The 1,097,532-nt window shown below is 38.3% G+C and overlaps 6 protein-coding genes and 1 non-coding gene across 15 annotated transcripts; 5 read left to right on the top strand and 2 right to left on the bottom strand.

Moving 5' to 3' along the window:
* The first annotated feature begins 130,167 nt into the window (after positions 1 to 130,167).
* SGPP1 (sphingosine-1-phosphate phosphatase 1) lies at positions 130,168 to 166,311 on the top strand. Of its 2 annotated transcripts, XM_030855180.2 has the most exons (3): positions 130,168 to 131,022; positions 157,055 to 157,144; positions 163,858 to 166,311. In XM_030855180.2, exons 1-3 carry the CDS (start codon positions 130,327 to 130,329, stop codon positions 164,407 to 164,409), a joined length of 1,338 nt encoding a protein of 445 aa, XP_030711040.1. In that variant the 5' UTR covers positions 130,168 to 130,326; the 3' UTR covers positions 164,410 to 166,311. The 2 variants fall into 2 exon arrangements, with proteins under 2 accessions (XP_030711040.1, XP_060150869.1); XM_060294886.1 differs by lacking the exon at positions 157,055 to 157,144.
* LOC115852500 (small nucleolar RNA SNORA61) lies at positions 152,454 to 152,579 on the bottom strand. The gene has a single exon (XR_004039177.1). It is a non-coding gene; the product is annotated as a small nucleolar RNA SNORA61 (small nucleolar RNA).
* Positions 166,312 to 209,024: 42,713 nt separating the features above from the next.
* WDR89 (WD repeat domain 89) lies at positions 209,025 to 232,317 on the top strand. 2 transcript variants are annotated; one of them, XM_060294887.2, is made up of 3 exons: positions 209,091 to 209,153; positions 227,632 to 227,706; positions 230,323 to 232,317. In XM_060294887.2, the coding sequence occupies exon 3, from the start codon at positions 230,353 to 230,355 to the stop codon at positions 231,511 to 231,513; it is 1,161 nt and encodes a 386-aa protein (XP_060150870.1). In that variant the 5' UTR covers positions 209,091 to 209,153; positions 227,632 to 227,706; positions 230,323 to 230,352; the 3' UTR covers positions 231,514 to 232,317. The 2 variants fall into 2 exon arrangements, with proteins under 2 accessions (XP_030711041.1, XP_060150870.1); XM_030855181.3 differs by lacking the exon at positions 227,632 to 227,706 and having other exon boundaries at positions 209,025 to 209,153.
* PPP2R5E (protein phosphatase 2 regulatory subunit B'epsilon) lies at positions 209,044 to 408,578 on the top strand. 3 transcript variants are annotated; one of them, XM_060294884.1, is made up of 14 exons: positions 209,044 to 209,153; positions 261,798 to 261,961; positions 335,676 to 335,872; positions 368,111 to 368,212; positions 374,538 to 374,630; positions 389,783 to 389,913; positions 390,081 to 390,140; positions 391,122 to 391,230; positions 392,679 to 392,732; positions 392,835 to 392,885; positions 394,615 to 394,734; positions 399,234 to 399,361; positions 401,474 to 401,575; positions 406,490 to 408,578. In XM_060294884.1, exons 2-14 carry the CDS (start codon positions 261,805 to 261,807, stop codon positions 406,587 to 406,589), a joined length of 1,404 nt encoding a protein of 467 aa, XP_060150867.1. In that variant the 5' UTR covers positions 209,044 to 209,153; positions 261,798 to 261,804; the 3' UTR covers positions 406,590 to 408,578. The 3 variants fall into 3 exon arrangements, with proteins under 3 accessions (XP_060150867.1, XP_030711036.1, XP_030711035.1); XM_030855176.3 differs by lacking the exon at positions 209,044 to 209,153 and adding an exon at positions 258,767 to 259,382 and having other exon boundaries at positions 261,801 to 261,961; XM_030855175.3 differs by lacking the exon at positions 209,044 to 209,153 and adding an exon at positions 258,768 to 259,382.
* A 59,763-nt stretch (positions 408,579 to 468,341) lies between these two features.
* Positions 468,342 to 473,125, top strand: GPHB5 (glycoprotein hormone subunit beta 5). Its single transcript, XM_030854462.2, has 2 exons — positions 468,342 to 468,545; positions 472,937 to 473,125. Exons 1-2 carry the CDS (start codon positions 468,342 to 468,344, stop codon positions 473,123 to 473,125), a joined length of 393 nt encoding a protein of 130 aa, XP_030710322.2.
* Positions 473,126 to 492,039: 18,914 nt separating this feature from the next.
* On the bottom strand, positions 492,040 to 574,786 carry RHOJ (ras homolog family member J). The gene is made up of 5 exons (XM_030855174.3): positions 574,132 to 574,786; positions 513,854 to 513,912; positions 503,934 to 504,098; positions 501,917 to 502,012; positions 492,040 to 494,330 (listed from the first exon to the last, which is right to left on the bottom strand). The coding sequence occupies exons 1-5, from the start codon at positions 574,373 to 574,375 to the stop codon at positions 494,184 to 494,186; spliced, it is 711 nt and encodes a 236-aa protein (XP_030711034.1). The 5' UTR covers positions 574,376 to 574,786; the 3' UTR covers positions 492,040 to 494,183.
* KCNH5 (potassium voltage-gated channel subfamily H member 5) lies at positions 568,587 to 1,051,115 on the top strand. Of its 5 annotated transcripts, none has more exons than XM_060294881.1 (12): positions 568,587 to 568,684; positions 621,309 to 621,363; positions 747,360 to 747,483; positions 758,237 to 758,343; positions 762,799 to 762,927; positions 780,123 to 780,238; positions 785,515 to 785,907; positions 806,133 to 806,559; positions 938,217 to 938,416; positions 975,426 to 975,678; positions 991,156 to 991,352; positions 1,041,235 to 1,051,115. In XM_060294881.1, exons 3-12 carry the CDS (start codon positions 747,461 to 747,463, stop codon positions 1,042,180 to 1,042,182), a joined length of 2,793 nt encoding a protein of 930 aa, XP_060150864.1. In that variant the 5' UTR covers positions 568,587 to 568,684; positions 621,309 to 621,363; positions 747,360 to 747,460; the 3' UTR covers positions 1,042,183 to 1,051,115. The 5 variants fall into 5 exon arrangements, with proteins under 5 accessions (XP_060150864.1, XP_060150863.1, XP_060150866.1 ...); XM_060294880.1 differs by lacking the exon at positions 568,587 to 568,684 and adding an exon at positions 576,905 to 576,977; XM_060294883.1 differs by lacking the exons at positions 568,587 to 568,684; positions 758,237 to 758,343 and adding an exon at positions 576,905 to 576,977.
* Positions 1,051,116 to 1,097,532: the final 46,417 nt, after the last annotated feature.

Genomic DNA, 1,097,532 nt, shown 5'->3' with positions numbered 1-1,097,532 from the left:
ATTTGGTTATACATAGATTATTATTATAAAATACAATAAAATCTCCACAAAAAGCAAACCTCATTCCAAATATCAAAGGCCAAAAACTGCTCACAAATATCAAAGGCCAAAAACTGCTCACAAAGATTCACGTACAAATGAAACTCATGGAATGCAGCTAATTCCTGAGGCTTGACTCATAAGACTAAACATGGTTGAAAGGACAAGATCACAAGGAATATCTGCCCACAGTCAGTACAAAGCGTGCCTGTCCAAAACCACATTTACTCACTGCATTCGATTCAGTTTAAAAAAAAATAGAAGGCTATATAAAAGAAATTATAATGAAATTATAATGAATGGGGATTGTGTTAAAAAATAACAACTGTTTCTTCTTTCTAACCTTTCTGCTGTAATAATAGAGTGAAGAAGCACATGCTTGATCTTAAATTTTAAAATATAAAAGAATAAAACAGAACTGAAGCATATTTAACCAATAAATGATACCTAGTTCATGATAAAATAGAGTGCTTACTATGCATTAAGCATTTTACATAATACACTAAGTATTTATACATATTTCATTTATACATATTTCATTTAAGCACAGGGACACTAGAAATATTACCAATATTGGGGGAGTGAGGTGCCTTATCCAAGTGGCTCAGCCAATGAACCGAGTCTCAGAGTCACATCTGTCTCACTCTTGAGTCCACATGCGCAACCCCTGTTTCATATAATCCCAAATTATGACAGTCAGGAGAAGAAAACTTTTCAAGTAATTATATAATGCACTCCTTTAATAACATCAACATTTGTTTTTAATCAACAGTGATGGAAATTCCTTGACCCACTAAATATAATATCTGGAGTACGATTTAAGTTTTCTTTGGTGACTTAGAATCACCATTATTAATTACTGTACTTGGCTCTAACTACAACCATGTATGGCACTTTACCTAGCTCCTCACGAAATTCATCCTAAGGAGTACATCATTCAAGGTGACATTTTTCAGGATGCAAAAAGAACTACCTCTTCTCACGCTGGCTCTGCCGCGTACCCTTGCCATGACCACAAGCAGTCACCTGATGCTCTCTGAGCTTCCAATTCTTCTGCTGTAACATAGGGGCCCAGGGCCCTGCCTACCTCACAGTTTGTTAGAAGGCTCTAATGAAATAATTAATATAAACATGATCAAGAAACTATAAACTGCAGCAGGACTGTAGGCTTTATTATCTCCCTTCAGTGAAATGCTTGGATTTTAAACTCTTCCTCTCAGATACTACTTTAAAAAGCAATGAAATTCATATATGGCTAACAGTTTCCACAGTTCGACAGTAGTTTGTCTGGCTAGCCACTCAGAAGTACATTACAGCTTCCAATGAGGAACATCAGCAATTGTGCTTTTGTTCTAATGGCTTCTGCAAGCCCATAGCACTAAGGCTTGAGAAGCTTGTGTTTCCTCGAGTGGTGTGAATACGTAGTATCTTAACCACTGGACATGTGCACAAAATGCAACAACAGGCTCCCTGATGTGGCAGATTAATTCAGACTTTGAGAGAGTAATTAATTCCGACTTTTTGCATTTCTTTAAGGAAATTAATCTGTGTTATATCTCCGATGCAAAGAATCAAATTATTCGTCTATAGCAACATCCCACAAAGTAACTGAAGACCAGAAACAACCATGTGAACAGTTTCATAGGTAATTAGAAGATGTAAAAGGTTTCCTCTAAAAAAAAACCAAGTTCTGACACATATGAACAGATAGTTCACCTAAGAGGAAAATACTAAACAAACATATGTAAAAATGTTCACCTTCCCTGGTAGCCAAAGAAAATATATGCTACACTATATACACAGTAACCATTTGGGAAATTAATATGGTGGTATGTAGCTTGAAACATAAAAATGCTCAACAGTCCCACTCCTGGGAATTTATCCCAAGAAGCAATTAATTAGACATATACAGATAAGTAGACATATACATTCTCAATTAACATTGGAATGCTTTGCAAAATCTGATACATCAACCTGGAAAAAAAAAAGTTTTTAATCAAAACAAAACCAATCATTTAAAAGTCTATGGAAAATACTAAACAAGAATATACTAAGTAAGATAAACAGAATATAATGTTTATGTTCGATAGGAATGTCAATATATAAATACATATTCATGTGGGCAAAGACTGAAAAGGTAAAGTGCAAAAATGAAAATTGTTGTTAGTGATGTAACTTATGGAATTCTCATTCAAAACATTTAAGCATTATTGCTACCTCATCTTCTAAATGAAAAATATGTAACTCATGCCATTTCTTGAAAAACCACGTAAAATCAACTTCTGCCAAAACACTTCCACCAACTGAAATAAAATACCTAAAATTTAGGTTATTATCTATAAAATAAGAAATAAGCAGAAAAGAAAATATTCCCTTAAGAATGTGATTTGTGGTTAATAAGAATAATAATAGTAAACCTACGTCTTCCCAGTGCCCCTACGATGTTTATCACTGGTTGGTACTACAAACCTAAGAATCCCCACGATAACCTTTACCAGTTTGTTGAATTCCGCTGCAGTGCTTTTCCAGACTAACTGAAGAACTTAATCTTGTGCTATTTGTAAAATATGTTATCTGTGGCGTACTGAAGGGAAAACACAAGTATTTTTGTCTACTCTTGCCTATTTATCTGAACACATTTAAATCTCCTCCTTTGTCTCAGTCCTTGTTAGATGAACTTTGGAAGCCCCTTGATTTCTCTGGGGAGTTACATATTATCACTCTCTCTTTTCTCTCTGCACACAATTAACAGCCTATGTCAAATTGGCTTCTCCACCGTCCCAGCTTCCTTTCTAGGATACACTAACCCCCTGGGGAGGCTTTCTTGGAAGAAATGAAAGACAACAGACTATTTATGGCAACTGTCAGAATTCAGGGGATGAAGACCCTCTGTGGGCTCTGCCAGATCTCCCCACAGATTTGTGGCCTGGATCTCTGGGGTCTGCCTGTCTCCTTCCTCTGCCCACAGTCAGCATTCCCTGGGGCTGACTCCAGCAGGTGGCCTCTCAACTAGAGGAGTTCATTTTTAGACATGTTGGGTCTCCTTTCTCTGCCTGGTGGGGAAGACATATTTGCAACAAGAAAACGATTTTAAAATTAACCTTCTGATAAACCTTGCATGAAGGGAGGCTTCCTAGTATCTTTTATTATTGAGACAAGTTAACCTTACCGCAGTTTTTCCCATTATCGTCTTCTTAGTTCATGAGGCAATATGACTCTTTAAATTCCTTAGCATCTTTCAGGTACAGAACAGACTTCTCCTATGTACATTCCTTCCCTTGATAGACGGTAAGATCATTTTTTTCCCAATTTTATTATTCCTATATAAGCAAAGACCCAAAGGTTGTCTTGGAAGGCTCTCAAACACTCCAGCCTGAAGGGACTTCCTTTCTTCCTGGATGTAACAGAATCCTCCATGCCCTGTGACCCTTAGCTATAGAGAAAAGGCGTGCTTTTTTCCCCCCTTAGGTTTATTACACCAAAATGCAAGGGTTCAGTTACAATCTGCATATTATCATCTTCACATCCATGAATTCCTTCTGTCCCTAATGTAAAAGAAGAAGATTCCTCAAGGATCTGGGTTCTTTCATATGGTTAAAAGAACCAACTACATGTACTGAGAGCAGGAAGCAAACCGCATTATTTAATGGATTGGGTCAGATATTCAGGGTTATGCCTAAAATTTGATTGCTGCTTTTAAAAAAAAAGCTTCAGCAGCAGAAAATGAAATGCCTGAAATCTAGGAAGAATGGATGTCAGCAAATCATTATCTTGATTCCTGTGTGGCCCCAAATATAAGCTATATATTAACCAACTTGTCTAGACAACCAACCAATCCCCACAACCTCACCGCCCTCCACCCCAAGGTAAGGGTGTATACTGTCCCCACAGCAGGCCTGTTACTGGGGTTTTAGGCCCAATCCGGTGATGTGGATGTATCAGGCTCAGACCAACGAGATCTAGACATGCCGGCCTGGCGGAGCACAGAGTCACATTCAAGCTCCCACATGTGCCATTTCACGTTCACCCACCCACTCACCACCTATGTGGTACCAATTCAAATGGTCCAGCCTGTAAAATACAGAAAGCCACACCTTGAGACAGACAGCCACAAGTGTCATGGTCAAGGAAACACAGGAAAAGAGAGGTAAACTCAGAATAATAAAGCAAATGAATACATACACAGAAAAACATAGACACATTCATTCTGAAATATAAAATGTGCCTCTTTGATCCCAAACACTTAGTGGCTTTTAAAAACACCATGATCAGCTAGAAAATGAGAGCCGTGACACTTTACACCAGTGTAGGTCTTCCAAAGCATTCTGCAACTCTATTTCAATCGCAATATTAAAACATGGAGATGGTTCTTCTTTCTATTTCCATGGTTTCCTTAACCTCTATTAAGGCAAAATATGAATGTAGGTAACCAAGTCAACTGCCATGCAGCAGGAAAAATGGAAACTCTCAGAAACCTCCTGTTTGTACAAATCGTTCCCCAAAACCTTCCTGCCAAACTTTTGACCTATTGTTTCTAAACGTACCAGTCCTTGGCAATGAGTGGTAATAAACTTAAAAAGTGAAGTTTTGGTCATGAATCATAGTTCCTATTTTGACTAACATTCTAAGTTATATACTTCCCACTTTTTTCTTCAAGTTGCATGGGCCTGCTATTTTTATATACGAAAACAGCCATAAAGTGCCTTTTTTCTCTCCCTGAGGGCTTCCCATAATGTATTTATAGGACTGGAAGTTTTCCAAACCTAAACATAATTTACTGTGCCATTTTCAATGACTGACAATTTTGGTTTTGTTTTTCTCTTATCCTAAGGGAGAATCAATTGTCCAACAAACTGATGTATCCTTCATCCTTTTATCCTTAGAGACCAATGGTTAAAATTGACTTTGGTCTCAATTGGTCTATTTCTGGCTCTGAGTGGATGTTAATCCTCAAAAACAGGTTTGTTGGACTAAGTAACAAACTGGGCATCCAAGGGCAGTGGTTCTGACTCCTTCTGTCTTTTCACTTACTCACTGGGAGTCCTTGAACAAGTCTCTGTATTATCTTAGTTTCTCTGAACATAAGACGATTACCAAAGCAGTCAAAAGGAACAACTAGAGAGAAGCCCACACACTGCAACAAAAGATCCCGCATGCCGCAACTACGACCCAATGCAGCCAAAAATAAATAAATGAATAAATAAAATTGTTTTAAAGCGGGGGTGGGGGTGGGGTGGCTGCTGGAACCACCCCAGAGATTTGAATGCGGTCAGGCCTTGATCTATTTCAAGTCCTTAGGAGCTCAGGGTCTACCCAAGAGGTATCCACACTGGGAGAATTTGGAGGTAGAGGCCCCTATGTGTGAATCACCTTATGAAGTCCCACCGGGAGAGAAGGAAGAAAGAGTACTCAAAAACTGAGACACTTTAGCTTTCTAAGGTCAATCTATAGCAAATTCCTGTGATCAGCTCAGGAAAAAGGTAGGACCCTCAGGTCCATCACAGTTTTAACCAGAATCACTGGGACGACCCCAGTCCACAGACCTCCCTAGAGCACAACAAAGTTAAACAGAGGGATCTTCTAAGATACACCCCTTGCAACAGGCACTTTGGCCAGAGATCCTCTTCCATCCTGAAGTTTCTGGCATGGTCTGGGGGCTTCGGGACCCTGGAGAGGGCATCGGCCAGCTCTTCCACCTCAGCAGCCAAGCATCACCATGGTGACACACTGTTAGCCCTAGTCCCTCAAATACATCGGCCTAAAGAGTCATGCCAAAAAACAGAAAAAAAAAAATGTACTGTAAATATTTACATTTTGAAAGTTTTATTTGTTATTTTTTAAGATGTGAAGTTCAGACACAGAAAACAAACTTATGGTTACCAAAGGGGAAGGGGGGAGGGATAAATTAGGAGGTTGGGATTAACATCTACACACTACTATACGTAAAATAGATAACCAACAAGGACTTACAGGGAACTATAGCACAGGGAACTATATTCAACATTTTATAATAACCTATAAGGGAAAGAATATATATCTGAATCACTGTGCTGTACACCTGAAACTAATACGACACTGTAAATCAACTATACTTCAATTTAAAAAAAAAAAAAAAGTGAGGTTTTTTTTTTCCCTCCACATTCCGGGCACCATTAATGAGTATTTCTTAACTCACCCAATGCTTTTTTCTATTCTGTTAGTCTAAATCAATCAAAGGACTTTCACTTCACCAGTCCCATTGTGCAACGTCCCATCAAGGTCTGTGATTCCAAAAAAGCAGGCGACAGCTTGAGTGAACCGGTCCAGTAACACCAGTGCACCTCCTCCACCCCAAGCTCGACTTCCCCTTAGAAGAAGGAAGTGATAGGGTTGGAAGACAGCCCTAAAATGCTGTCATTGTTATTGTGAACCTTTAAATAGACCTTTGAATCTGTGAAGGATTTGGGGTTCTGCTCACAAAGATCCTGTGGGAAAGTCAGTGCTGCAGCCCCATCTTCCACTTTTATCTACATCCCATGCTACATTATTACTAGAAACTAGGACTCATAAAGTAAAAACTACCCCCCCAAAATGAAATCAGGATTATTTAAAAATCAAAGACTGAAAGGGTTCTCTTTACTCATGTGATGATGAAGTTAAAATCAATTTGGATGACACCATCTCTGAGAACTCTGCTTGTCTGCTAGTTTTAACTGCATGTCCTCTGCACAACAAAATTTCTTTAAACACTTTTCCCCTTTGACGTTTTTTAATCTTCTACATCATTAAATGAATTTTATATGGCAAAACATGCAAAGAAAAGGAGAATTTCAGAACACCTGTGGTAATATTAATTTCGACTAAAAATACAGAAAGCTGAAAGAAAAATGCAACTTGTTTTCAAAATGTTTAATATATTGCTAATTTTTCAGCAAGATTTTTGGTTTTGCTTTGGAATTGTACACTTAAAGTCCATAGTTTTGTCTCTTTATGCCTCTAAAAATAAAAATGTTTCTTTTGAACAACACTCTTAAAGTTCTGGCTGTTCCCAGGACAGAAGAGACTAGTTAATCAGCAATTTTTAAGAGAAGGGAGCTCAGGCAGGTTACAGAAATTCTTCCCGGGAGCCCTTGGCCTATCCTCCATCCACAATATCCAGCAAATTACAGTACTTTGTTAGCTCCCAACAACAAAAGAGACCTACAGAGCCAGGAGGGTGGGAGTGAGGCAGTGGAGAGGGGGAGGGCAGAGGCGGGGTTGCTGGGGGATTGGGGGGGGGAGGGGAGGCGGAAGCGATGCTCCAGGAAAAGGCAACCTCCAGTACTAAAAGTATTTTTAAATGTTTTTGTACAACAAAAAGAAGGTTAAAAAAATTTAAATGAACAAAACATTGGATGCTCTGAAGGATGGCTATCTAACAAATGCAGTAATTTGTAAGTAGAAAGAAACAAGGAAGAGAGGGACGGAAGTAAAGAAGCCAGGAAAACAAAACCAATAGGAAGATTACACTTCAAGCCTGTGAAAGGTTTAACTGTCCTAATCCTGGTGTTTAAGATCCTTGAAAACAATAACCTTCTAGAAAGCAGATACAAGTAGCCAACAAAAGAACAAACAGCCTAACATGTACCTCTGTCAAGTTCCTGCGCACTGGGGATAAAAAAGGGGAGGGAACCAAAATCATGAACCACCCAGATAGTTGTTTTTTATTATTATTTTTATTTTATATTGGAGTGGAGTTGAGTAACAATGTTGTGTTAGTTTCAGGTGTACAGCAAAGTGATTCAGTTATACATATACATGTATCTATTCTTTTTCAAATTATTTTCCCATTTAAGTTACTACAGAGTATCAAGCAGAGTTCCCTGTGCTATACAGTAGGTCCTTGTTGGTTATCTAACAACCCAGAGAGTTTAAATAGTGAAAGTTCCTGGAAGAACTTCCTGAGCAATGGCCTCAGTCCTTCCATTCACTTTATAGTTTCCTTTATATGCTGTGGCCCATTTGGGGTTCACTAAGGAGGCAAGGGCACCACCCATTTTCCTGCTTTTGATTTAATAAAGAAAAAAAGAACTTTATAATTTCCCATAAAGGCTTTCCTCCCACACTTTAGAGTTACAATGAGGTCAACCCTTTCACCTACAGGACCATGTAAATATAGGGAAATTAAGTCCATCCTCACAATCAAGAATGTTAAGACTATGTCAAACCCATTTTAAATAATGGAACATGTCCATGTCTACAGTCACAGGTGATGTCACTGGTGTACTTGACGTGAACCTGATTCGGGGATACTGAAAGACCCTTTCCAAATGTGAACACCTATGGAAAGACAAAGCGATGATAGGTTTTATGTGGCTTATATAAGTACAGATGTTAATGAGTATTAAATACTAGTTTCCAAAAAAAATACAAAAATAATATACTCACAAATCAATAAGGAAAAGACAAACAACCTAACAAGAAAATAAGCAAAACACCAGAACAGGTGAGAGGGCATTAAAAAAAAAACCCTAATTATCCAAAAATAAGTGAACAGATAAGTAAGCTGTGACATATTCATACATTAGAATATTAAACACTGAAAATGAATAATGAGAGTTATACATGTCAGTATGAATGCATGTCACAAATATAAAGTTGAAGGAAAAAAGCAATTTGTAGAAGAATGCATACAGGATGGTACTAACTATGTACACTCTTAAAAATACTGCTTAGGGGGGGTCCACGATGGGTCTGATATTCAGCTAATATACTTTGGCATGGCTGGATCTGTTGCCAGCATCCATTATGAGTGGCAGTGCCTACACACTACGAGGTTGCTAAATACTTTGAAAATTAACATTCATATGCAACAAAACTGTAAAGAAATGCATTTGAATGATAAACACCAAATTCAGGACAGCTGCTACCTCTGTGGAAGAAGGGGTCACGACCATGTTAGGAACAATTTGTTTCTTAAGTATCATGCCAAAGCATGTAAGGACTTAAGGGCATGCCGATTTATGCCTCTTCATAGGTTTTAAATAATGCATAATACTTTAACACACACACACACACACACACACACACACACACACACACATCTATGACAGCAGGAGCTTTGAGCCAGGAATCTGGAGGTAGCATTTTTACTCCTTGTTCTGCCAATTACCAACTGTACCTTGCCATCCCTGAATCTTGGTTTGTCATCTGTGAAATAAGAGGATTCAGGTATCATTCAGGTCTAAAATTCTGAATTAAATTCGATATGGTGGGTGTTGAACTCTCTGGACTCTAATAACGACCCATCACTTCTCACTGTACAAGTGTACAAATCATACGTGAGACAAGACTTATTGACTCACTATGGATAGCACATGCACATTTTAAAGTCATCCCAGGAATGGCCTTTAATTCCACCACACTCTCTCCTTCGTCATCCTTTGTGATGATGGCAGACCTTTGAGAGCTGGCTGGCTGTGTTTAGGAGAGCAGACCAAAGAATATCGGTAAAGGGGCGGGGACAGTTTAAATGACCCAAGACAAAACATACTTTGCATTTAGTTGTGCTTATAGGCTGTTTTATATAATCATGATACTCCTGAGGTGGAGAAACTGAGATCGTTATCATTAGTGATTTATTCAAGGACATAAAACTGTCTGGGACAAACCCAGGATTTGAATTCATCATTGGTATCTTAGATAAGTTGAGTAAGATACTGCTCTTACTCAACTTACGATCTCTCCATTATTTCTCTCACACCCTCAAGACTCGTTTTAGAGAAGAGTTCCCCTCTATTCCCTACAATCCAACTTTGACTAGTTTACCAAGATTTGTACGGCACACAAAGCAAACTAGCAAATCCTTAGGTCACTCAGTAAATCACTGTAGATTTTAATATGTAGCTCACAGACGGTGGTACATAGAAGTTGGTTTAGAAAGTGCTATGACTTAAAAAGTAAATGACATTTCTTCTCATTACTTTAGATTAGGGTTTTCATACCATAATTTTAAGGAAATTGTTCTAGAGAAATTTTTTCTAATTCAAATCTTCCCCAAATTAGAGCTCCTTTCAGTCCTTTTTGAGTTTCTGTTTCTCTTTAACTCTTTACTTCCAAGGAACCATCCATTACTGCATTGGTAAGTGGGGAGTTCTAACTAAATACTAGACACCCAGTCTTACCTCACCTTGAAATCTTAGCATTCTGACTGGTTAGTGGGAAAGTAGATGAGAAAAAACAGCTGAAAAATTAACTGTTGTGTGATTTGGAAGCTGTTTTTTCTAGGGTGCCAGCCAGCAGTGCCACTCTTCAACAGGTATTCATTTGTTTTAAAGATGTTGAATCAAGCAACTATGGAAATACAGGGTATCTGAAAAAGGGATTTGAGCTCTGAAGTAGTAGAACCTCAAACTGTGAAATCATCCCTTCTCCCAGGCTTCCCTTGTGACTTGCTACAGAGTTTGCAAGCTAGTTTCCATTTCATTTCTAAACATGGCAGAAGTTTCTCACCTGAAGAGAAACAACCAGAATTATTTGTTTCTTAGTTTATCCTAAAGATACAGTTCCCAGTTCTGTGGGCACAATTTACGATCTGATAAGAGGTCACATCATCTCAGGGAAAGAACAGAATGTACTTCTGTGTATACAAAATTATCTTTGTTGTTACTTGTAACATGCACAGCGACTCCATTAGAAACTTGTCTGGCTTTAAAAAAAAAAGCCTGTATCTGCCCACTTCTAAAGTTACTTTTTCTTCAGTATATATACTAGGTCATTGAAATATTTAGAAGTTATATACCTCCCTGTGAAGAAAAACTTCCTAAAACATAAATAATCCTTCTGACCCCTTAACTCCAGTAACTCAGATTACAAAACTCTTAAGTTTTCTTTCCATGGAATTTCAGATTACAGTTTTGAGATTTCTAAGAAATATTTTTTCCTTCTCTCAAAGCCTTCCCCATGGAAAGATCTCTGACCCATCCCCAGCCCCCAAAACTCATATAATATAAAACATCCTCAAAAAGGAATACACCTAAGTAGTTCTCTCCCCATTGGTGAACAATTTGAACACTCTCAAGAAAATGTCTTATGCATTTTACAATATTTTCCTGAGTAGAACCAAAACTAGAACCCATGAAGAATCTTGAGAAGTAGGACCACAAAGACAAAAGAAAATCTCTGTGTGGTCCTTTGGTTGAAGCTCCTCCAACTTATTTAGTTAAGAAGCTGACTAAGAGGGGTACTGAGATCTGTATCTGCTTAAAAAGCATACCTCAATATTTGCACATTCCTTCTGACATCTACAGTGCAATAAAAGTGAAATATAGTGATGTCTCCTTTGTTGTAGCTTGAGGGTAAGAAGCAGGTAAATTCTGCTTACCTGGATGAACAAAACTGTAGGTCCTCTATTTGATAATAATGATAAAACAGTAATAAGTATAGTTAATATTTATTTAGTTTGTAATTTGTGCCGAACATTTTACATGCACCATCCCTTTAATCCTCACAAGACAGACACTATCTACCCCATTTAGGGAAACAGGGAAGTTGAGTAACTTCCCTGAGACCACACAGCAAGTTACTGGCAACTCCTGCTTGAACACAATGTGCAGGCTCTGAACTCCATGTCCTTAAAGTTCCTAACAGGCAAGATATATTGAATTGACTAACTTGTTGCACGATTCTATAGAGAAATTTACCAGAACACATATAGTCTGAACACTTCAACATATGAAGTAATTAACAGATTAATATAGTTACTAAAATGGGCCTATGTTAGTTTAAATTCACATTCTGCCCTTTCTTCTCTTTAAAATAAATAAATAATAAGATGAAACCTGTTTTTTGTCCACTGTTGCAGTTAACTGGCAAGTTTGTGTAATAAATTAACTAACAGAACTGGTTTAGCAACAAATGAGAAGCTCAAGGTCTCTAAATTCTAATCCTAGGTATGTCACTGATTTGAAAGGTGATCCAACAGCATTTAACATTAAGTTACATTTGATGTTTACAGGGCTCTCAGAACACAGTCTAAAAAGAAGAACCTGTATTTATGAAACTTCCATAATAAACCCTAAAACCAAATATCTGGGTGAAAAGGAAAAAGCTTAAAATCTAGCTATTTTGCCCAATTACTGCCAAGGTTCCAAATGTTCGTAAACATTCAAATGGGATAAACATAGAATTGTCCACAGTGATTATCTCTAGGGACAGAGACAACAGAAGTGGAAAGCGGAAATAATATGAGGACAGGCTTTTGCTTTTTAATATCTGTGTGTTGTAGGTGTGTAGTTGGATTTTTGTAATTAAAAAAAAACAGATTTTAAGACATGCTCAAAGTCTTCCCAGACTTAATTTTCATCTGCATTCATGAGCTTGACCTCAGGACTACACATTTTGAAGGGGATAACATTAAGGAGAAGAGCACCATTCTCTCTGCCCTGCTCGTCCTCTCCAATCCAACTACAACAAGGCTCATTTTATAAAGTTAAAACCCACTCGTAGCCAAACTTTTCCATTTCATCAGAAGCAAGAGAAAAAAAAAAAATCTTGGAGTACTTCAACCTTCAAGTAGTTCTAAAAGGAAAGGAATACCAGAACTTGAGAAATAAGGTTCATTATGAAACTCCCTCAACATTCTTCAGGTAACAAATACTAACCGCCCAATTACAAGGAGATTCTCTCCTTGTGGTAAAGAAGATGTAATGACAGCCTGAATGAAGAAATGATGAAGAGTGCCACAGAGGGCAGCTCACTGCCTTCCGTACACACTCACTCATTCTTCCTAGCCCCAGCTCTCCACTTGCTCCCACGAGCTTGAAGAGAACAATAAAAGTGAGAAATGCTTTGAAATTAGGGTAGATATTTAAATAATATCAGGCCTCTTCTCAGGTTCTATTTCTTCATCAATAAAAATACTATTTGTTTCCAATAATGATTTGTGAAGTTGCTTAGCATAAAACCTGAGACATAGTAGGTGCATAATAAATGTTAGCTTCCTTCTTTCAGAACTAAATTTCCAACTGCCAGCTAGATGTCCACTAATCTTTGAGCTCAAAAGACCCATCAGCAGACTTTAAAATAAAGACTGTTAGAAGGACAGAATGGATAAAGAAGATGTGGTATATATACATATAGTATATAATATATATATTATATATAATGGAATATTACTCATAAAAAGAATGAAATAATGCCATTTGCAGCAACATGGATGGACCTAGAGATTATCATAGTAAGTGAAGTAAGCCAGACAGAGAAAGACAAATATCATATGATATCACTTATATGTGGAATCTAGAAAATAAATAAATAAATACAAATGAACTTATTTACAAAACAGAAAGAGACTCACAGACATAGAAAACAAACTTATGGTTACAAAAGGGGAAGGCGGGGGGTGGGGGACGGATATACTAGGATGTTGAGATTAACATATACACACTACTATATATAAAATAGATAACCAACAAGGACCTACTGTATAGCACAGGAAACTATACTCAATATTTTGTAATAACTTACAAGGGAAAAGAATCTGGAAAGGAATATATACATGTATGTGTGTATATGTATGTTATGTGCATGTGTATGTGTGTGTGTATTTGAAAAACTGAATCACTGTGCTGTACCCCTGAAACTAACATGACACTGTAAATCAACTATAGTTCGATTAAAAAAAAAAAGACCCATTAGCCCACCCCATCACCAGACCATCGGTTTTCTCCCACACTTTCTCCCTGTGGTATCTCTCTCGCAAGTAATGGCACCAATATTCTTTTCAGCACCTAATTTAGAATTCTCTCTCTTCCATCTCATTTTAATTCCCTCTGACTCTGTTCTCTGAATTTCTTCATCACTCACCTGGATTTCTGAAAACATCCTTGTAATTGGACTCCCTGCCTCTCCACTACATCTTTCAGAAAGTTATTATGAAATAGAGCTCACACCAAGCACACGCTGCGTGTTCCCACTGACAAGAAGAATATGGTCCAAACACTTCCATGAAAAAAACATCCCAAGATCTAACCACAAAGCATCTATCCAGACCTCTCCCACTACAACCTGCCATGAGCCCTGTGCTTCAGTGTTATTCTTCAGCCCTCAATCTACTCTCCTCCATTCTCCACCCATGAAAGCCCTATTCTACACTCTAGACCCAGCTATACGCCCAGCTAAAACGTCACATGTTCTCTACAAAACTAGCCCTAACTTCCCCAAAGGTGGCATTAATTACCACAGCACTCTGCTAGCACCTCAGGTGGCACTTCTTTCATTCTGGATCATAGTAGAGTGATTTGTTTACAAGGTTATCTTCCCCCAGTTCCTGCAGAAGGGGAGCCATGTCTGATTCATTGCTGATTGCCCTCTAACACCTGTCACTTAGCCCCTTGTTCACTGCACCCTTGAATTGAATGTAATAACTAGCACTTATTACTATGTGTTCTACAATGTTCGATTACAGGTACTGTACTACCCGTTACATGTATTGTCTCAGTAATATTCATAACACTCCTATAAGTCATATTTTGGCATTTGTTTTACAGTTGAAGAAGCTCTACCCAGAGAGGTTTGTAATTTGCCCAAAGTGACACAGCTAGTATATGGCCAAGCCAGGATTTGAATCAGGGTCCATCTGACTTCAGAAGTTACAATCCTAACCATTACACTATACCACAGACATTTCTAAAATCCACTTGTCCTTTAGTACTTATGCACCTGAGAGTATAACTCAAGATCAAGACTCCAGTAAATTATATTTTATCCTATTAGCACATGGAGGCCATTTTTGGTTCTGCTCTAGTCCAGAGTCATAAATGAGCATGTCCACAGTCTTCCAGGTTCCTTTATTTTTCTCTTTTCTTACACCCACCCTCAACCCCCTTAAAAAGAAAAAAAAAGAGAGAAGAAAAATGATTTGGAAGGCAGGGACAGGAAGAGAATAAAATCATTCCTTCATGGTGGAACATACGACATTAACAGTAAGCTTATAAGGTTTAACAGGCATATATAACCTGAAAGAATATGTTGGATCATTTCAAAACATACTTTCCTAGCTCAAACCTGAAATCAGCAGCTGTTGCTAAGAAAACACATAGCCAACTGCGAGACAACATGATGATTCATGAAAGAAGCCAGCTTACCTTCCGAGTCTCAGAAACCATCACCAACAGAGTCTTGGAACCAAATCATCAACCTGTGATTATAAACATTTGGGAGTTCCTTTTCATCTGGCTCAGAAGGAAATATAATCAGTTCTGGACTAAACACTGTTTATAAAATTAATTATTACACAACTGAGTTGGAGCTTCCTAAAATGAAAAAAGTGCCGAGGCTACAAAGGTAACATACTTTCTTTTAAACAAAGTCCCATTAACAGAGGAAAAATTTTTACCCAGTGTCATCAAATGAGTAACTACAAAAGACAGTCAAACAAGAGACTGCTAGTCACCTATTTTCTTTGTAAACATACTAGCACGATAGTAAGACACACCTTTAACTGCTTTATAAACAGAACTTATAGTTAATTCTTTATTTTTTTCTTTCTGAATCACTACTCAAAATTTTGAACTAAAAGCTCTAGCATGCATTATTCTATCAAACAATCCCATCAAACATTGACTATGTTTGTACCTTAGTACTAAGGTAGGTTAGGTACTAACCTACCTTAGTACTAATAGCTCAGGTGCATTTGAGTTGTAGGGTTTTTTTAAATTTATTTGGGGGGCATGGGGAACAATCTTGAACAGCTTTATTTATTTTGTTGCAACTCACACTTCAGATAAAAATTACTTCTGAGTAATTAGCATTTTTTAAATGAAGATTAGCTAACTCCTACGGTACGACCCATTAATTAATATATCATTCAAAAGCAGCCAAACACGAAGAGCTCAGTCGTATTACTATCAGCTTTTCCTCAGGATATCACAACTTGTACTCCAAAGCCACAGTAGGAGAAAACAGGTAGTTTTCTACCTGTTTGTGAAAAGTCTGTGAAAGTTAATTCTGTCCTCTTTCTCCAAACATGAACTGTCTTATAGCCTGAGCTCTAACCTTGTTAAGACTGTGTGTAGCATATAGATTAAGATAAGTGGATTTATTTTTTAAGATGTATTGTTCATCCCTAAATGTTGACTACCTTTATCTTTCCAAATGAGGCAACATAACTGCCGAAATGAGTAATGAGAATTTTTAATTTAAATATATTAAAAATTTGCCTAGAAATCTGCAAAACCTTTTTATAATACCATCCTTCCTAAAAATTTGTCTTTCAAATTAAAGTTTCCCCTTCAAGCACAGTATTTCAATTTTGGCAGCATATGGATATATTTTTTCTTACTATTCTGGAATACTATTTAAAAATATAATGTATATATTGCTATAATGATGATGAGGGTACATAAAATATTTTCACTGTTGTAACCAGTATATTTATTTTTAATGGATTTTATACTAATAGGAATATATATACACCTGCCCACACTACTGTTTTGTTTTACTCATGTTTTGTGTAAATGAACTCCAGACAAACTTTATCTATAATTTAACATGGAAACATGAAATGGTTATATGTGAATCGGTTTCAAATTCATTTCTAGCAACTTAATAGCTCAAATAATTTAAAATCTAATTATTTATGGATGAAATGATATGATGTGTGGAATTTACTTTAAAATAACCCAGCACAGGGGGATAGGTGAGGGTATAGGTAAAACCAAATTGGCAGGACTTGATAGCTATTGATACTGGGTAATGTTTACATAGGAGTTCATTTCACTATTATCTCTGCTTTTGAATATGTACTTAAAATTTTTCATAATAAAGTTTTTTTAAATCCAATTTACTTTTGTCCCAGTGTCAGGCATATCTTTACCATTTTGAATTCCTGTTTTACCCCCATAGCATTAACGTTTTACATACCAATTCATTCGTGCTAAAACAGTTCTTAAAGTACAATACAACAGGGTAAATATCACATTTCTAAACCATATTTGTAGAAATTAGGACCTGGGGAAAAAATCTCAGAGATCGTCTAATCCTCTATGCCACTGGTTCACAATCTTGAGCGTGCATCAGAATCACTTGGAAGCCTTGTTAAACACAGATTGCTGGGCCCCACCCTCTAGGTTTCTGAACCAGTAGGTTTGATGCTACTGGTTCCTGGACCACACTTTGAGAACCGCTGCTCGAGGCTTACTCCCATTGCCCAGTTCATATATCCATTCCACCAATTACCACATTGGAACACATGCTTCTCTACTTGTGGGCCTTCTCTTATGTGACAGTTAGCTTTCGAAGGGCAAGGGACATAAATTTTCATCAATGCGCCAGATCCCAGATAGAATAAATATTTACAAAGTAAATTAATTTGTTGGATGAGTTAAGTTTTCTCACTCATTTATAGCTGAGTGTTTGTCAATGTATTGACATTCAGAATAGGAGCACATTTACATAACCCAGATGGAAAGGAGCTACTCACTGATAAAGGAAAACTAAAAGTCAGCTGGAACCAAAGCAACAAGTAGATAGCAAATTTTGACCAGTTCTAGAACTGCATCTCAGATTGGAGTTTTCAGTCAAATATGGACACTGACAAGCAGAAGCTTGAGGCTCACTTTGTCAAATGTGTTACTCTGACCTGAGGAGCTATAACCAAGTGCTCTTCATCTCATACACCACTGAAAGAAAGAAGTGCTTTCACACTCATCTATCAAAGTTTCTCAGGGTCTGGAAAATGTCAGCATGGGAGGACAGACTCTTTCTGCCTATCCATTTCCCTTTTCCTAATGCTGCCCAAAGGAAAGAAAAGAGGTACAGCACACTCATCAGTGCCTGTCTGGAGAGTTCTCCAAGTCCAGGTGTTCTGAATCTTGTAATACACCACAGTATCCTGAAGTATCCTTCTATTACAGCAATGATCAGCTCAATGACAATTCAGTGGGTTTAGTTTAAAAAAATGAACTATGCTCTGATTTCCAAATTTCACTGCCACTTTAATGTTTATTCTAAAATTACAAGTTAGGGCTTCCCTGATGGCGTAGTGGTTTAGAATCCACCTGCCAGTGCAGAGGACATGGGTTCGAGCCCTTGTCCAGGGAGATCCCACATGCCGCGGAGCAACTAAGCCCGTGTGTCACAACTACTGAGCCCGCGAGCCTCAACTACTGAAGCCCGCGCACGCCTAGAGCCCGTGCTTCACAACAAGAGAAGCCACCACAATGAGAAGCCCACGCACCACAACAAAGAGTAGCCCCAGCTCGCCACAGCTATAGAAAGCCCGCGTGCAGCAACGAAGACCCAACGCAGTCAAAAATAAAATAAATAAATTTTAAAAATAAATAAATAAAATTACAAGTTAGAATATATTCATAAATATGAATCCAATAACCTCAATATGTATGATTTCTTTATTTTCATTTAATAGTAGTAAAACAAAGAATATAACCTGTGTAACCATGGGTCAATATATGATTTTTTTCTTGTTATTTAGATCCCTTAAAAAAATAATTGACTGCTCAAACAAAAAATAATAATGTAGTGTAGGGTCTATAACAGACAAAAAGTAAAATGTATGACAATAGCACAAAGCAGAGAGACATGGGAAATATATTATTACAAGGCTTTCATTGAAGTGGTATAATATAACACTTGAAGTTAAACTGTGATAAGTTAAAGATGTATACTATAAACCCTAAAGCAAACACTGAAATAACAAAATAAAGAATGACAGGTAGGGAATTCCCTGGCAGTCCAGTGGTTTCACTGCCGAGGGCATGGATTCAAACCCTGGTCAGGGAACTAAGATCCCAGAAGCCAAGGGGTGCAGCCAAATTTTAAAAAAAAAAAAAAAGAGAGAGAGAGAGTGGCATGGACTTATATACACTACCAAATGTAAAATAGCTAGTGGGAAGCAGCTGCATAGCACAGGGAGATCAGCTCTGTGCTTTCTGACTACCTAGAGGGGTGGGATAGGGAGGGTGGGAGGGAGACACAAGAGGGAGGAGATATGGGGATATATGTATACGTATAGCTGATTCACTTTGTTATACAGCAGAAACTAACACACCATTGTTAAGCAATTATACTCCAATAAAGATGTTAAAAAAATAAAAATTAAAAAAAGAATGAGTGCTAATAAGCAAAAAAAAGGATATAAACTATAATGACCAAAATTCAATTAATCCAATCGAAGAGAGAAAAAGAGAAAAAAGGAAACAAAGAACAGATGAGAAAAACAGAAAACAAATAGCAAGATTATACATTTAAAGTGAACCATAATCAATAATCATTTTAAATATAAATGGCCGCAATACCAGAATTAAAATTCAGAGATAGTCACGTGGGGTAAAAAAAAGCAATACCCTTCAAGGAGAAGAAGGATAACTCTCTACTCTTTAAATGTGGGCTATGCATAGTGACTTCCATCTCAAAAAGCAAAGGACAGAACAGGGAGAAAAGAGTAACTTTACAGGAGGGAAACCTGACAAACACTACCTCAACCAGGTAATCAAGGTTAACATGAACAGTGATGTCATGTTGATGGTATGTTCCCTTGACATTTTATAATTAGAACACACAGTCTTTTCAAGCACACACAAAACATTTACCAAAATTAATGATATTCTGGGCTCTAAAATAACTCTCAGTAAATATAAAAGAATTTGAGCCATATAAGTTATGCTCTTTGACAATAAGAAAACTAAATTTAGAAATTAATAACAGAAAGATGCCTGGAAAATCCACAAATGTCTGGAAACTAAGTAATAAACTCCTAAGTAGGGCTTCCCTGGTGGCGCAGTGGTTGAGAGTCCCCCTGCCGATGCAGGGGACACGGGTTCGTGCCCGGGTCCAGGAAGATCCCACATGCCGCGGAGCGGTGGGCCCGTGAGCCACGGCCGCTGAGCCTGCGCGTCCAGAGCCTCTGCCCCGCAGTGGGAGAGGCCACAACGGTGAGAGGCCCACGTACCGCAAAAAAAAAAACAACTCCTAAGTAACTCAAGGTCAAACAATAAATCCAAAGAAAATTTTTTAAGCATTTTGAACTGAATAAAAATGAAATCACACCCTATTTAAATTTGTGAGAATTCCCTAAAGCAGTACTGTACTTAGGAAATTTACAGAACTAAACACCTATATCAGAAAAGAAAAAAGGTCGCAGTGACTTGAATAAGAAGGGTAAAATTAAACTCAAAGTAAGTAGAAGAAAGGAAATAATAAGGATCAGAGTAAAACTCAATTAAACAGAAGACAGAAAATATAAATGAAACCAAGAGCTGATTCATCGAGGTCAATAAAATTGATAAACCTCTAGCCTAGGGTTTCTCAACCTTGACACTACTGACATTTCGGCTGAATGTTTCTTTGTTGAGAGGATCTCTCCTGTTCATTGTAGGATCTTTAGCAGCATCCCTGGCCTTGACCCACTAGATGCCAATAGCAAATGCCCACCCACCCCACCTCACCACATTGTCTCCAGACATTATCTCATCTCCAAAACATGTTAAGTGTTCCTGGTGGCAGTAGGGTAAAGTTCAACCCATATTCCGGCTCCATAAACAAAAATTAACTCAAAGTAGATGGACCTAAATGTAAAACGAAAGACTTCATGGTTTTACATTCTTTTATAGAGTTTTCCTATGAGTTTTATAACTCTAAGGAAAAAAATCTTTGTGACCTTGAGTTGGGCAAAGATTTATTAGGTATAACACCAAAAGTATAATCCATAAAAGAATAAATTGATATATTGGACTTTAGTAAGATTTAAAACTTCTTCAAAGATCTGTTAAGAGAATGTAAGACGAGCAATAGACTGAACGTAAATATTTGCAATCATGTATCTGATAAAGGACTTGTATCCAGAATATATAAAAAAAACTCTCAAAACAGTTACTGAATAAGGAAGTAACTAACCCAATTAAAAATGAGCAAAAAATGCAAAGAAACTTCAACAACAAAAAAAGATATTATATGGATGGTAAATAAGCACATCATTGGTCATCAGGGCAATGCAAATTAAAACCACAATGAGATACCACTACACATCTAACAGAATGGCTATGAAAGCTTAACCATACCAAGTGTTGACAAGGATGCAGAGCAACTGGAACCCTCACACACTAATTTGGGAATGTAAAATGATACAACCACTTTGGGAAAGTACGGGAGTTTCTTTTTTTTTTTTTTTTTTTTTTTTTTTGCGGTACACGGGCCTCTCACTGTTGTGGCCTCTCCCGTTGCAGAGCACAGGCTCCAGACGCGCAGGCTCAGCGGCCACGGCTCACAGGCCCAGCCGCTCCGCGGCATGTGGGATCCTCCCGGACCGGGGCACGAACCCGTGCCCCCTGCATCGGCAGGCGGACTTCCAACCACTGCGCCACCAGAGAAGCCCGGGAATTTCTTTAAAAGTTAAACATACGGGATTTACCTGGTGGTCCAGTGGCTAAGACTTCGCGCCCCCAATGCAGGGGACGCAGGTTCGATCCCTGGTCAGGGAACTAGATCCCACATGCCGCAACTAAGAGTTCACAAGCCGCAACTAAAAGATCCCACACGTGGCGACGAAGATCCTGCATGCCGCAACTAAGACCCGGTGCAACCAAATAAATAAATAAATATTAAAAAAAAAAAAAAGTTAAACATACACCTACCATATGATCTAGCCATTCGGCTCCTAGAAAGTAGGTGTCCATACAAAGACTGAACATAATGTTCACAGCAGCTTTATTTTTAATAGCCCAAAACTGGAAAAAACCAAATGTCTATCAATGGGTGAATGGATAAATGAACTTGGGTATACCCATACAATAGAACACCACTTAGCAATAAAAAGGAATCAACTACTGATACACACAACAACATAGATGAATCTCAAAATAATTATGTTGAGTGAAAGAAGCCAGACAAAAAAGAGAACATACTATGTGATACCAGTCATATAAAATTCTGAAAATACGAAATAATCTATAGGGTCAGAGCTACCACTGGTTGCTTGGGAAAGAAGGATGCAGGGTGTAGGGAGGGACCAGAGGGAAAGATGGATTCACAGATCTATACACAAGTCAAAAACTCATCAAATTTAACACTCTAAAATATGCGGCTTACTGTATGTCAATTACATTCAATGAAGCTGTTTATAAAATTATCACACAAAATGAGAAAGGCTAGACAGTTTAAGATAAAAACAGTCAAAAAAGAACTTAACCTGCAATTTCACAAAGAATTACAGGCTTTAAATATAAGTGATTTTACAGTATTCCAGACACAATCCTTTATTTTGTAAAAGTAGGAAAGGGGACACATGACTCAGGTAATTGGTAAATACGAAAGTAAGAAAAAAAAAAAGAGATCTCAAGAACACACAGTGAAGCCCTGAAGAATGGGCTATTGCATTTAACATTAAGATTATTTCTGAATTATAGCTAATCTGAAACATTTCATAATTCTGAAAAAAAGGAAAAATGTTTTCATTTTTCCCAATTTGGCCTGCCCCATTCCTAGGCAGAATTAGGTGCTTTCCTCCTCCCACAGCCCCTAGAACACATCTTTTCTCGCACCACCATGTGTGTATTGCAATGGCTTGTCTTCACTAGACAAACAGGTCCATCAGGATATGGACTGTCTTTTGATGCTGGCATAGTGGTTAAATATAAGTGGAGACTGAGAGCCTGGCTTCCTATCCTAGGCTGTGCCCATTCACCTACTGTGCAGACTCAGAAAGTTACTTCAGTTTTATAAACTATAAAATAGGGCCAATAGGGTATATACGAGGATTCAATGTGAAGATATCCAAACTTTGGCCTAGAGGCCCTGCATGATCTGTCACCTGATTACCACTCTCATCATTTAGTTCTCTCCCTCCAGCTGACAGTGCTCAGCCACAAGACCTACTCTCAGATCCAATCAATCCACACACTATCAAGCTCTTTCCTGACTCAATGCTATCTCCTCTGCTGATCTTCCACGCCTCCCTCCTTTCCTCACCTCCTACCCTACAACACACTGCACTGCAGGACGAGTGGTGTGATCTGATTTACATTTTAAAAACTACGATTAGTTTAGTAATGTCTTTTATGTTCTGCCTATCTTCCTGACTTGCTAAGACAGCTAACAGCTGTCCTGTGCCTTATTATAACTCCAGCACCTAGCACAATACATTGTAAGCATTCAACAAATTTTTATTAGATGAATGAGGTAACCTATGTGAAGCATTTACTGGTACAAAATAAGTATTCCATAAATAGTTATTATTATTATTTGTAACTCCAGAGTCCAGCACAGTGGCTGGCATATGGTAAGAGCTCATCTGAGTAAATGAAAAAATAATTTTGTGAAATTATTGAAAATCTATATTTAAAACATACGAGTAATGACAAATGAATCAATTGCCTTTCACACTTTCCCTTACTTATCAAGACGTGACTGATTCCAGTTTTGAGCTTTACATTAAACTCTCAGTTATGCTATTGAGGGCACAACCTAGAAAAATCCCATTGTGACTCAGTTCTCTAAACATACTGCAATATCGTGCAAACACAATTAGCACTAATGCACTGAAATGCTTGTAAATTTCTAAATGGGTAAATTTATAAGATTTTTTTAAGAAACAACCTTAATGTACAAGGTTGAGCTGACCCAACTGACTTGACTTTGATTTTTGTTGGCTTCAAATAAAGCTCATTAACGCAAACATATGGACAAAGAACTAAGAATTTTCACTTTTTACTCACTTTGACATCTCCAGAGTTTTCACCGCGAAAAAACTTAATGAGGATTGCACCTGTTCTCTTCTCCCTCGGGTGCTTGCGGGGGTGGGGGGCGTGATGGCGCAGCTAAGGCCACTCAGTAATTATCTCAGGAAGAGCCCGAGAGAGTCTCAAGAGTTTTGCAGAAAGGGAAGGTAACTAAAGAAGGAGTGGTGCATTAAAGTATAAAAACACACCAAATGTTCCATCTCCTAAAAGGTGAACACTCAACCCGATGATGTTTACAATGACTTAAGGGCGGGCACCCGAGTGGTGAGGGGGCCAGGTATGGTTCGGGGGCTTAACTGTAACCCCAACCCTAAAAGTGGTCGGACTTATCCTAGCACAACCACGTAATATCTGCAAGGAGTTCTTCGGAGCTCTGGAAACTTTTAGGAAAGCAGATGAAAGTTGTTTGAAATCAAACAAACTTTAAAAAAAAAAAAACGATGCAAAAGTGTTGAGCGGCGAGAAGGAACCTCCTGGGTTTGACTCTGACTTGCTGGTGCACGTACACAATCGTGCTTGCTAGCATCTGGCTCAGACTCTCCCTTCCACTAGGGGAGGATAAAATAATAACTTTCGGAAATAACAGGCGTCCACAAAGGCAAAGGTTACACAGGACCGCTCAACCTCCATCAAATAAGGTGGCTAATGTTGTTTGGAGCAGCAGATTCCACATAAGTCTCCCCTCGCTCTTTTTTAACAGAAGAAAAACAACCCAAAAAGGAGAAGGTGCTACCGTCAGACCCTCAAGGCAATTTCAGACAACAAAGACCCCAAGCAATCGAAATGGAATTATAATCCTAGCCGTCCAAGCGGCCCCCGCCGAGGAGGCGCTCGGCCGCCGCGGTTCCTACCGTGCCGGGGCCCCCGGGGCCGCTCGCACTCTCCAGCCCGGTGAGCCCCGCCCGCCGGTCCTCTGAGACCCGGGGCTAGCCTCGCGCCGCCCACGGTCTGGCAATCTCCGCGCCGCGGCTCTCCGCGTTCTAGCTCACGCGGCGTTCAAAATCTTTCCCGCCCAGGCGTGACGCGAGGAGCGAAAACAATCAGCGGACCGCGAGCGCCGGGGCCTGGGCCCGACGCTGGCGACGGGTGGATGGGGGCCGCGCCACCGGCGCAGCCCCTTTCCCAGGCGGGCGGACCGGCGGGCTAGGGAGGTGACACAAAGAAACCGGAGAGACAAACGCCACTCGCTGGCGCTCGCTCCAATCTCCGAAACGCCCCGCCCGCTGACAAGTTTGCGGCGCCCTCCACGCACCCCGCTCTTGCCACCCGGGCAAAGTTTCCCGTGGCCGGGCTCGGACCCCCGCAGTGGGCCGGGTCCAGTCTCCCGCCGCCCTCGCCCCCGGCTCGGGGACCTTGCCCTCCTTCGCCCCCGCCCCTTCCCCTCCCTCCCGCTCTCCTTCCCTTGCCACAGACCGCTCTCTCCGGGGCGCACCGGGGTGCAGGGGCCCCGCCGCCGCGCTCCCTTGCTGCCGGCCCGGCGAGGGGCGCGGGCGTGGGCTAGAGCCTGCCCGGGTCGGCGCCCCACTCGCCTTGCTCCTTCGATCGCGCCTCTTGCTCGGTCTCCCACTCGCCTTTTAGGTCCAGCGGAAGGCTCGGGGCGCAGCAGAGCGCGCTCCGCTCCTTGGCGCTCGGAAAGCTGCAAACCACGCCCCGCGCCTTCCCCGCCCGCCGCCAGCCGCCGAGTCCCGCGCTCGCCGCTCGGCGGCCTGTGTCGAGCCCGCCCGCGAGTGCTGGAGGCGGAGCAGCTGCCTCCCCCCGCAGGCCCTGCCGCAGCCCAGGGCCGGCAACTTTCTTTCCTGTTCTGTAACATCAGAGATGGTCTGAGGGAGATGCTAACTCAGAATGCAGGTTAACCACCGGGAGTGGGGGGGCATGTCACAAACTCCCTCAAATAAGCTATTCGGGTCGATTTCAGCGAGAAACTCCTCTAACATTCTTGGACTCCGAGATCTTGGAAGTGGGGGTAAGAGAGGAGATCTGCGAATTAGCTACCAGACCTTGATCGAGTCAGTAAACGTTTGTGAACCCTTTGTAAAATGAGAAATTGGAATTAGATGGCCTTTAAGATCTGGATCAGTATTTCCTATCGCATGGTCCAGACCTCAGTGTCACCTGGAGGGAAGGGGAGGCGCTTGTTAATAATGAAGAATGCAGGGTCCCTCCTGCCCCCTGGACTCTGTGAAGTGGGGAACAGCCTCAATCTTACAACACAACATACAACTTCTTGGTCTGAAACTCAGTGGAAACTAGATCCTCGGGAATCCAAACTGCAAGTGTCAGTTTGATTTTCCAGCAAATTACTCAGTGCCTTTGGGCTCAGGATGCTGTCAACTGACTCCCGCTTACCTCCTGTGCTGCTATTACAATATTACGGAGGCACTCGAGGTCCTAAATGAAAGGTATTGTGTCAACTCACTATAATCACATGAAGAAGCAGTGACTTTAAAGTATTTCTCTATTGAGTTTGTATCACAATCAAATTTAATTTTTTATAAGTCCAAGTTCATATGTGTTGTATGGCTCAAGAATCTTGCCTGGATTACTTAAATTTGGTGCTTATGACCCAAACTAAATGGTAAGGAGAAGAGATTAAGAGGTTTGATAATGTGGCTAAAAATTGTAGCCACAATTTGAGACAATTATTTCAAAAAGCTACACCTCCGTAGCAGGATGATTCCAGTAAGTTGTTTAAAAAGCACATTAGGGACTTCCCTGGTGGCGCAGTGGTTAAGAATCTGCCTGCTAACGCAGGGGACAAGGTTCAATCCCAGGAAGATCCCACACGTTGCGGAGCAGCAACTACTGAGCCTGTGCTCTAGAGCCCGTGAGCCACAACTACTGAGCCCTCGTGCCGCAACTACTGAAGCCTGCGTGCCTAGAGCCTGTGCTCTGCAACAAGAGAAGCCATCTCAATGAGAAGCCTGCGCACCGCAACAAAGAGTAGCCCCTGCTCACCACAACTGGAGAAAGCCCACGTGCAGCAATGAAGACCCAACGCAGCCAAAAAAATAGGTAAAATAAATAAACTTTTTTTTAAAAGCACATTATCTTGATGGTCAATAGCTTCCTAATCTACTGTTCTTCCTTGTATTCCAAGATAATCCTTCTGATAGTATCACTTCTCTTCTTGGACTACCTAGGTTTACATTATAATTAATGGCTTGGGTCACAACAAAGGTCTATAAAGCAAGGAGATCCTTCTGGTCAACTTTGGAGAGGAGTTGGTCTCCAGGATTCGTGAAGCTGTCTACAAAGCATTGTGTGCTATTTTCCTTCTCTGTTCTATTCATTCTATTTGTTTCTATTTTATGTGGGTTGCTTCTTTTATAGTAAATGCCCAAATCATCATGGCAACAGTCTCTGGAGAAGATGTTATGGATAATTTCTTAATTATTGTTCCATTCCAGGCATCTATGCTACAAGTCCTCAAAGTGAAAGGACTGTTGTTCCATATCGTATCTAGTGCACTTAAAAGAGTCCAGAATAAAGTGTCTCAAATGTTTTCAGATGTCCCCAATTAGAGCCTCTTAATTACCTGTGGTGTCTCCTAGCCATGCCAATTTGGATATTAAATTAATACCTACTTTTAAATTCACAAATTAGACTAAAGGCAGGAGCACTGAAACAGATCCTCCACATTTTGAAATGAAAATAAAATGTAATGCTAAGCCAAACAGAGACACACCTGGTTCTTTGGAAATACTACACTAGGCATGTGAAGGGACGGCTCATACACTTACATCTCTGACTGGCAGAGTAAGGGCTGCCATGAACCCAGCTGTGCCCACATTCTCCCATGCACCAAAACACAGACATAGTACAGTAACATAGTATGATGTCATGTTATGTCTCTTAGTTATTATTTACATCAGGCCTCTGTATTTATAGCAAAAGATCCATCCAGCTCAACAGCCCACCTGAGAGACTTTACCAGCTCCAATTGTGCGAAGCATACGTTTTGCAAATTGATCACACTGAAAGCACATCTGTGACTGGGTACACAAGCATGCTGTGGCACATGTTGAGAACTACTGAAGCAGACATTCAATATATGCTGGCACATTGTACTGAACAAGGCGGAAAACATGGCCTGAGGCATTCAAGTGAGTTGGACATCCTCATGCCACTAAAGGAATTAGAGTCAACACTCTTTAAGTTAGGCAGCAACTCCTCTCTGAACTACACCGCTGTTTACATCCCTGCATCCCACATTGGACTGTGAGTTCCTTGTCTTTTGCATCCAGAGTGCCTGAATAAGAAAGGCAATGGATTTTATACTGGGAGCAAATTCTAGTCTGGTATTTGGGTGCCATGTTGAGAAGGATTATGGGGCTGCATCTAGGTTTTGCAAGAAAGAATACAAGTTGATTAGAAACTGAGTCTCTGCCATGGGCACAGAAGGAGAGAGTATTGACAATAGTATCATGTATTTATCAACATAATGGTAATAGAAGAAAATGTTAAATGATTGACCCAATGGGTAAGTGAATTTAAGAACAACACAGAGTATCTTTAGCTGAAGAGGCAGGTATAATATTAATTAATTCGAGGCAGTGTAAGACCATGTTACTACTTGTTTCTGTTTTATTAACAATGTTACCACTAAAGATATAAGGAGATTGGTTTACAACTAAATACTCCTTGTTAGGCTGTTAACAACATTTTGCTACAATATTTTTTACCACACTGGGAGCACATGTGTAAGCCTGGGATGAAAATAGCTGGCCAGGAAAACAGCTCTGTTCCTCTTTGTCCAAGAGTCCAGTCACACCCTGTAAGGACCTGAGCTCCTTATCTCATTCTGGTCTTGTTTCCTGCCAAACCAAGAAACTAACAAATAAATGTTGGCTAATTGCTCCCTGGACCAATGTGATCTTTCTGACCATTGTCCTGATTCAAGTAGAAAGGTGTGTCCAACAACATGCAAGTGTGCCCTGCCAGTTTATGCAGTAGACGGTCTCCTAAAATACTGAGCCAATCAATTGAGTTTCTGCCTATTGAATCAGAGTCCAACATTACAGAGTTTGAAGAAAAATTAAAACAAATATGCTATGATTCAGTGAAATCGTATATGTAAAATGCTAAGCATGGAGCCTGGCATGCAGTAGGCACTCAACAAATGATAGCTATTATTAAAATAATTTTAATTAGTAACAGTGGGGCTTAGAAAGGTATTATTTCAAAAGCACTTTTATTGAATTGGTAAATCAAATTATTGGGTTAAAAAAATATTCCATAGCTCACCTCATTTTACACGAAAGAAGACTGAGGCCCCTAATGGCATAAAACTAATAGTGGCAGTCCCTAGATTAGAACCTAGAGAAGTTTTTAGCAGAAATAAATGTATCATTTAGAGGAATTCAGTTGTACATCTTGTTATTTGTTTTACTCCCAAATGCTAAGCACTGAATTAATCACACTGCTCAGCTCACAGTAAAAAAATAGTAAAAATAAGAGACATCAATATATCTCTCTCAAGGAAAGACATGTTTAATGGATCAAATTAAAAATTGATGACAAAATCTCAAAAACAAATAGTCCTTTCCACCTGAAAATTTTAAAGTGTACTATTAAAGAAGTATTGGATGAAATGGAAAATACAATATAAATTAAACTCAAATCATTTCCAAAAAAAATAATGCTAATGGAAAAAATACATATCAGAATCTATAAAAAACAAATCAGTGATTACAGAAAAATTTACAGCTTTCAAATATTTATACAATGAGAATAAAAGAATGACTATAAATGAATTCTTTTTCTAACATGAAAAGCTAAAGCAAAGAAAAGCAGAGGAAGAAAATAACGACAAAAGCAATGAGGTTGAATATAGAGACCCAGGAGGACTGATAATCAATATGCTGATTATTTGAAAATAAAAAAAATTTTAATGACAGACGACTAATGAAGCTATTCCAGAAAAAAAGGAAGAATGCAAAAACATTCAAAATAAGAAATGCCAAGGGGTTATAGAAACAGAAACGTACATAGTATAACATAATTATTTTCATAGTATTACAAAAATACATTGGAAAACCTAGATTTAATGGAAATCACAATATGCCAAAATTAATCCCAGTAAAGACTGAAAGCCGAGACAAACCAATTTTACTATAAGAAATAAAGAAACATATCAAAGAACTACCTACACAAAAAAGTGCCAGGCCCAGATGGTTTCACAAGGTAATTCTAAATCCCCAAAGATCTGATACTTAGATGCTACATACACTGATTCAGAGCATTTTAAAAGAAGAAAATGTTCCCAAAAAAAGGAGAAAATATTCCAAATTGTTTTTACAAAGCCAGCATGACATCAATTCCAAAATATGACAAATACTGCACCATTCTCAGTTATGCATTAAATGTAAAAATTTTTAAGTCAACATCAGCAGCAGAATACAAAAGCACATTAAAAATAAAAATACTTGAGCCTACCTGGGGTCTTTTGTGCAGCTAATGGCGGACTCTGGGAGGCTCATGCCAAGGAGTACTTCCCAGAACTTCTACTGCCAGTATCCTTGTCCCCACGGTAAGCCACATCCACCCCCCGCCTCTACAGGAGAACTTCCAACACGAGCAGGTTTGAAGTATTTTTAAAAATAAATTTGGACATTCACAGAAAGATAGATAAGATGAAAAGGCAGAGGGCTATGTACAAGATGAAGGAACAAGATAAAACCACAGATAAACAAAAGAAAATTCTGAATTCTTTTTCTGGAAGGTTGCCTGGAGATAGGCAACCTTCCAGAAAAAGAATTCAGAATAATGATAGTGAAGATGATCCAGGACCTCAGAAAAAGAATGGAGGGAAAGATGGAGAAGATGCAAGAAATATTTAACAAAGACCTAGAAGAATTAAAGAACAAACAAACAGATGAACAATACAATAACTGAAATGAAAACTACACTAGAAGGAATCAATAGCAGAATAACTGAGGCAGAAGAACGGATAAGTGACCTGGAAGACAGAAGGGTGGAATTCACTGCTGTAGAACAGAATAAAGAAAGAAGAATGAAAAGAAATGAAGACAGCCTAAGAGACCTCTGGAACAACATTAAACGCAACAACATTCGCATTATAGGGGTCCCAGAAGGAGAAGAGAGAGAGAAAGGACCCGAGAAATTATTTGAAGAGATTATAGTCGAAAACTTCCCTAACATGGGAAAGGAAATAACCACCCAAGTCCAGGAAGCACAGAGTCCCACACAGGATAAACCCAAGGAGAAAAAAGCCGAGACACATAGTAATCAAACTGGCAAAAATTAAAGACAAAGAAAAATTATTGAAAGCAGCGAGGGAAAAACGACAAATAACATACAAGGGAACTCCCATAAGGTTAACAGCTGATTTCTCAGCAGAAACTCTACAAGCCAGAAGGCAGTGTCATGATATACTTAAAGTGATGAAAGAAAGAACTTACAACCAAGATTACTCTACCCGGCAAGGACCTCATTCAGATTCAATGGAGAAATCAAAAGCTTTACAGGGTTTCCCTGGTAGTGCAGTGGTTGAGAGTCTGCCTGCCGATGCAGGGGACACAGGTTCGTGCCCCGGTCCGGGAAGATCCCACATGCTGCGGAGTGGCTGGGCGCATGAGCCATGGCCGCTAAGCCTGCACGTCCAGAGCCTGTGCTCCGCAACGGGAGAGGCCACAAGAGTGAGAGGCCCGCGTACCGCAAAAAAAAAAAAAAAAAAAAAAAAAAAGCTTTACAGAAAAGCAAAAGCTAAGAGAATTCAGCACCACCAAACCAGCTCTACAACAAATTCTAAAGGAACTTCTCTAAGTGGGAAACACGAGAGAAGAAAAGAACCTGCAAACGCAAACCCAAAACAATTAAGAAAATGGTCATAGGAACATACATACCGATAATGACCTTAAACATGAATGGATTAAACGCCCCAACCAAAAAACACAGGCTTGCTGAATGGATACAAAAACAAGACCCATATATATGCTGTCTACAAGAGACCTACTTCAGACCTAGAGACATATATACACTGAAACTGAGGGGATGGAAAAAGATATTCCATGCCAATGGAAATCAAAAGAAAACTGAAGTAGCAATACTCATATCAGATAAAATAGACTTTAAAATAAAGAATGTTACAAGAGACAAGGAAGGACACTACATAATGATCAAGGGATCAATCCAAGAAGAAGATATAACAATTATAAATATATATGCACCCAACATAGGAGCACCTCAATATATAAGGCAACTGCTAACAGCTATAAAAGAGGAAATCAACAGTAACACAGTAATAGTGGGGGATGTTAACACCTCCCTTACACTAATGGAGAGATCATCCAAAATGAAAATAAATAAGGAAACAGAAGCTTTAAATGACACAATAGATCAGATAGAGTTAACTGATATTTATAGGACATTCCATCCAAAAACAGCAGATTAGACTTTCTTCTCAACTGCGCACGGAACATTCTCCAGGATAGATCACATCTTGGGTCACAAATCAAGCCACAGTAAATTTAAGAAAATTGAAATCATATCAAGCGTCTTTTCTGAACACAACGCTATGAGATTAGAAATGAACTACAGGGAAAAAAACGTAAAAAACGCAAACACATTGAGGCTAAACAATACGTTACTAAATAACCACGAGATCACTGAAGAAATCAAAGAGGAAATCAAAAAATACCTAGAGACAAATGACAATGAAAACACAACGATCCAAAATCTATGGGATGCAGCAAAAGCAGTTCTGTAGCTATACAAGCCTACCTCAAGAAACAAGAAAAATCTCAAATACAAACTCTAACCTTACACCTAAAGGAACTAGAGAAAGAAGAACAAACAAAACCCAAAGTTAGCAGAAGGAAAGAAATCATAAAGATCAGAGCAGAAATAAATGAAATAGAAACAAAGAAAACAATAGCAAGGATCAATAAAACTAAAAGCTGGTTCTTTGAAAAGATAAGCAAAATTGATAAACCATTAGCCAGACCTATCAAGAAAAAGAGGGAGAGGGCCCAAATCAATAAAATTAGAAATGAAAAAGGAGAAGTTACAACAGACACCACAGAAATACAAAGCATCCTAAGAGACTACTGCAAGCAAATCTATGCCAATAAAATGGACAACCTGGAAGAAATGGACAAATTCTCAGAAACATATAACCTTCCAAGACTGAAGAAATAGAAAATATGAACAGACAAATCACAAGTAATGAAACTGAAACTGTGATTAAAAATCTTCCAACAAACAAAAGTCCAGGACCAGATGGCTTCACAGGTGAATTCTATCAAACATTTAGAGAAGAGCTAATACCCATTCTTCTCAAACTCTTCCAAAAAATTGCGGAGGAAGGAACACTCCCAAACTCATTCTATGAGGCCACCATCACCCCAATACCAAAACCAGACAAAGATACTACAAAAAAAGAAAATTACAGACCAATATCACTGATGACTGTAGATGCAAAAATCCTCAACAAAATACTAGCAAACAGAATCCAATAACACATTAAAAGGTTCATTCACCATGAACAAGTGGGATTTATCCCAGGGATGCAAGGATTCTTCAATATACATAAGTCAATCAATGTGATAAACCATATTAACAAATTGAAGAATAAAAACCATATGATCATCTCAATAGATGCAAAACAAGCTTTTGACAAAATTCAACACCCATTATGATAAAAACTCTCCAGAAAGTGGGCATAGAGGGAACCTACCTCAACATAATAAAGGCCATATACGACAAACCCACAGCAAACATCATTCTCAATGGTGAAACACTGAAAGTATTTCCTCTAAGATCAGGAACAAGACAAGGATGTTCACTCTCACCACTATTATTCAACATAGTTTTGGAAGTCCTAGCCACAGCAATCAGAGAAGAAAAAGAAATAAAAGGAATACAAATTGGAAAAGAAGAAGTAAAACTGTCAGTGTTTGCAGATGACATGATACTATACAGAGAGAATCCTAAAGATGCCACCAGAAAACTACTAGAGTTAATCAATGAATTTGGTAAAGTAGCAGGATACAAAATTAATGCACAGAAATCTCTTGCATTCCTACACACTACCAATGAAAAATCAGAAAGAGAAATTAAGGAAACAATCCCATTTACCATCACATCAAAAAGAATAAAATACCTAGGAATAAGCCTACCTAGGGAGACAAAAGACCTGTATGCAGAAAACTATAAGACACTGATGAAAGAAATTAAAGATGATACCAACAGTTGGAGAGATATACCATGTTCTTGGATTGGGCGAATCAATATTTTGAAAATGACCATACTACCCAAAGCAAGCTACAGATTCAATGCAATCCCTATCAAATTACCAATGGCATTTTTCATGGAACTAGAATAAAAAATCTTCAATTTGTTTGGAGACAAAAAAGACCCTGAATAGTCAAAGCAGGCTGGAGGGAAAACAACAGAGCTGGAGGAATCAGACTGCCTGACTTCAGACTATACTACAAAGCTACAGTAATCAAGACAATATGGTACTGGCACAAAAACAGAAACATAGATCAATGGAGAAAGATAGAAAGCCCAGAGATAAACCAACACACCTATGGTCAACTAATCTATAACAAAGGAGGCAAGGATATGCAATGGAGAAAAGACAGTCTCTTCAATAAGTGGTGCTGGGACAACTGGACAACTACATGTAAAAGAATGAAATTAGAACACTCCCTAACACCATACACAAAAATAAACTCAAAATGGATTAGAGACCTAAATGTGAGACCGGACACTATAAAACACTTAGAGGAAAACATAGGAAGAACATTCTTTGACATAAATCACAGCAAGATCTTTTTTGATCCACCTCCTAGAGTAATGGAAATAAAAACAAAAATAAACAAATGGCACCTAATGAAACTTAAAAGCCTTTGCACAGCAAAGGAAACCATAAACAAGACAAAAAGACAACCCTCAGAATGGGAGAAAATATTTGCAAACGAATAAACAAAGGATTAATCTACAAAATATATAAACAGGTCATGCAGCTCAATATTAAAGAAACAAACAACCCAATCCAAAAATGGGCAGAAGACCTAAATAGACATTTCTCCAAAGAAGACATACAGATGACCAAGAAGCACATGCAAAGCTGCTCAATATCACTAATTATTCAAGAAATGCAAGTCAAAATGACAGTGAGATATCACCTCACACCAGTCAGAATGGGCATCATCAGAAAATCTACAAAGAACAAATGCTGGAGAGGGTGTGGAGAAAAGGGAACCCTTTTGCACTGTTGGTGGGAATGTAAATTGACACAGCCACTATGGAGAACAGTATGGAGGTTCCTTATATAACTAAAAATAGAATTTCCATATGATCCAGCAATCCCACTACTGGACATATACCCAGAGAAAACCATAATTCAAAGAGACACATGCACCCCAATGTTCATTGCAGCACTATTTACAATAGCCAGGTCATGGAAGCAACCTAAATGTCCATCGACAGATGAATGGATAAAGAAGAAGTGGTACATGTATACAATGGACTATTACTCAGCCATAAAAAGGAGCGAAATTGGATCATTTGCAGAGACGTGGATGGATCTAGAGACTGTCATACAGAGTGAAGTAAGTCAGAAAGAGAAAAACAAATATCGTATGTTAGCGCATATATGTGGAACCTAAAAAAATGGTACAGATGAACCGGTTTGCAGGGCAGAAATTGTGACACAGAAGTAGAGAACAAACATATGGACACCAAGGGGGGAAAGCAGGGGGTGTGGGGGTAGTGGTGTGATGAATTGGGTGATTGGGATTGACATGTATACAGTAATGTGTATAAAATTGATGACTAATAAGAACCTGCTGTATAAAAAAATAAATAAAATAAAATTCAAAAATTAAAATAAATAAATAAATTTGAAGGAAAGAATATAAATAAAAATACTTTATGCAACCCCCTCCTTGGTATTCACCCAAATGAGCTGAAAACTTATACCATGCAAAAACCTTCACATGGTTGTTTACAGCAGCTTTATTCATAATTGTCAAAACTTGGAAGCAATAAAGATGTCCTTCAGTAGGTGAATGGATAAATAAACTGTGATACATCCAAACAATGGAATATTATTCAGTTCTAAAAATGAAAGGGACTATCAAGTCATGAAAAGACACAGACGAATCTTAAATGTTTATTATTAACTGAAAGAAGTTAATCTGAAAAGGTTACATACTGTATGACTCCAATTATATGACCTTTTGGGAAAGGCAAAACAATGAAGACAATAAAAAGATCAGTGGTTTCCAAGGATTGGAGGAGAGAGGGGTAAATAGGTGAAGCACAAAATTTTAGGGCAGTGAAACTATTCTATATGATACTATTGTATAATGTTGGGTATATATCATTACACATTTGTCCAAACCCATAGAATGTACAATGCCCAGAGTGAACCCACATGTAAACTATGGACTCTGGGTGATAATGATGCATCAATGTAGGTTCATTGATTGTAACAAATGTTCCACTCAGCTGGAGGCTGTTGATAGTGGAGGAGTGTTTGTGTGTAGCAGGTAGGGAGTATATAGGAAACGTCCGTACCTTCCTTTCAATTTTGGTGTGAACCTAAAACTGCTCTAAAAAATAAAGTCTGTTAAAAACATTTTGTTAAACCCGAATTTTATGACCAAGATAGATTTATTCTAAGAACATAAGGATGGTTCAATATTAAGAAGACCATTAATATAATTTAACATATTAATGGACATAAGGAGGATAATGCTAAGATTATTTCCACAAGTGCTGAAAAGGCTTTTAATACAATTTAATATCTTTTTCTGCTAAAAAAAAAAAAGAAAACTCAATAAAATAGAAATTGATGGATACTTCCTCACATAATAAAATTATAAAATATATTTCAGCATCTTACTGGGGAAATATTAGAGGCATTCCTACTAAGGTCAAGGACAAAGCAAGGATGCTCACTATCTCCACTATAACTTACTATTTTAATGGAGATTAGCCAGTGTAATAAGACAAACCAATTCAATTAAAGGCATACAATCTGGAAATGAAGAAGTGAAATTACATTTGCCGATGTTCTCAGAAGACACATAGAAGATCCAAGGAATCAATGCTAAAACTAACACGAACATTAAAGAATTCAGTAATGGTTGGTAGCTTTAAAGTTAACATACAAAAACAATTACCCTTCATACATATCAAACAGTAAGAAGGCTTAATGTAAAAGTAAACCTTGTTTACAAAAGCAATGAAAATGTAAAATACTAAAGAGTAAACTTAACCAAAACTATACAAACTTATATGTGAAAAATCTTAAAACACTCTTGAAAAACGCAATAGCAGGGCTTCCCTGGTGGCACAGTGGTTGAGAGTCCGCCTGCCGATGCAGGGGAAACGGGTTCGTGCCCCAGTCCAGGAAGATCCCACATGCCGCGGAGCGGCTGGGCGCGTGAGCCATGGCCGCTGAGCCTGCGCGTCCGGAGCCTGTGCTCCGCAACGGGAGAGGCCACAACAGTGAGAGGCCCGCGTACCGCAGAAAAACAACAACAACAACAAAAAAAACAATAGCAATCTTGAACAAATGGAAAGGATCCTGTGTTCTTGAATAAGGCAAATAAAATTAAGATGTCAATTTTCCTCAAAAGTGATACATAAATATGCCAGTTTCATAATGGTACTAACATGATTTTATTTCTGGAGTTAAGTAAGTTTATAAGCAAAGTCAAATGACAAACTGGGAGGAAATATTACTACTCACATAAAGAGTAAAGGGCTATTGCCCTAATGTATGTGAGTAAAATCATCGAAATCCAATATAAATATTGGCAAAAGACATGAACAGATAATTCACAAAAAGGATATATAAATGGATCTCAAGCATATGAGAAAATGTTCAACTTCATAAAAGAAATCCGAATTAAAACTCCACTGAAATATCATATTTAGAATCTATTACTTTGGCAGAAATTCAGAAGTCTGATGTTGTACTCTGTTCCTGTGGCTCTGTGCAAGAATGCTCTCATATGTTGTTACTGACAGTACAAAATGGGTCAACCCCATATGAAGAAAAATCTGGCAATATCTAGTAAAGCTACATATAATCCCTCTAAGAATTTACCCTGAGGAGATATCTCCACAAAGAGAAAACAACATATGTACAAGGTCTTCCACAAAGAGCAGCACTATTTGTTCCACCGCCAGATGATTTCTTTTAGGTTTCGCCAGTGAGCAACAGAGATGATAGGAAGGCAGGAGAAGGGAGGAGGGGCTTGCCTCCCATTTCCAGTCCCAGTCAGATCCCCTCAGCAGCACGAGGACAGCTGTACCTCCAGCCTTCTGCTTCTTTTGGCGCTCACAGCTTCAAAAGCATGCCACCTTCCTCCCAGAAGTTCCAACACCAGTCTCAGAACCTCCCCCCACCCCCAGCTGTCTGAGCACCAGCTGTGGAGCACTTGAGGACCAGCCCCATGGTGCCCCCAAGAGGTCGCAGCTGTGGACTATCTCCTCTGGAGGACTGGGCACAGCCTGTGGGAGCCCCTCCTCCAAGTCCCCAGGTTCTATTCATGCTACCTCTTCCATTTTGTTCCCTAGCCCTAGGAGCAATGTCTCCTTTCTATAGCTATTAATTAAAGGAGACCTAAATAAGTGAAGCGATATATCTTGTCATGTAATGGCAATGAGCAAAACACCATTGGCAGAGACACCGTCAAAATTGGAGTCCCTGAATGGCCCCACAAAACGAAACCAGTCTCCAGACTAAAATGCCCACTTTGGAGCTATTACTTGAAGGAGAAAAAAGTCTACATTCTTTAAGTCCTCTATTTTGAGCTCTCTTTTCTGTAGCAAGCTTAGCTTAACCCATACTAAGATATTGGATTAGGACTTCCATGGTGGCGCAGTGGTTAAGAATCCACCTGCCAATGCAGGGGACTCGGGTTCGATCCCTGGTCCGGGAAGATCCCACATGCCACGGAGCAACTAAGTCCGTGTGCCACAACTATTGAGCCTGCGCTCTAGAGCCAGTGAGCCACAACTACTGAAGCCCACGCGCTCTAGGGACCACGTGCCGCAACTACTGAGCCCACATGCTGCAACTGCTGAAGGCTGTGCACCTAGAGCCCGTGCTCCACAACAAAAGAAGCCACCGCAATGAGAAACCCGCACACCGCAACAAAGAGTAGCCCCCGCTCGCCACAACTAGAGAAAGCCCGCGCACAGTAACGAAGACCCAACACAACCAAAAAAAAAAAAAAATTGGATTAAAGATTTAGATGTGAAAAACAAAAATAATAAAACTTTCAGAAGAAAATAGAAATTATCTTTATAACTTTACAGTATGGAGTGATTTCTTAAAGAAGAAAAAGTGCTTTTCATAAAAAGCACTAACCATAAAGGAAAAAAACCCACATTAAAACTAAGAATTGTTCATCAAAAGACAACGTTAAAGGAGTGAAAAGACAAGTCACAGAAACAAGGTATTTTCAGCACAGAAGTTCTACAAAATCAATGAGAAAAAGGGAACAAATTAATAGACTAATTGAACTGCAGCTTTAGAGAGGAGAAAATACAGATGATCAATATGGAAAAAAATGTTCGACCTTATTACTAATGAGAAAAAAATTTAATAAGACTATGGTGAGGTAATATTTTTACTCATTGAGAAAATTTTTAAATCAGAAAATACCAAATGCTAAGGAGGATGTAAATCAACAGGAACACTTACCAGTGCAAGTGTAAGCTGGTAAAAGCATTTTGAAGACCAATCTCACATTATCTTGTAAAACAGGAAATTTGCAAACTTTAAGAGGATTTCCACTTCTAGGCATACACCATGTATACCTAGGACATGTAAAAAATGTACATGTATGTGACAGGTGCAAACATGACTCATACACACATTTCTAGTAGCATAATTTTTAAATAAACTTTAGTGGAATAATATTAATATTATTAATATTATTAATAATATTTAATGATATTAAACTTAGATTAAAATACAGACTTTAAGTGTAGTTCAATGTGTTTTAATGAATGTATATGTTTGAGCTACCACTTCCACAGTCAAAATATAGAACATTTACATAACCCTGGAAAATTCTATTCCCAATCCCTTTCTCCAGGCAACTATTGATCTGACTTCTATCAGCATAGATTACTTTCATCTGTTCTAGAATTCATATAAGTGAAATCATACAGTGTGCATTCTTTTGTGTTGGCTTCTTTCCCATGATATAATGTTTTTGAGATTCATCTGTTTTTGCATGTATTAGTAGTTCATTCATTTTTACTGCTATGTCATTTTCCATTGTATGAATATATCATACAGTGATGGTCATCAGTTGTTTCATTTAGGGTTATTTTAGACCAGTCTACTGTAAGTATTCTGCAAAAATCCTTTTGTGGACATATGTTTTCATACCTAGGAATGCAATTGCTAGGAAATGGAATAGATATGTGCTTATTATTATTAAAAAATTGTGAAATTGATTTTCAAAGTGATTGTACCATTCTACACTTCCATGAGCAATATACAAGATTTCCAATTACCTCAGTTGGTGTCATCAGGTTTTTTTTTTTTTTGCGTACACGGACCTCTCACTGTTGTGGCCTCTCCCATTGCGGAGCACAGGTTCCGGACGCGCAGGCTCAGCGGCCATCGCTCACGGGCCCAGCCGCTCCGCGGCATGTGGGATCTTCCCGGACCAGGGCACGAACCCACATCCCCTGCATCAGCAGGCGGACTCTCAACCACTGCGCCACCAGGGAAGCCCCATCAGGTTTTTTTTAATGTTAATCATTCTAATTGGTGTGAAGAGGTATGTCAATATTATTTTAATATGCATTTCCTTGATGATTAGTAATGTTGAGCATCTTTTCATTTGCTGATTGGACTTTAACATACGTATGTGTATGCACCTACACATGTGTGTGTATCTTCTTTTGTGAAGTGTCTGTTCAAATCTTTTGTCTGTTTTATTTATTTATTTGCGGTACGCGGGCCTCTCACTGTTGTGGCCTCTCCCATTGCGGAGCACAGGCTCCGGACGCGCAGGCTCAGCGGCCATGGCTCACGGGCCTAGCCTCTCCGCAGCATGTGGGATCTTCCCGGACCGGGGCACGAACCCGTGTTCCCTGCATCAGCAGGCGGACTCCCAACCACTGCGCCACCAGGGAAGCCCTTGTCTGTTTGAAATTGGATTGTTTGTCTTTGTATTGTTGTCAGAGTTCTTTATAAAGCCCATTTACTAGATTTATGGGCTATTTGCAAATTTTCTCCCAGTCTGTGACTTGATTTTTCATTTTCTTACAGGTATCTTTGGAAAGCCAAATATTTGCTTTTTGTTGTTATTGTTTGAATTTGAAGAAATAAATTATCAACAAACAGGTACCATGCTTACTTTATTTTTTATTTTAAAAAATATTTATTTATTGGCTGCATTGGATCTTAGTTGTAGCACACGGGATCTTTTGTTGTGGTGTGCGGGCTCTCTTGTTGTGGCGCGTGGGCTTAGTTGCCCCGCAGGATGTGGGATCTTAGCTCCCGGACCAGGGATCGAACCAGTGTCCCCTGCATTGCAAGATGGATTCTCAACCACTGGACCACCAGGGAAGTCCCCATACTTATTTTATAAATGAGGAAAATAATATTCATAATAGGTCATTTGCCAAGGCCTCTCATTAGAGTAAGTCTTGAAATGTGGGTTACACAGTAACTCTATGTTTAAAAAGTTGTGAGGAACTGCCAAATTGTTTTCCAAAGTGACTGCACCATTTTATCAATACAATCCCTCCAGCAATGTATGAGGGTTCCAATTTCTCCATATTCTCACCAACACTTATTATTGTCTGTCTTTTTCATTTTAGCTATTGTAGTGTGTGAAGTGATGTTTCACTGTGGTTTTGATTTGCATGTTGAGCATCTTTTATGTGCTTTTTGGTCATTTGCATGTCTTTTTTGGAGAAATATCTGTTCGGATACTTTGCTCATTTTAAAACTTGGGTTGTGGGACTTCCCTGGTGGCACAGTGGTTTAAAATCTGTCTGCCAATGCAGGGGACATGGGTTCGATCCCTGTTCTGGGAAGATCTCACATGCCGCAGAGCAACAAAACCCGTCCACCACAATTACTGAGCCTGCACTCTAGAGCCCGTGAGCCACAACTACTGAAACCCATGAGCCTAGGAGCCCATGCTCTGCAGCAGAAAAGCCATGGCAATGAGAAGCCCACGCACCACAACAAAGAGTAGCCCCTGCTCGCCTCAACTAGAGAAAAGCCCGCGTGCAGCAACAAAGACCCAATGCAGCCAAAAATTAAAAAAAAAAATTGGGTTGTTTGTGCTTTTATTGTTGAGTTGTAAGAATATTTTAATCATTCTGAATACAAGTCCCTTGTCTGACATATGGTTTGCAAATATTTTCTCTCTTATTTTGTGTGTTATCTCTTCATTTTCTTGATGATTTCCTTTAAAACACAAAGGATTTAAATTTTGATAAAGTCTGATATATCTATTTTTTATTTTGTTGCTGTGCTTTTGGGGTCATATTAAGAAACCAGTGCCTAACTTGAAGCCAGGAAGATATACACCTACGTTTTCTTCTGTGAGTGATGTTACAGTTTAGCACATACATTTAGGTTAATGACACATTTTGAGCTAATTTTTGTATATTGTGTGATGTAGGGGTCCAGCTTCATTCTTTAGTATGTGAATATCTGAATGTCCCAACATCATTCATTGAAAAAAACATGTTTTCCCCATCATATTTTCTTGGCATCCATGTCGCAAATCAGTGGACTGTAAATGTAATTTATTCACTCTTTCCTGTACTTCTGAATTTACATCTAATATCATTTCCTACATCCTTAAGAATTTCCCTTAGGGGCTTCCCTGGTGGAGCAGTGGTTGGGAGTCCGCCTGCCGATGCAGGGGACACGGGTTCGTGCCCCGGTCCGGGAAGATCCCACATGCCGCGGAGCGGCTGGGCCCATGAGCCATGGCCGCTGAGCCTGCGCGTCCGGAGCCTGTGCTCCACATCGGGAGAGGCCACAACAGTGAGAGGCCCGCGTACTGCAAAAAAAAAAAAAAAAAAAAAAAAAAAGAAGAATTTCCCTTAGCATTTCTTGTTCTGGCAGCATTATTTATAGTTGCAAAACAATTGAAAGGTCCCCAAATGTCCATAGATGAAAGAATGGATTAATGAAATGAGCTATTTTCTTACAATAGAACATCATCTAACAGTGAAGATGAATCTACTATAACTACATACAAAAATATAGACAACTCAGAATATTAAGAACCCTGCAAGCAACCTGATTTAAAAATGGGCAGAAGAATTGTATGGACGTTTTTCCAAAGAGGACATGCAGATAGCCAATAGGCACATGAAAAGATGCTCAACATCGCTAATTGTCAGGTAAATGCAAGTCAAAACCATAGTGAGATATCACCTCACACCTGTCAGAATGGCTATCATCAAAAAGACCACAAATAACAAGTGTTGGCAAGGATGTGGAGAAAAGGTAACCCTCATACACCGTTGGTGGAAATGTAAATTGGTGCAGCCACTGTGGAAAACAGTATGGAGGTTTCTCAAAAAACTAAAAATAGAACTATCATATGCCCCAGTAATTCCACTCCTGGGTATATATATGAAAAAAAAAACAAAACACTAATTTGAAAAGATATGCACACCGCAATGTTCATAGCAGCACTATTTATAATAGCCAAGACATGGAAAACAACCTAAGTGCCCATTAACAGATGAATGGATAAAGAAGATGCGATATATATGTATGTATGTATGTATGTGTATATATATATATATATATATAAAATGGAATACTATTCAGCCATAAAAAGGAATGAAATTTTGCCATTTGCAGCAACATAGATGGAGGGTATTGTGCTACGTGAAATAAGTCAGAGAAAGACAAATACTGTATGATACCACTTATATGTGGAATCTAAAAAAAATACAACAAACCAGTGAATATAAAAAAAAAAGAAACAGCCTTACAGATATGGAGAACAAACTAGTGATTTCCATTGGTGAGAGGGAAGGGGGATAGCAATATAGGGGTAGGGGAGTAAGAGGTACAAACTATTATGTATAAATAAGCTACAAGGATATATTGTACAACACAGGGAATATAGTCAATATTTTATAATAATTATAAATGGAGTATAACCTTTAAAATTGTAAATCACTATATTGTACACCTGTAACTTATATAATATTGTACATCAACTATGTTTCAGTTAAAAAAAAAAAAAAGAACTCCCTTTTCTCCACACCCTCTCCAGCATTTATTGTTTCTAGATTTTTTGATAATGGCCATTCTGACTGGTGTGAGATGATATCTCGTTGTAGTTTTGATTTGCATTTCTCTAATGATTAATGATGTTGAGCATTCTTTCATGTGTTTGTTGGCAGTCTGTATATCTTCTTTGGAGAAATGTCTATTTAGGTCTTCTGCCCATTTTTGGATTGGGTTGTTTGTTTTTTTGTTATTGAGCTGCATGAGCTGCTTATAAATCTTGAAGATTAATCCTTTGTCAGTTGCTTCATTTGCAAATATTTTCTCCCATTCTGAGGGTTGTCTTTTGGTCTTGTTTATGGTTTCCTTTGCTGTGCAAAAGCTTTGAAGTTTCATTAGGTCCCATTTGTTTATTTTTGTTTTTATTTCCATTTCTCTAGGAGGTGGGTCAAAAAGGATCTTACTGTGATTTATGTCATAGAGTGTTCTGCCTATGTTTTCCTCTAAGAGTTTGATAGTTTCTGGCCTTACATTTAGGGCTTTAATCCATTTTGAGCTTATTTTTGTGTATGGTGTTAGGGAGTGATCTAATCTCATACTTTTACATGTACCTGTCCAGTTTTCCCAGCACCACTTATTGAAGAGGCTATCCTTTCTCCACTGTACATTCCTGCCTCCTTTATCAAAGATAAGGTGACCATATGTGCGTGGGTTTATCTCTGGGCTTTCTATCCTGTTCCATTGCTCTATCTTTCTGGTTTTGTGCCAGTACCATATTGTCTTGATTACTGTAGCTTTGTAGTATAGTATATGACTCACATTTTAACAGGATTCTCCTGGGTGCTGTGTTGAGGTAGACTGCAGAGGGTGGGGTGGAAAGGGACAAGGGCAGAAGCTGGCAGATCCACTGTGAGGCTATTGCAATAATTTAGGCAACAGATGATGATATCTTGCACTAAAACTGTGGTAATGGGAATGATGAGAAGTGGTAGAACTCTGGATATATTTTGAAGGTACAAGGGACAAAATTTGAGGGGTATCGGTGAAGGAGAGGAATCAAGTAGGAAAATGAGTTAACTTAAAAATATTTTTTAAAATAAAAGCACGGTTTGTATGATGATATTGCAAAAATTGTGAGGCACAGCAAGTTAAAGGAATCAGTGACCCCAATGTTTTTAGTCTGAACAAATGGAAGAATAAAATCTTATGTTATTGTCTGAACTTTTCTATATGTTTCAAATATTTTATAATATGTAAATGCTGAGAATAAATAACTTAAGAAAAATTATAAAGATGAATTAAAATATTAATTAGAATATTTGGAGATTTTCAAAAGTAGAATTTAAGGAATAAGCTACTAGAAAACACTGGTAGGAGTATCTCAAAGGTAAATATGTACTTTAAAACTTTTTTATAAAATTTTGTATTACAATAATTATCATGTATGCATGATAACAGTAGTTTTATCTATTAAAATTATTTTTAATTTTTTTATTTATTTATTTTTGGCTGTGTTGGGTCTTCGTTGCTTTCTCTAGTTGTGGCGAGTGGGGGCTTCTCATTGCGGTGGTTTCTCTTGCTGCGGAGCACGGGCTCTAGGTGTGTGGGCTTCAGTGGTTGCAGCATGCAGGCTCAGTAGTTGTGGCGCATGGGCTTTTTTGCTCCACGGCATGTGGGATCTTCGGAACTAGGGCTCGAACACTTGTCCCCTGCATTGGCAGGCAGATTCCTACCCACTGCACCACCAGGGAAGCACTATTAAATTTTTTTTATCAATGCATCTTCAGCACCTAGAAAAAGGGCAGGCACATAATATGCACTCAAAGAGTCATTTGTTGAATTAAGGAACAAAGAGCCTTATTTTTTCTCAAGGTCCAGTTCTTTCCTTTACCTATTATTTAAACTCTACAAATGCTGTTTGACTTACACCATTCTGTATGACAAGAATTAAGAGACAATGACTTATGTGTCATTATTACCAGAGTAAACTTCAGTTTAAAGAACTTTAAACAGATGATTTTTTTTAGAGATATTTTAATCTGTGAAACAACTTAGCAAGTTAAACTAAAATTCAGAAGAGTTCCTTAAATATACTTTGTTATGCACTTCTTGGAATGTGTCTATTTATGAGAAATAACAAAAAAATAAGACTACCTTTTGAGATAGAAGATAAAGCAACTTATGTTCTGCAGGGCAGGATTCTATGTTGGTACATTTATCTTTCTTATTAGGTGATAGCAAAGCTGACTTGAGGAACGCTATGTTTATTCAAGTGTGATTAGCTTGCCACTGAGGGTTCACATGATTATTTTAGTTGATGATACACAAACACACCATCTTTAAAAATCGGCAATTCCATGGATATTAATGCTTCGGGCTAGGTTAAAGTAGGTATTACAGTGAAAGGAATATGAGTCAACTTAAAATTATTTTTAAAATAATAGCACAGTTGGTATGATGATATTGCAAAAATTGTGACGATCATAAGTGAGACTGAAATTTTAGAAACACTGGGGTAAAGGAATAAGGAAGAGTACAAAGCACATTATATACCATTAATAAGGAGTTATTAATTTGATGAGGTTAGGAAAGGGAATTGGAAATCTGGACTGATACTGTTTCTAAATGATCCATGGACAATGATTCAAGGACAAAGGATAAACAGATGCCATTAAAGAAAGTGCTGGCACTTAGCTGTGACTTTATCATAAACAAAGATAGGTGGTACTGGTGTCAATCAGTGGTCAGCTCATTGAGTGTCTGTTGGTCTGTTATATGTCTGTCTTCACATATGTTATCTATTTGAGAAAGAAAACTACAAGAAGACTGGGATGATATCTGTGTATTCTACCTCCTTTTGTATTGGTAGAGCAAAACATATATGTGGATGTTTAATAAATATTTTAATACTAATGAAAGAGCAGTTTATGATATATGATTTGATTCAGACAACTTTTTCTTAAAGAATAATATGCGTACAGAAAAAAGCATACCATAACTACATAGTTCAGTGAATTTTCACACACTGAACAAACCCATAAAACATCATTTACCCTTTGTTTTTAAACTAACTGCATTGCCTAAACTTATTTGTTCACTTTTACCTAAGTGAAATAAAACCCTTGACTACTCATTAGGATTTTGTACCATGCCAGGTCTTAGAACATCATAATCGTTAGTGCTTTTAGTTTTTAGTCTACATGTGAAATAGCTAAGCTTATTTTTCATATTATTTTTTCTTCTGCCTGAATATGTGTTGGGGGGGATGGAGGGGAGGATTGCCATTAGAGCATTATCTCTGGACTGCCATATAGAATTATTTTATTTTATTTTATTTTATTTCATTTCACTTCACCTCACCTCACTTTCATTTTATTTTATTTTTTGGCAGCGTTGCGTGGCTTGCAGAATCTTAGTTCCCCAACCAGGGATTGAACCCAGCCCCAGCAGTGAAAGCTCCGAGTCCTAACCACTGGACCACCAGGGAATTCAAATTCTATTTATTTGAAACACCTTAAATTCCAACAGCAATAGGCCTATTACCTTTATTTTCTCTCCTTTTGTTCAATTAAAATTTCAAATAGAAATAACATATGCATTATTATTAACCAATGAAATTATCTTGCTTTGGTATACTTTAAGTAAGTTGCTAAATTCTAACTTATTAACAATTATGGCTTTCTTCTGGCCACTTCTCTTCTGTGATCATAGTTAAACACTGTAAAACAGAGATGGAGAATCCACCAAATCTAACCCTCTTCCTGTGATAATTGTGTTCTGGGCTTCTTAGCTGCACCTAAAATAATTTTTCCTTGGTGGATTATTATGATTTTCAAATTCACAAGAGAAATTCTCAAACTTCAAGGATTAGAGGAATTTAAAAGTTAGAAATATTTGGTAGCATTTTAATTAAAATTTCAAGTTGATTTGATAATGAGCAATTACCTATTTTGAATTTCACTGCACAGTACAGTGAAAACAGAATACATTTTTGCACGAATCCTTTAAAAATTACTATTAATCTTTCTCTGAACTTTTTTTTTCTTGTTTCCTTACTTTTTGTTGTTGTTGTTCTTCCTCCTTGTAAATCTACCTCCATTGCATTTTTCTCCTACATTGAGTCCTTTATAACTCAAAATCTTTCTCCTCTTCCTTGGTGTGTGTGTGTGTCTCCTTTGCTCTGAATCTTTGGTCTGTTTTGTTCATCTGGTAATTGTTATGTTCTCTCTGTCTATCTCTCTTTCTCTCTGGCTTCTTCCTTTCCATCTTCCCTCCCTCCATGCTATTTCTGCTCCTCTTTCTTTTGGGTGAAAACTGAGAGAATTTATCTTGAGAGCTCAGGGCAAAGAATACCTGATTAATTTGAAAATCATAATTTTGTAGATTTGTTTTCTTTTTAATCTATTATGTTTATTTTGAACATTTAACCACGTCTCTTTGCCATTGACAGGCTATTATAAATAAAAATAACAGTAATCTTTGTGAAGTACAAGAATAAAATAATAATAAATATGAACATGTTTCCCATAAAAATGTGGTTTCTTAAATATTAAAATTTTCCAAAAAATCTATTTTCTAGTTAGTTTTAAAAATAATGAATGTTGGGACTTCCCTGGTGGTGCAGTGGTTAAGAATCCACCAATGCAGGGGACATGGGTTTGAGCCCTGGTCTGGGACGATCCCACATGCCGCAGAGCAACTAAGCCCATGCGCCACAACTACTGAGCCTGCGCTCTAGAGCCCGCGAGCCACAACTACTGAGCCTGCGTGCCTAGAGCCCATGCTCTGCAACGAGAAACCACCGCAATAAGAAGCCCACACACTGCAACGAGGAGTTGCCCCCGCTCACCACCACTAGAGAAAGCCCACGTGCAGCAACGAAGACCCAACGCAGCCAAAAATATAAATAAATAAATAAAATAAAATATATATTATTTCAATGACTTCAATAGTCACTAAGATTCTTAGGAAAATGAGTATTATATTCTAACATCCTCTACTTGCATAAGTCAAAGGGCAGTATGTGTTTTAAGAAAAAAGCTAAGGAAAATAGACCAATATTTAGACATATGCTAGAGAAAATCTTGAACTTCAATAGAAAAAAATAATCATATAAGCATAAAAGTTAAATCAAAAACCAAGAGCAAATGCCAGCAACAAAAAGAATCAAACTATGCTCAGGTTTTTCTTCTATGATACTACATACTAGAAAGCAATGAAATAATGTCTTTGTACTTAAAAGAGATGGAGTCCCAAGACTTTTATACTTAGTCAAGTTGTCACTTCATACGTGAAGGTGAAAGACAGAGATGCAAGGGATCTGAAAATACATACTACCCATAACCCTTCCTGAAAAAAATACTCAGATTCTGGTCAACCAAGAGAGTAGTCAAAATAGAGATCAAAGGGTGGAGAGATCACTGTATTGAAGGATGGAAGGTTAGAATTAAAAACCCATTTAATCGTAAAATTGTACTGTAATAATTATTATGAACAATTACAAAACAAAATATTATTAGCAAGTATTAAAAGATACATAATGTAAAGGTAAAAATAACTTGAATATAAGAAATGAGTTAAATTCCCCAGACAGATGGGGAAAAATAATGGGATATGGGAAAAGTTAAAATGTTCTGATAACTTTTTTTATGTGTGCAATTCAAAGACTTTAGTATATTCACAGAGTTGTGTATCCATCACCACAATCCATCTTAGAATATTTTCATTACCTCAGAAAGAAACTTTACACCCCTTAGCCATCAACCCACAACCTCACAAGTACCACCAAACTCAGGCCTAGGCAACCACTAATCTACTTTCTGTCTCCATAGATTTCCCTAATCTGGACATTTCATATAAATGAAATCATACAACATGTGATCCTTTGTGACTGGCTTCCTTCTCTTAGCATGTTTTTAAGATTCTTCTGTTTTGTACCATGTATCAGGACTTCATTCCTTTTTATAGCCAAATAGTCTATAGATATACTGTACTCGTTTGTTGATTGTCATTTGGGTTTTTTCCTACCTTTTGGTTATTACAAATAATGCTGCTATGAAATTTTGTGTGTAAGTGTTTGTGTGAACATATATTTCATTTCTCTTGGGTGTATGCCTAGGACTATTGAATCGTGTGGTAACTCTGTGTTTAACCATTTGAGGAACTGCCAGACTGTTTTTCAAAGTGGCTGCACCATTTAACATTCCCACCAGCAATGTATGAGTGTTCTAATTTGTACATATCCTAGCCAATGCTTATTATCTACCTTATTGATTGTAGCTGTCCTTGTGTGAAGTGGTATCTCATTGTGGTTTTGATTTGCATTTCTCTAAGGATTAATGATACTGAGCATCTTTCCATGTGCTTATTAGTTATTTGTATATTTTTTTGGTGTCACGAATATTCAGATCTTTTGCCAGTTTCTTAATTGGGTTGTCTCTTTTGTCGTTGTTAAGTTGTAATTGTTCTTCATATATTCTGCATACTAGACGCATATCAAATATATAACTTGCAAATATTTTCTCCCATTCAATGGATTGTCTTTTCACTTTCTTGAAGAAGCTCAAAAGTTTTAAATTTTGATGAGGTTCAGTTATCTATTTTTTTCTTGTATAGTTTGCGCTTTTGGGTATCATAGCTAAGAAAACATTGCCTAACTCAAAGTCACAAAGATATTCATCTAGGTTTTCTTCTAAGAGTTTCTTTATAGTTTTAACTCCTACATTTAAGTCGATGATCCTTTTTTTTTTTTTTAACATCTTTATTGGGGTATAATTGCTTTACAATGGTGTGTTAGTTTCTGCTTTATAACAAAGTGAATCAGCTATACATATACATATATCCCCATATCTCCTCCCTCTCGTGTCTCCTTCCTACCCTCCCTATCCCACCCCTCTAGGTGGTCACAAAGCACCAAGTTGATCTCCCTGTACTATGCAGCTGCTTCCCACAGCTATCTATTTTACATTTTGTAGTGTATATATGTGATGATCCTTTTTTGATTAATTTTTATAAATGGTGTGATATTCAACTTTATTTTTGTGGATGGTAGAAGTTCAACTTCTTTCTTTTATATGTGGATATTCCATTATCCCAGCACCATTCATTGAAAAGACTATTTTCCTACTGAATTTTCTTGGCATCCTTGTCAAAAATCAATTGAACATAAATGTGAGAATTTATTTCTGGATTCTCAATGCTATTCCATTGGTCTATATGTCTATCCTTATGCCAGCACCACACTATTTTGATTACTATAGCTGTTAGTAAGTTTTGAGATTGGGGAGTATGAGTCCTCCAACTTTGTTATTCTTTGTTTTGGCTATTCTGGGCTTCTTGCACTTCCATTTGAATTTTAGAATCAGCTTGTCCAATTCTGCAAAAAATGGCAGCTGAAGTTTTGATTGAGATTGCATTGAATCTATAGATCAATTTGAGGAGTATTGCTATCTTAACAATATGAAGAACTCCGTGAATCCAAGATGCCTTTCCATTTATTTAGGTCTTTAACTTCTCTCAATGACTTTTTGTAGTTTCCATTGTATGTCTTGTCCTTTTTTCGTTATATTTATTCCCAAGTATTTTATTCTTTTTGATGCCATTGAGAATGGTATTTTCAACTTGTAATGTCTGATTTTTATTGGTAGTATATAGAAATGAATTTGATTTTTGTATATTAATTTTGTATGCTGCAACCTTGCTAAACACATTTATTAGTTCTAGTACTTTTTGTGAGTATAATGGAATTCTCTACATAAAAAATCATGTCATCTACATTCAAAATAGTTTAATTTCTTCCTTTCCAATCTTGAAGCTTTTTTTTTTTTTTTTTTTAACCTTACTGCACTGGATAGAAACTCCAAGGCAACGTTGGATAGAAGATGTAATGAGAGTAGGTATCCATGTCTTGTTCCTGATCTTAGAGGGAAATCATTTAGTTTTTCACCATTAAGTATGTTGTTAGCAGTAGTTTTCTTCATCAGTGTCCTTTATCAGGTTGCGAAAGTTTCCTCTTTTTCCTAATTTGCTGAGAGCTTTTATCAGGAATGGATGTTGGATTTTGTCAAATTATCTTGTGTCTATTGAGATGGTTATGTGGTTTTTATCCTTTATTCTGTTTTATTACATTGATGATTTTTGTATGTTAGACCTTGCCTTCCTGGGATAAATTCCATGTGGTTGTGGTGCATAACCCTTTTTATATGTAGCTGAATTTGATATGTTAGTGTCTTCTTGAGAATTTTTGCATCTGTTTTCCTACAGATGCAAAAATACTTATAAAATATTTTTAAATATTCATGAAATATTGGTTTGTAGTTTTCTTTCCTTGTGGTGTCTTTGGTCTTGATGTCAGAGTCATACTGGCTTCATAGAATGAGTTAGAAAGTATTCCCTCCTCTGTTATCTTTTTGGAAGAGTTTGTGAAGGATAGGTGTTAATTTTTCTTTAGAAGTTTGGTAGAATTCAGCAGTGAAGACGTCAGGGCATGTACCTTCATTTCTGGGAAGATTTTTGGTTACTAATTCAATCTCTCCAATTGTTGTAAGTCTATTCAAATTTTCTATTTATTCTAGAGTCCATTTTGTCCTTCTAGGAATTTGCCTATTTCATGTAAGTTATCTAATTTGTTAGCATACTACTCTTCATAGAATCCCCATAGCCCTTTTATTTGTAAGGTCAGTAGTGATGTCCCCTTTTCATTTCTGATTTTAGTAATTTGAGTCTTCTCTCTTTTTATTGCTTCATCAAGCTACTTAAAAGTTTGTCAATTTTGTTCATCTTTTCAAGAAACCAGCTCTTGGTTTTGTTGGGTTTTTTATATATATTTTTATTCTCTATTTCATTTATTTCCACTCTGATCTTTTTGTTTCCTTCCTTTTGTTTGCTTTAGTTTTAGCTTGCTCTTCTTTTGTGGTTTCCTATAGTGGAAGGTTAACTTATTGATTTAAACTCTTCCTTCTACTTTAATATAGATGTTTAAAGTTATAAATTTCAGTCTAAACATTGCTCTGTGCATATGTTGGGGTATCTTTTCCATGCTGTAAGGAGGTGGTTTACACTGTGCCTTTGCCTTCATTTTCTACTTGTGCAGAGCCTCAAGGTCAGTAAGAGGTGAGAAATTATGGCCTTCTCAGGTCTTTCTTGAGCATGAGCAGAGCACTGCACCTGCACATGGCTTTCTAGGTTCCCAGGAATATGTTGGAGCTTTGCAACATGGACATCTCATTCTATATTTTTTCCTTTTAATTTTTTTGGTCAGGCTCTTAGTATCTCCAACTCGTATAATTGCCTCATGCACCTGCAATGTTAAACAATTGACACTATTTGTTTTTGGCAAATGTCCTATAAGGATAAGGCTATTCACACAGAGTGAGCTCTGATTCAGGTAAAATAAGGACTAACCTTGATAAAGGAGTTTTTCAAGGAGTTAAAAGTTCAAATAGTGACAATGCTCTATTTGATGGAATAGAAAGGTTGGGATGGGATGGAAAGGTTGGGAGTTTCTAGTCCATTCTGCCCCTCCCCACCAGTGGCTGCCCAAGCTTCTGGTTTTCACAACTATCATAGTTGTGAGGCCATTGGTTTTTAAGTCTACCTTGAACTGAGGGGAGTGGCATGGGAATAGGGCACATTAAAAGCCACCAAGCTCACTGTTCTTATTGATATTCAGCTGTTTTTCTTGAGTAAATGATCCTAGAATATTGCAAGCCTTTGGTTAATTTCCAGAGTTCTGAATAAGTTGATTTTGACAATTTTTGTCATTGTTCTCTTGCTTTTATGGATGAGCAGATTGTCATAGGTCCTTACTACACCATTCTGGAAATGTTTCTACACAAGTGCATTTTTAGATTTCCACATTTATACAGAGTGTTTGGGGGTGCTATATTTTATTGTTTATTTTCAATTAATTGCATTTTGATCATGTGCCAAACATTAAATTATAGAAGCCAGATTAAAAAGTTAAAGGGAAACAGATAAAATTCATTTTAATAATATGTCTTATTTAGCACACTAGATCCAGAATGTTATAATTTCAACCTGTAATCAATATAAAAATTATTAATGAGATTTTTTTATCATACTAAGTCTTTGAAATGCTGTATGTGTTCATGTTTTTATGTTTTATTTAGTATAGTTGGCAAACAATAAACTGTATATGTGTAAAGAATACAGTGTAGTGGGTTTTGTATTGTATATACCCATGAAAGCATCAATACAGTCAAACTAATAAAAATATCCTTCATTTCAAAAGTTTTCTCATGATTCCTTGCAATTACTTCCCTGGCTCACCTATCTCAAAGCAAGCACTGATACGCTCTCTGACACTAGAGATTAGTTTGCTTTTTCTAGACTTTTATATAAATGAAATCATATAGTATGTATTGTTTTATCTGGTTTTTTTCTCTCAGCACAATTATTTTAGCATTCATCCATGTTGTTGAGTATATCTATAGTTCACCCATTTTTGTTACTATTCTATTGTATGGATATGCCCCAAATTGTTTATCCATTGGCTTATTGGTGAATGCTATGGTCTGAATATGTGTCTCCCACCCAAATTCATGTGTTGAAATTCTAATCCCTAATGTGACAGTATTAGGAGGAAGAGCCTTTAGGGAGTGATTAGGTCAGGAGAGCGGAGCCCTCATGAATGAGAGTAATGATCTTATAAAAGAGATCTAGAGAGCTCCCTTACTTCTACTGCCATGTGGAGATACAAAGAAAAGTCTGTAGCCCAGAGAGGGTCCTCACCCAACCATGCTGGCACTCTGATCTTGGACTTCCAGGTTCCAGAACCAAGAGAACCCAATATCTGTTGTTTATAAGCCACCCAGTTTATGGCATTTTGTTATAACAGCCCAAACAGACTAAAACAGTAGATATTTTGGTTGTTTTTAGTTTGGGCTATTACAAGTGAAACTATTAGAAACATTCATGTAGATAATTTTGTGTGGATATACGTTTTCATTCCTCTTGGGTAAATACATAGTAGTGAAATGGCTGAATCATATAGTATATGTTTGTTTAAGAAATAGCCAAACTGTGGTTGTATTATTTTACAATCCCACCAGAAGTATATGAGAGTTCCAGTTGCTACATATTCTCACCAATATATGGTCACTCTTTAATTAGAGACATTCTGATAGGTGTGCAGTTGCTATATCATTTGGGTTTGACTTGTATTTCCTGAATGACAAATGATTTTGAGCATTTTTTTTCATGTGTTTATTTGCCATTCAAATATATGCTTTGGTAAAATGCTTGTCCAAATCTTCACCCATTTTTTATCGGGTTGTTTATTTTCTTATTATTGAGTTTTGAGAATTCTTTGTATAGTCTAGATGAAAGTCCTTTATCAGATAGGTGATTGGCAAATATGTTCTCCCAGTCTATGACTAGTCTTTTCATTTCTTAACAGCGTTTGTTTTGTTTTATTTTGTTTTGTTTAATTTATTTTTGGCTGTGTTGGGTCTTCGTTGATGTGTGGGGGCTCTCTCTAGTTGTGGAGAGCAGAGGCTACTCTTAGTTGCGGTGCGCAGGCTTCTCACTGCGGTGGCCTGTCTTGTGGTGGAGCACAAGCTCCAGGCACGTGGGCCTCAGCAGTTGCAGCAGGTGGGCTCAGTAGTTGTGGCTCGGGGGCTCTAGAGCACAGACTCAGTAGCTGTGGCACACAGGCCCAGCCCCTCTGCAGCATGTGGGATCCTCCCGGACCAGGGCTCGAACCCATGTCCCCTACACTGGCAGGCGAATTCTTAACCACTGTGCCACCAGGGAAGTCCCTCTTAACAGTGTTTTTTGAAGATAAGAAGTTTTTTAAAATTTGATGAAATCTAATTTACCTTTTTAAAAAGTGTATTGTGTACTTGTTATGTCATAGAGGAACCCTTTGCCTAACAACATAAGGTTAGAAGATTTTCTCCTATGTTTTCTTCTAGATTTTTTTAGGTTTAAATTTAGGTCTATGATCCATTTTAAGTTAATTTTTATATATGGCACAAAGTACAGATTGAAGCTATCTTTTTTTTTTGCATATGTATAGTCAATTCTTTTAGTGCTGTTTTGTTGAAAAACTATCCGTTCTCTGCTGAATTTTATTTTTCCCTTTGTTGACAATCAAATGACGGTATATATGTGGGTTTATTTCTTCATTTCATTGATCTATTTGCCTTATTGACACTAATATCACACTATCTTGGTTTCTGTAGCTTTATAATAAGTCTTCAAGTCAGGTAGTGTAAGTTATCTAACTTCGCTCTTTTTAAAAGTCGTTTTGGCTGATCTAAGTCATTTGCATTTCCATATGAGTTTTAGAATCACTTTGTCAATTACAACAAAAAGGCCTACTTGGATTTTGATTGTGATTACACTGTAACTATAGGTCAATTAGAGGAAAATTGACATTCTAACAATATTGTGTCTTCTGACGCATGGATATGGTATATCTCTCTATTTAGACATTCTCTAATTTCTCTTAGCTGTGTTTCACAGCTTTTCCAGTAGACAAGTTTTGCATATCTTTTTTCAACTATCCTTAAGTATTTTATATTTATGATGCTATTATATTTGGGTTTTTAATTTCACTTTTTTTTCTTTTATAAAGAAATGCCATTGATTTTTGTATAGTAAGTGTATCCTGGTAACTTGCTAAACTTACTTTTTAATTTTGGTAGTTTTTTTTTTTTTTTTAATACCAAAGGATTTTCTATTTGGACAATCATGTTTGCATATAAATTAGTTTTACCACTTCTTTTGCAATTTGAATGTTTTTAGTTTCCTTTTCTTGCCTTATTGCACTAGCTAAATCCCCCAGTATAATGTTGAAAAAATTGATGAGAGTGAATGTCCTTGCCTCATTCCTACTTGGGGGAAAAACGTTCAATATTTTACCAGTAAGTATGATACTAGCTGTATGTTTTATGTAGATTCTCTCTAGCAGAGAAAGTTCTCTTTCAATCCTAATTTGCTAAGAGTTTATTTTTACTCTGAAGTGGATGTTGGATTTTATTAAGTAGGTTTGTTTCCATGTATTGTGAGATTATCAGAGATTATAATGCAGTTTTTTAAATAATTCTATTAATATGGTAAATTACATTGGTTTATTTCCTCAATTGCCATTTAAAGGATATCTCAATTTGTACTTTAGTTGTATCAATTATAGCTTCATTTTAAGTGTTCAATATCCCCATGTGAGTATTGGCTACTGTATTAGGCAGTGCTGCTCTCTATGTTCTTAGCCACTCTGCTTACTACTTTCTACAATTACCCAGAAAGCAAATCAGCCAGACTCCTTCCACCCAAAGAGCAGAAAACACACAATTTGAAACTTAACAGCTGTGTGAATTAGCTATTATTCTTTCTAAGTGACAGATTATAAAACTGAGATCCAAAAAGCTTGATGTCACACACATGCTTGTGAAAGAAAAAGAGAGAAAGAGAACCTAAGGGACAAGAGTTCTTTTCATTACAGACTCTGCTTTCAATAGCTTTAGGAGGAAAACAAACAAAAAAAAAGTTCATTGTAGACCAACACCTGAGAAAACAATAAATAACCTAGCAAGATGAAGAAAATCTTAAAAAGGCAGAGCCAAGCAGAATCAAAATGCTCAAAATCCCTTCTTGGTCAAAAAATAGGCCTGGCACCTGGGTTAGAGTCTTGTGAGGTGAGGTTGAAAAGAGAAGTGGGGTTGGGAGCGATGGCCTCTCTCTTATGGGCAGGGAAGCAATCAGGAACCAAAGTCTAAATTTTGGCCAAAGAAACAAGAGTAGTCTGGAAATGTCAAATTCAGGGCAGAAAGAAAGAACAGGATATGAAATAAATGATTATCAAAAGTAGTTAGACCGGGCTTCCCTGGTGGCACAGTGGTTGAGAGTCCGCCTGCCGATGCAGGGGACGCAGGTTCGTGCCCCGGTCCGGGAAGATCCCACATGCCGCGGAGCGGCTGGGCCCGTGAGCCATGGCCGCTGAGCCTGCGCCTCTGGAGCCTGTGCTCCGCAACGGGAGAGGCCACAACAGTGAGAGGCCCGTGTACTGCAAAAAAAAAAAAAAGTAGTTAAACCACTTAAGCAAAATGGCTTATGATGTGGAAACAAGATTGCTGCCCCAAAGCAAGAGTAAACAAGAGGTAAAAGAGACTTTCACAAGGATCCTGCTGATGTGAGGGAGACATACAAGGGTACACTCACTGAGATGCATGAAGCTTCTAGACTTCATTGCATGTCTGCTGGAATTATTAATGCAGCTATAACAATTCCATAATAATTACATATAACAACTCCAAGTATAATATATAATAATATATACCATGGCATATAATTCCTAATAATTAATATTAATTATTAATAATTATTACAAACAGAAAAAGTTCTTTGTAGATCTGGAAACTCCCTAAACACACAATAAAGATAAGTGTGGATTCTTCCCACTTGATTTTTTAAAAAAATATTTATTTATTTGTCTGCACCAGGTCTGAGTTGCAGCATGTGGGATCTTCATTGATGCATGCAGAATCTTTAGTTGTGGCATGCGGGATCTAGTTCCCTGACCAGGGATCAAACCCAGGCCCCTTGCATTGGGAGAGCAGAGCCTTAACCACTGGACCACTGGGGAAGTCCCAGACTTCATCTTAACTTCATCAGGTGGCTAGAGGTATTTCACTCCCACTGGAAAACCTAGTCCCACACCAGGACCAGGAACCAATCTTGTCCTTTATTATGAGGAATTTAAGGAACTCTAATGCAATAGCTCAGGTGACACCTTAGCTGCTAGCCCAGCTTTGCTCTTCTTCCAGGACTTGGGTTATTCTGCTTTATTCTTACTATTAATGATAACCCCAGAGTTCAAAAGATCTAAATCTCATGCCCTGTGGTCAGACCTCTCTTTGACAGCCTCCCTGTCTAAAAAGCTGTCTCAGCAGTGCCTTCACTCATAGTTCTTGTCTCTACATATGACGGGAAGGCATTAAAATTTGAATTTTGGCTTTTGTTGTATAGTTAAGATTATTCATCTTTCAAATTTCTTATTGTGTACATTTTAGTAAGTTTTTAAAAAACAAATAATTTGTCCTCTTGATCCAAATGGTCACATTTTATTGACATGCAGTTATTTATAATATTTTATTAGCCTTTTAATGTCTATGGTAGCTATAGCAATGTCTACTTTTTATTTCAGTTATTGATAATTTTTCCTTTTCTCAGTTTTGTTATTGGTCTTACTAGGTGTTTATCAATTTTATTAATCTTTCCAAAGAACCAACTTTTGGTTTTGTTAATTTTCTCAGTTGCATGTTCATTTTCCAATTCACTGATTTCTGCTCTTAACTTTCTTTTCTTCTACCTTTTTGGATTTAATTTGTTATCTTTAAAATAGGTTATTGGCATGGAGACTTAAATAATTGACTTTCAATCTTTTTTATTTTAATATTGAGCTTAAAGCTAAATTTTTGAAGCACTGTTTTAGTTGTATCCCACAAATTTTGTTATATTTTTGTTCTACTCAATTCAAAATATTTTACAATTTCCACTATGTTTTCTTCTTTCATCTGATTTTTGGAACTATTTTACTCAATTTCCCAAACTTTTGGGATTTAAAAATCATCTTTCTGTTATTGATTTTTAGTTTAATTTCATTGTGGTCAGAAAAAAATTTTGGATTACAAATTTGGTCCTTCATAATTTGTGAAGAATTGCTTTATAGCCCTGCATATAGTCTAATTTGGTAAATGTTCTATGTGTACTTGAGAAGAATATGTATTCTGCAGTAGTTGGGGGATGGAGTTCTGTATATGTTGAATAGGTCATACTGATCAACTATGTTGTACAGATCTTCTACATGCTAATTTTTTGTCAGTTTTATCTGTTACTCAGAGATGTGAATTGGAATCTCCAACTATCTTTATCTGTATCTCTTTATAGTTCTCTCAGTTTTTGCTTTGTATATTTTTGTTTGTTTGTTTGTTTTTGTTTTTGTTTTGCGGTACGCGGGCCTCTCACTGTTGTGGCCTCTCCCGTTGCGGAGCACAGGCTCCGGACACGCAGGCTCAGCGGCCATGGCTCATGGGCCCAGCCGCTCCGCGGCATGTGGGATCTTCCCGGACCGGGGCACGAACCCGTGTCCCCTGCATCGGCAGGCGGACTCTCAACCACTGCGCCACCAGGGAAGCCCCTTTGTATATTTTTTGAAGCTACGTTTTAAAATGTGCCTAAGGGACTTCCCTGGCGGTCCAGTGGTTAGGGTTCTGGGATTCCTCTGCTGGGGGCTCGGTTCGATCCCTGGTCCAGAAACTAAGACCCCACAAGCCGCACAACCAAAATAAATAAATAAATAAATAAATGAAAATAAATAAAAATGTCCTAAGATAACACAGCTAGTACGTGAAAAAGCTGAGACAAACTCAGGTCTGACTGGAAAGTATTCAATACAGTACTTTATAGTACTCATCTCAGAATACTGACTGTAAATCATATCATTTAATTAAAATGATGTAAAAATTATAGAACTTTTTGAAACAAAAAATGATTTCAAAAAATCAAAAAATGTTAATCTAACTCATTAATTTGAATCATTCTTGGGGTAGGCAGAAATTGGCAAAGGAAAGACCAGTCACAGAGAATGTCTTTCTAAAATTCTACCTCTTCAATCTTCTGCTACTGGAAAATAATTTTGATTGAAGTTCTCAAGTTGCTTTCCCATTTCTCTTCATTTACACTGAAATCTCACAATAGGAAGTAGAGGAGTTCTTAAACTAAAAGACTGTGAAACTGACATTCATATAGAAGAATGGCTCCTTTCCAGGAGATTAACTTTCTTCTCAAAACATTTTAATGAGCCACATGGTATAAGACAGCACATATCAAGAATCGTCACTATTCTCTCTTTCTTTCCTTAGTTCTTCCTTTCTTTCTTTTCGAAAGCATTAATAGCCTTTGACTCTCTTCTCCCTGTGTAGTATATGTCATATCCTACTGTGCATCCATCTGTTCTATTTCAATATAACTTCAGGGATAAAGAAACATTCAAGGGTCCAAAAACCATATGCTAGTGGGATTTTTGTTTCTATTTTGTTAATAAATACAATAGGGAAAGAAAAATGAAGAAAAATTCTAACTCATCTTTGTAAATACTTAACTAGAGAAATGTTTAGTGTTATAATTTTAAAATTGAAATATGACTGTACATTAGGTTTTGAGGACTTAGATCACAAAAAGGGCTGGGATGTGAAAGAAGGAAATAATATTGGAGAGATGTTCTGACTACCTTCCATCCTCAGAAGAAAGCTAGTCCTGGGTTGGAAACAGGACACAGGTGATGAAAAATTAAAGGATTAGCCAAAAGAACCTCTTGCCCCCAAATGAACAGGCTAACAGGAAAATTAAAAGCTCTTTACTAGATGGGGCTTTGAAAATTGTCATTCAAAAGCAGGCTTTGGGGGGCTTCCCTGGTGGCGCGGTGGTTGAGAGTCCGCCTGCCGATGCAGGGGACACGGGCTCGTGCACCGGTCCGGGAAGATCCCACATGCCGCGGAGTGGCTGGGCCCGTGAGCCATGGCCGCTGAGCCTGCGCGTCCGGAGCCTCTGCTCCGCAACGGGAGAGGCCACAACAGTGAGAGGCCCGCGTACCGCAAAAAAAAAAAAGCAGGCTTTGGATGCTCCAGATCTTCTGGCCAAATCCTAAATTCTGTACAAGAAATTCCTTCCTGATTTCCCTTTGAAAGAAATTATCCTGAGATAAGATTAGTCTGGGTCATCTGGAGGTATCTTCTTCTGTTTAGAAAAAAGAAAGAAATATGCCATTCCAAGACCAAAAAATTTAACTTTTGTATTATAAAAAAGACCATGTTTATTTTTCCAAGTGAAACAGTGACCCCTAGTGGCCAAACACTTCGGTAAATAGAGCTAAATATTCTCTTTCTGTCATTAAGAAAAAAATGATTTAAAAAATTTGTATCTTAAAAAAAAAAATTTGTATCTTAATAAATGTTTTCTCCCCCTAGATGCAGGTCAGTGGCAACTGATGGAAAAAATTTCTCACATTTATACTAAAAAGGCTCTCAGTGATTTGTGTGACCAGGGCCTTGGGCCCCATAGAGAGCTGTTCAGCAGGATATTAGGTAATCTCCAGCACCCGCAGAACTCATCTGGGCAAGAGAACAAGACCTGTTCCTAGCCACCTTTCTTCCCTCCATTAGAACTCTGATGGTGTGTTCTGATAATAGCCATAATTTGGAGGAGGCTCTGATCATACCCCTTCAGGGTATTTGGAGATCACAATGAAGTAATATTTCTTAGAGGCCAGGGATGGAGTCTAGTTAGAGTCCAGAATGGGAGAAGAGGATTAAAGTTAGAGTTCTAAGTAAGATGTGTGCACGAGGAAGAGGTGTTTCTTAATTCTATAGTTTAATAGACTAACGTAGAGCAAGTATAAGGCAAGCAAGCAAGCAAGCAAGCCATTGATAAGTTCTAAATTGCTCTTTGTTCTCTTTCAATTTTAATCTTGTTAAGAAGTCCTAGAGAATTGCCCTGACCTTCTCTAGAACAGGACTGGTTCTAATGTATAAATAGACACCTGGTCCTGATGACTAAAGAAAGCTCCCACTTGTTCAGTATCTACTCCAAGCAAGGCATTGTGCTAAGATTTTATGCACATTAAATCAGACCGTATTTAATACACACAATCCTGATGTGTTGGCATTTAAATCTCTTTTTACATATAAGAAAAATGAAGCTCAAAACAAGTTCCATAACTTAAGTAGCAGAATCAGAGATCAAATCTCAGTTATTTCCATTCTAAGTCCCGTTACCTTTTCAGTTGTATATTGCCTCCTGCCACACGGATAGAAGAAAAAGAAAATGGACACTGTTTTTCATTTCTTCTCTAGAAAACTGATGGAGCACTTTTACTGTGATCTTGAATTGAAAAATAACATATTTCCTCCCCTGCCTTGCACTACCAAATTTGGTATATTGTATATTTTTCAGCTTCAGGGGAGATTCACAATGATGCTGCTTCATTAGAACTTTAAAAACATCATCAGACTTTGATTTACCTTAGCAGAGAGATGAGAGTATGGCTACTGGAATCAGTTGCTTAGATTTGAATCCTGGCTCACCTATTTATTTGCTGCATGACCTTGGCAAGTTACTTAACTTATCTGGGCCTCAGTTTCCTCATTTACAAATGGGATAATAATATCTAATTCATAGGTTGTTGTGAGGATTGAGTAAAGTGCTTAGAACAGTGCCTGGCACATAGCAAGAGCTCAATATCATCATTATTGTCAACATTATTTCTAATAATATATTAAAAGGTAACAAGTTATTGCATTTATTTATTTAATAACTATTGAGGTATAATGTACATAATATAAATTCACCCATTTTTAACAGTACAATTCAATGATTTTTAGTAAGTGCACTAAATATTGCAACAATCACCACAATTCCATTTTAGAACATTTCCATCACCCCAAAAATGTCACTTGTCCCTTTTTATAGTTAATACCCACTCCCATCCTCAGCGCCAAACAACCACGGATCTGCTTTGTCTCTATAAATTTGCCTTTCCTAAACAGTTCGTATAAATGGAATCATACAATCTGTAGTCTTTGTGTTTGGCTTCTTTCACACAGCATGATGTTTCTGAGGCTCATCCATGCAGTAGCAGGTATTAGTAATCTATTAATGCTGAGTAATATTCCATCGTATGAATATATACATCATATTTACCCATTCACCAGCTGATGAATGTTCAGGTTGTTTCCACTCTTGGGCTCTTCTGAATAATGCTGCTGTGAACATTCACATGCTAGTCTTTGTGTGGACAGATGCTTTCAGTTCTCTTGGGTAATATCTACGAGTGGAATTATTGGATTATATGGGAAATTTTTTAACATTTTTTTTTTTTGTCTGTACCCTGGGGCTTGCAGGATCTTAGTTCCCTGACCAAGGATTGAACCTGGGCCCTTGGCAGTGAGAGCGCGGAGTCCTAACCAGTGGACCACCAGGGAATTCCCTTAACTTTTTAAAAAAATAAATTTATTTATTTTTATTTTTGACTGCGTTGGGTCTTCGTTGCTGTACACAGGCTTTCTCCAGTTGTGATGAGAGGGGGCTACTGTTTGTTGTGGTGCGTGGACTTCTCATTGTGGTGGCTCCTCTTGTTGCCGAGCATGGGCTCTAGGCACGTGGGCTTCAGTAGTTGTAGAACGCAGGCTCTAGAGCACAGGCTCAGTAGTTGTGGCTCATGGGCTTAGTTTCTCCATGGCATGTGGGATCTTCCCGGATGAGGGATCGAACCCGTGTCCCCTGCATTGGCAGGCAGATTCTTGTCCACTGCGCCACAAGGGAAGTCCCCTCTTAACTCTTTAAGTAACTGCCAAATATACCTGTTCTTCCACTCAGTTTTAAATTGGGCTGCTTGGCCTCTTTTTAACGAGTTGCACAAAATGTCTCAATAAATTTTTAAGGATTATTTTACTCCAGTTTGATGGAAATCCATAGACTTCCCTTAGGTCAAGTTTGTTGATAATGTTTAAGATGATTATAACCTTGCCGATTTTCTGTCTAATTATTATTTTAGTTTTTGATAGTAGGATATTAAAGTCCCTAGTTATGATTGTTGAATTGTATTCCTTCCTTCAATTCTCTCAGTTTTTGCTTCATATATTTGGAGATCTATTGTTAAATACATAAACGTTTATAATTATCTTCCTGATGGATTGATCATTTTATCATTACAGTATATCCCTTTTCTCCTATAGAAACTTTTTTTTTGGTTTTAAAATCTGTTTTGTCTGATATTATAGCCACTCCAGCTTTCTTATGGATATTTTTTGCATCATTTTACTTTCAACCTATTAAATCTATGAATCCAAACTGTATCTCTTACAGACAGCATGTAGTTGGATCCCATTTATTTATCTTATATCTCTGCCTTCTAACTGAAGTGCTTAATCCATTCACATTTAATGTAATTACTTGCTTGGTTAGATTTATGCCCCCTATTTTTCTATTTGTTTCTTTATGTCTCATGTCATTATTGTTCCTCTGTTCGAACTTTATTGCCTTCTTTTGCATTAAACCAATATTCCTCAGCGTGCAATTTTAATTCCTTTGTTCACTTTTAAGCTTTTTGAGTTCTTTTCTTAATGGTTGCTCTAGGGAATATGGTATGTATCTTTATCACAATCTGCTTCAGGTTTATACTGACCAATTCCAGTAAAATATGCAAACTTGCTCTGATATACCTTCATTTGTCCCCTCCTCCTACACTGAGGGATGGATTGAGATAGACGGTCTCAAAGGTCCCAGATATTTTAAAGAGATAGAAAGTAAAAAGGGAAAATAAATGCTGTCTTTCAGGAAAAGAATACACAGAGAAAAGGCATGAATCAAGAAACAGCCTGTTTATTGGCATATAATGCAATAGAGACATGAGAAAAGAGATGACACAGGCCAGATCAATGAGGGACCTTGCTAAATCAACGGAGGAAGGGTTGGTAGGGCACAAATTATTTTATTTTATTTTATTATAAATTAATTAATTAATTAATTTACTTATGTCTGCGTTGCATCTTCATTGCTGCATGCAGGCTTTCTCTAGTTGCGGGAAGCAGGGGCTACTCTTCATTGCGGTGCATGGGCTTCTCATTGCGGTGGCTTGTCTGTGTTGCAGGGCATAGGCTCTAGGCGTGCGGGCTTCAGTAGTTGTGGCACGTGGGCTCAGTAGTTGTGGCTCGCAGGCTCCAGAACGCAGGCTCGGTAGTTGTGGGACACGGGCTTAGTTGCTCCGCGGCATGTGGAATATTCCCGGACCAGGGATCAAACCCGTGTCCCCTGCATTGGCAGGCGGATGCCTAACCAATGCGCCACCAGGGAAGTCCCACAAATTATTTTAAAATACAGTAAGTCCACTACATACAAACCTTCAAGTTGAGAACTTTCAAAGGCGTGAACGTGCTTTCCCATGCCCCATCATGTAAGTTAGTTCACATTTCTGGCGTACATTGTCACATGCGTGCATCCTCTCCAAGTGGTTGTGCTTCTGTGTACTTTACAGTACAGCACTGTATAGAGTACTGTAGCACAGTATCTTTATTTCAAGTCCAGGATGTCCGGAAGCAAGTGTAAGAGCAGGGGTGATGTAGCAATCCAGTGCTACTGTGTCATCTATAATGAAAAAAAAGACCTACTACCCAGACACCACTGGATTGTGTTTTCAAGAGGGTGGATAGAACTGAATCCAGCAAGGAACCAGAACCTGTGCCATCAACGTCAGGCGTGAGTGAAATTGCAGCTTGTCCTCCATCTCCTGTTGCTGACGATCCTTCAGCTCTACCATCTCCTACCTCCTCTCCCTCCTCCAGTCAGTAACTCTTCTTGCCTGTTCACTTGATGCCAGCCCCTGTATGCCAGCTGTTGTACCGTACTACTGTACTTTTCAAGGTACTGTACCGTAAGACTAAAAATGTTTTCTTATTTTTTGTGTTTGTTTTTTATGCATTATCTGTGTGAAAAGTATTATAAACCTATTATAGACAGTACTATATAGCTGATTGTGTTAGCTGGGCACCTAGGCTAACTTTGTTGGACTTATGAACAAATTGGACTTACGGACGCACTCTCGGAAGGGAACTCGTTCGTATGTAGGGGACTTACTGTATTGAGAGACATGGTCACATTTGCATCCAGTCAGAGCACGCTAACAGCAATATAGAGGATCAGTTTCAGGAAGGCACGATTGGACCAGAGTTCTCTCAGTAATCCTCCTGAGTTTTTCTTGATTTCCCAACAGAGTTTCTGTGAATCCTCAGGTGGGGTCGAGCCCTTACACATTTTGTCTTTAGCTTGTAACCCTCTGAGGTGATTAACTCCAACTATTAGGGACTCATTGTGTGCAAAGTCATGCAAGTCAATGCTGGCTTATTCAGAGGTCACCTACTGAGTTTGCATAGAATCACACCTATGGTATCTCTGTTTCATCCCTTCTCCCTGCTGTACTCTCACTTACTGGCTGAACCTAGAAGGGAAGCTAATATACTGGGTGGCAGTCTAGGGATCCAAACAGACTAAGAAGTCCAAACGAGTGAGGAAAATAAGCAGTATGAACATTGTGCCAGTTAGGAATGAGTTTGGCTACATATAATAGAAAGCCTAAATTTATAATAGTTTAACCAAATATGAGTATTCATAAGAAGGAAGTGTGACAGTACTTCAAGCTCATCAGACAATGCCTGGAGGATGGTGTTGCTACTGTAGGACTCACAAACTGAGTCATGCTGTTCAAATGCCGCGAGGATGGTGAGGGGACTCCAAACCATGTCTATGAAAAATACTTGAAGAAAGTGGGGTGCTTATTCTGGAAAAAAGAAAAGATGCTTAAAGTACCATCTTGGGAAAGGAGAATCAGATTTTCTCTGTGCTACTCCAGAGGGCAAAAAAAAAGACCAACTGGTAGATTGGCAAATTTCAGCTCAAATCTAGAAATTTTTAATGTTAGAACACTCCAGAAATAAAATAAGTTCGAGGTGATAACAAATTTCCCATAATAATAAAAATAATGGTGATGACTTACTGAGGATTAACAATGTATTAGGCACTATTCTAAGGGCTTTTCATGAATTAACTCATTTTATCCTCAAAATTACCCTAGAAGAAACTGCTATTATCCTCGTTTCACAGATAAAGAACTGAATATATTTGCCCAAGGCCAGACAGAGAATTTTGACTGCTCTGTGTTCAAGCAGAGTCTTGTTGACTAATGGTAGGGGTGGAGTGGGGTGGAGGGTGTCACAGGCAGATCAAAGCCTGTCTAGGATGAGGTAACTTACGTGAGACTAATAGCTACATTTATTGAACATTTGCCATGTGTCAGGCAGTGGACTAAAAAGTTCACATACATTAAAAGAGATAATCCAGCAAAGCACCTGGCAGAGCACTGATTACATCATAAAGACTCAATTACTATTAATTGTTAGGATCACTTTTAATCCTCTCAGCAGTTATAGTAGATGAGTATTACTGTATTCACTTTGCTAATGGAGAAACTGAAGGCTTGAGAGACAAGTAAATTGTCCAAGGTCAGGTAGCAGTAAGTGCTAAAGCCAGCAAGTGAACTCAGATCTGCCTGAATGCTACAGCCCTATCCTTTCTACCACACCATGCTTTCACGAGGGCACCTACCCTTCCACCGGAAATTTTATGGTTCTGTGAAACCAGAAAGAAGGTAAGTTCAACTTAAAAAAAAATAGTCTAGGGAATTCCCTGGCAGTCCAGTGGTTAGGGCTTCACACTTCCACTGCAGGGGGCACGGGTTCGATCCCTAGTCGGGGAACTAAGATCTCACATGCCACATAGCCAAAAAAAAAAAAAAAAGTCTATGCAAACTTAAATATCAATAAATCTTACAAATCAGTAGACTATTAGCTATTTGAAGTTAAATCTGATATAATAAGTACATATCAGAAGTGCGACGTAATGAGATTGGTTTTATTTTTAAAGTTTCACACCCATTTTTCTCCCAGCTAAAGACAATTTTCCTGGCTCTTCTCTTTACAAGTTCCACCCAGAAATTTCTAGGTGCCAATAAATGAAGAGAAACTCCAAGCTGGAATAGTGATGATCATGAATTAAAGCCAAACGTCCCTCAAGGATCAGAACGGGATATTGGCTTAAGGGGCCAGGGTCTAAAAGCCCATGAGGAAAGAGGGCTTGAGACCACCACCACGGATACAGACTCCTGTTCAGGGCAGAACAGGAGATGAGCTCTCTGCAGAAAGCTAGCACCAGGAAAAGCCGTTCTGTCTGTGAAACAAGGAGAAGAAAAACTCCACCCACTGGTGTGTGTGTAGAGACATGCATAGAAACAGGCTAACAGGCTGGGCCATGGGTGGAAAAGGAGTCACCAAGAGAAATCTGAACCCAAAGCCTCTGCAGGCAGTGGCTGTGGGTACATATTTCTACTGTCTTCAAGGGGACAACATCCAAAGCCCCCCAAACAAAAACATCATAAAGAACCAGTGACATCTGTAGGGTCCTAGCAGAACCAAATAAAAAATAATTCAGTAAGGATCTCAATAATCCAGAGCACATAGAATTCACACAATAAATAACTCTGAGGATGAACTCACTGTCAAAAATTATAAAGAAAACATCTATGCGAGAAAATCAGCAGATCCAACAAATAACACATATAACAAACAGCCAGACACTGAGGTGACCGAGCTGTATGAAAGTCTAGTTATGTTCCTCTCAGAAAACAAGTGAAACTCTAAGGAGGAAAAAAAAAAGAAAAAAAGACATGTCAATGAAAATTCAATTAAATATCAAGAAGAGATAAAGGGAATTTTATTCAAGCCAAATGCAGGATTATAACCCGGGAAGCAGATTCTCAGAAAGCTCTGAGAACTGTTCCACCTGTTTGAAGTCGAAAGTATAGTCATGTACATTTTTGAAACAAAAGATTGTACATCAAAATGACATAGTGATATTTTACATAAAGTTCACTAAGGGTACATAGTCCAGGGAAGCACATAAAGCGAGCAGCAAGTCACCATGACACCCCACGGAGCTGGGAAAGGACACTATTCTTCTAGGAAGTTACATCGTTAGCACTCCCATCTTTGAGGAGCTCTGGTTAATGTGTAATGCAGATACACACTGCACATTAGGGAGGGAGGAGGCCCAAACAAACACACACAGAGAATTTTATGTTTAAGTTTTTCTTGTCCTGCCATAAAATATCAATTTTATTTCACCAGACATCATGAAAAAAGAGAGGAAACAAAAGATGTGAAAAAAAATCATCCAGAAGGTGGTGCAGAGAAAAAAAAAACAGTATACAAAAGAGAATCTAAGAAATATGAAAAACAGAATGAGAAGCTCCAACATGAACCTAGTAAAAACTTCAGGAGGAGGGGCTTCCCTGGTGGCGCAGTGGTTAAGAGTCCGCCTGCCAATGCAGGGGACACGGGTTCGAGCCCTGGTCCAGGAAGATCCCACAAGCCGCGGAGCAACTAGGCCCGTGAGCCACAACTACTGAGCCTGCGCTCTAGAGCCCGTGAACCACAACTGCTGAGCCCGTGTGCCACAACTACTGAAGCCCAAGCGCCTAGAGCCCGTGCTCCACAACAAGACAAGCCACCGCAATGAGAAGTCCGCACACCACAATGAAGAGTGGCCCCTGCTCGCCACAGCTAAAGCATCAACGAAGACACAACACAGCAAAAAAAAAAAAAAGAAAAAAAAAAGATGATGGCAGAGAACTCTCCTAAAACATGAATCCTAAGATTGAAAAACACCAAAGAATCTTAATCAGAATAAATAGGAGCAAATCAACAGGAAGGCACACTGAAGTTAAACTGTAGGAATCAACGGTAATGAGGGAACTCCCCGATGGCCCAGTGGTTAGGACTCCTCGCTCTCACTGCCAAGGGCCCGGGTTTAATTCCTGGTTGGGGAACAGATTACTAAAAAAAGAAGAAGAATCAGATTGACATGAACTTCTCATCAGTAGGCTTTTTATTAGCAATTATAAGATCCAGAAACAAATGGAATGTTAAGAGAAACAAAGCTCACTGAAGTTAGATATCAACAGCTACAACCCTCAGACACCAGAATGGGGGATAGCTATTAAATAGCTCCTGCTCTTTATCGTGTCTCTCTGGACAGCAGAGTTTGAAGAGGGCCAGTGAGAATAAAGTTTCCGTTAAGAAGAAAACAAGTAGCAAAATAAAGTTATTATATCCTTGTGTTGCTCTTTGAAAAATTGTGGCAAATCTTTCTGCACAGGGCCAGACACCTCTGCAAACTATCAAACCATGTTCTATAGAACTGTATGATACCCTTAGGGACCTTTCATTTATCAGACAGCTTCTCCCTTATTTAACACCCTTCTTTCTCTCTCATCACCTGTCGATTAGGAACTTTCTTATACACCTTAGAAATGCTCCTCTACAATATTGCCTTTTGTTTTCCAAAAAAACTTTGCCTCAAAATGGAAACACCTGTATTTGTTTTTCCGATTATAAAAGCAAAAGACACTCATTGTGGGGGGGGGGGGGAAGGAAAAGAAATGAGAAATGTACATGGAGTGGTCAACTTTGAACACATCACAAAATCAGATATACAAAAATACAGCATTCCTCATTTTCTGCGACTGACTCACTGTTCCTCTACAGTTCTCATTCCACAGATGGAGGGTGAACGTGGAGTAGGAATGTAAACCTGCTAATTAAAGGTATCTCAGTTTCTTCCTCGAAGGCCTTACATTCCAGGTAAGTGTTTTGGGGCAATCCTCTGAATCTACCCCTAAACTCTCAGAATTTAACTCTCCTACAGGATTTTAACTTTTGTATCTATTTATTCCATTCCCAGTCTTAGTGTCAGTGGTGAGGGTCCTAATCCTAGGTCAAGGACATTGGGGGATATTTTCAGAAATGCAAAGCTCAGAAAACAAACAAAGCTATAGAACAAAACTCCTTTGCATCTTTCTTATGAAGGAACTGGAGAATGTGCTCCCCTAAAACAAAGTATAACCAAAAATGAAAATGAAACAGGAGATCTATGGTAATTGAGAGGTGAAGGATGACAGTGAAGGGAAATTCCAGGATGACAGTTGTCACCAGGCACATGGGCAAACCAAATCAGACAGGCGTAGATCACAGGCACCATTTCTTGGAAGAGGAAACCAATAGAATATTTGCTGCATCAGAACCTCTTGAAAGGAGGTTCACACAGCTGTCAAAGAACTTGGGGCTGAATTAGTGATAAGTACATGGAAAACTAAGCCAATTAAAAAGCAGGGCAATTATTAACTCCAGGGAAAAGAAATCCGTGTTCAAGATAAGAAGATAATCATAGTATACTACTTGTCTCAGTTGTAAATTCTATTTACATGATCATAATTATGCAAACCCTTAATATTGATCTAAGCAAAATTTTGATAGAACAAAATTTGGAGGTGGTGGGACAGGCGAGGATGGAAGGAAGGGAAGGGTGAGTACCGGTGTGGTGGGTAAAGGTAGAGCAAGGAGAGTTGGGTCCCCATCTTCCACAGTAAGTTTACAAATAAATAGTAGTTTATAAAACTGAAAAATCAAAGAAATAACAATTAAGCTTGTTATTTAGAGACATGGCAGTAAACATAAAAATAATCAGGTACGAAAGATGAAAGTGGTTGCCTCTGAAGAGTGGGTAATGGGAAGAAGCAGGGCAGGGTATTGATGTTCCTCTTAACAAAACTTGCTGAATTACTTGACTCTTTAAACAAAGTGCATACATAATGCTGACAATGATTTTTAAAAAAAGCTTCATTAAAGCTTCATATTTATCTGGTTTTATAAAACGTCTCCATCTACTGAATCTTGTAGATTTTTGTGGACACATTTTTCACACTAGACACACATTGTCCTGTTTTGGATTACACTAATGCTTTCAAGTAATCCATACCTAGAAGTAAAGTAAACAGAGACGTAATTTCTTCATGAACAGATTTGAAGTCATGATTGTAAATATTCACATTGCCAGGCAGAGTAAATCCTGAGTAGATCTTGGATAAGAGGTGTTCTAGTTTTGATTAGGGGTGGAAATAAAGTAGGGTATCTTTTCTTGATTTCTCAGTACAGTGTATTTCCAAAACAACGAAACAAAAAAGCATTTGAGGTATAGAGAATGGTGGGACTTATCAGTATAGAGGTTTGTTCTCCTCAAGAATAAGAATCACCATTTCAAACTGAACACTAAGAGTTCATATTTTTCCTATACTTACAAATATAATAGCAAGCCATTGTATTTACCTGATACACACACACACACACACACACACACACACACGTAGGTTCACTTAAACATACATATGCTGGTAGTGTGAATAACTTTTTAAATTTTTAATTTTGATACAATTACACATTTACTAAAAAGTTGCAAGAACAGTATAAGGAACTCCATATACCCACCAGACTCACAAATTGTTTATATTTTGCACCATTTATCATTCTTTCTCTCTCTCTCTCACTCTGATACATATTTATTTTTTTGTTTGTGTGTATGCTTGCCCGCATATTATATATATATATATATATATATATATATATATATTCTTTCTGAACCATTTAAAATTAAGTTGGGGAATTCCATGGCAGTCCAGTGGTTAGGACTCCAGGCTCTCACTGCTGAGGGCCCAGGTTCAATCCCTGTTCAGGGAAGTAAACTCCCATAAGCTGTGTGGTGTGGAAATGAAATGAAATAAAATAAAATAACTTCTTAAAAAATTAAGTTGTTACCAGGTAGAGAGGGCAACTGTGCCTTTACCCCTAAACACTTTTGTATTTTCTAAGAACAAGAACATTCTCTTATATAACCAGTACCATGACCTAAATCAGAAAGTTTAATATTGGTACTATACTATTTTCTAATCTGAATTTCATCTTTAAATTTCATCAATTGTCCAAATAATATGCTTTATAACGATTTCTTTTTCCTTGTCCAGGATTCAACCCAGGATTCCATATTGTTTTTAGATGTGATGACTTGCTGGTTTCTTTTAATCTGGAACACTTCCTCAATGTTGAGAGTATAAGCCAGATATTTTGTAGAAAGTCATTCAAGTTGAATTTGTCTGATGTTTCATCATAATTAGATTCAGGTTATGCATTTTTGGCAAGAATAACACAGAAGCGACGCTATATTTTTCTTAGAGCATCATATCAGGAGACACGTGATGTCAGATTGTCCCAACACTGCTAATTAGCTATAATCACTAGGTAGTGGCCATGAGATGTTTCCACTGTAAAGTTAATATTTTCCCCTATGTAAATAGTAATTTCTGTGGAAGTACTGATACTATGTAAATATTCTGTGTCATATTTTTACTGATTAGTTTTAACATCCACTAATGATATCTAACTCTATAATTTCTTCTATATTTTTTAGTTAGCATTCTATTGTAAGTAAAATCTTTCCCCTTTCTTACTCATTTATTCATATCAATAAGGATTTATGGAATCTTATTTTATTCAATGGATTATACTCCATTTCTATCATGTATCATAATGCTCAAATTGTCCTAAATTTAGGTAGTGAGAGAACCTTCAAGCTAGATCCTTTATGCTTTTAGACACATTCTAATCATTCTTTAAGCACTTGTCTAATTTCTGGCACAAAGATATGCTATGCTCATCTTGTACATTCCCTACTTCAAGAGGAAAATACAGGAATAAAATCTGGGTGCTAGGTGTGCTCACTGCTATTGGTGTGTCATTGTTTCTCAGGCCCTCTCAGCAGACAAGACTAAAAAAAAATGTATATACCCATACATTAATAGACATATTTGACAACTGCATATACCCATTTAACACACTCCTAAAAACATTTCCATTATCCGAGAAATTTCTCTCATGTTCCTTCCCAGTCAATCCCAATCAATTCCCATCCCAATACCATCCAGGGGCAACCTCTGTCCTGATTTTTTCCATTATATATTAGTTTTGCCTGTTCTAGAACCACATGTAAATGAATCATATTTTATGTACTATTTTTGGTCTAGCTTCTTTCATTCAGTGTAATATTTTTGAGATTCGGGCAAGTTGATTCATGTATCAGTAGTTTGTTTCATTTTATTACTGAATAATATTCCATTGTCTAAATATACCAGTATTTGTTTTGTAGTGTTTGGGTTAGAGGTCATGCACAGCTTTTGTTAAATTTATTCTTAAGTATTTTATGCTATTGTAAATAGAATTGTTTTCACTTCATTTTCGAGTTGTATTTCCAATACCATTGATTTGTAAATTTTGACTCTGTATTCTACGATCTTGGGAGTATCAGATCTGGGAGTTGTATTGCAGATTCTCAGATTTCCAACTTTTTCATTAACTGTGAAGAGTAACAATTTTACTTCTTCCTTTCCTGTCTGTATTCCTTTTCTTTTTCTTGCATTGGTTAAGATCTCCAACACAATGGTGAATTAAAATATTGAGAAAGGACATCCTTGCCTTGTTGCTGAACTTAGAAAAAAATAATTTAATACTTTACTGTTCATATAAGGTTAGCTCTAAGTTTTTTGTAGCTGATCCTATTTTTCCAGCTTGTTAAAGTAGAAATTTAGATCACTGATTTTATTTAAGATTTTATTTTAAAACTTTCCAGAAGTACAGAAAAGTTGAAAGAATAATACAATGATTATCCAAATGCCCACCATCTGGAATCTACATGAACATTTTACTCTACTTACTTTATCACATGTCTATCCAAATATTCATCCCTTTAGCCATTAATCCATTTTATTTTGATGATACATTTCAAAGTAAGTCACAGACATCATTTCATTTGCCCAAAGTACTTCTGCATGAATATCATTAACTAGATTCAATATTTGTTTATGGTTCCTTTTTAAATTTTTAAGATAAAGTTTACACACAATGAAATATACATATCTTAATTGTGCCATTTGTTGAGTATGAACAAGCACAAACCTCTTATAAGATAGGAAACCCTAGTACCTCCCCAGGAGGTTCCCTTGTGTTACTTCTTAGTAAATCCCTGCTCCTACCTGTAAAGAAATATTAAAAAATTTTTATTCCACATTTGATTAGTTTTTTCTAATCTATAACTTTATATAAATAGAATCACGCTACATTCTGTTTTGTGTATGGTTTCTTACAGTCAGCACAATGGTTTTGATTTTCATGAATTTAAAACTTTTTTTCTTGCCTTATGGCAATAGCTAGTTTTCCTTAATAGAAGTAGTGAGAGTGGGCATCAGTACCTTGTTCCCACTCTTAGGGAGAAATTATTCAATAATTCACCAATAAGTATGATGATAGCTGTAAAATTTTCACAGATGCTTAGATTGCTGAAAAATTTTAATCATGAATGGATGCTGAATCTGTGTAATGCTTTCTGTTTCTCTTGGAATGATGAGGTGGTTTTTATCTTTTATTCTGTTCATGTGGTGAATTACATTGAGTAACTTTTGAATGTCAACTCAACCTTACATTCGGGAGATACAGACTATTTAATCATGTTGTATTGACCTTTTATATACTGCTGAATTTGATTTGCTAACATTTTGTTAAGGATTTTTTTTTGCCTATGTTTATGAACAGTATTGGTCTACATTTTTTCCTCCCTTCCTCTCTTCCTTGCTACTTGTTCTATAAATTACCAAAAAAGACATGCTGAACTTCCGACTGTAATTGTAGGTTTGCCTGTTTCTTCTTTCTGTTGTTAGTTTTTCCTTCAGGTATTTTGAAGTTTTGCTATTACCTGTGTACACATTTAGTACTTTTTATGCCTTCTTGATGAATTGACTCATCTATCATTATGAGATATCCTCTTTATCTCTGCTAATATTCCTCATCTTGAAGTCTTCTTTAGCTTATATTAATTGATAATCCAGCTTTTTGACAATTCACAAGTTCATGGTATAATTTTTTCCATTAAAAATTTTAACCTATGTCTTTTATTTTTAAATTAATTTTTATAGGAGTATAGTTGCTTTACAATATTGTGTTAGTTTCTGCTGTACAGCAAAGTGAGTCAGTTATACATATATAACTGATATACGTATATCGGCTCTTTTTTAGATTCCCTTCCCAATTAGGTCACCACAGAGCATTGAGTAGAGTTCCCTGTGCTATACAGTAGGTTCTCATTAGTTACCCATTTTATATAAGGTAATGTATATATGTCAATCTCAATCTCCCAATTCATCCCACCCCCCATCCCCCCTTGGTAAACAAGTTTGTTTTCTACATCTGTGACTCTATTTCTGCTTTGCAAATAAGTTCTGTACGATTTTTCTAGATTCCACATATAAGCAATATTATACAATATTTCTCTTTGTCTTTCTGACTTACTTCACTCTGTATGACAATCTCTAGGTCCATCCATGTCACTGCAAATGGCGTTATTTCATTCCTTTTCATGGCTGGGTAATATTCCATTGTATGTATGTACCACATATTCTTTATCCATTCATCTGTTGATGGACATTTAGGTTGCTTCTATGTCCTGGCTATTGAAAATAGTGCTGCAATGAACATCAGGGTGCATGCATCCTCTCAAATTATGGTTTTCTCTGGATATATGCCCAGTAGTCGGATTGCTGGGTCATATAGTAGTTCTATTTGTAGTTTTTTAAGGAACCTCCATACTGTTCTCCACAGTGGCTGTATCAATTTACATTCCCACAAACAGTGTAGGAGGGTTCCCTATTCTCCACACCCTCTCCAGCATTTATTGTTTGTAGACTTTTTGATCATGGCCATTCTGACTGGTGTGAGATGAAACCTCATTGTAGTTTTGATTTGCATTTCTCTAATAATTCGTGATGCTGAACATCTTTCCAGGTGTTTTTTGGCTATCTGTATGTCTTCTTTGGAGAAATGTCTATTTAGATCTTCTGCCCATTTTTAGATTGGGTTGTTTTTCTGTTTTGTTTGGCAGCACCACACAGCATGCAGGATCTTAGTTCCCTGAGCAGGGATCAAACCTGTGCCCTCTGCAGTGGAAGTGCAGATTCTTAACCACTGGACTGCCAGGGAAGTCCCAGGGTTGTTTGTTTTTTTTGACATAGAGCTGCATGAGCTGTTTGTATATTTTGGAAATAAATCCCTTGTCAGTTGCTTTGTTTGCAAATATTTTCTCCCATTTTGAGGGTTGTCTTTTCGTTTTGTTTATGGTTTTCTTTGCTGTGCAAAAGCTTTTAAGTTAATTAGGTCTCATTTGTTTATTTTTTGCTTTTATTTTCATTACTCTAGGCAGTGGATCAGAAAAGATCTTGCAGGGCTTCCCTGGTGGCGCAGTGGGTGAGAGTCCGCCTGCCGATGCAGGGGACGCGGGTTCGTGCCCTGGTCTGGGAAGATCCCACATGCCGTGGAGCAGCTGGGCCCGTGAGCCATGGCCGCTGAGCCTGCGCATCCGGAGCCTGTGCTCTGCAACGGGAGAGGCCACAACAGTGAGAGGCCTGCATACTGCAAAAAAAAAAAAAAAAAAAAAAAAAAAAAAGAAAAGAAAAGATCTTGCTGTGATTTATGTCAAAGAGTGTTCTGCCTATGTTTTCCTTTAAGAGTTTTATAGTATCCAGCCTTACATCTAGGTCTTTTACCCATTTTGGGTTTATTTTTGTGTATGATGTTAGAGAATGTTCTAATTTCATTCTTTTACCTGTAGCTGTCCAGTTTTCCCAGCACCTCTTATTGAAGAGACTGTCATTTCTCCATTGTATATTCTTGCCTCCTTTGTCATAGATTAATTGACCATAGGTGCGTCACTTTACCTCTGGACTTTCTATCCTGTTCCATTGCTCTATATTTCTGTTTTTGTGCCAGTACCATACTGTCTTGATTACTGTAGCTTTGTAATATAATCTGAAGTTAGGGAGCCTGATTCCTCCAGCTCTGTTCTTCTTTCTCAAGATTGCTTTGGCTATTTGGGGTCTTTTTTGTTTCCATACAAATTGTAAAATTTTTTGTTCTAGTTCCGTGAAAAATGCCATTGATAATTTTTTTTTTTTTTTTTTGCGGTACGCAGGCCTTTCACTGTTGTGGCCTCTCCCATTGTGGAGCACAGGCTCTGGAAGCACAGGCTCAGCGGCCATGGCTCACGGGCCCAGCCGCTCCACAACATGTGGGATCTTCCCGGACCGGGGCACGAATCCGTGTCCCCTGCATTGGCAGGCAGACTCTCAACCACTGCGCCACCAGGGAAGCCCGCCATTGATAATTTGATAGGGATTGCATTGAATCTGCAGCTTGCTTTGGGTAGTGTAGTCATTTTCACAATATTGATTCTTCCAATCCAAAAGCAGGGTGTATCTCTCCATCTGTTTGTGTCATCTTTGATTTCTTTCATCAGTGTCTTATAGTTTTTTGAGTACAGGTCTTTTGCCTCCTTAGGTAGGTTTATTCCTAGGTATTTTATTCTTTTTGATGTGATGGTAAATGGGATTGTTTCCTTAATTTCTCTTTCTGATCTTTCATAGGAATGCAAGAGATTTCTCTGTCTTAATTTTGTATCCTGTAACTTTACCAAATTCATTGATGAGCTCTAGTAGTTTTCTGGTAGCATCTTTAGGATTTTCTATGTATAGTATCATGTCATCTGCAAATGGTGACAAGTTTACTTCTTCTTTTCTAATTTGGATTCATTTTATTTCTTTTTCTTCTCTGATAGCCATGGCTAGGACTTCCAAAACTATGTTGAATAAAAGTGGCAAGAGTGGACATCCTTGTTTTGTTCCTGATCTTTGAGGAAATGCTTTCAGCTTTTCACCATTGAGTATGATGTTAGCTGTAGGTTTTTCGTATATGGCCTTTATTATGTTGAGGTAGGTTCCTTCTAAGTCCACTTCCTGGACAGTTTGTATCATAAATGGGTGTTGACTTTTGTCAAAAGCTTTTTCTGCATCTTTTGAGATGATCATATGGTTTTTATTCTTCAGTTTGATAATGTGGTATATCACATTGATTGATTTGTGTATATTGAAGAATCCTTGCATCCCTGGGATAGATCCCACTTGATCAGGGTGTATGCTCCTTTTAATGTGTTGTTGGATTCTGTTTGCTAGTATTTCATTGAGGATTTTTGCATCTATGTCATCAGTGATATTATGTCTTTTATTTTATTTTTTTTAAGTTTTTTTTTGATATGGACAATTTTTAAAGTCTTTATTGAATTTGTTACAATATTACTTCTGTTTTATGTTTTGGTTTATTGGCCCCAAGGTATGTGGAATCTTAGCTCCCTGACCAGCGATTGAATCTGCACCCTCTGCATTGGAAGGTTAAGTCTTGACCACTGGACTGCCAGGGAAGTCCCTATGTCTATTTTTTTTTTTTTTTGCAGTACGTGGGCCGCTCACTGTTGTGGCCTCTCCCATCGCAGAGCACAGGCTCCGGACGCGCAGGCCATGGCTCATAGGCCTAGCCGCTCTGTGGCATGTGGGATCTTCCCGGACCGGGGCACGAACCCGTGTCCCCTGCATCGGCAGGCGGGCTCTCAACCACTGCGCCACTAGGGAAGCCCTGTTTTTTTTTTTTAACATCTTTATTGGAGTATAATTGCTTTACAATGGTGTGTTAGTTTCTGTTTATAACAAAGTGAATCAGTTATACATATACATATATCCCCATATCTATTCCCTCTTGCGTCTCCCTCCCTCCTCTATGTCTTTTATTTTAAATGAGTTTCTAATAGATGCATACATTTTGGTCTAAGCAATCTTTGCCCTTTAATTGGAGTGTTTAGTCCATTTACATTTAATAGAATAATTGATATGATTGGGTTTAAGTCTATTATTTTGATATTTCTTTTCTATTTGTCTCATCTGTTCTTTGGCCTTTTGTTTCCTCTTTTCTTATCTTCTTTTGTTTTGAATATTTTTAATATTCTATTTTATCCTTTATATTGGATTATTAACTATACTTCTGTTCTGAGTTTGGTATTTTTAACTTACCCCAGTCTACCTTCAAATAATATTATACCACTTCACATATAATGTAATAACCTTACAAAGGCATGCTTCCACTCTCCCTTTCCTGTCTTTGTGCATCATCATACTTTTTACTTCCACATATATTATAGGCCTACAATACTTTATTATTTTTGTCTTATATTTAAATAATCAATACTTTAAAAAAATTAAATAAAAGAAGAAAAAATCTCTCATATATAGGTACATATTTACCTTTTATGGCACTCTTCATGCTTTTGTGAAATCCAAATTTCTACACTATATTATATTTCTTTAAGTCTGCTCATGATGTATTTTCTTGGCCTTTGTTTGTCTTAAAATGTCTTTATTATGCCTTTGAAGTTTGAATAATATTTTTGCCAAATATGGATGCTACATGGTAGAGACTCTGGAGGGTGCTGAATGTTGTTCCATCAGGCAGCTACCACAGCTAGACTCAAATTCCAAACTCTGTCCCCACTGTGGTTGACAGCAACAGTAATCATTGCTTAGATCTTTTAACCTGTTCTTTTTTTTTTTTTTTAAGCTTGCTTTTACCTGTGCCACTTGGAGTCTCCCTCATGAATGTACAGAATGGAAGTGAAAGATTTTGGCAGAATTTATATGCAGAATTCACTACTCTCCCTTTGTGGTTTTCTGCTTTCTAGGATTTTCCCTTTTACTTTTTTTTGGCTGCATTGGGACTTCATTGCTGTGCATGGGCTTTCTCCAGTTGCGGCAAGCGGGGCTACTCTTCATTGTGGTGCACGGGCTTCTCATTGTGGTGGCTTCTCTTGTTGCAGAGCACGGGCTCTAGGCGTGCGGGCTTCAGTAGTTGCAGCATGTGGGCTCAGTAGGTGTGGCACACGGGCCCTAGGGAGTGTGGGCTTCAGTAATTGCAGCGCATGGGCGCAGTAGTTGTGGTGCACGGGCTTAGTTGCTCCACAGCATGTGGGATCTTCCCAGACCAGGGATCAAACCTGTGTCCCCTGCATTGCCAGGCAGATTCTTAACCACCATGCCACCAGGGAAGTCCCTCCCCTTTACTTTTCAGCCATTCTGAGAGTGCCAAACACGAGCTTTTTTGCTTGAGTTCTAGTTACTCCATTCAGCCTGGACTAGAGAGGCCCACAGAAGAAAAGCCATTAAAATTGCAGATATATTTCAGTGACTTTCCCTTCTTTTCAGGATTGACTTCTCTCTAGTTTCTAGAAGCTTTTGGTCACTCTCCAGGGCTTCCAAATAAGTATTAATTATATTTTATCTAGGGTTGAAAATTGTTACCCATGGGAGGGTTGGCCTAACTTGAACTACTCTACCATTACCAGAACAGTAATATGGATAACCAAAAATTATAATTAGTTTCTTTGAATCTTTCAAATTTGAGGTCCTGAGACTAAATATACCAATTTGTATGACTATTATGAGTAGAAGATATTAACCATACTTTGACATGCTTCCATTACTAATGATTTATCTTCTGGGAATTCATAGGAAGTACAGTTTCTCATGATTTTTGTTCTGAATTTTAAGACTGTCCTCTGTTCTGACAAAGTGCTCTGTTAAAGCAGTCAAGCACAAATTCCTTCAGCTGTGAATCATTCTTCTCATCATAAGTGTCATGATGTAGCTTACCTATTTTCTCCCTTTGTTAGATAAAGGAGAATTTCTTACTCCCTTCCAGAACAACTCTATTTTTGTTAGTTTTATATGATGGGCCACTGTACACAATTTTGTTTAAAGGAAGTGTGCTGGGAACTAGAACAAAAAATTTCACAATTTGTATGGAAACACAAAAGACCCCGAAGAGCCAAAGCAATCTTGAGGACAAAAAACGGAGCTCGAGGAATCAGGCTCCCTGACTTCAGACTATACTACAAAGCTACAGTAATCAAGACAGTATGGTACTGGCACAAAAACAGAAAGATAGATCAATGGAACAGGATAGAAAGCCCAGAGATAAACCCACACGCATATGGTCACTTTATCTTTGATAAAGGAGGCAGGAATGTACAGAGGAGAAAGGACAGCCTCTTCAATAAGTGGTGCTGGGAAAACTGGACAGGTATATGTAAAAGTATGAGATTAGATCACTCCCTAACACCATACACAAAAATAAGCTCAAAATGGATTAAAGACCTAAATGTAAGGCCAAAAACTATCAAACTCTTAGAGGAAAACATAGGCAGTAGACTCTATGACATAAATTACAGCAAGATCCTTTTTGACCCACCTCCTAGAGAAATGGAAATAAAAACAAAAATAAAAAAATGGGACCTAATGAAACTTCAGAGCTTTTGCACAGCAAAGGAAACCACAAACAAGACCAAAAGACAACTCTCAGAATGGGAGAAAATATTTGCAAATGAAGCAACTGACAAAGGATTAATCTCCAAAATTTATAAGCAGCTCATGCAGCTCAATAACAAAAAAACAAACAACCCAATCCAAAAATGGGCAGAAGACCTAAATAGACATTTCTCCAAAGAAGACATACAGACTGCCAACAAACACATGAAAGAATGCTCAACATCATTAATCATTAGAGAAATGCAAATCAAAGCTACAAGATATCATCCTGTAGTAAGATATCATCTCACACCAGTCAGAATGGCCATCATCAAAAAATCTAGAAACAATAAATGCTGGAGAGGGTGTGGAGAAAAGGGAACCCTCTTGCACTGTTGGTGGGAATGTAAATTGATACAGCCACTATGGAGAACAGTATGGAGGTTCCTTCAAAAACTACAAATAGAACTACCATATGACCCAGCAATCCCACTACTGGGCATATACCCTGAGAAAACCATAATTCAAAAAGAGTCATGTACCAAAATGTTCATTGCAGCTCTATTTACAATAGCCCGGAGATGGAAACAACCTAAGTTTCCATCATCAGATGAATGGATAAAGAAGATGTGGCACATATATACAATGGAATATTACTCAGCCATAAGAAGAAATGAAATTGAGTTATTTGTAGTGAGGTGGATGGACCTAGAGTCTGTCATACAGAGTGAAGTAAGTCAGAAAGAGAAAAACAAATACCATATGCTGACACATATATACGGAATCTTAAAAAAAAATTGGGAATAAAGACACAGACCTACTAGAGAATGGACTTGAGGACATGGGGAGGGGGAAGGGGAAACTGGGACAAAGCGAGAGAGAGGCACGGACATATATACACTACCAAACGTAAGGTAGATAGCTAGTGGGAAGCAGCCGCATCGCACAGGGAGATCAGCTTGGTGCTTTGTGACCGCCTGGAGGGGTGGGATAGGGAGTGTGTGAGGGAGGGAGACGTAACAGGGAGGAGATATGGGAACATATGTATATGTATAACTGATTCACTTTGTTATAAAGCAGAAACTAACACACCATTGTTAAATTAATTAATTAATTAATAAAGGAAGTGTGCCGGGCTTCCCTGGTGGTGCAGTGGTTGAGAGTCTGCCTGCCGATGCAGGGAACACGGGTTCGTGCCCCGGTCCAGGAAGATCCCACATGCCGCGGAGCGGCTGGGCCCGTGAGCCATGGCCGCTGAGCCTGCACGTCCAGAGCCTGTGCTCCGCAACGGGAGAGGCCACAACAGCGAGAGGCCCACGTACCAAAAAAAAAAAAGGAAATGTGCCACTGATAGTCTCTAAAATTCAATAACAATATATTTTAGTTTGCTTGACTATGGACAAGGGGTATATGTATATGAAAATAATCGTTGACATAAGAAATTCCTACTCCTACGTGATCTCCTTCAAAGTGCTGCCTACTTGATAGCAAGTAGAATCACTTATCAACAAAATAGTCCTTTGATTTCTCTCTATTTGAACTCATCCAAAGATCCATAATGCAAAATTCTCTTTATTACTAATTATTTTGCCATCAATATTACTAGTCTGTATTATTTGGCATTTTCATAATAGTAATCAAACTAAAAGACAAAGAGAAGACTTGTGCTGAGAAATGTTTATTGTTCATAGCAAAAGTTACTTAAGTTCAAAGGAATGTCTACAGCTGTACTAATTGAAATATGACCTTCATAATAGTTCAGAGCTATAACTGTGCTAACCTTCTAGCATCAGACACATTTACAAAAGATTGTCATCACCTTAGGGTTATGTAGTAATTTCTCTGATTTAAGTTTCAGAGTTGTTATCATCTGGATATTCCTGTTTATCAGGAAGGTGGAAATTTTCATTTTAATTGTGATACGGAACCCATTAATCGTCTGCTATCATCTTAATTAAGAGGAATAAATATTGTGATAAACATTCACGTAAAGCCTCCAGTGAACTAAGACGCTGTTTAAATGAAAAACAATACACTGATAGAGGTCAGAGGGCTCCCTCCTCCTTGGTGTGCTTACTAATTTACTGAATGTACTCTGAAGGCTTTTAATGTTAAAGGAAAAGTACTAGGTTCTCTTTTTAGTGTGTTACCTGAGAACACAATGTCTAGTCTGTGGCACACATACAAAAGCTATTATATTACCTGATCTAAAATACTGGTAGGTTCCTCCTCCTACCTGAAGCTTCTTGGAGATACTATGACATATCATTAATCTTTGTAATTCTATCAGTGCGTAACACGTTGCCTTGCATTTTGGCAGGTGGTCAGCAAATGTTTGTTCAATAAATTCATCTTTATTTAGTAAATTTTGCTGTAAGTAGAGTTGTTCAGGTAACAGGAAAAACTCAGGATCTGATGGACTTTCATATTCAGGATATTATTATTGTTGCCATTTTTATTTCTACTACTAATGCAATCATTTAAACCTACCAGATTTCATTGATTAAAATGTTCTGTCTTGTCTTCAGTTTCCTAAACTGTAAGATGAGGGAGAAATCTGATGTTACTTGATAATCAACTGAATGACTGTGTTACTCACAGCCTGTCATACAAATACAAAGCATTAAAAATTTTATTATAGTTGTAAGAGTCTATGAGTGGTCAGAATTGCTAATTCTATAATCATGTTGCAAAAACAAGATGTGCTCAGCTCAAACAAAAATTTCTTCTGTCAGAAAGATAGTCACAAACAAGCACAGGCAAACGCATTGGTATCTGCACTTTCCATTTAAAACTGAAGTCTGTTGCTTTAAACCCCACAATCCTGCTCTTTACAACATTTTGAAACTAGATAGCTTATTTTGAAAATGCAAAATAGTAACTGCTGGTAGGTAGCTTGATGGTGATAAAGAGGACAGTTTTTAGAATTAAAACTAGTAAGTAGTAAAAATGGCAGAAACAAAGACCAAGAAGTGAAAACACTCACAGTGTGTTTCAGTATTAGTGAGTGGATCCATGTGTTGCTACAGCACATGCTATGGTGGAAAACAAGACAAGAAAGGTCAACTGGGGTCAAACTAGGGAGGGCCTTGAATCCTCTATTACCCAGAGTGATTGTACTTCACACTATGGTGAATAGGAAGCCTTGATGCGGTCTGAGTAGGGATCTGGTTGATGTAAAACATATTTGGAAGGCTAGTCTCATAATGATGTCAAGCAGAGATCAGGAGCAAGTGGGTAATACTTACTCTCACAGAATACAGAATTAAATGAATACTTTCTATTTTACTTTATTACTGTGAAATATATCATAAATGTAGGAGTAAAATACAATAAGTATGTACAGTTTAAAGAATAATAAACACCAACTTTTAAAATACTTTTTGCTTTCTAATTATGTATTTTTGAATTGTATGTTTTTAGTTTTGCCTGTCCTTGACCTTTATATAATAGAATCATACTCTAAGTAGTTTTCTGTGCTAACTTTATTTCCTCACTCAGCATTTTTGAGATTCTCATCCGTATTCATCCCTATAGCTGTAGTCCATCCTTTTTTTCTGCTGTATAGTATTCCATTGTTTCACTACACCACAGTTTTACCCTTTGATGGTGTTTCCAGCTTTTTGCTCTTATGAATAGTACAGCTAAGAAACTCCTGCACATTCCTACTGCTGAGTGTAAAAATTGTTCTTTAGGGTAAATATCTAGGATCGTTAGAAATGGTATTTTCAACTTATAAGGCAATACAAAATTGTTACCCAAAGTCATGATCAAATGTACAGTCCCATAAAGAGTCTATGAGGCTTTCTGTGGCTCCATTTCCTCACCAACATCAAAAATTGACCAATTTTCAAGGTTTTTTTTGCAAGTCTGGTAGGTATGAAATGGTATCTCACTGGTTTTAGCTTGTATTTCTCTGATCACTAATGAGGTTAAGAATCTTTCCACATGTTTTTTGGCCATAAATGCTCCCCCTTCTAAGATATGATATGATTATTTCATATAGCTAAGATTAGATGTGAGATATCTAGTTATATCACTTGCCCATTTTCCAGTTGGTTTATACTTCTTTGTTGATCTGTCAGGCCACCTCTGTCTTATTTCAATTTCCAGTTATCCATGGTCTGTTTCTTGCATCTGTTTTCTGGTGAATTCATTTTTCACTTATCTGAATATTTAACACTGGTCAACTAAAAAATGACTTTTAATGAAAGCCTCGATGAAGGAATTTACAAGAGATTTTTCTTTGAAATTCACAAGACATTTTTGAAAATACTGAGTAATCACTGAGGATTAGTGTGCCACCAGAGAGAATCCAAAGGGGTCCGTGAATGTATAGCACAGCATCCAAGCATGCACAGGGTAGTGGAGTCTAGCTTTACTGAGCACTGAGCGTTTTTCACTGTTATTTACATCAAGACCTTGGGGTTTTAAAGCATTTTTGCAGTATATCTCATTTTTCCTTCTGGTATTTTACTATTTTTATTTCATTTTCCCATGTCACTATGGCATAACAAGACACGTTATGAGATGAAACAACTAGATGGGTATTAACCCTAGGATTTTGAATGGCCTGCCTGATTCTCTGTTCTTGGTATTCCCAGCCATTGATGTTGTAACCACTCCCTAGACTCTGGGACCAATCCTGAAAGTGGGAAGTTTAGTGCATTAGCTCCAGTCACTTCCTACTAATTAAGCTTGTCCTGCTCTAATCCTGTTGGACAGGACTAATAATGGGATTCTTCAACCTCCTAAACCCTCATTGCAAGTAACCAGGTTTGCATTGTGTTCTTTATCAACTAGGTTCCCATCTGAAAGCCAGTTCCTCTATGACTGACTGTGTCCTTTCAAGAGACCAAAATCCTGCCCTGAAACCTAGGCCAGTGATATGGACCCTGTACTCTGCTCCTCAAGGCACTAACAAGTAGGAATCCACAGTGACTTTCTTAGCTAGAGTATTTGTTTTTTCCACACTGCTTTCTGAGACAGAGGCTAATCCCTGGCTTGTTAGGCCACAAGCTAAGGCCCTTGGCGGCTTCTCTCTTTGTTCTGGTTGCTAGGAATCTGAAAAATAATGCCGTTTAGTTGCTATAGCTTTGCTTGAGCAACAAATGGGCAAAAAGTTTCTTGATATATTTTCATCTATTTATTGAACCAGTGAACTTCTGTGATATGTACTTTAGAATATGGCAGTATAAAAGATTAACAGAATTCTTGCCATTAGGAGCTTATGGTCTAGCAGGAGTGCAAATCAGCAAACAAGTTGTAATGGGGTAAGCGTTACAAAAGGGAAAGCCTCAAAGGAAGCTTACATGAAGGCTTAACCTCAGGTAGTTGACATTTATCACTGGACATTTGCCTTTTATTCCAGTTTTGCTTTTTTTTGTTCGTTTGTTTGTTTTTTTGAAGTTTTTGGCCACGCCACAGCTTGCGGGATCTTAGTTCCCCGACCAGGGATTGAACCCAGAGCCCTGGCAGTGAAAGCGCCAAGTCCTAACCACTGGACCGCCAGGGGCTTCCCTATTCTAGATTTTTTTAAACTGTTTTGGTTTTGTAATCTATTTATTTCAAGTCAAAGCAAATTCTTTTAGTTATAGGCAAAGATGTGTTTGTGCACGTAATCACACAATCACTTTCAGATATTCGTCCTTTCACAAGGAATTTGAAACGGGAGTACTTACTAGAATTTCTGGGCTGAGGTTTCACTGATTCAACAACTACTGACTTACCAAGTACTAGACCCTAAGCATTATAGAAACTGATTCAATATGAGAGGACAGTATATGAGGGTGATAGCTAGTACAAATCCTTAGCCAGTCTAGAATGAAGAGAAGAAAAGAGGATTATTTGCTGACAGAGGCCAGGCATCCATGCCTGAACCAGGTAAAGCTGGGATGTGCAGTACTGGAAAGGACCTGCTCCAGCAAATGTTTACCATGCCGGATGAGGGCCCAGTGCGGCCAGAGCATCCCAATCATAAGAGAAGCTAGAATTTACATTTTTAATGAAATTATCAATTTGTAATGTTAAATAAATTAAAATTCTAAAAACAATTGTGCAAGCTGAATAAAACATCTCTGCCTTTTTGTCATCTTTAATTTAGACTCTGCATTTTGCGTTCACTTTCTAAGCATGACCTCATCCACAAGGGCCAACAGATCTTGTCCTCTCCCCCATTTTACTCATCGCTCCCTCCATTCTACCACCAAATCTTCAATCCCATCCCCATGTGCTTGCTTTTAGTATGATAAAGTGATCTAGCTGAGACAGAAGTAGGTCACAGGACATTTTTGTCCTCTCTCCCACAGAAGTTTTCTTTACAGAGGGAAGTGGAAGCAGGTAGGATAGGTGAAATGCAAGGTTTTTATTTCCCCTTTCTTCCCCTGATGTGGTCTACAGACTGAAAAGATGTTGAATGTTGTCCCAGAATTTCTTCCCTATCTAGAGTATGGTCTACCTAGAAGAGAATAATTAATGGAGCTTTTCATCACTGATAAATCTGTGCTTCTGTGCCGTTGCACAACTCCCTGCCAGTGGGTAACTGAATATATTATATACTTAGCCACATAGAAACTGCTCCCTTATTTGCGCCAGCTGTCCCAACAGTTGTTCAATATCCCAGGGATGATGCTCTACCTTCAGGCAACCAGGTATTCAACATTTAAGATTGTAAATTCTCCTGGAAAACGAATTTCACTCTCCAGAGATTTTTGTTCACATATTAGTTAGGTAATACCAACGGCAGATATAATTATACAAATATTTGACTATTAACTGAAGGTGCAAAATGAATTCAATATCTTGTAACAATCCTGTAGAAGTCCAGATATACTTTGAACACATTGTTGTTCAAATCCTATTTTCTCATTAGTCTTTTTTTTTTTTTTGTGGTACGCGGGCCTCTCACTGTTGTGGCCTCTTCCGTTGCGGAGCACAGGTTCCGGACGCACAGGCTCAGCGGCTACGGCTCACGGGCCCAACTGCTCCGCGGCATGTGGGATCTTCCCGGTCCGGGGCACGAACCTGTGTGCCCTGCATCGGCAGGCGGACTCTCAACCACTGCACCACCAGGGAAGCCCTCTCATTAGTCTTAAATCAACTCATCAACCATTATTACCAGAATTTCGTATCTCCTATTGTTCCTGAAAAGCCTATCACGGTTGTGAATTTGAGAAATTTTAGCAAAACAGCAAAAAAGTATAATAGTATGTGTGCCTCTTCTCTAGCTACTGGCTCTCAGATCCATCCCTTGCCCTCTCCCTACTCTGTTCTTGTTTTTTTTTTAATTAATTTATTTTTTATTTTATTTATTTTTGGCTGCGTTGGGTCTTTGTTGCTGCGCCCAGGCTTTCTCTAGTTGCGGCGAGCGGGTGCTACTCTTCGTTGCAGTGTGCGGGCTTCTCATTGTGGTGGCTTCTCTTGTTGCAGAGCATGGGCTCTAGAAGCACAGGCTTCAGCAGTTGTGGCATGCAGGCTCAGTAGTTGTGGCTCGCGGGCTCTAGAGCACAGGCTCAGTAGTTGTGGCGCACGGGCTTAGTTGCTCCGCGGCGTGTGGGATCTTCCTGGACCGGGACTTGAACCTGTGTCCCCTGCATTGGCAGGCGGACTCTTAACCACTGTGCCACCAGGGAAGTCCTCCCTACTCTGTTCTTTATTACAAGAAATTACTTTTCACAAACTCCCTTGCCCAGTGGCTTCCCCAAAGGTTCAGCTATGGAGAAGCACTAGTGAAAGGTTAGAGTGGGGAGGAAGGGGCAAGACAGGGATTTCTCCCCGTCTCTCTGGCAGTGACTGTCTCCTTGGTAGCTCCAGATCCCATGGAAAAGCCCCTCCCTTCGGGGGTCCTGCTCCTACCTGGCAGCCACCCCACCACCCCACAGTGCCCTGGCTCTAGCTCCCAAGACAGCCCCAGCTTCCAGGCTCTGATGACGCCATCTCCTCCCACCGTCCCCTCAGCTCTAGAGGTGGTAGAGTCTCCTTGCTCTGCTAACTCTTGCTTCACTGTCCCCTTTGGCTTCTCAGCCTCAGCGCTTCAGTCAATTGTGTAACCAACTCCCTGCATTAAACTCTCCTTTCAAAAAGTGGTTTCTATTTTTCTGACTAGAGCCTCACTGATACAAACACTGTGGAGCTCCTTGCAGTATATTATGCTAAGCTTTCAGGTATGTATCATTAGTCCAATCTGTAGACTAACATGTCAGTTTTATCTATGACCAGACATAGTCATATTTTCTACCTACAGCAGCTATCCCCCCCAATGTTTATTATCCTGATCTGATGCCAAAGAATCCCATCTTGCAAACTTGTGAGTTACCTATACTGCCTTCCTTTTAAAATTTCTTGCGAAGACAAAAGCTTAGTATTTGGTCATAAACCAGTATTTCAGCTAAATTAGAATACGATTCAGGAATTAAAATAGGTTTTTTGGCCTCACCCTGTGGTTTTCAGGATCTTAGTTCCCCGATCCCTTGGCAGTGAAAGAAAGCGCAGAGTCCTAACCACTGGACTGCCAGGGAATTCCCTAAAATAGGTTTTATTTAGCCTGTAAAAGCCATGGGGGAACTTCCCTGGTGGTCCAGTGGGTAAGAATCCACACTCCCAATGCAGGGGGCCCAGGTTCAATTCCTGTTCAGGGAACTAGATCCCATATGCATGCCGCAACTATGAGACCACATGCTGCAACTAAGAGCCTGCATGCTGCAACTAAACATGTTGCAACGAAGATCCCGTGTGCTGCAACTAAGACTTGGCGCAGCCTAAATAAATTAAAAAAATAAATAAATATTTTTAAAAAAAGCCATGGGTATTGCTTCTTTACAAAAGGCTTCAAAGGGAAAAACCCTTTAATATGCCTCAAAAACTTTTTTGTTTACAACATTTTCCTCCAATTTTTTATTTCAAATCTGCAGAAAAAAAGGAAACAATAGTATAATAAATCTACATATATTCTTTGCCTGGATTCACCACTTGTTAGCATTTTACCAATTTGGTTTTTTCTCTCTCTCACTTTCTGAACCATTTGAAAATAAGTTGCAGGCACCGTGACATTTCACTACTAAATAGTTCAGCATGTATTCTCCTACATGACCACAATGCCATATTTATACCCAAGAAATTTAACAATATAGTCCATTCTAGTTTCCTGAATTGTCCAAAACATGTTGTTGATAGCATTTTTCCCCCAATAAATCTTTTAAAAAGGAAGTATTATGCTAATATAGCCAACCAACTGGATGACATAAAAAATGATGAACAAATGTGGGTGTTAGTCAGTTCTTGCTTATTTCATTACTTATTTGTATATCCAATGAGCAGACAGAAAAAAATTAAATCTGCTAATTTTGCTTCTCTTAAGTAATTTTGACAAGTCTAAAAGTGAAGATGTAGTTGATTATTAATTTAACATAGATTTGGAGATAATCTACTCATATGTACATACTACAAATCTGATCTAAACACTTTCAAAATAAAAACAAAAAAATGATTGTTTTTCTTTCAGTTTATTACCTCCCTGATCCCTTCTATTTAGAATATTGAGCTAACATTGATTGGTTTATTAAATATAAATTTATTAATAATTTTTTTGCATCAGTGAACAAGGTTTCTTTTCTTCAGGGACATTAGATTTTTTTCTCCCTTGTACATGACTCAGTATTAATTTCCCATCCCCTTATCTGTATGCCTGCTAAAAAATGGAGACTACAGAGATTGGAAATATTTTTTGAGCTCCTGCTTGAATTCCTTGAACTATTTGCTTATTCCTGAGGAACAGTGTCCTAGAAGGCTAAAAGAAGCAGCCAAACACTCGTCTAATTCAAACCAGTGGTGCTCGTCTTTGCCCAAGGACAGCTCTCTAGATTATGTGTTAGAGTGTATCTTAGACACAGCCTAACCTTGCTCTGCCCACATTTTCTAGTTCATGGGCTGTGCCTGACAATTTCATTTATACTTCCAGCCTTTCCTATAAAATTCTATGAAACATAATTCTAAGCAGTGAATGCCAAATTTTGAACTTAAATAGTAAACACAATCTTCAAAAAAATGAATGCAAAATCTAGCAACAAAGACGTGCAAATTTTAGTTCTCATTTTCTTTCTACTATTTACTCTCACATCTTTTTTTTTTTTAATAATGGAAAGGAACACAGCATGTAAATAAATGTAAAACCCTAAGTTATTTGACTTTTTAGTTTTCTAAGGCAATGGTCTCCAAAGTCTCGTGTGTGTCCTTCAGGGCTACACAAGACAATCCACTAGGTGTGGGAAGAAACAATTAAATAAATGTCGATTTATATTTTAATTTCACCCTTAAAAATGTCTATATATTGCATAATGTACATTATATATTAGTACAGTAATACGCATATTTAATGTAGAAATAAAAAATATGCAAAAAAGTTTGGAGACCACTTTTTTAAAGTTATTACACTTCGATTTAATACATTTTGTTCATTTTTTTTTTTTTTTTTTTTTTGCGGTACGCGGCCCTCTCACTGTTGTGGCCTCTCCCGTTGCGGAGCACAGGCTCTGGACGCGCAGGCTCAGCGGCCATGGCTCACGGGCCCAGCCGCTCTGCGGCATGTGGGATCCTCCCAGACCGGGGCACGAACCCGTGTCCCCTGCATCGGCAGGCGGACTCTCAACCACTGCGCCACCAGGGAAGCCCTTACTCATATTTTGAGAAAGCTCTGGAATAAACTTTCAAAAGAAATAAACGGAAATGCACAGCTACGTATAGAATGTTAAATTATTGCATTTGGACTGCTAACCTTTACAACAGTCATTACATAGAAGTCACCATACAGTTATATGAATAAGTTAAAACAATGTCTTATTTAATTTCTGCAAATTGTAAAGATAATTATTGAGAATTTGAAAATGACATGAAAATAAAATGAAGGAAAAATACAAGGGACAATCGTTATCATTTTATGTATTTTCTTCTAATCTTTTTTGTATACGTTACATAGATGAAATCATATGTATAGATAAATCTCCTGCATTTTTCATTTGTTGTAAAATACATAAATTCATAAGTATGTAAAAATATCTGAATATACAAGATGCATAAATTTGTAAGTATAAATTTAATGATTGTGTAAGAGCCCAGGTTGACATATATGGCCTCATAAACATTGAAATGAAACTGATGTGCAGAAAGAATTGTGGTGCTGATGACATTTCTAATAAATCCACCCCAGATGGTTTTATGAGACAAGACTTTCTTTAACATACTACTTAGATAGACAGGATATTCTGTTGTGGGCTGGCACTAATTTGATTTGTGTGCTTTGTTGTGTGAAGATCTTATCTCACATCTATATTTCTGTTTTTATGATATACATATATATATTTGTATGTGGTATATACATGTAGACATATGTAGAGAGGTAATACATACACACACACACACACACACACACACACACACATACACACACACACGTCAAAGAGAGATTCTTTAGTTCTTTAGGTTCTATTAGACCAGAGGCATTTACCAAAGGAACCTCTTTCCAGGAGGTCTGAAGGCACAATTATTGTAACCATGGAGTCATTGCAACTATATTTCTTCCACCAGTGCCCTCAAGCTGTTAGCTAGACTTTCTATTAAAAAAAAAAAAGTTAGCTTTCCTGTGTGAGCAACAGAAAAAAGGATACATCAAAAGCCAGGTGGAGGTTAAAGGTAAGGAAAAGTTGGAATTATAAAAGAAATTAAGCCAACAAAGTCTGAAAGAAAATAAAAGCAGACATCCAAAACAAAGAGGTGCTATCAACAGCAGTCGCTGAAAACACATGTCAAACAAAATAAGCAGCTTAAGTTGTAAAGAATAAAAGGGATTGAAAACACTCTTTGAAACATGAAACAACCATTTCTACCACCCTAATCCTTCTTTAAGCCATGTATTCCTTTCTTTGGTCATCTGCCCTACATTACTGAAAACAAATACTTGACAAGAGGTAGCTGAAGTGAATTAATCTTTTAGCTTTTGTCTAAACTGAGAGGAGGCTAGCAAGTTTATCAGCATTTAATTGATAAATCTTTGAATGGGTATGAGATTCAGCCCAACTATTTTTAATATGCATAGTGACAGTCTTCCTCCAATAAACATTAGGTTCATTGAACAAGCATAACTTTAATAAATGATTCTTTTCAATCCACTAGAAGCAATATTCACTGGTCAGAGACACAACTAATATTTTCATCCTTTATAATTTCCAACATTTTCAATATCTGGATATTCCAATAATAACCAAAATTTTCCAATTTATAATGTTCAACAAATGTGAAATACTAATGGAAAACCTTTAAAGTTATGACTAAGTTTCAACTAGAATGTGACTGTATGTAACTAAAGGGGTAAAAGTAAAAGGAACACTTCACTTGTCAAGGTTCTTTTGTTAATGGCATCAGGAATGTTTCTAAAACTTATTTTATAGTAGATTCAGAATCATAAGAATATTGCAGTAAAATCTGGCACCTTTAGCAGCATATCTGTTTAAATTTACAGACAAAAAAGCATAAACATGGTATAATATAGACTTGGGGCAGTATTTCTCAACTTAAAAGCACTTATCAATTCAATACAGAAAGTTTATCACACAGGTACCATATTCATGCACAACTCCAATTAAAAATATTCTTTAGTGTGGCAATAAAATATATACAATTTTTATGTTTCCTTTCTTTTCATAATATCCCTTTCTTCACCTTTTTTCTTTTTCATAAAAATGTCATGAAACACACTGCAACAATGATAAGGAAATCCAACCTAGGGTTCCTGTAAGTTTCTAAAATTTCACAGTTATGGTGGTCTATGTATTTTATAGTCAGATTGTCTCTTCCTGTATCGTATACTTAATAACTGCCAATTTTAAATACCAGCTCTAAACAAAACTGACTCGACAAATTCATTTTACTCTCTAAATCAGTTTTTCTTCAAGTGAGGTACTGCGTTATTTCAGGATCTTTCATTGTAGAAAGAAATTTTGTTTCAGGGACCAAAAGGTAGGAAACTAGAATAAAGGATGGGAGGAAATAGAAAACTTCAAATACAATGAATACTTCAAAGGAAAAAAAAAATAGCAATTTTAGCTCCTTATAAAGAGAAGAGGATCAACAATAAGAACTACAATTTATTAAATGTTTCCTATATGCCGGGGAATGTGTTAAACTTTTTTCATTAATAACCTCATTTATTCTTTGCAAAATTCCTACGAGGTAAAGCATTGTGATCTATTCCAAGACTACACAGCCAGCAAGTAACAGAGTTAGGAATTGAGCTTACTTTTACTTGTCTCTTAAGTTGATCTCCTAAGCACCACACATACTGCCTTCAACACAACACACGTTGGACATCAAATTCTACAAACATCATGAAATGGCTCTGATGACGTGGGAGGTAGAGAATAAGAGTTTAATAGCTAACGAAGCAAAATGGAAAACGGGAAGAAAACTGGGGAGGCAATGGACAAAACTGTCTCTAAATGAGTTCCAAAATCTAGTCAGAAATTCTTAGCACTTGTCTGGTATCTTGGGCAACAATACCTGCTTTAGACAAAGTAAAATAATTAGTCCACGAGCAAACAATTAAGCCAAGAGAAAAGCTATTGGCATTGACGGTGTGGGGCCATAGGTTAAGATAATTTGTGAATCATTTTGCATAAATCATAAAATGTCACATTATGTATTGCTGTAATACATGACTTTCTTGAGAAATTCTAGAACTATAGAATTTTAATTTTAGAATAGAGCTAATCCTTGAACTATAATGTTGTTGGATACTTGCCAGATCCATGTACTGAAATGGTTCATATACCATAAGAAGGATGAAAATTTCTTGGAGTTGATTCCAAAGTTTAAGAATTTGAAACAGGAGTGCCTATCGAGGATCTGAAATTATTCTTATGAACAACAAACACATGATGCTGGACATGACAGGCCACTTTAGTATTGCCAGAGAATTATGATAGTTAGTCTTTTCTACCCAGTAGACATTTCCTCCCTGCTTTCTTTTGGGGACTCCATTTCTTGTGGGGCTGATTTCCTACCACTCTCCATCAGGGGTACACTTCTGCATATACGACCACCACCATCACCTTAGGAAATAAACAGATGGTTCAAGCCTAGCTAGATACTGGACATCTGTAGCAGCAGAGATTGATCTTGGGGAGGGACCAAGCAGGGGTAATCACAGCCCTCTTTGGGACATTTGTGCTGAAGAAAAGGCACTCTTCTGCTGCTGTGAGGAAAATAAGTCTATAGTGGCAGATGGCCATCATTGCCACCATTTGGAGAAAGCTTGTAAGAGCATAAAGCCAAAATCAGAGAGAAGAAAATGCTGAGAATTGTGGGTTTGTGACATTATTCCAATGACATCATCTGAGACTCTGAATCTAGCTGTAGTTGAAGCTGGAAGCAATCTTGCATTTCCCGGTTACACAGCTGACAGATACCCTTTTGTGTTTAAATTAATTTGAGTTTAGTTTCTGCCACTTGCAAATAAAAGTGAACCTTGACCAAAGGTACACTATAAATGTATCCTATAAGTACAGTAATACCCAGATATTGCTATAATCTCAGGTGCCTGTGGATCAGGAGTCCATAAACTCTGGCAAACGTGCCACAGGCTTTGCTGTGGTATGATGAAACACAAACTCTACCACGATGGCCGTAATTAAAAAAATTTTGTTTTCATTCCTTTTTTTGAAAGGTACCTGCGCAGTTTAGAGAATCCTAATAAAAGCATCATCCACCCCAATTCAGAAATAGAAAGTCACTGGTACCTTAGAAGCTACTTCATGCCCTTTCCCCATTGCCCAAGAGGTAACTACTATATATTATCTGGGTCTGTGTTTCTTTGGTCTCTGTATAAATGAAATCATACTGTGTTTTTCCTCTGTGACTTGAATTTTTCTTTCAACAATTTGTTCTTGAGAATCATCTATATTGATATATAGTGATGAAATAAAATTTATATTTTAAGGCAGGACAAGAAAAAATTAAACACAAAATTCTCTGTGTGTGTTTGTTTGGGCCTCCTCCCTCCCTAATGTGCACTGTGCATCTGCATTACACATTAACCAGAGCTCCTCAAAGATGCGAGTGCCTGCCTAACCGTAAAAACCAATTTTTTTTCTCTTTCTTCTATCTCTAGCATGTAACTTCTTAAAAGAATATGTTCCTTTCAACATTCATTTATGATAAAAATTCTCCAGAAAGTGGACATAGAGGGAACTTACCTCAACATAATAAATAAAGGCCATATATGACAAACCCACAGGTAACATGTTTCTCAATGGTGAAAAGCTGAAAATATTCCCTCTAAGACCAGGAACAAGACAAGGATGTGCACTGTCACCACTTTTATTCAAAATTGTTTTGGAAGTCCTAGCCACGGCAATGAGAGAAGAAAAAGAAATAAAAGGAATCCAAATTGAAAAAGAAGAAGTAAAACTGTCACTGTTTGCAGATGACATGATACTATACATAGAGAATCCTAAAGATGCCACCAGAAAACTACTAGAGCTCATCAATGAATTCGGTAAAGTTGCAGGATACAAAATCAATACACAGAAATCTCTTGCATTCCTATACACTACCAATGAAAGATCCGAAAGAGAAATTAAGGAAATGATCCCATTTACCATTGCATCAAAAACAGTAAAATACCTAGGAATAAACCTACCTCAGGAGGCAAAAGACCTGTATTCTGAAAACTATAAGACACTGATGAAGGAAATTGAGGATGGAAAGATATACCATGTACTTGGACTGGTAGAATCAATATTGTCAAAATGACTATACTACCTAAGGCAATCTACAGATTCAATGTAATCCTTCTCAAATTAACCATGGCATTTTTACAGAACTAGAACAAAAATTTTTTTAATTTGTATGAAAATACTAAAGACCCCAAATCCAAAGCAATCCTGAGAAAGAAAAACAGAGCTGGAGGAATCAGGCTCCCTGAGTTTAGACTACACTACAAAGCTACAGTAGTCAGAACAGTATGGTACTGGTACAAAAACAGAAATATAGATCAATGGAACAGGATAGAAAGTCCAGAAATAAACCCATGCACCTATGGTCAATTAATCTATGATAAAGGAGGCAAGAATACACAATGGAGAAAAGACAGTCTCTTCAATAACCGGTGTTGGGAAAACTGGACAGCTACATGTAAAACAATGAAATTACAACATTCTCTGATATCATACACAAAAATAAACTCAAAATGGATTAAAGACCTAAATGTAGGGACTTCACTGGTGGCGCAGTGGTTAAGAATCCACCTGCCAATGCAGGGACACGGGTTCGATCCCTGGACCAGGAAGATCCCACATGCCACAGAGCAACTAAGCCTGTGCGCCACAACTACTGAGCCTGCACTCTAGACCCCATGAGCCACAACTACTGAGCCTAACTTCCACAACTACTGAAGCCTGCGTACCTAAAGCTTGAGCTCCACAACAAGAGAAGCCACCGCAGTGAGAAGCCGATGCACTGCAATGAAGAATAGCCCCGTCTCGATGCAACTAGAGAAAGCCCACATGCAGCAATGAAGACCTAATGCAACCAAAAATAAATAAATAAAAATAAAATAAAATTTAAAAAGACCAAAATGTAAGGCTGGACACTATAAACTCTTAGAGAAGAACATAGGCAGAACACTCTCTGACATAAATTGTAGCAATATCTTTTTGGATCCACCTCCTAGAGTAATGAAAATAAAAACAAAAATAAACAAATGGGACTTAATGAACCTTAAACACTTTTGCACAGCAAAGGAAACCATAAATAATATGAAAAGACAACCCTCAGAATGGGAGAAAGTATTTTCAAATGAAGCAACCGACAGTGGATTAATCTCCAAGATATACAAACAGCTCATGCAGCTCTATGTCAGAAAAACAAAAAAGCCAATCAAAAAATGGGCAGAAGAGCTAAATAGACATTTCTCCAAAGAAGACATACAGATGGGCATAAAGCACATGAAAAGATGCTCAATATCACTAATTATTAGAGAAATGCTAATCAAAACTATAATGAGGTATCACCTCACACCAGTCAGAATGGCCATCATCAAAAAATCTACAAACAATAAATGCTGGAAAGGGTGTGGAGAAAAGGGAACCCTCCTACACTATTGGTGGGAATATAAATTGGTATAGCCACTATAGAGAACAGTATGGAGGTTCCTTAAAAACCTAAAATAGAGCTACCATATGATCTAGCAATCCCACTCCTGGGCATATATCTGAAGAAAACCATAATTTGAAAAGATACATGCACCCCAATGTTCACTGCAGCATTATTTACAATAGCCAGGACATGGAAGCAACCTAAATGTCCATCAACAGATGAATGGATAAAGCATATGTGGTACATACATACAGTGGAATATTACTCAGCCATAAAAAAGAACTAAATATGCCATTTGCAGCAACATGGATGGATCAAGAGATTGTCATACTGACTGAAGTAAGTCAGACAGAGAAGACAAATGTCATATGATATTGCTTATATGTGGAACCTAAAAAAAGGTACAAATAAACTTATCTGCAAAACAGAAATAGGGTTACAGATGTAGAAAACAAACTTATGGTTACCAGGGTGTAAGGGTGGAGGAAGAGATATTGGGAGATTGGGATTGACATATCCACACTACTATATATAAAATAGGTAACTAATTAGGACCTACTGTATAGCACAGGGAACGCTACTCAATACTCTGTAATGACCTATATGGGGAAAGAATATAAAAAAAGAGTTGATACATGTATATGTATAACTGATTCACTTTACTGTACATCAGAAACTAACACAACATTGTAAATCAACTATACTCCAAAAAGTAGAAATAAAAAAATTTTTTTTGGAGGAGACCTTCAAGATGGCAGAGGAGTAAGACATGGAGATCACCTTCCTCCCCACAAATACATCAAAAATACATCTACATGTGGAATAACTCCTACAGAACACCTTCTGAACACTGGCAGAAGACCTCAGACTTCCCAAAAGGCAAGAAAATCCCCACGTACCTGGGTAGGGCAAAAGAAAAAAGAAAAAACAGAGACAAAAGAGTAGGGATGGGACCTGCACTTCTGGGAGGGAGCTGTGAAGGAGGAAAACTTTCCACACACTAGGAAGCCCCTTCACGGGTGGGGACAGGTGGTGGGCAGGGGGAAGCTTCAGAGCCACGGAGGAGAGCACAGCAACAGGGGTGCAGAAGGCAAAGCAGAGAGATCCCTGAACAGAGGATCGGTGCCGACCAGCACTCATCAGCCTGAGACGCTTGTCTGCTCACCCGCTAGGGCGGGTGGTGGCTGGGAGCTGAGGCTCAGGCTTCAGAGGTCAGACCCCAGGGAGAGGACTGGGGTTGGCTACATGAAGACATCCGCAGGGGTGTAGTGCACAACAGCTAGCCAGTAGGGAGTCTGGGAAAAAGTCTGGACCTGTTGGAGAGGCAGGAGACCACTGTTTCGGGGTGTGTGAGGAGAGGGGATTCCTGCTCCATGTGCCCACAGAAGGCAGAGCACTGCCTAAGCGAGCTCCAGAGATGGGCGCAAGCTGTGGCTATCAGCTCAGACCCCAGAGATGGGCATGACCTGCTAACACTGCTGCCACTGCCACCAAGAATCCCGTGTGCAAGAGCAGGTCACTACCCCCACCCCCACCCCGGGGCCTGTGCAGCCCACCACTGCCAGGGTCCCATGATCCAGGGACAACTTCCCCAGGAGAACACACAGCACGCCTCAGGCTGTAGTAATGTCATGCTAGACTCTGACCTCGTAGGGTTGCCCTGCATTCCAATTATGACTGCCATACCCCTTCTCCTCCCTGGTCTGAGTGGGCAAGAGAGCCCTAATCAGCTGCTGCTTTAACCCCCTCCTGTCTGGGTGGGGAACAGAAGCCTGAGGGTGGTCTACATGCAAAGGTGGGGCTAAAACAAAAGCTGAACCCCAGGAGCTGTGTGAACAAAGAAGAGAAAGGGAAATCTCTCCCAGCAGCCTCAGGAGCAGTGGATTATATCCCCACAATCAACTTGATAAACCCTGCATCTGTAGAATACCAGAATAGACAACAAATGTTCCCAAATTTGAGGAGGTGGACTTTGGGAGAAACTATAGATTTGGGGTTTGCTTTCAGTGTCTGACTTGTTTTTGGTTTTATGTTTATCTTACTTTAGTTTTTAGTGCTTGTTATCATTGGTGGATTTGTTTATTGATTTGGTTGCTCTCTTCCTTCTTATTTTTTTAAATTTTATATTTAACATTTTTTTTCCTTTTTTCTCTTTTTGTGAGTGTGTATGTGTATGTTTCTTTGTGTGATTTTACCTGTTTAGTTTTGCTTTTACCATTTGGATTGGGGTTCTATCAGTTTTTTTGGGTTTTTTCTTCCTTTTCTTCCAAGCTGTGTGGCTAGCAGGGTCTTGGTGCACAGCGGGTGTCGGGCCGGAGGCTCTGAGGTGGGAGAGCGGAGTACAGGCCATTGGACAGCCAGAGACTTCCCGGCGCCATGTAATATCAGCCGGCAAGAGCTCTCCCAGAGATCTCCATCTCAACACTAAGACCCAGATCCACCCAACGGCCAGCAAGCTCCAGTGCTGGACTCCCCATGCCAAACAACTAGCAAGACAGGAACACAACCCCACGCATTAGCAGAGAGGCTGCCTAAAGTCATACTAAGTTCAAAGATACCCCAAAACACACCACCGGATGCGGCCCTGCCCACCAGAAGGACAAGATCCAGCCCCACCCACCAGAGCACAGGCATCAGTCCCCTCCACCAGGAAGCCTACACAAGCCACTGAACCAACCTTAGCCACTAGGGACAGACACCAAAAATAACAGGAATTACAAACCTGCAGCCTGCGAAAAGGAGACCCCAAACACAGTAAGTTAAACAAATGAGAAGACAGAGAAATATGCAGCAGATGAAGAAGCAAGGTAAAAACCCACCAGACAAAACAAATGAAGAGGAAATAGGCAGCCTACCTGAGAAAGAATTCAGAGTAATGGTAGTAAAGATGATCCAAAATCTCGGAAATAGAATGGAGAAAATACAAGAAACGTTTAACAAGGACCTAGAAGAAAGAGCAAACAAACAATGATGAACAACACAATAAATGAAATTAAAAATACTCTAGAAGGAATCAATAGCAGAATAACTGAGGCAGAAGAATGGATAAGTTACCTGGAAGATAAAATAGTAGAAATAAATGCCACAGAGCAGAATAAAGGAAAAAGAATGAAAAGAATTGAGGACAGTCTCAGAGACCTCTGGGACAAGGTTAAACATACCAACATTCAAATTATAGGGGTCCCAGAGGGAGAAGAGAAAAAGAAAGGGTCTGAGAAAATATTTGAAGAGATTATAGTCAAAAACTTCCCTAACACGGGAAAGGAAATAGTCAGCCAAGTCCAGGAAGTGCAGAGAGTTCTATACAGGATAAATCCAAGGAGAAACATGACAAGACACATATTAATCAAACTATCAAAAATTAAATGCAAAGAAAAAATATTAAAAGCAGCAAGGGAAAAGCAACAAATAACATACAAGGGAATCCCCATAAGTTTAACAGCTGATCTTTCAGCAGAAACTCTGCAAGCCAGAAGGGAGTGGCAGGACATATTTAAAGTGATGAAAGGGATAAACCTACAACCAAGATTACTCTACCCAGCAAGGATCTCATTCAGATTTCATGGAGAAATGAAAACCTTTACAGACAAGCAAAAGTTAACAGAATTCAGCATCACCAAACTGCCTTTACAACAAATGCTAAAGGAACTTCTCTAGGCAGGAAACACAAGAGAAGGAAAAGACCTACAAAAACAAAGCCAAGACAATAAAGAAAATGGGAATACAAACATACATATCAATAATTACCTTAAATGTGAATGGATTAAATGCTCCCACCAAAAGACACAGACTGGCTGAATGGATACAAAAACAAGACCTGTATATGTGCTGTCTATAAGAGACCCACTTCAGACCTAAGGACACATACAGACTGAAAGGATGGGATGAAAACAGATATTCCATGCAAATGGAAATCAAAAGAAAGCTGGAGTACCAATACTCATATCAGACAAAATAGACTTTAAAATAAAAACAAGAGACAAAGAAGGACACTACATAATGATCAAGGGATCAATTCAAGAAGATATAACAATTGTAAATATTTATGCACCCAACAAAGGAGCACCTTAATACATAAGGCTAATGCTAACAGCCATAAAAGGGGAAATCAACAGTAACAATTATAGTAGGAGACTTTAACACCCCACTTTCACCAATGGACAGATCATCCAAAATGAAAATAAATAAGGAAACAAAAGCTTTAAATGACACATTAGACCAGATGGACTTAACTGATATTTATAGGACATTCCATTAAAAAACAACAGAATACACTTTCTTTTCAAGTGCTCTTGGAACATTCTCCAGGATAGATCATATCTTGGGTCACAAATCAAGACTTGGTAAATTTAAGGAAATTGAAATTGTGTCAAGTATCTTTTCTGACCACAACACTATGAGACTAGATACCAATTACAGGAAAAAAAACTGTAAAAAATACAAACAAATGAGGTTAAACAATATGCTACTAAATAACAAAGAGATCACTGAAGAAATCAAAGAGGAAATCAAAAAATTCCTAGAAACAAGTGACAATGAAAACACAATGCCCCAAAACCTATGGGATGCAGAAAAAGCAGTTCTAAGAGGGAAGTTTATAGCAATACAATCCTACCTCAAGAAACAAGAAACATCTCAAATAAACAACCTAATCTTATACCTAAAGTAATTAGAGAAAGAAGAAGAAAAAAAACCCCAAAGTTAGCAGAAGGAAAGAAATCATAAAGATCAGATCAGAAATAAATGAAATGAAGAAAACAATAGCAAAGATCAATAAAACTAAAAGATGGTTCTCTGAGAAGATAAACAAAACTGATAAACCACTAGCCAGACTCAACAAGAAAAAAAGGGAGAAGACTGAAATCAATAGAATTAGAAAGAAAAAGGAGAAGTAACAACTGACACTGTAGAAATACAAAGGATCATGAGAGATTACTACAAGCAACTATAGGCCAATAAAATGGACAACCTGGAAGAAATGGACAAATTCTTAGAAAAGTACAATCTTCCAAGACTGAACCAGGAAGAAATAGAAAAAATGAACAGACCAGTCACAAGCATTGAAATTGAAACTGTGATTAAAAAACCTTCCAGCAGGGACTTCCCTGGTGGTACAGTGGTTAAGATTCTGCCTGCCAATGCAGGGGACAAGGATTTGAGCCCTGGTCTGGGAAGATCCCACATGCCACAGAGCAACTAAGCCTGTGTGTCACAGCTACTGAGCCTGCACTCTAGAGCCCGTGAGCCACAACTACTGAGCCCATTTGCTGCAACTAGTGAAGCCCACACACCACAGTCCATGCTCCGCAACAAGAGAAGTCACTGCAATGAGAAGCCCGCACACTGCATTGAAGAGTAGCTCCTGCTTGCCGCAACTAGAGAAAGCCAACACGCAGCAATGAAGACCCAATGCAGCCAAAAATAAATAAATAAAATAAAAATTTTTAAAAAAACTCTCAGTTAAAAAAAAAAAAATCTTCTAACAAATAAAAGCCCAGGACCAGATGGCTTTACAGGTGAATTCTATCAAACATTTAGAGATGAGCTAACACCTATCCTTCTCAAACTATTCCAAAATATAGCAGAGGGAGGAGCACTTCCAAACTCATTCTACGAGGTCACCATCACATTGATACCAAAACCACACAAAGATGTCACAAAGAAAGAAAACTACAGGCCAATATCACTGATGAACATAGATGCAAAAATCCTCAACGAGATACTAGCAAACAGAATCCAACAACATATTAAAAGGATCGTACACCATGATCAAGTGGGGTTTATCCCAGGAATGCAAGGATTCTTCAATATACACAAATAAATCAATGTGATACACCATAGTAACAAACTGAAGGATAAAAACTATGATAAGTTCAAGAGATGCAGAAAAATCTTTTGACAAAATTCAACACCGATTTATGATAAAAACTGTCCAGAAAGTGGGCATAGAGGGAACCTACCTCAACATAATAAAGGCCATATATGACAAACCCAGAGCCAACATCATCCTCAATGGTGAAAAACTGAAACCATTTCTTCTAAGATCAGGAACATGACAAGGTTGCCCACTCTCACCACTATTATTCAATCAAGGTTTGGAAGTTTTAGCCATGGCAATCAGAGAAGAAAAAGAAATAAAAGGAATCCAAATCGGAAAAGAAGTAAAACTGTCACTGTTTGTAGATGACATGATACTATACATAGAGAATCCTAAAGATGCTACCAGAAAACTACTAGAGTTCATCAGTGAATTTGGTAAGTAGCAGGATACAAAATTAATGCACAGAAATCTCTGGCATTCCTATACACTAATGATGAAAAATCTGAAAGTGAAATTAAGGAAACAATCCCATTTACCAATGCAACAAAAAGAATAAAATACCTAGGAGTAGAACTACCTAAGGAGAGAAAAGACCTGTATGCAGAAAATTATAAGACACTGATGAAAGAAATTAAAGATGATACCAACAGATGGAGAGATATACCATGTTCTTGGATTGGAAGAATCAACATGGTGAAAATGACTATACTATCCAAAGCAATCTACAGATTCAATGAAATCCCAGCAAACTACCAATGGCATTTTTCACAGAACTAGAACATAAAATTTCACAATTTGTACGGAAACACAAAAGACCCCAAATAGCCAAAGCAATGTTGAGAAATAAAAATGGAGCTGGAGGAATCAGGCTCCCTGGCTTCCTACTATACTACAAAGCTACAGTAATCAAGACAGTATGGTACTGGCACAAAACCAGAAATACAGACCGATGGAACAGGATAGAAAGCCCAGAGATAAACCCACACACATATGGTCACCTTATCTTTGATAAGGGAGCCAAGAATACACAATGGAGAAAAGACAGCCTCTTCAATAAGTGGTGCTGGGAAAACTGGACAGCTACATGTAAAAGAATGAGATTAGAACACTTCCTAACACCATACACAAAAATAAATTCAAAATGGATTAAAGCCCTAAATGTAAGGCCAGACACTATCAAACTCTTAGAGGAAAACATAGGCAGAACACTCAATGACATAAATCACAGCAAGATCCTTTTGACTCACCTCCTAGAGAAATGGAAATAAAAACAAAAATAAACAATTGGACCTAATGAAACTTAAAAGCTTTTGCACAAAAAAAAAAAAAAAAAAAAAAAGCTTTTGCACAGCAAAGGAAACCATAATCAAGGTGAAAAGACAACCCTCAGAATGGGAGAAAATATTTGCAAACGAAGCAACTGACAAAGGATTAATCTCCAAAATATACAAGCAGCTCATGCAGCTCAATATCAAAAAAACAAACAACCCAATCCAAAAATGGGCTGAAGACCTAAACAGACATTTCTCCAAAGAAGATATACAGATTTTCAAGAAACACATGAAAGGATGCTCAACATCACTAATCATTAGAGATATGCAAATGAAAACCACCATGAGGTATCACCTCACACCAGTCAGAATGGCTATCATCAAAAAATCTACAAACAATTAATGCTGGAGAGGGTCTGGAGTAAAGGGAACCTTCTTGCACTATTGGTGGGAATGTAAATTGATACAGCCACTATGGAGAACAGTATGTAGGTTCCTTAAAAAGCTAAAAATAGAACTACCATATGACCCAACAATCCCACTCCTGGGCACACATCCAGAGAAAACCGTGGTTCGAAAGGATACATGCACCTCAATGTTCATTGCTGTGCTGTTTACAGTAACCAAGGTATGGAAGCAACCTAAGTGTCCATCAATAGATGAATGGATAAAGAAGATGTGGCACATTTATACAATGGAATATTACTCAGCCATAAAAATAAACGAATTTGAATTATTTGCAGTGAGGTGGATGGACATCAAGTCTGTCATACAGAGTGAAGTAAGTTAGAAAGAGAAAAACAAATATTGTATGCTAACACATATATATATGGAATAAAAAAAAATGGTTCTGATGAACCTAGGGGCAGGACAGGAATAATGACACAGACGTAGAGAATGGACTTGAGGACAAGGGGTGGGGAAGGGTAAGCTGGGACGAAGTGAGAGAGTAGCATTGACATATATACTCTACCAAATGTAAAATAGCTAGTGGGAAGCAGCTGCATAGCACAGGGAGATCAGCTTGGTGCTTTGTGACCACCTAGAGGAGTGGGATAGGGAGGGTGGGAGGGAGACGCAAGAGGGAGGGGATATGGGGATATATGTATACATATAGCTGATTCACTTTGTCTTACAGCAAAAAGTAACACAACATTGTAAAGCAATTATAGTCCAATAAAGATGTTTAAAAAATATTTTTTAAATGCCTGAAAAGATTTGCAAAAAAAAGAAATGTGGTACATATATACAGTGGAATATTATTCAGCGATAAAAATGAATGAAATAATGCCATTTGCAGCAAGATGGATGGACCTAGAGATTATCATACGAAGTGAAGTAAGTCAGAGAAAGACAAATATCATATGCTATCACTCATATTTGGAATCTAATTTTGAAAAAATGATACAAATGAATTTATTTACAAAACAGAAACAGACTCACAGATTTTAAAAACAAACTTATGGTTACCAAAGGGGAAACTTGTGGTGGGAGGGATAGATTAGGAGTTTGGGATTAACATACACACAGTACTATATATAAAATAGATAACCAACAAGACTTACTATACAGCACAGGGAACTCTATTCAGTATTCTGTAATAACCTATATGGGAAAAGAATCTGAAAGAGAATGAATATGTATATGTAAAACTGAATAACTTTGCTGTACACCTGAAACCAATACAACATTGCAAATCAACTATATTCCAATAAAATTAAAAAATAAAATAAAATAAAACTCTTCAACTATTAAAAAAAATATAGTGTTCTTAGGACTTCCCTGCTGGTTCAGTGGTTTAGAATCCTCCTTCCAATGCAGGGGATGCAGGTTTCATCCCCAGTCTGGGAACTAAGACCCCCTGTGCTGCAACTACTGAGCACGCATGCTCTGGAGCCCACGAGCCACAACTAGAGAGAAGCCCACACGCTGCAATGAAAGATCCCTCATGCCTCAACGAAGATCCCATGTGCTGTAACTAAGACCCCATGCAGCCAAATAATTAATTAATCAATTAAAAAATAAATAAGTAAAAAAAATAAAATTAGTGCAATCCAAATAAGATCTGTACCTGAGTTTATTAAAAAAAAAAAATAGTGTTCTTTCCCATCTCTGTAGGGGGTCATGGTCACTGTATGTATCGCTGGACTATGTATCCTTGGCATTTGTATATCATTTTGATGTGTAATCCTTTGTTTCAAAAATGTATATGACTATTCCTTCAACTTATAACAGGTGGAACAGATCTCAGAGCTTTCTGAGAATCTACTTCCAGGGTTATAATCCTCAGTTTGGCTCAAATAAAATTCCCTTTTTTCTTCTTAACTTGATAGTTAATTGAATTTTCATTGACAGTAGAAAAAAAGTTAATTTATTTTTACTGCTGTGTAGAGTATTCCATTGTGGGAACCTACAACAACTTATTTGTCTATTCTTCTGTTGGAGGACATTTGGGTTTCCCATTTTTTGCTACCACAAATATTGCTTCTATGAACATTCTTATATGCTCCTAAGGCACATGTGCCAGAGATGCCTTAAAGTGTACCTAGGAGTGGAAACAGTGGGATGTTGGGTATGCTTGTGTTCTTTTTTTCCAGGAAATGCCAAATTATTTTCCAAAGCAGTTGTAGCAATTTCAGCTTCTACCAGCAATGTATCAGAGTTCTGATTATTCCACATATTCTTACCAATATCTGGTATTATTGCTCTGTTTGGTTTAAATTTTCATTTTCCTGATTACTAACGAGGTTGAGCATATTTTTATATGGTTATGAACCATTTGATTTCTTCTTTGGTGAAATGCCTGCGTCTTGCATCTATTTTTTGTATTAGTTTGTCTTATTCTTATTAACCAACAGTCTTACAATTATTCTGGATGCTAATCTTTTGTTAGTTTTATGTGTCACAGTATCTTCTCAGTTTATTACTCTTTTTGGTGTCTTGGTAAATAGAAGTTCTTAATTTAAATGTATTGAATTCATCCATATTTTCTTTTTGGTTTTTGTGCTCAATTTAAGAAACCCTTCTCTACTCCTAATATAATAAAGATACCTTCCTACATATCATTTAAGAGGTTTGAAGTTTTGCCTTCCACATTTACATCTCAATCCACCTGGAATTTTCTTTTGTATATTGTATGAGGAATGATCTGTTGCTTTCCCATAGGGATTCATAATGGCCTCGGCATTGTTTATTGAATGCCCAGTCTTTCCTCCATGATCTGAAATGGCCATATGCTGGTAGGTTGTTCTGCTTGTTTGTTTAGTCTTTGTTATGCTCTGTTGGTCTTTGCATACAAGTCCATGCCAATTACACTTTGCTTTCCTTACTATAGTTCTTTAATGCCTTGTTATCTGGTAGATCAAGTCCCCTCACCCTGTTCTCCTTCTTTAGGAGTTCTTCTTGGTTAACCTTAGTCCTTTTTCTCGGATATGAATTTTAGAATTAGCTATCAGGTTCCACTAAAAATTTAAAAATCTGTCTAATTTTAAATTTTAACTTAATTGAATCTGTAGTTAAATTTAGGGAGAACTAAAACTATCAAATAGAGTCTTATCTAATAACCTGACATATTTATTTACTTAGGATTTTAACGTATTGTATTGTATTTTCTTAACATTTTATCATTTCCATCAAAAAGGGATTATATCTATTTTATTAAATTTATTCCTGAGTACTTTTGGTTTTTCTGTTGCCATTGAAAATAGCATCTTTGGGGGCTTCCCTGGTGGTGCAGTGGTTGAGAGTCTGCCTGCCGATGCAGGGGACACGGGTTCGTGCCCTGGTCTGGGAAGATCCCACATGCCGTGGAGCGGCTAGGCCCGTGAGCCGTGGCTGCTGGGCCTGCGGGTCCAGAGCCTGTGCTCCACAATGGGAGAGACCACAACAGTGAAAGGCCCACGTACCACACACACACACACAAAAAGAAAATAGCATCTTTGGGGCTTCCCTGGTGGCACAGTGGTTAAGAATCCGCCTGCCAATGCAGGGGACATGGGTTTGAGCCCTGGGCCGGGAAGATCCCACATGCCTTGGAACAACTAAGCCCATGCACCACAACTACTGAGCTTGTGCTCTAGAGCGTGCGAGCCACAACTACTGAAGCCTGTGTGCCACAACTACTGAAGTCCACGTGCCTAAAGCCTGTGCTCCGCAACAAGAGGAGCCACCACAATGAGAAGCCTGCACACTGCAATGAAGAGTAGTACCCACTCGCCACAACTAGAGAAAGCCCATGTGCAGCAACGAAGACCCAATGCAGCCAAAAAATAAATAAATAAATAAATTTATAAAAAAAGAAAAGAAAAGAAAATAGCATCTTTTTAAAAAATTACGTCTTCTGGACTTCCCTGGTGGCACAGTGGTTAAGAATCCGCCTATCAATGCAGGGAACATGGGTTCAAGCCCTGGTCTGGGAAGATCCCACATGCCTTGGAACAACTAAGCCCATGCACCACAACTACTGAGCTTGTGCTCTAGAGCCTGCGAGCCACAACTACTGAGCCCACGCGCTGCAACTACTGTAGCCGACATGCCTAGAGCCCATGCTCCACAACAAGAGAAGCCACCGCAATGAGAAGCCTGGGCACTGCAACAAAGAGTAGCTTCCAGTCGTTGCAACAGAGAAAGCCTGCATGCAGCAACAAAGACTGAACACAGCCAAAAATAAATTAATTAATTAGGGCTTCCCTGGTGGTGCAGTGATTGAGAGTCCGCCTGCCGATGCAGGGGACACGGGTTCGTGCCCCGGTCTGGGAAGATCCCACATGCCGTGGAGCAGCTGGGCCCGTGAGCCATGGCCACTGAGCCTGCACGTCCAGAGCCTGTGCTCCGCAACGGGAGAGGCCACAACAGTGAGAGGCCCGCGTACTGCAAAAATAAATAAATAAATAAATTTAATTAATTAATTTTTAAAAATCATAAAAAAATAAAAATTACATATTCGAATTGGCATTTGTTGTTGATGGTTTACTGTTGAATTGCAGTTGACTTTTGCATATTGATTTTTAAAAAATATTTATTTATTTATTTGTCTGGGCCAGGTCTTAGTTGCGGCACATGGGATCTTTGTTGCAGTATGCAGGATCTTTAGTTGTGGCATGTAGGATCTAGTTCCCTGACCAGGGATTGAACCTGGGCCCCCTGCATTTGGAGCACCAAGTCTTAGCCACTGGACCACCAGGGAAGTCCCTGTATATTGGTTTTTATACATTCTTGCCAATTTCTCTTATCGATTTTAATAATTAATTTCTAGATTTTTAAATTTTATCATCTACAAATAATGATAGTTTTGTTTCTTCCATCCTTATCTTTGTCTTATTGAAGCATCTAAGATTTCCAATACAAGAAGTGGTAATAATGGATATCTTTTACTTGCTCCTGATCTTAAAGACATGTTTAGTATTTTACTATTAAATAAAATATTTGGTATAGGTTTTTTGCAGATAACTTTTATCAAGTTAAGTAAGTTCCATTATAGTCCTAATTTAAAAAAATGGTTTTGTTGTGAATGGATGTTGAATTTTATTTAATATTTTTCCTTCATCTACTGAGAAGATCATATGTTTTTCTTCTTAGATCTATTAATGTGGTAAATTACATTAATCAGTTGTCTACTATTAAACCAACCTTGTGTTCCCAGGATAAATCCGATATGCTAGCATTTTTAATGCATTGTTTGATTTGATTTGCTAATGTTTTGTTTAGAATATCCATATCTTATTTCAGGAGTGCAAGTAGCCAGCAATTTTCCTTTCTTGTTTTGTCCTTTTCTGATTTTGGTTATCAAGGCCATGTTAGTCTGATTAAATATTACCCTATGCAATGGTACATCTAGAAACTATATCAGCTCTGGAATCCCCCAAATAATATATATATTTAATAAATTAAGTTATAGCATATAACCCCAAACATTCATTCAATCATTTCCATTAATATACTTAAAAACTGTTCAGGAGTACCATTTATCCATAGAAGAGAAATATATACATCTATAGATACAAATATTATTCCTCTGTAAATGGCGATTTCTGAATTATGTTGAAGATGAACCAGTTAAAGAAAGCAGGTAAGACAGATATATTCAAACTAAATGCTTTCATCTACACTATCATTCCTTTTAATTTAATCTTCTTTCACTCCTACATAGAATATTTCTCTGACTATGTATTGTATAGGGCAGTGTAGTAAAAAGAAGACAGTACTCCACCAATACCCAGCAGACTTAATTCTCATTCCAGCTCTGCCACATTCTAAGATGTCTCCACTATAGACTGGTGATAATAATTTATTATAGTATCACTGTTAGGATCAAATGAAATAGTGAATCATCATTATTCTTTTGATATTCTGGTATTCTTGATAACTCAATGTGTAAGAGTATTCCATTTAAATTCTTTTTCAGTTGAGTATATTTTTGGATGAAAATACCTATTTTTGAAAATCTAAAGCAGCTAAATTTAGTTGCAGAATTAATATAAAAAGATTTTAAAAACGGAAATTATGAAGTTGAAAGATTGCTTTGTTCTTCTCAGACAGTAAGTGGGAGTGATATGGATTTATATACTCATAATTTATACATGAAACTAAATAATTTTGTGCACCAGACAATCAAAACAATATGAAAAAGAAGAATAAAGTAATAGGGACCTGCTTCTGAAGTGATAGCCTACTTCTGGATGTATATGCGAACTTGGCGTTGTTAAAAAAATAATGTTCATGACATTTTTAAAGAGAGTAAGGAAGATTTCATTCAAGACAAACTCCTGCAACGAGGATTTTGCAGTAGGGCAGGTTGTGTGGGCTCAACTCTGAATACCGTAAGGACAAGTGGGGATTTACAGCCAAGGAGCAGGGTAGAGGTCAGTGAATAGAACATTACTAAGAGGAAACATCAGGGGTAAGGGAGATTCTTGCTGAAGGCTGGCCCACGGTAATAAGATATCAAGAGTGCAGTATGAGGAATTTGATCTGATATGGAAGGTGATCAGATACCAAAGGTGGGGGATTTTCACTAAACCCACTCAGCAGGATTCTTGCTAAAACTAGACTAAGGGGACAAGGACTGAGCCCAAGGTTGATCTAGGCTTGGTCAAGGAGAGTCTTTGTCAGTGGCTGTGGTGTCTGCCTCTTGACTGGATGGTTGAAATGTCAGCTTTTTCTAGCCTCACACTGAGATAATCTAAGGTTGCTTCATGTCAACTCGCCTTGTTATCCTGAACTAGCAACAATTAAAACTACAGTGTTCAAATTACAGGTTTGAAGCCTAGGATCCAACGTTTGGACTTTACCTTTCAGCAATAATTTTAGTATCTGGCAACCATTTCTGTTCTTAGTGACTAGCACTAAACTGTAATAAGAACAACTTTGAAAACAGTGGAATGATTAAGCTCCAGATAAACTTTATAATACTGGAGTCTTTGTCCTTTTACTAGATGTGGGTGTATTAGAATGAATGAGTATGCCTAGGTGTTGAAATGAAACTCAAACAGGTTTGCACTTGACATCCAAATACTAACACTTTTGCTCCTCAACAGGAATCTGAGTATAAAGTAATGTCTTCTTATTTTATTTGACAACGTTGACCTTTATCTGAAGGTTAGGCAGTCCCCTCACCCTTCTTCCCCATAGGACTTAGATAAGATGCTTGCCTTGTTTGTCTGTGACAGTGCCACACACAGACCCTCTAAATCTCCATTCTTTGACTCATAAATGACTAGCTGAACTGTTTTGTCCCCACTGATCAACAGGAACAAAATGATATTAACCAAACTTTGGTTAAGCTTCTTTCCTTCCCCCAGGACCCTGAACTCCGACCCACCCTGAGCCTGAGGCAGCATACAGCCCCTCCTTAAGGGCCGCTCTCTGAGAAGAGGCTAGCCTCGGGGTAAAACATGCCTGATTTACTCTCCCATCACACCACCCTTGCGTCCTACATCCCCTCACCTGGTCCTTTCTAGCCTTGTTCACTCCTCTCTATAAACGAGAACCCCTTTTTGCACAACTGCTGAGATACTTGCAGGTCTTCTGGTCACAGGTTCCCCCTTATTGCAAGTCCCCCCACTTCCCCTGAACAATGCTTTCAGATTTGACATAGTCTGTCCTTGAATATGACATTTATTGAACTGATTTCACACTATTTCATCCTAAGTAGACATATTTTCAGAATATCTTACATCTGCCATCTTCTTGCCACAGCTACTGCTCTCATTCAGGCCCTTATTAACTTCATCCTTGCCCATTATTAACTGGTATCCTTAGCCTCCAATTTAATTTGATTTCTCACATGGCTAGCAAATTAATCTCCCTCAAGATCACTACTCCAGCCTCAGCATTCTTTGTACTCTTTTTGTTCTTTTTTGGCTCTCTGTTGCCTAAGAATAAAGTCCAAATTCCTTAGTGAAGCTTTTACGTCTTTCCAAGAGGTCTAACCTCATCTCTTCTTCCTCCCGTTGAAAGCTTTCAGCTGTTTCTAAAACCTTCCTTGATATTTCCAGTCTTGTTGTGTTTGCCCATTTTATTTTCCGCGCCTTGAATCTTTTCCCTCCAAAATTCCCCCCTCTGAATTTCTATCCAACACACATGCTATTCTTTCCCTGTTTGGGAATTAATCTCTTCCACTATTATTCCTCTGACACTGTGTCTGTACCTCCATTAAAATATTTAACACAGTCATCTTTTATTACAGTAACTTTACATTTTTTCTCTCTCCTTCCAGATTATAAACTTCTTGAGGGGATGACTGTGCCCATTCCTCTGTGTATCTTCTCTGGCCCTTAGTCTAATGCCTTGCATTTGGTAAACACTCAATATTTGCTCTTGTAATGAAAATGAATGGAGATAAAATATGAGAGTTCAGGACTCAGAAGTCAATTGAATGTTGTTTACAGTAAGGCAGGAGATGGAATTTCCTGACTAATAATGGTAATAAGAGAAGAGCAAAGATTGAACTGGTTGTTTTACGACCTCCTGGGAGGCAATATAGATAATGTGTCAAGACTGTGGGCTCTGGTTTCAGGTGTCCAAAGCAGGCTCTACTACTTACCAACTCTGTGACCTCAGGCATATTCTTTAATGTTTCTATGCCTCAATTTTTCATGTGTAGAATGAAGATAGAAAGATTTACCTTACAGGGTTGTTGTGAAGATTAAATTAGTTACTATTTGTAAAGCATATCAAATAGTACACATCACATAACAAGATCCAATAAATATTAACTTTAATATCAAAATTGGGTATCCAAAAAGGAAAAGCTTCACTTTATTGTTCCCTCTAGTGATCATTTAAGTCAAATAATTCCAAGGAATTTGTTACCAAATAGTTACTGGACACACTGGTTTGAATTGATCTGTGTCATCTCTAAGGATCATCAGGTCTCTCAAAGATTTGTATAGGAACAGACAAGGGAATGACCTCTTACAACGTACAGCTGTGCTGGGAATGAGCCAAAGCCAAATAATCAAGTTCATATACGTTTTAACAATCTCTTTAGGCTTCAGGGTCTTTCTAGGAGAGTTCTGTAGGAATGGATTTCTAAAGTTCACTCACTCATATGTATTCATTCAGTTATTCAGTAAACACTGTGGGAGGAAAGTCAAAATAGAGTTGGTATTGCTAGGAGAGCTCTTTAAAATGGAGCCAGGAGACCACTGAGGAAATGTGACTTATGCATGTCTCTGCCTGGAGGGAATCTGACCTTTTGACCACTTATTGTCCTGACAAAGGCATCTAGAAAATCTGCCCAGGAGCTCAAAGTAATTGTTGGACCCTAAAAAAAGTTGGGAGAGCCTACCCCTTGAGGACAAATATTTCCTTTCTTATGTCAGAGTACAGCCTTGTGGCTTTTGCCTTTATAAGCTCCTGACTCCTTCTCTTCCCCGAAACACTCTTTTGGTTTTACCTGAATCTGTATCTTCTGAATTGCAATTCTTAAGACCCCCAATACACCTTTTTCTTATTTGCAGCCTTCTATATTTTATTACACACACACACACACACACACACACACACACACACACACACACATATTTTGGTTGACAACATTTAGGTGCTAGGTATATAGAAATCAAGGATATTATTCCTGTCTTCAACTAATTCATGTTCTCGTATAGGAAACAGTATTTTTTTTTTTTTTTTTTTCCGGTACGTGGGCCTCTCACCGCTGTGGCCCCTCCCGCTGCGGAGCACAGGCTCCGGACGTGCGGGCTTAGGGGCCATGGCTCACGGGCCCAGCCGCTCCGCGGCATGTGGGATCTTCCCGGACCGGGGCACAAACCCGCGTCCCCTGCATCACCAGGCAGATACTCAACCACTGAGCCACCAGGGAAGCCCAGGAAACAGTCTTGAAGGACTCAGCCAGATGAGAGATGGAAGGAAGTGAGTTCAAGACAGAAATAACATAAACTGACACAGAGAACGGACACAGAGCACTGACACAGAGGCACAAGGGAGAATGAAATATTCAGAGCAATTCATTTCAGAATAACTAAATATAGAGTGAGGGTATCAGGGCAGTGGTAGGAGCGAGAGGCAGGAGCAGGATGATGACGACCTTGTATATGAGGCCTGAATAGCACCTGGCTTCCCTCACTCTGCCTGTCAACAGTCTCCTTAGCTTGCATACCTCATGGGGGGAGGGGAGAAGACAACAAAAAGTCTGGTAGTAGCCAAACAGCCTTTGTAAAACCAAAGCTCTGGATAGAATAGACCTCAATCACCTGTTTTTCCTCTTGCATCCTGAGATATCTAACATTAGCCCTTCGGGAATGCCAAAGTAAAATTTGAATTTTATCCTGAAGGCCACAGGGAAAAAAGGAAGGATTTTAAGCAGGATAGAACTGTGATCCAGTTTGCCTTTCAAAAAGCAGTTTTTAAAGCAGGGAAGAGATTTGAGGGGGTGGTGAATGGAGCCAGAGGTATGAAGAAGACAATGATTCTAACTGAATATGCTGAGTTTGAGATAATGACGGATATTTGTACGGTGATGTTAAAATGATAATATACCAGATTCAGTTCTTTAAATAAAATTTCCAAGGTATATTCTGTGATTAACTCACTTAAGAGTTAAAAAATTTCTTACCTATATAATGTCGTTTTAGCCTTTCCATAATCCTATAAGGCTCTTGTTCTCTCCACTTTGCAATGAGGATTTGTACCTCTGAAGTTGTAAGTGATTTATTGGCCTAGGATCTTAGAATCTTAGAGGAAGTCAGTGGCAGATCCAAGCCCCAAATCTAGCTCTTCTGAATCGAGATAGTGTTCTTTCCATAACTGCATACGTTTATAGTAACTCATTAACTCTTTATTCAGTGTCAATTTTGCTCCCAGCATTTTGTTACTGGAAATAAAAAGGAATTAGAAGCTCAGCACAGGGCCTTGCCTCTGGGGGACAGCAAGAGGTTTTGCAGCAACAAAAAATTGTCAGCAAAGCTGTAGATTAGCAATCAGATCTGACTTCTAGTTCTAACTCTGCCTCTAACTACCTGCCTGATTATATTTGATTTGAAAATTGGAAAACCTACCTCAAACAAATTTAAATAGAAAGGGGAATTTATTGGCTCATGAAATCCAAGGAAGAACTGAACAGTCAAGCATGAAGAAAGACAGGGCAGCAAAGGTGGCCTGAGGAACAACTGGGAGGAGGGGCTCAAACCTTGGCAGGAGTCTTTGAGACCTTTTGTTTCTGCTGCTATCTGTGGCAGTTTCACTTTCTCTCACATGAACCTTGAATATGGGGCATGATATTGGTAGGTAGAAGGAAAGAAAGCCAGTGTTCCAGGTAGGCAAAGGAGGCTCTGAGTTAGTGATGTAAGTGGTCTATGAATGAAAGACAAGCCTGACTGGAATGGAGGCTTCATCCTTGTTCCTTGGAAATAACATTGGATTGCTAAGGTAGAAACTGATTATGTTGAACCTAAAAGATAAACACAGAATTTGTTATGGTTGAAGCAACCATTATAAATTTCCTGTATAGAGTCAACTGTGACTCTGAAACCCCACTTTACAATGTAAATCTTCAACCACTTCCTAGAATGCTCCTTCCTTCCTTGTCAACTAAACTTGATTTAAGAATAAAGAATGGGGGGCTTCCCTGGTGGTGCAGTGGTTGAGAGTCCGCCTGCCGATGCAGGGCACACGGGTTTGTGCCCCGGTCTGGGAAGATCCCACATGCTGCGGAGCGGCTGGGCCCGTGAGCCATGGCTGAGCCTGCGTGTCCGGAGCCTGTGCTCCGCAACGGGAGAGGCCACAACAGTGAGAGGCCCGCGTACTGCAAAAAACAACAACAACAAAAAAGTACAGCTGCAAAGAGAGATGTTAACAAACAAAGTAAAATATTAGGGAGAAAAAAATGATTTAAAAAAAGTACTACAGAATTGGGGTAAAATAAACCTGAGTGCAAATGGTCTGCACGGTAAGGAAAAAAATTCCATGGTGATCTCAGCCTGTGTGCACCAGAAACAAAGTGGGTGAGAGGCCATTTAATTTGTTGACTGAGATACACTCAGACCATTTTTCTATAAGGTATTTTTCCCATAGAATCTTTCTTTGGGAGAAAGTGATTGAAAGGCTGGGGCATAGAAAATGTAGAGGATAAAAAATTTAACTGTTACTTATAAAATTTTATCTATATTTGTCATACATTTTCTTTACCTTTGTGGTATGATAGGTATCTTTTTGAGAATTCAAAAGAAATCCTATTTTTGAGAAATATAAAACTAATCAAAGATGCAGGATAAAACCATTAGGTTATATGAAGTTAATAAACATGGGTTTAATCTTTCAAAAATATTCATAATGACCACTTATTGATGCCATAAGTGCTATGTAATGACATCTACATGTCAAAAATATTCCAGTAATAGCAATAATTTATGGTAAATAGTTTGCAACATATAAATTCTGTAGTTTAACAAATACAAAATTAAGTTGAAACAGAAATAGGCTCACAGACATAGAAAACAAACTTATGGTTACCAAAGGGGTAAGGGCAGGGGGAGGGATAAATTAGGAGTTTGGGATTAACATATACACACTACTATATATGAAATAAACAACAAGGACCTACTGTATAGCACAGGGAACTAGACTATCTTGTAATAACCTATAATGGAAAAGAATCTGAAAAAGAACATATATATAGACACACACACACATATATGTATAAATTATATATATATATGAATTCAGTTTTATATATATATATATATATATAAACTGAATCACTTAGCTGTACACCTGAAACTAACACAACATTGTAAATCAACTATACTTCAATAAAAATTTTTTTTAAAATTCTAAACAAAAAAAAAAAGAATGAAATTAACTTGGGTTCCTGGTAGACAAAAGAAAATAAATTAATTATAATGAATATTCAGTTTAAAATGAATATCATCATTTTCTTATTAAGTAACACAGTTTCCCCCACCCTAGGGGGTTTTATGGAGATATAATTCACATTGCACATTGTATTAGTTTAAGGTGTACAACATAATGATTTGATATACGTATATATTGCAAAATCATTACCACAATTTTAGTTAACTTCCATCACTTCACATAGTTACAATTTTTTTTCTTGTGATGAGAACTTTTAAGATCTACTCTTTTAGCAACTTTCAAGTATACAATACAGTATAACATAGTTTTGAACATAAATTACTTAGAAGGTGCATTTCTAATGATAAAGTTCTTTGAACTCATTGTAAAAGTAGCTGAATCAATGATTTATCACAACTCAATATGATAAATTACCTGTTGAAGGTAAAATGGCTAAGACTGTATATTGTGTTTTCCCACTACTTTTAGGAAAGTTCCATTAGAAATGACAGCAACATTTACCTTTATAGAACACAAGTCTTAAGAATGTTTCAGAGGAGGAACCAAGATGGCAGCGTAGAAGGACATGCTCTCACTCCCTTAGGCGAGAACATCAGAATCACAACTAGCTGCTGGACAATCATCAACAGGAAGACACTGGAACTCACCAAAAAAGATACCCCGCATCCAAAGACAAAGGAGAAGCCACAATGAGACCATAGGAGGGGCGCAATCACAGTAAAATCAAATCCCATAACTACTGGGTGGGTGACTCACAGACTGGAGAACACTTATACCACAGAAGTCCACCCATTGGAGTGAAGGTTCTGAGCCCCACGTGAGGTTCCCAACCTGGGGGTCTGGCAATGGGAGGAGGAATTCCTAGAGAATCAGACTTTGAAGGCTAGTGGGATTTGATTGCAGGACTTCAACAGGACTGGGGGAAACAGAGACTCCACCCTTGGAGGGCACACACAAAGTAGTGTGCACATCGGGACCCAGGGGAAGGAGCAGTGACCCCAGGGGAGACTGAACCAGACCTACCTGCTAGTGTTGGAGGGTCTCCTGCAGAGGCGGGGGGTGGCTGTGGCTCACCGTGTGGACAAGGACACTGGCAGCAGAAGTTCTGGGAAGTACTCCTAGGCATGAGCCCTCCCTGAGTCCACACCAACCCCACCAAAGAGCCCAGGTAAGCTCCAGTGCTGGGTCCCCTCAGGCCAAACAACCAACAGGGAGGGAACCCAGCCCCACCCATCAGCAGTCAAGCAGATTAAAGTTTAACTGAGCTCTGCCCACCAAAGCATCAGCCAGCTCTACCCACCACCAGTCCCTCCCATCAGGGAACTTGCACAAGCCTCTTAGATAGCCTCATCCGCCAGAGGGCAGACAGCAGAAGCAAGAAGAACTACAGTCCTGCAGCCTGTGGAACAAAAACCACATTCACAGAAAGATAGACAAGATGAAAAGGCAGAGGTCTATGTACCAGATGAAGGAACAAGATAAAACCCCAGATAAACAACTAAATGAAGTGGAGATAGGCAACCTTCCAGAAAAATAATTCAGAATAATGATAGTGAAGATGATCCAGGACCTCAGAAAAAGAATGGAGGCAAAGATCCAGAAGATGCAAGAAAGGTTTAACAAAGACCTAGAAGAATTAAAGAACAAACAAATAGAGATGAACAATACAATAACTGAAATGAAAACCACACTAGAAGGAATCAATAGCAGAATAACTGAGGTAGAAGAACGGATAAGTGACCTGGAAGACAGAATGGTGGAATTCACTGCTGCAGAACAGAATAAAGAAAAAAGAATGAAAAGAAATGAAGACAGCCTAAGAGACCTCTGGGACAACATTAAATGCAACAACATTCACATTATAGGGGTCCCAAAATGAGAAGAGAGAGAGAAAAAGGACCAGAGAAAATATTTGAAGAGATTATAGTCAAAAACTTCCCTAACATGGGAAAGGAAATAGCCACCCAAGTCCAGGAAGAGCAGAGAGTCCCATACACGGTAAACCCAAGGAGAAACACGCTGAGACACATAGTAATCAAACTGGCAAAAATTAAAGACAAAGAAAAATTATTGAAAGCAGCAAGGGAAAAATGACAAATAACATACAAGGGAACTCCCATAAGGTTAACAGCTGATTTCTCAGCAGAAACTCTATAGCCAGAAGGGAGTCCCATGATATACTTAAAGTGATGAAAGGGAAGAACCTACGACCAAGATTACTCTACCCGGCAAGGACCTCATTCAGATTCGATGGAGAAATCAAAAGCTTTACAGACGAGCAAAAGCTAAGAGAATTCAGCACCACCAAACCAGCTCTACAAGAAATGCTAAAGGAACTTCTCTAAGTGGGAAACACAAGAGAAGAAAGGAACCTACAAACACAAACCCAAAACAATTAAGAAAATGGTCATAGGAACATACATATTGATAATTACCTTAAATGTGAATGGATTAAATGCTACAACCAAAAGACACAGGTTTGCTGAATGGATACAAAAACAAGACCCATATATATGCTGTCTACAAGAGACCCACTTCAGACCTAGGGACACATAGAGACAAAGTGAGAGGATGGAAAAAGATATTCCATGAAAATGGAAATCAAAAGAAAGGTGGAGTACCAATACTCATATCAGATAAAATAGACTTTAAAATAAAGAATGTTACAAGAGACAAGGAAGGACACTATATAATGATCAAGGGATCAATCCAAGAAGAAGATATAGCAATTGTAAATGTATATGCAACTAACATAGGAGCACCTCAATACATAAGGCAACTGCTAACAGCTCTAAAAGAGGAAATTGAAAGTAACACAATAATAGTGGGGGACTTCAACACCTGACTAACACCAATGGACAGATCATCCAAAATGAAAATAAAAAAGAAAACAGAAGCTTTAAATGACACAATAGACCAGATAGATTTCATTGATATTTATAGTACATTCCATCCAGAAACAGCAGATTACACTTTCTTCTCAACTATGCATGGAACATTCTCCAGGATAGATCACATCTTGGGTCACAAATCAAGCCACAGTATATTTAAGAAAACTGGAATCATATCAAGCATCTTTTCTGACCACAACGCTATGAGATTAGAAATGAATTACAGGGGAAAAAATGTAAATAACACAAACACATGGAGGCTAAACAATACATTACTAAATAACCAAAAGATCACTGAAGAAATCCAAGAGGAAATCAAAAAATACCTAGAGACAAATGACAATGAAAACACGATGATCCAAAACCCATGGGATACAGCAAAAGCAGTTCTAAGAGGGAAGTTTATAGCTATACAAGCCTACCTCAAGAAACAAGAAAAATCTCAAATAAACAATCTAACCTTACACCTAAAGGAACTAGAGAAAGCAGAACAAACAAAACCCAAAGTTAGCAGAAGGAAAGAAATCATAAAGATCAGAGCAGAAATAAATGAAATAGAAACAAAGAAAACAATAGCAAGGATCAATAAAACTAAAAGCGGGTTCTTTGAGAAGATAAACAAAATTGATAAACCATTAGCCAGACTCATCAAGAAAAAAAGGGAGAGGACTCAAATCAATAAAATTAGAAATGAAAAAGGAGAAGTTACAACAGACAACGCAGAAATACAAAGCATCCTAAGAGACTACTACAAGCAACTCTATGCCAATAAAATGGACAACCTGGAAGAAATGGACAAATTCTTAGAAACATATAACCTTCCAAGACTGAATGAGGAAGAAATAGAAAATATGAACAGACAAATCACAAGTAATGAAATTGAAACTGTGATTAAAAATCTTCCCACAAACAAAAGTCCAGGACCAGATGGCTTCACAGGTGAATTCCATCAAACATTTAGAGAAGAGCTAACACCCATCCTTCTCAAACTCCTCCAAAAAATTGCGGAGGAAGGAACACTCCCCAACTCATTCTATGAGGCCACCATCACCCTGATACTAAACAAGACAAAGATACTACAAAAAAAAGAAAATTACAGACCAATATCACTGATGACTGTAGATGCAAAAATCCTCAACAAAATACTAGCAAACAGAATCCAGCAACACATTAAAAGGATCATACACCACGATCAAGTGGGATTTATCCCAGGGATGCAAGGATTCTTCAATATACGTTAGTCAATCAATGTGATAAACCATATTAACAAATTGAAGAATAAAAACCATATGATCATCTCAATAGATGCAGAAAAAGCTTTTGACAAAATTCAACACCCATTTATGATAAAAACTCTCCAGAAAGTGGGCATAGAGGGAACCTATCACGACATAATAAAGGCCATATACAACAAAATCACAGCAAACATCATTCTCAATAGTGAAAAACTGAAAGCATTTCCTCTAAGATCAGGCACAAGAGAAGGATGTTCACTCTCACCACTATTATTCAACATAGTTTTGGAAGTCCTAGCCATGAGAATCAGAGAAGAAAAAGAAATAAAAGGAATACAAATTGGAAAAGAAGTAAAACTGTCAGTGTTTGCAGATGACATGATAGTATACAGAGAAAATCCTAAAGATGCCACCAGAAAACTACTAGAGCTAATCAATGAATTTGGTAAAGTAGCAGGATACAAAATTAATGCACAGAAATCTCTTGCATTCCTATACACTAATGATGACAAATCTGAAAGAGAAATTATGGAAACACTCCCATTTACCATTGCAACAAAAATAAAATACCTAGGAATAAACCTACCTAGGGAGACAAAAGACCTGTATGCAGAAAACTATAAGACACTGATGAAAGAAATTAAAGATGACACCAACAGATGGAGAGATATATCATGTTCTTGGATTGGAAGAATCAGTATTGTGAAAATGACTCTACTACCCAAAGCAATCTACAGATTCAATGCAATCTCTATCAAATTACCAATGGCATTTTTTACAGAACTAGAACAAAAAATCTTAAAATTTGTATGGAGACACAAAAGACCCCAAATAGCCAAAGCAGTCTTGAGGGGAAAAAATGGAGCTGGAGGAATCACACTCCCTGACTTCAGACTATACTACAAAGCTACAGTAATCAAGACAATATGGTACTGGAACAAAAACAGAAACATAGATCAATGGAGTAAGATAGAAAGCCCAGAGATAAACTCACACACCTATGGTCAACTAATCCATGACAAAGGAGGCAAGGATATACAGTGGAGAAATGACAGTCTCTTCAATAAGTGGTGCTGGGACAACTGGACAGCTACATGTAAAAGAATGAAATTAGAACACTCCCTAACACCATACACAAAAATAAACTCAAACTGGATTAGAGACCTAAATGTAAGACCTGACACTATAAAACTCTTAGAGGAAAACATAGGAAGAACACTCTTTGACATAAATCACAGCAAGATCTTTTTTGATCCACTTCTTAGAGTAATGGAAATAAAAACCAAAATAAACAAATGGGACCTAATGAAACTTAAAAGCTTTTGCACATCAAAGGAAACCATAAACAAGACAAAAAGACAACCCTTAGAATAGGAGAAAATATTTGCAAATGAATCAACAAAGGATTAATCTCCAAAATATATAAACAGCTCATGCAGCTCAATATTAAAGAAACAAACAACCCAATTCAAAAATGGGCAGAAGACCTAAATAGACATTTCTCCGAAGAAGATATACGGATGGCCAAGAAGCACATGAAAAGCTGCTCAACATCACTAATTATTACAGAAATGCAAATCAAAACGACAATGTGGTATCACCTCACACCACTTAGAATGGGCATCATTAGAAAATCTACAAATAATAAATGCTGGAGAGGGTGTGGAGAAAAGGGAACCCTCCTGCACTGTTGGTGGGAATGTAAATTGATACAGTCACTATGGAGAACACTATGGAGGTTCTTTAAAAAACTAAAAATAGAATTACCATATGATCCAGCAATCCCACAACTGGGCATATGCCCAGAGAAACCAATAATTCAAAGAGACACATGCACCCCAATGTTCATTGCAGCACTATTTACAATAGCCAGGTCATGGAAGCAACCTAAATGCCCATCGACAGACGAATGGATAAAGAGGATGTGTTACATATATACAATGGAATATTACTCAGCCATTAAAAGGAACGAAATTGGGTCGTTTGTAGAGATGTGGATGGATCTAGAGACTGTCATACAGAGTGAAGTAAGTCAGAAAGAGAAAAACAAATATCGTATATTAATGCATATATGTGGAACCTAGAAAAATGGTACAGATGAACCGGTTTGCAGGGCAGAAATTGAGACACAGATGTAGAGAACAAACGAATGGACACCAAGGGGGGAAAGCAGGGCGTGTGGGGGTGGTGGTGTGATGAATTGGGTGATTGGGATTGACATGTATACATTACTGTGTATAAAATTGATGACTAATAAGGACCTGCTGTATAAAAAAATAAATAAAATAAAATTCAAAACAAAAATTATGTTTCAATATTGCATAAAGTTAAACTGAAGTACAGAGGGAGAGGGATATAACAAAATTTGTTTAACATGTTGATTGTGGGACATGGATTAAGACATTTTTGGCCTTGCAGGCAAGACACTGAATCACACCCATATAGTCATATCCTTACTTGGGAGCAATATTTTTTTCTTTTAAAAAATGTTTATGCTTTATTATAAAAATGCTTGCCACAGAATGTTTAAGTTTGAATCTTTTGATATAGTTAAATTTCTGTTAAGTTTTAAGATATTCTATTATAAAAAGTTCAGACTGAATGTGAATAGCATCCACCAAAACTACTATTCTTTCCAGTGTGGTGTTTTGGTTTCCAGCTTAGACTTTGTCCTTATCATTAACAGATTTATTGCACCAGCAGGACAGTGTTAGCCTCTTAACAACTTGCATTCTTTTTCCTCTTTAGTGCAGTCATAGGCCAAATTCCCATTTCCCCATCATTTTTGTCTCCATTGCCTTTAAAGGGAATATTGCATTCTGATAAAATCTGCCAGTGCTGAAGGAGTCATAATTTGGCCATGGAATACACAGACAGTCCCCAGTATGTGATGGTTCAATTTAAGATTTTTTGACTTTATGATGGTGCAAAATATTACACATTCAGTAGACACCATACCTCAAATTTGAATTTGATCTTTTCCAGGGCTAGGGATATGCAGTACAAAAGGCTGGGCAGGGCAGGGAGCTGCAGCTCCCAGTCAGCTACTAGATCATAAGGGTAAACAGCTGAGACACTTACAACCATTCTGTATCCAGCCATTCTGATTTTCACTTTCACTACAGTATACAGTAAATTACATGAGATATTCAACACTTTATTATAAGATAGGCTTTGTGTTAGGTGATTTGGGCCAACTGTAGGCTAAAGTAAGTGTTCTGAGCACGTTTAAAGGTAGGCTAGGCTAAGCTAAGATGATGGGTAGGTTAGGTGTATTAAATGCATTTTTGACTTACGATATTTTCAATTTATGATGGCTTTATCAGGACCCCCACCTCAAATAGAGTAAAATCTGTAAAGATCACCTTCTACTTTGTTTTATATATTTTCCTCTTTTTCTGCTATCTTTAGACTAATGCCCAGAATAAAAATTTCTTGGATAAATCTGAATAATTCCCCTACAAACAAATTATTTTCACAGAAAAGCACGTGTAAAGTGCCTCACTGAGACTGTTCAACATTTCTTTCTACGAACACAGTTGCTCCTTGACTATGTCTGTTTCACAGAACCAGTCACAGCTAACCCAATGCCGCCTCTCTGCCTCTCACTCCACATAGTGATTGCTTGTATCTCACTTCCTAGAACTGTTTATTATGCCTGGCTTTACATCTTTGAATATACTTGCATGTTTTCTCATGTTTTGTCTTCCTCACTAGATTAGAAATGTCTCAATATTAGACACAATAATTTCCAATCAGGGATGGACTATTATTTGCCTGCAGATCTCTGAATTCAAATGAAATCCTTTCAAATCCCTTCCTTCCAATTCCCAGAACCCGATTCTAGTTCAGGCACTCATTCTCTCGCCTGATTACTGTAATCATCTTCTAATGATTTACCTGGCCTTTGGTCTCTAACCTCTGGCAATTCATTGCTGATTTCCTTCCTAGTCATCTTTCTAAAGCACAGTTCTGCTGGTGTCACTGCCTAGCTTAAAGGCCTTTGATGGCTCCCCACTGCTTACAAAATAAAATCCCCAGCCTTTACAATCTGGTCCTATCTTCCGTTTCTAACCCCATTCCAGCCACTTACCCTTCCTACTCTGTATTCTATGAGCTATTAATTGTTTACCAAATACATCTTTGCACATTTCCATCCCCTGTCTTTATTCATTTTCTCTCTTCCTCAGATGGACTTCTCCACTTATTCATATCTTGCTCTTCAATTATGATCCAGCTCAATTGGATCACCTCTTAACACCTTTCTTGCTGTCCCTAGTCAACTTGTTTCTTCTTTCCAGAGCATGTTGTTTATGACTCAGTTGTAGCACTTACCATCTGCTCTGTACTCCAGAGGTGGATCTATCTCTGTCTCCCATTTATACTGTGAGCAACTTGAGCGCACGGTTGATGATTTATTCATCTTTCCATGGCCACGGCCTGGCAAGTGGAGTGGGAGAAGGAGAATAATTCTCCCTGGGAAAGAAGAAAATATTTCTAATGACATAAGGGAGGGGAAGTTTCCAGCCTGTTTCTTGGAAGAAGTTCAAATTTTAAAATTATAGACATTCACCGTACCTGAAATAACTTCCTGGAATTAGAGTTCAGAGCCCTTCTGATAAAAAACCATTCTTTCTAGAAGTCAAGTTTGTAACTTGTGAAACATGAAAGTTAAGTCTCTCAACCAGCCTTATCAAACTCAAAAATCTACACCCTGTGTTCAGCCACCAATTATGTATCTTCTGTGCAACCCTGCTAGCTATTAGAATTTACTAAAAGGAAATTCTATATGTAAATCAATAATAACTGTGATCTCTTAAAACCAAACAAAGGCCAGTCTTGAAAATTCCCTGGGCAGACAAAACCAATTTAGTCATTTCTTGCTTATGCCTTTGGAAATTATAAACAAAACTTGAACTGTTTCTCACGGTTGATATGAGGTAACCACTGAAAATTCTACTATTTTAACCAATCACTATGAAGAAGAAACAGTCACGGCCTTTTCACTATATAAGCTGCTTTATAACAATATATCCCTGAGCCTCACTCCATGTTTTGGTTTGAGTGATTCTAGTTTGCAAACTGTTTTTTGGTGTGTGCACAATACCCTTTCACTAATTACTACTTCAGTGATTTATTGGTTTTACTTCAGCTGTTTGTGAACTTTTGACAATCAATGACACGCTATTGTCCTGGGATCTATATCTACTCTTGTCACCACTAGTCAACTGGCACGTGGCTTTCAGGACACCAACCGTCAGGGACAGCTCCGTAATTACTTGTTATTCCTTGAGTCGAACGATTCCGGGCGCATGGTGGTTACTTAGCCTTCATTCACCATTTGATTCTGTGCCAACAGGTCGTCCGGGTGCTTGGCCACTGGCACCGCCGAACCTGGCACCAGGATCGTGGCCTCTCCCAGTCAACGCTGGACCGAGAGAAGCCAGCAACCCCAGCTGGCGGGGAACGAAGGCTGAAGTTGGAGAAGGAGGACGCGCAAAGTCCCGCCCGCCGAGCGCCGCGACGCCTGGTGGGTATTAATAAGGAGAACCTCAAGGCCGCGGCCCCGCCGAGCCTCAGGCGCCCTGACGCCGCCCGTGCGAGCTCGGGGCGGACCCAAGCGGCCGGGCCCCCTTCCATAGTGGCCATGGGGGCGGGGCGGGGCGCGGCGCGCGCCGGCGCGTGGAGGCCGCGGGCAGTGGCGGAGCGCGCGGCAAAGGAGGGGCGCGCGGGGCGGGGACGCGCGGGGCGGGGGCGCGCGGCCGCTGAGGCCTGTGGCGCCGTCACCCGGCAGACTCGAGCGGGTGGAGGGAGGCGCCGCCGGCGAGGCGCGCAGAGACAGATCGGGGCTGCACCGGCGGCCGGTCCACCCTCCCGCCGCCGTCCTCCGGCCCGCGGACCGCGCGGTCCCGTTATCATGTCGTTGAGGCAGCGGCTGGTCCAGCTGGTCGGCAGTTTGCAGGACCCTCAGAAAGTGGCTCGTTTCCAACGGCTGTGCGGGGTGGAAGCGCCGGTGAGCCGCACCGCCACAGCTGCCGCCGACCCGAGGGAGGATGAGAAGGCGGAGGCGCCCCTCGCCGGAGAATCCAGGCGCCGAGAGCGGCAGCTGGGGGCGTCCGGAGGCCCCCCGCCGCCCGGGAGCGACCGCAATCAGTGCCCAGCCAAGCCAGACGGCGGCGGCGCCCCCAACGGCGTGCGGAACGGGCGGGCGACCGAGCTGGGCCCGGCCTCGCAGCGCCGCGCGGGGGTCCTGCGCCGCAACTCGCTGACGGGCGAGGAGGGCCAGCTGGCCCACGTGAGCAACATGCCTCTCTACTACCTGTTCTGCTTCGGCACGGAGCTGGGCAATGAACTCTTTTACATCCTGTTCTTCCCCTTCTGGATCTGGAACCTGGACGCCCTAGTGGGCCGGAGGCTCGTGGTCATCTGGGTGCTGGCCATGTACCTGGGCCAGTGCACCAAGGACATCATCCGCTGGCCGCGGCCCGCCTCGCCGCCCGTGGTCAAGTTGGAGGTTTTCTACAACTCAGAGTACAGCATGCCCTCCACCCATGCCATGTCCGGCACCGCCATACCCATCTCCATGATCCTCCTCACCTATGGCCGCTGGCAGGTAAGGGTCCCTGTTCTCGCCCGGCTCAGCCTAGGGGAGTTAAAGGACTCCGAGCCGTTGTTGCTGTCTGCAGTTATTTGAATTTGGCCGTTCCCCTCCCAAACCTCTCTTCCCACAGGTTTTCACAGTACCCGCAAACAGGCCCTTTTTAGCTTTTAAAAAAATAATGAAACAATGGGGGAAACCTTCAGACTTAGTCGTCAAACTCTATTTTAATAGTAATACCTTTCTTGGAACCTAAAGTAAACACTATTCGTGGAGTAATACATTATCATCGGGCTTTGGTTGAGTTTCTAAGCGATTTTAATGTGATGCACAGAATATAATTATGATTACTTAATGTAATGTCCTTATAATTAATAGTTGGGTGACTAAGATTCACCCGTTTTATATGGTGCCTTTCGCCAGACTGATTTCTGTTTCAGGCGTAGGTAAAGTCATTGGCTTTATCCCGAGACAATGTTTATGAAACAAACATGGTCGTTCAAGCAGTGAAGTAATGAATTTTAAATGAAAGCCACCCTTTGTGGAAGTTAATGGAGCACCGCCTGACTGCTCTTTTAAAGGGGTGTGGTTGCTAATTTGCTGATAGACACAGTTTAATTAGCTTTTGGATCACTGATCTGAACTATCACTTTGAGCTACAGTATTATTGTTGAATTAGCTTTACAAATGGTTTTAAAGTTATTCTTAAAATTAGGGTTCTTGGTCAGACTAGTGGGTTTGTAAAAATGGTAAATATGACAGCAAGATCAGCCTGACAGCTGGGGATGAGTTTTTAACAGTAAACTTTTATATTTTGCCTACTTCTTCTGGCCTCCCATTTTTCAGTTTTTCATGGTCTGTAAATGTTACTTAGATTTAAAAGCTAATTCTTTTTTTATATAGAAGCAAAATTTATTCTTAGACTGATTTTTTATCTGTCTTTCTAAAATTCTTATTTTAAAAAGTATAGTTGGTTTACAATGTTGTGTTAGTTATCTGCCTTTTAAATTGTAAGGAGGTTTGTTCATTCTGCAGACCAGTCCCTTAATTTAAGAATAAAGTTAATAACTATGAAGAATCTAAAGAATCAGACTTCCTTGATTTTTTTTCCATTACAGCACAAAATCATCTCACACTGAGAAATACACATTCTGTATAAAACTCCATTATGGTAAGCTTACTTATCTCAGGCTTAATTTCAGTATAGATAAACCCTTGTCCTCATGGACATTTCTGTGCAGTGCATCTCTCTTACAGGAACATGGAAAGTATGTAATGTATATAGTAAGAATGGCAGAATTATGAGGGAAGAGTACCATGAACAGTTTTTTTTTCCTGTTTAACCTAAGGAGATACACAGTAATATTCAGATTGTAAATTAGTGCTGCCTGTTTTGCATAATAGATAAATATCTCAAGTTTATTTAATCTAAATGCTTCAGAATTTAAGACTGTCATTGACTTATCATATTAACTGGTTAGCTAATGATGTTTCTCTTATTTTTATGGATTTTCCAGATTCCATAATGATAGAGCCTTTTGTAACTCCTCGTTGAGTAGCTATGTTGCAAGCTATTAATATTAGCAGTCCAAGAAAGAGAAAGTAGTTGTCGCTCATCATTCATTCAGAACACATGCTAACCGGAAGTCTGAAAACAGTACTGCTGGATTGTTTATGGGATGCAGCTATCAATATTTTAACACTTCAGGGTTATTTGAATTATCAGAATATGCTTACATTACAGTTTTTGAACAACCTAGTATATTTAATTCAAAGTTTGAGGAATTTATATATCTTACAGTTTTAGAATTTGAGCTAGACAGGACTTTAAAAATCACCTAGTCTCAAACTGTCATTTTACAGATGTGGAAACTGACCAGTTACATTAGAATTAATCTTGGAAAATTGTTTCTTCTTTTACGTGTCCACTCTAAGTTTGAATAAACTTCCAAAATTTGAATGATTGTCTTTGGTTAGTTGTTTTTTTTTTGCGGTACGCGGGCCTCCCACCGCTGCGGCCTCTCCCGTCGCGGAGCACAGGCTCCGGACGCGCAGGCTCAGCGGCCATGGCTCACGGGCCCAGCCGCTCCGCGGCATGTGGGATCCCCCCGGACCGGGGCACGAACCCGTGTCCCCTGCATCGGGACACTGCACCACCAGGGAAGCCCTGGTTAGTTGTTTTGAAAGAAAGACTCCTGTACATGAAAGTTCTGTGTTTATAAATGTTTGGTTGTAATAATGCAGTACAAAAAACCAAAATGACTTTTTAAATTTTTTACTTTTTAAAAAAATCCTTGTTTTGATTGAAAACAAAAGTACCTTCCTTTGCTTAAGGTGTTTTGGTCCTCTTCTCTGCCAATTAGTATTATAGTACTTAGAAGGCTTATATTTCCAGAGTGGGTAATGAAAAAAATATATATTGGAAAGTGGGATAAGAATTAAACAATGCAAGCCTAGTGTTTTTCTAATTAATAGCAGTTTTGGTTGACAGTTGTTTCCATCTGCTTGTGCTCCTACTGCTTATTCAGGACAGGTGTGTTTATTTCTAGTGCCTAGGATGCTGAAACGTCTCTGGAAACTGAGTTATCTCATATGCCATCCCTTTGGCTTGAGACAACTACTTCACTCACTCCTCACTTCATGTTCTTAACTTGAAATCTGGACAAGGTTCACTCACATGGAGCCTTTTAAATGAACCTTTTCTGTTTCATTATTCATTTGTTCTTAAAATGACAGTAAGCCAGAAAAATCACTTGGGGCTTCTGTAATGTGCAGTTTCTGCACCTTACCCCCAGAGATTCTGATCCATTAGATAAGTGAGGGGTATTGCATTTTACTGAAATTCCCCAAATATTTTTGAGGAAAAAATGTACTTTCTTCAGTCCCTTCAAAAATATCAAGGAAGTCTGATTCCTTAGATTCTTTTTTTTTTTTAATTTTATTTATTTATTTATTTTTGGCTGCATTGGGTCTTCAGTGCTATGCGTGGGCTTTCTCTAGTTGGAGCGAGCAGGGGCTACTCCTCGTGTGGTACGCGGGCTTCTCATTGCGGTGGCTTTTCTTGTTGCAGAGCACAGGCTCTAGGCGCCCGGGTTCAGTAGTTGTGGCACGTGGGTTCAGTAGTTGTGGCTCACGGGCTCTAGAGCACAGGCTCAGTAGTTGTGCCACATGGACCTAGTTGCTCTGCGGCATGTGGGATCTTCCTGGATCAGGGATCGAACCTGTATCCCCTGAACTGGCAGGCGGATTCCTAACCACTGCGCCACCAGGGAAGTCCCCTTAGATTCTTCATAGTTATTAACTTTTTTCTTAAATTAAGGGACTGGTCTGCAGAACGAACAAACCAACCTCCAGCCAGTAAAATCAACTCTTGATCCTTAGAATATATTTTATATTTCTACAACATTGCTGTCTCAGTTCTTTTGCAGTTCGATTCTTTGAATCTTGTAAAGATATGTTAATAATACAAAAAGGGAGATTGAAACAGTATGGCTCCAAACAATTATTTGATATGCTGGAAGAATTTTTTCCAGTAATGCAAGATAGAAAGTGTTATGGCATTTCTCCAGGTATTAAATAGCTTGATCCATTGGCCAAGATAATGATTATTGCTCTCATATTATTTGTTGGAATTTTTTGTAGTCTGAATTGGGAAAAAAATAAGAAGTAAGGGACATCAGATATTAAGAACATAGTCTTTTGAAGAATAATCTAAAATAAAAAATAAAGCACTCCTTTTGTATTTATGTCTGCATGTTCTTTCCAGAAATAAAAAGTCTTAATTTTTAAATAATATGGCATATAATGAGTTCTAATTATATATTTAATTTAATAACATTAAGCAAGTTTTAGATGAATTTCATTTTTAAAAAATTAGTGACATCTCACATTTTATAGGGTTACCTATAGGTAACCTATAGGTGTTACCTATAGGGTTACCATTCCCAACTAGGGCATATGCTTTCACTACTTTTAATAATAATAATAGTTATATTATTATCTTTATTAACATTTATTAAGGTCTTACTATGGGTCAGACATTGTTTGAAATGTTTATTACCTCATTTAGTTTGCTCTTAAAACATCCCAATGTTTGGTCCTACTATTAATACAAGTTTACAGATTAGGAAACTGACATAGAGGAAGGATAAATGACTTAGAGTAACATAGCTAGTGAGTCACAGGCTGTCTTTTTTTTTTTTTTAATTTATTTATTCATTTATTTTTTGCTGCATTGGGTCTTCATTGCTGCACGCGGGCTTCCTTTAGTTGCAGCGAGCGGGAGCTACTCTTCATTGCGGTGCGCGGGCTTCTCATTGCAGTGACTTCTCTTGTTGTGGAGCATGGGCTCTAGGCGTGCGGGCAGTAGTTGTGGTGCGAGGGCTCAGTAGTTGTGGCTCCCGGTCTCTAGAGCGCAGACTCAGTAGTTGTGGCACTCGGGCTTAGTTGTTCCGCAGCATGTGAGATCTTCCCGGACCAGGGTTCGAAGCCCTGTCCCCTGCATTGGCAGGCGGATTCTTAACCACTGCTCCACCAGGGAAGTCCCACAAGCTGTCTTTAAACTTACAGACAAACTCCAGAGCTTACAGAGAAAACTCTTTTCATATCATACTTTGTGATTTTTAAATAATCTTTGCAATAATAAAATTTTTGAAATAGATATGTGTGTTCTTAAAATACAAAAACAGCTTTTATATACCTTGAGAAAATAATGTGTACATACATGTGCAATAGTGACAAATATTTCTTTTAAACATTAAGTTGTTGACTGAAATCAAATGCCGATTTGATCACCTTTCCTTTCCTCTATCTTCCTAATATAAATAAAAAATTAAGCATAATGAAGTCTTTGGGGAAAAAAAGAACATAAGATATTCCATCATAATGTAGTTTATTGTAGATTAAAAAGGAAGATATCTGTGAGATCATGAAACAATAAAAGAAAGGCAAGACATAACAGTTAGAAAAGTAGGTCACAAATGAGAGAGACCAGAAAAGGCTTCAAGAGCCAAGGAAACTGATCATTATAGTAATTCTTGGAAGAAACACAGTTTATTAAAAAATCAAATTGGTTCGCTACTTTATTTATTTTTACCTAGTATGATACTTGTGTTTGAAATGCACATTTTCCTGATTTTGTAAGTACTTATTATTAAATCTTCATTTTAAATTAATTTATTTGAACAGGTAATAGATTGTAGAAAATTCAATATTTACATAAAAATATGAAGAGGAGAGTACAGTTTCTCTTCTTTTTCTGTTCCACAGCTATGAGAATCTCATTTCCAGAGGGATTCATTGTTAGAAGTTTCTTATTTAGTCTTATAGAGATAGTCTTTACTTTTGTAGGCATATATTTATATAGTTTATTTTTCATACAAATGGCAACATACCGTTCTGGACCTTGCTTTTTTAATGTAGAAATATATTGGGAAGATTTTCCTTTTCTTTTACCCAAAAATTAATGAATACTAATTTTGTGCTTGCGATTGTCTAAATGCCTTACATGACTTTTAATCTCCATAAAATCCCATGAGTATTGTCACTGGTTTGCAGAAGAAACTGAGGCAGAGGGAAGATAAGTAACTAGCCCAAAATGACTCTGCAAGTACCTAACAGAGCCTGGATTCAGACCCAGGCAGTTCTGCTATGAAGTGACACTATACTACTGTTATATTGCCTCTCCGTATTAGCATTTTCCATGTTTTATACAGAGAGCTATCTGATTTTTTTCACATGTGCATGATGTTCCAGTATATTAACAGCGTAATTTATTTAAAAGTTGACTATTCCAGTACTGCCAGTTCAAAGACTTTCTCTATTTTTTTTCCTATCAGATTGTTGGTATTTTACTAATTTTTAAAAACTATACCTCTTTGGTTTTCTTTTTTTTTCTTTAAGTCCTTGCTCTACCTTCAAATAATGTTACACCATTTCAAGTATAGCAACAGTATACTTCATTTTTCCCTTTTCCCAACTTTTTTTTTTTTTTTTTTTTTTTTTGCGGTACGCGGGCCTCTCACTGTTGTGGCCCCTCCCGTTGCGGACGCGCAGGCTCAGCGGCCATGGCTCACGGGCCCAGCCGCTCTGCAGCATGTGGGATCCTCCCGGACCAGGGCACGAACCCGCGTCCCCTGCATTGGCAGGCGGACTCTCAACCACTGCGCCACCAGGGAAGCCCTCCCTCCTTTGTATTATTGTTGTCGTACATTTTACATCTACATATGTTATAATACTCAGAATACATTATTATTTTTGTAGAGTGTTCCAGCATTATTTCTAGAAATATTTTTTTCTCCCTTCTTCTCTCACATCATCCCCTTCTGGAACTTCAATCTCATGTATGTTAGATTTGTTTAACACTGGTCACTTGTAAATCACTAATGCTATGATGATGATGATGACGATGATGAAGAAGATGATGATGATGATTGCAGTGTTTCTGCTCTCTGTGCTTCATTTTGGATAGTTTCTATTGCTACAACTTCAAATTCACTGGTCTTCTGCAATGCCTAGTTTTCTGGTAAACTCATCAAGTAGAATGAGATATGATTTTAGATACTATATATTTTATATCTGGAAGTTCCTATTGGGTCTTTGGTCTAGTGTACAATTAAATTACTTGTCAGTTTAATCTTTTTAGGCTTGCTAGAGTGGGTCTAGAATAACCATAGTCTAGAGCTAATTTAGCCTCACTTCTAAGGTGATAACCTTCCAAAGACTACCCAATTCCCTCAGCACTCTGCCTGGTGGGAAAGCAATTACAGGCCTGTGTAAGCTTTGGGAATTATTTGGCCTACTGCTTTCCAATAGAAAAGCCTGATGGATTTTCATCCCGTGTGTGCACAGGTTAGTACTCAGCCAGTGATTTGCAGAGACCCCTTCACCCCCACGGGGCTCTTTCTCTGTGCAGAGTCCTCTCTCCAGTACTCTCTTGAAAATTATTGCTGCTTTGACCTCTGGGAACTCCTGTTTCTCTCCCCTCAACTCAGTGAGACTGTTGGACTTTGTTTTGCTTCCTCCTCCTGTGCTACAGCCTGGAGACTGCCTCTAGCAGCAAGCCAGGGCAGTCATAGGGCTCATCTCATTTGTTTTCCCTTTTCTCATGAATCACAGTCCTGTGCTATTTGTTTTCCAGTATCTGAAAACAGTTCTTTCATATAATTTGTCTAGTTTTCTTGTTGTTTACAGTGGAATAGCTTTGTTTTCTTTTACAACAGTTAATCATTTATGGGCAGAAACAGAAATTCTCTTACCTCTACTGTTTTTTTTTTTTTTTAAACATATAATAGCTTACTGAGATGTAATTCATATACCATACAATTCATCCATTTAAAATATACAATTCACTGGCTTTCAGTGTATTCATAGTATTGTACAACCATCGCCACAATCAACTTTGGAACATTTTCATCATCCCCCAAAGGAACCCCATACCCATAGCAGTTGTTCTCTATTTTCCCCCAATCCCTAGGTACCCCTAGGCAACCACTAATCCACTCTAGAGATTTGCCTACTATTGTCATCTCATGCAAATGGAAGCATACATATGTAGTCTATTGTGAATAGCTTCTTTCACTTAGCATAATGTGTTAAGATTCATCCATATTATAGCATGTATCAGTAATTCATTCCTTTTTATTGCAGAGTAATATTCCATTGGATGGATATACCACATTTTATTTATGCTTTCATCTGTTGTTGGACATTTGAGTTCACTTTTTAGTTATTCTGAATAGTGTTGCCATGGATATTTTTGCGTAAGTTTTTGTGTGGACGTATTTTTTTTTCCTCTTGGGTTACTTACTAGTTTTTTTTTTCTTTTTTTGCGGTACGTGGGCCTCTCACTGCTGTGGCCTCTTCCGTTGCGGAGCACAGGCTCAGGACATGCAGGCTTAGCGGCCATGGCTCACAGGTCCAGCTGCTCCGCGGCATGTGGGATCCTCCCGGACCGGGGCACGAACCAGTGTCCCCTGCATCGGCAGGCGGACCCTCAACCACTGCGCCACCAGGGAAGCCCACTTACTAGTTTTTGAAGCCTTTTATGTAGTGGTGAAATTTGCCTTTTGACTGTGGTGTGATTTGGAAGTATGTTTCCCTAATCATTACTTCTCTTCTGACTTTTTTTCCAAGGAGAAATTTTTCTTTTTATGTATCAATCTTTTTTTTTTTTTTTTTTTTATGGTACGCGGGCCTCTCCCGTTGCGGAGCACAGGCTCCGGACGCACAGGCTCAGCGGCCATGGCTCGCGGGCCCAGCCGCTCCGCGGCATGTGGGATCTTCCCGGACCGGGGCACGAACCCACGTCCCCTGCATCGGCAGGCGGACTCTCAACCACTGCGCCACCAGGGAAGCCCTATGTATCAATCTTTTATTTCATAGTTTCGCAATTTTGTGTAATATTAGGATGGCTTTCTACCATGGTTTCTTTTTTTTAAATTTAATTAATTAATTTATTTTTGGCTGTGTTGGGGCTTCGTTTCTGTGTGAGGGCTTTCTCTAGTTGCGGTGAGCGGGGGCCACTCTTCATCGCGGTGCGCGGGCCTCTCACTGTCGCGGCCTCTCTTGTTGCGGAGCACAGACTCCGGAGCGCAGGCTCAGTAGTTGTGGCGCATGGGCTTAGCTGCTCCACGGCATGTGGGATCTTCCCAGACCAGGGCTCGAACCCGTGTCCCCTGCATTGGCAGGCAGATTCTCAACCGTGCCACCAGGGAAGCCCCCTCTACCATGGTTTCTTATAGTACTTTTATGGTTTCATTTTTTATGCTTAAATTTTTGAATCATCTCTTGTTTTGAGAAAGGAATCCAACTTGATATTTCCCAATGGCACCATTTATTGAATAATCCATTTTTCCCTACTGACTTGAACTGTCACTTTTATCATATATTAAGTATAGGTATATATTTGGGTCTATGTCCATAATTTGATTTAGAATTGATATATCTAATATTTTGTGCAAGTACTATACTATTACATTTATTGTAGTTTTATAAATAGTTTTTCAGAATTCTTGCTGTTTTTATTTATCTGTCTTCGTGTACTTTCGATTCTGTCTAGTTCTAAAAGAAAAATCCTTTTGTGTTTTTTTTATTAATTGGAAAGATAAAGTTGTCCTTTCACATTTAAGTTTTTGATCCACCTTCAGTTGCCTTGTACGTGCTGTGAGGTATGGATCTGATGTAATGTTTTATATAAATAATTAACTGACCTTGTGCCATTTTTGAATAGTTTATCCTTTCTCCACTTATCTATAATGCCACTTATGTTACATATCAAGTTCCCATATATGTATGGGTCTAATTCTGGGTTCTCTGTTTTGTTTCACTGGCCTGTTTGTCTCTCTCCTTAGCAATATTATCACCTTTCTTAATTGATATAGTTGCTTTAGAATAAGTCTTGGTATCTGTTTATGAAAGTTCTCTATCATATTCTTCAAGACTGTGTTGGCTATTTTTGAATATTTGTTTTCAATATACAGTTTAGAACCAGCCCTTTAATTTCCATGTAAAAACCTGTCTGGACTTTTACTGAAATTGCAATGAATTTATAAATTAATATGGAGTGAATTGATAGCCTGACAATTTTGAATTTTCTTATGTTTGAATATGGTAAATCTTATTTATGTTTTCTTAAATGCATTTCATGAAGTTTTGTAATTTTCTCCATATGGATCAAGCATATCTTTTGTTGGATTTATTTCTAGTTACTTTATTTATTTTTGTTACTGTTGTAAATGATATCTTGTTAAAATTCAAATATTCTAACTTTTTGTAGCTGGAATATAGAAATGCCCTTGGTTTTTATACATTGATCACATATAAACTTTGTTCAACTCGCCATTAGTTTAATAATCTCTAGGATAGTCTCATCTGTTCTCTATAGGGAAAATCATCTCAGCTGAGAATAATGACAAGTATATTAGTTCTGTTGTAGTTGTACACTTTTTTCCTTCTCATTGACTGAAAAGCTTTAATCAAGGTAATGACATTCAATTCCACAAATATGATCTCTTCACATTTCTAATAAGTACTAGGCAATAACATAAGCCCTCCAGATATCAGAGTGACTAAAACAAATATGGTCTGTTTGCTCAAGGAGATTAGATTGGTGTTTTAGAAATACTCTTGTGTCTGTAGGATGGAAAATGGACTGGAGAGAAGCAAGACTGGAGGCAGGTAAGCCAGGCCTAGTAAGAGGTTACTCTGCCAGTGTAAGGGAGAGATGATGGGGACCTAGATCAGGAGACTGCAGACAGGCCTGCTGCCTGATTTTATATGACTTGTGAACTGTGAATGGTTTTCACATTTTTAAATAGTTGAATAAAGTCGAAAGAAGAATGATATTTTGTGACACGTGTACATTATATTATTCAAAATTTTAGGGGCTATACAGTAAAGCTTTATTGGAACACAGCCGTGTTCATTCATTACATAATTGTCTGTGGTGCTTTTGTGCTACAACAGCAGAGTTGAGTAATTGTGACCTTGATTGTATAGTCCACAAAGCCCAAGATAGTTACTTTCTGGCTCTTTACAGAAAAAGACTTTGCTGGCCCCTGACCTTTAGGTGGCAGTAGAGAGAAATGGTGAATTTGAGAGTTATTAGGAGGTAGACTGACAAGGCATGGTGATTAACTGGGTGTGGCTGTAAAGAGGAAAAAGTGGAATAAAGGATTATTCCCAAATTTCCAGATATTTGGAAAGGTGAGAAATATTAGTTTGATTTATAGAGATAGAAGATATTGAAATCAGGTCAGATTTGTGGAAAGGGGCAGGAGCGTGGAGGAGATGAGTTCTGTTTTAGATACGTTGAATTTGACATGTCTGTAAGACAGCCATTTGCAACTATCTAGGAGGCAGCTGTATACATGAAAGAGACCTGGACAGGTTTGGTGTCAACAACATAGACATGCAGAACAAAGTGATTAGAGTGGATGATATTGCCCTCAGTGAGGATACAGAGTAAGAAGAACAGAGGGTCTATAGGAAAAAAAAATTTAAAGACATCAATATTTAAGGAATGGATAGAGTAAAAAGAACCTGGAACAGAATCTGACAAGTAGCAGTTCGAGAGGTTAAGAGGATATCTTAGGGATTGTCTAACTAAGGCAGCGTGTGTGTGAATGTGTGTGTGTGAGTGTGTGTGTGTGTGTGTGTGTTGTGGGGGTGCAGTGTTCTAGTAACCCATTTGAACTAGCTTAAGCAAGCAAACAAACAAACAAAAAAACCAAAAAACGTTATTTGAAGGCTAGAGGGGGGCTGTCTCGTGGAAGTCAAGGATAAGAAAGTGCTACCAGGTCTCATGAGGGATTGGAGCTAGGCTCTGGAATGCTATCAGAACTAAAGGCATGCCATCCATCTTTGTTTCTTGAGGTTGCATGGTCTCTCATTTCTGCTTCTTTCTTTTCTGTCTGTACTTTGGCATGTGTATGTCAGCCTCACCCCTAGTTCTATGTCATTTCCAAATTCAAGCACGTAACAGAGACTGACTGACTTTCTGACTTTATTACTATTAGGAAAAAGAATCTGATCGGCTCAGCCCAGCCAATGGATTTGCTTCCCTAGAGCCAAGTGTCTGATTCAGGGGCTGTGGTCAAGAGAGCAGGATCACACAGTATGAGCATGTCTCCAGGGCCACACTGCTGGGTCTAAGTGGGGATGTTTGCAGAAGAGAGGCATATAGATTGGACAGTATCATAAAAAGAATATACTATAAACTACAAGTGAAAGAAAGAGAGGGTATTCTGGAAAAGGAAAGTAGTTAATATTGTTAAATGCTACTAAAGATAAACGGGATAAGTACTGAACCTTATAGAAGGCTTGGAAAATAGAAGAATAGGAAAAAGCTAGTGTTAACTTTATTTCCTTACAATTTTGAAATAATTGGGACCATATTGTATGCGGACTTTATTCTTTTTTTATTTAATATAATGTGATGGTAAATTTTGAGTCAACTTGGTTAGGCCACAGTACGCAGATTTTTGGTCAAACACTATTCTAGATGTTTCTGTGAGGATATTTTTAAAAGACACTAACATTTAAATCAGTAGATTTTGGATAAAGTAGATTACCTTCCATAATGTGGGTGGAGCTTTATCCAATCAGTTGAAGGCCTTAAGAGAAAAAAGACTGTCCTCCCCCAAGGAGGAAGGGATTCTGCTAGCAGACTGCCTTTGGACTTGAGCTACGTCAAGTCTTCCCTGGGTCTCCAGGCTGCTTTCATACCCTGAAGATTTTGGATTTGCCAACCTCCATAATCCTTAAAATAAATCCAATATAAAGCCAATTCTTTATAATAAATCTCTCAATATATATGTATACATATACATCCTATTGGTTCTTTTTCTCTAAAGAATTCTGAGTAATACATTATGTCATAAATTTTCTATCAGTAAAAATTCCTAGAAAACTATTAATGAATGAAATCTTTTCATATTCCTGCAAAATACTTTTTATACTATAGGGTTGTCCTTACTGTTGATATTATTATCTTTATAATCAAGGAAACTGCATTGCAAAGAGACTATAAAACTAGCCCATGGTCCCACACCTGAAGAAGTAGGCACCTTTCGGAGAGTCTGCCGAGTTCCCAGCCCTCTGAAGGTTCCCTCACCTATAGGGCTGCCATATTTTCTCTACGTGTTCTTGCCCATCAGGAACTGAGAAGAGTACTGTTTGGGCAGGTTCCTCAATGAAGAAGTAGTGAATTCAGAAAGCTTTATCTACCATGTGGACTGAAGAACAGAGAAACTAGTCTGCAGAAAAAGAAGAATGAAGTGGATATGTAAAGAGAAGAGATGGTCCTGTGACCGTCCAGTTTATAATTCCAGTTTCTTCTTGAAGCTTAGCCTCATTCTGCCATAGGGTCCTGTGAGATGCTCTGTATCTTTACAGATACATCTCTTTTTTTCCCTTCAAGATAATTTAATATCTGTTATTTACATTTTTAGAGTCCCAATAAATGCATGTAGTAAGTGGCTAGATCCAGGTCTGTGTAGCTCCCAAAACTGATATTTTATTTTATTTTTTTGGCTTCGCTGCGTGGCTTATGGGGTCTTAGTTCCCCGACCAGGGATTGAACCAGGCCCTCGGAAGTGAAAGCACCGAGTCCTAACCACTGGACTGCCAGGGAATTCCCAAAAACTGATATTTTAAACACTACTTTATTATCAATAAATGTTGATTTATTCATTGTTGTATGGTATATATAATTTTATTATAAACATATTTATATATAATCCTTGCCCTCATTTCTATTTCTTTAGTGAAGAATTCTAGGAGAGAGGTTACTGATTCAATGTATATGAACATTTATAGCTCATTGTGTATTGACAAAATGCTTTCCAGAAAGGTTGCCTCAATTTTTACTCCACTAGCAGTGTATGAGAACAATGCAGGATATATCATTAATGTGTTCTTCCTGTCCTTTGTTGTTCATCTAAACACTGTCCATTCCTCAAATGGAAAATATAATATTTTTTCTTGGTGCTTGCCTTTGTCCCATGTTTAAGTTACTTTAAAATTTTTTGACTTCTACTAAGAACAGTCTTTGTAACTGCTTTTTTTTTAATTTAATTTTTTTTTTTTTTTTGGCTGCTTTGGGTCTTTGTTGCTGCGCGCGGGCTCCCCCTAGCTGCGGCGAGTGGGGGCTACTCTTTGTTGCGGTGCGCGGGCTTCTCATTGCGGTGGCTTCTCTTGTTGTGGAGCACGGGCTCTAGGCGCGTGGGCCTCAGCAGTTGTGGCTCGCAGGCTCAGTAGTTGTGGCTCGCAGGCTCTAGAGCGCAGGCTGAGTAGTTGTGGCGCACAGGCTTAGTTGCTCCGCGGCATGTGGGAATCTTCCCAGACCAGGGTTTGAACCTGTGTCCCCTGCATTGGCAGGCGGATTCTTTTTTTTTTTGCGGTACGCGGGCCTCTCACTGTTGTGGCCTCTCCCGTTGCGGAGCACAGGCTCCGGACGCGCAGGCTCAGCGGCCATGGCTCACGGGCCCAGCCGCTCCGCGGCATGTGGGATCCTCCCGGACCGGGGCACGAACCCATGTCCCCTGCATCGGCAGGCAGACTCTCAACCACTGCGCCACCAGGGAAGCCCGGCAGGCGGATTCTTAACCAGTGTGCCAGCAGGGCAGCCCTATAACTGCTTTAATTGTAAGTAATTTTATTAACTTACTGACATCAGTGAGTGTGAATGGAAAATGTCCTAATATAAAACATAATTCCAATTATGAGTGATAAATATTTAAGGAAAGCATATCAGTAAAAGTAAAAACATTTGGTAGAATAACTGAAGGAAATGTTTAGATAAGTGTTCTGTGATAGGATTTGCAATGAAAAGATTAGATAGTGGCATGAAATTAAAAACATCTAGGAGGTCATGTAATCTGTTTTGGGTTTGGTAATTTTTTATTGATTTGAAAATAGGAAGGATTTGTACATTTTTCTTTCATCTTTTTGCTGTTGTTGTTGTCATTTTGCTTTTTTCTTTGGCCGCCCAGCTTGCAGGATCCCCAACCAGGGATCGAACCCGCAGTCTCAGCAGTGAAAGTGAGGAGTCGTAACCACTAGACTGCCAGGGAATTCCCTCTTTCATCCTTTTTGATAAGATCTAAAGACTTAAGTAAAAACATTCTTTTTAGAGGAAATAACATAAATTCAGCAGATAAAGCTCAACATTCTCTAAGAAAAAGAAAATAGAAGCTAGGAACCCTTACCAAACTCAAAATTATAACTTATTTGTGTAGTGATAAAAGTGTAAAGTAATAAGCATGGTAAATTGGAAAAATCATCAGAATAGGCCACTAGAATATAATACTAAATGTTATTTAGCATTGCTGGGTCTGTTTCTTATTTTGTAAAGAGAGGGGAGAGGAATTAGTGTACAATCCTTTGTACTTGCAATTAAGTGAAGTTTGTACCTAGCCTCCATTCTAAGAAAAGCTAAGTAAAATGTATCTGTGGTATTTTTGATCCTAGGGATACAAGGAATTAAACAAATAATACACTTTATACAGCTTAGTATAGTGGTTAAGAGCTCAGACTTGGGAATCAGACTTCCAGTGTTTGAATCTCATCTCTGTAACTTAATACCTGTTTGATTTTGGGCCTCTCTCTGCCTGTGTCATTCAAATTAGAACACCTACCCCTTAGGGTTGTTCTGATGATTAAATGAGCTAATATTTGTAAAGCTCTTAGAATAGTGCCTGTACATGGTAAATTGTACGTTAAATTATTTAATCTATTAACATCTCAGTAGAAAACAAACTCACACACATTTCTTCTAACATCTGCCTAGAATTGAATTTGGGGTATAAAAAAATCCAGTTTGAGTTTTCTATTGCAATGCCTTTTGCATTTTGAAAATTACTGTACTTAATTGCCTTTATTCCACTTACTCTCCCAAGTGCTGAGGCAGCTCCAGAAGAGCTGTTGTCATCCCAGACTAGATTTGCTCCCAACCCTAGAGATTTGAATTAGGAATTTAAAAAAAAAAAAAAGTCTCTACAGAATCTGTACTAGACACTGGAGAGATTTTCTGGGACCTTGTGAGCAAATAGGCTATATTATCCAAGAGACAATTAGATTAAAAATGATTTGACAGGTTACAATCATAATGAATTAATGAATTGGATACTGCCTGGAAGACGGGATTTACTAAATTTCTTTTGTTTCTACTCTGGTTTCTGCAGAGGGAATTAAGAATTTGTTGTTCACCTTAACTATCTGGAAAGCTGTGGGCTTTAGAGCTTCCTTTAGCAGCTCTAAAATGATGCAATCTATGTAATATTACATGTAGCCCTTATCTTTTTTCCTCACAAATCCCTTCCCTATAATAGGAATTGGGAAATGGACTTATGTTGTTAACATAAGGTCACATCAACTAGTTTGCTAATAAATAGTATGTCCTTATTGTGGTTTGTAATATAAAAGACATTTAAAATTATAATTAAGTTCTATTGATGAGTTCTTTTGCTAAATTGTGATATAAAAGTTTGACAGTGAAACAGTAACTAAGATGACAACAAATGTGTATAGGTCAAAACAGTAGATTGAGTTGAAAATGTTTTAGTACACATTTTTATTAATATGTACATTAAATGACCGTATATGGGTCAGATTTTGTTTTACCTATTTGAACCGACATATTACTCTACATTAGTCTACTGGTGTGGAAAGTACCATGAAGGAAAACATGCTATTTTGATTAAATTTTTTTGATTATTTATTTTTGCTTTTAGTGTAGAAAATATAGTTCATATTGTGTTGTTGAATGAAGTGGCTTTTATATTTCTATGCAACTTGAGTTACTTTGTTTTAGAAAGTGTATATTACTTTTAAAAGCTTAAGCTACAGAATCCTACCTAATAATGTTTGTTCTAAAACAAGTATTGGAAGTTCCCTTTCCTAGTTTACTCAACAGGATTTTCAGATTGCAGTTTATCATGGTGAATTCCAGAGATGCTCTTAGAACTAAAGTTTAACGTAGCCCAGGTTTGAGGCCAGGAGTTGAATGATACCATGGCTTTTGACCCCAAGTTATCTTGAATGAGTTACTGTAAGACTGATGTTCTTAGTGGCTAAAGGCTTACATTTACTTCATTCAACAAGTATTTATTGACTGCCTACTATATGCAGACACTAGACAATAATTAAAATAAATACTATTATTTTACGTACATATAAGTATTTGTAATATATATGTACATATAGAATATACATAAAATATATCCTAATGCATAAATATATCCTGTCAAAGGTAAGGGTGTTTAATTTCTTTTATTAATGTTTTGTAATTTTCAGTTTAATTTCTTTTATTAATGTTTTGTAGTTTTCAGTATACCATTCTTTTATTTATCTGGCTAAATTTGTTCCTAGGTATTTTATTCTTTTGGGTGCTATTGTAAATTGAATTGTTTTTTTAATTTCCTTTTCAGATTACTCATCACTGGTGTATAGAAACAAAACTTATTTTTGTGCATTGATCCTGTACCCTGCAACTTGCTGAATTCATTTCTTAACTCTAGTAGTTTTTTGTGGATTCTTTGGGATTTTCTGCTTTTAACATCATGTCATCTGTGAATAGAGATAGTTTTACTTCCTAATTTAGATGTTTTTTATTTCTTTTCCTTGCCTAATTGCTCTGGCTAGAACTTACAATACAGTGTTAGATAGCAATGGTGAGAGGTAGACATCCTTGTCTTGTTCCTAATCTTGGAAAGCAGGGTGGGAGGAACCTTTCAGTCTTTCAACCATTGAACATAATAGTGTCTGTAGATATTTCATAAATGCCCTTTATCACGTTAAGGAAGTTCCCTTCTATTCCAAGGTTTTGAGAGCTTTTATTAGGAAGGAGTGCTGGATTTTGTCAAATGCTTTTTCTGCACCAATTGAGATGATCATGTGATTTTTTTGTTTTGCTTTGTTTTGTTTTTTGCGGTAAGCGGGCCTCTTACTGTTGTGGCCTCTCCCTTTGCGGAGCTCAGGCTCCGGACACGCAGGCTCAGCGGTCATGGCTCACGGGCCCAGCCGCTCCGTGGCATGTGGGATCCTCACGGACTGGGGCACGAACCCGTGTCCCCTGCATCGGTAGGCGGACTCCCAACCACTGCGCCACCAGGGAAGCCCGTGTGTTTTGTTTTGTTTTGTTTTTACTTCATTCTATTCATGTGGTGTATTACATTGATTGATTTTTCTTTGTTGAACCACCCTTGTATTTCTGGGATAAATACCACTTGATCGTGGTGTATAATACTTTTAATGTGCTGTTGGATTTTGTTTGCTAATACTTTGTAGAAGATTTTTGCATCAGTATTCACAAGGGATATTGGCCTGTAGTTTTCTTGTGATGACTTTGTCTGGTTTTGATATCAGGGTAATAACGGCCTCACAGAATGAGTTAGGAAGTGTTCCCTCTGCTTCTGTTTTTTGGAAGAGCTTGGGAAATACTGACATTAAATCTTCCTTAAATGTTTGGTGGAATTCACCAGTGAAGCTGTCTGGACTCAGGTTTTTCTTTGGAGGTTTTTTTTTTTTTTTACATCTTTATTGGAGTATAATTGCTTTACAATGGTGTGTTAGTTTCTGCTTCATAACAAAGTGAATCAGTTATACATATACATATGTTCCCATATCTCTTCCCTCTTGCGTCTCCCTCCCTCCCACCCTCCCTATCCCACCCCTCTAGGTGGTCACAAAGCACCGAGCTGATCGCCCTGTGCCATGCAGCTGCTTCCCACTAGCTATCTACTTCACATTTCATAGTGTATATATGGCCATGCCACTCTCTTACTTTGTCACAGCTTACCCTTCCTCCTCTCCATATCCTCAAGTCCATTCTCTAGTACTTAGGAGGTTTTTGATTACTTACTCACTTTCTTTACTTGTAAGTCTGTTTAAACTATATTTCTTCTTGAGTCAGTTTTGGTAATTTGTGTTTTTCCAGGAATTTGTGTATTTCATCTAGGTTATCTAATTTGTTAGCATATAATTGTTCATAGTTTTCTCTTATAATCCTTTTTTAAAAAAATAAATTTATTTATTTATTTTTGGCTGTGTTGGGTCTTCGTTGCTGTGTGCAGGCTTTCTGTAGTTACGGCGAGCGGGAGCAACTCTTCATTGCGGTGCGCGGCCTTCTCATTGCGGTGGCTTCTCTTGTTGTGGAGCACAGGCTCTAGGTGTGAGGGCTTCAGTAGTTGTGGCACGTGGGTTCAGTAGTTGTGGCTTGCGGGCTCTAGAGCGCAAGCTCAGTAGTTGTGGCAAACAGGCTTAGTTGCTCCTCGGCGTGTGGGATCTTCCTGGACCAGGGCTTGAACCTGTGTCCCCTGCACTGGCAGGCAGATTCTTAACCACTGCGCCACCAGGGAAGTCCGTCTTGTAATCCCTTTTATTTCTGTAAGATCAATAGTAATGTTTCCACTTTCGTTTCTGATTTTAGTTATTTGCATCCTCTTCTTTTTTTTTTTTTTTTTTTGTCAGCCAGGCTGTAGATTTATTAGTCTTGTTGTTGTTCTTTTTTTTTTTTTTTTCTGCGGTATGCGGGCCTCTCACTGTTGTGGCCTCTCCCGTTGCGGAGCACAGGCTCCGGACACGCAGGCTCAGCGGCCATGGCTCACGGGCCCAGCCGCTCCGTGGCATGTGGGATCTTCCCGGACCGGGGCACGAACCCATGTCCCCTGCATCGCCAGGTGGACTCTCAACCACTGTGCCACCAGGGAAGCCCTTGTTGTTCTTTTTAAAGAAATAACTTTTAGTTGTGTTGCTTCTCTTGTTTTTCTATTCTGTATTTCATTTTTCTCCACTCTTATCATTTTGTTATTTCCCTCAGTTGCTAGCTTTGCATTTAGTTTGCTCTTCTTTTTCTAGTCTTCAGGGTACAGAGTTGTGACTGATTTCTTTCTTTTTAACGTAGGGCTCCACTGTTATACACTTCCCTCTGAGTGCTGCTTTTATTGTATTACATGATTTTTATTATGTTGTGTTTTGTTTTTACTTGTCTCTATTTTATAACTTCCCTGTGATTTTATCTTTGGCCTATGGTTATTTAAGCGTAGTGTAATTTCGGGACCTCCCTGGTGGTCCAGTGGTTAAGAATCGGTCTTCTGGGCTTCCCTGGTAGTGCAGTGGTTGAGAGTCCATCTGCCGATGCAGGGGACACGGGTTTGTGCCCTGGTCTCATGCCCTGGTCCGGGAAGATCCCACATGCCACGGAGCGGCTAGGGCCGTGAGCCATGGCTGCTAAGCCTGCGTGTCCGGAGCCTGTTCTCCGCAACGGAAGAGGCCACAACAGTGAGAGGCCCGCGTACCGCAAAAAAAAAAAAAAGAATCTGTCTTCTGATGCAGGGTACACGAGTTGGATCCCTGGTCAGGGAAATAAGATCCCACATGCCACGGGGCAGCTAAGCCTGCACCACAACTACTGAGCCCTTCCGCTCTAGAGCCTGCGGGCCACAACTAGAGAGAAGCCCGTGGGCTGCAACTGGAGAAGCCCCCACACCGCAAGGAAGAGCCCTCGAGTTGCAATGCGTGCTGCAACTAAGACCCAACACAGCCAAACAACAATTTAAAAAAAAGAGTAGTTTAATTTCTACATAGAGTTGATCCTCATTTTTCATGCATTGCTTGTTTGTAAGTTTACCTACTCAGTAGAATTTGTCACTCGAGAATCAGTACATTCAGACCTGGTGCAGAGTGGTGAAAAATTTGAGTCATCTGGTATACATGTTCCCAGCCAAGGCTGAGCAAGGCAATAAAGTGCTTTCTTGTTTCAGCTGTTATACTGTAAACAAGAGTCCTTTTTGCAGTCTGTTCAGTACCACATTTGTCATGTCTTTGTGCTTTTTTTTTGATGGCTTTGCTGTTTAAAAGGGTCCCCAAGCTGCAGTGCTGTTTTGTGTTCCTACATACAAGAAGGCTGTGATATGCTTTACAAAGGAAATATACATGTGTGAAGTAAGATTCATTCAGGCACCAGTTATAGTTCTTTTGGCCATGAGTTCAATATTAATGCATCAACAATATAGTACATCCAGAAAATGAAAGAGGAAATTCACTGATGTGTATGTAAGGCCACTCTGGAAATGCTGAAGTAGTATCTGTAGTGTCTGATGAAGCTATGGAAAAGATGGAAAAGTGTCTGACTTTGTGGATTCATGAGATGATAACCAATTAAAAAAAAGAAAGCATAGTGGACAGCATCATTATGAAGCTGAAAGCCAATGAAATCATGTTACCCAGAGTAAGGAAAATATTAAATTCTTCTCTTGTAGTACTGACTGGCCTGCACATTTCAAAAGACTATACAGCATGAAAAATGTTAAACTTGCAATAATCCTGAGTCAAGATCAAGAGGCTGTGGGAGAATCTTTAGGTTGTCTGCTAAGTGTTATTTAGGAAAAAGGCTATGTGGAAAAGCAGGTTTTCAATGCTGATGAGACTGGCTTATAGAACTATTTCTCCAGTTCTGTCAATGTTTGCTTCAGTTATTTTTGGGCTTTGTTTGGTGCAAATGTGTTTATAATCATTATATCTTCTTAAAGAATTGATCCTTTTATCAATACATATTGTCCTTTGTCTTTGGTAACAATTTTTGACCTGAAGTCTGTCTTGTCTGATTTTAGTAGTGCCACATAGTACTCTCTGTTGGTTACTATTTGCATGAAATATGTTTTTCCATTTGTTCACATTCAACCTATTTGTGTCTTTGGACCCAAAGTGAGTCTCTTTAGGCAGCATATAGTTGGATTGTGCTTTCTTATCCATTCTACCAATCTCTGCCTTTCATTGGAGAGTTTAAACCATTTCCATCTAAAGTAATTACTGATAAGGAATGACTTTTGACATTTTGCTATTTGTTTTCTGTGTGTCTTATGCGTTTTTTACTTCTAATTTCCTACATTGCTGTTTTCTTTTGTGTTTGAGTTTTTTATAGTGTACCTTTTTTTTTTTTTTTTTTACCTTGTTTTAAACTAGCCCACATGCTATATAACAGACACTATGAACACAGCTTCAGAATTACTATTCCTCCTTTTATGACCACTGAGACCAGGGTTCAGATCCAATGGGAAAGGGAACTGGAGGGTTATAGCATACCATTTTGATTCCCTTCTTATTTCCTTTTGTGTATATTTTTTAGATACTTTCTTTGTGGTTACCATGGGGATTACAATTAATAACTAGATATATTTTGAAGGTATAACTGACACTTTTAATGGATTGGATGATGGGTATGAATGAGGAAGTCAAGGTTAACAACAAGGTATTTGGCCTGAGGAATGGAACAGTGGAGAAGTCATTTATTAGGAAGGAGATAACCATAGGAATTTAAGTTGGTCAGATGTGGAGACGGCAGAGAAATCAGGAGTTCAGATTTAGTCATGTTACATTTGAGATGCCTGTTAGACATTGATCACGTAGGCAGTTGGATAATAAAAGTCTGAGATTCAGGAGACGTGTCCTGGCTAGAGATGGAAGTTTGAGTCATGAACAAATGGATTGTATATAAATCCTTGGGACTGGATGAGATCACTAAGGGAGTGAGTGTAGATTGGGAAATGGGCACACTAATACTAAAGAGCTGTGAATAAAGGGGGGAACTAACAAAAATGACTGAAAAGGAGTGGTCTATGTATATTTTATATATTTGTAATAGATTCTGTCATTTCTTAGGAAAGGATAATTCCACATAAATCTGTTTTCTTTCCAGCGATGTCTAAATGAGGACAGTGGTCCTAAATATTAGTGGTCCTAAATTTTAGAGACAGTTTAACATAAAATAAAAAGGTAGTTATAATTTGGATATTCTTAAATATAAAATAAGTGTGCCAGATGAATTGGTTATTATGCATAATCTTCCTCCCCCAACATGATCCCACTTTAGGAATATTACTTTATCTAGTTTTTCTAGGTGGTTTTACTTTTTTTTTTTTTTTTTTTTTTGGCGGTACGCGGGCCTCTCACAGTTGTGGCCTCTCCCGTTGCGGAGCACAGGCTCTGGACGTGCAGGCTTAGTGGCCGCGGCTCACGGGCCTAGCCACTTCGCGGTATGTGGGATCTCCCCGGACCGGGGCGTGAACCCGTGTCCCCTGCATCGGCAGGCAGACTCTCAACCACTGCGCCACCAGGGAAGCCCGGTTTTACTTTTTATAGTCATTAAAATCTGTGATCTTTTTTATCTGCTTAAAAGATTGCTTGATAAAATACTTCTTTGCTTTGATACTGTAATTATACTGAATTCTGTTCTGCGGGGAGCGAATGTGAAAGTTATGTAGTCAGAACTGAATCAGGTCTTCCCCCAAATGTGTTTCTTTCCACAAAAAAAATCTAGGGAAAATATTGTGAAGGTAGAGACTAATTGCTTAAAAAAATCAAACATCAATGAAAAAAAAATGACTTGTTCTTTTCCCAAGTAGTCATCTTACCCCAGTGAGATCTAAAGGTGCTCTGGAATAGGGGAAAAGCTTCCACATCTAGCTTGTTTGCATTCCTAACTCTCCCATTTAAACACCTTGGAGTTAGTAAACCTGAATAAAGGTGGATTAAGTTAAGTTAAATTCAGTTAACTTAAAATGCTTCTTTTTGCCTACCTTCAGTCCTAGCTTTTGAGACTTAATAAATGAATTTTTCTTCTATCTATTGTGTAAGAGAATTCCCACCAATAACTTTGTACTTTTTTACTTCCTTATGGGGTCTAAGTGAAAAAAGAGAAAGAAGAAAGACGCATAGGAGACTTTTTTGGTGGTGGTGGTAGTTTTTACTTCTTTGCCTCTCCCTTGCTATTAACAGTTTAAAAAAAAATGAACAGAAAAATTGAAAATACCTGAGTGCCTGCTACAGAGACAAAAGCCACTGTTATCATCTCTCACCTAGATTGTAACAGCAGCCTCCTAACTGGTCTTCCTGCTTCCACCCTTGCTCCCTTATTGTCTAATCCCATGACACTGCTCTGCTCAAAACCCTGCAATGGCTCCCCATTTGATTCCCCACAAAATCAGATTTCTTACGGAGGGCTCTCAGGCTCTGGTTGCCATGACCTCTCTCACCTCTCCTCCTACCTGCTCTCTCTGTTCCAGCCACACTAGCTTCCTTGCCAGTCACATTTCCTCATTAAAGACTTTGCTCTACCTGATCCCACTCCCTCATATAGGTTCTTTCCTCAGATACCTGGTTGGCTAATTCTCTCACTTCCATCCAGTCTTGCCTTAAATCTCAGCTTGTCAATATAAAGCCTCCACTGACTATCTTTTAATACTTTAACCTGCCCCACTCACACTCCCATACTCCTAATCCTATTTCTGTTACAGTTTTAATTATGATAGGTGTGGTTATGCTCTGGTAATGACTTAACCCTGAAAACAGCTTAACAACGAAAGCTTATTTCTCATTTGTGTTTCATATCCATTATGGGTTAGCAAACGACTCTGTTCCACTTAGAACCTCAGGGACCCAGGCTGATGGAAGTTTGCCCATCTTGTGATGCATCTCAACATGCAGCTTCCAGCGTCCCATCTGTAGGGAAGAGAGAGTTCATAGAATGATTGAAAGGGGCAGAAGTCACCTTTTTCCCAGTTCATTGTCAGAAGCAGTCACATGGCCCCAATCTAACTGCAAAAGGAGCACAAGGAATATTTGGTGAACATTACTGTTTCAACACCTGTTCTCTTTTTATTTTTCCATAGTACTTATCGTGTTTTATTGTATAATTTGTATATTTTATATAAAATGTCATTTATATATTTACATATTGTATAATTTGCATATTTTGTTTTTATTATTTAGTGCCTTTCCTCAGCAAGAATTTAAAACTTATTCTCCTAGAAAACCTCACTACTTACAGCTTCTTGGACACAAGCATTTCTTCATTTGCTCCTGCTGTTTGTAATGTCCTCTATCTTTTTTGCCCTGTGCTCCTTTTTCCTCTAAAGAGTAAATCCGACTTATCTTTTGGGACAATTTGAATCTTAATCTGGGAGACTCAACTAACATCCTTAAACTAAGTTAAAGGCCCATCCCTTAGACTCCCTCTGAATTTTTATTATACTCCTATCATAGCCCTTAACCTCCTTATAGGGTTACATGTCTGTCTGCCCCATTAACCAAGTTCCTCATGCATATGGAAGAATGTCTGGAGAAATACATGGGGCCTAGAAAAGAAACTATGAGGATCCGAATAAGGACAGTATAAGTAGGGTGAAGAGATGACAGAATCAAGAAATATTTAGAAAGTAAAATCAGCAAGACTTGCTTATTGGTTGAATATGAGGGATAAGGGAGAAATCAAGGATAATTCATACTTCTCATTTAGATTATGATACTTCCAAGTGACATAGGGAATATGAGAGGAGGAACAAGTCTAGGTGGTAGGATGATGAGTTGGGTTTGAGGTATAGTATGTTTAACTCCATAAGGATCTCAAGATGGAGATATGTGCAGGGGTTGGCTAAATGGTTCTTAATCCAAGGACATGGATAGGTGTTCAGCATGCTAAGTAGTAGTTAAAAGATAAGAAAAGGTGAGACTGCCAATAACTACTAAGGGCAGAACCCTTAGTTAAACTAACGTTTAAGGAACAATTAGAGGAATACATGCTCTTGTGCAGAAAACACAGAAAAAAATAGGTGGTGAAAGGGGAACCACGAGAGTGTGATGCTGTAGAAATCAAGGTATTTAGACTTTCAGGAAGAAATATGTGGGCCATGTTAAAAGCAGTAGAGAAGTCAAATCAAAACAACTGTGTACTAAATCTTGACCACTCTTCTTGCAACGTTACTTAACTCTTTCAACTCCACTTCTTATTGAACCACCTTGAATTCTTATTGAATTGAACTATCTCGGCTTCAATTTCATTGAGAAATTTGAAGTTATCAGGCACATGCCCATCCATCAATCATTTCCTCCTTCCGTTTAATATCAGGAGCTTCAAAGCCAAGTCTAATACCAGTGCCATTAATACTAAGAGTTGTCTACATTTTAAGTTTTTTCCCAATTTATGGCTTTCTGCTCCCAGTATCCCACCAAAATTTTTTGCAATAAGGTTGCCATTTGAAATTTTAGTGGACGGGCAAAAATGGACAACAAATTACGTGATGCTGAATATCAAAAGGAAGATGTGGAAATGGCAAATAGCAGTCAGTCACTGATGGAAGTGAGAGGGAGATAATGCCTCCTCCCCAAGGGAGCAATGATATTCACCTGGACCAGATTCAGGTGTTATTCCAGAGGCACTTTCATTTTGGAGCTACAGTAAAAGTATGTCTCTTACCTGTTTTTCTTCTGTAGCATACCAGTGATTGAATCTTTACTGTAGAAGCAAAAATGAGCCAATTCCCACAACGAAGATTGTAGAAGCATTCCGTTTGATTCATTTGTTCATTCATGTAAAAGTATTTCCTGAATGTCTGCTATGTGCCATGCTTATGGTTAGGTGCTGGGAATACAACGGAGAGTAAAAATCACATAGTTCTTGTTCTCCTGGAGTTTGGTAGTATAGTGATTTTTTATTTGCTTGTTTATATTTAACCTAATTTATTTAACTAATTTTACTTTTTTTTCCCTTTAGTATCCTCTTATATATGGACTGATTCTTATTCCCTGCTGGTGTTCTCTAGTTTGCCTAAGTAGAATTTACATGGGCATGCACTCCATTCTGGTAAGGAAAACATTGTGTTCATAGAGCTTTATTTTTTTCTAAAATCGACAGGCAATTGTATAATTTTTACTCATTTTCAAACTTACTGGAAACCTAAATGAGAAAATATAGTTACTGTAAATCATCTTTGTTTTGCAAAAATAGAAACAGGATGCTTTGTAAAGTTTTAATGTAGTTATCACGTATTTCATACAAACAGTTCCCACAATAACCAAATATTATACTCAGGATAACATTTCTCCCTCCTTCCATTTTCACTTTTCTTTTCTTTCTCATTCTCTTCTATGCCTTTCCTACCACTGAGTCAAAACCAACAATGTAAATACAGACACCAAGGAGCTCTACTTATAAGTGAGGACCCAGTGACTAGAAGCTAAATGAACTTAAAACTGTCCTGGTGCCACTTGTATTTGAATATTAAACTCTAGTTTTCTTCTCTTTCCCGACAGTATTTTAGGGCTTACATCAGATATTTTATTTTGAGAATGCAATTCAGTTTCAAAAGCAGCAGCACAGAGACCCTGTGCTCTTTCAGCCAGCCACGCCTACTCACTTCCCTTCCCCTCCATCCCATTGACATTTCCTAGTTCTGGCCTGTACCATCTCTTAACCAGATTACTGCAGCAACTTCTTAATTAGCAGCCCCACTTCCAATAAGACACTGCTCCGTACAGTGTTTAGCCTCCTGTTGTAGTTTACTGTCCAAAACACAAGTATGATGCCATACTGAATGACTTATGTTTCCTCAAATGCAAAGGGTGTTTCATATCCCAATACCATTAGGAATGCCTTAACCGCCACATGGAATGCCCTTTCCCTTTTCTTTGCCTAACGGACTATCCTCTCCTGTTCTTCACGACACACAAAAAAACATTATCTCCTAAAGCCTCATTACCTTCCCCATCTTTCCTTTCTCAAGACTGGTTAGGTAGCCTTTCTCCCAGAGCATATTGAACATAATTCTGGCATAGCACTTATGCTAAATTGCTATTGCTTTTTTCTTTATCTTTCATCCCCACTAGATAATAAGCAACATGAGAAAAGTAACCCTCTATCCCTTGCATTTAGTGTGGTGTCTCTTATGACACTCTGTGAATGTATTATGTATTATCTTGTAGATAAAGGATCAGAAGAAAGATGGAGAGATAGAAATGAATTCATGGAATCCAAAAGTTTATAATAGGTTATATAAAATTTTTCTTGTCCTTAACAAGTTCACATTTTTAGACTTTTCTACTCATAAAAGTGTCTCATTAGCTTATTTCGCAGCTGTAGAAGTATTGGGTTTCTACTTCTTCCTCAGATTGCTTGCTTCCAGCAGCTGCCCCTTCACTAGTAAATTACCAGAAGTGCCAAATGCTATGTTAAGAAGCAAGCTATTTGTGTTTTATTTTTTATAATTATTTATATTAATGCAAATTATGAATTGGCATATAATTCTGTCTTTCTGACTAATCTCTACTAGTTTTATAATAGACTAAGTATCACATTTTTATATCAAATCTAATATTAGTCACAAGAAAATGTTTTCCATCTCTGTGCCATGTTACAATTATTCCCTTCCACTACCAATTAGCAATATTGCACCTAAAAAACTAACAAAAGGTTATGCATCTATGAATGATAATATTATCCCTAGATTCATTATCATCATAAAAGAGGAATAAGAATCTTAATATATTGAATAGGTAATCTCAACCATGCTCTTCTTAAAAAAAAGGAAATGTATAGTGAATTAATTAAATATTTAAGCTGAGTTCAGTTCATGTTTAGATACTGGATAACATCTGTTCTTGAATCAGCTGAAGTAAAAACAATATTGAGGCATTATTTTTCAAATCATGAGTCTGACAACCAAATCATGAGTCTGATAACCCTCGGTCTTTTTTTTTGGCCGCACTGTGAGGCTTGTGGGATCTTAGTTCCCAGACCAGAGATTGAACCCGGGCCCCAGCAATGAGAACACCAAGTCCTAACCACTGGACCACCAGGGAATTCCCCAGCCCATCTTTTAATTATTCAAAAACGATCTTGTCCCATAAAATGTCTTTATCAGTTTTATTCTGACTAGCTACTGAATTTTACTATGTATAGCATTGCAAGTTGTTTTCCTTTTAAAAGTAAAATCACAGATGACTTGCAAGCATCGTAAATTATGTTTCTGTATTATAAGCACAATTATTCCTAATCAATAATATATTGGTTTTATCATTTGATAATTGATATATGAAATTATAGTCATAATGAACCCCCCCTTTTTACATTATGGATCTAATATATTCCCACAATTTTCACATTTTCCTATATTTTAATGCTTCAGTAGTTACCTGCATTTTGAACTATTTTCTTAATCATAATTTGTATCTTCATTGTTTATTGTGAAATTACTATGGAACTATAGGCAGAGTATGCCCTAGAAGTTGCTAATAGGTGCTTAGCTGCCATATTATCTAAGCAGATGTCTTTATTAACATTAAGAAGAAAGTTCTAATAATGTAGTCTAAATAATTTATATTAACGAGCACTTTGTTGAGTATTTTCCATATGCTTTGTTTTTATTGTTATAACACAAAGAGCAATACTTGTTTATTTTTAACATTTGCCTACCTTCCTAGATTTTCTTAATCCCCAGAAAAGTAGAGGAGTTACCACATCCATTTTTCCTCTATTTATTTATGTATGTATTTGTTTATTTGTTTATTTATTTGGCCGTGCCATGCGGCATGTGGGTCCTTTATTCATCATCAAACCTAGCTCTAAAAATTTCTTGAAACACAAGCCATTTTTAAATTACTAGATTAAGTACTTGACAAATTACTGTTTTGTTTCTACATTAGTAAAATTATGAATATGTTATAATTACATTTACCCAAAATTGTACTAAAAGTTTATTTTTCTATATGTGGAAAGTCTTTTTAGAAAGGTATTATGAGATCATAAAGTAGAATGTACCTCTCAAACCCATTTTTATAACAAGACATAAAAATCAAACTAACCAAACAACAGGAAAAATCCTGAAATCATGTTATAGAGAAAGATCCAGAACAGTAAACACTAAGAGTTTTAATAGTGGTTATTTCTGGGTAATAATTACTTGTTATTGTTTATCCATATTTTCTAGTTTTTCTGTACTGAACATGTATTAAATTCGAATTTTAATTAAAGATAAAAATTTCAAAATCCATCCCTAATAATGCCTTTATAATCAAGAATTGCATTCCAATAATACATTTTGTTAGAAACACTGTTGGCATCACTGACATGTTGAATTAGAAGCAGAACACCTGAAATATGTTACAATTAAAAAGAAAAAACCCTAGGAGCCAGCAGAAGTCTTGAATTCTAGCCTCAGCGAATCACTAGCCTCTCTAGTTTTATTTACTGATTAGAAGAAATGAAAAGGAGACAATTTCAGATTTAAAACATAAGAAATCTTTATTGAATTTATGGTATTTGATATCTTCTACCATAAATTTGATAACCATGAACATTCCATTCAAATGTGTAATTATTAACTTTTATGGCATATATGTTATCTATAATTAATAAGTATCTAAAATTATTTCCTGTTTCTTTTTGGAAAATTTCCTACTTTGAGTTCTTTATGCTACCTTTAACATCAGCTTTTCTTTATTGCATACTTTGTGCTGTAATGCTTAAAACCACTTACACATTTTAATATTGTACATTAAATTGATATTACAGTGATAGCCACCATGTTTATGTCCTGAATTCAATCATTCTTCCTTCTGGTTCTGTAGCATGGAAATTAAATGTGCCTTTTTATCCAGGATAATATTATAAATAATTAATAATTCAATCAGAAAAGGAGGCAGATTTGTATAGAGACTTGTAGTAATCTAAGTTTATTATTCATAGAGCTATAAAAGAAAAGCAGAGGACAACAAATATTGGATGTTTTCTGTCATACTGAAATATACATCTAAAAATATAATTGATGTGTTATCATATATATATATATATATATAACCATGTGAATCAGTAAGAAGAAGAAAATCCAAAGGAATAGTTGCCTTAAAGACACAAATATACATTGTATAGAAAAGGAATAGTCCATAAACATATGAAATAATGCTTAATTAATTATCAGGGAAATGCAAATAAAACATCAAGAAATACCAACAACTGATGGGATATAAATTTCTGTAAACATTTTGGAAATTTTTTATTGTCTTGTAAAATTGAACGTGCACATATACTATGATTCTGCCATTACATTCCTAGGCATATGTCCTGGAGAAACTTTCATAGACCCATATGGGAACATAAAAAGAAAGAACATAGGGGCATTGTTTATAATGCTGCTTGGTTTAAGAATATATACCAATTAAGAAAGCTCAACCATAACCAATGAACTAATCCAAAAGCTGAAAACATCCTAAGTGACCATCAGTGGGAAAATAGATAAATTGTATAACCACACAATAACATATTACATGGTTGTGACAGTGAATGACCTATAACTAACTACATATGATGAATGAATCTTAAAAACTTAATGTTAAGTGTAAAAAGCAAATCAAAAGAGACTGCATACTGCCTAACATTATTATAAAGCTCAGGAAGAAGCAAAACTAGGTAATGTTTTGTTTGGAGATATGTGATAAAACAGTTTTTAAAAGCAGGTATTTATTCAGCTAATACTCAGGCTTATGCAGAGTGATAGAACTAGGAAACAACATACCAATAGATTCAAAGTACTGGTAATATTATAGTTCTTTTTGGGGGCAGTGATTTCATAGATATTCTTTTTGTAATTTCACATATACTTTACGTATCTTATTCTATGTACTAACTATTACATAATAAAAATCTTAGGACAGAAAAACATTAAGCACCTACTCTGCTTCTTAACTGTACTGAATGCTGTTGAGAAGTTACCATTGTTTTGGGCAGCATAAAGGTCACTAGTATCCATGAAAAGAGTGGTTTCAATGCAGTGATGAGTTTAGGAAAAAATAAGAAGTGAGAAGGTGGAGGCAGTGAATATAAGCAACTCTTCCGATAAATTTTTCAGTGATACTAGATCCCAGGGTTTCGTTTGGTTTGTTTTAAGGTGGAAATTCTGAAACAGTTTTGTTCATGTCAGGAATGATTCAGAAAGGAAAGTTCTTTTAATAATAGTGTTATTTCCTCCAATAAACCATCTTCTATTTTCTACCCAGTTGTTTGTACCTAAAAGTAGGAGTAGGAGTCATTTTTGATCCCTTTTTCTTTTGCTTCTCTCTTACATTCAGATCATCACCAAGTTGAAGTTCGTCAACTCTAATTTTAAAATATTTTACTAAATCCATCTATGTACGTCTCTTTATATGGACCATATCTAGAGTGAACCACTACAGTAGCCTCCCACTAGTGTCTCCTGTCTTCCATACTTTACCCCTATAATATACTCTCTACACAGCAGATGGAATGTTCTTCTATAAATATCCATCAGATTTTATTACACTCCTACTTGGGAATCTTTCAGGCTCCCTATCACTTTTGAAATAAAATCTGAACTTCTTACCTAGCCCACAGGGGCCCTATCTACATGATTTGACATCTGCCTGTCTCTTGGATCTCATATCACATCACTCTTCTCACTATTTGAGCCACACGGAATTTCTCTCAGTTCCTTGAACTCACTAGGTTCTTTTCTGCCTCAAGGCCTTGGCACTTGGTATTCCCTCTACCTGGGACACTTCTTAGATCTAAAGATAGGGCTGACTCTTTTTTGGAATCAAATTTCTGCTCAAGGGTCACCTCCTCAGACAGGTTTCCCTAATCACTCTAATAGGGTCTTTCATCATTCTATCCCATTGTCTTGTTTTAATTTCTTTATAACAATCTGAAATTGTAATATTTATCTATTTTTTACTCACATGGTTATTGTCAGTCATCCCCACTAAAATGTAAGCTCTATGGCGTAGGAATCTTTTCATTTATTAAGCAGTGTATCCTCAGCCCCTAAAATAGCGTCAGGCACATGTAGGTACTCAATAAGTATTTGTTCAGTGAATAAATGAATGAATGGGAAAAGGAAAAATAGGCTTTGTATCCTCTTTAGTCATGGAAATAATTATGTATTTAAATGTGTGATTATTATATTAAATGCATGAAGATGAAGTCTTTGAAAAATAAGTACAGTTGATCCTTGGACAACGCAGAGGTCAGCACAATCAAAAATCCACCTATCATTACAGAGTGCCCTTCATAAACTTGGTTCCTCTGTATCTGCAGTTCCTTTGTATCAGGGGTTCTGCATCCTCAGATTCAACCAACGGGGATCATGTAGGACTGTACTACTGTTTACTATTGAAAAAAATCAGCAGTTAAGTGGATCCACACAATTCAAACTCATGTTGTTTAAGGGTCAGCTGTATATTGTTTTCCCCAGAAATCACTACATACGTTAAGCATAGTTTATTGTTCATTTGAATATACATTTGTGTATAGCATATATGTATTAATTTGTAAAAGGGCAGAGCTATAAAAGCATAATCATTTTATTATCATCAGTGAATCTTTTTAGTATTATTAAAACAGCTTTTAGTACCTATTATATAAAGTTTACTTTAAGAATGTGACATATTTAAAAATGTACATTTATTAACATTGAAATGTGAAATATATATATATATATATATATATATTTCCTTAAATGCCAAAAAAGTATTATACTAAACAACTCTACCTTCTTCTTTTCTCAGGATGTTATTGCTGGATTCATATATACCATTTTAATCTTAGCTATCTTCTATCCATTTGTGGACCTGATTGACAACTTCAACCAAACTCACAAATATGCTCCATTAATCATCATCGGGCTTCATCTAGCCTTGGGGATCTTTTCTTTCACTCTAGACACTTGGAGTACATCCCGGGGAGACACAGCTGAGATTCTAGGAAGTGGTGCTGGGATTGCATGTGGATCTCATTTTACCTATAAAATGGGTCTAATATTAGATCCTCCTCTGGATATATTACCTTTACCTAGGCCCCCCATTTCAGTGACTCTGTTTGGAAAAGCCATATTGCGGATTCTCGTAGGGATGTTGTTTGTACTAGTAGTCAGAGATATAATGAAAAGGATCACTATTCCTTTAGCCTGTAAAATCTTCAATATACCATGTGATGATGTTCGAAAAGCAAGACAGCACATGGAAGTTGAACTTCCTTATCGGTATATTACCTATGGAATGGTTGGTTTCTCGATCACATTTTTTGTTCCTTACATATTTTTCTTTATTGGTATCTCTTGATGGAGAAATACTGTTTACGATAAGAAAGGAGGGTATCAGTTACTGATATCTAAAACCATATTCTAGTTAAAAGCCAAATCAGAGTTAGGCTTTTGCAGGAATTTAACTTAAATAATTATTTAAGTAAATTCATAGGAGTCAGTGCATTTTATCATTGCACATCCAGTTATTGTTTTAGGTGAGCTGAGCTATTTCAACATTGAGAAAATGATAAGTATCCATTTGGAATGTTCATGTAATATTTGGAGAGTTTTATGCTGTTATGGATTCAAGTTATATATAACATATATTAAGGAACATAATATATAATTATGTATCTAATATATGTTATATATAAAATAATATACCTAAGTTTTTTTTAAAACCATGGGGGTGTATTATAAAATCAATAATAATATGCAAACAGTTGTGCCTGTGTATTTGGACTTAATACAGGTATGTTGTTATTAACAGATATATTTAATGTTTATTTACTATGGGAGCCATTTCCTAATCAAATTGCATAATTACTAGACCAGAATTCGTATGCTACCACATATTGGTTTCCTGCCTCTTTATACTGCCATCACCTTTCATGTTACTCATGATGTTGAACATAGGAGGCATTTTTAATGGACCAAATTTTCAGAAAAATTAGTTTTTGAATTCCTTTTTTTTGTTTCCCAGTTCTGTACACTGTGTTGAATGTACTTTATTTGCACTTGTTCTGGACATTAGTTTAATAATTCAGGTACTGAATTTTATTGCTTGCTAATTGTGCCTTTCTGTTGCTGAATTAAGAAATGCCATGTATACTGTGATATAAAAATAAGACTAACTTTATCTTAAGTTACATATAATCAGACAAATATTTTAAAAAATATCTGTCAAGCTAACAGGGCTAGCAGTAAACCACCTTCAGTTCTTCAGCCTTTGTTTAGAAAGAAATGTGGAATGGACTAAACTTTCTCACTAATTTATTGGGAACCTAAATGGATAAATATTTCCATTTTTGTAGGTATTTTTCTGTGCATTGTAAGTTATAGGAACAAGATATATTTTTTGTACATTGTCTTGATCGTTTATACTACAGGTAGATATTTCCAGTGAATGGAACTGTAATTGAACTTTATAGGTGGGACAATGCACATTTCATATGTAAACAAACCATTTTTCTAAATTATTTGGAAACGATTGGGTTTAGCAGTGTTAACTTTTAATACCATTTATTAGCTACTGTGGTAAATTATAAAATTTTAAAGTATCAGTATTTTAGGTCCTATTATTTTTTTCAACCTTTTGTTATTTTCATGGTGGAATATTTGAGTATAAATATTAAACTATTCTTTATGCTGTTCGTGCCTTTATATTTTGAAGTGTAATTGTAATTAGGTTAACATTAAGTTTATTTGTAGTAAGTTTTTCATAAAGAAGAGAATTAACTTTCCATGTAAATGAGCATCAGGTATGGAGTTACTGACTTAGTGCAATATCTGTCTGATTATCCAGAGGTATCAACTTAAGATGTTTCTATTTTGGGCAGCATAACTATTTGAGCTCATATTTTTATAATTATGATTGAGAATTTAGGGACATGGTAATTTTCGCCAATAGTGAATCTGATAATTGTAAGTAAAACAACTAAATTTTCGACATTTACCTATTAGTTAACAGAAAACCAAGGCACTTAGGAACATATCGGTACGTTGGAAAATGTGCAAAGAACTTTTCTTTCAAAATGTGTTCACTTAATCAAATTTTAGGGACTATTTCCCATAATTTGAGTATACGCTATCTTATTAATTTTTATATCTAGCTTAAAAGGTATTCAAAAATATTCCATTTCTTTGTGATTTATTATTTTCTGTCCTATGATAGTTCTATGCTAAATGTATTTTAAAATAAAAGCCAAATTCAAGATTGGAGGGTGTTTTGTTTGCCTTCTATGCATTTGTTTCTGTATTGTCTGGTAGAGATTTATAAAATATATCTAGTATTTTCATTCTAGCAGTCTTTTCCTGTGAAGCGTTTTATTCAATATAAATACTGTTTTTAGAAATAGAAGACATTGAAGAAATTCTTTAAGGTTCAAACTGCTTTGGACTCTATATATGATCATTCTGACACTGTACTTTTAGTGAAAAGTTTCATGACTTTATTTTTAAAACTTATGCATAAAACATGTTTCAGTAAAATCCACGACTGAGTATTGTAGGTAGTTGGCTGTTAATCCATTAATCCAGGAATTAATCATAATACAAAGAACAGGTACTTTTACAAGCAAAATAAACATATGGACATTTCATTTTGTAATTATAAAGTACCATGACATGTGAACTGCAAACACCAGGGCTTCCTGAAAGTCATTATAAGACCTAATATAAAGCAATGCTACTATAGTAGATTTATGTAATTTAATTTTATCTACTAGCTTTCTTTACAAGTAATGTTTATTAAATGTGTCTTTCAAAGACAACATAAAAATTAATTCAGTGATATGAGTATAATTTAAAGGCAGATTTTCATAAAATGTTTGATAAAGATGAGTAAATGTTAAAATGTTTTTATTTTGAGTAAAATTGTGTATAATCACACAATTTTATATGCAAAGATTTTTTTATTGCCAAAGCAATTTCATTCTTGTTAATGAAGAATGTTTACTCTAGATTTAAAACCAAACTGTTTAATCTGGACATCAATAAGGCCCAGTTTTTAAAATGCAACTTTATAGCTGAATTAGTTTTTCTGAAGGGAGTTTTTGTTGTTTACTGTGGAGATTATTTTGAGAAAGGGAAGAGGCAATAGTTTGAGAAAGTAATTTGATGTAGTGGATGTTACTACGCTATTATTTTGTCAAGTTTTGGTCATGTTCTTCCAGTTTTTGCTGTTATATACATAAGTTAAAAAGAAAACTTTTAGGGCTTCCCTGGTGGCGCGGTGGTTGGGAGTCCGCCTGCCGGTGCAGGGGATTCAGGTTCGTGCCCCGGTCAGGGGGGATCCCGCGTGCCGCGGAGCGGCTGGGCTCGTGGGCCATGGCCGCTGAGCCTGCGCGTCCGGAGCCTGTGCTCCGCAGCGGGAGAGGCCACAGCAGTGAGAGGCCCGCGTACGGCAAAAAAAAAAAAAAACTTTAAAACTTGAATTTTAAATAACTTTTACACTTGGATTTTAATGGTGGTTACATAGACTATAAATAGCACAATAAAAATAAGTTTTAACATGCTAATTACAAAGGACATTTTAGAAAGTTCTTCATTTTTAAGCACACCAGACCACTACAAATCTTTATAAACAAAGCATGCCATGCCTTCCTTGTGAGACACACAGGAGGGAAAATTCAAAGAAAAATAAAAGAAATATATTTTTTAAATAAAAATGTTTACAGAAATAAACACTAACTTTTTAACCTCAACTATCTGGTATCTGCTAATTTGTCCTTTTTTCCTTTCATCATGTTTAGTCTTGGTGCACTTTCCATGGATGTCTAAAAAGCCTAGCTCCTAGTACTGTAAGTGACAGGATATGACAGAAATCTAAAGTGTGTTTTTAAAGGGTATTTTCCTGTCATTTTCTAAAAGCCAAGTGAATTTTAAAATAGCTTTATGATGTATACTATATCATGATGTCTACAACATCATTGGGTTTATTTCAACCTTAAATGTCATAAAGTCCATTATCTCAGGTTTTAAAAGTTCATACACTTACCTATTATGCTGTTTGCAAAATATTTGATTTAATACATATTTTTAAAGTTTCCTTTGTTACATAATGACATTTTCTTATGGGATGTAAAATGGATTCTCTTTTTTAAAAATAGTTACTACGGTAATATTACCTCTTCAGATTTGAGGTTTGTCCCTTGTCCTAAATTAGGGGTTCTCATAACTGAAATCCATTGTAGCACATATCACAACCTGTGATTATTTATGTGTTATTTTCTTAGATTTTCTGTCTTCATCTCCATGATGTAAGCTCTATGAGGAAAAGTGGCTTGTGCCTCTATTTACTTCTGGATCCCTGGGACAGAGCATGCATAATAATATATATTGAATGAATACCCAGTCCCTAGACAGGCTTCAGTATGTGTATTTATCTGGGTGAAAAATTCTACAATTTTCATCAGCTTCTCAGAGAGATCGGTGATCTAAAAAAGTTTAAAATTCTGTAATAGTCTACATTTTACTTCTTGTTCTAGCTGTTTTAAAGGTTTAGATTGTAAATAAACGCATCCAATTCATCTAGTAAAAATTTTGTCACTTTTCATGCAAATATTTAAAGGATAATCGTTTAGATTCTTGAAATGTTTTACATGTAATTACTATAATACCCCATTGTATAGAATGATTTGTATCCAAATAAGTTTTAAGATGTTATTTTCTTTGGAATTAAAATAAAATCTGAGAAGAAAATATTCTGCATATATGGGGATATAACTTTAGTTTCTAGTAATAAGCTATATAAATATGTTCTTGAGAATATTACTTTGTACAGTTTGATCTTCAATCTTTCACATAACCAGCTACTTCACAATCTGTGATTTTTATAATTAAAGTGATATTTATAATTAAAATGTAGATGAGATATAGTCAGGGCTTAAATATCCATTTTTTTACTTAAGCACAAAGACTCCCCTGGATTCCAAATGTCTCCAGGCCCAGACTTGTGGGACTCAACTGGGGTTGGTGACAATAAAGTGGATTCTAATTCCCCTAATATTTAAAGTTCCCCCAGTGTCCCCCTCCCTGCTTTTATCTGGGCTGACTTAAGGGACAAAATTCACCAAACTCATTTTAATGGTGGTGTTACTTTTGCTAATTTCTGATTGAAATGCTGTGATGACAAACTTGAAAAAGTAAAAGAAAAAAAAGAAGTTATAGTCCCTCAACATTTCCACTCTGCAAAATGTTTCAAGTAGCTTTACAAAATAAATATTTTAAAAATATTTCTTTCTCTTGGCAGTATATTCCCAAAATCTTATTTAAATTATTCATGGATACAAGCTGTAAATTTTTTTAATTAACATATAACTTAATTTATAAATATCATTAATTAATTATAACCCAAACATGACATTTATATCTGAAATATTTTTCTTCCTTTTCTAAAAATAAGTTGTCTACATTTTCCAACTATGTTATATATGTTAAGGCTAATCGTAGATTTACAAAATACGTTATTTTTTTAATCTATTTTTTATTGAAGTATAGTTGAATTACAATGTTGTGTTAATTGCTGTACAGAAAAGTGACTCCGTTTTTTATATATATATATATGTGTGTGTGTGTATATACATACACATTCTTTTTCATATTCTTTTCCATTATGGTTTATCACAGGATACTGAATATAGTTCCCTGTGCTATACAGTAGGACCTTGTTGTTTATCCATTCTCTATATAACAATTTGCACTGCTAATCCCAAACTCCCACTCCTACCCTCTCCCACCCCCCTCCCCCTTGGCAACCACCAGTCTATTCAGAGGTCCCTGATTTTGTTTCTGTTTCATAGATATGTTCATTTGTGTCATATTTTAGACTCCACATATAAGTGATATATGGTATTTGTCTTTGTCTTTCTGACTTCACTTAGTATGATAATCTCTAGTTGCATCCATGTTGCTGCAAATGGCATTATTTTGTTCTCTTTTTTATGTCTGAATAGTATTCTACTGTATATATGTACCACATCGTCTTTATCCATTCATCTGTCAGTGGACATTTAGGTGGTTTCCATGTCTTGGCTATTGTGAATAGTACTGCTATGAACATAGGGGTGCATGTATCTCTTTGAATCATAGTTTTGTCTGGATAATATGCCCAGGAGTGGGATTGCTGGGTCATATGGTAAGAATTACAAAATACTTTAGATGTATCTGGCATCTTAGAGCTCATATATGGCAATTTCTTACCAAGTGCATAAATCTATAATATTATTAGCAGATAATCATGTGCAGGCTTCTTAAATACTTAGGCAGATTGTAACTTTATGATGCATTGTTGAAATAAATGAACGAATGAAATAAGTGAAATAAAATTTCAATGGGCTAAGAGCAGTGTGGTGGGACAGAGGATACATTTTAGGTAGAAGCAACCGGATGAACCAAAACATGGAAATGGGATGTATTAGACCTGTTTGGCAAACAAATGGATTGCAGTTTGTCTGGAGCATCAAGGTACCTGGAAGGGAGTGGTAGAATGTAAAGCTGAGAAGTTTGTTAAATTATTCAGTAAACAATGGTAATAGTGGATGTTGCCTTTCTTTACCAGTAGAAGAGCTGCACTATTTATTGCTTGTGGATGAAATTACACCCAACTTGAAGGTAATCAAAACTATTGTTTGTTCAATAAATAAGAATATATTTTTAATCTGTGATAAAGGAAGAGAGTTGTGTGTTTAGCTTTAAGTCTTATTTACTTATTGAGAAGAGAAGTAAGGCAATTTTTTATTATTAATCCTGGATTTTATATGAAGAAGCCCAAGGCCTTGAAGTTTGGTGACATGAGATCATGACTGCTACAGTTGCAGTTATTTAAAGGAGCCCCAAGTGACTTAGGAGAACTTTGAATGTGAAGTTACACGCCCCCAACCTTCCACCCTCACTAGAGGGTTGTAAAGCAAATAATGGCACACCAAGAACCCCGCGAATGACCCTAAGGAATGCAGCATGAGGACTGCAGAGTTTGCAGGCCTTTCATGTGTTCCACGACAAGGACTACCTCCCAGGGGATGCACTGGGATTTCTAGACATGCTCTGGGAGTAATGTTGGTGTTCTTCAATTTATCTCCTATCCCACCATACTTGAGACTGAACTTTCTTCTTTGGTTTGAAGTCAGAACCTATCACACATCTGATCAATCCCAACTGCTTGAGACATGGATTGTGGGGTGAGTGTAGGAAGGATGTTTGCTAGTAGAATCACAGAGACACCATAAATATGTTCTATATATGTCAGATAATCCACAGTACACCCATGAGCACCTGATTTTTCTGATTCAACATTATTGTTCAGGAGGGCTCTTAGCTTCCTCATTAGAGGTGTGTATGTGTGTCTATTACCTATTTTAAAAGGACATAATAACTATATTGTCTTATATTTACCTTCCAGTTAGCCCTCAAACATGTTACTAGACAGTGCAGATCTGCAAGTTTAGCCATTCCATATCATTCACTTGAAACTCTCATTCAAAGGACCATTTGGTGACTTTTCCATGAGATGGTTTTGTAAGTAGAACAGAAAGATCATAGAATTTTGTTTTGGGGGACTTTAAGGTGTTCCGTGTCATAATATGTTACATTCTTATTCTTGCCCTTGCAAGTCTATCATAAAGCTGACTTCAGATTCCCAGCTCGCAAGCAGTGGTTTCTCTCAAATCCTGACCCTGATAAAGAACTCTTCATTTTTTACAGAACTTTTGTGAAAATTTTTGTGTATGAATTGCATTCTGCATGAAGATGCTGGTGCCAAACTGGTATTGACTTTTATGTTCCCATTCTGTGTCTGTTTTCTCCAGTAAATACAACAAAACAAGTATGTTGAATAAAAGAAACAGACTCAAGCCAGTATGTTACAGATGACGTCAGAAGAGCAGAATTTTTGTTTTGACTTTGTTTTGTCTTTGACTATAATTTGCTGTATACCTTTAGGCACTAGCTCCGTCTTCGTGAAACACCATGTCCTCACATATAAAATGAAGACGTTGGACTTGATGTTCTCTAAGATCCCTTTCAACACTAAAATTTAATAAACTGTACTAGACGAAGCATGCAAAAGCAAAAGGAATATTTCTATTGGTTTTATGAGGATACTGAAATTTAACGGAAAAAATTTTACTCCCTTTTCACTGAGGGAATAGAGTCGAAGGAGCCTATCTTGTCCTGTCCATAAAAGGTTTGTAGGCACCCGTTTAAGAAAGTTTCAAGTTTCTCCAAAGAGAAACAATGAGTTAATAGCTTTAGAAGGGTCATAATAAGAGGTTATAAGTCTCCGTTATAATTCTTGTTTGAATCACAAGGTTTAAAGTGACCACTAGGCATTACCTAATCCAGCCTACTATCCAAATAGCTGTGAACTGTAATCACCCTAAACAGATGGTTCTTTAAAAAATAAAGGGAGGGGGGCAAGGACAGGGTAGACGCCAAAGACCTCAGTAATTCTATAATTCATTCAACAAATCTTGCTAGCTATGGAGATGAACAGTGAATGAAAAAGAGAGAGAAAGAGAAAGAAGAAAATTCCCTTTGGGAATCTCAATCAGAACTAAAAGAAAAAACAGAAGAGAATGCTTGATAAAGAATGTAAAACTATCTCATTACAAGCATAAATCTCGTATGAACATCGAAGATTCATGTTGTATTTTAGAAAATAAGACCCTTGTAATAAATTCAAGACATTTAAAAATTGCAGAGCACATTATCAAGTTATATTTTGTAAAAATAAAATAAGCAGAACATAAAATCACTACCTTTGTTCATGAGAACATTTCTAAAATTTCAACAGTGCTCATTGCAGTAAGGCATTTAAAAAATGTTTCAAAAGTTCTGTTAGAAAACATGAGGTTATTGAATGTCAGTCAGCTGTTTTCTTACAGTGAAATTTTTTCACAGAAATGGGAAGTTAACTTGCCACAAAAAATTACATGAGATATATATGGATACATTGGTGGTGTAAAAAAATTCAAATACAAGAAAAGCAGAAGTCCTATTTGACCATTATAACAATTGCATTCTCCTCCCAGAAGTAACCAGTGTTGCCATTTGGAGGGTTTTTTTTTTCTTTTGTATGTATATATTCACACGTGTTGAAATACATAATTGTGTTTTATAAAAGTTGGGTTTTCTAAACAAAAGCAGGATGTTGTACATATTGTTCTGCAAATTGCTCCCCTCTTTTTTTTTTTTTTTTTTTTGCGGTACGCGGGCCTCTCACTGCTGTGGCCTCTCCCGTTGTGGAGCACAGGCTCCGGACGTGCAGGCCCAGCGGCCATGGCTCACGGGCCCAGCCTCTCTGCGGCATGTGGGATCCTCCCGGACCGGGGCACGAACCCGCGTCCCCTGCATCGGCAGGCGGACTCTCAACCACTGCGCCACCAGGGAAGCCCTCCCCTCTTTTTTGTCCAGTTAATGATATATATTGGAGTTCATAGAGAATTTCTCTCCTGGAGTTATCTTTTTTATCCTGAAACATGGACTTTTCCCTATCTACTCAACTGCTGCCAGGAGCACAGAAACACGGTCTGCCTCATGGCTCTGTTCTCAGCTTCTTGCGAATTGTCTGTATATTGTCTTCACTTCCTCACCACCCATTCCGTGTTTTATTTGAGAATTTATAACAATTACAGAAAAGTTAAAAGAATATAATAAATATCTATATTCCCATTACCTAGAATGAACTACCCTTGGTATTTTGTCATATTTGCTTCCAGTCTATTGTATTTTACTTTTTAAAATTGAGATATAAAATAAATAAAATTGAGATATAATTGACAAATAACATTATATTAGTTTTGAGTGTACACATGATTTGATATATGTATATATTATGAAATTATCACCATAATAAGCCTAGTTAACATCCATTACTACACAGTTACAATTCTTTTCTTATGATAATATCTTTTAAGATTTACTGTTTTTGCAACTTTCAAGTATATAATACAGTGTTATTAACCATAGTCACCATACTGTATGTTACATCCCCATGACTTATTTATTTTATAACTGGAAGTTTGTACCTTTTGGCCACCTTCACCCATTTTGACCACTCTTCTCCCACCACCTCTGGCAACCACCAATCTATTCTCTGTATCCATGGGTTTGTATTTTTGTTTTTTAGATTCCACATATAAATGAGATCATATGGTGTTCATCTTTCTCTGTCTGACTTATTTCACTTAGCATAATGCCTTTAAGCTCCATCCATGTTGTCGCAAATGCAAGATTTCATTCTTTTATATGGCTAAATAATATTTCATTGTGTGTGTACATACGTGTATTTATTTTCTTTATCCACTCATCCATTGATGGGCTTTTAGGTTGCTTCATGTCTTAACTATTATCAGTAATGCTACAATGAACATGGGGGTGCAGATACCTTTTCAAGTTAGTGTTTTTGCCTTCTTCGGGTAAATACCCAGAAGTAAAGTTGCTGGATCATACAGTAGTCCTTTTTAAAATTCTTGAGCAACTAACATACTGCTTTCTATAGTGGCTACACCAATTTACATTGCCACCAACAGTGTACAGGATTCCCTTTTCTGCATATCTTTATTTGTCTTTTTGATAATAGCCATTCTAACAGGTGTGAGGTGATATCTCATTGTGATTTTGATTTGCATTTCCCTGATGATTAGTGATTTAGTTTATTTTTAAAAAGAAGTAAAACATTACAGATGAACCTAAGCTTCTTTTAATCATTGGCATATTCCCATCTCTCATGATTTGCAGAGGCAATTGTTCCAGTCCATTGTTTACTTTTATGCACATATTTGTATATCCATAACCAGTGTACAATATTTTATGTGTTCTTTTAAATATACATCAATGGTATCATTCAACAATTGCTTTTCTTTGATTCAGCATTATGTTTTTGAGATATATCCCTGTTTATAATTTATAGATCTAATTCATTTGTTATCTAATGTATAGTATTTCATTATATAATTATACCACAATTTACTCCTCTAGAAGGGACAATTAAATTATCAATATGTTTCATTAAAAAATATAATAGACTTTATTTTTTAGAGCTGTTTTAGTTTCACAGTAAAATTGAGGAAAAGGATAGAGGGTTCTCACATTCCCCCACCTCTCCTCTCCCCAAACCTTACATAGCCTCTACCACCATCAACATCCTGCACCTGTGCAGTACATTTGTTACAATAGCTGAACCAACACTGACGCATCATTATTAATCAAAACCCATAGTTTACATTAGAGTTCACTCTTTGTGTTGTATACTCTATGGGCTTGACAAATATATAATGACGTGTATCCACAATTATAGCATCATACAAAATAATTTCAATGCCCTAAAAATCCCCTTGCTCTGCCTATGCCTCCCTCTTTCCCCCTAAGGCCCTGGCAACCACTGATCTTTTCACTGTCTCTATAGTTTTGCCTTTTCCAGAATGTCATATCGTTGGAATCATACAGTAATAGCCTTTTCAGATTGGCTTCTTTCACATATTAATATGCAATTTTATATTAAAATAATATTAATATTAAATAAATTAATTAAATAATAATATTAAAATAACATGCTTTGATGTACAACACAAAGAGTGAGCCCTAATGTAAACTATGGACTTTAGTTAATAATAATGTATCAATGTTGGCTCCTCAATTGTAACAAATATCACACTAATGCAAAAATTAATAGGGGGAGTTGGGGAGGGGATTAGGGGGCATATCTGTATTTTGCCCCCAGTTTTTCTGTAAACCTAAACTTGCTCAAAAAAAAAAATCTCAAGGTAAAAAAAAAAAATAAACTTACAAAACTTAACTCAAAATGGATAAACTAAGAGCTAAAACTATAAAATTCTTAGAAGGAAACATAGGAATAAATCTTTGTGACTTTGGATTAGGCAATAATTTCTTATATATGACACCAAAAGCACAAACAATAAAAGAAAAAATAGATAAAATGGACCATCAAAATCAAAAACTTTTGTGCCTCAAAGGATACCATCAAAAAAGGAAACAGACAATCCACAGAATGGGAGGAAAATATCTGATAAGGGTCTAGTATCTAGAATATATAGAGATCTCTTACAACTTAATAACAGAAGATTAATAACCCAATTTTTAAAATAGGCAAAGGATTTGAATGACATTTCTCCAAAAAAGATATACAAGTGACCAACAAGCACATGAAAAGATGCTCAACCTCATTTGTCAATTAGAGAACTGCAAATCAAAACCACAATGAGATATCACTTCACATACTAGGATGACTGGTGGCACAGTGGTTGAGAGTCCGCCTGCCGATACAGGGGACAAGGGTTTGTGCCCCGGTCTGGGAGGATCCCACATGCCGCGGAGTGGCTGGGCCCGTGAGCCATGGCCGCTGAGCCTGCGCGTCCGGAGCCTGTGCTCCGCAACGGGAGAGGCCACAACAGTGAGAGGCCCGCGTACCGCCAAAAAAAAAAAAAAAAGACGGACAATAACAAGTGTTGGTGAGGCTATGGAGAAATTGGAATTCTCAAACATGCTAATGGGAATGTAAAATAGTGCAGTGTCTTTGGAAAACAGTTTGGCACTTCCTCAAAATATAAGCAGAGTAATTATATGACCCCGCAATTTCACTCTTAGGTATTTACCCAAGAGAATTAAAAACATATGTCCATGTCTGTGAGTTTGTTTCAGTACAGAAAACAAACTTATGGTTACCAAATGGGATAGGGAGGAAGGGAGGGACAAATTAGGAATGTGGGGTTAACAAACTACTATTACATAAAATAGATAAGCAACAAGGATCTACTGTATAGCACAGGGTTAAATTATATTCAATATCTTGTAATAACCTATATGGTATATAATTTGCAAAAAAAAATTACTATGCTGTACATCTGAAACACAGTATTGTAAATCAACTATACTTCAATTAAAAAAAAACTTACATCCACACGAAAACTTAAACACAAATACTCATAGTAGCATTATTCATAATAGCCAAAAAGTGGAATCAATCCAAACGCCCATCAGTTGATGAATGGATAAACAAAATGTGGGATGTCCATGCAATGGAGTATTATTTGACCATAAAAAGTATTGATATATGCTACAAAATGGATGAAACTTTGAAATTGCGTTAAATGAAAGAAGCCAGATATAAAAGACTACATATTTGGTGAATCTGTTGCATGGAATGTTCAGAATAGGCAAATATGGACGGACAGAAAGTAGATGCCAGGGACAGGGGGAGGTGGGGGAGGAGTGATTGGGGAATAACTGCTAATGGATATGGGGTTTCTTTCTGAAATGATGAAAATCTTCTAATTAGTTATTGGTGATCATTGCACAATTTTGAGAGTATACTAAAAATCACTGAATTGTACACTTTTTTAAAACTAAAATAAAAAGTTCTATAAAAACCTTTGTGACAATTTCCTTGTGGAATTATGCAAGAGTTTCTCTTGGGTACATATCCGAAGTGGAAGTATTGGGTTGTGAATTATGCACATTCATAATTTTAGTAGCTACAAATTGCTCTCCAAAGCAATAGTACCAATTACAATCCCAATAACAGTACTTTTTTGCTTCACATCATTGCCAACATATCCTATTTTTATGCTTTTTAGTTTTTGCTAATATATGAGTATGAAATGATATCTTGTTGCTTTTATTTGCATCTCTACTCCTCAGTGCAATTGAATGCCTTTCCCTCTATGACCATTCGAGTTTCCTTTTGTGATTTGCCTACTCCAGTGTTTTACCCATTTTTCTACTGGATTGTCTTTAAAAAATTGATTTGTAGGAATTCTTTTTTTTTTTTTTTGCGGTACGCGGACCTCTCACTGTTGTGGCCTCTCCCGTTGCGGAGCACAGGCTCCGGACGCGCAGGCTCAGCGGCCATGGCTCACAGGCCCAGCCGCACCGCGGCATGTGGGATCTTCCCGGACCGGGGCACGAACCCGTGTCCCCTGCATCGGCAGGCGGACTCTCAACCACTGCGCCACCAGGGAAGCCCCTGTAGGAATTCTTTAATCTTTATCTACGTCACTTATTGAGCCTTGTTTGTTATATCTTTTGCAGTATGGAGTTTTTTTCTAGTTTAAGATAGTAAACTTATTAACCTTTTGCTTTATGGCTTATGCTTTTTCTTTTTTTTTTTTTTTGGCTACGCTGAGTGGCTTCTGGGATCTTAGTTCCCCAACCAGGGATTGAACCCGGGCGCTCGGCAGTGAAAGTGCCGAGTCCTAACCATTGGACCGCCAGGGAATTCCTGGCTTATGCTTTTTAAGTTTTATTTATGAAAGCTTTCCCTACCTTGTAGCCAGAGGATATTTCCCCATGTGTTCTTCTAGTACTTATAGAATTTGTGTCCCCCATTCCCATCTGTATATAGTTATTCCATCTGGATTTTACTACCTACTTCTTTGACTTAAACTTCATCCCAGTCACAATGGCCTTTTTCACATTATCCTGTTGTATTTTTTTCATAGCACTGAAATTATGTTGTTTAATTGTTTGCTTGTTATATTCTTTCCCCACTAGCCTGGAAGCTCCATGAGGGCAGGAACCATATCTATCATGTTCTCTGCATTATTCCCAGCACCATCTCAATAAATGACTGAATAGATCCTATGAATGACTGAATAGATCTACCTTATTATTTTACAGTGCTGCATGGTATAATTACATAAATCTACCAGAGTTTACTTAATGCTTACTATATTCATGGACTTTCAGATTGCTGCTAATTTTTTGCTATAACAATGCTACTCTAAAGATTCTTCTATGTGTCTTTATTTATTATTATTATTATTTTGTAATTGCATGTGACTGCAAATAGGCAGGGAGCCAACAGAGGTGAATAAATAAGACTATATCCTGTCCTCTTTCCTAACAGCATTTCTATTTCCTTTTCCCACAGAGATTTAAAGAGCCCTCGTACCCAAAGTAATTTTGAAACATAAAGCAAGTTTGTTTCTTTTGATAGCTAGATCCAAAGAGAAAGTTTTTGCTTTATCATCAAGAATGTATTCTCTGTCCCAGTCTAGTTAGATCTGAAATTCTCTTATGTCTCAGAAATCACCATGGATTGTAAGAAGATAGAAGACCCTTAAAATTACCTCTACAAATAATTTTAACTTTGATCTTTCATCATCGTCATCTTATTCATCCCTGTTGGCTCCCTGCCTGTACATGTCTTCAGCAAGTTATACTAGAATGTTTAAAAGTCCAGTACCGGACATTTCGTAACTATCATTTTTAATGGATATTTATTGCTATTTGTATTCCCTTTATATTTAATAGCTGTTGGTAGACTGAAGTATATCAAAAATGTATAATTTATTTTAAGAAAATTAGTACTTAAAATCTGCTTCTGGAGGGAGTCTTTACAACACATGTTTCATCTCAAGGACAAAAACCGATCAACTAAGAGTGTTAAAGGGCTGTGTTGTGAAGAATTATTCAAATTCTGTTGATAGTGATATCTGCCAAGGGCAAGAGAAAGGGGGTGGAAGATAAGAAGTCAATGAAAAGGTCTCTAAAATCCAGACTGAAAGGGAGGAAAGGGTTCCCAGAAGAACAAAGAGATCAATAGTGTCAAATGCTAGTGGAAGGATTCAGGATAAGGGTAGAGAAAAGCCATGGGTTTCTTGTTTAACTTTAAAGAGAGCAAATTCAATAATATATGTGGTAGGATTAGTAGTCAGATTATAATGAGTTAGAGGGGGAACAAAATAACTGGGGAATGAGGCAGTAAGTATATTTCTGAAGTTTATAAATTTGTGAAATTGGTAGGTACTACACGCTAGAACTAATTTTATTATATACAGTTTTTTAAATCTACATTAAATCTAAGATTAGACTGCCTATGAATCGGAAAGAATGTAAAACCTAAGGCTAAGACTATCCATCCAATGACTTTGTAGCACCTGATCTTAAGCAATAAATTTCAGTACCATTAATCCAGCTTTTATCTCACACTTGTCAAACAAAGAGAAAACATCAGGGAACCACGTCTAGGGGATTAGCTAAACTACCTGGAGCAGTGATTCTCAGTGTGCATTTCCCTGACCGGCAGCATCAGCATCACCTGGGAACTTGTTAGAAATGCATATTCCCAGGCCCCATCTAGGACTTACTGAATCAAAAAAGATTTGGAGGCTGGAACCAGCAATTTTTTTAACAAGCCCAACAGGTAATTTGGGTGTACACTTGAGTTATTATATTGTAACATATTATAATGGTACTTTCTTATTAAATAAGCCACATAGTTATTAAGTTACTGATCTACTTGGTGGACTTGGCCTAGATGCTATACTGCCAAACCCTTTCAAGGCCTCAGAGCCAACTGAAAGTCTTTTAAGGGTATTGTGGTCTATTGGCCAATTGTGATATATTAAGAAACCTCAGAGCTGGAGGAAAAATGATTACTCACATTGGGCACCAGTGATCCCACAAGTGAGAGAAGTTCCTCTCCTTAAGTCCCTGGGGCTTGAACTCAGAAGTCTCAGGTACCCAGAGCCAATTCCTGACACATCAAAACTACGTACAGTCATTTTTGACATATTTGTCTGTGAAGAACAGAACTATTTGTTGAATTTTTGCCTCACTACCCATTTGTAACATATGCCTTGCAAAAATTCTCCCCCCCCCTTTTTTTACAAGTTTATTTGTACATCTATTACATTGCTGTATTACATATAATATTACATAATAATATATTATACTGCATTTCAAAATGATCAGATCCTTTAAAAAGATCCCTTCACGGGCTTACCTGGTGGCGCAGTGATTGAGAGTCCGCCTGCCGATGCAGGGGACACGGTTCCTGCCCCGGTCCGGGAAGATCCCACATGCCGCGGAGCGGCTGGGCCCGTGAGCCATGGCCGCTGAGCCTGCACGTCCGGAGCCTGTGCTCCGCAACGGGAGAGGTCACAACAGTGAGAGGCCCGCGTACCGCAAGAAAAAAAAAAAAAAAGATCCCTTCATCTAGAAAGTGTGCTTCTCCTACTGAGTTCTCCTTTCAGCCTCGCAATTATTGAAGGTCTTTACATAAAGAAATTAAAAGCTCGCTTCTTTGTATAATATCAACCCAGTGTCAGAAAATAGATGATCTAGTCAGTATTTACAGGCATAGTGTTGACTCTGCTGAACCTGTGCTCACTACCCAAGGCCCTCTCTTACTTTCTCTGACTCTGGTTTGGTCCTAGTTACCTCCGTTGGTCAATCTGTGCTATGGGCACGAGGCTTGAAGTGGCATCCTCACATTTGCCAGTGCTGTGTATGCCAGGGAAGGTCTAAGACAGAACCCCACCATTGAGATCAATAATTGTGTGATTCATATTTGTAAAACTGAGAACATTTATTTTCAGTGTTTTTTTTAAATAAAAATTGAAAATGCTCTTTACTAATCAACATTTTATTTATAGTGAAAGTTATAGCATGGGTTTAATGGATATCTACATCATCAGATTCAAAGCATTTTTTAACAATAACCTTAAGAGTGACATCTTTGTTTCTCCTTCTGAACTTTGTCCTTAATTTATCTTGTAACTATAAGAATGTCTAGACAATCTGTGCTTCAGAATTATCATGTAACCTTGAAATGATTGATAGTGATTATGATTGTTTTAAATTCATGTATTCAACATATTTACAATTCATTAAAAAATTGTTTTGAATTCATTGCTACCAATCAAATGCAGGTGCATTATTTTCCTGTCTTTATTAAATCCACATTTCAATTAGTGCAATGGAAAATCATATATCACTAATGTTTATTAATAATCATGCAATAGCATAAACTACCATGTTTCAAATACCATCTAAACATTTATCAACATTTAAATTGACAGTATTTTGATGAAAAACTGTCAATATAAAAATAATTTCTCCTGCCTCAAAAATAATAATCCTTATAAATCATGGTTTGGTTTGAAAGAAAAGAGGAAGAACGTTTATGAAAGTTCCTATAAAAATACATCTAGTATATTCAATAATGTCTATTTAATGAACTCGGTTTCTTCTAGAGTAAGTTGAACTGAAATTTCTGACTATTGCCCTAAATTTATCCAGATTATCAAATCAGCATTTTATTTTCTGCTATGCAAACTTTCCTTAAAATCCCAAATTTGAAATACTGCACTTAAAGACATTTCTATTGCAAGGGGGAAAAAAAAACCATAAGTTAGTACCATAATAATTATAAAAGTGTAGAACAACTGCAAGAAACCCATACCTCTCATGCTATTGGAGTCCTTAACAGATGACAAAGAATGAAGACCTCCTAACTGTTAATAATTTAACTACCAGTTCAAACTATAAAAGGCGAATATGTATTATTACCAGATTGGAAATTAGTCTTTGTTGCCAGACTTACACAGCTCTTCCTCTCCACTATGTTCAAAGGAGAGCAAGATGGTGATTTCCAATATTATATACCTACTAATGTATCATTAATAATATTGGTGGGACCTTAACCTACATATGCTACATTTTTCAAGGTTCTCAATATATAAATGTTTCAAATAAGTGTTCAATACAAATTCTGGTGATATAGGTTGGCATTTCTTAAAAAGGTTCTATTTCTGTAAGTGGTATTTCAAGAATAGTATTCACAATACTTTTATCTTATGAAGAGAGTGCTCCCTCGAGAATCAACATTTATATTTCAAAATTTAGTGATATGTATAACCACAGAAGAGTGGAACAGTAGTTGTGTTTTCAAGAGAAAGAACTCTATTTCTTGTAGCCATTCAAAGCATATATCAGAGTTTTGCAAAATCAGGAAGTAACATTAACAACTTACTTTCACTGTCTTTGATAGAGAAAAAGTGATAAAGTGTATTGTTTTATAGCTAAACATCAGTTAAAAAGAAATTGACCTGAATGCTTTGAGATGAACTATTTAATTTTTAAAAAATTAGTTGTGTTTAAATGAAAGCCCTTTTTAATGAAAGGCTTTGAAAATTTACAAATAAATTACTTCCATAACTTTGTAACTACAATTTAATTCTCCTTTAACAATGGAGAGTCTAATTTTCTCCTACAGTCAATATCTGGAAGAACAAATTTTCATGTGCTATTCCAGTCTGTATAGAGACCCTGTTCTTGGAGCTTAGAGGCTGCTTTTTTCTAGAAGGGGGATTGCAGCAAAGATTTCTGAATGGGTACATGACATTTTATTTTATTTTTTATAAATTTATTTATTTATTGGCTGCATTGGGTCTTCGTTGCTATGCGTGGTCTTTCTCTAGTTGCGGCGAGCGGGGGCTACTCTTCGTTGCCGTGTGCGGGCTTCTCATTGCATGGCTTCTCTCGTTGCGGAGCATGGGCTCTAGGCGCATAGGCTTCAGTAGTTGTGGCTCACGGGCTCTAGAGTGCAGGCTCAGTAGCTGTGGCACACAGGCTTAGCTGCCCCGCGGCATGTGGGATCTTCCCGGACCAGGGCTCGAACCCATGTCCCCTGCATTTGCAGGCAGATTCTTAACCACTGCGCCACCAGGGAAACCCGGTACATGACATTTTAATGTAGCTATTTTATGTGGCCATTTTGGTGCACTGATATTTTTTAAAGTTTATCACAAGTTAATAAAACTTGCTCATAGTTACATAAAAAATTAAAATATAACTGAGATACAAAGGGGAGAATAAAAGTCTTCCTTTTACTCCTCAGAAGTAACCACTGTTGACCCTGTAGACTTTTAAAAAATGTATACACTAGCATAAAAATCCCTTTGAAAGTTAAATAAAAATGAGCTATATATATGGTTCTGTACAGTTTCTTCATTTAAAAATTGTATGAAGGATCTACCTAATTTTAATGGCTGCATATTATTGTATTCTTGTAGCATAGTTTAACCAGTATTCTATTTATAAATTTAAGATATTGCTAGGTTTTTAAAAATTACAGTGATACAGAGTCTATCCTTGTATATACATTTTAATGCATTTATGCAAAGTAACTGACAAGTCAAAGTTTTTGTGGATTTCATTGTTGATAGATGTCAAATTGCCCTCCAGATAGGTTATATCAATTTAGAGCACCACTAATAGTATATGAAAGTACCTGCTTCCCTATTCACTTCTTAGTGTATACACTTTTGTGCTGTTTCAATGTTTTTTGTTTTATCAAGAATGCAAATCACCTTTTCAAAGTTCATAATTTTTCTAAAGTGGTGAGATAATTTAAAGTCAGTCTTTTTCTTTTATGGCTATCCTATTTTTCCAAAACTATTGTTGAATCAGCCATCTTTTACTCATTATTCTGAAATATCATCTTTATCATATACTAAATTCCCATATAAATATTAGTCTTTTTCTGGATTCTTTATTCAGCTTCGTTGATTTGTTTATCTGGTTGCAAAGAGTTTCAAGTACTGTAGCTATATAAGTTTAAAATTCTTATAAGACTAATTAATCCTCCATAAATGCTCTTTTTTTTTTTTTTTTTTTTTTTGCGGTACGCGGGCCTCTCACTGTTGTGGCCCCTCCCGTTGCGGAGCACAGGCTCCGGACGCGCAGGCTCAGCGGCCATGGCTCACGGGCCCAGCCGCTCCGCGGTATGTGGGATCTTCCTGGACGGGGGGGGGGGGGGGGGGGGGGGGGGGGGGCACGAAGCCGTGTCCCCTGCATCGGCAGGTGGACTCTCAACCACTGCGCCACCAGGGAAGCCCCATAAATGCTCTTTTTTAAAAAAGTTTTTTTTCCATCTATTCTTATAATTCTAGAAGAATTTTTTTGGCCAGTCAGATTGTTTTATTGTGGTAAAATACACATAAAATTCAGCATTTTAACCATTTTTGAGTGTACAGTTGTGCACATTCACACTGTTGTGCGACTGTCACCACCATTCATCCCCAGAATCTAGATGAATTCTAGTAACACTTTGTCAAGTTCCAAAACATAATGCTGTTGATATTCTGATTATTATATTCAGTGTAGAGATTTACATAGCAATAACACTTTTACATTATTGTTTCTAACCAAGCACAATATATGTCTTTCCATCTCATTCATTCATCACTAACTTAAGAAACATCTGTTGAGTGCCTATTATACCGAGAACTCTGCTAGGCACTGGAGATATAAGTGTAACTAAAGTAGTGTATCTGTTATCATAGATTTTATGAAATCCAGTAGGGGAAATAGAGATTAAGCAAACAATTGTACATATAAACATAAAATTGTGAAGGGAGAGATACATGCTGGGCCTATATTAAGTGATTTGATCTAACCTTGGGGGTCTGGGCAGTCTTCCCTGAAGAAGTGACAACCAAGCTCACTCAAATTATACTCAAATATACTCAAATCATCTTCAGTATCCTCCAATTGGCTTCATACAGGCGCAGAACATTTCTTAGGTTTTTCCCTGAGTATATAATCTTTGAAATAGTATACGGGATCTTTTATTCATTTTATTTTCTAACTGGGTCTTTTCTCTTTATCACTTTATACAAAGTGATTGAACTTGGTATTAAATTTTTAAACAGCTACCTTTAGGATTTTTAAACTGTTTTTGAGGGAACTCATTCTCTTATTCTTGTACATTTTCCCTCAGCCATTAAGACAGGAATGTCTGCCAAAACTTGCATTCTTTGGGAAGTTTTAGGGAGATGCTGCTTTCTCCGCCTCTGTGAATGCAAGAGGGATTTATCTATTTGGTGAAATGGTGAGACAATGACATCTGTGTTGAGTAGAATTAATGTGTGAAAGGTGGCCCATCTCTCTTAGCTCTTGATAGTCAACAAGTAAGGCAGACCCCAATCCACTCTGCAGCAGGCTGGTTCACATGTTTGCTCTCTTGACATAGCTCTCCTGTTATAGAAGGATGCTTGAGTTCCACACACTACGTTACTTCATGTAAAATTGTTTGGCCAAGAAAAAATTGGAGATTATATTTTTATTCTTATATCTTGGATTTTTACCTATTTCAGAATGAAATTAAAATATTTAATTGTGGGGCTTCCCTGGTGGCACAGCGGTTGAGAGTCTGCCTGCCGATGCAGGGGACACGGGATCGTGCCCCGGTCCGGGAGGATCCCACGTGCCGCGGAGCGGCTGGGCCCGTGAGCCATGGCCGATGAGCCTGCGCGTCCGGAGCCTGTGCTCCGCAACGGGAGAGGCCACAACAGTGAGACGCCTGCGTACCGCAAAAAAAAAAAAAAAAAAAAAAAAAAAAAATTTAATTGTATCAGCTTGGAGAGTTTGATTAAAGAGCATTCTGTCAATGAAGTACTTACTATTCACTAGACCAGTGGTCACCAAACTTTGTTGATTGCACATTCATCATAAAAAATTTTTAATCATCTATCCCTAAACTTTACTTAATAAATTACCCACATGTACTATAATAATGTTCTTTGTATTATAATATATACATGGAATCAAAATTGTTAAAGGATGAGATTTTTAAATAATTTTTACTTATTAATCATTCTCAAATGTTTTGCTCTCAGCAATAATAATAATTACTATAATTTCATTATGTTTTAAAATCTTGGTTTAACAATTTGGATATAAAGCTTCTTGAAAGTCTGATTCTACATTCAATTTATTTCACTTCTTGGTTTTAATGTCTATAATGTATGAAAAACATACTTCAAAAAGGTACTAAGTTTCAAAGGGAAGTGGTGCAAAATCAGGATACTCATTTTTTATTATCTATATCCTAATTATGGAAATTTCTGTTGAAAATTCCACTAGAAAAGTAGAAGTTTTTGTTGAAATTCCACTAGAAATCTTCCCTAATGTCAATCAGATGGTGTATATCTAACATATGGATTAAATATCTACTGTAAGTCTTCATTGGAAAACTTTCAAACAAGTTTGACAATTCTGTTTCCCAATTTCAGCAGACTTGATTTTTTATAGATGACAAAACATCATTTTCAGCAATAAAATCACAGAATGATAGAAACATTTCCAAACGTGTTTTCAAATTGTACTTGCTTTTTTTTAAAAAATGTGATGGCTACTCAGTGAATCACCTTTTTTTAAATAAAAATTTTATTTATTTAGTTTATTTATTTGGCTGCGTTGCGTCTTAGTTGCAGCACGTGGGCTCTTACATGTGGCGTGTGGGCTTCTCTCTAGTTGTGGTGTGCGGGTTTTCTCTCTCTAGTTGTGGTGTGCAGGCTCCAGGGTGTGTGGGCTCTGTATTTTTTGGCACACAGACTCTCTCTCTTTAAGTTACCCGAACTCAGTAGTTGTGGCGTGCGGGCTTAGTTGCCCCGTGTCATGTGGGATCTTAGTTCCCCGACTAGGGATCAAACCCAAGTCTCCTGCATTGGAAGGCAGATTCTTTCCCACTGGACCAACAGGGAAGTCCCTGTACTTGCTTTTGATAAGCAATTACTTTTCCATTCATTGTGAAAAGGTCGCTATTACCTTGAAGGAACAGATAAAGTGTTCCTTTTTTCTGTTCCCCAAAATATCTGCCAACATTGCATTTGCAGAGAGCCCCTTGTCAGCACAGGAAATTTGAAACACTTTCTCTTTTGTAAAGGGAAAATGTGAAACTCATCTTCATTTTGGCAGCTCTTTTAAGTACTCTGCCACAAAATATCAGTAAACCTCTCTCTGTTGTATAAAAAAATTTCATGCCCATTCTACGGCTAATTAAAAAGTATTGTAAAGAGTCTACACTAAAATTTTAAAGTCTTGTTTCCATTAAAATAGATGATATTCTGTAGAATTTCATACAGTCTGGCTCCAACTTTCCTGTCATTGTAACTTACCAATGAAGAATCCAGTGATTTGATTTCACGTGTTATTAGCACTGTAACCATGTTCCAGAGAATTCATTTATTCAAGTGAAACCAGTTGCTCCACTAAAAAAAAATCAGTTTTGCTTTCCCATGCAAAATTGTTTTTATTAGCAAAGTCATTTATTACTGAAAACATAACCTCTCTGGGATATCTTTCTTTTAATGGCTCAAGAAAAATAGTTCTTCCTGTACTTCATTCTTAACTCAGAATTTAACAAATACCATAAGCTGAAACAGATGAGAAACACTTACACGTTCATCCAAATGAATAGGATGAGAACAGAGCTAATTACCTGCCTTTTCATTAACATTTACTTTTTTTTTTTTTCGCGGTACGCGGGCCTCTAACTGTTGTGGCCTCTCCGGTTGCGGAGCACAGGCTCCGGACGCGCAGGCTCAGCGGCCATGGCTCACGGGCCCAGCCGCTCCGCGGCAGGTGGGATCCTGCCGGACCGGGGCATGAACCCGTGTCCCCTGCATCGGCAGGCAGACCCTCAACCACTGCGCCACCAGGCAAGCCCAAGATTTACATATTTTGTTCCTTAAATGGTTACTTCTTCCACCCTGCTAAATCAATTACCACCTTCTACTCAATTTCCATCTTCTAAAAATCCATTAAAATCTCTTTTCTTCCCTCTTGTTTGCTTGGTCCTTCTGGATTATTAACTTTTTTTCATTCCTTTATGATAATTTTAGAAAATAGGAGGAAGTAGAGAGAAACTGTTATGTTACTCTACCTTTTAAAACCAAAAATCCACGGAAGGTTTAAGCAGGAGAGTCAAGGATTTGCTCTCTCTACAAGGTAAAGCACTGGTGACTATGGAGAAGAGGCTGAAGGAGGGAGAAAGTAGAGGCAAAGCTGGTTTAAAGCTATTGCAAAGTCCAAGTAAACAGTAAAGAGGGTCTGAGTTAGGAAGGTAGCAGTGGGGAAAGCAGGGGTACAGGAGAATGTTTTTTTCTTCCTCCAGATGCTATCAATGTGTGACTGAATGCAAAGGGTTAAGTTGAGGGTCAAAAATTATGTAAAGGGCTTTCGTGTATGTGGTTGGCTAGGATAAGGAAGCCACTGAGAGGGGCAACACTGAAGGTGCAGACAGTTTTTTGTGGGACTTTGGGGACATTACATTTAGGAGGAGACAGAGGGACTGAAAGAGGATTAGGATGAAGGGAAATCAGGAGCCAATGGTATTTCACAAGATGCAGGGGTCAACGTTTTCAAATGTAGGTAGGTCCTGTCAGACAAAGTAGAGAAAACCCTTGGATTTGGCAATTAAGAGTTGATTTGTGACCTCTGAGAGAAGTTTTCATGGAAGCCTAGAGATGAACGCTATATTCTACCTGATCAAAGAATGAGGGTGAGACGATGAAATAGAGGCAGCATATAAGATATAGAAAATGGAATAAATCAATGGGTTCTCAGGGTCACAGGAAAGGTTTTTATAGAATGGGACAGACTTACATATGTGTAGGAAGAAGGAAAAGGTAGAATTGAGGAAAAGGTTGAAAATAAAGTGAGGACACAATTGATGATTCAAGCCCTCAGAGGACATGTGATTAAGTGCCTCAGAAAGAAGGGCACCCCTGAGGTTCCTAGTATTTCCTTCTTGCAACCTCTGCTCCCCTTAAAACACACACAGAATACACCCACCTACAAAATTGTCTTGTACTCGGATGTCTCTATCATACCAGTTCAGTCTATAGGAAACAATTTGTCATTGTAATATATATCCCCAAATATGAATTATTCAGTCCAGGACAACACAAAGGAGGCACTATCAGAAGAGTCTAAGGTTGTCTTTGGCACTCCTAGTTTTGTTCCCACTGAAGTCTCCCCATCAGTGTGTGGTAAACAGATCTCCCATGCTCTCTGGTCATCCAGCAGATAACTGTTGTATAAAATATCCCCCCACACACACCTCCCAAAGACTCTATACTTCTCAGGAAGAATACAGAGTTAATACACAGCTATTTTATAACTCTCCACCCTCTTAGCTTGCTTTATTTTTCTTCAGAGGAGCAGGGCTGATTTTCACCTGATTTACTTTAGCAGGGCTACATCAATTGTTATAATATTGAGATACTCTACTTCTATGCTGGCAAGAAGATAGCTGCTGCCCCACATCCTGAGTGCATCCCCAGTTCTTGCTATCCTAGCATCTCCCAGACTTTCCCATGATCTGGCAACTAAAGGGATAACACCAGTCACAACTAGTCTAAGGCCTGCCCATGTTCTGAGGGGTTAGGGTGGGAGTAGGAAGGGGTATGTGGGAACATAGTTACAAGCGAAAGCTGATATACTAACACATTATTGGGAAGTTCAATGTCAAGGAAGTTGGAGTGAGCAGGAAAGGGAAGTGAGGCAGGGAAGGAAGGGAGCAAACACAGAGGAGTACAAGGGAATATGAACCCATACCAAGTATCACAAAGCTGGCCATACCAATGTTAAATATTTGACTATTCCACCCTGCATAGTACTTGTCATTAGCTGAAATTATATTATATACTTTAAAAATATACATTATATTTATATTTCTAGTGTCTTCCCACTAGAAAGTAAGCTGCATGAAGGCAGGAATTTTGTTTTGTTTAACATTGTAATTCCAGGATGTAAAATATACTGAGTACATAACAGGTGATAGATAATACTTGTTGAATGAATGAATCAACTCATATTAAGGAGAAACATTTTCCAAATAAAGCACATTTTATGTAAATTCCTGGCCATAATACATGTAGTACTTTATATTATTTTTGCAGAGTGGTTTCCATTTCTCATTTTTTATTCTCCAGCTTCCTAATCATGCCCAGAGGCCTTCTTGTACATAAGAAATGACCATATGGTAACCATTTCATGTTACAGTCATCTACCTCTGGTTCCACCATCTATCTACTCAAAGACCTGGCAAAACTCTGAAGTCCTTGATTTCCCTTATCTTAGCCCACCAAATAGGTAGTCAAGGCATCTAAAAGGGAGAAGAGGGAGATTTGTTTTCTCCTGCCCAGAGCATTCTCTCAAGGGTGGGGGACAAAGGTTACAATTTAGCTCACTTAGACTTGGTATTTATGACTTTGCTCTTTGAGACAGTTCTCTTTCCTTCACTGCTCATGCTGCTCTAACTAGTACTCAAATATGTTTTTTTTTTTGAAATATACATTTTCTTAATGTGGAAGTTTTATAGGAAAAATTATTACATGCTACAAGTTTAAGTGGGAAATGATTATCAAAAGTAGTCAGTTTTATAGTACAACCAACAACTACCATGTTTAGATTTTCAATTTGGGAATTTAAGGGTGAGAAAATGCTAATTAATTAGATTAATATATTCATGACTGAGACAATCTACTTAACGTTCCTTTCCTCTTCTAACCTTTCACTTCATCAGCCTAAGAGCAATCATCTGTAATCATTTATAATCATCTGATTGCAAACTTATTCAAGCTGCTGACTCTCACTGTGACCCTATATTTTATCTCCATCATCACAACATATTTTTTAAAATTTTCTTTTATTTATATATTTTTCTATACACAACATATTTCTCTAAATGAAAGAAAACACGGTTTTGTTGCGATGTGATATTATTATTGCTCAGATATCAAGATGCTGGCCATCATGATCAGATTCATCTTTATAATGCTCGGCACAACTTAGGATATTGTGCCATCTGGCAAGGAAATGTATTTAATATAATGCTTAGAAAATCAAAGCCAACCTCCTACTAAATATTTTTCTAGAATAGAGGTGAGAGAGAATCACACAATATGTAAATCCAAAAAGACGTAGACAATAAGTGGGGATACCAGTGGTATTTGAGTCTGGGGGCTAAAAGTTCCAGAAATCCTACAAAAGAAAACAGAAAGGTTTCATATTTCTTTTACAGCTCAGATGAATAGTTTTGTATTATACCATCATATGGATCAACTGGAGATCACATGAAAAAAAGAAAAACCCTAAGGATATGAGATTAGTCAAGGAGTATATTTCACATAAGTTCATATCAATTATCTTATTACTGGGCTCTACTCTACTTTGCCTATAACTTTGATCTACTTCATTTAAACTTCTTAGATTCCACTTCCTGGCTGTTGTACACTCCTAGTGCTATCATTAAAGTTTTTTTCTTTTTTCAAGGATAATTTTCAACAACTAAAGGGCTCAGCAAACATCTTGGTTTTGGTCATCCTTCCTATAATCTCTCAGAGCAAGTGGTGAAAGTAGACCAAATGTTGGAATTTGAACCAACAGTTCCTGAACGTCTGCACTGTGGCATGCACTGTGCTGGGCACTTTATTTCCACTGTGTTAATCTTCATAACCCCATTGAAAGGAATATATGGTCACCTGATGAGTAATTTGAGGTTTAGAGAGATTAAACAACTTGCTCAAAATCACACACCTAGTTTTGAGTAATAGATATTATTAAAATATCTGCCTATTGTAGTTACATTTGGGGGGGGAAGTCATTACATAGAGTTACAAAGAGTACTATTTACAAGTGAAATGATGCTGGGATTTTCTTATAAATAATCAGATAGGAGATGTGGTGGGAATGTGGGTGAGAGCATAGATATAAGTAAGTTGAGCCATCAGTTAAAGTTGGGTTCATGATATTTTTTTCTACTTTTGTATACAATTGAACTTTTCCACACTGAACAGATTTTAAAAGTAAACTGGAAAGTAGAATCACGATAAAAAAGAAAGTGTAAATTGTGGTAGCGTTCATCTGAGCAATTCAATAACTCTTTCAGCTACATCCTTTTAGAGCTGATCTTGAGGAAGGACCCTGGATCAATTTCACATGCATGGGTAAATGGGCACTTTCATAACTTATCTAATAAAAAAGTGATGGGAATTCCCTGGTGGTCCAGTGGTTAGGACTGGGCGCTTTCACTGCCGGGGCCCGGGTTCAATCCCTGGTCGGGCAACTAAGATCCCACAAGCCACGCAGCACGGCCGAAAAAGAAAAACAGAAAAAAAATGAATATTCATAGCAATTATTAAGATCCTAAGCTGTTCCTATTGATCCTAACCACACCTTTCTCTTTAAATAAACTATGGTCCTAATTCTTAATTAAACAGAAGACCCAAAGACCAGTTTGTCAGATAGCCTGGTCTGCCTTCTGCTCTTGACTCCATTTAGTGTGCTACTTTACTGTCTGTTCATTCTTTTTAACTGCAAAGTGGCAGGAAGAGAACAAACAGCTTAAAGCAGTTGATTCACCGCTTTTGAGCAGCCCTATGGAGAGGTTTTCTGGCGGTAGGTAGTGTTTTCGATCAACACAATTATTAGTTTCAGTACTAGCTCTGCCTCTTCCTCAACTTTCAGCTGTCTAAATTAAAAGGGGTAATAGGAAAGTCCATCTTAAAACTGAAGTAGTTAAAATACCACCACTATCTTGAAAAAATTTGGGCATGGTGACTGGTATAAACCAGCTGGCACCTGTTACAGGATGTTTTAGCCACCACTCCACCTTCTGGCTTCAAGGGCAGTGTTGCTGACATTTTCAAAAGCTTTAGAGCTGGTAGCTTACCAGGAAGTACTCCTCATATAGTAGAGGCCGGCTTGCCTACGAGTGGGCCTTATTTACTGAGAAACCTCTGTGATTGAAGAGTTGGGCAAAGTATTCCTGGTGCTAAAGAATGGAGCCAAAGACTTCAAATGTAGGCTGTGAGGCCAAGATCTCAAGGACTAGCCGGCCAAAAGAGGTAGGGAATTAGAGAGGTAGGCTGGAATGGAGTTTGAAGGTAGAGCTGTTCCTTTTAGATGTATTTTACCAGAGAGTGGAAAATGGAATTGGTTTGTACATCCTATATGCTTATACTAACCCACTTCCCCAAATACAAGACACAGTGGCAAACACGGTTCTTTGGAATGAGTTCCAAGCCTGAAACCGGACTCTCAAACGAATGATCTGAAATTCTTCATCTATGTGTTGCTGTGAAGGTATTTTGTAGATGTAATTAACATTCATAATCAGTAGACTTTAAATAAAGATTATCCTGGGCTTCCCTCGTGGCGCGGTGGTTGAGAATTCGCCTGCCGATGCAGGGGACACGGGTTCGTGCCCCGGTTCGGGAGGATCCCACGTGCCGCGGAGCGGCTGGACCCGTGAGCCGTGGTTGCTGAGCCTGTGCGTCCGGAGCCTGTGCTCCGCAACGGGAGAGGCCACAACAGTGAGAGGCCCGCGTACCGCAAAAAAAAAAACAAAACAAAAAATAAATAAATAAATAAATAAAGATTATCCTGGATAACCTGGGTAGGCCTGATTCAATCAGTGGAAGGGCCTTAAGAGCAGAACTGAGGTACTCAGAAGAAATTCTGCCTGTGGATTGCAACTTCAGCTCATGCCTGAGAGTTCCCGCCTGCCTCTCCTGACACCCTGCTCTACAGATTTCAGACTTATCCCCTAGCCAGCCCCTACAACTGTGTAAGTCAATTCCTCGCAAAAAATTCCTTAATATGTGTCTCCTACTGATTCTGTTTCTCTGGTTGAGCCCTGGTATAGTGATTGTGCCTGAGTATTTTCAAGCAGTTATTATGTGTAATTCAGACTTCATATTTTAACAATAGCAAATACAAATATTTTTATGTATATATAGGAGTAAGAGTATGTGTGGGCTGTATATACATGTGTGCTCTTTTGACTAGGCTTGACCTTCAGCTCCCATGTCCTTCCTTGTAGCGTTTAAGAATCCTGTAGCAAGAATTCTGCTAAGGCAGCTTAACCAGAATCACCCTCCCTCAATATCTGATTGAGTGTCTCATCCTTCATTATCCCCCAGTTGATGTGTGATTACACCCACCTACTTCTGGTAAGAATACTGTTGAGTGATGTAGCAATAATCCCCCTTATGCCTGATGTTTCTTCATAGTAATTTTCCATCCACTGACCCCCTATCCCCTATTCCTTGGCTCTAAATTCCCACTTTTCCTGTTGTATTCAGAGTTGAGTCCAATCTGTCTCCCCTATTACAAAACCCTACCACAGTAGCCCCTGTTGAATAAAGTCTGCCTTACCATCTTAAAAAGTGTCATGAATAATCTTTTCTTTAACACCTCCACACCTTTCTTGATCACATATTTCTCAATAATTTTTTTAACCATTCATATATATATAAACATATATACATATATATGGTTAGATTTCAAAGTTTATACTGTTATATCATGTTCACTATTTTTAAAAATACAGATATAAAAAGAAAAAGAAAAATGTTGATATTAAAAAGTAAATATTACAAATGGGGATTGTACTATTCTCTTCCTGTATCTCAAAAGTCATCTTGCATTTATCTCACCTTGAGGTCATTCTTTAAACTATTTCCCAGCAGATGGTGTACCAAGGTGATTCCTGGGTTCACATCTTAAAAAGCAGTAATGGTGCCTGTTGCAATTTCTACTTTTAAATTCTCAGTTAAACAAAAAATAACTACTGAAGTTTTTTCTCTTTAAAATGGAACACTTTGAGAGCGTACAAAAGACTGCGAAAGAGTGAGCACTTAGGACAGTTGATACAGATCAGCCAAATGTGTCTAGGAGTCAGTCACTCAGTTGATTTATCACTCTGCTGAACCCTGCTAACGACAGTAGCAGTCTTGATACCTGCAGTTTTTAATGGTTTTTATTCTTAGTCAAACGAATTTAATTAACATCTCAAATGGACCACTGATTTAAAATAGGGGTCAAAAGGAAAATTCTTTCAACATGTTAGTTAATGGAAAGCATTAAAACTAATAAATCTGCATTTTTGTCTCAGGGTGATTTTCGTATCCATATATGTCACTTAGTACATCATATCAAATATTTAAAGGAGAAATACAGTGGTGATTACACCCAATTTGGCTATTTATTGAAAATTATAAAAAAGTTATGTTTCTCATGTTTCATTTGCAAATAAAACCTGAAACCTTCTCTCATCATCTACAAACAAGACACAAAAAATTATTAAAATAATTTGATTTTTTTAAAACATAAAAGTAATTATTCCAACCATCAGTCAAAAAAGCAGTTTCTGCTTGGCTTAAATCCTCTAAAAGTGTACTTAAATTTTAGTCCAACAACAAGCCCTTTTCTTACATATATGAAAATTTGTATTACATATTAAATAGAAAAAAATTTGTTGGAAGGAAAAATTCCACTCAAAAAGTTTTGGTATTTATACATTGATTTTTACTTTTGCTGAACACAAAGTGACGAAACATTACTAAATGTGCTCACAGAAGTGAAAGGAGTTCATGATTCAATAAAGGCAGGGAAATTCTGCCTTAAACTAACATGTTTCCAATAAGACTGAAAATAGACGTGATAATACAGTCTCGAATAACATACAATGTGCGTGCCTCCTGAAACTGGTCACGTTTGACATTTTAATTACAGCATTATTTTTCTGTCAAGACAGCAGCCAGTTCTGCTTCATGTCGTATCAACACTTGATTTATGTAAGCAGCGACAAAACAGTATAGATAGCTGTTAAATTTAGGGCGCTTTTCAAATATCCTCGAATGGACACTAATATGCAAATCAAAGACCATTTTGTTGTGAAGGCAAAAGCTAAGACTTTGTATCCGCTTAGTACGTTAGTTACGAACATCTAGCAGAGAGCCAGGCACAGTAGTGGAATGTTTGAAACACTAGTATTTATCTTTACAAACATACATGAAGTCTTTCCAGTTTTCCTAAGTGTCCTCTGGCCTTAATGGTGCTGATAAGTGAAAGGATTAAAAAAGCACAACGGAACACATGAAAACCACAATAAACGTCAGCGGTTGTTAGCAACGAAGAGCTCAGAGACAACCACATTTAAAGCCATAGGATCTTTGCGCCCGATACTTGAAATCCCAAGGTTCCCTGGGGTGGAGGCGGAGTTACATTCAAATTGACAGCTTTTTCAGCCAATGACACAGCCAAGCAAAGGACCGCGAGAAGCCCTAATTCTTTCACATTACAACGCTGAAATCATACGAGTTCTGAGCGTATGTGGGTGTTTCAGGGCCCGATTCGAACTACTAAGTATTTCTCACCCGCAGTTACTGTCTAGTCAACATAGCAATTCTCTACCCGAGTGTGGCTCTGTGGGAGTTCTAGTGTCTAAACGCTGAAAGAAAGTCACATCGCCCTATGTCAACGGAAGGACCCATTCGTCCGAGGAAGAGGCGGAACTCGTTTTATTCTTGCTCTTTATTGGCCACGCAGCAATGAGACCTAAGCTTTCAGCACAAACGATAAGTCGTTAAAACTTCCGCTAACGTAACGTAAAGGGCAGTGCTGTGCAGCGCTATACGGAAGCTGGGTCTACGCTGGCGCAGATATCTTGCATTCGTCCAATCCGGAGAGAGGCCACTCCCTGGAGCTTCTTCGCTCCCCCCGCCCAACCTCTTTCCCTTCCCCTGGGCTATGGCCCGCCTCTCTGCTGCTGACCAATCCTCTGCATCCTCCTTTGTGCGTTTATCCAATCAGAGAGGTGGAGGGTGGAGTTCCGGTCGACGGGTCCGCGCAGAGGCTGTGCTCCGAGTTCTCTCCTGCAGCAGGTGTGGGCTCTCTGATGAGGTATATTTCCCAGACTTGCGTTGTGCAGGTTCCTGGGATGGGCAGCTCTCTAGACGGGCAGCGACAGTGCCGGTTGACTGTAGAAAGCCGAAGCCGCTGAGCCTGCAGCACGAGGAGCAGAGGGAAATGGGGAGGAGCTGGGAGGAGAGAACCACGTGTTGGGGCTTCTGGTGCAGTTGTCGGAGCCCCTGGGTCATGCCCGTGCTGTCCCTGCCCCGCGGGCCTTCCAAGGGTTAGGTTGGTGTCGCCGAAGCCGCCCCCAGCACTCCTCTGGGTTATTTTTGAGTAAAAACAAAGCGCCTATTCGTCAAGTGTTCAAGGAGACGTAGCCAGGACCTATTTTTCCCCTACCCTCATTCCCTTCCCTCGCATTCTTATATTACCCACCTCCTGGGTTGGTTAATTTTCGGGGTCAGAAAGCAGATTTTCCTTTGGGAAGAGACGTGCTGGAGTATATAGTACGAACTCTGAGACTAGCTTTCATGATAGGCACTTTACGTGTATTATCTCATTTAATCCACACAGCAACATTTAAAGGGTTAGGTACTGTTACGGTTCTCATTTTCATGCGAAGAAACAGATATGTTAAGTTACTCGTCCACGTTTTCTCTTCAGCTTTTCTCTGACCACTTAATTGAGTGTGACATTCGGCTTCCACGCACGTAAAATTTAAATATGGTATTGCTTGTAAAATGTTGGTCTTGTTTTCTTTCCTAACTTGAAGTTATTTTAGAAGTTAATAAAACATACCTAGAAGTAAATCGATTGATGTTATCGAGGTAAAATGATCTAGTAGAAAGACATAAGAGTAGGAGCCATTTACTAACCTTTGGGCAAGTCACCTTCTCAGCCGCCGCTTCCTCCACTGCAGAATTGAAATCAATTCCAGACTTGTCTACTTCCTGGAGTCGTGAGGATTAAATGATATAATATGTATAAATTACTGATGTTAACTACATATGACAGTTTTATGCTTTTCAAATTCTTTCCTGTGGAAGCTAGACTATCATTAATATGCAATATATATTATAATTAAAGTATTCTGTATATGCACACATACAGTGGATAACATGCAGCCTAGTACCACTAGAGTGTGAAATACCTTTTAAGCGTATGTGGCCCACTTATCTGCTTATCCAGGGTTCAGGATAGTATTCCCTGTGAATGCAGAAGTGGTACTTGTCTGGTTTGTATTCTTTCCTCAGACTGCTGTAGATAGCATAAAGCAAAAGTAGATCAGCTCATTTAACTGCTTTTCTGAGTTCTGATTACTTTTGGAGACTCTGAAGGGAGGTCCCATTTCCTTGCCTTTTTCAGCTTCTGGTAGCCTTTTATATTCCTTGGCTTGTGGCTCCTTCATTTTAAAAGCACATCACTTCAATCTCTGCTTCCGTAATCATATCACCTTCTCTGCTGTAGTCAAATCCGTCTACTTTCGTGTTAGTGGGGGCACTTGTGTTTATATTTAGGTCCCATCTAGATAATCCGGAATAATCTCTCCATCTCAAGATCCTTAGCTTAATTATAAAATCCTTTTTGATGTATAAGGAAACATTCATAGGTTCCAGGAATTAGAGCTTGGATGTTTTGGGGGTGCATTATTTTTAGCTTGCCACCAAGGGTATAAAGAAGCGTAAAATATATCCTATCCTAGTGCAGCTTAAAGTCTAGTAGGATATGCTGTAAGAGAAAAAAAAAATGACTTCTGGATTGCTGTGAAAAGACCCTTCTAAATTACCATAGGTTGGTACTTCAGCTTTTCCCCTGGAAAACAGAAGAGGTAAATGAATATTCCTGTGATAATGTGGATACAAATTATTAGCCACATTAGCCTGAATTAACCCCTTAGAAGAGTGAAATTTCTTTATATTCTAATCTTCTGCCTTAAAAATTCATGTGAGTATTGCATTTAATTTCATATTTGTATTTGATACTATTTTGAACTATTGCCACATCATAACATTGCTGTTCTATGGAGATAGTTTATTTTGTGGCTTCTTATAATAGCCAGTTTACTATAGTCATAGGTGTATCCCCTAGTTTAAGAAGCATGACCTCAGATGATGGGGATTTATTATAAGGAAGCCATCTATGCAACTAAATACGCTGAGTCTCATTGCTCCTAAGGCTAGAATATGCACTAGGCTTCTTGGAGAACTGGACTGATAGTCCCTCATGATTGATATCCTCTAGTCCCCCCAGCAAGGAGATAGTAGCTCTGATGACTTCAGTGTTTTGTTGTATCTTCAGAAGGAGGTAATATTCTGTTCCTCTCATGTCTGGCTGGAATTAATAATTCTCAGGAGACAGAATCTGATGAGTTGGGTTTGTTACCATCCCACCCAGTGTGGATATGTTGGAATAAGATAAAATACGAAAGAACCCAGCTTCAAGTAGGCATTCAGTATATAAGAACTACTCTGTAACAGTCTCTGTGCTTTTTGCGTGGAGATGGAAGGGTAAAGGGCAAGGAGAAGCACATGCGGGACATTTCTGTGGGCCAGCCCTAGAAGTGACATACATTGCTTTTTCTCAGGTTCTTTTGGCTAAGACTCTGTCACATAGCCACATCTAACCAGTCTAGTTGTGCGCCTACCCTAGTGATCTGCTGATGAGTTAGCAGTCTGCTACAATGGGCAGTACCTGTAGCCAACTTCTTAAGACTTGTCCTCAGCCCTTAGTTTCCAGCCTTTAGTTTCTTCACCCTGTGAACTCTGTTGACGTCCAAATGCCTCTAGACAAACCTATTACACAAAGTTCTTTTTTTTGCTGGCTCCATACCTTTGCCATCATCAGGTCCACAAGAAAAAGTCTGACATCCTTTGCTCTATAAATAACAATGCAGTGCGATGCACCCATTTGTCCTTGTTCTGTTTGAGCAGGTATCCAGCCACAGTCTCTTGGACTTTTCCAGGCATGGCTCTTGTATCAGCAGTCTACAGGGTACCAGATCAAGGTCTGAGTTTGACTGTAATGGTCTATATGGGAAAAGAATCTAAAAAAGAGTGGATATATGTATATGTATAACAGATTCACTTTGCTGTACAGCATAAAGTAAATCAACTCTACTCCAATAAAAAATAATAATTTTTAAAAAGAAATTTTAAAAAAACGTCTGAGTTTGAACCACTCTCATGCATGGTAAAGTGGGCCCGAGGAAAAACTTCTGTAATATTTTTCCACAAATAACTTATTCCAAAAAAATTCTTTATCAGCTTCTTTAGTGCTTTTATTCCCTCAAATTGGTGTCAAGCTAATGATTACAAGACTAGTTTTAGGCCGTCTTCTTTGCAAGTCCAATGTGGGTGGTCCACCACCTAACTTAGGGCTGTGAGGGTATAGTACACAGTTTATAGCTACAACATTTTTATTTTTGTGCACTTAAGGTACAGTTTATTGGGTGTTTTCTCAATAATTATATAACTGATAATCCAAACCTAAGCTATTTCACTTATTTGTTAAATGTTCCTATTTGGTTCACCAGCCTTCTCTGTTCCTTGGCCGGGTAGTAATTCAGGTGAAATAGATATAGAGGAATGAACATTAAAAATTTTTTTTTAAATAAATTTATTTATTTTTGGCTGCGTTGGGTCTTCATTGCTGCATGCAGGCTTCCTCTAGTTGCGGTGAGTGGGAGCTACTCTTCCTTGTGGTGCGCAGGCTTCTCATTGCGGTGGCTTCTCTTGTTGCGGAGCACGGGCTCTAGGCGTACGGGCTTCGGTAGCTGTGGCTCGCGGGCACTAGAGCGCAGGCTCAGTAGTTGTGGCGCATGAGCTTAGTTGCTCTGCGGCATGTGGGATCTTCCCGGACGAGGGCTGGAACCCACGTCCCCTGAATTGGCAGGCGGATTCTTAACCACTGCGCCACCAGGTATGTCCCGGAATGAACTATTTTTTTTTTTTTTGCGGTACGCGATACTCTCACTGTTGTGGGCCTCTTCCGCCGCGGAGGACAGGCTCCGGACGCGCAGGCCCAGCGGCCACGGCTCACGGGCCCAGCCGCTCAGCGGCTTGTGGGATCCTCCCGGACCGCGGCACGAACCCGCGTCCCCTGCATCGGCAGGCGGACTCCCAACCACTGCGCCACCAAGGAAGCCCCGGAATGAACATTTTTAAAAACTATCTTTGAAACGGATAATCTCTGGGAAGCTAGCATTTAAGTGATTGAGATGAATGGTAGTTAGAAGTGATTTTTTTTTACTACCTGAAAAATAGTATTATTGTAGAGTTACGTTATTTCACATTTATGCATTTAAAATTGGATTCAGTTACCGTGTGTGTGTGTGTGTGTGTGTGTGTGTGTGTAAGTAACTCCCTATCACTTAGCTTTAAATGCAGATTTTTCTTGGGTTCCAAGTTCATTTTGGCTGAATTAACTTGTTCATCATTTCAGCTAGATAACTTGTACATCATATAATAATGAGATTTTTAGCAAATCTCTTTACATTTTAACGACCATAAAACTTCATTATGTTTTCTGCTGTATATTTTCCAAATTTTCTTGGCTGTGTAACAACTTGAAAAGTATAAAGCTTAAAATTTTGGCAGCATGATGTAATAGAAGAAGCACTTGGAGTCAGAAGGTATATCTAGACCATGCAAAATATTTAAGTTTTCTGAGCTTAAGTTTCGTATTTGTAAAATAAGAATAATAGTACTTCTCCTACTTAACTCTCGGAGTTGTGAGAAACAGATGAAATAAGAAATACTGTAGTCCTTTGAAAAATGTAATTCTTTCATAAACAAAATACAAGGTTGTATTAAGTATCTGTTATACCTTAAAAGGGTTCAAATTTAGCATGAATTTTATTGTGAAATCCAGTAGTTCATGTGATTTTTTTTTTTAAGTTTTTTGCTGCTTCATAAGATGCCTGGACCAAAAAATGATAAAAATCCTGTCTATCAACTCTTTAAAATTAATATTAGTGTTAATTAATATTATTTTCCCAATTTCATTCCTTTGGTTTGCTAACAGTACAATTTCATAGGAAAATTAAAAGAAACCTCTTCTTCCAAAGACTAATAACTTTTCCTGATAGCGTAGATTAGTTTACCATATCAGTTAATATATTTCTTTTACATGTTCCTTTGCATTAGTATGTATGCTGAGGTAAGTGATGGCTCTGTTCTCTTTGTGGACATTCATCCTGATCATTAGTACTTTATATTGGCCTAAAAAAAAAAGAATTTCACCATTTCTTGAATTGCAATGGAGCTAGTGGTTAAGAGCACAGATCCTTAAACCTGACGACCTGAGTTGAATACTGGCTCCAATTATAACTGCTTTGTAGGCTGTTAGGATTAAATGAGTAAATATTTGTGAAGTGCTTAAAACAGTGCCTGACAAACACTATTAAATAAATTCCTTCCTTAATGATTTTATTCAGTATCATTCATCAAGTATTAATGTGAAATAATAGCTAAAAGAGAAAAAGCTCTAGGGGATGGCTTATATTTTAAATTATATCTTGTAGCTGATACTGTAAGTCTCTAAGGCTATAAATACTTGGAAATTTACACATCCATTCAACTAAAATTTGCACTGGATTTCACATCATTGATATTATCACTGTCTTAAAAAACTTTGTTAAGGCCTTCCACATATTCATGCTTTAAATATTTTAACTTTATGTTGCTTGGTTGTATGAAGTCATTTTGATTAGTGCAAATAAGAATTATAACAGGACTTTACATTTGAATGGCCATTTAAGAATGCTTTGTAAAATATTTCCTTTATATCATTTGAGAGGCAGTATAAGAAAGTATTTAAGAGTGTGGGCTCTGAAACCAGTTTTGAGTTCCAGTCCCTGCTATGCATTTGTGAGCAAAGTGACCTCTGGTGTATCACCTACCTTTTCTAAGCTTTACTTCCTAATTATATAAAATGGGAGAAGTAAGTGTACCTATTTTGTAGGGCTGTCTGGAAGGTTAAATGAGATACAATGCATATAAGGCATTTAGAACAGTGCCTGGATTATAACAAGAGTTCATTATGTCTTAGTTACTGTTAATGTCACTGATGCATACAAAAGTATCAGTAAACAGAACAAGTGGAAATGTGAGGCAACCAAGATTCAGATTGGATCTGTGATTTACTGAAGGTCACAGGCAAAAAAAAGAAAGTAAGCCTCCTTACTTCTAGTGCAGATCTTTTCCCATAAAAACACTGCCTTCATTTCCACCTTTAACACCTTTCAGCTCACTCATATTGACTAGGTCCATCTCAGAGGCACGTTCCTTCGTTTTCCATTGTGTTTCCAATTCTTGGCTGCTTGTTAGAGTATTTTTATCTTGGTTCTAATTCTGTCAGACTGCTTCCGTTTCTTCATGAATCCTTCAGCCCTGTATTACTCAGACCTAAAGTTGTTAGCATGCATGACAGGCATCTATTTTCAAGAAAGGAAGAAAGAATAGATACTGAAGCTAGATTTTTCATAGCGGTTAGTGTTTGTTGTTGTTGTTTTTTAATTAATTAATTATTTAAATTTTGGCTGTGTTGGGTCTTCGTTGCTGTGAGCGGGCTTTCTCTAGTTGCAGTGAGCGGGGGCTACTCTTCGTTGCGGTGCATGGGCTTCTCATTGTGGTGGCTTCTCTTGTTGCGGAGCACCGGCTCTAGGCACGCGGGCTTCGGTAGTTGTGGCACGTGGGCTCAGTAGTTGTGGCTCGCGGGCTCTAGAGCGCAGGCTCAGTAGTCATGGCGCACGGGCTTAGTTGCTCCGCGGCATGTGGGATCTTCCTGGACCAGGGCTGGAACCTGTGTCCCCTACATTGGCAGGCGGATTCTTAACCACTGCGCCACTGTGATTTCATTAGCCTATCATTAATTTGTATTTAATGTAGCACTGAATTATTTTTGCAGAGCTATTTTATTCTTTCCAAACTTTCCCTTCCCCTGCCCCCACCCCACCCTGAGGTTGTAAAGTCAAATTGAAGTTATTTCTTAGGAACTAAGAAGGGAGCCTGAAAATCACACAAACACCCTGAGCCATTATAAAAATAGGAAGAATACAATTTTATGAATCACTGGGTTATTTTTTAAAATCTTTAAAGGTTATAATGTGGATGTATCTTTTTGGCATCAAAAGCATGTTTGTATCATATAAGCAAAGCACAAAGTATTTAGTGCATTATACTGGAATTTTGAGTTAGTTTGATCCCGTAAAGTATTTTGTGAAAGAAGAGCTGCATTTTGAACATTCTGGTCTGAGATTTGGGTTTGCAGATCTAGTTATTAAATTGCATTCAAACCATCAGGTGTTTGTTGAATACTTTCTGCCTGTAGGGTACTGTGTAAGATGGTAAGATGATGTTCCCAAATCCTAGCCCTTTCCTTAGCTTCCTCAGTTATGCCTTCCTGGTGCTTTCTATGATGTTAGGAGGTTGAGTGAATTTACCTCTAAACTGTGGTTATGGATGTTTTATCAATATTGATAATATTACTACTACTTAATTTCTCCACAAAAGGGATAGCTGCTTCTAAAGCTTGGTGTGTGTGTGTGTGTGTGTGTGTGTGTGTGTGTGTGTGTGTTTCCTGTCTTTGACTGTCATTGTTTTACATCTATGTGTAGTTCCTTGTCTTTGCCTCCTGCCTGCCTCTATTGAGTGTGTTTTGTGTGTGTTTATATTTTTATACTCCTCTTATGGGAAGTAGCATTTCGTGAGGTAAGCTGTGGAGTTAGTCTCAGGCAGGTGGAGGATTGATATTAGAGAATTGGAAAATACGGTTCCTGTCCATAAGAAGTTTATACTTTACACTGAGAAAGAAGCAAATATAAATATATAAAACATAACTAGAGATAAATAACACTTTAGTATATTTGGTATATGATTGCTAAATTAATAACAGTTGATCTTTTGGCATTCAGAGGAAGTAGAAACTCACTTTAGGCTGAGTTAAGAAGGATTTTGTAGTACTGGTAGAATTTGAGCTATATCTTGAAGCATGGGTATTATCTAGATAACTCAAGAAAATGATGTAGGGTTCTTGGAGAGAGTAGCAACTCTTTTGCAGTTGTATTGTGGGTAAAATATTTTGCCTAGCCTATTAAAGTATTGATGAGTCTGGGCTTGCTATAAAATATAGTGTGTAATTCACATGTTCAAACATCTGCAGTTCATGCAGAAACAACAAAAGAATGTATGTAGTACTTTATAAAAATTAAGTGTTTAGTTTATGTACTTAAGAAATGCTTGTGAAATCTATATTTGCTTTTATTTCTGATATACTGAGTGTCAATATTTTTTACAACATGAAGTTGGCTTCTAAGAATAAAACTCTCACATGATATTTCTCGTGTGGGAAGTAAGAAATTTTCCCGTTCTTGACATCTTTGGCCAGGAATCAGATGTTAAGTCAAGTGTTTCCTGTCATGCTCTGTATCAGGCACAGAGGAGGTTATTGCAGTTGCAGGCGAGAGGTAATGGAAAACAGGAGGATAGTGGCAGGACAAACAGTGAGGAGATGGATGTAATGGGTGATTTTCAAGGTAGGCTTTATTAGCGAGGAGAATCTTGTCGTTTGCCTCCTTTTAATCAAAGGTAATTCTGAGATTTTGAGCCTTGGTGACTGAGAAGATTGTGCAGTTAACAGAGATGAGGAATATATGTTTGAGTTACATTTTGAGTATATTTAATTTGAAGTTTTGGCAGCACGTTCGAGGGTAGAGGTCTAGGCAGACATTAGAAATATGGGATTGGAATTTTGAAGAGAGATCAGGGTTGAGGATAAAATCTAGGAGTTCACATAGAGGTAGGAATTTATATTGCTAGGTGAAGAGGAAAAAACAACTTAAGAAAATCTCAGTTATCCTGGGTAACAGTGGAAATTTATTCTGTTTAGAGACTTTGTAATTAAGTCCTGAATGATGTTTTTTGTCATTCTCTAATTTTTGCACCTGTTGCTCGATGGCAGTAGTCATCAGTGCCATGAGCAAAGAAGGCAAGTATTAAAAAAGAATTTGGTAGCTTAAGTCTTCATGTTTAGGAAAGTTAAACTTGACAGTACAATATTTCCAGTCCTTTTTATCCTTCACATCAGATCTATACAGTAAGTGTGGAATTTTTTTTTCCTCTTAATATCCGGCTTTTGTAGCATGGTTCAAGAATTATGCCTTTTGTTGGTTATTTCTCAGATATCAGGATCTTTCACTGTGTTCAGAGGAAAGGAAATGAGTTTAGAACTTAACTAGATTCTGATCTTCCCGTGATATGGCACAAAGTGGTTAAGAGAACTGGTCTGTCCGATTGAATCTTTACACGAATATAAAGCTATAAATATTTATGTTTAAGGATTTTTACCACTGTTTTGATTTCTATTTCAATAGATCCCTTTTGGATACTCATCTAATTTGGAGTAGTAAATAGTGAATCTATACTTCAAAATGTAAAAGAAGATATCTTTAACTATCTATTTATAAATATTTATAAACTGTTGCCTTTTGTATGAGAGATATGTGGACATGATTATAAGCTCTCCAGTATTAGGAAGCCTCATTCTGGCTTAACCTTATTTCAGGCACTGGTTAACAGTGGAAATTAAAAGAATTATTAGTATGTTAAAGTGTTAAAGCATCTTTCTGTTTGGTGACTTTTGGGGAGAACATTTCATACTGTGAATTCACTGTAGAAGTATCTAGTCTGCTTGTCTCCCTGCCCCCACTGCCCCCAGTGTATATATTCAGTTTGATGTCAGTTATCATGGTTAACAGCATGGGGGATATGTGTATATATATATATATATATATGTAAAATCTAGTAGGTTGTTCTGCAAGTTTATCGTTTGACACTTGCATTTCTTTGAAATTCTCTGTGCTGGCACTTCCTGGTCTTTCGGGCCAGGCATCATTCTGAGCACTTAACATGTAGTAATTAGTTTATATCTTATAACAACCCTGTTAGGTTGGAACTGTTAACCTCTGTTTAAAGAATAGGAAGCTGAAACACATAACTAGTGAAGCCAGAATTTTCTTTTTTTAACATCTTTATTGGAGTATAATTGCTTTACAATGGTGTGTTAGTTTCTGCTTTATAACAAAGTGAATCAGCTATACATATACATATATCCCCATATCCCCTCCCTCTTGCGTCTCCCTCCCATCCTCCCTATCCCACCCCTCTAGGTGGTCACAAAGCTCAGAGCTGATCTCCCTGTGCTATGCAGCTGGTGAAGCCAGAATTTGAACCCTGACAGTCTGGCGGTATACCCATTCTCTTAACTACTGTGCAATACCTATTTCTCTAAGCCTCAGTTTCCTCACCTAAAAAGCAGCAATAAAAAGATTATCTTTTAGGATTATTGGTAGGGTTAAATGAAGCAATACATGTGAAGAGACTGATACAGGAACCTAGTTATTAATCAGTTAATACTAGCTGTCTATTGTTTGGACACTTTTCTGAGGTTCTTCTGGTTCTTTCTTTGTCTCCTTTATAGTTTTTATTTTTCCTCTGCCCATTCCTTTAACTGGTGTTTCAGGGTTCCATTCTTTTTTTTTTTTTTCCTAATTCATATTTATGTATGTATGTATGTATGTATGTGTGTATGTATATATGGTGGCATTGGGGCTTCGTTTCTCTGCGTGTGCTTTCTCTAGTTGTGGCGAGTGGGGACTACTCTTCGCTGCGGTGCGTGGGCTTCTCATTGCGGTGGCCTCTCTTGTTGTGGAGCATGGACTCTAGGGCGTGCAGGCTTCAGTAGTTGTGGCTCGCGGGGTCTAGAGTGCAGGCTCAGTAGTTGTGGCGCACGGGCTTAGTTAGATCCCACATGCCGCGAACTTCCCGGACCAGGGTCCGAACCCGTGTCTCCTGCATTGGCAGGCGGATTCTTAACCACTGCGCCACCAGGGAAGCCCTCAGGATTCCATTCTTGACCTGTTTTCTTTGTTTTTTTTTTGCGGTACGCGGGACTCTCACTGTTGTGGCTTCTGCCGTTGCGGAGCACAAGCTCCGGACGCGCAGGCTCAGCGGCCATGGCACTCGGGCACAGCCGCTCCGTGGCATGTGGGATCTTCCCGGACCAGGGCACGAACCTGTGTCCCCTGCATTGGCAGGCGGACTCTTAACCACTGTGCCACCAGGGAAGCCCTGACCTGTTGTTTTATATCATTCTGTATAATTCCCCTTCGGGAGTTTCATCCAAGTCCCTAGTTTTTAACTACTGCCTATTTCCTATAGTCTGATGACCCAGTTTTATACTTTCCTCCTGAGCTGTAAACTGATGTATCCAAATGTCTATTTTACATCCTCCCTTGGCTACCCCCATATGTCCCTCCAGCCTGATGTGGATAAAACTGTAAAAGGATTTTAATCTAAAATGGAATTGAAAGATATGGAATGGAGAATCTCACACTTGTGCTCTCAGAACAATGAAACTTAAAGACTGAGAGACTAATTTCCCATAAATGCCTGATTTACAAAAGAGTGAAACTTAACCTCTGACCAATGAACCTCTCCCCATCTTTGAGCCAGTGAACTCTGCATGGCCCCTGATTGGACCCTCCCCTTTTGCACTCCTTGCCCATAATTGCAACCCAGCCTAAACCTTCAGTGGACTCACCTGTAGCTTACTGCAGCATGCATGTCCTGAACTGCAATATCTCTGCTACTCCAGGATAAACTCGATTTTCGGTAACTCAGCTTACCTCTTTTCTTTTAGGTTGACATTGCATGGTGTCATAAGTGATCTGAAGGCGCCAACCACTTGAACTTCCGGGATCAAGTGAGGTTCCTGCACTTGAGTCCTTTGCACTGTTTGCTTCTGTGAGTCGCTGTAACTTTCAGTTTGGTAAGTCTCCTCTCAGATCTCAAGCTGCCTCCTTTTGGTTGAGCTGTCTTACTTTATTCAAAATCTAGATAGAGACAGATTGTCTTTCTGGTAAGTACTCTTGTTTCTGATAATTTTATCTAGTCATCTGAATGTACTAAAGGTGGCCTCCCCCTTGGGGAATCCTAGCCAGTGCGGTACGCGGGCGTCTTACTGTTGCGGCCTCTCGCGTTGCAGAGCACAGGCTCCGGACGCGCAGGCTCAGCGGCCATGGCTCACGAGCCTAGCCGCTCCGCGGCATGTGGGATCTTCCCGGACCGGGGCACGAACCCGTGTCCCCTGCATCGGCAGGCGGATTCTTAACCACTGCGCCACCAGAGAAGTCCCCACTCAGGTGGCTTTTAATTCCATCTGTATAAATTGCCTGCACAAGGACTTATCCTTGTTGGTCAAAAGAACCTGTATCGAATGGGAGACAATGTTCACCCCTGACCTTGTCAATCTGCCTAATAAATTAGTTCACACCATAGAAGGTGACTCTAGAAAAAAGACAACTAAGATTTTGAATCTACAACACCAACGGATAGAAACTCCAAAGCAAATCCGTCCTACGGGACTATGACATTATTGTAAAAAACCTGACCTTGGTAAAAGGATTGCTACAAATTGAAATCCAAGTAGTCACAACCTTCTAAGAACCCATGGTCAAACCCACCCCCAATGATGGGACTCCAAGGACACACAGGGACTGTTCCTTGTTCTGCCATTATGTAGACTGGAGGAAACTACTCTCCAGATCAGGGACAAATTCCTTACAGTATTTTTTTTAATACATTTATTTGTTTGTTTGTTTGTTTATTTATTGCTGTGTTGGGTCTTCATTGCTGCGCGCGGGCTTTCTCTAGTTGTGGCAAGCCGGGACTACTCTCTCTTGCCGTGCGTGGGCTTCTCATTGCGGTGGCTTCTCTTGTTGTGGACCATGGGCTCTAGGCACACAGGCTTCAGTAGTTGTGGCGCACAGGCTTAGATGCTCTGTGGCATGAAGAATCTTCCTGGACCAGGGCTTGAACCCATGTCCCCTGCATTGGCAGGCGGATTCTTAACCACTGCGCCACCAGGAAAGTCCCACCTTACAGTATTAATTGACACAGGAGCTACTCTTATAAGTGCTCAACCCCACTACAATTAAACAGTCCCTTTCTTGGGGTAATATGTATGTTCAAATAGTGGGAGTCTTAAAAAAACTGCAATGTGTCCATATTTCTCAGCCCATATTTTTTTGTCTGGACCTTTGCAAGATAAATCCCTGCTCCCAAACGTTTACTGGGATGAGATTTTCTGGAGAAATACAATGCTGCCTTTTTTTTTCCCTCTCAAAAGGCAGAAATATCCCTTGAGTTTGAATTCTACACTTAGGAAAATTTAACCCCTTTTGCCATTATTGGCACTCTACAAACCAAGGCAGTCCAAACTTTGTACTCATCTGTCCTATTAAACCTGGTATTCCCTAATATTTGGACAAAATTCTTAACAGAAAAAGGCACAATTCATGGTGCCCCTCCCATTATGATCCAGATTGACCACACAAAACCTCTCCTAAGAATAAACAAATATCCTGTGAATAAAGAAGGTTGACAGGGCATAAGGCCCATTATAGAGGACCATAAGGCCCAAGGGCTTATTATCCTTTGTGCTAGTCCTTGTAATACCCTTATTTTGCCTGTTAAAAAAACAGGATGGGGCTTCCCTGGTGGCGCAGTGGTTGAGAGTCCGCCTGCCGATGCAGGGGACACGGGTTCGTGCCCCGGTCTGGGAAGATCCCACGTGCCGCGGAGCAGCTGAGCCCGTGAGCCATGGCCGCTGAGCCTGTGCGTCTGGAGCCTGTGCTCTGCAGCGGGAGAGGCCACAGCAGTGAGAGTCCCGCGTACCGCCAAAAAAAAAAACAGGATGAGGATGGAGATTTGTCCAAGACCGTAGGGCAATAAATAACATTGTAATTCTCTGCCGTCCTGTCTTTTCTAATCCCCACATGCTGTTGGTATCCATCCATACTGGAAGCAACTTTTACATTCTAGTCAACTTATACAGTGGGTTTTTAGTATCCCTGTTGAAAGGGGTAGTCAGCGTCTCTTTGCCTTTACCTGAAGGACAACAGTACATCTGGACAGTCATGCCTCAAGGCTTTACTGAGGCCTTCTGACTTCTCACAAGTTTGAAAGACTGATTTAAATGACATAAAATTCTCTGGAGGCTTTCTGGGACTAGCTGGTCATTGTCATAATTGGATCCCAAATTTCTCCTTAGTGGTTCAGCCCCTATATGCCTTACTAAAGAACACCAACCTGACCCCATTGTTTGGATGATCAAGATAGCTTGGCCTTTCAGATCTTGAAGGAAAGCCTAATAAATCCACCTGCCTTTGGACACCTAAATTATCAGCTACCCTTTTTCCTTTTTGTATATGAAAAGGAAGTGAATGCCCTCGGATTACTTACCCAAAAACATGGGGACTATCACTGACCTTTAGGTTTCTACAGCCAACAGTGAGATCCAGTGGCCTGAGAATACTCCACCCCCACCCCTTAGAGTGATGCCTGCTTCCACTCTTTTAGTAAAGGCTACTGAAGAGACTGTTATAGGATCCTCCTTGATCATCTTTGTACCTTAGCCTGTTGAGCCTTTCTTAAATTTTGCACCACACTCAACACCTTTCAGCGAGATGTCTCACCACCTATGAAATCCTCTTACTAACCTCCCCTCATATGACTCTTATTCATTATAACAGTCTCAACCCTGCTATCCCTCTTCCCTCTTGCACTGATGAAGTTCCCCATGTTTGTTTGACTTTGATGGATCACCTCTTGACCCCTCATGATGACTTACAAGAAACCCCCTTGGTGAATGCTGATCTGGTTACTTGATGGTTCCTGCCTAAAAAGTGAGAATGGCAAATTCTGTGCCAGGTATGCAAGGTCATTGAGGCTGCACCCTTGCCTTCGACCACTTCAGCCCAACAAGCGGACTTACGTGCTCTCACTCAAACATGTGTTTTAGCCAAAGGCAAGACGGCAAATGTCTGTACAGATAGTTGACATGCCTTTGGGATAGCCCATGACTTTGGAATGTTATGGAAACAGTGGGGTTTCCTTACTTCTAGTGGAGTTAAAATTAAGAATGGCCCTTATGTCCAAAATTTGTTGGATGCCGTACTGCTGCCAGCAGCTCTAGCTGTCATTAAAGTCCCTGGGCATTCCAAGTCTGGTTTTCTGGAAGCCAAAGGAAACCACCTCACCAGGAATCCTGCAAAAAATGCCACCCTTCTGAGATCTATAAACCAAACCTCTGTCATAGTCCAGAAGGCTACTCCCCCTGGCAAGGACCTAAGGGAACTAGCCAGGGAAGTACAACAGTTGGCCTCTGAAAGAGAAAAACAGAATTGGAAAATCAAAGGCTGTTGGTACTGTGAAGTAAAGGGACTCTGGTTTGGAAACAGTAATAAATTGGTCCTGCCAAAAAAAATCTAAAATTTCCCTTTTTAACTACCATATATGAATTAAACCATTGGTCCAGTGAGAAAATGGTAACATTTATGAATCAATATTGGTGGAGAAACGTTGGCAAGGCCACAAAAAACACATATCTTATCCTAAATTTAACCCAGAGGAGACTGTCTACACTGCCTGGGGACATTTTGATTTACCCAATAGACCATTTGAGGTCTGGCAGATGGATTTCATACAGTTGTCCCTGTCTCATGGATATAAATATATTAAACTAGTAATGGTGTGCATGTTTGCACATGGACTGAAGCATTTCCATGTAGAAAGGCAGCTGCCTCTTCTGTAGCTAAAGTCCTTTTAGAAAAGATTACTTCCATTTGAGGAACCTCCCTGGAACTCCATGGTGACTGGAGAACCCACTTTACTGGGTAAGTACTTTCACAAATCTGTGCCATCTGGCCAGTTCTACAACATTTTCATTTTGCTTATCATCCTCACTCTTCAGGACAGGTTGAACATACAAATGGAATTATCAAGATCCATTGGCTAAATTAGTTAAAAATCTCCAGATACCTCAACCAAAAATATTTCTGCTGGTTCTTCTAAATCTTGGACCCGTTCCATTCAGGATTCATAAGCTCTCACCCTTTGAAATAATTATAGGACAGCCAACGCATTTAGTCCCTGCTTCCTTTGACCTACAAATAATAAAAGGGGATATATTTCAGTTTTGCAAAGGTCTAATTAAATCCATTGACAATAATAATGCTTTGGAGGAATAATCTTTCCACAGCATGCTCCCAGGAGACAAAGATGTCAAACACCACCCTTTGCAGCCTGGTGACTTCGTCTGCTGGAGAAGACATAGCCATAAAGTTTCCCTCCAACCTTGTTGCAAGGGCCCCTACCAGCTGTTGCTGACTAACCCCTGTGTCGCTAAGCTCCAAGGGATGGACTCCTGGATTCATGCGTCTCTTCTGTAAAAAGGCCCCCAAACTTGAGTGGATCTGCAACCTAACTGGTGATTCAAAGCTAAAATTTTCTACTGAACCAGATGACATCAGAAGTAGACAGCTTTCCCAAGATATCCAGACAGGCCTGTGTCATGCTGCTTAAAGTTCTAATTGCCCTTTCTTTGGCTTTCTTGCTGCTCTCTTTAGCTTTAGCGCATCCCTTGGCGCACCTTACCAAAACTCCCTGATTCTGCCAGCCTTACTGATTGTTTGATTTGTGCCAGAGCTAATAACATTCATGATGAACCTGAACTGGTAACCTGGCCATTAACCTTAGAAGGATGGAGAAATCTGTCTGGCAGAGATGTAGGCTTTTCCTTTGGTACCTTTGAAGAGGTGCATGTTATTCCTTGCAGCAAATTGGCACCAGACATTACAGAATTCCATTGGGTGCCCCCTGCCCATAAAGGAATACCCCTTAATCAAGTCTGGACTCTTACCCAAAATCTTTCTTTGTGTTTTGAAAACATTTATGGTACTGGCAAAATTCTGGCCTCCCTCCCACTAAACGCTTGTAACTATACAATTCTATATGACTCAGATGATCGTGAATTCACTCCCTGCTGGAATCAAGAAGACTAAATGTCTCCTCCATGAATGTAGCTCTGTGGTGGGATAATGAAAATTATAATGGTACCAGGGAATGGGAAGCGGATATGCTTCCTTTCAATGGTACTTAATAGGGAATTGATCAAAAATCTGGTGAATGGTGGGAACTTAATTCGACTCACCTTCTCCCTAGAGATTCCCCAGACCTCCATGAGAAACTCACCCGCAATAATCAAACTCATCTATTATTCCAAATGTATAGAAATTTAAAATGTTCTTATAGCCATTTCCACCATGCTGACTGTCATGTGCTATGTGTAAATGACCATGTTTTTGATCCTGAGAGCTCTTCTTTTATACCCGGAAAAAAAGGGGGCCCACTTAACACCCTGTCTTTAGAAAACACTGGTTATTTCTTTCTGTGCAGAAACACTCCTCCTTAAATGGAAGGGACGTTGTGGAGTTGTTGCCCTTCCGCTGCCTATGTACCCAGTCTGGGTTCTTTCTCCTAACAACTTAAAAGAGCACGTCAAAGCTGGGATGGATATAATTTTGGATGGATGCCCACAAATAACCCCATAGTAGATAGAAAGGGGTTTGGGCGTGCCTTTGCCTGAGTCTTTTTCCCCTTGGGTTGGAGTAGCGGACTTGAAAAAGCAATTTGAAACCTCTCCGTAGTCATGGCAACTACCTTTAATGCTTCTCTTAGAGCCTTTGAAAATCAACAAACCCAAACAGACAGCCTAGCGGAAGTAGTCTTACAAAACCACAGAGCACTACACCTCCTCACTGCACACTAGGGAGGAACCTGTGTCCTGCTTGGGGAAGAAGGCTGTTTTTATGTTAACAAATGGGGAAAAATAATGCAAGAAATAAAAATGATGGACAGTATCAATCTGTTAACTGAAATAGGCCAAGCTCCAGGACTTGGGACATTCTCAACCTATTAAGTATTAGGTAGCTGGGGAAACTGGTTGAGAAGTTTGTTCCAGTCAGTAACCATAACTGGACTTCTGACCCTGGGTGTCATCCTCCTAATGAAATTTCTGCTGTCTTATTTCAGTAGGCAAATGTCTTTCCCTCAGACGTATGTACAAAATAAAGTTCCTAAGGCTCATCATGAGGCTCAATTGACCATGGAAATCAACCTGACCACCTTAGAGGACTATGACTGAGATTCCCCATGTTGTTCAAATGAAGCCAAAAATCCACTTGCCATTTCCCTCTTCGGTGGAACAGAACATCTTAGAATGGTCCTCTGCAGCTCCAAGGGACACACAGCCCAACATCTAACAACATCTCTGACTAAACAAATACCCACGCAATAAGGTTGATCAGCGATACTGTCTGTGAAAGATCCTGCTCAAGCGAGGGAAGAGCGAAAGGATTTTAATCTAAAATGGAACCAAAAGATATGAAATGTAGACCCATTCATGTGCCCTCAGAAAGACAAAACTTAAAGACTGAGAGACTGATTTCCCATGAATACCCGATTTAGAGAATTATCAAATTTACAGATTTATCGAAACTTAACCTGTGACTAATGAGCATCCGCCAAGAATCTCTTCCTATCTTCGAACCAGTGACTTGCTGCATGGCCCCCAACTGGACTCTGCTTTTTGGCACCGCTTGCCCATAAAAGCAACCCATCCTAAACCTTCAACAGACTTGCCTGTAACTCGTTGCAGCTTGGCTGTTGCGAATTGCAATTCCTCTGCTGTTCCCAAATAAACTTGATTTCTGGTACCTTGAGCTTCACCTCTTTTTTTTTTTGCGGTATGTGGGCCTCTCACTGTTGTGGCCTCTCCCGTTGCGGAGCACAGGCTCTGGACGTGCAGGCTCAACGGCCATGGCTTACGGGCCCAGCCGCTCTGCAGGATGTGGGACCAGGGCACGAACCCGTGTCCCCTGCATCGGCAGGCGGACTCTCAACCACTGCGCCACCAGGGAAGCCCGCCTCTTTTCTTTTAGATTGACTTTTTTCTTTTTTTGGCTGCACTGCAGCGGCATGTGGGATCTTAGTTCCCCGACCAGGGATTGAACCCGTGCCCTCTGCATTGGAACCACAGAGTCTTAACCACTGTACTGCCAGGGAAGTCCCAGAGATTGACATTTTATTTTCCTAACTGATTTTCAAAAAGCAGAGAAGTTTAAATTTTTAATTAATTCAAGTTTTTCTTTGCTGGTTTGTGCTTTTGGATTCTAAGAAGTCTTCACCTAACCCAGGGTCGTAACTTCTCTGCTTCTTTCCTAGAAGTTTTGTAGTTCTTGCCCTCACATTTAGTTCTATGGTAATTTTGAGTGAATTAATAGTGCTTGTTCAGACCTCTCCTTTGTTTGATGTTAATAAGCCACTGCAGTGTTGGGCCTGGGATGCTGGAGGGCTTTCCTCATTGTTCTTCTCCACTCGCAACTTTTAGCAGGCACTGCTGGCATGTGCCAGATAGGGGATTTCTCACCATGCTGTTTCTCCTCCAGCAGTAGACTGTTGATGCTTTTTACTCAGTGTGAGAATCATGATGGAGGCAGAGGGTCATTCTCCTCCGTGATGATTTGTTTGTTTTTTCAAATGTATACATCTGTGCATAATCACGACTCACAGAGTTCTCTTGCTTTCTTCCCCAGTCCAGATTCCCCCAAAAGATAACCAGTATTCCGATTGCCACCATTGTAGATTTGTTTTACCTGTTCTTAAACTCTGTATAAGTGAAATCCTGTAGCAACCTTTTGTGTCGGGCTTCTGTCCCTAAACAGTTCTGAGATTCGTCCACCTTGTTGCATGTACCAGTGGTGTGTGGGTTTTTGTTTTGTCTTTTGCTGTGTATAATTTTATTGTATTAATATACCACGGTTTATAAAGACTGTTTAAACAATTGGATAATTGTCTAATTATCTAATTAATCATCTTGTAATTATCCTGAAAGCTTGTAATTATCCTAAAAGTAACATGCCAATGGTCTATTCACTTTGTGGCTGAGGCCAGAAACCTAAGAATCATCTTTGACAATTGTTCTCATACCCCTCTTGAAGTCTAATGAGAAAATGCTGTTTATTCCTCTTTCATAATTGTGGCCTGAATCCAGCCACTTCTCCCTACTTTCGTATCTCTTGCCCAAAATTGTGCACAAGCCTCTTTACTACTTTCATTCTTGCCCTGGGTCTGTTTTCCAGTCAGCAGCTGGAGGAATCTCTTCACAGACGTTTCTCACCTGCTGTCAACCTGCAGTGGCTTGCTTTCTCTCTTGAGAATAAAATCTGAAGTCCTTACCGTGGCCTGCAAAGCTCTTATCTGACTGCAGCTACCCCTTCAACCTTATTTCCTACACCACTTTCTTTCTCTGACTCAGTGTTAGCCGCACTGGCCCACTTGCTATTTTTCTCTGCCCAGGAGAGAAAATTATCTTCTGCCCATTTTTGGATTGGGTTGTTTGTTTTTTTTGATATTGAACTGCATGAGCCATTTATATATTTTTGAGATTAATCCCTTGTCGGTTGCTTCGTTTGCAAATATTTTCTCCCATTTCAAGGGTTGAATTTTCGTTTTGTTTATGGTTTCTTTTGCTGTGCAAAAGCTTTTAAGTTTAGTTAGGTCCCATTTGTTTATTTTTGGTTTTATTTTTGTTTCATTATTTTTCTCTTGGTTCACACGGTCCAATACTTTGCTCCCTCATTTTATTCTGGTATTGGCTCAAATCTCACCTCATGAGAGAGGCTTGCCTTTAATGACCAAATCTAAAAGGCTATTCCTGCCCCATTTCTTGCCTTACCCAATATTATTTTTTATAATACTTATCACTATTTTCATTATTATAATTAGTTGTCTATATATCTGTCTGTCTCCCCACTGCTCTTTGTTGAGAGAAGGGACTTTGCTAAATCCACTGTGTTTTAGGCCTGTCAGGTTAGCCATTTGAAAATCATTTCTGAATTATTGAATAGGGATTTAATTATTTTTTAGAAATATTTATTTATTTGGCTGCACCAGGTGTTAGTTGTGGCATGCGGGATCTTTAGTTGCTCCATGTGGGATCTAGTTCCCTGACCGGGGATCAAACCTGGGCCCCCTGCATTGGGAGCATGGAGTCTTAGCCACTGGACCACCAGGGAAGTCCTAGGGATTTAATGATATTGCTTATCAGTTTTTAACTATAACATAATACTCAAGTGGATTGTTCTTTGATAATGTTAACATCATTCTATTATAGGTCACTACTCTTTATTCCCCCTCCAGTTATTACAGAGAGCATTTGCAGTTATTACAGAGTTATCGCAGTTATTACAGAGAGCATTTGCTTAGTTTTTAAAAGCATCTATTGAGAATTAGAAAAAGTAGTAGTAAACATAGAGTACCAATTCAAGAATTGGATTATTCCACATTGCTACTATCTGTTCCAAATTAAGACATCTGGTGACTGAAGAAGTTTGGTTTATTCTCTGTTTGGTTAACCAGCTGGTTGTTTTGGAAAGGCAAAGGCAGTTCATTGTTCTTGTTGAAAGAAGCTGGGTATTCATAGACTTACTATAAAGGGTGACTTTTGGGTGAAAGATTTACTTGAGAAACTGGATATCTCAAGATGTTATTGAGGAAAATGTCTTTGTTTTTTAAAGATACTTTGAATGTTATATCTGGAACCTGAAGGATAATCTCATACTGCATGAGAAAGTGTGTGTGTGTCATTCCTTCCCACCCCCTCCCTCTTTTCCTTGGTAACAAATTCCTGCACTTTAAAAACTGTGCTCTCCCTAAGCATTTTAGTGTATTTAATGCATGAAGTGCCATATGTTGCTGCAACCAGTATCTTGAACATTCGTGTGAACAAAAATAGTATATTCAGGCTCGCTAACCAGGATTAATTTACAAAGACATTGTCTCAGTCATTAATGAATATGATATTGAAAATTACATTGAAATTGTAGCAGATGTCAGTTTAGCATACCTTCCACTAAATATGCAGCACTTCTGCCCAATTTAAAACAAATTGTTCTTTGATAGATTGTTTTAAGGCCAATTATGTGTCAGTTTAAAACATACACACAAATTTCTCTAAATTTTTTTTTTTTTTTTTTTTTTTTTTTGCTGTACGCGGGCCTTTCACTGTTGTGGCCTCTCCTGTTGCGGAGCACAGGCTCCGGACGCGCAGGCTCAGCAGCCATGGCTCACGGGCCCAGCCGCTCTGCAGCATGTGGGATCTTCCCGGACTGGGGCACGATCCCGTGTCCCCTGCATCGGCAGGCGGACTCTTAACTACTGTGCCACCAGGGAAGCCTTCTAAATTTTTGATATAAAAGTTTTCTCAGAAATGTTCTGCAGAAGTTAAACCAATGCATGCTTTTTATCCCAAGGTATTGATTTCTCTAGGGCATACTGGTAGTGCATATGAGGGACTGTTCTTTAATGTCCAGTATAGAACTTTTGTAGCTAACATTAGATTTTTCCCATTTGCCACTGACCTTGCCACTAGCACATGACATTAGACATTAGCAGCTACTGCTTCCATATGCTCTGCTAACACGACATTGAAACTTGAAGAGTACTAGCCAGGTATTTGTAGATTGTCCCTCAATTGAGTTTGTTTGACGTTTTCTCAAGATTAGGCTGGGGTTATGAATTTTTGAGACGAATGCCACAGAAGTAAGCTATCTTTCTCATCACATCACATCAGAGGGCAAGTGACATCAACATGACTTACTACCAAAGATGCTGACCTTGATCAGTTGGTTAAGGTGATGTCTTCTGATTTTCTCTAGTTGAATTTACTATCTTTTACTCTTTCAATACTCTGTTCTTTGGAAGCAAGTAATTAAGTCCAGCCTATACTCCAGAAGAGGAGAACTGAGCTCCACCTCCTAGAGGAGGTTGTATCTGCTTATATAAGTTGGAATTTTTCTGTAAGGAAGATATGTCCCTTCTCCCTCATTTATTTACTTACTCAATGATTTATTTTTATCAGTATGGATTCATGGGTATTTATTTTATTGTTTGGCTGCTTTTTTGCTCAAACTGGTCTAGAGTGACCAGTGGGAGATCTTGGCTTTTGCGTCTTTTTTTTTTTTTTTAAGCACTTCTTTACTTTCAGGCACTATTTGATGCTGTAGGCTCATCTTGTATTTTCCCTGTCCAGACCCAATTTCAGGCCATTTGTCCAAGGAGGTCAAAAGGTAGTTTTAATTTTTTGGGGGGTATAGTTGATTTACAATGTTGCGTTAGTTTCAGGTATACAGCAAAGTGAATCCGTTATACATATACATATTTTTAGATTCAAGGGTATTTTTAATAGGGTAGATCTTAAGCCTTTCTGATTGGTACCTAACTAAAAGATAAGAATTTTGGAGTTCACTGAGAACTTGTTTCACTTCAGTGAAACTATATCATCTTCTAAAACATACTGAAGTTCATTTGCTCTTTAGAAATGTATTTTTCATTAAAAAATTAAAAATGAAATCTTAAAAAGCACCCACTCGGGCTTCCCTCGTGGCGCAGTGGTTGAGAGTCCGCCTGCCGATGCAGGGGACACGTTCTTCCCGGTCCGGGAAGATCCCACATGCCGCGGAGCGGCTGGGCCCATGAGCCATGGCCGCTGAGCCTGCGCGTCCGGAGCCTGTGCTCCACAACAGGAGAGGCCACAACAGTGAGAGGCCTGCGTACCGCAAAAAAAAAAACCAAACAAAACACCCACTCAATTTGATATGTCAGTGGTTTATTCAGAATTGAGAGTTGCTGATTTGATATTCATGTTCATGAAATTTTGCATATTGTTTCATTTTTTAAAAATAGTTTTAATATAAAAGTAACAGAATGCTTTCATTTTTAAAAGCTGTAGAATGGTATTTTTTAAAATGTGAATGTGAAATGAAATAAGGCAAATCAAATGAAGTTATTAGAAAGAAAGGAAATCAATATTTGCTTATTTTCTTTATGCCAAGAATTATGCCCACTACATCCTTCTGCTTTGTGTTCCTGTGTCATCCTCTGATTATCTCTGTCCTTGTACCATCACCCTATAGTGTAATTGTTTACTGGTCTTTCTCCTAACTTCTTGAAGACAGCAAGTATGTTTCTCACCTGAATCTCCAGCATTTAGCACTGTACTTGGCTATAAAAGGTGCTCAATATCAAGTATGTCCATTTCTATCCCCATTTTAAAGATGAAGAAACTGAGGTTGGGTTAATTTGTACAATGATGACTTTGCTAGTTTGTGGTAGAACAAGGGCTTGAAATTAGTATATTTTTTTCTTAAACGTATATTGCTTTTTTATTGTACCACACTGACAGATTATTGACAAGCTGAAAATTACTTCACTGCATTATTTCCAAATTGACAATCTCTGAAAACATTCATAAGAAACTGGTAACATTTGACGACTCCTGGGAGAAGAAAGGGGCTTGAGGACAGAAATGTTCTAAGATATTAGTTTTGGAACCTTTTGAATTTTGAGCCATGGGACTATTTTAGAAATTCAAAAATATAGATAAATTTTAAAAATACACAAACTTACCAGATAGAGTTTTATATTGTTTTAAAATATTGTAGCATTTCAGAGGTTTGTTTGTTTTTTTGTTTTGTTGGTGTCTTTAGAATGAGGGATCCTACCATTATTACTGAGCATAGGTTTTTATAGTCTTCTGACAATTCCTTTGTGTATCATATTTTTTGGAATCGGTGGGAAAGGGGAGAGGATAGAATGTTCTAAAGGGAACAAAAGATCAAAGTCCCCATCTTTAATATGAATGACATTTGACTTTTTAAAGTATGTTCCCTAAATCTTTATTTGTAGGAGCCTTTTACATTAAGTCAGTACTTGGTGATAACACCCAAGACTTTATTTGATTATCTCTAATTAGTTAGGCTGGTTCTGGCTGCATTAACAAAAACTCCACTGCAAATTGACTTAAATAGTCAGAAAATGTTGAATCTTATACACATGGAATTAAAGTTCTTTCCATCAGTTGGATTGGGTACCCTTTAGAATTAGCATTCCACATGTGAACAGATTGTAGTTAGGAGGGGAATACATGCGTGGACTGGCAAAAATGTAAGGTTTCTGAACAATTACTGGTTTAAAAGGATGGCATTACTATGGTTAGGTTAATCAGGATCCATCCCTGGTGCTACAGGCAACTGAAACAATGTTGATGCCACATGGAGGGGGAAGAGGGGTGAGTTGGAGGGGTTCCATCATACTAGATGTCCTCTACAGTTTCTTAATTGCCCTTCAAATAAAATAAGATATATGTTTGACCCCTCCACTGCTAATAATAAGTTTTGAGGAATGTAATTGTTCGTGGTGGATAATGGGTTGCATAGGGGTTTCTTTTACTATTCTTTATTCCATACAAATTCCATAATAAAAAATGGGACACAAAAAAATTAAAAGTGATGGCTGCTTACTGTAACCTTTTTCTGTGTTTGTGTGTTTTTTCAATCATCCTGCTCCCTTTTTTTAAAAATAAATTTATTTATTTATTTATTTTTGGCTGCATTGGGTCTTCGTTGCTGTGTGCAGGCTTTCTCTAGTTGTGGTGAACGGGGGCTACTGTTCGTTGCGGAGCGCTGGCTTCTCATTGTGGTGGCTTCTCTTATTGTGGAGCATGAGCTCTAGGCGCGTGGGCTCTAGAGTGCAGGCTCAGTAGTTGTGGCACACGGGCTTAGTTGCTCGGCAGCATGTGGGATCTTCCTGGACCAGGGCTCGAACCTGTGTCCCCTGCATTAGCAGGTGGATTCTTAACCATTGCTCCACCAGGGAAGCCCCCATCCTGCTCCCTTTCTTTCTCCTCTGCTTATATGTAGAATTAATATGTAATTCTTCCTCTCAAAGCCTAATAGGCATATTCCTTAATTAAAGTTGACACTAATATTTTAGTACTTACATGGAAAAGGAATAGCATAGAATTGAAATGAACACAGGTTCACAGGTTTTAAAGTTACAATTTGGGTTTCAAATCAAACTCCCCCTGTTATTACCTATGAGAGCATTGGCAAGCTAGTTTCTCTGAACTTCAGTTTCCTCTGAAAAATGGTGATAATAATACCTGTCTCATAGGGTTAAATGATTAGGGTAAAAAAATTAGATTTATCAATAAGTTTCTAGCACACCGCCTAGCATTTGTTGAACTCCAATTATGATTATTTTCTTCTCTGTGAGACTCAATCATCCTAGCCCAATTTGATAGATATGTTAGCATTATTGTAGTTAAATTATAAGTGTGGATTGTGAAGTTATTAGAGCCCATTCCTGAATGACTTTTCCCATTTAGCTTCTCCCTGCACTGGGGACATTAGCCGAATCTCTGCATTGTGCAATCATCAGAGCTAGTTCCTTGCGGTCAATGGGCAGTATTAAATTTCAGCTGTGGGGAATTAGTTTTTCTGACCCAAGTCTGTTAAATTGTTTCAAAAGAAAACTAGTCCTTTATCCAATGTACAGTTCAAATACAACTCTTATTCTTTAGTTGTAAAAATGTAATAGTATTTGTTGGTTATGCTGTCAGATCTTTCAAGTATAATGAACATTTATTCATACCTGAAAGACAGAAATATATCTATTTCTAAGGATACTGCTCATTTCTGACTTCCTACAAAGTAATATGCCAAAGACTTAGTATAGTGCCTTTTGTAATCAGTAGTTTCTAAATAGGTATAAAATGTGTGTTTTCGTTTAATGCATTTTTTCGTCTTGTTTAAATGAGAAAGAAAGCTACTTCCTCTTCCATCATGGAATGACTTAAGCTACCTAGGCTGTCCTTCAGATTTCATATTCAAACTTGGCCAATTCAGGAATAAGAGCAACACCTAGTTGCGGCTAGATGTATTTAGGATGTACTTTATATATAGAAATAACATTTTATTGGGTTTATTTTAATAGGAAGTAAAATGAAAGAATATTTTGATTGATAAAGATAACTTAAATTTTACTAAGGCAAAAGCCACAAAAGAAATACTTATGTTTAGGGATTTTGTTATCAAGTAACTAACTCTTTATTACCTAAGGACATTTCTTCAGATTAGAGATTAGTCAGCATTTCCCTTCTAATGTGTTTCAAGGTGGCAGTTCACCAAGAAGTTAATATTTTCACCCCCTTGAAGCTTAGCCTAAGGTGTTTGTTTTAGGGTGTCTTTCTAAACATCTTCCAGCTACTGCATTATATTCAGACATGAGAATTCTGTATCCCAGTAAAGACCACAACCTCAGTGGTGGTGGCTCAATGCCAGGACACTGCTGGGGGTCTGCTATTTCCTGATCTGTACCAGGTGGGTCAAGATGAGATATTAGTAATTTTTTCAGAACAGTTAGGCCAATATTTAAATTGGGTTATGGTTGCTTGCTACATCTACTAACTCAAGGACAAGGAATTTTTTTTAATGAAAACTCTTTAGCCAAGTGAACCAACATAGCTTTAGACTCTACTAAACTTCCTTTACCTGGACCTCTTCTTGTCTCATGTCAGTGTTGGGAAAGTAAGAACTGTAATGTGATCCAACAGGTAGTGGCGGTAACTCCATCCATTACTTTCTCTTTGCTCAGCTGTTCTCTTTTGGCTTATCTTCATTTCTCTTCTTTTCTCCTCCCTACTCTTTGCTTTAGTACTCTTTTCCGTCCCTCTCTTTTTGTCCCCTCTTTCATTTGTGTGTGTGTGTGTGTGTGTGTGTGTATTAATATAAGAAAGGCTCACTCTACATCCTCAGCTCTTACTAGCCTGTTGAGATCTAGAATGCTAACTAAGCTTCCTTTTATGCATCTAACAGAAATAAATAGAGAAAAGATTAAAATTATGGATAATCTTATTTGTTTTCTTTATATGTTTTTGTTAGGTTGAACTATATGAAGTTGTCAATATTGTTTTGATCTACAGAAATAGATTGAACCTTATAGTTCAATATACTCTTAGTAGCCTTCAGCAGAAGTGAGATTTAGAAATGGATTGGAAGGGAGATCAGCTCGGTGCTTTGTGACCACCGAGAGGGGGGGCGATAGGGAGGGTGGGAGGGAGACGCAAGAGGGAGGAGATATGGGGATATATGTATATGTATAGCTGATTCACTTTGTTATAAAGCAGAAACTAACACACCATTGTAAAGCAGTTATACTCCAATAAAGATGTTAAAAATGAAAAAGAAAAAGAAAAAAGAAATGGATTGGAAGAGAGCCCTGAGTAAGAGAGTTGGATGTTCCCCAGAGGTTCTGGCTTAGAGAACTGGGTGGGTCAGAGTGTTGTCATGGTGCCAATACCATTGACCAACGTGGAGAACATTGAGAAGCATATTCTGATTTTGTTTTTAAGGAGAAGGTTGGTGGGGGCATAAATGATCAGTTTTACTTTGAGGTGTAGTGGGACATGTTCGAGGAGAAATGGCTAGTAGACACTTGGAAATATGGACTTGTAAATAGATGAGCCCATTGGCACTTAGGTGGCACTTGAAAACATGAACGTCAATGAGGTTGTCTTGTGAGAATGTCAAGTGATAAGAAAAGAGAGCCTATGGCTTATCTTGAGGACTGGGAAGTGGGTCATACAAAGAAAACACAGAGAAGGGCATACATAGAAGTAAAAGGGTTTATTCATCATTTTAGAATGATCCATTAGTATATTAAATTAAAATTAACTATGTAGCCTTGGAAGTTATATTTCAAATATGATTCACTTGCATATTAATGTGTTAAAGCATAAGCCAGAGGTTTTCATCTTTTCCCTAAGAGATTAAACTATTTTACTCTTTGTATCTATGGACAAATGAATATGAACTCTACAGCATGAGAGTGTTGTAGGAGCTACCTACCTTCTAACATCTATCTTTTTTTTTGAAGTACTATGCTGCATTTAAACAGTGTGTCAGGTGGACAACCATTGAGATTGTTACCATTACTACTGTCTTAAAAGTGTTTGTTGTAGCGTTCCATCTGGGCCCACTCTGCCTGCCTCATCAATCCCCAGATCCTTGCAGGGGACTGTTCCAGTGTGAAACAGACTCTCCAGGCAGCACTGTGGAGGGAAGGAGTACCGCACTACTATCCTGCTTGGGGGTAGCAGTGCATAGTCAGAGTCCTATAACTTACTATTAGCTTAAAAGTCACATTAAACTTTCTTATTGTTTAAAATCTGATATTTAATATGCAGAGATCAATATGAAGCAGCAGCAAAGAATTGTTTCTTTTGTAATCTCATTAATACTTTGACTAGTATTTCAAGAATGGGCAGTTGTTTCTATCTGGAACTAAAAAGGATTTTTCCTTGAAGTGTATAGGCAGTACACTCTTAAGTGAACACACATTTTAGGATGTATTTGAAGAGCTTGTAGTAAAAAAAAATTAAGTTAAATAAGTTTTTTTTCACAAATACAAATTCTTTTTCTATATTTCCTTTTTGTACTTTATTTAAAGTACTGCTAAAGAATGCCAGGTTTCCCTGGTGGCACAGTGGTTGAGAGTCCGCCTGCCGATGCAGGGGACGCAGGTTTGTGCCCCGGTCCGGGAAGATCCCACATGCCGCGGAGCGGCTGGGCCCGTGAGACATGGCCGCTGAGCCTGCGCGTCCGGAGCCTGTGCTCCGCAACGGGAGAGGCCACAACAGTGAGAGGCCCGCGTACAGCAAATAAAAAAGCCATTATTTTACTAATTTCCATAAGCACAGCTCCCCCTGCAAACACACAGACACATGCAATATCATTTTAGATTTATTCTGTTTCTCCTGGAAGAACTCTTCAGCTCTTAATGCATGAAAGTTGAATCAATTATTCAGTCATTTATTCAACAATCATATTGATAACAAAAAAGCAAGAAAGAGTCAGGTAATAAGTTCACCTCACCAGTAAAATCAGGTTTTTAAAAAATATTGAGTGAAAAGAGCAAATTGCAACAAAGATACATATAATTGTGATGCCACTTAAAAAATTTCTTAACCATAGGAGTTGTGTCTATAAGGTTTCATTTCTTTAAATAAAAAACTGAGGCAAATGTGGCAAAATGTTAAATCTGGGTAATATGTACAGTACTTGGGTGTCTGTTTCCTTTTTTCTACACTTCTTTGTATATTTGAAATATTTCATAATTAAGCATTTTTAATTTTTTTATTAATAAAATGGGCAGTATGATGGGGTGACAGGCTACTTTAGATTGGTTGATCAGGGAAGCTCTCTCTGGGGAGATAACATATTGAGACCTGAATAACAGGAAGGAGTTACACAAAAAAGGTACAGAAAGTATTCCAGGCAGAGAAGCAGCTATTGCTACAGTCCTGAGACAGAAGCAAGCATGACATGTTGAAGGAGAGAAGGCCATTTTAGCCTATCTGGTTGTAAAACCAACAGTTATGCTGTAGAGGTAAATGGTCATTTAGTCTCAGAATACTTGAAGCATGCTCACCATTTTCAGACTTATTCTTGTACAGAGTTGTTCCATTTAGGGCTTACATACTAATTGTGATATTGACATATCAAAAGCACACAGAAGCTGGCTGCCTGAGGAGTTTCTCAGTGGTCAAGTTGGGGACAGTTTGAGCACCAAGAAGAATTTAAGTAAGTAATCAAACTTGTTATTGTGAGTCTCTATGATGTGATGCAATAGGAAGTACCCAGGGCTTCCCTGGTGGCGCAGTGGTTAAGAATCTGCCTGCCAGTGCAGAGGCCATGGGTTCAATCCCTGGCCCAGGAAGATCCCACATGCTGCGGAGCAACTAAGCCCATGCACCACAATTTGAGCCTGCGCTCTAGAACCCATGAGCCACAACTACTGAGCTCACGTGCCACAACTACTGAAGCCCGCGTGCCACAACTACTGAGCCTGTGTGCTGCAACTACTGAAGCCCACGTGCCTAGAGCCTGTGCACTGCAACAAGAGAACCCACCGCAATGAGAAGCCTGCGCACCGCAACGAAGAGTAGCCCCCGCTTGCTGCAACTAGAGAAAGCCCGCACACAGCAACGAAGATGCAATGCAGCCAAAAAAAAAAAGTACCCAGCATCACCTAAATTTTATCCCTGATAACAATATTAAACTGGAATCTAATCATGAGGAGGAAGCAATTAGAAAAATTCAGAATATGGGACATATTATCAGACAACTGGCCTGGACTTTAAAAAAAATTCAGTGTTAAGAAAACAAAAGATTAGGGAGGTGCTCTGTGTTAAAGTATTTAGAAATGAAGTGATATTTTGTCTGCAGTTAACTTTCAAATAGTTCATCAAAAAATGTGTGTGTGTGTGTGCTTATAGAGATAGAAGAAAGCAAGTTGTTGAACCTCGGAGGTGAAAGGCTATGTGTGTGTGTGTTCGTTGTACTATTCTTTCAACTTTTTAAGTTTTTAAATAGTCAAAATTTAAAGTTGGGGAGGATGCTTATTCTTTTTTTGAAGCCCAATGCAACTTTTAAATATTTTTTGCCTTTTGGTTTAATTGTTTTGTTTGGAGCCACTCTGATAGATCCAAATTCTTCCCCACGTGGTGTTAGTGGTATTGATAATGGTAATACTGGTCATTTTTACGTAACATTTGTTGAATGTGTATCATGATATGCCAGACACGTTATTTCAGTTAATCCTTCTAACAACTCTTGAATTAGTGTTCATTTCTCCTTGTAAAGATGAAAATACAGACAGTTAAAAAGCTATCACTAAAGCAACAGAAAAAAAAGCATTTCATCTTAAGAATGAAAATGTGAATTTGTGAGGCAGGCTAGAATATTCATCGGTGAAAGCAAGATAGAAAAGTTTGTGATAAAGTCACTAGGCATGCATATTTTTCTGGCCTTGAACTTGTTCTGTATACAACCTACCATTGAGAGGCAATCTAGCGTGGTGGTTAAGAGCAGAGTCCCTGAAGCCAGAATGCCTAAGTTCAAATTGCATCTCCAACATTTACAAGCTGCTACTGCCTGAGAAGCACATCTCCAGAATTCCTACTGGGTACCTCTATTAGTTTTTTATTGCTGCTGTAACAAATTGCTGCAAACTTGGTGGCTCAAAACAACATAAATTTATTATAACTCTGGAGGTCAGAAGTCCAAAATGGGTCTCAATGGGCTAAAATCAGGGTGTTAGCAGGGCTGCACTTTCACATGGAAGCTCTAAAGGAGGCTGTTTCCTTGCCTTTTCAGCTTTCTAGAGGCCACCCAATTATTGGCCTCCTTTACCCAAACCAGCAGTGTGTCTCTCTGAACCTTTCTTCCATAGTAACATCTCCCGCTGACTCTCATATTCTGCCTGCTTCTTCTACCAGTACTTTTAAGGGCACTGGTGATTACTTTGGGCCCACCCAGATAATCTAGAATAATCTCCCTATTTTAAGGTCAACTGATTAGCAACCTTAATTCCATTTACAACCTCAATTCCTCTTTGCCATGTGACCTAACATATTCATAGGTTCCTGGGATTAAGGCATGAACATTTTTTTTTTTTATGAATTTATTTACTTCTGGCTGTGTTGGGTCTTCGTTGCTGCACGCGGGCTTTCTCTGGTTGCGGCGAGCGGGGGCTACTCTTCGTTGCAGTGCTTCTCATTGCGGTGTCTTCTCTTGTTGTGGAGCACGGGCTCTAGGTGCATGGGCTTCAGTAGTTGCGGCACGCGGGCTCAGTAATTGTGGCTCACAGGCTCTAGAGCGCAGGCTCAGTAATTGTGGTGCACGGGCTTAGTTGCTCCACGGCACGTGGGATCTTCCCAGACCAGGGATCGAACCTGTATCCCCTGCATTGGCAGGTGGATTCTCAACCACTGCGCCAGCAGGGAAGCCCCATGGCATGAACATCTTTGAGGGACCATTTTTCTGCTAACACATCTATGTTTAGATTCTATAGTTGTTAAGGCAGCTGGGGCCAGGTGAAGATGATCTCAAAGTGGAGATCCTGGCTAATGCGGAGGATTGTGCGTAGGACCAATTATTAGGTTTGAGCTGAAAGGAATTACTAAGCAAGGTATGTACATGTTTTAAAATTCTCTTACTGTCAGTAGATTCAGTATATAAAAAGTGATTTAATTAGAAGTAGGCAACTGAGTTTTAGTTACATCATGGTAGGGAAATGATTAAACTATTAGATTTTAGTTCTGTTGTTTTGTGCCAGCTCCCAGAGGGAAATGTTCTTGATTTAATCACAATGTAGAGACGCTTTGGGTTTAATTTTAATTTTTGTTTTTATTACAGATTTTTACTACCCTTGGATGCACTCCTGATATGGAGAAGATTGAGGAACAATTTGCTAATTTGAACATTGTTAAACGTTCCTCAGAAACTAAAGAGCCTACTTATCTGCTTGGCATAGACACATCAAAGACTGTACAAGCAGAAAAAGGAAGCTTGGTTGCTGTTTTATGTTCTAATGGATCAATCAGAATATATGATAAAGAAAGATTAAATGTACTGCGAGAATTTAGAGGATATCCTGGACTTAATGGAGTCAAGTTTGCAAATTCCTGTGACAGCGTGTATTCCTCATGCACTGATGGCACTGTAAAATGTTGGGATGCTCGATTAGCCAGTGAAAAACCTGTCCAGCTGTTCAAGGGTTACCCTTCCAATATTTTTATCAGTTTTGATATCAGCTGTAATGATCATGTCATTTGTGCTGGTACAGAAAAAGTTGATGATGATGCATTGTTGGTATTTTGGGATGCAAGAATTAATTCTCAGGATTTGTCTACTACTAAAGACCCACTTGGTGCATATTCAGAGACACATAGTGATGATATCACTCAGGTATGTTTCCATCCCAGCAATCCCAACATGGTAGTCTCAGGTTCAACTGACGGCCTGGTAAATGTATTTGATATTACTGTTGATAATGAAGAAGATGCACTGGTTACAACCTGTAACTCAGTTTCATCAGTAAGCTATATTGGTTGGTCTGGGAAAGATTATAAACAGATTTACTGCATGACACATGATGAAGGATTTTGCTGGTGGGATCTTAATCATCTGGATACCAATGAACCAATTACATGTTTGAACATCCCGGATGTCAGAGAAGTAATTAATGTGAAAGAAGGGATTTTGGACTATTTGATTGGCGGCCTATATCATGAAAAGACAGACAAATTGTTTGTAGTTGGAGGAACAAACACAGGAATTATTCACATAATGAGCTGTACTACATCAGGATTGGTGCATGTGACCAGGCTTCAGGGAGGGCATGCTGCTACAGTCCGTTCTTTCTGTTGGAATATGCAGGATGATTCTTTGCTAACTGGAGGAGAAGATGCACAGTTGTTACTTTGGAAACCTGGAGCAGTAGAGAAGACGCTTACAAAGAAAGACAGCATGAAAATAGCATCCTCTGTGTACCAGCGAGTTCGAGTTCATAGTAATGATTCTTATAAGAAAAGGAAAAAGCAGTGATGTTACATTGGGAGTTTACTTGACAGGTTTTATAGTTGCAAATAATTATTTCTGTGTACTACCTGTTGTAGACGTGTTTAAAGCTCATATGTAAATAAAAACAAGCCAGTTAGCAAACAGTCCTGAAAAAATGTTGAGAATGGTTTAATTCAGGTCTTTGTGTATTCCAAAATTATTTTTTTTTAAGTCGCCATTTGAGTATGTAATCAGTGAGTTGAAAGTAAAATTACATTCCTCATTTTAAAAACCCATCTGTTGAATTAGTAAATGTTGAGTTTGAAGAAATAGCTTTGATAAAGGCTTTTTAGAAGTAGATGGCTGGTGTGACTTTATAAAACAGGTGGTTTGGGCTGTGTTTTTTAAGCTCAATTTTTTACATTTTAAATCATCTTCATTATTTATAAAACCAAATCAGACTGTTTCTTCATTCGAGAAGCTCCTACTTGCTTAATACATATAGATTACATTGGCATATTTAAATATAAATATTCTAATGAATTTAAATAGAATTAAACCTTTTCAGAAATAGTGATTTGCATTTATTTGAGAAAAGTATATTTAGTAAATATTTGCGTCCACACTTTAATATTGTTGGTTAAACAGTAAACAGGTGTTTCACTGATGAAAAGGAAATTACCTTGCAGAATGCTTTTTGAGACTCAAAGTGAATATACAAAAACAAAAGTATTTATAATAGTAGAATGACTTTTTATTTCAAAATATTAGAATATTTTGTGATAAAATTTTCTTCTATAGTGTTTCATCCATCCATAATTTTAAACTTGAATTTTTGTTTACTGCTAATTTTTCCATCCTTCCTTTTAAATATTTCTCTAAAGAAGCTTAATTAAAAAGTTGATCCCTCTAAAGGTTTGGTATCTTATCTCTGAGACTGTAGCACTGGGGGAAATTTTTATTTTTCTATAGAACATTTGTAACTTATATTTAGATATGATTTAGCTAACTCAAATGAGACTGAACAACAGGTAAGTTGTTGTTATATTAAATATATTAAAAATACATGTTTCTTATTTGGAGAGATTCAGCTATTCTTGGTATTGTCCAAACCATAAACCTGAGGGTAATATAGGACTTTTCCTTTTTCCCTTAACCAGTCAATCGCCAAGTCCTGTGCCATTCCACCTCCTAAAATCTGTCAGCCTGTTCTTTTGACTTTACCCCCCCACCCCTGGCACTACTGCCTTAGATAAGACTTTCATCATTTCTCTCCTAGATTACAGACTCTAATCTGCTCCAGTTCATTCTCCCTACTACTTCTAGACTGAACATCGAAAACACAGATTTGATAATGCCTCATGCTGCTTAAAATATTTGATACATTTTGATCTTTTGATAGAGGACTGTTTAAAATGAAAAACCATGTTTTCAAGATATTTAGGATATGAGACAATGCTGACTATGTTGTAAGTGGGAAAAGTTGGTAAAAAAGACTTTCAGAGACACTGCCTTTATGCAATAACAGGAAATGCAACAGGAGTTATAAAACAGCAGAGCTCTTAAAAATATTTAAAATTCAGAAGTAATTATTAGAGCTGTAAGATGCAAGTGAGGAAATACCTCTGAAAGAGACAAAGTGAGAGAAAAGATAAAGGCCGCAGGAGGGGTCTAATATCAGGCTGATGGTGTTAGAAAGTGAAAAAAAAAAAAAACTTTTTAAGGGGTAGGAAGGGATTATTAAAATGAAATAACATAAGAGCCTATCCCAGAACTTCATTCTTTAGGTTGAAAGGCCCAACAAGGGTGTCAAGTGTAATGAATGAAAAAGACCCACACCAAGGCATAGCACTGTGAAGTTTTAGAACTCTAGGAATAAAGAGAAAAATCTTAAAAGTTTTCAAAGAGAGGGTGAAAAACAATCACTTAGGAACAAGAATAACATCTGCATTAGACTCAGCAAATCTGGATGACAAAAAATGGTAGATCAATGCCTTCAAAGTTCTGAGGACATATTCCTGCTATCTGAAATTATGCTCTCCAAATTCATGAAGATTACAGTAGATTCAAACTATTCAATCTAAACTCGGATTACAGTAAATTTTTTTGACACATCCCTTGCTAACTGAACACTTCCTTCTTGCTCTCTGAAACTCAGGAACCAAATTTATTTAGCTAACGGTATTCGTTGCTGACCAAACTCAGTGGCTGAACCTAGGAAATAAAAGAGATTTGGATTTCAGGAGATACTTGCTTTTCCATCCTATAATTCTGTGACCAAACTACCCTCATGTTCTATACTTCAAGTTTAAAACATGAAGAGAAGTTTAAAACATTTAAGACATACAACATTTTAAACTTTAGTTTCTATGCAGCATTTCTCCAAAGAAGATATACAGATTGCCAACAAACACATGAAAGAATGCTCAACATCATTAATCATTAGAGAAATGCAAATCAAAACTACAATGAGGTATCACCTCACACCAGTCAGAATGGCCATCATCAAAAAATCTACAAACAGTAAATGCTGGAGAGGGTGTGGAGAAGAGGGAATCCTCTTGCACTGTTGGTGGGAATGTAAATTGATACAGCCACTATGGAGAACAGTATGGAGGTTCCTTAAAAAACTAAAAATAGAACTACCATATGACCCAGCAATCCCACTACTGGGCATATACCCTGAGAAATCCATAATTCGAAAAGAGTCATGTACCACAATGTTTAATGCAGCTCTTTACAATAGCCAGGACATGGAAGCAACCTAAGTGTCCATCGACAGATGAATGGATAAAGAAGATGTGGCACATATATACAATGGAATATTACTCAGCCATAAGAAGAAACGAAATTGAGTTATTTGTAGTGAGGTGGATGGACCTAGAGTCTGTCCTACAGAGTGAAGTAAGTCAGAAAGAGAAAAACAAATACCATATGCTGACACATAAATATGGAATCTTAAAAAAAAATTGGGAATAAAGACGCAGACCTAGAGAATGGACTTGAGGACATGGGGAGGGGGAAGGGTAAGCTGGGACAAAGTGAGAGAGTGGCATGTAGATATATACACTACCAAATGTAAAATAGATAGCTAGTGGGAAGCAGCCGCATAGCACAGGGAGATCAGCTCTGTGCTTTGTGACCACCTAGAGGGGTGGGATAGGGAGGGTGGGAGAGAGTTGCAAGAGAGAGGAGATATGGGGATATATGTATGTGTATAGCTGATTCACTTTGTTATAAAGCAGAAACACACCATTATAAAGCAATTATAATCCAATAAAGATGTTAAAAGAAGTAGAAAAAACCAAAACTTAAATATGAACACTTGCAAAATAAATGAATTGTTAATTATGGCCAAAAAAAGGCTCATCTAGGAAAAAATAAATAAAAGTCTACTATAAAAATAAATAAAAGTCCACAAAAAATAAGGGAGTAAATCAAGGGAGGCAGCAGATACCAGAAATCAGTGCCCCAACCCAGTATAGTGGCAGGATAACATTTGCAGCAGGCCCACAATATTCAGTCCAGATTGGAGGAGGATGAGCTATGGGGAGGGAGATGTCCAGGGAGAAAAATGAACTGACAGGTTACCCAATGCATTTGACCATGGGGAAAATGGTATAAGCGGATTAAACTCACCAATTACAGGAGATCCTATATTGAAAAATTTTAAGTGAAAACCTTTAAAAAATAGAAGTTTTTAAAAGATTAAAAAATAAAAGCAATAAATAAGATTCACTTAAAGGCATAAGTTAAAACATAAAAGGATGAGGAAAGGTAGATCAACCCACAGAATGGAAGAAAATATTTGCAAATAATAGATAAGAACTTGTATCAACTTATTTTAAAAAATGAAAAAAACTTGCCACTCGGTAATAAGACCACCCAGTGACTTCCCTGGCGGTCCAGTGGTTGGGACTCCATGCTTCCACTGCGGGGTGTGCAAGTTCAGTCCCTGGTCAGGGAACTAAGATCCCACATGTGGCGCCGCCAGAAAAAAAAAAGAAAAAGAAAAACAAATCTATTAAAAATATAATAAGACACCAACTTTTTGACTGGTCAAAGGATCTGAATAGACATCTCTCCAAAGAAGATATACAAATGGTCAGTAAACACAAAAAAAGATGTTTAACGTCATTAGTCATTAGGGAAGTGCAAATGGAAACCACAGTGAGATACCATTTCACACCCACTAGGGTGGGTATAATAAAAAAATATTGGTGAGGGTGTAGAGAAATAGAAAGCTTCATATACTGCTGTTAGGAATGCAAAATGGTATAGTTGCAGTCTGGCAATTCCTCAAACGATTAAACAGAGTTGCTATTTGATACAGCAGTTCCACTCCTAAGGCATATGCTGAAGAGTGTTGAAAACAGTCCACACAGAAACTTGTACATGAATGTTCATAACATTATTCATAATAACCGAAAGGTGGAAATCCAAATGTCCCATCAACTGATGAATGGGTAAAAGTATATACGTACAATGGAATATTATTCATCCATAAAAAGGCATGAAATACTAATACAAGCTGCAGCTTAGATGAATCTTGAAAACATGCTAACTAAAACTAGCCACAAAAGACCACATGTTGTATGAGTCCATCTACATCAAATGTTCAGAATAGTCAAATCTATAAAGAGAACATATATATATATAGTGGTTGCCTAGGGCTGGGAGGTGCGGGGGGGAATGAGAGGGTGTGAATGATAGCTAAAGGGTATAGGATTTCTTTTGGGGGGGTAATGAAAATATTCCAAAATTGATTGTGGTTATGGTTGCACAACTCTGAGCATATTAAAAACCATTGAATAGTACACTTTAAATAGATGAATTGTATGGTATGTGAACCATATCTGAATAAAGCTCTTGCCAAAAAAAGTATATGCCAGACAAATATGAACCCAAAAGCCCAGATTGCAATCTTAACTATTGACAAAATAGAATTTAAGGCTAATGTTGATTTCAAAACCAGATGAAAATGAAGAAAAAAGGCCCATTTTGTTTATGAATATATATTCACAGTTAAAAATACTAGCTACCAAATCCAATGGTGTATTTTAAAATACGTGACCAAATAGGATTTATCTCAGGAATACCAGGATGACTCCACATCAGAAAATCTATCAGAATAATGGACAAAAAAGGGAAAAAAAAGTGTGATTATCTTAATTGATATAGAAAAGCATATGGTAAGGTTTCACACCTGTTTATGAAAAATACAGCATCAAGCCAGCAATGGAATAATTTTTTAACTTGGTTAAGGTTTATATATAAAAAATCTAAACTAAATGTTATTCTTAGTGGAGAAATGTTATTAGATTAAATGCATTTCCTTCAAGACCAAGGCAGTGGATAAGCCTATAATAGTATGGATTCTGTCTAATATCATAAAGAAAGATTTTTAAAAAACTATAATATATAAGGATTGTAAGAGAAGAGGGGAAAAAAACCTCTCCTTTGCAAAAGATAAATACCTGAAAAAATCCAACAATCAACAAATTATTTGAACTATAAAGAGGTTCAGCAAAGTTGCCAGAAGAAAGTCAGCCTATAAAAATCCAAACATCATTTCACAATAGCAAAAGTTAAAAACTATCAAGGAATTAACCAAGAATATAAGAGATCCATTTGCAGAAAACTCTAAAATTCCAATAAAGACATAGGAAATGATCTGAGAAACATTCCATGCTTCCAGTGAGATGACAATATTAAAAAAGTGAACATTCTAAATTTAATCTTTAATCCCAACCAAATTCTAGTTGAATTTTTTGAGGAATCCAAACTTACTTTAAAATTTGTATGGAAGAATGAGGTCCACAAATAACTAAGTAAACTTTAGAAAGGGGCATTTTCTCTATCAGATATTAAGATATTCCACAAACTCATAGCAGTAAGAACTGATATGGCCATAGAACAATGCAAACGAATAGAGCTCAGAGACAGCATGGATATATGGCAACTTAATATTTGTAAAGGTGACATAATAGAAAAGGAGAGTTTTTTATTAAGTGGTTTTGAGCATACTAGCTCACTATACAGAGAAAAATAAAACTAGATTCCTTAAATGATAGAATTAAATGATAAAAGGTTATAACTATAAATTTACAAGGAAGCATGGGAGAATATCTCTAACCTAGAGGGTGGCAACTGGCTTCTTAAACTTCAAAAGTATGAAGTATAGGGCTTCCCTGGTGGCGCAGTTGTTGAGAATCCGCCTGCCGATGCAGGGGACACGGGTTCGGGCCCCCGTCCGGGAGGATCCCACATGCCGCGGAGCGGCTGGGCCCGTGAGCCCTGGCCGCTGAGCCTGCGCGTCTGGAGCCTGTGCTCCACAACGGGAGAGGCCACAACAGTGAGAGGCCCGCGTACCGCAAAAAAAAAAAGTATGAAGTATAAGACAAAAACAAAAGGAATTTGATTATATCAAAATTAAGCATTTCTGGTCACAGAACATCTATAGATAAATGACAGAATGGGAGAAAAGATACTTGAAATCAATGAGTGATTAAATGTAGACTACAGAAGGAATTCTGAAAATCAATAAGGGAAAACCAATGGAAATATGAGCAATGACTATGAAAAGGCAATTTCAGAAGAAACCAAAGAAATCATCAAACTCTTTAGTAATTAGAAAATGAAAATAAAATAATCACCTTGTATCTTTTAGAATTACAAAAGTTAGGAAATTAAATGATACCAAGATATTGGAGACATGTGGGCATAGAGGAACCCTCATGCACTGCTGATGGGAGTGTAGACACACAGATACAACTATTCTGGAGAGCAAAAACATGTGTTCATCTACCCTCTGACCTAGGAATAACACTGCTTGGTGTGATATTCCAAAGATATTTCCATACAGGTCCATTGTCGGTCATTATTTGTGATGTCATGGAGTTGGAGACAACCTGGATATCCATCCCTGGGAGACAGGTAAAAATGTGGTGGATGTACACAGTGAAGTACTCTGCAATACGTACAAACCACAGACTAGATGTACTTTAGCCATATGGCTTGATCATAAAAATATAGTACCAAATGAAAATAGTAAGAAATTGAATACATGTGTGGGGAAAACCATTTATATACGTTTAAAATATACAAAAAGCAATTCACATTTTGCAAGAATATATAGACAATTATACATGTTAATCACGTTAGGGTGGTTGCCTGGTATGGGGAGAGAAGGGAATGGAAGTGGGTTTAGAAATAAAAGAGGAAGGGAGAATGAGAGAGGAAGGAGAGAGAGATAAGACAATAATTTTAATAGGAAAGAAAAGAAAATCTCTTTGAAGGGATAGTACAACCCCACTGGAGAGTTTGAGAACTAATCATAGGCATATGGAAAACCATGCAAATGAAGAGGCGGGGGATAATTTTTAACTCCAAGGGGGGAAAAATTGTATGAGAAAAGAAATGGAATTGTAGTATACTGCTTGACCCCGTGGCGAATAATATTTATGTAGTCATAGTGTAAGGACAATATTGATTTCATCAAAAGTTGTAAAACTATATTGAGAGCAAGGAAGGAAAGTGAAAGGGGTGTGCAAATGCTTAGCTTTCCTTTTCCATAGTAAAAAGTCAGCATTCTTTCTATGGAAAAGTCAAGAAAATAGCCATATAAGCGTATTTTTTAGAAGTATGTAAGTAAATCACCTGCCAAAACAGAAGAGTTGAAAGTGGTTCCCTCTGGAGAAGAAAGGCAGAAAAGAAAGGATAGGAGACTGCTGTTTTTGTTGTTCTTTGATTTTTGTTATATGCATACCTTCTGGTAGAATATCAGGATACTTTTGGCTGCAAATACAGCTCAATTCAAATTAACCAAAAAAGGAACATATTACTTTGCATAAGTTCAGAAGTGAAGCATTCCCAGGGCTGGTTGTTAGCAAGAATGCAAATTCTTTCCATTTTTCTGCTCTGCCAGTTTTCATCTTGTCAGGTTCAAGTTCACAAGATGACTACAATCAGCCAATGAGCACATCCATACTCAACAAAGGTTTTTTTAAATATATAAATTTATTTATTTATTTTTGGCTGCGTTGGATCTTCGTTGCTGCGCGTGGGCTTTCTCTAGTTGCGGTGAGCGGGGGCTACTCTTTGTTGCAGTATGCGGGCTTCTCATTGCAGTGGCTTCTCTTGTAGCTGAGCACGGGCTCTAGACGTGCAGGCTTCAGTAGTTGTGGCTCATGGGCTCTAGAGCGCAGGTTCAGTAGTTGTGGTTCATGGGCTTAGTTGCTCCACGGCATGTGGGATCTTCCGGGACCAGGGCTCGAACCCGTGTCCTCTGCATTGGCAGGTGGATTCTTAACCAGTGTGCCACCAGGGAAGTCCCCTCAATAATGTTTAATGGAGACATTTGCTTGTGATTCTTTTTATTAACGATTACACACACTTTCTGAGAAGCTGTGCAGCAAGTGTCATTGGTGGAAATTTCATTATGTGCCCAAGCCAAAAATAGTCACTAGCCAGAGAAATACAGTCACCACCAACTGGCCCAATCATGATTCACTGCCTATGGTTTTGGAGATAACATATCTGAAGCACATGGGTTCAGAGAAGGGTATGGAAAAGTAGGTTGGGGTTGATGAATAGTTTTTCTACAGGTACTAACTACTTCAGTTATGTGTATGTGTTACTTCAAAATACTTTTCACTTTATCATTGAATCAAATAAATAAATGTAAGATATTTGTGAGGGGGAAAAATGGTTCTGAAGAACCTAGGGGCAGGACAGGAATAAAGACACAGATGTAGAGAATGGACTTGAGGACACGGGGAGGAGGAAGGGTAAGCTGGGACGAAGTGAGAGAGTGGCAAGGACATATATACACTACCAAATGTAAAATAGATAGCTAGTGGGAAGCAGCCGCATAGCACGGGGAAATCAGCTCCGTGCTTTGTGACCACCTAGAGGGGTGGGATAGGGAGGGTGGGAGGGAGACGCAAGAGGGAGGAGATATGGGGATATATTTATATGTATACCTGATTCACTTTATTATAAAGCAGAAAGTAACACACCATTGTAAAGCAATTATACTCCAGTAAAGATGTTAAAAAAAATTTGTGAGATGATTAACTTGCACTGTTGTAGTGATCAACATGCATTAAATGCAAACTATTATATCTATATATCTATTATATCTTTATTGGACTATTGTTTAGAAGAGAGGTAGACATTTAAAAAATGGAAAGGAAAACTACTATATATAAAGTAGATAAACAGGGACTTCCCTGGTGGTCCAGTGGTAAAGAATCCGCCTTGCAATGCAGGGGATGGGAGTTTGATCCCTGGTCAGGGAACTAAGATCCTACATGACGCAGGGCAACTAAGTCTGCGTGCCACAACTACTGAGCTCCTGCGCCTCAACTAGAGCCCACATTCCGCAAACTACAGAGCCCACGCGCTCTGGAGCCTGCACACCACAACTAGAGAAGAGAAAACCCGCACACCACAGCTAGAGAGAAGCCGGCGCACCACAATGAAGAGCCTGCATGCTGCAAGGAAAGATCCCACGTGCTTCAACAAAGATCCTGCGTGCCGCAGCTAAAAATAAAGTAAATATTTAAAAAATATTAAAGTAAAAAAATAAAATAAAGTCCAACTGTATAGCACAGGGAACTATAATCAATACTCTGTAATAAACTATAATGGAAAAGAATATGAAAAAGAATATATATGTATAACTGAATCACTTTGATGTATACCAGAAATTGACACAACATTGTAAATCAACTATACTTCAAAAAAAAAAAATTAAAAGAAAAATTGAAAAATGTGCCAGATGATTTTTGTTGTCTTTTTTGCAAAGTTTATGTAATCTTCTGCCACTGCAATCAGTAATATCATATTGAATTAATTTATTATTCAATTACTGTCTCATTAGTAAATCCATCTCTCGGATCCACAAACCAACTCTCAATTGTCTGGCTTTGAGATTACTCACACATTAGGTCTTCTGAACTTTAGTGCTGCCTGGGTTTTGTGCTTTTCACTGCCCATTATCTTTTTGATCATGTGAAGTGTCAGAATTAAAATCATACGACTTTGCAGCCTTATCACCCTCCATTCTTCCCACTCTTACACCTTATGCATAAACCAAAAGAAATTACTTGAAATCCCTGAATACCCCATGAAAATAATGCAACCACACTTTGCATCAGTTTTGTTATCTGAAAAAGAAAGATGAGTATGTGACAGAACCTGCTAATTGTCTCCCATTATCTGTTCTCCCTTTCCATACTTATGGAAACCCCACATTTCAGGTGGGGATGTAATGCCTGGAATGAAGATTATATTCTCCAGAGTCTTCTGCAACTGTTTGTGGTTATAAGACTATGTGGGGTTGGGAGTTCCCTGGTAGCCTAGTAGTTAGGATTCTGGTCTTTCACTGCCATGGCCTGGGTTCAATCCCTGGTTGGGGAACTGAGATCCCACAAACCACATGGTATGGCCAAAAAAAAAAAAAAAAGACTATTTTGGGTTAATGAGATGTATGTAGAACCTCCATAAAATGACCGTTGAGTTCCCTGTGCTCCCTCCTGCCATCTGGACTGTGGATGTGATGGCTGGAGCTCTAGCCAACATCTTGGACCAGGAGGATGATGGCCACAACTAGCTTCTAGAGTAGTTGGCTAAAAGGAGCCTGGGACCCTGAGGTTTTGTGGAGAAAGGAGCTATTAAACTACTGCTTAAGCCACTCTTATTTTAGGTTTCTGTTGTAAACAGTGGAACCTAACTGATAACATTGTATAAAGTTTTTAAGATTGTTCAAAACATTACGTGAACTGATATATGTCAAAGCTCTTAGAGCATTATCAGCTTTTAGAGTGAGTGCAAAGTAACATTTATAATGTTATACTATTTCCATGCTTTGGTAAGGTTGTTCCCTCTGTCTAGAGGTTTATTTGGCAAACTTGTATTTGTCCTTAAGCCCCAGATTAATCATTTCCTTCTCTCTGAAACTTTTTCTGATCCCCACCTGGGGAGTTAATCCTTCCTTTGCTTTATACTGGTTCTTAATCTTGTGTATACTTTTATAGCAACTTGATATTTCAGTTTACACATTTGTCTCCCTATTAAACCACTCTTTCTCATTCAAAACAAAACAAACAAAAACAACTGGAATTCTCTCTCAATAAACATAAAAATCTCATGGCTCATGTAGATTCTGATACTGCCCCTAAACCTATTTAATAGGGTTAGATACTGATAGATACTGATAGATACAGCCCCTAAACCTATTTAATATTTTACAATATTAATATGCCAATCCTGCAAACCCCTCCTCACTCCCCACCCCCAGACCCCCGCCAAAAGATCCTGATGCACCACCCTTAGAGGAGACATACCGCTCCTTCCTTCTCCTGGCCGATTCAGTTGATCAGTTAGGATAAATATCTGTTGGACCGGACACTGTAGTAGATGATGCTGGAGAAAGAGATTTGGTCTCTGTCCTCACAGGGGCTGCAATGTGCTAGATGAGATAGAGTCTCTAATAATAATAATACGACGTACAGAGTGCACAAGTAGGAGGAATGGGAATATGATTCATTCTGTTTTCAGGCACAGGTTAAGAATAGATGATGCCTGGACTGTATTTTGAAAGAAAAATAGTTTACCTGATAGACTGGAGAAAGGGGAGAAAAGAGCAACAGAAGATAAAATGGGCAGAAGGAACAACATGTGCACAGACGCAGAGGCATAAAATACGTGGTTAATTTTAGTCACGAGCATCGGACTCAGGTCTTCCTGAGTTTCTCTGCAAACACATTCACAAAACATTTCTTAGGGTGAGTTACCTCCGCAGATGGCTCATCGCATCTCTTACGTCTTGATTTTTCACTGTTTTAATTCTGAGGACTGTGTTTCCCTGAGCCTGTTTCCTAGCGTCAATACCACTGGATAATAAGTGAAGTTGTTAATATTACTCTTCTGGAGAAGTGTTCCTCGGTGCCAGTTCAGGGCCTCGCCGTTGACTCATCCTGCAATTGTGCACATTCAGAAGCTCTTCCTTCTAAAGGCTTACGCTCATCTCTGACATTCAGAACATTTGCAAGATTGCTTTGTAAAAACTTCCTGGTTAGTTTTTAGATTTTCGTTTCTAGTTAACGCCAGGTTTGTTAGTTTTCTACCCTCTGTCTTTAGTCCCTAGCCTAGGGGCAATGCTGCATTCATTTAGCTTCAGTCTTCTTGTTTATTTGTTTTTTGGTTCCAGTAGCCTCCTCATTGATTAAACTAGACTGTATTTATGAAGTGGCTTCTGTTCTGAAAACGGGTGACATCCTCATGGTTGTCTGTAGGAGGCAGTAATGTGATCTCAGTGGTTAAGAGTGTGGACTCGGCTTCCCTGGTGGCGCACTGGTTGGGAGTCCGCCTGCTGATGCAGGGGACGCGGGTTCGTGCCCTGATGCGGGAAGATCCCACATGCCGCGGAGCGGCTGGGCCCGTGAGCCATGGCCGCTGAGCCTGCGCGTCCGGAGCCTGTGCTCCGCAACGGGAGAGGTCACAACAGTGAGAGGCCCGCAAACCATAAAAAAAAAAAAAAAAAAAAAAAAAAAAAAAAAAGGAGGAGTGTGGACTCAGATGTCAGATTGCCTGCGTTTAAGTCCTGGCTATGTTAATTATTGCTTCTGTGGATTTGGGGAGCAACTTACATAACCTCTCTGTGCCTGGGCTTCCTCATCTGAAAAAAATGGAGCAATTAATAGCCTTTACCTTTTGGGTTGTTATAAGAATTAAATGAATTAATATGGGTGAAGCACTTAGCATAGTACTTGGGACAAGAAAAGTCCTCGATAAGTGTTAGCCGTCAACATCATCATCATCGTCATCACTGGAACCGAGTTTGTCAGGTAGCAGAAGTCAGATAAAATGAGGCCCACGACCATTAGTCACTGATCACAAAAATTTGTGCTTGCACAATGTTTTACAGTCTTCGAAGACCTTTCACATTTATTATCCTGCCTGATTCCATCACTCTATTGGCTGGTATAGCCAGTTATGCCATCTTCATTTTATGGATTCATTCAACACTACTTAGAGAGGCCTCTTATGTGCCAGGCACTGTTATGTTCTGAAAATTCAAAGATGGAAACGTATGGTTCCTGCTCTTTGGTTATCAAGAGCTATCTTTGGGAGTGGGTTTTGAGAGGCCATTTTATTTTCTACACTTTGTTTGAGTTTATATGATAAAAGTATATTAATTTTACAGTCAGAAAAGTAAAAGGTGTGGTGCAAGGGAAGAGTCTAATGGTGAGGCAGGGATGCAAATTACTAATTATAATACAGTTGTCATTGTGGAGGTACAGATAAGGATCAGTGGACATACAGGAATTCCAGGGGGAAAGTCAGAGGAAAGTGGCATTTAAGCTGGGACAGGAATGTTGAGAAGTTTGCCAAGTAAATGAAGAGAGGAAGGTATTCAAGCAGAGGAAGCTTGAACGACTATGGTGTATCCTGAGGAAACTACGGACCATTCAGTGTTGCCTGTCATGAAGTGAGGGGCAAATGATGTAAGTTAACGCGGGTTAGGTAAGCAGGAGTCAGATAATGAAGGGATGTACTAGACAGAGGTGTTCAGAATTTGCCCTATAGGTGATGGGAGCCCATAAAGAATTTTATGTTAGGGAGTGACAATGATGAGATTTGTATCATTCTGTTGGCAGTGTAGACAAGGGGAACTGATAATTCTCTAAAAGGCTAAAGTGGTCAAATCAATACCAATATCAGAACTCAAGTCTTTTTGACCCAAGTTTAGCAGATTTTCCATTAAACCATGCTGACCCCGCTATAGAGCAGTGTATACAAGGTCCCACTATTTACTGTATTGATTTGCTAGTGTGAATTTAAATTCTTAACTAAGAGAATGGGAAAAAATTTCGCAAAATCACTGAACAACTTAACCTTGTCTTTCCTCCCTTTGGAAAGACATGCCTATTAGAAGATAACTTTTCTGTTGAATTCCATCTCCTCATTAAAATGGAAGAGAGCTACAATTCATTCATTCTTCAGATATGTACAGAGCACGGATTCCACTGAGCAATTTGTTCTGGTGCCTATATCCTTTATAAATTCATGTAATTTTTTAAGTCTAAATTTAATTTTCATTGATACAGTGTAATCCCATTTCTCCTTTCATAAGATTATATATTAAGTCCAAAGATGTATGGACAGCAGCCTTTAACAGGAGAGCTTGCTTTCTCATTGAGACAATAACTACCCTCAGTGTGTTTAATCCTGTCTTTGCTTCTACACCCCTGTCCCCAATAGAGGGCATCAGTCAGCCTAATGCACAGCAAGCTGGCCAACAGAGAATCTTCCACTTGAGGTGACAATGCTTTTGCTTCTGATGCCCTCTACCCAGGGCTCATGCTGTCTGGCAGAAGAGAGGGGAAATACAATCCTGCACTATTAGCGCCCTTTCTTGGCTTTTCCTACCTAGAGCACTGTCCCATCAATCTGGCAGACCTTAGAATTCCAAGGGTTCTCTGAGCTCCCCAAATCCTCTGAGCGCCCCAAATCCTTGTGGTTAGTATGATCCTACATTATCAGCAGAGATTTAGTCTTATCAGCAGAGATTTAGTCTGAATTCATCCTAGGGATGTTACCATTCTGGCAAAATTCATGTCATTGAGTGTTTCTTTACCATCTGTGTTCTACTTCCTGCTTGCTGGAACAAGAAGTGCTAAACTATTCTCTCTCATCAATGACAACACCCACTTCTGGGGTTAAGTTCAATTTTCAAACTATACCCAGAAACATGGTCTTTTGTTCATGTACTTATTCATTTATCCATTTATTTATAACATTCCGTTTTTGTTTTTTGTTTTTTTTTAAATTTTATTGATTGATTGATTGATTTTTGGCTGTGTTGGGTCTTCATTGCTGCATGCGAGCGGGGGCTACACTTCATTGTGTTGCGCGGGCTTCTTATTGTGGTGGCTTCTCTTGTTGCAGAGTATGGGCTCTAGGTGCCTGGGCTTCAGTAGTTGCAGCATGTGGGCTCAGTAGTTGTGGCTCATGGGCTCTAGAGTGTAGGCTCAGTAGTTGTGGTGCACGGGCTTAGTTGCTCCGTGGCATGTGGGATCTTCCCGGACCAGGGCTCGAACCCGTGTCCCCTGCATTGGCAGGCGGATTCTTAACCACTGCACCACCAGGGAAGTCCCATTTATCCACTTTTTTGAGTGCTTATTCTATTTCAGAGACTGGATTAGTTACTTCAGGCACAGTATTGGACGAAACAGATAGGTCCTTCCATCATGTATCTTCTGATCTAGTGACCCTGATAATTGGGGGGGGGGATATTAAAAGTGAAGAGTGGCTTGTCAACTGAGAATGGGAGGAAATGGAAGTGTCTACAGTTGCCAACATTGTAATTGATGCATCTTAAGTAAGAAGTTTGAACATATTGTAATGGTTGTGTATGAGCATGATTGCTATTTTCAATTTAATTAGAGGGAAGGCAACATGCCGCCTCTTAACATGTTGCAGGAGAGTCCGTGAGAATGGGGCTATTTGTTTAAAAGATAACTGGTTCTTTAAAAAACTAAATATAGAATTACCATGTGATCCACTTTTGGGTATATATTCCAAAAGAATTAAAAGCAGGATTTTGAAGAGATATTTGCACCTCTGTGTTCATTGCAGCATTACACTATTGCCAAGAGGTGGAAGCAGCACAAGTGTCCATGGACAGATGAATGCATAAAGAAAATGTGGTATAAACACACACTGGAATATTATTCAGCCTTAAAAAAGAAGAAAATTCCCATCATATGCTACAACGTGGATGAACTTTGAGGACATTATGTTGAGTGAAATAAGCCAGTCACAAAAGGACAAATACTGTGTGGTTCCTCTTATATGAGGTATCTAAACAGTCAAAAATCATGGAAACAGAAAGTAGAATGGTGGTTGCCAGGAGCTGAGGGCGGGGAGGAATGGGGAGTTGTTTGATGGCTAAAGAGTTTCAGTTTTGCAAGATGAAAAAATTCTAGACATCTATTACTGAACAAAGTGAATACAGTTAACACGATTGAACTATACACTTAAAAATAGAGGGAAAATGTTATATTATGTGGGTTTTTTGCCACAATTAAAATTTTTAAAAAATAATTTTAGGGGACTTCCCTGGCGGTCCAGTGGTTAAGACTCCATGCTTCCACTGCAGGGGGCATGGGTTTGATCCCTGATTGGGGAACTAAGGTCCTGCATGCCTCGGGGCTCGGCAAATAAATAAATAAAGATACTTTAAAAAGTTAACACAGTTATCATGGAAACAACCGTCGGTGTGATAAAATGAGTGGTGAGAGGGCTTCCCTCGTGGCGCAGTGGTTGAGAGTCCGCCTGCTGATGCAGGGGATGCGGGTTCGTGCCCCGGTCCGGGAGGATCCCACATGCCGCGGAGCGACTGGGCCCGTGAACCATGGCCGCTGAGCCTGCGTGTCCGGAGCCTGTGCTCCGCAACGGGAGAGGCCACAACAGTGAGAGGCCCGCGTACCGCAAAAAAAAAAAAAAAAAAAGAGTGGTGAGTAGGTTTCAATTAGAAGGCTGGAGTTGTAGACCTAGCACTGCCAATTCCTAGCTGTTTGACTGTGAGCTTGGAATTGCATTTAACCTCTAAGTCTCAGTGTCTAAGTGTCTAAGTCTCCTGGTAAAATGGAGATCATGTCACTACTTCAAAGAGTTTTTCAGGGTTAAATGAGATGATGTGTGTGCAAGTTGGCAGACCCTAAAGCACTGTTTTATGGTGATGATGTGGATTTCTCTATTATCCGGCTTCCCCACTCTTGCATCTGGCCATACCAGGCAGGGTGGCATGTTGAAGCACCATGAGAGATGTTGAGCTTCTGTCTCCCATTTGTCCTGCTATTTTCTCCACCTCCAGATTACAGATTTTATAAGTGGAATGCCTAACCTGGTTGCTGATCCTCTTACCAGCAACTGTTCTTACCAACTTCTCTCCAGGCAAGTTCTGCTTGCCTCTCTTTTCTTATTTTAGTTAACGCAATCATAGAATTGGAGAAATTAAATACAAACACGTGAGAAAATTGAATTGCAATGCAAGATAGTGGGATCACTCCTGACTAGGACTCTTAGAGTAGCTAGGACCCCTTCCTTCTTCTTTGAAGGAAGGAAAAGTCTTGAATAAACAAAATAAGGGAATGGAAGGAAGGGTTAGCATTTCTGGCAGGAGGGAACCTCATGAGCAAAGTTTGGAGATAAAAATAGATGACGAAAGCTTAGGGGACAAAGAGGACACAGGCCTGCTTGAAATGATGAGCCTGAAAGTTGAGAAGAGGATACAGATATTGGGGGAACTTCAGTAGTGGCTGAGGATACTGGATTTTGTGCAGTGAGGAGTTTAGTCATTTCAGTTTGACAGTGGAAGAATGATCTGTCCAGTGTGGATTTTAGGCTAAAATAATTCTTGGGCCTAATGCAATAGCAATCAAATCTCAGTGAATTATAATACTTAGGAGAGCTCTACAACATGATACCAAAATTCAACTACACGAGTCATCAGGTGAGAATAAGGAAGAAAAAGACTTAAAAGTGTAATGAAGAAGGACTTGTTGTAACAATAAATGATGGTGGGAAAAGTGATTATTTATAAAAAATCAACTTAGGTTCTCATTTTACACCATATACCAAAATTAATTCAAGCTCAATTGAACGGTATAGTGTAAGAGAAAAATTAAAAAAAATTAGAAGATAATGTAGATAAATGTCCACATTCTGGATGAGGAAGGATTTTTTTGGACATCAGAATCTCCTATATACTGCTGGTGAGATTGTAAATTTGTACAAACATTTAGGAAAGCAATATGCCCCTATCTTGTGAAGTTGAAGAGCTCATACCCTATGACCTGATGCCACTACACACACTGGAGAAACTACAGTACACAAGGAGATGTTCACAGCACCACTGTTCAAGATAGTAAAATGCTGGAAACAACCCAAACATCACAAAATAAGAGGATGAATAAACTGCAGAACATTTGTAAGTAGAATGCTATATAGCAGGGAAAGTGAATGATCCAGAGTACCTCTATCAACATGGTTAAGTTAAAAACACATCATATTGAGTGAATAATTATGTTACAGAAGATAATGTACAGTATAACACCAATTGTATGCAATCATAAAATATGAAAAAAGTACTACATACTGTTTAGGAAAATGTACTTATTTAGTAAAAGTATGACATCATGGGAAGAATAAGCTCCAGATTCAGGGTCATGGTAACCTCTGAGATAGAAGGGATGTGACGGGGGACTGTTACATAGGAGACTTCCGCCACGTTGGTATTTATTTCTAGAGTCGTGTGGTTATACTATTGTTATATTACTCATTATGGCTCTTTGTAAGTTTAAAATGTTTTTTTAAATAAGATTTAGGAGATGCATATTCCTTATACAAATTGAAACACTATCTCAGTAATAGTTTAATCTTTACTACCTACCTCTGACTCATGCCCCAAAATATTCACTGTTAACAGTTCCAAGTATATTCTTCCAGTCTTTTTCTAGATATTTACCTTTTCTAGATATCTATATATCTAACTATACATCAGGTTTCTCCTAATATAGAGTACTACTTAACCTAAAATTTTGTAATTCTTGCTTTTTTCACTTAATGTCATAGATACCTTTCCATATGAGTACATATACATCTCCTGTATTTTTAATGGCTACATAATGTTCCATAGTATGAATGTACCATAATTTATTTTACTATCCCTCAACTGATACATATTTAAGTTGTTTATATTTTTTGTTATTAAAATTCTTCAGTGAATATCCCTGGTAAACCTTAGGAGTATTTTTGTTTGAAATATTTCCAGGGGGAGGAATTTTTAAGGCAAAGACTTTCTAAGAATTTATGCTTAGCAATGAAAGAAATCCCAAAGGAAATCTGGTATACTCCTGTATGTAAAAATCAATGTGTAGAAAGCTCATGTAAGTAAATCACAAAAGCATTAAAACTGTAATAGAAAAATAAGCTATGAACGCTAATGGACAATTTGCAGGAAAAGAAATATAAATGACTACTAAATACGTGGAAAACATTTTAACTATTTTAGCTCTGTAACTAAAGAGATGAAAGTGATGATTAGTTTCAAATTTGGGGCCTATCAACTTAGACAAGATGAGAAAGGGAGTGATAGTGTTGGCAATGTGGCGGAACTTAATCAAGGACTTAAGGAATATTCTTATCCCTAGACCATTACTTCCACTAGTATAAATTTAATTTGAGGAAAAAAATCAAAGATGTCATAAGTAGACAATCATTGCATGTGTTCTGGGGCAATGGCTCCTTTTCTTCTTTTTCTTTCCCAGCACACATTGAAACAGCAGAGAGCCCCAGTCACTCATTTTGTGCAACACGCCTCTGATGTCCTGACCATAGTTGATTGGACCAGACATGGGTACCTGACCTAGGCTGGACCAAAGCCCCCTATCCAGGGATTCTAGCCTAACTTCTGCATGCTCTCTTAAAAGGAGCCAATGAAAATGTGAGAGCTTGATCTGCCGTTCTGTCCTCAGAGAAAACCCCTCTTTAATGAGAGAAAAAAATAGAGTACAATCACAGCAAGGGACAGAGACAAAAAAAGACCTCAGGGCTTTCCTGTCCTGCTGCTAGTCCCTGCTTGCTGATGCTGTGTGTCCCTGCCCAGAATTCTAACAATTCCTCCCCTTCGCTTACACCAGCTAAGTCCCTGGTAAGGCTCCTGTTGCTCTGACTCAAGAGAAAGACCCCTAGATTCTGCCCTATCCCTCAATATCCCAGCACACAGAGAGTGAAGGGTAATGAGTATCCTAATTCTTAAATCTGAAGGTGGCCTAGGGAAGATGTGAATGAATGGAAGGAAGAATTCAACCCCGGTTGAGCACTTATTAATAAAATGAAAATAATCTATGTGACTCACTTGGATAGTTCCTGGCCTAAAGTAAAGAATAAACAAATGAACAAATAAGATGTCAAGCCAGGAGGGAATGAGAGCTCTGAGTGTCACAAGGTTCAGCTTATATATCATGCCCTCTTTTTCCTTTAAATCTTTTTTTTCCATTTCCCCCTCCTGGTCACAAGGTATTACACTGGGCTCTGGGCTCCCATAATAATTAGCTCTTGATCATAACATCTTGTAATACACTGGAGTGATAGTACTTATTATGTCTTATTCATATTTGAATTTTCCCAGAGCACAGAGTAGTTACTTAAATGTTTGGAATGAATGCATGAGGGAATGATTAAGTGAAATAATGAAAATTTGGTGAGGAAAGTTCTCTGATATTAAGTGTTTGAAAGGCTTATTGAAATGTACTCACCATGATGATCATGATGATTTGTCTTGAAGCTGAGCACTTGCTCCCATTTGCCTTTGAAGCCAGTGACTTTTAGTTAATTATAACTTTTTTCCTCTAAAGGTCAAGAGAGCTGGAATTTTATACTTTGAATGAGTCTCTTCCAACGCTTGTTCTTCAAAAATACTTTTTCATAAATAGTTTGTTCCAGTTGCCAACTGGTTTGTTAACCGGGTCACTAACCATCCAAATCTGAGAAGTTTGTTTTGTTTTGGTTTGGTTTTTTTGGCCGCACCGCATGGCACGCAGGATCCTAGTTCCCCAACCAGGGATCAAACCTGCGCTCCCTGCAGTGGAAGTGCAGAGTCTTAACCACTGAATCTCCAGGGAAGTCCCAAGAATATAAGCTTTATTGACTTTGAAACCCACCAGACAGAACATTTTCAAATACTACAGGTGACTGCTGCCATTATCCCTGTTTCAAAGCTCTTTAAGACTAAGTTTTCCAAAACAAATCTCTTCAACAACAAGAAGGTTGATTTGGATCCACACTGCAACCTAACTCCACCAGCAAAGTGTGCTTCTCACCAAAGACATAATGGGGTTTCTTTGTTATTTTGGAAAAAGGCTTAAATATCAAGGGAAATGAGCTAGAAAGGTTTCATGCTTTCTACATATTCTACACAGCACTATATACAAACCAGATTGTATAGACCATTTCCCAGGGGGGGACAGGCAGTAAAACAGTTTTGAATTTCAGTGCCTGTCTTCTAGTCTTAACTCCTGCCCAAATTCTGCCACTTACTAGCTGTATGACCTTTGAAAAGAAAATAAGCTTTCTGTATCTTAGTTTCTGCACCTGTAAAATGGGATAAAATTACTTACATTAACAGGTTATTTTAAGAATTAAGAGAACACATGTAAAATGTCTGCCATTGTTCCTGGCTTATAGAGTGGGAGTTCACGTTGATGATGATGGAAGCCTTGGCCCATCGTTTATGCTTTTTTTTTCTTCTTTATGACATTGTATAAGACATTTAAATTCTGTATCTTATTAGTCTTTCCTTCTGTAAGATGGAGAAAAGAGTAGCCTCATATTCAATTACTTGGCCATATCATTAGCAAACAAGGATTTAAAAATAGAGGTAACTTGGTACAGTGTGAAGAGGACTGTCCCTTGGAAGAACAAATTGTGGTTCTACTAGTTACTAGCTGTGTGGCACTGGAAAACTTCCCTGATACTCACTTTTCTTTATAAATAAGAAAATAAATAAAATGGAAATAATATGTATCTACAGAATTAAGGTTCAAATTAAGTATTGCATAGGAAAGTGAGCTAAATTGCTGTGCCCATGTTTGCAGTTATTATTACCAGCACCATACGAGATTGGATATATTGTCCTTATTGGGTTTTTTTTGTTGTTGTTGTTGCTTGCTTGCTTGTTTTAATAACAGTGTATTCAAATTTAAGTTCTCACCCTCTTTTGGTTGTCTTGCCCCTTGAGAACATTTTAGCAGTGATTTACCTTATGTTCATAGGTTTTACCCAATTTTATTGATATGTTAAAAGCAATGTTTGCTCTTTATGATAGATAGATAAGAACCTTAGATGCAATATTCAGTCATAGGCTGCACTTTCTAAAATATGGCCTTGGTGTTTTAAGTGACACAGTAAAAATGACCTAGTGAAAAGCTGCAGTTTGCTAAGAATAAAGCTTATTTTCATGTTTGGTAAGTCACTTCAACATCTCTCCTCATGTAAGTGTATTCTAGGGGAACTTAACTCTGTAGGTGCAATTCTTAAGAATATCTGCCTTGAGTCTTAAAATAAAACCCAACAAATAAATTCGCCTTGATAAATTACATTAGGAAAGAATTTCTAGCAGGATCGCTTTAAATGGTTTTCTTTCATGCTTAGGATTAGATTTCACCTAAAGATTTCATTTAGTTCAACCAGTAGAAAACCCCAGATTCAGGGCCTAAGAGTAAACTGAGGTTTGGAGAGGTTTAGTGACTTGGCCATGCCTTATTAGTCAGGATATTTTTTGGTGTAGGTTATAGACATTCGACTCCAAAGTGGCTTAAACAAAAAACGGAATTCACTGGGTCACACAACAGAAACTAGCTTCCAACATAGCTGAATCCAGCAGCTCCAATCATGTTCTTAAAACTCAGCATTTGCCAACGTTTTTCCCAGAGTATTGGCTTCCTCCAGGATGGAGGAGAGGGAGGGAGATGATCATAAGTAGCTCCAGCTTACATCATTTCTATGGTTTATTATCCAAAAGGAAGAGAGGCATCTCTCTCCCAGCTTTCACAGAGCAAATTTTGTGGAAGATCCAAGCGATCCCCTTGGATCCAAGAGAGATAACCCATCACTCTTGGTTAACAGTCCCACCAGGATCACATGAAGTGAGGAGTGTGGTCCTCAAAGGGAAAGTGGGGATGCGTGGGAAGCAGATATCCACCACACCAAGGCTAGGGCATTATTAAGGTGGGGCTAGGACTCAGTCCTAGTGCCGTTCTGAAGGTTGCAGTGAGAAAGAGAAATAGGTAAGCTTAGAGCAAAATAGTTTAAGCCTCTCTTAAAGGTGTATAAATTAGAAATGAATATAAAGCTTTGAAGTGATGTTAAGTCAAATGACCATTTTTTTTCTTTTACTTTCAAAAGTATATGGATATTGTAAAATGCAAATCCCCGTTATTGCTAATGAACGCTCCTACACGCACTTGATCATTTAGTGTGGAAGTGGATTGAAAGGCATGCCTCTCATTTCCTTGCTCCTTGTTTTCTTCCTGTCACAGAGGGGTATTCCGGAATATAATTTTGAGGGGAAAAAAAAAGACAAAACTTAAAGAAAAATTTCTAAGTGGATAAAAAGTATTAAAATGTGAAGAAAGTAGATGATTATGGTAATAACTAGTATTTACTTAGCAGTTAACATGTGCCAGGCACTATAGTAAGTGCATAACCTCATTTAAATCTGATGACCATCCTATGAGTTAGGAAGTGTTATTCTGCTCATTTAGAGGCCAGGAATCCCAGGCTGTGAGGAGTGAAAAATTTGCCCCAGCTCCTGGCTCTCAGAGCTGGGATTCCACCTTGGGTATATCTAATTCTAGAGTCTGTGTTCTCATCATTATGCTTATAATTAGTTATAACTTTAATTCATTTAATTGTATAAGTTGACTATTTTACCAGGAAAATTATTGCTTGTGGTGCATTATTTTGTGTTTTATCCTATGTGAAATAAAGTGCACTCGAAGCTGGCTTTCTCCTCCCCCCCCCCTTTTTTTTTGGTCCATTTTCCTTCCCCATCAGTGACATGGGGTCCCTGTTCCTGCCTTGATCCACTAGTGACCGAGGATCTCTCACTGCTAGGAATGGAACTGGAGCTCCTAAACATTTTAAATCTCAAGCTATAATTATACACATTAATCACATGGAAAGCCATGCATGACCTATGACTTTTGAGGCACATCTGAAAATGCAACTGTACTCTTTAAATTGCGACCCAAGAAAATGTCACTGCTGAGGGTGTTACCTGTGTAGATAAATGTGGCTCGAATAAATATAACACCAAAGTCCCTTGTCTACACTAGCTGTGTATGTAATCTTTCATTGCTTTTCCTAAGAGAGCAGCTCTTGTCTCAGGCTTTTTCATTATTCTTCCCTCTCAGCTCACAACCAGTTTAATGTACCCTCCACTCGCACTCACAAATTGGGCTAGTCTACCTCTGATGATGTCGTCTTATCAGCATAGGTCTTTTCCTCCTATACTGGTTGATAATTGTTTTGATGATACTGCTGCTTATTATCTTATCCCTTCTTTAGTTCACCAGTCAGCTACCATTTAATAGTCTACTATGTCTTCCAGTCTCATCACATGGCCAGTCTGCCAGTAGGTTCATGATAAGCTCAGCCTTGATGTCTGGGAAGTGAATGCTTTCATCTGATAGCAATGGACAGTGTTTTGTCACTTGATAATGGCTTCCCAGATGGCTATAATGTATTTCTTTTTGTATTATCTGGAGTAGCAGTCTGCAAACTTTTTTGATCATTCATTCCGATCAGTGTATTTTTGGGGAGCAATTCTTAACCAAACATATGTATATTTATTTGTAAAGTATATATCATCATTAGCTTATAACTCAATTATAATATATGCTCAGGATGAAGTTCACTGTTTTTTTGTTTGTTTGTTTTGCGGTACGCGGGCCTCTCACTGTTGTGGCCTCTCCCGTTGCGGAGCACAGGCTCCGGACGCGCAGGCTCAGCGGCCACGGCTCACGGGCCTAGCCGCTCCGCGGCATGTGGGATCTTCCCATACCGGGGCACGAACCCGTGTCCCCTGCATCGGCAGGCGGACTCTCAACCACTGCGCCACCAGGGAAGCCCTGAAGTTCATTGTTAATAACAGTGGATATAAATCCACATTCAAATAATCTTGATGAATTTGATATTTTTTAAGCCAAAATTTGATTGGATTTATTGGATCGTTAATTTTGAAATGTGCTGTCAAAAAACCTGATACTGGGAGAAGTGTCAATTCCACCATTTGCTTATTTTCCTGTGGTTTCTTTGCAAAGGACTCTGGTAAACTAACTTGCCCATTTTCTATGGGTTAGTTTAATTAAACCTAGATAATCAGTAAGTCCTCTTTAACCTAGCAAACCACAATAAGTCATTACATGTTGACAAGGACTGACTGGGTGGGACCACCACTGCCAACCCCTGGAAATGGGTAACTCCCACTTTTCCTTGAGGACATCTCCTACGATGTTATGGGCCAAGAGACCATTCCATGGGCTGGGTCCCTCATTATGTATATAAAATATTATATAAAATATTTTTCTTTTTCGATTAGAACTAAGCATAAATAGATGTCCTCATATTTTCTTCTCCTGCATCCCAAACGGACTGACTTGCATTCTTCCTGGAATATACATACCCCTGGGATGCATTGCATGGACCTCCTTTAGAAACTGTTGGTCCAAGGAAAAATCTCTCACATAGGCAAGGATGTTTCCATTTAAAAAGACCTACTCATTTCAGTTACTCAGCCATTTTACAGAAAGTGAAAGAGTTTTGAAATGAATCATCTTTACAGATTCATAATTTGCAAGCAAAATCCCCACTCTACAAAATGTGAAATGTTCTAAGCAACAGCTGTGAGCATTTCAAACGTGCACTACTCTTGGACAATTCAATTGTTGCCAAGGGAAATTGAGTTGGCTTTAAAATCTTCCTTGGTTTGAATTCTGCATTTACCCTTAATCAGAAATTGAGCAAACAAGTTCTGCATGGCTGGGGCACTGAACTCTTCACGAAGACTGGTATGGGAAACTGAGATGTGGAAATGTAAGTTTCTTGAAGGTGGGAAGGAGACTGGTATTCTAGCCAGTTTTGTAAGGCCTAGGGGAGGTGAACTTTTCAGAGCAAACACAGACACTATCTATACAGTGACCAATCACCTGGAGTCAGTAGAGGAAGCCTGCTTCCATATAAGAGCACCATCTTTTCCTGTTTCCCATTTCAGTTCAAAACAGGAATTAAAAAAAATTTTAATGGCACAAAAAAAGACCCATTCAAGACCCATTTCTGGGGATGTGCATAGAAGTTTGCAACACTTGAGTGCTAAATAACACAAACAAGAGAAATAACAATGCATATTTTTGTTATTGTCAGTTGTATATATGTTACAGTTTTATTTATATATAGTTCTATTTCCTAACTGTATAGAAAACATGATATAATGCGAAGGGGAAAAACTACAGAACGGAATACACAATTTTAAAGAAAAAAAATACTGGACAGAAGTACACCAAAATGCTAACAGTGGTTATCTCTGGGTTGAAGGATTATAAACGTTATTTTTTGTACTAAGCATTAAGAATTTCTTTCTTCCTTCCTTTCTTTTTTTTAAACCCTCTCAAAAGACATACGTAGAATCCACTCAAATAGAGCAAGAGTCCAAGAATATTCTCTGGAAATGCACCACTTGGCCTAGGACTCACTAAGGATGCAAACATATCTCTAAATATTTTATCACTTGTTCTAGCTAGAGTTAAGTGAAGCCTTCTCCATAAACTGTTTCGGATCCAACTTGCCAGTGAAGAGCTCCCAAGCTCCCGCAGTTTGAAGCTGGGTTTCCCTGCGCTCTGTACAGCGGGTGGGCCCAAGAGATTATCTCAATAAATGATCACAGAGCGTGGAGACCGCGTTCCCACCTGCACAAGTTACACTGAACTGGCCCCAACCAGGCTTGCAGGAGCTCCAGGGAGCTGATATTCAAAACAGAGGTTTAGGGAAAAGGAGACTAGGCGAGAGAGAATTCGAAGCGATACCCAACCCTTGGCCGGGCCCCAGGGGTTCAGATTTCCGTGCCAGGCCTCCCACAAGGTGGAGCGGAGAGCGACTGCTGGGGGCTTTACAGCCCCGGGCTGCGAGGGGCCCATCTACAAAGGCAGCGGCGCACAGGCTGCCTTTCTTTCTTTCTATGCGGCGCTGGTTCCCGTCCGAATGGGATTCCTCGAGTCCAGAAGGGCTAGCCTCGCCGCTGAAAGGGGCGGAATCAAGGGCCAGGGACGCCCCCACCCTTAGCCGACCCTTGCCCTTGGAATCCTCAGGTTGCAGACGACCGCCGCCCAGAGGATCCGCACAGCGCGGAAACCCATCGCACTGATGTCACGCGCACCCCTCCGGGTTTAAGGAGCTCGGCTCAGGCCTGGCGGCGGCAGCGTATCCCCGCTTCAGCCTACCCCACCGCCTGGCGGAAGCGGCGGCAGCGCGGCCGGAGATCGCGGTTGCATCCGGGTCCCTCTCGCCTCAGCCCAATCCTCGGCCTCCTCTCTTCCCACCCTCCTGTTTCTCCGCCCCCCCGCCGCCAATCCCCGATCGGGTCTCAGCCCAACATGCTGACAAGGGAGTGAAGGCGGACGCCGGCCAATGAAGCCTCGCTTCCCGTTTGAAGCCTCCAGTGAGTGGGCGCTGGAGGCGGGCGCTGCTGGCCAGAAGGTTCGGTTGCGAGTGTGCCATGGACTCAGCTGCCCGGTGATATTGACAATAGGAGAGAGAAAGGGGCATTGACGGGGACTCACCGCGGGCACTGAACGGCGGCTCTGGCAGCGGCGGCTCCAGCCCCAGCGGCTCCTTCTTCTCCTTCCTTCTCCTCCTGCTGCCTCTGCGGATCCAGTCTTCCTCCCTCCCTTCCCCCCTCCCCTCGTCGTCGCTGCAGCCGCCGGGTCCGGGGCAACGAGCAGAGGCGCCGCCCGCCGGGAATGTGAGCGAGGAGCCACCGGCGGAGCCGCAGCGGGGTCGGTGCCGATTTGATGGGACGGGCCCGCGGGGGAGGATCGTGAGGCCGCCGCCGCCGCCGCCGGAGCGCTGAGGTTCAGGTCCGGCCGTGAGGCCTAGAGGCGCCGCTGCCGCGGAACCGGAGGGACGCCGCGCCGGACAGCCGTCGCCCCGGGCTCCCTGCCGCTGTCCGGACCTCCCCCCGCACGCCCCGGTCCCGCCACCCGCCCCCGCTGCGGCCCTCTCTCCCGTCTCCCGCCCCTCCGAAACCACAGATCATCTTCGGATTCTTCTCCAGAAGCTTCAAGGTAACTTCGTCCCTCCAGCACCGCGGCTCGTCTGCTTCCTTTCCTCCTTTCCTGCCTTCTACCCGACCTCCTGGGGAACCTGCGGGGCACCGACCTGGGGAAGGCCTGGCCTGGGCCGGCGAGGGGTGCGATGGGGTGAGGTGCGGGAGAGGGAGCGCCGGTCCCACTTGTCTGATTTATCTGCAAATGCTTCTGATGATGCCTTTCATTCACTCTGCCCTCCACCCCCCTTTTTCTCCACCTTCCGGCATTGGAGGCGTATTCTTGTCCCCCTTTATCCACTGACGGGGGCGGGGGGGAGGAAAGGGGGATTGGTGTAGTGAGAAGGATTCTGTAGCAGCTTATCTTCTCCAGGGCTTGGGGTGGCACGGGGTGGGGTGGGGTGGGTGGGAGCAAACGGAGTATGTGAGCATCCCTACAGACCAACCTTTTCTCTGTCTTTCTCCTCCACCCCAGTACCCGCTTTGGGTTATCCTGTGCCTTGGAAATGCCCCGTGCCCAATGCTTAGAGGATGATAAAGCTTCGGGCGTCCTAGCCCACGGCGAAACCTGTTTCCCCGGGCTTTGTACGGACCCGCTGCTACTGCACGTTCAATTCTGCAGCGCTTTAGGGTTGAGATCCTTGACGTTTATCCTGGACCGCGGGCAAATGATTAAAACAGAATTTGTTTTTGCTACCAGTAAATCATCTTTAGAGATGGGAGATAAAGAATAAAGGAGAGACAAAAAGAGTGGAGGAGGAACAGGATTTATGGAAATCTTGTGTTGTGAGGGTTAAATGTAGTCTAAATAATTCACATACCAGATTGGAAAAGCAGCCCCTAAATTTACAACATACAAATGTGATGTGGAGCTTCTTGCAGATGCAGTTATTATAAATTTTTAAGTCATCTTACTTCTTCTATAATCATTCATGGTTTGCAATTCCTTTTTATCTGTCACATTTTATTTAAGGCTAAATTAGATTGTTAAAAACTTTTTTAAAAAAGAGTACCAAACAGGACTTCAAAATTCCAAACCTCAACATCATATGGTTTTGTTTGTTTTTTGTTTATGTTTTTATTATTTTTACTTTGTCAGAATCCAGCTAATCCAGGTAACTTTTTATTCTCACACGTTCAGGAAAAAACTCCTTAACTCTTTTAGAGGTTAAAAAACACTTATGTTATGTATTGGAATGACAGGTGAGTAATTGCATTTCAGCATTTCCCCCATGTGCGTTATTTCTATTCAAGTCTGCCATTAATCTTCCATGGAGCATGGAGCCTCAGTGCCATAGAAATGATGGCATCTGTTTAAATTGGTGAATGAAACTGAGCTTAATCCTTGTTACTTTTAGGAAATAGCCTTCATTTTAATGATTTGAGAATGTTAAAAAAAATCCCAAATAACTGTTCAGTTCCATTAGTTTGATAGAATGAAAATTAATATTTGATGATGAACTTCAAGGGAACTCAACTTGGTTGTCTAAGTAGGCTGTGAATTTGTTTTTATTTCAACTTTGGTGTACCATTTCATCATAGTTTTGTTTATTAAGCTTTAGTAACTTCAGATGGCTTCATTCAAAAAGAAGACTTCTTTGAAATGATTTTAATTATGCCTTTTATGTGTTCTGTTTAAAGTAACCTAGCTTGTCCTCCTTTGTGGTGTGGTGTAGTTTATCATAGCTAACACAGCACATTGCATTAAAAGTCATGTCTTGGTAGTTGAGAAATTGTAAATTTCACCTGGCTGTGATACAGTGGTGTAGATTCTTGAAGTACCATAAGAGTTTCAACTCTAGAGCCCATTCATAATATTAACTATCTTGGGAAAATGTTTGGATGGAAATTTTGTAGCTATAGAATAGTTCCTCAGTTACTTCTGGATCTCAAGATGAGAAGAGCTGTGCAGTTATAAAATGAGTACATGTTCAAGTATAAATGAACATCTTTTTGTTTGTTTGTTTGTTTGTTTTGCGGTACGCGGGCCTCTCACTGTTGTGGCCTCTCCCGTTGCGGAGCACAGGCTCCGGACGCGCAGGCTCAGCAGCCATGGCTCACAGGCCTAGCTGCTCCATGGCATGTGGGATCTTCCCAGACCGGGGCACGAACCCGTGTCCCCTGCATCGGCAAGTGGACTCTCAACCACTGCGCCACCAGGGAAGCCCTAAATGAACATCTTTAATGCATATTGTAGTGGGAGTAGCACAATGCATTAGCATTACAGTATTGCTTATATAGTACTTATATTCTGTTTTCCACCAAGTTTTTCTGTTTTCCCATTGAACATGTGACTGCTCTTAATTGATTTTATTTGCTTTCTTTTAAACATACTCCCATTTTCAAAAACAGTGTATGGGAATTTTAGAATTTGAGTAACTCACTTGTATGCTTCTACCTCGGGAATGTGTTGATGATACTTCTTTCTTTTCAGTAGGGATATGTCCTCAGCACCAACTACTCCTCCATCAGTGGATAAAGTAGACGGATTTTCTCGGAAGTCCGTCAGAAAAGCCAGACAGAAGAGGTCGCAAAGTTCCTCACAGTTTAGGTCTCAAGGCAAGCCTATTGAGTTAACACCTCTGCCGCTGCTAAAAGGTAAGGCTCATGACCAGGTGATGGATTCCTTTTCAATTGATCTTTTTGTATCTGTATATAATTTTCGTTTTTGTAGAGTTCCATATTTGTTAAAATTCCGTGTTGCAGATTGAAGAGATGGGAGGTTTCTGACATGTTGAAGTTATTGGTGTGTGATACACCCACTCCCCCTTTTAAAGGGTTCAATTTAATATAAATAGCCATGGACAAATGAAAATAAACTTATTATCAGAGAATCTCTCACATTGATAAGTAGAAAAACTGAATGCCACAGAAACTAATGAGGTCTGGGTCTGTGTTTTTCTTATTGTCTTCTGTTGACATTTAGATGTATACATCGTATGCAGTGACAACTACAAATTGTACAGATTTAATCACAGGAGGTAGACCTAGTAGAGGAGATGGTGCCATTAACTTACATATAGAAAATGATGTTTGAAATAATTCATTTTTTAAAATTGAGAAAAAATGGTCAGTAATTGATTACATGCATTTTTGTTTTCAGATAGTACAAATAGAAAAAGTATTTAATGATCATATTGTTTATGGAATTAATGTGAGAACTTTTTTTTCTAAATTAAACCTTTTACCTTTTGTTTGAGTATGTGGGTACTTTTTGTTCCTTTTAATTTTTTATCTATTTGCTTTATGTTTATGAACAAGCATTGTTTGAAATGTATCCGAACATAGCATTTATAGCATGGAGCTATTAGAATCTACCGTTGAAGGTAGAATTTTGTCTGCTGAACACTTAAGAGTGAGGAGAAAGGGGACGTGAACAATACAATACACTTTACTGGCTCAGGGGAAATCAAAAAACTTGGTTGCTAGTTAGTTAGTGAACATTTATGTCTGTAACAATTTGTGAAATCGGAAGGTATTAAAAGAAAAACTGGAGTGTGACTAGAAAAGATCCTCAAAATGTAGCCTAGGATGTTTCAAACTTCTGTTTTTCCCGTATGAACATTTTTTTTTAAGGGAGGAAGATTCATAAATGAGATTTCCATGTTTATACTTGAAATTGGTAAACATGAAATGAATACTATTACTGTAAAGATGCTATATCTACAGTTAATGAAGATGAGCTCGTATGAGTTTGGGGGGAGAAAATTTTGACTAAAGTTTTTGCTGGTAAAAATGAAAATAGTCTTTATGAGGCTTTGGAAGAAAAATGAAGGAAAAACTCGCTAGGGATAAAAGTAACTGTACTTGAAATACAAAGTTGGGAGGTATATTGGATTCTTTAGTAGTTTATTTAATCTGAAATAGACATGTAATAGCTATTAGCATCTATATCTGGCAACGGATTTTATTCTGAGGAAGCAGTTTAAACTTTCTTAGGGTTAGAACAAATTTAAACTTCGTTATATTAATTTCTTGGGGCCCATGGTAAACATTTAAATTAGAACTTAACTGACCACTCAGAGCCATGATGTTGGTTTTGTGGGTAGTGAAAGAAGCATGCGTGAGAAGAATTTGGCACATGTTTTAATATTTTGTTGTTTCTTATCTCATTTTAAAAAAATTGTAATATATATATAACATAAAATTGACCATTTTACCTATTTTAAAGTGTGCATTAAGCATGGCATTAGGTACATTCACATTGTTGTATGTCCATCACCACCACTCATCTCTAAGGCTTTTCATCTTTCCCAGCTGAAACTCTGTATCCATTAAACACTAACTCCCCATTACCCCTCCCCCTAACCTCTTTGCAACCACTACTGTCTCTGAATTTGACTACTCTAGGTATCTCCTATAGGGGGAATCCTACAATGTTTGTCTCTTTTGTGGTTGGCTTATTTCACTTAGCATAATGTCCTCAAGATTCATCCATGTTGTAGCATGTGTCAGAATTTCTGTCCTTTTTAAGGCTGAATAATATTCCATCGTGTGTGCGTGTGTGTGTGTATGTATATATATGCCATGTATTGTTTATCCATCTGTCAATGGATACATGAGTTCCTTCCACCTTTCAGTGATTGTGAATAACGCTGCTATGAGAACATGGGTGTACAAATATCGTTTTGAGTCCCTGCTTTCACTTGGGTATATACCCAGAAGAATTGCTGGAGCATATGTTTAATTTTTTGAGGAACTGCCATACTGTTTTCCACAGCAGCTGTACCATTTTACATCCCTACCAGCAGAGCCCAAGGCTTCTTCCAATTTCTCCACATTCTCACAGACACTTGTTATTTTCTTTTCCTTTTTTTTTCTTTTCGATAATAGCCATCATAATGTGTATGAAGTAGTATTTCATTGTGATTTTTATTTGCATTTCCCTAGTGATTAGTGACATTGAGTATCTTTTCATGTGCTTTTTGGCTATTTGTATATCCTTTTCTCATATTTTAAGTGGAGTCTGATAGTATTGTAAAATTTCCAAGAATTCTGCTCTCCAAGAATATGGTTTTTGTGAACTTGTATGTTTTGCCAGCATAGGAGCATTGGAGAGCAACAAGATCATATAATACTAGATACATCCACAAGCTTAAATTCCAGACAGACTAAAAGTGATTCTTGTGTAATAAGCACATTCTGGGAAAATATTCCGGGAAGCATTCCATAAATTAGATTTCCATATCTGTAGAATAACAAAGAAGTACAATCATGTATAGACTTTAGAAATGTGTATTTGTTCTTGATTATTATAGTGAATGTAAAGAGTTTGTTGAATAACATTTGTTTTCCTTACAATGGATTGACTTTTATTTGTGTGCCTTCTCACAACTTTAGGAGGTGGTTTATGAAATATAAGGAAAACATAAAAGGAATTTTTTTTTTTACCATTTCCTTAGGAAAAACCAGAGTAAATTATATATGCATGCCAAAGGGTAGTTATTGATTTAATTTTCTATAGAATTGTTTGGACTGAATTGGAAGGTTTAAGATAATTTTATTTGGGGGTGCAGTATAAACTGTAGTTGAATTTTGGGGGTTGCTTTAAAGAGTAAAGAAAAAACATGTCCTTAAGGTCTTTAATTTTAGGTGAGTTTGAAAACAGAAATTGTGTAAACATAGTAATTATGTAGCTCATCTTTTTAATATGTAATTTTTGAAAGCTCAAAAATTAGGTATTCATTAATCACTTGTTTTGTGTGTTTGCCTTATAAGAATGCTTATTATATGCATGGTAATATTTGACTGACTTATAAGTAACACTGCCATTATTTCTTAGCATTTTAAAAGTCTCTTCACTTGCAGCACTGTAACAAACTGAAAGGAAAGTTTCATCTCCTTTGCTCTTTTCCTAATAGGTGGGTTTTTGAAATTTGTATCAATGATGTTATTTTTCTGTAGACAGCAACACCAGCATGTAGTTTTGTGTAAATATATCAGAGTGACCTGGCTTTTCCTGCAATTGTGAAATTGCAGGATAGACCTTGACATGTAGACATTTGAGTTTTCTCCATAGAGTACTTCTGAAAATATTTTCAGAAGGTCCTAAAGTTTTTGAGCTTGAAGGACTTTTACTCATTTTCCTGATAAGGGGAATTCAGTAGAGGTTGAGTGCCTTATGTGCTTGATAAGAAAGTAAAGACTTGGATGCTTTCTGGGTGCCTGCACAGCAGGACATAAAGCAAGCTTGGACAGTTACCTAGGTAAGTCGCTGAATAAGGACAAAATAAACACTTAGGCAAATAGACACACACACATTAGTAACAATAGCAATAATAATAATAACTACTAGGGGTAGTCGTATCTGGTTAGGTGGTTTATGTTTTCTACCCACGCCGTATTTCCTTCTCGTTTTAACTTTAAACGATTATGTAAGTTTAGATTTGAGTGAGATGTTTTTGAAAGCTACCACCTCTTTGAAAATGGGATTATAATGAAAGTGGCATAATTGTTGCTAGCCTCACAATTCATCATAAATTTCTAAAGCATTTTGCTCTTAGTTTGGACAGTCAGTATCAAACATTCCAAAAACTTTGATGGCTGGAGGTGCTGTTCAGCAGAAACTCTTGGCACCTTGGTGTTGAAACCTTTAGATTGGTAACGTATTTCTGTAACACTAATTCTCTGATGTTTTTTTAACTCTACGCTTACGATTCAGCTTACATTTTTATTTTATAGGGTGACAGTTTGTAAGGACTTGAAAAATTCCAAGTTAAAACTAGTTTGTGTGCTTTTAAAATTATTGGATGGGATAATTCGTCTCTTTCATCTTTATCTGCTTTGTATAGTGTAAAGGAGCATACAGATTGAATTCCCAGTTTTATAATGGACTAGTGCTCTAAACTGTATTTATAATGCGAATGATCTCCTAAGAAATAATGTCCTCGATTTTGGTGTTCACTGTCTTCCTTATAGGTTATGCCGTGGTGTCGCATGGGAGGAAGTACACGGGCTTTGTTGCCTGCAAGAGTCCTGGCTAGCTCACTAGCTGTGTTGCCTGGGGCAAGCGAGTTAGCTTTGGAAAGCTTGGTTTTCTTGTCTGTCAAATGGGGATGATAATAAAAATCAAGAGACGCGGCAGTACCACATTCAATATATTACTAACTGTTGTCATTTAACTGGGATTTCAGAAGTTACAATATGAATAATGTGAAATTATTATTTGACTTTTTGTATTTTCCTAGCAAAAAAGTTGAAACTGGAGATTTCTCTGAAAATTATGAAACAAGAGCATAGTTTTGAGGTCATGAACCTTTTTCAACCCCCCAAATACAAAGAAACAGTGTGCAAATGTGTTGAATTTAGTAGACTAGTTATTTTAAGCATCTTTACGTGGTGGTTTTTCACCTTCTGCATTGGTATCCTGCCACATTTTTTAGTGTAGTGCTTTTTGACTTATTCGTTTTTTGAATAGATAATACAGTTATATAGTTCAAATTCCAAAAGATACAAAAGGATGTATAATGAAAAATCTTCCTCCCAAGTCGGTTTTCCTAATTAGCTCCCCTTCCCAGAAACAGCCAGTCATAATATACTTGTATTGTAGGTATAGGCATTCTTAAACCCTTGAATGAATTTGAAATGCATTGAGCAGGCTGAAATTATATGCACATTTTGTATGAATTTGTCCATTTTTTAAGTGGGATAATTCCATAGCATTTTTCAAATTCTCAAAGGGGTGTCTGAATCAAAAAAGTTAAGAACCATTGATCTAGTTTGTACCTTAGATTAACGATGTATGTTCTTTTTTTCCTTTCCCATTATAGTTATATATACAAGATATTGAATATAATTCTTTGTAGGACCTTGTTGTCATTTATCTATTTTATATATAGTAGTTTGCGTCTGCTAATCCCCAACTCCTGCTTTATCCCCTCTCCCCCCACCCGTCTTCCTCTTTGGTAACCGTAAGTTTGCCTTTTATGTCCGTGAGTCTGTCTCTGTTCTGTAAATAAGTTCATTTGTAGTTGATGTATATTCCTTAGGCAACTAAATTGTAGTGTGAGTGTGTGCGTATGTGTGAATGGTTTTAAAAAAATAATCGTAAGCTTTGCTTTTGAACCAGAAGAACATCTGTAAGTTAATAGGTGTTAACATACAGCTTTGCAGCCTTTGAAGCAATGTGGTAATATATTTCTTTGGGGGAAGAAATTATAAGATCTTGCGCAAAACCAGTATCAAATGACACTGTTATCATGTGCGAAAGATTATACTAGTTGTAGTGAAGAGGCATTTCATTCACTTTTAGGTGAGAATTTTATATATCTATATCTATATCTCCTAATAGTTTGTTTCTGTAGCATAGAGAAAATTCCCATACGAAGTCTCATGTGGGCCAAAATAAATTGAGAGTAAGCGTTCCTGATTCGTGAATCATTTAAAAGTAGGGTAAGCAGCTTGCATTCATATCCGTCCCATCTGAGTGTGATAATTACTGCTTAGTTCTTAACTTAGGGTTCATGGATTTCTCGTTGGGGATAGGGTGTGTGCATCGTGGATGGGCTTCAAGTTTCTAAGAACCTCCAAAAATTATATGTAAAGTTTCTGTGTAGGTGCATTTGGTTTTTTTTTTTGGAGGATAGAGTTCATTGCTTTCATCAACTTCTCAAAGATTTAGCTCTACCATTCCTGCTCTTTCCCCAGAGTTAAGAGCTTTTGGCTTAGACCAAAAGATTGGGAATTATTATTATTATTGTTTTTCCTGAGTATCATGTTAGCTTTATGTGTGTGCAGATGCATTGGATACTTACCAATAAATATTGTAAGCTTTAAACAGAATTCATCATAAAATGGGTCTCTCCAGGATATAACCCATCCAGGGCATAAAAATGTTAAGGTGCCAAATGAAACCTCTCCTAAGGTGAGGTGGTCCTTGTCTACTTAGAACTTTCTTCTCTTGACTTTGTATCATTCTTCAAGTTTCAGCACAAATGGGACCTTCTTAGGGACCATCCTTCATCACTTTTAAAAATAGTCTCCTTTGACGTTTCTATCACTCTGTTGTTTTTTGCATCATATTTATAATCTGAAATTATTTTATCTTTGTTCACTTGTATGTTATCTGTTTTTCCTCCCCCATGAGAATATAATCTTTGGTGTAGAAACCTTGTTTCTCTTATCTCTAGGGGCTAGATCAGTGCCTCATACATAGTTGGTATTCAATAAGTATTTGTTAGTAAATGAATGAATCTTGTTAGTTGAAAACATCGAGGTTATTAGTAATAGCACTATAGACATTTATTTTTCCTTTCTAAATATTAAATTTTGCCCCCCAAACCCAGGCCATGCAGATTTTATTTTAACTAGTAATTTACACAAATTTTTTTTTTTTTTTTTTTTTTTGCGGTACGCGGCCCTCTCACTGTTGTGGCCTCTCCTGTTGCAGAGCACAGGCTCCAGACGCGCAGGCTCAGCAGCCATGGCTCACGGGCCTAGCCACTCTGTGGCATGTGGGATCTTCCCGGACCGGGGCACGAACCCGTGTCCCCTGCATCGGCAGGTGGACTCTCAACCACTGCGCCACCAGGGAAGCCCTACACAAAATTATAAACTTGTTTAATGAAGACTTTTTATTTTTAAAGGATCAAATTGCTGAGTGTTCACTTAAAAAGCTGAGAGTGGTTTTCTTCTTTGGTAATTCTGCATGTTTCAGGTTAAAAACAGAAGTGACATCTTGTGGAGAGAGGATGGAGTGGATTTTATGTATGAGAGACATTCCTTTTACTTAGGAGATTCATCACTTTCATTTTGTAGAAGTTAAGATATTAAGTATAGTGAAATTTCTTTTTTCTGCTGGTGTTTGGGGACTGAATTACAGGCTGATCAGATCACCAGGCTTTCTTTCTTTATATAGTTTAAGAGAGAATAGCATATCTGATATTATAATGGACTTTCAGAGCAGTGTTTTATGGTCAAATTTTCTCTTGTCTTTAAAACTTTTATAATAATGTAAGCTCTTAATATTAACTAGATTTTGTAGTGCTTGAAAAAAAACAATAAAGTTTCTAGATATTACAAAACGGCTAACTAAAGTAGTTCTTCGGTTTGTTTGTCAGTAATGACATTCTCTTTTACCACTTAAAAATATTTTTCTACCTTTTGTATTGTAAGATTTCATAAAAACAAAACAGGGATCTTATTTTTATATTATAGTAGAATTATGCATAAAGGAACTTATTAATTAAACAGTATAATATTATTATATTATTACCTAATAACAGTATATACCTAATATATGTAACATATTACCTGAGGGAGGCAGGTGGCCTCTCTGAGGTAAGAATGGAGGCTCTGGGGTAACACACACGTAGGTTCGAATTCTAGGTCCACTCACAGACATGTGACTTCCAAGCACTGGTTTTTTTTATCTCCAAAACTGGGAGAGGAACCCACTTCGTAAGGTCAGATTAAGTGCCATCAAGCAGGTAACATTTAGCTCAGTGCTGACGATGTTGTAGGAGTTGAAGAATATTAACTATTATAATTATAGGAAGAACTGTGTAGTGTAAAATGTATGCCAGTGTTTCAGTTGATTATTTCTTTAATACATTACATGAATTATTTACACTTAAGGAAGAAAAATATGGAGTATGTGGAGCTGTGAGAATTAGACTTTTAAAGCAAAAAGGAGAACTGCTTCTTGTGGAACAATCTCAGCATTACTGTTTAGTCAACATTAGTTTGAAACTGACTTCTCATTTCAGGAATAAGAACTTAAGGTGGCTAATGTGATTATTTTCAAGGGAAATTCCATTTGTGGAGAGTTAACCAGGAGAAATTATTGTTAGGTAAACTCATTTTGGAAGTTGTCTAGTAGGACAGGATCTGCAAACTTGTTGTGATTGCTTACTCCTATCAGTAAAAATAATGTATATTTCTGTTTATATGTTGCACACATGTGCTATTATACGAATATATAATGCATGTTAAGAATATACACAGACATAGAAAGTTAAAAAGGATGATACTGGAAAATAAAGTGTGTAGATGTTCTTAATACTTAATTTTTTTACCTCCTTTTCCCTTGCTCACCTCCCAGCACATTCACTAACCCTAACACATCTTTGTTTTGACATTTTGCTTCATAGAGAGAACCTTCTCTTCAGGTTTTGAGCCTCGTTAATTTTGTAGCATTTTGTTTTGAGCCAGAAAGAGTTGACATTGGAGCCAGATGTGGAGAGTGAATGAGAAAACTTCTTTCTTTATCTTATTGAGGTTTTTGTCTAGGCTTTTGAATTTATTGCACCTTAAAGAAACAAAATCTGAATTGAGGATTTTGCCAGTTTAAGGAGTATCATAGAAGGTTCTTTGTCGAGGGCTCTTATTTTGCTGTTGATGGGTGGGTTTCAGAGTGTCCTTAACCCTCTTGAAATTCCAGGCAGTTTTTGTGTCTCTGTGCAGATTGACATTTTTTTTGGGCAGAGAGTTTAGAGCTTTCATCAGATTCTCAAAGGAGTTCCCCTAAGGGCTAGCAACCATTGCCTTGGGTGGTAGGTGTCAGTTTCCTCACTCAGAGCAGAGAGAGAGAATTTGTCATATAATTCCTTTCTGTAGAAGGGAGATCTCATGTCAAGAGGTTTCTCCTGCATGTGTTTTCTGATTTTTAATTCTTTTTTTTTTGATTTTTAATTCTTTTTGATACCAAACAGAACTTTAAAAGGTATTTGAGGGTAGAAGTTACTACATGACCCCAGTGTGGTTGTTTGGAAATTTTTGATCAGTGTCATTTGAAAAATTAAGCTGCTTGAATAGAACTACCATTGGTAAAATTGAGAGTGCCTGTAAAATAGCGTTTTCTCTGGAACAGCTGTGGACCTGGAAGAAGTCGGGAGGAGAAACTCAGGTTCTCTTTGCTGGTGAAGAAATAAGTTAGTAACCAGTGAAGGAGAAGAGAAGCAGTATCTCTTGGTCCTGCTGTGTGCCAGGTGAGGTACCACATGGTGTCACATTGAAGCTTCCCAACAACACCAAGAACAAGGGATGTTTGCTGTTGACTGCGGGTGGAGAGAGCCTGAGTTGGGACCCCAGTTCCATCCGGTTCCAAAGCCAGGGCCTTTTCCATTATGTGCATTAGTGGTGGATGAACACAGGTGAGCACTGGAGCTAACAGCCTGCTTGTTCATGCTGTGCTGGGATGATTTATTACGTGAATCATCTTACTACCTCTTGTAAGAACCCTGAAAATTGTGAGGAGACTGAGGTGACGAGAAAGAGAAGTGGAGAATAGAAGCGGGGGGAGCAGCCAGGCTGGCAGTGGCACTGTGGGTGGTGGATGGTGACAGGGAAGAGTTGAGGAAGAGCAGCAGGCCTCACAGACTCAGCTCCTTGGAAAGGCCAAGGCAGTGCCACCAAGAGGCAGACAGGAAGGACAGCCAGCACCTCACGTTGGCAGGGAGGGGGAGATGCCTCTCTGGACCCCTGTGGGACACAAATGCTGTCACCATAAAGGCGGGAGAGTTAGAGTTTGGTAAACAGGTAGCATTCTGGCAGTGGTATTTTTTACCATCATCTTCCCATCTTTGGGAACTAGCATATTGTAGGAAAGGATATGGGTTCAAGCCTGGGTGATAATTCCACGTCTGTGATTTGAGATCAGGTATTTAACCTCTTTGGAGCTTCAGTTTCCACCTTTGTAAAATGGGACTCATACATCCCAAGGTGGTTGTGAGGAATGAGATAATGTGGGTAAACTGCTAATGTGTGGTCGGTGGCCTAATAAATATTCCTTCCCTTGTTTGTCTGTTTGCCATTGATCTTTCTTTGAGTCACTCCTGTGGGCCTGCATCGTGTTTCAGAATACACAGTGTTGTGAGGGAAGGGATCTGGCAAAAGTTCCTCCATTTACGTAGGCACCATGAAGGACTTTCATCTTAAGGTGAGGTTACATTTTATGTAATTAACCTGCCGTTGCTAGTGCCTGGAACACTGTTCAAAGTCAAACGTTAAAACATTAAAAAGAACGTGGAGAAAATTGGGACTTGCCACCATTTCAGGAAAAGTACTGTCTTCTAACAAGGAAGATGAAGGCTTTGGAATTAGCCTTTCACCAAAGCAAGCCCAGAAGACAATATCTGGGAATGGAGGGGTTGCGCCTTTGCCATACCTAATAAGGATATACAGTGAGAGTTCAGAGCGGTTTCAGGCTCCAGAGGACCTCTCATACATTCTTATATTAGCAGTTTGGAAATCACAGCTACATTGTACCTTCCACATTATAGGCATGTACCACTTTTCTTTTTGAATGAGTATTTTGAATTCAGGGACATTTGTAGCAAAAATGAAGCTTCTTTTGCGGGTCAGAAGGCTATTTCAACCTTTGACTCATCAAGTTAACTTTTCAGAAAGATATAGTGATGAATCAGAAGAATTGGTGTTTTTCCCTAATTTGTGAGCAAAAGTCAAAATGACTTGAAAGCAGTTTGATACAAGGGACTTTCTAAAAAGTAAAAGGATGTTTCAGTACTCTCTGTTCTGCCTTGTCTTCCATGCATTCATCTGTGTTTGCCTCTTCAACTACGTCTACAAGTGGTATAACTAACTGGTGTTTTTAACGATACCTAAGCATTTAGAAATAAATAAAGTTCACTTCACTTTAAGAAAGCTTAAAGATATTTTAATCAATAACAGTTAAGATGAAGTTCTAAAACTTAGTTCCTTCAACTTGGGATGTGGCTGGTTCTTGGAGGCTTATAAGTTTTTAGCTATGAGGAACCTTGATGTAACCTTTGGCTGCTGAGAAAACCTTGTGCTTTACTATCTAGAGTTAGTTATTTCCTAAAGATTTTGGATAGAGCTATACTTTATTGTGTTTAGATTTACATTTTGACATTGTAAAAGGCATTTCAACTATTGGAATTTGTTTAGGCATTTCTGGTTTAGTGGTATGTTCTAGAAATGGTATATACTTTAAAATACCCTTGGGCTTAGGAGTGGTAGACCCTATACTCCTACTCTTGAATTATGGTGAGACTCGAATGAAATAAATGGTGTGCAAGTATTTTTCAAAGTATATATGAAGCAAATAGCTATGAAAGGAGTCTGCATATGACCTGGCTAAATCAGTCACATCCAAAGGCCTTAAATTTTCATTTTTGAAATTTTTCTGTGGGCTCTGTAATTCAGTTCATTCATTCATTCATCAGATTTCTACTGTGTGGTGTGATGTACTAGGCACTGTCCTAGTACAGTGATGAGCAAAACAAGAAGATTGATGAGGTACTTCTGAAAAGGCCATTGTAGCTGGAGGTCAGAGACTGATGGAACTATTTAGGTCATTGGGCCAAATCATCCAGGCTGGGTTAAAGTTTGTCCTTGACTCTGAGGGCATTTGTACATAGCCGTAAATATACAACGACAGAGTATATAAATCACCCACAAACCTCCTACCTAGTCATGAGTATTTTTCCCTCATGTTTATATATTCTTGTGTTATGCTTTAAAAAAATTTTGTTATGTGTAATGATTAATACCATTTAAATTACTTTGAGATAGTCTTATTATTGGAGTTGGAATTTTAAAAAGTTCTTTTTTCTTGTTGTCATCTTATGATACTGGGGTTTCTTTGAAAACAAATTGCTTAATCATTGCTTTTTGAAAATTATTACCAATGTACTTTCACACTATAAACATGAAATGTACAAACTGTAAAAAAAAGGTATCAAGTCCTTTAAAAACTAAATAAAATCCATCTGTAGGTCCAGCTACATACTCTGTACATGGCACTGTGTTATTAAAGTGCATGATCTTAAGTTTTCATGTGTTTTAATTCACTGTTTTATGAACTGCTGCTTGGAATAGTGGGGAACATAATAGATTAGATTTAATTCATTAACAGAAGAAAGGTTTAGAAAGATCAGAGCTAGCATTATTGTCAGCACCACTTAAAGGTCATTAAATGAGAATGCAGGCAACAGTAAAACCAGTTAGGCAAAGCAATTAACATTAGTAAGTGTTATGGTTACTGCAAAGATTGAGAAAAATAAATAATTGAAAGTATTTTAAATCTGACAAATTGAATGAAGTTAAAAATCGAATCCACCTACTTGTCATTTGCTAATTTAAAATTTTCCTGAGCTATTATGATTTAAATTATTGAGTGTTATCTGTGCTGCATTCTGTAGGTGGTGAAAATTGAGCGGAGTGAGTGCTTTTCAGTACCAGTGCTTGAAGCAGAACTGAATTTGTGATGGTGTACATAAGGAAAAAGCATCATCTGTGATTATCTCAGACTGTGACTTGTGGGGAAATCCAGCAAAATAAGTAAAAGAACTGTAGAGTCTGGAGTTTTTGACAGTCAGGGCTTAAAGAACCACTCTTGTACCTTAGTGGTTAATGAATTTCAAAATGATTTTAGAATCAATGTACACACCTCTAAGTGCAAATCTATATTTAATATTAATATACTCTTGGTAAAATTATATTTTTTTACAGTTTTACTTAATGGAATGTTTTATTTTCTGTGTTAAAGTAGGTAGGACACTTTACCCACATACATTTCCTGGCTAGAAAGATATCCTTTTTTTATTTTGTACTGTCTTTTAAGAGAATAATTTTACATCATAGTTAATGATTTATACTCATTTCTCCATAAATGCAAGGATAATTAAGTAGTTATTTGCCTCTTTCTTGGTGAGAAAGTTGTGATGTTTTGCTTGACTCATTTGGAAATGATGAGAGATCAAGAACTTCTCCACAGGGTGGTTTTGAGGATTGAATGCGTTAATATAACTAATGCTCAGAGCAGGGCCCAGATCATGGCAAGTATTATATAAATGTTAGCTATCTTTGTCATTGTTGTTACTGTTATTATCATTTATTTATAAATACTACTTAATTGTTTGTATCTTAAGGCTTGGGTTTCAAGTGGATCCTGTAAAGATCTATTTTTGTATACTATGTTTGGGAAATGGGTGTTTTGATTTTTAAAATCTATTTAGTCTACACATAGACAAAATTGTTTAAGTAAAACAGTATAGCACTATGTATTACATTTGCTAATGGACTTGAGAGAACATTTAAAATGAATTTTTGAGTGAAGTAACATTTGGAAGCTGTCAAAAAAAAAATTACTGAACCCAAGGGCTAGTCTAGCCAAGAGTGAGCTGCATTGCGTTATGTTCACCTAGAGCATTGCGTTCACCTGTCTTCCCCAGCTGGTGCTTTGCGGGGAGAGTGGGTTGGGGAGTTGCATGTGTGTGATGACACTGAATGAACATTGTCACTGTGAAACATTAGGAGGGACCGTAGGTGGTTGCTAAATGGAGTTAAGATGTTGTTGGATGCCACCTGGACAGATAGGGAAATAGCTATCAACCTAACATCTTTCATTCAGTGGGAACACTGAAAAATTGTAAAACAAAACAAAACACCAATCTCCACCCCCCCAGCCCACCCCAATCTAAAGAGTTTGCTAGGAGTTTTGCAAAAGTATCTTTGGAACAAGTGGGTTTCCACTTGAATATGAGTTTCAAGTGTATTAGAAGTTTTTCTTCACCTGTGAGTTTTTGCCTAAAGCTATTTTTATGAACTGAGATTATGGATTTGTTGTGCATGTGTAATTCTGATTAGCAGTGAAACCTGTATTTAGTCTTTATTCAGGCCTAGACCTAGAAAGTTTTCTTTTTCCCCCATGGGAAGTTGAGGTTATTACAATGTCCAAAGCACTCTTTTCTCAAACTTAACTCAAGATAATGAGTATTCTCATTGATATGTCTTCAGTTTCTGTTGAGAAATAATGAATTCAAATAAAATAAGTGACCGTGAATTGAAAATATTCATAAAAGCAGAGTGTACATACATTTGAAGTAGGTATATAATGAGGGAAACCAAGGCTCCAAGAAATCACTGGCAGTTCAAAGTTGAATTGGAATGTTAATCAGAAAAGAACTCTCTCTTCCAAGTTACCTATCTCCTTGAGCTGGTAGATGCTGCTGTTTCTGTTCGACTTTGAATTTTTACTTTTTATCTAAAGATTTAAAATAAAGACTCAAAGACTGAAGACAAGAAAGCTTCAGTCAAGGCAAGGCACCTTATGTGTGTCCCATACTCTGCTGAAGCTTGAGACACTTCCCAGACTTTTTTCCCCATCTGTTTAGAAATTTTTTTAAAACAAAATTTCAACATTTGTTTTTCGTTCTCTGTTTCTCTTGCTTAGTTTTTTTCTTCAGGTGGGTTTACTTCAGGCCATATTGAGCTATGGCCAGGTCAGAAGTACAGAGGTAGCATGGGAAGCTAGGGAGACTGATGATTAAGACACAAAGATGTTGCATGTCTAGCAAGGTAGAGTTAATGGAAAGAGGATAGATTTGTGAGCCAGCAGCCAAAAGTCTTGGAATTCCAGTCAGTTTTCTTTGCAAACTGGGTGGCTTTGGACAAATGACCTTCTCAGAGCCTCAGTCTACTCATCTGTAAAGTGATAATATCTGCCTTGCGGGATTAGTTTGAGAGGCCATGTCTGTGATATGTCTAGACCAGTACCTCATACATGGTAGACACTTGGTAATTGACACTCGTCATGATATTTCCATCCTTGGGGTCAGGGCCCATGTCCATTTATGATTGTATTCCCATTGTCTAGGATAGTGCCCGCCCCCCACATCTTCCCTGCTCATTGAGTACCTGTTGAGTGAAGCCATCCTTCAGGTAGGAAAGGAATTCTTTATGTATGTAAAGCAGTGCTGACTCATTCCTTTTTGTTTTCTGATTTGTATCTTAAATATTCTTTTAACAAATGTATATATCAGTATGTATTTTAATGTGTAATGTAGTTGTCTAATAAACTGAGCATAGCTTTAAAGACAAATGTTTATGTAAGTTAACCTTAAAAATGCATTCCAGTATACATTAGGTGCAAACAAATCCTGTTTGATTCCACTTATACGAGGTACCTAGAATAGTCAAATTCACAGAGTCAGAAAGTACATTGGTAGATGCCAGGGGCAGGGGTGGGGGTGGGGGGTAGGAAGAGGGAATGGGGAGTTAGTGTTTAGTGGGGACAGAGTTTCAGTTTAGGAAGGTAGAAAATTTGGGAGATGGATGATGGTGAGAGTTGCACCACAATGTGAATGTACTTAGTGCCACTGAACTGTACAGTTAAATATGGTTTAAAATCGTATGTTTTATATTATGTGACTTTTACCACAATAAAAAAAACAAACAAGACAAATGTTTATGATTATGGCCCACTCTGGTTAGCTGGAAAGGTGCTGCTTTGGACAGAGCACAGTCTCTGAAAGGATTATCAAAAGTTGCTAAGTGCTGGACTTCGCTGGTGGCGCAGTGGTTAAGAATCCACCTGCCAATGCAGGGGACATAGGTTCGAGCCCTGGTCCGGGAAGATACCATATGCCGCGGAGCAACTAAGCCCGTGCGCCACAACTACTGAGCCTGTGCTCTGGAGTCCGTGTGCCACAGCTACTGAAGCTCGCGTGCCTAGAGCCCGTGCTCCGCAACAGGAGAAGCCACCGCAATGAGAAGCCCGCGCACCACAAAGAAGAGTAGCCCCTTCTCGCCGCAACTAGAGAAAGCTCACACGCAGCAATGAAGACCCAACACAGCCGTAAATAAATAAATAAATTTATATTAAAAAAAATGTTGCCAAGTGCTTTGAAAGGCTTCCTCTTCTGGTTTTATCTTTGGTCTCTGCAGCTGTGATTGAGAGCTGGCTGTGACATGGAGTGAGTGTTTATAGAATGAATGAACATGGTGGTCATTAAGATATCAAAATTTCGTGGGGTCTTCACTGGGTGATTTTTATTTGATCAGCTTTGAAAAGCAGAAATAGTATGCAAACATTAAATGAATTTTAGTACCTCCTTGACAGTAAAACCAACTCAGTTTCCTGTCACATCTCGGGTTTGGACCAAACAGATTTGCTGGTTCACGGTAATTGCTGCTGACACTAACCTGGCACTTTGCTGCTCTCCTTAAAATACACCATAGAGAAGTTTGCCCTGAGCTAGAACCTAGGACCTGAAAAGCATCACGTTTGTATAGTCTCCTCTGGATGGGGGATGTTTGAGTGAAAGAGTGAGCTGTGGGAGAGAATGTGGATGTTCTAGTCTTTTCTCTCACTTTGGCCCCTCTTGCCTTGTAGGGATTTATGTCAGCTCAGACACACCCGTTCTGGCTCACCATGATTAATGAGAGAGAAGTGCTGTCAAAGTTACTACCCTGGTGCTCTGTGTAGTTTCTCTTTCCTCTTAGGTGGACTTTTTTCTTCACCCAGTCTGTCTTTACTTTTGTTTGGTGTGTGTTCAGGAAATCTAAAAAGACTTATTTTAATTCTAGCCTTAAGCAAACATAATTAAAAAGGAAAAGTTTCTGTTGGCTGTTGCAGGAGGCCCTCCCTGCTTCTACCCCCTGCCTCCCACCCCCTATATATTTTTTTAATACTCAGGAAGAAGTGAATTTTAGGTTATTCATGTTTCTATCCCTTCATTAGTGAGTATAATTAAGAGGTGCAAGGATTTGATGTGGCTTGCTAAAGTTTTAAGTAACATGAGAAGCACACTTCATGGTTCATATTTTTGAAAATCCGTACAGTATTTGGGAAGATTTTCTTTTACTAGAAACCTCATTTTCTGGGCTCTTCATTTTGCTATGCATACTTTGATAAGACTCAATCTATCTGTCCTTGTCCTTTGTACTTGAAAGGAGATGCAGTGTATATTCTGAATAGACCAGTCTATGACCCTGGGAGGCCTTTCTTTGGTGAGCATAGCTTCAGATACGGAGGTAATCAGGATCTGTCACCCAGAATTTCCTTTCTTCCCGAAGCCCCATTTCCAAACGTCAAACATAAACTAAGCCCCTAAACTCTGGCAAGCTCTTTCATTTAACCATCTAAACAGGTTCTGTTTCAGTTCTAAAAAAGGTGATTTGCCCTCACCCATTAAATACTTAGGTTTCAATTTTTTTTTTTTTTTTTTTTTTTTTTGCGGTACGCGGGCCTCTCACTGTTGTGGCCTCTCCCTTTGCGGAGCACAGGCTCCGGACGCGCAGGCTCAGCAGCCGTGGCTCACGGGCCCAGCCGTTTCGCGGCATGTGGGATCTTCCCAGATCAGGGCACGAACCCGTGTCCCCTGCATCGTCAGGCGGACTCTCAACCACTGCGCCACCAGGGAAGCCCAGGTTTCAAATTTTTAAGAAAATATTTTGTGAGGGAGAGTGGACTGTTAACATTGATTATCTTTGGGGAAATAGGAATGGAGGTTTTCACTTTCTGCCGTGACATTTAAAAAAATTTAAAAAACAGAACAGGGCTTCCCTGGTGGCGCAGGGGTTGAGAGTCTGCCTGCCGATGCAGGGACACAGGTTCGTGCCCTGGTCCGGGAAGATCCCACATGTTGCGGAGCGGCTGGGCCCGTGAGCCATGGCCGCCGAGCCTGCGCGTCCGGAGCCTGTGCTCCGCAACGGGAGAGGCCACAGCAGTGAGAGGCCCGCGTACCGCAAAAAAACAAAACAAAACAAAACAAAACCAGAACAGTAGTCCTGTGTCTGTTTTCCAAACTAGTGAAAGTAAGCAAACTAGTGGGAATAAAATGATCCATTTAACATTGGTGATCATTAGATTAAGCCTCAGTTGTAATGTGAGAAAATATATTCAGGAGTCTTTCCATACAGCATAAATGTTTATACTGAAGGTAATTAATAATCGAAAGTATTATTGATGTATGTATGTCTGTCCTTCCATCCTTCCATCCTCCATCCACCCATCATCCATCTACCCATCTGTCTGTATCAGTCAAGGAACTGTGACCTCAACTTGTGATCTCTTTAATATAATTGGTTTCTTTTCTATAAGGAAAGAGCTTTAATTGCTCATCTATCTGGATAACCTTGAAAAAACATTATTTTTAACGTTTAGAAGGAGGGTAAAGTACTTGGTAATTTTCAGAAATGTTGTGTAGGACATTGAAAAGGTAAATTCTATCCGTGTGAAATCCTTTATTCTCACAGTTTTCTGAAATTCTTATCTTGGTGATTTTATTTCACAAAGAACTCAGCTCCCTGGCTGTCATACACCACACTTTAATGAGCTATACAGTAATTTGTGACTTGTGCTCTCTCCTTTTCTAATCAGCTTATCATCTGATCAACATCATGCCCATTCTGTTACCAGCCTGGCGCTGTTTGTCAACCCCCTTTTTTTTTTTTTTTTTGTGGTACGCGGACCTCTCACTGCTGTGGCCTCTCCCGTTGCGGAGCACAGGCTCCGGACGCGCAGGCTCAGTGGCCATGGCTCACGGGCCCAGCCGCTCTGCGGCATGTGGGATCTTCCTGGACCGGGGCACGAACCCGTGTCCCCTGCATCGGCAGGCGGACTCTCAACCACTGCACCACCAGGAAGCCCCCATCATACCCATTCTGTATCAATTTACTTTAGAATTGAAATTTTCTTTTTGTGTAATGCCATTAGAGAAACCAAGAGAGCTTAGTGGTTTGTTTTCGATTTGCGGGGGGGGGGGGTAAAAAGATATTGAATCAGCTTTTGCTGTTTAATAAACCATTCCAAAACTTGGTGGCTCAAAACACAGCCCGTTATTTAGCTCACCATTCTGTGGTTTGGCCGCTGGGGCTGGGTTCCGCGACGTGATGGTCCTGGCTTCTGCTGGGCTCACTCTTGCACCTGCAGTCAGCTGGCGCATAATGGAATCTTTCACATATCAGATGGTTGGCTGACCGTTGATTGGCTGTGGCTACAGGGGTGTCTGGGCTGTGTGAGTCTCAACATTTGGCAGATTAGCCTGGTTTTCTTTACGTGGTAAGTTGCGGGGTTCTGTGAAGCAGTGAGGGAGGGCAAGCTTTAAGGCTTAAGTACTTTTCAGATCTCTTGCGTTACGTTTGCTGTTATCCCACTGGCCACAGCAAGTTACAAGGGAGCTGAACTCCCAAGGGTGGAGAAAGACTCCACCCCTTTGTGGGAGGAGCTGTAAAATTATACTGCGATGTAATGAATACAAGGAGGAAAAGAATTTGTGGCCATTTTTGCAGTCTGCCACAGATATTCTGAGGACTTCAGATCTTGGTTCAGTGGATATTGTCTCCCTTTTGAAATACACGTAGAATCTACCGCCACTTTTCACTTCTGGTGCTACCTCTTAGTTCAGTCCATGATCACCTTTTGCCTCCTTACAGGTCCCTTGCTTCCACCCTTGCCCCCTGTGCTCTACACAGCAGCCAGAGCAAACTTTTCGAATAAAAGTCAGATCATGTTCAAAACCTTCCATTCACCTCCTATCTCTTTCAGAATAAAATTTAAATTCCTTACTAAGGCTGCAATACTACACGATACAGCCGTTTCTCTGACCTCATCTTACATCACTCTTCTCCTCACTCATCCTATCCTATCCAGCTACACTTCCCTTCTGGCTGTTTCTCAGATACACTAAACGTGCTCCTGTCTCAAGGCTTTGCATTTGCTGTTTTCTCTGCCAGATATCCTGCATGGCTCCCTCCTTCACTTCTTTTAGGTTTCCTTTATGTGTCACCTTCTCAGAGAGGCCTTCACTGGTATCCCTACGTATAATAACAGTCTTTCCTACCAATCTCTGGCTGGCTTTATTTTACTCCCTAGCACTTACCACCACCTGACGTGTTTTTCTCTCTCCTCCAGTTAGAACATAAGCTCCTTGAGGGCTGCAACTGAGTGTTTATCCACAGTGACTAGAACAGTGCCTGGTGCAGGGTATATGCACCCTGAGCCTCAGTGGAATGACTGTTAAGTGAAATTCATCACCTGGTCTCAGTGGGCTCTTCCCTAGAGCTGGTGATACTTGTGTCCTATCATTGCTGGGCTAGAGGCAACGTCTCTCCTCCCCTTGCCCAGTGCTTAGCTGGACTGGTGTAATGATATTTAATGAAGTTTTTATCCTATTTCCCTTAGAAATTTTTAAACAATTTAGAGTTACTGGTTTTTGGATCATTTTTCTTTATAAATGTCTATCTTCATGGACTCAGAAATGTAATTATTCTATTTTATCCTGATGGCTTAGGTAAATACATAAATACTTATTTATGTTTTTTTGCAGAGGGTGGCACACAGCAAACTCTCTGGGCTAGACGTGGAGGCTCAGTTGTTGTGGTGTTAATACCTTCTTCTTGTACTCTTGAAATTCCTTCAGTCCCCAAGCCCCTTTTTCTTAGGCCTGTATACCAAATTCAGGTCCTACTGGGCTAGGCTTCCCTTGAGCTTTAGCTAACCCAGGCATAGGGTTGCTGTCCTTCAGGTGTAATTTGTCTCTCAAATGGCTTTGCTGTAGCTGCCTCTCAGGCCTTGAATCTGAATTGTTAGTCCACAGGAGTTTACCATCTGCAGGTATGTGTTTGTAACATAGAGTCAAACCTCTAATTTGGAATAATGAGATGGGACGGGAATGAGTAGGAGGAAGGGCAGTCTGGCTTAGTGAAGCCTCCAAATCACAGAATACTTGAAGACAATTATATGATTTTTAAATTATAATGTATATTATAGACTAATATGTAACTGAGACATAATGAGCTGTGCGAGCAGCAGTATGGAAATATTCACAATTCACAAGAGGCCTACAGAATAAGCTAAGAATGGTAAGCAGCAACGTCTTTGTGAGGGTTATTTGACTCAGAATTTGAAGGCTAATCCAAAGAACCTGAAGAATCATAAATTTCCTGAAAGCTTTGATTTGAAAAAGTTACTGATTTTTGTATAGAGCGTTCCCAATTAGTGAAGACCTGAAAGTATGCAGGTACAGATGGACTTGTACTTGATCATAATCACATTCTTCAAGTTTAAAGTGGAAATTTGGAAGAGAAGGAGCTGTGACAGGTGGTCTCACTGCCTCAACTTCCTTCCTTGGAAGTTCAGGTAATCCTCTGTGGAAACATCTTCTCCCATCCTAGAAAGTGGGTGGATATGTATTAATTTCTGTTGCCCCAAAGCTGGTTGAGTTAGGAAGTTGGAAAGCAAAACAAGAGGAATTTAAAAATAATTTAGTGGAAAGAGAGTGCTCATAAATGGCAGCAGGGACTGGGGGACTGTTCTGGTCTCTGGCTTCTTTTTTTTTTTTTTTTTTTTGTGGTATGCGGGCCTCTCACTGTTGTGGCCTCTCCCATTGCAGCGCACAGGCTCCGGACGCACAGGCTCAGCGGCCATGGCTCACGGGCCCAGCCGCTCCGCGGCATGTGGAATCTTCCCGGACCAGGGCACGAACCCATGTCCCCTGCATTGGCAGGCGGACTTTCAACCACTGCACCACCAGGGAAGCCCATGGTCTCTGGCTTCTTATGATGGTATGGACAGGGTTAAGAACATGCACTTTGGAGACAGGCTAAGGTTTTAGTCCAGATTTTGCCATTTACTGTTTGAGTGATCTTAAATTATTGAACCTCTCTACATCTCAGTTTCCTTTGTCATAACGGGGATGCTGATAGAACCTATATTTTAGATTTTTTGTAAGGAATAAGTGAGGTTAATGTATGCAAAAGGCTTAGTACTAGAAAAGGCACATAATATATACTTAGGAAATGTTAGCTAATATATAGAGAAGGCACACTTTTTCAAGAATTCAGAAAAATGATGGTACCAGAAGGGCTTAAAAATGGGCACGAGGACACAGTCTTTTGTGACGTTTTGGCCCCTATGAAAATATTGAATATGTGCAGTTAGTTTGTGAGAGGGACAGAGCGAGCGGTGACAGGGAGAGGGAAGGGGTTGTCATAGCATTCACAAGGCCTGCAGCTGGGGTGGGTAGCCAGAGGTTTAGCAAGGAATGGGCAGGGACTTTGACGTGTGCAAAGTGGCTCCATAGAGAGGAGTGTGAGGTTGTGTGAGGAGAGAAAAGCATATGTGTGGTAGTGGGGGCAGAGAGCTACCGGGGCAGGAGGAGAGCACTGGTGTGTATAGGAGTGTGTTGGGGACCGGGTGGGAGGGCAGGGAGTGGAGTAAGGACTTGCAGGCTTCAATCTGGCAATTACATTTGATGGCAAAGGCATTTAGGAGCCATTCAAGCTAGGCGTCTACAAGGAGGGATGATATAAACTAAGGCTCTCCTGTTGGTATAAGATGGATCAGTAGGGTAATGCTCAAATTTATCCACTGAGGTGCCTCTAGGCATAAGAGAATTGCCCTGCCACAATCCTGCAATTTCTTTGAAGTCTTTTTTTTTAATTTACAAATTCAGAGATTTTTGCATTCCATAATATATTAGCTTCTTTTCATTCTAAAAATTGGTGTTTTTAGTAAAGTTTATGGCTCCAGGGAGATGTGCCATGTTTATCCTATGGCTTCTAGAAGACACTCGCGCTGCCCTCCTTGGATCAGTCCAGGAGCAAGATAATTAGTAAGTAGGGTATTTGGAATGCGAGGGCCAAGGGCCTTTAGGAGGGCTTCACACTCAACAGCCTGCAGGCAGGCAGGCGGGGTCCCTCATTATTCTTCCAGGCCTTGTAGGCCCCAAATCCTTTCTGTAAGGCATCTAGAGAGTTTTTGAAAGCCCACTAACAGTGCTTTAGTGCTTACTACTTCCCCACCTTTTTTTTTTCTTCTCTTCCCATGGCCGAAAATACCCAGCCTTTTTCTTACTGCTTTTTTCAAGAAATTTTATTGAGATATAACTTACATACTGTGCAGTTCTCCCATTTAAAGTGTTCAATTCAGTGTTTAGTGTGTTCACAGAGTTGTGCAACCATTACCGCTGTCTAATGTTGGAACATTTTTGTTCCTCCTAAAAGAAACTGTATCCATTATCAGTTATTCCTCATTTTCCTGCTCCCACCCCTGCCACCCCTAGTCCTTGGCAACCATAATCTACTTTCTGTGTATAGGTTTGCCTATTCTATTCACATAAATGGAATCGTATGTTATGTGGTCCTTTGTGACTGACTTCTTTCATTTAGCATGTTTCCAAGGTTCCTAATGTTGTGACATATATCTGCTTCATTCCTTTCTATGGTTGATCATATTCCATTGTAACACGTTTTACTTATCCATTTGTCAGTTGATGAACATTTGGATTGTTTCCATTTTGTGGCTATTACGAGTAACGCTGTGTTTTTGTGTGGACATGTTCTCAGTTTTCTTGGGTAAATACTTTAGGCATAGAATTACTGGGTCATATTGTAATTCTGTGTTTAACTTTTTGAGGAGTTGCCAAACTGTTTTTCACAGTGGTATGCCATTTTGCATTTCCATTAGCAATGTATAAGGGATCTGATTTTTCTACATCCTTGGCAACACTTGTTATTCTTTTGTCTTTTTGATTAGCGCCATCCTATTGGGTGTGACTTGTATTTTCCTGATGGCTCATGATGTTTAGCATCTTTTCATGTGCTTATTGGTCATTTGTGCATATTCTTTGGAGAAATTTTTGTTCAAATCATTTGCCCATTTTTGGTTTGTCTTTTTGTTATCGAGTTGCGAGAGTTCCTTTAATATTCTGAGCGCAATTTTCTTATCAGATACATGATTTGTAAATATTTTCTCCCATACTGTGGGTTGCCTTTCACTTTTTTGATAGTGTCTTTTGAAGCAGAACAGTTTTTCATCTTGATGAAGTCCCATTTATCTCATTTTTTCTTTTATTGAATTGTGCTTTTCTTCCTGCTTTTTTTTTTAAAATTTCCTCCTTTTAAAAAAATATTTATTTATTTGGTTGCACTGGGTCTTAGTTGCGACAGGCGGACTCCTTAGTTGTGGCATGCGAACTCTTAGTTGTGGCATGCGAACTCTTAGTTGTGGCATGCGAACACTTAGTTATGGCATGCATGTGGGATCTAGTTCCCTGACCGGGGATGGAAGCCGGGCTGCCTGCAATGAGAGCACGGAGTCTTAACCACTGTGCCACCAGGGAAGTCCCTCTTCCTGCTTTATAATCCCAAGCTATTCTGTGGAATGTTGGGATAGGAACAAGAGAACCTGGGTTTTAGTCACTTTTACCACTAATGAACTGATTGACAGTGCGCAAGTCATTGTCTGTTTGCCCTGCTTACACCACTCTGTCGTCCACAAAAGAGATCTTTTTCTAAAAACTCCATGCTGATCATGTCACTTCCCTCTTCAGAAATGTCTGTCTGTTTTGTATTGTCCATAAAGGATAAAATCTAAATACTTAAGTTTGACATTTAAAGCTGGCCCTCTGTTTCTTTAGCACAACCTTTCTAGACATGCCGAGTATCTCACCAATGTTTAAACCTATGCTGAATATCTCACCTATGTCGTACTCTTTTCCTACTTCATGACTCTCTGCTTGTGCTTTTTTTCTTGACTAAGAAATCTTTCCCCATCTCCTGTTCCTCTTTATGTAGTAAACTCCCTACTTAGTCTTTCAACATCTAGGGCAAATATTCATTGTTGTGCCCATGCGGTGCCTGGTACATAGTACATGCTTAATAAGTAATTGTTGAATGAATGAACCACTATATTTTCTTGAAAGCCTTGCCAGGCTTTTTATACAAAATTGTTAGTTCCTATTTTGGATTTCTAGAGTATATGCTTTTTTATGTCTGTGATAATACTCCCACACAGTTTTGTAATTTGTTTGTAATATTTTTCTCTTCCACCCAGTGATACCTTGGGAAGCAGGTGATATGTCCATTATGTTCCCAGCTAAGTTTCTGGCATGTGCAGCAGGATAGTATAAGGTGATCAGTAAATGTTGCCTGTGAATGGATGAGTTTCTCTGGGGAACTCTGTAAATTAAAGAGGGGATATAGTTTGTTGATTCTCAGCTTTCAGAAACCAGGTTAGAGAAAGATTATAAAGCGGATGTAAAAGGATGTGAGGAGTTAAATCCTCAGCAAAAGATATTCCGTCAAACTTTGACAGAGACTGTTTGGAGACAGGCTGACTCCACGGACACAGCCTCCCTTGCCTGGTCTTTTGAGAGTGGGGAAAGATTTGGGGGGGAGAGTGAATGGAAAGAGTGTGTGAGGAGGTGGTTATAATTACGGTTGCATAGTCCCCACTGTTTATGTGGATTTCCTCAATTTTAAAGTAGTTACTACTGAGTTTAATTATCTTTTTAACCTTAGGGATGTAAAGTTGTTTTTGGCATCTTTAGAAACTTCCTTGGGAGTAACCAGATTACGTGATCCTGCTAATGCTATAATAAGATCTTTTCCAGCTCTAAGATTTCATGGTTCAAGACTTTGTCTTACCCATGAAATATTTCTTGATTACTTTAGTCCTCAATGATCTCTGTCTTCTTCTTTTTTTTGCGGTACGCGGACCTCTCACTGTTGTGGCCTCTCCTGTTGCGGAGCGCAGGCTCCAGACGTGCAGGCTCAGTGGCCATGGTTCTTGCCAAGAAAACACGAGGGCTGTTTGGTGAAATCAGAACTTTGAAGTTTATAATGTATACAGTGTGTCTGGGTCTCCCAAGTGGCTACCCAGGTAGTGTGATAGGAATAATCCATACCTGTAGCTGATTTTTCATTTGGAAGAAAAAAAAAATTTGGAAGTAGCTCATACTCCCTGGCTGTTTACCCAGATTTCATTTCTGAGTAATGAACTTATGTTTTCAAATTTGGGACTCAGGACCCTGGCATGTGATTTTGGTGCTGCATGCTAAATCAGAACTTCAAAGAGTTTTTCTGTTTTGTTTTGTTTTTAAAAACAGGGTGATGCCCTTCCTAGTAAAGCAGAATTTTTTTGTTTGTTTGAGTCGATTGGGGTTTTTCCAAATGTTTTCCCTTGCAATCTGCTATTAATAAGGGCTTTCAAGGCACTCATACAATTCTCACAGTTTCATTATACCTAAGAAGAGAGAGACTATTTATGATTGTCATATCATTTGCAAATATTTTCTCCTATTCTGTAGGTTGTCCTTTTGATTTGTTGATGGTTTCCTTTGCTTTGCAAAATCTCTTAAGTTTAATTAGGTTCCATTTGCTTATTTTGGCTTTTGTTTCCTTTGCCTTAGGAGACAGATCCAAAGAAATCTTGCTATGTTTTATGTTAAAGGGTGTTCTGCCTATGTTTTCTTCTAGGAGTTGTATGAATTCCAGTCTTACATTTAGGTGTTTAATCTATTTTGAGTTTATTTTTGTATATGGTATAAGAAAATATTCTAATTTAATTTTTTTACATGTAGCTGTTCAGTTTTCCCAGCACTGGTTATTGAAGAGACTGTCTTTTCCGCATTGTATATTCTTGCCTCCTTTCTCATAGATTGACCACAAATGTGTGGGTTTATCTCTGGGTCCTCTGTTCTGTTCCCTTGATCTATGTGTCTGTTTTTGTGCCAGTACCATAATGTTTTGATTACTGTAGCTTTGTAGTATAGTCTGAAGTCAAGGAGTGTGATACCTTCAGCTGTGCTCTTTCTCAAGATTGCTTTGGCTAGTTGGGCTCTTTTGTGTTTCCATACTACTTTCATATTTTCACCTTACTACTAGCTTTGTATGTGATTGATTTACTACCTTTACTGTGTTTTTGCCTTTACCAGTGAGCTTTTTCCTTTTATAATCTTCATGTTCTAGTTGTGGCCTTTTCTTTTTTGCTTAGAGAAGTCCCTTTAACATTTCTTATAAAGCTGGTTTGGTGGTGCTGAACTCTTTCAGCTTTTGCTTGTATGTAAAACTTTTGATCTCTCCATCAAATCTGAATGAAATTTTTTGGTTGTAAATTTTTACCTTTCATCATTTTACATATATCATGCCACTCCCTTCTGGCCTGCAGAGTTTCTGCTGAAAAGTCAGCTGATAGCCTTCTGGAAGTTCCCTTGTACATAACTTGTTGTTTTTCCCTTGCTGCTTTTAATATTCTCTTTATCTTTATTTTTTGCCATTTTAATTACAGTGTGTCTTGGTGTGGTCCCCTTTGGATTGATCTGTTTTTTGTGACTCTGTGCTTCCTGAGCCTGAATGTCTGTTTCCTTTCCCAGGTTAGGGAAGTTTTCAGCTATTGTGTCTTCAAATACGTTCTCTGCCCCTTTCTCTCTCTCTTTTTCTGGGACCCCTGTAATGCGAGTGTTAGTACACTTGATGTTATCTCAGAGGTCTCTTAAACTGTCCTGGTTTCTTTTTATTCTTTTTTCTGTTCAGCTTCAGTGATTTCCACTGCTCTGTCTTCCAGCTTGCTGATTCATTCGTCTGTATCATTTAATCTACTGTTGATTCCTTCTAGTTTCTTAAAAAAATTTTCAGTTACTGTATTCTTCATCTCTGGTTCTTCTTTATATTTTCTAACTCTTTTTTAAAAACTTCTAACTTCTCACTCTGCTCATCCATTCTTCTTCCAAGTTCTTTGATTATCTTTACCATCATCACCTTGAACTCTTTACTGGGTAGGTTGCCTATCTCCACTTCAATTTGCTCTTCTTTTGGGGTTTTATCTTGTTCCTTCATTTGCAGCATATTCCTCTGTCACCTCATTTTGCCCATTTTGCTGTTTTTATTTCTATGTGTCTGGTAGGTTGATTATGTTTCTTTTTTTTGTTTGTTTTTGATTATGTTTCTTCACCTTAGAGAAGTGGTCTTTTGTAGGAGATGTCCTATGCGTGCCAGCACCCCACTTCCCTCTAGTCACCAGGGCTATATGCTCTAGCAGTGCCCCTATGTAGGCTGCATGGGTCCTTCTGTTGTGGTGGGCTGACTGCTATGGGCAATCTGGTAGGTGTGGCTGGCCCCCAGCCCAGTTGGTTGCCAGACCTTGCCTTGTGTGGAGGCTGCTGGCCACTGGTTGGCAAGGCCAGGTCATGAGGTAGCTGTCTGCGGAACCCCGGGGGGGTCCCACAGCTAATGCTGGCTCACTGGTAGGCAGAACAGGGTTCTGGAGTGAGTGGTTACAGGACCAGTGTTCCCGGATCTAGTGTAGGCCTGCTGGTGGGTGGGGCCAGTTCTTGTCATGGCTGCTTGTGGGTTTCGGGGTGTTCCAAAGCTGGTGCTGGCCTGCTGGTGAGTGGGGCTGGATCCTGGGGTGACTGGCTGAGGAGTTTAAGGTATTTCAGAGCTGGTGTTTACCTGCTGGTGGGTGGGGCCGGGTTCTGGGGTCTCTGGCTGCAGGGCCTTGGGGCTTCCAAAGCTGGTATCAGCCCACTAGTGGGTGTGGCTGCTGGCTGATGGGCCCAAGGTGTCCCAGAGCTGGTGTTGGTCTGCTGGTGGACAGGACCAGGGCCCTGGGGATCCTAGGGCTTTTGTCAGCCTGCTGGCATGTTGCATGGGTCCTGATATGTCAGTCTGTGGGGCTGCGGTGGTCCTGGGGCTGGTGCCTGCCCACTGGTAGGTGAGGTTGGTCCCAGTCTAGTGCTGACCTTCTAGTAGGTGGAGCCAGGTCCCAGAGTCTCTGACTGTAAGCCTGGGGGTCCCGGAATTGGTGTGTTGCTGGTGGGCGGGGCTGAGGCCCAGTGAGTCTTGGGGTTGGTACCTGCCCACTGGTGGTGGGGCCAGGCCCAGGGGTTCCTGGGGCTGATGGCTGCTCACTGGTGGGTGGAGCTGCGTCCTGGGCCCTCTGGTGAACAGGGCCCTGTCCTGGGGTAGCTGTGGTTTCAGGGGGTTTTAAGGCAGCCTGCCTGCTCATGGGTGGGGCTGTGTCCCTGTGCATCTAGTTGCTTGGCCTGAGACTTCCCAGTACTGGTGCTGACAGTCTGATAGGCGGGTCCAGATCCCCAGTGCTAATAAGCTAGAGGGAGGATTCCAAAATGTCGCTTGCCGACACCAGTGTCCACATGGTTGAACAAGCTCCCAATAATGGTTGCTGCCAGGGTTTGATGTCCCCAGGGGGAGCTCCAGTTGCCTCCTGCGTCTCTGGGAGATTCTCCAAGATCAGCAGGTGGCTTTGACCCAGGCTCCTTTCAAATGACTGCCTCTGCCCTGGGTCCCAGAGCATGTGAGATTTTGTATGTGCTTTTTAAGAGTGGAGTCTCTTATTTCCCACAGCCCTCTGGTTCTTGTGAAAGTCAGTCCCACTGGTATTCAAAGCCGGACGTTCTGGGGGCTTGTCTGCTGCAGGATCCCCGGAGCTGGGGAGCCCGATGTGGGGCTCAGACCTGTTGCTGCTTGTGCAGAACCTCTGCAATTGTAATTATCCTCCTGCTTGTGAATTGCCCACTCAAGGGTATGGGTTCAGACTATATGGGTTCTGACTATACCACAACCCTGCCCCTCCTACCCATCTCATTGTGGTTCTTTCTTTGTATCTTCAGTTGTAGAAGATCTTTTCTGCTAGATTCTGGTCTTTCTTATCAATAGTTGCTCTGTAAGTAGTTGCCATTTTGGTGGGAGGAGGTGCCATTTTTGTGGGAGGAGGTGAGCTCAGGATCTTCCTGCTCTGCCATCTTGCCCAAGCTCCTCGAGTATGTAATTCTTGATGTATGGGGTGTACTGCTTATTGGACCATTCCCATATATTGGGCTGCCTTACTAGCATACCTTTCAGGGCTCCCACGTACAGCTTTGCAGATTTTACACTCACTGCATAATGTACAACCTTTTAATATAAAAAATTGTCCATTCTCTCGTTAAGATTTTCAGTTCCTTGGAAGTAGGAATAATCTTAGATTTTTATGTTCTCCATAGCACCCAGTTAATTGTTTATATTCAGCTTATTTCTTCTAATATTTTTATCAATTTCATATAACAAATATGGTGGTACTATTTTATCTTTTATTTAGGAAAGAACTGTACTAACAGAAATGATTTAAGATTAGTCACAGAGTCTTAAATTTGATGAAAGTTCTTTTTTAATTTTTAGAGTTCTTTTGCCACCAGTGCTTCATTTCCATTATAATTTAGCATGTGATGAGTAATGTTTTAATAACCATTAAAATTAAAGTACTATTGATTGAATATTATCTTTTGGAATATACAGCTGCTAAAGGAGATTTTGACCTAACAATTCCAGTTAGAAGCCTTGAGCTAAGTTTTTCTGAACCTCCCCCCACCACCCTCCAAATGTACAGATTGTTCCTCTGTGAATAGTTGAATGTGTTTTTTGGTCTTCTTCTGAAAAAGAAAAAAGGAAACTTTTTCAAAGTTATAAAAGTCATGCATATGTCATTATAGAAAATACAGATGAACATTATAGAAGGACATAAAAATAATCACCTATTCTCAGCTCCAGAGATGATTACCATTTCAAACATTTTGTTGTATGTTCTTCAGGCTTTTTGGAGGGGAGGGGGTGACTCTGTGTATGGGCTCATGGTCTTGAAAATAATTCTGAATTTATTTATTTACTTATTTTAAAATTTATTTATTTTTACTTATTTATTTTTGGCTGCGTTGGGTCTTTGTTACTGTGCACAGGCTTTCTCTAGTTGTGACGAGCGGGGGCTACCCTTCGTTGCAGCGCGCGGGCTTCTCATTGCGGTGGCTTCTCCTGTTGCGGAGCACGGGATCTAGGTGCGTGAGCTTCAGTAGTTGTGGCACGTGGGCTCAGTGGTTGTGGCTCACGGGCTGTAGAGCGCAGGCTCAGTAGTTGTGGCGAATGGGCTTTGTTGCTCCACGGCATGTGGGATCTTCCTGGACCAGGGCTCAAACCCGTGTCCCCTGCATTGGCAGGCGGATTCTTAACCACTGCGCCGCCAGGGAAGCCCCTGAATTTATTTTTAAATTAACCCTACATTTTTTTGGGAAGGGCTAATTCTATCTTATCCACGACTGTGAGTAATTTATATTAATTTGCCTTTTTTATCAAGTTACATCAAGTAATTGACTTAGCTAAATAGTAGTATATCTCTTGGTTAGATCAGTGCTTGTTGAGCAACAAGACTGAAATATAAAGAACATAAAGCAGTGCTACTAGAATATTAGGTCGTATGTCCTCTGCTTCATTCGACTACCCATTTTGGGAACCACTGACTTTTTTTTAATATTGGAAACTGAGCCAGAACATTTTTGCTTGTAGTTTGAGGAAGGAGAGTACTCATGCTCAGCTTCTCTGCATTTTGGAGAATGATGATTTATGACATAATGTGTACATTTCTCCAGTTCCCTTCTCACCCTTCCGTCTTCCTGGCAGAAGGAATCCAGATAACTGCTGACTAATGCCAATACAAAGATTTCTTGTATTCATAGAGGGAGTATGGGGGAGTGGAAGAGAACAGGCCTTGGTGATTTGCTACTTTCTACCTGTGTATGACCCTTGGCAAGAACTTAACCCTTTTGAGTCATAGTTAACTCATCCATTACAGTCCTTGCTCCAGTGGTCATCTCTGCTGTTATCCTGGCTGTCTTTCCTCACCTTACGTTTCATTTGGTTCTCATGGCAGGTGAGAGAGTGAGGAGGATGGGTGTTATCGTCCTCATAATTTAGATAAGGGAAGTTGCAGGTGGTAGGAGGCAGGCCCAGCACCTCATGCCTCTAGCTCTGGTACCTTCTACTTTATGCTGTGTTGATGCTTCCATTAAAGACAACAACAACAACAACAACAAAAAACCCAGAACTTAAAATAATTTTAGATTTAAAGTTGCAAAAACAGAGAATTCAAATTGCTTCCCTAATAGTAGCAATTTACATAACTGTCATCTCCATTTTTTTCTACTGAATATGGTTCAGTTTTGAATATATTTCACCACCATCTTTTCTTTTTTAAACAGCTTTATTGAGATAAACAGTTGGCCCTCCCTATCCTCAGGTTCCAAATCTGCGGATTCAACCAACCGTGGATTGAAAATATTCAGGAAACAAAAATTTCAGAATGCTCCAAAATGCACAACTTGAATTTACTTCATGCTAGCAACTATTTACATAGCATTTACATTGTATTTACAACTATTTACATAGCCATTTACCTTACGTATTATAAGTAATCTAGAAATGATTTGAAGTTATAAGGGACAATGTGTAAAGGTTATATGCAAATACTATGCCATATATGCAAATACTATGCCATTTTACATAAGGGACTTAAGCACCTTAGCATTTTGGTATGTGGGTGGGGTATGTGTCCTAAAACCGATTCCCTGAGGATACTGTGGGATGACTATTATATGCATACCATACAGTTTACCCGTTTAAAGTATACAGTTCACTAGTTATTTAGTATATTCACAGATTTGTGTAACTATCACCACAGAATAATTTTAGAACATTTTTTTAAAAAATTTATTTATTTATTTATTTTGGGCTGTGTTGGGTCTTTGTTGCTGAGCGCGGGCTTTCTCTAGTTGCGGTTAGCGGGGGCTACTCTTCGTTGCGATGCACAGGCTTCTCATTGTGGTGGCTTCTCTTGTGGTGGAGCACGGGCACTAGGCACGCAGGCTTCAGTAGCTGTGGTACATGGGCTCAAGAGCGCAGGCTCAGTAGCTGCGGCGCATGGGCTTAGTTGCTCCGCGGCATGTGGGATCTTCCTGGACCAGGGCTCGAACTCGTGTCCCTGCATTGGCAGGCGGATTCTTAACCACTGTGCCACCAGGGAAGTCCCTAGAACATTTTTATCACCTCAAAAAATAACCCTATATCCATTAGCAGTCACTGTCCATTCCTTTCTCTACCCCTTCCCCCAGCCCCAGGCAACCACTTATCTACTTTCTGTCTCTCTAGATTTGTCTAGATATTCTGGGCATTTCATGTAAATTTTCCACCATCTTTGTGTCTTGTTAGCATTTCCTATACAGACTCTAGAGCTACACTTTCTGAGTTTAAATCCCTTACTAGCATCTGACCGTGAGCTCATCATTTAATTTGTCTCTGCCTTGTTTTTTTAGTTTGTAAACTGTAAGATAATGATAGTACCTACGTATGGGGTTTTTTGATATTTATTTATTTATTTGGTTGTGCCGGGTCTTCGTTGTGGCAGGCGGGCTCTTTGTTGCATCTTGCCAGCTCCTTAGTTGCGGCAGGTGGGCTCCTTAGTTGTGGCATGTGAACTCTTAGTTGCGGCATGCATGTGGGATCTAGTTCCCTGACCAGGCATCGAACCTGGGCTGCCTGTGTTGGGAGCGCGGAGTCTTAACCACTGTGCCACCAGGGAAGTCCCCCCGACATGTGGGGTGTTAAAAATTAAATGAGTTAACATGTGGAAAGCACTTAAAATTGTATCTGTCCCCAATAAGTACTCTGTAAATTTTAGCTGTTGTTATTGTGCTACGACCTGTCATATTTCTGATTAATTCATTTTGAAGTTTCTTTATTAGTATTTATTGTTTCTGTGTTGTTAACAGCTAACCTTAAAGTTTATAAAAATTATTCAGGTCAGTTTTAGTATTGTGTCCTAACTCCAGAGTTTAGAATTTAGTCATTGTAAACTGTTTCCTGTCACAGAGACTTAGTTGGTTTAAAAAAAAAAAAAAAAAAAAGCCTGCAGCATTTGGCAGTATGCATCTTCATTTGGCACCTTGATGTGTTTATTTGAATGGGAGATGATGCACCCATCTGATTTAGTTAAAGTAAAGTAAATCTAGGTCATTGGTTTCTGAAAACCAAATTGGACTTCGTTAAAGTAAATTTGTTTCTTGAAAAGTTGCATTTGAAACTGATTTTTTTGGACACATTTGATTTTCATATGTTCTTATAAGAAAAACTCCCAGTGCCCAAAAAACATATCCACCACCACCACTTCCATAGATGGGTAAACTCTGAGGCTCAATTTAAATGATCTGCAGGATAGTAAAATGAAGTGTGAGAAAGTCTGTTTAAAGTAGTTATCGTTGTCAAGATAATTTTCAATATAAATGCAAATCACATCTAGATTAGGACATGTGAGAGGGATTGTGAAATACCAGATAAGACACTAGAGATGCTGCACTAGGAACCAGAAGTTCTGGGACTACGACTTGCTATCAGTTGTCAGCTGAGCAACCTGGAGCATGCCACTTATGTACTTGAGTTTTCTCATCTGTAAAATGAGACAGTGGGTCCAGGATAGATGGTCTCTTGGGACTCATCCAGAGCAAAAATTCTTTGGTTTATTTCTCATTTGCAATAAACAAGATACTACCAAACATCGATCAATTCTCTGTGCATTAGTAAGGGAAGGATAGGGCAGAGAAGTCACTATATCTGTGTTTTTATTGCTCTTTCCCCCATTCTTATCATTACTACCACAGCTGTTCTAGTTTCATGGTGAGGTGACTGTTTTATAATTTGTATTTATGCATTTTTGCCATGTGTATTTGTCTTTCACAAGCAGCTCTGACTTGTGATACCTTCAAAATCTTATTAAGATTATAGTTACAGATGGTCTGGCGGGGCAGCGTAGCTCAGGACTAAAATCAACCTTCCCTCGGTGGTGGTAGAAATGGAAGCTGCCTTATCCTGTGTTCCAGGGTGTCCTGAAGCCTTTTTATGAGTAATTGCATTTCTTAAAAATTGCCTATGAAGTAAATGCTTGTATGTAAATGATTTTTGTGACTAATTTTGAGTTTAAATTTGGAATTGTAGTTTTAGAGGGAAAAAGCATATTCATACCTAACACAATAAATTGTCACTTCAGATTCCAAATACTTATTGTAGAGATCTATACTCTTTGTAACTAGGCAGTTTCCTATTTCATATTCCCTGCCAGTGGTTCCCAACTGTGGGCTTTAAAAGATGAGCGATATGTAGTTATTGTAAAGGGTTCAGTCAACTATGCAAACCCCTAAGCTGCTGACTAAATAAATAGGCCTCGGGCATAAATGTACTAGTGTTTTTCAGATGTATATAGGTGCTTGTGATTAATAAAGCACAAGTTTTTTAAAAAACATGTACTGAATTCAGAAAAATCTTTTGTCCTTGTATTTTCTTCAATGATATTAATGATACAATCACTAGCATGTAGAGATCCACAGACACTTAAAACCCTTCCAAAGGTTCATGTACGTAAGCTTGAAAAACATTCTTGTCTAAAACCATGTCAAGAAGGTAGTGAAATGGTCAGCTGAACCCACCTGATATAGATTTGTTGAGAAACATGTATATATTAAGTAGTTTCTGTTTTAAGTAAAACTTAATTTAAGCAAGATTTTGCCTTTTCACTTAATAAAACCCACATTATTTGTCTCTTTAATGGATTTAGGGCATTTGGTCTCAAGACAAAAAGATAAACATTCAAATAGCCCCTCAAGACTTGGTTGATCCTAACTAAAAAAAGCTATCTAACTTATAAGGGAAAGATATTAACTTCATTTCTAAGATGATTATTTTGTTGACTGAATTGGTATCATGCTTAAAATAAGACATTAGCTATAGAAACTGAATTCAATTATTGCCAAAGGTTCACTAAATGTATTATCTTCTCCTAGGTGAATAAGGAAATGAGATTTATTGATATTTGTGACAAAAGAAATATGAACAATAGAGATGTGATACCAAGTGTTGCCACTAAAATGAGTGTGTTTCTGGCCATGAAAGGAGCAGTGTTCTATGACAGCTTGCAGCAAGCAGTGAGTTACTTTCCAGTTTCTGGGTAAACTTTGAGCAGCCTCATGTGTTTCTATCCAGTTACTTACCCTGTACTCTGTTAGTTACCTTTGGAGAGTGAAGGGCTATGGTTTATCTAGAGATGGTGCTTGTCAAGAAAGAAAAGCATTGTGACCTTTTGATGTGGACTCAAGTTTTATGAAATCCCATGGAGCCAGTCTTCAGATCCAGGGTTCTAATTGAATAAAGACCTTCAAGGTTCTTGTGTCATATTGTTCTTTAAATGGAAAGGAAATAGTATCACACTCATATTTATGCATCTCTGTGTAAAATATTTAGAAATGGTATCGTATGGATGTAGTATATTTGTGATAAATGCCCGAATAAAGGTTAAAATGTCTTGGAAAAATGGGAAAGCTTAAGCAGGAGGAAATACAGTTTATTTTTATAATTTAGAATGTTCCATTTAAAAGCAGTTAAACTGGTTAGAACTGAGGTAGAGGGAGGGGTGCTAGGATGGTTTAAAGGCCATAGCTATTACCGTGAGTGCCTGACATTTTGTTTTGAACTGTGTCTTCTCGTTTATTGTAGAACCAGAAATTTTCTACTGTGCACCCAGAGAAAATAGTTTGTTATTTAAGTCTAGAATTGAGGTTTTAATTTTTATTAATTATCAGGTCTGTCAGTCCTTCACACGTTTGACTTTGGTTATTCATTGGAGATTTAAGTAGGAAAGGAAAAGCCACATCATTAAGTATTGATCATTTAGATCAATAAATTGAAAAAGACAATTAGAATCAAATTTAAATTTGACTGCCTAAGATCAGAGTCTGCTAAATTAAACAATAAAACATTTATTAAACATTTCATAAAAATTAAAAAAAATTCTGCTAAATTAAACTACTTCTTTCTGGATATGTTCTTAATTGTCAACTGGTTATGGTTCAGGAGGGCAGCTTGGTGAGGTTTCTTACCTCTTTGAAGCTGGTTTGGCAAATTGAATTAAGCCTATGTGACTTGCTTTGAAGGCATAACAATGTCAGCATAATGTTGGTGAACAAACAGTGGACACCAGTACATCCCAGTGTGTGATATAGAATTATCCACAAAGCTTGATTTATCAAAGAAGTGACACACAGAAAAAAACAGTTTTTAGGCCTTAAATTTGAAAAATGAAGATAGCCCAAGTCTAATTTTAAGTCTGTGTCTTGAAAATTACTGTTAATGGCTTAAAAAAGCACACACTTGTCGAAAAAATGAAAACAAGTTGGTGTATATTCTTTCAGATTTTTTTCTTTGTCTGCATCTACACAAATATATACATGTTTATTTTTACAAACATGAGACCATACTCTTTCTCTCTCTCTCTATATATATATTTCTTTGTACATTTATTTTCCACTTAACAGTTTGTCTTATTGTTGCTTTTTTAAAGAAAAATAGGTATACAGTCTTCCAAGGTGTGAATATACAGTAATTTATTTAAAACTATTTTCTTATTGACATTTGAAGTATTTCTAATTTGTTGCTGTTGTAAACAGTGCTACGGGAACTGCTTAATGCATACCTCTCCTCGTGCAGAGGTGAGCACATCTGTAGGATAGATTCCTAGAAGTGGAATTTTGAGTAAAAAAGTTTGGTAGATGCTGCCAAATTGCTTTGTAAGTAGCAATTTACATTCCTAGAAGGGTATCTGAGAATACCTGTTTTCCTACAGTTCCTGGATGTTCTCAGTCCTGTTAATTTTTTGGTAATTATATGGGTCACAAAGTGGTACCTTGTTTATTTATTTTTAAAAATACTTGGAGACTTTTTTTCCCTCTTATTTCTTTTTTTTTAAAATTTAATTTATTTATTTTTGGCTGCTTTGGGTCTTCGTTGCTGTGCGCAGTCTTTCTCTAGTTGTGGCGAGTGGGGGCTACTCTTCGTTGGTGGCTTCTCTTGTTGCGGAACACAGGCTCTAGGCATACAGGCTTCAGTAGTTGTGGCATGCAGGCTCAGTAGTTGTGGCTCGCAGGCTCTAGAGCGCAGGCTCAGTAGTTGTGGTGCACGGGCTTAGTTGCTCCACGGCATGTGGGATCTTCCCGGACCAGGGCTTGAACCCGTGTCCCCTGCATTGGCAGGCATATTCTTAACCACTGCGCCATCAGGGAAGCCCTCCCTCATTTCTTTTATTTATCTATTTATCTATCTATCTATTTATTTATTTATTTTTGGCTGCTTTGGGTCTTCATTACTGTGCACGGGCTTTCTCTAGTTGTGGCGAGCGGAGGCTACTCTTTGTTGCAGTGTGTGGGCTTCTCATTGCAGTGGCTTCTCTTGTTGCGGAGCACGGGCTCTAGGCGTGCGGGCTTCAGTAGTTGTGGCACGTGTGTTCAGTAGCTGTGGCTCACGGGCTCTAGAGCGCAGGCTCAGTAGTTGTGGCACATGGGCTTAGTTGCTCCGTGGCATGTGGGATCTTCCCAGACCAGGGCTCAAACCCACAGGCAGATTCTTTTTTTTTTTTTTTTTTTTTTTTTTTTGCGGTACGCGGGCCTCTCACTGTTGTGGCCTCTCCCGTTGCGGAGCACAGGCTCCGGACGCGCAGGCTCAGCGGCCATGGCTCACGGGCCCAGCCGCTCCGCGGCATGTGGGATCTTCCCGGACTGGGGCACGAACCCGTGTCCCCTGCATCAGCAGGCGGACTCTCAACCACTGTGCCACCAGGGAAGCCCCACAGGCAGATTCTTAACCACAGCACCACCAGGGAAGTCCATGGTACCTTATTTTTATTTAAAACTATAGTAAAAAAATTAACAATCTGAGTTTAGGTGTTGGAACATCATGTCTTCTGAATAATTATTGTTGGTTAATCTAATAAAGAAAAATGTTTACAAACTAAATTAGTTACTGAGGCAGGAAGCTTCACTTACACTGTAGTTGAAGAACCTTGTGTCATGTGAAGCTCGGCTGGTTCCGATCCCTAGAGTACTTCATTAAATTGTTATCCTTCATGTTTGGTCATACCTGAAACTTCGTCAGAAGTATTTCTTACGAGGTGCACGAGACCAGCTGTTTGAGTACAACTTAAAACCCTACGTGCAGAGAGAGCTGCCTTTGATATGGCGGCTACTGCAGCTTTTTCCAGGTGCTTTTGCTCTCTACCAATGATTCTTGGCCAGGGGCATTTTTTGTCTCCCAGGGGACGTTTGACAATGTCTGGAGACCTATTTGGTTGTCACAGCTCGTGGTGGGGGTGTGTGGGAAGGAGATTACTGCTGGTATCTAGTGGGGAGAGAGGCCACGGATGCTGCTAAGTATCCCACAATTCACAGAACATCGCCCTCAATAAAGAATTCTCTGGCCCCAAATACCAATAGTGTGAGATTGAGAAACCCAGCTCTACACAAAGAAGTTAGGATGTTTAGCCTTAACAACTATTTGATTCCTTTTCTTAAACTGTACCCCCACTTCTTGCAGCTTCATGCCAGGTCTATCTTTAATATGTCAGGATTCCTTACTTAGAGTGACTGGCTGGCGGGTGACTCTATGGCTACCCTTAGCTACCTTTGGGGACTTTGTTAGAATTTCTAGCTTCTTCATGTTTTGCTCAGACGTAGAGACAGGCAGAGTTAAGTAGAGCTTGACAAAATAAAGCCTGGTATAAAGAGTCGACTTCTGAGTTCTAGTGAGGACTCTGGTAATTTCTGCCTTGGAATTGGCTATTATTATTTTGCTATTATTTTCCACTCAAATGAAGAAGTAAAACAAATACTCCCCCTCCCCAAACAAAAGAACAAAACCCAAAAACCCAACCAAACAAAAAACTCCCAATAAACAAAAACAAAACACCTGGTGAACAAGGAGAGCCTAAAGTAATTATCTTTATCTCACATTTCAAGTTTGTACTTGACTTGGGCTAGCATAAAAGAAAACTAACTGGTATGACTGTCCTGAGGACATTTCCAGTGAAGAGGCTGGGAGAGTCCAAAAGAATGTTTTGAGTCATCAGATCCTTTTAAAATGCCAGATTCTTTCTGTGGGGTTAATTTAAACCTGTTGTGACCCTTTAAAAAATCTTCACGAGAGGCCTCAGAGTCGTAACAACATGGAATACTGCTTGTTTAGTGGAAGTCTTTCTAAAGGGCACCTTTATATTTGGCCACATTTCTTACATTATTAACCATCACGTAAGAGAAAAACAGATAGGAATTTTGGGGTCCTCAACGGAAAGAACAGTTGCTTAGGGTAGAGATTCTCATGAAGTACATTTCCTTTTGAATAAGAAGGAAGCTCTCCCATTGGGAAATAAGGTATATTCTTCTTTCTTCCTTTTCCCTGAAAGTTTAGGTTTAGACTAAGTGTATGAAGTGTCTGTCAAGGTGTAAAAATTCAGTGTGCTGTTTATTTAAGGTTTGCGTGCAATTCTTGTTCAGAGGTAGTAAGCTGTAAGTCAGGTTACTGAAGAACAGAGAATGGTTGGGTTTCTTTTGTGACCACAGAGTAGAAAGGTTCTGGGCTATTCCAGGTCCAAGGGAATGGGGAAAGTTTTCCCCTTTGTTTTTTGTTGTATCAATTTGTCTCTTTCTTTTGCTGCGGTTAGTTAAGTGCTGCCCCCCTCAAAATAGGATGCAAACCTCAAAGTGAGCCACATACATAATTTAAAATTTTCTAGTAGCCAGATTTTAAAAAAAGGAAAAAGAAACAGGTGAAATCAATTTTAATAATGTTTTCTTTAACTCGTTATCTAAAATATTATCATTTTAATAGGTAGCTGTTATAAAAATGAGTTATTTCTTTCTTCATACTCAGTCTTTGAAATCTCATGTGTATTTTATATTTATAGCACACCTCACTTAGGACTAGTCATATTTCAAATGCTCAATAGCTACACGTGGGCTACCGTATTGGACTGAACAGTTTTTTTTTTTTAAACTGAAGTATGATTGACAAATAAAAGTTATATGCATAATTAAAGTGTACAATGTGCTATTTCGATACATGTGTGCATTGTGAAATTACCAGTCAGGCTAATTAACATATTCATCACCTCACATAGTTACTGGTTTTGTGTGTATGTGTGAGTGTGTGTGTGTATGTGTGTGTGTGTGAGAGAGAGAGAGAGAGAGAGAGAGAGATGAGAACACTTGAGATCTATTCTTTTAGAAAATTTCAGGCATACATTATTATTAACTGTAGTCACTATATTACATATATTAGGCCTCCAGGAACTTATTCATCTTATAGCTGGAAGTTTGTTGTCTTTGACCAACATCTCGCCATTTTTTCCACCCCCTGGACAGCACAGTTTTAGTTGATCTGTTTCAACTCTGTAAGAATTTTTATTACTTATTAGTTACAGGCCATTCAGACAAAGGCAGTCATATACTAACACATATAATTTAAGAAAAAAAACGTAACCACTCTTGTTTAGGATACTCCAAATGTGTCTGTCATGTTTCAGCATTGTAGTTGATGGCATAAATTGGCCTGGATTTCACTGTTTGCGGCTGTGCAGTTTTCCTGTGACGGGTAGTCTTTAAAACCAGTTGTAAAGCTGAGAAAAGCGTCATCTAAGGAAAAAATGACTTCTACTTGAATTAAATTTTAATGTACTGTGTGATAGAAACATTCTAAACCTCAGTGTCCTCAGGAACTTGTTGATAATTAAGATTAAGAATTTTGCTATTTGGTAACCAGCATTGAGTGTGGTACTGTAGTACAAATCCATAAAGAAGAAAATGGATTCTGCCTTTATTAAGACTTTACAAATTGAAGATAGGACTCAGTTGGACTTAAACTTACACTTCTGTAAATGAACTCTGAGTTTTGAGACATATAATTTGTCCTGGATAAGGGTATGTGAAAGGCAGTGGCCCTTTAAAAGTGAATCAACAATATTTTATGCTCATCTTTTACTTTCCGAATACTCTACTGTGAGCTTGTTCTATTTTTATAATCAGAAACACACACCCCCCCCCCCAAAAGGGGAAAACAACCTAGAAGGGAAGAGAAGCACAAAAACAAAAAACCAAAACCACCAGTAGTACACAAAAGTGAGGAGATTTGAAGACCTGGTTCTAATCCTGGTTTTGTTGTTAATCATCTATATCATTTGGGGCAAGTCAGTTAACGTCTTTGAGTCTTTATTTCTTCACCTGTAAAACCAGAAATTAAGTTGATTAGTTTCTTTAGAAGGAATATGTAGCCTGAAGAGAGTCTTGAGAACTCCTTCTGAAGTCATACACTGAATGAATGTTTATTAAGTGCCTCCTAAGTGCCATGCAGTGTCCTTTAGCTCTGAAGAATTTGGAAAACATTGTCCTAAGTAGTAGTGGTGATGGTTGAGATGGGAGTAGAAAGGAGGAATGAAGGACAAAAATGAGGACAAATAATAGAAAAAAAGTGAGTATGTACATAGTATTGTATAAATTTAAAAGTACTTTTTTGTTTAGTATCTCATTTAACACCGTTTAATGTTTTGGAGACATGGGAGAATATACGGAAGTAGTTGGGACCGTGTAAAAGGTAAATAAGAGGAAATTATTAAGAAAACCTTGAGTACTATAATAAAGCAGTATTTGGAATAATCTGAGAAAAGAATATTTTGACTGAATCTGAGAGAAGAATTAAGAAAAAATGATTGTGTTGGGCTGACAAGTGTGAGGATGGAACCCTGAAATTAAGTGTTGTTGAGTTTTAGAAATAACAGGAAGGGTTCTTTGGGATAGTAAATATAGAGAGAGTATACAGTTGAGTTTATTACTGAGTTTAAAGAGTTTTGAAAGCTGAATGACCAACTGGTGAAGTAGAAAGGATTAAAATTACAAATTTGTTAAGACCCTCAAAACATAGTCCTCCCAGGTTCATATAGTAGTCTCTGAAATGCTTTTCAGAAACCACTTGATTGATTTCTAAACGCCTATATCCTTGGCACCGACCCTGTCCACTTATCCACATTTAACCACTGTGCTTCCCTTCTGCTTTTTTGTCAAATTAATTAATTTTTTAAAGTTTGTTTATTTATTTATGGCTGTGTTGGGTCTTCGTTGCTGTGAGCGGGCTTTCTCTAGTTGTGGCGAGCAGGGGCTACTCTTGGTTGCGGTGTGTGGGCTTCTCATTACGGTGGTTTCTCGTTGTGGAACACGGGCTCTAGGTGCGCGGGCTTCAGTAGTTGTGGCACACGGGCTCAGTAGTTGTGGCTCACGGGCTCTAGAGCTCAGGCTCAGTAGTTGTGGCGCACGGGCTTAGTTGCTCTGTGGCCTGTGGGATCTTTCCGGACCAGGGCTTGAACCCGTGTCCCCTGCATTGGTAGGTGGATTCTTTACCACTGCGCCACCAGGGAAGTCCCCCTTCTGATTTTTAACCATTTTCAAGCCCCTTTTCTTCTTCAAATGACTAAGCTGAAAAAGAAAATCATCTGTTGCTCTGGAGAAAGACCAAACATTTGAGAGAGGCAGGATAAATGGTTTTAATTGTTTAATTATTTTAATTCCAAGTCTGATTTCCTTGTGGAATATATCACTTTTCTCTTATTTTAAAATTTCGTAACAACTTGAGCTAATATTTATTTTCACTTTCAAGTCATATATTTAGTTGGTGGCATTATGGAAACTAAGGCAATGTGTTAAAATACTTAGGATACTGGTTTTGTATTACTTTTCTGAATGAATAACTTGCTTCTCAAAGAGCCAGGGTACCTGTGCAGCTTTATGGGTAGCTGTATCTAAAATAAATTATTTGCTACAGAAACATGTGGGTTTCAGACAGCTTAGCTCTATTCATGTTATGTGTTAGTCTCATAGGGACTACAGGGTACAAATATAATTAAATATAATTCCAAGAGGGTAGATATTATTTTGTCCTGTAATCTAGTTGAGTGCAGTAAGAGAGGTACAAGCAAGGGGGCCCTGAAGTTCAAAGGAGGGGAAAGATCACATCAGGTTGAGGGAATCACCAAGAATGGCTTCATGACAGAACATCGTGAAAGTGACATTTGCGGATGCATGGAGATAGAGCCTGGAGGAGGAAGGGGCCAGAACAGGGAGAGTGAAGACTTGCTGGGGGTCTTTTAACTGAAACACAGGTAACAATTTGAATGGGGCTTGGAGTTTATATGGGATGATGGGGAAGGAGGAGGCAGGAAAGCAGAGGAGGGATAGGAAAGAAAATGGGAGGGGAAGGAAATGGTGGAGCATGGTGGATCTCATGATTTTTCCAGTTTTCTACTGTTATATCCCAAATGATGGTGTTGGTAAACAGTTTGTGATGAGAATTTACAGTGTGTAACTTAGTATGTACATCTCAAAATAATGTTGGCAAAATGTAAAATACTGGCATATATACATAATAGATCTTTCTGTTTGAGAGAGAGAGAGGAGAGAGGGAAACGCGGAAAAGAGTGTGTCTTTTGGATTTGTTAGAGAACCTCTCATTTGTGCAAATGTTTCCACTTACAAGCATCATGGAAAGAAAATTGCTTCATGGTGAAAATGTTAAAGAATGTGTGTGTGTGTGAGAAAGAGATTGGAGGAGTCGGAAGTTAGGAGAGGATGAGGGGGAGAAAGGTGAGGAGGAGAGGAGAGAAGTAAAAAGAGCGGGTGCGGAGCGTAGCTAGTACTAAATGTAAAGTGCACACGTTTTAAAAATTTTTTTCTTTCCTTGCGGTACGCGGGCCTCTCACCACTGCAGCCTCTCCCGTTGCGGAGCACAGGCTCCGGACGCGCAGGCTCAGCGGCCACGGCCCACGGGCTCAGCCGCTCCGCGGCACGCGGGACCCTCCCGGACCGGGGCACGAACCCGTGTCCCCTGCATCGGCAGGCGGACTCTCAACCACTGCGCCACCAGGGAAGCCCAAGATGACACATTTTTTAGAGGAAATGCCTTTGGGAGGATTCTCCACCACAAAAGTTTGTCAGTATACAAACAGATTGCAAATTAATTACAAGTTATATGTTACTAAAAATGGAAACAACTGTAGCCTTTTTTTTCCTACCTTAAAAAAATAAAAAAAGGTAAGAGAAACATGAAAGAGAGCATTCACATTTCATAGTTCCTCTTGTTGAACTATGTGTGTAAAAAGTATGGGTTTTTTTTTTTGCGGTACGCGGGCCCCTCACCGCTGTGGCTTCTCCCGTTGCAGAGCACCGGCTCCGGACACGCAGGCTCAGTGGCCACGGCCCACGGGCCCAGCCGCTCCGCGGCATAGGGGATCCTCCCGGACCGGGGCACGAACCCGCATCCCCTGCATCGGCAGGCGGACTCCCAACCCCTGCGCCACCAGAGAAGTCCTAAGAAGTATGTTTTTACTTGAATACCGTAGCAGTACCAGCTCTTCTGTGAGTCAGAGAGATAGCAGGCCAAAACCCTACAAAAGGAATTGATGCTTCTTTTGGACAGAACATTTACTTTTGTGAAAACAAAGCATGTGAAAAGGCTATTTAAAGATGAGAATGGTTGAGTTTGGATATAATAATGGCTTTAAGAGAAAGATTTTTACCCCCTTCTCTTTAAGCGCTGAAAAGTAGTTTTTAAAATAAGAGGTGGGGTTCCATTGTCCCTTCCTACAGGAGTGTTGTCAGGAGTGCTCCCTCTGAGGAGAGATGAGCAAAGCTGCCCAGTGCTGCTTTGCTTCCTTGGTCTCCTGCAAATTTAAAAGAATTTGTTGGCTTATCTGTTTTCATTGTAAATTATTGAAGTATTAGGCCATAAAAGTTGAACTTCACTGTGCCCTGGTAGTGTTTTTAAACTTCTTGTGTCTTTGACTAGCCTGAGAATACTCTGAAGGACTCAGCAAATATACTTGGCCTAGATTTAGAACCTTGTTGTGTCTGGCTTTCCTGATCTTTTGAGTATGCCTCATTCTTAAGAAGTTGCTTTTTGCTTTGGGGTAATTGTGGGTGTTTGAGACAGTGTGTGCTTAGGACAAATGAAAAAAATGTTAAGAGCAGTGTTGTTGCAGGCTACTTCTTTCTGAAAAAGGAAATGATTAGAAGTCGTTGGTGCTGTCTTTATAATTGATATAATTGTGTGTGTGTGTGTGTGTGTGTGTGTGTATGTGTGAGAGAGAGGGAGAGGGAGGGGGAGGGGGAGAGAGAGGGAAAGGAAGGGAGGGAGGGGGAGAGAGAGGGGGGTGGAGAAAGAGAGAGAGAGAGATCCATTCTGATGCCTTCAGCTGCCCCTCCCAGGCTAGAATTTTCCCTAATCCAGATCTGCATTTCTAGCTACTCTGTGGTCCCTTTCACGGGTACCTCACATTGAGCATGCCCCAAATCTCTCTAGGGTCTCTTCTGAGTTTCCCCATTTTAGGAAGTGGCACCTTCATCTCCATTGTGGGCCTCACTGCATCTATTTGGGCTCCGACGCTTCTACTTATAGCTGCTCAGTAGATGTTTGAGTCTGTCCTGTCCTCTCCTTTCCCCATCCTGCCTCTGCTCTTTCATTTCTTGCCTGGTCCCATGTGAAGCTACGTTTCAGAGCTGCCTCTATGAGCTTTCTGTAGCACAGCTCGGTGGTAGAAAGCCCCCCTGCCCCAGAAGATGGAACTCCCCTGCTCTGACCCCTGCCTGCCTCTCTGGGCTGCCTCTTCGCCATCATGTACACTAGGCTTCGTCCCGGGAGGCCGCCTGCTCCCAGCGCTCTGGGCTGTTGCTTCTCTCTGGGCCGTGGCACATGCTGTTCTCTGGGCAAGGGGAGCCTGTTGTCCTCTTGTGCTTCTGGCCACCTTCTCTTGCTCTCTCAAAAACTGGCTCAGGGGCTTCCCTGGTGGTGCAGTGGTTGGGAGTCCGCCTGCCGATGCAGGGGACGCGGGTTCGTGCCCCGGTCCGGGAAGATCCCACATGCCGCGCGGAGCGGCTGGGCCCGTGAGCCATGGCCGCTGAGCCTGCGCGTCCGGAGCCTGTGCTCCGCAACGGGAGAGGCCACAACAGTGAGAGGCCCGCGTACCGCAAAAAAAAAAAAAAAAAAAAAAAAAAATTGGCTCAGATGTTCCTCCTCTGGGAGGCAGAATTAATTGCCTCCTCCTCCTTCCCTCTGAGCCTTGATCAAATCTCATGTAGTATCTATCACATTGACGTCATAATTAGGTAAATGTCTGTCTTGGCCATAAGTCTGTGAGCTCACCCTACTTAAAACTGTAACCACGCCGCCCTCCCCATTCCTCTTTCCTTGCTTTCTTTTTCTTTTTCTTATTGCACTTATCCCCTTTTAACATACTAGCTAATGTTCTTATTTATAATAGTATCTGTGCCCGCTGCTAGAACATAAACCCCACCAGGGCGGGGCTCTTCATCTCTTTTGTTCACTGCCGTATCATCAGTGCATAGAGCAGTGTCTGATACACAGAAAATACTCAAGAAATATGTGTTGAAGGAAATATGTCGGGGCCCAGCTCACAACAGGCATTGGATACGTTAAACTGTTGATGAATAGTTTATTCTGTTATACTTGTCAGGAGGTGTATGCCTGTGCCCTTGTCTGGTACGTAGAAGTAACTATAATTAAATGCTTTTTAGGATTTTTATGCATTCAAGTAAATTTCCTCTTTTGTAAAAAGCTGGCTTACTCTCTATTAGTTTCAGATGTCCTAGCTGGTGAGATGTGTTTCGTGCCAATTTATATTTACCCCCGTTTCTTATCTAAGCCAAAACTCAACAACTAAGAAAATATTTCACCAAAACTCATGCTTTCAGAATACCCTCTATATAGAGTCCAAAATCACACATACCCCATGGCAACAGTTTTCAAACATTTTTAGTTATATAAACCTGATAGAATTTTGTAGAACATTGAATTTTTGAATTGATTCTGACGTTTATCTTGTATGTTTAGATAATTACATAGTGTGTAATTTCCAGGATATAATAAATATTGACATTTAGAGAATGTCAGAAAGAGAAGTTGGATGATGGGTACATGGGGGTTTATTATATTGTTTTTCCTTTTGAGTATATTTTAATACAAAACAAAAAGTAAAACAAGACAAAGCATGTGTATTCTGGTGTGAGACCACTGTCCTTTGATGCTACTAATACCATTAGCCTTAGTGCTGTTAACAAAGTAAGGCATTCTCTTAGGTTGAACCAAATGAAATTGCCTATGTTTCATATAGGCCTAGGACCACTTCTGACTTATAAAAATGATAGTTTTATATAATTCAACATAACAATATTTGATCGTGTGTATTGTTCCCTCCATACCACTTTCATTTCACTAATTGGAACAGAGCTTGATGGCTCAGGGAGAGTTTTTTTTCAGGATCTTTAATCCTTATAGACAATTTTTTTTAGTTAAAATTTGTCAAAAAGATTCTTAATTTGCTGTCAGTATGGTGTTAGGTGCTATATAGCTTGAGTTAAACATGTAGCCTTGTCTTACCTCTATTACCAATTACTTAAGTTACGTTTTGTTCAGATCTTTATTCCTAAGTGTGGGCAAACAAATGGGTCAGTTCATTTAGTGAGGTGTTAAGTGAACAGAAGAGAATGTTCGGGGCCAGACAGATGGAGCTGTCACCTGAATAGTACCTGACAAGTTGACTTTAGAGAGAAATTAATCTCCTAAAGAGCTCAGAGTGTGTGTCTCTGTGTTTTTGTCTTTGTTGTGAAGTATGGGAATAACAGACTGGAGATAGATACTGTTCTTAATGTTTTCTTTAGCCAGAAGGAGATTGGGATCTAGAGAAGGTAAGTGATTTAGTGTGCTATCATGGTAAATCAGGGATAGAGTCTGCTTCTCATGGATTCACAGTGTTGTATGCTCCATACCCTAGACTAGTTGTACTCAGCGTATGCTGCGTTAGCCAGCTTGGTCGTTGTCACCCAAGAGTTTCCTGGCTCTCTAGTTAAATGTGTTACTTTTATGCTTTTTAACTTAATAGAGGATAAATATTAAGCATTTAATATTTAAGCATTTAATGCATTTTTTTTTTGCCTAGTTAGGTGTCATATGGCACAAGTTACAACAAAACTCTGGCTTTTGTGATATATAGATTTAGACTCTGAATTTTCTTTTCTTTTTTTTTTCTTTTTGGCCACACCACACGGCATGTGGGATCCTAGTTCCCCAACCAGGGATCGAACCCAAACACCCTGCATTGGAAGCACAGAGTCTTAACCACTGGACCACCAGGGAAGTTCCCTGAGTTTTCTTTTTAGAAAGCTCAGTAGAGAGCTTTGCCCACAGTACAATTTGCTTTGATACTTTAGCCTCGCTATAGAGAATCTCAGGCATCTCATATGATGATTTTGTGGTATCTCACAAAAGAATAATAATGCTCAGAGATTATCTTGAGTTTATAGTAAAGTACTTTTTGTGTTTTGGATGGGACAGAAAAGTTACTGTGGTTTAGAACTGCTAAGCCAATATGATTTTAGTGTCAGCTGAGTTTTGTAGGGTGACTTCCTTGGTGTAGTTTTGGATGTATGTTTCAAGTTCTAGCTTTCATGTAGGTACCATGTTTGTATTTTCAAAACCAATAGTTGGAGCTTAGGGTCTGGCAAAGATTTAATTTTTCTTCATGATTTTTGATACACATATGTATAAAACTCAGATCCTATTTAGTTAATATACTTCATTTCACCTTTACTGAAAAATACAAGATCACATAAAAGTGGAACTATCCTAGAAAATCTAAGATGGTGTTTTTCTGGTTTTGTGCTACCTGCAGTAAAGAATTCATTTTACAGTTTGACCGCAGTATATGCACATCCCCCCCAATTAATGCAACAGTGTACATGTAACCAATATAAAAGTTAAATGAAGTAGAACTTATACTTACTATGTTAGATGCACTTGTTTATTATATTGTTTCTGTTCTACTTCATTTAAAAATACATGGTGCTGCAATTCCCTAAGTTGATTTTGAAAAAAACAATGAAATGGTACATATTGTTACTGTACATATGGTATAAGTGCCTTCTAGAAGGAATTTTGAAAAACTGTATTGAATATCAATTCTTCTGTTCATTATTTGTGTAATCTTTCTTTCTTTTCTCCCTGCCTCCAGTATTTAATGGCTACTCTATGCCAGGCCCTGTACAATACCAACTGTCTAAGGCAGATACAGTCCTCTCCCCCTAGAAGGTTGTATTCATAATGATAACAATGATAACTGTCATCTTCTGAGCCACCTGCAAGGAGATTGGAGTAACATTAAAACCAATAGCTACCACTTATGAGTGCCTATTACTTACTAAATGTTGTACATTCTGTTTTCTTTATTTCTCATCACAGCTTGCTGGGAGAGTGGTATAATTCTCCCGTTGGATAGTTAGTCAGTGAGGGAACCAGGATTCTACTCCAAGTATGTCTTATTCCAGTATGCACTTGCTTTCCACTGGACTGTTTGGCTTTTTTGTGTGACTTAACCGCTCTGGGCTTCAATTTCCTTATACTTTTTTTTTTTTTTTAAAAAAAGGGTTGGATGTTGGATATTAGGTTGCTGAAGACCAGAAGTTGTCATTTGATGTTTAGCAGTTGAAAACAGTAGTCTCAGTGTTCAATTATACAGGGTAGGTGTCCACATCATAAAAATCTTTATTTGATTTTCCCTTCTTTGGTTTCCTTATTATTGTTTCAACAGATGACCAAGTATTAAATGAACCACGTATTAAATGAAATTGAGCTATGTCTTTTTTTTTGGTTATAATTTCCACATTTGAGGCGGGAAAGCAGCCTCAAGTGAGTATTGGAAGGATCTCAAAGCTAAATCAGATTGATTCATTTGCCCATGTTTTGCTTAAGAGCAGTACCAGTTGGAATTCATTGTTTCTCTCATGTAGATTTTTGGGCTTTTAACTCTATTATACACATTAATTAGGTACTTTTTCTGTAGGATCCAGTAGTGGATAGATTAGAGACTTAACCTTATAGCTATTCTATACTTTCTTTGAAAGCGCCTGCCTTAAAATGAGGATTTGCATTTATTTGGCAGTTAATTTTTACAGATAATGTACCTAACTTCTCTTTCCCTCATTTTCCTTATTCCTTCTTCTCCCCTTTCCATTTCCTTTTTCTATCACTGCATTCTTTTTTTTTTTTACATAAATAAATCAGTAAAATGAAAGAAAAACACATTTTATTACAAAGAGATAAACCTTTGGACAGTCATCATTGAACTTGGCCATTCTTTCTGAAAGCTTTGACTTGTTTCTTCTGGAGGTGTTATCTATGGATCTATTTCCTTCTCTCTTCCCAGTTTCCTTATTCTTTTCTTCTACTGTTTTTATTTTACTTGATTGTTATGAAGATTGAGTAATATTGGTAACAATTATTAGCATTTATGGAGTGTTTATCATGTGCCAGACATTGCTCTGAGCACTTTACTTAAATTAGCCCATTTCACCTGCACACGATGAAGAAGGAACAGAGGCTCTGGTGATGGGTTTCTCCCTGACTGCCAGTGTGACCTTGGGCAAAATGTTTAGTCTCTGGGGATCTTAGTTTCTCCGTTTGTAAAGTGTGGTATAAGGAGGTCATTTCTGTAAACCACAGAGAACATTGCTTGACTCTCTTTAAAGGCTCAGTAAATGTTAGCTGCTATTATTTTTTGTTATTGTTAAAGCAGATTGACAATTCCTGGAATGTATCAAGTGCTCAGTAAATAGTAGTTATTCATATTATTTAATATTATTGCATTGCATATTTGCTTTTAGGTGGTGTATCGAGTTTCGCTGAGGCAGATGTGAAGTACTAGTAGTTTTATATGCTGTCTTAATTTCTAAATGAGATTTTTTGTTTCTTAGGAAATGATGCAGATGCTGGATCATGGCTACGATCCATACATATTTAGTAGATATTGTGGACTTCATAAAGGATACTCCTGAGAACAGCCATTAAATTAAATGAGAAGTAGGGAGAAGATTTGATACTGGTAAAATGGCATTTCAGGTTGCAAATCTAGGGCTGTTTGAATCATAATGTATTTCCATGCCCTGTGCTCTCTTGTTTTCCTAGAGCCATAGTGTGAATAGCAAAACACTGGGGTCCTGAAAGGGGAAGCAGGAAGGTGTCTCAGTAGAGAAAGGGAGAAGAAGAGGAGCATTAAGGACAAAGTTCTGGCACCTGCTAATTTTGCCTGGAGCCTTCCTTGATTCCTTTAGATATGCTCTGTCTATTATGGTAGCCACTGCATGCATGGTACTATTGAGCACTTGAAATGAGGCTAATACAAATTGAGATGTGCTGGGAAGTATAAAATGCACACTGGATTTTGAAGACTTAATATGAAAAAAGAATGCAAAATATCTCATTAATATTTTTATATTGATTACATGGTGAATGATAATATTTAGATATATTGGGTTAAATAAAATGTCCTATTAAAATTAAAAAAATGATTTGATACTTGTAAATAAGCATTTTAAAAAGTAGAGATCTATTTGATTTTTTTTTTTTTTGGTGTATGTATAAGTCACAAAACAGACCCTCTAATACTTTATATTCTAAATGATTCACTTCATTCTTTAATTTTCAGCTATTATTGGTCTCTTAGTTAAGTTTGTGTTAAATACATTGATATGATCTTACGCCTGAATGTCATGAATGAGTAATTTATAGATTATGACTACTGATTGTTAATGGGTTTGAAATCAGTGGAACTTCTAAGAAAGGATGGAAACACAGTGCCCATCAGCAGTCTTATAATGAGTTCATTAGGAAAAATAATAGCATAATGAATGAACTGTCAAAATTGGCTTTCTGGTAATATACCAGTATAGGAGGGCATCTAATGCCTCAGAACTGATAATCAAAGCCTGGTTAATATTATTACTTGGGTGAATAGTTGAGTCTGTTTTAGAAGTCACAGTATTTTATGTGATATTTGAACCAATTCCAGCAGGGATTTGAAACCCTTTAATTAAAGGCTATATTAATGTAAACTTTGGTATAGGGAGAAGTGGACCTCTTGAAGCCTACAAGACATAGATTTGAATATGGTCCCTGTTACCTCCTATGTGTATAATTTTGAGCAAATTGTGCATCTTTGGTGCAACTCAGGTTCCTCAATTGCAAAATTAGTATCAAACCTAGCCAGTCTAACTCACAGATTTGTTAGGATCACTAAATGAAGTAATATATTTTAAGGATGCCTTGAAAATCTTTTGAGTACTATACAAATGTAAATTAATGTCAGCTCTACTTTCAAATGCAAAGGCATTGTTTGAAGAGTGTTCTGGCTTCAGCTTGTGTTTATGGATTTAAGTTTTTGTTTAGGTTCATCAGTGAGAAGTGTAAGCTGCAAGTATCATGATCCTCTATTTTTTTGACCACTAATTGAAATGAAGGATGTATGCATCTGTGTCTGGCTATATAGACAGACATAAGTACATGATAGCAGTGCTGTTCATGACACTATAGTTAAGCATTTGTCAGAGTTTCCACTGTAAACTTCTCTTTAGATTTTTTTTTTCTTTTTTTCCTTCATTTTAGCTTAGCTTTCCTGTGGGATGAGATTATAGGGCCCAAATGTTTTTGGTTGGAAACTTTTTATTTTTCCTTTTAAAAATAAGGAATGAATGCATGCTATTAAAAACTTTTTCTTGCACTTTATAACATTTTATCGTAAAAGTTTTAAAAACACGTGTACATATTTTTTCTTTAATGATTAAAAAAGTATTAGATAATTTCACTCCATATTCATAAGTAGTTTTTCTTTGCTGTCGTAGTTTTTCCACTTAAAATGATCACTGTCTTCAATGTATTATCCAAGGTAAAAGAATGTAAATCGTTTTTATAAACTTATGATAAGATCTAAAAACAATGATATCTTGAACACCTGGATGCTTATCCCAAGTTAAGAAAAAGTAAACTGCTTATAATATATAAACTTTCTTAGACCTTCATCAGTAGAAATATTCATTGATCTTTGTTTTAAATTTGAGTAAAGTATATTAGAGACAGGCCAAGACTTAGAATACCCATTATATCCACAGACCCTCTTCTAAAGGATGTCGTGTAGAACCCTGTGGTCTGGTCTCAGATGACTGAATCAGTGGCCACCTGACCCAAGACCATCCAATGGATAGGCAGGCCTTTGACCCAGGCAGTAATCCTACCCAAAGTCTCTACCCAACAGATGAGAGTGACGTGTTGTACCAATCAGAACCCCTAAGTTTGAACTTGGCACAGAGCAGTTGAAGGCAGGAATAGAAGCTGAAAACAGAAGAAAAAACAATTATGTTTACAGTGGGGCCATAGGGTAGGATTCCATAAATTCTTGCTGTTGTGTGGTTCTGCCTTTATTGTTGCTTTATTGAAATTTCTTGTCAAGGCCACCTCCAAATCCTGATGAACACATGTCTATCCGCAACACCTGATACTTGTCCACATTCTCCTTGGGGAAACATACTCTTCTTTGGCTTCTGTGACACTCCTCACATTTTCTTCCTACCTCTCTCTGTTTTTTCTCATTTTCTTTGCTGGTTCTTCCTTCTCTACTCCACTTGTATGTGTTATATTTTTCAGGGCTCCTTGTACTTCACTTTCTGCACTCTAACCATAGGTGATATCATCTATGCCATTGGCTTTAAGACCATTTATGTACTGTTGGCTTCCACATTTGGTCTTGTATATACAGTTACTGACTGGACATCTTCAGGTATGTGTCTCCTAAACATCTCTAACATAACGCAGTCTCAGTGGAACACTTGATTTCCCCCACTAAACTATTTCTTTTTTACTAACGACTCCTCTGTTCACCCAGCTATTCCAAGCAGACAACCAATAGTCATCTTTGATTCCTCTCTGTTTCTCACTTTCAAGTCACCTTCATACCCTCCCCCCAGAACGGTTACTATCAGCAAGTACTTTTGATGCCATGTCCAATATATATCTCTAATTTGTCCGCTTTGTCTCCAGTCATTATAGCGACTCATAGTGGTAGCCTTTTATATACCAGTGGTCTAATTGGTTTTCCTACTTCTTCTCTTGCCCCTTTTCCATTCATTCAGCTCATAGTGACCACAGTAATCTTTTTAAAAGTAGAAATCGTATGCTATGTCTCTCCCTCAGGCTTTAACATTACCATGGATTTTCACTGCATCTGGAATTAAATCCAAGGTCCTTACCTTTACCTTTTGCTCTTCTCTCTTCACCTTGGCTTTTTTCGTGCAATTTTTTTGACATTACTAATTAAAATTTAATATTGAAATCAAAAGCATGTAGGTTAAAACTCCTGAGTGTCTAAGAGCTTGAATGGACTTGATTTTTTTCCTCTTTCATCTTGTCTCGTTTCCCTCTTGTTTCTTCTCTTAATTTGATAAAAACCACATCAAAGCCAAATTACAACTAGCCCTGTCCCAGTCTCCCAAGTCTTTGATTTCATTGGGTATCTCTCAGACCTCTTTGGGAACTTGTTTTGTTTGTTTCATTAGCATCAGGAGAATTTCTTTAAGACTACAGAGGAAGTTTTTTCCACTTGTATGTCTGTCATACACTGTTAGCATTGGATGTGGATTAGAAGCTCTACTTACTGTTTTTGGTTGACACTTCATCTTCTTGGTCCTCTGTCCCATGCCACACTGAGCTTTCTGCCTCGTTGTTGAGTTTTCTTTATCTTGTTTCTAGCCACTTTATGGTTCTATTTTTAACCTTCTGTTCTTAGTTCTCCATTTGCTTTGTCATTGAGCTTATCTGTTTCTCTGACTTTCACCTTTATGGGAAAATTCTGGAATCTCTATTCTCTAGTTTAGCCCCATGTTTCCAATGCTGTCATGAATTTCTCTTCCCTTGCATGCCCTGGAGTTAACCTCACACTCCATTGTCCCCAACACTGAAATACATGAGCTTCCTTTATAAACCCTCTCTGATGATTCCATTTTTATCAGCAGTATCATCATTCTCTCAACCTGGAAACATTAGTAATCTTTGACTGTCTTTCCTTTTCATTATATCTAGTATGACCAAAAAAAAAAAAAAAATCCCTTTGTTCCTGTCTTTTAAACGTATCTCAGACTTCCTTTTCTTCCATTCCTCCATTGCCATCAGTGTAGTGTAGGCTGTCATAACTCTTCATGCTTGGTTTTGGTGACAGAGTTTTAGCTAATTTAATTGCCTCTGTCCAAACCTCTCTAAAACACTTATCGTGTTTGCTCCTGCCCAACAGATCTCTGTTGTCAGCTGCATGAAACCCAGATTATCATGTAGATTATTATCCTTTGAGGCCAGGTCTGTTCTAATTCTTCACTCTGATTTCCTACTCTTCCCACTCAACTATCCCCTCTATCCAGTCAGTTTTGCATATCTTCTCATATTTCCCATGTAATGTGCTCACTCTTTTCTTTTTAAAAAAATTTATTTATTTATTTATTTATTTATTTTGGCTGTGTTGGGTCTTTGCTGCTGCACGCTGGCTTTCTCTAGTTGCAGCGAGTGGGGGCTACTCTTCCTTGCGGTGCGCGGGCTTTTCATTGCAGTGGCTTCTCTTGTTGCAGAGCACGGGCTCTAGGCACACGGGCTTCAGAAGTTGTGGCATGTGGGCTCAGTAGCTGTGGCTCACGGGCTCTAGAGCTCAGGCTCAGTAGTTGTGGTGCACGGGCTTAGTTGCTCTGAGGCATGTGGGATCTTCCTGGACCAGGGCTCGAACCCGTGTCCCCTGCATTGGCAGGCAGATTCTTAACCACTGTGCCACCAGGGAAGCCCCAGTGTGCTCACTCTTAACCTCCATGTTCTTCTTGCCTAAAATGTCTTCTTACCTTTCCTTTGTTTATTCCTTGTCCTATTCGTGCTTCCCTTAAGTCGCATTGCCATCTACCTGCTGGATGTCTTCTTGACCTTAGGCCCTGCCAGTGATAACAAAGGGTTGAACACTCAGTTTGACTCATCTTATCAAAACATATGAAGGATCAACAAATGTCAAGTGTTCCAGAACAAAATGCAACAGCTAAACCTCTGTGTCATTACATTTCCCTGAAAAGTAAATTAAAGCCAAACAGAAAGAATGTTGAACTCTTTAAGGTAAGGCAGCTTAGGTGCAAAGGAGAATGTTGGAAGGCCAGAGAAGACTTGTAATCATCATTTGAAAGACTTAACACCAACATAAAGAGGTCCTTTAAATATTAACAGAAATAACAAGCCAGGTAGAGAATCTGTATAACCCCTGGTACTTGCATTTTGTTTGGTCAAAGTGGAGATAGATCACTGAGCTCATGCCTGCCTCAGTCTATATTAAAGAATCTATTAAGAGGATTAACCTTTTCAGATAGTCCCTCTAGTGTATGTTGTAGGTATGAGATGAAACAGCAAAAGTGGTTATTGATAAGCCAACTCATGTTACTCTGTAGCAGAGGTGATACAGTGTACAGGTGCCAGATTGCCCGAGTCTGAGGCTCAGCAGGGCTCCTTTCCAGCTGTGTGACCGAGAGCAAGTTACTAAATCTCTCTGGGACTCAAATTTCCTGTATGTAAAATAAGGATAATAATGCCTCCTGCACAATATTGTAGAAAGGATTACATGAGTTAATACATGCAAACTGCTTAGAATGGTGACTGTCTCAGAGTAAGTGCTTACTAAGTTCTTACTATTATTATGTATACATGATATGGCTGGGAAAGGGTGACTCATTCAAGGTTTTCCGAAAGAACTATTTATTGTGAGACAGGAAATGGCTCTTGAAAATGTTTTTCTTTTTTTTCATACCTGATCTGTCCTTGGTGGCTCTTGTTTATTTTGATTTATTCATTCGTGAACTAATATATTTTGACATTGTTGATAGTGTTGCAGATCCTAAAAGGGCAGATTGTCTGTAGGAGATCATGGTATTTTCAACAGAGGATGGATTTTGAAAAATACTCTAATGAGAGTTGTGTGAATGAGGTTCTCCTGGCCCACCTGGATCCATGAACAATCTATATAGTTAAAGCATCTGGTTTTATTGGAAGTTGGAAACATACACATTTTAGCATGTGCTTTCTATTCCCACAGAATCTGGTGCAAAAAATTTTTTTTTTTCCAATTTAGGTAGTATGAGAATTTCCGAGCTCTGGATGAAGGTCATTCAATGTCATTCAAGCTCTGCTGAGCTTGCTGCACTTTACCCTTTCAAAGAGACGTTGTCGTTTGCATGCAGTGCTCGGTAACTCTCAAGACTTTGGACTTCAGGGAAGGGCAATGGCTCAGAAGCTATTGCTTGGTTAACTTTGTGAACTCAGTGTGCACTAATGGTATGAACGAACAATGTAAAATTTTTTTTTTTTTTTTTTTTTTTTTGCGGTACGCGGGTCTCTCACGGTTGCGGCCTCTCCGTTGCGGAGCACAGGCTCCGGATGCGCAGGCTCCGCAGCCATGGCTCACGGGCCCAGCCGCTCCGCGGCATGTGGGATCTTCCCGCACCGGGGCACGAACCCGTGTCCCCTGCATCGGCAGGCGGACTCTCAACCACTGCGCCACCAGGGAAGCCCCAATGTAAATTTTTTAAACTTCAGAATATATATTTCATCTTTTTAAGGCTGAGGTGAGTGAGGGTGAGGGAAGGGGAATTGGGTAAAGGCAGCCGAAAGGTACAAACTTCCAGTTATAAGGTAAATAAGTACTAGGGATGTCATGTACAACATGATAAATATAATTAGCCCTGCTGTGTGTTATATGTGATAGTTGTTAAGAGAGTAAATCCTAAGAGTTCTCATCACAAGAAAATAATTTTTTTTTCTATTTCTTTAACTTTGTATCTATATTAGATGATGGATGTTCACTAAACTTATTATGATGATCACTTCATGATGTGTATAAATCAAATCATTATGCTGTACACCTTAGACATGTAAAGTGCTGTATGTCAATTATATCTCAATAAAACTGGAAGAAAAGAAAGATATTTTCTCTTTTTATCAAGATGTGTTCTTTTATTCCTGTCCAAGATCTGTTGATAAGGCTTGCCTTACGATGACGTGAAAGTAATACAGATGTCGCTGGAGGGGCTCCAAGTAACTTGCCCATTTTGTTTGAAATTTCCATTATTCAAATTAGACCATTGGATGAAGCCATTTTGTTATTGTTTATGAAGTCTTTGCAATAGTATAAATATGTTTCTTTGTGGGGGTAAACCCATTAGCTCTTTAGCATTCAGGGTAATCAACCATATTTTCAGAGGACAAGGCAGATATTTGTAAGTGTGGAAAGGTCATGAGCGCAGGGTGTGATTGTGAAAATACCATGTGCCTTGGAGGGTTGGAGGTGGGCTGTAAAAAGGGAAGTAGAGGATGAGGAGGACAGATTCATTGTTCTGGTCTCCACATTCCTGTTGCCACATATATCTGTCCAAATTAATGTCAAAGAAGGATTCCATTTTGATGTAAAGTTATCATACCTTCCGGTTCTGTATAATGAAACTGCTTCTACACCACGGTTATTGGCCCATACTAATAAAACTGAATATCTTGCAGCCTCAGTTTTCTTACCTGTAAAATGGGAATATTAATGCCTACCTTTCAGGATTTTTGCAAGGCCTCAATGAGAGAGTACGTGGAAGTACCCTGGCTGGAATATTTTAGGTCCTCGCTAAATGCTTTTACTTTCCTGTCTTTTAGTCCATGACATTTAGGTACTTCATTGCATTTTTCTTATATTTTTTGCTCTTATTTATATATGTTAATCTTGCTTCCCACCAGACTGAATTTTTTTGAGGACAAGCACCACTTCTTTTTTTATTCTCTGCAGTATATGCTCTTATAGTATCTTGTACCTTTTCTTCATAGTGCAGCCTGTTTTATATTTATGTATATGACCGTTTAATTAGGTTTTCTTCCTTTTCGGTCTGTAAGCTTCATGAAGGCTAGAATCTTGTTTGATCTTGCTCAGAAATGTGTACTTAAGGCCTAAACTAGTGCCTGGCATGTAAAAAGTGTTCTGTAAATATTTGTGGAATGAATGAATGAATGATTGATTATTAAGTTAAACATAGTAGATTCTAAGTGAATACTTGTTCTGGGAAGCCTGAAACTACCTATCATATTCCTTCCAGACTTAGCCTGAAGCCTTGTAGGAGGCTATAAAAAGTTTGCAGAATTTTAACTAACACCTTAGATCTTTAAATAACAGAGTGTGTGGAAAAGAAAAAAGGTTTACAAAATACTTTGAAGTGGTTCAGTACTTGATATTATTTTAGTGGGAGGTCAGTAATGTTTGTTATAAATATGTTATTGTAAAGAACGCTTTAAGTGTAAATTACTGTTATTACTTTTAGCTAAAATTTATAAGTATTAACATCTGTGAATACTAATATTATTTTAAAATTTAGGCTTGAAGGACAAAGCTGTGAAACACTGTTTATTTTTCTTTCCTTTGCAAACTTTGCATAAACCTGATTGTATCTGAAGGGATCTTTGAGAATGTGTGAGAACCTGGTGGGTCCTGGTCTTGGCAGTACTCCTCCAGTTTGTTGTACTTCTCATAAATTCTTGCTTTTCTGTTCCCAGTGCTCTGTTAGGCCATCATTCATTCATCCAAATGCTGACTCTCTTCACCCTTCAGGATTTTGACACATTGCTGATGCATGTCCTGACGGCGGAATCATTTCATGTATTGAATTGATTCAGCATCTTCACCTTTCCTCTAATCAAATTACAATTTTATTTCGAAGTAATCTCACTGGATATTAGTAGGTCAAAAGCTCAATATTATTTTCTTCAAATATGGCTTACACAATTGGACACACACACACAAAAAGGGAGGAAAGAAACCCTATGTGTGTCATCAATTTATGTTGTTCATTTGTTAGGTATTTTTTAGAAAGCTGACATATATGGAACATTTTCCATGTGCCAGGCATTGTGTGAAACATTTTATGTATTATGAAATGTTTGAGCTGTCACTGTGACAGAGCTACTCTTCTTAGATTCATTTTGCAAAGGATAGTCTCAGCAGTGCTTTTTTTTGCGGTACGCGGGCCTCTCACTGTTGTGGGCTCTTCCGTTGCGGAGCACAGGCTCCAGACGCGCAGGCTCAGCGGCCATGGCTCACGGGCCCAGCCGCTTCGCGGCATGTGGAATCCTCCCGGACCGGGGCACGAACCCGCGTCCCCTGCATCGGCAGGTGGACTCTCAACCACTGCGCCATCAGGGAAGCCCAGCAGTGCTTTTTAACAACAACAATGTAGCAGCTAAAGTTTATTAAGCACCTAAAGTGTTCCAGACATTGTTCTATGTGTTTTTATTTTTATTCAATCACTTAATCCTTAAGTCAATCATATGAGGTAGGTACTACTCTTATGCCCTCATTTACCTGAGGAAACGAATGCACTCAGTCTCACCTCTGGTTTTCCACCTAGGAAGTGGCAAAGCCAGGCTTGGAATCCAGCATTCTGGCAGTCTGATTTTGTAGCCCATTGTCTTAACTGCCATCCTACTCCCCAAATTGCCAAGCTGGTACACCGTGGAGCCTGGTTAGAACCTAGGCCCCATCCTACTCCCCAAATTGCCAAGCTGGTACACCGTGGAGCCTGGTTAGAACCCAGGCCCCTCACTTCAAAGTGTGGGACCTGAAGAATAATCTCAGCCATTTGGAAGAATGGAGAATGAGTTTATATTTTTTTCAAGTTTCCAATTTTTAATTGTGAAAGAAATTGTGCTGAAAGAAATCAACTTAATTTGGCATTGTAAACATTTCTGTGATGTTCCTCCAGAATTACAACTGACAAACTTTTGAGATAGTAGACTTAGGTGCCCTGCTTAGTGTTAATTTTATTACTCTTATTAACGCCAGATCTTATTTTGCATATTTGGTCTGGCTCCGTAAGTGGAAGATACAGTTGTAGAATATGTTTCCTAAAAGTCATTTTTAGCATAACTGAAGAGAAAATGTTTGTACTACCCAGTGGCATGTTTAGCTAAGCCCTGGGGTACCACATTGGGTGTAGAATGCTGAATTACATCTAGATTCAGTAAAGAGGCCTGTGCTCAGAATTGCCTCATTAGCATGCTTATCTTCAGGTTTCAATGACTCTTCCTACCTTTGGTGACAGATATTTGTAGCCAGGAAGTCAATAGCAAAGAAGGGACTTATGTCATAAATATTCTGGTTCTAACTCCTATCATATCTTACTATTTAGTGTTTTAAAATGCTTCTCTGCTCTGGAGGTGTTAAGCTTTCCAGATACATTCTTTGTCTTTTACAAAATTTCGGTACTACTTTTCTCTAAGTTTCCATTTTGGAGTCATGCACTCATTATTATGCATACGTATGTACATAATACATGGGTACGTACATGTAAGTTCCTGTCTCTCTGTTGTTTTATACTTGACAGTACTGTTTTTATACATAATAAGAAATAAGGTTTCAAAATGGATTTCATTTTTCTTAGTATGGTATTTCAAATCTGAATTTTGGATTTCCTCAAACCTTATATATGGGCTTTACATTTATATTTAATTTCTGTTAGTTTGTATGAATCATAGGCACATTCCATAATTAGTGCGGTGTACTACATGCCATCACTGGATTTTATTGCCCAGATTATGACTTTAATTGTACATATACACTCTTTATTACTCTTGGGATTAGAGGCCATTCCACTGTACTCACGCAGTCCTCTGTCACTCTCGGGAGCTTAAGGTCTCATGTTTAAAACTCTCAGCTGAGGTTCAGAAATAGCATCTCTAAGCTGGCATTGCAACATTGCATTGACTCTTTTCTGTGCTTTAAATCTTTTTTTAAAAAAAGTTTAATGATACCTTTGGTGTCAGCTATAAGTTGTGAAATAGCAGACATGGGCTTAATTGATATTAATGTGATATATATCTAACTTGTTTTTAAACCTCATATCATACTGTTAAAATAGCTGAGGTTCATCTCATTCTGAACTGATTCCCCCTGATGTTAATCCTCAAAACAAATGGAAAGTAGATAGGCCATTTTTATCCCTTGCAGAAGTAATCCCTTGTGAAGGGGTTTGCGTGGGGGCGGGTCAATTAGCTGAATACTTGAAAATAATGTGTTCTTTAATTGCAGTTTTTTCTTTTTTTTGGTGGGGGAGGGTCAACTGAAGGATAAGTGCTTGCTGAAAAATCTATAATCCCATTAATTTATTTCTTACCTTATAATCATGGCACAAGTGAAAGTAGTCTTTTTGAAGATTTTTGTTGCTTATACTTTTGAACCTGGCTGAAAATTGGGCTTTAACAGTGCTGACTCTTGGGCACATCCCAGAAGTTTTTTCTATTAATTACTTTTTAATCAGATTATGATTTTATGATTTACTCCTTATCTTAAAAGCCAAATGTGGGAGAGAAGACAAATTGTGGTTATCTGAGGGTTTTTTTTTTAATAAATTTTTTTATCATTGTGTTCTGAATTCACAGCATTTTTAAGAACTTTATTTTTTTTTTAATTTATTTTTGGCTGCGTTGTGTCTTTGTTGCTCTGCGCGGGCTTTCTCTAGTTGCGGTGAGCGGGGGCTGCTCTTTGCTGCAGTGTGCAGCCTTCTCATTGCGGTGGCTTCTCTTGTTGCGGAGCACAAGCTCTAGGCGCACGGGCTTCAGTAGTTGTGGTGCGTGGGCTCAGTAGTTGTGGCTCGCGGGCTCTAGAGCGCAGGCTCAGTAGTCGTGGCACATGGACTTAGTTGCTCCTCGGCGTGTGGGATCTTCCCGGATCAGGGATTGAACCCGTGTCCCCTGCATTGGCAGGCGGATTCTTAACCACTGCACCACCAGGGAAGTCCCTATCTGAGGGTTTTAAATAGATGGCCTTTGTTTAATTGAACTTTGGTATTATTCGATAAAATTTCAAAAATTAATATTTCAAAAACTTTATTTCAGAATTTATTTTGTAAATGCTTTTAAAGTAATTTTGAAGATGTGCCAAAAAAGTAAATGTAAGTCTTTCTATACAGAAAATAGTTTTAATAGGAGTTATAAAATAGAGAATTGATTCCATACTGTATGTTGTAGATATTTGATAGATGTTTGTCAAATAAAGGATAACTTTTTGAAAGTACTTTTGGAAAGCACTCTACAGCCTACAAAACACTTATTCATTTACTTCTCACTCAACCCTGTGCAGTACATTTTCTCAGTTTTACAGATAAGGAAACTAATGCTCAGAGAAGTAAGTGGTTTGTCCAGTATCTCCTAGTAAACCATAAAGGTGTGATTCCATTTCTGAACTGGAGTCAAGGACAAAGTCCTTACAGTGTTTCCCAAGGCCCAACATGATCTCCTACACTCCTCGTCCCTTACTCTTCTGACCCATCTCCCTACTTTCCGCTCAGGCTCCAGCCATGTTCGCTTCTTTGCTGATCCTCAGATTGACCTGCACACTCCCTGCTGCCAGGGTACCTTTGTGTTTACTATCCCTCTGCTCAGGCACTTTCCCCACAGATATCCTCTTGGCTGACTACCTCATCTCCTTCAAGTATTTGCTCAAATGCCATCTTTCAGGTTAATATTCCACTTAAAATCATACCCTCCAACCCAACATGCCTCATCCCCCTTGCCCTGTATATTTTCCCCCAGAGCATATACCATACAATGTATTTATTATTTTTAGTTGCAGCTATTTATCTATTGCTGCTGGAATGTAAAGCTCTGTGAAGAGAAGGGGTTTTTGTCTCTTTTCTTCGTTGTGATATCCCTGCAGTGCTTAGACCTCAGTGAGTGTTCAGTGAATATTTGGTGAATGAACGCGAAGCCTATGCTCTTTGCACCAGATCTCCCACTTTTCATTTATTAATGATATACTTGACAAAATTATTAGTATATTTTTGCTATGAAGGGCATTCCAAGTAATACTACTTCATTAGTTTTGTGCATTCACCTTCATTTTGAATATTTTTTTCTGTTGCATTTTTCTCTCATCCGTGAATATAAACCACTCTGTTTGTTTTTAAAAGTCAGCCAGATTTTTTCTTTAGAAAGTGTTAGAAAGTAAGACATTATCTTTTTGGATATTAATAGGGGTAGATAGTTCAAAGAACTAAGGAATCATGCATTTTTTAGTTAGGTTTTTGTCAAGTCAGCTGGACTTCTTTTTTTTTAACTTTCATAAATGTATCATTAAAAACCATCCTATTTTAAAATTTTATTTATTTCTAGTTTTTTTTGAGATATAATTGGCATATAACATTGTGTAAGTTTAAGGTATACAGTATGTTGATTTGATACACTCATATATTGCCAAATGATTACCACCGTGCTGTTAGGTAACACCTCCATCTGGTCACATAATTATGATTTCTTTTTTGTGGTGAGAACATCTGAGATCTACTCTTTTAGCAACTTTCAAGTATATAATATAGCCCTATTAACTATAATCACCATGCTTTCATCAGATCTCCCAAACCTTTTCATCTTATAACTAGAAGTTAATACTCTTTGACCAACATCTCTCCATTTCCTGTACCCTTCCACCCCTGGTAACCACCATTCTAGTCTCTGTTTCTAAGAGTTTGACTTTTTTAGATTTCACATATAAGCAGTATCCTACAATATCTATCTTTCTCTGTCTGACTTATACTTAGTCCATCTTAGTTTTAAAATTTGCATTTCATGACTTGGTATTATTAAAATATTAGGAAATAATTTATTCTATTAAATATGTTATATTAAACCTTTTCCTCTATTCTTCAGTATAATTTTATTTCTAGAGGAATAAAGTTCTAATTTACAGTTAAAAATATGCAGAAATAAGATTCAATATGTAGAATTTATTGACTCAACCTGCATTTATTATGTGCCTGCCATATTCTAGAAACTTCTTTTAGGGGCTGGGTATTAAAAGAAGAACAAGACACATGATTCATCGGTTAAAAAAAAAAGGTCCCAATGTAATGTGGCAAATCCTTGAATGGAGTTATGTATAAAGTTTTATAAGGATTTTTATGTTACAGGATTTCTAAGGGCTCCATGGCTGCCATAGAGTGAGGTACTTCTATACTAATGCAGGGTATATGATGATCTTCTCAGCTTTTACAGTCGTCTAAATACAATGGAAATTAGTACTGTCATTACAGCTGGACGTCTGTTATCCATGCTAGAAATGTTGGAACAAAGGAGTGATGTGGCTCAGAGATTCCCAGATACAGACTAGTGGAAAAGTTGTTACTGGGCAAAGTGAAAAAGAAGTAGAAGGGAAGCAAGATTGAGAGAAAACACATCTCCGTGTGTGTATGTGCTCGCATGTGTGCAGGCACGCACGCGTGTGTACCTATGTGTGGAGGATTGCCACCCTCCTTTTTAAGTAAGGATTTCTAGGTTTGCCCTTCCTCTTCTTTTACTATCCTAAAGGTCCTTTTGTTTTATGAAATTATAGTGGAAATAGGTGGTGGCTAGTTATTATTTTAATTCCTTTTCCTGAAATAAAAAAAAGTCAACCTGCTCTTTTTAATAATTTTACTGGTAAAATCCTCAGAGGGAGCCACTGTCAGGGATACTTCAGAACACTGTATAATTAATTCTTGCAGCCCTTATTTATTTATTTTTTTTGGTATAGCCCGGCATGCTTCAGGAATTCCTTATATTCAAAAGGCCCTGGTCCCTATACTACTGGTGTCTCACCTCTGCAAAAAAGCCCGTAGGTAATGAATTGATAGTAGAGAGATTGACTGTGTTAGTCAGAAGCTATGGTGGCTTCTATCCTGTTGATAAGTTTGGTGGCAGGAAAGTAATCCATACCTATAATTAGGAATTGATCAATTTTAAAAAATAAATGTATTTATTTATTTTATAAAGAATTTTTGGCTGTGTTGGGTCTTCGTTGCTGTGCGTGGGCTTTCTCTAGTCGCGGTGAGCGGGAGCTACTCTTCGTTGCGGTGCACGGGCTTCTCATTGTCGTGGCTTCTCTTGTTGCGGAGCACGGGCTCTAGGTGTGCAGTCTTCAGTAGTTGTGGCATGTGGGCTCAGTAGTTGTTGCTCGCGGGCTCTAGAGCTCAGACTCAGTAGTTGTGGCGCACAGGCTTAGTTGCTCCGCGGCATGTGGGATCTTCCCGGGCCAGGGCTCGAACCCGTGTCCGCTGCATTGGCAGGCAGATTCTTAATCACTGCGCCACCAGGGAAGCCCCTAGGCATTGATCAATTTTTAAATGTTTTATTTTTCTTGTCCTGACAAGTTTCAATGACCACCTTGGCATTAGAAGGTAAAGCATGAGGGAGAATTATGAAAGGTTGGAAACAGAAATATTTATTAGAAATGGGTATGTGTGTGTGCATGTGTGTGTTTCCTATTTATTCTGATTAGAACATAGTGTCAAAACAATGTGAAAGCTCTGAATCCTGTGATTCTGACGCTGAGGCCGCTATTCTGCATTAGTGGTCACCTTTGGGTTTTGCTTATAAACTGGAGTGTACATGTTTGTCAGCTTTTGGGAAAGGATAACTGGAGAGATCCATGAAAGAATAATAATACATGTTGATTGTCCAAGCTGGGAGGAATCATTAATGTATGATTATTATTTAAAACTTTAATTTACCCACCTACTATTGTTCACTCATTTAAGGCTAATTTTGTGCTGTTTAAGTTTTACAACGTGTAAATACTTGGCAGAAAAGTCAACCAAATTTTCCTTTAGTTTCAGATTACATCTTTTCTTAAACAAATAACCAGCCATGACAATTTACCCGTTGCTCCAGTGGTGGTGGTGGTTGTTAGCTGCTACTGTTTATCACAGTCATCACCATCATCATCATCATTATTGTTATTGGTGAGGGCACTGGAGTAAGACTACCTGGGTTCAGATTCTAGCTGCGGTCCTTAGTAGTGGGTGATGTTGGGTAAGCGACTTAGCCGTCTGGGCCTCTTCTTTTTCATCTGAAAAACTGGGATATTAATAGTGGCCACTCATAAGGTCTTCTGAGGATTAAAAGGGATAATGTGTGTCAGGAGCTTAGCACAATGCTTTGCAATAGTAAATGTTCGTTAACATTGTCATCATTCTTTTTTACCTTGAAATATCAGTAGTGGCCTTGTCTGCTTTATGGTTTGTTGTTTAATTAATACACCTTGGTTTCCTTCTTTTGATACTTTTTTTATTGGTGTAGTAGTTCTATGAGACATGTTTTGACCCTAAAAAAAAAAAGGTGTATGCTAATAATCAGCAAAGTGTTTTTCGATCTTCCTAATAGACTGCGAAGAGTTCTAAAAGCAGCCAATTCTACATTCACATATTTATAGCCAAGGCAAAGAAGGAATGCTTTCACTGCTGTAGGTGTTGCCAGGGACCTGCCTTTGCTTGAAAACCAGAAATTTTCACTGTTAGCTTTAAATAAACTGAGAAAGAGAATTTCAAAGGTGAAGGAGATGAAAGAAGGATTTGAAAAGTTATTACTTTAAAAACAGTGGTTTTCAGCTGTGGTCACACATTGAAATCACATGAGCTGCTTCTATAAAATACAAATACCTTGTAGTGGAAACACACCACGACTACCACCACTATCATCCACAACAAACTTTTTTGGAACCCCTATTTTGAATACAGTAATAAAGTAATTGGAATGGTCAGGTATTTAATACTTATTTTAGCTCACATGTCAGTTTCTTATTTGCTTATTAACATGGAACTATGTTGTGTAACCAACATGGTATACTTGGGTTCAGTTCATAGTACATGAAGCCTAATTTTCTTATCTGATTCATTGTAAGGATTTATAGTGGTCTTCTTGTTTTAATGAAATATTGTTGGCTATGTCTGTGATTTTTTTTCTCAAGTGTCAAAAGCAATTCGTAATGGAAGCATAGTTCCACAAATAAAATAGGATTCTTTTTAGGATTTTTGAAATAGGTATGACAAAAAGGGAATGCTACCTGTTGTATCTATGTTTAGATGTAAAGTTGGTGGCACGGGTTTAGACAGACCACATGGACAGGCTATTAGGCATTTTACCACATGTGCTAACATACCACACTTTAGTCCTTCAAGGCTAAGTCAACTTAATATCTTAGTGCTAAGCTCTTCTCAGTGCTGTGAGACTAATTTTCTGTAAATATATTCTCATATGCATATGCAGGTACAATTTTCATTGACTTTGTTGAAGTTTTGGAGGGTCGTTTGTGAGGGACTGATCGCATACTTGGATGGGGATGTGTTCACCTTAAGGAAAGTTCTAAAGGATGAGGTGGAAGGGATCAAAGACCACATTTACATGCTCAATCTCTGCAGGTACCTTTATTTTTTGTGAGAATAGGGGAAATGGATGTAGAAGGGCGAAGTGTGTAATATTGTAGGGCATTTTCAGGTGAAAAGCATTGTTAATTTAGAAGAATATTTTTTCCATTTCCTTTGAATGGGAATAACCAGCTATAAATATTGTTCATCAGGAGCTCAAACAATGTTACTGCTTAGCTTCCAATGCAAACATGACCATTTTATGGAAAATTTATCTATATACATTTAAACAGCTTATGTGTAAATAACTTATCAGCCCACATTGTTTTTTTTTAAACCAATCTGCTTTCTTCCTGTGATATTGTGTCTAATCAATTTAATGTTGTGGGCCTTCTTTATTTCCTCGGTTGGCACATTTGCAGGTTGCAATGATTTTCAACAATTTCATTTGATTGGAGTCCCAGAGCACCAAACCCAAAGGACATTGGGCTCATGTTTTATTTCTTGTACCTTTGCTACTTTCTGCTTTGCAAAGTCTTGACTGAGTCAGGCCCCAAGGGAAGATGGGCTGATATTGGATCCATGACTGTACGCCCCAAACTTTAGATGGGATGGAACAATGAAAGCTCTTGATTAGGCAGGAAGGAGCTTCTGCCAGTTATAAACAAATAAATAATCAATAAACAACCAGCCCTTAAAATCATAATGAGGGTGAGGGGACGTGTGTGTGTGTGTGTGTGTGTGTGTATGTGTGTGTGCATGTGCACGCGTGCACACGTGTGCTTGTGTAACTAAATGTGTATAATACACGTTGACTGTTCTTTAGACACACGAGAATCTTTGTCCCTTAATCTGTACTTGCATCCTCCCTTTACTGTTGAATTCTGTGCCCATTTTTCCATTACCTTTTGCACTTGTAAATTTTAAAATTATTTGGGTACGAACACCTTGGAGGTGAGAGTAATCATTTCCCCAACTTACTGATGAAAATTGATAGGAGGCTGTTGAGAGATGGTGATAGAAAAGCACGTGTGAGAAAATGACTAATGCTGAAAAGGAAAGAGAAGGACAATACAGTAAGAAATGCAACTGCCAAGAGCATCGACCATTTAGCTGGTCAGTACATTATTTCCCTGGGTGAGAAACATATTCTGGAAATTAAATTAATTCTAAGAGTTTTTCCAGAGCAGTGGAATCTGACCTTATGGAATCTTATCAAGCTGTGATCATTAGATCAGTTACTCTCCCCATTAAATGAATACTAACATTGGATGGGTGGGTTGTTGTGCTAATGACCTGCATGGTATTATATAACCACTTACCGATTCCTCATTATTTATGGTTATGATTCTATGGGATCCCTCTCCTGCTGTTAGGGACGGCCTGTGCAGGACAGAGATTTCTGTTGGAAGATAGATGACACAAGCATCCATTGCCTGGTTTGCTTTGGGATTCTGCGATGACCCTTAATTTTTCTAGTTTACATTTATTTTGAATGTCGATATATATTTTTCCTTCATCTAAGTTACTAAACATTTAGATTTTCAGGTGGCTTGGATTTGGGAGGTGGGTAGCTTTGAGTTGTTAAAATCTAGTGTTACTGCATGTGGTCAAAATGTACTGCTTGTCTGATTTCTTCTTTTTGTCATTTATGAGATTTTTCTTTATGGCCTAGTACCTGATACATTTTACAAATGTTTCTTTTTTTTTTTTTTAACATCTTTATTGGAGTATGATTGCTTTACAATGGTGTGTTAGTTTCTGCTTTATAACAGAGTGAATCAGCTACACACAAATGTTTCTTTAAAAAGAATATTTGTATTGCTACTGGGACTGGTTCCATAGACATTAAACTTGTATCACTGGAACCTTCTGCACTACTCAGAGTGTTCCTTCTCTGATCCTGGCTGGTCCTACCTTTTCACATGCTACTTTTTTTATATCCCACTGGGTCTAGGGAAATGAGGGCAAGGAGGGTGGGAGCAGCACAGCTATGTGGGGCAGTCTGAGGGCCAAACATTATAGGAAGAGCCCTATGCTTGGACTGTTGTGAATTAGGTCATCTTTCAGCACGAATGAAAACACAATTTAAAGAAGTTGTTATAATGGAATTGGCTCTTTCAGGACTCCATTCCCCTTTTTTCTTTTGGTCAGTCTTGATTACTTAAATTCTTTAATTTAGGTGAAGCGAGTTATTTTAGAGGAATTTAGCCTGTGATAAAGGATAAAGCATAGCTTGTTGCTGTATGTGTTCATTTCTGGGGAATGGGCTAGAGGGGTTCAGCATGATACTTTATAATGAGGGCATGTTGGAAATGAATTGGCTGATTTCTTTCTGTTTCTTCCTCTTTTCTCTTTGCACATACCCTCTTTTCTGGAATATGGTATTACTCTTGTGTTTCACTGAGGTTGATTGTTGCACAGTGGTGAAGAGTTCAGGCTCTGGAGCCAGTTTGCCTGAGTGGGAATCCTGTCTCCACTGCTTATTAGTTCTAAGACCCTGCGCAGGTCACTGACTCTCTCTGTGTCTTGGTTTTCTCATCTGTTAAATTGAATAGTACCTACCGCATAGGGTTGTTGTCAGGACTAAATAAGATATAATATATGTAAAGTGCTTAGAATAGTACCCAGTGCTCAATAAATGTAAGCTATTATCATTATTCCATTGGTTAGGTAGATAGCCTGCCTCACATTTGTCTATGACATTATATCAATTTGGATAAATAAAGAATAAATTTCAACTGTCTAACATTAAGAAAAAGAACTAAATGTTAACTGCCTGAATTTTTTTAAGTAGCCAAATGTGAATCTCTTGAGTATCATTGCAGTGACCACAAAGAGTAATCATTGTTGTCACTGCTTAAATGATGGTTTGCTTTTTGGAGGAAAAGCTATCATTTATAGATGCTTTTATATATGCTGAGTTAAGGAGTTCTCCATGTACATGGTCTGATTTTTTAAGCATTATTAAAGTTACTGTATCAAAAATAAGATTAATTAAAATTTGTCCTGAAGACTTCAGTGTAACATTAATAAGGCTTTTCTTGTTCCCTGTGCAGTGTCAAAACTCCCCTTCAGATTTGAGGTATGGAATCTGATTTAGAACTTAGAAGACTTCAGTAATTAACCATGATGGTCGTGTACATATAATTAGCCATTGGTTAACGATATACAGTCATGTTGATGAGCAGCCTTGTTTAGTTTTTGTTTGTTTATGTAAATACCTGAAGCAAATAGCAATTAAAGGGAAAGCTTGGTTTGTCTAAATTTAGTTCTTATAAAGCTTAAAATGTTTCGGAAGTGATGAAGTCTAGGGTCATAGAATAAGACATATGTCATGGCTGAACTCAAATCCCCAATTCTTTGACTATAAGATACATTAGGCCTTTGAGGATTTATGGGGTGGAAGGGGCAACTCATTGGTTGAGAATAATTTCTAAATATGTAACTTGTTTTTGCTGAGAGTAGCAGTGGTGCTATATACCTTTAAAAACATCGACTACTTCTTGTTCCCTTATATCTGGTAGGGAAATGCTATACTTTCAGATGCCCATTGCACCTCATCTAGGCTTACCCCAAAGTTGATGTCAGTAGGTGGTGTTTGGGGGGAATTATCCATGAGGTCCTGGGTACATGGGCTGGCGCTTGGGTTGTGGGGCTGTGGGGAGGCAAGGGGGTTGTGGAGAGGAGTCATGTGGATCCTGTGACTAGGAATCTAGCCCTCTCTCCCTGCTGCTGGTGGCTGTAAGACGGGTGCTGTTAGCCGTTGCACTTACCTCCAGGGAGCAGGTGGCCCACGCTGTGAGGCCACTGTAAAGCACTTACTGGGAGGCTGGCAACTGAGGATGGTAGCAAGTGACAGGTCAAACATTGTTCAAGTCCTTCTTGAGTCGTACAGAAGGAATGTGGGAGTGTGGTTAGAGACCCAGGTGCTGAGCCCAGCTTCATAACTCATTCACTGTGGGACCTCCATGATTGTCTCTGATTTTCTCTGTGAAAAATAGAGAATAATAAAATGATGCCACCTGCTTACCTCAAAGAGTGTTCTGAGGATTAATGAGTTAATCGCCTTGGATGAAGGCAGCAGAGGTTCTCTTGTTATAATTTCATCACCTTTCCAGAGAAGCTCCAGTTTGGTGGAATAAATAAAGTAGTGGAAAGAAGATAGGAGTGGAAAGAGCTATCGACAACTTAGTTGGTGTCTTTCAAGTCTAATTGTAGGTCAGGTTTCCGTTCTCGCTGGGGAATTTTAGTGTAAAATTTCTACATATTTTTTAGAAACGACACCAAACCAAATGTCTGACCTGCTGCCTGTAGGAAAAGAACAGATGTTTATTCTGAGAACATATTAATAAAAATGTTAGTAGTTTTCTCCCACCATAAAGGAAGAAGATGGGTCAAAAGGGAGAGCCTAGATTTTAGTAGAGTTCACTCGCATTGTTCCATTACTCATGTGCCCTTTTTGAGAGAGTTGGTATTGCTTGATTTTGTTGATTTTTCGAGTTTCTTTGACAAAGAAGCGTCATAGATATCAAGCCAAAACAAAACAAGAAATATAAACTCACACACCCAACAGTTGCTTTAAATACCAAGGATGTCAGCATGAAATTAAAATGAATCAACTGACATTTCTGCTTTGAAATTTTTTTAGTAAAATTAATTTAAACCAACAGTGAAAACTTCTGTGTCTACCTTATAATGGAAAGTTTGACCTTTTTCAGTGTTTTTGGCTTAAGGGTGTTGACATTGGGGTGTTTTTGGTTAAAATTTGCTTCAACTCTCTAACAGCTCTTGGGATTTTGGTCAATCTTTGGTGGCTGAATAGCAAATGCTGTCAATTGTGTTGGTACCATGTAGTTTCCAAAGACAAGGTCTCTGAAGTAGTGGATATGGTATCCCCTCCTGCCCATGTGTAACTGTTTAAAAGAACACTGTTGTCATGTGAATTCTTATTTTTTTGAGCTTGCTTTTGAAGTTAACTTTCACAGAGAATTCCTGTTACCTAGAAATTGATGACAGACTTACACCATTTCCTTTTTTTTTCTTAGACGTTCCATCCTCAGAGCAGCCTGAACTGTTCCTAAAGAAACTTCAGCAGTGCTGTGTCATTTTTGACTTCATGGACACGCTATCTGATCTTAAAATGAAAGAATACAAGCGCTCCACTCTTAATGAACTGGTGGACTACATTACAATAAGCAGAGGCTGTTTGACAGAGCAGACTTACCCTGAAGTAGTTAGAATGGTGAGTTTCTTTTTTTCGCCGCGGACACATTTAAGCACCTTCCTTAGGGACTCACAGGTGTATTTACTGCAGGGTCAGGTCACTGGAGGTCACCTCTACAAATGAGAGCCAACCTTCTGAGAGCTAAGCACAAGTAGTTGGCACAATACTAAAATTTGAAGAGCATGATTTCATGAGAATGAAATCCAGAACTTTTCACCTACAACAGTATTGGAGGAATCAGTGACTTCAAAATACGAAGCAAAGATTGCCAGGGTGTTACTGGATTTCTGGCATTGGGAAAAGAAAAGACACAGGAGAATCAACAAAAGTTTTAGATCTGTGTTTGAAAAATATTCAAGCCTGTTGGATGTCTTGATTTTTTTTTCTTCTCCCTATTCACTGTGGTATATTAGAAATGGCTTTAAGCTTAATGAAATCGTGATATGTAGAATCTAGGTAAAGCCTCTCTTGGCTTTATAAACTACTCATTCTCTTTATAATCTTAGAAACAGGAGTGATGTCTTTCATTATTTTTGAACAGCGTCTTGTAATTTGTGTGGTCGTTAAGAGTTATGAGAAGAACAATTATTAGCATAATATGAGTAATTATGTTCTTATTGTGTCAATAATTATATTAGTTTTTCAGAAGCTGAGCCAAAATATAGTTTTCTGTTAGATTTCTGTGGGAGGGTTGCCTTCCTTGGCATCCTAGAAGATCTTGGACCTAGAGAGCACATGATATCTGGAGGAAGTGGGGCTGGTCTACTAACTCAAGAAGTTATGCTGAAGAGATCCAAGGGGGTCAGTGCATCATGGGAAGCCCACTGGGGAATCTCGCCCACCCTCTGTGTACTGCTGAAAATGTACTTAGCCTTTCTTTTTCACTTTTATCACTTGTATTCAACAAATGCAGAAAAGAGACATCTGTGATGGGGTAGTTATGGTTAAAAATGAATAGTTCAGATTTGGGAAGGGACCTGAATTATCACAACTTGAGAAACTATGACAGATATATGAAGGTCATTTCAAAACAATGTCCAATATATTCCTCAGATCCATATTGGAGTGTATATTGCATTTGTTAATTTATAGGAACGTAAAACAGGGTTTGTATGCTAACTGTTTATATTGTGGTTCTTGAGCAGTGGCTCTCAACCAGGGGCGATTTCCCTGCCAGGGCACCTTGGCATTGTCTGGAGACATTTTTGGGAGTCACAACCAGGGGTGGGAGGTGGGGTGCTACCAGCATCCAGTGGGTAGAGGCCAGGAATGCTGTTAAATATCTTACAATGCACAGGACAGCATTGTACAACAATTTTGTAGATTGTTCTACAACAAAGAATTGTAGATAATTTTACAACAAAGAATTATCTGGCCTCAAATGTCAATGATGCCACTGTTGAGAAACCATGCTCTAGAGTTTGCATGTTCTCTAAACCTCTTACCCTGATACTTAGGATATTCTCTAGCCCACCTGCCTTCTGCAGAGCACAGTCCCTTGGTTTTAACCTACCCATGTCCTCAGCGAACAGAGGTATCCACCGTTTATAAATTTCTTCTATATCTTTCCATGGATAGTCCGTGAATATTGAAGCATATACAAGCATATATGTATAAATATTGTTTTTTGTAAACACACAAATGGTAGCATAGTATACACACTCTCTGTGCCTTGCTTTTTTTACTTAGCAGTATATAATGTACATCAGTACATATAAAGCTGCCTCATTCATTCTATAGCTGCATTTCGTTGTGTGGATGTGCCATAATTTATTTAACCACGACCCCATGGATATCCTCGGACACACCTCAGTTCGCCCTTCTGCGAGAACATCTGGGTATTTGTGGATTTGTTTTGTAATAGCCCTTTTCCCTGTTCCTGGACCTTTGTGAATTCCCTGCCCTCCTGCCTTTAATTCTGATTCGCCCCTTCCTTTCAAGGTCTGGCTTACAGTGCTACCACTGGTTCCTGAAAAGCCCAGAGTTTTCCCTTCCTTCACTTCTACCACTTCTTGGCAACTCACCCTTTTAGAATTTGTTCATTTGCTGCTATTTAATCCTTTTGCACGTTTATCTGATTTTTCTAATTAGGCTGTAAGTACTCCTAAGCAGGAACTGTTCCGAGTTGTCCTGCACATCTCTGTGGCCTCTGTAATACCTCGTAGCCCAGGCCTACCTGGAGATTGTTGAATGAATAGATGAATTCCCTCTTAAAATAGGGGCATTTTAGGCTCTCAAATTAGGATGAAAATATTGGATGTCATTGGATTATATTCAGCTTTAAACCCAGTAGCTGGCATAATCCAAAAACCCATTCATTCCTGTGAACCAACTTGGTCCTAAACCAGCTTGAGTCTCTCAGAGGAGACCATTTTCTCTTCTTATCACCTCTCCCCATGCCCCTCTACCCCAACAAAAAAACTTTAAACAAAAGACTCCTGGGCTTCCCTGGTGGCGCAGTGGTTGGGAGTCCGCCTGCCGATGCAGGGGACGCGGGTTCGTGCGCCAGTCGGGGAGGATCCCACATGCCGCGGGGCGGCTGGGCCCGTGAGCCATGGCCGCTGAGCCTGCGCGTCCGGAGCCTGTGCTCCGCAGCGGGAGAGGCCACAACAGTGAGAGGCCAGCGTACCGCAAAAAAAAAAAAAAAAGACTCCTGTCATTCGTGTGGGAATGTGTACTTTAAAATGTACTTAAGCCCTACTTTAGGAAGTATTGAATCTGTAGCATGCATGCTATTCTAGGGCATTAGATAATTGACTTTCTGGGTGATAGTTTAGGGTTCTCAGAGGTGTAATTTATTTTTCATATTTTGTGATTTGTGAAATTGCTACCTACTAATTTTGCATGGTTCCTAGACAAAATGGCATTTATAGAGAAGGAAGTAGCGTGGCAGTGTAGAAAGAGAAAGGGCTTTGAAACCACACAAACCTGGGTTCAAATGCCAACTCCGGCCACACTTACTTGCTTCATCACTGCGGACAGAGCCCTCCATCTTTGGAGTCCTCAGTTTTTGTGAGGTGCTAAGAGGTGTGTGGCCTTGGGGGAAGGGCAGCCACAGTCTCTCCTGCCCTGCTCCATGAATAGTCCACCTGAGGAAAATCGTGCTTTGTTTGTACATCAAGGTTCTCACCACCTCAGACACACATACAACCTAGTAAACAGGGATTTATGTCTCTTTAAGAAGGATTGGAACCAAGTCCTTACTTGCCCTCTACTCCCTTCTGTTTTGCCACGTGTGAGCCCCTTGTGTGTAGAAATCCTGGTGCTATTACTGCTCGCTTTCCTCATCTGTAACGTACCTACCTTTTGGGTATTTTGTGAGGATTGGCGATGATGTATGTAAAGCCCTTAGCACAGTCGCTAACACATGGCAAGCATTTAATCAATGATACTGTTACTGTATTTTGTGATTTCGTTATTAGATACTTGACTTTATAATCATTGGGGGAACCCAGAGTTCCTGTTTGTGGACTTAAAATGCTCTGTTAGCTCGATATGCTGTACCCCATTGCCTCAGTGGTCCTCAAATTCTGTAATTCCAATCCTGCCTGTTGAATAGTTACTGTTCCCACCTATTCCTCTTTCTTATTACTGTAAAATGAAACTACTTCACTAGGATTAGTGAGGGAAATGGTAGTGCTTTTAATGAAATATCAATGAAGCGATAGCTAGGTTTTACAAACCAGGATGAGTGATGACTTAAGATGGCATGTTCTGATGTCAGTATTATTACCAAAACCTGATGGGACTGTACTTTGAGAGTTGCTATGCCTGTTAGGGTAAGAAAAGAGTAGAAGATGAAAGTAATCTATGAGTGTGGAAACCATTTTTAGCATTTATATAAAGTCTAGACACCACCTACAGACTCTTAGAATTAAGAAAGACAAATAACTCTTTATGTGTAAACAAAATTTAAAAAAATATAGCACCTAACTCACCTGCAGAAGGGTAGTGTGGGGTAGTGGAAAGACCCCTAGATAGAGAAAGTAGAAGCCACTGTCCTCATTTCTCATCTTCCACTTAATCAGTGGTGAGACTTGGGTTCCGCTCTAAGCCCCAAGTCTCCGCTTGTAAATGAAGGGAGTTGGTGGTGGTCTCTCACATCCTTCCAGCTCTGAAAAATACCAGCTCTTTCGTCAACACAGTGTAAGAAATTTAGAATGCATTCTGCCATTCTTTTTTTTTTCTTTTCTATTATTATTATTATTTTTGGCCACGCTGCATGGCATGCAGAATCTTAGTTCCCTGACCAGGGATCAAACCCGTGCCCCCTGCAGTGGAAGCATGGTGTCTTAACCACTGGACCACCAGGGAAGTCTCTGGATTCTGCCATTCTTAAAGTTTACAGAACACTGTCCAGAGTAGTTGCTTCTGCTCTGTAAGTGGTTTCTTCCATGTGTTTCTTTCTCATGGGGTCACATCTGATGGAAAAATGAGAACCGGGACTGTTAGTTCCTTAGGCTCTGGCACATTTTGCCGTGCATCATCTCAAGTGTCAGGCTTCTGTCTTTGAGGCAGTATTTTTACCACATTATGCTCATGTTTTGTCTCTGATTCTGTTGCCATGCATCCATTTAAAAGATTTCTTAGAATTTCTAGCTCTCCAAGTAATCTTGGGTTAATTTTTTTTTTTTTTTTTTACTCAAACTTAAACTGTATTTTATACTCTTTATATTCACACATCTTCCTTTTCAAAACCATCTCTTTGGGGGATAGTTCAAATGTGAGAGGAAATCTTAACGGGTGAAGACATCATTTTAATTAATTCCAAGTAATGTTTATTGAGTGATTTAGAGCCATGTTTTTACATTTTGATGATTAAAAAAAGACAGGACCCTGCTCTGTCAACAGACTCACAGTCTGGTAGAGAGGGCAGTCATGTGAACAAATAATAAAATATGTCATACGTGCATTAATAGAAGTATGTAGAAGGCAGGGAAGGAGTAGAGCAAAAGGGAGGTTAATCCGAGGAGGGTAGGGGTGGTCAAGGAAGGCTTTACAAAGTGAGGAAAGCCCGAGTATTAAAAGGTGAAAACATGTTTTCCAGGGGCTGAAATCGTGTTGAAATGAAAAAGAGAATTACATGATGCAAAGGAATTCCCAAACCGCATGATATATTCAGAGGAACACAAGCAGTGTTGTGTTGTTACAGCATTAAGTGCGCGTGTGTGGGTTGATAATCATTGAAAAGTTGTAAGCAGGGGAGTGACACAGTCAGATTTGTACTGTATGGCAGTGAGCCAGGTAGATTGGAGGGGGCTGAACTCGAAGGCAGAGAGGAATTGATTAGGGGCCTGTTGTATCAGAGAAGTTGTTAAGAGGGCCTAAACCAAGCACGGGGTGAAAGTAGAGAAGATGAGGAAAGGATGGCATTTAAGACTCACTAGGAGGTAAAATTGAAGGCACGTAACATTTGCATTGATGTTTGGAGTGAGACAGAGAGGAAGCAGTCTAGGATAGCTTTGGGAATTTGGTAGTCATGGTGCTCCTATTTGAGAAAGGTACAGCAGGAAGGGGAGCAGGTTTTTTGGGTGGAAGCTGGGTTGATTTTTGATGTGTTAACTTTGAGGTTACAGGAGTCCTAGATGGGAAAGTTGGAGATTGAGATTGGTAATTATTAGCATGAGAGTAGAGCAGGAGAGAAAGAGAACAATACTGGGACCCCAGGTGATGCAGAGAATCCTTGTGCTTCAGTGCAGTGGTTCGGGGGAGGTAGTATGCAAAACATGAGGAAGTTGAAATGACGGCTGTAGATAATGATTGCACGTACAGTGGTGGAATCTTGGGTGTACTGTCCTCATGAGAGTAAAACCCTATCACTTCTTTCCTGCACAAAGTATATCTTGTTGCACTGGTCATTTGCTGTTATTATTTTCATATTTTCTCTTTATATCTTGGCTTTTCTTGATTTCAGAGTCTGCCCTATTCTTACCTCATCTGTGGTTAAATCTCTGTATATCTCAAACTGTAGAATATATGATTTTCCAAAGCGAATGTAGTTTTAAGATAAAATATGTTGTACAACTTTTTCTTCTTTTTTCTATTGAAATCTTTCCTTGAGTCCTTTATATTGTTTCTTGGCCACACATTAGCTTCGTTTTTTCCCACTCTCAAATTATGTCCTGTCACTTGGTTATCTAAGTGCTTTATCTTTTATACATTCTGTGACTTAACTGGAAATCACAGCTCTGGTTAGCCTCTTAATAGGATAATATGGTTTTGTAGAAAAATATGAAGTCGCAATTAAAGGTCTCAGAGTGTGCCTACACAGACTCTTAGGAATGCTTTGTTAACTTCATTGCATCCTCTCTCGGCTAAAGGATGGAGGATTTCTTTTCATAAAATAACAGCTATCTAAAGGTAGCCTTGGGAATGATAACTACCAGGGGGAATATGAAATTTCCATTTTTCATCCTCCTGCATCTGATAAGGAATATAACTATACATCCCCGGCCAGAATTTGCCTTGGAGGCGACTCTTTAGGCCCAAAGGAGATAAGATCTTTTGGTGTGAGCCACTGGATGTGGGATGGGGGAAGGTGGGCTGCTTACAAGATTGGAAATATAAATAATGGGAAAGAATTGAGTGACATCTGGGAAAGTCATTTAGGAAGTGATGAACTTATTGGGGAATTTTTATGGATAGGATAAGTCTAAAAGATAGGACCTAAGAATTAAATTAGAAAAAGAATTCCTTGGTACTTTGGAAAGAATTTAAGGTTATGATGATGAAGATTACCAAAAGATACTTTTAGAATGAGGTCAGGAAGAATTGCTGCTCAAGGTTAGGAACAGATTGTTACCATTTGTAATTTATCAGAGGGTAGAGAAACTGGCAGGCGCTCTGTCCTTTCCTTAAACTGTCACTCTGTGCTACTTCAGTTAATGCTCATTTAACAATATTCATTTAGCATCTTTGGGTGTCCGTCAGTTGGTTTCATGGGGGTCAGTGGACCTCCTGATGTTGAGTGCAAAATTCTGTGTTTTGCCTCTTTTTGTGGGAGAAGATCTGTAGCTTTTGATTAAATTTTCAAAGATATAATCTGACTCCAGAATGGTTTAAGCTCGATTTTTACATATGCAGTGCTCTGCTTGATGCTGCTCTGTTGGAAAATGTAGGATGAGATTGGAAAGGAGCAGGGTCTTCCCATTTATGGCAGTAACTAAAGATGAAAAATGAAGTTGTAAGAATGATTTCACCAATGAAACCATCTGGGCCTGGAGTTTTCTTTATGGGAAGTTTTCTGGCAGTGAATTCTTTTTTTTTTTTAATTTATTTTATTAAAGTATAGTTGATTTACAATGTTGTGTTAGTTTCTGCTGTGCAGCAAAGTGATTCAGTTATACATCTATCTATCTATCTATCTATCTATCTATCTATCTATCTATCTGTCTATCTATATACATTCTTTTCCATACTCTTCTCCATCACAGTTTATCACAGGATAGTGAATATAGTTCCCTGCGCTATACAGTAGGACCTTGTTGTTTATCCATTCTATATATAATAGTTTGCATCTGCCAATCCATCCCTCCCAGACCCCCTCAATTTCTAAAATACATGTCTGACTATTCAGATTTTTTGTTTTACCTTGTGTCAATTTTTGTAGGTTTTTATAATGGTTATACAGTTTAGAATTGTGGTTGAATACTTAATCTTTAGAGGTTCTTCATAAAGGTGTGCACTAACAAAAGAAGGTCACCAGCACCTGTACACCTTCCATTGTTAGCAGCATAATAATCTGCAGCAACTACTGTGTGGATGAATTCAGTCTTAACAACAACCTTCTTTTGTATTATATATTATATAATTATATAATTTTATATTATATTATATTTTGTTATAGTATTATTATATATTATGTTATAGATGATGTAAAGGAAGTAGAGAGAGGTTAAGAAACTTGCCCAAAGGTACTCACCTGGGTAACTGGCAGAACTGAGGTTTGAACCCAGTCTTTCTGGCTACAGGGCCCATCCTCTTAACGGCTGTGCCATAATGCTCTCCTGGGATCAGTCTTTCTAATAGGAATGAAGACTAAAATCTCTAAATTTGGACTATTGGCCTCAGTACTATGTTCTCCTCCTGAGCCCCTCTGAATAAGTCATAAGGCCTTGATGCTTTCCCTCTACCTTTTCCTTGCTTGTTATTTTATCAAATAATAGGCTCTGGGGTTAAATGTTTGTTTTTGCTTAAGAAACAGCTTCCCTTTCACTCCATCTCCCCGCACCACCTCACTATCCTATATATAATAACTACATTGCCTTTGTGTTATTCTCAAATTAACACTTTTTCTCTGCCCTACCACTCCTTCCCAGTAGGCAGGAGTACATGGTGATTGGGGGTGAGGAGGACCTCAGGAGGAAAGCTGTGTAGCTCAGAACTCTCCTCTGTTCCATCCTCGAGATGGTCGTATCCCTTAAGTTCATGTGCTCCCGCCATGCTACTTTTCTCTCTGCCCCACCGTTAGAAGCAGGCAAGCTATGTCAGCAGCCAAGGGATCCCTAAATTGTTTGGTTAGCTTGGATTGGAGCAAGGGAGTTAGATGATTTAAATGTCCCTCCATCTCTTGGGCTTCCCTGGTGGCACAGTGGTTGGGAGTCCGCCTGCCGATGCGGGGGACACGGGTTCGTGCCCCGGTCCGGAGGGGCCCCTTTTCCACGGAGCGGCTGGGCCTGTGAGCCGTGGCCGCTGGGCTTGCGCGTCCGGAGCCTGTGCTTCGCGGCAGGAGAGGCCGCAGCGGTGAGAGGCCCCAGCGGTGAGAGGCCCGCGTACCGCCAAAAAAAAAAAAAAAAAATGCCCCTCCATCTCTATGTTGGCCCCTAATCCTTGGAAGCACTTAACATTTGTACAGCCTGCTTTTCCTTTTTGTGGTCCTCCCTGGGTCTGTGATGTAGATGGAATGACCTGGGCCACTTACCTAGCCGTGTGATCTTAGATGAGTCTTAATCCTCTTAAAGTTGTTACCCACTGTAACTTTATAAAGGTTGTTATGATGTTGTTACTGTTATCATTATTCATAGTACCACCTTTGCCACCTCTGCTAGACTTAACCTTTTTTGTTTGGATGGATTAATCAGTTTTTCTGGTTACAGTGAAGTCTTGCTAGCCTGAAAGCTTTTTTGTCTCTTTAAGATGACTTTCCATATCTTTGACTGTTGATTTTAAACTTTAATTCTCTCTGGGAAATTTTATTCTCAAGTCTTTTTTTGAGGGTGTGGGGAGAGCCCTGTTAATCTGCAGGTGCCCGTGTGTGTATAACTATATATATACATGTGTATATATGCTGCCCTACATAAAATTTTTCCTGATATTACTTGCATAGTAATGTCCACACGGTATTAATAATTTACCACTTCTCTCCTGCAAACATTCTCTCTTAAAATATCAGACAGGGATTTTAATGGGTTTAGTTTTAATTTAAACATTTTAAGGAGCAGATTTTTACTCAGGAAGCAATGAGCTACTCATGATTGCTGTTTGCTTCATTTACAAGCTGTAGTCCCTGTGGCTTAACTGCTTTACAGATTGTTCAGAGTTTTCAATATACCTAAAATGGTTTGACAGCTGTGACTTGTCTAGCACTGATCTATCCAATACTATCATTTCACGGAGATGAGAATATTCCCCTTCTTTCTCCTTCCCCCACGCCCCCAAGCTGGCAGCAGAGTTTTGCAGGATAAGTTACAGTATTGCATTCAAGTTTTGATTCCTCTTTTATCCCACCTTTTAATTTAACCTTGAAACTGAAAATATGGTTAGCGATGTAAGCAATACTTCTGGAAAAATCTGCCAAGAAAATGGATGATATAATGATTGGGAAATACTGCCTGTGGTATACATAAGTGGGTCTTAACCTCTAGCGTAGGAATTGATGTTAGTTTATATGGCTCAGTCTTCTCTTTACTGAGGAGAGACAGAAATGAGAGAGAGGTATTTATTGGTTGATTCTCTAAGGGGAAAGCCGGTTACGCCACAGTGGTGCATTATTAGCAGGAAGAAACGGAGAAAATGAGTGTCCTCCATGTGGCATTCTCAGAGACAGTAATGCTTGAGGCAAGAATTTGGCAAGAAAACAACGCAGGTCATTTCCAGGAGGTAGGTGGCTTCTGACCAATATTAAAAGCCAAACTTGGGCTTCCCTGGTGGCACAGTGGTTGAGAGTTCGCCTGCCGATGCAGGGGACACGGGTTCGTGTCCCAGTCCGGGAAGATCCCACATGCTGCTCCGCGGGAGGAGCAGTGCCAGGAGGGCAGAGGGTGACATACAGAAGAGAGGATGTTTCTGAATAAAAATAGGACCTGTTATAACTATTTGGTAAGTTGGAGAGTGAGTTTACTTTTTAATAAAATGGATAAGCAAGGTATTCTGGAGAGTATAATGTTTCCTGGCCCTACAGAAAGGTGGGTTACAAACAGAGAGCGGGGGCTGGGCAGGGGCTCCATGGGCTACCTTGAAATACCATGGAATTTCCCTTCCTGAAGAAGTTAAGGCATTTATGAGAATAGAGTAGAATAGAGTAGAACATTCTGGAATAATGCAGGCCTCTTCCTTTTGCGGGACGTTTGGCTTTTTCTCTTAGAAGTTAGAAAAATGTGTTAAGCTTATAAGGTGCTAGATAAGGTGCTAGAAAGTTGAGTTTTGTATTTGTGCTGCCATCAGGTACAAAGTGGGGAGTTTGTCATGCCCTATTCTGGAAAGTAAGTGTAGTTATTTGAAGGGTGAAATAATTGGAAGGCAATGGTCTTTAAAAGCACATTGAAAATGGAAGCTAGGGACTTCCCTGGCGGTCCAGTGGTTAAGACTCTGCACTTCCACTGCAGAGGGAATGGGGAGCTAAGATCCCGCATGCCTCGCGGTGCGGCCCCCCCTAGAAAAAGGAAGCTAAAAGGGTTGGTGGGCAGTACCTGCCCCTAGAACCCTGTCTTGGTTCCTTTCCCAGGAACTGACACCCACGCTCCTGTCTCCCCCTCCAAGATGAGGCCAGCGTGCCTCAGTGAGGCTGGTGAGGGAGAGCTGTCTGTCTGGAGGGGCTTCTTCCTCAATTTATTATGAAGCAGTAGTATCTGGTAAAGGGCGATGTTAATCTCTGGTCAAATGTAGGTCAGGTGTGTTTTGTTTTCACTGCTCACCCTTTAGCTCAGGGCTTTATTTTACTAATGAAGGGTCACAGAGACAGAGACTTACACACAGACACAGAGTAAGGGGCAGTGACAGTTTTGACAGTTCCCTGTTTATTTTCAGTGATTTCATATAAGAACACATACTCAATAGCCAGAAACTCTGCCTCAGGAGCCTCAAGTGTTGTGTGCGTTTTTAAAATTCAAAATTCAAGAGGTTTAGATTTTCTTTTAGCATTAGCTGATTTTGAACCGTAAAGTGTTCAAAGCAGATGTTAAAGGACTATACGTGTTCTCAAAAAAGCCCCGTGTTGTTATTGTTTTATCAACTTGTGCACTTTGGCTCTTACCAAAATGACTTAATTTACCAGTTTTAGTACCTTTCTGGGATGTAGGATCCGTAGTCCATGCATAATGTTATGTAGCAAAAACCTGGTATCACAGGGCTAGCCTGTGTGTGGGACGTGAGTGCTTGACTGCCAGCAGCAAGATGGCCTGCTCCGTATTTATACACAGTAAGCACTATGACTATTGCAGTGTTTACACCTCTATTTTTGGATTCCAAGATTTAATATCAACAATCTTCACTTTTGGATTCACTGCTACATTTCCAGTTTTGGAGGCAGTGCAATATAGTTGTCTCTCTGTGGGAAATATTTCCTGGTGATGGTTCGTGTGGGGATAATAGACTCTAGAGAGAATTAATTTAACATTACTGTCAGCATTTCAGCAGGTAAAAAGTTGCCTCTTACTTTGAGCAAAGTTTAGTCTTGAAATAGAAGCCTAATGGGACTGGAGGGTTCGTGGTTGGAATTTGTGGGTAATAAGATGGAGTGGCAGGGATGGGTCTAGATTACAGAGGTCTTGGCAAGCTAAGTAGAAGAGGTTAGACTTAATCTTATGGACAGGAAGCAGAGAGTTGCTAAGGTTTTTGAATAGGAGGTGAAATGTAAACGATATTCTTATTTTTCTTTCTCCTGCCCCACAAAAAAAGCTTCCTGCCAGCTGCTTTACAGAGACTTTTGGCTGGCAGATTTAACCCAGGATGGCTGGTGGCAGAAGGCTGTTGTCCTAATCTTGTCAGATGGTAGCAAAGGAAGAGGAACTGGAAAATAATATGTAAAGGGACTCCCCATCTTCTCTCTTTTTTTCCTGTGCTCATAAAAGAAAGTTTGGAAACCAGAGAAAAAAATGATCCATAGTTTCATTATTTAAATTCAATCATTGTCCACATTTTGGCCAGTTTCCTCCTAGTCACTGTTTTAAAATGAGATTTTTCCCTTAAATAAAAAATTTTTAGATATGCTTACATGGAATACAATTTTAAGAACAGGGCTTAGACAGTGAATGTTCAATGAATTTAACAATTCTATACACTCATGTAACGATAACGCCAGATCTAGAACATTGCCGTCACTTAAGAAAATTGCCTTGTTCCCTTTCCTGTTTTCCCTTGTTAAAATTTTTTTTCTAATCTTACTATGTATTTAATTTTGCATTAAAAATTTCTTTAGAATTATGATGTAAACATGCTTTCATGTAATTAAATATATTTTAAAAACATCGTTCTAATGTCTGCCTCATACTCCATCATGTGGATATACCATTGTTTACTTAACGCTTTTCCCACCTGGGGACATTTAAACTGTTCTCAAATTCCACTATTAAAAGTAACACTGGGACTTCCCTGATAGTCCAGTGGTTAAGACTTCGCCTTCCAATGCAAGGGGTGCGGGTTCCATCCCTGGTCTGGGAGCTAAGATCCCACATGCCTCGTGGCCGAAAAACCAAAACATAAAACAGAAGCAATATTGTAAGAAATTCAGTAAAGACTTTAAAAATGGTCCACATCAAAAAATATTAAAAAAAATAAAAAAGTAACACCACCATTAGCCCCAAGAGACGTTGTGAAGGAATAAATAAAATGACTTGTTGATAAGTTGCATAAAGCAGATAGCGGAGAGGAAGAGTTAAAGAAAATTCCAAAGGGTTAGACAGATGAGAAAGGTGAGAAGAGAATTCTCTTTCAGGGGAAAATAGAGGATGTGATTGGTTTTGACTAGAATGAATTCGAGATCTAATGAGATGTCAGAATTGCTCTGTACATAACTGGAAATAATGGAGTTAAGGACATCCTAGTGCCCTGGAAACAGAAATCATAGTAGAAGAGATGACAGAGAACTGAGTATTGAGACAAGAGCATCATGCCAAGGGTTCAGCTTTGCTCGACCTTGAGTTGTAGTGCTGATTTTTCTTTTGAGATTTGTGTACTTGTTCATTGGGTGAAATTGATGACTTTGAGGCATTCATTTGACTTCTTTATTCAGTATTCCAAGATCCAGAATGTGCTTTGCTTTCTATTTTGATTCACACTAAGATCTTTTACTGTGGTTGGTGCTAATTCTGAGAAAGGAAACTTGATGTGGGCATCTCTCACTTTACCTTGGCTGAGGTTAGAGCAGCTGCCATTTAGTTTTCTTGTCGTTCTGCTGGATTCTTTCCCACGAATGGGGGATTGACATTTTTGCATAAGAAAATTAAATTGCCTGAATTAGCAGAAGTTACTGGAGAATGGAAGAAATAATTTAATAGGAAACAATTGCTAACTTTTGAGTAAATAGTGCGAATTGAACACATACATACGTTATGTTTACTTGCTTTATCTCTGAACCCACACAAAAATTACTGAAAGGAAATAAAGCCCACAGGAACAAAGCCAAACGGAGAGGACATCTCAGACTCAACATTTTGGAAGCCAGAAAGCAAATGAACCTGTGGTCACTATCTTGGCTGATTAGAGACAGTTGAACCCTAAGCAACAGCAAGGACAGTTCAGAAGTAGCCAACTCATACCGTATTAACCCCTGGAAGGTGCAGAAAGGTACTTTTCAAAGTAAGGGTGCATGGGGGCAAAAATAGGAGACTTGGTGGAAGGTCTGTGTAAGAAGTAGTTGGAACTCCTAATCCTACCCACTCCCCCCAAACCAGGCAGCCAGATGACTGTGCCCTCCAACTCCCAGCAGAAGACTGAAGGACTACTCTCTGGAGAGGCTAAACTGGAGGGAATCTAGACTCAGGGATATAAGGCACAGTTCAGAGCAATGGTACCTTTCTGAAAGCAGGGAATCATGTTGAGTGGAAGGATCCTTAACCCTCTTCCCCATCCCAGCTCCCAGATCCCTTTTGCCTCTACTCTGGAGATGGATGTTTCTTTTCTGGAGAATCAGACAAGCCCAAGAGAAAAGACCCAAAGGCACCAATAAAAGGAGAGTTCCTGGGAGGACGAAAGGGGGGTTGTGGTAAGGAAATGGCCCAGCCGGTCTCAATGCCACCCTCTCATACAGGGCTCCCATTTTAATATGCCTGGATGTGGCACTGTGAGTAAGAGCACAGATTTTGTGGGTTTGAGTCCTCTCTCCTTGCTCTGTACTGGCATTAATGCTATTAGTTAGTTTTGTGAGATTTTGAATTTTATATAAGTGCACATGGAGGGGGCTCTGCTCAGATATCCTCCTCTTTCCCTTGCATCCCCCTACCCTCCCGATCTCTTTTCCTGCTATTGGCGCATTGCTGTCTTCTGATTGGCATGTGGTAGGTCAGAGAGAACGGAACAAAAGACAGAGATCTTTCGTTCACGCGCTTTCTCCCTTTTGTCTCCTTGTAACTAAATATTGATGTTATTCCTCAAAACTGTACCTAGTATTTATGTTTGATCTGTATTCAAATTCTATTGATCCTCTGGTCTTAATCTCTTGTGGACAGATCCCTTTCTTCCCATGCAGTTGTCAGTGCTCTGATCCTTCTAGAAACTGATTGTCTAAAGGGATCAAATTATTTTCAGAAAAATCCAGTTACACCAATTGATCATAACAGTTATCAACTAAATAGTGCCACCACCAACAGCAGCAGTAATAACATCAATGAAAACACGTTTGTTTTTTTTTTTGAAAGAAATACTTAATGAAGGAAATATAAGTAAAAATGATGGTATCATTGTGAGTTAGGAAAATAGTACATGACCAAAATTTCTATTAATTTAATCTTGTCTTTTGAATTTGTCTACGTATTTAAAAATTCTAATTGGGCAACATAAATTTTTAAACTTCCTTTTTTGTTGTTTGTTACTCTCTTCAACTGACTGCTAAGCTTTTCATCATTTTAAGATGTTCTTTCTGCCTCATTTCAGAAATCAGGTTTAATAGAATGGCTGCTATGTCCTAGAAAGCCCTGTTAATACAGACTTAAGGTATGAAAGTGAATGGGTAACAATTATTAGGTTGTAATCATTGACTTTAGAAATCTTTTAAATCCTCTTTTAGATTTCCGAATGTTGTAAAACAAATCTCACAACTGTCACAAGTACGTGTTTCTTAGTCACGTGGAAACAGTGCTCTCTGTCTTTGGTTCTGGTTCGGTGAATATTTTCTGAAAGGTATAGAGCTTTGTACACAAAGGTGGTTTTATGATAAAAACGTGAACACCCTTGCTGCAGTAGCTTGACACACCTGTGTATCACAATATTTTAGTCCTTACTGTATCGCTAGGACGTGTGCTTGTGGCACACACCAGCATTGCCGAGGTGGTTTTGGTTCAAGGAATCATATTTAACTCAAGTGAGCATGTTTGAATAATAACTTGTGGAAACGCTTGTCTGAACATTTTAATTGTATTGATAATATTACATAGCAATGACAGTTACATGTTTAATATATTAGAGAATAAAGTGACACCTACAGTGGATGGCTCATAATCTAGGAAGTTGTCATACTGATTTAGTTAAATTTCTGCTCTTTAGAGTTAGTGCTAAGGACTTGTCTTTATGCTAGAATAAGGGATTTTAATGGTTTCACAACTTTTAAACAGCCTCATCCATTCACGTAGACAGTGAGGTTTAAAAAGAGAATTTATACCTAGTCTGACGACTACGGTAGATTTATTGCGGTAATTAAAAGACATAGTTTGGCTTTAGAAACAAATTATTGATTGAACAAATTGCCAGTGAATTAAATTAAGTGCTAATTGAAAGTTTGAAAATGCTGCCATTTGTTTCCTAATCAGAGCATCAGCTTCAAAGGTATTTATCTGCTCTAAATTCCTTGAGTGTAATTACATGTGCTTTGGGATTTTTCCCCTTGTTTTTATTTATGAGTAATTATTTATCTATAATTATTTAAAAGGGGCTGAGAGTCAGGTTTGAAAGGTTCTTTATCATTGGGACCGTTAAGAATTCTTAAATTTGGTGCTGCCAAAAGTAACTTGACATTATGTGTATAAACTATTTATTACTTTGATGTTATAAAACATACATAGCATAGCAGGGTATCTAGGCAAATTTTATTGGAATTTTAGTTCTTATTCTTAGAGTTTGAATATTTAATACAAATCCTAGTATGTTTGGAAATAGTCTTCTCTGTTCAAATGTCTGATTTAGAGATTTAAAGTAAGTTTTGTTTATGTTCACACTTTTGTTTTAGATGTAATTATTTTTGAAAATTGCATCCATGGTAAATGTTGATGAACTACTTATGAGATTTTCCTATTTTCTTTCAAGATTTAGTTTTACTATATCTATTTAGATGCATCTATTGGGCTAACACAAAACACTATGAAAATAATGCACGATGACCTAGCTTCAACATTGCATTTACTGGGTCCTCCCTCTGATTATAAATGCTGGATTAAATCATTTGTTTCTTTTCAGTAGTTGATGGATTATGGAATGAATGAATGAAGAACTGGATGAAAACCTCAGGGATATCATTAAAATTGTTACTTGCGTGAGGTCTTAATACAAGTAGTGCTAGAGGAATAATGGCACTTTGAATTTTGCTTGAAGTTTCTCTATTTAACATTGTTCATATAGTTCTTTTTTGTTAGAAAATTTGCTTCTTAGATAATCCCAAGAAAATGTATTTTATAGCTATGATGTCATTTTTATATTTACAGTTGGTATACTTGCAGTATTGCATAAGTGTATGAAATTATAGTTTCACAGATGAAAGAGGGAGAAATCTTTTTGATATCAACAAGTTCACCTGCTTTTATCAAAGAAAGATGGTACTTAATCATCTAGAAAATATTTTAAAGCACAGGGAAGATGATTTAAGTTGCCTTGTTATGCTGTGGTGAAAGTGGTCCCTGATTACATTACATGCCTGGTTTTCCCAAGCCTTAAGTATTAATAGTGCTAACAAATATATAACTAAAGGAAATAAAAAGTATTCCTTTAATACCTTTTAAAAATACTTTTTAATAGTCCTTTAAGTTAAATAGTTGTGTTTTTTTTTTTAAAGTAATACTCACTCTATTGTCCTTACCTTCTGTTTTGTTCTTTATTAATCCTGGCAGGTATTTAGTGACTAGCTACTAGGTGCTAACACATTCTGTTCTTTTATAATATGCTAGTTATTTTCCTTAAACAATAACAACAGCAAGATGTCGACCAAAATCATGGTGTAAAGTTAGTAGTTTCTTTGGAGAGGAAGGGATTGAGGACAGTGAGTTTTTATTTATTCATTTATTTTTCTGCAGTGTTTTAAGTAACTAAAATATTAGTAGTTGTATTTTAATATCACAAGTTAAAAAGTAATAAGTTGTTTAATCAAAAACTGATGAAAGTATGCCTAAACACTTCTTCCTCTTTTGCTTATCGGGCCATGCACTTAGGAACCTTTTAGTCTTCTCTTTCACGTTTGGCCAAGAGTTCGAAATTTATTTTTTTATGCCATAGTTAACAGTAATCAGCAGGAAACTAAAGAACTGAAAAGTTAGAGAGCAGCCAGTCCTTCAAAGCAAGACCCTGTTAGGTCCTAGGCCTTGCCCGCAACAGTATCCCCATCTCCTCCTCTTCCCTCGTATGTTACAGCACCAGTCCTGAGTCACAACTGAGTTGTAACCAGTAGAGGTTCTTAATTAATACTGGTGTTATTTTAGGGTTGTCAGATTTAGGAAATAAAAATATAGGGCGCCTAGTTAAATTTGAATTTCAGATAAACAATGAATAATTTTTTTTCAGTCCCCTTGCAGTATGTGGGACATACTTGAGCAAAAAACTATTTGTTTATGTGAAACTTAGACTCAACTGGTACACTGTATGTTATCTGGAAACCCTATTTATTTCCATTCATTGTATATCAGGCTCTAGGCATTCAGAAATTAGTAAAGAGCCCCCGAGGGGCTCAAAATCCAATTGCGCAGGTGAGAAGAAGGGATGTGAGGAGCAGGAACACCAGAGAGGAAACCACTGCCGTCATCTAGGTGTCTGATGATGCGGAGCTGAACCAGACAGCAGGCGGGCACAGCGTGTTTTATTTCTCTGTTAGTGCCGGGCAGGGTCATCCATCAGCTTAGGCCTGAACGCTCTCAGGTAAACAATGCCTATGGATGCCATTGAAAACCTAAGAAGGGGGTGATGGGAAAGGAGGGATGGGAAAATGAGAGAGTAATAAAAATGATAAAAAGAAATGATGGGGGGAATCAGAGAAAAAAGAGAGAGAGATATAAAGAAGTCGGATCCATACATGGTCTTCAGGGGTTGGGGTGGAGGTGATGTGTCAAGGAAAGAACCCCCAGAACTCTCTGTGCAGATCACGGCGCTGTGTTACCTTGAAAAACTCACAAGCTCTTTGGACGTCACTTTTCTTATTTCATACAAATGGAGCTGGGTTACGTAGTCTCTAACGTGATCTGATTCTAGAAGCAACTCAGTAGAATCCTTAATCCTAGGTTTGCTGTCTTTGAGGAGGGCCTTTCCCCCCCCTTTCCCCCCCCCCCCCCCCCCCCCCCCCGGTACACGGGCCTCTCACTGTTGTGGCCTCTCCCGTTGCGGAGCACAGGCTCTGGACGCGCAGGCTCAGCGGCCATGGCTCACAGGCCCAGCCGCTCCGCAGCATGTGGGATCTTCCCGGACCGGGGCACGAACCCGTGTTCCCTGCATCGGCAGGCGGACTCTCAACCACTGCGCCACCAGGGAAGCCCGAGGAGGGCTTTTAACATTCCAGATTTTAATTCCCATTCCTCCCATTCCCCCAGCTTTGCTTTCAGTCCTTATCGTCACTTTCTGGAGGCCAGGCCAGTGCCTTCAAGCCTTTAGTTTGATTCCAACATTCAGTGTTTATTGGAATATCGTTGAAATGAAAATGAATTAGACTACCTCAAGGACACTTCTTTCTTTCTTTTTTGTTTCTTCTGGCATCACAGAAAGATTTTTATTACTTTTTATTGTTGTTAAATGAGAAGGAAAAAAATTTAAACGGTTCAAGTTTAAATGGATGGTTCTTAAGTAATCATTTGGAAGACCAATATATCATTTTACACTGTGAACTATGTGCCCATATGTGTGAACTGGAAACCACGGGGAAGGGACACTTATTTCTTAATTTTATTTTTCTTTGCATTAAACCCAGTGTAGATTAAAATAAAATAGTTGAAAAATAAATTCTTCTAACATACTTTAAAAACTTATTTTGTTCATTTAAGAAAAATTGGAATATAGTTGCTTTACAGTGTTATGTTTTTACTTTCTACTGTACAGCCAAGTGAGTCAGCTATAGTATGCATATATCCCCTCCTGTTTGGATTTCCTTCCCATTTAGGTCACTGCAGAGCACTGAGTAGAGTTCCCTGCGCTATACAGTAGGTTCTCATTAGTTACCTATTTTATACATATTATATCAATAGTGTTTATATGTCAATCCCCATCTCCCAATTCATCCCACCCCTCCTTCCCCCTTTGTATCCATACATTTGTTCTCTTCGTCTGTGTCTGCTTTGGAAATAAAATCATCTATACCATTTTTTTAGATTCCACATACACATGTTAGTATACGATACTTGTTTTTCTCTTTCTGACTTACTTCACTCTGTATGATCGTCTCTGTGTCCATCCACATCTCTGCAAATGACCCAATTTCGTTCCTTTTAATGGCTGAGTAATATTCCATTGTATATATGTACCACATCTTTATCCATTCCTCTGTTGATGGACATTTAGGTTGCTTCCATGTCCTGGCTATTGTAAATAGTGCTGCGGTGAACATTGGGGTGCATATGTCTTTTTTTTTAAACATCTTTATTGGAGTATAATTGCTCTCCAATGGGGTGTTAGTTTCTGCTTTATAACAAAGTCAATCAGCTATACATATACATATGTCCCCATATCTCATCCTTCTTGCGTCTCCCTCCCACCCTCCCTATCCCACCCCTCTAGGTAGTCACAAAGCACCGAGCTGATGTCCCTGTGCTATGCGGCTGTTCCCACTAGCTATCTATTTCACATTTGGTAGTATATTTAAGTCCATGACACTCTCTCACTTCGTCTCAGCTTACCCTTCCCCCTCTGTGTGTCCTCAAGTCCATTCTCTACTTCTGCGTCTTTATACCTGTCCTGCCCCTACGTTCTTCATAACCTTTTTTTTTTTTTTAGTTTCCATATATCTGTGTTAGCATATGGTATTTGTTTTTCTCTTTCTTGCAGACCCTTTTTTTTTTGCCGTATGCTGACCTCTCACTGTTGTGGCCTCTCCCGTTGCGGAGCACAGGCTCCGGATGCGCAGGCTCAGCGGCCATGGCTCACGGGCCTAGCCACTCTGTGGCATGTGGGATCTTCCCGGACCGGGGCACGAACCCGTGTCCCCTGCATCGGCAGGCGGACTCTCAACCACTGCGCCACCAGGGAAGCCCTGTTTTTCTCTTTCTGACTTACTTCACTCTGTATGACAGACTCTAGGTACATCCACCTCACTACAAATAACTCAATTTCGTTTCTTTTTATGGCTGAATAATATTCCATTGTATATATGTGCCACATCTTCTTTATCCATTCATCTGTCGATGGACACTTAGGTTGCTTCCATGTCCTGGCTATTGTAAATAGTGCTGCATTGCGGTACATGACTCCTTTTGCATTATGGTTTTCTCAGAGTATATGCCCAGTAGTGGGATTGCTGGGTTGAATGGTAGTTCTATTTTTAGTTTGGTAAGGAACCTCCATACTGTTCTCCATAGTGCTTATATCAATTTATATTCCCACCAACAGTGCAAGAGGGTTCCCTTTTCTCCACACGCTCTCCAGCATTTATTGTTTGTAGATTTTTTGATGATGGCCGTTCTGACTGGTGTGAGGTGATACCTCATTGTAGTTTTGATTTGCATTTCTCTAATGATTAGTGATGTTGAGCATCCTTTCATGTGTTTGTTGGCAATCTGTATATCTTCTTTGGAGAAATGTCTGTTTAGGTCTTCTGCCCATTTTTGGATTGGGTTTTTTGGGTTTTTTTGATATTGAGCTACATGAGCTGCTTGTAAATATTGGAGATTAATCCTTTATCAGTTGCTTCATTTGCAAATATTTTCTCCCATTCTGAGGGTTGTCTTTTCGTCTTGTTTATGTTTTCCTTTGCTGTGCAAAAGCTTTTAAGTTTCATTAGGTCCCATTTGTTTATTTTTGTTCTTATTTCCATTTCTCTAGAGGGTGGGTCTAAAAGGATCTTGCTGTGATTTATTTCATAGAGTGTTCTGCCTATGTTTTCCTCTAAGAGTTTGATAGTGTCTGGTCTTACAGTTAGGTTTGTAATCCATTTTGAGTTTATTTTTGTGTATGGTGTTGGGGAGTGTTCTAATTTCATTTTTTTACATATAGCTATGCAGTTTTCCCAGCACCAATTGTTGAAGAGGCTGTCTTTTCTCCATTGTATATTCTTGCCTCCTTTATCAAAAATAAGGTGACCATATGTGCGTAGGTTTATCTCTGGGCTTTCTATCCTGTTCCATTGACCTATTTCTGTTCTCGGGCCAGTACCATACTGTCTTGAGTATTGTACCCTTGTAGTACAGTCTGAAGTCCGGAAGCCTGATTCCTCCAGCTCCGTTTTTCTTTCTCAAGATTGCTTTGGCTATTCGGGGTCTTTTGTGTTTCCATAGAAATTGTGAAAGTTTTTGTTCTACTTCTGTGAAAAATGCCATTGGTGGTTTGATAAGGGTTGCATTGAATCTGTAGATTGCGTTAGGTAATATAGTCATTTTAACAATGTTGATTCTTCCAATCCAAGAACATGGTATATCTCTCCATCTGTTTGTATCCTCTTTAATTTCTTTCATCAGTGTCTTATAGTTTTCTGCATACAGGTCTTTTGTCTCTTTGGGTAGGTTTATTCCTAGGCATTTTATTCATTTTGTTGCAGTGGTAAATGGGAGTGTTTTCTTAATTTCTCGTTCAGATTTTTCATCATTAGTGTAGAGGAATGCAAGAGATTTCTGTTCATTAATGTTGTATCCTGCCACTTTACCAAATTCATTGATTAGCTCTAGTAGTTTTCTGGTAGAATCTATAGGATGCTCTATGTATAGTATCATGTCATCTGCAAACAGTGACAGCTTTGCTTCTTCTTTTCCGATTTGGATTCCTTTTATTTCTTTTTCTTCTCTGATTGCTGTGGCTAAAACTTCCAAAACTATGTTGAATAATAGTGGTGAGAATGGGCACCCTTGTCTTGTTCCTGATTTCAGAGGACATGGTTTCAGTTTTTCACCATTGAGAATAATGTTGGCTGTGGGTTTGTCATATATGGCCTTTATTATGTTGAGGTAAGTTCCTTCTGTGCCTACTTTCTGGAGGTTTTTCATCATAAATGGGTGTTGAATTTTGTCGAAAGCTTTCTCTGCATCTACTGAGATGATCATATGGTTTTTCTCCTTCAGTTTGTTAATATGGTTTATCACATTGATTGATTTGCATATATTGAAGAATCCTTGCATTCCTCAAATAAACCGCAGTTGATCATGGTGTATGATCCTTTTAATGTACTGTTGGATTCTGTTTGCTAGTATCTTGTTGAGGATTTTTGCATCTATGTTCATCAGTGATATTGGCCTGTAGTTTTCTTTTTCTGTGACATGTTTGTCTGGTTTTGGTATCAGGGTGATAGTGGCCTCATAGAATGAGTTTGGGAGTGTTCCTCCCTCTGCTATATTTTGGAAGAGTTTGGAAGGATAGGTGTTAGCTCTTCTCTAAATGTTTGATAGAATTTGCCTGTGAAGCCATCTGGTCCTGGGCTTTTGTTTGTTGGAAGATTTTTAATCACAGTCTCAATTTCAGGGCTTGTGATTGGTCTGTTTATATTTTCTACTTCTTCCTGGTTCAGTCTTGGAATGTTGTGCTTTTTTAAGGATTTGTCCATTTCTTCCAGGTTGTCCATTTTATTGGCATAGAGTTGCTTGTAGTAATCTCTCATGATCCTTTGTATTTCAGCAGTGTCAGTTGTTACTTCTCCTTTTTCATTTCTCATTCTATTGATTTGAGTCTTCTCTCTTTTTTTCTTGATGAGTCTGGCTAATGGTTTATCAATTTTGTTTATCTTCTCAAAGAACCAGCTTTTAGTTTTACTGAACCTTGCCATCGTTTCCTTCATTTCTTTTTCATTTATTTCTGATCTGATCTTTATGAGTTCTTTCCTTCTGCTAACTTTGGGGTTTTTTTGTTCTTCTTTCTCTAATTGCTTTAGGTGTAAGGTTAGGTTGTTTATTTGAGATGTGTCCTGTTTCTTAAGGTAGGATTGTATTCCTATAAACTTCCCTCTTAGAACTGCTTTTGCTGCATCCCATAGGTTTAGGGTCGTTGTGTTTTCATTGTCATTTGTTTCTAGGTATTTTTTGATTTCCTCTTTGATTTCTTCAGTGATCTCTTGGTTATTAAGTAGTGTGTTGTTTAGCCTCCATGTGTTTGTATTTCTTACAGATTTTTTCCTGTAATTGATACCTTGTCTCATAGCATTGTGGTTCGAAAAGATACTTGATACGATTTCAATTTTCTTAACTTTACCAAGGCTTGATTTGTGACCCAAGATATGATCTATCCTGGAGAATGTTCCATGAACACTTGAGAAGAATGTGTACTCTGTTGTTTTTGGATGGAATGTCCTATAAATATCAATTAAGTCCATCTTGTTTAATGTATCATTTAAAGCTTGTGTTTCCTTATTTATTTTCATTTTGGATGATCTGTCCATTGGTGAAAGTGGGGTGTTAAAGTCCCCTACTATGTTTGTGTTACTGTCGATTTCCCCTTTTATGGCTGTTAGCATTTGCCTTATGTATTGAGGTGCTCCTATGCTGGGTGCATAAATATTTACAGTTGTTATATCTTCTTCTTGGATCGATTCCTTTATCATTATGTAGTGTCCTTCTTTGTCTCTTGTAATAGTCTCTATTTTAAAGTCTATTTTGTCTGATATGAGAATTACTACTCCAGCTTTCTTTTGATTTCCATTTGCATGGAATATCTTTTTCCATCCCCTCACTTTCAGTCTGTATGTGTCCCTAGGTCTGAAGTGGGTCTCTTGTAGACAGCATATATATGGGTCTTGTTTTTGTATCCATTCAGCCAGTCTATGTCTTTTGGTTGGAGCATTTATCCATTTATATTCAAGGTAGTTATTGATATGTATGTTCCTATTACCATTTTCTTAATTGTTTTGGGTTTGTTATTGTAGGTCTTTTCCTTCTCTTATGTTCCTGCCTAGAGAAGTTCCTTTAGCACTTGTTGTAACGCTGGTGTGGTGGTGCTGAATTTTCTTAGCTTTTGCTTGTCTGTAAAGCTTTTAATTTCTCTGTCGAATCTGAATGAGATCTTTGCTAGGTAGAGCAATCTTGGTTGTAGGTTTTTCCCTTTCATCACTTTAAATATGTCCTGCCACTCCCTTCTGGCTTGCAGAGTTTCTGCTGAAAGATCAGCTGTCAACCGTATGGGGATTCCCTTCTATGTTATTTGCTGTTTTTCCCTTGCTGCTTTTAATATTTGTTCTTTGTATTTAATTTTTGATAGTTTGATTAATATGTGTCTTGGTGTGTTTCTCCTTGGATTTTTCCTGTATGGGATTCTCTGTGCTTCCTGGACTTGATTAACTATTTCTTTTCCCATATTAGGGAAGTTTTCAACTATAATCTGTTGAAGTATTTTCTCTGTCCCTTTCTTTTTCTCCTCTTCTTCTAGGACTGTGTTTGTGGTCTCATTTTCACAGGCTGCAGGTTCGTAGTTTCCATTGTTTTTGGTGTCTGTCCGCAGTGGCTAAGGTTGGTTCAGTGGGGTGTGTAGACTTCCTGGTGGAGGGGACTAGTGCCTGTGTTCTGGTGGATGAGGCTAGATCTTGTCTTTCTGCTGGGCAGGACCGCCTCCGGTGGTGTGTTTTGGGGGTGTCTGTGACCTTATTATGATTTTAGGCAGCCTCTCTGCTTATGGTTGGGGTTGTGTTCCTGTCTTGCTAGTTGTTTGGCATAGGGTGTCCAGCACTGTAGCTTGCTGGTCATTGAGTGGAGCTGGGTCGTAGCGTTGAGATGGAAATCTCTGGGGAGTTTTCACCGTTTGATATTACATGGAGCCGGGATGTCTCTGGCGGACCAATGTCCTGGGTTCGGCTCTCCCACCTCAGAGGCACAGGCCTGACACCCAGCCGGAGCACCAAGACCCTGTCAGCACATGGCTCGGAAATAAAGGGAGAGAGAAAGCAAGAAAAAAAAATAAAATAAAGTATTAAAATAAAAAATAATTATTAAGAATAAAAAAATTTAAAGTAATAAAAAAAGAAATAAAAAAAAGAAAGAAGAGAGGAGCCAAACCAAAAAACAAATCCACCAATGATAAGAAGCGCTAAAAACTGTACTAAAAACAAAAACAAAATAATGGACAGACAGAACCCTAGGACAAATGTTAAAAGCAAAGCTATACAGACAAAATCACACAAAGAAGCATACACATACACACTCAAAAAAAAGAGAAAAAGGGATAAAAAAATATATATATCATTGTTCCCAAAGTCCACCTCCTCAATTTGGGATGATTCGTTGTCTATTCAGGTATTCCACAGATGCAGGGAACAGCAAGTTGATTGTGGAGATTTAATCCGCTGCTCCTGAGGCTTCTGGGAGAGATTTCCCTTTCTCTTCTTTGTTCGCACAGCTCCCAGGGGCTCAGCTTTGGATTTGGCCCCGCCTCTGCGTGTAGGTCACCTGAGGGCATCTGTTCTTCCCTCAGACAGGACGAGGTTAAAGGACAGCTGATTTGGGGACTCTGGCTCTCTCAGGCCTGGGGGAAGGAGGGGTACGGATGCCAAGTGAGCCTGCGGTGGCAGAGTACGGCATGACGTTGCAACAGCCTGAGGCACGCCATGTGTTCTCCCGGGGAAGTTGTCCCTGGATCACGGGACCCTGGCAGTGGCGGGCTGCACAGGCTCGCAGGAGGGGAGGTGTGGATAGTGACCTGCTTCTTGGTGGTAGCAGCAGCAGCCTTAGTGTCTCATGCCCGGCTCTGGGGTCCACGCTGGTAGCCGCGGCTCTCACCCGTCTCTGGAGCTCCTTTAAGCAGCACTCTTAATCCCCTCTCCTCACGCACCCTGAAACAGTGGTCTCTTGCCTCTTAGGCAGGTCCAGACTTTTCCCGGACTCCCTCCCTGCTGGCTGTGGCGCACTAGCCCTCTTCAGGCTGTGTTCACGCAACCAACCCCCACCCTCCCCGGCGGGTGAGCAGACAAGCCTCTCGGGCTGGTGAGTGCCGATCGGCACCGATCCTCTGTGCGGGAATCTCTCCGCTTTGCCCTCCGCACCCCTGTTGCTGCGCTTTCCTCCGTGGCTCCGAAGCTTCCCCCTCCGTCTCTGCCAGTGAAGGGGCTTCATAGTGTGTGAAAACTTTTCCTCTTTCACAACTCCCTCCCACTGGTGCAGGTCCCGTCCCTATTCTCTTGTCTCTGTCTTTTCTTTTTTCTTTTGCCCTACCCAGGTACGTGGGGACTTTCTTGCCTTTTGGGAGGTCTGAGGTCTTCTTCCAGCGTTCAGTAGGTGTTCTGTAGGAGTTATTCCACATGTAGATGTATTTCTGATGTATTTGTGAGGAGGAAGGTGATCTCCACGTCTTACTCTTCCGCCATCTTGAAGGTCTCCCTCACATGTTTCTTTCTGAATTATGGTTTTCTCTGGGTATATGCCCAGTAGTGGGATTGCTGGGTCATATGGTAGTTCTATTTTTAGTTTTTTAAAATTTATTTATTTATTTATTTATTTTTGGCTGCGTTGGGTCTTCGTTTCTGTGCAAGGGCTTTCTCTAGTTGGGGCAAGTGGGGGCCACTCTTCATTGCGGTGCGCGGGCCGCTCACTATCGCGGCCTCTCTTGTTGTGGAGCACAGGCTCCAGACGCGCAGGCTCAGTAGTTGTGGCTCACGGGCCCAGCTGCTCTGTGGCATGTGGGATCCTCCCAGACCAGGGCTTGAACCCGTGTCCCCTGCATTGGCAGGCAGATTCTCAACCACTGCACCACCAGGGAAGCCCTAGTTTTAGTTTCTTAAGAAATCTCCATACTGTTGTACATAGTGGCTATACCAATTTACATTGCCACCAACAGTGTAAGAGGGTTCCCTTTTCACCGCACCCTCTCCAGCATTTATCGTTAATAGATTTTTTGATGGTGGCCATTCTGAGTGTTGTGAGATGATATCTCATTGTAGTTTTGATTTGCATTTCTCTAATGATTAGTGATGTTGAGCATCTTTTCATGTGTTTGTTGGCAATCTGTGTATCTTCTTTGGAGAAATGTCTATTTAGGTCTTCTGCCCTTTTTCGATTGGGTTGTTTCTTTTAGTTATTTTGATAATTTGTGTTTTAAGGAATAAAATAGAAGGCTTAGGGCTAGAGCCTCATATATTTAAATATATTAATAGAGATAGTTTGTGACTTTATAAATACCTGGATGCATTTTCTTCTAGCTATATAGACTCTTTACAGTACTGCTCTGTGGTGAGGAGTGATGCTGGTGGTTACTTGTAGTCATGATACATTTTCATAGCACGCAACTAGCATTACCTATTTAATAATGTTAGCTACTTAATAATCCATTTAAAACCTGGGCTATAAATCAGAAGTGGCTGCCATCATAAAGGAAGATTTAATGGATGAAAATTTATTATTTTGTACCGTGGTTTTTAACCATTTTTAGATCTTGGAAGTCTTTTGAAAATCTTGTGAAGTCAACTGGATCTTTTCCCCAGTTGGGCTCACACATACAAAGTGTTGCAGAAAATTCAGGAGATTTAGAGGATTCCCCTCTCCCCCGCCCCTTTCCCCCAGCCCATTCAAGGATGACCCAATTTTACACTCATGATTTTGGAGCTCAAATGTATACTTAAAGTGGTCCCGTCATTCAGTCCTTCAACCATTCATTCATGAGCTAGACTCTAGGCATTGTGAGCAGCACTAATTTTTAACTCTCCTGACGGTAATAATCTTGTTCAAATTCAAGAGCGCATTTTCATCTTGAAATTAAAAGTATAACTCACATACTGCATGTCGATACCTTATGCTTTTTATGGATTTAGGACTAATTTGGTGTGTCCCAAGAGGATAAACAGCAACTACTGTTTTATCCATATTTCTCTTGCTTTAATACAGCTTTTCTTAATTTCCCTTTAGTTATCCATTTTCATTCTTATCTTTGTAATTAGTCACACCATTATAGTCACATCATCTTTCCCCCTAAATCTTTATTTCTAACATTTCTTTGTGCTTCAATATAGCAATCATCTTCAGTGCTACACAGTGATCTACTAAATAGATATACGTCTCTAATGTTGGACATAAAGGTTATTTCCAGTTTTACACTCTTTGGAGAATGTTGCAAATGACTGCTTTAAGTAGTTTTTTCAGTCTTGTCTTAGATTAGTTTCTTAGGATAGATTCTCAAGGATGAGAGCAATGGTTCATTCATTCATGCCATTTTTATTAAGCACCTGTTATGTGCTAGGCACGGTCAAAGGCTTGGCCTTTTCCGTGACACTTGATTTGCTTTGACATTCTTTCCATTTGTGATAGAGAACTACTTCACCAGTTGAGTTGACTATTAATTGTCCAGCCTAATAGATCCTTGCTTCCTCATTACTCATGGTGAATGCTTAGTAGTACACTAAATGTTTAGAAGTATACTAAAGCGTCGTAAGGAAGGCAGATCTGAAGATATGGCAGTGTGTGGCTCAGTGAGATGTACATGCCTTTAGAACTATTTGCTGTTTGGATTATTTACACAATTCAACATTCTTTTGATGTGATGATAATTGAGAGATGAAGCTTTGACCAAGAGAGGTTTAGAACACTGTGCAGAGTTAAACATCTTAGGTTAGATAATCACTAAATCACTCAAAAATTTAAATTTGGTTAAAGGAAAACCAAAACATACAGTTTTATTATATATCCAAACCTTTATTTTGTGAACATTTATTGGATGCCCCATATGTGCCAAGAAAACAAATGTGAATATGACATTGCATATTCCTAATTAGTGGGAAGAGACATATATGCAAACAAATACTTGCTGCAGCCCATGATGGGCACATAAGAGTGTTAATGTGTCAGAGAGTTCAGAGAAACAGAAGATTGTGTCCTTTTACCCAGATTTTTGTTGTTGTTGTTGTTTTTCCCGGTACGCGGGCCTCTCACTGTTGTGGCCTCTCCCGTTGCGGAGCACAGGCTCCGGACGCGCAGGCTCAGCGGCCATGGCTCACGGGCCCAGCCGCTCCGCGGCATGTGGGATCTTCGTGGACCAGGGCACGAACCCGTGTCCCCTGCATCGGCAGGCGGACTCTCAGCCACTGCGTCACCAGGGAAGCCCGATTTTTGCTCTTTTGATTACAGTATGACTGGCTGGTTGAAGAGAAGTCATTGGTTGATGATTATTTGAAAAGTCACCAGTTTCTTTGTAAACATAATTTTTAATAATCATTGGAAGGAACCAAAGTAAAATAATATGAATGTGCATGCTGTAATTAGCCATAGCAAAAATGTTCTAATACGATAATTTTTTTTTTCAGTCATCTAAGCTAAAGGAGAGCCAAAGAGGTAGTCTGCCCACTTTTCTAGAACACTATAGTGGAGCCTGACAGCTCCACTATAGTGTTAGTATAGTAACCAGCAGCTACGACTGGGTTCAGTCATAGCTGCTGGTTACTAATGGTAACCTCAGATCTCCACATCCATGCTTCTCGTTCCTCAGCGGTAAATTGGGGAATGACAGTACCCACTTCAGTGCTGCTCTGTGCTCATCTTAGTCCACCTCAGAACAACACTTGCTGCTGTTGTCCTCTTTTTCCTTCTTAAGACACTCTTCTCTCCTAGCTCCTAAGACCCCCCCTACTCTACTGTTTTCTTCTCCTACCTCCTACTCCTTTTCATTTGCCTATTTTGGCCTTTTTTTTTTTTTTTTCCTGTCTGGTTTCTAAATGTTGGATACTTCAGGGTCCTTTCCCTTCTTTCTATTCATTCCTTTCCAAGGAGATCCCTTAGTCCCATGGCTTTAAATATCGTCTGCATGCTGCTGAGTCCCTGTATGTCTCCAGTCCTGACCTGTCCAGCTCTGAGGTACAGATTCATGTGTCTGATTGGCTCCTGGATATTGCTCCTTTAACATATTTCTAACTGGATCTCTGGATCTCCCCACCAAGGCAAGGAAACAAAGAAAACTTCCCTTCCCCAGTCATCTCCATCTTTGGTAAATGACCTTATATCTGTGACTCATCCTTGAATCTTTCCTTTCGTTCACCCCATACATCCAAGCCAGCAGCAAATACTACCTCCAGAATATATTTTGAATCATTCTATTTCTGTCTTCTCTGCTAGCCATCATCATATCTTGCCACTTCCACAGACTTCTAACTTGTACCCTTCCTGTCTGTTCTATACATAGCTGCCAGAGTGATTTTTTTTTTTTTAAAGTAAAAATCAAACCATGTCACTTCCCTGTTTAGATCCACTGGTGTCTTCCCATTGAGCTTAGAATAAAATCAAATCTTCTTTCCAGAGCTTACACATCTGGGTTTAATTTCCATATCTAGAAAATAGGGATAATCATGACTTTACCTAGAATATGAACTCCTGGAAGGCACAGATTTTTCTCTGCTTTGTTCATTGCTATTGTCCCAGTGCCCAGAACAGTGTGTGCACATAATGGGCACTTAATAATTATTTGTTGAATGAGTAAACACATTCAGATTATATGGGCCTCCAGAAGCCTTTCTTTTTCCCTCTTTCAGAGCAACATATCATAGCTTCGTATTTTCTACTTTATACAGAAAGTCCAGCAAAGGCTTCTGGTGCAATCTCTCCCCCCCGTGCCTCCTTTTTTTTTCCTGGCCCACAGCGGTGGCTTGCAGGATCTTAGTTCCCCAACCAGGGATTGAACCCGGGCCCTCCTCAGTGAAAGCTCAGAGTCCTAACCACTGGACCACCAGGGAATTCCCTCCCCACCCCTGTTTTATTTTTTAGATCTGAGGATACATTTGGGTCATTAGGACAGGATAGATAAGTAATAGAACAAGAAACAGAATAGAAATTGGAAGGAACCCTGCGTAGGTTACTGCAAAATAGTAGCAACAGCATTTTAAAAATAAGCATTTTACTATAGAAATCTTGGAATATATGCAGAAATAGTAGAATAGTATAATGAATCCTCGTCTCTTCATAGCCCAGTTTCAACAGTTATCAACTCATGGCCATTCTTTGAGCATCCAGGATTTAATCTGGAAATTTCCCATGGTAAAGAAATGCCTGGTCTGTAGAAATTTGCATTACAGATGTGTCTTACCCTGGGCATTGTTACTATTTTGTAAACCAACTGAGAACAGATTAGATATGATTTTAAGAACTTCAGTTTCTGAAATATCTTTTCTGATTTGCTTTTTGTAGATGCCTGAAATTTTACTATTAGTATAACTGTAAATTTGCAAATCATGAATAAGCCTGAGAAGGGAAATACATGAAGCCCATTAACAGTTATTTATATTTTAGTGTAAACTGATTAATTAGGAGCACGCTTGACTGATAAGTAACGAAGCACAAGCTTTGATAGGAGGCATAAGATCACAGGGACCTGGGTGGGGGAGGCCTTATAAGGACTCCAAATACTGGTCAAGAGGGTGCTGCTCTGCTGTTTTCCATCTTTTCCTGGAGGTGGTTCTGGCCTCAAAGCCTATAGAAAGAGTTTTCCTTCCAGTCTGGTGGTGTTCCTGTCATCTGTCGTCTGGGTTCCCTTCTGCTGGCTGCAAAGACCTTGTGTAAGGCTGCTGAGGAGGTGATTCCATTCCAGCTAACTCTGCTGCTTGTTTATTTTTAGGTGTCTTGCAATATATTCAGAACTCTCCCTCCTAGTGACAGCAATGAATTTGATCCAGAAGAAGATGAACCTACCCTTGAGGCATCGTGGCCACACTTACAGGTACTTTGAACTACTATTTGTTATAAAAGAAAGATCCATTAACTCATTAGCTGATTAGCATGGGAATTCCCTGAAGGCCTTATTCACCAAGAAATCAAATTAGAGTACATTACTGGAAAGCTAGAGAATGCTTTTTATGTTTCTTACTGTTGATAATTAGGATGCCAAAAGAATAAAATAATAAGCATTATAATGCTTTAGGGTGGGCCCTCCTGGGTTGCATGCTCAGCCAGTGATTTTATTAGAGCTTCTATGTGATCCTTCCTGCTGGAGGCTCAAACAAGAACAGAACTATTTTCCATTAATACTAGTTAGATGTGATTAGGTCACAGAGTACGTACCTCATTTTCAGCAGTTAGGTACCCGGGGGACTTTGAATGCCTGTCTTCAAGATAACCACGAATGTGTTTCTTTAGCCTGGAAGGGCAAAATCAAATTGCAATAGCTATTTCACAGTGTTGTAAGGAAGAGCAATAGCTGAGAAAAATCTTGTGCAAAGGCCAATTTTGCACTCTTGCACTGAGAAGGCCATGTTTTCCAATCATCCTCATGTGCCAGGACAGATTAGGACCACCCCTGCATCTCCTTTCCCATTTGTATCATATTTACTTATCCATACCAGACCTTTTCCATCCTCCTTTCCTGGCTGCCCTCTTTCAAGGCCAGCATTTCTCAAATGAGTAGAACAAGGAAATGTGAGTGTAATGAACCTCAAAGCCATTTTTCCATTCAGTTAGAATGTCCTCAGAGGCTGTGTGACAGCTAGTGAGAAGGGAAGGGATGGTAGAGAAGGAATATGACCATGTCCATTTTCACCCTAAGGCAGAAGTCACTGCATCTTTGTAGAAGTGTGCTCACGGTTACTAGTTGACTTTCTGAAGGGCAGAAAACTATGCAGCAGGGAGATAAGGCCTAGAGATATTCTAAGGGTTTATTTTTTTCCCCACTTCAGAATTATTGACATAAATTTGCAGCTTTCCCTGTCCTGCTTTGGAAGCTCAAGGTTGCTGCAGATATACATGTAATGCTCTTTCCCCTAGTTATGTGGAGAGCTTTCAGGGGCTGTGTTTTCTCAACTCTTACCTAGGCATTAATGCATATGTATTCCTGCTACCAATGCCAAAATACAGAGTAAATTAGTTAAAACATTGTAGTTGATTTACTATCTTAGATGCTTGATTTTTTTTATAAGGTGCCAGACATACTATCTGTAATCTAAGAAATTTGCAAAACTACTTGTGCTTTTCATGGTGTATCCCAGATTATGACAAAAAATCCAAAAAGAAAACAAAAAATGGAATTACTGTTTTGAATGGATGGACTTTTTGTCATGTCTTATTCTTGATGCTTGGCACCAGTTCACAGAAGTGCAGTATAGTCTGGAAGAAATTTAAAAAACAAAGCAAACAAAAAAGATACTTTTCTCAGAAAAGTCCTGCATCTTGTGGTTGAAAAGACAGGGAAGGAGATGTCTTCAAAGCTTCAACTTGTTGTCTTGTCTACCTCCTGAAGAAGAGAGAGTAGACCATTCTTGCCATTTGCAGGAGCTTTTTGAATACTCTAAATCATGATCGCCATAGATATAAATTTCCCCTAAAGTGTGATAAACTTTATCATACTCAATATTGAACTCAGTATTTCAGTTAATCCTTGCTAAGCTTAATGACTCTATAAAATATGGGTCTAAATTAATTTCTAAAGGTATTAAGCAGAATTCTGCCACCAAAAATCTTGAGCTTACACTGTGTCTTTACTACAGGAACATTAACCATTAGTTCATCTGCAATGCTTAAAACCAAAGCAACAGTGAGGAGTGATGCTGAGACCTGTACCCTTAATGGATCTGAAGTCACAAACTGTGTTCCAAAACAGGCTGGTTTCATCTGTGTTGACATCTTGTTTCAGCCTGTTGTCCTCTCTCCCCTTCTTTAGCTCAGGGGGAAACATGACATAGGCTGGATCAGGTAAAGAAGCCTGTAAGAGAAAAGAATGAATATATGTATATGTATAACAATCACTTTGCTGTACACCTGAAAGTAACATAACATTATGAATCAACTATACTCCAATAAAATTAAAATTAATTTAAAAAAAAAGAAATCTACTCTTAAAATTCACAAATGAACCTTCATTTATAGCAAAGGCCAAGTCAGAAGGCACTATCTTTTGCTTTATGGAAGTATTTGTACTGGCTCCTGACTTGTCTCACGAATTCTGTGTTTTCTTTGTATATTCTGACTCCACAAATCAGTCACCTTTCCATTTTCACGAATAAGTGGTTTTAGTACTGGCAAGAGCCCTCGTTGAATATTTAAGAAAACTTCTTTTCTGTTCGTGATAGGTCGTTCATGTCGTGGTGACCCATCGCTAAATTCAACATTTTACTTTATGATTGATCCAACAATCGATTTTTCCAGACCCAAACAGCACTTTCTTCAGCTTTTTCACTTTTTCTTAGCTCCAGCATTAGCAGTGTGCTGCTGATTCTGGCCCACATTTTGCAAGGAAGCACGGTGTTTATTACCAAATCTCTGACAATAGTAGAGAACAACAAAATCACATTATGGTCGTTGGGTGGTTGGCTAGGCTCCTTGCCTCACTGTGTGCTCCTGCACACTCTGATTTTAATTGTGGCTCGTATAAAGTTACTCATTACAACAAATCATGGATCTTTGAGGATATTTAAAAATAAGAAAAAGTATTAAATCTACAAATTTTTAGTTCACATATGTCAAAAGATCTACTGTATGTGTGTCATTTGATCTTTTCTATTATCTGCGTTGGTATCTTTTAAACTGGTATCCCATGGTTATTTTTTGCGTATTTTTTGAAATTGGGTCTGTTTTTATAGTAGAATACAATTTTGTAGGACTTCCATTTACAATTAAGGGATTGTTTTTAATGCTTTACACTGAAGACTGAAAAACCAGAATACTAAAGTCTTTTTACTCGTGTTCCTTGAAGAATTCACTTATGTGACCTTGAAAAGTAATTTATCCTCTGCAGTCCCTAGTCCTTCCCTTTAGAAACTCAAGGGAGATTTTTGATTCTGAGGTAAAATCTGTCTCTTAAAAAATCTGTCTCTTAAAGTAGAGAACATTTATGCTTATTAATTAATATGTCTGAAGTGTTTCCATCAAATTTTTTAAACCATAACTGCTTTCAAGGGACCAGAGGGGAGAGGACATTTTGCCAATCCCACTGGAAAGCCCTGCTTGCCCACAAGTCAGGCCTGGAAGATGAGAATCTCTCCACTTTGTAGGAATCAAAAGAGAGATGAAACCCCTGTTTATGGGTTATTTGAACAAGGCTGATGTTCTGTTTGTAAAACCAAGAGTTGAAAGATTAGTTTATTGGAAAAAGAACAATCCTTCTAGGGGGTATTTGAACTCAGGCATTATTATGACTAGAAGTACAACTTGGCAATGTTCAGATAACTGGGAAAGAAGTTTCTTCTGAATTCAGAGAGAAAAACATAGTTTTATAAAGAAGTAAAATCCTAATGTGAATACCTAATATTAAGTGTTAGAGTCTGAAGTCACAAGGTCACTGTGTGACACATTTAGGTTAGTGGTATCTGTAAACCCTTAGGGGGGACCTGAGACCTAATTGTCAGTGGCCTGCAAGGTCAAAAGTAGTTTTATAATAATACTGTATTATTTGCTCCTTTCACTGTGTTGACATTTGCACTAATATTTGTAAAAGCAGTGGTGGTTGAAATTGCTGATGTGTTAGCACAAATAAGGCAGTTGTGCCCAGCTGGTCTAGTAGTCATATTCTTCACTGCCATGCACTTAAAAAAAATTAAATTAAATTAAAAAAAATTAAATTAAATTTAAAAAAAGCCAATTTCAATCAAGAATGTCCTTGAAGAAGCAGCAAAAATTATTAATTTTATTAAATCTTGACCTTTGAGTACACATTAAAGATAATATTCTTCATGATGAAATGGAAAGTATGCATAAAGCACATCTGCTGCATACTGAATAGTTGTCTTGTGCTAAAACATTTGTGTGATTGTTTGAGCTGCAAGCTAAACTAGCTGTTTTTTCATGAACTGTCATTTTTACTTGAAAGAATACCTGACAAACTATGGTTGTTCTGACTTGGGTATTTGGTGGATGTTTTCTCTAAAACAAACAAACAATTGTTTTACTACTGATAAAATTAAAGCATTGAAGACAAATTTAGAATTAGAATTTTGAAAAGCTGTATCTTTCCTTTATCTGTTACCTTGAGCTTTACAGCTCCCCAAAGCTTAAAGCCTTTTTTTTTTTATAAAGTTAGAGGTATTAAGGAATGTGACTTTTATTGATACTATGTATGTATGTAATGAAATGTGTCAACATTTGAAAAATCTCCATAACTCAGTGAACCAATATTTTCCAGTTGGCCAATGAATGATGTTAGGCAGTCATGCATGGTTAAAGATCATCCAAAGTGCAAGAGAGATGATTGGAATTTAGTTTAATGGTATGAAAAATTCATTGATACAGTTTCAGATTCTACAACTGCAACTTTTCTTCAAGAAATGACTGTCAAGTTCTGGTGTAGTATCAAAGAAAAGTATCTACAATTATGTGAAGAAACTATGAACATACTCTCCCTTTTTCATACTAGTAGATTTCTGTGAAGCTTGATTTTCTTTATATACTTTAACCAAAACAGTATATTACGACAGCTTGAATATGGAGACAGATAAGATTCTGTCTTTTCTTTTCTTTTCTTTTTTTTTTTGCGGTAGGCGGGCCTCTCGTTGTTCCGGCCTCTCCCGTTGCGGAGCACAGGCTCCGGACGCGCAGGTCAGCGGCCATGGCTCACGGGCCCAGCCGCTCCGCGGCATGTGGGATCCTCCCGGACCGGCGCACGAACCCGTGTCCCCTGCATCGGCAGGTGGACTCTCAACCACTGCGCCCCCAGGGAAGCCCAAGATTCTGTCTTTTCATATGCTGTTAAAGAGATTTACAAAAATAAAAAAGTGCTTCTCTTCCTAGTAACTTTTTTGGAAAATAAATTTGTTTTTCACAAAAATATGTTAGTTATGTTAACATGTGATATATTTTATTGTTCTAAAATAATAAATACATTAAATTTTCTCAATTTTTATTTCTACTTTCATATATATATCTCATGTAAACAGAAAGCTTTTTTGAGTCTTCAATAATTTTTCAGTGTAAAGGAGTAAGACTAAAAAGTTTGAGTATGCTGTTTCAGGCAATATTGACAGTAATGACAGCGGTGATATGTGTTAACCACTGTGCAGAGGTTAATCACATTAATCTCAGGGATTATCATCCCCATTATACAGTTGAAGCAAAAGACTTTTAGAGAAATTAACTTGCCTAGGGTCACACAGTTAGTAAGGGGTAGAGCTAGGCTTTCAACCCAGTGTCTACCTGTCTCTTGAAAGTCCTGGTTTTGATATACTGTTGTATACTACACCAGGATTTAATGTATACTTTAACATAGATTTATTTTGCAAAGAGCATAAACAGTGATCCCCCACGGTTTATTAAAACGGTTATTTGAGGTTGCCTCTGCAGATGAGAGTATTCTTACTCTTTGCAGATGAGAATATCCTGATACACCATCATATATTGCTTAGAGGAGTGTAAATTGCCATAAACTCTCTAAAAGGAAATTGGTAATGAATGTTGAAAATCCTGACGTGTTTGGATGTCTTTTGATCTAACAATTCTACTTTTAGAAATATTTCCTCATAAAATAATTGAACACGTGCACACTGATGCATGTTATATAATGTACATTCTGGCATAATTTAATAGAGAAGTAATTAAAAACTACTTAAGTGTCTAAGCATAGGATATTGGTTAAATTAATTATGAGTATTGGAATTATTCATTATAAATATGTATAATGGACTGCTTGTAGCTTGAGAATGATGGCTTAGATATTGTTGGCATAAATTGTCCACAATATATTGTTTAGATGGTAAAAGTAGTTTTAAAACTATATTTTATATATATATATATATATTTATATTTATAGTACATTGGTATATTGTAGAAGTATAGAGAAAAATTGGGAGTTTTATACATTAAAGTGTTAACAGTGGTTAACTCTTAATGGTGAGATTATGGGATATTTTTATTTGCTCTCTTTGGCTGTGTTTCCAGATTTTACATTTAAAAAGTTAAAAATCACAACAGCAGCTGTGAGCTACAAGAAAGGCTGGCACTGCTAGTTGAATGATATTAAAACCTACTAAACCCCTTGTCAGTTTTAGTATTAGAGCTTTTTAAGGTTTTTGATACTATTCTCAGTGAATTATATTTTGAAATTAACGATAACCTATTTGTTGCAGCTTGTATATGAGTTTTTCATACGATTTTTGGAAAGCCAAGAATTCCAACCCAGCATTGCCAAAAAATACATAGATCAGAAATTTGTATTACAGGTAAGCACATTGTTGTGGTTGCATGTATTTGTTTTTCAGTTGATAACACTTTATCTCATTTTCTCTTGATGTTTGTTAACAAAATCTTACAGTGACAGTTATATCACCCTGTAAACAAATATATACACATAAGTTATTTTTCATTATTGCCCATTAAAAGTAATAGGTACCTCTTTAGTTTATTGTGCTGGAAATTAATTACATTTTAAACAACAAGGAATGCTAATGCCTAAATCCCTGCAGTTTTCTTTCTTAAAGTTTAATTATAAAGGAATTTCATTTGTATAACCCTAGTTTGTGTGAATCCTTATGTAAGCTTGAAAACTTTTATTTGCATAAGGATTTTAAACTATTTCATTCATCTGTTAAAACTGAGTAGGCATGGTCTAGAGCATAGGTAAGCTTTAATAAATAATCAAAGTCAGGGTACTGGTGAGCTTCCACAACTAGGAAGTAGCACAGCTTAACACCTTAAGATTCCCTTGAAGAGAGTAACTCTCACCTGTTTGGAACTTTTCAGGATACCTACGTAATTTTCTTGATTTGTAATTTTACATTTTATAACTGTAAATCATATATTTTTACCCCGGAATTGGGTACTTTCATGGCCCTGAATATTTAGGTAGTATCTCCTTGCTCTTGTTAACATTCATCTATAAAAAAATGCATACTTGAGCCAACTGATGTATGGATTGTTGTAACTCCTTTCTAAGTGATTAGTGAGATGCCTTATGTGGAAAAGAATAAATATCTCCTAGTGAGCCAATATGCAGAACTTCAAATTTAAAGCATTACTTTGGAGAAAACTGATCTCCTATGCCTTACTTGGATAAAGGTTGATAACCTCAGTGATGACCTCATTCCTTAAATTAATACATTTAGAATTCTGGACATACTAGGTTGAGAAGGCTTGGAAAAGTGAGATTTGATATATAGCTAGAGAGGTAGTAGATAAATAGGTAGATTCATGGATCACTGGGAAATAGGTTGATCCAGACCCTTATCCCAAGTAGGTAAAATGCATTTCAGGCAAAACAAAAGCAAGACATAACAGGTCTGTGTTTGTATTGGAAAGTCCTTGCATTTCTGTAGCACTGTATAGTTGTCAGACCACCTTTACGTGCATTATTTAATTTGATTTATACAGCGATCTAGAGGAGACATGGCAAGTTTTGTGCCCATTTTATAGATGAATAAATCTGAGGTCTAGAAAAGTTATCCAGGTTTCCCCAGCACATTTCCTACTCTGGTTTTCTGTCCATTAAACCATGATGCCTCCTTGTGATTCCCTTTACCATAACTTGGAATGACTTCAATGCAGGAGTAGCCCCCGTCTCTCAACACTGATGAAAAACAAGGTTCTCTTACATTTATGGTAAATTAAAGTGCCCGAGAGGATCGGATAATGATTCAGCAGTAGACACTGTGTTTAGTTGACATGGAAACAGTAAATCCTGCAAAGGGCCCAGTCAGTGTGCTGTCCGTGGTTGATGGGTACTGATAAAGCTCCTAAAATTAAAACAACAGAGAAACGCAGACTTGGAAGGGACATTTTGGGTTGTCTCTTCTAGTTCTTTACACCGTGAATCAGTTTTCTTTGAGACCCTGATGAGGGGTGACCTCTCCTTGCCCTTTTTCAGTGAGAAAGGGCCACATACTCAGGTAGATTGTTCCATTTTTGTTAGAAAGTTATTTTTTATGTTGAATCTCCTTATACTTGATACCTTTTGGCCTTATTTCTTCAGAAGAGTCCCTTAGTATATCACTAGCCCAGGCATAACCTTTCAGGTCTTAGAACACAGCTTTTGTATTTACCTCTTGCCTCTTTTTCTCTAAAACAGCAGTTACAACTCAAATGCCTATAGGCTCATTTATAATAGTCTGGTGGCCAGATGTCAGACAATAGGAGGCAGACCAGCTCCTACTGAAGGGAGCTTTGACTATACCTCTTTCTTAAGTATTGCCAGACATTTTTTTTTTTCCCGAAGAGAAATTTTTTTCTCCCAAATTCAGTTTTTTTGTGAAATTTTCTGATAGTTTTAAAATCCTGTTCAGAATGAATTAAAGCCATCTGCCTTCTGGATCTAGCCTACCAGCTGTCAGTGTGTGTTCTCTGCTCTAGACTGAATCCTTAGTTCTGTCAACCCTGTCTCATTTGTCAGTTTTTGGTCTTCAACATGTGTCCATTTGTCTTCAAGGATGACATCTATGTCTGAACACAGTGCCCTGAGCCTGGTCGATCCAATGCAGCTTAGAGTTGGGGGTCTCCATTCCCTTATCTGGATGCTAGGCTTCTTAAAGGGGAAGTCTCATTAGCTCTTCTTGCTGTTCCATGACACTGCTAACTTAGGTTAATAAGCTTGTGGTCTTAACTGACTTCTAATTTAGTTTTACACATGTTGTCATAAACCCGTTTTCGTTTTCCCTTGTTCATTTTACAGTTTGCTTTTTTATCTGGGTGTAGGATCTGACACGTATTCCTATGGAATATCTTATCTCCCCAGCCTTCTGAAGTCTTTCTGGATCTTGATTCTGTCATCCACCTTATTCACTGTGCCTTCCAATCACATCTGTGATTACTAGCGATTGGTCTCATTGAAGCCATTGATTAAAATTGTTAAACTAGCCAGGACTCAGGATAGAGGCCGGTGGCATGCCTTTAGCAACTTCACTTTATTTTAGCACAGATTCGCTAATAACAGTGTTTGGATTCCCTCCTTGAGCCAGTTAGAAATTTACCCTAGGATGGGGGCTTCCCTGGTGGCACTGTGGTTAAGAATCCGCCTGCCAATGAAGGGGACACGGGTTCGAGCCCTGGTCCAGGAGGAGCTCACATGCTGCGGAGCAACTAAGCCCATGCACCACAACTACTGAGCCTGCACTCTGAAGCCCATGAGCCACAACTGCTGAGCCCACGTGCCACAACTACTGAAGCCCGTGCACCTAGAGCCTGTGCTCCGCAACAAGAGAAGCCACCGCAATGAGAAGCCCGTGCAGCACAATGAAGAGAACCCCCCCGCCCCCGCTCACAGCAACTAGAGAAAGCCTGTGCACAGCAACAAAGACCCAACACAGCCAAAAATTAAATAAATAAATAAATTTTTTAAAGAAAGTATCTTAAAAAAAAAGAAAAAGAAATTTACCCTGGGATGTCCTCATCCTTGCATTTAAAATTTTTGTTTATAAGGAGAGTGTAGAGACTTCATCAGATGTGATGGTAGAAGCCAGGACTTCATGTTTACAGCATTCCCCTCCTCCATGGGCCTTGGAACTTTATCATAAAAGGAATGCCAGAATTTCCTGGCTCTCCAGTGGTTAGGACTCTGCACTCTCACTGCCAAGGGCCTGGGTTCGATCCCTGGTCAGGGAACTAAGATCCCTCAAGCTGCGGGCATGGCCGAAAAGAATAATAATAATAAAGAAAAAGAAATAAAAAGGAACGCCATTCGTCTGCCACGGGGCATTAGTGAACTTCTGGGGGCTACTATTGGTTTACTGGTAATGTTGCCCTAAGTACTTGCAAATCATGGCACTGATCATCTGTCCCCAAGTTTTGTGAGAGACAAGTAATAAAGTATAAATAGTGAAGCTCATCTACTTATGCTTTGTTTTCAGTCCCTGCCTCATGTTTTCAACTTTTTTGCCTTCTTTATCCTCCCTCTGCTGGATCTGTTGATGAACTCAGCCTTTAGACCAGGGCTTACCTCAGTGCCTGCATCAGTTATGAAAGGGTCAGGCAGGGTATTGGTGGAATTAACGTCACCACTGAGTGGTACTTGAATGTAATCCTGTGACTAACCAGTGCACTAATTTTCATGATGGGGAGAAGCTCTGGTTGCCTATCAGCTGCCGACTTCCAAATTACCCTGTTCATTCATGTTCGTAACCTGTAAAGTTGGCCTCCTATTCCTTTTCCTTCCCTAAGTTTGCCCCAACACCTTCTAGGAGTGGGGACTCAATCCCCTGCCTGCTTCTCCTAAGCTTCCTTCCTCAAGAGTTTTGGTCCCGACTTGAGACCTGATGGCAATGGGTGAGCCTTTTGGAGCTTGAGCGTTATTGCTGAGATTCTATCCTGTTATCCCCCATCCCACCCTACCGTCCTCTTCCTCTGACCACCATGCCTTAACTGTCCTTGAGCTGGCAGGTCCTTCGTATGTCTGTACCGTCTAGTCAGCTCATTCATTTTGCATACCCTCAGTTTTCCCTCTTTTTTCTCTACCTCATGGACTCCCAAGGTGCTACCTGGTCCTAGCCTGGTTTTCTTGTGCCATGGGAACCCTCATACTTTTCCCTATTGCAAATCAGGATGACATTCACCTTATTCCTTTTCTTTGAGCAGATTTCTTATTCTCTGTGGATTCTCAAAGATCTCAAAAAGAGTTTTCAACTCAGAACTCTTTTATTTAGTAAGACATAATTTATTCTAGCCACAAGATTTACACTTACTTTCTGTAGCAGCTAGCTGTATTCTTTACAGTCTGTTCTGACTCTGATTCCTGCATCCCCAAAAGCAAAATAAGAAGTGGGCTATTTTGGGCTTCCCTGGTGGCGCAGTGGTTGAGAGTCCGCCTGCCGATGCAGGGGACGCGGGTTCCTGCCCCGGTCCGGGAAGATCCCACGTGCCGCGGAGCGGCAGGGCCCGTGAGCCATGGGCGCTGAGCCTGCGCGTCCGGAGCCTGTGCTCCGCAACGGGAGAGGCCACAACTGTGAGAGGCCCGCGTACCCAAAAAAAAAAAAAAAAAGAATTGGGCTATTTTAACAGGATGTAGTGAAGAGAAACTTAGAAGGCTCTGGATTGGAATCCTTACTCCCCTATGTACTCTTAAGTATATTTTAGGAGCTAAGAATATGAGCTGTGGGATAAGAAGAAACTGCATTCAAACCCAGGCTTTTCTGCTTACTTGCAATGTGACTTTCAGCAAGTTAATACGCTTGCTACCAAGCACGAGTTTCCTCATTCATGACGTGGGGATAACAGTATAAGTGAGATACTGTTCAGTAAAATAAGATATACCCCCAAACTGACAACTGTTAAATCTTCTTAATTGAATTGGCACTATGGATACAAACACAGGCTCCCTACCTTCAGTCTTAAACAGGTACTGAAAACTTGGGCAGATAATTGACTATTCTGAGCCTCAGTGTTTTCTTCTATAAAATGACAATAACAGTCGTCTTTCTTACAAGTTACAAAAAAATAGGCTGTTATGATGATAAAATAATATGACTTGTATAAATGTCTGCTGGTAGCATATATGGGGCCTAATAGTTGCTCATTAAATATCAATCCTCTTTTCACATCCTCATATTATGTTACCTGTCCATATTGGTAGGATGTCTTATTTTTCTTGATTCCAATATTAGTTTTAAAACTTCCACATTTTGAAACAAAATTTTAAAATTTATGTGAAACTTACAATAAAAATTTTGCAAAGAAGGCTTGAATAAATGCAGAAATGTAACGTAATCCTAGGTGGGAAGACTTTCCATCATAAAAATGCCCATAGACTCTCCAAATTAATCTGTACATTTCGTGCAATTCTAATTAAAATTTCAGTAGTTTTTCTATTTGAAAATTTCAGAGTTCATGAAATAAAAAGTTTTTGAAAAAGAAAACTAGTGATATTTTATTAGACATTAAAACATACTGTAAAGATACATTAATTAAAACAGCATGGTATGGGTATAGGAGACTGGAACATAGTAGAGGCTTGGGTGGAAAAGACCCTTTTTAGTATGCTATAAAATTCATAAAAATATATGAATAAGTAGATAAGATAGATACCTACCTACATACATATATATTAAATTGGTATAATGCTCTGAAGAGGAGATCTGATAGAATTCTATTGACTTAGATTGTGACTGAGCAATTCCGTGAGAAGTAGATGTGTACACCAAGCAATATGTACAAGGTTATTGAATGTATCATTGTTAATGATTATTAGAAAATTGGAAACAATTTAAAAGTTCTTCAGTAGGGGTTGGTTGAATAAGCTGTGGACATTCATTTAAGGAAATATTCATCAGGCTATAAAAAGAATGAGATAGAGCTACACATGATCTGTTTTTAAGTGAAACATGCATATCATGGAACAGTATGATATTTTGAACCTGAGTCTGTTATTTTAGGGAAAAGGAATGTTTGTCTCTGCACTAAAAATTTTGGAAGGAGATACACCACGTTTTTATTAATTGTCTGGTGGGGTGTAAGATTATGTGTGATGATCTTTACTTTCTAATTTCTATTTTTTGCATTTAAATAGTGAACATGTATGTTATAATCAATAAGAACAGTCAAAATATTTCAACTACAGCTACATTCTCATTTTGTTGCCTTGCATTTTTGTAAAACTCAGCTGATTCTGTTCATTAATCTTCCCAAGACTATGTTTTATAAGACTATGCCATTCTTTTATACTTAACATTTTTTTGTATTTCCTTCCTTTTATCATTTGTGCATGTCCTTTTAAAGTCTGAAGCTCAGTGGCAAGCTTCTTGTGTTGCCTCAAGGGCCTCTTTCAATACCTCTCTTTTTAATTCCTCAGCAGGAAGCAATATAGATTAGTGGTTAAGTGTATAGACTGGTTTGGATTCAGACTCTACCATTTTTTAGTGCATGACCTTGGGCAAGTTATATAACTGCTGTATGACTCAGTTTCCTCATCTGGAAAGTAGATGCAAAATACCCATTATGTGATAGTAATTATGTTGTAAGGTTCTTGTGCAGATTTTGTCAGTGTATACGTATGTAAGCACTAAGAACAATTCCTGATAATAGTAACTGTTCACTAAATGTTACACTGCTGCTGTCACTACTATCTTTATTAGGTTCAGTTCTTGTTTTTAAGACTTTCTTTACCATTATTTTCTAGAACAGCCTCAATCCAGGAAGTTACATGATGTTAGTCTGTCATGTCTTACCTAGCATGTTATCCATTTTTTGAAATCTAACTTTTACCATTCTAAAAAATCAAAAAACCCTTTTGACTCTGCTTATATTGTTCTTCGTGGGCTGTTGGGATTTTTAAAGATGTTAAATATGGTCTCTTGTCCTTGAATTCTCATCAGTTCCACTTCACCAACTGATTTCTTCCAATCAGTGTTAGAAGTAAATGTTTAATTAGTGCCAAGAGCATGTACTTTTTAGTGTGTAAGAACCAGGGAAAGCGCATTCAAATCTTTACAGAGGCCAGACAAGTGATACATAATGAAGTAGTCTGGGTGTAACAGAAAGGAGTTGATGGAAACAGTGGTGACCTAGAGAGCTAGGACCCTGCTGCCAATCTGTTCCTGTTAACTGTTGGCTGATTGCTAAGTGGGCCAAGTGTTGCTAGATTCTTCTGATTTTTTAAGAGAACCTGGAAATCTAGATTTTTGTATGGGCCAGTCAAAATCGTCAGTGACTTGTACCTTTGAAGGGTTTGCTCTTTTTTATTTCAGAATGGACTACTTTGTTTAAATTTCGTAGTAATTTTTGTTAAATCTAGATTTACATAACCTTTAGCACTTCTTATGTACTTAATCTAAGTCTTTACATAAGGAAGCTGTCAGAGACTTATCAAAGCTAGTCGATTGATTAAATAGTGCCCTTGTGTCCATGGTAATGTTGTTGATTTTAGACTTAGGTAACTTAGCTATAAGTGTGTCGGCTTGCCTAGGCTTTGGAAACAACCTTGTCTATTCCCAGTAAAGATAATTTTCATCTGCATTAGGGTGGTTGAGAAAATGGTTTCTTTATGACATTTCCCTCCCCCAAGACCATAAGTGAATTGCCAAACCTTGAATTGCGTCACTGGGTGAATTGTCGTGGTAAGAGTTTAGTAGCATATCTCTAAAGACTGCGTTCAACCACTCTGCAAGTCTGAAAAGTAGTCAGTGGTTGCTAAGAGATGTACTATTCAAGCATCTCCATAAACATATGTACTGCTGGAGGTGGCTCCTTAGTAATTTGTACTTCACATTTGTGGTTATATTTAGCTGAAAGGTACTGTAATTATCATGCAAATTATGCAAATCATCCAGCCTGTCCTTAAAAGTGACCTTTTGTTATTGTGTTTTAAAAACTGAAGACAAATTGGACATGATACAAAACCAACCCATGAAAAAATGTTAGGTTCTTAACTGAAATAAAATTCACGAGGCCTTGAATCTCAGCTCTAATACAAAGAACTATTTTCCAAACAAGTTCCTTGAATATGTCAAAACGCTTACATTTCTCTCTCAGAGTCTATAGCAAATAAAACTTTAGAGAGTTTATTTCTACCAGGAATTTTATCAGGTAGACATAACCAGTTAACAATAAATTGCCCCATCCCATCCTGTCCAACTATAACTCAAAAGCCTTAAAAAAGGACTGTACTGCTCTGACTTCTGCATCCAGAGCCAGCTTGGTAGGCAAGGAACTCGCGCAGGGGCAGCGGGCCCTGTGCTTAGAAGGACCTTTTTCATGGTTTAACGCTTTGCTGTTGCTGTCTTGAAATTCTTAGTACTTTTTGAACAAGGAGCAGTACGTTTTCATTTTGCGCTGGGCCCACAAATTATGTAGCTAGTCCCTGCCTGTATCCCGCTAAGTGCATCATTATGTACCATAGCAACTCTTTCTTGAAATGCTGACCGAATTAAAAATTTAAATCGCAGGGTTTTCTTGAATCAGTTGGAATAAGTGCTTGAGGGAGAATAGAATGGACTTTTCTACTTTGTAGGAAAAATGCTGAAATTAGGAGAGAAATAAAAGCCTGTGACTTGGCAGAGTTGTTCATGTTTGTATGACTGACACCTTTGAAATGTTTATACGGAGTTATAGGGGTCCTGAAGTCAGAACTGCTGGAAGCTTGTAATGTGCAACCTTTTGATTCCTTGTCCACGCTGTGCTCGCTCAGTGGTTGCCCATAGGTCAGTTCATTTCATACGTTGGTCCTCTTGAGTTGTTACCATTCATGGGAGTCAGGCTGCCACTGGCTCTTCTTTCTTGGTTCTGGGCTGTTTTCTCCAGGTGCTTTATTACTTGATCGAGATGAAGGTATTAGGAAGATAATTTTTTTTCACCTAGCAGAGTAGCTTAAGTGAAAAACAAAGCCAGACATGTAGAGATCTGATTTTAGTTTGGTTTAAAACATTGAGAATACTAATTTCATTGATTATTTACTCTTTTTTTTACATGAAATAGCACTGGGCAGTTGCTTCTTTATGTAGAAGAGGGTAATGGGCTTTTTGTTTCAAGTCTTTTGCTCATATGGTTTATAAAGAAAAATAGCAAGCCCTGCCTGATCCTTCCCCAACCCAGAGTCTCGTTCCCTATAGGTAACCACATTCAGGTCTTCTAGCTGTTTCCTCATATGTATCTCCATAATTCTAAAGAGCACTCTTACTGCCCTTTGTTGATGTTTTTCATCTGTTCCTACTATAAGCCACTGCATGTCTCCCTCTATGTCTTTCCAATGCAGTTATGTCACAAAATTTAATTCAATCAAATTGTAGTGTTTGCATTAGTATGACTGTGTATATGTTGTTCAGAGCCAAGACACACATTATGCTATAATTACATTTCTTCTCTTATAGGGCTTTTTTTTTTTTTAACCCCTAGAATTAGTAGTTGCCTTATTTTTCACTTGCTTGCTTTCTTATGTAGTCGTCATTAGTATATCCCTTAGTTCTCTGAGAGCACCATACAACTCTTCCCAGTCTGGCCCATGCTGATAACTAGTCTTTTTTTTTTTTTTCCTCTTGGAGGCCTTTTTTCTGGAGCTCCAGTCATCCTGCTCTAGTTGGCACTGGTTGCTTTCTCTAGGCTGTATCTGCAGTGGCCATCCTGGGACTTAGCTTTTCTGGACTATGTCTTTATTTCCTTGGTTTCCTCTCTTTCGTTTTGGTGGGATACATACGCTAAATGCTTCCTAAGAAAGCATGAATGGGATGTAAATATTTTGAGCCCTGCTTCTCTGAAAATGGCTTTATTCTACCCACATACTTGGTTGATGCTTTGGCTAGGTTTGGATTTCTAGGTTGGAGCCCATCCTCCCTCAGCGGTTTTAAGGAATTGCTCTATTGTCTTCTAGCTTTCAGTGTTGGTGTTGAGAAGGCCTGTGACAGCTGAATTCCTTATCCTTTATAGTGACCTGTTTTCTCTGTAAGCTTTTGTGATCTACTCTTTGTCCACAATGTCCGGAAACTTCAAAGTGTTGTGCTTTGTTCATTTATTGTGCAGAGGACATAATGGCCCTCATCTGTATTGAAACTCATGTAGTCATGTCCTTTTTTCCTAGAAAATTACATTGAATTATTTCTCAGATAATTTCCTTCTCTTTATTTTCTCTGTTTCTCTGTCTCTGTACCCATTTAAAATGTCTGTTAGTCATGTGTTGGACCTTTTGGATTGATCCTTTAGTTTTCTTATCTTCTTTCTTCTGTTACAATCTTCATCGTTTGGTTATACTTTCAGCATAGATTTGCTCATTTTAACGCACCAGTCCTTCTGAAACTTTTATTTCTGTTACATCTTGAATTTCCAAAAGCTCTATTTTATTTTCTGAATATTCATCTGTAATAGCATTCTGATTTTGTTTCAAGTATCTAGTAGATTTGTTTATTTCTGGGGATGTTATAGGTTCATTTTTTTGCAGTTTTTTTCTGCTCCTTGCAGTATGGCTATTTCCTCTGAGTTCTTTATGATGGTTTGTTTTGGTCTCTATCTTTTATGTTAGAGTGTTTGGTGATCTTTGACAATATTCATAGTTATACGTTAGTCCAAAAAAAGCCTCCTAGAGGGCTTCCCTGGTAGTGCAGTGGTTGAGAGTCCGCCTGCCTATGCAGGGGACACAGGTTCGTGCCCCAGTCCGGGAAGATCCCACATGCCGCGGAGCGGCTGGGCCCGTGAGCCATGGCCGCTGAGCCTGCGCGTCCGGAGCCTGTGCTCCGCAACGGGAGAGGCCACAACGGTGAGAGGCCCGCGTACCACACACACACACAAAAAGCCTCCTAGAACCTGTGTCTGTGAGTGTGAGTGTGTGTGTGTGTGTGTGTGTGTGTGTGTACGCATAAGTGGGAGACACTTGGCACATTAGGCAGAGGCCTTGCCATTTCATTGAGAAACCTTCAAATATTAGTATATCTGTAGGTGTTTTCCTCTTGAGGCTGTCAATTTCCCCAAAAAGGGACCGTCTAATCTCCTGCCTCAGTCAGAATTGAGAGCTTAGTCAGGGAAGGACCTGGCAAAGGTCATGTTCTTCAGCATGCAGAATTTTATTAAATCCCATTATTTTCAATAACTGTTTTACTTTAGCTATATCTGATATCCCCAAGACTAGAGACTTACTCATTTATTCCCTCCAGACCTTGATTTTCAATCTTCAGTACACTGCATGGGACAGAGGATCTGGGAGGTCTTGTTACTCTTTCTCCAGGCTTTCAGTCAGTTCTGCTGTTTCTAGCTCCTCACACCCTTGACATCAAATATATCTGGTGCCTTCAATTCTTATGCCTTTTAAGGGTTCCCTGGTGTGAATTGGCTTGCTTCTTGTTGGCGTCCCTTCCTGCTGGCAGAATGGAAAAACATTTAGCAGAGTGGAGAAAGAGGAAACCTAAGATAGTTACCCCTTGCCATCTACTTTCCATCTTTGAGAGATGTGCAAATTTGCCTAATCTTCTCTCCAATCCTTTCTGCCCCATGGATTTCTTCCATTTTTATTCTTTTTACTCTCACTTCAGGGAGTGTTCAAGAGGAGAGAGGTTCAATCTCCCAAGTCTAACTGAAAGACCCTAACTACCTTTTTCATTTTGCCCTTTTAATTTCACTGTAGATTTATTATGAGGTTCAGGGGAGGTTCTTTGGCTAAATCACTAGGCAGTTCATCACTGTCTGTTAGTTTCAGGAAGGCTGATTTTGTAAACTAGGAGACAGCATGTTGACAGGTCTGTCTTTGCTCTGTAATCACCCTGGAAACTCCAGCTTCGCTTCTTTGACAACAAGTTGCCTGTTACATTGTAGGGAGCATAGTCTACCTAGGCATTTACAAATACTGGATTATGTTTTTCATTGCTTTTTTTTTTGTGGGGAGTGTTTGAAGTGTATATATGACTAAGCACACAAATATTACTTTGTTTTGGAAATTAGAGCTCATCCCACTCTCTCCTCTGTTTGGGCCTGTGCACTGTTCTACCTTTTCTTTTGTCTCATACATCATGAAATCATCAAGAGTGTGTTCTGTAGAGCAGCAGAAAATTAGTTTATATACTGCAATTTATCTTTCTCAAAGAACATAGAATATATAATATTTGTGGCTTTAAAACTCACTCAGGTTAGGTGCCTGGTAATACATTTTCTTTGAGGACCTAATGGAAACATTAGTTAAATAATTTTTGTTTAATTATTATGTGTTCATTAAACTCTTAAAGATTAACAGTACAGGGCTTCCTTGGTGGCGCAGTTCTTGAGAGTCCGCCTGCCGATGCAGGGGACACGGGTTCGTGCCCCGGTCCGGGAGGATCCCACATGCTGCGGAGCGGCTGGGCCTGTGAGCCATGGCCGCTGAGCCTGCGCATCCGGAGCCTGTGCTCCGCAATGGGAGAGGCCACAACGGTGAGAGGCCCGCGTACCGCAAAAAAAAAAAAAAAAAGATTAACAGTACATAAGCATGGTTGATTCAAGTTTTGCTAAAAGTACACCCCCTCAAACCTTCTCCTGCGTTAGTTGCAAATTACTCATTAAGCCCTTCTACAACACTTGAAAATAGAAACCAACTAAAAAAATAGAACTCAAAGGATAATTATTTCTATTAACAAGGAATGGAATGAGTAGGTTAGAAATCTTCTGTCTTTTTATGCAGGCATTAGGTAAGAGATGCTGAGCCGGTGGGGCCTTTCTTGCCCATGGCGTTCACATCTTTCTTTCTTAGGCCGTTTCTTGTGGAAATGTGTAGTTGACTTGCTCATTGCTCTCCTGTGGACTCCAAGCTTGTTCGTGTGTGTGCACGCGTGCGTGCGCGCAGCAAAGAGGACAATCCCTGGTGCGTGCAGAGATTGACTGATTGACTGGTTGATTGATTGCATGACAAAGTAGGCAGAGAGATGGCAGGTATTTTAACCACATCTTCTGTTTAGATAGGCTGCTGGTGAAGGTATGTGTTATTGAATCTGCCATGAACACTTCCTTCACCTCTAACTCCTAATTTCTTCATGGATGTCACTTCCTATAGCAGCCTTCCCTGATCACTCCACTTCTCCCAAATAGAGTAGATGTGTCTGCTATGTATTTATATAGTATCCTGAGCCACTTACCATGCTGCTTATTCCCCTGTATCCCTCATTGCGTTAGGCTCTGTAAAAGCGGTGTTGCTCATCATTGTATCCCTGACACCTTGCCCAGTGACTGGCGACATACTCATTTGAAACAGTCATTGTTTGAATGGATACATGACATTGTACAGTCAAAAATTTTGTCTGTCTCACTGCCCAGTTTTGAAGACTATTCTTCAGTTTGTGCTTTCTGCCATTATGTAAAGGGATTTTTTTTTTTTTGTCTGTAACTCTGTCTTTTGTTCAAAGAAAAGCACCAAAGTAGATGATTTATTTGATTACTGCCCACTGCCTTCTTCTGCTGTCGGTCTCAACCTCAGTCTTAATCACTTGAAATCATGCTTTAGTCTGTCCTGATAGCTCTTTTTGGTAATTAGGGTAGTCTCTTCATTTGTATGCTCTCTATATGCTCTTGAAATGTTTTGCTATGAAGTCAACATTAGAACTATGAGTTTTGTTTTATTGCAATGATAATGAAGGTATGAAGAACTCAGTAAAATTTAGACCAGTCTCCAAGTTTGTTCTTCAGCTAGAGGAACCTGCCCACTATTGTTTTAAAAAAAAAAAAAAAAGGCAGCCTTATTGAGATATAATTCATATACCATAGAATTCAGCCTTTTAAAGTTTACAATTTGATGTTTTTTAATATATTCCACAGAGTTGTGTAACCATCACTGTTATATGATTGCAGAGCACTTTTTATCATTTCCCAAAGACACAGCCTACCCATTAGCAGCCACTCCTCGTTCTGCTCTCTGTCTCTGTGGATTTGCCTATTCTGGACATTTCACATAAATGGAATCATACAATATGTGGCCTTTTTGTGTCTGGCTTCTTTCACTTGGCATGATGTTTGAGAGGTTCATCCATGTGGTAACATATTTTTTACTTCATTCCTTTTTATGGCTGAATAATATTCCACTGCAAGCACACTTTGCAGCAGTTGACGTTGGGGTTATTTCCACTTTTTGGCTGTTATGAATCATGCTGCAGTGAACATTTATGTACAAGTTTTTGTGTTGACATATGTTTTCAATTCTGATAAGATGGGATCTTATCAGGATTCAGTTATTGCCTTTAGATTACAAATGATTGGGAACTTAAAAATAATGTTATTCATGTATAACGTACATATGGAAATCGTAAGTGTTTACCTCAGTGGTGAACACACCCATGTAATAAGAGCCAGGATCTAGAAAGAGAACATTGCCAGTATTGTTGGGAACTCTGATGCTTGCTTTGGTGTGGGTTATCTAAATTTACTTGAATGCTCTGGCAGAGCTGAAAGCTTAACTATATATTTGGAACATAAGCTCAGTAGATGGCTTATTGTATAGAATTGCGGTGATTGAGGTAATGGACTCTAGGGTCTCAACTGCTTGGGTTCAAATCCCAGCTCTACTGCTTGAGACCATGCGCAAGTTACTTAGCATCTCTCTGCCCCAATTTCCTCTTCTGAAAAATGGGAGTAAGACTACCTCATAGGGAGTATTAATATAAGCAGATTGCTTAGAAAATTGCCTGATGATCATACTAAGTGCTGTATATGTGTTACCTATTATTATGATTATTATGATTGTTATTATTGTGTATATCTTCTCTACAGTATAAGCTACCCTTGTCTGACTTATTTATCACTGTATTCCCAAAGACTAGCACTGTGCCTGCCACATAATAGATTTTCAATAATTTTTTGAGGAAGGAAGGGAGGGAGGGAGGGAGAAAGGAAGGAAGGAAGAGAGGGAGGGAGGAAGGAAGGAAGGAAGGAAGGAAGGAAGGGATTTTAAGTGAGTGGCAGAATTCCCAAATCCTTTTCTGAAACTGCTTTTGACAGCGACACTGTCTTTTATTTACAACAGCTTTTGGAGCTGTTTGACAGCGAAGACCCACGGGAACGGGACTACTTAAAAACAGTCTTACACAGAATTTATGGCAAGTTTCTTGGTCTTAGAGCATTTATCCGAAAACAGATTAACAATATTTTTCTAAGGTAAGTGGAGGGTGGGGGGAGAAGGAGAAGCAAAGTTGGTGGTTTTATAGAAGTATTAAGTAAACCTCAAATATTTGACCATAGTGTACTGACTTTTTCTCTTTTTTCTTTTTCTTTTATCTCCTCTCCTCCCCTCCCCTCCCCTCTTCTTTTCTGTCTCTTTTTAGGTTTGTTTATGAAACAGAACACTTCAATGGTGTAGCTGAACTGCTGGAAATATTAGGAAGGTAAGCACATTTTTATCTCATTGCTAATCTCAGGTGAATGTCGTTGTGACAGGTTCAGGTGGCACAGGGAAATGCTACCCCAAATCCCTTGCTTGTATGTACGTCGGGTCTCATCTGTGCTTATAGCATGTTTCCCAGCTGACTCTACAAGACACAGTTTTGTGTTTCCCTTGTTCCATAATTATGAATTGCTATTTTTTTGGAATGACTGAAAGAGCTAACAGTTTATTCATTATTCATCTAATTGCAGTCAGGCCAGTTACATCTTATTCTTGTCAGTTTTGTTTCTAGGCTACGTCTCCTCTGCGATAATTTTTGAAAGTAAGTTTATAATAAGTTAGAAAGATTGCCATTTTCAAAGAGTCCATGTACCCAAGTCAAGTTCTTGAACAGCTGCTGCCTGGAGTAGTGGAATGAATTGGAAAGAGACAGCTGTTGTGTGGGTTTCTACACACAAGAGAGCTAATGTAACTGGGCGATGTGATTACTTAGTCTCTCCTCCTAATATGAGGAGAGAGGGAAGGTGGAGTCACACGGTTCTCTCTGGGACTTCCCATAGTTGGGCTCTTTACCCAGGGATAATCTTGGCCTGGGCCAATTTCAGGAACAGGAAGGGATGATGTCTGGAAATGGAAAGGGTCATGAGTGAGCAAGGCAGGCGATTATTTGGGGAAGGAAAAGAGGGAAGGAAAAATAAAGAGTTGTTGATACAAAAGCTTTTGGGAACTATCCAACTAGGTGTGAGATCTCAGGAGCCTTTGCTGGGAGATCAGAAGCAAATTTCCTTCTTTTAAATTTCCTTCCTACTTAAAGATATTCTTTAAAGCAACTAAGAAGTCTTGAATGCCACTGGGGTGGGTTTTGGGTTGTTCTGGACTAAACATAAACTGATTAAGATTTAACCTAATCTCACAGGAACAGTGTCTCAATTTAGCTTGTTGTGGTAACATTGCTAATTCATGTCTCTTTTTTTTTTCCTAGTATTATCAATGGCTTTGCTTTACCTCTTAAGGCAGAACACAAACAGTTTCTGGTGAAAGTGTTGATCCCTTTACACACTGTGAGGAGCTTATCACTCTTCCATGCCCAGGTAGAATTTTGTACAACTACTTTTGGAAGCAAAATAAAGTTTGTAAACCCAGTGTTTCATTGATATTGTTATTTACTTAATTTACACAAACAAAACGCTTGTTAAAGTTTAAAATATTCCCCAAGGCAAATAAAAATGTGTATATATTTTCCTATGTATAGGAGTATCATGGGAATATTTTTCAAGTGGGAGAAGCATTTGTTTAATCATATCATTTTACAGAGAGAACTTAGATACTTGCCCAAGTTCACACAATTATATACTGAACAGGTTGCATATAATAAAATGTAATGGGCTTTTCAGATTTGTACCTTTGGACATGTGTAATCATTTTGGGATGTTCTTGAATCTTTTAGCTCATCCTCATTTTGCATTAGTCTATCCTTGCCCTTTGCCCCCTCTTCTAGTTCATCCACCATTTCTTTCTCACTTTCTATATACAAATAACACTCTCACAAGTAAACAAATCAATCAGTATTTTCACTTACTTTTATTTTTAGCCTCCATTACTTTAAAAAGCACACCCTGTCTAGTCCCCACTCTAATTTCCCTGCTAAAACTGCCTTGCCTGGTAAGCATGTCAGTAGGAGGTAGATAAATGATCTAGTGGCATTTTAATTTTACCAGTTCAAACCTCTGACGCCCTCCTCCTTGCAATGGGAATGTTTTGAGTTTGCATAAAAATGTAACACATTTTTCAGAGTGGTGTTCCTCTTTAAATGTGAAATGCTGTGTTTCGAGGAAAAATTAGTCCATATGCTTCTAATTTAGAACACCATCAAAATGTTGTTTCGCAAGGGTGGATTTCTTGTCCAAGAATCTTTACGAGCCCTTTTGCAGATCTTGTCTCTAGTGTTTGAAATAGGATATCACACTTCATGATCATTTACAAATTCTTACCTCGATGAGTTAGCATCAGATGTAGAACTCTTCGTGTTTGTCCAGGGCTCTACCTGTGGCAGGTACAACCTTTTATCTTTCCATGAAGCTGCTTCAGTTTGCGCGTGCCATTTCATGCCACCAGCAATGTTTTTAATAAGTGCCTGCTTCTCATATAGGACTCTTCTGGAACCACAGTAAACCCCAGTACTGTTGATGTTCCAGCAGAGAGAAAAGAAGCCCATGAGATGTAGCTCAAACTATATGTAGATGAGATACTTTCAGAATATACTGGATGTGCTGTTTCACCTCTGCTTTTCATTAGCTGAATATTTCATGTCCCAATATTCTTTTTAAAAAAATTTCCCTGGAGCCTTGTTAGTGTCAATCTTTGGCTTGAAAAAGTAGCTTCATATTTTGCTTTATATATATTTTATTTTAAAAATGAATTGAATGTGAAGTTATTAAAACCAGACTCTGGAAACTTTTTAGGGCTTTTTAATAATACATCTTTGAGCCCTGAGTATATAGAATTTCCAATTTTGTCTTTTGTCTGTTTGTTTCTCCAGCTGGCATATTGCATAGTACAGTTTCTGGAGAAAGATCCTTCACTCACAGAACCAGTAAGTATTTTTTCCATAATTTCAAAAAACTTCAGAAAGACCACTTTTCATGGTGTATAGAAGAAAATTAACTGCAATTTGTTTTTCTCCTTTTCATTTTAGGTTATTAGGGGATTAATGAAATTTTGGCCCAAAACATGTAGTCAAAAAGAGGTAAGTGCTCAATGTCAGTGTGTTAATAGCTTACTAGAGCACTGAGATAATAAGCGTGTGTAAAAATGCATTATCTCCTCTAATCCTTATTGTGACTCAGCAAGGCAGGGCTGTAAATATTCTCATTTTACTAGTTATGAAACTGCTATTTAGAGGTTAAGTAGCCTACCTGGGTATGCTAAGTACAGGTGATTAGGCCACAACCTGCCTCCCTGATTCCTGAACCCTGGGCTTTTACCCTGGGCTGCTCAGCCCTGGGTAAGCCCAAGGCAGACCCCAGTCATGTGTCCAACTGTCTAGCTCTACTGATGTCCCCTTCCTAGTGACCACCTACATAATATGAAGGTTTTCCTGTCACTGTTGATAGATGCTACAGCAAGCTGCCCCAATACCTACTTTAAAGCATCATGTAGGTGGGATCTCACTATGCACAATCTTAAAATATATTACAGACCTTTAGTTTCAGCTGTTCACAAGTGGCCCTGGAAATCTCTGATCTACAATCATTTGTACTTTTGCCAAGACCTAAGTGAGCGTGTGCTGTGTGAGGTTTCCGTGGAGGAAGTGAAGCTCTTAGCCTCGCGGTGAGCCTAGCTGGGCACCAGATCTGCACCCAGTTTTCTGAAAGGTTAGAAACCATATGGAAAATGGCCCACAAACAAAGGTCAGCTGTTAGTTTTTCATTTGGAGAGTATTTTGGAAGAACTTCAGAATGTTTCTCAACAAATGGCAAGGCTCGACTATATTTCGCTTTTAACAGAAACACCCTCCTTCTCAAATCAGCTACAATTCTCCAAAACCCTACTTTACACATTTCCAGAAAATCATCTAATTTCTTAATACCTGTTAGGTAAGATTAAACTATGCATTGCTACCCAGATGCATCTCAAGATATGAAAACGTCATGTTTTGTACTTTAATTGCAGGCTTAATTTTTTTTCTAGGCAGTTATTTCTTCATGCCTCAATAGGAAAGTGGTTTTAACTTCTGTCAGTTTTCCATTATACTGGAAACGAGTGACCCTCCTATTGATTTGACTCCATTTTGTGATCTAAAAGCTGTGGTTTTGGAGGCAGATGGTACTGAGGTCACAAGATTCATTGTGCTCTGTAGCGAGTGAGTGTGTTCATATGTATATGTGTGTAAGTGTGGAGATTGGGTCCGTGTGTGCTGAGGGGTTTAAAGTGGCGTGTGTGTGTGGCTGAACCTCCTCGTCTGTCTCTCTGACTCTGTGTGTTCTGCAAACTGGTGTCTCTTAGAGGAGCGCCTAGCACATAGCAGGGGCTGTAAATGTTTGGCAAATATCTGCGTGTGCTGCCGCTGTGAGCTTTGTCCATCGTGCCGGAGGGCCACTTGCCCACTGTTTTAAAAATATGGAGGAGGGGAGGAGAGCCCCAAAGGGATAGTCCCGTTTCCCAGGGTCCTGCTGCAGTGTGTAAGTACCCCTCATTCTGTATAATAGATGTAGCACATGGAGTATTTTTTCCAAAGTAAATAGAATCACATTTTCAATGCCGTAGGGAATTTGTTCTTAACAAGTACTCTCTGGTGAATTCCTTGTGAAATGAACATCTAACATAAGTTAAACCCTGATTTGTTTTGTTCATGTTTGGTTTTATGTATAAATTTTCATTATATTAAAACTGTGCAAAACCCTCATTAGTCCTCTTTGTCCATATGGATTTTTTAATCAAGCACCTCACACTTTGTGTTTTGCCTGTACTTCCAGGTTATGTTCCTTGGGGAGCTGGAAGAAATATTGGATGTGATTGAACCTTCACAGTTTGTTAAAATCCAAGAACCTTTGTTTAAACAAATTGCCAAGTGTGTCTCTAGCCCCCATTTTCAGGTTAGTAATAAGAGGGCGTGAGCCAGAGTGGCTTATAAAAAAACATGTATTATTTTGGTCAAGTTTCATTGGTATTGAAAGAAATGTAATGGACACTAACTAATGTAATGGACCCTAACTGTTGTGGGGTTTTTTTGTTTTATTTATTTATTTATTTTTGCGGTACACGGGCCTCTCACTGTTGTGGCCTCTCCCGTGGCGGAGCACAGGCTCCGGACGCGCAGGCTCAGCGGCCATGGCTCACTGGCCCAGCCGCTCCATGGCATGTGGGACCTTCCCGGACCGGGGCACGAACCCATGTCCCCTGCATTGACAGGCGGACTCTCAACCACTGCGCCACCAGGGAAGCCCTACCTGTTGTTTTTATTGGCTGATTTTTCACACGATAACAATACTTTTGGTAATCACCACCTTCATCTTGAACACTTGCTACATGACAGCCGCTGTGATGGTGCTTTCTGTCCAGTAACTTGAATTCTCATGACCACTCTGCAAGGAGGGCATTATGATTTTTACAGATGTAAACACTGACCCTCAAAGTGGTAAAATAACATGTCTCAAGTAAAAGGGCTGAATAAGAGGTGGACTGGTAGGGCTCCTATAGTGTGTAAGAGAGAATGCTGAATAAAGCTTAAAAGAAAAAGGGAATGCTGATATTCTATACTGTGCTAGATGTTTTACATACGTTACTCCTAAACTTCAAATTATCCTCTGAGGCTTTCCCCCCACTTTCTAGATGAGAAAAATGAGGCTCAGAGAATGATTTGCTCAAATTCCCCACTTAATAGGGAGTGGGGAGTCACATAGGCGTCGCTTCTGGTGAAAGCCCGTGCCCTTCCTGTGGCACCACTCTGCCTCCTTGTGGCCGCTCTGGGAGAACACAGGGAGGGTGAGCCTGGGCAACCCTTTTCTCGACTGGGGACATTTTAGCAGTGCTGTGGGACCCACACTGGAGAGAAGAAGGTGATCTTGGGTGAAACACATTAGGTTTTATACTTTGGCTGTCTCACCAAAGGTCCAAGTCACAGACCTAGAGAACTGACTCTTTATATACTGCCTGTTGATTTGAAGAGACTGTTCAGATTGTATTTGGCAGCACAGAACCCCATTGCTAACATGGGGGACTTGATGGTGGACTTTTCTCTGAGCTGTCATTATCCTGCATAGTTAGAGACACTGGCTGTAGTTGTTGTTTTAATTTTTGACCTAAAGACATCTTAGTATGTCAAGTCAGTGATCTTATGACAACTTTGCGATTGTACCACAAAGCCAAAAAAACAAAAAAAGAGTAGAAACCATTACATGAACCATTACCTTCAGATGATATGACACGTCTAGATTTTTTTTAAAATGCGGGACACTATGTACATGTTTTACATATTACACATGGCCTGTGGTGCTCAAATATCTGGATTGTTTACCTTATTTTTCAGTTTTTATCATGTGTTTGTGGTAATGGAGGGCAAAGAGTGGGACTCTCTTCTCAAATGAGTACCACCAGGAAGCCTTAAATGAAGCTCAGAAGCTTAGAGAGGAGACAGACTGTCATAATTAGCTAGGGCTGTGTCTTAGGGCTACTCTAACAAAATACCACAGACTCTGGTGGCTTATAAACAACAGAACTTTTTTCTCACAGTCCTGGAGGCTGGCAGTCTGAGATCAGAGTGGCAGCAGCGTTGGGTGAGGGCTCTCTTCTGGGTCGCAGACTTCTTGCTGTATCCTCACATGGTGGAAGGGGCTAGGGAGCTCTTGGGAGCCTCTTTTAAAAGGTACCAATCCCATCGTCTTTGGAGGTTAGGATCTCAACATAGGAGTTTTGGGGGGACACAAACATTTAGACTGCAGCAGGCTTCCATAACAAAACACCCCACACTGTGTGGCTTAAACAACAGGCATTGATTTCTCATAGTTCTGTAGACTGGAAGTCTGAGATCCGAGTGCCAGTGTGGTATGCTTCTCTGAGGGCTCTTTCTGGCTTGCACATCTCACTGTGTCCTCACATGGCCTTTCCCTCCTGCATGCTTGAGGAAAGAAAAGGAAATCTCTCTCTTCCTCTCCGTATAAGGCCACCAAGCCTATCGTATTAGGGCCCCACCCATATGACCTCATTTAACCTTAATCAACTCCTATCTCCAAATGCGCTCATACTAGGGGTTAGGGCTTCAGCATTTGGATTTCCTGCAGGAGGGGGAGACGGAGATGGAGGTAGGGGAGCGGGAACACAATTCAGTCCATAGCAGAAGGAAAAGAAATTTAAATTCCTTGACAGAAGTAAAACTGAGAACAAAAGAAAGAAGGAGAGTAAAGAAGTTCTTTGTTCATTAATTGAGTGTTCATTGGTTCATCCAACAAACATTTATCGAGTGTCACTCTGTGTAGTCAGATGCCGCTCACTACTTGCCCAGGTGAGGCATTGGGGTTAGAAGGCTCTGAGCTAGAGACACTGCACTGTGTGTGTGCAGGAAGACAGTGGGTCCCAGGAAAGTAGTGGTTCTGTCCTGCTGTCAGACATGCTAGTTTTCACTTTGCATAAGCAGTGCCTTTCCTCTTTAAAGGGCTTTGCTGGATACTGACTTTCTTTCTGTAAGTGATTTTACATATTGGTGAATAGATACATAGAGCTTAGGATACTTATTAGCATTAAGTAGCAGGTAAATATCAGACTCATAGTTGGATATAGGAAAAGCCTAGGTCTCTCTGCCTTTACTAGCATCCTCTTGTGGTCTCTTTAAAAATTTCTCCTATGGGTTGTTTTCAGAACAGCCTCATGCCTATTCCTCCTCTTCACCCTGCCCTTTCCTTGCCTTGTGCTCTACCTGCCTCAGCCACATGTATGCCTCATGTTTCTAGACACATTGTCCATGTTGGTGCCTCTGCCCCCCTTTCCTATAATTCCTTTGGCTTCTTTCCTTCATCCTTCAAAGCCCAGCTTAGATGCTGTGGCCTATGGTACATTTCTGCCCCTCTTCCTCTCCCCCGAGTCATCTGGATTGTTCTTTCTGCTCTTTCCTCTGGCTCTTTATTTCTAGATCTGATACAGCATCTATCACAGTTCATGTTGGATTGGGGATCGTGGAACCCCCTTTCCCTACCAGCACACGAGCTCCATAGGGATGATAGAGTGAAGAGGTTAAGCAGGGACTTAGGAGTCTGTCACTTGCTAGCCATGTGACCTTGAGGCTATGGCTTATCTCCTCTGAGCCTCAGTTTCCTCATTTGCAAAATAGAAATAATGGTACCTACTCTGTGTGTTGGTTGTGAGGATTAAATGAGAAAATATGTAAGTGAAACACTTACCACAGTGCCTGGCATATAGTAAACATTCAATAATAGTGAATTATTTTCTTTGTACTCTTGAGTGTCTAGTGCCTTATGAGACCCAGGAATTTTTTGTGAACCAAATTGAATAATGTAAATGGAAAGGTTCTAATTTCCCAGAGTCTATTGGTGGGCACAGGTTGTACCATTTTATTAAATTAAATGATTACATTTAAGTTAAATTTAAATTTATTTAATTAAAAGATAATTTCTTAATCTGTATGAATAAAAGAAGCTGCTCTTTTTTCCCTTTCCCCATATAACTACTCTTTTTAGAGGTTTTTAGATTTTTTTTTTTTGAGACTTTGGTTTATTGAAATTATTATTGTTATTTTAGATTACTTTTTAGATTTTTTTTTGAGGGCTTCCTCTGAATTCAGAGAGTCAGTTGATAAATGTGGCAGTCCGAAAAAAGGGGTCTGAGATAGCAAGCGAATGTATGTACAGCCAGTATCCCTGAGTCCTAAACTGAGTGACTTCCTCCTGGCTTACCCAGTTCAAAGGCAGGGACCAGAAATGAACTCCGGAAAGAGTCTGGGCACTAGACTCACATCCCAGTTTATCATTGACTAGCAGTGTGACTGTGGCCAGGTTCCCAATCTCTCTGAACCTCAGTGCCCTCTTCTGTACAGTGATTGCCACTCCTTGGATGGTGGTAAGGATGACACATTCTGCCTGCAGCGTGGGCACAGTGCCTGGCCATAGGAGGTGCTTAGCAAATGCGCCTGCTCTGCAGGGATGGGCAGCTGGCTTTTCTTCAGCAGCTACTGACTGAAGGCCAGCCACGCGCTGCACCTTGTGGTTGATCTACAGTGTGCGGGATGAAAGAGGTGAGCCAAGAAGGGGATTAAAGTGATGGGGAAAACAGTGTAGCACATAGAAGTAGGGTGAGGGTGTCTGGAGCTTGCGAGCTGTGTAGGGAAAATGTGGAATCAGATTAAATGGGCATTGTTAAAGGAGAATATAAATAAGTAGGAAAACTTCTTTTTCATCCCCAAATTGATGAACCACTTCAGAACTTTCTGAAAGATTTTAAACCCACAAAAATGTAAAGTGTGATCAACATTTAATTTTATACTTGATTGAATGATATTAAGATCATCTTAAAATACTTTTGTTTGAAGAGATTATAATTTTGTTTTATCTTTCTCTCTTAACATTTTATTTTTCTTTTCTCAAAGGTGGCAGAAAGGGCACTCTATTATTGGAATAATGAATACATCATGAGTTTGATAGAAGAAAACTCTAATGTCATCCTTCCCATCATGTTTTCCAGTCTTTATAGGATTTCAAAAGAACATTGGAATCCGTAGGTTTCCACAGTTTTCCCCCTCCGTCCCTCCCTCCTCCCCTTCCTTCCTTCCTTGCTTCCTTCCTTCTTCCCTCCCCCCTCCCTCCATCCCTCCTTCCCTCCTTCTCTCTCTCCCCACTCCTTTGGCCTCTCTTCCTCCCTCCTTCTCTTTTGCTTAATAAAATGTCTTGCATGTATGCTCTGCGTCAGATGTTGTGCTTGATGCTGAAGATAGATATGTGAAAAGATAAAATCCCTACATTTTAGAAATTCACTGACTGGTTGGGGAGACCCACAAATAAACAGATATTTTATAAAACAGTGTTTTAAGTGCTGTTATGTTCAGATATCTGTTTACTTGAGGGCTTCTTGACCTGTCTGTGAAGGTAACTGAGGTATTTTGGGGATGCTCTGGATCAAGAGGAGAAGTTTGTGGATATTGCTAGGGTGATGATGCTCAAACTGAATCTTAAAAGAATTTGGCAGGTGGATGGGATGGAGAAGTCCATTCAGATAGTGGGTCTACCCATCACATCAAAAAGGCACAAAAAGGTAAGAAGCACCTGTCGTGTTCTGAGACCTGTGAATTTGGGAGGGCTGAAGCACAAGGTCATTTGGGGAGGTTGCTGGAAGGTAGGGTTAGAAAGTGGAGTGGTGCCCACGTGAGTCTTCACCCACTGGATGATAAGGAAACACTAAAGAGTTGTAAGAAGGGAAGTGCTCTGAACTGATTTGCATTTTAACAAGATCCATTTCTTAAAAACCAGTTCAGTCACTATATGGGTTCTCTAGGGGGAAAAACATTTTAAAATGTTCAAAGAGGAGTTTATCCTCTAGTCTTATGAAAGTTAAAGCATTCTGTATTTGAAGAGCTTTACATATTTCTCTGTGGAATAGAAAGAAAATTTAATGTGGCATTAAAAATTAGAGATAATTTAGTATATTCGTAGTATGTTTGTCTAAAAGTTTTACATACAACTATAAAATACCATATTTCTTACTTTTCACATTTGTCAATTTTTATGACTAAAACTTACAAGAATAAAGAGCTAGCAAACAAATCTCATTATGTAGATAGCCTCTTGAGAACCTAGAGAGTGGTTCTAGCAAGTGTCTGTAACTGCTTAGTAGCTTGTATTTGGCTCTTCTCCATCACTGCCCATCCTATTTGAGAAGGTCGTTCCCCATAAGTTTCCCTTTTAATGGACACAGGGCAGAAGCAACACAGCAAGTCCACTTTCTTATAAATGTTTTAGAAACATCAAACCCAGGGTTTATTATATGGCCTAACTTTTACCAATGCCTTTTTTCAGTGGTATTCGAAACACACTAAAGGGAAGTAATGTCGTGTAGTTTTGCAAAGGGCAGTGTTATTTAGACTCGAGTCTGAACATACCAAGCCCGTCACGGCCGAGTCCTCACATTGCCAAGAGCTTATTCTTCCCCTTGATAAGCATAGGCAGCCGCTTGGCTCTTTAGCTGTTTAGTATTCCACAGCTAGTAGCAGCCATCACCAGCTTGCCAGTTACCTTACCAGCCTGTGTATTGGGTCAGCAAGGGGACTAAGGAGTGGATGGACTGATGCAACTCCCAACTAGAGACGTAACTCGTATTAAACTGCCCTGCTTACAGAGGCTTGGTATCATCTTTGAATATGAATTATAGATATATAAAATTTGTTACCATGGGAACAGCCTTTGATTTTGATGAATTATGTATATTATCACTTTAAAAATAAAATTCTATGTAAATTCAGGTCTTGAAGGTTGGTCCTACCACAGGTGCTCATTCTTAGGGTGAAGTTGCTTTATTTTTATACTTGCCTTTTTATTAAATTAAATTAACAAGTGCCCACAGGTAAGTCTATTCTGGGTACCCATAGTTAAGAGGGCAAAATTAGATTTTGTTTTTCTAATCCTGCCAACCCCTCAGAAAGATATCTTACCTAAAGAATGTAGCTCTCTTGATGTGGAAGTGAATTGTAGGTCATTTCTAGTTGTTCCAACTAAAAAGGGAGGGAGACTGCAGTGTGAGGAGCTCATTCAGATAAAGGCTGTACATCCGCTCTCTTCATTCAGCATCCCATTATGTAGGACTAACCAATACGTTCCCTTCTCTCTGTGCTTCCAGGGCTATCGTGGCATTAGTGTACAACGTGTTGAAGGCGTTTATGGAAATGAACAGCACCATGTTTGATGAGCTGACAGCCACATACAAGTCAGATCGTCAGCGGTAACTTTTTAAAGCTTTTTTGTCAGCCGTGCATAATACCATTGAGTTCTTTTTTTGCTCTTTGCTGAAGTTGCCTAATTGTACCTGAAATCCTAAGCAGCACATTTTATTTATTTCCATATTCATTTTCACATGATCATTAGCTGTGACTTTATTAGTCTGCCACTGGGTAACAAAGTGTCATTTTGAAAAAGGCTGCTTTCCTTCTTCCCTTCCATAATGTTTCTCTTCTGCCTCAGGGTTAAGAGCCTGGCACATAACTGGTATTTCAGGTCCACTTAAGGGGACCATCAGGTAGTTTGCCATCTGGAGTCACTCCCATTCTGAACTAGATTTCTGAACTGATTTGTACTTCACTCCAGCAGCAGGAGAGATGAGGCGCCGTTTTTGTTTAGCTCTTTGGCCCGGAACTTACTTTCTATACTAAAACCCAACAAATTCCTTATGATTTAGAGAGCAGTGAAAAGGACAAGGAGGTAGAGTGTATTATACAGATCTTGAAATGTTTAAGATCAAAGGAGAGCAGAAACCAGTTGAACTCTTTATCGTAAATGCTCTGGTTTAGTAGGCCTTTGTTGAGTTCATTTACATGATTCTTCAATTTTGATATTTCTTGTTCAATGTGTTCACTTTCCAAAAGATGTTGTCTTAGTCTGTTTGGGCTGCTATGACAAAAGACCACATGGGTATTTTATGGGTAGCTTATAAAGAACAAAAATGTATTGCTCACAGTTGAGGAGTCTAGACGTCCAAGAGCGTGGCACCAGCATGGTTGGATGAGGGACCTCTTTCTGGTTCATATCTGGTCTCACTATGTCTTCACATGGTGGAAGGGACAAGGGATCTCTGTGGGGTCTCTTTTATAAGAGCACTAATCCCATCCATGAGGGCTCCACCCTCATGACCTAATCACTTCCCCAAAGCCCCACCTACTAATACCGTCACCTCTGTGGGTTAGGATTTCAGCATATGAATTTTGGGGGCACACAGATATTCAGACCCTGGCTTGATATACTTGGAGAGATTGAGGAAAGTCTGGAGAGCTTGTTAGTAGTTGAGCCTCTGGGTTGGCTTTTCTCATCCAGAAGAAAATGTCAGCTTTGTGTATATCATAAAACCACGGACCTTCAAGGATCCCAGAGTTTTCATACTCAAGACCTGGCGGAACCTCCTGAGCAAAACTATCTGTGGTTCCCTTGCATCTTTGCCCAATTTTTAATGTGTTACTTGGATTTTAGATAAAAAGAACAATGAAAGGAAAGGTTTGGTGGCAGGGACAAAGGACCTTCACAGTGATTTTTTTTTTTTTTTTTCTGGTACGCGGGCCTCTCACTGTTGTGGCCTCTCCCGTTGCGGAGCACAGGCTCCGGACGCGCAGGCTCAGCGGCCATGGCTCACGGGCCCAGCCGCTCCGCGACATGTGGGATCTTCCCGGACCGGGGCACGAACCCGTGTCCCCTGCATCGGCAGGCGGACTCTCAACCACTGCGCCACCAGGGAAGCCGATTTTTTTGTTTTAATTACCAGGATGCAGTATAGAAAAGTGACTTAATTATGGACTATGGCGAGTGTTTAACGGTAGAGAGAAGAGACTGAGATTTTTTATGCCACATTGAAATAAATACCAGTTATTGGATATGTTGTACCATACCTAAAGAACTTTTAATTTACTATACAGTATTTATAGTTGCTGCAAATCATTAAATTTATAGTAACCCTCCATGTTCCAAACTTAAATTAAAAACTTTAAAAAAATGTTATTTAAGTAAAGGGGATACAGGACACGTTTTTATACTGTGACATACAATTAAGGAGTGCATTGTACATAATATCCTTTCTTTTATGGTAAGTAAAAACCCATTTTTATTATCCTAGTTGAATAAGGATTAAATCTGTAGAATTCCATTAAGACTATTAAAGACCTTATTTCTAAAATATTCAAATCGATTGAATTAAATTCATTCATTTCTGTTGAATTTCAGAACTGTTTTCTGATCATTTATCATTTAAACTAAATAGGCCAAACTCTTGAAAAAGATAAGAATGAACCAAGGGGACCAGGAATAGACACTATGAAGCTGATTCTGATAATCTGGTAAATTAAAGCGACTTATAGTGAGTGGACTTTCTTAATAACAGAAGGGTTTTTTTAAAGCCAGGGTAATATTTTGTCAAGTGAGCAATAGAAAGTTGTACTGAATAGTTGGAAATACTGGTTTTTCCATGGATGTGGGAAGAGAAAAAGAGACTAAAGAGATTTATTTGGTATTGTTAGACAAGAAATGAAAGGAGGATTTCACTTCCGGAAGGCAAGAAGTAACTAACTGTTTCAGTTCAGATCAAAATTTTTTAAGTATTACAAATCTGAAAACAGGTGGGTGTAGTAAGTAACACTCATAGATATTGATACATATGCCAACATTAGTGCTCTGTGAAATTGAAATTGGAAGAGAGTTTGACATTATCTCTAGTATGACAACTTGGTGGAGTTTTAAATTGCCACCTACAGGGAGAGAGAAAAGTGGGAAAGTATGGGGGTGACAGAAGCTATCTCAGAAATATTTAGGATTTTTGAAGATAAAGTTGTCAGTGTAAAAGATGTATGATAACTCAGCAAGAAGTTCATCTGGAAGAAAAGCCCCACAGGATAGTCTGCGATGATGCCATGCAACTCTTGATCAAAGACTCGTGAAATGCTTCAGTAACAAGATGAGTGTTTTAATCATGTCAGCACTTAATTTAAACTGCAGATTAGGGCAGTAAGAACCTAACATATGTTTAAGCTGTTTTTTAGTTGGATAAGGTCTCTAAGCCCTTGCTTACCATCTTCTTCCTCCTCCAAATAGGAAGATCAATATGCATTGAAACTCAGCAGGATCTGTAGAATTTACTTTTAAATCAGTGTTCTGTGATAACATTTATTTAGACCTAATATTATCCCCAGACTGTACTGAGAAACCGAAAGTGATAATTTACCAAACAGCTTGCTTTACAGTTAAGAATCTAGTATCCATAATGGTTGGAGAATTATCTAATCTTGCCCTTGTTACCCTATAAATAAAAATTTTCAGGATCAAAATTACCAAATAGGTAATTGTTTGAAAAACTATTACACTCACTGAAATTCATATTGTGCAGATTGTATTTGAGCTGGTTGGAACTAGTTGTAGTAAACAAGGCTTAAATGACCGAAATAATAATTATAAAATGATAATATTAATTACCATATTATATAATTAAATGTTCCCTCAATACCCTAGTGGAATGAGGTTATAAAATTCCTTAGATATTTCTAGAGACATTTTGGCAGGGGGATGAAGATTAATTTCTGTTGCTGTAGATATCAATATAACTTTCAAAAAATTGGTGACAATAAAAAATATGAGGCAATGGAATTATATACACATTTCACTTAACCTATGTGGATTTCCTTCCCTGAGTACGTATTGTACTGTAGTGAAGTACGAAATTCTTACTAAGTGGAGTTAAATTCTTGCCAAGTGAAGTTGCTTAAGGACCATAATCTGCCATGCCTGGGGTGGCAGAGCCCCTGTTTTCAGGATTTATCTGAACTTATGGATTCACAGATGTTATCTGGGTCTGCTGTTTACTGGTTCATCACAACATGAAGAAACTAGGGACAGTGTAGTGAATTATTTTTAATAAATATGAAATTATTTAATGTATAGTATAGCCATGTGTTCCTGATTTGTGTACTTACTACTTCATTGATGTTAAAGTTAACGTTCTTTATTTTATAAAAATATGGTAATCTAAAAATGTCCTTGGCAAAATAAAATTTGTTTACTCTATCTATCTATCTATCTATCTATCTGTTTATTTTTGGCTGTGTTGGGTCTTCGTTGCTGCGCACAGCTTTCTCTAGTTGCGGTGAGTGGGAGCTACTCTTCGTTGAGGTGTGCAGGCTTCTCATTGTGGTGACTTCTCTTGTTGCAGAGCACGGTCTCTAGGCACATGGGCTTCAGCAGTTGTGGCTCGCAGGCTCTAGAGCGCAGGCTCAGTAGTTGTGGCGCTCGGGCTTAGTTGCTCCACGGCATGTGGGATCTTCCCGGACCAGGGCTCGAACCTGTGTCCCCTGCACTGGCAGGCGGATTCTTAACCACTGCTCCACCAGGGGAGTCCCTACCCTATTTTGAACATCTAGTTTTTTGGTAAATTTTACCAAACAGTGAAATCTGAAAATTCTGGAAGTCATTAGTCAAATTGATATTGAGCCAAATTTGAAGGCTTGGAACGTTACAGATTTAATACCCAATAATATCAACAAAGTTCTGTCCAGAATTAAAACTGAAATCACAGAAGAATGTTTAATTTGTCCATATATATAGGTATAAAATAAGTTAGTAATGTGGATTTTGTGGTTTAATACTTGTAAGAACAAGATTCTGCTAAAGAGTTTACATATACATAATGTAAGAAAAATGAGTAATAATAAAGAGGAAGTATATTTTTCTTGACCTACTACATTCTTTGTATCAGTGTCATCTCTATCAACCCTTTTGAGAAACTATTTGGAGACAAAAAGAAAATCAGATTTGAACTAGACCCAAAGTAAAAATGAATAATGTACCATTGGTTTTAGGATAACAGATACATAAAAATGATCATCATTTTTCTTTCTTGGTAATTTTGAAGTTAATTTTCTTTATTAAGCTAAGTATAAAGGAATATTAATGTAAAATATTAAAATATTCTTGTCATCTCCTACTCTAGTTTATGTCTATATAAGTGTCAAGAAAAAATAAAAAGCGAGAGAGAGAAAAACCAAAAATGCCAAACTTTTCAGAGACCTTTTAAAAAGTCTGGGGAAAAGTATGTCAAAGGGGCAGTTATTGTTGGATAATCTCTTTAAACTTTCTCAGTTGTTTACCTTGTATTCTATTTTTTCCCCAGTGAGAAAAAGAAAGAAAAGGAGCGTGAAGAATTGTGGAAAAAACTGGAGGATCTGGAGTTAAAGAGAGGTCTTAGACGTGATGGGATAATTCCAACTTAACAGAAATAATGACAACAACCTTACTAACCTGTGGAGTCACACATTTATGTAGTAGAAGATGGAACAGCAGTTTTCTGTATTGTGCAACTTTACAGTAGATTTCACATTTGTTTCATTATTACAACAGCACTGTATATACCTGTCTCTAAGTAAAGGAAAAAAAAATAAGGACTTCAGTCCAAAGTTTGGACAGTAGATGGACTTCTCAGAACTTGGCAAACATAATCATTGTTCTAACCCTCTTTTAAAAGAAAAAAAAAAAGCAGTCTTCAAAGATCTGTCAATGAAATTTGTATATTAAAATTCCATTATTGGGAGTTCCTTATTTATCATTAGCAGAGAGTATGAAACAATTTTCAAATGTGAACAATCTTAAATTTAGCTTGTCTTTCTGCTAAGCTGTTAAGTGTATTTATAGTAAAGGAAGGGGAAAAAAAAGACTGTCATTTCCTTATAAGTTTGTATAACATCCTCCTCTGGGTAACTTGACTGTAATTTGACATCTTTTCCTTTTGCACATCTTCATGAGTTGAATGTCCACGTGGAATGGGGCCATGAATTATAAAGGTCCCTGATAAAAGTTTTGTTCACTGGAGTGAACATCTTTCCAGTAAGCAGGTAGTCCTGGTACTCCTTTAGTTTTAAAATTAGGAGTAAAAGAGAGCAGGTGATAAACATAGTAGGGAAGGGAATTTTGGATTCACGCATCAGTTTATGGTGACTCCAAATCAATGTCTTGAATCCTTTGAAAACAGGCACTGGGACATCATAGGGTTCAGTACCTGACCAGTATTAGTTATGTACGTCATTGAACACACAAACCAGACATGTTTTAGAAATGTCAGAAGACATCCTTTTGGACCATTTTGAAATAAGAAAGACAAACACTAAACAGTACAACCATGAAATTGATCACCAGGATTGCGAATCTAATTGGGAATAGAGTCGAGCAAACAGCTTGGACTGTTTGGAGTTGTTGCCTTACTTTTTAATATGTATTTATAAAGTATTCCAGCAAAAGAGGATGAAGCCTCTGGGAAAAAAAGAAACATATTACAGTGTTTTTTGTAGATTCTCATTCTATATCCCATCACAGCGCCAGCCCTGTTTTTAGCCAGAAAGGATTCAGGATAAACATTATTATGCATTCTGAATTGAATGCGTGTTCCTAACTACTGTATTTGTTACCAAAAGTGGTTCTACAAATGCTACTGAAAAAATCTGGAAATTCCTAATGTCCTGAGTGTTAATAATAAAGTTTAAAAATGCTTTTATATCAAAGGTGCATTGTGACCAAATTGTTTAAGAAAAACAAAAAACAAAATCTAAGGCTGTATTATAGATCTATCTTATTGGCTCTCTGCTTTGTATTTAAAAGAGGAAGCTTACATCTTGGGGAGTTAAAATGCTGATAAAACTTGTGTACATTATGTACTTACCTAAAGCAGTTGCATTATTATGTACTGAAAGATATGTGTTTTGGGATTTATTTCCAGGATGCTTTTGCTTGTTATGGACTTGGCAGCAGTGAGTTGATAATCCTAAACAATCCCTTCCAGCAGTATTCGTGGTATAGAGCTGATTCTGCGTTCATGTGTTGAATTGTGATAGTAGCAAACAGGAACATATGAACTGTTGTTGCTCTTAATAGAAATATGGTATCAATATGGGCTTGTATATTTTCTTCCTTCCATTTAAAATATAAGGTAGAATATGCAGTTTTATTCTTTACAAGAAAAAAAGAAAAAAAGAAGCCACTGACCTTTCTCCCCTACTAAGCGTTTCAGGATTATCAGGTCACAGTTTGTGCGTAAAAGTCAGCTGATTATGGATATTGTCATCTCAATAACTTTGTAAAACAAAAACAAAATTTGACATTGTTAATTCTGAAAAAGAAACAGCAGTAAAGGAGTCATATGCAATACCAAACACAACATGGTTTAATGGAATTAATAGATTTTTTTTTTTTTTTTTTTAAGGAACGTTAATGGGAATTCAATGTAAAGCTGGCAGAGGCTGCCAAAGATGAAAACAACTTACTTTAAAAGTACTGGAGCAAAGGTGCAAGTTCAAATGCTAAAGATAAAAATAAATTTGTAACGAATCATCTCCTTTAGCCCTTTGATTTTAGCCTGTTAGTTTTAACTCTGCTTTACATTTAATTTTGATAATATAAACTTCTGTTTGCCATTAATTCATCTTTTTAGATTGAGGACATTACAATCACAGGTTTATGAAATATCTCTGCCCATTAGAATGAAATGCAGTCATTTGAGATGAGAAAGACCAGGATCCTTTTTTGCACCTTACCCTGTCCTCAGAGTTAAGGTGAGAGCTACACCGATATCCTTGATGTCAATTTCATATGTTGATCATTCCAAACTGAGAAGAATAAAGCCAAATTTTAGACATATTTAAAGTTATTATAGATATATGTCTAAAATTCATACGGCAACTTCTGAGAAGAAACACTGTCTTTTCTTTTTTAACTGAAAGTGACAATGTGGCATTTGTCACGTTGTGTCCAGTGATGCACAGTAACTGAGGTAATCTGACTGTTGCACTATGTGACATATTTAAGGACGTACTTGCTGCATTTGCAGCAGCCCTCTCTTTGTCCTTTCCCACATTTCTGCTGTTGCTGCAACTTGAGTTAATTGTGACAAATGCATCTTTGTGTTATATTTTGTTTGCTTCCTAATTTCCAGAACTATATATAAATATATTTTTTAAATAGCAAATATTGTAGTTAGTGAGTGATGATCACTCCAACCTTATCCCTACCATATTGGTTTCAGGGGTAGGATTAAGAGTGTCTTTGGAAGAAAAAACAAAAAACAAAAACAGAACCCTGTGGTTTAGAAGGATGCTGAGGCCTTAGGCTGTGGGCCTAGAACAACCATGTGAGTGAATTGACCCATCTCATACTTTGAATCAAGCATGCATTCCTTTTCTCGTTGTGCAGGTGTCTCTAGTTGTTTTCCTTCAGTGTTTTCGTCCTTTTAAATTTTATTATATTTTGCTCTCCCTGACATCTGTTTTTTATAAAATAAAAAATAAAAAAAGTAAGACATAGATAATACCCTCAATGCCTCTGGATACTCACAAGCAGGGTTATGCTCCTTCATCTTGGGCTTGCTTGCCTAAATGGAAGGGTTTAATTTATTTTGTACCTCCTTCTATGCGTGGGACAGTCCAGGGTGCAGAGCTAGGAATTGCTTATAATTGCACCTGCTATACTTAAATGTATAGCCCTAGGCTCAATCACACTATGGAAAGAAAAAAAAAAGTATATTTAGAGCTTTAAAAGCTTTTTTATTTTTTTGTGGGGATCGGGGGGTGGGAAAGGGAAGATGTATGGATGTTATTGGCATTTTTAAATGTTCAGAGGTTTTTGTTTTGTTTTGTTTTGTTTTGTTTTGTTTTGTTTCTTCTGTTTTGTTTTTTCTTCCCTTTAATTGGATGCACTGACCTGGCCCAAGAAATGAAGAGATTCTCTCTTTTGATGCTATTACCAATGTTACAACAAAGTGACAGTCACCTGTAGCAAAAAGGTGGCACCAGACATGATCAGTGATATTTTATTTGCACATCAATATTTTTATTTTTATATTCTGGCTCAGCTGCTTCTCTGAGTGGAGTTAAGGAATGAGCCACAAAGGATTTTTGTAGTAGCTATATTGGCAATGCATTTTATATTTCTCAGTATTTAATTTTGAAACTCTAAAAGGATTGTGCATCTTGAGAGAAAGTTGAGCAAATTTTAATCTAGTGTTAATTTTTGCTGCTTCTTGTGCACGATAGCAGCAGTAGTATCTCTCTTGGAAATAAACATCCCATATTATGATGTCTATGAATATAGGTTTCCTTTTCTACCCTCCCTTCCTCCCTCCTTCCTTCCCTCCCTCCCTCCCTCCCTCCTTTCTTTCCTTCCTTCCTTCCCTTCTCTTTCTTTACTTTTTTGGAAATCACTTATTGTATATAAGTTGTAATCCAGACCTCATGTATCAATGGGGAACTTTCAAATATAAATATTACCAATACATTTTCTGGTTGTTGTCTGATTTTTGATTGAGGTATAATGAGAATGACATGTCCATTGCTTTTGGTTTGAGGATTTCGCTTTAGCTTCATAAATCTTTTGGTATTTTAGTATTTCATTGTTTTAGCAGGAGAGGGCAGCAAAAGTTCATTTTCCCTGTTAGAAATGCTGTGGTTCGTGATTGGTTTTAAATTTAGTTGTGTGTGTGTTTTTTTTAAACAGCATCTGTTTGTGGGTAGAGGTAAAAATGAAACATTTTTGATATGAAAAGTTGCATATGAAAACTATAGACTGGTTCAACCAGACAGTGAAGACTTCTGATCCACATTAAAGTTAAAATGCCACAAAGCAATCTTCCAGCGCTGGCTAAAATATGCTACTTCCTTTTCAAACACAACAAAATGCAAGCCGAGTCTTAAAACATTTGGAGTTTTAAAATGTCTTTCTTTGAAAATGATTTACTTTCTTCAAAGTGGTAACAGAAACAAAAATGAAGGTGCTCCCAAAGGGAAATGTAACCTTCCCCTTTCACAGGTGTGTGAGAGGTTCTGTACTGTGGGTGCATCCTAATAAAGAAGCAGTGAAGAGTTTTCAGGTGCCTGGCTGTGTGTATTTGTTTGTTTGTCTGTTTCTGATGTCCATGGCCTTTTTGAACCATACTAATGGTAGATGTGATCCATGTAGCTGTGAGGCAGTGGGGTTGGTATGTTCAGGCTTTCAACTTGAGAAAATCAGTTTGTGATTAGGGAGCGGTCCAATGTCTATCGCTGGATAACAAACTACCCCAAAACTTGGTGACAGAACATTTGTTCACAAATGTATGGTGTGGGCAGAACTTGGCAATAATGTCTTGTCTCTGCTATTCAAGTATCAACTTGGGTTTATCAAGTGGGATAGGAGAATTCATTTCCAACATGGCTCACTCATATGGCTGTTGGCAAGTTGGTGCTGGCTGTTGGCTTGGGGTTCAGCCAGAGGCCTCAGTTCTTCTTGACATGGGCCTCCTTATGGGGATGCCTTCTTGGGCTTCCTCACAGCATGACAACTAGGAATGAGTGTTTTAAGAGACAGGAAGTGGACACTGCCAATACTTTAAGGCCTGGGCCCAGAAACTGTCATGGCATCACTTCTGTAATATTTTCTTGGTCAAACAATGACAAGATCTGCTCAGATACAAGTGGAGGGGACATAGGCCTCATCATGATGTGTTGAGAGGAGTGTCATCTGTAGCCAACCATGGGATGTGCTTTCTTTGTAAAGCATTTGATTTAGGTGTGCTTTCCTCTCTTGGCTAATTAAATCATATCAGATTTGGAACCATGTAGAGTTAACCAATTACTGTTTCATGTTCAGTTAAACTCTGACTTGGGGAGGGAAAAATCTTTGTAAATTTAGCAGTTTTGTATTTCAAAGCATGACCATTTTAGCATCTGAAGGTCGTAAGTTATTTACCAAGAAGAAACTTGTAACAAAGAAGGGTTAAAAGAAATTTAGGGTTCAAAGAAATTTAAGAGTTGATTTTCATGAAATATCTAATCCTTTCTATAACATTGCCTCCTGCCTGTAAACACTATATTATAATGGAGGCAAAGTTAATGTACAGTCCAATTCCTATTTCCTGGAGTTTTATATAATATTGTGTCCTGGTGGTTTCTCTTAGATCAAATTCACATTAGATTTTTTTTTTTTAACAGAGACTAACTATGGGATAGTTAACCAAGACTAACTATAGGATAAGGGGAATTAAAATTAGATTTTTTTTCTGATTATGATACATGTTCAATGTATAATTTATTCTTGAAAAGAAAGATTTTAAAGAACAAGTTTAATAACTACATGCTGTGCCCCATACCTAAAAGTCCACTGCAAGTCATGTGCATTCATTGATTGATTGGAGCAGTGTTTATTGATTACCTCTGTCCATAGTCTTGCCCATTCTCTGATGTGCAGATTTCATGCCTCTTTCGTGTCTCATTTAATTTATTTCACCTCTTGCAATCAAAGTCTGAATTAATTGTACAATTTGAGTCACATTTTGCTGCTACCAGGTGATATGAGGCCTCAGAACCAGGATGGATATCAGCAACGGCCCCCTTTGTCCTCCCCAAAGCTCTTCAGGCGAGATGTCTCTGTCTAGAGTCACCCAAGGTGACGGCCGTGGACTTGGAAATCAGAGACTCTTGGAATCATTTGGCTTCTGACATTTATCAGCTGTGTGACTTTGGGGAAATCGCTTGATCTAAGCCTCAGTTTCCTTTGTAAAATGCAGGTAGAATGGTGCTTATAGTGTTGTTATATTCCATTAGGTAATATATGTAAAGTAGTTAGCATAAAGCTTGGCACATGGTAACCTGAAAAAATATTATTACCTTTAATAAATGCTTATTTTATTAAATCCAAAAGTTAAACCCAAAGTTAACAAAAGGATAGAAGTAATAAAGATTAGAGCAGAGATAAACAGAATAGTGAATAGAAATCAATGAAACCAAAAGTTGGTACTTTGAAAAGATCAGCAAAATGAACAAGCCTTTAGCTAGATGGACTAAGTAAAAGATGACTCAAGTTACTAAACTCAGAAATGAAAGTGGAGGTATCACTGCTGATTCTACAGAAATAAAAAAGTATAAGAGAGTACTATGAATGATTGTATGCAAAAAAAATTGGATAGCCTAGATGAAATGATTAAATCACAGTGAAATAGAAAATCTGAATAGACATGTAGGTAGTAAGGGGATTGAGTCAGTAATAAAAAATCTCCCAATAAAGAAAAGTCCTGGTCCTGACAGCGTCACTGGTAAATTCTACCAAACATTTAAAAAAGAATTAATACCAATCCCTCTCAAATGTTTCCAAAAAATTGAACAGGAGAGGACACTTCCTAACTCATTCTGTCAGATAAGCATAACCCTGACACCAAAAATAGACAAAGATACTACAAGAAAACTAAATGCCAATATACCTTATAAACATCGATGCAAAAATCTTCAGCAAATTACTAGCAAACAGAATTCAGCAGCATATTTAAAAGGATTATGCACCATGACCAACTGGGATTTATTCCTGGAATGCAAGGGTGGTACAACATACAAAAATCAATTAATGTAATACACCACATCAACAAAATGAAGGGGGAAAAAAACTCCACACAATCATCTCAATTTATGCAGCAAAAGCATTTGAGAAAATTCAACACCTTTTCATGATAAAAACACTCAACAAAATAAGAATAGAAGGAAACTACCTCAACATAATATTGAGCGGGCCAAAAGGTTCGTTCTGTTTTTTTTTTCCCGTAAGATGGCTCCAGTAGCACTTAGTGGTCTTTAGCTTCATTCAAAACAATTTGTTAGATTGTGTGTGACAGCTATAATATCAGTGTGCATTTAAAAAAAGACATAAATATTGGTGAATTTTTGTGTAGCCATTTTAATATTGAAGATGGAAGAAAACATTTTCGACATATTATGCTTTATTATTTCAAGAAAGGTAAAAATGCAACTGAAACATACAAAAAGATTTGTGCAGTGTACGGAGAAGGTGCTGTGACTGATCAAACATGTCAAAAGTGGTTTGTGAAATTTCGTGCTGGAGATTTCTCGCTGGACGATGCTCCATGGTTGGGTAGACCCCTTGAAGTTGATAGCGATCAAATTGAGACATTAACTGAGAACAATCAGCTTTATACCATGTGGGAGATAGCTGACATACTCAAAATATCCAAATCAAGTGTTGAAAATCATTTGCACCATCTTGGTTATGTGAATCACTTTGATGTTTGTGTTTCACATTAAGCGAAGAAATCCTTCTTGACCATATTTCCACATGCGGTTCTCTACTGAAACGAAAGGAAAGCGTTGCGTTTTTAAAACAAAGTGTGATGGGAGATGAAAAGTGGATACTGTACAACAATGTGGAATGGAAGAGATTGTGGGGCAAGCGAAATGAACCACCACCAACCACACCAAAGGCTGGTCTTCATCCAAAGAAGGTGATGTTGTGTATATGGTGGAATTGGAAGGGAGTCCTCTTTTATGAGCTCCTTCTGAAAACCAAATTATTAATTCCAACAAGTACTGCTCTCAATTAGACCAACTGAAAGTGGCACTCGATGAAAAGCATACAGGGTTTGTCAACAGAAAACATAATCTTCCATCAGGGTAACACAAGACCGCATATTTCTTTGATGACCAGGCAAAAACTGTTACAGCTTGGCTGGGAAGTTCTGATTCATCCGCTGTATTCACCAGACATTGCACCTTAGGATTTCCATTTATTTAGGTCTTTACAAAATTTTCTTAATGGAAAAAGTCTTAATTCCCTGGAAGACTGTAAAAGGCACCTGGAACAGTTCTTTGCTCAAAAAGATAAAAGGTTTTGGGAAGATGGAATTATGAAGTTGCCTGAAAAATGGCAGAAGGTAGTGGAACAAAAGGGTGAATATGTTGTTCAATAAAATTCTTGGTGAAAATGAAAAATGTGTCTTTTATTTTTACTTAAAAAACTGAAGGCAATTTTTGGCCCACCCAATAAAAGCCATGTGTGAAAAATCCACAACAAACATAATATTCAATGGTGAAAGACTGAAAGCTTTTCCTCTAAGATCAGGAAGAAGATGAGGATGCCCACTTTAACTACTTGTATTCAACATAGTGCTGGAAGTTCTATCCTGAGCAATTAGGCAAGGAAAAGAAATAAAAACCATCCAGATTGGAAAGGAAGAAGTAAAATTATTTGTTTGCAGATGGTATGATGGTATAGAAAATCCTAAAGACTCCACAAAAAGTAGTTAGAACTAATAAATGAATTCAGCAAAGTAGTAGAATAAATGAATTCAGCAAAGTAGTCAACACACAAGAATCAGTTTCATCTCAAAAAAATGTTTGGAATCTTAACCAAGTTTTTTTCAGAAAATAGATTTAAAAAAATTTATTCCCAACTTATTTGATGAAGGTAGCATTACCCTGATACTAAAACTCGTCAAATGTATTAGAACACTAATAGTACAGAATCCTACAATCCGTTAACTCTCATAAACGTTAATACAAAAATGCTTAATAAAATATTTGCAAATAAAATTCAGCAATATTTAAAGAAAAAATCAGTTTCATCTCTATACACAATGAATAATTTGAAAAGGAAATTACAAAAACAATTTCACATACCAATAGCATCAAAAAGAATAAACTCCTTAGGAATTAACCAAAGAGGTAAAAGACTTGTACAATGAAAACTATAAAACATTGCTGAAAGAAATTAAGACATAAATAAATGGAAATATATTCCATGTTTATGGACTGGAATACTTATTATTGTTAAAATGTCAGTACTACCCAACATGATCTACAGATAGAATGCAATTACTATCAAAATCCCCATGAAGTTTTTTTTGTAGGAATTAAAAAATAATCCATTCTAAGATTCATATGGAATCTCCAGGGAGCCTGAATAGCCAAAACAATCTTGAAAAAGAACAAAACTGGAGGATACACACTTCTTGATTTCAAAATTTACTATAAAGCTACATTAATCAAAACAGTGTGATGGTTTTGGCATAAAGATAGATATATAGACCAACGGAATAAAATAGAGAGTCCAGAAAGAAGCTCATATATATGGTCAAAAGATTTTTAATAAGTTTCCAAGATATTTTGAAAAGGATAGCATTTTCAAAAAATAGTGCTGTGGAAACTGGATATCCACATGCCAAAGAATGATGTTGGACCCTTATCTAACACCATACACAAAAATTAACACCAAATAATAAAGGACCTAAATGTATGACCTAAAACAATAAAACTCTTAGAAACATAGGACAAAAGCTTCACAACATTGTATTTGGCAACGACTTCTTGGATATAACATCAAAAACACAGATAACAAAAGAAAAAAAATAGACAAATTAGACTTCATGAAAAGTTAAAAAAAACTTGTGCATCCTAGGACACTATCCACAGTAAAAAAGCAACCCACAGAAAGGCAGACAATATTTGCACATTATATATCTGATATAGTGTTAATATCGAGAATATATAGAGAATTTTCAAAAACTCAACGATATAAATACCAAACAACCCAATTCAAAAATGGAGAAGGATTTAAATAGATATTCCTCCAAAGAAGATAAATGAATGACCAACAAGCACATGAAAAAGTGCTCAACATCACTAATCATTAGGAAAATGCAAATCAAAACTTCAGTGAGAAAACTCCTCAGACCCATTAGGATGGCTACTATCAAAAATCAGAAAACAACAAGAGTTGGCAAGGATGTGGAGAAATTGGAACTTTTATGCACTGTTGGTAGGAATGTAAAATGATGCAGCTGCTGTGGAAAACAGTATGACAGTTCCTCAAAAGATTAAAAATAGAAATAGCATATGATCTGGCAATTGCACTTCTGAGTATATACCCAAAAGAAGAGAAATCAGGGTCTCAATGAGATATTTGTACACTCATGTTCATAGCGTCATTATTCACAATAGCGAAAATGTGGAAGAAACCCAAGTGTCCATCAACAGATGAATGGATGAGCAAAATGTGGTATACACATAAAATGGAATATTATTCAGCCTTAAAAAGGAAGGAAATTCTGAGATATGCTACAACATGGATGGACCTTGAGAACTTTATGCTAAATGAAGTAAGCCAGTCTTAAAAGGACAAATACTGTTTGATTCCACTTACATGAGGTACTTAAGTCAAAAATTACAGAAAGTGTAATGGTGGTTGCCAGGGGCAGAGAGTTGGAGAGAATGGGGAGTTATATTTTAATAGATATAGAGTTTCAGTATTATAAGATGAAAAGAGTTACGAGGATAGATGATGGTGATGGTTGCCCAACAATATGAATGTATTTAATACAAATGACCTGTACACTTTAAAATGGTCAAAATGGTAACTTAATTTTATGTGTGTTTTACCTCAATAATTAAAAAAATACTACCAAACCATTTTCTACAGTGGACATGATATTTCACAACCTCACCAACAATGTATGTGAATTCAAGTTGCTTCACATTCTTGCCAACATTTGGTGGTGTCACTTTTTATTATTTTAGACATTCTGGTGTATGCATATAGAGATGCCTTATTGTGGTTCTAATTTGTATTCTAATGACTAATTATATTGAACACTTTTTTTTATGTGTTTTCTGGCAATTTGTGTATCTTCTTTTGTGAAGTGTCTGCTCAAATCTTTTGCTCATTTTGCTTTATTGTGTTGTTGATCTTTTTATTATTGAATTGTAGGGGATCTTTATATAGCCTGGATAATAGTTCTTTTCAGATAGATGTTTTGTGAATATATCACAATGTTTTGGGAAATTTCCTCCCTACCTGATGAGCAAAAGGTTTAAATTTTATGAGACCTAACTTAATATTTTTTTCTTTTTATGATTATTGTTTTTTGTGATGTATGAAATCTTTCTCTTCCTCTGCTTCCTTTCCTCCCTACCTGCCAGACCAAATTATACTCTCTTATGTATTCCTTTTAAGAGCTTTATAGTTTTTACTTTTATGTATAGGTTCATGATTCACCTTGAAGTTTTTTTGTGCATAGGTTTTAATATAAAAATCTAGATTCTTTTTTTCTGTATGGATAGCATATTATTGCAGCATCAATTATTGAAAATTCTCCCCAAATAATTGCTTTCGTGCCTTTGTAAAAAAAAAAAAAAAAAAAAAAAAAGGCTACCATAAAAGTGTGGATCTAAATTTAGGTTCTCTATTCTATTTCAATGGTTGACATTGATTTTTATACCAGTACCACAGTCATGATTACTGTAGCTTTAAAATAGTCTTGAATCAAGTTGTCTAAGCATTTCAATTTTTTATTTCTTTTTCAAGATTGCCTATTATAGATCCTTTGTATTTTAACATAAAATTTAGAAGAAACATGTCAATTTCTACAAAAGAAAAAAAAAACCTTGTGGGATTATGATTAAAGTTGCATTGTATCTCTAGATAATTTTGGGAAGAATTGACATCTTCATAATATTGAGTATTATAATCCAGGAACATGATATTATTCTTCATTTATTTAATCTTTAATTTCTCTCAGCACTTTTTAAATTATTTTCAGCATAGATATCCTGTACATCTTTTGTTAAATTTATTACTAAGTATTTTATGTTTTTTGAAGCTGTTATGAATTGAATTGTTTTTTAAATTTCATTTTTCAATTGTTTGCTGTTGGTATACAAAAACACAGTTGGTTTTTGTAGATTAACTGCTATCATTAAACTTTGTTAAAAGCAGTTATTAGTTCAATTAGTTTTTATAGATTGTTTAGAATCTCTATGTAAACAATCATGTTATCTGCAAATAGCAAGTTTTACTTCTTTATTAATGGTCACTAAATTTCTATTTGTTTTATTTCCTTTTTCTTGCCTTGTTGCAATGGTTCGGACTTCTAGTATAATATTGAATAGAAGCATTGAGACTGAGCATCCTTGCCTGATCTTAGAGGGAAAGTGTTCATTATTTCTCCATTAAATATAATGTTCACTGTAGGTTTTTTGTAGATGCCCTTTATCAGATTGAGAAAGTTCTCTTCTATTTCTACATTACTGAGAGTTTTTATCATGAATGAGTGCTGAAATTTGTTGTATGATTTTCCTGCATCTATTGAAATGATCCTATAATTTTTTCCTTTATTCTATTAACATGGTGAATTGCATTGCATTTCTGGGATTAAAGATATATATAGTTTATACATCTATATAGTTGACCCTTGAACAACCTGGGTTTGAACTGCACAGGCCCACTTATAAACAGATCTTTTTTTCAGTAAAAAATACAATACTATATGATCTGCAGATATGGAGGGCTGACTATAGGACTAGTGGATTTGGTTATCCATGGTGGGTCCTGGAACCAATCCCCTGCAGATACTGAGGGATGACTGTAGTTATATGTATACATGTTAATTCTTATGACAATGCAGTGTTTATTCAACTTGATATTTCTCTAAATATAATGTGTCGTTTCTTCTGGATATTTTCAGGATTTCCTTTATCTTTTGTTTTCTATTTGCTTCTGATGTGCCTAATGGTTTACTTCATAATTATCATGCTTGGAGATCACTGAGTTGCTTAAATCTCTACATTTATATCTGTCACCAGATTTGGTAACTATTTTGGTCGTTATTTTCCAGATATTTTTTCTGTCCCATTCTCTCTATTTTTTTTCCTCTGTGATGCTAATTAATATGTACTTAAATCTTTGTTATTATAAGTCTCAGTGGTACTACTGTTCAGTTTTTAAATTATATTTTATTAAGATAGAATTCACATAAAATTAACCATTTTAAAGTATATGTTTTACTGATATTTTGTACATTAAAAATACTGTACAACCTTCATTTCTATTTCGTTCCAAATTTTTTCACCACCCCAAAAGGAAACTCTGTACTCATTAAGCAACCACTTTCCCATTCCTCCCTCCCAATCCCACAAACACAAATTAGCTTTCTGTATTTATGTATTTACCTATTCTAGATATTTCATATAAATGGAATTATATAATATGTAAACTTTGTGTCTGGCTTCTTTCACTTAGCATATTCTTTTTGAAGTTCATGTTGTTACATGTATCAGTACTTCATTCCTTTTTATTGCTGAATAGTATTTTATTGTATGATATACCACATTTTGTTTATCCATCATCAGTTGATGGACATTTAGGTTGTTTCCACCTTATGGCTATTGGGTATAGTGCTGTGATGAACATTATGAGTTTTGTTTAAATATGTGTTTTCAATTCTTTTGGTAAGTAGGTAGGAGTGGAATTGCTGGGTCATATGGTAACACTATGTGTAACTTTTTGAGGAACTGTCAAGCTGTTTTCCACAGCAGCTGCACTGTTTTACATTCCTGCCAGCAATGTATGGGGGGTTCTGATTTCTCCACATCCTTGCTAATGCTAGTTATTTTCTGTTATTATTCTTTATTATAGTGACTCTAGTGGATGGTCTGTTCATCTCTTAAAAATATCTTTTTTCAGTTTTCTTTAAATTGAATAACTTATTGATCTACTTCATGTTCACTGGCTTTTTCCTTTGTCATCTCTATTAAATGTTATGCTCCTATAACAAATATTTTTCTTTTAGATACTGTATTTTTTTAGTTTTAGAATTTTCTCTTAGTTCATTTTTCTATTAGATTTTATTCCTCTGTTGAGATTTCTATCTTTTCATTCATTGTGAATATGTTTTTCTTTTTTAAAAAAATTTATTTATTTATTTATGGCTGTGTTGGGTCTTCATTGCTGTGCACAGGCTTTCTCTAGTTGTGGTGAGCAGGGGCTACTCTTCGTTGCAGTGCACAGGCTTCTCATTGTGGTGGCTTCTCTTGTTGTGGAGCACAGGCTCTAGGTGCACAGGCTTCAGTAGTTGTGGCATGTGGGCTCAGTAGTTGGGGCTCATGGGCTTTGTTGCTTAGTGGCATGTGGGATCTTCCTGGACCAGGGATCAAACCCATGTCCCCTGCATTAGCAGATGGATTCTTAACCACTGAGCCACCAGGGAAGTCCCAATGAGTATGTTTTTCTTAATATCATTGAGCATAATTATAGTAGCCATCATAAGATTCTTGTTTGCAAATTCTAATATCTGGGCCATCTCAGGACCTGTCTCTTTTAATGGTCTTTTTCTTGAGAATCTGCCACATTTTTCTGATTCCTCATATATTGAGTAAATTTGAATTTTTGTCCTGGATATTTTGAATATTATGTTATGGGAACTCTGGATTATGTAATATTTCTCTGAAGAGTATTAATTATTTTGTTTTAGCAAAGACTAATTTGAAAGGACTCAAACTACAAACTCCAACTCTTGGGCAGTAGCTCAAATCTTAGTTCAATTCTTTTTTCCTTCTCTGGAGTTTGTCCCACGCATATGAGGGTCAGGCATTAGTCATAGATTTAGGTTGAGTTATACACAAGATTTGGGCTCCTACTGTCTAGTGCTCTCCTTTCTATGATATTACCCTCACTTTCCAATGGCTGTGGTTGCCCTGAACTCTGTCCTCTGGTTCTTCAGGGAAGAAAAACAGGTTTTTTATTTGTGTTCTCCTGCTTCACCTAGTATTGACTCTCAGGCTAAAACACATTAAAAGGAAGATTTACCCAGTGTCATCTTTTTTCCCCAAGTGTTGACTTTCCTCCAGAATATGACATTTAGTGCTTTCAAATTGTTTTCCTCTTGCTCTCGCTCTCTCTGTACTTTGGCTACATTTTCCCATTTTAATCTGCATGAGGAGGTCTAGCAGAATTTTAATCATATATTCTTAAAGCAGATCTTCACTCAAGGGCTATCATATGGGGACACATGATTCCCTTCCTCCCCCACCCCAACATATTCTGCATATCAGGCATTGTACTAAGTCAAGATTAATATTTCTCACACATCAGTGATTTATATATCACTGTCATGAATTTTGCCACTTGTAGCAATCTTTTTTTTTTTTTTTTTTACCACGCCATTGGCTTGTGGGATCTCAGCTCCCTGACCAGGGATTGAACCTGGGCCATGGCAGTGAAAGCCTGGCATCCTAACCACTAGGCCACCAGGGAACTCCCTACCCTTGTGATTTGTTAGCTATTTTTAAATGAATCATATTTTCATTCAATTTTATTTATTTACTTGCTTTTTAAACTCTTTATTTTTGAGATAACTGTAGACTTGTATACAAGAGTTGAAAAATATTACCGTGAATTCCTGGATACCCTTCTCGCAGCTTCCCCTTATGTTAACATCTTCTATAACCATAGAACATTTATCCTTGGTACAAGTATCCTAGGTATAACACTATCAACTAAAATACAGAATTTATTCAGATTTCACCAGTTTTCCCATTAATGTCCCTTTTCTAGCATCCAATCCAAGACTCCATATCATATTTAGTTGTTACGTCTCCTTAGTCTCTTCGACTCTGTGACACTTCCCCAGTCTTTCCTGATCTCTCATTACTGACAGTTTTGAACAGCACTGGTCAGTTGTTTCTTAGAATGTCCCTCAATTTGGGTTTTCTGTTGTTTTCTTATGGCAAGGTTGAAGTTATATGCATTATTTCAGGATATTGATAGGATGATTCCGAGATGATGCTTCTCCCTCAGTGCATGACATCAGGGAGTACATGATGTCACTGTTTATTATTAGACTATAAAGAATATTTATATACTCATATTAATGCAGTCCCTGATTATTGATTGATTAATTATTGTTTATTGATTAAAATAGTGATATATTGGGAGGATGGGAGAGGGGAGACACAGGTTGTGCACTGAGCTAAATCCTTGACAATGTCTATAGAATTTCCAAATCAAGAAATAACAGCATAAGCAATTGGAAATGTGGAACCTATTTTACTGATAGCTTACAGAGGTAAAACTGGCTAAAAGTAGTCAAGGGGAGAAAGAGAAGAGACATCATGAAGAAGAGGCATAACTGTCTTTTACCAGAGTTTCAATGCCTGAGAAATAGGTCAAATAAATAGTGTGCATTCTTTTTTCAAAAGCTTAGAGGAGCAGACCTTAGAAAACCTCCCCAGCAGATTGAGACATGCCTGTTGGTATAAAAGGGGCTTTCTTCAGGCCAGGGTGATTACATATGTATAGATAAAGCAGGTCCAGGTCAAGCATTAGGAAGTAACAGGCCGAGCTGATATCCCCCAAGACACATAATTATTTTTCTGAGCTTTTGAGAATGCAGGGGTCAGGAATTGACCTCTGCCACTGTTTACTCTATCCCAGATTAGAAAAAAACCTGGCACAGATAGACTTCTAGTTTGCTTGAATAAAGAAATGTGAACATCAGATGGTGTTAATTAGTTAGGCGTTTACAGGCTATTTCACTGACACAAAAAGGATATTATCGCTATTCCCCCTTGTACTTCAGCACCTGGATTGTCTCAGACAATAGTGAATTCACATAACAAGCAATATGAAATGGTAAGTGATTATGATTGAAAAAATTGGGCTTGTGGAATCTCAAAGGCAGGTTCATTTCCTTGTTAGAACACTGTCACTTTAGAAAGCCTACTTCTGGTTCCAGAAGCTCCAGCAATCCAGGAGGGGGACACATGGAGGGGCCTGTGAGGGGGCAGTCAGGAGAGGGAGAAGAATTTTCATTATTGCTCCTGCAGACTGAAAATCTGAGGGTGCAAAGGTCATGAGGCATCCTTGTGGGAGTGGAATCCTGTACTCTTCTTATTGGTAATTTGTTGGGGAATCATCACAGGGAGAAACATCTGAAAATCCATAAAACACCACATGAACAGTTTAGCTAAATTACAGCAGTGGGAGAGGGAAGGGAAGTGCTGGGGAGAATCATTTTAAAAGCTCACAAATAAAAAGCATATCAATTTTGCAGGCTTTATTTTCATTATGAAATTATATGTACCCTTTCATTTTTACTATTTATTGAGGTATACTATCCTTGCAGAAAAGTGTACATGTCACACATGAACAAGTCACTGCATTTTTACTGATTTCTTTTTAGAGATAAAAACAAGAAACCAGAGTGAGAAGTAGAAGACAGGTTGGGAGAGACTGTATTCTGCTGTCACCATCTAGGGACAAGTGGCTTGATGCTCTGATGTATACCTGATGGCCAGGTATGGCTGCTTCTCCCTGGAATTGTCTCCACTCCTCTAAGGACCAATCAGGATTACCTCAGGCATGACCCCCTGTGAGGATGCCCACAGCAACGGTAGCCCTGCCAACTTCGTGGCTGCACCCAGCAACACCTGGGAAGACAGTAAGTCTTCATGTATAGGCTATAAAAGAAATAGGACTATGAGTGATTAAGGGAATAAATACGAAGTCCCTGCTATGGTTTTTCCAGGAGCCTCATGGTTTGTTTCCATCCCATGACACATCACTGATTCAGGTAAGTGAAAGAAAAGGCAGTGGAAGAAAAGGCAGTGGAAGCTGAAGAAAAGGCAGAGGATTGCTCTGAATATCATATCATGTCGATCCCCTTCCAAAAAACCTTTCCATGACTGCTTGATACATTAGGAATAAAATCTAGACTCCCAAGAGTGGTCTACAAGGTGCCAAGTTATCTGACACTACCCAACTCCCTGACCTTCTCACCTGCTACTCCCCGTCTTTACTCACTGATCCTAACTCCACTGGTTGCCATCCTGTTCCTTGGTTCTGCCTTAGGGCCTTTGTACTTGCTGTTTCCTCTGCCCTAGGAACTTTGTGTTGTTGGCTGCTTCTCACTTGTTAGTTCTTTGCTTAGATGTTACCTCATCAGTGGACTCCCCTGACTGATCTACATAAATGAAAGAGTCCCTTCTTCCGAATCACTCCTATCTCATCATTCTCTTTATTTAATGAATAGCTTACCACAGCTTGAAACTACCTTTTATTTATTTGTTTATCTGCTTCACCGATGGCTATAAAGTAGCCCCTAGAATAACAGTGCCTGGCACGTAGCTGGTGCTAAGCCTGTACTGAGTGAATGAGTAAATGAATAGTGAACAATATGCATAATAAACATATCTATTAGGCTAAGGTATTTGCAAGGAATGAGCCAATGCTCTTATCTTTGGAAGCACCCCCTGGAGTGATGAGCATAGAGGTCTGAGTGCTGTGCCCTACATGTAGAATTCTGGAAAGCCCAGGCTAGGTTACTAAACTCTGTATTAGTTATCTATTGCTGTGTAACAATTTACCACAAACTTAGAAACTTTAGAAACTTGAATCACATTTATTAGCTCCTATAGTTCCTTTGGATTAGGGGTCTGGGCATGGCTTAACTGGGTCTGCTGCTCAGGATTTCTCATCAGGCGGCAATCAGGGTGTGGGCCTGGGTTGTGTTGTGTTCTCAAGGACTGACTGGGAAAGGAACTGCTTCCAGGCTCACGTGGCTGTTGGCAGAATTCAGTTCCTTGCAATTGTAAGGCTGAGGACCTCAGTTTCTGGCTGGCCATCGGCTGGTGCTGTCCTCAGTTTCTAGTTGGTTCTTGGCCAGAGACTCTCCTCGGTTCCTTGTTATGACGGCCTCCCCATAACTCGCTACGGCGAAGATAGTGAGGGAGAGAGAGTCTGCTACAAGATGGACGTTACGATCTTACCTCATGTAATCGCAGAAATGACAGCTCGCTTCTGTTGCCATATTCTAGTCTAAAGCAAGTCACAGGTCCAGGCTGCATGCTAGGGGAGGAGATGACCCAGAACGTGAATGCCAGGAAGCAGGGATCCCTGGGCCATCTTAGAATCTGCTTGTCACTGTCCAACTTCTGGCTCCCAACGGTTCACACCCTCCCGCGCATCCCTCCCCCACACAAAATACATTCACCTCCTTCCAAGAAGAGCCACGAGTCTCACCCATTACAGCATCTGTTCAAAGTCCAGCATCTCATTATCCAAATCAGAAACTGCACTCTGGGTAAAATTCCTCTACATTTATCAATTTTTAAAACTAAGAGACAATATGGGAATAGAATCTAAAAAAGAATGGATACATGTATACATGTAACTGATTCACTTTGCTGTACAGCAGAAACTAACACAACATTGTAAATCAACTATACCCAATAAAAATTAATTAAGAAAACGAGAGAGATAACTTTATACACCTCTTGCCCCTACACCCTACAATGGTGGAATATAGGCATAGAATAATAGCTACAGATATTCCTGTTCAAAGAGAGGGAAACGGGAGGTAGAAAGGAGTGCTAGGAATAATCCTCATTGGTTCTGTCCTTTGGGTTCTTGCTTTTATCCTCGGAATGATCCTTCTTTTTTTTACTACTGTAGTAAAATGTACGAGGACACAGGTGAATTGGGTGGAAACTGTTAAACCAAGAAACAAGACTTAATGATTTTGAAAATTATTAGACTTCTTACATGTCAAAAGATGCTAAAATTAAGAAATGTTTTCCTTGCACTGTCAGGAAAACGTGGCATGGAATAAAAGCCAAGTCAATTTAGGTTTTCTCCCCCATGTGCCTCAGAATTCTTCCAGGCTCCACACAGCTCCAAAGCCATGCTCATATTTTCAGGTATTTGTCACAGCAGCACCCCACTTCCAAAGACCAAAATCTATATTGATAAATTTTGTGTATGACTCTCACCAACCTGAGTTAAGGGAAGATGACAGTTGACTCACTTTGATTCCCCAAGAGCTGAGTAACCTACCATACTCCCAGCAGCATGTTAGGTGCAAGAAAAACTACTTGGTGGCAGTTACCTTTTTGGGCAAGGTTGGTCCTGTTGTCCTGACTCTGTTATTCCATCATCGTGGAGAGATTTCTTTTCTCTGCACATTTATATGTCTGTGGGGTTCAGTCTGCCTCTCTCTGCTGAGTGAGTAGAGCAAATTGAAGCCAAACCACTGGGTGTAGATATGGGCTTGGGGTTTCCGGGAAATATTAGCAGCAAGGAGGACACAACTAGGTGAGAGTGGCTTAGAGGGGTATTAGGGATGGACCGTTTGGTGGTGGGTTTGTGCTCTGTGATCTTCAACCCATTTGAAAACGTGGATTCCCCAGCAGGCTATTGGGCCCCTGCCTGCATGTTTCCTCCAGCAGTCTGACCTTTGAGAGGATGAACACTTCCTATAATGGCTGTCCCCAGGGGTGGCAGCCAGGGTACCCAAGCATCCTGCCACATGATAAAGATGCTTCAGGCTAGAAGACCCTACTGGCAGCCCTGTCCTTCTGCCAACAAGCCAAGCTGGCAGTGGGACTCCATGACTTTGTCCACTTCTGGGGATACACCCTGAAGATGAGCCTTGGGATCCCCGCTGGAGGTCTCCCACAGCTCAAGAGTGTTGCTTGGCATTCATGCTTGGTCCCTACTTATCTGGAATGTTTCTCTATAGCAAATACCAGGATGACAAATTTGAGTGCCTTAAGGAACATGCCTGTCTAACTCGTTACGTATCACATGAGCTTAATTCAGCATGATCTCATGAATGCCATGGGCATGCCTTATATCATAGTGTCTTAACATTTCACTTGACTCATTCTTTTACATGGCAAATTGCTACTGCATGTGCAGCATCCATCCTTACACATGTTTCCATTTCATCTAGGTCAATATGTTCCTCAGTTCCAGCCAGGATCCTATTCTCTGCTGTCATGTATATTCTTTCTCTTTTGAAAGATTCATTTTTACTCCTTCTCTATTAGGAAAGTGCCCTCAATCATGGGTGGCCCTGCCTTGTAATTATTCCTAAGAGCCTTTGTCAAACTTTCTGATAAACTCTAATTAAAACTCATTGTCTGTTTTACTTTTCTGGGTGGATGGGAGGCAGGGTTCCCAGGGACAGTGTTGTTTGTTAACAATAGTTTCAGCTGATGTGGGACACAGGCAGTCTTAGAGTCTCTTGCTAAGTAGAAAATGCCAATTCTTTAAAAAAAAAAAAAAAAAAGACAAAGGTACTTTTTGTTTTATTAGCTCTGTTGGAGTAAGTTCCTATTCAGGTCAAGTTATATCACATTATTTTTGATCATCAAGCCTGGAGTGTCACTTGTCCAGAGGCAAAGGATAAGCTGTTTTAAGCAGAGGAAAGTGTACCATTTCTTCATCCCTGCCCGCCTCCCTTCAAGAGAAGTTAGCTCTTCTCACTTCTCTTTTCCTAGCGTGTAGTGAGCTGTATTATGCCCCCACTCAAAGATATGTCCAACCAGAACCTGTGAATGTGACCCTACATGGAATGGATCTTCGCAGAGGTAATTAAGTTAAGGATCTTGAGTGAGACCATCCTGGATTTAGGGTGAGTTCTGAAACCAATGTCAGGTGCCCTTAGAAGAGAAAGGCAAAGGGAGATAGAGACAGAAATTAAGCTCCTTGGAGTTCTAGGATGAAAGATTGGAAGTTAAAGGGATCAGGTTGTTGGCCATGGGGTTAGAATACAAGTATGCTTATACTTTCCTCCTGATCAGGAGGTGAAAACCTAGGTTTAAGAAGCAACCACTATAGAGAACAGTATGGAGGTTCCTTAAAAAACTAAAAATAGAGCTACCATATGACCCAGCAATCCCACTCCTAGGCATATATCTGGAGAAAACCATAATTCGAACGAATGCATGCACCACGATGTTTATTGCAGCACTATTTAAAATAGCCAGGACATGGAAACTATTGTCCATCAAGAGAGGAATGGGTAAAGAAGATGTGGTACATATATACAATGGAATATTACTCAGCCATAAAATGGAAAGAAATAGTGCCATTTGCAGAGATGTGGATGGACCTAGAGATTGTCATACAGAGTGAAGTAAGTCAGAAGAAGAAAAACAAATATCATATAATATCACTTATATGTGGAATCTAGAAAAACTGGTACAGATGAACTTATTTGCAAAGCAGAAATAGAGTCACAGATGTAGAGAACAAATTTATGGTTACCAATGGGGGAAGTGGGGGGCGAACTGGGAGATTGGGATTGACATATATGCCCTACTATGTATAAAATAGATAACTAATGAGAACATACCATACAGCATGGGAAACTCTACTCAGTGATCTGTGGTGACCTAAATGGGAAGGAAATCCAAAAAAAGGGAATATATGTATATGTATGGCTGATTCACTTTGCTGTACAGCAGAAACTAACACAACATTGTAACGCAACTATACTCCAATGAAAATTAATTAAAAAAAAAAGAAATCACACATAACACAAAAAGATGGTATTCTTAGGTTCAGTGCACGTGAATGTAAATAAGTACTAAAAGCAAAATTTAAATGCTAACCACACTGTTGAAATACAAGTGAAATGAACCACATGTGAAAACCTTAAAAAAAAAAGCAGTCATATATGTGCTCAGTTATTCATTAGAGCATGGTTTGTGGTAGCAGAAGATTGGAGACAATGAAGCAATAGGGGACTGAAGGACTATACTATGGCATACCATGCAGCTAAAGGATGAGGAAGATCTCTATGAACTGATAAGGTGAGATCTCCAGGATATACCATTGGGTGAAAAAAGCAGTATTGAGAAGAGTTTATACAGTATGCTTACACTTTTTAAAAAAGAGGGGAGGGATTCCCTGGTGGCGCAGTGGTTAAGAATCCGCCTGTTAATGCAGGGGACACGAGTTCAAGCCCTGGTCCAGGAAGATCCCACATGCCATGGAGCAACTAAGCCCGTGAGCCACAACTACTGAGCCTGTGCTCTAGAACTCGTGAGCCACAACTACTGAAGCCTGCGTGCCTAGAGCCCATGCTTGGCAACAAGAGAAGCCACCGCAATGAGAAATCCGTGCACGGCAACAAAGAGTAGCCCCCGTTCGCTGCAACTAGAGAAAGCCTGCGTGCAGCAACGAAATCCTAACGCAGCCAAAAATAAATAAATAAATAAATTTATTAAAAATAAAAAAAAAAGAACAACTTGTATCCTTAAAAAAAGGGGGGGGCGGGAATAATATTTCGGGGTTATTTCTCTGTATTTGCCTAATGAAATAGAAGGATAAATAAGACATTAATATAAATGATTACCTATAGGGGGTGAGGGTAGAACTGGGTGGATGGGGACAGGGTGGGAGTTAGACTTCTAATATTGATTTGCTTTTAAAATAATGTAAATATGTTACTTTCTGAAGAAAAGGAAAGAATTAATAAGATTTAGGTTCTCTTTCTTCAAATATAATATATAAAATCTATGATATATAATAACATGATAATATATTATATATAAAACTATATAAATTTGTATATATACACATATGTATAGCCTATCATTTATCCATCCAGAATTTTAAAATTCATCCTGACAATTTAGTCTTTTACTTAGAGTAAAGGCCTTGAGAAGATGGGTGACCGGAGTGAAGAGAGAGCAAGGAGCAAGGCTGGTGAGGGAGGTGAGGGCTAGATCACACACAGCTTTGCAAGTTGTATTAAAGCATTTGGGTTTTATCCCCAAAGCTATCCAAAGCTACTGAAGGGGTTTAAGACATGGAAGGACTGAATACAATTTCTCTTTTTTTTAAACATCTTTATTGGAGTATAATTGCTTAACAATGGTGTGTTAGTTTCTGCTGTATCACAAAGTGAATCGGCTATACGTATACATATATCCCCATATCCTCTCCCTCTTGCGTCTCCCTCCCACCCTCCCTATCCCACCCCTCTAGGTGGTCACAAAGCACGGAGCTGATCTCCCTGTGCTATGCAGCTGCTTCCCACTAGCTAGCTATTTTACATTTGGTAGTGCTGAATACAATTTCTATGTATCACCTTGGCTGCTCAATTTTTTGGCCATTTCACTGATAGAGTAAATTGAAGTTCTTTGCAACTCCCAATACCATCTCACAAATCATTGTGAATTCACCATATTGCAGGAAAAAAGACTTTTGAAACTTAAATAAAATCCAGTGCCATTAACAGATTAACCATCGAACATACAGACAATTCTTTCAGTTAAAACAGCTTTGCTTAAAAACTATAGGAATTTGATTTTGAGATTCAGGAAGAAATCTTGGTATTTGGTGCCAGTCAGTATGTTACTGATTTCATAAACATTAAAGAAAGTTGGTGATCACCTCATTGAAAATGTATTGAGATTTATTTTAGTTCTACCATGAATAAGTTTAGGTAAAAAATGATAGTGATTTCTAGAAAGAATTAACCAAAAATCAAATTTCTCTCTCTCTTTCTCTCTCACCCCAGCTTTCTAGTCTAAGTTTAGTCTATCTTTACGTAGGGTGGTGCTTCTCAAAGTGTGGCCTTTGGACACTGAGACCCTTTTAGGAATCTGCAAGGTAAAAACTATTTTCAGAATAATATTAAGATGTCATTTGCTCTTTTCACTGTGTAGACATTTCCACTGGTAGTGTAAAATCAATGAAAGATAAAAGTGCTGAATTAAGGTAGTGGACACCAAACCATAATAATAGTAATTGAAATTTTCATTACCACACATTCTCACTTAAAAAAATAATGCTAGTTTCAATTAAGAATGTCCTTAATAAAGCAGTAAAAGTTATTAATTTTACTAAATCTCAGTCCTTGAATGATTTTAATGTTTGTGTGATGATGATATGGAAAGTGTGTATAAAGCACTTCTGCTGTATATTAAAATATGATGGTTATTCTGAGGAAAAGCACTTGTGTAACTGGGATGGGAGCTGAATTAGCTGATTGTTTTTCACGGGGCACAATTTGTACTTGAAAGAATGACAGACAAACTGTGGTTATTTATTTATTTAACGTATTTATTAGAGTATAATTGCTTTACAATAGTGTGTTAGTTTCTGCTTTATAACAAAGTGAATCAGTTATACATATACATATGTCACCATATCTCTTTCCTCTTGCATCTCTCTCCCTCCCACCCTCCGTATCCCACCCCTCCAGGCGGTCACAAAGCACCGAGCTGATCTCCCTGTGCTATGCGGCTGCTTCCCACTAGCTATCTATTTTATGTTTGGTAGTGTATATATGTCCATGCCACTCTCTCACTTCATCCCAGCTTACCCTTCCCCCTCCCCATATCCTCAAGTCCTTTCTCTTGTAGGTCTGCATCTTTATTCCCGTCTTGACCCTGGTATTTCTGGTATTTCTGACAATTTTTTTTTCTTTTTACATTCCATATATATATCTGTTAGCATACGGTATTTGTTTTTCTCTTTCTGACTTACTTCACTCTGTATGACAGTCTCTAGGTCCATCCACCTCACTACAAATAACTCAGTTTCGTTCCTTTTTATGGCTGAGTAATATTCCATTGTATATACGTGCCACATCTTCTTTATCGATTCATCTGTTGATGGACCCTTAGGTTGCTTCCATGTCCTGGCTATTGTAAATAGAGCTGCAATGAACATTGCAGTACATGACTCTCTTTGAATTATGGTTTTCTCAGGGTATATGCCCAGTAGTGGGATTGCTGGGTCATATGGTAGTTCTATTTTTAGTTTTTTGAGGAACCTCTGTTCTCCATAGTGGCTGTATCAATTTACATTCCCACCAACAGTGCAAGAGGGTTCCCTTTTCTCCACACCCTCTCCAGCATTCATTGTTTGCAGATTCTTTTTTCTTTTTTTTTTGCAGTACGCGGGGCTCTCACTGTTGTGGCCTCTCCCGTTGTGGAGCACAGGCTCCAGACGCGCAGGCTCAGCGGCCATGGCTCATGGGCCTAGCCGCTCTGCATCAAGTGGGATCTTCCCGGACCGGGCCATAAACCTGTCTCCCCTGCATCGGCAGGCGGACTCTCAACCATTGCGCCATACAGTAAGCCCTAGATTTTTTGATGATGGCCATTCTGATCAGTATGAGATGATATCTCATTGCAGTTTTGATTTGCATTTCTCTAATGATTAATGATGTTGAGCATTCTTTCATGTGTTTGTTGGCAATCTGTATATCTTCATTGGAGAAATGTCTATTTAGGTCTTCTGCCCATTTTTGGATTGGGTTGTTTGTTTTTTTGATATTGAGCTGCATGAGTTGCTTGTATGTTTTGGAGGTTAATCCTTTGTCAGTTGCTTCATTTGCAAATATTTTCTTCCATTCTGAGTGTTGGCTTTTCATCCTGCTTATGATTTCCTGTGCTGTGCAAAAGCATTTAAGTTTCATTAGGTCCCATTTGTTTATTTTTGTTTTTATTTCCATTTCTCTAGGAGGTGGGTCAAAAACGATCTTGCTGTTATTTATTTCATAGAGTGTTCTGCCTATGTTTTCTTCTAAGAGTTTGATGGTGTCTGGCCTTACATTTAGCTCTTTAAACCATTTTGAGTTTACTGTTGTGTACGCTGTTAGAGAGCATTCTAATTTCATTCTTTTACATGTAGCTTTCCAGTTTTCCCAGCACCACTTATTGAAGAGGCTGTCTTTTCTCCACTGCATATTCTTGCCTCCTTTAACAAAGATAAGGTGTCCATATGTCCATAGGTTTATCGCTGGGCTTTCTATCCTGTTCCATTGATCTATATTTCTGTTTTTGTGCCAGTACCATACTGTCTTGATTACTGTAGCTTTGTAGTATAGTCTGAAGTCCAGGAGGCTGATTCCTCCAGCTCCATTTTTTCTTTCTCAAGATTGCTTCAGCTATTCGGGATCTTTTGTGTTTCCACACAACTTGTGAAATTTTTTGTTCTAGTTCTGTGAAAAATGCCAGTGGTAGTTTGATAGGGATTGCATTGAATCTGTAGATTGCTTTGGGTAGTACAGTCATTTTCACAATGTTGATTCTTCTAATCCAGGAACATGGTATATCTCTTCATCTATTTGTATCATCTTTCTTTTTTTCTTTTTTTTTGCGGTATGCCCGCCTCTCACTGTTGTGGCCTCTCCCATTGCGGAGCACAGGCTCTGGACACGCAGGCTCAGCGGCCATGGCTTACGGGCCCAGCCGCTCTGTGGCATGTGGGATCTTCCCAGACTGGGGCACGAACCCATGTCCCCTGCATCAGCAGGCGGACTCTCAACCACTGCGCCACCAGGGAAGCACTATTTGTATCATCTTTAATTTCTTTAATCAGTGTCTTACAATTTTCTGCATACAGGTCTTTTGTCTCCTTAGGTAGGTTTATTCCTAGATATTTTATTCTTTTTGTTGCAATGGTAAATGGGAGTGTTTTCTTAATTTCACTTTCAGATTTTTCATCATTGGTGTATAGGAATGCCAGAGTTTTCTGTGCATTAATTTTGTATCCTGCTACTTTACCAAATTCATTGATTAGCTCTAGTAGTTTTCTGGTAGCATCTTTTGGATTCTCTATGTATAGTATCATGTCATCTGCAAACAGTGACAGCTTTACTTCTTCTTTTCCAATTTGGATTCCTTTTATTTCTTTTTCTTCTCTAATCGCTGTGGCTAAAACTTTGAAAACTATGTTGAATAGTAGTGGTGAGAGAGGGCAACCTTGTCTTGTTCCTGGTCTTAGTGAAAATGCTTTCAGTTTCTCACCATTGAGGATGATGTTGGCTGTGGGTTTGTCATATATGGCCTTTATTATGTTGAGGAAAGTTCCCTCTATGCCTACTTTCTGGAGGGTTTTTAACATAAATTGGTGTTGAATTTTGTCAAAAGCTTTCTCTGCATCTTTTGAGATGATCATATGGTTTTTCTCCTTCAATTTGTTAATATGGTGTATCACGTTGATTGATTTGCGTATATTGAAGAAACCTTGCATTCCTGGGATAAACCCCACTTGGTCATAGTGTATGATCCTTTTAATGTGTGGATTCTGTTTGCTAGTATTTTGTTGAGGATTTTTTGCATCTATGTTCATCAGTGATATTGGCCTGTAGTTTTCTTTCTTTGTGACATCCTTGTCTGGTTTTGGTATCAGGGTGATGGTGGCCTCGTAGAATGAGTTTGGGAGTGTTCCTCCCTCTGCTATATTTTAGAAGAGTTTGAGAAGGATAGGTGTTAGCTCTTCTCTAAATGTTTGATAGAATTTGCCTGTGAAGCCGACTGGTCCTGGAGTTTTGTTTGTTGGGAGATTTAAATCACAGTGTCAATTTCAGTGCTTGTGATTGGTCTGTTCATATTTTCTATTTCTTCCTGGTTCAGTCTTGGAAGGTTGTGCATTTCTAAGAATTTGTCCATTTCTTCCAGGTTGTCCATTTTACTGGCATATAGTTGCTTGTAGTAATCTCTCATGATCCTTTGTATTTCTGCAGTGTCAGTTGTTACTTCTCCTTTTTCATTTCTAATTTGTGATTTGAGTCTTCTCCCTTTTCTTCTTGATGAGTCTGGCTAATGGTTTATCAATTTTGTTTATCTTCTCAAAGAACCAGCTTTTAGTGTTATTGATCTTTGCTATCATTTCCTTCATTTCTTTTTCATTTATTTCTGATCTGATCTTTATGATTTCTTTCCTTCTGCTAACTTTGGGGGTTTTTAGTTCTTCTTTTTCTAATTGCTTTAGGTGTAAGGTTAGGTTGTTTATTTGAGATGTGTCCTGTTTCTTAAGGTAGGATTGTATTCCTATAAACTTCCCTCTTAGAACTGCTTTTGCTGCATCCCATAGGTTTTGGGTCATTTTGTTTTCATTGTCATTTGTTTCTAGGTATTTTTTGATTTTCTCTTTCATTTCTTAGGTGATCTCTTGGTTATTAAGTAGTGTGTTGTTTAGCCTCCATGTGTTTGTATTTCTTACAGATTTTTTCCTGTAATTGATATCTAGTCTCATAGCATTGTGGTCGGAAAAGATACTTGATACGATTTCAATTTTCTTAAATTTATGAAGGCTGATTTGTGACCCAAGATATGATCTATCCTGGAGAATGTTCCATGAGCACTTGAGAAGAATGTGTACTCTGTTGTTTTTGGATGGAATGTCCTATAAATATCAATTAAGTCCATCTTGTTTAATGTATCATTTAAAGCTTGTGTTTCCTTATTTATTTTCATTTTGGATGATCTGTCCATTGGTGAAAGTGGGGTGTTAAAGTCCCCTACTATGATTGTGTCACTGTCGATTTCCCCTTTTATGACTGTTAGTATTTTCCTTATGTATTGAGGTGCTCCTATGTTGGGTGCATAAATATTTACAATCGTTATATCTTCTTGTTGGATTGATCCCTTGACCATTATGTAGTGTCCTTCTTTGTCTCTTGTAATAGTCTTTGTTTTAAAGTCTATTTTGTCTGATATGAGAATTACTACTCCAGCTTTCTTTTGATTTCCATTTGCATGGAATATCTTTTTCCATCCCCTCACTTTCAGTCTGTAGGTGTCCCTAGTCTGAAGTGGGTCTCTTGTAGACAGCATATATATGGCTCTTGTTTTTGTATCCATTCAGCCAGTCTGTGTCTTTTTGTGGGAGCAATTAATCCATTTACATTTAAGGTGATTATCGATATGTAAATTCCTATTATGATTTTCTTAATTGTTTTGGGTTTATTATTGTAGGTCTTTTCCTCCTCTTGTGTTTCCTGCCTAGAGAAGTTCCTTTAGCATTTGTTGTAAAGCTGGTTTGGTGGTGCTGAATTCTCTTAGCTTTTGCTTGTCTGTAAAGCTCTTAATTTCTCCGTCAAATCTGAATGAGATCCTCGCTGGGTAGAGTAATCTTGGTTGTAGGTTTTTCTCCTTTATCACTTTAAATATGTCCTGCCACTCCCTTGTGGCTTACAGAGTTTCTGCTGAAAGTTCAGCTGTTAACCTTATGGGGATTCCCTTTTGTGTTATTTGTTGTTTTTCCCCTTGCTGCTTTTAATATGTGTCCTTTGAATTTAATTTTTGATAGTTTGATTAATATGTGTCTTGGCGTGTTTCTCCTTGGATTTATCCTGTATGGGACTCATTTTGCTTCCTGGACTTGATTAACTATCTCCTTTCCCATATTAGGGAAGTTTTCCACTATAATCTCTTCAAATATTTTCTCAGTCCCTTTCTTTTTCTCTTCTTCTTCTGGGACCCCTATAATTTGAATGTTGGTGCATTTAATGTTGTCCCAGAGGTCTCTGAGACTGTCCTCAATTCTTTTTGTTCTTTTTTCTTTATTCTGCTCTGCAGTAGTTATTTCCACTATTTTATCTTCCAGGTCACTTATCTATTCTTCTGCCTCAGTTATTCTGCTATTGATCCCTTCTAGAGAATTTTTAATTTCATTTATTGTGTTGTTCATCATTGTTTGTTTGCTCTTTAGTTCTTCTAGGTCCTTATTAAAAGTTTCTTGTATTTTCTCCATTCTATTTTCAAGATTTTGTGTCATCTTTACTATCATTATTCTGAATTATTTTCAGGTAGACTGCCTATTTCCTCTTCATTTGTTAGGTGTGGTGGGTTTTTGCCTTGCTATTCAGCTGCTGTGTGTTTCTCAGTCTTCTCATTTTGCTTAACTTACTGTGTTTGTGGTCTCGTTTTCACATGCTGCAGGTTCGTAGTTTCCATTGTTTTTGGCGTCTGTCCGCAGTGGCTAAGGTTGGTTCAGTGGGGTGTGTAGACTTCCTGGTGGAGGGGACTAGTGCCTGTGTTCTGGTGGATGAGGCTGCATCTTGTCTTTCTGGTGGGCAGGTCCAAGTCTGGTGGTGTGTTTTGGGGTGTCTGTGGCCTTATTATGATTTTAGGCAGCCTCTCTGCTAATGGATGGGGTTATGTTCCTGTCTTGCTAGTTGTTTGGCATGGGGTGTCCTGCACTGTAGCTTGCTGGTCGTTGAGTGAAGCTGGGTCTTGGTGTTGAGGTGGAGATCTCTTGGAGATTTTCGCCGTTTGATATTACGTGGAGCTGAGAGGTCTCTTGTGGACCAGTGTCCTGAACTTGGCTCTCCCATCTCAGTGGCACAGCCCTGACACCCGGCTGGAGTACCAAGAGCCTGTCCTCCACACGCCTCAGAATAAAAGTGAGAAAAAGAAAGAAAGAAAGAAGAAGATAAAATAAAATTTAAAAAGTTATTAAAATAAAAAATAATTATTGAGAAAAATAAATTTTTAAGTAAAAAAAAAGTGGACAGACAGACCCCTAGGACAAATGGTAAAAGCAAAGCTATACAGACAAAATCACACACAGAAGCATACACATACACACTCACAAAAAGAGAAAAAGGGGAAAAAAATATATATCCTTGCTCCCAAAGTCCACCTCCTCAATTTGGGATGATTTATTTTCTATTCAGGTATTCCACAGATGCAGGGTACATCAAGTTGATTGTGGAGCTTTAATCCGCTGCTTCTGAGGCTGCTGGGAGAGGTTTCCCTTTCTCTTCTTTGTTCTCACAGCTCACAGGGGCTCAGCTTTGGATTTGGCCCCGCCTCTGCGTGTAGGTCGCCGGAGGGCGTCTGTTCTTTGTTCAGACAGGACGGGGTTAAAGGAGCCGCTGACTCGGGGGCTCTGGCTCACTCAGGCCGGGGGCGGGGGTGGGGGTGGGGAGGGAGGGGCACGGAGTGCGGGGCGGGCCTACGACGGCAGAGGCCGGCGTGACGTTGCTCCAGCCTGAGGCGTGCTGTGCGTTCTCCCGGAGGAGTTGACCCTGGATCCCGGGACCCTGGCAGTGGCGGGCTGCACAGGCTCCCAGGAGGGGAGGTGTGGATAGTGCCCTGTGTTCGCTCACAGGCTTCTTGGTGGCGGCAGCAGCAGCCTTAGAGTCTCATGCCCGGCTCTGGGGTCCGCGCTTTTAGCTGCGGCTCGCGCCCGTCTCTGGAGCTCCTTTAAGCAGCGCTCTGAATCCTCTCTCCTCGCGCACCAGGAAACAAAGAGGCAAGAAAAAGTCCCTTGCCTCTTCGGCAGCTCCAGACTTTTCCCGGACTCCCTCACGGCTGGCTGTGGCGCACTAACCCCCTGCAGGCTGTGTGCACTCCGCCAAACCCAGTCCTCTCCCTTCCTCAGACTGAAGCCCGAGCCTCACTCCCAGCCCCGCCGCCCCGGCGGGTGAGCAGACAAGCCTCTCGGCCTGGTGAGTGCTGGTCGGCCCTGATCCTCTGTGCGGGAATCTCTCCGCTTTGCCCTCCGCACCCGTTGCTGCGCTCTCCTCCGTGACCCTGAATCTTGCCCCCTCCGCCACCCGCAGGCTCCGCCCGCGAAGGGGCTTCCTAGTGTGTGCAAACCTTTCCTCCTTCACAGCTCCCTCCCACTGGTGCAGGTCCCGTCCCTATTCTTTTGTCTCTGTTTTTTCTTTTTTCTTTTGCCCTACCCACGTACGTGGGGAGTTTCTTGCCTTTTGGGAAGTCTGAGGTCTTCTGCCAGCATTCAGTAGGTGTTCTGTAGGAGTTGTTCCACGTGTAGATGTATTTCTGATGTATTTGTGGGAAGAAAGGTGATCTCCGCGTCTTCCTCTTCTGCCATCTTGAAGGTCCTCTCTAGTAAGACTCTGGCCCGGGGTCCCAGGGACTGTCGTGGCTTCGGCTGGTGATTCCCCTCCAGAGCCGGCAGCCTCAGTGAGGCCGCTCTCCCTTCGGGCTCCGGAGCATTTCAGTCTGTGGTTATTTAGAATTGGGTATGTGACAGATATTTTCTGCCAGAAACTTCAAGTGAACCTGTCACTTCAAGGAAAATAACTGACAGTATTTGTTGGCAAAATGTAATTTGAGATTTTAAGGGGAAATTAGAATTTTGAAAAACTTGTATCCACCACTGTGAGCTTGTCAGTTTCCAAAAAAAATGTAAAGACTTTTCTGGTGAGAGTGCTGGTGAAATTAATGAATGTGATTTTTTGATATTGTATGATGAACATGATTTTTTGATATTGTATGATGAACATGATATTGTATGAACACTTGAAACATTTGCACAATTTAGTCAACTAATGTTTTCTAAATGACCAGTGCAGTATGTGACAATATCATGCCTGGGTAAACGATCCAGTTAAAGTGCAAGAGAGACAAATGGATTTTAATGTAACTCATTATGAACAGTTCATTGATGTGGTTTCAGATTCTACATTATAACCAGCCCTTAAGGAACTACCACTTGTTGAGTTTTGGTTTTGTATCAGAGAATACTCATTATCATCACAGCAATACGTTTTTGGATCCGTCTTCTAGAGTAAAGGAAGTAAAAACAAAAATAAACAAGTGGGACCTAATTAAACGTAAAAGCTTTTGCTAATTATTAGAGAAATGCAAATCAAAACTACAGTGAGGTATCACCACACACCAGTCAGAATGGCCATCATTAAAAGGTCTACAAATAACAACTGCTGAACAGGGTGTGGAGAAAAAGGAACCCTCCTACACTGTTGGTGGGAATGTAAATTGGTATAGCCACTATGGAGAACAGTATGGAGGTTTCTTAAAAACTGAAGGTAGAGCTACCATATGATCCTGCAGTCCCACTCCTGAGCATATATCTGGAGAAAACTCTAACTTGAAAATATATGTGCACCCCAATGTTCATAGCAGTTCTACTTATAATAGCCAAGATAGGCAAGACATGGAAACAACCTAGATGTCCATCGACAGATGAATGGATAACACACACACACACACACACACAATGGAATATTACTCAGCCATAAAAAAGAATGAAATAATGCCATTTGCAACAACATGGATGGACCTAGGGATTATCATATTAAGTGAAGTAAGTCAGGCGGAGAAAGACAAATATCATATGATATCACTTATATGTGGAATCTAAAAAAACGATACAAAATGAACTTATTTACAAAACAGAAATAGACTCACAGACATAGAAAACAAACTTAGAGTTATCAAAAGGGATAGCAGGGCTGGGGCATGGGGGAGGGGAAGGATAAATTAGGAGTTTGGGATTAACATATACACACTGCTATATAGGGAAGAAATAATCAAGGACCTACTGTATAGCACAGGGAACTATATTCAATATCTTGTAATAACATAATGGAAAAGAATCTGAAAAAAGATAGCTATATGCACATATGTATAAGTGAATCATTTGGGTGCACACCTGAAATTAACACAATATTGTAAATTAACTATACTTCAATAAAAAAGTTTAAAAACTACACATTATTTGAGAAGAGTAATAAAATATTCCTCTCATTCCCAACTATGTGTCATTGTGAGGCTAGATTGTCTTCATATACATCAACAGAAACAATGTATCACAGCAGATTGAATGTAAAAATACTTGAGAGAATCCAGATGTTTCTATATTCCAGCTATTACAGCAATTTGTAAATGTGTGAAACAGAGCAGTTTCTGTTACTACTTTTTTTTGGAAAATATTTTTTTTTCCACAAAATGTGTTATTTATGTTAACCTGTAATGAGCTTACTATTGTTATTTTAAAACAAATTAGTGGCCAGATATTAAAAATATCTATGGATATTTACCATGGTAGAACTGAAACTAAGGATTTAATGGATAGAACATACATAAACAAAAGCTCTTGGGAGTCTTCAGTATTTTTAAGAGAATAAAGGCATCCCGAGATCAAAGAGTTTGAGAATTTGTGGTCTAGAAAAAGCCTATGTTCCTTCATATGCATATCCAATATTACTCTTGTGCTCAATGATTTCAAGTTAGAAAGTCTTTAATTTCAAAATTCTCAGTTGAAGTGAAGCACAAACTAATATGTACATAGAATAGACAATAGTTGAGATATTTAAAATTTTAAATATCACTCTTGGTAGTTTATTATTCTCTCTTCCTGTAAAATAGGGTTAACATCACCAATGTTATGGGGTTGTTGTATGTAAAATGCATGGCACGATTCAACTTGCCTCTCAGTGGTTTTTTTTTTTTTTTTTTTTTTTTTTGCGGTACGCGGGCCTCTCACTGCTGTGGCCTCTCCCGTTGCGGAGCACAGGCTCCGGACGCGCAAGCTCAGCGGCCATGGCTCACGGGCCCAGCCGCTCCGCGACATGTGGTATCCTCCTGGACCAGGGCACGAACCCATGTCCGCTGCTTCGGCAGGCGGACTCTCAACCACTGCGCCACCAGGGAAGCCCTGCCTCTCAGTGTTCTTGATTATCATTTTTCAAGTAGATGTCTAAATATGCTTAAGTATGTTGACTTTATCTGGGAATTATATTCCTCTTTGATGGCTTTACTGGCACATTCCTGTGTGGTATCTGTAGTCCTGCAGCTCTCCCCTCATCATCAAATGAAAATTCCATATAAGGAAAATTCTAGATATTTTTCTTCATGCCCTATAGGGAAAATGAGTCCAAGTGGTAACCTCTGAGCAACAAGTGTCGCTTTTCTAAACAGAAAAAGTGATGAAGCCTGCTACAGAATATTCCTTATGGAGAGCTGGAAAACCTGCTAAGACACCACCTTATTCTAAAGCCATCTTAGAACCTTAATGAATTTGAGTGACGAGTTCTTAAGAGGAGAGATTATGCAATTCTATTATTGCATTGAAAAATCCCTACTCATGACCTTTTCTTTTTCCTTCCACTTGACAAATTATTCCTAAAAACCATTGCCATTACTACTATTTTCTGATTCACCTACAACCCCTCTCAAAAATCCTTGGCTGTGATGTCTGAGATTTCAGAACAGTCTGGCTCATTATTGTGGCTGGAAACCAGATAATGAAATTTATGTTTGGCTTAACTACCAGGGAAAAAGCATGGAGAAATAAGCCACATGTAGTCCTTCTAGTATTTTCCTTTGATCAAATGTCATAGTCATGAATAATAGAAATCCTGGTTTAGTTGGAAAGTTGACTAAATAGCACAGAGTTACTATGTTATTCTAAAGTAAACAAATGTGTCTTTTGTTGTCTCTTTACAGATGGATTTTAAAAAGTTTTATATTTTAATGGTATGGATTTCATTACCATTGATGACATCTGATTGGCAGCTTATGAACATGAGTTGGAAGAAGATTAATTCTCTAGGGGACATTTTGGAAATGACTTGAGAGTATTTTGTTAACAGGTAGGTATCCTTTCTGAAGGAAACCTTCTCAATATCTAGTCATGGGAGAGGTGAGACAGAAACCCACTCAGAGCCTGCTGGAGAGAAATTGGATAACAGAATTGGAAGAAACTTACATAAAGTTTAAGTAAATATTAACTTAAAATAAGCTAATATTTTCCATATTAGCTTATTCTAAGTTCTGAATACGTTGACTTTGCCTAAGTACTGACTAATTTATTTTAACATTGGATTATTGAAGTCTCTTTTCTGTCTTTCTCTTACTTTCTGATATTTGTATATTTCATTACTCATAAAAATTTACACCAAAGGATGAGATTATAACAGAGGAGAAATTTACAGCAAGATGGAAGTCTGATGGTTACTTTCAGCTTGCCTTTCCTCATTTATAAAATGAGAATGATAATATTCCCTACCTCATAGTGTTGTTCTAAAGATTAAAGAGGTAATATGTGTAGAGTGCTTAACATAGCGGCTGGTACAAGGAAGATCAACACATATGAATTGCAAATCATTTTATGTGAATTAGTTTTATAGATTGAGGGGAAGAAGGGGTCAAATTATTGAGTGAAATGAGGCTTAGATTTTATCTATGTTTCCATCAGTTTCTCCTGAATTAGCTGGTCAGAAATATTATCAACAGTATACTTATGAACTCACCTAAGTTACTGTGCTTCTGAACTTTCTGACTTAAATACATGAATATTTCAATTTAAGTGAATTCAATGCTACCTCCTTGTTACAGCAGTGTCGTGTGAGTTACAGCCTACAGGTGAGTGATTCTACTCTGTTGGTTTCATTGTATCAGGTGAGATGGGGCTGCAAAGAACAGAAAATTGGATTAACAGTGGCTTAAATAATGAAAATACTTATAAATTCACATAATAAGAAGTCTGAAGATTGGTTACTTTAGTGGAACAATGGGATGCAGGGACTTCCATCATCACACTGCTGTCCTCATCACACTGGCTTTTGTTCACAAGCTTGTCTCCTCCTGTTTACTAGAGGGCTGCCTCAGCTCCAGGCATTGTGTCCTTATGTTACTGCATCCAGAAGAAGGAAGAACAATTTCTCCTTATAGGTCTCTTTTCATTAGAGGGGAAATTCTTCCCTAGAAGCCTCCCAGGAGACTTACCTGCCTTTGCTTGTGTTCCCCAGAATGCAGAGTCTGAGCATCAAAGTATTCCATCTTAAAGGGTAGAGCAAGGGAAGCAAAGAAGTACCCATCTGAGGCAACAAGAATTAACAAGGGTGAATAATAATGGTGAATTTTGTCTAATGATGACCCTGGTCTTCTAGTGTGTAAGACTCTCTCTCTTTCTCATTCTCTGTGTGCATCTGTTTGTGTGTACACTCATGGGTGTGTATGAATTCATTCATCCATTTCTTTCATTCATACATAAATTCAATATGTACTGAGCATTGACTATGCTGTTTGCTGGGATTCAGAGACAAATGTGAAACAGCCCTTGATGCAAGGACTCCATGGCCTGTCAGCTCTCCCTTGTCCCTACTCACTCACCCAGGTCAGACTCCTGCTTCACTTCCTCATCCACTTTGTTGACAACCTCTCAAGCCCCTGCCTTTTAGCAGTCCTGGAAACCTCCCAATCTTGCCTCAATTTGACTCTCTGCTTTCTGCAGTTTGGCTGACCTTGGTCACTGATTTCTGCTGAATAAAATGCAGACCTAGGGATTAGTGTCTCTACTAATGTGTATTTTCAGTCCTATCTGAACTAGGAATAGCTTTGATTCTTTGGAGCAACTTTAGTTTGGATATATCTATGTAGATCCTTAGGGATATATACAAGTATGTCCTTATGGATGTTTAAGTCTTCCTTACACCTTTGCTTTGGATGAAAGAAAACTCAGAGCTGAATTTGTGCTTTGCTGTAGCACTCGAGCAGGAGCTCGCTGTGTGTACAGAGAGACACACCGGGAAGGGCCTCTGGCTGCCTGGCTGAGGGGAGAACCTTCCCACGGCAGGAACATAATAGCGGAAGGAGCCCTGGGCTGGGAGTAGGCACCCTAGAGGGTGGTCCAGTTCTGTCCCTTGATGGTTGTGTTCTGGGGCAGCTCGTATCAAATTTCCTGGCTAGTAATGCAATATTGTGCATCTTCAAATCTTCTACTGTTCCCTGTCATTCATTACAAAATCAGTTTTGATTGTTTTTCATGAAAGAGCTTATAAATGCTGGATAATGTTCAGGCTCATGTCATGTGAGTAAACAGTAGCCCTTTTGAAGAAGACACCCTTGCAAGACAATTAGAAAGAAGCAAGAAAGTTTTACTCAAAGTCTTACCTTTTCTGTGTTGCCTTTGCTATGGTTGTTTGCAGCCTCCAGCACTGGGGGTCAAGAAGGAGGCCAACTTACAATAGTTTGGACATATCTGATCTGATGTTGAGAAAAACAGCATTTTCAAGACATGTGAAATAGTCACTCCAAAATGTCTTAATATAGTTAGTGACAACTCAGCTTATTAAAAAGAAAATAATTATATGGGATTTAAAGTATCTCAGTGAAGGAGTCACAATGTAAAAAAATGATCGAATATTTTTCAGGAAGGATACATTAGAAGTTGGGTTGTGCTTTTGCCCCAGGTTAAATAGGATATTGTGACACTGTTCAAACGGTGGGCAATACTTCAGATGGTTTGCAATGTCTCTTTGAGGCTCTCTTTCCTGGGAGATCACCCTAATGCAAGAGTTGTGCCTGGAGCAACTTTTAATCATACTATTGGTTTACCAGTTTAGGGTATCTGGCTGGTGATGTGTCCTCAGTAAATTACAGCCGGGCTCATTTTGCTGACAAAATATTTTCTCCTGTGTTGAACTACTGCCTTTCTTCACGTTGCCTGAATATGAATTAAATGACCTTTAATTTCTGTGGAGGAATATTGTATTTTGTAGATGCTTCATGTTTTGATACTGATTTGCAAAAAATGCTCTCTGGTGAGATGTGTTTTGCACTGCAGTTTCCATCTCCTTCTCCCTCCCAAGAAAGGGGTGTATTTAGCTCTCTTTCTCCCAGTGCTCAGTCTCTCCCAGGAGGAAGATTTTTGAGGCAGCTCCCCTGTCTAAGAGTGGTACTTTACTCAAGACATAGCATCCCCCCCCCCCAAATGATTGTGTTTTAAGACCCCAAGAGGCTAGTTACTCTATCAGAAAGGGTTCCCTGGGCTTGAGGAGTTCTCTGAAGTCAGAGATTGTAGTGGTCATGGCTGGTTGTCTAAAACAAAGATCCACCCACTCCTTCCTCCTGCAACCCATGTGAGGCAGTGGAGGCTGACTCTAGCCCTTCTCCAGGGGTGGGTCCTAATTCATGTGAGCCAAAATTGGAATTCAATCCTCCTTTTCAGTGATTGGTTCAGGGGTGGGCATGTGAACTAAGGGGGCTCAATCAGAGTGAATGGAATGACTTTTATTTCATGATGGTGGGGAGGGATCATAGTTAATTTTATGTGTCAACTTGAGAGAACTCTGACTAGTACAGGGGGAGAGTCTTGCACAGGTCTTTCAAGTCTTCTTGAAAGAGAAAGCACACTGCTCCAGGTGCCGCTGCAGCCATCTTGTGACCACGAGGGCAGACTCCTTCTGAGGATAAAGCAGGCTTGCTAAAGAGGAAAGACCATAGAGAACTGCAGAGAAAGAGAAAAAAAGCCTTACTTTTTCCTGGAGCTTGTCCTACCTTGGGGATTTAGCTTTGTGAGAAAATAAATTCCTTAGTTGTTTAAATCTGTGTGAGTCAGATTTTCCTATTCTTTTCAACAATGTATTTAGCATATTACCTACTTAGCAGCTACTGCGAGCCAGGCGCTGTCCCAGGTACTGGTGAAAAGCATGGTCAAAGTGGCTACCTTCATGAAACATGCCTTCTGTTAACAGAAAAAACAGTACACACATTCATATTTAATATGATATCAGGTAATCAAGCAGGGTGAGGAGTTAGGGAGTTTTGATTGGGGGTCATATATCTGAGAGGTATGCTATATGGTCAGGGAAGTGAATAAAGTGAGGGAGTGAGCCATTAAAACATTTGAGGAAAGAACTTTCTAGGCAGGGGGAACAGTAAATTCAAAGGTCCCAAGGCAGGAATGTGCTTGGTATGTTTTAGGAAAAACCTAAAGCACTGGTACAGCTGAATGAGATGGAGATTGGTGGTAAGAAGGAGGCAGTGGTGAGAACATGTGGGTTGATAGACTTGGAACTGCCTGTTTATGTGAAGCAAAGCTATTGGAAAATATTGAGAATGGGCGTAATTTGCAGCTCAAAGCAGCCTAATGGGTATAGAGGTAAAGTAACTTGGACCTGAATGTACAGTCTGCAAAGATCAGGACACGCTGATAGCAGGATTTGCCTTTGAACCTTTGAATAGTCATTGCACCCATTTAGTCTTCAAGGAATTCATCAGATCAACTAACTGTTGTTGCATTCTTATAGGTCTAATAACCAAAGTTCAATATAACTATGCACATATGTGTAGATATACAGATGACATTGAGAAAATACCTATCTTTCCTATTTTACTAAGAATTTAAATATTAGTTTAAATTAGGAATAACTGCTGTATTTGTTTTGTTACATGCAGCCTCTGTTGAGATGACATCATGTGTTTTTCCTCTTTTGATCTATTAATATGGAGAGTTATATGAACAGATTTCCTGTTACGGGATCATCCTTGCATTTCTGGAATAGACCCAACTTGGCCATGGTATATAATTTGTTTAATATGTTGCTGGATTCAATTTACTGATATTTTATTTATCATTTTCATATCAGTATTCATAAGAAAAATAAGATTATAGCTTTCTTTTCTGGTGCTCTCTTATCCCGGTTTTTATATTAGGGCCTTTGTAAAGGCACTTTGTTTTTCTTCTCTCTCTGGGATTATTTAAATAGTTTCAGAATTTTCTTTCCTTGAAGATTTGAAATAATTTGACTTTTATGGTGAACACAATCTACTCAACTTAAAAATTATTCTTAATATGGCTTTCCAGTTTTTGTCCACAGGCTGGCATAATTGTTAAACAGATATACTAATATTTATTTTGTACAATTTTGCATTCTGATATTTTCCCCTTTGTTTCAAATGCTTTTCCACATGCTACAGTCTTTATAATAATTTTAATTGATAAATATTATTCCATTGTGTGGATGGACCATAATTTAACACTTTCCTATCCTTGCATGATTAAGATATTTCCTGTTGCTATTTTTGTAAAATAATGCTGCAATAAAGGCACTTTGCAAAGTTGTATTCTAATTTTAGATTTTTTTCCCCATTAGGATAAATTCCCAGGAATGAGAAGGTAGAAAACTTTCTATGACTTTTAAGACCTATGGGCAAATTATTTTCCAAAAGTTTTGTACAAATTTACAAGGTCTCCAGAATTTTGATGTGTTATTTGCACAACATTTTTGTCAGCTTTGGATGTTATTTATATATACTTTTTCTGTTGTCAGGTGTGATATAGCATCATAAAAATCTAATCTCCAGTCTCAGGGGCAGGAGAATGAGGAGAGTACTTTCCATTAAACGCTGACCTTCCCACTGAGATTCCAGGGTTGATTTAGTTGCTGTTGTTTCTTGGGTGTAATAAGAGTTAGTCATGAGCTTTGTCTGAGACCAGGACCCCAGCTCTTCGCTGCATTGTACTGACTGAAGCCAAGGTCCATTATTCAGACCTGGTCACCTTTTTTTTTATTTGTTTTGCTTTTTAGTTAACATTCATTGAGCTCTTACAGTATGCCAAGCACAAAGTCTTAACTGCGTTTTCTTCTTACCAACCAGGACACATGGCTGGAGAACACGAGGACTTCTTTTTTTTTTTTCATATTTAAATTTTTATTTATTTTTTGAATTTCATTTATTTTTTTATACAGCAGGTTCTTATTAGTCATCCATTTTATACATATTACTGTATACATTGTCAATCCCAATCTCCCAATGCATCCCACCACTGCCACCACCACCCCCGCCACTTTCCTGCCTTGGCGTCCATACTCTAAACATGAGGACTTCTGTGGGCACATGGAGCAGCCAGCCTGCCTCTGGGGGCCTCTTTTCAAAGACAAAATGCCTTCCAGCTTTACTTTCTCTCAAACTCAATTTAGTGACTATAAACACAGATCGCTGTCTTCTGAGTAGGCTGGTAGCTGGCTCAGGGAAGGGAAAAAATCTTGGCTCTCTGACACTGAACTTGAGGTTCTTCCCCAGTTACTCTGTGTGAAACAAAACACCACTTGCCACCTCAGCAGAGGAGACCTCTTATTTTTGGAAATCAAAGTACTTTGTAACCATGACGAACTTCTGATGTCAGTAAACTGTCCCCAGAGAGAGGTTCTGATTACAAAAGCCTCACATATAATAACCATGCTGTTGGAATTGTCACACAGGTGCTGGCCCCAGGAGGGAGTCTGATCTCACCGTACCTGCCAGGGGCCTTAGAGAAGGATTAACTGAAGAACAGAAACCAATTAAGACCATTTCTATGGTATTTAAATTTAGTTTTAAAAGTGAGCCCAGGCAATTCAGAAAAAGAATACTCCTGTTTTCATGATGATAGGAGAAAAGCAAGTGGTAGAATCTAAAAACCAGATTTCTGCTCTTAAGTGAGTTAAGAGAATGAGGGGGCAGAGAGAAGAGGTATGCTCTTAGATTAAAATTCTTCTTGAGTGACATGCTAAAGCCTGGTGCTTTCCTGAATTTGAAGCACATCAGACTTGCTCTTTTTTGCCTCTTCCATGAACTATGAGTATACAATCATTGTTTAATAAACACTTATTGAGCATGTAGAATATTCTTTTTTTTTTTATTTTGCGGTACACGGGCCTCTCACTGTTGTGGCCTCTCCCGTTGCGGAGCACAGGCTCCGGACGCGCAGGCTCAGCGGCCATGGCTCACGGGCCCAGCCGCTCTGCGGCATGTGGGATCTTCCCGGACCGGGGCACGAACCTGTGTCCCCTGCATCGGCAGGCGGACTCTCAACCACTGCGCCACCAGGGAAACCCAGAATATTCTTAATTATGTATGTATTTAATCCTAGGGATATGAAGTCAAATAAGATTTTGTCCTTACCTTCAAGCTGATTGTGTCTAGCACAGGGGAAAAAAGTACATAGTCATAACAATGATGGATGTTAGGTCAAGGTGCTGTGGGAACCTTGAGGAGATAAATACTTTGGTTCAAATGAGCCAAATATTAAGCTGTGAGGCTCCTTATTTGACTTCCTGCCCCTTATGTTTTTTTTTTAATTTTTTTTGAAGTATAGTTGATTTACAATGTTGTGTTAGTTTCAGGTGTACAGCATAGTGATTCAGTTATACCTATACATATATTCATTCTTTTTCAGATTCTTTTCTCATATAGGTTATTACAGAATACTGAGTAGAGTTCTCTGTGTTATACAGTAGGTCCTCGTTGGTTATCTATTTCATATATAGTAGTGTGTGTATGTTAATCCCCATCTTTGCTACATATCTTTTCTGGAAAATCTTGTTCACCCCCAAGCGCTTCCACCACTGCTTGTGTGCAGATGATTCAATTGTTTTCTCTCTTGCCCTGATCTTTCTCTAGATTGCAGACCTATGTGTCTACCCGTGAGTAGATGTCTCTATACAAGTGTCTGGCAGATATTTCAAAGTCAACCCAAAGTGAACTCATCTGCCCCCAAACCTATTCCCACATAGTACCCTGCTAGCCAATGCTACCACCATCTACCGAGTCACAAGGCATACACTTGGGCCATCTGAGATGCTTCCCCTCCTTCATCCTTTATACCTAAATCCTGTTGAATTAACCTCTCAAATAGATTTTAGTTTCTCTCCTTTTTTATCTATACTTCCATTGTCTTAGTCCACACTCGGGATTCTCCCCTCATTACCTCAGTGGTCTCATGTCGGGTCAGAGTCTTCTTTCTCCAATCTCACCCTCCCTCCCCTACCACACACACTTTAATTCCCTGGGTCAGAGGGATCTATGTGAAACTCATATCTGATCATATCACTCCTCTGAATAAAATCCTCCAGTGTCTGCCCAGCAGAACCTGGCCCTTGTTCCCCTCTGGCTGTGCCCTCCATCTCCTGTCATTCCCCCCATGCCCAAATGACTTTCGATTCCCTGACCCTTCTGTGTCTCTTTCACTTCTGAGCTTTTTTATGCTCTTTCTTCTACCCAGAATGCCGTTTCCTTTCCCTTAACATGTTCACTTCTGTGTCCTTCAGATGATCAAAGGATGCCTCTTCCCAGGAAGCCTATCCTCGTTACTCCAGGATGACTTAAGTGTCCCTCCAAACCTGTAGCCCCCTATCCATATCATAGCCCTTATCACTGTTGAAATTACTGACTTATTTTTCATTCTATTCCTTTAGACTAAGAGCTCCTCAATGGCAAGAACTGTTAATATGTTCTTCATGTCTGTCCCCACCCCCCCATACCTAATGGTGCCCAACAGATGACAACAGAATGAATGTTGTTGAAGAGACAACTGAAACTCCCACATCCAAAAAACGTGGTCAAGTATTTAGGACCAAGTAAATGACATTCTAATAGATCTTACAGAACTAACAGCAGGACCATTGCTAGAGAACTTTTGGAAGTTCTGGAAGAACAACAGAACCACTGCTAGAGAACTTTTGGAAGTTTCTTGGCTCTCTTGCTGGAAGGCAGCAAGAGAGCCAAGAAATGAACAAATGTTGCCTGAAAAAAAATCAAAAGGTGAATTATTGAAATTAGGTAAGATTGACAGGTGTACCAGCACTTTTGAAGGCAATACTTATGGGTAACCATCATGAGCTCACCAAACAGTCCTGTCAAACTAGATAAGGAGGATATAGAGCATAAAGATTTCAGAAAAATGCCTAGAATGTCTTATTTTTCCTTTTTTGGCAAGATGGAGGAGAGGTCCAATATGGGTGGTGGTCACTAGTGCTATTACAGAGCCTCTGTTCATGGCCTCATCTGTTTTCCCCTCTTCCCTTGAACCTACTTAGGCAGATGGGACCACTGACCAGTATTTTAAAAAAGAATTGGATGAAAGGGAAAATACTCTGCTAGCGGGTTCAAAGAAGTTGTCATATTAATGCACATTTGCCCTGTCCCATTCTTCCCTTCTTGACATTTTGAGGCCATCATGAGGTTCTTGGGGGAAGCTTTGGGTAGGATGAAGGAAAAGATTATGAAAACTTCTTTATCTCTCTTTCCTCTTTGTTTAAAAAATATGTAAGTTTTTAGCCAAGAAATACATTATATGGTTAAAAACTCAAATACTATACGAAGAGTTAGAATGATAAATGGCATTCCCTTCCTCTACCCCGCCCCACTTCCAACCAACACTTTTCAATTCTTTTTAACTGTTTCTTTTGTAACTTACTTCTCCATTTCTAAGTAATATGCCTATACTGTAATTTCTAGATTTATAAATTTTAGATGTTATTTTGTTGACTTCATATAATGAAGATGAGGGAGCAGGGTGGTATAATAGAGCACACTTATATCAGCAGCCCCCTTTCCCTTTCCCCATATGTACATGGGGTCACTATACACCCTTCTTCTCCAGTTTGAGTTTGTTGTTCTCTGGGCCTTCTGTATGGCTATTATTTCGGGACTTCTCTTCAACTCTCTCCTGCCTTGGATCCCTGATTCCTGGATTTGATGTTTTCTTCTTCCTTTATTTACTTCCTTGTTTACGTTCTTTGGTAGCTTCCTGAGAAAGGGTACATGGGGTGTATACTTTTTGAGATGTTGCATGCCTGAACATTTCTTTATTCTACTTTAATGCTTGATTGAAAATTTGTCTAGGTGTAGAATTTCCTAAGATGAAAATACTTTTCATTTGAATTCTGAAGGCATTTTTTCCATATTACTGTGGAGAAGCTCTGGTGAAAACAATATTATGTGTTCACCCAATTTATTTCATTTTCTTCTTGGGCGTGCAGGACGGCCTTGTTCCTCAGCCTTATTTGCAGTTAGGTCAGAGCCATAAGATTGAGTTATGGCCAATGGGATGTGGGTGGAGGTGATGTGCCCACTTCAGGCTGCACTGTCCTCCAGGCTCTCTCTTCCCTTTCCATGGTGGTCCTCCAGGCCACACCTTGAAGATGGTGTTATCGTAAGATGGACCCTCTGTCCCTTAATGATGGCAGAGCCCTGCCCTCTGCTTCTGCTGACTGTGAGTGATTTTATTTGGTAAGCCATTGAGATTTGGGCATTTTTCTTAGCTGATCCTGATTAATAAGTAAATATTATGCCATTCTGATTCTAGTGCCTTCTTATGTGACTTGTTTTCCATGTGACCTATTTTTCTCTTTGGAAGACGGATGGGAAGAGCACAGCATGGATATGACATCTGAGCACATACCTGAAGGAGGAGTTGGAGTCTGCTGGGCAGAAGGAGCTGTGTAAGGTGGAGCACAGCAGCTTGGTTGTATAATAGAGTAAGAACGTTTGAAGAACAGTGAAAAGTCTGCACAGGAAGTCATTCATTCATTCTTTTTTTTTTTTTTTTTTTTGCGGTATGCGGGCCTCTCACCGTTGTGGCCTCTCCCATTGCGGAGCACAGGCTCCAGACTTGCAGGCTCAGTGGCCATGGCTCACGGGCCCAGCCGCTCTGCGGCATGTGGGATCCTCCGGGACCAGGGCACGAACCCATGTCCCCTGCATCGGCAGGCGGACTCTCAACCACTGTGCCACCAGGGAAGCCCCATTCATTCATTCTTTAAATCTTCATTGAGTGTCTGTTTGCTGTCAGATACAGTATTAAGGGGTGGGAAGACAATGGCCCTTATGGATTAGTGGTAGAAATAGAAATGTAAACAAAAATTTAAAAAAATATTTAAATACTGTAGAGGAATATAACACAGTGGTCAAGGGCATGGGCTCTGGTTACAGACTGCCAACGTTCAAATCTGGACTCCATTACTTTTAGCTGTGTGACCTTGGGCAAGTTACTTAACTCCAGTTTTTTTCATATGTAAAATGGAGATAACAACATTATAACAATATTCTTGTTGTGAGGGTTAAAAGAGACAATAACATGTAAAGTGCTTCATATGTATTGAGCACAGAGTCAGACTAAAAACATTAGCTGTGAATGGAGGCTGATGCTAGGACCTTTTATAAGCTGTGTCAAGGCGTTTGGGCTGTATCCTGTAGACATTAGAGATCGTTTCAATGCAGAGATGAAGGAGAGATCCATTTTTAGTGCCTTGTCATTCTGCTTGTCTTAACAAAACTCAGTTTCAAGGGAATAACAATTTTCCTAAACTCTCGTAAGCCCATTACATGGCTACTCTGAACAACAGGCTTGGGGCATATTCACAAGTTCCTATTTTTATTAAGCTGACACTGGCTTCAAACTTCATCATGATTTACTAGTTTTGATTCCTTAAGGCCAATGTAAGTCAATGTGAGTAAAATTGTTTCCTTTCATAACATTTCTTAGGCTGATTGTGATTTGATTCACTGCTTGGAGACATTTGGATGCACAGTCATAGGACCACAGACTGTCTGGGCTGGAAGGGGCTTCGGAGATGCTCTCATCCAAATGTCTCGCTTTGCAGATAAAGAAACTGAGGGCGGTGGTTTATTTTTCTATGGTCAGCTGTGCTCCTGGCAGTAACTGTTAGTGTTTGAGGGTAATAAGTAATCATGACTCTCTCCTTGCTCTGAGCTTGGAACTAATAGAAAGATAGGATGCAGGAATCTGATAGGAGGAGGTACAAATATTGGCTTTCCTACTGAATGAGGTTAAATTAGAGAGCACAACTTGACATGGCCTTTGCTCTGACTCAAACCAACACATGTGACAGGCACTGGTGGTTGTCTACCTGACACACCAGTAGGTGCCTTTCTCCCTTGTGAACAAAGCTGGTCTTCCAGCTGCAGACAAGGTACTCCCATTCCCAGCCTTCCTTACAGCTAGTGCATGATTGTGTGGCCTGATTCTGGCCAACGTGATTAAAGAGGAAATCGGAGGAAACTTCTGGAAGACGTTTCTCCCTTAAAAGAGAAGTGCTGTGACAAGGTGTCATACTTTCCTCTCCTTATTCCCTTTCTTTCCTTCCTTCCTTCCTGTTTCCCTCACTCCCCCTCTCCCTCTCCCTCCCTCCCTTCCTTCCCTCCTTCCTTCCTTTTTGCTTTTGGACACTTGTTGCTTAAGGACACTCAGTTTGGAGCTGGGGCAGGTCATGAAGGGAGGCATGTCAACACGCTGGGGATCGCAGACCAGACAAATGAGCAGCACCTGGGTCCTTGGTGACGCTGTTGAGCAGCTCCACCAAAGCCGGATCGTCCTGACTCCGGGTTTCTTGTTACTTAGGCTCAAGTATGCTTATGGTACCTTCAGTGGCTTGTTATGTGCCGCCAAAACCATCCCAAGTGATAAATCTACCTGAACTCTAAACCTCCAGAACGCTGAGTCACCTTGTTTATTTCCCAATCTCATCATTGGATCAGAAAAGAGACAGAGGGTGGGAGTGTGGAGTTGAGAGACAGAGGGCTGAATTGTTCTATCCATTCTCTCCTCTTGCCCACTACAGACAAGTGAGGATGGGAGATAAGCATCCCTTCCTCCCAACTAACCCCAATCATAACATTGGAAATTGGAGTCTAAACATACAAGGGTCTTGTAATTCATTTTGAAGAGTTAGATCCATGCTTTTTACGTGATGAACAGAGTTGAATTGTGTGTGTGTGTGTGTTCTGATAGTACTTCTAAAGCTTCACAGGCTCAGTCTTTTGCAGGCCTCATCGGTCTTCAAGGCAGTGTAGAAAACAGAGCATCAACAACAGTGTCAGGCATGCCTGAAATATGCATCTCGTTTCCAGAGTCCTGGACATGAACAATGCAGAAAGGATGAACCTAGCGACCACATATTTGAGGCACAGTAATTTCATTATGAAGTTTCCTTCTTTACTTTTGCCCCTGAGGGGAGAGGATTATTAAAATTATGTCCTTGCCCATCAGGCTGTCAGAAAAGCCCAAACTCCTTTTTCCAAAGAGAGCTACAGAATAGCAGAAGTGATCGAAGCAAATAGCTGTCTGCCAGTCAAATCTGATTTCCATAGTCTCCACATTTCTTTGATGAGATATTTCAAGCTGCAAAGAAGGAAAATGTTTTTTCCTTTCCAAGTAATTGTAGTCATAAAACTCAGCCAACAGACCAAGGTGCCGAGGAGTTTCAAGAAGCAGACATGTGCCCTGCCTGACCACTCGCATGGAGGAATCTGTTCATATTGGTAGGGGGTGGAAGCCGGCAGGTTTAGTGTCCTGTGATGGGAAAGAAGATAACGGGAAAGTGGGTGCTGACCCTGCTCCCCGGGCCTAATGCTTCTAGAACTGCTTGTTGCCTGGGTGACTCCACACCCCTACACGTGGGCCCCACGTTGCACTAACTCAAACCTCGTGGCATTTCATGATGACCCTGCACTGTCCCACTGAGTTCTCATTTAGATATGGGAAGGCAGATCTTGTTGGATTGACTATTTGCTTTTCCAGAAATATTTGCCAAACTTTAATGGAGGTTCACAAAGTTTTGAGTTGGGGGAAAATGGGAATAAGTGGTATTTGGTGTTCTCCACAAGCATTCAGTTTTCCTCATTTACTTAAGCGTTTATTGCCTATTCTGTACAAGCGCTGAGGATGGAAGGGTGAACAGGAGAGTGACAGGGCAGCTACTTGGAGCTTACAATCTAGTAGGGGTTGGAGACAAGTGAACCTCTGATGATGGTCCCATATGAAAGGAGCTGCAATAGGGGAGGCACGAGGCATGATGAGAGCTCACGTCTTGGGCATCCATCTCAGACTTTGAGGATCAGGGAAGGCTTCCTGAAGGAAGCAAACAGCTAAGCCAAGTCCTAAAGGATGAATAGGGGGTGAAGCAGAGGTAGGAACTGGGGAGAGGAAAGGGCAAGTGTGAAGGCCAGATGGGAGAGAGGGTGGTCCTTGGCTCATGAAGAGAGACCTGAACTTGGAGTGAGAATGGGGAGGGGCTAAGGAGAAAGCTTTGTTAAAGAGTTTGTATTTTGTCTTGGGTGCCATGGGGAGCAGTGATGAGTTTAAACCAGAATGTACAAATCATGTACTGACATTGATAAAAGATCTTTCTAGGTACAGTGAAGAGAGAGGAAGGAGTCAGAGGCATAAGTAAGAAGGGTCTTTAAGGGTTTTGAATTAGGAAACTGAGTCACAAGGTATTTAGGAGATAAAACTGATAGAATTGTATGTGGGTGGGGGGGAGGCAGGGAGGTGCTTAGAATGAATCTCAAAGGGTTTCATTTACAGAGATGGAAAATGCCAGATGAAAGGGGTGGGAAAGACCCTGGAGAAAAAGATAAAGAACTTTGTTTGGGACATAATGAGTTTGGGATGTTTCTGTGACATCCAAATAGAGAGGTCATGTAGATAGTGAGGAAGTCAACAAATGGTATTAGACGTTTGTGTACTTAATATTCAGACTGTTTCAGCTTCATGTTCTCGGCCTTAGTTGGCTTTCTATCCATGGCTTGTTAATTCAGATTCGTGGGTTTGAGACTTTTACTTTATTCAGCTCTTAAACATCTCAAACTACATCTCTAATCCTTGGCCAGCATTTTGCAAATGTGGGTCACTTGTTCCAAGAGACACCCAGGGCCCAGGGGCCACAGCTACAGAGAGAAATGGGTCTTAGGTCAGCCTTAGAAATACTGCTGTTCACTATATCCGTAGCCATCATGGCTTCAAGATCTTATGTTGTATCTTCCTTCCCCTCAGCCTTTGCCTGTCCAGCTTATCCTTTAGGCTGGTGATTTGTTTCAAAGCCTATCCTTTATTATGAAGTTCTTCCATTCCCTTGATTATATTAGTGTCCCGTCTCTGGACCTGAATACTATTCTGGCTTCATCATTCACTAAATGTCAGGGCCATCTCTACTTAGAAGAAATTTCTCCCCATAATTTATTTTGATGTGAGCTCCTCAGTGAGGTTAAGGTAAGAAGCAGTGATTCAGTTAGGCAGACCAGCACATTTCTAAAGACTGAGACTCTCAAATCAAGTAATTAGGCTCAGCAGCTCAGAAATCAGGTTCTAGATAAATAAGCATTTTGATAAATTCTGAAAAAAAAATCGTCTCTTTTATGGACTCCTTGCTGCTTCAAGCTTTGAAGTTTCACATGCATCAGCTGCACGAGCTCAGTTGGCGAGGGCTCAGATGTTTCCATAAGATTGATCTTATGATCCCTCACTGCAGGCCAAGGTTTCTCACTGGAACAGCATAATAAAGTGGCTAAAGCAGCCGCATAGAGGAAAAAGCAGTCAGTCAGAGCTGAATTTGAATACTACCTCCATCACTGATTAGTTGGAAGGCCATGGTCCATTTGTTTAACTTCTTTGGGGCTCAGTTTCCTCATCACAAAGGTAGATGTTGATACTTCATAGGATTGTCGTTGCTGTTGTTGTGAGGATTAATAGTCGTGCCACATGGAAAGGGTCTAGAAGAAGTTCAAATAATTATTCCTTGCCACTGGGTAGCACCATCTGTGCATTAGACCTATGCTGTTCGATATGGTAGCTAGGGCATGTAGCTCTTAAGCACTTGAAATGTGGCTGCTTTGAACTGAGATGTGTTGTCAATGATACACATCAATACAGATCAGACTCCAAAGACTTAGTATAAGAAAAGGATGTAAAAAGAGTATAAAGAATTTCATGAATAACGTTTTATTTTGATTACATGTTGATTATATGATAATATTGGGTACAATCTTATTTCTAGATTTTAACACGCTGGAATTAATTATTATAATTAATTTCACCTTTTCCTTTGATTTTCTTAATATGGCTACTAGAAATTTAAAATTGCGTATGTGGCTTGAATTCTATTGCTATTGGACACCTCCGTTTTGGACATAGGACTTATACTGAAGGACTTCTAACATACGAGACTGTAAGCAAAGGACTCACCTGGATCGCCACAGCAACCTCCCCAGCTGGTGTCTTTGTTCCAGTCTGTCTCCTCACTGTGCTCACAGGATCTTTCTTGGCTCCTACTTTATGTTGGAATAAAGGTTGAACCCTTCAGAGTACCTGACCCGTAGCCCATCTTCTGCAACCATTCTCATCCCTGTCTATCCTCCTAAACACACTCTATGCTCAATCATGATGACTCCTTGTAGCTTCCAAAACTCACCACATCCTCTTCCACATCTTTATTATTCATTCAGTGAACAGTTTTTGATAATTAACTGTGAGCCAGGTAGTGTTTTAGGCCTTGGAGAAATAGCAGTGAGCAAGACAGATGAAGAGTCAGCTCTTTTAAAGTAATTTTTTTTGGAATATAGTTGATTTACTATACACAGTAATGTTGCGTTTTGTTAATTGCTGGAGAGCAAAGTGATTCAGTTATACCTATACATACATTCTTTTTCCATTATGGTGTATCACAGAATATTAAATACAGTTCCCTGTGCTGTAGAGTAGTACCTTGTTGTTTATCCATTCTATGTATACTACTTTGTATCTGCTGACCCCAAATTCCCACTCCATCTCTTCCCCCTCCCCTTGGCAACCACAAGTCTGTTCTCTACGTCTGTGAGTCTGTTTCTGTTTCATACATAAGTTCATTTGTGTCGTATTTTAGATTCCACATATAAGTGATATAATATGGTATTTGTCTTTCTGAATGACTTCACTTAGTATGGTAATCTCTAGTTGCATCCATGTTGCTGCAAATGGCAATATTTCATTCTTTTTTTATGGCTGAGTAATATTCCATTGTATGTATGTATCACAACTCCTTTATCTATTCCCCTGTTGATGGACATTTAGGTTGTTTCCATGTCTTGGCTATTATGAATAGTGCTGCTATGAACATAGCGGTGCATGTGTCTTTTTGAGTTATAGTTTTGTCCAGATATCTGTCCAGGAGTGGGATTGCTGGATCATATTGCAACTCTATTTTTAGATTTTTGAGGAACGTCTATGCTGTTTTCCATAGCGGCTGTGCCAGCTTACATTCCCAACAGTATAGGAGGGTTCCCTTTTCTCCACACCCTCCCCAGCATTTGTTATTTGTAGACTTTTTAATGATGGCCATTCAGATTGATGTGAGGTGTAGTTTTGATTTGCAATTCTCTAATAACTAGTGATGTTGAGAATCTTTTCATGTGCCCTTTGGCCACCTGTATGTCTTCTTTGGAGAAATGTCTATTTAGGTCTTCTGCCCATTTTTCAGTTGGGTTGTTTGTTTTTTTGTTGTTATTGTTGAGTTGTATGAGCTGTTTGTATATTTTGGAAATTGTTGGTCGCATCGTTTGCAAATATTTTCTCCCATTCTGTAGGTTGTCTTTTCATCTTGTTTATGGTTTCCTTTGCTGTGTAAAAGCTTATAAGTTTTATTAGGTCCCATTTGTTTATTTTTGTTTTTATTTCAATTGCTTTGGGAGACTGACCTAAGAAAACATTGGTAAGATTTATGTCAGAGAATGTTTGCCTATGTTCTCTTCTAGGAGTTTTATGGTGTCATGTCTTATATTTAAGTCTTTAAGCCATTTTGAGTTTATTTTTGTGTATGGTATGAGGGAGTGTTCTAACTTCATTTATTTACATGTGGCTGTCCAACTTTCCCAACACCACTTGCTGAAGAGACTGTCTTTTTCCCATTGTATATTCTTGCCTCCTTTGTTGAAGATTAATTGACTGTAGATGTGTGGGTTTATTTCTGGGCTCTCTATTCTGTTCCGTTGATTCATATGTCAGTTTTTGTGCCAATATCATGCTGTTTTGATTACTGTAGCTTTGTAGTATAGTCTGAAGCCTGGGAGCATTATGCCTCCTGCTTTGTTCCTTTTCCTTAGGATTGCTTTGGCAATTCTGTGTCTTTTATGGTTCCATATAAATTTTAGACTTACTTGTTCTAGTTCTGTGAAAAATGTCATGGGTAATTTGATAGGGATTGCATTAAATCTGTACATTGCTTTGGGTAGTATGGCCATTTTAGCAATATTAAGTCTTCCAATCCAAGAGCATGGGATATCTTTCCATTTCTTTGAATCATCTTAAATTTCCTTTATAAATGTTTTATAGTTCTCAGCATAAAAGTCTTTTACCTCCTTGGTCAGGTTTATTCCTAAGTATTTTACTTTTTTGATGCGATTTGTTTTTTTACATTCCCTTTCTGATATTTCATTGTTAGTGTAAAGAAGTGCAACTGATTTCTGTATGTTAATCTTGTATTCTGTTACCTTGCTGAATTTGTTTGATCAGTTCTAGTAGTTTTTGTGTGGAGTCTTTAGGGTTTTCTATATATAGTATCATGTCAAAAGAGTCTGCTCTTAACTCTAATGGTGGAGTCGTGTGGTTTCCTCTGCCTGAGATGAATTCTCTCCCAACTTGCTAGAGTCACCTCGATAGGAAATAATCTAAGGTCTCCTAGCACCCTATCTCCTTTTTTACCACTGCACTTATCCCACTTAATGTTATACTGATTTATTTTTTTAAGCTTCTAATTCTTTTTATTTCTTAACAGTAATACTTAAAATTAACTTTTTTTATGAAGAATACTTTTTTCATTAAAATATTGAGATATATTTGACATTAACATTGTATTAGTTTTAGTGATACATGATGATCTCATATATAAAATGATTACTACATTAAGTTTAGTTAACATCCCTCACTACACATAGTTACAAAATATTTTTTCTTGTGATGAGAACTTTGAAGATCTACTCTCTTTTCAACTTTCAAATATACAATACAGTGTTGCCAACTATAGTCATCATTATGAACATTACATCCACAGGACTCATTTATTCATACAGAGACATCCTGTGTCCCATTCATCCAGTTTCCCTCAGTGTTTTTTGTACTTAAAACTGTAGTACAATATTATATTATCAGGGTATTGACATTGATATAATCACCCATCTTGTTTACATTTACTCAGTTTACTTATATCTATGTATGTGTGTATATTTAATCTATGCAGTTTTATTACATGTTTTGTTCATTTATTTACCACCACGGTCAAGAGCAGAACATTTCTATCATCACAAAAATCCTACATTTGCCCCTTGTAACCACACCCACTTCCTTCCTATCTCTGGGTCTCCTTGACCACTGGCAACCACTAGTCTGTTCTCCATCTCTAGAATCTTGTCATTTCAAGAATGTTATATAAATGGAATCATACAGTATATAACTTTTTAAGACTGGCTTTTTCACTCCCCATGATTCTCCAGAGATTCATGAGTTGTTGTGTGTTCATTCCCTATTATTGCTGTGTAGGATTCCATGATATGGATGGACCACAGTTTGTTTAACCATTCACCTGTTGAAGGACACCTGAGTTGTTTCCAGTTTGGGACTATTATGAAAAAGCTGCCATGAAAATGTGTACATGTTTTTACAGGAACATAAATTTCCATATCTCTGGGATAAATGCCCAAGAGTACAATATCTGGGCCATATGTATGTTGGTTTATTTATCACCCTCGCTAGACTTTTGACTCTTTGGGGGCAGGTTCTTAGCTCTGTTCATATTTGCATCACATGTACTTAGCATGTGTCTGACACACGGTAACATTCAATAAAATATGGAAGGACAGAAAGAAGGAAGGAAGAGGAGTTAAAGAAAGGGAAGGAGGAAGGAAATCTATCATTACTCTTAGTTATTATCTATTTCACCTTCATGCCTCTCAACATCATCTTTTTATTTATTTATTTTTAATGAACCCAGTGACTTCAGTGCTAGACAGTGCCTGGCACATGGTAGTAGCTTAATAAATATGTGTTAAGTTATATAATGAGAACGCTGGAGAGTAGAACAGCTCTCCTCTTCTCTATCTCCACTCTCCCATCACCCTGCTCCATCTCTCAAGCATAAGCATTGGTGCACACAGGCACACGCACGCATTCTGGGGCTGTGATCCTAGGAACCTTTTTCTGGGACAAAGCCAATAACTAACAAATGAGGTGCTGTTGCTTCAAAGCTTAGCTAACAACAACCTTGGCCTTGTCTGTGCGACCGCCTAGGGAATTACAAATGAAGGATTTGGGGACCCAGCAGCTTTGTGGACTCATTCCAATGAGAATACAGGATGCACTTGAAATAAAGAATGATTCTTTGTGACTCATTAAGCTCTTCTCTGTTCCTCTCTATTGGGCATGTGTCTGCCATGCCCTGCAAATCTATGACATTCAAAAGTGGAAGAGTCAGGCGGAAATAAAAACATTCCACTTCAGCTCCTAAACCATGTTGCCCTTAATCTGAAATAAATCTGTGACAACTGACAGATACTTCTTTCAGAAAGTTGTGGAGAAAGGCTTGACTTGCCTTAGTAAATCATACACAGGCTTCATTATTTTTAGTCTCATTAGAAAAAAACGTTACCATAGCAACTGCACCATCATCTAGGGCAAATGTTACCCCTTTAAATCAATAAAATGAAGAGCTGTCCCACAAATGCCCAGTGCTTCCAAAGGAAGAAATGACTTTTCAATAAAATTAATTTCTTTCAGGACTTCACCATTCATCTTCGTTTGTAATCCCAGAGTTTTTTTCCCAACTGAATAAGGGATATTAAAAGCAAAATTCAACTTTGTAAAATCCAAGGCTGACCTTTCTTGTATCTGTTTGCAGAAAATCATTAATTCTATTACTTCCTTGAAACACATAGCTTCATTTGTGGCTTTTTCATTCATCTACAGGAGGCATCATGCTAATTAATTTGGTCCTTGGACAGAGCATTGTGAATTCTGAGAGGACAACGTGGAGAAATGTATCAGAGCACGCATGTCTTTTCTCAACTCTTAAGAGATCATTGTAAGTGATGCAGCAGACAGCAGAGTTCTTGTGGGCCCTCACTTAGTGCCTGTGGGACAGAAGTTGGCTCAGTTAGTTTGACTCCATCCTTGGGCAGAACTGAAATTGTTTGGGAGTATTCATGATGATTTATTAATATATTAAAACTTGGTACTGTGGTAAAGTTTGCATCCACGAAGTGTGAGATTTGGACCTTAAAAATTAAATCTAATATGTCAGACCTTTTTTCCTACTTAAAAATGTGTCAATTTTAGTGTCAGCTCAAAACATCACAGGCTGTGGGGAAGCATGGTTGGTACCTACCCATGTCTCCTGGTTTCAGAATGCTGAGAAGGTCTCCTAGCCTCCAAAGACTTTGCTTCCTGTATTTTCAGACTCCTATTTTTTTTTCACATTTAATACCTTTGAAATCAGGATATGCCTAATAATTAATGGACATAATTTTTTATTGGCAGATTTTTCTTTCTTAGAGGTACACACAATGATGATGGGGAAAAAAGTAAAACATTTATTGCCTGCTTATCAGATCTCAAGCACTGAGATAAGAAATTTATAGACATTATTTTGTAGGAGGCTCACATGAACCCTATGAAGGAGGCATTTTCAGTTTTGTAGAAAACAAACTCAGTGTGTTATGAGACTCCAAGATCACAAGCTGGCCGGTGTCAGAGTCAGACAAACACAAATCTAGATGACTTTAAGATAATCTGAACCTTTGGATTCTCCATTTGACTTGCCCTCAGCTTGTTATCTTCATAAATAGTTTTGCAAACCTTTAAATTCTGGTGCTAGGAAGGACCTTATGAGTCATAGGGTCCAACCCCATCATGTTGCAGAAGAGGAAACTGAGGCTGAGAGAAGTAACTTGCCCAAGGCAGTCACAAAAGAAGTTGTGCCACTGAGAATCAGTATGGCTAGGCCAGGGAAGGGAGCTACCAGGTTCTTGCAATATCTCCATCTCCTGCACAGATTGTACACTCCCTAGTCCTCCCTGTCTGGGGCTGCCCACCCTGGACCAGGCCACAACCTTTCAAGGCACTGACACTCAGCTCATTCCTCTGTTTTCACGCTCCCCTACACCTCAAGATGATTGCTCTCCTACGCCCCTTCTCCCCTCTCCTTACCCCTAGTGAATTTGTATCTTGTGACTCATCCTCCAAGGTAACAATGAATCCATGTGAGGATAATGGAACAAGATGAGAGAAGATTCCTTAGGGCCTGTGCTTGGAGACATTGCGCACATCTTTGCTACAACAAGAGAGGGACTTTAGTGGTGGGAACATCAACAGGAATGGAAGGGAAGGTGGCAGATACAGGCTAAATGGAAGGGAAGGTGGCAGATAGAGATCCTGAGGTATTCTGCAGGTATCAGGGCCTTAAGTAGCCTTAGAAATCACACAGCAACCTCTCACTGCCTCTAGAGAGGCAGGTGGCATGGCACAGTGCACGGATTGCAAAAAGGTGGCATCCGCATACCATTCCCCTTTCCTACACTCATGATGATGTTGGTGGGCCACAGCCTTCTGCACTGGGAATGGATTCAAGGGCTTTTCTTTTTTTTTTTTTTTTTTTGCGGTACACGGGCCTCTCACTGCTGTGGCCTTTCCTGTTGCGGAGCACAGGCTCCGGACGCGCAGCCATGGCTCACGGGCCCAGCCGCTCCGCGGCATGTGGGATCCTCCCGGACTGGGGCACGAACCCGCGTCCCCTGCATTGACAGGCGGACTCTCAACCACTGCGCCACCAGGGAAGCCCCAAGGGCCTTTCTTAACACAGTGTTCCAGGCGGCACCTTCAATTGACTGCAGTTGATTACGGGGATGAAACAAACCTATTTGCCATCCTCAGTGCTGTCAAAGGCTTTGAAGGCAGGTAGCTTAGAAAATAACTGAGTCTCCATTTCTCCCAATGAAAAAAAGGAGATATTAATCTTTGATTTACAGAATTGTTATAAGATTTAGAGACAACATATGTCAGAGCACAGCAGATACCATGGAGTCTGGTACACAGTAGGTGCTCAGTGACTGTAAGTTGTCATCCTTATGAAGTTAGTGCTGATGGGGAGTAGTCAGGATGCCACAGCTCCGCATTATAAGGAAGTTGGGGATTGTGAAAGAATGGTACTCTTGGCCTCCCTTTGTTGTCTTTCTTTATCTTGTGACATTGCAGACACAGGTATGAAAGTTTCAGGTCTCATCTAGAAGGGTTGAACAGTCTCAGGTCAGGATGGCAGCTCACCGCTGATTGGCTAGCTCTTGGCCCAGCAAGTTAGGACTCTCACACCAGGTAAGCAGTCTGTCCCTATAGTACCCCAGGTCTGGTTATGCTACTCACAGGCTGAAGGGCTGAAGAAAGTCCTTTATTCCAAGCCTAGTTCAATTTCTATAAAATATATATAATAATCTGACCCTAGAGATGGGTCTATTGATGGTATAGTGATAGATTCACTAAGGGTTATTATATGTTTTGAAAGAAAAATCAAACCCTTAATGAGTAGCATGTTTATTTAAAGAACACCTTTCTTTGCAGAAAATAGAAATGTTTTAACTTCTTTATTTTGTATCATTTATTTATTTAATGTGCATCTTAAATGGCTCGGGCTATGTCATTATTAGCTATGATATGTAAACTCCTAAAGGCAAGAATGATGTTTGCTTCATTTATTTTTTTAGAGCACCCTGAATAATGCCATGAACAATGAGGTTTTTTCATCCATTTACATGCTACAGTTGCAGACTGGAATATAAACTGTATCTCACACTCATAAGGAATACCATTTCATTCTTAGTTTAGACTTTTAAGAACCTGAAATCAAATGAAACAGTTCCATTACAACAGCATTGAATATCCTTACATGCAGCACAAATGGATACTTATTGGTTAATTTTTAAAGTATCAATATTCTTGACTTTCTATTACAAAAGCCTGCCCCAAGTAGAAAATGTGAAAAATGCTGAAAGCTACTTAGAAAAAAAGTCATTTTTAAGTACCATGCTGGAAGATAATCGTGTTGAACATCTTAATATTTTTTTCCTGTGTGATTCATTTTAAAGTGTTATTGATATGATCTAATCCTTAACTCATTTTAAGACATTCAAATGTTTCTTCTCACTGTGATTTCCATCCTTTCAGTTAGCGATCCCATGTTCTCTCCAGGAAGAATTATTGTCTTGTTATCTTTCAATCTATTGAAATGTGTTGTGAGTTAAAGGAAAAAGAGTTTGCCCTGAGCTGCTGGTGACTGCCTCCTGTTTCGAAGGAAAGTTGTGGTTACCGCGAAGGAAAATCTAATCCATCTTGCCCCAGTGCACTTGGTCTCCCAGAGCCAGGTGAACTACCTTTGACTGTTTCCCTAGGATTATGTCACCCACCAAGGTAACTTTCTGTTTCAGTAGGCGATGTTAAGAAACAAAACAACACCCTTTAAGTTAATCGCTTTTGGAAAATAGAGAATGGCTTTATATCCCAAGGCTTTGATGTGTTTAGCGGTTCCTGTAAGGCTCTGCCTCTCTTTTGTTTTGATTGACGAGACCTTTCCTATATATTTGAGCAATCAAGCAGCCCAGTAACAGAGGGTAGAGGCATTTACCCAGAGCAGACTTGTACCGCTCATCGTGACTTTCCAAAGCCTTGGGTGCAGGTTTCAGCTTTAAAGAAGAGGCAGCTCCAGTAAAATCAGGTAAGTGCTTCTCCATGCTTGTAACTTCGTTCTACTTGAGGGTGAGTCCAGATAGCCTTGCTAAGGTGGCAGATCAGAAGTAGGAACTGGGAGATCAGTTTGGGAATAAATAACTTTGCAGCCAGTTTTAAGTCATAATGAACTGGGGGTGTTCTATAAGTGTAGCGTCCACCCTCATTTCAACATCCAGGTATGTTCCGTCTGGTGGGCCAAGCATGAAAGGAGTGATTCTGGCTCCTGAAAAAGCACAGGAAATGACCAAGACCCAGAGAGGATAGACAGTAGATTGGTAGTTGACAGGGGTTATGTTTTAAATACCCGTGATGCTTTCCATCATTTGGCTTTAAGTTCACTCACTACGAGGTGCCTATTAGAGTGGAGGTTAGTCCAGAGGGAATTTGTAGCAAGTAGGACACATTCTTATGAATGGCCACCAAGTCAGGTGTGAGGATTCACATCTGCATATCCAAGTATTGTGGTGGGTTGGGTTAGTAGCAATACGTATGGGGCATACAATTATTGTTTATTTACCTCCGCCCTCCATTCCCCACCCATGATGTTGGAAATATAATTGTGAGCAAAGCATGTAACATAATTCCAAATACCCTGATCTGAATAAGAATTTGTGTATATCCCTGTATTATGTTAGGATATGCATTACTTTTGGTGTTACTCATAATCTGTGTTCATTTTGAAGAGACGATTGGGACAAACTTCTTTCACCCACAAGTCAAGTCCAGCAGGTGGAATGCTATAAGGAAAAGCCTGAGGATGCCCTTGGAGGGTTGGATGTCTAGTGAGCTCAGTGGGTCCGTGGAATCCACATTGGAGCCACTTGGAGGAAACGCTGGACATTTGTGTTGGAGTTTGTGGGCACTTACAATTTCTTGGCTCATTTCTCCTGAAATGCTAAGAGCGATGTCCCTTTGATAGCAACCAGCACATTGATGGCAGTCCCATGGAGGCAGCTGGATCTGTTAATAAACTCTCTTTCCTCTCCCTCTCGGGGAACAGTATGAGGCTGGCATACCTCTTCCTTGGCCCTGCGGCCCTCCTCCTCCTGGCTGGCTGCGGCTGTGTCCTCAGCACCTCCGGCGGGAACCTGCACACGTTTGTGGGCTGTGCGGTGAGAGAGTTTACTTTCCTGGCCAAGAAGCCCGGCTGCAAGGGCCTTCGGATCACCACGGATGCCTGCTGGGGCCGCTGTGAAACCTGGGAGGTGAGTCCCAAGACAGGCCTAGGTGGCAATGCCTTCAGGGTCAGCCCCTTGGCCTGGTTCTTAAGTATTCACTTTTTAATCAAATGAGTTAGAGCTGGGGTGTCTACATTTTCCTGTGGATCAAACAAACAAACAAATACAAAACAGCTACATGGTATCCTCCAAAAATAATCTGAAAAAAACAAGATACTGCCCATCTAACAAAGCATTGATAAAATTAATAATTTGATTGACACAGGGTTGTCTATTGGGGAATCATCTCTGGGAGGTCAAGATGTGCTATCTTTCTACCCATTTTATAGATGACATGGAAGAATTCAATTGGTGGCTGACTGCAGTCATGTAGGGGGTCAGTGGAAAGTTTGGACTTGGTGCAAGCTTGTAACCCAAACTCTTCCCTGTATTCCTCCACCAGTGAAAAAGCCAGCCAGTTACCGACAGAGGCCCTGAGCTAAATAGCAGGCGAGGGCGGGTCCTCAGCCCCTCCTTCAGTGCCTCATCCACAGCCCTACTCTCTTCCCACCCCCTAGAGTAATTCCTGGGGCCCCTCAGGGATTATCACTGACAGATCCGTTAAGGCCCTTCATATACTATTATATCCAGCTTTTTAAGAGACAATACATTTAAAATGGGATAAAAATCTCAAAATTAGAACCCTACTGGGCTGAGAGGAGGAGATGTTTGAGGTGTGAGGAGAAACAGGGCCTTTCAGCATCCCATCAGATCACACCGTATAGTGACTGCTGCCTCTTCCCACTAGGGCTGGAGTTGGCTCCTAGTGAAGCACTAGATCTGATTTTGTCACCCTGACTCCAAAAACTGTTAATGACCACCAAGTACTGCAAATTCAATAACCAACTTTTAAGGTCCTCAGCAATATGGCGTCTGCCTATTTCCCCAGTGACTACACATATTCTTAGTTCTGCCTAAGAGATTGGATTTTTTTTTTTTTTTTTTTGCGGTACGAGGGCCTCTCACCACTGTGGTCTCTCCCGTTGCGGAGCACAGGCTCCGGACACGCAGGCTCAGCGGCCATGGCTCAAGGGCCCAGCTGCTCTGCGGCATGTGGTAATTTTCTGGACCCCCGCATCGGCAGGCGGACCCTCAACCACTGCACCACCAGGGAAGCCCTCTTTGTTTTTTTAAACATCTTTATTGGAGTATAGTTGTTTTACAATGGTGTGTTAGTTTCTGCTGTATAACAAAGTGACTCAGCTATATGCATATGTATACCCCCATATCCCCTCCCTCTTGCGTCTCCCTCCCACCCTCCCTATCCCACCCCTCTCGGTGGTCACAAAGCACAGAGCTGATCTCCCTGTGCTATGTGGCTGCTTCCCACTAGCTATCTATTTTTCATTTGGGAGTGTATATATGTCCATGCCGCTCTCTCACTTCATCCCAGCTTACCCTTCCCCCTCCCCGTGTCCTCAAGTCCATTCTCTACGTCTGCGAAGAGACTGGATTTTAAAGGTTTTGTTCAAAGCTCCTCATGAAATCATACTTTTGGTCCTTTTCTCATATTCCTGCTCGTGTTTATTCCTCGGTGCCTGTCTCCAGTGCCCACTCCCCTAAGCCTTTTCTGACTCTCTGCTCAGCCCATGTCCATCGTCTACTTTTTGTCTTACTTCCTCCCCACTCCCCACAGTAGGTTTTAAGTTTTTCGAGGGTAGAGGTTCATTCTTGTGCCTTTCACAGCTCTTGTCAAATGACATGTACAAACAAGGCATTCGATAAATGTTGAACTATAAGGGATGGATCCCCTCCTGGAGTCATGCATCCTCTCGCCTAACTGAGCCAGCTTAGAAGCCCACAAGCGCCATGAGAAGACACTGCCATTAGGAAAAGCGTCCTTCTATTCAGGGACTCAGAGAGCAACCTGCTGTCACTTGGATAAAATTATGGCCCCGGGATTGGAATTGGATTATGGTGGTGAAACCTCTAACTTAAATGAAATGACCCCACCAAGTTCGCTTCATTTTTTTCCATCATTTGGGGGCTTGAGACCTAACAGTGAGATGAAAATTCGGTTGTTGCAGATACTGTGGCTGTCACATGACATCAGACTTATGCGGGAAACTTTCTTGTATTCAGGGCGTGGTCTGGCAGTGCCTTCCCCTGCTCACAGCTGTGTCAGGCTATTGGGAGCTCTCTGTGGGCCAAAATCTCAAGTTACCATTTCCCCTTAATTCACCCCATCTTCTCTTGACCTTATAAATCAGTGAACGGCTTTAATTGGGTAATGGTCACCCGCAGGAGGTTAGGGACACTGCTGTCACTGGAGAAGTGGAAGCACTGAGACTGTGAAAGAGCGAGATTCTCCTTAATGTCAGCAAGCTTTTATTTATGCCTTTACTGTGCTCTGAAAAGGGAGGTTACATCTAGAAAATAAATAAAAGAATGAGATTTAGTTTCCCCACAATCTGAAAGTTTGTGAGATACAAAGCACTGATTTTTGGTAATTTAACTGGGAAGCCTGTCTGAAAATAAGGGTGTTCATGACGACAAAGTGGCTGGATTTACTTTGAAGGTGGAACTATTGCTGAAAATAGCCTTTGTTCCTGGTCTGGGTTTAGGGTTACCAGAGTTAGCAAAAAGTGCAACCAAACCAAGCCAGGAGGCCACTTAAATTTGAATGTCACATAAACAACTGTTATTTTCTTTTTGATATAAGTCTGTCCCATGCAATATTTGGGACATACTTATACTAAAAAAAATAGTTGTTTATTTGATATTCAAATTTTACTGGGCATCCTGTATTTTATCTGGCAATGCTGCCTGGGATTCCAGATTACTGAGGGTAAGAACATGAAGCGAACTGAGAAAGGGTAAAATGTTACCTGAGAAATAGGAGGAAGAAGTGCATATTGAGTTCAACTCTTCTACATGGTCCTTGATAGAGGCAAAGCCATTATTTCCATGAGATGCATGTAAGAACTTCATCCTGGGCCTCCATTAAACATATTTCATTTGCCCAGGACAAGTGTAGCTGTTGTCCTCTGAAAGCTTGTTCATTGTTATTCTTATTCTTATTGAATACTTCCTTACTCTTATAATTGCTCTGATAAGAACAATAGATTACATTTACTGAACACTTACTTGGTGCTCGGCAGGTATTACATACACCATCTTACCTTATCTCCACAACAAGGCTGGGAGGTAGGTATTTTGTTTTACAGTTGAGGGATCTGAGGCTTCAAGAAGTTAAGTGGATTTTCCAAGGTCTCCAGCAAGTGGCAGAACAGGGATTCAAGCTCAGTGGCTCTGACTGCAGGGTTTGAGATTTTAACTACTACTTTGTGCTGGTTTCCTGATCTGTATGCTCTGTTTATCAAAATGAACTTTGGATGCACGATTTCTAAAAGGTGAAGGAAGGAAGGGAATCCCTCGGTTATCAGAACCAGCGCACAGGGCATTCAGGAACCTGCCTTGCTCTGTTTTCTTTCACTGATTCAACGAATAGTTGTTGAGAACCTCCAGGGTGCCAGGTATCTCTAGGGAGTAGAGGCACAGCAGTGAGTAAAACGGGCAAAAATCCTTGTCTTAATGCAGTTTTCTTTCTAGAGTGGGAAAAATACAACACAACTAAATAAAACGCATAATATGTCACAGGGTGTTGACAAGTGCTATGGAGAAAAATAAAGCAGGAAGAGGGCAAGGAAGTGGCAGCGTGGGAGGGGAAACTTGGCAACTTTAAATAGGACGGTCAGAAAGGGCTTTCCTGGGAGGGTGACGTTTGAACAAAAACCTAAGGTCGAAGAAGGAGTGAATCACAAGGGAGAAGAGCGTTCCAGGCAGAGGGACTAGCAAGGGCAAAGGTCCTGGGGTGGCACTGTTCCTGGTGGGTTTGGGGAAAAAGCAGGAGACTATTGCGGCTCGAGCAGAGTGAGGAAGCCAGCAAGACGGGGTCACTGGGGACATGTCAGAGGTGAAGGTGCAGGGAAGATGATGTAGGGTCTTGAGGGTGATTGTAAGATCTTTGACTTTTGCTCCCAATGAGACAGGAAATCATAGAGGCTTTGAGCAGAGGGGAGATAGGATCTTACATTTTAAAAGGATCTCTTGGGGCTGCCCTGTCATAAATAGACTATAGGGGGTAAAAGAAGAAGTGAGGGGACCAGTTAGAAGGCTTTTGCAATGATCAAGACTATCCATTTGCTAAGTATTTATTTAGTACCTACTCTGTGCCATGAGCTCTTCTGGCAGTTCGGGATACGTGAGTGAACAAAACCACCTTCCTGCTTTCAGGAATTTGCTTTCTGCTGGGAGGAAACATATTAACAAGTAAAGAAACGAATAACAAGCTAGTCTCTGATAGTGATAAATGGTCAAGAACATGAAACACGATGCTATGTTCTAATGGGTTTTCTGTTTTCTGCCTGTGGGGACAGAAGCCCATTCTGGAACCCCCCTACATTGAAGCCCATCATCGAGTCTGTACCTACAATGAGACAAAACAGGTGACGGTCAAGCTGCCCAACTGTGCGCCGGGAGTCGACCCCTTCTACACCTACCCCGTGGCTGTCCGCTGTGACTGTGGGGCCTGCTCCACTGCCACCACGGAGTGTGAGACCATCTGAAGCTGGGCGACCCTCAGAACACAGCTGGCGGCCTGCGGCCTCACGGACCCACCTGCACGGGCAGCACAAGCAGCTATACCCCCTGCACTCAAGGACTGTTTAATTTCCACCCTACTTGTGGAGGAGGTTACCTGTCTCCCTGACCCACCCTCAGGCGCCAGGCCGAGGCAGCATACTTATGCTAAAAATGCAAAACAACATTTATGCCTTCGCTAAGATAATTTCTCTGGTCCACACACTGCAAATTAATTTTTCTTTACCTTGAATCTCAGAACATAATTCATATATCACAACCCTCCTCCAATTTGGATTTTTAATAAGCCAATGTTTTAAATGCATTGGGCATAATTAGGAGACGGGCCTAGAAAGACTTTAAATTCTCATGTCTTATGTAATGACGGGTCTCCAACTGGATTTATGATTAAAGCGCCAGAAATTAATAAAACCAATGTTTTAGTCCTTATGGCCTCCAAGAAAATCCAGGTGCAAGCTCCCTTAGAGAAAATACTTTCTTTTCCTTTTAACTGAGCAATTACCGACACAAGAAATAGAGACTGCTCAGATTAAAAAAGGGAGGACGATAGAGGCTCAAACTGAAAGGTGTCTGGATTTGGGTGATTCTTTTCCCAAGCAAAATTCCCAAGGTCCCTTTAAGATCCTTATAAAGAGAACCCTTTGTGAATAAAAAAACTCAGAAAAAAATATGTAATCAGAGCTATCATATACACTTAAAAAAAAAAAAACCTCACGAAACTAAACTCATGTTTTTAGACTCATGTGATGCTCTCCCAAAGCCATGCCCCAAATGACCAATCACAATTATTCTTTCCAACTGGGCATATTTTAAATTTAAATTGTAATTTTTTAAACTCAAAAGTTTTACATGTTTGTAGGGGTAAAAGTGTACCGCTGACTCAGAGGAAAAAGTCTGTGATTGTCTAGCTCTTGCCCTTGCTAAAATCTTACAGCAGCTGATTCTCTGTGATTTAAAAAAAAAAAAAAAAAAACTCTAATGTTACACAGGTGTCTTTAATTCTGACATTTTTGGGGTTGAAATGAACCTTGTTCCTTTTTCACATTATGCCAGGAAAATCTGTATTAATGCCAATAAAGCATGTCCTCTGTCTTTTGAATTCATGAAAACTTTCAAAAAAGTCTTTTTCATCTTTAAGACCCTTGGAATAACAACAACAAGCACGCTTAAAATGAACTGCGAGGTTATTTTTACTTGCACATTAATTTAGGATGTCATATTTAGTAAGGGACACCGACAGATGACTGGGTACCATGAGTCCCAAAGTTGGCTCAATCTGTATTTACATCCCTGGCATTTCGTCACTAGGAACCAGGGGTCCTCCTTGAATGAGGAATCAATGAGTCCCCATGAAAACAGTAAAGCAAATGTTAGGACTGATGGTCCAGGACTGGGATGCTGAGGTGGACGACCAGGAACAAAGGACAAGAGCAAAATCCATCCCAAACTTCAGTGCAGATCTGTTGGCAGGCAAGAGAGCCGCTCTAACATGAGAAGTACTTGAGTGCCTTGGGCTCTCTGCTGGGGTGGAGAACGGGAATTAAGGATAATACTGGAGGGCACCACTCAGGTGTTTTCAACCCACCCCTAAGAACTTCCCTCAGGAGTTTCTGGGAGAAAAAGCTGCTTCTTAAAGAAACTTAGGGGAAAAAGCGGAAGCAGGAAGGGCTTGCCAGAATTTGAGAAAAGATGACTGTAGCATCCTTAAGGTTCCTGGTGGGAAACAAACGATATACTGCGGTTGCATATTGAGGAGAATTCAATGAAGAGACTATTTGCAAATGTGAAGACGGAGTTGAGGAAACCCACAAGGGGGTGGTGAAACACTCCTAAACACTTGTTTGAAGCAATGGGTAACCTAGGCCGAAGGACCAGGAAGAAGTGATGATCAGGCCCCAAAGACAACTGTAGGAGAGGAATGCCTGACAGGGGCTGTGGCTTTTCGTAGGAGGATGCAGCCATTACCAATGTGAGGCCTGGGAAGGAGGGAGGTGAGCAAATACTTCAGCCTCTCTCTGCTCCCACGCCCTGATCTTCTGCCGAAGCAAATGGGAAGGCAGAGAGTAAGGGAGCCCATTGGTTCAGCTCATAAATGTTGGCAGCCTGGGAAGCAGGTAGGAGAAGAGTGGATCTAAGGGGGCCAATGGATAAAATCACCCATAGGTATCTTATGGGAAGCTTAGCGGGAATGCCGTAGGCAGTCGTGTTGGCCACGAGAGCCATAAATCCTGCAGCATCACAGTTACTCAGTAAGACTCCTCTGTGATGAATTGGGATGGGATACACGTGGAAAGGTATGTGCTGGCTAATACAATATTGACAACATTTGAGAGATGTGGGAACAATGGTAATTATCAGGACTGTGGATGAATTGGTTGTTGAGTGAAAGGGCAATGAGGCTTCAAATGAAAGCCTCGCTTCAAGAGTCTCTTCTCCTGAAGCTGGAGGGCAGACTGTGCTGAAATTCAGGCCTCAGACCTAATTGGAAGAGCAGGTGAATCATCAAAAAGGCTGAATCCATCACCCTGGCAGTCTCCTATACTTAACGTCCTCATAGGGAGGGAGCGGGACACAGAGACCTGCAATGGGGACAACCCCTAGATGAGCTTGAGGTTCCCTTGCTGAAGGGGCCGGCTCCTTCTTCCTAGAGGAGGCCAGCCTCCGGTGCCTGGAGACCAGGCTGAGGCCCCATCTGAGGAGGCTGCTTTACATGATGATAACTTGCCCGCCTCAAATACCATCTGCAACCCCTCATTTATTCTACATGGATAGTTAGGGTCAAGTCTCAGGATGACCCGGCTGGGGAATGACTTTCCCTGTGGTGGGAGGAATGAGATTTTCCATTGAAGGAAACTCAGGACTTGACTAATGCAGACATGGATCCAGGGAATGCGCTTGAGAACGGATCTTAAGGGTGTCAGATGGGATGAGGGGGAGGGTGGCAGAATATAAGCCCAGATAAGAAGAGTTTATTGGGGCATCCTCTCATGACTCAGGATTTAGCATCTTCATAAGGGAAGCTGGATCTCGTTCCAGTTTGCTGTTGGGATGGCTCCCTAAAGCTTGGAGGAATTGGTGGCTTACATGAACGAAGAGAAGACGCCAGACTGTCCTGGCAGAGTATTTGAGGACTAAAGGCTCAGAGAAGGGGGCCTGCTATCTTCACTTGGAGAGTTCATTGGCTAGTCCCCTCTCTAAAGCCACGAGGAATGCACAGGTGAAGGACTTCTGCATCACAGAAAAGCTTGATAGTGGCTGTCCTTTGTCGACTGGGTTGATGGCAGGAGGAACTGCCATGGACTGGGCTTCCTGGTATCAGCAGAGGTGAGAGGGGTCTGGAATAGCAGAGATCTGGTGGTACCATGTAGCTGTCAGAGGCAAGGTGAACGTAGTTGCCGTAACAGGCAGAAAAGTTGCAAAAGCAAGTGGAGGGCTCTAATCCGCAGGATCTGTGGTGCTGGCTAAGACAACTTCTACAGTAAGTATTTATTACAATCAGAAACATTATTAATGAAAAGGGGGAAATGTCTGTCACTGATAAACTTGAATCTTTTTCAAATCTCTCTCTTCCCTCTTCCCGTCTTCTCCTCTGCCATTCTCTTTTTCTCCCTCCCTCACTTCCACGAATATTTATGAACTATAGTTTTGTGCAAGGCACTGTGTTTGGGGAGTAAGATATAAATATTGCTACCATTTATGGATTTCTTACTATAAGCAGGACCCTTTATATTAATTCTTTGTAATTCTGTGTCAACCATGCTCACAGGTATTGTAATTGCCATTTTACCATCACCATTTTGCAGACGATGAAACCAAAGCTCAGAGGGGTCAGGTAACCTGCTCAAGATCAGACAGCTGATTGGCGGCACATGCCAGGTTTCTCTGGGCCAGAACTAAATTCTTTCCATTGGAGCATGATGGCTTTTTGGAGTGTTCCTTCCAAGTTGTTCCTGCCTGGAGAAGTCTTTGAGTTTACTGACGTTGGACAGTCTCTCACTATGATAAGCATGTGTGCAGTCTCTTCTGGAGGAAACTCAGTGCAAGCGCGGGTTGTTTTATGGAGATTGTAATTTTTCTCTGGTTTTCTTTATAACCTCTAGCAAGATAGTGCTTTGCTACAGCTCAAACCAAAGCTTATAACAGGAGAGACTGAGGGAGAAAAAGAGCAGAGCCTCAAAGGGAAATTCAAAGAGACTGCTGCGGAGATGAAGGCTGTATGCCCTCAACTCATCTCCCAGGCAATGTGGACACTGGCAGAGGGATGGTGGTCCAGTGCCTATTGGGGGAGCTCTAGATAAAACCAACTCTCAGCAACTCCTTACTCTTGGAAATATGTTTATTTTGCAATTAACAAAAGGTAAAGAGAAGGAGAATTTCCTAGATTTTTTTTTGGTAAGAGCGTTTTTCAATGGAGAATGTAAGTGCTCACTGCTCATTCTACCTCTGGGCTTACTAGTTCCACTGATTGAATTCATGCTTTCCTTCTTCCACTGATTAGGAAATGAATGAGCCACCAGAAAAGCGCCAAATTCTGCTGAAGTGACTCAAAGAACTGTTCAAATTAATTAGGTTTTAAGTATACTAAAAAGCATTTCTCAGAGAGTAAATAAACTGTATATCTAATCGAAAATAATGTGGCATTGATGAGAACAAATTGCATTTCATCAAGTTTTCCAAGAGGACTGATAGTTTTTTTCATTCAGGAGACGTTTTTTCTTTTTTTAAAAAATAAATTTATTTATTTTATTTAGTTTTGGCCGCATTGGGTCTTCACTGCTATGCACAGGCTTTCTCTAGTTGCGGCGAGCCGAGGCTACTCTTCGTTGCGGTGCGCGTGCTTCTCATTGTGGTGGCTTCTCTTGTTGCGGAGCACAGGCCCTAGAGCGTGCAGGCTTCAGTAGTTGTGGCTCGTGGGCTCTAGAGCACAGGCTCAGTAGTTGTGCTCCAAGCCAGGAGACATTATCTTAAAAATAATATGTACCTTATCCTTTTTTGAGTTTTGTTTTCTTCAAAATATTAAAGCAAATTATTAAGAAGTAACTTTAAAAGGATTCTTTAGCAAATTCTGAAAATTTTATTGTCTGTTGAAAATTTCTACTAGAGAAACAGTTTACTGCATTAGAAGAATTCGGTCCTTATTGGCAAGATGAATCTTCTGGCAATTCTCTTACAATGATCTCATTTTGTTTTAATGAACAGGGTTGCTGGCAATTGTGTACAGGGAGATCTAAAAGGCTCAGTGGGTGGTTGTTGTGATCCTGGAGTATCTGAAGGGGGTGCTAAAGACCTCTGAGGAGGTGATGTCTAACAACAGGAAGAAGAAATAGGGAAAGGATGAGAAAAAGAGGAGCAGGTGCACAGCACTGTGACCAGTAGTGTAAGCAGAGACTTGTTCCAATGTTAAGGAATTTAGAGGGACTATTCGAGTCTCTAGGTCCTCATTAGCAGGAGAAGAGCAAACAGTTCCTAAGCTCTTTGGCTTTATTTTTGGCTCTAAGTTCCTCTGGCTGTCTTTCTTTAGCGTATTGAATAATTGAGTTTTAAAAAAAAAGCTTCCTGATACACAAGATCAATTATATGCTTTGACCTTGAGTGTGGGCCATTGGGGCTTCTGGAAAGTCATTCAAACCCCAAATACAACCTCTCCCAAACAAACAATCAATCAAATACACACACACACACACACACACACACACACACACACACACACAACCTTCCCCAAAAGAGAAAAAACATTTTGCTTCAACAAAGAATATCAATATTACCAAGATGAGAATGGTAATTTTTTTTTTTTTTGGTGATGCTGAAGATATGATTACCAGCAAGGGATAAATATAAATATCCCTGAGTCACAAATAATATCATACAACTTAAAATCACTTGAAAGAGCATTTATTCACTTAAACTCTCTATATACACAATAAAGGATATTGATGAATTATTATCAGTCATTATCTCTCTGAAGTACACATGCAGAATTATGCAGTTAAAATAGAAATTTAATCCTCTGAGTTTGCAACTTCTTTCCACAGGAAATGCATGAACAGATCACACTTTCTTGGTCTCTGTTGCTCATGCAGAGATTATCAAGATATGGAGAGGTGCATCCTCAAAGGAAGGTGATCTAAGCTTCTAGGCTGTTCTGAGCCTCCATCTTCCATTATCCTCTTGGCATCTGCATATCAAAATTAAAATATTTGGGGAGACCAATTTTACTGAGTGGAATTAAGACATCCGGCATTTAAAAATATGTTGTCTTTAAGAGGAAGATTTTGCTCAGCTTTTGGCTCCTGTTAGAACAAGCTTAGGAAGCTAATGCTGAAAATCTCCCCATTGAAACATAAGCACTAGTTAATGAGAAAGTCCAGTTGAAACTGGTGCCAAATTTCAGCGTGAACAAAATCTGAGCCACCTTCTGGACAAACCAAAAGGAACTGATGTACCATAATTTCCCCCATGCCTGTCTCTACGCTGCAAGTTGCAGATCAGTGGAGTAGAAGTAAGTGGGCTCTGATCAGGGGGCTTCTCCGGCACTTGATTATTTCAGTGTGCTTAATTCAGTAGAGGGCTTTCTGATTTCTTGGACTGGGATTTTGTTTTACTGTTGCAATAAAGGGACTGGGAATCAAACGTTTAAAAATGATAAGTAAATGGATTCTTAAAGAGAGATCGATTGTTGATGCCAGTTTTCCTGTCCTATTAGTTTCTTAGGAAGAAGAAAAAATAGGCTTTATTTTGCAGCCTGGGGAAGGGAGTGAATGGATGGAGGTGCAGGGCTCCAGGAGGACGTGCAGTCCCTGGGGTAAGAAGCACTTTTTGGCACCTTGCACTGGTGGTTATGACCAAGAAGTAAACGGTACATTTGCAATAATGAAAATCATCTTTGGTAAGACTTTGTTTTTGGATTTGACTAAATTCTTCCAAGAATGCTAGCCACTTCGGGTAGCCAAGCTGCTCCCAGATGTAAAAGCTGTCCCACTTTAAAAGCTGTACCCAATTTAAGGATATCTTGGGACCCAAGTGTTTTCCTGCAGCCTCAAGCATGAAGGAACAGCCGACTGACAGGACCAGAGTCAGAGCTTTAGGGGGCAGAAGGTTGTCCTTCTCAGAGGAAGTGGTCCCTTAGTGACGGTACCTGCACAATGACATCAGGTTCTTATTCTGGGATGGAATCACTGATACCCTAGCTAAAAAATTAGTAGCCATTTGTAGGTACAAAAGAAGTGGTAATCCTTGTGCTCTTTCTTTGTTTGAAAGTAGGTATGATTTCCTTCAGAACTTCTGCAGCAACAATGGAATTTGAATAAGATAATAGGCTTAAGCGTGTGTGTGTGTGTGTGTGTGTGTGTGTGTGTGTGTGTGTGTGTACACTTTTCAATCTTTAAAGGGCTCTTGGGGTATGGATGGGGTGAACAAAGCATGGTCCCCTGTAATGTTTAGTAAAAAATACGTTAAGTGATAACAACTCTGGTCTGTGCTTAGGGCAATAAAGATATAAATCTGGGAGACGCCCTTTGTAGAGGACAAGCTATAGTCAATCCTTACTCTGGCCTCTAGAGCACTATCTAGAATATTGTCTTAAGCAATGAACAACAAAGCTTTACTAAAAATTTTATGCCTCAGAAATGTGTTTTATCTTCATTTTATAAGTTTACATTACATGATATAAATCTTTCTTTTCTTTTTAAAATTTTAATTAATTTTTTAACATCTTGATTGTAGTATAATTGCTTTACAATGTTGTATTAGTTTCTGCTGTGTAACAAAGTGAATCAGCTATACATATACATACATCCCCATATCTCCTCCCTCTTGTGTCTCCCTCCCACCCTCCCTATCCCACCCCTGTAGGTGGTCACAAAGCACCGAACTGATTTCCCTGAGCTATGCAGCTGTTTCCCACTAGCTATCTATTTTACATTTGGTAGTATATATAAGTCCATGCCATGCTTTCACTTCATCCCAGCTTACCCTTCCCCCTCCCTGTGTCCTCAAGTCCATTCTCTACATCTGGGTCTTTATTCCTATCCTGCCCCTAGGTTCTTCAGAACCATTTTTTTTTCTTTTAGATTCCATATATATGTGTTAGCATACAGTATTTATTTTTCTCTTTCTGACTTACTTCACTCTGTCTGACAGACTCTAGGTCCATCCACCTCACTACAAATAACTCAATTTCATTTCTTTTTATGGTTGAGTAATATTCCATTGTATATAGGTGTCACATCTTCTTTATCCATTCATCTGTTGATGGACATTTAGGTTGCTTCCATGTCCTGGCTATTGTAAATAGAGCTGTAATGAACATTGTGGTACATGATGCTTTTTTGGTTTTTTTTTTTTACACTTAGAGTTTTATTTCTTGGCCATTTTTTTTTAAATCTTTATTGGAGTATAATTGCTTTACAATGGTGTGTTAGTTTCTGTTCCATAACAAAGCGAATCAGCCATACATATACACATGTTCCCATATCTCTTCCCTCTTGCGTCTCCCTCCCTCCCACTCTTCCTATCCCACCCCTCCAGGCAGTCACAAAGCACCGAGCTGATCTCCCTGTGCTATGTGGCTGCTTCCCACTAGCTATCTACCTTACATTTGGTAGTGTATATATGTCCATGCCTCTCTCTCGCTTTGTCACAGCTTACCCTTCCCCCTCCCCATATCCTCAAGTCCATTCTGTAGTAGGTCTGTGTCTTTATTCCTGTCTTACCCCTAGGTTCTTCATGACATTTTTTTCCCTTAAATTCCATATATATGTGTTAGCATACGGTATTTGTCTTTCTCTTTCTGACTTACTTCACTCTGTATGACTGACTCTAGGTCTATCCACCTCATTACAAATAGCTCAATTTCGTTTCTTTTTATGGCTGAATAATATTCCATTGTATATATGTGCCACATCTTCTTTATCCATTCATCCGATGATGGACACTTAGGTTGTTTCCATCTCTGGGCTATTGTAAATAGAGCTGCAATGTACATTTTGGTACATGACCCTTTTTGAATTATGGTTTTCTCAGGGTATATGCCCAGTAGTGGGATTGCTGGGTCATATGGTAGTTCTATTTTTAGTTTTTTAAGGAACCTCCATACTCTTCTCCATAGTGGCTGTATCAATTTATATTCCCACCAACAGTGCAAGAGGGTTCCCTTTTCTGCACACCCTCTCCAGCATTTATTGTTTATAGATTTCTTGATGATGGCCATTCTGACTGGTGTGAGGTGATACCTCATTGTAGTTTTGATTTGCATTTCTCTAATGATTAGTGATGTTAGCATCCTTTCATGTGTTTGTTGGCAATCTGTATATCTTCTTCGGAGAAATGTCTATTTAGGTCTTCTGCCCATTTTTGGATTGGGTTGTTTGTGTTTTTGATATTGAGCTGCCTGATCTGCTTGTAAATTTTGGAGATTAATCCTTTGTCAGTTGCTTCATTTGCAAATATTTTCTCCCATTCTGAGGGTTGTCCTTCAATCTTGTTTATGTTTTCCTTTGCTGTGCAAAAGCTTTTAAGTTTCATTAGGTCCCATTTTTTTAATTTTTGTTTTTATTTCCATTTCTCTGCGAGGTGGGTCAAAAAGGATCTTGGTGTGATTTATGTCATAGAGTGTTCTGACTATGTTTTTGTCTAAGAGTTTTATAGTGTCTGGCCTTACATTTAGGTCTTTAATCCATTTTGAGTTTATTTTTGTGTATGGTGTTAGGAAGTGTTCTAATTTCATTCTTTTACATGTAGCTGTCCAGTTTTCCCAGCACCACTTATTGAAGAACCTGTCTTTTCTCCATTATATATTCTTGCCTCCTTTATCAAAAATAAGGTGTCAATATGTGTGTGGGTTTATCTCTGGGCTTTCTATCCTGTTCCATTGATCTATATTTCTGTTTTTGTGCCAGTACCGAACTGTCTTGATTACTGTAGCTTTGTAGTATAGTCTGAAGTCCAGGAGGCTGATTCATCCAGCTACGTTTTTCTTTCTCATGGTTGCTTTTGCTATTTGGGGTCTTTTGTGTTTCCATACAAATTGTGAAATTTTTTGTTCTAGTTCTGTGAAAAATGCCATTGGTAGTTTGATAGGGATTGCATTGAATCTGTAGATTGCTTTCGGTAGTAGAGTCATTTTCACAATGTTGATTCTTCCAATCCAAGAACATGGTATATCTTTCCATCTGTTTGTATCCTCTCTAATTTCTTTCATCAGTGTCTTATGGTTTTCTGCATACAGGTCTTTTGTCTCTGTAGGTAGGTTTATTCCTAGGTATTTTATTCTTTTTGTTGCAATGGTAAATGGGAGTGTTTCCTTAATTTCACTTTCAGATTTTTCATCATTAGCGTATAGGAATGCAAGAGATTTCTGTGCATTAATTTGTATCCTGCTACTTTACCAAATTCATTGATTAGCTCTAGTAGTTTTCTGGTAGTATCTTTAGGATTCTCTATGTATAGTATCATGTCATCTGCAAACAGTGACAGCTTTACTTCTTCTTTTCCGATTTGGATTCCTTTTATTTCTTTTTCTTCTCTGATTGCTGTGACTAAAACTTTCAAAACAGTGTTGAATAATAGTGGTAAGAGTGGACAACCTTGTCTTGTTCCTGATCTTAGAGGAAATGGTTTCAGTTTTTCACCATTGAGAGCAATGTTGACTGTAGGTTTGTCATATATGGCCTATATTATGTTGAGATAAGTTCCCTCTATGCCTATTTTCTGCAGGGTTTTTACCATAAATCGGTGTTGGATTTTGTCAAAAGCTTTTTCAGCATCTATTGAGATAATCATATGGTTTTTCTCCTTCAATTTGTTAATATGGTTTATCACATTGATTGATTTGCGTATATTGAAGAATCCTTGCATTCCTGGAATAAACCCCACTTGATCATAGTGTATGATCCTTTTAATGTGCTGTCCGATTCTGTTTGCTCGTATTTTGTTGAGGATTTTTGCATCTATGTTCATCAGTGATATTGGCCTGTAGTTTTCTTTCTTTGTGACATGCTTGTCTGGTTTTGGTATCAGGGTGAGGGTGGCCTCGTAGAATGAGTTTGGGAGTGTTCCTCCCTCTGCTATACTTTGGAAGAGTTTGAGAAGGATAGGTGTTAGCTCTTCTCTAAATGTTTGATAGAATTTGCCTGTGAAGCCATCTGGTCCTGGGCTTCTGTTTGTTGGAAGATTTTTAATCACAGTCTCAATGCCAGTGCTTGTGATTGGTCTGTTTATATTTTCTATTTCTTCCTGGTTCAGTCTTGGAAGGTTGTGCTTTTCTAAGACTGTGTCCATTTCTTCCAGGTTGTCCATTTTATTGGCATAGAGTTGCTTGTAGTAATCTCTCATGATCCTTTGTATTTCAGCAGTGTCAGTTGTTACTTCTTTTTCATTTCTAATTCTATTGATTTGAGTCTTCTCCCTTGTTTTCTTGATGAGTCTGGCTAATGGTTTATCAATTTTGTTTATCTTCTCAAAGAGCCAGCTTTTAATTTTATTGAATCTTGCTATCATTTCCTTCATTTCTTTTTCATTTATTTCTGATCTGATCTTTATGATTTCTTTCCTTCTGCTAACTTTGGGGTTTTTAGTTCTTCTTTTTCTAATTGCTTTAGGTGTAAGGTTAGGTTGTTTATTTGAGGTGTTTCTTGTTTCTTGAGGCAGGATTGTATTGCTGTAAACTTCCCTCTTAGAACTGCTTTTGCTGCATCCCATAGGTTTTGGGTCGTCGTGTCTCCATTGTCATTTGTTTCTAGGTTTTTTTGATTTCCCCTGATTTCTTCAGTGATGTCTTGGTTATTAAGTAGTGTGTTGTTTAGCCTCCATGTGTTTGTGTTTTTTACAGGTTTTTTCCTATAATTGATATGTAGTCTCATAGCATTGTGGTCGGAAAAGATACTTGATACGATTTCAATTTTCTTAAATTTACCAAGGCTTGATTTGTGACCCAAGATATGATCTATCCTGGAGAATATTCCATGAGCATTTGAGAGGAAAGTGTATTCTGTTGTTTTTGGATGGAATGTCCTATAAATATCAATTAAGTCCATCTTGTTTAATGTATCATTTAAAGCTTGTGTTTCCTTATTTATTTTCATTTTGGATGATCTGTCCATTGGTGAAAGTGGGGTGTTAAGGTCCCCTACTATGATTGTGTTACTGTCGATTTCCCCTTTTATGGCTGTTAGCATTTGCCTTATGTATGGAGGTGCTCCTTTGTTAGGTGTGTAAATATTTACAATTGTTATATCTTCTTGGATTGATCTCTTGATCATTATGTATTGTCCTCCTTTGTATATTGTAAGAGTCTTTGTTTTAAAGTCTATTTTGTCTGATATGAGAATTGCTACTCCAGCTTTCTTTTGATTTCCATTTGCATGGAATATCTTTTTCCATCCCCTCACTTTCAGTCTGTATGTGTCCCTAGGTCTGAACTGGGTCTCTTGTAGACTGCATACATACGAGTCTTCTTTTATTTTAAAAATTAATTAATTAATTTTTGGTTTCATTGCGTCTTTGTTGCTGCGAGTGGCAGCTACTCTTCATTGTGGTATGCAGGCTTCTCCTTGCAGTGGCTTCTCTTTTTGCAGAGCATGGGCTCTAGGCACATAGGCTTCAGTAGTTGTGGCACATGGTCTCAGTAGTTGTGGCACATGGGCTTAGTTGCTCCGCAACTTGTGGGATATTCCCGGACCAGGGTTTGAACCCACATCTCCTGCATTGGCAGGTGGATTCTTAACCACTGAACCACAAGGGAAGCCCACGGGTCTTGTTTTTGTATCCATTCAGCTAGCATATGTCTTTTGGTTGGAGCATGTAATCCATTTACATTTAAGGTGATTATCAATATGTATGTTCCTATTACCATTTTCTTAATTGTTTTGGGTTTGTTATTGTAGGTCTTTTCCTTCTCTTGTGTTTCCTGCCTAGAGAAGTTCCTTTAGCATTTGTTGTAAAGCTGGTTTGGTGGTGCTGAATTCTCTTAGCTTTTGCTTGTGTGTAAAGGTTTTAATTTCTCTGTGGAATCTGAATGAGATCCTTGCTGGGTAGGGTAGTCTTGGTTGTAGTTTTTCCCCTTTTATCACTTTAAATATGCCTTGCCACTCCCTTCTGGCTTGCAGAGTTTCTGCTGAAAGATCAGTTGTTTACCTTATTGGGATTCCGTTGTATGCTATTTGTTGTTTTTCCCTTGCTGCTTTTAATATTTTTTCTTTGTATTTAATTTTTGATAGTTTGATTGATATGTGTCTTGGTGTGGTTCTCCTTGGATTTATCCTGCATGGGATCTCTGTGCTTCCTGGACTTGATTGACTGTTTTCTTTCCTATATTAGGGAAGTTTTCAACTATAATCTCTTTAATGTTTTCTCAGTCCCTTTCTTTTTCTCTTCTTCTTCTGGGACCCCTATAATTCAAATATTGGTGCATTTAATGTTATCCCAGAGGTCTCTGAGACTGACCTCAATGCTTTTCAATCTTTTTTCTTTATTCTGCTCTGCAGTAGTTATTTCCACTGTGTTATCTTCCAGGTTACTTATCCATTCTTGTGCCTCAGTTATTCTGCTATTGATTCCTTTTTGAAAGTTTTAAATTTCATTTATTGTGTTGTTCATCATTGTTTGTTTGCTCTTTAGTTCTTCTATGTCCTTGTTAAGTGTTTCTTGTATTTTCTCCATTCTATTTCCAAGATTTTGGATCATCTTTACTATCATTACTCTGAATTCTTTTTCAGGTAGACTGCCTATTTCCTCTTCATTTGTTCGGTCTGCTGGGTTTTTACCTTGCTCCTTTAGCTGCTGTGTGTTTCTCTGTCTTCTCATTTTGCTTAAGTTACTGTGTTTTGGGTCTCCATTTTGCAGGCTGCAGGTTTGTAGTTCCTGTTGTTTTTGGTGTCTTCCCCCAGTGGCTAAGCTTGGTTCAGTGGGTTGTGTATGCCTCCCGGTGGAGGGGACTGGTGCCTGTGTTCTGGTGGATGAGGCTGGACCTTGTCTTTCTGGTGGGCAGGACTGCATCTGGTCATGTGTTTTGGGGTGTCTGTGACCTTATTATGATTATTATGATTTTAGGCAGCCTCTCTGTTAATGGGTGGGGTTGTGTTCCTGTCTTGCTAGTTGATTGGCATAGGGTGTCCAGCACTGTAGCTTGCTGGTTGTTAAGTGGAGCTGGATCTTAGTGTTGAGATGGAGACCTCTGGGAGAGCTTTTGCCGTTTGATATTACATGGAGCCGGGAGATCTCTGGCGGACCAATGTCCTGAACTCGGCTCTCCCACCTCAGAGGCACAGGCCTGACACCTGGCTGGAGCACCAAGACCCTGTCAGCCACACGGCCCCTACTATCCTATAAAAATTGTAAATCGGGGGAATTCCCTGCTGGTCCAGTTGTTAAGACTCTGTGCTGCAACTGCAGGGGGTGTGGGTTCTATCCCTGGTTGGGGAACCTGTAGTTTTGGGGTAGTCGTTCAGGCGACAACCCCATCAGCTCCCATCCAGCCTCCCTCTTTCATCTTCTCCAACTTGTGGGCTAGGTAAGAGTTTAATATTGTGACGAAGGGCACAAGCTTCTTTTGCAGATCGCCTGAGTTATCAATGTTAGGTGACTGGATGATTGGAGGCTGCTGGTTTTGGAGGATCTCCTGCAGAGGCGGGGGCTGCAGTGCCTCAGTCTGGGGACAAGGACACTGGTCTCTTTCTTATTTCTTCATGGAAAATAATTTTGGAGGGTATTTTTCCTCTCCCTTAGAAACACCAGAAAGACTTTCAGAAAAGAAGTACTTTAGATTTATCAGATCTTTCAAACCAGATGCTGCTTTTCTGCTTTTGATTCCAAAATATGCTGTTTCTGCAGCTGGGAAGCACATGACAAGTAAAAGAAAAGACTCCTGAAAGCCTGTTTATTCATCCAGTAAATGTGAACAGCTCAAATATTAGCCTAAGGAATACCCAAAAGGTAGCATCAGAGGGACAGGCGAAGCTGGTGATTTCGTCATCTTGGCAGCTACATATTTGGGTGTAAAGACTGATGGTAAACTTTTTGTTGTCTCATAGGCCAGTATTCTCAAATTTTAATGTGCACATAAATCACTTGGGGGTCTTATTAAAATACAGCTTCAGATTCAGTAGGTCTGGCCTGGGGCTGAGATTCTATAGTCCTAACCATCTCTTGGGTAGTGCCCACCCGATTAGTTCCCAGACTACACTTTGAGTAGCAAATTTCCCATTCTAACAGAGGCCTGGGGAAGGCAGTTTTCTTGAGTGGCTGGTAGGGACACCCTCAGATCACCCAGAAATGACAGTAGGAAAAAAAGACTGTTTAATGAACTAAAAGAACATGGCACAAGATAAACTGCAAGGTTAGAGTACATGAAATAATATTCCGTTAATTATGAAAAGTATACACAGAATACATAAGAAGCAGATTGTAAGAAAGGCAATCCGTGAGCAGGTCAGCCATTCTCCCCTTGTCTGTCATTTCTTCTGTAGAGATTACATGGGGAGGACGGTGGACCATTTCCATTGGGATAAAATTCTGCTTAGATGTACTTAAACAGCAATTACTGTGTACTCAGAGTAAAAAGCAATTTAAACCAGGTGATGAGGAGAATGTAGAATTCATTAGCCTTCTGCCCACAGCCCCTCTACGAGAAAAGATCTGATTGCTTACAAAAATTGATTTAAAAAATAGCAGGTGGTGATACTTTTAGGTGCATATTTACAAAGCTACCCCAAACGTACCACCCTGCCATGAAAGAGTTTCTATTTTTTCTCCAAAGAATTAACGTAAACTCAAAAGACTGCCTTGTTCAGGGTCTCTGGGAGGTGAAGTGTGCTACTATGGCTTCTAGGTGAGACTCAGCTCTGTCCTCAGATTACCCCAGGCATCACATCCCCTGAAACACTGATCAGGTCCTGTTCGTCAAAGATAACTGCATATACTGGGAGGCTTGGAGGACATGGCTGAAAATACAACAAAATCACGCCAGCTACAATATCATGAAGTTTCCGAGTCACTGCAGAACTCAGAATAAAATGAAATTACCAGGGTAGAACATGTTTAAAACATGCACAAAATGACTCTGGATTTTAACATAATATTCCCTAAGGAGAAAAAAAACATAGATTGTGACCAAGACTAATCATGCAGCTTTTCCTCTAATTTCCTGTAGTAGAAGTTAAAAGCCAAGAACTGTTACTGAATTTGCATCCTCCAAATTCACAGATGAGCCAAACCCTCCTTGACTCATTCCTGTCCTAACCCCAAGAGACCTCCAAAGCGCAGGGCTGAGCCTCTAATGCCTGATGTGCCTCTGCGTAGAGCTTGGAGCTTTAATTTCCCTTCTGGTCTTTGTTGACCATGGAAACACCATGAATTGTTGCTTTATCTCATATTTTGGTACTCCGTTATTGCTATTGTACATTTTATTTTATTTTGTTTTGCAGTTTAGAAATGTTTTACTTTTAGGAAGGCAATGCTGTTGTGCATTTTCAATGCAATTAGAGATATTCTGCCAAGATAAATAAATATCCTTCATACAAGTAACTGTCTTTCCAGATATCCCACAGTCATCCTTTGCAGGTTTTAAATCACGTTCATTCTCAAGGAAACTTTCAAAATAATTTATTCACTCATATTTCTCAGTAAGTTTCCCTTGAATCCCTGCTCCATATTGGCAGAGAAAGTGTGAAGGGGATGACCTGCACTGCTATTTAAGACCCAAAGAGCACTGTCCAGCATTTCATCCTTTTTTTTTTTTTTTTTTTTTTTTGCGGTACGCGGGCCTCTCACTGCTGTGGCCTCTCCCGTTGCGGAGCACAGGCTCCGGACGCGCAGGCTCAGCGGCCATGGCTCACGGGCCCAGCCGCACCGCGGCATGTGGGATCTTCCCGGACCGGGACATGAACCCGTGTCCCCTGCATCGGCAGGCGGACTCTCAATCACTGCGCCACCAGGGAAGCCCCTATCCATTTTTAATGAATCACGAGGTGGAATTATCTAGGATTATCACACGATTAACTCTGTTGGCTGACTCTGCTTAGATACCCAGAAACATGGAATGCTCTTCATGTGAATGGTCCTGCTTTCTTCCCTATGCCTCTAGAGACCAGTCAGAGGTTAGCAATTCCCTGGGAGAATTGTCAGCTATGTGTTTTTGCCTTGTATTTGGTTATGGCTTTTTTCTCCATTCTCTAAATGTTTCCTGTTTAAAAGTACCTAACTTTCTTTGCAAGAAATTCGGTTTCCCTGACCTTCTCTCTCTCTCTCTCTCTCTTTTTTTTTCTGTTTCTAATGGTCCTTGAAATGAAAATGTTTTCTTGAGTTTCCTTATTTGTACTTGGGCAGCCTACTCAATGACTCACGAGAATCGCTGGCGACCTGTGGTCCTCTCTGTTGAAGAGAATGCACATTTTGCAATCTGGCCTCTAAACATAGGGGTAGATTTAAAAATGAAGACATAAATGGTTAATTATCTCCAGCATGGTGTCAAACATTCCTTTAAAGTTAAACCTTGATTTTTAATCTTCCGCTTTGGTCTAATGGATGAGTTTGCCTTTATGAATGCAATACTGTTTCTTTAAAGGCTGACCTCAAGTCAAATATTTCTTCTTGAAGACTCTCTACTTCGCAAGGTTATTGCTCATAGGAACCAACACTCCTAATGATGATATTTTTGTTGCCTTCAAATTCTGGGTTAACTTTTTAAAATTTTCTCCTAAAATTGTGAATGTGGTTGTGACTGCCTCTTTACTACCGTTTGAATATTATTTCCTTATTGGTATTCTATGAAAGTTGTGTATGGTTACGGCCACTTCATCTGGTACCTCTCTTATAGACTGGAAATCTTTCAAATGGTTCTTTGCACGTCATGATCAAACATATTATTATTATAGTCTCAGGACCAAATCTCTCATCCTCTCATATGTGTATGACTCAAGTGTTTGATTTCCCAGTTTAGTGCTGCCTGGTTTAGGGTGGATGTAGTTACTGCATTCAGTAATTGCTCTTTGAATATAAATTTACTTGGCAGAAAGCAGCCCAGAATTCTCCTGTTAACACGGCTCTGACTTGTGTCTTAGTCCTTTTGTGTTTCCAAAGGAGTCTATTAATTCTACCAAACAACCCACCATCTGACTGAAAAAAAAATCTGTCAAACTAGCTACTTGATTAAGCCATTAGATTGAGATTACATTACATTGTATATTCCGGATTCCAGGCATATTAGCATGTAGATCAGATTCTTGTTTCTAGGTTATTACTAGTTTGATGGAATATGTTCTTATAGTGGCCCATGCCATGTGTTTGAAATGTGGCTAGGATCTATAGGATAAACAGATATAACTCGGGTAATACACCTACAAAACTCCAACTTAATATGCTGATAATGAATAGATTATAGTATGGCGTTGAAGGATGGGAAGCAGAGAAGCTGAGATCTGTCCTAGCTTTGTTGCAACACATCTCTTTTAACTCATCTGGGCTTGAGTTTTCTCATCTGTACAATGAAGGGATTGGACTATAGCTTCTTCTGTCTCTGAAAAGTTAAGACTCTACCCTCCAATGGAGATCAGCTGCCCCTCCTTGACTTTGGAAGATAGTGTAGACCTTTAAAGGATCCTTGTTGAGATTTCTATGTCTTTTTATCTTTGGTTTCAGAATATAGTTTTATTCAATCTTATGGCAGAAAACATTTTTTTTTAGTGAAATGAACTACCAATCGCCACGAAACAGGGAATACATGATTAATTTGGTGGAATGACATTAACACATTTAGGTTGCTTTGTTCTTCATTATTTTATTCAACAATTAGCTCATAAGACTGCTAAGAGCCTGTGCACCACACAGACACTAACAGTCTCTCTCCAGGTTCTGGTTCCAGGTGAGAGAGAGATCTCCCACCATGAACAAGTTAATCTCTGTGGCCCATTAGGGAGGTGATGGCTTGGGGAACCGTTCGCCTATTGAGTGCACATATCTGGAAAATTCTCCTGGCAGAACAAGCATACTGCTCTCAATTTTTCATCCACATCAGTGAGATGTGAGGAGTGGCTCTTTAGCAAGACGCGACCACACAATAACGTAACAAAACCAGCTAACGGCACTTCATTTATTATAGGGCTAAATGCTCATTATTGTTTGTAAAGGATGAATTCATAACCTCTGCAGAGTTATAGTTTATACATGGTTGATTTCCATTTACAAAGAGAGAAAGTCATTGTTTTCTCTAAATGTCAAGCTTTGACTTACAAAACTCCCGTTTTCTTTTAGGTTGGGGGGTGTGTGTGTGTGTTCAAGAAAATGTTTAGCAACTAGATAGGGGAGGAGGGAAATAAAACTTGAAATGTAGTAGGGAAAGCACATTTCAAAAATTCTAAACAAACAAACAAAACCCCCAAAACTGAGGGGGTTTCGTGGAAGGTCTTAACACAAAAGACCCTCACCGTACACTTCTTTTTTAATGTGCTTCCTCCAGGAGCAGAAGGAACTGGAAAAACTGGATTTTTTCCAACAGGAGTGTGAATCTGGAAATTCTTAAACAAAAATTTGTATAATTTCATGCTGCAAAGAGGCACTCTGCTTATGCAATTGAAATAAAAAATAAAGTGCCTACCTGGGTGTTTCCAGAGTAACTGTAAGCAAATAAGACTAATTAGAAGCCTTCACAGTCTCTAATTAAAAGCTAGGAAATAACTCACTCTGCGATACAAGAATCCCTGGATGTTTGGAAGAGTCACTTCCCCAAGGCCAAAGTCCCTGTTGCATGGAGCATACCATTTTAGAAGCAGGGGATCCAGAGCTTGGTACCCATGGATCTAGCCCTGAAATACACATTTGGGACAATGAGTACAGGAAATAGGGAGGGGCAATATTTTAGTACCAGTTGTACTTGGAAAATATCATTTAAAAAGAATGGGAGCTCCCATGGACAAGCAGAGAAGCACTTTCAGTTGAAGTGAGAGGGAAAATTGAGGCACTTTGCTTAAGCTTTGGGGACTTTTAAACACTTAACTTTTTCATGCCCCATGGCCAGATCCTTCTTTGGAATAAAGTTATTATTGGGTGTGGGAGAGAGTGTGAAATCGAGAAAGGAGAGGTGCATGCAATGGGGAAGGGAGGGAGCAGGAAAGTTCACTTTGCTGAATAAAGAATCTTTTAAAATATAGGTCTGCCACATTCTCTCCCCAATCAGTTTGACTGAAAAGCAGAAATACTACTCTCTGAAACACAGTTCATTTGCAATTTTCCATCACAATATAATGTGGAAAAAATAAGGCTACCTATCAATGTAAGCATATCTGGGGTGAATCTTAGGCAAAAAATGTGGACCTGCAATAATTCAGATGGTATTTTCTTTCAGTCAGTTTCAAAAATTATGGCTCCATATATTTCCAAAAGTTTCAGCATTTTCTTGTATCTCCTTACAGTCAGGCATTCAGAGGTACGTGTTGGTTTTAATAGCTTTGGTAGAAACATGCTGAAATAGGAATGGATATAAAACCCTTTGTCTTTAGGCTAATTTGGTGTGGATTTATAAGGCCTGAGTAAACTGGTAAATTAGTAAATTTCTTAAAATAATACCAATGAATGTAAGACACATAGTAGAACAGCAGATTCAGAAAGAAAAATAGGTTAGTATTGTATTCCCATGTTTTGTAAAAGACATCAAGTAAGGCCGCCAATACAGGAACCGAGTTCTTTTTTTATTTTTCCTGCGATGATTTCCTATCAGCTTCATGTTCTTGGAGGGGGCGATGAAAAAATGCGAGATGGCCTTTGACTTTGTTTCCTACGTGGTCAGCAGTGGCACTGGCTGGAATCCGGGCTCAGCATTCTCGTAGAGTGTGCAACGTGGATGCTTCTGGCTGGTAGGGAGGATGTGGCAGTTAGCTGATAGTGTGCCGTGTTTGGGAGGGCTCACAGGGCGGGGGAGCAAGCCTCGGTGTCAGAGACTTCCTCTCTGGTCATGCCCTCCTTTTGGCTTGAGCTGGGTCTCAGAGGTTGGCTGCCATTCTTACCCTTAGATGGGGTGGAGGTGGGTCTCAAGCTACCTCAGATAATTAAACAGCAGCTGTGACACTTGGAGCAGTGTTTCTTCTTTTTCTTGGGATGGAAAATGGTGAGGATCGCTTCATCAAAAACGGCTTTGAGACCTTTCTGAGTCAGGGCCGAGCATTCCAAGTAGCACTGTGCTCCAATCTTAAACACAAAAGAGAGAAAGGCATGAGAGGAGAAAAAGAGAGAAAAGCACAGTGGTGTCTGCCCTCTGCGCAGGCAACTGCTGCTGCTTGTCTCACAAACAGCCTGGGGGACGGTTTGGATCATGTCTTTTTCTTCTGCATTTCAATTTGCATCTGCTATCCTGATTTTTGGTATTTTTATATTTTTTGCTTTCTGATATTAACAATAAATGATTGTGGAGTGCTTTTGATAAGCAGCAAATTCTGAAAGTGATCCATAACCATTTATTCATAAATATAAGAATATAAATAATATAAAAATTGAGAGGATTCAAACCAGTGATATGGTTTAAATATATATTGTGAACAACAGGGTACATAATGTTGTTTTTAGTACCTCATTTGTATGCAGAACATGTAAATCTGGTGCGAGTGAAACATATTCCCTTCTGTATATAGTAGGGCAGGGTGTCAACGTGGTTAATAAAGCACAAAGAAAGAGAGTGGGTGATACGGTTTTATAGGTCATTCTTGATTAAAACGCTCTTCTGACAGAAGGTGTCTCTCGGCAAAGTAATATCTGATTGGTCATATTATTCAGTTTTAAGATACATTAAAAGGCATATTTTTAAGCAGTTAAACTCCAAAACACTAAAAATAAAAATCATAAAATGCATTTACTGACACAGACACCCTCCTTATCAGTATACAGTCTATGTGTATTTAAATGAGGAAATATTTTGTGCTTGCTTAGGGCTTTGTTTCAAAGCTTTTGATGATTTCATATTATGATGTATTTGATAATCACAAGATCCCTATGAGAAATATAAAAATTCAGGCCAGAGCCATAGATTCTCATTAAAAAAATTACAGGGTAGAGCAGACCAGAAGTTGGCAATCAACTTCATGAGATAATTCATGTGAGGGAGACCCGGGGTTTTAATTGCTCCCAAGCTCAATATGAGCTAACAGTTTGATGTGGACCTTTTAATATTAAGGATATCTGGAGAAATGCTTCTATTATATGCTTTATATTATAAGAATAACTTTGAAAAATTAAAGTGTATTCAGAAGAGGATGGCTGGATGGTGAGCTCCTGGAAACCAACAACAGATAAATGACTAAAACAGGGTAACAAAATCACATGCCGATTAGGGCCAGTAGCTTATGTAACTGAGCAAAGCAGGGCTGGTGCCAGACAACAGGGAGAGGTAGAGTCTGTGGTGGCCTGTGAAGTAAACACCCCCTCCAGAGCTGGTAGTCTACGCGGCTTAGGCAACTGTTGCCAGGCAGGCACGTTGGTTCATCCTTGCCATCTTTGTATTTTTCAAGAGGACTTGGACATTTGGATTTTAGTTAATATTTACCAATTGAAAAACACTCTATGGGTCAAGCAAGATGCTGATGTGCGATGTCTTTGGCAGCAACCAGCCAGTTTGCAATGTGTGGATTAAAGGGACTGGTGACTTAGCTTAGAATAGAGTGGGAACAGCCCCAGAAGGTGAAACGTATTGTTTAAGGACATCCAACTAGAAAGTAAATGATCTAGACCTAGAATCTGTGTCACTTGATGTGTGTTCTTTTCCTAGTTCCATGATGGAAACTGTGACGCTCGTCACTCAACACTGCAAGAAGCTGGTCAAGCTGACAGTTAATGAAATGAAGCTGCCCACTTGTTTGAAAGTCCACAGATAAGACAGCTAAGCATGAGGTAAAACTCTTCTGGTGGCATCCAGATATTATGCACTTGCTTTTTTCCTGTATGGTTAATGGTTACTGTATGAGCCAAAGGAAAATACTCAAAGAAAAGATGTTAGATATTGATAACTTATTTTATGGTTTCGTTTTGACCATGGTCTGGATTAGAATATGGCTTTTTTATATAATTAAGAACAATTGAATGCAAGAGAGGGATAAAGGATAGAGAAATTTTTCCTAATAATGTTCTGAAATGTCATCTGTTACATTTTGGGATTGTGTTCAGTATTCGATACGAACACATGTGAAAAGCACACTAATCTAGTGAATGTGTCAACTGAATGAGTGCTTGTCATGTGCTGGCTCTTGTCAGTCATCTTGAAAAAATACACAGAAAGCACTGTGGGGCTGTTCTATCTGGAATACCTCCCCACTAATGATCACAGCCTCAGTTGATTCTGGAAATTACAGGAGAGCTGGGCTGATCTGGGCTCACACGTGGAGTTCTGGACTGTCTGGTCCTGCAAGATGGGCGAACACACTCTCTCCTCCTCCTGTCCCCTCTCCCCACCCCCTCACTCCCCCACCCCACCTCGGCCTCCCCCTCCCCCGCCCTCTCCCTCCACCCCACAGTGCTGCTGACGGCGTGTCAGAGTTTGTCTTTTGATGGTGCAGGAGGAGTCCAAACTTGTCTTTCCCAATTCAGACATTTCTGAAGATAATGAAACAGCAGAGCAAGGCATTATTGTGTAACTGGGTTAATATAACATTATTTTGTACTGATAGTTCCAGGAAAAGTAGCAAACAGATTTTGGGTGTGATTTGGGAAATATGTGTGAGAACCAGAACCCAGTTGTGAGGTGAGTGTTGTTAACCATGGTGCAAGGGCTCTGAGGGTCAGAGAGGAGAATTTATTCAGGTTCAGGGAAAAGGCACAGCCATGTGATAGGGACTGCTGAAGAAAAACTGTGTGCCTTCAAAGATGCAAAATGGAAAACCACCCCAAGGAAATACAGCCTCTCTTACAGCAGCAACTTCATCTGCCTTTTGGAGCAAACTGATCTACACAGTCAAATATTTAGAACACATCTGTGTGCGCTCAGGATTCACAGGTCTTTGTTTAGATACACATGCTAGCAGTCTGGGACATGCTTTACCAAAATGATATGTTTTCAAGAACAAACTGGAGATTGAGAAATGTAAACTGAGAGAACACTTCCCTGCTGACTTTATAATAGCTAAAACTTATTGTCCCAAATGCTGGGAAATTTTTCAGAGGTGTAGAGAACATTTTGAGTCCGACAAGAAGAAATTAGAAAACAGGCAAACAAATTCACAATGACCAATCAAGTGGAAGAAAACCTAGTATTTCTTCCAGATGGTCCTCACGGAGGTGGGACACGTTCTAGAACAAGATAAGGTGTAACTGGAAAGAGTAAAGGTGGAGAGGTCTTCCCAGCTGCAGACGTGTCTGAGAGGACACAGTTTCAACAACTCTAGCTTGCTGAGCTAGATCTCCTGGTACGTTGGCTCATTCAATCAGGAGGTAAGTCTATCACCATTCTCCTTTGCAGCTCGGATAACTGATGTCCAGAGAGGTTAGGTAAACGCTCTAAGTCCTCACAACTAAGAAAATGGCAGAGATTTGAATTTGTCTGTCTCTTGAGCCAGAGTCTTAACCATTCTGTTGTGCTCTCTCTAGCAAGTGTAAAGAAATATGTTTGAAAGAGCAAAACTGACGAACAAATGGAGATGCTGTTATGGGCTGAGTGACGGTAGTGAGAGAAGCAGAGAAGGAAAAATAAGGCAGTTCCTGTAAATGGAGAGAAGACATGTCAGTAGAATGAACAGAGTGGGCTTGTATCTTAAGGAATGGCTAGTAGCAGAGAAGTTCCTTATTTCTTATTTAAGAACTAGGAAGGGTACACGCAGCGAGAGGGCAACTTGAGAGCCAGGCAAAGGAAAAGGAGCCAAATAGCTTGTGAGAGAATTTCCATCTCAACAAATCAACATTATGACCAAATTGCTGAAAGAGGAGAAGGGTTTCCAGGCTGCATGCATTTGCTGCTGATGTTTTTTTCAAGAACTGGCAGAATTTGCCAATCCAAGGGTGGATAATGTGAGTGCACTGCTTGAGTGTAGGTTATTATGGAGTGGTGGGGACTGTGGCTTACTGAAGGGTATATACATTGTTTAAAAGACTGTTGAAAAGTTGCAGTTGATGAGGAAATGCTGGATAGTGCTGCCGGATGTACTGATTTTTTTTTTTAAAGAAGCTAGAAATGTGTACATTTACATAAAGTTTCCAAATTGTTCAATGTTGACCACTAAATCACATCAAAAATACCTGTGTGTGTTGATCAAAACATGTGTGGGTGAAATTTGGCCCATTACTTGCATGTATTGGTCTCCCTATCTGGAATTTCGTCTCCCCCAGTCCCCTAACTTTGTCCACTTGACAAACCTGTTCCTATCCTGTAAACCTGGCTCAGTTCTCAACTACTCCAAGAAATCGTCTCTAAGCCCTCCTCCCCTGAATGTGTCCATCACTCACTCCTCTCTGTTACCTCAGCCCTTGGCGCACCTTTCTGTTGTATTTGTTCAGTTGGTGTACTTTTGTTTGTCTGTCTCTCTCATCTTCTGGCCTGTGGGTCTCTTGAGGGCAGGGGCTATCTGTCTCTCACCTCTGTAGCCCAGACCCCAGCGGTGAAGTGACTGATTTCTAATGACCGTGGGAGAAAGAGGAAATGGCCGGCACACGAAACAAGGAAGGTCGTGGTGACTCTTGCAGTCATGGGGAGGGTACTAAAGACTCCATGAGCATTGATGACAGGATTTTTGCGGCAGTTTTGCTGCTTTTTGGTGCAAGTTAAAAATCCAGGGGGAAACAGGTGCTAAGACAAAGAGTGAGAACAGCAATAAAAAAGGCACAGGGTGGGCTTCCCTGGTGGCGCAGTGGTTGAGAGTCCGCCTGCCGATGCAGGGGACACGGGTTCGTGGCCCGGTCCGGGAAGATCTCACACGCCGCGGAGCGGCTGGGCCCGTGAGCCATGGCCGCTGAGCCTGCGCATCCGGAGCCTGTGCTCCGCAACGGGAGAGGCCACAACAGTGAGAGGCCCGCGTACCGCAAAAAAATAAATAAATAAATAAATAAATAAATAAAAAAGGCACAGGGTGAAGAAGAGGGCAGGAGAGGCCCAAAAGAGGCCAAAGACCAAAAAAAGGAAAGATGGTCATGTGCTTTATCAAGAAATACCTTAGGAAGTCTGAGCTTAGAAAATCATGTTTAGGTTGTATCCAATGGAATTGGGAAAGAGAATGCACAAAAGTATCATCTTAGAGCTAAAGTGACACATATTAGGTATCAGTTATTGCCAAGTAAGTCCAGCGGCAGTATGGACATACACAAATGAGAAAAGCATGGGAAAAGTAGGCTGAAGATTAAAAAATACAATAATGAAGAGAAGAGGGAGGATAAAACAAGTAAAGGGATAACAATGAATATTTATTATAAATTGATATAAAACATTTACGTAAATGTAGTTGCCTTTGGAGTGTAAAGAACTGGAAATATGTACAATATGAAAATGTCGTTTATAAATAAAATGTCCTTTGAGACCAAAAAGAGATGATAGATAAAAAATGTTTTGGAAATTGAAAAGTACTGAACAAAAAGATATAAAAAATCTGAACTTGCAAAGCCTTTAAGCTATGGGGAGAACATACACATAAAAATACGGGGCTTCAGTCTATAAACAAAGAAGCCCCAAACCTAAGGGTTTCTTTTCAGATTGTAGGAGGGAAGCAGAAGAGCATGGTGGTTAAAGCACAGTTTCATATCCTGGCTCTGCCACTTTCAAGCGGTGTGACTTCAGCCTCTCTGAGCCTCAGTTTCCTCTAGGAAAGTGGAGGTAATAATATATACACCTCAGGGGGTTGCTGTGAGGATTAATTAAGACAAAGCATGTAAAGCGCTTGGCATGAGACCCAGCCCACTGCAAACACACCATAAATGTTAGCTGTTATTATAAACTACTTGACAGGAAAGTCAGGGAGCAGAGAAACTTAAAGCATCTCTATAATTACATGAATTGTGATGAAACAAGTTAAATTCTTGCTTGGTTTTCTTCTAAATTGGATTTTGTAAGCTAAACATGATTCTCTCAGTATCTGAGAGCAGTTGCTAGGAGAAACTGGCAAAAGGCAATGAAGTGGTGAACTCAGCCATTGTTCCTAAAATAAATATGAAATGAGATGGGAGGCTTTGGAACAACTTCTCAGAGGGAAGAAACGACTTCCCAAATGAGAAGTCAATCTAGGACACTGACAGGATGGTGGTGAGAGAGAGGCCAGAAGCAAGAGACACAGAAAACAAGCTCCTGCAGAAAGGAGGCCTCCGGGACCTCCTTTTTGTGAAAAATGCCTAGTTGGGAATCACATACAATCATTTATGGAGCTATATATTTATGTACCTTAGGGAGAGAATGGAAGCTGGATGCGTGAAGAAAAGGTAGAAGAACCTGTGGATGTATGCCCATCTTATAGGAGGAAAAACAAATGGTTGGAGGAGAGATTACACAAGGTCAGGTGCATGGGGATGACGTCCACAGGGCTGGCTTAGAGTTGTTTTATTGTGTTATTATCAGCTGTATGAATCAAACGTGTTCATCTCCCTAAGATTCTGTTCCCTCACCTGTAAGAGGAGACCAGGACTATGTGCCTAAGAGGGTGAGCATGAGGCTGAAATAGACAGAGCTCATAAAGTGCTTAGTGAGAACGCAATGGATGGCTCACACTGCTGGTTCTGACATTACTATCCATAGAAGTAGGAAGCGTTAACTTTATCAAATATTTGTAAGATGTTCTCATATATTGCATCCATAAAACATAACTTTAACCCATTTCTATTCGAGTGTATCACTTAATTTTGTTGCCTATAAGAAAGTTTTAATAAGAGAAATGCATGCATTTTTATTCACAAAGAATCGGTAGTTAATGTTATTCTTGACTTATTTAAAAGAGGGACCCCTAACTCTGCCCCAGGGCATACATTTGCAGGGTTAGTTACTTTAGAAAGTAAAAGAGAAATTTCTGAAAGCTCTGGCAGGGCTTGATGGGTTTGTGACTAAATCAATGAGGAGGTTATGGAAATATGATTTATAAACCTCCTCTTGCATATGGTACCTTATCCTCTTATGTGCATTTTAGTGTCTGCCTTTGTACACATCTTGGTGGTAAATGGGAGACAAAGACTTGGTCTGAATCATTTGCCCAACAAAATCACTGTTAAGCTCTTAGGAATGAAGAACGGTCTGTGGAAATTGTTCCAGCTGTGAGCAAGTAGCTATTATCTGTCGAACAGCCACTTGGATTCTCCAACTAGTTACCTTTTGGTCTGTGTTACTCTTTTAAGATGCTGTTTGTGACATAATCCAGCCTCTCTAAGTGGCTGTTCATTATAGGGTGAGAAATACTGAACAAATATAACCCTGCCAGATGCAAATCGAAGTCTCTCCCAGGAAAACCACAAAATGCCTTTTATGAAGTCATTTAAATGAGTCACACAGATAGTAAGCAATGAAATTTACAAATATGTATCTAATGATTCCCATTATTCATACTTAATATGGCAAATGGATAATTTTAGAGGTTGCTAAATCAGATGATAAGTGCTTCAGCTGTTTAAATTCACCAAATTTCTTAATGAAAAACAGACAGTGCTGGCTGACAAGAATGCTAACCAAATGGTCCCTTCCAGCCTGACTAGAATAGAGGGGAGAGTATAAAGCAGAGAGATGACTCTGAACACATTGTATTTTAAAGCAAAAGCCGATGTCGTTCTTCCATTCCAAAGCATACGCAAACTCTTCTCTCAGCATCCATTTAAAATGAAATTCAAATCGGTACCGCTTTTGCAAGCTTCACACCATGCTCATAAGTGAGAGGTTTCTCTTTCATATACAGCAAACGGGCCAAGGTTTTAGGGTCATCTCGGAGATCAATCTGGCAAAAAACACACATGTGATACACGTATTTATTTTTTCAGGCCTCACCAGATGTTTAAAACTGTCACATAATAGAGATGTTTTTCCCCTTGACACCTGTGAATTTTCTTTAAGGAGGCACACACACGTGGCCATGTTATGTCTAAAAATTAGAGTGAGTTCTTTGTAAATGTATACACCAGGCTTTCCTTATCGTTTCCCCTTCAAAGCTATTACCCTGGGAGCTGATTCGAATGATTCTGTAGCTGTTTCAAATGTTTTTGAAATTTCCTGTTTATTTCTAGGTCCCACTTATAGGATATACAAAATAATCAATCAGTCTTACTACTGTACGGTGATGCCTCATTTGATCCCCGGTTATACTACTCATTATCTAATAGTTTATTTCCTGGCTCTGAATATATATATATATATATATATATATATATATATATATATATATATATATATATATATATATTTTGGTGGGGGGACAGTTTCCAAACCCAATCTTCACCCTCAAAGGGATGAAGATTTGCCACCTGTGAGAATATTCTAACAAATGTGTTGAAGGCAAGTCCTGAAAAGGGCTTGCTCAAGGAATAAGCATTCATCTTTTCAAAGGCAGAACTACTTCGAAAATAGCATCTGTGTTTGGATTAGGGTTGATAATTTAATTAAATATTTAAGTTGCTTTAAAATCTCACTGTGTGTGTGAACCCATGCATACACACATGGGTGTAAATGTGGGCACATAAAGGCTTGTGTTTTAAAGGAAAAATAATATATTCATATATTAGGGTCCCGTAAGCACATTTCTCAGCTTTACTAATTTGTGTGTGGGGGCATTTTTTTTTTGGCCTTAATTTTTCAACTTAGTGCCCACCAGTTATAAAAAGGATTCAAATCATACAAAGATGTTTACATGTCCCATCACATATTTTCCCACCAAATGGTCAAACACTATCATCTGGAGTTAAGGCAAAAGATTTCATTTAAACAAACTAATAATGATCTTTCAGAGCAGAAGCATGAATTGTATTCTGAATTATGGATGTATTCATTATCTGTCCATACACTCTCTAGGAAATGTTTTCCTTTCTTTTACTTTTTAAAAAATTTCTCTTTGTGAAGCACAATGTAAAATGAGAAATAGAAAGGAGCAGCATATGAAACAGATAATAAAGCTCTTTGGTATCGTTACATTTCCATATGTCTTTGGGATAGTAATTTGGGTTTTAACATAGCAAAGAACAAAATCTATAAAAAGCTGGAACAATCTTTAACGCATTTGTGCAACTGGCTTACTGCTGGAGATTCAAACTATGGAAATTTATTAGCTTTCAAAACACTTTAAAGGCTTTTACAATCACAGCTTTATCTGGTATATATCTGTTTTAATGTTTTTTTTAAGATCTGAGAGATCGGGGGCTTAAAGGGAATAGAGAGCAATGAATTTCTGTCTTCCTTTTCAATGGCTGTTCCTGAAGAGTTTTTGTCATAATGAGCCAGTTCTGATTGCTGCGGTCATTTTGACATTCACAACTATTTTGTGACTTTCAAACAATAATGGATTTTAGATATAAAAAATATTAGATAATAAGTGTAATTGACATCTGCACCTCATTCCTCTGGCTCAGGACTGGAGAAGGCTGTCTATTTAAAAAATTACTTTGTTATTTAAAAGCAAAAAGCGGAGAGATTAATTTTTAAAGGCCCCATCAAAACTTCCTGTTTAATATTAAATAGCTTTACTGTCTTTTCAACCATGGGCTAAATAATCATTCAGTTCTTAATAAAGGCTGTTCATAGGATTGATGTATCTGAGACACTCTTCTATAGTGTTTGATAGAATAGGATGTTCAGGAGTTGCGAAAGGGTCTTTTCTTTTTCACAAACCCTCCACCGACCGACCCTCCCTGCCATGCCCGCCTTCGAACCTGGGTCCCTATGAGGACGTAAGGCACGTGAGGCATGCAGTCCTTCAGCTCCGGAACCCACTCCTCCTGGACGTTGTGATAAGAGGCAGGATTTACGACGGAGAAGCAGATCAAAAACACATCCGTGTTGGGGTAGGAGAGCGGCCTCAGCTGGTTGTAATCCTCCTGCGGGAAGAGCAAAGAGTTTGGGCTTTTGTACAGCCGGGGTGAGGTGTGGCCACGTGGTTCCAGGGAGTGCCTCGGGAAAGATTCCACCGCCAAGCCCTTCGACCCCATTCCTTCCCTGACCCTGGAATCTGGTGGTTCCCTATATTACAAGAAGTAAAGGAGCCATCAATCCAGAAAACACCTGTTTGTTCTGTATAAAGATTATGAATTGCCTCCGTTTAAGATGAACTAAAAAAAAAAAACCTAAAAAAAGTTTTTAAAATAGCTTTAGTGAGGTAATTTACATACCATGAAGTTCATCCATTTAATGTGTATAACTCAGTAAGAATTATTGCAATTCTGTCCCTTGGGAATTGTGTTGTATTGAATATGGATTTAAATTAGTGGGCCATTGGCCAAGGCACAGAAATTCTCTCCTTATATAATTGAAAAAATTGCATTGAAATTTAATTAAGAATAAGCTAACTCGAATGCAAAGCAGAGTTGTTGCCAAATCATACACCACAATATTTGAATAAATATATTGTCTGAGGGTTTAGAGCTAAGAATTTGGGGATTTGTTTCTAAAGCTACCTAAAAGCCATACTGTGGCCTAATAAATAAAATGCCAGATTAATGACTTTTCCCCAAAGACTTTTCAGACCAGAATATGCTCTAGTTGAAGAGCTCCTGTTTGTATAAGATGTTTATGTATATGCTGTTTTAGTGGGAGACGACAGAGACAAAGAAAAACATTGGATCATCTCAACTTTGGGAAAATGTCAGCAAGTACCTTTTATTGTATGTAAAATGTTTTAGGAGGTTCCAAGGTAAAATCTATTTCATTAGAAGGTTTAATCTATTTTCATAGAATTTGGTAACACATAAGCCCAAAGTAACTTTATGTGTGTGTATACTTTACATGTATATACTATGTATACACACACGTTCTCACATACCACAATATGACAAAATGTTCGTACACACTATGTGTAATTTATATACACATACACACTACATACAGGCACACATACAAACATAGGTGCAATCAAATCTATATGTTCACACTTACACACGTGTACATAGACATGGGCAACATATCAACTCATTTATTAGGGTCTGTCCTTACTACTCTTCCTAACACTTAAAAAAGTTACAAAATTTATATATGCTCTTTGCAAAAATTCAAACTTTACGGAAGTACATAGGGTAGAAGTAAAACTTTGTTCCCATCCTGCACTTGATCTCTAAGAGTTTTTCCTCTCTTCCCAGAGGAAGCAGCTATGTAACAGTATCCTTCTGAACTTTTAATATTTATTTACGTATATAACATACACATGTTTATTTAAAAAAGAAATTGATTATATAGCTCATTGTTGTGACACTTATCTTTTTCAACTTAATAGGTCATGGATATTTAAAAATATTGACCTCACTATCTTTCTGTTGACCCTAATAATGTCTTTATAAAAAGGGGGCGCACACAGCCACGTACACGTATGCCCCTTCCAAGGGGAGGAAGCCCCTTGGAATGTCAAGGGTGGTCATCTCTGGCTGGTAGCCGTGCATTTATCTATCATTTACTTAAGGTGCCCAGCACATAGGGACTCAGTATGCATGGCTGGCACTCTTACTGCTTTTAATACTAACAAAATCTAAGCAATTTCAATGCAAGCTGGCAAGGATGCTGAAAAATCCTAAAATCCTAAAAAGTGAACTGAAAGAACACACAAAACAATCAGTCATTGTGGTTGAGTACATTGCTTAAAAACTGATTGGGCCAGGCCTGCGATGGCATCTCAGCCAAGTTGTGCCCATGGCTATGTGTGTGTGTGTGTGTGTGTGTGTGTGCGCGCGCGCCTGCGTGGCGGGGGTGGGAGTGTGGGAGGGGACAGCTTGTCTCTTGTCAGTGACTCTTCCTCTTTCCACAGCTAGCCCTGAAAGCCAAATCTGTCCCACAGTCTCTCTGCCTCTCTCCTTTCTCTCTGGGACTTTCTCTCTCACAGTAGCTGTGAAGTCCACAAGCCAAGAACTCTCCTTCCCGGCCCATAATCTACAGCTGTTCATGATACCACCTGCTCCCTGCCACTTCACCCTCTCATCTGCATTGTCATAAATGGAGTAGGGGCCTTGTTGTTTTTTTCTCATGCCCCACTTGTACTCTGTCCATAGCAAATATTCCATAAATGCTGTTGACCGATTTTGATGACACCGGTCTGCAGTGACCTGCAGATGAACACATGGTTTTTCTGTCTATCATTTACTGCAGTAGTTTTCATTAGAACCATCCAGGGAGCTTTAAAAACATCCTAATGCCCTGCTAACCAACTACCTGCCTCTACCTTCCCTACTCTGGGACCAGTGAAATCAGAATCTCTGGAGAGTGGGCTTGGGAATCTGGGTATTCTGTTCATTGGTCTGAGGTTGGCATGGAGTTGAGAACAACTGATTTACATCATCTTAAATGTCAACAGAGGATGTATCAGGGGCTTATTACTAAGGGCCAGGCACTCTTTCAAGCTCTTACATGCATTATCTAGTTGAATCCTCACACTAGCACTGAAAAGGTGGTACCATCAACATCTGAGTTTCATAGAGAGGAAGTTAAGGTTTAGAGATATTCAGCACTGGACCAATGTTACAGAGCTATTAAGCACCAGGATGGGGGTATTTAGCCTGAATCCAGCTCTAGCTCTTAATTATGACCACACGATTTGCTTCAGCCCGGAATTTTAAGGGACAGATTAAGCATTTTCTTGAAAATTCATTTATCCAGGAACCTTAATATGGGTTCATACTTTACCCAAGGATCTAGGAAAAGAAATGTTAGAGACCATGGGGTGGGTATAGTATCTATTTCTACAGAGCTATAGAGAGGCCTATCTCTAGGCCTGCATCTACCAGAAATTACCACCAGATGGCAGCAGACACTGTATATTTAAAACCTCAAAGCTTAAAAAAGCACAAATGAGAGAAATGTCAGAACTAGGTAAGTTGGGTCACAACTAGGTAAGCAAATAACTGGTAGTCTGAAAGGATCATGTTTACTTGATTCTTTACCTAGAAGCTCTCAAAGGAATTCTGCTCACATTATGGAAAAGTTAGGAAGACCCCCTGGTTGCTGGATTAACTGTAGGTGGGAAGGAGAAAAGTTGGTTTTTCAATAATTTACCCTCCTGGTAGGTCCAGCTGAGTGACTTCTGACTGTGTCCTTCATTGGGCTTTGTCCTGCTCTGTATTCTGGATCTCTCTTCTGTGGAAACCTTAGTCCTGCTGTATAATTCCAGTTAAAAAGATTTATTAATTGCCTACTGAATGTCTAGCATACAGCAGTCAGGATGCTATATGAACTATGTAAGGCGAAAAGAATTGGGGAAAAGCTAGTGGGGGAAAAATGAAAATATGGGAAACAATTCGATTTATGTGAAAATGAGACAGGTGAAGTGTCTCTTGCTTTTAGTAAGCTCTCTGATAATAGAATAATGTAGAATAGTTATTTGACTGAATTGGGAAAATACAACTTCAAGGCTGGAAGAGGTCTTAGAGTTCAGTTAGTGCAGTGGCTCCCAGAGTAGGGTCCCGACTCACAGCATGGGCATCACCTGCGAGCTTGTTAGGGGTGCACATTCCCCGGTGCCACCCAGCCTTCCTGAAGCTGAGGCTCTGGGGGAGGGGTTGCTCCACCTGTGTCCTAACAAGCCCTCCAGGTGACTGTCATAGCTCAAGTCTAGACACTGAATGATTTAATCAGGACTACAGAGCAAACGTACCTCTAAAGAAGGCTCACACCTAGGCTGGTCGGGCTCGTTTCAGCCCCCGTTTGCCACTGGCTGCAGCTGACACACGGCAGTGGGTTCAGGATTAATAAAAGTAAGTGTCCCCTCAGACTGAGGCCTGGGTGCTGGGAGTTTGGGGGACTTGAATTTGTACCAGATGATAACTCGGGTGATTTTTTTTTTTGCAATGGGGCACGTTTTGTGTCTTGGTTGGATGTGCACATGTTGAGATGATATAAAGGGGCTCTGAGCATTGGGTCGGTGGTTTATTTTGTATTTGAGGCCCGTTCCAATGTTGAAACTGAGAATGGAAGACTGTAAGAGTGACTCAAAGGGGGCTTTAAGGGCTAAAGTGGACAAAGAGGCTGGGCAGGGTATGGGGGTGGAGGGAAGGGTGGGATTTGGGCAAGGTAGCCTTTTTTTTTTTTTTTTTTTTTGCGGTACGCGGGCCTCTCACTGTTGTGGCCTCTCCTGTTGCGGAGCACAGGCTCTGGACGTGCAGGCCCAGCAGCCATGGCTCATGGGCCCAGCCGCTCCGCGGCATGTGGGATCTTCCCGGACCGGGGCACGAACCCGTGTCCCTTGCATCGGCAGGTGGACTCTCAACCACTGCGCCACCAGGGAAGCCCAAGGTAGGCTTTTGAGTGCTTTCCACCCAACTTCACTCCAAAGGCAGGAGAGTGTTTGGTCTTAAGGCAATCTGGTGTTCTGGGGTAACTGTGGGTGATTATCAAACAAGAAAAGTTCAGGGACAGCCTCAGCCTCAGACGGGCCGAACACCTTGGGCTCGAAACATGCCTGGAACAGCCGCATCATGATGGCACAGTGGGGAGCAAGTGAAACCGTTAGACCAGCCCTTCTCAAACTTTATGCATATTTGAATCACCTGGGGATCTTGTTCAAATGCAGATTCTTATTCAGCAGCGGGCCTGGGGTGAAGTCTGAGAATTTGCATTTGTAACAGGTTTCCAGGTGGTGCTGATACTGCTGGTCCGGGGACCACACTTTGAGAGGCTAGGAGCGTTGCACTGAGCATCCCCTCCCCGCCTCCCCACCCCCATACCTATGTTAAATTGGAAATGGAATTCTGCTTCCAAGCCCTGTGGGTTTAATGGTATTTACTCCAGATTTTCAACACATTCTCACTTTCATATTCTCCCATAAGTACACTCATATCTGTCAGTCTTGGTTTGGAAAATGTGGACAGCACACGTAGGGCAGGAGTGCAGCCTAGTGTTTAAGAACATGGGCTAGGGAGACATATTCTCTGGGTTCAAATCCAGATGGCCTATTGGGTCAGCCAATAGCAAAGAGGAAGGCTCCTGTCCTTCCAGGTTGCCATTAATGAACCCCAGGTGTACTTGGCCTCCTTGCCTGGTCCTTATGTCTCTCTCTTCAGCCCTTGCGGGGGCAGGGGGCAGGGAGAAGGGGAGGAGAAGGGTTTCAGAATCCAGGACAGGTGAAGACGCGTGGTGTGCAGCCCTGGCTGAGTGAGGGGTACAGCTGATGGCCTTCCTGCTTCCCAACTTTCGTGGTTACCAGTGACAGCTGGGCTGCTGTGGTTTCTCAGTGACAGACACCATTCTGTGCTCGGCCACCAGCAGACGGCCCCCGATCCAGCAGTGCTTGTGTGCAGAGAACTCAGGGGTTTATCCTGCTGAGAAGCCAGGCTCCTGACACCAGGAGATTCTCATTCCTCCCTGGTACTGCTGCTAACTGCCACTTTTGCAAATGTTGCTTTTGAGATACGTCCATCCTGGAGTTTGGCCTGAGAGGCCACAATCACAGCAGGGTTTTACCCATGTTGCTCCTGGAGGCCAGGGCCCACGAGAGAAAGAGACAGGGTGTCTTAGTACCAGGACTGGTTCCAGTCTAGGTGGTCGGCTGAGGGGTGGGAGGATGCCTGGTTCAAGGCCGTGACCTGGGAAACGCCCCTCTCGCACTTTGGCATTCCTTAGCCGGCCAGTACCCAGGCTTGTGGCAGTATCCCCACCCCAGCTTCCTGCTCTCCCTCGTGACACTCTAAAGAAACTGGCCTGCAATCACGTCATTTAAAAGTCGGCTCTCAGACTCTCTGTAGTCAAGCCAAAGATCTGAGCTCTAGAAATCCCTTTCAGAGAGACTCTCCGTAATACACTTAGGAGGGGCAAGAGTCGCACAGGCTGGGTTGGCAGGACCTAAATAGATCTGGTCTACAGACCAGGCCTTATTGCCTCCCCAGTGTGAGCTGAGTGGGTAACATGCCGAGTCACCCTGTACAAAAACCCCTCACTTCATTGCCTAACCGACTGTTTGGAATTCTACCCAACAGATGAACCAGAGTTCTGAAGGCTCTTTGTCTTCAAAAGACTCCACTCAAAGTCCAAGTATCAGTTTGTTTCAGGGGCTTGGGGAGAGAGCTAATGTTTAGTAGCAGCTGCCGCGTGCTGGCCGTGTTTGCACGTGAACTTCATTATAACCTGCCTTCGGCAGATGCTTGGCTGGCTCGTGCAGTGCTGCAAGCATGTGTCAGGCGAGGCTGGTGGGGCTGCAGTGATGCCTGAGGTGACCAGGTGTGGCGAGGTGGAGGGAACCAGGTCGAGTGATTTTGTCCAGGGCTGGCTTTGAGGGTAGAAATAACGAGTTCCTATCAGTTTATCTTTCCGAACACACGTGCTTCTTGAAGTTGTTTTTGTTCACTCTGAGCCACAGTTAGCTCAGGACAAAGATGAGGGGCACTGCTCCTTGATTCGTTCATGCGAGAAAATCTAATTATTCACAGCAAGATGGAACCCTATAGCCAGATTCAGAGACTTATTTCTTTTTTTGTGGCTCAGGGATTAATCAATTGGTTTTGAGATCGCTGCTCTTCCTTGTTAGGAACTCTGACCAGATGAATAATTTTGAATTAGTTATAGATCTTCCTTAGCCATGTGACCTCAGCAACATTTGTTCGAATATAACTGAGAAGGCTAGATTATCCTCCTTGAGGCTGGCAATGGAAATGTTGGGACAATGCTTCTAAATTAAATTTGTCACTAAGCCTTATTGGTAGAGTCGTAGAACCATGGGAATCAACTTGGGTAATGGTTATTTTCCACCACATCCTCCTAACATTAGGAACAATGTTTCAACCACCAAAGACTCCCAGGGTCATGATTCTTAAATTTTAATGTGCATACGAATCACCTGGAGATCTTCTTCAAGTGCATTTTCAGATTCAGTAGGCTGGGGACAGAGCCTGAGATTCTGCATTTCTAATAAGGTCCCTGGCAATGCTGCTGGTTGGTGGACCAGACTCTGAATGGTAAGGTTCTAGAACCGTGGTTCTCAAAGTATGGTATACAGACCAGCAACAGCATCACTGGGAAACCTGTCAGAAATGTAAGTATTAATACTTAGGCACCATCCCAGACGTGTAGAATCAGCAACACTGCAGGTGGGGCCCAGTGACTGGGTTTTAACAAGCCCTACAGGTGATTCTGATCCCTGCTCAAGCTTGAGAACCACTGTTCCACAAAATGAATTACTCATACGTGTCATCCTTCAGTGGAATGCATTCCAATACCTAACAGTCCTTTACTGCTGAGAGGTCTCCCTTGGGTCTAGCCTCAAATTGTTTTGCTTAATTATTACGGTTCTTTTTTTTTTTTTTTTTTTTTTTGCGGTATGCGGGCCTCTCACTGTTGTGGCCTCTCCCACTGCGGAGCACAGGCTCCGGACGCGCAGGCTCAGTGGCCATGGCTCACGGGCCCAGCCGCTCCGCGGCATGTGGGATCTTCCCAGACCGGGGCACGAACCCGTGTCCCCTGCATCGGCAGGTGGACTCTCAACCACTGCGCCACCAGGGAAGCCCTATTCCAGTTCTTTTAGGCATTCTCGAGGTCATTTTTAAAGGTCCTAATCATAGAATTTTAGTCCTATAAGGAGCTTTAAGATGTGTTCTGATTTCTTTTCCCCATGCTTTACTCTCCCCTATGAACCTTGTCCACCTCTGGGCTTTCAGAGTAGCTGGTGGAAAGCATTAAAGTGAAAGTTAAATTGAAGAAATATCTATAACCCATTTGTTGTTATATTCTATCGATGCTCATCACTTTCTTCTGTGTCAGAGGTTTGGGTCAATTTGGAGTTTAAAGATATTTTTTCCTCTGCCTTAGAGTCTCAACTCCTATACTAGTATTATTAAATTTTTCTAAGGACAGAGCAGTGGGAAAGAATAATTAAACTGCTTTTATGCAGTTTTATTGGATTCAAAATTAAATAGAGGCCAGGGAGGCTGTTCTGGGGGCAATTAACGCACAGAAGCAAACAATTGTGGTGGATTGCTATAGAACTGGGGAGAACTGGGTGGGCACAAGGGGCACAGAGAGCATTTTTAGAAGGCAAGGGAAACAGAAAGAGGTTTCAGAATCAGGCAATAATCCTTGCTGTATTGAATTTTTCAAACTGGATTATATTAATAAAATATGATTATGGAGGAAAAGGGTGTAAGCTCTTTTTTCAGGCTGTGAGTCCCTGATGGATGGGGACACCCCAATGACTGAATTAGGGTAGGCAACTCCAGCCCGAAGAGCAGTCTCCCTCTATTGCTGGAACGATTTCTGGTGGAGGGGCAGTCAAGCATGAGCTGCACTGAAGCCCTGTACCTTAGCTCAAAGGAGCCAAATCACCTTTCCAATCTGGGCATCCTTTTCTAGTCGTGTGTCTCGGTATTGATGTGAGAGGTCTCCTCCACTTTCCAGTTCCTGAGAGTAGTTGGCTAAAACACCCATCAGCCAGCGAGGGGAAACTGGAGGCTTTTAAGAGCCTTGAGTCTGGTGCTAGATTTTCCAAGTTCTCCGCTGCCTGGGCCTGCCCAACATCTGACTTTGATGTTCCACAGACATTTATACAGTGGTTCTTGCAAATGCACACAGAAATCCTAAAGAGAATTTTGTTTATTATGATTTGTTTTTTAGTATAGAGATATCAAATTGAGCAAAAAGACGTATCTCCAGATAATTGTGAAAAAAATCTAGACAAATGCATAACTACAAAGAACAATTACCAGGAAACTCACAGTGGGAATAAGCATGGTCTAATGTTCACTCCAAAGGACTTAAGATGTATGAATTTGGACAGACTGAACAACCCGCTGATTTTGACCTAAATAAATGACCCAGGATGTATGGTACCAAAAGCTCTGTCAAAGAAATTGGGCCATAACCATCAGTTGCTTAACCACTTCCCCTCTAGCCCATGAACTTGTAACATTAGAAACTTTTTTGTAGTGGAGTGTGGGATGCAAGGAAAAAAAGATAAAGTGGCATTTTCACCCAAGCAGAGCATGTGCTAACTGATTAAGCACTGAGGGTTCCAGTCCATTGCCTTACATTATTGTTTGGCCAGGTTCTCCAACTTGAAGAAATATTTCTGACAGAATGAGCATATTTCAGGAATCTTGGAGAATTCAGAGTTAACCCCAGTTATTCAGGGGTTGACCCTCACTTTGGGAAAACATCCAGGATCCTGGATTTTCTTCTTTCTAGCACTTAATCCATCTTCTTCCTACTCCTTGATCCCCATCCCCTATCTCTTTTTGTACCTTTCCACAGCTTGTTAGGCAATTCAAATAAAGAGCAGGCAAAGAATATAACATGAAAAAAAATAATGGGTGAAACTAAAATTTATGAAATTGACTCAGTAATCCTGGATCTGGAATTGGTATGGGTAGGAAGAAATTGGAACTCTTGGCCAAATATGGTATTTTGGTTAGTGATAGTCGTCAATCCATAAATGAATGGTTATTTGCCTGTCAACACCTTGAATCCTACAATGATTTAGTTTTCTGTAATTGAAAATATTTTTAAGATATTCAAAATATTTTGGTTGTCATTTAGGTAGACAATAAATTTGTCCCAAGTGATCAGAGGAGGTAATATCTGTACCGTGAGTCCCCTTATGCCTAGCCAAATGGATCATTCTTCCCGTGCCGCCCCCCCAAAAAACTCTTAATGAATCAAGGTAAGAAAAATGTACCTGTCCTGCGGTGTCATACAGTCCGAGCAAGTGTTGCTTGCCTCCCACTGTCACGGTAACTAGGGGAGAAGAGAAAAGAGAGTCTGTAAATGCAAGCTTCAATCAGGAGTCTTCACGTTTCTCTATGCCAGCATCTCCTTGGGCAGCAAGGACAAGCATATGCCTCACCCGTGTATATTCGAAACCAAGTTGACAGCACGCCTGCCAAATGAAAGGCAACCTTGGGCGGCAGTGAGAGCAGATGGGCTGAGCCAAGTCCAAATGTCTCAACCGAGGTGAATACTATTGGTGCCACTAGGCCGGCTGTTCACTGATCCTGATTAGGCCCTGTCATATCAAGCTCCTGAAGGGAAAGGATGCTGGACTCTTTCTTGGTTCGTTTATTTTCTTCTTTCATTTGGTTTGAGCCGCCTTTCGGGATATAGACTCGTGTAAGCAACCTTTCTGTTAGAAATCTCTTGGCTTTTATTTGTCATCAAAATGTTCAAAGACCCTGAAAACAAAGGCTATTAACCCACCTGCCTATGTTATAGTCTATAAGGCAAAGCTAATAATGAAATGCGAAGGGCTTAACATTTATTTCAAAAAGCGTTTTTATTAAATATCTCTGTGCTTTAGCTCAACTGATTCATTACAGTTTGAACCTTAGTTGCAGAAGGAGGTGTGGTATATGGGTTTCATCTCACATAACTGAAGGGCACATATAGAGTGCAAAGTAGAGAGTTTGATTTACTCAGCAGGCTTATTGCCTTGCCAAGCAACGATGTCCAAAAGTGGGAGGTAATAGAGGGATACCAGCTGCTCTTTACATGGCTGGAAATGAAATAAAGTCTCAACTTGAAACTAAACTGAGATTGAACAAATCGAAGGCAAGAGTAATATGATTCTCTTGGTGAATGGAAAGAGCAGATTTAAATTTCCACAGACATTTAATCTCTTTTTGGAAAAAGAAAGTAAACTATGAAGGAGAATGTGATTTTTCCTAGTTGATTAAAAAACGTACAAATGCAGGGATTCACATTCACTATCTTATAATAACCTATAATGAAATATAATCAGAAAAAATAACTGAATCGCTATACTGTTCCCCTAAAACTAACACGTTATTGTGAGTCAACCATATTTTAATACAAATGTGCAAGTCCAACATAAAAATGATTTTTGATTTCTCCTACCATTAGCTGTGCAGGAAACGAAAGATAAATGGAAGAGCAACCTTTTATAACCATATCTCTAAAATATGCCAGCCAAATTCTCTAGTCTGCTGCTCGGAGCTGCTGCTGTGGTACTGATCTGACTTTTATTTGTTTTCAGGTTCAGGGCCTACATGTACGCCAAGTGCTTCTTAATGGCTCTTTCTTTGAAAAGCACTTGTTTAAAAGCACTGCCTTCCCAGACACTGGGAACAAGTTTTCTAATCTGCTCAGATCAACGTGTGTTCAGCTTGATAACATGGCAGCAGCCGCACAGATGAGCTTTCACATGTGTGTTTTTAAGGGGCGAACCTGGCTCCATCCAACGCTAGTGACGACACCGAAGAGGGGCGTCTAACCGTTTTTCCTTCCCTTCATAAGCCAGGCTAGCAGTGGAAATGAAGGTGAGATGGCGCAGCCCCGAGCTCTTCGTCCTGTTATATTTTCCTCTTCCTGCACACTTGGAGCCCAGTCGGATGTTCCTGAAATCTGCCTGAATTGTTTCTTTAATGGCTAATTCACCACCTAGACGGGGATCAGGAATGAGGGGAAGAAAGCCAGCCATTACAACATGGAATTTCCTGCCTCTAGTGAGCCCAGTACTCACAGGTTAGGGGCAGCTGTTCCGGAGACCCCCTTGGATGGTCTCCCGACTTAGAGGCCCAGGGCCATCTGTGGAGCGAGGACTAGAAGCTGACTCACCCTCACGGCCCCACTGGGCACTGCAGAATTTCCAGAGCGATGGCTCTGACCTTTGTCACTGGAGCCCTGAAGCTCTTGTTTGAGTTTTCTCAGAGAGCAAACATTCCTTCCAGCCTGCTTTTCCTCAGGCCTCACCCTTTTCTCCCTTGGCAGCTCTGACTGCAGAGAATTGTTCCAGGCCTGAGGCGAGTGCCAGCCCGGGAAAGGTGGCCGTCGGGCTGAGAGTCTGAGCCCAGCCTTCCCTTCCCTCTGTCCTTCCCTTCCTCAAGAGTTTCTTGGGTTCTGGGACTGCCCTCAGTGTTGGGAGCGTAAAGGCCAGAGACAGCTCGTCCTGTCACGGAGCGTGGAGAGGAGGGTACAAGGCAGTGCAGTGAGCACTTTGCTGGTGGCAGTGCGGATGGGTGGGGGAGCATGCAGAAGGGGCACCACTGCACGTGCACACGCGCCCTGCTGGAGTGTGGTCAGAGAAGGCTTTCTGGAGGACATGTCTGAGCTGCGTCCCGAGGATGGCCAAGAATTACCCAGGGTGCACTGGGGGAGATGGGGCATGAGGCTCGGGCCCAACCCGACTCACTAATACAGCCTTTATTCTGAAGGCTTTGTTAAACTATGAAAGTCCTGAATTATTCTTGTTCCCAAAGAAAGCGAAAGAGAAGGAACTAAAATAATTTACTTGCGTTAAGACAAAATGGTGAGAGGAGGGAGGATGAGGTTTTTGGGGTGGAAGCCAGGTCAGCTTTCAGCTTTGCTGCCTACTCTGTTGGACCACCCCTGCTGGAGGAATCCTGAGGGAACAGGGCAGTGCCCTCGTGCCCCCATCTCTGGAAATCACTTTTATTCTCTCTTCTCTGCCCTTTGATTCTCCCATTTTATCAGACGGGAGGTAAATGGATCACACAGTTGATGACTGAGAACATCAAGGGACAGACAGCCAGAGACAGATCCAAGCATCACTCACATATTGTGGAATATGCAAATGGCTTTGTGAGTCCTTATCTTGGGCTAGCAATGGATGCCTTATCGCTTGCCAACCTGGGCTCTTTGAGGCTTCTCAGTTTGGAAATGAATTAGGTCAGCATAGAAGGAAGGTATGCTCTAAAAATGATCATAGGAAATGTAGAGACGTTGAGAGAGCGGGGTATTTTAAGTCAGATGGTTCTGCGTTTGAATCCTATCTTTGCTACTCACTGTCTGAATGACCTTGGGAAAGTCACCTAACACCTCTGAGCCCCACTTTCCCTATTTGTTAAAAATGGGGGGAACATCACCCATCAAAGAGAATACTTGTGAGGAGGACGTTAAATGAGAAAATGCCTGACACACAGCCTGGCCCGTAGTAGGTGCTGAGAAGTTGTTATTTCCCCTCCTTCAACAAATGCTTATTGGACCTCTTCTAAGACCAGGGACAGTCTGTCTTGCTCTCCCCTGTATACCCAGTGCATGTGAAATGGCACAACAAATTTATAATATTTGTGAATTCCCAGTCACTTTCTACGCTAAATGGTAGCTATTTAGATCAATGTCTTGTGTCTCTGAATGGACAGGTAGGCCCTTGAGGACAGAATCTCCATACCCCATACCCCACACAGTACACAACACAGTTCTTGGCATACGTAGTAGTTGCTGAATCCACAGAGCAGAAATGAAGCCCCAGGGGCAACTCAGGCAGAAGGAGGTCCTTCGAAGTGTGCAGAGCTTCAGCTTGAAGCATCCTGGCAAGACGCTAACTGCTGGGAAGTACCTGCAGCCAGCAAACCTGCCCCGCAGACAGTGGTCAGGCTAAAATCCCAGATCACCTTCTCTTCTCCAAGCTGTTAGAGTGTTTTGTTTTGAGCTTAGAGAGGTTTTAAAGAGAGTGGGTCAAATGACCTGCTAATGGCTCAGATGGTTCTCTCAATAAAGCGTGAAAAGTTGTCAATGGCTTGTTAAGTATGTAAACCGAAGGCCTTCCTCTCCAAATCCATTTAGCTCTTGGCTTCCTTGTGTTTGTTCTTGGTGCAGATTGGATGGTTAATTTTATGAGTTGGAGTGAGGTGCTGATGAAGTTGAAGTCGTGGGTTTGCTCTCCTGAGAGTCAGTTGCTTTCACCCAGAGAGAAAGTGTCCCGGCAGGACGTGAGCCTGCCCCCGCCCCACCCCCTCTCAGCATTTCAGTCGCCTCATGAAACTGCATGTCATTTGCAAACCTGGATGAGGAAGTGTTGGTCATTCCCTGTAAGCCAGCTCAGACCATAAGTCCAGCCCATTAGCAGCACTAGGAACCTGGTTCACAGCCCCTGCCTTGTTGGTCATCTCATCCGCCAAGAGCAATCTTTTGGAGCCGATGTGATGAATATCTGATGAATCCTGAGAACTGGCATGGCGGAAATGCCCAGTGCCCCTCCGTTCCCAGCACACAGCCAGCTGTCTGCATCACTCATGTCAAATGTACTGTATTTGGCAGGTAGGATGAGGCATACCTGACTATGTCTCATCCTAAATGTACTAGGATGGTACTAAAGGTACTAATAGGACCTTTAGTACCATCCTAGGCACTATTTTGGAGGAAGAAACACTAGATTTATAGACATAGCAAGAAATACAATTTTAATTAAGTTAAAAACATGGCCCCATGCAAATATAGAATGATGTTATGTCAAAGATTTATTAACTCGTTAATGAGAGAATCAGTAAGATGATAAATCTTGTTCAAAGAGCATTTTGAAGAACTGGGCATTTATAGGTACTTCAAAAGCAAAATGTTAGAATAAGATGGCTAAGTTCAATGGAAAACTGGTTGTTGTCCTATGGAAAAGATAAGCTTTGGTGTTCTCCTTTCTACTAAACAGGAATTATTTGCATCTTGACCCAACAAGATTTACAAGTTAACATGTAACTTCAGAGAATCTAAACTTTCAGTTAATAGCAGAATCAGACAAAGGCAAGTTACCCTAGATTACTAAGCCTCGGGGGAAGGATGTTGAACACTGCCTTAGCATGGACAGTTGCATGTTCTCGGCCTTATATCCAATTTCCAGATAATTTTTCTTCACGTCCGAATTCAAGTCCATACTTAGCTATCTACTCATTTGGTGAGATGTTGGGTAGGTCAGTAGGTTTCTCCCTCACCTGGAAGATAAACACATTGTCTTTACCCTAAAGGGGTATAAAAACTCTTTATTAGCTGTTCCAGAGTCAGGGGTAATCACCACTGCAGTTTGTCTATGTCTGGGGTGCTGCAAAAAAAGGAGAGTTTAAATGAAAAATCTCAATTCTGACCCTCGTCATGCTTGCTGACTGAATATCTTCAGCAGTGTTCGCTGACCTTTTCCCTCTCTGAACTGACTCTCATCCCCAGCTCCTCCTTCTTTCTAGAAGATCCCATCTGGGACTGTGACTCACCTAGCACCGGGGTCCGCTCTCAGGAGCTGCTTGTGTGTGTTGTGACGTGGGTTAAGCCTCACAAACGTGCATGTTCATTTTATAAGGAAGCAACTCAGAGGCATCTGGGATGACATTTCCCTCAAATTAAAATAAGCTAGAAAACAGAATGAAACTAGAAATAGATAATACACTTTCATAAATATGAATGGTGGTGAATTCCTTCCTGGTGGGGTTTCATCCTTCCAACTTAACGTGTTCCTGTTAAGGCGGCTTGAAAACCTCATCTGTCTACACTGGCCCCCCTCAGCCAGCTCGTTTCCTTTCTTTGCAGAGAACGCCTCTTGTTTCCTAAGCATCAGCCCGTGTGTGTGTGAAATACAAGTTGTTCAGGCAAGTCTCTTATTTGAGGTACTGGTGTGAGGTCCTGTTTCCACAGAATAAAGACTGAGGGGAAAACCAAACAGTCTCCCTGAGAATCCATTAGGACACTGAGCTGAGGGTTTTCTTTCGTTAGGTGTGTATATTCGTCCTGCAGTAACAAGAGCTCCTTTTGAACAGGGGAACGTGCCTCTGCCATGCATCTCCATCCCTGGTCATATTTCTTTTCTCCTTTAGGTATGGCTATTGCAACAGGGGATTTCATTTGTAGTTGTTTGTTTAGTCTGTAGTGTAACCACCCCAGATGTTAAGGCAGAAGGACTGGCTGGAGGCCTGAACTCACTGTGAACAAACTCTGGGTTACTGAGCAAGTTACAGCTTCCCTACGTTCTCAGTTCTTACTGGAAGTTTGAGGAGAAAAGAAGATCATGAGTATAAAAATTGTGTACAAGTAAGCTAACACAAATACAAGGTGACATCAGTGAGCAAATGGCTTCTTAACAGTACTTTTGGGAACAGAGCCTGCTGGAATGAAGTTGGGTATGGGGGGGTGTTCAGGAAAGGTCTACCCTTGTCAGTACTTGTTTGATGAGGGAGGAGAGGGAGGAGGAAATGGAAGGGGGGGGGGGTGAAAGGCAAGAGGAAGGGGAGGAGCTTGTGCAGTTCCAGGACCTTTGGAACTGGCTGGGGATGAGGCCAAACCAAAGACAGAGCCACGATTCCATGACATTCACATCCTGGGATTTTAGAGTCTTGCTCGGCCTCACCCTTCCTTCCCCAACATTCATTTGGTCTCTACATCCTGCCAATTCTACCTGCTAAGTATCTCTAGATACTCGGACTCCTCTTTACCATCTGTGTAACTGTCCTCATGCAACCCCCAACCTTGTCAGTTGCAAAAGTCTCCTAATCAACATTCATTTCTCCAGACTCATTCGTTTCTCAGGCTTAACGTAGCTGTGGCTCCCAATCATCTCCGAGATAAAATTCAAATACTTTCCAAGAGTGTACAATGTCCTTGTAATCTGGCCTCTGGTTTACCTTTCCAGATCTCTCCTATTATTTTACCCTCCTACAATCCAAACTTCTTGCAGTCTGTTTTTGTTTCTTTTTTTTTTTTTGCGGTACGCGGGCCCCTCACTGTTGTGGCCTCTCCCGTTGCGGAGCACAGGCTCCGCATGCGCAGGCTCAGCGGCCATGGCTCACGGGCCCAGCCGCTCCGCGGCATGTGGGATCTTCCCGGACCGGGGCATGAACTCGAGTCCCCTGCATCGGCAGGCGGACTCTCAACCACTGCGCCACCAGGGAAGCCCTTGCAGTCTGTGATACTCACAATGCCTTTGCTCAAGTTGTTCCCTCTGAAAATCTGGAAAAGAAATTCTGGAATGCTTTCCCCACACCTGTCAGCCTGGAAAACTTCCATAACCTGGAAAACTCACTTTTGTAACGCCTCCCTGATGTCCTCCAACTACCTTAAGTGTCTTTCCATGCTTCCTTGCCCATGGGGCCTTAAAGTGCTGTGTGCCGTTTATCTTCATGTACCAAGATCTGGCACGGGCCTGGCACGTGGCTCCATGAATATTGGTTGAGTGACGGAAAAGTGAATTAAATTCTAGCTAAAGCGGAGGTTTTCTCTGAGGCATATATTTTCTCCAGATGAGTCTTTGGCCTTTCCCAAAGGGTCGCCGTGAGCTTTTCTGGATGGTAGTAGTCGTGGGAGGATGAGTTCATCCGCAGTGGTGTCCTACACTAAAGCTGGCCTGCCTTTTACGAGGGGATGCCATGGAAATGTGGCTCCCCTGGGTGGGATCAGTGTTTGGGGTACTCTGCCACTTTTCCAGGCAACTTTCACCAGCTACAGGGCTGCCAGACTCCATCGGTGGGGCAGGACCACTGGCAAGGTGTCCCGAGGTTCACTGTGGCCATATAAGCCACAGTAGCCTGGCTCCCCGGCATGAACTACAGAGTACAGGGGAGCTGTCTTTTGATTAGGACTTTGGGAAGCAGTGACTGAATTAGAAGTAAAGCCTGCACGTTGAAGTGTGTGGCCTGCAAACCAGGGTGTGCTTTTTGCATGATCCTCTGTATAAAGAGATACTTAAAAAAAAAAAAAAGCCAGCTCCTTCAGTGACATTCATACATTGCTAGAAACTCATAATAATTAAGCTGCCATTGAGGTATGGTGGAATCAATACCTAATTTAGAGGCAGAAACTTTTATTTTCAGCCTTGACCTTGACTTGGTGAAATCGATGTTTCACGGCAGTCTCCAGGGGGAGCTAGTTTTTTTTTTTTTTAATTTTAGAATTTATTTATTTATTTTTTTATACAGCAGGTTCTTATTAGTTATCCATTTTATACATGTCACTGTATACATGTCAATCCCAATCTCCCAATTCATCCCACCCCCAGCCCCCGCCACTTTCCCCCCTTGGTGTCTATACGTTTGTTCTCTACATCTGTGCCTCTATTTCTGCCCTGCAAACCGGTTCATCTGTACCATTTTTCTAGGTTCCATATATATGCGTTAATATACGATATTTGTTTTTCTCTTTCTGACTTACTTCAGTCTGTATGACAGTCTCTAGATCCATCCACGTCTCTACAAATGACCCAATTTCGTTCCTTTTTATGGCTGAATAATATTCCATTGTATGTATGTACCACAACTTCTTTATCCATTCATCTGTCAATGGGCATTTAGGTTGGGGAAGCTAGTTTTAGGTTGGGGAAGCTAGTTTAAAAAACACAGAGTCCTTGGTTTCACATCCCACCCCTAGATTCCAAGGAAGTAGGTCTGGGGTCGGGCCCAGAAGTCTGCATTTTTATCAGACTCTCTAAGTGAGTGATTCAGATCTGAATTTCAGTTTTCTCATCTTTAAGATGAGATAATAATAAGCTCAATTACTCTAGAGCATCCTGTCCACTGTAGATGGTTTTGTAAATAACAGATGAGGTAATATAAGGGAAAAAAAGTTAAAATTTATAAAATGCTACACAGATATTATCTGATCCTATCTGACACACAATACAGGCACAAGGTGGTCTGTGTGTAGCAGCAGTCCTTTCCTCTCCTTGTCTAGAAATAGTCACTAAGGAAATTCGAACACCTAGGTGATGATAAAAGTGGAATAGTGTGGGGGCTTCCCTGGTGGCGCAGTGGTTGAGAGCCCACCTGCCGATGCAGGGGACACGGGTTCGTGCCCCGGTCTGGGAGGATCCCACGTGCCACGGAGCGGCTGGGCCCGTGAGCCATGGCCGCTGAGCCTGCGCGTCCGGAGCCTGTGCTCCGCAACGAGAGAGGCCACAACAGTGAGAGGCCCGCGTACCGCAAAAAAAAAAAAAAAAAAAAGTGGAATAGTGTGTTCCTGTTAAGAGTATTCAATGAATTATTAGCCTCATAAAAATTCGATCCGGTACCAGCTGTAACTACTTAGAAAATATCCTTTTCACAAGGACAACAAAAACTATAAAGTGTCTAGTAATGGGAAGACCTTTATGAAAAAAAGGTCTTCCCATTACTTGCTGAGAAACATAAAAGAAGAAAAGTGGGGAAACAGCTCATGGTCTAGGGTGGGAAGCTCTGTATCGTAAAGATGTTAGATCTTCTCAATTTAATATGTTTATAGTAATTCCAATAGAATTTTTGAATTGGGAACATGACAGAGTGATTATAGCAGTTATATTCAAAATTTAGTTGGGGAGAATAGCTAATAATTAAAAAAGAATGACAGGATAATTGTGCTAATATATGTTAACATGTATTATAAAGTTATTAAAGCAGTATAGCATCAGCACAAAATCAATGATCCAGAACAGGAATCTCAGCCACTGAACCTATGCGACATATGTAAGGATTTAGTATATGATAAGTGGCAATGGGGAAAGATGAAGTAGTCAATATATGGCATTTAGATAGTTGGTTACTGTTTGGAAATAAAAAAAGACTCTGAAAATATAAAAGCAAATGAAAAAAACCATAAAGAAAATGATTGCTATATTGACTAAAAAAGTCACACATGTTCACGTATATTGTGAAAAATGGTCAAGAAGGTTATTATCTTTCATGCATAAGGGTGCTTTCTGATTAATAAGAATAATAATTAAAACAAAAGAAAATATATAAAGAGTATAGAAAGTTTATGAGTAAATAAAGGGCCAATGAATATTGGAGTAAAAAAAATCAAATTAAACAAGGTGCAGTCTCTGGCTTGTCAAATTGGCAAAGATGAAGAGAATGACACCCAGGGCTGGTGAATAAAGAGGTGGCATGTATATGCTGCTGGAGGACATGTAAATTGATTCAAGTTTTCTGTCAAGTCGTTTGGCAGTATAGATCAAAAGTCTAACCAGGGGTCTCCCTCTGACTCGGCAATCCGGTTTCTGCAATGTATCCTCAGGCAAAATCATACAAGTGCGCAAGAATATACACGTATAAGACTATATATCACCAATGGTTTATAATAGTAACAGTTGGAAACAACCTAAATGTTCAGCAGTTGGGGATTGGCCCTTATCAGTTATGGAACAACCTTACAATAGAAACTCTGAAAGAACAGTGAGGTAAAATATTTAGGATATAATGTCTAGGGAGTAGGAGATAAAATTCTATATTGAATAAGTAAAAATATTTATAGGAAACACTTTTTATTTTTTCCATACTTGATTACCATGAACATGTAAATCAGAAAAAAAAAGATACTTGGGTGCTTAAAAATTGTGTTTATTTTGTTGTTCTTATCACTGTTATATGTAGATTGGAGTCAACGTCATCTAAATTGTCTCCCATCACGGAAGTTCTACCATTTCTTCTTGGTTCACTCTCTAATTTTGTCTTAGGCTTATCCAGATTTACTTTAGGTTGTAGGACCAAGCTTATATTTTTATGAGGAGGAACATGTGATGAATAGGTCTACTGCAGTGGAGGTTTATGAACTGTGTATTGCAGAGCAACTCATCATTTTCAGAGAATTATGATGAACCACTAATGCTCTACCTATATTTGCATTTCGTAGATACCAAGAAAATACTGTGCATTTGAGGATGTTGGAATCTGCCAAATGTATCTGTTGCAAACCAAAAGAAATATATGAGCTGTAAAGACAACAGCTGTAAATTCGTTCTAAATATAGAACACTGTCTAGGCAGAATAAACCAGTCAGTCAAGTGAATATTTAGAGCGTGTGTTTCTGCTCTAAATAACTTCAATAACTTCTTCTCCAAAGTATTACAAGATTATTTGGAGAACATTAAGTGATTTTTCTCTGTTTTCTACTTTCGTGTATGGTTGTTGTCCTGGATTATGTTTACTCATTTGCCTCTTTGTTATTCAGGATCCTAGAATTTTATGTATTTGTAGTTTTCTCCCTTTATTTATTTCATTTATCTTAGTCTAATATGGGGTTCTTTACAGGTAGCATATTTATTTTCTAGTTCTTAAGAACTGTCAAGAAATATTAATAGTTGCTGGTTAATTATGATCAAAGGAGGATGTGTGACAATTTGAGATAAAACAGTTCTTGGCTCTTTTCTGCAATGAATATCTAAGAGACCATCTTGTATAACGTTATTAAGTATTTTCTCAGAATTTGCATAGGGTAACATCTACCACTTTTATGTCCTTCTTCACATGTTTTTCCCCAGTTGTTTTTCTTCAAACCATCTAAAAAGAAAAGTATAATTTTGGGGATGCTTGTTAGCCATGTAAAGTTCATGGCTAGTCAGTCCCATCAAGGAGAGGCTCATAGCCAGTAAAGGGATGCCCCAAATGTCAGCTACCATCAGAACCTGTGGTGTGCATTGTCACCCAAAGCTAGAAAGAGGCTTCCTGAAGTGCTTGGCACCTGAGGTCAACTGGGTCAGTGGATTAGCAATGTGAGGCTTTGAATTCTTATTCATGTTTTTGCTTTTCTGTCAGATTTTAGGTGAGGTACCATTAATTTAGTAGAGTTTCTGCGCATTTTCAAGTATTTAAAAAAATGTAACAAATAAGTGGGGAATCATGTGGTATATGGTCTCATGTGGTTTCACATTCAAGGACACACAACACTAACAGCCCAAAGTCCTCATAAACCATTCTAACCTTAAGTGAAAGATAAAGATACCGAAAGGGGATTCAAGTTATAAACCGTAGCACTGCCTCTTAAAATCATCTTTTTCTCAGTATTTTTCTCAGCCTACCACAGCCTTGAAGTTTTGCCCCTTCTCTCCGTTCATCACCAGCACACCTTCTGTAAATATCTTCGTCTCTTTCTGCCACACAGGAAAGCCAAGGCTTGATTGGCGCTCTCCTTTGGGCTTTGGAGGAGAGGAAATCTGAGTAGCCAAAGGCACTTTCTCTCTTCAGCAAAAGGGGGAAGGGAAGGATAATAAACATTTATAATATCTGTTCTTGTGTCCCTGGCATGTTTATAATTCAGGTATTTGTTTTATAAGTCAAGGGGTTGTTTGCCAGACTCTTAGGATAGTAGCACCACGTCTTTCTCCTGGAACCCACAGACACTCCGCAGTTTAAATAACCACATTGTCAAGGACACCATAGGTAGATGGAACTGCAGACTCTGCCAGACCACAAGGTGAAAGGCTCAAGGGTAGAAAGTGGATAGAGAGAAGATGATGGTCCTTGAGTCATCACTAACTGGTCAAAAGCAAAAGGAGGTTGTGCCCGTGGAAGCTGTGTGGACACAGGATCAGGACTGCATGTGTGGAGGGGTGTGAATACCACAGGCCACTAGCACTGTGGTCTAGAGAACGTGAAGTTAGGCACGCAAGACCTGGTAGGGCAGTGCAGCTGGGGAGTCTTTGCCACTAACTACAGAGAAATTACCATATCAAAGAGGAGAAAAAGAAGTCAAATTTGCTGGGGACAAAAATGGGGGTGGGAGTGAGAAATAAGATGGAGAGGAAGGAGAGAGGACTTGGGAAGGTGGTGGGTTATTCTAATGGGCATCAGTCTTCAGAAGCCCAGTGTGGATCCCACCCCAGTGCAGGTCCACGAGCTGGTTCAGTCTAGATACCTAGGCGGTTTGGGCCTAGCTCGGATATCTCCAGGGTTGCCCTAAACTGACCTGGTCACCCAGAGAGCTCTCGGACTTGTGGCTTCTCTGTCCTTCCCTCAGTCTTGACCTATGACTCTACATTGGGAAAACCCACACCTATTCTGAAGGATTATTAAACTCCTGATTTGAGCTGGCTGTGTCAGGAAGGGCGTATGGGCCTGGGCTCAGTTCTTGAGTGGCTAGCTGTCAGGGGTGCCTAGAACTGGGTGGAGAGAGGGCTGATAAAGAAACTCTTGTCACTTCTGTCTGGCCTGTTCTTTTCTGGATGGAATGACATGCTACTGAGTCCTGTGTTCCATGACGGCACTGATAATGGGACAAAGGTAGACCAAGGATGTTGCAGAAGACCAAAGTGTTGGCATGATCAGGAAGGCCACACCAGCTCATGTCTCTTACCTTTGCTGCGGCTCTGCTGTCCCTACCTTGTGATGCTTGTGCCTCTCCTCTCCTCCCATTATGAATTTCTAATAAGGGCTGTGATGACTGGTTTTATGTGTCAACTTGGCTGGACCATGGAATGCCTAGATATTTGATCAAATATTATTCTGTGTGGGGGTTGTTTTTGGATAAGATTAACATTTTAATCAGTAAAGCAGATCGTCCTCCATAATGTGGGTGGGCCTCATCTAATCATTTGAAGGCCCGAGTAGAATGAAAAGACCCACCCTCTCCTGAGTCATAGGGAATTCTCCAACAGAGTGCCTTTGGACTCCATCTGTACCACTGGCTCTCCTGGGTCTTAAGCCTACTGGTCCACACTGCAGATATGCAACTCCCAGTCTCTGTACTCACCTGAGCCAATCCCTTATAATAAATCTTTTTCTCTATATATTCACGTCCTATTTGTTCTGTTTCTCTGGAGAACCCTGACTGATACAAGGGCTCTACATTAGGACTGTACAGTCTGATCTACAAGCTCTCAGCTAGAGGACAAGTGTATAGCATAATATTTGGCCTACCGTGATGATTCAACAAGTGGATAATAAATAAAAGGATATTTTTCGTGACAGAGTTTGTTAGGTGAGAACTGATACCAGTGCCAGTTGGTGTATAGTGTGGCAGGTGAGGGACACAGGGCATGAGCTATAGAAGCATGAGGTTGATAAATAAAGGTGCTGATTTGCAAATGGCTTGGTCACCAATGACCCAAAGCATCCCTCTATTAATGATACAGGAGGCATCCTTGGTGAAGTCGAGAAATATAGCTCCAAAATGGAGATAGAAAAGATAGCACACGGAGCAGGTGGCCCTTCATCTGAGTGTGAGATGGGGAGAGAGAAGCGCAGGAGCTGTTTTTATCCCCTGCTGTCATCACAAGTGCACGTGAATCATGAGGATGTGCGGTGGAGGATGGGGAGGTGGGGTTGGCTGGTAATGATGGCTCTTGTTAATGTGCAGATTCTGATTCAGTCGATCTGCTGAGGCCTGAGAATTTACATTTCCAATAAGCTTCTAGCTGGTGCCCTTGCTACTGCTCTGCAGGCCTCACTTCAAGTGACAAGGCTCTTATTCTTCCCTTAAATATGGTTGTGTGTGTGTGTGTGTGTGTGTGTGTGTATGTATATATATATATGTGTGTATATATATATGTGTGTGTATATATATATATGTGTGTGTGTGTGTATATATATATATATATATATATATATATATATATATATATATACACACATATGCATGCAAGTGTACCCCACAAAGACAATGCAGAAAGGAAGCTGGATCTGGTCCGCAGCTGGAGTAGTCACTCTCACCTGCCCCCTCACTGGGCTTCAGAAATTAAGGGGGTGGGGCATAGTCACCTTATCGGTCCTGCAAAGAGCCCAAAGTGTCTACCATGGGGGAAACCTCCTGACGGGGCTGCCAGTTTCCTCGGTGGGGATTTGAGGCATGGAAGGGACTGCAGCCAAAAAAGAGGACGGTCAAAAGATGGAATTAGAAACAAGTAATCTTGAGGCTTGGAAAATTTTGTCTCACTCCCCTGGATCATCACTGAGGGGAAACTGACCTCAAAATGTGAGAGCATGAGGAAAGGGAGGGAGGCAAACGATTGGGGCAAATGGGACCATGAAATGGGCTTATTTTCTCAGTCATTTATTTCAGTATTTCAGTAGGTTATACTCAGAAGCTTGGAGTATAATAAAAAAAACAGGGAGCTCAGCTCTGTGCTCTGTGACGACCTAGATGGGTGAGATGCGGGGGGTGGGGTGGGAGGGAGGTCTAAGACGGAGGGGATACATGTATACGTATAGCCGATTCACTTCATTGCACAGCAGAAACTAACACAACATTGTAGAGCAATTATACTCCAAAAAACCAAACCAAACCAAACCAATGTGCTTTCTTCTATGTGGGGATTTCTGAGTGTCTGTTTGAAGTTCTGTGACCTAATTTACACAAGTGTGTTTCTGGACCTGCGGAAGTAGCTACTATCGCTGCCTGTCTGTCCACTGTAGGGCCTGTGTGGACACGGCTTAACGGGCAGCTGGTGAAATCAGGCAAATTTGTCTTCTCCGGGTGAGCTCCCCTCACCCCACTTCCTCCTCCCTGGCCTAGGAATTGGTATCCTTCTTTCCTCTTCTTTATCAAAATGTATCCTCTTTTCTCCCCCACCCCTCTCCCCAACACACTGAGTTTCTACAAACACTTAATAACTGAGTAGACTGTGAACTCCTTACAGGCAAAGACAAACTTCTAGGACCCAGCATAGTGTCTTGATTGTGGCATTTGCAGAGACGTGGATGGACCTAGAGACCGTCACACAGAGTGAAATAAATCAGAAATAGAAAAACAAATATCCTATAATATCACTTATATGTGGAATCTAGAAAAACGATACAGATGATCTTATTTGCAAAGCAGAAATAGAGACACAGATGTAGAGAACAAATTTATGGTGGGGATGGGATGAATTGGGAGATTGGCATTGACATATATACACTACTATGTATAAAATAGGTAACTAATGAGAACCTACTGTATAGCACAGGGAACTTTACTTAATGCTCTGTGGTGACCTAAATGGGAAGGGAAATCCAAAACAGATATATGTATATGTATAGCTGATTCACTTTGCTGTACAGCAGGAACTAACACAACATTGTAAAGCAACTATACTCCAATAAAAATTAATTTAAAAAAATGGATGTTCAATAAATGGGTATTTGTTGAATAAATGGATAGCTTCAAATCTGCCCCGCCCCCAACAAGAGGGTGTGCATTTTGGAGAGGATGGCATCAGGCTGATAAATCTCTAATAGGACCTCAGGAGCATCTGGTATGCAGGAGGGGAGTTTATGTGAGACTGTAGCTTTCCTAGCACTCAGGAAATCACAGCAGGAGGTCCTGGTGATACTTTCTGGTGTGGCTAACAGAGGCAATTGTTGAATTGAAACTGATCAATTCTAGGAAACAAGGAAAGCTATTGAACCCATGGCTTGGGCACGCTCCAAGCTAGACAGTAATCGAGTGTTTGGCTAGTCTCCAGCACTGACAGTCGAGACAACCCTGATCCAGGCTTGTGTGACATAAGGCAGCCTTTGAAGTTCTTAATTTCATAGTCTGGGGGGAGCAGCCGAAACCCTTGACCCTGATCTCTGCCAGGGACTTGTTCTATCATCACTCCAACTCCATGCTTCCCAGGAGCACTGTGGTGGATGGTGCTAGAGCTGTAGACTCTGCTCCTGAATCTGACTCCCAGTTACGAGGAGGAGGGAAAAATAGAAAAGCACACCTGTTAACTACATTACAGATTTTTTAAAAATATAGAATTAATGAGAGTACATGAACATTAGTCATACCTCCTGAGATAAATTCAAACAGTTAAAAAAAAAATCATCACATTGGCTGACCCCTCAACTGTCAGCAAAAAGTTTTCTCTTTCAGATTTTGTCCAAGGGTCAGGTCTTCTGGCTCTGGCTCTCTGTGAGGTATGGCATTTGTAACTAATTGTTTTTGTATATGATCTCAAGAAGGGTGAGAAGGGAATAGCCTTCCAAATAAGTGCTGACTTGCTTAAAACTAGAAATGCCTGGAGGAAAGCAGAGATAGGCAAGAAGGGGGCAGTAGCCTACATCAGGGAAAGAAAATGATTAAAAATATTATCTGTAACCTATGTGCTTTTGAAGTAGTCAGGTGAGTGTATTGCTGGCATATGAAGGAATTAGGAATTGGCACTCACAGGCAAATGATGGCACTATTGAAAAACATGCATCTATTAACAAATACGCATCTGTTGAATGCCCCTTAGCATGATACTGCCTTGGGTTCTAAAGGGCTTTCACCTTAAGAATTATAGAGGCATTGACCTTTGCGGGCTTATAAGTAAGTATAAATGTAAAAGAATAAGGAAAGACAAGAGAAATAAACTATATATATAACCTAGAGCTAGGAGCAGGGCTAGAAAAATTGTCTAAACATCCAGGCAAATACTTCTTGAACAATTATGGAGAATTTCCTAATTTCTCTGTTAAATATTATCTCACCTTTACATTCCTGTTCATAAGAGATGCTTCTTATCCCATCTTTATGACGCTGTTGCACTTTGGGAGTGGAGGAATGAAGGGAGGTTAGGAGATGCTAGGAGTTGGGGGTGGAAAGGGCAGAGAGAGTTTGGGAATGGTGAAGTCCAGGCTGGAGGAATAACAAAATAGCCTCTTTCATCACAGCTGCATGCTAGAGAGCTATTAATTTGGAAGGAGTGATTTTTATTTTAGGGTTAAAATCAGCTTAGGCATATCCCTGAACTACTTTTCCAGGGTGAAAAAGAATTTTATATCTTGTCTTTGGACTGAACTGTTGGAATACATGGACTGGTTTGAATGGATGGTACCGGACACTGGAGACGGTTCTTTAATATGGTTTTAAGCATATCCCAAATTCATACCTTGGGACATCCACAGATATCTATTTAGTGTAACAACTGTAGGCAGAATAATGGTCCCCCAAAGATACCCACCTCATAATCCCCCAAATCTGTGAATATGTTACCTTATATAGCAAAAGGGACTTTTCAGATTTGATTAAGTTCAGGATCTTGAGTTGGGGAGATTATCCTGGATTACCTGGTGGGCTTGATGTAATCACAAGGATCCTTACAAGGGACAGAGAGAGGCAGAAGGGTCAGAGATGTCAGGATGGAAGCAGAGGCTGGAGTGATGCAGAGAACCCTGAGCCAAGAAATGAAGGCGACCTCTAGAGGCTGGAAGAGGCAAGGAATGGATTTTCCCCTGTAGCCGGCAGGAATGCAGCTCTGCTGAAACCTTGATTGTATTGGGTTGGCCAGAAAGTTCATTCGGGTTTTTGTACCATCTTAAAGGAAAAACCGAACGAACTTTTTGGCCAACCCAGTAAGTTTAATGAGATACATTTCTGGAGGTCAGAAATAAGATAATAAGATGATACGCTTTCAGTAAATTGTTACAGCAGCAATAGGAAACTGATACAGTAACTTTATGTTATAAAATATCTACTAGCTGAAATAAATGTTATAAAGTCAATAATGTTTGGGGAGAGGGGGCATCCTTTCCCTTGGCCTAATGTTTCCGTGTGAAGGCATCACTTAGTATTAATACTCTTGGCCTGACTGCCCCCAGGGGAGTGGAGAGAATGATCTGACTGGTAAATCTGAGACCGGTAACTGGGTAGGCACTGCTCAGCCCTTCCCCTTTCCGTCTGAGATCTGTCTGACACAGATGTAAAAGCTCTGTTTCTCTTCTCTCTCTCTCTCATCCTCCCTCCTTCCCTCCGTAAGCCTTTGTTTTCCAATAATGTTTGTGATGGGTTATGTGCTTAAACCCATTCCGCTCTTTTTCTATTTGACTCCTTTTTCTCTCTCTCAGGCAGGGAAAAGAGGTGTCATTTATTGAAACTCCTGAAACACAATTCATCACATAGATATTCTTTCTCTTTTCATTGAGTAAGTTATTTTTCAGTATTTAATTTATTTACTATGTCTTACTTAGTTCCAGAGAGTATTTAAGTTGGTTTACAAATACATTATAATTAAAAATGAGCTGAGGGACAATGAAGGACTGATTAGATTAAACTGTAGCAAGGTTAGAATGCAAAATCCATATCACTAGAGTCTATTCTGGTGCTGGTGGTGGTGGTGGGGTGTTGGGGAGGGTTACAAATGGCTTTGAGCTTCTTATCAGTCAAAGCAAAGGGGGAAGCCTAATTGGTTAATGATTAATAGAATCATTATAGAATCAAAATAGTATGATTTTCGGAATATGGTAGCAAAACACCACCTGGTTACTCAAGAAAAACATAACTATTCCTAGAACTGAAGGTAAAAAACTCTCTCCTATGGCTCTTCATAAAGAGAACACTTATAGCAATATAATGTAGTGAACAGGATTCTAAACATCATCTTGAGTAAATATGGCTATACTTACCTTTAGAAGCTATTTTTTATAATATCCCTCAGTGTAAGTAAATGGTGTAATAAAACACACTTCCTTCATTTACATTGAATATTTATTGAGCATCTGCTATGGGTTGGGGCAATGCTCGATACTGGGACATACATAGGTGAGCAGAACAGAACCACCCTGGTCTTCAGGGAGCTTAGAGTCTAGAGGGGCAGCCCGATACTGTACAAGTAACCCCATCCTAGGAAGATATAAAATCAGGCACTAAGAGAGTATAAAACAGGGGAGTCACTTTATATTAGGGGTCAGGGACAACCTCTTTGAGGAAGTGACATATAAGCTGAGACTATAGGAATAAGTAAAGTGAGCAGGCAAAGAATGTGTGTATAGTGGGAAAAGATCAGGGGTGTGTGTGTGTGTGTGTGTGTACGTATGTATGTGTATAGAGCATTCTAGGCAGAGGGAACAACACACACAGAGGCCCTGCGATTGGAGAGATGTGGAGGAAATGAAAGGTCAGCGTGGCCATTGTGTAATGAATGAGGGGCTGAGCAGACAGTGGCTTGGAGAGCTTGCGTATTTTTTAGCGTAAGCAGTGGGAATCCTTTGAAGGTTTTTGAGGAAGGAAGTGACATGTTCTAATTTATATTTTAAGGAGCTCACTCTGGCTGCTCTGTGACAGCAGGTGGGAGAGAACTGGGAGCCTGTTGCAGTGGCCCAGGAAGATGATGGTGGCTTAGACCAGGGGGGGGGCAGTAGAGAGGTGGAGATGTGTGTATGGTGATGGGAGCAAAAACAGGCACAGATAGGTGCTTTGCTGTTGATCTAGGGAACGTTTCTCCCTATTTCTGAATTTGATTTAATCCTAAATCAACTTCAACTGTTTCTTAACTGACTGGCTCTAGCATCTAAATTAGTTGCATGTGCAAATTGGGCAGGTTTCCTAGGAGACACATAATCATCCCTAACAAGATTTTACTTAGAGCCATGGTTCTTAACCTTGACCACACCCTGGACCAATGATAACAGAATCTCTGGGACTGAGACTTAGGCACAGATATATTCTAAAGCCCCCCCAAGTGCTTCCATCGTGTGGCTAAGATTAAGAACCCCTGCCATAGAGCATTAGATTAACGATGGGATGTAACATGTGAGATTAGAATTAAATCCAATACGTAAGGTTGTAAACAAGGTGGAAAAGGAATATTTTTACTAATGTGAGATTTGAATGGAGCCAACTATTGGCAGTTTTCTCTAACCAGCTCCACATACGAAAATTAAATCATGATTCACTGAGGAAACTAACACCCTTGTAAACACTTTAACTTACAGCAGCTCTTGTCAAATTTATCTGAAACCTTGGACTCTTAAGTGAAGGTAAATTCTTAGGCACTGCATGAATCAGTGTAGGCTAATTGGACACGAAACGTTTCACCTCTAGATCACTGCCAGAGGCCAGCAGTTCTGAGCATATGGCTGCTGCTCAGTGTTGGCTTTTAACGGAACAATCAGCCTGCATCCTGTTGCTATGGGAAGACTCCCAGGACTAAACACTTGTTAGTCCTCATGTATCAGAAATGATTCATGCATACACTGAATTGGTGAGTTCCCATCATCTTGCCCATTCCACAGAGGCTATGAACTCTGCAAGGACTGGGAGTATAGTGGGTGCACCTCGTTCCTTCCGGCAACCATTTCATACCTTCCTCTGTTTCCTGCAAGTGCTGTGAGGTTCTCAGCATCATGCAGTGGGCTCTGACTAGTTCTAAGAGTGAGCTGTGATTACTGTAAGCCCATCACATATCCTATATCCCTGATCACATTGATTGGTTGGGAGTTGGCCCATGACCCAAGTCAGACCAACTGGGACCAACAAGACTCAATTCCAGGTTCTTTACTTGAGGTATAGGGGAATGGACCCTCTTTTCGACTGAAAGTGAAAGGATAAGGAGGTAGCTGCTGTGGCCATTTTTTGGAGCTGTGAAAAGAAATCTCTTTGAGAATGGAGCCATTCCTGAGAAAGCAGGGCTGAAAGATGTTGTGTTAGTCATGGATAAAGCTTCATCTGAAGCCAGGACTACCTTTGTAACTTGCAGTGATATAAGGACTGTGTCTGCCTTGTTCACTGTAGCTCCAGCACGACAGTAAACATTTGTCAAATGAATGAATGGTAAATAGAGGAAAGAGAGCAGTGTTAGGAAATGGAAATCAGTATTGAGTTTATGTAACTGCAGAAGAAAAGACCATTATCTAGGAGGCCAAACTCTCATCATTTTTCTGATTCTGACATCGACTTGAAATAGCAAAATAGGGAACTTCTTCTGATTACCTTACAATGGCAAAGGAAGCTTAAATGGAAAAAAGCAGAAATAAATAATAAATTGGGTTGGATGGGAGGGAGAAAATCCTTTTTCTTCAACACAAGTATCAGGGGAAATCTGACTCAGATTTAAGGCATGTAAGTCAATGAGTTCCCAAACCGATATATTTTATTATTTTTTTAGCTTTACAAATATTCCACTCAATTTAATTGCACTTACTTTGACATAAATTATTAAAATTTTGCCCATATTCAAATTTGTAGAATCACTGTATCATGAAAGGAAGTATGTTCACATGTTTCAGTATACTAGTCAAAAGAGAAACATATACAGTCAATGATCTACATCATAATTTTTTATGTGATACTTACTCGGGGCTACAAGCATACTTTACATAGGAAATCTATCTCATTTCAGATGTAACACATAGGTGAGGAGAGACAAAAGGAAGACTTAGCAGTGACCTCTGTGATGATTTTACCCAAGGACATATTCAAATATGAGAAGGAGACAATTCACTTTTATATGGGAAAAAAGATAGTTTGCATTTGCCAATAGAAGTTTATATGGTTTCCTCCCAGACAAAAAGCAATGAAAATTTTCATCATTTCTTCCCTTCTTGATTTTTTTCTCTAATTTTTTCACCAACTTACTAGACTATACTAGGTTCTAGGCCTACCAGCAAGAGGGAAGTAGAAACAGAAGAGTGATGAAAAGAGGGTAGAGACAGCATAGGTTTTCATATCAAATTTCATGCTTTGGAAAATTCAGATACATTTGGTGAGCTGGTAAGAGCCACTGGAGATGCTGCTCTAGAGCTGTGTACTGGCTATAGGATGTACCCTTCCACGTCCACAGCTCAGGAGACTTGTTGAGGGTCTGCGGAGCCAATACATACTGAGTGTGTCTACTGAGAAAGCCTCAGTGTATTATTTCAACACAATTACAAACTTCTGCTTAGTCTTTGATCTGGTTACTCCATTCTTCACTTCATCTAGCAATAAGGCCCAAGATCCTTATGTCTCTTAGGATGCTCCCTGATGAGTTAGTTCCACTTCCTTCCGATTCCACCCTTGTTCTGCATCCCCTTCCAATTCTGTCTCCAGACTTGTGACGTGGAGCTGGGTAGGAACCCAGGGAATAGTTAAAAGGAATTAATGAGTCCATTTCCACCAAGGACCGACTCTAAGGTCTTCTCTTATAAACCTGAAAACAGGCTGCGATCTGGTTTGTCAAGCTGAATTAGCAACTTGGAATCCAACCTCCCTCCCCACCTCCCCTCATTGTTTAGGTTTCTAGGCTAGCCTATGATAGCATATAATAAAGCTGAATTCTTATAAATGTGTGTAAAAAACAGAAGGAAGTTTTCTTACCCCACATACTGTTACAGAAAAAAAAGGTTAAAAATGTATCTTGAATCCTAGTCATCAAAGAAAAGCTAAGTACAAGAAATAGGGGGAGGGTGATAACAGGATTAATAATAGCTAACATTCCCTGCATACTTGCCATGTAGACAACTGTGCTAAGTGCTTTATGTGAATTCTCTCATTCAATTTCTCTTTAACAGTTAAGGAAAATGGAGTCTCTTATATGATTTTTCCAAGAACACACTAGTTGTAAGGCTCAGAGCTGGGAGTAGAATGTAAATTTGTCTGATTTCAAAGCCCAGGCTTTACCCACTATGTAGTTTCTGTAGAGATTCTGAAGACAGCTTCTGGAAACTTACCAGGCTCTTGATGTCACTGGCTTATTATCAAGCCCAATTTTCTTAAACACTCAGGACTTTTTTGATTCTTCATTGCATGTTGTGCTTTTAGCTTACACATGAAATGGAAGAGGAGAGACTGAAAGAGAAATATTTTGAAGACAGAGGTGAAAGGCGGGGACTAGAGATGAGTGGTGAGAAGTAAGAAGAGGAGGAGAAGGGAGGAGGGGAAAGTGAGTACTTGAGAAGGTGATGGAAAACAGACTTGGGGTTGGGCCCTTCCCTGGATTCTGGCCCAGTCCCCTGGGTAGTTGCCAGGAGAAAGCTAGGGGTTGGGGAGGGAAGCATAAGACACTCCTAAACTGGGTTTTTGAAACCTCAGAATCCCTGCACTACGGGGTCTCCTTTGGGTTTATAAAAAGGTAAAAAATCATCTTATAGTAACATTAGCTACACAGCTAATAGGTGACAAAGCCAGGATTAGGATCCAGTCTCTTGGAATTCAAAGCCGGGGCTCTAGCTGTCCCCTTCTTTTATGTTTCTGAAGGTCTGAGCTACTGTGTGTGACTGTGAACGTCTCCTATGGGGTCCCCGCCATAAGTAGGTATGGATTTTAAAATTTTTAATTAATTAATTTTTTTTGCCACACTGTGCGGCATGCGGGATCTTAGTTCCCTGACCAGGGATCGAACCTGCACCCCTGGAAGCGCGGTGTCTTAACCACTGGACTGCCAGGGAAGTCTCGGTAGATAGGGATATTAGAAGTTTTCCAGACCCGTCAGTTTGCAAGCATTTACCCATGAAGAGATCATAGTCCCAGATTTATACATTGGTTTACACTGAGGTCATATTTGCAAAGTTTAAAAAATACATCTTTTTCTAAATAATATAGGCTGTGTACTAATGTAGCCAATTGGGTCTTTTGCCTTTCTTTTCAATGAAGCAAAATAATCTTGAACATTTTTCCCGTGTTGGGTTTATACTGTGATAACTCGGAGGTAAGGCTAAGTAATGTTCAGAAGCACCAGCCCTGAAAGAGTTTAGTTTGGTTTAGTACCTTGATGCACACAGAGTTCTGTGGAACTAGATGGAAGCTCTTTGGATTTAATATTTCCATAGATGTGATTGAGGTGATGAGGAAATGTTTGGTTTTTTAGTTATTCAGTGACTTGATATTACATTGTACTGGATCCACTGTTTATCAATAATTGATAAATTATTCAATTTTGTTCTTTGTGTGTTCAATATTATGCTTTTCCAGAAAGGGTTTAAAGGGGCTTGCCAAAACAAATATAAGATTTTCAAAAAGTGAAGCAATCAGGGTGAAAAGAAAATTAATGAAGGAAAAACTAAGTGAATGCAAAGGACATGTTATTATACAAAATGCACGGTGGGGCTTCCCTGGTGGCGCAGTGGTTAAGAATCCACCTGCCAATGCAGGGGACATGGGTTCAAGCCCTGGTGCAACGAAGCCCGTGCGCCACAACTACTGAGCCTGTGCTCTAGGGTCCATGAGCCACAACTACTGAGCCTGTGTGCTACAACTACTGAAGCCCATGCACCTAGAGCCTATGCTCTGCAACAAGAGAAGCCACCATGATGAGAAGCCCGCGCACCGCAACGAAGAGTAGCCCCTGCTCGCCGCAACTAGAGAAAGCCCGCGCACGGCAACGAAGACCCAATGCAGACAAAAATAAATAAATAAAATAAATAAATTTATTAAAAAAAAAGCACGGTGTAAGCTCCTGTATACGGATCCGTGAGAGATAGAACACCATGAGAGATAGAATTTGGTCCTGCAGTTTCCACAGCCAATGTGCAGAGGGGTGAAGGATGGATGAGTCACAATGTCCATGAAGTAGACACATCCATTTTGCAGTTAAGGACCCTGACATGCAGAAAGGATCACACAGCCAGTAAACCCTGGGCACTGTATTTAAATTCATGTCTGACTCCAAGACTCATGCTGTTCTCAGTAAAAGCTGCTGATTTTATGTACACAAAAATGTCCATGTGTGAGTGGTCTCAATCAGAGGCAAGTATAATGACATCAGAGCTAAGGCTTTGCTTACCTGAGAACTCCTTTATTTGTTGACAATTAATTTTTATGTAGTTTTATGATCTTGGGCAGATTTTGTTTAAATTGCTGTTGTTGTTGCAGGGGGTCCAAAATAGCTAGTAGTCTAGGCTGACAATTGGCAGTGTCACTTTTGCCACATTCTGTTGGCTGAAGCGAGTCACAAGGCCAGACCAGATTCATGGGTAGGAATCCGTCTCTTGATGACAATTACTGCAACATCACATTGTACAGGATGTGGATACAAGGGGACGTGAACAATCATTGGTGATTTTTGTACCTCATCTACTACAATCTCAGTCTGTAAAACAGAGATGGTAATAATACTTTCTACTTTATAGGTGGATTGGGAAAGTTATATGAGATAATGAGGATGTGACCTGGCACTTAAGGAATGTTGGATGTTTGTTATTATTATTTTCTTACTTATCCTCACAACCAACCACATGAAGATGTTGTAATCCTCATTTTACAAATGAAGAAGCTCAGAGAGTTTAAGTAAATTGTTCCTGATCACATAGTTAATCAATCGTGGAGCCAGGATTCAAACCAAGTTTTGTTGACTTCAAAGCTTGTAGCAGAGACTTCCTAACTGCTCACCAAATCTGTTTTTTTTTTCTGGACACATAAGTAGACTACATTTCTCAGCCTCCTTTGCTGTATGTGTGACTGAGTGGCCTCGGCCATAAAAGAGGAGCAATGCTGCTCAGAAGGGAAAGAATCTGGATCTCTGAATCTGCACATGAAACAGAAATGCCTGCAGATTAGAAACACTGATTTTGGATTTTAGTGAGCTGGAAATACGCTTTTGTGAATAGCCAACGAATTGTTGGAGTTTGCTATAGCAGTTACAAACAAACTACTACAGTTTAGTTGTTAACTAGCTAGCTCTACAAACTAACAACTAGCTGTAACAAATGAATACTAGCAATAACAAACTAGCTAATTATATGATGACTAGCTGTAAAACCTTGGGCAAATGAATATATTTGAGTTTCAGTTTCCTTGTTTTTGAAATTGGGATCTTAATACCTTTGTGGAATTTTAAGGATTAACGATAACGTATATCTACCTATCTCACTGATATTATATTACTTGAGGTTTGGCAGCTCTTCCAAATAAAGAAGCCGTTATTAATTTCCAAAGCTGCTCATTCTCCATCAGGCATTACTTTGGTTTGATAACGTCCCTAATGTTTTCACAAACAACAACAATAATAGCAATCATAGCTCAAATTTATTGCCTTCTTGCGATGTACAAACTGCCAAGCACTTCTTATGAGCACTTCCACTGCACATGTACCTCCCCCCAAACCGATGAAATCAGGGCTCTACCATCCCCATCTTAGAGATGATGAGACTGAGGAAGAGAGAAATTAATAGAAGTATCTGTTTCGGAAATGAATGTTGTATTAATACATGTTCTGAGTAGGAATAGGTGCTGTTACTCAATTGATAGTCAGTGGTAGGAGTTCACCTGTAAAAGGTGCGGGTCATGATGCTGCTCTTTTAGCATCACATCAGAGATAGTGCCCTTTGCGCAACTATGGAAATGACGGCCGTTTGTCTTGGGGAAGAGTGTATGGCTCTCGCAGCCTAATTCAAAAGATCAGCTCTCCAGAGTAGTTAACGTGTTCCCTACATCATGTTTAAAGGAGCCATGAGTTAAGCCTTCCTCAATTGCTGAGGGGCTGTTTCATGGCACTACTCCTCAGGCTATCCTTACCTTTTAGGCAAAATATAATTTGGGTCATTGGGTCAAATCCTTTGCTGGCGCTTCAGAAATACCAAGTTTCAAGCCAGCGTGTCATTGTGCAGGGCAGGGGGATAGGAGGATCTAGCCTTGGTGCTCATTGGTGGATCAGTCCAATTGAGAGAACAGTTAATGATGCCATCTGGGTTACCTCGAGACATAATGGGAGAAATACTTTTCTTTCCTTGGCTTTTAGAGGGGCTTATTCAGATTGGGAGTTGAGAGAGCCTGAAGGTGTATGTTATCACTTTTTTCCCTTGGGAGTTTTTCTTTAATTTGTTTTTTGTTTAAATAAATAAAAAAAAAATAGAAGGTACAAGTACTGTAGTTCTCCATTTGGCCACCCTATCGTTTTGAATATCTTGATGCCCACAATATACATTCCCATGCCCCCTGGAATCTGGTGGGTTCCTTGTATTTCGTGATGGGGTCGACACAGTATATACCCTCTATCGATTTGAACTGTAAAACTCAATAGAAAATGAACCTTTATTTTTGAACTGTTTGTTAGAGTGTTTCATTTATATAAAAATACTGCATGTAGCAAATAATGGTGGTTATTTCATTTTACGTCTCTGAGTTATCTACTTTGTATAACTGTACAACATAACTGCTTACATAGGTCTGTGGATAGTTGTGTTTAGTTTGGATAAGAGCTTATGTCTTTTTCTCATAAAATGGGAGTGGGGACTGGCTTATTTAAGGAGAATTATGGCAAAGAAACTTATTGTGATTGCTAATATGTGCCTTTCCATAAGACTAGTCTTCCCAAACTGTGTTTGAGTTAATGAGGCACAAAGAGAAAAGGGGAGCTTCTTTCCGCAACATCAACTCCCCTAAAACAACCAAATAACAACACTTCGTTTTTACATTAAAACAAAGAAGGATATATTATGAACGCCAAATTCATAAGGAGATTAAAGATAAAACATAGAACTTCAAAGGAATTTTCCACTTGCCATTGTTGGATGTACTCCCCTACATCCCCCTTCCCCCCACAGTGTTTCCAGCCTGCACTTTTCCTCTTCAGCTGTCAACAGCATAACTAACTGCTCTGCAAAGTTAACTGGATATCGATGTCCCTGTCATCTGCAAAGCTGCAGAAAGCACATAAAGGTAGTTAATGTGAGTGTCTTTGGCTTGTACTTTCTTTCCGTCATGTCAATAAATCCTAAATCTTCCCTTGAAGTCACCAAAAACTACTGGCAAGTCATTCTTCTGAATGTGTGCCCAGAGACAGGGGGAACAAGCATTTGTTTAAAACATAAAACTATCCAGGCATGTGCAGCCAAGCAGGCAGGGCTCTCTCTCCACCTTGTTCCCCATCTGGGGATGTGGTTTCACTCTGGGAGGGGCAGGCCACCAGCACTTCTCATCCCCAGCCTGTAGTCCCATCTTGCAGAAGCACTGTTCCAGACACATGTAGCCAAGAGAACCTGTCTCCTTTTCTGACACATCTCCCACTCAGAAAAGAAACTCTCATCCAGGGACAGTAGGCTGAGAATATTGAATCTTAAATGCTTCTGCTCAAGCTCACTTACAGGGCAAAGACTCCAGAGCAGGAGGAACAAATCGAGATGAGGGTCTACTGTCCCCACTCAGAGCTTCACTCATAGGCCAGGGGTATCACTCTGGGAGAAGCGGGCCACCATCTTGGCTGCAATTCCAGTGCAAAGGCACAGAAACTTTGCTTGGAGGGATTGGAATATTAAAGAGCAAAGAGCACTACTCTGCTTAAGGTAACTGACTTTATTTGGAACAGAGAATGGGGAAGTTCATGCCTAAGGTTGTTGTGGAAAACAACTGGGATCTTGGTTGTGAGCAATTAAGAGGAGGCTGGTAGCTCTGTGTGGGAAACAAGCTATAGAGTAGACGACCTAGAAGTTTAACAGGGCGAACCAGAGAAAGAGACAATTAAGGAGAGAACTAGAGGGTTGAAACAGACCTTAAAGAGTCTCCCCAAAGACAACCCCTGCAAAGAGGACCAAATTTATTGGGTCAGGCTGTGGAAAAATTTAGGTACCAAGGTGTTATCAAAAACAATAGTGCAATCAGCCATCAGTGAGTGGCGGCTAGCAGCAACTTGGGGTATCAACAGGGGTAGTCAGCTAATAGAGAAATCAGGAAAAGAAAGCCCTGCAAAATCCATTCTCATCCAAGGATGATCGTAAACATGCCAATGCATTGACCTCGATGGAGTGACGTCAGAGGCTGCCCACAGAAGGGGAAATAGACTGCCCTAAAATAATCCACCCAACTCACAAAACAAACAACAAAAATAACAAGCCCCAGAGTGGGGGAGGGAAATCAGTACCTACAGTTGCTATAATATGTCACCTAAAATGTCCAGTTTTTTTTCAAGGGAGTGGGGAGGGAGAGGGATGGACTGGGAGTTTGGGGTTGGTAGATGCAAACTATTACATTTAGAATGGATAAACAACAAGGTCCTAATGTATAGCACGGGGAACTATATTTAACATCCTGTGATAAACCATAATGGAAAAGAAGATAAAATGGCCTGTTTTTAATAAAATATTATGAGACATGCAAAGAAACAGGAAAATGTGATCCATGCATGGGGGAAAAAAGGCAAGAAAGAAAAAAAAGAAAGAAAAAGAGAGCTGGCAAGTCATTGATGGGATTAGAAATCTCTTCTTTCCTTCTTTCTCTTGTATATTTATGGCTGTATCAAAGACTAGGGAGGAAGCAAAATTTTTTGGTCTTTGCTTTCCCAGAAAGCTTAGAGGATAGATGATTAATACTAGTAGGATGGCATTGCATTTTTGACTCACTGCTTCAAATCCACGTTAAAAACATGTATATCTCCAAGGACCATGGAACAAACACATGTATAGTGCCCCCCATCCTCCCCCGCTGTGCTCAACTTATCTCTGAGAAGAGTTTTGTGAGATACTCTAGAACTGATAATAACTTCAAAGGAACTTTCCTGAGCAATGTCTTTGATATCTATACTTTATATTATATTAGTCATTATTTCTCACAAGTGCTCTGGGAAGAAAGCAAGTGAAATATTGGGAGAGGACTGGCTAAGTATCTCAAAATCTTGAGATACTTAGTCTGCTGTTGAACACATTCTTAGCAAAATAGAATTTTCATATCATGGAACCATTATCAGAAATGAGAAAACGAAAACAGTGGATTCTGGTTACAAATGTCTTAGTTACATTAAATGAGTTGAATAATTTTCCTTGAATAATCTATTACAAGGCAGGAAATCCTGGCACAACTTGATTTCATTACGTTTTTACTTGTTCTATAAAGCCAGTAGGTGTTTATGGAGTATCCACTGTGAAACTTAATAACAAGACGATTATAAGATGGTCCTATAGTTTGTGGGCTTGATTGTTTTTCTTGACAGCTTGTGCTGGGCATGGATCATCTATTCTGTCCCTCACTGCTTCTGCCACATACTCAATGTAAATATTCCAGTATCTTTCTATTTACTCACTATTTCTCTTCTGCTGCCTGGAGCCTTCTGCATCTTTATCCATATCATTTTTTTTTCCCCTCTGAGATCAATCAACCAACAAGTATTTTTTATATTGTTGCTGTAACAGGCTTTGCAGGAATTAAGCTATAATTCCTAAAGGAAAGGGTAAGATTTCTGTCCAAATTGCTCCACATAGCCACTAATGTAGTAATATTTCATGCCAAAAAGTACTTAATGGTTTGGATGACAATAATAAACATATACCTTAGAAAAGAATGGGATTTGGGGACTTCCCTGGTGGCGCAGCGGTTAAGAATCTGCCTGCCAATGCATGGGACAAGGGTTCGAGCCCTGGTCTGGGAAGATCCCACATGCCACGGAGCAACAAAGCCTGTGAGCCACAACTACTGAGCCTTTGCTCTAGAGCCTGCGAGCCACAACTACTGAGCCTGTGTCCCGCAACTACTGAAGCCTGCACACCTAGAGCCCGTGCACCACGGTGAGAAGCCCACGCACCACAACAAAGAGTAGCCCCTGCTCACCACAACTAGAAAAAGCCTGCGCGCAGCAACGAAGACCCTGTGCAGCTAAAAATAAATAAAATAAATAAATTTGTAAAAAAGAAAAGAAAGGGATTTTTAGTTTCTTTCTTTTAAACACAACTATGCTTAGACTATTCCAGAAAGTGTATTCACATACTCTTTTCCTTTTTTTTTAAAAGGGACTCTATTGGTTTTTATTTATTTAAATATTTAAATATTTATGTATAATTGACATACATTATGTTAGTTTCAGGTTTGCAACATAATGATTAGATATTTGTATATATTGTGAAGTGATCACCACAATAAGTCTAGTTAACGTCTGTCACCATACATAGTTACAAAAAAACTATGTATGTATGTATGTAACTTTTTTTTTCTTATGATGAGGGCTTTTAATATCGAGTTTTCTAGCAACTTTCAAATATGCAAAACATTATTGTTAACTAGAGTCGCTATGCATACGTAACATCCCCAGGACTTATTCATTTTATAGCTGGAAGTTTGTACCTTTTGACTTCCTTCACCCCCCAACCCTTAGTCCCCCACAACCATCAATCTGTTTTCTGTGTCTATGAATTTGGTTATTTTTAGATTCCACATATAAGTGAGACCATATGATATTTGCCTTTCTCTCTCTGACTTATTTCACTTAGCATAATGCCTTCAAGGTCCATCCATGTTGTCACAATTGGCAAGATTTCATACACATACTCTTATTATTAAAACTTTTTATATTTTTGTTTAACCATGAGTCGCCTCCCAGCCTTTGCTTCTTCCTATTAACCAAACCCAACTCCTTTAGGGTTTTCTCAAAGGCCCTATTTTCAATATTATAAATTATTCATCTTATCATTCTAACATATTTACAGAGTATTTACCATACAGAATAAAATATAAAATTCTGTGACTCTTTATAAAGGAAATGCAAGTCAGAGACATTGCTCCTGAGGACTGGAGAGATTCGGGTAGTCACAAAGGTTTCTATTTTAGTTGTTCAGAATTTCATCTCTGGTCTTTTAGCATAGAGTTGACTTGCTTGATAGTCTCCCCTTTTCACTGTCCTTAATTCCAGAAAATATCATACACACTTATTAAAGAAACCTCTCTTTCCCCTACTCTGCTCATCTTGAGAGAAGTCTGCTTTCATGTTTCCCTGTCCTGCAGGTAAATGGCAGTGACCATCACAAAATTACAGCCAAGGCACTCTGAGCTGACTCTCTTAACCCCTGAAATAGAGAAGAAGCCCTTGGCAAGTGCAGAGGGTTAGTCAGGTCAGGTTCTGACAACAAAATTTATAGTTCTATTCAAAGCAACTTTCAGAAACAACTTGAAGCCATTTAAATTTCCCCAAAGAGTCAATGAAAGTATCAGTATTTGGACTTGCTGATTCTAATGTTCTTAGAATGACATGGGAACCACAGAAAGTCTATGAGGCTACTACCCCCAAGTTTTTCTGGTAACATGGGTCACCTTTGTTGAAGAATTCTCATTTTTATTTCCACTTTAAAATGATTTGTTATTCATTTGAATAAATTATGCTCATCAGTATGTAAGCACCTAGAAAGATCATGGGCTGAATTTAGGCTCCTGATTTGCCTAGCACCCAGCCTACGGTGTGACAAGGTGATGTGGATTTATGGTTATGAGTATGGAATGAAGTATCAACTCTGCTGCTTGCTTATGTGTGATGTGACCAGGGGCACGTTTCTTAATTGTGTTGCATCATCCTCATCTCCAGAAATGGAGAAATCACAGTTACCTCCCAGGATCACCATGAAAATGTACTGATATATATCAAAGTCTTCATCACAGTTCCTGAAGCATGAGCAGTGTCCCATGAATTCTATGCCGACTGTATTATCATCCTAAGCATAACTAAAAGTACACAGCTCAAGACTTTCCCCGACCCTGATTTTTGAAAAGTTAATTTTATACTATGCTGATAATGACTATTTCTTTAACAATTTCCACAGCTTCCTAAAAGTGGTCTGGCCTGAACTGTATTTTTTTCCTGTGCCTGAGGGAAACAAAGAAACAAGCAAGCAACATTGGAGTTACATTTAATAACATTTCTAAGATGGATTTGACAGTGTTCTAAATATACCTGAAATCTACAATTCCCCCCCCCCATCTCTCACTTATGAGTTATCAAGGAAAATTTTTTCTCTACATGAAAGATTTGCCATGTTAGGCCACGATCTACTGCTGGTGGAAACCAAGGCCAAGAGGTGAACGCGTTAGAATAAATCTGAAATGAGTTGAATATGGTCTGAAGCTTGCCAATTCTTGGCGGCTGCAGGACCAGCAGGACAGAGAAGGGTGGGAGAACAGCCAGGCTGAAGTGGCAAGGAAAATTCCTTTCACACCTAAGTTGTACTTCCTAAAGAATAAGAAGCATGTGAAAAATCCCTTGATCTCACTGTGCTGTGATAACAAGAACAGGAGTGATGGAGATCGTCCAATGATACACATCAATTAATGCGGTCTAACCTTCAAATACAGTAGAAATTCGCAATAAAATCGAACTTACAAAATGTATACCTACATTTTCATCAGCATTTCTCAGTTATGTTTCTTGTTTCTACCACATTTAGATACCCTTTGGAAAATGGAACAAGAAATTACCCCTTGGAGGCATAATTAAACTGAAGATTAACAGGTGCGTAATTGGAGTTTTTGACGAGTGGCTAACAGAATGCCATGTTATGCACCGCTCTCGTGCTATTGGCCTAAGAGGGAAATGAGGAGGATTTAAGAAATAATAATGACTCTCAAGAGAAGATGTGTTTTAATGCTTAAAATTAAATTTTTCCGGAGACCGATACTGATCTGACATTAAAACTGTTCCAACTGTTGTGTGGAGTACTTGGGAAACAAAAGAAAATTATTCTTTTTAAGTTTAAAATTTTTTTTCTCATGAGATTAAACTGAGCTGGTCAATGTTTTGTCAGATCATGCTTTCTAGGTTATGTCATCTTGTTTCCTGCTAGTGCTGAGCTGTTTAATAATAGAGAAACTCTGATTTTTTTCTCTTGCTCATATTTTCTCTTAATCTCTATAGGCAAAGTATATCTCACGAAACACCCTCTTTTGTCTACTCTAAGTCTATTGAAATAGTTTCCCACTCGTGTGTGTGTGTGTGTGTGTGTGTGTGTGTGTATGTGTTTGCATGTATGGCTTTCTGGAGTCAGAACAAAGGATGTAGAAGGGGAGATTTGATCTATAGATCTGTAGAAAAATGCAGAAACAGTTTAAATTCCTTGTGAGTGCTGTGTTTAGCTTTTAGAACATTGAAAAAATGAAGAAATGTATTTACAAAGGAGAATTTCTTCCATGTGTCCCACATGCACATTTTTCTCTTGGGGAAATATTTATCCAAGTGAAAAAAAGTATTTATTAAGGAAAGTCATCCATTTGCATTTTGATATTTCCTCTCTGGGAGAAAATAATTCTAACCTCAAGTCTTTTGGTAGGTTCTAAAGTAGGATTAGAGAATTTAACCTTCTGATTTCAGCACAGTTCCAAAGTTAATAATCAGAGACAAGCACTGCCATCAATTCTAACAAAAGACTTACTTATTTCTAAAACCAAATGACCATCTCAGTTTGAAAAAGTGTGTGTTGTAGCACAGGGCACAATTACCATTTAAAAAAAAATCTTCCTTTAAAGAGGATTTTTTCTCAATTTTTTATTTCAAAAAATTTGAAACATACTAAAAAGTTGAAAGGATGATGTGAACACCTTCTACCCTCCACCTAGATTTAACAATGTTATCATTTTGCCACATATGCTTTGTCTCTTACGTACATAATTTTTTCCCTCTGAACCATTTGAAAGTGAATTGCAGACATGGTGACATTTGACCCATAACTACTTTAGCGGCATTTCCTAAAAAAGGACATTCTTCTACAGAACCACAATATTGTTATTATACCCAAGAATATTGACATTATTTCCTAATATAATCTAAATTATTCCATATTACAGTTTCCTTAATTGTCCACGAATACTTCAATAGCTTTTTTTTGGTACAAAATCAGGATCCAATCAGATTAAAACTTCGCATTTAATCTAGAGGGGTCTGTTCATCTTTTTCTCCCCCTTGCTATGTTATTGATGTTTTAAAAAGAGTCCAAGACAGTTTTCTTGTGGAATACATCACATTCTGGAACTAGTAATAGTTTTGATATGACTTTTGACAATTTAGAATCACAAAAGAAGCAGCCTAAGAACTTAGTTTAGTATATTAGTAAAGAGATAGTTACCAAAGTGGTGAATACTTTCATATTAATATAGAAACCCCAGGAGATTTAGATCGGACAGAATGAATTTGGCAGGAAACATAATAGTATTTTGGGAGCACAATGTGTCTGAGTTTACTGGTTTTTAGATATTCTAAAATCAAAAGAAAGGGAACTGATTTCTTTAACATGTCATCATTCTTCCGTGGATATGTTTAGCAAATGGTTGGGAATGCTGGTTTGGGGCTTATAAGAGAAAGTGTGGTTAAACAAAGAAAAGTTATCTCTTCCAAAAAATAGAAGAGGAGGGAACACTTCCAAACTCATTTGATTAGGGTAACATTATCCTGATACCAAAACCAGACAAGGACAACACAAGAAAAGAAAATTACAGGAATATCTCTGAAGAACATACATGCAAAACTCCTCACCAAAATATTAAGAAACTGAATTCAGCAATGCATAAAAAGGATCATACACCATAATCAGGTGGGATTTATCCCAGAGATGCAAGGATGGTTCAATACCTGCAAATCAATCAATGTGATACACCACATTAACAAAATGAAGTATAAAAATCATATGATCATCTCAATAGATGCAGCAAAAGCATTTGAAAAGATTCAACATCCATTTATGATAAAAGCTCTCAACAAAATGGGCATAGTGGGAATGTAACTCAACATAATAAAGGCCATATATGACAAGCCCTTGGCGAACATAATACTCAGTGATGAAGAGCTGAAAGCTTTTCCTCTAAGATCAGGAATAAGACACTCTCACCACTGTTATTCAACAGAGTGTTGGAAGTCCTCGCCAGAGCAATGAGGCAAGAAAAATAAATCCTTTGAGACTATCTCCCTCCCCAGTCTGTAGAGTTCTAGAGAAGGTAAAATTGCTTACAGCTGTATAAGAGGTCAGATACAGATACATACTTTTTCAGTAATGATGCTACTTTTAAATTATCACAACAATATATAATGATATTTTCATGCATTGAACACTTGTTAGAGGCTTTGTGTATTTCAGTTTATTTATTCCTTACAACACATCCATGAGATAGGTATTTAACTCCTTTATAAGTGAGGAAATTAAGAGTTAGGCCAGAAATTTCTTATTTCATATTTCACTCTGTACTAGCTCAAAAGCCATGCTCTTGACTGCTGTATAAGAATACAAAGCACCCTATTTTTTTTTATTCCCTGGTAACTTTCCCATTGCTTTTTTATATGCCACTTTTCATGATCTTCACATTTTCCTCAACTTTGAATGGTTCACCTATTCTTTGGCTACTGGCCTTAGCTTTTGAAGAGTTAAGAAAACTCATGAAAATATGTCTTTCCTGACAGATGACAGGTCCGAGAATTTCACTGTTTCCCCATCCTTCAGCTGGGGTTGGGAGTAAACTCCACTGTGAAAATGGGTCAAGATGATAACTGTTTAATCACTTAACCAAATGGTTCAGACTCACTAATTGAAAAATATCGGTGTTTATATAACTGTTATATTTATAGGAATCATGTTTTATATATTATTGCCTCTCAATGTTGTACGAGAAACGTGATAACCTGACTTAATTTTAATCCAACTATGGTTTACTGTGTTTGAATATAGACTGTGCAGTGAAGAGCTTCCTGCAGGGGCAACTCTGCATCAGCTGTAGTCTCCATATTCTGGCAAAGTTCCTTTAGTGAAGTGGCTCTAAGAAATAAATTGTGTTTTTTTTTTTCCTATTGCCTACTTCCCAGGCACCCCAACATACATTTCTCCCTAGTGCTGTTGTTCAAATCCTCCTTGAGTTATTGTATCAGCAAAGTGTAGTTTTGGGGAAGGAAGACAGCTTTTCCTACCCTGAATTTAAATTCAACAAGACTTGTGAAAAGTAATCTTTTCACGTGTCAGAAAGGAAGAAAGTATGCCTGAATACACAAGAATGCAAGAATTTACTTGAGGGTGGCACTAATGATTCTGTAGTTGAAAATGATTTGACAAAACCCACAGTGTGGGGAGGCTTTACCACGAAAAATAACATGTAGGTCTAGAAGGGACCCCAGTAAGTCATTTCATAACTGTCTCAGACATGTTAGTGTCCTAACCACACAAGTACCATGATTGTCTGTTCTCTTTATGAAGAGATCTTCATATATGTATACTCCATAACTCCTTAGCTCATTTCAGTGTCTTATGAACCAAACCAACCAACATTAATCTATGTTGGATTACTCTATGGGCTTTTGTGTTGTTTACTTTTCCCTGGGTGTTGGAAACTAACAATAGGGAAAATACAGTCTCTGAGGTCAGGTGTTACATAAGGACAAAGAAGCTGGGTCAGGTATCTCTCACACATGAACAAAAACAACAATAGAAAAGCCACTGACATTTACTAAACATTGTATATATTGATACATTGGTTTACTTAATCCTCATATTTCCTAGGTGAAATATATCTTTTTATATCCTCATTTTACAAATGAAGAAACTGGCTTAGAGAGTTTAAGTGACTTGGTGAGGATCAAACTACCACTGAATGACACAGCTGAGTGTCTAATTTAGGGCTGCTTGGTCCAAAGCACATCTTCTTGATTACTCTACATGTGAGTGTGTCCATTCCTAACATGGCTATGCAACATAATTTTAAGATGGAATTTTTCAAAAGCCTGACTAGTTCTTTGCCCACATAACCAGGAAAAATAATAGTTTAAGCACAGCATGTTATAAAGAAAGTAATTTTGATTTATTTGACTAGCTGTTAATATTACACAGCAAGATAGTTGGATTCACTGAATTATGGAACTGGTCAGTTTTTCTGTGCTTATGCATAAGTATAATCTAATATTTTCTATAAAGGACCCATAAAATCTGAGGGAAAAGATAGAGATGGATACAAATAATTGTTGGAATTAAGGAAGAACCAACATATTAAAGAAAAACTAGAAAGTGAAGGCACTGTATCTTTGTAAACATACATTTGTTCACTCAGAAGATGTTTACTGAGTGCCAAGCATTCTTCTAAATGCCAGAGATATGGCCTATCACCTTAATAGCTAGATGATAAAGAAAGGTAGTATGTGAGTGCATGTATATATGCATGCAATATATTAGGTGGTGACAAATGCTACAGAAAAATAAAGCAGGATAAGTGGAGAGTAGTACATTATTATATAGTGTGACTGGGGAAGGCCTTGTTGATAAAGTGACATTTGAGTGGATTCCTGAAGGAAGTGAGCAAGCCAGTCATATGGCTTTTGGGAACGGAAGTGCCAGGCAGTGGGAACAGCAAGAACAAAATCTCTAAAGGGGAAACTTCCTTTCAAGGAACAGCAAAGAGAGTAGAATGAATGGAGGGGAGAGAGTAAGTTTAAAAAAATACCTCTAATACTTTTCTCTTATCCAAGTGCATCATCTTGTACTTTCTATAAAATGTTAAGTAATAATGTTAGTATGGGAACCCTTGCTTCATTCCTGACTTTGTTGGAAATATTTATAGCTTTTTCCCATTAAGCATTACCCTGGCTTTTTGACTAAGATAGATTTTTATAAACAAAATACCCATGTGTTTAAGTTGTCTATTGTTGCATAAACAGCTATACCAAAATTTAGTGACTTAAAACAATACTTATTTCATTATCTCATGTTTCGATGGGTTGACTGGGCTTGGCTGGGCAGTTTTTCTGCTTAATAATATGTCATTTTGGGCTGCAGTTGTCTGGGGGCTTGACTAGGTTGAAGCTTCCAAGATGACTCATTCACATGTTGATTTGTCTGGGAGCTCAGCCGGGCCTATGGACCAGAGTACCTTAGTTCTTCTCATTGTGGTCTTTCCATATAGCTTAGCTTCATAGCATTGACACCTAAGTTCTAAGAGGAAGGAAATCCTGGGCTCTGGTATACCAGAAAATCAATTTTTCTTCACTCTCTTGGTCAAGATACTCATAGGACCAGTTAAGATTCAAGGGTTGAGGAATAAACTCCACCTCTTGATGGAAGAGTGACATATTTATAGAGGAAGGGAAAATGAGCGTGGTCATCTTTGGAGGCTATCATATCATCAATTCCCTATTTTATTGTTGTTATTTTAATCAAATTTTCATTATTAAATTTTATAATGCTTTTTCAATCTCCATGAAGGTGATAATACTACTTTTCTCCTTAGACCTATTAATATGATAAATTTTATTAATAAATTTTCTAATCTTGATCTACTCTTAAATACTTGGAATAAACCTCTCTTGTACATGGCTTTATCTGTATGACTCTTCATGAGGTCCTTGGCTTCTATGATCTGAATTGGATGTATGCAGTCTTCTAAAACCTTCAAATTATTCTCTTTTCTGCACTGTTTTATATACATGGGATATAGTTCTTTTCCCTTCCAGATATGTCCCTTACCTTCAAAAATTATATTTTTGTTGGCAGTTTTTGAGACCCATCATGACTGGGCTCTGTCTCCTCAGCTTCTATTTCCTTCCTTTGTTTCTTCTGTGAATTCTGCTGTTTTTGGTGCCCTTTTCAAAATATTTTGGAATCTATGTCCTAGTTTTACTGAAAATATAGTTTGTATTTTTGCTTTCCAGTTTTTCTTTTGGATGGTTTCAGGAAGAGGAGAAAACTGGATTTATGTAATAACGGTCATGTCAGAAGTCCCAATGAAATACTATTATTTTTATAGAAGTAAACATCAAAATATTAGATTGATTTTCACAGACTCTCAATAGACATTTTAGAGATGAAATTGCTTGAGAAGTAAAAGATTTCAATATTTTTGGGGATAGGGATGAGATTATTACAAGTTAATTATTTATCTTCTTTTCTTTGGTGGCAAATACAGCCCTCTCCTGGAAAGCTAGAGGTAATTTATATTGTTCCAAGGATAAATTTTTCTCCTCCATCAACCTCCAACTATACCTTAAAAATGTATAAATGATAGTTGTATAAATGATAGAGGTTAAGTGATAGTTGGATGCAATTGGGAAAAATGCTCTTCCTTGAAGATTGACCTCAGTCACTTCCAAAATTGTGATGGGGTTGAGGAGCTGAGGAACAAGCCTGGGAGTTAGCGAGGGGTCCCCAGCCTGGGGGTGTGGGATAAGGGTGAGCATTAACTTCAGAAGTCAGAGAATGCTAGGGAAGTCAGGAAAAATACAAACAAAATCTTCCAAACAGCAAACTTCTGGATCTGTCCCAGTAGGGACTAATTGAGCTTATTAACTACTCTGTGAATTTGATATAAAGTAGGCCCTGATTTTTCAGTAGGCAATAAATTGTTTGAGGTATATTATCAACAGTAAACAGTACAATTACAATTATGTCTTTAGAATAGAGTGTTTTAATATCCCAATGTTCTTATTGTGCGTCTTTTTAAGGTCATAAGAATGGATTTACATGCTTGGTTAGAAACAGTTCTTCTGGTACTGCAGCTGGGTGATCTGGGCTATGGAGACCAGCCCCTCCCCACACCTGCTACTGAGATAATGACAACAGTTCTGAGGCATTTCCATCCATAAAAGGAACACGCTGGCCGTGTGCACGAGTTACAGGGCGCAAAACAGAGACCTCTGGTTCTGAGCCCTATTTCTGGCACTCATGCATCCATATGGCTTATGCATGTGTGAAGGAACAAATAAGGGCTAACTGCATTCTTAGAGATGCAGTCCTGGAGAAGGAGGATGTGTTCCTTTTTCATGCTTTTGCTGTACTTTGTGTCTAATTACATTTTATGTCGTTCTACACTCATGGAGTGTTTAATAAATAAAGTGATTTATTACTATTAAGCAACAATAACATTTGATAGTGTTCTCCAGCACACAGAATGCTTTCATGTACATTATATAATTTATAATTTGTTGAGGATGTTTGGCTAATACAGATTAGTTGTCTAGGGACCTCTATAATATTGTGTTATCAAGAAGACAGGTTACTTCCTAGATACCTTGTTTCAATGTAAAATTACACGTTGGAGAGAGTTGGAGAGAGTAATAATTTGCTTAACAAGTATTCTTAGAGACTCTCAGGGTAGAGAAAAATTGGACTATGAAATGAGATTATAGAAACTTTTAAAGGGCTTTTATGGATAAGACCATTTTTTCTTAAAAACAAATAAAGCAGGTTGAAGTCATCTTGTAGGGATGAGATTGAACACTAATCTGGAAAAGCAGAGTTGTATAGGGGCCATACCTGAGGAGTAGATCAATATATATCTTTCTTTCTCTTTCTCTACCAAAAGAGTTGGGGCTTCTCTGTCTCTGTCTCTCTGTATCTCTTTCAAACACACACAGTCAATCAACAGTGAATTGGATGGCGCTTGTTTTAGTCTTCCAGAGGTGTCCATGAAATTAAAGATTAGAATGCTCATATCGAAACCATTGCTGCCAGCACTGAGCTGATAAAATAGTATGGAAGTTACCTTCTATGAATATCTCACAACTTTCCTATGAAACTCTGCAGATAGTGACCTTCTTGCAAGGAAAACACTGATCTGGGCATGATAGAATGAGGCTTTTGGGCAATAAGCAACTCACTGAATGTCCCCGCCCTTCCCTCCCTTTTCTGTGCCCTTCTGTGGATCACTTAGGATGATAGCAGAGTAGGGCTGCTGTTAAAAATGTCACGCGTAAATGCAGAACTTGGTTGGAGATGATCTGTAACACTGAGGAAGAGCATCTGTCAATGCTGGGAGTTCTGCGCAGAGAAGATGCAGTGGGGCCTTAGAGACAACAGGACTATAGGATCTCTTCCTTACACTGATAGGTCCTGCTCTAGCAATAGTCCAGATGGCTCACCAGAATTTCCTATTTTTCACTATTACCCAACAGCGTGAATAAGACCTGGAAGTGCCTCCAAGATGGAATCTTCACAAATGGCTTTTAGCTGTGAATTCTGTGAGAATCAAACCTGAGGTCCACTCATCTACCCACAAGCCCTAAGTTCTACTCTTCTTCATTCTTGTCACTTGTCATTCAACAATGATAGATGAGCTCAGAGCAGGAGGAACTAGTCTACATCCTTCCTTCTCCTCTCTCTACCTCCTTTGTGCTCTCCAGATATACAGAGGGGAGGTGAGCAAGAAATAAAACATCTTTTAAAGTAGTTGCATTTCTTTGCCTTTGTTCTCTTGACCTTTGGACCCAACACAACATCAGGCTGCTCCCTTTATGAAGTGGGTTCATTCACAGTGAAATAATCTCAGATTCTTTGAAGGGGAAGATGCCAAAATTACTTTGGAAGTTGTACAACAGTGTCATATTTGAACCTGTCTAGACTAAATCCCTCATTTTGAAGTTTAAGATGATCTCTTTAGGCGTGTCCATGAGAGATGTATAATATAATGCAATTTTCATCCCTGGGGCATCAGTTTGTGTTCCTGACACTGGAAAAGGTGTTACATCCTTCATCACCATTCTCTGGTGTTGGAAATAAAATCAGCGCTTATGACCTGGTACTTACTATAAGCCCAAGTGAGATAGGGGGATAGAGGTTTGCCTCACTAGGAGGAGCAGCCTGGCAGAAAGGGATAAAAGCAGCTATTTTAAAAATTAATTAAAGTTGTAATTGAAGTATAGTTGATTAAAGTGATTCATATATATATATTCTTTTCAGATTTTTTTCCCTTCCGGATTATTACAAGATATGGAGTATAGTTCCCTGGTTCCCTGTGCCATACAGCAGGACCTTGTTGTTTATCTATTTTATATATAGTAGTGTGTAGATGTTAATCCCAATCTTCTAAATTATCCCTGACTCACCTCTTTCCCCTTTGGTAACCATAAACTTGTTTTCTGTGTCTGTGAGTCTAATTCTGCTTTGTAAATAAATTCATTTGTATCATTTTTTTAAGATTCCACATATAAGTGATATCATATGGTATCTTTCTCTTTCTGACTTCACTTAATATGATAATCTCTAGGTCCATCCGTGTTGCTGCAAATGGCATTATTTCATTCTTTTTTTTATGGCTGAGTACTATTCCATTGTACCATATCTTTTTTTTTTTTTTTGCGGTACGCGGGCCTCTCCCTGTTGCGGCCTCTCCTGTTGCGGAGCACAGGCTCCGGACGCGCAGGCTCAGCGGCCATGGCTCACGGGCCCAGCCGCTCCACGGCATGTGGGATCCTCCCAGACCGGGGCACGAACCCGTGTCCCCTGCATCGGCAGGCGGACTCTCGACCTCTGTGCCACCAGGGAAGCCCTGTACAATATCTTCTTTATCCATTCATCTGTCGATGGACATTTAGGTTGCTTCCATTTCTTGGCTATTGTAAACAGTGAAAAGCAGCTATTTTATGGGAGGTATTCACACAGCTGAGAGACAACAGAGGAGGGGGAGTAGGAAAGCTTTGAAAATCTCATTGCCTCAAGAGACTGAGCACAACAATATAAATATTTAGAGATAGGGCATAATGCCAGATTCTTTAGTACAAAATTCTAGTTCTGCTGTTTGAATTTCTACAGCTTTGCCATTGAGCCATAATGTGTATAAAGAAAGAAGGCATTTGGGAAGTCAAGTTAAAACCACAATCTTCTATAATTCAAGAACCTTTGGACCTTTGCTAAGATCATCCAGCTGTCTCATGCTATGGGCCCACTCTGATCTAACAGAACAGGACTCCAGGGGGGTCCTGTCTGCAAACAGCACCTCTCTTGGGGAGTGAGGTGGAGTTACCTAGTCAGGCATTCCAGGGAATAGGAGTTTCCTGTGCTAGTCTTCATCCCTAGAATACAAGAATCTTTTTGTCTCTGTGACTTGATATTAAAATGAGAAAAAAAAGGAGAAACTTGGAGATTAATAGAGCAAGATCACTGTAGAAAGGATCCTAATGGATCCTAGTGGAAAAATTACCAAGGATTTGGGGCTGAAAGAACCTTGTCATTGAAGAATCACAGAGAAAAATTTTACTTTATTTTCTCCTTCCATAGATTTCAGACATTGCTCAGGGGTAGGCTTGGCATTATTCCTTCTGAATCACTGATTAATTCACCAAGGAAGAAATACACAGGTCTTCCTCGTTCCTTTTGCATCAGGGTGTAATTTCCATAACTGAATTTCTATGATGATCACATATACCATTTAAATATTTCTTAAGTATTTTTTCCTTAATAAAGGATAAAATTTAAATAGTATTAGCATGAAGTTTGGCTTATCAGGAGCTGCTTGTCAAGTTAATATACCACTGCCTCTCTCTTAGAAGATGGGCATTCCCTTTCCTGTAGAATTCACCAGATGGAGGTACTTCAGAAGGGGAGGAAAAACTTTGAATGCACATACCAAAGAAAGTTTAGGGTCTTTTAAAAAAAAGTAGGAGAATATGAAGAGACTAAATAAGAACTAAAACAATCTCTATGAGGCTCTTTTTTGAGTATGTCATATATCTTTCAATAGATGGTTATTGATTTTTAAGAACCATGAAAAGAAATAAAATGTGCATTAAGTCCTCTAAAGTCACCATTTTCAGTTACTTTGTTCAAAGGTTGTTGATGCCCATTTACAAAGAAATAGAATAATGCTAACAATTTTTAATGGACAAATGGATCATTCTGTGGGTTGATCCTTCTCATCTTCAAAATGCTTCACCTGGTGCTCTTTTTCTCTAGGCTTTGAGTGATTTTCAGGGTTTGTGGGAGTAACCAGATGTTGGCTGTAAAAGTAGAGCTAAGTGTCTCTGTCAGTGGAATAGAACTTCTCTTCCTCATTTCACGGGAACAGGCTTCTAAACTGTTGGTGACAAGGTAAAAGATAGGGAAGCTGAAGCAGTGATATCAGATAAGGAAACAATGATGGGTTTAGCAGCTCCTTGTGACATTGAACACAAATAAAATGTGTTTTTCCAAATGTTGTGTGGATGCATTGAAAGCTGTGCATCTATTAATCTAATTCCCAACCCCCTTTCACTCCTTCCCCACCATCATAAATTCCCACACTTGGATATCAGTAGAAATTTTGGAAATCACTTGAGGACCCACATATATAAATAAACACAATGTGAAGTAAGATTAATTGATGATGTGGTAGGGTCCAAAATAACTCATGATCTCTTGTAGGTACTTCAGGGTTTGTTTGTAGCTCAGAGCTGAAGATTTCTTCCTGTGTCCAGAAAAATCTAGATTACCCTGGAACAGAATGTCTTTTGTGAAACGGGAGTTCAATCTGTGGTAATTGGTGAGGTTGTTAAATAGGATGTTTGTCTGATGTACGCTACCCTAAAAAAGCTTTTAATGTGTTCACTGGTAGAAAGTGAATGAAGCCTAAAAATGCCTCAGGATGATTTGTAATATACTACATACTAAATCCTAGTAAGAGTAACATATCTGTTACAATGATAGAGTATCCAGTGCTCTAAAATATGGTCCACAGGGACAAAAATGTCTCCTACAATACCAAAGAATGTGTCAACCGAAGGACACATTATTTCCCTAATAACAAAGAAAAGAACCCCAGACAAACAAAAATAGGGACTTCCCTGGCAGTCCAGTGGTAAAGACACCTTGCTTCCACTGCAGGGGGTGCCGGTTCAATCCGCATTTCGGGAACTAAGATACTGCATGCCTTGCAGTGAGGCCAAAAAATAGAAAAAAACAAAACAAAACAAACAAAAAAATAAAACAAAAACAGGGCTTCCCTGATGGCGCAGTGGTTGAGAGTCTGTCTGCCGATGCAGGGGACACGGGTTCGTGCCCCTGTCCGGGAGGATCCCACATGCCGCGGAGCGGCTGGCCCAGTGAGCCATGGCCGCTGAGCCTGCGCGTCTGGAGCCTGTGCTCCGCAACGGGAGAGGCCACAGCAGTGAGAGGCCCGTGTACCGCAAAAACAAAAACAAAAACAAACAAAGAAAACAAAGATAGAGGTGATCAAAAAGATTATTTAGTCTAGATTTCTACATCCTGTTAGGACTGCACCTAACCATGTTGACGAGATATCCATTACTACCAAAAAATTACAAAAGCTACTTACTGTGTGCTGCCCACAGATCTGCAATGAAAGTTGAAAGGAATTCATGAGAAGTTGCCCATTAAAAATGGGGAAAGAATCGGTCAAATATCTATGAAGGGAGTTGGAAAGATCTGGGTATATTGTCTGAGGATGATAGGGATGAAAATTTCCTTGGTTTTCAAATAGGTTAAAAGCCATTATTCTGAGGATGACAATGAGGATTTCTTCATCTTTGCTAACTTGAGAGGAAATGGCTTTTATCTACAGTCTGAAAGGTTCAGTTTATCTAAAGGGAAGGACTTGGTGGGGAGAGTTATCAGGAGGGTAAGTGAACGAAATAAACAGAGTACAACCTCTACGGCAAAGTTTATGCCTAATATTGACACTTAAGATTTAACATTCACTCTCTCTCTCGTGAAAAGTTTGGTTAAAAACATGTTTACTATTGAAAATTCTTAAAGCTCTTATTTACCAGCCTGAACTATTGTAAATGTCATATGAAATTCATTTTAGTGGAGGAAAGAAGCTCTTAAGGCTCACAGTGCAAACTTATCCAATATGAGCAGAGAGGAGGCTTGAGGAGAGGGAGCACAGCCACTTTTCTCCTAATAACTCCTCTTATAACAGGTATAAAGTGCCCAGTTATTTATATATATATGTTCACTACATTTCTTACTGGCTGAAAGTTAGTATGCTTTCTAGCAAATGAATGGTTGCATTTTACAAACCTCATTCACAATTTTTAGAAAGTTTGCACCTGGCATACGTTAAGGAGATTATTGACTTATTGTTTTCCTCATTGTTAATCTAGTTACTTGGAAAAAAAGTTATACAGTACGTACTTTAGGTAATTAAATTTTTCTTTTTGCCTCTAGGATATAGCATCCAACAAACAGATAAAACAGATCCTTAGTATAATTAGGAAAACAATTTTTACGTAGTGAAATCACTCAACTCACAAGTTTGAAATTTGGCTGGAAGCAAAAGCTTTTGAAATTTTTTTTCCTAGAAGAATAAAGTTGTTTTACAACTTTTAAACAAAGCCAATACACTATTTTTGAATGTATGCTCATGATGCTTAGGACATATACTTTTAGGTTGTTGGAGGATTAAATTTCAACATAGAAAATTATCCTGACTGTTTACATGGGGTACTAACTTCAGTGTAGAGAAGTGGTTAAAACTGTGGGACTCTTGGATGTCGTTCATTCACTCAGTCATTCAGTAGACATTTCTGGGTGTCTGTTGTGTTGTAGGCTAATTCCAGGCATTGGAGACATAAGAATAAATGAGACAGAAAGAAACTTGCCTTCATGAACTGTACATTCTAGAGTGAGGCAAGCAATGGACAAGTGAATAAACAGATCGGCTAATAACTATAGAGAAAATAAACAGGTTTTGAAAGGGTGGTCAATTTAATCAGGGTGGTTTGGTTTGGCCTCCTGAGGAGGTAACATTTGAGCTGACAGATTTTAATCCCAATTCTGTCACTTTCTGGTCCTGTGACATTGGACTGATTACTTCTCTGACTTCCAATTTTCTCTCCTGTTAAATGAAGATACCTACCACCAGAGATAATATGAGGCTCAGAGAAGATAGCAAAGTAACACAGGGCTTAGTGCATATTAAATACTAGCTAATTAATATTAGTTACTTACTATTTTATTAATAAACTATAAACATTACTCCAAAAGGATCAGGAAGCAATTTTTTCATTATGATACATTCTGCTCAGACCACACAGGGAACTGTTTCTCTCTTGTTGGCAAGTTGAATCACATTCTGAGGCCTGACTGACTAATCTGTATTAAAACAGCTTGAGAGACTCCAAAGGCCTGGTCCCCACTAGCGGGAGTGCTGGTCAATTGGTTGTCCAGATAAGGGTGCCTAAATCCCAGTTACAACATTTCTGCCTCTCCCAGAATTTATGTCCTGTCTCTTTCAGGAACCAGATTCTAGCCTAAGTGGAAGCTTTTTTGGACTCTGAGAATAGAATTTTAGGCAACTTTCCATTTTTGTTTTTTTTTCCTCCTTTTCTCCAAATGTTAGGTCAAAGTGTGAAGAAGAACAGAAAGATCTGCAGAGGGGAAACAGATGTTTATGTTCATTTCACAATCGTAGGGCTGGGTGGATATGGTAGAGCAAGAACAGCATCCAGGACAGAGCTGCACCACAACCACCCCAAGGATCCCAGGCTTTTTCTTACTTTTTAAGACTCCTTGGTTTCTTCCCACGAGAGCAGGTGTTCTCTAAGTCTTCCTCAGTGACCCCTCCGAAGGTCTCACAGTCATGCTGATTATCGTTTCGCTGACAGCAGGCTCAGTGAACAGCGATTAACACTGTGCAGCTTTGCCGATCATGCCTGAGGCTTTGCTCCCATCTGCTGGTGCTTGGTGCGCCCAAGTTTGCCTAATTAATCTTCTTTCCACTCTGTTTTACAACTCCCGTTCTTCCCTGTTCTTAGTCTCCGAGGCTTTTCCCTTCCCTCCAAGGCACCAGACCTCTCCCAACATTTCCTGATTCTCAGCCTTGTGGATTTTCTTTCTTCCAGGGTCTCTCTATGTCCCAGCCATGGGCACAGATCTTTTTAAAAAGCACTCTGGTTTCTCATTTATGAATTTACTAGCTGTTTCTGAGAGGCTCTAAAGGCCTCTTCTGTCTTAAACAATTTCTCCTGATAGAAACTACCAGGTCAAGGAATTATATATACACATATCTATTTTTAACTTGCTTTTTACTGATTGATGGTTGGTTATAGAATTGTTCTTCTTGATTTCTAGGCATCTTGATAGCATAAAGAAGGGTTTTCTGAACTTTCTAAATTACATTAGATTGAACTCTATGAACTTATGATATCCAAATGGTTTTGAACTGCAAAATGGTCATTTCATAGGTCCACCTAATAAGAAATGCCTAGGATGCTTGTTGAAATGTATATTTACAGCTTTTTCTCTTAGTGGGTCTGGTATAGAAGCTCTGGTGTGGACCAAAGAATCTGCACTTTTTCCTTTTTTAAATTGAAGTATAGTTTTCCTTTTTAAAGTTGAAATGTCATGGAATATACTCAGATATTTATACAGATTACAGTATATTCAGATTATTTATACATATATGTATATTCAGATTATTTTCCATTATATGTTATCACAAGATCTTGAATATCGTTCCCTGTGTTATACAGTAAATTCTTGTTGCTTATATATTTTATGTATAGTAGTATATGTCTGTTAATCCCATACTTCTAATGTATCCCTCCCCCACTGCCTTTCCCCTTTGGTAACCATATGTTTGTTTTCTATGTCTGCGAGTCTATTACTATTTTGTGTATAGATTCATTTGTACTATTTTTTAGATTCCCTACATAAGTGATATCATATAATATTTGTCTTTCTCTGTCTGTCTTACTTCACTTAGTATGTTATTCTCTAGGTCCATCCATTTTGCTGCTAATGACAATATTGCATTCTTTTTTATGGCTGAGTAATATCCTATCATATATATATATATATATATATATATATATATATATATAAAACATCTTTTTAAACCAATCATCTGTTGATGGGCATTTGGGTGGTTGCCATGTTTTGGCTATCATAAATAGTGCTGCTATAAACATTGGGGTGCATGTGTCTTTTTGAATTAGTGTTTTCATCTTTTCCAGATATATGCCCAGGAGTGGGATTGCTGGATCCTATGGTAGCTCTATATTTAGTTTTTTAAAGAACTCCATACTGTTCTCCATAGTGGCTGCACCAATTTACAGAATCTGCATTTTTGACAAGCAGGTTTATCTGATGACCAGGCAAATTTGGGAAATACAGGTATATCATTTGTAGTTGAATAAATGTCTAATTAAATATGGTATGTAGGGCAATTTACATTGTTTATGAGTCTATTGTATTTGATGTAAGAAAGTTTGACTTAGTGAGTGTGATGATGATTACTAAGAGTCCTTTAAAATCTGTTCACGCTGTCTTTGGGAATATAGCTAACCTCTCTTACAATAATGTATGGCCTAGGGTTTAACTTCTCTCCAAAGAAATGTGAAGAGAACTCATGCCTGACACTTGTGGACCTGGCCCCGACCACTACTCCTTGCCCTCCGTATCCTCTCATCTTCTCCTGTCTAGTGCTCCTGTCTAGAGCACTACAAAGTCCTACCCAACAGCAGAGTCACAAGATGGAAAAAAGTAGATCCTTGGATAATTACATGGAGTGGTATCACCTCACCGACCTGAACACTTGCCCAAGTCTGTTCTCTGAGCAAAAAAAAAAAAAAAAAAAGAATTCTAACAGTTTGAAACATTATATATTTGAGTCGATCTGTTCTAGCATCCTAAATTATCCAGCATGGTGCCGTCATTACAAAATGCCAAAAGAAGTGTGCTGTTAGCTTAACTGTTAAGTGGCAGGTAGTAAGAAAACAGAACAGACTAGAAAGATGAAGATCCACACTATACCATGGCAAAACGTCTGTAAAACTATTATCTGTGAAACCTGGAAGGTAAACCTAGTTCTTACTGAGTCTATTATGCTCAAAGAAAAGATTGGGAAAAGTCAGAATATTAGAGTATATTAATTGTTACTGTGTTTAACTAGGTGTTACAAGAAAGCAAAGAGTTGAATTGGTTGTGTTTAAGCAGAGATTGATAGAACACGAATATTAATGTCCTTAATTAATAGTTGGAAAATTGATTATTTTTAGATTTCCCCAAAGAAGACACAGTTAAATAAGGATCTGAGCAACAAATGTCCATTTCTCTGTTAAAACAGGGGATCAGCTCTGTGTCAAAGAGAAGAGCCAGGGTGTCCCCTTCCCATTTAAGTCTTTTGCTTCATACAGCCTCTACGTAGCTATTGTTAATTTGAGAGCAAAAGGCATTGGCTGGATGAAGCAGACAAAGTATTTTTAAGAAGCATGTCTAGGAAAGACATTCTTTGGTCTTGGATGTGGCTACTGGTACATGGAACTTACCAGAAGCCTAATAAATTTTTGAGAGAATTGTATTTCCAAAGAAACTCCAAGCTTGGACTAAATAGTCTTCTGACTATAAAACAACACTTGAGTCTCGACACTGGACAAGCCAGAAGCAGGCTATGAAATTTGTGCAGCTCCTGAGAAAGACAGAGTCCCTGACGCCTGATTCAGATGTGTGTCATGGAGGAAAATGGATGAGGAAGAAGAACTCCCCAGAGACCCAAGCCAGGGGAAGTTGAGAATAATAGACGAAGAAATTCCTCCCAGAGAACAGCATAAGGGTCAATTCAAGAAACTTCCCCCACTGCTAGGGCAGGAAGTCTTTCTAACATTTGCCCTCAGGATTCTGTTATTGCTATGTCTCTCCTATTCTTTACTTTTCTGAAAGGGGGTTGAGATATTTTGGTTATCCCATCCCTGTTCTATCATTGTCTAAGGGGTGATTGTATATATGGAGGAGATAATGAGTCTTCTACTGGACCACAGGGAGCCATGTCTCCATCAAATGGAAAGGACCAGGCATCACCTGCATGGCTGAACTTTAACCTGTTTCAGTGAAAGACTGGGGCTCTGGGTGGTCCCTCTTGGGAAAAAAGTTTGTTTTACATGTGGGAAAAAGTGTGTAGGGATATTTGGTGACTACAGAGTCTGACACAAACAGAGATGGCTAGTTTCCATTAAAATCTGTCCTTCCCTCTTCTGGGCATGTAGGTGGTTTTATTTCCCAGCTTCCCTTAGACCGAGGTGTGGCCTCGTGACTAAGTTATCTCCTCTGAAGTTTGACTGGAAATGATGTCCGTCACTTCCAGGCCTGGCCCATAAAACTTTCCATTCAGGTTTCTCCACACTCTTTCTCATTAGTCTGGTTGGATGCGGACAACTATGAGATCTTAAGGGATGGCAGTGTCACAAGATGCAAAGAACCTGGGTCCCTAAATGACTAAAGGGAGGAAAGCAGCCCCACTGACTTGAATACATGTTCAGGAACATAAATTAGCAAGGAACGTCCTGTCGTGGTGTTAATCCCTTACATGTTTAGGTCTGTTTGTTATAGCAGGTTAGCAGTGGTCCCCAACCTTTTTGGCACTGGGGACCAGTTTTGTGGAAGACAGTTTTTCCACGGACCAGGGTGGGGGATGATTTCAGGATGATTCATGCTCATTACATTTATTGTGCACTTTATTTCTATTATTATTACGTTGTAATATATAATGAAATACAACTCACCATAATGCTGACAGGAGGCGGAGCTCACGCAGTAACATGAGCGATGGGGAGCGGCTGTAAGTACAGATGAAGCTTTGCTTGCTTGCCTGCGCTTGCTGTGTGGGCTGGTTCCTAATAGGCCTTGGACCAGTACTGGTCCATGGCCCGGAGGTTGGGGACCCCTGCCCTACCTAACGGTGGCTTTTTGATTAATTTATTAGCTATAAACCTACACACTGCTTACATTATTTATTTACTGTTTTGTGGCCTCCACTTACTCCATTACAGGTTATTTAACCTTGGGCAACTTGGTTAATAACTTTGCAACTCGGTTTCCTCATCAGTCAAAATTAGGAAAATAATAACACCTCATAGTATCATTGTGAGGCGGCAATGAATCGATGTATGAAAATATCTCAAATATGCTCATAGCAAGAACTTTGTATAGCTATTGTTATTGTTGTCAGTACATATTCTAGTGGTGTTTGAGTTTTGTCATTAAATACTACCACACTGCTTGTAGGATCACATGTGGCCGTAATGAAATTCACACTGAGACTGCAAATGAAGGACTTCATAAATAAAAGCTGTATTGTGAACCATTACAAAATGCTGAATGAATACACATGAATCAGGTCCTTTTGTCTTGTGAAAATTAGGCATATCCAAAAAGTTGGTGGACTTCAGAGTATTCAGGAACGATCCCAGGCCACTCTGTGATTCACAGTGGGTCCCTTTTGAATTCACGGTGGAATTAATTCTGACTGAGTTATACCTGGAAAATTAACTGTTTGGATTCTGCTAACACACCCAAGGGGTGGCATGGAGTTTTGTTTGTGGGAAAGTACATTTTCAGCCTTATCAGGACCTGTGTCCTTACACAGAGGGTAGGGCCTCTGTCGATCCTTGTGATTTTGTGCTCAGGATTGGTGAGGGAGATCATTTCTGTTGAGTTTTCCTACCTGTCCTTTACGTTAGTTGCCTCATGTTAGTTGCCCACCTTCATGTTGCCTTTGTAGAACAGGCCAACTAGATCCAAAAACAAAGATGTCCAATGTACTGAGCCATCTCTGAGCCAACTTTGCTCTTTGCCCCAAAAGAAGAGGTAGTGATGGCAGATTCTGAAAACGTTATCCCGGAAATAAAGTACTGTTTACCTGAAGCCCAACATTGTTGGGCAGTTAGGTAGTAAAATTTATGAAGGATTTCCTAGCTTGGACAGTGAAAGGAGCCAGGCCTTGTGGAACTAAAAGTCTTGGTCACAGGGAGTCTGTCCACTGAAGCCTGCATCGGTCACAGGCCTTGGTTTGTTGCCAGATAAAGCTGGAATGCAGGAGGGTTATGAACTGCAGATGTAGTTTCTAATCCTGGGAGCATGATTTTTCTTGGGTCACTCTGGTCACAGATACTTAATTTTCTTTTTCGCTCTTCTATTCTTTCTTACTCCTAAGAGGTGAAGCTCACAGTTTACCTCGCTGCAGTGTGCTTTGGCTTTCTGAGTGTAATTTCTACCCCGGAGCCTCTGGATGTGCTCATGCTCATAGGCATCACAGTAGACCGTGGAAGGAACTGTCTGTACAATTCCTGTTACTGCACCTTTGATATGGCCTCCAAGAGTCCAAAAAAAGTATCAGACGCGCATCACACTGCCTCAAAAAGAGATATTGGAGGGTTGAATACCTACAAGGCATTGGGTTTTTGAGCATCATGGCATTTAGAAGGAACAGAGCAAGTCAACTGGCCCATTCGTTTCTCCTCTTTCACATACTTCCTTTATATTTTTGCCTAAGGTTAAAAACCTGGTGATTTATTTCATAGACCCATGAGAGGTGTTTTAGGTTTTCTTTTGGCTTACAAAAATGAATCTCATCCATTCTCCAGAGACTCTCGGGTGTCTTTAGAAAGAAAAAAAGAGAAACTCCCGAGTAAATATTCCCAAATGGGCAGAACTATGTCATAACACTTCATAAGCCTGGGGCTTTGTTTTTATTCACTATTATTTTATGTTGTTTTTTCCCTTGTGGATTGGACATAGTTTCCCCCTTGCTCTGGTCATTAGGGTTATGATGGAATCTACATTGGACGAATCATCATTTAATTAGGTGGAAAAAGTTTAGAATTGACTTTCAGCTCTCTGTGAAAACAACTCCTTTTACATCTCACTCAGCTGATAGAGCAACTAGATTTTTTCCCCCCTTTCCACAAATTGTGTTAATTTCCTGCATAGGCAGCGTGGGTTTGCAAATAGTGACTTATCTAAGTTTTTAAATACAGGTGGTTTTCTTAGAAGAAGGAGCCATAGACATGACCAATTCTTTTTTTTTTTTTTTGCGTTATGCAGGCCTCTCACTGTTGTGGCCTCTCCCGTTGCGGAGCACAGAATCCGGACGTGCAGGCTCAGCGGCCATGGCTCACGGGCCTAGCCGCTCCGCGGCATGTGGGATCTTCCCAGACCGGGGCATGAACTGGTGTCCCGTGCATCTGCAGGCGGACTCTCAACCACTGCGCCACCAGGGAAGCCCACGACCAATTCTTATACAGAGGATGATGGTAATGGTGAATGAGGTACGTCATGCAAAGGCTTCAACTTGAATGGGATTATTTTACGCAGCCATGCACATAAACAGACAAACCATGTGCACTACCTACCTCAACATACAATCTAACTAAACTAGAAATGGAAGTGTTATCCTTATGTCATATGTCGTGTGAAACATTAATTGATACTACTTTATCAGTGAGATGTCTGCCACAAAACTCGAAGCTAAAGATAAGATGAAGACAGGATGGCAGAAGACATGATGGTTGTTCCATGGTAAGCTGTGAAATCTCTAAAGGTTGTTGGGACATCTTGAGTCATCCCTGGAAGGGAGTAGGAAGAAGTGCCCGGAGATGTTTCTCAGGCATACTTGTGAAAAGTGTCAGTGACCGTTTTTAATCTTCCTTCTACTGCCCCCAATTTTTAGACCTAGCCCATAGTTGAACTTGGGGTTCCTCTGGAACATGCGTTTTTATGAAGAACTATAAACAAGTGAGCCACTCAAAATTTAGCTAAGCTTTTGAATATAACGCAAATGGAGGAATTTGAGTACATCCCATCTGTTTCCAAATGAAATTTATACATTGTATATTTATATTATTCAATAGATGTGACATTGGCTGGTTGGGTCAGGAAAATTCTATGCTGTATTATGATCCTGGTAGAGATAAAATGATTATTTAAAATACAAGCAAACTAGTTGAAAAATATAATACATTTAATAAATATTTTATATGTTCATTCCTAAAGAGACATCTGTTGGACCAACAGCTTGTTCATTTATTCCTCAAAGTTTTAATGGACCAGGAATTATCTATGCACTGGAAGGACAGAGATGTGTAAAACATATTAATTAATTAATTCAGTAACAATCTATTGAGAGCATACTAGATGTTGAGTTCTGTTTTAGAAGATGGAGATAGAGCAGTGAACAAGACAAAGCCCTTGCCCTCATGGGGTTTACATCCCAGTGTAGGATAAAAATGGTAAGCGAATAAATATAATGTGAAGTAGTGTTAAACCTTATGAGGAAAGATGAAGCAGGAGAAAAATTAAAGAGTGACTGTACGCATGTGTGTTTGTGTTTGTGTGTGTGAATGCATTAAACAATGTGATCAATTGAAGCTGAGGAAGATGGGGGGATAAGGTAAGGTTGGGGGAAAAGCAAATGCAAAATCTTCAAGGAAGGAAGGAGTTTGGTGTGTTTGAGGAATATGAAGATGGCTGAAAGCAGAAATACTGCAGAGCAGAGAGTTAGGAGAGGAGGTTGGAGGGATAATGGGGACTAAGTCATGGAGTACCTTATAGACTGTGATAAACGATGGGGCCTCAGGGTGAAGGGATTTGACTGATGGATTTGGGCTGTGGATAGTCCTTCTGTCGGGAGTGTGAAGAACTGAACTATACGGGATAAGACTGGAAGCAGGGAGCTGGAAGGTGATTACAGTAGTTTGGATGAGAAATGGTGGTGGCTTGGATGAGAGTGAAAACAATGGAGGTGGTGAGAACTGATCAGATTTGAGATATATTTTGAATGTTGACCTGATTGGTAGTAGGAAGGGATAATAACTAGTGGTTTGGATGGAGAGGGATGGGAAGTATTGTCAAAGGAAGACAGGAGTTAAGGATAATACCAAAGTTTTTGTTCTGAGCTACTGGGTGGAAAACAGTGGTCATATACTTCTATGGGGAACACTAGGGGAGGTGTAGACTGGGGCAATTAAAAAATTCTGTTTTGGACAGGTTGAGTTTGAGATGCCTATTAGATATCCAAATGGACAGTTGAATATATGAGTCTAGGTCAGGTTTTTTTTTTTGTGTGTGTGTGGTAGAGATACAGATTTTGGAGTCATCAGTGTATAAATCATATTTAAAGCCATGAGACTAGATACTGTCAACCAGAGCATGAGCATAAATAGAGAAGGGGACTGAGAGACTGAACCCTGAAGTATGCCAACGTATAGTGGTAGGGAAAGAGATGGAGAAAGCAGCAGAGGAGAGGGAGAGAGACTTGCCAGTAGGGGAATAAAAACCAGGAGAATGTGGTATCCCAGGAGCAAAGAAAGTGTTTCAGGAAGGAGAGTATAAACCGTAAGAAAAGCCTCCAAGAGATCAAGTAAGATGAGGACTGAGAATTGAACACTGGTTTTGGCAAGACATGACCCTTCCCCTCAGGAGCTTATCGTACAGTGGGACTGGGGAAATAAGGAGACAAATACATTGCTATACAATGGTGCAAGTTGCGTTCTAGCAATGTTAACACATTTCTGGGGATGGGCTGGAGATGGAGCAAGGAATTCTCCTTGGGGGTCAAGGAGAGCTGCATCGAGCAGATGTACTTTTGGATTCTGATACGTAGGAGGGAGGGAAAATAACCAAGATTTATAAAACTTCAAAACATTTTTTTCTAGTTGGTTGTTGATTTTTCTACAATCACTCATGCAGAACTAATATTTCCTCTCCAGTGAATATCCCACTACTGTTTACTCCATGTAGACATATTTATCAATTATCAGTAAACACGATAACTATATCATCAGGACAATACACACACTCTATCACACCCTACTCCATTTGAAGGATACTCTTGTAGTTATATTTTTCCTTGTTGTAGCCTTTATATTTTAATTACATTTTAATTCCCTTTCATAGCTGTGTGCAACTGTAGAGACCCTATTTTTTTAATCGAAGTATAGTTGATTTACAATGTTGTGTTAATTTCTGCTATATAGCAAAGTGATTCAGTTATACATATCTATCTACATATTATTTTTTATATTATTTTCCATTATGGTTTATCACAGGATATCAAATATAGTTCCCTGTGCTATACAGTAGGACCTTGTTGTTTATCCATTCTGTATGTAAGAGACCCTATTCTTAATCACAATAGCTACTATTACCTAATACTTGTCATGTGTAAGGTGCTGTTCTAAGAACTACATGTATTAATTTATTTTGTTCTCATGATCTTAATACCTCTATTGTCCCTTAAAAAAATTCATGACAACTGAGGCACAGAGAAGTTGAGCAACTTGCTCAAGACCGCACAGTAATGGCAGAGCCAGTATTAGAACTGGGCTGTCCAGCTTCAGAGCTCACTATCTTGAGCTCACTATCTTAAGTATTTCCGTCCTTACTATTATATCTTTACCTTCCTAGGATGGGTAGCTATTAGGGAAAAATCTTCAAGGGATAGGCTCTCTTTGACTTGAACTTTTCTAAATTCTTTGACTGCAATTTTCCAAAGACTCAGTAAACTATTTGCAGGTTGTCATTTCAGAATGAGCCAGTAGGACCAGGGACTGGATACTGGATATTTCTCCACGTGGAGAAGAGAGCATGAGTTCTTTTACAATTGACTGTAGATTCTCATGTGACTGTGTAAGGGTTTATGTTCAATCAGTTCATGTATGGGGAGCGTGGTGGTAAAAAGAGTTAGGGTCGTCGTGATGGAGAAGACCCCTCTACAAATGAAAATGTTCACTTCATTGTGCTCCTAGATGTATGTGGCTTACACCTTCATTTCCCTTACAACCTAACTACAAATGCATGAGATGACTGTGTACTTAAAAAAAATACAAAGTGTAAATCAAAGTAACAATGTTTGGGAATGCCTACTATGTACAAAGTATTGCTTTGAGTACAGTGGCTGTGATTTCTTGAGAGCTAAAACAAGGAATAGCCAAAATCTAAGATGCTTTGTTGCTTAAATAACAGCAAGTATGTACACAACTGAAACATAAAACAAATTGATCTTAGTGGAATCTAGCGGTGGTCCAGCCTTTGTTTGATCTCTAACGTTTTTTATAGGCTAACTTTATCTCTAAAGATGGTTTTATCCTCTTTCTTCCTGACACTGTACTGTAATTGCTTCACCCAATAGTTGGGGATGGGATATGTAATTTTTAAAAGCACTTGAAACCTCTCCCTTTAGTAGATTGTGGATTCCATTTTTGATCTAAAGGTTTTTGAAATTAGGTACCAGCCAGTTCACTATCTTGGCAGAAAGAGGGTGTAGAGTAAATAACATTTGCTAAGATGTTTACAGGTCAGAATCCCAATAATTTTCTTAAGTTGCAGACCTAATTTTACAATTACTTTTTTCCCCCCCTCAGGGTGAAAGTCTACCTGTACTTCTCTTCATTCTGTGCTCATTAAAATGTTCTTCTCTGGGAACAGAAAAGCTTAAGAGAGCCAGTGTTCAAATTCGCTCTTAATTTCTACAAATATAGAAAAACCTGCTAGAAAGTGGATACTATTTTCACTGTGGTTCTCTCCCTGTCTGCTATGTAATAGTGTCATAAATCATGTACGTGTAGTAGTAGGAGGAGACGTAGGTGATTGTTTAACTGTGGAAAAGAAGCTGCTTCCTACAGAAAGGATTTCAAATGACCTCACAGCAAAGCCAACGCTCACACAGGTTTCCTGTGGGCCATTTCCCCTTTGCTACTCTGGACCCAAAGCTAAAGTGAAGAAGAGAAATTTTCCTCTCACAAAATCTCAAATCTCTGGTAACTCAAGCTGATCTCATAGTGAGCGAGTGGATCATCGTATTCCAAAAAGTTAAAAAATCTAGGCTATTGTAAACCTGAAGCATTTTATGAATTTGCTTTTAAGAAATTTAATAAAATTTGTTTTGGAGATTAAGAGAAAAAATAAGAGTCAAAATGGAAAAATTTAAATAAGCTATCACACAACAAACTTTAGAACACTTGAAAAAATATACCTGAAAGAATTAAGTTGTGACTACAGTATCTTAACTGTCAGATCTTAAAGTATTTTATGCCATATTTCGTGCTTTGGGGACATATGTTGAAATAAGTAAAATTTTATTTTTATTTTTACCTTTAAAACATATTGATTAAAAATTTCTCTTTTAATTCAAGATACAGATTGCCTAGGAGATATTTAAAATCTTTCAGTACTTTTCCTTCAATCTACCTCCACAGGAAAATGAAAGTACATTAGGACAGCACCAATTATTATAGAAAAACGAATGTTCTAATGTTACTAATCTCAGCATTTCCTTTATAAATGGCATGTGGTGAATATATGAGAAGTGGCAAGAACACTTCTTTCACCAGTTGTGTGGTTAGTGTCGTTGTTGTTTTTTAAAGAACTGTGATGCAATTACGCTACCTTTTAAAAAGTTCACATTAAAGAAAGTTGATGAATCTTCAGGCAAATGTTAAGTAAAATCTCTAGCCGCAAAGCTTAGAGGACGGTTCAGGGTATTTCCCCAGTGTTATTCATTTGGTTTAACTGGAAAAAAGTGTTACCATAACATTGATATACAAGTTGTCCTAACAACAGCAAAGACCTTGGTCGTCTGCTATGCTCAGCTACCTGGCTCCTGGCAGGCCCAGACCCAGCACTGACATTAGAGATAAGCCAGGCCCCTCTGAAGCTGGGCTGTCGTCTCCCGCCTCCTTCACCTTGTATGCAGGGGTAGGTTTTCTGCTTTTCTTACCTGCATAGTGGTCAAACACAGTGGGCACGTACTCCTCGGGGAAGGCGTCGTTGGCGTAGCTCATGAGCAGGCAGGTCTTCCCCACGGCGCCGTCCCCTACCACCACGCACTTCAGCATCTTCTTCTCCTCGCGGCCACCGCAGCCGCAGCTGCTGTCATTTCCCTCCTGGCAGTTCATTCTCACGGCTCCAGCTGCTGTGACTGTGCCGCTGCCGTTGCTTCTCCTGCTTCTCCCAAAGCCCATGAAGCGAGCCGCAGGCTTGAGGTCACTCTGTCTTACTTTGGGGAACTCGGATCATGCAGAATTGTCCGAGGCGGCTGGCATGTGCCCTCTTGCTTACCATACTGGTCAAGAAAGGTAACACACACTGGGGAGAATGATTAAAAGCATCTGCCCCTTGCCCCCATCAGTTTGAGTTATGAATCCTCATTTTTCACCCAATTCTAGGGGCTTCCTGGGAGTCTAGAAATTTCAACAGCCTGAGGGTTTCACTCTGCTCTCCTGTTCACCAAGCCTGGCTGAAGACACAGTGGAATTTCGCTAAATCTTCCCCATTTTCCACTTCACATCTAACATGGAGGAAAGCTGGGCTTTTTAATGGAGTTTTTCCCTTGCTTCCTCCAGCTTGCCGAGTGTCAGGAAATCATGGGTTTCCTGCTGCATTCCATATTAGGATCAGTGGGCTGGAGAAGGCTGCAACAATGGGAGCTCTGTGTGTGTGTGTTTGTACTTCTGGGGAACGCTGCCAGGACATGGAGTGGGAAAACACTAGGGGTCCCACTGCAGACTCAAGCTGTCAGACTTCCTGTTTCATCCACGGCTGGGGAGGTTGTTTGCCTGTGGGCTGGCTGGGAAGAAGCTGACGAAAGGATGGAAACTGGGGAGTACTGTCGGCCACAGAAACAGAGGGAACCACACCAGCCGTTGTAGGATAACATATGACATCATCCCTCACTGAGTCACCAGTTAAAAGCTCTGCAGATTAAAACTGGACAGTTCTTCACATACTTAAGTGAGAAGCCCTAAGCAATTTGTCCTGGCAGTAAAGAAGAAAACCTTCCAGAGTTTCACTGTTACAAAGGGAAACGTTCTTGTAGATCGTAGGTATAAGATGTGTGATCGGGTTAATAAGCTGCCACATTTGAGCTCAACGCTCAAACGTGTATTCCAGACCCAAACATTTTTATGGTTGTAGCACATAAGAAATCAATCAGATGTGGGATGTTTGCATCTTCTTATTAGTGAATAAACACACATGTGCTTGGCTCACCCTTACTTTTGGAAATGAGAGTGTGTGGGATGGCTGTATTGGTTTGTTTCAGGTCCCCAAACGTTGCTTTTGCTTGAACAGTTCCGTTTTTGATTTAGTCTTCTCCCCTTGGTTGGCCTGGCCCTCTTCAATTACAAAGGAGCCATTGGCAGCTAATTTATTTGTCTATTGGGTCACTCAAAACGAAGCCTCTTTGAAGCTCTGCGTTTGATTAAGGTACTCGGTCTTAGAAAAGAAGTGGAACTCTGCAAGTGATTTTGACAAATGGGTTAAGTACTTTTTTGATGGGGGAACTATGTGTTTCTTTGAGATTTTTGAGCACTCAGTTTTAAGAATTCAGATTATCCATTTGATGTGAGGAGGGTTTTTTTTGTGCGTGGGGGTGCGTGAGAAGTCTGTTTTAATGAGTGGCTATCAATAATATCTATATCCACATATGTATGCTACTATATAACAGATATAGCCTCACATTTCTTCTGTGTTGTATTATAGTAACACTTGCCATAGTGTTTAGTGTCCCAATATTTCTTTCCTATAAAGGGATGGTGTTTCAGTCAGGTTGTTGTGTATCTACTAGATTATGTTGCTGTAACAACTCCCAATGCTCAATAATTTAAAATAACATGTATTTCAATGAGGTATCACCTCACATCTGTCAGAATGGCTACTATCAAAAAGTCTACAAATAACAGATGTTGATAAGGATGTGGAGAAAAAGGAACACGTGTACACCATTGGTGGGAATGTAAATTGGTGCAGCCGCTATGGAAAATAGTATGGAGGTGCCTCAAAAAACTAAAAATAGAGTTACCACATGATCCATTGATTCTACTCCTGGGTATATATCTGGAAAAAATGAAAACACAATTGAAAAGGATACATGCACCCCAATGTTCATAGCAGCACTATTTACAATAGTCAACACATGGAAGCAAACCAAGTGTCCATTAACAGACAATTGGATTAAGAAGAAGATGTGTTATATACATATACAATGGAATATTATTCAGCCATAAAAAATGAGATTGTGCCATTTGCAGCAATGTGGATAGACCTAGGGAATATTATGCTTAGTGAAATAAGCCAGACAAAGAAAGCCAAATATTGTTATGTTATCACTTATGTGTGGAATCTTAAAAAAAGTCAAATAAATGTATATGTAAAGCAGAAACTGACTCACAGATATAGAAAACAAACTCGTGGTTACCAGAGGGGAGAGGGAAAAGGAGAGGGACAAATTAGGGGTAGGGATTAACAGATACAAACTACTACATATAAAATAGATAAGCAACAAAGATATACTGTATAGCACCGGGAATCATAGCAATTTTCTTGTAATAACTTATAAAGGAGTAAAATCTGCAAAAATATGGAATCATTATGCTGTACACCTGAAACTAATATATATTGTAAATCAACTCTACTTCAGTAAAAATAAATAAAATAATGCCTATTTCTTGCTCACATTGTATCTGTATCATGTATTTTTATTATCTTCATTCAGGGATCTAGGATGGTGGAGTAGCCACATTGAGGACATTGATGATTACTGTGGCAGAGGAAGAAATTAATGTAGTAAGTGACAATGGCTCTTTTTTTTTCCATAATAAAAACCTATTTTTATTTTATTTTATTTATATATATTTATTAAAGTATAATTGATTTACAATGTTGTGTTAGTTTCAGGTGTACAGCACAGTGATTCTCTCTCTCTCTCTCTCTCTCTCTCTCACACACACACACACACACACACACACACACACACACACACATACATATATTCTTTATTGGATTCTTTTCCCTTATAGGTTGTTACAAAAATTGAGTATAGTTCCCTGTGCTATACAGTAGGTCCTTGTTGGTTATCTATTTTATATATAGTAGTGTGTAGATGTTAATCCCAGTCTCCTAATCTATCCCTACCTTGCCTCTTTCCCCTTTGGTAGCTATAAGTTTGTTTTCTATGTCTGTGGGTCTATTTCTGTTTTGTGAATAAGTTCATTCATATCTTCTTTTTCTTTCCTTTTTTTTTTTAAGATTCCACATATAAGTGATATCATATGGTATTTTTCTTTCCCTTTCTGACTTCACTAGTATGATAATCTCTAGGTCCATCCATGTTGCTACAAATGGCATTATTTCATTCTTTTTATGTCTGAGTAATATTCCATTACACATCAGCTCTTAAAGCTTCCTTCTGGAGGTGACATTGCTGTTCACATTCACTGGCTAAAGCAAGTCACATACCCATACTACCCAACAGGGTCAGAAGTATAATCCTACCACGTGCCAGGAAGGGAGAACTAAATACTGGTGAACAGCCTAAATAGTTTAGACAACCAGAGGTAGTTTCGTTGAGGTTAAGTAACAAGTGCGAAAGTTGAACTGTTTATGTTTAGTGCCGTTCTGAAGCATTTGAAGGCACCGCTGACTGCATGTGATTTATGCAATTTCATTTTCATTCAGTCTACCTGAAACATCTGGAATTTGTAATAATAAAATTGCAGTTGGCTCAAGCGTGAAGGCGGCAGCCAAACAATCTGTGCAGGTGAAGGGGTGATTGACAGTGTCAAGAACCCCATCCTGAAGATTAATAAGGCCACTTTGAGCACAGGCGATGATATGTCTTTGGTAGAATTTTGAGGAGGTTCTGCCTTTGACCTTGTACCTGAGATCAGCCAGTAAATGTGGCATGGAGTAAATTCTCCATTCCAAGATGGAGTTCTCAAACATGACTGCCCAGCCTGTGTTCCTACATTACAAATATGCCCCAGCCCACTGAGTACTTGGCCTAGGAATAAAAGGAGATATCAGATTGGGTGAAATTTTGCTACATCTGTGTGTAAGCTAAACCTTGCGCCAGCAGACACAGATATTTCAGGTCATGCCGATTGCTCTGTGGATCGCAATGTAAGACATTTAAGAGACCTGAAGCAACCAATTATGGGTCTTTTACCTCTCACTCAAAATCCAATCTGACATATTGGATTATATGCAAAGATGGATCATGGCCATTGAGAATGTTGGCTGTATTTCTCAAGATAAACTCTTCCATCGCTATTTATGTTACCCCCACCCCCACCCCCTGCCAAATCGAATATTTATAGGGAAAAATGTTTGAGACGTTCTAGTAAAAATGGTCAAGAAAGTTAGGATTTTATTAGCCTGCTGATTATATGGATCATATTGTCCATGTGAGACTAAATCTTTTTAACTATTAAAAAATTGACCTGAATCAGAATGACAGAATCTTAAAAAAAAAAGTAAAGATAATGCAGCATTGTTCTTATAGGTCTGTGTCGGTAGAATTGCGACTACTTGTCCAGACAGGATGGTCAAGAATATACTTTACTTTCAAAAGTTTATAGGTATGAATATAGAAGTGGTATGAAGACCATTTGCTAAACTGTTCTTTACCAGATGTCTGTACCATGTCAACGATTGAGTGGTGGTTTTGTAGTTATTAATTATTTGGTTTACCTCAAGCACCAAGTTTACACAAACTTACCAGTACACGGTGAAATCTTGCTGGACGATATTTCCTGCTTTTTCCAAGAGATCTTAATTCCTTGGCTCCCTCTTGTCCTGTGAGCTTTGGCTTCACATGAATTTTCCCAAATGCCAGCAGAGTGTTTTTGCATAAAATTCTGATTCTTCTGATTGACTCCAGTTTTAGGCTGACTTTCAATAAAAGAGCCCAGACTTTCTCCCTTGTCTACTTTTTGTTTTTTTCTTTTGTGCTTGAAACTAGAAGTTACTCAGGGAAATAATACAGTTGGGTCAGATACTCTGATTCTGGATTAACCTCTACGTGGGAGACTGTTAAGACTCTAGTCTTAGGAATGTGGGATGTGTTGTGGTTCCTATGATTCCGGGATGCCCAGTCCAGCCCAGCCACGAGTCACCCCCATCCCAGAGAAAGACTTTTGTGGAGCTAACATGGAAGTCAGGCCCCTGGTGGTAGAGGGTATGGTGTGAGACAGGAGGGCTGCGTAGTTCTAGGGGTTCTGACCCAAATCTCCCACTGGAACTAAACCTGAAGATTATTTGGGGCACTGCTAAAAGTTAACAGGCTGTCCTAGGACTGGCCTGGACTGGAACCACTCCCCGCCAACGCCGGTGAGTTGTTGCCACCAGGGATACTTCTGGATATGTGTTTTTTTTTTTATCTGTCAGGCCACCTGCATTCAGCCTCTGGCTATTGCCCCTGTCATACCATATCATATATCATCTATTCATATATCAGTCACGTTTTCTGGGTGTGATCTTTTTATAGTTCCAGAAATGGCTTTCATTTTTCTTGTTTGAAGAAATTTTCTTCCTTTGCCAAATCTCTTAATTCTTATAGAAATAGATTACTTGCAGCTCTAAGGCAGATGGGGACTTCTCTCTGTCTTAGGACAGAAGAGGCTGATTTGATCAGTAACAGTCAAGATGTGTGTGTGTGTGTGTGTGTGTGTGTGTGTGTGTGTTTCTTTTCTGTGTTTCACTATTGCATACCTTAATTCTGAAAATAAAGCCTTGTTCCAGAAAGAGTCCTGTGGGTGATCTGACTTTTTAATTGGGTCTCTCACCATAGAAACCCAGTGGTTAGAGAACTTTGAAGTTCCCCCTATCCAGAAAATCTGGAGAAAGATAACAGTTTAGAAAGAAATTTTTCATGGATTCCTGATCTTCCAGATGGAGAGGTGTATTTTGGAAGGTGGAGAAATTTGAGATTGAGGTGGTGCTGGGTTGTTCCTTCATCGAGGTCATGGAGCTACGTAAACAGCTGGTGGAAATAGCCATTTTAGTCAACAAAGATCCTTGATGATTGTTTCAATGGGTTAGTGATATGGGCCCAAGAAGCCTAACATCACTGGATTGGTTATTGTCTGGGTGGACAAGCATCACAGTGTTACCACCACAGCCTGAACTTCTGAGGGCTAGGGGCCATCACCCATCTGTTGCCTGGTTTTGATGTAGGGTCTATTGGGAGAGTGAGAAAGATTGGTGTAAATCTTCCACCTCTGCTAGAAAATTCAAAATTTGACCTCTGCTTAGGATGCATTATTGTCATATAAAAAATGACCTAGAGGGGTGGGATAGGGATAGGGAGGGTGGGAGGGAGGCTCAAGAGGGAGGGGATATGGGGATATATGTATGCATATGGCTGATTTACTTTGTTGTACAACAGAAACTAACACAGCATTGTGAAGCAATTATACTCCAATAAAGATGTATTAAAAAAATTAATACATAGATTGAGAACTTGAAGGGCCTCTCAACAATAACAGGGGATATCTGTTATGTGCAAGGAGGCATTTTGGTTGTTGTGACTGGATGAAACACAAAAATGAGTCCTCCTGAGAGCCTGCAGGTTACTGGCCGACTCCTTGTTGTGAAACACTAAATGCAGAGGGAAATGCAATTCTACTCTGCAGACTTAATGTGTGTTTATATTTCTTGAACACCCACTTGCTAATTGACTTGTATCTAGAAATCATATGCATCAGAAGAAAGAAACATAAAGACTACCAAGGCTGAAGTGAGATCACAGCTTGAATCTCAGATTCAGTGTTTGTGCATGATAGGGACTGAGAGGAAAGATCTGGAAACTGACTCCCAGTGGGATAAGTGGAGAGAGTTAGGGGAAAGAAAACATCTTCAAACAAATCTATAAAAAGCCCCAGGACAGAGGAAGGAAGAGAATTAAAGTCTTCCATGGCTGTAATCCCAGCAACACTAGGCAGAGGGTGGGTGGAGTCATTATGCAGAAGGACACACGGTTTTCAGGTTGAATGCCCTAGAAAGTCAGCGCCTTGACAATAAGAATTGTCAAGATGCAGAATTCTTTTGGAGTGAGAATTCCAGACAATTTTATGCAATTTTCTTTTTTCGTTGTTTTTCTATTCACTCTTTATTGTGCTGACTTATTAAAGGCACTGTGGGTACTTCAGCAGTGTTAAATAGTGGTTCCTAATTTGTGTCTATTGTTTTTGATCATGTAATATTTGTCAGTTATTTTGTACTTTACTTCACTTTTTGGAAAACTAAAAAAATTATAATCGATTTTGTGAGATTCATATCTCCTTTGTTTACTCTGGAAGTCTAAAGGTAACTTCTTTTACTTTAATTTTGTATGGTAAAATAATATCACTTTTACTGACTTTATATCGGGAAAATTGACAATATGCTTAAAATGGTTTTGTTCTTGTAAATTTCACATATGATTTTTTTATCCAATTTTTATTTCATTTTTCCATATCAAAGAAAGACGATCCTTCAAAAATGCCCACATCTCTGAAGCATTCATGTCTAATTCTAATGTATAGCACATTCCAAGTACCCAAAGATTTGTTTCTATTGGACTTTCATTTTTTATTATGTCTCAGAATCTTTCCAAATCTCAATCTTATTGAATCTGGAAGGAACTTTTTATGTTTATTAAATCCAACTTTCCAAACAGTAAAGGCATTTTCTTTATGGCATGGCTCACAGGCCGTGTCCTTTTCATGACTACTATTGTTCACTATATGAAGCAGCAACCACTATTATTTACTATTTTAATAATCAGGGTGCAGTTGGCTCTGTAGTGGACATCTGTTGTTTTTGCCTATCTAAGATTTCTTTCCTCTTTTGGTAATAGCACTGCAATTTCCCTTCTGCCTCTTTTCTATCTTCAGTCCAACTTGTTCATCTGGGGCTGACCCCACCCTCTAATGCAGGAGTGGGCACATGATCCAGGTGTGGCAAATGAAAATTATCTCTGGGGTTTTAGCTAATGCTCTCTGGAGATAGGCGCTCTTTTCCCCTGGAATTTCTCTCACTAAGGATCACATAAGCTTGCTGTTGGGGCCATCTTTGCCACCAGGTGTAAAGATCCTGCCTGATGCTGATAATAATAATGGTGATAAAGTAGTTTATGTCTTTTAACCACTTAATCCTCTCCTAAAACCTATGAGGTGAACATTATTATTATTGCCGTTTCTATCATTAAAAAAACTGAGGCTAAGTGAAATCAGATGATTTGTTAGCGTCAAACAGTTAAGAAGTGGTGGATCCAGGATTCTAGGTCTGGCAGCTTGCTTCTAGAGCTTATATTTTTAACCATTATACTACAGAAAAACATAGCTGAAAGAGAGAAAAAACAGATTCTGGATCATATAATTTGAACCCTTGGATCCAGCTATTCTTTACACAGCCCTGGATTTCCCTCTTGAATGAGCCAATGCATTCTCATTTTGATTTAAATTAACTTGGGATGATTTTCTATTATTTTCACATGAAGGAGCCCTGGCTGGTGCCTGAAAGAGTGATGGGGAAGTCTTGGGTAAATTATGCTTCACCATGTGGTATTTGAGACAATGCATGAAGAGAGGACTTGCTTAATAAGCCTATGCTTGCTTAACAAAGCTATGAAATGCTGGAGGGAGCATTCTGGACACATGTGATTATAATTTGAGTTGATTTCTCTTCAGATTTACGCTTTTGTTTTTACATGGTACTATAGACTGAATGTTTGTGTCCCCCAAAGTTCATATGTTGAAATCTTATCTCCAACATGATGGGGTTTGAAGGTACGGTCTTGGGAAGTGATTAGATCATGAGGATGAAGCCCTCATGAATGGGATTAGTGCCCTTATAAAAGAGACCCCAGAGGGCTCCCTTGCCTCTTCTACCATGTGAGGACACAGCAAGATGACAGCTGTCTATGGACCAGGAAGTGGGCTCCCACCAAACACCAAATCTGCCAGAATCTTGATCTTGGACTTCCTAGCCTCCAGAGCTATGAGAAATAAATTTCTATTGTTTATAACAGTCTAGTATTCTGTTATAGCAGCCCAAACAGACAAAGACACATGGTTAAGAACTAGATATAAGTCACTTACGCCACTACTGTGTAAACTATAAGAAAATCCTCATTAACTAATGACTTTTTGTCTTTTAAATAAAAATAATCACATCTCTAGAATATAGTTATGAATATATAAAAGACCTAAGGAACATAGTTGGACCCCAACCAGCTTAAGCTAAAAGACGTTTATAGTCATGTAACTGGAATTTGCTATAACTGGGTTTGGCTGATCCAGGAATTAATGTTGCCACTAGGATCCATTCTTGGTCTCCTACTTCTGGGTTGGCTCCATCCTCAGGCTCTACAAAAGGGCCTCTGGCATCTCTGGGCTACTCCACAGCCACAGTGGAGGGAAGCTTCACTTCTTCAGCCACCCAGCCTGGTAGGGAGGAGAGTGTATATCTTGGCATTTCCTCATAAGGGCTAGGTTTCTCTCTGACTTGGGTTAAGCGAGATACTGATGGGTTTAAGCCAATCAAGCTGTACCCCTTGTGTCATGGAATCACAGGGCTGAAAATGGAGAATGGGACTGAGGGAGGAAACTCTAGATATTGATGTTGAGAAAGAAAGTGAAAAAAATAGTAATAGTAATAATAATAGTGCTACCGGTGGTAGTTGTAATAGTGATGATAATAATAATAATGGCTGTATGTGTTAGCATATATTAACATATCTAATTCTTACCACAACTCTATGAGAAGGGTACCATTAACTTCTCACTTTACAGATGAAGTCACTAAGACACAGAGAGATTAAGTTCACACCCCTAGGAAGTGGCAGAGCCAGGATTCCCTCAAACACTCTGGCTATAGAACCCTTACTCTTCACTTGGTTATGTTAAGAATGGGTGCTGAATCACAAACAGTGAATTCAGTTTCCACCCGTCAGTGATAATCTATGGCATTTTATTTAAGAGCCTGTAACGTGCAGCAGTGTTTAGTGCTGTGCCCTACAATCCATGCCTCATTTGGTCTGTTTGCAGAGATCGTGTGGGGTAGCCTATCAGTTTCTGAACTCTGGTACTTCAGACCATTATCTCTAAACCTTTATTCTTACTGAAGGTGATGATAAAGCACTATATTTCTTAGTGTGTCATCTCTGCAGCTGATCCCAACCATGCCTGAATCAAGGATGCCTATTAAATATCCTCCTCTCCTGTTTGTTTTCATGGCCATCTCTTGCATAATCAAATTAAGATTGGAACTGTAAGTCTGAAACACCATTGCTTGGTTCCATGTAGAATAGGTACCATCTAATAGGAGCCGTCTTCTCTTTGGTTTAATTTTTGTTTTCTTTTTCCTGGTAGGTAAATTTGGCACATAATAGGAAATGTTTATTTCCTCTGACTTTGGATACAAAAGCTTATTGTCAGATAAGTTGACTGCCTTTGATACCACTTTTTTTTTTTTTTTAAGAACTAACTACAATTTTGCCCACTCACTTCCTTTCTCCAAAATATATTTTGAACATAAACTTGTTTAAAAAAACTAAGCCAACACATTCTCTATGCCATGAAAACATAAGATACTGTTACCAGACCAAGTCAACTGGATGAATAACAGCGTCCTAGGAGAATAACTATATCCATTTCTAAAGTTCTTTTACTCAGTTAACATCTGTCTCACTGCAGTTATTCTTAGTATTTCTTAAACTACTGGAATCAATACAATGCTTAGTCTTAAGTTATTCTGGACTGAAGATCTTTTTAAAAAATGTTGAAATTCTCTTTCTGTCATTTGGGAAAAGCTCCCTTAGAGTAAATGTGAATTTTCAAAATCTGGTTGAGGAGATGGGATTTGTAAAGCCTGATTAGCTAAACCTTCTGTGGTTTTAGATTCAGGCCTGAATATACTGAAAGAAGCAGATTCCATAAAATGAAGTGACAGCTCAATTGGTTTGATAAGCCTTTGTAGAAATATAGATTTTCCACTGTCTTTCCTTAAGCCTTTCCTTAACCTCAGAAATAATTCTACAGTTGACACTGGTATGACATAGCTCCTCTCACAGTTATGCTAGAAAAATCAAATGAGGATTTGGAGAAGCAGAGGGTTCTTCTGTGAGGCAGTAGGGTAAGCCATTAAATCCAAAATGGTAGGACTTCCCTTGTGGCACAGTGGTTAAGAATCCGCCTGTCAAGGTGGGGGACACGGGTTCGAGCCCTGGTCCGGGAAGATCCCACATGCTGCGGAGCAACGAAGCCCGTGCGCCACAACTACTGAGCCTGCGCTCTAGAGCCCGCGAGCCACAACTACTGAGCCCATGTGCACAACTACTGAAGCCCCCATGCCTAGAGCCTGTGCTCTACAAGAGAAGCCACCGCAATGAGAAGCCCACGCACCGTGACAAAAAGTAGCCCCCGGGCTTCCCTGGTGGTGCAGTGGTTGAGAGTCCGCCTGCCGATGCAGGGGACGTGGGTTCGTGCCCCAGTCCGGGAGGATCCCACATGCCGCGGAGCGGCTGGGCCTGTGAACCATGGCCGCTGAGCCTGCGCGTCCGGAGCCTGTGCTCCGCAACGGGAGAGGCCACAGCAGTGAGAGGCCCGCGTACCGGAAAAAAAAAAAAAAAAAAAGTAGCCCCCGCTCGCCACAACTAGAGAAAGCCCGCGTGCAGCAACGAAGACCCAACGCAGCCAAAAATAAATAAATTAATTAAATAAATTTATATATATATAAAAAATCCCGGATGGTAGATTCTGCTCAGATGCCACCATTCTCTCCTCCAGTGCCAGGATAGGTGTCATCACGGTGTGCTGGTTCTAGCTGAGTTTGGACGTGATGGCCAAGTCCCTCTCAACACTGTGCTCCAGGCATCTACCACAAACTGATCGGCATGCAAAATAAAATCGTCTTCCAGTCCTGTTCAACCTTCAGTAGAGAGAGCAAGTAACTCTTCCTGTAATCAAGGAGGAAGGAGAAAAGGGAGGTTTTAACATTTAATGAACAAGTATCGTATGTTAGGCATTGTGCTGAGAAATTTTGCACACTTATCACATTGAATCCTCTTAATAATCAGAGAGGTGGGTGCCACGGTTTCCATTGTTCTTAAGTGGAAACAGAGGCTCAGGACCAAAGTCGCAGAGCTGGTAGATTACATGATGGAGCAGGGGTTCAAGTCCAAGTCTGAATCTGAAGGCCATATTTCACTTGCTTTTTAAGCCTTTTTTAGAATCATTTTTAATAATCAATTGTTTATATGATTTTAAATGTATAGGTTTGGGAAAATGGCTGGAAGTATAGTTTACCATGGATTTATTAATTTCTGCAACAGATATCCATTGAGGAGCTACCAGGTACTGGGGATATCGTGGTGAACAAATCAGATAAAAAACACTGCCACCTTTGTGGAGCTTACATTCTAGTCAGAGGGACCAGCCAGTGCAAATGCCCTAATGGTGTTATCCCTGGAATGTCTGAGCTCCAGTGTGCCTGGAACAGAACGACTGAGGGATAAAGTGATGGAGGAAGCAGAGTGCCAGGCTGTGGGTTTTTTAGGTCATGGTATAGATTTTGGCCAAATGTGTTAGGGAGCCACTGAAGACTTGGAACAGAGGAGTGATGTGATTGGGCATATATTAAAAGGATCACCCTAGCTTCTGTGAGGAACGTAGACTGGGAACTGGAGGAGGATTAAAGCAAGGAGAGCAGCTGTAATAATTCAAGTTAAATATGGTAGTGGCTTGGGACAGAGAGGAAGTGGAGATAAGAGGTCGTATTCTGGGTACAGTAGTGATCTGAAGGATTGTATGTAGGTTATAAGATAATAAGATGAATCAAGGATGAACCCTGGAGATTCTGGCCTGAGCAACTGGAAGGATGGAACTTCCATTAGCTGGGACAGTGAGTAGAGATGTGGGGGTAGGGAAGATCAAGATTTCAGTTTTGGAGACAGTGTGTCTATTGGACAGAGACATGTATGGTCCTAGATTTCAGGGGAGAGATGGGGCTTGGGACAGATTTGCCTTCCTGGAGAAAGGAGAAACCTCTCGAGGTTAGAGGAGCAAAGGAGACTGAGGAGAGCAAGGAGAGAGCCTCAAGGAGGAACATAAGGAAACGTGGCATCCAGGAGACAAGTGAGGAAGGTATTTCCCAGAGGAGGCAGTAATCAACAGTGCTGAATGCTGCTGACTGTTTTTTTTTAGATTTGCTTTATACATTTATTCTTCATTTTGCAAAAGAATCTGAAAAAGCTTTATTGTAAAGTAAAACAGATTAAAAAAGCCACATAAAATAAATGTATCGTTATTATATTACTATTGTTGTTATTTATTTTTATAAGATGGACTTTCTTATAAACTCCCCAGGTCAAGAAATAGAAGTTTGCCAGCCATCCCAGAAATCCTTTCATGTGCTCCAATCCCAACTTATCCTTTTCTCTGAGAGTAACCAGGCTCCTGGCTTCTATAGCAGTCACCTCCTTGTGTGTATATTTCTAATAGTTTATCGCTCATCCCTGATTGGGGGCATGCTAAGGATACTACAGCTCAGCCGTAAAAGAAGTCGTTTAAGTCTCTTTTAGTTTATGGGTTTCCCCTACTTCTTTTTCTTTTCCCTATAATTTGTCTGTTGGAAAACCCCAGGGCATTTGATCTGTAGAGTTTCCCACAGTCCTGATTTATTGATTGCGTCCTATGGTAGCTCAATGTGTTCCTCCGTTTTCTATATTTTTGTTGATTGACACCTGGATGCAGAAGTTGTTCAGACTCAGTACTGCCCCTTTGGCAAGACTAGCTCTGCATGCTCAGAATCTGCTCTGCTACTGGGCTACCCTTTGGCACCACTAAGATGGTGGTGAGGTCTTTCCCTCATAAAGCACACGGTGTCTGCTTCTCTCTTTTGTGGTGATTTTAGCAGTCATTCATGCTCATTACCTAAATCTATTAATTCTTTACAGCTTGCAAAAGAATGGCATTCTTACTCTATAATTTCTTCTTCATTTATTACTTGGAATATTTTACAATAAGATGATTTCTATCATCCACTTGGTGGGTACCCAGGGGTACTCAGTTTATGTAGCAATGACATTGTATATACTTGACTCTTCTTTTTTTTTTTAATGATGCCACAGATTTCATTAATCTGCAGGCTAAAATACAGAGATATATAACGTACTTAAAAGTTTTAGCACAGCTGGGTGGATATAAAGAAGAAAATTTCATAGAGGCTGCTGACTTTCAAGTAAGAAGCGGACTGACTACTGACTGTGGGATTTTGCAATGTCAAGGTCACTGGTGATCTTGACAAGAGTGGTGTTGGTGCAGTTGATGGGAGCAAAAAACTGACTGGAGAGGTTTAAGAGAAGGATCAGAGAAATTGGAGGTTCTTTTTCTTTTAAAGAAAGAATTAACAGCATAGTTTTTCATGCTGATGGGAAAGACCTAATAAAAGGGAAAAAACTGATATAGAGGATAGAGGGACAATTGTTGATGAGAGGAAAGGTGTTCACAAATTTTTGCAATGAAGAAGGAGATAAAAATATTTCTTCTTGGTGATCTGATAATGACAGCTTTGTCACTGAAATATGGTTTCAAGTGGTGTATCGTAGTGACATCAGAATCTCAAACGGCCTGATCCATTATTTGAAAGCTGGCATATCAAGATTTTAAATGTTGGAGCTAAAATGGCAGGATTTGTTACAAAGATTGACCTAGAGTGAAAAGGGCTCCACTCCTGAGAGTCCGATTTCTTTCCTCCAGGACATGATGATGTTCTTCACCGGCCCCAGAAAAAAAAACGATTATGTATGATTAGGGTATATTTGAAAACCATATCTAAATGTTATAGTAGAACCTGAAAAAATGCTGTCAGAATTGGATGCCGTCCGAGTGGATTTGGAATTGGTTCAAATCGCTAAACTTTCTGCTCTCTTGTGTGATGTGCTCCTTGACTTAGCATCTGACAGAGCTTTGAGAGTGATCTTCAGTGAAAAATCATCATATAAGTTTTGGATTCTTTGCTTAATTCAGTTATAAGCTCTCTGACAGACCCATCCTCAATTGCCATTCCCGATATCTACAATTGTGATTTAGGATTTTACAGCTTATTAGAGATAAAGTGTTAGAAAATAAATCACCCATATGTGGATGGAAACTGATGTAAGTTGGCATGGAGCTGGATGCCTTGATGAAAAATTGCAAACAATATTCTACTTCTCACTTACAAGTAATCATTATCATTTTTATTTTCAAATTATATTTTTGTTATTTAATATGGGATGAGTTTTGTCTCTCTTTTTTTTTTTACCTAAAATTCATAGCACTGTGTCAACTGACTGCCCATGATGTGGTCTTCAGTTGTCAAAAGTTGGAGAAACACTAGTCTAGGTCATGCAGGGACATGTAGCCTTTGGAAAAACGTTTGGATTGTATTCAAGTGCAGTGGGAAGCCACTGAAACACATTAAGCAGGGGAATGATATAGTTTTATCAGTGTTTTAAATAAAGATCCTCTAGTTATATTGGTTAGAGAGGTACAAATGTGGAATTACAGAGATCAATAAGAAACTGAGAGTTGATGGTTACTTGGACTAGAGTGGTGGCAAGGTAGACAATAATATTTAGCATCTATTGAGTACTTACTATAATGATCCTATGAAAAAGATACTGTTATTGGTCCCAGTTTTACAGATGAAGAAACTGAGGCACAATGAAGCAAAGTAATTTGTCTAAGGACACACAGCTAAGAGATTGGAACTTGGATTTCAATCCAAATAATCTGACTCCATAGTTCATGATCTTAATCACTGAACTATTTGCCTTTCTTAGATGGAAATGAAAAAAGTAGATGAAGATATATTTAGAGATAGAATCAAGAGGACTTGATAACGAATGGGCTATGGGTGGTGATGAAATGGAAGACGCAGAGGTTACTCCCATGTTTCTCCCTGAATCAACTAGAAGGATTCCATATTTATTGAAACAGAGAAAGACTGAAGGATACACAGATTTGGAATGCAGCTTGGCAGGTAGAGGCTAAGATGCCTGTCAGACATCCAAGTGAAGATATCCAGTAGGCTGTGGCCCATGTTGAATTACAGCTCAGGAGAGAGGTCTGGGCTTGAAGAGATCTGGGAACCGGCAGCTTATTGGAAACCATGGTTGTGCTTTGAGTCAGCCCACAGACAATGCAGTACCTGACACAAAATGGGGGCCCAGTGATGCTGAATCCATTTGTAGAAGAGCCATGGATCTTTGGATTTGCTGTGCACCGTATATAGTACAGACTCCTGCTATTCAAAGTTTATCATTCTGGATGTTAGGTGGTTAATAATATCCACTCGAAACAATCTCACTCCTCAGATGTTTCCAATGAAACTACTGTGAAAGAAAAACACTCTGAGAACTCCCCTGGTGGTCCAGTGGTTAAAACTTCGCCTTCCTATGCAAAGGGTGTGGGTTTGATCCCTGGTCCGGGAGCTAAGATCCCGCATGCCTTGCAGCCAAAAAACCAAAACATAAAAGAGAAGTAATATTGTAACAAATTCAATAAAGGCTTTAAAAATGGTCCACATCAAAAAAATCTTAAAAAAAAGATAAACACTCTGAAAAATATCCATTTTGAACATGTCCATGAACAGTTAAAACTGTCCGTTTAATGAGTAGCCCTAATGATCTGTATTCTTAGTTTGCTAAGAGATAAACATTTTTTTTTCTTTTTAGTTCTAGAACTCCCCAGTATTATTAACCAGGATAGTGGGTATTGAAAACAATAACTTTTCTTATCTTTCACATCTTAATAACCTCATGTTTTAAGATAGTTTGGACATTTTAAAATTTAGAATAACTTTAAAGAAGAATTGAAAGAATATTATAAAGAACTCCCATGCATTCGAAATGCAGATTCACCAATTATTAGTATTTTGCCACATTTGCTTTATCATGCCTTCTCCTTCTATATTATACACATAGTATTTCCCGGACCTTTTTGAGAATATGTTGCAGACATCATATTCCTTTACTCCTAAATACTTAAATATGTATTTCCTAAAAATAAGCTCATTCTCATGTATAGCTATAGTACAGTGCTTAAATTCAGGAAATAACAGCATCTTTATAATACCATTTTATAATTTGCAATCTATATGCAAGTTTCTTCATAGCAATCTGTCCCCCATTCCCACACCCCCTCCAGTAGAGGATCCAACCTAAGATCATGCATTTCATTTAGTCATCATGTCTCTTTAAATCTCCTTTAGTTTGGACAGTTCCTCAGCCTTTATTTGTATTTCAAGATGTAATTTTTGAAGAAAATAGATCGGTGTTTTATAAAATGCTCCTCACTTTAGGTTTAGCTGATGTTTTCTCAGGATCAGATTCAGGTTATGCACTTTTGGTAGGAATGCTATATAAGTTACAGTTATATTTAAAAAGGTATTTTATTGGAGTGTAGTTGATTTACAATATGTTAGTTTCAGGTGTACAGCAAAGTGAATCAGATATATATATATATATATATACATACACACACACACACATACACACATATATATACATATATGTATATGTGGGTGTGTGTGGGTGTGTATATATATATATATATATATGTATATCTGATATATATCCCCCTGGTAACCATAAGTTTGCTTTCTACATCTGTAACTCTATTTCTGTTTTGTAGATAAGTTCATTTTTGCAGTTAGGGGTGTATTATTCCCAGTGCACCACATCAGGAGGCAAATGATGCCAGTTTACTTGATTATTGGTGATGCTAAGTTTGGTCACTTGGTTAAAGTGGTACTTGCCAGACTCTTCAGAATAAAGTTGTAATTTTCCCTTTATAATATTAAGTAATCTGAAAGAGTTAAATTTTAGCATAAAGCTTTTCCCCTAAAAGCTACATCTACAACTCAAAACCTGGTTTGTTAATTGCCAGATCCCTAGGAAGAAAACGCACTAGGAATCTAGAAGCAAGTTAACTGAACCTGGCACGGGACCAGTATTAATTTGTTCAGCTTCTAAGAAGCATTTGTCTAAATCTCTCAGTCACACCATGGGGTTAAGCTGGCAGGGTGGCGGCACCAGATCACATTCCTGATGTGGTTCCAGCCCGTTCTCGAAGACAGAAGAAAACATCTGGTCTTTGTACCACCCCTACCCTACTTTCCCTCACAACAAAAGTCTAAAGAGAGTCTCTCTGATTATTATTCAGTATACATCCACATTATTTTACATAAATTACCATGGCCTTATCTTCCCCTTTCATAAAGATTTTAATATTCCTAGTATCCTGGAATTGGGTATTGTCTTTTTTCCTTGTCTCTTACCCCCAACACTTATCAATCTTCGAATGCCAAAACAGGTCTTAAAACATCAAGAATCTATTCATATATTTTTGAAGAAATGTGCAACAAAGCTTGTTTTCATTTTATTCTTGAGTTAAATGGTTATCCTCTTAGACCTATTATCATCAGTTTTAACACAAATTCTGTAACAGCCATAAAAACATGAAAACTAACATACTTGTGTAAGGCTTTATGCATATTTTTATTTTATAAATTTCTAATGAGTCATCCAGTATGAATGTTGGCAGACAAACATAAAATAGAACAGTTCTGTGAGTTTTCATACTCTCATAATATTAGGCCACATTTTCTCTTGTTCCACATCTGCTCAGAGATTACAACAAGTTTACCAAAATTCCTGCTGTATAAGGACTGCTCTAAATGACAGAGATTTCCCTTTAAGCATGAATATTCAAATAAGACATTTGTGCTTAATCCTCTCCCATAAAAATTGGCTTCTTTGTCCTGTATTTCTGGCTGCTTAACCCTCAAATGAGCTCCACTGAGTTAAAAATAATTATAGAAAATGTATTCCATTCAATCATATTGTCTCCATGATTGACCTCCAAGGTAATGGAATGGATCAGAAAATAGAAAGAAAAGTATATCTCATGCTCTTTAGTAGTGTAGCAAATCTGGTAACAATCAATTGTCTTATACACTATTAATAAATTAAAAAAATTTACTATCCATATTGAAACAGGAACCTCACCTCATTTGGTCAAGTACTGAGACTGGACACTTCAAAAATATACATTGCTGACAGGAAAGACTAATCCTAGACCAATAGTAGGTTGAATGCTTTGAGTGCTCTTAGAATACCTTTCAACTAAATCAAAACTACAGAAAATTTTTTGTGGCCTTGAATACATTGAACTTTATAATAAATTATAAGAAATTTTCTTGCCCGACATGGTTTTAGACTCTCTTACAGTGTTCAATTGCAACAAGACACTTTTTCTGTGGGGGGATATTGAAAGACCCTAATAATTTTATAGTGTTCCCATTATTTTCCCTTCATGGAAAGAATATCAACCAATCTCAAACTGACCTCAAACATTATTTAAAACTAAGTCACAGAGGGTATATTAGTTAGGGTAAAGGCTAAGGTCTTATAGCAAAGAAACTGAATAATACTGTAGCTTCTGCCTCAGTAATTCTGCTATTGATCCCATCTAGAGTATTTTTAATTTCATTTATTGTGTTGTTCATCATTGCTTGTTTCCTCTTTAGTTCTTCTAGGTCCTTGTTAAATGTTCCTTGCATTTTCTCTATTCTATTTCCAAGATTTTGGATCATCTTTACTATCATTATTCTGAATTCTTTTTCAGGTAGACTGCCTATTTCCTCTTCATTTGTTAGGTCTGGTGCGTTTTTATCTTGCTCCTTCATCTGCTGTGTGTTTTTCTGTCTTCTCATTTTGCTTATCTTACTGTGTTTGGGGTCTCCTTTTTGCAGGCTGCAGGTTCGTAGTTCCCATTGTTTTTGGTGTCTGTCCCCAGTGGCTAAGGTTGGTTCAGTGGGTTGTGTAGGCTTCCTGGTGGAGGGGACTAGTGCCTGTGTTCTGGTGGATGAGGCTGGATCTTGTCTTTCTGGTGGGCAGGTCCACGTCTGGTGGTGTGTTTTGGGGTGTCTGTGGACTTATTATGATTTTAGGCAGCCTCTCTGCTAATGGGTGGGGTTGTGTTCCTGTCTTGCTAGTTGTTTGTCATAGGGTGTCCAGCACTGTAGCTTGTTGGACGTTGAGTGAAGCTGGGTGCTGGTGTTGAGATGGAGATCTCTGGGAGATTTTCGCCATTTGATATTATGTGGAGCTGGGAGGTCTCTGTGGACCAGTGTCCTGAAGTTGGCTCTCCCACCTCAGAGGCACAGCACTGACTCCTGGCTGCAGCACCAAGAGCCTTTCATCCACACGTCTCAGAATAGAAGGGAGAAAAAGTAGAAAGAAAGAAAGAAAAAAGAAAGAAAGAAAGAAAGAAAGAAAAAGAAAGAAAGAAAGAAAAAGAAAGGGAAAGGAAGGAAGGAAGGAAGGAGGGAAGGAGGGAAGGAGGGAAAGAAAGAGAGGAAGAAAGAAAAAGAGAAAAAAGAAAGGAAGGGGCTCTTTATGGATGAACAGAGAAGTGTGGCAGCTTCCATACCTTGGATCAAGTCACCAATCTAGGTTTCAGCAGACCGTGTTGCAAACCTGCCATAGATGGCGAAATCTTGTAGGGATGAGGGGAAATCGGTCAAGCCTTAGATGACTACATGGGCAGGTGGGATGGACTGGAAGACCACTAGAGACAAAAGCAAATTGCTTGGTCCCCAAATTCTCCCTTTCCCAGTGTCCTTGATTACTTTTGAGTAAGCTGCAGTGGATGAGGAGCTGAAAAAGAGAGAAATCTTACTGCTTCACATATTATTGTAGGAGTGGATTCCAGGGTTCTACCAGAGTTAAATGTAAAGATGAATAAAAAAGTATCTGTAATTGCAGTCTCCAAACCTTCCTAGCTTAAGTACTGTTTGTCAAAGACTGTGAGGGTCTGAGATTTTACTGTACTTGCAAGCTAACAAATTAGCCTGCCACAGTTTCATGGATGTTGGTAGAAGACACAGACCTCATGGATCAGAGATAAAGGGCAGTTTCTTACTTGCAGCAAGAGCAGTAGCCAGGGAAGCAACATATTTGCATTGGTTCCCCAAGCCCCAGTTCCCACAGGATGATACAAAGAGAGCAGATGGTGCCTGAACATGCAATGGGTTCTGTTCCAGGAAAATAACACTGAGCTTAGAGGGAACCCAAATATTTTATAATGGGCTGTAACCAAACCTTCTGTTTGGTCCAAGTAGAGAAGCTATCTCTATCTTCCAAGGCTGTTTGCTATACAAACATCCTTGAAAAGATGGTCTGAGTACTATTAGTTGGGAAGACAGTCAGTGCATCTGCTTGTAAGATGTGAGGAAGTATTACAGACCCATGGAAAATTGTTCCCCAATACTGATGCCCCCAAATGCAGAAGCTAAAACAGCAGTAGGGGTTGGGGACAATTACAGATGAATATAAACTAAAGCTGTAGTCTAGACTACAGCTGTAGTCTAGACTACAATTGTTAAAGTTAGCAGGCAAAGACATTAAAACACCATTATAAATATATTATAATAATTTATGGGACAGAATGGGTATAATGTGTGAAGAGATAGGGCATTTTAGAGAGAACTAGAAACTCTGAATAAAAACCAAATGTTATCAAACCAAGTTATCAAATTTTAGTTAATTTCTGAACTAAAAAAAAAAAATACTGAATGGGCTCACACTAGATTGGACATTGCCAAAGAAAAGATCAGTGCACTTAATACCATTCAAATAAAAATTATCCAAATGAAGTGGAAAGATTCAAAACCGTTTCAGAAGAGTGACCTGTAGGCTAATATGAAGCAGTTCACAGTAATGACGCATTTGGATTACAAGAGGAGAGGAGAGAGAAAACGGGGCCAAGAATTTTCCACATATGATGAAAATCATTAGTTCGTGGATCCATGAGGATTAACAAACTCCAAAGAAAACCAGACCTAGAAAATCTGAGTCAAACTGCTAAAAACCAGTTAAGACAAAGAGAAAATCTTTAGGGTAACCAGGAAAAACAGCCAAACAATAGAGAAAAACAACAAAGCCCAAACTGAATCTTAGAGGATTAATAAGATTGATGTACTCCTAGCAAAACTGATGAAGGTTAAAACGAAAAACAAAAACCTACCTTACAAATTATTATTAGCGGGAGTGAAATTTAGACATAACTACAGATCTCAGACATTGAAAGTATTAGGAGAATATTATGAACAACTCTGTGTCAAGGTATTCAATAACCTAACTGAAAAGGACAAATTCCTTGAAAGATACAACTTGTAAAACTTGTGTAAGAAGTAGAAATTATAGATAGTCCTTAAAATATAAAGAACAAAACTAGAGAAATTACATTACCTGATTCCAAGATTAACTATAAAGATACAGTAATCAGGATAGCATGATGTTAAACTAAGGATATAGAAATAGATCTACGGAACACAGTAGTTTGGAAATGGATCCACTTTTTTTCAGTCAACTGATTTTCAACGAAGACACCATAGCAATTCAATAGATAAAATGATAGTTTTTCAACAAATGGTGCTGGGAGAATAAGATAACTGTATGAGAAAGATGAGTACCAATCTCGACAATATACCATACACGAGGGCTTCCCTGGTGGCGCAGTGGTTGAGAGTCCACCTGCCGATGCAGGGGACACGGGTTCGTTTCCCGGTTCGGGAGGATCCCACATGCTGCGGAGCGGCTGGGCCCGTGAGACACGGCCAATGGGCCTGCGTGTCCGGAGCCTGTGCTCCGCAACAGGAGAGGCCACAACAATGAGAGGTCCGCGTACCGCAAAAAAAAAAAAAAAAAAAAAAATATATATATATATATATATATATATATATACATCATACACAAAATTGATTCAAAATTGGAGAATATCTTTCTGACTTTGGGACACTCAGATTTCTATTTTATTTATTTATTTATTTATTTATTTATTTTACATCTTTATTGGAGTATAATTGCTTTACAATGGTGTGTTAGTTTCTGCTTTATAACAAAGTGTATCAGTTAGACATACACATATGTTCCCATATCTCTTCCCTCTTGCATCTCCCTCCTTCCCACCCTCCCTATCCCACCCCTCCAGGCGGTCACAAAGCACCCAGCTGATCTCCCTGTGCTATGCGGCTGCTTCCCACTAGCTATCTACCTTACGTTTGGTAGTGTATATATGTCCATGCCTCTCTCTCGCTTTGTCACAGCTTACCCTTCCCCCTCCCCATATCCTCAAGTCCATTCTCTAGTAGGTCTGCATCTTTATTCCCGTCTTGCCCCTAGGTTCTTCATGACATTTTTTTCCCTTAGATTTAATATGTATGTGTTAGCATACGGTATTTGTCTTTCTCTTTCTGACTTACTTCACTCTGTATGATAGACTCTAGGTCTATCCACCTCATTACAAATAGCTCGATTTTGTTTCTTTTTATGGCTGAGTAATATTCCATTTATATATGTGCCACATCTTCTTAATCCATTCATCTGATGATGGACACTTAGGTTGATTCCATCTCCGGGCTATTGTAAATAGAGCTGCAATGAACATTTTGGTACATGACTCTTTTTGAATTATGGTTTTCTCAGGGTATATGCCCAGTAGTGGGATTGCTGGGTCATATGGTACTTTTATTTGTAGTTTTTTAAGGAACCTCCATACTGTTCTCCACAGTGGCTGTATCAATTTACATTCCCACTAGCGGTGCAAGAGGGTTCCCTTTTCTCCACACCCTCTCCAGTATTTATTGTGTGTAGATATTTTGATGATGGCCATTCTGACCTGTGTGAGATGATATCTCATTGTAGTTTTGACTTGCATTTCTCTAATGATTAATGATGTTGAGCATTCTTTCATGTGTTTGTTGGCAGTCTGTATACCTTCTTTGGAGAAATGTCTATTTAGGTCTTCTGCCTATTTTTGGATTGGGTTGTTTGTTTTCTTGTTATTGAGTTGCATGAGCTGCTTGTAAATTTTGGAGATTAATCCTTTGTCAGTTGCTTCATTTGCAAATATTTTCTCCCATTCTGAGGGTTGTCTTTAGGTATTGTTTATGGTTTCCTTTGCTGTGCGAAAGCTTTTAACTTTCATTAGGTCCCATTTGTTTATTTTTGTTTTTATTTCCATTTCTCTGGGAGGTGGGTCAAAAAGGATCTTGCTGTGATTTATGTCATAGAGTGTTCTGCCTATGTTTTCCTCTAAGAGTTTGATAGTTTCTGGCCTTACATTTAGCTTTTTAATCCATTTTGAGCTTATATTTGTGTATGGTGTTATGGAGTGATCTAATCTAATACTTTTACATGTACCTGTCCAGTTTTCCCAGCAACACTTATTGAAGAGGCTGTCCTTTCTCCAGTGTACATTCCTGCCTCCTTTATCAAAGATAAGGTGACCATATGTGCGTGGGTTTATCTCTGGGCTTTCTATCCTGTTCCATTCATCTATCTTTCTGTTTTTGTGCCAGTACAAAGCTACAGTAGTATAGTCTGAAGTCAGGGAGCCTGATTCCTCCAGCTCCGTTTTTCGTTCTCAAGATTGCTTTGGCTCTTCGGGGTCTTTTGTGTTTCCATACAAATTGTGAAAGTTTTTGTTCTAGTTCTGTGAAAAATGCCAGTGGTAGTTTGATACGGATTGCATTGAATCTGTAGATTGCTTTTGGTAGTAGAGTCATTTTCACAATGTTGATTCTTCCAATCCAAGAACATGGTATATCTTTCCATCTATTTGTATCATCTTTAATTTCTTTCATCAGTGTCTTATAATTTTTTGCATAGAGATCTTTTGTCTCCTTAGGTAGGTTTATTCCTAGATATTTTATTCTTTTTGTTGCAATGGTAAATGGGACTGTTTTCTTGATTTCACTTTCAGATATTTCATCATTAGTGTATAGGAATGCCAGAGATTTCTGTGCATTAATTTTGTATCCTGCTACTTTACCAAATTCATTGATTAGCTCTACTAGTTTTCTGGTAGCATCTTTAGGATTCTCTATGTATAGTATCATGTCATCTGCAAACAGTGACAGGTTTACTTCTTCTTTCTGATTTGGATTCCTTTTATTTCCTTTTCTTCTCTGATTGCTGTGGCTAAAACTTCCAAAACTATGTTGAATAAGAGTGGTGAGAGTGAGCAACCTTGTCTTGTTCCTGATCTTAGTGGAAATGCTTTCAGTTTTTCACCATTGAGGACGATGTTGGCTGTGGGTTTGTCATATATGACCTTTATTATGTTGAGGCAAGTTCCCTCTATGCCTACTTTCTGCAGGGTTTTCTTCATAAATGGGTGTTGAATTTTGTCGAAAGCTTTCTCTGCATCTATTGAGATGATCATATGGTTTTTCTCCTTCCATTTGTTAATATGGCATATCACGTTGATTGATTTGCATATATTGAAGAATCCTTGCATTCCTGGAATAAACCCCACTTGATCATGGTGTACGATCCTTTTAATGTGCTGTTGGATTCTGTTTGCTTGTATTTTTGCATCTATGTTCATCAGTGGTATTGGCCTGTAGTTTTCTTTCTTTGTGACATCCTTGTCTGGTTTTGGTATCAGGGTGATGGTGGCCTCATAGAATGAGTTTGGGAGTGTTCCTCCCTCTGCTATATTTTGGAAGAGTTTGAGAAGGATAGGTGTTAGCTCTTCTCTAAATGTTTGATAGAATTTGCCTGTGAAGCCGTCTGGTCCTGGAGTTTTGTTTGTTGGGAGATTTAAATCACAGTGTCAATTTCAGTGCTTGTGATTGGTCTGTTCATATTTTCTATTTCTTCCTGATTCAGTCTTGGCAGGTTGTGCATTTCTAAGAATTTGTCCATTTCTTCCAGGTTGTCCATTTTATTGGCGTATAGTTGCTTGTAGTAATCTCTCATGATTTTTTGTATTTCTGCAGTGTCAGTTGTTACTTCTCCTTTTTCATTTCTAATTCTATTGATTTGAGTCTTCTCCCTTTTTTTCTTGATGAGTCCAGCTAATGGTTTATCAATTTTGTTTATCTTCTCAAAGAACCAGCTTTCAGTTTTATTGATCTTTGCTATCGTTTCCTTCATTTCTTTTTCATTTATTTCTGATCTGATTTTTATGATTTCTTTCCTTCTGCTAACTTCAGGGGTTTTTTGTTCTTCTTTCTCTAATTGCTTTAGGTGCAAGTTTAGGTTTTTTATTCGAGATGTTTCCTGTTTCTTAAGGTAGGATTGTGTTGCTATAAACTTCCCTCTTAGAACTGCTTTTGCTGCATCCCATAGATTTTGGGTCGTCGTGTCTCCATTGTCATTTGTTTCTAGGTATTTTTTAATTTCCTCTTTGATTTCTTCAGTGATCACTTCGTTATTAAGTAGTGTATTGGTTAGCCTCCATGTGTTTGTATTTTTTACAGATCTTTTCCTGTAATTGATATCTAGTCCCATAGCGTTGTGGTCGGAAAAGATACTTGAAACAATTTCAGTTTTCTTAAATTTACCAAGGTTTCATTTGTGACCTAAGATATGATCTATCCTGGAGAATGTTCCATGAGCACTTGAGAAAAATGTATATTCTGTTGTTTTTGGATGGAATGTCCTATAAATATCAATTAAGTTCATCTTGTTTAATGTATCATTTAAAGCTTGTGTCTGCTTATTTATTTTCATTTTGGATGATTTGTCCATTGGTGAAAGTGGGGTGTTAAAGTCCCCTACTATGAATGTGTTACTGTTGATTTCCCCTTTTATGGCTGTTAGTATTTGCCTTATGTATTGAGGTGCTCCTATGTTGGGTGCATAAATATTTACAATTGTTATATCTTCTTCTTGGATTGATCCCTTGATCATTATATAGTGTCCTTCTTTGTCTCTTGTAATAGTCTTTATTTTAAAGTCTATTTTGTCTGATATGAGAATTACTACTCCAGCTTTCTTTTGGTTTCCATTTGCATGGAATATCTTTTTCCATCCCCTCACTTTCAGTCTGTATGTGTCTCTAGGTCTGAAATGGGTCTCTTGTAAACAGCAAATATATGGGTCTTGTTTTTGTATCCATTCAGCCAATCTGTGTCTTTTGGTGGGAGCATTTAGTCCATTTACATTTAAGGTAATTATCGATATGTATGTTCCTATTCCCATTTTCTTAATTGTTTTGGGTTCGTTATTGTAGGTCTTTTCCTTCTCTTGTGTTTCTTGCCTAGAGAAGTTCCTTTAGCATTTGTTGTAAAGGTGTTTTGGTGGTGCTGAACTCTCTCAGCTTTTGCTTGTCTGTAAAGGTTTTAATTTCTCCATCAAATCTGAATGAGATCCTTGCTTGGTAGAGTAATCTTGGTTGCAGGTTTTTCTCCTTCAGCACTTTAAATATGTCCTGCCAGCCCCTTCTGGGTTGCAGAGTTTCTGCTGAAAGATCAGCTGTTAACCTCATGGGAATTCCCTTGTGTGTTATTTGTCCCTTGCTGCTTTTAATATGTTTTTTTTTTGTATATAATTTTTGACAGTTTGATTAATATGTGTCTTGGCATATTTCTACTTGGATTTATCCTGTATGGGACTCTCTGTGCTTCCTGGACTTAACTATTTCCTTTCCCATATTAGGGAAGTTTTCAACTATAATCTCTTCAAATATTTTCTCAGTCCCTTTCTTTCTCTCTTCTTCTGGAACCCCTATAATTCGAATGTTGGTGCATTTGATGTTGTCCCAGACGTCTCTGAGACTGTCCTCAGTTCTTTTCATTCTTTTTTCTTTATTCTGCTCTGCAGTAGTTATTTCCACTATTTTATCTTCCAGGTCACTTATCCATTCTTCTGCCTCAGTTATTCTGCTATTGATCCCATCTAGAGTATTTTTAATTTCTTTTATTGTGTTGTTCATCGTTGTTTGTTTCATCTTTAGTTCTTCTAGGTCCTTGTTAAATATTTTTTGCATTTTGTCTATTCTATTTCCAAGATTTTGGATCATCTTTACTATCATTATTCTGAATTCTTTTTCAGGTAGACTGCCTATTTCCTCTTCATTTGTTAGGTCTGGTGCGTTTTTATCTTGCTCCTTCATCTGCCGTGTGTTTTTCTGTCTTCTCATTTTGCTTATCTTACTGTGTTTGGGGTCTCCTTTTTGCAGGCTGCAGGTTTGTAGTTCCCATTGTTTTTGGTGTCTGTCCCCAGTGGCTAAGGTTGGTTCAGTGGGTTGTGTAGGCTTCCTGGTGGAGGGGACTAGTGCCTGTGTTCTGGTGGATGAGGCTGGATCTTGTCTTTCTGGTGGGCAGGTCCACATCTGGTGGTGTGTTTTGGGGTGTCTGTGGACTTATTATGATTTTAGGCAGCCTCTCTGCTAATGGGTGGGGTTGTTTTCCTGTCTTGCTAGTTGTTTGGCATAGGATGTCCAGCACTGTAGCTTGCTGGTCATTGAGTGAAGCTGGGTGCTGGTGTTGAGATGGAGATCTCTGGGAGATTTTCGCCGTTTGATATTATGTGGAGCTGGGAGGTCTCTGTGGACCAGTGTCCTGAAGTTGGCTCTCCCAGCTCAGAGGCACAGCACTGACTCCTGGCTGCAGCACCAAGAGCCTTTCATCCACGTGGTTCAGAATAAAAGGGAGAAAAAGTAGAAAGAAAGAATTAGTGGAAGTAGAAAGAGAGAAAGAAAGAAAGGAGGGAGGAAGGGAGGGAGAAAGGAAGGAGAGAAGTAAGGAAAAACAGAAAGGAGATAAAGTACAATAAAATAAATTAAGATAAAATATAATTAAGTTATTAAAATAAAAAATAATTAAGAGAAAAAAATTATATATATATATATAAAAAAACGGACGGATAGAACCCTAGGACAAATGGTGGAAGCAAAGCTATACAGACAAAATCTCACACAGAAGCATACACATACACAGTCACAAAAAGAGGAAAAGTGGAAAAAATCATAAGTCTTGCTCTCAAAGTCCACCTCCTTAATTTGGGATGATTCGTTGTCTATTCAGGTTTTCCACAGATGCAGGGTACATCAAGTTGATTGTGGAGCTTTAATCCGCTGCTCCTGAGGCTGCTGGGAGAGATTTCCCTTTCTCTTCTTTGTTCTCACAGCTCCCAGGGGCTCAGCTTTGGATTTGGCCCCGCCTCTGCGTGTAGGTCTCCGGAGGGCATCTGTTCTTTGTTCAGACAGGACGGGGTTAAAGGAGCCGCTGACTCGGGGGCTCTGGCTCACTCAGGCCGGGGTGGGGGTGGGGGGAGGGAGGGGCACGGAGTGCGGGGCGGGCCTACGACGGCAGAGGCCGGCGTGACGTTGCTCCAGCCTGAGGCGTGCCGTGCGTTCTCCCGGAGGAGTTGACCCTGGATCCCGGGACCCTGGCAGTGGCGGGCTGCACAGGCTCCCAGGAGGGGAGGTGTGGATAGTGCCCTGTGTTCGCTCACAGGCTTCTTGGTGGCGGCAGCAGCAGCCTTAGCGTCTCATGCCCGGCTCTGGGGTCCGCGCTTTTAGCCGCGGCTCGTGCCCGTCTCTGGAGCTCCTTTAAGCAGCGCTCTTAATCCCCTCCCCTCGCGCACCAGGAAACAAAGAGGTAAGAAAAAGTCTCCTGCGTCTTCGGCAGGTCCAGACTTTTCCCTGGACTCCCTCCCGGCTAGCCGTGGCGCACAAACCCCCTGTAGGTTGTGTTCACGCCACCAACCCCAGTCATCTCCCGGTGCTCCGACCGAAGCCCGAGCCTCAACTCCCAGCCCCCGCCCGCCCCGGCGGGTGAGCAGACAAGCCTCTCGGGCTGGTGAGTGCCGGTCGGCCCTGATCCTGTGTGCGGGAATCTCTCCGCTTTTCCCTCCTCACCACTGTTGCTGCGCTCTCCTTCGCAGCTCCGAAGCTTTCCCCCTCCGCCACCCGCAGTCTCCGCCCACGAAGGGGCTTCCTAGTGTGTGGAAACTTTTCCTCCTTCACAGCTCCCTCCCACTGGTGCAGGTCCTGTCCCTATCCTTTTGTCTCTGTTTTTTCTTTTTTTCTCTTTTGCCCTACCCAGGTACGTTGGGGGTTTGTTGCCTTTTGGGAGGTCTGAGGTCTTCTGCCAGCATTCAGTAGGTATTCTGTAGGAGTTGTTCCACGTGTAGATGTATTTCTGGTGTATCTGTGGGGAGGAAGGTGATCTCCGCGTCTTACTCTTCCGCCATCTTCCCGGAAGCCCACACAGATTTCTTAGCAGGATACGAAAAGCATTAGTTATAGAAGAAAAATATGATAAATTGGACTTCAATTAAAAACCTCAATTCATCTAAAGGCATCATTAAGAAAATCAACAGATAAGTCACAGACTGGGAGACAGTGTCTGTAATCCATGTATCTGACAAAGAATTCACAACCACAATATAAACAAGACCTGCTGTAACTAATAAATCAAAACCCACACCATCCACATAAGAAAATTGACAAGGGCTTCCCTGGTGGCGCAGTGGTTGGGGGTCCGCCTAACGATGCAGGGGACAGGGGTTTGTGTCCCGGTCCGGGAGGATCCCGCGTGCTGCTGAGCGGCTGGACCGGTGAGCCATGGCCGCTGGGCCTGCGCGTCCGGAGCCTGTGCTCCGCAGTGGGAGAGGCCACAGCCGTGAGAGGCCCGCGTGCTGCAAAAATAAATAAATAAATAAATAAAAAGGAAATGGACAAAATAGTTAAATAAGCATTTTTTTCAGAAGATATAAAAATGGACGACAAACACATGAAAAGTACTCAACATCATTTGTCATCAGGAGAATACAATTTAGAACCATAGTGTGATGTCATGTTACACCTACCAGAATGTCCCAAATTAAAACGACTGACAACACCAAATGCTGGAGAGGATGTGGGGCAACTGGAACTTCCATGCTTTACTAGCGGGAATGTAAAACAGCACAACTATTTTGGAGAAACAGTTTGACAGTTTTTTATAAAATTAAATATATAATTACTTTATAACCCAGTAATCCTGTTCCTGGGTATTTAGCCAAGAAAAATAAAATGTATGTTAAAAAGACTTGTACAAGAATGTTCATACCAGCTTTATTTATAATACCCTCAAAATGGGACTAAGCCACATGTCCATAAATAGAAGAATAGGAAAATAAAATCGAAAAATATTCACACAATGGAATACTGCATCGTTTTGAGAATGAATAAATTATTGCTAAATGCAACAATATTGGCAAATCTTAGAGGTATAATGAGTGAAAGCAGCTAGCCAAAAAAGAGCACAGTACTATATTATTTTATATGAAGTTCAAGAACAGGGAGAACCAATCTATAGTGATAGAAATCAGAATAATTATTGCCTCTGTGGAGATGACTAGAAGGGGCAAAATAAACTTGCTCGGGTGATTAAAAAGCTCTATATCTTGGTTGGGGTTAAGTGAGCTTATATATAATTGTCAAAATTCATCAAATTGTATACTTAAGATCTGTATGTAAATGATAATTCTATTAAAAAAAAAAAGAAAAAGAAGCCCCCCCCCCCGAATCATGGTAAGGAACTGAATGCTGCAAAGAAAAAGAAAACTCTCCTGTAGCCCACATTCTATAATCCAATAGGTACAATTTCTTCAAAATTAACCTAGACTAGTAATTATCTTATTTAACAAAAATATATTGTGTACCTCTTGTGTATGAGGCATGTTCTCTCATAGGAATTAGTGAACAGAGCAAAAAATAGCCTTGTTTTCATGTGCTTTACCTTTTAGGGGAAGTAAAGGATGGGGGTGTAGGGAAAAGCAAAATATAAGCAAGCAAACATCTTAAAGGATAAACTAATTTCAGATATGTGCCATGAAGAAAACTGACTGGGAGAAGAGGTAGGGGGGAAATATTTTAGATGACGTAATGAGGGAAGACTTCTTTGAGGAGGAGGTGACATTTGAGCCGAGTCTTACATGATAAGAAAGAGCCAGCTGTGTGAAGATCTGTGGGAAGAGTATTTCAGGCAGAGGGGACAGCCAGTGTACAGGTCCTATGGTGACAGTGTGGCACATTGAAAGAAAGGCAGAAGTTCTCTGTGTGACAGGGCATAGTCGGCAATGGCGAGAGGGGTAGACAGTAAAAGTGATCTTGTATCTGCTATTTATGGCTATGTGGATTCTCACTGATTGTTTTGAATATAAATATCCCTGGCCAGTGTCCAAATCATTTTATGGATTTACATGAGAATATACTTTGCAAACTGAAAATAACTAAATGCATTTGGTTATTATTGCTATTATTTTTAAAAAATTAATTTACTTATTTTTATTTATTTATTTTTGCCTGTGTTGGGTCTTCGTTGCTGCACGTGGGCTTTCTCTAGTTGTGGCACGCGGGGGCTACTCTTCGCTGGGGTGCACGGGCTTCTCATTGTCTTGGCTTCTCTTGTTGAGGAGCATGGGATCTAGGGGCGCGGGCTTCAATAGTTGTGGCTCGTGGGCTCTAGAGCGCAGGCTCAGTAGTTGTGGTGCACGGGCTTAGTTGCTCCGTGGCATATGGGATCTTCCTGGACCAGGGCTTGCACCCTGGTCCCCTGCATTGGCAGGCAGATTCTTAACCACTGTGCAACCAGGGAAGCCCCATTGCTATTATTTTTAATGATTAAATATTTGTATGTTTTCATCAGTAAGCCCTACTTGTAAAAACTCTGCTTTTTTATTGCTTAGTAATCAAAGTTATAGTGGAACAATTAGAAAACTATAGATAGAGACAAAAGAACTTTTTAAAAAGCCCTGTAGTTATCTTAGTTATATAACTCTGAACATAATCATATATATTAACTAACCATGTTGTACTGTTCTGAAAATTGATATCACTACTCTATTTCCATGTCACTTAATATGTATCAAAATATTACTTAAAAGGCTACAGAGTGAACCACTGTGCAAATGTACAATAATTAAATCCTATAATCTTGAATATTTAGGTTGTTTTCTCCTCTGCATCATCATAAATGATTGTGCATCTTTGCGCTCATCCCTAATTGCTTTTGGGATAGAGTTTTGGAATTGAAGTTCCTTTTGTTATATACTAATTGACCTTCCCAGTGTCTGTACCAATATAATGAACTGTTTCAGGGTAACTTTTTCCGTTATAAAAGTTACCTGGAAAAAATGACAGTGTTCTTTTGTTTTGTAGGCACATTCTGAACCAGGAAATGTGCTGTTTTGGTTTTTAGAAAGTCAAGTCCAAGACAAAAGCTTTGTCTGAAAAAAAAGAATAAAGGCTATGCTCCAGTGGAAAAGTGTGGCTCAGGGGTTGACCCATTATGCTTCCTTCTTCCTGTTTGGCTAGTGTGTTACTGGAATCATTACGTGGTTGTATTACGAGGGGAAAGAATAAGAAGGAGACAGTGGTAATAGGATGAAGAGATTAGGTGCAGACAGAGCCTAGAAACAGGGTGAGGGAGATAGCATGAGCCTGCTGTGGTAGCACATGTCCACCTTCCAATCCCCTGAACTTGTGTTATTACACATGGCAAAGGGGACTTTGCAGATGTGATTAAGCTATGCATCTTGAGTTAGGGAGATCATCCAGGATTATCCAGGTGGGCTCAATGTAAGTATAGGGGTCCCTATAAGTGAAAGAGGGAGGCAGAAGAATCACAGTCAGAGAAGGAGATGTGACAACAGAAGTAGAGGTCAGGGTTATGCAGTTGCTGGCTAGAAGGAGGTAGCCTCTAAAAACTGGGAAAGGCAAGGAAATCCCCCCAGAGCCTCTAAAAGGAATGCAGCCCTGCCAACACCTTGATTTTAGCCGTTAAGCCACCAGGGAGATCCATTTTGGACTTCCTACCTCCAGAATTTTAAGATAATAAATTTGTTTTGTTTTAAGCCACTTAGTTTGTGATAATTAGTTATAGCAGCAGTAGGAAAGTAATACAGGGGCTGAATTTAACAGGGGGAGTTAGGGAAGTTATGTGATTTGAAAGAATATGAATATTTGCAGAATGAGTTTGAAGTTTAGGTGGAGAGACAGTGATGAAGGTAGGTAACGTATGTGTGAAACTGCAGGGAGTGGGTAGATCTGCATAAGGTGACTTTTTTTTTTTGCGGTACGCGGGCCTTTTTTTTCTCTTTTGTTTGTGGTACGCAGGCCTCTCACTGTTGCGGCCTCTCCCTTTGCGGAGCACGGGCTCCAGATGCGCAGGCTCGGCGGCCATGGCTCACGGGCCCAGCCGCTCCGCGGCATGTGGGATCTTCCCGGACCGGGGCACGAACCTGTGTCCCCTGCATCGGCAGGCGGACTCTCAGCCACTGTGCCACCAGGGAAGCTCAAGGTTGACTCTTGAATAAGGTTGACTCCAAGACCTGAATAAGGTTGACTCCTGAGGCCACCACCCCCTCAGTACTTGTAATTTTCCTTCATAGCACTACTTGAAGTTAAATATATATTTATATAAATAATATATAATATGTTATCAATATATATTTATATTTTTGTGTAATTATTATTTAACCTCTGTCTTGCATTCTAGACTGCAAAATCTATGAGGGCAGAGAGTGTTTCGATGATCGTACTCTTCTGAGCAGAGCCATAATAACTAATTAAGAACAAATGGGCATGATAAAGATTAAGGTGAATGAATAAACTGGGGGAAGAAATTGATGATGGGTAAATAGAAAATAATAGAAAATCTAATAAGGAGGGAACCTAACATATAGCCAACTTCTTGTAGATGTAAAACTCCTTACATTGGCTCTAGTGATTTTCAGCCAGCAGGAGGTACTATTCTCTTTTGCAGTTCTGCTGGCATAGTGATTGATTAAGAGCAGGTGGGGGTTTTGGAACTAGACTTCTTTGGTTCAAATCCATATAGCTATGCATACTGTTCCTTGTATAGGTCTCTAACATGCTCAAACGTGATACATGTCAGATAAGCTGGGCTAAAGTATAGCAAAAGGATCCATCCATCCATCCATCCATCCAGTTCAGTGGTTAGGAGAGCACAAGTCATGGAGTCAGGGTTCTGTCTCAGCTCTGCCAATTACTATGTGGCCTTGGGTAAGTTACTTAAAACTCAATTATTTATAAAACAGGGACACTAATAGGATTGTGTTGTTGTAAGAATTAGATATAAAACTATTAGAATAATTCCTGGCACATAGTCATTGATAAATATTATCTATTATTGTTAATTGAATAGGATCAATTTTGGTTTAATAGAAAGAAGCAGAAACCAAGTCTGCTGCTAACAGCTGTGTGACTGTGGCCAGATTTTTCCTCTCTGGTTAGGCGAAGGGATTGTTCTACACCAGTGATTCTCAATCTTTAATGCACAAATGAACTGCTTGAAGGTCTTTGGAAAATGCAGGTTCGATTCAGTAGGTCTGGGGTAGAAGATGAGATTCTGCACTCCTAACACACTCCCAGGTGATGCTGGTGGTTCAAGGACCACACTTTGGGAGGCAAAGAACTAGACAAGCTCTAAGTTCTAGCATCAATATTTCTGCTGTTGGTATCATCATCCTGCTAGTTTCCCAGGCTATATAAATCTTGCAGTTTACATCAACTTTTTCTTCCTTCTCATTGTCTAAATCCAATCTTTTTTTTTTTTTTTTACTGATTTTGTTTCCTCTTTGAAAATGTCTTTTCAATGACCTCTGAACCTAAATTATGTTAGAATAATTTAGAAAATTGACACAACTGCTTGATTATGTAGCCATTAAAAATTGTTAAGAAGAATCTTAACATGGCAAAATTCATATAATTTAATATCGTGAATATAAAAACATACATCATGTATGAGTGAATCTAGGGAGATCCCCTTCTCCCACCTGATGCTACATACAGGGGAAAATAAAGTAGGAAGGAAATGCCTCAAAGGAGTTGAGTTTGGATGATAGAAATATGGTTCTCTCTAGGTATGTATGTTTTCCTTTCTTTTTCTATAGTTTCTTTAGTGAATACGTATCATTTGGAAAATGAAAACATTGTTTTCAAAGAATTATCAGACCAGAATCCTTCCAATTCAAAGGTATTTCTGGAACTCTTAGGGACGGTTGGCCTCCTTTCTCTCATAAGTGTCTTTATAGACTCCCCTCTTTATTCTTTGTCTTCTGTCTTCACTGACAGGAAAGTCCCCACTCTCCAAAAAGATTTTTCATTTCATCTCCCCTGTGAACAGAAACTCATTTTTTCCCCCAGCTCCTGCCTGACTGAAGGGATTAACCTCTTTCCTAAACTTTAACACAGTGCAGAATACTCGTCCCCGCACCACTGGGTCTCACTTCCAATGGCTACTGAGGGCATAGGCCCAGAGTTCTGACACCATCAAGAATCTTGCCCCAACTCCTTTGGGTCTCCTTTACATAAAAGGACAGGGGGAGAGTGTGGAAGGATGAAGTCAGATGTTGCCCAGCTGCAGCTTATGCCAGAAACAACTTGGGATGCAGTTCTACAGCTGCAAAGCAAACCAAGCAGCCAGCCATGTCCACAGCCGCTGAATCTCCAAGGGGAAAAGAGCCATAGGGCCAGATGTTACTTCTAGAAAAAAAATTGCTGTGCAGATCTTGGCCCCTGAATGGTGCATCTGTCCAACTTATCTTCCACTTGGTCATAGATAATAAAAACTCTGCTAGGAAGGCCTGAAAAAAACAAAGAAGGAACATAACTTGTCTATGAAAAGAAAGTCATGAAATACATGTTTTTGCCAAAGCATTTATTTTGGAGTTTCTCAGATTTCTTAGCTTGAATTCATATTGAAATGTCCTTTCTGGAAGGAAAAAAGTCTTTTTATCAGCTGCTGATGAATGTTCCTCTTGATTCCAGTTTTTATTCCCATAGGGTATGTGGACGAGGCTTGGTTATTCCTTAGAGGAGAGAAGGAAAGCCCTTTTCTTGCCCTCGATTCTAGACTTTTCCAGAACAGATCTTATCCTACTGTTAAGCCATTGTACTTTCAAGGTCAGCTGGGTATGTTGGACAGGTTGTTTACTGCCCAAGGGTGGCTGATTGAGGAATATGGAGGAGGCTAGAATCTAGCTGGCGTTCTAGACGCTAGGCTGTGCCCTACACAGCTCTGCAACCAACTGTGAGGGGCATCTTTTTATAAAGAACACAAAGATGCTGTCCACTTGCCAAGAGCTGTGTCGATAGGTTTACCTTTGCATGGACAGGATGCCTTTTCCTCATTAGCATAAAGTGTTATGTGGGCTTATAGGCCAACCTAACCCTTAGACCTCCAAACTGGGATCACCATCCTTTCAGCTGCTGGGCCAGCAGCACCCAAGTCTTCGTCCTGACTGCAAATAGAGAGCTTGTAGGACTCTGCCCAGGGGTCAGAGCACCAAGTCTGGCTCTGAACAGTGTCTCCATTCTGATTAGGGAGGCTTTGCCCTGAGACCCAGGCTTCCCATTTATACTTAAGAGATATACTTTCTTGCCTTATTTTTTGACCCAGATTGATGTCTCAGATACATGCCTGGTGTCTTGGTCCCTTTAAACCCAGGAACCTGTTTTGGTCTGTCAATTCGGTGTGCTGAGGAGTCAAGCACTGCCCCTGCTCCCCAACCTGGCTGGTGCTCCTAGTTTCCCCCGTGGCACGTTCTTGCTTGGATCTCAGAACGTGACCTGCTGCAGGGTGAACCTCCCCTTATCGTTCCACTTGCCTGTCTGCACGCTCCTGCCAATTTGTCTTATGTTCCTGAAGCTGACAGCTTGCCTGACCATCTCCTTTCTCTGTTGCTATGAATCACCTGGATAGTGCGTTCTCTTTCTTGGCCTGAGCTTGTCCTTAAAGCCTAGCTGTCTTCATTGGGTGGGTCTGGTTCTCTGTCTGTTCTTCCCTAGGGTGCCTCATCCTACCTCAGGGAAGGGGGCACATACTTGGCCATCCTTTGAGATGAGGCGCTTAGCTCCAAGAAGGCCCAGCTTTATGTGACCAAATAGCCACTTAAATATTATAATGAATACTTCCTAAAACTATCTCCCTACTAGGTACACAGTGTCTGAAATTCTACCAAAGGCATTGCTCCCTCCAGGGGTCCTCTGCAAAGGTAAGGAACAGTGACCAGTCAGTCACAAACACTCATCACCAAAGTTAGTAATATCATGATCTTCCCTAACGACAGGAATCCAGAGTTGTATGTGGGCATAAGAGGTCTGGGGAGAGCCGAGCAGAAGAGACTTATACAAGGAACAAGTAGTGGGGTGGGGGGGGCACTGAGGACAAATTTCCCATTTTTCTGCTTTTATGTGGTCCCAGTCTTGGGCAAACAGTTCACATAACTTTACGCTTTGATGTGGTTTGGAATATCATGGAGGCTGAGAGCAGACTGAACAAAAACATTGTCTCTTGGGGTTAATAGAGAAAGAAACAGAAACAGGATTTGGTTATTATTTGGAAGTGAGCAGAAAAACTGAGGAAAGAACCATAACTTCACCAATTCAATAGATTATCATGTAAAACAGGGATCAAAAAATGACTAGTGTCAGAAATGCATTAGGAACAGAGGTCAGGGAAAAGATGCAGGATTACAGGTAAGTCACCCTGCAGTTAGTCCTCACATCTCCAACATTAAGCTTTGAATGTGATGTACACCCTCAGACTCTCACAGACTGTCTCTGGCACAGGTTGGAGTGCCTCACTTCCTCCATGTTAATAAGGGTAGTATGGACTGAGGGGAAGAGCTTAATATGTGATTACTAGGTCACTCAGTGGGGCTGAAGACCTTCCACTGATTTTTCTGAATCACTAGGGTTGCTTCATGGAAATTAACCTTGAGAGGTAGTGATCCAGAGGGGCAGGAACGTGGCTTTGGTGTCAGCCAGGACTGGGTTCTCTCTAGTCCTGACTCAACTATTGATAATTACTAGTTGTCAGAGCCAGAGCGCTTAACCGAAGCCTCACTTTCCTCATCTGTAAACTGGTGCTAAAATAGTAGCTACGTCAGAGGGTATTATGAGGATTGCATATGTTGTTACATGGTATGATATCACAAGACTCCAAACAGAATGCCCGGCAGAGGGTGAGTGTGAATAGTGCCTCTGTTTTGGAGGAATTCCCTATTTTCCTACAACACAACCTGGTATTCCTGTCAGCAGAGCTTCTCAGATGTCCAAAGAAGTCAGAACACTTTCATTTTTGAAACCTCTGGTATATGCAGAAGTGAAATACAAAAGCAGATACACAGTTTACGTAATTGTATTTAACAAATCAATGTTGGTAACACATGCATGCACACCCAAATAGTATCATGCAACATGATTGTATTATTCATGTGATCCTGGTGCCCTACAGGGTGGTCTGGAAGGGATCCAAGTTTAAAGTTGTGTGGGGAATGTCTTTCAGTTCTGTTTGTGTCATTCTGTAACTGAATGTTTAATCTTAATTGGAGATAAAGTGAAATAAAGTGAAAAGTCTAAATTTGAGACTTGGGCTCATGGCTCTCCTAGCCCCTCATGTGATAAGTTCCAGCATTTAGAGAAATCTGAGCTGTACAGACAGACCACTATTCTGTTTGTTTCTGCTGGTGGAAATCAGAGAGTGTCTGCTGTTCTCTTATCAGTGCAACAAACAGACAAAGTGTAGGCTGAACTCGTCTTTATTTCAGGAAAATTGTGATGTACAATGAGAACTGGAATAGGAAGAGGAGCACTGCCTTAAGGTTTGATTCCAACGACCAGCACTAGGAGATGCAGAGGAAGGTGCTTTTCTTCCCCAGGATTCAATGTCCTGTCATTTGAATGGAATTAGCTCTTCCCAAGGTCTCCACTCTGACTTCTGTGATCCTGTTTGTGTGTGGAGTTTGCACATATGCATGGGGCATGCTTTCTTAAAGGCTGATATAATCTAGCAGAGTAAAAGATTTGATCTCACAATTTTCAGGTTAGCTAAGTTAATTATAAAAGGTAATAAGTGGGTAGTTAATTAATCACTAAGTTGCTTATAGAGGTTTTTCCTTGAAATACAATTAATGCTTTTCTTTAGGTCAATCGCTATCTTTACAAGATCTAAAACATCAGGGAAAGCAGTGAATCTGGAGATGGAAGGAATAAGGAATCAAATCTGAAAAGACTTATGGTTAGAAAGGGATGAGTCTGGGATAAAAATCAATAAGAAGGTCTTCAGATGCAACCCCAGGACCCCATTAGATGTTTTTCCATTCAGTCTTTACTTCTTTCATTTTCTCACTGTGTTTCCTTTTTAGCTTTATTATCTTCTTCTCTAACTATTTTTATCCATCCACCATTCCACTTTTGTCTTTTCATTTTTTAATAAGTTCAAAGTGTAAAGCATAATGACTTGACATATATCTTTTGAAATGATTACCATAATAAATTTAGGTAAGATCTATCATCTCATATAAATACAAAAAATTATTTTTCTTGAGTGATAAGAACTCTTAGGATCTACTTTGTACATTTTAAAATTTATATAGTATAAGGTTTAAATTGGCAGATGGTAGAATACTCTTGGACAAGAAGAAAATCCTATCTATGAAAAAATTTTGACATTTTATTTTTCCTCTCTGCAAACAGTGATTAGGTGGAAAGTGGGAAATATTTTCCAGTAAATAACTCACATATTTGGACATGTTTAGATGAGGGATGAGAAAATAAATGTATAACTTTAATTGAAGAGGAGGTTAAAAATCTGTATTTAAGGTCTTTTGTGAAAGTGATTAATTTATTAAAAATAGGAGAGGGGTATTCAGAGGAAAACATTAGAAAGAAAAGGAAAAAATTATGCTGTGATTTAAAAAGTTTGTAAGGTAAAGAATATAGCAAAAAGGCATTTAATAGAGTTAATTTTTAAAATTTACTTGAATAAAAATCTTTTGGCTAGAGCAACAGATTTCTCTACAAAATATTATTCACATAAGTTATTCAAACATAATGGTAAATTTATTGATTCCAGATCAATACAGATCTTGGGTGAGTTATGGGTGTGCCAGTCATGGTTCGCAAATTTCACCCTTGAGAGTTTTATTCCTTAAGATTCTGAAGATCTTTTGTCCCTCTGAGGTCAAATATTTCTGAAGGGTTTGTTTGGTCCTTTATGCGTTTTGAGGGAAAGGGTGGTATCTGAGCGTGGCACAGGACCTGGAAGAGGGCTCACAGGGGCATAATCCCCTCTATTTCACCCATGTAGCAAGAACTATATTACCAGTGCTGTGTGGAAGGCTAAAGGCTGAGAGGCAGAACAATAACTCATTAATTCAAATTCTGAGGGTTATCTTGATGAGAAGGGCAGGGAACTCATTCTTGGAAAGTGAATGCATAGATTCCAGGGAAAAGAATAATGACCCCCAAGTGCATGGAATACTTGGCGTCACCATTCATAGAGATTTCCTTTGTTCATAACTGAATCCAACCTACTATTTAGAGAAGTCACTAAGTGAATCTGGAGAACTAAAAGTTCAGTTCATGCCTTTGGCTAGGGGGTCACTGGGTATCTTTCTCCACCTAGTGGCCAATGGCTCCCGACCACAAAGTTAAAAGACAATTGGTTATCATGGCAATGAAACAGGCAAGGTTTCTTGTTTTGCGATACTAGGCTGTCAGATCCTAGAATGAAGAAGATATTTAAGCATATGTTTGGAAAAGCCAGTGGGCGAATTAATAATTAGGTTGGCTTACATAGCTTCCATTGTTCAGTTGACATGCTTTGCATTCTAGAGGAGAAAGAGCAGTCAGGAATGCTTGCTGATAAGTAATGCACAAATAGAGTTAAAGCTTGAGGCCAATTTCATGATATCAGATGTTCACATTTTAAAACTCACTTTTCAAGGACAGAAAAAGATAAGAAGAAGAGATGCAAAGAAACTTAAATTATTAGTTTTATGTGATTTTTGGATAATCAGTTTCAATTATGCTCTGGGCACACTGTAGGTGCTCAGTAAAAGACTTTGGTATTGAATTGAATCTGATGGATCTGCCTGTGCCTCAATTTTTAAATTGCTCTTGTTGTTTCTACTTTTCCCAACTAAAATCATACTCCATTAAAAACAAATACATATTTAAAAATATGTATGTAATGAGCATTTTTCAGTTGTTTTCATGTTGGTCTCTGCAATATTTGACGCTGTTGGCTACTCCCTCCTTCTGGAAACTTTTCTCTTCCTCTCTGCTCTGGTTTCCATGACACCACCCTCTCCTGCTTGCCTCCTAGCTCCCTGGCAGGATTATTTTGTGTTTGCTTTCCAGTGTCACCCTTCTACCGTGGTCTCTTTAAATACTACTGTGGCCTAAGGTTCTATTCTTAGCCCTCTTCTTTTCTCCATTCAACTTGTCTTTCTCTATGATCACATATTAATATTTAAACTCTAATGTAGATACTGGTGGTTCCAAAGTCTCCATCTCCAGCTCTTACCCATTCTCTAAGTTCCAGACCCAAATTCCTACCTGTCTGTTGGTTATCTCCACCACAGTACCCTGTAGGCACCTAGAACCCTGTGAAGTCCTACCTGAGCTCATTATTTTGTGCCCTTCTGCTACTTGCACTCTTGCTGGCATTGCCTATCTGGGTATGTGTCATTATTATTCAGTATTCAGGATCCAAAGGATGAATAGTGTTTGTCTTCCTATAGCACAGAGTTGATTCTGATAACAAAATTAACATTAATAATAAGAACTATGATTTATTAAGCAGTAACTATTTTCCATTTGCTGTGCTTGGTGTTTCATACATTGTGCCAGATAATTTCTGAACCTAATGCCTACATCAGTTTTTATTATTATTATTATTTTTTGCGGTACGCGGGCCTCTCACTGCTGTGGCCTCTCCCGTTGTGGAGCACAGGCTCCGGATGCGCAGGCTCAGCGGCCATGGCTCACGGGACCAGCCGCTCCGCGGCATGTGGGATCCTCCTGGACCAGGGCACGAACCCGCGTCCCCCGCATTGGCAGGAGGACCCTCAACCACTGCACCACCAGGGAAGCGACTACATCAGTTTCTAGAGCAGCTATGATGAAAAGTTCTGTGCTTGTTGCTATTATCCCAGCTCAAGGACATGCCTCAGCTGTCCTGCCTCAGGGCTTCCTCTGAAGCTGGGGAAGGCTGCTGAGCCAGCGAACAAGCCAGCCATGTTGTGAGGGGAAAGTTAAGCTCCCAGGAGCGAACCTCTCAAATGAGGAGTGGGAGTTTGTGGACTAATGCCCCAGCTTTCCATCCTTTAAAGGTATAACTCTGAGGGCCATTCTGTAAGGCTCTTCAGAATGCTCCCTGCAGGATTGAGCCCCAGTTGCTTGGAGTAGTAACCAGTCCGAGAATGCATCCTTAGTGGGCTTGGAGTTTCTCCCTCGTTAACTTACAATCCTGGCTCCCTGGGAGCACCTCCCAAACAAGCTACCTGAACCCAAACCCATTTTAGTCTCAACTTTGGGAGAACCCAAATTGAGACACACACATGTAATCCTCACTATAGACCTTCTTATGAACTAATACCAGCCTTAGCCCCATTTTATAGATGAGGAAACTGAGGCACAGAGAAGGTTACTAAACTTGCCCAGGGTTATTCAGCCTACTAGTTGAAGAACTGGCAGTCTGACTCCAGAACCTTCTGTCTGCCAAAACAGTGATCTGAGGGGCAAGCAAGAGAATAGCTGGGAAGGATACCCGATTGGCTCTGATATCCATACATCACTGGCCCTTCAGTGTCAACAGATTTTTTCCTCAGCTTTTTCCAGTTTGATGATGAAAATTCTCAGGAGATTTTTGGTTTTATGAAAAAGTAGAATGGAAAGATTGACACGGATGTTGATGATTTATAAGGGAAAATAAGAATAATTTTTGAAATTTTTTGACACTGTGTACTTGAGGTTAATGCTTGGATGTTCTTGTGGATCTCTTTGCTTTAAAAACAGAGGCATCTGGGGCTTCCCTGGTGGCACAGTGGTTGAGAGTCCGCCTGCCGATGCAGGGGACACGGGTTCGTGCCCCGGTCCGGGAAAATCCCACATGCCGCGAAGCGGCTAGGCCCGGGAGCCATGGCCGCTGAGCCTGCGCGTCCGGAGCCTGTGCTCTGCAACGGGAGAGGCCACAACAGTGGGAGGCCCGCGTACCGCAGAAACAAACACACAAACAAAAAAAACCAGAGGCATCTAAAATGTTTCCATAAAATGAGCACTCAGCTTCATTGTGAAAAAGCATTTTAAAATGTAGATAAAATGCTGATAAGCATTTTAGAAACATTAATGGTTCCTTATATGATCATACTGAATCAGACAAAGGAGAAGTCAAAGATGGGAATTCACCTTAATTTAGAGTAGCAGATGGGTTTTGAAACTTTTTTGAAATTGGATGTAAAACGAGGAAAAGGAACGATGCTTTGCCCCAGGTTCTTTAGATACGAGATCTCCTTTCACTTTCCAACAACTCTGCAAATATTCCTGTCATTTTTCTTGTCTGACAAATGAGGAATTAATTTTAAAGGATTTGACAAATTCCTTTTAAGTCACACAGATATTAAGTGGGAAGCTGGGATTTAAGCCTGGTTTGAGTGGCTCTCCAAACCACACTCCCATTACATTGCCTGGGAAATAGAATGTAGAAACAAGATGCAAGGATTTTGCAGATGCAAATTTATAATGAGAAATCACTGTATATAAGTTGTTCCAGATTATATGGTGTGCCACCTGAAGGCTGATGGTGTGTTATAGGATATGCATAAATACATTTTGGTGGACCTTGAATTAAAGAAGACATGGAATGGCTACTTGCAAAGTTCTTCTGACAATGTTCACAAGAACAATCAAGGATTCTATATACAATAAAATCTCAAAAGTATTCCAATTTAGAAAGCTACTAACCTTGGCTAAATTATTACATTGAAAGAAGTTAACTTGTCTTGCTTTTATGAGAAAAGTGTCCAATGTGAGATGTTATGTTTATTTAATTATTTATTTTTAATTAAAATATAGTTGGTTTACGATGTTGAATTCATTTCAGGTGTACAACATAGTGATTCAATATTCTTATAGATCATACTCCATTTAAAGTCATAAAATATTGCTTGTATTCCCTGTGCTGTACAATATAGCCTTGTATCTCATTTATTTTATACATAGTGCTATGTACCTCTTAATCTCCTACCCCTAGCTTGCTCCTCACCCAGCCCTCTTCCCACTGGTAACCACTAGGTTGTTCTCTGTATTTGTGAGTCTGTTTCTGTTTTGTTGTATTCATTTGTTTTATTTTTTAGATTATACATATAAGTGATAACGTACAGTATTTATCGTTCTCTGAAATTTCACTAAGCTTGATACCCTCCAGCTCCATCCATGTTGTTGCAAAATTCCGTTCTTTTTTATGGCTGAGTAATATGCCACTGAACATATATGCTACATCTTCTTTATCCATTTGTCTGTTGATGGAAACATGGATTGCTTCCATATCTTGGCTATTGTAAATAATGCTGCTATGAACATTGGGGTGCACGTATCTTTTCAAATTAGTGTTCATTATTTTCTGGATATATACCCAGGAATGGAATTGCTGGATCATATGGTAGTTCTATTTTTAATTTTTGGAGGCATATCCATACTGTTTTCCATAGTGCCTGCATCAATTTACAATACATTCCCACCAACAGTGTACAAGGATTCCCTTTTCTCCACATCCTCTCCAACATTTGTTATTTGTAGACTTTTTGATGATAGCCATTATGACAGGTGTGAGATGATATCTCATAGTTGTTTTGATTTACATTTCTCTAATAATTAGGGCTGTCGAGCATCTTTTCATGTGCTTTTTTGACCATCTGTATGTCTTCTTTGGAAAAATGTCTATTGAGGTCTTCTGCCCATTAAAAAAATTTTTTTTTGATAAATTGAGTTGTATGAGCTGTTTATATATTTTGGATATTAACCCCTTGTTGGTCATATCATTTTCAAATATTTTCTCCCATTCTGTAGGTTGCCTTTTTGTTTTGTCAGTGGTTTCCTTTGCTGTGCAAAAGCTTTTAAGTTTAATTAGATACCATACCTTTGTCTTAGGAGGCAGATCCAAAAAAATATTGCTAGGATTTATGTCAAAGAGTGTCCTGCCTATATTTTCTTCTAGGAGTTTTATGGTTCCAGGTCTTACATTTAGGTCTTTAATCCATTTTTAGTTTTTTTTGGTATATGGTGTGAGGAAATGTTCTAATCTCATTCTTTTACATATAGCTGTCCAGATTTCCCAGCATTACTTATTGAAGAGACTGTCTTTTCTCCATTATATGTTCTTGCCTCCTTTGTTGTGGGTTAATTGACCATAGGTGTGTGGGCTTATTTCTGCACTCCTATTCTGTTTCATTGATCTATGTGTTTGTTTTTGTGCCAGTACCATACTGTTGATTACTGTAGCTTTGTAGTATAACCTGAAGTCAGGGAGCCTGATTCCTCCAGATATTTTCTTTTTTCTCAAGATTTCCTTGGCAATTTGCAGGCTTTTGGGGTTCCATATACATTTTAGGATTATTTGTTCTAGTTCTGTGAAAAATGTCATGGGTATTTTGATAGGGATTGCATTGAATCTGTAGATTGCTTTGGGTGGTATGGCCATTTTAACAGTATTAATTCTTCCAATCCATGAATGCTGAATATCTTTCCATTTCTTTGTATAATCTTCAATTTGAGATGTTATCTTTCATACTAGTGGTTGGCACATTGACCAAATCTGGTCTTATCCCTGTTTTTGTACATTCCATGAGCTAAGGGTTTTTAAATTACTAAATGGTTTTTAAAAAATCAAAAGAAGAATAATATTTCTTGCCATTTGAAAATTAAATGAAATTCAAATTTTAGTGTGCATAAGTAAAGTTTTACAGCCATACTCATGCATTTGTGTATTGTTTATAGCTGTTTTTGCACATCTGAGTTGAGTAGTTGTGGCAGAGATTGTATGGCTCACAAAACCTAAAATATTTACCCTGTTTTATGCTATTTGGTGGCTGAAGGTAAGACTTGGAGCACTTGTTTCCTATGGCTTAATTTCCTAAAAATCATTAAAATGTCCAATGCAAATACACTCTACACCAAAATACTAATGTGCATGTACATTTTATTTATACATGATTGATTTTCTTCTCCAGTTTCATGATAACACTACCTGAAACTTTATATTTCAGAGTCAGCTCCAATAATAAATAACTATAGGGATTGAGGACCGAATTCATAGGGGGAGTGGGTCATTCTTTGGAAAGCCATTTGCCTTGTAGGAATCATATTAACAGTGGTTATAATGGTGACCTAGCACTTTAGAGTTTAGAAATCATCTTTATTTACGAAGTCACATTTAATCTTGATATTTAACTTTGTGAGATCATATTATGATTACTTTCTCTTTTGTTTACAGATAAAGAAACTGAGGCTTTGTAAGATTAATTGACTTGTCCAAGATCCCCAAATCAGTAAGTGTCATCCAGACTCAGAGTATTTAATTTTCTTTTCTTTGTGTTTTTGAGAGGAGAGATTTTATTGTTAAATGGAAACATTTATGTTTTTATATCTCTAAACTATAAGAATGTTTTGTTATCAAAAAAGTGATGGGAATTTACTTAGGAGAACAGTTTTTAGAATTTTGATTTTATTTTTGGACTGCTTTACTATTTCTGGTGTTCTTCAAAGCAACATCCTTTTATCACTATAACTGCCAATATTTTATGCCAATTAAATTTCCAGCAGTGAGATAGATTTTACAAGTAGTGATGCATATGAGTGTATACTATAATTATTTTTACTTGTATGAGGAAATATGTTCATTTGATTATAGAAAAATTTCCATTTTAGTATTTTTCTGAATGAAAACCAATATTTCAAATGAATAAAATATATTAAAAAGAAAAGAATCAATGTCCCAAGGCACATGAATGAATTAACAGTGTCTTAACGAAGAGTTTATTTGGATGTGTAGTTTACTAAAGATATTAATGCAGAATATCAAGCATTATATGACGTATTGGTGAAAGGGAAGAAGTCTTGTGCCTTTAATAAGTTCATGGTTTATGGCGAGATTAGCATGTGAAGCAATAATTACAGTATATCTCAGGTTGATACACGTTATCATGAAAATCTGTGTAAAAGTGCTGTGGGTACTAATTAATTCTGACTGTAAATGGAGAATATTGTCAAAGGATGTGTTGAAGAATTGAGTGAATAGATGGTTTCGTCTAAGTAGAAAATATAGAAGAAGGGAAGTTTGGGGGATGGAGAGTGAATGACTCGGTGAGTAGGGTGGGGGTGAGGAGAAGTTATTGAGTTTGGTTTGGACACGCTGAACCATGAACAGTTTAAGTAGGGGCTAACACAGGAAAACAGATGGTTGCAATATTTTGTGAAAAGGGCTGTGATCAATAGCATGAGGTACCAAAGGAGGACAGAAGACAGGCACTGACTTTGACCAAGAGAGGAAGTCTAGAAGAGCTTCCTGAAGGAAGGGACCTCTAAGCAGAGATTTAAGGAAAGAGCAAGAATTGTCTGGATAACACTGGTGGACCAGGGCTGTCATGTATGACTGTGTAGACACTGTAAAACTCCAGGGGATGGTGGTCACATAGACTCAGATGTGATTGGAGTTCTCCTGGAGTTCTTCAGTGCACAGCCTGTACAACCATATATGATGGACCTGTATGGGAATTGGGTGCTCTGGGTAGAAAGGAATGAAAGAGGGAGAAGGTTCCAGGCAGAGTAGGCCAGAAAAGATAAGGGCTCTGAGGCAGGAGAAAGCAGACATGGTCAAGGAACCAAAAATGGATTTCAGTTTCTGTTGTGCAGTTCAAGAATGGGATAGGGATGTAGAGGAGAAATTGTTACTGACCCTTTCAGGTGGGTCCTAAGCAAGGATCCTCCTGCCAATAGAATGAGACCAAGTTCAGTAGATAAGCAAAGGAGAGCTTTAGTTTTTGATCAAAGAATGGAGAAACGTGAGCTCACGCTCTAGGGCACACACTCCCTGACAGGCAGGCTGTGGGTGGGGCTGCCTTATAGGGGTCTTGTCGATGGGGAGGGGTTGGAGTTCTTGTGGGGCAGGCGCAGCTGCGCTGTTCAGGCTCCAGGTTGCAGTGCCGGGCGCAGCGTCTCTCCACTCAGCCCACCACCATCTTGAATGGCCCGCCCGGCTGAGGTGTCGGTGCATATGTTTTGCACCAGGAACTCTGGTCTGAAGGGCTAGGTGCCAGGCCTCTTCACGCGGGCTTTTATGAGCATGTGAAACTAGACAAGGTACCAAGGGAAAAAAAACGGTTAGACTTTATTTTATTTCCCAGATTCTATCTTTATTTCCTGAGAATTGTTAATGGGCTTTGTCAGTAACAAATCCCTCCTCTGCCTTTTGTCCTCCTCATTCTTGAGGGCGCTGAGGGGCGCAGGTCTGTCTTCTGTAACTGCTTCCTGCTGAGTCTGGGCATCGTCATAACCCCTGGTGGAGGAGCAGAACTTCTCCCCAGCTGCCTTTAGATGTGTGTGATTGTCTTCTGGCCTCAGTCCAAACTGTTCTATCCCTGAGCGACCAGCATTAGTTGACCTTTCGGAGACAAAGGATACCAGACAATTTCAGGTGCTTGCCTCATATACTAGCAAGAGAATAATAGTCACATGTCAAATTTTTCCTAAAGACGAAGGCATCTAGATCTTTTGCCTGAAGGCACAAGTGTGCCCTGCTGTCGAGGCTCACTGTCCTGGCCTGAGTATCCCTGGTCATACTTTTGTTGTTTTTTGGAAGAGAAGCTTCAGGTCAGAGAGAGGTTCACACCAGCAGTCGGGGGGTCCATTGCCCCAGGTTGTCTTTCTGCAGGCTGGGACTTGGGGTCCCCTCTTCACTCGAGTGTGATGTACCCCTGGAGTTACCCCTGCAACTTCAGGGCAGAATGGGTGGTTGGCATTACCAAGTGGGGTCCATTTGCTTAGGAGTGAGCTGATTTTGCCGGCTGCCAGTTTTCCAGGGTTTTAGGTTCACCCAGTCTCCTGACCGGAACGGGTGCAGAGCCAGGTTGGTGGGTGCAGGCAGCACCTGGTTACCATATTCGTGAGGGCTTTCGTGGTTGCTCCTATCTGGAGAGCATACTTGAGTTGTTCTATTTCAAGGGGGTTAAAGTGTCCCTCCTCTCGGGATTGGGGAATGGGTCTACCATACATCAGTCAAATGCACTAAATTTATCCCTTGGGGCTAACTGCGTGCGGAGCAGGACAATGGGAAGCAACTTAATCCAACTTTCTTGAGTCTCCTGACATTGCTTGGCTAAGGCCTGTTTCAAGGTCTGATTTGATCTCTCTACTTTCCCCCATGACTGGGGGCCTCCAGGCTGAGTGCGATGTCCGTTTTAGCCCAGGGCGCTCATTTTTCCCTTTTCACTAGAGACACAAATGCTGGACCATGACCTCTTTGTAGGGATCCTGGGAGCCCCAAACTGGGGAGTATTTCCTTTCGTAATGCCTTAGCCACTTCAGCTGCCATTTCAGTTGTAGCAGGGAATGCTTCTATCCACTCAGAACACGTGTCTGCTAGCACCGAGAGATAACTGAAGTTGCCCGTACTCTCGGCATGTGAAATCAGTCTGCCAGTCTTCCCTGGGAGACGTCCCTCTGGCCTGAATGGGCCTAATCTAGGGTCTCTGGGGGGTCTGGTGCTGGGGCTGTTCATTGTGCAGATGGCGCAGGTCTCAACTATCTGAGTGATTATACTTTTCATGCCAGGAGTTACCATGACCTCAACTAACCAATTACGTAAGGCTTCCCTCCCATAGTGAGTTCCTTGATGAGCCGCCCTGATGGCTTGACAAGCTGCAGTCTGGGGAAAGAAGTATTGCCCATGTTCATTAACTAGCCACACATGGCCTCCTAGATCTCTGTGGAAGCCCCGTTCTGGGGTTTTATCTAATTCTTCCTTGTGTGGATTGGGGAATAATTGGAGGTATGAGGGGTAGTGGCCAAGTTACTTTACTGGTTCTAGGGCCGCCCTTCTGGCAGTTGCAGCCACCTTGTTGTTTCCCTTTATTACCTCTGCACCCACCTTTTGGTGACTCCCCCAGTGAATCACTGCCACCTTTTCTGGAAGCTGTACTGCTTCTAAGAGCTTCAGTGTACTTAAGCCATGTTTCATTTGTTTATTCTTCACAGTAAGCATACCATACCTCTTTTCTTCCACATGTGCTTGTTGGTTGGCATATGCGTACTGGGAGTGTGTGTAAACATTTACCACCTTCCCTGTCCTGAGCATTAAGGCTCCTGTGAGGGCTACCAGCTTGGCCTTTGGGGCAGAAGTCCCTGGGGGTAGGCTTCTTATTTCTATGACTTGGGTCTATGAGGTTGAGACTCTCAGGACTGTGTATCCTGCCAGTCTTTTGCCTTCTCTGATAAAACCGCGGCTGTTTGTGAACCATCCCTCTTTGGTGTTTGGGAGAAGCTCACTTTCCAGGTCAGTACGACTGGAATAAATCGTGTCTATGGTTTCTGTACACTCATGCACCAGGGTCCCCATTTCTGTGGGTGGCAGGGTGGCAGGATTTAGTGTGTGACAGGTTTTTATGGTAGCCACTGGTTTGTCTAAAAGCAGAGACTGAACTTGAATCAACCTTTGGGGGATAGCCATTCTGTTGCCCTAGAAATTACTAAAGCCTAAACCTGGTGTGAAGTCCATATAGTGACTGGCTGACCACACATTAACTTTCAGCTTCCTTTAGGGTTGTAGTAGCTGCTACTTCCTGTAGGCAACGAGGCCATCCCTTAGTGGTTTGATCTAATTGTTTAGAGAAATAAGCAACCACCAGAGTAAGGGGTCCCAGTTTTTGAGCTAATACCCCAGAGGTGATTCCCCTTCTCTCATGCATGTAAAAGTCAAAGGGTTTAGCAGAGTCTGGGAGTGCCAGGGCAAGGGCCTGAAGTAATTGCTTTCTCAATTCTTGAGAGGCCCCTTCACATTCTGAATTCCATCCGAAAGGATCCTCATCCTTTCCCTTCAATTTTTCATATAGAGGCCTAGCTATTAGACTATAGTTAGGGATCAGATGCAGCAAAACCCAGCCACCCCCAGGAAACTCCTAAGCTGTCTTCTAGTTTTAGGAGGGGTGAGGCTGCAAATGGCTTCTTTCCTTTCCTGGGGTAGGGTTCTCTGACCTTCTGTGAGAAAGAAGCCTAAGTAGGTCACCCTCGTTTGTGATATTTGAGCCATTTTCTTGGACGTCTTATATCCTTCATCAGCTAAGAGGTTCAGAGCGGCTACAGTATTTTTGTCAGAGGGCTCCTTAGTAGGGCTGGTGATCAGAGTATCATCCACATACTGGAGGAGGGTTCTTTCCTCCAGATGTAGATCTTTTAGGTCTTTAGCTAAAGTTTCCCCAAAGATGTTGGGGGAATTTTGAACCTTTGGGGCAGGACTTTGCAGCAGAATTGTTGTTTTTGTTGTGTGTTTGGGTCCTACCACTCAGAAGCAAACATTTCTTGTGACTCTGGGGCTAATGAAATACAGAAGAAGCCATCTTTTTTTTTTGCGGTACGCGGACCTCTCACTGTTGTGGCCTCTCCCGTTGTGGAGCATAGGCTCCGGACGCTCAGGCTCAGCGGCCATGGCTCACGGGCCCAGCTGCTCCGCGGCATATGAGATCTTCCCGGACCGGGGCACGAACCCGTGTCCCCTGCATCGGCAGGCGGACTCTCAACCACTGCGCCACCAGGGAAGCCCCAGAAGAAGGCATCTTTTAAATCTAATACAGAATACCAGGTCCTGGTGGTGGTAGAGTGACCAGCAAGGTATAGAGATTAGGAACTACTGGATATATATCCTCAGTGGCTTCATTGACTGCCCTGAGGTCCTGTACCATCCAGTATTCCCCGTTGGGTTTCTTTAGGGGAAGAATGGGGGGTATCACAGGCTGATTGGCAAGATCTAATAAGACCGTGGTCAGTTAGGCTCTGTGTAACAGGAGCAATGCTCAGCAAGGTGTTCCAGTGGAGAGGATACTGCTTTCTGTTGGGCCGTGTATGTTGGGTTTTAGATGGACTATCAGGGAACTGGCTCCTACAGCTCATCCTACCCATCCTTGGGCCCAGACCTTGGGATTCACTCCAGCAAGGTTGACTTGCTCTGTCTGCAGAGGTCTGTCTTCAGCCATTAACATTATCATCTTGTGCCCTTAGTCTGAGGGGACACCAGTCTCCAGTTTGTCTCCCATCAGGTGGATAGTAGCCCCCAATTTATGTAAGATATCTCTTCCTATCAGGGGTATAGGGCATTCGGGAACATATAGGAAGGAATGGGTAAGCATGTGTTCATCCAATTTACATTCTAATGGCTCTATGAATGCCCGTTCTTGGGCCTTGCCTGATACCCCCATAATTTTACAACTCTTATGACCGAGTTTGCCTGACCTGGTGTTCAGAACCGAGTAAGTGACACCGATGTTGACTAAAAATTCAGTAAGCTTTCCCCCTATGTCCAACGTTATTCAGGGCTCCTTGAGGGTCAACTGGAGTGCCAGCTTAGGAGGCCCCGGCCCCATCATTCTTCATTTTTTGGACCATCTGCCTTTGAGGGTAGTTGCTGGGCTCTGCCATTTCTGTCCCCTTTGGGAGTGGTGAGGGCATTCCCTCTTCCAGCGTCCCTCTTGTTTACATATGGTACACCGATTGGGTCCTGGTTTCCTTGGCTTGCTATCCTTTGGTGGGGGCCAGGGCTCACTCACCAGAATTGAGAGTCTCTGTGAGCCAGTCTTTTGAACTCAGTCCAGTCTTTTGGACTCAGTCCAGATTCCCTGCACTGATCAGTTGACAGTGGAGGGCAACAGCCAGTAGGTGGGTTTGCCTCTGGGCCTTTTTATCCTCTGACTTTTCCTCCTCTATGTCTTGGTTATTAAACACCTGGTAGCTAACCTCGACCAGGCAAGAGGTAGGGCTATCTGGTTCTATTTCCAGTTTCTGAAGTTTACACCTAATGTGGGGGGCACTTGGGGAAATGAAATATGACCTCAGGATTGCATTCCCTTCCAATGACTCAGGGTCAGTGGTAGCATAGATTTGGAGGCAGTCCCTGAGGTGCTCTAGGAGTGCTGAAGGGTTTCTGTTGATTCCTGATTGATTTCCTTTATCTTATTCCAATTGATAGATTGCTTTCCTGCTGCCTGGATTCCCTTTAGGATCATATTTTTATAATGGGTCAGCCTTTGTCTTCTACCCACTTTTCTAGTTATATAGATCAGAAGTAGTAAATGGGATGTGTACCTGGATAATCATTCCTTCTCCATCAGGAACCTGTCTCAAAGGGAGTGCTTTTCCTGGTGGGCTGTTGGACCATGGTTGATAATTAGTTCTGCTTTGTGTAGTTGCTGGACTGGGTTCTGGGAGTGGGGCCTGGTATTGAGGGGGCCTCTTGGGCCTATGGCCCAAATTGGGACATATGAAGGAATGGAGTAGGGAGGCAGCAAAGAGGGTTATGAGTGACTTTAGTGGAAGCGATGTTAGAAGAACGAAGGGGGTAGAGACTAGCACATCTTAGGTTGAAAAGTGAATGGGAACTAGACATAATGGAGAGAGCCAAGGTATATATTGATCGAAGTGGAAAAGAGGTCATTAACTAGAGAGGAAGTTTAGTCAAGGGAGAAAAATATCAATGTCTGTCTGCCTGTCTATATACCTGTCTATTTGTCCACCTAGTCTAGTCACCCACATGCTCTGGATCAGCAGGTGGGTTACTTTTGATACCTGCTATATATTAGTTTCCAGAAGAATCAGAGTGCCATCTTCTGATGCGTCAGACAGAAATGAGGAGTTCTTCTGCTTTAACTGCTTTCAACCTGCCCACGTAAAGCTGCCATGCTTGAGGGGGAGGGTAGTGCCTAGAAAGCTATGGGAAGCCCCAGAATTTGCTCAGAGAGTTATTCCTTCCTTTTATTACTGAAGATCCACCTCACTTCAGTTCCTGCCTTGGTTCCCTCATCACTTGGTTCCGCTTTCTCATTTTGCTCCATTCAGACAGTTTACTCTGGAAACAACTTGGAAACTCTGTAGGATACACTATTTCTGGCTGTAGCCCCTTGGTGCTACCTGCCTTGCAGAAGGTCCCCATGGCACTGCTGGTGATGTTCATGGCTCTTCTCACAAAGAAAGTGATGAGTCACTGAAGTCACTTCTAGGCATGGTTAGAGACTGATGGGAAAAACCCAGTGGGAGGGAGATGCTTTGTCTTCTTGATTATTGAATTCATTTCCAGGGCCTTCTCAAATCCTTATATCTTTCCTCTTACTTTAAAAAATTATACTGTTGACTCATATCAGTGGAAAAATAAAGCATACACAGAAAATTTATGCCTTTCCTCAAACTCTCTATTCAATCTCTTTTTCTCTCTCTCATTTATCTATCTTGTATAATGTTATTGAAAAATAGGAGCTTTTTTTCCCCATAAGTAGTAGCTGATTTTTTGTTCTTAGGAAAATGTTTTTTGTTCCACAAATTTTAACTGTTGATGCCAGAATAGAGATTTATAAAATTAGAGCCTGTGATTCTGTTAGTCTAGAAAGATCTGCGTTAAAGTTTTAAAAATTATCTCAATAGTCTTTTACAGTGACGATCAAAAACAAAGAGGTTCCTATTGTGGCTATTAAAGTGTTCAGTTATTAAGTATCAATATTAGATATTTGTAAAATGTGTCTTTGAAGAGGAATTAGCAAAACTCCCTGAAGTCAGGAGCTGTTTTTCTTCTCATCTATTTATTTATTCATTCTGTTTTGCACCATTCCCCCACCCACCCTCTATCCCCCCAAACCGAGGGCTTAGTATAAATGCTTGTATATATAGTAGTTCTCAGTGAAAACTATTGTTGTTTCAGGTATTAGTTCTATTGATTTTCTGTTTTAACTCATTCATTTCTGCTCTCACCTTTGTTAATTCCTTCATACCATTTTCCTCTGGTTTATTTTCTTATTTACTTAAAATATTTTGAGCTCCATGCTTTATTTATTTTCATGTTTTAATGATGTAAGTATTTTAAAGCTATGAATTTTCTTCTGATCATTACTTTAGTTGTAGCCTATAGGTTCTGATATGTACTTTCTTCATTACTATTGTTTTCCAGAAATTCTATAATTTCTCTTTTCATTTCCCATTTGGCTTAAGAGATCAGGATTTTCTTTTCCTAGGTAGAAGAATCTGTATTTTCTGAGTTTTTAATTAAATCCTACTTTTGTTTCATTATTATTAGTGAATATTTTCTATATTATTATTACTATTATTATTTTTTTTAATTGCACTTCACTTTATTGTACTTTGCAGATATTGTGTGTTTTTACAAAGAAAATGTTTGTGGAAACCCAGTGTTTAGCGAGTCTTTCAGCGCCATTTTTCCAATAGCATTTGCTCATGTCATGTCTCTGTGTCACTTTTTAATAATTCAATATTTCAAACTTTTTCATTATTATTATATTTGTTACAGTGATCTGTGATCTTTTTTTTAAACATCTTTATTGGAGTATAATTGCTTTACAGTGTTGTGTTAGTTTCTGTTGTATAACAAAGTGAATCAGCTATATGTGTACATATATCCACACATCCCCTCCCTCTTGTGTCTCCCTCACTCGCTCCCTATCCCACCCCTCTAGGTGGTCTATATTATTTTAATCTTTGGGAATTTATTAAGATTTTCCTTGTGGACCAATAGGTAATCAATTTTTAAGATAAGATGCATTTCTGTTTTAAAATATAAAATGAGGGGGGGCAGAGTCAAGATGGCATACTAGGAGGACGTGGAATTCATGTCTCCTTACAACTAGGGAACCCACCAGGTACTGTTGGGGGACCACAGACACCTAAGGGGATGGTAGCAACCCCCAGTGACCCAGTAGGACATGGGGCATGGGGGGAGTGAAGGGGGAGGAGAAGTGGTGCGGGACAGGACTAGTGCCCCCGAGGGGTGTCTGGGGGAGGGGAAGGGATCCCGTGCCCAAAGGGGGAGGTTGGGGGACCACTGGGAGGGCAAAGGATCAAAAGGGAGCATGGCTAGGTTTTCCCTGCACACTTGGGTCCCCAGGAACCTGCTGAGATCCTGGACCTGATCCTCTGCCCACGGAGGCCCCCTCCAGCCACGCAGGTCCTGATGGAGTGGGAGGGAGGGAAGGGGGAGCAAAAGTAAAGGCTGGACCTCCGGGACTGGCATCCCTGAGGGGTAGCTTGGGAAGGGGAGGAGTTCCTACACCCAGCATGACTCACCCACATTTAGGGGTCCAGCGGCGATGGTGGAGACCCTGGGGGACGTGGTGGGGGAGGGGCACAAAGGAACGGAAGGGAATGGGGCCAGCACTTTCCCTGTCCACTTAGGCACCAGGGAGCCTGTTGGGCTCCTGTGCCTAAACCTCTGCCCTCGGAGCCTCCCTCCTGCAGCACAGAACCCAAGCCCTGCCTCTATACCCCCACCCAGGCCCCTGCCTCTACACTTGGAGACCCCCTCTGACACCCCTTCCAACACGCTGGGCCTAAACCCCACCCACACACCGTCACTCAGGGCCCTATCTCGAAACTCCGGAACTCCACATTCCAGATGCCCTCCTTTCGCCGTGCTGCCTCTCCCCTTCTGCGCAGGTCCTAAGCAGAGGTGCCGCCCCACACTTGAAAGTCACCCTGCCTAGGCCCCACCCCCAGGGCCTTTTCCAGCTACGTGGGTCCTGAGGCTAGGCCCAGTCTCACGCTGAAACATCACCCTCCCACCCGCCTAGGTCCTGCCCCACCCTAAAGCCCACCCTTGCCTCAGTTCCACCCCTGCGTAAACTCCGCCCCCATAGCCAAGGCTTTTTTTTTTCTTTTTCCCTCTTTTAGATTGGGGTTCTGTTTGACCTTGTTGATTCATTATTGTTGATTCTTTTATATTTTTCCTAATAAATCTTTTATTTTTCTAACTTTATTCTTTATACTTTGTTATTGTTCTCTCCTTTTGGCTTGTTTCCCCCCCACCCCCACTTTTGTTTTCTTTTTTCTGTTGTGGTTTTATTTTACCTTGTTGCAGTTGTTTCAATTATAGTTTTATTTTTCCTAATATATTTTTTATCTTTCTAATTTTATTTTGTTTTTTATTCTTTGATATTGTACTGCTCCTTTCTTTCTTTCTTTTTCTTTTCTTTTTTTCTTTTTTTACCATGCCACAAAAGCTGTGGGATCTTGGTTCCCAGGCAAGAAGTTGGGCCTGAGGTCTTGTGCTGGGAGTTCGAGTACAAACCACTGGACTAACAGAGAACCTCAGACCCTAAGGAATATTAATTGGAGTGAGGCCTCCTGGAGGTCCTCATCTCAGCACCAAGACCTGGCTCTATCCAACTGCCTGCAAACTCCAGTGCTGGATGTCTCAGACCATACAACCAGTAAGACAGGAATAGAGCCCCACCCTTTAAAAAAAGAAAAAATGAAATGACAAAAAAATGTGTTACAGACAAAGGAGCAAGGTGAAAACCTACAAGACCAAATAAATGAAGACAAAATAGGCAACCTACCTGAAAAAGAATTCAGAATAATGATAGTAAAGATGATCCAAAATCTCGGAAACAGAATGGAGAAAATACAAGAAACACTAAACAAGGATCTAGAAGAACTAAGCAGCAAACAAACAGTGATGAACAGCACAATTACTGAAATTAAAAATACTCTAGAAGGAATCAAAAGCAGAATAACTGAGGCAGAAGAATGGAAGAGTGAGCTGGAAGATAAAATGGTGGAAATAACTACCAGGGAACAGAATAAAGAAAAAAGAATGAAAAGAATTGAGGACAGTCTCAGAGACCTCTGGGACAACATTAAACGCAAAAACATTCAAATTAGAGGGGTCCCAGAAGAAGAAGAGAAAAAGAAAGGGTCTGAGAAAATATTTGAAGAGATTATAGTCGAAAATTTCCCTAACACGAGAAAGGAAATAGTCAAGTGTAGGAAGCACAGACAGTACCATACAGGATTAACTCAAAGAGAAACCTGCTGAGACACGTTAATCAAACTATCAAAAATTAAGTACAAAGAAAAATTATTAAAATCAGCAAGGGAAAAGCAACAAATAACATACAAGGGAATCCCCATAAGATTAAGAGCTGATTTTTCAGCAGAAAACCTGCAAACCAGAAGGGAGTAGCAGGACATATTTAAAGTGATGAAAGGGAAAAACCTACAACCAAGATTACCATACCCAGAAAGGATCTCATTCAGATTTGATGGAGAAATTAAAACCTTTACAGATAAGCAAAAGCTAAGAGAATTCGGCACCACCAAACCAGCTTTACAACAAATGCTAAAGGAACTTCTCTGGGCAGGAAACACAAGAGAAGGAGAAGGCCTACAAAAACAAACAGAAGACAATAAAGAAAATGGTAATAGGAATATACGTATTGATAATTACCTTAAATGTAAATGGATTAAGTGCTCTGACCAAAAGACATAGACTGGCTGAATGGATACAAAAACAAGACCCATACATATGTTGTCTACAAGAGACCCACTTCAGACCTAGGGACACATACAGACTGAAAGTGAGGGGATGGAAAAAGGTATTCCATGCAAATGGAAATCAAAAGAAACCTGGAGTAGCAATTCTCATATCAGGCAAAATAGACTTTAAAATAAAGACTATTGCAAGAGACAAAGAAGGACACTACATAATGATCAAGGGATCAATGCAAGAAGAAGATACAACAATTGTAAATATTTATGCACCCAACACAGGAGCACCTCAATATATAAGGTAAATGCTAATAGCCATAAAAGGGGAAATCAACAGTAACACAGTAATAGTAGGGGATGTTAACACCCCACTTTCACCAATGGACAGATCATCCAAAATGAAAATTAATAAGGAAACACAAGCTTTAAATGACACATTAAACAAGATGGACATAATTGATCTTTATAGGACATTCCATCCAAAAACAACAGAATACACTTTCTTCTCAAGTGCTCTTGGAACGTTAGCATATCTTGCTAATTTTGGGTCACAAATCAAGCATTGGTAAATTTAAGAAAATTGAAATCGTATCAAGTATCTTCTCCGACCACAATTCTATGAGACTAGATATCAATTACAGGAAAAAAAAACTGTAAAAAATACAAGCACATGGAGGCTAAAGAATATGCTACTAAATAACCAAGAGATCACTAAAGAAATCAAAGAGGAAATCAAAAACTACTAGAAACAAATGACAATGAAAACATGACAACCTAAAACGTATGGATGCAGCAAAGCTGTTCTAAGAGGGAAGTTTATAGCAACACAATCATTCCTCAAGAAACAAAAAACATCTCCAATAAACAACCTAACCTTACACCTAAAGCAATTAGAGAAAGAAGAACAAAAAACCTCCAGAGTTAGCAGAAGGAAAGAAATCACAAAGATCAGATCAGAAATAAATGAAAAAGAAATGAAGGAAACAGTAGCAAAGATCAATAAAACTAAAAGCTGATTCTTTGAGAAGATAAACAAAATTGATAAACCATTAGCCAGACTCACCAAGAGAACAAGGGAGAAGACTCAAATCGATAGAATTAGAAATGAAAAAGGAGAAGTAACAACTGACACTGCAGAAATATAAAGGATCATGAGAGAGTACTACAAGCAACTATACGCCAATAAAATGGACAACCTGGAAGAAATGGACAGTCTTAGAAAAGCACAACCTTCCAAGATTGAACCAGGAAGAAATAGAAAATATAAATAGACCAATCACAAGCACTGACATTGAGACTGTGATTAACAATCTCCCAACAAACAAAAGCCCAGGACCAGATGGCTTCACAGGTGAATTCTATCAAACATTTAGAGAAGAGCTAACTCCTATCCTTCTCAAACTCTTCTAAAACATAGCAGAGGGAGGAACACTCCCAAACTCATTCTACGAGGCCACCATCACCCTGATACCAAAACCAGGCAAAGATGTCAGAAAAAAAGAAAACTACAGGCCAATATCTCTGATGAACATAGATGCAAAAATCCTCAGCAAAATACTAGGAAATAAAATTCAACAGTACATTAAAAGGATCATACACCATGATCAAGTGGGGTTTATCCCAGCAATGCAAGGATTCTTCAGTATATGCAAATCAATCGATGTCATACACCATATTAACAAATTGAAGGACAAAAACCATATGATCATTTCAATAGATGCAGAAAAAGCTTTTGACGAAATCCAACACCAATTTATGATAAAAACTCTCCTGAAAGTAGGCATAGAGGGAACCTACCTCAACATAATAATGGCCATGTATGACAAACCCACAGCCAACATCGCTCTCAATGGTGAAAAACTGCAACCATTTCCTCTAAGATGAGGAACAAGACAAGCTTGCCCACTCTCACCACTATTACTCAACCTAGTTTTGGAAGTTTTAGCCACAGCAATCAGCGAAGAAAAAGATATAAAAGGAAACCAAATTGGAAAAGAAGAAGTAAAACTGTCACTGTTTGCCGATGACATGATACCATACATAGAAAATCTTAAAGATCCTAACAGAAAACTACTAGAGCTAATCAATGAATTTGGTAGAGTAGAAGGATACAAAATTAATGCACAGAAATCTTGCATTCCTATACACTAATGATGAAAAATCTGAAAGAGAAATTAAGGAAACACTCCCATTTACCACTGCAACAAAAAGAATAAAATACCTAGGAATAAACCTACCTACAGAGACAAAAGACCTGTATGAAGAAAACTGTAAGACAGTGATGAAAGAAATTAAAGATGATACAAATAGATGGAGAGATATACCATGTTCTTGGATTGGAAGAATCAACATTGTGAAAATGACTCTACTACCCAAAGCAATCTACAGATTCAATGCAATCCATATCAAACTACCACTGGCATTTTTCACAGAACTAGAACAAAAACTTTCACAATTTGTATGGAAACACAAAAGACCCTGAATAGCCAAAGCAATCTTGAGAATGAAAAACGTAGCTGGAGGAATCAGGCTCCCTGACTTCAGACTATACTACAAACCTACAGTAATCAAGACAGTATGGTACTGGCACAAAAACAGAGATATAGATCAATGCAACAGGATAGAAAGCCCAGAGATAAACCCACGCACATATGGTCACCTTATCTTTGATAAAGGAGGCAGGAATGTACAGTGGAGAAAGGACAGGCTCTTCAATAAGTGGTGCTGGGAAAACTGGACAGCTACATGTAAAAGTATGAGATTAGAACACTCCCTAACACCATACACAAAAATAAGCTCAAAATGGATTAAAGACCTAAATGTTAGGCCAGAAACTATCAAACTCTTAGAGGAAAACATAGGCAGAACACTCTATGACATAAATCACAGCAAGATCCTTTTGACCCACCTCCTAGAGAAATGGAAGTAAAAACAAAAATAAACAAATGGGACCTAATGAAAGTTAAAAGCTTTTGCACAGCAAAGGAAACCATAAACAAGATGAAAAGACAACTCTGAGAATGGGAGAAAATATTTGCAAGGAAATTGACAAGAATTAATTTCCAAAACATACAAGCAGCTCATGCAGCTCAATATCAAAAAAACAAACAACGCAATCCAAAAATGGGCAGAAAATCTAAATAGACATTTCTCTATAGAAGATATACAGATTGCCAACAAACACATGAAAGGATGCTCAACATCACTAATCATTAGAGAAATGCAAATCAAAACTACAATGAGGTATCACTGCACACCGGTCAGAATGTCCATCATCAAAAAAATCTACAAACAACGAATGCTAGAGAGGGTGTGGAGAAAAGGGAACCCTGTTGCAATGTTGGTAGGAATGTAAATTGATACAGCCACTATGGAGAACAGTATGGAGGTTCTTTGAAAAACTAAAAATAGAACCACCATATGACCCAGCAATCCCACTACTGGGCATATACCCTGAGAAAACCATAATTCAAAAAGAGTCATGTACCACAATGTTCATTGCAGCAGTGTTTACAACAGCCAGGACATGGAAGCAACCTTAGTGTCCATCAACAGATGAATGGTTAAAGAAGATGTGGCACATATATACAATGGAGTATTACTTAGCCATAAAAAGAAATGAAAGTGAGTCATTTGTAGTGAGGTGGATGGACTTAGAGTCTGTCGTACAGAGTGAAGTAAGTCAGAAAGAGAAAAAGAAATGCTGTATGATAACACATATATATGGAATCTTAAAAAAAAAAAAAGGTTCTGATGAACCTAGGGGCAGGACAGGAATAAAGACACTGCTGTAAAGAATGGACTTGAGGACACGGGGAGGGGGAAGAGTAAGCTGGGACAAAGTGAGAGAGTAACATTGACATATATACACTACCAAATGTTAAATAGATAGCTAGTGGGAAGCAGCTGCATAGCACAGGCAGACCAGCTTTGTGCTTTGTGACCACCTAGAGTGGTGGGATAAGGAGGGTGGAGGGTGTTGCAAGAGGGAGGGGATATGGGGGTATATGCATATGCATATAGCTGATTCACTTTTTTATACAGCAGAAACTAAGAGGACATTGTAAAACAATTATACTCCAATAAAGATGTTAAAAAAAATAAAGTACAGCAAAGAACCAAGGAAAAAAATATAATAAAATATAAAATGATATATATCAATCAGATCTATATTATAGATTATGTTGTATCAGTATCTGTGTCCTAAGTTTTGTTCAAATTGATCTTAGATAAAGAGAGGTAAGTTTAGATCTCCTATGTTTAGTATTTCAATATCTCCTTCTGTAATTTCTGTCTTTTAAAATATTTGTTTGTTTGTTTGCACTGGGTCTTTTTGCGGCAGGCGGGCTCCTTAGTTGTGGCTCATGGGCTCCTTTGTTGTGACATGTGAACTCTTAGTTGCGACATGCATGTGGGATCTAGTTCCCTGACCAGGGATTGAACCTGGGTCCCTTCACTGTGAGCGTGGAGTCTTAACCACGGCGCCACCAGGGAAGTCCATGTAGTTTCTGTTTTATGAAAGTTGCTACTTGGATTTTTTTTGTGTTTAGACATTGAGGGAAAAAAAAGAAGCAGATATTAAGGAAAAAAAAAAAAAGCAGCCCCTGATAGCAGACAACTGGTTCCTGGCCTGGCTCTTACAGGTAGGCCATGATATTCCACTGTTGAACTCACACATCACAGAATACCAACATCAGACAAGGTCACAAGATAATGTGAGACAAAAAGACCACTCCATAATCATGTGTGAGCAAAGGTCAAATGAAGAACACTGTGCAAGTCAGAAAAATGACCACACATCCCCCTCTCCCAGCTAAAATGAGCAACTGCTGCTTCACTATATTAGTCAGGCTTCTCCAGAGAAACAATGGGATACATATGGACGTATAGAAAGATGGGCTTCCCTGGTGGCACAGTGGTTGAGAGTCCGCCTGCCAATGCAGGGGACATGGGTTCGTGCCCTGGTCCGGGAGGATCCCACATGCTGCTGGGCCCGTGGGCCATGGCCGCTGAGCCTGCGCATCCGGAGCCTGTGCTCTGCAACTGGAGAGGCCACAGCAGTGAGAGGCCCGCGTACCGCAAAAAAAAAAAAAAAAAAAAGAGATTTAGCATGAAGGGTTGGCTCACATGATTATGGAAGCTGAGAAGTCCCACAGAGAGCTATTTGCAATTACCAATCGCAACCTTAACCCTACTCTGTTCTTAATAGACATTATTAAGATACCCAGTCATAGAATTAATCATTCCCACTTTCGGATACCACCTGATCCAGAGCTAAATCACATTTCCTTGAACCCTCCTCCCAATCACCTAACAGACCCAAATCTTCTAACAAGTCCTCCTTAGGTTACTGAGTCACCCCAAGTTTCCCCCTGAGCTGTGGTCTCCCTTCTTGCAGCAGTGTCAGTAAACCCAACTTGGTTGGTGAGCATAAAACATAACTGCAATGTCTTCATTGTGAACTGTGACCTTGAGCAATATAGTACCATTCTTTGTCTCTTTTGATGCTTGATCTGAATTCTACCTTGTGTAATATTATAGTCACAACCTCTGTTTTTTCCTTTATTTTATTTCTTGTGTTTAAAATTAGTTTTAGGCATGTCTTTTGTATAGAGTACAGAGGTGGATTCTGTTTTGTGATCCTATCTGAAGATCTTTTCCTTTCAATAGATTACTTAAGCTTATATACATGTATTGATAGAAAAATGTATGTTTGGTCTTAGTTCTGTCATTTTTTGTTATGTTGTGACCAGAGACTCCCAGGAACCTAACCCTGTGTTTATCTTAGGAGCAATGGTTCAGGGTTTGCTAATTCAGTGTCGACAGTGACCTTATAGAACATAATTACCACGAACAATGAGAGTCATCTGTACTTGTCTGCAGACTTTATACTTTAGGAAGAGTTGAGCTGTATAAAGTCCTTGAGCTACATACATCTTCTTAGCATGAGTATCTTGTAGGTGCTGCTCTGCTCTCTTCTGTGGTCTTTATTGAATGTTGTTGTCAATAAATTTGATCAAGCTTGTTTTTTCTGCCCTATAAGTGACTTGTTCTTTTTACTGTTTACACAAAAGCTCCTTTTTTCTTATTTTAAAATTCAAATAATTTTCTAGAATATGCCTTAGTGTTGACCATTCTGGGTCATCTTTCCCTGGTTCTCTGTGTGCCCTTTCTGTATGTAGATTAAGCTCAGTCTGTCTTCCTTCCTCTCTACTCCCCACCTCTCCCCCTCCCTCCTTTCCTTTCTTTGTTTCATTTCAGGAAAGGTTTTTTCTGTTGTTTAAATAGTTTAAAATGCTTGTTATGTTCCATCATTTTGGGTTTGTTTCTTCATTGACATCTATATCTCTATATATAATATATATATCTATATAGATCTATCTATAAATAATATTTTAGTCCTTACTTTTTTTGTTGTTTTTTTTTGTTTTTTTTTTGCGGTACGCGGGCCTCTCACTGTTGTGGCCTCTCCCATTGTGGAGCACAGGCTCCGGACGCGCAGGCTCAGTGGCCATGGCTCACGGGCCCAAGCCGCTCCGCGGCATTTGGGATCTTCCCAGACTGGGGCACGAACCCGCGTCACCTGCATCGGCAGGCGGACTCTCAACCACTGCGCTACCAGGGAAGCCCCTGACTTTTTTAATGTAGTCCTTTTTGCCTCTTTCTATTTTATTTTACATTTTGTTCAATTTTCTTTTTCTATCCTCTGTATCCTTACTGTGCATTTCATGGTATCTGCTCTTCCTTGTATTCCTTGTAGTTTAGTCTTCATTTCTGAAGTGACTTTGTCATTTTTTTCTATTTCTTTTCTGAGTGCTGTCAGTTCCTCTTGCCTATCCTCCTGGTATTAACTGTCACTTCCTCTTCTCTGACATCTCTGAGTTTTCGTATTTCTCCTTTATAGTTTCAGTTGCTGCATAAAGGTTTAAGATTCTCACCTGGAATGTTAGGTTGTGCATCTTTTCATCAATATATTTCCTTGTAGTATCTTTGTGTGAATATAGAGCATCTTTTTTGTTGTTACTCATATCTTAATGAGATAGATTTTTGTGTGTGTGTGTTTAGCAGGAAGTTCCTGTGGAGGTATGAGGCCGGGGTAGATTTCCAGGCTTCACAGCTCTCAAGGGTGTCCTCTCCTGTTGCCCTAGCAAAAGACTTAACGGATGGCCTCTTGTGAAGTCCCATCTTTATTCATTTCACTCATCAGCCTTGGGCTCACCTAGACTGTTCAACAGGAGGTAGAGCCTTCCAGGCCAACTCACCCCTTTATGATTTTTGTATTTGCTGGTTCTTCCTGAGATCATTCTCCCTCAGGCCTCCTCTGCACATCTTTCCTTCCTTCTGGTTCTGCTCCATCTTTGGGCGGCAATTATTTGCAATTTGAAGTTTTCTGATTTTTGTTTTTCCTGGTTTCATTGAAAATACAATTTATAAGTTTATTTTTCATTTTCCTTGCTCTTCTTTGTGGTGAGAAAGTTTAGAACTAAGATGTTTCTGTGTTTCTACCAAAATCAGAACTCTTCTGGGTTGATGGTTCACCAGAGTCAGAATCAATATAAATTAGTGCTTGTTAGTCCTCAAGCTCATTGGGGCCCCAGACTTGATTCCCCATTTCCTAGACCTGCAAGCTTATCCCCAAGCCACATTTGATGTGATGGATAACAGTTATTTTGAAGAAATATAGGGATAAAGACTCAGACTAAAGCAGATAATTTTTTAAAATTTAAAAAATTTCTATTGAAGTATAGTTGATTTACAACATTGTGTTAGTTTTTGGTGTACAGCAAAGTGATTCAGTTATATATTTATATAATTATAATATAATTATATATATAATATATATATTCTTTTTCATATTCTTTTCCATTATGGTTTATTACAGGATATTGAATATAGTTCCTTGTGCTATACAGTAGGACACTGTTATTGATTTGTTTTATATATAGTTGTTTCTATATGATAATCCCAAACTTCTAATTTATCCCTCTCTCACCCTCTTTCCCCTTTGGTAACCATAAATTTGTTTTCTATTCTGTGAGTCTGTTTCTGTTTTGTAAATAAGTTCATTTGTGTCATATTTTAGATTCTAATTGTAAGTGATATCATATGATATTTGTACTCTTTCTGACTTACTTCACTTAGTATGATAATCTCTAGGTCCATCCATGTTGCTTCAAATGACATTATTTCATTTTTTTTTAATGGTTGAGTAGTATATATATATATATATCCTACATCTTCTTTATCCAGTCATCTGTCATTGGACATTTAGGTTGCTTCCATGTCTTGACTATTATAAGTAGTGCTGTTATGAACATTGGGGTGCATGTGTCTTTTTGAGTTTGAGTGTTCTCTAGATATATGCCCAGGAGTGGGATTGCTGGATCATACGGCAGCTCTATTTTTTGTTTTTTAAGGAACCTCCATACTGTTTTCCATAGTGGCTGCACCAATTTACATTCCTACCAACAGTGTAGGAGAGTTCCCTTTTCTCTACACCCTCTCCAGCTTAAAAAAAATTTATTTTATTTTATATTGGAACATAGTTGATTAACAATGTTGTGTTAGTTTCAGGTGTACAGTGAAGTGATTCGGTTATACATTTACATGTATCTATTCTTTTTAAAATTCTTTTCCCATTTAGGTTATTACAGAATATTGAGCAGCATTCCCTGTGCTATACAGTAGGTCCTTGTTGGTTATCTATTTTGAATATAACAGAGTGTACGTGTCAATCCCAAACTCCCAATCTATCCCTCTCCCCCACCCTTCCCCCATGGTAACCATAAGTTCGTCCTCTAAGTCTCCGAGTCTGTTTCTGTTTTGTAAATAAGTTCATTTGTATCTTTTTTTGTTGTTGTTTAGATTCTGTATATAAACGATATCATATGATATTTGTCTTTCTCTGTCTTACTTCATTTAGTATGATAATCTCCAGGTCCATCTATGTTGCTGCAAATGGCGTTATTTCATTCTTTTTAACTGGCTGAGTAATATTCCATCATATGTATGTACCGCATCTTCTTTATCCATTCATCTGTTGTTGGACATTTAGGTTGCTTCCATGTCTTGGCTATTGTAAACAGTGCTGCAGTGAACAGTTGGGTGCATGTATCCTTTCGAACCACATTTTTCTCCAGATATATGCCTAGGTGTGGGCTTGCTCTCCAGCATTTATTATTTGCAGACTTTTAGTGATGGTCATTTATGGCCAGTGTGAGATGATACCTCACTGTAGTTTTGATTTGCATTTCTCTAATAATTAGCAATGTTGAGTATCTTTTCATTTGTAGTTTTGATTTGCATTTCTCTAATAATTAGCAATGTTGAGTATCTTTTCATTTGTAATTTTGATTTGCATTTCTCTAATAATTAGCAATGTTGAGTATCTTTTCATGTGCCTGTTGGCTATCTGTATGTCTTCTTTGGAGAAATATCTATTTAGGTCTTCTTGGACTAAAACAGATAATTTTTGACTTATATTTGCATCTCTCTTCTTTTATGCTGAAAATATTTCCTGATGATATTTCTTATTTACTGTATTTAAAAAGTAATGGGGCAACATTTCTACTAAAAAGAATACAGCTGAATACAGTTTGTGATTTCTTGACAGTTCCTTTCTTTTGTATACGTTCCCAGAGGGAGATACACTCAAATATGTTTTAGAGTCACTTGAAATAATTCTTCTGTATATATTCATACTATCAATTTGATATACTATTAGGTACATTTGTTTCAGTTATTTTTACAGAGCACTCTTTTTTAATCTATTTTAAAAAATTATGTAAGAGCATTTACATGGTTCCAAAATCAAAAAAATAAAGTACATTCAAAGACGTAGCTTTTATCCTTGTTGCCTGCACCCTATTCTCTTCCTCCCCTATATATAGCAGTTTATTCATTTTTGGTTTATTCATCAACTGTTACTTTTTCATAAATACATATTGGTATCTCCCTGTCTCCATTCTTAGATAAAAAGTGTCATGTAATAAATATTGTTCTGAGTTTCAATTTTTTACTCAACAATATATCCTGGAGATCATATCATCACACAGTAGCAATATATAAAGTTCTCCTTCCTTCCCTCCCTCTCTCTCCTTCTCTTCCTTTCTCCTTCCCTCTGCTTTTTTCCTTTCTTCCTTACTTTTAAAAATGAGATATAACAACATAAATGCAGTAAAGTGCACAAATCCTAAGTGTTCATTTCATTGTATTTTTTCATATGTATGCGCCTGTGTAACTACTATCAGATCAAGATAAAGAAATTTATCATCACCCAAAAAGGGTCCCTTTTGTCTCTTCCCAGTCAGTATTCCAGAAATGAAATGATTATTTTGATGCCTGTTTTCATGGGATAGTTTTGCCTATTCTAGACATTCATATAAGTGGAATCACATGGATGTATAGTCTTTTACGTCTGGCTTCTAATATAATGTCTGTGAAATTTATCCATATTCTTGAGTATTTAGGAATTTGTTCTATTCCAACACTGTGTAATATTCAGTTAAATGAATATACCACAATTTATTTATCCATTCCTCTGCTGATGGACATTTGGTTATTCTTAGTTTAAAAAAATTTTTTAAATTAAATTAAATTAATTTTTTTATACAGCAGGTTCTTACTAGTCATCAGTTTTATACACACCAGTGTATACATGTCGATCCCAATTGCCCAAGTTTATTTCTAGTTTTTGGAGAATATTTTATTTTCATACGCATATCCAATTGTTTAAATGACTATGTCTTCTCCACTGAATTCCCTTTGTCAAAAGTGTGTTGACTGTGACTGTGAGCCTATTTCTAGAACCTTTACTCTGCTATGTTGGTCTGTATCTGTCCTTTCATTAGTACTTTACTGTCTTGGCTACTAGAGCTTCATATTTTCTTGAAATCAGGTAACAGGAGTTCTCCAGTTTTGCTCTTCTTTAAAAGAATTGTTTTGACTGCTTTAGTTTCTTTGCCTTTGACATAAATGTAAGAAATAGCTTGTTGTTATCTACTAAAAATGCTAGGATTTTCACTGAGATTATGTGGAGTCTAACGACCAATTTGGGAAAAATTCACAACAGTACTGAGTCTTCTGATCCATGAACAGTGTGTTTGTCTTCATTCATTTAGATGTTCTTTATCCCAATTCTGATTTCTTTGATAAGTGTTGTATAATTTTCGATATAAAATACCTGCACATATTTTGTTAGATTTGTGTCTGAGGTGCTATTATAAATAGTACTCTTTCTTTAATTCTAGTTTCTAATTGTTAATTGTGAGTATGTTCAAATACAATTGATTTTTGTATCTTGCTAAACCCACGTATTAGTTCTAGGGGCTTTTTTTAGATTCAGTGGAATTTTCTAATAGATAATCATGTTGTCTGAGACTAGATGACAAACTCCATGGCTTTTATTTCTTTCTTGCCTTATCAAATTTGCTAGAAATTACCTCTTTTATGCTCAAACTCTTCATGTGTAAAGTTCAGGTGTTAGTCAATAACTTGAGGGGAATTTATATACAGCTCATGGGGCTTGCTTTCCTGAGGCTCCCTACTTTCTGTGATTTTAATTTTCAAGTTCTAGCTGCTTTGGCCGCCTAAACTCCAAACTCTTTCTCCATAGCTCATTTAGACCACTGTATTTCTACTAGGGGTCTATGCTTCTGTTTACAGGAAATGGGAAAGCAACCTCAGGGAAAGCGCCAGATGAATATGCTAAATCTCACCACCTGTTCCTTTCTTCCCGCCTGTACCAAAGCTACGTTCCCTCCAGTGCCCACAGTTATTTTAAAATATTGTAATTTTTCAGTGGAATGATTAGTTTGATACCGGCTATCCAATTATGGCTAGCTTTTAAATGTACCTATTGGAAGCTTTTAAATGTACGTTTAAGTGAAAGAAACAAGAAAAAATAAAAGAAGCTGATATCAAGGATTTGGCTGTACAAGGAATTTTTAGACTTTCCCTTTTCTATATGACTCAGGCTCATGCATAAGTATTTAAAAGCGTTATGGAACCCCAACCAGATTGAGGAGGAGCTGCTTTGGGATTAATCACAGAAGATCTGCAACATTGACGTTGTTTGCTACCATTGTACAATGGTTAGAATTTCTAAAGTGGAATCCCAAAGTATGAATATACACACATGATACTCCAGGAACCTTAGGTTTTTCTGGAATCTCTTGATAACACGAGTCCTTAATGTCAATACCCTTTTCTTTACTCTTAGAGTCCAGTCCAGGTACTTTGAGTATCCCTACACTTTTCTTGCTCCAAGCAATGACTCAAGAAGTATTAATCAGAAAGATTCTACCAAAATGTTGCTGATTCCTATCTCCATCTGCAATTTCTATTGCCCTTTCCAATTTTTATCTCCAAACTTGAGGCATTTTCTATTATGCCATAAAATGCTTCCGTTTGTTACATCTTCCTTCTAAACAAGCTCTTCTGAGTATGTAGCTATACATATTTAATCCTTTCTGGTTTGTTTCACACCTTCCTTTCATAGACTCTTAGCATTTACATTCTCAATTTGATTTCAGATGAGTTTATACCTTTCCTTACCAAAATACAGTGTTGCCTCCCATGCTCTGGACCCTACATAGAGTGTACATTTTTTCAAGAAAAAGACTTTGTCATCTTTGTATTTTGTGCCTACCTCAAACTGTAACAAAATCCTTTGGTTCACAGCTGTTCTGTAAATGTGCTTACCCGCTAAATTACAGCATCATATAATATTGCCTTTTAGTTGCTATATGTATAGTTTTTCAAGGTTATTTTTTTTTCAGATGTTATTGGTGTTCAACCTAAAATTAGCTCCTTCAGTAAACAGTTTGAAGCACAAAAGCTGCTCCAAGACACCATAAATATTTTTGATATCAATTGCCTCTTTAGTGCTATAGGACAGATTTTACCAACATTTTTCCATAAACCTTAACTTCAGGGATTTATAATTGCAAAAGTGAAAAAGAATGTAAATTAAATTTCAGGAACTCATAATGCTAAGCTGTTTTGGAAATAGAGCTAGTGCCGCTGAATGTGTGTTGCAATTTGTTGTAGAAGTATTGGACACTTGGGTCATATGGTATCGTGTCTGAGGTGATGGTGGTGGTCATTCTGCCATGCACAGCAGCCCTCATTTGTGATCCATTAATCTTCTGCAGTTGGCCTTCTTGTGACCAGATTAATTGCAGTAGAAAAGTGTGGACATTTTATAATGAGGCTCAATTTATTCTGGAAATGAAGACCGTAAATGAATGTTTTTCTTTTTATATTTCCTGATAGGACTTCAAATTGAGAGACAAAGATAAATGTTCAGAATAGCTAGAAGTTGGTCCTAGAAATTGAAAATGATCACGAGTTCTTTGAATTACATTTCTGTTAACATGGTGGTCTATTCCTTATTCTCCCCACACTGAGCCTTCCTTTTTTGGTCAGATTAATGTTCCTTCCTTATTCACACAAAAGATTAAAGAGGACATATGAATATGAAACGTATTCTTTTCATTAATCAAAGTTTTAATTCGTCTTCTTGATAGACATCAAAAGACACATTTCTGTGTTAGAATTAGAATTATATAATACAACTAATATGAAGTGGGTAGCTTTATTTTAAACATGTAAAAGTATTTAATATATTTCTTTATTCTCATTTTAGATGAGGAGATGTGTGATGGGTGATACTTTCCCAACAGGAATCACCCTGTTTTTTTGTTTCCTGTAGCAGCCTAACCTTTTCTTCTCTTCGTGGGAATGACAAGGGTGTTTGATTGGAAGCAGTAGCTCTGTAGAGGGGGAGAAACTGTATCCAGGTGAAGGAAAATGGAGCTAATTTATTGTGATAATACAGTTTGAATTGTAGTGCTGTGAAAGACATTAGAGATGATCTATTCATGATTCTTATAGATGATGAAAACTGATATTCAGAGTAGAAGTGGACTTGCATGAGATCACATCACCATTTGGCTAAGCAGGAATATAGCCAGGAAGGATGCTCTTTACCACTCCATAATGGTCGCAACCCACAGTCAGTACTCACACTGCTCTTCAGTAGTCGGGAGCACCCTCAACCCCACAGGGTATACAGCAAGGGTTCACGAGAGGAATTCCTGCTTAGGGAATTTCATGACCCAGGGAAACTAGGGCATTCATGCTTCATTTTTAAAGATCTTTGTGACAAGGTACAGTAAAGTCAAATGAGCACCTATGAAGGAGCCTCATTCTCATGCAGGGTATCTGCCAGCTCCCCTCCAGCTACTTGTTCTCACACCTGGTGAGCCAGATCCCATCTGCTAAACCAGGAGCACAGCTCAGGTGAGATTTTCCCAGAGGGAGAGGTAGAGGTAAATGCTACAGCAACTCTAACATGGCTGACTTTTCTGATTGGTGCCAGGTGGTTTTGGCATTTTAGATAAAGGCAAAGTGGTTAAGTGTTGGAATGTCTGGTATTTTAAAAATCTGGGAAAAATACAAAAATGATACCAAACCAAGCCAAAAATGATTGAAAAATACTTAAATAATACCAGAGAAATTTCTTATTCCATCCTCCCTTCTTTGCTCCATGATACCCACTGGCATCAGATAAATGAGATTCCACCTCTTCTTCTATGGTTACACAAACAAAAAGAATTAGGATTTTATTTTGTTTTTGTAAAAATGAAGCTGTGTTCTGCATACTTGATTTCTATCCCCAACAATCATTCTTGGATTGCATTCCATATCAGTACCCAGCTACATAGTATTCCAAATTATGTATTATAACATCTCTGTGCTGAAGGATATATGTTACCTCTGATTTTTTTACTTACAAGTAATACTGGAATGAATATCCTATACCTATCTATGTAATCATGTGTGAGCATTTCCTTTTGCTAAATCTATGGAGGTTGAATTTCTTGGTCAATGCATTTAGGCATTGAAAAAGTTTCTAGATATAGACAATTCATCTTGAGGATTTGATATATAGGTGAAAACCAAGGAAAAGGGATAGATCTATATGAAAGTCCTAAATGTTCTCAGTACCAAAGATCTACAGAGATAAAGAAGTTAAAATAATTGGCTTTTCTTACTCATTTTGGTATTCACTCAAAGTGGCTGTGAACCAGGGCTCCCCAAGATCATACTCAGACTTGATGATTTGCTAGAAGGACTTACAGGATTCAAAAAAGCTGTTATATTCACAGTTATAGTTTATTACGGTGAAAGGATACAGATTAAAATTAGCAAAGGTAAAAGGTGAATGCGTGAAGTCCAGGAGGAACCAGATGTAAGCTTACAGGTCTCTTCTCCCAGTGGAGTCACGTGAACATGCTTAATTCTCCCAGCAATGATGTGTGACAACATGTACCAAGTGTTGCCAACAAGGGGAGCTTACCTGAGCCTTGGTATTCAGGGTTTGTAGCTTTAAAAGGTTTCAGGTTGTTCTTGTAAGCATGCAGCACCCACATGATTAACCTTAGCTACACACTATTCAACCCCCCAGAGATCAACCTGGTAGAACATGGCCCAGGACCTCATGCATCCAATAACAGGCATTCACCATGGGTCACATTATTAGCATAAATCATCTGGTCAAACTGATACAATCTTGCCCCAAGGCCTCAGGGATATAAAACCCGTATCAAGCAGGATATTTCAAGGGCTCAGAGGTTGTCTCCTAGGAGTTGGCCAAGGGCCAGTCCTCTTGAGATCAGGCCTTTCTTTAGAATGTGCAGGGGTTTGAGCAACCAGGCCCGAGTTAACCCTTTTCTGTACAGCCTCCTTGAACTTTATTGGAGTGATTCTGTCATCATAAGTCTAGATCTATTTGAAGAGAAGGAGATATTAGGGCTAACTGGAGGATGTTTGATCATTTCTTTATTTTAGGACTGAGCAATTTCTACTTACAATATGGAGCCATAATGCATGTGGTGGGGTCAGTGTCTGATCAGGGCTGACATAACTTGATTTGATCCTAGTCTGAGCAAGTCCTGAATTTGAGTCTGTAGAGACTCAGTTACTCCCATAAAGATCAGGGATTTGTACATGGGAACAAAGCAAGACTTTTCAAGGATGGAAAGATAGTCATGTGTGTTTGAAAGAAGATGTACCTTTGGGGTATTGGTCCTTGGTCTGGTAAGGAAGAAGTGACATTAACAAATGTTAAATATCCAACACCAATTAATATCTATTCAAAAACCACAAACATTTGCTGTATACTTACTGTATGCAAGTACCATGATATCCAGGTGGAGACAGGACCAACAATTTTTCAAGGCGATAGGTGTTAACATTATAAAACTTTGACAACCCAATCAGTGACCTGACTCTAAGGAGAGTAAAATCCAGAACAAGAATACAATTTCTTGGTCATACTGAGATAGCAGGCAGAGAATTCAGAAATTGTAAATCCTACTCTTAAAGGGGAAAACAAGAATCTAGCCAGAGATGCTGGTCCAGAAATTAGGAACTTAGAGAAGGAATAAGAAGAAGAAAGGGTAAGGATTCAGTCACTGGGAGCCTGGGTCACCAGTCAGGAAATCAATTACTGACAAATTGAAGTTTTCTATTAGCATGGAACCAGAAGTATAGCTAAAAGCCAGACTCTTACATTCACTGCGTATTATCAAGATTGGATTCAGAGCCTGAGAGGGACTCATTGGGTCCATTTGTAGATTAGAGCTATTCGGGGACCAGGTGTGAAGGGCTTTATACCACTCTTGTGCCTGTGTGTGGTAACTTTTGTTTTATTAAGAAGAAATGTGTTTTATTTACTAAGTTACAAAAAATTCAGTAGGAGATAGGAAAGTATAGATCCAGTTGGCTTATGGGAAGAGGGGAGGTGGGTGATATGAATTAAGGGGTGATAAAGCAAAAAACACGGAGGAAAGAGTTTCCTAAAGTGCAGTGATTTTAGATGGCTTATTAAAGAGATATAAACTTCACTCACTGGACAGCAGGTGGTGCCAATTCTATTCTGGTCCGTTCTCAGAAAGACTCATCCCTCCTGTTATGGGTTCAATTGTGTCTCTCCCCACGCTCCGAAAAGTGAAAAAAGATATGCTGGAATCCTAGTGATACAGAACGTGAACTTTTTGGAAATACAGTCTTGAAAGAGGTAATCAGGTTAAAATGAGGTCATTAGGGTGGGCCCTAATCCAATATGACTGGTATCCTTATAAAAAGGGGAAATTTGGACACAGAGATAGTCATGCACAGTAGGAAGATGATGTGAAAACACATGGGCAGAAGACAGCCATCTACAAGCCAAGGAGAGAAGCCTGTAACAGATCCTTCCCTCATGGCCCTCAGAAGGAACCAACCCTGCCGACGCCTTGATCTCAGACTTCTGGCTTCCACAACTGTGAGACAGTACATTTCTGTTGTTTAAGCTACCCAGTCTGCAGTACTTCATTGCGGCAGCCATATCAAACTAGAGTATCTCCTATATCTGCCTCTTATGGCATTTCTCATCCTGTGCTCTAATTCTAAGGACATGGTCCTTTCTTTGATCCTTATCTTATATTTTCATTTTTTTTATAGATTTTTTTTTGATGTGGACCATTTTCAAAGTCTTTATTGAATTTGTTACAATATTGCTTCTGTTTTATGTTTTGGTTTTATTGGCAGCAAGGCATGTGGGATCTTAGCTCCCCAACCAGGGATTGAACCTGCACCCCCTGCATTGGAAGGCCAAGTCTTAACCACTGGACCACCAGAGAAGTCCCTATATTTTCTTATCTATCAGTTCCCCTTAAAAAATATATTTGAGTAAACACAATAGGTCAATAAGATGTCATATTAAGTAAGTAATTGGATAGGTGGCAGGTAGAATATAGACTAGAGGGAAGTGGAGAAGAAAAATAAAGAATACAGTGAGTAGAACGAACACCCTTGTGAAAGCACAGAACCATTCAAGGCTATTCAGTTTCAAGTAAGTTGCTGATTAGGATAATAAAAGGAAGGTGAGAGAGAACTAATTTTAAAATCTTTGTCCTGGGGTAGTTTGTTCCTTCGCTGAATGAATAAAACAATTCTCTAATATATTTACACTACATTACTGATAAATTTTGACATGTAGTGATTTTATTTTTGTTATTGTCTATCTGAAATTACATTTTGATCATTTTTTCTTTTTATTTGTAATAGTTTTTGCTTTACTTAGTTGATATAAAAATTTATGGTGGGGCTTCCCTGGTGGCGCAGTGGTTGAGAGTCTGCCTGCTGATGCAGGGGACACAGGTTCGTTCCCCGGTCTGGGAAGATCCCACTTGCCGCGGAGCGGCTGGGCCCGTGAGCCATGGCTGCTGAGCCTGTGCGTCCGGAGCCTGTGATCCGCAACGGGAGAGGCCATAACAGTGAGAGGCCCACGTACCGCAAAAACAAACAAACAAACAAAATTTATGGTGGTTTGTTCCTTCTGTCAACGTAAATTCCTCTCTTTGCTACTTAAGTCTTTGTCTGTAATTGGTATGTGTCCCTGGCTTACTTTTTTATTCTCTACACTTGATAAATGTATCTCCATCTTCTTGTTTTTGACCGAACTGCTCCCAATTCACTTCCTAGTGTCTGGACGGCGTTCATGTGGTGTGGCAACTGCCTGGTTGAGGTAAGATCTTATTGTATTTCCACTGCTTCTGATTCCATGAATCATTGCGGCACATGAAAAATCATAATCCCCAGCACCGACTTGATCCAGTGCTCTTCCATTCGCTTCCTCCCTCCAAGGTTCTACACTGAGGACTGTACCTCATGTTCCTTTCCCCCTTCCTAGTTAGTTGGTTCCTTGAAGTTGCAGCCTCCTGGTGTGTGTAAAAACAGATGTTGTACTGTTTGAGCAATCTGGGGAGTGGTATTTCAGAATGAATTGCCACCACAGGAGAGAGACTTACTCAATTTTCCGTTAGTGCAAACATGGAATTTCTAACCTGAGGGCAACAGTAAGTATAATAGGTATTGTTTTTGCCCTCTTTTTATGCATTCTCCCATCTTTTGGTATCAAATTCAAATTTTCTTTGAGAGAATACTCTTTCTCTCTTCCCCAGAGCTGATAATGGGGTGGGAGTAGGGAAGCAAGTGTTCCCCTAGAGCACATTTTCCCAAAGTGATGCTGTCTCAGATAATTAAATCCTTTCAGAAAGTGTGTAGCTTTGTGTGTCCTCACCCACCCTGCAGGTAGAAAATGACAATATGTGATGCGGTTCCACTCAGTCCCTGTGTTTTTAAAAGGTGTCCTTCTCTGCATCTAAGGAGGAGACAGGTGGCTCGGGCACGGCCAATCAGAGAGCGCTGCATATTTCCATAGCCACAGTGATTCATTCAAAGGTGGGGTGTGACCTGGGCAGAGCCAGTGAGACATAATTTTCCCAGGCTGAGAAAGAGATAGATGCTCTTTCTTTTTGCATCTGAGCCCAGGAGAATATGATCTTGGAGCTGGTAGGGCCACCACGTAGAGCCTGAAATCCATTCAATTCAGCCTTTTTGAGAAAAGGCAGAGTCAAAACATGAAGAGGAGCTGAGTCTTACTAACTGCCTGAATTTTTATGCTAATCTGAGTTGAATTTCTGTCATTTGGAAGCAAAGAAGCACTGGCTGATATAGTGGCAGAGGGATGGATTGTCTCTCTACTTTCTTTTTGGTCATCTTGTTACCTACGTTCTGGTAGCAAAGGATGACCCATAGGTCACCAGTTATTTTTCATTCCTACTTTAATGGCCTCACAGTTAGTTGAAATTCCTTCCAAATTCTTAGGATACATTAACAGTCAGCCCTAGTTTTCTCTTTCTGGTCCTTGTACTTGTCTAGTGGGAGGTTGAGTAAGAATTAATGAAGGACTCTTTCAGATGCATTTTAAACTGGAATGGTGATGCTGATGACTGAGCTTTATCATGTTCTCATTTGACAATTTTTCCCAGTCCTCTCATGTTGATCCCTTATTAATTAGACTTTTTAAGTTTGGCTGCATGTAGCAGAAAAGCCAAGCGAGAGTAGCTTAATCTAGTTATGTTTTCTGTTTTCCTCACATAATGAAAAGTTGGAGGCAGGCAGGATAGGGATGGCAGGGTGGTCTAGGTTGTCATCAGGGACCTGACTTCTATCTTTCTGCCCAAATATCTCAAGCATGGTTCTCAGTCTTCGGGTCTCAGGGCCTTGATACAGAATTCCAGATGGAGAAGAAAAAGACTGAGGAACAAACACCATGTGCCAGCTGAGTGAATTGTTTAAAAAAGCCTTCTTGGGGCTTCCCTGGTGGTGCAGTGGTTGAGAGTCCGCCTGCCGATGCAGGGGACACAGGTTCGGGCCCCGTTCCGGGAAAATCCCACATGCCGCGGAGCGGCTGGGCCCGTGAGCCATGGCTGCTGAGCCTGCGCGTCCGGAGCCTGTGCTCCGCAATGGGAGAGGCCACAACAGTGAGAGGCCCGCGTACTGCAAAAAAAAAAAAAAAAAAAAGAAAGCAAGCCTTCTTGGAAGCCCTGCTGAGTGACTTCCACTTACTTCTCATTGGCTCAAACTGTCACATGGCCACTGCTAGCTTCAAAGGAGGCTGGATCGTATAATTTCTTAATTGGGCACATGGGTGCTCCAAAGAATAACAGTGTTCTTTTAGTAAGAAGGGAGAGGCTAGGGCTTCCCTGGTGGCACAGTGATTAAGAATCCATCTGCCAATGCAGGGAACACAGGTTCAAGCCCTGGTCCGGGAAGATCCCACATGCCGCGGAGCAACTAAGCCCGTGCGCCACATCTATTGAGCCTGCGCTCTAGAGCACGCAAGCCACAACTACTGAAGCCTGTGTGCCTAGAGCCCGTGTTCTGCAACAAGAGAAGCCACCGCAGTGAGAAGCTCACTCACAGCAACGATGAGCAGCCACTGCTCGCCGCAACTAGAGAAAGCCCGCGCCCAGCAACGAAGACCCAACGCAGCCTAAAATAAATAAATAAATTAAAAAAAAGAAGGGAGAGGAGAATCGGTAATTGATAGGTGGCTGGCAGGCTAATCTATAAGGAGAATAGGTACTGGATGGGTAACTAAAAGTCTCATCTGTGAAGTCCTTAATGCAACAACCCTTTCTAACATACTCAGTGCTTTGTATCTATTCCTGTATTTTTTCATTTTTATAAATATTCTCTATTTTTTTTTTTTGGCCTTGTGTCTCTTTGCTACAGTGCTCTGTTTTCTGAAGTCTCTGAAGCTCACACATACATATTGAAGGATACTAGTAGATTGCATGTTACTCGTGTTCAGAATTGTATTTTACATATTTAGGCCATGGAAGGACCAGTGGTATGCTGGAGCCTGCTCTACTGTCTCCTGAGAGTTGGTTGTTAAATTTTCAGGAATTTTGCAAGATGGCTGTTAAGCACAGTCATCATTAAAAAGTAAATTATGTAAACTTACAATGAAATAAGTTATATTAAAAACAAAGGAAAAAACTTCTTAATTATTTTACTCTGTAATTATCCCTATGCTATTGAGGTTACTTGTATTTATTTTATCTGTGTGATGAAAATTAGATAACAGCATGCTACTGTGTATCTCTTCCCAATTCTGAATTCAATGACATCATGTTGGTAGCTGGAAGGGGCCATGGTGGGAATATTTACACCATGGAAATCAGCAAACACTACAAATTAAGGCTTGAGTTATTATTTTGTTGATTGTCTATCTAGACCTAAGAAAGTGGTGGAGGAAAGGCTAATAATGCAGATTAAACTTAAGTTTGTGATGTTTTTAGCTGTTTCATTGTGAATAGCACAAAAGAAGAAAAAATATTCTTTCAGTATTAGGAAATTATTATCTGGCTCAGCAGAGTTTGTTCACATAATTGGCAAACTGATGAAGTTTCAACATACATCTTAACTGTTTCATATTCATCTTTCTCACTAACAGTAACCAAAACATCAACCAAAATTCAAGTCAGAATTACACTTAGAGAGCCAGTTGTTAAGCAGTTACTAGTAAACCATGGCTGGAGCCTAAAGGGGAAGGAAGTTATATTCTTGACTTCTAGACTAGAGTTAGTTTATGTTGGAAAGAAACATGAGAGAACTTGCTTTACTTTTCTTCTAGACTAGAGTTCGTTTATACTGGAAAGAAACAAAGGACTTGTTTTACTTGACTTCTAGACTAGAGTTAGTTTATGTTGGAAAGAAATATCAGAGAACTTGCTTTACTTGTAAGAGTCAACAGAGCATCACTAGACCCCGATTCCAGCTTCTGCCTGCCTCTTACGCTCAAATGGAATCTGCCTTGCACCAGGTTCACTGACACACTTTGATAATATTCTTTACTTTGTCCATGGTTTTCTTAAGTTATGCTTATTTGAACAAAGGGCTGCTTTGGCGTTTACCTACCTGTTTACCATTCATGAAGAACAGAGATTACTAAATGAATAGTCAAACAGGAAGGTGGAAGCACGAATTTTGAAGTACTTTCCCTGAACATTTGCAAATGGTTTTGTTTGCTGATGTTGCTAATTAGCTAACCGTTAATGCAGATCCTGAGGGCCTCCACTTGGCTGAGTTGTGTCAGTCACTAGGTGTGTTCAACTTACTAAAAAGTAACGTCATTGTATATCCTTACAAATCACCTATAATTAAGACTTTTCACTAATTCAGGTTTTTCTTCAAGTAGACTCAAACAAGTATTATGGTATAGAGTTATGCATAGTTCTTAACTATTATACAGTCAGTTGCATATAAGCTCACTGGAATGTATTTCTCACTGTTGTCAAAATTTTCGCATTTTTCATCCCTTGAGAGTCATCAGCCTCTAGTGTCTTTGTGTAGTTGTGTGTGCATGTGTGTGCGTGCGTGTGTGTGTGTGTGTGTACAAGCTAGAGGAGGGAAGAGTCTTGGGTCTTCTCCCCCTCCTTCACTGGATCACTGCTCTTGAGTCTTTTCTTCCCACCCACCACTCTTCATTCTACCGCTAGACATGGCTGTCGTTGCTAGAGTTAAATCCAACAACAAAAAGTCCATAGTACCTTTAAGACAGTGTTGTTCCTGTCTTAAGGGCCACTGTGGAGAGGGTTGTGGAGAAGGTAGAGGTAGTAAACACTTGGCAGGGCTCACTTCTCTTCGTGTTCCTCCTCATTTTCTTTAAGGACTTCACTGTGCTAAGTTGTATGAACAACAAGGATTATATAAATGGAAGACATTTAAAAGTTTATTCGAAGTGCTACCTTTCCCATGGTTCTATAGCAATGTATCCAAGAGCCTAAACCATTGTCAGCCACTTTGTGGGCCATTGTCACTCCCCTGTAACATTTCCTAACTTTATTTTTGTGTCCTCAGGTTTACCTTCTCTTCTAACGTCCTCAGGGTGAATCTCTGCTCATCTTTTGGAAACCTGTTCCACAGGGCCAAGTGTGGCTTCTGGATCTATCTCTTTTGCCCAGTAGTACATTTCTCAAAGTTTGAGTAATGTAGTGTAAAGATATGCCTTAGGGGCTCTAGGGAGACAGTGTAGGATGGCTTTTGAAAGGACTTCAGTCTGGAGTCTAGTCCTTTCCCTTTCAAATCTCTCTGTTAAGATGAGTGCAGATGTGCTCTTTATATTCCTTTTTGAGTCATATTGATAAAAGTTTCTCTCTCTCAAATACACACACAACACTAAAACACTATAGACACATAATTCTCAGATATTAGTTTAGTATAGTATAAATTCACAGATGGAAGAATATCCTCAACTACATTTTAATTTGTGAAGTCACTTATCTCAAAATATAAGATTTCACATCTTATGCAGAGCATAATTCACTCATCGTCATTCATTCCTCTCCATTGCCTCTAAATTGTGCCCCTTCCGTCTCACTGAAGATTAAAAAACCAACCAAATGGTATATACGTCTTAAAGAAAGCATTTAATGAAAAAAAGCCCCAGCTTGTGAGGGCTTCATTAAGCCTTCAGGTGACTTGTCACCTATTTCTTTAGTTTCTATCTGGATTGGAGAACGTTTGGTTTTCCATTCACACTACTCTTCCCCATCAAGCAATCTTCTACTCATTCTTTGTGACCCAATATTGGAAGCTTTTCTCAACTCCATAGACAATTGGTCACTCGCTTCTCTTTGCTCCTATATTACTTTATACGTATCTCTTCAACAGTCTTGGTCACCTGGTAATTATTTTTTTATGTAATGGTCTAGATTGTATCGTCCAATAGGGTAGTCACTAGTCACTTGTGGCTGTTTAAATTAATTAGAACTAAGTAAAATTAAATATTCATTTCGTCAGTTGCATGAGTCATATTCCATGTGCTCCATAGCTGCATCTGGCTAATTGTTACCATATTTGGTAAAAGAAATTATGCAACATTTACATAATCACAGCAATTTCCATTGACCAAGCTGGTCTGTACTTCAGACTGTGAACTCTTGTATTACTAATCTTTGTGATCCTGGCCCTTAGTGTAGTGCCTGTAATAGATGCTCAATAAATGCTTGCTGACTAAACGAATGATGAAGAATTCCTTTATGTCACTTCTGAAGTCTAAGTTTTCTACAAATTTTCAGTCTCTTTTTTATTGGAATGAAGAATCTAGAGTTTGTTTCTGAAGTTTTAAGAGTACACTAGAAGTCACAAAGAATGAGTAGGAGATTGCTTGATGGGGAAGACAGGTACAAATAGAAAAACTAAACTTCCTCTAGCCCAGAGAGTAGAAGAAGTAGTTGATAACGAATCTGAAAGCTTAATGTAGTCCTCACAAGCTGGGGCTCTTGAGTGGCTTTTGAACAGTGAGGACTTTGCCTGGCAAATAAAATAAGAAAAGGGATTTGAGGAAGATGCACAGAGACAGGAACAAAAACATCAGGTTCAAAGAAATTTGGGGTGGCTTGTCCATGAGATGGGAACTAGTGTCGGGCCAGGTACTGTTCCATGTACTTTACATATATTACCTCACTTAATTTTTAGGGAATAGTATGGTCTCCATTTTGCAGATGGGAAGACAGAGGCACATAGAAGTTAAATTCCTTGTTCAAATAACTCAGGAAGTGACAGAGCCAAGATTCAAACTCAGGCAGTCTGATTTCAAAGCCTGGGCACTACATCTGTAAGTTAAGACTACCTCTCCCCATGAGTGGGAAAGGCTTAGAAATTAGGCTGGAGAGTTAATGAGAGCCAAATCATGGTGGGGCTTTCAGGGCCCCCTGAGGTGTTGAACTTTCCATAGCTGTGGATAAAAACTGTTTGGAGCTTTGTTTTAGAAATATCATTGTGGTTGTGGGAGAGGGGATTGACTATTGGGGGAAGATGTACTACCATGGGATTTATTACAAAAAACCTGGCCAAGAAATGGTATGGGTAGTGTACAGGGGGTAGGATGGAAAGGAGTTGGTTTGAGAGAGATTTAGGTGCTTTTCTCATTAATAAAAAGAGCTGAATGGAGGAAAACACTTCAATTGTTAGCTGGATGTTGTCATCTACCTGTGATATCCAAAATGCTCTAGCTATCTTGTGACCATCAGGGGATGGTCCTGTTCCTGCATGGTAGGCACGCAGAGCAGAGAGAAGAAAAGAACCCAGAGGCTTTAAGATGTTATTCTGAAGCTGAAATAATTGGTCCAAAACTGACTCAAAGCTGCCTTTTCCTTGGTTTTCTAGTTGTGTGACATAATAAAAATTTTAATATTTAGACCTCTGTTAGTTGGATCCTCCATTACTTGTAGCTAAAAGGATCGTAATAGGTTCAACCACTCTTCTGGCATAAAGGTGATGATCCTCAGAACCCATTCATTATTTTATTTTATTTTATTTTTTAACATCTTTATTGGAGTATAATTGCTTTACAATGGTGTGTTAGTTTCTGCTTTATAACAAAGTGAATCAGTTATACATATACATATATCCCCATATCTCTTCCCTCTTGCATCTCCCTCCCTCCCACCCTCCCTATCCCACCCCTCTAGGTGGTCACAAAGCACCGAGCTGATCTCCCTGTGCTATGCGGCTGCGTCCCACTAGCTATCTATTTTACGTTTGGTAGTGTATATATGTCCATGCCACTCTGTCCCTTTGTCACAGCTTACCCTTCGCCCTCCCCGTGTCCTCAAGTCTGTTCTCTAGTAGGTCTGCGTCTTTATTCCCATCCTGCCCCTAGGTTCTTCATAACCATTTTTTTTAAGATTCCATATATATGTGTTAGCATACAGTATTTGTTTTTCTCTTCATTCATTATTTTATACATTTAATAAATGTTAATTGAACATGTATGTGCCAAGCATGGCCCAGGTGCTTAGGCTACAGTAGAGAAGAGCACAGGTATGGAGCTGATGTCATGGAGTGTTGTAAAAACAGAGAGAAACTTAGTGTGTCTGGAGCTGAGTGAGTAGGGGGGAAGAGTATTGTGGGACACAGAAAGATAGGCAGGAACCAAATTATGCAGGTAGAAAACATTGAAGAATATAAAATGAAGGAGACATGATCAGATTTGAAGTTTTAAAATGACATGCTAGCCTCTGCAGAAGCACTGAAGAAAGTTTAGAATAGGGGCAGAAAGGGCAACTATTTACACTAGACCAGGTAGAGATGAAATTGGTTTGAACTAGGGTGGTCACCATAGAAATGGAGAAAAATATGTGACTTCAAGTTATAATTTAGTGGTAGAATCATCAGGACATGATGATCATTTGGATCTGGGCGCTAAGGGAGAGACCATTGTCAAAGGTGACTCCCAAGTTTCTGGCACTAGGTGGAGAACAGCCCAGCTTTCTAGATAAGGAACGCTAGAGAAAGAGCAGATTGAGGTATAAGATTGAGGCATAAGATACAAGAATTCATTTTCGGACATGTTAAATATGAGATAGCTGTGAGACATTTAAGTGGAAATTTTAAGAAATAAGTTAGAGATGTAAGTCTGGATCTCCAAAAAGGAGTGTGACAACTAAACACATGGGATTGCAAGATGTCTGCTTATAGGTCTTTGGCCAGGAGATCTTTAACAATAAATAGGAGCAAAGTTAACAGGAAAGTGAACTTATGCTCTCAGCCTCATCCTGGTAGACTTCCAACAATGCGAAGTAACCCGCATCTCTATGTCATAGACACAACTCTTAAAATATATCTCAAACTACTTCTTTTGCCCATCTTCACTGCTACCAATATAGTATTTCAACTGGACCAATGCCATAGACTCCTCATATCTCTTGGTGGAGATGAACAAGGCAGTTAGATGTGTGGTTTGGGGAGTTAGGAGAGAATCTGGGAGTAGAGATGTAAATTTAGAGTCATTGGAATAGGTAGGAGTTGGTAGACAAGGGGTCAGCGTAGGGAGTATTCTAAGAAGGAGGATAATGTATGAAAGCACAGAAATATAAGGTAGTATTGGTTTGGGGAACTAAAAATTAAAAAAGGAAACTAACATTGAGTATAATTAGTCACTGGTGGGGAGGGGAAGCTGGGGTGAAATGAAAGTAACATCGACATATATACACTACCGAATGTAAAATAGATAGCTAGTGAGAAGCAGATGCATAGCACAGGGAGATCAGCTCTGTGCTTTGTGACCACCTAGAGGGGTGGGGTAGGGAGGGTGGGAGGGAGGCTCAAGAGGGAGGGGATATGGGGATATGTGTATACATATGGTTGATTCACTTTGTTATACAACAGGAACTAACACAGCATTGTGAAGCAATTATACTCAATAAAGATGTATTAAAAAAATAATATGGTACATTGTTATTTAATCAATATAGCTTAAAATATATATGGGTTGGCACATAGTTCTGGGTGAATGGGAGAGATAAGGCTGATAAAGGGACAAGTATATGGCCAGTCTTGCATACTACACAAGGTATTTAGATTTTGTGCTATAACTCGATTTGTTTGGATGGTGTCAGAGGAGGCTTAGATGAAAACGAAAGAAAAATGTTCGTTCAAATTCAACAAATAATTATTGAGAACCTATTATGTAAGCTCTGGGTGATAAAAAATGAGGCCAGACTTGGTTCTGACTTTTGAGATGATCATCTGGTCAGGAAATGAGACGTGCAAACTAATAACTACATTATGAGGTGGAACGTGAGGCCTGAGGGCTTTAAAGGCAGGAAATGTGGGAAATAAAGATGTTCCAGGGAAGGTGGGTGAAGAATGATGGGCATAGACAAAGCTTTTGTGCATATGCAAGTGCATTTGTTGTCTGTGCAGAAGAAGAAAGGACTGAGATTTTCATAGAGCATGTGGTGCAATCAGGAATAGATGAAGACAGAATCTGTGAGTAAATGAAAGTCATTCCATGAAATCCAACAAATAAAGATTCAGATTTAAAACAGATAAACTATGTTACCAAGTGATATTTGGTTTTATGAAGGAAGACACTGTAGAATAAAAGCAGTGCTCTCCCCAAAGGTGGTAAGACAGAATTTTATTCAAAAATTTTTCTTTATATAACTTTCTAGCTCTAACTCAATGCAAGGTCTATCTGTCAGCTCCACACACATGCCTCTAGCACTTCTCTTTCGGTACACATGACTATACTGCTACATCCCATTGCCTGAACCTGTATCAACCCCAAAACAACTAGGGGCACACACAAAGTAGAATTAAAATGTAGGTAATGAAAATAGATTAATAGCCTGAGCAGGTAGTTTGGGTGGCTGCTTTGGGGGAGGCTGATCACTTTGCTTTACAAGATCAGGTTATTGTGTAATGTTGGTCAAAATCTGCCCAGGGGAAGCAAACTGCTTTTATCTGTACTGCTGCTGGTTGGCAAACCATTAGACTGATTTTTGTGTTTGTTTATTAATTCTCCATTAAACCTGGGTAATACTCTAAGCATAAAGCAGCAAGCTTAAAATTAGAAAAAAATTTGAATTTACTCTGAAATCATGGTAATACTTTGTAAAGGAGAAGGAAAAGCAAAATTGTTTGTCAAAGCTAGTTATTTTGCTAGAAAATATTGGAAGGTTCATAAGGTAAAACAAAAAGTTTTATTTTCATAGTCTGAGATTCAGAGCAAACAGGAGGAAAAAAAGAAAGTCTAAAGATCTTACCACTCATTTAATAACTAGTCCAGTGTCTATTTTAAAAAACTGCAGAATTAAGACTTGCATTCTGAAGTGGTGTGTTTTTTCAGAATACAGGTCTATTGACGCGTGTATTTCAGAATACAGGTCTATTGATGCCTGTTAACTGTGAGCTTCCCAGATTGGAGGTACACTATATCTTGCAGTTGCACGTGTGTGCGTGTGTTTAAAGCTTTTGCTAAACTGGATTTTTTCGTACCAATCTTCCAGGAGGATTTGTGGAATCCTTTCCAGATATAATATTGCATTATTGTAAAAGCTTTACTCCTCTTATCTTTGTGGGCAGAGCGTCAGAACGGACTGCATATGAGGATTAAAATCAGCCCGTCCTGGAGTCAAATAAACGGGATGGATTACACAAAACATTTTAACAAATACTGGAGGTTCTGGCTTGCCTTTATCTTTTACCTCTGAGATTTCAGAAGATGTTCCAAGAATATCATTTGGAGGAAAACAGAAATCAGATAAAAAGTTCAGCAGCCATGAAGGCTGAACTTATGTAAAACATGGATCTTAGTTTCAGGAACCACGTAAATGCTTTTAAAAAAAATAGTAGAAATATTCTTAGCTCTTCCTGCATTGGTGAGATGGGGCACCCCAAGGCCTTGCCCTATGCTCTGCTCTCCCCAGTCTCTGTCAGAGGAGCTCATTGCCGTTCCCTGGTTTCCTTTGTAACCTACCAGTGTGGGTCTGGGCAGTTTTCAGCTGCACTTCTGAGCTCACCTCACATCCGGGGCCATCCCACTGCCTGCGATGCACTAATTGGAAGTTCTGGAACGTCTCTCATTCCATGTGGCTAAAACATAGACCAGTCTCTTTGTTACTTATTTGTTATTGCTAAAGATTTTGTGGGAAAATATTAACTTAAGAGTATATTAATAGTGTGGTCTAGTATAAATATAATACCTTTTCTCTAAAATGTTATAACCTAAGAACAGTTTTGGCCTGCCAGTGCCCCTAGAGAATTAGTAACAATGCCTCTTGCTACCTCCATTTGAAGACAGGTGTTTTCTGTGTAATTAAATTATTAGTAGGTTATAAGTAATTCCTTAATTAATGTTAGTAAGAGTCAGTTAAAAAAAACTCCAAACTACAATGAACAGCATCTGACTTTTGAAGTAGGTAGAATAATTTACACAGGTGAGAGAAATAAACCTCTATCTGGGAGCTGATAGGGGAGAGGGAAAGAAAAGAGAGGAAAATGGGCTGTTGTCCTGTTCTTCTGGACACGCAAATCAGGGAACTCGGATAAGCTGGTCCATTATTGAGCACATGAATGAATCTTAGAAAAGCAGCAATGCCCAAGCCAATCCACAGGGAGCAGAGAGCTGAAGTGTTCTGCAGATTAAAGATGGGAATTGAGTTTCAGAGGATTCCTGAGGGAGGAGAACTTGGGAAGCATCAAGTCTTTAGGGAATATTTAATGTTCAAATTTTGTTTGCCACGCAGTACATGGTACTCAAACTTCATGCCTTGCGTTTTGGGTAGAGACCAAAGAAAAAGGGTCGTGTTCTTTCTCTGACACAGAACTTGAAGGACAGAGAAAGCATGTCTAGAAAAGACAAAAGCAACCTCTTTTACTTTCTCTCTTTCTGTCCTGCCTCACTTAGGGAGAATCCCTGGTGAGGATGGGCAAGGTAGCCCGTTTCCACTGCCTGGGCATTGAGAAGTGCCTTCCTAATCTCTAAGGTCATCTGAGTTACACCTGGCTGTAGATGCCAGCTTGTTTGGCATTTTCAAAGGGAATTTTAGAAATTAGAAAATTATCTTTGGAGCCATCCTGTCCTCGATTTGAATCTTGGATCTGAAAATATATAAAACCTATATGACTATGGATAAATTTTAAGACTTGTAAAAAAAGTTTGACTCCTCGCCTATGAATAAGGGGCAATGATCCTTGCCCCAGAATGTACTGAATTATATAATATTTGTCAAGCAAGTGGCACTGAGCCTGATATGTGATAGGTATGCAATACACAGTACCTTATATTAATGTCAGCAGATTGAGTTTTTATAATGAAACTTCAGGATGCACTAAAGCTGAGGCAGGAGGAAGCATGGAGGTGGCTTACCCATTTCTCCTCTTGCCTCTTTCCTCCTTTTTAAGAATCTAAATTTTTTATTTTTGGGGGGGTGCGTTGGGTCTTCGTTCCTGCACGCGGGCTTTCTCTAGTTGTGGCGAGTGGGGACTTCTCTTCGTTGCGGGGCTCAGGCTTCTCATTTCAGTGGCTTCTCTTGTTGCGGAGCACGGGCTCTAGGCATGCGGGCTTCAGTAGTTGTGGCTCGCAGGCTCTAGAGCGCAGCCTCAGTAGTTGTGGCGCGCGGGCTTAGTTGCTCCGTGACATGTGGGATCTTTCCGGACCAGGGATAGAACCGTGTCCCCTGCATTGGCAGGCAGATTCTTAACCACTGAGCCACCAGGGAAGTCCCTCTTCCCTCCTTTTTAACCTTCGTTATCATCTGTTCTTCCGTCTCTCAACTGGCATTGGAATGATGTAAGAATTGAAGCCAGGTGGTAGGGTAGGGATTGCTAGCAGAGAGCAAAGAGGAAAGGAAATGCAAAGATGGGCGCTTAGCAGCAAAGAGAAATTTCCTTGGTCTTCTTGGTCCAGGCAGCATTTCCTGTGCTCACTTGGCTGACAGAGGAGGGATGCTCCCTTCTACCTGACCCTATCTCAATCCATCCTGTCCCTCGGGGCACCTCCTTGTAACTTTGTCTTGGGCACTTTTCTAACAGGTGCTTCCCACAGTTGTCACTACCAGGCATTAGGGGTGGATGGAGGTGGGAGGAGGGACTGGACTGTCCTGTGGTTATTGGATCCCCACTTCAGTTGGCTAATTACAGGTTGGCCCTACTAATTTATCATACAGAGCATGTCAGGAGGTAAAACAGTTTCCCACAGCCTGTTTTCTGTCTGTGGTGCCCGGCCCTCTTCTGCCCTGGACAGCCATTTCCTGCACCTCTGGGTCCTAAATTCTGTCTTCACAGAGGTTTCTTATGATTTTTGATCTTCTGAGTTCTGTTAACTTCTTCTGGGCATTTCCAAGTCTCAGTTCAAGGATGAGAAGGCTCAGTTCTACATGTGTCATCTTTTCCCACAACTCCCTTTGGAAATGTTCTGTTTTTGCATCTCTGATTCTGCTCTGATATACTCAGCCTATTAGAAAGTTTAATTTTTTAACAGGTCTTTTGAATCTGAATGAGTCTACTCAGTATTGTGGAACCTTGGTTACACAGATTAGGTAGGAAGGGACGGTGACATTGATTTCAGATAAGGAGAAACTCCATTAGGTGCTCATTCTGTGTATTGGAGAGGTATTTTATAACTTGTAAAATGCATATTTTAAAAAGTACTTGCAAATTGACCCAAAGTATAATTTGAGAAAATGGCAAAGTGTCACGCTTATCACTAAACTCTACAGGCTGGGTATCATCAGAATCATCAAGGTAGAGATGTCTTTTTATTTTCAGATCACAGTTAAGTATTCTAGATACAAGATGGAATAACAGATATTAAGAGCCTTCATCACAACATGCAAATAAGCTGTCTCGGGAGGTGAAGAATGCTGGCAATTTAGCTGAATTTGTTTCCTTTCTTGAGGAGGATTTGATCATCTGAAGGCACTGTGTGAAGGAAAACATTATAACTGCAAATCATGCCTTTATGAGAAACAGTGAAAAACCTATTCAATTCAGCTTACTTGCTACATCAGCTTCCTTGTACTACGGAACTTCAAAATGTAATTACTGGGCCAAACAAAGACAATGAATTAAAAAAAAAAAAGTCATACAACCAAGAAAAATCACACTCCCCAATGTTTCCGTGGTGGTGGGTGATCCACACTGCTTCCACGCAATAAACAATCCTTTGGGTTTTCTAAAGCTTTATTAATATTACAGTAAATTAAGTATTCTCAGAGAGTGATTATTTTCCCTTAATGAGTAATAATAATTGTTCTGTGCTGGCTTAACATGGCCGCTTTTCTCCAAAGAACCGATAATCTCTGTACTTTTGTTGCACTTTTGTGTTTATATTTGTGATTTTATTTTTATCCTAGGATATTTCAAAATGAGATTATTACCTATGCTATATCTGTGTCATTCAAGTGAATTTGTGAGACTAGAGAAAACATTAAGTGTTAGCTGGGCCATTTACTCTCTGTGTTGTCTTGGTCAGGTTAATTAATATCTTGTACTTTCATTTCTTCATCTGTATAATGTGACACAACACATGGCGTTTTTTGAAGACAAAAGAGACTATAAATGTGAAAGTTGTTAAAGCATGATACAAAATACAGTTATTAGTTGTTTCAGTTATTTATAAGATAATAATTACCACCATGTGAGAAACAGGTTTGTATCATTTACTCTTTCATATTCTGAGTTTTGGAGCATGTCTGCCTCAACTCAGAGGAATCTTTGAATCAAAATACACAGTGGTAAAAGTCCTTATTTCTAGTTTGAGCTTCTACAGTTACCTTACTTTTTATTTCTCAGGAGTATATCCCACCAATGAATGGTCTGAGGGAAGAGAAACTTCAGCGCTACCCCACATACCCTACGACCTGTCTCTGGTTGTATCCATCCTTTAGTGTGTATTTTACCTGTGAAAACATCTTTCTTCATAAGTGACCTTCATGCTAACAATCTGTTGCCTTTTTTTTTTTTTTCTGTTGCCTTTTAAGAAACGTATTCAGTTTATTTGACTTGATCTATCATCAAGACTCCTGCTTGGGCTTAAGCCATTATGTCCTCTGATAGATTTGCAAACCGACATTTTACCGTATCTTTGGGTTCTGCATTCATGGTTTGTGTGGTTCAAGCGGTTCCCCATGTAGCATATTTGCCCTTTTCTGTGATCATTGTATAAAGCAAGCACACCAAAGACTTAAGTCACTCATCTGCCCAGAAGGTTAAATTTGGTTCACTCCTTGAATTTGTTTGTAGGACAAAGGTTTAGACATCTTTAAAAGATGTCTATATCAGTATTAGTTGCTTTGTTTTATTCCATTGACCTTACCCATTTTAGATGGTTTTCGAAAACTTGTTCTATGAATTAAGTTTCTGGACCTCTAGAACTTATAACAATGCTCTTTTGCAATGATGGAGACCCATCTCTCTGACCAGGTTTAAGCACTCCGGGCCTGTGTGCAACAAGATTCACAGTAGCCTGGAGACACTGCCTGGACTAATAGTTATACGATCCCCCAAATGTCGTACTTAACTGGAAAATGAAACATGTCACACTCTTACATATTTGTCTTTTATCTTCAATATTGTGACTTTGTAGAACATCTTTATTTGATCTATCTGTAAAAATTTTTTACAGAAATTTCCAAGTGTTCCCATTTGGATTTAAGAGGTCCTTATGCTACCACTTTCAAGTTGATGAAATATGAACTGTTTAAATCCATGCCTTAAAGCGAAATGTCTCAAAGAGATAAATTCCTAAGAAAGATATGCCGCAAATTGAAAGTTATAATTCATTTTCCTAGGAAGACAGCCAGGGGGTATTTTGATTTTAGATCATTTTATTCTGAATTTCTAAATATTCTATATCATTTTCCAGGCACTTGCTGTACGTTTTTGCCTGCATATAGTCTTCAGTAATTTTTGAAATATGAGTTGTTGGCCTACCTTTGTGACCTTAATGGTGCCTTCTGTTCTTCTTTGACGAAGGGGACTTACATTCATTGAGTACTAGGTCCTGGGTGCGGTGCTGGGTATATTACCTGCATTATCTTATTTAATCCATAGAGGATTATTATGAGGAAATATATTACTGTCCTTGTACAAATGAAAAAAATGAGGAAAAGAGAGCAACATATTCCGACATAATAGTAAACAAACTAGTATATGACAGAACTTGGCTTGGATGTCAGACTCTGAAGTTTATGATCTTTCTACTATACCAGGTGGAGGTAAGAATGTTTTAAAGAAATCATCCAATTATAGTGAATTATCACAGTGTGCATGAATTTAATGTGTGTGTGTATTTAATGATAGTCTGCCAACTTGCAAGTAAAGATTTGAAGTATCTTGGAATCCCGGTGTATGTAGAGACCGCAGTTACAGAACCTAAACATGGCATGGTCTAGCATTTGCCTGCACTGTTGAGTCAGCATGGACATGACCCCCGCACATAACTTTGGATGCAGAGATCTTGCCTTTGGGTGTTTCCCTCTGCTGACATCTAGTGCAAGGGTATCGTTGCTAATGAATGCAAAGAATTTAGAAAACTGGAATTTAGAAAACTCTAAGTTACCATGCAGTTCAGTGCCAGTGCTGTCCCGCTGGTGGGACTTTGAATCACTATGGGACCTAAAAGACGTAAAGTTAATTTAATCAGCCTGAGATGAAGCCAGTGGTCTGGTTACAGACAGGTTTAGAAATCAGCACTCAGGACCCAGTACTGATAGTGATTCACACTTCCATCCCTCTTGGAAGGAATAGGAATCGTGAGTGCTGAACAATGGGAGGATTAGGCCTTTTCATGATGACTCATATTTTTAAAAAATAAATTTATTTATTTTTGGCTACATTGGGTCTTCATTGCTGCGTGCGGGCTTTCTCTAGTTGTGGCGAGAGGGGGCTACTCTTCATTGTGGTGCACTGGCTTCTCATTGCGGTGGCTTCTCTTGTTGGGGAGCATGGGCTCTAGGCACGCAGGCTTCAGTAGTTGTGGCACGCGGGCTCAGTAGTTGTAGCTCACGGGCTCTAGAGCACAGGCTCAGTAGTTGTAGTGCACGGGCTTTGTTGCTCCACAGCATGTGGGATCTTCCAGGATCAGTGCTCGAACCCATGTCCCCTGCATTGGCAGGCGGATTCCTAACCACTGCGCCACCAGGGAAGTCCCGATGACTCAGATTTGATACAGAAGAAGATTTTAATTCCCCAATTGAATGGAGACTTGGAAAATGCAGGCTTTTCTTATGGCTCTAAATTAGTAATGTGGCATATAGGTAAAATAACCCGGGCAACATGTGGCTTCAAAAATTATTAAAAATCTACCTTTGCTTGAATGTGGAGAAACTGATCATGTAAAGTATAATAACTTCCTATGCAGGGGAAATTATATATGCATATATATAGACAGAGGGGTAGAGCCATCGATCCATCCATCCATCCATCCATCCATCCATGTGCAACATAAGAATTAACAGTAGATTATGAGATTTAAGTGGGTTTTCTTCTATGGTCAATGGAACAACTGCAGTAGTAAAATTGAATCAGCAGTACTAATATCTGGATAAAAAATTTAAAAACCCCTCAATACTTGCAGTGACTCCAGTAAGGCATTATCCTGGCTCTGTGCTTGTATTTTTTCATTAGCAGAACAATGGTGTCCATGTCTTCTCAACTCTCAGAGTCAGGAATCAGAAGTTCTACTTTAACTCCTTTAAGTTTCCCCACATGTAAAACAAAAGAGTGAATTAAGTGATCTCTAAGATCCCTGTGAGCAGCTCAGGATATATGGAAAGAGCTTTTTTTTTTTTTTTTGAAGTGACCTTATTTATTTATTTGTGCACTCTATACACACATACAGCTCATTGATATGAAATCAGGTTTCTATACCCTATACATTTTTTTTCCTTTCATGTAATTTTTTTAACATCTTTATTGGAGTATAATTGCTTTACAATGGTATGTTAGTTTCCACTTTATAACAAAGTGAATCAGTTATACATATGTCCCCATATCTCTTCCCTCTTGCATCTCCCTCCCTCCCACCCTCCCTATCCCACCCCTCTAGGTGGTCAGAAAGCACTGAGCTGATCTCCCTGTGCTATGCAGCTGCTTCCCACGACCTGTTTTTTTTCTTTTCTTTTTTTTTTTTTTTTTTTGCGGTATGCGGGCTTCTCACTGTTGTGGCCTCTCCCGTTGCGGAGCACAGGCTCCGGACGCGCAGGCTCAGCGGCCATGGCTCACGGGCCCAGCCGCTCCACGGCATGTGGGATCTTCCCGGACCGGGACATGAACCCGTGTCCCCTGCATCGGCAGGCGGACTCTCAACCACTGCGCCACCAGGGAAGCCCGACCTATCTGTTTTATGTTTGGTAGTGTATATATGTCCATGCCACTGTCTCACTTTGTCCCAGCTTACCCTTCCCCCTCCCCGTATCCTCAAGTCCATTCTCTAGTAGGTCTGCATCTATATTCCCGTCTTGCCCCTAGATTCTTCTGACCATTTTTTTTTCTTTTTTTTAGATTCCATGTATATGTGTTAGCATACGGTATTTGTTTTTCTCTTTCTGACTTACTTCACTCTGTCTGAGTGAAGTAAGTCAGAAAGAGACCTACTTACTTCACTCAGTCTCTAGGTCCATCCACCTCACTACAAATAACTTACTTTCGTTTCTTTCTATGGCTGAGTAATATTCCATTGTATATATGTACCACATCTTCTTTATCCATTCATCTATTGATGTACACTTAGGTTGCTTCCATGTCCTGGCTATTGTAAATAGAGCTGCAATGAACATTCTGGTACATGATTCTTTCTGAATTATGCTTTTCTCAGTGTATATGCCCAATAGTTGGATCGCTGGGTCGTATGGTAGTTCTATTTTTAGTTTTTTAAGGACCTCCATACTCTTCTCCATAGTGGCTGTTTCAATTTACATTCCCACCAACAGTGCAAGAGGGTTCCCTTTTCTCCACACCCTCTCCAGCATTTATTGTTTGTAGATATTTTGATGATGGCCTTTCTGACCTGTGTGAGATGATATCTCATTGTAGATTTGATTTGCATTTCTCTAATGATTAATGATGTTGAGCATTCTTTCATGAGTTTCTTGGCAATCTGTATATCTTCTTTGGAGAATTGTCTATTTAGATCTTCTGCCCATTTTTGGATTGGGTTGTTTGTTTTTTTGATATTGAGTTGCATGAGTTGCTTGTATGTTTTGGAGATTAATCCTTTGTCAGTTGCTTCATTTGCAAATATTTTTACCCATTCTGAGGGTTGTCTTTTCGTCTTGTATATGGTTTCCTTTGCTGTGCAAAAGCTTTTAAGTTTCATTAGGTGCCATTTGTTTATTTTTGTTTTTATTTCCATTTCTCTAGGAGGTGGGTCAAAAAGGATCTTGCTGTGATTTATGTCATAGAGTGTTCTGCCTATGTTTTCCTCTAAGAGTTTGATGGTGTCTGGCCTTACATATAGGTCTTTAATCCATTTTGAGCTTATTTTTGTGTACGGTGTTAGGGAGTGTTCTAATTTCATTCTTCTACACGTAGCTGTCCAGTTTTCCCAGCAACACTTATTGAAGAGGCTGTCTTTTCTCCACTGTATATTCTTGTGTCCTTTATCAAAGATAAGGTGGCCGTATGTGTGTGGGTTTATCTCTGGGCTTTTATCCTGTTTCATTGATCTATCTTTCTGTTTTTGTGCCAGTACTATACTGTCTTGATTACTGTAGCTTTGTAGTATAGTCTGAAGTCAGGGAGCCTGATTCCTCCAGCTCCGTTTTTCTTTCTCAAGATTGCTTTGGCTATTTGGGGTCTTTTGTGTTTCCATACAAATTGTGAAATTTTTTGTTCTAGTTCTGTGAAAAATGCCAGTGGTAGTTTGATACGGATTGCATTGAATCTGTAGATTGCTTTGGGTGGTAGAGTCATTTTCACGATGTTGACTCTTCCAATCTAAGAACATGGTATATCTCTCCATCTATTTGTATCATCTTTAATTTCTTTCATCAGTGTCTTATAATTTTCTGCATAGAGGTCTTTTGTCTCCTTAGGTAGGTTTATTCCTAGATATTTTATTCTTTTTGTTGCAATGGTAAATGGGAGTGTTTTCTTAATTTCACTTTCAGATTTTTCGTCATTAGTGTATAGGAATGCCAGAGATTTCTGTTCATTATTTGTATCCTTGTACTTTACCAAATTCATTGATTAGCTCTAGTAGTTTTCTGGTAACATCTTTAGGATTCTCTATGTATAGTATCATGTCATCTGCAAACAGTGACAGCTTTGCTTCTAATCTGATTTGGATTCCTTTTATTTCTTTTTCTTTTCTGATTGCTGTGGCTGAAACTTCCAAAACTATGTTGAATAATAGTGGTGAGAGTGGGCAACGTTGTCTTTTTCCTGATCTTAGAGGAAATGGTTTCAGTTTTTCACCGTTGAGGACAATGTTGGCTGTGGGTTTGCCATATATGGCCATTATTATGTTGAGGAAAGTTCCCTCTATGCCTACTTTCTGGAGGGGTTTTTTCATAAATGGATGTTGAATTTTGTTGAAAGCTTTCTCTGCATCTATTGAGATGATCATATGGTTTTTCTCCTTCTATTTGTTAATATGGCATATCACGTTGATTGATTTGCGTATATTGAAGAATCCTTGCATTCCTGGGATGAACCCCACTTGATCATGGTGTATGATCCTTTTAATGTGCTGTTGGATTCTGTTTGCTAGTATTTTGTGGAGGATTTTTGCATCTATGTTCATCAGTGATATTGGCCTGTAGTTTTCTTTTTTTGTCTGGTCTTGGTATCAGAGTGATGGTGGCCTCGTAGAATGCGTTTGGGAGTGTTCCTCCCTCTGCTATATTTTGGAAGAGTTTGAGAAGGATAGGTGTTAGCTCTTCTGTAAATGTTTCATAGAATTCGCTGTGAAGCCATGTGGTCCTGGGCTTTTGTTTGTTGGAAGATTTTTAATCACAGTTTCAATTTCAGTGCTTGTGATTGGTCTGTTCATATTTTCTGTTTCTTCCTGGTTCAGTCTCAGCAGGTTGTTCATTTCTAAGAATTTGTCTATTTCTTCCAGGTTGTCCATTTTATTGCCATATAGTTGCTTGTAGTAATTTCTCATGATCCTTTGTATTTCTGCAGTGTCAGTTGTTACTTCTACTTTTTCATTTCTAATTCTATTGATTTCAGTCTTCTCCCTTTTTTCTTGATAAGTCTGGCTAATGGTTTTTCAATTTTGTTTTTCTTGTCAAAGAACCAGCTTTTAGCTTTATTGATCTTTGCTATCGTTTTCATTTCTTTTTCATTTATTTCTGATCTGATCTTTATGATTTCTTTCCTTCTGCTAACTTTGGGTTTTTTTGTTCTTCTTTCTCTAATTGCTTTAGGTGTAAGGTTAGGTTGTTTGAAATGTTTGTTTCTTAGGGTAGGATTGTATTGCTGTAAACTTCCCTCTTAGAACTGCTTTTGCTGCATCCCATAGGTTTTGGGTCATCATATTTTCATTGTCATTTGTTTCTAGGTATTTTTTGATTTCCTCTTTGATTTCTTCAGTGATTTCTTGGTTATTAAGTAGTGTGTTGTTTAGCCTCCATGTGTTTGTATTTCTTACAGATTTTTTCCTGTAACTGATATCCAGTCTTATAGCGTTGTGGTAGGAAAGGATACTTGATATGATTTCAATTTTCTTAAATTTATGAAGGCTTGATTTGTGACCCAAGATATGATCTATCCTGGAGAATGTTCCATGAGCACTTGAGAAGAATGTGTATTCTGTTGTTTTTGGATGGAATGTCCTATAAATATCAATTAAGTCCATCTTGTTTAATGTATCATTTAAAGCTTGTGTTTCTGTATTTATTTTCATTTTGGATGATCTGTCCATTGGTGAACGTGGGGTGTTAAAGTCCCCTACTATGATTGTGTTACTGTTGATTTCCCCTTTTATAGCTGTTAGTATTTGCCTTATGTATTGAGGTGCTCCTATGTTGGGTGCATACATATTTACAATTTTTATATCTTCTTCTTGGGTTGATCCCTTGATCATTATGTAGTGTCCTTCTTTGTCTCTTCTAATAGTCTTTATTTTAAAGTCTATTTTGTCCGATATGAGAATTGCTACTCCAGCTTTGTTTTGATTTCCATTTGCATGGAATACATTTTTCCATCCCTCACTTTCCGTCTGTATGTGTCTCTAGGTCTGAAGTGGGTCTCTTTTAGACAGCATATATATGGGTCTTGTTTTTGTATCCATTCAGCCAGTCTATGTCTTTTGGTGGCACATTTAATCCATTTACATTTAAGGTAATTATCGATATGTATGTTCCTGTTACCATTTTCTTAATTGTTTTGGGTTTTTTATTGTAGGTCTTTTCCTTCTCTTGTGTTTCCTGCCTAGAGAAGTTCTGTTAGCATTAGTTTTAAAGCTGGTTTGGTGGTGCTGAACTCTCTCAGCTTTTGCTTGTCTGTAAAGGTTTTAATTTCTCCATCAAATCTGAATGAGATCCTTGCTGGGTAGAGTAATCTTGGTTGTAGGTTTCTCTCCTTCATCACTTTAAATATGTCCTGCCACTCCCTTTGGCTTTCAGAGTTTCTGCTGAAAGACCAGCTGTTATAACCTCATGGGGATTCCTTTGTGTGTTATTTTTTGTTTTTCTGTTGCTGCTTTTAATATGTTTCTTTGTATTTAATTTTTGATAGTTTGATTAATATGTGTCTTGGCATGTTTCTCCTTGGATTTATCCTGTATGTGACTCTCTGTGCTTCCTGGGCTTGATTAACTATTTCCTTTCCCATATTAGGGAAGTTTTCAACTATAATCTTCAAATATTTTCTCAGTCCCTTTCTTTTTCTCTTCTTCTTCTGGGACCCCTATAGTTCGAATGTTGGTGCATTTAATGTTGTCCCAGTGGTCTCTGAGACTGTCCTCAATTCTTTTCACTTTTTTTTCTTTATTCTGCTCTGCAGTATTTTTTTCCACTGTTTTATCTTCCAGCTCACTTATTCGTTTTTCTGCCTCAGTTATTCTATTGATCCCTTCTAGAGTATTTTTAATTTCATTTATTGTGTTGTTCACGTCTGTTTATTTGCTCTTTAGTTTTTCTATGTCCTTGTTAAACGTTTCTTGTATTTTCTCCATTCTATTTCCAAGAGTTTGGATCATGTTTACTATCATTATTCTGAATTCTTTTTCAGGTTGACTGCCTATTTCCTCTTCATTTGTTAGGTCTCGTGGGTTTTTGCCTTGCTTCTTCATCTTTTGTGTGTTTCTCTGTCTTCTCATTTTGCTTATCTTACTGTGTTTGTGGTCTCCTTTTTGCAGGCTGCAGGTTTGTAGTTTTTGTTGTTTTTGGTGTTTGTCCCTAGTGGCTAAGGTTGTTTCAGTGGGTTGTGTAGGCTTCCTGGTGGAGGGGACTAGTGCCTGTGTTCTGGTGGATGAGGCTGGATCTTGTCTTTCTGGTGGGCAGGTCCACATCTGGTGGTGTGTTCTGGGGTGTCTGTGGCCTTATTATGATTTTAGGCAGCCTCTCTGCTAATGGATGGGGTTGTGTTCCTGTCTTGCTAGTTGTTTGGCATAGGGTGTCCTGCACTGTAGCTTGCTGTTCGTTGAGTGGAGCTGGGTCTTGTCGTTGAGATGGAGATATCTGGGAGATTTTCACTCTTTGATGTTATGTGGAGCTGGGAGGTCTCCTGTGGACCAATGTCCTGAACTTGGCTCTCCCACCTCAGAGGCACAGCCCTGTCGCCTGGCTGGAGCACCAAGAGCCTGGCATCCACACGGCTCAGAATAAAAGGTAGGATAAAAAAAATAATATAAAATAAAATAAAAATAGTTATTAAAAGAAAAAATATTAAGAAAAAATTTTTTTAAGTAATAATTAAAAAAACCCCACAAAAACGGACAGACCAAACCCTAGGACAAATGGTAAAAGCAAAGCTATACAGACAAAATCTCACACAGAAGCATACACATACACACTCAGAAAAAGAGAAAAAGGGGGAAAAAAATATATATATATCGTTGTTCCCAAAGTCCACCTCCTCAATTTCGGATGATTCGTTGTCTATTCAGGTATTCCACAGGTGCAGGGTATATCAAGTTGATTGTGGAGATTTAATCAGCTGCTCCTGAGGCTGTTGGGAGAACCTTCCCTTTCTCTTCTTTGTTCCCACAGCTCCCAGGGTTCAGCTTTGGATTTGGTCGCCTGAGGGCATCTGTTCTTAGCTCAGACAGGACGGGGTTAAAGGAGCCGCAGGTTCAGGGGCTCTGGCTCACTCAGGCTGGGGGAGGGAGGCGTTCGGAGTGCCGGGCGAGCCTGCGGCGGCAGAGGCCGGCGTGATGTTGCAGCAGCCTGAGGCGCGCCGTGCGTTCTCCCGGGTAAGTTGTCCCTGGATCCCGGGACCCTGGCAGTGGTGGACTGCACAGGCTCCCCAGAAGGGGGTGTGTATAGTGACCTGTGTTCACACACAGGCTTCTTGGTGGCGTCAGCAGCAGCCTTAGCGTCTCATGCCCGTCTCTGGTGTCCGCGCTGATAGCCGCGGCTCGCGCCCGTCTCTGGAGCTCCTTTAAGCAGCGCTCTGAATCCCCTGCCCTCACGCACGAGGAAACAAAGAGGCAAGAGAAAGTCTCTTGCCTCTTCGGCAGCTCCAGACCTTTTCCCGGACTCCCTCCCGGCTGGCCGTGGCGCACTAGCCCCCTACAGGCTGTGTTCACGCCGCCAAACCCAGTCCTCTCCCTGCCAGACCGAAGCCCAAGCCTCAGCTTCCAGCCCCCTCCTGCACTGATCCTCTGTGCGGGAATCTCTCCGTTGTGCCCTCCGCACCTCTGTTGCTGTGCTCTCCTCCGTGGCTCTGAAGCTTCCCCCCTCTGCCACCCGCAGTCTCCGCCTGAGAAGAGGCTTCCTAGTGTGTGGAAACCTTTCCTCCTTTGCAGCTCCTTCCCACTGGTGCAGGTCCCGTCCCTATTCTTCGTCTTTTTTTTTTTTTTTTTTTGCCCTACCCAGGTACGTGGGGAATTTCTTGCCTTTTGGGAGGTCTGAGGTCTTCTGCCAGCGTTCAGTAGGTGTTCTGTAGGAGTCGTTCCACATGTAGATGTATTTCTGATGTCTTTGTGGGGAGGAAGGTGCTCTCCATGTCTCACTCTTTCGCCATCTTGCAACTCCTCCGAGAGCTGATTTTTAAGTCTGACCTATGTTTAAATCCTGGCTTCATAACTTTCTAGTTATATAATTCCTCTGTGTCCTGAATTTTGTCTGTAAAATGAGAGTGTAATATTATTTCATATGGTTGATGGAAATATTAAATTAGAATAACAAAAATGTTTTAGTGCACTGTAGGTAAGCAAGGGATTTTTTGTTTTCTTTCTATAACTATAGGGACTAATTGAAATACTAAAACTTAGCTATTATTGTGGCTCTTTATTTTAACGGTTCAGATGAAACTGGTAAAAAGTATAGTATTACATGGGCCAGTATACAACAACTGCATTGAAATAAGCTGTGGTTAGGAGAGAAATATCTCCCAGGGCTGCTGTGGAAATTAAGCAAATAGAACATTTTTAAGTGACTTGTGGTTTCCTCCATTCAAAATATATTTACTGAAAGGGTGTGTGTGCTGGCACCATGCTGGGTGTACATGGGTGTGTAAAACCAGACGAGGTTCCTGTTCTCAGAAAGCTTAGAGTCTAGAGTGGGGAGACTCTCATTATTCAAAGCAGCATACTGCAGAACCACTCTGTAGCCTCTTCTCTTTGGAGAATAAATCCACATTTGTTCCAAAGGGATACTGATTACGGTAGGCTTCTGGTTACCTGGTGGCGAGTCAGGAGTAGTGCATGTGAAGTGATTTTGATATAAGGAGCTCAAGATCCTGCTTGCCCCAGTTTATCATGAGGGCATCTGTGAGCTGACAAAGGAAAGTGGCCAAGAACTGGGACCATTTTAGAGACCTGGGGAGACTCTGCCTCCTCATGGTCTGCCATGGTCTCTGTGCTCATGGTGTCTTTTTCTCTCTGTGGTTTTTTTTGCCTCTTAACATTGGTTTTCCATGACCTACCATGGCCCTGACAAGATTTCATGGCTTTGTTCCAGCTTCTGCTCACTAGCCCCCTCATTATCTTAATAATGTCTACTTAAAATTTCCAAGAGAGACAACTTGGATCTCCTCACCTTTTTGCTCCAAGTCACACCAGAGTCCCTGACCAGCCTGGAATGCTGCTCCTGATTCAGATCTACACTCCTTATCCTATCAGTTGTGGCCAGAGCTGCTGGACTAACTCTCAGCAGGAGGGGTGAGTAGGGAGGCCCTGGGTTGTTTACTGTGGGTCATCAGACCTCTACATAAAACCTGGATGAAATATTTACTCAGGCCATTGGCTTCATATACTCACCAAAACACTTTATGTTAACTCACATGTCTTCTCACATACCTGACCTTGGGAACATGGGGCTGTGAATAAGTTATGAATGCAATGGTGGCTGGAATGTAATGGTCATGCCATTGAAAATTAGTACATGGATATTTGGTCTGTAGATTCATCTCTTTTTGGGCAGTGACCACCAATCTGACCAGCCTTAGGTGTAATGACAAAACTGAATGTGCGAAGTGGAGAAACACACACTAGAATGGTAACCTTTCCAAGAACCAGGTTTGGTTTTGGAGTCTTTAATCTCATAGCATTTGAACTTGACCACACTCTTTGAGTTCAAATTTGAGAATTAATTTGTTGGGGTACAATATTTGAAATTACTTTATCTACAAAAGTAATACAGAATAAACAGATAAATAAAATACAGATAATAAAAATAGCTTTAATCCTACTACTGAGCAATAACTGCTCCTCACATTTTTATGTAATCCTTCCCCAAAGGGTGAAAGAATGTGTACAAAATATACATACTGCTACCTTTATAAACATGGGATTATACTGTTTATACTTTTGTAGTCTGTTCACCTCACAATATTTCTGGAATTTATTTCCATTTCTCTAAATGTTCTTTTAGTATATCTTTATTTATTTATTTTAACATCTTTATTGGAGTATAATTTTTAGTATACCTTTAATGGCTAATGGCATCCTGCTGTATGAACAAAACATATACCTCCTAAATTGTTAGGAAATTAAATGTAGTTCTTGTTATTACAAACAATATTGGAACGAATTATTTTCTCTAAATATTTGCCAGCCTCCATGAGGACTCCTTTGGGGTACCAGGTAGATTTGGTTGGTGCTGTGCCCAGATCCCCTTTACTAGACCAGTGCATCCATCCCCTAGCTGCAGTGTTTTGGTTGCTAATGACTCACAGCTACTCGCTTTCATCAGATAGATAACAGCTCTCAGCTAATGGGAACCTGCTTGCTAAAAGGTTACAACTTCAACTGCTGGTGGCAGCTGCAAGCCAAAGACTGACTAATATGAGGATATATAAGACCAACCCTCTTGATTCAAGGTGGGGCCACTCGACAGGGGCAGTTTAGGCTCCAGAGCTAAACTTTATCCTTGCTTGACTCTTTCCTCTCCCAGAACTGCAGGCCTCACTCTCTTAAAAATTTTCCCAAAGAGCAGTCCCTCAATACATTATTTGCACTAGAATCCAAGACTCCGGCTCTGTTTCTAGGGAATATGACCTAAGATAATATGAATACCTAGACGATATATTAAGAAAGAGAGCATGCATAAAGGGCCATTGAAATTTTAAATTACATCTTTACTGAGAATAAAATTCATGTACTATACAATTAACCCTTTTAAAGAAATCAAATCAAGGGTTGTAGAATATTCACAGATATGTGTGATCATCACCACAATTTTAGAACATTTCATCACCTCAAAAAGAAATAGTTTAGCTCTCACCCCTTTACCCAACCATCCTTTCCAGCCCTAAGAAAGCAGTAATCTACTTTCAGTTTCTGCAGATTTGCTTAATTTGGATATATCATACAAATGGAATAATATGATTTGTGGCTTTTTGTGGCTGGCTTCTTTCACATAGCATAATGTTTTCAAGATAGATGAACATAGATGAACATAGAACATAGATGTATGTTCATACTAAAATTTCATCAATTGCCTTGTCTTGTTCTTGGAGAGAAAACATCCAATATTTCACAATTATGTATGATGTTAGGGGTCTTAGATGCCCGTCCCTTATTAGGTAAAAAAAGTTTCCTTTTGTTTCTAACTTGCTAAGATTTATTATAAACAACTGTTGAATTTTGTTAAATGCATATTTTGCATTTATTTAAATGATCGTGTGGTTTTCCTTCTTTATTTTTTTAACATAATGAATTACACCAATTGGGTTTTAATGTTAAACTAAGCTTACATTTCTAGGGTAAACTCTACTTGGTCATGCAGTATTTTCCTTTTTATTTTGCTGGATTTCATTTCCTAGAATTTTCTTAAGGAGTTTTGTAACTATGTTCCTGAAGGATGTCAGTCTTGATAAAGCTAAAAGAGATGAATTTGAGGCCATAGGTTTATAATGCACACAATTATTGATTTGAAAAGCAGTGTTGAAAGTTTTGACAATTTGTATGAATTTATATATAAAAAAGACTTACAAATCCTCTATTGCAAGTTGTCATGTAGATTAAATTCACAAAGAATAAAACTAGAATTTGGGGGCTTTTAGCTTTTATGTAGCAAAGGTATTCTGTGTCCAGATAACAGAAATTTCTTTTATTAATAAAGTGTTCTAACTCTGTGTTTTTTGAATATGTTTAAATAACCTTGCAAAGGTATTATTTATTTTCTTAAAGTTAAAAATATCAATAGTTATGGTTACATATTTTAAAATACTGCATGTAACTATTTCTTATCTTTGGACATTTATGACTTATCTTCTGTATTTTTCTGACAAGTCATCTGGATTTTGCCTTTCCCAAACTCAAACCCCAAATTCAAAATAATAAAATTATTAAGATGGCCTTTATGTCTAAACTATGTTTGAGTTTCCTGGAATGGCCATCAGGAAACTCAAAGATTTCCTTCTTCATCATTATAAAAGAAAGTGTATAGGAATAATTATGCTTGCTGGGCATTCTCTACATTTTAATTAATTCACAAATATTGTGAGAGCTCTTTTGTTTACCAAACACAGGATAAAGGAACAATATATGAAATCAACAACTCAAAAGAGAATTTCAGCCTTCCTAGGGTATTTATGTATAAATAAAACATGTTAATATGAATAGATCTCAGTGATTGTGTATCTTTCATATTAAAATAAACATTATCATGTTCATGTACAAAGGCTGACAATATCTCCAGAAAGGTTTTGTTTCTAGGTTTTAATACTCTTGTCAATCAGGGACAATTATAATACAGTTTATGGGATAAATTAAAGGCCTAGAGGTATGTCAGTTTTCTCACTTTTTATAATATAATCTTTCTCCCAGCATAATCAGTGACTAAATTTTTATAAAATTGATTATGTGTTATAGCTCCGTAGAAGGTTCCATTCTCCTTCATTCTGATATTGTTAGCTGTTATAATAAATTAACCAGAGCATTTAGTTTTATTGTCCACAGGGGTTTTTGCTGCTTCTTTTCATTCCCCTAAAGGCCTCTGATTGTAAGATTAGTACCTGGAATCAATCAATCAATCAATCAATCAATCAATCTCTCTCTCTCTCTCTCCCTTCCTCCCCTCCTCTTGGGATGCACTCTTGGAAAACTGTCACCATATTGTCAGGAAGGCATTCTGGCCAACATCTCCAGCTAAGGTCTCAACCCACGGCCAGCATTAACCATCAGTCAAGTTAATGAGCAAGCTTTCAGATGATTCCAATCCCATCCTTCAAGTCATCCCAGCTGGTGCCCAGTAAAACACGGATGAACTGTCTTTACCAAGCTCTGCTCAGATTACAGATCCATGAGCAAATTAAATGTTGTTTTGAGCCACTAAATTTTGTAATAATTTGTTATGCAGATACAGTAACTGGAACTGGTTTTTCATCTGGAACGCAGTAACTGGAACTGATAGTATAGGGGATACATTTATAAGGATCACTGACCTCACCACCACCAACAGGTGACTGAGTCAGTATTCCCACAATGATTTGGGTTCAGAAGCAGAAAACAACATAAAGCAGGTTGCTTCTTTCCCAGATCATTGGCACAAGACTCCCAGATTCCAAGAGCCACTGATTTCCATGAGCTTCTTGGCACTTTTTGTTTGTTTGTTCGCTTTTATCTTCTTTGTTATTGTTACACTTTTATTTTAAAAGTATTAGTAGGCAGCCCTGTTCTTTCATCACAGTAGTCCCAAATGTTTTATCCTTGACAATTATGAGATATGTGATTAATTCTTCAAATACTGCAAAGTTGAGTAACTCATACCCAAAGTAAAGGAAAGGCCAACTGGTTATCTAAGGAGGATCAAAATAGATTATGGGATATATAAGTATGCTTCAAACTTTAACGATAATCTTTTTCACTGGAAGTAGAAGTCTACAAAAATGATTTTGATGTATTGGAAAATTATTACTCAGGGTAACCACCACCAGAAACAGGTGGAGGATGATTTCTGCATACTGGAATAAACACTTTTTTTTTTATAAGTTAGAAATGTCTTAGTCAATCTGATAAACAAAAACAGGTATAAATATTTTAAAAATTAAGTATAGCCGACTTACAATATTATATTGGTTTCAGATGTACAACATAGTGATTCAATATTTTTATAGATTATACACCATAAACTATTATAGTATTATTGACTATATTTCTTGTGCTGTACATCCTTGTGAATTATGTATTTTATAACTGTAGTTTGTACCTCTTAATCCCCTTCATCTATTTTGCCTATCCTCCCACCCTCCTCCCTTGTGGCAACCACTAGTTTGTTCTCTGTATCTGTGACTCTGTTTCTGTTTTGTTATATTTGCTCATTTGTTTTGTTTTTTAGATTCCACATATAACTGAAAACGTATGGTATTTGTCTTTCTCTGTATGACATATTTCACTTAGCATAATATCCTGTAGTTTCATCTATGTTGTTGCAAATAGCAAGATTTCATTCTTTTTAATGGTTGTTTAATATTTCCTTGTATGTATGTGTGTGTGTATACATATATATATATATATATGTATACACACACACCACATCTTCTTTATCCATTTATCTGTTGATAAACACTTAGGTTGCTTCCATAACCTGACTATTGTAAATAGCAGTGCAATGAACATAGCTTAGGGGTCCAATATCTTCTCTAATTAGTGTTTTCCTTTTCTTTGGCTAAATACCCAGAAGTGGAATTGCTGGATAATATTCTAGTTCTATTTTTAGTTTTTTGAGGAAGCTACATACTGTTTTCCATAATGGCTGTATCAGTTTACATTCCCACCAACAGTCTACTACTAGGGTTCCCATTTCTCCATATCCTCATCAACGCTTGTTATTTCTTATCTTTTAGATGGTAGCCATTCTGACAGGTATGAGTTGATATCTCTTGTGGTTCTGATTTGCATTTCCCTGATGATTAGTAATGCTGAGCATCTTTCCATATACCTGTTGGCCATCTGTATGTTTTTGGAAAAAAATGCCTGTTTGGGTACTGTGCCCATTTTTTAATCAGATTTTTTTTTGATATTCGGTTGTATGAATTCTTTATATATTTTGGATATTAACCCTTTATCAGACATATCATTTGCAAATATCTTCTCCCATTTAGTAGGCTGCCTTTCTGTTTTGTTGGTGGCTTCTTTCACTGTGCAAAAGCTTTTTAGTTTAATGTGGTCCGATCTGTTTATTTTTGCTCTCGTTGCTCTTGCATAAGGAGACAGATCCAAAAAAATATTGCTACGATTGATTTCAAAGAGCATACTGGCTATGTTTTTTTCTAGGAGTTTTATGGTTTCAGTGCTTAATTCATTTTGAGTTTATTTTTGTATATACTTTGAGAAAATAGTTTCATTCTTCTACTCAATATTGCTTAATTTGAATTTAGTTGTTACTAGTACAGTTAAACTTTCTTATGTTTATTAGATTGAAAAAATTTCTTCTGTTGTGAATTGAATGGTCACATTGAATATCTTTCTCATTAATGGGGTGTTCATACCTTTCTATTGATTTGTAAGAACATCTTATGTATATTAAGGATATTAATTGCTTATCTATCATATATTTTCATACAATATTTAGCTTCTAAATTAAAAAAAAATTTTATAGTGTTCCAACATACAGAAACTTGTTAATTTTTTTGTCACTCGATCTACTGATTTTTCCTTTATGATCTGCCTTTGGTGTTAGAAAATCTTTTTAAACTCAAGATTACAAATAACCACTTTCTTGTATACATTTGTAATTTCAATTTTTAAAATTAAATATGTATATCACATGTGACTTTTTTCTATGATTAGGATATAAACAGGTCATTTTTATATTTATTATCATAAAGCACAGCAATTAAGATAATTTATCCTCCAATTATTTGTTTTATTTAATTGTAATATAAACTTTATGATGACTATGAAAGCACATTTTCCATTATATATTTTAGTATTTTTAGAATCATCTTTTTGAATTCCTACAATAATTTCACAATCTTTCCAAAGTGTGTTCTTAATTTTTCCCTTCTTTTCATTCATTGCGTACTTATTTATTCACTCACCAAACAGTTGTTGAGCCCACTAAATACAAAATGCTGTGCTAAACCTTTCTGCAACATATTATCGTGTTACTATTAGTAATGTACTAGTTGCAACTAAAGCAAGAATCATACGTGTTATAGACAAGGCTGTAATTTAGTTACATATGGGAAATGTTGCCCAGCTTATTCTTATTGAGTTGCAATGTAGATGACCTAATTTGGGCAAAAAGTATTTTAATACATATTATAAAAATATTTATTGCATATTTGTCTATTTTGAAATTACTGAATAAAAATGTATCAAAGTTTGAAAAAAAACTATCCTGGTGATTTAAAATAAAGATCTAATCCTATACATAATGGAGAAAATTATAAGCTCTAAAATGAGAGTTGTAGAAAAATATGCTATTGTTTACATTTAATGGTAAAAAGAATTAATGTCTGAGGCCTAGAAAGCACAAATAAAAGTATCACAGGGAGAATCATAAATAATGACAAAATTAGGAACTCCTCGTGTACACATTATGTATGCAACATATTTGTTACTGCTAGAAATTGATTTGTTCTTTGGTAATAATGGTACTTGTAGCTCTATATGTCTCAGATGCTTAAAAATAATTTCCAATCTTGAGACTGTATTAACATGGAAATATTTACAGTTTCTTTCTGAGTGCAATTCTCAAGTCTCCTAAGTTGACTTTTGCCCTCTATTTGAAATGCCCTATCCATCCTTTAAGGTCCTGGTTATTTTGCACCCTGTGTCAGGGATCTCCAAGACCACACTACAGTTCCATGATTCACTAGAAGGACTCACAGAATTCAGAAAAGTTATTCTATTCATGGTTGCAGTTTAATATAGTGAGAGGATACAGATTGAAATCAACAAGGTAACCAGGTGCATAGGGTAGAATACAGGTGAGACCAGGTACAAATGTCCAGTTGTCCTCTTCCAGTGGAGTTGTATGGACAGTGCTTATTTCTCCCAGCAATGATGTGTGACAGCATGTACAGAGTATTGTCAACCAGGAAAGGTCACTTGAGCCTAGACCTGCAGAGATCTAATTGTAGGTGAGCTAGGTAGGTGTGGATCACACATGTGGCTGACCTTAGTTACTCAGTCTCCACCTCATCAGAGATTAAACTGATTCAGTATGGTCCAAGGCACCCCCCACCCCTTCCAATAATTCACATTGTTGGCATAAACTATCTGGCATTGGCCCAAGGTCCAGGTATACAAAGACAATCTTATCAAGCAGGATATTCCAAGGGCTTAGAGGTTATCTCCCAGGAGCTGGTCAAGGATCAGCCTTTTCTTTGTAGTGTGCAGGGTTTGAACAACCCAGGCCTGCTGAGTTAACCCTTTACTGCCTGTGTCCCATATTTGACATGCTGAAATCCTGCTCATTCTCTGAGGTCCAGATGATTTTGTACCTATCCATGAAATTCTTCCTGATTCTGTCTCCTCCACCGACTGGCAACAACTTCTACCAGCGTTACATGTTTCAAAAGCACTTTTTATTGAACTGGTCTTATTATAATGCCTAACAATGTGAAAAGGAGTTATAAATTAAGCTAGTGCACAGTGTTTCTTCCCAGCACCTGGGGCAAGAGCTTTCATGTAATAGGTGTTAAACGTTTACTGAAAAGAATTACTGTTACCTCTGCTCATGTTTTGGTGTTCCTACTAACTGGTGAACTCCTGATGATCAAGGACCACCTCGTGTGCATTTATTTGCTTTCCGCAGAGTTCAAGGCCTTCTGTGGAATGTGATGGTTAATTTTACGTGTCAACTTGACTAGCCTAAGGAATGCCCAGAAAACATTATTTCTGGATGTGTCTAAGAGAGTGTTTCCAGAAGAGATTAGCATTTGATTCAGTAGACTGAGTGAAGAGTACCCCCTCACCAGTGAGGGGTAGGCATCATCCAGTCTGTGGAGGACATGCCTAGAACAGAAAAAAACAAAGGAAGGCCGAATTCTCTCTCTGTCTTCTTGAGCTGGGATATCCATCTTTTCTTGTCATTGGACATCAGAGGTCCTGGTTCTCAGGCCTTTGGATTCCAAGACTTACATCAGTGGACCCTGGTTCTCAGGCCTCAGACTTGGACTGGATTATACCACCAGTTTCCTGGTTCTCCAGTTTGCAGATGGCAGATTGTAGGACTTTTTGCCCTTCCATAATCACATGAGCCAATTCCTATAATAAATCTCTTTATAGATACAGATGTAGATATAGATATAGATAATCTCCTATCAGTCCTGGTTTCTTTCAAGAACCCTGACTAATACATGGAATTAGGGATCAATATATATGTTTTTAATGGTATATTCATGAAGCATTGGTTACATAGAAAATGTTATTTAATCCTCACAAAGCCCTATGTAGTAAGTACTATTATTATTTTCACTTTACAGATAAGGGCTAAATCTATGGCCACTTAGCCAGCAAGCAAAAGAACTTGGACTCAGCTGCGCAGTCTGGCTTCAGGGCCCTCACTCTTAACTGCCTCAGAGCCTCCCTGTTCTGACCACAGTGCTACAGTACTGCTGGTGACTTTTATTTTATTTATTTTTTAACATCTTTATTGGAGTATAATTGCTTTACAGTGGTGTGTTAGTTTCTGCTTTATAACAAAGTGAATCAGCTATGCGTATACATATATCCCCATATCTCCTCCCTCTTGTGTCTCCCTCCCTTCCACCCTCCCTATCCCACCCCTCTAGGTGGTCACAGAGCACCGAGCTGATCTCCCTATGCTATGCGGCTGCTTCCCACTAGCTATCTATTTTACCTTTGGTAGTGTATATATGTCCATGCCACTCTCTCACTTTGTCCCAGCTTACCCTTCCCCCCTCCCCATGTCCTCAAGTCCATTCTCTACGTCTGCATCTTTATTCCTGTCCTGCCCCTAGGTTCTTCAGAACCTTATTATTATTTTTTTAGATTCCACATATATGTGTTAACATTCAGTATTTGTTTTTCTCTTTCTGACTTACTTCACTCTGTATGACAGACTCTAGGTCCATCCGCCTCACTACCAATAACTCAATTTCATTTCTTTTTATGGCTGAGTAATATTCCATTGTATATATGTGCCACGTCTTCTTTATCCATTCATCTGTCGATGGACACTTAGGTTGCTTCCATGTCCTGGCTATTGTAAATAGAGCTGCAATGAACATTGTGGTACATGGCTCTTTTTGAATTACGGTTTTCTCAGGGTATATGCCCAGTAGTGGGATTGCTGGGTCGTGTGGTAGTTCTACTTTTAGTTTTTTAAGGAACCTCCATACCGCTGGTGACTTTTAAAAGACTGCCTCACCTTCCAAAAATCTTGAACATTAGTTTTGACTTATTTCTTAAGCTATGGTTTCTTATATAACTACTGTTCAGGACTACATTGTCTTAGTTTAAAAATATGCATCAGCGACATTTATTAGTCAAGTAACTTATTTTCACTATCTCTGAGATTTATCATCCCACTGAGGTATATACACTGTTAAATGTTGATGACTGAAATTACCATGTTATCTTTCAACAGTGGAAGCAGCAGGCAGAGCAGAATAATAATTTTATTTTCTGTAAACCCAGCATTGTCACTAGCTATATTAGGCATTCTAAAGAAAAGGGAATTTAATATATAAGATAGTGCAGAACACAAGAAAGTTCTTTCTATTTGGCAACTGTTATACACTGTTATAATTTTTTAAAGCTTTGCCTACAATGGGTGGATTAACACTTGACTGTTTCTACTTCAATTCAAGTTAAATTAATCATTATTTTTCTACCTCATGCATCAGAAGGTAGATACTTTTATGACTGACAGAAATCCTTGCATCTGAAAATTTCCAGTAATTGTTGAATACTCTCTGAAACTTCCAACTTCAACAATATTTCATAAAACTATGCAGTTGGCTTTCCAGGTTTTAAAGCAGATAACATATATAATGTGATTTTTTACCCTCTCCTTTGCAAACAGAAGTACATTCTCTCCTCATTGGCAATATGCTACTCTAGCATAGACCATTGGGCAGAGAGCCTAGTGTTTTCTGTTGCACCATGGTTTCTACTTAAAACATGGTTTCTTGCTCCTATCTCACTGTCAGACTGATTCCTCTTGAACAACAGTAGCAAAAATGATAACACTGTTAAGTCTCTCAAGTTTAGGCCCACCCCAGGCCACAGACCTATTGAAAAAGAGGCAAGATGTATATTAATATCAATATTTTTCCCATTCCTCTCCATTATGTAGTGGGTCTCTCCGGTTTCATTTCTATTCCTCTGTCTCTCTGGCCACACCCTGCCTCTGAGTCTTTTGCTGCCGCAGACAGTGTTTGGTGTCCATAACACTCCAGGCTGTATTTTCTCCCTTCCCTTCCTCCCCTCCCCTCCCCTCCCCTCCTCTCCTCTTTCCCCCTCCCTCCCTCCCTCCCTTTTTCCACCCTCTCTCCTTCCTTCCTTCCTTTCTTTCTTTTTCTTTCTTTCTCTCTCTTTCTTTCCTTCCTTCCTTCCTTCCTTCCTTCTCAGCTCAGCACTACAGCTTTTGCTCTGATATTTCTTTTCTCTCTTCTTTGCTTATTCATCATTTGAGTCCCAGGATCAACCTACTTCATGAAAATTTTCTTTTACTCACAGACTCTATCTCCTATGTTCCCATCCTACTTTGTCCATTGCTTTGTAAAAGCAATTTTTGTGTATTGAGGTAATTCAACTGCATACATGTAGTTTTCCTTTGTGAGATTGTAAACTTCTTGAAGGGAGAACCTTGTAATAGTTCTCTTTTGCATTCTCATTGCTTATCACAGTGACATGCAAAAATTTTTTGTTGAATGATTTAATGTATAATTTAAAAGCACAGATTTAGTAATTACACCTGGGCTGGAATCTCAACTCTGCAACTTCCTTGCTGTGTAAACTTAGGCAAGCTCCATATCCTCTCTGAACCTCCTTTTTATTAATTAAAATGAGGACATTATAATCTTCCCCACAGGGTGATTGTGCAGTTTAATGAGATTATGTATATAAAGTTCCTAACAGAGTTTAACATGTATTTTTCTTCTAATAGATAAAAGTAGTTTCATCCCCAACATTTGCAAAATATATGCTCAGTTATGTCAAAAGGATCAAATATAGCAACTGATGATTGAATGTGAGAAAAGAAAGTTATGTTAGAATTGGATATTTGTTACTGGGAATTTATAAAATGAATCATCTACATGTTGATTGAAAATTGACCATCCAAGGGTAGAGGTGGGAATTAGGACTATCGGGTAGATTTATCTTAATTTTATCTTGTAGAGGAAACTGGAAGCAATTTTTCCCTTTGTCTTTATGTGACAAAGTACAGTGTTGTCCACAGTGTATGTATGTAGAGTGTACCTACGGTAATAGGTATATTTCCCTGTATACCTGCTGGGATTGGATACCTGGTTTATCACTTCTTTCATTCATTCTTTTCCTATTTAAATTGGTTAGAAATCTTTTGGTTGCAAGTGACAGAAAACATAATTCAAACTAGCATAATCAATCAAGGGAATGATATGTCACCCTGACATATCATTACATATGTCAGATTTAGATGCCAAGGATGCACGTGTGGGTATCAATTGGAAGGTACAATTGTTGACCCATTGTAGCTCTAAATTCTTCCTTTTAAATACAAAAATCACTGCTTTAATTCTAGGCTTCATACTCCACTGACTAGGGGAAAGAGAGAAAGCTTCTTCTTCCCAGGAGTGTTTAGTAAAGTCTTTCCACATCTCTTTGGTTCTGACTAAGTAATGTGCTCATCTTTAAACCAATCATGGTAGACAAAGTAGATAGGAAATGCTGACGGACTTAAGCAAAATAGACTCCTCTCCCAGAGCTGGTAGTGTAGTGGGGTCAAGGCCATCTACACCATGTGACTGAGTTTGGGAGATGGATGCTACCAAAGGTGCTTTGGGTACAGTGGAGAAAGGAGAGGGGGCGACAGGGGAATACATTTCAGAGAAGGAGCAAATAAATACCCCCTCCACATCTACTGATTATCTACTCTCTACCTGGCACTGTGGTGGTAAATGCTGCTATTTTTTGGCAGCCCTGCTCTCTTCCTGTTTCACAGGTAGAATATTGGACAAAAGAGAATGCAGAGGAGGTAGGAATGGAATATTCTTTTTTTAAGTGTGCTAAGTAGCACATGTTAATAGCATTATCCTGAATGTTGTTGAGAAGGTGTGAGCTTGCTTGTAATTTAGAATAGAGTCATTTGCTTTCATTTGATTTTTGTTACCATGGGCAGATATATTATGTTGGGTGTTTGTTCAGTTAGGTCCCTTGGGAAGCCCCCTTTTCTCCAACAAAGAGGTGCTTTCTGTTTCCTTTCATATGGAATATAGTTTAAAGCAGAATGGATTTTGAGCATTCCTGACAAAGTGAGTGGATCTTTTGAACGTGACATATGGAAAAATATGTTTTAAATCTTAGAGATGGTTCTAACTTTTTACTTCCTGATTTTATTTCAGCCTGATTCACCTTGTTGCACATAAGACAAAGTGAATTGAAGAGTTAACACATTATAAAAATCTATTGTGTTAATAAACATAATCTCACTCGCTGGAAATTTTATTCCAAATACTCCTACTCTAGGTTTCATAGGTACCAGAATGGAAATTTCTTTGTTTCTTCACTACATTTTGGTCAATTTTTCTACACTTTAAATGTGAAACATAAAGGTGAATGTGTCATGTAGTATGTAATCATTTTACTAGAAGAGAATAATTTTCTTTATATGATTATTATTTTATAAGATATTAATGAATATCTGGTTGAGATTTTATAAAGAAAATTTAAAAGACGTCAGTAGTGAATCACAAAATAAATAGGAGTCATACAAGTGAAGGTTTACTTTTGTGGATCCTTGTTATGGGCTGAATTGTGTCTCCCCAAACTCGTGTGTTGATATCCTAACATCCAGTACCTCAGAATATGACTGTATTTAGAGATAGGGCCTTTAAAAAAAGATGATAAAGTTAAAATGAGGTCCTAAAGGCAGACCCTAACACAATCTGACTTGTAAGGAGAGGAAATTTGGACACAGAGAGACACTAGGGATGCACCAGCACAGAGGAAAGATTATGTGAGGACACAAAGAGAAGGTGGCCATCTGCAAGGCAGGGAGAGAAGCCTCAGAAGAAACCAAACCTGCTGACTGACACCTCGATCTTGAACTCCCAGTCTCCAGAACGACGAGCAAATACATTTCTGTTGTTTGTGCCAGTCTGTCTGTGGTAGTTTGTTACCCTAGCAAAATAATGTAATCGTCTGTAAATGTGTATCTAAAGCCAGGTTACTTCCTTGTGAGTTTATTGAGGTCAGGAAATACGGTGGATTTGTCTATGCTTCCTCAACATCTAACCAGAGTCTGGCCCAGAGTAGGTACATGGGAAGTGTTTGTTGAATTGAATCGAATAAATAGAAACCATGTTTCGATCACAGCAGTGGCAGAGCAGCTGACTGCCAGCCTGGCTCTTTCTGGTTTCCACCTGAAGTTTCCAGCCTGTTGTCTGTTTGGTTTTCCCTAAATAAAAATGGCTGTTTTTGTTCTTTCTGATTATAAAGATGTAAAAGCATACACATATAGAAATGTGTGTTCGTTGTAAAAAATAACCTGGTAATGCATCAAAGTAGGAAGAAGAAAGTAGAACTCATCCAGAATTTCACCACCCAAAGTAACTGCTATTCACATTTCAGAACATATGTATTTCTCAAGGCTTTGAGGGGGTTTATATCAATATGGTTATTAATTTTTCTCTTACAAATACATGACATGATATATGCGCTTTTGTTGTTTTTGTAATATGCCTTTTCCATATAATATAATTTGTATATCTTCCATACTAGAAAATAAACAAATATAAATTTATGGTAGCAATTTCAAGTGGCTGAATTAAATTACATTTAAGGTATGTGCAATAACTTATTTAGCCTAACCCCTACTGATAGTAATTAGGTTGTTTCTAGTATTTTCCTTATATGAATACTGCCGTGAGTATGAAGTCTTTTTGTTGTGGTTCTTATTATCCCTCTTTCTACTTCCAATCTCTTTATTTATGAAAAGAGGAAAGTATCAGACAACACACTCTGTAACATGTGTGCAATTGTGGAACTGGTGATATAGACACAGAGGTAATATATTGATAGATGCCTTAAGAGGAAATCCTTGCAGAATTCCCTTGGCTGGGATAGTTCCATCTGCTCCCAGGACCCAAAACCTTTCCTGGGAGCTCCACACTCAACTCTCAAGTTCCTTCCTTGCTGTCTCCATTTTGGATATATCAAATTCAAGATGTCCAAAATGCGTCTTCTGATTTTGCTTCTGAAACATGTCTTTCACTAATGGATCTTTCCCATCTCGGCCGATAGTGCGATTGTTCACCCAGTTGCTGATGTCTGGAACAGAGAAGTTATCCCTGACTTTTCGCTTGTCCTTACTTCTCACACCCGTTTCATCAATGAGTCCTTGTTGATTTTACCTCCAAAATTTATCTCCAACCTGCCCTCTTCTTCCTGTCTCCACTGTTCATTTTGTGGCAGGACACTTCTACCTGTTGCCCAGAGTATGGTAACAGCCTTCTCGTTGGTCCCACACTCTCCTCTCCTGTTTCTTTCTGCTGCAAATTCATCATGCTACACCCCACTGATAAAAGCCTCAATGGGTCCCCTTTGTACTTTGCAAGGAAAAGTTCTAACTCCTTGCCTTGGTCTACACACTGAATAATATTGCCTTTGTTTATGTCCAACATCACTTTGCACTGCTCTCCCCTGCATTACGCCACTTCAGCCCCACTTTCTTACGGTTTCTTTAATATCCCAAACTTTTCTGCACCTGCAGCTTATTACATGGGCTTTTCCCTCTGCCTGGTCTGCTCTTCCTTTTACTCCTTTTGGGCTTAGGTTCTTTCCTCCCTCTTAGTGTGCAGCTTAAATGTGACTTCCACAGAGAGACTTTATTATAAACTTTTAATCTAAAGTATGTCCCCTTTCCCTTTTCTCTTTGATCTCCATCTTTTGTTTTTTCCTTTCTTAGAACTTTTTTTGGTATTTGCAGATATTTCACATCTTTATTGGTTTTCTTACCCATTGTCTCTCTCCTCTACTGGGAGCCATGCTTGGATACCAGTGCCAAAGACCTTCAACCTGCAGGCTTATTAACTCCGCTCAGAGGCTGAGGCAGTCTTAGGACTTAAGGAGGTATGTTCCCACCAGATGTGATTTTGCTGCCTAAGCCCGAGGCGTGGTGACGGGGATGACTGCTAGGGGCTTGCAGCATACTGAGCTGCAACTTTCGTCCCATCCCCTTCTCCTGAGCACCTATTCCATATGATGGGGCTTCTGCCTCCAGTTTGGGTTTAAATTTCAGTTGCCAGCTAGGGCTGATGGTTCCTTGACTACAAGCATACCTTGGAGATACTGCAGGTTCAGTTCCAGACCACTCCAATAAAGCGAATATCACAGTAGAGTGAGTGACAGGAATTTTTAAAATTTTCAGTGCATATAAAAGTTATGTTTACACTATACTGTACCCTATTAAGTGTGAAATAGTATTATGTCTAAAAAATTATATACCTTAAATAAAAAATACTTTATTGCTAGAAATGCTAATCATCATCTGAGCCTTCAGCAAGTTGTAATCTTTTTGCTGGTAGAGGATCTTGCCTCAATGCTGATGGCTGCTGGCCGATCAGGGTGTTGGTTGCTGTGGCCATTTCTTGAAATATGACAACAATAAAGGTTGCTGTGTTGATTTACGATTTTTCTTGTAGCATGCAATACTGTTTGGTAGCATTTTATCCACAGTAGAACTTGTTTCAAAGTTGGAGTCAGTCCTCTCAAACCCTGACAGTACTTTATTGACTGAGTTTGTGTAATATTCTAAATACTTTGTTGTCATTTCAACAATCTTCAAAGCATCTTCACCAGGTGTAGACTCCATCTCAAGAAACCACTTTCTTTAATCACCCATAAGAAGTGACTCCTCATCTGTTAAAGTTTTATCATGAGATTGCAGCAGTTCAGACACATCTTTAGACTCCACTTCTAATTCTAGTTCTCTTGATATTTCCACCACATCTGCAGTTTTCTATCATTGAAGTCTTAACCCTTCAACATTACACACGAGGGCTGGAGTCAACTTCTTCGAAACTCCTGTTAACGTTGATATTTTGACCTCTTCCCATGAATCATAAATTTTCTTGATTGCATCTAGAATGGCGAATTCTTTTCCAGAAGGTTTTCCATGTACTTTGCCCAGATCCATTAGAGAAATCACTATCTATGGCAACTGTAGCCTTATGAAACGTATTTCTTAAATAATAAGACTTGAAAGTCAAAATTACTCCTTGATCCATGGGTTGCAGAATGGATTTGTGTTAGCAGGCATGAAAACAGCATTAGTCTTGTTTGTACATCTCCATCAGAGCTCTTGGGTGACCAGGTGTATTGTCAGTATTTTGAAGGAATATATATTTTTTCTGAGCAGTAGGTCTCAACATTGGGTTTCATGTATTCAGTAAGCCATGTTGTAAACTGTGGATGTGCCGTGATCTAGGCTTTGTTGTTCCATTTATAGAGTAAAAGCACAGTTGATTTCACATAATTCTTAGGGGTTCTAGGATTTTCAGAATGACAAATGAGCATTGGCTTCAACTTCAAGTCCCCAGCTGCATTAACCCCTAACAAGAGAGTCAGCCTGTCCTTTGAAGCTTTGAAGCCAGGCATTGACTTCTTCTCTCTAGCTATGAAAGTCTTAGATGACATCTTCTTCCAAGAGAATGCTGTTTCATCTACACTGAAAATCTATTGTTTAGTGTGACCTTCATTAATTACCTTAGCAAGATCTTCTGGATAACTTGCAGCTTCTACATCAGCTGCTTCACTTTGTACTTTTATGTTATGGAAATGACTTCTCTCCTTAAACCTCATGAACCAACCTCTGCTAGCTTCAACCTTTTTCTGCAGCTTCCTCACCTCTCTCCCTTCATAGAATTGAAGAGAGCTTGGGCCTTGTGCTGGATTAGGCTTTGGCTTAAGGAAATGTTGTGGCTGGTTTGATCCTCTATCCAGATCATAAGAACTTTCTCCATATCATCAGTAAGCCTGTTTCACTCTCTTATCATTCATGTTCACTTGGAGTAGCACTTCTCATTTCCTTCAAGAACTTTTCCTTTGTGTTCACAATTTGGCTAACTGTTTGGTGCAAGAGGCCTAGTTTTTGGCCTATCTTAGCTTATGACAGGCCTTCCTCAGTAAACTGAATCATTTCTAGCTTTTGATTTAAAGTGAGAGAAGTGTAACTCTTCCTTTTATTTGAACACTTAGAAGCCATTATAAGGTTATTAATTGGTCTAATTTAAATATTGTTGTTTTAATAGGGGGGCTCAAGGAGAGGGAGAGAGATGGGGAATGGTCGGTCAGTGGAGCGATCAGAACACACAAAACATTTATCAATTAAGTTCACTGTCTTATGTGGGCACAGTTCATGCCCACAAACAATTACAATAGTAACATCAAAGATCATTGATCACAGATAAGCACAACAAATGCAGTAATAATGAAAAAGTCTGAAATATTGCAAGAATCACCAAAATGTGACACACAGACATAAAATGAACAAATGCTGTTAGAAAAATCATGCTGATAGACTTGCTTGATTCAGGGTTGCCACAAACCTTCAATTTGTAAAAAAACGCAGTGTCTGCAAAGCACAATAAAGTAAGCCTGTATAACCATACCAGGCTGTCTCCCTGCAGTTCGACTTGTTCCCAGTTCCATCCCTAGCCATTGGCTAAGATGCTGCCTTTAATCAGAGTATTCTCTTTTACTTGTCCTTCTACTCCTCCCTGCGTGTTTCACCACCTGACTGAAAATTCTGCTACTGTCTAGAGCTTCCTGTCATGCTTCACTCCCAGGTATAAATGATAACCTACACTGGAATCAAGCTCACCACTATCCCTTTGGCTATTAGGATTTGGATTGCTTGCTGTCCAGTTTCATTGGAGCCAAACTGTAGGAAGAGGGGTTTTGAACCAAATAGTTATGAATTTGAACTCTGGTTCTGACACTTATTAGCTGTGTGATCTTAGGCAAGTTATTGACTTCTCTGAGTCTCAGTTTCACCGTCTGTAATATGGGGGTAAATAATATCTACCTTGAAAATTTGTGAGGATTAGTGATTACCTATGACAAGTAGCTAGTGCAGAGCCTAGCATATAGCTGGCACTCAAGCCTCCCCACCTTGCTCGCTCTATCCTCTGTCCCTAGCTTCCTTCTCCCATTCTACTAGCCCATGGCACAGATTCCATCCTTTGACTACAGAGTTGCATGGGCTGTTTCAGGCTGTTCTTTCTCTCTTGATTTGAGCTGAGCTGACTGCTTTAACTTCCTGAGTTTATGTTTTCTTTTTGGCCCCTATCCTTTAAACAAAAATTCCTTTTTAACTGCCTCTAGTTTACACATCTCAGCCACTTTGATCTATTTCTTTCTAGCATAAGAGCCATTTGTTCTATTTGGAGGTAAGATGCATGCCATAGTTTTTTCAAGGAACCCTATAGTCATCTCCAGAGAAGATTGGCCTGGTCTCCCCAAAGATGATGTGTAGGGTGGATGACATTCATTACATTCACATGCAAAAGCTGTTCTTTTGAACAAGAGTATTTTTTGCGATGAATTTTTAAGTGCACAATTTATTTATTTTTTTTCAAGGTTACAATTAGCATTACATGACCATATGACTTTTCTGGAAGGCATAAAGCTGCTTTCTGGAGCCCAGCACCCTCAGACACCTTGGCAGGAATGGCTGGGATCCCATATGTTTCTTCATTCCTCCTAGACAGTGCTGACATTTGGGGATTTATTCTTAGAGTTTGCTTCTTTGAACATGTTTGGTTCAATTAGTCTACTGAAGCTGAGGTGGAATAAACTGTTTTTTAAAGAAGTGGTACCATATTCAGAACAGGATGTTTGAGACACAACAGATGGGCTTGTGATCAGGCTAAATTGCCATTTATCAAATTTAGAGTAAACTTAAGTAGATCCACAGCACTTAACCCAGTTCCTTAAAAAGTAGAAGCTCAAGAAATGCTGGTTAGAAGAAAGAATGAATCATAAACAACTAATGGCTGGAAATCTGTTGACACCTTAGGGAAAGGAGAATATTTAAATAAGTTGCAGATCATTTAATCTTAGAATGTCAGATGTACTACAGTGTGAATAAATTGTCACTAATTTTCTTTTCTGAGATTAAAAGGTCAGAGCTGCTTTACGTGGTAGTGGGTTACCATTTGTTGAGGACCTACTGTAATGGGCATCTGTTCTTTTTGTTTATCCAGCATCTCTGTTCCTTTTGGGGAACTGCCTGTCGTCGTAGTCAGTGAGATGATTGAATACGGTATTGCCTAGCACATGTTCCACGCTGAGCCAGTTCCTGTACTGTGTACCCTACACAACCATTCTTGGTGCAGGCATAGACATGCAGATGTGTGACACAGGTAGTTCTCATCAGGGTCTTCCTCTGGACTGAAACATAGATATTGAAAAGAGAGGTTTCTATTTGAACTGGGATTACTATACTCAGAATTGGTGAGTCTGGGCATTAGATGCAGGTAAATGTTTAATGGTCGTCTCTGGCTGACTTCCAAAAAATGCATGTAATATATATATATAAATTTATTATAAAGTCGACTGATATAAAAGGCATGTAGCACATAATTTTCAAGAAATATTAAAATATTCAGTACTCTTTCTTATGAATTCCATATAGCCCATTGATTCTCACAAGATACTTTCACTGATTTTTGCTTAACTCTTGAGTTTGTGGTCAACCTATGGTTGTCATTGAGTATCATGTAGTTCCAACATAAACACTGGTTGATATTTTCATTTATCTTAATGATAGAAATCCAACAATGAAGCTATATGCTAGAACTTACAGTCATGCTAGTGATATGAGTGACTTCTTTGTTGAATTGTTTAACAGTTTTTGAATACTGGAAGAATATTTCCTTAAATGTTTTGTTGCTATTTACAGTGTGACAGCTATAGACATGAACACTTTAAAATTTAACCCTCATTATTTATAATCTGCATTTTCTCCATCATTTAGATAATCAACAAAACAGTAAATCATTTAGATGATCATTTTGATAATCAACAAAACAGTAAATCAAACCCTGATTTGTAGCATCCAATATCCATGGCTGACGTCAACATTCCAATGTGACATCATTGAACATGGGGTTGAAAATTGATGTGCAGTAGCACACCGGTATAGCGGATTTCCATTGTACAGATATAATAGGAATCAATAGCCTTAAGAGCATGGATAATACTAAAATGTAGTAACATAATTAAGAAGTGAATTTTGAATATTGATTGCCTTCATTTTAATATAATTCATTTAATTGCAAATTACTATAATTTTTATTAATGATTATTTTTAGCCACTCACTCACTAGATCCCTGAAAATTTAAAAGTTGGCTTTCACAAGCCAGTAGAAGCTAGTTCCGGCACATCACTGAACAAGGGCTGTTGTGGTGTGGATAATTCCTTCACCTGATAGAGAGGATCTGTCTGCAGAAAACAGGCTCCTCCTCAAGGGAAGCACTGTGGAGAAAGGGACCAGCAGACAGGATTCTGCCCAGGGATTATCTCCATTTCTTTCTGTGTTCTAGCTAGATGGACCCAGACTTTTGTTGCTACCAAATAGTCCTGAAATGTGGAGAGTTCTGTACTGTATATTTATTACTTCCATTTAAAATGGCCTTCATTTTACAGGTGAAGTATTTTGGTTATTAAACGCTGTCTCATTTAATCTTGAGAACAATCTATAAGATGTCTGAATGCATGTTTTCCTTTGTTGTCATTTTTCCGATAAGCCATGAGAAGTTAAGTGACTTGGGCTTGGTTGATTTCAAGCCCAGCTCTGTCTGACTGCAAAACAACTTCCTCAGCCTGCCTTCTCAGCAAATGTAGGTTTACTGAACAGCAAATATATCAGCATCTGTAAGATTACTAAGCTTCTGCCCTAAAGAAAAGAAAACATTTGTTCACTGGCTTCTTCCACCTCTTAGCTCCCTCCCCAGTCTGCCATGATTCCTTAAAGCTCCCTTTTTGGCATTTCTTAGATATTTCATCATTTAATCCTCTTGTTCTCTCAAACCTAGAGATGTTAACAGCTTAGGGAAATACGCTTAGGGAAATAATATTATCCTGAAAGAAGGCAGACAAAAAAGAGTACATATTGTATCATTTATATACTATTCTAGAAAATGCAAACTATAGTGAAAGAAAGCAGATCAGTGGTTGCCTATGGACCAGGGAGGGATGGATTGTAAAGGGGTAAAAGGAAACTTGGGGAGTGAAAGATATGTTCACTACTTGATTGCGGTGATGATTTTAACATCATGTATGTCAAAAGTCAATAAATCCAACCCTTGAAATATGTGTAGTTTATTGTATGTCAGTTATACCTCAATATAGCTGTTTGTTTTTGAAAACAAGTTGCTTTATACTTATTCCCTAGACATTTTATGTGTGTGTGTCTATCTTTCAGACAGACTTTTGCTTTGGTTTTTAATGATCTGTTTAAACAACTGACAGTGAACATTAACTAGAAACATTAAAGTCAGTAGTAACATGAAATATTAATGTATGGAAAGGAAAAACAAAACCCCAATCTTATAAATCACGATTGAGTCATAAAATCTATAGCCTTTTACCATGTTCCAGCTTACAAGTCAAGATGTATGTTGTAGAAATCAATGAATATGTAATGTTGCGCATTACATATGTTTTTTCCATTAGCCTGTATTTTTAAAGATCTTTTCCATATTTCTACATAGTCCGTGAATTTGTCAATTCTAATGGAATTTTGCTGAAAATTAAATTAACATATCATGATTTGCTTGTTGATTTATTCATATCTAAATATTTGGGTCATTTAAGTTTCCTAGTAAGAATGCATAGTTTAGTTTTAGCAATTTTTATAAATTTATTTTTTCATTTGAATCATCCCCTTGCCGTATATTATTGATATTCCAATGTGACATAGGGGAAAGGACATTGAACATGGTGTCTGAAGAACTGGGTTGAGCTTTGACATGCCACATACTGGCTGAGGATCTTCTAAAAGTCACTTAATGTATCTGGGATATTTAAAAAAGATGAGCAATAAAAATAATTATACTTGTTCTATTAATCTCACAAGGTGTGGTTGAGAATCATGGAAAAATTTACAATTATAATTATTATCCATTAATTCATTGGGCTGTTTTTTCATTGGAACGTCTTCTGTATAGATTTGTATTCATTCCAAGCAGATTTTGAAGAAAAAAATGTTTCCCAATCATATTAATTATGAATAATTTTTCTCATTCCTTCAAATTCTTCTTCATCTCCATTATGCTTTCTGTGTATGTGCAGGTGATATAGTTTGATGTAATCAAACCTGCTAACCTTGTTATTTATAATTTCCTGTGCTTCAGAAATAATTTAGAAACCTATTTTAAACAGTTTTAAACTATTTAACTCAGTAGTATATTTCGAATTTATTGTGGTGTATGGTGTGAATTGTGGCTAGAAATTAAAATCTTTAATTCTACACTAAAATTTTCTCAACAGCATCGAATAATTAACAAATCAATTTACTTTGTGGCCTGCATGTTCTAGGTAGGCACTGAATAAGAGCTAAAGAAACATACATATGGAAGACTCGATCTCTGACCTTAAATAGTTCATAGTGTAGTGAGGGAGACAAGTAGGTAAAACCAATAACATATATGATATAATTTCAGTGGGTTTCACTTTCTCTTCTTCCTGGGTGACCTATAGGGCATGTGAGAATCATTCCATAACATGTCCGTGTGCCCATCAAGGTGTGGGGAATTTCTCTGCTAATTAAGGTCCTATCTCTCCAACCATTTCTCCTCTATGGCCTTCTTGGCTTCCTAGAATTCTACCCAGGAGATGAGGCAGATCTTCTCTGTCTTGACTCCCATAAACCTATTGGGGTTTTTGTGATTTTCCTCAGAAATCTAGGGCTCTGCCCACTTTGCAGCAGAGATAGGATGTTCTTACTCTTTGCTTCCTCTCCTGCTTGTCTCCCTTCCCTGAACACAGGGAAATTTTTTCTCATCTAGGCTGGAAGTAAGAGCATTAGGGATAGCTGGTTCTTTTTTATTTACTAAATAACAGTGGTTAACAGAATAGTTAAGCATTTGGACTCTGAAGACAGAATACCTGGGTACATAATCCTGGCTACATCACATACCAGTTTTGTGACCTTTTGTGACTCTCTGTGCCTCAGTTTCATTTTTTGGTTCAATGGGAATAATTTAAACACTTACTATAGTGCCTGGCACATAAATGTTCAATAAATATTTATTTAATTGAATGAAATTCCGTTTTCCTCTACTAAAATTAAATGAGATTAAATGAGAAAATGCCTGTTAAGTACTTAGAACAGTGTCTAGCACCCAGTAGGAGTACACATAGCCTTTATTATAATACTTTTCTTGTTGCATTTCTGCTTTTCCAATGCCTAGGACTTTGAAATTCAGAAGTCAAGAAGGGGTGAGTTATGGTGAGGAGCAATGATGCAATGAAAGCAAGAGAGTAACAGTAAATATAGGGGTTGAAGGGGAACATTTATTAATCTTTCAAAAATATAATCTCTTCATATGCAGGGATCTCTTATTTTGTTTCCCCAATCATGATCTTTTCTTTCCCCAAAGCATTAAAAAAAATTGAGATATAATTGACATACAACATTATATTAGTTTCAGGTGTACAACATAATGATTAGATATTTGCATATACTGTGAAATTATCAACACAGTAAGTCTAGTTAACATCCATCACAATGCATAGTTATGAAAAATTTTTTTTGTGATGAGTCCCCAAAGATCTTGTACCCCAATCATATACAGATTCCTTCTCCTAAAAGAAGTTACTTTTTTACTGAAAACACATCTTTCATTGCCTACAGAATAAACCCAAACTCCTTAATGATGTGTCCCTAACTGTGTCTCCAATTCTCCCATTTGTCTTTTTCTTTTTTTTTAGTTTTTATTACAGTATAGTTGCTTTACAATGTTGTGTTAGTTTCTGCTGTACAGCAAAGTGAATCAGCTATACGTATACATATATCCCTTCATTTTTGGATTTCCTTCCAATTTAGGTCACCATGGAGCATTGAGTAGAGTTTCCTGTGTTATACAGTTGGTTCTCATTAATTATCTATTTTATACATAGTATCAATAGTGTATATATGTCAATCCCAATCTCTTAATTCATGCCACCCCCACCCTTTCCCCCTTGGTGTTCATAAGTTTATTCTCTACGTCTGTGTCTCTATTTCTGCTTTGCAAATGAGATCATCTATACCATTATTCTAGATTCCACATATATACATTAATATATGATATTTGTTTTTCTCTTTCTGATTTACTTCACTCTGTATGACAGTCTCTAGGTCCATCTACGTCTCTGCAAATGACCCAGTTTCATTCCTCTTTATGGCTGAGTAATATTCCATTGCATTTATGTACCACATCTTCTTTATCCATTCCTCTGTTGATGGACATTTAGGTTGCTTCCATGTCCTCCTGGCTGTTGTAAATAGTGCTGCAAGGAACTTTGGGGTGCATGTGTGTTTTTGAATTATGGTTTTCTCTGGGTATATGCCCGGTAGTAGGATTGCTGTATCATATGGTAGTTCTAGTTTTAGTTTTTTAAGGAACCTCCATACTGTTCTCCATAGTGGCTGTATCAATTTACATTCCCACCAAGAATGTAAGAGGGTTTCCTTTTCTCCACACCCTCTCCAGAATTTTGTTTGTAGAATTGTTGATGATGGCCATTCTGACTGCTGTGAGATGATACCTCATTGTAGTTTTGATTTGCATATCTTTGATAATTAGTGATGTTGAGCATCTTTTCATGGTTTGTTGGCCACCTTTATGTCTTCTTTGGAGAAATGTCTATTTAGACCTTCTGCCCATTTTTAGATTGGGTTATTTGTTTTTTTGATACAGAGCTGCATGAGCTGTTTGTATATTTTGGAGATTAATCCCTTGTCAGTTGCTTCATTTGCAAATATTTTCTCCCATTCTGAGGGTTGTCTTTTCATCATGTTTATGGTTTTCTCTGCTGTGCAAAAGCTTTAAAGTTTCATTAGGTCCCATTTGTTTATTTTTGCTTTTATTTTTTTTACTCTAGGAGGTGGGTCAAAAAGGATCTTGCTGTGATTTATGTCAAAGACTGTTCTTCCTATGTTTTACTCTAAGAGCTTTATAGTGTCTGGTCTTACATTTAGGTCTTTAATCCATTTTGACTTTATTTTTGTGTATGGTGTTAGGGAGTGTTCTAATTTCATTCTTTTACATATAGCTGTCCAGTTTTCCCAGCACCACTTACTGAAGAGACTATTTTTTCTCCATTGTATATTCTTGCCTCCTTTGTCAAAGATTAGGTGACCATAGGTGTGTGGGTTTATCTCTGGGCTTTCTATCCTGTTGCATTGATCTACATTTCTGTTTTTGTGCCAGGACCATACTATCTTGATTACTGTAGCTTTGTAGTATCGTCTGAAGCCAGGGAGCCTGATTCTTCCAGCTCCGATTTTCTTTCTCAGAATTTCTTTGGCTATTCGGTGTCTTTTGTGTGTCCATTCAAATGGTAACATTTTTTGTTCTAAATCTGTGAAAAATGCCATTGGTAATTTGGTAGGGATTGCATTGAATCTGTAGATTGCTTTGGGTAGTATAGACATTTTCACAATATTGATTCTTCTAATTCAAGAACGTGGTATATCTCTCCATCTGTTTGTGTCATCTTTGATTTCTTTCACCAGTATCTTATAGTTTTCTGCGTACAGGTCTTTTTCCTCCTTAGGTGGGTTTATTCCTAGGTATTTTATTCTTTCTGTTGCAGTGGTAAATGGAATTGTTTCCATAATTTCTCTTTCTGATCTTTCATTGTTAGTGTATAGGAATGCAAGTGATTTCTGTGTATTAATTTTGTATCCTGCAACTTAATAAATTTATTGATTAGCTCTAGTAGTTTTCTGGTGGCCTCTTTAGGATTTTCTATGTATAGTATCATGTCATCTGCAAACAGTGACAGTTTTACTTCTTCTTTTCCAATTTGGATTCATTTATTTGTTTTTCTTCTCTGATTGCCTTGTCTAGGACTTCCAAAACTATGTTGAATAATAGTGGTGAGAGTGGACACCCTTGTCTTATTCCTGATTTTAAAGGAAATGCTCTCAGTTTTTCACCATTGAGAATGATATTTGCTGTGGATTTGTCATATATGGCCTTTATTATGTTGAAGTAGTTTCGCTCTATGTCCATTACTGGAGACTTTGCATCATAAATGGGTGTTGAATTTTGTCAAAACCTTTTTCCGCATCTATTAAGGTGACCATATGGTTTTTTTTTTTTTTTTAATTAATTTATTTATGGCTGTGTTGGCTCTTCGTTTCTGTGCGAGGGCTTTCTCCAGTTGCGGCAAGTGGGGGCCACTCCTCATAGCGGTGCGCGGGCCTCTCACTATCGCGGCCTCTCTTGTTGCGGAGCACAGGCTCCAGATGCGCAGGCTCAGTAATTATGGCTCACGGGGCTAGTTGCTCCGCGGCATGTGGGATCTTCCCAGACCAGGGCTCGAACCCGGGTCCCCTGCATTGGCAGGCAGATTCTCAACCACTGCGCCACCAGAGAAGCCCCGACCATATGGTTTTTATTCTTCAATTTGTTAATATGGTGATTCACATTGATTGATTTGCATATATTGAAGAATCCTTGCATCCCTGGGATAAATTCCACTTGATCATGGTGTACGATCCTTTAAAAGTGTTGTTGGATTCGGTTTGCTAGTATTTTGTTGAGGATTTTTGCATTATGTTCATCAGTGATATTGGCCTGTAATTTTCTTTTTTTGTTACATATTTGTCTGGTTTTGGTGTCAGGGTGATGGTGGCCCCATAGAATAAACTTGGGAGTGTTCCTCCCTCAGCAATTTTTTGGAAGAGTTGGAGAAGGCTAGGTGTTAATTCTTCTCTAAATGTTTGATAGAATTTGCCTGTGAAACCATCTGGTCCTGGACTTTTGTTCGTTGGAAGATTTTAAATCGCAGTTTCAATTTCATTACTTGTGATCGGTGTGTTCATATTTTCTATTTCTTCCTGGTGCAGTCTAGGAAGCTTGTACTTACCTAAGAATTTGTCCATTTCTTCCAGGTTGTCCATTTTATTGACATATAGTTGCTTGTAGTAATCTCTTATGATCCTTTATATTTCTGCAATGTTAGTTGTAACTTCTTTTTCATTTCTAATTTTATTGAGTTCAGTCCTCTCCCTTTTTTTCTTGATGAGTCTGGCTAAAAATTTATCAGTTTTGTTTATCTTCTCATAGTACCAGCTTTTAGTTTCATTGATCTTTGCTGTTGTTTTCATTGTTTCTATTTCACTTATTTCTGCTCTGGTCTTTATGATTTCTTTCCTTTTACTAAGTTTGGGGTGTTGTTTTATTCTTTTTTCTCTAGTTGCTTTAGGTGTAAGTTTAGGTTGTTTATTTGAGATCTTTTTTTTCTTGAAGTAGGATTGTATTGCTATAAACTTCCCTGTTAGAACTGCTTTTGCTGCATCCCATAGGCTTTGGGTTGTCGTGTTTTCATTGTCATTTGTTTCTAGGTATTGTTTTATTTCCTCTTTGATTTCTTCAGTACTTTCTTGGCTATTTAGCAGCGTATTGTTTAGCCTCCATGTGTTTGTGTTTTTTACAGTTTTTTTTCCTGTAGTTGATTTCTAATCTCATAGCGTTGTGGTCGGAAATGATGCTTGATATGGTTTCAGTTTTCTTAAATTTACCGAGCCTTGATTTGTGAAGCAAGATGTGATCTATCCTGGAGAGTGTTCTGTGTGCACTTGAGAAGAACGTGTATTCTGCTGTTTTCGGATAGAATGTTCTATAAATATCAATTAAGTCTATCTGTTCTAATGTGTCATTTAAGGCTTGTGTTTCCTTATCAACTTTCTGTATGTATGATCTATACATTGGTGCAAGTGGAGTATTAAAATCTCTTACTATTATTGTATTACTGTCGATTTCCCCTTTTTTGGCTGTTAGCGTTTGCCTTATGTATTGAGGTGCTCCTATGTTGGGTGCATAAATATTTACAATTGTTATATCTTCTTCTTGGATTAATCCCTTGATCATCATGTAGTGTCTTTCCTTGTCTCTTGTAATAGTCTTTATTTTAAAGTCTATTTTGTCTGATACGAGTATTGCTACTCCAGCTTTCTTTTGATTTCCATTTGTATGGAATATCTTTTTCCATCCCCTCACTTTCAGTCTGTATGTGTCCCTAGGTTTGAAGTGGGTCTCTAGTAGACAGCATATATATGGGTCTTGTTTTTGTATCCATTCAGCCAGTCTGTGTCTTTTGGTTAAAGCATTTAATCCATTTACATTTAAGGTAATTATCAATGTGCATGTTCCTATTACCATTTTCTTTATTGTTTTCGATTGTTTTTGTAAGTCTTTTTCTTCTCTTGTGTTTCCCAGCCAGAGAAGTTCCTTTAGCATTTTGTTGTAATGCTAGTTGGGTGGTGCTGAATTCTCTTAGCTTTTTCTTTCTGTAAAGCTTTTGACTTCTCTGTCGAATCTGAATGAGATCCTTTCTGGGTACGGTAATCTTGGTTGTAGGTTTTTCCCTTTCATCACTTTAAATTAAATATGTCCTGCTACTCCCTTCTGGCCTGCAATATTTCTGCTGAAAAATCTGCTGATAACCTTATGGGGATTCCCTTGTATGTTATTTGTTGCTTTTCCCTTGCTGCTTTTAATATTTTTTCTTTGTATTTAATTTTTGTTAGTTTAATTAATATGTGTCTCGGTGTGTTTCTCCTTAGGTTTATCCTGTGTGGGACTCTTTGTGCTTCCTGGACTTGATTGACTGTTTCCTTTCCCATGTCAGGGAAGTTTTTGACTATAATCTCTTCAAATTTTTCTCAGACTCTTTCTCTTCTTCTTCTGGGACCCCTATAATTCAAATGTTGGTGTGTTTAATGTTATCCCAGAGGTCTCTGAGACTGTCCTCATTTCTTTTCGTTCTTTTTTCTTTATTTTGCTCTTACAGCAGTTATTTCCACCATTCTATCTTCCAGCTCACTTACCCATTCTTCTGCCTCAGTTATCCTGCTATTGATTCCTTCTAGTATACTTTGCATTTCAGTAATTGTGTTGTTCATTACTGTTTGTTTGTTCTTTAGTTCTTCTAGGTCCTTGTTAACTATTTCTTGTATCTTAATTCATGCCTCCATTCTATTTCTGAGATCTTGGATCATCTTTACTATCATTACTCTGAATTCTTTTTCAGGTAGATTGCCCATTTCCTCCTCATTGATTTGGTCTTGTGGGTTTCTACCTTAATACTTTGTCTGCAACATATTTCTCTGTCATCTCATTTTGTCTTACTTACTGTGTTTATGGTCTCCTTTCTGCAAGCTGCAGGGGTGTAGTACCTCTTGCTTCTGTTGTCGGCCCACTGGTGGGTGAGTTTGGTCCAGGGGCTTGTGTAGGCTTCTGAGTAGGAGGGACTAGGGCCTGTGCTCTGGTTAGTGGAGCTGAGTCTTTTCCCTCTGATGGGCAGGGCCACATCAGGTGGTGTGCTTTGGGGTGTCTGTAAGCTTAGTATGACTTTAGGCAGCCTCTGTGCTGATGGGTGGGTCTGTGTTCCTGTATTGCTGGTTGTTTGGCATGAGGTGTCCAGCACAGGAGCCTGCAGGCAGTTGGGTGGAGCTGGGTCTTGGTGTTGCAATAGATACTCACTCAGGCCGGGGGGGGGGGGGTACGGCAGCCACAGCTGGGTTGTGAACTAGTTGCCTGCGGCAGCATAGACCAGCAGGCAGTTGCAACAGACTGGGGCACGCTGGCTCTCACTCCAGGCTTATTTTGTACTAGTTCATAATCGCAGAAGAAAAATTTTCTCTTTCCAATAGTTTCAATAAAAGTTCTGTGGTTGATGCTCACTGGAAAGTGCTGAGTTGCTTTCAGTCTTTGTGTTACAGCCTCCTTTGCTGCTGTGATGACCCTGGCCAGAGCCACCTCCTCAGTGTGTCTTGCTGTCTCCGTGGCCCCAGCACAGGCAGCCAGAAACCCCATTTGTCTTTGTTAAGTCTGAATTATACATTTTTAGTCACATATTATAAGGTTTCCTATCATTATGAATTTCCCTTTTTCTAGCTCTTTTACCTAGAAAGCTTTCCTCCTTCTTCTCACTGAGGGTACCCATCAAAGGGGACAAATAGAGGCTGATGTCCAGTTCACAATAATCTCACCAATTGATGTCCTTGCCTTGGACCTATGACTGTCCAAAGAAGACTTACTTTTTTTTTTTTTTTTTTTGTGGTACACCAGCCTGTCACTGTTGTGGCCTCTCCCGTTGAGGAGCACAGGCTCCGGACGCGCAGGCTCAGTGGCCATGGCTCACGGGCCTAGCCGCTCCGCGGCATGTGGGATCTTCCCAGACCGGGGCATGAACCCGTGTCCCCTGCATTGGCAGGTGGACTCTCAACCACTGTGCCACCAGGGAAGCCCAAGACTTCTTTTCTTAATTCTCGCAAAGATGCCAAAGTGGCTAGTGGCGGCTCTGGTGAGAAGATAATTAGGATTTCAACTGTATTTGTGATCTTTTCTTTACAACAGTGAGGCAAATGCTACAATAGAAAAAGCATATGGTGGCACTAGAAGAAGACACAGGGAGGGCTCTTTACTAAGTCTTGGAGAATCAAAGAAGGCCTTTTGGAGGAAATGATATCTAATCTATGATCTGAAAGAATATGCCTGGCGATATAGGATGTGGGTAAAGGAAGAAAGAGAGAGCATGGTAAGCACAAGGAACAAAAAGGAGTGCAGGGAGCAGGGAAGTATGAGGATGTGGGGTTGCAGTGGGGAATGGTGAGTGTCGAGACTGGATAAGTAAGCAAGAGTCTGATAGGGAAGGCTAAAGAAAGCCTAGCTAAGGGCTTTGGACTTTCACCTGAGGACATAGAGGAACTTAGAAGGGTGACATAAATAGATTGATGCCTTAAGAGCTTTAGCTACAGTGCAGGGTGGGGAATGAATTGGGTGGAGCTTGGAGATGGAGATGGAGAGGAGTGTGGCAGGAAAACAGTGTAAGCAGCAAGACAAGTTTAAATGACTGTTGCAGTAATTCAAGTGGAAGATGAAACCCTGCAGTGTTTATTACTGTACCATAACCTAGTCTATCCTGACTGATACAAATTACGAATATGCTTTAGGTACATGAAATTGGGGTAACAATAATTCTCAACTCTGATCTGACCTTGAGCAGTGCCAACAGTGACAGTAAGAAGTGGGCTCTTTAAGAGATCTCTAGATGGTAGAATGAAGAGGATTGCCTGCCAGGGGTAGGGATAAAGAAGCATGGAAGTTATTGACTTGACAACTAGGTGGATGGAGGTGGTACACATTAGATGCAGAGAATGCTTGGGCAGGCTGCAAGATGATACACTTGTTTTGGATATGTTGAATTTGGGATCCCTGTGAAATTGCCACATAAAGAGAGTCAGTCAGCACGTAGGTAGGCATGTCTAGAGTTACAGGAAAGAGAGTTATATTTTGGAATTCAGAAATTTGTGGATTTCTATATATTCATATCTCTCCTATAAGGATTGGGGACAGCATTTCCTGTTATCAAACACATTAATGTCTGTGCAGCAAAATATATCAATATTCACAGCAAGTGGGATAAAGAAAAAGTACAAATAGCTTCATCACAATTCAGGTCAGCCTTTTCTGACAAATGAGTTTGTGACAAATTTATGAAAAAAAAAAGTTTAGGATTTCAGAGTTTTCAATTTTAGAAATGTTGATACAAGACTGCCTACCAGTACTATCTCATTTAATGCTTAAATCAACCATATGAAGTAGGGACTATTACTGTTCTCTTTTTACTAATAAAGGAACTCAGGCACACATGGGTTAACTCAAATGCTGAGGTCATGCGATCATTATTCAAAACTAGGCAGTCTAAGGCAGGAGAATGTTTCAAGTAGATGGGGGTTGGAACAGAGTCAATCATCATAGGCAGGTAAAGTGAAATTAAGAATGAAATTGCCTCACTTGATTTGGCAATTAAAAAAAGGTGTTTGGGGGCTTCCCTGGTGGCGCAGTGGTAGAGAGTCTGCCTGCCAATGCAGGGGACACGGGTTCGTGCCCCGGTCCGGGAAGATCCCACATGCCGTGGAGCGGCTGGGCCCGTGAGCCATGGCCGCTGGGCCTGCGCGTCCGGAGCCTGTGCTCCACAGTGGGAGAGGCCACAGCAGTGAGAGGCCCGCGTACCGCGAAAAAATAAAAAAGTCTTTGGGAAGGCAGTTCAAGGGAAGTAGTAAGGTGGAGGCCAATCCGTGGTGGGTTAAGGAGTAGATAGGAGACAAGGAAGTGGAGACACCTACTACAGACTACTCTTCTGAGAAATTGACAGGAAGGGATGGAGCAATGTAACAAAAGCTGGACTAAAAGGTGAGTTAAGAAAGCATTCTTAAAGCTTATTAGATGTTGAAGAGAGAGGAATGAGGGGACAGTCAGTAAAGTGAAGTCCCTCCAGAGGCATGAGTTAATAGGATCCAGAGTGCTAGTGGAGGGATGGTGAGGGGAATTTCTTCCTATTCACCTAGAAGAAAGAAGAAAAGGAAGAGAGAGCCAAGGCAGGAAATCTAAGAATTGACAACATCACCTATTCTCTGTAAGTTATCTTCTGAGACTGAGAGGTGAGAAGGTTACATCTGAGGTGTGAAAAGACAGAAAAAGCTTTGAGAAAGCTACTGTAAGAGAATGGAATGGATAGTTGACTAGGGATGTGGATAAGGATTGGGCTGCATAGAGAGGCAACTTGATTATGGAGGCCTTGAGTTTATCGTGCGTCAGTCTTGGAGGTTTTGTGATTCTCTCCTGAGAAGCTCAGCAGCTACAAGTATGAAGAAACTCACAGCAGGATATATTAGGGTTGAGTCTTTACTGGATGGGTGTAACCATAGGTCTGATCCTTGAGAGTTGGGGATCTTGGCACAATATCTGAATCCCAGATATTCTCATAAAGTGCAGAACCATTCCCTGGTGGTGCGGTGGTTGAGAGTCTGCCTGCCGATGCAGGGGACACGGGTTCGTGCCCCGGTCTGGGAAGATCCCACATTTTTTTTTTTTTTTTTAGCGGTATGCGGGCCTCTCACTGTTGTGGCCTCTCCCGTTGCGGAGCACAGGCTCCAGACACGCAGGCTCAGCAGCCATGGCTCACGGGCCCAGCCGCTCTGCAGCATGTGGGATCTTCCCGGACCAGGGCACGAACCCATGTCCCCTGCATTGGCAGGTAGACTCTCAACCACTGTGCCACCAGGGAACCATTGCTCTAGGACAATGGTTCTTAACTTTAATGCACATTGAAATCACATGGGGAACTTTAAAGACTACTGATGTCTGAGTCTCATGCTCAGAAATTCTGATGTACTTGGTCTGGGGGCTGTGGCCTGGACATTGGGATTTTTATAAGCTCCCCAGGTGATTCTAGTATATAGTCAGGGAATTATTGTTCCCCTAATTTCTTGTACCTAAAGTAAGTTCATAATCTGTACCAGTCAGGATAGATTAAGGTACAGTACAGTAAGAAACAGTGCCAAAATCTCAGTGTCTTAACACAACAGAAGTTTATTTCCTGCTTATATAATGCCTACCGCAGGTCTAAGTAACTCTTCCTGCAGTGGTTGTCCTTGTGTTGCTCTGCATTCCATAGTCACTGAGGTAGCGGAAGAGGAGCATCAAGAACTGAGTCCTGGCTCTTATCTGCTTTTACTAGGAAGTAATACACATCACCTCCATTCACATTTCATTGACCAGAATTAGTTTATGGCCATAACTAATTTCAAGGAAGTGGGGAAGGCACTTGGTTATTGGTGAGCATTAGTAGTGACCACCACCTAGAGTTACTACTGTAAATGAAAGTAGAAGGGGATGAAAAGGGTTATTTACTTAACAAACACTTACATGGTCCTTGTTACATGCCAGGTATTATTTAATAGCTATCGAATAGGATCTCATTTAGTCCTCGTAACAGCCCTACTAAATAGGTCATTTTTAGTCCCCATTTTACAGCAAAGGAAATTGAGGCTAAATAACTTACTCTAGGTTATGTAATTGGCAGGGACAAGATTAAATTCCAGGCAGTCTGGGTCCAGAGTCGAAGCACTGAACCTCTATACAATACAACCTATATTCTGCTTTCTCTCAACTTGGATTCTGGGGTGGGAAGGAGAAGGAGGAAGGTTATAAGTTTAAGTGTGGGACTGTGCAAGCAAAGGAATCAAACAATCATTTGGATATTTCATTGCTAGAGCAGGGGTAGGGCTCTGGGGGAGGCAGAGAGTGAGATTCGGAAAATAGACTGGGAAGGAGGAAATGTTTGGACTGACACTGCTGCTGACGACACCACTCCTGGAGGCCAGGATGGAGAGCAACTTCTGGCTTTCTGTTTTCTTCCTTCCGCCATTTCTCCTTCAGAGCCACCCATTTAGCATCTGCAGATTGCACCTTAGACCTCTGCTGAGGTTAGCTCAGAAACAGAGAGCAGGGTTAGAGAGAAAGATCATCCCCCTAGAGAGCAGTGGGTGGGCCATTTTCACATAAGGGATCAAACATTGTCAGACTGGACCGATTTTTAATGCATTTTTGAGAGTTTACACATAATTACAGCTACTGTCAAATAAACTATATTTTAAATCCTCAAAGGAAGATGTGCTTGATAAAAGAATCCTTCAGCAAACCTATAGTAATTACAAACCATCATTTCCTAATATATCAGTTTTCTAGCTCTTCACTCTTGTCTTGGTTACTGTTAAACTGGAACACACCTGCAGCTCAGCCAGCTTTCCTTCATTTCATAGCTGTGACTTAGGAGTTCGCAACCACCTCTGGGTATTGGAACTCTTCGTTCTCACAGACAACACCACTCTAATTACAATACCCCAAGACAAATGCTTCTGCTTTAAAATGGAATCTCTGCAAGGAAACAAACAAAAAGAAGCCCTTTGTGTGACATTGAAGCTTTTTGATTCCTGTCTCTCTCACCTGTGTATGCTGTGGCTTGGTTACAACAACTCTGTCTTCAAAACACTTATAAAACGCTGTATTGGCACCTGCTGCAATCTGCCAGCACATTCCTTAGGGTCAGTCAGTCCACACGGTGCCAGTGCTGCTCTGTTTTCCTTAACTCTGTGTTGATTAGGAGCTATTGCACGTGATTACCAGCTGTTGCAAGTGATTCTCTCTAGTGCTACAAAACCAGTGATGGCAATAGAGATAATTGGATGTTGCTGGTTGTTACCACACTATGCCAACATCAGATTATTTTCTATTATTTACAAGGAGCTCTCACCACAGGATTAGAAGACCCAGTTCTAGTCATAATGTACCTCTAAAGCACCGTGTCATCTTGGATTAGGCACTTCATCTCTCTGGGTCTTGTATTTTTCTTCTGTAAAATGAAAATTTAAACTAGAGGATTAAGAACAGTGTGTAAACCAAGGATTTGACACTTTATAATGACCATTTTTTAAAATAATTAAAATAATTCCAAAGTTATAATGCTATGCAGTTATTAAGGACAAAGAAGAAAGGATAAATGTCATTTTAATTAAATCTGCAGATGGAAATAAATGGGGACGTTCTACTAGTAATTGTGTGACTGTGTCTTAACAGAGTCCAAAAGAGTTTCCTCTTTGGGAAGTGTGAGCTAATACACCCAGAGAGGAGTGATTGGGAACAGGGATATTTATACTAGATGGGAAATGCTGGGAAGCTGAGATTTTATATCAATACCCAGAGGCGAGATGTAGGCAGCTGATGATGTGCAGAAGAACATATAGATTTGAGACAGCTCCTGTTAATGGTGATGATGGATTTATCATATGTTAGAAGTCTAGGATAGCAGTCTAGGAAATAGATATATTTATTTTTATACATATTTATATATATTTTATTTTAATTTTATATACATATAAAATCAGCCTGCTTGTTCACCACTTCAGTCTGGGAATGGCTGATTAGTCATGGTCTGTACAGTAGCCTAGTCGACATAAACACAGGTCACACAAGACCCACCAGAGGAGAGGCAAAATCCAATTGTGTGTCTCAGCTCAGGTTTCGAGTTCCCCTTCCCCTTGAGGCAGGAGATAGGTGCGCTCCGGGCTAGACATTGACAACTGGCCTCCTATTCACACTTCCTGGGGTGAGAAGAAGATGGGCTCCAGGCTGGATGTTCATTACCAGCCCCCTGTTTACATTTCCTGAAGCAAGAGACAAACGGGCTCCAGGACTACATATTTACGACTGGACTCCTGTCTACATTTCGAGATCTGCACCTCGATGTAGAAACCAGCAACAGAAATACGGTAAATAACCGGACATTGGACATTTTTATGTCAGGGACAGAGTGGGACTAAACCCTGTTAAAAGATCAAGAGGTCATACATTTCCCATCCTTGGGGCAAGGGAAACATTGCACACATGCTGAAAGGCTCCTTGGGGGTCAAAAAGGACCCATAATATGTGATGCTAAGGCCGTCTCATAGGCCTCCAGGCTGTAATCCATCTTGGAAAAAAGTTGCTCACGCATGTTGGGGAGGGTCCTAGGGCAGGGCAGGTGTGGAAAAAGAAACCAGATAATTGGCCAAAGGTAAACAAACACCTGGAAGAACTGCGGTATATAGATGACTTAACCACCTCTTTACTGCTCTCCTCCTCATTAGGGAGGACGCCCACCCCCTTTCTCTCCAGGTGTGCATCTCTGCCTTGCTTTTGTCTTAACTAAACAGTTTCTCTGTGTGCTCTCCCACTTGCTGTTGTGCTGTGTCTTTAATAATAAACTTTGTACCTGTTTTTTTTAACATCTTTATTGGAGTATAATTGCTTTACAATGGGGTGTTAGTTTCTGCTTTATAACAAAGTGAATCAGTTATACATATACACATATCCCCATATCTCTTCCCTCTTGTGTCTCCCTCCCTCCCACCCCTCTAGGTGGTCACAAAGCACCGAGCTGATCTCCCTGTGCTATGCAGCTGCTTCCCACTAGCTATCGATTTTACATTTGGTAGTGTATATATGTCCATGCCACTCTCTCACTTTGTCCCAGCTTACCCTTTCCCCCTCCCCGTGTCCTCAAGGCCCTTCTCTAGTAGGTCTGCGTCTTTATTCCCGTCTTGCCCCTAGGTTCTTCATGACCCTTTTTTTTTTTAGATTCCATATATATATATGTTAGCATACAGTATTTGTTTTTCTCTTTCTGACTTACTTCACTCTGTATGACAGACTCTAGGTCCATCCGCCTCACTACAAATAACTCAATTTCGTTTCTTTTTATGGCTGAGTAATATTCCATTGTATATATGTGCCACATCTTCTTTATCCATTCATCTGTTGATGGACACTTAGGTTGCTTCCATCTCCTGGCTATTGTAAATAGAGCTGTATTGAACATTTTGGTACATGACTCTTTTTGAATTATGGTTTTCTCAGGACATATGCCCAATAGTGGGATTGCTGGGTTGTATGGTAGTTCTATTTGTAGTTTTTTAAGGAACCTCCATACTGTTCTCCATAGTAGCTGTATCAATTTACATTCCCACCGACAGTGTAAGAGGGTTCCCTTTTCTCCACACCCTCTCCAGCATTTATTGTTTGTAGATGTTTTGACGATGGCCATTCTGACTGGTGTGAGATGATACCTCATTGTAGTTTTGATTTGCATTTCTCTAATGATTAATGATGTTCAGCATTCTTTCATGTGTCTGTTGGCAGTCTGTATATCTTCTTTGGAGAAATGTCTATTTAGGTCGTCTGCCCATTTTTGGATTGGGTTGTTTGTTTTTTTGATATTGAGCTGCATGTACCTGTTTTTACAGTTTTTACCTCTATGAGAAATGCATTTTTCACTGGGGTCAAGAGCCAGGGGTGGTGGTGGCTGGGATTCCTGGTTTTCATCCAGGCTACACAGGTTCAGTTCCTGGGCAGGGAATTAAGATCTCGCTTCACACCACCACTCACCGCTGCCTGTCCGAGATCACCCTTGTACACACCCGGTCAACTGCAGGAAGGGAGCTGTAACCTCAGCCACATCTCTGACTCCTGTCATGGCAGGCCAACCACAAAGATCCAATCTGTGCCTGAGTCCCTTGTAATTTAACTAGTCATAATGTACCTAAACACATTTAGAAGGCAGTCTATCTGTAGGGAAATAAACTTGCACCACCAGCCGTGCTTCGGGTAGAAAGCAAGGCTAGACTAGTGTTATTGTACCGAGTCTCTTGATTTTGTGCGGAAAGAATCCTAGCAGAGCAAACTGCTCTTTACCTCGCATCAACCTTCTGGGTTTGCTCAGCCGCCTAAGCACTGCAGGAACGGGTGGAAATTGCAGAGGAGAGGGAGAAAAGGATCCTAAGATAAAGCCTGGATCCTGGCTGTGTATTTATGTGTCTCTCAGCTACAGGCAATGGCCCTTACATCGACCGCTCTGGAGAGGCAGTGATGGTAACCTGAGGCCAGTGATTGGTAATCTAGGGGTTTAGGCAAGACACCGCCCCCACTCCCCCCGTCCCCTCTCTCCTTGCCCAGGGTAGGAGCCGAGCAGGAGTTGTTTCCTCTGACCCCTGCCGGGGAGATTCCCAGATTCCCGCTGTCTCCGGGTAACCTAACCTTGACCGTTCCTAACAGAGGTTATCTAGCATATTCTTATCTAGCAAAAGGGGACGCCCCCATCCAACTCTCCTTTCGCCTGCCTACTTAACACTTTGCCTCGCCACCAACCTCTCACCTGGCCGCAGTGCACTTTCTGTCCTCACTCCTTGACCCTGTTTATGCAGTCGTCCTTTCTAGACTGGCCCTGGCGAAGCCTCTGGAGGGGAAGCCGTAGATCAGTTCCTCTCAAACTTGAGCGGGCATAATATTTATCCGGAGGGCTTGTTAAAACATTGTTGGCCCTCGCTCCCAGAGTTCCCGGTTTCCTAGCTCTTGGATAGAGCCTGATAATTTGCATTTTTAACAGGTTCTTAGGAGATGCCGCCAGTCCGGGACCACTTTGAGAACCACTGCCTTAGATAAAAGAAGGTGCCGGTGCCGCGGCGTGAGCTCCTCCATTTCTTTTCATCTCTTTCCCCGGTCCCTTTGCACTTACGCTATTTTCCCTTCTCCGTCATAGACTCTGGGTTTTGGACTCTGTTTCTAGCGGTTCCCCTCCTGTCGTCGGTTCCGAGCGTTGGTAGAGAAAATTCCTGCCCACACTCCCCAGTCCTGTGCAGCGTCACCCCCCCCCGAACCCCGCCTTTACTGTTTTTCCACAGCAAACGCTTCCCGCTGCACTCTCCCTTCTCTTGGGTGTGAATTATTCACTCTCTTCCCTTACTCCTTGCATTAAGTGCAACCTTTTCCGCAACTTAGCAGTGTCTGGGCTCGCTGCTCTCCTGTGCGCTCCGCAGCCCTGGGAAGCATCCCTGTACTGCCGCCACGCTCCTCCGCGGGCCAGACCCAGCCTGGGGCGCCGGGGCCATTCCCGCTCCTGCTCTGCGCTCCGACCCTATCTGGCTCGAGCTCCAAGGTGTGGGCCAGGGCGGGTGCTGAAATCTCCTCTGTTGAGCTTCGGGCGCCGAAGCCCAGAGGGGGGCGGTAGCAGCGTCAGGTGGCTGCTCTGCGTCCCCGCGCGTCGCTCAGTCAGTCCCTGCTGCGCGCTCAGCCCGGACTGGAGCGGGAGATGATCAACACCTCCGCCCCGGCAGCTGCGTCCCCGGGAGCAGCCGGGACTCGGGACCTTGGCAGGAGAAACTGAGATGTGACCCCTCCGACTGCCCATTGCCCTCTTTGGCATCCTGCCTACTTCTCCCACTTCCTCTCCCACTCCACGGCTCAACTGGACAGCGAGCGTTTGCCTCGATCTCCGGGGAGAGAGGAGCGGCCACCAGGCGCACAGCCGGGCAGAAGTTGGACTCAGCTGGGCAGCGCTGATCCAGCTGCGCCGGAGGGGTAGGCTAGGAAGTGGGAGAGGAAGGCGCAGTAGAGGGTCTGGGAGATAGGGCTTTGAGTGGGCTTTTCCTGCTCCCCCGGCCCCGGGGTCGGGGCAGGGGGAGAAATGCTGAGCCCGCGCCTAGGTGATCGCCGCCGCGACAGCAGCCTCAGCAACAGCTTCAGCATCAGCACCGGCGGGACAGCGACAGCGGGGGCGGCGCAGGCGCACTGTGCCCCGCGGAGCCTGCAGTTCCCGAGCCCCGTGTGCGGCACCGCCACAGTCTGGGCAGCGGCGGCCGGGGGAGCGCTACTACCATGAACTGCCTGGTCCTCCTCCCCAGAGCTGCTCATCCGGGTTGGGCTGGAGACTCAGTCAGGGGACCCCGTCGCCGCCGCCGCGCCCCCTCTTCTTTGGGCTCGATCTTCTCTTCCACCTTTTCCTCTTCTTTCTCCACCTTCTCTTCCTGCATTCCCCCCTCCCCCGCCGCGGATCCTGGCCGCTGCTCTCCAGACCCAGGATGCCGGGGGGCAAGAGAGGGCTGGTGGCACCGCAGAACACATTTTTGGAGAACATCGTCAGGCGCTCCAGCGGTAAGAAGAGTTGCAGTCAGAACACCCCTCCACCTCCATCCTGCCCACCCACGCCCCCCATCCTCCCCGTCCCATCCCTCTCCCAGGGCGGGAGGGGGACGCAGACCGCCCTACCTGGCGGCTGCAGTTACAAGATGGACCTGACTTTAGGTGGGAGTGGGAATGAGGTGGCAGAGGAAAGTTAGTTGCATCCCCTCCCCAAGACGTACTCTCCCCCCTCCCACCTGTCCAGAGCCCAGAACCGCAGGAAGCCAAGGGGGAGCAGCGGCTAGGGTGTAGGTACATCTGGAGAACAGAGTTGAGTTTCGCTTTGTTGAGGGATATCTTTTTTGTTCATCGTTTCCCCACATTTTTAAACAAGTAGGCTGAAGAGACTGATCAAATTCTTTGAGTTAATCTCAGTGGAAGGGTTCCCTCAAGTTGGGAATGGCTGTGAAAGTGGCTACTTAAGATTTAGTCTCTGGAATGGCTTTCAGGCCCAATGGGCACCTTTGAAAGGAGCCTTGTGTATGAGAGGTTAGCTGGGGTTGAACCTAAGAAAGAGAGTCAGTTCTGGAAAAATGGGAAGGCAATCATTATGGTCAAATTTGTGTTTAAAGTTTTTTTTGTTTTTCTGTTTTGCATTGGTCTGTATTGATCTATATGATATATTTGATTTGACTTAAACAGGAGAAATGTAGAAGGGAAGCAATAGCTACTGTGCTTTTAAAGTAACTGGAGAAAGAATTTTAAAAATGCCATTCTACCTTGCTACTGATGTTAGTGTTTTCTTGCCTTAAAGTGTCTTTGAATTGCCATCCATTTATGCATTCATTTCCTCTAAGATATCGGAATGGGGATGGTTATATATTTCACATTTTAGGACCTTATAAACTTTGCATTTTACTGAAATATACGTTTTCTACTTGCTTTCAAATCTTTTATATAATTTTCAATTTTGTAAGATATGTAAAGATATCCTTTAAAGATATGTAAAATATCCTTTAAAGTTTTTTGTTTTTTTTCCTTCAGAGACCTGTTATTATATTTTGAGATCCTTTGCTTGGAGAATTTTGAGAAAGACATTTCTGCATGTTGATTACAGTAGATTTTGGACCAAAGCAATGGAAATACTCTATGCAATTCCATAATCATCATTCATTCATTCATTCATTCAGTGAAACAATATTTATTTGGGTGCCTTATACAAGAGACACTCTGTGGGGTCCTTCGGATAAAAAAATGATTAAGACACTTCTGCTCTCAAAAAGCTCCCTCCTTAGTGGCAAGACAGAGGCACACTCAAATGATAATAAATAATTAAATACAATTATGCTCTTCCTGAATTGGTAGATTAGGTTATATTAATTCCTAGGATATGAGCTCTTCTAAAACTAGGCTTGCAAATATTTCCCCTGATTTGGGGACTATATGTAAGTGTCCCAAGGTATTTCTCATCAAGCTCTGACATGGTATTTGGTTTTCATTTGAGGCTTTTGACTTTGTTTCTTCTCATTTGGTCAATGCCTGATACTATACAAGTCTTGAACAGACATTTTTGGGTTCAAAAAAAAAATAGCTAATAGGCCTGATTTAGTGTAAAAAAAACTATAATACTTTTAGCCATTCCAGTGTGATTTCAAATGTGTTTGATTTTTTATGATAATATAAAATATTAAAAAATATATACTATAAATATAAATAAATGGTAGCCAATTTCTATGTTTATACATTACTTTCTTATATTAATATTGTACAGAAACCTAGAGTACAAGGAGATATTACTGTTAAAACAACCAGGTTGGGAAATTTAAAGATTATTGGAATTAGCTATTTAAGGTATATCAGTCTGTTTTTCAGCTCTCTCATCCTCTTGGGTTATTTCAACTCCATGCAATTTGGTCTGTGAGAGGACTTCTCAGAGAAGGCCTTAAAGAATAAAATCTGGAGGCTGTCTATTGCTCTGCGCGGTAACCAGAAAGGAGATGAGAATTCCTTGGCTGAAGTTCACTCATATAGCATCTTTGGTTGAAACTTCTCATACAGACTGGAACTATGAGCCAGTTTGTAGAATATCTTTTATTTCTGATACACCATGAAATTAAGACTTACCTTATGTGGCTTAGAAAGAGCTGCTTCCGTTGCCTCCATTTTAAATCTACCATCCAAGTCGATGAAGGTTTTATCTGTTTTACACTTCATGTTATAATTGGTTCAGTGGTTTAATGTTTCTTTCCATGGATAGCACCAAGTACAAATGAAAATTTATCTGTTTTTGCATTTTAAGTACCACCTCTAATTGCTTATGGCTAACTTTTTTTTTTTTTTTTTTTTTTTTTTTTTTGCGGTACGCGGGCCTCTCACTGTTGTGGCCTCTCCCGTTGCGGAGCAACAGGCTCCGGACGCGCAGGCCCAGCGGCCACGGCCCACGGGCCCAGCCGCTCTGCGGCATGCGGGATCTTCCTGGACCGGGGCACGAACCCACGTCCCCTGCATCGGCAGGCGGACTCTCAAGCACTGTGCCACCAGGGAATCCCTGGCTAACTTTTAATACCACTACTCAAAACCTCTGAGCTTTGTTTGAAATGTGTTAGATATTTGAGGAAAGTGTACGAGAATGTGTATGTAATCAATAACGGAAAGTCTCAGTGCCACTTGTACAGGAAGAACCTCAGAAATTGAGAATTACGGTACTAAATTTCTCTACACATTTATGTGTGAGTATCCCACACTTGTTGCCATTTCTATATGATTTGGCAGAGAAATAGAAAAATTCATTCTGAGAAATTGAGATTAACAGAAAATTCCCTTCAGGGTTCTCACAGATGGATTGAGTTTGTCACCGTGAAGATTTCATTATTCACTTACTTAACAACATTGAAAGTGAAGTACTGGCAGAGCTTTAGTGGAAAAGAAAAGAGGCAGCACTCCTAATACAGCTAAGACTTGAAGAAGATGGGTTACTTTTACCCCATGAAGTGCTTCTCTTTCTGATACAACATCATTTTCTTCTTATGAAAATATCAGATCTTTTAGTGAGAGTCGGAGTAGAAGCATATCTAGAGATACACACAGATAAACATACAGACAGGTATCTACCCAGACACAAAGGTAGATGCAGAGGAAGTAAACTCTCTCTCTGTCTCACACATAGAAAGAGCAAAAGAGAGATGTAAAAAGTAGCAGAAATACAAGGAGAGAGGGAAGGAGAGAGAGGGAGGGAAGGAGTGTGGGAGGGAGAGGGAGGGGGAGAGATAGAAAGAGAGAGAGAGAGGGAGAAAAGGAGGGATACTAGATATGAAAGGGCAATGGACACCAAGAGAAAACGTCAAGCTTTTATTTGTCCACGGTGATCACTAATGAGCTGAAATCTCAGCAAATTAGAAATCTGTCAGAAAACTTATTGATGCAGAAGAAAAGAGCAAGAAGTGTGGTATATTTGGGTATAGCTTTTAAACATGAGGATATCCTAATAAAGTTCCAAACTCCTCAGTTGCAATTTCCCAGAATAACAGTGCTGTATTCTTTGCCTTAGAGTAGCACTGTAGCCTATTTGCCTTAGAGTAGCCTATTTGCCTTAGAGTAGCCTATTTGCCTTAGAGTAGCCTATTTGCCTTAGAGTAGCCTATTTGCCTTAGAGTAGCACTGTAGCCTATTTGCTGTTATTTTACACCTCTTGAGATTGGCTTTTTATTTTCCTTGGTTAGTTGACACAGTCTGTTATGGGAAAACATTTCAAATTGTCACTGGTGATTCAAAGTCTATAAAATAAAATAATGAGGGCCATTGAGTAGGATGGATGCAAACATACTTTATAGCCAAATCCCAGAATAGTAGAATAGTAGAAGACGAGGGCCATTGAGTAGGATGGATACAAACATACTTTATAGCCAAATCCCAAAATAGTAGAAGTAGGGAATTCCTCTCTTTAGTTTTAAGATAAAAGATAAGATCATTTTTAGACAAATAAAAGTAATTACAATCATTTTTAACATGTGATTCTAGTAGGTATAGAGTACACATTATTACTCCAAGAAATTGTAAAGGTCAAAAGCATAAATGCAATAGCAAGGTTTAGATAACGTTTTTGGCTAGTAGAATCAAAATATGTTGCTAGGAAGGGAAAGTTTGGGAACCATGTGGTGGGTTCATTAACTGCGTGCAGTGTCTCATAGGAGGCCCCCGTCCAAAATGCCTACTGACCGAATCTGTGTCTGGAACATTATCAGGCCATCTTCCCTTATTTAAACCTTGCACAGTATTTATGCAAGCTATTCACCAATATATTTTGGGCCATAGGGAGCAGTACACTTATGAGTAGAGGGTAGGTACCTGAAAGAAAGCAACAGTTTTTTAAGACTTTTAGGTAGAATTTTAGATTAAAACAAAACAAAACAAAACATTTCCAAGGCCTTCAATCTGATTATTGCTTTGGGCAGTACATTTTATATATACGTTGTCCTTGATTCCTTAACAAATAGGCAGAAATGATTAGTTTGGGTGACAGTAAACCTGGTTGCCATCTCGAAAATTTTTAACTATAAAAATAACGTCTTTTAAATTAGAATTAACTGTTCTTTAATATTTTAAACATTATGAAAAACTAGAAATGTTTTTCTCTTTAGAGAAAAAAGGGGCCCAGGAAAGAAGAAAACAGAAAAGGCAGTATTTTATGAACCACTTAACCTTCAAGAGACGAAGTCGAGTGTGCTCAGTTACCATTTTGCCTGAAATACCTGCTTGCACAAGCACTTCCTTTACTCAGTGCTCTTACCTATAGGAAAATCCAGAATCATTTTTATGCTATAATTAATATTTGTAAAAACTAAGATCTTAAATGAGAACCTATAGGAGGGGCAGTAAGGGAACTAGTGATTTAAAAACAAAACAAAAAAGAAATATTAACTCATAATTCTCATCCAATTAAAAAAATTGTGGAAAACAAATGGATTATTTTGGGGGTTTTTTTGGTATCGAGTACTTGATATTTTTTCTTGGAAGATCTAAAATACTACTCAGGAAATGTTGATAAAACCACTTAGAGTTTTTGAAGCTTTGGTTTACCCAGGTCTTATAATGTATCACTTTTACCTTTAAAATATCATAGAGATTGAAATTATACTGACCACTTCCTAAATTATATTTATAAGTAAGCCAGAGGATTGTCCCTTGCTTTAGAGTCCACACTGCCTTGTATAACAAATGCAGTACTTTGTGGACTAGAGAGTTGCTTGTCCCAGGACATTCTTGTGTCCACTAGAAATTGCTCTGTTTGTTTATCTTTTGCTTGATTCCAGAAGCAGAGTATATAAGAAATCCACGTGCCTAGCCATCTGTCAACTGCCCTACTAAAAGAAACATAAAACAGTATTTTTGTTAATAGAAGGGAGTGGCTATGATTGTTCTAACTGATGGTGACTGAGTACATTTCTATAAAGGAGTCTTTTATTTTAGTCAATATTTATCTTTTACTTTCATTGTTAATAACAGCTGCTTGGTAGCATAGAGGAACAATGCTTCCCACCTTCTCTCCAGTGTCTGGTCTAGGAAAAGTTGTACCGTTCTCCAGAGTGCTGTAGTTACCATTCACCACAAGAGGGCACTATAGGTTCTGCCACAGGTGAACTAAGTAGTTAATATCTTTCTGTTTCTCTTTTCTGTCCTTTTCCTCAAGTTTGGGGGTTAAAATCAACGCAGTTAGTTCTTACTCTTGGCAGAAAATATCTAAAACACAAGACATATAGGAAAGTGAAACGAAGAAAGGAATTGCAATCTTATATTAGTTGAAGGTGACCTACGTTTTGTGACTGAATGTGGTATTAGTAAAAACAGTTTATGGAAACAAATTCAAATAAATTTTAGACTAGTAGAGTATTTACTTTGGCAGATGAACAAAATTTTATTGTAATAAATCATCTCAGTGTGGTGACAATATGTATGAAATATAAAGTTTTGCAGAATAATAATGTATAAATAATGTTCATACCAGAAGGATGAATATATATTTTCTATTTCAACAAAAATTTTCCTCATCAGATGTCTTGATATAATTTTGATTAAGTTGGTGAAGCAGAATCAGTTCGTGACAGTGCTTTGATCTTATTAAAAGATAGTTTACAGATTTACAGTTACTTACCTAGGGTATTATATGATTCTAGTATTTTGATGCTATCCAAACTTTAAAAACAAAATACAGAGCTAAAGTAAATATTCCTCAAAGTTCTTCAAATTTATTAAACTCTCAAAAAAATATGATTGGAGACATATTACTTTAAGAGGTTCTATTTCCTGTCAGTCATTGAGTCTGAATCTTGGTTTTAGGGATTTTTTTTCTTTTTGGTAGGGTTAGAAACCATATTTTGAGAGATGCTCTGAAATGTCCCAAACAAAATCATTTTTAATGGGAAAAATTAAAGTATGCCATACAGCACTTTTATGAAGAACAGAGGTACACAGTGAAATCAAATGAACGTAAATAACAAGTCACAAAACCAGTGGTAATTATTGTTGCAGAAATTGAGGTCAAAGAAAGTAGTCTTGATGTGCTGTAAGAAATGGACATTTGTAAAACATCTTTCTTTACTCATAGAATTTTAAAAACTCCAGTCATATGTTCTCACCACACACACAATAAAAGAAAACACTAGCTATGTGAGATGATGGACATGTTAATTAGCTTGATTGTATATGTATATCAAACCATCAAGTTGTACACTTTAAATATATACAATTTTTTTTGCGGTACGCGGGCCTCTCACTGTTGTGGCCCCTCCCGTTGCGGAGCACAGGCTCTGGACACGCAGGCTCAGCGGCCATGGCTCACGGGCCCAGCCGCTCCGCGGCATGTGGGATCTTCCCGGACCGGGGCACGAACCCGTGTCCCCTGCATCGGCAGGCGGACTCTCAACCACTGCGCCACCAGGGAAGCCCTAAATATATACAATTTTTATTTGTCAGTTATACCTCAACAAGGCTGAAAAAAAAAAATCCTTAGTGTGTTCCACTAAATACCCTAGCTTAATAATGTATGATATAACTCCTTTTCATTATTGAAGAATGACTAAAAAGAGAAATTTAAATAGTCTCATTTTATATAATGTAGAAGTTTTAGTATTGGAAAGGCTTGGTCTTGAAAGATACTTGATCAAATGAAGGCTGTGACAATATTGTCACATATATCAGTGTGTTAGACATTATTTTAGTATTTGGTTGTTTATGGATACTGTTACTAATACAGAGAAATATTTGTGTACATTCTAGATAGTAGTTTTGTGATATGTTAAGTTTTCACATGGGAAAAGATAGGAAAAGTAAATAAAAAGTGAAATAGTTTATAAAGGAAGAGTGGTTGAAAAGCTGCTTGAAATTTTATTGAAATGGATTTCTTTCTTTCTTGGGTATGGTCCTATCAGAGAAAGATAAGTACAAAATCCTATTGATTTCACAAGTTATATGATTTGAGATCTGAGCTTAGGTGCACAATCAGCAGTTTCTAGAGGTAATGACAGGTAACTGGGAAGTTGTGGAAGTGTTGGTATATGGACTAAGCTTCTTGAGGATATGGGTTATACCTTACACATGCACATAACACTAAGTACTAGTTGAATAAATGGTTTTTTTGCTATTGCCTCCTAAACTAACCAAGTCTAGAATTGATTTTTTTCTAAAACACTGCTGATTAAATCTATTAAGTAAGCTTGTGTCAGTAATTGTATTGTTTAAAATAGTTAGGTAACTAATGTGTATATCTGAAAATGGACACCACATTGTACAGGGAACATCAGATGGGACTTATGAGAGCATGAGAGGTGAATGTGTATGTGATCTCACACTCATCTCTTATTCCAACTTGATGTACAGCTGAAATATTTCCTATTATTTTTGTTCTAATCTCCAAGGGCTTAGAAGATAGATTTTTATACAGGAAATAACTGTTTAGAAATTTGTTGATCCTAATTATTGTTTCAAAAACGATTTTGCAGTTAGGAGTTATGGATGGTAAGTTTTATCCTTGGGAATTGATCCGTACCAGTTGATGTATCTTCTGAGTGAGTTCTGCCTTGAGAAGCAGCTTGCAGTCCTGTGCACTATCCAGAGGAAGAGGCAGAATAGATTTTGGCTTTTTAGAGGCTGCATGGCCAGCCTCAGATCACCAAGTTTAACTGAAAATCTAGCAACTCACTTAGATTGAGGGCAAATTTCATCTTTATCCTGATCTTTTCTGTAAGCCTTGTCTGTCTGCTGGCATATTTTTGATTGGGGACAAATTATAGCACAATGAGTTTATTTTCACATATTTATGGCATTGAGAGAATAGAAGAATTTTTCAATGAGGGCTAAATAATCCCAGAATAAACTCCCCTAAAAATAACTCCCATCCTTTTGCTTGGTGTTCATACTCTTTCTAGTTAATCATTCACTAATTCAACCTACATTGTTGAGTGCCCACTATGTGCTAGGCTCTGATCTAAGCACTGGGGATGCACATTGAACACAATGATAAAAATAACATTTCTCCTTTTTTTTCTTTCTTTCTGTGAGGGGCAGTGTGCACACTGGTTAGGCACCATAGGTTCTGGAGGCTTGCATTAAAGTCCTGGCTCTGATGCTTACTAGCTCTGTGACTTACTTATCTATACCTAGTTTTCTCCTTTGCAAAATGCAAGTAATAAAAGTGCCTTAGCTTACGGTGTTGGAGTGAGGATTAAATGAGGAAATACATGCAAAGTACTGAGAACAGTGTTTGGCACATAACAAGCACCATATCAGTATCAGTGTGGTTAGTTATTGTTATTAGTTAGATGTTTAAAACTTTGAATGCACCATCTGTAGCTGATGCCTTTAATTCTTGGTCACCATTTCCTTTTGCACCTCTTTTCAATGGATTTCTGTCTAAACCTTAATGTTGAAACTTCTAGAAGTTTACAGGTGAGCATTCTTCTTGTGAATCCAAAAACCTTTTGTTTGTCCTTATTTTTCTGGCTCTGTAGGATTTAAGACTCTGCTCCCCTGCCCTCTCCACACAAGTTCATCTTTTGGCTTTCATGACTTTTCACTTTCTCCTGCCCTTTTCCCTTCCTTTTTCTATACCCTTTCTATTCCTTTTCTATCCCCCTTTCCCCTCCTCTCTCCTCCTCTTTCCTCTCCTGAAGGATGGTTGTCATTCAGGTTTAACCTTCAGCTGTCTTTCTTACATCTTTATCCTCCTTTTCAGAGCAAGTTTGTCCTCGGTCATAATTTAAAATGTATCCTTTCTGTTCTCCAGTCCTGTATTTCCAGTGGCCTATAGAATTTCTCTTGTACACCTCACAAGTTATCTAAAACTCAGTGTGGCTAGAGAATTGAATTTATCATTGGTTTTGGCTTCAAATAGACTTACTTTTTTGGTATTTCCCCATTTCTGTCAGAGGTGTCTTTAATATTTTACTCTTTTAGTCTAGACATCTTAGGGTCATTTTTGGCTTCCCACTCAGTGTAATATTAGTCTTACTTGCTAACCAGATTACTGATCCCTAGGGGTAAGAATTTTGCCAAGTAGTTTTTTCTTACCCTTTATAAGCGCTGTGTGCCGAGTGCGTGAATTCCTGCCCGTTCACTCTACTGACTCAGGGCATGAAACATGTCCATTACCGATATCATATACAGCCAGTGTGTATAGGTATGATAGGCCAAAGGAGGAGTAACAGGTTGAAAGAAGAGTTGCCTCACTACTGGGCCCAGAAACAAAAGATCTCCTCTGAGAGTGAGGAATGAAAGGTGTGATACATTCTCCTTGTTCATTCCCAAGCAGCTTCTTTTTCTACTAGAGCAACCATCGTCAAGGTAAGTGGTCCTCTTTCTGGAACTCTGTGGGGCAGAGAACAGTGCTCTCAACAGAGCAAAGGCATTTCCATCTTATCTTGACACAGACTTCCGTCCTGACTCTAGCCATTACTCTTGGTGACATCCTAGGGCTCTACAGGATTGTAGTAACTACCTTGTGGGTTTGCTGGGAAGATTCAGCAAACCCACAAATGTAGCGGATCTTGCACTGTGCTTCATCATAGCAAGGGCTTAATAAATATTCACCTGTTCCTATTTTCTCTGAGGTAGGGGAGATATACTTTTTTTTAACCTGAAGAAAGCAAAGTATTAAATAGTTAAGGCTTTCCTAAGTCTTAAACTGGTGGATCTGAGACTAAAGGCATTTGGATTCACTTTACCAAGGGCTTACTTATTTGGAGAAAAAACCCAAAACAAAAACAAACAAATAAACACCACTCTTTCCCCCAACAAAAAAAGCTACTACTTAACAGTCAAAGAAACATCAGTTCTTTTTACCTCAGTAATTGGCAGTGCTTGGAGAAGCTGAAGAAGGCAGAAATTCAGCCTCTTTTTGTAACTGGCTCAGTGAAATGGCCAAAGGAGAGAAATGAATTGAATTTGTGGTCTGTGTCTTTCCCTTGAACATTAGCTCCTAATGCATAGATAGTAGAAATTAAAAAAAAAATAGGACAAAGCTTTAGAAAATTAATCGGATTGTAAATGCATTCAGAAAAGCCTCACTTCTATTTTTTCTACCAGGTGTGGAGCTTAGACTAGTCTTTTAATTGAAATTCTCCATTAGTTATCTTGCTATTAGTGTTTGATTGCCTTAAAAGGTTAACTTCAAAGAAAATAGAATCCCTTTAGAACAGCTGCAGTTCATTTGCAAAAACAGGGTTTGCTTATTTGCAAGATTGAAAAATGATGCTTAAACATTAAAAATGTAATACTTTATTCCCCCTGACAAACATATCTTGACTGATTTAGCTTTTATCCAAGATTATATAACTAGTGAATGTTTTAAGTCCTTAGGTATTTTAAGAAATATCATTGTAATGAAATTCAGTAAAAACTTGTTCTTATCTACAACAGGGTGAAGGTTTTCTGTTGTACTATGAGACTGTGAATCTCATAGGCCATTATTGCAGTTATCTTTTACTTTTAATGATTCTGACAAGTATACTTTTTAGAAACACATCTTTCATGAACAAAACACCAGTGATTAAAAGTAGAAAGTTTGAATTGTTGAACATTTGTGTGTGTGTGTAGAAATATTTTCTATAACAAAATTGCTATTATTCCTACCATTAGAATTTCAGGAATATAAGTTAAAGTATCTCATGAATTCTGAACCACTTTGGCTAGATGGAAAAATGATGAATTTAATGCCATCAAAGAAACACAGAAACTTAAAACTGTACCTTTGATCTTGAAGGAGATGAAAAGTGAAGGCATATTTTTATCTTTGATGACAGCTGAACAAGTTTGAATAAATTTACAGATATTTTTTGCATATTTCCAACTTCCACAGTGATGGTCTTCTTAATGTTGCCAATTATTATATAATAATTAGTCTCATTGTGGAATGAGACAGGTGCAAAGTGTATGTGTCTACACACACACGCACACATGGGCACACACACACACACATTTCCTTGATATAGAGCTGTAGGATAAAGGTGTATTTGTAAGGACATGAAACATACCAGTTTTATATTCTGTTATTGACATAGTAGAAGTGAGTAAGAACCTACCAGAAATCAACATTGTGGATGTGGGCATGATATATAAATTATTTATGCTTTTGTTTAGCTGTGTGTGCCAGGATTTTATTTAACCCAAATAAAAATGTGCTATATGTGCCTCAGGGATGGTTCTGCTGTTACTGTTCTCTGAAACTTAAATATATCTATAGATATCACTCACCCACTTAAGACAAGTTTAAAAAGTAATATATGCTCCATGACTTAAACTCACAAGTTTCCAGAGTTCAGGGAAATCTGTGTCGGAACACCTAATTTTAATTTTTTTACAGAATTGTCAGTTCTTTGAAGAAAAATACCTAGCATAATTCTTATCTATATTCTTGACAGTGTCTAGCATTGCTGTAGTAATTATTTATTGGCCGTATGACTTTAAATAGGAATAAGAATTTTTATATTTGATCATTCAACAAACTTTTGTGGGTATACAGTGATGAACCAACAGACATCATCCCTGCCCTCATGGAACTTGGAGTCTGGTGGGGAGATAGACGTTCAACAAACCCAGACAAAATATAAATTACAGACTGTGGTAAGCACTTTGAAGGAAAAAGGGAGGGTGCTGTGATCAAGTGTAACAGAAACTAATTTTGATTGGGAGATGGTGTCAAGGAAGACATTTCTAAGGAAGTAGTGTTGAATTGAGGCCTAAAGTAAGAGGTAACTAGATGATGAGTGGGCAGAAGAATATTTCAGGCAGAGAGAAAACATGTGAACCATGTGAAGCTTAAAAGCCAGTGTAGTTGGATTGCAGTGGGTAAAAAAAGAGGAAGGCGGGAAACAAGGGTGGAGAGACAGAGGCTTGACTATTCCGGATGAGGCTTTTGCATTGTATTCCAAGTGCAGTGGACAGATCTCCTGGCCACAGGGGACACTTGCTGTATAACAGCAAGTTGGGTTGGAGGGAGGAACGGTGACAGTAGGGGACAAGCCAGGAGACTGTTGCAATTGTCCACGCAAGAGATGATGGTGGGTAGGCCTGGGAAGTAGCAGTAGAGAAGGAAAGAAGTGGATGCCTCTGCTGGTAGAATTATTAGGGTTTAGTGTTGAATTGGATGGCATGAATGAAGAGGTGTGAAGGATGACTTTCAGGGTTTTGGCTCAAGCATCGGGCATAGAGAGAGGTAAGGATGGAGACGAAGAAGACTGAGATGGAGAAAACTGGGAGATTGCCAGGTTTGTAGTGAAGGTCTAGAGATCACCTGCATTATCACTTTGTTATCTAGCTCCCTTTTCATTCCCTTGAAGTAAATAAGAATGCAGCCAAAGAGAGCTTAGTTCAGTGAGACTGTGTACAGAGGTGATTTCTGTATTCTCCTTACAGAGGTTCAGAAGAGTATCACAGGCCAGATAATTGGCTTGGACCGTCTGGTTGTTCTTGTGGCTTAGAAATATGTAACTTCAAATTTTAACAGGAGGCTAGTTCAGATGAGAAACAAAGTAAATTTTTTTTTGTGTGTATGTATATATGTTTCCGAAGTAGGTTTTTTAAATTCAGGTATAGTCGATTTTCAATATTATATCAGTTTTAGGTGTACAATATAGTGATTCAAAATTTTTATAGGTTGTACTCCACTTACAGTTATTATAAAATATTGGCAATATTCCCTGTGCTATACAGTATATCCTTGTAGCTTATTTATTTTATACACAGTAGTTTGTAGCTCTTAATCTCCTACCCCTCTCCCCACTGGTAACCACTTAGTTTGTTCTGTCTATCCAAAGTAAAATTTTGAATAAAACCAAGATTCCCAAACCAAATCTAACTTTATAATGAATATTTGACAATCAGCATTGTTGAAATACCCTCTTCAGTACTTTTTAGAAAACATTAGTGATTGTTGCATGAGCTTCATTGTGTTGTTGCTTTTAAGCTCCAAATTTCCATTCTTGGCCACTGATTTTTGGAATGTGAATTCTTTAGCTCTTTGAATCAGAGAATTGCAGAGGGTGGGGTAATACTTGGAACTGTGAGCACCTGCACTCAAGTCCTTCTCTCATGGAGGCCCTGGGGTTCTGCGAGAGTGGCTGGAAATAGCCCTTAGCTCAATTTACCGGTTTCTGCCTATACTTCACCTCTGCTGGAGGAGGTCTATGCCAGGGTTTTAGGGCTTTCAGAATAAGGGTGATGATTTCTGGGTGGTGTGCTTCTCCAAGGTTAGGATTAAATGAATATAATGTGAGGGAAAATCTGGTTGACTTTTCTCAGAATCAGCACTAGACCTTGGAAAAAGAATAAATTAGTGAATGTGTTTTATTCAGCGTGTTTGGTTTCTTTCTGTGAAGTCCTTTCTTTTCTCACCTCCATGTCTTTGTTCTTCCTCAGTACTCTAGAATTTTTTTGTGCCTTAGGACTTCTTAAAATATCTGAAAACTTCTCTGTGCTTGTGCTTTGAAATACTTCCCTCTAGGGTAATTTGCATAAAAAAGATGAGAGGAAGAGAGAGAGGTTTAACCCCCAAAAAGGTGTTCCACACTTGTTAATGTCCATGGAATTTCTGGATCAGAGAATGGGGTAGTTTTCATAAGAACAAATGAAACGAAAACCTAAATAACCATCTAGTCATGCCAGATACAGGTAGTGTTGGAACAGCTCAGAGGAAAAGATTATTTTCCTGGAATTGCTATAGAAAGGAAGAATACATGCTTTTATATTGTTTTCATTGACTGAATATAACCTTTCTTCTTCCAGAAACTTCTGCCAGCAGAATTATTGACTTCATGGTTTATATGTGATCTCCTTTAGGAATGGGATTAATATGTAGTGGTATTAAATTGTAGTTACTTTCCTTGATATCTGAAGAAATACCACTGTAAAGAGGAAATGCTTCCTTTATATTAAACGAAAACAAAAGTTTAAACAGCAGTTCAGAAATACAGTGATGAAATAGAAAGTCTTAGACGGTGAGGCCTAATTCTGTCTTTCTCCCCCACTAGATGCCCTTTTCCTATGTTTGCCAAGTCCTCTAACTTCCCTGGCCTGCTTTCCATACTTAAAAGGAAGAAAAGGATGCACAAGATGAGTGTAGTCATGAGCTTGGGGAATCACCTGATGATCTCACTAAAATGCAGGTTCTGATTCATCAAGTCTGGAGTGGGTCCTAGGTTCTGCTTTGTTAATAAATTCCCAGGTGATACTGGTTTACACTTTGAGTAGCAAGGTACGAGAACAAAGTTTCCCAAACCTGGCTGAAAAGGAGACTGACCTCTGAGGCTGTATTTTTGTGTTCCAATCCTAGGGAGTCAATTCGGTGTGTCTGCATTAGAATTTAGCAATCTGTAGATTCTATTGCAGCTGCCAGCATTTAGGCGTTATTGCAGTAGATCAGGGCTTCTCCACCCTGGCTGCATATTAGACCACATGAGAAGATTTAAATAACTTACGCCTGGCTCTCACTCCAGATCAATTAAAACTAACTCTTTGGGGCCTAGAACGAGTAACTCCTGTGGCCCCCTCCAATTCTCCTCAACCTCCATCCCAATCGAATGAATAGTCAAAATTGAGAAACACTCGTAAGGATCCTAGTGGGCATTTTGAATTAGGGGCTTGCGATTTCGTTTTTGACCTTCTAACACTTGAGGAAAAAGTGCTTGTTTTATTTCATGTCCATCTCTGAGAGGATACTCGATGGTCTTGAAAGAATATAATAAGATGTTTTAAAGCCTCAAGCCCTTGCAGAGATCCGTTTGAGAGTTTGTCCATGTGTAGGATTATTGCTTCTGAAATGTTTTAGTGGACTACTGCCACCTGGTAGGGATAATTACCCAATTCTTAGAGCCCTCATACAGGAACATCTGTGTATTTAAAACATTTGGACATGATTGTTTAGAAACATCATCAAGGACTGAAACAGTCTGAATCCCAAGGAAGGTTTAATTTTTCAGAATTCATGGCTGTTGCTGTGCTAAGAGCTGTGAGGACAGATCAGAACTGGTTTCCCTAAGCTTGGCTGATGAATGTCAGTGTATTTGTGCTGCTATTACAAAATGCCATAAGTTGGGTGGCTTATAACCAACAGAAATTTATTTCTTACAGTTCTGGAGCCTGCAAGTTCAAGATCAGGGTGCCAGCATGGTCAGGTTCTTTTGAGAACCCTCTTCCTGATTGCAGACTGCTGGCTTCTCAACGTGCTCTCATCATTATTATAAGGGCCCTAATCCCAATCATGAGGGTCTCCATCCACACGATCTCATTGAATCCTAATCAAATCTCAAAGGTCCCACCTCCTAATACCATCACACGAGGGGTAGAGTTTCAACATATCAATTTTGGGAGGACACAGGCATTCAGTTCATAACAATGAGGATGATGATGGTTACTAAGAATTCTGGGCAATTTCTTTAATGACTTTATGTGTCCAAAACTTCTGAGCTGGTCTTGCTTTCTAGATTTGCAACTATTTCCTTTGTAAAGAAGTTATCCTTCAGTAAGTGTATTGCTTTTCCCTGCCATGTTTTAAAGCCAAAGGGAATTAAAATTTTCTGGGAAGCAATTTTAATTACTCTGCTATCTTGTTCTTAATATTTGTTAATAATACCAGATTTCATATTCACCAAAACAATAATTTTTATGACTATAGGGAAATGGAACAGTTGTGTGAATATTTCATATACACATACTGCGTTTCAACTAACAGACAAGTTTCCGAAAGAAGCTCCTGGACAATTTAATACTGAGCAACTTCCCTCTAATTTAGCTTTTAACATTAAAAAAATCTGTCTCCCCTTCTTCTTTCTATCCCCCTTCCTCCTAATACTTTATTTTGTAGTTTAGCTCTCAGTATAATTTTATAGGTTTTGGTTTGCAGGCTCAACATTTAAAAATTTATTTTTTCTAGATTCTTTGTTTATACACACACACACAGAGCTCACACACAGAAAGCTCTCTCTGGGTATATAATACAGTTGTAAAAGAATCTTATATATATAATAAACAATAACAGTTTATAGTTCATAAAGTATTTTTACTCCAATGGGTAGTTTATAAAGATTTTGCCTACATTACTCCAATCTCCACCAACTACCCAGAGTGGTAGGTATCGTTATGAGGAAGCCAATAACCTAATTAAAACTCCCCAGGTTTTTCACAGTAGCTCCCTTGGTAGTATTGAGACAGGATCCAAATGCTGGCAGAAAATTTGGGGAAAGGATTTTAATGATAATTTGATTGTTATGACTGTTTACCAGTTGATGACTAGTTATATGAAGGACCTAGCACTGTGGTTGATTTTCTCAGTTATAGTTTTATAAAACATTCAGAAATGACAGAAGCAGTTCTTATGCTTGTCTTCCTAAACCCAGAGCACATATTGCTAATGCATAATTATTAAGACCTTGAGGTAAGGGCTAGTAAGCACAGAGTCCAGTTACTTTACTCTCTGTTGGTCTAAATTAATGGAATCAAACTTGAAGCATAAAGATAAATGGAGAGCATATTTCCTCGACTATTTTTTAAAACTTAAAAAAAACTTCGAGTTGCTAGGTTTGATTGAATATGTAAGCAGATACTCTAGAGTGTACCTAGCAATTATCTGAATTGTCCATATTATATGTTATTGGTTAAAATCAAGTATATATTTTAAAAAATAAGACTGAAGATAGGCAGCATCTCAACAACTCACTTAATTAAAATTTAATTTTTATTTTATACAGCAGGTTCTTATTAGTTATCTATTTTATACAAATTAGTGTATATATGTCCATCCCAATCTCCCATTTCATTCCACCCCCCCCACCCCTACTTTCCCTCCTTGGTGTCCATATGTTTTCAACAACTCACTTTTGAGTCCAACTTCTAAATTCTTTTTCCTAAACCACTCCGCCTTCATGCTAATATGAATTGAACTCCCCCTGCCGTGAATTGTTTTAGGACTTACCTTTCATTCCTAGTCTTCTACTTTTCTGTCTAAAGCAAAAAATGAGGCACAGTTTCCCCTAGAAGAGGTTTGAAATTGCAAATGTCTCAGTCAAGAATTAGAATTTGGGCTTCCCTGGTGGCGCAGTGGTTGAGAGTCTGCCTGCCGATGCAGGGGACACGGGTTCGTGCCCTGGTCCGGGAAGATCCCACATGCTGCGGAGCGGCTGGGCCCGTGAGCCTGCGCGTCCGGAGCCTGTGCTCTGCAATGGGAGAGGCCACAACAGTGAGAGGCCCGTGTACTGCAAAAAAATAAATAAATAAATAAAAGAGAATTTAAGGAACCTGGGTGCTAGTTCCTGCTTCTGACCTCCTGGGGCACTTGGCGCTTGGTGAGTTTCCAACTCACTGTGGGATGGAGTTGCATGTAGACATCTGGCCCAACACCTGGCAGAGAGTAAGGGCTCTGCTCCCGGTTGCTTTTGTTATTAATTTTGTTATTACACAGAATTACTAGGATGTAAGTGAAATAATATATCAACAGCAAATGGATAGTGAGAGCAGGGCCCTGCTGAGCTGGAGTCTTAATTTTCCCATCGTAGAGCTATTGAAAATGGTACGTTGGGGTGGGGTTACATTTTTGATAGAAGAATTAACTAGGAACAGTTAGAGCTTCTGATCTAAATCCTAAAATACGTCTAGAAAACAAGTCTGTTTATGAGAGAGGGAGGTCTGCAAGGCCTTTGGGGATAGTTTGAAGCAAGTTTTTAAAACCATGAAATACAGCCCTCCATAGGGTGTAGATCCGTTTAATGGGTCTTGACTGGCGCAGTAAAAAATTGAAATAGAACAGAAATAGAGTACATTTCATGTAGTAAGAGTGTTATCTGAGAAATTTTTTCAGTTGTGTGTACATGTGTGTAAACACACATTGAGTCACTCTGTAAAATTTGTTTCTTAATATGAGCTTCAATTAAAGAAAGTTTGAGAAACACTGATTTGGATAGTTTCTGGGGAAAGAAGGCCTCCTGCAGTAGACCTTTAATGTTTATGGTCCTTCTGTTTTAGAACTGTGGGATTCTCTTTCCTAGGATACTGACAGTTCCTTTAATCAATAAGTAATTACTGTATTGTGACTCTTGTATGCATAGTAGGCGTAAACTTTATAGTTCTGAGGACTGTATCATCTATTTGAGAAGACAAAAAAATAGCATATATGAAAGCATACATGAGGTATTTAGAGAGGCACTTCATACCATATTTCATGATATCAATTATATAGAGATCCCTGCAAGAATCTATGAATGAATGCATTTGTTTATTGATATAGTCAGACAATTAGCAAGCATATATTAGATGCCAGGCACTGTTTTAGGTATTGGAGGATCAAATAGAACTTACAGCTCAACAGGCAGATATGCATTAATCATTTCATGACACAAATAGGTGTCATGAGGCTGTCATAAAATTGCAACTTTGATAAGGACTTTGAGTGAGAGGTACATCATGTCTAAAATTATTATGGATGACCTGGTCAGAAGGTCAGGGAAAGATTCACTAGAGTCATGACGATTGAGTTAAGATCTAAATAAATGTAGGTGTCAACCAAATGGGGAGGGAAAGCAATGATGTTCAGGCAGAGAGAATGTCAAGTTAAAAGGTCCTCCTATGGTGGGAGAGGACTTGAAACTTACAAGGAAAAACTTACAAGGAAAAAGTGGCTGGCTGTCATACTCAGGGCAAGGTGCAGAATGGTGAGAGTTGAGGTTTGACAGACTCTGAGGTCGTTATAGGCCCTGCAAACTTGGGAGAGTTCTGAGAGCCCTGAGAAACTATTGACAGATGTTAAAGCAGGGAGGGGATACGATCCAGATTGAATTTTGAAAAGACCTGCCTGGCTTCAGTGTGGATAATCTATTGAAGGAGTCACTCAATGATTCCTTCATTGAGAGGGCCTGAGTAAACCGATTAGGTAGCTCTTGGCATGGTCTAGGGGAGAGATGATGGAAGCTTGGAGTTGGGAGATGATGGTGAGGATCTAGAGAAATGGAGAGATTTGAAAGGGTTCTAGGAGATAAAATTAATAAGATTTGGTAATAAATTAGCTATAGGGGTAATCAGAAGGATGTTGAAAGATGGCTTCCAGATTGCTGCATAGATGGTGATCTCATTTTCTAAGATAGGAAACACTGGGAAAGCATCTGATTTGGGGAAATGACAGGTCATGGACATGTTCTACTGAGGTAAATTTAAGCTATCTATGAGGAGAGGTGAACCTGGATATAAAGATCTAGAGTTTATAGAAGAGGTCTGGTTTGGAGATAGAGTTACTGAATCTATGGAGATAGGTGAAAGCAGAAGAGGAATGGACATAGAGGAACTTTAATATACTGACTGGATAAAGAGTATTGAGTCTGCAAAGGAAATGGAGGAGTGTCCAGAGAATCAGGGAAATGTTGTTCTATGTAAGCTAAGGATTGAGACATTTTTAAGGAGGGAGTGGATACCATTGCTTCTGAATTATTAAGTGGAAAGGGTAAAAAGTGTCCTTTGGATTTGGTGACATGGAGAGATAATTGGTTACCTAGGTTGTCTTGGAGCGGTGAGGACGTAAGCCAGATAGGAGTGAGTTGGGTGAATAGGGGCTGAGAAGATAGAGCCAATGAGAATAGACAACTTTTATGAAAAGTTTGTCCTGTGAAGGGTTGGACACAGACAGATATGATGGTAGCCAGAGGATGTGGATTCAGTGGTAACCACTGAATGTGTCATAGAGAAGGGAGAGTTGAACTGGTTCTTAAAAGTTTTGATAGGCAAAGAGATGAAGAAAAAGTATTTCAAGTGGATAGTAGGCATCATGAGTGAGCATCTTTTGAGGATATAATGAGAAAACTGACCTAACTGCAATAGTATGGACTTCAGGAGAATAATGAGAAATATGTTTGCACAGGCAGAGAGGATGAGGCTGGATTTCAAAGGACTTTGTGAGTCTGGGAGAGGATTCAGTGATGTTAACAGTTGGGAGACTTGATCTGGATGAAGAGTGGTAGGATGGAGGCAGGGCTTGAGGGGGACAAATGAATGTTAGTCTGAAAATCAGGGAGACCATGTAGCAAGCTATATGCACTGCCACAGCTACCTAGTTATGAAGTGAGGAACCTGTGGATTAGAGAGGTTAAACTGACTAGGACCTGGCCTGGGCTAAGAAGGGAAAGAAGTTAATTTTTGATGATCATATTACAAATATTTATAATTGATGCTATATATAAATGAAAATATTTATAGAAGAATTTATATTTTATGAAGCATTTTTGCAGGAATAAGATCATTTTAAACTCTAATCACTGTATGTACCAAGGAAACGTAGTATTACCATTCTTATAGCTAGGGTTCAGCTCAAATGCCACTGGTTTCCTAAAACTTGTGATTCTCTAGTCCTTTGTCCTTCTTGTATTTTCTTTTAAGTTTGAGGTATACTTTATATGAAGTAAAACATACAGATCTTGTATACAGTTCAATTAGTTTTGGCAAATGTATATACCTCTGTAGTTTATATCTCTATAAAGATAGAAAACAATGACCTTCTCCAGAAAGTCATCAGTCCCTCTACCATCCCATCCCCCTCAGAAATCATTGTTCTGATCTCTATCGCCATAGATTGACCTTGCCTATATTTAAACTTCATATGAATGAAATTATAGTTTCTGACTTCTTTAAATCATCAGTGTTTTTCAGATTAATTTGTGTTGCTGCAATCTATCAGTAGTTTGTTCCATTTTAGAGCTGAGTAGCATGTCTTGTATGAATATGCCACAATTTTTAATCCACTCTCTTGTCGATGGACATTTGCATTGTTTTCAGTTTTGGGCTACTGTGAATAAATCTGATGTGAACATTCTTCTACAAGTCTTTTTGTTAACATATCTTTTCATTTCACTTGAGTAAATGCCTAGAAGTGAAATTTCTGGGTCATAGTTGAATATTTAACTTTTCATGAAACTGTTTTCCAAAGTGATCATACCATTTTATATTCTCATTAGCATTTTATAAAGAATTTCAGTTGTTCCATATTTTCATCAACATTTTTGTATTATTAGCTTTTATAACCACTCTAGTGGTTAAGCAGTGATAGATCATTGTGCTTTTAGTTTGTATTTCCCTAATGCATGATGATGGTGAGTATCTTATTCTTGTGCTTATTGGCTGTTGTACATCTTCTTTTCTGAAATGTCTGTTCAAGTCATTTGCCCATTTTGTTAATTGGGTCATTTGCCCTTTGGTAGGATTTTTCGGGCCTATTTTGGATAGGAGTTCTTTCTCAGGTATCTGCATTGTGAATATCTTCTCTCAGTCTGTGGATTCCCTTTTCATTTTCTTGACAGTGTCCTTGAATGAGCAGTTCATTTTAATTTTGATAATGTCTAATTTATTTATCAATACTTTCTTTTATGGTGATTACTATATGAGTCTTAGAAATTTTTGTCTTCCTCAAAGTTGCAAAGATTTCCTTCTGTGTTTTATTTTTAGTTTTCACTTTTGTGTTTAAGTCTATGACCTGTTTTAAATTATTTTCGTGTGTGTGGTGTGAAGTAAGGGTCATGGTTCAATTTTTGCTTGTATGGATAGCCAGTTGTTTTAGCACAGTTCATTGAAGTTGTCTTTATTAATGAAACTGCCTTGGCATCTTTGCAAAAAATCAGTTGGCCATTTATGTAAGGGTCTATTTCTGAAGTCTTTAAACTGTTTCATTGATCTATTTGTCCCAACTCCAATTTCATACTATATTAATTACTATAGTTGTATGTTTCTCCAACTTGGTTCTTCTTTTTCAGATTTTATTTTGGGTTATTTTAGGTAATTTGTATTTTCACAAACATTTTATAATTATTTTGTCAATTACTTCAAAAAAGCCTGTTGGTATTTTCATTGGGATTGTATTAAATCTATAGACTGATTTGTAGAGAACTGAAGTCTTAAAATATCCAGTCTTTCAATTCATTCACATGGCATAGCTCTCCATTTGTTTAGAAGCCATTTGTAAGCAGCATTTTTTAGTTTTCACTCTAGAGGTCCTACATGTATTTTGTTAAATTTATTTCTAAGTATTTTATACTTTTTGATATCATTCTAAGTGAAATTGCTTTTCATTTTCCAATTGTTTAATGCTAGTTAATATAAACAAAATAGATTTTATATTGACTTTATGTCTTGTAACCTTGCTTAATTCACTCAATAATTTTAGATATCCTTTTGAATATTCCTTAGGATTTTCTACATAAACAATCATGTCATCTGCAAATAGAAAAAAAATTACATTTACCTTTTAAACATTTATATCTTATATACATTTTTGGTTTGTTTCTCTCTTTTTCTTTTTTTTCCTTTATTTTCTTAGATGGACTCTGATGAAATGTTGAGTATAAGGGTTGAGAGTATATATATCATTGACTTTTTCCTAATCTTAGGGGGAAAATATTTAGTATTCTAGCTTTAAAAATGATGTTAGTTATGGATTTTTTAGCAGGTATCCTCTATCAGTTTGAGGAAGTTTTCTTTTATTCTTAGTTTGCTCAGATATTTTAACTATGAATGAGTATGAATTTTGTCAAATGCTTTTTTCTGCATCTACTGAGATATAATCATATGGCTTTTTCTTTTATTCTGTTGATGGATTGCATTGATTGATTTCATAATGATAAATCAACCTTATGTTCATGAGATAAACACTACTTGGCTATGATCTATTTTCTTTTTTTTTTTTTCTTTTTTTTTTTTTTTTTTGCGTACGCGGGCCTCTCACTGTTGTGCCCTCTCCCGTTGCGGAGCACAGGCTCCGGACATGCAGGCTCAGCGGCCATGGCTCACGGGCCTAGCCTCTCCACAGCATGTGGGATCTTCCCAGACCGGGACACGAACCTGTGTCCCCTGCATTGGCAGGTGGACTTTCAACCACCGTGCCACCAGGGAAGCCCTATTTTCTTTTTTATATATTGCCGGATTCTATTTGCCAATATTTTCTTCTGTATTTTTGCAACTACATTCATAAGATCTATTGGTCAGTAATTCTTTCTTTAACAGCCCTTGTCAGATTTTGGTATCATAATAATGCTAACCTCATAAAACAAGTTAAGAAATGTTTCCTCACCTATTTTCCGAGTGTTTGTGTAATATTTGTACTATGTCTTATTTAAATATTTGAAAGAATTCCCTGAGCCCATAGCCATCTGGGCCTTTAGTTTTCATTAAAAGATATTAAGCTATTTAAATTTTCCATTTCTTTTTGTGCCTGTTTTTTATTTTCAGAAATTTAATTCATTTCATCACAGTTTTATAATTCATTGGCAAAATATTGTTTGCTGTACCTTTATTACCATTTGCTATGTGTACTATATCCAGTGATGTCTACTCTTTCATTCTTGATGATGGTAACTTGTGTTTTTTTGAAGTTCACTCTTCTTTGAATGTTTTCTATTTCACTGATCTACATTCTGACCTTTATTTACTTCCTTCTATTTAATTTGTATTTAATAGCTATTATTTTTCTAGTTTCTTCATAAAAGAGTTTAGATTATTGATTTTAAACTTTTCATTAAAAAATAAAACTTTAAAATGAGAAATTTCTCTCTAAGCACTGCTTTAAATGTATACAACAAACTTATTATCATCCAATTTAAAATATCTTCTATATTTCTGTTGATTTCTTCTTTGACCCAGTGGTTTAGAAATGAATTGGGTAACATCCAAATACTGTAGATTTTTCTAGATAATTAAAAAAAATGATTTCTGATTTAATTACTTTGAAGTCAGAAAATATACTTTATGTAATTTCAATGTTTTGAAATTTATTGACAATTTTTGTGGCTCAAAGTCAGTTACATCTTGGTGGAATTTCCACACGCACTGGGAAAGAATGTGTATTCTGTAGTGTAGTGTGGGGTGTCCTGTAAATGTCAGTTAGTTTGAGTTAGTTGATAGTGTTGGTGTTGTTCAAATATTCTGTATCCTCAATCAGTTCTTCATCTGGTTGTTCTGCTAGTTAAGGCAGAAGGTTAATATCTCCCTTTATTATTGTGAAATTGTCTATCCTAGTTATGTCATTTTTTTTCTTCATGCATTTTGAAGCTCTTTCATTACTTTCATATGCATTTGGGAGTGCTGTATCTTCTTAATGAATTGACTCCTTTATTATTATTAAACGCCCCTCCTTATTTCTATTACCCCTTGTCTTCAGCTACTTTATTTTGTATCATCATGGGCAGACTTACTTTCTTTTTTTTTTTTTTTTTTGTGGTACACAGGCCTCTCACCGTTGTGGCCTCTCCCGTTGCGGAGCATAGGCTCCGGACGCGCAGGCTCAGTGGCCGTGGCTCACGGGCCCAGCCACTCTGCAGCATGTGGGATCTTCCCGGACTGGGGCACGAACCCGTGTCCCCTGCATCGGCAGGTGGGCTTTCAACCACTGCGCCACCAGGGAAGCCTCCCAGACTTACTTTCTTATGCTTAGTGTTTGAGTAGTGTATTTTACCTCACACTTTCAATTTTCAAATTAAAAAAAATTTTAAGTCTTTATTGAACTTGTTACAATATTGCTTCTGTTTTATGTTTTGTTTTATTTGGCCCCAAGGCATGTGGGATTTTAGCTCCCTGACCAGGGATTGAACCCACACCCCCTGTATTGGAAGGTGAAGTCTTATCCACTGGACCACCAGGGAAGTCCGTATCTATCTTTTTATACTTTAAATGGCTCTCTTAAAATACTAGACTATCAGTTTCTATTCTGTTTTTAAAAATCCAGTCTGAAAATTTCTGTCTTATAATTAGTGTGTTTATTCTATTTACATTTAATGTAATGCTTGATATATTTGGATTTAGGGCTACCATCCTGGGGTTTATTTTCTATTTGTCCTATCTGTTGTTTGTTTTTCCCTTCTTGACTTTTTTTGTGGAGGTTATTGTTATTATTATTGTTACTATTATTATTTTTTCAGCTAAAATACCTATTACATTTGTTTTATTGTGATTCTGCTGGCAATGGTTTCTCCCAATTTTTGTTTCTGAGCATGTCTTTATTTGACCATCAATTTTGAAGGATATCTTTGCTCTCTATAAAAATCTAGGTTGATAAACATTTTTCTCTCAGTATTTTAAAGATGTCATTCCATTGATTTCTGGCCTCCTTTGTTTTTCATTCTTTGTATGCTGTATTTATTACACCTCCCCCAAATATAACACATATAAATAATGTATCTTTTTTTGGATGTTTAAAATTTTTTTTCCCTTATTTTTCATTAGCAATTTTACTGTCCTCTTCTTACTGTTGCTTTCTTTGGTTTATCTTGCTTGAGGTTTACTGAGCTAAGATCTCTGTGTTGCTATTTTTCATGCTATTTGAAAAATTTTAGTCATCCTTTATCAAGTAACATTTGTGTCCTATTCTGGTTTTTTTCCCCAGACTCAGCTACATATATTTTAGACTGCTTGATATTGTCCCAGGACATCTTTTCTGTTATTTTCTCTTTTTGCTTCAGTTTGCAGTAATTTGCATTGATATGTTTTTAAACTGTCCTTTCTTTTTTATTGTCCAATATATTGTTAAATCTATTCAGTTTTTTATTTCAGAGATTGTATTGTTTATTTCTATGTTCCCATCTCAACCTCTCTATTGCCCATTTTTTCTCTTGATTATTGTTACAGTTTCCTGTTTCTTTGCATGCCTAATAATTTTTAACTGTATACGGACATTGTATTGATACAATGTAGAGATTTTGGACTTCATTATTTTCCTCTGAAGAGGATTTCATTTTATTTTAGCAGGTGGTTAAATTACTGGTGCGTCACCGTAATTATGACTTCAGCTTTTTTTTTTTTTTTTTTTTTAGTATGAGTCTATTTTCTACATTTTTGATCTTAGACTCAGGTCATAACCATTTATCCTGAGACTTGATTTTTATTCCTGAAGTAAGGCCTTCTGTGGAATTAATGGAAAGCTCAAGGTATTTACCAAGCTTCTCTAACTTGATAGGACTCGAACTCCAAAATTTGTCCTATAGCTTTGGGAAGCTGATGAAGTTTCTGCCTACCTCTTTAGCCTTCTAGTCATTGCAAGACAAGATGGGTTCCTTGTAGTCTCATCCTGTGCATGCAATTTAGGTCACAGAGGAGGATTTGAGGTAGATTTATATACAGGTTTATGGCTCCATATGTTAAAGGAACTCCACCTTAACTTCAGGCTGCTTTGGCGGTCCCAAATTATGATCTTTGACTTTTTAGCCCCATAAGACTTTTCTATTTGAGCTCTATCACCCACGAACTTTACAAACTGAGACGTGCTCTCAGGGGAATGGACAGTTAAATGAATATCTCACCTAATGTGTCTTCCTTTTTTCAAGGGTTTGTCTTTTCCGGTTTCTATCCACTTTTGATTGTCTTCTAGTGCCTTGAAACAGATTTTTTTCCCATATGTTGGCCCATGCTTCTTGATTTGGCATCTGTTCTGGTAAATTGTACTTGGTTACATATTTGTTTTTCTTCATATGTAAGTTGTTTGAGAGTAAAGGGCATGGTTTATTGATCTTTATTTTATCCCATTGTCTGATCCAGAGTAGTGCCTTTTACTTAGCAGCTACTTAGTCAGTGAATTGCATTGTTATTTATATGAAGAGCAACTGTAAGTCAGAATTTAAACTTCAAGTCATCTATTCATAAGTTAATTTCTCTTCAGTACACCACTCAATATGAGTTCAAAGAAGATTTTTTAGGTAGATATTTTGAAGTATAGTACTCCCTAAAAAATCTGCTTGTAAAATATTGATATTTATTTTAAAAATAATTTTATGTTTTATATTTTAATATTGTTTTAATTTTGATGTTAACATATTTATCATTTGACCTACAAAACCGCTAAAGTTACTGCCTAAAACTGTTGGATTTTCAATCAAGGTATATGCCAAAAGATATTATTTTTTGTATTAATTTTTATACCTAAAGCAAAACCACTTCTCCATGCAAAACAGACCAGAGATGTTTCTTTTATTTAGAATAATGGTAGTTTCCAAATTCTGTGTAGCATGTGGTTGAAAATAATGTCTTTGAATAATTTTATTTTAAAAAGGGACTTCATTTAAAAATTTGATTTTAAATTAGACTTCTCTAGATCAAACTGATGGACAATGAATTTGTCCCATCATGTCAAAATTACATTAATACAGTTTTTGGAGGAGTCATCCAAACTTGTCTCTGTTATTAAGTTTAATATTCTCAGTTTGTAGAGAAGTGACTGTAGCCCTTAGTCTTAATAAATTAAACTGTTTTTAGCTGTGATTATTATAGTCATTAACATTTATTTAATATTAACCATGCTTTGTTTTCATAGTGTACTGTTTACTTGAATGCAGAGAGTATTGTAAACTGGCTTCTTTTCAATGGAGTTTTTAGTTTATATGCAAATCTTGTACTCATTGCAGATCTCAGTTGCTGATCATGCTAAAGTAATAATGCCAGTTTCAAGGATACGTTTTATTATTTGTACCATAACAAACCATGGTTATATTTGTTTATTTTTATGAATATGTCTTTTTAATTACTTGAAAGAAGTACATTGTTAAATGAAGCTAAAAAACTTCCCTTTTCTTCTTTCTCCTTTAGAATCGAGTTTCTTACTGGGAAATGCCCAGATTGTGGATTGGCCCGTAGTTTATAGTAATGACGGTTTTTGCAAACTCTCTGGGTATCATCGAGCTGACGTCATGCAGAAAAGTAGCACTTGCAGGTAGGTTAAGAGAACAGCTCAGGAATGTTTTTTAAAGTTTAACTAAATGTTGAATGTGGTTAAAAGGCTTAAACTTACTTAGATTCACTGTGATTTGGTCTTGCACCCAGTTCTTGGTACAGAGCTCCCAAAACTCTTGGAATTTCTTGTTATATGTTAATGAGGTGACTTTTGGAAAGCCCTTAGATAACCTAAAGATGGGGTTGGCTGCCAGAGGAACCAACCATGTAATTAGTACCATGCCCTCTCCCCAGTCTCCTGGAGAGGGGCTGGAGGTTGAATCAATACCAATGGCAATGATTTAATAAATTATGACTGTGTATTGAAGCCTCCATAAAAACTCAGAGGACAGGTTCTGAGACCTTCCAGTTTGGGCAACATGTGGAAGTGACGAGAGTGGCATGTCTGGTGAGGGCATGGAAGCCCCATACCTTGTCCTGTGCATCTCTTCCATCTGCCTGTTTCTGAGTTATATCCTTTTATGATAAACCAGTAATCTGGTAAGCAAAATGTTTCTGTGAGCTCTGTGAGTCTCTCTAGCAAATTATTCAAACCAAAGGAAGAGGTCATGGGAACCTCTCATATATAGCTGTTTGTCAAAAGTACACATAACAACCTCTGCTTGTAACTGGTGCTGAAGTTTAAGGAGGGTGTCATGGGAACCTGCAATCTGTATTAGGTGGGTCAGAAACACAGGCAACGACCTAGGCTTGTGACTGATTCCTGAAGTCTGGTGGAGGGTAGTCTTGTAGGACTGAACCCTCAATGTTTAACCTGTGGAATCTGATGCTATCTGCAGGTAGGTAGTGTCAGAATTGAGTTGAATCATAGGACACCCAGCTGGTGTCCCTAGAATTGCTTGTTGTTGGTATAGGGAAACTCTCCACCACCACCGCCACACCCAGATTGGAATTGGTACCAGAACCTATTGATTCACATGAAAACTATAGGGTAAAAATTATATTAGAATGTTAAGGAGACTAAACTGTCAATAGAAATACATAGTTTAAGAGCCACTGGTGAGAACTTTTGCAAAGAGAAATATTTTTGCATAGCTGTGAATTTATTAATTCATTCAATAAATATTTTTTGATCACCCTCTATGGGCCACAAACTATTCTAGGTGCCAAGTGATCAAAGGAACATCCTATATCAGAGGACCATTGATGTCATCAGCACTTCTTGAGTTGCTAAAACTGTATTGAACAAAGTAGAGGCAACAACCCCCAACCAAGTAGGACATGGTTTTTGAACATTAAAAAAAAAATCAAAATGAAGTTTTTTCATACTGTGTAAATCACACGTACTTTGTTATGTTGGTACATTGTACCACTGCTATTTTGTTTGACTTATGTAAAACAGAATCTGGCATTTATATTATTTATAACAATTCTTTTAAAATATTCCATATCTGTGAGCTTAAAGAGAGTATTACCAAAAAAGATCATAAAAGAGAAAAGGAAACTCTATATAAGGAACCAATTTAGAACCGAAAACTTTTCACAATATTTCGGTAATGCCAGATGGGATGTTTTTTCCTTGAGTTAATTTTTCTTTAAAGCTCACACTTAACTAAGTACCAAAATCATGTTATTTTAGAACTGCAAGGGGTCAATTTTTTTCTACTCCATATTCGTTATTTTTCAGAGGAAAAACTGAGTTAGAGTTAGGTTAAGGGATTTGCCCAGGGAAGCAGTGATTTATTTATCTTTTTTTCTACCCATTTATGCTGCGAAACATTATATGCATATACAAATATATATATTCTACATCTTCATGGAGGGTAGGGATTTCATATGGAGTCTAAACCTGACTATACATGGGAATCACTTAAGAGAGGTTTTGCAAAACACAGATTCTCAGACCTCATCTTAAACCTATTGAATCAGAATCACCTCAGGTGGGTAGGTGGGGGCAGGAATCAGTCCTTTTAACCAGCAGCTCTGATGATCCTGATGCTTAGCCAGCACTGAGAAATTATCTGTTCAAACATCCTCTTTCTTCGCTTATCCTCTCCCAGCAGTCCTCATTTTCTCTCTACTAAAGTCATTCTCGTATTCAGCCTTCACTTCCAGGCCTGAAATTGGTAGGTAGGAATGATGAAAAACTGTGGCCCCTCGTTGAGAAACTCTCTTTGGTAGCACGGATGTCTCTTGTGCCTTTTTACCTGCTGGGTGGATATTAGCTCTTGGCCTGGCACTGTCACTGAGGTGTGTGTTCTAAATTCTGGGAGGCCAAGGTTTGTATTGAGCATTTCTGCTCCCTTATGTCTCGGCAGGGTTTAGGTTAGGAAAAGGTTAGTTTTATGGTAGACCTAACCTGTGGAACAGGTTCTATAGAGAATTCCAGGAAATGTAGATGCTCCCATACCTATTTCCTGACCTCCCACCATCATCATGCCGGGCTTGTTTCAAGTTGCCATCTTCTACCTGAAGGTGCTCATAACTTTTCCTCCTTTGACTCCCTATAGTTCATCATTTGGCACCGTCATATGGCCTTAACCTAGTTTTTCTTATCCCTGGGGTTTTCATTGCTATTGCTTTTGGTGTCATTTTTGAGATGTATTGCTCTTCATATCTGGATGTATTGTAAAGTCATGCTCACATCTCTTCTTGCTTCCCATGTATCTGCCCCTATACCCCAGCCTGCTTTCTTTGGCACATGCAATTTTTCCTATAAAAAGTTCATTAAAAAATGCTGGCATGTTGTAACACAGAGAATGTATATTCTATCCCCTTAAAGCATTGCTTTCCCTCCTACCACCAGTGCCAGATTATACATGCCTTGAAGGTAAGGATTCCATCTTGTTCACTTTTGTATGCACTACAGGACACAGCTCAGTGTTCTGTGTCAGTATTGTTGAATTGGTTGGCTTGTTTTGCAATAAACCCTAACCTAGGTCTCACAGACTTCTGTATAACATGCTTTTATTTATTGTATTTTATCCCAAGCGTTATGGTATTTGAGGTGGGTAAGAAAGCAGAGAGCTTTGGATTATGTTACACTTTTTCACTGTGGGAAGAAGTATGCAAATCTCCCCCCAATTCTTCTTCACTTTTGTTAGAGATAGTATTTTCAAAATACCAGTATTCTTTTATTTTTTTTAACATCTTTAGTGGAGTATAATTGCTTTACAATATTGTGTTAGTTTCTGCTTTATAACAAAATGAATCAGCTATATGTATACGTATATCCCCATATCCCCTCCCTCTTGAGTCTCCCTCCCACCCTCCCTATCCCACCCCTCTAGGTGGTCACAAAGCACAGAGCTGATCTTGCTGTGCTATGCGGCTGCTTCCCACTAGCTACCTATTTTACATTTGGTAGTGTATATATGTCAATGCTACTCTCTCACTTCCTCGCAGTTTACCCTTCCCCCTCCACATGTCAAGTCCATTCTCTACGAATACCACTATTCTTTAAAAATTTTTTTATTGAGGCATAGTTAATTTATAAGATTATATTAATTTCAGGTGTATAACAGTGATTCAAAATTTTTATAAATTATACTCCATTTGAAGTTATTGTAAAATATTGGCTATATTTCTTGTGCTGTACAGTATATCCTTGTAGCTTATTTATTAATCGTAGTTTGTACCTCTTAATCCCCTACCCTTTTCTTACCGCTCCCCTCTTCCCGCTCCCCACTGGTAATCACTAGTTAAACATAACAGTATTCTTAACACAAACAATTATTACTTGATTGCACAAAATGCCCATTGTGTTCTGCTAATCTAAAACTTGCAAGCAATTGAATGCTCTCGCAGAGCAATGAAGACTAGCATCTGATATATGAGCAAGTGTTTGAATCCTATCAGGTTTTCTTAAGGCATAGTTTATTTTAATGCACGCCCCTTTCAAACTTCTACATTCCGTTTAAAAACTAAACTACACCCATTTTACTTTCATTGAAGCACTTTTTAGAAGAATGAAGACCTGGAAATAATAAAAATGTCTGGTAGTATATTTATTAAAAAATGTTAAGGCAAAGCCCTAACTTCTTACATCATATGTTGGAAGAATAATGACACTGAAAGAAGCTAACAACGTATTACTAAGTAAAAAAATCAACCAACCAGCCAAATGAACAAAAAAGATTTCAAAACAATATCTGCATCATGATTCCAATTTTGTTTACATATAGTTGTTTTCCATTTCCTGTATGAATCTATAAAAGCCTTTGAATATGATACACAAGGAAACAGAGGGAGGAAAGAAACTTTTATACACATTTAGAAATACAGTGTTAAAGCTAATGTTATACAGTTTTGGAATCACTGAATTCTAGTTGAATATGGACATAAATAATTTGATACTGAGGGTAGCCTTATAACAAATCAAAGAATTTTACTGATTTTAATAATGACAAGTTTTAGACAAACATAACAGAATAAGAAGCTACAAATCAGTGAGTATCACTTTGTGAGGAAAAAATATGAATATCTTATGTGCTGAAAAAGAGTCATCTTTGTATACAACTTGCACTAGATGGATTAAAATTGATAGGATTAAAGTGGTAACTGCATAAAGATTACATGTCCTATTTTTAAAATATTCAAATGTGAGTTGTTTTATGGAAAATGACAAATATTAATTTGTAATTTTACAATATCAAGAGGCTAAGATTATTTATACATTATATATTATTATACATTATTTATACATTTGTATATTTATTCTGTTTTCTTATCTTTTTCCTTGTCTTTCCCAGTCCTTCTCCCATTAGACCAGGTGCATAGAATCAAATTAAACATACTCCTCAGTTTGTCCCAATATTATCATTTGGATCTCTCTAGGCACAGTCTATTTATTTTATTTTAATTTCATTTTATTTGTTTTATTTTGTTTCAACTTCTTTTCTTTTATTTCTTTTCCCCTTCCATTCCCCTTCATCTTGCATAGCTATTCATTTTAGTGTGTTCATTGTATGTCTTTCTAATCCATCTTCCATGTGTTTAATAAATACGTGTATTCTTGAAATGATGTTGCTTTGTGTGTGTTTTTAAGGCCTACATAATTCATGCTGTGCAGTAAGGTATACAGTTTCTTACTCTTTTCACTCACCATTATGTTTTTGATATTTTTTAATGTTGCTATATCATAATCTATTTCATCATGTCTGACTGTTTTATAGTGTTCCAGTGTCCTCACAACCTTCATTTTCTTTATCCACTTTACTAGTCTTGAACTCCAACTTCTGACACTTTGCTACTCCAACAAGTTGGAGGTAAACATCCTCATACACATCTTCTTGTGTTCCCATGGGAGAAGTTGTCTGTCTCTATGCCCAGAAATAGAATTGCTGGATAGTAGAATGTATGCAGAAATTGTAAATTAACTGCTGTCAGATTGCTGTCCAGAATGGCCCTCTGTTTCTACTCTCAGCAGCCATGATGGAGGGTTTTCCTATATCCTTGCACTTTATAATAGTAGCTAAATTTCTATTAAAATAAAAATCTGGTGTGTGCCATGTACTGTCTCATTTTTATTTTAGCTAAAATTTCAAAAAATATTTTAATGAAATTTCTGGATTCCTAGGAAGTTCAAATGTTCATTTGATTGTCCTATAATTTCATTTCCAAGCTTTTGGACTGTTGCTGTTTACTGAAGGACACAAAATGTATTGCATGTTTGAAGGAAATTGTATGTAGGTTTTGGGGGGATGGCATTTAAAAACATCTGACCTTATCTCAGGACCCTTAGAAAGCCCTGACATTCGAGACATACTGTCATAGGTCAGGAAGAAACCACTTTAGCATTTTACCCTTGATTAGCCTGAACCTTTTAAAAACCTGTTCTACTTCTTTTAAAATTTACTTTTCATTTATTTATTTTTGTTTTTTAAGATAAAGGGGTGAGAAGAGGAATCAGATAGGTAGGGAAGATTGGAGTAGATAGATGCTTTCAAATACATTTTTTTTTTTTGGAAGGCCCATTAATAATTCTTAACCAAACTATCAAATTAGACAATGAAGCAGAGATATTAAGAGCCACTTTATTGGATGTATTTTCACAGGTAGTTTTATTAACGCAGGGTTACCTCAGTCAACAAGAGAACATTACACATGATGGATGTCAGTCAGTCTGGTTCCATTTGGCCGAGAGCTCTGCTTCACAATGAGCGAAAGTGTTGAAACATTCAGTGTTGACTGAGTGTTTGTGTGCTTATTAGTCCAGGAACATTGTTGACCATTAGCAGATAAAGATTGGCAGCACTCATGATTAGATTATATATTTTTTCAGTTTGTAAGATTCCTTTCTCCTTCGGAAGTCTGTCAAATTATAGCCATACTTACTGTCAGGTGTTATAATGAGGCTGGTTTGTGAGATTTTGATGGCAAAACAAGGGATCCAAAAATAAGTAAATCTTGCTATAAACCAAACCACTTAGTCCTAGAAGTTTCCTAGGGTAAGATATACAGGAAAGATATACTGCCAAATGCTCAGGCAAGCTGGATATGGCCCAAGCCAGGCCTCAGGAAATCTCCCTTACTCCCAAGATCAAGTCTTCCCACAAGTTAGTTGTGTGGCAAGGTAAGTGGCCAGATTATCCAGCAGCAGGCCCTGGGTGAATTTATGCCTCAATGTCATGGGTTCACAAAGAAAGAAGACACACAAAATGATGTGTGTATCCCTTTAAGACACAGGGACCCTGCCCATTAGCAGGCATGGCCCAACCCTTGCCCTAGAATTGTAGAGGAGCAAAGGAGTAGGGTTGGGCTGGAGGGGCTTCTAACCCCACCCATAAGAAGCATTCCAGTAATAAGTCATTGTACAGCACATTATAATTTGCAACTTCATGTGCATTATCCTTTTAATCCCCACCCTCTGAGTTATATTAACATTACCATCATTTTACTGATGAGGCAACTAAGAGTCAGAGAAGTTATACGACTTGGCCATGAGCCTTACAGATTGTAACTGGTCCTCTTAAGTGCAGTGGTCCTCTGTTATATTGTGGCTGCTCCATATTATAGCAGGGATAGATTGCTTCTGTGCATCTAATTTTATTTTCCTTCCAATAAGATAACAGTGAAGTTGTAGAAGTCATTTATTATTACTGAAGGGGAGCTTGGCTATCTAAGAGAGTAATTTGAAGTTCTGTAATTTTTTTAGTATTCCCATTATATATTCCTGGAGGATATTCAATAAGAGACATAAAAAGTATTTAAGATTATTATATAGATATATAGTTTCTAAAGTCTGATGATTATCATTTCTAAATCTTGGTTTCCTTCAAATTCCATTAACCATTCAAAGGCTGCATTGAGCTTCAGCCATCTGCAATCAGGCTGCAGGAAACCTCGGTAAAGAAATTCAATATTTACACATAAAAAGTGCCGAGCAAGTAAGCAAATGTGCCATACACGTAAAATACGCAGAAGCATTGATTTAGTCATTTTGGTTTGGACAACTTCGGGTGGAAACACTTTCAAAGTTTGAATTAATCTCCAGAACACTTGCTTTGGAAGATTGGATAATACATTTCAGACATTCTTTCAGGTCATTTTGAAATATCTTTTGTTATGTAACTGCTGCATTTTACCACTTCAAATATGTGTTCTGTCTCTGGAAATACGTAGTTTTAAAACTTAAAATAAAAATATGAGTGAAACTGTGTAAGAAATAAAACCTATTTTTGAAAAATTATTCAGAGTATAATAAGCTGGGATTTTTTTCTTAAAATGATCCTATTTTCTTAGGACAGTCTATTTTAGCATTGGGAGGGCTAAAGAATGGGTTATAGAATTTTCAGAGTTTATTTGAGAAATTGCTTGTTTTCACCTTCTCTTCAGCATTTTAGCTGAATCAGACTTGTGTTGTATTTCTTCTTAAGTGGTATTATTAAATCAATTTCTAAGACAGTTTCTTTTTTTTAAATTTGAGTTGTAACATTTTTAATCCTATTTGAGTTAATTTTTCACCATTTTTATCCTAGTTGCTTGTTATATTATAGATGATTTCTTTTTTATGTTTTTCTGTTGGCCAATTATGAATATTGTGTTTTGGTTTACTGAACTATTGACTCTGACATTTAGTAATAGGAGTAAATACTTTCTCTTTTTTTTAAGACCACAAACATTTATTTAGTTTAATTACCCTTATTATTATTATTTTTTGTATTTTTAATGTTTTCTCTTTATTAGTGTCTTTAGGTTAAAAATAACAGTCAATAAAAAAGTTTACTTGTCTGTAAAAAATATTAACAGTATTAAATAGTGTTTTATTTGTGGGGAGGAAAGGAGGGTGACTTTGTGCACTTTAACTGAGGAATTCTAATTTAATTATAATGCCCTCAGGAGATTTTCATAAAACTCGCATGAGCTGAAACACAGGCTTTGACAGGAACAGTGGCTTTTCAATGCCCTCTGAAGCTTCATGTGTTAGTCTGGCTATAGAATTATGGAGTTAGAGTCTGTCATCCTATTCTGATATTCTCTTGCTTATTTTACTATTATAATGACAATTAAAAATTCCTTTTTTTATAAAAGAGAAAAGTATTGTATTGAAAATGCAGGCCACAGATTGGACAGCCTTTGGTTGGCCTCATCTACTTTCTTAGTTTTCAGAATTCTAGTTGCTTAGGTTAGTGTTACCATAAGATGGGTCATTACTCTGTAATTTTTTTTTTTTGGAATTTTTGAATTTTATTTTATTTATTTATTTTTATTTTATTTATTTTTTAATACAGCAGGTTACTCTGTAATTTTTAGTTGTGATATGGTTTCATGGTTGAATCCTGCTAGTTTTGCTGGCTCTTGCTAACAAACTATGCTTTTCATGTTGTAAACTTTCTAGATTGAGACATTCAGGAACAGATTTCCCATGAGGATAAAGAATCGTAACCTTCAGGGGCCTTTACTTGAGTGCATGTCTTTCAAGCCTCTGTACCTAATTTTGTTTTATAATTTTGCATTCCTTTCCTTAAAGACGGCCCCTAAAATTGTATAAGCTTCAGGCCCCGCCGCACTTGGATTTACCTCTGGCTAATAAGCTAATTTATTGAAAACTCGAAGAAAAGCAATAACAAAGATATACTTGAGCCTTCAAAAACTTAGTCAAGTGCCACACATTTTTTCCTGGTGGAAGAAATGGTCTGGACAATTACAGCAAGTAGTAGAACTAGGTATCTGAAACCAGATGCACAACTGATGATTGGGAAAGCATCAGGAATAGGGTTTTGTAGGCTTGTAGTGCTTGACTGAGTTCTGTTTTGTAAATTCTCAGACTATTGGTGAGTTTCTCTTAGAAAAAATAGATAATTTAAAATGTTAGGAAATGTTTGTGTTATGTGGAAATTCACTCTTTATGTTTTGTATGTGCCGTAGTAATGGCATATGTCTCCTTCAATTTCTCTTCTTTATTTTCCCTCCATTGGCTCTACTTGTACATATTTCAGAAAAATCCTCATAAATAGTGAGAATGCCAATGCAGTATATGTGTAATACAGAGTCTTCACATTTCATTGTAGTATGGGAGTGTAAAAAAGACCATGCAAGCTGAAACCATGTAATAGGATATTAATAATTGAAAAATTATGATTGTTCTGTGACCTTTAACAGTGTTTGTCAAAGCATTAAAAAATCTCTTACTGTTGGTTATAAGTGCAGGGAAATGAAAATAATAGTCAAACTAATATTTATTTTGTACATTATTTAGTGATCTATAACATTAGAAACATTGAGATGAAAGTGTTTCATTTCTTTGTAAAAAGCTATCACAAGTCATTTGAACAATTCTTACATTCTCGTAATGTATTTTATGATATGAGGAGAGCATTTTTTTTTATCTCTTAGCAAACAGTCATACTCGTTTTAAATTTGAATCCACTTCTACTCTTTTATCCTTCCACTTTCAGTATCGTGAATTACCTCCTAGGGCTCCTTTAATGTGAAGATTTTTTTACTGGCATGACTTCCTCTGGGAAACCTTGGTCTTTCTTGTAACAGGTCCTTTCCTGATTTAGGTTGATAAGTTTGTCCTCACTAGGTTCCTCTGCCTGCATATCTAGAGCCTCTCAAATGACAGCAGTGTCAACATTCCCACTATTCTTACAGAAGAAATAACTGCATTTATGTTTAATTTGAATTTCACTTCCAGCATTATCACTTTACATTTCTTTGGTAGACTTTAATCTTTGATGGCGAATTCCTGCTTTTGTTTATCCGTTTTTGTAAAATGTCATATTAGTTTACCACTGAGAGACAAGGAGACAACACAACTACACACTTTGCTTTCTGTGCGTGAACTGAGTAGTGGTAGATGCACAGTAATACTGACAGGCTTTAAAAGAAGTGGTGTGATTTGTCACTAATTGTAATGTGTACTTGTTTTTTACTAGTGACTTGTAGACTGATGAGCTAGCAACAAAGTTTATACTTTATGCTATCATTCACAGTTAATATACTATGAAAACCAAAATTTGAACTGTGTTGTTGGGAAACTGGTATTATTTAACTAAAGCATAGTAACTAAAATTGCTGCATATTGGACTTGTGTAAAGTGAAGACTGCTTCTCTCTCTCTTTCTCTCTCTCTGTATGTTCAAAATAACTTCTAAAGCTAGATTTTAGCAGGAAGTTTAGCAGTCATGGTTAAAACATGGTTTAAATATTTCACTTCATTTTGTGGGAGCAACATTATATTTTGTAACTAAATCCGAATATTTAATTTAAAAAAGACAAATATATGATTTTATGTAGCATTTGAAAAGGAACACAAAACTGAAATGGATTATTTGGTGTTTTTTCCAGTTTTATGTATGGAGAATTGACTGACAAGAAAACCATTGAGAAAGTCAGGCAGACTTTTGACAACTACGAGTCAAACTGCTTTGAAGTTCTTTTGTACAAGAAAAACAGTAGGTATCTATATTACCAATAAGGTGTGTCAACTCTTTATTAATATTACGTCTTGGTAAGTGGTAGTTAAGCTATAGTGTAGAGAGAATATAAAACTTTTATTGCTTCTCTTGGCAGGAGGTACTTGTAAAAATTAGATAGCAAAATTAATGAATAATACTTACGAAAAGCAACCTTTTGAGGACTGAAAGAAAAATATAATGCATTTTGAATGTGATTTTTTTTGTGTCAGGTGGCAAAATGTTCTGTGACTAATACTCATGATAAAGATCCTATAGTTGTGACAGCAACTAAAAATGACAGATAAATTCATTCATTTCTTCTTACAGTTAAAGGGAAAGTTGATTGGTGTCAATGGGTATGTGTGATTACCTTTCTACACATATGTAGATGACGTGAGTATATGGTATCCACCTGAGGTGAATCTTTACCAGTGTGGCTGTTTGCTAGACTCAGACTGTTTTTGTGCTAGACTTTTGAGTGGAAGTAATCATTACTTTCAGGATGGGCCATTCACACCTGGTAACTTTGTGTTGCTGTTGTTTGCTGTTCTCCATGATGGGATTTGTGGGTGATCAATTGTCTGTTATATAATCACATAAGACCTCATGATATGGGTCTTAGGCAATTATGGGAGAGTCTGATGAGACTCTCCATTGGAGTTTGGAGGAAGAAAACAACCAAACAAAAAGCCAACTAGTACACTCATCAAACAAGTCTCCTTTCTGATTTGTTTTCTTTGAATAGTCACTTATTTTATTTCTTTTTTTGCTGCATTTCCAAGCAGAGTTTTGGTTTTTTTTTTAAAAAGAACAGTCACTGCATAATATGAGTCAACTTATTTAGTGTTAATGTTAAATGATACCAAAGCCACTTATTATCTTTAGTGGAAATTGATGGTTACTAAATTCTTCCCCAGTTCAGGAAGCATTCTAGCTTCAACAGGAAGCGCTTGTACTGTGTTTAGTGCTGGTTGGGTTTTGTGGAGCATAATTTATCCTCTCCATTGTACCTTAAACATTTGTTCTCTATGGAATATTTAGAATTTTATTTAGGTTTCTCTTTTTATTAATAGACCATCATAGAGATAACAACAACCGTAGACATTGCTTCACAGTAGTAGTGAAGTTCCATTACCAGTATCACCTGGTTATGGGAGCACCGGTCTTCAGTGGTTTTACTTAAGGAACATCTTATCATCTTATCTTTCATTTTAGAATCAAGGCTGAAAATGTATTTCCCTTTGACATCATAGCCAAATGTCCGTTGGCTTACCAACTAGAAAACAATCCATTCTGAATGATCAGCTCTGTCTTCTACAAGAGAAAAGCCAGTTTCTAGGTGCTTTCTGGTTTTTTTTCCACTAGGTCCAAATACATACTGATAAGCTGTAGTAGACCCATATGCCAAAACTCCCTTTCATTGTTTTTTTTGTTTTTTTTGTTTTTGCTGTGCCACGAGTCTTCTGGGACCTTAGTTCCCCAAACAGGGATCAAACCTGTGCCCCCTGCCTTGGAAGTGCAGAGTCCTAACCACTGGGGCAGGAATGCCCCCTGTCATTTTCATATAGGGTCGTTATCCCTCAAATGACTTCAATATGTACCTCGAGTTTAGCAAATAATTTAAGAATATTCCATATTACTAGGGTCATTTAACCCTGGGATTTAAACAGAATAAACGAATCTTTTTCAGATTTTAAAGCTTCAAAGCCAAGTCCATAGTTTCTGATTTTCTCAAAAATACCTTTGTGGAAATTTTGTTTTGTTTAGATCCTTTAAATCATGTTAACAATAGCTTTTTTTTTTTAACGTCTTTATTGGAGTATAATTGCTTTACAATGGTGTGTTAGTTTCTGCTTTATAACAAAGTGAATCAGTTATACATATGTTCCCATATCTCTTCCCTCTTGCATCTCCCTCCCTGGCTTTAATATTTCATTTCCAAAAGTTTCCTTCCAAGGTGGTTTGGATAGTTTGCTTTATTTTAATAGCTTGTAATAATTGTCTGACCTTTGTTCAGGCCTGCCTGGTTCTTTTCAGATCTATACAGTACCTATACACATGTAGCTGTCTGCTTAGAGCCAGTAGGAGTTATGGCCCATAGCACTATAGATTAAAACTCCTGTCTCTTCTGGAAAGTATCTGCATTGAGTTTTTTTTCTTTCATATGAAGAATAGATATTATCCATGCATTATAAGGCAGTTCTACTATACTTAAAAGCAGCTTTAAAAAATCTTGTAAATAGCTAAAGGCTTTTGAACAACAACTGAAAAAAGTGTGTTCTTTTGACGTTTTTTAATGTTAGAAAAAGTCACATGCCTGTAGAGAACTGTTTTGGGAATGCCTGAATGCCAAGTCCTCCCAATACTTCCATTAAATAATTAGCTAAACACCATTTGCAGACAGGGAGATTGAGGTATCTGATTTAATATGTGTCATGATTGACATTTCAGTTTGCAGCTTCTATTGTTTAGGTCCATTGCTCTGATTAACAGTGGGCTGCTTCTACTGTTGATAAAGAAGCAGTGGCTCTGGGATGATGACTGAAAATGGATCTTTCTGTTTACACAAAGGCAGAACTGTGATAGCTAGGGCAACTCCAGATAATCAATGCCAGGGCACTGCCTCAAGTTTCCAGCAGCCACAGGCCTCTCTACCTAACCCTCCCAGACTTCCCGTCTCCTTGAACCCCAAATCCAGAATATAGATATTTCACCAACCACTCAGCAACAACTGAGCCTACTTGGAGAAGTCTGAGCCTGTGACTAAGCCTGAAAATAGTATACCGTGATATCTGAAAACAATTTTAAAAACAGCTCTGACTCAATGCCAAAATTTGAAAAGTTGCTGTTTTCATAGGAAGGTATGAACTGTAACATCTCTTTCTGTTCAGATTTCTAGCAGACTTTGGAAAATGACTTATTTTTAATACCCCTTTCTCTCTGTTTATAACCTTGCTGCCTCAAGCTCACTGTGTTGGAACAGCCATAGGCCATGTATCTGCTAGCGTCTGGGCCTGGTGATTTGTCAAACTGTGTACATCACTCACAGTTCCTGGACACACTGTGTAAAATAAGAAGCAGAAAACAAAGAACAAGCCTTTCTGGGAGATAGTGTGATTGTTTTTGAGGTCCCTGTCTCATCCTGTAATCATTTTGGAAAAGGCCGTGTCCTTCTGTAGGCCCCCTGGGGTTGCAAAGGACCTGGTTGTCAGAACTGAATATTTATAGAAATCTCCTCTCTCGAATTCCCTGACTTCTAGCACCCAGTAGTTAAAGTCACCCGTTCTTGGGTAAATGGCAAATTCCCCTTTGTGGTGATATCGTTACCTGACAATTTTTGGCCACAGGTGTGGAGGTACTTCTTATTGGTTTTCATTGGAAGTCACTAACAGGCTATCAACTCTCACCTAGAGATTATTAACAGCTGCACATTTCACTCCCCAAATCCCAAACTGACAAAAGACTTTATGTCTTTAAGAATGAATATTTGGAGAGGCTTTACTGCCTGTGGCTTGGAAAGACTATAATGGAAAACATGTCTTTTTGATTCTGATGGAACATTCCCTCAGTGTTTTATCATTTAATGGGTAATTACTCCTTTGAAGGCATTTCTTGTGTCTTCAGACATTTATTATTTGACCCATTGCCAGTTTCTAATTTGTCCAAATCCTAAACCTTGAATGCTTTGAAACTCTGTGTCCTCTGGAGTCTGTAGGAGCCACTGTTTGAAGAACATGGTGACAGAGACCAGCCTCATGCTTTGAGTGAGGGAGGTTGGAAGCAGTGTCTCATGAAGATGCCTGAGACTTTCAAGGCCTGGGACATTTTTTCTTTTCTTTAACACTGCCTTAAAGGCTTCAGGTATAGCTCTGTGTACATCAGGCTTCTAGTGTTGCTGACATTGTATCTCTCTGATGTAGGGATGTGGTCAGAGCCACAGAGTTACAAGTCTATCTGACTGATGAGAGAATCTTGAGATAGAAGCAACATTTCAAAAGTTTCTCAAAGAGGAATACTTATCAGAGCATCAGGTATTGATGTTGAAGTCGACTGGAAACACTTCTCAAAGTGACAAGGAGGAATGCTCACACTTGGTGAGACTATGGAAAGGAGGTGGTGAGAGCAGCAGTGGTGTAGGGACCCAGATCTAAAGCTGATGCTGGCATTGCTTAAATAGCAAGACTGCCTTTATTCCACTGCATTGTGAAATGACACCCCATGCTTTATTTCAGATTTTGATATTTTGGGTTGAAAAATATGTTCATTAATTTTTGAGCAACTGGTAGTTGATATAAAATGAAAGTTGTTTTGATTCTTTCCAGCAATTAAAATACTATTGTTTTGGTGCTAATTCTTGGCATAGCAGTTGGCAGCTGAAGGAGGAAGGAAAGCGGGAGACGATATCATCGTGGTGGCTATGTCACGCTCTGTTGTCCTTTCTCTCTTTTACAGGAACCCCTGTTTGGTTTTATATGCAAATTGCACCAATAAGAAATGAACATGAAAAGGTGGTTTTGTTCCTATGCACTTTCAAGGACATTACGTTGTTCAAACAGCCAATAGAGGATGATTCAACAAAAGGTAATTTTCAAGGGAATTACCATACTTAAGGATTAGCCTGTCATTTAAATATATTATTATTATTATTTTAACAGCATCCATTGGTTGAACTTGAAAACAAAATTTTACTGTGTGGCCGTTCTTTTGCTTTATTCATTCTAGTAATTGTCCAGAATCAGTTTTATTCAATCATATTGTTTGAATGGAAGTAGAACATTGAAATATTCATTGGTTAACTTAAATTATAAGTTAAATTATAAGAGGAATTGAGATGAGATAAGGAAGAGATTTAATTTAATAATAGAGCATTATTAATTTTGAATCAATATAATGGGAGTTTCAACACCTTCTATCTTACTGAGCTTTAGAAACAAAGCTTGTGGGATTGTTTGGGTGATGTCCTATTAGAACACAGTTGATTAGTTGATTGAATTTTGTTACACTGATTAGAGCTTGATTAGTTGACTTTTCCAGGTTACTTTTCTCCCTTTATTTATTTGGTTGTTGTAGATTCTCTTGGGTAGATGTTGTTTAATTACGTAAAGAACAATTTTGTCATCCAGAAAGCGGCTGGCAAAATGCAAACATTCTGATTGGAGTCTTATTGACTATAATATTCAAAGAGACTGCTATAGAAAACATTAGTCAGTGGCATGTGCTTTTACCCCCTTTTATATGTAATTTACTCTCATTTTGTTCTCTCCAATTATGTTTAAATTAGAAACTGGTGTCATATAAATGCAGAATTTCAAATACCCTCAGAAGATTTTATGAAACATTATTTTTAATAATATCTTAGGAGACTAAAAATGGAATGTTTTCTTTACATTTAACAAACATTGCCTTTTCTTACCTCTTTAAAAAAACTGGCACAGAAGTTTTAATCATTTCAACTGTAATCATAATCGTAGAAAAATTGCATTAGGTTTATTCCCTGCATATGAATTCATATGTATATTATATAAGCGTGTGTGTGTGTATATACATATGCTTAGTTTCTGGTTAGCAACAAATTGCAAGAGGAAAATTTTATGACGTGCAGAGCATTTAAAGTATGAGAGAAATTCATTTGTGACTATTTCTGAAAATGTGTGTGTTAAATCATCTCCTGGAAGATCGAATATTCACTTTTCGACATGTACTACCTGTTTCTCTGCCTTTACTCATAGAGCCAGTGTCTAGGAAGTTTAGGATAAATTTCAATATTATTTTTAAATAGAATATCTTTTAATAGTGTTTAGGTTTAATGCTCCTTCATTTTAAAATTCAAGGTGCTCCATCCAATAGCAGTAGAATACATATTCTTCTCAAACTTACATGGAACATTCACTAGATAGATCATATTCTGGCCATAAAACATACTTTGACAAATTTAAAAGGATAGAAATCTTGCAAGGTATGTTCTTAGATCACAGTGGAGTTAAACTAGAAATCAATGAGAGAAAGACAACTAGAAAACCCCCAAATATTTGGAAATTAACACATTTCTAAATAGCCTATGGGTTAAAGAAGAAGCCTTAAGATAAATTAGAAAAATATTTTGAACTAAATGAAAATTAAAATACAACATATCAAATTTCTGAGATGCAGCAAAAGCAGTGCTTAGAGGAAAATGTATGTCATTAAATGCATATATTTGAATGAAGAAAGTTACAAAATTAATAACCTAAGCTTCCACCTTAGAAAACTAGACAAAGAAGAGCAATTTAAGCCAAAGCAAGCTGAAGACAAGAAGTAATAAACTTGAGAGTAGAAATCAATGAAATAGAAAACAGAAAAAACGTTTAAGAGAATCACTGTAACTCAAAGCTGACTCTTAGAAAAGAATATTAAAGTTAACAAACCTCTGGCCAGGCTAACCAAGAAAAATGGAGAACACAAATGACCAATACAAAGACTTAAAGAAGGGCCATTACAACATATTTCATGGGCATAAAAGCATGTAAAGAAATGCTTTGAACTACTTGATAGTTCAATGCTTTGAACTGCTTGAATTGATAACTTAGTTAAAGTGGGCCAATTCCTTGAAAGACACAAACTACCAGAACACACACTAGGAGAAATAGATAACCTGAATTGTCCTATATCTATTAAATAAGTTAATAATTAATACACTTCCCAAATAAGAAGTGCAGATGGTTTCATTGTTGAATTCACAGTCTCTTCCAGAAAATAGTAGTACAGAGAACTGTCCTAACTCATTTTATGAGGCCAGCTGTACCATCATACCAAAACCAGAAGACATTACAAACCAACATTTCTCATGAACGTAGATGTAAAAATCCTCAGCAAAAGTAGATTGCAGTGACATATTAAAAGAATTACACATAATGACCAACTGGGATTTCTTCCACATATGCAAAGCTGGTTCAAAATTCAAAAAACAATCACTGTAATTCATTGTACCAACATCAGGGTAAAGAACAAAGTTCATTTGATCATATCAGTTGGCATAGAAAAAGCATTTCACAATACCCAACACCTCTTCACGATAAAACTCTCAGCAAAGTAGGAATAGAGGGGAACTTCCTCAACTTGATGAGAAACATCTATGGAAAACCTGCAGCTAATAGCTGACTGTATCTTAAAGTGCTATATATATTTTTTAAAAAATTTATTTTATATTGGAGTAGAGTTGATTAACAATGTTGTGTTAGTTTCAGGTGTACAGCGAAGTGACTCAGTTATACACATGTACATGTATCTATTCTTTTTAAAATTATTTTCCTATTTAGGTTATTACAGAGTATTGAGCAGAGTTTCCTGTGCTATACAGTAGGTCCTTGCTGGTTATCTATTTCAAATATAGCAGTGTGTACATGTCAATCCCAAATTCCCAATCTGTCCCTCCTCCCCACCCTTCCCCTTTGGTAACTATAAGTTTGTTCTCTAAGTCTGTGAGTCTGTTTCTGTTTTGTAAATAAGTTCGTTTGTATCTTTTTTTTTTAGATTCTGCGAATAGCAATATCATATAATATTTGTCTTTCTCTGTCTGACGTACTTCACTTAGTATGATAATCTCCAGGTCCATCCATGTTGCTGCAGATGGCATTATTTCATTCTTTTTAATGGCTGAGTAATATTCCATTGTATGTATGTATCACATCTTCTATATCCATTCACCTGTTGATGGACATTTAGGTTGCTTCCATGTCTTGGCTATTGTCAACAGTACTGCAATGAACACTGAGGTGCATGTAACCTTTCAAATCACGTTTTTCTCTGGATATATGCCCAGGAGTGGGATTGCTCTCCAGCATTTATTATTTGTAGTTTATATATATGTCAATCCCAATCTCCCAGTTCATCCCACCCCTCTTCCCCCCTTGGTAACCATAAGTTTGTTCTTTACATCTGTGACTGTATTTCTGCTTTGCCGATAAGTTCATCTGTACCATTTTTCTAGAATCCACATATAAGTGATATTATTTGATATTTGTTTTTCTTTCTGACTTACTTCACTCTGTATGACAATCTCTAGGTCCATCCACGTCTCTGCAAATGGCACTATTTCATTCTTTTTTATGGCTGAGTAATATTCTATTGTATATATGTACCAGATCTTCTTTATCCATTCCTCTGTCTATGGACATTTACATTGTTTCCATGTCCTGGCTATTGTAAACAGTGCTGTAATGAACATCAGGGTGCATGCAACTTTTTGAATTATGGTTTTCTCTGGATATATGCCTAGGAGTGGGATTGCTGGGTCATAGGGTAGCTCTATTTTTAGTTTTTAAGGAACCTCCATACTGTTCTCCACAGTGGCTGTACCAATTTACATTCCCACCAACAGTGTAGGAGGGTTCCCTTGTAGACATTTTGATGATGACCATTCTGACTGGTGTGAGGTGATATCTCATTGTAGTTTTGATTTGCATTTCTTTAATAATTAACGATGTTGAGCATCTTTCCATGTGCCTCTTGGCCATCTGTATGTCTTTGGAGAAATGTTTATTTAGGTCTTCTGCATATTTTTTGATCGAGTTGTTTGGTTTTTTGATATTGAGCTACATGGGTTGTTTGTAAATTTTGCTAAAGAGCTATATTTTAAGATAAAATATAAATGATTGGCATATGACTTGTGACCTAACATATTCTTCAAATGAATTTCTCCTGCCATCACACGTGAATGATAGTCAGACTGAGTAAAAAGCTTTTATGTCATAGACTTTTCCCTCAAAAATATTTACACTTTTATTTACATTTATATTTGATGATTATTGTTTTTTCTCATTTACTTTAAGTGATTTCATGGCACAGCTAAAGTTGGCCAAGAAAAGTATAGTACTTTCTCACAGTTCTGACCTGCTGAACTTTAATGATGGTGTCTATTTATGGAAACTGAAAGTTGGCAGCATTTTACAATGAGACTGGGGAAAGGGTGCTAATACTGAAGGGTTGACCTTTATTTCTCAAGTTAGTACCACTCCATTTATCTGCCTCTACCTCCATCTCTCTGCCTTCTCACATCCACTCATTGAGCTTTTCTTTTAAATGCATAATTTTATTCTTACAAAAATGAACTCCATTCAAACAAACTCCAGACAACTCAGACCACTTGATTTTTGAGCTATGTGTTCAACAGAGATGTAAATTAGAATTTATAGGGAAAATCAAACCCCATTGTGAAAAGGATTAGAGTAAAATATCTCTTTCCAGTGCCAGAATTTGTAGTGGAAGAACTTATTTTAAATAGACTTTTATTTTGAGACTCCTCCACACCTTTCAAATACATAACAGATTTCTGAAAAAGTATTGCACCATGTAACTATGAATGGTGTATATGAGCTACTTTCTATTATTCATGCGAGTTGTAAATATATGAAAAATTCAAGAGAAATAAAATATTTATGACCTTAAGCAATCGTCCTATCCCTGTGAAGCTAGCAGTATCAGAAAGTATGTTTTGAAAACTTGGCACAAAAATGTATCTTTCAACTTTTTAAATTGAGCCAAGGGGACCGTGGAACTTTTGGGAAAGAGCAGATGAGATTTCATGATAATACCATAATATCAAAATGATTTGAGTCTAGAGCATTGAACTTGGACACAGTTATCTTACTTTTGATTCAGCCTTGGGCAACAGAGTTACTTAACATGAGCCTTCTTATGACTCTTCTAGGAGTATTTGTTCTTTTTGTTTATTTTATCTATTTTTTTTTCCCCAACCAAAAATGCTGATTGAGCAAACATTATGGTGCAGAGACTGTTGTAGGTCCTGGAGATACAAAGTTCCTTCTGTCGCATACTAATGGGGGAGGGGGAGGCATGACAAACAAGTAAATATATAGTGGAAGCTTTGTTCTGATTGCTCTTATTTTCTCAGTAAAAGAGGAAACACAGTTATCAACTGAGAGTAAGGATGGTGAGGAGATGAGGGGGAGGCATGAAACGGTTGTGTAGAGAGTAGAGCAGTGAGTGGCCAAGGTTAAATTCAGCAGGTTTGCTGTGAAGCACTAAGGTCCATGTGAGGCTAGTGGTCATACATTTTATTAGTATCTATGAGCATGATTATGTGTTTACTCCACCGGTGTTTAGTCACAGGTATATAGATGCTGAAGTAGGTGAGCTGGATTTAACCAGAGTTGGGATTTGGTCAGGTGAGCAAGATGAAAAGAATCAGGGAGCTCCTCAGGGATCGAGGAGAAGGGATCAGGGAGCCAAGGATGCTTGCAAGGGAGTAGGTTGAGGTTGTTTGCAAAATGTTGAAGCAATACTTAGGTAATAAAGGCTTGGCCTAGGACGTAGGAAATGGTGTTTTAGGATGCAGAACAAACAAGGGAATTCATGCATTGGAAAGCCAGGATATAACATTTTTCATCCCAGAACAAGGGCATTTTACCTTCTTAATGTGAAAAGAGGCCAGTGATTGGAGCAAAGGCCCACACTCAGACATATGGGTGAAAGACTAAACTGGCTAACTGTGAATTTTATTTCTAAATCGTATCTCGGATAGTAACTATAGCATGATGGCAGACAACTAGTTTGAGCACAGCTCTTATAATGAATCCTATGATCACCAAAACTTCATTCTAGATTAATTTTTCCCTTTGAAGTGAATGGCGCTGAGTGATGTCAACAATATCTTTGACTTATACCATGATGGATGGTAGCAGAAACTATTGAAGGGAAAGAAAACCAGCTTTGTTGGAGTAGTTAATATGTGTCAGGAGCTTTGTATTCGTTTTTGCTCATTCCTATAATTCTGAAAATTAGTATTATTATCTCCATTTTACTGTTGAAGATCCTGACACCCACAGTCTGACTGATTTCCAATCTGATGTTCTCTCTATTACACGATGCTGCCTCATCCTTTCCAGTGGAAACATATTGCTGGGGTTTGGCCACCCTAATCCCCTGCTCTCCTTTTTCCCTACAAAGATGAAGTTGAGAACACTCTCAACTTGTGCTTTCGTACTGTTTTGAATCAACGGAATTTACTAATAATAATTCAAAGAGGCAAAAGTGTTTTTGTTATCTTTTGTTCCTGGTATTGAGGTCTTAGAACTGTTGTTCAGATTATCAGTCAATGGTACCTGATACATCATTTATAATAATACAAAGGGGAAAAATTACAGCCAAGAAATCCATTCTGTTGATTATCCCTATGTGTTCTAAAAGAGATGGTCCTAATCTCTGCCCATTTATACTGTACAATATTTTCAAAGAGATTCCAAAACTGCCAAGACACTTACAGTGTGAAATATCCTGTGCCAAATAGTTAGGGCATCTTTGTGCCAATAATTGAGACAAAAAAAACTTCCTGTAGAATGAAAATAACAGCAAAAATAGCAACCTTCCCCTTGTAGGAAGCCAATGGTTTTCTTTAGAGAGTAAACAACAGATGAAATATGAGTAATTATACCATGTGGTCTCTATGGCCAAGAGTATAATTGTTTACCTAAGCTTTTTTCTTATAGATTAGAGTCTTGTGTTGCAGTCTGGTAGATTGATTGAACTGCCTTTGTGACTTCCTTTTATTTTTAAGATTAGGCAGTCCATGACAAAGAGGTTGATTGCAACCCAATAGAGCTAAACTAATGTTTTATTAAGAAGGAGTTGGCATCCTGAGCTTTTAGGAGAACAAATGTTCTCATAATGCCATGAACAACTTATAGAGCAACTATTAGGCTCTTCATATTAGGCAGTCTGTTCACATTGCCCGGTATCGACCACATCTAAGTAACATCAGCGAACTGTGCTGAATAATCAGTCACACCAGTTAGATCTCAGTAAAGGTGAGATCAGTAAATGTACTGCTGGGAAGAGTTAGAATTGCTGATGTGTCTTTTTTTCCTGACCTAGACAGTGTGGCTGCTCAACGTTTTCAAAGTTTGACTGTACAGAGGGGGTCGCTGACAGATCAAATGAACTAATCTATCTAATAACGTGCACAATTCCAGATCTGCCAAGAGCACAAAGGGATCGGCATAAGAAAATTCACTGGGGCATTGTTAGTGATAGTGGAAAATCTAGAAACCACTTAAATGTTCATGAATAGAATATATACATGATCAGGAAAGAGCAAATGCCTAATTCTCTGAGATAATAAAGGTACAGGCAAGAATCAGGTGCCATTGTGGGTGGGTCTTGAGGTGGAGGGGACAGAAGGGAGGTTGAAGGCTGTTGTGTTTCTCGTGTCTTCAGTTCTTTGATTTTTCTTTTCTTAACTTTTTAAAAGTTGGGATATAGTTGCTTTACAATGTTGTGTATTGAGGTTCTAAGACCTCAATACCAGGAACAAAAGATAACAAAAACACTTTTGCCTCTTTGAATTATTATTAGTAAATTCCGTTGATTCAAAACAGTACGAAAGCACAAGTTGAGAGTGTTCTCAACTTCATCTTTGTAGGGAAAAAGGAGAGCAGGGGATTAGGGTGGCCAAACCCCAGCAACATGTTTCCACTGGAAAGGATGAGGCAGCATCGTGTAATAGAGAGAACATCAGATTGTGCTATATGTATACATATGTCCTCTCCCTCTGGGGCCTCCCTTCCGCCCCCCTCCCTCCCATCCCACCCATCTAGGTCACCACAGAGCACCGAGCTGCGTTCCCTGCCCTATACAGCAGGTTCCAACTGGCTATCTGTTTTGCACATGGTAGTGTATATATGTCAATCCCAGTCTCCCAATTCATCCCCTCCCCACCCCGTGTTCACACATCTGATCTCTACATCTGCGTCTCTATTCCTGCCCTATAAATAGGTTCATCTGTACCATTTTTCTAGATTCCACATATAGGCATTAATATACGATATTTGTTTTTCTCTTTCTGACTTACTTAACTCTGTATGACAGACTCTAGGTACATCCATGTCTCTACAAATGACCCAATTTTGTTCTTTTTTGTGGCTGAGTAATATTTTATTCTGTACATGTACCACATCTTTATCCATTCATCTGTCGATGGACATTTAGATTGCTTCCATGTCCTGGTTATTATAAATAGTGCTGCAATGAACATTGGGGTGCATGTGTCTTTTTGAATTACGTTTTTCTCTGAGTATATGCCCAGTAGTGGGATTGCTGGGTCATATGATAGTTCTACTTTTAGTTTTTTAAGGAACCTCCATACTGCTCCCCATAGTGACTGTACCAATTTACATTCCCACCAACAGTGCAAGAGGGTTCTCTTTTCTCCACACCCTCTCCAGCATTTATTGGTTATAGACTTTTTGATGATGGCCAGTCTGATTGGTGTGAGGTGATACCTCATTGTAGTTTTGATCTGCATTTCTCTAATAATTAGTGATGTTGTGCACCTTTTCATGTGCCTCTTGACCATCTGTATGTCTTCTTTCAAGAAATGTCTATTTAGGTCTTCTGCCCATTTTTTGATTGGGTTGTTTGTTTTCTTGATATTGAGTTGCATGAGCTGTTTGTATATTTTGGAGATTAATCCCTTGTCAGTTACTTCATTTGCAAATATTTTCTCCCATCCTGAGAGTTGTCTTTTCATCATGTTTATGGGTTTCTCTGCTGTGCAAAAGCTTTAAAGTTTCATTAGGTCCCATTTGTTTATTTTTGCTTTTATTTTCATTACTCTAGGAGGTGGGTCAAAAAAGATCTTGCTGTGATTTATGTCAAAGAGTTTTCTTCCTATGTTTTCCTCCAAGAATTTTGTAGTGTCTGGTCTTACATTTAGGTCTTTAATCCATTTTGAGTTTATTTTTGTGTATGGTGTTAGGGAGTGTTCTAATTTCATTCTTTTACATGTAGCTGTCCAGTTTTCCCAGCACCACTTATTGAAGAGACTGTCTTTTCTCCAGTCTCCTGTATATTGTATATCCTTGTTGCCTCCTTTGTTATATATTAGGTGACTATAGGTGTGTGGGTTTACCTCTGGGCTTTCTATCCTGTTGCATTGATCTATATTTCTGTTTTTGTGCCAGGACAATACTGTCTTGATTACTGTAGCTTTGTAGTATAGTCTGAAGTCAGGGAGCCTGATTCCTCCAGCTCCATTTTTCTTTCTCAAGATTGTTTTGGCTATTCAGGGTCTTTTGTGTGTCCATACAAATGGTAAAGTTTTTTGTTCTAATTCTGTGAAAAATTCCACTGGTAATTTGGTAGGGATTGCATTGAATCTGTAGATTGCTTTGGGTTGTATAGTCATTTTCACAATATTGATTCTTCCAATTCAAGAACATGGTATATCTCTCCGTCTGTTTGTGTTGTCTTTGATTTCTTTCATCAGTGTCTTATAGTTTTCTGAGTATAGGTCCTTTACCTCCTTAGGTGGGTTTATTCCTAGGTATTTTATTCTTTTTGTTGCAATGGTAAATGGGGTTGTTTCCATAATTTCTCTTTTTGATCTTTTGTTGTTAGTGTGTAGGAATGCAAGAGATTTCTGTGCATTAATTTTGTATCCTGCAACTTTACCAAATTCATTGATTAACTCTAGTATTTTTCTGGTGGCATCTTTAGGATTTTCTATGTATAGTATCATGTCATCTGCAAACAGTGACAATTTTACTTCTTTTCCAATTTGGATTCCTTTTATTTCTTTTTCTTCTCTGATTGCCGTAGCTAGGACTTCCAAAACTATGTTGAATAATAGTGGTGAGAGTGGACATTCTTGTCTTGTTCCTGATCTTAGAGGAAATACTTTCAGTTTTTCACCTTTGAGAATGATGTTTGCTATGGAATATCTTTTTCCATCCCCTCACTTTCAGTCTGTGTGTGTCTCTAGGTCTGAAGTGGGTCTCTTGTAGACAGCATTTATATATATATCTTGTTTTTGTATCCATTCAGCCAGTCTGTGTCTTTTGGTTGAAGCATTTAATCCATTTACATTTAAGGTAATTATCAATATGTATGTTCCTACTACCATTTTCTTTATTGTTTTGGGTTTGTTTTTGTAGGTTTTTTTCTTCTCTTGTGTTTTCCGCCTAGAGAAGTTCCTTTGGCATTTGTTGTAAAGCTGGTTTGGTGGTGCTGAATTCTCTTAGCTTTTGCTTGTCAGTAAAGCTTTGATTTCTCTACCAAATCTGAATGAGATCCTTGCTGGGTAGAGTAATCTTGGGTGTAGGTTTTTCCCTTTCATCACTTTAAATATGTCCTGCCACTCCCTTCTGGCCTGCAGAGTTTCTGCTGAAAAATCAGCTGATAACCTTATGGAGATTCCTTGTATGTTATTTTATTGCTTTTCCCTTGTTGCTTTTAATATTTTTTCTTTGAATTTAATTTTTGTTAGTTTGATTAATATGTGTCTTGGTGTGTTTCTCCTGTATGGGACTCCCTGTGCTTCCTGCACTTGGGTGGCTATTTTCCTTCCTGTGTTAGGGAAGTTTTTGACTATAATCTCTTCAAATATTTCCTGAGACCCTTTCTCTTTCTCTTCTTCTTCTGGGACCCCTATAATTCGAATGTTGGTGCACTTAGTGTTGTCCCAGAGGTCTCTGAGACTGTCCTCATTTCTTTTCAATTCTTTTTTCTTTAATCTGCTCTGCAGCGGCTATTTCCACCATTCTATCTTTCAGCTCATTCGTTCTTCTGTCTCAGTTATTCTACTATTGATTCCTTCTAGTGTATTTTTCATTTCATTTATTGTGTTGTTCATCACTGTTTGTTTGCTCTTTAGTTCTCATAGGTCCTTGTTAAACATTTCTTGTATTTTCTCCATCCATGCTTCCATTCTATTTCTGAGATTCTGGATCATCTTTACTATCATTACTCTGAATTCTTTTTCAGGTAGGTTCTCCATTTCCTCCTCATTTATTTGGTCTTGTAGGTTTTTACCTTGCTCCTTCATCTGTAGCATATTTTTTTGTTGTCTCATTTTTTTGGATGGGTGGGGCTGTGTTCCTGTCTTGCTGGTTGTTTGGCCCTAAGCATTCAGCACTGGAGTTTGCAGGCAGCTGGGTGGAGCTGGATCTTCGTCCTGAGATGAGGACCTCCGGGAGACCTCACACTGATTAATATTCCCTGGGACCTGAAGTTCTCTGTTAGTCCAGCAGCTTGGACTTGGTGCTCTCACCACAGGAGCTCAGGTCCTACCTCTGGCCTGGGAATCAAGACTCTGCAAGCCATGCAGTGTGGCAGGAAAAAAAAAAGCAACAAACAGAAAAGAGCAGAACAATAACAAAGAATAAAAAATAAAATTAGAAAAATAAAAAATATATTAGAAAAAATAACAATAAAAATGAGACAACAACAAAACAAAACAGAACCACACCAGCAAAAATAAAATAAACAAGAAAATAAAAAATTAATAAAAATAAAAAATTCCCTGGTACCTCCTCTATCAGTGTCCTTGCCCCCATCGTGAGCTACAGCCTACCCTTGCCTCCCCTGTAGGTCTCTGGACCCATTTTTTCAGCCCCACCTCTGCATGTGTTCTCATCAGTGTTTCTTCCTGGAGTTGGCCTGGAGCACATGTGCCCATGCAGGCCACCTGGGGCACAGGCCTCCACAGGCGCACCCACAGGGGCCAGTGCAGCTAGAGGAAGCCTTGGAGAGGGGTGGCATTTGGCCCACCTTGACCCACGTCACCAGAGGAGGCCCTGTCAGGGGCGGCACTCGGGCTGTCAGCACCCGCGTGGCCCTTGGAAGCTTTGGCGAGGGTGGGGCTCAGGCCCAGGACCCACTTGGCCGGAAGAGGCTTTGTTGGGGCAGTGCATGGGCTGTCGGGACCTGTGTGGCCCATGGTGGCTTTCGGGGAGGCCAGTGCTCAGGCCTGCTGGGAACTGCGCTGCCCGTGGAGGCTTTGTTGGGGGGCAGTACTGAGGTCTGCTGGGACCCATGCGTCCGGCGGAGGCCTCAGCTGAGGCAGGGCTCAGGTCCAGGACCCACGCGGGCAGAGGGAGCCCTGGGGGAGACAGGGCTCAGGCCTGGGACCCACGCAGCTGGAAGAGGCCTTGGCGGGGCAGAGGGGGCTGGGCAGCTCAGGCCCGGGACCCCAGCAGGCTTGCCAGTACCCAAGCAGGTGGAGGAGGCGTCGGCTGCATTCCCTTCTGATTCCCCGATCCCCCGAAGGTCCCTCTTCTTCCCTGCTGATCCCCTTGCTGTTAGTGGGCCCCTCCAAGTGTGGGAACCTCTCCCCTCCCACAGCCCCCTCTTAGGTGTGCTGGTCCCATCCTGCCTCCACTTTTCCTCCCCCCGCTCCTTCCCACGTCTTACCTCATCACGTGGGGATTCCTCGCATCCCCTTAGGTGTCCGAGGTCTCCCACCAGCGCCTAGTAGGTGCCCTAGTTATGAGGAGATGCTAACTCCACATCCTCCTACTCCGCCATCTTGACTCTGCCGCATCTTATGGTTTTTCAGTAATATATTTGATAAACTAATCTGCTGAGAGTGAGGACAGAGGGGTGGCATAGGGGTCTTGAGAAAAATGCTAACTGTTTAGAACTGAGGACTGCAAGAAAGTCCTAACCAGAGACAAAAAGATCTCTGAGCAGTTCAGGGAGTGCATCTTTTTGTGCTCCCTTTGATTTAAACGTGAAACAAAACATTCCTCAGCTTTGCATTTGTTTTCCAGTTCCAAGGGCATTTTGATATCAAAGCTCGTAAATGGTTACTTGATTAGACCACTGCCTTTGCTTTCTCTAGCAAGAACCCTTCCCAAGTATTTCCTCCTAAATTTCTCTCTTTGAGTAAGTCTGAGTCAGTTTGACAACTGTCACCATCTTTTTTTTTTCTGTTAGCAGCTCCCAACTCCTCTTTTTGAGGGAAAAATTATAATCCTCCACACACTTCCTCCTCAACCCTCTACCACACTGTTTCTACCTTCTCCAACCCAAAGCCCTTCTTTCACAATACCAATGAGTTATATTAGTATCTGCTAAGAGCTGAACATATTTCCTTCTTTATATTCTAATTTTAACTACATATAATGTGGGATGCTGTGTTAATTTCTATTTAACTTTTCTACTGATGTTCTCATTCATTCATTCAAAAATTTTTCTAGTGCCCAGTGTGTGCCAGTCATGGAACTAGACAACCGGGGATAGAAAGAATAAGATCTGACACCTGAAAGTCATATCATGCTGTAAACTCCCTTTTCATCTATATTTAAGGGTGGTCTCACTCAGAATACACTGTGTGAAAATTTTTAGAATGAAGAATTAACATTTTTCTTTCAGTTTCATTCTGCTGTTTAATCAATGATAGTCCTATTTTTACCATGGAGAAAAATGTTGGTGTTTTATTTTCACAGTTTTAAAGCTTTTTCTTCCTTTAGGAAATTGAAATAAGGTAAAGGGATGAAATATTTCTTGATTTTATTGACTTCATGTGTAAAATGAGATACACCTACACAGGCACATTTGTTTCATATTTAAATGAGGAACTGCTGCTTCCTCATTAAGAAACAGTAGTGTGTGCTCATGATGCTTGAAATAGAAAACCAGAGGATGACAATAAGCTTTCATCATCGTGTTTCTCCTTCCTCACAAGTTTACTTCTTTTTATGATCCTAGAGAAGGAGAGAACACATAGCGTTTGATGATTTGTTTTCTTCCATGTGTTATTGAATTCATTCCTTCAATATCTCCTTTTATTTTTTGAAAATATTTTCTGAATAAACTTTATCACACACAGGGAATGAAACTGGGCTTCTCTTTTAATCCAATAATCAGATGTACTAAGCGGTGCAACATTATCTATCTTAGAGATATGAATCTTCAGTAAGTATAAGATTGACTTGTGGGAATTCCCTGGTGGCCCAGTGGTTAGGACTCTGCCCTTTCACTGCTGAGGGCCTGGGTTTGATCACTGGTCAGGGAACTAAGATCTTGCAAGCCTTGCAGCACAGCCAAAAAAAAAAAGAAACTGAAATCAAGATTGACTTGGAAGTTTCTAGAAATATTCAATGCAATTTTAATATTCATTTGATGCAGAAGAGAAATGATCAACAGGAAATATTTTAATGTAACTGTTGCCAACATAGTTACTGTCACCTGAAGACATCCTCACCATTTTAACCCAATAAAGCAAAAACCAAACCAAAACCCAGTGATAATAAAACATATTTCATGTTTATGTTCATGATAATACAAATGGAGCTTATTTTTAAATCTTATTTTTAAAGTTACAAATAACTTAATTAATTAGTCAATCAATTAAAGGCCTATTTTATGGCAGGCCTCTACCAAGTGCTGAGAATGGAGAGGTGATGGTAGTTTAGTGGGAGTGACTGACATGCTTATCAACAACTGCATTCGTATTGTTAGTGCCATGTGAGGTATGTATTCTGTGGTGTGAATACACAGAGGAGAGTGCACCTCTCTCATGAGTGGATCCAAGAAGCTACCAGTGGATCTCAGAATGCTTTAACTGAGTTTGGGGGTACCAGTAAGCATTAGCCAGACAGATGGAGAGGGAAAAAGCATTTCAGGTAGACAGAGTGGTTATAACATGTGAAAGCATGAAAGCATTGAATGTCATAGGGTGTACAAAGAATTCCTGGTGGATTTAATTTTACTTTTGCATTTGTTCTTTTAATTTGTTATTGATTTGAGTGAGGCCAGAATACAGAGCGTGTATGAAGGAGTGGAAGGAGATGGAAGCAGAGCAAATCTTTAGGGTCAGAAACTAAATGACATGTATACCAAGGATATTCAGTGTTATCCTGAAGGCTTCCAGGGATCTCTTAAAGAACTTAAAATGGGAGAAATGCATGGTAAGATTTGTGCTGTAGGAAGGGCTCTGGCAGCAACGTGCAGAGTTGTTTGGAGAGTATGTGGTCAGAGAGCAGCGGCAATGGTTTTTAGGAGCTACTGTCTAACTCAGGTGAAAGATGATATATTGTCTAACATATTAGGGATGGAGAGGGGAGATTAAATTTGAGGGTATTTATTGATAAGTTATAGTCTGTAAGTCCTGGAAGGGATTGGATATGTGTATGGGGGGTGGAGGTAATAGTGAAGGAGGATGGTGAATCTCAAGTTTCTGATTCGGACAGCTGGAAATATCATGGGGCCATTCACTAAGACCAAGAATATATTAAATATGCAGAGTTGGAGATGGGGGGAGAAGGTGATGATAAGATTGATTTTGAACATGTTAAGAGTAGAACATCTGAGTAAGAGGTGGCCAATGGCCAATTAGATACATAGGTCTAGTGCTTAGAAGAAAAATCTAAGTTGGTGGTATAGATTGCATGATGGTCTTTTGCATTGATGTTGAATTCTTAGAGAGTTGGTGGCATATCTGGTGCTGCTTTGTTTCTCCAGAACATTGCACAGGGCAAGGCTTAGGGTTGCATACAATTCCCAAAGCCTAACATTTTCTGTTCTAGTCACTAGGATGAGGCCCATTAATGAAAAAGAATAAAAGATCTTCTATTAACCAATGCCAGTTTACTTTTTTCCCCAATCCAATTGTTGATACCATAGAAAGAGCTAAATTGGTGGGGCAGTACAAAGCCTAATTGAAGTCAAAGTTAGATTGAAGAATAGCAGTAAAGTATGATGTCACCTACCTGGTATGGTTTGAAAGACATTTGGTTGGTGCCTGCCCAGGATTTCTTCTTTCATTTTCTGTCGCATTGTCTTGAAAGTTCATCATTACCATTAGAGTCATTGCTTTGGACCATCAGGGGTTTTCATTTTTAAGGAGTTGTTTGGTAAATACCCTAGTTAAAGGTAATACCATGGAAACTATCAAATGGTCTTAATGGAGTCCATAATAGATTAGAGCTTTTTGGGATACCTAGAGAAAGGATAATTGAGATACGAACAGAGTGTGGCTTGTTTTGTCCTACTTGTTCATGTCTCATTGACATTTCCTTGAAGTTAATTAGCTTAATAATGAAAAATTAATGATTTTAATATTGGAAATAATGGAAGAAATTTCTTTCCTATTAAATTCACATTCCTTCCCCTCAGAAGTTAAGGTTACTACTCTTTTGGAAAACATTATTAAGGATTCTAGATATTCCAAAAATAGTCTTTAAATATCAATGAAATTGTTAATAAGAGAGAACCTTTGCTACGTTACAAAGAAGATGGAGGTGTGTGATAAGAACCATAGTATGTGAGATTTGTTGAAATTGGGCTTTATTCTCTTATGTGTATATATCTTCACATAAGTATACGATAGGACTGTTTTTATTAGGGTAATACTACCTGCTATAGTAAATAACCCCCCAACTTTAAGTGGTTTAACACAATAGAAGCATATTTCTTACTCATATGACAATCCAAGGAGGTTGATCTTTGACATATGGCGTTCTTCTATGCACTGATTCAGTGGCTTTGCCCTCCCCTGGGATTTTGTCACTTGCATCCAGCTGGTAGAAGGATGGAGAAAGTATGGAGAAGTTTCGCTTGCTTCTTAAGTTATTGCATGCATGGAGGTGACACACATCAGTTCTGTCTCAATCCATTGGTGAGGACTAGGGACAGGCCCACACCTAGATGCAACAAATGCTGGGAAATGTATTCCTGGCTGGGCAGCTGTTTCCCAGTAACAAACCTATACAATGCAAGGGGGAGGACAGAATCTTGTGGACAACTAGCTACCTGGCTATAGGGACTATATGATAGATATGAGCAAAACACAAAGATCACACATGAAAATTACTTACCATTTTATAACTGCACTTGAAATATATGATGATGTCTGTGTAGAAATTAAGCGCTTTAGATTGATACTTTTCATTAGTTCCGCATGTTATGCTATTTCTGAGATCCCTTGAATATTAGCAAGAATGTGGGCTTCCATATTCATGACGTGTGAAAAACTGAGACTTTCTTTCCTTATTTTTAAGGTTGGACAAAATTTGCCCGATTGACACGGGCTTTGACAAATAGCCGAAGTGTTTTGCAACAGCTCACGCCAATGAATAAAACAGAGGTGGTCCACAAACATTCAAGACTAGCTGAAGTAAGTGCGAGATTAACTTTACTTCCCAACATGGTGGTGGTCATACATTTTCCCCCCCACAAGTATTTCAGTTATTTGAAACATTTATTATTATAAATGGCTATTATTTTACAAACACTTATATGCTAATTGATTTTTCCTTGTAGAATTATAGAAATTTTCTATATTTCCTTTTATGCTCTCCTACTTTGGAAATGGGAAGGTAATTTATGACATCCCAGGTGATGTCTGTACAGAATGAGGTTTTCTTTGAGCAAATGAGATAGGGAGTTCACTCATTCGTTAATTTATGTGTGCAGCACACACTTATTGAGGGTTTGCTCCATGCTTGGTACTCTGCAAAGGATGTAAAGATGAATAGGCCATTGGCCCTATCATCAAGGAGTTAAAGATCCAGCAGAGGAGGGAGGGGTTACCTGAATGAGATGATACCTGGGCTGAGTGAATCTTTTTTTTTTTAATTGAAGTATAGTTGATTTACAATGTTGTGTTAGTTTCCAGTGTACAGTGAAGTGATTTAGTTATATATATATATATATATATATAATATGTACTCTTTTTCATATTCTTTCAATTATAGGTTATTATAAGATATTGAATATACAGTAGGACCTGTTGTTTATCTATTTCATATATAGTGGTGTCTGCTAATCCCAAATTCCTAATTTATCACTTCCCCACCTTTCCCTTTTGGTAACCATAAGTTTGTTTTCTATATCTGTGAGTCTGTTTCTGTTTTGTAAATAAGTTCATTTGTATCATATTTTAGATTCTACATATAGGTGATATCATATGATATTTGTCTGTGTCTGACTTGCTTCGCTTAATATGACAATCTCTAGGTCCATCCATGTTGCTGCAAATGACATTATTTCATTCTTTTTTATGGCTAATATTCCATTGTATATACCACATCTTCTTTATCCATTCACTTGTCAATGGACATTTAGGTTGTTTCCATGTCTTGGCTGTTGTAAATAGTGCTGTTATGAACATTGGGGTGCATGTATCTTCTTTTTTTAATAAATTTATTTTATTTATTTATTTTTGGCTGCATTGGGTCTTCATTGCTGCGCATGGGCTTTCTCTAGTTGCGGCGAGCTGGGGCTTCTCTTCGTTGTGGTGTGTGGGCTTCTCATTGCGGTGGCTTCTCTTGTTGCAGAGCACGGACTCCAGGTGTGCAGGCTTCAGTAGTTGTGGCTCAGGGGCTTAGTTGCTCTGCAGGCATGTGACATCTTCCTGGATCAGGGCTTGAACCCGTGTCCCCTGCATTGGCAGGCGGATTCTTAACCACTGCGCCACCAGGGAAACCCTGTACTACTTGATTTTGAAGCTACTTTCTTTTCTGCCTTCGGTTGTCCGTTTCTTTCTACAAATCAAGCTAAAGTGTAGGAGCTTGTTTCTGTGACTGCTGACTTTTGCAGTTATGATTCTTACTGGGTCTTAACTCATTCAGTTTTTCTTTCTTTGTTAACACAGTTGGGCAAGAACAAGAGGAAAGAGACCATAGAGAGGAAATTTTTCTACCTTAGCACCCTGAATCACTCAGGATAGTTTTTTTTTCTATATCAAATGGAAAGTTCCTTTCCGCTTGACAGCTTATCATTTTTACTTTTACTTTTGAGGAACTTTCATTCCTGTTTCTTCCCATCTGATTTTTTCTTTTTTTTTGCTTTGCCTTTTGATTATTTTTAGTTTCTTTATCAGTCATCCCTAATTCACAAACCTGATTCAAATACCAAACTGCTTTCTGTCAGGTCTTAGGCTTGATTTCAGAGAACATGTGGAAATAAGAAGGTTTTCAACAGAGGTTTAGTCTGTTTGTGCTCTTAGATCTTCAAAGACTGACCTAAAAGAAGCACCAAGTTAGCAGAAAGGTATAGTTTTGCCAGTTGTACTCAGAGTCATATAATTTGCTCAGCTTGAGTATTTGGATTTGCTGTTAAATTTCAGGCTCTTTCACTTTTTCCAACACATATAAATTTTATCTTAATTCCACCAGGCCCCCTAAATTTGGAGCTGATCCCCACTTTCAAAGATCCTGGTCTCCATGTAGGCGGTTCATCTGTTTCCCACAGGTCCTGACATCGTGCTGATTGGCTTCAGCTTCTCACTTGTATCCGTGGTACTGAGTCCTTTAGAGTCAGTGAGCTCAGATATTCAGAGAGAAAGCGTATATCTGTTTCAGTACAAAAATACATCAGTAAATGTGATTTCATCCCCCCTCTACCTAAGGCTTATTGCTCCTGAAAGTACAAATGAAATAACAAAGCGAAGAGTTGTTACTCACTGCCTTATAAAGGAGTCCTAGTGATGGGGCTGAGATTAAAGTCGTGCTCTGCATATGAGAAAGCTCAAAGCTGCAGCACATAGTGAGTCCCTTTCTTTGTTGTTGTTGCCATTCTTCTCCTCGCCTCCCTGCTCATTCTCCTCCTTCTCTTGTAGCAGTTTTGGATTGCTTTACGAATGCAAGTCACCTTCCGAAGAACTGGGTTATGAATGTCTAAAGAAATATAAGACAAGGGTTTTTATTTTGAACTGTACATTATAATCACCTGGAAAGATTTTGAAAATATAGATTCTCTGGGAACCCACACAAGATGAATTTAATTATTTTCTGACATGGGGTCTGAGTATGAGTATACTTTATTTTTTAAAACTTCTCCAGAAGATTCTAGTTTGTGGCCAGATTTAAGAAATACTGAACTCAAGAGTGGTTTCATTCCATCTCTAGCGGAGACATCTTACATTTGTCCAGGGTGCTTAGCGGGGCCGACTTGTCTATTAACACAGTGTGTAGGGCCCACATGATATTTGAATTTCTACTAATAGTAGAAGGAAAACATGAACTTTTAGGTAAAAGAATTTTGAATATATAATATTAATTTATTCATCTTTGTAAAAAGACAGTTGTAAAATATAATTTTTATTATTTTTAAGGAGGAAGGGGTCTAAGAAGGCAAAAATACCCAGGACCCATGAAGGTCCTAATGTACCCTGGCACTGAGTTTATTTTCTAAGTACGATTTCTTTGTGCTCAAACTGTAGACTGTGGTAAAATATTAACATTGAATATGAAGGAAATTTTCATGTTTAACACAGTGAAATTAGAATGAATAGATCAGTGGTTGAAAACTGAAAGAGAGGCCATGGTTCTGTATGATACTGTGTATGTAATGCTTTGTCTCAACATGGAGCTTACCTGCCTGTAGGATAATTTGTTGCTAAGTAATTTAAGACCTTATGGGAAAAGTATGACTGGGGCACTGATAATGAGGATAAATATGTAAAAATCTTTATAAATAGTTCTTATAACTCCCAAACTTAAAGCAATAATTATAATATACACCTAAAGAGAATATCAATGATGTTTTTCACATTTTAAAATAGCAATGATTATATTATATGCTTAGTTTTCAGTTATGTAAGTTCTATTTATGAGAGACTTTTCAGGATAAATCTCAAGTTTCAAAACATGCTAGTATACTTATTTTGCTTTGTAGCGTAAGAATTACATGCTAACAGGTGTTTTTGTTTACATCTATTTGCACATTCACAAATTTAGTGCATTTATGATTTTATAGTTTGAACTTGTTGACTCCTACTTTCTGGGTCCCATTAGTCCTAGGGACACTAAATACTTGGATGCATAAGATGGTAGAGCTGCTGAAAACATTGTTTATCAAAGTCCCACTTGCAGACTTCTTAATACATAGGTTTACTCAGCTTTAGCTTCATTGATGGCATGGAGCAGAGGTCTCTGACGTGCTGCTTTAGCTCCTTTTCACAATTTCCAGGTTCTAGGTTCTGGAAGGAAGTGCTAAGTCCTGTGTTTGTTACCTTTGCCCAGACCTCTGCTTTTGCTCTGTCATCTGCTTTTTCTCATTGTCTCTTTAATGAGACCTAATCAGAGTAAGTCAAGGTTCATATAACATTACATTGAAATTTTTCCATTTGTCGAAAAGGTACGGAGAAGCAAACCTGAATATTTAGGTTTTTTTTTTTTTTTCCCCTAAAGGGAATTTGCCTCTGGGCAGGAAATCCAATATTCTTTCAGTCCTGATTGAAAGGAAAAAAGGGAAAAGCAGGTTATAACATTTACACCCCTGATATTGCTGTGCCAGTCATTAGGGCCCTGGCTGAGTCCCACACAACAGCAAGATCACCATCAGTGGGGCCCTGGGGTTCAGCAAGGCCGTCAGAATCAAAGTTATGCTCCTTGAGGTGCCAAATATGTGAAGAATGGATAAGGGTGAGTCATGCAAATAACAGTTGGGCAGTCAGTGAGAGATGTGTGATTCTAGGCAAGCCTGCCAAGTGAGTGTGCAGAACTTGCAGAAGTTGGTGTCCAGCAGTGCTGTGGATCAGTGTTGGTGCTGGGGGAGGTCATCGAGAGCATGGGACTGCGGGTTGACCCTTCAGCTGGACCCAGGCAGTTGGAGGCTCCTTACCCCTACCCTTGTCCTTGGAATGTATACTCTGCTTACCATTCCCACAATGGGGGCCATTTTCAAGGATGCAGGCTTGAGAGAGTAAGGTGTTGTTGAGACCTTCAGGTGTTGTGGTGACCTTCAGTCACACCTCTATATGTGACTGAACCCAGTTAAGGCTTCTGTATAAACTTTTAATATTTGGTGGGTGGGTTCAGAGATCTACTGGTCTTGTGGCTGCCCAATAAAAGCCTTGTAAGGGGCTTCCCTGGTGGCACAGTGGTTGAGAGTTCACCTGCTGATGCAGGGGACACGGGTTTGTGCTCCGGTCTGGGAAGATCCCACATGCCGCGGAGCGGCTGGGCCCGGGAGCCATGGCCGCTGAGCCTGCATGTCCGGAGCCTGTGCTCTGCAATGGGAGAGGCCACAACAGTGAGAGGCCTGCGTACCGCAAAAAAAAAAAAAAAAAAAAAAAAGCCTTGCAAGTAAGTTCCCTTGTATATTAAAACTGCCACCTACCAATCTGGAGTGGTCTGCCTCTTTCTTTGGTCTCTCCCTGCCCTCCATGTATGGGGACCAGTTTTTGAAACAACAGTTGGCCACTGGAGAGAAAGCCAGAGGGAATAGCAGACAGATCAACTTTGGTAGAGAGACTGGACATGGAGTGACTTTGAACAAACCTTGATACAACTTAGGAGAAGAGGGAGATGAAACCACAGAGCCTGACTGGCCTTGAAACCAGGAGTCATGATTAATAGGCTGTGGTTTGGCTGCCAGTAAATTTGAATTCATTACTAACTGTGCAGAGATGTCCGGGTCATTATATATATATTTTCTCTCTTTTAGGTTCTTCAGCTGGGATCAGATATCCTTCCTCAGTACAAGCAAGAAGCGCCAAAGACGCCACCACACATTATTTTACACTATTGTGCTTTTAAAACAACTTGGGATTGGGTGATTTTAATTCTTACCTTCTACACCGCCATTATGGTTCCTTATAACGTTTCCTTCAAAACGAAGCAGAACAACATAGCCTGGCTGGTGCTGGACAGTGTGGTGGATGTTATTTTTCTGGTTGACATTGTTTTAAATTTTCACACGACCTTTGTGGGACCTGGTGGAGAGGTCATTTCTGACCCCAAGTTGATCAGGATGAACTATCTGAAAACTTGGTTTGTGATCGATCTGTTGTCTTGTTTACCTTATGACATCATCAATGCCTTTGAAAATGTTGATGAGGTAAGTTTCTTTTTCTTTTTAGTACTTGAATCACATGTTTCGAGAAAATTAGGATAAAAAGAGTTTACAGATAATACAAACTTCTTTTGAGCCACCACTTTCAATCTTCATCCTACTAAACACTTGCCATAAATTGTCATATTTGATTACCTTATAATTTTCATCTGCTTTTTTTTCTTGATTTCTGGTTGAAAATACTGATTACTAGAAAAATGGCTATGGTTGGAGGTTGTGGCTGAAAGAGGTGGAGGAGAAGAAAAGCCACAGCATTTGGAGTCAAATATGGTTTATGAACTAGATAATTGATTGACAGGTGATGTGTTTTGATGTGTGTTTTGGTTTTATTTTTTTGAAAACTGTGGCATTTTAAAACTCTGTGCACCCATAGGTCTTTTGACTCCTCCTCCTCCAGATAGCAGTGCTTGAGTTAACAAAAAGATACAGAAAATTTTATGGAAGGAAAATTCTTGAATTTTTGCCTTTTTGGTTTCTTTTTTATAGTTTTTGCTTTAAATTTTGTCTAAGTACATTTGTGATTAGAGACTATATTGGATGACTTCTGATGTCTGGTCACATTCAAGATTCTGCTTATTCAATGTTATCTGCACAATGAGAAACACTTAAAACGTGTAATATCTTGGAAGACCATTTTATTCAGAGCTTCTTAGCTTCTAACCTAGTAGTGGATGATTTTCAACTTGCTACACGAAGGATGTATATAAATGAGTCAATATAGAATGTATCTATTATTAAAATATGTTCATAATAATGATTACAAACTTAATTTCCCTGAAGATTTTACTCTGTCCTCATAGACTGTTCAGATGGAAAATTCTGCACTACATTGTTGTCATTGTGTGTGTATTTGGGAGGTAGTTTGCAACTTTTCTTCAGTAACTTTTTCCATAAAATTTCTGCATTCAATCCACTTTAATGATATTAAAAATATTTCCCTGAAAGTTAAGTATAGACATTGTATTTTGTTGCTGTACATGTAATTGTTACTTTAAAAATTGGGGGAAAAAAGGAATCGTAGTAATTTGTTTTCTAATTTTAGATTTTACCTACATCAAGCTTGTTAAGGTATATTTATTTCTTCCCTATTTACCTTCTGGAAGGGTTGAGAGGGGTTAATTTTGAAAATGCTAATCATATGATAAGAAGATAATAAGTAGTATTTATATGTTCACTTACTAAATGGATTAATATATTAAGATCAATGCATTAAGATTTCCATTATTTAGAACATAGGCATAAAGATTTTAATAAAAATAATTAAAAGATTGGTTTAATTCATAGAAAAGTGAATACATTAAACATTACATAATAATAAATGCATTTAATATACCATACAAATACATGAAGAAATCCTCAGACTTACTAATATTAAGGAAAATGCAAAGTAAACCTACAAACTACACTGACATACCATCATTGACCACACACACTAGATTGGTGAGAAGGTGGCTAAGGATGTGCACTGCTCAGATCTCCTTTCATGAAAACCTGCTGCATGGAGCACAGTTAGGGGATTCCTGGAAGTGGCTCCTGGTTTGGGAAAGCCAATCATTGGGCATCTCTTTCAAACTCAGCATTCAGTGATATCACACTATCACACTGGTAGCTTGAAACTGGCCACAATGGGAGTATTTACACCCAGAAAGTCACAAATGCTATGAATAAAAACTTTTCTTTAACTTTCTGTGGAATTAGTTGTTAGTCATTTACCAACACACCACTGAACACAGTTGACTGACACCTGCTATGGTTTTCTGATCTGCTGCAGGTCACACATCGAAGCCATATTTCCCCAACATTGTGTCCAGCCAGTGACTAAGAATGGTGGTAACATTATGATTAGTTCACTCCTGCTCAATAAAGAGCTCCTCTATTGAGCAACTTTTGCTCTGGGATTCCCCATTTACCTGTGCTGTGGTTGAGGCTCTTTCTACACAATTCTTCCTTCCCTCTTCACAGGTTTCAAATGGCATTGTGGTCTGAAGGCTCCTCCCTCCTCCGTTTCTCCTTCATAGGCATTTATCTCAGTAAAGGTCTTGCATATCTAACCCTGACTTGGCATTACTCTGTCGGGGACCTGAACTGATGAAGCGATGGGGTGAGGCCTCTCATACATTGCTCAAGGGAATGTTGGTAAAACTTCCATGAAGAATAATTGGCAATATCTCATTTTAAAAAAGAAAAGACACTAGGGGCAACCACTAGGGGCAATCCCCTTGCTTAAGGGATTCTTTGTTATTTGCTTCCATCACCAAACAGCAAGATTATGTACCTACCTCTTGGTTTTTCAGTTTTAGGACTTGACTTTGACTTCTTACTATGGAATTTGAAGTTTTAGCCTCTTTATCCCTGCCCTAACTGTATATATGCACTTATTTCCCTCACCTCATTCTCGCAATATAGGTATACCATCCTCTTGGTTCCATAAATAGTAGGTATTTATATCATTACTACTACAAATATGCTATTTATAGCTGAACCTTCAACATGCTGTGATTACTTTTCCTTTTCTGCACTTTCCATTTTCCTGAGAGTTGGTTTTATCATTTGTTTAGTTTTATGTACTAATCACTAACTCAATCGCTAAGCTCTATGCCAGTTGTCTAAATCTCCCTCCAGTACATTGATACAAGTAATAGTCTATCAACATCATTTTCTTAAACAGATCTCTCTACACTCTGCCCTCCCACCTGATGGACAGTTTGGCTAGCTGTAATATCCTAGGCCAGAGATAATTTCTCCTCAGATTTTGAAAGACACAGTGCCATTACAGTCTACCTTCTAATAATTCCCTTAAGAAACTTTAAACCATTGTGACCTGTTTTCTCTTTCTGGAAATTTGATGTATCTTCTCTGTCCAGGGTTCTGAATCTTTCCAGTAATATGCTTTAGTGTAAGTCCCATTTTCATCAGTTTTGCTGGGTACTGACTGGGTAGCCTTTTTCAATCTAGAAAAGCACGTCTTCTGTTTTGATTTTTTTCTTATGATGATTTTCTCCATCCCTTTCCCCCCTCTTTTCCATTCTCTCTCTTGCTGGAATTCCTTTTGTTCTTATACCTACTAGACTTCTCCTCTGATTCCTTTTTTTTTCTTCCCTATTTTCCAATCCTTTGTATTTTTGCTGTACTTTCTGGAAGATTTTCTCAACATTATTTTCCACCTTTTCTTGTAACTAATAATGCTTTTTTTTTGCTTAAAGTCTTTTTGGCTTAATACTAATAGAGCCAAACTAGCATTTGTATACTATTTGATATATGTATTTCTATTATTTAACTTTTTATCATTCTAGATTATTATACTCTAGTTGTGTCTTTTATAAATAGTCTATACATTCTAAGAGTCTTTCTAACTGGGAAGTTTAGTCTATTTACACTTATTGTGATTAATTACCTTTTGATTTTCTTAGAGCATCTTATTTTCCATTGTAAAATGCTTTTTCTTCACTTTTCTCTGTTTTTATTTTTGCTTCTTCTCTGCTGTCTTTTGGATTGATTGAATTTTTTAAATCTCCTGGATTTCCTCTACAGGATTAGAAGTTTTTCTGTTAATTGATTACTCTTAATATTTTTAGCATCAGTATTTGACTTATGAGTATCTTTGCCCTTCTAAATAAATCAAGGGCTTCTGTTTACCTTCTCATCTTTCAAACTAGTATTGTCTTATATTTTGGCTCCACATTATTTTTAACTTTCTCTTTCAATTATTGGAGGCCTTCTTTAGGGCATGTTTGTTGTGAGTCTTTGAGATGGTGATTCTGGGTCTCAGTTTCCATATTTGTAAAAAAAAGGGAAGGAATGCTTGACTTTTTTACTTCACACAACGGTTTTAAGGAATAGATGGGAAAACAGATATGAATGATTTTTGTTTGTAGAATTGTGCATGTCTGAGGGGATATTATTATTTCATTTGTGCATGTCTGTTTCCTCAGCTTCGTGATAAGCCCTGTGATATTGAGGGATGTGTTCCATCTCCTTGGTAGTCCTTCGTTGCTCTTAGTACATATTGGTGACTCACTGACCCGAAGCAATAAAGTGTTAGCAAGGTTTTAGTAGACTGTACAATGACAGAAAACAAAATAGAACTTAAAAATGAGAAATTGAGCTAGTGGTGGCTTGGGAATAGGAGAGTATGAGTCTGAAGATCACAATTTAATCCTTTGACATGCTATGAGTGCAGAATGACTTAGAGGACTTAATAACACTTTTTGTATTCAAGATTGTCTCAGTCAACATGCTCTCTTAAGGCAACTTGATTTACTAGGCATTCACGAACTGGGTATGACATTCTTTAAGAGAACTGTGAGGATGGGAAGACAGAATCCATTAAAGGAAATAATTCTGTTTGAAAAGAAGTACGTAATGTAAATTTCCTAGAAACCATAATGGGGTAAAAGATGTTATCACCAAGAATCCAAGGAATAGAAATAAGCTCATTTGTAGCATGCATTTGAATACAGCTCTGGGAGGTTAGGGGGAACTGAATTATAAGACATCAGAGAAAAATGGGGCAGCTGCAGGTAACACACAGTTTGGTAGCCTGAGTGGACTTAGGAATCGTGATACATGGGGAATTCAGGGGACAATGAGTGGTATTAGTAAGTGGTAAACATGATAAACTAGGTTAGAACAAATTGAAATTGGAAAAATGATCACTTATGTATTGTTTCAGGAGACAAAATGATTGGGCCAGTGACTGCTAAGTGGAAGTATTATAAATATTTTTAATTTCCAGGGAAGTTTATGGAAAATAATTTTCTAAATTATTACTTTCTTGAATTATGCTTGTCAAGTGGCCACATGCGTTGTTTCATTTTAGCATATCTGTTTACATAGCAAATTTTTATCTCTTGCCTAGTCATCAAAACAAGAATTGGAAATCAAAGAAGCTAATTATACTCAAAGATTTTAGACGCTTTTTGTCCCCTTTTGTGGAATTTCAGGCGCTCCACCAAGAATAAAATTTTAGAAATTGCTATTTAATACAATTTGATCACCATTACTTTTTTTATTAAAGCCTGTAAGTAATTGAAATAATGTTTGAGTGGTATAGGTAAGGATTACATAGTATTTTTTTTTTAGTTTTACTAGTTTTAATATTATTAAACCCATAGAAACATTGCCAAGTCTACCTTAGAACTGATTGATCTTTCTTATCAATGTGTTTGCTCAGTTGATAATAGACTTTTTTTAAAGAGCCGTTTTAGGTTCACAGCAAAATTGAGAGGAAGGTACAGAGACTCCCCATACAGAGATTGCCCCCACACATGCATAACCTCCCCCATTATCGACACCCCCACCAGAGTGAAACTATATTGACATATCATATTGCTAAAAGTCCATAGTTTACAGTAGGCTCACTCTTGGTATTGTACATTTTATGGGTTTTGACAAATGCATAATGGCATATTGTAGTATCATACAGAGTAGTTCACTGTCCTGAAACTCTGTGCCCTGCCTATTCATCCTTTCTTCCCTCCTAACCCCTAGCAACCACTAATCCTTTTATTATCTCCACAGTTTTGCCTTTTCCAGAAAGTCATATAGTCGGAATCATACAGCAGGTAGCTTTTTCAGATTGACTTCTTTCACTTAGTAATATGCATTTAAGGTTCTTCCATGTCTTTCCATGGCTGATAGCTCATTTCTTTTTAGTACTGAATAATATTCCACTGTCTGGATGTACCACAGTTTGCTTATCCATTCACCTACTGAAGGCTATCTTGATTGCTCCTAAGTTTTGGCAATTATGAATAAAGCTGTTATAAACTTTTGTTTGCAGGTTTTTGTGTAGGCATAAGTTATCAGCTCATTTGAGTAAATATTAAGAAGCATGGTTGCTGGATCATATGGTAAGAATATGTCAGTTTTGTAAGAAACTACCAAACTCTCTTTCAAAGTGGTTTTACCATTTTATGTTTCCACCAGCAATGAATGAGAGTTCTGGTTGGCACACGTTCTCACTAGCATTTGGTATCATCAGTGTTTTGGATTTTAGCCATTATAGTAGATGTGTAGCGGTATCTTGTTGTTTTAATATGCAATTTTCTAATGATATATGAACATCTTTTCATATGCTTATTTGCCATCTGAATATCTACTTTTGTCAGGTGGCTGTTCAGATCTTTTGCTCATTTTTAATGGGGTTCTTAATTTTCTTATTGTTGAGTTTTAAGAGTTTTAAAATATATTTTAGATAATAGTCCTTTATTATTTGCAAATGTCTTTTGCAAATATTTTCTCCCAGTGTGTAGATTGTCTTCTCATTCTTTCGACAGTATCTTTCACAGAGCAGTTTTTAATTTTAATGAAATCCAGTTTATTAATTATTTGTTTCATGAATTATGCCTTTGGTGTTATGTCTGAAAAATTATCACCATGCCCAAAGTACCTAGATTTTCTCCCACTTAATCTTCTCAAAATTTTATAGTTTATGTTTTACGTTTAGGTCTATGATCCATTTTGAGTCAATTTTTGTGAAGGGTATAAGGTCTGTGACTAGATTCATATGTTTTTGCATTGGATGTCCATGTGTTCTATCACCATTTGTTGAAAAAAACTATCTTTTCTTTATTGTATTGCCCTTGCTCCTTTGTCAAAGATAAGTTGACTATATTTATGGGGGTCTATCTGGGCTCTCTATTCTGTTCCATTGATCTGTTTATTTACTTTTTTCCACCAATACCACACTGTCTTGATTACTATAGCCTTACTGTAGTTGAGTGTCTGTCCTCTGATTTTGTTCTTCTCCTTCAATATTGTGTTGGCTATTTTGCACAGTTTTTATCCCTCCACATAATCTTTACAGTCAGTTTATTGATATACACAAAATAACTTAATGGGATTTTGACTGAGATTACATTGGTAGCTTTAGATCAAGTAGAGAAAAATTGACATCTTGACAATATTGAGTATTTCTGTCCATAAACATGGACTATTGCTCCATTTATTTAGTTCTTTTTTGATTTCTTTCATCAGAGTTTCATAGTTTTCCTCAGGTACATCTTGTACATTTTTTTGTTAGATTTATATCTAAGTTTTTCATTTTTGTTGTGCTAATGTAAATGGTATTGTGTTTTTAAATTCCACTTGTTCATTGTTGGTATATAGGAAAGTGATTGGCTTTTGTATGTTGATCATATATCCTGCAAACTTGCTTTAATTGCTAATTAGTTGCAGGATTTTTTTTTTTTTTTTTCTGGGTCAAGTTGTTTGGATTTTCTGCATAGACAATTATGTCATCTGCAAACAAAGACAGTTTTCTGTTTCCCCTTCCCAGTCTGTATACCTTTTATTTCCTTTTCTTTTCTTATTGCATTTGCTAGGACTTCCAGTATGAAGTTGAATAGGAGTGGTGAGAATAGACATTCTTTCCTTGTTCCTGATCTTAGTGGGAAAGCTTCTAATTTCTCACCATTAAATATGATGTAATATGACATAAGCTGTAGGGTTTTTGTAGATGTTCTTTTTCAAGATGAGGAAGTTCCTCTCTGTTCCTAGTTTTCTGAGAGTTTTTATCATGAATAGATTTTGCATTTTGTCACATGCCTTTTTTGCATCTATTGATAAGAATATATGATTTTTCTTCTTTAGTCTGTGATGTTATGGATTCTATTAATTGATTTTTGAGTGTCGAACCAGCCATGCATACCTAGGATAAATCTTACTTGGCCATACTATATAATTATTTTTATATATTGTTGGATTTGATATGCTAATATCTTGTTGAGGATTTTTGCATCTATGTACATGAGAGATATTCTTTTGTAGTTTTCTTTTCTCATATTGTCTTTACTTTTGGTATTAGGGTAATGCTAGCCTCATAAATCTGGGTTAGGAAGTATTGTTTCTGCTTCTACCTTTTGGAAGAGATTGTAGGCAATTGGTATAATTTCTTCCTTAAATATCTGGTAGAATTCACTCATGAGCCCATCTGGGCCTGGTGCTGTTTTGGAAGGTTATTAATTTATTGAATCAATTTGTTTAATAGATGTAGTTCTCTTCAAATAACCTATTTTTGTATGTGTGTGAGTTTTGGCAGATTGTGTCTTTCATGGAGTTAGTCCATATCATCTAGGTTCTCAAATTTACGGGCATAGAGTTGTTCATATTATTCCACTTTGTTGTTGTTATTATTATTATCTTTTTAATGTCTATGGCATCTGTAGTGACATCCTCTCTTTCATTTGCCATGTTAGTAATTGTGTCCTCTCTTTTTTATTTTTCTTAGTTAGTGTGGCTAGAGGCGTATCAATTTTATTGATATTATCAAAGAAAAAACTTTTAAGATTTTGTTGATTTTCTCTACCGATTTCCTGTTTTCAATTTCATTGATTTTTGCTATATTTTTAATATGTCTTTTCTTCTTGTTACTTTGGATTTAATTTGCTTTTCTTTTTCTAGTTTGCTAAAGTGGAAATTTAGGTTATTGATTATAGTTTTTATTGCTTTCTAATATATGCATTCTAAGTTATATATTTTCCTCTACGTACTGCTTTGCTGCATCCCACGAACTTTGTTTAGTTGTATTTTCACTTTCAGTTAATTAAAAAAGCATTAAATTTTACTTGAAATTTTCTCTTTAATCCATGTCTTACTTACAAGTGTGTTGTTTAATTTCCACATATTTTTGGATTTTCCAGGTATATATCAGTTATTGATCTCTAGTTTAATTTCATTGTGGTCCAAAATCAGGTATTGTATGATTTCTATTGTTTTGAATTTGTTAAGGTGTGTTTTATAGCACAGGATGTGGTCTGTCTTGGTGAATATTTTACATGACCTTGAGAAGAATGTGGGTTTTTGTTGTTGTTGTTTTGCTGTTGTTGTATAAAGTAGTCAAAGATGTCAGTAATAGGCAGCTAATCGATGGTGCTATTGAGTTCTGCTCTGTCCTTACTGATTTCTGCCTGCTAGACCTGACCATCTCTGACAGAGGGATATTGAAGTATGATAGTGGATTCATTTAATTTCTCCTTGCATTTCTATTAGTTTTTGCTACACATATTTTGATGGTCTTGTTAGGTGCATACAATATAAGGATTGTTATGTCTTCTTGGAGAATTTACCCCTTTATCATTATGTAATGCTCCTGTTTATCCCTGATAAACTTAGTTAGTCTGAAGAGTATGAGACTTTTAATGCAATGAAATGTATTATCTCTGGGATGATCTTACCTTCTATATGGGACTTTCTTAGTTTCTTATTAGCCTGCTTTAAAAACTTTTGCTGCAATTTTAAGTCCTATATACCTCCCAGTTCTTCTCTGCTTAAGAAAGCACATTAATAACACTAGTGCTTCTAATAATAATAAAAAACCATTTATATTTTTATCGATGATTGGATTAGTGGTTTATCAACACTTGTCTTTCATCTGTGTGCTCAGGGGAAGGTTTATGAGTGACCCTATTTTGCAACCTTCAATTCTACTTCAAGTTAAGAAGTCAAATCCAACAAGGATCTTTAGAAAACTCAGGGTTAGACCCTGTGCTCATTTCTGGAGGAATCAAACTTAGACCTTATGCTTCCTCAATGCAAAGACTCTGTCTTTCTAATAGCCTGGATTTGCAGTGCCTGACACATAATTGCCATACTATATATATTTCTATTAAAGTGAATGAGGGATTGAAGCTTACAATGTTTCCTAAATATACCTGTTTCTTGTTAGTAATGGAAAAGTTAGGGCCAAAGGGCAGTCTTTGTGGCATAACCTTATCTGTGCCCCAAACTTCTTCATTCAGACAGTAGGGCATTATCCTTTGGCCACTATGCTCACCTCTCTGTTCATAAGTTCCTTTCCATGAATATTCTCACTTAAATAATCTTCCAGTCATATGACCTACACTGCTAGCTTTCCATACATGTTTAGAGGTTACCTTAGGGTTTAGGTTCCTAAGCTGGGATCTCCCACTAGGAGTGCAAAACATTGTAGACTAATGAATACAAAGATGTACAAGGCAAAGCCACTGAACTCAAATGTACCTACCTTCTAGCTTGAGAGAAAAACTTTCTCAAAAATTATGCAAGAGTGTGAATAAAGGAGGAGTAGTGTGAAGGAGGAGATGAGGTAAGGATTTGGAGAATGGGTAAGAGTCAGCCACAGGTTCCAAATTGGAGGATAGTGGCAGTAGGCTGAACTTTTAAATTCTATTCCAAGTGGATATTGGTGGTACAGAATGGTAATAAACAGATTTAAAGATTGATATCTTTTTTATATTTGAAAAATTTGGTGATGCTCCAGGATATATTCTTTGCATTAATTTTCTACAGAGACAAAGCAGTCTGCCTGAGGGAATTAGCTTTGGGAGGATAGGAAGTTGCAAACAATCAGGATAGCAATAGGATTCCTTTATTTGATTTTGTTGTTTACAGGAATAGAAACTTTTATCAGAACTGATCTTCATTCATGATGAAGGCTTCCTATTGTTAAACATTAGGGAATAATTCTGACATGGAGGCAAAGAAGGCTGAAATATATTGCAATATGTATACTATAATCCTTAAAATTTTTTTGCCTGAACTATCTATGGATACTTGCATAGAAATTGCTCTTTATCTTTCTGCATAGTAATTATCACTATGCTTGAGAATACATCATTTCCTTACTCTTCTTTGAAGGAAGTTCTAAACCTCCATCCCTACTCCCTTTGGTCTTTCTGTTACTTCATTTTATTCCATGATTTTATCTCTGCTTTTACATAACACATGCTAACTCACAAGGAACATGTTTATCTTTATATTGGAATTTTTCATCTTTAGGAAGTTTGTTTATTAGACATTGTGGATAAAGGGTTAACAAAACTATTTCTCCTTCTGCATTGACAGATTTTACCTTTGATCAACTGTCTTCCTTTGTTCTCCCAGGGACTGATGAAGGAAATATGCTATCTATGTTTCTAGACTGTATTACTTGTATTTAAAAAAGATCTCTGATTTGTAAATTACATCTGGACTATGAAGAACTTTTAGTGAGCTGTAAATAACCTGATGAGGATACCACAGCCTAAGGGTTCCCTGATTGATACAACTCCAAGCATATCCCTTGTGGAATTCTGAAAGCTATACCTGTGTTGTTATTATAGGTGCTGGTTTAGGTGACATTTAAACCTAGACCTGAAAGATGAGTAGAATTAACTAGGCAAAAGGAGTAGTTAGCGGGTTAGGGAGAGTGTTTTTAAAATTCACTTTTGGAGACCCCACCAGGTGAGAGAGAATATAAAAATTTTGAAGAAAGGAAAGACATTTTCTATAACTGGAGTACAGAGAGCAGAAGACAGAGATGCACAAGGGAGACTGGAAAAGTAGGCAGGGGCAGGTTGTGTTAAGGAGTTTGGATTATTGTAAAGGTGGCAGCAAGTTACTGAAGGTTTTAAAGCATCTCCCAACCTGGTTTGCTTGTGCATATATCATGATATTTGAAAAAAAAATCGAGACTTAGGCAATATACCTCTTTTTTGGTGCATATTTTGATCATGCTTTATATTCACTCTGGACCAATGGATATTAATGAGAACATTTTTTTTCCATAATAAGAAGCATTTAAAATTAGTATATCATGGATATTGCTTAAAACAGATGTCTGTCTATCTATTTATCTATCTATCTACTATCTATCTACCTATCTACTTATGCCACTGTGTATTGATAAGAATATAAATAGACTAAAACAGGTGGTATGTACAAGTTATTTAAATTGAGTTTCTCTATTGAAGCATATTAACTAATGCAGGGGTAATTAGTATTATTTCTCCATGGATCTCTTGGTAACATGAGTTGGAGAAATGAGTTCTGAATAGGAAGAAGGCAATAGAACTTGTTATATGGGTTAGAGATGCAGATAACAATTGTAGTTTGCTACATTAGTTTTCTTTCAGTCTTTAAATTGTACTCTACAAAAGGAAATGGAAACGGACTATTTAGTCATTCATGTACAAAATCTACTTAGAATAAGACCCCAATGCTTATAAAACAGAGTGGTTTCTATATAATTGCCTAATATTGTGCTACCCATGAAGATTAAATAACTATTAATTATTAATTACAATATCAGTGCTAGAGGAGTCAGAAATTATTATGAGAGATTTCTGTATTGCTTAGTTTATTCTTTAATTAATGTATTCATTTTCTTAATAAATATTTGGTGCTTACACTGTGGCAGGGAGTTCTAGAGTGTGTGCTAGGGATAAAAGAATGAACAAAACATGATATGAATACACAATCAGAAAGAGACAAATGGCACGAAGGGAACATACCTGGTCCTTTGAGATTATATAATGAAATGACCTGCTCTAGACTAAACCAAAACAGATTTTAGAACAACGGAAGCTATATGATTTTAAACTATGAGTGACTTCAAAAGATAACTCTTATATAGTGTTCAGAATAGAGTGGACGGAGTCAAATGAATGCCTTAAGATCTATTAGAACACTTCCATAGGTCTAGGAGAGAGATGCTAGTAGCATGGTTTAAGATGGTGTCAGTGGCGATAAAGAAAAGTGAATAAATTGGAAAGATATTTAGGAGTTAAAGTTAATAGGGTTTTAAGATAAATTGGGTATGGGAGATATCAAAGAAAGGGGCAACATGAATACTTCTTGGTTTCTGGTTTGTGTAATCAAATGGCTAGTGCTTATATATTAGAAAAGAACCAGGGGCAATGTCTGGAATGGGAAGGTGGAGGGGAGAGTAGTAACTTTTTTTTTTTTTTTAATGGGAGAGACATGAGATATTTAAATGTCTATGGGAAAGATGTAGTTGCAGGGGGAGTGGCTGGATTTTTGAGCAGAGGAGAGAAAGTTTAAAATATAGTGGATAGATGAATTCATAAGACAAGTAGTAAAATTGCTAGGTGGTTAGGAGATGTTTTGAGATTGATGATAATGAATTTCTAGTGGACTCAATCTGCCCTACTGTATTACTTTCTTAAGCAGTTCTTAAACACAGCCCTGAAGAAAGCTGATAATTGAGTTAGAATTAGGGTTTTGATACAGGTTATAATGAAGAGACAGACATGCTAAGGAATTCAGGATGTATGGTGGTGTTGAAATTATAGGGCCACATAAAGAAGAAAATGGAGAATGGAAGGGTTAATAGATTAGGAAAAAGCAGATCTGTCAGTAGACTGGAGATTCAATAAGGTTGAATGTTGATGTAATTGGACGGTTTAGCTCAACATAGAAGAAGATGTGGTCAGAAAACAAGATGGTTCAATTCAAGATTTCAGAGCCGGAAAACGTTTTAGATATGAGAAATTTCAGATTATGACCTCGGGAGTGGGCATCTAAGGAAAAGTGAAAAGATTGTTGGAGATGAATTGGTGGAGAAACTGCGAGGCCAGGTTTTCAGCAGGGTCATCCACATGGAAACAAGTTACGCAGGGTGAGGGCAAGCTTTAGGAGAGGTTGGATTTAAGAACTATTTAGGAGGTATATGAAGTAATAACTTGGAGTTCTTTGTTCTCATGGAATATTTACTGGCATAAATTCTTGCAAAGCAAAATAGTGACACATTTCCCAATACAAAAGGTAAATAATATCTAAAAATTGCATATTAACATTTATTTTATATATTCATATCTTACCTATTTGGAAGAATGTCTTGTTAAAATGAGACTTCTGTATCACATACATATCTGTGTTGCCCCCATTTTAAGTCAAACAAGTATGAAATACTGTGCACATAAATACATGTGCTTTCCTCACATTTGTATCAGTTAGCTTTTTTTCCCCACATAACAAACTACTCCAAAACTTTATGGATAACAACAATCACCATTTATTAAACTCACTTTCCTGTGACCTGAGTGATTCTGCTGACTTTGGCTATTGGCTTATCTCAGCTAAGTTCACCCATACGTCTGCGGTAGGCTGCTGACTAACTGATCCCAGATGGCTCAGATGGATGTCATAGGGCTGCTCCTGTGGTCTCTCATCCTCCAAAAGCCTAGCTGCCATTCTTCATATGGCAACTTAGAATGGCCATGGGTTCTAAGACCATGACTGGAGGCTATGCTTCTTGAGGTCTAGGCTTGGAACTGGCACAGTGTCACTTACACCACATTCTGCTGGCCAAATTAAGTCATAAGGCCAGTCCAGACTGAAGTCAAGATGGGGACATAGACCCTATCTTTTGATGGGAGAGGTCACATTGCCAAAGGGTATGGATGCAGGGAAGGAAATGACCCGAGCTATTTTTTTCCAAACAATCTACTACACATCCTGTGTGTGAGAATGCTAGATGTAGGTGAAAAACCAAGCAACTGGATGTTATAAGTCTGTACTCCTGCTCTCTCACCCCCACTTAATTGTCATGTGTCCTTGGACAAGAAAGGTCTTTGATCATTCCTCTTTTGTTTATAAAGCAAGGGGGGAAGAAGGTAGGAAAGAATACTAGCTGAGTTATCTGCCTACTATCCTTAGTGATAATCAAATGAGAGAATTGATTTGTATTTTAAATGGCTTTATCATTGTAAGCCATTATTTTTATGTTGATTACATCCCACATCTCTTTAATGTGGGAATCCACAAAAATATCCTGAAGAGTTAATAACGCTGAGATATCTCCTGGATATTTTTCTTTATGCTCCTATGGCCTGAGGGGCTTTTCAAGTAAGGAAACTGGCTAGAAAGGAAGGCTGATGACTGAAAGTTCTCCATTAACCCTGCTGTGTTCTATTATGCATTTGATGTGTTTGATATTCTCTTCCAGCAGTGGAACCCCAGGGATTTGTGAGCTAAGAGCTCAGAGGTTGGGATAGAGGCAGAATGCCACTGGAGTGCAGAGGAAGGCACAGGAAGATTGGAAAGCATGGAGTGAAATTAAGCAGAAAATGAATGAGCAGACAAAACTGGTGGAAAGCACAGAATCAAGAGGTTGTTATAAAAAGGTGTTAGGACAGAAGGGAGTCATTTTATTTTGGCCTGTCAAAGTATCCAGTATTACTATATGGGTTAAATTAAAATTCCCAACAAGGGATTAAATGTAATTTGAGGCGACTTCCCTGGCAGCCCAGTGGTTAAGACTTCACCTTCCAATGCATGGGGTGTGGGTTCGACCCCTGGTTGGGGAGCTAAGATCCCACATGTCTCGTGGCCAAAAAACCAAAACATAAAACAGAAGTAATGTTGTAACAAGTTTAATAAAGAGTTTAAAAAATGGTCCACATCAAAAAAAAATCTTAAAAAAATTACGTATACAAAAAAAGTATAATTTGAGGACCAATCTAAAGGTTATGAGGGTGAGTTGTAAAATCTCTTATTTTAGATAGAGTTGAATATGACACCTCTTCCCCCTCCCCAAATCACATGATGCAGAAGAAATCATTAATCTGAATTATGTACCGTGGTGAAATGTTAACCTTAACAACACAACAGTGACTAATGGATTTTCCTTAACATTGTTTTGATATTTAAATAAAACATTCTTTAAAAATTACATCAATATTACATGTAGAGCTCAAGGAAGCCACTTTGACTTCTAATGACGTCTAATCCCTAAGAGTAGTTCCATTTGTATTTAAACTTTTATAAATGGAATCATGCAATATATACTCTTTTGTGTCTAGTCTCTTTTGTTCAGTATGATACCTTTTAGATTCATTCTTGTTATTTCATATAGTTCTAGTCTGTTCATGTTTAGTTCTAGATAGTATTGCATTGAGTGAAGGTGCAATGATTTATCTATCCATTCTACTGGAGATGGACATTTGGATTGTTTCAAGTTTTAAGTATTTCATCAAATTTTAGAACAAAGTCATTAACTTTGAGTTTTGATTATAGTAATTGCATTAAATTCTTTTGGATACGAAACAGTGGAGAATGAGATAGCTAAAAAAAAACTTTCCAAATAAAGCAAACACTTCTGTATTACTCATTTTGAATAACAGTTTCTGGTTTGATAAGTAGATGAAAGGGACACTGTGGACAAATTAAAGGTGAAACTTTGGAGTTATGTTTGAGAGCAAAAAGGAGTTTGGTTTGACTGGAGCACTATTGCTTGGCAAAGGCATGGTTGGAAATGACCTGGCAGTGTGGACAGAAATGGGGTTGTGGACCTTGAAGGCCTGTAGAAATTGTGTTTAATGTCTATAATGAGCCTCTGGAGGATATGCTCGATACTGTCTTTTAAGAAGATTAATATTGCAGTGATTATTGGGATAAGGACAGGAAGACTGCACAGCAGTTGGCTATTGTGGGAAATGCATGAAGAATCTGCAGGACTAGGTCCATTCCTTGCTAGCTGTGTGACTTTAGACAAGTCGTGTAACCTGTCTGAGCTTCAGTGTCCGCCTATGAACAGTGGAGATAGGAGTCCTGGTATTGTGAGAATGAAATGAGTTGGTCCATGTTAGAGAATTGCAGACTCTCTAGGGTTCTGGGGCCTCCACAGACCCCTAAGTGGGCCACTGTTGGGCCTGGGTGGGAATAAATGGGAGGCAAGGTATTTAATCTCCTTTATTCAGTCTTATAGAGACTGCCTGTATTTAAGCCAAGACTGCTGGTACAAATGTGATTTGTTTATATCTAGAGCACATTATGCTCTAGATATAGTGAGGTTCAGAATGAGGTCAGATAGTGAAGTGCAAGGAGTGTGGACAAGACTGCCTATATTTGATTCTTGGCCCCTCCGCTTACCAGCTGCATGAACTTAGTCAAATTATTTAATGTTTCTAGGCTATGTTTAGTAATGATACCTATCACATAAGATTATTAACTATGCCCCCTCCCTGCCCCACCACACACTCAATTCACCCCACCCACATTTACTTGTGTCGTAAAAAGATTTTCATAATTTATTGAACGTATTGACTGCTTAACCTATTACCGTATGCCATACTTTGTAATTGACACTAGGTATATTCTTCAAGGGGTTTAGAGTTTCCTGGGATACCATACATGCAAACAGAGACTTGTAATAAAGTGCTATTATGATGACTGTTGTAATAGAGATGGACAAAGAGGACATGATAATACAAAATAAGGACACCTAACTCTCACAGTGGGTATAACAATGAAGATGGTGGGGGAGGTAAGAAGATGTCAGGGAAATGGACATGGAGGAGTCTCTGCCATAAACTATAAGTAAGACCCCGGCCACCAAGAGAGGGGGAGGGAAGAGTGCTTTAAGTACAGGGGACAAATTGTTCATGTGGCATGAAACAGCATGGGCACTCTGGGAACTACACATAGTTGAACATGGCAGGAGTCTAGACAGCAGGAGGAGGACTTGCTGGGAGAGATGCTGACCAGACAGGCAGATGCTAGGTCCTGAAGGGCTTTGCATGTCACAGTAGGGAGAATACTTGATTCTGTAGGTAATGAGCTAATACTAAAGATTTTAGACCAGAGAGGGACATGATTAGATATATATGATGTAAAACGATAGCAGGCTGGCCTCTACAGTGTGATCACATAATTAAAGGGAGTGAGAACAGAGGTAGTATGGCTGATGGAGAGGCTATTCCTGTCACACAGTGAGAAAAAACATGAAGCCATGACCAAGGCATGGCCTTGAGAATAAGAAAGAAGGGATATTTTTGAGAGATTTCTTGAGCACTTTGAATGCTGAGATCCTCAAGACTTGATAACCGGTTGGATGTGACAGGAAAGGGGGTGTTCAGCCCCAGGTCTGAGAGACTGCCTTCATAATGATGTTGTTCACAAGAGTAGGGACATATTACCTTTTGAACACCTATGGAATATCTAAATGGAAATGTACAGCAGGTATTTGGCTTCTGTATCAGGAACTCATAGAAGTCAGTTGAAACATGGGCATGCAGTAAATCAACCAGGAGAGGCTGAGGGTAATCGTAATGAGAATCCTAACACATAGAAGAAGCATGGATAAGGTCAGCCCCAGAAAATGATTTTGAAAGACATGTCCGCTGGAGAGTTGGCTAAGATCTAGGAGAAAGTGGTGACATAGAGCCCATGACAGAGAGAGTTTACGATACTTACCAGACATTTTGTAACATTTAAATAATATTGGACATGGCTATAGAAAATGGTGCTTTTTGATTAAGTGGAGTCCAGAGTAGGTACCCCTCAAGGTGGATCACCTGCCTACATCAGAGGTCAGGGGAGTATGTCCTCCTGTTATTTGGGCCTAATTCGAGTGGGTCCTGATTCTTTACATTCTAGTTGAGGGTTGTGACTAGTTTTTAGTTTAAATGGGGTTAAAGGTTTCCTCTCTGTTTTCTCTTCTTTTGTTTTTAGCTGTGTTTTGAAAAAAGAATTCCAGTAGAAATAATTTTCTCTGTAGTATTGTGTTGGCCAAAAAGTTCGTTCGGGTTTTTGTAAGATCTTATAGAAAATCCCGAATGAACTTTTTGGCCAACCCAGTATTTAAATAGAAGTAACACAGTTCCTTTAAAAATTGGAGCTAAGTGGAGGACAACATCTACAATAACACTGTTTTTATTTTTTAATTTAACCCTTTGAGTTTTTCATGCATTTTGACTATGGGTTTCTTTAGAGCAGAAGCAAGGCACATTTGTCTTAATGTCCCCAGGGCACAACTCAGAGCCTGTCATATAGAAATGCTCAATAAAAACTTATTTTTGTCTTTCTTGTTCATGATTATGTAGTTCCTTTTTTGAGAGCTTCCAAGCTCTCCTGAATCTTCTTACCTTTCAACATCTCATTTCATTGAATTATGCCAATTCATCTTCTGAATTTTATTAATGCTACTCTTACTGTCTAAAGTTCAATATCCCTGCCTAAGAGCCAGGCCTAAGGTTATCGAGGTTGAGACAGAAAACTGTCCGGATGCTCCTGTTCCTTTTTTTGCTTCCTTAAGGTCTCCTGTTTTTACTTCTCTTTGTTTTCTCTCTCTGTATTTCAAATTTTTATTTTGCAAAATTTCAAATATATACTATCATATAGAGTATAACCAAATGTATTCCCAGCCTTTTTTCACTGTAACTTTACGATGCCATAATTGGAGTCTCATTAATGTTACATCTGTTCTACTGTACCAACCAGTTCCTCCATGTTGATCAGACTTAAGTTCAGAGTAGGTTATGTTAGCTGCCTTGTCTCCTCCCTGGGATATAGAATTAGCAGTAAGGAAGTCATGGACTCTGTGAGACTTGGAGGTGATGATCAGATGAGAGGGTCCTGGGTCACTGCTTTGTCTTTCCCTCATGCACCAGGAATGGCTTTACCCTCTCTACCTGGGTGGCTTATCACATGCTTCCTCAAAAAGTAACTTTGAGAACTTCACTGATTGAATAAAGTCTATGCTATGTTTCCATTTGGATAATGCTATATTTGATGTTTTTTTTTTTTTTTTTGCGGTACGCGGGCCTCTCACTGTTGTGGCCTCTCCTGTTGCGGAGCACAGGCTCTGGACGCGCAGGCTCAGCAGCCATGGCTCACGGGCCCAGCCGCTCCGCGGCATGTGGGATCTTCCCGGACTGGGGCACGAACCCGTGTCCCCTGCATCGGCAGGCGGACTCTCAACCACTGCGCCACCAGGGAAGCCCTATATTAAGCTTCTTAACAAAATATGAATTTTCTTGCTGCCATTCCCTTAAAGTATTCTTTTCAATGACTATTGCCAGAAGATGATAGAGTTTTGTAGGTATGTTCCCATTCTAGGTTCAACTCTTCACTTTTTCACAGCTCTACAAATTTAGTGCTTATCATAACTGTGGCAGGAGGTGGTGGAAATAATGGCATTTGCTCATTCTAATATACACAGAAGTATTTCCTGTTTGCTTGACAGTAAAACTAGGATTCCTTTTTCAGAAGTTTTGCTGTTCATAGCATTTATAAAGAAATAAAATTAAATCTTTTAGAGTACAGGAAAAGTTTTGTAGGAAGAAGAAATAAAAGGTCTAAATTCATCACCCTATTTCTATACTCTGAGTATACTGCATTTGAGCTATTTTCTCCTTTGGTTTTTCTCTGTGCTATTTATACTCCACTTATGAAAATAAACTCCGTCTTCCTTACCTAATGAAAAGTTTTTTTATCTAATAATCTACAAATATCTTTTTTCCTGGTGGGAAGGAATCTGCATTTAAAAAGTTTCTTTATCACTTCAGCTTTTTGTTGTTGTTGTTGACTTAAAGTGGGAGCTGTAGTATGTGTATGTTCTTAGTATATAAATGGTGATTGAGTTCATTAAGGTGAACCACTGTATTGTTTTCCTTAGCCTCTTCTTTTCTGAAAGTGTTGTGTCATTTCTTTTTTTTTTTTTAATTCAGGGAATCAGCAGTCTCTTCAGTTCTTTAAAAGTGGTGCGTCTCTTGCGACTGGGCCGTGTTGCCAGGAAATTGGACCATTACCTAGAGTATGGAGCAGCGGTCCTTGTGCTCCTGGTGTGTGTGTTTGGACTAGTTGCTCACTGGCTGGCCTGCATATGGTACAGCATTGGGGACTATGAGGTCATCGATGAAGTCACAAACACCATCCAGATAGACAGTTGGCTCTACCAGCTGGCCTTGAGCATTGGGACTCCGTATCGATACAATACCAGTGCAGGGATATGGGAAGGAGGACCCAGCAAGGATTCACTGTATGTGTCCTCTCTCTACTTTACCATGACAAGCCTTACAACCATAGGATTTGGAAACATAGCTCCTACCACAGATGTGGAAAAGATGTTTTCCGTGGCCATGATGATGGTTGGCTGTAAGTATCTTTTCTTTTCTTTTTTTCAAAAAATTATTGTTGTTGATAGTTCTCCAGGCTCCAGTCTCTGACAGGAGTAAATGAAACTACTTTCTCTTCAGAAAAATGTTTAATTCATGTCATTTACATTGGTTTAATTTTTATTCAGCCTTAGAAAATAAAAAGGCAAAATAATATATTTTACTTTTTAGAATGTTTTAGCACATGAAAAGCAGTATGAATGGACTGCTACAAAAATTAGAATGGGAACTCTTTGATATAATTCTGTTCATAGCATTGTACCTGGCAGAGCTATCTCCAAAAGGAGACCAATATCTAGAAAGGCAGCATCTGGCATATTCCATAGGTTTTGTGGGCAATGCATAAAATTCTGAAAAAGTAGACAGGATCTGATATGAGATACCCTGTTTAGAAAATGTTTTATTTAATAATTAGTTTTATGTAGGCTTTTACAATTAAGACTAGGCAAAGAGTTTATAAGTCTAGTCTCCATTACAAAATTCTAGCTGGAATATATTCCGGTCTGAGAGAATGAAAGTATTAGTAAATGTAAGCTTATTCAGCAGTGACAAAAGTGTCTAGGATGTAGCATATAGACCTGAGTACTAAATGTCTTGATGATGATCTTGGGAGTAGAATTCTCTCTACAGGAGTGAAGGACCAAGTATTCTAAACTCAGACTGAGACTAGATGATACAGAAGATCAGAATTAAGGAAATACATACAAAAGAAAATGTTGAAAAAGGAGTTTTTTGAGGGGGACTTCATCACCATACACACCCTCACGTTGACTTTGATGATTTATCCAAGCCTAGTTCTGAGACCTAGAGTAACCTTAGGACTGGAGTTTTTTGTTTGTTTGTTTGTTTGTTTTTTGCGGTACTTGGGCCTCTCACTGTTGTGGCCTCTCCCGTTGCGGAGTACAGGCTCCGGAAGCGCAGGCTCAGTGGCCATGGCTCACGGGCCCAGCCGCTCCGCGGCACGTGGGACCCTCCCGGACCGGGGCACGAACCCGTGTCCCCTGCATCCGCAGGCAGACTCCCAACCACTGCGCCACCAGGGAACCCCCACACGGGATCTTTTGTTGCGGCACGCGGGCTTTTCTAGTTGTGGTGTGCAGGCTTCTCTCTAGTTGTGGCGCATGGGCTCCAGAGCGTGCGGGCTCAGTAGTTGCAGTGCGCGGGCTTAGTTGCCCCATGGCATGTGGGATCTTAGTTGTCCAGCGGCATGTGGCATCTTAGTTTCCCGACCAGGGATCAAACCTGTGTCCCCTGCATTGAAGCCGGATTCTTAACCACTGGATCACCAGGGAAGTCCCAGGACTGGAGTTATGATTAGTGTTTTTAGCACCTTTTAAGCCTCTGGGTCATGGTAATTGGTTTTTGGTCTAACCCATCCTTTTTGAGATTCCACATTATAGAATTTTATATTATGACACTAATGGGAAAAATGTTAGAGTCCAGGAATGTCGGCTGACTCGTGAAAGGTCAGTATCTTGGGTCTAAACAAGGTACTTTTCAGAGTTCATAATGTCTGCAGGCTATTGGTCACCAATGTTAACAGTTGTTTAGCCTTCTGTACTCCTTTGTACAGGTACAGAAACAAGAACACACAGGTTCTCTTCACTGCTTAAAAGTAACAGAGGGAGAGTGAGAATTCCAAGTGCTGTTTCCTCCAGAGGCTTTTAGGAGGAAAATGTTCTTACAAAGAGATCTTGATGATCTCTTAATTAAACTACTGCCTACACACTGAAAGTGGTAAGATGTATTGGCAAAAATGGTGCTTTATAAATTCAGAAGACAACGTTTTGTCAGATATAGTATTTATTACTGTACTACTTTTAATATTTATATAATGCATTTTGCCTTATACTTGAGCATAGTTAGATTAAAAAAATTATTTTGAATTACAGATTCACTGGAAGTTGTAAAGACAGTATAGTGAGGGCCTTTGTGCCCTTCCCTTAGTTTCCTCCAATAGTTGTATCTTATATGACTCTAGTACAAGATCAACATTGGCATTGGTACCATGTGTGTATATAGTTCTGCGTTGTTTTATCACATGTGTAGATTCTGTAACCACCATTGAAATCAAGACACAGAATTGATTCATTACCGCAGAGATCTCCCTCATGTCACACTCATGGGCTTCCCCCAAGCCTCCCCAACCCTGGCAACTACTGATCTGTTCTTTATCTATATAATTTTGTAATTTTGAAAATGCTATATAAATGGAATCATGCAAAATGTGATTTTTTGAAATTGGCCTTTTCCACTCAGCCTAAGTCCCTTGAGATCCATCTGAGTTGTTGAGTGTATTAATAGTTTGTTCCTTCTTATTCCTGAGTAGTATTCCATGGTTTGGATATACTGCTGTTTAATCATTCATCTATTGAAGGATATTTTGATTCTTTCTAATTTTTGGCTATTACTATAAAACTTCCATGCACGTTTGTGTAGTTTTTTGTTTGGACATAGGTTTTTAGTTCTCTGGGATAAATACCCAGAAAAGAGATTTCTGGGACATATAGTGTCTATTTATTTTTTTAAAGAAATTGTCAAACTATTTTGCAGAGTAGACATACTAGTGTAGTTTGATTTTCAACAAAAGAATAACAGAAAAATAAAATCTATGTAGAGTTGAAGGACACCATTATTTACTTTGTTTCTCAGGCCCCAAAACTTGGGAATCATCCTAGTTTCCTGTTTTTCTCATGTATTACATCTATTCATAACAAGTTTATTGGCTTTACCTTCAAAATACTCCATTCAAACCACTTCTTTAGAAATTCTACTCAATGCCACCCTCCTATAAAAAACCACCACAATGCCAATCACTCTTATTCTCTTCCCTTTAATCTTTTTCTTCATTGTATCTACCAAGACCTGAAACCATGTTTACTCTGTTTTTCTTTTCTTCAGAATGTAAGCTCCATGACACTAGGGCCTTTGTCTACCTTTTTTGCCTCTATATACTCAACTTCTAAATAATTCTTAATGCCATGCTCTATCTAAATTTGTTGTATGAATGAATGAGGTTGAATATGTCCCTGATGATTATAATAAGAATCTCCTGTCATTGAATCCACCCCAGTTAGGTCTCTGATGAATATACATGCCAGAAAAATGCACACTTTTTGAATTTTAGCCATGACTCCTTCGTGGAAGCCCTGGTGAGCTCACCTGTATTGTCTGCCTGTGGTAGTATAGCAGCTTCTTCAGCTGGATTGCCCCAATCTTGTCTTTCATGAGGCCTGATAATAAGTTCTGAGAGGCTAGTCATTAGAAGCACCAACAACCCTTTCTCCCACCAATTTTTTTTTTTTTTTTTTTTTTTTACCATCTACGTTCCGAATTTACCTACATTGGAAATTTTCACATAGATTCAGTTGAGTTTTCAAAACTTCATTTAGTTCAGAGTTGGTCCCATTCTTCTCTACTTCATGTATGGCTAATTATATTGCTATATCAAAATTTCTTTCTCCTCTCTTCGTCAGTTCCTGTCTTAATTTCAAGATGAAGTTCTGGTCATAAAGTGGATGCTTTTCTTCCTGAGTTTCTGCTATCTCCTTTCAACACCTGAATAAACCAATATCTGACATCTTTTACCTCTCGAATTCGGTTTTATTTTTATGCCTCTGAACAAATCCAGCTTCTATAGCCAAAGTGTTCCAAGGAGATGCCTTTTAATTTCCTTCTTAGTTCTTGGGTCCTTAGTAATTTCATGGAATATTTCCTTTGCAACAACCCAAGAAGCTGATAGAAAACTGTTAAGACCCATGAAGTGTTGCAGTAACTTCCCACAATTCCAAACTAATTAGACACACATGCACAAAATATCAACCAAATGTGGCCATTTCAGCTGTTTGTGATCCTAGTATGATTTTTTTCCTGAGATAGTGTTGCCAAAATCTTGGCTCCCTGTACACTGATGCCAAAATGAGATACAGAGACAAGAGTTTTGGAGGAGAAAGAAAGGGTGGCTTTATTCTTTGCCAGACAAAGAGGGGAACACATCAGGGTAGCACCTCAAGAACTGTGCCCCGCTCCCTGGGGAATAGGGAGAGGTCTTATAGTCAGGGCTCATGGTCAGGGGTATGTGATAAGGATCAAGGTGGTAACAGTTCTGCATTCTTCTTTCTTCTGCAGTTTCAAAAGGGTGGGGTTGCTGACAAGATGAGGGTGTGTGCAGGGTCTCCGGTGGTCACTCTCCTAATCTTGATGCGCTTCTCTGGTCCCTTTAATCTTGCCTCAGGTGGTTTCCTGGCTGCAACTGTTCGAATCTGCCCTTTGGAACTCAGGGAAGGTCATGGAGGCTGGAGTCTTGCCTGTAAGAAACGGGAGACAAAAAGGCCTCTCTGCCTGGGAGCCCCATAGAGCCCTGCTCTGTGTGTGTGTGTGTGTGTGTGTGTGTGTGTGTGTATGTGTGATAAGGGAAGAGGGAGATAGAAAACTGGTTTATGCTTTCAGCTGTGCTAGGATCTAGTCAATCTGTGCTGGCTATTTGAGAAGCACCACTTGTAACCTTATAACTCAATAACTGAGAAAGATGTTTTGTCAAAAAGTTGTTGGAGTTACCAAGTGCCTATTTTCTGTTGAGAAAGTAATCACGGCTTGTAAATGATAGCTTCATTTTCCTGGAGAAGTCATCTGAAATTTTTGTGCCTTCCAGCAAAATTTAAAAATTTCAGTGGCAGCAATTCCGGTTCCTAGATATTTTCTGAGCCCTCCTCTTTCTTTAATGGCCTTTCCTCTGAGACTCCTCGGTTCTTTCTGTTACTGAGTCCAAGCTCGCTCTGTTCACCGTGAGACAGGCCAATAAATCGGTAAACGAGGTGTTGAGGCAAGGAAAGACGGCAGACCGAGAAGATGGCGGACTAGTGTACCCAAAAAAACATCTTATGGGGTCTGGATGCCAGTTTCTTTTATAGAACAGAGAGGGGAAGAGTTGAGGAAGAAAAGTAAAAAGGCCATTTGTCTTGCAAAATCTTCTTGCTTGGCTTGCATCAGGGAGGGGATGTGTTAATTTCTTCTTTTCTGCAGCCATTCACAGGTGGGCAGGGTCAGAATGTCTCTCTGTGAGCTGAACAAAGTCCTTTTAGTTTGTCAGGCAGAGGGTCAGGGTTCCCTGTGGCAGGCCATTATGTATACTTACAGCTGTAGGTAGTGATTATGATAAGAAAAGCAATGAAAAGCAAAGGTAAAAGTTAAAGAAACAGAACCAACGTGGAGTCAGAATTCGCTCTTCCCTGTTAGATTGCCCCCTGATGCTAAATTGCATGTAGGCTCTGTCCTGGACCACAGTCTCAAAGGTCTCCTTGTTGATATCAGACAAATCTTCAAACGAAGTTTATGACCACGGCCTCCCTTCAATCCCAGTCACCTTATGTTTCCCCTTGATCCCTTCTATGTCAGCAGGATCCCAGAGTATTTCTCTTACCTGCTGTCTAGGGATTTCTTAGGCTTATATCCTTTGTTCCTACATTCCCTCAAGGTAGAGAACCCTCCTGCTCAGATTCCAGATCTGGAAGTGTTGTTGTGTTTTTTACCTCAAATTTGTCTTCTCTTAGTTTTGGCATGCTCTATGCCTTGAGTGCACTCCTTGGTTCTGGTAGCAGCCATTACTACCCCAGGACAGGCAGTTCTGAGTGAACCTGACTACTTTGCTGATATTCACGAAATTCACTACTAAAGGGCTTTTGTGAAAAAGAGCATTTTCGAAGTTTAGTTCTGCAGCAGTTATGGAGAATAGCCTACCTTACTTTTTAGATCAAGATGTGGGTAATCTCTGCTAATTTGCTCAGTAAATACTTAGTGATGCCTTCCTGAAATATTTTCAAATCCATTTCATTTATATAATCTTATTATTGAGCCCCTAGTAACATTCTTTTTTTTTCCCAAAGATTAGCAGACTGACTGATTTTGCTTCTATTTAGAAAGCACCTTCATACACTGATGATTTGTTTTGATGGCTATAAAACAAAGGAATATGAATTGGAATATTCTGATATGATTATCCTTTTTATCTTAATGTATTCTTATGAATCCTCTTTTAAAGAGGATTTATCAAGAAAGCAATTGCTTAGCTCCTTCTTCGTTACTAAATAATCACATAAAATATTTTAGTTTAATCCAACAATTATAAAAGACTTTACATTTGCATATTTCACTACAGTTTTGTAAAAAAAGAAACAAAATAAAAATGTGAATAAGTTTTTGCCATAAATCAAGTCCAACCATAAATTAGTTTGCTTTTGTTGGCTTTGTTTTGTTTTAATATACTATAAAATATTAAATACATTAGTAAACATGTAGACAGTATATTTCAAAGGACTATAAGTATTTGGGTATTTATTTTATTTAAAAACATTTTTCACTCTTTCCATTGTTGTCTGCTTAGTTGCTAAATTGAGGCAGCCTACCTCACATGGTATATGACACTCAGAATTTGTCCTGGTAGGATGCCATCCAAACTAAGTCCTTAAGAGTAAAGCAAAGCAAAATGAAAAACTACAAATATGAAAATTGCTGAGGTTTAATTGGTAGAGAAGAAACCCAGTTATAATAATGCTAATCTGCAATTTTTGAATAGGATGTAATCCATGACAGCTCAGACAGTCTAAGGACTTTCTGTAATTCACTGGCAAATGGTTTAGCACATCTAGAAGAATAGCAGGGGAGTGCGATGTGTATGACAGGAAATTTGAATCTCCACGTGGGTGGTTAAGAGCCACCAGGGAGCACTTAGTTACACACTGGTCACTCAGCATCACACATCGGAGACTGATACCACACATCATATTCTCCAGTTCATGGGCTCAGTTAGCACTCTCTGTGGGGTTCAGATAAAAGCCAAACTGAGATTATGGGCATTGCCCTCACCCCCTCCATAGGAAATGGAAATAAATACAAGATGGTGAGACTCAGAGATTGGGAGATTACAGAATAAGGTGGAGCAAAGGGCTGTGTGACCTTGGATGGTTTTTGGATCTCTTTGGGTTTTAATTTTTTCAAGTGTGAAATGCAGATTTGAGATAAATGACTTTTCAGGTTCCTTTCAGTACTAACATTCTGTATATCTAAAATTCGGTTAGCGCAGTTATGCCACTGTCCTTAGAATTGGACTGGTTATTGGAGATGAGGTTAATATGGAAAAGGAAGGGGTGTCACTTAAAAGTTTTAGGGCTTTTCATATACAGTGCATATCTTGTTTTATGGAGAATAAGATGTGTCTTATATGGAATATATTTAATAAAGAGTTTAGAGGGAAGAACTTCAGGGAATATTATGGAGAATAAAATTATACTTTTGGAAAGAGCAGTGTTTTTCCATATAGAAGCTAGGAAGACTGAAAGGCATTTGCCTCAGGGCATAGGAATAGACCCCAGGGAGAGTGCCCAGTGGGGACTCTGAAGGATATTTGGCCTGGATGGATATCTAGGCAGGTTAAAAGTGAGTTGTTACACTTTTCCAAAATTAAAAAAAAGTTTCTTTACAAATCTTAACATGAAACTTTAGGTGACACAGATATAATATTAAGTTATATGTTAAAATTTTTCTTGCCCTCACTATTGTGGTGTAGGTAGGAAATGGAGTGTGAACATACTGATTTTTAATTCTGGTTTTAGTTTTAACCAGATGGAGAGAGCTTTAAGCTTAATGTTTATTTTAGAAACTGGGTCAATTCTTTGTATCTGCTTTACCCCTGCTTGTAAAAAAGACTTCTTCTTTTTCTCTTCTCTTTTCTTTAATGAGCTGAGTATCCCATGAAGAAAAATATTTCGTGGAGCCCAAAGTTCAGGGTTATAGGCACCTTTTTTTATGGTTTAGTAGTTTCAGATGTACGGTCCAGTAGTTTGAAAAAGACTGTGAAGTGGACTTTACTCCCTGTTTCTTATTCAAAACAGAACTTGTATCTTTCGCAGGAATGTTCTTTTATACTCATATTTCTTTTTATGCCTAGTCACATTTTCACAAAACCTCTCAGATTCTACAAAGTTTGAGTTTTCCCAGAAAACAACAGGAAATTTTCTCATTCGCCTATTAAGTAGCCCACGTCTGTGCAAGGATTTGGTCTCTGGAACTACCTTGTGTCCCTGTATTACTCAAAATTATTGAATTCATTCAGCATTATGCCAGGTGTTCTGGTAGTTATTGGTATTAGGGAGACAGCCTGGATACTTCCTAACCCTCAATAAGTTAGCGGTATGGTGAGTGTCAGACAAAAAAATATCACTGAATCCCCTCTCTCTCTCCTTCTCTCATTCTTTTCAACCCCATCTCCATTCCCATCTCAGTCCCCATCGTCATCCCGGACCCTATCTCTCCATCTCCCTCTCCCTCTCTATCTCCATCTCTATCTCATCTCTTTTTGTACTTTGAACTAAGAGCTAAGACTGAACAGGTGAATAAGGAACTTGGGCTGAAGAGTAAGGCTGGTAAGAACAGAGTCTCTGCTTGTCCTGTTTATTGTATTTTTAGCACAAAGTATTGTGCCTAGTTGGTAGCTGTGCTAATTAAACATATGTTGAATAAACAAATGAATAAACAAGTTCACCTGCCTCAGCCTGAGGAATCCAGGAAGGTTTCTAGGAGAAAGTGACTCTTGAGCTCAGAATACAAAAACAAGTCTGTGAATGAGGCAGGATTTAGGTACTTTCTAGGTAAAGAGAACCCATGTGAAAAAACATAGGAATGAACTGGGTTGGCCTTTTCTGCTGCACTCCGTGTATTTCACTTTGGCTTGAAGAGAAAGTAGATGTGGATGGGGAGGAAGAAAGGAACCAAGGTGCCAAAAGGCTTTGTATAGCTTGAGAAGGAGTTTGTCTTTTATCCTAAAGGTTATGAGCTAAGGCAGAAGGATTTTATTCTTCAGTGCAGAAGATAGATTGGAGGAGATACAGGCTGTGGGCAGAGAAGCAAATTGGGGGCTGTGGCAGTAATCTAGGAAGACATAAATGAGGTGGCAGGGATAGGGAGGATGATGGTATGGCTTAGAATCGGTAAAATCTTTTTTTTTTTTTTTTTCCCTGTAAAGGGCCAGATTGTAACTGTCTTAGGTTTCAAGGGCCATAATGTCTTTGCTGCAACTACTCATTGTGCTGCTGTGGTGCTAAAGCAGCCATAGACAGTACACAAACCAATGAGCAGAGCTGTGTTCCAGTAAAGCTTTAAGCAGGTGGTATTTGGCACATGACCCATCGTTTCCCATGGTCTAGCACAGACAGTATCGGCTGTGAAAAGACCGTGGACTTTGGAGTCAGACAAATCTAGGTTCGATCTTTTTTTTTTTTATCACTTACTAAGAATTTACATCAATCATCTAAACCCTCATCTGTAAAAGAGAGATAATAGTCCCTACATTACAGAGTTATTTGAAATACTCAGTAAAAGATTGTATGTAAAGTTGCTGAAACATTGTTTTAAGTTGTTATGGTGATCAAACGAATGAGTGAGATATGGTAGAAGGAAGAGTTCAAAAGGACTTGTAGATTTCTGGCTAATTCAGCTGAGTGAAAGACAAAGCTCTTTTCTAAGATGAGAAAGAAGGGGCAGGTATTACTGGGGCAAGAGTGCAGTTCTTTTTTGGGCATGTTGAGTGTGAGGGGTCTTCAAGTCATTTGTTAGAGATGTCCATGAGGTTAGAAGTGATAGAAGTAAGAAGTGTGGCTTTTGGGTTCCAGAGACATGAGGCACTGAGAAATCTCTTTAGGAATCACAGTGTAGAAAAAGGAATTGATGTCAAGAGCATGCAAGATAGAGTCAGAATGAAGCTGACCAAGGGTGGACCCTGGAGGAAGGAGAGCCAGAGAGGTTAGGAAGAGAACCCAGAGGGGTAAAAAGGAAGCATGGATCCAGAAGAAGGGTTTGTTGCTAACAAAGAATGAGCGAGAACTTGAAGAAGTAAGGGGGAACAGCAAGACAATGGATATTGAATCAGGGGCGATCTGACTGGAATTAGGAGGCCATGTGACCTTCCATGAGTAGTTTCATTGGATAGTTGAAGGGAGAGAGCCACAGGGGCATTTGTCTTTATGAGCTCTAAGTCTTTTTTTTTTTCTATGTGAAGGAAAATAATTTTAATCAGTAGCCGTTAACCTAGTGCAGATAGACTATGCTTGTACAGTATTTTTCACTACCAGTGTTGCTTTTATCTGAATCAACTTTCAAGTTCAATAAAATATATTTAAATTAGATTATTAGGTGTATTATATATGCGTGGAGTTTCCTTTCATGTTACAAAATAAAAAACAAAAAACTGACTTTGAGAGAAGTTTTTATGAAATCCCACTTTCTAAGAACAGGCATTTTAGTCAGGGGAGAATTTTATTTACTGATGACTACAAGATGATTTGGGACCTTAGAATAAATTTAGTTTTGATTTCTGTGAATGTATATTGCCAGGGACAGGTTGTTACCTTGTAGGAGAAGTGGTGCTCTGCCGTAGAGAGCACTGGGGACTTGCATGATCCTTACATAAGTAGTATCAAGGATCAGTGGACATATGATTTAAATTTTGCTGGAGATAAAATAGTTAGATTTTTTCCCACAGGTTGAAGGACTAACAAGTCCATAGATGAATATATTTAGAACATGTTAAGATAAATATCATTCCCAAAGACCTTTATGCATGGATTTAAGAACTGCTTTGGAATGCTCCAAGAGGGGATTTTCTTTGGGGCAGTTTCTAAGCCAACTAGTTCCCAAGTGACTGCTTCTAACCTACTTATTTAATTTTTACAAAAATTGTGGTGACTGAGGTAGGCCTTCCTTGGAGTTCAGGTGCCAGGCTCATGGTCTTGGGTTTGGGCTACGTGTGTAGGAAAGAAGATTTCTATGGGATGAGAACTATATCCAGGTTGACTCTCTGGAAATATTGGAGGCTTTTAAAAATTCTCTCTGGAGATAGCTCTGGAACTACCCTTTTAGATCCTCTCTTCTTTAAAGTCAAATTTATGTTTAACAACCCCCAAAAGGCTTAATATGTGAAAGTCTAATTTGGGAGACTTACAGATTTAAAATGAATCTGTAAGGGAAGGAAACTTAAATTCATGCCTCTGGTTAGACTTTAGCAAAGCAGACAGGTCTAGTGTTGACTCTTTTAATGAGCCTTATGGGTGGAAGCCAAGACATTGGGAACTTTTCTTATACTGAGCTGCGTATGTGTTTGCCTGTCAGATTCCTTAGAAAAGGCCTCAAAGAACCTTCATAATAGGTGTGTTCCCCCAACTCCTTCCCTTTAGCAGGGCCAGTCTTGAGAATAACATCACTTCCCATCACCTCTCCCCACCATTACTCACACTGACTCTCTAGATTCCATCATCCCTAAACAATTCCCAATCTGGATCTACCTGCCTCTTTTGCTCCTGTTCCAGGATTGCTGAGCACAAGCTGGAATAAACCACACAGCCCGGTGAATAGGTGCCACTAAAATGCATGGTTCACAACCTTAGGGATCTTTACTTATTTTAGGTCATCTCCTGCTCACGTTTGCTGAGCAGCTATTCTTATGCAACTCGCAATGTTTTCCTTCCACTTTTCTAAACCTATGATGACCCTTCTCCATCTCAGCAGATGGCCCTCCTTTTATTTCTCTGAAAAAGAAAGGACAACTGTAGCAAACATGCACTCCTTTCGTTCCTGACCCCCTTCTGACAAAGGCAGGGTAGAGGAGGGGTGGGGGTGAGAGGGAGGGGGCCGGCAACATGCACAAAACCTCGCAGGCCAAGGTAGTGGCTTTTCTTGTGACTCAGATGGGGGGACTTTTGAAGGTTTGGGGCCAAAGAGTGGTATGATTTGTCTTATGTTTTATAAAGATCAATCTGGCTGCTGTGTGGAAAATGAGCTATAAGGGGACAAGGATGCAAGAGGGCAGACAGGTTAATAATAGTCAAGGTGAGAGATGATGGTGGTAGTAGTTAGAATTGATTAGATTCTGGACAGATGGTTAGGACCAATAAAATGTGAGGGTATGAGAGAAAGTGAAGGTCAGCATCTACTTTTAGGCTTTGGTACAAACAACTGTGAAGCTAAGTTGTGCATGGTCATTTGTCATGTCTAATGGGCAGTTACATATATGAACCCAGAGTTCTGTGAAGTGGTCTTGGGTGTGGACATAGATATGCTTTGTCTCTTGATATTTTATTTCCTCCAATTTTTTGCCCTTCTTTTTTCTGTGTTGTCCATCTCTCTGTCATTCTACTGGCTCTTTCTCATCAGCCCATAAACATGGTCATGTCTCTTCAATCCTAAAAAAAAATACACATATGTGAATAAAACACTTGACTTTGCACTCTCTTTAACTATTGACTATCTACCAATTCTCCCCATTTTAAGTAGGCTTCCTAAAGCATGTGTCTTTACTTTCTTATCTCCATTTTCTACCTATTGAAAGCGGACTTCTTCTCCTGTACCACCTCTCAAAGTACATTTGCCAAATTTCACAAACACCTTTTCATGCATATAGAGACATCTCCCTTGGCTTTGTCGACCTAAAAAACAAGAATCCAGTTCAAGAGGCAAAGTGTTTATTTGGGATAAAAGAATTACAATTGAGTGTATACAGATATAGGTAGAAACCCAAATAGTGTTCTGATTATATGAGAGGGGCTCAGGGTTTTCTCTCATGAGAAAGAAAGGAAGATGAGGTAAGTTGTTGTTTTTTAGAAGTGTTCATTGGTACAAGATGATGAAAAGCTAGATTTGTACTTCATTGATTGGTCAGGTGACGTAGTCACTAGGTAAATGTTCATTTATTATCCTTTCAATAGACAGGATATTCTGGTTTCTTTTGCTTACTTCTTGGAATGGTGGCAGATTGGTCCAGTTCAGAGGTACAGAAAATGGGACGTACAAAATTATTCCTCTGGAATGGTTGTTCTGGCTCTATTTTAAATGGCTCTACTAATGTCATCTTTCACAGCTTCTTTGATGTTTATCTCTCCCTGGTTCCCCTCCCACTGCTCTGGCTATTTCTTCTCTGTTGCTTTGTTGGATCATTATACTCTGTCTGTCTCTTAAATATTGAACACTGTGATACTGGCAACAAATTATTGAAAGATCAAGGGCAGCTCTCCTGATAGGCTGAGCAGTGTCTCCCTACCAGGAGTGATTTAAGGGAGCCAGCCATCTTTCAGATATATCCCTGATCACTTTGCCTGATGATCCCTGCTTTGCGGGTCCTTCCCTTCAGAAGGCCCCCGTGAAACTGTCACTTTGTTCTCTGAACGGTGGAAGTCTCTAGCCCCCATCAGCATGTCAGCACAGACATGTGCTGTGCTGACAAACTAGCTCACTGTCACAATGAAGAGAAAAGAGATGCTGAGATTTCGAAGGAGGGTGGAGAAAGCATTCGGAGCATGGGGTGCTGCTTGGCAGGCAGGGGTGGAAAGGAGCGAAGGTGATGATGCCAAGAGGGAAGAGACTCTTCCAGAAGGATAGTTTTTTTCTTCCTACCTCTATGGTGGGAAAATAATCAGGGATTGATGATTCATGCCCCCTTTCTCTGGTTTCCTGCCATGAGAACCTTCTTCCAAAGCCTGTCTAAAGTATCCCTGCCCTTTATTTATATCCCATTATCCCTTTATTATGGTCTGTAATTATAGTTTTTGATTCTTTATATATTTACTGCTTGTCTCTCCAGCTAGAATGGGAGCCAGGAAGACAGGGAGCTTGTCTGTTTGATTCAACTGTATCTCTGTTGTAACAGGAACATAGTAGGTGCTCAACAAATTCTTTAGAAATGAATGAATGGATTTTGGTACTCCATATGTGAAAAGTTGTAAATTAAGAGCAAAGCAAAACCATACTGGTTCTCCAGAACTGAGATTTTGGTGTTGGGTTTAAATAGATATACAATAAAACTTAGATATATGAATATGTGATTGACTTCAGTTTTCTGTAACAGAGCTCACTTAGTTTGTGACCCACACCCCCCTACTCTTTTCTACCTTTCAAAGTGCCCTTTGATGCTGCATCTGTCCTGTGGTTGTACCTGTCACTCTGTGTCTGTCATGTCCCAGAATTCTGGATGGGAAGTAAGATACACTTCCCTGTTGTTTTCGGATTTCCTCTCAACCTATTTTAGGTTTCTTTTTTTCACCTATATTTCTTTCCATTCTGCCCACCTAGGTTTCACTGCCCCTTCCTCTGACCCCATGTTTTCTGGGAAAAGAGCTAAGATTTAACAGTAAAAACAAAGCACAATAAGAGTAACAACAAAAAAGCCATTTGCTATCTCAGGGGCCTGGCACTTGCAAAGGAAATCTATGCTTTCAAGATTATTGTTTTGGCTATGGGATTGAAAAATGTCTAATTTGAAATTCAAAGCTATGCTGCTTTCTTTGTTCTCAGCTGTATTTACACTTCCCTTGAAAAGTGACTGCCACTGTTTCAGTGGGAGGATGGCAGAGGGGCCATTAGGAAGAGCAAGGGATTAGAGGGACGAAAATACCGTGTGTGTGTGTGTGTGTGTGTGTGTGTGTGTGTGTGTGTGTGTGTGTGTATGTTTGTGTGTGTGCGCACACACACACACACAATCTCACGTGTTCCTCATCCTCAATCATAAGTGAGTTTCTGGCATAAGTGAATGAATTTGCCACACTCCCAATCTCTTTCTTTTCTTTGCTTATAGAGGGAAACCACCTGGGAATTTAAGTGGTTTGGAAACAACCATTTGTACCATAGACAGAATTTGATGATAAAGTTTGAATATTCTGTTCTATAGAGGCAACATAAGGTTAGGACTCTTTCAACTTAGGTCAGAAGCAGAGATGATCATTTTTTGGTTTTTGTTTGCTAAAGAAAGAAAATCATATAAGTGTATTTTAGAGAAATATGCATCTTAAAACAAGTTAAGATAATGGAAAGTGTTTCCATTCATCCAAAGAGAGATTTTACTGGATTTTGATGTTTGGTGAGAGGCTTCCTATAGCTGTGTGACTCTGTTAGTTTAGTCATTAGAGAGAAATTCCCAGAGGAAAAAAAAGGTGATTGTAATGGAAGTTGGTTAATATGACAGCACCAGACAAGACAGCTGAGATAAACAAGAAAGAACCCAAGTCACACAGAGGAAGGGACGGAAATCCCAAATATTTTCTGAACCTCTGGTGTTCCTGGCTTCTTTTTAATTTAATTTGAAAGGTAATTCAGATTATCTGCCTGTTTTCTTTTGTTCTTAATTTAATTTTTACATCAAAGTAGTACATACACATAAAGAGTCAAATAGTACTTCTAAGGTTTATTTTGAAAAATAGAGGTTTACTTTTCTCCACGCCTTTTCCCATTTCCCAGAGACTACTTTAAAATATTTTTACTTTTGGGGTAATATTTATCTTTTTTTCCTCTAAATACCATGATTATTGGAGAGGATTTTCAGTTTCAGTCATTAGCTGTTGACTTACATCTTTGGAAAATGCCCCCTGTCCCTTAACCACCACTTCGTACACATATATACATTTCCAATTTTCTATCTTCTCAGTATATTTAGATCATGCATTTGATTGAATCAGTAGTCGGTGTTCATTTTTATGACTTGCAAACACTATTTCTATCTGAGTTGTGTGGTATTCGATCATTATCTTCCCATGCCACATTTGGTTTTCCCCAGGGTAGTTATGGTCATTCCAATTATTTTCTTAGTTTTCCATGTGCTTCTCTTTATTTCATTTCCAAAGTCTCCTGTATTGTGTAGCTCTTTCTCAATATGCTCATATTAGGTAGGGATCAACATCTTGTCTTTGGAGGCACCTTTCTTGGAGCCTTCTGACTATTCTGACCTAATCTCTGGAGTCTGATCCACAGCTCTCAGCCTGATACCTCCCTTCATCCATGATCTTCAGGATTCCCTTTGCCTTTCTCTTTTATGGACTCCTTGTTTTCTCTGTCTGTTTTCAAGAAACAACTCTTACAATATTAGCCTTCAGAGAAAGGATAGATAAAAGATATTTGGGCGGGGAGAGGATTATACATGTTTTAAGATGGCTTTCATTTATCCTTACACTTAATTGAGAGTTCTTCTAGGTAGAGATTTAAAGGTTAGAAATGATTTTATGTCCGAATTTTGGGTCATTCCTCCTTTGAATTTTGAATGGAACTATTCAGAAGACTGATTCCAGTCAAGTCTTTTTATTTTTTAGATTGAAGTATAATGGCCTATAACATTTTTATTAGTTTCAGGTATATAGCATAATGATTTGGTATTTGTATATATTGTGAAATGATCATCACATTTAGTCTAGTTAACATCCATTACCTTACATAGTTACAAAAAATTTTATTTCTTGTGATGAGAACTTTTAACATCTTCTCTGTTAGCAACTTTCAAATATGCAATATATTATAGTCATCACACTGTACATTACATCACCATGACTTATTTTATAACTAGAAGTTTGTACCTTTTGACTCCCTTCACCCAGTTCTCCCACCCCTACCCTCTGTCTCTGACAACTGCCACCAACCAATTATCTGTATCTGTGAGCTTGGTTTTTTCAGGGTTTTTTTCTGGTTTTTTTGGGGGGGCAGGATTTCATTTTTTCATGGTTGAATAATATTCTATTACATATATCTGTATACCACATTTTCTTTCTCCATTTGTCCATTGATGGGCACTAAGGTTTGTTTCTATATCTTGGCTGTTGTAAATAATGCTACAATGAACATGGGGATGCATATATCTTTTCCAGTTAGTGTTTTTATTTTCTTCAGATAAACACCCACAACTGGAATGGCTAGATCATCTGGTACTTCTATTTTAATTTTTTGAGGAATATTTGTACTGTTTTCCATAGTGGCTGCACCAATTTCATTCCCAGCAACAGTACACAATGATTCTCTTTTCTCCACATCCTCACCAACACTTGTTATTTCTTGACTTCTTTGTAATCGCCATTTTAACTGGTGTGAGGTGATATCTCATTGTGTTTTTAATTTGCATTTTCCTGATGATCAGTGATGTTGAGCATCTTTTCATGTACCTGTTGGCCATTTGTATGTCTTCTTTGGAAAAATGTCTATTCAGATCTTCTGCCCCATATTTAAATTGAATTTTTTTTTGCAGTTGTATGAGTTCTTTATATATTTTGAATATTAACCCCTTAAAAGATATCTGAGTTGCAAATATTTTCTCCGATTCAATAGGTTGTATTTTCATTTTGTTGATGGTTTCCTTTGCTGGTCAGAAGATTTTTATTTTGTTGTAGTCCCACTTGCTTATTTTTGCTTTTATTGCTTTTGCTTTTGGTGTCAGATCGATTCAAATCTTGATGCTTGTAAATAATATATTTTTCTCTCTTCTTACTTTCTGGAAACCTTTAAAATCTTTTGGTACCCAGTATTAGGAAATACTATGGTGATGTCTTTTTCTTTGGTTCTGTTTTCATCCACTTTTCTAGATTCTCAATGGGCATGTTTCATCATTTGGATATACCTATTTTTCACTCCTGGGAAATTTTCTTGAGTTATTTTCTTGACAGTTCCTCCTTTTTCTGATCTTTATTGAAACTCCTACTGTTTGGAAGTCGAGTCTTCTGGATTGATTTTCGAATTTTCTCATCCCCTTTCTATGATTTTCTGTAATTTTGTCTTTTTTTTTTCACTCTATGGTCTAGAAGTTTTCCTCAAGCTCATTTTCTAATCCTTCTGTTGAATTTTTTTTTTCTCCTAGCCTATGTTAATTTCCAAGAGCTCTCGAGCTTTACCTTTGTTCCTTCTTAAAACATGCTGTTTTTGTTTCATAACTTCAAAATCTCCTCTTTTCTCTCTGAGGATGTAAGAGAGTTTATATACAGTTTTCATATGCTCACATAGTCTCTGTTTCCTTTGAGTTGAGTTTTGGTTTGTTGGTTTTGGTCTCTGTTTCTCATGTAGGAGGCTTTATGCAGATGTCTAGGAATCCTGGCTTGCTTTTTATGGCTGAATTTGTGACTGTAGCCTTAATGTAGGGAGATCTGATTGGGTCATTTTGTGGGGAATACTCAACATCACTATTTTTTACTTCATTTCTGTTGGGCTGCCCATTTTCCCAGAGAGGAATTTTTCCAATTTCTAGTCTGAATATTCCTTGCTTCCAGCTTTCTGGGAGCTGAATGTGGAAATAAGCTAGGGGGTTGACATTCAGTTTGTACACTTTCAAATAATCCCCCTGATTTCAGTAGCTACCCCTACTTGAGACTCTCCCTAGTCTTCAGCTGAGGTGTGAAATGGACAATTGCCCAGCTCTGTGGAATTAAGAAGGCATCTGGGAGATGGATATCCATCTACTTTTTCAACAGACTTTCAACAAATCCTCCATTTTCAGCTCCCTTTTGCCCCCTCACTTCCAGAAGTATCTGGTGGTAGCAATTCCTGGGATATTTGGAGGTTCTGTACTGCAGATCAGTTTGGTTCTTGGCTTTCCCTGTGCTGGTTGAAGATTCAGCTTTCTTGGATCTGCTAAGTCAGTTACTACTTGTCCTATGCTTTCCAGTTTCAGAACTTTTTGTTGTTGTGTGTTCTCCTATTTTCTTTGTCCTTGTAGCATCACAGTTTAAAGAATCCATTTACTGTTTATTTTGTGGAGTTTTGAGAAGAAGCAGAGGCACATGCATGTGGACAATCCTCCATATTGACCATATTGGCTGAGCCTCTCTGTCTTTTTGCATGGTTCTCTCAGTTATGCTGGTTCTTCTCTTTCCTTTGTTTATTATCCAGATTTATACAGCTCTTGATCTAAAAATTTTCACTGCTATTTACCATTTGTCTCAAGCTACTTGGTTAGTAGGGAATATCCCATCCTTACTGAACCCATCAGAAGTCCACTGCTATAATATCTGTCTACTTAACCTGTAAGTCTACTCCGCTGTCTGCTTGCCCTCTCAGCTATGCTCTATGGTCCCTGATCTTTGGAAGTCCTGTGCTGTTGTGACAATCTCTGCTCAGTCATTCTCTCTGGCGTTCTTTCCCCCTGTATTCATTAGAGCCAAGCTTTCTCTTATACTACATTAGTCCTCAAGCCCATCTCCAGCAGAGCATCTTTTTCCAATCCCTTAAATATATAGAATGACACTGTAAAAATGATCAAATACTCTGTCATTAGCTAGATTGAATTGGGTGGGGGTGGGTCTAACCTTTTCATGTAGGTTTATACTTTAGAATTAAAGGGAGGCATAAAATTTATCAGTATCATGGATGAAGCCAGACCAAAATATATTCAGTTTCTTAAAGTCAGGATTCTGTTATACTCTTAGGACTAGAAGTGGTTGGCAATAAAGGGGTGAAAGGAAAAACCACTCTCAGTACTGTGGCCTAAATTTAAGTCAATCAGGGCTAAATTCCTCTCCTATCAGCCTTTAATAAACAACATTCTATAGTCCACAGTGAATTCAGCACAGTGATGTTTGGATTTTGTTGAGAAACCTGTTATTGGTGTTTCTCAGTTTGTATTTGCTCTGAAATACTGTCAGTTGGAATACTTCACTGAGGCAGTCAGTGTGGGATGGGAACATATGTGCCGTTGATGAAAGCTGCTTTGCAGTGAAAATCACTGGGATTCCTGTGAAGCTCTATCTTGTGAACATTGTTATATGAGCACTACCTTTAAAATATTTGGCTTGAGTCTGAAATCCTAAATAGGTTTACAGACTACAGGCCTACCAGCTGAGCAGGAGTAAAAATGAAAGATTTCACTATTGTGTTATGTGGAGCTTTTCTGTTGTCAGATAGAACTTTGAATACATAAATTTTAATCAAGAGAAGCCTGACTAATAAAAATCATCATGGTTAGTGGTAAAAAGTAAGCTTTAAAGGCATTATGATTAAAGGCTGTGTCCTCATTATAAATCAAGTAGCCAGAATTTCTGGAATGAAGAAGGGAGAAAATGGTGTGGGATGAGGTCAGAAAGGTAATGGGACCTGATCATTCAGAGCCCTGGAGACTATGTTATTTTGTGGACGGGAACCTCAAGAGTGTTCTGAGCAGACAATGACATGAATTTGCATTTTAACAGGATCACTCTGGCCACTGTGTTGAAAGTTAACTCTAGGTGACAAGGGATGGAAGAGACAATTCAGGGACATTCTTGCAGTAATTTTAGTGAGAGGTGCTGGTGGCTTGGATAAAGATAGTAGCAGTGGAGATAGAGGGCAGTGGGTAGGTCCTAGTTACATTTTGAAAATCAGACATGGTGCATTTTTAAATTAAAATACAGTTGATTTACAATATTATATTAACTTTAGGTGTGCCAGCATAGTGATTCAGTATTTTTGCAGATTATACTCCATCAAAAGTTATTACAAGATGATGGCTAGAATCCCCTGTGCTATATAATACATCCTTATTGCTTCTCTATTTTATACATAGTAGTTTGTATAAACTACTCTTAATCCCAAACTCCTGATTTGTTTCTCCCACCTTCCCTCTCCCCTTTGGTAACCACTAGTTTGTTTTCTATATCTGTGAGTCTGTTTATGTTTTGCATATATATTCTTTTTTTCTTTTTTTAGATTCCACATGTAAGTGATATCTTACAGTATTTGTCTTTCTCTGTCTGACTTATTTCACTAAGCACAATATTCTCTAGCTCCACCCATGTTGCTGCAAATAGCAGGATTTCATTCTTCTTTATGGTGACTATTCCATTGTATGTATATGTGTGTATATATATATATATATATATATATATATATATATATATATATATATCTCCACATCTTCTTTATCCACTCATCTGTTGATGTGGGCTGTAAAAGGAAGAGAGAAGTTAAGGAGGATACCAAGTTATTTATTTTTGTTTTTGGTTCTCTGCACAGGTAGGGATGGAGATGATTATGGGGAAAGCAGAAAGGTTTTTTGTTTTTTTGAGTGAGATGTAGAATGAGGAGTTAAATTTTGACAAGATATAAGTTTGGGATGTTTGTTAGACATATAAGATGTCTAATAGGCAGTTGGGTGAGAAGTCTGGATTTCAGGGGAGAGATTCTGGCTGGAAACATACACATTTGAGAATTGTTGGTATCGAGCTGATATTTAAAGTCTGGGTGAGACTGGTTGAACTCCACAGGATTGAATGTAGTTAGAGAAGCGGTCTAAGAACTAAGCCCTGGGGCATTCAGATATTTAGTGGTCAGTAAGACAAGGTGAAACCAGCAAAGAGATGGGAAAGGGTGCTTTGGAGGTAGGAAGAAATCTAGAAGTAAAGTGTCCTGAGGGCAAGGAAAGATGAGTGAGCATCCATGGCAAGTGCCACTTACAAGTCAAACAGGACGACACCTGGGAATTGATCATTGAATTTTTCAGTCTGGAGGTCACTGGTGATATTGATGGAATCTCTCGCTTCCTCAAACATCTGTGACAAGAGCACTGTTTTCTCTTTGGCAAGTTTTCCACAGTGTCTTGGGGTGAAATCTGATGGGGCCAGAACACATCAACTCTTTTAGAGCTATTGATGTTTTGCTTTCTTTTTTAGTCAGTTTGTCTCCTGTTGGGTTTATGTCTTCTCTTAGCAGTGCTCTTTATAATCTATACCCTAGTCTGAATATCATTCTGCCTGAAGTAGAGGACAGGCCAAGCAGGGGTCAAGGACTTGTGTATCCTTTGTGTCATCCATCATCATTGACCTCCAACCCAAGAAGCAGGTACTATGAACTGAATTGTTTCTCCCCAAAACACATATGTTGAAGCCCTAACCCCCATGTGACTGTGTTGGCTATAAGGCCTTTAAGGAGATGATTAAGGTTAATTGAAGTTAAATGAAGTCATAGCATGAAGCCCTGATCTGATAGAACTTGTGCCCTTATAAGAAAAGGAAGAGGCAACAGAGCTCTTTCTCCACCATGTGAGGACACAGCAAAAGGCGGACTGCTGGAAGCCAGGAAGAACCCTATGCTGGAGCCTTAACTACCAGCCTCCAGAACTATGAGAAAATAAATTTTTGTTGTTTAAGCCACCCAGTCTATGGTATATTGTTATGGCAACCCAGACAGACTAAGATAGTGGAGCTCTGCTTTCTTTCTACTATTTATTCTCAGCATTTTTTCAAACATTAGTTCTTTGGGGACTTTAGATCTCTTAACAATCTAGTTAACAATCTAGTTTACTGTCTGCATAGCAATAACTCTCCATTTAGGCTTTGAAATACTGGCAGCTTCTTTAGCTGAATCCAACATAGTACTTTGTGCTGAAGAGCATCTAAAAGTTTCATAAATCAGAACGGCTATGAAGATGTACTCCTAGCTTATCAGGCTCTTTTGCATTGAATTACTTTAACTTCCCAGAATTAAAGGTTGGGTTGCGGAGGCAAGCCTATCTTTCTTGCCTTCCTTGCATCCTTTTCTCTCCTCTCACTCCCTTATTTTCCTTCTGTACTAATCACTTGCAATATTTCCTGCCTGAAACATTTTGAAATGTTTACTCTATGGTATTCCAGGATTTATGAAACATTCATCCAGTATTGATCAATATGTAGCATTTGTAATTTTTAAAGCCTTTGTAAGCCTGTAGTGGCAAGAAGAGCTTATCTGTTTCTCTGGTTTATGCATTAGCAACAACAAAAAAGTCAGTACCTGTGAGGTCTTTTCTCTGATTCTTCCAGATTTTATTTTTCTTAATATGGGCATTTCTTTCTTTAATATTTTGTCAGAAAGCACTAAAACATTAAACAATTATTTGTAGTCTCTGGAAATCCATAATTGGAAATCTAACTTCAGATTCCAGAATTATGTCTACAAGTGTTGATTATAGGCGGCACTGTGTCTATGTGGTCCAGACTATGGACCATCCCTATAACATAGGGACAAAAGAGAATGGCTAGCTACTCACTGGGAATTTAGTGGTTTAAAGACACCAGGTGTATGTGCCAGGGGCAATGGAGGGGTTGGTTAATACTTTAATTTCTCTATCTTCTACCTGTGAGATGTAGAATGAATATGTAATATCTGTATTATCTATATGTATATCCTATGTAACATTATATGTCTTATTATATATAAATATATATTTTAGGCTGACACTAATGTTGAAGGATATTCATCATGGTACTCAGGGGAAAAAATAAAACTGTACTTGTGGAGAATTTTCAAAAAGGAAGAAGAAACATTTAGATGAACAGTTTACACAAAAGAAAGCCCATATGGTTTAATGTCGTACATTAGTTTGTTTTAAACCTTTTGCGGTTTATTTTTGATTTAAAATGAATATGTGCCTTAATTAGTTTTGAAGTGGGATAGGAAAGCATATGTTTTTTAGTTAAACACAGAGTAATTTATGTGGTATTCTCTCTCTTATTCTTGGTGCTAGGTCTTCAAGTTAACCAAAAAAATGTTGTCCAGAGACCCAGGTCAGCCCATCCTTATTGTGTTGAGAATGTGGTTTTTGTTTTTGTTTTTCTTCTCATTACACTTTGCTTAACTGAAAAGAAAGAATTTCTAGGTCTTTATTCATCTATTAATCAAACACTTATTTGACAAATTTCATATTTATGTATATCTACTATGTAATACAAATTTATATGTGTCCACAGTGCCTTAATACCTGAGATATATTTATCTTTGTCTGGCTATCTTTTTTATCTATCTGCCTATCTATCTAATAGGGATAGGTATAGATATAAATATAGATATCTGGGCCAAAGGATACAAAAGAAATAGAATCCTTTTCCTGCTCTCCAAACCTCAGGGATATCAAAGAAAAACTGCCTTATGAAGTTGAATATGGAAGAAGTAAAATTTAGATACCTGAATGAACTCATGTAAGGTGGAACTCAGAATGTATGTCCTCTTCATCATTGTCTCTTGGGATAAACCAGAAAAAGAGCCTTGGTTATAGATATAATCATACAGTCCTATGTGTGTCATAGTGTTGTTATGAGGTCAGATGAAAGAATGCATAATGAACATGTTTTGTTTTAAGCACAAAAAATTATTGTTGATATTCTCATAATACTCAAAATCCAGCCCCTATGTGTCTGTCTCTGTCAAAAGGAGGCAAGTTAAGATGTATTTTATTCATCATATCTGAGCCCAGAAGGCTGACAGGTGAAAGAATCTGTTCTTGCCCATCCTGAAATCAGGTCATAACCAGCCTGGTGGACACTGAAGGACAGGTCGGCCCTGATTCACTGAAGGCCTCGAGAACAGCCAGTGAGACGGTGCAGAGCTGTTTCTGTGTGGTTCTCTGGTGTGATGCTTTCCCCAGGTTGGTTGTCTGCTCTTCCTGTGTCCAGAGCTGTGTGGCTCTAGGGAGTCATTTGTGGTCATGAAAAATCATGTGGCTTTTTGGAGATTTCCCAGGATGTTGATGACGCAAAACTTGGTCAGACCAGGCTGGAATTGTCTCTCAACTTTTCTCCACCGCTTTCAATTTCTAGGTATGAGCCAAAGCATTTTCTTCTCCTTACTAATAGTCTGTCAGACACTACATATCAGTTAGGGTTTTGAAATTCTATCCACAAAGTCATGAAAGCAGAAATCATACTTTCCTGTGCTTTAAAGAACAAGCTTAATTTATCTTCCATTTATTCATAGAAATGATAGGTTTTTAAGATCCTATTTTTGATTTGCTTTGGATTAATGAGCAGATTTTTGGTAGCAAGAGAGTGAAAATGGAGCCCTACGTCCTTGCAAATGTGTTTAATTACGAAACACGCTGAGCCACATTTGACCATTTTTTGTTTCTGAACTAATGTCAGCCTCTCTAGTCTGCTACAGAACGTGTTTTGCAGCTCCACAACAAAGGATAAAAATAAAATAAATGTTTGGGAAAGCGCTTTGAGATAGCTAAAGATAGAGAGCCACACAAAAGCATACAGGCATTGGTAGAATGACAAATTAATTGTGCTGCCTTTAAGTGGTAACACCGAACAATTAATGCACTTAATTGCTTTATTGAAACAAAAAGCTCTTTCGTAGTTTGCATGATTTCTTTTGTAATGAGAATGTTCATAAATTTATAAGTGAGTGCATAACATCTGATTTAGGGAGTTTTGGTAATGCATCTCTGTTTTCTAAATTTTCAGACAGCATTTTTCTTTCTTATCTTATACATTCAGAACTGAGTTCCTAATGAGATAAATTATTATAAATTGTTGGGAGGGGGAGGGAAGTGAAATTATTTTTAAGAAACTAACAGCTTTGAATAATTTATTGGTGTTTCAGATTTCATGTTTACTGAACCTTATTTTCAAGACTAATTTTAATTTCTTGGGAACATAACCTAAATAAGTTTATCGTGAGGAGTTTTTTCAAAACACAAAACAACACTGAGTCCAGTGGTTTTTGAGTTGCATTGGAGAGTTGAAGATTTCTGAGGGGTCAGCCTGGAACTGGAAGAGGGGTGGGGGAGGTGAGCAGGCAGGCACCACACTGGATGATCCGTGAGGGTTTTGCACCTCACTGTAATCTGGCACTTAAAGTGCTCTGCACATTGGAATAAATGAATGAACAAATTGACCCCCACCCCTCCATCCCTGCTTTAACTTGAGAGACTCGGTTCTTCCCGTTTTCTTTACTGCACTCAGAGTAAGTTTTCCAAAGTTCACTAGAGCAGTTCCAGAGATGATGTAAAATATTCTCTGGGGGGTCCTGCCCTATTGCTGCTACGCACACACACTGAGTGTCCTGGCTACTCTTCCTATCATCTGCCTTCTCTTCCACATTTCTCTCCACCATTCTTCCTAGACCTCCAGCTCCCCTGTACCACTAGCCCCAGTGGGAGTCGGTGTCCTAAAGTGCTGGTCAAGCATCAGTCTGTATTTCCCCATTGCACTGGCACGGTGATCAGAAACACTGCCAACCAATTATGGAGATGGGCAAGCTCCCTGAAAACTGTCATGCACTGTGTAAATGCAAGGTATTAGTAATAGTTTTATATAGGAGTTTATTGATTTGTTAAAGTAACTGATATCATCTTGCCAAAATTGGACACCCTTAGATACCCTGGGACCTTGGCTGTCTGGTCTACCTTCCTAAGCCTTCACTGACCTGTCTACTTTTGGTTTGGAGATATTATATTTAAATTTAATCACGTTCAATAGACTGTTTGACCCTCGGTATTCTGAGACAGAGAAAATGATTCATCCTCTCACAGTGTCCTTAGGTGGTGCATGATGAGCAGGTAGATGATAACAATAGTAAATATTTAATGTACTTCCATGACAGGGAAGGATGATTCTTTACAGTATCTCATTTTACAGTGAACAGCTGACATTTTTTTAGGATGTCAGGTATGAATCTAAGTGCTTTACATAATTTGACTCATTTCATCCCCATAATAATTTTCTCGGTTAAGTGATATTATTGCCCATATTTTACAGGGGAGAGAAACTGAGCAAAGACAGATTGAGTAACTTGTTGAAAGCCACCCAGCTTGTAAGTCATGGGACTTGGTTAGGTAGTTTTACTCTAGCCTAGGATGTGAGATGCTCTCAGTTTGATCATCTCAGCAATACTGTAATTTCTTTTTATGTTTTCCTTTTCATCCCTGTGAATCCCAGAATGATTTTCTAACCTTATAAAGCATACAGAAAAAAAAACCTAGAGCAGTTACATTGTTATTAAAATATCTCTAGGGAAGGAGCTATATTCGTTTGCTACTAAGATGAAAATAGCTTCATTTTTTTCTGGTTATAAAAATAATACATACTATTGAAGACAATTGAAATAATACAGAAAATACAAATGAGAGATCATATCACCTGAAGTCCTACTACCTAGAGGTATTTGGGTGAATACACTCTCTGAAATTTCTCCATGTACATGTACCTATAGCTTTTTTGTAAGTAAGACAATACTATACATATTGTTTTGTAACCTATTCGTATGCTCTCAATGTTTTAGGAATGTCTTTTCTGCAGCAGTGACTATAAGTATATACCATGTGTTTTTTTTTTTTGTATACCATATTTTAAAATGGTTATGTCATACTGCTCTGTTTGGCTGTAACATAATGTATTTAAGCAGTCCCATATTGATGAACATTTAAATTACTTCCAATATTTACATTATAAACAATATTATTATAAACATGATTTCCACAAATCTTCTAGTATGTCGACAGTTGCCTTTTGGGGAGTGGAAGTGGGATTGTTGGCACAAAGGACATTCATATTTTTTTGGGGGGGTATATAGTGCCAAACCTGAAAGGTTGTAACAGCTTAACACCCTATATATATATATATATATATATATATATATATATATATATATATATATATATATATATATATTTTTTTTTTTTTTTTTGCGGTACGCGGGCCTCTCACTGTTTTGGTCTCTCCCATTGCGGAGCACAGGCTCTGGACGCGCAGGCTCAGCAGCCATGGCTCACGGGCCCAGCCGCTCCGTGGCATGTGGGATCTTCCCAGACCGGGGCACGAACCCGTGTCCCCTGCATTGGCAGGCGGACTCTCAACCACTGCGCCACCAGGGAAGCCCTCTACCAATATATTTTTAGTGTGCCCATTTCTTTTGTTTCTTTCTATTGTTGATTTTGTCTATTTTAAAATATCTTTGCCTGTTCGATAGTTGAAAAAAATTTTTGTTTTTATTTCTGATACTTCAATGATTAGTGGGGTTGAATGTATTTATTATGCTTATTGACCATTTATATATATGTATTGCAAATTATGTAACTATTAATGTCATCTATCCATTGTTTTTGCTAGTCTGTGGTTTCCTTTTTATTGATTTTTATCTTTTTTTTTTTTTACATATTAAGGATATTAGTCTTTTGTTTATCCTGTGTGTTGCAGGTATTTTTTTTTTCCAGTCAGGGGTTACTTCTTCCACCTTGTTTAGTAGTATACTTATGATTTGTCTATTTATTGTTTGCCATAAACATTTAAAAACTTTTATGTGATCAAACAAATTTTTTAATGGATTCTACTGGATTTTGAGGCATTCTTAATAAAACCTCCTTTACCCCAACATTGTAGAAATAGCTTCCTCTTAATAGGACACAGAACCAGGCAATGTAACTGTCATTTATTTGTCAATCACTTTTAAGTTTACTGAGCTTTCACAAACACTTTCTCATTTAAATTAGTTTATAATTTAATATTACTTTTAACAGTTCTCAGATGAGGGAAATCAGATGAAGAGGATAAATAGCGTACCTCAAATCGCACATCTAGTAAAGATTAGAATGTAGGTTAGTCTGATGCCAAAGCCATACTCTCAGCCGTGGCACTTCACTATGCTCTCTTACATAGAATGGAAAACAGAGGAAAAGGAAGGTTAAATGGCCTGCCTCATGCTGAAAAGTATTCCCCTTTTACGACAGAAAGATTAGGAACTGAATCCTTTACTGTTTATACGATGCTTCTTGTAGTAATTGGATTCCAGTTGAGTCTTTTGAAAGGAATTTCAGTGGCAAAGCAATTAGGCATTAAAAGAAAAGAGCTATAGAATATAGCTGTATATATAGAATGTTAAGATTAAGAATAATGTGGGGAATGCTTTGGATTTTAAGAATTAAGAGGAAGAAGTCCAAGTAGTTAAATGAATTTGTGAAAATGGGTCAATGAGAGAGCACATCTGAGAGCTTGGTCCATTTTCAAGCAGGCGTACAGAACAAATTCTTCCCTCCTCTCATTTCCAGTAAATAGTCAGAGCAAGTATTAAGCAGGATTTTACATGTACAATTAGGAAGGATTTTATCCCTGGTATTATACTGGATTTTGATGCAGATAAATTTCTCATTCACAGAACATTTTCAGTCTTCAGGTCAGAATTTACTGTTAGAGTAAAGTGGTATATGGATTTCAGTTGATATCACATCATTAACTAACTAACAGCACTTGTATGAATGCACTGATATTTTCAGCAAACACTGTATTTAAGCCAATACAAAAAGTAAATATTTGTTTTTGCCCTCTTGTTCCTCTCTAAGGATAAGTTTGAATAGGCAGTAGTAAGTGGATGATTTCTGGTCTTGCAATGAGATGAACAGAGCTCAGTCTCATCAGAAATATTACCACATTCAATGTGGAACAAAAGAAGCTATGTGACAATGTAAAGCTCGGTAACAGGAGTAAAGCAGCTCTTATGCTGACTATGGCAAAACAAAGTGTAACCTCTTTCGTGGCAGTTAAACATATTTTAAGCTGTAGGGTAGGCTCCAGTTTTTATGCTAGTCTGTATTCCCATTTTATTGGTGTTAATCCTCAAACCCTAATTTCTCAGATTTCTAGAAAATGAGCCACATTACCTCCCGTATGAATTGCTTCTAGATCTTTCAGGATTCTTCTCAGTGATTAAGTGGATAGAAGATTTCCTCACTGTACAATGTGGGCTCTGTTATTTTTACCTTCGTGTGGACCTCTTCCCTTACAGTTGAATTGTCAGTCGTTTGTTGGGATCGAGAGCCCTAAAGGATGAGAAGACTGTTTTCTGAGGCTCAGCATTCATTTGCACCTGTGCCACACTGAAAGACTATTAGTGTGACCCTCTGTCGAGTTGTGCTTCTCTCCTCTCTAGTCAAACCTTTCAGTTCCAGAGCTTCTTTCTCTGTGTTCTCAAATCCCATTAGTCGTGTTTTCTGGCCCAGAGGTTTTCAGAACAGAATCCAGAGTTTATATGGCAGTGGGGAAAGATTTTTTCTCTTCAGAAAAATAGAAGAGGCACCTCGGTGGTACAATAAACTTAATTGTTTTAGTGTTCTAAAAAAGCTTCATTGAACCAGGGCTTTCCCCTGAAGTTAATTACTTCTCACATCAGGATTGTTTTTGTCATAAAATAAAGCAGTGGCCTTAGGAAGAAGCCAAATTTTTGACATGTTATAAAAAATAACACTAAGGAATTTGGAGGCTCAAGAAATGTATTGACCTTTTTAGCTGTGTCTTCCTTTCAGTAGTGTCCCCCCATCAATCAATTATGCCAGGTGTTGCTGTGGTAAGGAACATGACTGAACATCAGCCACACCTGGCTTCAAAGCCGGGCTTTGCCAGTTACTGGGTGAGTGACTTTGGGCAAGTTGCTTATTTCTATGCCATAGTTCCCTCATTTGTCAAGTGGGCATTATAATGCCTTTCTCTCATTGAAGTTGCAACTTAAGATTAAATGAGATAATGTACACAAAATGCTTTCATAGTACCTGACATCAAATAAGTGCTCAATAAAAAAGGGTTTAGTACTACTATTATGTACTGATTGTTACCAAACTGTTGGTACTTCCATAAACAGCTAACCTTTATAAATAACTTTTGGAATAACATTTTACCCCATTTATATATACTTTTGCTTCACCACCAGTTGAGGACCTGCCATGTGTCCAGCATTGGGATACAGACAGAATAGTACATGGCTCTTGGGAGCTTAGGAGGTCAGGAGATAATGCCACCTTTACTTTTACTGCCTTCACTTGTTTCAATATCATGTGTAAATTTTCATGGGATTTGTAACCCCTAAAATGTCTACTGGGAAAGAGTAAAAGTCTACACCCCCTAAGAATTCCATTTCTTGCTTTGGTGTTTCTTCATTAGATTTCTTCTACAAATGACAGTAGTTCTGGAACTTTACAAGCCTTAAATATTTTATTCAGTGTGGTGCGCACCAGAACATATAGTCCCCATTTTCAAGAAATAGGGAGAGAAAGAGTTAGAAGAATATGCAAATTTATATAGTCAGTTGATGGTATTAATTCAATGCAGAAAAAAATACAAAAGCATAATTTGTTCTACCCAAATAATTGGTGGGAACCTCACAAGAGTTTTGACCAGTTAAAATGTCACAGAGCCAATTAGATAAAAAGATTGTTATTCTTCATATACTGCTTAATTGGAGCAGGGAGATTTCTGGTTGAGACCTCTGGTATATTGAATTGATTCCATAAACATTTATTGAAGGTTTGTTCTGTGCCGTGCACTGGCTCAGCTCTAAAAATACAAAGGTGAATAAGACAACCTGTTCTCAAGGAATATAAAATCCAAAATCTAGTGGGAATTTTCCTGATAATTTATGCTTGAGAATTCACTTTCTGTCTTTTCTCACTGCTCAAATGGCAAGATATGCACATTTGAAATGTGAATATTCTCATGAGTATTTTATCAAAGTGTTCACTCTTTGTCACCTCTCATATGACAGTATTGCATATAATTGCCAGATTATGAGGGGCATGTGTGTATTTCTACAAATAAACACTACTATGTTTAGAAGTAGTGTATTAATATAGTGACTGGGTATTCCTTAAAAAGTAAGAGGAGGGAACATAAAGAAAATATCAAAGAAACTAGCTTCATGATAATTTCTAGTAAATACTTTTTTCAGTGGAATCATACTCAAGCTGAAAAATGACATAAGTAAAGAAAGATTAGGTAAAAACATGTCATTGATTTCTAGACTGTCAAACTTTAAAACTTATATTATTAATTTCAGGTCATTTTCTAGACTAGTACCCACAGACTGGAATAAGAATATATCATTCTTCTAAAGAAGAATTAAGGTAACTGGGAATGTGTAGGCTGCTCTTATTATGACGGATGGGTTCTTCTTCTACTTTACTTTCTTAAGGATGGTGGTGCTGGAAAATGGACTATTAGTTTCCTCTACTGTTGTTACCATTCATAGCTTACTTTCTGAAAATCAGAACTGCTGATGATGGATAACGGTTTTGACCCGTTCTTTCTCCTTCCTTTCTCTCCTGCGTTTACTGAGCACTTAATGAACACCAGACACTGTACTCCTGGGGAAAATGATGAGGCATGCATAGAACTGAGGTTACATTTGAGGTCAAAGTAGTAGGTATAATAATGTAGGTGCCCTAAGGCCATGCAGTAGTAATTCTGCACTTCCTGGTTGTGTCACCTTGGATCACTTATTGATCTTTATAAGGTTTGTTTCTTATCTTTAATGAAAGGTAACACCTATCTTATGGGTCGTTGTGAGGGTCAAAGATATATGTTAATTTGTTCACTCACCAAATATTTATTGCACACCTACTGTGTGTCAGATACTGTTGTGGGCTCTTGGAATACTAGAATGAGCTAAGCAAAGATTCCTACTCTCATGGAGCCTACATTCTAAAGAGGGGAGACAGGTGATAAATAATAGACATAGTAAATAAGGGAATTGATAGTATATTAGCAGATAATAATTAGCAGGTAGAAAAAGGATAAGTAGAGCAGGACCTGGGTGTTGGGGAGGGTTGGGGGCAGGGAGGGAGTCAGGTGTGTTCACTGAGAAGGTGATGTTCGAAGAAAGACTTGAAGGTGGTGACAGTTACCCTGTACGTATCTTGTGAAAGCACCTTACAAACAGAAGCAACAGCTGATGGAAAGTGCTTTGGTGGGATTGTGACTGCCATGTTAATATCTGAGGAATAATGAGGAGCAAGCCAATGTGACTACAGCACTGTAAGGGGGATGAAGGGAAACTACACACATGTAATGTGCCCCACACGGTGTTTGACAAATAATAGGCGCTATTCAGTTACATTACTACAGCAGGAGGCCAAATGGTCTGAGGTAGGCATCCAGCTGTTTTTGTGGAATCAGTGGTATTTAAGATGTAACCTAAAGCATAGATAGGACATAGACAATGCGTGCAAATTAGCCTGAATTTTGTTATTTAGTCCTTGCACCAAAAAGGGGCTAGGACTTTACCCCAAACCGTTTTGCCATCCTAGCAACATGATCTAACCAACTCTCTGGTTTTCATTGCCAGAGGTTGGGTACTGTAAGATTTCTTTCCCACTGATATTCTGCATGTTCCTTACGTATCTTCAAAGAAACGTGTATATGTAATAAGTGTAACTGTACATGTAACATGTTTTATGTACATGTAGAGTACATGTAAATGTGAGAAGAGGGAAATGAGATGGTTTTCTTTTCTTGCAATAGAAAATTCCCAGGAAAAGAACAGTTCTCCTCACTTATATTATGAAGCTGCATTATAACCATACTTTTCAAATGAAGTTTTATATAAAATCATGATTTTAATGAGCTCTTTTCAGCTGTTTCTCTGTTAGAGGCCAGTTTTACTTAATTTATTCAGTAGGTCCTAGATAACTCATAAACTGGAATTCTGTGGTGGTACAGATCCCTATCACATTCTTTACCTCTATCCCCTCATTGTGTCTCTTCCAATTTAAAAGGGTGGTTTGGGGGCCTCTAGAAAATATAATCATGAGTGAGACTATCCCAGACCACATTAGGCCAACATAAATGATGACTCACCATGAGTAACTCAATTGAAATGGTGATTAATGATTTCTATTTTTGTAGAAGGAATATGGTTCACATCTAAGAGCTCTTTATACATCATTAACAAATTTAATTTTTTATAATAACTCCTGATTTATTTCCTATTTTAAGAAAACAAATTAGTGTTCATCTACTCCTAAAAATTCATCCATTTTCACTCTGTGTATATCCATTACCAGAATTTCTGTGACTGTGTTTTTTTGTTGAAACTCTCTCAGACTTGAGGATGAAGTGAGAATTAATTCTTGATTTTTATACACAGGGTGAGGGATTTTAGTTGGGGAGGTTTGAGGCTAAAATTGTTGCTTCTCTCTCCAAGACTCCATGAACCTATTATAGGAAGAAAGCCAAGAGCAATTTTTTTTTTTAAACCTCAGGGATGTATTACTGCCCTACAGTTACTTGAAAGATGAATAAAATTCTGTGACAAACTGTGTTATTTTAGGTGATAGTTATGAATCATTAAGAATCCAAAGCTTTTTCCAGTATGCATTAAAAACCATTTTGGCTTGGATTTTGTAGTGTTCGTGCTCTTTAACTTCTCCAGAGTACTGTAATTTTCTAGGGGATTATATAAATTGAATTTAGAGAGTCTTTATAAATTAGACAAACCATTGCTATATTACCTACAATTCTGAGTCAGTTACCCACCACTACTTGCCAAATACAGAAGTTTCAAATTTATTTTAACATGCGGTCTATTCTTGATTTATGTCACTATTGAATTTTCATGGCTTATTTTATATCCTAGGCCATGAAGATGCATTCGATTTATCCTGTGGCTTCATTTGTCTTGACAAATCACTGCCCTAATCCCTCCCCACTTACATTTTTACTCCTTGGGAAGAAATTTTTAACTAAGTACTGATTTAGAAGTCATTTTCAAATAGATGTTATTTGAAAATATAAATATATTTGTTAGGTAAATCTACACAGTTTAAGGGAAGAAAAACTTACCACTTTTTGCTCTCTGTATTGATTAATAATCCCAGTAGGGGTTTAGATTTAGTAGATAGATGTACCAATCCCTCAAACTTGAAGGGAAACATACCTTGCTATGTGTGAATTACTTCAATGTTTAAAAAAACCCAAACATTTGAAGCATTCCATTCCCTCTTATTTTCACACTCAAAATGGCTTATAAGAGTGGTTAATCTTATATTTAACTGTGTTGCATTTGTGCATGGAAGATTGCTTTTTTTTAGCTAATTATTAAAATAAATCAAGACATAAGAGAAATTAAAAGATAATAGAGCAAGGTAAGAGAATGGAAGATTGATTCTAATGTAATTCAGCAAACATTCTCAGGACTAAAAGACAAGAATAAGATTTGAGCACTCACTCTGCCAGAAGGCAAGGGAAAGAGCTCTGTGGCTGGCTCACAAGTAAGAAAGAAAGCAAAAAAAAAGTTGTGTAAAGTGTTCAGCAGCTCTTTGCATGAAAACACCATGAGAGTTTGGAAGCTCATAATTTGAGTTCGTTGGTGCAAAACTGCAGAAACACAGCTAATCAATTATTAAGACCACCTTGATGTTTCCCTCAGCTCAGTGAAAACAACTGGTTACTCAAAGTCCCCACTGATGCCCTTGAAACACATCTCATTGGAGAGAGCTGTGTGACTGACAGGGTCTTGGAGCTCCAGCCGGGTGTCAGGCTTGTGCCTCTGAGGTGGGAGAGCCGAGTTCAGGACATTGGTCCACCAGAGACATCCTGGCTCCACATAATATCAAACGGCTAAAGCTCTCCCAGAGATCTCCATCTCAACGCCAAGACCCAGATCCACTCAACAACCAGCGAACTATAGTGCTGAACACCCTATGCCAAACAACTAGCAAGACAGGAACACAACCCCACACATTAGCAGAGAGGATGCCTAAAATCATAATAAGGTCACAGACACCCCAAAGCACACCACTGGATGTGGTGCTGCCCACCAGAAAGACAAAACCCAGTTTCATCCACCAGAACAAAGTACCAGTCCCCTCCACCAGGAAGCCTACACAACCCACTGAACCAATCTTACCCACTGGAGGCAAACACCATAAACAATGGGAACTACGAACCTGCAGCCTGTGAACTGGAGACCCCAAACACAGTGAGTTAAGCAAAATGAGAAGACAGACACACAGCAGATGAAGGAACAAGGTAAACACCCACCAGACCAAACAAATGAGGAGGAATTAGGCAGTCTACCTGAAAAAGAATTCAGAGTAATGGTAGTCAAGATGATCCAAAATCTTGGAAACAGAATGGAGAAAATACAAGAAACATTTAACAAGGACCTAGAAGAACTAAAGAGCAAACAAACAATGATGAACAACAAAAACAATGAAATTAAATATTCTCTAGAAGGAATCAATAGCAGAATAACTGAGACAGAAGAATGGATAAGTGACCTGGGAGATAAAATAGTGGAAATAACTACCACAGAGAAGACTAAAGAAAAAGAATGAAGAGAATTGAGGACAGTCTCAGAGACCTCTGGGACAACATTAAACACACCAACATTCGAATTATAGGGGTCCCAGAAGAAGAAGTGAAAAAGGAAGGGACTGAGAAAATATTTGAAGAGATTATAGTTGAAAACTTCCCTAATATGGGAAAGGAAATAAGTCCAGGAAAAACAGAGTCCCATACAGGATAAATCCAAGGAGAAACATGCTAAGAAACATATTAAACTATCAAAAAATAATACAAAGAGAAAATATTAAAAGCAGCAAGGGAAAAACAATAATATAAAAGGGAATCCCCATAAGGTTAACAGCTGATCTTTCAGCAGAAAGTGTGCAAGCCAGAAGGGAGTTGCAGGACATATTTAAAGTGATGAAAGGGAAAAACCTACATCCACGTTTACCCATCAAGGATCTCATTCAGATTTGATGGAGAAATTAAAACCTTTACAGACAAGCAAAAGCTAAGAGAATTCAACACCACCAAACCAACTTTACAACAAATGCTAAAGGAAATTCTCTAGGCAGGAAACACAAGAGAAGGAAAAGACCTACAAAAACAAACCCAAAACAATTAAGAAAATGGGAATAGCGGGCTTCCCTGGTGGCACAGTGGTTGAGAGTCTGCCTGTCAATTCAGGGGACATGGGTTCGTGCCCCGGTCTGGGAAGATCCCACATGCCGCGGAGCAGCTAGGCCTGTGAGCCATGACCGCTGAGCCTGCGTGTCCGGAGCCTGTGCTCCACAATGGGAGAGGCCACAACAGTGAGAAGCCCACGTAGTGCAAAAAAAAAAAAAAAGGGAATAGGAACATACATATTGATAACTACCTTAACTATAAATGGATAAATGCTCTGACCAGAAGACATAAACTGGCTGAATGGATACAACAACAAGACCTGTATATGTGCTGTCTACAAGAGACTCACTTCAGACCTAGGGACACATACAGACTGAAAGTGAGGGGATGGAAAAAGATATTCCATGCAAATGGAAATCAAAAGAAAGCTGGACTAGCAATTCTCATATCAGACAAAATAGACTTTAAAAAAAAGACTATCACAAGAGACAAAGAAGGACACAACATAATGATCAAGGGATCAATCCAAGAAGAAGATAAAACAATTGTAAATATTTATTCACCCAACATAGGAGCACCTCAATACATAAGGCAAATGCTAAGAGCTATAAAAGGGGAAATCGACAGTAACACAATCATAGTAGGGGAATTTAACACTCCACTTTCACCAATGGACAGATCACTCAAAATGAAAATAAATGAGGAAACACAAGCTTTAAATGATACATTAAACAAGATGGACTTAATTGATATGTATAGGACATTCCATCCAAAAACAACAGAATACACTTTCCTCTAAAGTGCTCATGGAACGTTCTCCAGGATAGATCATATCTTGGGTCACAAATCAAGCCTTGGTAAATTTAAGAAAACTGAGATCATATCAAGTATCTTTTCCAACCACAATGCTATGAGACTAGATATCAATTACAGGAAAAAATCTGGAAAAAATACAAACACATGGAGGTTAAACAATACACTACTAAACAACAAAGAGATCACTGAAGAAATCAGAGGAAATCAAAAAATACCTAGAAACAAATGACAATGAAAACACAACCCAAAACTTATGGGATGCAGCAAAAGCAGTTCTAAGAGGGATCTTTATAGCAATACAATCCTACCTGAAGAAACATCTGAAATAAACAACCTAACATTACATCTAAAGCAATTAGAGAAAGAAGAACAAAAACCCCACCAAAATTAACAGAAGGAAAGCAATCATAAAGATCAGATCAGAAATAAATGAAAAAGAAATGAAAGAAACAGTAGCAAAGATCAATAAAACTTAAAGCTAGTTCTTTGAGATGATAAACAAAATTGATAAACCATTAGCTGGACTCATCAAGAAGAAAAGAAGACTCAAATAACAGAATTAGGAATAAAAAAGGAGAAGTAACAACTGACACTGCAGAAATACAAAGGATCATGAGAGATTACTACAAGCAACTATATGCCAATAAAATGGACAACCTGGAAGAAATGGACAGATTCTTAGAAAAGCACAACCTTCCGAGACTCGACCAGGAAGAAAGAGAAAATATAAACAGACCAATCACAAGCACTGAAATTGAGACTGTGATTAAAAATCTTCCCACAAACAGAAAACCAGGACAGATGGCTTCACAGGCGAATTTTATCAAACATTTAGAGAAGAGCTAACACGTATCCTTCTCAAACTCTTCCAAAATATAGCAGAGGGAGGAACACCCCCAAACTCATTCTACGAGGCCACCATCACCCTGATACCAAAACCAGACAACGATGTCACAAAGAAAGAAAGCTAAAGGCCAATATCACTGATGAACATAGATGCAACAATCCTGAACAAAATACTAGCAAACAGGATCCAATAACACATTAGAAGGATCATACACCATGATCAAGTGGGGTTTATCCCAGGAATGCAAGGATTCTTCAATATACGGAAATGTTATACACCATATTATTAAACTGAGCGAGAAAAACCATATGATCATCTCAATAGATGCATAAAAAGCTTTTAACAATATTCAACATACATTTATGATAAACACACTCCAGAAAGTAGGCATAGAGGGAACTTACCTCAACATAATAAAGGCCATATATGACAAACCCACAGCCAACATCATCCTCAATGGTGAAAAACTGAAAGCATTTCCACTAAGATCAGGAACAAGACAAGGTTGCCCACTCTCACACCTGTTAATCAGTGTAGTTTTGGAAGTTTTAGCCACAGCATCAGAGAAGAAAAAGAAATAAAAGGAATCCAAATCAGATTAGAAGCAAAGCTGTCACTGTTTGTAGATGACATGATACTATACATAGAGAATCCTAAAGATGCTACCAGAAAACTACTAGAGGTAATCAATGAATTTGGTAAAGTAGCAGGGCACAAAATCAATGCACAGAAATCTCTGGCATTCCTATACACTAATGATGAAGAATCTGAAAGAGAAATTAAGGAAACACTCTCATTTACCATTGCAACATAAAGAATAAAATATCTAGGAATAAATCTACCTAAGGAGACAAAAGACCTATATGCAGAAAACTATAAGACACTGATGAAAGAAATTAAAGATGATACTAATAGATGGAGAGATATACCATGTTCTTGGATTGGAAGAATCAACATTGTGAAAATGACTATACTACGCAAAGCAATCTGCAGATTCAATGCAATCCCTATCAAACTACCAATGGCATTTTTGACAGAACTAGAACAAAAATTTTCACAATTTGTATGGAAACACAAAAGATCCCGAACAGCCAAAGCAGTCTTGAGAAAGAGAAATGGAGTTGGAGGAACCAGGCTCCCAGACTTCAGACTATATTACAAAGCTACAGTAATCAAGACAGTATGGTACCAGCACAAAAACAGAAATATAGGTCAATGGAACAGGATAGAAAGCCCATAGATAAACCCACGGACCTATGGTCACCTTAGTTTTGATATAGGAGGCAAGAATATACAATGGAGAAAAGACAGCCTCTTCATAAGTGGTGCTGGGAAAACTGGACAGCTATAAGCAAAAGAATGAAATTAGAACACTTCTTAACACCATACACAAAAATAAACTCAAAATGGATTAGAGACCTAAATGTAAGACCAGACATTATAAAACTCTTAGAGGAAAACAGGCAGAACACTCTGTGACATAAATCATAGCAAGATCCTTTTTGACCCACCTCCTAGAGAAATGGAAATAAAAACAAAAATAAACAAATGGGACCTAATGAAACTTAAAAGCTTTTGCACAGCAAAGGAAACCATAAACAAGATGAAAAGACAACCCTCAGAATGGGAGAAAATATTTGCAAATGAAGCAAGTGAGAAAGGATTAATCTCCAAAATTTACAAGCAGCTCATGCAGCTCAATATCAGAAAAACAAACAACTCAATCCAAAAATGGACAGATGAACTGAATAGACATTTTTCCAAAGAAGTGATACAGATTGCCAACAAACACATGAAAGGATGCTCAACATAGGTAATCATTAGAGAAATTCAAATCAAAATTAAAATGAGGTTTCACCTCACACCAGTCAGAATGGCCAACATCAAAATATCTACAAACAATAAATGCTGGAGAGGGCGTGGAGTAAAGGGAACCCTCTTTCACTGTTAGTGGGAATATAAATTGATACAGCCATTATGGAGAACAGTATGGATGGTCCTTAAAAAACCAAAAATAGAACTACCATATGGCCCAGCAATCCCACTACTGGGCATATACCCTGAGAAAACCGTAATTCAAAAAGAGTCATGTACCACAGTGTTCATTGCACCTGTATTTACAATAACCAGGACATGGAAGCAGCCTAATTGTCCATCAACAGATGAATGGATAAAGAAGATGTGGCACATATATACAATGGAATATTACTCAGCCATAAAAAGAAACGAAATTGTGTTATTTGTAGTGAGGGGAATGGACCTAGAATCTGTCATACAGAGTGAAGTAAGTCAGAGAGAGAAAAACAAATACTGTATGCTAACACATATATATGGAACCTAAAAAAAAAAAAAAATTTCTGAAGAACCTAGGGACAGGACAGGAATAAAGATGCAGACGTAGAGAATGGACTTGAGGATATGGGGAGGGGAAAGGGTAAGGTACGACGAAGTGAGAGAGTGGCATGGACATATATACACTACCAAATGTAAAATAGATAGCTAGTGGGAAGCAGGTGCATAGCTCAGGGAGATCAGGTTGGTGCTTTGTGAACAGCTAGAGGGGTAGGAAAGGGAGCCTGGGAGGGAGACGTAAGAGGGAGGAGATATGGGGATATAAGTATATGTATAGTTGATTCACTTAGTTGTACATCAGAAAGTAACACAACATTATAAAGCAATTATACTCCAATAAAGATGTTAAATCATAAAAAACAAAGGAAAAAACCCAGAAAAAACCTGAGGAGAATGAGAAGAAAAGAATAAGATTTGATTGTTGCCATCACTCAGTTTTCAATTTATTATTATAAAATTGTAAAATAATTATTAATACTTAATTTACTGTGTTTATTATGTTAGGGGCATTTTAATACACTCTATTATTTTACATGTAGTATTTCATTTAATTCTCACGATACTGAAGGTAGTCAGGCTTAGGTATAAATAACCTTTAGTCATATATGTATATATATTTTCAGTATATTTTTCTCATTAGCTTCATTGAGATATACTTTACGTATAATACTGGGCAAGTTTAAGGTGTACAATGTGATTAAGTGTAACATGTATATATTGTGAAATAAACAGTGGAGTATGTAAAGCACTTTATATTTCTTTAATTTTTGAACAGTAGCTAGTTAAAATCCTTTATCCACTAACCTGAAATGCTGATTTTTCACACACACAAAATTTTCACACTGGGCCCACTTATCTTTCTTCTATTTTATTGATCAAGATGTCAATTTCTGAACTAATGTCATGTTTTATTTATTTATATATCTTTGTAATATATTCTGATAAGTAGTACAGTACAATTCCAATGTTTGGCTATTCCTAAGCATTAACTCTTCTATACGAATTTCAGAATTATCTTGTCAAATTACATAAAAACATTCTATTGGACTCTATTATATTAAATTTATGGGTTAAATTGGGATCATTAATATATTTATAGCATCAACACTTTGCTTCCGTGCACATGGTACATCTCAGTATATTCAAGTATTGTTATATGTCCTTTGCTTAATATTTTTTGAGCACATACTATTTTTAGGGCACTGTTATAGGTGTTGGGGATATAACATTGATTAAAATGCACCTACTCTTAAGTAACTTATATCCTAGTGGAAAAAGAGAGAAGATAAACAAATAAGATTCAAATATATGGTACGTTTCATTGGATAAGCACTCAGAAGAAAAATAAAGTAGGGTGTAAGGAGAGATAACAATAGAAGTGTGTGTGTGTGTGTGTGTGTGTGTGTGTGTGTGTGTGTGTACATGCATGCACCCTTTTTGGTTAGGGAAATTTTCACTGATAAAGCAACAGAGTTGAATGAGGAGTGTAAGTGAGCATGTGTATATCTTGAGAGAGAGCTGTTTTCCAGAGGGAACAAAAGATGCAAATCTGTGAGGTAAGAGGCCTGATACGTTGAAAACACAGTACAGAGCCCAGCATGGTTAGACTAGAGAGAGAGGGAGAAACATTTTGTAGTTGTCACCATAAAGATGTTGAATATTTTTCAGTCTTGCTCTGAATATCTTTTTTACGTTCTTTCTAAAATTACCTTTCTAACTGGTTATTGCGGGTGTATCAGAGAATTTCTGATTCTTGTGTCTTGATTTTATATCCTGTCACATTACTGAAGTTAGTTTTTTAACAGTTGATTTCATTTGATTTTCTATTAAGTGACAGTCCTGCCTAATGACTATCTCTTCCCTCCTAACCATATGTTTTATTTTTTCCTTGTCTCACTATATTTCTATGATGTTCAGTAAAATACGTAGCAGTAGCTATGAAAGTGAGCATCTTTTTTCCTTTCTGTAATTTTAATGAAATGCTTCCAATTTCTCAATAAAACATGATGTTTACTATGTCTTTCTTTAATGAAGCAGGGGAACTTTCCCCATATTTATAATTTGGTAAGCCAATTTTTTTAAAGTAAAAACTTTTCAACATCTCTTACAAAGCTTGTATGAGTGTGTGTGTGTGTGTGTGTGTGTGTGTGTGTAACATGTTAATGTTGTAAATTGCACCTTTATATAGAACTATTCTTCAATTTTCAGACATACATTGATTGAAAAATATTGTGTCTACAGGTGCAGACAATGTTCTAGGCACTTGAGTTGCATCATTGAACAAAACACCCCCAAATTCCTGACTTCATGGAGCTTAAATTCTAATGATGGAAGGTAGCAAATATAAACGATAAGTAAAATAAATGTGAAAATCATATTTTTAGTAGGAAGAGATAAGTGCAATGTAAAACAGAGACAGCAGAGCAGACAAGGGGAATCAGATGTGGGGTGTGGGTTTGTACTCTGATTTAAATGGGCTGACATCGCGGGTTCTGAGCACAGTGGCATGACGTGCCTTGTGGCTCTGCAGCCTCACTCTGGACTATTAGACTGTATGGAGAACATGAGCAGAGCAAGAAGAAGGAGACATGTTAAGAGCTCATTATATTAATGAAAAAGAGATGGTAGAGACAGATTTGGTAAATAACAGTGGAAGTGATGAAGACCTACTTCTATTCTGAAGTAGAGCTAACTGGGTTTTCTGGATTTTCAGTTGTATATGGGGTATGAGAAGAAGAGAGAGGTTAAGGTTTTTGGCCTGAGTAACCTGATCACAACCTTTCTTTTAGTAAATGGCTAGATTTGGTTTGCTAATAATTTATTTAGGACTTTGATGATAGTCAAATTAAAATTATGCTGGGATTGTCTGTTTTTCCATAAGCTTTGCCTGGTTATATTAGCCTTTTAAAATACATAGGGCAGCTTTCTGCATGTTTAGGAGAGGTTTGTATGAATTGAGCTTTCTTTTACTTAAAATTTTGGTGAAGCATGCTCAAAAACTCATTTAGACCTTTGCCTTTTTTTGGGTAGTGGAAGGATGTGTCAGGGGTCTCTGAGACTAACCCCAAGTTTGGTGATTTGCTAGAAGGACTCACAGGATTCAGTATTTAGTTGTACTCGGGGCTAAGATTTATTCCAGCAAAAGGATGCAAAGCACAGTCAACAAAGAGCAAAGGCATATAGTAGTGTGTATATGTCAATCCCAATCTTCCGGTGTACCCCTCCTCTCCTCCTTGCTGGTAACCATAAGTTTTTGTGACTCTATTTCTGTTTTGTAGATAAGTTCATTTGTACCCTTTTTTTAAGATTTCACATATAAGCGATATCATATGATATTTGTCTTTGTCTGACTTACTTCACTCAGTATGATAATAAGGACCTACTCTATAGCACATGGTACTCTACTCAATACTCTGTAATGGCCTATAGGAAAAGAATCTAAAAAAACAATGGGTATATGTATATGTATAACAGATTCACTATGCTGTATAGCAGAAATTACTGCAATATTGTAAATCAATTGTACTCCAATAAAAATAAAAAAGGAACAAAGGCACAGGGCATGGGGCAGTTTGGAGGAACCCAGGTGCAAGCTTCCAAGAGTCCTCTATCAGTGGAGCCACACAGGCTACACTTATTCCACTAGCAACAAGATGAATATCTGTGAAGTGTGGTCTACAGGGAAGCTCATTAGAGACTCAGTGCCCAGGGATTTTCTTGGTGGCTGGTTACATAAGCCCCTGTGTATAGCATACATCCAAATTCCAGACAGCCAGAAAGAAAGCAGGTGTTTAGCATAAACCGTACTATTTACGCAAACAGTGTAGGCACAGTGAACCACTCATATAAAGTTTTATGTCAGTGTAGGGAACTGTTTACCAGTCAAGTTCCCAGATGGCAGCCAAGGGCAAACCTTGCAAACTGACCTTTCTAAGGATTGCAGTCACAGACTTGTTACAGTAACTCTTTTCTGTCCAGAGGAATTGGGTGTTACAGAGATAGGAGGTAGATGATATTGATTACTGTTTCAATTTCTTCTGTATTTATTGATGGATTTAGGTTTTTAATTTCTTCATGAGAAAATTTGGGTAATTTTTCCTCAGAAAACTTGTCATTTTAATTTGATTTCAGGTTACTGACAAGTTTATAATATTGTCATATAACTTTGAGATTCTTTTCCAGGCTTTATTCCCTTTTTTATTTCTAATATTTATTTGTAACTTGTCTCACTATTCTAGATTATACTTTTTTTTTTAACATTGCTATTGGAGTATAATTGCTTTACAATGGTGTGTTAGTTTCTGCTTTGTAGCAAAGTGAATCAGTTATACATAAACATATGTTCCCATATCTCTTCACTCTTGCGGCTCCCTCCCTCCCACCCTCCCTATCCCACCCCTCTAGGTGGTCACAAAGCACCAAGCTGATCTCCCTGTGCTATGCGGCTGCTTCCCACTAGCTATCTATTTTATGTTTGGTAGTGTATATATGTCTATTCCACTCTCTCACTTTGTCACAGCTTACCCTTCCACCTCCCCATATCCTCAAGTCCATTCTCTAGTAGGTCTGTCTCTTTATTCCCATCTCATCCCTAGGTTCTTCATGACATTTTTTTTCCCTTAGATTTAATATACATGTGTTAGCATACAGTATTTGTCTTTCTCTTTCTGACTTACTTCACTCTGTATGACAGACTCTAGGTCCACCCACCTCACTAAAAATAACTTAATTTCGTTTCTTTTTATGGCTGAGTAATATTCCATTTATATATGTGCCACATCTTCTTTATCCATTCATCCGATGATGGACACTTAGGTTGCTTCTATGTCCTGGCTATTGTAAATAGAGCTTCAATGAACATTTTGGTACATGACTCTTTTTGAATTATGGTTTTCTCAGGATATATGCCCAGTAGTGGTGTTGCTGGGTTGTATGGTAGTTCTATCTGTAGTTTTTTAAGGAACCTCCATACTGTTCTCCATAGTGGCTGTATCAATTTACATTCCCACTGACAGTGCAAGAGGGTTCCCTTTACTCCACACCCTCTCCAGCATTTATTGTTTCTAGATTTTTTGATGATGGCCATTCTGACCAGTGTGAGATGATATCTCATTGTAGTTTTGATTTGCATTTCTCTAATGATTAATGATGTTGAGCATTCTTTCATGTGTTTGTTGGCAATCTGTATATCTTCTTTGGAGAAATGTCTATTTAAGTCTTCTGCCCATTTTTGGATTGGGTTGTTTGTTTTTCTGATATTGAGCTGCATGAGCTGCTTGTAAATTTTGGAGATTAATCCTTTGTCAGTTGCTTCATTTGCAAATATTTTCTCCCATTCTGAGGATTGTCTTCTGATCTTGTTTATGGTTTCCTTTGCTGTGCAAAAGGTTTTAAGTTTCATTAGGTCCTATTTGTTTATTTTTGTTCTTATTTCCATTTCTCTAGAGGGTGGGTCAAAAAGGATCTTGCTGTGATTTATGTCATAGAGTGTTCTGCCTATGTTTTCCTCTAAGAGTTTGATAGTGTCTGGCCTTACATTTAGGTCTTTAATCCATTTTGAGCTTATATTTGTGTATGGTGTTCGGGAGTGTTCTAATCTCATACGTTTACATGTAGCTGTCCAGTTTTCCCAGCACCACTTATTGAAGAGGCTGTCCTTTCTCCACTGTACATTCCTGCCACCTTTATCAAAGATAAGGTGACCATATGTGCGTGGGTTTATCTCTGGGCTTTCTATCCTATTCCATTGATCTATCTTTCTGTTGTTGTGCCAGTACCATACTGTCTTGATTACTGTAGCTTTGTAGTATAGTCTGAAGTCAGGGAGCCTGATTCCTCCAGCTCCATTTTTCGTTCTCAAGATTGCTTTGGTTATTCGGGGTCTTTTGTGTTTCCATACAAATTGTGAAATTTTTTGTTCTATTTCTGTGAAAAATGCCAGGGGTACTTTGATAGGGATTGCATTGAATCTGTAGATTGCTTTGGGAGTGGAGTCATTTTCACAATGTGGATTCTTCCAATCCAAGAACATGGTATATCTCTTCATCTATTTGTATCATCTTTAATTTCTTTCATCAGTGTCTTATAATTTTCTGCATGCAGGTCTTTTGTCTCCTTAGATAGGTTTATTCCTAGATATTTTATTCTTTTTGTTGCAATGGTAAATGGGAGTGTTTTCTTAATTTCCCTTTCAGATTTTTCATCATTAGTGTATAGGAATGCCAGAGATTTCTGTGCATTGATTTTGTGCCCTGCTGCTTTACCAAATTTATTGATTAGCTCTAGTAGTTTTCTGGTAGCATCTTTATGATTCTCTATGTATAGTATCATGTCATCTGCAAACAGTGACAGTTTTACTTCTTCTTTTCCAATTTGGATTCCTTTTATTTCCTTTTCTTCCCTGATTGCTGTGGCTAAAACTTCCAAAACTATGTTGAATAATAGTGGTGAGAGTGGGCAACCTTGTCTTGTTCCTGATTTTAGTGGAAGTGGGTTCAGTTTTTCACCATTGAGGATGATGTTGGCTGTGGGTTTGTCATATAAGGCCTTTATTATGTTGAGGAAAGTTCCCTCTGTGCCTACTTTCTGCAGGGTTTTCATAATAAATGGGTGTTTAATTTTGTTGAAAGCTTTCTCTGCATCTATTGAAATGATCATATGGTTTTTCTCCTTCAATTTATTAATATGGTGTACCATGTTGATTGATTTGCGTATATTGAAGAATCCTTGCATCCTGGAATAAACCCCACTTGATCATGGTGTGTGATCCTTTTAATGTGCTGTTGCATTCTGTTTGCTAGTATTTTGTTGAGGATTTTTGCATCTATGTTTATCAAGGACATTGGCCTGTAGTTTTCTTTCTTTGTGACGTCTTTGGTTTTGGTATCAGGGTGATGGTGGCCTCATAGAATGAGATTGGGAGTGTTCCTCTCTCTGCTATATTTTGGAAGAGATTGAGAAGGATAGGTGTTAGCTCTTCTCTAAATGTTTGATAGAATTCACTGTGAAGCCATCTGGTCCTGGGCTTTTGTTTGTTGGAAGATTTTTCATCACAGTTTCAATTTCAGTGTTTGTGATTTGTCTGTTCATATTTTGTATTTCTTTCTGATTCAGTCTCAGCAGGTTGTGCATTTCTAAGAATCTGTCCATTTCTTCCCGGTTGTCCATTTTATTGGCATAGAGTTGCTTGTAGTAATCTCTCATGATCTTTTGTATTTCTGCACTGTCAGTTGTTACTTCTCCTTTTCATTTCTAATTCTATTGATTTGAGTCCTCTCCCTTTTTTTCTTGATGAGTCTGGCTAATGGTTTATCAATTTTTTTATCTTCTCAAAGAACCAGCTTTTAGTTTTATTGATCTTTGCTATCGTTTTCTTCATTTCTTTTTCATTTATTTCTGATCTGATCTTTATGATTTCTTTGCTTCTGCTAACTTTGGGTTTTTTTTGTTCTTCTTTCTCTAATGGCTTTAGGTGAAAGGTTAGGTCGTTTATTTGAGATGTTTCCTGTTTCTTAAGGTAGAATTGTATTGCTATAAACTTCCCTCTTAGAACTGCTTTTGGTGCATCCCATGAGTTTTGGGTCCTCGTGTCTCCATTGTCATTTTTATCTAGGTATTTTTGATTTCCTCTTTGATTTCTTCAGTGATCACCTCGTTATTAAGTAGTGTATTGTTTACCCTCCATGTGTTTGTATTTTTTACAGATCTTTTCCTGTAATTGATATCTAGTTTCATAGCTTTGTGGTCGGGAAAGATACTTGATACTATTTCAATTTTCTTAAATTTACCAAGACTAGGTTTGTGACCCAAGATATGATCTATCCTGGAGAATGTTCCATGAGCACTTGCGAAAAATGTGTATTCTTTTGTTTTTGGATGGAATGTCCTATAAATATCAATTAAGTCCATCTTGTTTAATGTATCATTTAAAGCTTGTGTTTCCTTATTTATTTCCATTGGTGAAAGTGGTGTGTTAAGGTCCCCTACTATGATTGTGTTACTGTCGATTTCCCCCTTTATGGCTGTTAGTATTTGCCTTATATATGGAGGTGTTCCTATGTTGGGTGCATAAATATTTACAATTGTTATATCTTCTTGGATCGATCCCTTGAGCATTATGTAGTGTCCTTCTTTGTCTCTTGTTCTAGTCTTTATTTTAAAGTCTATTTTGTCTGATATGAGAATTGCTCCAGCTTTCTTTTGATTTCCATTTGCATGGAATATATTTTTCCATCCCCTCACATTCAGTCTGTATGTGTCCCTAGGTCTGAAGTCGGTCTCTTGTAGACAGCATATATATGGGTATTGTTTTTGTATCCATTCCGCCTGTCTGTGTCTTTGGTGGGAGCATTTAATCCATTTACATTTAAGGTAATTATTGATATGTATGTTCCTATTCCCATTTTCTTAATTGTTTTGGGTTTGTTATTGTAGGTCTTTTCCTTCTCTTGTGTTTCTTGCCTAGAGAAGTTCCTTTAGCATTTGTTATAAAGGTGTTTTGGTGGTGCTGAACTCTCTCAGCTTTTGCTTATCTGTAAAGGTTTTAATTTCTCCATCAAATCTGAATGAGATCTTTGCTGTGTAGAGTACTGTGTTTTTTGTTGTTGTTTTTTTTTTTTTTGCAGTATGTGGGCCTCTCACTGTTGTGGCCTCTCCCATTACAGAGCACCGGCCCCGGATGCGCAGGCTCAGCGGCCATGGCTCACGGGTCCAGCCGCTCCACGCCATGTGGGGTCTTCCTGCACCGGGGCATGAAACTGTATCCCCTGCATCGGCAGGCGGACTCTCAACTTCTGTGACACCAGGGAAGCCGTAGTGTAATCTTGGTTGTAGGTTTTCCTCCTTCATCACTTTAAATATGTCCTGCTACTCCCTTCTGGCTTGCAGAGTTTCTGCTGAAAGGTCAGCTGTTAACCTTATAGGGATTCCCTTGTGTGTTATTTTTCCCTTGCTGCTTTTAATATGTTATGTTTGTATTTAATTTTTGATAGTTTGATTAATATGTGTCTTGGCGTGTTTCTCCTTGGATTTTTCCTGTATGGGACTCTCTGTGCTTCCTGGACTTGATTAACTCTTTCCTTTCCCATATTAGGATAGTTTCAACTATAATCTCTTCAAATATTTTCTCAGTCCCTTTCTATTTCTCTTCTTCTTCTGCGACCCTTATAATTCGAATGTTGGTGCGTTTAATGTTGTCCCAGAGGTCTCTGAGACTGTCCTCAGTTCTTTTCATTCTTTTGTCCTTATTCTGCTCTGCAGTAGTTATTTCCACTATTTTATCTTCCAGGTCACTTATCCGTTTTTCTGCCTCAGTTATTCTGCTATTGATCCCTTCTAGAGTATTTTAAATTTCATTTATTTTGTTGTTCATCATTGCTTGTTTCATCTTTAGTTCTTCTAGTTCCTTGTTAAATGTTTCTTGCATTTTCTGTATTCTAAGTTATAATAAAGTTATTAAAGTAAAAAATAATTATTAAGAAAAAGAATTTTTTTTAAGTAAAAAAACAAAAACAAAACGGACGGACAGAACCCTAGGACAAATGGTGAAAGCAAAGCTATACAGACAAAATCTCACACAGAAGCATACACATACACACTCACAAAAAGAGGAAAAGGGGAAAAAATAATATATCCTGTTCTCAAAGTCCACCTCCTCAATTTGGGATGATTCTTTGTCTATTCAGGTATTCCACTGATGCAAGGTACCTGACGTTGATTGTGGAAATTTAATCTGCTCCTCCTGAGGGTGCTTGGAGGAATTTACCTTTCCCTTCTTTGTTCGCACAGCCCCCGGCGTTCACCTTTGGATTTGGCCCCGCCTCTGCCTGTAGGTCGCCGGAGGGCGTCTGTTCTTCGTTCAGACAGGACAGGGTTAGAGGAGCAGCTGATTTGGGGGCTTTGGCTCACTCAGGCCTGGGGAAGGGGTGGGTACGGATGTGGGGCGAGCCTGTGGCGGCAGAGGTCGGTGGGACATTGCATCTGCCATAGGCGTGCCGTGCGTTGTCCTGGGTAAGTTTTCCCTTGATCACGGGACCCTGGCAGTGGCGGGCTGCACAGCCTCCCGGGAGGGGAGGTTTGACCAGTGACCTGTGCTCGCACACAGGCTTCTTGGTGGTGGCAGCAGCAGCCTTAGTGTCTCATGCCCGTCTCTGGGGTCCGTGCTGATAGCTGCGGCTCACGCCTGTCTATGGAACTCCTTTAAGCGGCGCTCTTAATCCCCTCTCCTGTGCACCAGGAAACAAAGAGGGAAGAAAAAGTCTCTTGCCTCTTCTCCAGGTCCAGACCTTTTCCCGGACTCCCTCCTGGCTAGGTGTGGTGCACTAACCCCTTCAGGCTGTGTTCACGCTGCCAACCCCAGTCCTCTCCCTGCAATCCGACCAATGCCTGAGCCTCAGCTCTCAGCTCCCACCCGCCCCGGCGGGTGAGCAGACAAGCCTCTCGGGCTGGTGAGTGCCGGTCGGCACCGATCCTCTGTTTGGGAATCTCCCCGCTGTGCCCTCCGCACCCCTGTTGCTGTGCTCTCCGAGGCTTCGAAGCTTCCCCCCACCGCCACCCGCAGTCTCCGCCTGCGAAGGGGCTTCCTCGTGTGTGGAAACCTTTCCTCCTTCACATCTCCCTCCCACTGGTGCAGGTCCCATTCCTATTCTTTTGTCTCTGTTTATTCTTTTTTCTTTTGCCCTAACCAGGTACATGGGGAGTTTCTTGCCTTTTGGGAGGTCTGAAGTCTTCTGCCAGCGTTCGGTGGGTGTTCTGTAGGAGTTGTTTCACGTGTAGATATATTTCTGATGTATCTGTGGGGAGGAAGGTGATCTCCTCGTCTTACTCTTCTGCCATCTTCCCCCAAAGCCCCTCTAGATTATACTTTCCAAAAGTTTACCTCTACACCTGAATTGAGATTAATTGTAGGTTAACATGAAGTTGTAAGGAATAATACAAAGACATCCCATAGGCCCTTTACCCAGTTTCCCCAATGGTAACATTTTGCAAATCTGTAGTATAATACCCCAGCCAGTATACTGACATTGATGCAATATGTTCATCTTACTCAAGTTTCTCTAGTTTTACTTGAACTCATTTGTTCTATACAATTTATTTTATTGAACAAGATACTAAATTTCCACCACCTTTTGTAAGCATACCAACCTGCCTCGTACATAGACAGCCTCCCCCATCCTTAACCCCTGGCAATCACTAATCTGGCGATCTGTTTTCCATTCCTAAGAATTTATTTTTCAAATTGTTATGTTTCTCACTCAGCATAATTCCCTGAAGATTCATCCAAATTGTTGTGTGTATCAATAATTCATTCCTTTTTATTGCTGAATGCTATTCCATGGTATATATAAATAGACATCTGGCTATTATGAATAAAACTGCTGTGAGCCTGTGTTGACAGGTTTTTGTGTGAATATACATTTTCATTTCTCTGGGATAAATGCTCAAGAGTGCCATTGCTGGGTGTCATGGTAATTGTGTGTTGCATTTGATAAGAAACTGCCAAAATGTTTTCTGGACAGGTTGTACCATTTTAAATTTATCTGGGGTTTTATCTTGTTCCTTCATCTGGTACATAGCCCTCTGCCTTTTCATCTTGTCTACCTTTCTATGAATGTGGTTTTTGTTCCACAGGCTGCAGGATTGTAGTTCTTCTTGCTTCTGCTTTCTGCCTTCCTCTCTCTGATTATTTTAAAAGAACTTATTTCATTTAGATTATAATTTTATTCTTTATTTAATTAATTTAAACTTTTCCCTTTTTATTTTCTTTGAGTTTATTTTGTTTTTATCTTTAATTTGAAACTTACATCTTTTTGTTTGTATTTTTATTTTCTCTTAAGCATATCTAATTCTGAAATCTTCCTTTGAGAATTTCTTTGGATATAAACCACAGGTTTTGATATATAATGCTCTCATTATCGTTAAATTTTCTATTTCCAATTTATCTTTAAATTTATTTCTTATTACATGAATTATTTTAAATTACTTTATCTCTAAGTTTAAGTTTTTGCTTTGCTTTTTGATATCTTTTAGTTGCAATTTTATTTCATCCTGCCTAGTGATTGTGACTATCATGAAATAAGTTCTTTTGGAATATGATGTATTCCAAAACTTTTTCAGGCTGCGTCTTGCATGTTTTAAAACGATGCACATCCTTTGTTGTTTTATATATATATAAAACTCTTGGATAAATTCTATATATCTATTAATTAACTTTTAATCAAATCTTCCACGTCCTGTTTAAATATTTTGATTTTTTAGCTAGAGAGGTGCATTGAAATCCGAATATGTTTGTGGATTTCTCAATTTCTCCTTGCATTTTTATTACATTTTTCTTAAAAATTATGTTGCTTGCTTCATCAGTGTTTTCTTGGTTGATTGTTGCTTTTATCAATATTAAATATTCCTTTTGGTTCTTGTTCTTCTTGCTTTTCATATTGCTGCTTCCCCTCCCCCTCCCCTTTTCCTCCTCCTGTTCTTCTTTTTCTCCATTGCAAAACTTTTATTTTAATTAACTTTTTCGGGGTATATCTTTTTCCCCCTCTAATTTCTACATTTGTGTGAAATTTTGCTTTAGATATATTTCTTTTCAACAGTATTGATGAAAACTTGTGCTTTAAAAATTATGTTTAACATAGTTATGTTTAATTTGAATTTTGCCAAATTGGAATTATTATGTTTCTCATGTTTTTCACTCTTTCCCCACATTCTTTCCAGACTTTTGCTGAATTGACTGTCTTGTGTTTGTTGTTGTAGTTGTTTTTAAAATTTATAGTCCCTTAATTATTTGAAAGTTTCTCTTGTTGGCATTCTAAAGTTTTAATGTACATAGATGGCCTCTTTTTAAAGTAAATTTATTGAAGTACATTGACATGTAACAATATATAATATAAAAACAATAAACTACATATATTTAAAATGTAAAATTTTATATTTTGACATATATTTCAAATATATCTGTTTGATTTACATATAATTATATATTTCAAACATGCATATTTGATTTATATAAAAATATGTATGTTGATATATAACATATAATCAATTCAGAGCCCTGCTAAACATATATTTATTTTTAACATATAGTAAAACATATATGTTATATATATGTGTATATGTATATATATACACATATATATATTTAACAGGGCTCAGAATTAATTATACACTACTCCACCTTGTCCAAAAAAAGACCTGTAGCATTCTTTTAATTTTCTCCTCTCCTTCCCTATCTCCTGTCAACTATTATGTTGACATTATCTAGAATTTGTTTCATCCTTTTGTAGTTTTGTTGTTAGTATTAACATTCACTCCTTATTTAGAGCTGTTAAGTTTCAGTCCATTCCTCTGGATGTTGCAGTTTTGTTTTCTTTCTTTGTTTAGATGCTGTTTCTCATCTTGCAGGGATTCTCAATAGTTTTCCTGAATGTGAGGTTTGCTGAACGTTCCTCATCTAAGTTTCAAAAGCTATTTTGTAATAGAAATTTGGGATAGGAAGGAGGGACCATGGCATATTCTAAGGCTGCCATCTTGACCAACAACTCAGAGAGCACTTTTTGTGTGAACAGGAGGCAGGCAAGTCAGACTTGTCTGTCACATCTCTGCTCCCCTGACTGCTAACAAAGTAGTCAACCTCATTGAGCTTCACTTTCCTAACCTGTAAAATGGACATCATAGCAGTCTTGTAAAGATGAAATGAGTTGAAGAATGACAAATAGGCTTGCATTACTACATGTTTGTTGCTTAATAAATATTGATTTCTTTTCTTTTCTGGTCAAATAAAATGAAATATGATACTTTTAATCAAACTAAGTTGTAGACATGTGGACTATATTAATCCCCAAGAGTTTGTTTAGTTTGTATACATAATTATGTTTGAAAATCATTTAAATAAGGTCTTTAGGGGACTTCCCTGGTGGTCCACTGGTTAAGACTCTGTGCTTCCACTGCAGGGGGCACAGGTTTGATCCCTGGTCGGGGAACTAAGATCCCACATGCCATGTGGTGTGGCCCCAAAAACACCCCAAATAAAAGTGGTGGAAAAAATATGCTAGTGAAATTTATTTAAAAAATAACTAAAATAAATAAGGTCTTTGGTGACATATCGATCGAGGATTCCCGTGGGATGTCTGGGAATGTACCCCCAATATTTTGAAGAGAGCGTTGTGGTAGATGACCCTGTCTGCATAATGCCATCATGTGGATCCAGCAGTAGGAGGGCATTGACTATCAGTTGATCGTTGAGTTATTTATGATGCTGTTACATAGGGCAGGTGTCCAGAGTAAGGTTCAGATGCTGCTCTGCTTTGGGCTTGTCTCTTGCCACTGCAGCCAGCAACTTGAGTTTGAGAACTGCTTCCTGCTTTACAGAAAACATGAATAAACAGAGAATGACAAAAAGATGTGACTTAGTATTGAGATCCTACTTTCTTTTAATTTCTAGTACTTGTTACTCAAACTCCTTGTCTAGGTATCAACTTTCAGTTTCCTGATTCTGCAGGCATTCCTGGATTGCAGCTACTTTGTTTCTTGTCCCAGTTACTGATCTCCTTGGATTGTAGGCCCCTTGTTATTTATTAACCTTGGCAGTTGCCCTTTTCTTCAAGACTTGCATGAAACTGTCAATGAGACCATCATGTAGGAGAGAATACAAATGCATGAGAAACTATGAAATAGTCATTGTGGCACTGCGAAGACAAATCATGGCAGACTTATTTCATTTTCATCTCTGATAGAGTGACAGGCCTCATAAACAAGGGGGAGTAATGGACAAGATCTATGTTGCTTCCCTGTAATTACTCCTGAAACACTCCAGGTATGACGGGCCATATTTTATGTTTCCATACAGTTGAGAAACAGGATCTTTGTCACTGGATCTGATTAACTGTCCAGTTTTTCTGAGAGTCTGCATCCAAACTGATATGCTGAATAAGTTGTGCTAACAAAAACCAGGGCAGCAGAGCTAAATAGAGAATTAAAATAACTGTCCATTTAAAAAAGGCCACGAGAGGCTTCCTACATGTGTAAAATTATAGTCAAAATAGCACGAAGGGGTTCAGGTTGTAAGGTTAAGAAAACACATTGGGGCTTGAAGATGCAAGCTATATCTTAACAAAAAATCCAGGAAGAATTGAGAGGGTGTTGTAAATTTTTCAATGAAGGATACAACTTTTGTTTTTGAGACACTTTAGGCAAGGTGTTTGAGAATGCTTTGAAGTGGGTTGGATTTGGATCCCCTCCTTCAATCCAGTAAAGTACTTTTATGCATGTGTAATTTCATGGGGAAAGTGGAATGAGAAAGAATATGGATGTCACCAGAGACAAGAAAAAAAAGGTTTTGTTATTAAATGAAAAAGAAAACAAGCTAATTTGTATCCTACTTGTGGTGGGTGAGCAACATGACTTTTACATGTGAAAGGTGGTCTATTCATTTTTTCTTTATAATTTAAAAATTTCAATTGCAAAGCAAAGGATAAAAGCCCAGCTGAGTTCTGTTTGTTGTGTAACAGAGATGAATGGGTTTTATATTTTCAGTATCCAATCTTTTTTTTTTAAAGGGAAGATGGATTATTCTCATTCTTAATGGAAACTGTGAACAGTGTTGACCCAACTGAATTATAGATTTGTGTAAAAGAGAGGAAAGTGGTTTTGTTACAGAATGAGATTCTGTGTTTCCTCTACCCCTCAGCTCAATCACTGTTTCATTAGAGAAGTCTTCTCTGACCTCCAGACTAGGTCAGTTCAGCCTTTGATAAATTCACAGCACTAAGTATGTGTAGCTGTCTGTGTGTGACACACATCCACATACAAAGGTCATATTTGTGATTTTTAATTTAATCTTCCCCAGTAGATAGACTGTAAGTGCCTCTGAACTTAGGCTCAGAGTTCTGGCTCACTATTTTCTAACCGAAGCCTAGTGTCTGACACCTATTAGACTCTCAATAAATGAATGTGACAATGAATGAGTGAATGTAGTCTAGATACTAAAATACTTCAAAAAAACCCCTAGACTATGAGGATGAATAAAAATGTGGTCATTGCCCATGAAAGGAGTTTTCACTTAAAAAGTTTTATGGTATGTGTATTACCTTTTGAGCAAGGAAGGCAGCTTCCCAAATATATGGGAGAGGCAGAGTGGTGGGTAGGAGATAATACTGTCACGTTCTGGGTGGGTGGCAGATGGATATGAAGTGGGCCTTGTTTCAGCCTCTGCTCGACCCAGTTTCAGCCACTGTAGCTGAACATGTTTCTCTTTCATCATGCAATTGAAAGCCTCTTTAAAAGCACTCAGTGGGTCCTCCTGATATAGCAAGTGAGAGTGATCAAAACCATGAGAGAACTAGACATTGTTGGGACACCCTGGAAGCCTGGTTTTTCACTCCCCTCCACTAACAGTTGTTTCACGGAACCAAAAGTTGGTTCATTTACTGGAGAGCAGGAAAGGTAGTAGTGATTTTCATAGCAATTGAACACATTTAGATTAATTTTCTAACTTTTGGCGACTTCATGATTTCATGGCTACCTCTTTGTTGGGAAAGTCCAGGACTTGTATCTTACATCTGTCATTTTGTTTTCTCCTAAAGTAAAGGAGGACAGAGGGAAAGAGATCTTAGCAAGGAAGGGAAAAATAAGATGGAAAGAATACAAACTTTCATCTTGTAGTCACTATGAAATCAAGTCCAGAATGATGGTGGCTTTCAGGGCAGACATGCATGATTCTCACCTCCTACAGCCTTTTCTCTGTGACTCATTATTTTCCATATTCATTAATATTTTTTGTATTAGGGTTATAATGCAAAGGTTACCAAGTGTTTTCCCTTTCACTTGAAGCTAAAACAAAAGAAAAGAGGCTTAATCCAAAGGATATGATGAACTGGTGAGGTTTTGAGATTTGGAGATTAAAAGGGAAGTTGTGGTTACTTATTTGGACTTCATTAGAAGGAGATATTTTCTTTTCTTAGTCTAGTATGGATTCGATCCCATAAAGAAATAAACTGATCCTCAGAAGTGCATCTAGGTCAGTGGTGGGTAAATTTTGAATTTTATAAACGAATGTCCTTTACATTATAATCTAAGTTACTTCCATTTCCTTTTGAACTGCCTTTTATCTGAAAAGCAAAACTTGAACACATGAACTAATAATTATTACCGGTGGAAGGGTTTGTGGAAGTCAGACACAATCAAATTTCAGATGTAAGGCCTCAGTTTGGCTTGTGGTGAGAGGAAATGAATTGAGAAGTACATCCTGAGTTGGAATTTAGTACTTTTGTCAAAGTCTGGGCTAGAGATTACCACTAGCTGCCACTTAAGCCTCAACTTAAGATGATTATTATGATTATAATGATTGAGATGATATGTCTGTGAGAAATGATAAACATGTCTAAAAGAAAACTGTTTTTCTACCTTTGATGAGGGCTTAATTTCTGTGGAGTGTGTATGTGTGTTTATGTGCCTGTGTGTGAGGTGACCCAAGGCAGCTTCTGCAGATCAGAGAAGGTATTGTTTATGAGGAAACCATTGAGGACCATGGGGGGCCTGGGTGGGTTAGTGTGTGGGTGGGATTTTGCTGAAAATGAGAGGATCTCTGTGGTTGGAATGGAGAAATCAAACATAACACACTCTCCAATATAATGAACTAGGCGGCTGCTAACTAGGTTTCCTCTGCTTTTACTTCTGTAATAATAACATAAAAGTGAGATAGTGTGACTGAATTCAGTGTGGTGGAGACCCTTCACTTGTGTGAAATAACAGATTCATGCCAATGAAGGAAAAACATGTGTAGTGATTGAAAGAAAATATTCTGGTAATCTCATTCTTGATGTGTAGAAAGATTGCTTAGACTAAAATTATTTATATGCCAATGTGGAAACAATTACTTTTCAACTTACTTGCATTATTAATGAAGACAATGTGCATTTCTGAGGAGGTTGCATTTGTAACAAATTCAGCAGGGTATTCTTATTTTTATAGGAATGCCACTATTTTTGACATATTGGAAAACCGTACTCTCTTAATTGCACATAAATGTTACAATTCATTAAGAAACTGATGTAAGAATATTTTTCATTCAAGAAAAAAGACTATGGTTGCCTCACAATATTTTCTGAAAAGTAAACAAATACGATTTACAATATGATAAACTTTTTTTTTTTTTTTTTTTTTTTTTGCGGTACGCGGGCCTCTCACTGTTGTGGCCTCTCCCGTTGCGGAGCACAGGCTCCAGACGCGCAGGCTCAGCGGCCATGGCTCACAGGCTCAGCCGCTCTGTGCGGCATGTGGGATCTTCCCGGACCGGGGCACGAATCCGTGTCCCCTGCATTGGCAGGCGGACTCTCAACCACTGCGCCACCAGGGAAGCCCATGATAAACTTTTTGATGTATGGTATCCGATCAACTTTTTAGTGTTAAACTATTATAATAACATTAGTAATCATACATTTTATATAACTTGATAGCCTTAGGAATGGGGCCAATCATCCATCCATCCATCCATTCATTACTTTTCTAGCTACTTCCTCGGGCCATATGAATGATGCAGTCTAGTTTCATATTTGTCGTTGTGAAACAATCTTTTATTTACTTATCACTGAAACCCTGGCACATTTCCTGTCACTTCTAGATGACTTTTTCTGAGCTCACAGTGACTCAGTGTTCTTCATGGGCTAGTAGAGAGAACTGAAAAGGACCATACATGTTGTCTGACCAAACTTGTCAATGAAACTGAGGTCCAGAGATACAAAGTAATAAGATTGATGACACCAAGACTATTGTTATGTTCATTTTAACTGTCTGCATTTCTAGCCCATCTTTCCCTTTAATCTCAGAAGAGAGGTCGCTCCTCATTTATAAAGGGAGAGACTCCGAGTTGGATCCCATTCCTTCCCCGTCTGGGAGGAACCTAATTTCCTTAATAAACACTTGATATATTCTCATCCTGAGATTTTTAGCCAAATGGAAACCAGGAATGGATTGAAATTTGGTAGAATACGGGTATGTGTGTGTGCATGGATGCATGTGTGCGTGTGTGTGTGGTGGTGGTGGTGGTGGTTTGAGGACTCCATCTTTTGACAGGAACACAGAGTAGAGGGAGAGGAAGAAGGGAGGTCTACTGTTTCATTTGGAAAACATTAATTGGAGGACTACAGTATTCTGCTCTTATCCACAACTATTTATTATGCCCTAATGATGGGCCTGACACTTTTTAATTTTGATAATTTATGAAAAATCGCATAATTTTCATCAATGTATTTATAACAGTCTTATGAAATAAATATTACTACCCACATTTTTTCAGATGAGAAAATTATAGCAAAGAAGAATTAAGTGATTTGTCTAAAGTCTTACCAGTAACTACTGGTGGCAGAGCTAAGATTTAAGCCAGATTTCTCCAACTCTTAAGAAATAAACCTTACTGCTTCTATCAGACCCAACCTATGCTGGTCTTAGAGAGGGAATTATGTCATAGTTTCCAAGAGTGGGGAGATAAACATGCAAGTAAAAAATGGGTATGAAACCTTATACCCATTGGTTAGCAAGATTCAGTTACGCAAAGTGAGTAAGTTCTATAGATCTGCTGTACAACATTGTGCCTCCAGATGACAATAATGTGTTGTACACTTAAAAATCTGTTGAGGGTAGAGCTCATGTTAAATGTTCTTACCACAATAAAGTTTAAAAATTGTATATGGATTATAAAATAAACATCTGTTTACATATATTTAAAAAAGTATTATGCAGTTGGATGAGGGCAGGAACTATAAGTACTTTTTATTTGTTAAAATAATTTTTGTTGTGTGATATATATATAAAGAGTGTTTATCAAATATATATACAGTATCAAAGCAGTAAAATGTACTTACCATGCAGCTTAAAGGAAAAAAAGAAAAACTCTACCAGTGGTTTAGGTGTCATCATGGCCCTTTATAATGCAACACCCTTCCCTCTGCCTTAGAGACCACTATCCTGGTTTTGTTTCCATAGCAAGGAATGTGTCCACACACAATATATTGTTTAGTTTTGCCTGTTTTTGCATTTAGTATAAATGGATTCCTATACTATACGTGACTTGCTTATTTGCCTCAACATTACGTGTTTTAGATTCATTCATCATGATATGTGAGACTGTAGCTCATTTTTCTCCCACAGCTGAAGTGTTCCATTGTATGACTGCTGCAATTCTTTTTTAACCAGTCCAATATGAGGTAGATATCATGATTATCTCTAGTTCTATGTTTTGTACAAACGGTGCTTCTATAAACATTTTTGTTCACATCTCTCAGTGCACATGCGCACTAAGTATATATACACCTGGGAGTGGAATTGCCACGCACTTGGTCAGTTTTACAAGATGATGTGAAATTTTATTCCGTTACCACCAGATCGCTGGGAATGTGATAACTACGTTTTCAGGTTACATTTCTCTGATTATTAATAAGAATTTTTTAAAAGATGAGAATCATTTCATATGTCTCCTACTATAATGGACCTTTTCAAGCCTTCTGTTCATTTTCATTGAACTTTCTTTTTAATTGATTCATTAGATTTCTTTCCATATTCTGAATATATCCTTTATTGGTTACCTGCATATGTATTGCAGGTATCTTCTCACAGTATGTCACATATCTTTTCATTTTCATTCTGGCATCTTCTTATGAATAGATCTTCATTTAATGTGGTGAAGTCAATCTTTCATGGTTTGTGCTTTTGTCATCTTGTTTGAGGTCATAGAAATATTCTCCTATGTTTCCTTCTGCATATTTAAAATTTTTTCCACTTTTGCTTAAATTCTAGACAGATCTAGAATTTATTTTTATTAGGAAATGAGGTAGGGATTTCTTTTCACTTTCCTACATGTGGATAGTCAGTGATTCTACCACCATTATTGAATTGTTCATTCCCCCCCACCCACATCTATAGTGTCACCTTTTTCATATATCAGGCTTTCATAGATATATGGCGTTTTTGGGAGTTATCTGTCTTTCCGTATAATTTAGTGTGATAAGCCACATTATCAAATTTGTATATGTGTTTACCACATGCCAAACACTGTTCGAAGATAACATATAATCTTTATAAGGAAGGTACTCTTATTATCCTCAATTTATAGATGTAGCAACTGAAGTGCAAAGAGTTAACTTATCCAAGGTCACACTATCCAGAAAGTGGCACACCCAGCGTTCCAGCACAAGCAGTATGGCTCTGTATACTGTGCTGCCTCTCCAGTACTTGTTGCCTCATAGTACTAGAGGTTTATGATTAATGTTAGTATAACGTACAGCAAATCTTCCAATCTGGTGCTGCTCATCTCAGAGTGCTGTGACCTTTCTTCGTACTTTTGTCTTCCATATAAGTTTTAGAATCACCAAATAAATTTATACACACACACACAAACACACACAGAGGAATACCTACGAACTGTTGATATAAATTTGATCTTACATTGAAACTGTAGGTCAATTAGTAGACAACTGGCATCTCATGATATTAAGCATGGTCTATCTTTCCATGTGTTTATAATTTTCTCCATAAAAGTTTTACATGTCTTGTTAAGTTTATTTCTAAAAACATATGTATAAAATATATTATGTATTATATGTTAACTCATTTACTTCACTTGTGAGCTTCACAAGGACAGAAATTTTTGTCTTTTATTTACCTATTTTTAACTTATGAAGTCCCAGTACATGAGCTAGTACATGACACATAATGACCACTTAATGAATATTTCTTGAACTAATAAATTATAATAGCATACTTAAAAACTGTGTTTTCTAACCATTTATAGATATTGAATAGGAAAGCCCTTAATGTTTCTTTATTAAACTTATAGCCAAGTATAATGACAAACTTTGATCATTTCTAAAAATTTGTTGAACATTCTTTTGTGATTTGTATGTTATGAGGTACAACATGATTTTTCTTTCAATCCAAACACTTTAATTCATTTTCTCATCTTATTGGAACTAGCTAGAATTTCTAGTTCAGTGATGAAAGCGAATGTTCTTACCTTGTTCTAGATTTCAGAAAAATACTTTTCTGTTTTACCATCAATTATGATGTTTGCTCTAGGGTTTTTTAATAAATATCCTTTGTCATGTTACAGAAGGGTCCATTTACTCTAGTCTGCTGATAATTTTGTAACAAATAGTCAAATATTATCAAATCCTTTTCTATATTTATTGAGATCATTTTTTTTCTCTTTTTATCTGTTAACATAGTGAATTCGAGCAATACAGTTTATAATGATGACTCAATCTTGCATTTTTGGAGTAGACTTATTTGGTCATTATGCATAATTATATGTGGATGTGTAAATTTTTTATAGATTGTTGAGGTTTTTTGGCTGATATTTTATTGAGAATTTTTCATCTGTATACATAAGTGAGAGTGGCAGTAATATTTCTTTTACATACTGCTTGTCTAATTTGGTATCAAGGTAAACTACCCTCAGAAAAGAATAAGATTTTTCCTAACTTCTCCAGATTCTGAAGGAGTTAATGTTAGACTGAATTAATCTGTTAACATTCCTGAAAAACCATCTACACCTGGTGATACTTTTTGTGATAACATTAATTCTGATTCATTTTTTTCAATACTTATAGTACCATTTATAATAGTTGTAGTATCAAGAAAAGGTTTTCTCTTTTTTTGAGCCATTTTGCTCTGTTAAGTTTTGCTAAATTACATTTTGTGAAAATTTGTTTATTCCACATACATTTTCACATTTATTAGCATACAGTTTTCATCTCTGACACAAAGTTGTTTTAAGTCTGCTGCACCATCGTTTATATTTATTTTTAATTATATTTTTATTTATTTCTGTTTTTTTCCTTGACCAATGGTTTTAGGCACTTTTATTCTTTTTTTCAAAGAACCAACTTTTGGTTTGTTTACTGTCTTCATCAGATTTTTTGTTTTCATCTTCATTAGTTTTTGCACTTAGCTATTTCATTCATTAAATTTCTTTTTATTTTTTAAAAAATTTCTTCATTTGGTTGCTGAGCTCATTTATTTTCTGCTTTTCATCTCTGTATGGTAAGTATTCAGTACTTACTTTCTCTTAGATTTATCATACAATTTTCATATGTAGTACCATAATTCATCACCTATTATAACCATTATTTTATATAACACTTAGAAAAAATACGATGATAACGTAATAGCTTCTCATCATTTCTAATTTTTATTTTATACTTGTTTAAAGATTCCTTAAACGTTTTAAAACATATAATTGTGCCATACATTGCTCTTGTGCATACATATGAAAAAATATATAAAACTAAATTGGTTAAGATATTTAATAAACTTCTTCACAGCCAGAATTCAACTCTTCTGAATCACTTATTGATTGAGTCATGGACTCTTATTTTTGTCCACATTATGTCATCCTCTGTGCTATCAAGAGCTTTTATTAAAGAGTGCTTTACTATTTTTCCTTGGATTTTCTTCCAAAATGCTCACAGCTATTCTGTGAGTTTTGATGCTGGTGCTTTTTTGATCTTACCAGAAGTATGTCACTGGATCATACTTGATCAACAAACAAGATTTGTATTTCTTCCTCAAATGGTTCTAAATATGAAATATGAAATATGGAGGGTGAAATTTTCTTAAGTCACCAGGAATAACAATTATGTGCAGTTAATGCAATTATATCTGGTCAACTAAAATTGAAAGTCATCATTGATTATGAGATACATTCTGATTTCAGAAATATTAAAATGTGAAAAACTGCATGCCTCAGATTAGAAGATAGTGCTCAGCTCTAAGTATTTTCTAATTTCTATTTTGATATCTTCTTTCTTCTTTGACCAATAGGTTATATAAAAGCCTATTTTAACACTTCTAAATGCATGAGTGTTTTATTTTATTTTTGCTATTGACTGCTTACTTAATTGTGTTTTTAGTCAGAAAATATATTATGCATTGTACTAGTGTTTTTAAAATTTGGCAAGACTTGTTTTATGGCTTGATGTAGTCAGTTTTTGTTAACATTCCTTGTATCTTTGAGAAGAATTAAATTCTCCAGTTTTTGTGGCTTATGAATTGTGTTGTTCAGTATCTTTAATGATTTTTTTATCTGCTTGATAAGTCAGTTAAGAGAGATGTATAAATAGCTCCAATTATCTTTATAAATTTTTCAAAATCTCCTTGTACATTGGCAATTTCTGCTTTATATATTTTAAACCTATATTACAAGCTACATACTAATTTAAAATTATGTCTTTCTAGGGGATTGAAATTTTGATCAACATGTAGTTATTCTGCATATCACTATTATGCATCTAATGTCTATTATGCATTCATTATATCTCTAGCAATAATTTATAATATCTCTAGCAATAATTTTTAAAGTATTAGATCTCTAGCAGTATTTGCATTTATCTGTAACAATAATATTTAGGTGGAAGTCTATTTTATCTGTTATTAATACATAATTATTTTGATTATAATTTATCTGTCATATAAATTTTAGCCTTTAACGTTCAAACTTTCAGTGTTCTTACACTCTTTTGAATCTCTTGTAAACAGTTCATAGTTGTATTTTTTAAAAATTCACTTTACCAATCTGGTTTTTAACCAAAAATTTTAGTTTATTTACATTAGTTTTAATTACCAATACTTTAAAATTCATATCTATAATCTTACTTTGGGTTTTCAATTTTTAATTTTTCTGTTTCTTTTTCTTCTTTTCTGTTTTCTTTTGAAATTAGTTTTCTCCCTTCTTTTCTGTTTTCTTTTGAAATGAGTTATAACTCCTATTTTGGGAGTTATAATTTCCATGTCTATCCTTTTAGTGATTTCTCTAGATATCTTAGTGTGTATGTTTAACAAAGTCTACAAGTATCTTTACCTTCTTTCAGTGCAATATAAGGGATTTAAAATCAACTTCACTCATTCCCTTCTGAACTTTTTACCATTGTTCTAATCTTTTATTTCTATTTAATTTTTAATGCAAGAAATTAGGTATCATGGTTACTAAAATATACATGATAGTGAATATTTTTTCTCTTACTTTCTAAAATGTAATCTTAGAATTTTATCCTTTATTATATTATATATTACATTATATTCTCCAGTTTGTGTCCCTAACATATTCTATGCTCCTTAAGACCAAGTATCTGATTTTATTTATTTTTTTAATTAATCCACAGTGCTTGAGACAATGCCATGTACTTATCAGGTACTTAATAACTCACTGGCTCACTGCCTCATCTTGCAATTATACTTGTGAGTTTTCATTAACTGAGAAAATTTAACATCCAAGTTAAAATATTTAGAGATTTTATTTTTCCTTCTATGGTTAGTATTGATTTTTTACGCTTCATTTCCATGGGACTGACTCAACTGGAAGTTCCAATTACCAGGCCAAGCTGGTGTGGGAAGTAGAGGGTGGAAAGAGAGGTAAAGAGAAAAAATGAGGAATGCAAAAAATATTGTTGCATTTTGTGAGTATGTGAAAACCAGTAAAACTAATATGGTTCCATTTTTTTTCATTTGCTGCTCTTCTACCTAACTATATTCTTTCCCTTTCAAATTATTGACCTGTGTGAGTTCTCATAACGTTCCCATGCTATAGGTGAGGCAGTGATACATTTTGTTCCTTGGCCTTGTTCTGCATCAAACCAGGCCATGTTAGATCCAGGACAAAATTCACATCTCTTTTCTTCTTATCCATGATGTTGTTTTTCAGTATTCCAGCATCTTTCAGATAAAAACCCTCTTTCTTCAGTATGTGGTAAATACCCTTGTTAATTTTTCAGCCTTATCTTTTCTAATTGGTTCATCTAGAAAAACATTTCTTTCCCACTAATAAAAACACATTTTTTTGCCTTACAATATCTGATCCAAGAATAGTTTAAAAATAAACCTGAATTTCACTTAAGATAATGTAATAAAGACTCCAGATCAGACATCTGTTACTCGTTATTTATAACCTCTGGCTAAAAGTTATGCTAATCAGGAGTTATTGCTATTTACTTCTCAGACTGCTTGCTGAGAAGACTCATGCATTGTCTTTAGTCATTTTCAATTTGCTTGTGATGTCAGTAAAGCATAAATAGAATTTAAAACACCAGTTGTTAGTGGGGGACAGGGGACCATCACCATAAAGCAAGTTAGTGATCAAAATTTGTTCTAACCACTGCCTGGAAGTGACCTTTTGTCACCTTACTCAGTTGTTGAAGAGTAATTTGGAACTAGTAGCTTTCAGTAATTATTTTCTTCTAAAGAGGGGCAGGGTGCTTTTTACGTATATTCCTCACATGTGGTCGTGTGATATTATTTGTACGATCTTCAACAAGTGTCAAATCCTTCATTGAGATTATTTGCTTTGCTGTTACATATAGTTACAGGAACCCAAAAGGATCAAAAGAGGGGGTCCTATGGCCTCATGAAGATCTTTGTTTCAGAAAATCTTTGAATTCTGATCAGAATGCCCATAAAAGAAACAGGAATTCATTTCATAGTCTGTAAGTCAAGTAGCAGTTTCTTGTGTAAATTCTGTTGATGGTTGGGCAACATGTACTATATTGTTCATAAAATTGAACTCTGAATATACCTCAGAAAGAGTTTTGAAAACATATGGATCAATCTGCTTTTTACTTTTCCTTTAAGGATACTCCCCATGGTAAGAGGAAGGTAGAAGGGAGATTCCCTCACAATTCCCAATATTCACTGGCAATGCAAACTGAAGAATTGAAACAGCTGTACCACTAGCAGACCTCCATCTTGAGCTCTCCCGACCCCGAAACACTTTTATGTCAGTTATCTACTATTTGCTGACAAAAGTAAATTGAACTGTCTCACTGTATTGCTATAGAGGTCCTTACGCAGTCAAAACAGAATGTAATTCTGGCTGATTCACAGCTTATAGCTGCAGTGACCTATTGACATTTCAAATGAAAAGAATGATTTGCTTGGTGCCACTGATGACTATGACTTCTGCCCTTCTCCTCCTAGTCTCAGAGTACTGCCATTAAAGAGAGCAACATTGTTGAGATTGTTCTGTAGATTCCCTGTTTCTGGATATACCTATGGACTATTGGATTGAATACACAGCAGAGATTTCCATCATTTCTTCCCACTGGCAAAGCTTATGGTGTTAAAGCAATTTCTTCTTTCTATGCCTCTGCCCTTGGTCATCATTTTCCCTACTATGAGAGTGCATTAAGTCTTTATGCAAGTGGAGTTATTGTTATAACTGTTACAGGAATTCATGGAAAGGAGGGTTCCGTGTAGGCTATCCATGCATGCTAAAAAGAGGTGTTCCTCCTCAGCAATGCTGATGGACCTTCACAAGGTATCTCTTTGGAGTATAAGTCCTATCAGTAGATTTTTGTGAGAAAAAGACATGAATCTTCTGGTTGTCTTAAATTTCAGTGTATTCTTATCATATCTCTGAAATAAGAAGACTGTGATCATAAATGTTGCTGCACATGGTGCATTTCGATTTGTTCTTTGCTCCCATCCTGACTCAAAAAATGACTTGCTTTCTTCAAATCATTATGTTGAATGAGTTAGTGTTGACTAATGAGTTCTTTAATCTCTATTGATAGCACAAGGGTTAAATTTGTGTGGCATTAGGTTATCAGAATTTTTCTACAATTTCCTAGGAGCCTGAAGTAAATAAAACAACAGATGACATTTATAATTAATATTAATACTCTAAAATATCTCAAAATAGAAAGTAGGAAAGAACCTTCTCATCTCACATTTCCAAAGATTAAAAGGCTTAAGAGTTAATTGTGCACGTGGGAATTACATATTATTTGGCATATTATTAGCTGAGTCTAAAACTACAGAAAGGCCGAATGTCAAGTTTCCTTCTATTATTAAGTTCAATGTTATGAATTTAAGGTCTTTCTCTCTGTTTCTGAATTATCATTAGAGTAGATTATAGGCTTGGTTATCTATAGATTCCCAGCTGTAGAAGATGAGGGGAATGTATTCACTCAGTATTTTAGAAATTAAATTAAGAGGAGTTATGTTTTGAAATATCTGAAAAGTTTATTGAGACTTGGTGAGTTTAATTTCAGTGCATTTAATGAAAATCAAAGGTGGATTCATTTAGTTAAGGCCATCAGATGGAGGATACTGTTCTGTACAGGGACTTAAGGTAAGAGTAGAGAATGACTTACAATTAACTTTTGGCTTCTGATTTAGCAAATGGTCAGACAAAAGTTATCTAGAATGGGCTGGATGTTAACCAATGTTAGGTAGCTTTTGTTATGATACAGTGGAAATCATTAGTAACTTTGACTTTTAGGTATTCTGAGGGGTGCAGTTTGAACATTCAGTTTAAATATACTGATAAAAGTAAAGATAGAATAATTTGCTGGAATAAGAAACTGGGATTGAGTCAGTGTTGTTGCTACTTGAGATGGAGGAAATTTATGAGGTGGTTGAACACAAATGCAATTAAAAACACACAAGAGGACAATAAAGTACTTATACCCCTTAGTTATTATAGCTTTTATTACTTACCAATCTGAGCTCTTTCCTTCCCACTTCCACACCTCCTAGGATATAGATCCCTTCTCTTTGATACTTAGATTCTGTATGCATGCATGTTTTGTGGTGTTTGTGTGTGCATGTGTGTGTGTGTATGTGTGTGTGTGTGTGTGTGTGTGTTCTAAGTATAGGGTTATAGCCTCAGGGGCATAATGTTTAATTTTAGGTCTTGGTGACTCATATTGATTTGATGCCTGGTTGATCCATGACATTTTTATGACCTTCAACTTCTAATTTTCTACTTAACCTTCTAATGCCTTTTTGAGCAACTGTCTTCAATACTTGTCAGTAACTAGCTTATCTCCTATGTAGTTATATACTCAATTGAAATACACAGGCACTATGCAGGATAATTTTTTGCTATACAGGATTGTTATTGTGCAGAATTTGGTACTTAATGAGCCAATTTTGTCTCTTATCCAAAACGTTGTACGTATTAAAATAGTCTAAATGTCAGAATCTGCCCTGGCCTCTCATCTTGTGAAGATTTGATTCTCAAGAATCAGAGAGACAGAGCAATGGGAACTGGGCCAGCAGTAAACCCAGCCCTGCCCTGTCAGTTAATGTGATCATTGACTGCTCTCTAGACTACTGCATCATCTTTCCCCCTGATTCTGGGTATCTGGCTCTTAGTTCTTGCCTCTCTTTGCTTCCTGTCCCTTGGCTGTGCTATTCCTGATATTCTGTTCCCCTACAGTTGAGTTTTCTTTGGTGCAATCTCTGTCTTCCCAGGCTGGGTCCCCATGTGATGTTCTGCTAGAATTTTGTCCAATGCTCTGTCTTCAGTGTCTAGAACAGGGCTTGGCAGGTGACAGGCTTTCAGTTAATAAATCATGTTGACTGAAATTTACTTACTTTTGTCTCTATCATTTTGTTTTCCTTTTAACTGTCTCACCTTTGCATTTCCATGAGTAGTCTTTATCATCAGGTATCGAACTTGTTACCTAAGGGGTGATATAGGAACTCCAGACAAAACCCCCTCTTTCTTGAAGCTCATGCACATCTAGCTACTTCGAGCCCATGGCAGTCCACTGCATGTTATAACCAAAGATGTTAATGTTACAAGGTGTTATCACCCATTAGAGTGTATTGCAACTGGCACCTAAGGGTAAATTAGAGTCTCCAAGTGACTTTGGCTTCTCCCAAATTAGATATTTTTATGACTAAGAAGTTCTTAGGTTTTATCAAAGAGCAATTTCAGGAAATTCTTAGGTAAGTGGACTTTTTTTGGTATAATATCTACTTGGGTTGGGGTCAGTGATCTTTTCGGTGGCATGAAAAATAAACTTTGGGAAGAGAGACACAGATCCAAATGAATTATATGGATAGATGACAGGAATTCTGCAATCTTAGGAGGTCTACAAGTAATAATATTGTGTAGGTCAGGATGTACACAGTCACTTGCTTCTAATATCTAGTGGCTCCATTTCTGCCACTGAGAATTTATCTAATATAGTTCACTGAGGAGAACCTTAAAATTCTATAAGACTGAGTCTTATAGGAATGTATATCAAATTATTTTCCAACTTAAAACCACAGAAATATAGATCTTAGAGCTGAAATCCACTTTAAGAGATCACATATTTTAGATGCCTGCCTACAGGCAGGTTAGGTGTAATTCGAATTTCACACAAAGCATCCGTCTGAGACCCAAAGAGGTTGAATGACTTTCCTGCCAAGGGTGACATAGCAATGCTTTGAAAGAAAATAAATTCCATCTATTGAGTTATAGTCCAAAAGGGAATATATGTTCTCATAATTTCTGTTTAAATTTTCCTTTCATAGAAAGCTTTTGAAACAATCTGCAGTGTCATAAGAGCATCTTCTTATAACACATGCAGGGCTTTTCAGTCTTTGTAGTTTCAGCTGAATGGGATTAGAGGATAAAATCAAAGATTTTCCCTTTTTTTTTTCCGAGGCAGAGGGTTTATGCTCTTGGTATGACAAAGCACAATAAATCCAGTAAAATATAGCAGACCTCCAAAGTTATCTGTAGAGACTCAAACTCTTGCTTGAGAATCTTCATGCCAACATTTTAAAAATAATTCTTAGGTAAAGGAATGTAAAATGCTCTTAGAAGCACATGCATTAGAATTAGTAGAAAGGTTTTGTAAAATTTCAGAGATAACTGAGACTAAACATCTCACTCGCAACTTCCTATTTTAAGGAGGAAGAATTGGATCCTAAACATTGATGAGGCTATATATTTGACCACAATTAAGGAAAAAGCATTGGGGCTCCAAAAGTTTCATGCTGAACTACCCAAAGGCAAAGCTCACAGTAGAACACACTTGTTCTGACCGCAGGGCCAATGCTTTTTCCATTTTAATGAAGTGAGTCCTCTTCTAGGAACCTCAAACCTTATATCATGCTCAGCATTATTTTATCTGATGTTTTCAGCACTGTGGTTTAAGTTGAAAGTTTATCTCACAGTTTTTTTTTTTTAATATACCCAAATGGTTTTTGAAGCATTAATAACAGGCAATTTTATCTTGTTTTTTTCTTATACTCTGTGTTTTGTCCCCCTACTTTTGGAAATATTCACCATAGAGTTTCAAAAAGTAACGTTGATTTGCATGGGCCACACAACTTCTGACCTGAAGTCTTGGGCAGTCCTTATTTGTAATTATAATCTGTAGTAGCACCAGAATGTCTAAACAGTGCTATTTTGCTCTTGCCTCAATCAAGAACTGATTTGGCTTGTATTGCTCTCCTGCTGTTGCCAAAAAGACCACACAAACTAAGTGGTATAGTTCTGAAGTCTACCTGAAGTCCGGGTTAGTATGTGGAAGTGACTGGGCAGTGATTTATGCAGTGATAATAGTAAAATTTATGCAGTGATAATAGTAAAGTGATCATCTCATTTAAATAAGATAGCATAATAACAATTTATATCAGTAAAATTAGGAGCAAAGGGGCTAATTATTCTCCATTAAAATGTCCTTTCTGTTATTGTCAGAGGACTAGGTAAGCCAAATGTGGCATTTTGTTTGGCATTTTCTTATGTCTAGAAGTATTAGTTTAGACTCTTGAAAAGTACAACTCCCCATATCATCACACTACCAGTTCTACTCATATCTAAATGTTCTGTTATTCAGCTATGTCATCTAACAGTCTTATCTGTTCTGGCATTAGCCCCTCACATGTTTTGTTTTGTTTTTTTTAATACAAAGGTGTAGTAATTTACCCATTTTTATGCTTTTCTCAAAATGCTCCATAAACCTATTCCAATAGCTGAGTCTTTGGAAGGAAATACACATCCAGCCAGGTGTGTATATTAGCATCAACCTCAGGTTGACAGGAACCATATTTTTCCTGAAAAGCATGATTGAAGAAGCCAGTTTTACAGACAAAGAGCTCATGACCAGTTTCTTTCAAGGTTCAACTCAAGTTTGACAGCTTGAAGAATTTCATGTAGCAAATGGCAAAATATTCTTTTAAAATTTTCAACTGGTATCACAATCATTGCGGGTTTCCAAACATACCCACAACCCAGTACCAGTTAAAGCCATGGGAAGCATTGCTGCCACAGCTTTGGTGCCACACAGCCTCTAAGGAGAGCATGTGGCTGATTGTGTTCTTGAAAACCTCTACCCAGCAGGATTCTGTTTTTTGTTAGCTTTAAGTGCAGACCACATGGCATAATACAAAAATCAAAGCACGCATTTTTACATGCTACAAGTATTACAGTTTTTGACCAAACTGCTTCATGCTTGGATGTTATCTTTTGGGTTGATGGGTTCCACAGGAAACCAGCTGTGTAATTAGAGATGTTTTTGCATGTCTGTACCAAAGTTGCAGCCTGAGGATGCCCAGAAGAGAGATATTCTTGTGTGTGTGTGTTTGTGTGTGTTTTCTCTGCAGGTGCTGAATTTTTAAGGAGAGAAATGTTCAGCTTGAGCAAACAGGATTAATAATTGTGAGATGTTTATTTGCGAACAGACAAGTGTTGGCAACACAGACTCCAAAGCAGAAATTATTACATTAGAGAAGTGCTGTGGGATTCAGGGCTTCATTTTTTTCCTTACAGGCCTAGCCCTTTCTTCGAACATTTTTTCTTTGGAATTTCAACATTTTATTTATTTGTATAAAAACACTATATAATATACTTTCTCCATCTAACTTCATATTTCATTGTGCTTCTCCCTTCTACTATGTGATGATAAATAACAACCCTGAAAAACAAAAGGGTACTTTGGTAATGATCTTCACCATCCTCTCAACAGACTTCTGTCCTTATACCTATAAAATTTTAAAGTACTTACTTTTTAACTATCTGCTATTTCTACTGTAATCTAACACTCCCAAGGGCACAGGCCATGTCATTTTGTCATTGTCTCCTGACTGACTGACACATTTTTAGCTATGATTTTTTATATTATTTGTGAGCCTGGTCAATGACAGAAACTGATAATCTTAGTTATAAACCTTTATCTTTTCATCACAGTCCTGGAAAATACTTTTCCCTTTTATATTCTCCTATAACATTATACACTCACTATATTCTTGGAATATGGGATATGATAATAATTAACATAATTGTCTTAGAGCTTACAAGAGGTTTAGAAATCATGTTATCCGAAGGAAAGATAATCAAATTAAGGTCCAGAGAGATGACCTGACTTGTCTAGTACCATGTTGGTAGGTTTTAGTTTCAGTTGTGGTTGTTTGATTATGTATCTATTTAATTTGGTGGTATTTCAAGAATCTTTTCCTGAACACTAAGATCAAGCATGGAAATATAATTACTATCATTATCCAATTCATTCTTCAAGAACTGGTCTTTACTTTTTTATTCATTAAAGTAGAATTCTTATTTTTTAAGGATTTGAGATCATCTTTGTTTTTTGTATACTGGCATCCTATAAAGTTATACAAATAATTCATAAATTGATTATGTGCCTTTTTAAATATCTTTTAAGGAAGTATCTAGTTTATGTCTGAATTTATTTACTTCATTCTGGAATTGATACAATTTTGTGTTATAGAATTCAGATGAAAATTTTCTGGACTTTGAACTTGCACTAATTCAAGCTTAGATTTTTAATGTTTGTATCATCAGTATTTTCCACTTACTAGCTTATCATCTAGCTTTCTATTCCTTTGTGTTTGTCATTTGGGTTTTTAAAAACAGCTGGAGTATTCATCGCATATTTATATCCTCTGCATATACATACATCAAAGCTGTGTAAATGGCAAGCCTAGAATAATAATTTTCATTTCTAAGTCAGTTGTTTGGAGTGCAAATCACAGACCCAGGGAAGTCAGATTTTTGAGTGTGGGTGATATACATACTGACTGCTATTAGTATCATATTATAGGTACATTACAGGTTAAATGGGGTTTTGTGAATTATTGTCCAGTTTTATTATAATTTCAATTAGAAAAAATTATTTTTAATTCTAACAGAGAACTTAAAAAAATGCCCTTTCTTCAGTACTGGTGATTCTCTAAGTGGCAAAAAGGACTGTGGCTATGAGGTAGATACTTCTGGGATTTAAAACTTGTTAAATTTCTGTGTCTGAATAAGAGAAATCAGATGGCTATGTATATATCCAGATAGTCTAACTTGGGAGCAAAGGACATTTGCCTCCATGGCTTAAAGATTCTTAATGTTCACTCCTCCAGATTTACTCTTTCAACCCATTTTTGTATTATTGTTATTATTATTGCTGTAATACATATCTATGGTGGAAAAAGGAACAGCAAGGTGTAAAGTGAAATGTTAAAGTTTCCCTCTTTCATTCCAGTCTACAGACATAATTAGTGTGATTAATAGCTTCTTGTGTATTTTAACAGAACTTTTATGTACCTACAAGTATACTTCGTTAGTTTATCTCAATCTCAGTTTTTCTCTCTGAATATACCATTTACAAGTCTGGTCTTAATGAACACTGGATTGCCGGCATCTCAGTTTCAAAGTGTCCTAGAATTTTGGTATTCTTAATTTACATTCCATGAGTATTTCAAAAGCCCAGAAATAGCAGAAGCAAAGTCAGGGAATCACTGGAGTAGTAATTAGTAAAATTTTATTTTGCTCTATTATTTAATTTATAATATTGTATACACACTAAAGAGACAGTTTGCAAACTGGGAGCACTCAAACCAAAACATGGAAGGAGGCTCAGGGGTATGTGGTTATAAAGCAGCTTATACAGTGAGAAACCAGTCACTGTATATTCTTCACAATGATTGGTTATAATATTAGAATTTTCTTAAATGGTAGGGAATTGGTTAGTAGTCACCTCATATCAACCTTGGGAAACAGTTTAAGTTTGCTTATGATTTCCAGAGGCATAAGCAAGAAACGACCCAGTGATTCTGATAGATGTCATTTGGCCTATGAGTGGCTGCTGATAGGCATTTAAAACCTTTGAGCATATACAACGCACTAGAGAGCTTAATATGGTGACTAAAAGGGAACAATAGCCAAGGATCAAAAAATTTCCTGGAGCAGAGATTCCCAGGAGCCAAGATTTAACCAATTAAATAACTTAAATGGGTTATAATTTTTTTAAAGTTATTTACATGGGCACACCCTGATGTATTAGCAATCACATATACTCATGATTACTTAGGACAGGATGGATATGAAGATATTTTATTTCAGGAGATGGTGATGCAGATGAGCTTCCACCTAAATTAGACCTCCGTATGATGTGAGCAATCAGGTATGAGAGGTGTTTCTGTGGTAACAAAAGAAAAACAAAGCTTAGTAGTTTGAACAAATTGTAAATTCAGCTTCTGAGTTTGGAGAGCAGTCAGTTGAAAACATTTCTAGAGTTTGAGTTTGAAGCCTCTCTAGATGGTGGAATGAGGATGGCATTTTCTGTCTGATGGATTTTTCTGGTTTGCAGTTTGAATGCCTTTGATGATGTCATCAGGGGTTCTGCCGAGCTTTCTTGAGTGGCCCATACAGCAACAGGCATAAAGTTTGTCCATATGCAACCTGTTGTGTTTTTCTTGAAGTTTACAGGTAGACAAAACCTCAAAGACACTTAACAGGATTAGAATCTCATAATGGATACACTATAGTTTTCTATTAAAACATAATTTTTTATAGTAATTCCATTTTTATCAAATAATACTTATAATGAAACTGATTTGTTTGTGAAATAAGCCTAGCCTTATTGAACTGGCTTGATTATATAGATAAATGGAGTCAGAATAGTAATTCTAGGCATATTCTCAAATATGACATTTCAGTCAAAGTTTTGGTTATATACAAGGGGCTTTACTGGCTCCATAAAGTCAACCTTGGCTCTTTAAAATTGTCTGGTAATAAGGAAACTCAGATTAGACCTTTAGAGTCTCTTTAGGCTAAGAAACTAGGTAAGGACTTGTCCAATTTTGCTCTGTTACAAGGAGAATATATTCTTATTGAATTTATGTAAATGTCTATATTGTCATGAACAATAAGAATACTTAATAAGAGTTTCAGAATTCTAGAAGTATCCGGTAGGGAGAAAAAGATAAATGTTTCAACCTTTGTTGCAAAGATACACTTTACCAAATCGTTGTAAGCTATAGAAAGCTTGAAAGAACAGAGAAAAAAGGGTTGTTTAAATCTGGAAAACAAAACATTAAATAACTAGCAATGTTTTAAATGAAGTCATAATTATAATCATCTTTATCAGTTCATTCAGGCTTGTGTAATTAATTCTTGTTTTGCTTGATCTTGGGTTAACAGCTTTATGAATCAGTTTTCCATTAAAGTTTTTAGAAATTCTTTCCCAGTTTGATGTTATAATCTTAAAGTTATTAGAAACTTGCATTCTAGAGTGTTTGTCAGACTCTTTCCTATGGATCTCTTTGAAGACGAAGCATTTTTGTAGGAACACTTTTGCAAAAGCATGAAAGTAAAGCAATAACTGTGAGTGACAACAGGCCTAAGAACAGCCATGGTTAAAGATCTAGTGAGAGTTCATAATAATATAATTGTCAAGGAAATTTGGTTATTTTTGTGATATACAATATTTTAAGATAAAATTTAAAATTTAAGATGGAATTATGATACAACATTATATTAGAACATAACAGATTTCTAAGAATTTCATGTAATTTCTGATTTATTTTAGTAATATATATCCTATATAAATATGATCTAAGAAGGCTAAACATTACTTTTTACTTGATAATGTTTCCCATGCAATTTAATACATCAAATAAGCCTAAATTAAATAATAGTTCTTTATTTTTTTATTTTTTTGCGGTACGTGGGCCTCTCAGCGCTGTGGCCTCTCCCGCTGCGGAGCACAGGCTCCGGACGCGCAGGCCTAGCGGCCATGGCCCACGGGCCCAGCTGCTCCGTGGCACATGATCCTCCCGGACCGGTACACGAACCCGCGTTTCCTGCACCGACAGGCGGACCCCCAACCACTGCACCACCAGGGAAGCCCTAACTAACTGTTCTTTTTTTTTTACTTCATTCAGAATTTGATTTGGGGAAGTTTGTTAAAAATACCAAAAGATTTAAAACACTTGATCAAATAGATCATAGATCACTGTGAAACAATACTTAGTTATCCATTTAATTAAAGTTACAATTAAAAGATTTCAAAGGCCAATACAGAAAGTTACATAGTTGTAAAAAACAGAAAAAACTTCGTTCTTTTAATATTGAAAAAAATGTTTTGTTTTGTTTTTTTCCTAAGTAATCAAAGACCTGATAAAGACAAGGTGAAGCACAGGAAATTACTTTCACAAGACATAGAAGTTTTGTTTCCTAGGCAGATTACATTAAAGGTAAAGAAAAACCTTTGTTTACAATTTCTTATTAAGAGCAGATCAATAATTAAAAATTTTTTGTGATTTAACAGAGAGAAAATCAAATTCTAATTTTGCACCAGTATACTTTTAGTATTAAAACTTTTTAAATTGAAGTATAATTGATTTACAATATTATATTAGTTTCAGGTGTACAACATAGTTGTAACTGAGTAGGACCTTATGGGGCCTTCCCCGGACAGGCTTTTCCCCCATATCCTCTGCTTTAGCTCCTCTCCGAAGTACCTAGATAACAGTATTTGATGCACATTTCCTGAGTTGTTTTACAGATGTGAAAAACCCCCACCAAATGCAAGATGTTAACTATCAATACTTGATGACCATGAGCACATAGGCCCAGGCCTCCTGGAGCCTAAGGACTGATAATGTTAACCCCTGTGACACCACCCTGTTACCTCACCATCAGCCAATCAGAGAACTGTGCATGAGCTGATCACTTACCCTGCAACCCCCCTCCCTCACCTGGCCTCTAAAAACGCTTTGCCGAAACCCTTCAGGGAGCTTAGGGCTTTCTAAGGCGTGAGCCACCTGTCTCCTTGCAAGGCCTTGCAATAAACCTTTCTCTGCCCCAGACTCCGACATTTCTGTTTGTTTGGCATCGCTGTGCGTTGGGCACAGGAATGTTAACACAGTGATTCAGTATTTTTACACATTATAGTTCATTCAAAGTTATTACAAAATAATGGCTATATTGCCTTGCTGTACAGTATATCTTTGTTGCTTATTTATTTTATACATAGTAGTTTGTGTCTCTTGCTCCCATAGTGTATCTCACCCCTTCCTCTATCTCTTTTTTAAATTAAATAAATTCCTTTCACTCTTAGCTTGACCACATACAAGATTTCTTTTCTCAAGATCCCTTTTCCACAAACCTTCTGCAACTTTCTATATTCACTTAGCTTTTGTTCTTTTTTCCTTTCTTATTCTAGAATAATCATTGTAATTTAGGACAAAATTTCTTTCTTTTTTTGCCTTACCAAAAACAAACAAACCCCAAACACTTGTCCTTTATACATTTTCTTTAAAAAAAAACCACATTCTATTTTTCTTACCTACTTATTTTATACTGTCATTTTCTTTTGCTCTTATTGTTTCTACTACTTTTATTTTTACATATTGATTATAAACTTTAACATTTGTAATCTTTGCTTTCCAGTGAAAACTAAGAAGCAGGCAATTTTGAACTGCCTATCATTTATTACCATCCTGTAGTAGATTAGCAAATTCATAAATATGTAATTATAAAAACATTTTTGAAGATATGTTTTTTATAGTATAATTTTTTAATGTGACGAGACATGTTTATTAATAGCCTCAAATATCTTTCATTTCTCTATAAAAATTAAGAAGCCAAAGGTGGATAAACGTATGATCAGTAATTAGTGTTTCAGTATTTTATCTTCTTTGGAAATGATTTAGATATTGAATGAGTAAACCTTATCTAGTTTAACTTACTATAAACTTTTATCTTATTTACACTGATTTAAATTACTTGTTTTTAACAATTATGCTTAGATTACACATAAAACAGCTATCATCTTAGTTTTCTTGCAGACAAATTTTGAAGATATGCCTGCTTTCATTAAAATAACAAACTTAAACTAGTTTTTATTTATAAAAGATTACCCCAGATCATGTGAACTTAAAAAACATTTGTGTTATTTTTGAGGAATACTGAATTTTTATAAAAATTTCTCTTTAAGCCAATTAAATACAGCTCTTTAGAAATGGATTATGCAATATCATCTGAAGGTAGAAAAATATCACATATCTAAAACATATGAACATAGACATAAATATACAGACAGATGCAAGCAGAGATCATATAGCTTGTGTTTTAAAAAGTCTAGCCATGTCTCATAAAACTCGAGTTGGATCGAAATTGTATTTCTGGCGGACAAAGTTAACTTTTCCTGCTCAGACAGCCAAAGGTTTTCACTAAAGATTTTTTTATTGGCATGCTTAGAGCTGTTTTTGTTTTTGCTTTTGTTTTGTAACATCTTTATTGAAGTATAATTGCCTTACAATGTGTTAATTTCTGCTGTATAACAGAGTGAACTAGCCAAACATATACACCATATCCCCATATCCCCTCCCTCTTGTGTCTCCCTCCCACCCTTCCTATCCTACCCCTCTAGGTGGTAACAAAGCACTGAGCTGATCTCCCTGTGCTATGCGACTGCTTCCCACTAGCTATCTATTTTACATTTGGTAGTGTATATATGTCAATGCTACTCTTTCACTTTGTCCTGCTCCTAGGTTTTTCAGAAACATTTTATTTTATTTTTTAAGATTCCATATCTATGTGATAGCATAAGGTATTTATTTTTCTCTTTCTGACTTCACTCTGTGTGACAGACTCTAGATCCATCCACCTTACCACAAATAACTCAATTTCGTTTCTTTAATGGCTGAGTATATTCCATTGTATATATATGCCACATCTTCTTTATCCATTCATCTGTCAATGGACACTTAGGTTGCTTCCATGTCCTGGCTATTGTAAATAGAGCTGCAATGAACATTGTGGTACCTGACTCTTTTTGAATTATGATTTTCTCAGGGTATATGCCCAGAAGTGGGATTGCTGGGTCATATGGCAAGTTCTATTTTTAGTTTTTTAATGAACCTCCATACTGTTCTCCATAGTGGCTGTATCAATTTACATTCCCACCAAAGAGCAAGAGGGTTCCCTTTTCTCCACACCCTCTCCGGAATTTATTGTTTGTAGATTTTTTGATGATGGCCATTTTGACCGGTGTGAGGTGATACCTCATTGTAGTTTTGATTTGCATTTCTCTAATGATTAGTGATGTTGAGCAACTTTTCATGTGTTTGTTGGCAATCTGTATATCTTCTATAGAGAAATGTCTATTTAGGTCTTCTGCCCATTTTTGGATTGGGTTGTTTTTTTGATATTGAGCTGCATGAGCTGCTTATATATTTTGGAGACTAATCCTTTGTCAGTTGCTTTGTTTGCAAGTATTTTCTCCCATTCTGAGGGTTACCTTTTCATCTTGTTAATGATTTCCTTTGCTGTTCAACAGCTTTTAAATTTCGTTAGGTCCATTTTTTTTAATTTTTGTTTTTATTTCCATTTCTCTAGGTGGTGGGTCAAAAGGATCTTGCTATGATTTATGTCAGAGAGTGTTCTTCCTATGTTTTCCTTAAGAGTTCGATAGTGTCTGGCCTTACATTTAGGTCTTTAATCCAATTTGAGTTTATTTTTGTGTATGGTGTTAGGAAGTGTTCTAATTTCATTCTTTTACATGTAGCTGTCCAGTTTTCCCAGCAACACTTATTGAAGAGGCTGTCTTTTCTCCATTGTATATTCTTGTCTACTTTATCAAAAATAAGCTGACCATAGGTGCATGGGTTTAGCTCTGGGCTTCCTATCCTGTTCCATTGATCTATATTTCTGTTTTTGTGCCTGTACTATACTGTCTTGATTACTGTAGCTTTGTAGTATAGTCTGAAGTCAGGGAGCCTGATTCCTCCAGCTCCCTTTTTCTTTCTCAAGACAGCTTTGGCTATTTGGGGTCTTTAGTGTTTCCATACAAATTGTGAAATTTTTTGTTCTAGTTCTATGAAAAATGCCATTGGTAGTTTTATAGGGATTGCATTGAGTCTGTAGATTGCTTAGGGTAGTATAGTCATTTTCACAATGTTGATTCTTCCAATCTAAGAACATGGTATATTTCTCCATCTGTTTGTATCATGTTTAATTTAGTTTTTCATTGTCTTACAGTTTTCTGCATACAGGTCTTTTGTCTCCTTAGGTAGATTTATTCCTAGGTATTTTATTCTTTTTGTTGGAATGGTAAATGGAAGTGCTTCCTTAATTTCTCATTCAGATTTTTCACCATCAGTGTATAGGAATGCAAGAGATTTCTGTGCATTACTTTTGTATCCTTCTACTTACCAAATTCATTGTTTAGCTCTAGTAGTTTTCTGGTAGTATCTTTAGGATTCTCTATGTATAGTATTGTGTCATCTGCAAATAGTGACAATTTTACTTCTTCTTTTCTGATTTCAATCCCTTTTATTTCTTTTTCTTCTCTGATTGCTGTGGCTAAAACTTCCAAAACTATGCTGAATAATAGTGGTGAGAATGGGCAACCTTTTCTTGTACCTGATCTTAGAGGAAATGGTTTCAGTTTCTCACTATTGAGAACGATGTTGGCTGTGGATTTGTCATATATGGCCTTTATTATGTTGAGGTAAGTTCCTTCTATACCTACTTTCTGGTGGGTTTTTATCATAAATGGGTGTTGAATTTTGTCAAAAGCTTTTTCTGCATCTATTGAGATGATCATATGGTTTTTCTCCTTCCATTTGTTAATATGGTATATCACATTGATTGATTTGTGTATACTGAAGAATCCTTGCATTCCTGGGATAAACCCCACTTGATTATGGTGTATGATCCTTTTAATGTGCTGTTGGATTCTGTTTCCTAGTATTTTATGGAGGATTTTTGCATCTACGTTCATCAGGGATATTGGCCTGTAATTTTCTTTCTTTGTGACATCTTTGTCTGGTTTTGGTATCAGGGTGATGGTGGCCTCGTAGAATGAGTTTGGGAGTGTTCCTCCCTCTGCTATATTTTGGAAGAGGTTGAGAAGCATAGGTGTTAGCTCTTCTCTAAATGTTTGAAGTATTTGCCTGTGAAGCCATCTGGTCCTAGGCTTTTGTTTCTTGGAAGATTTTTAATCACAGTCTCAATTTCAGTGCTTGTGATTGGTCTGTTTATATTTTCTCTTCCTTCCTGGTTCAGTCTCGGAATGTTGTGCTTTTCTAAGACTGTGTCCAGTTCTTCCAGGTTGTCCATTTTATTGGCATATAGTTGCTTGTCGTAATCTCTCATGATCCTTTGTATTTCTGTAGTGTCAGTTTTTACTTCTCCTTTTTCATTTCTAATTCTATTGATTTGAGTCTTCTCCATTTTTTTCTTGATGAGTCTGGCTAATGGTTTATCAGTTTTTCAAAGAACCAGCTTTTAGTTTTATTGATCTTTGCTGTCGTTTTCTTCATTTCTTTTTCATTTATTTCTGATCTGATCTTTAAGATTTCTTTCCTTCTGCTAATTTTGCAGATTTTCTGTTCTTCTTTCTCTAATTGCTTTAGGTGTAAGGTTAGGTTGTTTATTTGAGCTTTTTCTTGTTTCTTGAGGTAGGATTGTATTGCTATCAACTTCTCTCTTAGAACTGCTTTTGCTGCATCTCATAGATTTTGAGTCATCATGTTTTCATTATCATTTGTTTCTAGGTATTTTTTGATTTCCTCTTTGATTTCTTCAGTGATTTCTTGGTTATTTAGTAGTGTATTATTTAGCCTCCATGTGTTTGTAGTTTTACAGATTTTTTCCGTGTAATTGACATCTAGTCTCACAGTGTTGTGGTCAGAAAAGATACTTGATATGATTTCAGTTTTCTTAAATTTACCAAGGCTTGATTTGTGACCCAAGATATGATCTATCCTGGAGAGTGTTCCATGAGCACTAGAGAAGAAAGTGTAACCTGCTGTTTTTGGATGGAATGTCCTATAAATATCAATTAAGTCCATCTTGTTTAATGTATCATTTAAAGCTTTGTTTCCTTATTTATTTTCATTTTGGATGATCTGTCCATTAGTGAAAGTGGGGTGTTAAAGTTCCCCACTATTATTGTGTTACTGTTGTTTTCCCCTTATATGGCTGTTAGCATTTGCCTTACGTATTGAGGTACTCCTATGTTGGGTGCGTAAATGTTTACAATTTTTATATCCTCTTCTTGGACTGATCCCTTGATCATTATGTAGTGTCCTTCTTTGTCTCTTGTTCTGGTCTTTATTTTAAAGTCTATTTTGTCTGATATGAGAATTGCTACTCCAGCTTTCTTTTGATTTCCAATAGTATAGAATATGTTTTGCCATCCCCTTACTTTCAGTCTATATGTGCCCCTGGGTCTGAAGTGGGTCTCTTGTAGACAGCATATTTATGGGTCTTGTTTTTGTATCCATTCATCCAGTGTTTGTCTTTTGGTTGGAGCATTTAACGCATTTAATGTAAGGTAATTATCGATATGTATGTTTCTATTACCAGTTTTGTTTTTTAGTGGTAAAGTTTTTTTTAAATTTTTTATTTATTTTGTTTCTTTATTTTTGCCTGTGTTGAGTTGTCATTGCTGTTAGAAGCCTTTCTCTACCTGCAGCAAGTGGAGGCTACTCTTCATTGTGGTGCCCGGGCTTGTCATTGCGGTGGCTTCTCTTGTTTGGAGCACGGGCCCTAGGCACACGGGCTTCAGCAGCTGTGGCACTAAGCCTCAGTAGTTGTAGCACACAGGCTCAGTTGCTTCGTGGCATGTGGGACCTTCCTGGACCAGGGATCAAACCCCTGTCCCCTGCATTGGCAGACGGATTCTTAAACACTGTATCACCAGGGAAGTCCATATTACCATTTTCTTAATTGTTTTAGGTTTGTTTTTGTAGGTCTTTTCCTTCTCTTGTGTTTCCTGTCTAGAGAAGTTCCTTTAGCATTTGTTGTCAAGCTGGTTTGGTGGTGCTGAATTCTTTTAGCTTTTGTTTGTCTGTAAAGTTTTAAATTTCTCCATTGAATCTAAATGAGATCCTTGCTGGGTAGAGTAATCTTGGATGTAGGTTTTTCCCTTTCATCACTTTAAATATGTCTTGCAACTCCCTTCTGGCTTGCAGTTTCTGCTGAAAGGTCAGCTGTTAACCTCATGGGGATTCCCTTGTATGTTATTTGTTGCTTTTCCCCTGCTGCTTTTAATATTTTTTCTTTGTGTTTAATTTTTGATAGTTTGATTAATATGTGTCTTGAAGTGTTTCTCCTTGGATTTATTCTGTATGGGACTCTCTGAGCTTCCTGGATTTCATTGACTATTTCCTTTCCCATGTTAGGGAAATTTTCAACTATAATCTCTTCAAATATTTTCTCAGGCCCTTTCTTTTCCTCTTCTCCTTCTGGGATCCCTAGAATTTGAATGTTGGTGCGTTTAATGTTGTCCCAGAGGTCTCTGAGACTGTCCTCAATTCTTTTCATTCTTTTTTCTTTATTCTGCTCTGCAGTAGTTATTTCCACTATTTTATCTTCCAAGTCACTTATCTGGTAATCTGCCTCAGTTATTCTGCTGTTGATTTCTTCCAGAAAGTTTTTAATTTCATTTATTGTGTTTTTCATCACTGTTTGTTTGCTCTTTAGTTCTTCTAGGTCATTGTTAAACGTTTCTTGTATTTTCTCCATTGTATTTCCAAGATTTTGTATCATCTTGACTATCATTACTCTGAATTCTTTTTCAGTTAGACTGCCTAATTCCTCTTCATTTGTTTGGTCTGGTGGGTGTTTACCTTGCTCCTTCATCTGCTGTGTATTTCTCTGTCTTCTTATTTTGCTTAACTTACTGTGTTTGGTGTCTCCTTTTCGCAGGCTGCAGGTTCGTAGTTCCTCTTGTTTTTGGTGTCTGCCCCCAGTGGGTAAGGTTGGTTCAGTGGGTTGTGTAGGCTTCCTGGTAGAGGGGACTGGTGCCTGTGTTTTGGTGAATGGGGCTGGATCTTGTCTTTCTGGTGGGCAGGGCTGCCTCCGGTGGTATGTTTTGGGTTGTCTGTGAACTTAGTATGATTTTAGGCAGCCTCTCTGCTAATGGGTGCGGTTGTGTTCCTGTCTTGCTAGTAGTTTGGCATGGGGCATCCGGCACTGGAACTTACTGGCCATTGGGTGGAGCTGGGTCTTGTCGTAGAGATCGAGATCTCTTTGAGAGCTCTTGCTGATTGATATTACATAGGGCCAGGGGGTCTCTGGTGGTCCAATATCCTCAACTTGGCTCTCTTTACTCAGAGGCTCAGGCCTGACACCTGGCTGGAGCACAAAGACCCTGTCAACAACACGGCTCAGAAGAAAAGGGGGGAAATATTTTTTTTAAAAGAAAAGAAAATTATTAAAACAAAAAAAGTTTTAAAATGAAAAAGTAATAAAAGAGAGCAACCAAACCAATAAAGAAATCCACCAATGATAACAAGCACTAAAAACCATACTAAGATATACATAAAATTCAGAAACAAGTCAGTTGCAGACAGCAAACCCCATGTTTACAATTGCTCCCAAAGTCCACCGCCTCAATTTTGGGTTGATTCATTGTCTATTCAGGTATTCCACAGATGCAGGGTACGTCCCATTGATTGTGGGGGTTTAATCTGCTGCTCCTGAGGCTGCACAGAGAAATTTCCCTTTCTCTTCTTTGTTCGCACAGCTCCTGGGGTTCAGCTTTGGGTTTGGCCCCACCTCTGAGTGTAGGTCGCCATCAGGCTTCTGTTCCTGCCCAGGCAGGATGGGGTTAAAGTAGCCGCTGATTAGGGCGCTCTGGCTCACTCATGCTGGGGCTTAGGGAGGGTAAGGTAGTTATAATTGGAATGCAGGGTGAGCCTATGGTGGCAGAGGCCCATGTGACTTTGCAACTGCCTGAGGCACGCTGGGTGTTCTCCTGGGGAGGTTTTCCCTGGATCACGGGACCCTGGCAGTGGCAGGCTGCAGAGGCTCCTGGGGGTGGGGGGTGGGGCTAGTGACCTGTGCTTGCACACAGGATTCTTGGTGGCAACAGCAACAGCATTAGCGTTTCATGCCCGTATATGGTGTCTAGCTGATAGCCACTGCTCGCGCTCGTCTCTGGAGCTCGTTTAGGTGGTGCTCTGCCTTCTGTGACAGGGAAAGAATCCCCTCTCCTCGTGCACCCTGAAACAATGGTCTCTTGCCTCTTAGGCAGGTCCAGAGTTTTCCTGGACTCCCTCCCAGCTAGCTGTGGCACACTAGCCCCCTTCAGGCTGTGTTCACGCCGCCAACCCCAGTCCTCTCCCTGGGGTCTGATATCCGAAGCCCGAGCCTCAGCTCCCAGCCCCCACCCGCCCCGGTGGGTGACCAGACCTCTCAGGCTGGTGAGTGCTGGTCAGCACCAATCGTCTGTGTGGGAATCTCTCCGCTTTGCCCTCTGCACTCCTGTTGGTGTGCTCTCCTCCGTGTCTCTGAAATTTCCCCTCCGTCCACCCCCTGACTCCACCAGTGAAGGGGCTTCCTAGTGTGTGGAAACTTTTCCTCCTTCACAGGTCCCTCCCAGAAGTGCAGGTCCCGTCCTTATTCTTTTGTCTTGTGTTTTTTTCTTTTTTCCTTGCCCTACCCAGGTACGTGAGGATTTTCTTGCCTTTTGGGAAGTCTGAGGTTTTCTGCCAGCGTTCAGTAGGTGTTCTGTAGGAGTTGTTCCACATATCGATGTATTTTTGATGTATTTGTGGGGAGGAAGGTGATCTCCATGGTTTATTCCTCTGCCGTCTTGAAGGCCACCTCTCTGAGCTGTTTTTGGAGTCGTTCTGTCTTTTAGAAGCTTCTGTGTACCAATCAAAGAATGCATTCCATTGTCTCTGAGAGGTTTGGCATCCTCTCTTTTAAGGGTTCTCTTTAAGTTGGCGTTACCTAAGATAAAGTTCCCCAAAGTGGCTACTACAGTTCCAAAAGTTCACTTTTCTCCAAAAGACACAAGAGCTTGGCTCGTAGACCAGGTGGAACCCATCTTTGTCTCTAGATTTTCTAAGACGTCTTAACTGTGAGGGGCTCTGTTTTCCAACAGCAGTTCTAAAACATAGGGAATCACATGTTTTTTCCCTTTTTGAGCAGATTAGGATGACTTATCAAGAAGCAGTGATAAACAAAATACAGGTGTGCACAGTAAAATCTAAGTGCTCAAAACAAAAAGAGAGCAGAGAGCTGGAATCCAAGAGAGACTTAATCTCAAATTCTGGGTTAGTGAGAAAGCAGAGAACTCAGTGAGCTCTGTGGGTATCAGTACCTGTTAGCTTACTGGCCTCAGTCATTGGGCGTCTTCTGTGGATCCCACTTCTGATGCCATGAAATGTCAAAAGTTTAAGAACAACAGAAGTAAAACCAATGAATCTCTGAGGCAGTAATCAGTAAAAATTTATTGTGCACACACCAAAAGGACAGTTTGCAAATCAGTAGCACTCCAACTAAAACATGGCAGGAGGCTCAGGGGTATATCGTTATAAAACAGTTTATATAGTGAGAAAGCAGTCACTGTTTAAATCTTCACAGTGATTGGTTATAATATTAGAGTTTTCTTAAATGATGGGGAATTTTTTAGTGGTTACCTCATATCAACTTTGGGAAGCAGCTTAAGTTTGCTTATGATTTCCAGAGGCATAAGCATGAAATGACCCAGGCTAAGTTTGTCTTGCAAAATAAGCTAAATTAAGCTTTGCTTGTTTGACTAAACTGGTTTTGTCTGCTCAGGGAATTTTTCAAGGCTGTCTCCGTTAGTTTTTGATTTTAACAAGTAGCAGCAGAGTTATCGCTGTCCTGAACTTAGAAGCAGCCCCTAGTTAATCATAATATTCCATACTGAGAAAAACCTATTTTTTTTTCAGGTGAAATCATTGCATTTCCTGGGGTACCTAACGGACTAACTAATTTACTAGCTTTCTAATCAGGGAAGCTAAATTTTCCTAGACACATTGTAGGTAATTGAATTCTACTGAACTTGGAAATACATCCAATTCTTACTCAAAAAGCTATCCTGATTGGATCAAATAGTTAAATGGACAAATGGAGGTGGGAGGAGAACCATACTTCAGAGAGCAGAACGAAAGTATCTGCTGTTTATCTCCCAGATTAATGAGTGCAGTCTCTTGGAAGAGTATTAACTCATTAAATAGTTCCCACTGTGATTCCTCAATGTAATTTCAGGCTAATCTGATGTTCAGAGACTTAAAACTTAACTGCAGAAGCTTATCATTTTAACCTATTGATAAAACTTTCAGGGACATTAGAAACATTTCTTAGACCATATAGGAGCAAGGAAGTAATACAAAGCTAAAGGCTCTTGTTGTGCAGAAGGTACTTAAAAATTTTTTTAGCTTATTTTACCGAATGTTAATTAAGTTGATCAATATGAGGCTAAAGTTTCATGTTTTATTAATAAAAGCCTTGATTGGTGGTGAATTTGCCTCTGTGTCAAATTCTGAAGAGTTATGCTGTTGAATTAAAATCCAGGAAGCATGTTCAGCATGTATTATAATGGGAAAACAAATTTAGTAAACTGCATGAAGAAAGAAAAGGCACGAAAATGAACATTCCAAACTCAGTTTTGAAGGGACTGTTCTGTGAGTGAGAGTAGTGGCACTATTACTCCAGGGCACATATTACACTATAGGTTAGGACCACAAAGGCATGTGGCCCTGCTCTATAGTCTATGGCTGTATTGTGACTCTGTTATTAGTGTCACAGATGAAGCATGAGTCTGATTACTGAGTGTGTAGCGCATTGCTTGTGAGACTTGGCTAAAGCCCCATGGCTGTGCAGAGTTGAGCATAGAAATTACAGCATCAGCTCAATACTGATTCTGTAATTCACATTCACTCTTCTTAGCGGGAATTATTATTTTCCTGAAAAGGACTTTTAACCTCTCGTGCTCCCCAGCTGACCAGGAGGAGAATGAGGTTGAAGAGTGTTCAGTGGATTCCAGAAGGTCCCTAAAAGATTATTAAATGTTTAAAATAAAAGCTTTCCAAGGGTGGTAGAAATATAGCGACCATCAGAGTTATTTTAGGAGACTATATATAAATCTGAGCAGGAGGTAGGGCTTTGAAAGTAGCCTGAAATTTGAACCTAGGCTTCACTGCGCACTAGCAATGTAACTTCGGGAAATTATTTGATCTAGTGAATATTCTTCTTCTTCATCTGGATCTGTAAAATATGGATATTTATATCAACTTCACAGAGTATTGTGAGAAAAAGTGCTTCTTTTATTTTTTAACTTTTTTGGGGGGTATGCGGGCCTCTCACTGTTGTGGCCTCTCCCGTTGTGGAGCACAGGCTCTGGACACGCAGACTCAGCGGCCGTGGCTCACGGGCCCGCCGCTCCGCGGCATGTGGGATCTTCCCGGACCGGGGCATGAACCCGTGTCCCCTGCGTTGGCAGGCAGTCTCTCAACCACTGTGCCACCAGGGAAGACCAAAAGTGCTTCTTAAAGGGCATTATTACTAGCAATATACACAGTGTTAATGAACTATTTTCCATTTATTACAGCATGAGGGATTTCAGGGATTTCAGAAGTGAGACATTCTTGTCATGAGGATTTATAAATGGTGGAACTGATGCAATCTTCCATGGAAATCTTTAGATAAGTGATGTGTATTTAATATCTTTTTGTTCTTCTGTAACTCACTATTGTTTATTTTAGAATCTAAGCTCTTGGAAGCTAAGCACCATATCAGCGTACCATTGACTACCTCTACTGACAAATATGGGTAGAAAAATATGATCTATTAGGTGGCCTTAAATGTCCCCTAATGCATATGCATTTTATTGAAACCTTAATGGTGTTTCTATGCAATATCAATTCAACTGTTGAAAAGTGACAAATTTAGATACATTCACCTCCTACAAAATGGCTGCAGTTTTGCAGCATTTTTTCCCTTTCTGTGTCAATGAAAGGAAGGACTGAGCCATATATCTGTGACTGGCTGGCACTAGCACTCTATGTGGAACCTTTGTTAGTTCCAATCAGCTTGGCAACAGACACATCCAGGACTTTTTTTTCATCTTCTAAAAATAGGATCATGTTTCTCAGATGTTTTCAAATGGACAAATACTACACTAAATTTATAATGGCTGTTTCTTATTTAAAAAAAGAGGAAACAAGTGAAAGTTGGGCACAGTGATAAAGTTGCCACTTACATTAACGAAAGTCTCCCAATCCTCTCTTTTCTGCTTGCCTACAACCCACTTTCTTTTATCTCTTGCTCTTGTCCCCAAGAACATCTACACATCATCATTTTAATATTGTTCTAAAAACCTATGGTTGCATGTAGTTTCTGGACCACAGTTGACACTAAATAATTTTATTTTTTGAGTGAGGATCTCCTTTTGGCTGTAGAATGCCACAGTATCCTAACTGGTGTGCCCAATGAGATTAAACAGTTTCTCATTGCACCAGCATTGAAAATCAGATCCTCCTTTCTACTTTTTTACGTTGTGAAAGGATTTTTAAAACTCAGTGTTGGATTTTCTTTCTTGAAAATTTTTCTTTTGGTATTTTTCCCTTTAGTTTGGGGAATTTGAAGTGGCATGTAAAAATGCATGTGTGTGCATGTATGTGCATTTAAAAAAAAGGATGGAATTTGTAGTTCTAATATATAATTGCACTACTAATGAGCTATTTTTCAAGTGCCACAGTCTATTCCACAGAAAATATAATTGCATGTAGAATGATCTCCTAATAAAGAAATGGTTGCAATACCCTTGATTGTGAAACATGAGGAATTGAGATAAAATGTTTAGTTCGGTGCCTCTCACGAAATATCACAACCAAAAACTTCACTGAACATAAACATAGATCAATACATTTCTGGTAGAAAAAAATTTAAACACAGCTTGTGAAGCAACTATGTAATAAACACATAGCTTAGTATGCTTGATGATATATTCTTTAATAAAAATGTTCTTATGTGGCAGAAAGTAGACACAAAGCCCTGCCCTGGCTCTGTGAATTTAAAACTTATTATATGGGCTATATTATGATTAGAAGACATGACTGACACTTGCTTTTGAATATCACTAAAAGCAGAACTATAAAAAGTCTTTTCAAAATGCACAAAGAGGAAACACAGATAACTTATATGGAAAGAGGTAAACTCCTCTGATAATTAACAAAATGCAGACTAAAAAATAAATTCCAAATCAAATTAGCAAAGGTGCAATAAATTTTAATGCCTGATACTGGGAGAGAGCAGAATGAGATAACTGTATCACACTACAGATAGGAATATAAATTGCTACAAGTTCTCTGGAGAGTATTAGGGAATGTGCTTCAGGGAGCTTAGAATGTGCCTAAATTACCAAAGATGTGGTTGAAGGTAAAGGTTTACCTTTACATTAGAAATAAACTAAATGTTCAATGATAATGGACTGGTTAAAGAAATGCCTTCATTCATTTAATAAATATTTTGTCTATACTCATTATGTGCCACACACTGTTCTAGTCTCTGGGGATATTGCTGGGGACAGATGACATGCACATGATTTGGTACTTACTATAGATTAAAATATTAGAGTATAATCATGTAGATTACATGGGGTTGTTGGTCATATGGTAAATATGTGTAATTTCATAAGAGACTGCCAAACTGTTTTTCAAAGTGGTTGTACCTCTTTGCATTCCCATTGGCTATATATGAGAGTTTTCGTTATTCTATATCCTTTCCAACATATTCTATAATTAGTCTTTATAATTTAACCCACTCTGGTGGGTGTGCAGGAACATCTCATTATGAATTTTTATTTGTATTAGCTTGATTATTAATGGTTTTGAGAATTGGTTTTGTTCTTATTAATCATTCTTTTAATTTCAATTCACCCATTTCTCTTACCACCCATCCCCCACATCTATCAACTACCAATCTGTTCTCTGTATCTATGAGCTTGTTTTTTTTCTTTTGTTTGTTTTCTTAGATTCCACATATAAGAGAGATCCTATGGTTTTTGTCTTTCTCTGTGTGACTTATTTTACTTAGCAAAATGCCCTCCAAGCCCATCAATGTTTCACAAATGGCAAGATTTCATTCTTTCTTATGACTGAATAATATTCCATTTCATATATATATATATATATAAATATAATACATATACATACCACATTTTCTTTATCCATTCATCCATTGATGGACACTTAGGTTGTTTCCATATTTCCATATCTTGGCTATTGTAAACAATGCTGCAGTGAACATGGGGGTGTATATGTCTTTTCAAGTTAGTGTTTTCATTTTCTTTGGATACTCAGAAATGAATTTTCTGATCATATGATAGTTCTATTTTTAATATTTTGTGGAACCTCCATACTGTTTTCCACAGTGGCTGTGCCATTTTACATTCTCACTAATAGTGCACAGGGTTCTCTCTTCACCATGTCCTCACCAACACTTGTTATTTCTTATCTTTTTGATAATAGCCATTCTAACAGGTGTGAGGTGATATCTCATTGTGGTTTAATTTGTATTTCCCTGATGGTTACTGATGTTAAGCATTTTTTCATGTACCTGTTGGCCATCTCTGTGTCTTCTTTGGAAAAATGTCTATTCAGATCTTCTGCCCATTTTAAAAATTGTTTGTTTTTTGCTATTGAGCTGTATGAAGTCTTTATATATTTTGGGTATTAGCCTCTTGTCAGATATATGATGTACAAATATTTTCTCCCATTCAGTATGTTGCCATTTCATTTTGTTGATGGTTTCCTTTGATGCGCAGAAGCTTTTTAGTTTGATGTCCCACTTGTTTATTCTTGCTTTTGGTGTCAGATTAAAAAAATCATCACCAAGACCTATGTCGAGGAACTTACTGCCCATGTTTTTTTCTAGGAGTTTTATGGTTTCAGGTCTTACAGTCAAGCCTTTAATCCATTTTGAGTTCATTTTTATGTATGGTGTAAAATAGTGTTGACATTTCATTCTTTTGCATGTGACTGTCTAGTTTTCCCAACACAATTTATTGAAAGGACTGTCCTTTCCTCATTTTATAATCTTCTGTCCTTTGTTTTAGATTAATTGACCATATATGCATGGGTTTATTTCTGGGGTCTCTGTTCTGTTTTTAATGCCAATACCATTCTGTTTTAATTACTATAGCTTTTAATATAGTTTGAAATCAGAGCTTATGTTTATTATTCATTACTATATGTTTTTTTAAATGAAGGGGTTATGGGCTGAATTGTGTAACCAAAATTCATAAGTTGAAGTGCTTAGTACCTCAGAATGTGACCTTATTTGAAGATAGGGTCTTTAAAGGGGTAATTAAGTTAAAATAAGGTCATTATGGTAGGCTCTAATTCATTATGACTGCTGTCCTTATAGAATAGGAAATTTGGACAGAGACATGCACAGAAGGAAGATCATGTGAAGACATAGGGATAACATGACCATCTATAGGCCAAGGAGAGAGGCCTGCCAGCACCTTGATCTCAGACTTCTAGCTTCCAGACTTGTGAGAAAATAAATTTCTGCTTTTTAAGCCACCCAGTCTGTGGTACTTTGTTATGGGAACCATCACAAACTAGTGCAAAGGGTCTTTGAACTTTTTGACCATTTTAAGTTAAGATACTGGTTTAAAACATATTCTTTATACATTTTTGATATTTTTTGTATATATATATATATATATATATATATATATATATATATATATATAGTGAACACTTTCTCCCAGTCTGTGGTGTGAATTTTTATTTTCTAATGATGACACTTTTGAAGTGCAGAAGGTTTTAATTTGTAAGAAGTCCAGTTTATCAATTTTAAAAATATTTAGTGCTTTTGGTGTTCTGTAGAAATATTTTATTTTACCTTAAGCTCAATAAGATATTGTTCCATGTTTTCTTTTAGTGATTTTCTAGCTCTAGTTTTACCTTTAAGTCTATGATTGTACTTTGAATTTTTAAAAAATATATGATGTATGGTAAGCATCAAGATTTATTTTCTTTCATGTGAAGATACTGTTTTTCCACCTCCATTTACTGTGGACTACTACTGTCTTCTCTATTCAATTACCTGGCAAACATCAATTAACCCAACACATGTGGTTCTATTTCTGGACTCTCTATTCTGTTCCATTGATCTATACATCTTACCCATATGGCAATACCATATTATCTTGATAAAGGTCACTATATAGTATGTAATATATAGTATGTTTGTGGAATTTTATCGTTCAGGGTTTAAACATAATTTAGTCAAACTTGTCTTTAAATATTTCATGCTATTTGATTTTTGAAGTATTTTTTTCAAATTTAAGTTTTCTGTTATTTGTTGGTAGTATGTAGAACTAAAAGTAGATTTTTGTTTATTCTCTTTGTGTCTTGCACATGACTATATTCACTTTTTTTGTTGTTCTAATAGCTTTTGGTAGATTTCTTAGGATTTTCTATTTGTGCAATCATGTTATTTGTAAATCAGCTATCCTTCACCTTTCCAACTAGTATGTCTTTTCTTTTCCTTGCATTATTCCACTGGTTAAGATTTCAACATAATATAAAATACAAGTGTTGAGACTGAGTATGCTTTACTTCCCGTCTTAGGGGAAGGTCTTAAATCTTTCACTATTAAATATGATATCACCTTTTTTGTAGATTACTTTTATCACTTTGAAGATATTTCCATCTACTTTTCTGAGAATTTTTATCATTAATGGTTATTAAATTTTATAAAGTGCTTTCTTGGACTCTGTTGAGATGATTGTATGATTTTTCTGCTTTAGTCTGTTATTATGGTGAATTACATTAATTGGTTTTCCAAACGTTACACCAATCTTATATTCCTAGGATAAATCACACTTGGTTATGATATTTATCTTCTTTAAATGTTGCTGAATTTGGTTTGCAAATATTTTATTGACTAGTTTTAGTGTTAAGGTAATGCTACCTTCATCAAATAAGTTGGGAATTATTTTTAAAAATCTGTTTTCTGAAAAAAACTTGCTTAAGATTGCAAACATTTTTTCCTTAAATGTTTGAGAAATTCCCCAGTAAAACCAGCTGGGTAGAGTTTTATTTGTGGGAAGCCTTTTAATTTCAAATGTCATATCTTTAATAGAAATTGTGCTATTCAAATTTTCTGTCTATTTTTGTGGCAGTGTGGTAAATTGTGTCATCCATGAATTTAAACATTTCCTAAGTCATCTAAATCAATGATGTGTTGTTTACAGTGTTTATTATTAATGAAAGTCTCCACTTTCATTCCTGATATTGATAATTTTTGTTATTCCTAATCAATCTAGTTAGAGATTTATCAGTTTTATTGCTTCTATAAAAATAACCATCTTTAGGTTTCACTGTTTTTTCTCTTTTTTTTAATTTAAAATTTTATTGACTTCTGCTTTTACCTCTTTATTTCCTTCTTTCTACTTACTTGGGGTTCAATTTAGACTTATTTTTCTAGATTCTTAAGGTTGATCCTTCAATCATCATTCTTGTCTTTCTCTTTTAATATACATGTTTAAATTTACAGATTCCCAATTAAACCCTGCTTTCATTTCACATACTTTTTTTGGATATTTTTCATTCTCAAAATATTTTCTAGTTTTCTTTTTGATTTCCCCTTTAATCAATAACTATTTTAAAAGTATGTTATTCAATTTCCAAATATTTGATATTTTTTTCCAGATATTAATTTGTTATTGATCCTTGTTGATCCTTGGTTTAAACTTTCTTTCTTCCTTCTTTCTTTCTTCCTTCTTTTCTTCCTTCCTTCCTTCCTTCCTTCTTTCTTTTCTTTATTTCTTTCTCTTTCTTTCTGTAGAATTTCAATCTTTTAAAAAATTCATTAACATTTGTTTCATTGTATGGCATATGGTCTATCTGGGTGAATGTTCCATATTCACATGAAAATTAAGTATATTATACCATTGTTAGGAGTAATGTTCTATAGTCAGTTAGGTCAAGTTGCTTGATAGTAGTGTTCAGGTTTTAAGTTTTCTTACTGATTTTCTGGTACTTGTTCAATGAATTCCTGAGAGAGGAGAATTAAAGTCTCCAACTCTATTTGTGGGGCTATTTCCACTTTTAGTTCTTGTACATTTTGCTTTATTTATTTTGAGACTCTTTTTTAGGTGCATACACATTTAAGATTTTTCTGTATTCTTAATGAATTAACTAAGTTATTATCCTAAAGTATTTCTCTTTATCTCTGTTAGCATTTCTTGTACTGAAGCCTCCTTTGATAAATTTATCCCATCCAGCTTTCTTATGTTTACTGTATCTAGGGCCATTTTAAAATTTCAAACTATCTGTGTCTTTATATTAAAAGTGCACTTCTTATAGTTGGGTCTTTTGTATTTATCTAATCTGACTTTCTCTGCTTTTTTAATTGGAATGTTTAGACTATTTACTTTTAATGTATTGTCACTATGGTTGGGTTTATGTCTACTATTTTGCTATTGGTTTTTGTTGTTTTTCTTTTTTCCCCTCCTTTCTGCCTTGGTATTTAGTGAATATTTTTAAACATTCAATTTTATTGCCTCTGTTGGTTTATTACCTAAACCTCTTTGTTTTAATTTTTAATGATTATTCTATGGTTTATAATATGTAACTTTAATTTCTCACCATATTTTACCTTCACATAATGTTTTAACACTTCATATATAATGTAAGAACTTTAAAACAGGGTTTATATTTATATCCTACCACTATTCTTGTGCTATGGGAATAATATACTTTACTTTTAAATATGTGTGAACTCTACAATATATTATTTTATTTTAAATAGTCATTTATCTTTTAACTAAGTTTAAAAATGGTAAAATGTGTTTTATATTTACCCATATATTTATTCTTTCCAGTGTTCTTTATTCTTTTATGTAGGTCTTATTTTTCATCTGGAGTTATTTTCCTTCAGCCTAGAGAACTTTCTTTAATATTTCTTATAGTGCAAGTTTTCTAGTGATGAATTCCCCAGTTTTTATTTTCATGAAGATCTTTTTTGTCTTTATTTTTCAAGTATATTTTCATGGGATATAAAATTATAGGTTGACAGCTTTTTTTTTTTCACCAATGGTTTTGCAGTTTGATTATGATGTACTTTTGTTTTCTTTTCTTCTGTATTTTATCCTGCTTGGTGCTTATTGAGCCTCTTCAATCTATGGCTTTTGAATTTTCATAAAATTTGGGAACATTTCATCCCTCTTTCCTTAAATATATTTCTCCTTCTTCATTGTCTTTCTAGGACTCTAATTACATGTATGTTAAAGTATTTGGCATTGTCTCACAGGTTATTAATATTCTGTTGATAGTTTTAGGTCTTTTTCTTTCGATAGTTTCTATTGCTATATCTTCAAGCTTACTGTTCCTTTCTTGTGAAAGAGTCTAATCAGCTATAAATCTTATCCAGTGCATTTTTCATTCTAAATTTTGTATCTGGTTATTTTTATACCTTCCCTTTCTTTCCACTTTATGCTTGTATTTTTATTTAAATCCTTAAGCACATTTATAAAAGCCATTTTAAAGTTATTGTGTGCTAATTATATCATCTTTTAATTCTTTATCTATTTATAGACTGATTTTTTTCCTGTTTATGGGTCACGTTTTCTTCTTCATACATCTAGTAATTTTTTTTTATTTTTAGTTTTTTGGTGGTATGCAGGCCTCTCACTGTTGTGGCCTCTCCCGTTGCGGAGCACAGGCTCCGGACGCTCAGGCTCAGCAGCCATGGCTCATGGGCCCAGCCACTCCGCGGCATGTGGGATCTTCCCGGACCGGGGCACGAACCCATGTCCCCTGCATCAGCAGGCAGACTCTCAACCACTGCGCCACCAGGGAAGCCCAACACATCTAGTAATTTTTGAACAGATGTTGGACATTGTCAGTGTTATATTATTGATTAGATTTTATTGCTTTCCCTTAAAGTGTTTTGAATATTGTTTTTATACACGTTCTTATACACTAACTTGCAAATAAGCTTGATCCTTTTATTAAGGCTTGTTTTTAAAGCTTTGTTAGATGAGTATAAAATCAACTTTACTCTTTTACTAGTTTAACCCTACTCCTAGGACATGACTCTTCTGGGTTTTCTAGTGAAAACCTGTCTATTCAATGAGGTCTCTTCACTCTGGCTGGTTGGAAGGCAAGTCAGTAAAAGCTTTTTATGATATCTGGATTCAGCTTACAGATCCACTAGCTATTTTTGTTTGGTCTCTAGGAGTTTCTCCCTATTCATACACAGTATAATATTCAGACAAAGACTTAAGTGGGGACATATGTATATTTCTGGAGCTTTTTCCTTTGCTTAGCATATTCATTTCTGATTCTTGTTCATGAAAATTTTAGTTTGCTTAGCCTTTCCCAGGTTCTGATCTCAGTCTGGTCAACTCACCTGATTGCTCTCATCAACTTAATTCCCTTTCCTCTTCACTCCCCTCCACCCCATTTTGTGGTCTCCAAAAAGATATCCAAGGCAATTGTTGGGTTCATCTTGTTTATTTTCTGTCCCTCAGAGTAATAGTTATGTCCTGTTTGCTGTCCAACTTCTAAAATCAGTTGTTTCATGTATTTTGTTAATTTTTGTGTTCTTGTTATTTATGATGGGAGGATATGTCTGTTATTAATTACTACATCATGTTGGAAGAGGGCTTAATGTTCCCTAAAACATATCTACCTTAGTTTTAACTTGTTCAGAGATGAACTTAATGGGAAACAAGAAGAATCACAAAAAATGAACCTTTCGAGTCTAAATTAGCCTTCTTACCTTTCCATCTAGTGATACTTTTAAAAGCAGATTTACTACTTTATCATCTTATGGTTATTTGCTTTATGAAGTTTTTAAAGCAATAGGTTACTATTTAAGAATAGTACATAAGAAATCTGAAATCAATTTAAGATAGCAAGCAAATCTTGCTGAAGTTTTGGAATTTGGGATTTTGCTGATCATCTGCAGTCATGTTCTTGTCATGAAAGTGCTTAGGAAGTATTTTTCTGGCTTCCAAAATCTTTATATATGCCAATATGATAATTGAAGTCAGATTTAAATTCCTCATATAACAACATAAAAAGCTGACGAAATTTTACTATTATTTTAGAAATATAGCTCACTTTTCTTGAGTATTTGTATGTGTCAACCTCTGTGCAGACCATTTTATATGCATTATGTCATTTAATTCCCTCCTATAACCATGTAGGCAAGGCATCTTATTTTCATTGTTGTTGTTATTAATATTTTTATGTGAGAAACATAAACTCAGAAAATTAAATAAATTTTACAAGGTTACAAACTAGTCTGTGGTACTTTTGGAACTTGAATACAGATTCATCTGAATCAGATATCCCATGCTCTTAATCTCACGAGCAATTTAAAAGGAAAGAAGCACATTTATACACAAGAGGCTCAGTTGCTTTCATTATGAACTTCTTTGTGAAGTTCAAATCTTCTTTGGTAACAAACACACAAACAGAGTCTCCAGGAAAAACCTCATATCTTCAGAAATGAAGTTCTAGGAGATAAACTTTAGTCTGAACTCTGTTCCTTCCTCTATGGAAAGATTTTTTTTAGTTTGTTTTAAATACAAATTATTTTCATTGTTAGCCTCAAGAGTTTCAGGCCTCCTGTTTGTTTAAGATTTAGTGGGTATTGAATTCCCTAAAATACCCTGTCATGTTAGAAGCCTAGGTTTAAAATCAAAAATAAAAAGCTAGAACTAGATCAACCCTTGGAGCTGAGCCATCAGTTGACCTACACATATACAGAAATCACTTTGTGTCTGTCAGAAGCAGACTGGCGACAGTCACTCACACGATTTGCAGAGTCTAAGGGCTGCTCTCATTTCCAGCTACTTCTATACCCTGCCACCTGATCCTTTCAACTGGGGAAAAATACTGAGAAAGATTTTTGGCATTTGTGATAAATGGGTACAAATTTTTATTATTCTGCTCCATAGCTCAGAAAAGCAAATATTAGTGTTTGATTTTTTAAGTACCTCCAAACAATAATGAAATTCAAAGTATTGGGACATTAGACAATCATCCTTCCCAGATGTAAAGTCCATGATTTAACCAGTTGGACCACTCATTTTTATCAGGTGCCCAAGGATGTATAACATATTGATATGTGCTTGAATCTCTTATGTATAGTTCTTATTATGAGATTAAATTATACAAATTTTCATAATGACTGAAAATTACAAAAGGCATTCATTTCACTCAGAAACAGCCACCTTATAGGCTTATATATTGGTAACAATATAGAGAACTCTGTGATCCACATCCACCCTGTAGTTGTGAGCTACAAGTAAAAATTGGTTGTTAAGCAGCTGAGCTTTTAGCTTCTTTTCTCCCCTAGAAAAGCCTACTATTACCCAGTTCTTACAATTGGAACGTGATCTTTGGCAAGGATGTCAATCAGGAGGCTGAGGTGTGATAAGTGCTTAACCAGGACAATGGTAATATGGGTAGGGAGGGGAGGCAGATTTCTCACCTGTAAATGGAGACAATGTTTGTCTCCATGTTTGTTAGAAGGATTAAATGGGACTGTGAAAGCACATGTAAACTGTGAAAGCCAGGAAATCTTAGGTGGCACATTTCTTCTTCATAGTGTTAATGACAGCTGTCAGCCTCAGTCACCCAAACTTTTCATGTAAATGTTCAGTTTTAACCTATTATGCACAACCTGACGGGAGCACTGAAGATCTGTTTCATCACATGCTTATTATAGTTGACATTTCTGCCACAATGATGTGCCCAGTAAAATGAACTTAGTATGGCTTTATTCCATACATGTCAGACTTTGGTACCTAGTGTTACTAGAAAAGAATGAAGTCATGTGGGAGATAGAGAAGAAGTTTAGTAATATGTCATGCACTGTTTTATGGGATACACGGTGTTTCATGGGATACACCATCTTGAAAATTAGAAAAATGAGGATAATTTTATAGAATCAAAAATTAAAACTTTTGAAACCTATTAAATCAATGACATTTCTGTTGACCTAACAGGTTTATGTTGCCTCCATTCATTATAAGCACTTACCTAAGTTTTACTTTTTAGCCAGCTCCTAATGAATAGACTGAGCATAGAAAGTTTCTATAGACAGAATGCCCAAAGTTTCTACGAATCGTAATTCCCAGGAATCATAAGTGAAGTAATATGTTCTGCTTTTTAAGTTTCCGGATGATGGATTTTTTTTCCTTTCTTCATATATCATTACATGGATTTGTTCCTTAAATTTGATGATGATGTCTTACACATTATAATCTCTTGGTGATTACTCATTGAAAGATCCAATCCTGTTTAAACACAGGATGGGATATTATCTTTAAAAGAAGTCAGTGAAGTACCCTGTCATATCTAAAATAAATGCTTACAATTCATGTTTAACATCAGTTCATTTATTGCTGCAAGCAGTGTACAAGATTCTCCTGGGAAATGCACAATTCATGGAAAATATGTTCTTCTGCATAATAAATTTACACTTTATGTAGAGACGGTAAAAGTATACAACTGAAGTGATTTACAAAAAAGAATTGGGAAGGTACAGATCAACAAAAAGGAAAAAAATACAGACTGATTAGGCAATGTGCCAAGTTATGGCCAGCCCTTCCCAGGCTCTCTAAGACTGCAAGAATATAACTATGTGAAAGTCTACTGACCTAAGTTCAGTTTCTCTCTCTTGCTGATTCTTCCTCGTGTCTTTTGGTTTATATTCTAGATCCTCATTATTTTCCTCTTCATAGAGATTGTGTCCAACCTGGTAGCTTCTTTTTCTGTCTTTCGTCTCTTTCTCATTCCAGTACAGCTTCTCTAAAAGGATAAAAGTATGCTTTTTCAAGTAGCCTTTTATCCCTTATTCATCAAACAGTGACTAGTCAATTAGGGAATGCCACTTTAACACCCACAAAGCATAGTGGCAGGGGACTGCAGACAGTCTATGCCTAAAAACCCAATAAGCCTTGGCTAGAGAAAGCAAGGAGACCTGCCAACTCACATATACTATTCTTCACCTTGCTCTCTGCCACTGCCTAGATCTTTAAAACATTTTTTTTTCTGTTTTTAACTGCATCTTTTTTTTTCACATCTTTATTGGAGTATAAATGCTTTACAATGTTGTGTTAGTTTCTGCTGTACAACAAAGTGAATCAGCCATATGTATACATATATCCCCATATCCTCTCCCTCTGGAGCCTCCCTCCACCCTCCCTATCCCATCCCTTAGGTCGTCACAAAGCACAAATTGATTTCCTTGTGCTATGCAGCAGCTTCCCACTAGCTATCCTTTTTTCATTTAGTAGTGTATATATGTCAATGCTACGCACTCATTTCATCCCAGCTTCTGCTTCCCCCGCTATGCCCTCAAGTCCGTTCTCTATGTCTGTGTCTTTATTCCTGCCCTGCCCCTAGGTTCATCAGTACCGTTTTTTTAAATTCCATATATATGCGTTAGCATACATTATTTGTTTTTCTCCTTGTGACTTACTTCACTCTGTATGACAGATTCTAGGTCCATCCACCTCACTACAAATAATTTTGTTCCTTTTCATGGCTAATATTCCATTGTATATATATATGCCACATCTTTATCCATTCATCTGTTGATGGACATTTAGGTTGCTTCCATGTCCTGGCTGTTGTAAATAGTGCTGCAGTGAACATGGTGGTACATGTATCATTTTGAACTATGGTTTTCTCAGTGTATATGCCCAGTAGTGGGATTGCTGGGTCATATGGTAGTTCTATTTTTAGTTTTTAGTTTGTTTGTTTTGCGGTACGCGGACCTCTCACTGCCGTGGCCTCTCCCACTGCGGGGCACAGGCTCTGGACGCGCAGGCCCAGTGGCCATGGCCCATGGGCCCAGCCGCTTAGCGGCATGCGGGACCCTCCCGGACCAGGGCACGAACCCACGTCCCATGCATTGGCAGGCAGACTCCCAACCACCGCGCCACCAGGGAAGCCCTATTTTTAGTTTTTTAAGGAACTTCCATACTGTTCTCCATAGTATCAATTTACATTCCCACCAACAGGGCAAGAGGGTACCCTCCACACCCTCTCCAGCATTTATTGTTTGTAGATTTTTTGATGATGGCCATTCTGACCGGTGTGAGGTGATACCTCATTGTGGTTTTGATTTGCATTTCTCTAATGATTAGTGATGTTGAGCATCTTTTCATGCATTTGTTGGCCATTTGTATGTTTTCTTTGGAGAAATGTCTATTTAGGTCTTCTGCCCATTTTTGGGATTGGGTTGTTTGTTTTTTTGATATTCAGCTGCATGAGCTGCTTGTATATTTTGGAGATTAATCCTTTGTCAGTTGCTTCGTTTACAAATCTGCATTCAAGGTTGTCTGAGGGTTGTCTTTTCATCTTGTTTATGGTTTTCTCTGCTGTGCAAAAGCTTTACGTTTCATTAGGTCCCATTTGTTTATTTTTGTTTTTATTTCCCTTACTCAAGAGGTGGGTCAAAAATGATCTTGCTGTGATTTATGTTATAGAGTGTTCTGCCTATGTTTTCCTCTAAGAGTTTTGCAGTGTCTGGCCTTACATTTAGTTCTTTAATCCATTTTGAGTTTATTTTTGTGTACAGTGTTAGGAAGTGTTCTAATTTCATTCTTTTATATGTCGCTGTCCATTTTTACCAGTACCGCTTACTGAAGAGGCTGTCTTTTCTCCATTGTATATTCTTGCTTCCTTTGTCAAAGATAAGGTGACCATATGTGTGTGGATTTATCTCTGGGCTTTCTATCCTGTTGCATTGATCTATATCTCTGTTTTTGTGCCAGTATGATACTGTCTTGATTACTGTAGCTTTGTAGTATAGTCTGAAGTCAGGGAACCTGATTCCTCCAGCTCCGTTTTTCTTTTTAAGATTGCTTTTGCTATGCAGGGTCTTTTGTGATTCCATACAAATTGTAAACTTTTTTTGTTCTAGTTCTGTGAAAAATGCCATTGGTAACTTGATAGGGAGTGCATTGAACCTGTAGATTGCTTTTGGTAGTATAATCTTCACAGCATTGATTCTTCCTATCCAGGAGCATGGTATATCTCTGCATCTGTTTATGTTATCTTCGATTTCTTTCATCAGAGTTTTATAGTTTTCTGAGTACAGGTCTTTTGCTTCCTTAGGTAGGTTTATTCCTAGGTATTTTATTCTTTTTGTTGCAATGGTAAGTGGGATTTTTTCCTTAATTTCCCTTTCTGATCTTTTGTTGTTAGTGTATAGGAATGCAAGAGATTTCTGTGCGTTAATTTTGTATCCTGCAACCTTACCAAATTCATTGATTAGTTCTAGTAGTTTTCTGTTGGCATCTTTAGGATTTTCTATGTATAGTATGTCATTGGCAAACAGTGACAGTTTTACTTCTACTTTTCCAATTAGTATGCCTTTGATTTATTTTTCTTCTCTGATTGCTGTGGCTAGGACTTCCAATACTATGTTGAATAATCGTGGCAAGAGTGGTCATCCTTGTCTTGTTCCTGATCTTACAGGAAATGCTTTCAGTTTTTCACCATTGAGGATGATGTTTGCTTTGGGTTTGTTGTACATGGCTTTTATTATGTTGAATAGGTTCCCTCTATGCCCACTTTCTGGAGAGGTTTTATCATAAATGGGTGTTGAATTTTGTCAAAAGCCTTTATTGCATCTATTGAGATGATCATATGGTTTTTATTCTTCAATTTGTTAATATGGTGTATCACATTGATTGATTTGTGTATATTGAAGAATCCTTGCATCCCTGGGTTAAATCCCAATTGATAATGGTGTATGATCCTTTTAATGTGTTGTTGGATTCTGTTTCCTAGTATTTTGTTGAGGATTTTTGTGTCTATGTCCATCAGTGATATTGGTGTATAATTTTCTTTTTTTGTGATATCTTTGTCTGGTTTTGGTATCAGAGTGGTGGTGGCCTTGTAGAACGAGTTTGGGATTGTTCCTCCCTCTGCAATTTTTTGGAAGAGTTTGAGAAGGATAGATGTTAACTCTTCTCTAAATGTTTGATAGAATTTGCCTGTGAAGCCATCTGTTCCTGGACTTTTGTTTGTTGGAAGATTTTAAACTATAGTTTCAATTTCATCACCTGTGATTGGTCTGTTTGTATTTTCTAATTCTTCCTGGCTCAATCTTGGAAAGTTGTATTTTTCCAAGAATTTGTCCATTTCTTCCAGGTTGTCAATTTTATTGGCATATAGTTGCTTGTAGTAGTCTCTTATGATCTTTTGTGTTTCTGTGGTGTCAGTTGTAATCTGTCCATTTTCAGTTCTCGTTTTATTGATTTGAGTCCTTTCCCTTTTTTTCTTGGTGAGTCTGGCTTAAGGTTTATCAATTTTGTTTATCTTCTCAAAGAACCAACTTTTAGTTTTATTGATATTTGCTATTGTTTCCTTCATTTCCTTTTCATTTATTTCTGATCTGATCTTTATGATTTCTTTCCTTCTACTAACTGAGTTTTCTTTGTTCTTCTTTTTCTGGTTGCTTTAGGTGTAAGGTAAGATTGTTTATTTGAGATTTTTCTTATTTCTTGAGGTGAGCTTGAATTGCTGTGAACTTCCTTTTAGAACTTTTGCTGTGTCACATAGGTTTGGATTGTCATGTTTTCATTGTCATTTGTTTTTAGGTATTTTTAAATTTCTTTTTTGATTTCTTCAGTGATCTCTTGGTTATTTAGCAGCATACTGTTTAGCCCCCATGTATCTGAGTCTTTTACTGTTTTTTTCCTGTCATTGATTTCTAATCTCATAGTGTTATGGTTGGAAAAGATGCTTGATACAATTTCAGTTTTCTTAAATTTTCCAAGGCTTGATTTGTGACCCAAGATGTAATCTATTCTGAAGAGTGTTCCGTGTGCACTTGAGAAGAAAGTGTATTCTTCCGCTTTTGAGTGGAATGTCCTAAAACTATCAATTAAGTCTATCTTGTCTATTGTGTCATTTAAAGCTTGTGTTTACTTATTTATTTTCTGTCTGGATGATCTATTGGTGTAAGTGGGGTGTTTAAGTCCCCCACTATTATTGTGTTACTGTAGATTTCTCCTTTTATGGCTGCTAGCATTTGCCTCATGTATTGAGGTGCTCCTATGCTGGGTGCATAAATATTTATAATTGTTATATTTTCCTCTTGAATTGATCCCTTGATCATTATATAGTGTCCTTCCTTAGCTCTTGTAATAGTCTTCATTTTAAAGTCTATTTTGTCTGATATAAGTATTGTTACTCCAGCTTTCTGTTCATTTCCATTTGCATGGAATATCTTTTTCCATCCCTTGCTTTCAGTCTGTATGTGTCCCTACGTCTGAAGTGGGTTTCTTTTACACAACATATATAAGGGTTTTGTTTTTGTATCCATTCAGCCAGTCTATGTCTTTTGGTTGGAGCATTTAATCCATTTACGTTCAAGGTGATTCTCCATATGTATGTTCCTATTACCATTTTCTTAATTGATTTGGGTTTGTTTTTGTGGGTCTTTTTCTTCTCTTGTGTTTCCCACTTAGAGAAGTTCCTTTAGCATTTGTTGTAAAGCTGGTTTGGTGGTGCTGTATTCTCCTAGCTTTTGCTAGTCTGTAATCCTTTTGATTTCTCTGTTGAATCTGATTCACAGCCATGCTGGATAGAGTAATCTTGGTTGTAGATTTTTTCCCTTTCATCACTTTAAATATATTGTGCCACTCCCTTCTGGCTTGCAGAGTTTACGCTGAGAGGTCAGCTGTTAACCTTATGGGGATTCCCTTGTATGTTATTTGTTGCTTTTCCTTTGTTGCTTTTAATATTTTTTCTTTGTTTTCAATTTTTGATAGTTTTATTAATATGTGTCTTGGTGTGTTTCTCCTTGGGTTTATCTTGTATGGGACTCTCTGTGTTTCCTGGACTTGATTGACTATTTCCTTTCCCTTGTTAGAGAAGTTTTTGACTATACTCTCTTCAAATATTTTCTCAGACCCTTTCTTTTTCTCTTCTTATTCTGGGACCTCTATAATGTAAATGTTGGTGTGTTTAATGTTGTCCCAGAGGTCTCTGAGAATGTCCTCAATTCTTTTCATTCTTTTTTCTTTATTCTGCTCCCTGGCAGTTATTTATTTATTTATTTTTTATCTTCCAGATCACTTATCCGTTCTTCTGCCTCAGTTATTCTGCTATTGATTACTTCCAGAGAATTTTTAATTTCAGTTATTGTGTTATTCATCACTGTTTGTTTTCTCTTTAGTTCTTCTGTATCCTTGTTAAGTGTTTCTTTTTTGCCTCCATTCTGTTTCTAAGATTTTGGATCATCTTTACTATCATTACTCTGAATTCTTTTTCAGTTAGTTTCCCTGTTTCATCTTCATTTATTTGGTCTTGTAGGTTTTTACCTTGTTCCTTCATCTGTAACATATTTTTTTGTCATTTCATTTTTTTTTTTAATGGGTGGGGCTGTATTCCTGTCTTACTGGTTATTTGGCCTGAGGCGTTCAGCAGTGGACTTTGAAGGCAGTTGGTTTGAGCTAGGTCTTTGTGCCGAGATGAGGACCTCCGGAAGGCCTCACTGTGATTAATATTCCCTGGGGTCTGAAGTTCTCTGTTAGTCCAGTGGTTTGGACTCGGCACTCCCACCACAGGAGCTCGGGCCTGACCTCCAGCCTGGGAACCAATATCCTACATGCCACGTGGTATGGTTAAAAAAAAAAAAAAAAAGGAAAAAAGGAGCAGTACAATAACAAAGAAAAAAGAATAAAATAAAATTAGAAAGATAAAAATATATATTAGGAAAAATAAAAATAGAATTGAAACAACTGCAAGAAGTTGTTGCAGCAAGACAAAACCACAACAGAAAAAAAAAAAAAAAGAAAGCAGAACAATAACAACTTATAAAGAATAAAATAAAATTAGAAAAATAAAAGATGTATTTAGAAAAAATACATAAATGAATCAACAATAAGGTAAAACAGAACTCCAACCTAAAAGAAGAAGAAAAATAAAAGGCCTTGGGTATGGAAGGCAGAGTTTAGATGGGGGTGGAAGTTATCCAGGGGTGGGGTTTAGGGTGGGATGGGGCCTAGGCAGGGTGACATTCAAGCATGGGGTGAGGCCTCTGCTTAGGACCTGCATGGAAGGGGAGAGGCAGCACGTCCAAAGGGGGGCCTCCGGAGTATGGAGTTCTGGAGTTTGGAGGTAAGGCCCTGGGTGAGAGTGTGTGGGTGGGGTTTAGGCCCAGCAAAGCTGGAGAGGGTCTCAGAGGGGTGTCTCTGAGTGTAGATGTAGGGCCCTGGGTGGGGGTGTAGTGGCAGTGCTTGGGCTCTGCACAGTAGGAGGGATGGTCCGAGGGCAGATGATTAGGCCTGGGAGCCCAACAGGCTCCCAGGTGCCTAAGTGGACAGGGAAAGTGCTGGCCGCCTTCCCTTCCATTCCTCTGTATGCCCCCCAGTGTCTCCACCAGGATCTTTCCCCATCACTGCTGAACCCCTAAACATGGGTGGGTTCTGCTGAATGTAGGAACTCCTCCCCTCCCACAGCCGCCCCTCCGGGGTGCTGGTCCCATTGGTCCAGACTTTACTTTTGCTCCCCCTTCCCTCCCTTCAACTCCCTCAGGACCCACACAGCTGGAGGAGGCCTTGGTGGGCAGAGGATCAGGCCCAGGACCTCAGCAGCCTCCCGGGAGCCCAAGTGGGCAGGGGAAACATAGCCACACTCCCTTTTGATCCTCTGCCCTCCCAATGGTCGCTGAATTTCCCCCTTCGGCATGGGATCCCCTCCCCTCCCCCAGCCGCCCGTCAGGGGCACCGGTCCTGTCCTGCCTCCACTTCTCCTCCCCCACTGCCCCCCCCAACGTTCCATATCCTACCCAGTTGATGGGGGTTCCACACATCCCCTTAGGTGTCCGTGGTCCCCCACGGGTGCCTGGTAGGTGCCCTAGTTGTGAGGAGACGCGAATTCCATGTCCTCCTAGTACGCCATCTTGACTCCGCCCCCTAGATAATTTTCTGATCAAATTCAAGTTTGACTTCACCACCTGGCACTCCTACTCTTGCTTTAGTTACAGGTAGGCATTATCTTTCATGACTAGTTCCTTCTCTACATCACTCTGTGACACTGGTTGACGTAGCACCACCAGTTTTCAGATTTGCTAAAATGGGTTCCTCAGTTGCTGGCCAGCATTAGCATCCTGGGATTGTGGCAACCGTTTCTCATATGCTCCAATGTCTAACCCTGTTTCTTCTTGTCTACTGCCATGATTGTAAAATGGTTTTGCATAGAGATCTTCAAAGTGTTTGTAGGTTTTTTTTCTTTTTTCAGTTATATATTCACCTTTAATTTTTTTTAACAGCGTTATTGGAGTATAATTGCTTTACAATGGTGTGTTAGTTTCTGCTTTATAACAAAGTGAATCAGCTATACATATATATATATATCCCCATATCTCCTCCCTCTTGCATCACCCTCGCATCTTCCCTATCCCAACCCTCTAGGTGGTCATATAGCACCAAACTGATCTCCCTGTGCTGTGTACCTGCTTCCCACGAACTATCTATTTTACATTTGGTAGTGTATATATGTCAATGCTACTCTCTCACTTCGTTCCAGCTTACCCTTCCCCGTCCCTGCGTCCTCAAGTCCATTCTCTACATCTGTGTCTTTATTCCTGTCCCACCCCTAGGTTCTTCAGAACCATTTCTTTATTTTAGATTCCATATATATGTGATAGCATACAGTATTTATTTTTCTCTTTCTGACTTACTTCACTCTGTATGACAGACTCTAGGTCCATCCAGCTCAGTACAAATAACTCAATTTCGTTTCTTTTTATGGCTGAGTAATATTCCATTGTATATATGTGCCACATCTTCTTTATCCATTCATCTGTCGATGGACACTTAGGTTGCTTCCACCTCCTGACTATTGTAAATAGAGCTGCAGTGTTCATTGTGGTACGTGACTCTTTTTGAATTATGGTTTTCTTAGGGTATATGCCCAGTAGTGGGATTGCTGGGTCGTATGGTAGTTCTGTTTTTACTTCTTTAAGGAAGCTCCATACTGTTCTCCATAGTGGCTGTATCAATTTACATTCACACCAACAGTTCAAGAGGGTTCCCTCTTCTCCACAACCTCTCCAGCATTTATTGTTTGTAGATTTTTTGATGATGGCCATTCTGACTGGTGTGAGATGATACCTCATTGCAATATTGATTTGAATTTCTCTAATTAGTTATGTTCAGCATCCTTTCATGTGTTTGTTGGCAATCTTCTTTGGAGAAATGTCTATTTAGGTCTTCTGCCCATTTTTGGATTAAATTGTTTGTTTTTTTGATATTGAGCTGCACGAGCTGCTTGTAAATTTTGGAGATTAATCCTTTGTCAGTTGCTTCATTTACAAATATTTTCTCCCATTGTGGGGGTTGTCTTTCCATCTTGTTTATAGTTTCCTTTGCTGTGCAAAAGCTTTTAAGTTTCATTAGGTCCTATTTGTTTATTTTTGCTTTTATTTCCATTTCTCTAGGATGTGGGTCAAAAAGGATCTTGCTGTAATTTATGTCATAGATTGTTCTGCCTATGTTTTCCTCTAAGATTTTATAATATCTGGCCTTAAATTTAGGTCTTTAATCATTTTGAGTTTACTTTTGTGTATGGTGTTAGAGAGTGTTTTTATTTCATTCTTTTACATATAGCTGTCCAGTTTTCCAAGCACCACTTATTGAAGAGGCTGTCTTTTCTCCATTATATATTCTTGTCTCCTTTATCAAAAATCAGTTGACCATAGGTGTGTGGGTTTATCTCTGGGCTCTCTATCCTGTTCCATTGATCTATATTTCTGTTTTTGTGCAGGACCATACTGTCTTGATTACTGTAGCTTTGTAGTATAGTCTGAAGTCAGGGAGCCTGATTCCTCCAGCTCCGTTTTTTGTTCTCAAGATTACTTTGGCTGTTCGGGGTCTTTGGTGTTTCCATATAAATTTTGAAATTTTTTATTCTAGTTCTGTGAAAAATGCCATTGGTAGTTTGATAGGGATCACATTGAATCTGTAGATTGCTTTGGACAGTGTAGTCATTTTCACAATGTTGACTCTTCCAATCCAAGAACATGGTATATCTCTCCATCGGTTTGTATCATCTTTAATTTCTTTCATCAGTGTCCTATAGTTTTCTGAGTACAGGTCTTTTGCTTCCTTAGGTAGGTTTATTCCTAGGTATTTTATTCTTTTGGTTTCAGTGGTAAATGGCAGTGTTTCCTTAATTTCTCTTTCAGGTTTTTCATCATTAGTGTATAGGAATGCAAGAGATTTTTGCACATTAATTTTGTAGCCTACTACTTTACCAAATTCATTGATTAGCTCTAGTAGTTTTCTGGTAGCATCTTTAGGATTCTCTGTGTATAGTATCATGCCATCTGCAAACAGCTTTACTTCTTCTTTTATGATTTGGATTCCTTTTATTTCTTTTTCTTCTCTGATTGCTGTGGCTAAAACTTCCAAAACTATGTTGAATAATAGTGGTGAGAGTGGGCACCCTTGTCTTGTGCTTGATCTTAGTGGAAATGGTTTCAGTTTTTCAACATTGAAAATGATGTTGGCTGTGGGTTTGTCATATATGTCCTTTAATATGTAGACGTAAGTTCCCCCTATGCCTACTTTCTGGAGGGTTTTTAATCATAAATGGGTGTTGAATTTTGTCAAAAGCTTTTTCTGCATCTACTGAGGTTTTTTGCATCTATGTTCATTAATGATATTGCCTGTAGCTTTGTAGCTTTCTTTCTTTGTGACATCTTTGTCTGGTTTTTGTATCAGTGTAATGGTGGCCTTGTAGAATGAGTTTGAGAGTTTCCTATCTCTGCTATATTTGGAAGAGTTTTAGAAAGATAGGTGTTAGCTCTTCTCTAAATGTTTGATAGAAATCGCCTGTGAAGCCATCTGGTCCTGGGCTTTTGTTTGTTGGAAGATTTTTAAGCACAGTCACAATGTCAGTGCTTGTGATTGGTCTGTTTATATTTTCTTTTTCTTCCTGGTTCAGTCTCGGAAGACTGTGCTTTTCTAAGAATGTGTCCATTTCTTCCAGGTTGTTCCTTTTATTGGCATATAGTGGCTTGTCGTAATCTCTGATGATCCTTTGTATTTCTGAAGTATCAGTTATTACTTCTCCTTTTTCATTCCTACTTCTGTTTATTTGAGTCTTCTCCCTTTTTTTCTTGATGCATCTGGCTAATGGTTTATCAATTTTGTTTATCATCTCAAAGAACCAGCTTTTAGTTTTATTGATCTTTGCTATCATTTACTTCATTTCTTTTTTCTTTTTCATTTGTTTCTGATCTGATCTTTAGGATTTCTTTCCATCTGCTAACTTCGGGTGTTTTTTTTGCTGTTGTTGTTGTTCTTTCTGTAATTGCTTTAGGTGCAAGGTTAGGTTGTTTATTTGAGATATTTCTTGTTTCTTGAGGTAGGATTGTATTGCTGTGAACTTCCCTCTTAGAACTGCTTTTGTTGCATCCCATAGGTTTTGGGTTATTGTTTTTTCATTCTCATTTGTTTTTAGGTGTTTTTTTATTTTTTCTTTGATTTGTTCAGTGATCTCTTGGTTATTTAGTAGTGTATTGTTTAGCCTCCATGTTTCTGTATTTTTTACAGATTTTTTCCTGTAATTAACATCTAGTCTCACAGCGTTGTGGCCAGAAAAGATACTTGATGTGATTTCAGTTTTCTTAAATTTACCACTGCTAGATTTGTGACCCAAGATATGATCTCCTGGAGCATGTTCCATGAGCACTTGAGAAGAAAGTGTAATCTGCTGTTTTTGTATGGAATGTCCTGTAAATATCAGTTAAGTCCATCTTGTTTAATATATCATTTAAAGCTTGTGTTTCCTTATTTATTTTCATTTTGGATGATCTGTCCATTGGTGAAAGTGGGGTGTTAAAGTCCTCTACTATAATTGTGTTACTGTCAATTTCCCCTTATATGGCTGTTAGTATTTGCCTTATGTATTGAGGTACTCCTATGTTGGGTGCATAAATATTTACAATTGTTATATCTTCTTCTTAGATTGATCCCTTGATCATCATGTAGTGTCCTTTTTTGTCTGTTGTAATAGTCTTTATTTTAAAGTTTATTTTGTCTTTTATGAGAATTGCTACTCCAGCTTTCTTTTGATTTCCATTTGCATGGAGTATCTTTTTCCATCCCCTCACTTTCAGTCTGTATGTTTCCCTAGGTTTGAAGTGGGTCTGTTGTAGACAGTATATAAAGGGTGTCATTTTTGTATCCATTCAGCCAGTCTGTGTCTTTTGGTTGGGACATTTAAGCCATTTACATTTATGGTAATTATCAGTATGTATGTTCTCATTACCATTTTCTTAATTGTTTTGGGTTTGTTATTGTAGGTCTTTTCCTTCTCTTGTGTTTCCTTCCTAGAGAAGCTCTCTTTATTAGCTTTTGCTGCAAAGCTGGTTTGTTGGTGCTGAATTCTCTTAGCTTTTGCTTGTCTGTAAAGGTTTTAATTTCTCCATCAAATCTGAATGAGGGCTTCCCTGGTGGTGCAGTGGTTGAGAACCTGCTTGCTAATACAGGGGACATGGGTTCGAGCCCTGGTCTGAGAGGATCCCTCATGCCACGGAGCAACTAGGCCCGTGAGCCACAACTACTGAGCCTGCGTGTCTGGAGCCTGTGCTCCGCAACAAGAGAGGCTGCGATAGTGAGAGGCCCCCACACCGCGATGAAGAGTGGCCCCCGCTTGCTACAACTAGAGAAAGCCCTCGCACAGAAACAAAGACCCAACACGGCAAAAATAAACTAATTAATTAATTAAAAACTCCTACCCCCAACATCTTCTTTAAAAAAAAAAAAAAAACTGAATGAGACCCTTGATGGGTAGAGTAAACTTGGATGTAGGTTTTTGCCTTTCATCACTTTAAATATGTACTGCAACTCCCTTCTGGCTTGCAGTTTCTTCTTAAAGATCAGCTGTTAACCTTATGGGGAATCCCTTGTATGTTATTTGTTGTTTTTCCCTTGCTGCTTTTAATATTTTTTCTTTGTATTTAATTTTTGATAGTTTGATTAATATGTGTCTTGGCATGTTTTTCCATGGATTTATCCTGTATGGGACTCTATGGTGTTTTTGGACTTGATTGACTATTTCCTTTCCCATATTAGGGAAGTTTCAACTGTAATCTCTTCAAATATTTTCTCAGTCCCTTTTTCTTTTCTTTTTCTGCGACCCCTATAATTTGAATGTCGGTGTGTTTGATATCGTCCCAGAGGTCTCTGAGACTGTCCTCAATTCTTTTCATTCTTTTTTGTTTATTCTGCTCTGCAGTAGCTATTTCCACTATTTTATCTTCCAGGTAACTTCTTTGTTCTGCTTCCTCAGTTATTCTGTTATTGATTCCTTCTAGAGAATTTTAAATTTCTGTTATTGTGTTGTTCATCATTGTTTGGTTGCTCTTTAGTTCTTCTATGTCCTTGTTAAACGTTTCTTGTATTTTCTCCATTCTATTTCTAAGATTTTGTATCATCTTTACTATCATTAGTCTGAATTCTTTTTTCAGGTAGACTGCCTCTTTCCTCTTCATTTGTTAGGTCTGGTGGGTTTTTACCTTTTTCCTTCATCTGCTGTGTGTTTCTCTGTCTTTTCATTTTGCTTAACTTACTGTGTTTGGGGTTCTCCTTTTCACAGGTTGCAGGTTCATAGTTCCCATTGTTTTTGCTGTCTGCCCCCAGTAGCTTCCTGGTGGAGAGGACTGGTGCTTATATTCTGTTGAATAGCCTGGATCTTGTCTTTCTGTCGGGATGGACCACGTCCAGTGGTGTGTTTTGGGGTACTGTGACCTTATTTTGATTTTAGATAGCTTCTGTGCTAATGGGTGGGGTTGTGTTCCTGTCTTGCTAGTTCTTTGGCATAGGGTGTCCAGCACTGTAGCTTGCTGGTCGTTGAGTGAATCTGGTTCTTATTGTTGAGATGGAGCTCTCTGGGCGAGGTTTCACTGTTTGATATTATTTGGAGCCGGCAGGTCTCTGGTGGACTGATATTCTGAACTCAGCTCTCCTACCTCAGATGCACAGCCCTGATACCTGGCCAGAGCACCAAGACCCTGTCAGCCACATGGCTCAGAAGAAAAGGGAGAAAAAAAGAAAGAAAGAAAAAAAAATGAAATAAAATAAAGTTATTAAAATAAGAAATTTTTTAAAATTATTAAAAATAAAAAAATCAAAAGTCAAAAAAAAAAGAAAAAGAGAGCAACAAAACCAAAAAACAAATCCACCAATAATAACAAGCACTAAAAACTTTACTAAGAAATGTAATAAATAAATAAATAAACGTACAGACATAACCCTAGGACAACTGGTAAAAGCAAAGCTATACAGACAAAATCAGACAAAGAAGCATACAGATACACTCACCACAAGAATAAAAGGAAAAATATATATATATATATATAAAAGCAAAAGGAAGTGGGCAACCAAATCAATAAACAAATCTACCAATGATAATAAAGTCTAAATGCTAAACTAAGATAATCTTAAAACCAGAAACAAATTAGATGCAGAAAGCAAACCCCAAATCTACAGTTGCTCCCAAAGTCCACCACCTCAATTTTGGGATGATTAGTTGTCTGTTCAGGTATTCCACAGATGCAGGGTACATCAAGTTGATTGTGGAGATTTAATCCGCTGCTCCTGAGGCTGCTGGGAGAGATTTCCCTTTCTCTTCTTTGTTCTCACAGCTCCCGGGGTTCAGCTGTTGATTTGGCTCCACCTCTGTGTTTAGGTCGCCTGAGGGCGTCTGTTCTTCGCTTAGACAGGGCAGGGTTAAAGTAGCAGCTGATTCGGGGGATCTGGCTCTCTCAGGCCGCGGGGAGGGAAGGGTGCAGAGTGTGGGGTGAGCCTGCGGCAGCAGAGGCCAATGTGACGTTGCACCAGCCTGAGGCATGCCGTGCGTTCTCCTGGGGAAGTTGTCCCTGGATCACGGGACCCTGGCAGTGGCGGGCTGCATGGGCTCTCGGGAGAGGAGGTGTGGATAGTGACCTGTGCTTGCACACAGGCTTCTTGGTGGCTGCAGTAGCAGCCTTAGCATTTCCTGCCCATCTCTGGTGTCTGCACTGATAGCCGCGGCTCGTGCCCGTCTCTGAAACTTATTTAGGCCGTGCTGTGAATCCCCTCTCCTCGCGCACCCTGAAACAATGGTCTCTTGCCTCTTAGGCAGGTCCATACTTTTTCCCAGACTCCCTCCTGGCTAGCTGTGGTTCACTAGCCCCCTTCAGGCTGTGTTCACGCAGCCAACCCCAGTCCTCTCCCTGGGACCTGACCTTCGAAGCCTGAGCCTCAGCTCCCAGCCCCCACCCAGCCTGGTTGGGTGAGCAGACAGGCCTCTCGGGCTGGTGAGTGCTGGTCGGCACCAATTCTCTGTGCAGAATCTCTCCACTTTTCCCTCTGCACCACTATTGCTGCGCTCTCCTCCGTGTATCCGAAGCTTTCCCCCAGCAGCCCGTGTCTCCACCAGTGAAGGATCTTCCTAGTGTGTGGAAACTTTTCCTCCTTCACAGCTTCCTCCCCGAGGTGCAGGTCCCGTCCCTATTCTTTTGTCTCTGTTTTTTCTTTTTTCTTTTGCCCTACCCAGGGACATGGGGAATTTCTTACCTTTTGGGAAGTCTGAGGTTTTCTGCCAGCATTCAGTAGGTGTTCTGTAGGAGTTGTTCCACATGTAGATGTATTTCTGATGTATATGTGGGGAGGAAGGTGATCTCCACGTCTTATTCCTCTGCCATCTTGAAGGTCTCTGTTCGTAGGTTTTTAATGAACAAAAAGCATTCCAAGAACAAACAAGTATGAAAAATGGTGTCTTTACTGCAAGGTTTCTCAGAGCTTTTGATATGATAATATGCATTGTGATATGCTAATGTGAACTGGGACTCTCCCAGAGGGAGAACTAATGTTAAACTTATTTGATCCAGAAAAATTTTTTAAGACAAACATCTGTTATCATCACAGGGAATTATAGTGTTCCAAAAGAATACAGTTTGCAAATTTTGGACTGCACTGTCAAATCAAATTCCTTACACCTTGACCAACTCATTTTGCCTTCCCTAGAAAATACGTTTCTCATCTCACTCATATATTCAAAAAAATTCTCTGTTCATTTTAAACCCTCAGGGTCAGCAAAAAAAACCCATAGTGGTTTCAGCTTCTAGAGCCTTGGTTTTATACTTTATGCCTACTCAGATGAATGTAAAAAGGAATTTGGGGAAGAGTAATACTCTAGGCCAGGAGGAAATGACATGATTCCTTTTAAGCATCACATCAGGCAGTTTGAGAGCTACAGTCATCCAGTAAAGTGATTGTGTAAGTCCTTGCAACACGAGATGGTAGGGCACGTAAACAGGGAAAACATGAGTTCAGATGTTAGTTGAGATCCCATGAATGGACAGAATTCCTCACAGAGTGAGCTCTGATGCAAATGATCATCAGTTGCCTACAGACCTTGTCTCTTGTAATGAGGGAAGGGGCCATAAAAAGAGGAATTGGAATAAAGGTGGAGTCACTCATGGTGTGTCTTGTTTACCTGGGACAGCCCTCCTTAGCCCTGCTGTCCCAGCATAACTAATAAGATTGCTCTCTTTCACTCTCAGAAAGGTCTTGGTTTGACTGATTAATTGTACAGACACTAGATGAGGGAGAAGACAAGAGCCAGTAGAGGAGCTGTGTGTCTTAAATGTGAAGGAGATAAGCATTACTTAAAGGGAAAAGAGTAATGAAAGTTGTTAAGGGCAATGTTAAGTCAGTGATGATGAGACTGACCCAAGATTTTAATGTAGAAGAGTTTCAGTAAGAAAGTAAGGTCAACCTGTTTAGTTTTGATCTTATTGACTCTTCAGGGCATTTTGCCAAATGTATTGTTATTTAATGATCAGGCTTCTTACAGTGTTGATATCAGATTTCTGATGCATTGTTTAGAAGATTTTTAAGAAACATGAAAAAATCCATAATCATTGTTGAACATAGATTTTTACAATCAAATTGCTTCAAGTATTAGTTAAAAAATAAAAATATGTGTATAGAATTGTATATCCCTATATCTCCCATAATGCTTCACATTGTTTACATGCAGTAAGCACTTAATAAATGTATGCTTGTTATGTTGATGTGTACTCTGATTATTGGCCAGTGCAAAAAAGGCCTAAATATAATTATAAAATAGCTAAAATACCTTCTTAGAAGTTTTGATCATGTGTATACAATTTAATGTCTTCTATACAGACACAAATTAATTATGCTATTTCACCATAAGGGACAGAGTCTAGTTTAGCTGCTGTAATTTTTTCATGTTAGTTCGCCACTTTTGTCAGTAACCCACTTTGTTGAAGAACATTCTAATTATTCTTAGGGATTATGAAGGAAGTAGATGATCCTGACTCTGCATTAAAGAGCTTAAAGAATACATTTATTTAAGGATATATTGCCTATCCTCTGATGAATTGTTTGCTATGCATTACATGAAATTTTAATAGGTAGTAAGATCATTCAGGTACCATACAGGCAGCTAGAGAGATACATAGTCAGAAAAATCCAGCCTCCCATCCCTTTATTTATAGCCAAGTGAATTTAACTTTTGAAAATTCATTCACTGGGCAAAACTCTGACTTGGTTGGAAAAGAAGTTAGGGATGTGGTTTCTTCTTTCATAGCTCAGTGTAGGTAGGGAAGTGATAAATTAGCTTATGGAAGAAATACAAAGTACTGAGTCTGGCAGATAGAAACTTCTCCCCATTGTATAAATCCCATAGGTTCTCTCAGAGTGCCTTTACCTTAAAGGCTATGTGTACACATTAAACATTTTTAAGGAGAAAAATAAAATCTCAGCATTTTAGGAAATTTTTCCAGGTGGCCATGTGCCGACTGTATTGTAACAGAGACTGGGGATAGAACAATTAGGAAGCTTTTGTGGTAACCTATCCGTAGGATGAAAAGACCAGATTCTGGGACCTTAATAGGAAGGAGACTATGAGTTTGAGCTGTTCTGAAGGCAGAATGAAAAACTCTTTGGTAAGTGATTTTATAAATGTGTCATATAGAGATTGGAGCCAGCAATGGAGCTGAGAAGATCAGTGGTGCTGTTGACCAAAATGTCTGCCAGACAAAACTATTCAGAGTTTCACCTTTGAAAAGCTATAATTTTGTTTTCGTTTCCACTATGTAAAGGGTTTATAGGTTACATGCACTGAGGAGATGCTCACAGAATGAAATTTACCATATCTCATCTCCTTTTCCAGCTCCAAAATGAAACCTGTATTCCACAACCCAAAATCCTCTTTATCTGGTTTGGAAACTTGATGTTTGGTGTAGTTGCCAAATTAGAAGGAAGCAAGAGAATAGTGACAAGCACACAGACCCCTGGACCTGGGCAATTTAATCTGCCCAGTGCTTTAAAAGAAGGTGTTCAAAGACTGCTGATAAAAGACATTTATTTGTTCCTGAGTTCAGTGGGCTGACCGTAATATTTGAGAAAATGGAAGGAGGGGCCCTATGAAGGTTGTTACATCATTAAAAATTGATGACAGAGCACCTAAAGTAGATTGTGATGTAGTGCCAATGGATGCAGCATTAACTTAAGAATACACAATTTGATACAACTGAATATACAATTTAATCTCCCCATCATCATCATCAGGATGATGGGGCGCTTATAGATGTAAGAATATATGTAATTTGAGGATGATTATGGGCAGATTATAAATGTTAGATTTATATTACTCATGTTCCCTGGGTATTTTGCCTTCTAAGATTCACAAATTAGAAATTCCATTACTAAGTATGTATCCAATTTTCTTGAATTTTTAATTCTCTCAAAATAAACATTAATTCCTGAGTAATGTTGACGTGTATCATAATGTTTAATAGTGTATCACAGTGAATAAGCATAAGCAGAGTAAACTAAAAATTTCCTTTTATGTTACAGAGATATTACTCAGTAAATTTTCTTTTCTACTGCATTAAATGCTATTTGAGTAATGTTGCAACCATAGCAGATTTAAGGGCTTTTGCCTGTATTCAACCATATCCTAGTTTCGTGATGGGCCCAGAATATCTCTTGGTACTTAATCATTTAAGGGGTGCATGCTGTTTCTACTTGGTCTATATTCTAGCCCTTGGGGGTGCTTAATTATTTGAGATCTGATGTTTACACTTAAGAACTTTTGGTCAGATCTGTGATTAGTAAGCAATTAATATTGGCTACAGAAGTCTGCTGTGGGGTAGAATAATTATTATTTGCAACATTAATCTTAAAGCTGATAAGGGTGTTAGGTTGTGTAGTTGTTGAGACCGAAGCTCTGATCTGATTCTGGGCAGATTAATTTCCTGAATGTGTTCCTTATATTTTACAATGAGGATAAAGTAGTAACTTAGGGTGATTGTGTGAATTTGGTGAGATAATGTACATAAAGCTCATAACAAGTACTAAGTAAAGGTTTGCTATCACCATTAGCATCTCAGGTTTCTTGATGATCTTTTATGTATATGTCACCTGGGAATTAATCTAGTTGCTCTCTAAAAAGATTTATGGCTTCTGCCATTTTAAGAAATACAAGTAAGTTACCCCTTTTGCAAATTTTGGCACTTCTTTATGCTTATTACAAATATTAAGTAATGCTGAAGTTTAAAGAACATCAAAATCACCACAAATCCTATTGCCTAAATATAAGAACTGTTAACATTTTATAAACATCCTTCTAGTCACTTTTCTATGTATACCCATAAATCAACCCTCCACACACATATTCACAGATATAATATTACAAAGAATGAAATTAAGAAAACTTTTTATAATAAAAATATGCTTTTAATTTTTTTCAGATAATATCCTCAGAAATCCCCATCATAATGTTAATGGCTTCCTATTTTTCAGTTGTATTGTTGTGCCATCATTTGTATCACCTAATATTTATTTTTGAACATTTTACTTTTTTCATATATTATAAACAGCACTTCAGTGATCATTTTTGTGTGCTCATTTTATAATGTCATAGTATAACTTCCAAGAAATGGAATAATTTGTCTAAACTATATCCATTTAAACTTCTAACCCATACTTAGTACAGGGATATTTTCTTGATTAATTTCTGATGATATCTTTATCTACAATATTATACTATGACTTAGAATATATTTATTTTTCATAAACTACTAAGTTCCAGTAACTTATGTCCCCAGGTTATAATATTCTTGGTATTAGAGTATTAGCAAATAATTTTCACTGTAGCAATAACTTTTGTGATTTATACCTCTTAATAGCTGTTTTGTTTTTTGCCTTCCATCTCTTCAGACTGGCAAATCAGAATACTTTAATGATATTCTCAGTCAGATTTGACCTGGGATGGTTCTTATGTACTTGCTGTTTGCTTTGCTGTATAAGGAGAATCCTTTAAAGTTAATTCAACTTCTATTTTTCATCTGTTCAGAAGTTATGTGTTTGGAACTATGTTGTCAATAGACAGATACAAAGGAGTTTAAAAGGTAATTGCTTTCAAGAACTTCATTATATTTATAGCATGATATGTTAACACATATAGGGGAATATAAAATATAAACCAAGGCATATAATTACTCTTTTAAGGAATGAGGTATTGATAGGTTCTGTAGAAGAATAGGAGAAATTCCTTTACCTAGGATAATCAGAGAAGGTTTTATAAAGGAAATAATAAGCCCCAAAGAGTGCCTGGGATTTAGGAAGGATGAAGGAAAAGGGAGAGGGCTTTGTATCAGTTATCTATTGCTGTAAGAAATGACTCCAAGACAGAGTGACTTCATACCACAGTGATTCATTATTTTTCATGACTCTATTGGTTGACTGGATAATTAGTTCTTCAGTTCATTTCCCTCAGGTAGCTACATATAGTTGGCACCTTGGCTAGGGACAAGGTTCAGCTGGGACCACTGGATAACTATACCTCTCCATCCTTGCTATCTTGCTGTCAGTACATTCCAGGCTTCCTCATGAATGATGATGTCTCAAGACAGCATTCCAAGAAAGCAAAAGCAAAACAAGTAAGTCCCTTAATGTCTCTGGAAATTGCATAATATCATCTCTGCCTTATTTTACTGGAAGTCGTAAAGCCAGCACAGATGAAAGGAAGTAGATTCTACCTTTTGGTGGGAGGAGCAATAAAGTTTCATTGCAAAGAGATGTGCATACCAAGATAGGAAAAATGTATGGTCATATTTTGAGATCCACCACAAAGGAACTGAATGAACAAAGATTTGGAAGGAAGAATAAATTATTTGGAGGTTCAGCAAGAAGACAGGTTATGACCCTATTTTTCAGAATACATAAGAAGATCTTGGCTATTCCACAGATACTGTTCTTAGGGACCTCAACAGTTTATTTAGGTTGTTGGCGATGCCACTTTACTCTTTGGGTCTTGGATCAATAATACTTGTGATTTGGTAAAGAGGTATTTTAATACTATTTCAAGTTTTGTATTTAGTGTTCCCATATTAATATAAGTATAATAGTAATACCCCCTTTATAGATATATAGAAAGAGTAAGTGATCTAATGTTATCCTCTGTTTATTGCTTCTTTTCATATTCTGGGGCTAAAGATTAGAGAAGTGGCTTGCAGGTATCATTAATGAAAAGCGTTAATGAAAATTACTGGAAAACATTGAAAATGTCTATCTAGTACAAAATAATCAGAGAACAGCTGTAAGTAAAAGAAATTCCATTTTTCAACATAGTGAATCCATTCAGTACTTACTATATTTTCTCTTTTTTTTTTCCTTTTTTCTTTTCTGTAACTGATAAAAGTAGACTTACAACTAGGTAGAGTGATCTGTTGTTTGCATTTTATAATTTGAAGGGCAAAAGAAAATCTCTGAATCAAATCATTGAACCACTGCAGTATCTGAATCACACCATTGTTGTTTCCTTGTGTTTTAAAGTTTTTTTTTAATAAAAAAGATATAATATAAGAATATATATAAATACCCTGAAAAATACAACTAATAAATGAATTCAGTAAAGTTGCAAGATACAGGATTAATATGCAGAAATCTGTTGCTTTTCTATACACCAATAAAGAACTATCAGAAAGAGAAAGTTATCCCATTTAAGATCATATCAAAAAGAATAAAATACCTAGGAATAAAGTTAACCAAGATGCTGAAAGACCTATACTCTGAAAACAATAAAACATTGATGAAGGAAATTGAAGATGATCAAATAAATGGAAAGATATCCCCTGCTCTTGGATTGAAAGAATTAATACTGTTAAAATGGCCATACTACTCAAAGCAATCTGTGGATTTAATGTAATCCGTATTAAAATACCCATGATATTTTTCACAGAACTAGAACAAATAATCCTAAAATTAAAATGGAGCCACAAAAGAGCCTGAATTGCCAAAGCAATATTGAGAAACAAGAACAAAGCTATAAGTATCACCCTCCCTGACTTCAGACTCTATTACAAAACTACAGTAATCAAAACAGTATGGTTCTGCCACAAAAACAGGCACAGAGTTCAATGGAATGGAAATTAACCCATACACCTATGGTAAATTAATCTTTGACAAAGGAGGCAGGAATATACAATGGAGAAAAGACAGTCTCGTCAGCAAGTGGTGCTAGGAAAACTGGACAGCTACGTGTAAAAGAATGAGATTAGAACATTTCCTCATGCTATATACAAAAATAAACTCAAAAATGGACTAAAGACCTAAATGTAGGACTCAAAACCATAAAACTCCTAGAAGAAAATAGGCAGAACACTCTTGGACGTAATATTATTTTGGATCTGTCTCCTTAGGCAAAGGAAACAAAAGCAAAAATAAATGAGACCTAATTAAAATTAAAAGCTTTTACACAGCAAAAGAAACCATCGACAAAATGAAAAGACAGTCCACTTAATGGGAGAAAATATTTGCAAATGATATGACTGGCAAGGGGTTAATATCCAAAAATATATAAACAGCTCATACAACTCAATATCAAAAAAACCAAACAAGTCAATCAAAAATTGGTAAAAGACCTGAACAGACATTTTTCCAAAGAAAACATACAGATGACTAACAGGCACATGAAAACATGTGCATCACTAATTATTAGAGAAATGCAAATCAAAACCAAAATGAGATATCACCTTCTATCAGTCAGAATGGCCATCATAAGAAAGTCTACAAATAACAGATGTTGGTGAGGTTGTAGAGAAAAGGGAACCCTTGTACACTTGTGGGAAAGTAAATTGGTATACCTACTCTCAAAAACAGTGTGGAGGTTCCCCAAAAAACTAAAAATAAAACTACCACATGATCCAGCAATCCCACTCCTGAGTACCTGGAAAAAAACAAAAATGCTAATTTGAAAAGATACATGCACCCCAATGTTCATAGCAGCATTATTTTACAATTGCCATGGTATGGAAGCAACCCAAGTGTCCATCAGCAGATGAATGGATAAAGAATACATGGTGTATATATACAATGGAATATTATTCAGCCATAAAAAATAATGAAATTCTGCCAATTTAAGCAACATTGATGGACCTAGAGAATGTTATGCTTAGTAAAATATGTCAGACAGAAAAAGACAAGTACTATTTGGTATCACTTGTATGTGGAATCTAAAAAGTAAAAGGAATGTATAGAGCAAAATAGAAACAGACTTACAGATACACAAAACAAACCAGTGGTTACTACTGGGGAGTGGGTAGGGGAGAGGGACACGTTAGGGTTACAGGATTATGAGATACAAACTACTATGTATAAGATAGATAAGTAGTATACAGCACAGGGAATTATAGCCATTATTTTGTAATAACTTTTAGTGGAGTATAATCTATAAAAATACTGAATCACTATGCTGTACACCTGAAGCAAATATAGTATTGTAAATCAACTGCACTTCAATAAAAAATAATAGTCATTGCCATATAATTATTGAAACTATTTTGAAAACTATGAAACTATTTTGTTAGTAATTAATGAGATTAATTTCTAACAAAATAGTTGGCATGGTTCAGGTACTAGATGAAATGGGGCATAGATTAAGTGAAGACTGGGAAAGAGAAGATATCTGTTTCATAAGTGGATGCCTAGAGGCAGCTTACATATATGGGTAATTACAAAAGAGCATCCAGGGAAACCAGGAGCCATTATGAGACAGCTGGAAGGAAAATAAAACTTCGAACTTGGAGATCTGATGATCAGCTTCTTCACTTTGTTCTAAGGCCAACTGGAGGGATTTCACGTGTTTTAGCAGGCTGTGTGATACATATAAAATCATACATTGGTGGAATATTCTCCTTCCATGTCTTAAATATCATTATTAAAGGTGGACTTTAGTGAATAGAAATGGAAATGATGGATGAACCACTTATGTGGCTTTAATGGTTACCAGAAATGCATTCTCATGTCAGTATTTTAAATTGCTTAGTCTAAGGCCAATTATTACTTGCCAAGATTTATAAAAGAAAGATAATTAGGAAAAGTAAATGTTGGATGTCAACTTGAACAGGCACAAAAAGTCTAAAAAATATAAATCATTAATAAGAAGATGAATGGCTGCAGCTTGACCTAAGGAGCAAACAAAATGAAGTGACTGGAGAACACAGTTTATTCAGAGAACTGGATATCATCATCTGATCTGTTATCCTGAGCAACTCATAAGAGTGGAGGCAGAGTTACAATTAATTAGCTAAACATAGATTTTGTTTGACTCTGCAAATTGTTTAACCCTGAGAAATAAACTATATTTAGTTTATATACTTGGAGTGGCTATAAGTTTATTTGTGAATTTTTGTAAACTGTGGAAAGGAAATGATCATTAGCCTCCTTCCAAAGCATGTGAGTTGGGAGAATTAAAGAATAATGCCATTTGCAGCAACATGGATGGACCTAGAGGTTTTCATACTGAGTGAAATAAGTCAGACAGAGAAAGACAAATATCATATGGTATTGCTTATATGTGGAATCTAAAAAACAGTGTACAAATTATCTACAAAACAGAAATAGAGTTACAGATGTAGAAAACAAACTTATGGTTACCAGGGGTAATGGGAGGGAGGGATAAATTGGGAGATTGGAATTGACATATACACACTACTATATATTAAATAGATAACAAATAAGGACCTACTGTACAGCACAGGGAACTCTACTCAATACTCTGTAATGGCTTATATGGGAAAAGAATCTAAAAAAGAGTGGATATAATTATATGTATAACTGATTCACTTTGCTGTACACCTGGAACTAATACAACATTGTAAATCAACTATACTCCAATAAAAATTTTAAAAATAAATAAATAAAATTAAGGGCCCTGATAAAAAATAAAGATTAATACCTTTCTATAGGAAGTAGTGAATACTATTTGAGAGCAGGGATCATGTTGAATCCTTAGTGACTATTGTAGTGGCTGCATGTAATAAGTGTTCAATAAATATCTACTGAATTAAATGATACATAAATGAATAGTGAAATCTGTGATTGGCTATATGGCATTATTCAGTCTTTTAACCTTTGTCTCTTTTTGAGAACATTAAACATTCATTCATGACTTTAATGTATATATTATGAAAATGATAGGTGTTTTTAAGTACTAAAATGTATTAAATGTTAAAAAAACATTTTCTAAAATATGCTGTTGGGCTATGATGCGCATCTTAAGGAGCTTGCTACCCTCCTCTCCTAGGTTTTCTAATCAGTTAAGAATCAATCTGTTTTATTAGGCTATTAATAAAACTACTTATTAGAATATTAAAGTTGCATAACTAATCAAAATTAGTGGCTTAAAACAAGAACAGCCATTTATTTCACTCATGAATCTGTAACTTATGCAGGTCTAGGAAGGCATGACTTTCTGGTCCATGTGTTTTCAGCTAGGATGGCTTGAATGGGTCTGAAAAATTCACTTCTTAGTTGGCTCAGCCACATACATGGCTGGTAAGCTGATGTTGTCAAGCTGTGTGCTGCACATACAAGCATAGATTGATAGGACATTTTCCTTCCTATCTTAACTATCCTTATTAAATATGAATATAAATAGAAAGGGAAGTGATGGTTGAACCACCTGCACAGCCTTAAGTGTTACCAGAAATGTCTTCTTATATCAATATTTTAAATTGTTCAGCCTAAGGCCAGTGCTTAGCTGGGAGCTCAGCCAAGACTATTGACCAGGGGCCTTAATTCTTCTCCATGTGGAACTTTCTAGAAGAATCGGTTTCCTCACAACACGGAAGCTAGATTCTAAGAGCAGGTGTTCTAACAGTGAGAAATTGGAAGCTTCTGGTTTCTTAAGGCTTGGGCCCAGATATTGGCATATGATTATAGTTACCGTAGTCTATTAGTAAAATAGTTATAGAGTATGCCTAGATTCAAGGGAAAGGAATATAGACCCTGCCTGTCAATGGAAGGGGTGTCAGAGAATTTGTAGCCATCTTTAATCTAACATAATTATCTTTAAAATAATCCCCTTGTGGTGAATAAGAAAAATATAAGACTTTTTAGATAAGACATTTACTAGTGTATATGCCAGAATTACCAATTCATTAAATGTGATAAGCTTATAAAATTAGCTTGTCTTAAGTTGTCTTAAGCTTAAAAGGCTACAGGAGAGCATATAAAAGGCTTATCAAATTTTAACAGATTATTCTAATTATTCCTAGTAAAGTAGGCAAATTACGTCTATGGCCTCTCATTCAAAGGATAAAATTCTATAATAGTACTCTGCAAAACTTGCCAGGCCAAGCATGAGCATTCATGCTTGATGAATGACAATAGGCCTTCTTAATTTATTTATTATCTTAACATGGCCAAGGTATGTGTCACCTTAGCTTCGAAATATTTTATTCTCTCACGTGCATTAATAGTGTGTATTCTTTCTATGTTTTTGTATCGCCAGTAGTGAAGTTTGACTTGAAAAGAAGGATGTTTCTGAAAAAACGTTTCCTAGGTTTTTAGTGTGTGAACTTACAGGAAAAAATATCTGAATACTTATTATGTTCCAGGAACTGGTCTGTATTCTGGAAATACAGCAGTGAGCAAAAAGGACAAGGCCCAGGCCTGTACTTACAGATTTTGCATTTCTAATAGGGAAGGTAGATATCAACAAGCAAATAAATAAATGTGTAATGTAAATTAAAGTAGTGATAAATAAGATTAAGAACACAGGTATAGTAAGGGGGTAGAGAGTTGTATTGAAGGAAGGGGATATTCTTTCTGCTGAGTGAAAAATTAGTTGTTTGGGAGCTATTTCCATGATGATGATGATGTTGATGACGATGATACATACATAACATTTCATGGATACTTACTCCCTACTGGACTTTTTAAAAACTGATTTATATGTTATATCATTTAGCACAACTCATTTGTAAAGATTCTAAAGTAACTATAAAGTTGTAAGAGAGGAAATAGAATCCTAGAGAGAATTAGTAACTGGCCCAGAGACAGATAGCTAGTAAGTGGAAAAGCATATACGCTTAAAGGATGCAAGAATGCTGGTAGAGGTAGTGGGAAGGGGTTGTACTGAGGCTCTATTTTGAAGGGAGAGCCAATAGGAATTGTTGATAGAGTAGAGGTAGGAGAGGAATCAAAGAATGAATTGAAGAATGATGCTTTAGTTTTGGTCTGAGCAACTAGGTGTGGCTTTACAATTTAATGAGATGAAAAGTGCATTTGGTTGTTGAAGAGAAGGTGGTGTAAAATAAGAGTTCTCTTTTGGACTTGTTAGATTTGAATGGCAATGAGACATTCAAGAAGGCTTGTGTGTCTGTGCTTCAGGGGATAGGTATTACTTTGGGAGTTAGCAGCATAGATCTAGTTTCTACTAAGATCAATTTCTTTCGTTATCGTGTGTCATGTCCCAGGGTCACTCTCATTAAAGATGTACCCATTTATCCTGAGAACACAGACTATGGTGGGAAGCAGTATTTTTGCTTACTATGGAATATCATACTTGCTGTCACTATATTTTATGAAATGTGTACTAGTCCTAAATGTGGAAAATATTTTTAAGGAAGAAGTGGTTTCTCTTTTTAAAAATATACATATATTACATGGATCTGTACATGTGATAAAATTTTATAAAGCTGTACACCAAAAAAATGACTGCATGTAAAAAAAAATGCTGAAATATATAATGTCTATAGTCTGGTTAATTGTATTGTGCCATTGTCAATTGCCTGGTTTTGATAAATTACTATAGTTTTGTAAGATGTCATAATTGAGAGAGGCACATGTGGGTATATGAACTTTCTGCATGATTTTTTTTAACATTTCAAGGTAAAAAATTATATATATAATTATGTATATGCTATATATGTATATATAATTATGTGTATGTTACATATATGTATATATACTTATATACATATAATTATATATATAATTGAATGTCTTACCTTAAATTGTGACCTTGATTAGTCCTACCCAGTGCAGGACACCACACTCACATGAAAGTTGGAGGCAGAAAATATCCTTGTAATATACCAAACTTAATGGGATGTTGATTGTATTCTTCATTTATTAATGCTGAAAACGTTAAATACGTTGGCAGTTTTTTTTTTTTTTCCTGCGGTACGCGGGCCTCTCACTGTTGCGGTCTCTCCCATTGCGGAGCACAGGCTCCGGACGCGCAGGCTCAGCGGCCATGGCTCACGGGCCCAGCCGCTCCGCGGCATGTGGGATCTTCCCGGACCGGGGCATGAACCCATGTCCCCTGCATCGGCAGGCGGACTCTCAACCACTGCGCCACCAGGGAAGCCCACATTGGCAGTTTTATTCATATTTTAGTACTTAAGCTTTTCATATGATTAGAATGTGTGCATATTTAATGTACCCCCAAAGATGAAGTGTGTGGTAATTTGTGAAGCTAAAAGGCAGTAGTAAGACACTTTGGCAAATATACTATATTACAGGCATCTTAGGGAGACAAATGAGTTGAACACGTCAAAATAATAGTTCTGTGATATTTACCGACAACTTAAAATAGCTGGGGACTATCTATTCAAAAACATGATTGTAGCATTATTTCATTAACCTCTAAAAAGCTCATTATTTTAAAAACATAAATCCTCTTTATGTCTCTTTTCAGGAAATGCAAAATTCCATTTGTTGCATAATTCTTCTACCATTAATTTGTTCACATTATTTCTGTGTTCGTCTTTCTTAATGCCAACAATGATGGAATAGAATGTTAAGTCTGTGATTACCTCTACTTTTTTGTTGTTTTTAAATATAAGCAAAGATTTAAAGACCCAGATGGGAAATGTCAGCACTATATTCTTCCTAGTCAGTTCTAACAAAATATCATCTATCTTAAAAATTGTTCTTCACAGGCATCAAAATCCCTAAATAACAGCCAAAAACCCCCCCAAAAAAACAAACAAACAAAAAAAACCTGAGTAAATGCTTGTAAAATCATAGCTTCCTGTTGTGAAATTACAATTTATTGTACTCAAAGAGCAACTGTTTTTAAAAAACAAATGATTTTCTGAAAATAGATTGAAGATCTTAAGTTGCTTCACTGGCTTGTTGTTATACTAATTCCATCAAGTGGGATTTGGTTGATGAAACTGTGAAATAAAACAGTCCATACTTTTTGTTTAGACGAGTAATTTTTCAAATGCTTAGAGGAACAAGAATGGAAGTGATCACTGTCTGATATTCCACTTATTTGTGAAATGCTTATGGAATGAATGTGGTTACTGAACATTGTGTTTACTGAATATTAAGGAGAATAAAATATTGCCCTCTTTTCAAAAGAGCTTACTGTTAACAAAGGAGTAAAATCAAAGGGACAAGATAGGCTGGGAGTGGTGTGTGATTGAAGGTGTGTTGATCTGGGGCTGAACTCAATTGCTTTTAAAAGCTTTTTCAAGATCAGGTCAACATTAGTAACCTGACCAGATCTGGAGAGAGAAGAGTTGGTAAATTATTGGTTGAGGGAGGGAGTAGCAGTCAGGGGCATTAAAAAACCCTATTCCTTTCCTAGCCACTGTAGATGAATAACAATGGTTTGCAAACTGACTTTATTCTTAATTAAAACAATGAAATAAAAAAGCCTTATGATACTGGGTTACTGACATAAATTTAATAACTAGAATTTTCAGGCACTCCCAAAGTTTCATTTTAACTGTTAATTCCAACGATGTTTCTCTCTAGAATCTTCTAGAAATGGAACACTTTGATTTGCCTTCCCTCCCTATATTTCTGATGTTCTGTCAGAAATATTGATAAGCAGGGAAGTAATCCAAAAGCTGGGCGAAGCAAGCAGTGAGAAAGAGCATACATTTCTAAACTGGATCATCAATCTCTCGAAAATTTAAATTGATTAGGCTTCATTCAGGAGGACAGGGCTGGAGGATAACTTTAGTCATAAGGCTAAGAATGTCTTAGGCAAATCATAACCTTGGATCATCTAATTCTTCATGAAATCTATCAACCACTCTCATGTTTTACCACAATGACTAGAGTAGTGCTCACTCATAAAATCATGTTTATCATACTAAAGATAACACTTATTGAGTGAACACCAAATTCTGGGCACTCTGCTCAGGGGTTACCATGCATATGCCGAAAAGTTTATAAAGGCATCTCTGTCAAGTGATTCATTGATTTCACCAATATTCACCTCATTTTTTTTTCACTTGGGATAGTTGATTTATTTTCATCATTTCTTCTCTTTCAGCTCTTCTTTATGCAACTATTTTTGGAAATGTTACCACAATTTTCCAGCAAATGTATGCCAACACCAACCGGTACCATGAGATGCTGAATAATGTACGGGACTTTCTGAAACTCTATCAGGTCCCCAAAGGCCTTAGTGAACGAGTCATGGATTATATTGTCTCAACATGGTCTATGTCAAAAGGCATTGACACAGAAAAGGTATGGGTTATTATTATTGTTCTTGTTATTTATTTTCTGTTTCAATAGGATCTTCAGATGCCCATAGCTTTCCCACTCACATATTACTTGTATAATTGCTTTATAAATGTTACTCTGTATTTCATAAGTGACATATCAGTCAATCATATTATTTAGTGCTTGGAAGGTGGAAAATGTTCAACCATTAATCATCAATTAGTACTAGTCATCAAACTCAATTTAGGAATTGTGGTTCCTGAAAACAGCTAATTATTTCATTTCCTCAAAACATTCTCATTACCACTCAGAGTAATTTGTCACATTCCTCTAAAATGCTAACTGTGATGCCATTTCTTTTGCTAGATTTTATTCTTGATTTCTCTTCTGACATTTTGCCCATTTAAAATTCAGAAAGAAACTTCCTTGCTTGTAACTAAAAGATTATATATCTTCTATTCTACCCTCTACTTAAATTTCTCTTCTCTCTATCACACGTTCTACAATGCAACTTATAGTTCTTTGTTTTCCCTTTTTCCCTGCACAAATCTATGAAATGGATATGACCCTTGCAATCCACCTGTCATGTCTAATTTCTTGCTTGTCTTTTCATGGAACCTCTTTAAATTTTTCCCATCTAACTCATATTAGGGGCAAAGAAGAAACCAAAGTCCTCCTCATGATAAACAAAATCAAATAAATTCTCACTTCCTACACCCAGCTGATTCACATCCAATATAGGGAATGGCAAGTAGGGCTTGCACATAAGACTTCTAGAGAAAACTGATCTTAAGCTATTTCACTTTATAAGTATCAGCGAAGGCTTTATTTTTAGGTACTGATTTTTGACATATGATAATCAGATAGCACATAACCTTCCTTGCCATTTCCCACAAATTTTATTTTTTTTAATCATATGAGGTTGACTTGTAGTTTTTCTTTCAGACCTGCTTAACAAGCACCTTTCAATGTCAAAGTGAAAGAGCCAATGAACAAAGTAGATGTTTAGTTAGGGGAATTTCATGAAACAAGTAGGAAGTTGTAAGCCAGAGCAGGTGTTAGGAGCAGAGGATTGAGGGGAGTTGAAGGGAACGGACTTGAGGGTAAGAGCTGAGGGAGGGAAGCCTTCAGAGAGAGTGCAAGTGAGATACTGGAGGCTAGCTATGTGGAAGAGTTATGAAAGAGGGTGAGATTTGCTCTTCTTTTGACATTTTACAAGATGCAGTTAAATGGCCCCTTAAAGTGGAATGTGTGACCACAGCGGGGAAAAGGAAAAACTGCATACCTGTGGAATTTGATTACTGTGTACCTGAACTGATATAAGGTTAGTAGGGAGGGAATCCAAAGAAGGAACAGGATCTTTCTGAGGGTTGCACGTGAGAGTCAGTGTTTAAATCGCTAGAAGCAGGATATTCTCTGAGGTCCACATTCAATGACACTGAGCTCAAGACGCAACCATTTACCTTGTCAATCACTATCTCAGTCAGAAGCTTTTCTTTCCAGAAAATTCAGTGGGGTCTCATGGTAGTTGACAGATAACATCAGTAAACTGATGGAATAATAGCCCTTTACACTAGAAAAGTACCTGACGCAGAGCTTATGCCACAGATATGGTACATGGCAGATTTTTTAGTTCCCTTCTCTAAGTTCCCAGATGCTGGGTTAGTTCGGGAATGGAACCAATAGATTCTCACAAGCTTCCCCTCTAGTACCTGCTCAACTGTCTGCTTCATGATGCAGTTAGGGTGTAATATAAATTTTAATTCACATAAAAAGATTTTTAAAGAAATAAGTAAAAATATTAAAATGAATTAACTTTTGGATAAGACAAAATCATGGATGTGCCTCCTAACTAAATGGGAAATCTTTAGAGTAGTGTTTGAATAGTAGGAAGAGCAGATTTAAAGAACCATGGCACATACAGAAGTCTTTGTATGTATTAATGCAATGGAGTACATAACAAATTAAGTGATGAATAAATTTGGCTAGAATATGTAAAACCTTTCACACCAAAAGCTATGGAAACAAAAATGAGATAAAGCATCTGCAACAAATATCACAGGTGAAAGGTTAATTACCTTAATATGTAAAGTGATTTTACAGATCAATAAGAAGAATTAGAATACATGGGGAAAATGAACTGAACGCATAGAAGACAAAAGTTCAGATTACTAATAAACATACAGAAAGTCTTATTTTCACTTGTAATGAATAAATATTGAAAGAACAAGAGACTGTCAGATATAATGCCTAATATTAGCAAAGGCTGTAGTGACTGACACTATCATATTTTTCTGGTCTGTGTGTAACTTGGTAGGGTGCTTCTTGAAAACAGTTTTACCAAGATAATATCCTAAATTTAGGGATATCTAGACTTCAGTCCTTATGCCTCTTCCCTTTTCTGTCTAGAATCTCTCCTCAGTGATATCATACAATCTCATGACTGTAATAATATATGCTAACACCACCCTAGTATACATACTCATCCTGGACCTACTCCCTGAACCACAGATTCTCCTATTCAACTGCCTACTCATATCCAATGAAATTGTCCAGAACTGAACTCCTAATCATCTCCCATAAACCTGCTCTACTGACATTCTTCCTCAATGCAGTTAATGGAAACTCCACACCTCAGTTGCTTAGGACAAAGCTTCCACGTTGAAACTTCCCCCAAATCCTATTGGCTGCACCTCCATTTCTCACCACCTCCATTGAGATCAGCTGGTTCAAGTCACCATCATGTCCTATCTGGGTTATTCTGTAGCCAAGTGATTGGTCTGTGCATCCACCCCGTCCCTGTATAGGTTATTCTCAGCACAGCAGCCAATGAGCTTGTATGGCTTTCATAATAAAGCTTTCTATCTTCTTTCTCTCTCTTATCTCTCATCTCTATCTCTTTTTTTATCTTATTTATCTCATCCATCCATCCATCTGTGTATCTAACTATTTTATATTCATCTTTACTTTTGATATAAGAATGACATTGGTTGAGCCTGTTAAAATACAAGGGTAGAAAAAAGAAAATGAAAGTTCAATGGCAGTAATCACATAAATCCTGTAATTGTAGTCATAATCTTAGAAGTGTAGATTTACGTGAGGATAGCTTCAGTAAACAGCATCTGATTTTTAACAGTTATACCATATTTGATATTAGAGACCTCTCTTAGACTTGCTGTTCCTCAATAAGTGAAATATTTGTCTTCCTATATGTTTCTTATCTTACATTTTGTTAATTGTTTCGAATATTTTATCAATGGTGGTTGTTATCAAATTTAACTTTGAGTATGTACTGAAAAAGATCGAAATATAATGTGTGAAATGAAATGTCTTTGTTCTAATGCTTCTCTTATTAGTTCTAAAACAGCTATTTTTTTTCAGCTGCTGGTACAATAGAATTTAATGATGCATTTCAGCTAATTAGAGAAAACGTTCGCCCCAATTACTGAGATTTCATTCTGTCGCTTCCACATACTTAGTTTTATAGATATTTTGAATTCAGCTTTAACCCACAAGCAAATTAATCACTGTGATTTAATTCAGTCTTAGCTTGTCTTTTGTGAATAATGCTTTCTCTAATACAAATTGTGGGATTAAAATCACTACTGATGTGGAGATTGTAGCATTTTTATCATGAAAGTTTGCCTTAGGCAATTTAAAAATATAAAACAGTACCTAGATTAATTTGATTTGGTTGAAAGTATTTTATTGACTACTAATTACTATAGTTGCTTTAGATTCTTTTCAAATTTAATAACCAAAATCCGTCCTCTGGGCTTTGCTACTTGCTAACATTCTGTGCAGTTAAAAGACAAGAGAAATGGGTGGAATGAGTGAGGATTTAAAAGGGAAAGAGCAGATTATGGGAAAAAAATAGAAAGGATGATAGTTAAAGCTCAAAAAATCTATCCTACAGTTTGAAATGATTTTACTGAGAAATAATTCAAATAAAGTAAATGGCTGGGGACTTTATTTTCAGCTTTAGGACTGTATGAAAAAATACATAACTTGTAGCATGTTGTGTAGACCACATATTTCTCATAATACTGGAATCATTTTCAGCTTGTTTTTTTGTAGAATGAAATTTAAAACCTTAAGGTTTTTTATTTTCCACTGTCTAATATTTTTTTTTCTAGCATGTTCTTTGAAGAAACTCAGAAAAAGCTCTTTGGTCTTCATTTCTTGTTTCATGGGTTTTGTAATAAGCATAAAGTTATCAGTAGGCAGATCCCATTATATGAAAAGTTCTGGCAGAATTATGCAAAACATTCAGGCAGAATTATGCCTTTAGAATGTAAAGAAATTGATTTTGAATATTTTAAAATCTTGGATTATTTTTAAACCAGATCTATAACAGAAGCACTTTACTTCTTCCAAATATAGTAGGCAATATATATATTTTTTCTACAAATTAAAGTAACTTTCTTTTAATCAGTTTACTTTTATACAAACATATTTTTAAATTTAGGAAAGCCTGTCTAAATATTTCTTTGTATTCCTAAATGTGAAAAATGGGGATACATTCTTATATATTCATGGTGTCATTATCTTGGTTCAATATTTAAATTATTTAAATGCTTCAAGAAGTTTTTATAGCAATGTACAGCTGAACCCAAGAGTGAAAGCACTAGCCTTCCAAGAAGAGCTCCCCCCAGTTAAATATGTCATGTAAGTATATACATGTGAAGATAGTAAAACAAAACTGAATTGGTCTTAAGATGCATTAATAGGACTTTTGTCTCTGGATCAAGAAAGGTACTAAGCATCCCAATACAGTCCATGTTATTCAGATCATAGATAAAATATTATGTTCAGCTGTCAGCTGGATATTTTAAAAGAAATATTATCAAATGGCAGCACACTTACTAGAAGATAATCATGATGACATAAAGTTCTGGGAATCTTGTTATAAGTTAAAGGAAATATGAATATTTTGTTTGGCTAATTGAAGACTTTGGGGAGAGGTATGACAGGTGACCTGAACTATTTGAAGTATTTAAAGATGCAGTGATCTATCTGCTTCAGGAGGAAATTAAGTCCCTGTGGGTAAAGGATACAGACAGAACATCGTCCAAAATGAACTTGCAGGTCCTGACACTGAAATTACATGACAGCTGTATCTGAATGATTTAGAGTACTATTACATATCATAACCTTTTTACAATTAAGAAACATATATTCAAGAGATCCTATATTAAAAATTACAGAATAAAATTCAGTAATGGTTCAATAATTGTTTCCCAACAACTTTTTATTAGTACATCTAAGTACTGTAGTTTTACACATGAAACTAACTGGTTTTTCCAAGGTAGCAGAACAAATACTATCTTAAAAAAATTATGAGGACTCAGTATCCCTGTTGGGGGCTAAGCCAGCCCAGGCCCATTGGACAATTGGCATGTTTTTCCTGTGGTCTTTAAGTAAACTGCTTGTTTTGCAAGAGAGACTATGGCTAGTTTATTATTATAGGAAACTGTATTTTAGCCTGTTTTGTGAAAGCACCATGGCCCAAATATCTGAAAACTGTGACCTTTATATCTATACCTATACATGGCAAGGGAATTTAACTATTGTCATGTCCACATGTGCTTCTCAGTTGTTACCTAGTGAAAAATTACAGGGTAAGCATTCAGACTTATTATTGACATTTCTCTTTTCTAGCTGGCCTGCAGGCATTACCTGAAAAGGTAGACTTTATCTGAAACCTCAATTATATTTTTCCTTTCATGGATCAGAAGTTAAATAAAATAACACTCAAGGGTTTATTAGAAACATTATAAGTAGATAGGAACTTTAATATTTTCTGTGATAGAAATTTGAAGCATCGAATTATATTTGGTGTGTCATGGCTTTTGGCATGATTTAAGAGTACTCCAATGCCAGCTTTATATTATTGTTAGCTAATAAAATTACTAGCAAACTTTTTGTGTGTCAGGTAGTAGGCAGTATTATTTTTCTCTAGTAAGGATAGGGAGACACTGTATAACTTAGGTTAAAACCTGAGTGGCTTAAACCTTTCTCTAGGAATAATATTAAGTGCATTATTTTTATGTCCCATGTTGAAGTTACTTTATTGCATTAGAGTGGGCTAGTTTGTATTTCATTTTCTCACCACTCTGTCACTAGCCTCTGAGGAAGGGACTACAGAGTCATTTGATAGCTATAGTCCAGGAATGAGAAAGAGTTGTCCATGTAGGGCCATGGATGACTTGCTCAGTAGCCTGGCTTTATCTTGACCATGAGGATTGGTTTCCATGCTCAGTGTTCACATCAACAATGGAGATACCACCACCCACCTTACTTAGTTGTCTAGAGGATGAAAAGTGCCCACAGAGTGCCTGCATAAGGTAAGCAATAATAAGTGTAATCAAATAATTTAGTTTATTGAGGTTACAATCAATTGATTTCCTCCTTTACTAATCATAAACTATAAAAAGTAGGTCATGCCTGGCATCATTTTTACCTTAGTCTTTGCTTGGTATTCAGTCCATACTGTTGTCTTTATTTTTTTTATCAAGCATCTTTTCCGACCATAAGACGAGAAATCAACTACAAGAAAAAAATTGCAGAAAACCACAAACACTTGTAGGCTGAACAGTATGCTACTAAACAACCAGTGGATCATTGTAGAATTCAAAGAAGAAATAAAAAAATACCTAGAGTCAAATTAAAATGAAAGCACAGCAATCTAAAATCTATGGGTGCAGCAAAAGCTGTTCTAAAAGGGAAGTTTATACAAGCCTATCTCAGGAGACAAGAAAACTCTCGAATAAACAACCTAAACTTATATCTCAAGGGACAAGAAAAAGAACAAACAAAACCCAAAGTTAGTAGAAGGAAAGAAGTCATAAAGATGAAAGCAGAAGTAAATGAATAGAGCCTGAAAAAATATAGAAAGATAAATGAAAGTAAGAGCTGGTTCTTTGAAAAGATAAACAAAATTGATAAACCTTTAGCCAGACACATCAAGGAAAAAAAGCAAGAGAGCCTGAATCAATAAAATCAGAAATAAAGAAGTAGTTACAATCAACAACACAGAAATACAAAGGCTCATAAGAGATTACTATAAACAGTTATACACCAATAAAATGGACAACTTAAAGGAAATGGATAATTTCCTAGAAATATAAATCTCCCAAGACTGAACAAGGAAGAAATAGCAAATATGAACAAATTACCAGTAATGAAATTGCATCAGTAATAAAAAAAAAAACTTCCCAACAAATGAAAGTCAAATCAAAACAACAGTGAGATATCACCTCATACCCATCAGAATGGCTATCATCAAAAAGACCAGAAATAACAAATGTAAGTGAGGCTGTAGAGAAAAGGGAACCCTTGGACACTGTTGGTGGGAATGTAAATTGGTACAGACACTATGGAAAATAGTTTGGAGGTTCCTCAATAAACAGAACATAGAACTACCATATGATCTAGCAATTCCACTCTTGGGTACATATCCAAAGAAAACAAAACACTAATTTGTAAAGATACGTGCACCCCAGTGTTTATAGCAGCATTACTTACAATAGCCAAGATATGGAAGTAATCTAAGTGTCCATCAACAGGTGAATGGATAAAGATGATGTCTCACACACACACACACACACACACACACACACACACACAGGAATACTACTCAGCCATAAAAAAGAATGAAATTTTGCCTTTTGCCACAATGGGGGACCTGGAGGATATTACACTTAGTGAAATAAGTCAGAGAGACAAGTACTGTATGTTATCACTTTATATGTGTAATCTAAAAAATAAAACAAACGAATGAATATAACAAAAAAGAAACAGACTCAGATATAGAGAAGAAAGTAGTTGTTACCAGTGGGAAGAGGGAAGGTGGAGGGGTAAGATAGGGGTAGGGGATTAAGAGGTACAAACTACTATGTATAATAACTTTAAATGGAGTATAATCTATAAAAATTTTGAATCACTATGTTGTACACCTGAAACTAATATAATGTTGTAAATCAATTATACCTTGAAACCGTGGTTTCACAAGGGGAAAGAAAAAAAGGGAAACATGGTTTTGTAGGATATTGTAGTAATTGCTATGGAGTGGTAAATAAAAGTATACATAGTCCCTGCTCTTGTGTTGCTCTGAGTTTAATGTGAGAGGAAAGACTTAACCAGAGTTAAATGTATGATTCCAAATTGTGATGATGCTTGAAATATAATACAGGGAGCTATGGAAGATTTAAAAATAATAGAAGAGGGAGTGGATCTAGTTAAGGTTCGAGGATATAGGTTTAAGACAGCAATGGAGAAAGCAATAAAATTTGAACAGAAAAGCTTGTTAGAAAATGAAACTTCCCATATTTTATAACAGAACTCAAATTACCTGTATGCTGATCCTCAAGTAACTGGTCTGAAGATGGAAAACAAAAGAAAGGAGAAAAAGCAAAGGTCTAGTTAGTACATTAGCTACTTAAATCATTAATTAACTATACATAGACTCTACATTCTATGTGCTATGGAATAATTTGAACTGAGTATTCATATTGGCTGAAAATCTTACTCTAAAACCAATAACAGCACATACGGGGGCATATGGACTCCACTGGTTCCCTAGTCCTGATTAAGCTAATCAGCACATATTTGTTTAGAAATGGGTCTGCTGCCTTTGTGGACAAGTATCAGAGAATACATTCATGACCAGAGCATACTTTACACATTCTGTTTTCATCGTTTCTACCAAGGATGAATAAAATGTTAGAAAAAAATATTTTTCTAACCATTTTCCCCCCAAAATGTTTATTTAATAGAGATACATGACTTATATAAAATAAGAAATTAGAGCTAGGCAAAGAAGAAACTATGATAAATCACCCATAATCCCACCACTCACAGGAATGTAGCTTGCCACAAACATACAGTACCACTATAAGAAATTACAGAATGAATATATCAATAGTGGTCCTACCATCAAACTTATTACTTATATAGGACACCTATTACAAGAAAAAGGCCTGATTCTGTAATCAAAATTTGGTGGAGTACTAGAGTTAATATTCTTGATAATAAATTTATCTTTAATTGGTTTTAAGAAAGTTCTTGTAATAAATCTCCCTACAAACTTACAGAGGAAGAGTTTCATTTCTGTGGCTTTTTGAGAGCTATTGTAAAATGTTCAAAGGTAAGAAAAACCAAAATATTCAAAAACAAAACAAACCAAAACAAACAAGCAAACAAAAAACGCTAAACAGTCTAATTTTTCCTTTTTGATCCTTAGTTTTAAAGTACATTATAGACAATTCAAAAGAACTGAGAGAAAACCTCAAATCTTAATTCCATGACCTTTACTTTCTCACTAATAAAGCGTGAGACCTGATATCACTTAATCTTAATATACCTCTGTTCTCTATTTGCAATGATGCATAAGAATGTTAGTGTCAAAGCACGAGTTATTTCACAGAGGTAAATTTTCCAGTTGACTGAAACTTCTTTCCTGCACAATTATTTAAGAATCTTGAGAAAAGCCTTTCAAATGATGTTACATGTTTTCCTTAAAGAGAATATTATATATTACATAAATTAGGAAAATATTTTCTTCACAAGGAGCACTACACCTCCTCATGAATGTAGACATGTACTTGTTTAATACTTTAACTCCAAATCCATAATAGAGAAAGGCAGTTTGGTTATTATAGTTTTAAGGATAACCTCTTAAAATAGTATATCAAATATTTATTCTTATGTTTGTTCATATTTGTATTGACTTTTATGGACTTCTCATAAAATTAAAATCAATATAAAACAAGACAGTACAACAGACATGCATAAACACTTCCACATATATATACAAGAAAGAATTAAATGCAATAGAGGTGTCTAGCCACCTGGAGTGTCATTTTTACTGAATTTGGTCATATTGAGCTTTTGATTTTCTTGGCAGCTAAATTAAAAAGAGAAATGTTGTCTATTAAAGGAGGCAAACACATTTGCCTAAAGACTAATATATTTTCTTCTGGCATTGAATCCAGATAGGACTTTGTCATGCAAATCTTTTGTTTGCAAGCAATAGAGTATATTGATTAAGATCAGGGATCAGCAAACTTTTTGTGTAAAGGACCAGAAAGTACATAGTCTAGACTTTGTGGGCCATGTGGTCTTTGTTTCAACTACTTAACTTTGTCATTGTAGCATGAAAAGAGCCATAGACAACATGTAAATAATGAACACTGCTCGGTCCCAATGAAAGCTTATTTATAGTTACATTAATTTGAATTTCATATACTTTTACATGTCATAAAATATTATTTTCCTTTTTTCCCGCAATTATTTAAAAATGTAAAAACCATTTTTAGCTTACTGGCCATACAAACACAAGTGGAAGTCCAGATTTGCCCCTCAGGTCCTAGTTTGCTGACCTCTGCTTAAGATTACTACATCTCTAGTCAGATTGTCAGATTTCTATCCTATTTAAAATTGCAGCATCTCTACCCTTAAAGTCCTTAGGTAACTTCCACAGTTTAATTTTCTTCACAGAACTTATCACAACTTGAAGTATTTTATATATATAGTTCATTTCTTTATTTGTTAAATGTGCCACTATTAGAATAAACATTTCATGCAGGCAAGGAGTTTTGCCTCTTTTGTTCATTGCTGAGTAATTTGCACTTAGAATAGTGCTTGGTACCTGTTAGATGATCAATAAATTTTTATTTTATCAATGGATATAATTCTGGGGTTCATAAGGACATATACATTTGGAAGCCATTAATATATAAAAGGCCTTGAAGACATGGCTGTGATCACTCAAAATGACATTATAGCTAGGAAAGAGAAAAGAGTTTTGAGAAACTCCTACATTTAGATGAAGTAGATGAGAAAGGGCCTGAAAGGACATTGATCAGTGGTTGGTGATATCAGATCAAAAGCAGAAATATTTTATTTTATGGAAATCAAGAGAGAAAATGAACAACTATCTTGAAATCTTCTAAAATATAAATAAAATGTGAAAAATTCTGCTTGGATTTTTCAACATAGAGCATATTTGTGGACTTGATAAAATCAGATTTATTAGAGTAGTGGAGACAGATGAAACATTGGAGTGAGGAGGAGTAATGTGTAGTAATTAAGAGTGTGATTTTGGCATAGGGATAATCAAATTGACATATGGTAATGGCGCAAGTTAATGAATGTAAAGATAGCCCCAAACATATGGAGAGACATTATATATGACAGAGATAGGCAAATATACATGAGTGGGAAAGGCAAGACCATTCAACAAATGTTATTGGGCATAGGAAAAAAGTTCAGTCTGACCTCTCCTTCCCACCATATCAATCAATTCTGGGCTTTAAGACTTAAATATGAAAAACCTGTGTCAATTTCATATGGAGCCACAAAGAACCTCAAACAGCCAAAATAATCTTGAGAAAGAACAAAACTGGATACATAACACTTCCTGATTACAAAATACTTTACAAGTCTGCAGTAATTAAAATAGTATGGTGCAGGCCTAGAGACAGACATATAGACCATGGAACAGAATAGAGAGTTCAGAATTAAATTTGCACATAAATAGTCAACTGATCTTTGACAGGGGTGCCAAGAATTCACAATGGGGAAAGGATAGTCTCTTCAACAAATGGTGTTTGGAAAACTGGACATTCATATGCAAAAGAATGAAATTGGGATCTTATCTAACACCACACACAAAAATCAACTCAAAATGGATTAAGACATTGCTAAGACAATGACAAAAGACAATCAAGAAAATTTTCCCTGTGTTTTCTCCTAGGAATTTTAGAGTTTCAGGTATTATGTTTAAATCTTTGCAATGATTTCTTGGATATGACACCAATAGCATAGGCAACAAAAGCAAAAATAGACAAATGGGACTGCATCAAACCAGAAAGCTTCTGCACAGCAAGGAAAGCAAATAACAGGTGAAAAGGCAACTTACAGAATGGGAGAAAATATTTGCAAACCTATATCTGTTGAGGGGTTAATATCCAAAATATATAAGGAACTCACACAACTAAACAGTAAAAAAACAAATAACCCAATTTAAAAATGGGAGAAAATTTTTTTTCTCCATAAAAAACATACAAATACCCAAAAGGTATATGAAAATGCTGTGTTATAGAAAGAGCAAAAGGGCTTTAAGTCACCCAGACCATGAATCTTATTGACCTTTGTAAAATGGAAATAAGATCTGCATTGTATAATTTTCATAAGGATTAAAATTGTAGGTGTCATTTTCTATTTCTTTCAAAATATGAACCAATTGAATCTAAGAAAACAATATTGAAATCCCTGCCAAGCTGTGTTTGAACCTGAGGAGGAGGATATTTGATTTGCTACTCTAGTAGAATATTAGATACTGTGATTTCAAAATAGGCGTAAGGCTGACTATCCAGGGCAAGGTTAACTTTCCTTTTTTTTTTTTTTTTTTTGATTTTTTTTTAACATCTTTATTGAAGTATAACTGCTTTACGATGGTGTGTTAGTTTCTGCTTTATAACAAAGTGAATCAGTTATAAATATACATATGTTCCCATATCTCTTCCCTCTTGCATCTCCCTCCCTCCTACCGCTCTAGGTGGTCACAAACTACCTAGCTAATCTCCCTGTGCTATGCGGCTGCTTCCCACTAGCTATCTATTTTACGTTTGTAGTGTATATATGTCCATGCCACTCTCCCACTTTATCACAGCTTACCCTTCCCCCTCGCATATCGTCAAGTCCATGCTCTAGTAGGTCTGTGTCTTTATTCCCATCTTACCCCTAGGTACTTCATGATTTTCTTTTTCTTAGATTCCATATATATGTGTTAGCATACGGTATTTGTTTTTCTCTTTCTAACTTACTTCACTCTGTATAACAGACTCTAGGTTCATCCACCTCACTACAAATAACTCAATTTCGTTTCTTTTTATGGCTGAATAATATTCCATTGTATATATGTGCCACATCTTCTTTATCCATTCATCTGTAGATGAACACTTAGGTTGATTCCATATCCTGGCTATTGTAAATAGAGCTGCAGTGAACATTTTGTTACATGACTATTTTGAATTATGGTTTTCTCAGGGTATATGCCCAGTAGTGGGATTGCTGGGTCGTATGGTACTTCTATTTGTAGTTTTCTAAGGAACCTCCATACTGTTCTCTATAGTGGCTGTATCACTTTACATTCCCACCAACAGTGCAAGAGTGGTCCCTTCTCTCCATGCCCTCTCCAGCATTTATTTTTTCTCGATTTTTTGATGATGACCATTCTGACTGGTGTGAGATGATATCTCATTGTAGTTTTGATTTGCATTTCTCCAGTGATTAATGATGTTGAGCATTCTTTCATGTGTTTGTTGGCAATCTGTATATCTTCTTTGGAGAAATGTCTATTTAGGTCTTCTGCCCATTTTTGGATTGGGTTGTTTGGTTTTTTGTTATTGAGCTGCATGAGCTGCTTGTAAATTTTGAAAATTAATCCTTTGTCAGTTGCTTCATTTGCAAATATCTTCTCCCATTCTGAGGGTTGTCTTTTCGTCTTGCTTATGGTTTCCTTTGCTGTGCAAAAGGTTTTCAGTTTCATTAGGTCCCATTTGTTTATTTTTGTTTTTATTTCCATTTCTCTATGAGGTGGGTCAAAAAGGATTTTGCGGTGATTTATGTCATAGAGCGTTCTGCCTTTGTTTTCCTCTAAGAGTTTGATAATGTCTGGCCTTACGTTTAGGTCTTTAATACATTTTGAGTTTATTTTTGTGTGTGGTGTTAGGGACTGTTCTAATTTCATACTTTTACATGTACCTGTCCAGTTTTATCAGCACCACTTATTGAAGAGACTGTCTTTTCTCCACTGTACATTCTTCCCTCCTTTATCAAAGATAGGGGGACTATATGTGCATGCGTTTATCTCTGGGGTTTCTATCCTGTTCCATTGATCTATATTTCTGTTTTTGTGCCAGTACCATACTGTCTTGATTACTGTAACTTTGTAGTATAGTCTGAAGGCAGGGGCCTGATTCCTCAAGCTCCATTTTTCGTTCTCAAGATTGCTTTGGCTATTTGGGATATTTTCTGTTTCCATACAAATTATGAAATTTTTTGTTCTAGTTCTGTGAAAAATGCCAGTGATAGTTTGATAGGGATTGCATTAAATCTGTAGATTGCTTTGGGTAGTAGAGTCATTTCCACAATGTTGATTCTTCCAATCCAAGAACATGGTATATCTCTCCATCTATTTGTATCATCTTTAATTTCTTTCATCAGTGTCTTATAATTTTCTGCGTACAGGTCTTTTGTCTCCTTAGGTAGGTTTATTCCTAGATATTTTATTCTTTTTGTTGCAGTGGTAAATGGGAGTGTTTTCTTAATTTCACTTTCAGATTTTTCATCATTAGTGTATAGGAATGCCAGAGATTTCTGTGCATTAATTTTGTATCCTGCTACTTTACCAAATTCCCTGATTAGCTTTACTAGTTTTCTGGTAGCATCTTTAGGATTCTCTATGTATAGTATCATGTCATCTGCAAACAGTGACAGCTTTCTTCTTTTCCGATTTGGATTCCTTTTATTTCTTTTTCTTCTCTAATCACTGTGGCTAAAACTTCGAAAACTATGTTGAATAGTAGTGGTGAGAGAGGGCAACCTTGTCTTGTTCCTGGTCTTAGTGAAAATGCTTTCAGTTTCTCACCATTGAGGATGATGTTGGCTGTGGGTTTGTCATATATGGCCTTTATTATGTTGAGGAAAGTTCCCTCTATGCCTACTTTCTGGAGGGTTTTTAACATAAATGGGTGTTGAATTTTGTCAAAAGCTTTCTCTGCATCTTTTGAGATGATCATATGGTTTTTCTCTTTCAATTTGTTAATATGGTGTATCACGCTGATTGATTTGCGTGTATTGAAGAATCCTTGCATTCCTGGGATAAACCCCACTTGGTCATAGTGTATGATCCTTTTAATGTGCTGTTGGATTTTGTTTGTAGTATTTTGTTGAGGATTTTTGCATCTATGTTCATCAGTGATATTGGCCTGTAGTTTTCTTTCTTTGTGTCATCCTTGTCTGGTTTTGGTATCAGGGTGATGGTGGCCTCGTAGAATGAGTTTGGGAGTGTTCCTCCCTCTGCTCTATTTTAGAAGAGTTTGAGAAGGATAGGTGTTAGCTCTTCTCTAAATGTTTGATAGAATTTGCCTGTGAAGCCATCTGGTCCTGGAGTTTTTTTGTTGGGAGATTTTTAATCACAGTTTCAATTTCAGTACTTGAGATTGGTGTGTTCATATTTTCTATTTCTTCCTGTTTCAGTCTCAGCAGGTGGTGCATTTCTAAATATTTGTCCATTCCTTCCAGGTTGTCCATTTTATTGGCATATAGTTGATTGTAGTAATCTCTCATGATCCTTTGTATTTCTGCAGTGTCAGTTGTTACTTCTCCTTTTTCATTTCTAATTCTATTGATTTGAGTCTTCTCCCTTTTTTTCTTGATGAGTCCAGCTAATGGTTTATCAATTTTGTTTATCTTCTCAAAGAACCAGCTTTTAGTTTTATTGATCTTTGCTATCGTTTCCTTCATTTCTTTTTCATTTATTTCTGATCTGATCTTTAAGATTTCTTTCCTTCTGCTAACTTTGGGTTTTTTTTGTTCTTCTTTCTCTAATTGCTTTAGGTACAAGGTTAGGTTTTTTATTTGAGATGTTTCCTGTTTCTTAAGGTAGGATTGTATTGCTATAAACTTCCCTCTTAGAACTGCTTTTGCTGCATCCCATAGGTTTTGGGTCATTGTGTCCCATTGTCATTTGTTTCTAGGTATTTTTTGATTTCCTCTTTGATTTCTTCAGTGATTACTTCGTTATTAGGTAGTGTATTGTTTACCCTCCATGTGTTTGTATTTTATACAGATCTTTTCCTGTAATTGATATCTAGTCTCATAGCGTTGTGGTCGGAAAAGATACTTGATATGAGTTCAATTTTCTTAAATTTACCAAGGCTTGATTTGTGACCCAGGATATGATCTATCCTGGAGAATGTTCCATGAGCACTGGAGAAAAATGTGTATTCTGTTGTTTTTGGATGGAACGTCCTATATATATCAATTAAGTCCATCTTGTTTAATGTATCATTTAATGCTTGTGTTTCCTTATTTTTTTTCATTTAGGATGATCTGTCCATTGGTGAAAGTGGAGTGTTAAATTCCCCTACTATGATTGTGTTACTGTCGATTTCCCCTTTTATGGCTGTTATTATTTGCCTTATGTATTGAGGTGCTCCTATGTTGGGTGCATAAATATTTACAATTGTTATATCTTCTTCTTGGATCGATCCCTTGATCATTATATAGTGTCCTTCTTTGTCTCTTGTAATAGTCTTTATTTTAAAGTCTATTTTGTCTGATATGAGAATTGCTACTCCAGCTTTCTTTTGATTTCCATTTGCATGGAATAACTTTTTCCATCCCCTCACATTCAGTCTGTATGTGTCCCTAGGTCTGAAGTGGGTGTCTTGTAGACAGCATATATACGGGTCTTGTTTTTATATACATTCAGCCAGTCTGTGTCTTTTGGTTGGAGCATTTACTCCATTTACATTTAAGGTACTTATTGATATTTATGTTCCTATTCCCATTTTCTTAATTGTTTTGGGTTCGTTATTGTAGATCTTTTCCTTCTCTTGTGTTTCTTGCCTAGAGAAGTTCCTTTAGCATTTGTTGTAAAGCTGGTTTGGTGGTCCTGAACTCTCTCAGCTTTTGCTTGTCTGTAAAGGTTTTAATTTCTCCATCAAATCTGAATGAGATCCTTGGTTGTTAGAGTAATCTTGGTTGTAGGTTTTTCTCCTTCATCACTTTAAATATGTCCTGCCAGTCCCTTCTGGCTTGCAGAGTTTCTGCTGAAAGATCAGCTGTTAACCTTATGGGGATTCCCTTGTGTGTTGTTGTTTTTCCCTTGCTGCTTTTAATATGTTTTCTTTGTATTTAATTTTTGACAGTTTGATTAATATGTGTCTTGGCGTGTTTCTCCTTGGATTTATCCTGTATGGGACTCTCTGTGCTTCCTGGACTTGATTAACTATTTCCTTTTCCATATTAGGGGAGTTTTCAACTGTAATCTCTTCAAATATTTTCTCAGTCCCTTTCTTTTTCTCTTCTTCTTCTGGGACCCCTATAGTTCAAATGTTGGTGCATTTAATGTTGTCTCAGAGGTCTCTGAGACTGTCCTCAGTTCTTTTCATTCTTTTTTCTTTATTCTGCTCTGCAGTAGTTATTTCCCCTATTTTATCTTCCATGTCACTTTTCCGTTTTTCTGCCTCAGTTATTCTGCTATTGATTCCTTCTAGCGTATTTTTAATTTCATTTATTGTGTTGTTCATCATTGCTTGTTTCCTCTTTAGTTCTTCTAGGTCCTTTTTAAATGTTTCTTGCATTTTTTCTATTCTATATCCAAGATTTTGGATCATGTTTACTATCATTATTCCGAATTCTTTTTTCAGGTAGACTGCCTATTTCCTCTTCGTTTGTTAGGTCTGGTGGGTTTTTACCTTGCTGCTTCATCTGCTGTGTGTTTTTCTGTCTTCTCATTTTGCTAATCTTACTGTGTTTGGGGTCTCCTTTTTGCAGGCTGCAGGTTCCTAGTTCCCATTGTTTTCGGTGTCTGTCCCCAGTGGCTAAAGTTGGTTCAGTGGGTTGTGTAGGCTTCCTGGTGGAGGGGACTAGTGCCTGTGTTGTGGTGGATGAGGCTGGATCCTGTCTTTCTGGTGGGCAGGTCCACGTCTGGTGGTGTGTTTTGGGGTGTCTGTATTATTGTTTTACGCAGCCTCTGTGCTAATGGATGGGGTGGTGTTCCTGTCTTGCTAGTTGTTTGTCATAGGGTGTGCAGCACTGTAGCTTGCTGGTCGTTGAGTGGAGCTGGGTCTTGATGTTGAGATGTAGATCTCTGGGAGATTTTTGCCGTTTGATATTACATGGAGCTGGGAGGTCTCTTGTGGACCAGTGTCCTGTATTTGGCTCTCCCATCTCAGAGGCATAGCACTGACTCCTGGCTGGAGTACCAAGAGCCTTTCATCCACAGGGCTCCGAATAAAAGGGAGAACAAGTAGAAAGAAAGAAAAGCAAGAAAGAAAGCAAGAAAGAAAGCAAGAAAGAAAGAAAGAAAAGAAAGGAAGGAAGGAAGGAAGAAGGAGAGGGAGGGAGGGAGGAAGGAAGGAAGAAAGAAAGAAAATAAAATAAGATAAAATAAAATAAATTTATTAAAATAAAAAATATTTATGAGGAAAAAAATTTTTTTAAGTTAAAACAAAAAGAAAAACAAAAAACGGACAGACAGAATCCTAGGAGAAATGGTGAAAGCAAAGCTTTACAGACAAAATCTCACACAGAAGCATACACACTGACAAAAAGGGGAAAAGGGGAAGAAATAATATATCTTGCTCTCTAAGACCACGTCCTCAATTTGGGATGATTCGTTGTCTATTCAGGTGTTCCACAGATGCGGGGTACATCAAGTTGATTGTGGAGCTTTAATCTGGTGCTCCTGAGGCTGCTGGGAGACATTTCTCTTTCTCTTCTTTGTTCACACAGCTCCTGGGGTTCAGCTTTGGGTCGTCTGCGGGCGTCTGTTCTTCAGACTGGACGGGGTTAAAAGAGCAGCGCTTCGGGAGCTCTGGCTCACTCAGGCCGGGGGGAGGGAGGGGTACGGAGTGCGGGGCGAGCCTGCGGCGGCAGAGGCCAGTGTGACGTTGCAGCAGCCTGAGGCGCACCGTGCATTCTCCTGGCTAAGTTGTCCCTGGATCACGGGACCCTGGCAGTGGCGGGCTGCACAGGCTCCCGGGAGGGGAGTGGAGTATAGTGACCTGTGCTCGTACACAGACTTCTTGGTGGCGGCAGCAGCAGCCTTAGCGTCTCATGCCCGGCTCTGGGGTCCCCGCTGATAGCCGCGGCTGTGCCCGTCTCTGGAGCTCCCTTAAGGAGCGCTCTTAATCCGCTCTCCTCGTGCACCAGGAAACAAAGGGGCAAGAAAAAGTCTCTCGCCTCTTTGGCAGCTCCAGACTTTTTCCCGGACTCCCTCCCAGCTAGCTGTGGCGCACTAGCCCCTTTCAGCCTGTGTTCACGCCGCCAAACCCAGTCCTCTTCCTGGGATCTGACCTCCGAAGCTCCCAGCCCCCGCCCGCCCCGGCGGGTGAGCAGACAAGCCTCTGGGGCTGGTGAGTGCTGGTCGGCACCGGTCCTCTGTTCGGGAATCTCTCCGCTTTGCCCTCCGCACCCCTGTGGCTGCGCTCTCCTCCGTAGCTCTGAAGCTTCCCGCGCTCTGTCACCCGTAGTCTCCGCCTGCGAAGGGGCTTCCTAGTGTGTGTGGAAACCTTTCCTCTTTCACAGCTCCGTCCCACTGGTGCAGGTCCTATCCCTATCCTTTTGTCTCTGTTTTTTCTTTTGCCCTACCCAGGTACGTGGGGAGTTTCTTGCCTTTTGGGAGGTCTGAGGTCTTCTGCCAGCGTTCAGTGGGTGTTCTGTAGGAGTTGTTCCACGTGTAGATGTATTTCTGATGTATCTCTGGGGAGGAAGGTGATCTCCGTGTCTTACTCTTCCGCTATCTTCCTCAACCTCACCAAGGTTAACTTTTGAGTCACTCAGGTCTTTGGGCTTTCCCAGAATGTTACTCATATTTTGTTGATAAAAGAGTGCAGTAGTTGTTGTTGTTAAGGTATCTTAACCAGTAGACTAGAAACTCTGAAGGTAGTGGCTGTATATATTTTTTTGTCTATATCTGAAAGACAAAACATGTTTCTGGCATTCATAGGTGACCATCAATCGATGAGCAAACGAAATAGGAAACAATGATAGAACTGTTTTAGAGTGCTTTTGAAACTGGTGTAACTCTGATTGGGGCTTGAACCCACACGCTGGGACAAAGTGATAGATAAGAAGTGGATTTATTTAGAGAGAACCACACTCCACAGACTGAGTGTGGACCATCTCAGAAGGCCAGAGTGGCACCAGGGTACGGGGTTGTCAGTTTTTATAGGGGTGGGTAATTTCATAGGCTGATGAGTGGGAGGGGTATTCCAGCTATTTGGGGAAGGGGTGGGGATTTCCAGGAATTGGGCCACCGCCCACTCTCTGACCTTTATGGTTGGCCTTGGAACTGTCTGGCCCATGTGGGTGTGTCATTTAGCTTGCTGATGTGTTACAATGAGCATATACTGAGGCTCAAGGTCTAGTCCATCTTGGACCTATTTGGTTCTAATCAGTTTATGTCATTGGGCTATGTCATTCTTTTAAAGGTTGTGCCCTGCCCCCTTCACTCCTGTTTTGCTTTGAAAACCTCTGTGGACTTAGGAAAGCAGTTATACTGCTTTCTTAGTGTATTAGATTAGTTAACACACTTTGCAAAGCTAATATCATTAAAGGATTCATTAACTGGAAAAATAATAATTGCATAAAGATTTTGTTCAGGTCTAAAGCATCACTAAGGACCAAACATACTCTTTGTCTAAATGAGATTTTCAGTACAGTTTTGAAGTGTCTGGGCATTTAAGAAGACGAAACTGGAATATTTTATAGAGAGCTGTTATAAATTGCAAAATTACAGCTTGGTTTCCCAGAGCAAAGGGTTTTTTGACTAAAGCCTTTGGCTTTGTGCTAGAGGCTAATGCCTCAGGTCAGAGTTTTGGCATTTGGTTTACCCTGGGGCAGAAGGACAAACTGTAGTTGTCTCTGTGAGATTAAACCAATCTTCCAGCCAAGGTGGCACATGTAAATCCAGAGCATACAGGCGGTTCTCCTCCTGAGGGGCGTTCTCAAGTATTCTTAGCTTTATGAAAAGTAACACAATAAAGGTGTATTAATGGCACCGAATGCAGTGCTCTGTTATTAGTTGATGTTCTAGGAGCTCTGGTTGTTTGAAGGAATATTTGCCCTTCCTGAAAAGGGAGGGAAAAAACTTTTAGTTTTTGTTAATACAAAGCTCTTAGCTTTATTTTAAAAAAAACTTTTTATTTTGAGATAATTGTAAATCACATGCAGTTGTTAGAAACATCATAGAGAGATTCTACCTTTCACTCGGTTTCCCTCATAACCAGGAAGATGACATTGATATGAATCATCAACCTTATTCAAATTTCGCCAGTTTACACACACTAATTTCTCTCTGTGTGTATGTGTGTCTGTGTTTGGTTCTACAACCAGCAATTTTATCACAAGCATAGGTTCATGCAACCACCACCACAGTCAAGGTACAGGGCAGTTCTATCACAGGGTCCCTCGTGCTATCCTTTCACTGCCACAGCCTCCTCTCTCACCCACACCTTCCTAAATCCTGGCAACCGCTAATCTATTCTCCAGCTCTTTAATATTGTCATTTCAAGAATGCTATATAAATAAAATCATGTAAACTTGTGACATTAGCTTTTTTCATTGTGTGTGTAACTCCCTTGAGATCCATCCAAATTATTGTGTGTGTCACTAGTTTGTTCCTTTTCATTACTGAATGGTATGCCATGGCATAGATGTACCACAGTTTGTTCAGCTATTCACCCACTGAAGAAAATTTGTGTTGTTTCCATTTGGGGCTATTACAAATAGAACTACGATAAACGTTCATGGACAGGTTTTTGTGTGGATATTAATTTTCCTTTCTTTGGGATAAATGCCCAAGAGTGTAATTGCTGGGTTATATGTTAAGCACATGTTAGTTTTGTATGAAACTACCAGAGTAGATATACAGTTTTGTATACCCACCAGCAATATATGAACAATCTGTTTTCTCTGCATCCTCACATCATTTGAGGTTATCACTATTTTTTATTTTAGGTGGGCAGTAATATCACATTGTAGGTTTAATTTGTATTTCCCTAATGGCTAATAATGGTGAACATATTTTCATGTGCTTATTTTTCATCTGTTTGTTCTCTTCAGTAAAACATCCTTTCATGTCTTTTGCCTGTTTATGAAGTGCATTTTTTTTTAATGTTGAGTTTTGGTACTTCTTATATATTTTAGATATTTGTCCCTTGTTGGATATATGATTTGCAAGTATTTTTTTCCAGTTTGTTGTTTGTCTTTTCATTCTCTTCAAGTTTTATAGTCTTACATTTTATATTTAAGTCCATGATGCATTTTGAGTTAATTTTTGTGTAAGATGTAAGATTTAGGTTGAAGTTTGGCCTTTTTTTGCCACTGTATGTCCAATTTTTCCAGCACCATTTGTTGAAAAGAGTGTCTTTGCCAATATCATTCTGTTTTCATTGCTACAGCTATATAATATACCATAACATTGGATAGAGTGATTCCTACTACCTTGTTCCTTTTTCAATGCTCTGAGCTATTCTAGATCTTACACCTTTCCACTTACATTTCAGAGTAAGCTTGTCTGTGTCTACCAAAAAACCTTGCTGGAATTTTGATAGGAGTTGCATTAAACTTATAGATAAATCTGGGGAGAATTGACCTATTTACTATGTTGGGTCTTCCAATTCATTAATATGGTATATCTCTCCATTCATTTAGGTCTTCTTTGATTTCCTTCATCAGCATCTTGTAATTTTCAGAAAACAGATCCTGTCCCTGTTTTGTTAGATTTACTATTTTATTTTATAAATTATAAATGATATTATGTTTTAAGTTTTCATTTCCATATGTTCATCATTACATTTTGTTTTTTTGAATATTTCTTTAGCCTCTCATCTATTGCTTTTCCTCACAGTCAGCACACACCTCCAGCAAAATTTCTAACAATTTGCTGTCTTTGACCTGCCATATACAGAAACTAGGTCATGTTTGCAGGATGTGGGGCTCTGGTAGAGTTCCTTGAAGAATCAAGTGACGTCTGAGGGCATCTGTTCCATGCAGATCTCACATGCGTGTGACGGTCTTTTCTCCTATTCATGGACAGTTTTACTTCTCTTGTATTCATGGCTATTTTCTGGATGATGAGAATTGCAACAAGTTTGATTACTGTCATGTCTGGTTTCTCAGCAATGAAGACATTGGTAGCAAATAGCAATGTAAGTAATACATAAAACAAAATTCATTCAGAGTTAATTTCCCCGAAGTCCCTTTAATAATGTCAACATAGCATGCTATATCAAAAAGATGATCATTTGGTTTCTAGTATATTGCAGAATATTAACGAGTTTTGAAGGAATTTCTTAAACTTAAGAAAACATATGTATGTCTCCTGTGCTACTAAATGGTCTCATGTATATAAGGAAAGTTTGTTTATTTTTGGTCCTTAAAACATTGAAATGGTTTAGTCACCATGACAACATATATACTATTAAGTAAACAGTGAAAAAACTGGCAGTATTTACTGTTCTGTTTTCAGGTCTTATTAACAGCATTGATACAAACTTAAGATAGTAGACACTACATTTAGTGATAGAAATTCGTTATGATGTACCAGTCATTTAAAAAAAGCTGTTTCAACTACATGAAGTGAAAAAAACATAAATATTGATTAATTATAAATGACCAAGATCTCACTTTGGTTTGGCCTGAGTAGATCAGCTCTCTTTTTCCCAAACATTCCTTAATTATACACTCCTCTGAGCTGCTGCCAATAATGTATTTTCCCTAAAGCTGGCTTCCTTTTTGCAACTTGTTCACTTTTCCTTGTAACTTTGACAGACTAGTGAGTTTGTCTTATTTTCCTGGTGAGATGGGCAAGCAACTTGCATGCAAAAACTGTTTGTAACTATTCATTAATGCCACTTCCTATGTATGTTTTACATAAAAATACACTCTATGCCAGTAGTATGTAATTATTGAATGAAATTAGGTAGTTGTGTCTCCTGCAGTGTTCTGTTCCATACATGGTACAACTTAATTCTGTCCAAATTTGCCTAATGCTAATACTTTTAGTGGTTGGAAAATGGTGATAGTAATGATTTTCCATATAGTGTTTTATCAGAGAAAGGTACTCACCCACACTACATACACAAAAATAACCTGTACAAATCATAGACATAAATATCAGTAAGTTTTTATATATGTATATACCATGTAACTGCTACCTAGATCAAGATAAAAACACTTTTATCACCCCAGAAGGCTCATCCCACGCCATGTCCAGGCAATTACTGTCCCCTCCCTACTCCAAATAAACCACTATTTAAAAAATTGAGATATAGTTCACATATCATAAAATTCACCATTTTAAAATGTACAATTCAGTAGTTTTTAGTAGATTCACATGGTTGTGTAACCGTCACCCCTCTCCATAACATTTTCATCACCCCGAAAAGAAACTTTATCCCCATTTGCAGTAACTTATTCTATTATCCCCTCTCCCAAGCCCTTGGAAAGGACTAATCTACTCTCTGTCTCTATAAATTTGCTAATTCTGGACATTTCGTATAAGTGGAATCATATGATGTGTGGTCTTTTGTGACTGGTTTATTTCACTTAGCATGTTTTCAAGATTCATCCATGTTATAGCATGTATCACTACTTCATTTCTTTTTAATGACTGAATAATATTCCCTTGTATGAATTTACCACATTTTGATTATCCATTCATCAGTTGATGGGCATTTGAGTTGTTTCCTGTAACCACTATTTTGATGCTAAACTTCACATAAGTGGAATTATACAGTATATATGTAGTATTCACTTATATGGATATATCAAAATTTCTCTCATCATTCTATGGCTGATGGACACGAGGGTTGCTTCTAAGTTTGGGCTGTTATGAATAAAGATGTTATGAAATTTTTGTACCTGTCTCTTTTTTTTTTTTGTGGTACGTGGGCCTCTCACTGCTGTGGCCTCTCTCGTTGCGGAGCACAGGCTCTAGACGCGCAGGCTCAGCAGCCATGGCTCACGGGCCCAGCCGCTCCGCGGCATGTGGGATCTTCCTGGACCGGGGCATGAACCCACGTCCCCTGCATCGGCAGGTGGACTTTCAACCACTGCACCACCAGGGAAGCCCTGTACCTGTCTTTTCATGAACATATTTACAGACTTCTGTAGTATATATACATAGGAATGAAATTGATGGGTTGTAGTATTGGTAGAAGTTTGGTTTTATTAGAAATTGTCAAAGAGTCTTGGAAGTGGTTGTACTATTTGACATTCCTACTAGAATGGGATAGTCCAGTTAACTATCTGATAACTGATAGTCCAGTTGCTCCACATGTTCTCCAGGACTTAGTATATTGTCAGCCTTTTACATTTAGCCATTGTGGCGTGTGTGTATTGGTATCTAATTGTGGTTTTAATTTGCATTTCCACATACTTAATGGTTTTGAACACCTTTAAAAGTCATATTATCTGTATAGATAATCTCTTGTAAATTGCCCAACTCTTTTTAAATTTTTTAAAATTAGGTTTTCTGCCTATATCCTATTGATTTGTAGAAGTTTTTCATGTTATCTGAAATATGACTCCTTTGTAAGATACATGTATTACAAATATATTCTTTCAATCTAAGGCTTATATTTCATTTTCTTAACTTTGAAAATTATATTTATTGTACGTGCTTTTAAAAATTAGTTTTAATATAGTCTGTATGTTGTTTCTTATAATTTACTTATGCATGAAATACTGCCATAGAAAATCTAGGGGGAATAGTTGAGCATGTAAATATTCAAGTAACTATACTCTTTTGTCTATTCCAGTTGTCCCAGAGAGCTAAATTCCTGAGACATGTTACGAATAGTGAAGGGTATAATTTACAAGGAAGCTTTGTCTGATATTGCTATCCCATTTCAACTATACAAAATAACATAACAGGCTTTATTCAATAAGAACATATTGATCAGGGTCTAGTCTATAAATGTCGACATATTGGGAGAGTGAGTGGAAGAGCTTGGTGTTCTTTGAAAGATATCTGGTTTTATAGTACATAGACATCTTACACATAAACACTGTTATATATACTGTATCTGTCATCTGTATATGACAGAGTTGTGAAAAAATGTTTCAATACGATCTCAGTTGTTCAAACATTGGGATTTTGTTTTATTTTATTTATTCTTCTGCTTAATAATTTCCTAATCTTTTCAAGACAACTTAACTTTCTAGCTGTTATTTTTTGTATGCTTGATTTTATCCATCTGGATACACACATGCACACATATATGGAATTGTTTGGAATTAGAAGCAATATAAATAATCAACCCACATATCTTTTGCTTCATTTACTACTCATGACTTCTTTTGACTACCTTTACTTTCTACAGTTTATATTAAATTACATAAATATATTAAATTACATTAAGTAATTTGAAAGAGACCCGATGCATATCCTTAGGAACTGAATGGTAGGTTGAGACATGAACATTCATAGTCACAATCATTCTGGAAATAATTGTCACTACTGATTTAGTGGTTCCAATTTCTGTATCATTCCTTTTCTTTGGATAATACCCGTCTGTTTGAAAGTAACTTTTTTAAAAAATGAAAGTTATATAATTTAAGGTGCATAACATGATGATTTGATTACATATACATAGTGGAATGATTACTGCAGTCAACCTGATTAACATATCCATCTTCTCACATAGTTACTATTTATGTTTGTGTGTGGTTTTAAAAGTAAACTTTAAAAGCTAGAAATTGTCATACTGAGTGAAGTTAAGTCAGACAGAGAAAGACAAATATCATGTGATATCACTCATATGTGGCATCTAAAATAAGGGTACAAATTAACTTATCTACAAAGCAGATAGTTACAAATGTAGAAAACAAACTTATGGTTACCGGGGGAAAGGGGGCGTGAGGGATAAATTGGGAGGTTGAGATTGACATACACACACTACTATATATAAAATAGATAACTAATAAGGACCTACTGTATGGCACAGGGAACTCCACTCAATGCTCTGTAATGACCTATATGGGAATAGAATCTAAAGAAGAGTGTATATATGTATATGTATAATTGATTCACTTTGCTGTACAGCAGAAACTAATACAGCATTGTAAATCAACTATACTGTATAAATATTCATTTAAATAAATAAATAGATAAATAAAGGGATCAATTACATATACCCACTCTTTTTTAGATTCTTTTCCCATATAGGTCATATCCATGTGGAAAGAACATATAGAACATATTCATGTTTTTTCCAGGCATTAATCAACTTTGCCCTTCCAAAGTAACTCATCTGTTGGCTTCAAGAACCGTATATTGATTTTGCCAGTTGCTGCGCTTTATATAAATGGACTTATGTAGAGAATACTCTTTCATGTCAGGCTCTTTTTTAACCAACATTATGTTGTTGAGATTCAGGTATGTTATGTGTAGTTGTTTCTTCTTTCATTCTTGTTGCTGAGTAGCAGTCCATTGTGTGACTATGCCACAATGTATTTATCTATTCTAATGTTTACGGATCTTTGGGTAATTTTCAGTTTGGAGCTATTATGAATAGTGCTGCTACACTTGTTCATATGGTTTTGTCCATATATATAGACATTTCTGTTGAGTGTATACCTACAAGTTGAATTGTTGGATGTTAAGGTATAATATATATATATATATATATATATATATATATATATATATATATATATATATATATATATATATATATATATATACAACTTCTGTCACCAGGTAATAGAAGTACTAATTCACTTCCACCCACAATATAAGAGAGGAACTCATTCTTTTAGAGATGCTGGGAGCATCATTTGTCATAGATGACTTTTAAAAAGATCATGTTCAGATTGTTTCTAGGATGGTTTCCAATCTTCTGCATAATTAATCAAATTACTTTTAAAGTATAATTTTAGAAAATATTTTCACATGTGTAAAAGTGTTCTTATTTAGTCAAATATATGCACATATAAAAATAGAGACATGAGATAGAGAATAGAGAACAATAGAAACTCTAAATTTCATCAGAGCCCTACCTTTGGAAAGTTAGTAGCCCCAAACAGCAGCTTTAACAAGTTAAAAAATTGGTAACAACTGCCATTGTTTCTTTTCACTGCTCACCGAACTAGAAAACCAAGATCATGAAAAACTTGGTAGAATTGGTTTTCTGTGTTTTTTAAACAAAAACCTTAGGTCTCACTTTTGTATATGAAGTCTAGTCACAGGAAATTTATCTGTAAAGTGAAACCTATGTATTTTAATCTATAATCTCTCACTGGTTAGAGCAGTCTTCTGTCACTAAATATGACCTTTTACTTTTAAAAAATGGAAGTTAATTTACTTTGGTTTTATTTCATTACATGGTTCTGAGTTAATTCTCTAGAGGTTTTGATACCCCCAGAAATTGGCAGACTAACATCCAGACAGCTGCTCTCTCTTGGTCCACATGGCTGCCAGGCTATAGTTAAAAATAATAATAATAAGGTGAGCTTTCTTTTCTTCTTATAAAATGAATGAGAATTGAATTCCTGTAGAGAACACTACTCCACTTGTTGGCAGTCTTGAACTCCTCATTCCCAGGAACGATTGTAAAAATGTTTTATGTGCAAATGTCACTTGCCTGACATTTTCCACTAAATTTCACTAACTTAATACCCACTCAGTTGGATTGGTGAGCAGTGATTAATTAGCAATGCACAACAATTGCATGAAGGGGAGCAGAAATTTTGAAGAATGTCAGTGATGACTTCAATGCCTATCAAAATGTCATCAATGTATTTATTCCATTGCCCTAAGAAAACTGGATCATCTTCACTAATCAGTTATTACTAAAGATAGCTGATACTATATTATTCCTGATACAGGATTTTATAGATAAACAGCAAAATATTTTAGAGCCGTAAGAGACCTCAAGAGGGAGCCTTGTTTAGTTCACTATCTTCAGGCACTTAAAATACAATTATTCCCATTTTCACACTAGAAATTTGTTGTAGATTGATTAGAAGTGGTCCATCTGTGGTCACTGAACTAGGGAGTAGTGGTAGGAAACCACCTCCACTAAGACTAAAGTGTTCCAGCCTCTGTCTCATGTCACTATACAGTTCTTTTGTTTCAGGTGAAATTGCCATTTGTTTCTCTTTCAAATTAAAATGGGAGATTTCAGAGAGAGATTATTAAAATCATGTAAGATACTCTCATATACTACCAGTCAAAGTGTAATTTGGTACAACTTGTTTGGGAAGCAATTTGGCAAGAGCCTTAAAAATGTTTTTATACATTGCTCACTAATTTTACTTCTAAAAACACTGTCCGTAGACAACAAGATATAGGTACAGGGTATTTGTTATGACTTGATTTATGAAAGGTAAAACTGAAAATCTCAATATCCAGTTACAATGCAATGCTTAAGTGAATTGTGTTATAATGATATTAGGGATTATTATGCAATGATTCAAATTTTGTTTTTAAATGAATATTTCATGGCATGGGAAATGATTATAATATGACATTGAGTGATTATAGCATGAAATAAAACTTTAGAGACTCAAGTTTTATGAAAATGCTATATACATATATAAATATGTATAAATAATGAAGACATTTTATTTTCTTTTATAGTTTTTTGATTTCCCATGTTTTGTATAATGAGAGTTAAAATACATTTTAAAGTATGTTCAAAGAATGAATAAAAGAGGATAAACCTTCTTCCTTTGACTCTAGTCAAGCATTTCCTTAGAGAATCTTGATTTAACTTCTTGGTTTCTAATTAAAGTATGTAGACTCACTCTTCTTCTAAGCTTCCTCTAAGCACTAATACCATAATGGATGAAAGTGATGGGGGAAGGAATCTACCTGAGTGACATTTATCAAATGTTCTCTCTATGCTAATATCTAGTTCAGATCCTTTCAAGATATACACTACAACTTACATATAAAATAAGGTGACTTCCCTTTGGCAAATGGTAATGGATAAATAAATAATTTGTCAGTGAATCCTCATGTCTTTACTGACACATTCTATATGCATTATATTTACTGGAGCTAAAATGAAAGAGTTTAGTTATAAATGGAAACAAATTTGCAAAGAATTTTGTAGTACACTAAGAACAAGAAAACATCAGAAAGTGACAGATGCTATATTTTATTGCTGGTTGAGCTTCACTCAGGAGCATGGCTTAAGGGCTGGAACTCAACAGTTTTGGATTTTGCTAGTAATTTATCGAGAGGCCTTGAGCAAATCACATAACCTTTATGTTATATATATTTGCATTTTCTGTAAAATGGGGCATTGGACTAGGAACAGTAATTTTTCAAGCTTTTCCTGTCTGGAAGCCCCAGGGAGTCAGGCACCATGAGAATTTTAGCTCATGGATCTGGAGGGCCTGTATAGTAGCCAGCATGTAACTAGCATATAACCAGAGCTCAGTAGCTATGAGTTAAATGAATGAATGTGACCTCTGGAGCCCTGCCTAGGAGTCTGCTTTTCCGTCAGAGTTTCATCCAGCATAATTCTGCTTGTATCTGCTTTACATATTGAGCATAAGGTGAGATTTCATTAAAAAAGTAAAGGATAATTTTATTGCTGTAAATAAAATTTTGAAATCTCTAGGACAAAGTCCTTTCAACTCTGTGATAATTTAATGTTACTACAATGTGCTATTATTTAAAACTACAGATCACAGCACCTTTATTCTCATTTTCCCCTTCTATACAATACCAAATTCTATGATAGAGCTGTATATAAATTGTATTTATGACACAGTGAGAGTTGGTCTGTTTTTTTTGATGGATGAATCAGAGATGACTAGACAGAGAAGGAGATGATGGGGTATGCCAGTCAAAAGGAACAGCATGTGTAAAGGCAAACAGCCATGAGCAATCATGGCAACTTTAGAGAGGTGACAAATATCATGTGACTGGGATGCAGGGTTGAAGGAAGGTAATAAGGGTTGTGGCTGGAGGAGGCTCCCACCATAAAGAGCCTTGTATGCTTGCTTAGAACTTGAGCTTTATCTGGTGGGGAAGCAAGCTTTCAGATTTTTAAGAAAGTGAGATAACATGATTATGTTTTATTAAAAGAGTTCTCTATAAGGACCTACCATATAGCACAGAAAACTCTACTGAATACTCTGTCATGGCCTATATGGGAAAAGAATCTAAAAAAAAAAGAGTCGTATGTATATGTATAACAGATTCACTTTGTTATATACCTGAAATTAACACATTGTAAGTCAACTATACTCCAATAAAATTTTTTTAGGAAAAGGGGTTCTCTAGTCTCAGTGGGTTTTTTTAGGTATTTTTTTATAATTAATTTTTATTGGAATATAGTTTGCTTTACAATGTTGTGTTAGTTTTTGCTGTACAGCAAAGTGAATCAGTTATACATACACATATATCTACTCTTTTTAGATTATTTTCCCATATAGGTCATTACAGAGTATTGAGTAGAGTTCCCTGTGCTATACAGTAGGTTCTTATTAGTTACCTATTTTATATATAGTAGAGTATATATATCAATCCTAATATCCCAATTTATCCCTCCTTCCCCCCACCTTCCCCCCTTGGTACCATAAGTTTGTTTTCTACATCTGTGACTTGATTTCTGTTTTGTAAATAGGTTCGTTTGTACCATTTTTTTAGATTCCACATATAAGCAATATCATATGATGCTTGTCTTTCTCCGTCTGACTTACTTCACTCAGTATGACAATCTCTAGGTCCATCCATGTTGCTGCAAATGGCATTTTGTTCTTTTTTATGGCTGAGTAATATTCCATTTTGGGGTGTGTGTGTGTGTGTGTGTGTGTGTGTGTATGTGTGTGTATACACACATACACACACACACACACACATCTTCTTTATCCCTTCCTCTGTCAATGGAAGGGAAGAAAAAAGACCTACAAAAACCCAAACAATTAAGAAAATGGCAATAGGCACACATATATCAATAATTACCTTAAATGTAAATGGATTAAATGCTCCAACCAAAAGACACAGACTGGCTGAGTTGATACAAAAACAAGACCTGTATATATGCTGTCTCCAAGAGACCCACTTCAGACCTAGGGACACATACCGACTGAATGTGAGGGGATGGAAAAAGCTATTCCATGCAAATGGAAATCAAAAGAAAGCTGGAGTAGCAATTCTCATATCAGACAAAATAAACTTTAAAGACTATTACAGGAGACAAAGAAGGACACTACATGATGATCAAGCAATCAATCCAAGAAGAAGATATAACAATTGTAAATATTTATGCACCCAACATAGGAGCACCTCAATATATAAGGCAAATGCTAACAGCCATAAAAGGGGAAATTGACAGTAACACAATAAAGAGTGTGGGACTTTAAAACCCACTTAGACCAATGGGCAGATCATCCAGACAGGAAATTAATAGGGAAGCACAAGCCTTAAATGACACATTAGACCAGATAGACTTAATTGATATCTATAGGACATTCCATCTAAAAGCAGCAGAATACATTTTCTTCTCAAGTGCACAGGGAGCATTCGCCAGGATAGATCACATCTTGGGCCACAAATCAAGCCTTGGTAAATTTAAGAAAATTGAAATCATATCAAGCATCTTTTCTGACCACAAAACCATGAGATTAGAAATCAGTTACAGGAAGAAAAAAACTGTGAAAAACACAAACACATGGAGGCTAAACAGTATGTTACTAAACAACCAATGGATCACTGAAGAAATCAAAACGAAATCAAAAAACACCTAGAGACAAGCAACAATGAGAACATGACAATCCAAAACCTGTGGGACGCAGCAAAAGCAGCTCTAAGAGGGAAGTTTATAGCAGTACAATCTTACCTCAGGAAACAGGAAAAATCTCAAATAAACAACCTTACATCTAAAGCAACTGGGAAAAGAAGAACAAACAAAACCTAAATTTAGTAGATGGAAAGAAATAATAAAGATTAGAGCAGAAATAAATGAAATAGAGACAAAGAAAGCAGTAGTAAAGATCAATGAAACTAAAAGCTGGTTCTTTGAGAAAATAAGCAAAATTGATAAACCTTTAGCCATATGCCTCAAGAAAAAAAGGGAGAGGACTCAAATCAGTAAAATCAGAAATGAAAAGGGAGAAGTTACAACTGACACCACAGAAATATAAAGGATCATAAGAGACTACTACAAACAACTGTATTCCAATAAAATGGACAACCTAGAGTAAATGCACAAATTCTTAGAAAGGTACAACCTTCCAAGACTGAACCAGGAAGAAAAAATATGAACAGACCAATCACAAGTACTGAAATTGAAACTGTGATTTAAAAATTCCAACAGGACTTCCCTGGTGGCGTAGTGGTTGAGAGTCCGCCTGCCGATGCAGGGAACACGGGTTCGTGCCCCGGTCCGGGAAGATCCCACGTGCCGCGGAGCGGCTGGGCCCATGAGCCATGGCCGCTGAGCCTGTGCATCTGGAGCCTGTGCTCCGCCAACGGGAGAGGCCATGACAGTGAGAGGCCCCGCGTACCTCAAAAAAAAAAAATTCCAACAAACAAAAGTCCAGGACTACATGGCTTCACAGCTAATTCTATCAAACATTTAGAGAAGAGTTAACACCTATCCTTCTGAAACTCTTCCAAAAAATTTCAGAGGAAGGAACACTCCCAAGCTCATTCTATGAAACCAGACAAAGATCTCACAAAAAAAGAAAATTATAGGACAATATCACTGATGAACATAGACACAAAAATTCTCAACAAAATATTAGCAAACCGAATCCAACAACACATTAAAAGGATCATACACCATGATCAAGTGGGATTCATCCCAGGGATGCAGTGATTCTTCAATATATGTAAATCAATCAGTGTGATACACTACATTAACAAACTGAAAAATAAAGACCATATGATCATCTCAGTAGATGCAGAAAAAGCTTTTGACAAAATTCAACACCCATTTATGATAAAAACACTCCAGAAAGTGGGCATAGAGGGAACCTACCTCAACATAATAAAGGTCATATACAACAACCCACAGCAAACATCATTCTCAATGGTGAAAAACTGAAAGCATTTCCTCTAAGATCAGGATCTAGTGTCAGTGTTGAGGTTAGATCTTTGGAGCCTAAGGGGTATCTATTATGATACCTCTTGATCTTGGGTTTAATGAAACTGGCATCATAAATACGCAAATTTTTTTCTTTTTCAGACCATGGCATTCTTCCTTTTTTCCACACTTGGTTTGCAGAATTCTAAAAACGACCCCTTATATACAACCATAGCTCTTCCAAAGAGAAAACTTATTGTCTTAATTAAGAGTCTACTTTGATTTATTTCTATCCTGACTTGAAGAGGGGATAAATAATCAACTTGGGAGTCAAATAAAAGAGGTCACTTTTAACTGAATATGTTCTACTGAAATTCAATTTCATTTGTTTATAACTATGAGCTATCCAATGGGGAATATACCAGCGAGAGGTTGGATATGACATTCAAGGCAGAGTACATTGAAACTGGGACCAATGGACCAGGTGTGAGAGTCATCTTGCATGATAACTTTATTCTATCACTTAAAACTAAATTTTACCTTGCTTAAGACACTTATTAGGGCTTTCATTTACAGAAAGAATAACACTATACTCATATTTTGATGACAGACACATCGTGATAGAGCACATGCTCTATATACGGATTGGGAAGGAGCTTGCCACTAGGGGTGACTTTGGTCTATTTAACACTTAGTTTTAATTTGTCACTCTATGACGTCTGGACTTTAGTATATACCTTGAATCAAAATAATGAGGCAATGTCTTAAGGAAAGTGAAAAAAAACGGAAAGATGCACTTAAAATGCAATAAAAATCCTCTTTTGATATGCCACTAAACAGAATATTGCTAACACTGGAAGATTTCATTTGCAGCATGAATCTTGAAAGAAATAATTAAAAGGGCATAAAATGACTATTACCAAAATGAATCGAAAACAATGAAAATTCTGTAATGGGATAGAAATAGATTGATCCGTTTTCCCATTAAGCTATTCAGTGCAATGTTTATGCGTGTGTGTATGTATTTTAAAATTGCTTTTATGTTTTTTGCTTTCTAGCACCAGTTTCATTTTCAACTTGAGGAAAATATAATATTGACATTAGTTAAAGCTTAAAATGTATTCAGGCTCATGCTGAAATACTTTCTTAATTCTGCTTGGAACCTCATCAAACAGCCAAGAAACAGAATTCAGGCAGGAGTGGAAAATGAAATAAAAAGAGCAAACCGCTTTTTTAGAGAACTAAAAAAAACAGTAAATTTTGTAGGAATACTCATGTTCAGTAGGGAAGATAAAAACTAGCCTTTCTTTAACTTTTGCCGTGTGCAAGACTAAATTGGGCTAACTCAAGTTCTTTCATTTAATTCCTACAATGAACCTATGAAATAAACACTATCATCCCATTTCACAGATGGGGTTTAGAGTCGTTAAATAACTTGCCTTAGGTTACAGAGGCAATAAGTGGTAGATTTGCACCCAGACCCATGTCCTCTTGAGGTTGATCTTTTATGGTACCTCTAAGTCATAAGTAATGACTTCTAGGCAGCATATGCTTCCATGTCACCTTGGCCATGCCCCTGTCATAGCACTTTTCTCACTGTATTATAGTTGTCTCTTTACATGCCTACCTCCCCCTACCTCATGGTTACCTTCCCCAAAGCAAAGAGCATCTTATTTATCTTTCTAGTTCCAGGAATTTAATGCAGTGGCATGCCCCATATTAGAAGCCCAATAAGTGCTTATTGAATGACTCATATTGTCAGAAGTCACTAAAAGTTAATATAGTAAAAAAAAATTATATTATTATGGAAAATAACTGATGTGGAAAGTGCCAATTGCTTCTATATCCCTGTTAGGTGTTCCTTTCCTTAAAGATGAACTCTTTCAGAAAGATAGGTGAGCTGATTGTACTGCATATAGGAATTCAAAGGAGTAAGAAAAAAATCCACAAAGATGCTTAAGTGATGTGAGATAGTATCACAGTACTAGGAGAGGTTAAGGGGAGGGATACTGAAATCATTTAATGAACGGTCTTTACATTTATCATGGGCTCGTCTTCTACACATGGAAGCAACCAGCTTTTCATTTCAAACAAATTTCCTTTTCATTGATAGTGAACCCCTAATAAAAGGAAAGTCAGGGGATATTCCAAGCCTTAGGTAATTTTTTAAAGCTTAAAATGCAATTAGTACAGGGAAGAAAACCATTTTATATGAAAACATTATTCAATATAACTTAATGAGGAAAAATCAACTTAGACTTCAGCTTGAGGGATTCTAATTCTATCAAAGAAAAACATTTATGATTATAAGGAATAGTTTACCAAGGGAGTTGGGAGAGGATTCTATGTGAATTTGCACATGCATCTTTAAATTGGGCAGTCCTGACTTCTATAATCATATCTTGCTTGATGATGCTCTGAGGATAATGTCCATTTTAATCTGGGTCTTTAATTGCCCTGTCTGAAAGCTACAGGGAATGAAAGTTCTGTACCCCTATCTCTCTAAGCATGTTTCTGCCATTTGTTCCCTCTTCTAAAGGATACCTAGAGCTTATTCTGCTGTTGCTTTCTGCAGTCTTTAGGAGTCAAAGACCCGAATGAGCAAGGGCTGCCATGCAACATGATGTGCCCACCTTGCCGTCATTGACATTGCCAGTTGCCTAAGCCCTACAGAAGGCTGGTGAATATTCTTTCCACTCCCTGAGCATGAAATCATTAGTAAAATGAAAATACGTATTTCAGAGTGAAGAAAACACATTGAGAGTGGAGTTATATCAGCCATGGCAAATTGCATGTCATGTTGCAAGGGTGCTTTTGTTGTCTTATAACTGGTTAATACGAATCCATCTCCAATGTGTAGTAAAAGTCCATTATCCTGAATTTTGATTTAGTTATGAAAAAATTCTAAAACAGCAACGAGACTAAAATGAATGTTAATGACCTATCTTAGTTGGCATTTTGATGACATTGTATTAAATATTTTTCTGAGACACTTCCTGGCCATTTTAAGACTCTGTTGTCTCTATGGTGAGATCCATACCCCCTCAGAGCTTTAGTACATGGTGCTGTATTGTAATAGCCCCTATGCTTATCAGCCCATGGATTTTTATATCTTTCAGAGCAGAGCTGTGTCTTGTTACTGTTTTCCTCAATACACTGTTTTGCAGACTGTGTCATAGTCAATAAGTATGTTAGATTTCTGAAATAGTCCTTCTCTATTTTCTTCTCACTTTCTTCAGGTCCTCTCCATCTGTCCCAAGGACATGAGAGCTGATATCTGTGTTCATCTAAACCGGAAGGTTTTTAATGAGCATCCTGCTTTTCGATTGGCCAGCGACGGGTGTCTGCGCGCCTTGGCGGTAGAGTTTCAAACTATTCACTGTGCTCCTGGGGACCTCATTTACCACGCTGGAGAAAGTGTGGATGCCCTCTGCTTTGTGGTGTCAGGATCCTTGGAAGTCATCCAGGATGATGAGGTGGTGGCTATTTTAGGTACTGTGAACTTTCCTAACGTAGTAGCAAACGTGTAACCGTTTTAGAGATTTTACTTCTCAGGTTTCTTAAGAGAAATTTCCTTTGCTTGGTGACTTTGGAAATGGGGTCACTAATGAGATGATGAATCTCAGTGAAAACTAGTAATTCCGTTTCAGCAGAGAACATCAGTATTGGTCATAGCTTAATGGGCTGCATGAGGGTTTGATTAAACTTTCTTTGGCAACATAGGACAGTGCCTTTTAGACTGGAGGTGATCACAGCCTAAGGTGGCTATATCTCCATGTTGGTAAGTGTGAAAATGGCTTGTGAAATGATTGTCAGTTTAGTAACCTGAGTGTTAGTCTCAGAGGGACAATAGAACCCGTGTAGTTCGACATTTCCTTTTAGAGATGTATAAATTGAGGCCCAGAAAACTTTAGTGACTGGCCCAGCTAGTTAGTAAATGAGTTAGGACTTGAGTACAGATCATCTTACTCTAAACCTCTGCGCTTCCTCACAGTGGACCTAAGTAGTGAGCTGAAAGTGATGAGGAGGTACATGAATTTGACCCATTATATTGGAATAATCACAATGCAAGTAAACTTAGGTTTTTAAAGCTGGTTTTGTCCATCTACATTTATGAATCAGTGAAGTTATTCAGCTAATAATAAATTTGTTCTAAAATTCAGAGACCTGGTAGATAGTTGCACTGATGACAAAAGGCAGTGACAGAACATGTGAGTGACAAAATTTTTAAAAATTACATGTTTGGGGACAGTGTAACCCATTTTACATTTTATCTTGGTAAAAAAATTGCTAAATGATATTTTAGGTCATTTTCTGCTCAAATATCTGCAGCATGAAGTCCACATGGATAAAAAAAGGAAGCAATAAAGAGGTCAGAGGAGAATCATTTCTTGTGTTTTTTCAAGTAAAATAAGTTAGAATTGCAGGATGTCAACTCCCTTTTGATCACATTTTTCATGGCTTGTATCTCATGAAAAATGAGCTCAATTTTAAACTATTGGATTTTTTAGCTACTGAGGTCAACCTGCCATAGCTTAAATGCCACTTATTCTCATAAGTAAAGACTGACTGATGTATTTTAGAAACTGCAAAAGCAAAATCCAGCCCCAAAATAAAGGACTGATTTCAAAAAACACAATTACTTGAAAAAGACAGAATTGAGAATTGAGAAACAATGACTCTTCATAGGAAAATAAAGTAAAATTTTTATCGTTCAGTAAAATTTGTACGGGTTACAGAAAATGATTCAGTGTTGCAAATGACTGAACACTATTGTTTGTAACCCTTTTCTTAACTGTTGAGAAATAATATTATATTTATGCATAAATTTCTTTTAGAAACTTTTTATTTTTGATTTTTTTTTTGCAAGAACAATGCATACAGTACTTAGAGTCAGCACTCTGGGTGTGTTTAATGCTGCTTAGTGCTGGTTCTGCTTTGTTTCTTGGAGTATAAAGGAGTTATGTAATCCTTCATTAAAAACTGTACATTTTGCCAGAACAATCCTTTGTGGTAAAATGGAGTATATACACACTACAACCGTTCTTGTTTGCTTAAAGAAGAGGATAAAACACAAGCCCAAAACAGGTGTAGTTTTTCCCGCATGTTCATGTCAATGGTGGGTGGGAGAACAGACATAAAATATATTACACTAAAGTGAGTACCGTCATGATAAATTACCTTGGCTGTGCACTCATTGTCATTTGCTTTGCCCCATTTTCTTCATTATAGCTTTACCTTGGTAGATTCTTTTCTAAAAAGATGGATGGAGAAAGCCCTGAGTGTAGTACCTTTGGGCTGGATCTGCTAAGCTGGAATCATTTGCTCAGTGAGACAGACAAAATGCATTTTCTTTTCATTTTAAAATAAAATGGTAGCTGGTTTTGCCCAATGACACAGTAAAAATGAACACAGGGCCCCTGGGTATTGGCCCAGTCTCATCATATATCTGTCGTATTTTATTTCTTTGAATGCATGCTTTTTGTTTATCCTCCTCAAAAATCTTGAGATTTCAGAGACTTTTCATCTCTTGGTTTAATGAGTCAAATTGCATATATACATCTCTGGCAATCTTTCTTTATCGTGTGGGCCTCTAACAAAGATTAGTTCAGCCAAAAGGCAGTCAGAAGGTTTTTATTTAAAAAAAAAATTTTGAGCTGTAAGCGATCTCCCAAAGAGGAGGTAAGTGGGTGGTGGTGAGGCATGGGCTCAAAGGGTCACATAGGTGCCATGGTGCTGGGCAAAGACACTGTCCTCATGGAGTCTGTGATTTGGGTCATTGGTGACAAGATAGTCATGGAGACAAGCTTTGGGAACTCTGCCTTGGTGCTGCACCTTCCGCTAATCTGGCTTTATAGGAAGGCAATCTGAGGAGACTGTGGACTAGAAGTATGGACTCATGGTGACTTTCTGCAGGAGATGGAGTGTGATGTCATACACGAGAGATGACTGCACCACACGCAGTGGTGTGTCTGCCATGGTCTAGATACACCCTTGTGCTCATATGGTTTACAGGTTCCACCCATGAGGCAGCTGAAGTCTGGTGCCTGCTGCCACCTGTGCTTCACCTGAGGGGCATGGAACCTGCCAGAAGGGCCTTCCTTAACGAACCAGCTTCTTGACTTGTAGATCAGTCGTCACACCAGCTCTGTTGTGTGACTTCTCAGTGTGGTTTCCATTGGGGACACATGTTTTCAGATTTTTCTAAATCAAAAATACTTTCTTTTACAATTAAAAAGGTTTTTTGTTTTTTTGTTTAACACTTAAGATGCTTTAGGAAAGGGAGAGGGGAAAATAGTAACCCATCAGCATCACTTCTGACACTTCGTGACTGTTCATTTTTTTTCTATTTTTTCTTCTTACCTTCTCATTTTTTGCTAGCCTAATTACAAACTTAATGAAAAGTTGCAAAAATTATCAGCATGTGAAGTTTGACATATAGCCTTAGGTTTTCTGCCTTACTGAGTAAGTTGATTAGGTCTTCAATATCTTTACTTATTTTTTTTCCTTTTGATCTATTTTTGGACTGAGAGTGGCATGGTAAAGTATTTTATTATTAAGGTGTTTTGTCTATGTCTCTTTGTATCTCCTGTAGTTTGTGCCTTATAGCAGTTGTTGCTGTGTTATTTGGTGTACAAATATTCGTAACTATTATATCTTCATTTTGAATTGTGTCTTTTAGCATTGAAATGTGTCCTTTTTCATCATGACCCTTATTAAGGGTCAGACAGAAACAGCATCCTCTCCCCCATCTCAGTATACCTCAAAAAAATGAGAATTTGTTTTAAATTGATCTGATAAATAGGCCTTGCTCTCTCTTACACTGATTTATTTGCCAGTTGAAAGGTAGAAAACTGAAGTCATTTTAAAATTAATTAAAAATCTCTAAATCCAAAAACCAGGTGCAGTGCATTCTTTTGGATCCTTGCCTCTGAACGGTCTCTTGGTAGGTACCTAATTCTTTAGTGTGTCAGAAGTGTTAAGGTGTTTAATGAATAAGTTCTGAAGCAGAACTAATTAATGGAAAGATAAAAAATGTAGTCAATAAATACCTTTTTTAACACTGAGAGGTGGCTTCAAGTTGTTTTCTAAATAGGGCATAGGAAGATAATTTCAGTTCATGTCTTTTTCTAATGTGAAGTTCTTTCAGTTCTTACACCTCCACCTTTTTTTTCTTTTGACCTTCCCACTTTTTATGAAACACAGAGAATTCCAAACTAAGTTCATGATGCATAATACTATTTTATATGCTTTAATATCGTCTTGCTTTTTAGTTTTTACCCTATAATTACTTAATGTGAACAGAGTTATTGGTATGCCTGAAAGAGCCAGGTTACTTTTAGGTGTCTTGACAAAATATATTGTACCTTATAGAGACTCTAAAAATGGCATTTCCCCACTAACTTTAGACCCAACTCCTAAGATATTTGTTTTGCTGCATTCACATTTTGTCTTTTCTGTGTTCAGAATATACACTTTACTTAAGAGAATAAAATATAAACAGCATAAAATACTTTCTCTTCTGTGATTATTAGAATCATATAGTTGGAATTATTAATATAACACAATCTGTATCTAAGTCTTTTAATTGTAACTTTAAATTCCCAAGAGAACTATGATTGTTTATGTAGAGTTTGGATGGAAGGGTTAGATGGTCCTATCAAGTTGGAGGAAGAGGGCATAAGTGAGGAAGGGAAAGACGGAATTAAATGAACTTAATATAAAAAGGGTAGTTTCTAGAACCTGGGTTAAGATTCCATTTTAATTAGGATCAGTTATTTAGAATCAGTTCATCTCTTATAAACATTTGTGCATTATCAAAGAAAACATAAATTATAGTTATCAAAATTCAAAATCTTCTTATTTTTATTCCAAAAAGAAAAAATCTGAGATGTGAAAGAATAATATTCTGCTGTTTTGAGAATTTGTGAAAATGTGACTTTTGTGTTGTGGTTAAGATTTCTTCCCATATACTTGTTATTAACAGTCCAGTGCTTCACACTTTAAAGTCTTAAAAGGGCTATCCCCAAGCCCCAGAAAATTATTTTCTTTTGCATCCACATTTCTGTGTTTTGAGATGCTGTACTATGAACCAGGTAGGTTTGCTTTACATATTATGATGATGATGAACTTAGTTAATTTAGACATTTTTATAATAGGCAAACCAGTTATTTGCTTTAAAAAATTGCATGCTTATCTTGTTTTAAACTTTCTAAGTAGTGATTAAAACATTTATCTATGGTTTAAATTATGCGCTTCAGAGTTCCTCAGCATGTAGATTTTTGGATAAAATATAGTCTTTATAATCTGGTAGTTTAGACTTAGCTTCAAACCCTCTCTCTACTATCCATTAAAACCAGGTCTTAGGCTTCCCTGGTGGCGCGGTGGTTGAGAGTCTGCCTGCCGATGCAGGGGACACGGGTTCGTGCCCCGGTCCGGGAAGACCCCACATGCCGCGGAGCAGCTGGGCCTGTGAGCCATGGCCGCTAAGCCTGCGCATCCGGAGCCTGTGCTCCGCAACGGGAGAGGCCACAGCAGTGAGGCCCGCGTACCGCAAAAAAAAAAAAACCAAAAAAACCCCACCAAGTCTTGTTCATTCTATCTCCTTGGTGTCTTTTTAACCTATCCTTAATGCCCCTTCCCATGACCACTGCTCTTAAAATTTTGGTTCTGGGTTGTGGCTGCCATCTGAAAAGTCTATCTACTCTCAGTCTGTTATCAACTTCAACCTCCAAATCTATGTTTTACTACCACCCCAATAATTTTTCTAAAATATAAAATATCTTGTTAGTCTCCTTGTTAGGATTGTCATTTTAGCACTTTGGGGATAAAATGTTAGCTCTTAGCATGGCCTATGAAGCTCTTAGCATGGCCATTTAGGTCTTGGTCTTTGCCCTCCTTTCCAGCCTGATCTGTGCCATTCCCTATTCCTACTCTATTTTCACTGTATTGAATTGCAGGAAGTTTCCTAAGCACCAAGTTCTCATATTGGCAAGCTATTGCACATACTGCTTCCTTTGTTTAGAACATTTTTTCTCCTCTTTTTAATTGTCTCTTGCTTCTTCTTCTTCTTTTACTCTTTCCCTTCTTGCCCTAGTCTGGATCAGATGCCTCTGTTCTGGGCTTCTACGTCATGCCTACACAGGGTTCTTAGTCTATCCTTTACTTGTTTATACTCCTACTGCATTGTGAGTACTTGAAATGTCTTGCTTATTTTTGTCTCTCTGTCATCTGTGATAGGACCTCTTAAATAGGTTCTCAGTAAAGGTTCAGTGAGCCAAATTAGCCAGCACTTTGTTTTGCCATTAAGCAGTTTTTATAATTGTTTTAGTTCTGGGTACCTACAAAAAATGTGCTGTATTCTGTTGCCATTTTCTTTATGTTTTATCTTGAGATACTGACTACCCTCTGTTTCTCTCTCATCTATATGATTTTAGTAAAATGCATTTCCCTAAGACTCTTGCTTTAGCATAGATCTAGGATGGACTGAGAAAGTATTTTCCTACTGTTAGTTAGGAAGTTTGAACAAGGAGAATAAGAAGAGATAAATGTTAAATATCTCAGGCCACTAACAACTCTTTAACAAAACACTCCTTCCTTGTTCTCCATCAGGAACTCCCAGTAGCAAGAAAGAATCTAACTTGTACTCTGGTCATTGACCATGGTAGAAAAACTTTATATCTGTGGAAGGGGATTTGGCTTTAATTCCTAAAAGTGACATTACTTTTGACATCAACTGGAATGAATAGGTCTACAAATTAGAATTGATTTTACTAGAAAATTAACATTTAAGAGTTAAAAGGGGCTTATGGAAAGAAAAATCATATGTGTAGTTAGTAACTGAGCTTGCCTATACTTAAGTAAAATTTAAACTCTGTAGTAATGTCTTGATTTTAAGATTCCCTATCAAAATATTTAAAGTATATTTTTGAGAAATGAAATCCAGACCCTTTTGAAAGTCTGATTTAAATACCAATAGTTGTTAAATTCTCATTATCTTATAAGCATTATTACATCAAATTCTCTAATTTACTCTGTGAAAAAAGTACTTGCTGTAGTCATCTTACAGATGAAAAAACCAAGGCTCTGCAGTATCAGGTGATTCGCCCTAGGTCACAGCTAGAAAATAAGTGGTGGGTATAGGATTTGAACCCAGACTTATCTGACTCAATGTCCATTCTCTTAACAATCACATTACAAATGTGATGCTTTCTTTAACAGGAATTTTAAAATTATACAACTAGTTGGTTTAATCTTGACAGAAAATGGAGGGCCTATGTTAACTTTACCCATTTGTTTCCTTTTATTAAAAACAATTTTTTTTTCTAACAACACTAAGTACCACACCAGTGTATGTTACAAAAAACCAAACATGACCCAAGTATAAGATGGTTAATCAGCTACTAAATATCTACAAATATGGTCCTCCTCCAAGTGACTAGTTTACACCAGGCAGGTGTTTAGGACTGGGGAGAACTGGTTCAGAGTGTGAATCTCATGAGCCCTCAGAACACAAGATGAGGATCTTAAGTTCTGCTTATGGGTCTTTCATCTGGGTATTGGAAGAGTTCAGGTTCCGTCTAGTTGGTAGGTATTAAAGTGGAAATGAAGCTTTTAAGAATGCTCCAGGATTGCAAGAATGGCCACAAACCTTTGCAGTTCCTTCCATGAAGAGGTGGAGTCTCTTTCTCCACTCATTGAGTTTGTACTGGCCTTGTGACTTGTCTCAGTTCTTAGGCTGAATCCTCTGCTCTTCCCTTAAATGCTGACAGTCTCTGGACAGAGTAGGGATGCTTGGCCTGCTTTTCTCATTGCTCTTTTTTTTTTCCCCTGAGGTCATGGCATCCACATACAGAAAGCTTCATCCTCATTTTTCCAGATTTCTTATATCTACCTACATATCAGTGTCTTGCTCCCGCTCTCCTTCTCCACCCTGCCTTCCCCAATCAAGCCCATTATTTCATATTTTCTCAAAAAGTGTCAAGGATTCTTTTGTCTTTAAGGAATTGAAAACTTAACTAATTACAGGTTTAATAAGTTGGTTTCATTTTGTCACTAAGAAGATCAAAGCTGGTCAGTTGTAGGTGTTGGTTTACTTACTTGGTGAATACCATTGAGAATTCAGTCTTCCTTTTGGTGTGCGGAGGGGGAGGTGTTATTGGTGAGTACATGCACATCAAAATTACTTGAATTTTTAAATTTGCAAACTAAAAAACAGATTCAGAAAAATCCCAATATAAACATATAACCTAATGAAACTTTATAATCAAAGATCCTGTAACCATTTCACAAGTTAAGAAACAGAACTTTTACAACCCCTGCCCCCCTGGAGAAGTCCCACTGTGTGACCCATCCTAAACACCAAGTTTAATTTGCTTATTTCTAAATTTGATCTATCTTTTAAATATTTTTAAATCTACAGCTCTCCCCCATCCCTTTCTTTTCTTTATAATTCTTTGCTGTAGAGCCTGGGCCTTTTGTCCTGCAGAGTTCCCACAGTGTGGATTCTGCTGATTGCATGCTCACTGTAGTTCAACATGTTCCTCCATCCTCTATTTCCTGTCAGTTAGCAGCTGGATCCAGTGGCTTGATCAGACTCAGGTTCAATCCCTTTGCAAGACTCTAGGTGGGTGTGTTCTTTCATCAGATGACGTGTGATTATCTAGTTGCATTTTTTGATGGTGTTAACAACTGTTGATACTCAATGCCTAGATCCATTAATTCACTGGGAGTTGCAAAATGAAGATGTTCTAATTTTATATTTTTGTTTGTTAGTTGGAATGCTTTTATAGAGAGAGACTTCCTCTCAACTACTATTTGGTTATTCAGTATGAAGTTCACATAGGAATGGCCACATATGTGCTTGATACTTCTCCATTATTTACCAACTTTTAAGATAACTAATTGGTTTCTTATCCTCTGAGGGTACCTAGATAGTTTCTTAAAAATATCCTTATGTACTAATGAATTTAAACAAATGGTGAATTTCAGTGCTTTGCAGTTTTGACCATTATTGAAGTGCAAATTATCCTATCTTTGGCAAGTAAGAGCCTCTTCACGTTGGCTCCTGTGTCTTTTTGATACAACAGTCTTTCTTTGCTATGTAATATGACCAGATCCTCATCTTGTATAATTCTGCCCCACACCTGGAATCAGCCATTAGTCATTTCTCCAAGAAGCTTGAATTTGTTTTTGTGAAAAATATTTCACAATCTTGGTCCTACAGATATTCACTGCTGCTGAGTTGGTCATTGTCTCTTGGTCCATTTAATAAATAAAATGAGGAGAAAAATATTTGTGTGTGTGTGTGTGTAGTATGTATATATATATGTGTGTATTATGTATATATATGTATATATGCACACACATATATAAATAAAATTTCTCATGAGTTCATACAATATATTTAACTAAAACTGAGTACAATAGGGCTTTATCTATCCATGTCTATATTGCATCTTCAACTACCTTCTTCCATATTGAGAATGCTGGGGATGATAGAATTAAAATATTGCATAATTGCTCAATTGCGTTATGCCACATTACAAATATAACAACCTCAGAATAACAGTACTAATGCCATCACCACGAATATGATTACTGAAAATACATAAAAAGATTTTTGCATATGCTTGTCCCATTCTCCCCCATCCATCATTATTTTTAGTAGTTGTACTATATATTGTTAAAGCATATAACCATTGCATACTGTACCCTCTCCCTTTTAGCCTTCATTTAGTCTTAATTCTACAAGTAACTGTATAGTTAGTGCTACCACTAGTCTTTATGTCAGTGTCTCTTAAGTATTTTGGTTGTATGAAGATTATTCACTAATAGTAGGAAAAATCCATGGGAGCAAAATTCCCTGAGTTCTTTTATATTGGTGATATAGTTTGTATCCTTTATTCTTGAAAATCAGTTTTGCTGGATATGAAATTCTTGGTTCACATTTCTTCCTAGAGTATTTTAAATGTTACTCCTTCCACCTCACTCAGATCAATAGGCAAATCATGGAGCTTTTGTTTTCTGCAATCAGAAAACATGATGTAATGGTACTTCCTTTGCCACTCTTCACACTGTTATTAGTTCTGCTATTAAAGCATTGGATAGGCCATGACTGTCTTTACTTGAAACACTTTTAGTCGTTCGTCTTTGAACTAGGATGAAGCAGACTGTTGCATTGCATTAAATGTTCTCCCTCTTGGGTGCTGTGTTTTCCCTCTAGACTTGGCCTTCTCTCTGTGTCCCATAGGTTTCCAGTATTGGGCTAATACTGCTCATCATCCCCTGGGCAGGTCATGCGCATGCTGCTCTTTCACAAAAAGTACTGCTCTTCTCTTGAAGGCTCCCCTGCGATTAAACCCAAACACTACTTTACTTGTGAGGTCTTAACTAAATACCCTCAAATTCAAAACAAATGTTTTTTCTTGTGTGCATTCCCTATCCTCATCCTATAGTACTTATTTTATTTTTTCCTATTTTATCATTTTTTGGACATGTCTCTCTTATTATACATTAAAAATTCTTGAGAACAGGATTTCTATTTCCTGCATGTCTCTATCCCTCCACAGCGTAAAGCACGTGTTCTAGCTGAAGGGTAGTATTAGAGCTAGGGTTAGGATGCTAGATGTATTCATTGAATGGGGTGAAGAGGACAGCCACCATTTCTACAATTTGATAGGTGTGAAGTGTGCAAGACTTAGTTATAATATGAACATTATAATAGGCTTCAACTCTAAATGCTTTCTTAGAAAAAGAAAACAGAAGAACTTCAAGATATAACTGCTTTTTAGTTTAGTCTTTTTCTTGGACTTGTTTTTTATAATATGCTACTAACTTTCTTGATTTGGACACATGTTTGGGTTTCTGTATGTAACCAATTTGTTCTCAACACTAATAGTGCCGAATTCAGGATTACCAGCTTGCTAATTACCATATCTTCTACCTCCTCAAAGGCACCTACCATCATCCCTTACTTATCTATCAGGATACTCTCTATTTTTTTACATCTCCTTTTTTTTTTTATAGATCTTTATTGGAGTATAATTGCTTCACAATACTGTGTTAGTTTCTGTTGTACAACAAAATGAATCAGCCATACATATATCTCCATATCCCCTCCCTCTTGAGCCTCCCTTCCACTCTCCCTATCCCACTTAGTAACAGCTATGTGGCTCATTCTTTGTGTGTGTAAATAAAAATTCATAAGCTAAATCAGTGATTTTTTTGTAGATAAGAATTATTGGCTTCTTTACAAGTGTCAAGGTGTATCCATTATAATTTTTCAACAGAACGACTTTGGACATCAATCACTGAAGATTGGCAGGCACCAATTCTAAATATTTTAAAGATTTTATTCCTACACACCAATATAATTTCTAAAGTTTAATGCTCATCACCTTCTTTCTGTTCTTGTCCTTCAAAATATTACTTTATGGCATTTGCTGTCCGTAAATAGTCCAAGTCAATTTAAAATCACATAATTTAAAAACTCTTAGTGTTGTTCATTTGTAAATGAATATTTTTGTTCACATGTATTCATAATAAAGTTTATGAGCCGACTACAACAATCAGTTATAGTGAAGGGCTGACTAATAAAAGTAAAAATGTGAATTAAGTCCATTCTGTAAAAGAATCATTAAATAGACCTATCAGTACAACCTCACATACACTCACAGGAAACTACCTAAGTAAACTTCAAATGCTATATTTTTAGGAATTCATTGGCTATGGTAGATAGCTGTACTCACTCATGAATAACTGAGATAATTTTTATGAATTCATTTTATCTATGTCATTAACTCACCAAATGATGTGTTTCACATTAAAATAAAAACACTCTGTCTGTAAAACCAGCATGTCAGGGTACCGGCATACCACGATCTGTATTACTCCTTTAATTATTTTGTAACTTTTTGTCTCTGTTTTGCCTTTAAATTTTCCAGTTTTTTGCTCTATGAATCTTTAACATTTACTTCTGTTTTACAATCCCGTTTCCTGTGATTTGAAAATAAAATACTGCATAAGACTTGATGCAAAGAACTGAGAAAATATTAATAGACCAAACAACAACTTTCATGTTGAGTGTGAGCTTTTCTACGAATTTTAAGGCTTTGGGGGAAGGTTACTTTTCTCAAACTCTAAAATGTTTCTAGCTGAGTCTACTTGCACCCAGTGGGGACTGACCTAAAAACTAGCATCAAATATTCTATAGTTATGAGGATAAACAGGATTTCCCAGTCCTGAAAGTGTGCAAAATCCTTGTGATGGGAAAAAAAGGGCGCTTCTCTATTAGATAGTCCATACATAACCACATGTCTTCACAGCTGTAATTCCTGCTCATTACTCAGTGTAAATGTGCATAATATTTCCTGAAGAAGAACATTAGTCAGCTCATAAATTAACTGATTTACAAGACAACTATCTTTCCACAAGTGCCTTAAACGTTTGTTGTGAATTTAGTGACTATTAGGTGATATAGAACACTGGATAAAGCAAAATAGTTCGAAATGGTTGATTAGATTAATGTGTAATTGATATATTGTGTATCCTAATGGAAATTCTATGTTATAAAACAATTAGTATTGTTTATATGTAATGTGAGTTCTGATGTTTGGAGCAGAATAATTCACATTTATTAATTTCGCTATGTTTCTCTAAACATTTTTAGGGAGAGGAGCAGAGGATAAGTTTTACTTTGGTTGAGTCAGTTAACTTTTTGTGTTACTTTTCAGCCTTATAGACTTTTTATTTCCCCATGATAGTAAAAAAGATAAATAACTTAAATTTAAAATTGTTGATAGAAATATGGTGAGAATTTTAATTTCATCAGTTAGGTAAAATAAAACATATAACAGATATTTGAAGACCTCCACAATTTAAATGGTCTATATTGGCAAGGGCAAATTTATGTATATATTGAGTATTTTTTACCTATTGATGATACACTTATCAGTCAATGAATATTTACTGTTCTGCAGATCTGTGTACCTGTTTTATTAAAAAGTATAAAGAAAAACGTCTGTGAAAATAATTGCTATTTTAAAATAAAAGATTCATTAGAGAAAAATTTAGAAAGCAAAAAGTAGAAAGAAGGAAAACAATAAGCACATCACTTGAAGCCAATTGCTATAATAGCTATGTGCATTTTCTTTTAGTCTTATATCCCTTTTGATTTTTAACACAATTTATTATCAATCAACAAATTAATAATAACATAGAATATAAATAATATAGAATAATAAAACAATATATTTTGGTCCTATCAAGATTATTTTTCTTTAAGAAATTAAGAAATAGTAGACTTTTAATTGAAAATTCTTTTAGTCTTAGCGTTTCAGTTTCATTTTTATGTACTTTATTATAGCTATAACCATAATCATTCTTTGTATCTTTATTTTTTTATTTAACATTATAAAATTTGCATTTCTGCATGTTATTTCTGAAACTAGTTTTAATTCTATATGAATTTATATATAGATATAGATTTCTGTTTTCATTGGATATTTTTGCCAATCTGAAGTTATGATTAATAGCACTCCAGTGAATATTACATGTGTTTGTTCTTAATCTTTTGATTGATTCCCAGAAGCGAAATTACTGAGTCAAAGGCACTAGTAATTATTATTGTGGTTACTATCCATGAAAATCAAATAGTTGAAAAGTGATGAGTACTTATAAGTGGGTCAGAGCTTGTATTATAAATGATAACTTGAGAAAAGGTTTCAGAAATGAATCAGAGAGAAATGTAATCATTTTTCATTCTTCAAGGTAAAAGCCAGTAAAGAAAGAGTAGCAATACAATAGAGGAAAAGGAACGAGAAGCGGATCAATGCCCTGTTATTTCCATAGCACGGGGGACTAAGAAAATATAATAGCTGTTGATCTCTTCTGTTTAAAAAATAATACAAGTAACTTATAAGACGTAATAAAACTCATCCATTAGCCTGTAATGAGAGAAAACCTACTATTTGATGCATTCGCTTTGTGTGTACATGTGTGTGTTTCTGGGGAGAAGAGGGTGTATAAAATGAGATAATACTATATGTATGATTTGATAATCCTGCTTTTGTTATTTTACATAATATGAACATTTCTCTGTTACTTCAAAAAATTTATGATATTTAGTGGCTGCATAATATTCCATAATTTGTTTATTTTTTCATTCATATTTATCTTGTTTCTACCTTTTATGGCTATTATAAATATCACTTCAGTGAACATTCTTATAAGCAATTTTGGTACTTCTGATAATGCAATTAGAGTAAATACCTATAATTGGAATTACTAGTTTAAAGGTAATGCCGTTTATGGATTTCTGAAATTCATCTAAGTGGAGGTAGGGTTTATCTTTTAAATTTCTGTAGTTAAAGTCTCCCTTAGGTTACTTTGATGCTGTATAACCTCAGACACCTTATTTGGCTCTCAGGTCTCTAGTTATCCTTCCTTGGACAAATATATGACTATCAGACATTTAAGTCGTTCATCAGTGTCATGAACTAAAAGGAATTTGGGGAGGGTCAGGTAACAAATGATACTGCTCAAGATTTATTAAATATCTATTATGGTTATTTTATGCTGATCATTTGATCACATGGTGGTTTTAACCACCTCCTCAATAATATATATGTTTTCTCTCTCCATACCAGAGTGCCTCGTGGTTCTCTAAGGATTTCCAAACTGCCTGTGTGGGGTGGGCAAAGAATCTGTAATCTCACTCAGCCTCATCCTCTCTCTCTCTGTCTCTCTCTGTGTCTCTGTCTTGTTCTCTCTCCCTTCCCCTCTCTCTTATTTCTCTGGTTAACACACTATCTTTTCTTTCCAGTGGTCTGACTGGCCTGAAGTGTTACAAGTAGTCTTTCTTCTTCTTTTTTCCTGTCAGTTCTGACTTTAATCTTAATAATGAGAGCAGATATTCACTCATCTCTGTGGTTAGAGTGCAGAAAGAATAAATCTTTGGTAGCGTGGCTCTAGGAAGATTTTTTTTTTTTCACCTAGAAATATTCCCCGTCTTTTTTCTCTTTAAAACTTTCCCTTTCCTACAGAAGAACAGAGAACACAGTTGACAGCCCTTCAGAAGCCAGGGACACTTATGGAATTGCCTCAGCAGAAAAGCCTTTCAGCACTTAATCTCTGAAACTTCTTCATTTCCCTTTGTTTGGGCAACTAAGTACTCTTGACTCAGGATGGTGAACTATTGATTTCAGGTCACCAGTGGGCGTTGCTCTGAAGTGAATAGTTGATTCCTGTGTTCTAGAATTCTAGAATTTTAAAAAGACATCCACATTTGACTACAGTACAGCACCCTTTTTGGAACTGTTTATGACATAGCAAATCTGGGCCTCCATGTTTTACCCAGTTTAGCCTCTTCGGCTCTATTATTGTGGACTAGAGCTCTCTCCCTGGCCCTGAGGCCTTGCATAAAGTTTGGCTCGGTGAAAAGAGAAGGATATCCTTTGGGAATCAGTGATGGTGAGGTTTTGTTTGCCTGGAGCACAAGACTTAGTTGCTGAATAATGTATGTTTAACGTATGTCAAGTCAGTTCCAGATCTATAAAGGCTATAACAGGAGATCCTTGTATATTGCCTCTTACTGTCATTTCTAGCAGAAGGAGCAGAAGAAAGGATGAGCCTAAGACGTCACCTTTGCTCCTTCTGGTCAGAATGCGAAAAGTTAAGGTGGCAGAAGATAATGAAACTATTTGTTAAAATGAGGTTCTTGGCTTCTCTGTTGGATTTCATTTATTCAAGCCACTCCAGATTTCCTTCAAGAGCTGAATTTAAGATGATGTTACTTTACCTATTATATGAAAATGTTGTACATTGTTACATGTATATAGATGGTCTTATATACTTAGACTCCAAATTACGCTAGACAACCAATACCATATATGAAACTGAATAAAATATCGTGACTAGGATAAAAACAAGTGTAGATACTTGAATATCTGTATCTTAATTGTTTTCCAGGGAAAGGGGATGTATTTGGAGACATCTTCTGGAAGGAAACCACCCTTGCTCATGCCTGTGCCAATGTCCGAGCACTGACATACTGTGACCTCCACATCATCAAGAGAGAAGCCTTGCTTAAAGTCCTGGACTTTTATACAGCTTTTGCAAACTCATTCTCAAGGAATCTCACTCTTACTTGCAATCTAAGGAAACGGGTATGTTGTCTGGACCCACTTCCACTTATTAGCATCTAGAGGGTTAATACCTTATATGCTATTAGTTGAAGAGTGGTAAAGTGATTTTATTTCATAGTAGCACATTCCCATCAATGTAAAGTGACATGATTTTTTCCCCCTTTCTTTATATTTTGTTTACTTTTTAAAGAGGGGATAAAAACCCTGAGTACATGGGTAAAGATTTGAATCTTTATCATTTAAGTGCAAAATGAAAAACAGACTTGAGGAGAAACAAACTGTACCATAATATAATTAGTTAATTCTTGTGGTTTATAATACTGCCATAAAATTAATATCAGTGTCTCTTACTTTATTATGTGGATCTTTTAAAGCTAGTAAGATTAATCAAACTGGTTGCCTACTTTATATTCCTGATTCTCTTTACACCCTCCCTCTCATTTAATAGTCAGTTCATAAAGCTCATTCCCCATTAATTCTTTCAAACACACTATCTCAAAAAATAATTAGCCATACTGACATATCCTATAAATAGATTTAGGAATCCTTTACTTTGCATGGCTGCTGCAATTTTAATCTTCTTGCTGTTTTCTTTTTTATTGATGAGTGTGGCACAAATTTAATTTGCATAAAGAAACCTCCTAGCTCTGACTTATAGGTCATTGGACATTGGCGAGGGCTCTTTTATTGCCAACAGTGAAATAGATGTTTGGATAACAGCACTGAAGGAATTTCATCTAAGATGATTACCTGTCTATGATGAAGTATTTTGAAATAACAAGCCTTTCCTTCCACTAACCCCTTAAATAGAACCTTCCTGCTAGTTAACATGGAGAAAAAAATCAATCCAAGAGACAAATTAACGTCTATACTGCAGCAACAAAGAAATGTGCATAAGTAAGCAAATCAACGTAATTCTCTGCTCAGGGTTCTAAGAGAGGATAAGACTTCAGGAGTCATATTCGTACTAGTGTCACAACACTTGATTTATATTTGAATAGCAGTTTCAGTTTATATTTTGTTAACAAATAGTTATTGAGCATCCACAACCTGCAAGACAAAATGTAAAGAGCTGTAGAGAGCACGAGGACTAAATACACAGTCGCCACGCTCAAGGAGATGACAGCCAAGTGCAACTATTATGTGAAATGCAAATATGTGAAACATCTATTTGTACAAGTAATTGAGAGTTAAGGTAATGATAAACCTGGAAGAGGGGTACCAGACAGGGCACCTGCTCGTTCATTAGGCAGTCCTGTCTAGTATTACACAGAAATATGTCTCCTTAGGTCTGTGTTCTACCTTCTTTTCTACAAGGCTACCTGGTGGGTATTTGAAACTCTTATTAAATCTTCCCAATATACATTTTGCCAGTTTTAGAACCTTCCCACGTACTACAAGTTTACGAAAACTCAGATCTGTCCTTACAGTCCTCAGGACAGATATTATTTGTCACTGTCCTCCTCAAAGCACTGTTGTCTACACATCATCTCATCTGATGTTTGTAATATTCCTGTGGGGAAAAAAGGGCAGTTATTTTCCCTTCAAAACACATGAGGGAACTCAGACCTAAAGAAATTAATATTAAGTAACCGACTGATATATTTGCAATGAAAGGTGTCAGAGAGGGATAATTAAGAAAACTCACCAGTGGCAAATAAATTTTGGTTCTTCAAGATGAGTTAATCACAAAGCTCTATCATCTCTTTTTCTCTTTCACACATCTGAGCATGTGCACATTACACATGCGCGCACACACACACGTTGGTTATAAGAGCTGAGCACACATACCAGCGTGTCTATCTCTGATGGTGTTAGAGACAGAAAGCTCGTGCTGTTTTTTTAATGGGACCCAGGAATGGAGCTCCTGCCTCTGTAGGTGCCAGTGTGCTAGTTATATCACACGGCTTCTTCCCTTGTTCCTTGTTATAACGTGTCAGGTTTTTTGTTTATTTTTAAAAAATCTTTCTTGCCCTTTTGCAATTGATAGATGGTCTCAATAACTCGAATGTGGGTGTATTGCTAATCAGTGTCACTTTATTCTCAGAAAAAAGTATTTTCATAAAGAAGAGAAACTGTAAAGAAATGATTCATGAGAATAGCTACCATTTTGAGAGCCTATTTTATAGCCATGCACTTCAACATATTTTGCATATAATAATTAATCTTATTAAATATCAACAACCCACAGACGAGGCAGTATAATCTCCATTTCATTGATGAGGAGGTTGAGGTTCTGAGAGTGAGGCAGCAAGTTGCCAAATAAATTACGGGTCAGAGTCCATCTCTTTCTGATTCTAAAACCCGTATTCTTTAGATTATACCATGTTGCTTTTGTTTGTCAAAATAGCTGACTTTTTTCCCCTACAACAATACCCTACAGGCACACTCTCAACAATGTACAGAGTTTCTCATTCACTCAATTACTTTAACTTCATTCCCCCATTGAGCTATTAACAAAAAAATTTTGTTCTTATTGCTACTATTTTCAGCATTCTTTCAGTGAACATTGGTTGTGAATCGTAGAATCAAGACTATGTCCTTAGCATGCTATTGATATCTCCTAGCTATCATAACCATTAATTAAGGGCTAGCTCCAAGTTGGGGGAGCAGATTTGGGACTCAGGGTTTCAGGCTTCATAGATTACAGCTCTAGCCACATAAGCACGTACAGTGGCTCTATAGTGTGTAGTTCTCGGTGGCTGTAGTAGGGAGGAATTTGGTAATGCTTTAGCTGCTTGCCTCCATCTCCATTAAGGAGAAATAAGACGTTTGTTATGCAAATATAGCTCCCACTAACCATCCTTAGGTCCCTCTATATAAAATTTCTAGAACTATAGCTGGTAATTTCATCCAAAAACTAGAGCAGGGGTTGGCAAAATTTTTCTGGCAAGGACCAGATAGTAGATATTTTAGAATTTGAGGGCCATACAGTTTCTGTCTCAACTACTCAACCCCACTATTGTAGCGTGATATTAGCTGTCTTAACTTGGGCTGCCATTACAAAACACCATAGGTTGGGTGGCTTCACCAACAAGAATTTATTTCTCACAGTTCTGGAGGTTGTGAAGTCCAGGATCAAGGCGCTGGTCAATTCGGTTCCCCGATAAGGGCTCTTTTATTTCTGGTTTGGCAACGTCTGCCTTCTTGCTGTGCCCTCGTATGGTGGAGAGAGATAGAGAGAGGAAGCAATTTCTCCAGGGTCTCTTCTTACAGAGGCACTAATTTTATCATGAGGACCCTCATGGCCTCATCTAAACCTAATTATCTCCCCAAGACTCTTTCTTCAAATATCATCCCACTGGGGGATTAGGGCTTCAACATATTGATTTTAGGGGAACACAATTCAGTCCGTAGCAGCAGCCAAAGATAGTATATAAATAAAAGAGGGTAGTTGTGCTTCAGTGAAACTTTACTAACGCAGGTGGCTTCTTACGGGCCTTAGTGTTAGAAAGCAAATCTCTACTAATTGCCACCCAGCAAGAGGGTCATAATGAAATGGAAAATGCCATATATAAGAGGTGGCTGCACACAAAAACAAAATCCAAACAAACAAAACAAAGAATGAGGTGGCTACGGGGGCCACCTGTAGATAACACACGTGAGTAAGACAAGGCCATGTGGCTATGAAGACTGGAAAGTTCATACAATATGTAGAAGGGCCGCTGCTACTCATTCTGCTTGTACATTGCCTTGGAATACCAGCCTACGGTTGCTTGGTCTGCATATTTTTTTTCAGACAAGCCAGAAGTATGAATTTTTATGTGAAATCACATTACTTTGGTAACTAATTTACTTTGTCTTTGAAAACACTATAGTCAAACAAAACAGATCTGCTTGCCCTTGGTCAACTGTTTGTGAACTGAATGGAATGATTTAAAGAACCCCTGATCTTATGATACTAGAAACCTGAAATTTTTACCTGCATCCTGTAAATTTGGATGAGAAAAATTATTATATCGTTATTTTCTTTAATTTCTAAGTGAAATTTAGCCTTTTTTTCAATTATGAAAGTTGATAACAAACTACAGTGTTGTTAGAAGTACCAAAAGACATTACAGATATTTCCATAGCATAATGTTTTTGTTGAAGACATCCTAAAATGTTGTTTGCACTCATCAGTACTTAATAATTATGATAGTTATTAGACCTGCTGTGATAATAATGTTATTGTGTTAATAAAAAAGCACATAGATTACTATCTTGCAAATTAGTTTTAAAATTTGATAACCGAATTTCAGTACAATATGTTTCCTTTGCAACACTATGTATTTTATTTTGTGCATTTAAAGCAGCTCTTCTGGAATGAGGCCTATTCCACAGGCTTTACCAGACTGCTGGAGATTAAGATCCCCCATATGAGAGTCAGAAACTGGACTAAGTTGAGCAAAAGGACTGGTTGGTATACGTTTTTCAATAATAAGAAGACAGTTCTATAGTTTCAATATGTTTAAACATATTCAGAAAAGGCCTAGGAGAGCAACAGAGGAAGGTTGACTCACTTGCTGATTTTATTTATGATTTATTTATTTTACCTATTCAAGATACCATTTCCTGGAATGACTGAATGGTATTTATTAACTTGAGGACCAGCCCTCAGGGACAGGTCTGAGAAGGCACACAGCACAACCAACACAGGTGATATGTAAATCTTAAAGAATTCTAATCAGACGTTAAACGTAATCGCTGCACTTCTGCTCATTCTGCCTCCTGTTACACAATGATCTTTACCATTGTGTAAAAAGAGTAAATGTAGCAAGCCTGACTGCTGGACTTTGAAAGAACTGCTTACAAAGTGGGCCCTTGGCTGGCATCTGAGAACTTGAACTTCAAGAGAGTTCCCACCACTCTAATAAGAGTGGCTCACGGTACCTGCTACTTATCCAAACAGTGTGGCTAATGCTAAACATTTACTTTCCTTCAAAGAGTGTGGCATTTTAGTATGTGCCAGACAGGACTACCTGTGTGACTAAATTCCAATAAAACCACTGGACACTGAGTCCATAATGAGCATCCTTTGTAGCAACATCTCACGAGTGTTGTCACAACTCATTGCTGAAGGAATTAGAGAGAGGACACTTGGAGGCGTGTTTATGGAGTGGAGCCCATTGGACATTGATCCAAAATGATGCCAAACTGATGCTTACCCTTTAGTTGTAGTCTCAAAGAAATGCCTCCACTGTTGCTTCAGAGACTTATCTTGCTCCTGGTTGATACTCCTTTTTACCATACATTCCTGAATCCCTTAGGTCAAGACACAGGATAATCTGGAACACCTCAACAGAATTCATTTAACCCTTGTATTAGTCTGCTCAGACAGCCATAACAAACTAACACAGTCTGGGTGGTTAAACAGAAATTTATTTTCTCACAGTCTGGAGGCTGTAAGTCCAAGATCAAGGTGTTGGCAGGGTTGGCGTCTGGTGAGAACTCTCTCCTTGGGTTGCAGACGGCTGTCTTGTGTTCTCACATGGCCTTTTCTCCGGGCGTGTGTGTGGGGAAGAGAGTGTGAGCTCTCTGGTGTCTCTTTTTACTGTATAAGGATTCCACTGGATCAGGGGCCTACTCTTACGACTTCATTTAACCTTGATTGCTTCCTTAGGGGCTGCCCCCTTAAGTACAGCCACACTAGGGGTTAGGGTTTCAATATATGAATTGGGAGGGCAGGTAGGAAACAAAAATTCAGTCCATAACGACCCTGTTTTTTTAAAATTAAGTGTGAAGGAGTAATTTTTAGAAATACTCTAAAATCAACAGTTGTGGCTGATACAGATCTGTATTACTGGGGAAGTGCTGCAGTATCAGTATTCAGCATTGATTTTTATAACTTCTAGGCAATGCATAATTATCAATACTTGCAAAATATTCTTGCACTCCTACAGTGATTTAAGATTCCCGTTTAAACTTAGAAAAATTTCCAAGTATGACCAATACCAATTCTAAATTGGAAAATCAGAAATAGAGGTACCTGTAGCATTCTTTTCACCCTGTAAAGCCAGAGTCCTTTTCCACAGGTGGCACTGTTTTTAAGTTCCACAGGTGGCGCTGTTTTTAAGTAGAGGGCAGCTGAAGCCAGCTGGCAACTTTATGGATGAGTGTAGTACCAGTCGTATATTTTAATGTTCCAGTGGTAAGAAATAGCGCTTTAGACTCACTCTTGAATTAGCACAGGCTCAGAACTAAGCAATGGTTTTTCTTTCCCGAAAACATTCTTATCATGGGAAATCCAGTAGCGCAGAATGTCTTTTTTTCTGTGAGCAACGAAGCATCTCTATAGCAATTACCTTTTGTGGATGGAAAACATACTGAAATTGGATATCAAACAGGCCTAAAGTATTTGCTTGGTGTACATGTGGTGCAAACTACATGTATTTCAATAGTCATTACTGGCATCTTTGAAGAAATAGTCTAGGAATGTGATAATGGAAGTTCCAACTTCACTACCTTCTCCCCCCCACCCCATATCAGCTAAACAAAATATGGGAGCACATTCATTCCACAAATCCATGGTTTTTATCCCGTGAAAAAAACACTAGTAAAAACATTGTCCACAGTTGGAACAAAAGATACATGGTCTCCATAAAACTCAAGTATTCTATAGTATCTACGCTTACTTCTCTCACAGCATTGATTGCGGTACTTTGGTTTCCTATTTACATTTTTGTTTTTTCAGTAGAACAATGAGCTTCATAAAGTAGGTATTTTCTGTAATCTTTATTGCCAATGACCAGAAGAGTGCCTGTAGTGCCTGCTAATTGAAGGAATGAAACGTGAATCAGACACGTTGCCCAGCACAGAATAATCACGGTCCTTCAGAGAAGCAAATGGTATCCTTGACAACTTTGGCAAAGAGCCTTATGAAAATAGGATTATGAAAATGACCGTTACTAATTAGTGTTAAATCACAATTAGAGTTAACTTCCAGCTGCAGTTTCTAACCATTTATGCCTGCAGATTCTGCACAATGCTAGTGCTTTCAGAATAGTACAGCAATTTTATCACTGTTGAGTGAATTAAGATCGCCTGCTGCCAGGGGCTGGATTTACCAGGTTACTGCCTTAATCTCATTCTAAATAACTTTGAAGAGCAAACTTTTTTCTCGCAGTTTCTTTTGAAGAATCTGCATACCACACTTGAATCTGAGCAGAGTGTTGTTATAACTCTCATGACCTCAACTGAGCATCAGGATTGCAGATTCACTGTGGCCCTGCTGGCAATAGCTCTGCTTATACATTATGGTTTGTAGAACTTTCACCTCTAAACTGATGTAGTTTGCACACCACAGTCATCATCTCATTTGAGCTTCAAATCAGCACTGTAGGGAAGTGAACAAAGAGAGAGAAGGTGCCTTGCTCATGGCCACAGCTCCAGCCTCAGTTTTCCAACTCCAAGTGGCTCTCATTTCACTGATGGTGGTAAAAAGGAGCAGATTTTCAGCAATTCCGGAAGTTTGTCATGTGCATTTAGGTAAAGCAGAGACCTAATTATGCAGTCTTTTGAGCCCTTAAGCTGCTTCTATTTAGAGCTCTCTGTTGGTCTGCTTCCAGATAGAAAAGAAACTTTTCCACATTTAGTTACCAGGACATAGGTTCACAGATCTCTCTTCAATAATGCCTCCAAAGCAGTTAGTTAAGGACAGAGTTTCCTAAGTTTTAGAGTGAGGGCTAGATTCAATAATTTACCAACATAACTTGACAGTAGATTTTACTCTCTGTCTGACAACTTTTTCCAACACTAGAGTTAATTCTGATTGCAAGAAAGTATGTATATTAGTAGTAAACAAGAAGGAAATGAATAAGCCTGAAGTAGACCGAAGAATATTCAACTAACATGAGAAGGTAGACATTTTATAAATTATTTTTCTTGGGAATTCTCAAAGTAGCCAACAATCATTTGAAACAATCCTTTGTTTTATTTTAGAGCTGAATTCTGCCTTACAGTAGTGCCTTTCTAGGAGTATCATAACTGGATGGCAGACTGTGTATTTCCAATATGTCTACCACTTCTGAATTCTCAACAATTAATATTTGATGAGGGACCATTGAAAGCCCAGTGCTATATCACGCCATCTTCATTTAAAGGAAAATATTCCTTTTGAATTAAGAAGCAAGGATTTCTGTTAATATTAAGGCTGAAATGTACATATTTTCTTCCCTAATGCCTTTTGGTATTGATTTAAATTTGGAATGCATGCAATTTTTCCTATCCTAACCTGTTATTTTCTTTCGTCTCTTTTTCCTTTTCTCTTCTGGAAAAAGAAGTCAATGGATGTGGTCGTATGTAAAATATCAAATTTGGATCTGTTTATGAATCTGTATTTTAATGAATTTTTAGGCAGAGTTCTTTTAGGGGAGTTCCTTCCTCGCCAGTCCCCAAGACAACAACTAAATTTGATCATATAGTTTGTTATTATAGGGATTTCTTCCTTTCACTTTTTAAGTGGGATCCACTGACTCAGGCTTTTCTGTCCTCTGAGGTACCTGAGAAAATATAGAGCTCAAAAGACATGTGTTCAAAAGCCTTCCACGCTGATTTTGAGAAGTAGCTTTGTAACACTTTATAACAGGACATATTTTGAGAAGAATTTGGTTATTCAGAAGAGGAGTTTCAAGATGCTTATTGTGAATTCAGAGAATATTCTGTGAATTCAGAGAATTCAGTGAATTCACATTATATTGTAATAAAACATATCAGTTTATATAAAATAAAAAGCGTTTTAAAGCATTATATACATTTTACAAATGCGAAAATGGAGAACTGCTCTGTGGTTAGATTTAATTTGTAATAGTTGACTGTTATGACCCAAGTAGAATCTGCCTTCCTGGAATGTCCATTTTCTTTCCCAGCTGGGAGGTTCATTTCACAGATTTTGACATTCCGATCAACTAATCTTTTCCCAAAGGAATCAAATCAAGTTGTTCTACTAAATAGGCAGAGACACTCAGATGACCCAGAGAAGCTGCAGTGTTTTCTCCCAGAGAAAGGCCTTCATTTTCTGCCTCTTCTTTCTGAATCAGGTTATACTTGATTCACCCAACACTTTTAGGAGTTGGCATTGATTTTACTGGGGTTTGTTCTATGTCCGCAGTTTTATCCTCTAGAGAGTGATGTCATCAGTAGAAGTTCAGCAGAGGCACTTTCCCTTAGGAAGCTCACACTCTGGAATGGAAACTGCAGAGTAAAAACTGTAACTGCTAATTCTGCATGTAAAAAGTAGCCAGTTTTCCCTGAAGGCAGCACAGAGAGGTAATGCGGGGCATTGAACCCTGTCCAGGAATTTGCTTCCCTCTTTTAACAGCTGCCTTAACAACTAGTTGAGATATGGTTGTGGATGGCGTCATAATTCTAGCATGTTAAATGGGTGACATGGGACACAGGTCCTTTGAAAGTGAGTTTACCGTGACAAGAAGATGCGTGACCCTCCTGAGTGAGAAAATAGTGTTTCTTAATGCTTGGAAATTCAGAAACCAGAATGTAGGATGACCTACTTAGCCACTGTAGAGTGTGCTGTCACATGGGCAAGGGTCTGTCATGCCAGCAAAAAACAAGCATGGAAGATCAAATCCAGCCTGCTGGATTTACGACTCCATAAAAGGAGGCTGACTGCTGGCTTGTTAATAGCAACGTTCCACACCTGGCAGTCACAGAGTGGCTTGTTACTGAAATCACACACTAGGAGGACTTTTGGGGAAGGCTGCTGGGAGTGAGTATGCGGTGGGGAGCAAAGAAAGCTGCCTGACAGGGCCTCATCCCCTACATTCTAATGCAGCTGACTTCTCCAAAGTGTTTGCAAAAAAGGGCTTAATGTGGACCTTTGCTCTGGTGAGAAAACAATGAAAGTAGATTTGTTTTGTTTTCTTTTTAACATCTTTATTGGAGTATAATTGCTTTACAATGGTGTGTTAGTTTCTGCTGTATAACAAAGTGAATCAGCTATACGTATACATATATCCCCATATATCCTCCCTCTTGAGTCTCCCTCCCACCCTTCCTATCCCACCCCTCTAGGTGGTCACAGAGCACCGAGCTGATCTCCCTATGCTATGCGGCTGCTTCCCACTAGCTATCTCTTTTATATTTGGTAGTGTATATATGTCCATGCCACTCTTTCACTTCATCCCAGCTTACCCTTCCCCCTCCCCGTGTCCTCAAGTCCATTCTCTAGTAGGTCTGCGTCTTTGGATTTGGTAGTTTTGCCAAGCTGAAAAATCTCTGTTGTTGCATTCCTAGGTCATTCTACTTGGCACACTCCTTTTAGAGGGTATTTTAATTATGAACCAGAAATTCTGTGGAGGTTGACAACAGTAATGAAGCTCAAACAATGCAGAAAGAGAGAGAGAGAGAGAGAGGGAGAGAGATGACTTTAAAAATTCAAAAAATCAATCAGGGCAAGTCTGTCAGCAGAAAAGACTTGCAACAAATGGAATTGTATGAAAGTGTACCCGATGCTTGGAGGGTAAGCTGGCTTTACTTTACCAAACAGGACACAAGAGGTTTGGATTTCCAGCTTTTGAACAAACTTTATAAAACAAACACATCAATCTCTTTCTGGAAGCACAGGCACTGCTGTATAATTCCAGGGTCAAATATCCATATCCCAGAAATAAATTCATAATTGATGCCATAGAACTTTAAATTATTCAGGCATTTTCTCATTTTGTGCAAATCCCCTTTGAAAAAATATGCCCAATTTAAATATGCTATTCTAGTCTAGATTTCAGACAGTGTTCAACACTCAGATGTGTTCCAGTTTGTCAAAGAGGCAGTGGATTTATTTTGATTAAAGAATATCAGAAATGCAGTTAATACCTCACCAAAATAAAGTCAAGCTAAAATAAATGACCAGGGTGGACTTCCCTGGTGGTTCAGTGGTTAAGACTCTGTGCTTCCACTGAAGCACGGACGGGTTCAATCCCTGATCAGGGAAGTTCGGCATGCGGTGCGGTCAGAAAGAGGAAAAAAAAGGAATGACCAGCCTTATAATAAAGGCAAAGTATAGCAATTCATACAGCAAAAAAGTGGTTATTTTAAATGCAAGACAAGGGCAAAGGTATTCCTTTATTGAATTATGAAAAGACTTTTGTTCTCAAAACTTAAAATTTGAGATCACATCTTTAAAATATGGAACAGTGAAATCATCGAGATTTAGACAAATGGAGGAGAGCTTGGGAAAAGAACATATTACGAGGAAAAAGATATGTGCCACTTGAATTGCTATTTTATAAAAGCAACTAGTCACCTATCCTATGACTTCAGCTCCCTCCTCAAGGATCAGCTTTGCCCCTCCCCCGTTCGCCTCCCCACTTGCTCCAGCTGCGCGTGATCTCTCCCTTCTCTGTACTCCTGTACCACCCACCACTGTGTCATTTATTCAGTATTTACTGCATGTTGCTTTGTAGGGTTATACGTATTGAACAGGTGCCCTGTCCGCATACGTTGACTGTTAAGCTCTTAAAGACAGAGAAATGTTTATTTTCCCATACATCCGACTATTCTTTGTGCTCCAGCACTTCAGAGATGTTTGTTGATTGAATGACTGAGTACTGATGCTGCAGATTTCATTACTTTAAAGCAATGTGTGTTGCTTCCCTTTCTGGCAGCAGAACCCGATACCCATGGGGGAATAAGTACTGAGAGTAAAGTAGCAGGAAAAGAGGTATCCAATTTATTATTTTTTTAAAATTCTGATAACTACTAGGATCATTTTGAATATATCTTTAAGAAGAATTTGCAAAGATTACATTTTTGAGGAATTAAAAACATTCCTTGGGGGCTTCCCTGGTGGTGCAGCGGTTGGGAGTCTGCCTGCCGATGCAGGGGACTCGGGTTCATGCCCCGGTCCAGGAGGATCCCACATGCCGCGAAGCGTCTGGGCCCATTGGCCATGGCCGCTGAGCCTGCTCGTCCGGAGCCTGTGCTCCGCAACGGGAGAGGCCACAACAGTGAGAGGCCCGCGTACCGGAAAAAAAAAAAAAAAAAATTCCTTGGGAAATTAAAGATAAAAAATGTGGACTTGCCATTGGATTACTATGAGCAGATACATTTTAACTAGTTAAAACCTTTCTAAAAATAGTAAGGGGAAACGGTAACATTTGGGACTCTCCAGGGGGTACCTGAATTCTCTCTTTGCCAGCAGTAGGTATTGAATTTAGAATGAATCTTTAGTTGTTGTTTTGGTGAAAGGAGAAAAGGGGAAAACATGTCCCAAACACATGGCTTCTTCTCTCTTAAACAACTACAGGCAGGAAAAGTGGACCACAGCTTCCACCCAATTCAGAAATAAAAGCAATTTTGTTTACACTCATAGTCAAAGACCATCTATACTCTTTCCTAGGGAATGTTCCAACATCTGTCTTTGTAAGAACTAGAGAGCCAGCTTCTGGTTCAAGAGTATGATCTTGGGCACGTGAGTTTACTTACTGTGTCTCAGTTTATACATCTGTAAAATGATATAATAGTCAGTAAATATGCATGGAGTACCTCTTAAGTGCCAGGTACTTTTCTAAATCCAGACTATTTGGAGTGAATAAAACAGATAGGTTCCTGTTCTCATGGGGCTCAGGGTCTAGTACCCTCCTCATAGAGTTGTTGTGAGTGTTAAATGCATAGAGACCATCCCACGTGAGGCCTTAGTGAAGATTAGTGGTGCTGATGGGGATAATGGTGGTGATGGAGATGTTGATAAGGATGCGTTTGAAAAGTGTCAGTGCCAGACTGGTGCCTAAGACCCTCTCAAAATTCTAATGGGAAGAGAAGGTCAAACTTTAGTCTCAGTATTACTGGAGTCTGTCAGTCACTGGTGATATGAAATTAAGAGCAATGTTAGCAAGGCACCCAGGTCTGATCTCTTTAGAAAGTAGAAGCCCCCTCTTAAAAGCCAAATATGATATGTACTAGTGAGGAATTCCATAAGCCCCAATGGAATATGCTGAGAATTGTGGAACTAAATGCTTTTATGCTTGCCCAGAATAATGTTGACTTTTCCCAAAAGAAATGCCTACTTTCTTCTGTTAACACTAAACAATATTTACCTCTGCCTTTTTCTAAACTTCACAGATTCAACATATATAACTTCTATTAGGGGTGAAATCTCAGTTGTGGTCCCTAAATTTGATGAAATGATTTGGCTAATGATACATATTAAGAGAACAGGCAGGGGTTGTAATGTCAAGTCCAGTTCTTGGCCCTTTTAACCCATGGATTGCATTGCTCTAATCTAAGTTAATGAACACACTTCCATGCTGTTTTGCTGTGTGTGTGAAGATGAGCATTAGCAAATTTTTTTTTGAATTTTATTTATTTTTTATACAGCAGGTTCTTATTAGTTATCTATTTTATACATATTAGTGTATATATGTCAATCAGTATCTCCCAATTCATCCCCCACCCCCACCACTTTCCCCGCTTGGTGTCCATACATTTGTTCTCTACATCTGTGTCTCTGTTTCTGCCCTGCAAACCGGTTCATCTGTACCATTTTTCTAGGTTCCACATATATGCGTTAATATATAATATTTGTTTTTCACTCTGATTACTTCACTCTGTATGACAGTCTCTAGATCCATCCACGTCTCTACAAATGACCCAATTTCGTTCCTTTTTATGGCTAATATTCCATTGTATATAGGTAACACATCTTCTTTATCCCTTCGTCTGTTGTTGGGCATTTAGGTTGCTTCCATGACCTGGCTATTGTAAATAGTGCTGCAATGAACATTGGGGTGCATGTGTCTTTTTGAATTATGGTTTTCTCTGGGTATATGCCCCGTAGTGGGATTGCTGGGTCATATGGTAATTCTATTTTTAGTTTTTTAAGGAACCTCCATATTGTTCTCCATAGGGGCTGTATCAATTTACATTCCCACCAACAGTGCAAGAGGGTTCACTTTTCTCCAGCATTTGTTGTTTGTAGATTTTCTGATGATGCCCATTCTAACTGGTGTGAGGTGATACCTCATTGTAGTTCTGATTTGCATTTCTGTAATAATTAGTGATGTTGAGAAGCTTTTCATGTGCTTCTTGGCCATCTGTATGTCTTCTTTGGAGAAATGTCTATTTAGATCTTCTGCCCATTTTTTGATTGGGTTGTTTGTTTTTTTAATATTGAGCTGCATGAGCTGTTTATATATTTTGGAGATTAATCCTTTGTCCATTGATTTGTTTGCAAATATTTGAGGGTTGTCTTTTCGTCTTGTTTGTAGTTTCCTTTGCTTTGCAAAAGCTTTTAAGTTTCATTAGGTCCCAGAGCATTAGCAAATTTAACTTGACCTACAATGTGTACTTTAACTAAATATTCTAAACTCATCCTGAATTTTATCTATCAAGTTTGACTGTCTGAGCACTCTTCTATCTATTGAAATACTGTCCTATTAACTATGCCCCTGTGGATATAGAAACAGTTATTACATAAATGGGTTTATCTTAGCAGGAGACACTCAGGGGAAGCATTGGGAAATATGGAAAAGATCTTTTCCAATCTGTGCTTAGTATTAACCTGGTAGTTTTGTAAGCCAAGAGTTAAGTTTACTCTTTTTATTTTTGAATTTTATTTTATTTATTTTTTGTACAGCAGGTTTCCTCTTATTTAGAACCTCGAGCTAAATTTGAATTGCACTTTTAGAAGTAAAAGGCAACTACATTTTGCTTTCATAAAAATGTTAACTTCACCTGCCCTTATCATTCTGGCATCTTTGAAGGACTTAATTAAAAAAAGAATTATTTGTATCCATTCATCTGCTTGTGAGAAAACATAATAGAGAGGCAACCGGTATGGGAAGAGATCTATTACTTCAATAAGCTCATTCCATTAGTCAAATTTGTCAAAGAGAAGGTGAACTAATATCTTTCTTTTTTATAATATTCCCTGCAAGAAAAAGTTGCTCATTTTATTCATGTTTGACATTTCATAGTAAAGGTAAAATTCATTTTTAATGAAAAATATTCCACAGGGTTATTAATTTAAAGAAATGCAGAAAGAGAGAACTGTCATTTAAAAAGAGCAACTCATGAATTAGAGAATTAGAGAAAGTACCCAGTCAAAATACAGCTCAGTGAAGTTCTTTCTCCAGGATTCAGGCCAGGCAGTGGAAGTGACCGTTACCTGCACCCTGGATGGCATCTGTGTCATCTGTGAACGAGCTGCTTTTGCATCAAAGCTTTGGTAACTTAAAGAAGTAACTCCTTGAGCTTATTACTTGTACCTTTTATTATACTTCTTACATTTAGTCCATTTTACTCACAAAATTGTAAACTACTTGAGGTCAAAGATTGTGAATAGGGTAATCATAGCATCTACAGTAGCATTTTATACTATGATGTTCAAATAATGTTTGGCAAGTGAGTGAATCAATATTGGAGCTCCTCCTATTTGCAAGAGGATTGAATATAGTTATCATGACATGCATTTACATTCCCCTAACATAAATAATATCTCTAAGAAAAGGTTAAAGAGGTTAGGTTTTTTTAGTTAGTTTGTTTTTTTGCGGTACGTGGGCCTCTCCCGTTGCGGAGCACAGGCTCCGGACGCGCAGGCTCAGTGGCCATGGCTCAGCCGCTCCACGGCATGTGGGATCTTCCCGGACCAGGGCACGAACCCGTGTCCCCTGCATCAGCAGGCAGACTCTCAACCACTGCGCCACCAGGGAAGCCCAAGCCTATATTTCTTGATTTACACTAATGGGCTCCTTGTTCTATGGGATGGTAAGTTATGTCCCTGTTTTCTCGCATCAGAGAGCGACTGAGAATCCCACCATTTGAGCTTTTGCTAGAAGCCATTCTCACTAGCATGGTAATTAATGCTTTGTTGTCATGAAATGTCTGTAGCCACCAGTCTATCTATCCGCCCTAGGTGATGACAAACACTATAAATCACTTGTAGGACAGACTTTTTTTTTTTTTTTTTTTTTTTTTGCGGTACGCGGACCTCTCACTGCTGTGGCCTCTCCCATTGCGGAGCACAGGCTCCGGACGCGCAGGCTCAGCGGCCATGGCTCACGGGCCCAGCTGCTCCACGGCATCTGGGATCTTCCCGGACCGGGGCACGAACCCGTGTCCCCTGCATTGGCAGGTGGACTCTCAACCACTGCGCCACCAGGGAAGCCCTGGAGTTACATCTCTTACATGTCACATTCTTTGAACTAGCTTCACAGAATAGGAAGGCTTTTTCAGAATGAGATGAACGCAAGGGGCAAGTTTAAGTGTAATGTTAGAAAATCAGCAGGGGAACAAAACGTGGTAGGGGGCTGGTGAGCAAGAGGAGAGCAATAGGTTAAAAAGTAGCTGGAACATGGCCACCTCTGTCTGACCACCTAGGCAAGAGATATGATGGTCATCATTATTATTGAGTTTATAAGATCAGATAAGACAAATACACACACACACACACACACAAGGTTGAACAATGGATGGATGGGAGTAATAACAAAAGGTGTGTCCTTCTATAGTCAAATGTATCCTCACAAATGCCTATATACATACCTTCTGTATATTGTGGCCACATTGTTGTTTGAAAGACATACATTGATATCTTAGTCCATGTAATGATTCTATTACAGACTCCTACTTGACTTTCTTTCTTCTCCTATCAGTTTAACCAGACCTGACTTGTTTAAATGTGTAATTTCTAGGAATGAAAAGCAGCTTAGCTATTTATATGGTCTGTTTGTCAAGAGAAAAGATTCTTAGCAATGCTGATTCAGATGTTAAAACATTCCCATCCCACCCCACCAAAAACACTACCTTACTTTGCTGAAAGGTTTACATTTTATTATGTTTTATGTTTGTGGCCTATCGATAAAATACCATTAAAATACTGTTGTAAATCAAAGACAGTGTTCTACTGGCAATCCTTGAGCTACACAGCAAACTTTCCCTTCAATTCTTCAAACTCCCTGCAGGTTTATATCACAAAGAGTAACCCTCAAATCCCATGCCCTGGGTCTATAGGAACATAAATCTTTGTCTACTTATAATGTTTGTGCAGAACTTTCTCATAGAAGTATTTCCATCTGCGTGATGGTGCCATGATTGAAGCTGGCAGTCCTTTGGGATTTATAGTTTCAATGGGTCACAGAACTGCCTGTCAAAAGTTTTCTCTGTTAAGATGGTAAATGTTGATATTTAGTAGACAACATCTTAGACATCCTCCAACACACTGACATATAATTTCTTGTTTTTCAAATGACGTAAGTATTACTTTAGCACTGCCCTCAAAACTTCCGCTCTAAGAACTCTTAAATACGCTGACACAAACGTCACACAAAGAGCCTTTGTCATTTGAACTAGAGGTTCTAAGTCTTTGGTCCAAATCAAGCCTCAAAGAAATCTATTAAATTTCTGAAATAGGATTTTAAATGTTTCTTGTCTTGGGCAATGTGTATTCTTTTTAAAAAATATTTATTTATTTATTTTTGGTTGCTTTGGGTCTTAGTTGCGGCACATGGGATCTCTTTGTTGAGGTATGCGGGATCTTTCATTGTGGCTTGTGGGCTTCTCTCTAGTTGTGGCATGTGGGTTTTCTTTCTCTAGCTGTGGCTCATGGGCCCCAGGGCTCATGGGTTCTGTAGTTTGCAGCATGCTGGCTCTCTCAGTTGTGGCGTGTGGGCTTAGTTGCCCTGCAGCATGTGGGATCTTAGTTCACCGACCAAGGATTGAACCCATGTCCCCTGCATTGGAAGGCAGATTCTTTACCACTGGACCACCAGGGAAGTCCCGCAATGTGTATTCTTGAGGGAGGTTTTATGTTTTATTAGCTTCCAAAAAAAGCATGTGACCTCACAAGAGATTGAACACTTCTTACAATTTAGTTAACAAGACATGCCATACACCGCTGTCTTTGACTCTGTCACCATACTATAATTTGTACTGGAGAGAAAGTTTACTGTTGACATTATTAATTTCCACAGATTAAGGATGACCCCTAAATATCTATATTGCCCTTAAAACCTACTTACAGATAAAGTTATCACAAATCTGTCTAAAGTCTTCTTGAAGTTTGTACTGCTCCTGGTCAAGTTACTCCCACTGCCTGGCATGTCCTACAGCCTCCCTACTTCTCTTCCTTTCAAGTACTTTAAGACCCACCTAAAATTTTGCCATCTCTAAAAACTCTTCTGTTTTTAGAGAATCCCTGTCAGTTTCCCTCTTTCATAATGCACTTTGTGTGTGTGTGTGAGAATTCCTTCTATTAACGGCTTTTTATAGTTTGATTTGTATTGATGGCTGTATAGTCCTAAGTAGATTGCAAACTCCTGTAAGGGGGAGACCATGTTTTATTCATCATTGTTCCCTCTATCAGGCACAGTGCCTGGCCCTCAACAGATACTTAGGAAATGCTTTCTGTTTAACTGTAGGATGAATTTTAAGTTGATGCCAGATGTCCTAAGTATGATTGCAGGATTTGATAGGGAGATGAACGCAAACTATACGTTATCAATGGAATACTTACTTGGCAGGAGTGTATTAGCATATGTAGTGGGCAAGATAAATTGAAGAAACCACAGTATGATATTTTAAAATATTTTCTCTTTCCTTTTTTATGAAGTGATACACTTTCAGGCAATAATTCTGAGTCTCATGTACTCACAGTTGAGTTCTTCGTGGCCTCAAGAAAGCATAAGTGTCCTGGGTTCTTAAGTATTTTGCTATATACCCAAGTATGTTCAGTAACTCTTAGCAAGTAATAGCTGTTAATAATGAATATTGCATTTCCCAGCTCCCACTTAAAAAATTTTTAAGTCACGCTTGGCAGGGATTTCTTTGACTTTTTCTTTTTTAGAACATATTTTCAGGAAGCCTGACTTCTCAACAATTAAGAATGCCATCTCTTATTACTTGCCTCTTAACATAGAGCATCACTTTCATTCTATAACACTGAGTGTTTTAATAATAGCTCATACTTACATAACACTGTATGGATTACATATTTACTTTTATATGTGTCATCGAAGTTGATCCTCAGAACAACACTGTGAAGTAGAGTGGATTTTATTCTCATTTTCACAGATGAATAAACAGACTCAGACACTACTTACACTTATCCTCGGTAAGTGATTCCATGGGGTATAGAACCCGGGAATTCTAACTCCAGTGGCAGTCAGTATTCATTCTACTTTGTGCTACCTCTAAGGAACTAGAGATAATCTGTTTATTCACTCAATAGATACACCGTATACATTGTGCCCGATTCTGCATGTTCTAGGCACTCAGTGTACATCATTGAACAAAACAAACATCAAATCTTTATATTTAAATATATTATATTTAGTCTAAACGACTAAATTCATGTTGGAAAAACAACAAATACAATAAAAGAAATGTATAGTGTATTAGATGGTGATGATTAGTGTGGAGGAAAATGAAGCAGGGAAGAGGATTAGTGCATTTTCAGAGGGTTGCAATTGTACAGGGTAATTAGGCCTCATGAAAAATGACTCTTGAGGCAAGATGGAGAGAGGCTTATGGATATCCAGGGGGTATAAGCAGAGGAAACAGCAAGTGCAAAGGCCTGAAACAGGAGTTTTCTTAGCATGTCTGAGGGACAGAAAGCAGGCCAGTGAGGCTGGACTGTGGTGAACAAAAGAGAGGATAATGGGAGATAAGATCAAAAGGTACAGAGTCTTGGAGTCCACTGTAAGAACTTTGGTTTCTACTCTGAATAAGATGGGAAGCCATGGGAGAATTTTGAGTAGAAGACTAGTATGACATGCTGTATGTTTTAAAAGATTTGCTCTTGCTTCCATCTTATACATGGAGTATAGATTATTGGTTGGGGGAGGGGAAGCTGTAAAGATGCAGAATGAGAGACCAGTGAGGAGGCTACTGCACCAACCCAAGCATTGGGGGCTGCATTAGTTTGTTAGGGCTGCTTTAACAAAGCACCAAAAACTGGGTGGCTTATAACAGAAATGTATTGTCTCACGGTTCTGGAGGCCCAAAGTCTGAAATCAAGGTGAAGGTAGGGCCATACTCTCTCTGATTGGCTCTAGGGGAGAATCCGTCCTTGCCTTTTCTACCTTCGGTTGAATCCTTGGCATTCCTTGGCTTGTAGACATATCACTTCAGTCACATGGCTGTCTTCTTCCTGGGAGTCTTCACATCTTTCCACTGTGCATATCTGTCTCTGAATTTCCCCTTTTTATAAGAACACCAGTCGTATTGGTTTATGGTTCACCCTAAGGACCTCAAAATTTTAACTTGATTACCTCAAGTAAAGGTAATATAAATAGTAAAGACTATTTCCAAATGAAGTCACATTCTGAGGTACTAGAGGCTAAAACTTATATATGTACATATATGTATTCAATTACTATATACATATATTTCAAAAAGTATATACAGATACATATTTCAATTACTGGATAATTTAAATATATGTATATATATACTTATACACGTATGCATATATACATTACATATATAATACCATAGTGACTATTATAATTGCTAGTTAGTAGCTATGAGTATTTTTGTTCTTAAAATTATTATTATGATCAGATGATCACAGTAGCAACACTGCTTGTAAGAAAACAAGCCTATGTTTCCTTGGGTGATGCAAGAGGAAAACAGTATCCGTGCAATTGAGGAACATCAGACATCAAATCCCTCTCTTCAGTTCAAGGGGTCCCTAGGGTAGCTCACATGGTCCTAAGTAGTCTTGCCTCACTGTTCTCCACTGCTTGCTCTGCCCTGTAACTGGGATCACTGTCATTCCCGAGCCTACCCAAGTCACTTCCTAACTACAGATGCAGCTCCATCATTCTTGTCACCTCTTTATGTCACCATAATTGACTACATCAATTCTCCCTGTTGACCCTACAAGTCCTTGTGCTGCAAAATCCTTCTCCCACTTTCCAAACTGAATATCATTAAGCTATGTTTCCAGCAAAATCTCTAATAGGGTCACAGGTGCAGTGATTGGCTATCAGCTCTCACACATGTTGACATGATATCTTCCTCGGTCTTGAGCCATATAAATCCAGCCTGGTGTGCTCCAAGGACTTGTCTGCACTTGCCTTAATTTCGAGTGAATACATAGTATAGGACCTTACACTGATATATGGCTGCTGCATACAATATATCAATTCATGGCTTAGAAAAACTTTCCTATAATATATCAGAATGCTAGGTTTTTCATGGATATCCAAAATGTTTCAATATTCATTTTCTAAGTAGTGACATTGATGTTAAGGAGTAGCAAGAAGCTTGCTATTACTAATAATTACTCTTAGTTTACAAAAATTTATGTTAAATATTTTCTTTAATTTAGGTAACTGTGCTATTCAGTGTTAAAAGACGACCAAGTCGTGTTCCCTGCCTTAGAGCATTTCAGGTTTAATGAGGTAGAGAGAGATGCTAACAGATAATTTCAGTATACTATTTTAAATTCTCTGAGAGATTTTATCGTGTTCTGGGAGCCCAACTATAGGCACTTAGCAGCAGGAGGACAGTGGGAAGGGCATAATGCCAGCAGAGGAGGGGTTTATATAATAAACCCCTGGAAAATAACTGTGCTTAGGCTAAAACACTAAGGACACAATCGAACAAGACGGTCAAGAGCAGTTTGGTCAGAGTGACAGATTTCAAAAGGCCTGGAGGCATAAAATGTTATGACTTGAACTAGAAATGATAAGCAGTTTGGTATTAATAACACGTAAAGCAGAAGGCATGATAATTCTAGCTGCCGAGACTGAGGGTATAAGTAAGGGTCAGGACGGGAAGAAAACACTTGTTTGATTGGAAAGAGCTCAAACTACAGCCATTCAAGGGTCCTAAACAGTGGAGTGGCATGGTCAGATTTTTCACTTCAGAATTTCTCTCTGGTGGAAGCATGAACAGTAATTTTCAATGAATTGTGACTGGAAGATGTTATGGTGGGGAGTGTGGAAGAGAGAGGAGTCTAGGGTGAGTCAGACTTCTGACTGAATATATAGAGCCATCAGACTAGAGGAAAATAGAAGAAGGAGCAGTTCTGAGGCATTTAGCGTAAGGACAATGATTATAGTATCGGCCATGCTGCACTTGAAGTGTCATTGGAATGTATAGATATTTGTGTCTAACATGTGAATAGCTGGATTTGGACCATGTTGGATATGCTTGATGTCTTGAGAGTGGAGGGATTAACATAGGAAAAGCATATAATGTTAAAAGGGCATTGGGCCAAGAACTGAACACCAGTGTTTGAAGGGATAATAGTAAGAGGAACCCATGAATGAGACATAAAAGGAGAGCAAAGAGAGTATCATGGGTCTAAATCTAAGGAAGTTAATTTACTAAAGAACGCAGTGGTAAACAGTATAAAGTGAAGAAAAAATGTCCAGTAAGATATGGACCAAAGAATGATCACTGGATTTGTCTATGTAGAAACCAGTAATAGTTGACCAGACAGAAACAAAATAGGTTTAGTGTAGGGATGGTGGGACAACAGCTAAGTTGTGTGGGTTGATGACTCAATAGGAAGTGTGTAAGTAGTATCTATATAAACTATTATTTCAAGGAAATTATATCCAACTGGGCTGTAGCAGGAGACAAATGAAGACTCTTATTGGATAATTTGAGGAGGGCTAATAAAAGGCTTATATATGAAGTGTGGGCAGCCCTCGTGGTTTCTCCACATAAGGGATAGTGCTACCCATGGGCTACTTACAGCACACCATTATCATCTATTGACCTAACTGAGATAGGAGAAAGGAGAGAGAGGGGGAGAAGGGCAGGAAGAGAGAGAGAGAGAGAGAGAGAGAGAGAGAACCTGTATCAAAAAAGTTGCCTGTTAGGAGCTATGACCTTTAACCAAGAAATTAAACCAGACCATGGAGACACCCCAAGGAGGAGCTGGGATGATAAAATCCTCACTCTCCTTCCTTCCTTAACTCTCCTTCTAGTGCTTCCCATTGACCAAACCCAACTGAAAGCAAGGCAGAAAGTAGGCCCATTGATGTAATCATACAGGCCAGCATGCAGTGGCCTGGAGGTCGAGAAGGGTGGGGAGCGAATCTGGAGGGGTAAATGGAATATAGTCAGTACAAAATTAGTTTGAGTAGAGCAATAAGAAGATACAGTATTAGCTAAAGTGGCTGCAAAGTCAAATGAAGAGGTTGAGTTTTATGAAGTTTTTTTCTCACTATAACAGCATGGGAGAGAACTAAAAGCTGAGGTAAAAAGTCAACAGAAAAGAAGTTCACACTATTGGAGAATTTAAGGATAATTGATAGAGAAAAGTCCTGGAGGATTCAGGTGACAGATAAAGAGTCAAAGTGAAGGGGTGCCTTTAAACAGAAGGAAGAACATCTCGTTTTCTCAGATTGGCAAGAAGGAGAGGCAGAAGCCTGGTTGTATTGAATCTTTACTAAGGGGGAGAGGTAAGAAATTGAGAGAACTGTTGATAGAGAAGGTATGATCATCTGCTGGGCATGAGAGGGTGGAATATCTGCGTGGATTTGGGGAGAGTTAAGTATCTTTTATTGTTTTTAACTTTTAAAATATTTATTTATTTGTTTATTTATTTATTTTAGTTTTGACTGCTTCGTGTCTTAGTTGCGGCAATCAGGATCTTTCGTTGCGGCATGGGCTTCTCTCTAGTTGTGGCTTGTGTGCTCACTAGTTGTGGCGTGCGGGCTTCGTTGCCCCATGTCAGGTGGGATCTTAGTTCCCTGACCAGGGATCAAACCCAAGTCCCCAGCGTTGGAAGGCATATTCACTGGACCACCAGGGAAGTCCCAAGAGTTATATATCTTTTAAATAGACACTGTGGGGAGCAGAAGAAGAAATTGACCAAGACAGGACATGCCCACTGAAAGCCTGGTTAATGTTGGAGATCCTGAGCTATAACATGTGCCCTATATGTTTGACTGAGGGATTTTTCTTATCAGTGGTATATGCACAGCAGCCTGACTGTGTAATGCAAGGCCAGTTAAAGGGATGATTCAGGATACTGGTTTTATCAGATTAGTTTGGTAGTAGGGCAGGACCAAAGGAAATGAGGCCATTGGTGATATTCCCTCAAAACCCATCTTATACAACTGAGATCATTTTATTTACTCCGTCTTCTTTTGGGTGCTAGTTTTAAAGTATATGTGCAACATATATACTTAAACCCATGATAATTGTGGTGTTCTTGGAAATATTTCACAAAATTTAGATAAAATTCCTACAAGTATCATAATTAGCATTTCCATGTTCAGCACAACACGTTTTTTTCTGAAGGTTAAAGCAAGTGTCACATAGGGCAGATAAATATAGTCTAGGTTCAAATTTTAGTAAACACTTGTGCTATATTTTTGTATTTACAATGCATGTGGAAGCCATCAATGGTATTTGCTAAATCCATGCAGCTTGTAGCTAACAAATTAATATCGTATCTCAAAAAAGAGAACTATATTGAATTATTGCAATATTTGCTCTTCATTTCTTTTGTTTTTTTAATCAATATGACTAGTATTTAAAAATGATCTGTTATTATATTTTCAAAATTCTAAAAATGTTAGTTTTTACCAATAAAGTCAATGGAAAAATGATATTGTTGGAAAAGAGTGTCACATGCTACAGCTACCCCCACCCAAATCTATACTTATTGTTTGGAATATAATTAAACATCACCCAGTTGGATGTTGACCTCTGTAGTTTTACTCTACCAGTTTTTAATATGTGTGCCCTTGTGTCAGGGATGAAATCTGCCTATCAGTAAAAACAGATTTTAATTGTATATAATGTACATAATGTCAGCAGAAATAAAGATTTCTGTGAGTCTATTATGTTCTCAGATTCATTTAACTAATAAACATTTCCATGTGGTTGTTCTTGATTAGATTTGGAAAGAGTTTTCTTCGTTCTGTTAATATTAAACAAGATGAAATAACTTGGAGAGATTTCTTTCCATATAGTGAAGAGTAACAAAGGGAAAATACAGAGGAGGGGTGTGTCATGTAAATTGATCACTGTGCCACTGATTGTAGTACTTGATCCATGGTGGACATTACTACTGTAAAGTTATGGATTTTGCTCTCTTGCAACCATTTCCCCCATAACTATCAAAGGATGTAAGATAATCTTATCTATAGAAATCACTAATTCTAAGGCAATGCTGGAAATCAAATAACTGTACTCTAGTAGCTATTTTATTTTGGCTTTTTAAAAATAAGGATCAGAATATAATACTTTATTCATTTTTTTTGTCCTTGTATGCAGTCTATTAAGTCCCAAAACTATATTTTTATTTAAAGGTATAAAAAGTAATTCCTAGAATAAGTTTGTATTCTTGCAAAGTCTGAAAAGAAAAAAATAAAGAGCTGGTTTGCATGCAAAGTGTAGATTACTTTAACTTACTCTTTGACTTCAACAAAATAGTATTTATATGACAATATTTAAATCAAACTGAAAATTCACAGAAAATCTGTTACGTTTCTTTGTAAAGGAAATGCCAGCTACTAAAATTAATAACCTCCCGAATTTCAGTATCATAATAAAATTTTAATTGTCATTTATGTAAAAATCCAAAGGAAGTGATTGGTGGGTAGTCTTCCACTGGGTGATTCAGGGACCCAGAATTTTTCCATCTTTTGACTCCATCATTCCTTAGATGCACTGGCCTTTCACTTCTAGCTGACAACAAGAGTGGATCCTGCATGGAAATTATACTAGGCTAGGCCTGGACATGATGCACATCATTTCTGTACACGTTCCCTTAGCTAGGGCTGTCATGTGGTAACTTCTAAGTGAGGCAAGAAAATGTCAGCTAGCCCTGTGCAAGGGAAAAAGAGGAAACAGTCTGGTGATAAATTAGTAATCTACCGTGGAGATTGACTATATGCCTTATCCTTCTTCCTGCACCTAGAACACAGAGTAGACAATAGCAAGTCTCATCTAGCTCAAAGTCTGGCATATCCAGACAATGTGCAGTCCTCTTTCTCAGGTTTGAATGTCAAGCGTTTGTTTTGAGCCATGTTGAGGCTGAGGTGTCTATTGGCTATGGAGAGGTTGAGCGAGTAGCTGGGTATATGTGGTGTCCATATGTTCTGCTTTGCCCAGGGCAGTCCTGATTTATGCCTATTATCTTGGAATAATTATTAATAGGACCTTCTCTCCTAAAATATATTCAGTTTAGATGATATGTTATACGGATATAAAAGCTTGAAGTTTAGACTATGACTACATAAAATTTTTGGCTATTCTTTGAGGTATAGCTGTCATTTAAAATTGTGAACCCTCAGGTACTCTGACATTTAGAAATCAGGAAGAAGAGGAGGATTCAGATAAGGTGACTAGGGCTAGTCACTGACCAGTGACTAGGAAGTGAACCAGGAGAGTGTGGATGTCACATGACGTGCAGAAAAAGTAGAAATAATGACTGCTCTCATGAATCTCACAGTCTTCTGAAAATTTTAAAAAGTAAATTAAATTACATTTCTAGATTAACCTTCCGTCTCTTAGTCCCAGGAAACTTTGACTCCAGGAATAGAGAATAAATCAAGGTTCTTTTAATGCACCATGATCTTAGTTTTCTGCATGTTCTACCAGCTGTGTCCTCTGCCTACACTTCCTTTCATCCTTTATCCCTTTGGTGAATTCCTACTCATGATTCAAGGTCCTGCTCAAAAGTTTAGGAAGCTTTCCCCAAATCCCCACACCAGGCAACATTAGTGACTTCACACAATTGACTAGCATTAGTTACTCCTTCCTCCCAAGATCTATCGCAAGCAAGCTCATTTTATTCATCATTATATCCTCAGCTCCTACAAGCCTATCATGCACACAATAAGGGCTCCTATAAATCTTTGATGAATTATAATACACTGAGTTATCTCATTGCATTGTAGTAACATGCTAATGAGAGGATCTACTCCTACTACACTGAGAATCCTTGGGAATGGAACAAGCTCTGACTTATTTAAGTAAACTTTTAACTGATAAATAACTCATATAGCAATGTGTATAAACCATACGTGTACTGCTTAATAGATTTTTACAAACTGAACACATCCATGTAACCAAAACCTAGCTTGAGAAACAGAACAGGAAGCATGTCAGAACATTTCCTGCTTCATTACATTCACGACGACCCATAACCAAGATTTAACTACTGTGCTGACTTTTAACACTTAGTTATTTATTTAATTGAATGTTACGTTCTTTAAATTCTATAGTGCTTTACAATTTTCAAAAGTTGCACAAACATGATTTCATATAATCCCATAGTAACCCATTTTTTCCCTCTACCCCTATAGTGCTCCTCCCCCATCCCTCCCCCCACTGGTAACCACTAGTTTGTTCTCTGTGTGTAAGTCAGCTTCTTTTTTGTTTTATTCACTGGTTTGTTGTATTTTCTAGATTCCACATATAAGAGATATCATACAGTATTTGTCTTTCTCTGTCTGACTTGTTTCACTTATCATAATGCTCTCCAAGTCCACCCATGTTACTGCAAATGGCAAAATTTCATTCTTTTTTTATGACTGAGTGGTATTCCATTGTATATATACACCACATCTTCTTTATCCATTCATCTGTTGATCGACACTTAGATTGTTTTCATGTCTTGGCAATTGTAAATAATGCTGCTGTGAACATTGGGGTGCATGTATCTTTTCAAATTAGTGTTTTTATTTTTTCTGGGTATATACCCAGGAGTGGAACTGCTGGGTCATATGATAGTTCTATTTAGGTTTTTGAGAAACCTCCATACTGTTTTCCACAGTGGCTGCACCCATTTACATTCCCACCAGCAGTGTACAAAGAGTTCCTTTTCTCCACATCCTCATCAACACTTGTATTTGTGGTCTTTTTGATGAAAGCCATTCTGACAGGTGTGAGGTGCTATCTCATTGTGGTTTTGGTTTGTATTTCTCTGATGATTAGTGACATTAGTGATTTTCATGTGCCTGTTGCCATCTGTATATCTTATTTGGAAAAATGTCTATTTAGGTTTTCTGCCCATTTTTAATTGGGTTTTTCTTTGATATTAAGTTTAATTAGGTTCCATTTGTTTATTTTTGCCTCTGTTTCCTTTGCTTTCAGAGATGGAGCCAAAAAGCACTGCTGCAATTTATGTCAAAGAGTGTTCCGCCTATGTTTTCCTGTAGGAATTTATAGTATCTGGTCTTAATCCATTTAGGTCTTTAATCCATTTTGAGTTTATTTTTGTGCATGGTGTTAGAGAATGTTCTAATTTTATTCTTTTACATGTAGCTGTCCAGTTTCCCCAGCACCATTTATTGAAGAAACTGTCTCTTCGTCATTATTTATTCTTGCCTTTTTTGTCATATATTAATTAAATGTAAGTATGTCAGTTTATTTCTGGGCTCTCTCTTCTGTTCCACTGTTCTATGTGTCTGTTTTTGTGCCAGTGCCATACTTTTTTGATGACTGTAGCTTTATAGTATAGTCTGAAGTCAGGGAGCATGATTCCTTCAGCTCTGTTCTTTCTCAAGATTGTTTTGGCTATTCAGGGTCTTTTGTGTTTCTATACAATTTTTAAAATTATTTGTTCTAGCTCTGTGAAAATTTCCATTGGTATTTTGATAGGAATTGCATTGAATCTGTAGATTGCCTTTGGTACTATTGTCATTTTAACAATATTAAGTCTTCCAATCCAAGAACATTGTGTATCTTTCCATCTGTTTGTGTCGTCTTCAATGTCTTTCCTCAGTGTCTTATAGTTTTCTGAGTACAGGTCTTTTACCTCCTTAAGTAGGTTTATTCTTAGGTATTTTATTCTTTTTGATGCAATGGTAAATGGGATTGTTTTCTTATTTTCTCCTTCTGATAGTTTGTTGTTAGTGTATATAAATGCATCAGATTTCTGTATATTAATTTTTATCCTGCAAATTTACCAAATTCATTAATGAGCTCTAATAGTTTTCTGGTATCATCTTTAAGATTTTCTATGTATAGCATCATGTCATCTGCAAACAGTGACAGTTTTACTTCTTCCTGTCCAGTTTGGATTCCTTTTATTTCTTTTTATTCTCTGATTACTGTGGCTAGGACTTCCAAACCTTGAATAAAAGTGGCGAGAGTGGGGCTTCCCTGGTGGCACAGTGGTTGGGAGTCCTCCTGCCAATGCAGGAGACACAGGTTCATGCCCCGGTCCAGGAGTATCCCACATGCCGCGGAGTGGCTGGGCCCGTGAGCCATGGCTGCTGAGCCTGCACGTCCGGAGCCTGTGCTCCACAACGGGAGAGGCCACAGCAGTGAGAGGCCCACGTAACACACACACACAAAAAAAAAAAGTGGCAAGAGTGGACATTCTCGTCTTGTTCCTGATCTTAGAGAAAATGCTTTCAGCTTTTCACCATTGAGTAAGCTGTGGGTTTGTCATATATGGCCTTTATTATGTTGAGGTAGATTCCCTCTATGCCTACTTCCTGGATAGTTTTTATCATAAATGTATGTTGAACTTTATCAAAAGCTTTATTGCTTTATCTGCATCTATTGTGATGATCATATGGTTTTTATGCTTCAGTTTGTTAATGCAGTGTATCACATTGACTGATTCATAGGTATTGAAAAATCCTTGCATCCCTGGGATAAATCCCACTTGATCATGGTGTATGATCCTTCTAATGTATTGTTGGGTTTGGTTTCCTAATATTTTGTTGAGAATTTTTACATCTATGTTCATCAGTGGTATTGGCCTGTAATTTTCTTTCTTTTTTTGTGATATCTTTTTCTGGTTTTGGTATCAGGGTGATGCTTGCCTCATAGAATGAGTTTAGAAGTGTTCCTTCCTCTGCAGTTTTTTGGAATAGTTTCAGAAGGATAGGTGTTAACTCTTCTCTAAATATTTAGTAGAATTCATCTATGAAGTCATCTGGTTTGGACTTTTGTTTGTTGGAAGTTTTAAAATTACTGATTCAATTTCATTACTGGTAATTGGTCTGTTCGTATTTTCTATTTCTTCCTAGTTCAGTCTTGGGAGATTGTACCTTTCTAAGAATTTGTCCATTTCTTTTAGGTTGTCCATTTTATTGGCATGTAATTGTTCATAGCAGTCTCTTATGATTCTTTGTATTTGCGTGGTGTCGGTGCTTGTAACTTCTCAAGTTAAATCTCAAGAGTTAGCTATTGTTCTGACTTTTAACACTTTAGATTAGTTTCATGTCTTTTTGATTTTTAGAGTTATATAAATGGAATTACACATTACATACTCATTTGTATCTGGCTTCTTTCACTCAATATTATTTTGTAGGAGTCATTCATGTTGCCTGTAGTTGTGGTTCATTGATATTCATGTAGAGTTTTCTATTAAATGAATATACTTCAACTTATCTGTTCTAGTCTTGATGGACATGATGAGCACTCTTCCATATAATTAATAACCATTTATATAACTTTGTCTTGGTAAGATGCTCATTCTTCTATTGGAGTTGTCTGTCTCTATTCTTAATGATTTGTAACAATTCTTCATATATTTTGCATATGAGTCCTCTATTGGATATAGCTATTGAATTTATCTCCTTTCACTCTGATTGTCTTTTGATTCTCTTCATGGTATTTCTCAAAGAACAAAAAGCCTTAATTTTTATGTAGTTAGTTTCATTTATTCTTTTTACCCCTTTATGATTCCCACTTTTTGTTTGCTGTTTAAGAAATCTTTTCTTATCCCAAGGTATTGAGATTTTCTCCTATTTTTTCTTTTAAGAGCTTTATGGGTTTTGCTCTCCTCATTTGGATCTGTAATCTGTCTCAAGTTGATTTTTGTGTGTAGTGTGAAATAAAGGGCAAGATATATATTTTTCAGATAGTCCGTTTATCATATACCTATATTGAAAACATCACTTTCCCCAGTTTACTGCACCATTACCTTCATCATAATTTAGTGTCCAAATGCGTATGGGTCTATTTCTGGACAGTCTATTCTGTTCATTTGCATATTTGTCTATTCATGTGCTCCTATAGAGTGAATAATTGTGTTCCCTCAAAATTCGTATGTTAAAACTTAATCCCCAATGTGATGGTATTTGAAAGAGAGGCCTTTGGAAAGTGATTGAAGTCATGTGAGTAGAGCCCTCATGAATGGGACTAGAACCCTTATAAAAGAGGCCCCAGAGAGCTTCCTTCCCCCTTCAGTGAAAAGAGAGCCCTATATGAACCAAGAAGTGGGAACTTACCAGATACCTAATCTGCCAGTGCCTTGATCTTGGACTTCCCAGCCTCTGGAACTGCAAGAAATAAACTTCTGATGCTTATAAGCTACCCAGTCTTTAGTATTCTGTTGTGGCAGCCTGATAGGACTAAGACATGTACTATATACCACACTATCTTAATTACTATAGTTTTTAATAGGAAAATATGGGCAGTATAAGTCTTCTAGTATTTTTCCTATCAATTAGTTTTGCTTTGGCTATCGTGTGCATTTTACATTTCTATATAAATTGTAAAATTAGCTTGTTGATTTCTTCAAAAGATCCTGCTAGGATTTTGATTTGGATTATAACAAATCTGTGAATCAGTTAAGGGAGAGTTTCTTCCATCTTAGCAATAGTCATTGTTCCAAACCATACACATGGTATGTCCCTGCATTTATTTAAGTCACTTATTTTTGCATTCCCTATGCATAATATGTGCCTGGAACTCAGCTGACCCTCAAAAACATAAACTCTCATACACCCTCTCCTTCCACTCTTATGTCCTCAATCAACTATGATCTCCCATATTTTCCCCTTTTATACCATGTGATTCTCAACTAAAAATACTTAGTTTACTCCTCAGAGATTATCTTTCATTCAGATCCAAAATTCTCTGAAGTATCAACTGGGCTATATAATCTGTGCTCTCTAAGAAAACAAGGCAAAGACTCTTCTCAAGTTAGTACTTTATTATTTTACCTATGTTAGTAGGAGACAGTACCTCCTATCACAGTTATATATATGGAATATGAGGCCCTTCCACACAAGGATGACACAACTAGCTAATAATAAATAGAAAATGACAGTGGCAGATCTATCTTGGCTGTATAAACATTCTTCCAAATAGAATAAATCACAGATACATGTTTTACTTAACAAATATTAGACTTGGTATCAATATATGAATTTATTTATATAGGAAGCTTCAAGTGAAGTTATCATATATTCTAATGCCATCTAATACATATAATTTTTCAAAATTTGTGCCCCAGTAATGTGCAGAGCCTAGATCTCTTTAACCAGACCTTCCAATGACGACAGCTCAAACTTTACTCCCATGGGCCTCTGCTGGCTTTGCAGTGTGTATATGTGCATGCACGTTGGTGGGCAAGTGTACTGGCACATCTCGATCACTTAATCAAAAAACAGCTCTTTTTAAAACTGTAGTTTCCAGCTTCTGACAATTGCAGCACTAAAGAAACAGCCACGTAACTTCTCATACTCTGCTTTGACTAGAATAACTAATTACAGTTTAGTACTGTAGGGACAAAGTTATTAGCTAATACTCAGCTCTAGACACTGCAATTCAATTACTGGCCTACAATCTTTAGAAGCACAAACCTTGGTAATTAGGAGGAAACTTTCATCTTATCTCAGCACAGCATGTAAGCAGTTGCCTCAGGAAGAAGCAGAATCAAAACATAAATAAGAGCAGCACATGTATGTATTCTAGATCTGTAATTGTTACTGAGGGTCACAGAAGCCTCAGCAGGGCAGGGTTCGATGCAAAGAATTTTGACACTTTGAAAATGAGTCAAGTGTGCTATTTTCTAGCAAGAAGTTATGTTAGGAATAATTTAAAGAGTGTAAAGTAGATTGTCTTATTTCATAAATTTGAGGATAGAGCTGAAAAGAACTAAGCCTAGCACTGTAATAACTATTTAAATAAAGAAACTAAAGTCCAAAAAGATTATGGGACTTACATACAAGGTCACATAGCTAATTAGATCCCTGGCTAGGACTAGAACTCCAGTCTCCAAATGACCCATCATTGCTGTTTCCATTGCACCCTCTGAACATCAAGTCTCCTGCAAAGGACGTTTTCAAGTTCGAAAGAGGCACCAATTCTGTTCCTAGTAGCCTTTTACTAAGTTAAACATAAAATAGTGTATAATATGGTACACTACTTTTCAGTCTGCGAAAGGCAGGGATAGATGGCCTCCTTTGCATTATCTAAATGTATTGAACAAATTATTCAAATGGAATAGTGTAGAGATGTTCCAAAGAGGCAGGGTGAAATCACTTGCATATCTAATTTAGCTTTTATGGAAAGTTCAAAAATCCAAGTGGTGAATGAAAGAGGAGAGATTTCTACACAAGAACTTGGTTATTTTGCAATCAACAAGTACAGACCCATTCTCAATTCAGCTGAGTGAATACATGCTATATTTATGCCACTCATTAGATTCAACATAAGCAGTTGATGTCTGTTTGACATGGAATAGCTAAATCATCCTGATAAAATAGAGAATTGTTTACTTTAAATAGATATTTAAGTACACCTGATGTTTAGAAGGGCTGAGTGGCTTGGTCAAGTTTATACAGGTAGTCATTATCAGAGATAGTATCCAAACCCTTGCCTCCTGACTCTCAGAGACTTTTTTTTTTTTTTAATTTTGCCACAGAATTTTAGTCTAGAAATAAGATATCCATGGGGGAAATGGAGAGTGGACTTAGAAACCAGAAAATGAGAGTACTGAATCCCACTGTGAATGACTGGCTGTCCATCCAAATTCCTGTTCACTTGACTCCTCTGAGTTTCAGCTATCAAATTCCACAAAATAAAGAAATACCCAAGAATTATTTTATTTTATGTAAATTTGATTCCAAGTGTAAAAGATTGAAACAGTATTATATTATCTAGACTAGATATACATTTCTAAATCTTTCTAGAGGTTAATACTCCAATAGAGATAATTATTTACCTACTCAATCTGTATTTCCCAACAGTGAAGAATTTGTGTGTGTGATATTAACTAAAAGCTGCATCATTCTTTTAGCATCAAATGCAAAAATTAACACATGTTTAAGTAAATGTACTATAGTTGGTTTTCCAGACAAAAGCCGTGGAAATTTTCTTTCATTAAGAAAATATTTCTTAAGGTGTTGTAACTGCCTTACCTCAGTAATTGTTCTCCCTGAGGCACAGCAATTATCTTACAAGGCAAAAGCTAAAGCCACATATTAGGCGTGTTCCTGGGGACAAAGGAATAGTATCAAATGAGATCCAGTAGGGTAATATAGCTGAAAGTGCATTGTAAACTACAAAACAAAATTATACATAGCATTAGGAATGTCAGCATGGAATAGTGGAAGGAGCACTGGAGTTGATGTCAGGAAATAGATTTCAGTCCCAGCTTGGCCATTTACTAGCTAAATGAGTTTAAGCAAGTCACATAACTTCTCTGACCTTCATCTGTTCAATAGGGATAATAATAATTGCCCTTCCTGATTTGTAGAGTTGCAGTGGGACAGGGGATGAGGTAACATATGCTAAAGTGTGTTATAAAATGTATCATCTTTGACAAATGTTAAACAATGTTATTTTCTACTTGCATACTGAAGAGTCCCATTACATATTCACATGTCTACATCTCCTGCGTATTAAACTTTTAGCCTAGAGTCATGACTTTGGTGTATGCCATTATTAAAGTAATTTAACCTCCTTTATCATTTAATTTCCTTCTCCCTAGTCCTTTGAGCCTTTAAATCCTTTGCATCTCTCTTAAATTTAGATCAGGCATTCCTAAATCAGACTAGTCTAGTTGAGTTCAATAGAACCCGTTGGAAAGCACACTTTGTCTCTCATTAGCTGTGTAGACTTGGGGAAGATTTTTTTTTTTTTTTTTTTTTGCGGTACGCGGGCCTCTCACTGCTGTGGCCTCTCCCGTTGCGGAGCACAGGCTCCGGACGCGCGCAGGCTCAGCGGCCATGGCCCACGGGCCCAGCCGCTCCGCGGCATGTGGGATCCTCCCGGACCGGGGCACGAACCCGCGTCCCCTGCATCGGCAGGCGGACTCCCAACCACTGCGCCACCAGGGAAGCCCTGGGGAAGATTTTTAAATCTAAGCCTCAGTTTTTAAATCTATAAAATGGATTATTGTGAAATTTAAATGAGCAAATAATCCATGGGAAATACTTAGTAAAATTCCCTTAATCCAATATTGTTATTGCAGTAATTCCAAGATGAAAATATGTGGAAGCAATAGCTACTATGAATACAATAATTATGTTCCCCAAAGCAGTGTAGTCTAGTGGTTCATGTATGGGTCTCAGGCTATACTAGGGGCTTTATTCTTAGCTATTCATAGCAAAACATAATAGACATGGTTTTTCTTCATCAGTTTTGTTCCTTTGAACTTGAGTGTGCTAAAAATTCTATACTAAGAAGTTTGAAATAAAATAACTTTATTCTTCTGAATCTTCTCCTGAATTTTTAAATGCTAACAAATAGTCACAGTTGAAAATTATAGTTATTTAGGAGGAGTCTTTTTTTTTTCTTAATAGTACATAATGTGTTGTGTTCAGATTCTGGGGCAATAAATTTTCTTTTATTCTTGTTTAGCAATGCCTTTACAATTATTTCCTTTTTTAATGTCAGGTTCCCCCAAATTAGTTAGTTTTGTTTTGGTTTTTACCAATATATCAAGTGTGTAAATGACAATTTTCAACTCAGTATACTTAAGACAATGTGGTGTTGAATTCAAATTTCAATCTCCAGTATGTCTGTCTCCAGTAAAACTATGTGAATGTTTGTTTAATTATTACCCCTGCATTGTTCATGACTTATGTAATTATTTTTCTTCTGGGTTAATGATCAATATTTTCATTTGTCTTGGTGAATAGTTATGGAAATAGTCTTAATTTCATGTCTATTTATTGATAAATTTATATTTTTTTGTGTGAGAGGAAGTTTGCGAGTTGAAAGTAATTTTTGGAAAGTTTATGGTTCTATTTTTAGATATTATTTGAATTTTTGTTGGAAAAAACATAACATAAAACTTACCAAGTTAAACTGTACAGTACAGTGTGTTAAATATACTCTCATGTTTGTACCACTGGGGAAAAATGCAATGCTCCTGGGCATGAGCATAAATTGATATCAATAGTGAGACACTGCCACCATTAATTCTAAAATATGTGGAATTAACTTAGCAGGAGTAGAAATAAGTAAGGATATTGATATTTGAGACTTTAAAAGATGTAGACAAATATTTTCCAGTGACAAAACATTCAGTAGAGTGGCTATCTCTGATTTGCTTCCAATGCTGTATTTCTTTTGGAACAGTTTGGAAAGCAGAATAGTATAGTAGTGAGTTGGGGTTGTGACTGGTTACATTTAGCAAGGCATGAGAAGAAAGAGGTGATCACCGGCAAGAATTGGCTGGCTTGTAAGCAGATATGGAAAGGAATTTAGAACAGGGAAAATCAGAAATAAGATTGAAAAGTCATTGTACAAAATAGTCTATTAAGACAGTTTTGTGGCAAAGATCAGATATGACCTCCCATCAAGCCCGATGCCTTCAAAGTAGTTTCCATCATGGAGAAAGAGACAGAGGCAGAGAGCAACAGAGAGACATGGTGCCAACAAAGAAAAGGATTAAACCAGGCTTGAGAATTATATCTAGGAAAGAACTTTTTGTGAGGTTGCAGGAGCATGGAATTGACTATCAACAGATCAGAAACTTACTAAATATCTTAGATAATTATATTGCCAAAGAAACCATAAGCTTGGTCTTAAAAAGTCATTTTGCTATGCGAGCTCAAAACCAAACCTTAGGCCCCCAAATTTGCACAGGCAGGAAGAAGCTGAGGAGGACAAATTCTTGGACAAATTCTCCAATCCCCAAATTAGTTTTGAACTATAGAGGGAAAAGGACAAAAAAGAACATCCAAAGAGATAGAATCAGGAGCCACAGAGAACAATGGATGAGAGAGCTTATCCCAGATAGCAGACTGAGAGACCAACAAAGGAATTTACCCTACTGCCAGGGCAGAGGGGCCTCACAATGCCTGCCTGGCAGATTTCCTCATTGCTGTGGACCAGCAACTGCTGAGCCTCTCAGCCATTATTCCCCACCCCTTTTTATGGGAGTGTTTAGTCAGTTATCCTGTTCCTGCTCCACTTTTATACATTGTGCACATGTTTATATATGCATGTGTGTATATATGCATGCATATTTGTGTGTGTGTGTGTGTGTGTCTAGGGGGGCAGATAACTTGTCTATAGTTTATAGGGCACCATATCAGGTTTCACCATCTCAGAAAACGGTACTGCTATTTATACTTTTGCTTAGCCTAAAGAGAGACTTAAAAAAAAAAAAAATTCTCTTCTCTGATTGTTTATCCGGCTCATTAGTCTTACTGGCAAAATAAATCCAGAATTTGACCACTTGTCACTACCTCCATTTCTACCTCTCTGGTCTAAGTCACCATGATGTCCCCCCAGAATTAACTCAAAAAGCCTCCTGATTGGTACCCTCCTCCTATCATTCCGACCGTACAATTTATTTTCCCCACAGCAGCCTGAGCTATCCTTTTAGAGTGGAAGTGAGACAGTGTGAATCCTCTGCTCCAAAGCCTCCGTGGCTTCTCACATTTAACAACCAAAGTCCCTGGCCTCCTCACCAGTCATTCTCCCCATGTACGAAGTGCCACCCACTCTGCCCTCCTTACCATTCCTCAGACACGCAGAGCATCCTCTCAGCTCGGGGTCCCCCTCTCCCTTGGCCATCTGCATGGCCCACTTCTTCATTCCACGACTATCTTTGCTCCAGTAACACTTCCTCATAGAGACCCAACCACTTTGCCACTCTTTATTTTTCTTTGTACCCCACATCATCACCTGACATTTTATGGAGTATTTAAGGGGTTTGGTTTTGTTTACTGATGTATACCTAACTCCAAAACAGGGCCTGAAACATGGTAGGTGTTTAACAAATACTCACAATGTGAATGAATATCTTGTTTGCTGCTGTATCTCAGCATTAATGTGTCACAAAATAAATGCCATTAGAGTGTAGAATAGGATGGACCCAATTCTATCTGGGGCGGTAAGTGAAAGCCTCCCAGCAGGGCTAGCTTCATGGATGCCCAACCCGTGCAGTCGTGCAGGCCTTGCATTTAGAAGAGCCCTGCTCTTGGTTGAATACTCTGCTGCTGCTATCTTGAAATTCTTAATAATTTTGCACAAGGAGACCTGCTTTTTTTGTAGTGATATACTTCACACACCATACAATTCACCATTTTAAAGTGTACAATTCAGTGTTTTTTAGTATATTCACAAAGTTGTGCGACCATCATCACTATCTAATTCCAGAATATTTTCATTATCCCAAAAAGAAACCCCACAGCTGCTGGTAGTCATTCCCCATTTCCCATATCCCCATGCCCCTGGAAAACATTAATATACTTTCTGACTAAATTTGCCTATTCTATACACTTCATATAAGTGAAATCATACAATATATAACATTTGTGTTAGGCTTCTTTCGCTTAGGGTCATATTTTCAAGGTGTAGCATGTATCAGTACTTCGTTTCCTTTTATGGTGGGGTAATATTCCATTGTAAAGTTATACCACATTTTGTTTGCTGATTCATCCATTAATAGATATTTGGGTTGTTTCTACTTCTGGTCTATCATGAATAATACTACTATGAACATTCATGTATAAGTTTTTGCATGACTGTATGTTTTTAATTTTTTTGGATGTACACCTAGGAGTGGAATTGCTGGGTCGTATGACTACTCTATGTTTAACTTTTTGGGAAACTGCCAAGCTGTTTTCCACAGAGGCTGTAGCACTTAATATTCCCACCAGCAATGAATGGGGGTTCCAATTTCTCTACATCCTCCCAACACTTGGTATTTTCTGTTATTAATAATACTTGTTATCTTTTAATTATAGCCATCCTAGAGGATGTGAAATGTATATCATTGTGGTTTTGACTTGCATTTCCCTAATGACTAATTATGCTGAACATCTTTTCATGTGCCTATTGGTCATTTGTATACCATCGTTGGGGAAATGTCTATTCAAATTCTTTGACCATTTATATATATATATTTTTTATAGAAGTATAGTGGACTCACGATGTTGTGTTAATTTCCGGTGTACAGCAAAGTGATTCAGTTATACATACATACATATACATATATATATATATATACACACACACACACACATATATATATATATATTCTTTTTCAGATTGTTTTCCCTTATAGGTTATTACAAAATATTGAGTATAGTTCCCTGTGCTATGCAGTAGGTCCTTGTTGGTTATCTATTTTATATATAGTAGTGTGTATGTGTTAATCTCACACCTAATTTATCCCTCCCCCTCTACCGTTTCCCCTTTGGTAACCATAAGTTTATTTTCTATATCTATGAGTCTATTTCTGTTTTGTATATAAATTTATTCGTATCATTTTCTTTTTTAGATTCCACATATAAGCAATATCATATGATATTTGTCTTTCTCTGTCTGACTTACTTCACTTAGTATGATAATCTCTAGGTCTATTTGTGTTGCTGCAAATGGTATTATTTCATTTTTTTATGACTAATTCTTTTTTATGACTAACATTGTATATATGTTCCACATCTTCTTTATCCATTCATCTGTCGATGGACATAAAGGTTGCTTCCATGTTCTGGCTATTGTAACTATTTTTAAATTTAAATTTTTTTGTGTTTTAATTGTTGAATCGTAATAGGTCTTTATATATTCTGTATGCTAGATCAGGTATATGATTTGCAAATATTTTCTCCCATTTTGTGAGTTTTTTTACTTTTGTGATAGTGTCCTTTGAAGCAAAAAAGTTTTGAATTTTTGTGAAGCCCAATTTATTTATTTAATATATTTGGTAGCTTGAGATTTAGGTGTCTAAGAAAGCTTTGCCTAATTCAAGGTCACTAACATTTGTGCTGTGGATTTCTTCTAGGAATTTTATAGTTTTAGCTCTTACATTTAGGTCTTTGATACATTTGGAGTTAAATTTTGTATATGGTATGAGGCTGTCATCCATATTCATATTTTATTGGTAAATATGCAGTTGCTCCAGCACCATTTGTTGAAAAGATTGATCTTTCTTCATTGAACCCCCTTGGCATCCTTGTCAAAAAGCAATTGACCGTAAATGCATAGGTATATTTATTTATGTGTTTATTTATTTATTTATCTTAGTTCTATTCCATTGATATATATGCTAGCACCACACTGTCTTGATTACTATAGCTTTGTAACAAGGTTCTTTTCCTCATGTTCTGGATTATTTTTTTTTTTTAGATTCTTTTCCCATATAGGCCATTACAGAGTATTGAATAGAGTTCCCTGTGCTGTACAGCAAGTTCTTATTAGTTATCTATTTTATATATAGTAAATAGTATGTATATGTCAGTCCCAATCTCCCAGTTTATCCCTGCCCCCTTATCCCCTCATAACCATAAGCTTGTTTTCTACATCCATGACTCTATTTCTATTTTATAAATAAGTTAATTTGCACCCTTGTTTTTAGATAATACATATAAGCAATATCATATGATATTTGTCTTTCTGTGTCTGGCTTACTTCACTCACTATGACTATCTCTAGGTCCATCCATGTGGCTGCAAATGGTATTATTTTGTTCCTTTTTATGGCTGAGTAATATTCCATTGTATATATGTGCCATATGTTCTTTATCCATTCCTCTGTTGATGGACATTTAGGATGCTTCCATGTCCTGGCTATTATAAATAGTGCTGAAATGAACATTGGGGTGCATGTATCTTTTTGAATTATGGTTTCCTCCAGGTATATGCCCAGGAGTTGGATTGCTGGGTCACATGGTAGTTCTATTTTTAGTTTTTTAAGGAACCTCCATCCTGTTCTCCATAGTGGCTGTATCAATTTACATTCCCACCAACAGTATAGGAAGGTTCCCTTTTCTCCACACCCTCTTCAGCATTTATAGTTTGTAGATTTTTTGATGATGGCCATTCTGACTGGTGTGAGGTGATACCTCATTGTAGTTTTGATTTGCATTTCTCTAATTCGTTGTAATAAGTTTTTAAACTGGGAAGTATGAATCCTCCAATTACATTCGTATATTTTGATTTTTTTAAGCTATTCTGAGTCCCTTGCATTTGCACCTGAATTTTAGGATCAGCTTGTCAATTTCTGAAAAATAAGCAGTAATAATTTTGATAGGAATTGAACTAAATCTACAGATCAATTTGGGGAATACTGTCATGTTAACAATATTAAGTCTTTCAACCCATAAACATGAGATGTCTTTCTATTTATTTAGGTCTTCTTTAATTTATTTCAACAATGTTTTATAGTTTTTGTGTATAAGTCCTACACTTATTTTGTTAAAATTTTTCCTAAGTATTCTATTCTCTTTGATGCTATTTTCAATGATGTTATTTTATTAGCTTTATTTTCAGATGGTTCATTACTAGTGTATAGAAATACAACTAACTTTTATATTGATTTTGTATCCTGTATTCTTGCTGAACTCCCTTATTAGCTCTAATAGTTTTGTGTGTGTGTGTGTGCGTGCGCGTGTGGATTTTCTGTGTACCTAATCATGTCATCTCCAAATCAGATAGTTTTAATTCTTTTTCATTCTGGATATCTTTTATTTCATTTTCTTGACAATTTCTCTGGCTAGAACCTTTAGCACAATGATGAATAGGGGTGGCAAGATGGTACATGCTTTTCTCTTTCCTGAACTCAGGGGAGAGCTTTCAGTATTTTACCATTAAGCATGATGTTAGAGGGCCTGAATTTTTAGATTGTATTTGGCCCTACATATTATGTAGCTGGTCCTGCCTCATAAAGAAGAGCACAGTTGGGTTGAGGATTAAAGGATAAGTTGGAGCTCCCCAGCAGGTTAGGAGGAGAGAGAACAATATGTGCAGTATTAGATTCTGGATCTCCAAGTGATTCAGTGGCTGGTGTGTTAAGGTCAAGTGAGGCTGGAGAAAATAGAGATTGGAGGGGCAGGTAGACTGAACCACGGTAGGCTTGCTGACTTGATTAAAGAGCTTTAGTTTTACTTTGTGATTTTTTGCGTGGGACACTATCATATCTGATACACAACAGCAAAGAATGGAATAAAGGGAAATGAAGCTAGAAATTGAGGCAAGGAGGACAAATCATGGATTACTGCAGTATTTGAGACAGTGAATCTAAACCTTGCCAGCTTTACCTTGGAACAGCTATATTCTTGGTTTTGAAGACTTTAGCTTCCTTATTTTATTATTTTTTTAATGAAAAAAAACTTTAGTTATAAAAACATGTAATTGTATCAGTAATTCTAGAATGTCCTGCATTTGCATCTTACTCACCACCCTTATTCACATTAGGCATTTCCCAACACATTAACAAAATAAAAACATATTCTTTTTCTCACGTCCTTTTTCCTTTCTACTCACCTCCCTTCCTTCCTTTTTCTTTACATTAATCAGTTAATTAATTAATTCCTCAAAGTTTATTTAGGACCAAAGAGGCTAAACTAGATCTGTAACACATTCCTTGCCCCTGAAGAGCCTATAGATCTATGAGTGGCTGAAATGAAGCGAGGCAACCATATTTCTAACAGAGTGTGATGCATCTTGTTATCCTTCAGTCACACATGTTCACCCACCACAGCTGTCACTGTGACCTTTGTTAAGAAAAGTTTATAGCCTCTGATAAATACATGATAGTGTTTAATAAGTACCGCTTTGTTGTATTAGTTCAGGTTGGAATGACTGAAAGGACTAGAGTTAGAATTAGTGACTAAGTTTACAGAAACAGTAAAAAGAACCAAAGAACCAAACCAACTAGATCCTTAAATAGCAGGTGAACTGGAGCTGCTGCTTGACTGCATATAGCTATAGATTCCTAGTCAATTCACAGATCTGGAAAGTGATGGGTCGTTTCAGAGAGCACACCTCTAGCCTCCAAATTACATAACACTAAATCCATGTCATTAAATAAATGATTCTAACCCCTTTTTTTCCCTTGCCTTTATAGGATTTCAAAGTTCAGTACACATTCAAATTATTTAATTTTGGTATCCCTTTTATGATCAAATGTCCTACTTTTGAAATGGAAAGCTCAGTTGGCCATGTTCCCTGTTAAGTTTAAGAAGATTTTATCATTTAAATAAATTAAACCTTCTAGCATGGGCTCCCCAGAACCTAATGAAGCAACAAGAAGAAAAGCTTAAATGAAATAAACCTCTTTGCTGATAGAGAGAGTACAGACTGTTGTGCATTCTACCAATAAATGTGTGGCTAGAATCATAGCCTGATTCGTGATTTTTCTTTTTTAATTTTGTCCTTAATTTTTTGGTGTTCATTAGCAATTTGATTTGCCATTGGGCAAAAGACACAGAATACATCAAGTGCAGAAGGTTCTAGGTTATTAACACTGAGAAAAAAAACAAATGTTGCATTTTTTAAAAGCTAATTTGATTATCAAACACCATGTTGATAATCATGGATATATATTTTTTTTACATGATTTAATTCATGTAAGTTGATCTCCTATGAACTTCACTCAGATCCTTTAACATTTTCTAAAATAATGTTTTGGGGGATTTTGTTTTTTAATCTTTGCCTTCTAGGGAATAATCATCATCATTTCCATGTTATCATTAAGCAGAATTCATCTATATAGCTTATGTATTGAATTATTGAATTAACAGGAAAATTTTTACTCTGTGTGTGACACATTACCAATGTAAGAATCAACTGGATTATGAAAACTCATTGTTTGAAGATTCTTTCAATTGCCAAAAAGTAGCATGCAGGTTTTTAAACTAAACTATACACTGTTTTGGAAGGTTTAACTAAATAAAATTTATCAATCTTTCTATTCCTTATTAATTTGAACCATTTTATTTTACATGATTTATATTTATTTTACATGATTAAAAAGTTAAAGGTAAAAAGCACTTCTTTAAAAGGAAAGATTCAGCATGAGCTCAGATATTTTGAGAATGTTGATACTTGTAATAGTAATGTAGAATAATTTCCATCCTATTTTTTTATGATGAAATGTAGTCTCCTTAGTAATAAAAATAGATTGTTATTCAAACGTGGAGTTTAGGGTCATAAAGTGATCTTCAAAACTATAAGAACTTATAGGGATGGCTTATTACCTTTAAAAGTTTTGAAATACAGTGAGTTTTTTCTCATTTGTTATATAATAAATTTTTTATAACTTAAGATACAACAAAAAGCTATCATGCTTTACATGTAAGACATAGATCAACTGCTTGTGACACCTCAGTAGATTATTAGTCTTTAAACCCTGTAAATATAATAAAATCAACCCTGTTTTTTTGTTTTTAATTTCAGGGCCTATATTCTCTTACCTTGCATTAGGAAAGTTTTGCTTTGTCATCAACTAGAAAATAAGTTCTTAATGGATGTCATTCTATTCTTACAATTGAAGGATTCTGATTCAAGTTCTTTAAAGATTGATTTGTGGGTCAAAGATTTGAACCTGATTCTACTCAGCAAGAATTTGTCAACTCTCTACTTGCTTAACAAGCACAGAGCTTCAATTGTTTGTTCAATTCACCACTTTGAGGGATGGTTCATCATGGCAAATGCTCTATGAAGGGTTACCTGTTGGTTGTTAAACTACTATATCACTCCCTACTTCACCCACTCACCTATCCAGGTTTTCACAGGGTCCAGAAGGAGGTGTCAAAGTTATTTTGAGGAGCTGCAGTAGAGTATAATGGTTAAGACTATTTGTAATCTGACTCCTTGGATTTGTATCCTGGCCACTTACTATCTGTGTGACCTAATGCAAACCATTTAAACTCTTTGTGCCTCAGTTTGCTCTTCCGTAACATGAGAATAATAGGACCTATCTCATAGAGTAGTTATGACAGTTAAATGAGATAATATGTTTGTGACCTCTTTGTTATATGAAAATTTTTGTAAGTATTTTTCAATAGGCCATAATTTCTGTTCTGCAGTCAAAAGAAATAAAATAAATTTAGTCTCATTCAGTAAACTCCATTCAGACCAATAGTTTTTTTAGAGTGACCTCTGGCTTAAAAGCCTGGTTATTGTAAATAGTTTATCAAATCCAGTTGTGAACTCTTAGGATTCTGTCTTCCATATACAAAACCTCATTCTTTCTCATTTCATTTTACATTTTCTTGGTGGCAAAATATGCCAACCCAGTTCTATTTCATTTGTCCCTTGATGCAGACTGGCAGCCTGGCCCTGTGACAGAATTTTTTTTTTTCTTTGTTCTCAGTAGTTTGGCATTAGGAGTCTTTGTTCTCCACTTAATAGTAGCAGTGCAAATGCCTTTGTTGGTTCTTGGTGGGGTGGGGCCGGCTGGTGGTAAGGGAAACTGGATAAAGAAGGCTTTTTCTTCTGATATTTTACATGGGTACATTATACCCTTAAATCACAAAGCATCCCAAACTTGGTAAGCATACTGTAATTATAAGCAATTATTAGCCATTGTATTGAAAATTTAAAACATAAAGCTGTGGCCTAAGATGTCCACAGATTCTCAGTCTCCAGGAACCCCAAATCTTTCATAAACTGTGAACTTCACATGGCAGTATCAGTATGTCCCATTCAGATAAATAATGCATGATTTCTTAGTGTGTGTCCTAAATATTGCATGGATGTCCTGCATTTTATCTGACACCCCTATGTGCCCTCCTCCACTGTTCATTTGAAATAGATGCTTTTTTCCCCAAACACGAAAGGTAATCTCAGTTACCACACTGCACTAAGGCTATGTCTTTCCAAGGTTAAGTAACTACCTTTAAAAAGGCAAACAAGGTCAGAGCGGAGTGGGAAGGAGGATGTCATGTCAGTTGATGGAATCCCTTTTCAGTGAACGGGGATGATATAGGAATAGAGTATCTGTGTTTCCATGTTTTGATTTGTCCTGTCCAAAGAGTGTTAATATCTTGAAGGTTTAGCACAAGCCCTGTTTACTCAGGAAGCATAAGAAACATGTCAACCCTTTAAAAGACTTCTAATTAAACTCCTAGAACTTTGATGTCAGACTTAGAGATTAGTATTACATTTTTAAAAAATACCCAACTTCATGTGCCAGTAGAGAAGGAAAAATATGCTGGTGTTAATGGACAGTTATTGAATTTAGAGAATATTTATTTTAAAATACAAATTATTGCCACTTGATAAGCTATATTTCGTGTATCAATCTTAATTTAGAAAATGTGCTTTTAGATGGAGGATTGCTTCTCCTTGACTTTTGTGTTTACAGTGATCATCACTAGTATTGGTTTCTAGTACAAGGTCAATGACTATATGTTATTCCTGGAAGCTGCTGAATCTCCAAGAGGTGATGAAAATGTTTTCAAACAGGAAGTATTTTACGAGAGTTCAGGGGAGACAACCAGCATATTTTGAATGTCTGTTATGTGCTGGAGACTGTGTGCTTCACATTTATTTCTAATCTAACCAACAGCTTAATGAGAGAGGGTGATGGAGGTAAGTAATTTTGCTAGCGTCATAAAATTGTCTGATTCTGAAAGCACATTAATATAACTCCCTTGTGAATATTCCTTATAACCCTCATCTGCAGTTATTTTGTTCTTTAGATGACTGATCAAAAATCTTACGCTTACCAGATTCATTTCCAACTCTGATAATATAAGTGGTAATAATTTCTTACATAGCCTTTTAAATTTCTCTTGATGGAGTTGTAACTTTTCCCAGTATTATTTTCAAAATATATTTTTAATAAAATTTATGCTTACTTATTTGTGAATAGTCATCTAATGCTACATGTACTATATATTTAATTTTATATTTGAATTTTAAAGAATATTGGAATTTGAAGAGTCCAACCTCCTCAGTGAAAGTATTACACAGACAACATTCATATTTCTGTTTGGCTTTTTCAGTGGTGTGAGTTTCATGAGTTTTCAAGGCAATTTATTCAATTAATAGGTAGTAGTTGGAAATGAAATTTGTATACTGACTTGGTATTTACCTTCCAGAAACTTCTAAGTATAAATCCTTGTTCTGCCCTCTGGAGCCACATAAATAAATTTAATTCCTCCTCCCACCCAACCCAGGTGCTATGTTGGTAAGCTGTTTAACTTTTCAGTAGTTTTATAGCCTAGAACTCTTACCGTTTGGCTTCTAAACAGCGGATGGCATTAAAAATGGCTTTGGATCATATCTATATGATTCAAAAGAAAACCTTACAAAAAATAGTGATGTACTGCAAGGAAAATTAAGAGATAAATGTTTTCTTACACATAAAAGTATACACACATGTATATATATACTAACATAAATGTTTACATTTATATATTTTCTATGAAATGGGAACATGAACATGAAAGCAAATAGCTCTGTTCAGTTGTCTCTTTACTATACTCCCTCTCTGATATGCAAGGAACTGGAACTAAGTAAGCTAAGCAAGCTTCATCAGTGTTTCTACGTTGCATTTTAAGTGTATTGCATCTGTTAACTGGCATTGAAATATTTTTCCCTTTAGAAATGATCTTACCCTATCTTCAAGGGTTTTCTTTATAAAACAAAGTACAACTGGTATCTTGTCACACAAGTATAAAGTCATATGTTTTTATTTTTTATTTATTTTCAATAAGATAATTTTATTATTTTTATTATTATTATTTTTTAACATCTTTATTGGAGTATAATTGCTTTACAATGGTGTGTTAGTTTCTGCTGTATAACAAAGTGAATCAGCTATACATATACATATATCTCCTCCCTCTTGCGTCTCCCTCCCACCCTCCCTATCCCACACCTCTAGGTGGTCACAAAGCACCAAGCTGATCTCCCTGTGCTACGCGGCTGCTTCCCACTAGCTATCTATTTTACATTTGGTAGTGTATCTATGTACATGCCACTCTCTCACTTCATCCCAGCTTACCCTTCCCCCTCCCTGTGTCCTCAAGTCCATTCTCTATATCTGCATCTTTATTCCTGTCCTGCCCGAAGGTTCTTCAGAACCTTTTTTGCTTTTTTTTTAGTTTCCATATATATGTGTTAGCATACGGTATTTGTTTTTCTCTTTCTGACTTACTTCACTCTGTATGACAGACTCTAGGTCCATCCACCTCATTACAAATAACTCAGTTTTGTTTCTTTTTATGGCTGAGTAATATTCCATTCTATATATGTACCACATCTTCTTTATCCATTCATCTTTCAATGGACACTTAGGTAGCTTCCATGTCCTGGCTGTTCTAAATAGTGCTGCAATGAACACTATGGTACATGACTCTTTTTGAATTATGGTTTTCTCAGGGTATATGTCCAGTAGTGGATTGCTGGGTCATATGGTAGTTCTATTTTTAGTTTTTTAAGGAACCTCCATACTGTTCTCCATAGTGGCTGTATCAATTTACATTCCCACCAACAGTGCAAGAGGGTTCCCTTTTCTCCACACCCTCTCCGGCATTTATTGTTTGTAGATTTTTTGATGATGGCCATTCTGACTGGTGTGAGGTGATACCTCATTGTAGTTTTGACGTGCATTTCTCTAATGATTAGTGATGTTGAGCATTCTTTCATGTATTTGTTGGCAATCTATATCTCTTCTTTGGAGAAATGTCTATTTAGGTCTTCTGCCCATTTTTGGATTGGGTTGTTTGGTTTTTTTGATATTGAGCTGCATGAGCTGCTTGTATATCATGGAGATTAATCCTTTGTCCGTTGCTTCATTTGCAAATATTTTCTCTGATTCTGAGGGTTGTCTTTTCGTCTTATTGATGCTTTCCTTTGCTGTGCAAAAGGTTTTAAGTTTCATTAGGTCCCACTTGTTTATTTTTGTTTTTATTTCCATTTCTCTAGGAGGGGTATCAAAAAGGATCTTGCTGTGATTTATGTTGTAGAGTGTTCTTCCTCTGTTTTCCTGGACGAGTTTTATAGTATCTGGCCTTACATTTAGATCTTTAATCCATTTTGAGTTTATTTTTGTGTATGGTGTTAGGGAGTGTTCTAATTTCATTCTTTTACATGTAGCTGTCCAGTTTTCCCAGCACCACTTACTGAAGAGACTGTCTTTTCTCCACTGTACATTCTTGCCTCTTTTATTAAAGATAAGGTGACCATATGTGCGTGGATTTATCTCTGGGGTTTCTATCCTGTTCCATTGATCTATATTTCTGTTTTTGTGCCAGTACCATACTGTCTTGATTACTGTAGCTTTGTAGTATAGTATGAAGTCAGGAAGCCTGATTCCTCCAACTCTGTTTTTTGTTCTCAAGACTGCTTTGGCTATTCGGGGTCTTTTGTGTTTCCATACAAATTGTGAATTTTTTTGTTCTAGTTATGTGAAAAATGCCATTGGTAGTTTGATAGGGATTACATTGAATCTGTAGATTGCTTTGGGTAGTAGTGTCATTTTCACAATGTTGATTCTTCCAATCCAAGAACATGGTATATCTCTCCATCTGTTTGTATCATCTTTGATTTCTTTCATCAGTGTCTTATAGTTTTCTGAGTACAGGTCTTTTGCTTCCTTAGGTAGGTTTATTCCTAGGTATTTTATTCTTTTTGTTGCAATGGTAAATGAGAATGATTCCTTAATTTCTCTTTCAGATTTCTCATCATTAGTGTATAGAAATGCAAGAGATTTCTGTACATTAATTTTGTATCTTGCTACTTTACCAAATTCATTGATTAGCTCTAGTATTTTTCTAGTAGCATCTTTAGGATTCTCTATGTATAGTATCATGTCATCTGCAAACAGTGACAGCTTTACTTCTTCTTTTCCTATTTGGATTCCTTTTATTTTTTTTTTCTTCTCTGATTGCTGTGCCTAAAACTTCCAAAACTATGTTGAATAAGAGTGGTGAGAGTGGGCAACCTTGTCTTGTCCCTAATCTTACTGGAAGTGGTTTCAGTTTTTCACTATGGAGAATGCTGTTGACTGTGGGTTTGTCATATATGGCCTTTATTATGTTGAGGTAAGTTCCCTCTATGCCTACTGTTTTTATAATCATGTTTTTTATCTCTCTCCCCCTCCACAGATCATTTTCCGCAAAATCAGTGATGTGAAGAAAGAAGAGGAAGAGCGCCTCAGGCAAAAGAATGAGGTCACCCTCAGCATACCTGTGGACCACCCGGTAAGAAAGCTCTTCCAGAAGTTCAAGCAGCAGAAGGAGCTGCGGAATCAGGGGTCAACGCAGAGTGACCCTGAGCGGAACCAGCTGCAGGTAGAAAGCCGCTCCTTACAGAACGGAGCCTCCATCACTGGCACCAGTGTGGTCACCGTGTCACAGATTACGCCCATTCAGACATCTCTGGCCTATGTGAAAACCAGCGAGTCCCTCAAACAAAACAACCGTGATGCCATGGAACTCAAGCCCAGTGGCGGTGCTGACCCCAAATGTCTCAAAGTCAACAGCCCCATAAGAATGAAGAATGGAAATGGGAAAGGGTGGCTGCGACTCAAGAATAATATGGGAGCCCATGAGGAGAAGAAGGAAGACTGGAATAATGTCACTAAAGCTGAGTCGATGGGGCTACTCTCCGAGGACCCCAAGGGCAGTGATTCAGAGAACAGCGTCACCAAAAATCCACTAAGAAAAACAGATTCTTGTGACAGTGGGATTACAAAAAGTGACCTTCTTTTGGATAAGGCTGGGGAGGCGCGAAGTCCACTAGAGCATAGCCCCATCCAGGCTGATGCCAAGCACCCCTTTTATCCCATCCCTGAGCAGGCCTTACAGACCACACTGCAGGAAGTCAAGCACGAACTGAAAGAGGACATTCAGCTGCTAAGCTGCAGAATGACTGCCCTGGAGAAGCAGGTGGCAGAAATTTTAAAAATACTTTCAGAAAAAAGTGTGCCCCCGACCTCTTCTCCCAAATCCCAAATGCCGCTCCAAGTACCTCCCCAAATACCATGTCAGGATATTTTTAGTGTTTCAAGGCCTGAGTCACCTGAATCTGACAAAGATGAAATCCACTTTTAATATATATATATATATATACACATATATATATATGTATATATATATACACACACACATACACATATATATTTGTTAATATATTAAAAACAGTATATACATCTATATACATATGTGTGTATATACAGTATATACATATATATATATTTTCACTTGCTTTCAATATGATGAACACAATATGGATTTTGATATGTAAATATTGCATGTCCAGCTGGATTCTGGCCTGCCAAAGAAGATAATTATTAAAAACATAGATATCGCTTGTATATTATGCAGTTGACTGCATGTACACTTTACATTTATTTATAATCTCTATACTTTTAAAAGGTATGATTTTTGTTAACCAAGGCAATGTAATAGTTAAAGAATCAGGGTCCAACCTGCCAATGTTGCCATGACAAATTTGATCTCAGGCCGACTGTATTGAGCTGTCATTTCCTCACTCTTCTGTCAAGTTAAAATTATAAATTAATGCCAGGGAAGCATTCAACATTTTAAAATGTTAGTGCCATTTTGTGATCCCTTTCCATAGGATATTTTTCTGTAACTTAGTGTTAGGTTATTTTCCCCAATAGGCAGTGTTTGCTACATTTAAATGACTGTTTTGTTGCCTCAGTCAGATAGCTGTGTGGGATGCTGAGAACTTATTGCTATGGGGTTTGTGCATGAATTGCATTTTTGCTCAACTATACCTCTCCTTTTTTAACATTATACTTAGATAGTAATCATAAACTCTTATGTAAGGATATCCCTACTCCCTCTGTCTTAAATAACAGCCACCATCTTATAAGCTGATTTTTATCAACCCCATAAATATGAAACTATTAAGATAGTGTATATTATAGAAATACTGCATCACAGGGTAAAAGGGCCTTTTAACAACTCATGTTAGAGATGGTGATTTTCCAAAGGTGATGAATGTTCTAACTTTGTTTTTTTTAAAACTTGTTCAAGGGTGAAGTTAAAGGCTCTTAGCAAAGAAACAAGTAAACAAAATACATTTAAGTAATCATATCAAAAATTAAACTAGAATGATATAAAATAAAAAATATAAATAGACAAGTTTCTGTAGCTTATTTGTGACTTAGAAAGAATGAAACATGGGTACAGAATTGTTCACACTTGATTCTTAACTGCTTCTAGAGGTAATACATGAAATGTGGTTAGAAAACAAAGAAAACTAAATAGTAGATGTTAAGTTGCTCAACTCAGACAACTGCTTTTCTATAATTTTATTCTGGTTACAATTTTCTAAAGCTTTTTTTGCACACAGTTCTACTGCTGGACTTCTGCTGAGTTGATACAATAGACTACCACAGCTCGGACAGATCCGCTCATGAAAGGGGGGTACTAAAGACTGAATTTCAGAGTCTTTTGGGCCACAAATTCTCTTCTTAGAAAGTGCCTATTATCAACCAAAAAAAAAAAGTAACAAAAGGCTGTGTATAGCTAGACTCTTAAATGCTGTGTATTGAGAATAAAATGCACACTCATTTGTGAGAACCTAGAAAACTTTATTTCTTTTGACTAAAGTTTACTTTATAAAGTTGATCAGAGAGGCATACTTTTAAATTGGTGCATGCATGACAGTTAACAGCAGGAGCAGGGCAGTTAATGTTTGCATCAAGTTGAAAATATATAGCAGTAATTTGTATATTATTACATATATGGCCATCTGTACATATATGTTAGCATACACAAGATGATAGCAAAATCAAAGGAGATATTTTGATGTGTTGTAGCCATTTTTATGAGCTTTTTTAACTATCTCTGAGGATCCCCAAACAAAAACAACAGAACTGAAAAACAAGTTACGACCATCAGACTGGAGAAGTGAAAAACAAAGTAATTTATAAAGACAGTTGATATTTTAGAACTTCTGTTAGAGGTTCTTCACATGCCCACAAGATGTGCCTCTTTAATCCAGGAGTCTCAGAACAGACGTTATGTGCATGGGTTCCATTTTCCTTTCTTTGTGCCCATAGCTTCCATTTCTCAAAACGGAAGTTTTCAGGGGAACACATCTCCATGCTATGCTACAATATCTACCTACCATAGGCACAAGACAGTGAGGTAACCATGGTGTAAGAAATCAACATTGAAATTGAGACTCTGTTGCTTTTATGATGAGGATGGTACCTTCTTAACTTCAGATATTTATTGAATTTCAGGGTATTTTCTATTTAACCATGTATGAGACAAGCTTGGCTAAGCTTTCAAAGTGCGTGGTAAAAATAATCTGAGTACAGAAATGGTTAGTTTAACTTTAGCCATGTGCTTCAGAAATAACAGTTGCTGTAAAGGTATGAGTGACTGTGAAACAGCAGGGCGGTTTGTAGTTGTGATCCATGCGTTTGCTTATTAGTGTTGCTAATATCTGCTGTGTTCTGACATTGACTCAGAGCTTCATCTAATTGACCTACAATATTGATGTTCATATATAGAGGAAACTACGTTAGAACTACTTCAGGTTGTCACAAAAAAGGGAAGAGTATCGGTTGCTTGTTTATGGTGCAGTTATCACAGTATTCTTTTCCAGCCACCTCTGTTCCTGTGTGCATGATATGATGAAGTGCTGAATGCACTCTACTGTTTTCAGCAGGAATGCATGTGTTCAGCAAACATTGTATATAGAGTAGTCTTTTAGGTTTCCAGATTCCACAACTCTTTCCAGTCAAACTTACTCAGATTTGAATGAGGGGTGAGCACTTGCTTTAATACATGCAGTAATGATACAATCATGTTCTGTGTTGCCTCAACCAGCACAAAGACAGTAGATTCTCTTTTGGGGGACCAGATGACTGCATGTTTTATTCTTGTACTGTATAGATGCTCTCAGTGCATCCAGAGTAGAATTTTGTATTATTATCTTTCTGAACAATGGAATAATAGGAGTAAATAGATATGTGTTTAAAATTTGAACATTTTCCAAGCAACTTATACACCTTCAGTATTTTTCTATGATAATGTATAAGATCAGATGCTGTACCCTGGACAGGTGGTTGTAATGTACTGTGATAACAGAAGTCAAACAAAAACGGAAATGTGAGCTGCATATCATAACGACAAGCTTTATCAGTCTGTATTAGGATATTATTGCACTAAATGTGATCTAGTAAATAGAGGAGCTTATGATAAAAGGCAAATAGGAACATGAAAGGCAGATGACAATGCCAAAGCTGCTCGTGTCCCACATTGACATAAATAGTCCTTAGAATGGTCCAGGCATAGACGTTGAATAGAGACACATACTTCATTGTTAAAATGGAAAATTTTTATTATGACACTGGTTTCATCTTACATTAAGTATAGAAGTATGAGTGTCCTAAGTATTCAGTTAAAAAAATTATGTAGATCAGAACAAGAGAATTAGAAAATTTGGGATTTTAACTTGCTCCTAAGAACAAATATATACTCCAGGAGTACCCAGCACTTTAAGAATATTAATTATGACCACTAATTAAACTGCATTTTGAAAGTTAATCTTATAGGAGCCCAAATGAAAACCGGAGCTTCCATCCTTAAATTTAAGGAGATTTGGTTCACCTGTGAGATCTGACCCATTTGCTGTTCTATTTTAAATAACTAAATTCTTTTAGAAACCTTTTTTTAAAAAAAATTAGTCTTCAGAACAGTGACTGTGTTTGAAGTGTGCAGTGGCTACTAGTGAAATTATTTGTCATATCCCTAATAAATTCCACTATCTTTTAAGATATCTATCTCTTCCAAAATTTTATGTAGGTAATAAGAAAATTTGTCTAGAATGTACATATCATACATGGATAACTTTAAAATAAGAATATTTGTAATCACGTGAATGTTGTGTTTCATACTTTGTTATGATAAGTGTATTTCTCTTGTGGTCTAGACGGAAAGGGAGAGAAGAAAGAACAACTTTTTGGAAAACTAGAATTCAAGCCTAGGATGAATATCTGAGCTCTGTCTTGGATTCTGCATCTAGCTTTGCCACAATCGCACTGTAACTTTGGGCAAGTTAACTCTTTTTTGGTGTATCTGGGGCTTCAGTTTCCCTACTGATAAATAATACAGTGAAGGTAAGAACTGCTCCCTTCTTTCACCAAGATGATATTAGGTCAGTGGAAAATCATCTTCCTCTCAGATGAAAATAACATTAAGGCAAATTTTTTTTTTTCATTCATAGCAGACTAGCCAAGATGCACTTTCTAAATATTCTAGGTTTTAGAGAAGACTTCTCTGGTCAGAGGTTGGTGGGGAAAGGCATAAATAGCTAAATAATTATTGGCCAATGGCATGTAAGTATAAGACTTGAAAATTATCTGGGAATATAGAGCTACTAATCAAATAAACATGGAAAGAATGAAGAACTTTTAGGAAGGAAGAGAGAAATAAGAGAAAAAGGAATATGTAAATATTATGATTTTTCTTATTCTACCTAATCATACTGCTCAGCAGAAATTCTCAATTTTGTGAGAAAAAGTAAACAACTTGGTGAATATTCAAGGTATAGCCCATCTTCAACTTTAGTATGAAAATAATCATGACTTTCTCAAGATAATGGCTCCACATAGGTAGATGTTCTTATAACAAGATTTTAACTATGAAAGAATCCTTTCCAATGACTAATCAGTTTTTCAGTGTGTATCTTGAACTGGAAAAAAACAGTTTTATAAAAGGGAAATCATTTGAATTACATTAGAAAACCACTCATGTTGTATCCTAATGAGAGTGTTTTAATTTTAAAAAGTTATAATTTGTAATTAGTAATATTGGTGACTCAAGGAAGCCACTTAATAGCATGTAAAAATTTATTTTCAAAAATGAGATTCATTTTGTTAACAGTTGTTCTGCAAAGACAGTCTTGTAAACTAAGAGATGCAGTCAAACCTGCAGTCACTACATTTGCCATGACCCTTTGAGTAAAGAAAATAACAAGAGCATGTAGAAACAAAGGGGAAATTTTAATGTACTACAAGAGATATTTAGATCTCTTACTGGGTTTTCTAATCTTTCCATCAAATCAGAATTTTAAAATTGTTATTACAAATTAGGAATTAGGCATTATTTTGAAAACAGACACAATTTCTCAAGTTAAAGGAAGACTAGTTATAAATGCCTGAGACTTTCAAGATGTATTAGAGGAGGCTTAAGGGGATTGGTCATCATTGACCATGACTTTTTACTATGCGTTGTAATCCTTATGAGTTATTTGCTAAGTGGTCAGTAACGTTTATATTTTTATCCACTGTGATGGACCCTTGGCATTCCAACTCACAGTCATATTACATATGTATTTGCATATGGAAATAAATATTTTCAGTCAACTTGCTCTCAGTGTAAACTTTGTACTTAACAGCCTAAATGTTGTTAGCAGCTTAGATAATAAAAACTCTTACAGGTGTGGCATGACATTTATTATTATTTAGAGGGTTGATATAGATTAATTTGACATTATAGGAAATATTCTTCTTATCTTGGTCTAGGAAAACATATCAAGAGGTGATACATGTGGGACTACACGATCAGAACAAAAACAGAGTCAGGTTTTAAGTAGGACAGTGGTACCAGACTGCATGAGTTCACAGGAGTCCAAATCAGGATTTGCATTTTCATGTTTGGAACAGATCTACAAAGAAGAGCATAATGGAGGTCGCAGTTTAGTGCATGGAGAGCTAAGCATGGTCACTGGCAATGCTTATGGGTGCGATCAGATCAACTTTGGTGAGTTTATATAGAATTTTTTTTTTTGTCTTCCCTTAGCTTTACTGGTGTACATTGCTTTACATTTATTGACTGCTCTGTGTAAGTATGTGCAGCCTTCTCAATGAGAAGGATTGGCTAAGTCTGGATCTTCCATTAGTCATCAAAAAAAAAAAAAATATATATATATATATATATATATGCCTGGGGAATAGATGAGGAAACTTGTCAGAATAGCATAGCTATTGAGATTCTAACACAGGCAGGCAGACCCTGGAGAGAAAACTTCACTTTATAAAATACTGACATTTGCAAGGGCTATCTAGCCCAACCACAAATTTCAGATGTTTCAAAACATGTACTTTTAAAGTTTCCTGAATTTAAAATAATTTTTTAAAATTTCACTCTATTATATAAGTATAAATTTTTATTTTTCATAATAGGTTAGAATAAATGACAGAGGTTGAAGTCATAACTATTGCAAGCACAAGGTGCCCTATCCCAGTAATGAGATCTTCCTTTATTTCTCCCAACAACTTACCAGTAGAGGTAAGTCACCAAATGTGGTTATAAGTAAGAGGCAAGTTGTGGTCACTGGTATTAACATTTCCTTTTCCAACTGAATTTTAACCCAAAGAGGTAATGCATGATAGTCAAGAAAAGCAAGAAACATTCAGGTTTTTTTCTGTAATCTCTCTTAATTTTTAATATTGGGGTTTGGATGAGACTATGGAAATATTTTATTTCTAAAATTTATTTTCGACCCACTGAATTTTAAGTAGATTATGCAGATTTTTTTTTTAATTGTACCACTGTTGGCTTCTTGGCCAAACTACTATTAAATGCATTATCCAAATGAACTGTTTCAGCTTAGAATAGCAATTTGTATTATTTCCAAATTTAATGAGCCTCTTGTATGTATATTTACTTCAGAGAGTTTAAATAATTTTCTCTAATGAAAAAAATGTTAATATTCTTAATGTGATTTATTCTATCCGTTGAGATTTTTTTAAGATAATGTTTTGAGATAAGGAGAGAATACAAGGTATTACAGTATACTCTGGGATCCTCAGCTCAAACCATCTTGTTTTCACTTTGATGACAATACAGCAAGAGGTAACCATGGAAAAGACCATTCTACCTTTTTCAGAACAACTGGGAAGGACCCCAGTGACACTGCATAAAGCTTTTATAGTTAGCTCACTTTCATCCCTGGCTTTTACATGATCACTGTGTTACTATTTAAGTATGGTCATGACTTGTGCTACATCTAAATGCATTTGTTCAAAGAACAATTGACCTAAAAGTACAGTTGGGCCAGAATTATAACTGAGGAAAATAAAAAAGAGGGTTAGGTATAGCTGTTACTTTCTCTTAATGTGTTTTCTCTGTGTGATGCTCTTAACTATTTATTTAGAGATAACACATTGTCATCACCATAGTTAAGACTTTAATGAAACATTAGGAAACAGTGTCAAAGTTTGTCAAATACTGGGGCTTTAATACATATATAAATGAGTGCTCCCCCATCAACTGAGTTTAGAACTTCTAGTTCTTACCTAGAAGCCCAGGCCCATAAACATTCGGCTGGTTGGGCTCTATCTTCATGGAGTAAAGTCAAGAGGATCTGACCACTCTCTCCTTCATGCATATTTACTAACTGTTGAATGACCAGACCAATCAAGGCCAAAATATCTACACTGATGCCTGAATAAACCAGATTGGGTATTCATAGCAACCAAATTAAGTATTTCACTGCCAAATATTTTATCCTCCTTCTCTGCTAAATCGTCTTTGATGACATGAATTTAACCTCTTCCTTCCATGGTCAGACTCTCTATTGGGAAGTTGGACTTTGTGATTAAAACAACATAAAGATTATTGTAAGTCACAGAGGTGTTGGTGTCATGGATCCCTCATTTGCTCTTCAATTTTTTCCAACCAAAGTATGATGGGAAAGATTCCTGATGAGGCCATGATTGAGCAAACAGGAAGAATAGCTAGCAAACTATGCAAAATCACAATAATGATCCATTTTGAATTTCATGTCAAAGACATTTTGATACACCTGGGTCTTTAATAATGGTATATTATGTCACAGCCATGCATTGTCAGTTTATACAAAAGCCAAATGTACTTTTATTTAAAATCAAGATTATTTAAAATCTTTCAGATTTAGGAAAATCGTGGCAAGGATAGGTTTTTGATCTGTGCAGCAATGTTTTCATGTTATGATTCTCAGTGTTCTTTTTCAAAGATGGTATAAATGTCTTGTTCACTTCCATCTTATTGGCAGCACTGGTGTCTTCCATTGAGCAGTCATCTTCCTCCTTAGATCCAATTCACAGTTAAAGAGAGATAAAACATGCATTTTATATTAGGAACAATATGATTGTTACCACATTGAAATTGGAAACCAATTTAGACCCATTTCTACCCTACACATCCACTGTAGTTTATGGGAAAAGCAATGATTCCTAGAAGTGCTTGGTACTCAGACAACACAAAGTAAAATGTGCATATTTATGATATATTAAAAACTATAGATTTCTTTTTATTCTATGCTCTAGTGACATTGTTTACATTAGTTGCAGCATTTTGTATACTATACTGCAAATTCCTGACTATAACACTAATATTACAATGGGAATTTATTTTTGCAAGTTTGTAAATGTTTTTGCCACTGCAGCCATATTGGTGGGAAATTGGGGTATTAAAAATGCCTCTATCTGTAAGGGTTAATTCACTGGAAACAATTTATTTATGTATTGGCCAAGGAAATAATGCAAAAACTTCATGTGATGTTTTTAATACCTTATGCTAAGCAGTACTAGTTAGCTCTTTTCAAAATTTAATTCATGTTTAGCAAATCATTTTTTCTACTTAAACAAAGGTATTGCAATGTGTAATATAGAGATTTTTTATGTACTGTTGACGTCACCTGATTGCTGAGAGAATGTGTGAAAATGTTTTTAACTTTGTGACTTTAGGGTCAATTCTGGAATACTTGTGATCAAAATTTGATTGTGTCTGGGAAGTTTGTGGTGATTATCACTTTACTTAGGATTTGTTCTCAAGACACAATCATTTAAAAAAAATTGAATTGGCAGGTGGAAGTTTCTAACCCAAAAGAATTCTGGGTTTCAGCACAATAAACTGTACTTCATCAGGGAGGATTAACTTTGGGTTTTTTTCCACAATTTATTTAAATGTGAATATTTTTTCATGATACAGAATAAAATGTGCATTTTATGGAACTTGTTTGAATTGCGTCTTTGTTGAAAATTATTGTTTTGAATTTAGTAAATGAAAAGCTCCCCATTACAAACACATGAAGCGCAGTGGGTTCAGAGAAAACAGTCTTTGATATATTAGTTTAAAATGTTATTTTAAACTTCTATAATACTTTTCCTCTGATAAATTGTACTGACAGTATAAGTAATAAAATTAGAGTCATATATATGAAGTTGAAATTTTAAACCCCAGCAGTAAGTTTGTTGGAATTAGAAGATATCTCTGTTCCATGAAAGATGGAAAATAAAATCTGGATGGAATTTCGGAGAAAATTTTATTTTTAAATGGGATTTCTTTAATATTTCTTCATTCTATCAATCTATCAAAAATGTTATTATTTTCCTAACATTATAAGTTTATCCCAGTCTGTGAAATTTAGAAGCATAGGGGAAGAATGTACATGGAACAATAGAGTACTTTCATTTTTTCAAAACATTCATAAATGGTTCTGCCACTAACCCTTGAGTCATTAAAAGGTAAGGGTTGAATATATAATAAAGAAAGGCTGTTATAGGAGAATGCAATTTTTTTTCTAGTTGAAGAAACACAGTTTAAGAGGTGCATTTTTGGACATCACTGAAGAGTTACTGGTATCTATTGTTTTTTTGTGCAATGTAACATTTTTGATTGAGAGACAACTAAATAAAGCTTTGTCTTTGCTATGGTTGCATTCGGGTGTATTTATAGGGGGTGGAGGTTCTAGAGTCTGCTCTCATTTATACAGGAGCCAAGGATATATGATGATCACACACAACTAAATGAATATCAAAGTAGTGTCATACTTTCTACACAAAATGTCAGTAATTAACGCTTCCTCCACTCTTTCCCCCTTTTTTCCTTCTTTCCTTACACACACACTCAGAAATATATTACAATCTCTCCATGTAAGTTTGGTGGTAATAACTTAATTGAGAAAGATACTTATTTTCAAAATGTGATAAACCATATTATGAATTTTTAAGAGATGAAGAGGAGGATGAGAGAGAAATTTTTGTCCTATGGGATGTTTTCTCCTGAGGGTGTGACGAAGAACAGAGCATGTATGAACCTTCCAGTTCTCAATCTTCTTATGTTAGTATGCTTCTACTCCCAACCAGCAAGGAGGGTTTTGCTTTCTATAAGATTGTTGAAAACAAGTCAGATCCATTTTGCTTATTCTAGGTAAATAAGCATAATGTGCTTTACTTGGATTAAATAAAGATGTGCCCAATGTGAGAAAACCAGAACTGACATTTTACAGCTGGAAGGGACGTTGGAAATGAATCGGCACCACACCTACTTTAAGAAATTAAGAAACCAAGGATTGGAGAGGGTAAGCGATTCTCCAAAGTTATATGTATCGTTATTGCAATTAAATAGGAGCTAGGATTAAAATTCAGTTGTCTTGATTCCAAGTCCAGTGTCTGTTCCACTATATCACATTGCTGTGTGGGTTTTCCACAATGAGCACAAGCACACACACACACACACACACACACACACACACACATTTCAGCTAATGCTACTAAAATGTTACTAGTCTCATCTCTGAGTGTTGCTGAAATGACAGTTGTCCAACTGTGCTATTGACTTAAAGCTATGTGTCCTTAATTTCAATTTGCTTAAATTAAAAAAGGTATCTCAGAAAAGGTGTACTCTCCCTTTGATATTAATCGTTATTTAGTATCCTACAATCATGATACTCTCTGTATACCTAAGAGTTTTAGAATCAGAACTTAATAGATCAAGTTTGTTGTATCTGGCTAAGGCTGCAAGTTGCAAAAGAGTTCAAGAAGACACAGAAAGATTGGCTAGTTGCTGACCACCCCAGATTACTGTGTGAGGAGCAGAAACTGGAACTTCTGGGCCTCTAGTCTCCTGTGAGTCCATGGGGGTGCAATAAACACTACTTTCCATCTCGCCTGATTCTACTGTTTTCTGGTACTTAAAATTAAGTCTTTAAATGTGTGTGTATGTATATATGTGTGTGTGTTTGGGGAGGATACCTTCCTTAGTTCTTAAAATTCACTGGGACTATTCCAATAAAAAGGGGAAATGTCTGTCTGTCATGCTTTATAAATAACAGTGTTCAATATGGTCAGTTGCTGGTAGAGTAGTGCTAGCATCTTGTCACCTGGAATCATTCAACCTATCAACAAACATTGCTTCTGTGTATGATATGATGACCAAACCGACCAAATACAGCTACACCCAAAGTATGGATCTTAGGGTTGGCTGTCTTCCACATCTGTGAATGTCCTATTGTAACAACAACAGCAAGATTCTGTTGAAATGCTTATGCTAATGACCTTGAGCTATTTAATTTACTGATTGGCAAGAGTGCCAAGAACAATTCCTGGGCTTAGGGAGGTGGAAGAATTTCAGCTTTTTCATACCTTCTTTAAATTTCCACACTCTTCACTCTTAACACCACTCCCCCAAATCTTAACAACTTGGGCAAAGAGAGAAGAGAGAAGATTTTCAGAATCCTGGTTCTTTCACTGCTGCCCATGCACACTATCTGCTGTTCCCTGTAGTTTTCCACTGGGCTCTAAGCAGGGGGAGAAGAAACACTCTGCAGGTGACCTTGAGCTGCAGGCTTTGTGACTCCCTGCCTGCCTAAGGAAAAAAAGGAGGACTAAAGCAAGATATCCAACAATCACCATTAAACTCTCTAAACGACAGGGTCTGAGAGGACAGAGGGCAGGGAGGAGAGCTTCCTTTCAGCACATCAGCAGCAAATAAAGACACTTCTGTGCTGGTGGGGTTGCCAGGAGCCTTGCTCTTCTTCCTTTCTTTTGCTAGTGGGTACTTTATTCTTTGTGCAGCCTGGTGAGAGTGCTTTGAAAAGTATAATGGGTTATACAAAACTTCAGATTCTTTCTATTTACTATTAATTTTCCCAGTAGTCAAGTGTAGATCCTAGAACTTATTGAGGAGCCATAACTATTAGTAATGCACATTGACACCAAGTTTCTAGTGAAGTTCCAGGTTTTTTAACCTTCTTTATAGAGAAAATCAGAAAAGATAAAAATTTGTTGAGGCATGGCTAGCAGCTAGAGTGATTTTACTTCCCTGTCAACCATAAAGGCAAACACATACCACACACACCCTCTCCTGTCCTACCTCCCAATTCAGGAAATAAAACATACTTTTTAAAAACCTCAACTTATGGGCTATGTAATAGCCCTAATTTAATTAATCTGAAATTCTCAAGAAAGCAGTGTACCATTTGACATTTCTACTTTCAGTGAAAATATGAGATCTCTGTTACACCAACTGGAAGTTAAATACTGTTTCAGCATTCTTTCTGATTTATGATTCAGAGCTATAAGATAAATTCCCAAAGTTAATGTTAAAGCAGTAGAGAGGCTCCTATTTGTTGAGTTAGTTTAGGAATTTCACCCAACTTTATTTATTTATTTAAACTTTTTATTTTATATGGGAGTAGAGTTGATTAACAGTGTTGTGATAGTTTCAGGTGTACAGCAAAGTGATTCAATTACACATTTTCCCATTTAGATTGTTACATTCACCCAACTTATTTAGATACAAGTGTGGTTGGCAATCTAGAGAGTTTATACTGAACTTGACACAGGGACCAAATTTCAATACCAGCAACTACATCCTCCTCACTAACCCTCCTTTCTATGCTCTGACAGGATATCTGTGGCTTATACAGAATTACATCTATTGTGCTTTTGCACCTGTTTTTACTGTGTCACTCAAATTGACTTTGATATAGAACCAAGATTCTCACTATTTCGTATGTTGCATATGGATGGATAGATAGATAAGTAGAATTACCTACCATTTGTCAGATAGAGTCCTAGTTACTTTCATGTATAATGCCCCCAATGACCCCATTAGAGAGTCAAGGCCACAGGCTGTAGGCAACTAAAAGCCTTTTCTAAGCTCACATAACTAGAAAGTATCAGAGAAAGTTTTCAAAGCCAGAGTTCTGACTCCACATCAAGTTTTTATTTGCCTCAAAGTGTCCCTCAGACATGTACTAGATACCTGGTTTACATATAAGCACTTGTAGAAATAAAAGAAATGTTACTATTATTTGTTGGGGGGGGCTCTTTCGTGGTCCACGGTCCTCACAGAAAATTATCACTGCTCTCAGAACTTCAGGGTTTGGCCTTGTGCTGTTCCTAAGGCAGGACACAATGTACAGTCTCATCGTCACGTGTGGTCTGTCTCTTAGTTTCTCCTTTGCACAGTGATCCGTGTGGAAGAGCCCCACAGGAGTACTGAGATCAGTGCAGAATTCTCCAAGGATGTAGACATGAAGCTTTTCAAAGAAAAAAATCTTCTTCCTTTATACCTTCCCTCAATGCTTAGAAGTGTGCCCTGTGCCCATTGCAGTCACTACAATTAAAAGTCTTGAAAGGGAGGTGTCCGCTGCACTGGTGAGATGGGGCTAGAAGATGCTCTCCTCAGCTCCTTGCCTGGGTGGGCAAGTCAGGCTCTAGGGCTGGCAGAAATCCTCGTTTGAGGGTCCCACCGAGGTCCCTGGTCAGAGTGCTGCCCCTGAGGGAGCAGCTGCTTGGGACTACTGCTCGGGAGCTGCAGAATGCCTCTGGAATCTGACATGTTATCACTTTGGGACCGTTGGCCAGCTGCTCCTGACTTGGCCACATGAAGGCTTTCACTGTCCCAGTCTCTCAACTGAAGAGAACCAACACTATTAGCATATCTCTCACCACCATGAAGGCAAGGTATTTCAGTGAAGAGTATCAGGAGGACATATACAAATCCCAGACTGGTATGTGCAAGTTCTGAGGAATGAGGGAATAACCCAATGTATCTGGGGGACCTTTGGAGACAGCTGAGACAGAGCTACACAGGGCAGTGGCTGACACCCAACTCATAGCCCATCTTCTCCAGCCGTGTGGCTGACAGGGTCTTGGTGCTCCGGCCGGCTGTCAGGCCTGAGGCTCTGAGGTGGGAAAGCCGACTTCAGGACATTGGTCCACCAGAGACCTCCCGGCCCCATGAAATACCAGTTGGCGAGAGCTCTCCCAGGTATCTGCATCTCAATGATAAGACCCAGCTCCACTCAACAACCAGCAAGCTTTAGTGCTGGACACCCCATGCTAAACAACTAGCAAGACAGGAACACATCCCCACCCATTAGCAGAGAGGCTGCCTAAAATTATACTAAGTTCACAGACACCCCGAAACACACCACCAGGTGCAGTCCTACCCACCAGAAAGACGAGACCCAGCCTCATCCACCAGAACACAGGCACCAGTCCCCTCCACCAGGAAACCTACACAACCCACTGAATGAACCTTACCCACTGGGGGCAAACACCAAAAACAATGGGAACTACGAACCTGCAGCCTGTGAAAAGGAAACCCCAAACATAGTAAGTTAAGCAAAATGAGAAGACAGAGAAATACACAGACGATGAAGGAGCAAGGTAAAAACTTACCAAACCAAAGAAATGAAGAGGAAATAGGTGGCCTACCTGAAAAAGAATTCAGAGCAATGATAGTAAAGCTGATCCAAACTCTTGGGAATAGAATGGAGAAAATACAAGAAACGTTTAACAAGGACTAGAAGAATTAAACAGCAAACAAACAATGATGAGCAACACAATAAATGAAATTAAAAATTCTCCGGAAGGAATCAATAGCAGAATAACAGAGGCAGAAGAATGAATAAGTGACCTGGAAAATAAAATACTGGAAATAACTACTGCAGAGCAGAATAAACAAAAAAGAATGAAAAGAATTGAGGACAGTCTAAGAGACCTCTGGGACAACATTAAACACACTAACATTTGAATTATAGTGGTACCAGAAGAAGAAGAGAAATAAAAGGGCCTGAGAAAATATTTGAAGAGATTATAGTTGAAAACTTCCCTAATATGGGAAAGGAAATAATGAATCAAGTCCAGAAAGCACAGAGAGTCCCATACAGGATAAATCCAAGGAGAAACATACCAAGACAAATAGTAATCAAACTATAAAAAATTAAATAAAAAGACAAAATATCAAAAGCAGCTAGGGAATAGCAACAAGGGAATCACCATAAGATTAACAGCTGAATGTTCAGCAGAAACTCTGCAAGCCAGAAGGGAGTGGCAGGACATATTTAAAGTGATGAAGAGGAAAAACCTACAACCAAGATTACTCTACCCAGCAAGGATCTCATTCAGATTCAATGGAGAAATTAAAACCTTTACAGACAAGCAAATGCTAACAGAATTCAGCATCACCAACCAGCTTTACAACAAATGATAAAGGAAGTTCTCTAGGCAGGAAACACAAGAGAAGGAAAAGACCTACGATAACAAACCCAAAACAATTAAGAAAATGGTAATACGAACATACATATTGATAACTACCTTAAATGTAAATGGATTAAATGCTCCAACCAAAAGACAAAGACTGGCTGAATGGATACAAAAACAAGACCCATATATATGCTGTCTACAAGAGACCCACTTCAGACCTAGAGACACATACAGACTGAAAGTGAGGGGATGGAAAAAGATATTCCATGCAAATGGAAATCAAAAGATACCTGGAGTAACAATTCTCATATCAGACAAAATGGACCTTAAAATAAAGACTATTACAAGACACAAAGAAGGACGCTACATAATGATCAAGGGATCAATCCAAGAAGAAGATATAAAATTGTAAACATTTATGCACCCAACATAGGGACAGCTCAATACATAAGAGAAATGCTGAAAGCCATAATAGGGGAAATCAAGAGTAACACAATCATAGTAGGGGACTTTAACACCCCACTTTCACCAATGGACAGATCATCCAAAATGAAAATAAATAAGGAAACACAAGCTTTAAATGAAACATTAAACATGATGGACTTAACTGATATTTATAGGACATTCCATCCAAAAACAACACCAAGTTCTCATGGAACATTCTCCAGGATAGATAATATCTTGGATCACAAATCAAGCCTTGGTAAATTTAAGAAAATTGAAATCTTATCAAGTATCTTTTCTGACCACAACGTATGAGACTAGATATCAATTACAGAAAAAAACCTGTAAAAAATACAAACACATGGAGGGTAAATAATACACTACTAAATAACCAAGAGACCAAAGAGGAAATCAAAAAATACCTAGAAACAAAGGACAATGAAAACATGATGACCCAAAACCTATGGGATGCAGCAAAAGCAGTTCTAAGAGGGAAGTTTATAGCAATAAAATCCTACCTCAAGAAACAAGAAAAATCTCTGATAAACAACCTAACCTTACACCTAAAGCAATTAGAGAAATAAGAACAAAAAACCCCCAAAGTTAACAGAAGGAAAGAAATCATAAAGATCAGATCAGAAATAAATGAAAAAGAAAATGAAGGAAACAATAGCAAAATTCAATGAAACTAAAAGCTGGTTCTTTGAGAAGATAAACGATATTGGTAAACCATTAGCCAGAAAAAAAAGGAGAAGATTCAAATCAGTAAGTAACAACTGACATTGCAGAAATACAAAGAATAATGAGAGATTACTACAAGCAACTATATGCCAATAAAATGGACAACCTGGAAGAAATGGGCAAATTTGTAGGAAAGCACAACCTTCCTAGACTGAACCAGGAAGAAATAGAAAATATAAACAGACCAATCACAAGCACTGAAATTGAAACAGTGATTGAAAAGCTTGCAACAAACAAAAGCCCATGACCAGATGGCTTTACAGGGACCTATCCTTCTCAAACTCTTCGAAAATATAGCAGAGGGAGGAACACTCCCAGACTCATTCTATGAGGCCACTAACACCCTGATACCAAAACCAGACAAAGATGTCACGAAAAAAGAAAACTACAGGCCAATATCACTGATGAACATAGATGCAAATATTCTCGACAAAATACTAGCAAACAGAATCCAACAGCACATTAAAAGGATCATACACCCTGATCAAGGGGCGTTTATCCCAGGAATGCAAGGATTCTTCAATATATGCAAATCAATCAATGTGATAAACCATATTAACAAACTGAAGCAGAAAAACCATATGACCATCGCAATAGATGCAGAAAAAGATTTCAGCAAAACTCAACACCCCTTTATGATAAAAACTCTCCAGAAAGTGGGCAACTCACCTCAACATGATAAAGGCCATATATGACAAACCCACAGCCAACATCATTCTCAATGGTGAGAAACTGAAAGCATTTCCACTAAGATCAGGAACAAGACAAGGTTGCTCACTCTCACACTATTAAACATAGTTTTGGAAGTTTTACCCACAGCAATCATGGAAGAAAAAGAAATAAAAGGAATCAATATGGGAAAAGAAGAAGTAAAGATGTCACTGTTTGCAGATGACATGATACTATACATCAGGAATCCTGAAGGTGCTACCAGAAAACTACTAGAGCTAATCAATGAATTTGGTAAAGTAGAAAGATACAAATTAATGCATAGAAATCTCTTACATTCCTATACACTAATGATGAAAATCTGAAGGAGAAATTAAGGAAACACTCCAATTTACCACTGCAACAGAAAGAATAAAATACCTAGGAATAAACCCACCTAAGGGGACAAAAGACCTGTATGCAGAAAACTATAAGACAGTGATGAAAGAAATTAAAGATGATATAAACAGATGGAGAGATATACCATGTTCTTGGATTGGAAGAATCAACATTGTGAAAATGACTCTACTACCCAAAGCAATCTACAGATTCCGTACAATCCCTATCAAACTGCCAATGGCATTTTTTACAGAACTAGAAAAAATTTTTCACAATTTGTATAGAAACACAAAAGACCCTGAAAAGCCAAAGCAATGTTGAGAAAGAAAAATGGAGCTGGAGGAATCAGGCTCCCTGACTTCAGACTATATATCAAAGCTACATTAATCAAGACAGTATGGTACTGGCACAAAAACAGAAATACAGATCAATGGAACAGGATAGAAAGCCCAGAGATAAACCCACGCATATATGGGCAACTTATCTTTCATAAAGGAGGCAAGAATATACAATGGAGGAAGAACAGCATATTCAATAAGTGGTGCTGGGAAAACTGGACAGCTACAGGTGGAAGAATAAAATTAGAACACTTCCTAACAGCATACACAAAAATAAGCTCAAAATGGTTTAAAGACCTAAATGTAAGGCCAGACACTATAAAACTCTTAGAGGAGAGCTTCCCTGGTGGTGCAGTGGTTGAGAGTCCGCCTGCCTATGCAGGGGACACGGGTTCGTGCCCCGGTCCGAGAAGATACCACATGCCGCGGAGCGGCTGGGCCCGTGAGCCATGGCTGCTGAGCCTGCACGTCCGGAGCCTGTGCTCTGCAGAGGGAGAGGCCACAACAGTGAGAGGCCTGCGTACCGCAAAAAAACCCCCAAAAAAACAAAAACCAAAAAACTCTTAGAGGAAAACATAGGCAGAACCCTCTATGACATAAATCACAGCAAGATCCTTTTTGACCCTCCTCCTAGAGAAAGGGAAATATAAACAAAAATAAATAAATGATACCTAATGAAACTTTAAAGCTTTTGAACAGCAAAGGAAACCATAAACAAGATGAAAACACAACCCTCAGAATGGGAGAAAATATTTGCAAATGAAGCAACTGACAAAGGATTAATCTCCAAAACATACAAGCAGCTTAATATCAAAAAAAACAAACAACCCAATCCAAAAATGGGCAGAAGACCTAAATAGACATTTCTCCAAAGAAGAGCTACAGGTTGCCAATAAACACATGAAAGAATGCTCAACATCACTAATCATTGGAGAAATGCAAATCAAAACTACAATGAGGTATCATGTCACACCAGTCAGAATGGTTATCATCAAAAAAATCTACAAACAATAAATGCTGGAGAGGGTGTGGAGAAAAGGGAACCCTCTTGCACTGTTGGGAATGTAAGTTGATACAGCCACTATGGAGAACAGTATGGAGGTTCCTTAAAAAGCTACAAGTAGAACTACCATCTGACCCAGCAATCCCACTACTGGGTATATACCCTGAGAAAACCATAATTCAAAGAGTCATGTACCAAAATGTTCTATGCAGCACTATTTACAATAGTCAGGACATGGAAGCAACCTAAGTGTCCATCGACCGATGAATGGATAAAGAAGATGTGGCACATATATAAAATGGAATATTACCCAGCCATAAAAAGAAATGAAATTGAGTTATTTGTAGTGAGGTGGATGGACCTAGAGTCTGTTATACAGAGTGAAGTAAGTCAGAAAGAGAAAAACAAATATCATATGCTAACACATATATATGGAATCTAAAAAAAAGGTTCTGAAGAACCTCTGGACAGGACAGGAATAAAGATGCATATGTAGAGCAGGGACTTGAGGACACAGGGAGGGGGAAGGGTAAGCTGGGATGAAGTGAGAGAGTCGTATGGACATATATACACTACCAAATGTAAAATAGATAGCTGGTGGGAAGCAGCCGCATAGCACAGGGAGATCAGCTCGGTGCTTTGTGACCACCTAGAGTGGTGGCATAGGGAGGGTGGGAGGGAGACGCAAGAGGGAGGGGATGTTGGGATATGTGTATAAACATGGCTGATTATTCACTTTGTTTTACAGCAGAAGCTAATGCACCATTGTAGAGCAATTATACTCCAATAAAAATGTTCAAAAAGAAAAAAGTCTTGAAAACATGCTGGAATTTTTCAGGTCTGTTGTTTTTAGACCCACTTCTGTTTTGAAAAGCTTTAACACAGCTAACTCATGCTGGAAAGCTATTCCTGTCACTTGGTTTTCTGTTTGCCTTTAAGATGAGGAGGCATTGCACTGTTGGGAATGTAACACTTTCACCTGTCTGATGTTACAACGAGGTCCCATTCTTGCCACAGGTGCAACCCTCCCAGCACCACTTAGCATGAAGAGCTCCCCACCGGGCTGGTTCTCTGTCAGCCAGAACAGTGCCTTCCTCTCAGCCCTCAACTAAACAGATTTACTTCCCTGCCAACCCATGAGTTTTTTCAAACAAGCCGGTCACATCCTCATATGGGAACCAAAGATCACTCCCACCCTCTTGTTACTACAAAGCCTTCCCCCCAGGGCCCCTGCTTGTTCTGTTCCTGATTGCAACCCCAGTGTGGCTGTACATGGTATGCAGTGTCATTCTCCCCCAGAATGTGAGTATATGTGACTATAACTGCTATTTTGTCTTTCCAATGTTTTGTGTTGTGCATTTGACCATCTTGTACCATTTGGAATGGTGGATTCTTCCCTCACCAACAAGGTGAATAGGATGCAGTTAGAACAGAGTGTTAATTCAGTTTACTGAAGAGAACTTTAATGTCTATCAACTAACATTACTCATCTAAAGTGAGCACATTGTGTCTCTTTTCACTTTGATGGTTTAATTTAGTGACAGTCTCTGTGTCCTGTGGGGCTTTGCAGTCAAATGTGGTGATAAAATTTGATTGGGTATAAATTTTGAATTTTGTCTTTTGACATGTCACTAATATTTCATAATAAAACCAATTTATTTAGTATAGATTGGGATCGGCCATGCAGTAAAAATCAGTCTCTTTTTATGCAGTTTGAATGTATAGAACAACTCATTTTCCTCATTCACTGTTCTTGATGTTGGAGTTTGCTGATGCAATAAAACAGAAGTAATGATACTTTCCTTCTTGCAAATGTCTTTACTTTCCAAAACACTCACTCTGTATTTTCTAGGTATCAACAGATTTATAGTTTATGTGGACAATTTGATGGTGAGAGACATTATACTTTTTCAAAGTTCTCATGCAATCTTTTGACTACTCTAATGAATTTGGATTGATTATTTAGCCCATTGGTTCTCAGCTGTGGGCAATTTTGCTCCCAGGGGAAATTTGTCAATTTCTGGGGGCATTTTTGGTTGCCTGACTGGGGCAGAAGTGCTATGGGTGTTTACTGGGTAGAGACCAGGGATGCTGCAATGCATACTTCATTGCATAGAATAGCCCCCCATAATAATGAATTATCCAGCCAAATATATCCATAATATGGAGCTTGAATGTGATATTGGTCTTTGTCCCTGTGTCTCTGGGTCTGAAGTGGGTCTCTTGTAGACAGCATATATATGGGTCTTGTTTTTGTATCCATTCAGCCAATCTGTGTCTTTTGGTGGGAGCATTTAGTCCATTTACATTTAAGGTAATTATCGATATGTATGTTCCTATTCCCATTTTCTAAATTGTTTTGGGTTCGTTATTGTAGGTCTTTTCCTTCTCTTGTATTTCTTGCCTAGAGAAGTTCCTTTAGCATTTGTTGTAAAGCTGGTTTGGTGGTGCTGAACTGTCTCAGCTTTTGCTTGTCTGTAAATGTTTTAATTTCTCCATCAAATCTGAATGAGATCCTTGCTGTGTAGAGTAGTCTTGGTTGTAGGTTTTTCTCCTTCATCACTTTAAATATGTCCTGCCAGTCCCTTCTGGCTTGCAGAGTTTCTGCTGAAAGATCAGCTGTTAACCTTATGGGGATTCCCTTGTGTGTTATTTGTTGTTTTTCCCTTGCTGCTTTTAATATGTTTTCTTTGAATTTAATTTTTGACAGTTTGATTAATATGTGTCTTGGCGTATTTCTCCTTGGATTTATCCTGTATGGGACTCTCTGTGCTTCCTGGACTTGATTAACTATTTCCTTTCCCATATTAGGGAAGTTTTCAACTATAATCTCTTCAAATATTTTCTCAGTCCATTTCCTTTTCTCTTCTTCTGGGACGCCTATAATTCGAAGGTTGGTGTGTTTAATGTTGTCCCAGAGACTGTCCTGAGTTCTTTTCATTCTTTTTTCTTTATTCTGCTCTGCAGTAGTTATTTCCACTATTTTAATTCCAGGTCACTTATCTGTTTTTCTGCCTCAGTTATTTTGCTATTGATCCCTTCTAGAGTATTTTTAATTTCATTTATTGTGTTGTTCATCGTTGCTTGTTTCCTCTTTAGTTCTTGTAGGTCCTTGTTAGATGTTTCTTGCATTTTCTCTATTCTATTTCCAAGATTTTGGATCATCTTTACTATCATTATTCTGAATTCTTTTTCAGGTAGACTGCCTATTTCCTCTTCGTTTGTTAGGTCTGGTGGGTGTTTACCTTGCTGCTTCATCTGCTGTGTGTTTTTCTGTCTTCTCATTTTGCTTATCTTACTGGGTTTGGGGTCTCCTTTTTGCAGGCTGCAGGTTTATAGTTCCCGTTGTTTTTGGTGTCTGTCCCCAGTGGCTAAAGTTGGTTCAGTGGGTTGTGTAGGCTTCCTGGTGGAGGGGACTAGTGCCTGTGTTCTGGTGGATGAGGCTGGATCTTGTCTTTCTGGTGGGCAGGTACAAGTCTGGTGGTGTGTTTTGGGGTGTCTGTGGCCTCATTATGATTTTAGGCAGCCTCTCTGCTAAGGGTGGGGTTGTGTTCCTGTCTTGCTAGGTGTTTAGCATAGGGTGTGCAGCACTGTAGCTTGCTGGTCGTTGAGTGAAGCTGGGTTTTGGTGTTGAGATGGAGATCTCTGGGAGATTTTTGCCGTTTGATATTACGTGGAGCTGGGAGGTCTCTTGTGGACCAGTGTCCTGAAGTTGGCTCTCCCACCTCAGAGGCACAGCACTGACTCCTGGCTGGAGCAACAAGAGCCTTTCATCCACATGGCTCAGAATAAAAGGGATAAAAAGTAGAAAGAAAGAGGATAAAATAAAATGAAATAAAGTAAGAAAAAATAAAGTTATTAAAATAAAAAATCAAATATAATTATTAAGAAAAAAATTTTTTTAAAGTTAAAAAAAAACAATCTGTCGGACAGAACCCTAGGACAAATGGTGAAAGCAAAGCTATACAGACAAAATCTCACACAGAAGCATACACATACACACTCACAAAAAGAGGAAAAGGGGAAAAAATAATATATCTTGCTCTCAAAATCCACATCCTCAATTTGGGATGATTCGTTGTCTATTCAGGTGTTCCACAGATGCAGGGTATATCAAGTTGATTGTGGAGCTTTAATCCGCTGCTTCTGAGGCTGCTGGGAGAGATTTCTTTCTCTTCTTTGTTCGCACAGCTCCCAGGGTTCAGCTTTGGATTTGGCCCCGCCTCTGCCTGTAGGTCGCCTGAGGGCGTCTGTTTTTTGCTCAGCCAGCACGGGGTTAAAGGAGCAGCTGCTTCGGGGGCTCTGGCTCACTCAGGCCGGGGGGAGGGAGGAGTACGGATACGGGGTGAGCCTGTGGCGGCAGAGGCCAGCGTGACGTTGCAGCAGCCTGAGGCGCGCCGTGTGTTCTCCCGGGTAAGTTGTCCGTGGATCACGGGACCCTGGCAGTGGCGGGCTGCACAGGCTCCCGGGAGGGTAGGTGTGGAGAGTGACCTGTGCTCGCACACAGGCTTCTTGGTGGCGGCAGCAGCAGCCTTAGCGTCTCATGCCTGTCTCTGTGGTCCGCGGTGATAGCCGTGGCTCGCGCCCGTCTCTGGAGCTCCTTTAAGCAGGCTTCTTAATCCCCTCGCCTCGCGCACCAGGAAACAAAGAGGGAAGAAAAGTCTCGCCTCTTTGGCAGGTCCAAACTTTTCCCCGGACTCCCTCCCGGCTAGCCGTGGCGTACTAGCCCTCTTCAGGCTGTGTTCACGCCGCCAACCCCAGTCTTTTCCCTGGGATAAAACCGAAGCCCGAGCCTCGGCTCCCAGCCCCCGCCCGCCCCAGCGGGTGAGCAGACAAGCCTCTCGGGCTGGTGAGTGCAGGTCAGCACTGATCCTCTGTGCGGGAATCTCTGTGCGGCAATCTCTCCGCTTTGCCTTCTGCACCCCTGTTGCTGCGCTCTTCTCCATCGCTCCGAAGCTTCCCCCCTCCGCCACCCGCAGTTTCCGCCCGCGCCTGCGAAGGGGCTTCTACTGTGTGGAAACCATTCCTCCTTCACAGCTCCCTCCCACTGGTGCAGGTCCCGTCCCTATTCTTTTGTCTCTGTTTTTTCTTTTGCCCTACCCAGGTACGTGGGGACTTTCTTGCCTTTTGGGAGGTCTGAGGTCTTCTGCCAGCGTTCAGTAGGTGTTCTGTAGGAGAAGTTCCACGTGTAGATGTATTTCTGATGTATCTGTGGGGAGGAAGGTAATCTCCGCGTCTTACTCTTCCTAAACAACTCTCAAGTATCTCTCAAATTACAAATTAAATTAGCCCTTTCTTTTTATTTCTTTTTTTTTTTGATAGAACCTAGTACATTAAGGCTTAAATTGTAGAAGATAGAATAAATGTTGGCAAAAAATATCTTTTCTGGGCTCATTATTAACAATTTTAGAGGAATGCACCCTGTTTTAATTATGTTAGGATTCCTGCCCTTCATCACCCTCCTCTTTCCCTTCTAAGTTGTACAGAGCTCTGACTGACTCATTAAACAATCTTTGGAAGGAGAGTCTGGGCTTAGAGGCAGAGATATGAGCTTGCGTGTGCACGTTAGTGAAAAAACACATTGAGAGCCTTGCCCACATTCGTGTTTCCATTACTGTTATTATTACAAATTCGGACTAAATGTGATGGCTCCTGCATGACCACATGTATACATCAGATTCATGTGAGTGGAATAAGCTTAGGAGACAATAACTTATATTAACTAAATAGCTATCATTCTCATTTCTTTGTTAATAACGTGATTCCTAGAAATATTTCTTGACTCCAGCAATTTTGCCTCCCTTACCCCTGCTAGTGATTCACACTTTGTATACAAGTGAATTTTGTCTGCTATTAGAATTTTGTTGCCCAATGAAGATCTATTGGAGAAGCTTTATTGCCCCTTTACAAGTAACTTTTTTGAAGTGTAATTTAAACAGCATAAAATTCACTTATTATAAGTCAATGATTTTTAGTAAATTTATATAGTTGTACAATCATCACCATAATCCAGATCTAAAACATTTCCATCATCCAAAAAATATTTTCTGGGCCCATTTATAGTCAGTCCTCACTATAACCCCAAGCCATGGGGAATCACTGATTTTTTTTTTTTTTTTAAAGAATATGTTGGGGGTAGGAGTTTATTAATTTATTTATTTTTGCTGTGTTGGGTCTTCGTTTCTGTGCGAGGGCTTTTTCTAGTTGTGGCAAGCGGGGGCCACTCTTCATCGCGGTGCGCGGGCCTCTCACTGTCGTGGCCTTTCTTGTTGCGGAGCACAGGCTCCAGACGCGCAGGCTCAGTAGTTTTGGCTCACAGGCCCAGTTGCTCTGCGGCATGCGGGATCCTCCCACGGGCTCGAACCCGTGTTCCCTGCATCGGCAGGCAGACTCTCAACCGCTGCGCCACCAGGGAAGCCCTGATGTGTTGTTTTATAGATTTGCTTCAACTAGAAATTTTATATAAATAGAATCATACAATATGTAGGCTTTTGTGTCTAACTTCTTTCATTGACAGTTTTTTTTGAGGCTAATTCATGCTGTTGTACGTGTCATGAGTTCATTTTTATCGCTGAGTACAGTTTTATCCCACTTTGTTTATCCATTCACCAATTTGATAGACATTTGGATTGTTTCCATTTTTTAATTTTTATGAATAATGCTCCTCTAAACATTTGCGTGCAAGTCTTTGTGTGGAAGTACATTTTCATTTGTTGTGGGTAGATGCCCAGGAGTGGAATTACTGGGTCATATGGTAGGTGTTCGTTTAACTTTTAAAGAAAATACCAAAATGTTTTCCAAAGTTACTATACCATTTTACATTCCCACCAGCAATGTATATGATAGTTCCAGTTTCACCACATCCTTTCCAACGCCTAGTATTATTAATTTTTTTGATGATAGCCTTTCTGATGTGTCTGTAGTGTTATCTCTTTGTGGTTTAAATGTGTATTTCTCTAACGACTGGTGATGTTAAGCATCTTTAATTCGCCCTTCCTGTATCTTTTTTTGGTGAAATGTCTGTGCAAATATATTGCATTAAGAAAACATTCAGATTTCTTACCTTTTCCTTTGTCTCTTAATGCCACTATTTTTCAGCTTCATAGGATGCCAATTAATTGATTTATGAGCTCTAAGAGTATATGCTTTTGAGGTATTTTAGTGAATTGAGGGGAGGTAAGAGAGACTAGCACTTTGGGAAAGTACTAACTTAAAGTTACAAAGCTATCTTAGTGCTTAATGTTTGACTGTTTCAAGGAACCCACTTAGATGATTTCCTAAATACAGCTAGTAGATGCTGGAAAACAATTATGGTGCCAAAGACTTAAATCTCAAAAGAGTTTGTTTATCTCAAAAGCTGATTTTGAAAAAAATTCAGAAGGAATTTATCTGAATGAAGTCTGATTAAAATATAAGAACTCTCAAAGGTAAAGTAATGAACTATCAAGCCATATAAAGATATGGAGGAAACTTACATGTGTATTACTAACTGAAAGAAGTCAGTCTCAAAAGGCTACCTATTATATGATCTAACTATATGACATTCTGAAAAAGGCAAAATTATGGAAAAAGTAAAAAATATCAGTGGTTATCAGGGGCTAGGGGGCAGGGAGGGGTGAATCGGTGGAGCACGGAGGAATTTTAGGGCAATGAAACTTCTGTATCATTCTATAATGGTGGATGCATGTCATTATACGTTTGACCAAACCCACAGGATATACAACATCAAGCGTGAACCCTAATGTAAACTATGGACTTTGAGTGATAATGATGTGTCAGTGTAGATTCATCAGTTGAAACCAATGTACCACTCTGGTGGGAATGTTGGTAATGTGGAAGGTACATATGTGAGGGGGCAGGGGGTAATGGGAAACCTCGGTATCTTCTGCTCACTTTTGCTGTGAACCGAAAACTGCTCTAAAAATAAAGTCTATTAAAAAAGTAAAGCTGCATATCTAGGTAAGATATATTCCTTCCAATCCAAGCAACTTAGTGTCTGGACCACCTTCTGTTTACTTTTCAAACTTACTTTGTCAAATTCTTTATTTTGTAGATAAGTCACTTAGATGGTTGTATCCACTAGATTCTTCAGCAGCCTGTAGTTTTTATTGGTGTGTTTATTTGTTTGTTTTTTAGTTAAACTAAAATAGAAAGATAGTTCTTGCTCTGTAATCAAGGAGACATGGCTATATAACAATACTATCAATATATACCAATATTCTCTTTAGAAAAGTCTTAGTTTGGTTCACAAGCTTAGGAAATGCAGCAATACAGAGTTTACTGGCCCACCATTGTTGGTTTGTTTTGCAAACTCATTCTTGGAAATTTATAAAGAAAATATTTTTTTCTTTTGACTTGTTAGCTAGGGTTTGTTCCCAGAATAACCTAATGGGAAAGAACTTGGACTCTTCTGAGCAGAACAGACCTGCTCGCAGTTAGAGGGATTTAGTACTGTTCCAAACTAAGTGTTTTGGCTCACTTTTCTCTGCCACATCTCAAGCCACAGTGAAGTTTTGAAAGAAGATGCCTATTGAAAACTGCCACACAATCCTGGGACCCCAGACTGTGATGCTTCTAAATATACTTGTTCTGTGCTTATAAAGCACAGACTGGCTCTCACTAATTTACAAAAATAAATCCCATTTCCATTGGACTGATTCTGTGACCTAATTCTGTGAGGACTAAGACCGTATCTCCTGGACACCCTTGTTTCCTCAGAACTTGGCAAACAGCCATGCTTATAGAATATATTCAGTAATCATTTGCTGATTAAACAAACATTGATTGTTACCTTAACATTGTTAAATGTTAACACTGTGAAATGTTGAAGGAATATCTGAATACCTCACTGGCTCCCTACTAGAGAGACTATCTTCTGGCTCAGTGTTTTCAGGTTTCTTTAAATTTATTCCTTTTGGTGCAATACAGTTAAAATGAAGAAACCAAGATTTTATGTTCTGGTATGGTGCTAACAACATTATAGACCACGTGGAATTACCAATACATAACTGTGCCATTTTAATTCCCCTGTAATTGTGCAAAAGTAGTTTATTCTACAAACATGCATTAGATTCATAATGTATAAAACTACTATGCCTAGAAAAGGAGAGTACACAGAGGTCAACAAATAATACAAGGGACTTAGTACAAGTGGAAGGAGTGAGGAAGGAAACGGAGAAAACGCTGATTGTGGAAAGAATCACCCTGAAACTTCCAAATGGGAAGATCAGTGATAAGGTCTACCTCAGTTTATATTCACAGAGGTGTAGAGCTGTGAGCAGAAAAGCAGATGGGGGCTTCCCTGGTGGCAATGTGGTTAAGAATCCACCTGCCAATGCAGGGGACAAGGGTTCGAGCCCTGGTCCGGGAAGATCCCACATGCCGCGGAGCAACTAAGACCTTGCGCCATAACTACGAGCCTGTGCTCTAGAGCCCACAAGTCACAACTACTGAGCCTGCGCACCTAGATCCCATGCTCTGCAACGAGAAGCCACTGCAATGAGAAGCCCATGCACCGCAACAAAGAGTACACCCCTCTCGCTGCACTAGAGGAAGCACGCACACAGCAAAGAAGAGGCAACACAGCCAATAAATAAACAAATGTATTGAAAAAAAAAAAGGGGGCTTCCCTGGTGGTGCAGTGGTTGAGAGTCCGCCTGCTGATGCAGGGGACACGGGTTCGTGCCCCGGTCCGGGAAGATCCCACATGCCGCGGAGCGGCTGGGCCCGTGAGCCATGGCCGCTGAGCCTGCGTGTCCGGAGCCTGTGCTCCGCAACGGGAGAGGCCACAACAGTGAGAGGCCCGTGTACAGCAAAAAAAAAAAAAAAAAAAAAAAAAAGCAGATGGACAGAAGGAAATGATGCTCCTGAGTGGCGTACCTAATGTTCAAAGAGTGAGCCCTGCCCCAGCTCAAGGGAGCTGAAGTTGTTAGAATAACCTATACAGAGTTACAGACCTGTCACATGAAATTTTCTGAGCATAGATGTGTTAGTTTACCATATCACCTAAGTTTTTTCCAGAGTCTATTATGGGTTAAGATTTGAAGTTTATGGAAACCATGTTATTTTATTGGATAGAAATTAGATTGAAAATGTGTGGCTTGTATAAATAAAGATGTACCATTTTATTTTCTAATTTAGAAGAGTGTTATTCCAGAGGTTCACAAGTATTGCAGAAGACACCCCCCCCATCTTTATTGTCTGTTAGTGAATGAAATTCGTCATCATTTAGTACTACCCTTTGGGAATAGGGCTACAAAGGCTGTTGACATTTTTTTCAATTCAAACTGCACATTAAATTGTTAACAATATATTCCAGCACTGATATTTTTAATTAAACTTTTATTCTGAAATAATTATAGATTCATAGGCAGTTGTAAGATAGTACGGAGAGGTCCTGTGTACCCACTTTCCTGCAGTTGTTACATCTTACCTGGTTATAGTATAATATCAAAACTAGGAATTCAGCATTGGCACAATGTGTGTTTATAGGTCTGTCTTTTTCTCTCATGGGTAGTTTGGTGTAACCACCACTGCAGTCAAAACGCAGAACTGTTCTACCACCACAAAGTTCTCCCTTGTGCTACTGCCTGTTCGTCACAACCCCCCCCCCGCCATCTCATACCATCCCCCACCCAAGCAACTACTAATTTGTTCTCTGTATTTATAATTTTGTCATTTCCAAATGTTTTGTGAATAAAATCACATATTAGGAGATCTTAGAGATTGAGATTTTTCATTCAGCATAATACCCTAGAGATTCACCCAATTTATTGTATGTATTAATAATAGCTTATTCCCTTTAATTTTTGCAGAGTGTTCCATAGTATGAGTGCATTGAAGTTTGTTTCACCATCGAGGATCATTTTCATTGTTTCCATTTTTAGCCTAGTACAAACAAAGCTGCTATGATCAATTGTGTATAGGCTTCCTTGAGAACATTAGTTTCATTTGTCCGAGATAAATGTCCAGGAGTGCAAATTGCTGTGTTGTGTGGTAAGAGTATGTGTAGTATTTTAAGAAACTGCCCAAGTGTTTTTGGAGTGACTGTACCATTTTACATTCCTACCAGCAATGTGTGAGAGATCCAGTGTCTCCACATCCTTGCCAGCTTTCAGTACCATTGCTGTTTTTCACTTGAGTTGTCCTAATAGGTGTATAATTATGGTGGCTTTACATTTCCCTAACAGCTAGTGATGTTCAGCATTTTTACATGTGCTTATTTGCCATCAGTATTTCCTTTTCAGGAAAGTGTCTTTTCATGTATCTGTCATTTTTTAAATTGATTTTTTTTATGTTGAGTTCTGTGAATTAGTTATGTGTTCTAAATGTGAGTCTGTTTTTGGATGTGTGGTTTGCAAATATTTTCTGCTAGTCTATGGCATGTCTTTTCATCCTTTTAACAGGGTTTCTTGGTAAAGCCAAGGTATTTAATTGTGATTAAGTTCAATGTGGAGATTGTTTTTAATAACTTATGCTTTTTGAATTATGTCTAAGAACTCTTCACAAATTCCTGGGTCCTGAAGATTTTCTTCTATGCTATCTTCCAAAAGTTGTAGATTTTCGCGTTTTACGCTGAAATCTATGGTTCATTTTAGAGTTAGTTTTTGTAAAAGGTGTGAGATTCACACCTTTTTTGCATATAGATGTTCAGTTATTTTAGAACTATTTGTGGAAAAGTTTATTATTCTTCTGTTGAATTTTATTTGCACCTTTGTAAAAAATCAGCTGGCCTAACTAATGTGTTCCACTTATTTATGTGTCTACTGCTCTGCCAATATTGCATGATCTTGCTTACTGGAGCTATGGAATAAATCTTAAAATAGGATAGAGTAATTCCTCCCATTTTATTCTCATTTTTCAACTTTATTGAAAATAAATTAGTTCAAAATTATTTTCAACTATTCTAGTTCCTTTTCATTCCATATAAATTATAGAATAATCCTATGTCTTTAGAAAATTTCATTGAGGTTTTAATAGAAATTGCATTAAACCTGTATATAAATTTGGGGAGAATTAGCGTCTTCACTATCTTGAGTCTCCCAATCCGTGACTATAGTATATCTATCCATTTATTTAGAGATTTTTTTGAATATCTTTAATTATCATTTCAGGATACAAAACCTTATTGGATTTACATATAAGTATTTTTGTGTGTGTGATTGTAAGTGATATTGTATTCTTTTTTTTTTTTTTAACATCTTTATTGGGGTATAATTGCTTTACAATGGTGTGTTAGTTTCTGCTTTATAACAAAGTGAATCAGTCATACATAAACATATGTTCCCATATGTCTTCCCTGTTGCGTCTCCCTCCCTCCCACCCTCCCCATCCCACCCCTCCAGGCTGTCACAAAGCACCGAGCCAATATCCCTGTGCCATGCGGCTGCTTCCCACTAGCTATCTACCTTACTGCGTTTGTTAGTGTGTATATGCCCATGACTCTCTCTCGCCCTGTCACAGCTCACCCTTCCCCCTCCCCATAACCTCAAGTCCGTTCTCTAAGAGGTCTGCGTCTTTATTCCTGCTTTACCCCTAGGTTCTTCATGACATTTTTTTCTTAAATTCCATATATATGTGTTAGCATACGGTATTTGTCTTTTTCTTTCTGACTTACTTCACTCTGTATGACAGACTCTAGGTCTATCCACCTCATTACAAATAGCTCAATTTCGTTTCTTTTTATGGCTGAGTAATATTCCATTGTATATATGTGCCACATCTTCTTTATCCATTCATCTGATGACGGGCACTTAGGTTGTTTCCATCTCCGGGCTATTGTAAATAGAGCTGCAATGAACATTTTGGTACATGACTCTTTTTGAATTTTGGTTTTCTCAGGGTATATGCCCAGTAGTGGGATTGCTGGGTCATATGGTAGTTCTATTTGTAGTTTTTTAAGGAACCTCCATACTGTTCTCCATAGTGGCTGAACCAATTCACATTCCCACCAGCAGTGCAAGAGTGTTCCCTTTTCTCCACACCCTCTCCAGCATTTATTGTTTCTAGATTTTTTGATGATGGCCATTCTGACTGGTGTGAGATGATATCTCATTGTAGTTTTGATTTGCATTTCTCTAATGATTAATGATGTTGAGCATTCTTTCATGTGTTTGTTGGCAGTCTGTATATCTTCTTTGGAGAAATGTCTATTTAGGTCTTCTGCCCATTTTTGGATTGGGTTGTTTGTTTTCTTGTTATTGAGCTGCATGAGCTGCTTGTAAATTTTGGAGATTAATCCTTTGTCGGTTGCTTCATTTGCAAATATTTTCTCCCATTCTGAGGGTTGTCTTTTGGTCTTGTTTATGGTTTCCTTTGCTGTGCAAAAGCTTTGAAGTTTCATTAGGTCCCATTTGTTTATTTTTGTTTTTATTTCCATTACTCTAGGAGGTGGGTCAGAAAGGATCTTGCTTTGATTTATGTCATAGAGTGTTCTGCCTATGTTTTCCTCTAAGAGTTTGATAGTTTCTGGCCTTACATTTAGTTCTTTAATCCATTTTGAGCTTATTTTTGTGTATGGTGTTAGGGAGTGATCTAATCTCATACTTTTACATGTACCTGTCCAGTTTTCCCAGCACCACTTATTGAAGAGGCTGTCCTTTCTCCATTGTACATTACTGCCACCTTTATCAAAGATAAGGTGTCCATATGTGCATGGGTTTATCTCTGGGCTTTCTATCCTGTTCCATTGATCTATCTTTCTGTTTTTGTGCCAGTACCATACCGTCTTGATGACTGTAGCTTTGTAGTATAGTCTGAAGTCAGGGAGCCTGATTCCTCCAGTTCCTTCTTTTGTTCTCAAGATTGCTTTGGCTATTCGGGGTCTTTTGTGTTTCCATACAAATTGTGAAATTTTTTGTTCTAGTTCTGTGAAAAATGCCAGTGGTAGTTTGATAGGGATTGCATTGAATCTATAGATTGCTTTGGGTAGTAGAGTCATTTTCACAATGTTGATTCTTCCAATCCAAGAACATGGTATATCTCTCCATCTATTTATATCATCTTTAATTTCTTTCATCAGTGTCTTATAATTTTCTGCATACAGGTCTTTTGTCTCCTTAGGTAGGTTTATTCCTAGATATTTTATTCTTTTTGTTGCAATGGTAAATGGGAGTGTTTTCTTGATTTCACTTTCAGATTTCTCATCATTAGTATATAGAAATGCCAGAGATTTCTGTGCATTAATTTTGTATCCTGCCACTTTACCAAATTCATTGATTAGCACTAGTAGTTTTCTGGTAGCATCTTTAGGGTTCTCTATGTATAGGATCATGTCATCTGCAAACAGTGACAGCTTTACTTCTTCTTTTCCGATTTGGATTCCTTTTATTTCCTTTTCTTCTCTGATTGCTGTGGCTAAAACTTCCAAAACAATGTTGAATAAGAGTGGTGAGAGTGGGCAACCTTGTCTTGTTCCTGATCTTAGTGGAAATGCTTTCAGTTTTTCACCATTGAGGATGATGTTTGCTGTGGGCTTGTCATATATGGCCTTTATTATGTTGAGGAAAGTTCCCTCTATGCCTACTTTCTGCAGGATTTTTATCATAAATTGGTGTTGAATTTTGTCAAAAGCTTTCTCTGCATCTATTGAGATGATCATATGGTTTTTCTCCTTCAATTTGTTAATATGGTTTATCACGTTGATAGATTTGCGTATATTGAAGAATCCTTGCATTCCTGGAATAAACCCCACTTGATCATGGTGTATGATCCTTTTAATGCGCTGTTGGATTCTGTTTGCTAGTATTTTGTTGAGGATTTTTGCATCTATGTTCATCAGTGATATTGGCCTGTAGTTTTCTTTCTTTGTGACATCCTTGTCTGGTTTTGGTATCAAGGTGATGGTGGCCTCGTAGAAGGAGTTAGGGAGTGGTCCTCCCTCTGCTATATTTTGGAAGAGTTTGAGAAGGATAGGTGTTAGCTCTTCTCTAAATGTTTGATAGAATTCACCTGTGAAGCCATCTGGTCCTGGGCTTTTCTTTGTTGGAAGATTTTTAATCACAGTTTCAATTTCAGTGCTTGTGATTGGTCTGTTCATATTTTCTATTTCTTCCTGATTCAGTCTTGGCAGGTTGTGCATTTCTAAGAATTTGTCTATTTCTTCCAGATTGTCCATTTTATTGGCATAGAGTTGCTTGTAGTAATCTCTCATGATCTTTTGTATCTCTGCAGTGTCAGTTGTTACCTCTCCTTTTGCATTTCTAATTCTATTGATTTGAGTCTTCTCCCTTTTTTTCTTGATGAGTCTGGCTAGTGGTTTATCTATTTTGTTTATCTTCTCAAAGAACCAGCTTTTAGTTTTATTGATCTTTGCTATTGTTTCCTTCATTTCTTTTTCATTTATTTCTGATCTGATTTTTATGATTTCTTTCCTTCTGCTAGCTTTGGGGTTTTTTTGTTCTTCTTTCTCTAATTGCTTGAGGTGCAAGTTTAGGTTGTTTATTCGAGATGTTTCCTGTTTCTTAAGGTGGGCTTGTATTGCTATAAACTTCCCCCTTAGAACTGCTTTTGCTGCATCCCACAGGTTTTGGGTCGTTGTGTCTCCATTGTCATTTGTTTCTAGGTATTTTTTGATTTCCTCTTTGATTTCTTCAGTGATCTCTTCATTATTAAGTAGTGTATTGTTTACCCTCCATGTGTTTGTATTTTTTACAGATCTTTTCCTGTAATTGATATCTAGTCTCATGGCGTTGTGGTCAGAAAAGATACTTGATACAATTTCAATTTTCTTAAATTTACCAAGGCTTGATTTGTGACCTAAGATATGATCTATCCTGGAGAATGTTCCATGAGCACTTGAGAAAAATGTGTATTCTGTTGTTTTTGGATGGAGTGTCCTATATATATCAATTAAGTCCATCTTGTTTAATGTATCATTTAAAGCTTGTGTTTCCTTATTTATTTTCATTTTGGATGATCTGTCCATGGGTGAAAGTGGGGTGTTTAAGTCCCCTACTATGAATGTGTTACTGTCGATTTCCCCTTTTATGGCTGTTAGTATTTGCCTTATGTATTGAGGTGCTCCTATGTTGGGTGCATAAATATTTACAATTGTTATATCTTCTTCTTGGATCGATCCCTTGATCATTATGTAGTGTCCTTCTTTGTCTCTTTTAATAGTCCTTATTTTAAAGTCTATTTTGTCTGATATGAGAATTGCTACTCCAGCTTTCTTTTGGCTTCCATTTGCATGGAATATCTTTTTCCATCCCCTTACTTTCAATCTGTATGTGTCTCTAGGTCTGAAGTGGGTCTCTTGTAGACAGCATATATAAGGGTCTTGTTTTTGTATCCATTCAGCTAATCTGTGTCTTTTGGTGGGAGCATTTAGTCCATTTACATTTAAGGTAATTATCAATATGTATGTTCCTATTCCCATTTTCTAAATTGTTTTGGGTTCGTTATTGTAGGTCTTTTCCTTCTCTTGTGTTTCTTGCCTAGAGAAGATCCTTTAGCATTTGTTGTAAAGCTGGTTTGGTGGTGCTGAACTCTCTCAGCTTTTGCTTGTCTGTAAAGGTTTTAATTTCTCCATCAAATCTGAATGAGATCCTTGCTGGGTAGAGTAGTCTTGGCTGCATGTTTTTCTCCTTCATCACTTTCAGTATGTCCTGCCACTCCCTTCTGGCTTGTAGGGTTTCGATATTGTATTCTTAATTTGGTTTCCACAAACTTGCTGCCATTGTATAGAAATATAATTTATTTTTATGTTTATCTTGTATTCTATGACCTTGCTGAACTTACTCATTAGTTATAGGAGTGTTTTTATAGTGTCCTTGGGATTTTCAATGTAGACTATTACAGCATCTACAAATAAGGACAGTTTTACTTCTTCCTTTTTGATCAACCGCCCTTTATTCATTTTCTTGCTTTACTGCACTGGCTAAAACAGTTGATGAGAGATGAAAGAACACATTGGGTGGTTAAGATCTTCTTCAGGGAGCAATGAGAAATTTAACTTGGCAAGAACAAAGGGTACATCTATGTTATCAAACTCTTGTATTAAACTCTTGATACGAGTGGAGGAAGGGACTGGAGAGGTGCTTTAGAGTTAGTTACAATGAGAAAGACCCCAAATGCCAGAACAAATGGCAGAAAGTAACACGACACATAGTATATGATGGCTACAAACCAAAGCTTTTCATAGATTATTTTTCTTACTTTTTCCCTCAATTTGGAAGGTATCACCCATATTTTACATTTTGAAACTTATTAGAAATTTATTCCCAATTAACAGTCTAGATTCTAAGGTTTTTAAAAAGTAAAACAGCAGAAAGTTTTCTTTTTGGCACTGGTTTTGAAGTTTTTATATATTTTTTAAAGCAAAAACAAAGTATGCTCTTCTACTTAAATTTATTATTTTTTTATTTTTCATTTTTTATATTCTCACCTTTGTTAAACAATAAATTCATACCTCCTTATAAATTCTCCTTGTCCAGAGTTATCATATGTTTCTGTTATAGAGAAATCTATTAGAAGATGTTTGAAGGAGCTTCTTCAAACCAAATCAAGGATAAGTGACCAAGGAAAATATTTCTGAATAACATATAAAGATTGACAAATTTTAGTACCCCATTTTCTTACTCACTATAAATAATGGTTGGTAGAAGAAAGTTGAAAATAACTGGTACTTTTAGCATATTTATTAAAGAGCTGTGTAGATGGAAATTTTGTCAAATGCTAAAAAATACAAATAAACAATAGACAAGCTGAAAAATGGGATTGTAGTGGGTGGTTGAAGCATCTTTCTGCTAAATCATGCCATGGATACTTCCTTCACATGCAGACTTGCGTCATTTCTTGCGGGATTTTTGTTGTCATGACAACAAGTTTTACAAGAGCATTTTCAGCTTCCATAGTTAGAAGTGCACAAAAAAGAGTGCACTGATACAATGCAATGATAAAATACAATATGATACAATGAACACAGGTGAGCCTTAGTTATTACATCTGAATAAAAGCTCCCTGCTTTATCACAGTCATATCCTTGAAAAAATTTTAAATGTGATACTTCTTCCCTTTTCAAAGAAAGGTCATTTTACTATAAAGTTTATTTCCTGAGAAAATGAGTTTAAAAGGCTCCAAGTTTTTCTCGGTTTAAATGCTATTAGATTGAAAGGTAATTTATGAGTAAGACATGATGACACCTAATACATGAGAGGACTTTGAAATTATATTCTATTTCTTGTAGAGATGAATTTTGATGATTACTAGTAAGCCTAACATAGTTGAAAATATAGGTTGAACATGAAAATACTATTAAGAATGTGATGGTAATCTGCACTGGGCAAATTATTTTATCTTACTTGAAAGTCTCATTAATATAAAAAAAAAACCCTCTCAGGTTGTCTTGTTTCTCTTTTGCAAATAACTCCAAGATAAATGGAAAGTCCTTCTTTGTGTTAATTTTAAATGTGTACACCAGTAGTGTTTTGTAGCTATGCATTAACAGATAATCATCTTCAAATAATCAACACATAAAGTTTTATCTTGGAATGTTCATTATCATCTTATTTCTAAATAGAGGTAATAGGTGAAAACTCAATATTTTGTGCTCTTTAAAAGCATTTCTTTAATATTCAAATTTCTTGAAGAATTACAAATCATTATTTGAACCAGGAGTATGACTGTATTATAGCAGCTTAACTGGGCCCAAATTTTAGCGCCTTCTTCTCTTCTTCATATTACTTCAAGAATGCTTTTTCTGACTCCAGCTATGTCTCCAATCTATCTTAATAAAAATACTAATATTCTGAAAGGATTCATTTTTATGATCATTCTGGCTTATCAATTAGAATATTATATACAGTGTATAATAAATTGCAGCTAGAACTTGAGGAAACTGCATAGCTCAGTGATTAAGAATGTTCACTCAGGGGTAAGTCTCACTGGGTTCTAGCCCTAGCTCTATCATTTAGTAGGATGTAATCTTAGGCAAGTCTTTTCACCTGTAGGCATTTTGTTTCCTCTTATCCAAAATAGGGCTAGTATAGTTATTCTAGAGCCTTCTGGAACTCATGTTCCTTTTAGTTTTCAGATTCATCTTCCCAAGGTGGGATTTTAATTCTCATTACCAAAGATGGCTACTAGAGCCCACTTCATCTACATTCCAAGCAGTGGATGTAGGGGAAAGAAGGGAGAAGAAGACATGGGCCCCATACTTTTAAGGAAACTTCATAGACATACTATACAACACTTCTGATTACATCTCATTGGCCAAGACTGACTTACAGACCCTATTTAGGTGTAAGAATGACTGGGATATGTTGAATTTTAGCAGTGTGGCAATATGGTTGGCCAAATATACTGGGTTACTTTTGCTAAATAGAAATAGCAGAATGGATTTCAGGAGATAATTTCCAACACAAATTCCTAGTAAAATGTTTATAATGCTGCTTTACACTTAATATTCCAAAGTAGTATGTGAAATGACTGAATGCTTCAATTAGGAAAGTACTTGGTAAAACCATCTTTTTCCTCGGTGTACAAAGGCACAGAGCTGATTCCTTTAATGGGTTTGTACAAAGATATTTCTTCAAAATCTGTTATTTGTGAAATATTAAGTTTGATGCTGCTAGGGCTGTAATAGTAAGATACACTCCCCACTTTTATTGGGGTGGTGGGTGAAGTAACTAACCATTGTTTAAGGAATGATATGGTAAGTGCTATAAAGGATCTATAAAGGTTTGGATCTCAAGGGAAAGTAAGTGAAACCTGGAATTGGATGGATGGATTAGAATAGAATAGAATTCCAATGGCTATTGCATTGAAGGGTGGCATTGGGGGAGAGGTAAAGATAAAATATATAACATAAACACAGTTATGGATGTGGGAAATAATGACATTAATTTGGGGGAATGGCTTGACTACACCATGCATGTATTGGAGAGGAAGACATAAAGCTTAGGGAGGCTAGAATAAAGAGGGCATTACATGCTTTACTAAATGGAAAATGTGTTCTAAATTCATTTTAAAAATGGTGAGCCATTGAAGGTGAAAGAAGAGAGTGACATGATTAAAATTATGTCATAGGATAATGAATTTCATTATAATGTATAAAGCAAATTAGAGACAATGAGAAATGGAGGCAAATAAATAAGTATACACTTACCCGAATAGAAACGTACAGATGAGAAGTGAACAGGACTTGGATGAGTCAGGAAAGGTGCTGGAAATGATAGTCCAGACCAGGTTTACAGATGTTTATGGGGTCAAACTCTGTGGGTTCAAATCCTCCTTAGCTAATTACTAATGGAGTCAACATGGACAGGTGAATTAACCTCATTGCATCAGGTTCATCATGCACATGACGATAGCACCTGCCTCATTGGGTTGTTATGATGATAACATGATTGAATACCAGTCCCTGGCTTGTGGTCAGTAATTTGTGTTAGTCATCACGATTGATATAATGATAAGCATTATTATTTGTTAATTGTTAAGTGATTGTAGGAGTCGAGAAGATAGAGGCTGGCAAAGAATATGGAGGAAGAAGAGCAACAGAGAAGGAGCAATGGCTTAGAGTCCACAAGCAGAGGGAAACTTTGTTTCTAGAGTTATAACCTTCCTATGAAGAAGACAAAAAAAATGCCAATAGTTTTGGAAAATAGAACTGCTGAGGTAGCAGATTCAGTAGAGAAGTTAATGGCAGAACCCAGACTTCGAGGGCTTAAGAGGTAAGAAGGTAGTGAAAAAGCAGAAGCGAATAAATTTATCCTATTTGTTTAAAAACAATTGGTACTTAAGGAAAGGAAAGGAATAAGGTTAAGTAGCTAAAGCTGATAACAGAAGAGAGAGAAACTTTTTTAAGATGGGTTTATTTGTTTCTGTATGTTGGGAAAAGGTGAACATGTTGAGAGGTTGTATTATTCTGACAGCTTTTTTCAAGACTTTCCAGGAAAGCATTTTACAAGAGAACCTGGATGTACCCACAGAGGTTTTGCTTTTGTTTCTCGGTTTTTGTTGTTGTTGTTTTTATGATTCATAGCCTTATCACCATTTAGAGGAAAGGCAAGAATATTGTTTACCAATGGAGGCTTGTGCTCATCTTGTGAAGTTTTTTGTATGCTTGACGGTTGTTAAATCTTTATTTTCAATAACATATGGATGATAATTTAGCAGTGTTCTGTTTCCACAGTTATTTTTCATTCATCAACCAATAAATGTTCGTTGGTCCTTTATTCTGTGTAGGCAATGTTGGTGCAGTGGGAAACAAATAAAGGATCTCTGTTTCATTGTGTGCAGGAGACAGTTGGAATCTGGGTAAACACACTTCCTAAAACATTAGAGAAATACGCTCTAGAGTTTTTTCTAAAAAAGCACAATTTGTGTTATTTGTTTATTTTGGTAGGAAGTTCATGTAATTTGCTTAAAGGCTTTACATTGTTTCAGCTATGTTTTGTATGTGATTAATTTATTCCAAAAAATTTAAGAGTGTTACAAACAGACACACATGTACACACTTAAGTAATGTGACTCATTTGAGAAAATTTCTGTTAGAATTACAGAATATTTTAAAAATGATATTCTTTTATTTTCAAATAACTAATATGATTGCAATTCACTGCTAAAAGCATTGATAAGTAGAAAACAAACCAGACCCTTTTTTTTTTTTTTTTTGCGGTACGCGGGCCTCTCACTGTTGTGGCCTCTCCCGTTGCGGAGCACAGGCTCCAGATGCGCAGGCTCAGCGGCCATGGCTCACGGGCCCAGCCGCTCCGCGGCATGTGGGATCCTCCCAGACCAGGGCACGAACCCGTGTCCCCTGCATCGGCAGGCGGACTCTCAACCACTGTGCCACCAGGGAAGCCCACCAGACCCTATTTTAAAATGTGACTTTACCATTATTATCAGTTACCTACAAGTAGTTTAAGGCTGAATTACAGAGATACAAATATGGAATTATCCTAAGTGACAATGTCTTGCTGCATGTTGACATGCACAAGAGAAGTGTTGTGGTCCTATCTTTGCAGGTATGACTGGTGGTAATTATCATCTGTGTGTGAAGCTGTGGCTCAGATGATGAATACCAAGTGGGTGGGCCTCACCACACTGTACCCATCCTACATTGATCCTTGATTTGTGGTTGAAACCATTGTCCACTATAATTTTGCATCAGATAAATTGCATACATACTTTTGTGGTTTAGGGTTACTGATATGTCTTATTTAGAATCTGTATTCTCAATATTTACGCTGTGGAAGCCAGGTTGTAACCAAAACACTCTGTTGCTAAATATTCCTTACACCTCAGTGAGCAACAGGGCCATTAGGAAACCTGGAGATGCAGTCTTACAGACAACACAATATGCTTACCATCACAATTCCTACAGGCTTACTTGAGGCCAAAAAGTAAGGTCATACCTTACATTCTGTCTGCTCAGTTGACTACTTCTACAGTCTCATGTCCAGACCTGAGCCTAGAAATGACTCTTAATTAAGTAAATTATGTCTTTGGTTCTCCCAGGAGCTCTTTCTCCTCTTCATATCCTCTCTTTCTTATAATTTCCTATAATTAGCCAAAGGCTTAATTTCTACATAGAAATTCTTGACACTACACAGAGGTATATGCCTTCTTAACAGAGAACATCTTTCATATATCTTGTGAAAACTAAATCAAACCAAACAAAGCAAAAACTATGGTTATTTTGAGTAGGCTGTAGTTTTCCACGGCTATATGTTTGTTGCTATATCTTGATGATATATACATACGTTACTATATTTCTTCTTAACCTGAAAGACCTAAATTCAACTTACTAAATCTCTGTACATCAGTATAGAGACATCTGAATATCTTCTGACCGCTTTCTTATACTTTCTTCATTGATAACCTTTACATACTTCAAAGTAGTTGTTTTAAAAGATGCAATTGGTAATTTTGTTTCTTGGTCTCCATTTTTATTTTTACTTGGAAACCCCATATTTTGGATCATCAAAATATGTAGAAATTCCTCTCCAGAATTTTAGGGAGGCAAACTTCTTCTATTTTCTGGACTCTTCATTCTTCTTTCTTCCTTAGTTGAACTCCTACAGCATGATAATGACTCCCTGGTATCTAGGATAAATCATGGCATTTGGCAAGAGAGATTTGGGAAGCTCTGATCTAATACCCTGGGAGACAGATGGAGGTCACCTAAGAGTCTTCTCTGACCTTATGTCCTAGTTCGTGCTCCCAAACTAGGTCACTCCCTGTTTCAATTTTCTCGTTCCTTAAACCTGATTCCTGGGCTTGGTGTCCTGCCTTCATCCCTGACTTGATCTTGGCACTTTCCCATCAGTCATGTATTCTTGCCCTCAAACTCCAGGCTACAGCAATGGTCCTGCTATCTGTTCACAAATTCCACAGTGTCCCATTACCCTGTCCAAAACCTCATAGTGCTCTGTGTCTGTGTGCTTTTAAGAGATACTCTTTCTACTAGAGGCTGAGGCCAATAGCTTGCTACCTTTAGTTCTCCTTGTTCCCTCTCTTCACCTATTTAGTCAGTTGCCACATAGTGTAGGTTTTTTGTTCACCATCTCAAAGGTGTCCCTAACTTACCCCATGGCTGTTGCTCTGATTCAGGCCCCCATTATCTCTTATATGAATATTATAATACAAGTGATCTTATTAGCACTGATGTTCTCTCCTTTCAACTGCTGTAAGTCCATTCTTCTGTGAAAACATTCATGATCTTCACTGAAAGAAGTAGTCCCTTCTCCTTTGCTATCTATCTACGTAGTGTCTCTATGAGAGTAATAATTACACTGTATCAAAGCAGTATTTGTATGTATGTCTAGTGCTATTCTAAGAGCTTTACAAGTATTATCTCATTTAATACTTAAGAAAACCTTATTCTACTTTTACATGTGAGAAAACTGAGGCATAGAGATGTTGTCATGTGTCCATGGTACCTACCTAATACCACAACAGAGTCACAATTTGACCTGGAAGTCTAACTTTGGAGACTTTCACAACCTGTCTAATTAAGATTAATTATTATATCCTCTTTAAGGATATTCAAAAATATTCAACAAATTGTACATAAGCTGGCAAGAATAATCTGGGCTTCTTACTTTAAAGAAACTTTCTATTTTGAGTACTAGATGCTGTTTTAACAGGTTTGTTTTCTCTGCTTCAGTAGAGATGAAGTATCTTTGGATATTAGTTATATTAGTGATTTTTTCATCTAATCTAGGCAAGTTATTAATAGTTCAGGATATACTACCTTGAAATAACTAGTCTTCAAGAAGGAGAAAATAGAGTTAAGAATGGTGGAGGCGGCTATGAAGTACCAGAAGGCCTTGAAAGTAAGCACCATATTTTATGTGTATATAAGAAGAAGTAGGCAGAAGGTATCTGAGGTCAAAGACAAGGAGAGGCAGTAAAAATAGAGAGAAAAGGAGAAGCAAAGAGAAGGATCATTTCAGCTTGCTCAGAGGAAAGCAATGGATTGTAAACTGTGAACTCTGCATTTGTCCTTTTGGACTGGAAATGCCACTACTATTAATTGGACACTAGCATTTTATAAAGAATTATAGTAATTTAGTAGGATGTATCTTCTATTGAGTTGGTGTAATGTCAAGAGATGGGGAGAAATGAGAGAAATGCATTTCTAAGGGAAAAAATCGTTAAGTAACCTCAAAATTTCTCCCATAATATTCACTCATGTGATGATTAACTATGACAAGTTTGAAACCTGAACAAAGTTTCAGTTGAATTATTTATCCAAATTTGATCCAAAGGCAGATTAATATGTGAAACTCTTTCCATTGTCACCAAGAGAGAAATGTTACTCTAAAAATAGCGACTATTAAAACATGTGCTATACTGTGGATAGAAAGTGTCATTCTCCTTGCTGTGCTTTTAATATCTGTAAATATGATCCCCATGGCATATTATCCACCAGGACTATGTTATTTCACCATTGGTGACGTACTTCTTTACCTCCCATTGATTTATTTGATTAGTAAAAAAAAATGAGGGTTAAGGATGGCAGTTACTATAAACATTGTCAATACTTGAGACCCTTTGTACATGAGGAAAGATCCTTCTAAAGAAGCCTTTTAATCATCTCTCTACTTCCTCTATTCATGTGTAAAAGCATGGATTTTAAAAGCATAGAAGATGAAAGGGGCAAATAAATAGAAGTTTTGCTCTATTAAACTATGATCATGACTTCCTTTTTAACTTTGTTTTTCCATAGGATATTGCACACCCCTATAAAATATAAAATGAAATGCTTTGGATTATCCTAGTAGCCATGCTTGTCTATGAGGCAACCAAAGGTGGCTCTATTTGCTGATTCCCTCTCATTAAATAAAAACACAACAAAAACAAACAAAAAAACTCCTGAATCCTGCATCTGCTCTATTTATATATCCTTTGTGTAGCAGGCATGCCCAACATGATTCTATCCTTATTCAAGGCTGATAATTCATTATTCGCAAAAGAAAATAGCTGTTTTTCAAAGATTAGTTCTTAGTATTTATTAAGTCCATATTCTGATGCCAGAAAAAAAGGGAAATACATCAAGCTGAACCGATGGTGAAAGGGATGGAGGTGAAAATCACAGATGGCATGAATCATTTGGATCCCTTGGTACCCCACAATCAGCATTCAAACAAGGGTTTGGGCAAACAGGCACCTCTCCACCTCTTCCTCCTGGATTCAGAATATCCTTGAACCACACTGGATGGTTTTCACAAAGCAGCTGGGCAAACTGCCTTCAATCAAGAAAGCTAGCCAGGGCTGCTAGGGGTGGTGTAGTTCTGGTTTGTTCCCTTTGCTGAAGTATAATGAACGAAGATTATCATATTAAGAAATCTTGGATCTTCCCTAAACAAAACTCAAATTATTGAGCATTTGGAACAGGCTAACTACTAAAAGTGATCCATTACTCATGGCATATGCAGAACTGATCACATCTATGCCTCTGAGGGCCCTTTCCAAGCTGGTTCAGTTTTATTTCTCTGGTGGGAGTGCCTGACATACTGTGCAAACAGCAGTCTCAAAACTTGGTTTATTTTAGACAGTGGTGTGCTTAGAGTATTTGACCTCTGGAGCAGATCATTTTTTTTTTTAATACCTTACTCCTCTGTAGAACAAAAAATTTATGGTAATAATATAATAATCAAAAATAATTATTTTAAGATTCTTTCTTTAGTTTTATAACAAAAATTAAAATTAAAAGTGAAAGATAAAAACTGATTTAAAGAAATTATTCAAATTCAGTAAAACATTTTACCTATGAACTAAAACTTGCTCTTAACAAAAAAAAATATTATATCTCACATGTCACACTTTGGTTCACTGTTTTAAACTGTAAATGCAAATAAAAACAAATTACAAATATATTCTATGCATATAGAAAATGTGTGTAAAACTCAATAGTAACTGTAGGATTTGTTTAGAACTTAGGTAAACAAAATAGTTTGTGAGAGATATATTTATCACTGATGTTAAGAATTGACAACGAATGGTGCTAATGAAATATAGACCCTATTTTAGTTGGTTTTATTATTACTGTTCAATTCTGTAGAGTCAAAGCATCCTCTTATTCTCTTATTGCTGTGCCAGGACAGACCTCTCGAACACTAGCCTTGGTACCACTCGGCTTGAGAAGATTCCCAGTATCTCAAATTAGCATCCCCTATGCCCTTCCACATAATTGAAAGTACTTAAGGTCAAGTGAGTACTTTTTGGTGTGCGCAGCCTGTCATTCTTCCTCCTTGCCCACACACATCTCTTTCAAATGGCACTATAAATGATCTTCATGGGATCAGAACTTTTACTATTAACATTTCTTTCTGAAACACCCTGTGAGAACTGTAGTTCTCTTTGATCTAACAGCCAGCCTGAGGGTAATAGATAATACTGGCCATGATGTGATTTATCCCCACGTTTCTTTTAGAATTCAGTTTAGCCCAATTCTCTGCTGCACACCAAGCTTCAGGCCTAAGAAACCTAGAGATTTCTCTTTGCTCATAGCAGGACTAGAAGACAGGTTTTCCTGGTCCAGATTAAATGCATTAAAATTACACATAGATGAAAGTATAATGATCTAACATTCATTTTAAAGCTGTTACCTCCACTGAAGGGGAACAGAAAATAGAATATCTAAAGAAAGGAACATGCATAAATATCATGTTAATAGCTTTCTTGCTGGTTAGGACACAGTGAGCAAATAAAAGTAAGTATAATAATTCACTGTAAGACAGAGGATATTAAAATGATCATTACCAAAATGGGGCCAAAGCCAGTACTGCTGAAGTAGATTCCTCTTGCAAACTTTATCATGTCTTGACAGTGAGAGTTTTTATTTGCTGAGTATTGAATATCTATATTTACAGAAATTGTTATTGTTAAGCATGGGATCTAATAATCCAAAAGGCCAGAAAGCTGCATGCTTTTCAAAAATCTCCATTCTGGCTATAAATAGCAGGTAATTGTGTGAGAGTCCTCTTGTACTTCTTTCAAACAAGTGTGTATGTTGGTGGGGGGCCAATGGGTAGAGAGTTGCGGCAGGATACACATCTGTGACCTCATTAACTTTTTTTTTTAATTTTATTTATTTTTTTAAAGAGCAGGTTCTTATTAATTATCATTTTATACAAATCAGTGTATACATGTCAATCCTAATCTCCCAATTCATCACACCACCAACCCCCGCCGCTGCCACTTTCCCCCCTGGTGTACAAATGTTTGTTCGCTGCATCTGTGTCTCAATTTCTGTCCTGCAAACCGGTTCATCTGTACCATTTTTCTAGGTTCCACAGATATGCATTAATATACGATATTTGTTTTTCTCTTTCTGACTTACATCACTCTGTATGACAGTCTCTAGATCCATCCACGTCTCTACAAATGACCCAATTTCATTCCTTTTTATGGTTGAGTAATACTCCATTATATATCTTCTTTATCCATTCATCTGTTGATGGGCATTTAGGCTGCTTCCATGTTCTGGCTTTTGTAAATAGTGCTGTATTGAACATTGAGGTGCATGTGTCTTTTTGAATTATGGTTTACTCTGGGTATACGCCCAGTAGTGAGATTGCTGGGTCATATGGTAATTCTATTTTTAGTTTTTTTTTTTTTTTTTTGCGATACGCTGGCCTCTCACTGTTGTGGCCTCTCCCATTGCGGAGCACAGGCTTCAGACACGTAGGCTCAGCGGCCATGGCTCACGGGCCCAGCCGTTCCGCGGCATGTGGGATCTTCCTGGACCGGGGCACGAACCCGTGTCCCCTGCATCGGCAGGTGGACTCTCAACCACTGTGCCACCAGGGAAGCCCTATTTTTAGTTTTTTTAAGGAACCTCCATACTGTTCTCTATAGTGGTTGTATCAATTTACATTCCCACCAACAGGGCAAGAGGGTTCCCTTTTCTCCAGCATTTGTTGTTTGTAGATTTTCTGATGATGCCCATTCTAACTGGTGTGAGGTGATACCTCACTGTAGTTTTGATTTGCATTTCTCTAATAATCAGTGATGTTGAGCAGCTTTTCATGTGCTTCTGGGCCATCTGTATGTCTTCTTTGGAGAAATGTCTATTTAGGTCTTCTGCCCATTTGTGGATTGGGTTGTTTGTTTTTTTAATATTGAGCTGCATGAGCAGTTTATATATTTTGGAGATTAATCCTTTGTCCGTTGATTTGTTTGCAAATATTTTCTCCCATTCTGATGGTTGGCTTCTTATCCTGTTTGCAGTTTCCTTTGCTGTGCAAAAACTTTTAAGTTTCATTAGGTCCCATTTGTTTATTTTTGTTTTTATGTCCATTACTCTAGGAGGTGGATCAAAAAAGATCTTGCTGTGATTTATGTCAAAGAGTGTTGTTCCTAGGTTTTCCTCTAAGAGTTTTATAGTGTCTGGTCTTCCATTTAGGTCTGTAATCCATTTAGAGTTTATTTTTGTTTATGGTGTTAGGGAGTGTTCTAATTTCATTCTTTTACATGTAGCTGTCCAGTTTTCCCAGCACCACTTATTGAAGAGACTGTCTCTTCTCCATTGTATATCCTTGCCTCCTTTGTCATAGATTAGTTGACCATAGGTGTGTGGGTTTATCTCTGGGCTTTCTCTCCTGTTCCATTTATCTATATTTCTGTTTTTGTGCCAGTAGCATATTGTCTTGATTACTGTAGCTTTGTAGTATAGTCTGAAGACTGGAAGTCTGTTTCCTCCAGCTCCGTTTTTTTCCCTCAAGACCGCTTTGGCTATTCAGGGTCTTTTGTGCCTCCTAAAAATTTTAAGATTTTTTGTTCTAGTTCCGTAAAAAATGCCATTGGTAATTTGATAGGGATTGCATTGAATCTGTAGATTGCTTTGGGTAGTATAGTCATTTTCACAATATTGATTCTTCCTATCCAAGAACATGGTGTATCTCTCCATCTGTTTGTTTCATCTTTAATTTCTTTCATTAATGTCTATAGTTTTCTGCATACAGGTCTTTTGTCTCCCTAGGTAAGTTTATCCCTAGGCATTTTATTCTTTTTGTTGCAATGGTAAATGGGAGTGTTTCCTTAATTTCTCTTTAAGATTTTTCATCACTAGCGTATAGGAATGCAAGAGATTTCTGTGCATTAATTTTGTATCCTGCAACTTTACCAAATTCATTGATTAGCTCTAGTCATTTTCTGGTGGCATCTTTAGGATTCTCTATATATAGTATCACGTCATCTGCAAACAGTGACAGTTTTACTTCTTCTTTTCCAATTTGTATTCTTTCTATTTCTTTTTCTTCTCTGATTGCCACTGCTAGGACTTCTAAAACTATGTTGAATAATAGTCGTGAGAGTGGACATCCTTGTCTTGTTCCTGATCTTACAGGAAATGCTTTCAGTTTTTCACCATTGAGAATGACGTTTGCTGTGAGTTTATCGTATATCGCCTTTATTATGTTGAGGTAGTTTCCCTCTATGCCCACTTTCTGGAGAGTTTGTATCATAAATGGGTGTTGACTTTTGTCAAAAGCTTTTTCTGCATCTATTGAGATGATCATATGGTTTTTATTCTTCAGTTTGTTAATATGGTGTATCACATTGATTGAGTTGAGTATATCGAAGAATCCTTGTATCCCTGGGATAAATCCCACTTGATCATGGTGTATGATCCTTTTAATGTGTTGTTGGATTCTGTTTCCTAGTATTTTGTTGAGGATTTTTGCATCTATATTCATCAGTGATATTTTCTGTAATTTTCTTTCTTTGGAGTATCTTTGGTTTTGTATCAGGGTGATGGTGGCCTCATAGAATGAGATTAGCAGTGTTTCTTTCTCTGCAATTTTTTGGAAGAGTTTGAGAAGAATAGGTGTTAGCTCTTCTCTAAATGTTTGATAAAATTCACCTGTGAATCCATCTGGCCCTGGACTTTTGTTTGTTGGAAAATTTTTAATCACAGTTTCAATTTTATTACTTGTGATTGGTCTGTTCACATTTTCTATTTCTTCCTGGTTCGGTCTTGGAAGGTTATACCTTTCTAAGAATTTGTCCATTTCTTCCAGGTTGTCCATTTTATTGGCATAGAGTTGCCTGTAATAGTCTCTTAGGATGCTTTGTATTTCTGTGGTGTCTGTTGTAACTTCTCCTTTTTCATTTCTAATTTTATTGATTTGAGTCCTCTCACTCTTTTTCTTGATGACTCTGGCTAATGGTTTATCAATTTTGTTGATCTTCTCAAAGAACCAGCTTTTAGTTTTATTGATCTTTGCTATTGTTTTCTTTGTTTCTATTTCATTTATTTCTGCTCTGATCATTATGATTTCCTTCCTTCTGCTATCTTTGGGTTTTGTCTGCTCTTCTTTCTCTAGTTCTTTTAGGTGTAAGGTTAGATTTTTTATTTGAGATGTTTGTTGTTTCTTGAGGTAGGATTTTATAGCTATAAACTTCCCTCTTAGAACTGCTTTTGCCGCATCACATAGGTTTTGGATCGTCGTGTTTTCATTGTCATTTGTCTCAAGGTATTTTGTTATTTCCTCTTTGATTTCCTCAGTGATCTCTTGGTTATTTAGTAACGTATTGTTTAGCCTCCATGTGTTTGTGTTTTTTACATTTTTTTCCATAATTGATTTGTAATCTCATAGTGTTGTGGCCAGAAAAGATGCTTGTTATGATTTCAGTTTTCTTAAATTTACTGAGGCTTGATTTGTGACCCAAGATGTGATCTATCCCTGCACACTTGAGAAAAAAGTATAATCTGCTGTTTTGGGATGGAATGTCCTATAAATATCAGTTAAATCTATCTGGTCTATTGTGTCATTTAAAGCTTATATCTCCTTATTAATTTTCTGTTTGGATGATCTGTCCATTGGTGTAAGTGAGGTATTTAAGTCCCACACTATTATTGTGTTAATATCGATTTCCTCTTTTATAGCTGTTAGCAGTTGCCTTATGTATTGAGATGCTCCTATGTTGGGTGCATATATATTTATAATTGTTATATCTTCTTCTTAGATTGACCCCTTGATCATTATGTAGTGTCCTTCCTTGTCTCTTATAACATTCTTTATTTTAAAGTCTATTTTATGTGATATGAATGTTGCTACTCCAGCTTTCTTTTGATTTCCATTTGCATGGATTATCTTTTTCTATCCTCTCATTTTCAGTTTGTATGTGTCCCTAGGTCTGAAGTGGGTCTCTTGTACACAACATATATATGGGTCTTGTTTTCGTATGCATTCAGCAAGCCTGTGTCTTTTGGTTGGCGCATTTAATCCATTCACGTCTAAGGTAATTATCGATATGTATGTTCCTATTACCATTTTCTTAATTATTTTGGGTTTGTTGTTTTCTTCTCTTGTGTTTCCCACTTAGAGAAGTTCCTTTAGAATTTGTTGTAGAGCTGGTTTTGTGGTGATGAATTCTCTTAGCTTTTGCTTGTTTGTAAAGCTTTTGATTTCTCCATTGAATCTGAATGAGATCCTTGCCTGGTAGAGTAATCATGGTTGTAGGTTCTTCCTTTTCATCACTTTAAGTATATCATGCCAGTCTCTTCTGGGTTATAGAGTTTCTGCTGAGAAATCAGCCGTTAACCTTATGGATATTCCCCTGTATGTTATTTGTCATTTTTCCCTTTCTGCTTACAATAATTTTTCTGTCTTTAATTTTTGCCAATTTTGGTTACTCTGTGTCTTGGATTGTTTCTCCTTGGGTTTATCCTGTATGGGACTCTCTGTGCTTCCTGGACTTAGGTGGCTATTTCCTTTTCCATGATAGGGAAGTTTTTGACTGTAATCTCTTCAAATATTTTCTCGGGTTCTTTCTCTCTCTCTTCTCCTTCTGGGACCCCTATAATACGAATGTTGTTGCATTTAGTGTTGTCCCAGAGGTCTCTTAGGCTGTCTTCATTTCTTATCTTTCTTTTTTCTTTATCATGTTCTGTGGCAGTGAATTCGACCATTCTGTCTTCCAGGTCACTTATCCGTTCTTCTGCCTCAGTTATTCTGCTATTGATTCCTTCTAGTGTAGTTTTCGTTTCAGTTATTGTGTTGTTCATCTCTGTTTTTTGTTCTTTAATTCTTCTAGGTATTTGTTAATCTTTTCTTGCATCTTCTCGATCTTTGCCTCTATTCTTTTTCCGAGGTCCTGGATCATCTTCACTATCATTATTCTGAATTCTTTTTCTGGAAGGTTGTCTATCTCCACTTCATTTAGTTGTTTTTCTGGGGTTTTATCTTGTTCCTTCATCTAGTACATAGCCCTCTGCCTTTTCGTCTTGTCTGTCTTTCTGTGAATGTGGTTTTTGTTCCACAGGCTGCAGGATTGTAGTTCTTCTTGCTTCTGCTGTCTCTCTCTAGTCCAACTCATTAACTTTTAAATCGTATTTTATGAATTCCGGAAGTGTTAGGACCCCAAAGTTAAATTTAATCAATAAAATTGTTTATCTACATGTTTGTGGACAAAGAAGATTTAAGAAACTAGAAAAACACAACTTAATATGGGATAATGGATCTCTATAACTACAGATGAGAAAAGTAATACTTGGTTAAATAATATCTAAAATTATTTTACCCCAGTGTAAGTAGTGTAGGAAAAACTGATAGCTCTTTGAATTCAGGAACTTCAGTTAATTATTGAATAGGGTCATAGATGTATTTATCTCTCAACTCTACTAAATATAATGGTCATGAAAACGGGATACCTTATTTACATGTATAGAGTATATAAGATGTTGCTTTGTTAAGTACCTCATGTATATACAAATATTTCATGTATGGAATTATATATATATATATATATGTAATCACAGGTAGGTCACTTAATAATTACCCATTTTTGAGTTTTAGTATTTATGTATATTTTATACACCTATTCACATACAGTTTGTTTTTCAAGCCTCACAGCTTGTCACCCCTTCTGGTTCTTCACCTCCTTCTAGCTGCAAGAGTCACTTGACCTCAGTGTATAGCACTGATGAGACCAGCCCTGAATTCTGGCTAGAGTGACAGAATATCAAGAAAATTCTTTCTGGTTCAACATCGAGCCATTGTGATTTGCCTCTAATCTGGGTCTAAGCTTGAGTCCTCATGACTAACTGGATGTTCATCTTGCTCCTTGTATCTAAATTTCGAGATCAGACATGGACTTAGATCAAACTTCACTGAGAAGTGTTCTTTGACTCATCCAAAAAGCCCAGACCCTCAGGCAGAAAAGCTCATTCCTGAATTTGTCTTCCTGAATGTTCTTCCTGCTCCTTCAATCCCTGAGACCTAGTTAACCCCTGTCACCAACAGTCCTCTAAAGTTGATGTTTAATGTGCTTTGGTTGGGGAGAAGGAACCTTTATCAAGTTATGCTACACAGAGAAAATAGTACAAAGCTTGAATTTGGTGCCACAGAAACTTGTGTGGCTTTAGTACTTTTATCTTTTTTTTTCCAGTTTAATTAACAATGAAGCTTTGTGAGGTTTTAATTGGACAATGTATAGCAATGCACCTATATACAGGTCCTGGCATACCTTCTGTCATTCAGGATTTGGTCAGAGCAGCAAAACCATCAGAAATGAGATAGAATAAGGGATTAATTAGAGGGGCTTGGCATTGTGCAAGTGTGGGAGTTGGTTAAACAATTTATGTATGGCTGTTGGTTTTGCATCTGGTGCTGGACCTGAAGTGAGCAGGGAGTTGGAAAGGAGAGATGGGTGTGAAGTGAACAAGAACGAGGACAAATTGTAATACAGGAGGATAAGCGGGAACCAAATGATAAGCTGAAAATTGAGTTAATCTGTCACCACCGCTAATCCTATAATTTAGATGAGGCAGGTGACTTATAGGAGAGGCTGACACTCTCTTTCAGTATCCTAAAAATGCACCTGGCTCAGGTGTTGGAGAAACCCAAGGAGGAGATAAGACAGAAGCCAACATGGCGAACCCCATATGCACAACAACATAGTGAACTAGCATCTGACCTGCCAAGCAAAACAAGACTCCTGATTCACTTCTAGAGTCCACTCCTTCCACGAATTTCCCTTGCCGTGAGCCCTCACCCAGAATCGTAAAGAGAAGAGAATTCTAGGAAACACATTTCAAGCTTAGTTAAGCTGGCATAGTACAGAGACTCCGAATACCTTTCTTTCTTCCCACTTGTGCTTCAAGTCTATATCTCAAAAGGTATGGTAAAAAACTATATGTAAACTCTTTAGGTCTTGTTTAAATGACCTAATTGAATTGGCAATCTCTGATTCAATCAGCAAGGTGAGTTTATTCCATTTGTCAGGAAATTGGACATCTGCTCAACCCTATTTTTGTCTTTGTTCTTTAAGACGGATGAAGTTATTTCACTTCTCTTTGCCACAGTTATTGTGTGTCTAAGATTTAACACTACTTTTGAGGCTATGACTATAGCAATTTTGTACTTCTTTCAAGCATGATGGGAGGATAATTGGTTTATGACATATGAAGCCCTTTTAAGCTTCTTCAGTGAGCAGGGGGGGTGGGGACATTACAGTACCAAAGTTCATAAAACTGTTCATTTAATTGTTTTTACTCCTCCAGACCCACTGCCAATAATCCTGATATGAACATCATGCATTGTTCTTTCAAGGGCAGGGTTATTTTAGATTTAGAAAGGTCTCCAAAGCTTTTTAAACCTGTTTGAGCACTAAAGGTCTGCAAGAGCAATGCATTTTCCACCACATTAAATAATACATTCAAGTGTAAGTGGTTTCCAAAGTGAGGAACTAAAGAAAAGGGCACCAGATGAAGCTGCTCTTGCTGTGTCTCCAAGGTGACTGTTTGGCACGTAGCAATGGGCCTGGCCCCCTGACAAGGCTGGTAACAGTGGCCTTGGTGGAGAGTGACAGTGTAATCACTATAGCCCCCTTCAGAGCTGTTGCTCATAGACTAGACCTGACTAAATTCCTCAAAACATTGAGTTCAATGGTAGAAAAGGAAATAGCCCACTGCCTGTATCAACCTTGAAATTTAAAATCAAATATAATATATTAATGTTCAAAAGAAAGAATCTCTTAAGAACTCAGATTTGCAACATATGCAGGTGCTTGCAGGGAGGAGAATCTGGGAAACACATTCTTGACCAACCTCTAAACAACAGGAGGATAGGATTTTTAAATCCTACTTTAGCTATTAATATTTAAGGATCTCAGTATCCTTTTGCCTGAAAAAAAAAGTAGCATTTCGTAGAATATTTGCAATGTCTAAGTGAAGAATTTATCTGTCATCCCTTTGAATATTGAATGTGTGTTTAAGCACCACATGGAAATGATTGGTAATTTTACTTCTAGTTTCTAAATTAATAGTTTCTGGATCTTCTGGCAACAGGTCTCTAATGTGTCATCATTGATCAGAGATACACTACTATATTAGCAATTAATTATGGCCAAACAGAAACACAGTTAAGACCTCTAGTAATAGTCTAGAGGGAAATAAAAGGACCTGAAGTGTGGCAGTGGGGCCAGGAAGGAGGAGGTGGAATTGAGATTTCTTGACTTTGGTGGTCGGGGAATGTACAAAAAAGCCAATTTGGAGGTTTCTAGCTTGGGCCATTGGGTAGATGGTAATGCAGTGATCTGAGAAATAAAATGGAGGAAGAGAAGCAGGCAGGAGATGAAAAGATCAGTTTGTAGTCAATATCTGGAACTAACTGCTACATCACTGGGTTCATCTGTGGAAGTTCTGAGTGGCTTTCCCGTCAGTATCCATCCTCCTGAGCACCAACGAAAACAGTCTAACCTCTCTCACCATCTGCATTTAGTGAGGAGAATCGCAGCTGCTTTCCATGTCCCCACCGTTGGAAAGCCCCATGATGCTGTCAGCATTTCAGAGTGGTTGGTTGGCACTGGTTCAGTTTGCGGGTGGATTTTATTGTTGTTAATGATAGTGCTGTTGGCTGTTTTCAGGGCTAGTGATTTGTCCGCTACTTGGCCTAGGATGCAAAATTGCTGAAATCAGGGCACCTGGGGGAGAATCTTAAAATCGTGCCCTTTTAAAATGTTAACTAATGAACTTCAGTTTGATATTTTACCAGAGCCCGTGGGATTATAGGTGATAAAAACTAAAAACATAAGGTTGATGTGCTGGAAGCAATGATAAAATTTGCTTTTATGCACTTTTAGAAAATGCATAAGTGTTCCAGGTCAGGTGGCACAGTAG

The sequence above is a fragment of the Globicephala melas genome, chromosome 2 (genome assembly GCF_963455315.2).
Source record: "Globicephala melas chromosome 2, mGloMel1.2, whole genome shotgun sequence".
NCBI classification, from domain to species: Eukaryota; Metazoa; Chordata; class Mammalia; order Artiodactyla; family Delphinidae; genus Globicephala; species Globicephala melas.
This window is presented reverse-complemented; position numbering and strand designations above follow the sequence as displayed.

Bases quoted from the DNA above. Each gene is read 5' to 3' on its own strand.
- SGPP1 (XM_030855180.2), top strand. From the start codon at position 130,327: ATGTCGTTGAGGCAGCGGCTGGTCCAGCTGGTCGGCAGTTTGCAGGAC. The intron at 131,023-157,054 runs GTAAGGGTCCCT...TTTTCCCTTTAG, and splicing joins TCACCTATGGCCGCTGGCAG to TATCCTCTTATATATGGACT. The intron at 157,145-163,857 runs GTAAGGAAAACA...TTCTTTTCTCAG, and splicing joins TGGGCATGCACTCCATTCTG to GATGTTATTGCTGGATTCAT.
- WDR89 (XM_030855181.3), top strand. From the start codon at position 230,353: ATGGAGAAGATTGAGGAACAATTTGCTAATTTGAACATTGTTAAACGT.
- PPP2R5E (XM_060294884.1), top strand. From the start codon at position 261,805: ATGTCCTCAGCACCAACTACTCCTCCATCAGTGGATAAAGTAGACGGA. The intron at 390,141-391,121 runs GTAAGCACATTT...TTTTTTTCCTAG, and splicing joins CTGCTGGAAATATTAGGAAG to TATTATCAATGGCTTTGCTT. The intron at 391,231-392,678 runs GTAGAATTTTGT...TTGTTTCTCCAG, and splicing joins TATCACTCTTCCATGCCCAG to CTGGCATATTGCATAGTACA.
- GPHB5 (XM_030854462.2), top strand. From the start codon at position 468,342: ATGAGGCTGGCATACCTCTTCCTTGGCCCTGCGGCCCTCCTCCTCCTG. The intron at 468,546-472,936 runs GTGAGTCCCAAG...CTGTGGGGACAG, and splicing joins GCCGCTGTGAAACCTGGGAG to AAGCCCATTCTGGAACCCCC.
- RHOJ (XM_030855174.3), bottom strand. From the start codon at position 574,375: ATGGGCTTTGGGAGAAGCAGGAGAAGCAACGGCAGCGGCACAGTCACA. The intron at 504,099-513,853 runs GTACATTTTTCT...CTCTTCCCGCAG, and splicing joins TGTATGACACCGCAGGACAG to GAGGATTACAACCAGCTGAG. The intron at 502,013-503,933 runs GTTCGAAGGCGG...GTTTTTTGCCAG, and splicing joins ACGTCCTCATAGGGACCCAG to ATTGATCTCCGAGATGACCC.
- KCNH5 (XM_060294879.1), top strand. From the start codon at position 719,243: ATGCCGGGGGGCAAGAGAGGGCTGGTGGCACCGCAGAACACATTTTTG. The intron at 758,344-762,798 runs GTAGGTATCTAT...TCTCTTTTACAG, and splicing joins TCTTTTGTACAAGAAAAACA to GAACCCCTGTTTGGTTTTAT. The intron at 975,679-991,155 runs GTACTGTGAACT...ATTGTTTTCCAG, and splicing joins TGAGGTGGTGGCTATTTTAG to GGAAAGGGGATGTATTTGGA.